Raw genomic sequence first — 1,153,433 nt, forward strand, 5'->3', positions numbered from 1 at the left:
GCCATCAAGATTCTAAGCCACCATTAATGGTCCACACTTTGCATAATTACAATAGGACCTCAGAGTTATATTTCATATTTCTAGCTTCAGATACAAGAATGATACATACATACAAATAGGAGGAATATATTCAGTAGGTTATAACCTTTGTTATCATATCTTACAAGAGACCTTTCGCATAAAGCATATTCCAGTTACATCATATTCACACTCATAAGCGTATTTCATTAAAACATATGGAGTGCAACATCACAGTGGTCAGAGAGGGAAAACTCAGCAACAAAGAGATTGGGGATAGCAGAGCTCTCGGAAGACCAAGTCAAGGTATCAGCTCTTTTAGTGAGTGGGAGAGTTGAACCAGAGCTGTAGGTTGAGTGAAGAGGTTAGGGTGAGGAAACATGAAGCTCTGGAGTCAGACAGGTCATCAACATGGAGGCTGATTCACCAAGGACAAGTGTGGGAGATTGTGAGGAGAGGAAGAGAGCCAGGAGTCAAAATCAGGGAGAAAAGTTCATGAGGTGGAGTTTAAACTTAGTTCTCATCTCATTAGGCACTTCCTGTGCAGTGAGGCCAGAAGACAGGACACTTTATAGGAGAGAATTCCTTATTTTGTGACCTTTAGACAGAGAATACCCAGTGGAATACGCTCCCAACACTCTTCCTCCCCTACTCCTTCAGAAGTCTCTTCATCTTTTCAGAATGGTCTGCATGAAATTCCCAAACAACGTTCTAAAACCATGTGGGTTGCAGTAAAATAAGGTTTATTAAGAGCTAAGAGAGAAAATCAGATTTGAAAAAATAAAAATGGCATGAGTAACATATCTAGTCTTAAACTTTGCAACAATGTTCTAGTTACCATCTAGGAGTAGTTACAGTGCAAAAGCAAAATTCTTACTTCTCCATCCACTCTGTTCAGCTTGTTTCATTCTCCCCAACTCCTTCAGCAGCATCATGTTTGAGACACAGACTCTGAACTCAAGGTGCCTAATTTGAACCCCTTTGAAGTCATCTTGCATCTTTCCACTGACTTCAATGGGTTTTGGATGAAGCCCTATATAGGTGTAATTCCCAACTCGTATAAGGTGTCTCATGTAAACCTCACTCTCTTTTTGTTTCCTTTGAGTCTCTAGGTTACTTTGATCTGTCCACTGTGATCCTCCACCATGAAGGTATTCTCACAAATGTACTCTCAGAGGAGGATATGACAATCTCTCATGAAATGTCCCCTGTATATTTTCCAACCCTTTCAGTGCTATATTTGCTGCTTCAGATAAACAGTTTTGAGTTTTTGTTTTTCCTGTGCCCTTTTACAATTAAAAAAGTTGTTTTGAAGGAGGATCTACACAATAGATCTCCCAGCTCACATTTGCATCATCTTTGTTCCAACCTAACCATAGTGCTTATGGGTGTTAATTTTTATGGCTGGATCTGTCAGTTTGAATCCTAATCTCTGTTTTCCTTTAAAATGAAAGGGCCTTTTTTCTATTCTATATCAAATATGAATTATTGACAAGTTAAAGGTAATTTATTAGAAGGCAATAAATTCCTCTGAACTATTCGTCCTGCCTCTCACTATTTCAATACTGGGATTTTTTAAAACACTAGCTATCACCTAGAGGATCTGTCTAACAATAAACTGTTGATTTTGCTCTATTTCTTTTTAAATAATTTTGATCCTGTCATACAAGAGTAGCCTTGCAATGTTATATTATGTGCTCAGTTAGCTTTGTGCAAGCCAACTTATATTGATTTACTGCATTATTCAGTAATATTTTTTAAAACATGGGGCTGAAGCTGTTTACAGCCTTCTCCTAGAAATGCTGTTATTATCTGACAATCTTTGTCTCAAGATCTTCCCAATAATACAATGTAAACTGAATAGGAAATGTGCACTGTAAAAATGAAGTTCTAACTGTACATATTCAGTGACTCTCTTTCAACCAATTACTTGAAGATGGAAGCCTGATTTAAGATGTTGATATAACAAAAATAATAACTTCATTTCATAATACAGGTAAATCTAGATACTAAAAATTAGGAGGCACAGTATAAAGGGTAATAAAGTTACAATAAAAGTGCGGATGACTAATAATAAGGAAGTCTGAATAAAGCCAGCCTTGAAAAATGTATAGTCATAGTTCCCAAGAAATATAACACAACTAGAATACTAATGAATCAGTTTATAACCAGAAACATTTTATCATCTACCAGCACTCTTTATAGTCAAATTCACCACAAATCCTTCATTAAAAATATTGCAATAATTTTGCTCTATAAAAATACTGTAGCTATTATACTGCAGTTTTGATTCAGCAAAGGGATCCATGCAGATGAACTGCTGCTCATGTGCAGAGTACCATTAACTTCAACAAGGCTCCATGCAGGTACTGGGCCCTGCCTACACGCAGCATATTGTAGACTGTAGAGCTAATTTAATTACATTCTGAGAGTCTGTCTGGTTTCATCCAGTAAATCTGAACTGTAGTTTCCAGTTAGATATGGGTCTTCATTGCACAGTTCAGATCCAGATCCAAACTTGCCCAAAGGTCAGGGGTATCTAGATCTAGGGTTTGGAACTTCAAGCCCACCTCTAGTTTCAGTGAATACAAGTAGGCGCTTAGTTACTTGTACAGTGCTGGTCATTACAGGAGCGGCGCCAGGGTTTTTGGTGCCCTAGGTGGGGGTCCTTCCGCACTCCCGGTCTTCGGGGCCCTTCGGCGGTGGGTCCCGGAGTGAGTGAAGGACCCGCCACAGAATTGCTGCTGAAGACCCGGAGCGCGGAAGGACCCCCTGCCGGCAAAATGCCATCCCCCCAAATCCTGGCACTCTAGGCGACTGCCTAGGTCGCCTAAATGGAAGCGCCAGCCGTGGGTCATTATGCCATCTGGAGACAAATTATAATGCTAAAACATTAAGACATGGATTATGGCTGGATAACCAGCTAAGCCTGTAGTTCTTTAAAAGATAACATAGAAAGGTAGAATTTTTTCTCTTGACACTATTTTTGGGTAGAAAAATGAGTTTCTCACTAAACATTTGTCAGAAAGTATCTGCTTCCCCCTGGATAATGTAGACATTTTGTTGAAAAACTGAAAATCCCCAAACCAATACTTTTTTTGTTTCTGGCCATGAAAACTTTTCATTTTTTATTTCCAAATTTTCATTTTTCATCAAAAATCAAAGTTTTCCATGAGAGAAAAAACATTTTCCCACCAGCTGTAACTAGAGATTAGAGATAGCCTTTAATTACCAACCTGTTTACGTGGATATGATTGTGAGTCAGAGCAACCTCAGACTCCCCTATCATTGCTAGGTATTTTGGCAGACTCTTTGGGGACTTTTCCTGCACAGTAGGAGGAATGGGAAGTAACTTACATGCAAACACTGGAGCTGGAATTACTATAAATTACTTTCAGGCTTCCTTTAGGAAGATGCACTCACAGGAAACTCCCTTTTCAGGCTCACCTATAGTTGGGCATGGCTCCATCTCTGGGAGGCCTATAGCCCAGTCCTGAATTAGAGAGAGAGGATATAAACATCTTTTTATGAGCTCACAGAGAGGCTTTGATTTTGTTGCCATTATGAGTTAGTGCAGTGTTTCTCAAACTAGGGTCGCCACTTGTGTAGGGAAAGCCCATGGCAGGCTGGACCGGTTTGGTTACTTGCCCCGTTCACAGGCCCAGCCGATCATGGCTCCCACTGGCCACGATTTCCCGCGCCAGCCCAATGGGAGCTGCTGGAAGCAGCGCAGGCCAAGGGACTTATGGGCCGCTGCTTCCAGCAGCTCCCATTGGCCTGGCGCGGTGATTGGCCAGACCTGTGGACGGGGCAGATAAACAAATCAGCCGGCCCACCAGGGGCTCTCTCTACACAAGCGGTGACCCCAGTTTGAGAAACACTGAGTTTGTGCAAAGGCTTGTTAATACTGAGCTAGTGAAGTATTTTTGTCCCTTATAGGGGAAAATTGGATGTGGAAAGCATGGGACTTTGTTCCAGTAAGTAACAAGATTTACGTTGCTTCAATAGTGCAATACAACCTACTTAGGACAACTCCTTTAAAGGGACATACTGCACCTACATCTCCCTTCTTACTTTCTGTACTTCTGTCCTTTACGCACATTCAACTGGTTTTATCTATCTCTGACCTACAACTTTTTATACATTCACATAATGTTGGTAATAATTGAGCAAGGTACTTAAAACCTCATGTTCAACTAACCTGTACCTATATGGAACAAACAGCTAATACTGGCAGGCATGATGGAGGACGATAAAGATTCAGCATGTTTGGCTACTGAGCAACCCCTAGTGACTGGCTGCAAATGTTACTGCCATCAGCTTTTTGCCTTCACAGCAGAACAGGAAACAGAAGCCTAGCTTGCTGGAAAGAAGAGAAGGAATGAGGGATTATATAGGTTAAGGACAACCTTCCAGGACACAGCAGCAAATCATCCTAGAATTACAAAGACACCGACAGGCTATATAATGAGTCACTATCTCAGGGGGGTGAGGAAAACCTTCTTACGCACCTTACCTGGCATATTAGACAATGAAGAGTCCTTGTCTGACTATCACCACCAAAACAGAAAATAAGAATGTTTCAACAGAAGGGATTATCTTTTCACTTGAAACCAGATAGTGGCTATACACTATAAAACTAGGAAATGTTTGGTGTTTGTTCCCATTAGTTGTGCTCATTAATAACATTTCACATCTCACTGAGATGGGTTATTTTTGTCATTCATCAGTTCCTCACTGCATTTGAACTATCAGGATAAGTGAATTTAGCATGGAGAAAATACCAAAAGCTGTAACATTTGCTAATAAACAGGAAAAAAATCATTTGCTTTGGCAATATGTTGAGATTCAATCATTATTTTTTTCACTGAAGCAGTAACTTTTTTTAAAATACTTTCACCAGTTTCAGGAAAGGGTGGGTTAGAGTCAGGGGTTTCCTGAGCCTTTTCAGAACATGGTTTTAACATAGCAGTGTGTTTAGAAGAGCCCCTAGAGAGAGTCTTGTTTTGGAACATACTGACGCCTACACATTATCTTTGTTACATTTTGCAGTTTTGTGTGAAATTTATTTTTAATCTTTATCAAAACATGCCCATGTTTATCTTAAATTCAGAAAAGGTTTAATAATTTAAAACAAAATAACTTTTTAAATAATTAAATTTACAATGAATACTGAAACATAAAAGTCTAAAGCAATTTAACAAGAAAGGACTTCTTAAAGATCAAAGAAAAAGTGTTTATTTTACTTGATTAAGAAAAATAAAAAGTACTTTCACTTTAGCAGGTTCTAACTGGCTGTTGACAGAGACTAGTGGAAGAGAGTTTTTTCCCCAACAGAATAAAGGTTTTTCCTTTAGAGGTTCATGTACTCAGAACAGACTGCTCGCTGGCATTACAAAGATATGACATTTTTAAAGAGGGATGTTCATTATCAAAATCAGAGATTGTTGATACAAAAGAAAGTTTTCTTGGCCAGTATTTTTCTGTGTTCCTATTGCTATTATTAAATGGGACCTTTATGATTATTAAAATAGTGTGCCTTACCCTCCCTCCCCTGCCCTATGATGCATAAAAAAGGCCTGAAGAAGGGAGAGGTAAAAATTACAATAGTATAGTGCCATTTAAGTTAATGGAGCTAGTCTGACTTACTGGCCCAAGTTGAGGATTTGGAGCAACGCGTTTTTCTGTTTATTTTTTACATCAGAAATTCAGGTCTTGTCTACCTTAGAAAAGTCTATTGTGACTAGCAACTAATCCATCTCCCAGAAGTCTGCGTACAGACTCCTGTTGACTTCAATGGGAAATGCACAGGCCACTAGAGAAATGATGACATAAGAGCCAAGAGAGTGAAAGCTGCACAATTCAGAATTAATTTTTAGTCGGGCAATTCAAAACTTTTTGTTTATTGGGATTTTATTTTTGTTAACACCTATTTAACCCCAATGCCTAATGGGTATTTGAGACAAAGTACAGTAGGTCTTTCTAAGATTCAACACCCTCACCATTAAAATAAGGTGTGAAAGCTCATGATGTACAGTAGAACCTCAAAGATATGAACACCAGAGTTACAGACTGACTGGTCAACCAGACCCCATGTGAAACCAGAAGTAACCAATCAGGCAGCAGCAGAGACAAAAATAAAATAAAATACTGTGCTTCTATTACATCTTAAATGTAGGCACATCTGGGCTGTCCCCACTCTCAGCCCCACGCATGGGGAAGCCACTTACAGCAAGACACTGGGGTTGCCAGCTCAAGGTAGCTGGAGCTAGCACAGCAGGAGCAGCACTGGGGTTTACGCCATTTGGGGACATGCTATTTTCTCTCTCTGCCGTTCTCTCTTTCACACTCATCACCTCTTCCCCCTCCATTCCCACAGGGAGACAAGCTTGCAAACTCAAGCCAGGCTGAGTAGGTAGCTCAGCTGCTGCTGAAACCTGGCTTGGAGTATCAGCTGCTAGATCTGGAGCCTGAACTGTGCTTTGTTCAGTTACAGACAACCTCCATTCCTGAGGTGTCCATAACTCTAAGGTTCTACTGTACATCTCTGAAATCCCAAAGAAGCTCTTCAGCAAAATCAGGGAGACAAGACTTGGCATTCCTGGCATATCTTTAAAAAAAAATGTTGGGGGGATGGAAACAATGCCATTTGAACAACATTTCAGGCCTTCTTCACATACAAAGAAGGAAAAATGGACAAACTTTTATTCTTAAAAAATTATTTAGACGTCACTTTTAAAAGCAATGTGCCAAATTCAACTCTACTGTAACTTCATTAAAGCTACTGGAGTCACACTAGCTTTGTATTTATCTCACTGTGTCTAAGTAATAGGAGCTTTCACCATCCAACTTGGCTTCTCATGCCTGATCCAGAGCCCTGATCATCCTGTCAGTTGCACATGTACAACTCCCACTGACTTCAAATGGAGCTGCATTTATGCACCTACTGGGATAATCAAACTCTTGCCATAGAACTGGAAGAGATATCAAAATCACATAGCATTATAACTTCTTCTACAGTATCAACTGGGAAGAGAAGATAGGCTGTGAGAAAAGCAATCCTTGTTCAAATTCACACTTGGTAATATGAGAAAAATATCTGTAATTTATGTTTATGTCTGGAAGTTTCTCCCAGTGTGAAAGCCTGTCTTTAAAGGAAAACCAGATCTTTCTTGCAATGTACATTCTTTGGTTATTCAGCCTAAATTAAGCATTGCAATGATGTCAATAATGTACATGGAGTGATTGTATCCTGTCTGTGTCCTGCAAGGATGACTTTGAAAGTTAGGTGTTTCATCTTGACAGTCATATCCTGATCAACAAACTCAAAGAGTCAATAAATAAATACATTCAGTGAAAAAAATGGTCTCTCTGTAAGCTACAGTTAAACAGGAACTTGACTTGGTTTTGCACGTATTCACGTCTAGTCTACGATAATGCCCCAACACCAGGGCATTTGAGCACCACTTAAACTTACAAGGCAGAACTTGCTTTCCATAAAAGAAAATAAAAGATAGTGTCTTCCATTCTCATCCTTTTGAAGCCTGTGATTTAAGTGCAAGTCTTATTGATACAAGTGTAGAAAAGGCCAAAATTTTGATTTGGTAGAACTTTCTGAGTGGTGATCTTCTACTGCTAGAGGAAAACTGAGAAACACAGGAACTGACTTTCCAAAGTGCCAGGGGGGTGCTCAATCCCCAGGTCCTGCTTTCCCGCAAGGCCCCACCCTGCCTCTTCCTGCCCAGTTCCACATCCTGCCCCCCCCCAGCACACTGCATCCTCACTCCTCTCCCCAAGAATGCCACAAAACAGCTGATTGCAGTGGGCAGAAGACATGGGGAGGTGCTGATCTGCAAGGCCCACCAGCAAGTGAGAGGCACTGGGGGAAGCTGACAGTGGGTGCTCAGCACCCACCATTTTTTCCCAGGGATGCTCTAGGCCCAGAGCACCCATGGAATCAGCGCCTATGCCAAGGGACACTGACTGGCATGAGTCTCTCAGTAATTAAGGCTGTAGCAAAGTCTTTATTTTTGTGTACTGTACAACAAGAAAATATAAAAATAATGTTCACAGCATAAAATTGATTTTACACATACACCTGACCTCCTTCAAGCTACACTCCATGCACATTAGATTTCACATATGAAGTCTGTAGCAAAAGAGAAATCTTTGGCAAAACGTGAGGTGAAGTGGACAGATTTCTAAACTTTAGTTCTTAGAAAAAAAATCACTAATATTGGTGTTGGATATTTATGTCTGGAGTGTGGAGGAACAAATGAATGCACACTTCATTAACCTTCCAAAGAGCTGATGGGATTTCAGAAAGTCTTCATAAGTTATTTATGTCTTCTAAAGCAGGTAAAAATCAAACACATTTGACAGAGGTCTCTAAAGAGCACCATAAATTATAAATTGATTATAAATACCAAGGACACCGCTGCCAAGAGCCTCTTGCCTGGCTGGCATTTCTAACAAGTTTCCTCCTCCACTCAAGAACAGAATAATAGAAACATGGAGCTGAAAGGGACCTTGAGAAGTCATCAAATCCAACCCCACTAATATGAGACCACTAAAACACCTGGTTGGGAAAAGTCTAGATTTCTCTAACCTCTTCTCAAAAACATCTAATGATAGGGTTTTTACAACCTCCCTTGGAAGCCTATTCCAGAGCTTAACTACCCTAACAGTTAGAAAACTTTTCCTAACATGCAACACAAACCTCCCTTGCTGCAGATTGAGCCCATTACTTCTTGTCCTATATTCAGTGGACATGGACAACAATTGAGCCCCAAACTCTTCATAACAGCCCTTAACATATTAGAAGACTGTTATCAGGTTCCACCCCCTCCCGTCTTCTTTTCTCACGACTAAACACGCAGAGGTTTTTTTTCCAACAGGTTCACATAGGGCAGGTTTTCTAACCCTTTTATCATTGTTGTTCCTCTCCACTCGACAGCAGTAGCAGAAGGCCCCTTATAGTGTGTGTGGGCGGGAGGGGGCACCAGTACCCAAACCGTGGCCCTGCTCCCCCTTGTTCCCGAGGCCCTGCCCCCTGTCGCTCGCCCGCACAGGAGGTAAAAACAGGGAGGGCCAGGGCCCGTTCCCGCGCCACTGCCTCAGGACTCTCCAATTTGGCCACATCTTTCCTGTCACGCCTGGGTCTCGGCACTGCACGCGGGGCTCCAGCTCCGGGCTCAGCGGCATGAAGGCCAGTTACCTGCCGCGTGACGTCCTGCAGAGCCCCGCCCTGCTAACACACCCCAGCGCCAGGCCGGTGTAACGACGTTTTCTGCAACCGCCTCGCGCCGCCGCTGACTCATCCCCCCTAGAGATCTCCTCTGGCCCACGCGTGGAAACAGGGGCCGGGGCCAACCGTCCCCAGCAGCCTCCACACCCAAAGCTGCGGCTGCGCATGAGTTAGCGGCGTAGCCCTGGGCCCAGGGTCCCCACCCCGTGGACAGCCCCTGGCGCGGCGCGGCGCGGCGCTCCCCGCGGTGGGAAACCCTGCAGGCTCCGCTCCGGCCCCACGCAACCTCCCCGAGCCCGAACACCTGCGGCAGCGACACAACCCGCCCCCTCTCACGGCCTAGCCCCGCCCCCTGCCGCAGGCCGGCCCTGCTCTGTCTCACCGCGTTTCTTGCGTGTGACGTAGTCCGCTGCGCTGGGAGCGGAAGTGAGGTCATCAGCGGAGGCGGAAGCAGTGACGGTTTGGGTGTGAGGGGGACGAGATGGTGAGTTCGGGGTGCAGGGCCCTGGGACGCTTTGGCCACTGCCGCGGGGGGAGGCGGTGTCTGTGTCGCGGGGCCCCGCGCACCGCCAGGACCCTGTCGCCCCAGTGCGGGGCTGGCCGCGAGGGGCGGCGGGGCGGGGCAGTGCTGAGTCATAGGGATGGCCGGGCCCCGCGTTAATAGTGGCGGGGAGGCGGCTCGTGCTCTGCGGCTCTGTGCCTGGGAGCAGCGGCGAGTGAGGGTGAATCGGAAGCGCGAATCGGCCCCGCCAGCAGCAGCTCGTTCCCGCCCGGCAGCCTCCCCGCTACCCCCCGCCCGACCTCTTCCTGCAGTGTCACGGCCGCAATGGCACCAGACCCCCGCCCCTCCCTACACACACACTGTGCGATCAGTATCTCAGGGATGGGAATATCTGTTAGATTATCCCCCTTCCCCCCCGGGATGGTTTCCTACTCCGCATCGCTAACCCTGGCTCCAGAATATGAGAGTTTGATTTAATGTCACTGGGCTGGTGAGGCGGAATTACGTTTTTTAATTTGCCTTCTGGTTTCTGAGCTTTTAGGGCGCATTTGAAGGCGTGTTAAAGCTTGGCTCGGCAGCCATGAGGGCTGAACGATTACTTCCAAGCAATGAAAGCTGAGGTTTTTACAAAATTATTTGCCTCTAGGAGTTGGGGCTTTAAGAAGAACACCAAATATTGCAAGACTTGTGATAGAGTGGCAGGAGTTGGCAATGCCTCCTGCTATTCCTTTCCCATAAGTTTGCAATGATTAATGTTTAGGTATCCAGCCCTGCTTTTGGTACAAGGTCATGCACTTAGGGACTAACAAGAAGAATTTTTACTATAAATTGGGATCATGTCAGTTAGAGGTGACAGAAAAGAAAGATGGTTATATTAATCACAAGATGACTTTGAGCTGCAAACATGATGTGGCTATGAAAAAGGTTTATGCAATTCTAGGATGCATCAGGCAAGATATTTCCAGTAGAGATAGGGGAGTGTTATTACCATTGTGCAAAGCACTGCTGATGCCTCATCTGGAATAGTGTGTGTGATTCTGGTCTCCCATGTTTAAGAAGGAGGAATTCAAACTGGTGCAGAGAACGGCTACTAGGATGATCAGAGGAATGGAGAACCTGCCTTACAAGAGAAGACTTAAGGATCTTGGCTTGTTTAGCCTAACATAATGAAGGATGAGGGGAGACATGATTGCTCTCTATAAATACTTCAGAGGGATAAATACCAGGGAGGGGGAGAGAGAAGTTATATAAGTTAAGGGCCAATGCTGGCAAAAGAACAAATGTATGTAGACTGGTTATCAATACATTTAGGCTTGAAATTAGATAAAGGTTTCCAACCATCTGAGGAGTGAAGTTCTGGAACGGTTTTCCAAGGGAAGTAGGGTGGGCAAATAACCTAACTTGATTTAAGACTCAGAGTGGTAGCCATGTTAGTCTGGATTTGTAAAAGCAGCCAAGAGTCCTGTGGCACCTTATAGACTAACAGACGTATTGGAGCATGAGCTTTCATGGGTGAATACTCACTTCGTCGGATGCATGTAATGGAAATTTCCAGAGGCAGGTTTTTATTTATTTATTATTGCATATTTATACCTGCCTCTGGAAATTTCCGCTACATGCATCCAACGAAGTGGGTATTCACCCACGAAAGCTCATGCTCCAATACGTCTGTTAGTCTATAAGGTGCCACAGGACTCTTTGTTGCTTCTAGTTGATTTAAGACTGTTCACAGAGGGGATGGTATAATGAGATTGCCTACAATGACATAATGGCCTCTCCGCACGGTGGCTGTTACCAAATATTTCCAATGACCCAAGGTGAGCAATAAAGTGGGAGGGCTTTGAGTTACTACAAAGAATTCTTTCACAGGTTTCTGCTGGATTCTATGGAACTTGAATTATTTAAATTAAGATTGGAAGATGTTAGTAACTCAGCCAGAGGTTATGGGCCTACTAGAGAAGTGAGTGGATGAGGTTCTGTGGCCTGCAGTATGTAGGAGGTCAGACTAACTCAGTGTTTCTCAATAATTTTGTGCTGGTGACCACCTTTATATGTTTTTTTAAAAAGCGTGCTCTGTCCCCCCTCTCCTCCCCCGGCATACACACACTTGAAAAAATTGTGACCTCCTACATTAAGCTCATGCTTCGGCCCAGGGCAGCATGGGTGAAGCCAAAGCCTGAGCCCCACCACCTGAGGCTGAAGCATGTAACTTCGCAGGGCCCCTGTAGTTACTCTGCTTGCTATCCCCCTAAACCTGTCCTAGGACCCTCTTGTGAGTCGCGACCCCCAGGTTGAAAAACACTGGACTAGATGGTTAGGATAATCGCTCCTGGCCTTAAAGTGGAAGGCTATGAAGCAATAGCAGTACTTGATGTGTTTCACTCTTGGGAATATTCTGGCTCTTTGGCCCTTATTTACTTTACTTCACTTCATCCTATTGTTTTCTAGTCAGTCTCCTCACCTCAAAAAAGATATTCCAGCACTAGAAAAGGTTCAGAAAAGGGTAACTAAAATGATTAGGGGTTTGGAGAGGGTCCCATATGAGGAAAGATTAAAGAGGCTAGGCCTCTTCAGCTTGGAAAAGAGGAGACCAAGGGGGGATATGATAGAGGTATATAAAATCATGAGTGATGTGGAGAAAGTGGATAAGGAAAAGTTATTTACTTATTCCCATAATATAAGAACTAGGAGTCACCAAATTAAACTAATAGGTAGCAGGTTTAAAACAAATAAAAGGAAGTTCTTCACACACGCACAGTCAACTTGTGGAACTCCTTACCTAAGGAGGTTGTGAAGGCTGGGATTATAATAATGTTTAAAAGGGAACTGGATAAATGCATGGTGGCTAAGTCCATAAATGGCTATTAGCCAGGAAGGGTAAAGAATGGTGTCCCTAGCCTCTGTTCATCAGAGGATGGAGATGGATGGCAGGAGAGAGATCACTTGATCATTGCCTGTTAGCTTCATTCCCTCTGGGGCACCTGGCATTGACCACTGTTGGTAGACAGATACTGGGCTAGATGGACCTTTGGTCTGACCCGGTACGGCCGTTCTTATGTTCTTATTATTCCCTCTTCATACAATAATAATTCCTAATGTATATTCATATTCCAAATGTGTGGTGACAGTGCATGGAGGCTCCATTGTGCTAAACACTGTACGTTCACATAGTAGGAAACAGTCCCTGTCCAAAGAGCTTACTGTTTAAATAGACAAGTCAGGCAGTGTGAGAGGGGAAACTGAGGCACAAATAGGTGAGGTGACTTGTCCAAGGTCTCAGTAGCTGTATGGCAGAGCTGGGAATAGAGCCCAGATCTCCTGAGTACCAGTCCAGTTTTCTAATTGCTAGATGACACTGCATTTATTTAATTGTTTTATATCTCCTTGAAAGTCAATGCCTTCAATCCCTTCCCCCAATAAATACATACGTACATTTTTTTGGTCTTCCCTGAGTTCCCTCTAATTTGTTACTATGTTTCTGGGATAACAAGATGTTTAAACTGAATTGAATACAAAATTCCCCAGACAACTACACCAGTCAAGCCCTATAAAGTCGAACTATCATCTGTCTTCTTTATTACCCTTTGCATAAAGAAAAATAGCAATTGCCATGTCTGATCATTGGTTCAGTATTCTCCACCTGACAGAGGCTAGAAACAGATGCTTCAGAGAAAAGTGCAATTGCAGTGGACAATTATGGAGTAATCTCATAGAAGTTTCTTTCTAAACTCTAGTTGATGGCACAGTCACTTTCATATTTGTGTTATAGTAGTGCCCAGAAGCCCCAATTAGGATTGGGACCCAGTTTAGGTAGGTGCTGTCATACACATAGCCCATTTTTTTGCTATCAGCCTGAAGGTCACGTCGCCAGGTGTTTCTTGGACAGCCTCTTTTCCGCTTGCCTTGGGGGTTCCACCGCAGTGCCTGTCTGGTGATGTTACACATAGTAAAAAAGCGTTAAGTTCTTTTTGTTCTGCCTTAGCAAGTTTTGAGGAGCAAACAGCATGATATTACACTATTTCAAGAGATGTAAGCACTGCTGAATCACTTCAAGGTGTCCTAATTAAATGGCATTAATAGTCTCAGTTAAAAATCAGTCACCCTGAAGACTAAGGTTTGGGCATATGTACTTTTAAAGAGACATCAGACAGCTCAGACGATAACTCTTTTTTGGTATAAGGACCAAAAACGAGTAAAATCTAAATGTTCATTTGCCAGAGTTAACAGAAGTGTTGGATGGGGCCTAATTCTGGAAAAGTAATCCTTGCTTTTTGTTTCAGAACTCCAGAGGAGTTGGATCTCAGCTTAAGGATAGCATCCCAATTGCCGAATTTTCAGCTAGTGGAGCATTTGGAGGTCATGATATTCTACGCAGAGGGTATGCCTTGTCAGCCTGCTAATATACTGTACCATAACCAAATTGAAATTCTAAGTATGTAGGAAGAAAGTTTATATGTATTATGCACCTGTTTTAGAACATTCGCTTCTTGGCCATATACTTTATATCAAAAGATATCTAAAGTCCAGTGGTCCTCAACCTATTTACCATTGTGGGCTGCATATGCAGCTCTCTATGTGTTATGTGGGCCACATCCACACAATATATATACTACCTGTATATCTACATGGGCTGCAGCTGTGTGCTGATTGGGGTGCTGGTTAAGAACCACTGGCGTAGTCACTTTACGTATAATTATAGTAGGAGCATTATGTGTCAAGAGCTTGTTTCCTATGAAACCTTGCTCTTTGAAGCAAATAATAAATACAAACAGCTGTGTAATTAGTGATCTGTATAAGGATGCACCTTTAAACAACTGATAGAAAAAGCTTAATTTCCATCCCTGCTCATATATGAACTGTTTTTGAAGAAAGTAGTTGCATGTGCTCTTTTAATGTTGGCCAAAATGATTGACTTTAGCTACTAATGACACATGAAATAGAATTAACAATGTGGAAAATGGCCTAATATTTTTACACTACATGATACTGTTTCAGAAGATTGGTGGTCAGAACCATATCTGTATACACACATGTATATAAAATATACATCTAGAATAGAAGTATAAATACTTCTGTTGAAATTTAAAATGCTTATCAAACCGATTCAGAAAGAAAATCCAAGGCTTGCATGTACAGTATAGTCAGGGAATTACCATGTTGTGACGTTCAACCTAGACTGGTAAGGGTTGCGTCACCAACTGCTGTACAACTGTGAATGCCTTAAATGCTATATTGCTATGGCCCACTGCCCTGATATCTACAGCCAGCCTTGCAAGCATGCAGGTCACACCCTGGCTTCCACCATCCAGTTACTTTTTTGCAGAGTGACCCCAGTGCCTTCTCAGTCCTGAATTTCCACAGAACCATCTACCGTTACCACAATCTGCTGAGGTTCCCAGAATTGCAAGTTACCCCTTTCAGCCTCAGCAGGACAATGTGTTGCTACTGCTAAGCTGTGTGACAACTCCCTGACACACCAGCTTGTCTGCCTTGCCGTCAGACTCTTTAGTACTCTTATCCAAACCCTGCTTTGCAGGAAACAATCGGTGAACTCCCAAGCTCCCAGAGGCATCGCTGTGCGGTGTCCAGCCCTCCTGAACATTCACAGAGTAGTCGTTTGTTGCTCCTTTAAAAAGACAATTCACTGCAATTCATTAATTTATGGTGGGGAGGCGGGTTACAAATGCTCTTATTTCAATCACAGCACTGAATTGATTTATGGTAAAGGTAAAACAAGGTCATTAAACAAAACGTCATTGGTTTAAGTGATACCAAGTATAAGGAATAAAGATGAAAGGATTACAAGGAAATAAAAGTGAAAACACGCTTCTAAGACTAAAACTTGGTTTAAGTCTCTTGTTCAAAGAAGTGTTTCTCACAAAGGGGATGTTTACACTACAGTGTAAGATCAGGGTTCAAACTCAGGCTCAAACCTAATCCCACCTGTATACACACAAATTGTGCTAACCCAGGGCTCAGACCCTGGGTCCCAAGACCCCACAGGGTGGCGGGTCCAAGCCTCAGTCAAACCATGACCACATGTTCAAGCCCTATTGCTTTGTAGCGTAGACATAGCCCCAGCAGACTTGTGCTCTGGGAGTCTGCCAAAAGTATCCCACAGGCTGACTTTTTTTATACTCTGAACCAGTTGGGTGGACAGTCAAGTTTTCTCATGCTGCACTATGAACAAAGGACTAAAGTGGCCACATTTTGGGAGGGTGCTTGGAAGACTTGGATATAAGTGGTTAAACTTGGGCCTGCATAATGCAGTGTAAACACTGGAACCCCAGGTTAAGACCCAGGGTTCACCAGTTCCTAACCTGTGATTACAAATGAGCGTAGATGCTCAAGCCTTAGGTTAACAAACCCAGGCTCTGCTAACTTGAGCTCTTCTAATTCCGGGTTTACATTGAAAACAGACATCAAGTATGTCTATACTACCAGTATGGCTAACCAGACTTTCTGGTCAGGACTCTTCACAGAGCTTAAGGTGCTTAATTCCTTTGCCGCCTCAGCTGAAGGGTAATTTAGGGTTTCGCTCCCCCTCTATAGTCTGGTAAACTTTTGAAATTTATTCTTCTGAAATGTATTCCTAGATACATTTCCTTTTCCCTACTGCGTGTGAATGCCATGGTGCCTCCTGCAGACTGTATGCTGTCTTCTCCTCCACTGGTGACTTTTACAATGTAAATGATGTCTGCTTGCAGCTTCTCATACAAATGAATAGGCCATTGAATTTGGCCACTCCTGGCCTTTTTCCTTTGTTTGGGGCAGGGCTTTGGAGCAGAGCACAGAGCAGTGGAGCTGTAGGTTTTTGCCTGGAGCTGGAGCAGAGACAGAGCACAGCTCCAAAGCCCTGGTTTGGGGAAAACCTGTTTAAAGCAGGCATGTCAAGGGGTTTGAGACACACCTTTTAGTCATATATTTCCAGGCTGTAAAGTTCTTCAAGGGTTGACTGTACATACAGCACACAAGAATATTAATGATCAGTGAGTTAGTAGTTTTCCAGTGACATATTACATTACAGCTTTTAGCTACAGATTGTAATATTAGTGAGTTGGGGTACACTGAATTGATCAGGGCAGCTGAAATTCATTGCTGGGTACCAGGCAGCCTCTTGTCTTTTGACACAAGGATGCTCTAAGGGTCACACATGTAGATTATCCATAAGTTAACCAATAGTAGCAGGGTATATTCAGGTATTCAAGTTAAATTTGTCTTCTGTTAGTTGGAGCTGGGGGAAGGAAAAACATGACTGCTTTTATGTTAAGCGTGAAGATGAAGCAGAAAAAGACTGAAGTTCTTGTACAGGTTTTTTCCTTGTTCTAAATGAGCACAAATTATAGCAGCTTGATGTTTGTATCTGGAATTAATGTCAGACTGGAAATTGGTGCATTGATTTTTGATTCTTGTGTGACTTTAAAAAAAAAAAAAAACCAACAAACCCTTTTGTTTACATTTCTAGCTTTACAAGTGTAAAAAATGAACTTTTGCCCAGCCATCCTTTGGAACTGTCAGAAAAAAATGTAAGTGCAGTGCTGAATTTGATAACATTTTAATACTTTCCTACGATCAGCTAGTTACAAAGTTTAAGGGCCATTGTTACTGTTAACTTCTTGACAAGTGTAATTTCAGTGCATCTCAGTCAGGAATAAAGTGGCCTAACAGCAGTATTGCTTTAATATAATTTATGTAATTAACATGCCATTTCATTATGAATTTTGACAGGTGGGGGTAATAGCTGAAAGAAGTGCTAGGGTTTATCAGCACAGGAGATTTGATGCAGTAGAACTAAACATTTCAGGAGATGTACTTTTGGGTTCATTTTATTAATATATCAAAATATTACTCCTGTATTATGCTGAAATGGATATGGTTGTTCTTATTGCTGTAGAAGTTTATAAATTATACAAATAGCATTAATAGCAAAGAAACTAAATATCTTTACTTGGTATGTCATAAGCTCCACTTTTAAATAGTAAAAGATATTGGCAGGGGTAATGTAGTAAGCTAAAGAAGTAAAGCTGAGGGAGGTATAGTTAATATTTTTCTTCTGGACTTCTGATGAAAATTACAGAAACCAACTAGATCTTTGATGTTTTGCCTAGAGATGGTATCCTGTCCTGTAACTTTTACTTCTGCTTGTTTGTGCTAAATATCTTCTTTAGGAACATCAGTGGCTCTTACACCAATATATTGTTATCATAAACATTACAAGTATAACTTCTGCATATTAAGAGAATAAAATCAGGAACAGTCACAATCTTCTGTCACTGAATATGCTGCTGCTATCAGTAGCATCAATGCAAAACCTGGAGCCAAAACCCCCACTAAATACTGCAAATACATGCAGAATGATTTTTAGTTTATACTTCAAAAGTTTATTTGGCCAGTCAGAACATCTTTTGTTATCAGAAAACAGTGCCTATTAAGTAGGTATCCATACAATATATTTCTTGTTATTGATAAGTGCCAGAGGACTCAGTAAGGAGTCAAGACTCAACACTTGCTTTCCTAAATGATTTAAAACACTGGGACTCATGTACAAGATATTTAACAAAAATAAATATCTGCTGAGATCTTATGTAAAGTAATTTCATTATACTGGAAATAGGAAAAGTTTGCCAAATATAGGCTTCTTATTTTTTTAAAGATAAAAAAAAAAGTTATTCTTCTTGTCAGTTTATAAGGCCTGCCATGGAATCTTTTAGGCCAAGGCTTTGCTTTCCCCTTTCTGGGCTACTAATATTTTACTAATTTCTTGAAATTGCTTAGTGATACTTCAGAGTAATGCACAACTACTCCACTTGGTGGCGTCCAATGTATTCTGCTTGCCAAAAATAACAAAATACAGCTTTAGCCGGTAGCAAGCAGCATGTAATGCATTATTTTAAAATTACATTTTCTTTCTCAGTTGCTTAAAACAAATGAGTTAATATGTTGGCAGTTTTCTTACATATTGAGGTTTATAAATCTAGCAACCTATTTACTGCTCTTTTATTTTTGCTGACGATGACTTCCATATGCATGTTCATTGAAGTATAATTTTACAAATATATTTTCTGTAGCTATAATTAAATGCAACTTTTAAATAAAAATCTTTTGATAGTTTCAGCTAAACCAAGATAAAATGAACTTATCGACTCTGAGAAATATTCAAGGACTCCATGCCCGCTAAAAACTGCAAATGGAATTCAAAGCCGCAAAGCAGGTAGGCATTTTTAACTATTCTGGTAATATGAATTGCCTTAGTTAAGTTATAGACATATCTGCAAACATGCTTTTTTAAAAGCTTTTGTTTCTTTCAAAATACATTAGATAACAGCTGATTATCTTATATACATTTTTCAAGCAAACTCCAAGCAGAACTGGCTTTATTGCTTATGATAAAACTAACGCTGCTTATTTGAAACATTCAGAGTTCTGTTATCACAGCAAATTCCAGGTGAAGTGAAGCGGAACTTCTTAAGTCTTGTATGAGATTCTCCCATCCTGCAGGCCTTGGGAGGAGGGAGGACTACAGGAATGGAAGTTATATCCCTGATTTCCTTCCCCAAGACCAATGTTGTTTCTGGCAAACCTCCTGACGGTTCACAGGAAGGGAACTCTGCTCCTGCAGACTAAAGGAGTTTGGAGGGCTGGTGCGTACAAGGAGTTGGGGGAGAGATCAGGGCAGTAAAACCCTATGTGCCCCCCACCCACCCCCATCAGCCCTTCTTTGTAAGCTGTGAGAAGTTCATTGGGGGCCAGTGAATGTATTTGAGGTAATTAAAGACTGACAAGCGTGTTTGGGCTTGTTTGCAGCTAAGGCACCTACTACAGATGTGTGTTGAGGTAATAGGGAACTACCCCATCCTAAGAGTTAGGTGTTGGCCCACAACAAGCCTCACAAGACTTACTGTGGGTTTCCTTCCCTGCAGACATCAGAAGACCTACAAGAAATGCTGGAATTTTTCCTGCTCTAACCCAGTCACTCCTCCCTGCATATCTGAGATCTGTTGGAGGAGAGCCTTTCTCCCACAGCTTCTTGCATATCTGGCAGGAGGGGAGAGTGGTGAGAGCAAAGAGACATTTTCCTCCCTACATGTGGATTGCCTTAGTTATGCAGGAGAGAAGAAATTCTTGTGACTTTAGGATACTTGTTGGCCTTTGCTTGTTACCTTTAATGTTCTTAGAAGATAATATGAACTCTTACCACTGATATGTGCCTGTGTGTATGTGATATGTACCTTAACTTTACCTTTTTACAGCATTTGAGTTGGAATAGTATTACTATTGGAACTGATTACAGTGCAGCTGCACTAGCAAATATTATGGATAATTACAAATCCAGTATATCCACAAGCAAGAGACAGCTATGCTTTGTTACATGTAAAAACCAAGTATTCACAATAACTTAACTTAAAGTTTTTCTGTGTCAAAGGCAGTTGTGAATACAAATATGCTGCTGTCTGACATGCATCTTGTGATCTGAGCTTTTTACTTGTCATCTTAGTCAGTTGCCTTACTACATACTCAGTGACATGCACAGAGCCTTCCTTCCTCCACAATGATATGGTGGTCTGATGGTGCATATGACATAAACCTGTCCTTTTGTGAAAAAGCCAATCTCAAGTTTTGTTGTTGTTGATTTGTATTATTGTAGTGCCTAGGAGCCCTAATCATGGACCAAGACCTCATTAAGGTTGCTTCTAGAAGAGATTAGAGAAATGATGTTCATAATCTAAATTTAACCTAAATGACTCTTAGGAAGGGCCATATAAGTTCACTAAAATAATAGTATAGCCTGTTGATGTGCTTTTTACTCTTTTGATATATGGATTGAAAAAATAAAATTGAAAATACATTTCAATAACTTGGTTAGCTAATTATCTTGAACTCTAAAGCTGTCACTCAAGATAAAGATACTTTGTAGTGACCATTCACAGATATTCGGCGCAGAAAACAGGGGATATTTTTCTACGGAAAACTGTTTCTCATGATAGTGCATTCTGATGTTTTGATCCCGTACCTTGACTATAGGATGAGGTGCCAGACAGGTCTTGAGACAAATGTGTGGAGTCTAGAATATCTCTACACTTGAGTCCGTGTTATCATTCTGTCATTTCCCAGAGAACAAATTACTTTGCCTGTCACTTTTAATTACAGTCTGGACTTGGGAAGCCTGAATATGGGGAAACCTGCGTTTCTTTCTGACTCTTGCTGTGTTTTCACAGATCCAACGTCTTCCATTTCTGCATAGCTCAAATATAGCGCTGGATACACTGAGAGGAAATGATGAATGCATTGGTTTTGAGGATATTCTTAATGGTAAATATGTTTTCTTTCAAAGATTTTGTAAACTCTTAAAACTTTCTCAGGACTATCAGAAAGGTGAGATTTGGGAGCTGTCAAGTTTTTTATTAATTTAAATTTAGAGGTTAGAAAAGGGATATATCAGGAAAAAAATAAATATGGTGAAGCTGCTTGTTCTCCTGGGATTATCCTGAAATGTGAAGCAAAATTGTGTCTTGTATTTGGATGTGTAACATATCCCCTAATCCATGTTTTAATAGTAATGAAAGAGAATAAATGCCAAAAAAAATTTATTGGAGAAGTGGATTTTATCATCTGGGGCTAAATTATGGAGCCTCAGTATTCCTGGAGGAGTGCTGAAGGGAATGTGCCTCAGAGGGGCCCAGTTTGTACTGTGCATAAAAGGAGCACTGTCTGCCCTATCCATTAGGGCAGGGGTCGGCAACCTATGGCACGCATGCAAAGACGGCACGCCCCCAGCCCTCTGCCCTGACTCCTGCACCCCCCACACATACCCAGCCCTCCCACACTCCATGCCCTGACTCTTGAACCCCCCACATCCCCACCCCCACCCTGACCACCAAACGGAAGCTCCTGCACCTCCCCCCACATTCCCACCTGCACCCCTCACACCAAATGGGAGCTGCCCAGGAAAGCGCTTCACACCCAAACCTCCTGCCCCAACCCTGAGCCCCCTCCCTCATTCTAGCTCCTGGTCAAACCCTGCACCCCAACCCCCAGCCTGCTCCTTCACCCCCAGCCTTGTGCTCAGTGCACCCCCACCCTCAGCTCAGTGCAGAGAGAGAGGAAGAGAACAGGCTAAAACCAGGGAGAAGGTAGGTACTCACTATATGTGGGCAGGGCCAGGACCCCAACCAGCAGCAGGCTGAGCGGGACCAGCAGCTGGGATCCTGGCTGGCAGGAGCCAGAGGACAGAACCCCAGACCAGCAGCGGGCTGAGCGGGACCAGCAGCCGGGATCCTGGCTGGCAGGAGCCAGAGGACAGAACCCCAGACCAGCAGCGGGCTGAGCGGGACCAGCAGCCGGGATCCTGGCTGGCAGGAGCCAGAGGACAGAACCCCAGACCAGCAGCGGGCTGAGCTGCTCAGCCTGCTGCTGATCTGAGGTTCTGGCTTCCGGCCCCTTGCCAGCCGGGGTCCCGGCCGCAGGCCCCGCTCAGCCCGCTGCTGGCCTAGGTGATGGAACCCCAAGACCGGCAGTGGGCTGGTGGCGTAAGATCAGTATTTTAATTTAATTTTTTTGATGAAGCTTCTTGAACATTTTGAAAACCTTGTTTACTTTACATACAACAATAGTTTAGTTATGTAATATATAGACTTACAGAGAGAGAGAGTTTCTAAAAAACATTAAAATGTATTACTGGCCCTCAAAACCTTAAATTAGAGTGAATAAATGAGGACTTGGCACACCACTTCTGAAAGGTTGCTGACCCCTACATTAGGGCAAGGTATATTGCTCCCCAATGTGCATTGCCTCCACTCCAATGGTTGATACGAAGGGGAGGTCAGTCTGCCCCCCCTTGCATAATCTTGCTCCTTGAAGCTCTGTTGAAATGAAGCACCACATGTAGTGTTTGGGTTGCACTTCAGTATGATTGCTGTTTTTTTAGTGTATTCTATTTGAAGTTCTCATTCTTTTGATAATACTATCTTACCTATTAGACTTGGGCTCTGTCTCTTTCTATACACATGAACCCACTTGAAACTAATATTCACTGTTGCTTTTTAGTGTTGTTTTTTTTTAAACTAAATACTGGGCTTTGATCATCACTTTGTAAAACTTTCTTTTGTCACACATGTTGCTGATATGCCATTTCAACTTAAAACAAAGTTTAAAACTTGTTGTCTTTCTGTCTGTCTGTCTGTACTTAATTTATTGTCCTAGGTCTTCTGTGATGGGTAACTCTCTGGTGCTTGAACATAGCATAGCTTCCCCCTGCCTCTCCTCCTTTTCCCTAGAAAGGAAACCCTTGCCCGGTTTCCTTCCCTCTGGTTGTTGCTTAGAACAGATATTTAACTGCAGAACTTTTCTCAGTAATCAAGATGTGCACATTTGTGTAAACCAGACGTTTTCAAACTTTTTGTACTGGTGACTCCTTTCACACAGCAAGCTTCTGAGCATGATCCCCCTCCTTATAAATTTAAAAATTGGGGGGGGGGGGTAATTTAATGTAATGGGGGCTCAAAGCTGTCAACCCCAGAGCTGACACCTCACGACCAATATGTATCCACTTTGTGACCTCCTGAGGGATTTCAACTCCCAGTTTGAGAATCTCTGCTATAAACAAATACATATAGAGGAAATATAGTCATCTTGTCTTAGGATTGTTTCTGTTTCAAAGTGTTACTAACTTTGTAAATATTTTACCGTCCATTTTCTAGACCCATCGCAGAGTGAAGTTATGGGAGAGCCACACGTGATGGTGGAATACAAGCTTGGTTTATTGTAACACAAATGTAGTCCGAACCTATTGTTCATGAAAACATTTCTTGTATGTGTCTTTATACTATACTACAGGTTCAGTGTACAATATTAATATTACATTGACACAATATTTTTGTTAACTTACCCACAGGAGAGCTCTTGCCTTACTTGCTGAATAGGCACATTAATGTTTAAAGTCTGTATGATTTATTTTCTGCTTATTGTCAATATAAATGTCCTACAACTGGGTATTTTAAAACTGTACAAGAAGACGACTCTTCGTATATTGCTCAGGACAATAGCCGCTTAGATTTTGAAATATTATACATATTCTACAAGAAGTCCAAAAATGCATGTGCATTTTAAAATTGATTACTGTAGGTAAATGCAGGGAATGCGTGTTCTTGCAAAAGAACTTTTTGAATATAAAACAGGCATTTTCCACTGAATGACTTTTTGTTCTTGAAATCTTTTAAACATTGAATAAAAAATTGCTATAAATGCTGTGGTTTCCAAAATATATTTAATAACTCAAGTCTCTGACCTCCAACCCAAGCAATGTTACCCTCATCACTTGCAGCCCCTTTAAGGAACCTCAGTAGCTCACTGGTAGAAAAGAACCCTGCCACACAATTTGTCTATCCCAGCTAAGATGTCAGAGATGCTCATTCACTGGAGCTCAGTTGCCCGTTGGGATAGAATTAGACACTGCTCCCTAGGAAGAGTTGGGAGCTGAATTTGCCTTTACCCAGCTACTTTTGAGGGGGGAACCTCTCCTTTGGATTTCACAATAGTCTCACTGGGCACTATTGCTCTGTGAAATTAGAGCTCCTGTAGCCCTATTTTGGGCTGACTATGTTCCAGCCTACAGGAAACTTAAAATAACCACTTAGCAACATTTAACAATTAAGGGAAAAATACCACTGTGGAGAAAGAAAATGTAAAGTTCAAAATGTTTGTATGAAACAAAGGCACATCTGACAGACTGCATCGCAGAAGTGTTACAGTAAGAACATGAATTTTTATTTTACATAATGGCAGAACATAAAATTAAAACTGAACTGACTTGGTTGTAAGTAAACAATCTTATCTGAGGATAACCAAAGGGAGATTCTAAAATTAAATGCTACACAAATGCGTCTTTTATAAATGAATAGCCAGATAAAAGCTGTTTTCTGTAAGTTTAAAGAGTGTATTTTTATTTAAATTACACAGGCTGTGTTTTAATTAACTTTGAATAGCTTGTATGCATAACGTATTATAAATCCTTGCAAGAAGTTTAGGACATTTCTCCTGTTAATTCTCTTCCCATACAATGGTCAAAGTGTGTAATGTACATTTTGAGAATGTAACCAGCCTAAATGTTACAGATTGCTGCATCTTTTAGAAGCAGGGTCCTATTGCAAGAATTATGCTCCAGTATCTGAACTGTCATCTTAAAAAAACAAAAAAAACATCCATTTCAAGACCCAATAATTGCAAAGAAAACCTTCCAAAAATAAGCTTAATGCAATTAAGTCTCCCCAAGTCTGTAAATGGCCTGACACAGTAATTCTGAGATATGAGAACTGCATCCATTCAGCAGATTTGGATGTTAACTCAAACATAATGTTGAGAACTTAAATGTCAGCTTTGTTCTCTACTCTAGCACTGCTGAATACTTCCGCAGAAACGTGCAGGTACAAGTTTATTTCACAACCCCAAAGTGTCTCCTATGCCTGTCCATGTGCCAAAAGCCCCAACTGTTCCCTACTCCTGTGGGCCAAAACAACCAGCTTTGCTTTCTGCCAGTTCTACAATGCAGTTATGCATTTTTAATAAAAAATCTTGCAGCAAATTGAAGAATGTGGAGGCAGCATGTTACACTCCAGAAGGGATACTTTCCTGACTGCATTGTTTATTTTCATATTTAACTTAGTAAAAAGAAAAAAACCCTCCAATTTCTAAATTACCTAAGGTGGTTGTGGAATTTCCAGTTTGCTTCAATGAAGATCTTCAGAAGTCAGGCAGTCTTGTTATAAAAGCAAATTTACGTCAAGTTTGCTGTAGAGTAGGGCCTTGCATGTACATTAGTTTCACTTAAGTGAGGTTAAATTGGACAAATGAGTGAACAAAAATAGGCCTGTTCATTTTTTTTTCTTGCTCTTTAGGGTGGTTTTCTGGTGTTCACTGTGGGCAGCCGTAATTAGGATAGTTGCAGCAAATATCTGGGCCAGCTATTAAGTGACTAGATTTCATGGTGAGGCCTTGGCATAGAGAGAAGAGTAAAAGAAAATAAATGGAGGAGTGAGGCCAGTGGTGTGGGAGCAGTGAAAGGGTAGAGGGCACAGGTTAAGCATATAGATTCAAGGTATAGGTTGAGGTGGATAGCCTTGAAGGTAAGGACAAAAAGTGTAAACTTGTGACTTTGGGTAAGGGGGAACCAGGGAAGGGTTTTGAAGAGAGGAACATCATAATTTTAGCAGCTGTGTCTTGGACAGGGTAGAGGGAGAGTCAAGTTGGTAAGAGAGGTCAGAGGAAGAGTTTAATGTGGAAGGCGACCAGATAGGGACTAAAGGTTTTGGCCCCGGTGACAGGATTTGATTTTTCAATACAGTCTAGAGAAAGAAGTGACAAAGCTAGGAGAGAGGCATCAAAACTGACACCAGTGTTGTGGGCTAAAGAGCTAGAATGTTTGGCTGGCTCAACTACTTCCCTCTTTATATTTTATCTTACAATCAAATCACATTTGCTAGAGTAAGCTTTCTGCCTGGCAGACAAGCTAAACTAGTTCTGTATCCTCTAAGATTGGCTAGCCTTTCACAGTTCCTTAAATGGACAATAAAAATGTTATTCCAAAATGTTGTTTTGCTTAGATAAGGGTGTTTGCATATGTGATCTCCAGTCATTTAACTTGTGTCGAGTACATACTATTTTGTATCACTAGCTGCAAAAGAATTTAAATGATATGTTGGTGGCCTGAGCTGCTTCTAAATATTACTCCAGCAATTGTATTGCTTCGTGCATGCTTGTGTCAAAAGAACAAGATCCAAACCTTTAGAAGACTAGACAGATATCTGCTTTATTATCTTACAGCAAAAAGGTGCTTGCATTTATACAAAAATATTTCACTTGTCAAATCACTCAATTGCTACAAAATTTAAGGTTTTATTAATGTATAGTACAGTAGTGCCTGGAGGCTTAGCCTGTCTCGTGTCTCATGCTATATACTGAATAAATATATGAGAAATGATTTTACATAAATGTTGGCATAATTTCCTATTTATTTCAATCTCAATGCTATATTCACCAGAAACATTTTGCATCTCCATATAGAGACAAGTCCACAAAACATGGTTATATACATTGTGTGCTGCAAGACTAACATTCTCCCACCCATGTAATATGATCATGTGTGAAAATTCTCATTTGGACCAATGGAATGTCCCATTGCACAACTAGATTTCCCAGATTACCAACAGGGAGTGCCAGGGACAATGACAGAACCTCCATAAAGAATGGGAAATGAATTAAGATAGTGATCCTCTTTTCTGAATCACTACATCTTCCAGGAGTTATTAACTTGGATATGGCTGCTTCACTCTACATAGTTTCTGGCATTAACTATTATATAACCTGTGTGAGCAGAGTAGCCAGATCAGAATTGTGAGTGGTCTAGATGAAGGGCCTAAACAATCTTCACAGCACTCTTATGAAAAAATGTCCTTCCTTTGGTTAAGAGCGTGTACGTCCCGGAAGCAAAAAGTTATTTATCACTCAAGTGCTTTTTTCAAAGTTTGTGTTTAAGAGCCCTTAGACTCGCATTTGAACGTTTGCTTTCTATTTAGTGAGCAGCACCAGTGTACCTGGTGGTGTACAAATGTAAAGGAAGACAAAGTCCTTGTCCTGAAGAGTTTGCAGTCTAGATCATACACATAATATACACCCTTTCATAGCACCAATCTTGATATGGTGCCAATATTTTTGGTGGATTACTTCTGAAAGGCTTTCCTAAAGCTAAGTAGGGTGGTGTTCTTAAAGTGAATTTGAATGAAGAGAGGAAGGTCATTTCAGCTGCATGTATAGATTTGTGGTCTGTCTCTCCTAGATGGTAACAGATTTTTAGCTTACCAGAGTTCTGTCCTTTTCCTGTTTAAAGCGTATGTGCATATACAGTTAGTTCACATTTCACAGTTCATTTCCTAACATAACATCCTTTCGAATAAAGAGGCTAAAGTGAACTCCAACCAATTTACTTTGTTCTAATTACTGCACCAAATCTCTGCTTAATAAATACAGCACTATGGAGCCTCTCTTTGCTTGCTGATGGATTAGGGCAACCTTAGCTGTAAAAATGATTTATGTTTTTTTTTAAAAAACAGGAGGGAAGGGCAGAGTTCTGCATTGTATAATACAATTGCCTGCCTGATGTGTGCATAAAGGTATCATAGTGCAAGACTAAGGAGCCAGGAATTTATTCTGAATTCCAGTTCTAGTGCTAACTTGCTCTGTGACCCTGGATAAGTCACGTAACCTCTCTGTTTCCTCATCTCATAAACAGAGATGATAATATCTACCTCAAAGGGTGAGAATTAATTACTTAAATAATTGTAAAGTGCCTTGAAGATGAAAAGTGCTAAAAGTTCTAATTACAATTAGAGTGCATTCAGTGCAAAACAATTAGATGTGTGGATCATATTTAGTCACTTCATCAAGGTTATTAAAAAAATAAAAAAGATCCACTGAAGAGAAAGATCTTATGACTTAAGAGAAGAGCTCTGATAGAGGCTACAATGATTTAAGTGGCCCAATTATGTAAATGAATGATATATATATCTTGCCCCATGATAGGAGGAAAAAAGGACACAATGAAATTAAAAGGCAGTAGATTTAGAACTGATTTTAAAAAACCTTTTACACAATCTGCCTTATGTACATACTTAAGTTTACATAATGCAAGTAATATCTGAAGTCAGTAAGACTACTCAGTGCATAAAATGCATGTGCTTAAGTCTTTGCAGAATCGGGGCCTCCATAATTAGCCTATAATATTATTGAAACAAATGATTTAGCAGATTATTAAAAAGGCTTAAACATTAGGGCCAGACCTTGGGCCCACTGAAATCAATGGCAAAACTCCCAGTTACTTAAATGGACCAGGAACTGCCTCTTAGAATACATCTGCAGTTAAAATAACTAATAAAAAAAGTCCTTACACTACACAGCATAGACCAGTCACTAGCTAGGAGTTAGGAACAGATATCCCTTCTCACTATGGTCACTGCCACATGCAGGACAGGGAGTGGATAGACTATAAGTCTGTTCTGGCACAAGAGTTTCTATGTAAAATTAATAACTTAAGAGTGAGACTGTGTCCATGTCCGTCAATGACTGTAGGAATACGACTAGAGATTAAGAGTGTAAATTGAAGGCAATCGGCAGAAGTTATCACAATATTGCAGCTGGTTGACGTTGTGTATGAACTGAGTTAGCCTCAACCTAGTTCCAACTGGCCAAATGTCGATATCACAGATCCCACCAATGGAATGAGCACATCTAGCTGCCATGAGAAGGAATGCATTGGAAAGAGTCCATGCTGGCTTCTCATTGCCACAGGTTGTTGTAATGAGATTAGAGGGAAAACTCATCTTGAGAACAAAGTTACAGGTGAGTTCCACACTCGCAAATGTTTCACATATAAATTAAATCTGCAGAAAAATGATTTAATGTATAGTACATGCCAGAATTTTCCTCAGTTTGTTTGCCTTTTGGAAGAGAACACATATAGTTTGCTCATTTTAGACTGCCCTATGGGCCACACAATAACACAAAAGTCCTTTGAGATGCACTCTAGAGGCCAGATCCTGAGCTGGTGCAAACTGGCATAGTTCCATTGGCTTCAAAAGAACTACAGAGATTTATATAAGCTGATGATCAGGCAAACTATCATTGTCACACAAGTTTAGATGACACAGCTGCATCATATGCCTCACTTTAATTTTTTAATCACTTGACAGCCCTAATTTAATCACAATCACGCTGTTAAACAATACAAGAATACCATTTATTTAAATATTTTTGGATATTTTCTACATTTTCAAATATATTGATTTCATTTACAATGCAGAATACAAAGTGTCCAGTGCTCACTTTATATTTATTTTTTATTAAAAATATTTGCACTGTAAAAAAAAGATAGTATTTTACAATTCACCTAAGTACTGTAGTGCAATCTCTTTATCATGAAAGTTGAATTTACAAATGTAGAAATATGTACCAAAAAACCTGCACTCAAAAACAAAACAATGTAAAACTTTAGAGCTTACAACTCCATTCGGTCCTATTTCTTGTTCAGCCAATCGCTCAGACAAACAAGTTTGTTTACATTTGCAGAAGGTAATGCTGCCTGCTTCTTGCTTACAATTTCACCTGACAGTGAGAACAGGCATTTGCATGGCACTGTTGTCACAAAATATTTACATGCCAGATGCGCTAAAGATTCATATGTTCCTTGATACTTCAACCTCCATTCCAGAAGACATGCATCCATGCTGATGATGGGTCCTGCTCAATAATGATCCAAAGCAGTGTGGACTGACGCATGTTCATTTTCATCATCATGAGTCAGATGCCACCAGCAGAAGGTTTGTTTTCCTTTTTTGGTGATTTGGGGTCTGTAGTTTCCGCATCAGAGTGTTGCTCTTTTAAGACTTCTGAAAGCATGCTCCACACCTCGTTCCTCCCAGATTTTGGAAGGCATTTCAGATTCCTAAATCTTGGGTTGAGTGCTGTAGCTATCTTTAGAAACCTCACATTGGTGCTTCTTGGCATTTTGTCACATTTGCAGTGAAAGTGTTCTTAAAACGAACAACATGTGCTGGGTCATCATCCGAGACTGTTATAACATGAAATATATGGCAGAATGCAGGTAAAACAGAGCAGCAGAAACATCCATTTCTCTCCCATGGAGTTCGGTCACAAATTTAATGAATGCATTATTTTTTTTAATGAGAAACATCAGCATGGAAGCATGTCCTCTGGAATGATGGTTGAAGCATGAAGGGACATGAATTTTTAGTGCACATGGCCCATAAATATCTGGCAACGCCAGTTATAACAATGCCATATGAATGCCTGTTCTCACTTTCAGGTGACATTGTAATTAAGAAGTGGGAAGCATTATCTCCTGTAAATGTAAACAAACTTGTTTCTCTTAGCGACTGGCTGAACAACAAGTAGGACTCAGTGGACTTGTAGGCGCTAAAGTTTCATATTGTTTTGTTTTTGAGTGCAATTATGTAACAAAAAACCCAAACCCTACATTTGTAAGTTGCACTACAGTACTTGTATGAGGTGAACTGAAAATACTATTTATCATTTTTACGGTGCAAATATTTGTAATAAACAATATAAAGTTAGCACTGTACACTTCGTATTTTGTGTTGTAATTGATATCCGTATTTTTGAAAATGTAGAAAAACCATCCAAAAATATTTAATACATTTCAATTGGTATTCTATTGTTTAACAGTGTGATTAATTGCAATTAATTTTTTTAATTAATCGCATGAGATAACTGTAACTAATCAACAGCCCTACTTTAAATCATTTTCAGACGTGAGACACAACAAAATATGGCTCTCATGTATTTTCTCTTAATTCTGAAAGAGATATTATTTGTAAATCCAAGAGCACAGGATGAAAAAAAATAAGTAATTCTAAATTCTTATTCATAAATATAAAATATCAATCATTTTTGCTATACTTTAAAAAAACTGATAAAGATCCGCCACTCTCACTGTATTTGCATAGTTAAGTATAAGGATTAAACTCATTCTCGTATAAAATAGGAAGACTGGGAATTCTAGCAGTTTTATGGTAATTGTTGCAGGGCTACTGTCCAGATTTCATCTACAACTGTCACACTCTCTCCCCTATCAGTGTGTATGTAACAGGTGGTGCCAGGTACATCAGACTAGAAAACCAAGGTAGGTAAATTCTTTGTTCAACTGTCAATACTCTCTTCACTGGATACTTCTTCATATGCAGGCGATGCCAAGTCCTCTTCATGCCAATTGGTGCACATAAGCCAGCTGGAAGAGAGAGATAAGACACAGAAACATTTTTAGCAAGATAGTAATGTACAGTCTGCTGAATCAGCACCAACACCACACCCAGTGGCTTTCTGCACAGAAAGGTCCAGGTGGCTTAATAAATAAAGCAATGATAATACTTGCCCTATGTAACATGAGTTAGACAATCTCATTTTGGTTCTCTGTGAAAAGCACTAAGCCACCATGCCTGATTTAGCACAAATTGGAACAAGGTGCAGTTTCTGCTCTGAGATAATACTATTGCATGACACCCTCAGAAAGGATGGTTTCTCAGGGTTAGAGTGAGGCTATTCTAAGGGCAGTATATCACAGATAAGGCATTAATCTGGAGTGGAGAGGGCAGAGAGGACCTTCAGAAATAACTATCATGCTATTTTATAGTCCTGGATCCAAGATGAATTCATTTATTGGTATGTGTCTATAACCCTTTGTACAGAAAACACTGCCTTTTTGAAAGGTGCTTTCCCAGTTATGCCGGAAATTATAGATTAAGTTATATTTCTCTATATCTAAAGTACTCATATGGCCCCCATTAACAGAGTATCTGAGCACCTCAATATCTTTGTTTTCTAAAATACTCTCCACTTCCAGGATGAGATCCTTTATCTTCCAACTCCATTAAACCTATGGGGTCAGAATCACAGTTATATTACTTCAATTTAAAGCCAGGATAATTCAATGGAATTAGAGTGGCCTAAAGCTGGAGTGATGCAGTAGTGAATCAGGTCCAAGGTTTTGAAATGTTGAAAGGCACTCAAGTCTGAAGTGTTCTTCATGTCTCACTACCCTGATCTTAAAACTCAGCTAGTCCAGAACAAAAGGCCGGTGAAGTTTAGGCACAAGGTGAAAAGGTACAAGACTTCAGGAAGGATAACACTATCCCTCTTAGTAAATATTTAACTTTCTATAAATCTAAGAGTATACATGAACTGGGAGAATGGCTTTTTTTTTTTGGTCAATTCCATTCATGTTTCAAAGTCGCAATGCATAGTTTATGTTAGAGAGAATGCAAGTGAATTTAGATAACATGAACACAAGGAAAGGTGTAATTTGTCCTGAATATTACTGAAATACAGTGTGGGTAAATATTACATAAGTTTGTTCTTCCCTGGCTTTTCTGATATGCATGGAGATTTATTCACACAGGGCTTGAGCCCATGCTCAGTAAAGTAAATGTCAATATCAAAGATCCTATTAATTTTAATGCTGCAGGATCAAGATGAAGGGGCCTGGATGGAAACACTCCCATCGACTTCAGTGGGCTTTGGATCAGGCCCATAACTCCCATTGGCAAGAATACACAACAAAACTGAGCTCTCTGCTTTCATACACCTTGATTACCCTCATTTTGTGCTGAATTTTCCCCTCAGAGGCACACACTCAAACAGGGCTCTCACTCACACCAATGGAAGCCAGGGGTAGAATTTAGCCCCACATTAGGAAACTCAAGTTAGACTTAAATATGGAGCCAACAGGTGAAAGGCAACATTTATCCACTAAACCACCCAGCTTCATTTCATACATAAATATATTTCTACTCTAGTAAAAAACCTTTATGATATATACTTACCACATGAAGCCCAGGGGAATAATACAAAGACCAGCTGATAAGAGGAAACTAAAGCCTGGAAACCAAGCTACAGTGGCAGCATAGAGACTATTAAAAACTGCGACTGAAATGGCACTAGTCACAACTTCCAAGCAGGCAATGCAAGCGAACACAGCACCTGTTAAAATAAAAATATCTGGATAACAATACAGTGCTCTGCAAGTATTGAAATGAAAGTCATTCACTTTGGTGAGAGAAGAGGATTAATAAAAATACAAAAGATCCACTACAGTTACAATTCCACATCGTACAATTTCTGAACAGCATCGCTGTTAGAATGCTTCACAGGCAGACCACCTTCACAATTATTATTATTAAGTGACAAGAGTGTGTTGCCAGTGGAGATTATCTTTACAACCACTCTGCCCTTGTATCTCCTTTCTTGAATCTTTTCAGTAACACTCACTGTTCTTCCAAATCAAACGACTCATTCTCACTTGCAAAGTTCTGGGCAATTCCACCTACTATCTCTTCCCTTTTGCTGCTCTTCTGCTTTTTCTCTATGTCCATCTTTTCCACACTTTGTTGTTTCTTTCATGCTACCCTTTATATGCTGAACAGCTTCCAGCTAATGTTCAACAAGGGTCTAATCCAGCAAGACGTCAGTGCCTCTATCCTCTTCCTCCATTTCCAGAAATAAAAAAATTCTACATTACCTCAATCTGCATTTTTTGTATTATACTCCATCCAGATTACCCTTTTAGACTGTATACTCTTTAGGAAATAATGTCTTCTTTTGGCATGCCTGCCCATGGCACAGCATTATATATGCTCATGGTGCTATAGAGATAAAATAACTATAATAATTAAGCATAAAGAGGACACAAATTCACATATTCATAGTTTCCAAGGCCAGAAAGGACCATTGTGATTAACTAGTCTGACCTCCTGTATAACAAAGGCCATAGAACTTCCACAAACAATTCCTAGGGCAGATCTTTTAGAAAAACATCCAATCTTGATTTTAAAATTGCCAATGATGGAGAAGCCACCATGACCCTTGGTAAATTATTCCAATAGTTAATCACAAATAACATTAAAAAATTATGCTTTATTTCTGGTCTGAATTTCTGTAGCTTCAGCTTCCAGCCCCTGGATTCTGTTATACCTTTCTCTGTTAGACTGAAGAGCCCATTATTAAATATTTGTTCCCCATGTAGATCCAAACAGACAGTAATCAAGTCACCTCTTAATCGTCTCTTTGTCAAGCTAAGCAGAATGAGCTCTTTGAGTAAATCACAATAAGGCAAACTGTCTCCTGCATCAAGCCACTCAACTACAGGAAATTCTAAAGAAAGATATTTCCACATTTGTAGTTTCTTGGCAATGTGAATGATTAGAGACCAGTACAGATAAAAACCATCTTTGTTTTGCTAAATATATTATAAATATCAATAGCTCAAGAGAACTCTTTTGCAATAAATGAGCTGGCACTTTCACAAAGTAACAGTTTGGCTACTCAAAATTCTGTGTGAGCATTCGGTGCTAGAGGTGCCAAAATATGGTACATACATATTTCAAACAATAAGCCATTCTTTACCATCTTTAAATTAAACATCAGTGAAAAGACTGCAGAATAACAGGCTTCATTTCTGCACTACACTATACAAAGTGTTTTTAGTTTTAAATATAAACATCCGTGGTTTTATATAAGAAAGAATTAATGTTATGTCCTTTGGGAAATTTACTGTAGCCATGAGGCAGTGGTGCACAACTCAGTATTAGAGTCCTTAATTGTTTTTTTTCACCCTTTCAAGTGTTTCAAGGGTTGACCATTCACCCTTTACCATTCTAAATATAATTTGTAATGGCTACCTAAACATGAGATGTATTTCTTTCTCTGAATGTGAAAACTTGCCGAACGTTAAAAGCACGTGTCAAGTTACAACTGTATAACAGATCTTTACTTTTAACGCCACTTCAAGTTTTCAGGGGAATCACTATTTTTAACCAAATGCCAACCAAATTTTTAGGGTTTTTTCCCCCCAAAGGAGAGATTTTGGCCAGGTGTTAACATCTCATCTTGTTTATATTAACTTGGAAACAAAAGTCACAAGGGTTTTACTGAAATAAAGTAGTGTAATAATAGATATAACCTGAAATTAAAGAAATTACTTTAAAAAGCTAGTTCAAGCAAAAAAATGGAACCTCTTCACACAAGTATGTTCTAAACATTTTATAATTTAAAGCCTATTTATTTTAAGATGCCTGATGACTGTTACTTTAATAAATTTAACTCACCTTGTTCACTAGCCAGAACCACTTTTGACAACATGGACCGTAGGACTGGAATGGGCATAAAACATAGAAGAGAGGGCACTCTCACTGCAAAACAATTTAATTAGTCATGAGTCACTCAAATAACAGTACTTTAGAATTTAAAGGTGAACTGCAATTTTTTTTAAATTACCTAACTGCATTTTATGTACTGAAGGCTCCAAATAGTAAAAGTGATAGAAGATTCAAACTATAACTATTAATGTATTGGGACACAATTATCTTAAATTATCTTTGCACAGAGAAACAGTCATAAACTCAGTGTATATACATGATATTAAAATGAGAAAGCAATAAGGAAGTGCTTTCATTCACTTATCACACTTTTCATTTTTGAATTTACATTTAAACTCCAGTATGAACTTGATTGAACATTACTTTTGTTGTTGCTGTTGTTTTTAACATATCTTTAGGTTTTTTTAAGGGATCAGCTGGCTTAATTATATAGAATATAACAGTTTTCACATATTTCATGAAGCTAAAGGGCCTGCTTTTGAACTCACCTAAAAACATGAGCAGTGTAGTTTTAGCAAAGGCAGCCATGACCATTCCTCCAATGCAAGAAAATATCCCGATGAAGACGATATAGATGTCCCTGAGACAACGTGAAAACACGTATACTCCTAAAAAACTGGTCAGAGAAACAGAAGTGAATGCAGCTGCTCCATATCCTATGTAGAGTTCATTCCAGCAGAGAGGTTCATCCAGTTCATACAACGTAAAAAGAGAACTCCCACCCATCCAGGTAAAAAAATACGTCATGAATGTAAAAAGCAATACAATGATTAAAGTTCGTTTTTTACAAGTAGAAGTTTTAAAAAGTATGTACACTCCAGAAAATGTTTCTTTAAGGCCTTCAGTACAAGATACTGATGCATGCTGCTGGAATTCAGGTACACGTACTGTATCCTCCAGACAAAATGTAATATAGAAAATATTAATAAAGTGAAGCAGAGAAGCAACCACAAATGTCCATGGAAAGCCTAATCCTCTTATGAAGTAGCCGGAAGTCAGCCCTGCTAATCCAGATACAAGTCCAAAAATCATATCAACCAGAGCTATACGTATCGTTTTTTGCTTCTCTTCATTACAGAGGTCAGCTACAAAGGCAAAGGCTCCTCCGAGAAAAGTTGCAAGGCTTCCAAACAGTGAACCAAAAAATGCAACTGCAAATAAAATAGAGAGGGAAAGGGAGAAATACGATAGTGCACTGAGAAAAACATTTGCTATAAAAGCTCCCACTGAAGGCAGAACTAAAGATTTTTTGCGTCCATGACGATCCCCATCAGCTACAAGGACAATGGCAATCAAAATGCTGGGAACTGCACCAGTTAAGTCCAACTGCATGAGAAAAAGAGAGGCCTTTTCTTGGACTTCCTGCAAAGAGGGGAAAAAAAACATGAAGCAGTTACATATCCAAAAAATTCTACTGATGTAACCTTTGTCCTTCCTCTCCCTTCCCTTAATATTGTCACTCTTTCTTGTTGTATTTTAACTCAGGACATGATCCTGAACACACTCATTCAGGCAAGTAGTCCTTACTGGATGAGTAGTCGCAATGGAGTTAACAAGACTACTGTTGTGAACACGTATTTGTAAGTTCAGGCCCCTATGCTGTGAGCCCTTCAGCAAAGGGGCATTGGCCTGCTTCTGCTCTTACTGAAGTCGGTGATAAAACTACTACTACTTTATGGCCAGATGCTGGTTCCCACTTATAGGGAGTAGCACCTTACTCCACACATAATCATATTGAAACATGCAATTTAATGCAGACAAGGGGATCAGAATCTGGTCCTGAATGGGATTGTTATAGAGCCCATGATATTTTACTTATCTGTAAAGTGTCTTGCATATTGATAGCGCTACATCAATAAATAATAATGCACATAAAGGAAATACAGTAGAACCTCAGAGTTACCAACGCCTCAGGAATGGAGGTTGTTCATAACTCTGAAATGTTCATAACTCTGAACAAAACGTTATGGTGGTTCTTTCAAAAGCTGACAACTGAACATTGACTTAATACGGTTTGAAACTTTACTATGCAGAAGAAAAAAATGCAGCTTTTAACCCTTTTACTTTAAATGAAACAAGCACAGAAACAGTTTCCTTACCTTGTCAAATCTTTTATTCAACCTTCCCTTTATTTTTTAGTAGTTTATGTTTAACACATACTGTACTGTATTGTACTGTATTTGCTTCTTTTTTAATTTTATTTTGTTTCTGCTGCTGCCTGATTGCATACTTTCAGTTGCAAATGAGATGTACGGTTGACTGGTCAGTTCATAACTCTGAGGTTCTAGTGTATTGCATAAAAACTAATCATACTGACATATCTATACTTAATATTACCACACAGTATCCCATGACATGAGAAGCAAGACAGAAGAAGTAATTATTCCACTCTACTCCACACTGTTAAGGCCTCAGTTGAAGTATTGTGTCCAGGTCTGGGAACCACATTTCAGAAAAGATGTGGACAAATGGGAGAAACTCCAGAGGAGAGCTTCAAAAATGATTGAAGGTCTAGAAAACATGACTTATGAGGGAAGGCTGAAAAAGCTGGGCTTGTTTAGTTTGGAGAAGAGAAGACTGAGGGGGGACATGATAAGAGTTTTCTGGTACACATAGGTATGGGAACTAGGGGTACCAGGGGTGCTGCAGCACCCTCAACTCATGTCCAGGGCTCTGCTCCTGGCCCCACACAGGGTCCCAGCTGCCGGCCCCGCATTCAGGGACTTTGCCCCAGGCCCCCTTACCCCTATCCGTGTTCCCCCTCCCAGAGCCCCAGCTCTGAGAGGTGTGGGGGGGGCACAGACAGGTATAAGGGGGGCATAAGGTAAAAAGTTTGGGGACCACTGCTTTACAGTTTCCCTAGCTGGCTTCCAGAACCCTACTACAAAAAGTGTTCCAGTGACACTGCCAGTATACAAAAGGCTGTTACAAGGAGGAGGGTGAAAAATTGTTCTCCTTAACCTCTGAGGATAGGACATGAAGCAATGGGCTTAAACTGCAGCAAGGATGGTTACATTTGGCCATTAGGAAAAACTTTCTGTCATGGTGGTTAAGCACTGGAACATATAGCCTAGGGAAGTTGTGGAATCTCTGTCTAACCTGTTCTTAAAAACTTCCAATGACTAACACCAGTCAGGAATGGTCTAGTTATGAGTAGTCTTGCTTTGAGCACAGGGGACTGGACTAGATGACCTACTGAAATCCCTTAGAGTCCTACACTTCTCTGATTCTATGATCGTCAACAGGTCTGTGAAGTCTTCCTGCAGAGCATCAGTGTGAAATACCTGCTTAATTTACCTAACAGGTGCAAATACATTTAAAATCATAGGAAAGGAGTTCTCAGGCTCAGAAAGTCTCAGAATCACTAACCTCTAGTAAGAGAGGTATCAGGCTGTGCGTGTATTCCTGTAAGATACAGTAGCTGCATTATAGCAATAAATAGACCAGGGGTAGGCAACCTATGGCACGAGTGCCGAAGGCGGCATATGCACTGATTTTCAGTGGCACTCACACTGCCCGGGTCCTGGCACCGGTTCGGGGGGCTCTGCATTTTAAATGAAACTTCTTAAACATTTTAAAAACTTTATTTACTTTACATACAACTATAGTTTTGTTATATATTATAGACTTGTAGAAAGAGACCTTCTAAAAATATTAAAATGTATTACTGGCACACGAAACCTTAAATTAGAGTGAATAAATGACGATTTGGCACACCACTTCTGAAAGGTTGCCGACCCCTGAAATAGATGCAAGAATGGAGGAAGAACTTCTGAGTTCTTTTTATTCAATTTAATAAAAAAGTTTAAAAATAAAAACACACTTGATGGACATAAACTAATGGCATGTTTGCGACTAATGGTAGTAAGTGAAAAGAATTAAAGAAAAGTTAAAGAAAAAACAGTAACAATATAAATCAAAGTTGATTATTTTGCATTTGACGCTGGTTGCTAGCAAATTCAGATCTTGGTTTGTGTTTAGTTACACAGGCAATACCAAATGGCAGCCACTCCAGCAGCTGAAAAGGAAGTAACTCGATCAGCCTAGACAGCAGCGGTAGGAAGGAAAGTGGTTCTCTGTGCACAAATCCCCATGTCATGCTATCAAGCAGAATCAAAACTAAGGTAAAAGAACTAAAGTCACTCTGAAAGTTCACTTGGAACTTCTGAGGTATCATGAAGTGGTGGTACTGGACTTTGTTTACTTGCAGGGTGGGCAGGAGGCATAGCCCTCCACGCCCACCCAGGGTGTTCTAAGATCCTGAAGAAAATTGAATAGACCTTGAGGCAACCATGGAAGGCTCAGATGTTCACATGAAGGGCAAGCCCCCTTACACTATTCTCTTGCCTCCCTTATCCCATACCCTTATGGCAGCACAGCTGCCTCAGAAGTCTTATTGTCACGGCCTTCCTGCCTGCACTACAGTCACCCTGGGGATCTGACAGCCTGAAGCTGGAATCAGGTCAAAATGGAGGATGATCCTTTGGTCCCTGACAACTCCCCCTAATAGGTTTTGGACCAGATAAGTGAGCTTTCTTCTGCTTTCATCCAGTTTCTGATTGTGAACAGGGAACAAGATACGGCATAGCAGTGTTTCTCAAATGTGGTCAGTGTGGGCACATGTGGCCACCCAGGGTTTTTCTTGCAGCCACAGCCTCCTGGGCAGTGATTGGCGGGGGTAAGCATTTACCCCTTCCTCGGGACCACCAGTAGGGGTTGGGCCTCGCCCTCCTCTGGAGCCACAAACACCAGAAAAGTAGGCAGCCAGTCTGAGTTCCCCCCTTTCCCAGGGGCAGTGGGGATCAAACTTCCAGCTTCAGTGCTGGGACATTGGGCTGCAGGCTCCAGCCATGGGGCTTCAGGTTCTGGCTGCAGGGCTTTGGGCTTCATCCATCAACCACGGGGCTTCGGCCCCCTGCTCACACTCTCCCTCATCGCCCATGGCCCACACTGCCTCCCCTAGCCCTCCACTGTCCCCAGCCCCCACTACTTCCCTACCCAATTCTCCATTCACATCTTAATTTGACCCCCAGCTTGCCCAGGCTGCATAAGTCTGCTATAAAAAGCGATATTAACAAACCTACAAATATCAGTGTTCACAGGAGCAGACTTACTAGCTACCAAGTCAAAAAAAAAAAAAACAGTAACCAAAAAAACAAAAGAAACAACAACAAAAAAAGACAAAGGACATGCAAAGCACCTTATTTTGTTTGTATTCTGTTTATGTCCAGTAAAGAGCTGTACATGATTTTTATTACTGAGTCTGAAAACCTCCCTACATAAATAAATTACAATGATCTGGACATTGCATTTTTTTTTTCCTAAAGTTAATTAAGTATTTTAGGAAAAACTGTCAGAGTGGCCACCAAAAAATTTCTTGTGAGAACCCCTGGCCTAGACAGTGAGAAAGGAAGCATCCTGATCAACACAAAAAGAGGGAAGGGCCTTGTCTATAGAGTGCAGTGGTGCAAAGGAAAGACAAGCATCATGAAAGGAGAGTAGTGTCAGGAAAGGAAAAGACGGTTACTCACTTTTGTAACTGTTGTTCTTCGAGATGTGTTGCTCATATCCATTCCAGTTATGTGTGTGCGCCACGCGTGCACATTCGTCGGAAAACTTTTACCCTAGCAACTCAGTGGGCCGGCAGGTCGCCCCCTAGAGTGGCGCTGTCATGGTGCTCGATATATACCCCTGCCGGCCCACCCGCTCCTCAGTTCCTTCTTGCCGGCTACTCCGACAGTGGGGAAGGAGGGCGGGTGTGGAATGGATATGAGCAACACATCTCGAAGAACAACAGTTACAAAGGTGAGTAACCGTCTTTTCTTCTTCGAGTGATTGCTCATATCCATTCCAGTTAGGTGAATCCCGAGCCTTACGTAGGCGGTGGGGTCGGAGTGAAATGTGGCAGAATGAAAACTGCTGAGCCAGAGGCTACAGCATCTCTTGACTGTTGAACCAGGGCATACTGCGAAGCAAAGGTATGGACCAAGGACCAATGGGGCTGCGCGACAGATCTCGTGGGTAGTAACACGAGCCAGCAAGGCGGCAGATGAAGCCTGAGCCCTGGTAGAATGCACGGTCATGTGGCTTGGGGAAATATGAGCCAAATCATAACAAGTGCGGATGTACGCCATCACCCAAGATGAGATCCTCTGAGAGGAAAACAAGCAAGCCCTCCCTTTGGTCTGCTACCGTGACAGAGCTGGGGCACCTTACGAAATGGTTCTGTCAGCGCAATATAAATGCGAGCACTCCACAGATGTCCAGGGAGTGCAATGGTTGCGCCCATTGCGTTGAGCTGTGGGTAACATGAAAGGCCGAAACCACCTTAGGGAGGAAAGCCGGGTGCGGTCATAACTGCACCTTGTCTTTGTGAAACCTAGTGTACGGCGGAACCACCGTAAGAGCTCTGAGCTCGGAGACCCGTCTGGCGATGTAACAGCTACGAGGAAAGTTGTCGTCCAAGACAGGTATAGCAGAGGGCCGGTCGCAAACGGCTCGAATAGGGGAGACATAAGTCTGGTTAAAACTAGGTTGAGGTCCCAGGTTGGGGCTGGGCGGCGCACCCGAGGGTGCAAGCGCTCCAAGCCCTTGAGGGACCTCAAACCCATAGAGTGTGAGAACATGGAACGTCCACCTTAGCCTGGCTGGAAGGTAGAGATGGCTGCCGAGTGTACCCTCAGCGATGATACCGCCAGGTTCTGCCGCTGAAGGCCAGAGGCAGGCCAAATAGAGGGGATCGAGACCTCAGTAGGAGCAAGATCGAGCGTATTGCAGCTGTAGAAGAAACGCTTCCACTCGGCCCAGTACTTTGACCAGGTGGAAGGCTTCCTGTCACCCCGGCTCAGTTACGCAGCAGCCACACCGTGAGGCGAAGAGGCTGCAGGTCCGGGTGACGAAGCCTGTCGTTGCCCTGAGTGATGAGGTCTGGGTGGGGTGGCAGGGTAATTGGGTCGGTTATTGACAGGCCGAGAAACGTGGTATATCAGTGCTGCCTGGACCACTCTGGAGTGATCATGATGATGCACGCTCTGCCCCTGCGGAGTTTGAGCAGGACCTAATGAACCAGTGGGAACAGTGGGAAGGCATAAAGGAGTTGGCCTTTCCACGGCATCAGGAATGCGTCCAAGATTGATCCCGAGGAGAGACCTTGGAAGGAGCAGAACATCTGGCATTTTCTGCTCTCGCGGTGCACGAACAGGTCTATGTGAGGAAACATCTCCACTTCTGGAAAGCAGAACGCCTCACATGGGGCAGAGTGATCACTCGTAAGACAGGAAAGACCTGCTGAGTCAAAGCGCCAAGACGTTCCGAACGCCTGGGGAAAGGATGTCACCAGCTCCATCGAGTGGGCCATGCAAAAGTCCTGGAAATGGATGGCCTCCTGACAAAACGGGGGAGGACCATGTCCCTCCCTGGTTATTTATGAAGCACATGGCCGTTGTGTTGGCTGTAAACACCGAGATACCATGGCCTCGCAGCTGCCACTGGAACCCCTGGCACGCCAGGCGGACTACTCTCATTTTTGGGGGGTCTTCAGCTCGGAGGTGACCATGAGCACTCGAGCAGAGAGATGACGCGTCCGTCGTCAGGGGCAGTGAGGGCTGGGGCGGATGGAACCACATCCCTGCCCACACCAGGGAAGGAGTTAGCCACCACTCTAGGGAGCCTAAGGTGCTCAAGGGAACGGTGACTACCATGACCATTGGCTCCCTGTCCGGATGGTACGCCAAGGTGAGCCGGACTTGGAGAGGATGGAGGCGGAGCTTGGCGTGTTTGGTTACAAACTTGCGGGCAGCCATGGACCCAGGAGACTGAGACAAGTACGAGCCGAGGTCGTTGGGAAAGCCTGCAGACCTCGGATGATTGTTGCCATCGCCTAAAACCGCAGTTGTGATAAGCAGGCTCCGGCTAGGTAGGAGACCAGGATAGCCCCTAGGAAGTCCAACCGCTGCGTGGGAACCAGAGTGGATTGCTCTATAGTCATCATCAGGCCTAGACCTGTGAATAAGACCATGACGATGCCCACGTGCTGAGTGGTTTGTGTCTCGGAGTCTCCTCGGATAAGCGAATCGTCCAGATACGGAAAAACACATATCCGACATCAGCGAAGGTAGGCAGCGACTATGGCCGTAAACCAGAAGTACTGACGGTTGGCTAGAAAGCGGAGGTATCTCCTGTGCGGAGGGAAGATGGCGTTGCGAAAGTACGCGTCCTTCTTATCGAGGGCGGCATAGTAGCCCCCAGGAGGCAAGGATGGAATAATGGTTCCCAGGGATACCATACGGAACTTCAACCTTATCCTAAACTGGTTGAGTCCGTGCAGGACTAGGAAGGTCTGAGACCTCCGTTCGAGTGGGGGACTATGGCATAACGGGAGTAAACCCCCTTGCCCCTTTCATCAGTCGGCGTCTGCACCTCTTGTATGAGGAATTGCTCGTGAGAGGGGTCCCTGAAGGGGGACAGGGCTGGAACAAATTAGAGGTGGTACCTATGCTCCACCGTGCGCAGGACCCAGCGATCTGAAATTAACTGGGGCCACGCCAGGAGAAAGCGGGATTGGGATCCCGGCCTGTGACTGGTACACCGCCCTCAGGCGCACCTTGGAAGGTTCGTCTTTGGTCCCAGTGGTAAATGCGAGGGACCTTGACCTTGGCTCTTTAGGGGTCCTGACGTTTGTCTGCGACCACCTTGGCCTCGCCGTTTGCCAAAGTCCTGTCTCTGGCTAGGCACAGAGTATGGCGGCTGGGGACAGAAAGGCCTGCGTTTGGTCGCTGGCATATGCATGCTGAGAGAGCGCATTAGGACCCTATTGTCCATCAGGCTTTGCAGCCTGGGGCTGTCTTTGCCGCGAAGAGGCCTTTACCAACAAAGGGTAAATCCTGAATGGCATACTGCGGCTCCGGACGGAGGTTTGAAACCTGAAGCCATGAGATGCACCTCATGGCGACACCAAAGGCCAGAGTCCTGGCTGCTGAGTCTGCTGTGTCCAACGAGGCCTGGAGGGATGCTCTGGGTACCTTTTTCCCCCGTCCTCCAAGACGGCAGCGAACTCTTGGCGGGAGTTTTGAGGGAGAAACTCCATAAACTAAACTACCTTCACCCAGGTGCTATACTTATAGAAGCTAAGCAAGGCTTGTTGCTTTGCTACCCAGAGCCTCTGCAGAGTACACCTGGCGGCCAAGCAGGTTCATTCGCCAAGCCTCCTTCAGTTTTGGGGCTGGCGCCCACTGGCCATACCAATACCTCTCCTTAACAGACTGAAAGGCTAGTGAGCAGAGAGGAGAGCGGACAGACGAGTAGTCGTACCCCTTAGAGGGCCCCATACCGGGTCCTCTACCTCTGGGACCTCCTCCACCTCAGGTTGTCGGGGGGCGTATCAGAATCGTGGTCCTGAGCATAAGACCTGCGCATGTGGGATCACACGGATACGTGTCCGGATGGCCATGGAGGTACTAAAAGAAGGCACGGGCAGAGTCTCTGACTCTATCGGACCTTGCCCAGCTCAGCACTGGGGACCAGCACCGGGAGGCGTACCGGTACCTGGAATGAGATCCAGACCTGCAACCAGAACGGTGCCGGGAGGTCGACCGAGATCTCGAGGCTCAGGGAGAGGTTACAGGAGTCAAGGTACCTGTCGCAGTGCCGGGAGTCAGAATGGTGCCGATAGCGGGTCGGCAAACGGGATACCGACCGGTGCGGCGAGTGCAACCAGTACCGATGAGGAAAACAGCACCGGGACTGCAAGTGCCGACGGGACCTGGAGTGTCTGCGGGACCGTGATCATGAACGGTGCCGCTCTGCTGTGCTGACAGAGGACGGTCATATGAAGAGACTGTATTACCCGCACCGGCGGTGCCGGGGTCAGGCAGCATCAACTCTGTCATGGCAATTAGATCCCTCGCCGTTGGTAATGTCTCCGGCGTGGAGGGAACAGCAGGCTCAACCACAGTGCATACTGGGGAGCTGTCAGGCACCGGATTCGACGGCCCTCGTGGGACCGGGATCGATGGTACCGAGGTCGTCAGAGCTTCGGTAGGTGTCGGTGCCGGGCGATCTGACTTAGATGAGCTCTCTGGCTGTGGTGCCGTCAGCACGGAAGCAGCAGAAGCAGTAAGCTCAACCACGGCGCGTGCAGGGGAGCCGACAGGCACCGGATTTGAAGGCCCTTGTGGGACTGGAATCGACGGTGCCGACGTCGTCGGTGCCTCAGCAGGATGTCGGTGCCGGGCGATCCGACTTAGACGAGCTCTCTGGCTGCGGTGCAGTTGGCACGGAAGCAGCAGGAGCAGTAAGCTCAACCACGGCGCGTGCCGGGGAGCCATCAGGCACCGGATTCGACGGCCCTTGTGGGGCCAGGATCGACGGTGCCTCAGCAGGTGTCGGTGCCAGGCGATCCGACTTAGACGAGCTCTCTGGCTGCGATGCAGGTGGCACGGAAGCAGCAGGAGCAGGGGGCTCAACCACGGCGCGTGCTGGGGAGCCGTCAGCCTACGATTCCTGCTGGTGCCTTTCTCAACCTCGGAGGAAGGGAGCGGTGCCGAGTCGACTTCAGTGCTGGCGACAGCCGGTGCCGAAAGGCCTTGGCAGTACCGGCGGGGTCCAGTGCCGAGGAGGCGCTTCTGCCAGCCGCTTGATCATCGCTCGGGGCCAAAGGTGGAGGGGTAAGTGAAAGTCCCGCTCCTTTTTGTTCTCGGCTTAAAAGCCTTGCAAATGGGGCACTTAGCTGTCAAGTGTGATTCCCTGAGGCACTTCAAACAGGAGTCGTGTGGATCTCCCTTTGGCATCGGCTTCTGGCAGGCCGAGCCCATTTTAAAACCCGGTGAGCCGTGCATGGGCTCCGGCACCGGGTTCATGGAAGGGGCTACTTCCTGAACCCCGCTAACTATTACTAAACTAACTATGTTAGCAAAGAAAAAATGTATAACTATATAAATATATATATATAAAAGGATTATAACTGCATAACTATATACGAGAACTACGAGTAGCTAGGGAAGTGGAGGTCAGCTAAGCCGCGCTCCACTGTTCCAACGACCGACACGGGCGGTAAGAAGGAACTGAGGAACGGGTGGGCCGGCAGGGGTATATATTGAGCACCATGACGGCGCCACTCTAGGGGGCGACCTGCCGGCCCACTGAGTTGCTAGGGTAAAAGTTTTCTGACGAATGTGCACGCGCGGCGCACACACCTAACTGGAATGGATATGAGCAATCACTCGAAGAAGAAGTAATTTATCCTGAGGGTGGAGCATGAGAAGGGAAACTACTTGCTCTGCAGAGACAGCAGCAATGGGAAGGGAAGCAATAGCCTGCAGACAAATGGGTATAATGAACAAAGCAGAGGCATCTTGTGAGACAAGGATTAATTGCAGTTGTGAAGACAGCAAAAAAATTGATTCATGGGTAGCACTTTTTGTACAGTTAAGAAGCAAACAGAACCGTAGGATGTTCCGTGTTGTATTCAATGTTTCTTTACTAAAGCTGGCACTCCAATACTATAGCTGGCACACCACAGTGATGAGCATCATAGAAATGCCAATACATCAGTAATAAAACTCTACTTTACCATATTGTCCCACCCTATCCCACACAGGAATGCTCAGGGTGCTGAATAACCCATACCATAAAACAGTCTAAAACTCATACAGATATGATAGCTAAAAACCCAACACCCTTCATAACATTAAACAAGAAGAGAAAATGGTATATGTGAGAGAGTTTGGGAGGAGAAAGTCCAACACACGCAAAAAAGGAGGCAAGATGCTCAACTCCTGTAAATCACCCATCTCCATTAATTTCACTGGAATTACCCTGACTTGCACCATCTGATCTAGTTCAAGGGGGTGGCGGGGGACACATGCCCCATTTAGAATGCAGGAACACTATCAATGAACAGTTCAAGCATTTATAAAGTAAATGAAAATGAACATAAAAAACTATGGGCAACTCTTCAGCTCGCTCAAACCAACACAACTCCATTGAAATCAATGGAGCTACACAGATTTAGAGCAGCAGAGAATCTGGTCCTATTTTCTTAATCTGCATCCACAGCACTCTGATTATACAGAACAAAACATCCTAGAATACAGAATTAAATGGATGAAAATGAAGAATCCCTTGATTTAAATAAGGATTAAGTTAAATGAGGAATGTTGTTCCTGAGGCTGAACAATAACCAGGACAGGACAAATTGATAGCGGCTGGTATAATTAAAGAATGTTACTTACTAGCAAAGGACACTGCATGCACTGTATGATAAATAATGTTTCAATATAACTCCTCTGAGCTCAGTTAAAAGAGATTTTCTTCAATCCAGCAATCAGAAAGCACCAGCTTTCAGTCCAGTGAATTCTGAACCTCTTTTTAATTAATTATAAAATGAATACATTTCCCCAAAGCCCATGAGATAATGACTCCAAGTGCCGCAAAGGCCTTATCTATCTTTGACTAAATATTATATAACTTTAGACCCCCAAATGCTCTCCTATTGTCTTAAATTTATTTTCTCATTTTGTCCTGACACTGTTGAAAAGCCCCTCCCAACTCTACAAACATAGGAACTATACAAGATGAACAGAGAGGATAATTTGTCTCTTCCTGAGAGGCTGATAGAAACAGAATTTGAGGAACACCACAGCAAAATGTAGGGCATCTATGTATAAAAGTCATGAGTATCTTGGACTCCCAGGAAAATCCAGAATACTTGGTGCAAATATAATCTCAGCAAAGTGTCTGGAGTTTAAATTTCTCAGCCTAATGTTTTCACCCACTTGCAGATAGAATTCTCTCTCAGTGTGAAATCCTGGCCCCATTGAAGCTAATGGGGATTTTGCCATTTATATGAGCAGGGCAAAAATTCCATGCTCAAATGCTATGATGATATGTGTGGTGTAAAACACAGGCAGACAGACAAATTTGTGAGTATTTCAGCGCTTACAGCTACCTGAGGCCTGTAGTGATGAAATAATGGGAACTGGAAATTGGCAGGGCATGGGCAACAGAAAAGTTCTGCAGGACAAGATCCTGCTTACTGGAGACCCATTGCCCTGAAAGGAGTTATCCAAACACTTTGAATGTAAAACTAGTTATTTATTATGCATCCTTTATGTCAAATAATTACACTGAGCAATTGTGTGAAAAAGTGAATTCACAATGATCTTGTTGCAAGAAGCCATTTGAAATTCAGCTGACTCATGGCTAAGAAGCACTTTTTTCAATGCTTTGCTTGTAGTGGAAAAATTTTATTTTTCTAAGCATGCACTGTCATGTTTTGAAAAAAGCTTGAATTTCAGGGCTTTCCAGCAAATGTCAACTACAAAAAAAAAAATAAACACACTAAGTTTTTATGAAGTTTAACTAAATTTCCAGATCAGAAATCTGCAGCTAGCAGATTTTTCATCATTTATAGGTTTTGTAGTTGCTGTAATGAAAACAACATGGCAGCATATGGCTATGTCTACAATAGTATTTTTGTTGGTAAAACTTTTGTCGTTCAGAGATATGAAAAAAAACTACACCCCATCTGACATAAATTTCACCAACAGAAGCGCCAGCGCAGACAGCACCGTGTCAGCAGGAAATGCTCCCCTGCCAACATAGATACTGCCACTCGTTGGGGTGGTTTAATTATGCCAACGGGAGAGCTCTCTCCCATTGGCATAGAGCTGCTAAACGGAAGATTTTACAGCAGCAGCATACACCTGTGCCACTGTAAGGTCTGTAGTGTAAACATAGCCTACGAATGACACTAAGAACCCCTCAATGCCAACTGGCCAAGGGCTCACTGTTCTGTCAGCAACTCCAATCAGGCCTGACAAACTCACTGCACCTAACACATTGCTGTGACAGTAGTTATCCATAAGAATGTTGTGTCAGGTATGAAATGAATACTAATGACACACTGGCCATTAATATCATTGTGATGTGTATGTATTAATACTATACAATGAACTGTGTATATGTACTGATAATATGCTTTAAAGTCTGTAACCAAACAAAAGGAGAAAGAAGTTTCTTCCAGGAGGACAGATAGTTACCACTGTCATAAAACAATGGAAGCTATATTTGCACGTAAAGTAAACGGGAAAGACAGGTTGACAGGGGGAAGGAGGGATATGTACACAATATGGCACCAGCACAGTGGAGAACAAACAGCAGGAATGCTTTCAAAGGTCTACTGGGCTATAATAGGGATGCAAGAACAACTCCTGTTATCCATTTCACTGAGGAATACTCTTAGTGAGGGGGTGATTTGTGAAGGAATAGTTCCCAGATTGACTGAAAACCAGGAAGCTCTGCAGAAAGACTTCTGAGGATGAGAAACTACTTTAGACAAGGGTTGTAGCCTGTTAAGTTTTTATCTCTGGAAAGTGTATTATAGTTTTGTTTTATTTGTAACCATTTTTGTTTCCCTTAGTCTCTCAATACTCACATGAATCTATGATTCTCTGTTCTTTGTTAATAAACATTTACAGTGCTGTGTTGCTATAAAGGACCTGATCCTGAGTTGTAACCACCCAGCTGTGTGTACACTCTTTAGGGGCAGCTTACCTGGTAATTACTGAGAGCGTCCAGTGACAGTGGCTGGACACTATGGGGGGGTGGGGGGAGGAGGGATGCTTGTGGGAGGTTCGGGGACTGGGATACACCAAGACTTAAACTTGCAGGCAAAGTAAGGGCTGGAAAAGTTATGAGGAGTTTGTTTGGGTGGCTAACTGATCATGAGTGCCCAAGAACTGAAAAACAGCAAATCAGTCTCTTAGGCAGGGGGTAACACGGTGAACTCTGGTTCTGGACACCCTGAGAAAGTATCACAATATGCCAAAATTCATCTGCCTAAAAGACAGGATGCAGTAAGAGCTAATACTGGATGAAAATACCTGTTGTGGGTGATGTACAAAGATTATTAAGAGAAAAAGCCTAGATTCACAATCCCAACTTTTAGATGCCTTGGAAAAATCACTGGAATTCACAAACCTTGAGCTAGGTGTCTAGGTTCCCTATACAATTTATGAGGAGTGGTAGGCACCTGAGAATAGGATCCATAAAAGCCAGCACATTCTCACTCTTTGCCTAGCCCCATTAATATTTAATTGTTTAATACAAAGTGGAATGGCTTCAGCAAGAGAGACCCACCTCAGTATATTCTGTTGCCCAGGGGTTAGAGCTTTCACCAGAGAAGTGAAAAACCCCTATTCAAATCCCTTCTCCTCACAAGGCAGAGGGAGGAACTGAAACAGGGTTTCCTGTATCTGGGGTGAATATCCTAATCACTGAGCTAAAGGTTATAAAGGGAGGTATCCTCCTCTTGGTTATTTTGTGAAGAGTTAGGCATGCTTGCCGAATTGGGCCCAGCAGGCAAGCTAGGCAGGGGAACACCTACTTTCACCTGGTTTGAGGATCACAGTGGGGTTTAGGCATGAGACAGATGTCAGGTCACCTACCTACAGGAGCAATGTACATGCCCAGAGGCACAAACTTTGACAGCTAGGGCACTTTTACAGTGAACATTTAGGTGCTGAGTGAGATTAGGTGCCTATAGTGTTAGGCTGTAGCTGAGGAGGTGAATTGTGGATCACAGTAGGACATAAATCCTTTTTCGATCTGGGGCAAAAAACCTCGATCTAGATAAAAGAATTCACAGGCTTCCACTTCACAAGAACGTCAGGAGGCCATGAGTTCTGTTTCAGGTCAAGCTAATAAAAGGTCAAATTGACTTGCAATGGAAGCTTCTCTTTCCCTCCAAAAAGAACAGTTTTAAAGCACTGAGGAGTGGAGAAATCACGTGGTCTCCTCCTCCTGTGCTCGAAAAGTTATTCCAGTTCAATAGCTAGCTCTGATGCTGTATGATGCTGGAAGAGAGGTGAGTAAGGTCTTGGAAGCCCAGCCTCAGATTTTTTTAGTTTATTTGTGTTCAATTACATGTTGGGGAACTAGTGTGATCAGTGCCTACTAGCATCTCGACATTGATTAACAGACTGCTAAAAGGTGCCTCCTACTCCTAATCACCAGAGAGCTGCTGGAGTCTCTTCCCAATTGCAGCTGTTGATCACGCACAGCTGCTTTCTTGCTATTTAAATAAAACTCTGTAGTTTGGGTCAGCCAGGAAGAGCTGTTTATGCTTCTACTGGACTCTGACTCCCATAGGATAGTATTTGGGAGGTAGAAGCCAAGTAATCAATATTAAAGGGGATTAATGGGAGTCAGAAATGGCCTACCTTGGCTGATCTGTCAGTCCAAACCAAAAAAAAAAAAAATTAACTTTACCTCTTATAAGTTTTTCCTTAGCTGACTAGTCTCCTGACAAATGAGGAAAAACTCATTGTCATGGTAAAAAGTCTGAGCTGTTCCTCTGAGCAAGTTCAATGGAGTCCACATATGGCATTGACAAGCATGCCCTTGTTATATATAGCAAATGGGCTAGGTAGACTGGATGCTCCACTCTTGAGAAAGGGCAGTGCAGAATACTTAATTAGTAATTTTATGGTAGCATCCCAGAGATTCAGATCTAGGTTTGAGCAAAATCGCTCACTTCAAGTGCTACGTAGAGTTTTACAACAATCCCTTTGTCTGGTTTCGGAATGATGTCAGCTGATGGTCTCTTATTAACACATGCCTTTTTTATAACTCACAAATCCATGTCAACTACTACTTTCCGCTAAATGTAAAGGAAGCGGTGGTGTAACAGGGGATTCTAATCAGTATCTAATTAAAAAGAGTAAATAATACAAATAATATTAAAATATGCTTTAAATATTTTTAAAAGGATCATTAACAATCAAATGAAGAGTTACCATCCTTATATTCTGACAATACAAGAAATGAATGTCACCATTGGCATGAATGAGAAATCAGAGATCTTCAAAGTTGTTGAAAGATCAGTTCAGTTAAATACACATTTTAAAATTCTCTTTAGTTTCCTCCTTCTGGTCCCTCATCCCTGTCTGATGTCATCTCTCCCTGTATAATGCTATATTTATCTAACCAAGGCCATGGTCCTGCAAAGACTGACATACATGTTTAACTTGACACATGGAGTAGTCCAGTGAAGTCAAAGGTACTAATCACACTGTGTAAAGTTAAACACATGCATACATCTTTACAGGATCGGGGCCCTAGTTTCTATACTTCTCAGCATAAGGGCAATATCTTCTTTTTGGACCAAACCCTGTAAGGGAGTGGTTCTCAACCTGCAGCCCAATCAGCATACAGCTGTGGCACATCCTCAGGGCCATATAGGTAGTATATATGTTGTGTAGATGCAAACCACATAACACAGAGAGCTGCACATGCACAGGGCCGGTGCAACCATTTAGGCGACCCAGGCAGTCGCCTAGGGCACTGGCATTTGGGGGGCGCCATTTTCTTTGGCAGCAACCGTGGCGGCCAGATCTTTGGCCGCCCTGGTCACCACCGGCATTTAGGCAGAGGGAGCTGGGGCAGGGGAGCACGGAGAGGGCCACCTGCAGCAAGTAAGGGCGGGGGCATGCAGGGGAACTCCCCGCTTCAGACCACCCCTGTCCCGCCTCCTCCCCGAGCACGCCATGGCCACTTCGCAAGCCTGAGAGCAGAAGTGAAGCAGCCACGGTGTGCTCGAGGAGGAGGCGGGGCAGAGGTGAGCTGCTTCACTTCTCCCACCTCCCAGGCTTGCGGAGCCAATCAGCTTAGGCACCGCAAGCCTGGGAGGCGGGAGAAGTGAAGCAGCCACGGTGTACTCGGGGTGCTCATGCACAGAGCAGGGGTGAGCTGGGGGGGGTACCTCAGGGCGGAGAGCTGCCACAAGGGGGGTGCCTCAGGGTGGAGGGAGGGAGCTGCTGCGGGGTGGGGGGACGCCTCAGGGCGGAGGCACGGGGGAGGGCGCAAGGTGGATGTTTTGCCTAGGGCACGAAACATCCTTGCACCGGCCCTGCATATGCAGCCCACGAAGGTAAATAGGTTGAGAACCACTGCTCTAAGATAATGTGCACCCTCAACTCCTAATGACTTCAGAGAGAACTGAATGTCCTCAGCATCTTGCTGAACTGATTCTTTGTAAACACTATACACTCCTATGGTACTATGTAAATATTAATGAAAGCATAATATAAAAAAAAATTAAGCCACTGTTAATTAAATATTTATCTAGTACTCACTGCAAATTTTCCTTTGTAATATGTTTTTATTCCTACTTCCCCCTTTCCCCCTCCTTACCTTCTGTTTGATATAGGCTGGGTTACTTTTGTTTAGTTCACAGTAAGTCGTGTTGTTATTTTCTATTAAACTGGAGTTGCTTCCTTCTTCCCATAGCCGCCGATAAATATACTGCTGAATCAGCGGTACGGTCAAGAAGGCGGCAAAAGTGTAAATGATGATGACAGGTTCCACTAACAAAACCTTCCTCATGTCTGGATTGCCCTTCAGTTCTCTGTTCAGAAAGAAAGAGCATGCATTAGCTGTCCAATACGAAAGGAACACACATACTAGTGTTTCAATATAGTCTAAAATTCAGGTGAGGGGCTTTGCACGCTACAGAGAGAAAGAACGTGTCAGCTGGTAATTCTCTGCCAGTTAGGGAAGAGCTTACACTCTGCTTTAGATTGCTTGGTTTTAGATTGCTATTGTGTAATTTATATTGCTAAAATACTGAGTCACAAATGAGTCGCACATGTAATTCAGTTTCTATTTTAGCCAGTCAACAATGTAAGTAGTTAAAAAGAACTGAATGTTTTAAAGTTGGTGATGTCTTTTTCTCCTCACTGTTGTTCTCCTTGTTTATGGTTTTGCCATGTTCAGTAGTTTCTTAAAAACATGTATTTCAAAATTCTAAAAGTAGTTAATCAGTAAAAGATTTTAAAACTCATGTATTACACCATTTTAGAGAATCCAAAGGCAGACATCTTCCCTCCCCAAATAAAATGTAAGGTCTTGCTACCCTCTTTGGGGGTGTTTATTCAGCTCCTCCAAGATATAGCCCAGTTATTCAAAGTCCAGATGTGCAAAATGACCAAAATTACAGGCAGCAGTAGCGAGATCACTTTCTGTCATGTGACATCACCCCCTTCCCCCACCAAAAACGAAACTATTTTCAATGTTAGCAAAAATTCTTGTTTGTGTGTATCTAAGCGTTCAGGTATCAGAGTACATCTGAATGTCTGTGTAGCACGTCCTGGTCTGATAACGTGTGTGTCGCTATCTCTAGTATGCCTCAGTGGCTGTGCGCTCTGGTCTACACCGCAAAAAAAGTGTGTTCTTACTCCCCTTAGCTAACCAAAGTTAAAATAGCAGTGAAGACAGGGCAGATGGGCTTTTAACAGGGGTGAGCAGATCCAGTTCAATCTTAAGCTCCCCTATAGGCTTTAACCCAGTGTGCCTAAATGGCAGGGTGGGTGTTGTGTGTGCCTCTAGGTGCCTGTTGCAGGGGTGTTCCAGTCCCAGTGTGTCTCCCCCTGCACAGGCTGTGGGGTGCTGTATGCCCAGCGCGCGTCTCCCCCTGCACGGGCTGTGGGGTGCTGCAGGCTCAGTGCGCGTCTCCCCCTGCACAGGCTGTGGGGTGCCGCAGGCTCAGTGCGCGTCTCCCCCTGCACGGGCTGTGGGGTGCTGCAGGCTCAGTGCGCGTCTCCCCCTGCACGGGCTGTGGGGTGCTGCAGGCTCAGTGCGCGTCTCCCCCTGCACGGGCTGTGGGGTGCTGTATGCCCAGCGCGCGTCTCCCCCTGCACGGGCTGTGGGGTGCTGCAAGCTCAGTGCGCGTCTCCCCCTGCACGGGCTGTGGGGTGCTGCATGCCCAGCGCGCGTCTCCCCCTGCACGGGCTGTGGGGTGCTGCATGCCCAGCGCGCGTCTCCCCCTGCACGGGCTGTGGGGTGCTGCATGCCCAGAGCACGTCTCCTCACACGGGGTCTGGGGGGAGGGGGTGCTGCAGGCTCAGTGGGTCTCCCCACGCGGGGGGTCGGGGGGGATTGGTGAAGCTCAGTGGGTCTCCCCACGCGCGGGGATCTCGGGGGGTTCTGCAGCTCAGCGTGTGCTTGCCCGCGCTGTGAGTGTTGAGTGCAGGGTGCTGGCTGGGGGTATTGGAGAGATGCCGTCCCAGCCGCCCCACACCCCGGCAGCGCCCTCACCTCCTCTGCAGTGCCCGCCGCGAATCCCCCGCCGGCTGGCACCCGCACAGCTCCGGCCCAGGCAGCAGCAGGGACTCGCGCGCCCCGGGCAGCTGCTGCGCCAGGCTGCTCCCAAACATTGACACGTCAAACCCGGAACCCGCTGATTGGCTCCCGGCTCAGGGAGCGCGGCGATTGCTCACCCCCAGTGCCACTCTACCTGGCCCTGCCTCCCCTTGGCTCGGTCCCCCGGCGGGCATGAGACAGCAGCTCGGGCTGCCCTGTCCTGCACCTGCCAGCGCCGCAGCGCGCCCCAGCCTACCCGGCACCTGCCCTCCCGCCCCCGCCCCCGCCTGATCCAGCCAGGGCTCGCGGGTCCCCCTTCGCCGGGCCCATCCGCTGCTCCCGAGGGGTGTCCCAGCGGACAAGGGCAGCCCCCGCCTTACGGCTCTGCTGCAGCCACGCTGCTAAGGGAGCTCAGGCTGGAGCCACTCTCCGCTGTGGCGATCAGGCAGGTCCCCTCTGCCATCTCCATCCCATGGGGACGTGGCGTGGAAGGGGCAATCTCGGCGTCAGGCCCTGCTTAACCCCATGAAATCTAGACGCCTGCTCACGGGGTTGGGGTTGGGGTTGGGGTTTGGCAACTTGTCAGTGAAGGAGCTGGGATAGGGGAGTGAAAACAAATCGCTAGAATCGGCCATTTTCTGATTTTATTTTCCCGGTCAATAACAAGGTAATAGAGCTAATAATTAAGCAATCAGTTTGCAAATACCTGGGAGATAATAAGGTGATAAATAACAGCATGGATGTGTCAAGAACAAATTGTGTCAAACCAACCTGATAGCTTTCTTTGACAACCAACCTGATAGCTTTCTATCTATCCTTGTAGATAGAGAAGCAGTAGATGTGGTATATCTTGACTTTAGTAAGGCTTTTGCTACTGTCTCACATAGGGAAATACAATCTAGATAGAGCAACTATAAGGTGGGTGCAAAACTGGTTGGAAACACATTCCCAGAGAGTAGCGATCAGTGGTTCACAGTCATGCTGGAAGGGCATAACAAGGGGGTCCCACAGGGATTGGTTCAGGGTCCAATTCTGTTCAATATCTTCATCAGTGATTTAGATTATGGCACAGAGAGTACACTTATAAAGTTTGTGGACGATACCAAGCTGGGAGGGGTTGCAAGTGCTTTGGAGGATAGGATTAAAATTCAGCATTATTTGGACAAACTGGAGAAATGGTCTGAAGGAAATGGGATGAAATTCAGTACAAATACAAGGACAAATACAAAGTACTCCACTTAGGAAGGAACAATCAGTTGCACACAAACAAAAATGGGAAATGACTGCCTAGGTAGCAGTACTGCAGAAAGGGATCGGGAGCGGCTGATCACAAGCTAAACATGAGTCAACAGTGAAACGCTGTTGCAAAAAGAGGAAACATCATTCTGGGATGTATTTGCAGGAGTATTGTAAACAAGACACTGAGAAGTAATTCTTCAGCTCTACTCTTCGCTGATTAGGCCTCAGCTGGAGTATTGTGTCCAGTTCTGAGCACCACATTTCAGGAAAGATGAGGACAAATTGGAGAAAGTCCAGAGAAGAACAAAAATGATTAAGGGTCTAGAAAACATGACCTATGAGGGAAGATTGAAAAAATTGAGTTTGTTTAGTCTGGAGAAGAGAAGACTGAGAGGGGACATAACAGTTTTCAAGTACCTAAAAGGTTGTTACAAGGAAGAGGGAGAAAAAATGTTCTCCTTAACATCAGAGGATAGGATGAGAAGCAAGAGGCTAAAATTGCAACAAGGGCGGTTTAGGTTGGACATTAGGAAAAACTTCCTAACTGCCAGAGTGATTAAACACTGGAATAAATTGCTTAGGGAGGTTGTGCAATCTCCATCATTGGGGATTTTTACGAGCAGGTTAAACAAACACCTGTCAGGGATGGTCTAGAAGATAATACTTAGTCCTGCCAGAGTGCAGGGGCCTGGACTAGATGACTTCTTGATGTCCCTTCCAATTCTATGATTCTAAGGTAAACCTGCTCTCCAGTTTAGGCTTTGCTGCGTCTGCGCAATGGACTTTGGTTCATCTAAAAATGCAATGAGGATTTTCTTATCTCTGGGTAAACATATGGGATGGGCTAGGTTAACATCAGCTATAAAACCTATTGGTCCAATTCTATCCCCAGAGGTAGAAATCAATTGATTTCAATGGGGCAGGATCAAACCCTAAACTCTTCAGAACAGCAATAATTAGGGACAATAGAAATCGATGCTGATTTTGATGTTTCTACTGGGTCCAACCCATCTCTTAATCTCAGTAATAGGGTTGCGAACTTTCTCATCACACAAAACTGAATATCCTTGCCCTTCCCCTTTCCCAAAGCCCCACCCTTTCTCCCCCCACTTGTTCCATCCCTCCTCACTCACTCTCCCCCTAGGTTTGCCAACTTTCTAATCCAGGGTGGGCAATAATTTTTGCAGGGGGCCCACTCCATGAATTCTAGTAAGTGGTCACGGGTCGCACATTTCTACTATATTAATGAAGGGGGTATGGGTTCTGGGAGGGAGTTTGGTGCAGGAGGGAGCTCCAGGCTGGGGCAGGGGATTGGGGTGCAGGAGGAGGTGCGGGGTCTGGGAGGGAGTTTGAGTGCAGGAGGGAGCTAAGGGCTGGTGCAGAGTGTTGGGATGTGGAAGGGGTGCGAGGTGTAGGCTCTGGACGGGAGACACTTACCACATGTGGCTCTTGGCCAGAGGTGCAGCAGAGACCCAGGCAGGCTGCCTGCATGCCATGGCCCTACACTGCTCCCAAAAGCAGTCAGCTGCTGCTGGCACATCTCTGCGCACCCCTTGTGGGGAGGAGGTGTCATAAACAGATAGCTAAAGGTTAATGTCTCTTTCACCTGAAGCACCTGACCAGAGGACCAATCAGGAAACAGGATTTTTTCAACTCTGGGTGGAGGGTTTTTTGTGTGTGAGTCTTTTGTTCTGGGTCTTCTGCCTGAATCTCTCTCAGCTAGAGAAGGATTTTTCTATTTCCTGCTTTTACCATCAGTCCCACCTCCTTGAGGCAGCCCAGCCCCCTCTTCACCTGGGACACCTGTTCCTCCCAGGTCTGGCTAAAGATGCACATGTTATCAGTGTCTGCCAGGGCCAAGTTCTCCATCACCCTCTGCTTGTCTAGAATCTCCCCAGGCCCAGGCATGGGGTCGGCATCAGACACTGTGATGGCTTTAAGCTTTTGATAGCCCCCATAAAACCAGATCATCCTGTCTCCCTTGGGAATCAGCCCCACGGGTGAGGCCCATGGGCTGTAAAACAGCTGGATCCCACCGCTACCACCATGTCAATAACCTAGTCCCAGATTTGGACCTTAGCGTCCAAAATATGGGGGTTGGCATGAAAACCTCCAAGCTTAGTTACCAGCTTGGACCTGGTACTGCTGCCACCACCCAAAAAATTAGAGTGTTTTGGGGCACTCTGGTCCCCACAAAAACCTTCCCGGGGGACCCCAAGACCCAAATCCCTTGAGTCTCACAACAAAGGGAAATAATCCTTTTTCTCTTCCCCCCTCCAGGTGCTCCTGGAGAGCTAAACAGAAGCAACCTCCGTGAATCTAAGCAGAGGGACTCCACCCTCTCTAATTCCAGTCCTGGAACAAAAAACACTTCTCTCTTCACCCAGAGGGAATGCAAAGTCAGGCTAGTAAATCTAACACACACAGATTTCCCTCTGACTTCTTCCTCCCACCAATTCCCTGGTGAGTACAGACTCAATTTCCCTGAAGTTCCTCACTAAAGAAAAACTCCAACAGGTCTTAAAAGAAAGCTTTATATAAAAAAGAAAGAAAAATACATACAAATGGTCTCTCTGTATTAAGGTGACAAATACAGGGTCAATTGCTTAAAAGAAATATGAATAAACAGCCTTATTAAAAAGAATACAATTCAAAGCATTCCAGCAGCTATAGACATGTAAACACAAAAGAACATAAAAATCCCCTATCTGATCTTTGGTACTTACAACTGGGAAACAGAAGATTAGAAAGCAGGAAATAGAAAAATCCTTCTCTAGCTGAGAGAGATTCAGGCAGAAGACCCAGAACAAAAGACTCACACACAAAAAACCCTCCACCCAGAGTTGAAAAAATCCTGTTTCCTGATTGGTCCTCTGGTCAGGTGCTTCAGGTGAAAGAGACATTAACCCTTAGCTATCTGTTTATGACAGGAGGACAGCAGGTCTCCGTGTGCTGCCCACACCCACAATCATCATCCCCACAGCTCCCATTGGCCAGTTTCTGGCCAATGAGAGCTGTGAGGATGGTGCTGGGGGTGGGGCAGCGCGCAGAGCTGCCTCCCCTCCCCTGCCAGGGGTGTGCACAGATGTGCCAGCAGCAGCTGGCTGCTTCTGGGAGCAGCATGGGGCTACGACAGGCATGCAACCTGCCTGAGTGCCTCGCTGCGCTACAGGACTTTTAGGGGGCTGCACTCAGAGATCGCGAGGGAGCAGATGAGGCCGGACAGAAATGTTAGACAGACTGGATCTGGCCCACAGGCCACATTTTGCCCACCCGTTAATCCCACAAAACCAAACACCCTAGCCCTGCCCCTTCCCTGAGGCCCTGCCCCTTGCTCACTACATTCCCCCTCTCTCAGTGGCTTGTTCTCCCCCACCCTCACTCACTTTCACTGGGCTGGGGAAGGGGGTTGGGATGTGGGAGGGGGTGAGGGCTCTAACTGGGGGTGCAGGCTCCAGGGTGGGGCCAGAAATGAGATTCAGAGTGCAGGAGGGGGTTCCAGGCTGGGACAGGGAGTTGGGGTGTGGGAGGGGGTGAGGGCTCTGTCTGGGTGTGTGGGCCCTGGGATGAGGCAGGCGTGAGGGGTCTGGAGTGCAGGAGGGGGCTCTGTGCTGGGGCATGGGGTTGGGGTGCAGGGGGGGTGAGAACTCTGGCTGGGGGTGCAAGTTCTGGGGTGAGAATGGAGATGAGGGGTTTGGGGTGCAGGAGGGGGCTCTGGGTTTTAGGGGGGGACTAAGGGCTGGGGCAGGGGTTGGGGCTTGGAACTGGGGCGCGGTCTTACCTCCAGCAACTCCTGGTCAGCGGTGCTGCAGGGCTAAGGCAGGCTCCCTGCCTGTTCTGGCACCGCACTGCACCCTGGAAGCAGCCAGCAGGTCCAGCTCCTAGGTGTTGGCGGGGGACAGAAGGCACCGGGTGCTGCTCTCACCCACAGGCACTGTCCCCACAGCTCCCATTGGCCGCAGTTCCCAGTCAATGGGAGTGTGAAGCTGGTGTTCAGGTCAAAAAGACAATCCAGGATCCTAGGCACATCACCAAATGGGGGCATGTATTATGCAGGAAACCCTTCTCCAAAGTGGGATAGGCAGCTGGGGTTTCCCACAGAGCAGCAGGATCTGCTTTGGGGATGGAGTCAAATGACATCCTCCATGGCTCTGCTGGCTGCTGCACCTAGTCTGGGATATGCTGTCTACAAACTCAAGCGAACATCACACCTGGGTGGAGTTTTTCTTTGCATCTATGAGTCCAGAAACATAATAAACCTGAAATTCTGATATAGTCACATGGCTCTGGGAGTTGAGTCCCTAAGCCTATGTCTATGGTGCCTATGCCTTAATCTGATGTTTATGATGTTTACTGTGGTAGTGTCCAGTGGCTCCAGTCAGCAGGACCAGTGCAAGGATGTTTCACGCCCTAGGTGAAACTTCCACCTTTCGCCCTCCCGGTCCCCAAGTCGGCGCCCCTCTGCAGCAGCTCCCCCCCTCCACCCGGAGACACCCCCCCCACCCTTGCTCTCCCCTGCTCCGCCTCCACCCCGAGCACGCCATCGCTGCTTCACTTCTCCAGCTCCCAGGCTTGCGGCACCAATCAGCTTAGGCGCCACAAGCCTGGGAGGCAGGAGAAGTGAAGCAGCCACAGCATGCTCAGGGAGGAGGCGGAGCAGAGGTGAGCTGGGGTGGGGAGTTCCCCTGCGTGCCGCCCCCCATAAACCTCCTTTCAGGTTTATGGCACAGCCTGTTGGGGCCTGATCCAAAGCCCATTGAAAGAAATCAATTGGAATCTTCCAACTGACTTTAAGGGGCTTCAGAACAACTCAGAACAGCTTCTACATACCCTAGACTCCAAGGCTGGGATCTACAAAGGTAGATAGGTGCCTAAATCCCAGATTTAGGTACCTAAGTCTCTGTTTTAGGCTCCACTGTGATCCATAAAACTCAAATTCAATTGGTACCTAAGTTTTCATGCTAAAAGTTCCCGCATCACCTAAGTTTCTGCCTCATGTTCACTGCAGGAGCACAAATAGCTCAGTGTGAGCAGGACTGAGCCCAAGGAGGGCTGCCAAAGACTGGGGGAGCTAAGAAGGAGCTCCTGGATGACTGTGGACACCAAGTAACTGAGCCTAGAACCTAACCAGACCAAGTGAGGGTACCACGATGGGCCCTGTTGGTCTGCTTAGAGTCTGAGCCTGGGGAGGGCTTCCAAAAAGGACACACCAACTGAGGGTACCACAATGGGCCCCGGTTGGACTGTTATAGAAGACAGTGTCTCCGGAAAGGAAGTCTTAGCAGTATGGCCCTATGCCCAGACTGTGAAAAAGATGTTAGAGACTGTATACCCCAGAAGGGAGTTGTTTGTTCCATCTACAGACAGTGTGTGTGACTCAGCTAGAAGGCTGAGTCACTGAAGACCTGCCAAAGAAACAATCAGCCAGAGGGGCTCTCACGAGAGGTGGGTGCCACCCCCGTTCCAAACAGAGAAACAAAAGACTCACACCTGGCCAGAAGGTAGTGCTTGTGAGAGGCAGGTGCCAACCCTGTTACAAGCCCATTATTAAATGTTTGTTCCCCATGTAGGTATTTATAGATGGTAATCAGGTCACCCCCTAATCTTCTCTTTGCTAAGTTAAATAGATTGAGCTCCTTAAGTCTATCACTATACACCATGTTTTCTAATCGTTTAATCATTCTCATGGCTCTTCTCTGAACCCTCTCAAATTTTTCAACATCCTTCTTGAATTGTAAACACCAGAAAAGGACACAGTATTCCATCAGTGATTGTCAATACAGAGGTAAAATAATCTTTCTACTCCTACTGAAGTATTCCTGTGTTTATGCATTTTAGGATTGCATTAACTGTTTTGGCCACAGCATCGCACTGGGGGCTCATGTTCAGCTGATTATCCACCATGACTCCCCAAATCTTCTTCAGGGTCACTGCTTTCTACACTAGAGTGCCCCATCCTGTAAGTATGGCCTATATTCTTTGTTCCTAAATGTATACATATACAGATAGCCATATTAAAACATTTATTGTTTGCTTGTGCCCAGTTTACCAAGTGATCTAGATTGCTCTGTATTAGAATTATAGCATCATAGGACTGAAAGGGACCTCAAGAGGTCATTTAGTCCAGTCCCCTGCACTCATGGCAGGAGTAAGTATTATCTAGACCATCCCTGGCAGGTGTTTGTCTAGCCTGCTATTCAAAATCTCCACTGATGGAGATTCCACAATCTCCCTAGACAATTTATTCCAGTGCTTAATCACCCTGACAGTTAGGAAGTTTTTCCTAATGTCCAACCTAAACCGCCCTTGTTGCATTTTAAGACCATTGCTTCCTGTCCTATCCTCGGAGGTTAAAGAGAACAATTTTTCTCCCTCCTCTTTCTAACAACCTTTTATGTACTTGAAAACTATCCCCTATCCAGAAGGCTTGTTACGCTGTCAAAAAAAGCTGTTAGGTTGGTTTGACATGATTTGTTCTTGACAAATCCATGCTAACTATTATTTATCACCTTATTATCCTCTAGGTGTTTACAACTAGATTGCTTAATTATTTGCTCGATTATTTTTGCAGGTACTGAAGTTAAGCTGACTGGTCTGTAATTCTCCGGGTTGTCCTTATTTCCCTTCTTATAGATAGGCACTATATTTGCACTTTTCCAGTCCTCTGGACTCTCTCCCATCTTCCATGACTTTTTGAAGATAATTGCTAACGGCTCACATGTCTCCTCAGCTCCTTGAGTATTCTAGGATGTATTTCATTAGGCCCTGGTGACTTAAAGAAAACTAATTTGTCTAAGTAATTTTTAACTTGTTCTTTCTCTTTTTTAGCCTCTGATCCTACCTCATTTTCACTGGAGTTCACTATGTTCGACATCCAGTCACTACTAACCTTTTTGGTGAAAATCAAAACAAAAATCATTTAGCCCTTCTTCTGCCATTTCTACATTTTCTGTTATTGTTTTTTTCCCCTTATTGAGTTACAGGCCTACCCTGTCCTTGGTCTTCCTCTTGCTTCTAAGGTATTTGTAGAATGTATTAGTGACTTGTCCTCTTCTTTATTTACCACTCCCCCCAAATTTTGTGTCATTTCTTCTGTCTTGTGTGCAATTCCTCCTTCTGAGTTTCCCCATTTCTACCCACTTGTCCTCCCACAAAGTGTATTGCAGCTAACTATCTGTTCTTAATGATGCATCACAAGTGGGGGAAATTTATGAAGCACAGATAAATGTTTCTCTCTGCTTTTGCTAATTTAATCTAATGTCCTCTGGAGTTTTCCTCTGAAGCTCCCTTTCTTGCTCGACAAGGTTTTCTTTGAACTCTGTTGATCATCATAAAGCTAGTGTTTGTATTCAGCAAATTGTTTCCTCTTCAACCTTTGCTACTGCTTCAGGTGTTTGCGGAAGTCTTTCTGCCTCATTGGGACAACAGTGTAACTCTAGATTAAGCAGTTTTTCTGTATAAACCACTTCTCCCATGCGAAATGAGGAAGTGAAACTAAGCAGCTGCTGTGTGGACTGAGAGAGATAGTGGTCTCAGGCATACTCTTTCCTGTTGTAGGAGGGACCTTGTTAAAACTTGCTCTGCATTTGCTAAAATGTCTCTTGTTGGTTGACCTTGAATCAGTGTCCCTTGTCTCAGTTAAACAGAATCTAATTAAATAATCCATCTCAGAGAAGTTCATCTCCAGTGTACCATTCGTACTTTGTTTGCCAGTGAGAACTGCCTTTTCACTTCTGAGAAGTAATGCTGGCCTATATAATAACTCATTCCCATCCCCATTCTGAAAGCAGAAAGGAGGCAGACTTGACACTTTAATTTTGCTGCATGTATATCAGTTTTTGCACAGCTCTGCTAAAATTCTCCTTTCAGACATTAGTCCAATTGTCTGTCATCAGTATGAAAGAAGGCAATTACAGCTAGCCTCAGTGTACAACTATTGGTGAGCAGAAAGCAACATAACATTTAGGGTGCTACAAGTCAGTGAGATGAAAAGCTAAGGTAAATATCAGGAAAAATTCTTGGTAATGAGATCCAGAGAGTTGTTCTGAAGCCCCTTAAAGTCAATTGGAAGATTCCTATTGATTTCTTTCAATGGGCTTTGGATCAGGCCCCAACAGGCTGTGCCATAAACCTGAAAGGAGGTTTATGAGGGGCGGCACGCAGGGGAACTCCCCACCCCAGCTCACCTCTGCTCCGCCTCCTCCCTGAGCACGCCGTGGCTGCTGCATTTCTCCTGCCTCCCAGGCTTGTGGCATTCTAACCCCAGCAGCCCCGCATTTGCCAAGTTGTGTTTCACCATCACACCTAGAGTAGTAGCCATAGCCGATGCAGGCTCAATTCCTGACTGCCTGGGGCTCTGGCAGCCATAGGCCTAATTTTAAGAATTTTAACAGTGACATTTTTCTAGGAACTTTCAGCAGAAGTAGGTGGGACAACAGTGCCCCTCCTGCAGAAAAAAAGTCTAGGGGAGAGGTGTCAGGGAACTCAGCCCCAGAGCTGGAAGTGCTGCTGTCAACAACACCAACAGCCCTGCCTGCTGAGAGCCACCTCTTGTCTGTAGAGAGGAGAGAAGAGCTCTCCTCAGCAGCCCTATGCTCAGTCACCAGAGGGAGCTGGAGAGGAAGAAGTTTTTTATTTCTTCCTTCTCTAGCCTGATCCATGATGGCAGAGAGAAAGAGGGCACCAGCCATCGACCTGTCCCTTCCAGTGGAGGAAGGAAGAAAGGTACTTCAGAGGAGAGAGAAAATGGAGGCGCACACAGACCCCTTGGCATATGGGGAAGGAAGGCAGGGGAGCACACAGATTCCCTGGCAGGAGGGAGGGGATGGAGTTGCTGGAAGTCCCTGAAATGGAGTAGGATGGTGGTGTTGGGGGGCAGTGGGACACAAGGGAGGGGATGGAGGAAGTACCATGAGTGTGAATGGGGTTGGGGGAACTGGGATGAGATATAGAGCCTATGGTTGGTAGGATATCCTGGGGGACAGAGGTGGAGGTGAACTTTCGAGAAGGTTTCACAAAGGTGTGGCCATGGGGAGGAGGGAATATGATGAAGGCCCTAGGGGAAAAGAGTGGAAGGAAGGAAAACAAGGGAGCCATTGTGATGTTGATTCCCTTCTTATGTAAATGTTCATTGTGTTTTTGTTTATAAAACCCAGTCATTCCACACACAGACTTTTAGTGGGTTGCTCAGGGTAAAGCTGCTATATAAATGCATGGCAGGATGCTGCTGGCAGCCTGCTGGGCATAAAGGGGCTGAGGTTATCTATGAATCAAGCTCTTTTTCTTCCACTACCCTCCACTGCCAACTTTTAGGTCAGAATTACTCCGCTGTTGGCAGCCTTGAGCGTATGTGACACTGGTACACCTGACTGGGGTGGATGGATGAGGTTGGTTAGTTATGGCATGTGGTTGCCAAGTGTGCGGTCTCACAGCAAAACACAGCCCTCCTTTTTCATTCGCCCTGTTCCCACCCTATTCAAGAAAACACCGTTGCTGTTATCTCAACATTTGTTTTATTTCACAGCGTAGTCAGTTTTGGTTTGGCACAGTTATGAGAGTGGTTACATTACCCCTGTTCTTCACAGGACAACAGAAAAATATTTTTTAACTTCATTTCGAGGACCAAATTCTATGAGTTGCTAAATATACTCTGGGAAATGCCAAAAGCCTGTCACTTTTCAGTGACTTAACTGGAAACTGAAGGGGTCAAGCTGTCCTGCAGTGGCTTGAGTGCGAGTACCAACCTCAGGGCAGACTGTTAAGAAGCAGGATCCAAACCCCAACCTGGCTGTGAGTTCTGTACTTAGATTTCACTGACCAATTAACAGGTGTAAACTCCTTAGCCACTATAATAGCCTATCCATGGAGTCAGACACTCCCCTTGGCTGCTTTGATCTATCTTACCACCCAAGCAAGTTGATCCCTTACACCAAAAATCCAGGTTATTCCCAGTCCAAAGGATGAGTCATGTATACCAGGTCAGTTGCAATTAGGTCTCACACAAAAGACCATGCTTGTAGCCAATCCTATAATAAACTAGGAAAAAGAAACGAGAGTTATTTACAAGGTTAAAGCAGGTAAATGTATACACACATGAATAAGTTAGTCTTGCATTTCAAAAGATAATAGAAGCTTCAATAATAAGCAAGCTCTATATGTCCTTGCATGCTAACCCAGGGCAAGCACTGGAGATTTTTTGTTTATGCTTAGTAATCCTTGCCCCTCAGAGTCCAAGCAGCATAAAAGAGTTTTTCCTTGCTAGGGCTTTTTATTCCTTATCCTCTTCTGTTTTGAGTTTCAAATCTAGCTGTTGGGAAGAATTCAGGTGCGTGTCTCCTCTTTCGTTGGGTGGGAGGGAGGGAGCAATCCACAAAGTCTTTTGTCCTCTGATGTTCCCCAATGGTTTATCCAGTGTTGATGGGCCTTTTGCTGGGCAAGGGATAACACCTCCTGTTAGCAATTAGTATTTCACAGTTGTTAATCCTTCTCTCCTATCTGGTGACTTACATTTACAGAGCAACATGAGATACAGATGATATAAGAGATTAATGCATGCAGCAATTTACAAGCATTTCATGAAGTCTACACATGAAACATATTTTAATAGTTATAATATCTATTTTAACAATACTGAGACATAGGCAAGCCAGACTGGTTCCAGCTATGTATTTGTCAGGGCTCAGTTGAGACCTAGGGGCCTTGGCATGAGCTGGCACCTGGTCTGCCAGCATCACAGAGGGTGCTCAGTTCATTCCCATGAACCTCACAATGTCTCATAGGATCTGACTTTTTAAGCAGGGGTGGGAAAGTTTGCCATGTTTGGTAAATCAGGTATATAAAGTCGGCACTGGTAAAATTGTTTCGGTGCTTTGAAAAAAGGATGGAAACCAGCAAGATCTTTAACTGGGGAGAGCTGTACACCAGAGCTGTATTGTTCAGCTGGCAGCTAGGAATTTGAAAGACATCCCAGAAAATATCAATGGGCCTGGATGTGTTGTGGGTCTGGAAGCCATGGGAGTTAAAACATCTTCCATGCAGCTTACCATGTGACTTTGGTCATATGGTAAGAGTACTCCCAGGAACCAAGATGTTGGCCTGGGGGTGATAAGTTAAGCCTACCATCCTTTCCAAAGTGATGCTTGGGAAGGGGACACTGAAACATGATTCTCAAGAATTTTCATAGAATGGATCACATGGTATAGACAGAGGGTCTCATGGATTCTTCCTCTTTTATTGACAACCAAGCAGGCCAGACAAACCCACCACCTATTGTGCAACATCTGTCTCAGCTAAAACTGCTTATGTGGAAGAGTAATACTAGGAAAGTATTGGACTGCAACAAGACTGTGTCTTTCTTGAAAAAGAAAATAAAAGGCCTCACCCTGTTTCCCTGTGTTTTTGATCCATCTCTCTCCCTCCCATCTGTTCTGTTCCTCTCTCTCCTTCTGCTTCCCTCTACCTGCTTTGTTACCATCTGGTGATTTCCTCCTTCCCTTTTGCTCACAATTCTCTGTGACTTGATGCTCTTCTCCCATGCATCAGCTGCCTGGTTCTCTTCTCCTCTGACCATTTCTCTTGCTGAAATCCTGTGATGGTCTCTGATAGCTCCAGTCCCATTGGTGCTTCTAGTCCTGAGGATAGCACCTGTTTTCTCTCCTCTCTACCTGTATAGCACTGGATCCTTGCTGAGGCATCTAGGCCACCTTACTCTAGTTGTTTTCAGCTGCTTGTTCAGGTGCCAGGCAATAAAAAAATCTAGGCACATGTAAAGCAGCTGGAAACAAAACAGATGAGCTGACATCATGAGATCTGACTTCTCTTTCCAAGTCACTCTATGAGAATGGCTATTGTAGTTAATTTCCCTTTTGTTGTTTCTGGTCAGTTTCACTTTCTGTGTTGTCATGTGTCATGACTACAATGCTGCAATGATTGGACTGTAACCACTGAAGGGGAAGTTTAAATCTAATGCAGTGTTTCTCAAACTTCCTTTTCCGTGGACCACATGAAAATTGCTGAGGGTCTTGGCAGGCCACTTAATGATCTTTCCAAATGTTGTTTGTACCATTAGGTAACTTTTATCCAAAGTGCTATATAAAAAACCCATAATAATCATTAACATTTTTTTTGTTCTACAAATAAAAGCGCACAACTCATATCTTATGTTGGGTTCACTTTCAGATGTTTTGTGATTAGAGGAATCCATGTTAGTTTCAAAATGGAGTTATGTCCACATGAGCTATAGATTACTTTTCCCGCTCTTTTATTTCTCCTGGAGTTGTAAACAACTTCCAGTCAGAATGTTTTTCCTCCCCTTTTCCTAAGGAGTTTCCCAGAAGGTGTTTCTCACCTTTTCTAAGGGGTTTCCCAAGCAAGTGTATAAAAGGCTGTCCTGGACAGGGCCTCAGGGCTGTCCATCTGAGTAGCAGCCAGAAACAGTCATGGGTCTTACCTGCAGGCATCTATCCATCCTAGTGATGGAAGGATTAGGGATTTTCCTCCAACAGCTTCCTCACCTGTAAAGAGAGGAGAGAAGGAGGAGAAGAAACATCTCCTGAGTGTACCATCTGTTCTACTTTCCTGTGATCCCGAAGGAACATCAAGGGACTCCTTGGAGCTCCTCTCCAAAGGCTTGCCATTAGCCAGAGAATTAAGGTCCCAAGCACCTGCCGTCACTTTGATCTGTGAAGAAGGTTTTTTTTATATATTTGTTTTATAGGGTTGAGTTTGAGGGGGTAATCACTGTATAGCACCATTTTGCTGTTTATTCCCCTTTTATTTGCCCCACTTTGCTATAAACCCTTCAATGCACTTTATTTGATTTTACCTTTATTTATTGACTCCTCATTATTTAGGGTGGGAGGGGTCTGCTTTGCAGGAGAAGGGATCCTACCAGATGACAGACGCTGGACAGGGAGGCCAAACCTAGGGAGACAGAAAGCATAAGTGTCTCTTGTCTTTACACACATACACTCCTCCTTTTGCCTTTCCATCCTTTTTCCTCCTCCAACACTTAATACCTTTCTAAGGTGATGGATATGCCCTCTCCCCCTTGCTGTGGCAGCCACCATGCTGGGCTAGGAAGGAGGGGGGTCTCTCCCTCTCTTGCCACCACAGCAGCCCCCGAGCTGGGGCTGGGAAGGAGGGCCATCTCTCCCCAGCAGCCTCAGCCCTGGAGCAAGGGAAAGTCGCCTCTTTCTCTGGCCTCTGCAGCCCTGCACATCCCAAATTCCCCCACCCTCTCTTCTAGCCCTACTTCCCCCTCCCACCTACCCCCTATTCCCCACAAGGCCACCACCTCACCTTACATGTATGTCTTCTCGAGGGTCCAGGCACCTAATTAATGGAGCCACCCCTGCGCAGCTCCACTAATTAGGTGGGTGACCCTTCATCAGGGCCGTCCTTAGCCATAGGCAGAATAGGCAGCCGCCTGGGGCACCACTAGGTCTGGGTGCACCGCTCTGCCGGGAGCCTGGACAGATGGGAAGCAATGGAGCATGTAAGAGCAGGGCTGCTGGGTCCTAGAGAGAACCAAATGCAGCACAGTCTGAGGGAGGGGATTGGCTGTTGGGGCCTCTGGGAAGGGGTAGGGGAAGGAACTCACCTGTAGGGTGACCAGTGTCCCGATTTTATAGGGACAGTCCTGATTTTTGGGTCTTTTTCTTATATAGGCTCCTATTGCCCCCTACCCCGTCTCGATTTTTAACATTTGCTGTCTGGTCACCCTAGGTGGGTGTAATTGGTATCTATATAAGACTAAACCCCAAATATCAGGACTGGCCCTATAAAATCAGGACATCTGGATCTGGTCACCCTAGCTGGGGAGCGCATCTCTCCCCCGGCCTGGCAGCGATCCATCTCATCTGGGGGGAGCTGCACAGGGCAGGATGAGCTGCTGTGGCTCCATGGGTGCCCCGTCCCTGAGATCAGATGCTGTGCTAACTTCACCATGGTCCGTTGGGCTGGGAATGGTGCCCATTGGTGTGTGATCAGACCTGAGAGTTTGCTACTTCTGTTGCCACTCTGCATCCCAAGAGGTGGATTTTGGGGTCCTGCAGTTTTCCACCTATCTCCTCCTCTACTGCAGATGTTGGACCAGCAGGTTGGGGGGGAGCCAAGCATGAAAGCAGTGCTGTGTTACCATTTAGATTGTCATTTAACAAATATGTTTGCCAAAAATGCTTGCTAACAATCCTGAATTCAATTTCAATATTTTAAAAAAAAACACCAATATCTTAGCCAAAAACAGAAAATTAAGTTGTTGACAATTATTTGTGACAAGTTTGATATGGGGAAGGGAGTGGGCCAGTTTTAATCAGAGAAACAAAAAATGTTGACTGACTTTCCTATAGCCCTGTTACTGCTAAATAGAGGCTTCCAACAACTGTAATATGCTCATCTCCTTACTAGTGTATAGAGCAGGGGTTGGCAAAGGTAGGCACACGTGCCAAAGGTAGCACGCGAGCTGATTTTGATGGCACGCAATGACGGGCTGAGCTGCTCAGCCCACGCTGCTCTGGGGTTCTGGCTGCTGCCCCATTGCCACCCAGGGTCCCAGCTGCTGGCCCCACTCAGCACCTGCTGCTGGCCTGGGGACCCCCCAAGGAACCCCAGGCTGGCAGTGGGCTGAGCAAGCTGGCAGCTGAGACCCTGGCTGAGCCACTCAACCCCTGTCGGGCTGGGGTTCCATTCACTCAGCTGGTAGGTGGGCTGAGTGAGACTAAATTCAACAAAATAGGAAAACAAGAGCAACTAATGACAGAGTGCAAGAACTTAGAGCAGTGGTCCCCAACCTTTTTCATCTGGCGGGTGCCAGACGAAGGACCATGGCAGTGGACGGGCATCCGCTGAAAATGCCGCCGAAATTTGGCAGCATTTCAGTGGCGATGCCTCTGGATGACGCTGCTTATCGGCAGCAAGCGGTGTCATCCAGAGGTATTGCCACCGAAATGCTGCCTAATTTCGGTGGCATTTCAGTGGATGCTCGTCCACCAGCCAGTACGCAGGTATACTGAGAGGCCCCTGTGGGCACCATGGCACCCCCAGGCACCGCATTGGGGACCCCTGACCTAGAGAGCCTCCTGAAGCACGGTGATCATTTTTTATTTAAATGGACTTGAACTGTATGAAGAATTGAGTATACTGCCATCTGTGTTGCCACATGCAAAAATCAATGTTAGACATTGTACAGTTTACTCATACCAGCAAACTTGTTGACATATATCCTAATGTGATCATTGCCACTCGTATTCTACTGACAATTCCTGTAACAGTACCATCAGGAGAACACAGTTTCTCAAAACTAAAGCTCATTAAAAACTATCTCCGCTCTACAAGGAGTCAGGAACACTTGACTGGTCTTGCTATTCTTGCAATCAAACAAGACATCACTTTGTCTTTGCATACAATGACATTATTACTGATTTTGCAGCCCAAAAAGCCAGAACGATTGCTTTTAATTAAAAACAAATCCTTGTTTCAATACCTCCGCATAGAAATTTCCAATAAAATGTTGACAAATTAAAAAATTATATTGTTTGCATAATTCTGTCAAATCAGAATTTTTTCTACAGTGCTAGTCCATCAGCATTGCAGTGTGCTTAACTACATAAAACTGATTTTAATAACATGCATGTGGCAAGTTTTCCAATAGTGTAAGCTTATGTTTGTGTTGCTAAGAGCAAGACAGGCACAGGGGCACCAGTTTAATAATCCCACCTAGGGCACCATAAATCCTAAGGACACCTGCCCTTCATTCTTCCGTGCACTTTAGAGGGAACTGTCTATAGACCACCTGAATGGAGCTCACAGACCAGGGCAAGAACCTCTGATCTAATGCATTTTCTTTTCAGTTACCTCAGAACAATTCTATTAATATTATGTTTTGTGACAAAGTTTCTCCTCTACCTTGGTGGGTCCTGCACTTATTGGCAGATTTGCTCACCTCAGTGATCTTCCCCTCTGGTGGAACCCACAGTCTGGGTCAACTCCTCCTGTGTCGAATCAGGAGTTGCGAGGTTTGGGGGGAACCCAGGCCCGCCCTCTATTCCAGGTTCCAGCCCAGGGCCCTATGGATTGCAGCTGTCTATAGTGCCTCCTGTAACAGCTGCATGTCAGCTACAACTCCCTGGGCTACTTCCCCATGGCCTCCTCCAAACACCTTCTTTATCCTCACCACAGGACCTTCCTCCTGGTGTCTGATAATGCTTGATTGTCTGATAATTTCCTCAGTTCTCCAGTAGCACACCCTCTCAGTCTCAGCTCCTTGTGCCTCTTATTCCCAGCTCCTCACACACACTCCTTCTCCTCTGGCTCCTCCCTGCCTGACTGTGCTGAGCTCCTTTTTAAACCCAGGTGCCCTGATTAGCCTGCCCTTGATTGGCTGCAGGTGTTCTAATCAAAGTAGCTATCTCCACTGCCTTCTAGAAAGATCTTAATTGGCCCCAGGTGCCTTGATTAACCTGAAGCAACTGCCATTTGGTTACCAAGGTCCTATTGGCATCCAGCGGGGGTGTGCGGGCAAAGCCCGCCCACTTCTAAAGGGCCTCCCCTCAGCCTAAGGGGAGGACCCACAGGTCTGGGACACCAAATTATTACGGGGGACAACTAATGAAAAAAACAGGATCGGGAGTGAGGTCATAGGGCTAAACGAAGGGAACCCGATGGGGACACCGAGCAGAGAACCCCGGACAACGCCCACTGCTCCTCGAAGACGTCAAGGGAGCCAGTGGACGCCGCCCAGAGGAACTCTGCCCGGATGCGTGAGCAGACGGAGGAACGGAAATAGGCCCTACAGTCGCAGGAAATCCCGTCGGCCAACCTCCTCTCCCTGGTGTTGTAGATGGTCAGTTTGGCCAGGGCCAAGAGGAGGTTGAGAAGGAGATCCCGCGACTTCGTGGGGCCACGGATGGGGAGCGTGTAGATAAAAAGGTGAGGGGAAAAGTGCAACCAAAAACGCAGGAAAATATTCAGGAGGAGCCGGAACAGGGGCTGCAACCTGGCACACTCCAAATAAACGTGCGCCAAGGTCTCCTTCTCACCACAGAAAGGGCAGGTGCTAGGGACAGATGTGAACCGCGCCAAGTACATGCCCGTGCTCACGGCTCCGTGAAGGAGCCTCCAACTGATATCCCCGGCGGGCCTCGGGACCAGGGCAGAGTACAAGCTGGCCCACCAGGGCTCCTCACCCTCGAGAGGCGGCAGGAGGTCTCGCCATTTGGTATCGGGGCGGGACCAAGGTCCTAGGGATTTGTTTAGCCTGGGGCTAACATACCTGTTCCTCACTACTTTACTGTAGCCATCTGGCCTTGCCCCATCACAGTTTGTAAAATAGGGTGACCAGATGTCCTCATTTTATAGGTACAGTCCCAATTGTTGGGTCTTTTTCTTATATAGGCTCCTATTACCCTCCACCCCCTGTCCCAATTTTTCACATTTGCTGTCTGGTCATCCTATTTGTAAAATTACTTTACAAAACCTAAATTTTGGGCCCATACTATGACACTTTCTCTGGGACATTCCTGCTCCCATGAACATCAGTGGAAGTGTTGCTGTCTTTGTTATGACCCTTCATTCACATTATTTTAAAATACATTTTTAGCAGCAGTAATATCACTAGTGAAACATGCACTGTTTGTAATCGTATATAGTTGCACTATAAATCACTTATATGTTGTGTAAGTCTAAGCATTTGACATTAAAAACACTTGAAGTATTCTATTTCTCTCAGTTTGGTCAAAGTACTGCAATAGTTTAAGACTTTCCAAGGATTGTAAACTAACATTGCCATAAATTGATTGTAGGTTTAAAAACAGTAAGTGCTTTAAGAGATAACTGGAGACACATTCATTCCCAAGAAGCACAGCTTGATGTTTCGTCTTTTCTATTGTTTATTTCCTGAGTGTGGTTTTTGTTTAGCCTTAAATGATTAGTAACCCTTCAGGAATTATTATACATTCTTGTGCTTGAATCTGATTTTCTTGAGTACCCAGTATTCTTGACTTCAAAGAAAGTTTTCGGTGTGCAGCAATTATAGGTCTGAGCTCCATATATTCAATTGAAGTGTAAAAATTCTTATCTGGGACCTGGATGGTATATCTTCATGTGCTATACTGTTTTCTTTACATGGATGGATCTTCATTGGTATCAGTGGGAGTTCTGCATGTGGAACAAGTGCAAAGTATACAAAAGAGAGATCCACAAAAGAGGAAAGGAAAAAAGTTCGGCCCACAAAAAATATAGTAACGAGAATTGTAACTATTTTTGCAGTTTCCGTTTGATGTGAGAATCAAAGAGTAGAACCCTAAGTGCTTTCATCTTTTTTCTTTCTGGCTTTTCTTACTTATGTCTAATCACCACTAGCAGTCTGAACCTTGCACAGTCCTTGTGCTCAGTTAAAATGAAAGGACTGCAACTTTGCCTGGCTTGTGCAGGCTTCAAGTGGGGATCCAGGTTAGGACCTAGACTCTACAATAATGGGTGCTTTATTCTTCAGGCCATATAGCCCAGTGATTCCCCTAAGGAGTGCCAAGAATTAGCTGTTGGATACGGACAGCCTTCTTAATTATTCTCCAGAATCTCAGTTCTCATTTAAATAAATAATAATTCTATAGCTGTTATAGTTGTGAAGAAGATCTAAAAAATCCAATGCAAGTATGACTGGTGCAGCACTGTCTCCCTGAGTTTTCAGAGAGCCTGAATGGATAGTTTGGAGGTGTGAATTGTCCCATTTATTGCAATGGTTGCTAACTTAGAAGCCAATGCTAACTCTTTAAATACCAAGTGTAGATCTTTCTCTACTCATCAAAGCATGTGAAAAAAGAGAGGCAATATATTATGAAGTTTTGCACAATCCAGTTGGAGTGGCCACACTTTAGACAGATTCTTAACAATGTACAGCAGGCTTGAGCGGGGGCACAGTTGGTATCATTTTGCTGAAGAAGAGCTCAGCTGTCTAAATTTTGGAAAACACTGACGTAGGTAGATATTTGACTGGTGTATTTTATAAATCATTAGATTAACTAGATACAACAGGGCCCAATCAAGCGAGTGAAAATGTTGTCACTCATTTGAACTGTAGCAGAAGCAGGCCCTTCCTAGTCAATAAAATGCTGTATTAGTCTGTATTAACTCTCAGGGCCTGAAATCCATGCACAAGCACACCTGCATTTGAGGGCACAGTAAGTGCAATTGTGTGAACAAAGTGGATATTTCACATGCCGATGGCCCTTTAGACATCTGAAAGATGATGTGTATCTACAAATACTTTATGGACATTCACTGTAACAATAGGAGCAACAGGCTAACAACCACATTCCTCATATTGCACATGCAAATGGACACACACTTTAAAAAAAATTGGTTTAATAGGCCCCAATAAAATTGATCTCACAAACATTTACCTTGACTTCCCTTTCTCCCCAAGGCTGGCCTTAGGGAAAAAGGCACCCTGGGCAAGCTTGCTGCCTGGTCCCCACCGGAAGCCCTGGTAGAGGAAAAGCTCCTCCTCTGGGTAAGGCAGATGGGCAAAGCAAACCCAGATGCCCACACCCTGTCTGGGCTGCCTGAGCAGCAGGCAAACACTCAGCAGGTATCATGCTGCCAGGAGGGTGGAGAGAGGATGTGTGTGAGCACCTGTCTTCTGCTTTGCAGCCCCCTTTATCCCCTCCCATGCCATGCCATGCCCCCAGGTGGGCATGACTATTAATCATTATCAAGGAGTTCAGTGCCCCTCCTCAACCACAGCACCCTAGGCAGTTGCCCACCTGTCAGGCCAGCCCTGTTTCTCTCACTACTACATCTGCCTCTTCCTCCACGCTGCCCCCTCTACTGGAATGCCTTCCCAAACCTGTTTACCAAACAGCTTCTTTCTCCCCATTCAGATCACAGAATATCAGGGTTGGAAGGGACCTCAGGAGGTCATCTAGTCCAACCCCCTGCTCAAAATAGGAACAATCCTCTGACAGATTTTAGCCCCAGATCCCTAAATGGCCCCCTCAAGGATGGAGCTCACAATGCTGGGTTTAGCAGGCTAATGCTCAAACCACTGAGCTATCCCTCCCCCCTAGAAATGTGCTTCTGCATGGTTACCTACAAGAAACGTCAGAATGAAAGAAAGCTAACATAAGAGAACTGCCAAGATAAGTTCTGCAAGGCAGGGACTCTGCTGGCTTTGTATCTGTGGAAATTGCTTTGCACATGGTGGATGGGCGATACTGGAAGCAAATTATAGATAATAAACATGGCAGATTGAGTGGCTTCATAATCTTATAACTGTAACCCTTGTATTTCCTCTCTGTCTTCCCATTGTTTGGGCTTGGTTTATGCTCTGCTGTGTGCCTATGAAGCGGTACAAGAAGGCATAAGGAGAGGAGAGCAGGCTCTACCAGACTGTTGTTCTCTCTCCTGCACGGGGAGTGAGTGGAGTCTTAGTTCTGATTCACATACCTCCAAACAGCAAGCACAGCTGAGCTGACACAGAGGGGAAGTACTCTGCACCAGCAAAAGGTCTGGTGGTGATTACTGGAGGCAAGGACCACATGATAAAATCTTGTTTCTGTCCTGATTTAAAGATGACTCAGCTAGGCATAAACCCTTACTTGACTGGATTCTAAGGTTGAAATCTAGCCTAAATCTGCCCATGGCAATCACAAGTATCATGGCTTAATTTAGACTGTGAGCTCTTTCAAGTCAAGTACATATCTGGGATACCCCAGCAGGTTTTATGATACTCAAAAAATAATACATAATAATGTAAACCCTGATGGCTTTGAAATTGAAATATTTTCATTTATTGTCCAGATTACAGTGTTTTGATCATGGCACAGTGCATTGCGAGGAATGCTGTGCAGGAGTCTCTGTGCGCAAAAGTCAGTTGTGACAGGAGGGCAGGCCAGAACAGACATAGTTTCTCTATTGCAGCCAGGCAAACATGGCATAATGGAACAAGGTTAGGGGGTGAGCCCAGCAGGAATGGAGGCATAATCCACATTTTTGTATGCATGCTTATTAGGCAGAAACTTCATTGCACATCTAATCAGTACATCAGTGTTCTGCATTTTCCTAAGGAAATTTGGTGTTGGTATTTTAAATCATTTTCTTTTAATTTGATTCTTTACTCTTAATGAGCTTAGTACTATTTCTCCATTTTTGAAGGCCTGCTAAAATAATGTATATATGTACATAGCCTCAAACCTGATTTATTAATTTAGGAGCAAAATAGGGTTGCTTTGTACTAAGTTAGTAACTTAAAATTATTGATCAAAGACTCAGTTAATTTTCCATTTTAATGAAATTATGTTGCCCAAGTCTTAAAGCCCATAAAATCTCACAGTTCATTCAGCATAACATATTTGAACTGTTAAGTGAAATGATCACCTCTAACACTCTGACAAACACAATATACTACCTGCACCGCTGATGAGAACAACTAAAGACATGGGATGCATTTAAAGGGCCCACAACATATTCTATGGAAGAGGAAGGAATATTATATTTTTCACCATTACAAGCAGGATTTTGTTTTTATAAGAGCTTGTTTTTAACTTACTAGAAAATGACATAATTTCAAACTGATTTAACAGACAACATGAATCTATTTTATTTCCTTTAAGGAATTTATAGTAACAAGGAGGCTGATTATTTCAAACGGAAGTACAAGACCCCTCACTATCCCTCTAACGAACAATCAGTTACAGAGAATCAAAGCAAATTTTCCAAACTAGTCCAGTTTAGTTCCCCTAGTCTGGCAAGTACATTTGACAATGGTCATGTTACCGGAAAGAAACATAGTTGATAATGGCTTCAATGGACCATTCTTGGGGGCCAGAGCTCTGGGAAAAGCTGAAGAAATGAGAAAGAGGAACTACAGAAATGTAGCTTCCTAGGCAATCATTTCTTTTAAGCTCATAATTTTGTTCAGTTTAATATGGGTCATGCTGGCCATGGAAGGGAGTGGCCAGGGCAGATAGGGTCTTGCTGATTCCGAGCCTCTGTGCAACTGCCTTGGCCAGCAAGGCTCCTACGAGCCCCCCTGGCCATAATTAAAAGCTGCTCTTCCCTGGTGAAAAATGGAGGGAGGACAGCAGCAGTATCACCACCTGCCCTCCACTTCGTGGACTTTCCTTGGGATGCAGAGGGCTAGGTTGGTGGAGAGACATGTAATCACAGAGGGACTGGCCAGCAGAGACAATTCCAGGGACACCCTCCCATGCACACACACACTCCCCTAAAACCTCCTTATTGAGTAGAATGTGATGCAGGGGTCCCATTGATCTGTGGATGTGACTCCTGACTGATAAAGGGCAAACAGAAAGTACATCCACAAGACATTTTTGGAGGGGTGGGGACACACCCACCACTAGAGCAAAAAGTGTCTAAGAAGCGCCGAAGGTTTGGGGGGAGGGTCGGGCTTATCATGCTACTGTATTATGCACGATGAGGCGTGATCTGAGGCATAGCAGAGTAGTATGCTAAATTCAAACTCAGGAAGTAGCAAAAGGCAGGTGGGATGCTCATGTGGCAGGACAAGCACGAGGTTAGCTTGAAGGTGAAGTTTCAGCAGTGGTGCTTTGAACCTCCTTATCTGAAGGAAGACAAGCCCATCCCTATTCCCCTGGCTTCTTAGCAATGGTAGTGGTGAGTAGACACAGCACCGCTGGCTAGATGACCATTAGAGGCCTTTCTTCTCTCCTTTCCCTGGAAGCCCTCACTCCCCAAGTCTGGTACCCAGGGTGATTTCCACTCTGAGCCAGCGTCAGTGGTTCTAGCTCCAAAGTTTTCCACTCTTGGGGTGTCAGTCATACTAACAATCTTCTGTCTTCTTACCACCTAGGGGCCTCAGAATAAAGCCAATCAATATTCAGTTAGTTTCAGCAAACTCCTTTTAAAAACCATCACGCTCCCAGACTGCACAATCAATGTTAATACTATGAACATATAGAATAAGCACGCAGGCTTGTAGGGCAGAAGTAGAAGTCTCTAGTTAATGCACCAATCTCTAGTGCTGTGTGCAGATTTCATAAAGAAACAAGGAACACTTTCAAGTTAAGAGCTAGATTGTACTTGCCGTAAGCTTTATGTGAGGTGCATCACCTGAGGAGCAGCACAGGGGAAGAACTGAGCCTCTGAGAGGCACAATTTCCTCTGGCTTCCCCCTTGTTCTAGGGCAGGGAGTCATAATTTGTTACTAAACAATACCAGTAGCCAATTACAATGCAGCTACTCAGGTGAAGGAATAGCATCCGCACAGCACTCCCTTGCTTCTGTGTGCCTAGACCCAAGGTCCAGAGGCTGTTCAGAAGTTAAAAGGTGGGGGGCTGTTAGGGGCAATCAAATGCTGAGTAATTCTGAACTTGACTGAAAATTAAAAAATTGCCCTACACTTATGGATAAAATCATGATAATTTCAAAGAAAACTGACCTGTTTTTGAGCAGTAAAAGGTGAGATTTTGCAAAAATAGGCTGAGAATTTTCCTCAAAGGTAGATTTGCAATGGAAAAAAAAAAACAAAAAATACTGGGTTTGGGGGGTTTATTGTTTTCCATACAAAAAAACTTGTTATGCAAAATTTCACAAAACACAATCTTACAGTAATACTAGTACTGCATCCCCTCCAGCTGTGTGGAACCCTGGATATGATGGATGTAATGGGACAGAGACAAGTTGGGGGTCACAAATGTGTCTATTATAATAAATTAGTGTACTGCATGGTGATAAAATTAAAGGAAGACAAAAGAGGTGACTTAAAAATAGGTGCCTATGAATTTGCTTACGATCTATTACATATTCCCTTTCAATAGCAGACACTCTGCTCTAACATAAAAAACATCTGGCTCTCAGCAAAGTGACAATGTTGCAGGTGGAGGGTGAAAGCCCTTGTTTCAGCAAGGTGAAAATTAATGGTTGCCTTAAAGTCCCTCTGGTTCACATCAAATGCCAATCAACTGACTAATGTGTATGCAGCTCCAATATTGTTCTAATAATGGTTACTAGTCACTGACTTGTAACAGCTGATGTCTGCTAGAAGTTCCCTCATGTTTTTAAGCAATGGTGAAAAATGAACTGTTGTTCTGTTCTTGTGAGACAGTCAGCATTTTCACTGCAAGCCTGACTCAGCTACTGAGTCCCACCCCTAATAATCACAGGATAAACAACAACTGTAAAACCAAGGTAACAATTAAGAAAAATATAGTTCATTTCGTTCTGTGCATTGGAGATTCACACAACTGGCAAAACTGTCAGAGAACGATGCTTTGTTTTCTAATTACACCTCGAGTTTCTTGTGTTCCAAAAAATGGAAAGATGATTTTTTTTTCCACAGTGAAAATCCCAGGTTATTTATAGGCAGAATGTAATCAATTTTGCTGGAACAATTTATGTAAAAATGATGGAAATGCAAATATTTCAGCCAGGATTAAATCTGTAAATTTCTATGAAATGAACTGTTTCCCCCCACATTTCTAACACCTATCGACTTTCTGGAATACCAGGCCCTATTATATATATGGCATATGAAGTGTGGAAGCATGAGTTATCATTTCAGCCATACCTGATGTGCATTGCTAATGTGGTAGCTGGCAACATTTGATTTTGTGTCTATCATAATGCTCTGTCTTCCCTGTCCCCTTGAGGCTATCATTACTCTCTTGAATGATTTGCAGGCAGCCTGACATCTGAGGGAGCCAGGAATTCTTTGCCTGTTCTTGCTTTGAAGTTTTGCTTGTGATAGCTCTGCTTTCATCCCTCCTCCTTTCTTAGTGCAGCTGCCAGATACCATTTGCACTCCTAGAGACTGATGGCATGATGCAAAGGGCTTCTCCAGCTTTTTTTTCCATTGCTCTGACTAAAGTCCTGGCAGCCTGGAGGCCTGTCCTCTCAGTGATATACTCCCAATAGCATTTCATTCTGTCCACCTGCATATTGCTTTCACAGTGCTTAGCCATGAGAGGGATGATAGCAGACATTGTACAAGCTTTCCTGCACATCTCTACCAATGCATCTGAATCCTGGCCTCCAGCACCTTTGCTGTTTTAAATTCTTGGCCTGCTATGAACAGAAACTACTGATGGTGTCTAGTTATGGGGTAGCCTAGTGATGCGTTCAGACATCTGCTAAAGAAGATGATTGGCTCTGCATGCCTCTGGGTGCAAAAACCTCCATCCACACCAACATACATCCTCAGTGCTCTCATTGTCATGACATGGGCATGACTGCAGCCTCTGCACTCCCAGGCTGCTAGTGTTCCCACTACAAAGGGGATGGGGAGGAGGAGGCAGGGCCATGGCCTCGTTCTCTTCAGCTTCACACCAGCCAGCGGAACTGACCAGGTGCATAGGGGAACATACTCTGTACCCCTTCCAGTGCTTCAGTTGACCCAGCATGCCAACCCCTGCCAATCAATGCCTTCTGGTGCAACAGAGCCCTATACTGAACTCATGAAACTCCTTCCATTGTTGGCTTAAGACAGACTTCCAAGCTGAATAGTGGGGATACAAATCTGAGCTGGAGAGCTGAAGTCCTCAGGACTCCTGAGATCTATTCTCACCTTTGCCTCTGGCTCAGTGTGACCCTGGGCAAATCATTTAGGTCAACATCTTCAAATGTGGGTGCCTAAAGTCAGGTACCTAAAAAACTGGCTTGGTTTTCAAAGGTAACTAGCACCCAAAGCTCTCATTGACTCCAATGGCAGTTGGGGTTCAGCACCTCTGAACATCTGGGTGATTATTTAAGTGTCTAAAGTGGATTTGGGTGACTGACTGATTTGGGTGACCTTAAACACTCCATGTTTCAGTATTTCTCCATCCATAAAATGAGCACCAATAATACTTAGCCTGAGGGGCTATTGTGAGGGTTTAATCAATTAGAGCAAAGTTGTGCTGTGAGATAGATATGCATAAATATCACTGAAGTCAATGGAAAATTATGTAAAAGCAGAATTTTGTCAATGTCTATAAAGTGCTTTCAGATCTTTGAATGTCAGGTAATAAAAGGCTATAAAATATTAGCCACGCTTCCTGGTTAATCGCTGAAAATAGTATCTTTTTGTCTTTTTGCCTCTTTTGCAGTAGCTCACTTAAAAGAAATTGTTTTACACTACCCAGTGCATGGGGTTGCATCCCTGATCATCTTGGCTAATAGCCCTTGATGGACCTGCCCTCCAGGAACTTATCTAATTCTTTTTTAACCCAGTTATACTTTTGGCCTTCACAGCATCCCCTGGCAATGAGTTCCACAGGCTGACTGTGCGTTGAGTGAAGAAGTTTGTTTTAAACCTGCTGCCTATGGATTTCATTGCGTGACCCCTGGTTCCTGTGTTCTGTGAAGGAGTAAATAGCACTTAGCTATTCACTTTCTCCACACCGTTTATGATATTAGAATAGGCGTCTGTCATATCCCCCCTAGTCATCTCTTTCCTAAGCTGAGCAGTCCTAGCCTTTTAAATGTCTCCTCACATGGAAGCTGTTCCATAACTCTAATAATTTTTGGTGCCCATCTCTGTACCTTCTAAATAAAGCAAACCAATCTAAAGCCTCAAATCTGGTACAAGATGATGGACATATTTAAGACACTCCTTAAGGACTTCCATGGCAAGTGATAATGGACGCTGCCCAGAAAGAGACAAAGATGGTGACCTAGAGAACAATTACACAGAAAAATATATAGAGAAAAAACAGATCAATCGACATGACACCCAGAAGCCTGAACACACCAGCATAAGACCAAAATAAATAGCAGAAACTAGTGGATGCTCTAAGCTACTGCATGTGTGGGAGGATTAAAACCATACATTGCAGCCACTGCTTATAAACCACAATGTCCCAATCTGGTTCTCTCATTTTACAGCAGTTTCATATATAATTACCAGGCTCAAACTAGGGCCTGAAGAATCATGACATTTTTAGCTAAGGAAATGTTCTTGATCAAAACCCAGATTTTTAGTAGTGATACTACAGTTAAATAAGCCATTATCAACTTCCTACAGATCTTCTAAGAGCAATTTTCAATCATTATGGAACCCAAATTACGGAAGCAATCTTCATAAGGGCCACTTCCCCAGCTATAACGCCTGCTGTGCTATGATTCATGCCTTTTGTGTTCGGCTTGGAATTGGGGGATGTTTATGAAAGGCTGTTATAAATATTACTTGTAATTCCTCTTTTCACAAGATTCTTTATTCAGGAAAAATGAGAAGTGCAACATGTATGGACGTCATATCATTTCCATTCCCATTGCCATCTGGCACTATTCTCATTACCACCTTCGTGCAAATATTAAAAGGATACGAGACCCGTATCATGCAACATTCTAGAGAATCTGCTTTCCGGTTATGGCTGTTCACATTTGTATGGCACAAGATCAAACTTAGAACTGAATTGATGCAAATATGTGTGTGCAGACCTGCAGCTGAGCAATAAATGTTTGAGGAGGAGGAGAAAGGCATATGAATAATTCACATTCTTCATGCTGCACATTATTAGTGAGCTTACAAAATAACTGCCAGAAACAACATTAGAAGCACCTCGTATGTTATTTTTAGACTTTATTTTCTTCAGGAAATCATTTGTATTTGGAAAGTGGTCTCATATCATTTTTCAAGGCAGCAGGTGGGTATTATTTGCCCAACCTGGTTTAACTTGTTTTTATTTATATACAAAAGTGACTTGCTTAAAGTCTGCTACTTTAACTCTTTTCTACCTTATAAAGGTTCATATTAAAATAAAGTCAGCGTCCATGGTCAACAGGATATGAATAATAAATCTGCAAAGCTGCCTCTTTTCTCATGTAGGAAAGCAGTTAATAGCTGAACATGCAATACTAATACATTCTCCTTTACATTTTGAAATGGAGCACACTGCACAGCTGCTACAGCCCCAGGAAAGGAGAGGAGACACCCACAGCCACGTGAAAGTTCGCATAGGGGAAGAAGAAGACACACAGTTATCCCATGTATGGGCACAAATGAGCTGTCATCCTGGCATTTGATCCTGTAGGGACTGTGTCCCTGAAGGCCCATGATGGCTCTGACCTGCCTTCATCACTCTGCTGGCCACTGTTTTGAGTTCCTATAAGGAACACTGCAAATAAGCATTTCCTGTCTCTATGGCATTGAAACTAATTGGTGTTTCTTAGACTGGCTGTTTTTTCAGAGAGAAGAGTTGTGAAGCTAATGTATTAATATTGGTGCAGTGCTCAGTTTATATGGTGGTGCATGCCATATAAGGACAGATGCACTCTACAAAGGAGCTATTTTGGGTTCACTTGAGGGGAGTGACAATGGCCCATGTGGGGACACACATCTAGGAAAAATGGGGAAGGCAGCGACCAGCGAGAATGGGGGAACTGACAATGGTCCAATGTAGCATTGAAATGAATGAGAGGAAGTGGGAACATTACAAGAGCCTTTGGAGTGAAATATGTGGAGGCACAGGAGTTCCCCTCCAAACACCACTAATGGACTAAACAGAAATAGATGGCAACTAAAAATAGGAAAGATTGGAAAAAAATAAATTGGTATAGCTCATATTTGGGAGGCAGCATTGTGTAGTGGCTAGGGCACTGCACTGCGTGTCAGGGGACCTGGGGCCTAGTTTTGGACTGTCACCAACCTGCTGTGCTTAATGTGAGCCACTCATGTCACCTTCCTATCTCTGTTTCTCCTCTCTCTATTTGCATGTCTTGTACACTGAGACTGTGAGCTTTTGTGGGGCAGGGACTGCCCCAGACTATGTTTGTATAGCACCCACCTAGCAGAAAGAGGCTTTAATTTCTGCTGCAGTCCACAGGCACTACCCTGGTACCACTCATCATAGTCATTTCAAATGTCTCCATCTCCCAGAGGAAATGGTAAATGGCCACTATAGACCTACCCAGCTCAGTGACCCATTTAGCTAATGAGAGAGGATAACAGCTCTCTTTATATTGGATAGGTTGTTTAAAGCAGCCATTTGAACCTTTATTCTAATAAGAGATAGAGTATAAGACGGAAGCAGAGAAAGTCTGGCTGAGGAGCTGAACACACAGATGATCCTGTTACAAAGGGCATATACTTCCAAACAGATTAGTTGAGGATATCCTGGACCTGTCTCAACTCCTTTCTCTACTCATCCTGGAGTCCAAATCTTTCTAACTCCTGGAAGCTGTTGCAGTATTATATTACCATAGACGCTGACTCTGTGGGTGCTTCAGGACTACAGCACCCATGGAAAATAGTGGGTGCTCAGCACCCACCAGCAAGCCCTGCAGATCAGCTTCTCCCCACGATCAGCTATTCAGTGGCATGCAGGAGGTGCTGGAGGGAGGGAAGGGGAATGGGGAGAGGAATGAGAGCCTCTGTGTATTACATATCACTAATAGACCAGAGTCACTGCCTGGATGCTGATTCTTCCAGCAGAACCATGGCTGCATGCCCCTGACAGCAGAAAGTTTGCTTGGAAAGATGGTACAGTGGCAAAAGACAACCCCACTCTGCCAGAGGCCCAGAGCCAATGGGTGTGCCAGGATAGCAGGAGAGAGGGCAGAGTGCATTTTGGAGAAGCATCAGTTCAGCACATCTCCTCGGGAGCCTCAGCTAGTGGAACAATCATAGAGCCCAGGCTGGAGTTTAAAGTCATCTACTTTGGGCAGAGATCTGTAGCTGCATCATCATCTGCCCTTCCATCGGGGTAAATCATGTTTAAACAAAGAGGGTGAAAATTACAACTCCTAAGCCTATAGGGACAAATCAGGCTTAGTAATAGTAATACTTATAGCACTACATTTGTGCTTATTTGGTAAAAAATAGCTGCCACTCAGTAGTGGTGATGATTTTCCAAGTTGCATGAAAAACGAGAGGGAGTTTTGCACACCCTAGTTTTGTGGTCTGACATTAAAAAAAAGCAAAAGATGTTTAAAATGATATAATTTTGTGAAGGGTAATTGTTATCAATTGATTGCAAATTGGCAAAACTTCAAAAAATCAAAGTTTGTTCTATTTGCAGAATGTTAGTGAAAATAAAGTCTGGATTCTCATCTCCGCAGTTTTCATTTCTACAAACTTGGATAAATAGGGTGCTGTGTGTCCAGGCGGGTGTCTATTTCTGTTTGTCGCACTGATGTGTACCAGTCCCGAACTGCAGGAGACACACCAAACCCGGGCAATTTCAAAATAAACAAATGTAGCAAAGTTGTCTTAGGGGCTGTGCATTTCCAGTGTCCTTGCAGCAATATTTCTTTCGATTTTTTTTTTTACTGTAAATGAAAAATTACCAGTGATGGCCAGTTCTCAGCAAGTTCAGTCAGGAGATTCTCCAAAGTTCAGTCTTAACTGCATAATTCAACATTTTGATTGACACATTTTCAAGGAATGTGAGTAGAGTATTGAAGTACAGCATGTGTGGCAGCTGAATAATTGCAGCGAGTGTATTAAAGACAGAGGTCTTGAACTACACACAAGATAAATACCACTATAGATAATTCAACGCAGGGTAAACTGAACATACGGACTTTTGTTATAAAACACTGAGGCCCAAATTGTGCTCTCATTGACACTGATGTGATCTGGAGTAACAATGGTAAAGTCAACATAGTTACTCTGGAATTATACCGGTGCAGTGGACATATTTAGCTCTGACCTTGTACATTAGTGTTAGTTTCACATACACTGGAGCAAACAGAAAATCCGTATACATAACCACAGAGTCTCTCCAACTTCTCTCAGAGTAATGTTGCTTGGCTATTATATAGTCACAATCCTCCTCATTTCCAAAGTGCTTTTGAAACATTAAGGGACACATCTTCCAGCATAGGAACCTGCAAGCTTCACCTTGGGAGTTCCCCATCATCTATCAAATCTGTCTTTAGGCATTCATACTACGCTCATCGCCATGGTGTCTGAGAGCCTCCACTACAGTGAGTGTCAGATTGGCCCTTATGAGGAATGTGTAGCCCCGGAAGCTCACCAGCTTTGATGGATCATGTGTGCTGAGATCCTGTCTCCACACTCCTCCCAGCAGCATACTACTGAGCAGCAGGTGACACGGTCCCTGTGCGCTGCCCCGTTTGTTGCTGCCCTTCAGCCAACCCCTGGGACACAAATCTACGTTAATGCTGACATTGCCAGCAGGGATCACTTACACCTGTAGGCTAGGGGAAGATACCACGGAGAGCAGACACCCAAAACAAAAATATTTTTCTGCCCCAAGAGTTGCAGTGCAGAGGAGGGAGCCTGAAAGTTGTCTCTTGTCTCAGCAGATCTCTTTAACAGCAGCACAATAGCTGCTCACTTTTTCCTAATTTTGCAGTTGCCTGGCCTGTTTACAAGCTGCCTGAGTAGCCCTGCTACTCAAACACCCCCACCCCAGCACAGCCTGTCCTCCCCACAACCCTCCCCACACATGCGACACTGCCGAACAAGCTGCTGACTCCAGTTTTGGCAGATTAACAGGGATTTTGGGGCTTGTGTAGCTGTTCGGTAGACTCTGCTCAGGGACTTCATCACCGCAGTCCTGTCTGAGTATTTTAAATCTCTTTCTGAACAGAAACAGCTGTAATGGGTTAATGTGAAAAGGTCCTGTTAAGTCTGTCAAGGCTGTTATAATTACCCTGTTGGCAGAGGACCCAGTAGACCTTTTTTTAAATAACTGATAAGAAGATTGTTATGTTAAGAAGGCCCTACGTATTCAGTATTGCTGTTCCTAATTGCTTAATACATAAAGTCATCAGTCACTCTGAGTTCATGCGATTAGAGTTATGCAGCATCATGTTTTCAAGCTTCTTCTCCAGCTGCAGAAGCATTTTTGTTGTTCTCTCATATTGGCACTACAGCTCCTAGTAAACTAGTTCTTATGGATTGCTGCAGTAACTAGAGAATTGGTCTCATACCATTTTTCAAGGCAGCAGGTGGGTATTATTTGCCCAACCTGGTTTAACTTGTTTTTATTTATATACAAAAGTGACTTGCTTAAAGTCTGCTACTTTAACTCTTTTCTACCTTATAAAGGTTCATATTAAAATAAAGTCAGTGTCCATGGTCAACAGGATATGAATAATAAATCTGCAAAGCTGCCTCTTTTCTCATGTAGGAAAGCAGTTAATAGCTGAACATGCAATACTAATACATTCTCCTTTACATTTTGGAATGGAGCACATAAGATTTTTTTAAGCTCTAGATCTTGAGAGACTATAAAGTCTGACTGTATCCTAGGAGAGGTCTTCAGTTTTTTTCTGATTTTGTAGGTGTTCTTCCAGTGGTATGCAAGTTTGTATCTCTTGTGTCCAAGCTTCCTGTGATAATGCTATTTCTTTGATCAAGTGGGATGCAGTGTTTTTTCCTGGCAGTCACCAGCATAACGCCCTTGAATTAGTTTTGAAAATGATCCAATATAGTTTCTGAGAAAGTATTCAATAAACAAACTTTTGGACAAAATAAATCGGTGACTTCCATTATTTTTTTAAACCTCTTCATAACCCATCCCTAGAATTCTTGCGTTTTCCTGCACTCCCATACAATGTGCCAGGAACAACTTATCTCTAGTTTACATCTAGTTTACAGAACTTGGAACTGTTTAGATTAAGTCTGAGCATTCTCTTTGGTCTGAGATATATTATGTCCCAGACACTGAAAAGGGTTACCTGGTGTCTTGCACTTACAGGACCAAAACTCATCCTGTGTTGTGTGTGTATGCTGCAGGGAAGAGAACACAGGAAGTCTTTCCTCTGGTCTTGGTCTCATAACACATCTGCCTCAGAGCATGGCTGCATTCCTTTTTAGCATTCAGGAGTGCTAAGGAAGGGCTGGCTATTAGGCTTGCCAGCACATAAAGTAATAGCATTAAAGAGGCGGTTAGGACAGCCGGTTATGCTGTATTCACTGGCATGCAACATGCTCTAGTCAAAGCACATGGCTTATCTAAAATCACAAAACACCACCTGCTCTCAACAAACAAACCCCCAGCAGTGTGCACCCAGCCTATCCTAGCTCAGTCGCACACAGCATGATTTTGCACTAGGCTGCCCTGCCCAGCCAAGGTAGAAAGACTTGTTTTGTATAACCCCAAAGCCACTGTGTGTTATTTCAGTTATAAGGATCAGACTGATAAGAGCCAAACTACCATAATGTATGTGTGTCTTTCCCCCCATTCTTAAAAAATGGGGAAATCAGTTCAGACATCCTCAGTCTACAATCAGTGGTGACTTCATTAAAGACAAGGAAAGCATTTGAGGACTGGCTATTTGGTCAGGACGCGGATGGCAAATCGAAACAGGATGTTAAAGACTTGAACAGGGAACAGTAGCTGTTACTGGTGCACTAGACAATTCCCTGTTCTGTTCATCTGAGCAGCCCACTGCTAATCCAGAAAGCCAATGATCTTCTAGCAACGGAAGCATGGCTGATCTGCTGGAAAGCCAGCATTCCTGGCAAGAAAGTGGAAACTGTCCTCTGCACGTCTATGGCCTGGAAAACAGATTGGGCCTCCTCACCAGGGGTCTGTGTAAAGGAGAACAGATGCCATCATAACAAGAAGTGGGGTGTTGTGTCATACAGTTGGAAATGAGATGTTAACTTTGTCACAAACAGATAGTCAAGGGTTAATGTCTCTTTTAACTGTAAAGGGTTAAGAAGCTCAGTAAACCTGGCTGACACCTGACCAGAGGACCAATAGGGGGACAAGATACTTTCAAATCTTGGTGGAGGGAAGTCTTTGTTTGTGCTTTTTGTTTTGGTTGTTGTTCCCTCTTGGGACTGAGAGGGACGGGACATCAATCCAGGCTCTCCAAATCTTTCTGAATCAGTCTCTCATGTTTCAAACTTGTAAGTAATTTAGCCAAGCAAGGCGTGTTTGTTTTTCCTCAACTTGCAGATGTTTCTTTTTGCTGGAAGGATTTTACCTCTGTTTGCTGTAACTTTGAACCTAAGGCTAGAGGGGGTTTCCTCTGGGCTATATGAATCTGAGTACCCTGTAAAGCATTCTCCATCATGATTTTACAGAGATAATTTTTACCTTTCTTTCTCTAATTAAAAGCTTTCTTTTTAAGAACCTGATTGATTTTTCCTTGTTTTAAGATCCAAGGGGTTTGGATCTGTGTTGCCCAGGGAATTGATGAAGTCCCTCAAGGCAGCCCAGGGAGGGGAAAGTTTTGGGGGGACAGGTAGTGCCCCAGACATTGAAATTTCTGGGTGGTGGCACTGTTACCAGATCTAAGCTAGTAATTAAGCTTTGAAGTGTTCATGCAGGTCCCCACATTTGTACTCTAAAGTTCAAAGTGGGGAAAAAACCTTGACAAACTTGTAATCCTCTTCCTACCTAGGCTAGGGAATCAGAAAGAATTAGAGGGGCTGACACATGTCTCCCCAGGTGTAACTCCACTGATTTACACTGGAGTTTTTCTTTACTTACACTATTTTATGTTAGAGGAAAGTCAGGCCCACTGTTTTATTCTGCTGCAAACTGATATGTGAAATACTTTTGTTCCTGAAAAACCTGCAACATATTCGGTGTCTTATTGGAGTTCACAATCTACCTTTGGAATACAGAAGCTATAGTCCCTCTGCCGCAGTAGAGTTTAGTGAGTGCCTTAAAAATAGAGGGTCAAATAGCTCAGGGTATGTCTACACTACAGGATTATTCTGATTTTACAGAAACCGGTTTTGTAAAACAGATTGTATAAAGTCAAGTGCACGTGGCCACACAAAGCACAATAATTTGGCGGTGTGCATCCATGTACTGAGGCTAGCGTCGATTTCCGGAGCTTTGCACTGTGGGTAGCTATCCCGTAGCTATCCCATAGTTCCCACAGTCTCCCCCGCCCCTTGGAATTCTGAGTTGAGATCCCAGTGTCTGATGGGGCAAAAAACATTGTTGTGGGTGGTTCTGGGTACAGCCTCACCCCTCCCTCCGTGAAAGCAGCAGACAACCATTTCGCGCCTTTTTCCCTGGGTGAACTGTGCAGACGTCATAGCACAGCAAGCATGGACCCTGCTCAGATCAAGACCGCAATCGTGGACATTATAAACACCTCACGCATTCTCATGCACTCTATGCTGAACAAGGACCTGCAAAGCCAGGCGAGGAGGAGGTAGCTACGGCAGCACGGTGACGAGAGTGATGAGGACATGGACACAGAATTCTCTCAAACCGTGGGCCCCAGATCCTGCTGGTAATGGGGCAGGTGGTAGCCATTGAACGCCGATTTGGGGCCTGGGAAACAAGCACAGACTGGTGGGACTGCATAGTTTTGCAGACTTGGGACGATTCGCAGTGGCTGCGAAACTTTCGCATGCGTAAGGGCACTTTCATGGAACTTTGTGACTTGCTTTCTCCTGCTCTGAAACGCCAGAATACCAAGATGAGAGCAGCCCTCACAGTTGAGAAGCGAGTGGCAATAGCCCTCTGGAAGCTTGCAATGCCAGACAGCTACCAGTCAGTCGGGAATCAATTTAGAGTGGGCAAATCTACTGTGGGGGCTGCTGTGATGCAAGTAGCCAAAGCAATCATTAAACTGCTGCTACGAAAGGTTGTGACTCTGGGAAATGTGCAGGTCATAGTGAATGGCTTTGCTGCAATAGGATTCCCTAACTGTGGTGGGGCGATAGATGGAACATGTATCCCTATCTTGGCACTGGAGCACCAGGGCACCCAGTACATAAACCGCAAGGGGTACTTTTCCATGGTGCTGCAAGCACTGGTGGATCACAAGGGATGTTTCACCAACATCCACGTGGGATGGCCGAGAAGGATTCATGATGCTCGCGTCTTCAGGAACACTACTCTGTTTAAATGGCCGCAGCAAGGGAATTACTTCCCAGACCAGAAAATAACAGTTGGGGATGTTGAAATGCCTGTAGTTATTGTGGGAGACCCAGCCTACCCCCTGATGCCATGGCTCATGAAGCCATACACAGACAGCCTGGACAGTAGTCAGGAGCTGTTCAATTACAGGCTAAGCAAGTGCAGAATGGTGGTAGAATGTGCATTTGGCTGTTTAAAGGCGTGCTGGCACACACTACTGACTCGCTCAGACCTCAGCCAAACCAATGTCCCCATTGTTATTGCTGCTTGCTGTGTGCTCCACAATCTCTGTGAGAGTAAGGGGGAGACCTTTATGGTGAGGTGGAAGGCTGAGGCAAATCACCTGGCCGCTGATTATGCACAGCCAGACACCAGGGCGAATAGAAGAGCACACCAGGAAGCAGTGCACATCAGAGAAGCTTTGAAAATGAGTTTCATCACAGGCCAGGGTATGGTGTGACTGCCGTGTTTGTTTCCCCTTGATAAACCCCCCTCTTGATTGACTCATTCTCTGTAAGCAACCCACCCTCCTCCTTTGATTACAGCTTGCTTAAGGAAATAAAATCACTATCATTTAAAAATCATGTATTCTTTATTAAGTCATTATAAAAAGAGGGAGAGAACTGACAAGGTAGCCCGGGTGTGGTTTGGGAGGAGGATAGGAGGGAAGGAAAAGGCCACTAAAAAAATTTCAAAGTAATGACAGCCTTTTGGTTGGGCTGTCCACGGGGGTGGAGTGGGCGGGTGCATGAAGCCTTCCCCCACACGTTCTTACACGCCTGGGTGAGGAGGATGTGGAACATGGTGATGAGTGAGGGTGGTTACACAGGGGCTGCAGCGGCACTCTGTGACCCTGCTGCTGTGCCTGAAGCTCCACCAGACGTCGGAGGATGTCAGTTTGATCACGAAGCAGCCCCAGCATCCTGCCACCGCTGATCTTCCTGCCTACACCTCTGATCTTCCTGCCGCCACCTCTCATCTCGAGCGTCCCTCCTGTCCTCCCGTTCGTCCCTCCTGTCCTCACGTTGGTCCCTCCTGTCCTCACGTTCACTGGCATCTTTCCTGTAATTTGATACCACGTCCTTCCACTCATTCAGATGAACTCTTTCATTGTGGGTCACTTCCATGATTTCCGAGAACATTTCGTCTCGCGTCTTTTTTTTTTCCACCGCCTTATCTGAGATAGCCTTCGGGATGGAGTAGGGAAGCTTGAAAAATTTGCAGCTGCATGAGAGAGGGAAAAAAGGGAGAGAAGTATTTAAAAAGATACATTTTACAGAACAATGCTTATACTCTTTCACGGTGAACAACACTATTCACCTTACATAGCACATGTGATTTCACTACAAGGTCGCATTTTGCATCTAATATTGAGTGCCTGCGGCTCTGGTGTTAGAGATCTCACAGACGCAGGTCCAGGCAGCAGAATTCAGCTTGCATGTGGCCATGGTAAGACATTGTCTTTCGGCTTCTGCAGCCTTCATATACACAATGCCCTCCTTTCCCAAATACCAAGCAAATCCCATTCAGTGCTGCTTCTTTCCTGTTAACATGCAGCAGCAGAAACCACCCCACCATCCAATTCTCTGGGATGATCGCTTTACCCCTCCCCCCATCGCATGGCTGGTAGCAGGGAAGATCCCTCCTAGCCAAATGCGAAAAAGCTCAGTGCCATTCCCTGCCCCTGTCCCTTCCCCTCCCCTCCCCCTGCTTGGCTACCTGCAAGGAAGGATTTCTTTTAAGCAACAGGCAAATAGCCCAGTAGGAATGGCCATCTCTGCCCCGTTAATTAAATTCCTGAATTTCAGACAGGTTACCATGAACGACATCACTCTCCTGAGGATAACACAGCGAGATAAAGAACGGATGTTCCTTGAATGCCAGCAATCACCGGGACCATACGCAGCTAGGCTTTGTCATGAAATGATACCAGATTACTTGCTACATGCATGGCGTGGTCATGTGTACTACCATGGAGGACGGAATAAGGCTGTCCTGCCCAGAAACCTTCTGCAAAGGCTTTTGGAGTACCTCCAAGAGAGCTTCATGGAGATGTCCCTGGAGGATTTCCACTCCAACCCCAGACGTGTTTACAGACTTTTCCAATAACTGTACTGGCCGCGAATGCATCCCAAGTCCTCAGGGCAAATTAATCATTAAAAAACACTTGCTTTTAAACCATGTTTTATATTTACAAAGGTACACTCACCAGAGGTCGCTTCCATGGCTTCATTGTCTGGGCTAGTGGCTTGGGAGGGCTGGGAGGGTAATTCCACCTGGGTGAGAAAAAGCACCTGGCTGTTGAGGAGAATGGAGTGCTGTGTGCTCTCTGCAAGCTCATCCTCCTCTTCCTCTTCCTCATCTTCCCCGTCCCCAGAATCCTCAGGCATGGCTGAGATTACCACCCCCACCTCGGAATCCACGGATAGGGGTGGGGAACTGGTGGCGGACCCCCCTAGAATTGCATGCAGCTCAGCGTAAAAGCTGCATGTTTTTGGCCTTGCCCCGGATCTTCCGTTTGCTTCTTTGGTTTTCTGGTAGGCTTGTCTGAGCTCCTTAACTTTCACACAGCACTGCACTGAGTCCCTGGTGTCCTTTCTCCATCATGGCCTTGGAAATTTTTTCAAATGTTTTTTCATTTCATCTTTTGGAATGGAGTTCTTTTAGCATGGAATCTTCTTCCCATATAGCGATCAGATCGAGTATCTCCTGTGTGCTCCATGCTGGAGCATGTTTCGATTCCCAGGAGACTGCATTGTTACCTGTGCTGATGAGCTCTGCGTGGTCACCTGTGCTGGTGAGCTCTCCACACTGGCCAAACAGGAAATGAAATTCAAAAGTTCGCGGGGCTTTTCCTGTCTACCTGGCCAGTGCATCCGAGTTCAGATTGCTTTCCAGAGCGGTCACAATGGTGCACTGTGGGATACCGCCCGGAGGCCAATACCGTCGATTTGCGGCCACATTAACCCTAATCTGACATGGCAATACCGATTTCAGCGCTACTCGTTCTTCGGGAAGGAGTACAGAAATCGGTTTAAAGAGCTCTTTATATTGATATTAAGGGCCTCGTTGTGTGGACGGGTGCATGGTTAAATCGGTTTAACGCTGCTAAATTCTGTTTAAATGTATAGTGTAGACCAGACCTCGGTGAGAGCTGCAATTACTTATTCCAGCTGAAGATCTATCCCAGAATATGTATTGTAATGGTGCCATCAATGGTAGAAAAATTACCTTTGTTTCAGTCACGTTTTATAAGCAGCACAGAAATTTCCATTTGTGAATGTGTATCCAAGGGTTACAATCAGGTCCATTTTAATTGAAGGATTAAATAGTGTTAATAACAATGCAAGTTATTAAATCTATTTTTGTGATAGCCCAATACACATGCATTAAATCTGTAATACCCTAGTAGGAGCTTGACCATCAGTTTTACCTTACTAACTTTATATGCTTCCATTTGCCAACATTTGTGCATCAGCTATCATTAAAGAAAAGAGACTGTAATTATGTAAAGTTCTTAATTATTTTTGTTGTAAATAGGTTGAAGCCTAATCCTGCTCACATTAGTGTCAGAGGGAGGTTTTGATCATTAAGTACAGTTGGAGCTTTTCAGGCACTTAGGAGCGTTTGCATGTTGCCCTCTGTTGGCAGGCTACAACTTAGAAAGCATGGAAAACTTTCTGTAGTTGATAGTTAACAGTTCCTATTATATAGCTAATTTTGATTCATCCAGTAATTAAAAAAAACTCAGAGAGAAATCCTCTTGCTTTAACATTTTTAAGTTTAATTGACAATTAGAACATTTTGTGAAAATTTTGATAAAAGTGAGTAAGTGCTTTTCAGATTAAAAAAATGTAAAGCAGTGTCTTCGTGGCATTTTTGCCAAGTATTTTCTGTTTCATTGTGTCCTTCAGTCTGCCCAACAAAATCACAGTACACCACAGCATTTGAAACATATGCAAAATTTGACATTAGCTCAGGTAAGAGGTAGTTTCAAGGGCAGGAATAAGAAATTGCCATTATGTGAAAAATAGGCCCAATTCTCCGTCTGTGAAACAAATAGAGAAGAAAGCCTGATGCAAGAGATTACACTGCTCTACAGCCAAAATGCTTCTAAAATAAATGTAGTCCAACTTTACTAATTCTGGGTCACTGAGAATGAAAATGATGCTTAAAATTGTTGACTGGCTCTAGTTTTCAAGATATGCTATTGGGTCAGTATATACGACCCTTGACTTGGGAATGGCGGAGGATAAGTGAGTTATAAAGGGAAGGGATCTCAATTTAAACCAGAAATGACTAAAATACATCTTTGACTGGATCTATGAATAAATCTATGACTGGGTTTGGACAATACTTGCTTTTGAGGCAAAACGATGAATGATGCAATCTGAAGCTGGTATTGCACCATACATGATATGAATTGCATCATGTTATTCCTAGAAGTCATGGATGATGGAATCATAACGAAGCTTACATCACTCTGCTGAACAAATTGCCCTATATCAGCTCTAGAAATCATACAGTGTCGTGCTCTCTTATTTGTCAGTGTTTGATTTTGCAAAGGGACACATTTCTGTTTAGCCAAAGTGAGCAGAGATGCCTCGTACTTGTGTGAACAGTGCAGATAACTTCTGCTATGTTTGTGGTGAAGTGACTTTTGCATCACAAAAGCGCAATATGACTACTATGGTTAAGAAAGCCTATCACCTTTCTTTTGGCTGCAAAATTGGAGATCAGGACAAGAGGTGGGCCCCACAAATGTGCTGCAACACTTGTGCAACAAATCTTGGCCAGTGGTTGAACAGGAAAAGGAAATCTATGCCTTTTGCAGTGCCAATGATTTGGAGAGAGCCAACAGATCATAGCAGCAATTGTTACTTCTGCATGGTGCCTCCAGTTGGGAAAGGTGTGTCAAAGAAGAAAAAGTGGACTGTGCATTATCCAAACATTCCATCAGCTATACGCCCAGTACCCCACGGAGAAGGACTGCCGGTTCCTGATGCACCAGAATCATTCTCACTTGAGTCAGACGAGGAAGAGGAAGAGGATGAAACTTCTGGTCCTGAACCATCAATGTCACAGGACCCACATTTTCTCCCATCCTCCTCCTCTGAACCACACCTCCTAACACAAGGTGAACTGAATGACCTTGTCAGGGATTTGGAACTACCCAAGAGTAAGGCAGAGCTGTTGGGCTCCAGACTACAGCAGTGGAATCTCCTGGCAGGCTATCAGGGCAAATGGAGCCCATCAATGCTTGCAGACTATTGCTGGAGAGTGACAAGAGATGCTCCATTTAATGAATACAAGAGACAAGCCAAGAAGCGCCGAGTAGACACTGAATAGGACTAAACCGTGTACATAATAGTTTTTTGCCTTTTGTTTCCTAATAAATTTTAGTTATATAACCCTTTTGCTGATTTTTAAAATGTTATATAAACAGGACAGGTGAAATATGATCATGTAAAGCAACCATAAACACATGAAAAGCCCTAGGTTTACAATTTATGATTAAAACTCTACTATCTACACAATATACATAGACATAAAATGTAAAAACTTAAATATCTTAGAAACAGTAGCCAATCAGTTGTTTTAATTATCATATTTGAATTCAGCACATCAAAATACATAATAAATATCTCATTTTATCTCTGAAGCAGACGACTTCTCAAAAATTGTAGACCAGTGTTATTATACCATCCACCTATGAGTCACTCTGGGCTCCTTTTCAAAACTGAAAGATATTCCAAGATCTAGTAAGATTATTACTTCTCCTGCACCCTCTCTCCCAGATGTCCCTTTGTCCGGGAAGAATGTGCATGGGATCCATTCTTATGAGACAACTGAGGAACAAAATTTACTCACAAGTACAGAGAGATTTGTGTTTGACATGTAAGCCTGATTTCTGAGTTGGCAGACATATAACTTAGCTGTTAACGTACAGTGCCTCTCAGACAAATTGCCTCAACTCACTGTATTTAGGCCAAGTACAAAATCGAGCTAATGTTTACCCACCTTTGTAATCTGCTTTGAGGTCTAGAGATGAAAAATCTCTGGGCAAGTATGAAGCAATATTATTTGCTATATTTTGACAGATGGGACACCTAAAACAGACACGCTGAGTGACACAGGTGGGCAATGCTATAACCTGTCAGGTTAGGTGCTGCCTGTGGAACCAACAACAGTGAGCTGTCCTCTTGGTTCTGATTTGTCATTTCCTATTAGTTTTTAGCACTTTTTACCAGTATTCACAATGAAGATCAGTAGAGCTGCACACACAACAAACTTAGCTAGAGAGTTAACATTCATATGTAACCCTTCTGCCAAGTGGAGTCAGAGGCAACAAGGGCCAGGTTCAACATCCAGGGGTACATCTTACCAATAAAATACAGAATTGACTCAAAGCCCACCCACTAATCTGGGAAAAGTAACCACCACCCCCTGGGTGCCTCTACAAGGCAATACTTCCCCACTCACAAACACTGAATCTGTCTATAGCAGATAAAACATTTAATACAAAGGGCAGGAACAGGTCATTAATATGGGGAAACACCACAACCATGATTGTAACACATCTGACCATGAGCAAAACTCTCACCACAGAGTACATTGGGCAGTATCCTTTGCCTCCATTTCTCACCTTGTGGTCTGAAAGTCCAACCAATTTCCCTTTAACATGCCTCTCTCCTTTCTCTCTGCCACACTCCACTTACAACTGCTGTCCTTAGTCAGCAAAGACCCAGAGTTCACCTCTACGGTCCACCTGGGGGAAAAGAGGGGAGAACTGTCAAGCAATGCCTTCATTGCTGGTGCGGCTGCAACTGACTCACAGTTGCTGCCATTCATTTGGCATCACTGCCTGCTGCCACCACTGCATCATCATTCACTCCGCCGCTGTCATTCATTGTGCCACCGCGCCAACAACTGCTCCACTGCCGATGGCCCTGCGCTGTCACCTTCTGATGTCACGTGCCTCTCTATTGAGACCTCTGTGAGTTGATCTCTTGAGGTTCCATCCAGCTCTCAGTGATTTCAGCTCACAATGGGGGAACCTCACTTCTAATGCAGGCTAGGCAGTCTTTTGGGAAGAAACACTTCCCCAGAGTAGATTTAAGCAGCATTTGGACCAGATTATTCGTGATTTCAGCTCTACTAGTGATCACTTAAGACAGCAAAAGACTCTCAATGGAGCCCAATTAGCTCTATCTTTAAACAGCAGATAGGGGCAGGTTAAATGGTGCTTAGGAGTATTTGGCAGAGAGCCCACACCACCAGGCAGGAACACCTATCTCCATCCACTCTCACTCACCACTAGGATCTGGCATCTGAACCCCCTGCTTAGGGAGTTCAGTTCAGCTGAGGGTTATGCCCTCAATCAGGACAGGCTAAGCACAGTTCTGCTGCCCTTTACTCATACAATAAAGATAACAAAATTTCATTACCTCTATATTCAGTACTAAAGCGATTTGTAACCTAACATCAGCCAAAATTGATCACTTGGGCAACACTGCTCTATCTGCTGGATTCTTAGGCAGAGTAGGTATGTTCATGTAAATACAGCCTGATCCTGCAGCCTTTCCCCCCTAGATCATCACTAGCTATAGGAGAGAGCTCCTTCAGACCTTGCTTATACATATAATCTCAGATGCACATATAACAGGAGCCCCTGTTAGCTTAGCAGGTGCTACCCCTTTAATTTAAAAATCTGGTGTAAGATGAGTGTCATGGTACAAATCCCCACTCTGAACCTTAGCGTCCAAAAGATGGGGTACCAGCATGAATTCCTCTAAGCTCAGTTACCAGCTTAGAACCTGTAGCACTGCCACCAACCAGGAATTACAGTCCCTGCTACACTCTGGTCCCCTCAAAACCTTGCCCGGGGACCCCGCAAGACCCAGACCCTCTGGATCTTAACACAAGGAAAGTAAACCCTTTCCCTCACCGTTGCCTCTCCCAGGCTTCCCCTCCCTGAGTTACCCTGGAAGATCACTGTGATTCAAACTCCTTGAATCACAAAACAGAGAGGACAATTCACCTTCCCCCCTCCTTCTCTTTCCCCCTCCCAGTCTCTTCCTGAGAGAAAGTAATCCTGGCACAGAGAGAAATCAGCCTCTCTCTCCCTCTTCCCTCCTTTCTCCCCACCAATTCCCTGGTGAATCCAGACCCAGTCCCCTGGGGTCTCACCAGAATAAAAAAACAATCAGGTTCTTAAACAAGAAAAGCTTTTAATTAAAGAAAGAAAAAACAGTAAAAATTATCTTTGTAAATTTAAAATGGAATAGGTACAGGGTCTTTCAGCTGTAGACACTGGGAACACCCTCCCAGCCTAAGTATACAAGTACAAATTAAAATCTTTTCAGCAAAATACCAATTTGAACTCCTTCCAACCAAATACACATTTGCAAAATAAGAAAACAACCATAAGCCTAACTCGCTTTATCTAGCTAGTACTCACTAGCCTGAACTTATAAGAGCCTGTATTGGAGAGATTGGAGAGAAACCTGGTTGCACATCTGATCCCTCTGAGCCCCCAGAGTGAACAACAACCAAAACTAACAGCACAGCACAAAAACTTCCCTCCCTCAAGATTTGAAAGTATCCTGTCCTCTGATTGGTCCTCTGGTCAGGTGACAGCCAGGCTCACTGTTCTTGTTAACTCTTTCCAGGCAAAGAGATATGAAGCACTTCTGTTCTATTAACTTTTCTTACCTGTTTGTGACAATGAGGCTTTACATTCCTATATCCGCCCAACTGTTTCTTTGCACTCGTTTAGTTATACCATAGTTTCTTGTTAATAAATGCCATTTTTTGAAAGCTGGAGGACATACAAGTGCAATTGCACAGGCAATAAAATCACAGCTTAATTTGACCCTACCATATCTGATTTTACCAGAACAAAGAAATACAAGGTTAAAGCTATGCCTCCCTGCTAATGCATCTTGTTTTACCTGTGTATTGTGGCCAGGGCTATGATTTTGACATGAAAGTCCAAGTGGGCACAGAAATCATAAATTTGAATAAAGTCAGTTAAACCAAGTGGCACTGCAACCTGGTACACCTGGTCACAATGCCACCCTGGTTTGGCTCATACAACCCTCTGCCTCCATCTACAAAGGGGCAGATGGGCCAAACCTAAGTGGCATTGTGACCCCATGTGCTCAGTCAGAATGCCAATCAAATTTGGCTCATCTGCCCCTCCGTCTCCATAAGGGCGGCTGGGCCAAATGTGGGTATTGCAGCAGTTGCACGCCCAGAGCATAGGGCCAGCCCTGTGGGACAGGAGTTGAGACTGCAGGGTGCGTGTGGAGTATGCATGCTGATGTAGCAAAAACTGCATTATTTGGGGACTTATCTGTGACTTACTGTTTTTTCCTGCTGTGAAATTTACTAAACATTTCCAAGTCAAAACAGTAGCCTGATTTGTGGCACAGTAGGTGAGATCACACAGTGATCGGAAATATCTGCAATACGTAGTCACAGAGGGGTGAATTAAGGGCAGAGATTTAACCTCGACTTTGCATCCTTTGTTCATGCAGGTTTTTGCGAGGCTAATATAATAAACACACGGTATCATCCAGATATATCCCCATCCTGAGATTTGGCACTATGAGTAGTTCAAATAACAACCAAAGATAAACTTTAACCTAAGCTTTCTGATTAAACCTGTCAAGTATCAGAGGGGTAGCCGTGTTAGTCTGGATCTGTAAAAACTTCAGGACCAGACTTCAAAGAGAAACTGCTGAGCTTCAGTTCATCTGCAAATTTGACACCATCAGCTCAGGATTGAACAAAGACTGTGAATGGCTTGCCAACTACAGGACCAGTTTCTCCTCTCTTGGTTTTCACACCTCAACTGCTAGAACAGGGCCTCATCCTCCCTGATTGAACTGACCTCGTTATCTCTAGCTTGCTTGCTAGCATATATATACCTGCTCCTGGAAATTTCCATTACATGCATCTGAGGAAGTGGGTATTCACCCACGAAAGCTCATGCTCCAAAACGTTTGTTAGTCTATAATGTGCCACAGGATTCTTTGCTGATTAAACCTGGCTGTTCCTAGTAGTTTCCATGCAGAACCTCCCTGGCCAAGGCCTTAGTTCCCAGTGTGCCAACTCCCTTTTATGTCATGAATCTCCCTGGTATCCTGACTCCACAGTAATTCAACTTCACCTGCGTGGTAGTAGGTGGGATTTAGAAAAGTGTTACTTTACCTCCATTAAGGTAAAGCTCCCATTGCCTTCAATGGGAACAGAGTTAGACTGATAGGATATAAAATCCCGCCCCCGGAATTCAAACACCTGGTAAAAGGTTGCCTGAACAGAAGGGTCCTGGATTCCAGTGCATGCTCCTAAAGTGTGCCATCTTGCTACAAAAGGGCTTTAAACATGGGCAGACTGGACCTTTAATTCATGTAACTATTATTTTACCAGGTAAGAAACTGCCCTTTCAACTGAATTCAGAGCTTTGGAGCAAAGGCAGTTAGTTCAAAGTGCAACTATTTGTTAGTTACAGAGGCCCAGTCTGGGTCTGGCTGAAATCTGTTAGGTGCAGGACCTGAGAGGCTGGGGATAAGTGTGGCTGTGCACATTGCTGATCACTAGAGGCTGGTTGAGCTCCTGGTCTAAGTTAGAGTCTCAGGGCTGCTCTAATTTATACTGGCTGGTAAAAGCCCCCAGGGGACTGTTGTGGCATCCAGAGATTGCTAAAGAAATAGCATGTTATGGCAACTCCTTCTACCCCAGCTTTGCCCTCATGGCTGGCTCCAGGCACCAGCCTAGCAAGCAGGTGCCTGGGGCGGCCATTGAAGAGTGGGGCGGCATATCCGGCCATTTGGTGGCAATTCGGTGGCGGGGCTGTCACTCCCTGTCAGAGCGAAGGACTTGCCGCTGATCATGATCGAGGCTTTTTGTGTGTGTGTGTGCGCTTGGGGTGGCAAAAATGCTAGAGCTGGCCCTGCTTGCCCTGACCACCCCCATGTATTGTGCAAGGGGTTGTGCTGCCCTCTTTGCACTTCTTTGGGATTCCCTCACATAGGGATAATCCTCATGTATGTGATTAAGGCAGCTTTATGGCCTCCTTGGCTCAGCCGGGACAGTGCAGAGGGTGCCATTTCCAAGACTGAGGATCTGGTCCTGGATGTGCAAAGGAAATGAATGTGAAAGGGTTGCAAATACATTTGAAATTGAAATTTGCATTTCAGATTTCAGTGGCTGGTAAATTAGTTTTTAGCCCACTATTCATCCATTTCTGAGTTTGACCATGGTTTTATGTAAAAGATAGAAAGTATACAATAATTAAACATAGGGTTCAAAGGCATTAGCTAACTTAATTCCATTTGCTTACAGAAAGTTGTGTTTCTGGCCCTCTTCTGGCTCATATTGATGTTGTATGTAGAGCTGGGTAGGAAATGAATTTCTCATCAAAAAGACATTTTTGATATTTTGAAACATTTTCCTTTCCTGACCCAGGAGGAAAAATCAAACTCTCAAATTTTTTTATGAACCAACAATTATCCAGCTTGGATCGCTTGAAATGTTTCATTGTGATCATTTAAAATGTTTTATTTTGATTTTAGCCTTTCAAAAATTACAGTAAAATTAGCTTAAATTTTGAAACAAAACATCATTTTTGAACTGAGGAATTTTGTTTTAAAATAGCAAAACAAGACATTTCAACAAGTTGGAAACATTTTTCCGTTTAAAAAAAAAAAGAAAGAAACTAATCAAAACTGATCCTTTCCTGTGAACAGTTTTAGCTTCAACTAATTGGCATTTTCTCAACAAGAAAAGTTTCACCAAAAAATTCCCAACCAGTTTTAGTTGTACATCGGGTGCTGACAATTCCACACAGAGATCTGTTATGAACAGCCATTGCGGATCATGAACTGTTTGAACTTATCTGCAGTTGAGAAGGGGGAAAGGATAGAAGGAGGTTTGCTGGAAGAAGTTTTTTGGCATTCCAATAATTCAGTTCAAGCAGAAATATTTACTTGTATCCAGTAATGTTTAGATTATTCTGTAGATAAGACCCAAGGTTTTCAAAGTGATTTGGTTTTGGTGCCTTATTTTGAGGTGGGAGGGCCCCAGAGCCCAGGCTTGAGCCTAGCCCAGAAGTCTATACAGCAATGAAACAGCCCTGCAACCTGAGACCTAGTCTGCTAGCACAGGCCAGTGGCAGGTGTCTAGTTGCTGGGTAGACACACCCTCAGAGGGTGGCTGCTCAGCACTTTCTGAATATCAGTCCCCTTTACAAGGCTCAAAATACCTAAAACATCACTTGACGCTTTTGAAAATCTTGGCCATTTTAGTGTTCCCTTTATGTTGGTAATATGAAACACATTGTAAAACTCATATTTAACGATACTATGAATAGAACAATATATCCACAGCTTATAAAATCAAATTTTGCTCATTTCTGCTAGCATTTAATAAGGAAAGAAGAGCTTGTGAAGAACTATTAGGATCTGCACAAGATGATGAGATATGGAGTCTTGCGTTCAGGAATATGAAGTAATTTCAACTTGCAATTTAATTACAAAAACTCAGTTAAACATAATGCATAGATTTTGCTCTCATGCTGAACATTAATACTCACTGTGGAATTACCCCTTATTTGAAAAGTGGGTATGACTAATTAGCTGTATATATTGGAACAAGGACTCCTGGTTATAGCCATACAATGAAATCCTATGGGAAGAGATATTATCTGTGATCACTCATTGGGTGCACAACAGATGTCACTGTAATTCAGAGCCACGCTTATGGCTGTTTTATTAAGAACATCTAGGACAGCTGTTTTTTACCCTTTTATTCCTAGCTTGGAGACCATTCTTACTGTCTGGATGAGAACTGATATGCCACCAGCATTCCGCTGGTTTAATTTGATTTGTGATGTGTTTGCCTGTAGATAGATACAACGCTTAAGTGAGGATTGAGATGGACTGACTCTTCTAGAATGTGGTCTCTTTTAATCTCATATCTCGTGCACTGAACAGAACAAATCTCTTTTATATTTAGATAAATCTAATTTACAATTTGAATACTTTTCCTGTGGGTGTTATGGTTAATAATACTCTTGCATGTGTGATCACTCTTTTGAGGGAATTTGGGACCAATGTTGTAGACTTTTTACAGTGAACTATATACACTATGGTCTAACTGAATAATGGAAGTATGTTGAAAGTAAATTAACACCCTATAAATACTGAACTACTACTGTACATGCATTTTAATTTTGTCTCATTGTATGGGCACCTCATGGAGCCTGCTTTACACCAGTGACATTATGTTGTGCCACGAAGAGAAGTAAGAACTGGAACGGGACCTAGAACTACGGAGGGCTGCATTAGAAGAAAATGTTCTAGGAATCACCTAACAAAAGATGGAATACATGTGATGCTTCACTGAGAGGCACAAGGATAAGTCAGTAAAACTAGACAGTATAGAGTTAAAGTCTGTGCAACAATTTAAATACTTTGCTTCAGTGATTGAGCCATGATGGGAATGAGGATGCAGATGTTAGGAGCTACATGAAGAATACTTGGTGTAAATGGAGGGAGCTGATAGGAATTCTCTGTGGTAAGAATATGCCAAGTAAACTACAGAGCAAAGGGTACAAGATCACGATTAGGCCAGCCGTGACTTATGGGTTGGAATGCTGGCCAATGAGGAAGAGAAAAGAACATACTGAAAAATAAGAATGCTCAGGTGGATAGCGAGTAAAACAAAAGCTTATAGGCTACACAGTGAAATGGTCCAAGACATGACACAGGTAGCACCCATCATTGAAAAGCTGAGGGAGTATCGGCTGAGATGGATGGGTCCTGTGAGACTACACAATGTGGGATATGGTGGCCAGAGACTACAAAAGCTAGTAGTCATGGGACAAAGACCATGAGGAAGACCTAGAGAAAGGTGGTTTGAGATGTTGAAGGAGAACATGAAGAAGATTGGTATCAGCTTGGAAGATGCACTTGACGAGAATGCTTGGAGACAAAGAACCAAAGCCGACCATGACTGACAGGACAAGGCAAAGGCAAAGAAGAAGTACACACCTCTCTCACTTCCTATGCTCCTCCATGTATTCCTTCTCCCAAACTCCCACTCTTAGCGTTTTTCCAAACCACTTCCTCCTACACTCAGAAAAATCTCCTACTTCCCATATGACAGGAATTCTTCTCCATCACATCCCTCCCTAAAACCTATTCTTTCAGTAAGCAGTCATTGCCAGGCACCCTGTGTAGTTATTATAGTGATGGGCAGCTGTCAAACCTTAGTCCCAGATTTGGACCTTAGCGTCCAAAATATTGGGGTTAGCATGGAAACCTCCAAGCTTAGTTACCAGCTTGGACCTGGTACTTGCTGCCACCACCCAAAAAATTAGAGTGTTTTGGGGCACTCTGGTCCCCCTGAAAAACCTTCCCTGGGGACCCCAAGACCCAAATCCCTTGAGTCTCACAACAAAGGGAAATAATCCTTTTTCCCTTCCCCCCTCCAGGTGCTCCTGGAGAGATACACAGAAGCAACCTCCGTGAATCTAAGCAGAAGGAGTCCACCCTCTGTAATTCCAATCCTGGAAACAAAAGCACTTTCCTCTTCACCCAGAGGGAATGCAAAATCAGACTTCCCCCTGACTTCTTCCTCCCACCAATTCCCTGGTGAGCTGCAGACCCAATTCCCTGAAGTTCCCCACTAACGAAAAACTCCAACAGGTCTTAAAAGAAAGCTTTATATAAAAAGAAAGAAAATACATACAAATGGTCTCTCTGTATTAAGGTGACAAATACAGGGTCAATTGCTTAAAAGAATATTGAATAAACAGCCTTATTCAAAAAGAATACAAATCAAAGCACTCCAGCAACTATAGACATGTAAATACCAAAGAAAAGAAATCATATAACTCACTATTTGATCTCTTTGTCCTTACAACTTGGAAACAGAAGATTAGAAAACAGAAATCACTTCTCAAAGCTGAGAGAAAAGCAGGCAGACAGACAAAGACTCCGACACAAACTTCCCTCCACCCAGAGTTGAAAAAAAATCCTGTTTCCTGATTGGTCCTCTGGTCAGGTGCTTCAGGTGAAAGAGACATTAACCCTTAGCTATCTGTTTATGACAGCAGCAGTAAAAAAATCTTAAAATCGAGAGATTTACACCTGCGTAAAAAAAGTGTAAAACGCTATCAATTCATAATTTTTCACTCGCTTACACCTGTGGAAACACTTCTAGATGCACTTTATATGGGTGGATGTGACTACATCAGATCTAAAGCAGTGGAGTGTCAGGCCCACTACAAGAAGGAGTTAAAAGTTTGTACAGAAACCAAGGCTAAAGTTGAACCTGCCTCGCAACACCTGCCACTAATCATGAAGGAGGGTTTGCCAATAGTATGGAATGAAAAAGGGAGAAACCTGCTTCAGAGCTAGGCTGCAATGACAGAAGGATTTCAGATCTGAGGAGCCCTGATGTAGAACTCCTAGGAGCAGCCAAATCGAGAGAGAAGGCTTAGGCTGCACTTTGTTGTCTTATTATGCATTTTGTTGTTAGTAAAAGTGGACTCCAGGGTGAAGCTGAATTTTGACTGCACACAGCATATGTGGAGTATGGTATTTTCCAACAGTATGAAAGTCACCAGTTCACAGCCTCCATACCTTTCTACCTGTTAGCTATAGGGGCAACTCAACAACAAAAAGTGGAGAACCAAGAAATAAGATTCATTTTAAGAGGGACGTTAACAAGTTAGAGAAAATGAAGGTTGGGGAAGCAGCTTGAAATGTTGCTCTTTGTACTGCAGGTATCTGAGTTAGCTTGCAAGTTCTTTTAGGCAGGGAGCCTGTCTTTCTTATATGTTTTGTAAAGCATAATATATATTTATGTGCTGTATGGGAAGGAAGTGTCAAAATGCTCTGATTCTGTTCCACTACTGGTGGAAGGAAGAAGCTATTTTAAAATCTCCAATATACTCATGCTCATCAAGACCTTACTAAAGCCTTTATAACTATGCAATGCTTAACATCATTGGAATGAAATATGTAGAATAATTTGTTTTATGCTTAATATGCTTGTTTTGTTTTTGGGGGGTAAGGTATGGCTCTTGGACAATTTCCAGAAATTGCAAACGTTGTCAGTTATGGGCTGCCCAATAATAGTGGCCTTGTGTTATTTTCATCAGACAGCAGTGATCCAGTTCTTGGGTTAATAAACTCCCAGCTCTCGCTGGGATAAATTGCATAACCTTGATTATCTCCGCCAGGAAGCAAGACAGTGGTATTATTGTCACTTTCACATTTAACAGATTAGAATTATTTTTTACCCCTTCAAGTCATGACAAATTACCTTTTGGATGTGAGCACCACTGCCCTCTACTGGCTGTCAAAACAGGCTTTTGGATTGATGTGTCAACTCTTTCATGTCTCAACGATCCATTGACAATTGCTAGGCAGTTACTTGGTCAAAACGTTTGCTCTTGCACATTTCAGGAGATTGCTTTGGGCTTTTGTAAAGTTAATTTAAAAAATGCAGCTGACTATGTTTGGAATTTATAAGAGAAGAACTCCAAAACAGATGGGATGTATTACTGTTCTAGAACCGGCTTGTGCTGAGTGGACCTATGACCCTTGAAGAGGAGATATTCTACCTAGTGAAGCTTACATTACACTAAAGGCCAGTTCCAGTTACTGTTAAAGTACATGGAAAGAGTCCCACTGGTGCAAATGGAAGTTGAATCCGGCTCTAAAATGAAAAACACTCCACCCCATATCCCTGCATTTCTCAGATATGGCTACAGTTGCGGTGAGTGGCTGATCATCAGAGTGGAGAGAGGTGACTAGTGAGGTGTCCAAGAGCTGTTTTGGGGATCAGTGCTATTTAATTTAGACTGTAAACTTTTCAGGGTAGGGATAATTTCTTTCTTGTATGTTTGTAAATTACCTAGTGTCCAAACTAATAGTATTCTTATCCCACGTGGATCTCAGATGCAAAATTAGTATCTGAGTCTATATATTGAACACTTGGATCTATTCATAGATTCAAAAGCCTTAAGAGACTATGTGGTTATCTAGCATGACCTCCTGTTTAACACAAGCCACCAGAATTCCCTGGAATTAATACGTGCTTCAAGTCCAATAGCTGTCATTGAGTGTGTGGAACAGTGAGGAGGTGGGTGAGGAAGAGTGAGTTTTCTACGTAGCGGAAATAAGTGAGGTTACATGGAATGGGCAAAACCATGCCTGTCAGTTGCAAAGAGTGAGGACTCAACTAATTAGTAGCACTTGAGTGACCTTAACTGTCTTTTAATTAACCTTTTGGAATTATGAAGTCATCAGCAGAGACTCCAGTCAAATTGTCTAAAAATGATTAGTGATTTTGGGTTTCCACCTTGACATACTGATTTTTACAGAGTGTATAGCTGATCTGACCAAATCCTATATGGAGCTCCGCTGACTTGCCCCATTTGTGGATCTGGTTGGTATACTAAATTTGTCCGTGCTTCTATTAAGGTAAGTAATGTAGAGTCTATTATCAACTGTGCAGTCATTTTCTGCCTAATACATGATACATTTATGTGAAAAGTCTCCTGAGGCCTGTAGTACTTTGCTCCATTTCTGGTTGATAGGCTTGGTGTAAGGGTGGCTGGGTGGTATTAGTGACCTGTGATATACAGGAGGTCAGACTAGATGATTTGATGGTTCCTTCTGACTCTGTGGTAAGGTAACTTTGTGAGATCAAAGTCAAGGCTGTGCAGTGTGATCTTCAGTTCTTCGAGGTGTGCACTAAGGATGAAAGCATTGTCAAACTGAAAGCAAGTGTGTATTAGGGTATTAGTGAGCAGGTATAGTGGAGTGTTAGGATGGTGGGGAGTGGGGGGTTAATGCTTGAATATTGGGCTTGTGTTTGGTGCAGCTGTTGCTTTAACTGATGATTTTCTTGCCTTTTATTTTTTGCATTATGTCAAAATACACTACGGCAAGCTAAACCAATTATTTTGTTTGGGAATACAGACAAAAAGTGGACTATACTGGAATAATTTTTTTATTCTAATGTACAGAACAGAAAACAAAAGCAAATCAAGGCAAAGGGCATGCTTCTATAGAATATTTTTCTTACAGCCCTGAATTACTGGTCAGTTGTTCAAGTGACTCATAACACATCTGAAATTCAAACAGCCTTCACAGATTGCTATCATTTTTACCCTCCTGATGTTTCAATTATGCTAAATATAATGGCCCCAAGCACTTTCACCATTGGTACCTTCAGCTGAATATGCAAGACTAAGGTCAGAATGGGACTGATGTAGTATGCCAGCAACCAAAGGAGAGCATCAGCACTATATGGCCTGGTCTACACTACGCGTTTAAACCGAATTTAGCAGCGTTAAACCAATTTAACCCTGCACTCATCCACACAACGAAGCCCTTTATATCGCTATAAAGGGGTCTTTAAATCGGTTTCTCTACTCCTCTCCGACGAGAGGAGTAGCGCTGAAATCGGTATTGCCATGTGGATTAGGGTTAGTGTGGCTGCAAATCGATGGTATCCCACAGTGCATCATTGTGACTGTTCTGGAAAGCAATCTGAACTCAGATGCACTGTCCAGGTAGACAGGAAAAGCCCCACGAACTTTTGAATTTCATTTCCTGTTTGCCCAGTGGGGAGCTCTGATCAGCACGGGTGGCGATGCAGTCCCAAATCCAAAAAGAGCTCCAGCATGGACCATACAGGAGATACTGGATCTGATCGCTGTATGGGGAGACAAATCTGTTCTATCAGAGCTCCGTTACAGAAGACGAAATGCCAAAATATTTGAAAAAAATCTCCAGGCTATGATACAGAGTCCACAGCACAGTACTGTGTGACAAGTGTAACGGAAAGCCAAAGAATCAAATGGACGCTCATGGAGGGAGGGAGGGGGTACCGAGGACTCCAGATATCCCATAGTCCCCACAGTCTCTGAAAAGCATTTGCATTCTTGGCTGAGCGCCCAATGTCTGTAGGGTCAAACACATTGTCCAGGGTAGTTCAGGGTATATCTCGTCAATTTACCCCCCCTTCCCCGTGAAAGAAAAAGGGAAAAAATCGTTTCTTGACTTTTTTCAATGTCACCATATGTCTACTGCATACTGCTGGTAGATGTGGTGCTGCGGCACTGAACAGCAGCATCCTCTCCCCTCCCTTCCCCGGTGGCAGATGGTACAGTGCAGAAGGACTGGTAGCCGTCCTCATCATCATCTCGTGAGTGCTCCTGGCTGGCCTCAGGTGAGGTCGGCCGGGGGTGCCTGGGTAAAAATAGGAATGACTCCCGGTCATTCCTGGCAGATGGTACAGAACGGCCAGTAACCGTCTTCATCAGAGAAACTGGGGGCTGAGCTCCATCAGCCCTCCCCCTTTCATGTCTAACGAAAAGATTCTGTACTGCCTGGACTGTCATAGCAGCGAGATGCTGGGCTTCTCTCCCCCACACCGTTTAATGTCCTGCCTGGACTATCATAGCAGCTGAGGCTGCCTCCCCCTCATTTTATCTCACTAAAAAGTCAGTATTTCTTATTCCTGCATTCTTTATTACTTCATCACACAAATGGGGGGACACTGCAATGGTAGTCCAGGAGAGTTGGGGGAGAAGGGAATCAACGGGTGGGGTTGTTGCAGGGGCATCCCCTAGAATGGCATTCAGCTCATCATTTCTGCGAAATCTGACATGGAGCGGCTGTGCTCACTGGTACACTGGTTCTCTAGTACACTTGCACCATATTCTAGGCAGGACTGACTCTATTTTTAGATACAACATAAAGGAGGGAATGACCTGGGGAGTGATTCCCATTTTTGTCTTTGCATCCCCGGCCAACCTCAGCGAAGGCCAGCCAGGAGCACCCAGACAGCAGCAGATGGTACAGAATGACTGATAACCATCATCTCATCGCCAATTTACAATGGCATGACAGACAGTACAGAACAACTGATAACCATCTCTGCTGTCTTGCAAAGGCAAATGAATGCTGCTGTGTAGCGCTGCAGTACCGCCTCTGTCAGCGGCATCCAGTACACATACGGTGACAGTGACAAAAGGCAAAATGGGCCCCATGGTTGCCATGCTATGGCGTCTGCCAAGGCAATCCAGGGAAAAAGGGCGCAAAATGATTGTCTGCCGTTGCTTTCAAGGAGGAAGGAATGAGTGACGACATTTACCCAGAATCACCTGCAACACTGTTTTTGCACCATCATGCATTGGGATCTCAACCCAGAATTCCAGTGGTCAGGGGAGACTGCGGGAACTATGGGATAGCTACAGGATAGCTACTCACAGTGCAACACTCCAGAAATTGACGTTAGCCTCAGTACATGGATGCACACCACCGAACTAATGTGCTTAGTGTGGCCGCGTGCACTTGACTTTATACAATCTGTTTTACAAAACCGATTTATGTAAAATCAGAATAATCTCGTAGTGTAGACATACCCTAAGTCTTTAAATGGGGAAGAAAGGACCAGAATGAGAAACACAGGACCAAGCAGTACAGAAAATTCCTTAGGCATAACAAAGGTTTTCTAGAATTTTATGAACAGAGGTCAATGCTGTGTCTGTTATGAAATCACAGACTGAGAAAGTGAGAGAAAATAGGCCAACTATGTGATATTAAGGCAAATGTGAACCAAAATACAAGACAGGGAGGATAGTACAGGAAGTGTTATATAACAGTGGGGATAGTAAAAATACAAAATAAAGGATACTGACTTCTGTGCTATGCTATGTGTTAACATATGAGGAACCTTAAAGAAGAACCCCACATAAAATGTGATAAATTCAGTGAAGATATTTTAGGCTGAACTGGCAACGAAGGACACATTAAAAAAGTTGCTGAAGATAAAATTAGTCCACTCACCTCAGTATTACCAACCCAAGTTACATTAAGCACATAACACCTATGTTAGACATTAAGAACTATACATTAAGAGCTATACATTTCTCTTAGCAAGCCTCTCTTTCACAAACATACACAAACAGGCCCTGTGCTAGCCTCACACAGTTCCTGCTTGGCAAACAGAGAAGGTGGTTACCAATTCTATGGACGGCTTCTTCTCTCCAGGTCTGGTCTCCTCAGCCCTCTGGTCTGTCTCGGATTCCCTTGAGGCAAGGCCTTGGCCGCCTGGAGACCCCTCTGGTTCACAGCCCTACTCGAGCCACGGAGCAGAGTTTTGGCTACTCTGTCTTGCAGCATTGCTTCTTTAAGTATTAATTCAATTACCAAAGATAATTTTAATATCACATCAATCATACCCACAATTTGTGCGCTAACTATTAGATCATGTGTCTCCTTTTCTGGTTTTTATAAAACTTATCTTACGATTTTAGTAGCATAATTCAACAACTTAATTTTATGTTTTTTGAAAAGCTTGGTTTTTTTATATTGCTTACACATTTGATATCCGAAACAGAAACTTACAAGGAATAATGTTGCAGTTTCAGAAATTTAAAATAACATTGCCCATTTAACTCCATTTTATGCTGTTACTTGACATATATCATATCCAGCACACATTAGAGATCTTATTTTTTCTACAGCTTTTTTAACAATTTTATATTTTTGAGCAAGCATAGTTTTACAGATATTATCAGTCTAGCTGACTGTTCTATTTGGTCTAGTGTGCCTTGATTAGTTTGTTTTTTCATATCCCAATCTGTGTCATTTCACTTAATTTTCCTTACATTTGGCGATTTTAATCTAAGGTAAGTCATAAAGGTTTTAGTTATTGGAGGGTGCCATTGATATTGTTCATACTGGAAATGAGTTATATCTCCAAGAGTACATTACATTTCTTGCTCTGTAGGTCAGGTTATTTATTACTACATTACCCTTTTCCTTTTGATACCAACATATGTCTTGGTTTATTTTATATAATTCCCACCAATCCTTTTTTTATTGTAAATTCATGGTGCGGTTACCTCCTTTTTAATCCAAATTTCAATTGTGATCAAGGTGCCTTGTTTTTACTGGGCTCCTATTACTTGTTTCCATTTCACTTTGGGTATTTACCATAATTCATTTCCCTATTGGCACTATTTTATGGTACCCTGTTTTATTTTCCAGGTGCTGGCATATATTACCTGGTACACTTTTTGCTGTAAGTGAGCCTATGCAAGTTTTGACTGTTACTATGTGGTGTCTTAGTTTTCCTGCATGTTGCACCAATGCTTAGGTGGTAGGAACAAGGGCATGTGACTTGCTAATACCTTTGAGGGCAGGTAAGGCTACTCCAGTTGCATGTACGTAAGCTATAGAAGGTGCTCTTTGTAACCTAAAATCTAGGACAGGGGATGCAACCAGGTGCACTTTGGCGGGTAAGTGAGCCAAAGACCAGGAGGAGGGGCAATGGGTTTGTTGGATGTCAGGTTGCTAGAAGCTGGGCAGTCTGTGGTTGGGAGAGAGGTGGGGAGTTCAAGATGGACTTGGCTAAAAGTTAACAATTCCCGTGCCAACAAGCCATTCCACATTGTGTACCTGTTAATTAATAAACCTTCCATTTTACAATGTTGGCTGAGAGATACAGCTGACTATGGAGTTGAAGTGCAGGGCCCTTTGGCTTCCCCAGGAGCCAAGCCCAGGCGGACTCACTGCTGGGGATGCTAAATGCCTTGAGGTCAGACACAGGAAGGCCAAGACCACTTAGGCTTTTTTTGTTCTGGCAACAGTGTGAGGGGAGGCATGCCTCACCAGGGTTTTGACTGGCTTTTTAAAGAGCAGTTTTAGAGCATTAGCCAGGTGACTCTGTGACAGAAGGTTGATTATCTACTCCTTAGGGACTAAGATTACAGAAATCTTAAATTTAGATTCATTGTCTATCTATATACTATGATTTCAATCTGGAATTAACCATTTTATACGTTTAGGAACACTGTGACATTCTTGTGTTGATTTGATTACATTAACCCATGTTTATCCTCCCATATATTACTTATTGTCCCCATATGAGGTATGGCATCTTGAAGCACATTTATATCAGGGTACTTTTGTGTGGACACTTTAAATACAGATTTATTACCATACCCCAGCAAACATGTGTTCTGTGTGCACCAATTACATCTTCATTGACATATTTCCATATTCTCAGTGATGTTACACAATTTTACAGTTGATCCTATATTTATGACTGGAATTTTAGTTTTATTTTAAAACCAAGCTCCTTGAATTATATATTTGTGGGGTGTTTTTTTCAATGGTGTTGGTGTGTCTGAGGGGTTTCTTTATGTGGCATATGTGGGTTCCACAATTCCCCAGTTTTGGTATTAATTGCTTGGAATACGTTGGCCCCCAATGCATATGCACCATTTGTTACTCTTGAGGTCCCTAAACACCTTTTGTTAGTTGGTTATATTCCCTCTTAATGACTAAAGCATGTTTTCCTGAAGGTTCTTAAATAATCTTTATGTTAATATCTTGGATGTTAATCCCTGTACCCATACAAAAATACATGTCTTGTTTGGTACATGAAATGTCCACATTCCCGAAGTGTTTTTAATGGCCTCAATGGGAATGACAGATTCTGTTACCATAGAGAGGCTGATTTCCCCATCCTCCACATTCTTCCTTCTCATCATCCCCTTTACCTTGTTTAGCAGCTGGATATTCCTTTATTGAGTTATGGAGAGTTTTTATACTGGAAAATCAGTTGCCTGGATAGAAATTTTTTTTTATTCCCTTTTCCTTTGCTTTCTTTTAGCCTTTTTTTCTCACTTTGATCCTAGTGAAATAAATGCTGCTAGAGTAAACATTATCAGGGAAACAACGCTAACATGACTTTTGTACTGGACTTTTTGCAGAGGTTGGCTTCAAGTTGTTGCTCACAGTAAGGTTTACTCTGGCTAGGACTTTAATTAAATCTGCACCGTTATCTATCCCAATACTGGAATTTAGACTTTCCAAAAGCTTTTTTTAAAAGCTTTCCCCTCCTCAGAGAATTAAGCCAGGAGGCTGCTTTCAGATTTTGAGATTTTCCTACACTGATGGTATATCAAAAGCAGGAAGCCTGCAACACAATCTGTGAGGCCACTGGGTAATTAAGATCTCCTTAGCACCTCGAAACACCCAAGAAGAATAAAGCCAATATAGAAGAACTAAAGACATTTTCCTTCATCTTTACAGTTTAGAAGTTATAGTAAAAATTAGTTTACTAGAATTCTTTGAGAAGATTAACAAGGATATAGAACCCTTACTAAAGGGCTTTAGGCAAGGTGCTCTGTTATAGGATAGGAGAGAAAGTCCTTTATGGATCAATAACTGGTTAAAAGATAAGAGACAAAAGGCAAGAATAACTGATTAGTTTTTTAGAATGGAGAGAGGTAAACAGTGGCGTTTTCAGGGATCTGTACTGGGAAAAGGCAGTACTGTTAAATGATCTATATATTAAAAAGGCAAACAATGAAGTGGCAAAAATTTGCAGATGATACAAAACTTTAGGGTGATTAAGCAGATGAAATTTAATGCTGACCAATGCAAAGTAATGCATGTTGGAAAAACATAATTCCAAATATACGTATAAAAGAATGGGGTCTAAATTAGCGGCTACCACCCAAAAGAAAAATGGTTCTGGAATCATTGTGTATAGATCCCTAGAAACATTCACTTAGTGTGCCATAGCCATATCTGAAAAAAAAAGCATAGAAAAAAAGCAACAAAAGATCTGGAACAACTTTATATAAGAAAAGATTAACACGACTGGGACTTTCAAAAAAGATAACTAAAGGGGAAATACAATAGAGGTCTATGAAATCCTAACTGTTGTTGAGAAAGTAAATGAGAAAGTATTATTTACTTTTTTTTATAACACAAAAACTAGGGGTTACCAATTAAGATTGCTAAGCAGCAGGTTTAAAATAAACAAAAGGAAATTAAACACAGGAAAATTAACCGGTGGAACTTGTGTTGTAAAGGCCAAGACTATAACAAGGTGGGTTTTTTTTTTGTTTGTTTGTTTGTGTTAAAAGAAAGAGATAAATTCATAAAGGGCTATTAGCCAAGATGGGCAAGGATTGTGTCCCTGGCCTCTGTTTGTCAGAATCTGGGAATGGGCTGCAATGAATACTTGATCACTGCCTGTTTTATTTTCTCTGAAACACCAGGCATTGGTCGTTGCTAAAAGACAGGATGCTGGGCTAGATGGTCCTTTAGTTAGACCCAGCATGTTTTTATGTTTGTGCCCCTAAGAAGGGTGCTAACTGTATTGAAATTTGAGTAATTTAACAATCTTCTGGCTTATTCTTCAGGTGGAATCCTGTAGCACAGACAGGTCTAATAATCACATCTCCACCAAGCCATAGCAAATTTCTCAGCATACTTCTTGCTTCCATAAATTTATAGATTAACCTACAAAAACATAAGCAAACAAAACAAAACATACAAGGCTCTGACTGAACCTTATAGGTTAGTACATACTGTGCATTCATTTCTGAAAATTGTTACATTTTGAACCTTGGCAAGTATAATTGGATTTGATCAGTGTTTTTACACATCTCCATCCGGAGTGGTTACTAAAACTGTCACGGGACTGGCCATATACTTAACTGTTAACTGAAAAGTGTTTCCCTTATATAGGGATTATTTTACCTTTGTTTAACAATTTTAAGCATCATCATGTTTTCTACTTTTCATTGATATTTCAGTTATTCTTTTGGCTCTTCCTTTTGTTTGTGTTGATTTCTCTGTCCAAATGTTTTCCAACGTTTGCATCAAATTTGCTACCCAGATCTTCTGTACCTGCTCAGGCATTTGTTTCTTTGGTGTTAACAGGAACTCAGGAGTTCTTATCATTTAGCCTGTTATTAATTCAAAGAGGTTAATAACATAATAAAGAAACAATTAACAAATAACAAATTCAATGCAGAGAACCAGTTAGCCCCTGGCCACTGCTCTGGCCATTACAGTTGGAAGATTGGCTATAGCAAGGGTAGATTTACAATTATATTTTTATAATATAATCATGGGATGTCATCTGCCATCTGGTTTCTGTACAAGCCAGATTGGGGGTTGCGGGGGCTTTGACACTTTGCTACTACCCCTTGTGCTTTTAGATCCTGCAACAGGGTTTTTTGTTTGTTTGTTTGTTTGTTTGTTTTTAATGTGGGGAACAGCTTCTGCTGAATAGGAATACCGAGGAGCTGGCTTTACACATTTTTTTCACTATCTTTACCACTGCCTTTTCTTTCTAGCCCAAACCATGAGAAATTTCCCTTTTTAAATATCCACTTATTGTCTGGCAGTGCCACAGCTTTACAGGCTCACTTTCTTAATTCTTCTGAAATAATCTGATTATTTACAGTCTCTTTCTTCACAACCAGCCTTTCTGCCAAATTTATCATTCATTTTTCCAGTTGTATCATATCTACTTTTATTATAACTTTCTCAGTTATGCTTTTACAAACCACTGTATTTATTTAAAATTTAGTTTGATCTACTACCCCCGGTGTTTTAATACTTAAAGTTGCCTTTGCTGCTGTATTAATTACTGCCAGCAACCATTATATGTTTCCTTCTGTCTCCTCTTCCATGTAAGATTTACCAATTATTTGGGGCTGTAATTTGGCTACTAGCATTTACCTTTGGGGACAGAGGTTGTTAAGGGCGAGGTATTTTTACTGTAATGTGGAGCCACCCTGACAGGGAGCTGCCAATTTCATCTGAGACAATTCTGGGGATAACAAGCCACAAGAAATCACTGGCAGATCTTCTGTACCTGTTCCCACAGTCTCAACAGCCTTAACTCCTGGTTGCAGCCTTGACTATGATCTAGTTCAGGGGTCTCAAACACGCAGGCCGCGGGGCTATTTCCTGCGGCACACCAAGTGGCCTGCGCCGCCCCCCCGGCCTACTTCCAGGCCAGGGGTGGGCAAACTACAGCCACAGGATTGCCCCTCTCGAGCTCCACGCTGCTCCCTGAAGCAGCTGGCATCATGTCCCTGTGGCCAGCAGGGGGAGAGAAGCAGAGGGCTCTGTCCGTGTGTTGCCCTGGCTTACAGGCACCGCCCCCCCTCCCGCAGCTCCCATTGGCTGGGAATGGGGAACTGCGGCCAGTGGGAGCTTTGGGGGAGGTACCTGGAGGTGCTGCAAGCAGCGCTCGGAGCCCTGCATCCTCCTCCCCCAGGGGCCGCAGGGACATGGTTCCAGCTACTTCCCGGAGAGTAGTGTAGCGGGGCCAGGGCCGGCAGCTTGCCCTGGCCCCAGTGTGCACCACTGCCACTCTGGAGCCTGAAGCCTTCTTGCACCCCACCCCCCAACTCCCTTCCCTGAGCCCCCTGCTGCATCCCACATGCCTTCTGCACCCCAATCCCCTGCCCTGAGCCTCCTGCCTGCACCCCAACCCCCTGCTGCACCCCAACTCTCTGCCCTGAGCCCTCTGCCTGCACCTCAACCACCTTCCCTGGGCCCACTGCTGCATCTTACACCCCTTCTGCACCCCAATCCCCTGCCCTGATCCCCCTGCCTGCACCCCAACTCCCTGCCCTGAGCCCCCTGCTGCACCCCCACACCCAAATCCCCTACTCTGAGACCCCTGCTTCATCCCACACCCCTTCTGCATCCTGAGCCCCCTGCCCGCACCCCAACCTCCTGCTGCACCTCAACTCTCTGCCCTGAGCCTCCACCACACCCCTCATGCACCCTCTGGGGGCAGGGAGGGGGCGGAGCTGCGGTGGGGACTTCAGGGAAGGGGTTGGAATGGGGGCAAGGAAGGGATGAGAAGAGGAGGGTCCTCATGGAAGGGGTGGAGTGGGGGCAGGGCCAGGGGCAGCGAGGGGTATGTGTGTCAGTAATGCGGCCCTCGGGCCAATGAACTAGACCTCATGTGGCCCTCATGGTCACTTGAATTTGAGACCCTGATCTAGTCCTTGCCATCAAATCACTTAAAGCAGCTAGGAAAGTCTTCAGGCTTTATGTGCCCCTCTTTCCTGAAGTTGAGCCCATATCTCTGCTCACAATGATCCTGCACTAAACACTCCACGTCTCCTACCATACCGTCCTTGTCCTTGTCCTATTTCATTGCTACTACCACGTCCCATATCAGTGTGGTTGGAGCCATTATAGTCTGCTTGATTACTGTAGGAAGCCTCACTAATCATTTACCGAGAAGAATTATCTGCTCCACTTAATACCCTTTCTACCTCCCGAGCTGCTTTAATCAATTCAAACTGATCTAAATCCATCCAGGGTTCTATGAACACCTTAATAGGTTTTCTTAAACTGTCATAGATCAGACCTGTCAGTAGTTTCTCCTCGATTTCAGCCAGAGAACATATCAACAACAATCTAGTACAATAAGCCATAACAGATTATTTTTCCTTCTCATGTATTAACAAAGCTGTTCTTTTTAATTCAGAGGGGATCAGAAAGTATTGGGCTACATTCTGGATAACACCATCTCTGTCACCTTTCTTTAACTCTGTCTCAATTTCTGCCAACAAAGCCGTTCCTTCCGTAGGTCCAGCACAAATTGTTATCAGTTCTCTTAAATCTTCATGATCTAAATGTTTTCTAACCATATATTCCAACAGCCAAGACAAACACGTTCTCTCTTAATCAGAGAGTCCATTTGTTTAGCCAGTGCCCGTTTTTTAGTTTCATTCACAGGACGATTTATTTCCTTTTATATTTGCTATGAATGCTGAGGCATTTTTGCTATCTCTTCTGGCTGGGCTGCCAGAAGCCCTGGAAGGGGCTCCTCTTCCTATTCCACCTGTATATTTATTCTTTCCGGACATGTATGGGTTAAAGCTGTTATCTACTAAGCCTTGGTTACATTTTGTGCTAGTGCAGTTTGCAAGTCACGTTTCAGACTTTCATTCTGCAATTTTAGTTTTTCCAATTCTTGTTCCAAACTTTCTTGCACAACATCTCACTCCTTTACAAACTTATCTACAGCACAATACATAGCACAGATGAAATCTGCTGCTGTTTGGGCTTTCTCAGGAGTGTAACTCTTTTGGTATCTCAACAGCAAGTTGTCCAAAACTTTCTCATGCAGTGTGGGGACTGCATCAGCCAGACATGGATCAGAAGCCAAGCTTTTAAACACCTGTCTTAAACACTCATCAACCACACCTGGAGGTTTTGGGGAGTCCCTCTCATCCTCAGGTTCGACGACTCTTCCCTGACTCTGTTTGTGAAACATCATTGACTTTAGGAATGACCAGTACAACCCCACTCACCGGTCTATTTCCCTCTCTGTGTACTGTAACTAAAGCTAAAATTGATATAAGTCAGAACTGATTCAGAGCAATATTTAAATTAGTTAGTTAACACCAGTGATTCAGAATACCTAACTCTTCATAGGCAACCAGTTCAGAAACAGTTTGATTCAGTTTAAAGACCTTTTTTTCTTGGATATGACAGTAAACATCCTCTGCTACCAAATGTTGGCACCAGGGGACTACTACCCCTGAATGGCTCTTTAATGGCTCCCAGTGGAGCAGATTACTGTCATACCAGTGGAAAAAGTCCACAGCAATTATCGTGCATACACTGCAGTTTATTTGAGAAGGAATTACACAAGCAGTAAAAGGATTACATTAAGCACATAACACCTATGTTAGACATTAAGAACTATACATTAAGAGCTATACATTCCTCTTAGCAAGCCTCTCTTACAAAAATATACACAAACAGGCCCTGTGCTAGCCTCACACAGTTCCTGCTTGGCAAACAGAGAAGGTGGTTACCAATTCTACTCTTCTCTTCAGGTTTGGTCTCCTCAGCCCTCTGGTCTGTCTTGGATTCCCTTGAGGCAAGGCCTTGGCTGCCTGGAGACCCCTCTGGTTCACAGTCCTACACGAGCCCATGGAGCAGAGTTTTGGCAGTTTTGTCTAGCAGCGTTGCTTCTTTAAGCATTAATTAAGGAATCCCTCAACAGTAATTTAATTTGCTTGATTTTTATACTTTTTCCTCAAAGGAGTCACATGTCTTAAAAGCATGCCCAGTGGGCATGTGGCTACTAATTTTTACCTAATTACTACTTTAGGAGGAGACTGCAGAGTGATGCCAACTGAAGATTACCCGACATTCACTCCCTTATCAATCATTCACTTCAGCCCCTTGTGTGATGTCCTTCAACAGGGTCGAGATGCCCCAGTCAGCCCATGCACCACTCAGGATGTTCTACATGTGTTGTTTGCTTTCAAGTGGACATATTTGCTGACTCAAAGATCAGTACTGTCATACACACAGCATGGAGCCAGTCAGTTTCACCTCTGGCATCTACCTGATGCTAAGAGAAGGATTCTGCTCCCAGAATCCTCTTTCGCAATTCAGTCATGTCAAGCCATGTTCTCCATTCATTCAGTATGGCCACACCAATTTGGCACTTTCCCAACGCACATGGGTCACATTTTCAAGCTTTCCTCCTCAACGATGAAGATTAGAAACTTACATTTTAATAAATGAAAATGGACATTCCTATGACTCGAGAAGCTGGGGCTTTGAGAATAACACCAAATATCACAAGACTCACAATAAAATCACAGGAGTTAGAAGCACTGTCATTTAATCCTAACAGGATCCGTTCTCAATGCTCCAAGGTCCCTGCCTGTTCTGTGCAATTCAGGTTCTTATACTGTGCCCACCATGGTGGAAAGCGCCAAAAACATTTGTTGTGGTATCCTTGTGCTTGAGACATATTTTCAACCTCAAATTAGTAGCAAGATAATACTTCTAAGGCACAGCCCTGGGTTTGGGACAGTATGGAGCTGCAGTACCTCAGCAGGAGCTCAGGGAGTAACTGCGCTTTGTGGAAACATAAACCATATTGAAGCTCCCTTAGCGCACACACACACACAGAGGGAGCAGTCCCTGTATGTCCTAGGAACATGGGGACTGCAGCTGTAGCCTTATGCAGGCTGTGCATCCCCCTAAAAGACCAGCCACAGTCTGGTCCTTGGGGATGAATTAAACACTGTGCATGTAAACAGGAATTACCACATTAAATAGCTAATCCCATATAAAACCTGCAAAATACCACTGGCTCCCTAGTAATTCCCAGGCACTACCACAGGCTTTTCCACCTTGCACTCCAGTACTATCTATTCTGTCAGTATCTTCTGAAGCAGACAGCTCCTTCCCCCTTGTAGTTTCTATCCAGCATTGTTTGAGTTTTGGCACCATTGGCTCTGTCTGACTAGTGATAACATCAGCACAAGATGCCTGCTGACTGGTAGATGAGCTGCCTGGAGGGCCTAAGGGTGGAAACCAAAATGGCAGCTGGCCAGGAAAAGAATGGCAGCTTATCATATGCATGTGAAACAGCTGGTGATAAGCGTGGGGAATTAGTTATAGAAGTGAAATGAAAATCACTCCCCATTAAGAACTGACACAAACGCATCATTTACTGTCTTAGCAACTAGCTTCATAGCATGGTAGGCTGTGGGTGGCTTACTGGAAAGATGAAAGGTCAAACTTTGCTTGATGCTGCTGAACAAGCACAAAAACAAGCTTGCTGTAATTCAGTATTTTCTACTGGACCAAACAAGTAACAACTGCCTTTCTGAAACTAAAATCCTGGTAATGTTATTATATTATGGGATTTAATTTCCTGACTTCAGAGAGAGCTCTGTGTACTCAGCAAGTCCTAAAATCAGACATTACTAGGTGGTGTATCAATTGTTTGTATGTACTGATTTTTTAAAGCTCTTTCTATGTCCTTCACTGTAGGATATGAATACTTCACAAACATTAAGGAACATAGTCTTACAACGTCCTCATGAGGCAGGAAAGCATTATTCTTAACCCAGCTCTCCTGATTCCCAATTCCAGAACTGCCCGGGGCGGGGGCAGGTGGGGCAATTTGCCCCAGGCCCCACAGGGGTCCCCATGAGAGTTTTTTGGGGTCCCTGGAGCGGGGTCCTTCACTCGCTCCGGGGGCCCTGGAAATCTCTTGCGGGGCCTGGGCCCCCGGAGCTTCTTCCACTCTGGCACTTCGGCAGTGGGTCCTGCTTCAGCAGTAATTCGGCGATGGGAGGCTCCCGCCTCAGGTCTTTGGGGCACTTCGGCGGTGGGTCCCGGAGCGGAAGGACCCCCCCACTGCCAAATTACCACCGAATCGGGGGCCCCCCGCCGCCGAAGACCCCAGACCCCCTGAATCCTCTGGGCAGCCCTGCCCAGTTCTGTTCCTTAACTACCAGACCAACTTCCTTCCTCTCTACAAAGCACTGCTACCTTCTCATTCTAGCTAAAAATACTTTTAAGTTTATGTCTTTGTAATTTTATGGTGACTACATAGGTGGAAGCAAATGATCTTCAGACTGAGGACCGTGAATCCACAATTCTCTTACCACTCCACTTTCATGGTGTTAGGAGCTGGAATTTCTTGGCATGTAATGACAGTCTATTTTACATACACTAATGCTAAATATTGTGAAGTAGACACTTCCTATAGCAAATTTACAGAACTCGTAGGAAGATGACAAGCTCCTAGTTTTGAGGAGCTTAAAGTCTCTCTCTGACAACTAAAATACACAGAACAATAGTTCAAACTCCTGAAGGATCCGAAATGTCCCTGTAAGAAGGCTTCATGAAACAAGTGTGTCCTAAGGAGGGAGGATGCTTGTCACAGCTAGAACAGCAGGCTCTTCACAAGAGGTCAAGAAAGACAGCACAAACAAGGACTGAGGAAAGGAGGTAAAGGGATCGGTCTGGAGAGCATGTGTGGGTGAGCATAATGGATAAGAAAAGGCAGAGGCTGAGATGAGAACATGCTTATCACCGTGGTGTTTGAGCCACAACAGAGAGGGAAATGTATTACTTATAGAACACTGTAAGCATACATGCCTTTACCAATGCATGTCCTTTCTCTCCAGTTTCCTAGGCAGAGATCACTCTGAAGCTCAGACATAGGCCAGAACACTTGACTACAAATCTGTACTCTACAGAAGAGCATTTGCACGATGGATTTTAAAACAGCAATGTTTTAGCTAACTCCAAGTTCACATAGTCTAGTCACAAAGTAAGATCAAACACCCAGAGCAAAATCCTGATGGCCATTGTGACAGCTGTACATGACCCCCTGCTGGAAACCAAGCGGTACTACTACACCCTGCCCCATGAAGGAGCAGTGAAGGTGGGTCCTCCAGGCCTGCCTAGAAAGGCTGTATGGTAGCAGTCAATCAGAGACCAGCCAGGCTTAAATAAAAGGAGCTGCAGGGCCTTAGTATGTCAGTTCCTGGTTGGGACCGGAGGGGTGAGGATGGATTGATTGATCCTGTGTTCTGGCCAGAGCAGCTTGATGGGCTGCCTTTGCTAAATCTGGGTGTGAGAGGATGAGAACACTAACCTTAAGGTAATGGGTGGAGGTAAAGGGACTAGGTGGGAAGAGGCCCTGATAATGCAGCAGCAACAAGAACTAATTAAAGGAAGCAGTATGTGGCTGTTGTTTATAGGGTCCTTGGGTTGGAACTTTGAGTAGTGGGTGGGCCTGATTTCCCCCACCTCCCTGGCTGCTAACAAAGTGGCCTAAGCTCTGATAAGGGGAACAAGGCTCCCTTAGAAATCTGAGTAAAGGCCTGGATTTCAAGGGCTCAAAGATGGGGATGAAGATCTTGGTGAGGGCACATAGTTTGTTGAACCCTTTGCTACGCTGGAAGGAGTCCATTTTGACTGTGTGACTTGGCTAGAGGGCCAAGCCACTGAAGACCTGCCTAGTTAGGTTGGCAACCTTTGGGGGGTGTCAGGAGTGGGGAAAAACTTGCAGCTGCTAGGAGGGACTCAAGAATTGAGTTCTCTTTCTCTCTGCCATTGCAGGTATGTTAGCCCCTTGCTGCTGCATACAGAAGCATCATGCCAGTCTACTTGTTCCTGTGGATGAGGCTAGTGTGGTAGGGGATGTGGTGTGGTACTTCTGCTGTTCTGTTGTCAGGCTCTCTAGAGAACTATAAGAGGCTCCTCATCCCCCTGACTGAATCTGTCTTCCCTGGATAGGCTCCATGGAAGCTACTGAAGCTCTGGGCCTATAGTAACCTTCGTAAAACCATCTGCAGTGAGGAGGCAAAGAGGAGTCTGGGGACTGGGATTCTCTTAGTCCAGGGGTTGGCAACCTTTCAGAAGTGGTGTGCCGAGTCTTCATTTATTCACTCTGATTTAAGGTTTTGCGTGCCAGTAATACATTTGAACATTTTTAGAAGGTCTCTTTCTATAAGTCTATATAATATAGAACTAAACTACTGTTGTATGTAAAGTTGTCATAACATTTTTTCCCAGATCTGAACCTTAGCGTCCAAAATATGGGTGTTAGCATGAAAACCTCCAAGCTTAGTTACCAGCTTGGACCTGATAACGCTGCCACCAGCCAGGGATTTATACAGTGCCTAGCTCACTGTGGTCTCCCCAAACCTTCCCTGGGGGACCCCCAGACTCAGATGCCTTGAGTCTTACAACAAAGGGAAATAACCCCCTCCCCTTATTTCCTTGTTACTTCCTCCCAGGCTCCCCTTCCTGGACGACCCTAGGAGATTCCCTGCTTCCAGTCCTGGAAACACACGTACCGAGAGGTCTAATCTCTCCCCCCCGCCTTCACCCAGAGGGTATGCAAAGTCAGGCTAGTAAATCTAACACAAAGAGATTTCCTCTTCCTTCGTCCCTTAGCCTTAACCAGTGAAAAAACTCAAACAGGTCTTAAAAAGGAAGCTTTATATAAAAAGAAAGAAAAGGACACAAAAATGGTCTCTCTGTATTAAGGTGACAAATACAGGGTCATTTGCTTAAAAGAAAAAAATGAATAAACAGCCTTATCCAAAAAGAATACAATTTAAACGTTCCAGCAACTACACACGTGTAAATACAAAAAAAAAATATAAACCTATTGTCTTACTATCCTGGTACTTACAACTTGGAAACAGAAGATTAGAAAGCTGGAGATAGAGAGAGATCACTCTCAGAGCTGAGAGGGTCACCGAACCAAGACAAAGAACTTACACCTGAACTTACACCCAAACTTCCCTCCACCCAGTTTTGAAAAAATCTTGTTTTCTGATTGGTCCTCTGGTCAGGTGTTTTAGGTCACTGCTTGTTAACCCTTTTTTAGGTGAAAGAGACGTTAACCCTTAGCTATCTGTTTATGACAAAAGTAAATAAAGTTTTTTAAACATTTAAGAAGCTTCATTTAAAATTAAATTAAAACGCAGAGCCCCCCAGACCAATGGCCAGGACTCAGGCAGCGTGAGTACCACTGAAAATCAGCTCATGTGCCACCTTCGGCACGTGTGCCATAGGTTGCCTACCCCTGTGTTAGTCTCTCCTCCCACCCCAAAAAGTTAGCTGCTAGGAGGTTAGAGAGGTCTAGGGGGATGGGCTGTACCCTTCAGGGTCCCTGTTCTGGAGCTGTCTAATATCTACTGGGAGGTCTATTTTGGAAAGGTTCCTTACTTCACATGTCTGCAAGGAGCTCTTGGACCCTTCTTTGCCTCCACAGCTGAACTCCCTGTCACGCTGACCTCTGAGAGAACCTTGCCCCCACAGACAGGGATTTTAGGGCCGTACACCTGGTGCCTGCCACAAATGGTGGTATGAGCAAAGCCTAAATAAACTCTCTGTGGCCATAAGGTTTAGCTGGATTGCAGGTCTCTGGCAATGGTTTCTGTTCACTGGCTTGTTATGAATTTTTAGATATAAATAATATTGCAATGAAATGCTTAGTCAGTTCCATGTACAGTAAAACTTCAAATATCTAAAGACTTTTTGGTGGGTGGCACCCAAAACCTAGGGGAAGCTGAGGGTTTGGGAAGTGAGACGAACGTGAAATACCAGCATGACTAGTAAAGAAGAGCCGGAGATCACAACCAAAAGTAGGCACTGTTGTACGAATCATTGTGTATACTTAATGGTTTTTCTTGTAAGATTTTAGTTACCACTGCTAAGATGTGAAGAAATTTACTACAAATATTTTTCTTTTTACTACTACTCTTTCTCTACTGCTATGTGGCACTATCTCAGTAACAGAAGGTGCACACAATCCTTGTCACTTTTGCTATCTAGCTTGGATAAGCATTTCCCAAAGCATTCTGTTGGCTCAGATCTGTCAGTCATTGTTATAATGTTCTTCTCTTCCACTTCATTTGCGATATGGACTCTGTTCCAGGAGAGAATGTCATTCAGGGCTGTGGATAAGCCAAGTTGTCAGTCATATTTCCACAACTCTCATTATTCTGTATCTATTTCCTTGATTTCAGAGTGTGAATTCCATTGCGGTCCTAGTTGTTCGTTTTTCTTATTTCACAATTGTTACTATGACTTTCCCCACATTTATTATACCTTGCCTACAATAAGCTCTTCCTTAAAATTGCCAACCATTCTACTCCCAGCAGTGGAACTTCACAGCTGGCAGTAATGGTGAAAGCTGTATTGTAAACCAGCTGCTGACACCTTTATTACTGTTCTCTAACCATGCTCCAAGCAAACCTAGATGGCATGGCACAGTAATTAAAAAACAGATGGCTATGACACAACTATTGGTGCCAACTGGCAAAGTGCTCACTGTTCTTTGCAAACAACTCCTGTCTCAGGTGTAGTGAGTTTGTCAGGTCTAATACACAATCATGGTATTTATTTATAAAGGCTAGCAGGTGAGGTGTCTACTGAAACTTATCAATACTTATAATCATTGTGAGATGTGCACAGGTAATTATTAAGGAATAAGGTAACTATGCCTTATGGTCATGGCGTGGAAGTGAGTCATCAGGGAATGGCCCATTCTAGGCCATTATGTAATGTATTGCTCAGTTGTCCACCATTGCAACTACACCTGCAACCCGATATAACACGAATTCAGATATAACGTGGTAAAGCAGTGCTCCAGAGTGGCAGGGGAGGCTGCGCACTCCAGCTGACCAAAGCAAGTTCGATATAATGCAGTTTCATCTATAACGTGGTAAGATATTTTAGCTCCCAAGGACAGTGTTCTATCAAGATAGAGGTGTATCAGAGAAGTCAAAGAAAACCATCAAAGATAAACATTGAAACCACTGGGAAGTGAAAAGGACTGATATGACAATGAAGGGATCTCTTGGTCTGGGAATAAAGACAAACGACTGATTCAGTATATGACAGGGTTTCCAGTCTATTAATAGTGACTTAGCCATAGATCAGTGTGCCAAACCAAAATATATTACAACAATATTTAAAACTAAATAAATCCAAAAAATTAAAATCTAAATACAAACATTAAACTAATTACATTGTGTATAATCACCATGCCACTTGCTTTTGCCTTATTTTAGTGGCTGATGGTACAAACAGGGCCACCATTCAATCAGATATGTTGGTTCCTGATAAATATTCTGTTTTCTGAGAGAACAAGGCATCTGGGACAAAAACACAAAGCCCTTCTGATCAAGTGGCAATACAAATTACAACATAAATAATGGGGTAGGTCTTCCACCTGCTTAGAGCTGTATGGGCAGAGCTGATTATATGTCTCAATACCACTATATAATCCTTTTCAGCAAGTTGACTTCATAGATTGAAAACAGAACTGTAAAGGCCCTCCTTAACTTATTTAGACAGTTTGTCCAACAACAAGCAGCATACCCCTGACCTTTCTAACAAGGATGAACCAGAAGATATATTTGTAATGGCAACAACTGCCATGTTTGGTTGCTTATTAATATCCTCTAATCTCAGTTTGATTAGGGATTTCCCACTTTTAAAATTTTAAATCTAATCATTTCCAATTCTGAGAGGCCTAGAAAATGCAAAGAAGTCTGCATACATTCTGTCACATAAATTTCCTTGGTTAAAGCCTGACTGAGCAATTCCTCTGTGCTTATCTTTGGCAAACTTTATGGATGCAGACTATGAATGTGAAACCAAAAATTGATATTATGGAATTGCACTTTAGCCAAAATAGAATTCATGTCTGCCTTAACTCTAAGGAGAGTGGCTGGGGTATTATTTGGGAGACTCATAATCTTCTGAAGAAACTTGTTTTGGATCACTTCCAATCTCCTAGGACAGAGGCTCTCAAACTTCATTGCACTGTGACCCCCTTCTGACAACAAAAATTACTACATGACTGCAGGAAAGGGGACCAAAATCTGAGCCCATCCAAGTCCCACTGCCTGTGGTGGTGGGGCAGGGGGCAAAGACCTACTGCCCTGGGTGGTGGGGTTCAAGATTTGGCATCAGCCTTGGGCTGTGGGGCTCAGGCTTTGGCCCTGGGTGGTGGGGCTTGGGCTTGGGCTTCAGCCCTGGGCCCCAGCAAGTCAAACACCAGTCCTGACAACTCCATTAAAATGGGTTTGCAACCCACCTTGGGCCCCTGACCCACAGTTTGAGAATCACTGTCCTAGAATCATTCCATCTCATACTTCTGCACCATACAAAATTTGAGCGCATACCTTGGCCTCAAACACTTTAAGGTCTGGAGCAATTAAGTTGTCTCCGAGTCCAGTTGAAACATAACACAGCTTGCACTACATCTGAGAGCGTCTTTTGATATCTGAATATATCACAGGGTAGAGAAAGAACCACTGTAACCAGTCACTGAGGAGGTACCCTAAAAAAAAAATAGGGCCCAGTCTTTCATGGATTTATCTCCTTGAAGCTAGCAAACACTGTGTAAAAGACTGAATTTTGGGTTGAAAATCTAATCCCTTAGGAGAGAACTATTAATGAAGTGTAGGCCCTAGTTCATATGCTTCTGTTTGTTTTGTATTTTAACCATTTGTTTCCATCACTCTCAAAATAATTTTTTGATTTTACTACAATCAAACACAAGTGCTGTATATGATATAGGAGTGGTGGGCTAAGGTTTAAATTGGTGTACACTGCTCCTTTGTGAATGTAGGATCTGGGATTTCTGTGGATAGCCTGTGATCAGGGGCTGGATACTACAGGGGGATACTTTAAAGGGATTCAGGGGCTGGGATGCATCAAGGGCAGAGCTGGTATAGGCCTGAGGAGAGTGCTTGTCGGGCTGGCGGTGTTAGGGTATGTCTGTACTACTCACCGGACTGGTGGGCAGCGATTGATCCAGCAGGGGTTGATTTATTGCATCTAGACTAGATGCAATAAATCAACCCCCAAGCGCTCTCCCATCGACTCCTATACTCCACTGGCGCGAGAAGCACAGGTGGAGTTGACAGGGGAGTGTCAGCAGTCAACTCACTGCAGTAAAGACACCGCGGTGAGTAGATCTAAGTATGTTGACTTCAGCTACATGAATAATGTAGCTGAAGTTGCATAACTTAAATTGTGTCTCCCCTCCCTGCCCCTGGCCCCAGGCCTTGGGGAGCTAACACCCAGCTGGGACAGGAAAGATTGCCACTTGCTGGAAGCAGGTGACAACAAGGTAACTGACAGCCCTGGATGCTCTGAGAAGCATCTGTCACCCTGTTTGCTCTAGAGCCAGGGTTGTCCCTACCTATACGCAAACTATGCAGCTGTGTAGGGCACCAGGAAATTTTGGAGACCAAATTGCCCCAAATTTCCTGGTGCCCTACACAGCTGCATGCTGTATCTGGCTCCAGCAGACAGCCTGATTTCCCCCAGACGGCTGAGCCGGCCCCTCGTGGCCTGCGCACAGCAGGGCCCAGGAAAGCTGCCTCCACCCCTTCCCCTCAGCCTCTGCCCCTGTTCGGCCCCCACCCACCTTTTCCTGCCCCTGCTCTGCCCCTCTTCTTTCCCCCCCCACCCCAAAGTCTTGTCCCCTGAGCAATGCGTCCCAGGGGACTGAAGCAGGGGTCGGGATCTGGCCTGCCCTGCATTCACCGAATGGTGGGAAGTGGAGCAACCCGTCCCCAGCCCACTCTGCCAGCTCCCAGCTGCGCTGCCAGTGGTGCTAGGGGGCGGTTCCCCTGCTTCCCCCAAGCCTGGGAGCCAGGGGAGCAGAGTGGAGCAGGCTGGGGCTGGGTGAGTCCATTTCCCACCACCCAGTGAGTGCAGGGGCAGGCCCAACCCCTGCTGCCTTCTTGTACTGGCTACTCCTGCCGTGCCCCTCTGGCCCCCGCCCTGAGGCCTGGGATGTGCCCCTCCACCCCTGCCCCAAGGCCTGGGGCCAGCCCCTGCGTACAGCACCACAATCTCTAGGGATGGCCCAGTCTAGAACTTCTAGTTCCCACCCACTGGCAGAGTTGCACCTCTGAATTAGTACACTCATGGGAGACTTTTTAAGGAATGTCTTAGTGGTTCCAGCCGTATTTAACAGAGCTAGTATTTGACCATGGTCTCTATTCTCACCTTACAATTAAGGGTGCACTGTAATATTCAGACTTCATAATATCTACTACTTAACTCTCCTCATCTTCCTCTTTGAGACCATGGACTGATTCTCCCCTATGTTTGGACACAGTGCTGGCCATAGGGAGCCAGTTGCAGCTCCTGGATCCTTGGCCACTGAACCCCAATAAAAATTAGAGCAATGGGGGGCCTACTAACCTTCACTACCGACACAAGTGGCGCATCAGGAATAGTGGAGCGCTGCTTCTCCACAAGGCCTCTTTTCTCCCCAGGAATGTCCCAACATCTCTCTCTTTACACTGCCATAGGTGTGCAGGAGGCAGCTTTGCCTGTTGAGACTTCCCTTTCTCCACCTGATCTCTGGCCATTTTAAGGTCACTTTGTGGTACCTAAGTGATGCTGGAGAACCCGAGACTCCCGCTTCATTGTAAGAAGTTGGCGTCTGTAGTACCATCATGTTAAATTGTGATTTTACAATAACTTACCTACAAATAGGGTATTGTTAATAACACTTAATTATTTTATTTGTATTGCAGTAGCACCTAGGAGCTCCAGTCATGGACTAAGGCCCCATTGTAAGAGATGTTGTACAAACACAGAACAAAAGGACAGGTCCTGTCCTAATGAGCTTACAATCTAATAGGGTTCTATGGTGTTGTCATTCAATGAAGTCTATGAAATTCACTCACTTAACAAGTAAAGGAACTGTTGCTGAGGTGTGTGTGTAGGAGGCTTTGTGTCCCCTCCCTGCTACCAGTGGTGTAAACCTAGGACCCGATATTTCTGCCTTTACTCATGAAAGACTATTTGTGGAATAAGGTACAACACAACTTAAGAGCGGCAGAACCTGGTCCTTAATTTTCAGTGTGCAAGTCAGCTTGTGTTCTTCTGCTCACTGATCTTCATCAGGAATAAAGATTCTCCAGGCAGAATGTAGCTAACCATTTTGTTGAGACTTAAGCCAGAATAGAGCCCAGCTCACTCTTCTAGAGCTGCATCAGTTCTTTAGCAGTAACAGAAGTAAAATTAGGAAAAAATGTATCTTCGCTAGCTACAAGCCTAATTCTGCAATGTTTACTCAGGATGATTACAAATTACTCACTTCAGTAGTCCCATTAGTTCAGGCAAAATGTGTTCAGTTATAGTCGTTCAGACAGTAACCATAGCTTTGAGCAAGCTGCCATTTTTATCTGACCATAAGTGCACTTTACTATGGTTTGAAGTCCTTGGTCCCAATAAGATGAATGTCTTCGATGGTATCATTCTGGAGAAAACACAATTTAGCATGAGTATCAGCTGTTTCTAGTGTCATTGCTGTTATCAACATAACCTAAGAATGGCCATACTGGGCCAGACCAAAGGTCTATATAGCCCAGTATCTTGTCTTCCAACTGTGGCCAATGCCAGGAGCCCCAGAGGGAATGAACAGAACAGGTACTCAAGTGATCCATTCCCAGCTTCTAGCAAACAGAGGCTAGGGACACCTATCAAACAGTAATACAACTCTGAGAAGCAACTGTTCTGATCTTAGATGACTGAATTTATGGCTTAAAATAATCAAAGTATTTAAATCATGCACTGGGATGTATTCTGTCAGACATGGAGGTAATCCATGTTACTGTGTTTAAAGCAATATGGTTTAATAGATTTGTCAGTTACCAGTAATTTAAGCATGTGAGACATTCCTTAAACTTGAATCAAGGGGGCATTTGTCTTGATAAATGAAGGCAGTGCTTTTCTGGCAAAAGTATCCAGAAAGGTCCTGTATCATACACGACACACGTTCTGTGGTTACAATATTTTGTTTCATTAAATTAGCCAATCATCTACAAATAAAGGAATCAGCTGATTCATACAGCTGAGCCCCAGGCTAGCTGCTATCTTTAAAGCAGTGGCTTGTTTTGGGGTTGAAGTAGTGCCAGATTCCTGAAGCTCTTGCTGGGGGAGAGACAATATCTCAGTTTCTGATGCTTGTTTAAATGCATACATTGTACCATGTTAATGATACCGGTAGAGCTAAAAACTGCATCCACACAAGGGGATTGTATCTCATCTGTACAAAGATGCTTATATAAATATAGCTATTCTATTTGGGAAGGTGAATAACATGTTAGTCTCTAAGGTGCCACAAGTACTCTTGTTCTTTTTGCATGATTTAATTGGTCTTATGTCAGTTTTTAGTGATGTAGTTGTGTCCACACTACGACTCTTGCCAATATAACTATTTCAGTACCACCACCCCGCCACAAATCTCAGCCCTAACCAAAATAGTTGTACTAGTAAAACTTTTTTAGATGTAGATGAGGCCTGAGTACACAAGGAAAGTGTCCCTTAAGGGGGTGCAGCATATGCTTCCTGCTGTGGCTGACCACTGTGGGGAGAGACTGTATCTGGAGCCAGATTTCCTACCTATTCCTCTTGAGGTGCGTAAAGACTTGTCTACACTTAAAATGCTATAGTGTTTCAGTGAGGGGGGGACAGCTCAGTGGTTTGAGCATTAGCCTGCTAAATCCAGAGTTGTGAGATCAACCCTTGAGGGGGCCACATAGGGATCAGGGGCAAAAATCAGTACTTGGTCCTGCTAGTGAAGGCAGGGGGCTGGACTCAATGACCTTTCAAGGTTCCTTCCAGTTCTAGGAGATAAGTATATATCTCCTGTTATTATTTTATTATATTAGTGAAGCTATTACCTGTGCTGATGGGAGAGGTTCTCCTGTCAATGTAAGTAATTTATCTATTCTGACAGAAGAAGTCTTTCATTGACGTAGTGCTGTCTACACCAGTGGCTAGGTCTGCCATAACTGTCTGTCAGGGGTGTGGACTTTTCTAGCTCTAGTACAACTAGTGTTACAGGTGGAAGCTGTCCTTGAACCTGTGAGCACAAGAACTATACTATGGCCACAAGCTGCAGAGGTGTGCAGAACAGGGAGAGGCTGTGACAGAGTGGGAATTTTTCAGAATATTTTGGATAAATGTGTTCCTCAGTTTCCCCATGAGGGGGAAGGTTGTGTGTTCTTTACAAAGGTCCAGGTGTGACTGATGCTTGTCTATTTAGGTCTGGGGGCCATGCCACTGGAGAGTCCCGAAAGACAATTGGCTCCATTGTTTCAATTAGCTCCTAAGACCTGCTATGTAAAATGAACCAGGTCAGAGGTTATGATCTGTCCATACTGTAACATGTTTGGTACCATTTGGTACAGAGTGTCCATATGGAGCCTGCCTCAATGCCCATTAACTCAGGACTGACTTCAGAGGGCACTGAATCGCGCACACACACACACACACACACACACCCCTGCTCAAGGACCACTATCCAACCCTACCGATTGTATCACTGTATAGTACAGAGGGCTGTAAGTACAGTACTTCTAGCATGACAAGCTAACATACTGTAACAATTCCCTTAGTAAGAAGTGTGCTCTGATTCATTAGTGCACATGAAATTCATCTGTGGTGGCTTTGGTGTTGAGAGCTTTCAAGGACACTGCCCTTTCAGCAAAGCTAGTTTTCACTTCAAAAAAGGCCTTTAAGAATCCCATTCACTCCATGCATCTGATGAAGTGGGTTTTAGCCCATGAAAACTTATGCCCAAATAAATGTGTTAGTCTCCAAGGTGCCACAAGGACTCCTAGTTCTTTTTGCTGATACAGACTAACCCAGCTACCCCTCTGAAACATAAGGATGAGCTTGTACCTGATCAAAACAATCTCACCACTGATGTGTTTCCCCCAGATTTCACAGTGCACTCACTGTCCGAAGGAACAGGCAGGGCCGGCGCTACCATTTAGGAGACCTAGGCAATGGCCTAGGGCTCCATAATTTTTTGGGGGGCGCTATTTTGCCGGGGGGGGGGAGGCACGCGGGTCCGGTGGATCTACCACAGTCATGCCGGCGGACGGTCCGCTGCTGCAAAGGCTCCAGTGGAGCTGCCGCAGTCATTTCGGCGGACCTACCAGCGGCAGCTCCATCAGAGCCTTTCCAGCAGCGGACCGTCCGCTGGCATGACTGACCGGACCCGCGGGGGGCGGCGAAATGGCTGTTCGCCTAGGGCGTCAGAAACCCTGGTGCCGCTCCTGGGAACAGGAACTCCAACCCAGGCCTGAACAGTCTGCAGAGAATGCTACAAAGACATGTTCCATCCAGCTGGGACTGTCCACAGTAACAATACCAAGATTACAAGCATCCATTTAAGACATCTGTCAGTTTAGTAAGAAAAAGCAGCAAAGAATCCTGTGGCACCTGATAGACTAACAGACGTTTTGGAGCATGAGCTTTCGTGGGTGAATACCCACTTCCTCAGATGCATGTAATGGAAATATCCAGGGGCAGGATCAGCCATGGCCAACAAAAAATAGTGCACATGCAAGTTGGTCATTTGTACTCAAAGGCCACTAGCACATGTAACCAGTAACTTCCTAGGAAAAGTAACTGTGATACAAATTGGCATATACTTTAAATGCCATCAGCATACAAATATTTACAAAATTTTTGTTTTCTAAACTAGCTTCATCTTTTGGATATCCCAGGGCCAGTCTGACCCTGAGGGCTTGGCTACACTGGAGAGTTGCAGCGCTGGTGGTGGCTTTACAGCACTGCAACTCACTCACCGTCCACACTTGCAAGGCACAAACAGCGCTGTATCTCCCTGGCTACAGCGCTGGCTGTACTCCACCTCAGCCTGGGGAATAACGACTGTAGTGCTGGTGATGCAGCACTGCTCTGCCAGTGTGGCCACCAAAAGTGCTGTTATTGGCCTCCAGAGGTATTCGGAGGTATCCCAGAATGCCTATTCAGCCACTCTGCTCATCAGTTTGAACTCTGCTGCCCTGGCCTCAGGTGACCCACCCTTTAAATGCCCTGGGAATTTCTCAGCCAGGTATGGAGTGCAATCAGTGAATCTTTCCAGGTCACCATGTCTCCACGCACCAAACGAGCCCCAGCATGGAGCAATGGCGAGTTGCTGGACCTCATCAGTGTTTGGGGGGGAGGAAGCTGTGCCGTCACAGCTGCACTCCAGCCGTAGGAATTACGATATCTTTGGGCAGATCTCAAGGGCCATGCTGGAAAGGGGCTATGACTGGAACGCGCTGCAGTGCTGGGTTAAAGTGAAGGAGCTGCGGAGTGCCTATTGCAAAGCCCGCAAGGGAAACCGCTGCTCCCACGACCTGCTGTTTTTACAAAGAGCTGGACATGATACTTGGGGGTGACCCCACCACCAATCCGAGGGTGACGATGGACACTTCAGGGCAGGGGGGGCAGGAGGAGGAGGGGGGGAGGAGGAGGAAACCGAGAGTGAGGGTACTGGGGTGAAGGGGAGACACCCCGGAGTCCCTGGAGGCATGCAGCCAGGAGCTCTTCTCAAGCCAGGAGGAAGGCAGCCAGTCGCAGCAGCCGGTACTTGGTGAAGGACAAACAGAGGAGCAGTTTCCCGGTAAGCAGCTTTTATTTTCAGGATGGAAATTTTTTGGGAGAGGAGGGAGGGTTCTGCTTGCATGCATGCCTAGATGTGGAATAGCGAGGGGTGGGGAGACCATTGCTGCACACAGGCAAGCTGCATAGGGGCCAGGGCGGAATCTGCATTGCTGTAGAAGACCCTCCTGCTCTTCCCAGGTGACCCGCAGCAGCGAGATATCTTCCAGGATCAACTCCTGTGGAAAATGTTGGGATAGTGTTCAGTGTAGGTGCCCCCTGCAGCTTTTTGCTTTCCCCAATGCACAGAAACCCCGAGGACAGTACAGCCCTGAAGCAATCAGTCCCCCTTACTCACCATTTCGGGGCTCCTGTGGGTTATGTGCGCTTTCTTTGGGATGGGAAAATTATGCTATTGTGAAGAATGTTACTCCTTCACTGTGTGGGAATAACGGTCTGAGATATAAACAATGCTGCCTCTGTTAAGTGTTGCCTTTTTTGCCTTTCCACAAGCAACCTTGAGTTCTCAGCTGCCCGTGTTATCAACAGCTCAAAGACTCCAAAACCTACAGAAGAAGCTGTGAAAAAGCAAAGACCTGCTGCAAGCAGTTATGGAACACTCTGCCACAGAGAATCAAAAAGTGCAGGACTGGCGGGAAAGGGAAAGCAGGATCCGCCAGAAAAACGTAGCGGCCAGGAAGAAAAGCACAAAGCAGCTGATAAGCATCCTGGCGCACCAAGCAGACTCTATCCAGGTGCTCGTAGCCATGCAGGCAGAGCGCTACCATACCACCCTTCCCCCTCCCCATCCCAAAGCTCTTTCCCTTCTCAGCATCCAGGTTCTTACCACCACCAGCTGCCTCCAGCAACTGTACGTTCACCAACCAGCCCTGAGAACTACGACCCTTACCCTCTGCACTCAACCCCCATCACCGTGCAGTATAGGCATCCTGAAGTGCAGCAGTCATTGCACAGCACTCCAGACAGGACACATTCAAACCTGTGACTGTACAGTTCCCCACCTCACCCCCTGCCCTTTTAGGTTCCCAAAATGTTGTGTATCAAAGTAATTTTCTTTTCAATAAATGAATTTTTGGCTTTGAAAACAGTCTTTATTATTGCAGAAAGTCAAAGATACCTTAGCCCAGGAAAGAAACAGGCACTGCAAATCAGATTAGGAAATACAGATTCCTACTAATATTGTAACCACTGCACTTCACTCTCCTGCAAGGCACCAAACATTACTGTTGGTTTTCAGCCTCAGATTCCTCCCTCAAGGCATCCCTAATCCTTGCAGCCCTGTGCTGGGCCTCTCTAGTAGCCCTGCTCTCTGGCTGTGCAAATTCAGCCTCCAGGTGTCAAACCTCAGAGGTCCGTGCCTGACTGAATCTTTCACCCTTCCCTTCATAAATATATTGGAGGGTACAGCACGCGGATATAACCGTGAGGATGCTGCTTTCCTCCAAGTCTGGCTTCCCATACAGAGAACGGCAGCATCCCTTTAAACGGCCGAAAGCGCACTCCACAGTCATTCTGCACCGGCTCAGCCTGTACTTGAACTGATCCTTGCTCCTGTCAAGCTTCCCTGTATACGGTTTCATGAGCCAAGGCATTAACGGGTAAGCAGGGTCTCCAAGGATCACAAGGGACATTTCAATGTCCCCTACTGTGATCTTCCGGTCTGGGAAAAAAGTCCCGGCCTGCAGCTTCCTGAACAGGCCAGTGTTCCGAAAGATGCGTGCGTCATGCACCTTTCCGGGCCAGCCTGTGTTAATGTCAATGAAATGCCCACGGTGATCCACAAGCGCCTGGAGAACCATAGAGAAATACCCCTTCCGATTAATGTACTCAGATGCTAGGTGGGGTGGTGCCAGAATAGGAATATGCGTCCCATCTATCGCCCCTCCACAGTTAGGGAAACCCATTTGTGCAAAGCCATCCACAATGTCCTGCACGTTCCCCAGAGTCACGGTCCTTCTTAGCAGGATGCGATAAATGGCCCTGCAAACTTGCATCAGCACTATTCCAACAGTCGACTTTCCCACTCCAAACTGGTTCCCGACTGATCCGTAGCTGTCTGGAGTTGCCAGCTTCCAGATTGCAATAGCTATCCACCATCAGGACAGCTCTCAATCTCGTGTCCTTGTGCTGTAGGGTGGGGACGAGCTCCTCACACAGTCCCATGAAAGTGGCTTTTCTCATCCGAAAGTTCTGCAACCACTGCTCGTCATCCCAGACTTCCATGACGATGTGATCCCACCACTCAGTACTTGTTTCCCGAGCCCAAAAGTGGCGTTCCATGGTGCTGAGCATTTCCGTGAATGCCAAAAGCAATTTAGTGTTATACGTGTCAGGCGACTCACTATCATCGTCAGACTTCTCATCACTTTGGAGCTGAAGGAATAGCTCAACTGCCAAACGTGATGTGCTGGCGAGACTCGTCAGCATACTCCTCAGCAGTTTGGGCTCCATTTCCCACAGAAATCGTGCTGCACAGAAACCGTTGAGAGAGTCAAGATGGCGCCAAATGTGGACAGAAAAACAGGGACTGCTGGGATGTGAAGCGATGCATCACAGGGCGTTGGGACAGGAAGCAGAATGACCCACACCCTCTGCCCCCTTCCCACAACTCATGGCGCCAAAATGGGACGAGGTGCTCTGTGAGATAGCTGCCCATAATGCACCACTCCCAACACCACTGCAAATGTTGCAAATGTGGCCACTCTGCAGCGCTCGTAGCTGTCAGTGTGGCCACACTCCAGCACTTTCCCTACTCAGCTGTACGAAGACAGCTTTAACTCCCAGCGCTGCACACCTGCAAGTGTAGCCAAACCCTTATATTGCAGGCTCCTATGTCCAGGCACCACTTGTGGTTTGTACAGTAGATTGTACACTATCACTTTAATTTCCTACTTTTTTGTATGACATAGTGTGATACTGGCAGACCAGATGCCAGCTCATGCAAAGGCCCATAGGCCTCAACTGAACACTGACAAATGCATAGCTGAAAACTAGTCTGGCTCACCTGTGTTAGTATTGTTGAGACTTTATGATAAATTTCTAAACTGCTGCATGCATTAATCTCACTTATATCTGTATTCCATGTGATAAGGTAATATTGAAGTGTTTTACGCCGAAATTGTAAATCCACCAGTCAGAAGTATTAATGAGTGTGAAATACTAGTTTACCACAAGGGGTGTTATTTCCTGCCCAGAAAAAGACCCATAGACACCAGACAAAGCACTGTGGAACATCAGAGGACAAAACCTTTTGAGTGCTTTCCCGCCCGCCCTCCCCGTTAGGATGAGTCCCCATGCAGATCTCTTATCAGCTTGAACCCTGGGGGAAGGGAAAAAAATCCTTAACAAGGAAACACTGTATGCTGATTGAACTCTGAGTAAGAATTACTAGGCATAAGCAAAAGATCCCCAGTGCTTGGCCTGAATTAGACTTCAAGGGCATACAGAGCTTGGTTATTACAGAAGATCCTACCACCTTTTGAAACCTAAGACTAACTCATTTGTGTGTGTGTGTTTTGTCTCTTTATCTCATAACTAATTTCTTTTTTTAGTTTTATTATAGGATTGCCTACAAGCATTGTCTTTGTAATATTTAGGTGCCATTGACCTGGGGTAAGTAACTGGTCCTTTGGGACAGGGAGTAACATAAATATTGCTGTGATATTTAGTGTAAGAGACCATTTATCACAAAGGCAGACTTGCCTAGGTGGCAAGATAGAATGGGGTACCCAATGGGACTATTTGTGACTCCATGTTAAAGCTGTTATAGGGCCTGAGGAGTTAACACGTGATACTTGATTAGTGAAATCTAACCCCTGGTCTACACTGGGGCTAGGGAGGGATCAATCTAAGATACGTCGACTTCAGCTACGCTATTCTCATAGCTGAAGTTACATATCTTAGATCGAATTAAAATTACTTACTTTGTGTCCTCACGGCGCTGGATCTATGGCTGTGGCTCCCCCATCGACTTTGCTTCCACTTCTCACACTGCTGGAGTTCAGCAGTCGACGGGAGAGCGATCAGGGATAGATTTATCACATCTACACTACACGCGATAAATCAATTTCCCCCATAAATCAATTGCTACCCACTGGATTGGCAGGTAGTGAAGATGTACTCTCTGTATAGAACCCACAACCAGTTTGTGAATTCTACCCTGCTTCTTGACAGTCTGCCCTGAGGTTGGTACTCATACTTCTGAGCCACTACAGGCAGCTTGACAATTGCCACAACTGCATATGGCATTCAGTCATGTTCATATATGTCTGGACTGTTTTCTCCTGCTTGTATGTACTAACAGCTAATTTGCAAACATTATTGTTGGACTAAAAGTCCCCTTCCTAGTCAGTTGCTCAGCCTGCATTTTTCAGGGGTCCGGTATTGTCACTTCACTTGTTCTCCTGTTATATAGTTTCCTAGATCAGACAGGACCTGAATTTCTTTAAAAAAAAAAAAAAATTGGAGGGGAGGGGGGCTCAGGGCACACATTAGGCTTTCTGTATACATCATAAATAGGTACAATTTGTTTTCATTTTCAGGTTTAAGCGAGAGCATATAAAAAATTATAATCTTGACATTTAGAATAGGAGCTCAGAAATGGAAGGCCTTAAGCATACATTCTGTCCTCAATAAAGAAAGTGCCCTAAAGCTGTGGTGGTTTTTTTCAAGACACTGGATCACCTTGCTCTGGTCAGCACTGCTGACCCGGACATTAAAAGTCCCATTGGCAGTGCTGCTCAGTTAGGGCAGGCTAGTGCCTAACTTTTCTGACAGTGCTCTGCACCCTGGAAGTGACCAGCAGCCAGTCCGGCTTCTAGATAGGAGAACCACGGGGCTCCATGCGCTGCCCCTGCGCTAAGCACCAGCTCCCACCCCAGAACCTGCACCTGCACCCCAGAGCCCTGACCCCCTCCCACACTCCAGCCCTGAACCCCCCAAACCTAGATCCCCTCCTCCATCCCAAATCCCTCATCCCTGGCCCCACACTAGAGCCTGTACCCCCACCCCAGAGCTCTGACTCCTCTCCCACACCCCTGCCTCATCCCAGAGCCCCCTCCCACACTCTGAACCCCTCATTTCCAGCCCCACCCCACAGCCATCACCCCTGCACCCCAGCCCTGAGCCCCCCCTACACCGCAAACCCCTCATCCCCAGCTCCATTTTGTCACAGGCATCAACAATTTTCTTCAACTGGGTTCTCAAGAAAAAAGTTTGAAAATCACTGCCCTAAAGGTTAGCAAACTCAGGCTATTTCAGACCAGGGACTATCCAAATTTCAGACACCAGGATTTAGCACATCATCATCCATCGTGATTGCAGAGTGCTAGCTTCTAGTGGTCCCTGAAACAGTGTTGTCTATTGCAACTGTATCTCAAATCGCACAATACTGGCGTTTTTCTGTCTTTAAATCCCCAGCATCTGGAAACGTGTTGTTGTTGCATGAGACTCGCAGCCTTCATTTTAAAAAAGTTTTTAGCCCTCACACTTGCAGAGAAAAGCTTGAAAATGTGAACCCCAAAGGCTCAAAAAACAGAAGGCAAACGAATGTTTCAATATTTCACGAGTTTTAAGTCAATCTCCTAGTTGTTAGGAAACAGCTGACTCAGCTTTTGGCTGCCTGGGGCTGGCAATGCTTCTGGAAGTGTTTGGGGACCCATGTGAATGCCACAGAGCCGGGCAACAGCCCTATTTTAAAAATAGGACAGTCTTAGTAATAGCTGTTACTTTTTTCAGTGCCGCCTGAAATCCGTTCCTACGGGCTTTAGCGGCAGGGTCGAGCAAGTCTAGAGGAAAACCAGCTTCCAAGGGGCACCGCTGCCGGTGTGCCTGCAGAGGGCGCTGTGGCTCCTGCCGTGGCTGGAGGCTGGGAGCTGGGAGGCAGCCGGCGCTGCTGGAGGAGGCTGCGCGCTGGGGGTATATATAGCTCCTGCCCGTGCCAGCATCTCCCCTTCGCTGTGGCTGGCCGGGTGCGATCTGAGGCTGTAGCAGGAGCCCTCGGCTGGGAGCGGGCGCGCTGCTCCACCCCTCCCGCCCGGCTTCCCTTTGTCCTGGAGGAGAAGGAGGCTGCACCGCGGACCCAGGTAGGGCTCGTCCATCCTTCCCTCCGACACTGCCCCAGGGAGCTGCTCCCCGCGTGGCAGGGGCGGCCGGGGTCTTCTCGGACCCGGCCACGCGGATGCGGGTTTCTGCGTGTGCCCAATATCCTTCCAGCCACGGCTTTGCCTGCGCAAGTTTTTATCCCCTCAGTCAGCGGGGTCTCGTTCTCGGGGATCTGCCACCGGGGAAGGGGGCTTTAGGACTCTACATCCATGGTCCTCTGCAGCACAGGACCTGCCCCCCCCCAGGCTAACAGCGCAAGGCTGAACAGACGCCCCCGCTCCCCAAACAAAACCAACCTCGCCACTGCGTGCTTTTGTGACTAGCGCGATCCGCCCCCGGCCAGCTGCGCAGGTAGCATCTTCTCCAGCCCTGGGAAATATACAGACTCCCACTCCCACCCCCAAAGGCACAAGGTACCTTAGCCCCCCCCCCAGCCCCACACAACTCCTGCTCCCCACCAAGAAAGGGTAACACGTTGCTAATAACTGTCTAGTGTGACCTCATTAGGCATTTCCAGCCTTCTGGGGCTGGGACAGGTACTGCAGCATCTTAGGCAGCTACTAGTCCTCGGAGTGCTGCTCATGTCACTTACAGGGGTTGAAGGGGGAAGCTGGGCTGCATTACGGGCATATGATGAGGCAAAGTTAGCTGGTTAGTGTCCTAGAGGCTCAGAGCGAGGTGAAAGCTGCATCTGAAGAAATTCCAAGTCCAGCCGTTCACTGCCTCCTTCACCTATCTCGCTGTGCTTAGGTGGAGCAAGCACATCTGGGTGTGAGACCTCAATGAGTGACCAGAAGGCTGATGCATCATCCTAAACTTTGAATGTTCTCCTCGCTCCTGTTACCGTAGACATAAGCACATTTTAAAAAAATCTTCAAGATGGCACTTCCCTCTTGGATCTCTGACAGGCATTGCTGTTAAGGGGCTAGATTTTTGTTTTTGGTTTGTGTAGTGTTTTGTTCATTGAGTCCACTGAGCATTTGTTTTCATTTTGCATAGAATTGCTGTAGAGAGATCTTGGCATATGTGCTTGAGCCTTCCCTGGAAGGAGATTATTTATTTTGTTTGTTTTTAATCCTTGGATGTTTGTATAGTAAAAGTTAATGCAGAAGAAAATGCATAGAAAATAACTTTGAATATGCCAAATATTACTACTATATTTTAAATATGAATGTAATTCTCTTTGAAACATATAGAAACAAAAAAAATCTGTAGACTGTCTGAATATTGATAGAGCTATTAAGTTGCTGTTCTGTCCATTAACCCTTTGGTTGCTGTTGTAGTGTTATGTCTATACACCACCCCACATCATGCTGAGAAGCATGAGGGGTAGTCCTTTAGCAGTTCACCCTTCATGTGTGCACCCATGGAATCCAGCCCTAGAGCTGGAGATGTGGCAGCCAAGGCAAAATGAGCTATAATTGACTAGTATCCAATACTGGTTTTGACAACTTTATATTTGTCTTTTTGTTGTTTAAATTTGAGTGACACATTGCACAATGTAAACCCAATATTTAAACAAAACTGTTCCAAATGGTCCAAGAAAAACAAACAGGCAACAAACAAGACGACAAACTAAAATGGACCCTTATTAACAACTACGTGCTCCTTAACGTTCCCTACCAATTCCTGTGTCCTCATTTCTTTGCTGACAGGCCCCTTCCACTGATTCAGTGTCACCAGGATTTATTGTATGTTGAGTGAAGAGTTCTAAGGAATCTAATGAACAAAATAGTTAAGGTGCCATTTACCCCTGTATAACAGCATCTGGATGAAGACCAAAGGTTGCCTGGTTGTGCTCACTTTTAACAACACCACTGCTGGGTGCCAACTGACGAGTGCAGAGCACCCACAGCTCTTGGATTCAGTGGAGCTGACCTAATTTACTTCTGGGTCAGATCATCACCTGTGTGGTGGTCAAACTTCCTTAGCAGCATCTAGTCACTTTCTTTAAGAGTATAAACAATAGTAGCTACTGTGGATTATAAACGGGCATCTATCTTCAGTCATGTGGGAAATAGATGACAAAATCATTAAAGATAGAGGACCTGACTCTGAAATCCCTACTCAGATAAAACGCCAGAATATAGTCGTAGTTAATCATCCCCCTACATTAGTATAACATGGTAGGGACCAGTGTAGGGACCCAATTAACAAATAGGGAGGAACTTGTTGAGAATTTGAAAGTAGAAGGAAGCTTGGGTGAAAGTGATCATGAAATCATAGAATTTGCAATTCTAAGGAAGGGTAGAAGGGAGTACAGCAGAATAGAGACAATGGATTTCAGGAAGGCGGATTTCGGTAAGCTCAGAGAGCTGATAGGTAAGGTCCCATGGGAATTAAGACTGAGGGGAAAAACAACTGAGGAAAGTTGGCAGTTTTTCAAAGGGACACTATTAAGGGCCCAAAAGCAAGTTATTCCAATGGTTAGGAAAGATAGAAAATGTGGCAAAAGACCACCTTGGCTTACCCTTGAGATCTTGCGTGACCTACAAAATAAAAAGGCGTCATATAAAAAATGGAAACTAGGTCAGATCACGAAGGATGAATATAGGCAAATAACACAAGAATGCAGAGGCAAGATTAGAAAAGCAAAGGCACAGAATGAACTCAAACTAGCTATGGGAATAAAGGGAAACAAGAAGACTTTTTATCAATACATTAGAAGCAAGAGGAAGACTAAGGACAGGGTAGGCCCACTGCTCAATGAGGAGGGGGAAACAGTAACGGGAGACTTGGAAATGGCAGAGATGCTTAATGACTTCTTTGTTTCGGTCTTCACTGAGAAGTCTGAAGGAATGTCTAGTATAGTGAATGCTTACGGGAAGAGGGTAGGTTTAGAAGATAAAATAAAAAAAGAGCAAGTAAAAAATCACTTAGAAAAGTTAGATGCCTGCAAGTCACCAGGGCCTGATGAAATGCATCCTAGAATACTCAAGGAGTTAATAGAAGAGGTATCTGATCCTCTAGCTATTATCTTTGGGAAATCATGGGAGACGGGGGAGATTCCAGAAGACTGGAAGGGGGCAAATATAGTGCCCATCTATAAAAAGGGAAATAAAAACAACCCAGGAAACTACAGACTAGTTAGTTTAACTTCTGTGCCAGGGAAGATAATGGAGCAGGTAATCAAAGAAATCATCTGCAAACACTTGGAAGGTGGTAAGGTGATAGGGAATAGCCAGCATGGATTTGTAAAGAACAAATCGTGTCAAACTAATCTGATAGCGTTCTTTGATAGGATAACGAGCCTTGTGGATAAGGGAGAAGTGGTGGATGTGATATACCTAGACTTTAGTAAGGCATTTGATATGGTCTCGCATGATATTCTTATAGATAAACTAGGAAAGTACAATTTAGATGGGGCTACTATAAGGTGGGTGCATAACTGGCTGGATAACCATACTCAGAGAGTAGTTGTTAATGGCTCCCAATCCTGCTGGAAAGGTATAACAAGTGGGGTTCCGCAGGGGTCTGTTTTGGGACCGGTTCTGTTCAATATCTTCATCAACGATTTAGATGTTGGCATAGAAAGTACGCTTATTAAGTTTGCGGACGATACCAAACTGGGAGGGATTGCAACTGCTTTGGAGGACAGGGACAAAATTCAAAATGATCTGGACAAATTGGAGAAATGGTCTGAGGTAAACAGGATGAAGTTCAATAAAGATAAATGCAAAGTGCTCCACCTAGGAAGGAACAATCAGTTTCACACATACAGAATGGGAAGAGACTGTCTAGGAAGGAGTATGGCAGAAAGAGATCTAGGGGTCATAGTGGACCACAAGCTTAATATGAGTCAACAGTGTGATACTGTTGCAAAAAAAGCAAACGTGATTCTGGGATGCATTAACAGGTGTGTTGTAAACAAGACACCAGAAGTCATTCTTCCGCTTTACTCTGCGCTGGTTAGGCCTCAACTGGAGTATTGTGTCCAGTTCTGGACACCGCATTTCAAGAAAGATGTGGAGAAATTGGAGAGGGTCCAGAGAAGAGCAACAAGAATGATGAAAGGTCTTGAGAACATGACCTATGAAGGAAGGCTGAAGGAATTGGGTTTGTTTAGTTTGGAAAAGAGAAGACTGAGAGGGGACATGATAGCAGTTTTCAGGTATCTAAAAGGGTGTCATCAGGAGGAGGGAGAAAACTTATTCACCTTAGCCTCCAATGATAGAACAAGAAGCAATGGGCTTAAACTGCAGCAAGGGAGATTTAGGTTGGACATTAGGAAAAAGTTCCTAACTGTCAGGGTAGTTAAACACTGGAATAGATTGCCTAGGGAAGTTGTGGAATCTCCATCTCTGGAGATATTTAAGAGTAGGTTAGATAAATGTCTATTGGGGGTGGTCTAGACAGTATTTGGTCCTGCCATGAGGGCAGGGGACTGGACTCGATGACCTCTCGAGGTCCCTTCCAGTCCTAGAGTCTATGAGTCTATGAGTGTAATTTCCTAGGGGCAAACCACTGAGGCTTTTGTCACTTATTGTCTCACTTTAAATAATTTAATGTATATCAACAACTTACTTTGAACAATACATTGTTTTTGCTACTGTTAGAACTATTTCCTGCTATTAGTGTAAAATAGTTGTACACACAACAAGTATACTTTGCAACACGTGAGTATAAGATTGTTACAAAGACACCTGGTAGCAACTCCATAATTAAAACTGCATTTTGAAATAGGGCCTAAATTCCTGTTTTTTGTCTAAATGTACGTGGCTACTTGGCATGAGACTTCACACAAAGTTAGGGTTTATGTCCTTCAGGTTTTCTGGTAGACTTTAGTTTGGTTTCTATACATTAACTTTGAATATTTTGCCTTGCATTTGGGCTATCTGAATCTTCCTTGATAGGCTAGCTTTTTTCTTGTTGACCAATGTCTCTAAAGAACCATTGCTTACCAATACAGCACTTAGGAGAAAGATGGGTCCTGACTAGATTTGGTGAAAAAGGGTGGGTTTTATTTTCTAAAAATGTGGGGTTTAGGATCTCTTTAGCTATTATTCACATGTTCACATATAACAACACGTGCATGTGAATCTGATTGATGGGATCTGGGTGTACAGAAACATGATTTGTCATTTTACTTTACAGCAGGCATTCCCCTATGGTAAAGATTCCTAAATGTCTTGTCTTGTATCCATTGTTTTATTAATGGTGGTTGTGGGGACTTTCATAATAAAAGTTCTTCTCTTCTCCCCCCTCCTCCACCCCCGCCCAAGCAAGAGCTACATTTCTGAAGCAATGTAGTATTGCACATAACACCAGAACTATAGGGTAGCATTAATACAATATTGCCAAAAGAGCTAGCCGATATAACTTATTATTGGTGGAAGCAATAGTTTGTTTAGGTTAAATAGCATTTGCCATAACATACTAGAATTAGGAACAGTTCTTGTAGCAGTCACCCTAGTGCACCCCTGTGGTCAGATTGGTGCTACACGTGAGCTCCTGCCTTGTTTGTATCACAGGTGATGGAAAACTAAGTCCAAGAAGTCCTTTCTAATATTAAAAAGCACCCTCATCAGTGGGTATCGTTTTTTAACAGAAAAAGACAACATGAAAACAAAACAAAAGCCTCAGTCAGCTGCTCCACCAGAAACACTGCCTCTGAGTTAATCAGTCTTACGTGTTGTCCCTCGAGCCATGGCACGCACACTCAGGCTAAATTCTCTGCTTGGATCTTAGGCCTTTGCTAAGGGATCAGCCAAATGCCACTCTTCTCCTGACAGTGCTGAGCAACTTCCAAGTAGCTCCCAGGAGGTCGCATGCCCAGTTGCTTCTTCCGGGCTGCTTTGGGCCCTTGCTTGGGAGACTTCTCAAAGCTCTTAAACTCCTGGAAAAACAGAGGCTGCAATACCAAGGTTTGGGTGCATGATCCAGGTGTGGGTATGGGGGAAGAGAAGTGATTTTTTGCCACTTTTTTTGATTCTCGATACTCTGTGCTGCCCTAAGTTATTAGGCCTAGATAGACTGGCCCTTTCAGAGTGGCCTTTGGCAGCCATTGTATCGGGCAAGGGCTGCCTGAGTACAGAGATTCTCTTCCATGGCACACCTTGACATGTCCACTATGCCAAGGGCTGAGTGGGAGCATCTTGTTGGAGCTCTTTCTGCCACCTGAGATTCCTCCAGTCTGGGCAATCCTAATTTTGCTGTTTAAACTGACTTTACAGACCCTTTTTTACTGCCACTGCAGTACAAAGGGGGCTGGAACAGATCTGAGGAGCTTTATATTTTATGATTTAAAAAAACAACCCAGCACAGCAATACTGTAATGGCATTAACAGGTGTTGTTATGCCACAACTAGAGGTGAAAGCTAAAGAGAAAAATGGCAATTCAGGGCATTGTAACAGATCTATACAGGCTTGGCAGGATTTGCTGATGCCAACATTCCAGAATCATTATGATGGGTTGTGCAGAGGGAATGTTTATTGGTATCTTGAGCTTTAGATAAGAACTCTAAAGACCTGCTCACCAGATGATAGTTTCACTCTATACAAGACCTTCAAGTAGTGACCCTATGGGTGCTCACAAGAATGGCCATATTGGGTCAGACCATCTGGCCCACTATCCTGTCTTCCAACAGTGGCCAATGCCAGAGGGAACGAACAGAACAAGTGATCCATCCCCTGTTGCCAACTCCCAGCTTCTGGGACACCAAGCAGAGGCTAGGGACCATCCTTGCCCATCTTGGCTAATAGCTGTTGTTGAACCTATCCTCAATTTCATCTGCATTTTTGTTGCCCAGTCACTCAGTTTAGTGAGATCCCTCTAATTCTTTGCGGTCTGCTTCAGACTTAACTATCTTGAATAGTTTTGTATCATCTGCAGATTTTGCTTCCTCACTGTTTGCCTCTTTTTCCAGATCATTCTTACAGTTAAGAAGTTTTTCCTGAGATTTAATCTAAATATGCTGTTCTGTAGTTTGAACCCATTGCTTCTTGTCCTGCCTTCTGTGGCAAGGGAAGAACTTTTCTCCATCTTTTTTTATGGCAGCCTTTCAAGTATTTAAAAACTATCATCTCTCTTCTCCCTCCCCCCCCCATCTCCTCTTTTCCAAACTCTGCATACTCACTTCCTTCAGCCTTTGCTCATGGGTTGCATTCCATCCCTTTGAACATCTTTGTCACTCACTTGTGGATCCTTTGCAGTTTCTTTACATCTTTCCTATACATTGGACATGGTACTCCAGCCTCAGCTGGAGTAGAGCAGTACTATCACTTCCCATGACTTGCAGGCTATGCCTCTGGTAATGCAACCTAAAATTGCATTTGCATGGCCTTATTATTATTATTTATTTATTATTTATTATTTTATTATTTTTTTTGCAACAGCATCACATTGCTGACTCATGTTGAAATTGTAATCTACCACAACTCCTAGATCCTTTTCAGCAGTGCTGCTGCCAAGCTGGTTATCTCTCATTCTGTATTTGTTTTCTTCCCTAAGTGTAGCACCTTTATATTTGTCTTTGTTGAATTTCATTTTTGTCCATAGCCCAGTTCTCCAATTTATCAAGATCCCTTTGAATTTTAGCTCTATCCTCCAAAATGTTAGCAATTCCACCGCCCCTCGCCCCTTCCTCCCCAGGTTTGTTATCTGCAAATTTGATCAGTCTGCTCTCTATTTCTACATCCAGGCCATTAATCAAAATGTTAAACTCAAGACCAAGAACAGATCCTTGTGGACCCTGCTTGAGACCTCCTTCCAATCTGACATCAGTCCATTAATAGTTACTCTTTGTTTGCAATTGTTTAACCAATTACTTATCCACTTAATCATAGTTCCGCCAAGCCTGCATTTCTCCAGCTTACTTACCAGAATGTCACGTGGGACTGTGTCAAAAGCCTGGTTGAAATCCAGGTATATTATGTCATCACATTTTCCACCAAACCAGTTACCCTGTCAAAGAAGGAAATCAAGCTCATTTGGCATGATTTGGTCTTAGTAGATCCATGCTGGCTGCTAGTGATTAGCCCTTCATCCTCAAGGGATTTGCAAATGGAATGTTCCATACGTTGCTCTAGTAGCTTCCCAGGTACTGAAATTAGACTGACTGGTCTGTAGTTCCCTGGCTCCTTCTCTTTCCCCTTTTTTAAAGATAGGCACTACATTAGCCCTTCTCCACTCTCAGCTGGCAAATATTATTGCCAGTGGCTCCAAGAGTTCTTCAGTTAATTCCTTCAGTACCTCTGAATAGCATCAGGCCTTACTGACTTGAATTCATTCAGATTTGTCGAAGATCTGACGTGGTGTTTACTTATCCTGATCTGCATCCCTACCCATTTATTTTCTATGATAACTTTGCTAGTTCGGTCACGTTGTTGTTTTTTTGTGAGAAGACTGAAGCAAAGTCAGCATTGAGCAACTCTGCTTTCCTAAAATCTTCCATTATCCACTAACCTTCTTCACTGAGCCGTGGACCAACACCATCCCTGATCTTTCTATTTTGTCTGAGATATTTGAAGAACCCCTTCATATTGTCACTAACATTTCTTGCCAGTTGTAACTTATTCTTTGCCTTGGCTTCTTGACTTTTGTTCCTACATGCTCGTGCTGTTCCCATGTTCACTTCCTTAGTGACATGCCACAACTTCCATTACCTGTATGTCTCCCTTTTAGGTAGCTAAAAAGCTCCTTGTGCAGCCACATTGGCTTCCTGTGGCTCTTATCTATCTTCTGTGTGGGAATAGTTTGATGTTGAGCCTCTAGTATTACATCTTTTAGGAACTGCCAGCCCCTTTTGATTCTTCCTAATGGCATGCACCTCATATTGGAGATTTTTAGGTGGCAGTGCCCGTTCAGGTCATATATGCTCCTTTCACATCTTCATGCCCTGTACTGAGGATATATAGAGCCACAGGCACCAGCTTCCTCCAGGCCCTGGGGGTGCTCTCTGCCCCAGGCCCTGCATCTACCCACACTTTCTCCCCACCTTTTTCAAAAAGTGATCCTCCTCCTCCCCCAGTTCCAGTGCCACTGTTGCATCCCAAGGTCATTGCTCATTCTATGAGCACATACTCCATATCGGTGGCCCTGCTAAAGCCCCCGCCAGCAATAGGGGGGTCCTGGGCTGCACGCCACCCCCATCCCAGCACCTGTAGTGCCCTCCTGCCCTACCCCTAAGTTTTAGTCAGGGACATATAGTACAAATTATGGACAGGTCACAGGCTGTGAATTTTTGTTTGTTGCCCGTGACCTGTCCATGACTTCTACTAAATACCACGACTTAAACGTAGCCTTGATCATTGATTTAACATAGTATGTAGATGCTGATCTGTATGTATCCTGGTCCTAAACAACAGTGGCACTTAAGCTTTATTTCCTAGATGAGCTATGTTTGCATGCATGCATGCAAGCATAAGATCCGGTGTACAGTGTAATTGGTTTAGTCTAACTGGAAAAAGAAATGTAACTAAAAATGATGCAGGCTTCATCTGCCAGCTCTCATTGATCAAAGTCCTGTTATATCAAATGAGAACAGTGCAAGCTCACAGGCTATGAGGTGACACAGCAGAGTTTATGGCCCAATTCGGTAGCATTTACTCCTGTAAATTGGCTCTCTTGATTTCAAGAGGCTGTGATACTGATACTGTACTGGAAAAATAGAAGCCTTAAAGCCCAGTTCTTGGGATGCTCAGACCTGCACTCAGAGCAGGACCCAAGTGGGTGCGACGGGGCAAAGGTGGCTCAATCCTACTTCTATGAATCTCCAGTTCTGTTGCTAGCCAGAGACTGGGTCATCTCCAGCATAAGTTAGAGCAGCCTTAAGGTAAAACCTATCAGACTGAAACCATAACTTTAGAGTCTGATGAACCCAGAACAACGATTGTTAAATGCTCAGCTTTTTTAAACATCAACTCACAGAAAATCTGCACTGTTTGTTCCTCTGATACAATAGCAATGACCCTGGAATTTCAGAGAAGCCACAAGCAATATGTCTATTACATAACAAATGGAAGCTACTCTAATCTATGCCTGGCTGCCTATGACCTCAGGCAGTTCTAGCAACTAGGAATAGCGCTAGAGCGAAGAGATGTCATAGCCACACTCCCAATGCTGAGGCTGCAGGGATAAGATGGAGGAGAGTTAAAAATTTGATTAAGATTTTAAAATAAAAAAAAGGTACAGAGTTTAAGCATAGACGTTTCTGGTGATCAGGGACTAATGTACAGATTATCAAGGGTCCGAAGTTCGGTTTAAGATCGGATGGTGTAAGGAATACATAATCTGCAGGGATAGGATGGAGCAGAGTTGCTACACTGCAGGAGAGTCCCTGCCAGACAGGTCTGCTGGATTTATAGTCCCTTTCTGCTGGAAGAGGGGCTGTAGTGGACACTGTACCCTTGGAGTGCTGTTTTGCTGCTCAGGACAGCACATACTTTTGTCGTCTGTCTCTTAAACTCCAGCCTTTACTCACAGAGTCAGACTGAGGCCATGAGAAAATCTTATGACTTTATCCATTTGCTTGTGTGGTAGTTGGAAAATGAACTGGAAGTCAATTAACACACATGAGTAAAGAGACTGGTACCAGTCTGTCTGAGAAGTCAAAGTTGTTGCCATTTTGGGGCCTGATTTCTCCATTGTCTTGCCTTATGTGTAATACTTTGGCACCCACTAAAATAGAGGTAAAATGTTCCCACCTGTGAGAGCAAAGAATTCTACCTTAGTAGCACCTGACAGTGGGGTTCAGGCAATGGAGTTTCAGCCCTCTAAATGTAATGACTGTCATGAGCTCCACATATCTCAGGACATGCAGGGAGGCATAGTCCTCTAGATAGGTGTCACCTCTTCTACCATGGTAACATGGCTATTTGCCATCATGTCATTGGCTGTTTCCCCAGGCACTTGTGCTGTAGCAGCCACAAAGGCCACATGGTAGGCGTTAATACAGCTTGGAGTGTCATTCATTCCTGACTGTGTCTCCATGTTGTATGTAGGGATGTATAATGCAAAGGGTTGCTGCTCCCAAGCTCTAGTGACAAATCTGAGTGTGAGTCTGACTCTGAGCTCAGGTGGAGGGGGATCGTACCATGCAGGTAGTTGTCTTCCTCCTCAGTGGGTTCTGCACAGAGTCCAAAAGAACAGAAAGGAGACAGTGGATGGGGATAATTTGATATTTGGATCTTAGGATGTTTCCCTTAATTAATATAACAGCCATATAATGGCTCAATAATACAGTTTAATAAGCCCTTGTAAAATGAAGCCAAAATGCTAGAAAGGAGACACTGCCAGAGTCTGTATCATGGATGTAAGCATAGGAGCAGTGAGCTCAGACAGGAGGGGGTGGGAAGAAGTGTGTTGACTTTAGTGTCTGGCCTTTTCAGTCTACGTTGTGTTTGGATCTTCTCCTGCATGATAACTAATCTGCCACTACGTGGATTTCTGGACAACCTACTCAGTTTAAACTTTGACTTTGAGTATAAATCTATTAGCTGAAAGGAGTATATCCCTAATTTTGTTTTTAAAACAAAGTCTTTTTGTTTTTGTTTTGTTTTTAAGAACTACTAAAAAAAAATCCCCACTGGGGTGGTTTGAGGGAGGGATGGATGTAACTGTGTATAAAGAGACTCATCTAATTAAATCAGTGTAGAAATGGATAGATTGGTGAATGAGGCAGAAAATACAACTTAATATAGTTGTTTGGGAAAAAAAAATACTTTCCACAGTACCTTGTGTGATGGGGAATGGAAGGTGGAAAATAATAGTCCATATCTGGACTCTTGAGTTAACACACAGAAGGCGAAATCCAGGCCTTACTGAAATGATTGGAAGTTTTGCCCCTAACTTTAGTGGAGACAGGATCAGGGCTGGCTCCAGGCACCAGCGCAGCAAGCAGGTGCTTGGGGCGGCATGTGCGGCAATTCGGGGGTGGGTCCCTCAGTCCCTTTCAGAGGGAAGGACTTGCCATCAAATTGCTGCCAAAGAATGAAGCGGCGGTGATTAGAGCTACTGCTTAAGTGCCGCTAATAGCAGGATGTTTTATTTATTTATTCCCCCCGCCCCCGCTTGGGGTGGCAAAAATGCTGGAGCCAGCCCTGGGCAGGATTTTTATCTATAGTGCTTGGGTGGATTTTACTACAAAAGGTGACTACAGGGGAGAAATGAGTGAATAAGACGTACTAAGACAGTATATACAAAAAAGATAAATGTCATAGTGCTAACATATGTACAGTTAAAATCTCAAATCCTCAGACACTAATCCAAATTGTTTGCTCTCAGAGCCAAAACTATAGCTATGGGGCACTAGCTGTGCCTCGAATGTAACCCTTCCCATTGGAGGGGCTCATTTTTATAAGTGACCTGTCCTCCATTTTTAATTCCTGATTCAAACACTCATCGCAACTCATGTACATGCAGAAATAAATATTTTAATACCACACGAAGGGAAGAGAAATGGTAAATTCTGAGACAGCACCTGCTTTGCTGTCCGGTTGGTGTATTCTGAATTTAGAAAATAAATGGGGGGGGAAAGAGGGGAAAAATAATCTTTCCTTTGAGGCTGCTGGGCCAGGAGCCATTTTAGCTCTCCTTGTCACAATGTTTGTGTGTAACTAAATGCGTAACTTCAATAGGCTAGAAAAATATAACTTCAATCAGTCCTACAACAACAAGGCACATACTGAAATAGGAGGAAAAATACACAACATGGGTTGAAACTACTTATCAGAAGGAGGAGAGAGATAGAGCCACCCATAGGGGCCAACTCCATGGGTGCTATTGGGCTCAAGCAGCCACTGGAAAAAAAATAGGGGGTGCTTAGCGCACACACCAGGCCGAATTAATCTTTTGTGGGCCCCAGTGCCCAGACTAGCCACCTCCCCACCCCCGCTGCACTCTGATGGCCCACTCCCACTTGGCATCTTCCCCCTGAGACTCCACCTATGCACTCTGCCACAAGGCCGCACTGCCTCTCGGCCTCTTCCTCCCAAGGCCTCACCCACTGCGTGCAGGAACACCTACTGGCGAAACCAAAAGTCAGCGCCTGTGCACCCATCAGTCTCAAAGTTGCTGCTTCAAAGGTGCAGCATGTATGTTTTTGCCAAATGTAAAGGGCCAGTCCATTTCCCCCATGAAGGCATGCTAGGAGAAAGTTCCTATAAAATGGCAAGTCAGTAGAGAATGGGTAGTGACTGAGAGTTCGTCTTGGAGGGGACTGCTTCTCTTTATGTCACTACCAGATAACGAGGAGAAAATTTTTTTTGAAAAAGAGGGAAGACAGCAGCTGATGGAGTGATATGAACCCTAATTTATTAGTTTTATGTAATGATCCAGCCAAGGCTACCTGGTGTGCAGTTTTCCAGAACCTTTTACATGGAATGGGTCTCCAGCCCCAAGCAGCCTACTGGAGGGACCTATGAAAGTCCCTCATCCCAGGAATTCCTTCCCCTCTGAATCAGCCCAGTAGCAGGGGTAGGGTGACACCTCCAAGCCTTTGCTGCTGTCCCCCTTCCCTCCCCCACCACCCAAACCCCAAGACACATTGAGATTTTCTTTCACGATTCTCTTCCCCAGTTTCCTGTGTGAAGTTTTGGACCCTGGTCTGTGTAGGCCTCTCCTTTGTCCAGCTCCTACTTTACTTCTTGCTTTTCTTTTCATCTCTGAATATCTCCCTTGCTTCCTTTAAATGTTCTGTTTGGTTTTTGGTACAGTTTTCTTTCTTGCTCTTCCACACTTCACCTGTCTTCTCCCTAAAACCCAGCATTCACTTGAAAGGGCTTTAAAATGTTTTTTCCCCCCACTGTTTTCTGCCCCTTCTCTATCTGCTTTCCCTTCCCAGTTCCTCCTCTTCCTGCCCCAATTATTGTTACCCCATTTCTTTACTGCTCTCTTCTCCTTTCTTCTTGAATTCTTTTCCTTCTGCTCACTTCCCTAGCTGGCCTTGTCTACTCTGCCTTCCCTAATTGCATTTACTCCTCCCTGCCTACGTTCTCCAATTTCTCTGCTGGGGCCTATGGAGTCTCCTCTAGTACAGAGCTCCTGAGTGGTACAGTAGAAAGAGAAAGCCTGAAGCATGTCCTGGTGCAAGCTCTGCAGACACTAAGTCCTGTTCTGTTCCTCTGAAGCACCAACCACTGTCTGAAAACAGGACACTGGACTACATGGACCATTCATCTGACCCACTATGGCCATTCTTGTGCTTTGTATTTAGTCACCAGAGGCCCTTGCCATGGATGAGTGCCCCCCCCAACAAAATGTGACAAAGGGACAAGTGTTAGCCTGACACTTGAAAAATCACCCAAATCCAAACAACTCTGCACCCCTGAAATAAAATATTCCCCAAAGAAACCTGAGAGACCAGGTGAGTGAAGAAATATCCTTTTTTGGACCAACATCTTTGTGAAAGAGACAAGCTTTCAAGCTTGCACAGAGCTCCTCTTCAGAAATCTGTCAACTTTAGTACTAATCTTCCCCTCAGTTCAGTTGATGTACTCCTAAGTGATAGTACCCAAAGACATAGCTAGTTTATTAATTGACTGTGAAGATAGTTGTAAGCAGGGTTGACAGAAGAACAGTGTGAACATTTGGAGTTCTTGGTTCACAAGGGCTGTACCTCTCAGTATATGTGGTGGGGTGTTTTTTGTTTTGTTTTATTTTTTTTAAACACAAACCAATTTGTCTGTGAACTAATTGCAGGAAACTAAGAAATAAGCACAATCAGAAGTAAAGGTTGTTTTGACAGATTTAATCTTAAGCAAGATGTTTACAAAACAAAATAGGATGCAGCATGTGTGTACTCTTGACAACCTATTTGTTTGATTCTAAAGCCCCTTTTCTCCTTTTTAAAAAGGTTTCCAGCGTTGGATTGTCTTCTAGGGCAAATTGTCACCAATGGCAGTAAAACTTGTTTTCCAGCATTCTGGGTGAGTTTTTGTTTTCCGTGTTGATTGATTCTATAATTACATTTGAATCTAAAAACATTTTTTGAACAGTATCTTTCATTTTTGTACCAAATCTGCTATTCATGGTGGGGAAGAATGGGGAACTTTTCAACAATTCTTGTATACAGTACAGTAGTTGAAAGAGGTGACTTGAAAGCATAATTAAAAGTGAGACTTTTATACCAGGGGAAACTGTCAAGCATAAACAGAAATAAACATTCACAATATTTCTTACTGTGTTTGGCAGTTATACTATATTGATAGTGAATACTATATTTATGTCCAAACCAAGCTTTGCTCCTTCACTACATAGTTTCTCTTCTAGTTGGATTCTTGTAACACAGTGCACTCACCTCTCGTGAGTGTTTTCTGCTGGGGATGAGTGAACCGCGGTGTGCGCTCTCTTGGCTCCTGGTGCCCCCTGTTGGCTGTTAACTTGTCAAGTGGGTCTTCAGTGGCTCAGCCCTCTAGCTAGCTCACATACATTCTAAACCTATGAAGGAACTCTTTCCAGGGTAAAAGGTCCAACAGGGCCTGTGCCCTTGGTTATGTCTGCAGCTGACTTTGGGCTCAGTTATCAGCCCTAGCTGGGCTAGCTCTAAGCTCAGTGGTTTGAGGATTGGCCTGCTAAACCCACAGTTGTGAGTTCAGCCCTTGAGGGGGGCATGCAGGGATCTGGGGCAAAAATCTGTCTGGGGATTGGTCCTGCTTTGAGCAGGGGGTTGGACTAGATGACCTCCTGAGGTCCCTTCCAACTCTGATATTCTATACCCCCGCCCAGTTATAGAGCAGTGCCCCCAGGGCTTTCTCCATGGAGATTTTTTTTGTCCTCTACAGTTCTCACTGACTCAGCTCTCCAGCCAGGTCACATCTCACATTCAGGCCCCTTCTGGGGGTAACAGAGTTCAACAAATGGTTGGGCCTCTCTAGGGTCTACAGCCCCATCCCTGAGCCCTTTAAATGCCAGCCTTATGCTCGAGATTCTAAATGAAACTTGTCCCCTTCTTCGGGCTTTGGCCACCCTGTCAGTGGCTGAGGGCAGGGGCCAGGCCCACCCACTACTTTTCCCAACCCAGGGACCCTACAAATAGCAGCCACATGCTGCTTCCTTTAATTCAGTTGCTGCTGCTATTGCCTGGGTCACTTCCCATGTAGCCCCTTCCTCTTCACCCTTACTTCAGGATTGAAGTTCTCTGTCTATTCCCTGACTGAGCAGATTCTTTCCCAGTTTCCTCACCAGGACAGTCTCACAGCCAAAAGAAATCTGAGGTTCAACAAGGACAAATGCAAAGTCCTGCACTTAGTGCACGGGATTCTTCCATCCTGCTACAGACTAGGGACCATGTGACTAGGCAGCAGTTCTGCAAAAAAGGACTTAGGGGTTACAGTGGATGAGAAGCTGGATCTGAGTTGACAGTGTGCCCTTGTTGCCAAGAAGGCTAAAGGCATTTTGGGCTATATAAGTAGGGACATTGGCAGCAGATTGAGGGACGTGATCATTCCCCTCTATTTGACACTGGTGAGGCCTCATCTGGAGTACTGTGTCCAGTTTTGGGCCCCACACTACAAGAAGGATGGGAAAAATTGGAAAGAGTCCAGCAGAGGGCAACAAAAATGATTAGGTGGCTGGAGCACATGACTTATGAGGAGAGGCTGAGGGAACTGGGATTGTTTAGTCTGCAGAAGAGAAGAATGAGGGGGGATTTGACAGCTGCTTTCAACTATGTGAAAGGGGGTTCCAAAGATGATGGATCTAGACTGTTCTCAGTGGTACCAGATGACAGAACATGGAATAATGGTCTCAAGTTGCAGTGGAGAAGGTTTAGGTTGGATATTAGGAAAAACTTTTTCACTAGGAGGGTGGTCAAGCCACTAGACTGGGTTACCTAGGGTGGAGGTGGACTCTCCTCCCTTAGAAGTTTTTAAGGTCATACTTGACAAAGCCCTGGCTGGGATGATTTAGTTGGGGAATGGCCCTGCTTTGAGCAGGGGGTTGGACTAGATGACCTCCTGAGGTCCCTTCCAACCCTGATATTCTATGATTCTAACTTTAGTGTGAAGAGAAGGTCTTCAATTAGACTTGCACGTGTATATCTGAGAAAATGGCCTGATACTGCATGCGAATGGGAGCTTGCCATGGTTTGGACCTGGAATTTGGCCCATGATTATAACTTTGCTACAGAGCCAAAGGGAAGATGCACTTAACTGCATTAGAGAGGGGAAAACAGAAAAAAGTGCAGGTAAAATATACTGCCTTTTGTATAAATATTCTTGTCTTTCCCAGTTTGCTTCAGTAGTCTTCAATGTTTGGCTGAATATGATGAGGTCCATAGCAGTACCACGGGAGATAGAACTGCACAATTAACTTTTTGTTTTAAATTTTTTTATAACCATGCTTAAAGGAGACAAAAAAATATAAACAGCCGAGAGATTAGTTTTTCCAGTTGTCCCCTTCTAAATGCCATAATTAAGATGTTCCCTCTCATTAATAAAGTCCTCTAAGTTTCGTTGTTAACAGGAATCAAATGGTTTCATTAATTTAATGCATTTGGTTCCATTTTTATGAATTAAACTGGTAGTGGTATTTAAAGTATAGCATTTGAAAAGCTGAATCTGAAGTTTGATTCCTCTCAGAATGATTAAACCACAAGGATGATTTTTTGACCGAAGAGTACCAGCTGAAAGTCTGAGAAATCTTTTAAATGGATTTGCTACATGTAATGAGATTTCAGGAATATTCAGCTTGTGAAAACCCTTTGAGTACTTCAGTGATTTTTTTAAGAAGAAAATTTGCAAAATTAATAGAGGGCAAGTAGAGCAACAGATATCAGGGAGTGCCTCAGAACATGAATGCTTTCTCAAAATCTAGAAAAGTGGACATTTCATTTAGGAGACTGAGTTATCGGTCTTCTAAAATGCATTGTTTCAATGGGAGCAGGACCAAAGTGTGTATATGAAGGAATAAAGTAGCACTTATTTTTCTGTGTTGATCTTAAGAGAATTGTGTGGCAGGGTAATGAGTTCCTTTGTATTTCCCAGATCCTGAGAGTGCTATTTGGACAACAGCATAATTCAAGAAGTCTATGTATCAAAACCAGGATTTTTTTTCTTGTCAGTGGTTTAAAGAAATATGATCTTGTTTTAACAATCAAATTTTATTACAATACATGACTGACACAACTGCAAATAATAGGAAGAAACTTGAAATGTCACCAAAGAAATATGATGGGATTAGAACAGTATTTTAATTTTTTTAAGTACACTTCTACCCCTGATATAACGCAACCTGATATAACACGAATCTGGATATGATGCAGTGAAGCAGCATTTGGGAAGTGAGGGAGGGGCGTGGCTGCGCACTCCAGTGGATCAAAGCAAGTTCGATATAACGTGGTTTCACCTATAACACGGTAAGATTTTTTTGTCTCCCGAGGACAGCTTTGTATCGGGGTAGAGGTGTAATAGGTCATCAAGGTGCTTGCATACAAGGATTTGGGTCAAATGTTTAACACTGTTCCTGTATCTTTGTATAATTAGCTGGTAGAATGAGTCAAAGATGAATGGCTTTTTGATACTGTTGCAATTAAAAGCAGATACTCCAGTTAGCAATCTGATAACACTTTACAGAGTCATCCTGTTAATTAATGCTGGATTACAGTGGAAATCCTATTGAAGTATTTACAGCACCATCGTTATGTCAGATGGATTAATCACGATTAAATTTATTGCATTAAATACCGAAGGAATTAATAATATCTGGGTCTTTATATCCTGGATTCATAGGTTTTAAGGCTAAAAGGGAACATTATCATCCAGTCTGACCTCCTGCATAATGCAGGCCAAAGGAACTCACTCAATAATTTCTGCATCAAGCCCATCACTTCTGTTTGAGCCATAGCATATTTTTTTAGAAAGATATCCAATCTTTAAATCAAGACTGCAAATGATGGAGAGTCAACCATGTCCCTAGGTTAGTTGTTCCAGCTGTTTAAAAAAAAAAAAAAAAAGAGAATGAAAATTGCTCCTTATTTCTAGTGTGAAGGTAGGGATTCTCCCATCAGCATAGGTAATCCACTTCACTGAGAGGCCATTGCTAGATTGGAATTCTTCCATCAACTTAGCACTGTCAATACAGGGGTTAGCTTGGCATTGCTACATCTCTGAGATGTGGATTTTTCCTGTGAGACATAGCTATGCTGATAAGTTCCCAGGGTAGACCAGTACTTAGTTAAATGCTTTCCTGAAGTGTAAGTATATTTATATCCATACAGTTACCTTCCTACTTCAAAGTGATACCAGTCATTGTAGTTAACAAACTTCTAATGAAATAGGTTTAGCTTGACCTTTTTAAAAACAAAGAAAGTTATTCAAACAGTCCTGGCCATGTTGGTGAAAATGTCATAGTTAGCTCCATAGTATACAGTTGAATTTTATACTTGTTGACATTGGAATGCTGTTGCTAGCCATTGAGAGCTTGATTCTGCAGACTTCTGAGTCCATATGGCCTTTTGCAAGCCTGAGGTTATTACTGTGCTGCCATATAGCTGTAGTTGAGAACAGACAATGCACATTTAATGAAGTGGAGGTCTCTGTGCGTTGGCTTTGGAAATAACTTTCTATGGCAGCTGGTCCTTGAGACAGAAAGGACAATAGACAGGGTCAAAAGGTGATATCTCTTTCCAGCAATAGGTTATGCAAAAGAGACTTAAAACAATTGGAGAAGATCCTTCTACCAGTAATCCAAATTACTAATAAAAAATACCCAAAGAGCCAAAAGCAGCAGTCACCTAGGCTTAGATCCTCAAAGATATTTAGGTGCATGTTTCCCATTGAAATGAATGAGAGTTAAGCACCTAAATAATTTCTAGGGCCCAGATCATCCAAGGTAACTTCCCACACTCTTTGAAACAAGTTAAGGCATGTCTGAGGTGACTTGTCAATATGCTATGCCCCTTTCTCTCTTTCACCTGAATCTTGACTGCTACTGGTGCGATGTCCCCTGGCGTAGTTTAGTCATGGTAAGTGATTGTAGGGAGCTGTGAATAAAGAAAATGGATTTGGTTTGGGTGGTCACATGTGAATGCCTGAGCCACAATCACACTTCAAGGTTTTTATACCATACTCATCACCATGGTATCTGAGTGCTTCTCATCTCTTTGTGCAGAAGAATTGCAGAGTGGCCTTCTGTGGCAGTTTGGAGGGATCAGGATAGGGATAGCCATCTTCCCTGTTTTACATACACATGGTAAATGATTGTGCTGTTTCTAGGGTATAGCAGAATAGATAGATTTTGGCCTCTACAGAGCGGTAGCAGATTTGTAAACTTTTTGGGTCAAGGACTATCTTTGTTCTGTATTTGTATAGCACCTAGCACAATGCGGTCCTGATTCTTGACTAGAGCTCTATGATGGGGTATACAAACCCCACAGTGGACACCAAAGGATTAAGGAGCTGCTCTGGGCTCAGTCAGCTTTGCCCCATCACACCTGCGAGGCATGCACAGGCTGGAGGAGGAGTTAAAAGTACTCCTGGGGGAATTCTGCTCCACTGTGCACACACAGAATTCATGTTCTCTTTAGATTTTTTTGCTCCACAGAAAATACATTCTGCCAGAGAGGCACTGCAATTATGCCTTTTATGATGCCGGCACAGAGAGCATGACAGCGTGGGGCACATGAAGCTGTTGGCGTGTTCTCACAAATGGGGGTGGGGGAACAGACTGGGGTGGGGATGAATGAGAATGGGGTGCAGAGACACATGAATACAGGGGACATGGGTGGAGCGGGGCTGAGTGATAGTGCAAGGACACATGGGGCTGGAAGAAGGAAGGGTGGCTGAATAGGGTACAGGGACACATGGGGAGGGGATGCTGAGTGGGGGTGCAGGGGCACAGGGGCTGAAGAGCCTGACTGAATGGGAGAGGCTAGGGGTCAGCCAGGGTCTGCATGGGTGTTGCTCCCCAACTTCCTAAGAAACCCTCCTCCCACCGCACCCAAACCCCTGTTCCATACTTCTCCCACCCGCACCCAACAACCCTCTGGGTTCACTCTCAGGTTACTTCCAAGAAATTACTTCCCTCTCCCTCAGCTCCTTGGTTACCCCTGACTCCCCCCAAGCCTTTGCACTGCTTCTGAGGGATGCAGGAAATACGATTCTGTATTGTAGTTTAAACGAATTATTACTCAGTGTTCTGTATTAATATGCCTCGTAAGGAATCTATTTGTCAAAAAAAAACAAAATCCTGAGTTGTCTTTTTGTTATCTGTATTGTTAGACATACTTGCTGACAGATATTTTGAAATAAATTACTAATATAATTGAAACTGGCATGATTATATTGTATGATTTTGACAAATTAAATATTCAGAATTGTGCAGAATTTTAAAATATTGTGCGCAGAATTTTAAAATATTGTGCATAGAATTACCCCAGGAGCAGAAAAGGGAGCAAAACAGCTCACTGGAGGGGAGACCAAGAAAGGGAACTGGTCTCCAACCCTCAGCTCCTAAGGAAAGGGCCAAGGAAAGGCAGGAGCTTTCTTGACAACCACTACCTGAGGGAAGGGAGGGCCTGATCCTGAATCACCCTGGAAGGGAATCATTCCTTGCTGTCTTACTAACTTGGTGTACTGGGTTACCTCCTCTTGCTTTTTGTTTACAAACTACCCCAAAGGGGGAGAGATTTTTAAATGACCTGACCAGTAGCACTGGAACACTTTTTTAAATAGTGGGGGTGCTGAAAGCCAGCCCCCCTTGCCCCTGTCCATGCCCCCCTCCACAGTTGGGGCTGGGAGCAGGGCCATGTCTCCAGGAGAGGGGACCCGGATAAGGGTAAAGGGGCGAGTAGCTGGGGCCAGCAGCTGGGGTCCTGTGCAAAACCTGGGGGTGCTACAACACCCCCCACACCCCTAGTTCCTGCACCTATGGACCTGGCAAGAGGGCCAAGTCACAGGAAGAGGCAGGCCACTGCAGAGGCAGAGCAACCAGTGGTAACAGACCCTAGCAGAGAGAGAGAACTGCCAAGCCACATCCAACCACGAGTTGGTGCTGGCAGTGAGCTGATCCTCTCACAAGCTTTTATACGCTATTGCGATATAAAATGAGAAGTGTAGATTGGATGTGACAAGATACCATAAGCTTGCAATGACATAATAGAAAGCATAGCTTCATAACTCCTAGAAAAGCCCCCCAATTCAAAGTTACTTGCAAAAGATCTTTGGACATGTTAATCTATTGGTAGCATCTTTCTGGATTGCAAAATGAAGTTTGACCTTGGCTGTGAAGTAAAGATGCATAAAAGCATTTTAGGTTTATTTTTCATAATTAATGATGCAAAAGTCAATTTTATGGTAAAATAGACAAATGAGATGTCAGGAAGCATTTGATTGTAGCATGATTTGTGTCTTAGCTAAAACAAAACACACCATTTCTTTTATCTGCATTGTAAAATGAAACCAATACAGGAAAGTAGACTCCAGGTATTATATATTTATATGGTTTGATTATTGAAATCTGTCTAATTTGTAGTGTGTGTGTGTGTCTGTGTGTGTGTGTCTGTGTGTGTATAAATATATATAATATAGGCTAGCAAGGATTAGATTATCAGTAAATGTCAGTAAGCATTGATTTCACTGTACATACACAAACTGAAAAAACATTTCCATTAAAAAAAATAAAAAATTACAGTTAGGCAAAGTAAGAAAAATGCTCCTTGAGTGAGTTTGATTTCAAGATATTTACTTTGTATATTTTGATGTAATGTTGAGAATTTGTTTTAGCTGCTCTAAAGCTTGAACTTTTTGAAATCAATGTCTGTGAATAACCCCCCTCTTGTCCGTAATTTCCTGCACCTGTCAACATTTTAAATTGATAAAAACAAAACGCTTAAAACCCATAATTTTGCTCAACTGTGAAAATGTACTTTAATTAAAAATTGAAAAAATGTTTAAATGAACATTGATATTATCTTCTGAAATTATAAAAATCAAATTCTACTAGGCCTAAATATGTAAAACTTTTCCTTTATTCTGCCCCCACCCCCACCCCTGGCATTTAGGTATAGTCTGTGGCCATGTTTTCAGTCAAGGCAGCCTTTTCCTTCCCTGGAGCTCCTCACACACTTGTCAATTTCTCTCCATCTTCTTCCCTCATTCCTTCTGAAGTAACTGGCTCCAGCCACTGTTGGAAGACAAGATACTGGATACTGGACTGGATGGACGATTGGCCATACTAAATCAGACCATTCTTCTATTCTTCATATTGCTCAGGAAACTAACTTTGTAACTATCAATAGCTTACTGTGCTACAGTGAAGCAAAATCAAAAGGGTAGTTCAAAGGCTGCATCTGCTCATATCAAGAAAAGCTGCAACAACCTTTCCTCTGAATGTCAGAGAAATACTGTTGGCCTCTTCTGTAGCTTCTGACAAAACTATTCTGCAGGTCATCCAGGAGAGTGGCTCTCTTGAAAAGGGGGAGGAGGGTAACTTACACTTCCCTTTGGAGAAGAAGGATGTTGCTGAAATTACATTATTGATAGTCACTATTGACACACTGGATATGTCTTCACAGCAAAGAAAAACCTGCAGCCAGCCTGTGCCAGCTCACTTGGGCCCGTGGGGCTGTTTCATTGCTGTGTAGACTTCTGGACTTAGGCTGGAGCCCAAGCTCTGGGACTCTTCCACCTGGCAGAGTCCTAGAGTCTGGGCTCCATCCCAAGCCTGGAAGCCTACACAGCAATGAAACAGCCTCACAGCCTGAGCCTGAGCCGGCTAGCAGGCCAGCCCAGCCGCAGGTGTCTAGTTGCTAGTAGACGTACACTCAGAGGGTAGCTGCTCAGCACTTGAGGAATTTTGGATCTGGACCTCAACTTCATGGATGGAGCCCATGTTTTAGAGATAGCAAAACCTTCAGTGAATATGATATATACAGATAATTAACTCTTATAATGATGTTAATAGTGGCAGCCACTGAAGCATTTATTATCATAAATGCCTCTCTTAATGGGATTTCCTGACTTCTAGTGTAAATTGTAATTTTATAAAAAAAAAAAAATCTTCTTTAGTGGCTCACTTCTGTTGTCTTATCCTTTCTATTTAGTTTGTCCTGGCCTGTTATATCTCTTACTTATGCTCTGTATTAGTCTTCAAAATAAGCCTGAACTCTGTAATATAAAGCAGTGTGACTGGAGTCTTGTGATATGTGGTGCCTTTCCTTCTGATCTGTACAGTGGCAGGGAATGCAGCTTGGATGAGGAAAAAGTCACTTAGGCTCTCTCAGTGAACTTGTTTGGGGAACAGTGGATTCTTAGCTGTGGGGTATTGCACTGAAGCCATGTGAGTGTCAGATAACATGTGGTTAAAGCCCACCAATTCCTCCCACACACACTGTGGCTGCACCCACAGTTTTGTGTGATTTTGACACACAAAGAAATTAAAACAATTCCGTATCAGATTTGCTTTGAAAATTCGTTTGAATCCAAAACACAAAGTGCAACTCAAGTATATTGTGAAAAAGGTCACCCCATACCTGGCATCAGACCCGGTTTCTGCCTCAGTTTTCCAACTCATGTAAGCCTATGGGCCAGCTCACTGGCCATTGCATCAGTGAAGCTCCCATCATCCTCAATATTTCACTTTCTTTTCCAAGGGATGCATTTATTGCATTATTGTTCTTGATTAAGTGCATTTAATAATTCAAGGAATAAAGTGGGAGTTCTCAATGGGCATATGATGTTTTCAAAAACAAATGTAGGGAACTTCTAGTTTATCTTCCAGTCTTTTGAGTTACAGTAGCATTCCTACTTTACTAGTGGTCTTTCATATTGCTCAGGAATCTGTTCCTGTAAATATCAATCTAAAGTGTATGATAAAAAGCAGAACTCAGATGTGAATTTAAAATGCAGTTTCTGCTTGGAGCAAGAGTGCTTGTTGGCATTAAAAAAAAAAAATCAAGATGTTCCCATTTTGAATGAGATAAGATCAGAGGTAAACTGAGATCCTTTCTTTTTGAGACCTGTGCTCTCATGAGAAACAGCTGGAAGTTGAGGGATATTTTTCATCTATGTTTAAGATTTTATGAACAGGGAAATTTGAATTTAGATGCATAGCTTGCTTTAAGATGTATATTTTTACCATTTTTTACTCACAAGAAGAATACAAATACTTTGTGTTTAGGGACCTAAGCTACTGCCAGACTAGAGTGGAATACATGAATTCGTGAACCTGCTAAGCTTTTAAAAGAAATCTTAATATCGCTATTTTTTTCCCTTTGCATACATGTTCCACTCATACTAAATTTCAAAGTCTACTTTGGTAAAACTTCTTGGGCAATTGGCTTGGCATCTGTTAATTTAATTCTCCTGTACTACTGTAATAGGATATAAATTAGAACTCGGGGGATCACTGATAATGTTCAGTGAATAAGATGAAACTTTGAAGGATATGAAAGGGGTTGCTCTGCTAATACCTCAAGTGGTAACATACAGAGCTAGAGGGACATTTTTCTATACTGTAGTCTTCTGAGGGAGTTGGGGAAGGAGAGTGGGTAGTCCAAATATCCAAACAGAGTTCTTGTTCATAAAGTATTTTTGCTTTATATTTTTATATAGACTCTAGTTCCTCCCTCTCACAATAAAAATATTATCTGGACACTCCCTTCCTAAAACAACCCATTCTCTTAACCCCATATCCTGTCTTCCCTTCATCTCTGTTCTCAACTGTACTGCCTACAACTGCCGTTTCAGGTTCTCCTCCAACTCCATCCTGGATCCCCTCTGGTCTGACTTCTGCCATCTCTACTCCACTGAACTTATTCTCACCAAGATCCCTAATGACCACTTCATGGTGAGATCTCAGGACACCTTCTCATCCTCCTTCACTTTTCTGCCTTTTCTAGAGCTGAGCAAAAATCTGAATTTCCATCCACAGGAAATTCCTATGCTTTACTATTTGTTTTCATACTGAAGTGGTGCAAAAAGTCAAAACTATCAACATGTTTACGGAATGAAAATTTCCAAAAAAAATCCTATTTGGAAATGCCAGAGTTTTGTTTTGACATTTTTGATTGGAACAAATTGACAATCCTGAACTGAAATGTTGTGTTTTGATGTGCTGAATGAAATTGAAATGTCTTGAGAGCATTCAGCTTTCAGTTGCGTCTGCCTATGGGCAAGGTTCCTTGGCTGGACTACATCTTCCATGATGCACCACATTGTTGGGTTAAAGGGGAGGCTGCAGTGCATCATGAAAGATGTAGTCCAGGCCAGAAGCCTACCCCAGAGAAGCAAATGGGGGAATGAAAAACCCAAACTATAGCTCCTATAAACCACTGCAGAAGCATAAGTAGATGCAGTTTAATGTTGACTTGTAACAAAGATTTGCTTCAGTTTAACAAAGAAATATTTTGATCGGGATCAAACTTACTCAGAATGAAATTTTGCTTTGCTTTTCCTAATGGAAAATGAAAAATTTCAGTAAAATCAGAATTTCCCCCCACAAAATTCCATGTAGTAGAAATTGTACTTTCCATCAAAAACATTTAATCAAAAAATTCCCAGCAAGTTCTAAATCGTACCAGCCTTTTTGAAGTCGTAGTCCTTTGGCTTTCATGAATCCATCCTCTCCTAGTTATCCTCCTACCATTCTGATTGATCCTTCAGTGGATGGTGATCCTCCTTCTGTTTCTTACCTCCATGGAGATCTTCCTTGCTCTGCGCTCTCTCTAGATTTAGTTTTTTCATTTCACACAGCTTCAATTACCAGCTTTGTCAGCAATTCACAAATCCGCCTTTCCACTTCTGATCTGACTCCCACCATCCAGGCCTACATCTTGGCCTATCTCTCTGACATCACCTCAAAGTTTTAAATTGATGGTGAAACAAACGTGGCGAACATGGAACTTTCCTTCCCCTCACCTTTCTCTGTCACTGTTGATGGCATCACCATCTTCCCCATCTCCCTCTTCCCTCTCTTGCTCCATGCATCCCAAACTTGCCGTTGCTTCCTCCATAGCATCTCTAAGATCCAGACTGCCTGTCAGCATAGCTAATACTCTGTCAGCTAGGTGCTCATTACCTCCTATTTTGAGTATTTTCTGGACACCACATCACCCGCTTCAGTCCATTTCAAACTCAGCTGGTCTGGTGCTTTCTCCCCGTCACCTTCTTCTTTGAATCCTTCCAGTGGCTTTTCTTTGTGGCCACATCAAGTTCAAGTTATCCTCACTGTTAAGGTTCTGGGCAGCTTTGCCCATCCTTATGTATCTGTCCTTGTACACCACTCAGACACCCTCTGCTCTCAGTGATGTTTGTTACCCCTCCTGTCTGAAACTACACTGTAAGATCTTTGGGACTGGGACTACATCTGCACATATTTGTACATAATGAGCATGAGTCCTGATCCTGACTGGCAATTTGGGACATGATCACAAGGCAAATAATAAATAAGTAAAACAATCCCAATGCAGAGAAGATGCCAGTGAAAAGTAGTCTTGCTGCAATAAATTAGGGGTTTGTGGGTAACAGGCCAATATTAATCTTGATATTTCTATCTGCAGAAAATTGCTAACAACAAAAGATGGAAAAGCTGCTATTTTCTACCTGGAGAACAGTCTTTGAGACTTGAATGGCTGCTGATAGTAGTTATTCTCTTACCGCTTTTCCTGTCTTGTATTTTGTGAACCTATCAGTTTGTAAAAGCTTGCAACCCTGATGTCAATTAAGGACACCACTTCAAAACAGTGGTGAGGAAATACAAAGAAAATTACCGAGGGCCTGATTCTCCTCTCACACACACTTCTTACTCTGGAGCAGCTCCATTGACTTCAGTGGAACTACACCTGAGTTACACAGGAGTCAGCGAGAGGTCCTTTATGGAAGTTCATTGTGTGCTACGATGCCCTTTAAGGTGCGGTGACTAAAGTGGGGATTTAAAGTGAATGATAATAAAGCATAATGTTGCCTTTGTGAAGTGGATTTGTATGGGCACTGATGTTTCCTTCTGATAGTCAGACTTTTAAGGGAAAACTCCACAGGAAATTACAGTGGTGAGGGTAATTCCGCAAATCGTCTTCCCAGAAAGTCAGTTCTCAGCATATTGCTAGGAGACACTGTGCTGCTGGAGGTGTATCTCTAGGTTTTAATAGAAAACAGAAGTCCTGATCACTTGTGCTCATTACACTTCCTATTATAGCTGTTGGAGTGGAGCATGAAACCAGGTGAATCGTCTGTTTTCAGATTGAGTAACTAGCCCAGAATTCAGCCCTGGTTTGCAGAAAGAGTTGTTGAGTTTTACTGATCTTTTGCATGAACCTGGCCATGCTTTTCTGAATCATAATTTCCTTCCAGCAGGCCCTAGTCTCACTGGTTTGCTGGCTCCCCTGTCCCAAGTGTTTTGAGGCTGGCATCCTTCTAAATCCTCTAGAAATGGCTTCAAGGTTGTCAATTCCTTGCCCATCATCAGGACTCGTAAATTCTCTTTTGGTCTCACAGATGCGGCTTTAGAGGCAATTTACTTTTATTCTGGGGCCTGAGGTATCTCCAAAATGCACCTGGTGCTATTTGGGAATTGTTTCTTGGGATGTTTATGACCATACGGGATCTATTTTGAGCACCGAGTGTAGGTTGAAGAACATGGAGTGTCTCTCTCTAAGTAAGTAAAGTCCTCTAAAAAACTGGTCTTTAAATATGAAAATGGGCCAACTGTAAAAATAATGAAAGTTTTTATGGTTTGGGCTTTTTGTAATTATTGTTAAAAGGATTTGCAGACTGGGTGTCAGACAAGCCTGTTACTTGCACCTTTGTAAAAACCTGAACTGCATGCTGCTGCTGCTGCTGTAAAAATGGCTTAAGACTTGGTCTGATTCGCCACTGCTTTGAATCCTGTTCAGTGACCTATGCCTGCACACAGAAGGTGCAGAAGGCTTCTATTCTGGGCTGGTAGTCCTTTGCAGAGCAGCAGATGTCTGCACAAGGTTCAAGGCAGTGGAAAACAAGGCTCCTGATCTTCTTTGTTGTCCTCCTCCTCTCCAGCTCCCAGGCCAGCAGCACCCTAGGAAACAGACAGTGAACATTGCAAAGAACAACTTAAAAAAATTAGCCAGTAATAGCTGCAGAGATACCCAGAGCATCACAACCAGTGAAAGAAGAGCCTATCTTTCATTTGTAAGTGCGCTTAAGCATATGGATTTTGCCATCAGTTAAAATAGGACAGGACAGCTTAGACAACCTAACCTTTTATCTGTAACAGAAAAATATTTCCTTTATGAAAAATCTTTAGGTGTCAGAAGAGACCTATTACTCTGCAGAGAAGTCATCTTCCCACAGGTCTGGCAAAAATCAGACACTTTTATTGCTTATTACCTTGTATCTATTAAAAGAGCTGCTTCAGTGATGGTGCTCCATTCAGAAAGGCCGAAGAACATGCAAAAACCTCCCCAAATACAGAAAATGTCCCTGCTTGCATCTGACACCATATCTGTTATCTTAATAAGAGGATTAGCAAAGACTTCGTTTGTGTGCTTGAGTGTTTTTGTAGTTGTGATATTGTATTAGAAGAGTTCTGGCCCCTCCTTTCTCAGATACAGCATTAATGCTCTTTGCCTGCACCACTTCAGTATTCTACACTATGCTCCTAACTAATTGTTCATCAGACTAACTTCTGGCAGGGCTGGGCTTTGCAGGTTACAGAATAGTGCTCTTAAATGGATGCATCATTACACATGCTCTTGACATCTCTGCAAAACATTGTGTGGCAATAACATTCAAACTATCTGGCTGATAAATATAAAACCAAACAGTTGCATTGGGTAAAAGTTAACTTTCAAGCATGCTTGGATATGATCACATGCCAAGCAGTAGCTATACAGAGTTGTTACTCCATAGCAAGTTTGACATGAATTCTACTGCAGAGTGGAGATTCTGTGGCAGATGCAGATAACATTTTAAAATTGAGGTTTTTACTGAATTAGGTATGAAAATGGTTAATGTAATTACTACACTCTCACCCCTTATTTAATTTGTTACTAAATTCTGTTTGTTTTATGCTGCATCCATATTTTTAATTTTCAAGCTGCTGCAGTATTTTATTTTTTTTATTGAAATGCATAACTGCATAGCTAAAATGCCAGGAGTGGGAATGAAGCTGAAGATTTGGGAAGCTGGAGAGAGGACACTTAGACCTTCTCTTCATTACGAGGAAAGGTATGTTCTTAACTCATGTTAGTTACCAAGATGTAACTTTGAGCTGCTAACTTGAGTGAAAACTACACACTGATTTGTCTTCATCCTGGTTTTACTCCATGTTAGTTACCATGTGTTACTAACCCAAGTTAAGAACACACCTCTTTTCCAAGTAGCAACTCATCCTTAGGACTTCTTTCACCTGGAAAGGCTTGGGAGGCAATTTATGATTGTGGGATATGTACATCAAGCTATTTCCGCTAAAATTATCATCATTTAAAAACTTAACATTGATATGGGCATTTTCATCACTAGATCTCAAAGTTAAAACACTATAGTGACAAATGGAAACAGTCCAGAACTGCTGTTTTGGGTTGTCTGCAGGTATGTCTTCACTGCACAGTTAACTCACGCCACCGACACTTGGGTTAGTTACTTACAGTGCATTAGCCTAGCTCAAATAACAGCAGCACACAGCAAGATAACACTCACGCTGCTGTCTACACTGGCGCTGCACACTTGAGTGTGGCACTGAGATTTCTGGGGACACATCTCATTGTACTTTCCGCTGCAGTAAGCTGAGCTGCTCTATGAATTTTTTTTCTCAGTGAATTATGGGTGAACTCGGCTGTCCTTTCTGGGCCCAGTTTATTGGACTACTAGTGGCACTTGAGCCTGTTGTACTTCCCCACCCCTCAATGAGCCAGCCAAAGAAATGCCACACTTGAGTGAAGAGGGTTTGTGTGTGGATGGGATGCAGGTTAGGAGCAAACACTCGAGAGACAACAGTCGAGTCAAGACAAGGCCTCAGAAAGAGAACATTACATGAGTTTGCACTCAATTTATTTGGAAGGTTTCCTTTGTAACCACAAGGGCTAGAAACTTAAATTTTGTAAATGGAAGCTTAGATTCAGGAAGATTTTGAGCAAATTCTATGGCTGTAGAATTATGGAGCCTTGGCTATTACATTTCATGATAGAATATCCTGTGAAAAAATTAACAAGCACATTGAAGTTAGTTCACATGACCAGAATAGTATTTAAAATAGTCACTTGTACATAAGTCCTATAAGACATCATCCTTACCTCAAAGATCCTACAATTGTCAGCAAAGAAACAGAAGAATAGTTCATGAAGCTGGGAGAAGCGTGCAGAGACACTTATTTGGGAGGAGAAGGCGAGAAGTGTTCTTGAAAGACGTGGATTTGAAAGAGGGGGAGACAGAGTTTGGAGAAGAAGGCTACTGAGTTATGGGGTAACAATGGAAGGCATGAAGCTGAGACTGAGAGAAAGATTAAGGGGCAGTGTAGGTAAGAAGACTGGGAGGAGAATAAAGAGTGAATAGGAGGAAATAAGAGCAGAAATGTAAGATTATGAAGGGGCCTGGAAGGTAAAGATGAGGAGCTAGAAGTTGATGCTATAAGGCACAGGGAGCCTGTGACGGTTTTTGAAAAAGGTGAAATTGTCAGAAGGACAGGAGAGGTAGATTATTTTAGCTGTGGCATTGTGCACAGTCTTCACCATATGCGCAGTTCTAATGTTGCTTACCCATTTCTAGTGTATGTTGTGTGGTTAGTATGTGCTCAGGAGAGAATGCATGGCCATTATTAACTGTGTGAGCACTCAGCTCATACTGACTCTGCTCTGGTATCTGGAAATACCAAACACTGGGCATGCTAGAGGCTTAACATGCGTACTACCATTTTCTTCTATACTACCGTAGTCCCCTGATACCATTCCTTATGTGCCAGCCACTGTGTGAGTTCTGGAAATCAGAGTGGGAGTAGTAGCTATTTAGGACCTAAAAAATTTCATTCGTTTAGTTTCTTTCTTTGTCCCATGGCAGGAAAGCAATCAGTCATGGTCAGATTTTCATTTCTGTTGAATGTCAAAGGCAAGATTAGAGGCAGTATGGTCCAGGGCCACCCAGAGGATTCCAGGGGCCTGGGGTCTTCAGCGGCAGGGGGCCCCTGCTTTGGCGGTAATTTGGAGGCGGGGGGGGTCCTTCCACTCTGGGACCCGCCGCCGAAGTGCCCCGAAGACCGATGGTGGGAGTCCGCTGCTGCTGAATTACCGCCAAAGCGGGACCCGCCGCCGAAATGGAGCTGGGTCTTTGGCGGTAATTCGGCAGCGGGGGGTCCCCGTCGCGGGTCTTCGGGGCACTTCGGCGGCGGGTCCCGGAGCAGAAGGACCCCCCTCTGGTGAAGACCGGGAGCATAAGAAGCTCTGGGGGCCCGGGCCCCGTGAGAGTTTTCCAGCGGCCCTGGAGCGAGTGAAGGACCCTGCTCCAGGGGCCCCAAAAAACTCTTGTGGGGGCCCCTGCGGGGCCCGGGGCCTGGGGCAAATTGCCCCTCCTGTCCACCCCTCTGGGCAGCCCTGGTTTGGTCTACTGAATAGAGCACTGGCCCTGGGAGTTAGGAAACCTGGATTCTATTCCCAGCTCAGCTCCTAATTTGGTGCCTGTCCTCTTGGCAAGTCATTTCACCACTCTGGGCCTCAATTTCCTCTCCTATTCTTTGTCTTGTCTATTAGATTGTAAGCTTTTTGAGGCAGGGACTAGCACAGTGGGGCCCCAGCATTAGTCGGCATTACTGTAATACAAAGAATAAGTTACAATCGAATTAGGAAGAAAGAGAATTTACACTGGAGTCTGAAGCTGTTATGCTGGTATGTGCACAGTTACACAGCATGAAGCAAGAGAGTAAACAAGAAGATTGTTCTAGAGATTTACTGTTTTCCATTGTGTTTGACCATTGAAACCAACCTTCAGATAATGTTTACACACATTAGGAATGTCTCTTCTCCCTGTATTACAACACAAGAACAACAGGGACGTTTGACTAAATTGAAAGGTGGCAAATTCAAAACTGACAAAAGGAAATACTTTTTCAAGTAATGTGTAATTAGCCTGTGGAACTCATTGCCACAAAGTCATTTAGGTGAAGAATTTAATAAATTTCTAAAAGAAAACGGACATTTATATGGCTGTCTAGAATATCCAGAGTTATAATAGTGAATGCTAACAAAATTTTTTGGAAAGGATGTTAAACCTCATACTTCAGGGCTTAAGCAATCTATAATATTTGGAGATCAATGGTGGAGGTGGAGGGAAGCTTATCCCACTTCTGTCTATTGCAGGGTTCCTGTACCTTCCTCTGAACCATTTTGTACTGATCACTGTTGGGGAGAGAATACTGGCCTAGATAGATCTCGGGTCTGATCTAGTATGGTGATTCATATGTTCCTCTCTGAAAATATCCCTGATTTTCTTTATAGGAAACTGCTCAAGGCATAAAATACCCATGGTACCTGTATAAGAATCTGACTAGAATAAATGTCAGACAATTAGCTGACCAGTTGGCAGCCTCAGCAAGGCCAGTGGTTAAATGTGCATAGAACAACCGAACTGTTCTCTCAGACTGAAAGGTGGTCACCCCAGGTCAGATTGAAGCAGCCTGGTAGGAAGATTTCATTTTCACTTGTGCTGTATGTGCCCTGTAGACAAAGAGGACTTTAGTTTCTGGAGCTGTCAATCTGGCACTTCTCACAAGCACTAAATTCACTCAAAAAATTAAACAAGTGCCCTAGAACTGAATGTTAAAAACACATTATAGATAATTGCGCTTTCTTCTCCCCATGATAAGAGCACATAATTCTCATTTGTAATGGAAATTATGTATGCCGATCTCAAGGGAAAATGGATCCTATTGTAGATGTTAGCATTGGAGAGAGAGTTTGTGTATTAATATTCTGATATTTTCACTTTAGACAGAAAACTGATTGAACATGCGGGCTTGTTTAGTTAAAATATATTTTTTCTGAAGAGAACCAATGATGTGTTCACACAAGCTGTAATTAAAACACTTACAATGTAGAATTTGATCTTCGAGCTGTATGAACCCTGGTGACTGACAGGTCTTGCCATGTGATAAAAGCATTTCAGATTTCATTTCTGGCACTGCTGTTCTCAGTGATGCATATTGCTCATGTTGTGTCTGATTTCAGTTCCAGCTGCTTTCCTGTCATATATTCCTTTTGTGGCCTTGGGTAAAACAGGTTTTTGTACATTTCTGCTGTGCTGTTGCTCGCTTGACTTTGAAGGAATGTTGATATTAAGGAGAGTTGCCAGCTCTTTCCCAATAGAAAAACAGATGTCCTCTTTTGCTGACCCAGTATTCTCTTTGCTGATCCTGGAATTCATGATAGGACATTCCTCTGCCTGTCTAACTCTGCATCAAAACTGGGTTGTAAAACCAAACAAGATAAATAACAGTCTAATTTTATTATTTGTCTTGCTATAGTGTTTGGGAGCCCTAGTCATGGATCAGGACCCCAGTCTGCTGGGAGTTGTATAAACACAGAACACCAAAAAAACCAACCAAGCAACCGAATAGTCCCTGCCCCAAGGATCTTACAATCTAAGTATAAGATGAGAGATAACAGATACAGACTGGGGAATACAAGGAAACAATGAAACAGTATTGGCCAGCATGATAGGCAGTGGTCTCAGCACATCAGCAGCTTAACCGTTGTCAAATATTTTTTTGTAGGTGTCATGGAAAAGGGAAGTTTTGAGGCGTGGTTTGAAGGAAGATAATGAGGTAGCATTACTCATATTTACAGGGAGCTTCTCCTAAGCATGAGGGGCCATGTAGGAAAAGCAGAAAGATGCTTGTTTGAAAATGTAACAAGCAGATGATGGAGGCTGGCCAATTGGAGGCAGACCTCAACAGCTCACTGGCAAATGAGAGATAATAGGAAGGGTGAGGATAAACCATAAAGATGTGTCTGTAGCTTGTAGAGATTCCCTACAGGAGTTACCAACAGTGTTATTCACAGTGTGTGCATGCATGCACATAAATATAAGACTTCAGAATAAATAAACCAGAAGTCCTTTCTTGAAAAAATAAAGATCACAGATATTGATGGTAATTTTTTAGCCATTAGGTAGTTAGCATCCAAAGAAGAGAGATGGTCAGACCTTTGTAGAACTTCAAAAAAAATTAAAATGCTCAGACTCAAAGGATTTTGCAAACCACATCCCTAAATTATATTAAACATACCTTTCTACTTATGCAGGCCATAGTCCAGCAGAAGAGAGTGTTTAATTGGAGTGTTGTGGGGAATGACAGACATACTTTGTTTACTATTGGAATATATCATTTTTGTCATCCATTTGTCACTATGTAACTTTTAAATTCATTCAAATGGAACCCAGCTGTTACCACTTCCATTAGGGTAAATGGTAAACCACATGCATCTCAACTTTATTCACCCTTTCAACAAAGAAAATGTGATGTGCAATCACTTTAATTGTCAAAGCCATACGAACATACACAGGGAAACCATAACTATGGTCATGTCCTTTTTTTTTTTTTTAATGCAACCCTGTTCTTTTCAATAAACCTGCAGAACATACCATATAACAGACAATCTGTGCCTGATTCAGATCTCACTTGCACCATTTTTTTTCAACTGTTTCTCCATTGATTTCAGAGTAGGGCTGGCTGGAAAATAAGAATTCTGTTTCATGTACATTTTTGAGTTTGATGCTTGTTTTTGTTCCAGACTGGGACAAAATGGAGACCTTTTTAACTTTTTCAGGGTAGGAAGAGGGTGAGACCATAGAATAGCCAATAACCTGAATTTTCCATCAACTGGGCTCAAGTCCCTACTCCAAATCAGGTAGCTCAGGTACTTGAAACTGAGTCTCTTACTTTCCAGGAAACTAGTCTAACCAGTAGGCTATTCTGGGGTAGATGCCTTGTTTCTTCAACCAGAAACTTCATCTGGGTCCTGAGAAACTTTGGGTTTTGTTGAGAAATTACTGACAACCTATACTTCAAAGGAGACACTTCTCATTTACACCATTGCAACTGAGAGCAGAGTTAGGGCCTAGGGAGTTAGTGGCAGCCAAATAAATCCACGAAATCTCCATGATTTAGATCGTCTAGGCACACTGTATATGTACATTCTATGATTTGTACATTGAAAGCAGTGGAGGGGAAGAGCAAAAATGTGGGTTAGCTTTCATTTAAACTACAATGGGTAGTTTTAGTGCTGTCATGCAAGACTGGCTCTTGTCTACCAAAACTGAATAAATGTCTGGATGAAGAAAAGGCTGCATTTCTCATAAACTGAGCTTAACATGGAAGATGACAAAAAATAGGTCGGTATATTGTTTCTGAGCACAAATTGTGTAAATATAGTGATTGCTATATAGCAACGGTTATTGTCAAGTTTTTGCTCCTCTAACCCTTGTTGTCAGTCACTCAATGTTTTTCATCCTTTTGGGGTGAAGTTTTTAATTTGCTTGGTGTTAGCTCAAGGCTAATTTATTTTAGAAAATTTGAACTAATTTTCTTGCACAGTTTTTGAGTTATCAGACTATGGAAAACATACAATATTGCCTCCTCCTTATAACCAGTTTTCTGCAAGTAACAGGGCCAAATAAGGAAGGACATAAGCATTAGATTTAGGCCATGTAGCCACAGTATTGTAAGCAAACAAGTTAACACATAAAGGCAAACTGAACTAGCGTCAGTGTAAGTTAGGGGGAAGACAACGGCTGTTGAGGTTATTACTGGCCTGCTGTACTCCATTTGATACTCAAATCCTATGCATCCAAACTGTCAGAAGTCTAAGAAACCTACCATACTTAAACCTAAGGCTTCATTGGGTCACTGCATTTCCATGACCTGCAGCCCCATGTAGGCTACTTTTGGGGAAAACAAGCAAGAAGAGCTTGGACATTCCTGAAGGTCCAGCCCCTTTTAACAAAGAAGATTGATGATGATTAATTTGGGGATAAGACATTATCCCTCTCTGTCTCTACAGGCATGGCAACATCTAAGTTTTACTCCTCAGTAACTATAATGCTGCCACAGGAAATATAACTGCTAGTGCCAGGTTAAACTACTACAGATGTCATGTACCTCACCAGCAAACCTTGTAACCAAATCCCAACCTGGGATGATGTCATAAACAGATAATTAAGGGTTAATGCCTCTTTTACCTGTAAAGGGTTAAGAAGCTCAGTAAACCTGGCTGACACCTGACCAGAGGACCAATAAGGGGACAAGATATTTTCAAATCTTGGTGGAGGGAAGTCTTTGTTTGTGCTCTTTGTTTTGGGTATTGTGTGCTCTTGGGACTAAGAGGGACCAGATGTCAGTCCAGGCTCTCCAAATCTTTCTGAATCAGTCTCTCATGTTTCAAAATTGTAAGTAATAGCCAGGCAAGGCGGATTAGTTTTATTTTTGTTTTCTCAACTTGTAAATGTCTCTTTTTTGCTGAGAGGATTTTACCTCTGCTTGCTGTAACTTTGAACCTAAGGCTAGAGGGGGATCCTCTGGGCTATATGAATCTGATTATCCTGTAAAGTATTTTCCATCCTGATTTTACAGAGATGATTTTTTTTACTTTTCTTTCTTTAATTAAAAGCTTTCTTTTTAAGAACCTGATTGATTTTTCCTTGTTTTAAGATCCAAGGGGATTGGATCTGTGTTCACCAGGGAATTGGTGAAGCCTCTCAAGGCTGCCCAGGGAGGGGAAGGTTTTGTAGGGGGGACAAGAAGTGATCCAGACACTGAAATTTCTGGATGGTGGCAGAGTTACCAGATCTAAGCTAATAATTAAGCTTAGAAGTGTCCATGCAGGTCCCCACATTTGTACCCTAAAGTTCAGAGTGGGAGAGGAACCTTGACAGATGGTATATCCAGGTTGGAAATATCAGCTTCTGCACACAAGAGGTGCATGCCACCCAGACAAAGAGTCCAGGGTAATCGTAGGCTTTCATGCTTCAACATCTGGCTCCCAGTGGAATGCACAAAACTTCTCAGTGCCTTCTTCTGCACCTGATCCATTATCACAGGTGTAGAAGTGCCCCTCCAACTCATCACAGTAGTAGCTCAGGCCATACTAATATGGCCTCTTACTTATACTAGTGTAAGACAATAGTAGCTCTATAGGAGTCACTGGTGTAATTAAGGGTGAATCCAGACACGTATCGAAATTTGACACCACGTTTTCACTGAGTGTAAAATGACATCCCATGAGCTCTGCTGTGATTAATTCTCCACAGAATCATAGAATATCAGGGTTGGAAGGAACCTCAGGAGGTCATCTAGTCCAACCCCCTGATCAAAGCAGGACCAATCCCCAACTAAATCATCTCAGCCAGGGCTTTGTCAAGTCTGACCTTAAAAACCTCTAAGGAAAGAGATTCCACAACCTCCCCAGGTAACCTATTCCAGTGCTTCACCACCCTCCTAGTGAAAAAGCTTTTCCTAATATCCAACCTAACTCCCCCCCTCCCCCCCGTAACTTGAGACCATTACTCCTTGTTCTGTCATCTGGTACCACTGAGAACAGTCTAGATCCATCCTCTTTGGAACCCCCTTTCAGATAGTTGAAAGCAGCTATCAAATCTCCACCTCATTCTTCTCTTCTGCAGACTAAACAATCTCAGTTCCCTCAGCCTCTCCTCATAAGTCGTGTGCTCCAGCCCCCTAACCATTTTGTTGTCCTCCACTGGACTTTTTCCAATTTTTCCACATCCTTTTCATAGTGTGGGGCCCAAAACTAGACACAGTACTCCAGATGAGGCCTCACCAATGTCGAATAGAGGGAAATGATCATGTCCCTCAATCTGCTGGCAATGCCCCTACTTATACAGCCCAAATTGCCATTAGCCTTCTTGGCAACAAGGGCGCACTGTTGACTCATATCCAGCTTCTCGTCCACTGTAACCTCTAGGTTCTTTTTTGTAGAACTGCTGCCTAGCCATTCAGTCCCTCATCTGTAGCAGTGCATGGGATTCTTCCATCCTAAGTGCAGGACTCTGCACTTGTCCTTGTTGAACCTCATCAGGTTTCTTTTGGCCTAATCCTCTAATTTGTCTAGGTCCCTCTTTGTCCTATCCCTACACTCCAGTGTATCTACTACTCCTCTCAGTTTAGTGTCATCTGCAAACTTGCCGAGAGTGCAGTCCACGCCATCCTCCAGATCATTAATGAAGATATTGAACAAAACTGGCCCCAGGACCAACCTTTGGGGTGCTCCGCTTGATACCGGCTGCCAACTAGACACAGAACCATTGATCACTACCTGTTGAGCCCAACGATCTAGCTACCTTTCTATCCACCTTATAGTCCATTCATCCAGCCCATACTTCTTTAACTTTCTGGCAAGAATACTGTGGGAAACTGTATCAAAAGCTTTGCTAAAGTCAGGGAATAACACGTCCACTGCTTTCCCTTCATCCACAGACCCAGTTATCTCCTCATAGAAGGTAATTAGGTTAGTCAGGCATGACTTGCCCTTGTTGAATCCATGCTGACTGTTCCTGATCACTTTCTTCTCCTCTAAATGCTTCAGAATTGATTCCTTGAGGACCTGCTCCATGATTTTTCCAGGGACTGAGGTGAGCTGACTGGCCTGTAGTTCCCCGGATCTTTCTCCCTTCCCTTTTTAAAAGATGGGCACTACATTAACCTTTTTCCAGTCATCCGGGACCTCCCCCGATTGCCAAATCTGGACATGATTAACTAGATTAATAAAACAATTTAAAACTAGGATGATTTCTGCTTCTAATTTCTTTATTTGTTTTCAGTATTTTTCTAAAGCTCTGACTTGAAGTGGCAGTTTATTTTTTGACTAACACTACCCTTATCCTTCTCATTATAGATTTTTTTTCCTGAGTCAGTTTCCTCTTTCAGTTCTGTTCCTCTTTCTTCCCTGCTGTTTGTCTATTTTAGTGCTTTTTTCTATTGCTCTGAACTTTACTTACTTACCTCTTTACTCATTTTATCTCTAAGTCCCTCTCCTCTTCCTGTATGCACACTGCCATTCTTGTCCCCTGCAAAAAAAGTACCTCTTCCCCTTCTGCTCTTCTCTCCTAGGCTTTTCCTCCTCCTTGCCCAGCCTGTAGTCCCAAGTTGCTCCTCTCTCCTTCCTGTCCAGATTTGCCCAAATTTCTCTCTTAAAACTGCCTCCCTCCTCAACTTGCCTTGTAGTCTGCTGTAACTTCTCAGGCTCTCTGCAGGGTGCACCTGACATGAGACTTGGGCTGTAGGATTTTTCAGGAATCCCTCCAGACTCTCAGGACTTAGGAAATTGCTACAACACTGCAACAGTCCCAGAATGAAGGAGAAACACGCTAATGGGTCCTGCCCAAGAAGCTGCAAAGAATGTGATTTTTGAGCTCCACTGATAACAAAGTGTACTCAGAATCAGGAGGTGATTATTTTCCCCATTTAAAAACAAAATTAAATTTGATGGCCATTTAAAAGAAATGGACCAGGGAATATGAGGCGGGAAGCAGCCAAGGTGAAAACCTTGGGCTTGTTATTTTCTCAGTCTTGTGGCCTATCTGCCTAAAATAATGGCTGCCAGCGGTGTACTAGTTCCCGTATGGACTGCCAAGAATTTGAGAGAAGCACTGGAAAAGTGGTAAGGAGCAAGGAGAACTAGTCCAAAGAGCTGTGCAGTGCTACCTGTGGCAAGGGTGTGGGGCAGCAGCACAGATATATCTGATTAATGCTGAGGCAGAAATATTTGAGCAGTAATCACTGGATTCCCCTGGCAGACATAGCAGAAGAATCTGTGAGTGGTGGCTTTCATGCAGCTTTCTGGGCATGGCCACCCAGAAGAGGCAGTAAAATCCAGGACACAACACATACAGATTTTGCGCTCTTGAGTAAAAATACGCTCCAGGGACATGTTTGTGGTATGCTAGTGCATCTGCTCCTGCGGGACCCCAGGAGTACAGAGCTGCATGAAAAGGATAAATAAACTTGTGAGGGTGAGTGTGGTAACAGAACGCTTCAACTCAGCAGTCTGATTAGAGCTCTCGCTGAAACCATAGTAGGGGGAGACCATTTGCTCTGCCCCCCCGCCACCCCCGGAGTCAGTTCACTCCTAATTGTTATAGATACTTATCTATGGCAGCATCTGTAAAGCTCCCAATCATTTAAAAATGGAAATTGCTGTAACAATCTCTCTCTCTCTCTCTCTCTGTCTTTCCAGCCTGCAGGATAAATAGCTTGGTTTAGAGAGGTGTTTTTGTTTGTGTGTCAAGAACTTCTTGTAGGAAAGCTAAGCCGAAGGAGCTAGTTTTGCATTTAATTGCAAATGTGGTGAGGTCTGTGGTCATTCTTACCTGTTACAGGAAGGAGTTCTACAGCCTAGGTCCAAGTCTTGTGAGGATTCCATCTCCTGAACTCACCTGCCTCCCCCATGAGATGACTTGTCATTGTTTTGCTGCAGCATAACTCTCATGCGAGGTTATGCTTAGTATGGAGGGGAGGATGATCTCTCAGGTAGCTAGAGCAATGGATCTGAACCTTTTTTCTTCATCTGCAGACCTCAACGTTTTTTAAATGGAGATGCAGACCCTTTTGAAATCTTAGACATAGTCTGCGGACCCTCAAGGTTCTGCAGACCACAGGTTGAGAACCACTGCCATAGAGGTTTGACTATCAGGGCCGAGACCTGGGACTGGACTCTGTATCCAGCACAAAAAGCTCAGCATTTGGGTGATGAGTTCACAGGGACCAATCCCATCTATCTTAGGGTTTTACACTGTTGCCCATCACTGTAGTTTCTTAGCACCTTCCACGTAAAATCACTATCAATAGCAAAGTTTCTAGTGAACTTCATGGAGTCTGTGGTTCTTCCATTGTTGGGGTATGGTGTTTTGTTTGGCTGCTGTATTTTGTAACACAGGTAATCTACTTAGTATCAGTTGGAGCTTTTCTAGAGTTTGTGGCTTCATACTCAGTTAGGAATTGCAATAATAAAATCTGCTGTTCAGTGTTGTAGCTGTGTTGGTTCCAGGATATTAGAAAGACAAGGTGGGTTAGGAAATATCTTTTATTGGACCAGCTTTTGTTGATGAGAGAGACAAGCTTTCAAGCTACACAGAGCTCTTCTTCAGGTCATTAATCAAATCTGGAAGTCATGCTGTCATAAACAGATAGTTAAAGGTTAATGTCTCTTTTACCTGTAAAGGGTTAAGAAGCTCAGTAAACTTGGCTGACACCTGACCAGAGGACCAATAAGGGGACAAGATACTTTCAAATCTTGGTGGAGGAAAGTCTTTGTTTGTGCTTTTTGTTTTGGGGGTTGTTCACTCTTGGGACTAAGAGGGACCAGACATACACCCAGGCTCTCCAAAGCTTTCTGAATCAGTCTTTCATGTTTCAAACTTGTAAGTAATAGCCAGGCAAGGCGGATTAGTCTTATGTTTGTTTTCTCAGCTTGTGAATGTTTCTTCTTGCTGGAAGGGTTTTTACCTCTGTTTGCTGTAACTTTGAATTTAAGGCGGGGGGGGGGGTCCCCTCTGATCTAAATGAATCTGATTACCCTGTAAAGCATTTTCCATCCTGATTTTACAGAGATAATTTTTACCTTTTCTTTCTTTAATTAAAAGCTTTCTTTTTAAGAATCTGATTGATTTTCCTTGTTTTAAGATCCAAGGGGATTGGGTCTGAACTCACCAGGGATTGGTGGGGGGAAAGGAGGGGGGATAGTTAATTCCTCCTTGTTTTAAGATCCAAAGAGCTTAAATCTGTGTTCACCAGGGAATTGGTGAAGCCTCCCAAGGCAAGCCAGGGTGGAGAAAGTCTGGAGTGGGGGGACAGGTAGTGCCCCAGACACTGAAATTTCTGGGTGGTGGCAGTGTTACCAGATCTAAGCTAGTAATTAGGCTTAGAAGTGTTCATGCAGGTCCCCACTTTGAACTTTTTCAAAGTGGGGAAAAAACCTTGACATGGTGAGCAGCGGTCTGGGATTTTTTAGGAACTAAAAGCCAGTAGGATTTTTTTCTCTCTCCTTTCTAGCTGCTTGGAAAGCAGCCTGAGGGCAGAGGTGTTAAGTTTTTTTTAATAAGGGTCTTTGTTAAGAGGAGGCTTCAAGCTGTGAGCAAACAACCAGCAAAAGGCATTTACAAGTTCAATTGTTTTCTTTCTTTCTACCTCTCGGGTATAGCTAGTTAGAAAATCTGTTAACCAAGCAGCCCTGAGCGGAGTGCATCCCAGGTTTCAGTGAGCTGCAGAGAGAGTGTGACCAGCACAAGAAAGCAGAAAAATGAGTACCACTGGAACAACTAACAAACTAGAAATGGCTAGGCTGGAAGCAACAGAGAAAGACAACGGACATAAGAGATGGATGGAACTAATTAATGCAGAAATAGCCAGGGAAGAAGCGGCCCACAAGAGAGCTATAGAGATTAAAGAAAGAGAGAGAGAGAAAGAGAAGAAAAAGCCAAAGAGGCTGACCACCTGAGGGCTTTGGAGCTCCAGAGGGAGGCCCACCAGCAGGGCCTGGAATTAGAAAAGGCTAAGCAGGATGGAACAGCCAACCCTAACAACCCTTCTCCTGGTACTGTTCCCCATCCCAGGAAATTCCTCACCTACAAGGCAGGTGATGATACTGAGGCCTTCTTAAAATTTTTTTAAAGGGCTTGCCATGGGTACAGCATCTCTACAGACCAGTACATGATAGAACTGAGGCCACAGCTCAGTGGACCCTTAGCAGAGGTGGCGGCTGAAATGCCTAAAGAACGCATGAACAATTATGATCTTTTTCAAACCAAGGCCAGAATCAGAATGGGGCTAACACCTGAGCATGCCCGCCGGCGGTTCAGAGCCCTAAGGTGGAAACCAGATGTGTCATTTACCCGACACACCTACCACATTGGAAAGAATTGGAATGCCTGGATATCAGGAGCCAATGTTAACTCTCTGGAAGAGCTGTCCCTCCTAATGCAAATGGAGTAGTTCTTAGAGGGTGTTCCTGAGGAAATAGAAAGGTACATCCTAGATAGGAAACCCAAAACTGTAACCAAGACGGGGGAGATTGGAGCCAGATGGGCGGAAGTGGCAGAAAAGAAAAAAACTACTAGCAAGAGGAGCGAATATCAGAAGGGGCAAACCGAAAATAAACCCTATCACCGAGGGCAACCCAAGACCCCACCTACAACCCAAGGAAAGCCGCAGACACCCTATTGTCCCACCTCACCAGTCTCCAGCAACCCACCTCGACCCAGTGACCAGTCAGCTGGGCGATGTTTGTTTTAAATGTAGTGAACTGGGACATATAAAGGCCAACTGCCCCAAGAACCCCAACCGAGTATAGTTCATTACCCCACCATCACACCAAAGATCCCCAGGCCCAGATGCCTCTCAAATACCCTCGGAGCGAAGGAAAACCTTGAGAGTGGGCAGAAAGAAGGTTATCGCATGGAGAGACACGGGGGCACAAGTGTCAGCTATCCACCAATCCTTAGTGGACCCCAAATTCATCAACCCAGAGGCCCAAGTGACAATTCACCCATTCATGTCAAAATCTGTAAACTTGCCTACAGCTGAACTGCCTGTCCAGTACAAAGGCTGGTCAGGAATGTGGACTTTTGCAGTCTATGACAATTATCCCAACCCCATGCTACTAGGGGAAGATTTGGCCAACCATGTGAAGCTATCCAAGAGGGTGGGAATGGTCACCCGCAGCCAGGCCAAGCAAGCTTCCACACCCATCCCTGTTCCAGAGCCGTCCACTAGGGCCCCATCTGTGTTACCAGAGACCCAGACAGAGGTGGTGGAACCGGATCCCCTGCCAACGACTGCAACAGCTATAGTGCATCCAGTCCCAGAACCGGAACTGGCAATGCAACCAGCACCAGAACCGTTGCCAGCACTGACGCCAGCGCTTGCAAACCCATCTCCAAGCCCAACGCCAGAGGCAGAAACAGAAGACAACCCTACCCAAGAGCCAGAGCCGGAAATATCTCATAGTGCACCAGCGGAAAGCGGTTCACCATCAACAAAATCAACCCCATCACCTACATCGCTTCCAGAGGGACCAAGTCCACAGTCTAAGGAGGAACTGGTGTCTCCAGCCTCAAGGGAACAGTTTCAGGCTGAGCAGGAAGCAGATGACAGCCTTCAGAAAGCTTGGGTGGCGGCACGGAGCACCACACCACCTCTCAGCTCTTTTAACCGATCCCAGTTTGTTGTAGAACAAGGACTTTTATACAAGGAGACTCTTTCTGGTGGACCCCAGGAAGACTGGCATCCTCAAAAACAGTTGGTAGTTCCAACTAAGTGCCGGGTAAAGCTCTTAAGCTTAGCCCATGATCATCCCAGTGGCCATGCTGGGGTGAACAGAGCCAAAGACAGGTTGGGGAAGTCCTTCTACTGGGAAGGAATGGGCAAAGATGTTGCTAATTATGTCCGGTCTTGTGAGGTGTGCCAAAGAGTGGGAAAGCCCCAAGACCAGGTCAAAGCCCCTCTCCAGCCACTCCCCATAATTGAGGTCCCATTTCAGTGAGTAGCTGTGGATATTCTGGGTCCTTTCCCAAAAAAGACCCCCCAGGGGAAAGCAGTACATACTGACGTTCATGGATTTTGCTATCCGATGGCTGGAAGCAGTAGCTCTATGCAACACCAGGGCTAAAACTATGTGCCAGGCCTTAGCAGACATTTTTGCCAGGGTAGGTTGGCCCTCTAACATCCTTACAGATTCAGGAACTAATTTCCTGGCAGGGACCATGAAAAATCTGTGGGAAGCTCATGGGGTGAATCACTTGCTTGCCACCTCTTATCACCATCAAACCAATGGCTTGGTGGAGAGGTTTAATGGAACTTTGGGGGCCATGATACGTAAATTCGTAAATGAACACTCCAATGATTGGGACCTAGTGTTGCAGCAGTTGCCTTTTGCCTACAGGGCTTTACCACATCCCAGTTTAGGGTTTTCACCATTCGAACTTGTGTATGGCTGCGAGGTTAAGGGGCCATTACAGTTGGTGAAGCAGCAATGGGAGGGGCTTATGCCTTCTCCAGGAGCTAACATTCTGGACTTTGTAAGCAGCTTACAAAGAACCCTCCGACACTCTTTAGCCTTTGCTAAAGAAAACTTACAGGATGCTTAGGAAGAGCAAAAGGCCTGGTATGATAAACATACCAGAGAGCGTTCCTTCAAAGTAGGGGACCAGGTTATGGTCTTGAAGGCGCAACAGGCCCATAAAATGGAAGCGTCATGGGAAGGGCCATTCACAGTCCAAGAGCGCCTAGGAGCTGTTAACTATCTCATAGCATTCCCCACCTCAACTCTAAAGCCTAAAGTGTACCATGTTAATTCTCTCAAGCCCTTTTATTCCAGAGACTTAAAGGTTTGTCAGTTTACAGCCCAGGGAGGAGATGACGCTGAGTGGCCTGAAGGTGTCTACTATGAAGGAAAAAGTGATGGTGGCGTGGAAGAGGTGAACCTTTCCACAACCCTGGAATGTCTGCAGCGGCAACAGATCAAGGAGCTGTGCACTAGCTTCGCCCTACTGTTCTCAGCCACCCCAGGACGGACTGAACGGGCATACCACTCCATTGGCACAGGTAATGCTCACCCAATTAGAACCCCACCCTACCGGGTGTCTCCTCATGCCCAAGCTGCTATAGAACCGGAGATCCAAAACATGCTACAGATGGGTATAATCTGCCCCTCTAACAGTGCATGGGCATCTCCAGTGGTTCTAGTTCCCAAACCAGATGGGCAAATAACGCTTTTTCGTGGACTACTGTAAGCTAAATGCTGTAATTCGTCCCGACAACTATCCAATGCCATACACCGATGAGCTATTGGAGAAATTGGGACGTGTCCAGTTCATCTCTACAATAGACTTAACCAGGGGGTACTGGCAAGTACTGCTAGATGAACCTGCCAAAGAGAGGTCAGCCTTCATCATCCATGCAGGGGTGTATGAATTTAATGTGCTTCCTTTCGGGCTGCGAAATGCACCTGCCACCTTCCAAAGACTTGTAGATGGTCTCCTAGCAGGATTGGGAGAATCTGCAGTTGCCTACCTCGATGATGTGGCTGTTTTTTCTGATTCATGGGCAGAACACCTGGAAAAAGTCTTTGAGCGCATCAGGCAGACAGGACTAACTGTTAAGGATAAAAAGTGTCAAACAGGCCAAAACAGAGTGGCTTACCCTGGACACCAGGTGGGTCAAGGAATGATAACTCCCCTACAGGCCAAAGTGGATGCTATCCAAAAGTGGCCTGTCTGAAAGTCAAAGAAACCGGTCCACTCCTTCTTAGGCTTGGCCGGATATTACAGGCAATTTGTATCACATTATAGCCAAATCGCTGCCCCACTAACAAACCTGACCAAAAAGACCCAGCCAAATGCAGTTAAGTGGACTGATGAGTGTCAAAAGGCCTTTACCCAGCTTAAGGCAACACTCATGTCTGACCCTGTGCTAAGGGCCCCAGGCTTTGACAAACCATTTCTAGTAACCACCGATGCATCTGAGCGTGCTGTAGGAGCAGTTTTAATGTAGGAAGGACCGGATCAAAACTTCCATCCTGTCGTGTTTCTCAGCAAGAAACTGTCTGAGAGGGAAAGCCACTGGGCAATCAGTGAAAAAGAATGCTACGCCATTGTGTATGCCCTGGAAAAGCTACGCCCATATGTTTGGGGACGGCCTTTCTAGTTACAAACCGACCATGCTGCACTAAAGTGGCTTCATACTGCCAAGGGAAACAAGAAAAACTTCTTCGATGGAGTTTAGCTCTCCAAGATTTTGATTTTGAAATTCAACACATTTCAGAAGCTTCGAACAAAGTAGCTGATGCACTCTCCCATGAAAGTTTCCCAGAATCAACTGGTTAAAAATTGTCCTTGAAATGTGGAAAATGTTGTAGTTTTACATAATTAGTAGTATATGTAAAGGCGCATGTGTTTTATTACTCTGTTTTATTCTAAAGTTCTAAGAAGAAATCACCGCCAGTGTGGTTCCGCACTGTCTGAGATTTGGGGGGCGTATCATAAACAGAAGGGTTAATGTCTCTTTTACCTGTAAAGAGTTAAGAAGCTCAGTAAACCTGGCTGACAACTGACCAGAGGACTAACAGGGGGACAAGATACTTTCAAATCTTGGTGGAGGGAAGTCTTTGGTTGTGTTTTTTGTTTTGGGGGTTGTTCGCTCTTGGGACTAAGAGGGACCATACATACATCCAGGCTCTCCAAATCTTTCTGAATCACTCTTTCATGTTTCAAAATTGTAAGTAATAGCTAGGCAAGGTGGATTAGTCTTATGTTTGTTTTCTCAGCTTGTGAATGTTTCTTTTTGCTGGAAGGATTTTTACCTCTGTTTGCTGTAACTTTGAATCTAAGGCTGGTTCGAGAGGGGGGGGGGTCCCCTCTGGTCTATATGAATCTGAGTACCCTGTAAAGCATTTTCCATCCTGATTTTACAGAGATAATTTTTACCTTTTCTTTCTTTAATTAAAAGCTTTCTTTTTAAGAATCTGATTTTCCTTGTTTTAAGATCCAAGGGGATTGAGTCTGAACTCACCAGGGATTGGTGGGGGGAGAAGAGGAGGGATGGTTAATTCCTCTTTGTTTTAAGATCCAAGGAGCTTAAATCTGTGTTCACCAGGGAATTGGTGAAGCCTCCCAAGGCAACCTAGGCGGGGAACGTCTGCCAGGGTGAGACAGGTAGTGCCCCAGACACTGAAATTTCTGGGTGGTGGCAGTGTTACCAGATCTAATCTAGTAATTAAGCTTAGAAGTGTTCATGCAGGTCCCCACTTTTGTACTCTAAAGTTCAAAGTGGGGAAAAAACCTTGACACGTGCAAACGCACACAAACCTTATATACTATCGTTTGAGTTTATGCTGTTAAGAGACTGACGTGAATTAGTCAGTTCCATTGAGCTTGGAAAACCAAGAGTTAGGACAATCCACTTCCTCTTTTATGCATGATTTTTGAGGCATTGCTGCACATATTGTACCTATATTAAGAATACACACTGTTCTCCAACCCTCGAAATATAGGACACTGGCGCAATGGGATAAATTTTCAAAGCGGTCAACATGAATGGAGTCCTGCAGTTAGCCTCATGCCACTTTGTTAGAAAGGTCTGTTGAGAGAGCTTAAATAATTAGAATTTCCTTCCTTTAAACATTAAACTTTTAAACGCAATATTTTTTTATTTCTTTTTTGTTTTCAAAAAGCCAGACTTTTGTAATGACTTCAAGATTTCAGTGGAATTATTCTGATCCTTCATTGACTGAAATTACTTCTTTGCAACCAATAAAATAGGATTTGGAAAAGTGAGACATTTTATAATCTGCAGGCCTGTTACAATATTTTGTGTGAAGGTCTATTTATAAAATCTTTAATTTGGATCCTTAAGAAGTACCTGTCTTTTTAAAAATTTCTTTGGGCTGGTCTACACTGGGGGGGGAAATCGATCTAAGATACGCAACTTCAGCTACGTGAATAACGTAGCTGAAGTTGAAGTATCTTAGATCGAGTTATCTACCATCCTCACGGTGTGGGATTGACGTCCGCGGCTCCCCCTGTCGACTCTGCTACCGCCGTTCGCGTTGGTGGAGTTCCGAAGTCAACAGGAGCTCGTTCAGGGACCGATATATTGCGTCTAGATGAGACGCGATATATCGATCCCTGAGAAATTGATTGCTACCCGCCGATACGGCCAGTAGTGAAGACGTACCCTTTGAGAAGCAGTTATTGCATATGTGGAGTAGCTGCATTCCTAGATTAGTATATTGTCTCTTTAAATGTTTGTGAAATATCTGAAGGCTCTAGGTCCGTACTGGACTGCAAGAGTACTTAAAAATAATTGACTTTTACTCCTCCCCCACAACAAACCAATTTTTCTCACAATTGTTAAAAGTTGTACCACTCCCCTTCTTCTCAATTTTTTTAAACCGAAACAATCCAGGCACTTCCAGGATGGGAACTTTGTCAAACTTCTGCTCCTTTTAAAACAAACAAAAAATTCATTTCTGTATCATTAGTCCCATTCCTAGCATTGTGCAGAGTAGATGGTAGGGAAATCTGCATGCAGTGGACTATTGTGAATTTGTTCCAACACCACATACCTTTGGCTGGTTGAAAGTGATTTTGGTAGATAGGAAGTGGTACCCTAAGTTTAGGGTATGGACCATATAGTATGCTCTATTGTTCTTATTTCTAATTAATTAATATTGTAATATCGCTTAGAGGTCCCAGTTAGAAATGAGAGCCTCATTGTGGTAGGTACTGTACAAATAAGTAAAATAAAGATAGTCCCTGCTCCAGAGTTCACAGGTGGGTTAAAAAGGTAACAATAAAGACACACACTATTGTATAATCCATTGGCAGATGTAATGGCAAAAAATAGGATAGAAATAAAATTAAGTGAAGTAGAGTTAATACTTGAACAATATTTGTCTGAACTGTACATGCCAGTACAAAATGTTGTACAAAGATTCAGGATTCACAAGCTGGTGTGTAGTCACACAGGATATTGCTTATTTCAGGCACAGTGCTTTGTGAATCAATAGGCGAAAAGACTGCATGCCTTCAGCCTCTGAGAAATGTGAGCTTCTGACTGAATCCTGCTCCAAATTATTGGGTGAATTCTGCTGTTAGCTATCCAGGTGCAAATCCAATGAGCAATATCCTATGTAACTGCACACCGTGTTACAAGTTCCTGCATATTGGATCCTTTTATGACACTTGGCACTGATATGAATAGTTATGACAAATATTGCTGCAGTGTTAGCAAAACCAGGACCAAAATAAAATAAAGTTATTACTTATGCCAGTGGCCAATATAAGAACTAGTAGGTTAATCTTAAAAGAAGACTGACAGACAAATTCCACAGCTACTATCACAGCCATCAGTAGAGTTGGACTATGCACTAACTGAGCAGACTGACTCAAATCTAGATGCGAGTCCTAGGGAAAAAAGGTATTCTGAAGCTTAGCATTTGCAGCCAACATCTGCCAAGTTGCTATGTTATTTGAAGGAGGACAGTAATTAGCTGTACGCTTGGAGCAAGTATAAAAAGAGGTCAAAATCTTTATAACTGCTCATATGGATTGTAAAGAAAAAATAAGAGTGCTGTACTTATCAACATGGAATGCTGAGGTTTCCAATAGCATGCATCTGTTTCTTTGCTTTGAAACTGTGCCACTGTAGATGTAACCTCAGAAACCTAATTGATGAATTTATGTATGTGTACAGAATATAGGACGTGCATGTATGGTAAGATGGGTGACCAAAACTGATTAGTAGGTCTTTAAAACGTATTTTCTTGGAACCTCTCATATGTGATAGATTTCCTCCCCCCCCACATTTTATGATTAAAAAAAATAGAATTCCAAACAATAATGCACTAATAATATGGCAGTGATAAGTGAAAAATAAAGCCCTTTTACAATAGCTATTCGTAAACAGAAAGTAAGAAAAAATTGGAAATATGCGTATCTTCAATTACAGGTGACATGTATACTTGGATGATAAGGGAATTTACCAAACCCCTGCTAATTAATTTTTGAAGAATCATGGGGAGCTGGAGTACAAGAAGTCTTGAGGCAAGAAATGTTGTAATGATCTTCAAAGAAGGATTAAAAGAGTGCTCCTGACAATTACTATTGGGTAATGCTAAATCCAAATAATCATGCACCTATAAGAGAAATTTGTAAATTATCTTAAACATAATGGACTTGTGAGCAATAAATAACATGGGTTCATAAAGGACAAATTGTAGTATACAAACTTGTTTTCTTGTTTCTGGAAGAATTAAAAAAAAAGTTGACAAATACAGGAATACGGTATTTGCCATTGGTCTTGAGGTTATATTACAACATTTGATAGATTCTCTCAATCTTTACCTAAAAAATTAATTTAAATTGGCATCGGTAGGAGTGCTGTCACACATGCTGAAGACCTTATGAAAGATGCTCAATGAAGAGTACTAAATGATAGACAACCATATATCACATTGAGAGGTAGTGGCCATTGGGGTTCCATAGAAATTTGTACTAAACTTGGCCTTAACTAATTATCTGTAAATATAAAGAGAACGTCAGTTGAATGGGTGAAGATACTAAATTGGAAGTTGCTGTGAATACCAGTGAAGATAGAAACATTTCATAAAAAAGAACTTGGAAATAATAGAAATGCAGACAGTAAATAACAAAATAAGGTTCAAATAGGAAAAACTTAGACTGACACATCAGGGGAAAATGATCTAACCCAGATATCGAATGGGAAGATGATAATTCATAAGTAGTAATGCCAAAGAATTTGGGGTGACAGTGGACAAACATTAGTTTGAGCCTGTAATGCAGTTTACTTTAACCATGGAAAAAAGCAGGGGAGATTTATGGACTGCATGCATGGAGGCAAACAGACCTGGGAGTTGGCCCATCCTACATTATACAGCATTATCAAGTCTAGAGATTTCCAACAAGAGCAACCAAAATCTTGTTTCTCCTGAGGCAGCAATGTCAGGGGGTGTTCTTTCAATGCTGTTATCTTAGTGGAGTGACATTGGGTGTACCCATTACCTTTAAACCTCTGTCCCACATACCCACCCACCTACGTCTCCCATATTTCTGCTCATCCCTATGCTCCATTACTGTTCCTAAGAGGGATGGGCAGTGTCTGAGAAAGTGTTTATATGAGGGTAACATGGATACAACAAAGAGCGCTTATGGGGGAATAGGAAGGAGAGCTGGGATGGGGAAGGCAAGGAGCCACTGGTGACCCAGACTGAAAGGGAGATCTTCACCCTCAGTTGGCTATAGTTCTGAATTGATGAACAGTTTCTGGTCTTGTCCAGCCAGAACTTCCCTTTGGAAGTCCATCAGAGGGAAAATCAGCCTTTGGAGCAAAGAAGCTAACTCTCCTCCCAGAGTGTCTTCAGCTGCAATTCTGATCCTCTCCCTGCCCATATTTATAGGTCCTGGTATAAATCAGAACAAAATTGTAATTGTTTCCTGTTTACAATATTCAAGGACATAATTATTTAGTGGCTCTTTGTGCATTGAAAATCTGGAAAACATAGAACAGCTACACATGCATGTTCACATAAAGGCTGTAGAATGAATTATATTTTGGTGATTGGCAAATAAGTATTAAGTCAACCATTTATCATCTTCAGGGACTTAATACTTATTTGTGTTGATTAGTGCTTAGAGGGCACCATTAAGATTGGGTTTTGCCTTCTAATAGCAGTAGGATCTGAATTCAGTTCCTAGTACCCAGGAATACACCTGGCCAAAACCACCACAGACTTAGCAGAGAGGCTACAGAGACCAAGCATCTGTCTCCAAGTTTGACTGTTCAGGATTGTGATAGGGAAGCTGGCATATCTGCTACATAGGACTTTGGCCACCTTTCACAAGCTTTGAATTCTTAAAATAATGGTAAAGCACATTTTTATGTGTCTTAAGAGTTGGATATTTTGGTTTGATTGTTTAAAATTTTCACTAACATATACATTTTTTGAAGGAAGGGGTGGAAAAAGCCTTTTTGTTTATTGAAGCATGTAAAAACAATCTTTCTTAACAACTCCCCAATAGTACATACTGTTCTACACTGGAGAAAAAGCCTATGCACAGTATAGATGTAAGCCTATGGATGCTGCAAATGACTTTCATTGCAACCCAAAAAAAAAAGTGTGTGTGTGGGGGGGAGTACAAAAGGAAAAGAGAACAGCCTAATGTATAGAGCTGGGATAACTAAAGCCTTTTAGTCAATTGGATATCTTCACTGAAATAAGCTGGGTAAGCATAAACACAAAGGACACCATAGGGTTTGATTTCAAAATTAATCTTGCTGATCAATACACTTCACTGTGACTGTTTCATCCAACATTTTATATGCTTCCAGAGATTAACAGTTATATTTATTCTGTATAGGTTGGATAAACAACTCATAAATTACAATAACATCCCCTGTAAAGTTGATTTTCTCTGCTGTGCTATGTAGTTTCAGACTATGGCTTGCAAAAAGCAGTTATTTGGGTATATGCATTTTGGATTTACATTTCTAGAATATCATTTGTTTTTGAGGTTCCAGGCTTGACCTGAAAGCGAATATACAATATATGATCTCTTCCAGCCACATGTGATACATTTTCGAAAGAGATTAAGAAGGAAGATGATCAATAGGGGAGGTAACATGGTTTAGTAAACAGGGTCCTGGATTGGGAGTAAGGAGACCTGAGTTTTAGTCCCAAACTCTGCTGCTCACTTGCTCTGTGACCTTGGGGAAGTCACTTCACCTTTCTGTTTCCCCACTCCCACCCTTTGTTTGTCTTAATTGTTTGAACTGTAAGATCTTTGGGACAAGGTCTGTCTCTTACTAATGTGTTTGCACAGTACCTCTCTTAATACAAATAATTAAGAAAAATGAAACTTTTCCTATGAGTGAGTAAAAATGTTACAATTTAAACTGCAGATAAAAGGATTAGAACTTTTATGCCCCAAAAGATGAACACAATAGAAAACTGACCTGAGAAGAAAATAATCTGTATTATAAACTCTCTAAAATGCCTGTTAAAGGGCCAATTCCTGTGGTCCGTACCCAGTTTGTACCGAGGCACTGTCGAGTTTATTTAGCAGGAGTAAACTGAGTAAAGACCGCAGGAGTTTAGCCCAAAAGGAATAAAGCTGCTGAAAAAATAATTGTCTGCTGTATCAAGGTTATTCATCTAACTCTAATCTGTAACTTGTGATTTGATCTTTCAGACATTGTGAGGTTTTTAATATTATGCATAGCAATATGTTGCCATATCTCATGGAGCATGTTCAAACTTCAGTAAGAATCTGGGGAGTATCTGGGGAGTATCTCTAGTTTCAGAATGCTACTTGCTGTATGTGATTGTTTCTCCCTCCCCCGCAATCAGCATCTACAGCATATATAAACTAAAACTTTAGGGAAGCTGACAGTATTAAGCATGAAACTTTATTCTTTGCCCCCACAGATCCACTTCCTTTAACAAAATATTTCAGTAATGGGACATATATCAAACAAGTTGGAAACTCCACCCCCTTCTTTTCCATTCCCTCTTCATATTCATTTGCGTTGAAGCTTACGTTGCATCTGACTTAGAAAATTTTGCATTCTTAGTAGATCTTAGGTCTGAATGAAAGGCCACATAGTGGGCTTGATTTTGCAATTGGAAACTCCGTTGACTTCAGGTGGGCATTTTGTTTGAACACTGTAGCACAAACACCTTACTTTTTGCTGTTTCTATGACATTACATTCATGGAGCAATATGAGCTCTTCCTGACAGCTAGTGAACAGCTGCAAACTCCCACATGAAAAGCTATTCCCCAAGAGTCTGTATCTTAATGGATGTAGTCTGTAGCCTCCCATTGTGTTTAGAAAGGGGAGGTCAAATCCTGCATGGTTGTTCTCTTACTAAATTCTGTTTGTCTGGGGGAATCAACAGCTTAGTGGATTTGTAACTGGCAGTAGTTGGAGTTAATATATACTTGACAGCTGGCCCATTTTTTCCCCAGGATTGTCCCAGATTTTACTCTGCTGTTGCCTTCTCAGGTCAAAGACTTAGGTAGCTGGCCGAGTCCTTTAGGTACTGTAAGTGGGGTGGTAGCACCACTTACTATTAAGGTTACCTGAAACTTCACATTCTGAGACCCAGTTTTCAATTGCAGCTCAATTCCCTGAAGACTCTGTTTGCACTGGGCATGCGTCACCCCTCGGACTAAAGAGGCAAAGCCAGACTTTCTCTGCAATTGAAGCTAGGGTGGCCAGCTGGCCAGCTATTAACTGGCCTGGCTGGTTTTTGTATTGCTTTGCTGGTGAAAAGATTTAATGTGCTGGGTTTTCTTACTTGGGACCAATGTTTCCTTTAAGCTGGGTTGCTGTGCAGCAATCTTGTAACTACAGCACGTCACATGGCTGGAAGTGAGGCCCCGCTCAGGTCCTGCTCTGCATACCTGGCCCTCAGCACAGTAGCTCGTCTCAGCACTGGGGACCAGGAAGTGGGACAGACTGGAGACTCACCAGCAGGGTGTGGGAGGCAGGGGATCTTGGGAGGAGATGGTAGGGGGGGACTCCCTCAAGGGCTGAGGTGTTGTGGGGGTGGACCGTGTTCGTGCATGTCAGAGATGGCAGCCCTAACTGAAGTTCTGGGCTTCTGCAGAATGTGCTGGCTCCAGGCACCTGAAATGAAAGCAGGGACCCTGTCTCTACTGTGCTCTCAGTTATGCCCTTCTGGGTCTAGGCAGCGTGGAGGAGGAAACATGGTTCGAATGCACAGGAGACAAGAGCCGGACCTGCAGAAGGGGTAGGATGAGTAGATTGGAACAAAGAGCCTGAGTGGTGGAAACTGGGACTGGAGGCAGTGTGGGGAGGGAAACTGGGACTGTGAGTTTGGAGTTGGTGGTGCTGGGCCTGGCTGGGCAAGGAGACTAGGAGTGGGAGTTGAGGTGGGGATTTGGGAGGAGGGATACTGAGTTTGAGTGTGAAGACTGGGCAGAGAGATTGGGGCTTGGAGCCCGTGGGCACAGGGAATGTGGTGGTGGTGGGATGACTGGAAGTCAGAGCAAGGGAGAGAGACAGATTGGATAAGGAGCTGGGGGAGGACTGGGAGTATGGAGGGGTGGAGAATAGGACTGGTTAAGTGAGGAGAATGGGACTAGGACAAGGACTCGGGTGGAGAAGAGGTAGGACTGGGACAGGGACAGGTTGGAGGGGACAGAGCAGAAGGGATCTAGCTCAGGAGGAACCGATAGGAAACTGGAACACATTCCCCTCCAGATCCTAGAGTAGAGTCCAGTATTCCTGAGTCTCACCATTCCTCTGCTGTCAGCAGATATCTGAAATCTGCTGACATATTGTCCCATCCCCCTCCAGTGCTGACCCACACAGAGGATGACACCCTACTGCTGCTACTAGTTACTCCATTAGCTCGAGTGGCAGAGGGCTGTGTAGAGAATTTAAAAGTTCTAACTCTGCTAATGAAACAGAGACTATCAGGGTTGGAAGGGACCTCAGGAGATCATCTAGTCCAATCCCCTGCTCAAAGCAGGGCCAATACGAACTAAACTAAATGTGTGAGTGTCAGTATGATGCCATATTATGGAACGTCTGTTTTTTCAGTTTGCTTTTTTTTAAAAAAAAAACACAACTAGGAAATTACACACCAAAAATTGTTAAAAGAACATTATTATGCTTGCAAAATCAATCACTCAAAAGTAGGGAAATGCCAGAATTAAGGCAACCTTCGTTCAGCCCCTTTGTGCATATACATTGATACAGTCTTTTATACATGATCATTCTATTTTTTTCCACTTGACCCCTGTCTTATTCTGTGCACAGGATGGGCCTGCTATAGGTATGAATGAGGACTGTGTAGTGAAGGAGACTGTTGTCTCCTGCTTCATTTGTTGCAGAAGTTGGAAGATGTGTACCTGTTGTGGTTTCTGGGAGATGGCGGGCCTGCCCACAGCTAAAGGCCTGCCCTTCACCTGATGAATATGGGGTGCAGTGTCACACTGCTCTTTCTCTATTTTGGCTTGCATTCGTTCCCCATTGTTGTTAATATTAATTGTGTTGAGTATCTGGTCACCATTAACCTTTTTAGTGAAGACTGAAACAAAATAGACGTTAAATACCTCCGTTCCTTTCCCATTAAGTATACTTTCCTTCTTCTTTCTCTTATTCCTAATGTATTATAAGGCAATAAGAAGAGGTTCTTTAATGTCTCTTGCTAGGGGTTACTCATTTTGTGCCTTAGCCTCTCATTTTGTTCCTATGTAAGCGGGGGAATGGTCCCGCTATTGTGGGGAACTTTCCTGGCTTCTGCACTACCCCGATGAAGTGGGCTGGTGAAAGGATCTGAGTCCTCGCTCCCACTTCCTTTACCCAGCGGCCTCCCTGCCCTTGAGGACTCCCTTTCCACTCTCCTGTCTGGCAGAGCCCTCGTAACCCCAACAGGGCTGGGCCCAGGATTCCTGGGGGGATCAACCCCCAACCCTGCTGTGGTCACCCAGGACAGGGGCTAGGGTGTTCCCACTCCGGGGTACTCTCTTTGCACTGCACAACTCCCTGACCCACTGATCACATCATACAATTTAAAGCAAATACAAGTTATTTAATTAATTTATTTTAAAAAAGAATAAGGAAAAATGGGAAAGGTTAAAGGAAAACACATCACCCCGCTCTGTGGATGTCAGGACAGTGTCTCTGGAATGTCAGGGCAGTTCACAGTCTGTTCCTTGTAGGTCCCAGGTCTCCTTCTCAGGCCCTGGCTGTGCTGCAGGGACGCTGTGGGTTGGACACTTGCTCTGGCGGTGGCCACACACTTTCAGGCTCTGGGTTGCAGGACCCTTCTCCCCAGTGTCACCCCTGCTCTGTCAGGGTTATGATCCCCCTCCAAGTCTGGCCTGCAGAGCCTCTTGGATGAGGCGTCTCCCTGTGCTGGGCCCACTGCCCAGGGTCCCCCTCGCTCTCCCCAGCTGCTCACCACACCCAGCTCCGGACTGCTCCAGCCCCAGCTCCACACTGCCTCAGCACGGCTGCTGCTGCTGCTCTGCCTTCAGCTCCCTAGGCTGCTTCTCTTGCCTCCCTGGCTCCAGTTGCTACAGCTCTGCTCCCAGGGCAGGTCTGCTCTGCAGGCTGCTTCTGTGACTCTCTCTCAGCTCTCACCTGCTTCCTGGGCTGCTTGTCTGGCCCCTCTGGCTCTGGTTGCTGCAGCTCCCCTCCCAGGGCAGGTCTGCTCTCTCTGGGCTGTGCTCTGGCTTTTTGGGCTTCAGCTCTGCTCCCAGCAACTTAGCTTGGGCCCCTACTCTCTTCTTAGCTCGGACCCGCTCTGTCTGACCCAGGCAATTTCAGCTCACACAGAGGACGGGACCCACCCTGGCCTTCTGTCTCTTTGATTAGCCTGCCCATCCTGTCAATCAGGCTGATCTGGAGCATTGGCCTCTCGCCATTGTTCCTGGGGACTGTCAGTCTCAGGGTCCTGATTTGCCATCGATCCCTTCCTTTTTAGTGCTGGGAGCTAGCAACCAAAACACCCCCTCTGAATGTTAGTAAGGGGATAACAGTCCCCTTACACCTACATGCTTGTGCTTTTTCTTTTGTACTCCTCCTTAGTAATTTATCCCTGTTTCCACTTTTTGTGGGATTCCTTTTTGATTTTCAGGTCATTTAAGAGCTCCTGATGGAGTCCTATTGGCATCTTACCTTTCCTTTGAATTGGGATAGTTTGCAGTTGTGCCTTTTAATAGTCTCTTCTTGAGAAACCACCTGCTGTCCTGAAATCCTTTTTCCCTTAGATTTTCTTCCCATGGGACCTTACCTAACAATTCTCTGAATTTATGAAATTCTTTTTTTTTTAAAGTCCATTATCCTTATTCTGCTGCTCTCACTCCTTTCTTTTCTTAGAATTAGGAAAGCTATCATTTCACGGTCACTTTCACCCAAATTGCTTTCCACCTTCAGATTCACTTCCAGTCCCTCCCTGTTGGTCAGAATCAAGTGGCTGTCCTCCTGGTGATTTCCTCCACTTTCTGAAACAAAAGATTGTCCCTAATAATACATCCCAAGTACATATTGGAAAGTTTGTGTTTTGCTGCATGTGTTTTCCAACAGATGTCTGGATAGTTAAAGACCCCCACTATTACCAGGTCCTGTGTTTTGGATATTTCTGTTGTTTGTTCTAGAAATGCTTCATCCTCTTCCTCTTCCTCATTTCGTGGCCTATATTAGATCCCTACTATGATGTCAGCCCTATTTTTTTATCCCTTTTATCTTTACCCAGAGAGAATCAGCCGATCTGCCTCCCACTTCCCTCTGGATCTCAGAACAGGTGTATATATTCCTGATTTATAATGCAACACTTGGATGGTCTCATGGTTAAGGCAGTTAGAATCTGGCTCTCCAGGGCTGCATTTATCTCTTCCTTTGTCACAGAGTTCCTGTATGATGCTAGACAAGTCACTTAAACCAAATATTGCACAGGTGATTGCTGATTGTGTGTTCCTCATTTTCTGGGTGCCAAAACCAATAGTGAACAAAATAATAGCAAAGATAAGGTATGGTCTAGCATAAAGCAGAGGTCCTTGGGGAAACAATGGGGAAGATATTAATTGAGAGTATCCTTGGGTTGGCTCCATCTTGGCTGGCAAAGTTGACTCTTCCTAGATTTGAGACTAGAAAGAAAGGAGACTCTAAAACTTAAAGATGCTAGCTTAAGGAAGAAGTGTGTGTGGGGGGTGTTGAGCGGGCTGTCAGCAGCTGCCTAAGAGTGAGATGTTGACAGAGGCACTCTGAGAAAGCGACCAAAACTGCAGCAAGCAGATTGTCTCTCTCAACCGAGATATGGGGGTGACTAGGCTGAAGGGAAACCTTACAAGGAGAGTCTATGCTACAGCCTATGTCGGCATAATTTATTTCATTCTGGGGTGTGAATAAACCACCCGCAAGCGAAATAAGTGACAGTGACGTAAGCACTCGTGTGCACAGCGTTATGCTGGCAGGAGAGCTTCTCCCACCAACATAGATTTTGCCACTCGTAGAGGAGTTTTATGGTGACATGAGAGCTCTTCCGTTTGTTGCAGGCACAGAGGGTGCCCGATGCAAGCAACAGTGGTTCGTGTCCGGAGTGCTTGGCGCCAATGAACACACACCAGGGTGGAGAAACAAAACACAAGTTTATTTGAGATCTCAAAGCGGTGCTGGGAGACTTAGCATGCCTCAGATCCAGCACACCTACACAAGCGGCTTTTCCCTTTTTATAAGTTTTTTTTCTCTTTCTTCTTTCTCCCCCCCTCCTCCTTCCTCCCCCTGTAGCAATTACGTAAGCGCAGGTGCATTAAGTAATCTTGGCCGCGGCAGCTCGTTAGTAAGTTTTCCTTCTGCAAGTTATCTTGTCCTTCTGCTAAAGGTGCACAGGCCTCATTATTTCTGCTTTAGACCAGTTAGAACTGTTGCAACTGATAACGGCTGTTACACCTGGCCTTTTAGGTCAATTAAAGTTCAAACATGGAGGGACTCTTGTCTGCTGAGGCCTAAAACCAGGAAGGCTCCATACCCTTGTGGCCTTCCACCCTCCTAAGTTACTTAGGGTTATGCTTAGTGACCCCAACACGTTGGCATAGAAGCAGCTTCACCAGATGAGCTGCAGTACTGTACATAGAGCCATGGCTTTAGTTTTAGATAAGGGGAAATAGGTGTATAGGATATCTGTTCTATCCCATTGCTCTGTGCACGATGCCCCCTTTGGGTGACTAAATAATGCTTTGGTTTGAAGAAGATGTTCTGGTGTCAATTTAACTAGCTACTGGTCACAGGTCCCAAGAGGAAAAGGGCTTACAGGTGCTAAGCCCAGATGGTCCTGTCAGGTTAATATGGGTGGTAAACAGGGGGGCTGTAGCCCACAGACTCCATCTAAGAAAGATCTGACCATGGATGAAGCTTGTGAAGCCTGTCACCAGATGTGTACATTCAAGAGGGACTCAAAGAGGTCTAAAATGCAGCTCACTCTGTAACTGTGACATCCCTCTTCCTTTTTCTGAGTGTCCTTTCCCCCTCCCTCTGTCTTCTCTTCTCTCCTCTTGGGCTGAAGGCAGTTAGGAAAAAGGAAGAAATGTTCAGACTGCAGACTGAGGTAAGGACACCCTTGCATCCAGGCTGAGGTGACTGAAGGGGGCTTGAGTGGCAGTAATTGACAGGGCCATTTGTCTCTTTCATTCTATGCAGGTGATGTCTTCTGTGAGCGCTACACACATAAAAATAAACATTGTCATTTCCATCTTCCAAATGGAAAAACTGAGGGTATGTCTACACTGCCAGCTCTGTTGCGGTAGCGCTGTAGTGTAGACACCTATTACGACGGAAGGGATTTTTCTGTTGCTGTAGTAAATCCACCCCTTGAGAGACGGTAAGTAGGTTGATGGAAGAACTCTTCCTTTGATCTAGCTGCATCTGCTGTGGGTTAGATCAATCTAACTATATTGCACAAGTCGTTACATTTTTCACAGCCCTGAACAACGTAGTTAAGTTGACCTAAGTTTTAGGTGTATGTAGACCAGGCCTCAGGCAGAGAGAAATTAAGGGCCTTATCTAGCTACCCTGGATTTCGGTGGGAGTTGAATCAGATCCTAAATGTTTTACTCAGAGCCACACAGTAAATCAATAGCAGAGCCAGTTTTAAAACTTGGCAGTTCTCTGCCCTTTCCCTCAAAGTCCTATGTTTTATTCCTCTAGTCACGTTCTCTCTAATGCTCCCCATTCTAGATATTTCCATTATAGGACAGGTGGGAAGGGCAGTAGAAACAGTCAGTTTTTTGTGGTTTTAATCATATGCTAATCAGGGCTCCCCGGAGGGGTGTCAAGTGGGGCAATTTTCTCCAGTTTTCAGTGGGTCTTCGGCGGCAGGTTCTTCAGTGCCTCCGAACGCACCCGGAGTGAGTGAAGGACTCACTGCCAAAGACCCGGAGCTTCTTCCGCTCTGGGTCTTTGGCAGCAGTTTGCCGGTGAGGGCTCCTTCCACTCCGGGTCTTCGGCGGCAATTCAGCGGCGAGGGCTCCTTCCACTCCGGGTCTTCGGCGGCAATTCAGCGGCGAGGGCTCCTTCCGCTCCGGGTCTTCGGCGGCAATTCAGCGGCGAGGGCTCCTTCCGCTCCGGGTCTTCGGCGGCAATTCAGCGGTGAGGGCTCCTTCCGCTCTGGGTCTTAGGCGGCAATTCAGCGGTGAGGGCTCCTTCCGCTCCGGGTCTTCGGCGGCAATTCAGCGGCGAGGGCTCCTTCTGCTCTGGGTCTTCGGCGGCAATTCAGCGGCGAGGGCTCCTTCTGCTCTGGGTCTTCGGCGGCAATTCAGCGGCGAGGGCTCCTTCCGCTCTGGGTCTTAGGCGGCAATTCAGCGGCGAGGGCTCCTTCCGCTCTGGGTCTTAGGCGGCAATTCAGCGGCGAGGGCTCCTTCCGCTCTGGGTCTTAGGCGGCAATTCAGCGGTGAGGGCTCTTTCCGCTCCGGGTCTTCGGCGGCAATTCAGCGGCGAGGGCTCTTTCCGCTCCGGGTCTTCGGCGGCAATTCAGCGGCGAGGGCTCCTTCTGCTCTGGGTCTTCGGTGGCAATTCAGCGGCGAGGGCTCCTTGTGCTCTGGGTCTTCGGTGGCAATTCAGCGGCGAGGGCTCCTTCCGCTCCGGGTCTTTGGCGGCAATTCAGCGGCGAGGGCTCCTTCCGCTCTGGGTCTTAGGCGGCAATTCAGCGGTGAGGGCTCTTTCCGCTCCGGGTCTTCGGCGGCAATTCAGCGGCGAGGGCTCTTTCCGCTCCGGGTCTTCGGCGGCAATTCAGCGGCGAGGGCTCCTTCCGCTCTGGGTCTTAGGCGGCAATTCGGTGGCGAGGGCTCCTTCTGCTCCGGGTCTTCGGCGGCAATTCAGCGGTGGGTCCTTCATTCACTCCAGGACCCGCCACCAAAGTGCCCCCAAGACCCCAGGCCCCCTGAATCCTCTGGGCAGCCCTGATGCTAATTTGAAAAAATCCTGTTTTACAAATATGTTCTGAAATACAGGTTGCTCTTTTTAAACGTGAATCTAAACCCATGAAATGTGCGGAGCACATTGTATAACTTCTACCTTTTAAAAGGCTCCTAATGGTATAAGCTCCAGGTTTTTGCATTATCCAAGAATCACAGGTCTCTTCCATTTGTAAATTCATTAGAACCTTTACGGCCCAATCCTGCTCACACTGACGTCAGTGGGATTTTTTTACTGTTGACTTCAGTTGGTATATGATCAGCTCTCTGTCGCCCTTTGCCAATTTCCTTGTAGGTTGGCTTGTATTTAGGGTGACCAGATGTCCCAATTTTATAGGGACAGTCCTGATTTTTGGGGTCTTTTTCTTATATAGGCTCCTATTACCCCCCATCCCCTGTCCCAATTTTTCACATTTGCTGTCTGGTCACCCTACCTATATTATACAGTATTAATTGACGTATTCTGAACTCAACTATGATCATTTTCTTCTCTAAGCTGATCATTCATTCCAACACTGAATAATTAAAAAAAAAGAAGAAGAAAGAAGCCTGGCACCCCAGAATAGGATGGCAGTACCATATGCAGAATGATATTCAGTCCTTAGTGTGGACCCAAACATAAACAAAGCTATAGCTGTACCATATCCACAGTTATAGCATGTAAGTGTAGCATTTTAAAATGTGTAATATCCACGCTGAGTGTTAGTTTGATATTAAAGAACGGCCATATTGAGTCAGAACAAGGATCCATTTAGCCCAGTATCCTGTCTTCCAGCAGTGGCCAATGCCAGATGCTTCAGAGGGAATGAGCAGAACAGGTAATCCTCAAGTGATCTATCCCCTGTTGCCCATTCCCAGCTTCTGGCAAGCAGACGCTAAGGGCACCATCCCTGCCCTTCCTGGCAAATAGCCATTTAACTACAGTACTTGGTGCTGGAATTGTAGACTAAAATAAAATGAGAATATATAACCCATTTTCTGCTATAAAGTATGATAAATGTGGGACATCATGTTCTCTTACAAAGAATGTTCTCCTTAAAATCTGATCTAAAACCATGAAGCATGCAGTGATTTTCAAACTTATCTCAGCAGTGCAATAAAAAAAATAAAACGAGAAAAGAAAAGAAAAATCAGAACATTTTTTATGGACCTGCAGGAAGCAGACTGAAATCTCTGGGCTAGCTGCCAAGAGCCCTGGATCCTGAATCTTTGAATGATCATTAAGAGTTTTAGTCGATCTAGTTCCTTCGTGTTTCACTTTTTATAACAATATTGTGATGCGTTTGATCTTTTGCCTTATACAGTGGCTTATCTTTTGCTTCTAGATTTCCAGAGAAAACAAGGTTCAGAAACCTTGGTAGACATACAGATCAGACTAATCTGTGCATTTTAAAAATCTGATTCTGATTGAAATGACACTATTCTTAGTGCTGTGGTAGAAACGCTGGGTAGAAATAACACTATGCAACCGTCAGGAAGTATTAAGATTTAATAGCAAGACTGAAACCTGACATACCATTGCAAACCCCTTAGAGCTTTACAGCATGGCATTTTGATTCCATTGTAAGTGTGTTTGAAAATGAGTCTATACTTGATTATGCAAATGATTCTAATATCAAGGAACCACTATGTGCTATAAAATTAAAACTGGCAGAAAAAATAACCACTATGGAATAATATGCAATAAATCTACTGCAGCGGTTGGCTTCTGTAATGTAATGTCTCATCCTTGTAAGAACGAAATATTTCTCAGTCGTATCATTATTGCTCCACGCAGAAATATCCAGTTGATTGAACCACACTGGAAAGAACAGTAATGTGGAGCAAATATCAGGTTTTCCCTATAGGAACATTCTGTTGGGGAAGGGGCATATACTAGAGTGATGGTCTGGAAAGCTCAGCTGTTGCAGTTCTTCTAATTGCTATTCTCGTGTGATTTCTTTGCTGAATGAACTAAAAATGCTTCTCACAAACAGGTCTGAGAACAAAACATTTGACTTCTCACCAGAGCAAAACTCTTAGTAAGCTGTGGTTCGTGAATAACCTTCTTCCATTGTTTCCCAGGTTCACTATATACTGTTGAATCTCTCATCTGATTTTATGGCGCCAGACTTAACATGGAGAGCAAGTGCTTCTGTTTTAGTTGGTGGTGTTTAATTTTTCATGATCGGTGCAGTGCCTCCCCAGGTAGGTGGCTCTGACACTAATTAGCAAGGAGATGTTTTCTGGCTGCATGGGACATTATGTGCATTTGGTTCAATTAAACAAATGGGGGCAGTGAAATTGGTGGTGGTCACTGTTAACTGCACTATCTCTCTTCTTACTACTATTACTATTTGACAGAAGCACTGTTAAATGTAACCCATGCTGGGCCACACTGCTGCAAAATAACATGTTTTTCTGTGTGGGGACTCACTGTTGAAGGAGAACTGTGGTCTTTCTTGGTAGAAGCTGAGGAGCATCAAACCTTATAGAAGTACTCTATGTGCATGGTGTGAACGAAGGGCAGATTGTGTTTCATTCTTGAATGTATCCTTTTATGATTAGGATATTGTTCCTGATGTCATTAATGACATTTTGCTTCGCAGAATTGTAACCAGTACAGATCCATGGCAAATAAATAAATCATCTCAGATTTACCAGTATTGCTTTTAAAATATTTGCTTTTCTTTAGTACACAATAAGAAAGAACTATAATGCCATAAAATCCAGATTATTTTGGATGTTGAATGAAATAAATGTCAAGATTTATCTTACAGACTTGTTCTCGAGAGTGTGTATCAAGGCAATAGATTAGCACAGCAGCTATTGTATTTCATTGAAGAGGTGGCTGTATTAAATAGCATAGGAATTGCTAAAAGGAATTGTTTAAAATGCATAAAATTAATTTTTTGCATAATTTCTTAAGGTGTTTCTATCATTGCCACTTCTTTTTGAACAAGGAGCCTTATAGAGTTCTCTCTCCAAATTTTATGTTGTTTGGCAAAAGGTTTTTCAGTAGCATCTTGTTTTGATGGCTGTCTGAATTTTTAAGGCTGTTTTACCAGGCTATTGCACATAGAGGGTACAGTACTTAAAAAGTTCTTGAATTAGGAAACTGATGCAGCAAATCGTGGTGTGGGTTTTGGTTTTTTTTGTGTGTGTATGCATGTGTACAGTAAAGTGATGCAGGCAAAACCCCCATCCTGCAATGAAATAAAATTAAGGTTTTGCCAGAAGCCCACAAGTCAAAGTTAAGAGTATCCTTTAGGTGAGACTTGCTTTTTAACCTGATCTCTCCAGAAGAATAGCTGAGGTAGGACAAGATGGTGAAATCTGTGGAGTATACTACAAAGCTCAACCGAGTGCTGCATGTGCTACTGCCCTTGTTTTCTGAGGCTCCCATAACCCCTACCCCCAGGAAGGGTCTTGGGAGATGGAAAACCCCACGTGGGACTCCTCACAGAGTTTTCTGTTAGTCATTCAGAGTGTGAGAGTGTGGGGGGAGTGTGCTTCCCCCTTGCAAAACCAGCAGCAGCTTTATCCTCCCAAAACCTAAATATTTGTAAGATATATATGAAGGCCCTGCACCAGTTCAGACTTCTTGGTCCCTACTTTGGCCTCAGGGAATCTTCAGCCACTGGCTGTGCCAGGGATTTGTGCTTGGGTGGAGGGGACTCAGTACTCTGAGGCCATGGGGCTTGGACCCTATGAAGGGCTCTTTTGTGTTCCACAACATGAATAGTGGAGGAGGAGTAGTGCCTCAGAAGTGATTGATTCATCTCCCCCATGCCTATTCCTCAGCACGGGGTGGGGAGGAGGGGAGGAGTGATCGGCAGAGAAGCAGATTCCCCATTCACTGTGTCTGAGATGGGGCAGATCCACACAGGGGTGACCTTGCATGCTCCACTGATGGACCCATAATTAAATGTAGGCTGTCAGCTTGACATCTTTCTTAGCACTAAATTCAATTTAAAAAAAAACACACACACACCTAAAACAACAGAAAATTTAAGGCTGACACTCAGTTCTATAGATCCCAGGTGTTGCAGCATTTATCTACTGCTGCTTATCGGTGCAGAGCTTGCCAAGCCAATCGGTGGCAGCCTCATCAGTGAAGTAGAGAGCTCTCAGACCACCATCAAATCTGGTGAAAGGGTAGTCGTCAGTGATGTGTGACATTGTCCTTTTGGCCACTACTGCATGTGGGATCCTCTTGTTGGCCCCAGCTGTGAAGGGTGGCTGCATTGATGCTGGCCCATTTGAAATCAGTTCAGAAGGCCCATGAGCAGCATGGCAAATCAAAGCCGGGTATATTTATGGTCAGGTCAGTTATAAGAGACTGATTTCTGATGTCAGCTGCAGACCATTCTTCACCACATAGATGTTGCAGAGAAATCTGGACAGGGCAAGTGGGCCCACAAGGCCCTCAATGACCAGTATGCTCTTGATTGAAGAGGTCTGTGTATAGTGTAGGCTTTGGTTTGCCCTGAGCTTCTTAACCATTCTGGCTGTGGCATTGGATGGATTTGTGGAGGAGTGACGTTGCTTAACATGGGGAGCCATGCTATTGGTGTGGGTTGAATCATCCCAGTTATGATGTGTAAGGTGTGGGTAGTTGTGTGGCTACCAACTTGAGATGAGATGAATAGATCCAGACTGGAGCACAGTATTCTGATGCAGAATAACTGAGGGCTAAACTGGATGATTGGAGAGTTTGAATGTTTGCTCTCCGTGAAGTGATGGCCAGTTTGCTTAAATGGTTGTTACTCCTCTCACATATCTTAACCACTTAAAGAAAACCCTGGCTAAGGTGAGGATATCTGTCTAGGGTTTGTCTGAGGTAGACTGGTTGGGAATTGTGTTTCAGGCAGGGTCCATTGAGAAAGATATCCTGTTCTTGGTCTGCTCTGGCCTTGTAAAGATGGAACACACTCAAAACCATCTTGGTTACACTTGATTGTAAATGCCACCGACTACAATATTCTGCCACCTTAGTCAAATAAGTATTTAGAGCATCTTCAAGTTTCATCTAGTTTAATTTACGTATTGAGATCTACTGATGAAAAGTGCTAGATAAGTGCTAGTATACTATTATTACAGAGTGTCAAAGGTTAATGTTTTGAGTTTGCCCTCTGGGGCTGAGAGCAGGCGCCTTGCTTACCGCCTATGTCATTCTCCAGGCAGTTGCAACCCTGTAGTCTGCTTCTAAGGTACAGTGTACAGTCTTCCGGTCATGCCTTTCAATGAGTCTACTCTCTTTTGGAGAAACCAGTCAGTCCAAAGAAAAGGAAAATACAGCCCCAACCCCAGTCCTTGTGCTAGAGAGAGAGAAGCAGTTTCTCAGGCCCTGCAGGCAGTCTCAGTTCCTGCTCCTGAGTATGAGTAAAGGTTGGGCTTAATCACGGGGGGATTTCAACAAGAAAACCAACTTGGCCTGATGTCTTCCTTAGAGGGCTTTGGCAGGTGGCATTTGCAAGTTGGTCAGTTGGGGTGCAGGAGTGGGTTTGAGGTGCAGGAAGATGTATGGGGTGCTGTCTCTGGAAGGGGGATCAGGGCTGGGCGTTGGGTTGCAGGAGGGTTGCGGGCTCCCGCCAGGTGGCAGGCACTTACCTTGGGTGTCTCCCGGTCAGCACAGCAGGACTAAGGTGGGCTTCCTGCCTTGCCCATCCCCATGGCACTCCTGGAAGTGGCCATCATGCCCCGGTGGCCCTTGGGGGCGTGTAGCTCTGTGCACTGTTCCTGCCTGCAAGCACCGCCCCTGCAGCTCCTATTGGCTGCAGTTTCCCATTTCCGGTCAATGGGACCTGAAGGGCAGTACTTGCAGGCAAGGACAGTGCGCAGAGACCCCTGCCCCCACCAGGGGCCGCAAGGGTGTGCTGGCCATTTCCGGGAGTGGCGTGAGGACAAGGCAGGCAGGGAGCCTGCCTTAGCCCCACTGCATCACAGGACTTTTAGCAGCTGGAGATTGCGACCGACTGGCAGAGGCTCCAGGATCAACCAGTCGATCATGATCTACGGTTGGTGACCACTGGCCTAAGTGTTCCAGCAATTCATTTACTTATGGCATAGGATATGCATTGAATTTTTAGATTGCATTCACCTTCTGGAAAGCTCTACAAAAACATGTTGAGCCATCTGGCTTGGGGATAATGACAGAGCAACATCCATCACTCTGAGGCTCTTCAACTATCCCCATCTCTAATATGGCCCTTAACTCCTCCCAGATCATGTGCCACATCTTTGGGGTAGGTGTCAAGATGTCCTTCTAACTCATTGTCCAGGGTAGTTTCAACATGGTGGCAAATCAAGTGTGCTCATTTGGGCAAGGAGGAAAATATAGTTGGGAAAGACCCAACGACCTTGAATGCTGGAGTCCTCTGCTTGCAGTAGAGATCAGTACCCATTTCTACTTGTTCTGGGACATGGGGTATGGGGGCTTGAGGGCCTAGTTTGGGCACAGGCAGGTAATGGGTGATTAACATCCCTTCCCTGGTCTCCCAGGTTTAAGCAGATTTATCTGGTGCAGCTGAGTTTCTTTTCATCTTCCTGGCACATGAACCTGATGGTCCATGGAGCCAACCCGATTTGCCACCTTAAATGGCCCCTGCCATCTGGTTAATTTAGACTCGGTGCAGGGGAGTAATAATAGCACTCTGTTGCCTGGTTCAAAGGTCTGCAGGCTGGCTACTTGGTGGTAGATTTGTGCCTGTGGTTGCTGAACCTTCAACAGGTTTTTCTGAGCAAATGCCTCCTAATTTCTTGAGATGCTCTCGAAGCTGAAGTATGTATTCGACAGAATTGATTGCTTTCAGGCCTTGCTCCTCCCAGCCTTCTAGGAAGAGGTCTAAAATTCCTTGGGATTGTTGTCCATATAGAAGTTCAAAGGGGAGAACCTGGTGAGGCCTGTAGTACTTCCCTTGACAAAAAGTAGGAGAGAAAGGAGTTGACCCCAGTGTTTGAGTTTGGAAGCCATGAACTGCTTCAGCATCTCCTGGATGGTTTCATTGAACCTCTCTACATGGCTGTCCATTTGGGGTACTAAACTGACATCTTTAGGAACTTGGTTTTTAGTCCGGCTCATAATTCTTGCATTAATCAGGACATAAAATTGGTCCCTTGATCCATTAATATTTCCCAAGGTATCCTTACCTGGGAAAAGAGTTTAATGAGTTCTGAGGCAACAGTTGTGGCTCTTTCAGAGTGCAGTGAGATGGCCTCTGGATAGCACATAGTATAAGCTATGATGATAAGGATGTTTTGGAGACCTGCAGCACTCCTTTCCCAGGGTCCCATCAGCTCCATCCCTATCCTGTTGAAAGTGGTTTCTATCAGTGGAAGTGGGATCACGGGTGCATTCAGAATCCCCTTTGGGGCAACCAGATGGCATTGTGGATGTGATGCATAGAAATACCTGACTTCTTGGTGGTCCCCATACCAATAGAAATGGGCTAATACCCAAGTGAAGGTTTTCTCCCAGCCCAGGTGCACAGCACAAGGAGTGTCATGTGCCAGGCACTGTACCAGCCAGAGGTACAAGCGAGGTAACAGTAGTTGGTTTCTCACCTCACCTGTTAGCTTATTTAGTCTGACACAACAGAGGCATTCATCATGGAGCACAACGTCTGGCCACTGCTTGACCCATTTGGGTTCCACTACCTGGCCATTTACAGAGGCTGTTCGCTCATAGGCCCAGCTCAGTGTCTGGCCCCCTTCTGTTCCTGGATAAAACCTGTGTCGTGAGCTAGTGCCTCTCAGTGGGTAGCACAGGCTCTTTAGTCACCTCCTCCCTGTGAGGTGGTGGTAGGTGAAGAGTGACCCTCAAGCCTTCTTCCAAGGGGTGTTTTGATTCTCCTAACTCAACTAGACCTGTTCTGGGACCACCTTCAACAAAAGACCACTGCCATTTGTCCTGGTACTTTGCTTCCCCATTTCCTGTATCATCTCCTGAAAATAGTCCCAATAATAACAGGATAGGCCAAGGTCAGAGACAGTCCCATCAGCAGCACCTCAGCATGTGGTTCCATGGTTAGTTGCAGCCATCTGCTCGGGTGAGCCTTCATATACATGTGGATACATTTGAGGATAATTGTTTCTCTTGGGACTGCCTCTGTCCCCAACTGATGAGTCTGCACCAAAGTCTGGCTGCACCCCAAGTCCAATAGCTCTTGACCTTGTCCTGTTGATCCACATGGGGACTGTTAGGTTGGCAGGCCTTTGTTTACAAACTTGGTTCTCAGCTATCCATACCTGGGCATACCCACACTCCATTAAAGGGCTTTCCTATCAAAGGTGACCTCGTTATCCTGTTGTAGGGATACTGATCACAAAGGCTCAAAGAGTTAAAGGTGTTTATAAACTCTCTCATTGTCCAACATTAAAATGTGACTGAGAGATTTGGGATTATTTTTAAAAGAGCCTTTGGTTTTACTTGGTTACTTCGCAAAGATCCAGAAGCTTTCATACAGATTGAAAGTTTATTGATTAAACACAAGAATGAACAAGAAATTAAAACAGGCACTGTATACTGAAACTGTGGTTGAGTGATTTTGCAAAATGAACATAGTCAAACCTTATTAAAGTCTTTTTCCTTCTGGAGTCAAAGTATGAGAGTCTCTTATTTTCAGAGAAACCTTTATTTGATGAAAAGGAGAAAGTTAATTTTACTCTTAGTCTTGATATGAAAGGCATTCACTCAACCTGTCCTTGACGGACGGGCAGACACAAGGTAGAGGAGAGAGATGATACAACAGATGGGTGAAATGCGGCTTTTGGTAAGTTTAGTTATGATCTGGTCAGGGCCGTCATCTCTTTGGATTGTTTCTCCTTAGACAAGGCAGGTTTGAATGGATGCAATCTGACTTCAGGATTCAATGAGATAGCATAGGAAGGAAAAAAAGAAGAGCAGAAAATAATGCAAGGCAAGGGAATACAACACAGGATCTTACATGCCTTTGCTGTGCTGATAATTAGCTATCCCCTGTGGGAGGCTAAGGACTGGATGTCTTGATAATGTGATGATTCCAGCACTCACAGATGAAAACACAGTTTTTTAAACAAAAGCAAAAGGAAAGTCCTTTAGATGAGTCAAGATGAGTTGCAGTGCTGGCAGCTCAGAGGATGAGCTGTGGAAGATGAGACAAGATGAGTTAGGATGCAAGGTGGGACAGAGGATGAGAGAGGTTTTTTCAAACTCTCTTTTTTTAAGAAACCCAAAAAGGGAAAAGGTAGGTGGCATAGTTCATCCCCCTCATTATTTTGTCCACCAATTAGACCTCAGATCCATCACACCAATTTTGATCTATTTAACTTCTAGTTCCTTCTTGTGTGTTTTTTACCATGCAAAATTTCAACAGTCCTTGGATTATGTCAACATAGCCTTTTTGGTTTAGGCTAATCCATCTTCTTTGCCTGGTTCTCTTGCATTTATTATAACATTCATTGCCATAAACAGCTTGACCTATTCTTTATGGTTATTGTAACATCTTATGAACCTTCAAATACTTTTTACATTTGAGCGCACATTAGGGGTATATTTTGTGAGCCCAATAGTCACAACAGGAAACAAAAGGAAACAGATCAACAGAGCCAGATGTGTACCCAGAAGCCTCCTACTGCACGACAAACCCAAGAAAGAAACCAACAGGACTCCACTGGCCATCACATACAGTCCCCAGCTAAAACCCCTGCAACGCATCATCAGGGATCTACAACCCATCCTGGACAATGATCCCACACTTTCACAGGCCTTGGGTGGCGGGCTAGTCCTCGCCCACAGACAACCTGCCAACCTGAAACATATTCTCACCAGTAACTGCACACCGCACCATAGTAACTCTAGCTCAGGAACCAATCCATGCAACAAACCTCGATGCCAACACTGCCCACATATCTACACCAGCGACACCATCACAGGACCTAACCAGATCAGCCACACCATCACCGGTTCATTCACCTGCACGTCCACCAATGTAATATAAGCCATCATATGCCAGCAGTGCCCCTCTGCTATGTACATCGGCCAAACTGGACAATCTCTACGGAAAAGGATAAATGGACACAAATCAGATATTAGGAATGGCAATATGCAAAAACCTGTAGGAGAACACTTCAACCTCCCTGGCCGCACTATAGCAGACCTTAAGATGGCCATCCTGCAGCAAAAAAACTTCAGGACCAGACTTCAAAGAGAAACTGCTGAGCTTCAGTTCATCTGAAAATTTGACACCATCAACTCAGGATTAAACAAAGACTGTGAATGGCTTGCCAACTACAAAACCAGTTTCTCCTCCCTTGGTTTTCACACCTCAACTGCTAGAACAGAGCCTCATCCTCCCTGATTAAACTAACCTCGTTATCTCTAGCTTGCTTGCATATATATACCTGCCCCTGGAAATTTCCACTACATGCATCTGATGAAGTGGGTATTCACCCACGAAAGCTCATGCTCCAAAACATCTATTAGTCTATAAGGTGTTACAGGATTCTTTGCTGCTTTAACAGACCACATGAGAAGGAGGTCACCAGGTTACAGCCCAAGCTTGTTGCCTCATTCAGTAAGGAGTCTCTCTGATAGAGAAGTCAGACCTCAGGATTGAACAGGACCTACCACGTGAGCGTGCCCTGAGACCATTCAGCGAGTTCTGGTACCTCCCTGAGAATCCTCTGCCTGCTGCTGGGGCCAGATGGAAATTGGAGTAGTCAGCTTGAGTACTGGTGGAGCTGATACCTGTCCCCGACGTGTAGAGGGCAAACCCCCCTGATCAGGCCTTACCTCAGGTCAGGTCAATTTCTTAGTCCTTGTGTACATCCTTCCTCCTATCCCTGTAGGATCTTCAGTGGTCATGAAGTTCTCCATTAATTGTATTGCTTCCAACAATGTCCCTGGCAGTGTCTCAACAACCTGTCTCATCCCCTGGCCAGGAATATTTGTATAAACGGCTCTACCAAGATTAATTCTGCTACTGGGATACCAGTCCACTCTTCAGGCCATTGCCAGCACCTATAGTGTAACTTTTTAAATTAGTAACTTAAAGATAAGGAATAATACTAAACTAAATTTTAAGGTTTGAACTTTTAGGGCTATTACAGGTAATCTAATTTAAGGGAGGACTGTGAATAACAATGAGGGATAAAATTAAAAACTTCATTTAAAATGAAATAGTTAATTAAAAGCAAACAGACATTACAATACAACTATACACTGCATTTATATTGATGTTTTCAAATGAAATGATGCATCTAGAGGTGAATAATCTTATGTAGCCACATAGTCAAGTCCTTGGTAGGTGGCCTGTGCTGGGCAAATCAAATAGGGGAACAGACCAAGGGTTAAATTTTCCTGTGGCCTCTGTGTGGAAGTTGCCACCTGTTCACAGGTGATCAAGAATCCCTTGGTGTCATCGTCTGGTCCATCTTTTGCAAGTTTCACAAGTACTGGTGGATGTGCAAGTCCTGAATCCATGGTTCCTGCTGGTAGGCCTCCTGCTGCCCCAGCAGGCTGTCATCCTGCCATTAGCTGTTCTACTAGTTGCTGTTGTTGATCTTACTGCCGAGTAGCCAGCTTGCATAACAGCTGCGGCTGGTGGGCAATCTGAAGCTGTTGTGTCACCCACTGCTGTAATAGTTGTTGAAACTGTTGTTGGGCTGCCTGCTGTCACAGATTCTCAGCGAACCACTTCGACTACTGTTCTATATCCAGGCTTCATTTGGTCCACGTCTTTTTGTGTCCACAGACCTTCAACCTTGCTTACACCACACCTTATTACAGAGCTGAGACGATAACCTTTGGTGAGTGGTCGAGAATAGAGGCAAACGTCTTGAGCTCACCACTTTGAGGTGGCAGCTGCCACATCGCTTCACTCCTATGTCATTCTATGGGTAGGCTCAACACTGTGGTCTGGGTCTGGCCCTCCAGCTGGGCCTTTCTGAGAGCCCACTCACTTTTGGGGGATATAAAGCAGTCCAACCAAAAGGAAAATACCTCCCTGACCTACTTCTTGTGCTAGGCAGAGGGAAGCAGTCTCAGTTCCGACTCCTGAGTGTGAGAAAAGATCGATGTTTAATCATGGGGGGATTTCAACACAGGAAACCAGCCTGGTCTGTCATCTTCTTCAGAGGACTGGGGCAGGCAGCGTTTGCAAGCTGTAAGTCAGTTAGTGCCATGGAGTCGCAGTCTGGGAACTCTGAGCCCTAGTTCTACTTGCTGTTGTGCGTTGCCCCCACTGCACTGAGTTCCTTCCTTTTAAGGCCCATTTCCAGGCCTGACAAGCCTGACAGGTACAGCCAGTTGGGGCTGACTGAGACCACAGAAGTTCCTTAACCCTGGCCTGGTGGGTGGGTGAGGGGAGTTATGCATTTCAGTCAGAGAGAGGGGCACCTAAACTAGTGAGAGTCCACCAAAATTTAGAACTTCAATTATTGTAACATTGTTTTATGCAGAATAGTTTCCTGGTTTTTTAACAGCAGGTATGAAACAAGTGAATAAAATTACATAAGGTGCCACAGGACTCTTTGCTAAAATTACATAGAATCACAGAAGTGTAGGACTGAAAAGAACCTTGAGAGGTCATCCCATTCAGTCCCTACACTCAAGACAATACTTACTACACCATTCCTGACAGATGTTTGTCTAACCTGTTCTTAAAAATCTCCAAAGACTCAGATTCCACACCTTCCCTATGCAGTTTGTTCCAGTGCTTGACTACCTTGACAGGAAGCTTTTCCTAATGTCTGACCTAAACCTCCCTTTCTGCAATTTTAGCCCATTGCTTTTTGTCCTGTCCTGAGGTTAAGGAGAACAATTTTTCTCTTTCCTCCTTGTAACGGTCTTTTATGTACTTGAAAACTGTTATCATGTCCTCTCTCAGTCTTCTCTTCTCCAGACTAAACAAATCCAGTTTTTTCAGTCTTTTCTGAAATGTTTTGTAGACTTTTAATCATTTTTGTTGCTCTCCTTGGGACTTTCTCCAGTTTCTCCACATCTTTCCTGAAATGTGGCACCCAGAACTGGACACAATACTCCAGTTGAGGCTTTAGTGTGGAGTAGGGCCAATATACAGAGTATTTCTGTCATGGTACAATTCCCCACTCTGAACCTTAGCGTCCAAAAGATGGGGTACCAGCATGAATTCCTCTAAGCTCAATTACCAGCTTAGAACCTGTAGCGCTGCCACCAACCAGGAATTCCAGTGCCTGGTACACTCTGGTCCCCCCAAAACCTTGCCCGGGGACCCCCAAGATCCAGTCCCTCTGGATCTTAACACAAGGAAAGTAAGCCCTTTCCCTCACCGTTGCCTCTCCCAGGCTTCCCCCCTCCCTGGGTTACCCTGGAAGATCACTGTGATTCAAACTCCTTGAATCCTGAAACAGAGAGGAAAATGCACCTTCCCCCCTCCTTCTCTCTTCCCCTCCCAGATTCTCCCTGAGAGAGACAGTAATCCTAACACAGAGAGAATTCAGCCTCTCTCTCCCTCTTCCCTCCTTTCTCCCCACCAATTCCTTGGTGAATCCAGACCCAGTCCCCAGAGGTCTCACCAGAATAAAAAAAACAATCAGGTTCTTAAACAAGAAAAGCTTTTAATTAAAGAGAGAAAAAACAGTGAAAATTATCTTTGTAAATTTAAGATGGAATAGGTACAGGGTCTTTCAGCTATAGACACTGGGAACACCCTCCCAGCCTAAGTATTCAAGTACAAATTAAAATCCTTTCAGCAAAATACAAATTTGAACTCTTTCCAGCCAAATACACAATTAACTCCTTCCAGCCAAATGCACATTTGCAAATAAAGAAAACAAACATAAGCCTAACTCGCTTTATCTATCTAGTACTCACTATTTGGAATCTATAAGAACCTGTATCAAGGAGATTGGAGAGAAATCTGGTTGCATGTCTGGTCTCTCTGAGCCCCTAGAGTGAACAACAACCAAAATCTAACAGCACAGCACAAAAACTTCCCTCCCTCAAGATTTGAAAGTATCCTTTCCTCTGATTGGTCCTCTGGTCAGGTGACAGCCAGGCTCACTGTTCTTGTTAACCCTTTCCAGGCAAAGAGATATGAAGCACTTCTGCTCTATTAACTCTTACTTATCTGTTTATGACAATTTCAGTTAGCAGTTATTAAGAAATCTTTAGGCAGTAAAATGTATATTAATAGGGTTTTGGCCTTCAGGTTCTAGATTAAATAGGTCAGTTTTTCACAGCTGTTAGATCTGCCATAACTATAGTTGAAAGCTTCTTAATTTGTTGCTCACCAAGACTTTAAACTTCGGAATTATTACTATTCCTTTATGTAAGTGACGCTGAAATTCCTGTTGGCAATTTCAATGATATTTGTTTAACAAATGTACTGTGAATATATAGTAGCCATATCTATAAGCAGAATAAGCTGTTTGGTCTAAAAATGTCTCCTTGTCCCACCAAACAAATTGTGAACTAATGTCTTACAACATTTCAGTGTATTTCATGGCGAGGATCAGCATTCACGTCACACTCCTCAGCAGTACCCGGCCTAAGTCAAAGCAGCTAATGATCCAACCAGAGAACCAAACTCAGTGATGAATCCTGGTCACGTGCCACTTGAGGCATGTTGTGCATACGCTAAAATGAGTGTATTTCATTGGAATAGCAAACGTCAGAAACAATTAATGTTTTCTTATATTGATGTAACCTAAAAAAATGGCTCAATTGACTGTTTTTTCCTTCACACTTTAAGAGCCACTACTGAGACTGACTTTCTTTGGTGTTAAATTGATGTCAATGGTTGATTAATCTTTTACTTATGTGTCAATTAAGCATATTCTGTATGATGTGTTCAAAATATTGGGTTTTTTGTAAGTATAAACACATTAATTTCTTGTTGCTTTCAGTATCTATGGAAAAACATAGATGTCCATCTGTCACTGCTGAATTCTGTCAGCTCACATATTAAACATTCTTAGTTTAATATCTAGATTTAATTCCCAAAGGGATTTACAAAATCTACACTGTTGGGGATGAGAAAACACATAAGTAAACACAGATTGAGTCACATAAACTGAGCTCATTGCTTGGTGTCTCAATAGAATACTGATGACCCTTTCAATGATTTGGGTCACTGGAGTGGATATAATTCTACCTTCATAATAGAAAATGTGTTTACATTCACAAATTTTTGGGATTCACCATTAAGATTATTATTTAGAGGAAGACTTAATATAATGTTTATATTTTATTTGTTCATTATTTGCTGTATTTTTCCTGGAGGCCATTTGAATCTTGTTTTCATACACATACACGTAGGAGAAAACATGGGAGGGCAAACAATACAAAACTCTTCTCATGTCTAGTTTAAACCGACAAATGTCAGGAATTCAGAATGAATATTACTACATGGCTAAGGCTGGTTTTCCAGGGATTTCAGTCTTATATAATACATCCTGTGACATCATCTAGCAAGGGATATGAGTTCCAATCTTAATTCCTGAGTTTCCTGAATTGTCCATTTTTGTGTATTTGGTTTCCCACCCACCCACTCCCCTTCCTTTTTTAATTTGAGGGAGGAATGGTCAAAAATGGCTGGTGAAAGGGACAGCTGAGGGAAAAAAATAATTGAAGGGCTCTGTATAGGGTGTCCAGACGTCCCGATTTTATCGGGACTGTCTCGATATTTACTTGTTTGTCCCGCGTCCCGACCGATGTTTGGTCGTGACGTGAATTGTCCCAATATTTTGCCCTCTGGCTCCACCCCGGCCCCGCTCCAACTCTGTCGATCCCTCCTCAAATCTCCACCCCCCAGTCCTGCCCTCTCACTGTCCTATTAGATCCCTCCCCAAATCCCCGTCCTGGCTCTGCCTCTTCCCCAAGCACACCGCATTCCCGCTCCTCCCCCCTCCTTCCCAGGCTTGCGCTAATCAGCTGTATGGTGGTGCAAGCGCTGGAGGGAGAGGGGAGAAGCAGGACACGGCAACCAGCTCAGGGGAGGTGGAGGCAGAGTGAAGGTGAGCTGGTGTGGGGGGGTGGGGCATGGAGCTGCCAGTGGGTGCTCAGCCCCCGCCAATTTTTCCTATGCTCCGACAGCTCTTGGTGGTTTTCCTTTCATTTTTGTTTGTCCTCCGCCGCCGGTTCTTTTGGTTTTTTGTTTTTGTTTTTTGTTGCTCAATCGCCCCTCCCACATCCCAATATTTCACATCTCTCATCTGGTCACCCTAGCTCTGTATAAACTTATAGCTTGTCTCTCAACGATATTATCTCATCTACCTTGTCTCCTGAAGCTACTATAGTCATGTCATGTAAATGCATATTAAGGATTTTTGGCTTTTTTGTTTTTTTTAAAGCACATACTGTTTTACTCCTCTGTGCACACTCCTTCCATGGCCAGTGCAACCTATTAGGTGACCTACGTAGTTGCCTAGGGTGCTAGCATTTGGGGGGGTGACATTTCGGATCCTTTGGTGGTGACTGTGGTGGCTAGATCTTCGGTTGCCCCGGTCATCATCGGCATTTAGGCGGAGGGACCTGGGGCGGGGGGGGGGGAAGGAAGGGACACCTGCAGCAAGTAAGGGGGGGTGTGGCATGTAGGGGAACCGCTCCCCACCCCAGCTCACCTCTGCTCCGCCTCCTCCCCTGAGCACAGTGCCCCGCTCTGCTTCTCTCCCTCCCAGGATTGTGTGCCAAACAGCTGATTGGTGCCACAAGCCTGGGAGGCGGGAGAAGTGGAGCGGCGATGACGTGCTCGGGAAGGAGGCGGAGCAGAGGTGAGCTGGGGCAGGGAGCTGCCGCACAGCTCCTTGGGCCGGGGGGAGCTACCGTGGGGGAGGAGCCTCAGGGTTGGGGGAGTGGAAAGCTGCTACAGGGCTTGGGGTGGGGGTGCCCTGACTCCTTCCCCTGCCTGCAGAGATTACAGGGGCTCTGCTGCTCCTCAGAGCTCAGCCAGGAACTTCTAAATGCACAAATTCTATGCCAAGTGAAGGGTAGATTTTTTTCCCCATAAGTGACACTCACAATTTGAACACCTCTTTTATTTCTAGACAGGGTACTGGGGCTGGCAGGAATAGGAAAGGTTGCCAATAGCCTAGGTACAGAGGCTTAGACAGTTACTGTTCAAAGTGAGCAGTAAAGGTAAATTTTTGGGTCCCTGGGGAAGTCCAGTTGAGAGTAAGAGCTGTGCAGGCCTCTTGCCTGGGTGCCTTCTCCAGTCTTGTCTCTATAAAAGGAAATAGGAGGTTTTGGATTTCCAGGCCAGGCTCAGCTGGGGCCTTCATTTGGGCCCCTCTGTACTTGCCACTGCTGCTCCCCCACACAGACCTGCACCTAGGGTTGCCAACTTTCTAACTGCAGAAAACCAAACCCCCCTACCCCACCCCTTCCCTGAGGCCCTGCCCCCTGCTAACTCCATCCCCTCTCCCTCCCTACCCTTGCTAGGGTTAACAAAGGAACTGTGAAAACACAGGGCAGGGGGTGGGGCGTATTAGGTGCCTATATAAGAAAAAGTCCCCCAAAATTGGGACTGTCCCTTTAAAAACAGGACATCTGGTTGCCCTTCCCTTTGCCCACCCACCCCGCTTCTCAATGGAAAAGCACCAGATTAAAGATGGATTCCAGTTCAGGTGACATGATCACGTCACTGTAAGACTTCATTACCCACTTGCCAGCACACACTTATACAGGAAGACTTACAGGTAAAACAGAGCCATCTGCAGTCAATTGTCCTGGTTAATGGGAGTCATCAAGATTCCAAACCACCATTAATGGCTCACACTTCGCATAATTACAATAGGCCCTCAGAGTTATATTTCATATTTCTAGTTTCAGATACAAGAGTGGTACATTTATACAAAGAGGATGATCACACTCAGTAGATTATAAGCTTTGTAATGATACCTTAAAAAAGGGAAGCACCAGAGAAGGGGGTCGGCTTATAAACGGGTATAGAGAGGAAGAGGTGGGACACAGCCCGTCCCCCCAACAGAGGGAGCAAGGAGAGGCAGCACAGCCAGCAGAGACAGAAGGGAAGAGTCTCTCCGCTTCTGGCCATGCTGCTCTCCCCGCAGCCTCTGAAGCAGCTGCAGCTCCTGGGCTAGCAGGCTGCAGCTGTGCCACTCGGCCCCACCCCCCAGAGCAGGCTGTGGCCGCACCACCCAGCCTGCTGGAGCATACTGCGGCCATGCCGCCTGGCCCAGCCCGCTGGAGCACACTGCGGCTGTGCCACCTAGTCTGGCCCACCAGAGCAGGCTGTGGCTGTGCTGCCCAGCCTGCCAGAGCAGCTCCAGCCAGGCCAGAGACATCCTCCCCTGGTCCTCCCCAGATAAAGTGGGAAGCGATGGGATGTGGAGAGTGTGGGGGTCCCCGGGCTAGGGGTGGGGTCATGTGGGGGCAGGGGTGGCTCCAGGCACCAGCGTACCAAGTGGCCTGCAGAGATGAAACGCTACAGCTTCAACATGGCAAAGAGCTGTGGAATCCGAGCTGAAAAACCTGGGGCACAGCTGGAGAACCATTGAAAGACTTGCTAGAAACAGACAGGAGTGGAGGAGCTTTGTCACTGCCTTAAATGCCAGAGGCATAATAGGAACATGATGATGATGATGATGATGATTAGGGTCAGAGTCTGATACTGTTACTCATGTTGAGTGGCACCTGGCTCCTTGAGTAATCCCATTGATTTCAATAGGATCACTTGCAGAATAAGGTACCATTCAACATGAAAAAGGAGTCAGAATCTCACTCTTTGGGCTTTGGGGTAAAATTTTCAAAAGCACCTAAATCCCATTTTCAAAAGGAACATAAGCACTTTGGAGCCTAAATCTCATTTTGTAAATCAATGGGACATATCTCCCTAAGTGCATATGTTACTTTTGAAAATAGGATATAGGCTCCTAAATCGCATAGATGTTTTTGAAAATTTAACTTTGATCAAGTAAGATTTTAATTAATCAGTCCTTTGTCTGAACACAACACGTATGCTTGTCTGAACTTAAGAAACATTTTAAAATATCCTTTGCTCTAGGTCAAATGTAATACTTACTATGGCTGCTGTTTATCATTTGTGCATGAATCATGACATATTTAGGCTTTGCAGGATTAGATTTTTATCGATAAATGTCAGTAAACCTCAATTTCATCATACACACACAAACTGAAAAAATATTTTTATGAACAATAATTGAAATTTACAGATAAGCAAAGTAAGAAAAATGCTGCTTGAGAACTTCAGAGTCTGATTTAAGGCTGTTTACCTTATGTATTTTGACGTGTGATGTTAACAATTTTGGGTTTTAAGGGTCAAAGCTTTAACTTTTTGAAAATCAATATCTACTGTCATCAAGTAAGTGTCTGACTCCCTGTAATTTCCTGAAACTCTGAAAATTTAAATGGATTAAAATAGAAAAATACTTAAAAATAAACATTGATAGTATCCATCAAAACTATTATAAAAATAAAAAATGAATTCTGCCAAGCTCATCTTCAATGTGCTGCATAGCCATTGATAGCACAGTGTTCCCGTTTGTGCAAATGTAGCAGTGTTGTGAATAGAGTGAAGCAGGTGGTAACGAGAGAATAATGAAATGATGGTTGTCTCAAGAGCAATACAAATTCCTCTAATATGAACCCTTGCAGGCAAATGAGTTTATCAAATCAGAGATAAAATTGGGTATTTTACCCTTGGATTTGGTGAAGTATAAAGCATAGATTATGGTAAAATTAAAATGCATTCACATCAATCATTCAGAAGGTAATTGTCTCCAGTATTATACATTCCATTTAGTACTGCCTTTAGCAAATAAATAAAAGTGGAAAAATTAGCCTGAGGTAATGCCTACACTTTCCTTAGAGAATCAGAGACTTTTTTTTTTAAACCATTCATTATCTCCTAGCCAGTCAGACATCTATTATCCCCTGAAACGGCAGAAGCCAAAATGTTTTGTGGATTTATACATTGCTGGATCTACTTGTCTGAATGACTACTGTCAGAATATTATAAATTCCCATATGTATAAATGTGGGTATTTATTATAAAGGATGCAAGAGTCAACAGCTATAGATAAGATTGCAGAACAGTTTTCATTACAAGCTCTGAGATTTTACTTGCACATAACTTTCTGAAGCCTCTTGGGGTGAAATTTTCCATGGTCCGTGTCAAAAGTTGACAATCTTTTTATGGACGATTGAGCAATATCCTGTCAATATTTTTGAGAGAAGGGAAAGTGAAAAAGTAAATGTTCCCATTTTAAAGAACTTCTGTGGTGTTTCTTCTGGTGGGATTGTGTGCTAATTTAAACTTGAAATTTAGGTCCGGTTTATACAGTTAAGGGTTCGCTATGTTTCAGAAAAATTGTAAAAGAATGGAGTAATGGCTATTTGAAAATCAGTGCAGGTGTGCATGTGGTAGAAAACACTGCTAACTCTTTTAAGTTGTGATGTAAATTCCCATATGAACTGGGTATGCATGCAAAGTAAGTAGGGCCCTTCGTTTTTGGTTTTAATTTTATTTAATTTTTTCTGGGAATTTAATGGTATTTATTACTACAACAACAAAAACAGATGAAAATCAATGGGAAAAGCTATGAATAATTTTGCTGGGTAAGTATCGGGGTTTATTTTGGTGGATGGAAGCAGCAGCGAGAGCCTGTTAGCCCCACTTTGCCTAGGGGAACAAACTCAGGGTAGCTAATTTGAGAGACGTATGTTTACAATGTGGATTTTCCAGACAGGTCTTTGAAAACTGAAGTTCTGTTGTCTGAGTGTGGATGTCAGAATTGGGTAGTGCCCTGGTGTTGCTGAACCGAATGGCTCTCATTCCTGTGTGTGGTGTTTTGGCTTCTACTGTCCTCCCCAGAGCCTAGTAGATTTCCAGGCTGCTGTGCTTATATATTCATATGTAATCCCTGCTACTTGCAAGTCGAGAGCTGAGAATGGGCCTATAAGAATTCCATATTCAAGTTGTATGGTGAAGCACTCAAGACAAAAATACACCAAATTAAGGTTGAATGCCTAGCTTTAAGTCTGACCCTGTACATATTACAATAGTCGTCATTATATTCATTTTTGTATTACACGAGGAATCAGGTCTTGAGTAACCAGCATTTCAGAAACCATCTGAAGAAGTGGGTTTTTTGCCCAGGAAAGCTTATGTCCAAATAAATCTGTTAGTCTTTAAGATGCCACCGGACTCTTGGTGGTTTTTGTGGATACAGACTAACACGGCTACCCCCCGATCCTAAGCTTTACAACGTTTTTTTTGAAGAAAGATTTCGCTCCTTTATATCACATGAATCACACATGCATGTGGGATATTTATTTTCAGTATGCAGCAGAATTTCTCTTCTGCATCAGTACACATTGCACTTCCTCTGTGAAGGTTTAAATAGAATAAGCCGCATTGTTTTTGTTGAGTGAGGCCATCGAGGAGGATTAGATTGAAGTGTTCCATGTGGTAGCATAAACAAACTTTGTGTGATATCTGCATCACTGCATTTTCCAAAATACCTGGTGTAAAGCAAAAATGTCTGAAGTTATGTATATAGTTACACACATTGATTTTTTTTTTAGATTTGAGGTAAAGATTGGCAGAGTGGTAAATTTGAGGACAGGGCAGTCATACAAAACGTGATCTGTATCTCTTGGTAAATGAAGCCCATTCGAATAAACTGCTTCACTACAGCCAAATATTACAGCATGCATCTTGGTTCAAGGAATGCAGGCCAGACCTACAGAATGAGGGACTGTCTTCTGTGAAGAAGTGTCTGTGAAAAGGATTTAGGGGGAGGGATAGCTTGGTGGTTTGAGCATTGGCCTGTTAAACCCAGGGTTGTGAGTTCAATCCTTGAGGGGGCCACTTAGGGATCTGGGGCAAAAATTGGTCCTGCTAGTGAAGGCAGGGGGCTGGACTTGATAACCTTCTAAGGTCCCTTCCAGTTCTAGGAGATTGACATATCTCCAATTATCATTAGGGGTCATAGTGGACAAGCTCCTAGTGCAATGTTGTGGCAAAAAGGACTAATGTGATCCTTGGGTATAAAAACTAGTGAGTAGAAGTAGGGAAATAATTGTACCTCTGTACACAGCATTGGTGAGACTGATACTGGAATATTTTGATGTCCATATTTTAAAAAGGATGTTGAAAAACTGGAGTCAGTCACATTTCACTGGGAAATAAGGAACAGATTTTTAACAGCGAGGGTGACTGACCATTGGCACACTGCAAAGGTGGATATTTGGCTATTAGCTTTTTATTAGAGCTGTTTGAATTATTCATTGTGAATAAATTATTGAATAACACTGCTCTACAGCCAAATTGCTTCTGAAATAAATGTAGTCCAACTTTACTAATTCTGGGTCACTGAGAATGAAAATGATGCTTAAAATTGTTGATTGGCTCTAGTTTTCAAGATATGCTATTGGGTCAGTATATACGACCCTTGACTTGGGAATGGCGGAGGATAAGTGGAAGGGATCTCAATTTAAACCAGAAATGACTAAAATACATCTTTTACTGGATCTATGAATAAATCTATGACTGGGTTTGGACAGTACTTGCTTTTGAGGCAAAACAATGAATGATGCAATCTGAAGCTGGTATTGCATCATACATGATCTGAATTGCATCATGTTCTTCCTAGAAGTCATGGATGATGCAATCATAAGGAAGCTTACATTACTCTGCTGAACAAATTGCCCTATATCAGCTCTAGAAATCATATAGTGTTGTGCTCTCTTATTTGTCAGTGTTTGATTTTGCAAAGGGACATATTTCTGTTTAGCCAAAGTGAGCAGAGATGCCTCGTACTTGTGTGAACAGTGCAGATAACTTCTGCTATGTTTGTGGTGAAGTGACTTTTGCATCACAAAAGCGCAGTCTAACCACTATGGTTAAGAAAGCCTATCACCTTTCTTTTGGCTGCAAAATTGGAGATCAGGACAAGAGGTGGGCACCACACATATGCTGCAACACTTGTGCAACAAATCTTCTCCAGTGGTTGAACAGGAAAAGGAAATTATGCCTTTTGCAGTGCCAATGATTTGGAGAGAGCCAACAGATCGTACCAGCAATTGTTACTTCTGCATGGTGCCTCCAGTTGGGAAAGATGTGTCAAAGAAGAAAAAGTGGACTGTGCATTATCCAAACATTCCATCAGCTATACGCCTAGTACCCCACGGAGAAGGACTGCCAGTTCCTGATGCACCAGAATCATTCTCACTTGAGTCAGACAAGGAAGAGGAAGAGGATGAAACTTCTGGTCCTGAACCATCAATGTAAACCCTGAAAAGGACCCACATTTTCTCCCATCCTTCTCCTCTGAACCACACCTCCTAACACAAGGTGAACTGAATGACCTTGTCAGGGATTTGGAACTACCCAAGAGTAAGGCAGAGCTGTTGGGCTCCAGACTACAGCAGTGGAATCTCCTGGCAGGCTATCAGGGCAAATGGAGCCCATCAATGCTTGCAGACTATTGCTGGACAGTGACAAGAGATGCTCCATTTAATGAATACAAGAGACAAGCCAAGAAGCGCCGAGTAGACACTGAATAGGACTAAACCGTGTACATAATAGTTTTTTGCCTTTTGTTTCTTAATCAATTTTAGTTATATAACCCTTTTGCTGATTTTTAAAGTGTTACATAAACAGGACAGGTGAAATATTATCATGTAAAGCAACCATAAACACATGAAAAGACCTAGGTTTACAATTTATGATTAAAACTCTACTATCTACACAATATACATAGACATAAAATGTAAAAACTTAAATATCTTAGAAACAGTAGCCAATCAGTTGTTTTAATTGTCATATTTGAATTCAGCACATCAAAATACATAATAAATAGCACATTTTATCTCTGAAGCAGACGACTTCTCAAAAATTGTAGACCAGTGTAATTTGCCCCCTTTTCCTGTTAGTGACTAATTTGCAAACCACTTCTGAGCTCTGGGAATACTTTGAATGAGATATTTTCAGCCTTTGGGTGATAGGAAAGTTCACTTTGACTATTCACAGTTTAGTATTCATGGAGTATAATTAGTCACTTTCATCACATGATATTGGTTGTGCTCCTTGACTGGATTCCTGCAACTTTTAAAATAGGATGAATGACAGATAGAATTAATGCCATTTAAATGAATGACAGCGAATAGTGAATACATGTTTTAACTTGTGAATCCCCTTGTTCACATCTAAATTATAGACATATGTTCCAAGAATAGCCATTCACTAAACATTGATGGAGATTTAGCTCCAAGGGCAAGAAGCAGCAGCGCACTCTCTGCGCAGGCATGTGTGGTTTTCTCCACAATTTTTCTACCTTCCACATAGTCTCACAAGGTAACAGCATGGAGTGGGGGAAGAGAAAGAAGCACATACAGATCTAAAAGGTACTGAGTAAATTAGCATTATTGGGATGTTTCATGCATCATATTGATTTAAATTTATTTTTAGGGTTTTGTAATGGTGGCATTGATACCCGGATGTATTCATTGTTCCCTTCCATTAGCGCTGTAAAATAGTTCTTATTCTCAGAATAGTCTACATTGATGTCCCTTTGAAATTACAATTAAAATTAAGAGAGATGTTTCGTCCCATTCAAGGAGTGGGGTGGAGGGGGAGCCTGAAACTTTCAAGAGAGGAGATTGCTTGTAAAGATAGCTGTATTGAGAAGTTTATTGCTTACCCTGCAGTAATTAAGCTTATTTCCATAGCAACATTATCAGTTCTGTACAAGAATTTTAAGATTTTGTACCATACAGTAATTAAACTATCTTTCTAATTTTAGCAAATATCATGCTTGTATTTGGCAAGAGTCTTATACGCACATATGCTTGAGTGGTGAAATAAGACTCCATTTTGTTTGTTTTTTCTTCTTGACTCAGTGTAGGCTGCTTATGTAGCTAATAGCAAAGCCCTGAAGTCTGCTGTCTAGGTACTCTGCATCACTTCTACCTAAGAGATCTGTCCAGCAGACAAGACACATGTATTTATTTATTTATTTATTTAAACTTATAAAAATGCTAACAAGTCTGCCTGCCCATACATGCTAGGTTCCCTTGATCTAACTTTAAGATACAACTGAAATGCATAAATTTAAAATAACTCAGACAATCCTCATCTGAGTTGCTTGACTTTATTAAGGTAGCGAAGGTTTCCTTCCTGGATGAGTAATTCAGTCACGGATCAGCCACCCATCCAGATAAGCTGTGGAGGGGGAATTCCCATTTGCCTGCTTTCTTTTCAGGAGATCACATCTAGGAACTTCAAGAGAGCTAGTTTAGGTTGCAAAGATTCAAAATTATTGTAACCCATCTGTAGCAGAGTGGGTCTCTGCTCCGGCCCGGAAGGGGTTAAAACAGCCCTGGATAAGGGCTGGGGACTGGAGAAAGCAGCCTTTTAGGCTGGGCTGATGGGGGAAGTGGCTGCAGCTGGGGCCACGCCCCAAACTGAGCGACAGGGCCTAATAAGAAGGCCAGGGAAGCCAGGGGCAGACAGTCTTCCTCTGCCTGTAGAGGGAGAAGGGCCTGGCTGCATAGAACTGGCAAGGTACCTAGAGTAAAGCAGGGCTGGGGAAAGGCAGAGGAGCTGGGGAGCTCCTGCCTGGAAAGCCCCAGGCTGTGCCTAGAATTAGGCCAGGAGGTACTGGGGTTGTAGGGTGTAACCTGGGGTAGGCCAAGGCAGCAGGTCCAAACCCCTTTGGTGATGATGAGTGGCTGATACTGCAGTCTGCCCCAGGGCATGGGACTAGACAATGACTGGCAGTAGCCTACACTGAGGCAAAGTGAGGATAGAGGGTGGGGGGTTCCCAGGGAGGGGAAACCCCTAAGGAAAAGGGGTTGCTGCCAGGGGGCAGAACCCTATGTAAAAGGGGCACTGGGGTCCAGGGAGGGACATGGGGCCTGTAGCAGGAATCAGGTGGATCGCTGGCCTGCAGAGGGTGCTCCGAGCTGGAATTTGAGCTAATTCCCAGGACGACCAGTAGGAGGTGCCGCAGGGGTGAGGAGCGACGGGTTACACCATCCTATGGCTCTGGGAATAATGGCTCTCTCTCAGCATTACTATAAGCCTCTGATTACTGTCGTCTCAGAGTGTCTCATGTCCTGTAGTGTAGTTATCCTCCTAACACACCTATGAGGTAAAGAGGTGTATTATTTTCATTTTACAGATGAGTAACTGAGGCACAAAAATTTGACCAAGTCTGCAGCAGAGGACAGACCTGATCCCAAGTTTCCCAAATCCCAGGCTGGTGCCTTAGCCACTGGTTCATAAGAAGCTGTCACTGTCCCTCCACCTTTTACAGGGACAAGGAGGGTTTGCCATAGTCCAGCAAGAGAAGTCGGAAGAAAGTGGGCATTACTGACCTAAAACAGCCTGTGCTGCCCATCACAGGTACCAAATATTCAACCGGAGTCACTGTTCTGAACCTCCCAAGCTGATAAGCAACACAGCAAATATGATTAGAAGGGGAGAGAGATCACAGCAAGGTAAAGGTCGCGATGAGCCCAACAGAACATTGACAAACATTTGGGCCTCCAGGTCAAAGGATGTTAGAGGGTGTGCCCAGTCGCCGTTGAGGACTCTTCACCTTCACATAGATGAGGATTCCATTCTGTTCCTATTCCTTGGCAAGGCGATTCAGATCTATTCAGATCCAACGGTGACTTTTATTCATGGGGTTACTAATGGAGTAAAAGTAGTGAGAGAAAATCCTTGTGCAAGATCCTTAGCTAGTGTAAATGATCATCTCCGTTGACTTCAATGGATCTATACTAGTTTACACCAGCAGAGAATCTGGTCCCTTACATCCTAACTCGTCACTTTTTCTGTAACCAGCCTGGAATTTTACATGTCTTATCATTAGGGTTAGGCTGTGAACATTTACTAGTTGAATTAAAACAACAGTTTTCTACTCACTGAAGCTGTCAGTAATGGTTTAGTGAGAAAAATCCCAAAAAAAGTGTGTGAACTCTTTTAACAGTAAATCACCCTGTCAGGCAGATTTTTCAGAAACCCATTGCATCCTCTTGCTTACTAGGTCAACTTGTTTTTCAAGAAAGTGGGATATTTTATCCATATTGAGGGCGGGGGGGACAAAAAATTCACCTTCTAAAATAAAAGTAAGAAAGGAAATATAACAATCTGGAGTAGCACAGCAGGCTCACCAAATGCAATATCTATAAAATATAAAATAGCATCAGCATAATCATTTCTATTGCTAATGAGCTCTGAAGGTAAGAGAATAGTTAATGTATTCATCTGGGACTTATACTCAGACTTGTAAATATTTTATGATTTTCAGAGAGTGGGAAGCAAACTACCATAAAGCTTGGACCCAGATAGAAAGTAATTTTGTATCTGCCAAGGGCTTTGGGTTTTGCAGATGCAGCAACTTAGCCACGATCCTTCTGGCAGGGGAAAAGAACTGCTTACTAGACTCACTATACAATGTCTGGGGACTTACAACTTAGTCTTTGTGGCCTCTTGGGGTTCTATTGCAATTTGGCATCTCCCTCTATCCAGGGAAAATGAATGTCCAGTAGTATAACCAGTATTTTGTTAACTTGTGTTTATCTGCAGAAATTCTATTATAAATCTAAATTAAGGACAGTTGTGAAGCATATATAGCCCTCTATTGGAGATGGATTTGTGTGTACATTGGCATAGTAACTATTTTTAGGAAATACTAGTGATATGGGCAGACATTCTTTGTATGTGAATCATTGTAATACTTGGAGTCTGGAACGCTGATTTCTTTTGCCATGGAAACTTTGGGCCCTAAAGTATTTAAATAGCAGAAATAATGTTCAAATATGAAAATTCTTTTGTGCATGTGGTGCTTACTCATTGCTCATGACTTACAAAGCACAGCTAATTTTTCCATTATTACCAGGATCAAACAGGACCATTGGGTGGGAGAGAGTTCCAGGTTGGCATTGGTGTCCTCACTGCCACTGCCTGTAAACAGGTGATATTTACTGTTAGTGCATGGACGTACCTCAGATATTGCAGTTGTTTCCTATTCTAAATGTGAGGCAGTGATTACAGTTTCTCCAGTACCACTGGTATGGAATTATTTATGAATATTGACCTTTTAATAGTGACAATTTTATCTCACAAGAAAAGAATCACGCACAAAAAGGAAATTACAATAGACCAGAACAGATTGAGTACTTAGGTCCTAATCCTGCAGAGGGAACCAACCAGCGTTTGCACGTGCAGATCCATTTCACGATTGGAAGTGTAATCATCTCACTAACATTCCACCTAGACCGTTCTCTACAGCAAGCCCAGCTCTGGGAGGTGGAGTGACTGTAGCAAAGTCACCTAGAGCAAGAGAAAGGAAATTGTTTTCTCTTTCTATCTCTAATAGCTTCCTCTTAATTGATCCAGCAGCTCTCTTGCTAATAGGTCACTTCAGTCAATCCATCTGTTCTTCCCCTTTGGGAACTTTCCTCCATATTTGATAACCAAGACAGTACTTTGGAAGAGAGAGAGGATTTTAAGCCCCTTGTCAACAAACATTGTGTGGGCTCTGTGTATTTCATAACCACTGGCTTGTCTTTTTTCTTTCATATTTGCATGATGGTAGAAGATCAGCTTCACACATTACATCTTTCCAATCACTACATATGGTGAATGACCTATTTATCTAATGCCGTGAGAACTGGAGATTCTACATTCTGTTTTCCTCTTAGCTCAAAAGGGCTGGATTTTTGTTTTTTTGCTGTAGTCCATCCTTCCCTCTATGGAAAACTAAAGTACAATTAAGAAAATATCTTGAGCACCAGACCTGTTCAGGATATTGTAAACTATAGTAGAAATAATTTTACTCATCTGAAAATAGGAGTACAAGTTACAATGCCTAAACATTAATTGCTGAGTGTTTCACAAAACTCTGCAAATCAAAGGTATTTATTTTATTGTAAGGTCTCCTCTGTACCACGTTTGGTAGTGATTGTTTAAACAGTCAAGATGCTAAAAGTAAGGATCCATCATCTATCTTGGATTGCACACAAATATCTAGCATAATTAACTTGTACGGCTAGAATAGCTTAACACATGCACCTGACAGCAACTGTCAGTTTGGGGGAGACAGACTGGGGATGAAGAAGATAGTCAAATCAGTCCTGACATAAGCAGGTGCTGATGCATGATTTCCCAGTGGTGTGCCCATTTGCACCACGACAGAATCCTACTTGCCATCCTCAGGTTAAGTTAAGATAGAAATGGAGGAAGAGCTTCACCTGTAAAGCACCTTCACTGAAGCTGCCCATTTGATTCCCTCTGTGTGTGCGCTTAGGGCAGGCCTGCACAACTCGTAAAGCGACGAGGGCCACTTTACTCCAAAGAAAACAGCTGAGGGCCGAAACCCCCCGGCCCTGCGGAAACACCCTCCACTCCCAGTACCTCCTGGCCCAGCGGAAACACCCCGCCCCAGCACCGTCCAGCCCTGCAGAAACAAACCCTCTTTCCCCTGCGCTGCCCCACCAAAACAGCTGTGGGCCAAAAAGGAAGGTTGGGGGTGGGGAGGTGATACTTTATTTTAAATCAATGGGGGCTCCCAGCTGAAGAGGTGGCTGGGAGTCCTCAGGGTCAAATTAAAGGGCCCGGGGCTCCAGCAGCTGGGGGAACCCAGAGCTTTGTGGGCCTGGGGCAGGGATTTAAAGGGCCCAGAACTCCTGCTGCTGAGGGGAGCCCGAGCCCTTTAAATCCGAGCCTCAGCGCATCCGCTGGAGCCGTCGCCGGTATTCAAAGGGCTCTGGCTGCCTGTGGCGGCGGGGAGCCCTGAGCCCTTTAAATCTCAGCCGCGGCCTGGAATCTCTGCGGGCAGCCCAGAGCCCTTTGAATCTCAGCCGCAGCTGGGATTAAAAGGGCTCTGGGCTCCCTGCCGCTGCCGGCAGCCCAGAGCCCTTTGATTCCAGGCTGCGGCTGAGATTTAAAGGGCTCTGGGCTGCCCACGGCTGTGGGCAGCCCAGAGCCTTTGATCCCGTCCGTGGCCGGCAGGGCCAGCTTTAGGAAGTGCGGGGCCCAATTCGAACTTTTTTGGCGGGGCCCCAGCAGGGATAACTGAAAAAAAATATTAAAAAAAAATTCTTTCATTTCTTAGCAACCGGTTTCCTATAAAAAGTTCTGCCACAGTATGTATTTTTTGTATCAGTAGGGTTACCAGACGTCCGTATTTTCCTCCCGGATGGCGATTTAAGAACCAAAAAGCCTGACATGTCCGGGAAAATACAGATGTATGTTAACCCTACCTAAAGTTCTTTTTAAAAAAGATGGATCTGAACTAGAAATAAACTCTGCCATTCCCTGAGGGTGTGCTAGAGTGCACATGTGTGGGTCCCAGCTGCTCCCTGCCCACCTCATTGAAGCAGGTGTGCAGGATTACTTCCCTGGGAACTGCAGGGCACCAGTGGACATGGGGCTGGCTGGAGGTTGGGGCTGGCTTCAGGCTGGGCAAGGGGTGTGGGGCAGGCTGGAGACGGGGTGTGGGGTGGGCTGGCTGGCTTCAGGCAGGGCCACGGGGGGATACGGCATGGGTTGGCAGAGCTGGAGACAAAGGAGTGTGGGACTGGCTGGCTTCAGGCAGCAGTGTGCGGCAAGGGTTGGCTGGAGACAGGGAATGGGGTGCAGGGCTGTGAAGATGGGTTGGTACAGGACTGGAGGCAAGGCAGGGGGTGCGGAGTTGGCTGGAGGTGGGCTGGAGCGGGTGCAGGGCTGGCTGCAGACAGGAACTGGTGCAGGCAGGGCAGGAGGTGTGGGGCTGATGCAGGCAGGGGGTGCAAGCAGGGGTTGATTGTGGCCAGCTGGTGCAGGTACAGGTGGTACAGCCCATCCTGTATGGTGAGTGCCCCCTCCTCCTGCCTCCCCCACCAAGGTAGCAGCCCAGGGCTCAGGGGCTATTTAGAGGGCCTGGGACTTCCCTGCTTCCACTGCCCCAGCCCTGTAAATAGCTGCGGGAGCCCTGGAGAAGTGGTGAGGCTCCGGGGGCTTTTTAAAGGACCAGGGCAGCAGAGGCAGCTGGAGACCCCCCCCACACTACCCTAGGGCTCTGGGGGCTATTTAAAGAGCCCGGGGCTTCCCTGCTTCTACCGACCCAGCCCTGTAAATAGCCGAGGGAGCCCTGGGGAAGTGGTGTATCTTCAGTGGCTATTTAAAGGACCGGGGCAGCAGAGGCAGCTGGAGCCCCAGCCCTTTAAATACCCCCGGAGCCCACCACTACCCCAGGGCTCTGGGGGTATTTAAAGGGCCCGGGGCTCCCCTTCTTCTACTGCCCCAGCCCTTTAAATAGCCACAGAAACCCTGGGGAGGTCATGGGGCTCTGGTGGCTATTTAAAGGGCTGGGATGGCAGAAGCAACAGGAACCCGTGACTTTTTAAATAGCCCCCAGAGCCCCACAACCCTACCCCAGGGCTCCAGCAGTGGTGCTCTGGTGGCAATTTAAAGGGCCTGGGGCTCCAGCCCCTGCTGGGAGCCCCAGGCCTTTTAAACTGCCCCCTGGGGAAGCTGGGCCACCCTGGTACAGCGCACTGGCTTTTGCCGGTACACCGTACTGGGGCTTGGGCATGGGGCCCTCTTAGGGGCGGGCTGATTCAGAGGAATTGGTTGAATTGGCCTAAAGCCGGCCCTGGCGGCTGAGATTTAAAGGGCTTTGGGCTCTCCATGGCTGTGGGCAGCCCAGAGCCTTTTGAATCCTGGCCGCCTCTGGGATTTAAAGGGCTCTGAGCTCTCTGCTGCTGCGGGCAGCCCAGAGGCCTATGAATCCCGGCCACAGCTGAGATTTAAAGAGCTCTGAGCTCCCGGCCGCTGTGAGCAGCTCAGAGCCTTTTGAATCCTGGGCGGCTGAAATTTAAAGAGCTCTGGGCTCCCCGCCCCTGCGGGCAGCTCAGAGCCCTATGAATCCCAGTCGCGGGCCGCACAGTGAGCCTCCGCGGGCCGCTGTATGTTGTGCAGGCCTGGCTTAGGGCTTGATGTAAGTCCTTCCTATTAGGAATCATTTTATTCATGATCCTATGTTGGTGATATACATTTGAGGGGAAACAAATGTATGCTTTCCCCTTTTTTTCTTGATCCTGTTGCTGTATAAGGATTGGGAGAAGGAGAAGAAATACCACCATGCTGGTCTCAGTTTCAGCTGACCATAGAGGATTTTTCTTTTATCTGCTATGTTGTGGATTCTCATTCTGGTTGTGTTGGGCATCATGCTGCAAGTTGTCTGATGGCATCCCTGTAAGTCACTTGTGCCTGATCCAAAACACATTTACGTTTCAATGGGCTTTGGATCCAGCTATTAGTTAAAGAAGATGCTCATATTTCATCCCTAAAATGAAACTTGTGGAAAGCATTAGAGGGTCTGTAGGAGAGTGCAAGATCTATTGCAAAGAGTAAAGAGAGCAGGAAAGCCTAATGAGAACTCTGTTACAAGTTCTTTGACTGTAAAAGCGTATAGCTTTCTACTAGGAAAGATAGGACCCATGGGATGATATTTCTGGCTTTAAAAATTGTAGTATGCAGTGATAAACATAAGAAAGAAAAGACCCCGATGGACACTGTACATTGAGCACTTTAGTGTAAACCTGATTTCATGAGTACAAACTTGAATAAAACCATAACCTATAGCGAACAACCAAAAACCGGCCAAATGAAAAGCACCCAACAACCCCCCCCAATCCTTGCCCTCTCCCACTTTTATTTACTATGTTTCCCATATTGTCTCTGTGAAGACTCACTACTTATAAAAGAGTTTTATGTGTCAAGTCCAATATATAAGGAGTCTCGTTTTAGTCCATCTTCAGTGATTTGTTAGTTTCGCGCAAGGTGAAAAGGAAATAAGTCTCATTTATTTAGTGCTTTTCATCCCAAATGTTCTTAGAGTGTTTTACAAACCATATAAAGGGATTCCGCTGAAATGAGCCACCTGTGGGCTGAACCCCAGAAAATGTATCATAATAGCTTAGCCAGGAAGTGAAGAATACCGTATTGATTTGAAATGGCAGAAGACACTTAGCTGGGCAGTGTGAAAATAGCTACACTGAAGCATACCACCTCATCTCTTGTGGGATCTTTTTTTGACTGGAAGCAGTCAGTACCTCATTCCAGACCTGTTACCTCATGTGCCTACATGCTCTGCTATGGCATTGGTTCAATGCTACTGATTGAGAATGAGGAGAACTGCCTATATAATCACCATAACTGTCTGGTGGCACTCTGGGACCCTGAATATCCATTGGTTGCATGTTAGTCATTTACACTTGAGAAAACAAAATGTAAAGCGCCACCAGATCAGAATGGTGGCATTTTACACCCAGGTGTAAATGGCCACACAAGGTGCAAGGCAGTGGAGAATCAAGTCCAGCTTGTTCCATAGGTTTTGGAATCAAGTACCAAGCTAACTTGACCCTGTTTAGCTTGTAAGAGCTAACTAGATCAGAGCACAAAGTGGTATGCATTCAGACAAGATGATCAACATAATCATTTTTTTAAATATGGGAAACAACTGGAGATGTTACAGGTATAAATCTCTAATCTACTAATAAGGGTTTTCATTTCAAAGCAATTAAATTAACTATAAAAAAAGTCAACTGCGGAGACTTAAAAGAACAAACAACTCATTCTAGTCTATTTTCCAAATAGACTCAAAGCTTGTCAGCATTGCTGTGAGTTAATTTTGTTATACTTTGTTAACTGGAAGCAATGCTTACTAAATGTCAGCTGAAATCATTTAGGGAAATTAAATGATTGCTGACAAGCTAATAATGACTGTTCTGGTTGTTAAATAGGATTGACTTGGATTTAGCATTAGGAGGTAGGTGATAAATTTCTGGATTTGGAGCTGAATAATATTTTATTAGAATGACAGCTTCTGGAATCCGGCTGCATCCAAGCATTCAGATGTGGGCTAATTACAGCCACGTGAAAAAGTAGTAGTAACGAATGAGAGAGACACTTAGTTAGGACAGAAGATAGTTCTTAGGTACATTCTTCTTCATATTTTAGTAATTACAGATTGCCTTTTATCGCTGCTGGCATTCCTGTGATTCCTCAGCAGCCAAAAGTTATCCATTCTGTTATAGTTTATTTGTTCTGTTTAATCCCCTTGATGCAGTGGATTCTGTACAATTATTATTTAAAATTAATATGCAGCCCAGTGAAGAGAAACACGTTTATAGTGGTTTGAAAGAGTTTGCCTGATTAGTCTTGTTAAGCTTTCATCATAAAACCATTTGGATTCTGGCATTCTAGAATTCACATCTGTTCCAACAATAATACATGGAGGCAGCACTGAATATTTAGAAGGATACAAAAATCACAGAAAGCTGTAAACAAAATGTATTCCACATAGAAAATCAAAAAGCTGGTGAATATTCAAGGTTTCTTTTTTGTCCAGTTAATTTCTGCAGCTATGTTCTTCTTTCTGTATTGCCAGCAGATGGATTCTATAGAGGGACTACCCCAATACAAGAATGAATGTGTGCATGGAACCAAAGGAACACTTGGGCTTTGGATGCCAAAGTCTGAAAGTTTCAGATGTCTTGAGACTGAAATCAGCACTGCAAGAGAGAGGGTAAAATGAGGAGATGATATTTATTGGATCTGAAAGTTACAGGATCTGCCATTTTCACAGAATCCATATTGAAGTTGGAGTTTTGTGTGCTGATCAGTTTCAGAATTGGGTAGTTGACTTTGTTAGCAGCAAAAGCTATTGCACAAGTTACTTAACCTTTGAGTGTAATGGGGAGGTTGATCAGAGTCCTAAATGAATGTGGTGGCAGACAGTCGTCTTCCTCACTATCCCTTCTCGGACAGGGAAGGACAAAAGATTGAACACTGTGGGTGAAAGTCTGGTGTCCTCTGAAGGGCGCTATATGGAAGTTCATAGAAAAAAGTGACTAGGTTATAACATGTGTGTTGGACTAATAAGGCACAGAAGGGGGACTTAAGACTGAAATAAGAATCTTAACTCCAGATTTTTATCTTCCTCAGTTTGCAGTGTTAATGGTTTTTTAATGTAGCTGTTTGTATTTAATTATGAAACAGTACAATGTGTCCTGAGAAAACCTATGACAAGTTATATAGTAGCCCTGCTTTATAATGTATCCTTTTCTTGAAGAGACTGTGTATTAGTCTTTTCTCATTTAGGTCTGTACAATTCCACAGTCAAAATTCTGAAACCTCTGACACCTTAGTCACCTGCCTTCCCACATGCATGCTTTGATTATCTAGGAAAGTGGTTTTCAAACTTTTTTTCTGGCGACACAGTTGAAGAAAATTGACGATGCCTGAGACCCAATGGAACTGGGGATGAGAGTTTTGGGGTGTGGGAGGCTCAGGGCTGGGGCAGCAGGTTGGGGTGTGGGGGTGAGGGCTTCAGGGTGGGGCTGGGAATGAGAGGTGTAGGGGGTTAAGGGCTGGGGTAGGTGGTTGGGGTGTGGGAGGGGGTTAGGGCTCTGGGCTGGGGGTGCAGGATCTGGGTGGGGCCAGGGATGAGGGTTTAGGAGTACAGGAAGGGGCTCTGGGTTTGGGGGGCCTCAGGGCAGGGGCAGGGGATTGGAGTGCAGGGTTGGGGCATGGGCTTACCTTGGGTGGCTCCTGGTCAGCGATGCAGTGGGGATGCTAAGGCAGGCTTCCTGCCTGTCTTGGCACCGTAGACCATGCTGCGCCCTGAAAATGGCCAGCAGTAGGTTCAGCTCCTAGGCAGAGGCATGGAAGCAGCTCCGCGCAGCTCTTGCCTACAGGCATTGCCCCCCAGCTCCCATTGGCCAGAAACTGGCCAATGGGAGTGTGGTTCCTGGCCAATGGGTGCTCTGTGTGGGGGCAGCATGTGCACCCCCCCACCCGCCGCCTAGGAGCCGGACCTGCACTTCCCATACATTTGTGGATTATCCTCACTACACCACTGTGAGTTAAGGAATTACTATCCTTTTTATATCCTCTCCACCAAGCGTGCACACATTCTAACCTGGGAATGGGTAGCTAATGTGGGTCAGAATCCTATAGGGATTTGAACCTAAGACCCTGAGCTCCAAAAGCTTTTTTCCTGACTTTTAACCACTAGAGGGCAAATTGCCATAAACAGACCTGCTCCTACATTAAGGAAGTGCTAAGCTTTCAGATCATAAATACTTGGTATCTATCCCATTCCAGCAGGCACAAACTAGGCAGCACCAAGCTTTACACATACCTGCACCCACTTTGTGTGTTAGAGCCCTCTGCTTCTCCTGGGACTTGAAGCAAGGATTGTTGGATTGAACATAGAAACTCAAGCACTAGAGCTAAAGGAAAATCTTCTGCAAGGCAGTTCAGATATGTAGGTTGGTATTTATGTGAAAGTTCTTTGCTCCTATTATCAGATATAGACTGACTGCAGAACTTCTGGGCAAGATACACACCAATGTGTTCATCACATGCTCCTTTAATGCACTGCTAGGTGTGGCTGAGTTTAGCTTAAATAAGGTATGTTACACACAAAGCCCCTGGTGGCTGAACAATATTATACAGTTTAGCATTCCATGACATCTTCCCCTTTAAGTTCTACATTCCTACCGTTAGTTATCTTTGAATTGTACTGGTTCTCTCATTACATGACCCGAATGTGTAACAGTTTGGTCATCTGGCTGTCTGTTAGTTGCAACAACTGGCCATGCTCGGTTTGTAATCTGAGTTGTCATCGTCTTGTTCTGCATCCACCATTTGTAGAGTTTGTTTTGTTTGTTCTTTCTGAGGAACAAACTGTGGATGTCAACAGTTTCTGTTGAACTCTGCACTGTCAATATCAATCACATATGATCAAGGTGCTGAATTCTCTTTAGTTATAACAGCTGGTGGTTGTCCATCCTTTTTCTCCATCCAATTTGACATGGACACAGGCCCAGGTTCTAGACCTGAAAGCTCTGAGTGACATCTGTTGTAAAAGAGTCCATAAGCTCTTTTAGCCTTTTTTATCCTATTGGGCTACCCTCTCCATGTCTGGCTACTTTGGAGATAGATTATTTTCCAGAATGGGATCAGTAGTTCTGAGCTGTCTCCCCATTAGGAGTTGTGCTGGGCTGTATCCAGTAGTTGCTGTCTGTAGCTCAGAAAAGCAAGGAATGAATCTTCTTGTTCTAGGATTTTCATGGATGTCAATTGCAGAGTTTTCAGCCAATGTATGCAGCGCTCTTATAAAACATTCAGCATGTTCTCCTTGTTCTTGAATTAGCTGGTGGAAACATGCTCTTTCTTAAACCACATTTTTCTCAAGTATAAAGTGTGCATCAAACATAGCCAGAACCCTTTCATAATCATCTTTGCTGCTGTCTTCAGTAAAATCAAAGGATTTAAAGATATGCTTTGCTTGCTTCCCCACTGCATGAATTAAAGATAATACCTGCATATCTCCACTTTCTTTATGGAGCTTGTTTGCAATTTGAAATCTTGCAAAATACTGCTTCCAGTCTGTCCATTGTGAAGTTTTGTCATAACGGAAGTTCTCTGGGAAGTGGATGGTGATATTGATGAAACCCTGCAATCGTTGTTGTTTTGTTTCTTCTGTTTCTCTTCTCTGCTGGCACTAGTTTACTTCTGACACTACATCATGCTCCTGTCTATGACTACAGAGCTTACTTCTGAGCAAGATACACACCAGATGTGTTCATCATAAAATCCTTTAATGCATTGACAAGTATGGCTAAGGTTAGCTTAAATAAGGTACAGTAATACCTCGAAAAGCAGCAAAGAATCCTGTGGCACCTTATAGACTAACAGACGTTTTGGAGCATGAGCTTTCGTGGGTGAATACCCACTTCCTCAGATGCATGTAATGGAAATATCCAGGGGCAGGTATATATATGTGTGCTAGCAAGCAAGCTAGAGATAACGAGGTCAGTTCAATCAGGGAGGATGAGGCCCTGTTCTAGCAGTTGAGGTGTGAAAACCAAGAGAGGAGAAACTGGTTCTGTAATTGGCAAGCCAGTCACAGTCTTTGTTCAATCCTGAGCTGATGGTGTCAAATTTGCAGATGAACTGAAGCTCAGCAGTTTCTCTTTGAAGTCTGGTCCTGAAGTTTTTTTGCTGCAGGATGGCCACCTTAAGGTCTGCTATAGTGTGGCCAGGGAGGTTGAAGTGCTCTCCTACAGGTTTTTGTATATTGCCATTCCTAATGTCTGATTTGTGTCCATTTATCCTTTTCCGTAGAGACATTAAGTAATTCCTCGCTTAATGTTGTACTTATGTTCCTGAAAAATGCTACTTTAAACAAAACAATGTTAAGCGAATCCAATTTCCCCATACGAATTAATGTAAATGGGGGGGTTTGGTTCTTGGGAAATTTTTTTCACCAGACAAAAACTATATATTGTATAGATATACACACTGTATATGTTTTAAACAAAATTTAATATTGTATACAGCACTGATGATTGTGAAGCTTGGTTGAGGTGGTGAAGTCAGAGGGAGGGATATTTTCCAGGGAATGCCTTGCTGGTAAATGATGAACTAGCACTTGGCTGAGCCCTCAAGGGTTAACACATTGTTGTTAATGTAGCTTCTCATCAAGGAGGGAGGGGAGACAGCATAGCAGACAGAGACAGACACACCTTGTGTGTGGGATGGAGACAGATGCACGTTGCCCCTTTAAGTAAGCTGACCCACTCTTAAGTGCATTGTCTTTTTAAGTGGGTCAGGAAGTTGAGACAGCAGCTGCTGCCTCAAGCTCTCTCTGTCTCTCTCCATCCATGTCTCCTCCCTGCTCTATATGGAGAAGGAGTAAGTGGGGTGCCAGAGCAGGGGGGAGGGGGACACCCTGACATTAGCCTCCCCTTTCCCCCTGCACAGCAAGCAGGAGTCTCTGGGAGCAACTTCAAGGCAGAGGGCAGGAGCAGCACATGGCAGTGGGTGGAGGGACAGCTGAACTGCCAATTGATAGCCTGCTGGGCGGCTGCAGCACAGGGAATTTAGGGGAGCAAGGAACTGATAGGGGTAGCTGATGGGGGGCTGATGGTCCACCCTGGTTACAAGACCCTGCCAGCTACCTGCAATGGGCTGCTCTTCCTGCAAGCAGTGGACAAAGCAGGCGGCTGCCAAATTACATTAGAAGGAAGCATTGCACAACTTTAAATGAGCATGTTCCCTAATTGATCTGCAACGTAACATCGAAACAACATTAACCAGGACAACTTTAAGTGTGGAGTTACTGTATGGTATATACAGTGCCACCTTCTGGTGGAACAGTATAATACATTTTAGCATTCTTCTACAGCGATTATAGAAGATTCTCTGATACAAAACCAGTAACTCCACATTTGAACTAAGAAAATTTCCAATTCCTGTCATTGATATCTTTTTCCAGGTGTCTAATGACCAGAGAGCTTTGATAAGTTGAATGCATTCTCAAGAATCAGACAGCAAGTAATAAAACAAGCATGTGAGGGAAATGTTCTCGGATATCACAATCTAAAGTCCCTTAGGTATCTCTCAAAGGTAACGCTCATTTGAATATGAAAAGTACAATACCTCATTAAACAGGTAATCAGGTATCTCTTTCTCAGAATTTAAGGAGGGAACACCTATGCATCTTTATCTTTTATCTCATTCACTATTTGTCCGATGTTTGAGTTGAATAGGTGATAGCAAAACCAAAGTGTTGTAAGCATTAACTAAAAATTCCCTCTGTTTTCCATTGCTCAGATTTCTCTCCCTTGGTACTGCTGACTTCTGTATGGAACAGCATGAGCTGCTTTCCAGCTAATGGATAAACCCAGATTTAAATTCCTTCCCATAATTTGCCCCCAAATAAACCAATTTCTCTGAATTTTCACATACTGCATCTTATCCCTGGAACTTCAGGGAAGTTTGGTAAAGGAATTTGGAAGATTAGAGTGTTTGGGAAATTCACTTTTGAAAAACTTTCTAATTCTTTTTGGCTTATATGGTTTACAAAATAACTTGACCTATAAATTCCAAATTTGCTTTGCACTGGTGTTGCTTCAAAGAAATTCCTTTCGGTAGTGGAGATTGTGGGGAAGCTAATGGGTAAATTACAAAGATGTTCTATAGAAACAGCTTGTTATATCCACACTGAGGGAAGGCGGGAAAGGGTTAATTAGAAGCTCATTAAAGCATAGCCACTAAGTTTTGTTCTGCTTCATGTGACATTTTATTTGAATGAAGTCGCATATTAATAAATGGTTTGACCATTACCATAAGCTTATGCTTATGGTTGACACCTGTTGTAAACAGTGGCAGGGGCTGGACGTGAAGCTGCAGAAAACTGGCTGTTCTGGCAGGGACTGATAGTTGGTTGGGTACTAAAGGGTGTTGCTGTGACTAGGGGAGGGGGTAATTTAATGTGTGGGCAATTCAGGCTGTTGCTGGTGGTATAGGAGGAGCTGGGATTGGGGCGATGGATTCTTCCTAAAAGTGGGAGGCCATGAGGTCTTGCCCCTTCCATGGCCCTGCCCCCTGACCAAACCAGAAGCTGGAGCTAGGCCAGGGAGTTCTGGTCCCTCCACCTGCCCAGGGTGGGGGGCCATAGAGCAGCCCCCAGCCCATATCCCCCTGTCTCCTCAGGTCCTTTGCCCAGGGCAGGTGGAGGATCCACGGCTCCCCACAGCTGCCCAGACAGCTCTTACTATGGCCCAGCTGCAGCTTTTTGGCCCCCAGGGTCTCCCTCCCCCCCCCAGGCCAGAAGCTGGAGCTGGGTCAGGGTAAGTGCTGGGCAGGGACATGGTCCGGGGATGTTCTCAGGCCCCCACACCCCAAGCAGGTGGAGGGTCTGTGGCTTTCGCAGCTGCCCAAGCTCGCTGGGCCATTCTTACCTGGGCTGGTCTCCAGCTTCTGCCCTGGGAGGGGGCTCGGGGACAAGGAGGGGCAAGGGATCAGGCCCATGGTGATAAGTGGACAGGCCAGGACCATCCACTTTCAAAAGAGGGAGCGCCATGGCCCTGTGCCCCCTTCTCCCCTGCTGTTCCTGCACCCCTTGCTGGGATTCATGTGAGGCAACAGGATACCAGTGGAAGAGAAGGTGCTGGGACTTTTAGGACTAGGCTGAGACTGGGTTGGTATGGGGCCCTTCACCTGGTGGAGATGGGGGTAGGGATAGGCTATCCTGCTGCACCAGCTTCTCTGCAGGAATTACTTTGGGGAAGTTCTGTGGCCTGTGTTCTGTAGGAGGTCAGGCTAGATGATCATGTCCCTTTTGGCCTTGGAATCTATGAATCACTCCACCCCCTTTTAGTTGCCTGTTCCTGGCCCTGGTCCAACAGGGGCACAGCAACAGAGGTGGTGCCTGACTGCCTGCTCATCAGGTGCCAGAGCAGAAGGCAGAAATTCAGTCAAATGTCTCTAGCCTTGCCACAGCGCAGCTGGCTGTCAATCCATTTGAGATGGAGGGATATGTAACAGAGCTGCCAAACATGCTTGTGTGACACTCGGCAGCCTTATTAAAGCAGAGCTATAAAAAAGAGCCAGTGAAATGCTGAGGAAGGGGTCTCTGAAGGGAAAAGGAAGAGGAGGCACTTGCCTATCTATGCAAGAAAAGAAGGAGGATTTTGTTCATACCATCATTATTGTTTCTAACTGTACCTGCACAACGTGCAATTGCAGATTTTTTTTGCATATCTTGAAGACAGTTCTTAGTTTTGATAATGTTTATAAATCATGCCATGCAATTGTTATGCAGACATTACAGTACACTTTGAATCCAAGATCGGTATTTTTTGTGTTTTGTTAGACCCATCTAGCATCTAGAATCTTGCAATTGTTTGGGCTAATTCACTACTGACAGAAGCATATACATTACTGTACATGCAATATACCATTGCAGTCAGTGGCACTCCACCCAATAGTACGACCAGTGAATTTGGCATATTTTAAAAAATAGAATGTAACAAATAAGTTTCATGACTGTAGATTTATTTAAAGTGCCAGATGAAAAGGTTTCTCCTTTAATTTCCCATTTGGGAATTTAAGAGAGAAACCTTTTCATCAACATCAAAAACGGATGGTATTTGCTGAGAAATCTGAATGATTCTACAGTGCAAGTCTATAACAGATGAACTAATGAGCCCGTCACATTTTCAGTGTAATTGCACCTGTATTGTCCCTCAAACCCCTGTGGGCCCGCAAGGGCATCCACTTAAAGGTTTCTGGCTCCCAGTCATCCCCTTTCTTGGGCAGAGAGCCACATTTCACTCCCTCCTGACTGGGGGTTTTAAAGCTGCACAGCTCCCTGGATGACACTGTGATATCACCAGCAAGCCAGACTGCCTACAAGACCATCTTAGAATCTTAGAAATGTAGGACTGGAAAGGACCTCGATAGGTCATCTAATCCAATCCTCTACAGTGAGGTGGGACTAAGTATCATCCCTGACAAAGTTTCCTTTGCTTTCTGAAGGCTATGACCAGTGTATTGCTCGCAGTTATCAACCACCACACAGCCCTTCTAAGCAAGCACATTTATTCTAAAGATAAAATCATTACAGAGAAAACATTAACAAACAACAAAACAAAGAACCTACATGCATCTTAGAAAGTGTACCAGAGGTCACCCCAATTCCAGCTCGGGGGTCTGGTAGATTTCAGTCTTTCAAAACTCACAATTGTTTTTTTCCCCCTTGGTTACAAGTTCATACATCTTAGAACCAGAACCCCCCTGTAAATGGGTTGGTACTCACCACCTGCGGCACCTCCTGGTGGTCACTTCTGGAATTAGCTCTATTCCAGTGGAGCGCCCCCTCCTGGTGGTGTCCCATCCATTGTTCTGCCCTCTTCTCTCCACTGTTGTCGCTGGACCTGCGTTGCTCCCTGCTCAGCAGCGTCCTCTTCGAGGCCACTGCCCTCCGGCAGTGTCCCTTAGTCCATCTGGACCCCCTTCTGGGGATCAGTGATCAGCAGTCCTCCACTCCAGCCTCCATGTGCAACCACACACCCCAAAGTCTAATCCCTCTTGTCAGGGATCGGGCATAGTCTATAATGGCCGCTCCCTATGGCCAATGGCTGGGTGTACTGCAAGGAGGAAGGTGGGGGGGACCCAGGCCCGCTCTCTACTCTGGGTCCCAGCCCGGGGATCCTCTGGCATCAGCCTCGCTGTCCTCTTTCTTTCCCCTCCTCTGTCTGTTTCCCTGGGCCGCTTCCCCTATGGCCCCTTGCACCCGCTAGGCCCTTCCCTTCAGGGCCTGCAGCCTGGCGGCTATGGGCTAGAGCCTTCTAGCCTCCCTGAGCTTCCCCAGCTCTGCTCTGTCCGCAGTGCTAGTATTCCCCTTGGAGACTGACCTTCCCCTGTCAAAGGCCTGGGACAGGCTGACCACTCCTGCTCTGGGCAGCCTTTATATATGGGTGAGCCTGGCCCTGATTGGTTCCCTCCAATCTGGGCCCTGATTGGCTCCCCATAAGCCCCTTTTCTGATTGGCTCCCGGGCTGCGCAGGCTCCCTGGCCTGCCACAGCCCATCCTCCCAGGGAGTGGGGCAGTCTGCCCCACTACACCCCCAAATGGGCAGATCCAGGATATTTTTGTTCATTTACAGCTTAGACCTTTAATCTTGGCCTTCTGTAACAGGTACTGAGTGTTGGGTGTTTGCATAACCCCAGTTGGGTAACTTGCATCAACTTCTCCCTAGGGATTCTGTAGGAAATCTACTTAACACTTATTGTCTTCAAAGTCCCCACTTGTCTGGCACATTTTCAGAATAGTCTTTTGGACTCCCAGGTCTCACATCTGTAACATCTCCCTCCTAGAAAGGTTATATTCAATCCAGGCCCATGATGATAGATAAACCTAATACAATTAGATCTTTCAAGGATATTACAGGAAATTGCCATATCTGTCACATCTCCTCCCTGAAGAAGTGGGTATAACTAGGTTGCTTGACTGGCATCGGAATTTCTTATTTCAACTATGCATATGGAGCTCTCTCCTGTTCACCGGCCTAGGATGAAGTTGTTCAAGATAGGGGAAGTCTGCCATGTGAGTTTTTGCACAACTTTGGGAAACTGGGCCTGAGGCTCCTCCATGTGCTCTGTGTTGTGTGTCAGTGTGTGTTCACCTCAGACCAGACCCACTCAGACAAACCACCAGGAACAAAGTTTTATTCTGTAAAGAAACGTAGAACAAGATTACAGTCCAGCAACCTCCTCTCTGCTTGCCTGCCTTGTGCTCCCAGCTCAGTCAGCTCTCAGACTTCTTGCTGGGAGGGCAGAAGGTACATCCTGGCAGGAACCAGGAAGTTCTCCCAATGTGCTGCAGTTTGTAGTCCACAATTTACCATTCCCAAGGCTGCTGTTGAAGCACACTGGAGCTTGTGCTACACATATAATAAACATTCTGCTAGCACGCCAGCATACATCCTTCAAACCCCGCTATAGAGCTGTTAAGCAACTACCCTGTATAATTTCTCCTGGTAGAACCAATGGGCTGACCTTTCACATGCCCCCTTGTACTGTTGTTCACCCCAAATCTTTGGCTGTGAACTTGAGACCTGGTTCTTCCACTCCCACCCAGTTCCTAGGGAGTATGTGTGGTGTCCCTTTGTCACTCAAGGGGTCAGCTGCCCCAGCAGTGGTTTGAGGGTCCCCCACCCCATTCAGGGGTATTCTCTTTGGACGAGAAACAAGACAGGGCTGTCTTCTTGTGAAGCAGCTCATGCACTGCTTTTAACATCAGAGGGGGCAAGTCAAGGGAGATTCTTCAAGCTTTCCCCAAGGCCAAATTTTTTTTCTCTTCCCCATCTCCTTAGAGGTTCTTCCTGGCTGTAGTTACCGCCATCGTCTCCTAAGGAGCTGCCATACACCATATTTGGCATTCCTCACCTTATGGAGGGTGTTCTAGATTTGGCAGAGCACTGCATCTGCCTCCTTGTCTCTCTACTTTTGGCTGGAGACACCATGCTCTGCATTGCCTCTGGTTCCCTGCTAAGGGTAGGCAGAGAGTTTATTTCCCTGGCCTGGGCTTCAGGACTCAGAGTATTTCCCTTCAAGGCAGGAGGCCCATCTGTGTGCTACATACTCCACCCAATCTGGTGTAAAGTGCTAATTTTATTCCATCACTATTAAAACAACAGCAAAATCATAAAGTCATTTTAAGTAACTCCACAGACCAGAATAGAAACACTATACATAGTCTCTTCACTATGCTGCTAGTTCTAACACTTTCTTTGGATATTCCTTCACACTCTAATTGCCCAGCTGAAAGAGCTCTCATTATAAATTTGTTTAAAACACTCAAAATGTTTGGATGCTCAGGGTTGAGTATAAAGGGAAGTTAGAGTAGTTTAAAAGCTTGTAATAATATATTCTTTTCCCCCTAAGAGCTGCCCCAGAACTCAGCACACTTCTAGGGCCAGATTTTAACCTCTGATATGATGCACATTGTTTCGTAATGTGAAAAACTTTGTACTGTGCTTTCATGCACAAACACAGTAACAGGTTGTTTCTGGTTTTGCATGCCACACACTGGAGATTAGAATCTGACTCTGATGCTATGGATGATCTTGCAGCCATATCAACTTTCAAGGGCACACTTTGCACATATAATTTTTATTGACATCAATTCAAGTTCTACGTACAAACCAAGTGTAGTACATGCCCTGTAATATGTAAGTTGTATTCAGCTTCTCTGTCTCCAGTTATTCTCAACATAGTATGAACAAACACACTTATTACAGTGTATGCACACATTTCAGTGGAGAATGAGATTGAAAACAGACCATTGTTCTTAATCCCTCAAGTAACCCCACCTATGGATAAGGTAGTGACACTAATTACTGATACAAATAGTAAACAGAGCAGAGCAGCATCAATACAGTAAAGTAAAGCCAATCTATTTTGCTAGTCCAACATCATAGATGAGTTTTAATGTTACATACCATTGGCCACTCTAACAACTGGACAATTAGTAGCCAAAGTGGTGGTTTTGTAAAAAAAATTTCACTCCCTGTCACTGGGTGACTGGCTCCTTTATGGGTCGATGGGGCCAGCCAGCCAGCCACACGTGTGCCATAATTAATTAGTTGCTTTCCAGCCTGAGGTAATAGTTTAATGGACATCTGAACCTCATAAAAGGACTGAGACACCTCAGTCTGAGAAGAACCACAGGGAATAGGCAGGTTTCTGTGAAGTCCCCAAGCTGGGGTCTGCAGGAGGTTAGTTTCTCCAAGGGAACCAGCCTGGCAACCAAGTGCTCTGTCCCAGAGCCAGAAAGACTCTCAAAGGTAGCCCAAAAGGGGGCTAGGAACAGGGCCCAGATATCAAACTGAAGAGAAGCCCTGAAGGGCAGAAGGACTTATTTTCCCTTTTTGCTAACCCAAAAGGTATTAGGTTTGTTTGTGATTTGACCAGAAGGCTAAACCACATCTCCACCACAGACTAATGTGAAAAGCCAAGGAAAAAGCACTGACAGGGAGTGCCAGCAGTGCCATACTCAACCAGCAGGGGATGCTATGAGGCAGCCATACCTGATTACACCCTCTAATAGTCCCTGTGCTTACCTGTGTCATTAAGTTATGAAGTCTGTGGTGGGAAAAGAAACCTCCTTTTAAAATGCAAATTGAATAGTTTATGGTTTCAAATTAAATGCATTCATTCCAGATCCAGTAATAGAGTGACACTTCTGTTGCATGATCAGTGAAATACAGACAATTGTAATAATATCTTGGTCATATTTAATGTCAAAGCTTCCATTCAAAGACAACCAATCCAACTAACCTTATAATGTGATATATACACGGAGCTAAATGTGACTCTGGTGTGACTATCATTTCCATTGTGTGTATTTTGGTCCCTTTCAAATCAGCTATGCTGTTATGTATTAAACTGTTTATGACCCCAGGTTCTGTATTCCGTTGTTTTGGTTTACATTGCACTTCTAAACTGCCATAAGAGTTTTAGTTTTATTCCACAGATTTCACTTAAACAGCAGTTAGTAAAGTTAGACATTTGAAAATCAGCAGGTTCGGATAACTTGCATTCAAGTGTTTTAAAAGTGCTGGCTGTGGAGCTAGCTGGACTCATTGATTTTTCAATAAGTCTTGGAACGCTGGGGAAGTTCCAGAAGACTGGAATAAAGTTGATGTTTGTTCCAATATTTAAAAAAGATAAGTGAGAAGATCTGGGTAATTATAGGCTTGGCAGTCTGACATTGATACCAGACAAGATAGTGGAGCGACTGATAAGGGACTCAATTATTAAAGAATTAAAGGAGGGTAATATAGTTAATGCCAATCAATATAGGTTTATGGAAAATAGATCCTGTCAAACTAATTTGACGTCTTTTTTTGGTGTGGTGATATTACAAGTTTGGTTGATGAAGGTAATAGTGTTGATCTAATATTCTTAGATTGGTGTAAGGCATTTGACTAGGTACCACATGACATTTTGATTTAAATAAAACCTCCTTAACATAGCAAACATTAAGTGGATTAAAAGCTGGCTAACTGATAGGTCTCAGAATGTGATTGTAAACAGGGAATTGTCACTGAACAGGTGGGTGTGTTTTTGGTATGGTGCCACAGGGAATAGTTCATAGCCTTATGCTGTTTAATGTTTTTATTAATGACATGGAAGAAAACATAAAATCATCGCTGATGAAGTTTTCAGATGACCCAAAAATTGGAGGAATGATAAATAATGAAGAGGACAGGTCACAAATACAGAGTGGTCTAGATCGCTTGGTAAGCTGAGTGCAAGCAACCAGTACTCATTTTAATACGTCTAAATGTAAATGTATAAATCTAGGAACAAAGAAAGTAGGCTAGAGGACTGTATCCTGGGAAACTGAGACTCTGAAAAAGATTTGGGGATTGCAGTGGGTAATCAGCTGAACACGAACTCCCAGTGTGATACTGTGACCAAAAGGGTTAATGAGATCCATGGAGGCATAAACCAGGGCATCTTGAGTAGGAATAGAGAGGTTATTTTACCTCTGTATGCACTACTTGAACTGCTGCTGGAATACTGTGCCCTGTTCTGATGTCAACAGTTCAAGAAGGATGTTGATAAATTGGAGAGGGTTCAGAGAAGAGCCGCAAGAATGATTAAAGAATTAGAAAACATGCCTTATTGTGATTGAACTCCTTGAGTTTATCTATTTTGTTTATTAAATAAAAGGTATGTGTGACTTGATTACAGGCTATAAGTACCTACATGAGGAATAAATATTTAATAATGGAGTCCTCAGTCTAGCATGATTCAGTGGCTGAAAGTTGAAGCTAGGCAAATTCAAACTGGAAATAACTTTCCAAAGGTTGTGGTGGATTCTCCATCACTGACCATTTAAAAATGCTAAAAGATCTGCTCCCCACATTATATGGGGAAGTTCTCTGGCATGTATGATACAGGAAATCAGACTAGATGATCAGAATGGTCCCTTCTGGCCTTGGAATCTATGAATGCTTCACTCTTTTTGTATTAATCATTACAGTTGTCACCTGATTTCTCTAACGTTAAATGAAATTCTGTTCTTCTGTACTCATCTGATTTGCTTGTTTCTTCCAGTCTCTTCTGTAGCCATGGTCTCATATTTAAACTTTATCTTAAGCCTGATCTCCAGTAGTAGACTGGCAAATGGGACTAATTCCATGGTGCTACAGCTCCTCTACTCTGTTTACTGAAACATTGATTTTCTTCAAGTATATGTAGTGGGGGGGAAATGTATATCCCTTTACACAGTGCAGAACCAATAATAAAAGGGCACCTTGCCAACCTGCAACAAAGAGCTAGTGCCTAGAGAGGAATATCGTTCAGTGAAACAGAAACAGAAACGTCTTAGTCTAAGGCAAAGGAAAGCTTTGTTCCCTGAACTCTGGCACTAAAACCACCACACGTAGAGCCTAAATACTTTCCAACCAACTTGCAAGCAAAGATTCAAAAGAAATCTTCCTCCTTCAACATGCTATTTAGAAACTAAGGGAATATTATACAACCTACCTGTCATGGCATTTTTCAAATAGCAGTAAACACACAGCATGGTTCTTTTAAAATAAAATGGAAGAGGTGAAATGTAAATCAGTGGGAGTTTTGCCATTGATCTCAGTGGAGCCACATTTTCACCCAGATCTCTCTTTCATGCAGAAAATAGCTAATGTCTAATATTTCATTTTGGTAAATATATTAACCTCAACCTTTAGAAGAAGAAAAGTATGGATGGTATGTGCCATTGTACAAATGTAACTTCATTTTCCATTGTCACACATCTGGGATGTGTTTCTAGCTTCTTTTGCTCCTCATTCTATAAAACTTGAAGGAAACTTACGATGAGTTGCATTTAGATGGAGAGTTGATGAAGAAGTGGGGTGGTGCTTTGGTACTGTAACTGTAAGCTTTCTTCAGCTTTAATACCTAGCTGTGTGTGTTTGTTGGTTTGTTTTGTTTTAAGATTAACAGTTAAAAGCAATATAAAGAAATGCCTTGTTGGGACTGCAGATGCTATTTCATGTATTGCTTCTTGGCCTCTTCCCACTCCTTCCTTGCCCCCATTCCAACCCCTTCCCCAAATCCCCTCCCTGGCCCCACCACTTCTCCACCTCCTTCCCTGAGTGCGCTGTGTCCCCTCTTTTCTCCCTCCCTCCTGGAAAGTCCTAAGCACTGCCAAACAGCTATTTGCCAGTGGGAAGTGCTGGGAGGTAGGTGGAGGAGCAGGGACGCGGTGCACTCGTGGGGGGGGAGGGCGAGGTTTTAGGGGACCTTGGCTACTGGTGGAGTTAGCGCCTATGGCAGGCCGCAGGAAATAACTGTGCAGGCTGCATGCGGCCCGTAGGCCGCATGTTTGAGACCCCTGATCTAGTAAGGGTCACTGAGACCTGATGCAATGTGTCTCGTGAATTGCAATGTCAGTATAGACAGGTACACTCCATACAGGTGAGACAAAATGAGAAAAGGTGATGAGTTGGCACTATGCCATTTATCTACATATCTGCAATGCTGCTAAGGTACAATGAAAAGAAGAGGAGTGTCTGTTATTGATGCTTCAGGGCCAGGATGGAGAAATGAACATGCTTCTCCTGAAATGGTCTGATTTTTCACTTTTTCCATACTCCCCATCACCATCGCACACAGAGGGGCGTGCCCACAAACTGGAAGTGTTGAATAGTTATCCAAAGATGCCTATGATGTTAGACAAATAGCTAGTAAATGCACACTGAGGAACCACACACAGAGGCAAAGAGATGGAGTAGATGATTTCAGTAGGGTCCTTTCCATCTCTGGACTGTAAGATTTAAAGAAAGTAGAGTGAACAATGAAAAGTGATTGCTTGGTTTGGTTCAAAAGTTGATTGCAGTCTGACCAATATATGATGGAAGATTGGATTTTTTATGTCAGCCAGACTCTGTATACCTCCTGATCTTTATGTGCTTACTAATATAATAAAGAGGGCTGAATAACTGAAATTTAAACCTTCTCTAGGGTGCTTAGTGAAAATCAGTTTGAGTATTTACACTCTTAGTACAGTACTCAGAGAGAGGTGAAGTGACTGAGGAGAATGGAGGTGAGACTGCGAAGTTGAAATGATGACTGACAAGTGTTCAGTTATTACAGTGTGGGGCACTGTATAAAGAAGACAAATGCCCATATTTTCCATGATGGGACAAGGCTATTTCCTCTGCATACAATAACAGGCACTCAGTTACCTCCTAGTGAGGCCAAATTTTATTTTCTGAAGTTTGCTGCAAGAGAACATTGAAGTGTAGTGTTTGTGGACTCTCAGCAGACATCAAAGGAATGATGATTATGTTCTGTGCATCCGGTACTTTCCCAGTCAGTGTTTTTGAAGTCTATTTGATAAGCAGTAACTATAAGTAAGTGAATATTTAAGAATACATTTAGTCTAAAATCTAAATAGCATGGTATAGTGCTGTTTTTATATGCTGGGAAAGATTTTTGGGTTTATGTTTCATTTATATAAAACAGTGTTGTGTCATAATGTCACAAAAGTGTCATGTTTAAGACTGCTGAATGGTAGTTATTTGGTCCCATCACCTTAGAAGCTGAGCACCTCACAATATCCTTGTGAGGAAGAGAAGGACTATTTCTCCCATATGACTGGAGTCCTGGGGGGGCACACTGAGATAGCTCTATCAGGGCAAACTGCAAAGAATGGGGCAGACAATCCCCAAAGCTGCTGGATATTCCAATACTTAAATTTACCAAGCCAACACAAAACAGCTTCTACAATACCTTACTGGTTGCATAGAAGCCAAAACACAGTTCCCTTTTAGCAGCTCAGTCTTGGGCTTCCACCCAGACACCCAAGTGAGATATGATAAAGTTCTACCAATCCTGAAGGATCAGACACATTACTTCCCAAGTTAATGAATATTTCAGATTTTACCCAAATATATGCTTACAGCCAATTCTTATTAACTAAACTAAAATTTATTAAAAAGAAAAGGGGTGAATATTTGTTAAAAGATCAGTATACATACAGACATGAGTACAGATCTGAGATCAGTTTCATAGTAGGCAGGGGTGAAAGTAACTTAAAGGACTTGCCGGTACTCCAGACTCCTGCGGAGGGGGAGGGGCCTCAACTGGAAGAGGCATGGCCTCTATCGGAAGAGGTGGGACCTTTAAATCCCAGGGCTTTTAAATCAGAATTTAAAGGGCTTGGGGATTCAGCTGAAGCTAGAGGCTGGGCCCTTTAAATCACCCCTAGAGCTACCAGCTGCAGAGGCAGCTGGAAGCCCTGGGTTTTGGGCAGGGGTGAAAGTAATTTACATTTCTTACCCATATGGTCCAATCACAAGCAACCCACCTCTTCTACGTACTTCATGGATCCCTCCCATTGCATGACATAGAGAAAATAAAGCTACTATTACTACTACCAGTACTATCTGTAATAAAACTTTACTATTGGAATAAGCCTGAAAAAGTGAAAACTCATTGTCACATTTTTCTCCGTGTCTTCCTTCCTTCTCCAGCCAGGCTGCGAACACTAGGCTCTGTGCTTTCTCCCTGCCTGGCACTCAGCAGCAGCTGCAGGGGCTTCCCTCTAGCTTGCAGCAGGGAGACTGGATGAGGGAGGGAGAAGCCTGCCTCCTGCATAAGAACAGTTTAAACTCAGCTGTTCCCTGTGCAGTTCAGTAACATTTCAAAGAGGATCTGCAAGCACTTTGGACATCACAACCATGATCCTCTGCTGGGGAGGGAATGGGATAGGTTTGAACTTGGAAATGGTTCCTAATTTTGATTCTGTTTTTTGTGTATAGGAGATACCCTCATCCCGGGGGCAGAAAAGAACTGCCCGTGCCATGGTCACACACATCCTCCCCTCCCCGCAACAATAACTGGGAGTGAAATTAACAAGGATGCCAGAAACGGCTTCTAACCCTGGGGGCTGAACTGCGCAGGGAACAGCTGAGTTTAAACTGTTCTTATGCAGGCAGCAGCAGCAGGCATCTCAGCCAGTGTCCCTACTGCAAACTAGAGCCTAGAGGAGAACCCCTGCTGGAGGAGGGGAAGGAATGCAGAGCCTTGTCTGCAGCCTGGCTGGAGGAGAGAGAGGGAGGAGATGAGAAACCAATGCAACAGTGAGTTTTCCCCTTCCACCTGCTTTTATTAGCTCTGGATTTAAGCTGTGCAGCCAAATGCTTGTATTTGTTGTGTATATTAGTATTGGAGAGATACCCTCATCCCCGGGGGCAGACAAGGACTGCCCCTGCCATGGTCAAACACACCCTTCCCACTCCCCCCAGCTACTGTGAGTGAAATTTACAAGGATGCTTCTAACCCCGAGGGCTGAACCACTCAGGGAACAGCTGAGTTTAAACTATTCTTATGCAGGGGGCAGGCTTCTCCCCCCCCTCAACCAGTCTCCTTTTCTTACCGGTCCTCCGTACCGGCCTGTACCGGCTTACTTTCACCTCTGATAGTAGAGATGGTGAGCTTTGGAGTTACAAAGAGTTCTTAGAATTAGTCCATAGATTCAGTCCAATGTTCATATCCAGGGTGATCCAGAGGGGACTGGAGAACTCAGTCTTACGACTCAAGCTTCCTCTACATGAAGCATCAAGCAGATCTGAGATTAAAGGATCAGGACCCAAGAGTCTTTTTGTACAGTTTTCTGGTAGGCTATGATAGCCTCTTCACAGCAGGTGTTCCTTGGATGAAGAATAGCAGCTTTAAAGTAGAACTATCTATTCTCTATGCATGCCCAAGTAACTAGTTGCATTCACCAGAATAAGGTAATTATCCACTAAGACGTTTATGGACTGCTTACCACAAACCCTGAAGTGAAATATAGACAATGACATTATCACACCCATGCTTCATCTAAATCAGGGGTCGGCAACCTTTCAGAAGTGCTGTGCCGAGTCTTCATTTATTCACTCTAATTTAAGGTTTCGCGTGCCGGTGATACATGTTAATCTTTTTAGAAGGTCTCCTTCTATAAGTCTATAATATATAGCTAAACTATTGTTGTATGTAAAGTAAATAAGGTTTTTAAAATGTTTAAGAAACTTCATTTAAAATTAAATTAAAATGCAGAGCCCCCCCGAACTGGTGGCCAGGACGCAGGCAATGTGAGTGCCACTGAAAATGAGCTTGCGTGCTGCCTTCGGCACCCATGACATAGGTTACCTACCCCTGATCTAAATGTTAATATTCCCTTTGATCTCTGAATCAATAGCTATAGTAATAGACAGGAACTGTCTGTTTACATGACTAACATCTAACGAGATATAAGTAAACACATACATTTAGTATCACTTCTAATTTTCTAACAATACAGGTTTGCATTTCAAAGTTCTAGCTTATCTAACATGGAATGATCCTAATTACCATTTACATACTTTTCTAACATGTCTCTAAAGGTTGAATCTGGGTCATTTAGCCAGCTAGCTGCCTAACTCTTTCTGGCCAAGTGTCACATCTCATTTACAAATGGGGAGCAGAGGCAATAGGTGACTAACCCAAGGAGGCTGTGCAGACCAGGGAACTGAACCCAGGGCTTCTATCTGCTTGGCCAGTGTCCTGACCATGAGACTGTCCTTTGTCTGTGAGAGGAAGGCTCAGAACGAGCATAATGCACACCCATCCACTCCTGCTAGGTTTCTCAAGCAACTTAGTATTACCTTACGGTTGACTGTGTCAAATGCTGCTGATAGCAGAATGGAGATGAATGTTGGTCCTTTATATGCATTAGAGATGAGATTCTCCACGCAGATGGCCAGCCAAGACACGGTGCTATAGCTTAGATCAGGGGTCAGCAACCTTTCAGAAGCGGTGTGCTGAGTCTTCATTTATGCACACTAATTTAAGGTTTCACGTGCCGGACTACATTTTAATGTGTTTTAGAAGGTCTCTCTCTATAAGTCTATATATTATATAACTAAACTAGTGTTGTATTGTAAAATAAACAAGGTTTTCAAAATGTTTAAGAAGCTTCATTTAAAATGAAATTAAAATGTTGGTCTTATGCTGCTGGCCTGCTCAGCCCGCTGCTGGTCTGGGGTTCTGTTCACCTAGGCCGGCAGCAGGCTGAGCAAGGCCTGCAGCCAGGACCCTGGCTGGCAAGGGTCCGTCAGCCATAATCCCAGACCAGCAGTGGGCTGTGCGGGGCTGGCAGTCAGGACCCAGAGGGCTGGGGGTGGGCTGGAATCAGGGCTGAGGGCTGGAGATGTCAGGGCAGAAAGGGGACTAGGTATGGGTGGGGGTGCCAGAATCAGGGCTACGGCTGTGGGGCGGGGGGATGAAGGAGTCAAGCAGAGGGCTGGGGGTGTATGAGGGAGGTACAGGGCTCAAGGCAGGGGCCTGGTGGGGGTGCGGGGCTCAGAGCAGAAGCCGTGGTGTGTGTGTGGGGAGGGGTCGGGTGTCAGAGCTCAGGGGAGAGGGCTGGGTGACTGCCCCCCTAAGAACTCCCAATCCCTCTGCTCCTTGTCCCCTGACTACCCACTCCTGGAACCCCTGCCCCGAACTGCCCCCCCATTCCCTGTCTAAGCCTCCCTGTTCCTTGTCCCCAGACTGGACCCTACCCCCTACCTGTCCCCTGACTGCCCCGACACTTATCCACACTCCCATCCCCAAACAGACCCCCAGAACTCCTGACCCATCCAACCCCCCCCACACACTCCCTGTCTGCCCCAACCCCCCCTCCGTACCCCTGCCTCCTGATAGGACCCCCAGAACTCCCAACTCATACAACTCCCCAGCTCCTTGTCCCCTGACCACCCCCTCCAGAGACTCCCCGACCCTAACTGCCCACCTGGACCCTCCTTGCTCCCGCTCCCCTGACTGCCCTGACTCCTATCCATCCCCTGCCCCCTCACAAACCCTGGGACTCCCATGCCCCATCCAACCCCTCCTGCTCCCTGACTGCCCCCTCCAGAGACCCCTGCCCCTAGCCCCTGGGATCCCACCCCCCCATCCAACCCACCCTGTCCGCTGACTGCCCCCACCCCTTATCCAACACCCCCAGCCCTGGGCCCTTTAGCTTGAGGCTCTACGCAGAGCCAGACACGCTGCCCCGCGGGAGAGCACAGCCCCGCCAATCAGAGCACTGCGTGCGGTGGCGTCAGGGCTCCGGTTAAGCAGAGAGTGTGTCTGCCTGTCCGCGGAGTCAAACGCTGCCCCGCGGGAGCGCACAGTCCCAACCCACAGAGCGCTGCACGTGACAGCAGGGCTCCAGGGGAGGGGAGCAGGAGGGGGAGCGGCAGCTTGCTGCACTCAGCCCGACGCTCCGGCCTTGGAGCGTGGACCCCGCGGCTTGCCATGCCTGGAGAGTGGGGCCATTTGCCCACCCCATATGTACGGCTATGCTTCTGCTCCCTGCCCCCACGAGGAGGGCAGAGGAGAGCGGGCGAGGCTGGGCAGGATTTTTAATGGTATGCTGGAGTCCCGGCAGGCTCCAGCGTGCCATTAAAAATTGGCTCGCATGCCGTCTTCAGCACGCGGTGCCACAGGTTGCCAACCCCTGGCTTAGATGAAACATGACTATGCTGTCTGAGGCATTAAGAGAGATTAGATGTTGCAAATAGCATCTCCCTTTACTCCAGAATGATAGGTTAGACACCAGAGAGAAGGTGGGTAAGATAATATCTTTTATGGGACCAACCTCTATTGATATGAGAGAGAAGCTTTTGTGCCACACAGAGCTCTTCTTCTTCAGGTCAGCCTAATATCCTGGGGCTGACAAGGCTATAACTACACTGCATGCAGCAGATTAGACACCTGGCTGATGGGTTACATCAAATGACACTTTTTGGAGTGTTAGATGAGATATTCTGGGCTTAAATTGACAAGGATTTTTGGATGGTAACTGAAGGATGCTTAGTACCATGACAAACACATCATTAAAAATCCCTTTAACCTTTTATTAAAGATACAGAAAAGAAGGAAAAACAGTTAAAGCATTTGAAGTGTGATGTATTAAGGCTTTCATTTGAACAGCATCACTTGCCCCCTTGCCCTTTTAGATGGAGTTTTTAGAAGGATACCGCCCTCATCCTTGTTTGACAGTCTCTTAGGTGGTATCAAAGATGGTAAAAGCAGCCCTTTTGGGGGAAAAGAGAAGAAGCTAGTTGAGATGGGTTGGAGCTGCTGTTTTTGTTAAAGTCCAATCAAATTCCTGAAAATAAAACAAACATACACAACAAAGGAGAGAAAAGAATAACAAACATAGATAGTGCAGCTTCTGCCTCTGATCTTCACTTTCAGTTGCAACTTCACTTCAGGAGAAACAGGCCTGGCAAGCTTGTACTAGCATTGGACTGTTTAGGACATTACTTTTAGCTGCCTCTTTCAGGCTTACAGTAGTTATTGCAAAATATAAAATCTTGGCTGGCTAAGCCAGGTTCTTATTAGAAGGAAAAAGAAGAGAGATCAGAAAGAGAAGAAATAAGATAGGGGGGGAAAAGGATACTTCTTGGGGGTGGAATGACAAAGTCTTACTTTCTAGGTGGTGGTCAGGATTCATTCAGAGCTGGTGGAAGTGGCAGTGGCAGCTGGCTCCTCCTTTTTCTGGCCTGGGTTGGTCAGGACATCTCTCAGGAATCACATTATGATAAAGATTGCTCAGGTTCTCACTCTGGATCCCTGGGTCCCAGGAGATGGGTGGGGAAGGAGGAGGTGGCAACCATGATGATTAAGATCACTTCTTTCCCGTTTTTCTGTCAGCCATTGTTGCCAGTAGCAAGCTTTCCCCCTCTGCTTGCGTTGTTATAGGTTATTGTGGCACTTTGTGAACTTTCATCTTCTTTTTACAGTAGAACTCACAAATAGGTACATTTGTAGGCCCAATTATTACAACAGGTCTCTCTCAATCTCACCTCTTGAGGTTATTCCATTTTGCATGAAATACTTAAATATTTGTTGGGCCAGCAAAAGAGTGTGAGAGAGACTGTCTAGCCTGGTGGTTTGGGCACTTTCCTGAAGGGGACAAGGGACACCTGGGTTCCAGTCTGTGCTGTAATGATTATTTAATTGTTTATACAAAATAGAACAGCTTCAGCAGAAGAATTGAGAGACCCCCCACTGCAGAATACCCTACAACTCAGAGATTAGAGCACTCACCTCTAACATTGTTTAAATCCCTGCTCTGCCACATTTGGAGCAGGAACTTGAACTTGGGTCTTCAACATCCCAGTTTAGTGCCTTAACTATGGGAGGGGCATTGTCAGTTCCTTGCCCTGTTCTGTGAAAGCCCCAAATCAAAACATTTTGTTTTGGGATTGAACGAAATGTTTCATTTGACCCAAAACTGTTTTCTTTTGCTGAGAAAGTCAAAACATTTTATTTTCAGGTTGATATGAAGCAAAATCTCTCTGAATTTTTTTTTCCAGTTCATCCAGTGAACTGTTGACCTCTGAGGATAGGACAAGAAGCAATGGGCTTAAACAGCAGCAAGGGCAGTTTAGGTTGGACATTGGAGAAAACTTTTTAACTGTCATGGTGGTTAAGCACTGGAATAAATTGCCTATGGAGGTTGTGGAATCTCCTTCATTGGAGATTTTTAAGAACAGGTTAGACAAACACCTGTCAGGGATGGTCTGGATAATACTTAGTGCTGCCAAGAATGCAGGGGACTGGACTAGAAGACTCTCGAGATCCCTTTCAGTCCTACAATTTTATGAAACAAAAATAATTATTTGCACAGTTCTAGTTAATATCTCCTACTTATTAAGGGTCACTCTTTGTGAAACTGCTCAGGGTCTTTGTTTTAAGTCTCCTCCAAAAGATGACCCACTCTAACAATAACACTCTGGGTTGTTCATCCAGTTCAGGCTCTTAGAAAAGTGCAGCACACAGATACCTCTTCCAGCCAGGGAGACCCAGCTTAGCTAGTGGAAGCTAATGAGATCACAGCCCACAGTGTTATGGCTCCAGTAATGGCTGAATAAATGAATCACTAATAACTCTCCAATGTTATAGCATCAACTTTCTTCATGTAGTAAAAACATTGTCTCTCCCTAAATATGAGATTTTCCAATATCAGTATTAAACTTCCACTATTATTTGGACTACTGTATGCCCCAGTTGCAAAATTAACACCTTGTAATTATCTTGTACATTTTATGTCATTCCCTGCCAGCATTCTGAATATAAAGAACAATGTGCAAACCCAGCAGTATTTTCAAATGACAAAGCCTTTATCAGTGCTAAACTCTGTTATCCGCTAGTAGCCAAATGTTTCAGCAGACGCAACCAAATGCAATTAAACTTTCGAGACCAGAAACGTTTAGCTGCAGAAAGAACTTTTGCATGAACAGTTTTGCCTTAAAACATTACCTCCCAGAGCATGTACCATAATTTTTCCATCTATTTGCTATACAACCGAGGAAAGCAAAAACTAGAACATTGTAAAAGTATAATTATCTAATTCATTTCTTTTTCAGTTACTGGGATTTCTTCTAGGTGGGAGATAGAAATGCACTTTTTATTATGAATGTGGATAATAGTGGGCTCCAGAATATTCCCTGAAATTCAATGGCTGCTTGTTTTTTCCTTTCTCTGATTTGAGATTATATTATATAAACACAAATATCCTAACAATGGATATTCTTTCTATATGGTTAAATATGGCTGGTTTAGCTACATTCTTAAATGTAGCTAAAATGTATAGCTACATTCTTAAAATGGCTGGCTGCATTTCAGTGAGACTATGCATTTGCTTTGGAAGTATCCTGTTGTGCCATTTAATTAACTTGTGTCATGTGAAATATGTGAACTGAGAGATTACTATAAATTCTGAAATCCCAGAGGACATGAATATGGACGTGTTTCTGTCATGCTCCATTCCCACTATTAGCACAAGTGTTTTTGAGACTGTATTGGAGGAACTTCATTAAATGAGAGGAAAATCAGTAGGGAAATACTTAGCAAAGTGTGAGAGAAGCTTTATTATAATACAAGCTAGTACACTGCCACTTATTCTTCAGTGCAGTCCAGTGAACATAACTCAGCTGCTATGATGACAAACCAGGGATAGGAAATGGATGATGTTTAATATATCCGATGGTAGCCTTCTCTTCCCACAAATCTATACCATCGTACAACTCTGGTGCCCTTGGAACTGAAGCAATTTTTTAAAAAATATTCAGAGCATCTTTCTGGAACGTTGGCAAGTAGTTTATTGGGAATTTTTGTTGGTCAATTTTGTTATTTGCTAGGCTAAGCATTAAATTAAAGTGTAGTGTTTTATTAGATACCTAGAGGCCTTTGGGCATGGAAACCTATAATGTAAGCATAATAAATTTCACCCAATTTTTTACCAATGAGCACATTCAGCCTAACTGTGTTCTTAACTCTCACTGTTACTTCAGATCTCAGGGTTAACATCTGAGGGGGTAAATAATACAAATTTGCTTATTTGTCACATGACTTTTGTAGCCAGTTATGAGACAATAGAAAGTGGAGATGGAAGAAACTACAGCTCAACTGTGTTATGTTAAATGATTAAGTGCCTCATGAGTGTATAGAAGGAATGTATGTTAAGTGTGTGCCTCATGGGTGCTTCCTACAGGGATGAGAAGTTCATGTTCTGCCTCTGAAAAACTAAATTATTAACCTCAACTATTCAGTCTCCAGCAATGTACTGAAGGAACCACACTTTAATATTTAGAAAACCAAAGCATGCTACTGGGTATGGAGCTGGAGTTGTAGGACAGATGGTCTTAGACTATTGTTGCATTTATTAATGCAGGTATTGTACCTGCAGAATAAGGACAATTAGAGAATATTCAGTCCAAGTGCCAAGAACTGTGTGTATTGTTCTGTGAGAGGTCCTACCAGTGTTACATGGATAGGAGCTGTCTTTTTTCTGGTCTGTAATCTGATGTCCGTGCATATGCAGCCCAAACTCACATAGGATTTTTGACAACATATTGTATTGTGAGCATATATTTAGTTCATTGTCACTGTGAAGTCTTTAAGCATTGCTCTCCTCTCTCTGAATATTTCTCATGTGTCTTTTTTTTTATTGCCTACAAGGTCTGTATAATGTAGCATTCTCCTATGTCTTTGTTATCACTTCGCCTTGTGGGATACAGGCTCCTTATGCACCAGCTCTTTGTGTGCTGAACCACCATTGCATCATCACCTCCTTTGCTGGCCTCATGCCTTCTACACCCGGGACATCTTCATGTCCTCATTAACCAACATGTGTTCGTTCGTCCTGCAAATTCCATTTTAAAATTCACCTCTTCAGGAGATCCATTCTTCCCTTTTCTTATCATTCAGGTTATGTCTGCGCTTGGAGCAAAGTGTGTGATTCCCAGCTTGCATAGACATACTCACTCTAAAATAGTAGTGTAGTGTAGCCATGGTAGCATGGAGAGCAGCAAGTGGCACTACAGGCTAGCCATGCAGAGTACCAAACCTGAGTGGGTTTGTACTCTGCACACCCCTGGCTCCAAGTGTAGACATAGCCTTAATACCCAGTAGATCTGCGCTAGACTAGCGGCTATATATTTCTTGTCTTGAATTTATGTGTTCTTACTTAGATTATAAGAATTTCAAGTCAGGGAACACGTTTCCTCTGTGTAAGTGCAAAGTAAATTCCCAGATATATGTTTTATTATAATCATAATTTTCCTCCAAAATGTATTTTCTTGTATTTTTCCAAACTGAATTTCATTTTGTTACATGCTGTCCATATGCCCTGCTCTTGGAGAAGGACTCACAAGTCCATTTAGTGAGACTGTTTCCACAAACTTACAGAATGTGTTTGAAGACCTTGCTGGTTTGTTGAAAGGTGTGGCTCAGTAGTTTGCCAGCCTCAGAATGGTAGTGACAATAAAAGGGCTGCTGCTTGTACAAAAAGGCACCATTAGCATGGCATTGGTAATGAAAACCGTCTGTGGAATTTTTGTCTAATGGTAGGAAGCACTCTGCTAATAATGTAGGACAGGGAGAGGCACAGAGTGGATGCTATCACTGAGAGTTGGTGGAATGGAGACTTCTTCTCTTTTCAGATAAAAAGCGGTGTGAGAATTAGGTCACACATGCCTGTTTAGTTGAAGAAAAAATAAATGTGGGACACAGAATGCAATTCTACTCTATGTGTATTAACCTATTGGGCTTGAGATGGGTTAGAGCGAGTTTCCGTGTTTGTACAGAAGAAACGGATTTTCTGCTGAGGGATTTCTTCTTCAGTTATCTTTTGGCCTCAGTCACTGATAGCTCTTGAAAAACAAAAGCTGAACAAGATTTTTGTGTAGCCAATCTTAAATGGTTGTGACCTTAATCACATCTGATATTGTGATTGCTCAGAAATCACATACAATCCATATCTACCAATCAAATCTGAAAGGTAGCTATTCAAAAGGGAATTAACTACATGAATTCATTCATCAGAGGCAGTAAAGTGAGTGGAAATGGCCCCCAGAGAATACCAAGGACATAAAGGATGTGTTCTCCTGAAGCCACAGAGTTTCTGAAATGGTTCCATGCTGCCTACCTTCCTGGTCCCTAGCATAGGGGAGAACTTGTAGTGTGATGTAGGAAAGTAGGATTGTGACAAGAGTGCTGCTGTGCTCTGGCTAGTGTTGGGTGGTGGATGGCCCACTGGGAGCCAATAAGAACATAAATTAGAGCAGCCTGTCAGGAGGTGCTGAGGTACAAACCTGGCGGTACCACCTAGTGGCAATGGTCTGGGCTGTAACACCCAGTGGTGAGAACTTGTAGCTGAGGTTGGGGAATCCAGGCCCTCCCTGTTCCACTGGCTTCCAAACCAGGGCCCTGTGAACAATAGTTCAGATATGTGGCTTAGGGGCAGATGCCCTTATGCCTGTTCCCAGGCCACTTCCTACCCCGTCTTTGGTTCCTCTGTCTGCAAAATTGATCAGTTTCTGGATTCTCCCTGGAGTTCTTTCTGATTGTGCTCCAGCCTGTCTTCCTCTCTCAGCCGCAGCCCATCATTCTGTGCCTCCGTGGAGTGAATGGCCTGTGGTGGGTCAGCAGAGGGGCCTGGTCTTGGAGGCATAGAGCGCCAATGGCTTCTCTGCAGGAGCTTGCAGTGCATGACTTCTCCCCTGCTCTGTCTGCCCAGACTGCATTTAACTGCTCCCTTTTGAGCCCAGCCTCCAGAGGGAGTATGCTCAGTGGGTGTGGCTGGGTAGGGCCTTCTGGGCCCAGAGCTGCTCTTTAATCTCACTTCACCATTGTGGGGCTTGTACACCCCATCACACACCTCTAATTTACAGTCTTGGCTGAGAATCCAGGGCGTTCAAAAGTGGCTTGAAGCCATATTTTTTCCTTCCTTCCCAACCATTCCCATGCTGATTGAAGATTGGAGAATTGAGGGGGAGTGGTTTCAAATTATGCATATACTATCCAATTGGCAGATGAATATATATTATCTAACTGGTAATCATATTACAGAGACAAAGTAGGTCTTTTATTGGACCAACTTCTGTTAGTGAGAGAGTCCCTAAAATCCTAGGACCAGCACGGCTACAACACTGCATACAATCATATTAGGAAGATGAAAATAAAATAGAATAAAAAGAACTAGGAACCTGTAAGAGGTGAAAAGAGAAAGGTGAGTTGGCAGGTGTATTACTGGCAAGGCAGGAAAGAAGAGGAGAGCAGAAATGGAAAACAGGCTGACAAACGAGTACCTGCTGGCTTGCTTGTTTTGGACAATCATTATTCCTGTGGGGCGCATCTGTGTTATGAAACTACCTTGCAGCAGCTCCCAGGATGAGGAGAATAGATCCAGATTGCCTCATATTGAACACATATTGCACAGCCACATTTAATTTGATGTTTGTCTCTTTCAGTTTTCAAATTTAAATACAATTCTAGCGACATAAGGTAAAAATCCTTTATTCTTCCATATGTGTGTGTGTGTGGTGGATGGGTGGAAGGGGGTGGGCTTAAATTGAACAGAGCCTCTGTGATTTCAGTATGCAAGTGTGAAAGTCTGTTTGAGGCACAGTCCATCCCTTGTGGTGGTCATGGAGCAATGGTTTGCCGTGGCTCTCTGCAGCAGCACAAAGGGGATGTTAGGGGCTGAGTTAGGGCAGGACAAGGTAAAGAGAGGATGTGGCTGTATGGACTCAATGGCCAGGGCCACTCAAAGGATTCAGACCCCCTGGGGCCAAGCAATTTCAGGGGCCCCCTCCATAAAAAAAAATTGCAAAATTATAGAATAGTATATTCTCGTGGGGGAAATTGCCCCACTTGCCCCTCCCCCCCGGGCAGCCCTGCCAATGGCTAAATCTCCTACAGAGGGGTCCCTAGGTAATGTTCTTGGAAGGATTCTTTCTTCTCGGTTCTCCATGGAAATACCCAGCACTTATCTATATGTTTGGGCCCTGCTTATGCTGGGGGTCAAGGACTTGGCACATTGATTATGTTAAAGTCTTTCCTGTGGCATGAGGAGTCATATCAGTCGTTGGATTTTTTTTGTTTTTTTGTCCAGTGAATGACATTTATTTTTTATTGAGGAAACCCTTTCAAACTGTATGCTAGCATTGTACTGAGCAGTTTAAAATGCTCTGTGTGGCTCTGTAGTGTCTAATAGATGGTTTAAAAACAATAAATCATGAAATAAACTGTCTTCTATTTTTTAGAAAGTTAATAATTAATATGAATGATACTGAAATTATGCAAGAAAAAAATGAAAGGCAATCTTTTAATGGAAATTATGGGGCTTGATTCTGATCTTCATTACAATAGTGTAAATCTAGAGCCAGTGCTATCAATTAAATTACTCTGGGTTTGCAATGACATAACTGAGATTAGAATCAAATCCTATGGGTTCTAATCCTAGTGAGTCTCTATAATCTCTTTCCTGGCACCATGCTTTAAGGAATCAATTGCATTATCAAAATTGTTCAGCTTTTAGATTGTGCTGATATAGTCCTGTTGAACTGTCACTTCTACCTTCTAGATAAAGAAAATGTTAAAAGTCCTCTATTGTATAACACACAACTCCAGTGGAGAGCCATATTTATAACTTTTAGTGTAAAAAGGAAAGACAAGTATTTTTGTTCCAGAAAAGTAGCTTTGTGAAAGTACAACACCAGAAGAATTAGTCACTAATAAAAAAGGTATTGCCTTTATGATGTACTTTAAGCTACATAAATAGTCTTTGTTTGCACACAGCTGGATAGCTATATATAAAGAAAGAAATAAACATGATACTGTACCAGTGAAATGACTGAGTGAATTAATATACTGTAGTTTATATAAAATTTGTACCTAGTTCTGTTGTGTTCCTCTTCCTCCACTCTTTGTATGTTTTATCATAGAATGGTAAGACTGAAAGGGGCATCAAGAGGTCATGAGTCTAATCCAGTCCCCTGCAATCATGGCAGGACTATATTATCTAGACCATCCCTGACAGGTGTTTGTCTAATCTGCTGTCAAGAATCTCCAATGATGGAGATTCCACAACATCCCTAGGCAATTTATTCCAGTGCTTAACCATCCTGGCAATTAGGAAAAACTTCCTAATATCCAGCCTAAACGGCCCTTTCTGCAATTTAAGCCTATTGCTACTTGTCCTATCCTAAGAGGATAAACTGTTATGTCCCCTCTATTTTCTCTTCTCCAGACTAAACAAACCCAGTTTTTTCAATCCGCCTTTATAGACCATGTTTTTTACACCTTTAATCATTTTTGTTGCTCTTCTCTGGACTCTCCAATTTGTCCACATCTTTCCTGAAATGTGGTGCCCAGAACTAGACACTATATTCCAGTTGAGTGGAAGAACTACTTCTCATGTCTTTCTTACAACACCTCTGACCCAGAGGCAGATTGAGTAAACGGGCTTCTTTATTGCAGTACTTGTTCCCTCAACCCAATTCTCGAGTAAGCACTGAGCTAATCACATCACATTCTTTTATCTAAGTTAATATGTAAATACCTATATTGACTACAACACCTCCAAAACCCTTATTGAGTAATATGAATGCCCATACAATGAATATTAATAGCTATATGCTGAATATAATTATCCCCACCCCTGTTTACCGCATAAAGCATATTCTACAGACATTTTTACCTTGAAGTTACATTTCTGTGCAGTAATTACAGCCACAAATTCCCTTGATCAGCAGTTCACAGGGAAGGGAGGAAGGGTCCATGACCCCGCGCTCGTTTATGTAGCTGGGAAAGGAAGGGAGGGGGAGATAATACTTCTTTACACAAAGGGTATTCTTTAGACACCCACCTTCCTCATGCAGCTGCAATGCTTATCAATCCTTAACAAGCAGAAGGGAAGGGAGAGGGAAAGGGTTGGCACTTTATCTATCAAGCACAGAAACAGTGCCTGCCTGGGCTTCTACTCCCTAATATCATGTCAGGACACCAGCGGTTTCCCAGGTCTTTACTTAACCCTTACATATCCCAACAAGGATGGTGATCAATTGTTCTCCATATCCACTGAGAGAAGACCAAAAAGTCAATCAGCAGCATGAGAGATTACGGTTAGATATTAGAAAAACTTTCTAACTAAAAGGATAGTTAAGTGTGGGAATAGGCTTCCAAGGGAGGTTATGGAATCCCCATCTCTGGGAGGTTTTTAAGAACAGGTAGGAGAAACATTTGTCAAGGATGGTCTAAGGTACACAATCCTGCTTCAGTGTGGAGGAGATGGATAGATGATGCCTTGAAGTCCCTTCCAACCCTGCATTTCTATGATTCTATATTCAATATGCTGATAACTCCAAACTGTGTGTCAGTATGATGACTGACCATGTATCACCTCATCTAGAGTAAAACCCATCTGTATTCCTGGACTTTTGTGGAAAGGTGATTGTTTTTGGACTTTAGTTGTACAAATTCTATTATATTTTGGGTTGATACCATTAGTTTTGATTTAATTATATTTGAATTTATATTGTGCAGCCTTTTATTGTTTTAATATTATTTCAAAGGTATGCAGAGCCATGGATAGCTGCTTTTTTATGGTAGCTTATTCACAATTAAAAAAAAAATTAAAATGGAAAATATTTGGAGATATACCTATCTCATAGAGCTGGAAGGGACCTTGAAAAGTCATTCAGTCCAGTCCTCTGCCTTCACTAGCAGGGCTAAGTACTGTCTCTGACTTTTGTGTGTGTGTGCACGGGCTCCAGATCCCTAAATGGCCCCCTTAAGGACTGAACTCACAACTATGAGTTTAGAAGACCAATGCTCAAACCCATTGAGATATCCTTCCCACCAATGCTCAAATCACTGAGGAATCCCTCTAGCTTCTCCTGTTATCTCATTCCCAATGGTAAGAGAATCAGGCTCATTTGTAATTTGTATTGAACTGTTACACAAAAAACATTTCTCACAAATCTACCACTGTTTAAAAACAGACATTTAAAAAATGAATAACATCAATTCATTGGTTTATGGACTCCAGAATCCTCCAAGGGTGATTGAAAAATCAATATAATATCTTTGAACTGGAAATTTTAAATTGTTATATCAATTATATTAGACCAGTAAAAACCAGCAGGATCTTATTAAAGGGGCAAGGCAAAGATGCCACATTTATTATGATAACAATTTATGACTAATAACTAATATCTTAATTCTTATACACACACATTATACCTAATACCTGTACACACACACACACATTCACATTATACCTGATACACACACACACACACACACACACACACACATTCATCAGGTGTTCTGCAGCTGCTGCATAGTTACCAGTCCTGAAGATACCTTAAGTTCATGGCTTGATTTTGCAGCTTGGGTTCGTAGCTTGTGGCAGCTAACTGGCCAGGAAAGCTGGGCACAAGGCTGAGCTGGATCTCTGTTGGGCAGGCACCGATGTTCTTCCATGTTGGCAGCAGAATGTTACCCAGAGTCTCTCATCTCACCCTTCTTTTTTATAGGCTTTTAGTTTGGATTCAAAGTCTATAGGTCTTGCTGTGTCACGCTGCCTCTGGGTTTAGACTGATCACCCATCAATTGCAGGCGTGACTTTCAGCCTTGGACCTGGCTTTGATCTTCCTTCTGTTGTTCTGTTGTCTTTTCTTTTTAGGGTGGATGCTTCTTACTTTGTTTAGGGCTGTTGTCTAGGTCTTCAGCCTTTGGTATTTGAACTTTATCTCATCAGGACAGGCTGGGGCTGGAGGTTGATTCCATCATTCATACATATCTCATTCACACATCTAAACTAAACTAATAAGATTACAGCAGGGTTTGCAAAAATGAAGGTTGGAGGAAGCTTTTACAAAATGGAGTGAGTGTTTTAAAATGGGGTTTGAATTACAATATGGAACAGAAGTTACAGTATAGGCAAGTGTAGTGAATGGTGAACAGAAGTTACATTAATAAAACAATTTCATTTATCAGTTCTACAAAATTAGGATTTGGATTTTAGTTGAAAGATGCACAACCTCAAACACAGACAGCTCTCCACTGACTAAATGTTTTTCAGCTAATGTGGAAAATATTGCTGTTATGAGTTACATATGTGATACCTTTTATTCTGACACAAGTATGCAAATAGCTTGGGTGTAAGTCCTACATGCCCCCTTCCCTAGATTGTCTAAATAGACATACCTGGGACATTGAAGCTGGATGGGAAACAGCTTTCCTGTCCCATGAAACATTTTGAGATTTATTTACACAAAGTGAAACAGTTCTAACAGGAAAGACAGAGAGATCCACCCCAGAATTCCCAATAGCCTGGTGGTTAGGGCACTCACCTGGAATGTGGGAGACCCAGGTATAAGTTCCTGATCAAACCTTTGGGCTATTGCCTATTCTGGGGTAGTCTTTTGGCCAGAAATTCCATTCTGAACCCAAGAAGCCATTTCTCGACCAAATTTCACTGAAACGGATACGTTCTTGAGAAAAGTTTATGTTTCAATGAGTTGGCATTTGCTGACAAAAACAGTTTCATCAAAAAAATTCCTGACCGACTGTACTGGACATGGGTTATTTCCTGAAACAGCCTATTTTCAGTATAGCTAGCATAGAGACTGTTTCTCACTCATACGTACCCATTGTTCTATTTTCAGATGATATTGATGTACATATGGGATTGAGAATCAGGCCCTTACAGCTTTGATCTAGACTGCAATTCTTTGCATAAACTTATCAGAAACAAGTTCACACTTCATGAGCACTATATATTCTATACTGCAGGGGCTCTCAAACGGGGGGTCAGGACCCCTCAAGGGGTCGCGAGGTCATTACATGGGGGGTTGCGAGCTGTCAGCCTCCACTCGAAACCTTGCTTGCCTCCAGCATTTATAATGGTTTTAAATATATTAAAAAGTGCGTTTAATTTATTAGGGGGGTTGCACTCAGAGGCTTGTGATGTGAAAAGGGTCTCCAGTAAAAAAGTCTGAGACCCACTGCTATAGTGGAAGAAAACAACAAACGTAGCCTCCTCAGATGCATAGTCAATGGGAAGCTATCTGCCTCTGTGTGGTTTTTACACATCTCTCAGGTAAATCAGTTACATTAATGCAAATTCTGTCAGTTGGGGATATTCTGTAGGTTTAGGAGTCTCTGGATCTATATGCAAATGAATGGATTATATTGTCCCAGATATATGGTTGGTAATCTGGTGACCGAAATGATTAGATATTCTTTATTTTTCTAAAGACTACAAGTCAAATTCAGTATGCATTTACTGATACTTGTTTGGAATACTCTGCACTATATTAAAGTGCTTTAGAACACCATATGCGAAATAACACACCTGACTGGAAATTGCTTACACAAGCCATGCAGGGTGACTGCTGCATTTGATGGAGAAGTGAAGTGAAAGGCAAACAATACACTGGTTTTTAGAAGGCACATCACATTCAAGACAACATGCCATGCCTTTCACTTCACTGAGATATGCCACAAAATACTTCACTCCCAAGTCGCAAATTCTGCCATATGTGTTGTTCAGGTAATATTGTGCTATGTATTGTGTAATATATGGTTGCAGTGTGAGTGGAAAAATGATTGCCAAATATTTCCTTGTCATAGATGTGCTGAATATGCTGTTCAGACTCCGTAGTTTGAGGCAAAGATGTTGCTTATTTCTAATATTTTAATTGCTATGTATTATGTTGATCTAACCCATCATGTAAAGAAATAGCTAGGAAGGCCGTTCAGGATTGGACAGTATGTAATAGACCTAAACTTAAGCAGAAATTCTTATTTGGTTTAAAATTTGGTTGAAAATAACTATTTACCCAGACCCAAGGTATGGAATCCCCAAATACAGCCGGATCTGGACACGCACATTTGGCAAAATAATCAGATTAATGTGTTGGCACCAGGAATTGTTTGTCATTCTGGACAAATTCATTCATCGTAAAGCATGTCAAAATGCAGCATGAAAAAATGATGACATTTCATGGAGCTTATATAATATTTGGGACCCTTTAAATCCTCCAAGCCAGAAAACAGAATCTCTTCACTGAAACAGGAAAGAGAGGAAAATATTATGTGTGGCAACTGATAATTTACTTTTCCCACTCACTGCTTTTCACACATTGATCAGGCTTTCATATACTTCTGTTAAAAGGTTTTTTTACTGGTTGCCTTCTCACTCCCCAAGAGGTAGAGAAAGAATAGGGCTGGATAGAAGGGATAAATGGCAGGCAGTATGGAATTTGAGAAATGAGATGTGTTCCGGCAGCACTTTGAGTTCATAAATTTATTTCAAATGTTTTCTCAGAGTAACAATAAAAAAGAAAGAACAACTGAGGATAGGTGTGCTATGTGGACTAAAGGTTGATTTTTCTGTGCTTGCCCTCAAAATATCCCTTTGTCCTAGCCTGCTTTCAATATCAAACTGTATTTCTCAGGGAGAAAATTCCCAGCTTGGGGTATAATACATTAAATATTTGCAAACCACTGATGCCTGGAATGAGTGCTGCTTAATATAATTAATTCCAGTTTTCAAAAAACAAATATTCCTCCCTCCACATCTCCTGTGTTGCTCCACTCACATCTCCATAGCTTAGGAGAAGAGTGTGGGTAAAAGATGGAGCTGCTCTAATGGGGTTCATCTTTCAAAGGTATTACGTATGCCGCAGGGAAGCTTTCACCATTGCAAGCTGCCTCTACCAACTTGTCATTTCTTTTATGGGCACCATCCTGCATACATACTAAGCAGGTCACACCCCTACAGGGGCCCTGTGCATTGGCTGTCACAGGACCCCGCCAGTTCCTTTGCCTTGGTTTTTCTTGAACACTAGAGGGAGATCCTGACGTGCTGCTTGCACATGAAGGAAGAGAAACACGCTGGTATAGCACACAACATGATCTAGCCCTAAATGTAAGGTGTGCATTGTACCTCTCTCCGTTGGTTCAGAGTGAGCCATATTTTAAAATAAGAGTCACTCATTTATTATTTTTCATTTTTATGTTAATATTTAAAATAATGTTTACCCTACCTGAGCTTTCCATGGGGGGAACAAAACAAAATCCTGGTACAACCAAGAACTCAGCATTTTGAAATCACAGGGTAAGCAGTTGTTCCAATGATAAAGAGGATCAGATGGCTGTAGGAGAGGAACAATGCCTCTGATGTGGCAGCAATCATAAAATCGGGTAATGTGGAAGTTAGACCTGGAAAAGATGTACGTTATTGGATAGAGAGCCTATTCCCCTCACATTGTAGGATACTGAGCCTCAGTAAAGGATTTATAAAATAATAACCTGATAATAGATACTTGTTTTGGATACTATGCTTTCATAATCTGGACTTGGAAAATGTCCCAGATGCCTTCTAGCCAAAGAACCACTGCCATTAGCAAAATGTAGACTATTTTTTAAATGATTTTCACACAGCAGAGTAAAAACTGAGAATCCCTTTTATCTTGACTGTGTTTCATGCTTTGTATTAAATAAGCTCATGTATGTGCTGCAGGCAGATGTCAGTTTAGAAACATCTGACTTGTAAGAGCTTACTTTATCTCGCAAACTCAATAAAACAATTAACATCGCCCTATCTTGTGTATAATTCTTGCATTTACCAAGATAGGGAAGACTCTCCTGAATGGACCAAATTATGAAGATTTGGGATGTAAATATGCTCATTAGGTCTAATGCTTCTTCATATGCCTAACACTACATATTCCCTTCTATATCTGTATGACTTTTTGGGCTGAAACGGGTAGCATTTTAGTAATAAAGTGCCAGATTCTTCCACCCTTACATTCAATAGTACCTCACTCTACAAGTATTTCCATTAAAATCAGTGGGACAACTTGCAGGCACTATGCAGTTTGAGTAAGGTTAGTAGAGTCTGACCCTGAAGTAGCTGTACCTCATCATAAGAAGTGAATGAGATGTCTAGTAGAAGACTTGTCTTCTCTAGGACCTTAATAAATGTCTAGCATCTATATTGACTGTGGCAAATATTTTCAAAGGTGCCTAAGGGAGTTAAGCCCCTCTGATAATCCAGCAAAGAATCCTGTGGCACCTTATATCCAAGCCCACATGCCTTTCTATATACCTTAGTACCCAGATTTTCCTTGGAAGGTCGGTAGGTTTGAAAAAGAGAAATCTGGATTCTACAGCTCATCATTTCATATAAGAATTTAATTATTGTAATTTTCTCCTTACAATTTTTCACTCACTACTGTAGAATACTGTAAAGAGAAAAGTAACAAGAAGATACAGTAATGGTAGTAAAGAATGATAATGACATGAGGTGCGAATTAAAATGATCAAGGGTTCTGTGTCAGTGGCACAGAAATAAAAAAAGAAAGGACATTCCCCCAAAAGTCTGTCTGAAGGAGATAAAGAAGTGGTGTTAGAGATGCAATTTTGGGGCTGTTCAAGCTTTCATCTAAAACAACATGTGGAAGAAGGGAAGGTGGCTGGCTGACTTTCTGTTTCTTCACAGATTCTTATAAAGTTTTTACAGGTAACCAAACCAATTCTCACTACCTTCCAGACACTAAGATTGGTTGGTTTGTTGTTTTTTTCTTTGCCTTTGTAAATTTGTAGGAGAGTTTTACAGAAGAGTCTCTTACTGCCCATCTGGAAAGACAGGGGTTGAAGATATGATGGTTCTATTCTATAGGTTCATATTCCACTCATCACCATGGTTTCTGAGCAGCTTCAAGTAGTGCATCAAGTGATGTGACTAACACTGGAGCGGTGCCAGGGTTTCTGGCGCCCTAGGCAGAATTCGGGGGGGCAGCAGTTTGTGCGCTTTCCACAGGGTGCACGGGAGCTTCAGGTTCCGCTCCCATCGCGCTGCTGAAGAAGGACCCTCCGCCCAAATGCCGCAGGCGACAGCGGCAGTCATTGAGCTGCTCAGTTGCCTGCCGCTGTTTTCTGCAGCATGTTGGCAGAAGGTCCTTCTTCGGTGGCGTGATGGGAGTGGATGCCGCCCCCCCGAATCCTGGTGCCCTAGGCGACTGCCTAGGGTCGCCTAATGGAAGTTCCAGCCCTGCACTAACATCTGTCATGTGTGGTTCATTCTCTGTCCTCCACATCTCCTGGTAGATGTACTTTTCCCTGAAATTATGTTTCTGACATTATTCGACTATCTCTACATTTCCTAAATTCAAGGCTATCCTAATTTTATCCCAAGTCTTCTGTGCCTGTCTGGTGGTGATCCTGAATAAGGGTGCTATTGTAGAAGTTGGAACACTGGCAGAGTTTAAAGCTTTGTTTAATCTCCTGTTTCAATTTTTTATTTGAAACAGAGTTGGGTAAATTTAGACTTTATTGTGTCAAGTTTTCAAGCAGCACTCCCCCAGTGATTTCAAGTGGAGAGTTCTACTTAGAAATTGATATTATAATATCACCCTGAATTTGGGATGTTCCATGTTCATATGAAATGACTGAAATAACTAGTAATACTTTATAATGAATTTGTACATAAACTTATCTTACGTTCATTATACATATATTATTAGACTTAAAAGTTCCAAGTAACATTATATATGATGGAAAAACCAAACAGCTGAAAATCAATTTCCCCTTCCCATACCTACCAAGGCCTGATTTGAGAAGTAAATGTTTTATGTCACTAACATCTCCACCCCTTGAACTATGATCTGGTATGTGCCGGGTGCCACCCTTCCTTTATCATGCACCGTCCACTAGATATATAGTGCCCTAATGGCAACCTGTGAGGATTTTGCAGGGAAGTTAATATAAACTGAGGATGTATTTACTTTTCTACAAAATCTCTGCTAGAGTGGGGAACCCTCCCCTAAGGGGAATTCCAGGGACTGCCTGTGATGGAATGCACCCATGTATTCACACTCTACACAGCATTGTAATAATCTTGGTACAAAGTGTGCCTTGTAAGGTATCATCTGAAAACTAATAACTTGCTGGTCAATAATATTATGCTGAAAATGTATGTAGCAACATTTGTAAAGCTAGGAACATAAGCTGAAATCATGACTGAAGCATGTTTACACAAGTCTGGGATATGGGTAAACCTGTTTCTCAAAGACAAAGGACAAGTTGATGCCTCAGGCAGGAATCATCAAAAATGATGGGCCATCACCTATCAAGTAGCCATTCTTTGGCAAGAGAAGGGGGCAAGAACAAACAGATTATGTCTTAGCAAATAACCGCATGAAACCTCCCCCCTCAGGAGACTCCATGCCTCTTCGCTCTCAGCTGGAAAGAACTTTTTCTAGGGGTCACTCTCAGTGAAATGCATTTCAAAGGATGAGTGTACTATAAAAGTGTGGAGCAAAAACAGCCTAAGTTCTCTTTGTCCTCTTTTTTCCACCTAAGAAGACAAAAGAAACAGCCTATGGACTCGGTCAGCTATGATACTGAGAACTTGTGGTAAGAGCTTCACCTTAAACCAAGCCTAGTTTGTTAAGTTTAGAAAGCATTTTATCTTGTAACCATTTCTGACTTTAATGCCTTATTACTTGTACTCTTTGTAGTTAAATACATTTTTGTTTGTTCTTTACTCAAAATTAATCCAATGTTGTGAACTGTATATGGGTAACTCCATTTAAGGGTGGCAAATTTTGGTATATTTTTCCCTTACAGCAACAATGAACCTTTAGCTGAACTGTCCAGGAGAGGGCTGGACAATGCAGCACAGAATAATCTTTTTTTAAGGGAAAAATCCAGGACTTGGAGTGTGTTGGGCTCACCCTGCATGTGGTAACCCAGGCTCGTGGAAGCCAGAGTGTAACTGAACGGTGGCTGGCCTGTTGCAGCTATTCACAGACACTCAGAGTGTGACTTGCATGCTGGTAGGTCGTTTGTCAGTGAATCATCTGAGAGCTACAGCAGCAAGGCATTGTGAAGCTCCAAGGTTTCAGGGCAAGGGTGCCAGCTCCTCATTTGTCTGGATTGCACTCAGAAGTGAGAAGCCCTCCAAAACATCTGCACTGTCTGGATGATGAAGAAGCCACGTTGCTGATGTCCCAAGAGGCCAGACCCCTTTCTTCTGTAGGGAGGCAAATCCCACCTCCAACAGATGAATTTGTAGGAAGTGATGAGGGGACTGTAATGGGGCCGCACTCACTTTCACAAGTGCTTTCTGGCTGAGTGCATGTGCCTGCACACACTCTCTCTGTTTGTGGTGGGTCTTCGGTGACTCAGCCCTCCGGTCAAGTCACACACTATCTCTCTGTGTGATATAAGTAAAGCAAACCCTTTCCAGGGCATAAGTCCAACAGGGGGCCTATGTTAGCACCCACTGTAAGGTTCTTCAATCTGCAGCCCTATCCTGGGGCTCACTCTTCAATCAGTCTAGCAGGGCCTATCACAGTACCCTGGCCTAACTGTCTCTCATCCACTTCTGGGCTTCCATGAATTATCCCTGCTTTTTAAGCAGGCCCAGCCCTGGTGGAGGGCCACATCCCCCAGGGCTCCGTCCCTGGAGATTTTTCATCTCTCTGGGCCTTTCTGGCTCCAGCTCTTCAGCTGGGCCACTAAAAGAGTTCAGTTCCTCTTCTGAGGTACATAAAAGTCCAGGTCACTTTTCCCAGTGGCTGGGGGGTGGGGGGTAGGTACACCACCCTCTACTCCGGATCCCAGCCCAGGGACCCTATAGATAGCAGCCATCCACCATGTCCCTTTAAATACACTGCAATGTTGCTACAATTCCCTGGGCCACTTCCCCATGGCTTCAGCATTTTCTTCATCCTTGCCTCAGGGTCTTGTCCTGGTGGAGTCCTAGCAGCCAGCTCAGAGCACCATCCATTCTCTTTCAGCTGTAGCAGGGAACTGAAGTTGCTCTGGCCCTGCAGCTCTTTTAATATTAGCCTGCTGATTGGCTGCTTCCCACACAGCTGCTCTAGGCCTACTGCCCTTTTTCTGGGAAGGAGTGTGGCAGGGCTGCAAGGCCTCTAGCAGGGGGCCTCAGGGCCTAGTCCACCCCATCACAGGGACCCTCAGAGCTTTTTTCCCCTCCTTCCTGTGGGTTCCCCTGGGAAAGGCCAACACCTTACCCCCAGTTCTGAATGAAGAGTGGCATTTCTGAGCCATCTTCTGCTGATGTATGGCATCCTGAAAATTAGTATAATCGTTGACACCAGCAATAAAGTAGTATGGTTTACGAAAATTGTGAACCAGTTATTCACATCAGAAGATTAACACAAACTAGATATATGCACATTACAGTTAAACACTAATGATTTGCATTAATGTGGAAACAGCTTGTGACAGAATTTGATTTGTAATTTTTTCTTAGGATTCCCATACTTCTGGTATGAGAAATGCCGTCATTTTTCACCAAAATATATATCCTCAGAAAATATGCCCAGCATTTAGCAAAGTGCAACATATTAAAATATTGGAAGGAGGACAAGTCTGGTCCAGGAAGGCATCTTCAAACCCTATAGCCTTCCCCTCCACTTCCTCAACTGACACTGTCCCACATACAGGCCTGGATTCTTTTCCTTGCTGTATTTTTCTTCTTGGGAGCAAGGAAGAGACTGTCAGCCTATTATCCCACTGGGGTGGATGTTCTTACTCTCTGAGGGAGGGCCAGGAACCTGCTGCTAGCCCCACCCTTTGTAATGCATCATTTCTCTTTGTGGGGCAGGATGCTGGCCCACTCATGTTTTCTGTGGATGTCCTAAAAAAGTAGCATGGTCCAGTCCCTCTGCTATGTTCCATTCATTTGTCGTTTTAAAATTTTAAAAGGCATTTTGTAAGCTATATCCCAGAGCTCACCCCCAGTACTGTGAAATCCCCTTGCACAAGGATAGCAGATCCAGCGTTGGGATCTCAAATCCTCTCCCGCGTTCAGTATTAACAATGGAGTCCCTTGGATGGAAGTATGAGCTCCAGCATGATGGATTTAAATCAGTGGACAGCTTGGCAACTCCTGAAAAAGGACATCCTGAAGCCAGAAAGGATAGCAGGGTCTTCTGAAGAGTGGAAGATTCATCAAAAGGGAATTTCTGGTTTCTCCTTATGCAAGAAGACAACATAGCAGATAATATATGAGGACTGCAAGGGTCACTTTTGGATAATCTATCTCTAGTCAGGAGAGGACTTGGAATCTGAATGAACCTCAAAAAATGGTTTAAGTTTGGTTTAAGATGTTTCTCCTACTGATTTCATTAATTTCCTCATCCCTCTCAGAAATGCCAGTGTTATTGTTTAAAAACTTTGAGGTATAATCTCTTCTTCGAATGCCTTAGTGGACTTTCTTGGTGCGCTGTGGATGTGAATTTACAGCAGAATATTTTTTCACAATATATGTAACAAATAAAAATGGCTTGTTTTTGTTTAAAAGTTTGATCAGTGAAAAAAGAATAAATTAGGTCTTGCAGCAGAGACAGATGTTGGAGGGAGACCAGAATTCAAAGTGCAAGCCTTTTTAATGTGCTGTTTCTGAAGTGCCTCCCAAAGTTGCAAATTCATAAAGTTTGAGAATAATCCTGATTTATGATTACAGAATGTGCTGTGAGGCTGGAAGATCAATAGCACTTTACTACTTACTAAAGAAGCTGATAATTTAAATTATTACTTATGGCGTATACCAGTAGATAAACAGTGTGTAACTTAGTACCTTTTGTGTGACTGAATACTTTGTGACTCGTCCCTTCAGTTCATTTTTATGCCATTCATTTCTGAATTTATTTCACAGTAAACACAGATACTGCCATTCCATAATTTAAAAAAGAATTATGTCCCTTCAGCTGAGAGAATCAGTATGTGTTACATGAATTGCCTATCAAATTGTCATTGTTTTAGTCAATTGAAATTGAAAGTGATAAGCACTTGTTTTCAGTTGGGAAAGCATTGTTAAATTACATAGTAATTCTTCCATCTAGAAACCCTACTGTCTGTTTTACAAAGGATCATAAGGAAACTTATGTCTGTGCTCCAAATTTTACCACTTTCAGAAGTGTTTATGCTCATGATAAAAAAAAATCACAATTTTTCAAATGGCAAAAACTATTTATTGTACTTGATCTTGTTTCTGTTCCTGTATTGATGGCTACAGCCCAGCGTAGGTTTGCCTCTACAACTGCTTGCTGTGAAAACTGCCCTCTCTTTTCTGAGGGAGGATAGCATTTTCTCCTTGGAAAGTGGGTACACAATTGTAAGCAGAGTCTGGCTGTGCTCTCCCCTGATATCTAGTGGTGAGCTATGGAAAAAGACTTCAGAAGCTGATCTCGTTTGCATGGACACACTCACCCTGCCTAGGTGCTCAGCATGATGGGATTTCTTGCCCAAATGATCACTTGTGGCTGGTGCTGGATCTCCAGTCTCCTTGTTATTGGGGCAGGAGTAATAAAGGGTTGCTATCCTTGTTGTGTGAACTGAGGCAGCAGAACAGTACCTGGCATACTTCAATGGAGGGACTCACCCTCAGCGGAACAGCACTCACCAGGCAGCGAACATGGGTTCCAAAGCGAGGGTGGGGACTAGGGTGACCAGACTACAAATGTGAAAAATTGAGACAGGGCTTTGGGGGTAATATGAGCCTATATAAGAAAAAGACCCCAAAATCAGAACTGTCCCTGTAAAATCGGGACATCTGGTCACCCTAGTGGGGCCAGGTACTTGTACCTGGTGGTGTGGGCCCTGTTTAAGGGTCCTAGACAGCATTTGACCCTTCCTCTGTCTATGGTATAATAAGAGCTAATTTAGACTCAATTGAGGGTCTTGTTACATATTGCAGAGCTGAATTCACTGATATCTAGGTTTAAGTATTTGACCTACTTTGGGACAGTGTCTCTATTGCAAGAGACTGCACAGTGTGCACCAGCAGTGAGACTTCCCCACTAACAGTGGAAATCACTGAGAGCTGTGTTAAGTGTGTGGGAGGGAGCCTGAAGACATGTTGGTGAGTGGGCAGCTGGCGGAGAGGTGTGGCAAGTGGCTAGCAGGCGCAACCAGCAAGGTGGTTGGTGAGGAGGTGCGGCAAGTGGCCAGCAGAGAATCTGGGGGAGAGGGCCAGAGCAGTGTAGTGTGTAAGGTGCCTCCTTATCCCCTCCCTCCCCACAGACATCCACACGGGGCGGGAGGTGAACTCTGCTGATGAACCTCTGAATTCTGGGGCTGCATTGGCCAAGGACAGCAACTGAGAGTGGGGTACAGAGAAGGGACAGGCACATTAAAGTGACTTTTGGGTTGCTGGACTTAAGACCCTAAGGGAAAAAGGACACAGCCCAACTTACTTGGAGGTGGGTCTTTTGCTCATGGTTTGTGTTTATGAACCCTAGTTGCGTTTTTTTCCCAAATTAATGCTGAGTTACTTCCCTTCTTTTATTAAAAGATTTTTCTACACTCAGACTCTGTGCTTGTGAGAGGGGAAGTATTGCCTCTGCCAACTGGTAGTGTGTAATTGTCCCAAGTCACTAGGTGGGGGCTTGAGCTGGTTTTGTGTTGTATTGTTGAAAAGGAACCCCTTGATACTGAACCTGGCCCTTGTTACTGCTAGCTTCACCTGGAAGAAGAGTTACACAATGCTGGTCTCAGTCCAGTCCTCTGCCTAGATGTGGAATGTGGCATAGGAGAGACATTCGGAGTGCTTCTGGACTCGGGGGTGGATGTCTCCTAAGCTGATTGATGTCATGGAAGACATCACATTTTTAAAGAGTCCATGTAGCCCAAAAGTAATGTTTTTTTTGCTGATAGCTCTGAAAGAGAAATCTATGAGGTGGAGAGTCTTGGTCCACTGAGCTAACGATTCCCACCACCACCAATTTTAAAGACAATTGTGGCTTATAGGGAGGAAAAAAGGCACAGTATTTTTCTCATTTTCTAATTAGCTCTGCTGTCTGCTTTGTTCTCCATATATTTTGTTTCTTTCAGTGACTAATCATAATCATTGCGACACTCTGCCCACAGGGATTCTCAAACTTTTCTGTTATGACACCATTTTAATGCATTATTTCCTCCTGGCACCTCAGACAGCATGGAGGACACATTTCTGTAGAGTAACATGGTGTCCTCCGCATGGTGTGACATTGCAAGCATATATGTGTGGCATCATCTGCAAAACGTGACCTCATACATATAGGGCATGCAAGGTCATGCTGTGTGGAGGATGTCATATTGTAGAGCAAAATGGTGTCTTCCCTGCATTGTGTCCTCGCATGTATCATACATGCGTGGTTATGCTGTGTGGAGCAAAACAATGTCTTCGACACACTAGTCATCACTGTGACCCCATTTGGGGTCAGGACCCACAGTTGGGGAACTGCTGTTTTACCATAATATCTCCTTCTGGGTTCCAACTGCTGGATCCAATGGCCTCAAATTTGTTGTTAGTGAGATCAGTTTCTAATGGCCATCTCAGCTAGGCTGAATAACTGGCTACTCTGATTAACTTAATCTGATTGCGATGGGTTGGACCCGCTTCCGGGATGTCACCTGATGTGCTGGGGTCCCACTGAGCCCACCTGTTCTACCAGCCTGAGATCCCTCACCCTGTTCCACTGTGCCAGGCCCTCTGCAGCACACACACAGATAGTGATACACCCAGCGGCAAATGGTCACACAGACACTGTGTGGGAAGAATCAGCTCAAGGATTGCACACTTCCTTTGGGATGCAAACCCAAAATTATATTGTCTTGTGCTATGTAGAGCTCTATACAGTGTAAGCTCATGAAAATCACCCCCTCCCTCAATGTGAAGGAAGATATGCACAGCTTTTTGGCACCCCCCACCCTCCAGTTATGAGTTGCATAAACTATTTTGGAATAAACAAGAAACAAGTTTATTAACTACAAAAAGTAAATTTTAAGTGACTATAAGAGAGCAGACAGAACAAAGCAGATTCCTGAGCAAATAAAACAAAACATGCAAATTGGGCTGGATATACTAAAGAAATTGGCTACAAATAGTAATTTCTCACCTTAAATGTTGTTTCAAGCAGGTTGCAGAGTTTCTTCCAAGATAAACTGCACTACTTGCAGTTTAAATCTCCAGGAATTCCTTTTACAGGCTGATCTGTTTTGCCTGGACTCAGCCCCTTGCCCGCGCCAGTTTAGTTCATTTGTTTCATCAGGTGTTTACAGAGCAATTTTCCTTCTTGGGTGGGAAGGCAGTGGAGAAGAGCCTTGATTAATTCACTCCCCACCCTTAAATAGAATTTACGTATGGCCAAAACCTTTTGTTTTCCCAGTCTGGCCCCCACCCCGTCTTTTAATGGAAAAACACCAGAAGCCCAAGACGAGGATCTAGTACCAGGTGACACAATCACATGATCCTGCAGTGTCAAAGCAGCAACCCAGGGAGCTTCTCAGGAAGGCAGGAGATTAGTATCTTCAAAGTCTTATTGTTCTTCCTAATGGCCCATTCAGGCTGATTGCCCACTGTCTGGTGGGTGTTTCCCAAATGCAATCACTTTTGCAACTAATACAGAGCTTATATTCCTAACTTCAGATACAGCAAAGATACATACATACAATAGGATAATCATATTCAGTAAATCATAGGCTTTCCAGTGATACCTCACATGATCCCTCTTTCATAAAATAAATTTCTGTTATGCCATATTCATATCATAAGCATATTTCTATGAAGAACATGGGGCGTAATATGACACTGATGGCTTTTGAAAATTGCCCTCTGTAGAGAATCTTGGAAAGAGCTGAATCCTGCAGCAATCACTGTGTCTAGTACTGAAACCGAACATGGAGAAGAGAAACACTTTCCCGCAAATTAGTGTGCGCTTTTCAACACCGTTGGGCTATTAGACATGACCATGGAGAGAAGCACATCTCCTTTGAGGCCTGAGATTGACTGTGAACATATCTGAGGACAAAATTTGGCCCAGAGGGACAGATTCTTTTCTTAGTTACATCTGTGTATGTGAAGTAAGTGGAATTATTCAGGATTTATACTGGTTTAACTGATCGAGAAAATCTCCTGAAAGACACAGGAATGTCACTCATAATGTTAACCTGCCTTTCTTCTTCTGCTTACTATGGGATCTCCCACTTCAACTTGTATTTTCACAATGTGGCAATCGCCCAAAGAGTCTATGGTAATCATAACCCGATCTTCCAGGTCAACACAGAGAATTAATTGCTTAGCGCTTCTCACTTCAATGCCTATTTCTGATGTGCAAAAGCTTTATAGTGATAATGACAAATAACTCCAGTGTGCTATCCCTGCCTCACAGAACTGTCTAATCAGTTTTAGCATTTTGATATCATTAATACACTCTACCCGTTGTCAAATATAGTGCAAATGATTGCTGTGGGTAATAGAGGATTTGGCAGGAGAAAAATAATGGAGGAAATATAACTTTTTCTGCATATCAGAGAAATCAATTTTGATTTTGCAACTGGAGTATTAATGTATCTGTCTGTTGTAGAGTATAGTGCAAGTCAGTCTTATGCAGTAATAAGCAGTTCTGTCTTGAACAGAAGGTGAGATTTTTGTTGTATCCAAAAACACTTCAGTACAAAACATGAAGAGCTTTTTTTTTTCTATTTTTCTTCTCTAGAAAGTCTCTACTTGTGCTTATCTCAATTTTTCCACTGCATGGCTTGACTGTGAATATTTTGCACATTTCCATGTTTTCTTACTTTTGGGCTAACCAAAAAAGTTAGATTAAAAAAAAGATTATGCTGTCAACCCTCGTGTGCACAGGGGGTTATTTCTTCTAAAATTTAAAACATCTTGAACTTCAGGTTCACAAAATAAATGAGGAAAGGAGCAGTTTTTAATTATCAACTCACTGATTGTTTCACTGCTTGAATTGCTTGCTGCTCTCACAAAGAAAACAAACCACACAAAAATAAGGCTAATGGTGATAGGATATGATATGTTAACTATAACGTGCATATCGTTCAAAGAGGAGTTCCAGTGATCAAATACTAATGCTCCTCAATATTTTCTTGCAATTAGTATATTATTAGAACTAGTGAATGTTTGGTGTGGCGAATCATGGCTCACTTTTGGGGCTTCTCAGTCCAGGGATCTCCACCCCCTTCTTCGGGGAACCTTTCCTTTTCCCTCCAGTGAGAGGGCCCCAGTCCATACCCAACCCAATGGGATATTGTAACCCCTCTACTACCCCAATCTGCTTCCATTTAAATCTGCTCCAGACTTCTAGGGGCACCTGGGCCACTGGGCAATATCTCCTGTCCCTGTGGATACACTCCAGGGCCATCCATACATCTGGAATTATCCAGTGCGGTTTTACCAGCCTCCTCTGGATGAGCAAGCAGGCTGAAGCCATATCCACCAGGTCCCCCACACTATAAAGCTTCCATTCCACTCTCACTGGGATGGTGGACAGCCTCTGCTCCTTTTCCCGCTCTCCAGTATTAGTCCAGCTGCAAAATTCGGCCTACTCACATTCCATGTCTGGGCAGTCTCCCTTTTTATGTCCTGGCCAACCGCCTGCCAGCAAACGATTCCGGTGGCTCAGCTAGGAGCTCCTTGGGGTTCCTCCTTCTTCCTCTCCGGGCCTTTCCCAGGGAGGGGTTCCGTCGGTTTCTTCTCCCACTCTGTCCTTACAGGGTTGGACCTCCCTTCAGATGACATCTGCCTTCGTGTATTCCTTGGTCAGCTTGACCGCTGCATCGACTGTACTTGGCTGATGTTGCCTAACTCAGACTCAGATGTTCTTGGGGATGCCCTGTAGCAGGGCGTCCACCATTTCTCCCACTGTATGCATCTCGGGCCTCAGCTAGCAGGTGGCCCAGTCCATCACACTCTGTGCGAATGCCTGGGGCTGCACAGTCCCCGTCCACCTGGCCTACTGGAACTTTTGGTGGTATTTCTCCACCAACAGGCCCATCCGATCTAGGATGGCTGCCCTCACTGCCTCATAGTTCCGGGCCTGTTCATCACTCAACGCCATATAGGCTGCTTGAGCTTCACCTGCTAAGTAGGGCCCCAGACGTAGGGCCCAGGTTGCTTGATCCCAACTGGTGCTCATGGCTACCCACTCAAACCTGCCGAGGAATGCATCCAGGTCATCTGCTGGGCCCATTTTACAGAGTCCCAAGCCCGGTGGCCGAGTGCCATCCCCTACGGCAGGACTCACCATTCGTTGCAGCAGTTGCTGCTGCGTGGTGGCCTGCTGTCTTATAAAGTCCTGCAGGCTTTTTTGCTGTTCTGTCTGCCAGGTTAGCAAGGCCTGTCTCCTGGCCTGGTGGGACTGCTGGAAGCATTGCAGGGCCTTTTGCTTCGGCAGCTTTGTGAGCCATTGCAGGGTCTCCACCATCTCCAGGTTGCCAACCGCATCCATTGGCTTGGGATCCCAGACAAGCCCCCACATGTAACAGGGTGCAGCTGGGCCTCTATTTGCTTCTGCCTCTGCTGCGCTTACAAACCATCCAGAGACCTCTGTGTTGGTGTAATCACCCATGCTCTTTATTTACAGTTTCCCACCACCTTATAGCTACCAACAGCTTCAGTCTTGCAGTCCCAGGGATTGCTAGCTCCTACAGCCACAAGGAAAGAGCTTCTTAGCCAGCACCCTGTCACGGGGGCACTGAAAATGTTCCTTGCCTGTGGCACCATTTGGTCTAAGGCCGGCCCTGTATACACCTCAGTAAGTAATCATCCCATATACCATACAGTTTATTGACACACTAAGCTTTTCTCTAGTATCACTAGACCAGGAGTTCTCAGGGGGTTGCAAGTTTATTACATGGGGGGTGGCGAGCTGTCAGCCTCCACCCCAAATCCTGCATCACCTCCATCATTTATAACAGTGTTAAATATTTTTAATTTATAAGGGGAATTGCACTCTGAGGCGTGCTTTGTGAAAGGGGTCACCAGTACAAAAGTTTGAGAACCATTGCACTAGACAATCATGGCGTGCCTGGTGTATAGTAAAATTTCATACTTGTGAGAACGTTAATTACTATGCTAGAAATTTTTTTAAACCTTAGCATCTTAATAAATTGAATGTGATAAAACAAACAGAACAGTAACCAGAAGATAAGCTTTTAGGGTTAGAAAGACTATGCACAATTATATTTGTGAGATATCTTTAGCCTGCTGTTTTTTGAAAACAAATATTTGAGTTATGTTTGAAAGCTAATTGCTTCTTTGGATTTTTGAAACATATTGTAAGAGTTTTGGATACCTGTGAGAATTAAATCACATTTAAAACTTTCAGTACCCAAATCTTGCATTTAATAGTATAAAGTATAATGAACTGTTTGACATTTCCTCCAGTGCTGAACCAGCATGATTTTAGCTGACTATCTTCCCTGGCCATCTGGTAAAATAGTGTGAAGGAACTTTACAGGGACTAATTATTTTCTAGATTAATATTGCTGACAAGCACTCCATGGTATAGTATGAGTGTTTGTGGGGTTTTGTGCTATTAGAAATGTCATTAATTATTATGCCTATGATTGCTGTGATTCTGTATATTGGCATTCCACCCCAACATCACCATCTGTGTACAACGTTCCTATATTGCAGGATATGCTATGTCATTTACTTCAGTTTTCTGTGGAGGTTGTTACATTTACAGATCTAAGAAGCTAGATTCTTTCCAAATTCTGTTTGATTGTGGATTTTTTTTCTTTTGAGTATAATGACTGGACAAAAAAACCTTTGCTTTTTTTTTTTTTAACTTTCCTCTCATAAATTGTGAAAGTCTAATAGTTACTGTTAACATAATATGGTAAAGTACTTTTTCTTGTATTGGCTGCTTTCAAATGTAGCAATAGAAATTGAGTGTAATAAAATCTCAGGCATCAGATGATTTCTCCATTTGTGTATAACACGTACTGTAACTAACATGGTTTTTATTTGTACAGAAATTAAAATGCTATACTTTATATGCTATACTGTAATGTAAATAAATGTGCTATTTGCTGTTTCAGTATTTATGGTACAAATAGAGAAGTAGCAGTAATTTGACAAAACACGACAAAATTAATTAACACTGTCAGGGCTTTCATTAAAATGAGGATGGAAATTATGCTAAATCAAAATACAAAAGAATATTTTAAAGTTGTAAACTGATTTTTCGTTCATTAGTTTTGCATACTGCACATTTCTAATTATTTTCTTTTCAAAACATAAGCATGGTATAATTCCAGACTTAGTCAAAGACTCAAGTAATCATTGTTCTTTTATATGTAAATTTGTGAAGCCCTCATTAAGTATAATTTCAGTAGTAACATGCCAATAGATTTTCTTTGACCTTCTCTATTGTTTACTATAGCTTCAAGGTGTAGAAAAACAGTCTGATGTAGCAAACTCCTGCAGGTCCTTCTGTTGTTAAAACAGATGCCTTGCCTTATGTACCGTACAATGGGACATTGACCCAGTGGAGCAACACACAAATTCAAAAGACCGATATTCACTTGGCAAAAGAAAATATCAAGTGATGATGTAGGGAGGGAAGGGAAGTCATGTGGTACTTCAGCAGAGAAAAGACATACATTGATGAGTTCATACAGCACCAGGGATTTTAAATCAAGAAACCAATTTAAAGATGGTGAATTGGGGATGGGTGAATTAAAGGTGTTTAAGAATGTGTACATATGATGACAAATGGGAGAATGACTTGGGTTTGGGAGGGGTAAGGCAAAAATGTTAAAAGCTTGGCAGGAAAAATGATAAAAGTTGCCAGAGAACGCCCAGCAATATTTTGTAAAATGTACAAAATAAAAGGTATATGAAAAGGACATTCTCTTGGCCATGGCAATCCCTAACCCATTTTGCCCACTAAGAAGTTTCTCCACTAATCTAGGCAGCAGCATGGGACAGGTTCAAGCCACGAAAGATGGACTTGAGAACAAATTACTCCGCCCAGGGAAATGATGAGATAAATGTATTACGTTTCCAAATTTCAGATCCTGGTTATGTCTTTTGCATCTCGGTTGGAGCTGCTGAAGATGATGTAGGCAGGAGGTTCTCCTTCAGCTTTTGGGCAGCTAAGAGGAAACAGCTATATTACTTGCTGAATCTGCATTAATCATGCAGTATCCTATTCTGACATTCATAAAAAGGTCTCATTTTCTCTCAGTGAGAGATACAGTAAAGCCACTGCAGTTGTTTATTGTTTGTATTACAGTAGCACCTAGAGATCAGGGCCACATTATGCAGGGTGCTATACAGAGACATAGCAAGAGACAGCCCTTGACCTCAAGAGGATAAATCTAAACTGACACAATAGACAAAGGGTAAGAGAAAGTAGGGCGGTGGGGAACTCTCCATAACTGAAAAAAGGGGCTTAGTATGTACCCACGGCATTCATCTGGATTTGATCTTATTTTTGGATCAGATGTTTACTGGAGGACATCCAAAGGCCAAGGCTGATCAAATGAATTCAGGATACCACTTGACTTGAAGCACACCTTTGAGTACAGGGAGGTTATGCAGATATATACTAGCTGAGGATCTGGCCCAAAACTTTATTTAACACACTCACAGATTTGTTTTTCTTCCCTTTAACAAAAGACTCCTGTGTTCCTTGTGGAGAAGTTTCCCGGGCAGGCTCTGGTCTCTCAGAAAGAGGCTTAGCTAATTCCCTTTTTCTACAAGCACTCTAGAAATACTTTCTCACTGTAACAGCAGGGGCTACATGAAGAGAAATCTATAAAACTTCTCAGGATGTTCTTCCATTTCCCAAATAGCTCCTGTCACACCTGACCCTAAAGTCCCTAGAGAGTAACTGGATTAGATTGACTTCTAATGCTGAATATTTCCAAGTGAGTCATATGGTTGCCTTATGTAATTAAAATACACTGTTGGCAATATATAGCTCATTTAATAAAATGTGTATGAACAAGATTCTGAAACATTACTCATGGCGAGTAGTACCTTACTCCTTGAATCCTCCCATTGAAACCAGTGGGGCTACTTGTGGTATAAAGTGCTGTTCATTGCGAGTAAGGATGTTGCAGTTTAGCTCAATATTAATACATTTCTCTATTGGGTGTGTTTTCTTCTCCAGTTTTCTCTCTTTAAATCAGTTGCTTTGTCTTGGGTGTGGTTTCTGTACCAATTTTAAAGGGGATAGAAGAGAGGAAAATGTTCTATTTTTGCAGGAAAGAGAGTATGATATTTTTGGAGTATATGAACATGTTTGCTTAAATACAGACTCACTTTGTTGGGGGAAAGAGGCAAAAGATCTTCCTTGTTTAAAAACATAAATCAGCATATAAAGGAGCTACATATAAACTGTACAAGAACTAGGTTCTGTAATTGGATGGTGGAAGTAATTTTGGCCCTGATCCTGTATCAGGAGCTGCTAGTGTAGGGTCTAAATGAGACTGTATAGAGGGAACAAGTCTGCACTAGGTGGAGCTGAATGCTGAGTTAGGGCCTTAAGAACCAGGTAATGTGGAAAATTATAGAATTTCCCTTCACAGATCTTGACAAGCGCTATCTAATACAATGCTCCTCTTTTGGATCCTTTTGTAAATGAGGCAGAAATGTTGTGACCTCCTGAATGCCACAGAGAATCAATCAGGATTAGAACTCAGAATTCCTGGCTCCCAGTCATGTGTTTAGATGCCAGGTCATGCCTTGCTTTCAATATTCTGCCAAAAGAAAAAAACAACAACAAAAGTTAGAACCATGAAAGTAATGGAAATAAATTCTTTCATATTTCCCTTTGTCCTTCTACATAAGAACATCCTAGATTTGCATTATAACTGGGAGGAATTTTCAAAACAGCTACACTCCTTATCAGGAGGAATCTATATCATTTCTGTAAGGCACAGCCATTGCTGTTCAACTTATTTGCATTTGTGGGTCTCAAAATTATCATATTGTAATTAAGTTTATAGAAAAGGAAGAATGGTTTTTGATTTTATGCAGAGTTTTCTGACCCAGAGAGGCTACTTGTTCTGAGAGATGAAACTGGCAAATGAGAAACATTTTTTTTTAACCCTTCTGATGAATAAATGCCTGTAAAAAAGATGTACTCACTACTCCTGGCAAAAATGAGATGATGATCAGGTAGTTTGTTTAGCCTGGATTCTGCCATGGTATTCTATCACACACTTAATTTAGATGTTAAAGAGCTTAGTACAACCCATCTGTGATCAAACATTTCCTTGGACAAGCCAGACTTTGGCACCCCATAACTGATGCCAGCCAGCAGGGTCAGGTCCAAGAAAGGCTGCTTCTGAGTCAGTGGCACATGCAGGAGGAAATGTGTTTTGCCGGGGAGGCAGAGGCAGCATGGCATAACAAAGGTAGCCTTATTTAGTTGAGGGGTTACTCTGCTTGTGCCCCTAGTTGGGTCGATCGGCAAAGCCCCAGCAGGCAGCAATAGGTTGTCACTGATTCTGAGTGAGACAAATAAAGGGAGGAGAGGACTAAGAGATGGCACTAAAAGGAGAAGAATTTGCTGTAGGTTTAGATTCTCAGATGTAGGTGGGAGGTGGTAGCACATGGACAGGGGCAGCTCCAGGCCCCAGCACGCCAAGTGCATGCTTGGGGTGGCAAGCCGCGGGGGGCGCTCAGCTAGTCGCTGCGAGGGCGGCAGGCAGACTGCCTTCGGCGGCTTGCCTGCAGAGGGTCCGCTGGTCCCGCGGCTTCGGCGGACCTCCTGCAGGACCCTCCGCAGGCAAGCCGCTGAAGGCAGCCTGCCTGCTGTGCTTGGGGCGGCAAAATGCCTAGAGCCGCCCCTGCACATGGACATCCTGTCTTGGAAGAACTTTGAAAAACAGATGCAACTTGGAACCATTTAGTTGCCAAAGGAAACATGAAGTGACTCCTTGTCCTTTCTTTCTCTCTCCTCTCCACATCCCCAGTTTTCCTACTGCCTGTCACAAAAATTGTGCTTCTTTCTCATTCCTTCTGTTTCCCAAACCTGAATTGGGTTTTTTGGAAGCAAAGTTTTGTCTGAGATATACAAGAGACACTTCCCCACCCCCATCCCCGAGTGTATTTGCTGTTACTCTTTCTCTTCTTTGTCTATACTTTTGTCTTCCTGTTTCTTTTCTCCTAACCTAATTGTATTTTTCCATTGCTAATCACCTCATTTCCTCCCTGCCTTTTTGCCTTTTAATTTTTTATCTCTTACAATCTATTAACTCTTCTCCTCCTTCCTTATGTATTGGCGTTTCCCCATCTTTCTTCCCCTTCTTGTATCTGCAAAATTCTTCAGCTCTCTGGTATGTCGTCATGTCATAGACACTATGCTACCTGCAAGCTGAGGTTATTTAATGGAGTGTTCCTCATTCTCTGTAGACAAATCCCTTCAATGCAATGTGAGACATATCAGAAGAGCATAGCCAAGAATGGCACCAACCATATTGTTTACCTGGTCCTGAAGCTCAACATAAAAACTAGAATTGGTCAAATAAATAGTATATTATGTGAACATTTTCAAAAGAAACAACATTTTTGTTCCTTAGAAATTTCAGTGAAATTCTTTTTTGTGATAAAGTTTTTTAAATGTACATGCTTTTTTAAAAATGTACATGCTTTTTTAAAAATATCACTTAGATTTGGTAGAAAAAAATACCTCTCACTTTTTTACTTCCCTCTATTCTCTCCTTTTTCAGGGGGGAGGATAAAAAGAGGAACTGTTTTTCAGTGAAGATGTTTTGAAAGATTTTGTTTTAGAGAGTAAAAAAAACCAACAACCCTAGACAACCACAAAAAAGTTTTGACAGAACATTTTTGACTAGCTGTAATAAACATTAATTCCTGATCCCATTGAAGTCCATGGGAATCTTGCCATTATCTTCAGTGAGGCTAGGATTTTACCCAGAGGGTGAAAATCTGCAGTATTTTATACTTCATGCAGTTCCATTGAAATAAATGCTATTGATTCAAAGCCAGGTGTTGCACAGGTATTGTATTACCCTGGTTCTGGCCTTAGGTCTCAACCTTATGCAAGACATAGGACAATAGAGACATCCCTGTTCTCTGAGGAATTCCACTGATAATATTTATTTCTTTATGAACAGCAAGTATAATACAAATGTATTTTCTGTAGCATTTTTTTCTATAAGCTATATTCAAAAATGTTTGATGGAGTTAAATCAGAGAGTTATAAACGTAAATATTAAACAATAGAGAGAGTGAAGAGACTGAAAGAGTGTTCCAGGTGTTAGGAGTGGTAGAGACCAGGTTGTGGCACCTGCAAAAGCCAATATTGTTTGAGCTTTAGTAGTTTATTTTCCCTCTCGCTAATTGGTGTGAATGGGCAGCTTCTTTACTTGATAGTCTGAACTCCAGAATAAATTAGATCTTCCACAGGACTCTGAATATTTAAGTGTTCTCAATGCACAGGGTTCACACCAGACTTATTTAAGTCTCAGTTAAATCGTAACTTGATCAGGCCCTCTGCACAGAAGTGATTTTTACCATATTTGGTTTTTCTGGTGTGTCACTGGTCACATGGTGGTGGTTTTGCTTCTTAATTGGATGACTGGAACTCTTAAAACGAGGAGGTGGGAAATCCAAGATTTCAATGTGATCTCTGTGTCAAGATGTCTCATAGTTCCATAAGTGGCTGCATGCAGGTGTTTGAATATAATGGATTAGAAATGAACATGAATTGACTAGATCTAGGCTAAACACACCTGAGGACAAAGACTCATTCCAATGTATTTTATACTGGTGGGAGTGCAAAATGTCTGAAGAGAAATTTAGTTATAATTCCATCAGAAATGAGGAGGAGTCGTTTCTTTGAGCTCCATCTTTGTCCTGCAATTTCAATGCATATAAATTCAGGTGTCTATTTCACTGTGTGATCTTTGTTCTGTTTTTTAAAATTTTAACATCAAATGATGGGTGGCTAGCCAATCTGTCTTTGGAGGTTTTCTATTACAGCAGTGTTTGAGATAGGGCCCTTTTATGCTAGGCACTCTACAGATGTATAGTACAATTTGGTCCTTGCTGCACAGCATTTACAGTCTCAATAATCAAGACAGACCAAACAGTGATAGGGGAAACAGAGAAATGAAGTGTCTTGACCAAGGTTACACAGCAGACCAGTGACAGAACTGGGAATGGAAATCTGGTTTCCTGACTCCTAGTCTAGAGCCCTAATCATGCTCCTTGTTATAAAATACATTCTTTATAGGGCTGAGCAATAATTATTTTCCATGCTCAGCAAGCAATTTTGAACTGAGCCTTGTGCTTTAACAGAGAATATTCTTGCTAAATCCTGGGGCCAGAGAGAGAATATCCAAGGAATGTAGCTAAAAACCATGAAGAACACAGTGCGCAAAACTTTGGTCTTTGACACATATGCTGCAGAAGCAATGGTGCAGTAAATTTGCGTTCACTTGCATGTTAAGGGTGTGGATTTAATTTTCAGACAGTGCAGAATAGGTCAGATAAGAGCTTCTATGTCACAATCCACCTAATTCCTTATGCACTCGGAAGCAGAAGAATTTTTGCTCACTGCTGCAAAATATAAAACTGCCTAGTAGTTTTCAATTAATAAAGAGGATACATGCTGGAGGGACTCTGTTACCTCTAGTTGATGCTTTGCACATTCCCTAGGGGTAAGATAAAAGAATTTTGCTTGACTTGTCCTCTGAATAGAACATTAGAAAGCAAGAATGTAAGATAGGAAAGAGAGAAGATGAAAGCTGAGACGTTATTAGGTATACATGTATTACAGAGGAAGCAATTAAAACCCTAGATAGATTTTTACAAGGATTCAGGACCTGCAGAAATATCCCCCGCTACTTGTAAAATCCTGATTATGCATTTTATCATATTATGACTATGCCCTCTAGCATTATTATAGTGAAGGGTCCATCACTGTCTCCCTTTTAAAACCCTGTTATCAGTGGTTTAAAACTAATTCATAAAAGATTAGCTCTGGGCTGAAATTTATGATGTAGTCTCTGAGCCCTGAACATTTTATTTTATGTTAAAAAATTGTTTGGCATATACAAACATGCAAACAAAAGAAAAGAGCCTTTTTGAATGGCTACTTGCCACATTTTAGGTTAGTACGTATATAGCACTTTACATGTTTAAACTGCTACACAAGCAAGATCTGTTTTAAAAAGCTGTCCATAATTCAGTGTGGTGAAAGAAAAGTGAAAAGACAAAGGTATTTTGAAAAGAAGCATGGCTACCGATCATATGCAGTGACTTCTGTTATCAAGCATTTCAAGTAGGGTTACCAACTTTCTAATCGCACAATACCGAACATCCTTGCCCTGCCCCTTCCTAGAGGCCTCTACCTGCTCACTCTATCCTCCGTCCCTCTGTCACTCGCTCTCCCCACCCTCACTTACTTGCTCATTTTACCAGACTGGCTCAGGAGGCTGGGGTGCAGAAGTGGGGGAGGGCTCTGGCTGGGTGTGCAGGCTCCCAGGTGAACATAAGAACATGAGAGCGGCCACACTGGGTCAAACCAAAGGTCCTTCTAGCCCAGTATCCTGTGTTCTGACAGTGGCCAATGGCCAAGTGCCCCAGAGGGAAAGAACAGAACAGCTAATCATCAAGTGATCCATCCCCTGTTGCCCATTCCCAGTTTCTGGAGTGGGACCAGAAATGAGAAGTTCAGAGTGTGGGAGGGGACACCAGGCTGAGGCATTGGGCTGGGATGTGAGAGGGTGTGAGGGCAAGGGTGCAGGATCTGGGGTGGGGCTAGGGATGAGGGGTTTGGGATGTAGGAGGGTGCTCTGGGTAAGGACCGAGGGGCTCAAAGGACAGGAGGGGGCTCCAGACTTGGGCAGGGGGTTGGGGTGCTGGGAGGTATGAGAGCTCTGGCTGGGGATGCAGAGTCTGGTGTGGGGCTGAGGATGAGGAGTTTGGGGTATAGGAGGGTACTCTGAGCTGGGACTGAGGGGTTCAGAGTGCGGGCAGGGGATCAGGGCTGGAGCAGAGGCACGTGGGGGTTGAGGGCTCTGGCTAGGGGTGTGTGCTGGGGATGAGGGGTTTGGGGTGCAAGAGGGTGCTCCAGGCTGGGATCGCTAGGTTCGGAGGGTGGGAGGGAGATTAGGGTTGGGGCAGAGGGTTAGGGTCCAGGAGGGGATCAGGGGTGTAGGATATCAGCAGGATTTACCTCAAGCAGCTCCTGGAAGCAGTGGCATGTTTCCTCTCCGGCTCCTACATGGAGGCACAGCCAAGCGGCTCTGCACGCTGCCCCGTCCACAGGTGTTGCTCCACAGCTCCCATTGGCCACAATTCCTGGCCAGTGGGCACTGTGGGGGCAGCACTGGGGCAGAGGGCAGTGTGAGGATCCCCTTGGCTGCCCTTACGCATAGGAGCCAGAGGGGGGACATGCCACTGCTTCCTGGGAGCAGCACAGCACGAAGGCTAGCAGGGAATCTGCCTTAGACCCACTGCGCAATGCCACCAACTGGACACTCAGTGGCCTGGTCAGCAGTGCTGACCGGAGCCGCCAGTATCCCTTTTCTACTAGGTGCTCCATTCAAAAACTGGACACTTGGTCACCCTAATTTCAAGGTGGACTTTTACTATGTAGATTTCAAGTGTGTATATCTTAATTGCACTGAGTTCATTTACTAGAAATAACTCTGGCGCAGCTGTTCTGACATGTTTTATCCACAGTATGCATATTTGTGCAACAGAGAATAGATTCCTCATTTTAACAAGTTCCTAAATACATATTTACAATATAGACTTTGGCATCTCCTCAAATCAGATATGGCTACAACACCGTTACCAAGTGGTTTTGGCATTTATTACTTGACAACAGTTTTCATTGGAAGAAAAATAATTAATGTACAAAGCACAGAGAAGCGATCTATAAAATGTCCACTCAGTGTTTGTTCCAAACCCAGCATTAACACATTAGCTGATTGAGTCCTTGTGAGGTGGTCTAATATGATGGTATAACTGCATTTATATACTTTGCCAGAAAAGATTGAAATAGCTGAGTAAAAAATACATTCTCTGTCATTTTAAATTGTATTTACTTCCTTCATCATTATTGGTTAACTAATGAAGGCTTTCTAAAGGCGAACTCACTTGCTTTTGTACAGAACATCCAATAAACATGTTGCTATCTTAATTTATTCTTTGACATTTCTATTGGGTATTTTCTTCCCTTCTCTTGTGCTTTTGGGTTTTTATTTCTCTTTTTGTAATATATCCCATCTGTGCTATTGCTTCAAGTGAGCCACTGTAAGACATTTATAGAAATTAGTTTTGGAAAGGACCTGTTGATTCATCCAGTCTATTCCCTGGGGCCAGGGTGGGATGGTTGCCTACAGTACAGTTTCCAGTACTTTCTCTTAACCAGTTTTGAATGTTTCCAGCAGTAGATTTGAACTTGCTCCTATTCAAGGCAATGAAAAACTCCTATTGACTTCAGTGGGCCAAGACAGAACCCTAACAGAGAAAAAAACGTTTCCTGATATTAATTTAGACTAAGTCTTCCTCTGCTCATTTCTATCCCATTCCTACTATGAACACCCTCTTGGAAAACTCTGAACAGATATGCTCCCTCCACGCTGTATAGGGGGTGGGTATTAAGGTCCTGATCCTGTTGATACTTAGGCATGTGCTTAACTTTACTGCTTATATCCCCTTGTAGTTATAATTTAGCCAAGTTATACATATTTAGTTCTTTTTCTGTTTCTTCACAACGTATGTTAACACCCCCAGCCTTTTAATAATTTCTGTTGCTCTTCTCTTTATGTCCTCTAAATTGTTGCCAAGTTTCTGGTATATGAAGTGTTCAGAACTGCACACCTTATTCTAGGCAAAAGTCTTATCTGTATCAAGCTAAGAGACTTTTACCTTCCCGGTCAGTGATGTGACACTTCTATGTCTGAAGCTTGAAATATTGAAGGGTAGGAATAAATACTCAGGTTTCAGAATGGTGACGTAAGTAGCGGTGTCTGGGGTCTGTACTGGAACCAGTGCTGTTCAACATATCCATAAATGATCTGAGAAAAGGGGTACACAGTGAGGTGGCCACATTTGCAGATGATACAAAACTATTCAATATATTTAAGTCCCAGGCAGACAGCAAAGAGCTGCAAAAGGATCTCACAATACTGGGTGACTGCGCAACAAAATGGCAGATGAAATTCAGTGTTGATAAACATAAAGTAATGCACATTGGAAAACATAATCCCAATTAAACATATAAATGATGGGCTCTGAATTAGCTATTAACAATCAAGAAAGAGAGCTTGGAATCATTGTGGAGAGTTCTCTGAAAACATCCACTCAATGTGCAGTGGCAGTCAAAAAAGCGAACAGAATGTTGGGAATCATTAAGAAAGGGCTAAATAATAAGATAGAAAATATCATATTGCCTATATATAAATCCATGGTATGCCCGCATCTTGAATACTATGTGCAGCTGTGGTCACTTCGTCTCAAAAAAGATATATTGGAATTGGAAAAGGTACAGAAAAGGTCAACAAAAATTATTAGGGGTCTGAAACAGCTTCCATATGAGGAGAGATTAATAAAACTGAGATTTTTAAGCTTGGAAAAGAGATGTTTAAAGGGGGCTACGATAGAGGTCTATAAAATAATGACTGGTGTGGAGAATGTAAATAAGGAAGTGTTATTTACTCTTTCTCCTAACACAAGAACTAGGGGTCACCAAATGAAATGAATAGGCAGCAGGTTTAAAACAAACAAAAGGAAGTTTTTCTTCAGACAACGCACAGTCAGCTTGGAGAACTCTTTGCTAGAGGATGTTGTGAAGGCCAAGACTATACCAGGGTTCAAAAAAGAACTAGATAAGTTCATGGAGGATAGGTCCATCAATGGCTATTAGCCAGAATAGGCAGGGATGCAAAATCATGATCTAAGTGTCCCTAGCCTCTGTTTTCCAGAAGCTGGGAATGGGCAACAGGGGATGGGTCACTTGATGATTACCTGTTCTGTTTACTCCCTCTGAGGCACTTGGCACTGGCCACTGTTGGAAGACAGGATACTGGGCTAGTTGGACCATTGGTCAGACCCAGTATGACCATTCTTATGTTCTTATTAATACATTATAATGCCAGAAGGGACCACTGCGATCATCTAGTCTGACATCCGGCATAACACAGGCCAAACGACTTGTGTGATAATCTTTATTTATTTTGATTGACACACCTTTAAGAAGTGCCTCTCCGATCGCTTTTGATAACTATTAAAAATACTAATTTAAAATAATTTAAAACAATATAGTAGATAAAAATATCAGTGTACAGCCTATTTTCACAATTTTTTATTGGCAACTCATAGCTTATTTGAAGTTCATTATGATCCCGAAGTCTTTTTTCACACCACTTTCTTCCAGAAATCTACAATGTCTTTCCAATTAAGTGCAAAATAAGGTACACGTGGATCATTATTTGATTGTGGTGCATGCATTGGGTGCATTGTGGGACATGAGGCTGAAGGCTAAGTTGCTTCAACCAGCTGAGAAGGCACGAATAACCAAGTAAATGCTGACCCTGATGTAGCTTCATTGTTACTAGAGTAATTCAAAAACATGAAAGGTTTGTTTGAGGGTTAACAATACATTATTTTTGGAAAAATAAATGAAGGAATCCCACAAAATTTCCATAAGCCAAATCTTGCACTGACATCAGTGGGAATTTTGTCTGCCAAGGGCTTTTTGACTATTGCCGTGTTGGAAAATAGTTCAGAGCGAAAAAAAATGAACAAATTAAAACTGTTAAGAAGGATGGTTAGGGCCCTTCTGCAATGAAACAGATGCAAAAAATGGGGAAGTTATGGAAGGAATTGCATAGATAACAGACTTTTGAAGTAACACAATGATGAATCAGGCCCAATAGTTTTATGCTGATATTGCTATTAAGTGTTCTCTTGTACACTGTATTGTCAAAATCATTCATTCACCTAATTTCTCTTCTTGTTTAAGAGTCATTTTAAAAAACATCAGAGAATTGATTTGGAATCCGAGTTGTTTTTGTCTCTCTCCTCATTTCAGAATCATAGCTCAATTTTAATGGCTTGCTTTCTCTCTAGTGTTTCATCTACTCCTGATGTGTTCATAAAGCTCTTCCTATACCTCTGAAGGCCTTGAGCTACTTATTAACATATACTGCTTTTCTGCTGCTCTTATCTTTTCTCTGCAATACTTACCTGACTTGGGATGTTCTTCCTTGATTCCCTCTGCACTTGTCCTGCTGTTTTCTTTTGTATTTTTTAACCCGCAAGCCTTGGAGCAGGGCCTCCTGGAGTCACAGTGGCCATTTCTTGTTCCTTATGCTTCTCTACTGTAAGGTTGTGTAGAATGACTTTATGTTTTCAGGATGCTTGAAATCGTACTTTCAAACTTTACATTGAAGTAGATATGAATACAGTCACTTGTAATGAAAGCTGTCCGAAGGACCCCAGATAAAGGAATGGCAAATGGTGATTATTGTGTTGTGGAGAGAGAGATAATAGGGTGGCCAGGGACAGATAGGACCACTTTTATGTAACAACTTCACTATAAGGGGATTAACAGCAAATTAATTAATTAAAAATGGGATGCCTTTTGAATGAAATAGGGCAGCAAATTTGGCAAGTATGTTACTGTCTGAATTTAAAAGAGATATGAGTGTATGAGTGTATTATTTTGGAGTTCTAAACAGACCTGTGCAAACATATTGAAGCCATTGGACGGCACATATTTTCCTCAGGATGTAATTTTCTGACAAAGCCATGGCACAGATGTAACTGAGGGAATAATTTGGCCTGCAGAAGTATTGTTATTGTTGGTGGTGATGTATGAGAAGTAGAGCCAGTCAGAAAAATTCCAATTAGTTGAAACTGAAATATTTAGCACACAAGGTTTGATTTTGACAAACTTCCAACCCTATCCAGGAGATTTTGATGAGTCTTGAAGCTGGTCTTTCAAGCTACCAGCTCCCTATCGCTTCTCTAGGTGGACTACCAAGGAGCCAAGTTTTCTTGGACTTCCAGGCTCCCTGGGTCCCTGCCAGGTAGGCTGACCAGACAGCAAGTGTGAAAAATCGGGACGGGGTGGGGGTAATAAGAGCCTATATATAAAAAAAGCTCCAAATATCAGGACTGTCTCTATAAAATCAGGAGATCTGGTCACCCTACTGCCAGGTGGGCTGCCATGGAGATGGGGACCCTGAATGGCAGTGGTGAAACTGACCAGCCTAGTCATACTGCTCTGGCTGCTTCACCTTCTATTCCTTGTGGGCAGCAGTGAAACTGACAACTATGTCAATTTCAGTCAGCAGCTGCCAAGGCTTTCATGGTTTTTGGCTCCCTGTAACATGCCAGATGGACAGCTAGGGATCCCAGAGAGCATATTTCATTTTGGAAACACTATATTTTGCAGGATTTTAGTTCAGCAAAAAATTGAGCGTTTTTTTTCATAATTTGGGATGAAAAATATATTTCTGAAAATTAAAAAAATTCCATAGAACTAAAATTCAGTTTCCCACTGAGCCCTAATGAGCGGAAAGGAACTTAGTGTAATGTTCAAATTCCAGGTTCAGTATACAATTTCGGTATTTAGAGCTCAGTTCAGATTAAACAGAAGAGATGTTAGTACTATGAAGGAAGCAATCAGAAACTATAGTGAGGATTCTCTCTCCCTCTTTTATCAGAGGTGCATACCTGCTGGTTTTATATGAGCTAGTGTAACCTGCAGGTCAGTGTGCATTACATGTCCCACTCTGTACGTAAGCCACAGAGGCATTCACGCTGAAGCTCCTCATTTTAACAGAGGGGGGCTGCTGGCAGGCTGTTTTTCGTGCAGGGCTGAGTCTTTGGAATTCACTTCCCCACTTTGCCTGAAATAGCCAGAATCTGTTGAGCTTAAGGGCATGCCGCAAAACTCATATCTTTCCCCAACTTTTGAGAGAGAAGATAAGAATCTCATTCCAGAAGAAGAGGATTGTTGGAATATTTTGGGCTGGGGCCAGTGACTTGAATGCTGTGTCATTTTCTCCTCTTTGGGAAGGGACTTGACAAGACTGCTGGTTTGCATTTGTGTTTAAGTTGTTTTTTATCTCTAATGTCACAGATATCGTGAGCTTTTTACAGGTGATTTTTAGGTGAAATTTAAATAATCAAATAAATAAAATATGAGTGTAAATGTATTTAATCTTCCCATTAGAATCCATGTAGTCTTCTTGTTGTAAAGTTTGCATGGAAGAAAAAACTGAAATGAGAATGTTTTTTATTTTGTCTATAAGAATTAGAAATGGTAGGAGGTTAGAAAATATTAAAGGCACAAAGAATATCTGCTTGTTTCCCTGTTTTGTGAAAAGGAAAATGCAATTATGTGACAGACAAATTACAGAAAATGGCTCTAAGATATACATTTTTCTAAGCAGAACAAACATAATTGCTTATAGAGCAGTGATCATTGTGATCTATTTTCCTTGTAGTATTTTCAAGATTAGTAACAACAGACTTGAGATGCATTATCCGTGCTTGATATTTCTGAATGACAAGGTTTGGGTTCTGTCCTCTGTGATCCTTAACGAGAATTTTCTTTCTCCTTCATCTTTGATAGGCGCCAAATCACCAAAACCTGCTTGGGCAAGTGTCACGGGGTCACTCCCACACTGGCACCTCCTGCTGGGCATTTTGGGAATTAGCACAGTCCTAGCAGGTGCTCCCTCAGGCGGTGGTGGCTCTCCCATCTTTGCCTCCACCTGTAGACCTGTTGTGGCTCCTTTCTTTCGGCATCTGCTTCGTGGCACAGCCCTCCAGCCATGTCACCGTCTGATTTCCCCCCTCTTTCAGAGGACTCCTCCAGCAAGAGTCCAGCCACTCCTTGCAGGGGCTTGGCAGTCCACAGCTGGGCTACTTCTTCGGCGGCTAATGGGCGGGGGCTCCAGGCCCACCTACTACTCCAGGCTCTGGCCCAGGGGCCCTGCAAACAGCAGCTTCCCGTTGCCTCTTCCTTCCAGCTCACTGTCTCTATTCCCTGGGCCACTGCCCTGCAGCCTCAGTTCTTTCTGCCTCTGGCTCCAGCTCCTTTGCGCTCCTCTGAGGGCCTTGAGCCTGTAAGTCCTGTCAACCCATCAGGATCTCTCCCAAGCTCCCCGGGTCCCGGCTAGCACCTGCCCTTCCCTGCAGCAGACTACTCATTCTGGTCTGCAGCTTCATTTTATATGGGGCCAGATGAGCCCTGATTGGCTGGTCCAACCACTGTCCTAATTGTCTGCAGCCGCTGTCCTACTTGGCTGTTTCCTCTGCAGCCACCCCTTTGACTGCCGGCCCCTCAGCCTCCCTAGGCTGGTTTGAACCCTCTCAGGGTCAGTACCGGGCAGGCGCCCCATCACATCAAGAAAGAGGGGAAGGGACTGGGAGAGACTGGATGTTACTTGTTCTGACACACATCAGTTCAGCTGCTTGTTCAGTCACAGGGATTCCAATGGAACAACACGAATACTTCCTTGTTCCCTAATAGCTGAAATTGCTGCTGGTTCTTACTGGGCCTGGGAAGCTAACCCATATCCCTTGTAAGACATGGTGATGGAACATTAACTAAAGAATCAACAAACTGACCTCACTACGCCAGTCAAAGTGGGTTGTTTTAATTTATGGAATCAGGGTCCCATAATTAAGATTGTAATATGGATTTAACCACTATTTTCATGTCACCCCTTCCCCTCCAATTTGTTAAATAAAACTCCTTTTGACTATTGAGTCTCAGGTCAAAGATAAACAGTTTTTGGAAGTTTAGAGCAAATTAACTCTGCTAATTCTGAATTACAAGTTAATGGAAATGTACAATATTTTTGACCGTGTGTGTGTCGTGGTTGTTATATTTTTTGTTACTACTTATTAGCTGGTTCAACATGTCTGCAGTGATATTTTTTGATGATTTGACAGTTAACCTGAATTAGCATAGATTCTAGAGTGTTAACATTTTCAAACCTGGATACCTAAAATTAGGCTTCTAAATCCACACTTAGGCACCTATATAAGAGGGCACATATTTTCAAAAGTGCTGGGTACATTTACCTGCCATTGACTTCAGCAGGATTCAGAAACTGGTGTTGAAGATAGTCTACCCTTGGCTGCACTTGCAGTTAAACTGAATTCAGCATTAGTTGTAACTGCATTATCAGCAATGGGTAAACTTGCTAAAATGGACAAGGTTTCTGAGCGTCTCTTTTTTGCTCCTTAGAAGGCAAAATTCCAAACTTATACATGCTTAACTTTTGCAACTATATACATTTCCCCCCTTTCTCAGCTGTTTTGCAAGAGGGGAATAATTTAGCAATCTTAACAGAATGCTTCACTTTCTAAATGTTACACACTTCACAGGTTATGTACAGGTTTGGTACTGTACAACAATAGATTGGGTAGAAAAGTGCTTTGGGGCCCAAAATATCTGATCTTCAGGTGTTAGTAGAGTTTATGATAATCTGCAGTTTGTGTTTTGTGAGGTGTGTTATATTGATCTGTTCCTCTTGCTTTTTATAGAATAGAATGAAGTTGAGAAAGCTGCAGAAAAAGCCCAGTAATCAACTTCTAGTGTTTACCTTTTCTCAAAAATCCCTCCCTCAACCATTGATGCATCCATTGATCTATTTTAGGATTTTATATTTCTACTTTCTGGAGTGTCTGATCAACCTCTATGTAAAATCAATAGCAACAGTGAAGTCTCTTGTGGAGTGTCTGGCTCAACTCCCTTTTCAGGGTAAACATTCTGCTTTGGGTATTTTTTACTGTTTGAAGGGTTTGACTTTTTTTTTTTTTGCATTTGGTTGGTTGATTGGTTACAGTTTAAAATATTTGGGTACAGGTATGGGTAGATAGGGACTCAAAGTTGAGAGTATCCTTCTTGCTGTGGTAAAAGGGCTCTAATGAGGAGAGATTTTCAGCATTTCCTAAAGACTCTGGATGAGTGTAATCTCTGGAAGTTTGTTTCATAGCCAGATGCCCTTGACAGAGATGCTTTGTCCCCTGTTCTCCTGGGCATTATCCTGCGCTTTGTGACCAAGACCTTAAACTGGTATTTGAAATTGACTGTGGGTCAGTGGAGAGACTTGAGCATGGTCCTTATATGCTTCTGGGAGCCAAGACTATGAAGGAAACAGGTGGCTGCATTCTGTACCAGCTGGAGACTGTGCATTGTCTTTACATTCAGTATCAGATACAGTGAGTCACAGCAAACAAGCCTGGAGCTGACAAATGCATGGATCACTGTGGCAAGGTCCTTGTCCAGGAGGAATCGGCAAAGTGTCCTGGAGAGCTGGAGATGAAAGAAGGCATTTTTAGACATTGGATGATCACACAGCATCAATCTTAATGAGGCGTCACACCAGACTGAAGGCCTCACACTGCTTTGACTAATGGGGCTGTACATCTTCAGTGGAAGGTGTAGACAGTATCTCAGCTGGTTTTTCAAAGTGTTTCGCCCTTGCAACTCTAACCCACACACCTTTTGGGTGTGGTGCTCTGTCCTATCTAGTGGCACCGAGACCACTTAGAGAGATAAAATTACTCTGCTCTGCAGCCTTAGCTAACAGCCAGTTGACTTTTGGCTCATGCGGTAGAGGCTCAGGCACTAAGCTCCAGAAGCCCGAAGTTTGATCTTGCCTGCTGATGACCAGGGTCTGTCGGTGTTACAAGTGGGGACTTGTCTGGGATTTCAACTGGGAAGACTCGGAAGCTCGGGACGTGCTTCCTTAGCTAGGGGAAGTATGTAACCCACACACCTACTGGGTGTGGTGTTCAGTCCCATCTAATAGCACCGAGACCACTTAAAGAGAGAGATAAAACGAGTCTGCTCTACAGCCTTAGCTAACAGCCAGTTGGCTTTTGGTTCATGTGCTAAGCTCCAGAGGTCCCCGGTTCGATTCTGCCTGCCAATGACTGGGTTCTGTCGGCATTACACAACCAGCATTAGTTCAATCTTGGCTGGGTTCAGTTTATCCAAGGAGATAGTCATAAATTCATGACCTCGAGAGGTCATCGAGTCCAGTCCCCTGCCCTCATGGCAGGATCAAATACTGTCTAGACCATCCCTGACAGACATTTCTCTAACCTACTCTTAAATATCTCCAGAGATGGAGATTCCACAGCCTCCTTAGGCAATTTATTCCAGTGATTAACCACCCTGACAGTTAGGAACTTTTTCCTAATGTCCAACCTAAATCTCCCTTGCTGCAGTTTAAGCCCATTGCTTCTTGGTCTATCATTGGAGGCTAAGATGAACAAGTTTTCTCCCACCTCCTTATGACACCTTTTTAGATACCTGAAAACTGCTATCATGTCCCCTCTCAGTCTTCTCTTTTCCAAACTAAATAAACCCAATTCTTTCAGCCTTCCTTCATAGGTCATGTTCTCAAGACATTTAATCATTCTTGTTGCTCCTCTTTGGACCCTCTCCAATTTCTCCTCCTCTTTCTTGAAATGCTGTGCCCAGAACTTGACACAATACCCCAGCTGAGGCCTGACCACGGCAGAGTAGAGCGGAAGAATGACTTCCCGTGTCTTGCTCACAACACACCTGTTAATGCATCCCAGAATCACATTTGCTTTTTTTGCAGCAGCATCACACTGTTGACTCCTATTTAGTTTGTGGTCCACTATGACCCCTAGATCTCTTTCTGCCATACTCCTTCCTAGACAGTCTCTTCCCATTCTGTATGTGTGAAACTGATTGTTCCTTCCTAAGTGGAGCACTTTGCATTTGTCTTTATTAAACTTCATCCGGTTTAACTTCATCCAGTTTACCTCAGGCCATTTCTCCAATTTGTCCAGATCATTTTGAATTTTGACCCTGTCCTCCAAAGCAGTTGCAATCCCCCCCAGTTTGGTATCATCTGCAAACTTAATAAGTGTACTTTCTTTGCCAGTATCTAAGTCGTTGATGAAGATATTGAACAGAGCCAGTCCCAAAACAGACCCCTGTGGAACCCCACTTGTTATACCTTTCCAGCAGGATTGGGAGCCATTAATAACTACTCTCTGAGTACGGTTATCCAGCCAGTTATGCACCCACCTTATAATAGCTCCATCTAAGTTGTATTTGCCTAGTTTATCGATAAGAATATCATGCAAGACCGTATCAAATGCCTTACAAAAGTCTAGGTATACCACATCCACCGCTTCTCCCTTATCCAGAAGGCTCGTTATCCTATCAAAGAAAGCTGTCAGATTAGTTTGACATGATTTGTTCTTTACAAATCCATGCTGGCTATTCCCTATCACCTTACCACCTTCCAAGTGTTTGCAGATGATTTCCTTAATTACTTGCTCCATTATCTTCCCTGGCACGGAAGTCAAACTAACTGGTATGTAGTTTCCTGGGTTGCTTCTATTTCCCTTTTTGTAGATGGGGTGCTATTTTTGCTCTTTTCCAGTCTTCTGGAATCTCTCCTGTCTCCCATGATTTTCCGAAGATAATAGCTAGAGGCTCAGATACTTCCTCTGTTAGCTCCTTGAGTATTCTAGGATGCATTTCATCAGGCCCTGGTGACTTGCAGGCATCTAACTTTTCTAAGTGATTTTTAACTTGTTCTTTTTTTATTTTCTCTTCTAAACCTACCCCCTTCCATTAGCATTCACTATGTTAGGCATTCCTTCAGACTTCTCGGTGAAGACCGAAACAAAGAAGTCATCAAGCATCTCTGACATTTCCAAGTTTCCTGTTTCCTGTATTCTGACATCTCAGTTGTGATGGCGCTTGCATCAGCTGAGAATGGGCTAGATAGTTGAGTGTTGTCTGCATATTGTTGGCAGCTGTACCCATGCCATTTCACTCTCTCTCTCAGTGGTCTTATGAGATCAGTGAAGAGAAGCCATTATAAAATCAATCCATGTATGATGTTACAGGTGAGGAACTTAATAGAGGAGCAGTTACCCATCACCACTGTGAGTTCTGCTGGAGAGGAACCATTGAAGCCACTGTAGTGCTTGTCCCATCTACTCCTGCTATGTCATCCAGGCAGGTTAGCAATACCTTGTGATTTATTGCGTCAAGAGCTGCAGTGAGACCAGCAATATGAGTATGGAGACCATGCCTGTGTCTATGACCATAATGGATTCCTCTTTTAGTGCCTGTAGTTCTGACCTCTGATTGTAATGCAGCCAAGATGTTGGCTGATGTCACATTTGTTGGAGCTTGGAAGCTACTAGTACACCTCACTATTCTTATTTCCTCTACTTCCTACTATCCTATAAAGTTCCCGTTCTATTCTCTTTTAAAAAGTGTGTGTAGGGCAGAGAATCATTCTACATATATTTAGCATCTTCCTGTAAAAGAAATTCCTTGTCGACTCTTGCTTTTACCATTTTCATATTACTAATTTGGTCTATGTAAATGTGATCAATGTTATTTCCTTTATCTGGCTCAAGCTCCTGACCTCTTTTTACACTTTCTGTACTCCTCTGGCTGCTTGTGGCTATGTGCTATTGGCCTCACTGGTCAGGAACAGTTTGCTGGAATCTCGCTTTGCTGACTTGGCTTCACTTCTACCGATCCACTTGCTCTTTTTACCCCTTGGACTGACAATATGCACTCATCTAGCTCTGTATCTCTCCACAGAGGTATATCCCTGGGTAAATTGTACTGTACTAAATAGAAAGCATCAGTTTTCTGTATAGTATGCACAAATTCCTATATGTTTAAACAAGCAAACTAATCTGAAACTAAAATAAAAATGAAACTTGTTCAAGAGTAGTTGAAATGATCCTCTAATTAGCTGTGTGGTTGACTTTATTCAGAAGATCAGAGACGTAGGGCTTTTTGGAACCTTATTATTAGGATTGCTTCTACTGCACTATGTGAAGTTCTCCAACTGTGAATTTTTATAAAATTAGGGTTGGAAATATACAATTATTGCGACTTATGTCTTATGGAAACTTGTTTGATGCTAATTATTACAATAATTTGTCAGTTTTGATAATTAGGATCTTTAATCCAAAAGCCTACAGTCTTTTGATATAACAGTAAGCAGGATTCTTTCCACATAGTATCCTTGGGGATTAGAGACTGACAGGTAATAAATTATTAGGTTAGCTCTTCAAATTTTTGTTTAAAATATACTGGTTTTAAAAAGCATTCATAAGTTACCTTATGAAAAAAATATTTGATATATTTTCTCAGAAGTTTTTTGATCTGAGATCTGTTCTCATTTAAAATGCACCGAACCCCAAAGTGTAACTGGCGAAATGTTATTTGAGATACAGAGGGCTTGTTGCCCCCTGCACTGCTGCTGCCACTTCTGTGGTGTGGTAAGTTGTAGGCCTGTTCTTTAGAAAGCTGGACACCCACAACTCCTATGAGTCAGCTGGACTTGCATGTGGCAGTGGCCATTTCCTCTCGGGAACAGACCTGTGAAATCAATTACCCCCTTATTGAAAAGGGGTCTCTGGCTGTCAAACAGGCACAGTATTGCCAACCCCAAAAGTTCAAAAATCCTGAGTCAGACCCCCAAAACCATGAGGTTTTAAAAAGATACTTTTGTATTTGAACCCCCTTCTGCACATCCCCAGTGTGTGACCGTTAACATTGCCCACACTCCCATATTTACTGAGTAAGTTGATTTTGGCGCTCACTACACGAGCTGTCACTTCTCCGTCTGCCTGTCTCCTGCCCAGTGATTAACTTTGCTCCCCAAACCTCCAAATCAATCCTGTCCTCCCCTACCTCTGTTCTGTTGGTCCCAGTCCAGGTTTTCCAATGACTGTCCTTTTTATTTTTTTTAAGGTAGCTGTCCCAGGACATTAAAAGTGAATTAACTCCTTTTGCTATCCCTCCTGTGCTGGGGCCCCTTTTCATTCTGCCACCGCATGCCATGCACAAGGAAGTTAAACTGTATAAAAATGCTTCTAGTGGGGCACGTGCTGTTGGTTTGGCTTCTTACTCAGAAAAGAAAGTGAATTGTAAACTGATGGTGCACCTCTTAAATGGACAGAAGCAATGAGAGATCCCAGTGCTGTTATCCAGGGTTTCTGAACCCAAAGCTCTTGGTAACTTTTACTCTTGATAAAGCGGTGGCAGGAAATAAATAACTGGAGACACAGCTGTTCAACTGATAGCTGGCTGGCACAAACAGCACAATACAAGAGTGCTTTCCCTTAAAGCTATACTTTTAGTCCCAAGCACTTGTACACCTCCACATAGGGTTGCCAGCTCTGACTGAAGCTATTCTGGGAGATTCTCCCCCCCCCCCACATGACATGATGTCATTTTCTTAAAATATCCTATTAAAATCTCCCAGATTCCTTTCAATAGTCACAGGGAAATCAATGCCGATCCCGGAAGACTCCAGGTCAATCCTGGAGGGATGGCAACCCTGTCTCCACAACAAGTTAGTAAAACACCCCCCAAAATCCCAGATTCATATTTACCCACAATATTGAAGAGGTCTTGAGTGGATAACTACAAATGTCCAGTGGTCGGTCTAATGTCTTCAAGGGAATTTGAGGTGTTCAAGTGCCCATAGAGAGCAGATTTCTCCCTCTTTTTATAGCCAATTTGTTAGTATTACATAGCTTGTTCATCACAAAAACAAAACAAAAAATCCCAAACTGCTGAGCTGAAACTAAGTGAAGTGTGGAGATTTCCAGCCTATCAGGCAGAGACTATTCCATCATTAACCAGCTGTAGAGCAATAGTTAACTGTTGCCAGACTTTCAATCTTGCAAAACTGCATGGTTGGGAAAAACAACTCAAGTCAGGAGGGCATAGGGTCATGCTTACTCCTTGAGGTCACTCACTTCCTTCTCCCCTCCTGGTCTGTTAGTTGTGCTAAGGTTTCAGAAAGGCCTTCTTTTAGCTGCTTTCAGCAATAAGCATAACAACTAGTATTCCAGCAACTGGCAGTGCTTTAAACATGTTGCTGGGCTCTGAGCTATCAAAAATCTGCTCTTACAGTGCCTGCTGGCACATGATTCTTCAGTTCTGTTCTTTCATGGTGTGCCACAGGTCGTGTAAGGTGCACCGAGATGCTGAGCTCTCCTCCCCCGCCATTGTGGGGTGGGAAGAGTGTGGCTCTGCTGCATTTACTTTTGGCTGTTCTTCCAGGAATGATGTGTGTGACAAATTGAAGCAATTCCCATTGATTTCAGCAAAAAGGGAATTAATTCACTTCCTGGATATTTCCTTGAGGCTTAAGGTAGAGAAATAAAATGGAAGGAGGCAAAGGCTTTTTGGATTTTTCTGTTTGGGTTCTTTTATTGTACAGTAACTCCTCACTTAAAGTCGCCCCGGTTAACACTGTTTCGTTATGAAATTGCGGATCTATTAGAGAACATACTTGTTTAAGTTGCGCAACATTCAGGGTCGGAGTGTGGGGGGGCTTGCCCTGCTTTGCCCGCCCAGCGTTCCAGCCAGGGAAGGGGTCGGGGAGTGAGAGCTTGCCCCGTTCCGCACATGGCATTCCAGCTGGGGAGCAGAGTTGGGACACGGGGGCTTATCCCACTCCACCTGCCCGGCATTCCCAGCCTGGGAGCGGGCAAGCCCCTGACCCCACTCCCCAGCAAGAGTGCCAGACAGGCAGAATGGGGCAAGCCCCCGCGCCCCAATCCCACTATGCCTCACCTCAACCAACCTTCACAATCATCATTGGTGAGTACAGTATTAAATAGTTTGTTTAAAATTATTGAAAATTTATACTGTATATGTATATAATGTCTTTTGTTTGGCTAAAAAAATTTCCCTGGAACCTAAATCCCCCCATTTACATTAATTCTTATGGGGAAATTGGATTCACTTAACATCGTTTTGCTTAAAGTAGCATTTTTTCAGGAACATAACTACAACATTAAGTGAGGAGATACTGTATAGGAATTGAGTAGAATCCCTTTAAATAGTTAGTGAACCCTCTAGTGGTGCTCTTTGTGTTCTGAGAAACATGCCAAAGCAGTGGTGGGCGTATGGAGCTCAGCCTTGCATGTTGCATGTAGTTAGCAAACATGGTTATTTCGCCTCCACTGTGCCATGTGTTTGCTTCATGATACATTTGTTGTGTAAAGAGCGAAAGACACAGCAGCATGGGATACTGATCCAGGAATACAGTGGAACAGAGTGTGCCTGCAGAGGCCTGGTACAACTGAAAAGCCCTCCAGCCACTAGGACTGTGAGAACACTGCTGATTTAGGGTGAGTGAAACAGATAGGGGTACCAATTTTCTAGTCACATAAAACTGCACACCCTAGTCTCGCCCCTTCCCCAAGGCCCTGCCCGCACCCCAGGGCCCTGCCCCTGCTCACTACATTTCCTCTCCCTCAGTGGCTCGCTCTCCCCCACCCTCACTTACTTTCAGTGGGCTGGGGCAGGGGGTTCGAGTGTGGGAGGGGGTGAGGACTCTGGCTGTGGATGATGGATTTGGGATGCAGGAGGGGGCTCGAGGCTGGGGGGTGGGGCCAAGGAATTTTGGAGTGCAGGAGGGGGCTATGGGTTGAGGCAGGGGTGGGACTGGGGATGAGGGGTTCAGGGTGTGCGAGAGGGTTCTGGGCTGGGGCAGAGGGTTGAGGTGCAGTGGGGGTGATGACTCTGGACTGGGAGTGCAGGCTCTGGGTTGGGGCCGGGGATGAGTGACTTGGGGTACAGGAGGGGGCTCAGGGCTGTGGCAGAGGATTGGGGCTTTGGGTTGGAGTGTGGGCTTACCTTGGGTGGCTCTCAGTCAGCAGCGCAGTGTGGGGGCTAAGGCAGGCTTCCTGCCTGTCCTGGCACCATGCTGCATGTGCCCCGGAAGCAGCCAGCAGGTCCAGGGCCTAGAAGGGGGGGGCAGGAGGCTCCATGCACCACTCTTGCCCACAGGCACCGCCCCCCCTCAGCTCCCATTGGCCAGGAATTGGCCAATGGGAGTGCAGATCCGGTGCTCAGGACGGGGACAGTGCACAGAACCTTGTGGCGCCCCTGCCTAAGAGCTGGATCTGCTGGCTGTTTCCAGGGTGCAGTGCAGTGCCAGCCAGGACAGGTATGGAGTAGCCTGCCTTAGTGCCGCAGCACCACCGACTGGACTTTTAACAGTGCTGACCTGAGCTGCTAGGGTCCCTTTTTGACTGGGTGTTCTGGTCGAAAACCGGACACCTGGTCACCCTAGAGACACACCAGCCAGGCATCTCAGAGACATGATTCTTTGTACCACCTCAGAGCCCTAGCCCACCCCATTTGGTGTCCTGTCTCCAGCCATGGCCAATCTCATACTTTGGAGAAAGGTGAGAAAAAAACTCCAGAATACATCTGGCCAATTGTCATGATAGAATGATATAAATAAATATATCACTGTCATAAACAGATAGCTAAGGGTTAATGTCTCTTTCACCTGAAGCACCTGACCAGAGGACCAATCAGGAAACAGGATTTTTTTTTCAACTCTGGGTGGAGGGAAGTTTGTGTCTGAGTCTTTGTCTGCCTGCTTTTCTCTCAGCTTTGAGAAGTGATTTCTGTTTTCTAATCTTCTGTTTCCAAGTTGTAAGGACAAAGAGATCAAATAGTGAGTTATATGATTTCTTTTCTTTGGTATTTACATGTCTATAGTTGCTGGAGTGCTGTGAATTGTATTCTTTTTGAATAAGGCTGTTTATTCATATTTCTTTTAAGCAATTGACCCTGTATTTGTCACCTTAATACAGAGAGACCATTTGTATGTATTTTCTTTCTTTTTATATAAAGCTTTCTTTTAAGACCTGTTGGAGTTTTTCTTTAGTGGAGAACTTCAGGGAATTGGGTCTGCAGCTCACCAGGGAATTGGTGGGAGGAAGAAGTCAGGGGGAAGTCTGATTTTGCATTCCCTCTGGGTGAAGAGGAAAGTGCTTTTGTTTCCAGGATTGGACTTACAGAGGGTGGACTCCTTCTGCTTAGATTCACGGAGGTTGCTTCTGTGTATCTCTCCAGGAGCACCTGGAGGGGGGAAGGGAAAAAGGATTATTTCCCTTTGTTGTGAGACTCAAGGGATTTGGGTCTTGGGGTCCCCAGGGAAGGTTTTTCAGGGGGACCAGAGTGCCCCAAAACACTCTAATTTTTTGGGTGGTGGCAGCAAGTACCAGGTCCAAGCTGGTAACTAAGCTTGGAGGTTTTCATGCTAACTCCCATATTTTGGACGCTAAGGTCCAAATCTGGGACTAAGGTTTGACAATCACAATGAGAGAAAAGTGACAGTTTTGCTAAGTGTAACCTGCTGCATGGCCTGACAGCTCCTATTAACCAGCAGACAAAGCATTTGCTGAGACTGTGGAAATGCTACAAAAATCACCTACCCCTAGAGCCACTGGTGCTTGCAGAATGTTTATGCTTTTATAAACAGAATCCAAAAGAAAATTCTACATTTCTGAAAATGGCTGAATTAAGGAAATTAACAGTCATTGCCAATTTGATGCATTGAGAGATCTATTGATATGTGGTATGTGAAACAATCCCAAACCAGCTACTGATAAAATTAATTTGACCCTACAATATGCATTAAAATTTGCTGTATCAAGGAAGACAACTACTAAAGATGTCAGGGAGCAGCATCACTATGTAATCTGTGCAACAAATACATAAGTCATCATGCAGAAAGCACGACATGGGCAACACTCCAACGCTGCATGCTTTCATTGTGGGAAACCAGCTCACAGTGCAAATAGAGGGCAAATCTTGTAAAAACGGCAACAAACAGGTACACATGGAAAATGTGCAGAGCAGTGCAGCAAGTACAACCGCCGCCTCGTAAGGCCAGTTCCAGAGGATTTCAGATTCAGCAGCTTGCAGATAAATGACAACAGGAAGTCGATCTGTGCACCGGCGTCATAAACAGATAGCTAAGGGTTAATGTCTCTTTCACCTGAAGCACCTGACCAGAGGACCAATCAGGAAACCGGATTTTTTTTCAACTCTGGGTGGAGGGAAGTTTGTGGCTGAGTCTTTGTTTTCTGTCTGCCTGCTTTCTCTGAGTTTTGGAGAAGTAGTTTCTGCTTTCTAATCTTCTGTTTTTAAGTGTAAGGACAAAGAGATCAGATAGTAAGTTATATGGTTTCTTTTCTTTGGTATTTGCATGAATATAAGTGCTGGAGTGCTTTGATTTGTATTCTTTTTGAATAAGGCTGTTTATTCAATATTCTTTTAAGCAATTGACCCTGTATTTTGTCACCTTAATACAGAGAGACCATTTGTATGTATTTTTTCTTTCTTTCTTATATAAAACTTTCTTTTTGAAACCTCACCGGTTTAAATTAAAGACAATGAACAAAGGCCAGGACTACATTACAAAGTTTTGTCAGCAAAGCTATATCTGATGGGGTGTGAAAAAAAAACACCCCCTAGGCCAACATAGCTATGCAAAACCCCCACTGTGGATGGAATTATGCTCACAGAAGACTCTTTCTGTCAGCAAAGCTAATGTTGTTCAGGGAGGTAGGTTACTGGGTCTGCAGAAAAACACCTTCTATTAACATATACTGTGTTTACGCTTGAGGGCTCTGCCAGTATAGCTACACCTGTCCAGCTGCATCAGCAAAGCTTGTGTAGTGTAGACTAGCCCAAAATATTATTTAGACTTTTTCACAAGTGGCAGCAAGTATATTCATTATTCATACCTGTAAGGGTTTATTTAAGTATAACAGGAGAGTGTTTGGCAGAGCATCAGTACCTACTGTTTGGCAGTGAGCCATTGTCAAGTATGTTCCTGGCACTTGTTGTAACTTGGACAATACACTGCCCATGGGAGCTAGTGATAAACAGCACCTTGGGAGCCTCCAGAAGGTCCGCGGGAGGCTATCTGAGCACGGTCATAGAGCAAACAAGGCATTTGAACTGCAAAATGTGTCACAATTACATACCTTTCTGGAAATGGTCAGTTATTACCATAGGGTCTTATCTAATATAGTGACAGTGTTATATTCTCTGAGTGAACTGTTAGAGAAATGGCGTTGGTCCACGCAGTGTACCCAGGCTTTGGATGACCCCAAGAAGATTATAGCGTCTGAAAGAGTATTTACACACTACAGTGCAACTTTGCCTATAAAGATATGGAGTAGGAGCAACCATTTCACATGTATTGAAGATCATGCTGAAAGGCCTATTGCGTTAGCTTCCAGATCTTTTTGCCCAGCAGAACATAACTATGCTCAAATTGACAGAGCAGCTACTATATGCTGCAGTTCTGTGTTCACATAAATAGCTTTTGGTTCTTTTGTTAAAACCTGAGGGTACTAACGACCTGACCCAAAGCCCAGTGAAATCAATAGAATGTTAGCACTGATTTCCAGTGGGCTTTGTTTCAGTCCCAAAGGTTCAAGAATAAAGGTGTGGATGAAGAAAAACACTTTTTGTTGTTGTTAAACCCATAGGCATATCTTATCAATTGGCAATTCTTTTGCTTTCTATTCAGAATAATACCTAGAAATAACAAGGAAGTATTATAGAGGCAATAGGATATATGTTTACTTATGCGGGGCATATGGAGGCATTGGATGTTCAGATCCCACTTTTTGTTTCTAGTCCTGTAGATCAGACACCAGAAAGAGCTGTCAGCATAAGCTGTAGGAACTATACAGTACCAGCCAACACGTTTTTAGCATCAATTTAACATCATAAATATTTAGTTGATAGGATTGCAGTGCTGGCGATGAGGGAATATTTTTGAAATTTATGCTCAGGAAATAGTTTTTATTAGAGCTGGTCAAAAATTGCAACCAGCTTCTGGTTTTATTTCTTTGTTTCTAGCTTTTATTTCTTGTAATGTTTTTTGAGAATTCCTCTGTGAACCTTAAGATTATTGATGCTCTATTTTTTGTCTCTTATTAAAAACAAAAAAACCCCCAATAATATGTTTTTTTTTCTTTTATATCGTGCCGCCTGAGAATACAAACAGCACATGCCTCCAGTGTTATTCCTAATGCGCCTGTTTTACAATAACAAAGAAAAAAGTTGCTGCTGTTGTTTAAAATGGAATGTTACCTTCCTGGTCTATCTGCTCCTATTCTGTTAAAAAGGTCCATATGGTCCCACAGTGTGTGGTGGGACATAAATCATCCAGTTCTGCCTTCACTCTCTTCCTAGTGTTGCAGGTGTTAGGTTGGGATCAGCTGGTAAGAATGAAGTTTAGGAGAGGCCAGGGCATATGAGATTAGGGACCTTGTTACAGGTTGAAATAAATCCTTAGTTAGCTTGAGGACCACCTATTGGATTATGGTGGCCACATGAGATTTTATAAAAGCAGCAAAGAATCCTGTGGCACCTTATAAACTAACAGACATTTTGGAGCATGAGCTTTCGTGGGTGAATACCCACTTCCTCAGATGTATTTCGTATTCACCCACGAAAGCTCATGCTCCAAAACGTCTGTTAGTCTATAAAGTGCCACAGGATTCTTTGCTGCTTTTACAGATCCAGACTAACACGGCTACCCCTCTGATACATGAGATTTTATAGTGACCAGATTTTATATTTTATTTATTTAAAGTATGTTTTTACTCAGTTATTTTGCCTTGTTTTTAGTTGATCGTTATTTTCTGCTGCTTTTCACTTGGGGTTATGATTTCAAATCTCACTCTTCCATTTTTTAAATGTTCTAAAGCAGGGATCGGCAGCCTTTGGCATGCAGCCCGTCAGAGAAATCCGCTGGTGGGCCAGGGCGGTTTATTTACCTGTAGTGTCCGCAGGTTCGACCAGTTGTAGCTCCCACTGGCCATGGTTCGCTGTTCCAGGCCAATGGGGGCTGCGGGAAGTGGCGGCCAGCACATCCCTGGGCCCGTGCAACTTCCTGCAGCCCTCATTGCCCTGGAATGGTGAACTGCAGCCAGTGGGAGCTGCGATCGGCTGAACCTGCAGACACTGCAGGTAAACAAACCATCCTGGCCTGCCAGCGGATTTCCCTGATGGGCCATGTGCCAAAGGTTGCTGATCCCTGTTCTAAAGTAAACTGTTTATCTCCCCACCCCCAGTATTTTTCTTTTTCTCAAATCTTTTCCCCCACCCCTTTTGTTTAATTGTGGTTATATCCTCTGTGTTCAATCTTTAAAATAATTCCATTCATAGAACCTCCCCTTCAGGTCAGTGGGAATTAGGAATTTGGATTTGTAATAGCTATGTGTTCACAAGCAATCATCGTTGTCCTGTGGTTATACCCAGAGGTAGACTTTCTTGAAGACAGACATTTGTGAGGGAAATCCAGGTTGCTGAAACTAACAAAACCACTTAGCAGTGTCTCAGGCTTTTCAGAACTTTTCTCTTCCCTGTAGGAACCGCAAGTAATCATAGATGGATGGCTTGTCTTATTCTGCCCACCAGCATGTCTATTTTGCTTTGTACTCTTTGTTCACAGCATATTGAAATTGTATCCTGCCATGATTTCAAGAGCTGTAACATATTGTGAGTTTCCATGCCCACAAATTCAGAAGAAACATTTTGTACTTTGCTTCATATTGTAATATGAGACTTTTACTCACATCGAGACTTTTGTATATTAAGTCCAATCTTTAAATCTTTCAGTCCTACTCCTTATTCAGGATCTGTACGGCACTGCTTCTAGGGGATGTGATGCCACTGTCTTTGATTTGTGACATCAGTGGTTTAGGGTTAAAAGGTTTCCTTCCAGAGCTGCAAGAAGTGATGTAAGCTATGTGTGTGTGACCAGTTGCTAACAAGTTGATTTAGTAAAAACTCAGACATATTTATCTCCTTCCTCATTTCCCTCTTGATATTTGTTTCATCCTAATGACTCCCAAGCAGCCTATTGAAGCCAGGATTACACATGCCTCTTAGGGAAAGCTATGCAGTTCAATCCCCAGTGGCATAATTTATTCACATAGAAGTTATCTATATTAGAATGATCAGATGCAGTAGGTGCCTACATTTAATACAAAACTATAAATCATACACTCAAATATATCTGTCATAGTCATCTAAAATATTTATTGTGCTGACTCAAACAAAAAAAGGTTTGGATTCCTTATCACAGAAGCCTGAATAAACAGTATATTTATTAATCAACTTATGGATTCTTATCTCTATTTTATGCATTGATTCTGCAGAAAAAATATTCTCAAGGCTGTAGGTTAAGTCAGAATGGAGCCTTGAGATTTATTCCAGCACCACTGCCACATTCCTCTGAGTTGATAATCCTGACAGCTATATTTACATTGCATAACTTTAGATTTTTGAAACAGGGATCATATGGCATACATTTGCCAACATCAATCCAACTATTGGTCTATCTAATCAAAGAATGTATGTCATGCTTACAAGATTGGGGATTGTATCTAGGGTCATGGTGGACAACCATCTGAACAGGAGTTGATGGTGCAATACTATGGCTAAGAGGGCTGACACATACCTTGGATGTATAAATAGGAGAATATTGAGTAGCAGTAAGGAAGTGGCATTAGTTCTGTATATGGTGTCAGTGAGACCTGGAGATTACTGGAGTACTGGGTGAAATCCTTGTCCCGCCGAAGTCAAATGGGAGTCCTGCCATTGATTTCAATGGAGCCAGGATTTCACTCACTTTGTCTAAATCTGGTGTCCACACATTGAAAAGGATGTTGAAAAACTGGGAAGAATTCAGAAAAGAGCCACGAGAATGAGTCAGGATCTGTAAAACATGCTTTATAGTGAAAGACTAATGAAGCTCAAGCTATGTAGTTTATTAAAGAGAAGGTTAAGAGGTAACTTGATCACAATCTATAGGTTCTCTGTGGAGAGAAGATTCTGATACTAAAAGTTTCTTCAACTTAGCAGATGAATGCATAACAAGATCCACTGTCTGGATGTTAAAACTAGACAAATTCAAACTAGGAATAAGGTACACATTGTTAACAGTGAGGGTTATTAACCACTGAAGCAATTTACCAAGAGGATATAGTGGATCTCCAAAACTTGGAAGTCTTTAAATTAAGAATGGATGCCTTTCTAAAAGAGATGTTCCAAGTGAGACACAAATGATGGACTTGGAATCACTGGCTGAGATTCTCTGACCTATGTTATGCATGAGGTCAGACTAGATTATCACAATGGTCTCTCTTGATCATAGAATCTATAAGTAGATTGGGTTCATCCCTTGGGAAGTGTCCAACACCTGATGCTGTAAATTAATCAGTGATCAGTTTATGTCCCGAAACATGATGTTTGACTACTTCATTTTAGCTCTGTAATGTTCCACTGTGGTGAATGCTGCAGGCAGGGGTGGCTCTAGGTATTTTGCTGCCCCAAGCACAGCAGGCAGGCTGACTTCAGCGGCTTGTCTGCAGGAGGTCCCCGGTCCCGTGGATTCGGCAGCATGCCTGTGGGAGGTCCGCCGAAGCCGCGGGACCAGCGGACCCTCCACAGGCATGCCGCCAAAGGCAACCTGCCTGCCACCCTCGCGGCGACTGGCAGAGTGCCCCCCGTGGCTTTCCGCCCCAGGCACACGCTTGGCGTGCTGGTGCCTGGAGCCGCCCCTGGCTCCAGGATGGACACATGTTCTGTGAAGTGTTTCTAATTTTTTTTTTCAAATTTACCTCCCATCAGTTTCATTGAGTGCCTGCTTGTATTCATATCATGGGGAAGGGTAAAGAGGGGGTACTAACTAGAGTTTACCTTATCCACCACAATCTTAAATGCCTCTGTTAACTCCCTTCTAACATTTTGTAAAACATTTATTTAAAAACTACCAACAAGCAACAGTGCTAATTGAATTGTGCAGTTAAAAATGTGTAAGATCTAATTGTGCACCTGAGAGCCGCATTATCTATTTATTTATTTATTGGTGTTGCTGTAGTACCTAGATTGTTCTCTCTGGGTTCAAGAATCGGTAAGTGGGGAAGGGACAAGGAGTTAGTGGGCCAAGACCAGAGGGGTCCATCAGCCTTGTGCTATTGAGAAAGAGTATGTAATGCAACTTTGGGAACTATTGAATCTAAGCCTTTACTTTCCCAGTGGATATTCTTTTTAAGGGGTCTCCTGACAGCTGCTGCTAGCTTCAGAAGTACTGTCAGTGTAGCTCCATTGGAGTTCTGCTGCAGGTTGTGTGTATGAGACCTCTCTGTGAATATGCTTAATCTTCTTTTGGTTCGGAGATTAATCAGATCCTGGGAGTTTCACGGAATTCAGTGGTGGACCTTGCTGCTTGTTGTCTAGGGCGAGCTGACAGAATAACTGGGGGGAATATCAGAGATTTCCTCCTATTAGTTTTCCTGAAGGAGTTCATGGGGGAAAGTAACATTCGCTAGTGGTGTCATCCCTACTAATCTGCAGAGCACATGATAAAGTTTTTTTTTAAACTAACTTAAATTATTGCAAAATAAATGACACCAAAATCACTCACTACTAAATAAAATAATAACATTTTATTGTCCTTGTCAGTTTCGCTTTCCATTTGAGGGAAATACAGTTCTATCAAAAGAACAAAGCCTCAGCACATCTGTTCAGTTTAGTCAAATTGGTCAACTTTCCTCTATAGGGAAACTATATTCCCAATAAAATTAATCATGTACATTCCACATGCTAAGCAAATACAAGTTTACTTCATTGACTAAGAGGTGAATATATATGGCTCTTGGTTTTTCTTTGGTTGAAAAATTGTATTTGGCAAGCACAGTACAAATTTGTGAATATTTCCTTACTTGTACTTCGAAAGTGATCTGCATAACTGGTGAGAGGAAAGTGACAAAGAGAAGGTTGGGGTTTTAGTATTATTTGTTTTTTTTCTTGTTAAAAATACTATTTTGTTCATACATTCTATACCAAAGTAATGGAACAGAATGCAAATCAGCCTCTGACAATAGCATTGCTCCCCTCCCTCCGCCCCCTGCTTCCCCCCACCCCCCAAAGGCATGGAACACTGACAACTGAGCACCTGTTCTGAATAAGCATAGTTCATATCTTTGATTCTGACCATATACATAAATAAGTCAAATAGTGACTCATAGCATTATCTTGGGTTACATACCTGAGAGCCATAATTTTATGATAATCTTCTCTTATATTCTCCCTAACCCCTAGGAGGAGTGGTGAGGAAAGGAAACCCATTGTTTCATATCAGCTCTGGTTTTTATTCCTTCTCAGCAAATTACACAATGAAAACAAGTTTCTGCTAGATATCCTCTCTATTAATGTCTTTATTAGTACAACTGTAGGATGTATAGTGTTTGAGGTTTTTTGGAGGGGGGAGGATGGAATTAGGAAGAGGGAAGGGATGGTGGGCAGAGGCTGAATTTGAGTTTTCCCATCCTTTTCTGAGCCCTGAAACTCTCCTCGCTGTTCTTTTTGTTTTAAAATCTCTTTCCTTTGATGCTATGCACCCTAACCATTGACTGTCTACCAGAGAACCTGAGAGTCACCATTTAGCAACGTGAGTCATTCGCTGTAGGTTGAGGGTTTAGCCTTCACAATTAATGTGTAAATTCTGGTACTGTAATTCTGCAAAAGATTTTAATTGGAGAAAGTCCAAATTTTAAATGAAGCCTTTAAATATCTACAATCAGTTCAATAATTTAATCTCTGGGAGTAAGGGCAGAACATAGCATTAATTTAAAATTCATATCCTAAAGTGCTCCAAGGATAAGATGCATAATAATACGGTTCTGTGATATTGAAATGGAGCTCTGATATAATGTCCTGTTTCATGAATTAATGTCATCAGTTAATGTTTGTTCTAGAGAGGAAACTGAGCCAGAAACTGGAATTCAAACCTAACTCTGTGTGTGTGTGCGCGCGTACATGCACAAATCTGGACTTGAACTCTGATCTGAAAGTTAGGATCAGGGCCTTTTTGTAGAATGGGCTGAACTGGAACCTCTGAGCATAGAGGGATTTTGAAATACGAACCTAAACTTGCATCCAGATATTATAGATAGAGCCTCTCTCTAAAATGGGCTGATCCAGTATCTTCTAACTGGAATCTCAGTATCTTAAGGTATTGGTGGTGGTTTCAAATCTGGGTCTCAGTTTTGCAACTTTGACTCATTTCTAGTTTTCCAAATGTACGTATTCCTACATGTGAAATATTATTCATTATGAATCATTACTTGTGAACGACTTGAGATGAAAATGTGAGGAGACGAGTGTAGAAAGCTGTCTTCTAGTCATTGCAGTTGACAGAGGATGCCTGCTCCTTTTTAGCGCCCTATAAAAAAAATCAGGGAGGGTCTGCTTTGATGGCTGTAACATAGCTTAGCATCTATACTACGAACTAAGGGTGTGTTTTCCAGCCGATGTAGAATACTTGTACTAGCTCAGATCTGAGCTAATATACCCAACATAGTAGTGCAGCTGCACTGGCAGCGGTAACGGAGGCACGGCTTAGCCATGCCAACTACAAACCTGCCTGAAACTGGTGGGGCGAACATGGCTAAGCCACGCCTCCACTGCAGCTACCTATGCTACTGTGGCTGCTACTTATGCTCACGCTAGCTCTTGTTGAGCTGGCGTGGGTATGTGTCTGCAAGCATGGAAGCCCATCCCTAACTCCTAGAGTAGATATAGCCTTAGTGTGTGTATCACTGCTATCTGGGGGAGGGAGGGAAGTCAAGTATACTTTCCCTGAAGTCGCCAGAATTTTGTTCCTCAGGACTTGTCTATGCTAGATAGTGTTGTCATTTTAACTATACTGGTATAGTTAAGTGCCATAATTCTCTCAGTTATATCAGTATACAAGTGCTTATACCAGCATAGCTTTTTCCTGTATGGGAAGTGAAAAAAGCTATGATATAATTACATCCACACTAGTGCTTATGTGGGTTTAACACACACAAATCACACCCCTTTCCAACACAGTTATTATGATACAACTTTTCTGGTGTAGACCAGGCCATGGCCTACAAATATTTGTTCTTAGCAATAATTGAACATGTACATAAAGTGTTATGAAACATTAATCTGTGGATGCAACAGTGAGTATTGCTAGTGACATCATCTGAGTTAACATGTGTGATTTTTTTTTCTTCCCTCGTAGGTTAAATGGACTAATTGGCTCTCATTCTGAGGGAACCTAATGGATATCTCTTGCTTTAATTAAATCTCTACTGTATGTCAAAAAGATTTCCCAAGTCTGGAAGCTGCTCTGAAAGTGATTGAAACAGCATAAAAATGTGAATCTAACAAGACTCCAAACAACTTGAGAAAGAATTTTCTACTGATCAGTTTGTAATTTAAATCTTTAACTGAAGCATGCAAACTAGTTAAACTGGTTGAAGAGAAGCTTACTCCTTAAATAGGACTGTCAAAAAAGCAGTCACCTGAAATTTCAAAATGAGTGCATCACTGGTACCAAGTGAGACACGTTATACCCAGCTGCAGGACAACAGAAATGAAATAAAAAATAACAATGAAAGCGTAATAAGTATTGGAGATACAAATGCCAACCAAATTATGACAAAGGTCAGAAGCACTGAAGGGGAAGTCAAGAGATGTGATTTGACAGCTAATCCTGGAAGTGTGCATACTGGTGGGTCAGAGAACATTACGCAGTTAGATACAGAGCAGAATAAACTTCTGGTCTTTAAGGAATCTCAGAGTTGTGACATCAGTATACAAGAATTTAGGTTGCCTTCTACCATAAACAGGGAATTGGATAAAGATTACAGGACTGATGAAGTTAAGGATACTTCAGAGAATATTCGTATTAGCCGAGGAAAAAGTCTGTCTAATTTGAAGAGCCGTGCAAATGATACCAGTTCATGGGTTCTTTCAAAAGATGATGTTGAATTTACCCGGCATATTTCTAAGCATAAAATGATCAGGACCATGGAGGCTGAAGGAATAAAAAGGCTTTCTTTGGGAAGATCATGTAAATTTTCTACTAAAACAGAAGCATTTTCAAAAGAACGTGTGTCGTGTAAACGTTCACTTTCTGCATCACTAGATTCCATTGCTACATCACATCATTTGATTGGTGATACTGAGAAATCACAGAAAACACCAGCAGATCATTTTCTAGATATGGTTCTTCATCCACTTGACAATACCTCAGAGGAAAATATGGTGTTTTATTCAAAACCATCTACCTCAGAGAACAAGAAAGTAAATATCCCAGAGAGCCAAATGGATGTGGAAGATGTACCAACTGTTAACAGCAAAAGCACACTGCATCCTACTGATGTAGATCTAAATTTAAGTGGTAAGCCCAGTGAAGTCTCTAGTAAGTCAGAAGCACAACTAGGTCAGGGTGATATGAGTAAAAAACTGGAGCTAAAACATCCACCACTTGTACCATCTAAGAACATTTGTCAACAAAAAATCGAGAGAATTATGTTGGTAGAATTTCTAGGATGTCAAAAAGAAGAAGATACGTTAATACAAGAGAAGAAAGGTTATGGAGCTGAAGTGTCCAAAATGCAAGCTCCCCAGTTTCAAGACTTTTGTAGTAAAGTAGGGGATCCGCTCTTAAACCAAGTGGTAGCCTACGCTGAGGACAGACTACCAAGTGGTAATAGTACCTGCCCTGGGTTTGGAAGAGGAAGTAATGATGATGAAAGCAGGGCAGCTAATCAAGGTCATCAGGAATACATAACAGACAAAGAAATTGGATCTGTATTTCCTCTTACTGATGATAGCAAATCCAGTGGCAAACTGACACCTACAAGAAATAGAAACTTACTTGAAGCTGGTACAAGTTGCATTCAAACTGTTGGTGGGCATATATCTTTTCTACACAATGTTAGTCTCCCTTACAGCAAAACTATGAAAGTTAATGAGAATAAACTGATGCTAGTCAGAGGGAACACTGAAAACACCACAGTGTCTGCCTCTGATCTCTCAGATCAACACAGAGTGCTTAGTACAGAAACAATGTCAAACAAACAGCCAAACAACCAGGATAGTGATGTGGAAACCACAAGCTTTTCAGTTCAGAATAAAAAGACAGCTATTGCAAAGAAATATCTTTCAGATGACGCATCACAGAGTTATAAAATTTCAGCAAGGGCTGATGCCTTTTTCTGTGTTCCAACTGCCTTGCGCCCAGTGGCAACTGTAAATGTTAATAATCAGCCCACAATTTCAAACGGCAGTTTAAAGGATCTTTATGCACTTCATGTTGACAAGCTGTCACCCTCCTCAGTCCTACCTCCCATTGACAGTACCCAGTTGTTAAACATATCCCCTAAAGTGCCTATCAAGACTGCTGCGAACAGTGGAATCCCCAAACCAATCCTTGTGCATTCCAAGGGCTCCCTTACAGCCCAGGGTGATGCAGAAAGTGACTGCAGTGAAAAGCCTGAAGAAAACATTGAGATAAAACCTGTCATACCCAAACCCAAACATGTGAGACCTAAGATCATCACTTACATTAGAAGAAATCCTCAGTCTATAGACCATCTTGACCCTTCCTTTGCCTCAACTGAGCTGCCATATGGTCCACCTGTGTGTGGTATGCCCATGGCAAAAGAACAGCAGATATTGAGTGGTGGGGATATTAAACCATCTAACATTCTATATGACAAATTTAAACCCGACTTGCAGAAGCCAAGAATCTATGGTTCAGGACTTGTAGTATCTGGCATTAAACCCCCGGGGCATCATTTTGGTCAAATGAGTGAAAAGTTTTTACAGGAGGTAAGGAGATAACCACCTCTGTTGTACACCCATTGACGTTTGTTTACTTGTTTCTTTGAGGAAAATAGCAGAGATTCGCTGTAAAACCTGAAAATTGTAAATCAATACTGGGATATATGTGGGTATTGTAAACAAACTTTCTTAACTGTTTCTGACACTGACGTGGTCATGGCGAATGGTCTGTTGCTGGACGCTGCCAAACTGTCACAGTACTTCCCAGAAGCACACAATCAGCCCCTAATATTCGAAAGCTATAAATGAGAACATTGGGGAGAAAGAGAAAGGCATGTCTCTTAACTCCAGTGACATACGTGGGCCTGGGCGAGCCTTTTAAAGAGACAGCTGTAGAAAATGGTCACTATTTGCTGGTAAACAGGGGCTTTTCCTCCTCCAGAGGGAGGTTGGCAGGTATGTCCAGCAAGAGCTCTGGACTGGTGACATGCAGTAGGACCAGAAGAGTTTGCCTCTCATTTGAACGAACAGAAAAACAGGGACTTTCAAAGCTGCTGTAAGACAATTTATAATGTTTGTTTGTCTTGTTTCATTTGAAGTGGGTGGGTATATTAACCATTCTCTCAAAATAACAGACTTTTCCTTTTCCCAGCTTTGGAAGTCCCTGTTTTGCCATGCAGTCAAAGAATAACTGAATTCCCTATGGCCCATTCAGTACCACCTTGCCAAGATGTCTGTTTCCAGTTTGATCACTCTGGGCGAGATCATGGTTCACCTTCCTGACCCGTACTGGGGAGTGTGGGAGTGCCAAGAAACCTTATGCTCTGTACAGGCTAGCCGCATTGTCAGTTACAGAGCAGCTGCTTCTGTGCCACTACACCCTCTCCAGAGCAGATGGGCAGGGGAGCGGGCAAGCAGGGGTTACAGTTGGGTCCCTGGTTAGTTTGTGGGCCAGCTACTTATTACCCTTTGCTTGGAACTTGTGATACATTATGATACAGTCTTTACATGGTCACATACTATTTTTTCCACATTCCCCCGCTCACCACACACACACACTCCTAGTGCACCGGATGGAAGGTGCTCGCTGTATAAGCAGCTATTCAATATCTTGTTTTATCCTCATTGTTCATTGTGTGGCCCTGGCCTTATTAACTACATACAATTCAAATCCCTCTTTGAAGGTGGAATTATTAATTTCTAATGAGTTTGTTGGTGGCGCTCATCACCATGGTATCTGAGTGCTTCACAAATATTAATTTATTTTTGTAATACCCTCTGTCAAGTAAGGTGGTATTTTTATTCCCATTTTACAGATGGGGAACTGAGGCACAGAAATTAAGGCCTAAGTATCCACTAGTTTCAGGTGCTGTAACAGGGTGATCTGTCCTGTTAAGGGCAGTGGGCCTTGGGGCTAGCCAGCCCTGTTCTAAAGCATGGCACCTTTAATTCAGGTTTCAGAGTAGCAGCTGTGTTAGTCTATATCCGCAAAAAGAACAGGAGTACTTGTGGCACTTTGTTAGTCTCTAAGGTGCCACAAGTACTCCTGTTCTTTTTACCTTTAATTCAGTTATTCAGGAAGAATCAGCAGACCAAGCTAGGAAAGGGGACCAAATGCCAGAATAAGGTGACCACCTCCTGAGCATTGTGAAGGACCACTCTTAGCTCAGTGGAGGGTAAAGCCAGGAGTCAGGAGAGATTACCATGAGGGGGTAGAATCAGAATCTTGATGGGCCAGGGAGGCCTGCCAGGATTAAAGTACAGCCCCAGGAAAGAACGGTTGTAGATACACTGTTCACAGGGGGAAGGAATTTTAGCTGAGGACTAGGGCTAAAAAGACTTGAGGGAAAAGACTTTTCAACGACCAGGACAGTACATAGGAAGAAGCTCTAGGAAGAAAAGGTAGAATGAGCTTGAGTTTCATGACATATAGCCCAGTAGTTTAGGGTTCCCAGGGTCAAGAACCCACAGTAAAGGTTAGGTGTGTGTTCTCCCAGTGCTGGCACCCTAGAGGGATGCAGCAACCTTTGCTACTAAGGGGAGAGAAAAGGGACTGACCAGAGCCCAGGCTGGAAGTTGAGCCCAAGAGAAGGGCCAAAGACTGTTGTATGGAACAGTCAGACCCTGTGGAGAAGGGCTGTGCCTGGGTCCAGGGTGGAAAACCGATGTTGGTGTTTTACTTTGGACTGTGGTTACCCTGGAAGGGGTGGTATTATGTACCCTAGCCAGAAGGCTAAGTCACCTCTATAACTGAACCTTGCTGAAGATGTAGAGAACTACTGGAGACAAGGAAAATTGAGGCAGGGTGACTGCAGTGCCACACCATGAGGGGATGTGTTCTGGTACTGCTGCCTGTCATATTTCAAGTCCTTGCTTCAAAGCATGGAGGCCAGTAAAACCTTTCAATGAAAGGGCTATAAGAATCTGATTTTACATGGGCCATATAACATAATTTTCCCTTGTATGCAGTGTAGTTGTAACCATGTCAGCCCACCTTTTATTGTCTCTTACCAACAGAAGCAGGTCCAATAAAATATATTACCTCACCCACCTTGTCTCCATCATTTCCCCTTATCTCATTCTCAGAGAGGGTTGAACCAAAAGAATGAATAAATGAATAAATAAATAAATCATCAGAGCACAGACACCCAACAAGGAAAAGCTTGTCCTGAACGTAAAGTTTATTAATTGCAAAGATTGTAAAATCTTATAATGGAAAATGCTGGGAAACCTTAACTATATGCAGCGCTACCATTTCTGTTTAGAATTAGCCATATTGTGGAAGTTTCAGTTGCGAATCTGCACTTATTGCTGACTTTTCAAGTGATTGAAGCTTTCTTCAGCTCATCGGTTTATACATAGAGTGAGTAGGAGATATTTATTGCATACCATGGCATATGAAATCCAAAGCCCAAAATTACAGGAGTCGGGAGCTTTAACAGGATATGTCAGTTCATTCTTTAAAAGCCCCAAACAGCTAATGCAGAATACCATGGGTCGAAACCAGCCTTGTAATCAGGTACAACTCCACTGAAGACAATCAAATTACACCATATCTACATTTGTCCCAAAGTACAAACTGTAAAAACGGACTCAATCGACAAACAGCAATTTTGTCTCACTAGACTAGAGCGATTGTGTGTGGATTTTTTTTTTAAACAAACATATTTACTGTATTTGCTGAGAAATTATCAGGCAAGTCCTCCTGGATTCTATCAGAGGATTCATTTTAAATCTGTGATCATCTTTTCATGTCTGCAGCCCTGCTGTCTTACAGATAGATCACTGTCAATAAAGATTAACACAAGTAGTTTGAAGCCTTGGCAAAACTAACCCAGCATATGAAAAATGCCTGGTCTCTATATTCAAAGAATTTCTCTGTTCTTTCTGTTTAGGAATTTGTTGTTGGTTATTCACTGCCAGTTATAAACAAAATGATAGGAAGTGTATAATGAAATCTGGCTGAAATATGCTCATATGAGGAGAAAAGGTAACCAAATCTTAACCAGGAAAACAATCTCATACCTAAAAACTTCAGTAAAGCTACTGCATTGATTAATTTTGAAAAATTAAGATAATTTACTTTTATAAGTTCATACAAGTAAGGCATCAAGAATCAGACATAAGTAATAAAAACCTGAATTCTAAAATAGAGAAGTAGGTCATATAAGTATAATACAAAGAAAGAAGAATGTCATTGAAGATTTAGTGGTGGAAAATGAGGCTACATTTATGGTGAGAAATGTAGAGCAAAGATAAAATGCTCAGGCCTGGTGTACACTAGGAAATTAGATAGGTATAACTGCGTTGCTCAGGGATGTGAAAAATCCACACCCCATGAGTGACAGTTAAACTGACCTAACCCCTGATGTAGACAGCGCTAGGTTGACAGGAAAATTCTCCCCTCAGAGAGGTGAATTACGCTGACAGAAGAATCCCTCCTCTCGGCATAGATTGTGTTTTTGCAGAAGTGCTATAGCAATGCAGCTACAGTGTTTTAAGTGTGGACAAACCCTAAATATCTACAATATCTGTCTTATCAGAATTTCAGTATAAAATATGCAAAAGCCTAAAAGATTCTAAACTGATTTCTGTAATAGTTTAAGGCCAATCTTATGTATTTTAGAATATTGAAGACGGGGTGGCTCTAGGCATTTTGCTGCCTCAAGCACGGCAGGCAGGCTGCCTTCAGCAAACCCTCTGCAGGAGGTCCACTGAAGCCGTGGGACCAGAGGACCCTCTGCAGGCAAGCCACTGAAGGCAGCCTGCCTGCTGCCCTTGTGGCGCTGGCAGAGCACCCCCTGCGGCTTGCCACCCCAAGCATGAGCTTGGCGTGCTGGGACCTGGACCCACCCCTGATTGAAGATCATAGATTATTAGGGTTGGAAGGGACCTCAGGAGATCATCTAGTCCAACCCCCTGCTCAAAGCAAGACCAGTCCCCAAATGGCCCCTTCAAAGACTGAGCTCACAACCCTGGGTTTGGCCGGCCAATGCTCAAACCACTGAGTTATCCCTCCCCCCTAAAATGATACGATAAGATGTGCTTATGAACCTGCTAGGATCAAAGCTCCTATAGCCACTATTAAAGTGCATCCTCTAAATGCTTATAATTGCTGAAAAGATGTGGGCTTTCCATATTAAATACATTGTAATTTACAGTAGAATTAATCAGTAGATATACATCTGCATATGTAATTTTTGATTAATTTTTAAAATAAATTTAGCCCTGATTTCCAAGCCATTCACCCCCCCTCACACACACACACAAATCCCTAACTGGTTCACACTGTAAAATAAAAAAGGGTCCTTAACAGAGAATTATGATTTATATTTTAAAAGGAAAGTCTACAGAAGTTGGACTCCAACCCAGTGTGCTATTTGGGGGCAATAGTGTAAATGTGTCTTAGCAAATTGCAGAGAAGTGAACACCCATAAGTATGTGACATTGCTGTGTTCTTTTATCCCAGGTCATGGAAAGCAGCCCACAGCCTGAAGAGGTGGACTCAGGGCAGGTCTACACTTAACTTGCTGCAGCAGTGCAGCTGTATTGCTTAGTGAAGACACTACCTAAGCTGACGGGAGAGCTTCTCCCATCAGCATAGGTACTCCACTTCCCTGAGAGTTTGTAGCTATGCCAACAGGAGAAGTCCTCCCATTCACATTGTGCCCTCGGGGGGGGGGGTGGATTTCAGTTAAACTGACATAAGTTTGTAGTGTAGACTGAGCCTCAGTGGGACTACTCATGTGCATGTAGCTAAGCACATGAATAGGTCTTTGCAGGTTTGTGGCCTTTATGTGGAGAATTTGCTCTGCTGTTGTTTTTGGTGCTGTGCCTTTCATCAGCATTCAGACAACAGCCCGTTTGTTTGGGACATGAATCCTGAAAGTTTCATGAATTGGACCACACATTTGTCAAAAATGTTTCCCTCTCTTTTAAGAAGCTTCAATTTCAGGGAGCAGAAACAGCACCATGTGATTTAGGTTACCTACTACATATATATACATACATACAGACGTCGATAATGAATAACAAAAGCCAAAGTGAACAGTTTGTGATTAGCCCGTATGGTGATCTTTTCATACCAAACTATCTGGCAAATGCTTATGAATAGCAAATAAATTCATGGGACTCAGGGTCATTTTGTGAACAAATAAGGCCAAGTTTCTTTGTATTTATTCATCACAATGAACGTGAACATATTAATCTCAAACGAGATTATTTTTCGTTATGAAATTAGGTAAAAGTAATTTTAACCTTGTTTATAATTGTTTCATTCATTATGGTGTAAAAATTAAATTCTCCTAGTCTTGTAATAAAAGACAACTTGCTCATTCAAGAAACTTTGCTAGAGATGAATGTCTTTGTTTAAAAAAAATTGAGCTCTAGTTTATCTTCAAATAAGGAATATTTTAAATAACAGCGAATAAAAATTCCCTTTTCTCATTTCCTTAGCACATCATTCTCCATGGTCAAGGAGATTTACCTTTCAGGTGTTAATAGTGTCACTTCATTTTCAGTACTTGAAGCTTTTTCTGAGAGCAAGGGTCAGTGGTATGTTGCACTTGGCTGGGTTGTGAATGAAATTTTTTTTCCATGGATAGTGATCAATGGGATCAAACCATCACATTTTGAATCTCCCATGCTGATCTCAAACCAGCAACCACAAAGAGGAGAAATTAGTCATAGTCTTTGCAAGCAACTGTGAGCTCCTTGTTTCCTGAATATGTGAATACACTGCAGTGATACCTGTTTAATTTATTTCTCTATAGGTTGGGAAAAGGCCTATGAAAGAAGAATTCTGTTCTCCGCCATATACCCACTATGAGGTATCTCCAAGTTTTTATCGATCTGCCATGATACTTAAACCACAGTTAGGACTGGGAGCGGTTTCCAGGTTGCCCTCTGCAAAAAGTAGGATTTTGATTGCAAGTCAAAGGTCCTCAGATAGCTGCCTCCATCAACCAGGACAAATAACAAATGCTTCCAGCCTTTATCATCCTGAGGCTTCAGGTAAACTACAAACACTTCCTTTCTTTTAACTATAATCAGTAATTATTTTTTCAGACAGGCATATGACAAAATGAGCAATACCTTGTCCTGATACCAGAAAGCTCTAATATCACTCTACAAGATGCCTTTATCCAGTCTGAGGTAAGGCTCTACTGACTAAGGAGCCTGGGGCTTGTAGGAAGGTTCCTGGGTCTCTTGCCAAGGAGAAAGGATCAATTTCAGTACCAGTCATTACAGTGCTTGTGTACCTGATATTCCTCCTCCCTGTAGGTGTCTGAAATGTCTTATCTGCAGTAGTCGGAGGCTAGTTACCTTTGCTGTTGTACCAGGGAGGTTAATTGAACACACAAAAGTCTCTTTTTTATAATTTGTCTCATTCTGTCCCCCCGCCGCGCCTAACAGTGTTAAAATATGCTGGCAGAGAAGTAACATTTACTACAGACCTGACCTTCTGAAGGCCTGGCACAGACCTCTTCTGTGCCAGCACATTGAACACAGCACAAAATCAAGCAGATTAACCATAGCTTCCTTCTTGAAGAATTTCATTATGTTTGCATCTCTCCAGCCCATTGTTCTCTCACCGCTTTCAAAGATACTATTAAAATAACTCTTGTTGGACTGCTAATGATCTGTTGTGCCATCTCCCTCTGTGTCTTGATGTGTAACCCATTTGACCTTGACATTCCATCTGTTTTTACTGATTTTTAAATGACACAGAACTTGTTCTGGAGTGATTGCCTAATGCTTTTACTTTTTCATTGTGTTGCTCCAGACACATTATTTTCATTTCTGTCATCTCACCTCCAATTTCCCTTATGAGCAGTGAGATAAAGAACTCGTGGAATTTTTCTGCCGGATCTTGTTCCTGTGTTGTTAAGTTCTTTCCACTGTTCTCTAGTGGTTCACTGGCTTTCCTTATTGATCTATTCTTTTTATTTAGTAAAAGTATCTTCTATTGTTTTCCTTTACCTCCTGGGCAATCACTCATTTATTTGCTGTATTTTCTTTCCTTAATACCCATTCAGTATTGGTTAGTATTTTTCTTTGTCATCTTTATAGTTTGGATCCTTAAGTCTTATACAACCCATTTTTCCCCTTGACAGCTTTTTGACTTCTTAAGCCACCTTTATCCGTCTTTGTTTTTTTAAACCATGTCTCTGAAAAGGAATATATTGCTTATGAAATATGCCAGAGTGACAGCATTGGAAAATGATGTCCTTTAACCATGGAACAGACGTAATATAAGCAGTGGCAATGTAAGCTTCTGCACAGCTTTCTAGCAATATGTTTCACTCTCTAGAGCAAACTGAGGTTCAGCCTACCATTCGTGTCTATTCTATTCTTTGCTTCAATGATTAGACTGCCAGTGAAAATATCAATTAGCAATAATTGTGAGAACAATTCTTGTATTGTGGAAACCTGTCTATTAGAACCCGATCTGAAACAAATATCTTCTTTCATCTAAACCACAAACCATCATATAGTAAAAATTGTTTCAGTTCACTGGATGGCACATATGATGTGGTAATTTGATACAGAGCTTTTACCTCTCCGTCATCTCTTCAGATCCAGCTCAGGTGAACAGTTGCTGAACTCCATTATTTTCTGATAGCCACTGAACAGCTCATGTGAAATGAGCATTTGGAATCAGTACAGTTCTCACAACTGCCAGCTTGGCTGGCTGGCTTAGTTGTGTCTGTGCCTCAGTGGATCACAGCTGAGGGCTTGTCTGCATTACCGGCTGGATTGATGGGCAGTGTCTAGCCTAGATGCAATAAGTCGACTGCCGAGCGCTCTCCCAGCAACTGCGGTACTCCACCAGGGTGAGAGGCACAGGCGGAGTCGACAGGGGAGTGTCAGCCATCGACTTACCACAGTGAAGACACCACAGTAAGTAGCTCTAAGTACATCGACGTCAGCTACGTTATTCACATAGCGGAAGTGGCGTAACTTAGATCGACCCCCCCCCCCAGTGTAGACCAGGCCTGAGAATACCAATTTCAGGACACAGAGCTGAGAAATAGGGCACCCCAAACCGGTGGTCATTCTATCATTAGATTATACCAAGCCAGTAACAAAAGTGAACTTCTGTGTCACCACACTGGTTAACAAGAAGTCAAAACCACAGTCTCTTTAGAGATTCCAGCCCTTGGCTCACTACCCAGACATTGGACTTTATGATGAGTGGTTACTGAAAACCAGTTTCATCAGAATTAGGGTCTCTAGCGAAGCTTGACACATCAGTGTGTCGCCTTCTGCTGGTTGTCCTGGGAATTAGCTCTTCACCAGCTTCAGAGCATCCCTATTGGCCAGTGTCTCACCTGCCGCTGGCCCTGTGATCCTTCTGGACTCTGGTGCCATTTACCCTGGGGTTCTGGCTCAGCAGTAACCCACCATCTGAGTCTCCCCTCCCTGGGGAACCCGCAACCCTCTATCCCCACCTTGCCTCAGTGGCTACTGCCAGTCATCCTCTAGCCGCCGCTCACTGGGGCAAACTCCAGTCTATAAACCACTCATCTCTGGCAAGGAGGGTTGAACCTGCTGCCTTTGCCTAACCTCAGGCTACACCTCTGTAGCCTCAGTACCTCTGTAGGCCTTGCACAAGGCCTGCAGCCTGGGGAGTTGCCAGGCTGGAGCTGTCCAGCTCCTCTTGCCTTTCCCCAGCACTACTCTACTCAGGTCCCCTTCTCTCCCAGGCAGCCAGGTCCTCCTCTCTCTACAGCTAAAAAAAGACTGGCTCAGCCCCTGGCTCACAGCCCTTTTATAGGCCTGATTGAGGCGTGGCCCCAGCTGTGGCTGCTTCCCCAGTCAGCCTAGCCTTTTCTCTCAGGAGTGAGTTAAATATCCCTGTCATTTTCCCAGATCTGGACCTTAGCGTCCAAAATATGGGTGTTAGCACGAAAACCTCCAAGCTTAGTTACCAGCTTGGACCTGGTAAAGCTGCCGCCAGCCAGGGATTATACAGTGTCTAGCTCACTGTGGTCTCCCCAAAACCTTCCCTGGGGGACCCCAAAACTCAGATTCCTTGAGTCTCACAACAAAGGGGAATAAACCATTCCCTTCCCCCCTCCGGGTGTTCCCTCCCTGGGTTCCTGGAGAGATATATAGAAGCAAGCTCCGTGAATCTAAACAGAGGGACTCCACCCTCCCTGTTTCCAGTCCTGGAAACACAAGTACTTCCCCCCTCACCCAGAGGGTATGCAAAGTCAGGCTTAGTAAATCTAACACAAAGAGATTTTCCCTCTGACTTCTTCCTCCCACCAATTCCCTGGTGAGCTGCAGACTCAATTCCCTGGAGTCCCCACTAAAGAAAAACTCCAACAGGTCTTAAAAAGAAAGCTTTATATAAAAAGAAAGAAAAAATACATAATAATGGTCTCTCTGTATTAAGGTGACAAATACAGGGTCAATTGCTTAAAAGAAAAATGAATAAACAGCCTTATTCAAAAAGAATACAATTCAAAACATTCCAGCAACTACACACATGTAAATACAAAAAAAAAAAACAATGTAAACCTTATTGTCTTACTATCTTGTACTTACAACTTGGAAACAGAAGATTAGAAAGCCAGGAGATAGAAAAATCACTCTCATAGCCGAGAGGGTCAGACACAAGACAAAGAACAAAGAACTCACACCCAAAACTTCCCTCCACCCAGAGTTTCAGGTTACTCCTTTCCAGGTTAAAGAGACATTAACCCTTAGCTATCTGTTTATGACAGTCCCGCTACAGGTCCTTCTAATCCAAGGGATCAGCCACTTAGCCAGGTCAATATATAACTCAGATCTTACCCAATAATCATGCTGATGCCATTTGTTTAGTAACTAAAAACTAAAAAAGGTTTAATAATAAAAGAAAAGCAGAAGAGCGTTATAAGAGGTTAATAGCTCATATACATACAAGTGATTGCAAAGTCCTTATATCAGGTTTGAAACAGTTATGGAATAAACTGCGAGCTTGCAAAAGTCTCTCTGGAAATTACCTAAACAGATTTCAGTCCTTATTTAGAGTTTCCTTGTTAGAAAACCAGTCCAGGGAAATGAAGCAGGAAATGAAGTCAAAAAGACACCTGAAACATCTCCATTTTATATCCTCTGCCATGTGCATGGAATTTTAATGTCCCAAACAAAGCCAACAGACCAGATACATGGAAAATTAGTAGCCCAGGATGGATTCCAGGGTCACATGAGCATATCACATGCCCTTTAGGGTGACCAGGTGTCTGTTTTTTTACCAGAACGCCCGGTTGAAAAGCGACTCTGGAGGCTCCCATCAGCATCGCCTGTTAAAAGTTCAGTCGGCGGTGTTGCGGAGCTAAGGCAGACTAGTCCCTACCTGTCCTGGCTCCGTGCTGTGTCCCACAAGAGGCCAGCAGGTCCAGCTCATAGGCAGAGGGGCATGGGCTCCATACACTGCCTCCGCCCCGGGCACTCACTCCGAACGCCCATTGTCTGGGAACCACGGCCAATGGGAGCTGCGGGGGTGGTGAATGCGGGGGAGAACAGCATGCAGAGCCACCTGAAACCTCTCCACCTAGGAGCTGGACCTGCTGTCTGCTTCAGGGGCGCAGCGTGGTCTACTGTGCCAGGACAGGCAGGAAGCCTGCCTTAGCCCCCTCACTATGCCAATGACTGGGTGCTGCCAGAGGTAAGCCCGTGCCCTAACCCCCTGCCCGAACCCTGGGGCCCCCAGAAAGACAGAGCCCCCTTCTGTACCCCAAACCCCTCATCCCTGGCCCCACCTCAGAGCCTGCACCGCCAGATGGAGCCCTCGCACCCTCCTGCACCCCAACCCCCTGCCTCAATCCGCAGCCCCCTCCCACACCCTGAACCTCTCATCCCCAGCCCCCCTCCCCGGAGGCTGCACCCCCAGCTAGAGCCCTCCCCCTCTCCCACACCCTAACTCCCTGTCCCGGCCCGGAGCCCCCTCCTACACCCTGAACCCCTCATTTCTGGCCCCACCCCAGAGTCCACACCCCCAGCTAGAGCCCTCACCCTCACCTGCACTCCAACTCCCTTCCCCAGCCCAGTGAAAGTGAGGGTGGGGGAGAGCAAGCCACCGAAGGAGGGAGAATGTAGTGAGCTGGGGGCAGGGCTCAGGGAAAGGTGGGGCAAGGGGCATGGCCTTGGGGAAGGGGCATGGCTAGGGTGTTCGTTTTGGGGGATTGGAAAGTTGGCAGCCCTAATGCCTTTACATGCTTTGATGACTCACAGAGGCAGCCATCCCATGTTCTTCCTGAGATGTCCACAGGAAAGGTTTACTGGGTGGGATAAATTTCTTAAAAGGCCCATTGTGGGCTGACTGTTCTTAAAGGGCTATCAACACATAGTTCTCTGGCCCTAATATAAATTCTCCCTGGGAGGTGTTATCCAGAAATAAAACACATATGTAAGATACCAATCCATAGCCAATATTCATAACTTCAGATACAAAGATGATACATGCATATAAACAGGATAACCATACTTAGCAAATCATAACTTACCCATTCACACCTTACATGACTTCCTTTGTACAAGATTTGTTGCAACTGTAGAACAGTGGTAGCAATAATGATACAAATGGTCATATTCAATCATACAGCATCACTTTAGTAGAGAAGACAAGGAAGGAATGGGTCTGGAACTACTGTCTCAGATCCAGAAGGATTAAGGCACATTGGTGAAGCAAGATTGGGAAACTTGCACTGTTGCTGTATGTATAATGTTTAAAAATAGAGAACTTAATTGTCTAAGCCTGTCAACTTGGCACTTTTGCATATGCTAAATCTACTAAAAATTTGCTGTACCGAGTCTATGCAAATGGTTGTGTTTAGCTCTCACTTTTGCACTGGAAGTGAGGAGTAGAATTCCATTTTGTTTATAGTTTTTCAAGCATCAGTTTATAATTTGAAATGAAAAGAGCAATTTAGAGAATCTATCCCATCCAGAGAACTGAGTCTGACATACAGATCTGATAAATTAATATCAGTATTTGCTTTGTTTGAATCTAAATTTTTTATGGGTCAGAACAAACGTGTTATGTTTCTGGGAATTTGACACCTTTTATCTCTTTCTGTCAACTTATTTCCCTTAATTTGACAGCTGTTGTGGTGTTATGTTAAACTATTTCCTTTTATCTGCCTTATTGTTTTTTATGTGGTATTAGAGCAACAGGATGAAATGTAGCTTAGATAAACTTAATATAATCAAATGAAGCATACACACATAAAACAAAGCACTTTCTCTGATATAACTGAAGGCAATGTTTTGTTCTTAAAAGTGAACATTTATTGGTTTGCTTGATTAAAGCATAATCAACTGTGGTATAATAAATGTTTCCCCTTGCTAGGCTACCATTACTACAAGCAAGAAACTCTAGTGAGCACCTACTTGAGGGCTGATCTTGAGCCCTTAATATGACAAACCTTTCGCTGATTTCAGTCTTGCAGGATTAGGTTTTTGAGTGGTGGAAATGGAAGGAACTAGCCAGTCCCACAGTGTGATGTATATATTACTACATGAATCTGCCTTGCCACAGTACAGTAGCCAGGGCAGAACCAGTGCCTTGTAATGGAGATTTTATTCCTTTCCGCTCTGCCTTCCCTAGTACAGCAACTCTTTTAACCAGCCTCGGTGGTGCTGCACGGCACTGAGTATTTTGGTTCTCAGACAATAACAGTAATGAAGACAGTACTGTCTCTAAAGCAGTTGAGCATTAAATCCCTGAACTCCTGCTATCAGACAAGCCACAGAGCAATGCATTAATGGTCTTGTTAGTTTCAAGCAGTTATAGTCTTCATTGAATTACTGCATTCCAGTAAGGCAGTGTTGTGGAAGGGAAATCTAATAATGAATGATATTGTGTATAATGCTGGTAAACATCACACAAGGAGGCTTAAAATGTGATTGAGTTGATTACAATTCTGTAAGTGTAATGTATTCAATCCATGGCGCACCTCTGCATGTGTTATACTGTCATTTTCATATTTAGTGGTACCACTCTTTAGAAATGCTTAAATGGATGACTAACTTTAAGAAGAGGATATAAAGTAGGTAGGCAAGGAGTAAGAAAGTGTTATTGTTATGGGGGGAAAGTGCTCAACGCTATAGGAGGTATAGTAAGTCAATGAATTGTGATATATTCAAAGGGAGTTGGGTGTCATTCTCTCTCTGAGAGCTTAACACTCATTTATTCTGCATAAATTTTCCTTACCTCTTCTACAAGAGCCATCAAGTGTTGAACAAGTATTTAATGACACTTTACACTATGTCTGTAATGTATAAATTGTTAATATACTTTCCTCTGTTATGAAGACTTTTGGGAGCAAATATGGTAATATTTGTGTGAATTGGCTGATTTTGATTGGCAGACTATCTGACTTTGAAAAGTAAAATAGTGATCCCTTGGCCATCTTTTAAATTAAATTAAATGCCTATTATTTTTTCCTGATGTTTATGAATATTTTTTCCTTGTGCAGTGTGAGTTAATTAAATTTTCCCTTCCTTAGTTTATGATATTTACCATTTTAATGGCTTATAGGATTTTGTGGGAATCTTAAACCAACTCCACACAATTGAAATTGGATCAAAGCAAAATCTGTTATTAATAAAAGGGCAGTCAAAGCGCTTATACTTTTCTCTCTGTTAATGAGTTGAGGACCGATCCTGACAGGTGCTCAGCACCCCCGTCTAGGTGCTAAGAGTTTCCAAGTCCTACTGGAGATGCATTTTTTTCCCCAAAAGATAGAAACAGGACTGTATTTTTCTCTCTCTCTCTCTCTCTCTCTCACACACACACACACACACACACACACACACACGTAAAGTACATCACTAGTGCCACTCTGTCTCTGCAGCTGTCTCCTTCTGTGTCTTCTTTATTTTTTATGTTGTGACTCAGGGCTACTGACTATCACATGAGATTTGAAGATAAGAATTACACTTTGAAGTTGCTTCCTGTAATTTTGTATTTATGCTATTCAGGCTTCAATTTTATTCACTTGTTCTGTAATCTGATAAACCTGGGTCTTGGGGCAGATCTGAGCTGTTGAGCATCTTAGTTTTTTGAAGAGAGAGATTACACACTCAGAATTCAAGAGTTACAGTGCTATGTTCTGTATCTCCTAGTTACTCAGTGTAATGATTCTGAACGGCATTGCCTACTTTTTCAGCTGGCAGAATGGTGATTTGTATGCTTTTGTGGAGATTTAGAAGTGTCTCAGTATGACACATCTCTTCAGAAGAATTATATGAAGGACAATTATTGCCACCTTAGAAACCTAGCTCTACTCTCCCTCCCTTCTCTTGGCTAATACTGCTTGTTTAAAGTAAACAACCTGCAGTAACATGCCATGTTCTCTGGCTGTCTCCATTGTTCTATGTCACATTGTAATTCTACACCTGGTGCCACAGACATTGTCAGTCACAGTATTGAAATCCATTGCATCAATCTGTATTTTTGTACAGTGCAAGGAAAATGCTAAAGTGATTATTAAATACTAAGTGTTTATGTTCTGCTTCGATATCACCCTAGCGTAGAAAATCCAACAGGATGCATTTCCATGGGAAGTTAGGAAACAGAAAGAGAGGACTTAACATAATTCCATAATCAGTGTGTAAATGAAATGAAAAGGTGTGAAGGTGAAAGTGGATAATGAAAAAGGTCATGTTTTCTAGACTTTTAATCATGTTTGTTTCTCTTCTCTGGACTTTCTTCAGTTTGTTCACATCTTTCCCCAAATGTGACGCCCAGAACTGGACACAATACTCCAGTTAATGCCTAATCAGTGCAGGAAAGAGTAGAAGAATTTCTTCTTATTTATTTCTTACAACATTCTTCCTAATACATCCAAGAATGATGTTCACTTTTTTTAGGGCTGTTGATTAATCACAGCTAATTCATGCAATTAACTAAAAAAAAAGTAATCGCAATTTTAAAAAATGGTGATTAATTGCACTGTTAAACAATAAAATACTAATAGAAATTTATTAAATACTTTTGGATGTTTTTCTACATTTTCAAATATATTGATTTTAATTACAACACAGAATACAAAGTGTACAGTGCTCACTTTATATATTTTTTATTACAAATATTTGCACTGTAAAAATGATAAAAGAAGTAGTATTTTTCAGTTCACCTCATACAAGTACTGTAGTGCAATCTCTGTTGTGAAATTTACAAATATAGATTTTTTTTAATATAACTACACTCGAAAACAAAACAATGTAAAACTTTAGTGCCTATGTTCCATTCAGTCTTGTTTCTTATTCAGCCAATTCCTAAGACAAAAAAGTTTGTTTACATTTACAGGAGATAATGCTGCCTGCTTCTGATTTACAATGTCACCTGAAAGTGAGAACAGGCATTCGCATGGCAGTTTTGTAGCTGGCATTGCAAGGTATTTATGTGCCAGATATGCTGAACATTTGTATGCCCCTTCATGCTTTGGCCACCATTCCAGAGGACATGCTTCCATGCTGATGATGCTTGTTAAAAAATAATGTGTTAATTAAATTTGTGACTGAACTGCTTTGGATTGTTACTGAGCAAAATCCATCATCAGCATGGGCACATGTCTTCTGGAATGGTAGTTGAAGCATGAAGGGACATATGAATCTTTAGCACATCTGGCACATAAATATCTTGTGACGCCAGCTACAACAGTGCCATGTGAACACCTGTTCTCACTTTCAGGTGACACTAAACAAGAAGCAGGCAGCATTATCTCCTGCAAAAGTAAACAAACTTGTTTGTCTGAGCAATTGGCTGAACAAGAAGTAGGACTGAGTGGACAAGTAGGCTCTAAAGTTTTCCATTGTTTTATTTTTGAATGCAGTGATTTTTTGTACATAATTCTACATTTTTAAGTTCAACTTTCATGATGAAGAGAATGCATTACAGTACTTGTATTAAGTGAATTGAAAAATACTATTTCTTTTGTTTATTACAGTGCAAATATTTGTAATAAAAATAAATTTAAAGTGAGCACTGTACACTCTGTATTCTTTATTGTAATTAAAATCAATAAATTTGAAAATATAGAAAAGATCCAAAAATATTTAACTAAATCATATTCTATTGTTTAACATTGTGATTAATCGCACAATTAATTACAATTATTTTTTTTAGTCGTGCGATTAATCGTGATTCATTTTTTTAATTGCTTGACAGCCCTACATTTTTTGCAACAGTGTTACACTGCTGACTCATATTTAGCTTGTGCTCTACTATGACCCAAGATCCCTTTCTGCAGTATTCCTTCCTGGGCAGTCATTTCCCATTTTGTATGTATGCAACTGATTGGTCCTTCCTAAGTGCAATACTTTGCATTTGGCCTTACTGAATTTCAGGGTATTTACTTCAGACCATTTCTCCAGTTTGTCCAGATCATTTTGAATTTTAATCCTATCCTCCAAAGCACTTGCAACCTGTCCCAGCATGGTATCATCCGCAAGCTTTATAAGTATACTCCCTATGCTATTATCTAAATAATTGATGAAGATATTGAACAGAACCAGATCCAGAACTGATCCCTGTGGGATCCCACTCTTTATGCCCTTCCAGCATGACTGTGAACCATGCATAACTACTCTCTGGGTAATGGTTTTCCAACCAGTTATGCACCCACCTTATAATGCTCCAGCTCGGTTGTATTTATGAGAAGGTGATGCGAGACAATATCAAAAGCCTTACTAAAATCTAGAAATACCACATCTACCACTTCCCCCACATCCACAAGGCTTGTTACCCTGTCAAAGACAGCTATTAGGTTGGGTTACCATGATTTGTTCTTGACAAATCCATGCTGACTGTTACTTAACACCTTATTAACTTCTAGGTGTCTGCAAATTGATTGCTCAATTATTTGCTCCATTATCTTTCCGGGTACTGAAGTTAAGCTGACTGGTCTGTAATTCCCTGGGTTGTCCTTATTTCCCTCTTTATAGATTGGCACTATATTTACTCTTTTTCAGTCCTCTGGAATCTCTCCCACCTTCTATGACTTTTCAAAGATAATCACTATTGGCTCAGAATCTCCTCAGTCAGCTCCTTGAATATTCTACGATGTATTTTATCAGGCCCTGGTGACTTGAAGACATCTAACTTGTCTAAGTAATCTTTAACTTGTTCTTTTGCGATTTTAGCCTCTGATCCTGCCTCATTTTCACTGGCATTCAATAAATTAGATGTCCAATTGCTACTGAACTTTCTGGTGAAAACTGAAACAAAAAAGTTCTTCATCACTATGATGGGTAGTTTGGGAGTAGTGGTGGAGCACTGCCTGCTGCCAAAAGTAACCGGCAGCCATTGTCCTCCCTGTGACAGAGTCATATCCCCCTTCCACAGAGGCATGACAGCAGTCCTCTCTAGATCTCTATCCTGTAGCTTTCCCGCCTGCTTCCTGAGAGATTCCACCAGCAGACATCTTTCACACTGGATGGTCCCCCCCGCCTGGCTTTCTGAAAGTGGGAAATGCAGGCCATAGTCTCTGAAAATCCACACCAGGATCTGGATAGAGACATCCAGGGTTATCTTCTCTGTCTGGATTCAGGTGCAGGTGGAGGAAACAGGAGCAGCATTGGCACTGGCGATGTGGCCCTTCCTAACCATAGCAATTATATCTTAGTTAACAGCTGACCTTCCTTCCAAAGTAATTCTTTTCTCTTAACATGTTAATTCCTGATATTTTTGAGAGAGAGAAGGATCTTAGTGCTAGCTGGAGGGTGAAATGGTGAGGAAGAGCAAGAAGTGTGGGAGGGCGGGGGAGCTGAGTGCTTAGAGGCTTGGGAACGGCGACTGGTTGACCGACCACCTGTCTCTCAGTATCGTTCTGCTCATCCGTCAGTTATCTTATTGAAAGGACAAAGGCAAAGTTGAGGACCAGTCATCCCCTTCACCACAGGACTGCAGTGGCAGCCATTCTTACTTTCACTTGCTTGTTAGAGCTGAGCACAGTGCCCCGGGGGAGCACACAACCAGAGGTGGCTGGTCTCTCTTGCTGAATATGATGAAATGCTAAGCAGAGTTCCCGCTACATGGAGTCCACCTTGCAGCAGAGCAGTAGCAGCTGGAGGAAGGAAAAGCAGTGTCAGCAGACCAACCAAATGGCCTTACCTTTTTCAGGGCGGTATTGCATTCCCAATCTGAGGCCAGGGAGTCTCATGGGAGTGTTATATTATCTGCACTGGCAGCTCCAACAGAACCTTCCTGATCTGTACTTCAGTAAATTGCAAACATGGAAATCCAGTGTGGATTTGTAGTCTGTCTAAGTGTAAATTAACAAGGTTCTTCTGTGCAGTGAAAATTTCCTAAAGGAGGCCAATGAGGTTTTGTATACTGGATTGTTCCTGAGCATTAGCGTAGTTGAGGGCAAATGCAGGTAAATAGAGTTTACCCCTTTCTCATTTGGGGAACATGGTGTTTGCCACTGCCCAGCCTGGAACGGGAGAGAAGTCAGTTTATCCATTTCTTTTTTTTACCATTACACCACTGCTCAGCAGACTGTGAGACACATAGCTTTTAACTCTGGGTCACTGATTCAAATTTGACCCAGGTTTATTTGAAAACTTGTTACCGTTGGCTGTTTGGTGACCTCTTTGCCATTAATTGGTGGTCAGTCCAGCGACTATTTTTTTTATTTTAGAAGCCAAACAGTCCTGGGCCTAGCTTGAACTTGGCTGGGAGAATACCTGGGAATCCAAGATACTGCTGGCAGTCCATTGACTCTTGTTCATGTACAAGTAGCAAAACATCTTAAGGTCCATTTTAAGGTTTTTATTCGGATAAAAACTCCTGATGACCATAGCTGGAAAAAAACAATCCTTGACTGGAACAATTGTTAGCAGTTCCAGAAGAGATTGAAGATTGAATTACCTTCTGTTTTCATGCTAAGTATGCATGCAGCACCATTGAGTGCTGTGTAACCTGGGACAGCTCACTTCACTCCTGCCTCAGTTTCTCCATATTTAACATGGGGATAACCATTAGAGCTAGCTGGAGAACATCAGTTCCATTTTATAAAAACTTTCAAGTTTTTGATGTTTTTTCCCTTTATTTTAATGAAAAGAAAACCATGAATATTTAAGTGTTGAGCTGTCCATTTTTCAAATACAAAACCTGAGGCTTTCATTTCAGTGGAAAGTGTTGAAAAGAGAGTAAGAATATTTCTGACCTACAGACACTCAGCTGCAGCACTGAAGCTACTCAACTCTAGCATAGACACTTACTATGATGACGGAATAGGGTTTTCCATCACTGTAGTAAATCCATCCCCTCAAGCCTACGTTGACGGAAGAACATTTTTGTCGACAGACCATTGTCTGTTCCAGAGCTTAGGTCACCTTAACTATGTCTTTCAAGGGTGTACATTTTTCATACCCCTGAGTGACATAGCTAGGTTGACCTAAGTGTTTGGTGCAGACCTGTTGCCTGTGTGTGTTGGTTGAGGAGGTTAGGCTACTGGCATGGGATGTAGAAAATCCAGTTTCAAGTCCCTGTTGTGGGAAAATGTGTCACCAAAAACTTGAAGGGTCCTGAACTTCAAGGAGAGTTTAAGTTGAGATACAGTTCCCTTTTATGCTTACTGAAATGTACACAGCCATTTTCTTTAACTTATTTTTTTGTTTTAGCTGAAACAATTTCAGATTTCACAGAGAGCTCACTTGAAAGCTATTGTTTAGTTATTTGCATGTCTGGAGATGGAGTTTACATGCTGCATGAATGCTTACAAAATGATTGCGTGGTAGTTTCCTTGAGGCTTCTAAGGCATGTCTGGCTTGTGTTACCAATGACCACCTGCAAATGCTTCCTTGTTCCCAGATAGAAACAGCTGAAGTATCTCAGACTGATTCACATAACATACAGGCAACAATTCTTAATTCTATAATTAGCTTCAGGCAGGCAGACAGCTGGAAAGATTTTTGCCAGTTTTTGTTAGCTTATTTTGGCAGATTTTTATTAAAATGAAAGCTTCTCATTAAAATAACTTAATTCTTCTTGGAGTGCTTGCTTGTGTCTGTTCCACTTCAGGTGTCTGTGCACCAGTGCATTGAAGCCAGAGGACTTTTTCCCATAGAGGTTCCCATCAGGGCATCATCCTTGTGCTGCCAGCTGAGAATAAAAAGAGTCCAGGGCTTCTGATCCATGGCATTGTGTTACAAGATCTCCATCCAGGCACTGTTCTCTACCCACTACCATCTTTGGTACCAATACTGGTACCTAACAAAGTGTGGATGCTATCCCTTCCAGTTTCTGACCCTCCTGCTCTAAATGCTGGGTTTCAGAGTCATTCTCACTCTTTATTGGACCAACTAATGTTTAATTAAAGCCCTCGTCCAGACTAACCCGCGGCATCGGCGGGTTAAAATCGATTGCTCGGGGATCGATATATCGCGTCTAGTCTGGACGCGATGTATCGATCCCCGAGCGCGCTTACATCGATTCCGGAACTCCATCAACCCGAACGGAGTTCCAGAATCGACACGGAGACCCGCGGACATCGATGCAGCGCCGTCCAGACGGGTGAGTACCTCGATTTTAGAAATTCGACTTCAGCTACGTTATTCCCGTAGCTGAAGTTGCGTATCTAAAATCGATTTTAATATCTAGTCTGGACGTGGCCAAAGTGAAAAAACTTCAGTAGCAGAGACTGAGGAAGATCTGCCTCTAATAGTCCAGTGATTAAGGTACTCAACCAAGAGGTGGTTCAACTCTCTTCTCTCCATTAGGCAGAGAGGGGATTTGAACTAGGTGTCTACCAGGTCCCACACAACTACCCTAACCACTGGGCTAAAGGGATGCTCTCTACTAGCTGTTTTGCAGCCTCTGAGCTAGGCAGCCTCTGAGCACACTACTGGATTGGGCCCTGCATGTGACTAAGGGGGAGGAACATCTATCTTCTCCTGTTTGTGAATCACTGGCAGAGATAAGCAAACCCTTGCAATCCAAATTTAAGCACCTGTCTCTGAGAGATGGGGCTTAGCACACACCCTTCTTATTGGCATCTTCCACTGGCTAACTTAGATGGCTTCCTTTGTAGAGCACGGTCTAAGGGATGTGTCTCTCCTCTATATTTGTTACTGGTACAACTGCTGCTGGAATCCTGTGTCTAGTTCTGGTCTCTACAGTTACAGAAGGATGTTGATAAATTGGAGATGGTTCAGAGAAGAGCCATGATAATGATTATAGGATTAGAACACTTGCCTTATAGTTATAGACTGAGGGCATGGCTACACTTGCAGATATAGAGTGCTGGGAGTTAAACCAGCCTTCGGAGACCGCAGCAGGGAAGATGCTGCCGTGTGTTTACATTGTCAGCTGGAAGCACACTGGTGTGGCCACATTGGCAGCTCTAGCAACACCACAAAGAACAGTGCATTGTGGTAGCTATCCCAGCATGCAAGTGGCTGCAATGTGCTTTTCAAACGGGGTGGGGGGTGGAGTGTGACAGGGATTGTGTTGTGTGTATGTGGGGGTAGAGACAGTGTGTTTTGGGGTACAGAGAGTGTATCAGCATGCTGTCTTGTAAGTTCAGACATCAGCAGACCCCCCCTGTCCCCCCTCCCGCCTCTCTCTCTCACACACAACATTCCACAGTAATGGTTTGCTTTGTCCTGGAGCAGATAAGCATGCCAGCTGTCAGAAACAGAGCTTTGAAAGGGATATCTGCATTCCTGCAGATTTCAAAACAATGACAAGAGTGGCCACTTGACTTCAGGGGATTATGGGAGGTTTCTGGAGGCCAATCACAGCACAGTAATGCCACACCTCATTCACACTGACACCCAGGCATTTCAGCCAGGGCGCAGCAAGCTTTATGCTTCTCATGGAGGTGGAGTACCAGGAGCACTCCAGCTGTAGAGTCCAGGCACTCTACATGCCTTGCCAGCGTGGATGTGTCAGGAGTTAGGGCACCCAGGGCTGCTTTAATGCGCTCTAACTTCCAAGTGTAGCCAAGCCCTGAGAGAGCTCAATCTAGTTAGCTTGACAAAGAAAAGGTTAAGGGGTGAATTGATTAGTCTATAAGTACCTACATGGGAATAAATACTTAATAAGAGGCCCTTCAATCTTGGCAAGAAAGATGTAACATCCAATGGCTGAAAGTTGAACCTAGACAAATTCCGACTTTTTACCGCTAATGTATTAACCATTGGAACAACTTCCTAAAGGTTGTGGTGGATTCTCCATCACTGGCAATTTTTAATTCAAGATTTGATGTTTTTCTGAAAGATAATTATTTTGGAACGGTCTCTGGCCTGTGTTATAGGAGGTCAAAATAAATGATCACAATAATCCTTTCTGGTTTTGGAATCTGATGTGGACATTTCCTTTCTTTTAAGAGTTTGGGGGGTGGGTGATTTCATTTAGCAACTTTATCTGGCTTTTAACGAATCCTTTTCTTTGTGAGAGTACAGCTTTATGCTGCCATTTTTTAAACAATTGTTCTACCGTGTAGCTTCCAAAATCATTCATATATATATCTTTTAGCTTGCAGAACTAAAATAGGATTTAACAGTGGAAAGTTATCATAACCTTAATCCCAGATTTGGACCTTAGCGTCCAAAATATGGGGGTTAGCATGAAAGCCTCCAAGCTTAGTTACCAGCTTGGACCTGGTACTTGCTGCCACCACCCAAAAAATTAGAGTGTTTTGGGGCACTCTGGTCCCCCTGAAAAACCTTCCCTGGGGACCCCAAGACCCAAATCCCTTGAGTCTCACAACAAAGGGAAATAATCCTTTTTCCCTTCCCCCCTCCAGGTGCTCCTGGAGAGATACACAGACACAAGCTCTGTGAAACTACACAGAGTGACTCCCCCTCTCCGTTTCCAGTCCTGGAAACAAAAAGGACTTTCCTATTCCCCCAGAGGGAATGCAAAATCAGGCTAGCCAATTCAACACACACCGATCTCCCCTGATTTCTTCCTCCCACCAATTCCCTGGTGAGTACAGACTCAATTTCCCTGAAGTAAAGAAAAACTCCAACAGGTCTTAAAAGAAAGCTTTATATAAAAAAAAGAAAGAAAAATACATACAAATAGTCTCTCTGTATTAAGATGACACAATACAGGGCAATTTTTTAAAAGAATATTGAATAAACAGCCTTATTCAAAAAGAATACAAATCAAAGCACTCCAGCACTTATATTCATGCAAATACCAAAGAAAAGAAACCATATAACTTACTATCTGATCTCTTTGTCCTTACACTTAGAAACAAAAGATTAGAAAACAGAACAACTTCTCCAAAGCTCAGAGAAAGCAGGCAGCCAGAAAACAAAGACCCCAGACACACAATTCCCTCCACCCAAAGTTGAAAAAATCCGGTTTCCTGATTGGTCCTCTGGTCAGGTGCTCCAGGTGAAAGAGATATTAACCCTTAGCTATCTGTTTATGACACGCCCCCCAAATTGCAGACAGTGGGGAAGCTCACTGGCGGCGATTTCCTTCTAGAACTTGAAAATAAACAGATTAATACAACACATGCACCTTTACATATACCCCTAAGTATATAACTAACAGACTTCTACATTTTAAGAACACTTTTTAACTACTGAATTCTGGGAAACTCTCACGGGAGAGTGCATCAGCAACTTTGTTAGAAGCTCCTGTGATGTGTTGAATTTCAAAATCAAAATCTTGGAGAGCTAAACTCCAACGAAGAAGTTTCTTGTTGTTCCCCTTGGCAGTATGAAGCCACTTTAGTGCAGCAGGGTCAGTTTGTAGTTTGAACCGCCGTCCCCAAACATATGGGTGTAGCTTTTCCAGGGCGTACACAATGGCATAGCATTCCTTTTCACTGACTGACCAGTGACTTTCCCTCTCAGACAGTTTCTTGCTGAGAAACACGACAGGATGGAAGTTGTGATCTGTTGCTTCCTGCATGAGCACTGCTCCTATACCACGCTCAGATGCATCTGTGGTTACTAGGAATGGCTTGTCAAAGTCCGGGGCCCTGAGCACAGGGTCAGACATGAGCATCGCCTTAAGCTGGGTAAAGGCCTTTTGACACTCATCAGTCCACTTAACGGCATTTGGCTGGGTCTTTTTGGTCAGGTCGGTCAATGGGGCAGCGATTTGGCTGTAGTGTGGTACAAATCGCCGGTAGTATCCGGCCAAGCCTAAGAAGGATTGGACCTGTTTCTTTGACCTTGTGGATAGCATCCACTTTGGCCTGTAGGGGGTTTATGGTTCCTTGACCCACCTGGTGCCCCAGGTAAGTCACTCTGTTTTGGCCTATTTGACACTTTTTGACCTTAACACTTAGTCCTGCCTGCCTGATGCGCTCAAAGACTTTTTCCAGGTGGAGTAGGTGTTCGGGCCAGGAGTCTGAAAAAATGGCCACATCATCGAGGTAGGCAACTGCAAATTCTCCCAGTCCAGCTAGTAGACCATCTACCAGCCTCTGGAAGGTGGCGGGTGCATTTCGAAGGCCGAAAGGAAGGACATTGAATTCATACACCCCCGCATGGGTGACGAATGCTGACCTCTCCTTGGCAGGTTCATCTAGCGGTACTTGCCAGTACCCCTTGGTTAAGTCTATTGTAGAGATGAACTGGGCACGTCCCAACTTTTCCAATAGCTCATCGGTGTGTGGCATTGGATAGGTGTCCGGACGAGTTACAGCATTTAGCTTACGGTAGTCCACGCAAAAGCGTATTTCCCCATCTGGTTTGGGTACCAGAACCACTGGAGATGCCCATGCACTGGTAGATGAGCGGATTATACCCATCTGTAGCATGTTCTGGATCTCCCGTTCTATAGCAGCTTGGGCATGAGGAGACACCCGGTAGGGTGGGGTTCTGATTGGGTGAGCATTACCTATATCAATGGAGTGGTATGCCCGTTCAGTCCGTCCTGGGGTGGCTGAGAACAATGGGGCGAAGCTAGTGCACAGCTGCTTGATTTGTTGCCGCTGCAGACGTTCCAGGGTGGTTGAGAGGTTCACCTCTTCCACGCCACCATCTTTTTTTCCGTCGTAGTAGACACCGTCAGGCCACTCAGCCTCATCTCCCTGGACTGTAAACTGACAAACCTGTAAGTCTCTGGAATAGAAAGGCTTGAGAGAATTAACATGGTACACTTTAGGCTTTAGTGAGGAATTGGGAAATGCTATGAGGTAGTTTACATTTCCCAGGCGCTCTTGGACCGTGAATGGCCCTTCCCATGATGCTTCCATCTTATGGGCCTGTTGCGCCTTCAAGACCATAACCTGGTCTCCTACCCTGAAAGAACGTTCTCTGGCATGTCTGTCATACCAGACCTTTTGCTCTTTCTGAGCATCCTTTAGGTTCTCTCTAGCAAGGGCTAAAGAGTGTTGGAGGGTGCTTTGTAGGTTGCTTACAAAGTCCAGAATGTTAGTTCCTGGAGAAGGCGTAAACTCCTCCCATTGCTGCTTCACCAACTGTAATGGCCCCTTAACCTCGTGACCATACACAAGTTCAAATGGTGAAAACCCTAAACTGGGATGTGGTACAGCCCTGTAGGCAAACAGCAACTGCTGCAACACTAGGTCCCAATTATTGGAGAATTCGTTGATGAATTTTCGTATCATGGCCCCCAAAGTTCCATTGAACCTTACCACCAGGCCATTGGTTTGATGGTGGTACGGGGTGGCAACCAAGTGATTCACCCCATGAGTTTCCCACAGTTTTTCCATGGTTCCTGCCAGGAAATTAGACCCTGAATCTGTAAGGATGTCGGAGGGCCAACCTACCCTGGCAAAGATGTCTGTTAGGGCCAGGCACACAGTGTTAGCCCTGGTGTTGCCTAGAGCCACTGCTTCTGGCCATCGGGTAGCAAAGTCCACTAAAGTCAGTACGTACTGCTTTCCTCTGGGCGTCTTTTTTGGGAAAGGGCCCAGAATATCCACAGCTACTCGCTGAAATGGGACCTCAATTATGGGGAGTGGCTGGAGAGGGGCCTTGACCTGGTCTTGAGGCTTACCCACTCTTTGGCATACCTCACAAGACCGGACATACTTGGCAACATCCTTGCCCATCCCCTCCCAGGGGAAGGACTTCCCCAACCGGTCCTTGGTTCTGTTCACCCCAGCATGGCCACTGGGATGATCATGGGCTAAGCTTAAGAGCTTCCCCCGGTACTTAGTTGGAACCACCAACTGTTTTTGCGGCTGCCATTCTTCCCGGTGTCCACCAGAAAGAATTTCCTTGTATAAAAGTCCTTGGTCTATAACAAACCGGGATCGATTAGAAGAGCTGAGAGGCGGTGGGGTGCTCCGTGCCGCCGCCCACGCTTTCTGAAGGCTGTCATCTGCTTCCTGCTCAGCCTGGAACTGTTCCCTTGAGGCTGGGGTCACCAGTTCTTCCTCAGACTGTGGACTTGGGCTTGGTCCCTCTGGAAGCGATGTAAGTGATGGGGTTGTTTCCGTTGCTGGTGAACTGCTCTCCGCTGGTGCACCTGAGGGTATTTCAGGCTCTGGCGGAGCCTTTTGGGTATGGCTGTCTGTTGCTTCTGCCAGTTTTGGCTCGCTGGCGCCCTCTGGCGTTGAGTTTGAAGATGTGGTTGCACTTGCTGGTGCTGGTTGCTGTTCCAGTTCCGGGCCTGGGACTGGAGATGCTGTGGCTGTTTCAGTGGTAGGCATGGAATCCGGGTCCACTACCTCTGTCTGGGTCTCAGGTAACACAGACGGGGCCTCTGTGGACGGCTCAGGAACAGGAATGGGTCTGGAAGCTTGCCTGGTTTGGCTACGTGTAACCATTCCCACTCTCTTGGCCCGCCTCACCTGGTTGGCCAAGTCTTCCCCCAGTAGCATGGGGATAGGATAATTGTCATAGACTGCAAAAGTCCACATTCCGGACCAGCCTTTGTACTGGACAGGCAGTTGAGCTGTAGGCAAGTCTACAGCTTGTGACAGGAAGGGGTAAATTGTAACTTTGGCCTTTGGGTTGATGAATTTGGGGTCAACGAAGGATTGGTGGATAGCTGACACTTGTGCCCCCGTGTCTCTCCATGCAGTAACCTTCTTTCCGCCCACTCTCAAAGTTTCCCTTCGCTCCAAGGGTATTTGAGAGGCATCCGGGCCTGGGGATCTTTGGTGTGATGGTGGTGTAATGAATTGCACTCGCATGGTGTTCTTGGGACAGTTGGCCTTGATATGTCCCGGTTCATTACACTTAAAGCATCTTCCATCTGATGGGTCACTGGGCCGAGGTGAGTTACTGGAGACTGGTGAGGTTGAAGGGTAGGGTATCTGTGGCTTTACTTGGGTGGTATGTGGGGTCTTTGGCTGTCCTCGGTTGTAGGGTTTATGGTCTGTGTGCCCCCTGGGGTAATCGTTCCCCTTGACAGTAGCTTTCTTGCTTTCTGCCAGTTCCATCCATTTGGCTCCAATCTCCCCCGCCTCAGCGATATCTTTGGGATTTCCATCTTGTATGTACCATGTGATGTCTTCAGGAACACCATCCAAGAACTGCTCCATTTGTATGAGGAGGTTCAGTTCTTCCAAGGTTTGAATGTTGTTTCCTGTTATCCAGGCCTCATAGTTTTTGCAATGTAGTAGGCGTGTTTGGGAAATGACACCTCTGGTTTCCACTTTTGGGTTCTAAAGCACCGACGGGCATGATCTGGGGTTATCCCCATCCTGTATCTGGCCTTGGTTTGAAAAAGTTTATAGTCATTCATTTGCTGCTTAGGCATTTCAGCTGCCACCTCTGCTAAAGGTCCACTGAGTTGTGGCCTTAATTCTACCATGTACTGGTCTTCGGGGATGCTGTACCCAAGACAGGCTCTTTCAAAATTTTCCAAGAAGGCCTCGGTGTCATCATCTGCCTTGTAGGTGGGAAATTTCCTGTGCTGTGGAGCAATAATCGGCGCCGGGTTGTTAGGGTTGGCTGGCACATGCAGCCCAGCTTTTGCCAACTCCAGTTCATGTTTTCTCTGTTTTCCCTCTCTTCATACTCTTTTTGTTGTTTTTCCATTTCTTTTTGTTGTTTTTCCATTTCTTTTTGTTGTTTTTCCATGTCTCGGCGGTGGGCCAACTCTTCTTCTGCTTGTTTCCTTCGGTAGGCCACCTCTTCTTCTTCTTCTAGTTTTCTTTTGTGTGCTGCCTCTTTGATTTGTTCTTCTCTTTCTTTCATCTCCATTTGTCGCCTGTGTTCAGCTTCTTTGAATTGCTCTTCGGCCTTAATTTTTGCCTTGGTAGACATGGTTCCTGTTTTCTTGTGTTGGGGTGCCCTCCGGTGTTTATCCTCTGAACTGCAGGTTCTCTGTTGCCTCCTGAAGTCTGCCTAGCAACAGTGCCTTTAGCTAATCTTCAATGTTAAGTAAACCTGAAAAACCACTTTATTTGCATTTATATAGTGCTGGTATGACTCTCAATGGGAGTGCTATTGTGTGACAAAAGACTCGTGATAGCCCTTAACGACTTCTTGCTTAACATGCAAGCCACAAACTGCCAGAGAGAGCAGAGAAAAAAAAATTCTCTCTGGTTCCCTTTTAAAACCAAACTGTTCCTCTCTGCTAAAAAGCCCTTAGCAGAGAAAAGAAAAATATAATATTCCTACTGGCTTCTGGATTCTGTCTATATCCCACCACTGCTACACCATATCATAACCTTAATCCCAGATTTGGACCTTAGCGTCCAAAATATGGGGGTTAGCATGAAAGCCTCCAAGCTTAGTTACCAGCGTGGACCTGGTACTTGCTGCCACCACCCAAAAAATTAGAGTGTTTTGGGGCACTCTGGTCCCCCTGAAAAACCTTCCCTGGGGACCCCAAGACCCAAATCCCTTGAGTCTCACAACAAAGGGAAATAATCCTTTTTCCCTTCCCCCCTCCAGGTGCTCCTGGAGAGATACACAGACACAAGCTCTGTGAAACTACACAGAGTGACTCCCCCTCTCCGTTTCCAGTCCTGGAAACAAAAAGGACTTTCCTATTCCCCCAGAGGAAATGCAAAATCAGGCTAGCCAATTCAACACACACCGATCTCCCCTGATTTCTTCCTCCCACCAATTCCCTGGTGAGTACAGACTCAATTTCCCTGAAGTAAAGAAAAACTCCAACAGGTCTTAAAAGAAAGCTTTATATAAAAAAAGAAAGAAAAATACATACAAATAGTCTCTCTGTATTAAGATGACACAATACAGGGCAATTTTTTAAAAGAATATTGAATAAACAGCCTTATTCAAAAAGAATACAAATCAAAGCACTCCAGCACTTATATTCATGCAAATACCAAAGAAAAGAAACCATATAACTTACTATCTGATCTCTTTGTCCTTACACTTAGAAACAAAAGATTAGAAAACAGAACTACTTCTCCAAAGCTCAGAGAAAGCAGGCAGCCAGAAAACAAAGACCCCAGACACACAATTCCCTCCACCCAAAGTTGAAAAAATCCGGTTTCCTGATTGGTCCTCTGGTCAGGTGCTCCAGGTGAAAGAGACGTTAACCCTTAGCTATCTGTTTATGACAAAAGTGATACAATAACTCACTTATAAAAGATTTTATTTGCTTGTTAGTCCATTAATTGGATGGATTTTTTACTTCATATGTTCTTATTCTCAGTGTATTTCACCTTTTTGTAATCCATTGTGAACTGAATTAGTTTTAAATGTGTATTTGGCTGAGGAAAGGCCAAGATACCCGTGCAGTTTAGGCAGCTTTTAATACTAATGTTCATTTTCATATTACGTTAATTTATTGATTTATTTTAAGTACTCTGCGATGTCTCCTGGTTTCCTAGTTTTAATACCAAATTGTTTCTTCTTTCAGTTGATCTAAAAAAAGGCCCATGCTCAAATGCTGCAAAATCCAATCTCCCCAAGCCATGTCAATCTGGACTTCGTCCTCCTGGCTATTCACGCTTGCCAGCAGCTAAACTGGCAGCATTTGGTTTTGTCAGGAGCTCGAGTGTATCCTCTGTCTCAAGCAACCAGTCAAATGACAGCGTTCAGAGTGATCAAAGCAGAACAACCAACCGTAAGTCAGAAAAAAAAGTTCTGTTTTTTAATATTAAAAAGATGTATCCCAAACAGGGCCGGCTCCAGGCACCAGCCAAGCAAGCTTGTGCTTGGGGCGGCAGATTCTAAGGTGTGGCATTCTGTCCAATCCTAGGGCGGCACAGCCGCCCTTTTTTTTCCTTTTTTTTTTTTGTTCGCCTCTCTGGCCACCCTGTAGGAGGCAGTGGCGCAGAGGAGGAGGGGAGCGCCCTGCTGGGAGCCGGCTGTGCCCTCCGTCTGCCCCAGCCGGTGCCAGGTTTGCAGCAAGCCCGGCAGCCCGCATCCTTCCCTCCCCGCCGACCAGAGCTGCGCAGAGCACTCCTGGCAGCTGGTGCGGTGGGAGGGGCCAAGTGGTGAGCGCCCTGGCTGAAGGAAGCCCAGGCCTCCCCCTTCTCTTTCTCCCCCCTGCTCCCTCCCCAACCCCCCTGCTAGCCGGGGCGCGCACCCCACTGCCTGGGGCATGTCTGCAGCGCAGAGAGTCCTGCTAGCCGAAAGTTTTCATCCTGGCTCCGGCCGCCCTGCAGATTTTGTTTGGGCTTTTTTGCTTCGCCGCTCCAGCCACCTCAGCTGCCCCACAGGTTTTGGGTTTTTTTGTTTTGTTTTTTTGCTTCACCGCTCCAGCTACACCGCAGGTTGTTTTGTTTTGTTTTATTTTTGCTTAGGGTGGCAAAAATGCCAGAGCCAGCCCTGATCCCAAATATGCTCAAAAGGGAGCCTGGATGGAAGGGTTAGTTTAATCCTTGTGACACCTTAACAGTCTCTTCTGTTCCATAAGGTTGGGGATTTAGAATTCTGATTTTTCCTATTTGAAAATGTTTAATAAATAATGGTCGATGAATAATTACTAGAGATAAATTGCATAGAGGGAATTGCTCTCCCTATTGCAGAGGAAATTGCTTTAAAGGATGCGCTTAATTCATTTTTGTTCTCTGTTTTTACTTATTTGGAGAATTTTCCTTCTTAAGTAAATAAATATAGATGTATTTGGTCAGCACACTGCAATCATGGACAGTAGGCATTTTAGGGTGAAAACTATATGAACTGAATAGTGTATTCTTTCTCATTTATTATTTTTTTGCACGTCTCAATGTGTTGTGTGCTAAGCTAGGTTTAGAAAGTTAATCAAATAATGTGAGGGGTACAAAATAGGATCAGAATTGGTTTCTTAGCCATGGTCTCTTCTCCAGTCTTGGAAAGATCCGTTGGCTGAAATGTCATCTCAAATCCTATTTTCTGTAGCTAATGTTAATTTTATTAAGTACTAAATAATGCTGACTGTCGTGTGCACTCCTTGTGAAATACACACATGCCATGGGCTCAGAACATAAACAGAGATTGAGGATTTTTAATGCCAGTTTTTCTTTGACGATTGGTTTCAGCTGGAACCATGTCAATTTCAAAGCAACTGTTATCAGTCTTGAAGTGGTTCGAATTGAATGTGCCAGATTGCATAAAATTCCAGAGGCTTTAGGATGCTGTTGGGTCCTAAATCTTTTAGATTTTATATTAATTTTTAAATAAACTACAGTAAATAAAAACAAAAATACAGAAAAAATCCTCAGGATTTCTTCTTCTTTGCACTTTTTTATATGGGGTCATTGAAATGCAGGAGATTAATGCATCTAATGAGTTCTGGACGCACACAATGCTTTTGAAAGCTAAATGTATGTTAGAATCCTTATTACACTGTTGGACTCTTCTTCATTCATTATGAGACAGGTAAGAATATTCTTTTGTTCTGAAGTTTTTTGCCCTAATTTTGTGTGTTCATAAAATTTGTCTTTTATCAGGTACTATGGCCTATATACGGTGGCAAAAAACTTCATGTCACCACTGATTTAATCCAAGCTACCACATTTCAGCTAGAAACTGTGTGTGTACAGATGTAATGCAACCTTAGTAGATATTGTTGATACCTATATTTCCAACCTTTTATATTAGAATATTTTCATTTTGGTAAATTCTTTGAGTAAGATTCTCAGTTCCAAAATATGGAGTCCATTGATTTCAGTGCAGTTACTCTGGATTTAAGCTGATGAAAATGTGATCAGAATTTAGCTTTGTGTGTATCCCAAGGAGTACAAAACCCCATAAACTTTGGAAGAAGTATATAGTCATATGAAATCTAGGCAGCTGAGTCCAAGTTTTGGTGAGTTTGAAATACAGAGGTAGTTTAGTTTGTGTGTAGTGATGGACTTAGTCCACAACATCTGGATTCAAGTTTCCAAGAGCACAGTTTTTGTGGAGATGTTTGGATCAGAGATTTTGATTCGGATCATTTGATTAAAGATTGTAACCATTTGTACAAGTCAAACTTAGATTCCTGTTAGGCTTTCTGAACAACTCCAAAGTTTGTGTGTTTGGAATTGGGGTTTTGGCTGGACCCATCTGTAGCTGTTGGTGGTTACTTGTCATATACTGAGGTTGTGACTCATGAGCAGGGCCAAAAATAGAACCTTATCAGCTCCTGTGTCTGCCGGGGCCATGCTCTTGCCCACAATCAGACCACTAGCTCACTTTTTGCATTTGAGAAGTGTGAAGAACAGTCTTCCCCTCATCTGAATGCGTGGAAAAATCCTTTTCTTGAAGGATAGAGAGGTGACTTTTGTATTGCCGTATACATCTTCCAAGCACTGTGTCTGTACATGAGATGTATAGTAACCAGGAGATTTCTGGACTAGAAGCAAAACCTACTTTTATTTTGCCTTCAACCCAATATGGATAATAGGTAACACCCTTCTTTCCCTATTCCTTAAACTTGGTCAGATGGATTTCTTTCTAAGTAAATAACTAAATAACTAATAGGAGATATTGCATTTTATTTTCTTACAGTTGAATAATTAACTGTAATAGAAATATCAAACTGCAACTCCCAACTCCTCCTGAATACGCTCTATAGATCAAACAAAGTTGAACCGGTGGATCACACCTAGTGGCTTGAATTAGACTAACGTTTATTCTGTTCCAGTGAGGTTTGTATTCCACCAAGGTCACCAAGGTACCTGAGTATCTATAGCATAGAACAAAATAGAAGTGGTGGGGAGGAAACTATCTAACAAATCTTAACAGGACAAATGATTTATTTTCCCTTGCTGTTCATGAAGAGTGGTTTTATTTAATATAAATAGTTGATCCTATAACTACTAAATTGGATCATAAGATGTAACTAAATCAGATTCATTTGCTGAGCAGGGGGCAGGGTAAACTTTGAATATTTATATCCTGCCTCAGTGGGGTGCAGAGTGCTAAATAATGAATCTTTATAAATCTTTAAAAATAACATGATGTCCTATTTAAGCAGCACCACTGTCTATCAGGAAGACAGAATATTATTGAAAACACCTTAGCAGTCCAAATATACAGTAAACTGAGGGGCATATAGTTGTGGATCTGATATCTGTCATAGTGAAACAAACATATTCTTGTAAGCAAATAGTAAAGTATTGTTTCTGCAAGCAGATATCTATAATTGCAGAGTAGGGGGACATATAGTAAAGGATGATGTTAGATCCAGATGACCTTTTCCTCAAGTGTTCCTGTCTCTTTTTTTCTCTCTCCTTGGATGTTTCAAGGTGCTAGTTCTTGCAGTGATACGTAATGGTCATATTACTTTCCAAAGCAATTATTCTACTGTTTAGTTTCTGCAAATTAATATGGATTCATTAAATACCCTCTACACACAGAAATCGCTTTGAATTATGGTTGTCTAAGGAGATATGTAACATTCCTTATTTGGAGAAATTTATTAATGAGGTTGTGGCAGGGGTGCCCAGAGGATTCAGGGGGCCTGGAGTCTTTGGCGGCGGGTCCCGGAGTGGAAGGACCTCCAGCTGCTGAATTGCTGCTGAAGACCCAGCACTTCAGTGGTGGGTCCCGAGGCAGAAGGACCCACCTCCGCGGGTCTTCGTGGCACTTCGGCGGCGGGTCCCAGAGCGGAAGGATCCCCGCCACCAAATTGCCACTGAAGACCCGGAGCGGAAGAAGCTCCCGGGGCCTGGGCCCTGTGAGAGTTTCCGGGGCCGTCGGAGTGAGTGAAGGACCCAGCTCCAGGGGCCCCGAAAAATTCTCATGGGGGCCCCTGCGGGGCATGGGGCCTGGGGCAAATTGCCCCACTTGCCCCCCTGCCCCTGGGTGGCCCTGGGTTGTGGTGAGGCAGCTCTGGCATTACCCAAAATTCTCAACTTTTCTTGACCTTCCTGAAGGATTTAAGCCTGAGTATGGCACAGATCCTGTTCTGGTTTCCTTGGTCTACAATCTCATTATGGCAATGGATAAAGATTGCTTGCTTGCTGATTCTCGTAAAGAGAATTACATTTGAATTGCTCTGTTTTTCACTTAAAGATGACCCAGTGAGGTGATTTCTTGTTTCCTGTGAGTAGAGTCAATATTTTTTGTTTGTTTGTTTTGTTTTTTAAGTACTGCCAGGAAACCAAAAAGATTAGGGAAAATGTTTGGTTTGATTCAGAAAATGTTTGTGATTTGTCAGCAAATTGGAAAAATCCACATCGTCTTTCTGCCTGGTTCAAAGGAGGGATTTGAATCCACAACTCCCAGATGAGTGCCTTAGTCCCCAGGCTGTAGAGTCATTCTCATTGCTGTTGCTCATTGGCACAATGAATATTTAAATATTTATAAAACATGCAACAGTTTCAATAGGAGAAATTGAGAGCGACCACTTCGGAATAGCCGATAGTCTTGTGGTTAGAGCCCTAGCAGTGGGGAGATCAGAATTTAAGGACCTGCTCCAGAGTGAGGAATCAAACCTTGGTCTCCCCCCAGGCCCAGCAAGTGTCTCATACCCTGTGGTATGTAGGTTATAAAAGAATGCACACTCACATAGTTTGCTGGTCCTGAAAAACTTTTCCTTGGGCACAACTGTCAGGTCAAATTCACAAATAGTTTTGGGTCAGCCGATATTTGCACTTTTTGGTAAATAAACTGTTTGGCCAAAAAAATCACCCAGCTTTAACTTCAGTTACGAGGTCTTTCCTGTGTGAGGTACCACAGAGTTCTGTTCTCTCACTCCTCTGGTGCATCATGTAAGTTAGGCTGCTATAGGAGATCGTATGAGAGCTTAGGCTGCATTACCTTGAGTTGCTGGTGACACTGCTCCAGGGGGTAGATCAAGTTGTAGGGGAGCAGCTTCAGTGTATGCCAGGGGAAGAGCAGGCACAGGGGAGTTGTGCTTCCCCATGATCCTGCCGGCTTCTCTGCTGGGGACAGAGAAGTGACTGGCATCAGATGGGGTAGTGGGTGTTGACTATAAGAGGCTTGGGGAGGCTAAGCCTCCCCAAAAAAGGCTGGCCATGCAGGAGGGCAAATGCCACAGATGCGGCATGGGTCACCTCCCTTTGGAGATGCTCTGGCCCGCCACCTTTGGAGCACCGGAAGCAAAGCTCCCTAGAAGTGTAGGGAGGCACTAGCCCCCAGACAGTGGCTCCACCACCACTCGGCCTCATCCCCATGGCCCTGCCCCACCTTTTCCCCTGTGGCCCCACCCCACCAGCTGCTTGCTCCTCTCTGTGGAGAGGAGTGAGTGGCAGGAGGGGGGGATCCTTGTGGGAAGAGGCAGAGAGGGGCAGGCAAACTGGGATTGGAGGTGTCTTGGGGGAGAGAGCAGATGTGGGAGGGGCTTGCGTGTAAGTCTCCCCAAATGGGAGACCCACATGCTGCCTATGGAGGGGGTAGAGTCTCTCCACCAGCTTTCTATTGGCAGGAAGTTTCCGTGAACAGGGGAATTCTGCACTGGCCATCTGTGGCCATTTTAAATCCACTTTGTGCTGCTTACAGGCAAAGTGGATCAAGCACACTGGTGAATCTGGCCCCATTTCTCCATTAAATCAAACTTGGATGGTGCGATCACACAGCTTTCCCCATGGCTGGCTGAGACTGGAACTTGGGTGGGAGCTAGCAGCTATCTGAAACTCATTCTGGGCAAGACTGAGTTGTTGCTGATGTTGGCATAACTTCTTTCCAGGTTGACTGGGGAAGCTCAGGACCTCAGACAGATCAGGGAGCCACATTACTGCAGACACTAGGCTCTGGTTAGAATGTTCTGCCACGCTCAAATAAAGTTAGTTTTATTGTTAAAGATGAACTCTCTCTGCCTTACTGAGCACAACCCAGCTGATGGGTTGGGAAAAACAACCAGAAGAATGTAGAAAGTGGTATCTGTCTATTTGATTTTACTGGTATGGCCATCTTCTGTACCTCAGATTTGCTATCTGTGCCCTATTGACAGCTCATCTATACTTGACAAGGAGGTTGCAACCTTCCTTGTTAGATACAGAGTTACCACACCAGGTTTACCCAAGTGTCCGTCACCTCCAGGTTGGATTACCACAATGCACTCATCACAGAAGACCAGTTGGAATCTTCTGCTGGGATAGAATGTGGTTGTCCAGTTAAGTCCCAATGCTGTACTGACATGCTCACAGGCAGACTCCTGTGGACGTACAGAGTCCCTTTGAAATGAGTGGGTCTCTGTGGAGGGGTGAGGTCTGTCTTTGAGCACACTTGCAAGATCAGAATCCATATTAGTGTTTCATGCAGGGAACATGTTATCTCTGAGCTATCTAGTCTGCAAGGGTTTCAGATTAGTTTCTGGATGCAGTTAAGATGTTAGTCTTATACTCTGAGGCTTGGGTATTTTAGGCTAGACTTATAGTCTGAGCGTGTGATTCCCCTGCTTGTGTGCACATACTTACACTAGGTCTCCCAGCGCTAGTGAGTATAAATAGCAGTGTAGTTACAATAGCGTGGGTAGTGCCTTGGCTGAGCTTGAAACCAAAGGGTATGTACTTGGGAAGCTTTTGCTGCTACTCGTGCTACTTTGACTACACTGCTATTTGTACTCACACTAGCTCGATGAGCGGTAGCACAAGTATTTGTAACGAGCTGGAGAATCACACCCTAGCTCATAGGGTAGACATAGCCTTAGAGACCACCTCTTTTCTCACATTCATCTGTGCATGAATGAATAAATAAATACAGAGATCAGCATACTCAGATACTCAATCTGACAAGCCCTATGTTGTTATTTCTAAGATCTGGGGAAGATGTTGGGTGCAATCAGTCTCTCACTACCCCCCTGGACCTGAATGTGTTCACCTTTGAGGTGTGTTGCAAGATCAGCTTATGTGCTCACCCTTTTCCTCAGAGGTCGTCGGATTGAGTAGGGAGGGTCCCAGTTGGGTTGAGCCACTCTTTCAGAGCTGATTTTGATCATTATGTCCATCTGGATTATTATCGTTGTACTGTAGACGGGATGGCTCCTCAATTTTTTTCCCACTTTATAAGAGCTGAGGGCCAGGAATAATGGGTAGGCTGAGGTAAGAACAATGTTTTTCCTTATGAAAACCAAAACTGGCATTTTTATATTTATTTTGGTGCTTGACACACGTTTTTGACTCAGTGTCTGGGACTTTGGATAGGATTTAGTTCCATATTTTGTTTGTGAAACAACAGTGAGTCAATACATAAAATTCCTGCACCAAAATATTAGTGTTCACTCAAATGCAGTGGACACTATATCCAATAATGCTGTCCTTTAGTTGTCAGTAAAAAATGTGTTTTGTTATAGTGGAACAAGCTGTTAATAATTTTGCTTTCTCGCAAGCATGCTTTTAATAATTGGGACAACGTAAAACAATTGCAGCATTCAATGTGGGCAATTTGTTGCGGTTTAAGTGTACTTAATTGTGCGATTAATATTGCAAAGCCTGACCTTTAATATTTTTACAATAGATACCTGGCTGCAAAAATTTAAAAGGCCACATCTTTGTGGGTGGAGCAGAAGGTTGACCTCCATTAACAGAAGTATTTATTTCTATAAACAACATAATGCACTAATACATTAGAACCTCATAAATTTACACATGCTAGGAAACACAAATTTATTTCCAAATTCTGCCTAGTAGTGACTAAGTAGACAACTTCAGAGAAATTCCATACTCAGGAGAAGGTGGAAACATTTCTCTGGCAGATTGATTTTTAAAAAAGTGTTTGGTTGCTCTGGTGTTTTGAACTGTTAAGAGTAAGTCATAAGGAGATGGCTTAGCAAGCGAGATGGTCAAAGGTACACCATAGATTAATTAATCACATATTTCTGCAGTTTACCACAGAGTTCTACAACTTATCACATGGATATTCTGAGTGCATGTGCCCCCCTCCCCTCTGAGGGGTGTGTGTGTACATGTGTGTGAATAAAACAAGGTATAAAGAAATGTGTTAGGCAACAATATGTTGGCTTCAGTGTGGTTACTCATAAGTCACATGAGTGTCATAGGGGTATCCGGTTCATAAACACACTATGGAAGCACTAGCTGTGACTCTTTAGTAAGGATTGATTTGTGTTTTGTCTGAGCATCTTTGTTCTATATATAAAGAAGACAGTGCATCATCCCCAAGCTTACAATGTTTAATCTGAGTACAGAATGAATTGTCTGTGAAGTTTCAAGTACATATGTTCATCAGTTTCAGTTAAAATTAGGTAAAACTGGATCCTGTAAGAGATGTAGCAGTTGTTAGACATTTCTCGAGAATGATCTCTTATGTGTTTAGATTTATTTTAAGTTTAAACTTATCTCTGTATTTCCTGGGTTTTTAATGCTTGTTTTGGGTTTAACTGCAACAATCTCATGATTATTTTTGTGTTTTGTTTTCTACCCTTAAGTTACAGATTTGTATTCTCAACATTCATTCCAGTTTAACCTAGTGGGTTTTTTTTTTCGGTCTGGGAAGATAGGTAAGACTTAACAATGATTTTGAAGTTCAGCACTTAATTGCCATTGTACCTTTGAAGGAAGATGTTTAGGATGGAATGGGCATATCAGCAATAGTAGCAGAGTTAGCTTTACATTATAGGGGGAGATTTTCAAGCATCACTTTTTGCTCAAAATTAACCATGAGCTACAAATTTATGCTTGCTTTCAGCCCACTGCTTAATAGTGCTAGGGTTTGAATAAATGTGATGAGCCGTATTCCTTTAATTGAGCATGGGTTTTGAAAGGATTTTTTTCACATTGTAGGAAAATTATTAAAATGTTGTATATACCCAGAATTGGTTAGAATACAGAAGTTCAAATGTGCCATGTATTTAATTTTCATACTGGGACATTGAGAATTTTGCCAAGAGGAAGAGTTGGTTGAGAAATAAAGAAGTAATAAGGTAATGGCTGAAGTCAGCGAGAGTTGGATCTGAGTAGGACTAATTCCTACAACAGTTGTGAAATGACTGTTTCTTTCAGAATTTAAGATTTTCAGTTCTTTAGCTCTTCCCATATCTACCTCTCACACAATTTGTTTTAAAGTTTTGATGCTGAATTCCATACAGTATGCTAAAGTTTTCTGTTTGTCATGTGTAATTTCTAATATAGACACTTCTATATTTTATTATATAGCAGTATTACAATGTCTGTGATTTTGTTTCAGTTGTATGTGTTATAAGCAGACAGTTCTCATAATTCTTGGCTTTAATATTATCTGTGTTGCTTGTATTGGTATTTCTACTGGCTCATTTAATATAACCTTTATAATTTATTTTATATATTTCATCTAAAGGGATTGCAAAGTGCTGTAAGTAGTATACAGAAAACACTTCACCAAAGAGTGTAATACAGGCTTACTTGGGGAGAAATGCAAAAAAGGAAACATTGTTTAGGATGGTATCAATGAGATAACTGGGATGAATTCATGACATGGAAAATGTAGGTTTTAAATCAGGAAATATTTCTTAGTCATAAAATCTATTAGTAAAAATAATCTTCCAAGTCAAGTGATGAAAGCCTTATTGCTTAAGATTCCTAAAATAGAATAACAGCGTAGTGTAAGAAACAGTTCTCCCTTGGCAAGGGAATGGACTAGAAAAGATAACACTATTCAGTCTCTACCCATGATTCTAGGAACTAATGAATTCCTTTAATGTGGGGCAGAGAGAGGATAGGGTGATGGGTGTTTCTATAAGCTTCACTAATAATATATCAGGTCAGCAAATGTTTGATGGTTAAAATTGTAGAAATGCTTCAGTCTAATTTTATTTTGGTTTTTAGCGTGTTCACACACTAATCTCTTTTACAGCCTACACATTTCACCACACAGCTTCACACTTTTTTTGGCATTTCTTTGCTTGCTTTATGAATATTGGATATCCATAATATTAAGCAAAGGTATCAGAGTAATCAAACAGATGCAGGTGGGTGGAGAGAAGGAGAAATTAAAGTGGAGACAGAAATCTTGAATCAACTGCTGATTGCTTCCAGAGAGGTAGAAACATCAGAAGTGTAACTTGGTGCCATGAAATACTCATTCATCTAAAATATGTAATTATGTAAATCCAGCATGTTTTTCCTCTAAGAAAAGAATATCTTTGTATATTTTTGTATATATGTCTTCCTGTTGATTTTTCCAGCCCCCAAGTCCAGCTATTTTCCCTTTTACACTTGTCTTTTTCCCCCTGACTTGAATACTGTGATGTATTCTCTAGTAGGAAGTACATTTTCAACTGCATTAGACAGAAATTGTATTAGGTCAGTGTTTCCCAAATTGTGGGTCACATCCGTTAAGGAGGCAAACAAAACTAACCAGGGGAAAACAGGGTCCAGAAAGGCCTCGCAGCGATTCTCCAGAGTCTCAGTTTTCATTAAAAACAGAAAAGTCTAGTGTGACCGGTGTGAAGAAAACCTTCAAAGCATGAAATAACTGATGCAGCATTGTCTGCCTGAGTGTGCAGAGAAGCTGAAACAGTAGCTCTGAGGTGTGAGCTGTCCCATTCCTTTCAATTAGCACTGCTAACTCAGGTGCCAGTGATAATATCTTAAAACAAAAGGATTTTTCTGGGCTTTTTTTGTTGTTATTGTTGGCTGGTTTTGTTTTTCTTTGGGAGTTACAAAGCTAAATCAGCCTTATAATGGAACCATGGTTTCAATCTTTGCAATCTCCTCTTAGTAAACCACGCACCCTGGCAGGGCTGGGCCAAGGAGCCTGGTCCTATAGCTTCACAAACATTCCTCCTGCACCCCTCTCTGTCTCGCTCACAGCCACATATAAGTCAACAGAAAGTGTTCACCAATTCTGGGTGCCTCAGTTTTGGAGTGTCTCAGTAGAGACACCTACTGATTTTTAGAGATGCCAAGTACTGGAACTTTCATTAACTTCAGCTAGAGCTCTGGTGCGGTGTCTGAAATTCAGACCTGTAGGTGTCCGAAATTAGGCACACACAAATGGAATTATCCTGAAATGAAAGCCACTGTTGAAAATGTAGGCAGTAATGTCCTAGCCTGTACCCACTGAAGTCAATAACTAAAAAATTTGGTAAAATGTTATGGCCTATGTTGAGTAGGAGGTCAGACTAGATGGTCAGAATGGTGCCTTATGGTTTTAAAATATATGCCTCTCTGAGTGCAAAATTAAACCAAACACTGTCAGTAACAAAAATCATTATAAACTGCTGTATTCCTATATATTTTCTTCAAATATAGCTGATGAATGAACATCCAAGGGGATTTAACAATATGGAACATTTTCCATAGTTGTCACAAAACATTTTTTGAGTTAGAGGGAGGCAAAGAAATGCCAGACAAGTCAAAAATTCAAATCAGGCTAATTTTAAAAATGACATTTTACTGAAAATGACTTTGATCCAATTTCTTTCAGCTTTGTAGAAACGTTCTCCTTTGCCTTCCCAGTAACTCTCGCAATTTTCAGACTAACTGAATTTTCCAAGTTAAAGTTGCAGCTAAAATAGGGCTCTGTAATGGGAGCTGGTTGCAACCCTAACAGGCTGCTACCTCTCTATAATGTTCCATGTTGATGAAACACATGTTTATAATATGTAGCTTCCCTGTAACGTCAACAAACTATTGTTTTAAATTACCCAGCACATTTTCCTCAAAAAACCAGGAAACTAAGGCAAGGTAAAAGCTTTCTCTGCTCTATATTGGCCAGGGCATCCAAACCTTTCAAGTTTGTCACATGCAGAAATAAAGTAATGTTCCTTACTAGTAATAACTACATTAAAAAGCCCAAATTATATTGCTCTATGTTATTGATAGACCTCTTTTAGCCTACAGTTACCTGAAAACAGCACTGCTCTTCCTGTACTACGTGGTTCACAACTGGTTAAATTAAATCTTATGCCTTTGCAAAATGAATATGGATGATGAGCACAAACAAACGGGGATTTGAAAAATGTGTGTACAATGTCTCTTCTTTTTAGGGAAGGGAGGAGACTGATTAGTATAGGAAAACCTTGCTGAATTAGTGCAGGTATGGATTTATAATAGAGCAAAGCAAGGCAAACTTCAAAGCAATTCCAGGCTTTGATCCCATTCTGACTGCCTGTAGCGGAGTTTTGAATTCTGATTTGGTAACACCAATAGTGAGTATAGCCAGAAGAACAAAAACTCTATATCTAGAACAAGCTTTCCCCACGTTATAGGGTGGGTTGGACTCTCACTTATGATGATTTTCAATCATGTTTAACAAGTTCAAAGAGTATAAAATTAAGGTCAGTAGCTTTTCCGTTTGTTCTTGAAGGTCTCTGCAGAAATCGCATCATTTGGTAGTGCCAAAAGTCTGTTAGTTGTGATTTGAGAACTGAGATTGCAGCTATAACAGCTGCTCTTTTGAGCTTGCTGTTTTGATGTTCTCTAGAGTCTCATCTAAGACTTCACAACGCTGTGAAGAGTTAACAATTTGGTCAATTTCTGCAGTGCATTAGGTGCAAGACTACAAGCCATCAATTTTTGCCAGAAATTCTGGTGTCTCAAGTTAATTTAGGTGTTAATCAGAAGCTGGCTGAGGTCTAAAATAAATCAAAACAGCAGTGGCAGAAAAAATGACAAATGGAGACCTGCTGACAAAAAACCATAAACCTGAATAAAATGGAAACAATTGCACATTATTTTCCTTCTGGGTAGCAGTTATAGGAAATGTAGGTAATTGACACACTAGACATCTACAGCACAGCCATCAGCTGCTAACAACCACTTACTCTGCTCCCTTGGATGTGAGGCTGAAAAATGGTAACATGCCTCCCATGTCGTTAGCCTTAAGGTGTACCTGTGGTGTCAATATTATTACAGGAAAAGTTTACTGCTGTTAGACTTGTTTGCAAATTACAATCAACACTAGACTCTGTCTCTCATAGCAACAATCAGTAAATTAACCTGGATTATATGGAGTGAATAGGAGTTTGAGTTCTTAATTTACACAGAATAACATCTCATAGGCTGCTGATGTGCTTTCATATACTTTTATCTCAAGTTATTATCATTCTTTGTAAAAAAGGGTACATTTTCAGAAGTTTGCAAAAAATTGAAGAGCCAATGTAGGTGAATAAATACCTCAAAACATAGGTGCACATTGGGGTTTACATGAGCACATTGCAGTATGTATGCATAAACTTCAATTTAAAGTGTGCATCGGGGAATTCGTTCACTTACCCAGGGTGCTTGCATATTTGTAATTACGTTTCAGAGTGGCCCTTAATAGTCTCATCTTCAAAAGCAGCTTCTAATTTTGGAAGCCCAGCTTGAGACCTCTAGGGTCTGATTTTCAGAGATGCTGAGCATCCAAAGTTCCCTCTGACTGCAGCTAGAATAGTGGGTGCTCAGCAATAGTCATTGGACTGAATTAAACTCCACAGAGCAGCTCTGCAGCTGCTCACTGGACTTGGTCTGGGGGGAAGATCCAGGCTCCAGTCTGGCTGCTGGTGTTTTGGGTACCTGGCTAAAGGATTTACTCCAAAAACAGCTGCAATTGAGTATTAGAAAAAAAAAAAGGCAGGCAAATAGACTCCTAATAACACTAATGCAGCACATCAGTGCTCCTCCATACCCCGTGAAAGAGGGTTTAGGGTACTTGGGTCAGGGCCGATGCAGGGAAGTTTTATGCCCTAGGCGAAACTTCCACCATGGGCCCCCCCCCGCAGCCCTGCAGCAGCTCCATGCCCCCACCTCCGCCCTGAGGCCCCCCCCTTCCCGCAGCAACTTCCCCTCCCTCGGGAGCCAGGCAGCACCTCCCCATCCCAGCTCACCTCTGCTCCACGTCCTCCCTGAGCACACCACCCCCGCTCTAATTCTTCTCCCAGGCTTGTGGCGCCAAACAGCTATTTGGCACTGCAAGCCTGGGAGGCAGGAGAATTAGAGCAGGGGCGGCGTGCTCGGGGAGAATGCAGAGAAGAGGTGAGCTGGGGTGGGTAGCCCTGTGGCAGCTCCCCCACCCTGCCCTGAGGCGCCCCCCCGCGGCAGCTCCCCACCCCCCAGGCCCAGGGAACCGTGCGGCACCTCCCCACCCCAGCACACCTCTGCTCCGCGTCCTCTCTGAGCACGCTGTCCTGCTCTAATTCTCCTCCCAGGCTTGCGGCGCCAAACAGCTGATTGGCGCTGCAAGCCTGGGAGGTGGGAGAAGTGGAGCAGCGACTGCGCACTCGGGGAGGAACTACTGTAAAAAAAAATTGGGGGCACTGCTTTTTGGCGCCCCCAAATCTTGTCGCCCTAGGCAACTGCCTAGTTCGCTTTAATGGTACCACCGGCCCTGACTTGGGTGCATATACAAAGTACACAGTTTACCTCCCTCCTAATCCTGAGAGAGAAATCTGGCATTGGCTGATGGATTCTGTTCTGCTTTAGTACTTTATTACTAGCAAACACAATAACATTAATTCTCCATGCTGCTCCCTACTGAAACAAAACAGAAACAGAGTAGCTTGCTCCAGTGCTTCTGCTCTCCTTCATAGCAACACCAATACATTTCTCCCTTGGCAAATGGAGTTGTTTCTCCTTTTTTTGTTGCTTTTTAAAGCACACAAATTCCAATACACAGACCTATATTTTTTTTAAACTATCGAAAAAGAAAGAAGAAAATAGGATATTAATTGACAAGTATGAATTGGAAGTTGGTTTTTTTTCAGTGTAACTGTCATACTGCAGAGTGTTTCCTTAAGGTGCTTAGCCTGTCAGAAGTAGTGTGTGTGTGCGTCCCAGAGTTGCCATGGTAATTTATTTTACTCAATGGTTAAAAAAAGAAAAAATACTTGAATCAAAATCCAACACGTTTTCTGAGTACGCGTTAACGCTACAGCACCTTCCACCTATTCATTTCGGTAAAGGTGGGTAAAGCAAAACTGAATGAGAGTGGGTCTTGAATAGAGCATGTGTTGATTGCAACATCACATGATGGACCAGCAAAGAGAAACCCTTAGCTGAAAATTGAACAAAGTCTATTTTAAGTGTTTTGGTAGGATTTCTTGTGCTAAAGGGATGAAAGAATTAATTAAGAACAACTAGGGTTGCTAACTTTCCCGCTGCAGAAAACCAAACACTCTTGCCCCGCCCCTTCTCTGAGCCCCCACCCCCAGCTCACTCTATTCCCCGTCTCTCAGTTGCTCACTGTCCCCCACCCTCGCTCACTCACTCATTGTCACTGGGCTGAGCAGGAGGTTGGGATGCGGGAGGGGATATAGGCTCTGGGCTGGGGGTGTGGACTCTGGGGTGGGACCAGAAATGAGGGATTTGGAGTGTGGGAGGGGGCTTTGGGCTGGGGCAGGGGACAGGATGTGGGAGGGAGGGAGTAGTCTCTGGGCTTGGGAGTGCAGGCTCTGGGCTGGGGCCAGAAATGAGGGGTTCAGGGTATGGAGAGGCTGGGGTGCAGGGGGGTAAGGTCTCTGGCTGAGGTTGCAGACTCTGGTCTGGGGCTGGGGATGAGGGCTTTGGGGTGCAGAAGGGAGCTCCAGGCTGAGGCTGAGGGGTTCAGAGTGTGGGAGGGGGTGCGAGCTCTGGAAGAGTGTTTGGGTTCGGAAGGAAGCTTAGGGCTGGGGCAGGGGGTTGGGGCGTAGGAGGGGGTGTGAGGTGCAGGCTTTGCGCAGTGTGCACTGCCCCATTCACAGGCACTGCCCCTACAGCTCTCATTGGCTGCGGTTCCCAGCCAATGGGAGCTGCAGAGCTGGTGCTCGGGGCATGGGCAGCGCATGGCACTCCCATGGCCAAGCCTCTACTCAGAATCCAAAGGGAAACACCAGCAGCTTCCAGTCAAAATCTGGATGCCTGGCAACCCTAAGAACAACGAAAATATTTTATATTATGTATTCATCATTTATTGTAAAACCTCATGATGTATCTCCAGCATATACCCAATAATGATATGGAACGGTGTGAAAATGAATAATTTGTAATCTGAAAAAAGGGGCCTTCCCATTAAACAATATTGCAAAACTGTTCTTTAATAAGAAATTTTATTTTGAAATGCTTGAAGTGTCTTGGGATAACACAATCTTGCTCTGACATGTTTACTAAATACTTATGTAGTATGAACAGCTGTCCAAGGAATGTTAATTATCTCCTAGGTACACAATAGCTGTTTAGAATTAGGGTATTTATCACTTGTTATCACAGCTTGCAAATATAGATCCAAAACAGACTTGCACACTGTCCAGTGTATGTGAAAGTAAAAACAAGAGGGCGCTCTCTGTAGACCTTCCAAACAAATCAATAACTAATGCACTTTTAAAATGTTTAGTGCACAACTAAAAGTAAATTCAAACCTACAAGTAAGATGCATGAAAATAAAAATAGTGCATATAACACCGCCTCCCCCACTTTCCCCCACACCAGATATACTTGTCATATGTTTTCTAGTCATACCAATATCCTGATCCAGGAGCAGCCGAGTAGCTAGCCCATTAAATTATACCTGTATTAGTAATAAATCCACTGCCAGAACTCTAGAAGTACATTGGAGCTTGGATCCTTGTGCCAAAAGAAACACCTATGGAAAAGGTAGGCATTATTTAGTGTAGAACTGTTGTCTATATGTTGACTGAACCAGTGTCCACCATATAATAAAGGGCCAAATTAAAACACAAAACTCCCACTGTATACAAATGGATAATAGAGCTATAGGAAAAGTAACAGCAGAAAAGAGCTAGCTATTGAATCAGTCAAACTAGACACAATATAATTAGGACTAATTTGGTCTTTCTTCCGCAGTTCAGAGCTCACTAGCTAAATATATTAATTTTCCTAGACGTCTTCTAAAACAATAATTGATGTAAATTTAACTTATTTTTAAAACAGAATGATTCTTGTGTAACCATGTCTTGTTTAACTTGATGATTTAAATGGTTAAGCTTTTCCTAACATGGATGCTTTTCCAGATGTCACAGGGCAATTTCTGCCTTCAGTTACTGTATGCTGGGGTAAATGCTCTCCCCAGCTGAGCTTGGAGACAAGTGGAGTACTACCAGATGGCCCCACTCCTGGCCTTTGATGCAGACTGGAATGTGTTTGGAGGAGGGGGAGGTGTTTCTCTACCTCCTATTGGCTGGCATGGAGGGGACTAATGGAGGTGATTGGCTCCAGTGAGAGCAGAATTTGGTTTTACATCTTTCCATGACTGAACTGTTCTTTTTCTAACTGATTTTTTGTTTGTTTTTGGTTTGGCATGTGAAATATCAAGGACTAGAATTTCTTTTAGGAAAGTCAGAAAAATGAATTTTGATACCACTTTGAAGGGCTACATTAACCTCTATTGTCCTAACGTTCAAAGAGCTCTATGACCCGGAGCTTGCCTATGGTACATCTCTGCTCTCCTCAGACCTCCTTCATCCTCTCATCCCTATTCACCGCCCCAGATTTCCTGATCTCTGCCTTAGTCCATTTCACCCACTCCTGACTTCTTGCCTTCTTTAATACCTACATGCCTGGAAGAACCTGCCAATGATAATATGCCAAGCTTCTTCTCTCACACGTTTGAAAATGCAGCTGTTCCTTGAAGATTTCCTGTCATAATGACCATACACTATTCCAGTGGTCCCCAAACTTTTTCTGTTGTGCCCCCCCCACTTACCCATAATGGAACCTGTCCACACCTGCAGTTGGGAGCCAGGGGCTGAGCTGAGATTGGGAGAAGGGCTGAAGCGAAGTTGGGGGCAGAGCAGGGCTGGGTGGGGTTTCCTCCCCACCCCCTGTGGGGGCTGGCCTGGACCCCACCCCACACCCCCAAATGTTCCATCAAGCCTCCCTAGCAGGTGTGCCCCACAGTTTGGGGGCCACTGTACTATTCTGTGTTGTACTGTTTTGTCTCATGTCCTTCAGAGCTCTTCAGATCAGTGATTTGTTATCTGTCTGGTGCTGTTCACACTTCTGGTGACATAATCTATCAGATTCTAGGAAAAGTCAATGTAAGAGCAACTGTAACTATCTTTGATAAAAGGCACTGTCTCTACTAATTTGCACAGACTTTACTTAACAGTGGAAATTTACAGGTATTAGATTAGCTCTGATAATGCTTCCCGAATATTACCGAATGATTGGGTGCAGGGCTGCCCAGAGAATTCAGGGGGCCTGGGGCAAAGCAATTTCGGAGGCCCTTTCCATAAAAAAAAGTTGCAATAGTATAGAATACTATATTCTTGTGCACCCCCCTGCGGGGCCCGGGCCAAATTGCCCCACTTGCCTCCCCCTCCCCCAGGCGGCCCTCATTGTGTGAACCTGTACCTGCCTGCAAAACTACTAAGGAAGTAGGTTTGGGGGTTAGGAGATTTTTCAAGGTTTAGGCTCCAAGAATTTCCAAAATATTCTCCCATGAGATGAGTAGGTCTAAGGGGGCCTCCAGAGATCACAGAGAATGAAGCCCCTGTTCCCCCAGGCTCCTGCAGGAACCATATTGCAGGCTACCTATGTCTGCACAAATGTCCCTCAGAAGAGGCTTTTCAGGAAAAACAGCTTAAGGAGGGGAGAATGCTATACCAGTGGTGTGCAGACTGGAAGGTGCACCCCTTCAGAAAGAGGGCATAAGAGGTTCTCTGGGGTGGCGTGAAGAAACTGGGATTGGGCAGGACCCGCCATCATAACAGAAGGAGCGGGATGAAAATAGAGTGGGTATTGCGAGGTGGTATTAAAAACATAGTCCTCCCATGCTACAAACAACATGAATGCCCTGGCCAGCAGCTTCTGCTTTTCGGTTGCCCTGCTCTGACGGCAGCGCCACCACCACCAGCAGCAGTGCAGAAGTAAGGGTGGCAATGCCCCGGCCAGCAGCTGCCTCTCTCCAGTCACCGAGCTCTGAAATCAGTGCCACTGCCAGCAGCAGCACCAAGAGAAGGGATTATAAGTAAAAGTGGGTTAAGTGACCAATTCCATGAATGGTAAAGGGGGCGCTACTGGAAAAGTTTGTACACCACTGCCATAGACAGTGGTTCCTACCCAGGCTCACCAACTTTCTTTGCCTCACACTCTTCATGTTTATGGAGCTACAATCCCATAACCATCAATGTCCTTTATGCAAAGCATCTCTGTAACTTAAATTACTTGCGTGAATCATCTGCAAGGAGGGGATCTGGAATAAATGCTGCCCTCAGTTACATGTGAGAATATTCCATGGACTTCACTGAAGGTTGTGCTTGTAAATCGAGGACAACATTCAGCCTTTGATATGTTTGAAACTGTAATCTGCATGACAGACATCACCCATTACTTTAGCTTGTTACATACTTCACCTTTGAGTTAAAAGAAAATCCATCATCTGTGAACTATTTGTAATGAACAATTTGTTGAATTAAATTAGCCCCTTAGGCCCTTATCCTGCAAACATTTATGCACATGCTTAAGTTTAAATATTTGTAACCCCCATTGACTCCAGTGAGACAACTCCCGTTTAAGTTTTTTCCAAGCTGAGGACTTTTGTTTGTATGTTAATGCCCTCTGACTGCTACAGTGACCCCTTTAGTTTATGTAACAGTAGCACTTGGAAGCCCGTACTTAGGTTGGGACTCCAATGTCCAGCCGTGCTGGAAGAAAGACAAAAGACAATGGATGTGGTTTAATTAGGCCGCAACTTTATTCGCTTAAAATATCTGGAAGTACCTCATCATCGTCACTTCCTTAATTTCCACTTGTTTGGGGGGCTGCTATCAGCACCTCCCCCGTCCAGCCTCGTTCCATCCATTTGGTTGCTGGCACCCCTTTGTTTTAAGATTAAGGGTGGTAGAAAAGGAAGGGAGTTGGCTCCTCACTGTACCAAAAGTAGGATTCCCAAACTCCTCTTCCTCATCTCCCTTAAGGGATGCTTTCCTTTAAATCCTTTTCCAATCTATTTTATCCGACGACTGTATCCCTTTCATAATGAGTAGCTGCACTGGACATCTGCCACAGGTTTTACATACTAAATTGCAACAACCTACCCCATCTTGGCCAGTCTGGCAGTGAAGGAAAAATTCCTTCCCAGCCCCCAAGGAAAAGGGTGACGAGCTGCTAGCGTACTCCCCACAGCAGATGATGAAAAACATAGTTGGCATGACTCTGTGGATGCTCCGGGGCTGGAGCATCCATGGAAAAAATTAGTGGGTGCTTAGCAGCCACCAGCATCCAGCTTCCCCTCTTCCCCGCCCCAAGTGCCTCCTGCCCACCACTATCAGCTATTCCACAGCATGCAGGAGGTGGGGGAGGAGGAGCAGGGATGAGGCATGTTTGGGGGAGGGGGTGTATGGGACTGGGTGGGATGAGGCTGAGCGGGGGTGGAGTGGGGGCGGGAAGAGGTAGAGTGGGGTAGGGGCTTGGGAAAAGGGATGGGGGCGGGGCCTGGGATGGAGAGGGGGTGGGAAGAAGCAGGGTGGGGTGGAGGCTCGGGGAAAGGGGGCAGGTAGGGACTGGCCTGGGGCAGAGTGTAGGCGGGTTGAGCACTCCCGGGGTCGAGCACCCCTGGGGTCCAGGGAAGCCGGTGCCTGTGATGAAGAAGCCTGGTCCTTTTACAGATTCAGTGGGTGGAGGCTGCCGTTCTGATGCGTGTGAAAGACGGCTCATCTGGGACTGAACCGGGTATAAATACTCCTTCCTTTTTATCTGGTCAGATGTGAGAGCAGTGCGCTTCTTCCCGACCAGATCCAGTCACTTTACGCTCCTTCCTGCTCTGTCCTGGTAAATTTTCTGCTTCCTCCCCTCCTGCTATTGGCAACAACACCTTTTCTTCCAGCCAGCTGGACAAGGATCCACCACATAAAGTTGCAGTGATTACAATGTAATAGGCACTGTACAAACACATAGGGAGAGACAGTCCCTGGCCCAGATGGAGTAGGGACCCATTACTTGAATTTTACCCATGGCTCAAGAATAAGCAAACAAAAATTAAACAAAAATGGACATTGACAATAAAATCTAAAATGCAGGAAGATGGTGCTTTGCCAAGCAATTTAAAAAAGAAATTAAAAACGGGGCTACTACGGTATGTAGTACATTTTATCATGTTGTAATATGAAGTAATACATTCCTGCCTAACAAGTGGTTTTGTGTTTACACCACACAGTTACAGTGGGTAGAAATTATATTTAAATTCAACATCTCTTTAACATTAGCCTGAAGACTTGAGGGGAAAATAAAAATTAACAATAGATTTGCTACAGTTGACAGCAGACTTCTGTTGCTCAGCAATCTTAAATGCTGCTTAGTGGATTTTCAAACTAACTCTTCAAGCACAGATGCATTTTAACAAGGATAGCATAAGAAACTACATTATATAGTGCACATTCAGCTGATAGATGTTTTCTCTTCTGTTCTTACAGATTTGTGCCTGCAGTTAAATAATTGTTTATAGTTAATCAAAGAGAATGGATCAAAGAGAATAGAAAAGTTCCTGACCAGTGTTAGATTCTTTTCATATGTATTAAATGGTAAAAATGCAGAAAGCAATTAAGGGACCAAATCTGAAAACACTTACAGTACCAGGTGTACTGCTTACTATCTCAAATAGTTTCATTAACTGACTTCAGTGGGACTTTTCAGTGTAGTGCACATTAGCAAGGTTGGGCCCTAACATAACACTCTTGCACCAGCTTGGCAATCCATATCATGTAGTGTGCTTAAAGAGCAATATGTTCCCACTATATTTACATATGGGAAACCCAGTAATAATAGATAATACTTCTCTAGCAGTTGTCATTTAAGTGCATATGGCAAACATTACTTTTGTTTCACAGTACCCCTGTGTGGCAGGTAAATCTTATCCCTGTTTTGCAGAAGAGAAAACTGAGGTACAAAGAGACTAATGCCATATTTTTCAAAAGCTTGCATGGAAGCAAGTAACTGTTTAGGACCCATTTTCAGGCACAAATTAGGATTGGGTATACACAAAATTTTTTTAAAATTGCTCTTGTTTGGGGTAGAGTGCCCTGACCACTCTGGGTCTCTGGGTTCCATAGAGGCAGGTTTAAGATGTAGTAGTAGAGGTGAGAGCTCTAAGAACAGCAACAGAATCTGATCAGGGATTGCAGAGATTGACTTGTAAGTAAAGCTTAAAGAGCTGGCTTGGCTAAGTGACGACTGAGGCTAGTGCTACATTTAGCTATCTACCAACACTGAGAGTGGTGTGAAGCTGCACCATTCACTTGCCTAGGGCAAGCTCTGCTTGGGATTCTGCCTTAGATTACAGATCTGCTTTCCCAGGTCCCTCCTGAATACAAGGAAAATGTGCATGGGAAGCGCTCCAAGCGAAAGTACACAACAGTCCTGGCCTTCCATATAGATGGATATTGAGTTTACAGTATCAACATACTAAAAATTATAAGAGAGACGAGGTGGGTGAGGTAATATCTTTTATGGGACCAACTTCTGTTGGTGAGAGAGACAAGCTTTTGACCTTAAACAGAGCTGTTCTTCAAGTCCTGGGACCAACTTGACTACAACAACACTGCATGCTAAAAATTATAAAGCAATTTGTAGGTATTCATTTATTCAAATGGGTGAATTGTTAACAAAATGGGAGAAACAGGACAGCTTTCATATTGACAGTAAAATAGAGAATTAAGGAACAGCTAGTAACTTTTCTCAATCAGAACTGATAATGAATAATAGCAGTCTATGAAGCATTTTTGTGGATAACCTAAAAATTAGCTAGGACTATCAGTAGTGGTAATAACTAACTCTAAAATAGAACTTTTATCCATAGATCTAAAAGTGCTTTACAAAGGAAGTGAGTATCATTGTCGCATTTTACAGCTGGAAGAACTGATGCACAAAGAGGTGAAGTGACCTGCTAAAAGTCAGCCAGCAGGCTAGTGGCAGAGGCAGGAATAGAACCGATATCTTCTGAGTCCCAGTCCAATGCTCTCTATTCACTAGGCAACACTACCTCCCATCACAAAATGATAATTTATAAGTCTCTCATTAGTGAACTGTAGAATGTACCATTTCTAGAATACTTCCCCCTACAAATACATATGCAGTTTGCCTGTTACTTATTCTCTGTGTAAAGCAATTCTACCTACATTTCTTTAGTTCTCAGCTCTTTCTCAGTTTAAGTGTATGCCCCTTCTTCCTGTGTTGACACTATTGCAAATCTGCCTTCACTATTTCCCTGTTTGCTTCAGAACAATATATAAATCAGAGTGATCCCCTCTTAATCTTTCCCATGATAGCACTGGTAAGCCTTCTGTTCAAACATGGATATCTTTTATACAATGTCCAAATACAAGCTTCTGAACATTTAAACACTTGTATCAGTAATAGAGGCCAGATGTGGAGCATCTTCTGAATCTATAAGAGCTGAGAACACTAAATATCAGAGCAGAATGAGAAACAGTTTTCCCAACCCAGAAAATTTGAGATTTCAAAAATGTTTCCATTTGGGTGAAAAAGTCATAATCACAAACTTTCACGGCTGAAAATCCACAGCAGAAATTAGCTAGTGTCATTCAAAACATTTTGTTTTCATAATCTGGATTTCAATCCTTGTGTTTTTTTAAAAATGCTATAAATTAAATTTCAAAACAAAAAGTTGTTTCAATCTGGAAAATGTAACTTTTCAGTACAACAGGATTTTTTATTTAATTTTTTTTCTAATTGATCTCCTTTCCCATGAAAATATTCAGTTGTCTCAAGTTAGCAGTTTTCAATGGAAACAATATTTGATTGAAAAATTCCCAGCCAGCACTATTAAACACTGCTCAGGATCAAGATCTTAGTCACATATGTTTGGGCATGGCGGTTTCAGCTACAAACTGACCATGCTACGCTAAAGTGGCTTCATACTGCCAAGGGGAACAACAAGAAACTTCTTCATTGGAGTTTAGCTCTCCAAGATTTTGATTTTCAAATTCAGCACATCTCAGGAGCTTCTAACAAAGTAGCTGATGCACTCTCCCGTGAAAATTTCCCATAATCCAGTAGTTAAAAAGTGTTCTTTAAATGTAAAAGTCTGTTAGTTATATACTTAGTAGTATATGTAAAAAGGTGCATGTGTTGTATTAATCTGTTTATTTTTAAAGTTCTAGGAGAAAATCGCCACCGGTGAGCTTCCCCACTGTCTGCAATTTGGGGGGCGTGTCATAAACAGATAGCTAAGGGTTAATGTTCTTTTACCTGGAAAGGAGTAACCTGAAACACCTGACCAGAGGACCAATCAGGAAACAAGACTTTTTCAAATCTGGGTGGAGGGAAGTTTGTGTGTGAGTCCTTTGTTCTTGGTCTTCTGCCTGTACTCTCTCGGCTATGACAGGATTTTTCTGCCTCCTGCTTTTCTAATCTTCTGTTTCCAAGTTGTAAGTACAAAAGTTAAAATAGTGATTTATATGTTTTTTTATTTTGTATTTACATGGTGTAGTTGCTGGAGTGTTTTGAATTGTGTTCTTTTGAATAAGGCTGTTTATTCATATTTCTTTTAAGCAATTGATGCTGTATTTGTCACCTTAATACAGAGAGACCATTTTTATGTAGTTTTCCTTCTTTTTACATAAAGCTTTCTTTTTAAGACCTGTTGGAGTTTTTCTTTAGTAGGGAACTCCAGGGAATTGAGTCTGTGCTCACCAGGGAATTGGTGGGTGGAAGAGGTCAGAGGGAAATCTGAGTGTGTTAGATTTACTAGCCTGACTTTGCATTCCCTCTGGGTGAGGGGGGAAGAGAGATTGGCTCTCGGTGCTTCTGTTTTCCAGGACTGGAGGCGGGGAGGGTGGAGTCCCTCTGTTTAGATTCACGGAGCTTGCTTCTGTGTATCTCTCCAGGAACCCAGGGAGGGAACACCTGGAAGGGAGAAGGGGGGGGAAATGGTTTATTCCCCTTTGTTATAAGACTCAAGGAATGTGGGTCTTGGGGTCCCCAGGGAAGGTTGTTGGGGGGATCAGAGTGCCCCAAACACTCTAATTTTTTGGGTGGTGGCAGCTTTACCAGGTCCAAGCTGGTAACTAAGCTTGGAGGTTTTCATGCTAACACCCATATTTTGGACGCTAAGGTCCAAATCTGGGAATATGTTATGACAGCAGTTTTCAATGGAAACAATATTTGATTGAAAAATTCCCAGCCAGCACTATTAAACACGGCTCAGGATCAAGATCTTAGTCACATTTGGATGTTGAAATGCCTGTTTCAACTCCCAAGTGTTGGAAATAGACACTTAATTTGAGCATCATGTTTGATAATGTGATCCACAGATTTTGGAGGTTTGGTATTGCAGCTTTTTAACACATCAGTCTTTAACATTGGAAATCTGGGATCTAAGGTTTCCTTAAACTATTAATCACAACAAGTTTACTTGTCTCATTCAGAGATGCATTAGTAAAGACAATCCAAGCAACTGAAAGAAACCTGCACATAACCTACATGTCCTGTTATATCTGGCTCTACAGAACTAGAAGACCCTTAGTTTCATAATCTATGCAAGTAAAAATACTAGGAAGTTAAAAGTAAGGCGGAAGAGAAGCTTCTCAACATGAGCGGCACAAGTGGCAAAAATGTTTCTCTTAGTAGTGAGAATATTGGGCCATTCAGATTTCTCCCCTTAGTTGTGGGCTGTTTGCAGAGACGCAGTCAGCTTCTGTTGCATGGGGTAAACATACCCTATTCTATCTGATGAAAAAAATTCTAATTGGTATTCAGATAATTTATACATCAGTGAAATGGCATATTCTTTTTGGCTAAGCTGTATCTGTTTTTCTCAATTAGCCTGGCGTAGTTTAGCTGTGATTTTTAAAAAGCAAGAACCAGGCCAATTTTAACACAGTGGAATCCAGTGTGCTCATTTAATCGTGGGCAGTTGTTTAACCTATTGAGTGCCAGAGGGATTCCAGTGCAAGACAGGGACAATAATTACAGCTTTATGAATGTGCACTGGTCCTGCTGGTGCTCTGCTGATAAAAATAGGTCTACTGGGCATGCAGGAGGCACATCTTCAAAGGGTTATTAGTATAAGCTCTTGGTGCCATTTCACATACAGTTAAGGGTGTTTATTGTCCTGAATACATTTGCTAGACTCATTTAAATTCAAGAGTAATTTAAGCTACACAAGGAATTGATTTTCAGGTGGTTTGTCTTTCACTTAGAACAATTGTGGATAAATATATCCACATTTAAAATCCTTCAGGATCTGTACAGTCTGCTGCTGAATCTTTTAAACGTGCATTTATGATTATTTAGAGCAGAGGTTCTCGAACTGGTGGTCAGGACCCCTCAGAGGGTCGTGAGGTTATTATGTGGGGGGTCATGAGCTGTCAACCTCCACCCCAAACCCTGCTTTGCCTCCAGCATTTATAATGGTGTTAAATATATAAAAAAGTGTTTTTAATTTGTAAGGGGGGGTCGCACTCAGAGGCTTGCTATGTGAAGGGGGTCACCAGTACAAAAGTTTGAGAATCATTGATTTAGAGAGCCAGGCTCAGAATGGTTTAGTGGCCTAGTGGTGCTTTGTGCTGCCATGTGTGAGACTTAATTTTGATTAATTACTATTTATTATGTTGACAGCTTCAGATGTGTGCTTGGTGTTTTGCACCTACAAGGCCACAATCTCCCTGCCCTGAACAATTTACAGTCTAAGCCTCCAGTCCTGCAAAGGCACACACACAAGCTTAGCTTTATGCACTTTGAGTAGTGGGACTACTCATTGCATAAAAAGCACACGTGCAAGTCTGTGCAGGATCGGGGTCTAAGGCCTCTGCTCTGTTCTCCACATGCAGGCTCTTATCTCTTCACAGAGTCCCAGTGACTTCAGTGGGGCTCTGCACAGTCATTGAGGGCAGCCTTACAGAGACGCTTGAAGGGCAGGCATCCAAGTTATAGCATATCTCCTGTTCTGACTGTGCGTTAGACAGGGGCCCTGAATTCAGAAGCATTGTGGAGTTGGCAGAATAAGGCCAACATTTCAAAAGTGACTACTGATTTCAGGTGCTTCTGTTCCTGGGTGTCCAACCTGAGACAACTTTGTTTTCTTTTAATTTACATTGGTGTGATATGAATAATAGTCTTCATGTAATAAAGTAATTTAATTCAATAGACTTAAATACCTTTACATTCTTTATAACATCATGTGTGAGACAAGATAAGTAGGAAGGGGGCTTATTCCACTAGCCTGTGCTCTTGTAGACTCAGAATTAGACAGGACAGAGGGGACCATCACCACCCATGACCCCCAAAGCAAGAAAAACTGGTGCTATGCAATAGAAATGACCATATCCTCCATCCTTGAAACCTACTGATATAATCAAAGAATGGGCATCGGAAAGCCCACTCCCCGCCCCAAACAATGTCAAAATAGGAGACATTTGTTAAGAACCCCAGTATAAGAGCATGAAACAAGTGGGGCAGTAGTGCTGGTAAAGTCATGCAGAGCAGGATAGCCACTGGTACCTATGACATGACAAACCCATGTTGGAGAGGGGCATGATATTTGTGTCATAGCACATGAAAAGGGCAGCAGACCTGCAGGTCTCCCCTCTTTAAAAAACAGGAAACCAGCCAGGCCCATGGAACTAAAAATTCAAAGCACACAGAACTGTGGATAATCAGGAAAAATCATGCCAATTAAAGCCCTAATCTTTCCTTTCCTCCCCCTCACTCCCCCACACACCCATATTGTGGAGAGAACCAAATCCATCCCATGCATTAATATCCTCTCCCTGTTTTTTGCTGTCAGTGAGGGAGGAGGAGTGGAAGGTGGGGAACTTGCTTCTCAGGAAAAGCATCCAGAAACAAGATATTCATAATAGAATTCCCCATCCTGAGAGAATTTCATGAATAGAAATGTTTGCATTAGTACCAGTCTGGCGAACTGGTCAACATAGGCCATTACAACCCTGTATAAAATGAACTGGCTAGGAAGCCTGGTCTGGATTATTCAGACAGAAGAAGGCATGTACTGAACTAAAAACATGCTACTAAAGATCATAGAGGTGGTAATACTGCAGGCATAAGGGTTTTAAACATGTGTCAGAAGTCCGGAAGTGTACAGCCGGATCCTTATATAGGTCGGCCAAAGCAACCAGAGCATAAAGAGTATAAGCTTTGCTGCTGTAGATATACCTACACTTTCTTGTTTGCTTTTTTGAACAAAGCAAAGCATTATACCCTCAAAGTTAGTTAACTGACCTAGGGTGCCACAAATTGTATGACAATAAAAGATCCTTTTCAAGCGTTTTAGTTTTGGTGAGAGACTTAAGTGCTGGAAGCTGCAGTGATATTACAAATATTGTGACAAAGAAACATATTGTATATTTCCTGAAAGATCTGAATCCAAATAAATGTTGTGTTTTAAACCCAAATCTTCCCTGTAATACAAAATGAAACAAATACAATATTTTATGTAGAGTGATGATTCTAATCTTAAACTAAATTACATCCTATCTCCCAGTAGCCATAATCTGTCTATGATTTATCTTATGAGGCTAGCTAGTAAAGGAAGACTCAGTTTTATGGCTGAATATTACTGTTACCACTGGTTATTTGCTGTTCCAGAGAGAGAGAGGTGAGGGCTAGGGGTTTATACAGTGAAAGGCTGTGAAGTGATATAATGCTTATTGCTTCAAGAGACAGCAGTTGCTATACTTGTCTTCACAGTATGAATGCATATGTATTTTGTCTTTAAACATACTATAGTAAACTATTAATAGTTCCGTTACTGGAAAATAAAATGTCTTTATCAATAGATGTCAACTTTGCTAAACTGTCAAGATTTTCATTGCATTCACTGGTAACTGCTTATGACAGAATAGCAGTGTGTAGAGGGAAACTTCCATGTTAAAACTGGTATTTTAAAACAATCCTTCTTTGTTACAAACACCACCTGAGGTTGTTAAAACTGAAAGTACTCAAAAATAGCCAGTTTACTTTTATATTGTCTGCTATCTTGGACATTTCACCAACTTGTACAATGAAATTAGATTAGTCAATTTTCCTTTTTCCTAACCTGTTCAAGCCTCTCCTGCAGCAGCAACATGTGGAGTGTTTTTGTTTTTAACAAGCAATCCATCGGGACTTTTTTTTTAATAAAAATGAGTCACGTGTGACCTGGGAGTGTCTCTTTAAACAAAGACTTTCTCTTCACCCTTCCTGTTCTCCTACTGTACCTACTGTGCAATGCAATCATAGGACCCAACTCTTACGCCACAAGTAAATTTCTCTAACACAGGATCAGAGTTTGGCCCTTCCAATAATGATGGGTGGGAGGAGGAGGGCACAAGGAGGTTCCTCCTCCTTAGCGCAACCTGAAAGGGGGCAGGACTGAGGCAGTGTCATTGCTTGGCACCTCCATACATGCTGGCAAGTAAGCTGCACCTCTCAGTGGCGCATAACATTGACCACTCCAACTGTCTTTGCTCAAGCGTTTCAGGAGGCTTATTGTCCCACAGGATCAGGTGGTGTGGGTTCACGCTGTCCCTTACTGAGGGCTATGTCTAAATGGCGTCATCTAGCTCAAAATTTTTCCCATAACTTCAGTGAGACTGTTCTAAGGATCAGACCATTCATTCTTTATTTCTGGCATAATAAACTCTTGTCCCTTGAGCTCAGTTTCTGGAATATCATAAATTCTTCTTTGAGTGATGGTCCCTCTTGTATTCTGCTGAGTGTTACGCATGCACACTGTGTGCCCGGAGTCAGAGAATTTGACAGTAGTGTCCATTGGTCTGCACATACACCCTGGCTCACCTTGTGCTTCCATCTGAGGTGTTAAAGGGCAGGGCAGACCAACTGCACTTGCAGTTCCTTCTCACCACCGCATGCTCTGGGTCGGAACTTGCAGTGACCTCATCTGACGCACCTTTAAATGCATAGTTGTAAATAGTTCTGAGTTTATTCCTGCCAGTTTTATTGTCGTTTTTAGTGCTTAGTTTAGATAGATTGGGCGTTCATTTCTCTTCAATCCTCCCTCTCCCCATACCCACCTGCGGGTTGAGGACTATGCCCAGGAAGCTCACATCATGTCTAGATGCAGTATCTGCCAGTCCTTCCCCAGCCATACCTGAGAAGGCCAGGCTGTCTGCCTCCAGAGGCACCTCATGGAACTCACCATGAGGCTTCATTTGGACTCAAGCAAGGGGACACACATCAGCATCTACTGCTACTGAGTCCAAATCCGATACTGGTGGAACCACCCCTATGAACCCTGTGCTGGGGCTAGTCGGGAGGTAAGGAAGCATTCCCATAAGCACGGGACTAAGTCTTCCTCAAAGGCAAAGAAAGTGGATGCTCCTTCCATGAGTTAGAGGCATGGAGATGGAGCTCATGCCAAATCCCATAGACATGAAGTCCTACAAACATAGGGATCTGGCAGTTCCAAGCAGTGGTCCACTGGTACCGTCCATACCAGTGCCCCACAAGACATGGGATTCACCAGCTCCAGGGAAGTCCATGGCACCAACATCGATGTAAAGAGAGGGATACCTCTGACACCGGGGAGATCAGGAACTGTGTTTGTGCCCCAGAATGTATTCATCTTAACAGAACCAGGGTCACCCTGTCTGTTGGGCCCTTTTACCTCTAGGGAGATTATTTCTCCCCCTCATGATATGCCCCCACTGTGGGACTCCCTCACTTCTACTTCGATGGTCTACACCCTTCCACCAGCTCTGACAGTATTGCCAATGAAACTTCTCATCCTCCGAAAAATCTGAAGTTGGAGAGGGACTATTGATGTCTTACCATCCATATGTGCATTTGTAGAGGCTAGCCTGGTCTTGACAACACCTACCACTTCAACCACCATGGAGTCACTGGTACCCCATGCTGTGGGGACTGCCTCAACATCCCCCAGATCCAGCCTATTGCTCATACTGGGAACCCTGGTCCCAACATCCTCCCCAGAACCAGCCTGAATCATGAGGGAACCTTCACCTGCTTCTCGCACCAAGGAAACAACAGAAAACCCAGAGATCCTACCTCCCAAGACCCACTTCATAGGCTTTCACCTCACAGCTACAACCTTCTACCAAAAGATATTTCTGAGACAACCTTGAAAGCTGCTAACCACTTTGCCTACCACCTCACAACCTCCTTATCCCTTTGGGGGTTGTTTATCACTCTTTCCCCCACTTTGGAGTGCAATAACAATGGACAAATGGGTTCTGAATGTCATCCAACATGACTATCTGATTGAATTCATCATGCTACCGCCTCCAAAACTATCCCTCCTCAGGGACCACTCCCATGACATTAGTCTCACCCAAGAGGTGAATTCTTCACTACAATGGGGAGCATAGAACGTGTTCTCTCAGAATATCAGGAACGGAGTTCTATTCAACTTACTTCCTGATACCTAAGAAGAAAGGTGGTGGAGACTAATCCTCAATCTTAGCCATCTCAGTTGCTTCATCCACAGATTCAAGTTTTGTATGGTCATGTTGGCAGTGATTATTACATCCCTAGTGAAGGCAGGTGGTTTATTGCTCTCGTTATGCAGGATGCTTCTTTTCACTTCAATATCTATCCACCCTACAGACGTTTCCTGAGATTCACATTGTGCACCCATCATTTCCAGTACAGGGTGCTTCCTTTCAGAATAGCCCTGGCTCCCAGAGTATTCACAAAGTTTTCTCTGTTGTAGTGGCCCATATCAAACATGAAATGAAAAGCACTTTCACAATGTTAAGTACTTAGCACTCCAGCTGAGTTGCGCACACAGTCTGTATGTGAAACAAAACAGACCCCTTCTGGGGTATACAGTCCAACAGTAGCCTATCCCCGTGCCCCTCTGTGGGTGTCTCTGTAGCCCTCCCTGTAATTGCTAGAGAGTGATTGTCAGTCATGTGTTCCACACCCAAGGACACTTCCTTGCCATTGGGTCACTGTGCTATGTGCTACCAGTATTTCCAAGCCTCTGTTCAAAGACCACATGGCAGAACCCCCAAAATTATGAGACTCTCTTAAAATATCATTAGACTTAAAAAAAAGTTAGTCTCATGTTTTTGGTCTGAAATACTTCTGTTTATTTAACTATGAGAGTAAGCTCCCCCTCTCCTGATCTGTGTGAGATCAGTTTAATTTGAAAATTCAACCTGAAACACATTGCACAGAAGAGGGACCTCCTCACTGCCAGTGTCAATGCATGGCTTCAGGGCAGCCCTGCAAGTGGCCCCTCAGTTTCCTTCTTGATTCCTCAAACTCAGGACAGCCTTTGGCATATATATGTAGCCCTTTTTGCAGCATTAATTTATTACCAAAAGTCCCCTTACCATAAATCAGAATCGCTCCAGCACAATCCAAACAGGATTTTGGTCCCCATCAACTCCAGGTATGGCTCCAGTTTCTCTCACCATGCTTCACCCCCGCCACTCTAGCTCGGGTCATAGCGTCTAGAGTATGAGATCAGAAGGACTACCAGATTATCTAGTATTACTTCTTGTATATCACAGGCCACCAACACCATCCAGCAGCTACACACTAATGCCGATAACCAAAAGAGACCAGAGTATTACAGCCCACTGGAGACCAGACTATCATGTCCCATGGCTGAGAACTGGAGGGCCTGAGGTGCACCAGTGCTTAAGGAACCCACAAAGGCAGGGAAAAATACCCAGATAATCCTGCCAAGTGACCTACCCCAACACTGTGCAGAGGAAAGAAAAAATCCCCTGAGGTCACTACCAATCTGACCTGAGGGAAAATTCCTTTCCAACCCCACATATGGCAAGCAGTTACACATGAGCATATGAGCAAGAGCCAGCCAGCCAAGCACTTGAAAGAGAGAGAATGGTCCATGTCTCCTCAGAGCCCTGACCCCCCCTGTTTCTCCACACCTGGTGTTTCTCCATTAGGGTGACCAGATGTCCCATTTTTGGGGACTTTTTTTTATATAAGTGCCTAATACCCCCCACTCCCATCCCGTTTTTTCACAGTTGCTATCTGGTAACCCTATTCTCCACCCCGTTTTTCTTATCGGGTAGAGTTCCAACTCTTGTGTGGAAACATTTTTGACTCACCCTATCATCATTCCCCAGCTTTCAGCCTCCTCTGGTGTCATCTCTCTGGCTCAGAGATCCAGCAGACATCTTCCTCTCCCTCTGCTGCTCTGTCTTCAGTTCTTTCCAGCTGTTCTGGCTGCAGCTGTCTGGCCTGGGAAAGTTTGTAAGCGAGCTCCTGACTGCCTTTCTGCCTTCTACTTTCACAAGCCTAATCTGACTCCACTGCTCAGCCAGAGAACGCTGAACACTCCCTCCTTCAGGAGGATCCCCTCCCTGAAGCACTCAGCTCAGCGCTGGTCTTCCTCTGAGCTCTCTGGACTCTGTCTCTTTCTAAACACTGGGTTGTAAACTCTCCCTCCAAGTTCTGGACTCTCATGTATAACTCCTAGGGGCAGCTGAACCCTTTTCATTACACCAAACTAGAGCACATTTGAACTGGAACAAGAGAGCTGAGCCCAATTTTAGTTAAGGGGCCAATTACCCTGTTATAGGCAAGTAGGAGGGAGATTCTCCTTGGGTAGGGGTAGAGGTGTTGTCATCCCTTCCCTCCTTTGTTCTCTATCTCCTGGTCACCTTCCCCCACCCCCTCCTGCCTCTTGTCTTGCCTTTTTCTTATCTCATGTCACCCTTGTGTACCTGCTGCCTCCACTCCCCCTCTGCCAGTCCTGCACCAGTATTAACTTCAGAATTCCCACTTTAAAGCACTTAAGACTTGCTTCAATTTATATTGTCCTCATGACGAATTTCTGTGCATGGCCAAGAGCTCATGCAAATTTGTATGGTTAGACCCATCTTTGCTGGTGTACATCAGCACTTGGTGCATTGTGTGCACATTGGAGAGCTCAACCTGGCACTCCTGTGGGGAGAACTGATGCACTTATATACTCATTTGTTCCCTCTTGTGTATTGCACACTTGAAGGGAAGCTAGGAGCTTAAGTATTGAGAGGATAGTCACAACACATAACAGCTTTCAGGGCAATAATGCCTCTTTAAACCTGAAGAAGAGCTCTGTGAAACTCCAATATTTGTCCCTTTCACAACAGAGTTTGGTCGTTTAAAAGGTATCACTTAACCTACCTTGTCTCTCTCAGATGCTGAGACCAACATGGCTACAACAGCTTTGCAAACAACCTTTATATCGAAAGCAGTTAATCTAATTGATTATAGGTCAGCGAAGATATATAATTAAAATAAAGTTATGAGTAGTTTAATCCCTTTCTAAACTGTAATTTAGGGTTGAAAGTCTGATGGCAATGAGTTGCTATGAGGCACAGTTATTTGTTGGCTGGTAATTTAATGGTAATAACATAGTACAAGCCTCCTCCTTAATCACCAAGCAACTAGTTTTATATTTGGATTGTGGCATAGATTATATTACTTTGTAACCACAGAATCCTCCTAACGGCACACAAAAGCACTGCATTCTGAGGCTGCCCACACCCAATGGATTTGTTCTTTTAAAGACTGCCTCAGAGAAGGATACCTTTCGAATGCTGTGCTGGAAAGTTACAAAGGCACTACTACACTAATCTAAGATTTTGAACCAAAATCAGATGATATGGGATTTGGTTTGCTGGTATGCTTTACAGTCCTGCTAAATAATTTTTGGAAATGTGAGCTATTTGTTGCAGCTATGAGGTTTACATTATCTGGAATTTTTGCAAGAGAAACCAACTGTATCTAATCTATGATTCTATCTGCTCAAACAGCCACCATCGCTACAATTGAGTGCCTAAACAGGCTCTCCTCTCTCTCATTATCCCAAGAAATGACTGTTGACCTATTTTATCCCCGCTATTTCCCTTCTGAATTTATAGGTTATACATTTTACCAAGATGTTTTTAGGTCTCTCGCTGGCCCCTAGCCAAGTTTACTTCTCTAGTAACCTTTCTTTTCTTCTTGTGCAATATGTTTATATTGGTTGCTAAGCAGATTACTTCCTAGTTGCATGTTTAACAAGGATGAAAATGCTAATAAAGAGTTAGGAGGTGCCAGATAGCAGCATGGAATTTTTTAGTTAAGAAACTGTAAATAAGAGACTAAAATAATGATAGCTACCACTGCCTGGGATGGAATTTTTATGCATGAAATACTTGAGATTCTGATATATACTGTGTTTTATGTTGTGTCTTTATTTCCATTAATGTCTGAAAATGTCTGCACAGACAGCAAGAAATTTCAGCTGAGGAAATGTAAGTGGTGTGTATATATTATTATTATTTATTATTATTATGAAGTAGATGGTTCTGAAAGCTTTAATCTTTTCTTACAGTCTGTTCTCTTTCAAATCCTGTCTGCAATTATGCAAAGTCAAATTTAACAACATCATATTAACCTTTCTTTTCATTATAAGTAAGGTTGTTGATTAATCACAGTTAACTCACACAATTAACTCACAACTAATTGCACTTGTAAACAATAGAATACCAATTGAAATCTGTTAAATATTTTTGGATGTTTTTCTGCATTGTCAAATTGATTTTTGAAATTTTGAAATTTGATTTTCAATTACAGCACAAAATACAAAGTGTACTGTGCTCACCATATTATTTTTATTACAAATACTTGCACTGTAAAAATGATAAAAGAAATAGTATTTTCAATTCACCTCATATAAGTACTTTATCATCTTTATCAGGAAAGTGCAACTTATAAATGTAGGGTTTTTTGTGACATAATTGCACTCAAAAACAAAACAATGTAAAACTTTAGAGCCTGCAAGTCCACTCAGTCCAAGTTCTTGTTCAGCCAATCGCTAAGAGAAATAATTTGTTTATATTTATGAGAGTTAATGCGGCCCACTTCTTATTTACAATGTCATCTGAAAGTGAGAATGGGCGTTCACATAACTTCGCTGTAGCTGGCATCGCAAGATATTTATGTGCCAGATGCGCTAAAGATTCATATGTTCTTTCATGCTTCAATCACCGTTCCAGAGGACATGTGTCCATGTTGATGATGCTCGTTAAAAAAAAAAAAGAATTAATTAAATTTGTTACTGAACTCCTCGTGGGAGAATTGTAAGTCCCCTGCTCTGTTTTACCCACATTCTGACATATATTTAATGTGATAGCTGTCTTGGATGATGACCCAGTACGTGTTGTTCGTTTTAAGAACACCTTTGCTGCAGATTTGACAAAATGCAAAGAAAGTATCAGTGTGAGATTTCTAAAGATAGCTATAACACTCGGCCCAGGATTTAAGAATCTGAAGTGCCTTCTAAAATCTGAGAGGAACGAGGTGTGGAGCATGCTTTCAGAAGTCTTAAAAGAGCAACACTATGATGCGGAAACTAGAGAACACAAACCACCAAAAGAGAAAACCAACCTTCTGCTGGTGGCATCTGACACATGTGATGAAAATGAACATACATCGGTCCACATTGCTGTGGATCATTATCGAGCAGAACCCATCATCAGCATGGACACCTGTTCTCACTTTCAGGTGACATTGTAAATGAGAAGCAGGCAACAATATCTTCTGCAAATGTAAACAAACTTATTTGAGTGATTGGCTGAACAAGATGCAGGACTGATTTGACTTGTAGGCTCTAAAGCAGGGGTAGGCAACCTATGGCACGTGTGCCGAAGGCGGCACACAAGCTGATTTTCAGTGGCACTTGCACTGCCCGGGTCCTGGCCACCGGTCCGGGGGGCTCTGCATTTTAATTTAATTTTAAATGAAGCTTCTTAAACATTTTAAAAAACTTATTTTCTTTACATACAACAATAGTTTAGTTATGTATTATAGAGTTGTAGAAAGAGACCTTCTAAAAATGTTTAAATGTATTACTGGCACGTGAAACCTTAAATTAGAGTGAATAAATGAAGACTCGGCACAGCACTTCTGAAAGGTTGCCGACCCCTGCTCTAAAGTTTTACATTGTTTTGTTCTTGATTAATTTTTTTAATTGTGCAATTAATTGTGATTACTTTTTTTAATTGCTTGACAGCCCTAATTATAAAACTGTTTTTTCCCTGTAAAGGGTAAATAATGTTTTACTGACAAGCTGTGTTATGTTTCAAGCCTACCAAATCTGAATCAGTATGAAAATATATAAAGAGGAATTCAGTTTGATTAAACTGATTTTGTTTTCATTTTAGATTATAAAATTGATACAGGATGTATATCCTCGTATCAAGAGGAAAATTATTGCTTGATCCGTCAGTCCTTACTCAGATTAATCTCCCTATTGAAGTCTATCTAGAGTTCTGCCTAAGAACTACTGGAGTGTGCCCTAAAACAGGAAAATATGGAGTGAGTATTGTGGGTGGAGGTGGGGGAGAAACTGTGACTCTGAAAGGTAGTTGGATAAAAGATGAAAATATGCTATAGAGAAAAACCTGCACTGTTGGGAAGCTGGGCTAGATGACACAATACCTCTTACCAGATCTCACTGTAATTACTATAGGGGTCAGTGATCTCACAATTTAATCTGTTTTTTTCTTTTTCAGTGCTCCAGATTTCAGAATTGTCCATACAATTAGTTTATGCTAAAATATCCTCCTCTTGTTACCCAATCCTCCCACTTGCTTGCTTCTTTCATTAGTCTATTACGCAAAGGTGAAAGTAAGCTGGTACGCCCCGGTATGGTGTACTCGCAAGAGCTGGTGCGCCACACTGGGGCAGCCTGATTTCCCCAGGTGGCAATTTAAAGGGCCTGGGGCTCCCAGCAGCAGCTGGAGCCCCAAGCCCTTTAAATTGCCACCCAGAGCCCCACTTCCGGAGCCCTGGAGTAGCAGCGGCGGGGCTCCAGGGGTTATTTAAAGGGCCCAGGGCTCCCCTGCCTCTACCGCCCTGGACCCTTTAAATAGCTGCTGGAACCCTGCCGCCACTACCCCAGGGCTCCAGGGGCTATTTAAAGGGCTGGGACAGTAGAGGCAGGGGAGCCCCAGGCCCTTTAAATAGCACCCGGAGTCCTGGGGTAGCAGCGGCAGCCAGGGGCTCTGGCAGCGGCTTAAAGGGCCCCGGACAGTAGCGGCAGCTGACCCTTGGGCCCTTTAAACTGCTGCCAGAGCCCCCAGCTGCCACTGCTACCCTGGCATGAGAGGAGAGGGCACTTACTGGTACAGGGTGGGCCAGGGCTCGCTCTGATCCCCCATCTCCGTCCCTTCTGCCCGAGGTCCCACCCCTTCCAGGGGCCAGAGCTGGCTCGAACCCAGCCCCGTATCGGTAAGTCCCTATTTCTACTTTAATCGCTGCTATTATGTCTTGTCTTTTGAGTCAGGTCTACCCTACCAAGTTTTGTCAGCATACTTATGTCCGTCAGAGGTATGAAAAGAACCACATCCAAGAGCTGACATAGCTGTGCTTGCAAAAAATCCATGCCATGCCAACCTAAGATTCCTTCTGCTGGCATCGCTAGTTGTTGTTTGGAGAGATGGTGTTCGTGTGTGGGCAAAAAAACCTCCTCCTGTTGTCGTACACTGTGGGTATGTCTACACTGCAACTAAAAGACCACAGTTGGCCTGGGTCAGCTAGCTTGGGTCATGGGGCTTGGGTTAGGAGCTTTTTAACTGTGTAGACATTCAGGGTTGAGCTGGAGTCCAAGCTGTAAGACCCTGCAAGATAGTGAGGGTCCCAGAGCTCGGGCTGCAGCCTGAATCCAAACATCTAAACTGCAGTTAAACAGCCCTCAGCCGGAGACAGCTGGCATGGGCCAGTGTCCAACTGTAGATATACCCTGTATTTACACCAGGGGGGTCTGCCTGAATAGCTATACCAGCATAGCTTATCAGCAGAGGTCGGTGTATTGTATACTGGCCTTTAGATCGCAAGGTCTTTGAGCCAAGAACAGTTATTCTCCCAGTAGGGCCCGAAGCTGGTTGAGGAGTTTGAGAGCTACCACATTGTAAATGCTAAACAACAAGTTAAAATAATCTTTTTTAAAAAGAAGCACAGCTTCCTATGAAGCTACCTTCTGCCAGTTAGACACAGCACTGCTTTTTGGGGATGATGTGTGCCCTAGAGGGAGCTCCCACAAATGAATGGGGGAGGGTGTGTGTGTACATGTAATAAACATCTCCTGGGTGTGATGTTCTGTCCCATCTAATGGCACCAAGACCACTTAGGATGGTTAGCTTTTAGTTCATTCTGTAGAGCAGGGATTGGCAACCTTTGGCATGCAGCCCATCAGGGAAAGCTAATAGCAAGCCAGGATGGTTTGTTTACCTGCAGCCTCCACAGGTTCATCTGATCGCAGCTCCCACTGGCTGCGGTTCGCTGCTCTAGGCCAATGGGGGCTGCGGGAAGCGTGGCCAGCACATCCCTCGGCCTGCGCCGCTTTCTGAGGCCCCATTGCCCTGGAACGGCAAGTGGGAGCTGCGATCGGCCAAACCTGCAGACGCTGCAGGTAAACAAACCATCCCATCCTTCCAGCTGATTTCTCTGATGGCCACATGCCAAAGGTTGCCAGTCCCTGCTATGGAGGCTCATGCACTAAGCTCCAGAGGTCTGTCTGCGTTACATATGCACGGGCTTCCCCCTATTTTAGTCTAGTCTACTCTGTAAGGCACTGTGCATCTAGTCTACTCTTTGAGGCACTGTGCATCTAGTCTACTCTGTAAGGCACTGTGCATCTAGTCTACTCTTTGAGGCACTCTGGGGAGGTGTGGGACTGTGGCTTTGTCTCCTTCCTGTCCCTTTTGAGGCGATACAAACTTCAGGGGATAGATAGACAAAGCAGTCCCTGCTGTGCACTCTTGCCACCAGCACACTTCCACTTCCTCAGTGCTCTCCACTTCTTTTCCTGTCCCGATTTCCCACACAAACACCAGTCATGATTTGGCCCACATCATTCCCTAGTTCTGCACACACAGCTGGCCATGGATGGTTACATGATTTTGTCTGTTGAGCCATTAATAATACACATCTAAACATTGGTACCTAATACTCTGAAAGAGGCATTCTCACTGCTAGTTAAACTGTAGTTTTGTCAAGATTAGATAGCAATGTGCTTGCGACTGGCTGAAATAAGGAAACCAGTTAAATGACACCAAATTATTGTGTTTGAAAGTGAAATTGGGGCAAGACATAAAGTGGCCAATCACAGTGTCTGCCTCAAAACTCAAATTATACTGCACTGCATACAAGCAGGTGGCAATGTGGTGATTTTTATTTTGCAGCAACAGTGAGTAGATCAAAAAGAGGTTCACTTCACCTGTTGTTGTTTCTTTATGGGCAGGTTAGCCAATCCCAATGCTTGAAAGAAGTGTAGGGAATATACTGTGGCAGCCTCCCTCACAGAGGAGGGCCACAATTGATTAACAGCCACCATGCCCTGCCCAAAGCTGTGACTGCACATTTTGGCCCCCAACCTGCTTTTTGAGATAGCCATAAAGTGCCAGCCCTTGTTTGACATGAGTTTGGAATAACCTCATTGCCATCAAGTAATACTTCATTTGTCACAACTTTACAGATCTTCTTTGTCCCACACATTTTAGGGAAAAAGCTATTTTATAAACATTTTACACTTTGTGTGAGTTTACTGTTGATGTGAGTCATAGACACTAAAGCAGTCCAACTACAGAATTTAGAATGAAAGAAACATAAATGTCAATATTTTTCTTCAATGATTTTCCTCTATCATAACATGGAGCAATGTAAACACTGTTGCAGTCATATCTAGCTCTTTTCCCTGAAATATGCTGGCTAATCAGTATTGTTTCTCTTAGTAAGCACTGCCCCACACTTACCTTCATTAAAATACATCTGCCATTGTGTTGCCCAGTCACCCGCTTTGATTAGATCCTTCTGGAATTCCTCACAATCCTCAGTAGTTTCTGTAGCCTAAATAATTTTGTTTCCTCAGCAAATTTCAATATCTTGCTGTCTACCTCATCCTCAAGATTATTACTAAATTAGTTGAATAGCACTGTTATTAAGGGCACCCAAATATTCACCCTGACAGAAGACCCTTTAGTTTCTTTCAATGTTTTTTTCTCTACTTTTAATCCACAGAAGATTCTGCATTTCCCTGGATATTTACAAAGTATCATTTGTATTTTGTTGTGTGCAGTCTCCTCAACAGCTTTGTGTAATTTCAAATAAACTGTATGCTTTAGTATCACTTTCTCCATATAAAGAGTTCTACCAGCTTTGCTAGGGACAATTTAGTCTGAGAGAAATTTTGCTGGTTTCTTGCTATTCACTTATATTTAGCCAATTGGTTTATTAATCTGTCTTTAATGAGCCTATTGAAGTATAGATGATCACATCTATTTTATAGTACTAAGCAGCAGGGCTGGCTCTACTGTTTTTTCCACCCCAAGCAGCGTGCTGAATTGCTGCCGTGGACGGCGGGGGCTGTCCGTGTGCCGTTAGAGTGGCGTGCGCGTTTCTGCTGCGACGGCAATTCGAACGCAGCTTCTGTCTTCAGACGGAAGACAGAAGCTGCGCTGCCATGGACAGCTGAACATAGTAGCTGCTGCCAAATTGCCACTGCCGCGGAAACGCGTGTGCCGCCCTAAGGGCATATGGACTGCCACCGCTGTCCGCGGCGGCAATTCAGCACGCTGCTTGTGGGCAAAAACACACAGACTGCTGCCCCTTGTAGATTGCCACCCCAAGCACCTGCTTGGAATGCTGGTGCCTGGAGCTGGCCCTGCTAAGCAATAGTAAAAAGAATATTCCGAGATAGAGAGCATATTTATAAGTGCACCTTGGAATGTATGTATCAGAAATACAAAAACACAACGACAATCTTTCCCATCAGGGCCGGCTCCAGGCACCAGCATTCCAAGCAGGTGCTTGGGGCGGCATTCTGCAAGGGGCGGCAGTCTGTGTGTTTTTGCCCCCAAGCAGTGCACCGAATTGCCACAGTGGACGGCAGAGGCAGTCCATGTGCCATTAGGGCGGTATGCGCGTTTCCGCGGGGCAACAATTTGGCGGCAGCTTCTAAGTTCAGCTGTCTGTGGCGATGCAGCTTCTGTCTTCTGGCTGAAGACAGAAGCTGCCTCTGAATTGCCGCCACTGTGGAAATGCCTGTGCCACCCTAACCACATGGACTGCCTATGGTGTCCACAGCAGCAATTTGGTGCGCTGCTTGGGGTGGCAAAAACAGTAGAGCTGACTCTGTTTCCCATTACTGCATGTATGAGGTATATCTGTGGATTGTTTGCAGTTAAATAAGTTGAAGTGTAAAAGATTCTTCGTTGCAAAGCTACCTTGATACCTTTGTTCCTTTCTCGGGGTATTTTCAGTTTGTCTTCCAATAATTATATGGTCTTTGGCACCTTAAAAACTAACAGATTTATATGGGTATAGTCTTTAAGGTACCACCGGACTCCTTGTTGTTTTTATGGATACAGACTAACATGGCTACCCCTTGATATGTGGTGTTTGTTTTCGTGTGTTCTGATAAATATATATTGATAGGAAAAACAGTACAGATTTATCTTACAGGCTATAAAAGAAAAAGGTCTGTAAGATTGCATAGCAATAGATGGATATTATGTTCTCCTTATAGCTTTTCTGCATTTAGACTGAGGATATTTGCATCTGCAAAAGAAAAGATTGAAAGTGACCTGCAAATATATTTGTGATAGTCTATCAAGTACAAAAAGACAAAGTAAATATCATGGACGCACCAACTCTCACTGGAGTTTATATTTGCTGATCACTGCTTTGTAGTATCATTGAATGTGGGGGATTTAAAATCCTATTTTCCACACAGAAAAACAAAAATAAAAAAAACCTTTTCCAGGGTTGCTGATGCCTTTTGCTTATGCTGATCAGAGGGGCATATTATAATGGATTTCTGTCTTTTTCTTTGATATCTTCAAAGATAGGAAGGAAAGAATTTCACTGATATGAGTGCTACTGTGCTGCAGATGAAGTGTTACCACTTATTGGATTGACAGGTAGACCCAGTACTAACTTGCCGAAACAGCAGTGTCCAGTTACAGATATCTGGAGAGATTTGGAGAGGTTGTTGGTGCAATTGGGATTTTGTTCAAATTGTTTTAACCTGTAATATTAGTGCATGTGCCCGAAGCATAGAAATGGTGTGTTTTTACAGATTGCAATAAATAGATTAAAATGCTTAGCAGGACACCTTTTGTTGTGATAAAAAGAGGATTTTGCTTCTTTGTGCATATCTAATTTGTGACACTCATGCTAAAAAAGGGGTGGCAGCATTAAATTGATCTTTATAACAGGATTCCCCTATATTTGAGAAGGTTGTATTATGTAAGCATTATTTTATGTGAGCATTTCTGATTTTGACATTGCAGCTAGCATTGTGTTGTGTGGTTATTTTTCTAAGAGAAACTCTAGCATTGCTTTCCACTAAGAACAGCTAACTGTTTCCTAGCTGATACAGTATGACAAGCAAGTTTCTCAATCTCTTTTCAAGTGTGCTTCCCAGTAGAAATGATGGAAATGTTACCTCTTCTGAATTTGTTGTGTAACGTATGCCTTCAACAACAGTGTCAGGCTCAACTCATGTATTAGGATCTGAAGAGCTGACTTATTGATTAACTTTCCTTGGCTCCCATGCTTGTGACTCCTTTCAGAGATCATCTTTGGATGTCAGCAGGCTCACATAATATCCTTAACAGTATGACAGGGAGAACCCAGCTGAATGCAGCTATGTTTGTTCTTTGCTTTTCATCCCTTATTATTAAAATTAAGCAAATACTGCATGATATTTTCCACTAATTTTCCTTCAACTTCAACAAATTACCTTTTGACTGTGCATGCACCCTTTGTGGGTTCACTTCTGTATATATTCTAATGCAAGGTTTTGAGTTATTGTTAATTTTATAGGATTATATCCACTGTATGATATGTTCAGTCATTTGTCAACCTCCTAGGTATGTCAAGGTTATTATTTAAATTGCCTAACATTGGGTATTACTGCTTGGAAGTGGAAAGTTGCATTATAAAATCCGATATGAAAGTAAAATCTAACCCTCTGCCAAAATGAATGGCAATAACTTTTCAGTAAAAGCAACAACTAACAAAAAGTAACCTTTTCTTCCTAGTGTCTATTGTTGAAAGGAAATGAGAACACAAACGATGGCAATTCTAACGGGCTTCTCCCACAAAGAGGGGATGGTGTGTCTAAAGAGGACCATTCCCCCACCTAAAACTATTTGGTGACATAGACTGTGCAGTGGGAATAAGGAGTGTTACTTTATTGTCTTTCAGTTGTCACAAGGTTAAACATAACTCAATGAAATAATCCCCATTCTCCACTTAAAGGATTATGTTGCCTTGTTAGGCCTTTATGTGATCAAGTCTAGTACAGTTTAATATTCCAGTCAACCAGGGCTGACTGTGAGAACAAATTCAGTCGTCCTCTTCTCAGTCCAGGGGAAGAGTGCTTTCTCTCTCACACACATAGTTGTAGAAGGTGTTATTTTTGTATTACTGCCTTGAAATGGCACTCAGAGGCCCCAATCAGAATGGGGCCCCACTGTGCGAGGCATTCTACAGTCTCATAAGTAGATTCAGACCTTTTCCCAAAGACGGTAAATTGTTAATATGCTTATGTAATAGAGTTCTCAGAGGGGCAGGTTACCTAGTGGTTAGGCCTCCCAGCAGGAAGGCCCTTCAGTCCAGTTACTAATCCTTGTATGTGGCTTAGCTTCATCTCAGGGGTTTCAACATCTTTACCCACCCCTTCCTGAGGGGCTCTGGGGAGAAATGAGGTTTATGCCCCTCCAGTAACAAGGGCAGTTGGTAGGGGAGCCCAGGCCCTCCCACTCCACTGAGCTCTGACTCACCTCAATGTTTTCAACATCCTTACCTCTTCTAACTAGAAGAGGGGGGTGGAAATGCCTAGCCTGCGGCTGGGGTAGTAGGTAGGGGAGCTCAGGCCCTTCCACTCCAGGATCCCATGAGAGACAATGGAGTGCCCCAGAGATACCACCCTGGATCAGTTCCTACCATCTGTCTATCCCCATGGCGCCAAGTCCAGTATAAGATAGCAAAAGAAAAGACAAATAAACCTTCAGCCCCAGCTAGACTCAGCAGATAGCCTTTCTTCCTCACAGGGAGGCTTCTTTGGGACCCTTGTTCAGGAGCCCTCAGAGTAGGTCTGTCTTCCTCCTCTGTCTGAGCTGAGTTGCTCCCTTTTAAGCTTTCTTTCCAGTTGGATCATGCCCTGCAGGTCTGGAGGGATGGGAGTGTTCCCCTGGGCCACGTCTCCTGGCTCCCTAGGCACCTTTGAGGAGCAGTGAGCACTGTCCAGTATCCTTCTGGATGCTTTGTTTTGAACCTGTGACCCTCACTCTTGATCTTGTTTGCCATTACTTGTCCCCTGACCTTGCTTGAGCCCTGGTTTGGTAGATCCTCCGCTTAGTCTGCAGGAGGGGGTCTTCAGATGTGGGTGGGCTTGTGCCTGATCACCTACCAGAACTCAATAGGCCTGCAGCGGCGGGGCTACCTGAGTCCAATATTGGCCTGTAACCTCTTCGTGCCCTGTGTGGGATCTGTACTGTCCATCACAGTTTACAATTCTGAACACAAATTCAGCAGCTAATCTGGAAAAAGCCTGGCTTATCTGCTTCTAATATATCAGCACAGAAATTCTGTTTGGGCCATATTGATGATACACATAGTTCAGAAATAAGTTTAGTGTATAGACAACACCTTTGCTTACAGTTAGTGGCTAATCCATTGATGCTAATATGTCTGTCACTTATGATTATAGATATTGTTGTGTTGGTCAAAGTATATTTGACGTTTGCTTGTTTTGCAAGTTGTTGATGATAGAGTAGTAAATGCAAGTGTCTGATTTCGTAGATAAATTTTAAAGTAATTATCTACACAGTGTGATGGGGCAAGGCCAGATGACTATAGTAAAGTAATGAGGAACAGGTATGTTAGCCCCAGGCTAAACAAATCCCTGGTACTATGGTAACCAAATGGCAGTTGCTCCAGGTTAATCAAGACACCTGGGGCCAATTAAGATCCTTATAGAAAGCAGTGGAGATAGCTAGATTGATTGGGATACCTGAAGCCAATCAAGGGCTGGCTGGAGCTAGTTAAAAGCCTCCCAGTTAGTCAGTGAAGTGTGAGCATCAGGAGCTGTGAAAGGAAGCTGTGCTGGTGGAGGAACTAAGCAGCACAAATCCATATCAGGCACAAGGAAGGCTACCCTGAGGTAATGGTGAAGGAGATATTCAGTGGGTACTGCTGTGGGGAATTGGCCCAAGGAATTGTACATGTCTTATTTCCAAAAAGTCAGCTACCATAGCTGCTACTATTAGGGTCCCTGGGCTGAAGCCTGGAGTAGAGGGTGGGCCTGGGCTCCCCCTGATTAATCACTGAGACTGGGACACAACAGAGACTGTGAGGGAGGGTTACTTTGCCTCACCTCCACTGCTGGCTTATGATGAAAATGGCTCAGTAAGCTGAGACCCTTGCCTCTAGAGAGAGCGAAGGGCCATGTGGAGGGTCACAGTGAGCCTCTGAGGATAGTGAAATCCACCAGGAAATGTGAGACCCATGGATACAAGGACAGAGCTTTGTCACAACATATATCAACTCTGTATCTTGATTCTGAGCTTCCATATCATGCATTTTATTCCTGGGTCTCCCCTAAAATTGCTTGTTTTCTTTTGTTGGCTAGGAAATGCTCAGTAGGACCCAATCTGTGACAACCAAACTTCTTTCTACATACAGATGATATAGATGCAGATAATTGGGATTTTATAGTGAAGTTTCATAATAGTGTCATTTGTATGCCACAGAGCAATGGGTCATACAGAAGGAACAAATGAAATTATAATCGGGGAGGTTCTAAACTATGCTGGGGAGTAGGGCCATGCTGTGAAACATGGATATACAGTATGGCAAGTCAAAAGAAATTGCCTTGAATATGAACAAACAGTACCTGAACTAAACACAGATTGCTTTGGCACAGCATAAACAGGACCCAATAAGTGGGGTTGTGGGGAGGAGATTTTAAACCACTCATGTAGTATGGGTTGTCTCTATGGAAGCCTGCTAAACAACCAGTGGGGCCCCTTGATGATCGAAATACAAAATGAGTGCTTAAAGACGATAAAGTCATTGCAGAGAAACTAAATGGATTCTTTGCTTCAGTCTTCATGGCTGAGGATGTTAGGGATATTCCCAACCCTGAGCCGGCTTTTGTAGGTGACAAATCTGAGGAACTGTCACAGATTGAAGTGTCACTAGAGGAGGTTTTGGAATTAATTGATAAACTCAACATTAACAAGTCACCGGGACCAGATGGCATTCACCCAAGAGTTCTGAAAGAACCCAAATATGAAGTTGCGGAACTATTAACTAAGGTTTGTAACCTGTCCTTTAAATCGGCTTCGGTACCCAATGACTGGAAATTAGCTAATGTAACGCCAATATTTAAAAAGGGCTCTAGAGGTGATCCCAGCAATTACAGACCGGTAAGTCTAACGTCGGTACCGGGCAAATTAGTCAAAACAATAATTAAGAATAAAATTGTCAGACACATAGAAAAACATAAAACTGTTGAGCAATAGTCAACATGGTTTCTGTAAAGGGAAATCATGTCTTACTAATCTATTAGAGTTCTTTGAAGGGGTCAACAAACATGTGGACAAGGGGGATCCAGTGGACATAGTGTACTTAGATTTCCAGAAAGCCTTTGACAAGGTCCCTCACCAAAGGCTCTTATGTAAATTAAGCTGTCATGGGATAAAAGGGAAGGTCCTTTCATGGACTGAGAACTGGTTAAAAGACAGGGAACAAAGGGTAGGAATTAATGGTAAATTCTCAGAATGGAGAGGGGTAACTAGTGGTGTTCCCCAAGGGTCAGTCCTAGGACCAATCCTATTCAATTTATTCATAAATGATCTGGAGAAAGGGGTAAACAGTGAGGTGGCAAAGTTTGCAGATGATACTAAACTGCTAAAGATAGTTAAGACCAAAGCAGATTGTGAAGAACTTCAAAAAGATCTCACAAAACTAAGTGATTGGGCAACAAAATGGCAAATGAAATTTAATGTGGATAAATGTAAAGTAATGCACACTGGAAAAAATAAGCGCAACTATACATACAATATGATGGGGGCTAATTTAGCTACAACGAGTCAGGAAAAAGATCTTGGCGTCATCATGGATAGTTCTCTGAAGATGTCCACACAGTGCACAGAGGCGGTCAAAAACGCAAACAGGATGTTAGGACTCATTAAAAAGGGGATAGAGAATAAGACAGAGAATATCTTATTGCCCTTATATAAATCCATGGTATGCCCACATCTCGAATACTGTGTACATATGTGGTCTCCTCACCTCATAAAAGATATTCTAGCACTAAAAAGGTTCAGAAAAGGGCAACTAAAATGATTAGGGATTTGGAGAGGGTCCCATACGAGGAAAGATTAAAGAGGCTAGGCCTCTTCAGCTTGGAAAAGAAGAGACTAAGGGGGGATATGATAGAGGTATATAAAATCATGAGTGATGTAGAGAAAGTAGATAAGGAAAAGTTATTTACTTATTCCCATAATACAAGAACTAGGGGTCACCAAATGAAATTAATAGGTAGCAGTTTTAAAACAAATAAAAGGAAGTAGTTCTTCACACAGCGCACAGTCAACTTGTGGAACTCCTTACCTGAGGAGGTTATGAAGGCTGAGACTATAACAATGTTTAAAAGGGAACTGGATAAATTCATGGTGGCTAAGTCCATAAATGGCTATTAGCCAGGAAGGGTAAAGAATGGTGTCCCTAGCCTCTGTTCATCAGAGGATGGAGATGGATGGCAGGAGAGAGATCACTTGATCATTGCCTGTTAGGTTCACTCTCTCTGGGGCACCTGGCATTGGCCACTGTTGGCAGACAGATACTGGGCTAGATGGACCTTTGGTCTGACCCGGTACGGCCGTTCTTATGTTCTTATTATGTTCTTTAATCAGTGTCTAGTTTCATTTTATATGAGAGCTTAATTCTAATCCAATGCCCTGTCTACCAGTTGCAAAAGGCCAGGGCCGCCTGAGGGGGGAGCAATTTGCCCCAGGCCCTGAGCCCTGCAAGGCCCCCCAAGAGAATGCTCCAGCCCTGGCCCCACCTCTGCCTTCCCCCATCTCCTGGCGCCTCAGCACGCCATGTATAGGAGCAGCCCTGCACAGAGCTAAAGCAGCGTGGCTCCAGTGAGGCCTGAGCTTCACCCCACTCGGAGCTGTGTGGTAAGGGGATGGGGCTGTGATCTCCAGGGCCCCGCTGGAATCATGCCGCTGCAGCATTGTCCAGGGGCCGCTACTGGATGCGGTGCACTGAGGCCCTGGGAGATGGGGGGGTAAACAGCATTGCAGGGGCCTGGGGTGGGTTGGATAAGGGGCAAGGAGTCCTGGGGACTGTCAGGATACAAGGAGGGGCAGAGGTTCTGCGGGGACAGTCAGGGGATGGGGAACAGTGGTTGGATCGTGGGCATTCCAGGGGTCTCTCAGGACTCAGTGGTGGGACAGGGAATGGGGGGTTGGTGGAGGGGTGGGGTCCTGGTATGGTTGGTGGGGAGGGGATTTCAGGGTGGCCGTGAGGGGACAAGGAGCAGGATAGGTCAGGGATTCTGAAGGGGGCAGTAGAAGGGCAGGAAGTGGATGGGGGTTGGATAGGGGGCAGGGGCAGGCTGTTTGGGGCAGCACAACCTTCCATACTCTAGAGCTCATTCAGCAGTTTGAGACTTGCAGATAGCTATTTAACACGAAGAGCCAAGCTGTTATCTTTTCCATGGGGGAGGGATCACATGAGAAGAGCAATATCCTACACCACCTACCTCCTTCCCAACCCTACCAAGGGAGAACCCCCATCCCCTGCATTTCCCGAGGCTCCAGAGTGGTTAATTCAGTGGTTCTCAAACTTTTGTACTGGTGACCCCTTTCACATAGCAAATATGAGTGTAATCCCCCCCTTATAAATTAAAAACACTTTTTTATATATGTTTAACACTATTATAAATGCTGGAGGCAAAGCGGGATTTGAGGTGGAGGCTGGCAGCTCGCAACCCCCAGTAGTAACCTCGTGACTCCCTGAGGGGTCCCGACCCCCAGTTTGAGACCCCCTGAGTTAATTAAATTTTAGCACCCTGTGTCCATTCACATGCATGTGCTATTTTGAGCATTTCAGTTTTCACAACATAGGCTCATTCCAGATTCTGGAACAAGCTCAAAATGCTCAGTTAGTGGACTATGTACATAGTCTACACTAAAGACAAACCCACAGTAACCATCTCCAGTTTGTGAGGGACCCTGTGGAGCCAGTCTCTAGGAAACAGATACATTCATGGAGGTTAAGTCCATTAGTGGCTCTTAGCCAGGATGGGCAAGGAATGGTGTCCCTAGCCTGTTTGTCAGAAGGTGCAGATGGATGGCAGGAGAGAGATCACTTGATCATTACCTGTTAGTTTCACTCCCTCTGGGGCACCTGGCATTGGCCACTGTCAGTAGACAGGATACTGGGCTGGATGAATCTTTGGTCTGACCCAGTATGGCCATTCTTATGTTCTAAGCTAAATGAACCCAAAGTTATGGAGACAGATATGAGTCAAAGAAGCCAGCAGAGTATCAGAAACCTTGAAAAATCTCTGACTGGATGGGCTCAGGCATTTCACCACAAGCTGAGGTGGTTCAAAAGTTTTGGATTTTTTTAAGCAGACTTTTTTATTGTTTCTTTAAACAAACACAGCAAGTAGCAAATATTTGGCCACACACTTCTGAAACCCCAAACCATGTTCAGGTTTTGGCAGACTAATTTCAGCTTTTCAAAATTAAAAAAACCACAACAAATTTTGAAGAAAAGCAGACATTGTCTGTGATTTTTTTTTCTGCTTTTTAAAAACCCCTAGTTTTCAATCCAAAAAAAGTTTTGACGGAAAATATTTGTCCAACCCTTTTAATGAGCGTTAGTGCCTTTTAGCACTAGCTGATGCTGAGAACCAATGATACCTTGTAAAGGTGACTTGAAAAGACATTTTCTCAAAACTGGGTTTGTGCTGAGATGCAGAAGGTTTTTAAATGTTTATTTTTCTGAGGGCTTCCCTGGGGATGGGGTGGGGGGGCAAGTGGGGCAATTTGCCTCAGGCCCTGCAGGGGCCCCCATGAGAATATAATATTCTATAGTATTGCAACTTTTTTTTATGGAAGGGGCCCCTGAAACTGCTTTGCCCCAGGCCCCCTGAATCCTCTGGGCAGCCCTGCAAAAGGCTAAAGAGACTGCATGCCATGTCAGAAGGCCTGAAAACCAGACTAAAATCAAAGAATGTAACTGTATTTGGGCAATAAAACCGGACAAGCACTTCCTCTGAACAGAGGACTTCTGACTTCATCGCTGCTGACATGGTGCCTTTTGCCATTATGGCATTGTACAAAGTATTGATTTTGTTTTTGTTGAACAAGGCTAACACTCAGAATAATACATCAGCCTTCATTTCTGTTTCATCCTTTATGATACCATCCCACCTACTCCTATTGGGTACTTGCTTACCGCTGTCAGTGGTTCACAATATTAAATTTATATTTCTCTGCGTAGATCCTGAAGCCCGACCACCTCCTCCTCTTTCCTCTCTTAAGGACTTGGTTGATTTCCTCTGGGTTTCACTCAATCCACTTACACAGACACGATTCTTTCCTTGTTGCTTTGAGAGGCATTGTTCTGAGTAGTAGGGAAAACTCCAAATTTGTGACTCTGCTGCCTTCATGGCCCAACAGACACAGGACAGGAAAAAAGAACAAAAATATTGCTAGGACATAGGTTGCATGGAAATACAAACATTCAACGTTGTTTGACTCAGTGAGAGAATAACAATTTATAGAAGGACCTTTTAGGACTAATACAAAATGTAATTCATTAGTGGAGCTGTGTGAAAGTGGGATTTTCCACTCCGTAACAAATTTCCACATTAAAAAAAAAATCTGAATTGAAACAAAATTAAAATCTCATTTTCTTGCCGGGAGGAATGGTAAAAGAAGTCTGGAGATGTTTTCAATGTGCCAACTGCCTGGTGAGTGAGCACTTGGGCTGGGTAGCTTCCTGAGCTGCGTGCCAGGTGAAGAGCAAGGCAGCCCAGGGAACATGGGAGCCCCATCTCTCCACCAGGCAGGCAGCCAGGGATCTCACCAGCTATTCAACTCCTCAGGTAGCCTGGAGGAGATTCGGCCAGCTCAAAGAACCGGTCACCTGCACAGCCTGAGAGCCGATTACCCAGAGAGCCGGCACGTGAGCAACTGGTTCTCTTTGAACCCACCAGACAGGATGCTGAGGAGCCAGGAAGCTTGGGAGGCTGGTAGGCAGGTGGATGAGCTGGCAGAAAACCAGGCAAGAAAGCTGATTGGCTGCCTGCCTGGTCCAGTCAAAAATTTTGACAGAAATTGTGTTTCTACTATAAGAATGGTCATACAGGGTCAGACCAATGGTCCATCTAGCCCATTATCCTGTCTTCCGATGGTGGCTGGAGCCAGATGATTCAGTAGGAATGAACAGAACGGGGCAATGATCGAGTGATACATCCCCTGTGGTCTGGTCACAACTTCTGACGGTCAGAGGCTTAGGGACACTCAGAGCATAGGATGCTTTCCTGACCATCTTAATAGCCACTGATAGACTTATCCTCCATGAACCAACCTAATTCTTTTAGCTACACTTTTGGCCTTTACAGCATCTCCTGGCAATGAGTTCCACAGTTTGACTGTGCATTTGTGTGAAGAAGTACTTCCTTTTGTTTGTTTTACACCGGTTACCTATTAATTCAAGGTGTGCCTGTACCATGGATTTATATAGTGGGATTATGATGTTTTCTGTCTTGCTATCTACTCCTTTCCTAATGGTTTCTAACATTGTTAGCTTTTTTTGACTGCTGCTGCACATTGAACAGATGTCTTCAGAGAACTATCTACAATGATTCCAAGACCTCATGTTTGTCTGTTTTTTTTGGAGTGGTAACAGCTAATTTATACCCCATAATTTTGTATGTATAGTTGGGATTATGTGTTCCAGTGTGCATTACTTTGCACTTATCAACACTGAATTTCATCTGCCATTTTGTTGCCCAGTAGCCCAATTTTGAGCGATTCCTCTGTAACTCTTCGCAATCAGCTTTGGATTTAACTTTTCTGAGTAATTTTGTTTCTTCTGCAAACTTTCCCATCTCACTATTTACCCCTTTTTCCTGATCATTTATGAATATGTTCAACAGCACAAGTCCCAGTACAGATTTTTGGGAGACCCTGCTATTTACCTCTCTCCATTGTGAAAACTGACCATTAATTCCTACTCTGTTTTCTATGGTTTATAACCAGTTACTGAACCATGAGACAACTATCCCTCTTATCCTATGATTGTGTATTTTGCTAAAGAGTGTTTGGTGAGGGACCTTGTCGAAGGCTTTCTGAAAGTCCAAGTACACTATGTCCAGTGGCTTACCCTTGTCCACGTGCTTGTTGACCCATTCAAGGAAGTGTAGTGGATTGGTGAGACATGCTTTCACTTTACAAGAGCTGTGACTCTTTCCCCAACATACCATGTTCATCTATGTATCTGATAAATTATAATTCTGTTCTTTACTGTGGTTTTAACCAATTTGCCTGGTACTGAAGTTAGCCTTATTGACCTGTAATTGCTGGGATTGCCTCTGGGGCCTTCTAAAAAACTTGACGTTACATTAGCTATCCTTGAGTCATCCGCTACAGAGGATGATTTAAACAGTAGGCTACATACCACAGTTGTTAGTTCTGCAATTTCATGCTTGAGTTCCTTCAGAACTCTTGTGTGAATACCATCTGGTCCTGTTGACTTATTGTTCAATATATCAATTTGTTCCAACACCTCCTCTACTGACTCCTCAATCCGGGAAAGTTCCTCAGATTTGTCACCTAAAAAGAATGACTCAGATGTGGAAATCTAGTTAAATCTGTCTTATGGCATGCCTCATATCTCATGGAAGCCTTGGTGAATGGTCTTTTTCACTGGATATCCTGGGGACTGTTGCACTGATCCCTTACCTAACGTTTTATCGACTTGCACCACTCATACATAATTGTCATCTACTTGCTAGCTGGGACTGGACAGTTGCATCCCCAAAAAGCACAGTGAATTTGTAAGTTTAGTTTTTAACACTGGCGCATTAAATATTTACTCAACCCTAAGATCATTTTCAATGGTTACTTTAGAAGATTTAAACTAGGAATATAGGGATACTGCAGCTATATTTGTAAGAAAGGTGAGTGGCTGAGAGTATATCATGGTATGCATAATACATTCCCTCCCCTTTCTGAGGAGGATTTACAATTCAGAGTGATGCTGAGTGCTTTATCAGTGAAGAATGTATTGATTGCATACTACAATGAATTAAGGGATAGTGCATCGTTTGAACACTTCTAAGTAAACTGATACTTTGCCTTGTTATAATGCAGCAGTTGCAACGCTTGTGTTGTGAGACTCAATGGCACCATTTAGAATGAGCCCTGTGTCCTGGCAGTGTGAAGTTGCATCTCCACTGGGGGAGCTCACCCCTAAGAGCCTGGTGCAAAAGAGGAACATGCCCACTGCTACATCCCTTCAAAGGTGCAGCTTATTTACCCCTCCTATGCCAGTCCTGCTCCTTTTAGGCTGCTCTGCAGACGGGACTGGTGAGGAGCGGCCAACACCATGGCCCTCTCCTTTTATGCATCATGCATTTCTGGGGAGGAGTAGAAAGGCTTTACCTTGGACAGCTTGCACTGGGGGCTGTAGTTATGCCTGATCTTTAGGTAGGCTGTATGAAGGGGGTTCTATACATGCTCTCTGCCATTGCTAGATTTGGGTGAAATTTTTCACAATGAAACCTTTCCTCCCAAAAAATACAGATTTAAGTCAATTGAAATAGTTTGTGAATTTGGACCAATTTTGACAAATTGTTTCACTTGCAAACATAAGAAGAAAATCTCAGCAATATCAAAATGATTTGTTTTGGGCATTTCTAAAACCGAACACTTTGACTTTTTGTTTTGGAGGGATGTTTCAGAATGTCCCTAAATATTGTTGAAAAAAGCATTTTAAAATGTTTTTGTTTCAAATTTGAGGTTTTAAAAACATTTTTTTGTTCAGAGTTGACCAAAGCATTTTGGTTGACATTAAGTGAAACCTTTTGACATTGTTTGATGGAAAACTTGGAAACATTTTCATTTCAGGTTGATCCAAAATGATTTTTTTTATTTTTAATTTTCATTTACACCTGCATCTGCACCAAATATTCAGTTGTTTAAAGAGCCCTAGCCATTGCACACCTCTGTAAGGAGCCAGGCAGAATCTGGCTCTAGGCAACAATTCCTCTTCTGTGTCCAGAGTAAAAGCATCTGACCATATGTAGACATCTTCATTGCTTTATGTTCGGTTTCTGTTTAACAGCCAAAGTCCCTATGGATTTGGAATTCTTTTTATATTGGCCTCTAAGAAGCTTGAAACTGGTAAAGCAGCAGCAGTTTAAAGTATTATTGAAGTGCTTTCTCCTCCCTCGTGTATGTTTTCATATTTAGCATTACGCTATGGTGTGCTTAATTGTTGGATTGCTGGCCTGGACTTCCTTTTGGGGGGTTGATGCACTCTAACCTTGACAAATACTTATTAAATGCATTGAAATTTGTACTTACGTTTATTTTGAGGGAAAACTACTTTTCACGAAAATCATTGCTTTCCTCCTCTCCTCCCTTTAAATCAGTTTATTCTTTACATAGTTGGAAAACGTGCTTCACTGACTTCAGTTGTTTTTTTTTTTTTCCTGCAGCCTGGAAGTCGTATAGTGACAGGCATGTACTATTTAGTTTGCATAACATGGCACCTTTTCATAGCATATGTTTGGATGCACGCTTCTAATGCATTCTCTTTACTTTTGAAATTATCGGAAACCAATTTCCTGACAACAAAGGAGGGACCCATGGTAGTTTGCACATTTCTATTTACTGTGTTACCCTTGAGAAATCCTTCACACGCTTTAAGCAGCAGTGTTAAAAATAAAATCAGTGAGCTATCAAAAATAGAGCAGCAACTTGTGCACTCTGTTCATTAGTGTGTTTCATGGCTCTCCATGTTGGATTATGGAACATTAAATATTTTAAACTATAGAAGGAAAATCTTGGCTTTCATGTTAATCCTGATGCCATGAGTGATGATTTAAATTATGTAGTATTTTGTGATGCATACATGCTCAGAGTTTGATTAAAAATGCATTATTTCACATTGTTTCAAACTCACTTCTAATTAAACTAACTCATCCTTGATAAAACAATCTAATAGGTTTTTCAAGTAGTAAATCTAAAATGCTGTTTTTTGAACGTTTATAGTATCTAGTCCAATTCAGCTACAAACCTGCTTTCTCTTTCCTTATATCATTAATGTAGAGAAATTCGTAAATGAATTTGAAGAGCTTTTTCTATTTGCCTGAAATAAATGAATTGTGGTACTATCTACTGAATGTTTGATAGCACTAAGTTCCTACTTTTTTAAGGCTATAACTTTAAAAGCAAAATGTGTCAGGTACTATAGAATACCTCCTTGTGACTCTCTCCAAATATCTCAGTATTGATTCTGGCTTATACTTATGACTTTCTGCACTTACAGACTTGCATTTGTCTCCATACATAATAATGACTATAATATAGTATTTCAAAACTAACATTACATTCTTACTGTAAACACAGACACACAACACAGTCCTTGTATAGCATAACTAGTGTATTGGATTACACATCTGTCTTCCAAACTAGAGAATCAGAATTGAAATATCTACTCTTTATAAGCAGTCCTACAAAAAAGAGGGTTTAATTTATTTTATTGCTTGTTTGGATTAGCTGCAGTTATTCTTCCTCATTGCTTAATTACCAACATTTCTTTTCTAATTAGGAACATTTTTATTACTGCTTTAAAAATGTTGTAGGCACTGACACAGCAAAAACTGACAATAACAATAACCATGGCAATAACTTTTAGACAATATGTAATCTGTGCTTGATGGGTGTTTGTATTTGATTAAAAACTGCTTTCAGCTGGTAACAATAAAAGGCTACACCATGCTCCATCTATCTGTCACTACAGCTTTCTATTGACTTTTTTGATAATCTGAGGGAGCATTGCAATAACACTGAATGCCAATGGATCCTTTTAAATGAGTATCCCTATACGGTTGTGTAATATGAAAGTTGTCGTCACTGCAAGCTTCTTTATCAAGTCTCCACTTTTGTGATAAATTAATGCAGGCATAACATTTAAGTGGCAGTATTGCTTGTTAAATGGAAGATATTTAAACAAATCAGAAAATGGTATGTGTGGAGCTTCCGTGATTCTGTATTAATCAGCAAGGACACATCTGTAATAGTTTTGTGACAATATAACCTTTAGTCCTAATTGAAAGCAATCTGCACTTTCCATATATATGCAATTGATTATTTACTAATTAAGGAGGCCTATACAAAATACTGTTCAGTGCCTTTTCTTGTAGCTAGACCTTATGAACATTCTCAATATCATTTCCTTTCTGTGTGAACCAGAGGTACCCAACAACTGATCCTTATGCATAAATAAGATTGGAATGAGGGCAAACTCAGTTTCCTACTCTCCCTAAAGGACATATCTCTCTCTTTACTGGTTCAGTTCCTAATCCAAAGCCAATGAAATCAGTAGGTGTCTTTTCAATGACTTCACTAGGCTTTGGATCAGGCCCCTCATGACCTATTCAACCAATTAAAAAGGTCTAATTGAATAACATTAACCATGGTAAAATTTGAATTTTACAGCCAATAAGCAAATGAAGAGTTTCCCTCTCCTAGAATTAGAGTATAAAAGGAGAGAGAGAGCTATTTCTTAGCTTACTAACATTATTTTGTCACTGTCATTTAGCTAGGAACCACTATATTATCAACTACGCAGCAATATTCTTATAATTTACCTGGGGAATGTACCCTAGGAAGCAACATTATATACAGAATAGTCTATTTAGACAATATTTCTTCATATATAGACATTAATCAAAATGCAGCCTGCCACCTCATCTCTTTTGCATTCTTAGAAAAATGGAATATTAAAGACGTTAATGTAAAATATATAGTGCTCTAATTCTGATAATATAGCTACAGTAAATGCCTCTGAATAATGGCCAAAGAAAAAAGATTGGATGGAACAAGTATATGCAGCTTCGTACTCTACTTGTCAAAGCAGAATAGTTAAATTAATACGTTAGTCATTGCAGATGAAATAGAATCTCTTGAATTCTTCCATTGCAGTAGCATATCCCGCTAAGAAATGGCTTTGCTGAAGTATCTCTGTGCTTGTTGACAAGGTCCCCCACAACAGGCTACTAAATAACTAGTAGTCATGGGATGAGAGACAAAGTATTGTCATGTATCAAAAACAGGCAAAGAGACAGGAAACAGTGTCAGGAACTTACAGCCAACCAAGGCGAACTCATTGCCCTCAGCTGATAGTTAATGAACCTCAGTTAATGAAGCTAGCCTCCTGACACTTCCAATCATCTTTCCTCAGCCACCACCACTAGTGGGAATGCCCTGTGTTTTCTGCATATCAGATGTGCAAAAACTTTAGATTACATTTTCACTTCTGCTTGTTTTTGCATAGAATATGGTGATTCTACTAGGAATAGCATTTATTTGTTTGAAATATGATAAGTTTATGGCTGAATTGTAATCCACTCTCTCAATGTTTTCCTGATTCTCATCACATTTGGCGTGAGTTCGTTTTTGTTTTAAAGTTCCATCTCCTGGAGGCAACCAATTACATGAGACTCTGAGCTTCCGTTTAAACAGAAAACAAGTAAATTTTTTTATCCTCATGGTTGCAAAAAAAAAAAAAGAAAAAGTTCAGTTTCAGGCTTTTCTAACTGCATCATAAAATCTCAAACTGGATGGCAAAGAAAAAGAAAACACAACTTTTATAGTAAAAGGAAAAAAAAATCTCCCCCCTCCTCCCCAAAAAACCAACAACATTGTGACAGATTTCTGTTCCCAATCTGCCTGAGATGTGAGGTGGTCAGGCTGAGGCCACAGGATCTTTCATGGAGGAGATGACGAAACATGCCAAGGGTCTAAGTTTTAAAGCTTTATTAATAAAATAACAGCGGAGAGTGATGGATGCTCCCCACGTCATGCAGAGGAAGGAAGAAAGCATTAGTGCCCAAACCCTAACCCACTTTCATACTCGCACACCTTCTACCCAAGGCTGGCCAAGCCTGGGTGTAATGTAAGAAGAAGGAAAAGGTGGACTGGAGTTCTGTCCTGGGCGCAAGTCGTCCGAGGTCTGCTTGAATCTCTGAATTGCTCCAGCCCTCAGGAGGGTTTTTTTAAGTCCAGGGTTCCCTTTGGAGGTGTTTCGTTCCGCAACCTCTGTTCCTGCTGGTCTTTGTACCAGTCAGAACCAGCTCTCTGTGGTCTCCTCAACTTCCCCAAAACACACCAGCTAGACTTTGTTGTCCTCTCTGTTTCCCTTCATGCTGGCCTTCACTTGTCTTGCTCATTATGGACTGCATCTGCAGGTTTGTTCAGCTGCTTCTTCCTTTCTCACAGCTGGTTGAATTCCGGCCCCCCCTCTTTCTTGGTAGGCAGCTGAGAATCAGATGTGTGGTGTGGCCTTGAGCAGGCTGGAATCAGCGTCTTATCTTTGGGAATAGCAGGAGCGTGGAGTTAACCCATTCTCTGCTCTCTTCCTTCTTCCCCCGGTGGCCTCTCGTGGCCTGCAAAGGAATCTTCCATTCCACACTCACTCACACCTTTAACCCTTCCCAAAATGCCCTGTGATGCTTGCAACAGTGTTAGAAATATACAGTACTGTTCTGCCTTCTCCTTGAGGAAGGAGGCCATTGGGGTGTGACAACACTTCATCTTTAAACTAATCTCATGATTTCCTGGCAAATGCATTTGTATCTCAGAAAAAGTACTGTAGTATTACTAAGAATCAGTTTCTCCTTTCTTACAGTATTTTGCCTTTGGAGTGCCCAATTGTGCATCCTTACATATGTTAGTGAACAATTATGTATGTTAGTAGACCATTGAAATTATTGAACAATTACTCACATGAGTAAGTACTCATCAATGTAAGAATTACAGACTCAGACCTGAATACTTCTAAGTGTTCTAGAAGCATCTCAGCAGCTTGCCTGCTTTGAGTTATACACACGCATAATAGCAAAGATTATTTTGTCAATATTTTCATTCATCTCTGCTTCCTCAGGCGTAATGGAAGTTGCCTGCACCAACACAATTTTCTTTTCAAAATTACAAATGTCATTATAATTGTAGCTCCATCCCCTTCATTATTTGTGTATGGAGTGGAAGTAGTCACACATTTGTTACAGTTTTTTTTTTTAAATGATGCTTCATATCTGTTTAACACGTGACTTGAGCTGTAGAAAACAGCTGCTAACTTTTTTGGCCAAGATTTCAAAATAATTGTTCTGCAGGTTTCGACAAGGACTAATTTTTCATGAGAATTTTGCCATAAATTTTCAGGGTTTTTTCAACTTACCATTTCCTCTTCTTTGCTACTGAAAGAGTGGAAGAAAGAGGAAACAAAACAAAATATTGAAAATGAAAATGACAGCATTATTTTATTGTAAAAAAAGTGGAGAAATATTTTGGGTTTTTTTTTGTTTAAGAGGCCATTTTTCATTTAAAAAAATTTTTTTCAAACAAATGTTGGCCAGTTCTACTTGAGAGGATGAAAGACTATATGTATTGACTTTTACTCTCTTTTCCAATTTATTCTTGTGATAGCTAACTGCAAGATGCCATTAAGGGAGTTAGACACTAATTCTGCAAATACTAACCCACATGCTTACTTTTCCTACTAGAGTAGCCTAATCAATGGAGTAACTCATGGTAGTAAAGTTAAGCATGTGCTAAGTTTTGGCATGATTGGGAGCTTTGAATGATATATTCATGTTGCATGCAAAGTTTTGGAAATCTGTCTGTCTGTCCAGAGTTTTTCACTATTGCTCATCACCAGAGTAGCTGAGTGCTTAATGTAAGTTCTGAGTTTCAAATTTTCCATTATTAGGTGTTTTCTACAGAGATCTTAGATGAAAAAGGATATAAAAGTTATCATATTTCAGTTGTCGGTGAAGACACTTTTTATGTTTCAGGCACATTAATATCAAAGGGGTATATTCTCACCTCTCTGATAGTAATGTTATTATGCAAATAAATCTCTAATAACTTAAATGTATGTAGCTTTATCACCCTGAAGCATCCCCAAGTGTTTTATCAGACTGTTGCATACACAATAGAAGAATCACTTAATCTGTCACTGAAATGCAGCCACCTTGGTTGTTAAAAGCAGTTAACCATGTACATCCTTTCAGAGCAAGAAAAGACTAAAGCTAGAATTGTTCAATCTTCAGGGAGTGATTCTGTTTGGTAAATGATTTATTAATAAATCAAGAGGGAGAGAGAGATTCTGGGAGAAATTCTGCTTGAGCAAAGGATCAGCACAAGGCCTTTGAAGCACTTAAGTGGGATTTCAGTAACGTATAGGTCAGGGGTAGGCAACCTATGGCACATGTGCCAAAGGCGGCACGTGAGCTGATTTTCAGTGACACTCACTGTCTGGGTCCTGACCACCGGTCCCAAGGACTCTGCTGCTGGCCTAGGATCCTAGCCACTGGCCCGGGGCTCTGCAGCCGCCCCCAGCTGTGGCCCACTGGTCCCAGCATGGGGCAGTGAGGGGTGCAGACAAGGGCAAGAGAGGGTGCAGCTCAGCACCTCCACCTTAAAAATTGTTCCAGTGTCACTATATTGGGATATTTTAAAGTCTTGATTTGCTGCTTTCCTCACTACCACACCACATGGAACAGCGCACTGCTCTTGACGTTGTGTGTGCCGTCTGTGATTTTTTTTCCACTGTAAGTTGAGGGGTACATTTGACAAAATGTCATTTCCTAAGAAAGCAAAGTTAGATGTCCATTCATTTCAGCCTTTTTGGACAGACACATTTGGATTTATTCAAAAGAAGGACCATGCTGTCTGTGCTTTCTGTTGTGAAAGTGTTTGTCGCATATCAAGTGTTCGACAACATTTTCAAACAAAACACAAGAACATCTCTTAATGAAGAGACAAGACTGAATTGCTCAAAAAGGCAGTAGCAGGATATGAGAAGCAAAGCAGTGTTTTTAAATGCTTAAGTGTAAGTAAAAAAAACAAGCCACAGAAGGAAATTATAAGATTGCACAGTGCACTGCAAAAAATGGAAAGCCATTTACAGATGAGGAATATATAAGGGTTGTTTTTTTTCAGAAGTTTGGAGGTTTTGTTCAATGATTTGCCAAATAGGATCCTATCTTTATCTAAAATAAAAGAACTGCCTGTCTCTGCCAGAACAGTTGAGAGATTCATAAGCGAAATGGCAGAGAATACTAATGAAAAGCAGACTACTACATTAAAAGACACAGCAGTCTTTAGTTTGCAGTTGATGAGAGAGTGGATATAAACGACTTTCCACATTTGGCAGTTGTTGCAAGATATTGTGCTTCCAATGAAATCCAAGAGGAACTTTGTTGCCTAAAACTCCTAGATGGTACAACAAAGGGGGAAGATATAGTGGAAAGTTTTGTAAACCATTTTGAAAAATGAAGAGTTGACATCAGAAAAATATTTTGTGTGACAACAGATGATGCTCCTTGCATGGTCAGAAAACGGAAGGGATTTGTAAAGTTACTTGAAGATCAGATTGGCTGCCTGACAGTGAAATTTCACTGTATCAACCATCAAGAAAACCTATGTGCTAAAATTTCTGATTCAGAGCTTAATAATATGAATACAGCGGTGTGAATTATGAATTTCCTTGTTGCTCTATCTGCTTTGACTCAGACAGTTTCAAGCACTGCAAGAAGAGATGGACAGTGCTTATAACGACATTATTTCACAGCAACATTTGGTGGCTAAGTCATGGCAAGGTTTTGGTGTGCTTTGTAAACTGTTTTGATGCAATCAAGGTCTTTTTGTTGGAAAAAGGACAAAACTACTCTGAACTGGATGATGACAAATGTCTGTGTAAGCTCATGTTTCTGACTGACATCACTGTTCACCTAAACAAACTCGACCTCTGTCTCCAGGGTGCAGGGCAAATGGTTCTGGATCTTTATGAAGCCTGGAAGGCATTTATTGTAAAGTAGCAGTCTTTTTTTGGGATATTTGAAATTGGACTTTCTGCTACTTCCAACAAATAAAAGAGCTATCAACACATTGCATCATCAGTGTCAATGAGATTAGAATGTACATGCAAGAACTGGAATCAGAGTTTTCTGACAGATTTCAAGATTTCCACTGATTTGACCCAATGCTTTCTTTTGTAATTAAACCTGAAAAGTTCAAAGAAAGCGACTTGAAGTGTTGAAGATTTCGAAATGCAGCTCATACAGTTAAAAAGCTCAAAATTGTGGGCATCAGAGTTTGGAGATCTGCGGAGCACACTTTAAGCTACTAAGAGAGCTCGTGGGGCCTCTGTTCTGACCTGCTGGACGTCTCTGCTAGTGAAATTTAACTGTTTGAAGAAAATTGCATTTGCCATGGTTTCAGCATTTGGATCCACATACCTGTGTGAAATTATCTGTTCACACATGAAATCTGTCCTCTGTCCCTCTTGGAGTCAACAACCAATCACTCAGAAGCCTGTGTGCAGCTTAAAGTATCCAAATACAAGCCAGATGTTGGAAAATTCAGCAAGGAAAAGCAAGGGCAGGATCACACTAAACTAATAACATCTGCCTTTTAATTTAATTTTAAATAAAGCTTCTGAAACATTTTTAAAACCTTATTTACTTTACATACAACAGTAGTTTAGTTATATATTATAGACTTTTAGAAGAAGACCTTAAAATGTATTACTGGCACATGAAACCTTAAATCAGAGTGAATAAATGAAGATTTGGCACGTCGCTTCTATACCAGGGATCGGCAACCTTTCAGATTATGTACTGGTCCTATGCCCCGGGGTTGGCTTCCCATTATTTCATTTATCTTGGTTTCCCAAACACTGAGGACTAAATTCTGCCATCATTACTCCCACTAAGTAGTACTGTACTTGTTTACTAGTCTCTTTGAAAATAATGGGCAAAGTGTTTCTCAGCATGAGTGACAAGGTGCAGGATTTGTTCTAGGAAAACAAAGAAACCTCTGTCCGTTGCAGTTGATAACATGGTGTCTTTCTTGCCTTGCTCATGCCTAATACAATATGTATTTCAGTAGATGAGTTATTCCTGTGTAATTTTTTTGGAATACCTTGGGCTTGTTTTTCTAATAACATTTTCTCAATAAAAGAGACTGCATTTTGTGGAGAGAGAACATTTCAGAGATAGCTACGGCATACACTCATTTTCAGTATTGGGGTGGAAAATAACCATTTAAGAGTTAATCTCCAGTACAGTACTGATGACTCCTACAAATGCACTATGTTGTTTTGCACTGTTGAATTATTGTCAGGTCAAACATTACTCTGGTTGAATTGCAAAGGTCATCTCGAGGGCTCTTGATCTTTTTTTGTTCTCTATAACATTGTCAGTAGCAGACCCTAGTTTGGGAATCAACTCAGAATTTTTTTTGCCCTAGGCAAATAGAAACTGAATGCATCATGGAAGTTATTTGTTTGTTTCAGCTTTTTTTCTGTTCAGTGTTATCTGCATCACATAGGAAACATAGGTCACATTTGAGAGTCACTACATTAAAGATGCCTGTAGACAACTAAGACTGAGACTTGTGATTTAACTAATACATTCTTTTTGTTTAGTTGAAACCACCTTTTCTCCCCCCCTCAACCATTGCCCTTAAAATCCCAGTGTGTGTAGGTATAAACAATATATTTTACTAATTTATTCTTAAATAATGAATTAGGCCATAAAATGAGTTCTAAATATAGGGGGCCCTATAAGGAAGAAGATGCAAAGACTATAGCACTAAACCTCCAGCTAACAAGGACCTCGAGTTCTCTAATATCCAGATGTTTGTTCAGAAGTATGATTCTAACATTAAGAGCTTCTTTGCAAGTCATAACCGATTTCAAAGAATTGCCTCACGGGCCAATGTCTCACTGACAAAGTACTGTGGAGAAAGTCCGGAGTGTGCCTGTCACCAGTGCAGCTATTAGAGACCTCTTATCTAAAATAAAATCCAGGAACTCTGAGATGCAAACCACCTCCAGGGAATTCATAAAAGAATCAGAAGAACTTGCTGATAATGACTGATGTCAAGCAGGGTTAAGTGAACTTTCCCATCTACTGACTGAATGCTGCTAAGAATTGTCATGTGGCTGAAAGCAAAGAGATTGACTTGGAGCTTACAATGGCTGATTGGGAGTCCTCAGCGCCTGGCACCTCAGTGTCCTACAGTTCTTGCTTTGTCCTTAAGCTTTCTGCTAGTTTCCTCAGACTTTTAAAGTCTGCCCTCTGAAAAACTTTGGCCGCACTGTGTTGCCTTTAGAGGACTCAACATGATATGGAACTTAATGGTACTGTGGAGACTTCTACCATACATCAGAGTGCCTCCATTTTCCTTTTGTAGAACCACCTCTGAAAAAGCTGTTGACTTGTTTTGTGCCAAGGCAAGTGATCTGGGAAGCAATGTGTGCCACCAATAAGTTACTACTATAAACTGCGCCCAATGTGCCATTCAACCAGTGTAAGTACGTAGATGGGTACTTAAAATTACCCATAATAATAACATAAAGGCACACCATAACATTAAAAATCCTATTTAGCAATACTTCGGGTATAACTAACACTGCAGAGGATGAGGTAGATGAACTAGTTCAGGTAAACCGTTCACTTTAAGGCCCAGATTCTGAGCTGTGGCTGACTAATCCTGCAGGTATCTGGCTGCCAGGCTGACCCCTGGGATAAAGTTGTCTCCCCTCAAATCCATAAAGAACACTGCTGTTCTCTTTATAGCCTTTTAGCCCAAACCTGAGGAAAAGTCCTTTTACATGTTCAAAAGCTGGTCTCTCTCACTAACCAAAATTTGTCCAAAAAGCGATTACCTGACCTACCTTATCTTTCTGCCCTGCCAGTCTTACCATGCCATCCTTTTCTTTGAATCTGTCCACTGAATTTGCCTTCTCAGCCACGTCAAACAGGCCTTTTGTCCTTACCTTAAAAGACCTTCATACTTCAGCCATGCCTTACCTTATATATTACAGTGTTGTTGACTGCTGCCTTTAATCCACCAATGAAGTGAGATTTTATCACCCATTATTCTACTTCTGCTATAAGCATTGTTGTGTTTTCTTCTATTCTAACACGTATGCTTGGAATAAAGTTCCTGAAAAGAACCCATAAAATCACTACCTCAAAGTCTCCTCTCCCAACCCCAATATGCCTCTTCTGTGACTCTAGTCCCACACTCAAGCAAGTGTTAGAAAATATCAATATTTTTAAAATTCAAAAAAACTGAGATCAACAAGACATAAGCTCAACAGCACAGTTCTCTCCCTTGCCTTTATTTACATTTAACCCCTCATCTATACTTAGATTGTAAATTGTAAAAGGCAAGAATATTTTAGGCTTATTGTTTCTTTGCTTTATGATGACCACAAGTGTGAAACATGATTCACATGAAGCATTCAGAAGACAGGTCCCTGCAAAGTTTCCCAATCCCAAGTGATAGATTTGCTGGTCATGTGAAAAGAATACACTTTGCACCAAAACTTGAGGGGTGCAGTGTTTAATTCCTTACCTTGCACATGTGTACACTTACAGTGCCTACCACAGCTGGGCCCTTGACCTGAATGGGGCCTCTTGGTGCTAGTGCACTGCTATGGGAATTTCCTGCAATATCTTTATCAGATCATACTGTAATAAGTTTTGTGTATCATTATGGGCCAGGACTGTATGTAAATCCATGGTGGAGGGTGGCCACAGCCCTTCAGGAATTAAGAACAGTCAGGGGGTGATAACACATCCAGAGAAGTACCGCCACCTGGAGAAGCTCTCATATATTGGTTCAAGCTAGATTCTCCAGACCAACAGACAAAGAAAGGACTTTTGGATAAATGGCCTGAGTTTACACTGACTCAGGGCCTTCTTTCTGATCCAGCAAATGGACAGGACTGTCTGTCCAAGGAGCGATGTTCAATTCCTCCTGGAAAGAGTTGGAAGGACTTTGACCTACTGACACCCCATAGGACTGATGTGTTGATCTCTGGTGAACTTTTAGAATTTGTGTAGGACTTCTATTGTTTTGATACATTTTCTCTGTAAAGCTTTCACCTGAAGAGTAAATGTGCTTGCTTATAAAGAGCTGTGTGTCTGCTCATAACTGCTGGCAATTACGTTATTCACAGTCTTTGAGGAGAAAGCAGAGCACAGATGCTGGCCTGTTTAGGCAGTTTGACCCACTGTGAGTATCACCGTGTATGCAGGGAGCTGTGCTGCCTGGCAAAACCCTTTTTAGGAAGGAAAGAGACACACAGATCTCTACCCTAGAGTGGTGATGACTGAGAAGCCAGGAGCCTAGAATGGGTGTTCTTGGTGGAACATGGAGGACGATTACAGGTGCAGTTGCCTGAACTGTGACAAATGCTATTAAATAACAGGCAATTTAATAATTTTTGAAAATGTAAAGTATGGACATAATTTTTCCTGTAGGCACTGCTCTAGAAGATAGCTTTTAGGAATATATATTAAAATATGTGTTGATCTGTCCTCATACTTGCCTTTTAAAACACCTAGCACCAATGCTGTGTAAATAATAAACAACAGTAGTGCAAATTAGACATAAACTCTCAGTGGTGTGTTCTCTGCAAAATGAATGAATGATACCTCCTCCTCTTATATCTATACATATAGACTCTCAGTGTATCAGATATACAACTAAGTAAATTTCCTTTAGTACAGCTTTGGTTAAGCAATGTATGAAACAGTGGCTATTGCTGGGTTGTTGTTTTTTTTTTTAAAGATAAGCTTGATAGAAGCCAAAGTAGATACAAATACAAACATTCTAAAGACTAGAGGGAATGATTTAAGGAGGCAGATTAAGGGAATTTAAAACATCCACATCTTCTGAAAAGAAGAAACAAGGCAAGATAATAGCAATCTAACAATACTTAAGTGGTAAGAACATAAGAAGGTAAGGGTTTATTTAAAATGGGCAAAGTTGTTAGAATAAAGTCTAATGGCCTGAAACTAAAAGGAGTTAGATATTAAGAAAGCATTATTAACAGTGAAGTTATTTAGACAGTGAAACGATTTGGCAAAGGAGGTTGTTAAGCTGTGTCAACAGTAGCTTCTCTAAAACACTGCAAAAATGCTGTGCAGACTGGTGCTGCATTCTGTAGAGAGCGAGACTACATGATGCCGGACATGCTTTTCAGCTCTGTCATTTTTGGGGCTCACACACAGCACCTACAAGGAGTCACAGGGTTTGCAGTACTAAATAATGATTTCTAGGGTATGCAGTTGCATATAGCCACATGTTTATAGTAGCCACAAGGTGCATAGTATTTTTAGATGTGCTCCCAAACAAAAATGCAAAGTTGGTCCCTGTCCTCGGTCACACAGCTGTTTTCCAACCTTCCTCATATTCCACATCTTCTGTCCACCCCCAGTTTCTACCCCTTCTCCCCTCCCATGTGCGTCCTTCAGTGCATGCAGATGCCATTCGTCTCCATTCCCAGGACCAGCATCACCAGGAGGCAGGCAGGCTGACAGCAGTGTGTTTCTTGGTGTCCATGAAGAACAGGAGAGCTGCAGCTTTAAAATGTGAATGGAGGGGCTAGGGCCTCTCTCTCTTATCCAGAGGGTAATCGGGGGAATGTCTTCCAAGGGGAGCTAATGGATCATCATCCTCTCCCCACCTCACAGTGAAATAGGGTGCATCAGGCTATGTCTTTCCCTCTCCTCTTTCTCGGGGAGGAGGCTAGGGCAGGGCCCTTCCTCTACCTTTCTCCCCCTGCAAAGGAAACTTTGATTTTGGCAGGGTGAGGGAGTTGTGGTCTGTGCTCCACTGCTGCTCTCAGTGCTGCTACTTGCATCTATCACAACACTGTATTGAGCACTCCAGCCAGAAGCCATGGACTGCCGCTCAAAGTTCACTCTCGGAGCCTAGCCTTGCTGCTCTCACAGCCAAGCAATAGTGCCTCAGGAGTGCAGGTTATACTAAGCAGGTAGCCACCTATTAAGGTTCTTAATTTCCACTGTATAAGTCTACCTGTTAATTAGTAAATACCTAAACTGATCAATCCACCTCATAAAACAATCCCCCCTGTAAAACATTATTGTATGTGGTGGTGGTGGTGTTTTTGTGATAATTATCACAAGGAGCTCCCTAGAAAGATTCTCTTCTGCTTTTGTTTTCTTGTGGCACAAAATGAGTGTAAGAAAACTGAACTCTCTCAAAATAATGCTCTCTATCTTAGGGTTCTGCCTGCGGAGAATTGTTAGGGCTGAGTTTTATAAATAAACATGAACTTTATTATGGAAAGGCTTGCAGTCCCATAATGATGGTGATGTTAGCAGGCACCAGTACAGTATCTTCACAAGGGGGATGCAATGAATTTGCTTCTCTCCTTCAAACATGAGGAGCTGGTAAAATGTTTGAAGAAAAATCTATTTCTAGCTTAATGCTTGTGTACCTTAATAGATTTTTCTCCTGAGTTTGTTACCTCTAGTCAAAGTACTTAACAGTGACTATATTTTGTAGTGGGGTTTTTTTTTCATATACAGAGCTTGGTTTGGTTCCTCTCTAGCTGAAGAGAAACTGTGCAATAGGTAGGATAAATAATTTATACATCTTTAATACTGGAGTGCTAAGTTATTCCTTAAAGGCCAGCATTTCATAACTTCTTTTTTATGCCTGAACTGACTTCTCTTCACGAACTGAGAAGCTTTCATGAAGCACGCAACCCACTATCTCATTTAAGCCTGGTACCACTTAAGACAACACAGGTGAGTGTCCTCTTTGCCTTTTCTCTCTCTCACACACACACAAACACACACACACACACACACACACACACACACCAACCACTCGGTCACAGAATTCATATTCAATAATATTTTACTAGCACTGGCATATATCAGGATGCAGTGTGATCTATATTAAGGTTTCCCATTCTGAAGGATCAGTTTTAATTTCTCATAGCTTTCTTGAAGTTATACTTTTTGGTTGAAATTTAGTATGCTTGCTTTCAGTTTTATCAAAAGCATACCAAATAGAGCTATTTTCAAGCATGGAGAGAGTGGGCTTTTGCACTAACAAATAGTATTTGTTTATAGAGTTGTTGTAGCTATGCTGGTCCCAGGACATTAGAGACAAGATGGGTGAGGTGATATATTTTATAGAACCAACTTCTACGAGCTTTTGAGCTACACTCAGCTCTTCTTCAGAACAGTATTTGTGGCTTTTTTTTTTTAAGTCATACCTCTCATCTGAGATATTAGAACCGAAACCATGAAAATGCCTAGATCAGGGGTTGGCAACCTTTCAGAAGTGATGTGCTGAGTCTTCATTTATTCACTCTAATTTAAGGTTTCACGTGCCAGTAATACATTTTAACATTTTTAGAAGGTCTATTTCTGTAAGTCTATAATATATAACTAAACTATTGTTATATGTAAAGTAAATAAGGTTTTAAAATGCAGAGCCCCCCGGACCGGTGGCCAGGACCCGGGCAGTATGAGTGCCACTGAAAATCAGCTTCACCAGTGCCATAGGTTGCCTACCTCTGGCCTAGATTGTAAATGTGCAGTTTGATGAAAATAGCTTTTGATTTTGGTCAAGTGACAAGGATTTAAAAAAACATCCTTCACATGTGCATGATGATTTTTTAAATAATACAAAACCATCTGCCAATGTTCTCTTGGCATGGCTTGTATGCCTGTATGGATAGAGTGGGTAGCTACACTGGATACAAGCTTGTTCATTATTCCATTGGATTCACGCAAGTGTGCATAAGAAAACTGAGTGCAATTTCAGTTTTAAAGTGTAAACATTGGTTGAATATGGTCACACAGATTCGTACAGTGTGGAGAAAACTGTATCTAGAGGTCTGAAGGTACCCTGCCTCCTTCCATTTGGTAAGTGAGGTTGTGAATGAAAGGTTTTTTTTTTCCATACATTGTGTAGAGAAGATGGGTATAGACAAGCCTTTCCATCTGCTTTCCCTAGAACTCCTACCCCTAATGCAGGGCAGAATACCCTCTGAAAGTCCTCTAAATAACATGAGCCCCATGGTGTGCTGGCTTGCAGGAGATGTGCCCAAAGCAGCACCCTTGCTTGTATGATGTAATTGGCAACAGATGCTAGAAGAGAGGAGTTTTCTGTTCCTTTCTGTAACATCAGTACGCTTTTACTACAAAGGGCATCTCATCCAGCCCTTTGGACATCCTAAATTGTGCCCACCACAACAGTGTAGGGCAAGATTTGTCAGAGTTTAGTACAAGAGGTAGTGTAAGATTATGTTGATTTTTAAATAGTGAGATTAAGAGTTTAAGTGACTTGTTAAATTTCCTTGCTTATTAGTAGACAGGAAGCAAGGGGATTAGTACTGTATGACAAGTAATTATTCCTAAGAATACTTAGGAAGTTTCCATCCCTTGATGTTCCACATTAGAGTAGGCTACAGCTAGCAAAATATTTCAGCTGAATATTAAATTTGCTGCAAATTTCAGTTTCAGGGCAACCGAAACTATTTGCAAATCATTTTGGCCAAATAAAAAGAGTGGTTTGTTGTGTGTTTTTTTTTTTTTTTAAAGTTGAATGGTTTTGAAACAATCCGTTTTGCTATCTTGTTTCTAATTTTGATACGTCTCTCTGAAATCTCGTTTGGAAGATAACCATTTCATTTTGAAATTCAAAACAACCTTGAAAGTGTTTTGGTTTATTCAAACAATGTTTTTGGTTTTCTATTTTGGTGAGGGGGCAAAAAAAAGCCTAAAAACTTCAGTTTCAGCTAAAACAAACCAGAAGATCAGTTATATGCTCACTTGCAGCGTAACCAAAGTTCTGACCTCCAAGCCTCTTTGTTCAGGACCTTCTTAATGTAATAATGTTGGGTCTGTTCTCCCCTGGATACAATTTAATTGGCATTAATGGCAGGGCCGGCTCTACAGTTTTCACTGCTCCAAGCAGTGTGCCAAATTGCCGTGGCGGGGGCAGTCCGTGTGCCCTTAGGGCGGCAGGCACGTTTCCAAGGTGGCAGCAATTCGGCGGCAGCTCCTATGTTTAGCTGAAGCCGCCGCGGACAGCTAAACATAGAAGCTGCCACTGAATTGCCGCCACCGCAGAAACGCACCTGCCGCCCTTAGGGCACACGGACTGCCCGCGGCAGCAATTCGATGCGCTGCTTAGGGGCAAAACAACAAGGACTGCCGCCCCTTGTAGATTGCCGCCTCAAGCACCAGCTTGGAATGCTGGTGCCTGGAGCCGGCCCTGATTAATGGGAGAAGTGCAGACGCATCATGGGGTGAATAAGTCCATCTGATATCAGTGAAACCATACTTAATATTTCCCATTCGCTTGTTTAATTAAGTTATTTTATTACTTCAATTCCCACCATTCCACTTCTTTTCACTAGTGATTCTTCACATACTTCAAGATTTATCTCTGTTCTGCATTTATATTATTTCTCTTTTTCTCAATGTAGATATCCCTATAGTTGTTAATTCTTTGTATTCTAGTAGCACTCAAAATGTGCTACACTACATGCACACAAGAAACTGTCCTTGCCCCTGAAAGGTTTCAGTCTAAGAAGACAAGCATGGAGCGTGGTGGTGAAGGATATTGTCAAAATAAGCATATTTTCTGTCTATATTATGTATATTGGCTGTTTTTTTACTAAGTTACATATCAAATATACCCAGTGGCCCCCTCAATCTCTCAATCATTAATTGTCTATTTTGTTTTGGGTGTCACAAAATGTTAGCGCTCTCATTACATATTAGACATAAACTCACTGGAGTAGCATTAGTTGTATCACTCTGTTCAGAACTGGAACACCGACTCCCGTCCGTGCAGGGTATCTTGTTGCCTATGCTTCCCATTCATCTTTGTAATTTAATTATTTCTAGTGAATTCACCTTTAGCTCCTTCTCAAACAGATCATTTGAATATTAAATTCTTCCCTTTTAGCTATTTCCCTTTCTTTTCTGTACTGTCTCCTGTTCCTAAATTCAACATCACCATCTGCTCCCTTAATCTCTCATTTACATCTTACTCCTTGGTCATGTTCAGAGCCTTTATTATCTATATGTATATTTCCTTAACTTCGTGTAGATTGCTGAATGAAAGGCTTCCAACTCTAGTCACTTGTGTAGCTGTGTTTCATGACAGTTCCCTATTAATCTTTGACTAACCTATCCAAAAAAAAACCATGCACAGCAAATTTCTGAGTTTTCTTCTTCAAGTTTTGGAGGCTATAGAGTGTCCTTCAGGCCTGACTTTTAGGCTAGAGAACAGAATAGTAAACTAATCAGATTCAATCTCTCAGTATGATTTAGTAGGCTTACTAGTGTGAAAATCTTTGTAACCTTCTCAGTTCTTCTAGTTATTTCTTATAGAGTTTTGTGAGCTGGATTACCCTAGATTGGGGTAGTGAATAGGCAATAGATTGAGGGCCAAATCTGGACTGCCAGATGCTTTTGAATGGACTGTGAAATCTTTTTATTTATTTATTATCATCATTGTTGTTTTTGTATTTTCTCCAGAGTCTAGACCTGGACTATACCTTGACCAATAAATTTGGACCTTGACAAAAATAATTGATTTCCTCTGTCCTATTAACAAGGCACACAGTTTTATATGTGCAGATACAAAGAAAACTTTTAAGTTTATTATATTTTTTATTAAAAGTACAATATGCTTTGTTCCACAGGACCTCTTTATCACTCAGCATGGAGGCTACACCTTGAATGAGCCAGCTGTTCAATCTCTGTTTTCATCCTAACTGTTTAATGAGAAGCTCTTCCCTCACTGTCTCATTCTTTGCACACCATCTAAGATGTGCACTGAATGAGGCTGCAGAAAAAACAGTATGTGATCACGTAATTAAAGACTGTATCATAATGCAGATGCACAAAGGGGTAGTTAATATTTCATGGGCAATCTTAACTCTGGCATTCTTCACTTTGTAACTTTAAAAGTCATTTAACAACAACAATAGCCTAAGTTATTAGCTGGATAAACTTTTCTTTCTAAAACCCTATTTTCACAATCAAAAGTGTTTATAAATGTTCATTTAGGGCTGACATTTTTCATCCTTTATCTCAGCCTAAAGGTGAATTTCCAGGGAAAGGTTCTCCTTGGAGGGAGGGATAGCTCAGTGGTTTGAGCATTAACCAGCTTAACCCCCAGCTGTGAGTTCAATCCTTGAAGGGGCCATTTAGGGATCTGGGCAAAAATCAGTAGTTGGTCCTGCTAGTGAAGGCAAGGGGCTGGACTCAGTGACCTTTCAGGGTCCCTTCCAGCTCTATGAGATATAGGCATACAACCAAAAAAAAAAATTTCTGCCTTTTTTTTTTTTTTTTTCAAGCTATCTGAGCATGGGGAAAAAGCACATGCCCTAAACAAAATGCTTATTGCGCAACCCCTACCCCTAAAGTCATGCTTTTTGCACTGAGATCATTGAAAGTGGGTTAATTTTCAGACATCTTAGACATAGCCATCAATAAGAGGTGTCTTTGTAAAGTCTGAAGAAAATTCAGTTCACATATAAAAGTCCTAAGTGATCTGAAAATAACACTGACCATAGCTACTCCTTAACTATCATGGGGGTGTGCCAATGAGGACAAACACCTGTTATTGTTTGAAAAATGGCTGTCAAAGCAGCAAGTTTATTAAATCAAAATACATTAAAAATGGTAGCCCAGAAGGCAGATGGGTTTTGGCAGATGTTGAAAGGATAGATGTGACAGTAAATCCCTTTACTGTTGCAAGCTTCCTTTTCCGTACTCGTAAAATAATGAGCAATGGTACTAATACTATTGATTTGAATTGTAGTGCCTAGGAATCCCATGCTAGACACTGTATGAACACTGAACAAAGGCAATCCCTGCCACAAAGAGCTTACCGTTTACTTATAAGACAAGACAACAGATGGATACAGCTGGATGGGGTAGTACAAGGAAACAATGAAACAATATTGATCCACATGAGCGGTTGTGGTCTCAGCATACCAGTGGCCTAAAAGTTGTCATGTTTTTTGTAGGCCTCATGGAAAGGAGAGTTTTGAGGAGTGATCTGAAGGAGGACAACATGTTAGTTTTGCAGATATCTACAAGGAGCTCCTGCCAAGTGTGAGGAGCAGCATTGGAGAAAGCACGAAGGTGCTTGTTTGGACATATAGCAAGAGGGTGGTAGTGGCTGGTATCATGGGCTGATCAGAGTTGACTTTTTGATACTGAATGAGAGATAGAAGATAGGAATGGGGATAGTCCATGAAGGGTCTTGAAAGTGAAGACAAGTAAGCTTATGTTTGATATGATAGGGAAGAGGGAACCAGTGAAAGGATGCAAAGAAAGCTTTGTCAGGAATGACATATCTAGGTCCACAACTTATCTCCTGTTTCTGGCACATGCTTTTTAAGTGCATAGACATAGAACTTCTTACCTTGTCAGCATACCATTGATGGACTAATGAACAGATGGAATGGGTAAATCAGATCCTCCATTGCTTCCTAATTATTGTCAGGATTACTGGGTCTCCATGCTGCCCTTCGCAGAATTGGCCTATACTTATTCAGTCTGTGTCTACCCAACAGAGCCATTCTCTGTCTGCTACGGTACCACACTTCCAGCCAGCATTACACACAGTTTCCCTGGTCCCTGCAGCAGTGGATCTTGTCACCCATCTGTGCCACATACCATGGGAGTGCACGGAACATCTGGAAGCTGCCAAAGAGAAGAACATCTGAAAGCTGCTATAGCTACAAGCGCTACACCAATCAAGGCCGCCAGGCTGTACCTAACCTTACCATAGGGGACAGGGTCTGGTTGTCAATGAGAAGCCTCAGATCAACCCAACCATCAGCCCAGTTAGACCATCAGTACATAGGTTGGATCAAGATCATGGAGCAAATCAATCCAGTGACATTCAAATTGCAGCTACTAGAGTCAATGAAAACCCAACTAGTATTCCATGTCTCCTTCTTAAAAACTCTATATAAAAAACCCATTCTGTGGTCAGTCCAGCCCACCAGCACAACCCATAACAGACCAAGGACAAGAGGAATACTTAGTCCAACAGATTCTGGGCTCCAAGCAAGTGTGGGGTAAGCTTCATTGGATTGGGAAGACAGTGGTCCTGATAGCCAGTCCTGGGATCCAGTGGAAAATGTTCATGCACCAGATCTACTGTAGGACTTCCACCGAGCTCATCCTAAAACACCTGGGTTGAGGGCCCCTAGAAGTCGCCTCAGATGCGAGTGTGGGCAGTGCCATCAGGATGAGTTCCTTCAACTGATCCTGAGGACTAGCCAGCCCAGCCTGCAGGCAGCTTAATGAGCTCAGCCAGGTTGTGGTAAGACTAGCTGATTGTCTGGCCCACCTGATTGGCTGACAGGATCCAGCAGGCCTGTTTTGAAGCTCAGCTGCAGTTGCTCCTGTGCCTGCATTGTTCTCAGCTTTGTTCCTGTCCTGCTCCATCCCTGCTTCCCTGCTGCAGCTCTGACCTTTGGCTCAACTCCTAGTTTCTGTCTCCAGCTCTGGCTCTTGGCTCCAGTACCTGACTCCTGCTCCAACCACTAGGCTCAATTGCCCATGCCCCAGTTGTGACAGGCTTGATATGGTCAAAGTGACAGGCTGAGAAAATTATCTTTTGCAGTAGCATTCTGAATGGATATGAACAGGGTAAGACTGCATTTGTCCCGGCCAGAAAAGATGTTGCCATAGTGGAGGCATAGGATGATGAGAACCTGGATGAGAGTTTTAGCTGTGATAGAACCTTCTACTAACCCACTAATCTAGTATTGCTGCCAGTGCCAAAGTCTAAACAAGCTACTCTGTCATGAAAGTTACTATTCCATGCACTCACCTTCTTTGGCGAATGGAAAATTACACACTGGCTATTATCGTTCATTCATATCACAGTCGTATCCAGGAAATTCAGTTCACAAATTGAAAAGACATACGTGACTGAGGATAATCAAAACGAAGTAATACTATGCATGGACAGCACAGCATTTTCCAGTCACCCGTTTTCTTTATTTGGGAAGAACATTTCTGCAGGCATGCCAAAGGAAGCTTTTGAGTGATTGTGTCTTTTCTTTGCACAACTCTTTCTCTAGCAAGGACTATTTTCGACAGCAATCTATCATATTCAAGTGCTACTCCTGAGTGGCACAACAGCATGGATAACTATGGCAGCAGAGAACCCCTCTGGAATTGTCGAAATACTACCCTCTACTGGACTACATAAAATCATCAGAAAGGGGGTCTGAAATGGTGTGCCTTTCTGCTGCCACACTAAAAGTAGTAGAAACATCAAACACATTTTGTAACTCTCGTCCTGAACTCTGCAATTCCTTCTAAATCTCACATTTTAAGCTTTCGATTTCAGCCAGTATTTTAGCCAACATGCTTTAGATCAAGTGCTTTGTTTACTCCTTTGAAATTGTTCATGTTCTCAACTAAGAAAAATAAGGAAAGGTGAAAGATTTCCCTGTACTGCCCTCTTACAGAAAGTATATAAAAGACTTACATATATTAGACAAGTTATTGTTTTTATTTCTGTAAGGAAGAAAAGAGCAATTTACTGAGGGGAAACAAACAATATGGTTTTTTATGAAGTGGAGCTGATAATGAGCATTTCAAGACTCCAGTTTCACTCCCTCAACTGATATTAAGCAGCGAGTAACTTCCTTTAACTCTGACTGGTACAGTAAATTAATATAGCCCAAAGGCATTATTAATAAAATATTGATAGTTGTGGAATATTCTCATTGAATATGCTTCGCATTGTACTCTAAAAGAAAAATTGAAAATACAATATTCCAATCACATTATGCTAATGAGAACTCTTGCTCCAAGACATGAATCTACTTTGGGGAAGGAGCAATTTACATTATCTTTTTGTTAAAAGTTGGAGCTTTATTTCTTCCTTTTTTATTCAGTTTATAATTAAGTGCATGTGTGTACACATGAGTGTGTGCTCTCTCTTAATATGCACACATGCATGTGCAGACGGTGACAAAAATTATGTTAAAAGAACATTAAGGCTGCAGAATCATGCGTTTGAACTGTGTCTCCAGGTCTTATTTACTGCACACTATTCAACCCGGCTCTGCATACGGAGATATTAACTCTAGTGCTTCACAAACACTATTGAATTTTTCACAACACCCCTGTTGTTTGTCCAATGCAAAGCTCACATTGACTTCACTTGTGAATAAAGTCATAGAATTTAAGACCAGAAGAGACACTAAACCATCTAGTCTGACCTCCAGTATATCACAGGCTGCTAACACCACCCAGCACCCACACACTAAACCAATCCACTGAAATGAGACCAAAGTATTACAGCCTACAATGAGGATAGACTATTATGTGCCACTGGCAGAGGATAGGAGCGACAGAAGTGCACCAGTGCCCGAGGCCGCCACAGTGTCTGGGAAAGGATTAAGTGATTAGCAGTTCTGCAAATAAGACCTGAGAGTTTCAAGCAGAACTGGGTGAATAATTGATTTTTTTTTTTCAGGTTGAGCAGACACCCGGCATGTAAAGTTTCATCCCAAATGGTTAAAGTTTGGTAAGTTATAAGCATAGGATCTTCTAATGCAAAGTGTTTGGCAACTTTCGGTGCACTGCCTATAATACACACACGTATATAGTTGGGTGGTGTGTCCCCATATACATATACACATATGTGAATAAGGCTGGACATATGCTAGATTGCATTTAGCACGCTCCTTTGATAGTCACCGGCACTCTGCCCATTAATTCAGCTCATGTGGGAACTATTCTAATGCTGAAATCCTCTGAGCAGCTTCAAGTAACTACAATTAAAGAAACTGCCACAAATATGTTTTCCTTCCTAAAGTATTCTGGTCTAAGTTGCAAGCTTGGCAATAATCAGTCCCGCACCAGAGACAGAGTTAACCTCCATATCTTGTGACCCTGAGCATCTCTGAGCTTGAAAATCAGGCCTTGTGTGACTAAAGTTGCATCTGCAGTGTTCTGTGGCTGAATGGAGATTGGTTTCTATTTCTCATTTTCTGTTCAAATGCAATAGTACTGGTTGGGTTTCAAATGTTTGGAACTTTCAAGTATGTATATTGTACATGTACAGTGTGCTAGATGCAGAATGGGGAGTGACACCACTCCAAATGCAAGAAGCAGTGATATTTTCTCCCTAGGGCTATTGAAAAAGGTTTTAGAGCATCACAATACAAATGCAAAAATATAGTTGCTATTCCTTACTTCCTCTGTAGCAGTCTCACTGACTGTGAACACTGTAAAATTAAAAAAAAGTTAGGGGAAAGAAATAGAGTAGGTGTTTTTTCTTTCTTGTCAGATATTTTCTTATCTGTACCAAAACAAACACAAACTACTTTATTTTGTAATACACATCATTTTACTGCAGTAAATTTTTAAGAGGACTATTCAAGATCACATAATAAATAATGATTTTGTCCCTGATATTGTATTCTCTGTGTATCTGTGTTTGAATCATGCAAAATAAAGATTGAAAAAAAACCAATCCCCTATAACAAATGCTAAATGCTGGGATGACATTGGCCTTTTTATGTGCATGAGCTGCCACTATTTTTGCAATGTAGTGGTACCTTGGCCCAACTTCTGGTCTCCTGTGCAAAACTGGAATAAAAGGGGGAACTGGGTTTTTCAATAGGGGATTTTGTTTCTCTTGAATTTCTCTGTCCTTTCTCTGTACCCTGGCCATTGAGCACAAGAGTAGTCACTTCTACTGCGCATGGGATATTTACTCTACATAGTTGCTCTGCTTTTTAGCTTTTGTCCATTCCCATGAGAGGGCCTAGATTTTCCCCATTATGTGGTTTAGGACATGTCATTGAATATTCTAAACTCTGACTTTTCTTGGGTTTTTCACTGAACTCTCTACATTTTCTGTGTTTTCCAAGAGCTGAGGAAATGTAATGTTACAGCCTTTTTGAGGACTTTGTAAGCAGAAAGACAAAAGTCAGTTTGTGTTTGACTTTGCATATTTATTTTTTGCATTAAGACAGAAATTGTTGAAAATACTTATTTTTTTATTGGATATTGAAAGCAAAATGGCCCAGTAGTGCAATATTAGAAGGCTTTAGCTAACACTCTTCATAGTATTCGAACTATAAAACTGTCCTTGCTTTAGCAGTTTTATTGGTTTAGCTAATCTTCTTCTATCAGAAAAATAAATGTTCTGTGGCTAAAGAAAGGGAATAGCCAAGAACCATGATAAATTAAATCTCTAATTTTAAATTATTTAGTCTGACAAGGTATTTACACGAGGCCTTTAATCATTATACAATTCCATACCATAGGTTTCAAGTTAGCGGTAATCTTTTATTATATGGGGAAGGTGAAACAAAGCAGAGACATTTTATATAATAGATTGTTGTGCAAATTGGCATTAGTCACTCACAATTCATCTCCTCCAAGATATCCACTAAGTGGGGTATTTTGCTTTTACTATAAAATAGTGTCTTATTGAAGTGAAATGCTACAAATGTCTGCAATCAAACATAATGAATGTGAGTGACTATAGCGGAAGCTATGTTGCATCTTTCTGTATTCATACGGAAATGTGCATGTTAGTTGATGACCTCCTCCTGGTGATGGGCAAAGATCCAGTGTCTGTGCTGATTCTTTTGTGTGTCTCAGATGCCTGCAATACTGTTGACTGCAAAGGGCTGTTGACATATTTATGGACTGAGGGAAGTGCAGAAAGAGTTGCTCTTGAGTAGTCCTATTTGATTTTCTCTGAAAGAAATCAGAGGGTGGGGTTGACCAATAGTCTTTCCCCTTGTGGTCCTTCCCTGGTGCAGACCCCAGGATTCTATTTTGTTGTCCACCTGGGTCAGCTTATATATGAGGGAGCTAGTGAGGTAGAATGGGCTGCAATGTCTTCCATACATGGCTGTCGCTCAGCTGTCTGCCACCATTTCATCAGACCAGATGGTACAGTTAACCAGCTCTCCCAGAGCATCCCAGGAGAGGGGCTTGTAAGAGCTGACAGAGGCTCATCCTAACTAGATGATGGTAATGTTGGTAGATTGGGGAAAACAACCAGAGGAAGCAGCAGGGGCTATGTCTGTCTGCTTTAGGATGAGAGGATGTGGCAGTTTGTGAAAGTGCTGCCCGTGGGAGCCAGCTGAGGTCACTCAATCAGGGTGAACTGCAAACAAAACGGGGCAGACAAACCCCCAACGCTGGTGGATATTCCAATACTTGGATTTACCAAGCCAGCACAAAACAGCTTGTATAAGTACCTCACTGGTTACTTGGAAGTCCAAACCATGCAGTTCCCTTAAAGTACCCAGCCTTAGGCCTCCGTCTAGACACACACGATGATGATTCCTGAAAATCTTATCGTATAAAAGAAAAGGTTCTTCTAATCCCAAAGGATCAGCCACCTACCCAGGTCCAATTATAACTTAGATCTTACCCAAAATACACACTATTAGCCAATTTTTATTAACTAAGCTAAAATTTATTAAAAAAGAAAAGAGTTGGTTAAAAGATTAACATTCATACAGACTTGAATTAAATTCTTGAGGTTTAGATACATAGTAGAGGTGAGCTTATAGTTGCCAAAAGTCTTTTTAGAAATAGTCCATAGGTTATAGTCCAATATCCCTATTCATGGTAGCTCTAGTCAATGACTGGGGATCTCAATCTTCGTGGCTTAAGGTTTCCCCCTCTTGAAACCCAAGCAGATCTGAGATGAAGTAGGATCTTGTCCCAGGGTTCTTATACATTTCCAGCAGCCTTTTGGCCTGAGAAAACAATAGGCTTAACTCCTTCTCCCAAACATCCTGGCAATTAACACAGGGTAATTTATCCATTAAACAGTTCAGATACAGGTTACCATGGCCTTCAAAGAGACACATAGACAATAATACTATTTCACTCAAGTATTTTCCTAAATGTTTAATATTCCTTTTTTGATCTCTGAATTAAAGCCATTGCAATAGGCAAGGCTTGTTTGCTTACATCACAAGACCTGAGCAAACACCTACCCTTCTACCTCTAACAATGCAGACTTGTATTTCAAAGCTCTATTCATTTATCTTCCTTACCAGTTTCTAAAGTTCACCCATGTGTCAGGTCAGTCTATGAGTTAAATAACTCTTTCTGGCCCTGTTGCCTTCCAATGAAATATTATATTACATCATAACGTCACCCAGTCTTTCATTAATCAAGTTCTCAGCCTAAGGGGCTTGGCTTTAAATCTCCTTCTCATTGAAAAGAGCCAACTTCTAAAGTGTCCTTTTTTCACCAGCTAGCTATAGGGCTGTTGCTGTTGGACAGGAGAAAACATTTTGAGGAACTGAAGGAAATTATGGCTGCTCTCATGATAAAAGGGGGATATTTCCACTTTCTAAGTAGCTTGCAATCTCTGGCTCCTACAGGACCCATTGCTGCTTCTGTCAGGGGCGGCTCTAGGCACCAGAAAAGCAAGCACGTGCTTGGGGCGGCCCATTTGCAGGGGCGGCAGGGATCCAGCATGTGAGATGAGAGCCAACAGGGGGCCCTGGGAGCTGTAGTTCCTTGGTTAGCTCCCTGCCTATAGAGCCAGCCCTGGAGCAGGGAAGGAACTACATTTCCCAGCATTCCCTTGGCCACTACCAACTGGAAAGGAAGGGGAGGGACCTCATGCTGCAGCATGCAGTGAGTGGAGAGTTGCACTGTAAAGGGTAGGGATACCATATTTTAACATTAAAAAAACAGGACACTTTCCATGGGGAAGGAGGGTAGCCCCAGCCTGCCACTATCCACTCCCTCTGACTGCCCCCCACAGAAACCCCAACCCATCCAACCCCCTCTGCGCCTTGTCCCCTGATCACCCCTTCCCAGGATCCCTGCCCCTACCTGCTCCCCAGGACTTCACCTCCTAGCTAGGGGCCACTGGTCCTTGTCCCCTGATTGCCTCCTCCTGGGGCCCCTGCCCCTAACTGCCCCTTGAGACCCCCTCCAACTTCCCCCCTAGGACCCCACCCCCTACCTGTCCCCTGACAAACCCTTGGGACTCCCATGCCTATCCAACCGCTGCCTGTCCCCCACAAACCCCATTCCAGTCTAACCCCCCCTTCTCCCTGCACCTGACTGCCCCCCGGAACCTCCATGCCATCCAACCCCCAGCTCCCTGTCCCTTAACTGCCCCCCTGAACCCTCTACCCCTTCTCCATGCCACTCAGACCAGAGTGTCTGGCTCCGTGCAGCTCCAGAAACGCTGCTGCATACATGCTGCTGTGCTCCCCTGCGGAGCCACAGCCCCCACCAGCACCTGCCTTCCAGATTTGAACACCTCAAAATTCAGGAGTGCTCAAACTCAGTTTGGGCAGTTGTTACTTCATTTCTCCCAAATCAAATATACTGATCCACTGTAACTTGCTGTAGAAAAAGTAGGATAAAATTGAGCAAGAAATGCTTCCCAGTGGTTATTAGGACTGGAATTGTTATTTTCAACAGCCATTGCCTTTTTTTTGTTTGTTTGTTTAAAAGGAAGACAGTGATATTGCATTGGCAAATTCCCCATAGAAAGAAAGAGTAGAACAAAAGAATAATAAAGGCACCTCAACTTTTCCTCATTTATGTAGGACAGTTTTATAATATGCATCCAGATATCCTCCAATCACATAAGCTGAAAATTGTTCCACTTTACTGCAGTTCTGTAACCATATGGGAACCAATCCTATCTGTGTTCTGTACACATCCAAAATTCCTGCTGAATGACCTGCCCTGGGAGCGAGTTACTAGTGACCCAGGGCTGCAGCGGAAGTAGGGTGCGGGGGGGGGAGCCCAGGCCTGGGGTACGAGGGGGTTGCAGCGAGGAGCCCAGGGCTGGGATGTGGGGCAGCCAAAAAAATTTTTTCTTGGGGCGGCAAAAAACCTAAAGCCAGCCTTGCTTCTGGTTTCCCACCTCAGTTTAGCTTGAAGTTCCTTTTATCGTCTTTGACCTTGCCAGAATGTGCAAACATTCCTTCGTGATGCAGATCTCACCACAGTTATCCATGGGTTTGTTTCCTCTGGGCTGGATAATTGCAAGATTCTCTAGTTAAATCTGTGCTTCAGGGCCTCTGAGAAGCCTTGACTGGTGCAGAATATGTCTCTCCACCTGTTAAGTACAGCCAAGCGCTCTGCACTGGCTCACAATCCACTTCTGGCTCCTGGGCACAATTTGATGTATTAGTTATCACCCAGGAAGCTCTGAATGACCTGGGACCTGCCTGTCTTCAGGATCAGGATTTGCCCAATGCCTTGCTCCAGACATTGCATTGACCTGGAAAGCTCTTGCTGTCTTTCCATAGAACAGAACTGAAGAACATAAAGGGTCCTGAGCAATAAAATTCACTCTCCTTTATGAGCCACTAAAGTCTTGTGATTTTTAGCAAGGAATGCAAAATATGTTTAATATGGGTGAGTTCAGTGGGACTAGAATTTCACCCTCTGTATTTTTCATAGTTTAGACTTGTAGCCTTGACGGTATTTTTCATTCAGTGGCAGTAGAATTAGGAATTCAGTCACTTGTCTGTTTTGTGACAATTATTGACAGCACTTTTCTAAAGTGCACCAACATACCACAGTGGTTGGTGCAATATACATAATAATTCAGATAATGTGTTGCTGAGTGTTATGGCATCAAAGGGTAGAGTTAAGGTTGCCATGGGAACTTTAATTCTGGCTTTTTTGGATTAAAGATTCAATCTTTAACATTATGGTTATAGACTCATAGACTCTAGGACTGGAAGGGACCTCGAGAGGTCATCGAGTCCAGTCCCCTGCCCTCATGGCAGGACCAAATACTGTCTAGACCATCCCTGATAGACATTTATCTAACCTACTCTTAAATATCTCCAGCGATGGAGATTCCACAACTTCCCTAGGCAATCTATTCCAGTGTTTAACTACCCTGACAGTTAGGAACTTTTTCCTAATGTCCAACCTAAATCTCCCTTGCTGCAGTTTAAGCCCATTGCTTCTTGTTCTATCATTGGAGGCTAAGGTGAACAAGTTTTCTCCCTCCTCCTGATGACACCCTTTTAGATACCTGAAAACTGCTATCATGTCCCCTCTGTCTTCTCTTTTCCAAACTAAACAAACCCAATTCCTTCAGCCTTCCTTCATAGGTCATGTTCTCAAGACCTTTAATGATTCTTGTTGCTCTTCTCTGGACCCTCTCCAATTTCTCCACATCTTTCTTGAAATGCGGTGCCCAGAACTGGACACAATACTCCAGTTGAGGCCTAACCAGCGCAGAGTAAAGCGGAAGAATGACTTCTCGTGTCTTGTTTACAACACACCTGTTAATGCATCCGAGAATCATGTTTGCTTTTTTTGCAACAGTATCACACTGTTCACTCATATTAAGCTTGTGGTCCACTATGACTCCCTAGATCTCTTTCTGCCATACTCCTTCCTAGACAGTCTCTTCCCATTCTGTATGTGTGAAACTGATTGTTCCTTCCTAGGTGGAGCACTTTGCATTTATCTTTATTGAACTTCATCCTGTTTACCTCAGACCATTTCTCCAATTTGTCCAGATCATTTTGAATTTTGACCCTGTCCTCCAGAGCAGTTGCAATCCCTCCCAGTTTGGTATCGTCCGCGAACTTAATAAGCGTACTTTCTATGCCAACATCTAAATCGTTGATGAAGATATTGAACAGAACCAGTCCCAAAACAGACCCCTGCGGAACCCCACTTGTTATACCTTTCCAGCAGGATTGGGAGCCATTAACAACTACTCTCTGAGTACGGTTATCCAGCCAGTTATGCCCCCACCTTACAGTAGCCCCATCTAAATTGTACTTTCCTAGCTTATCTATAAGAATATCATGCGAAACTGTATCAAATGCCTTACTAAAGTCTAGGTATATCACATCCACCGCTTCTCCCTTATCCACAAGGCTCGTTATCCTATCAAAGAACACTATCAGATTAGTTTGACATGATTTGTTCTTTACAAATCCATGCTGGCTATTCCCTATCACCTTACCACCTTCCAAGTGTTTGCAGATGATTTCTTTGATTACCTGCTCCATTATCTTCCCTGGCACAGAAGTTAAACTAACTGGTCTGTAGTTTCCTGGGTTATTTTTATTTCTCTTTTTATAGATGGGCACTATATTTGCCCCCTTCCAGTCTTCTGGAATCTCCCCCGTCTCCCATGATTTCACAAAGATAATAGCTAGAGGCTCAGATACCTCCTCTATTAACTCCTTGAGTATTCTAGGATGCATTTCATCAGGCCCTGGTGACTTGCAGGCATCTAACTTTTCTAAGTGATTTTTTACTTGCTCTTTCCTTATTTTCTCTTCTAAACCTACCCTCTTCCCGTAAGCATTCACTATACTAGACATTCCTTCAGACTTCTCAGTGAAGACCGAAACAAAGAAGTCATTAAGCATCTCTGCCATTTCCAAGTCTCCCGTTACTGTTACCCCCTCCTCATTGAGCAGTGGGCCTACCCTGTCCTTAGTCTTCCTCTTGCTTCTAATGTATTGATAAAAAGTCTTCTTGTTTCCCTTTATTCCCATAGCTAGTTTGAGTTCATTTTGTGCCTTTGCTTTTCTAATCTTGCCTCTGCATTCCTGTGTTATTTGCCTATATTCATCCTTCGTGATCTGACCTAGTTTCCATTTTCTATATGACGCCTTTTTATTTTGTAGGTCACGCAAGATCTCAAGGGTAAGCCAAGGTGGTCTTTTGCCACATTTTCTATCTTTCCTAACCATCGGAATAACTTGCTTTTGGGCCCTTAATAGCGTCCCTTTGAAAAACTGCCAACTTTCCTCAGTTGTTTTTCCCCTCAGTCTTAATTCCCATGGGACCTTACCTATCAGCTCTCTGAGCTTACCAAAATCCGCCTTCCTGAAATCCATTGTCTCTATTCTGCTGTACTCCTTTCTACCCTTCCTTAGAATTGCAAATTCTATGATTTCATGATCACTTTCACCCAAGCTTCCTTCTACTTTCAAATTCTCAACAAGTTCCTCCCTATTGGTTAAAATCAAGTCTAGAACAGCTTCCCCCCTAGTAGCTTTTTCAACTTTCTGAAATAAAAAGTTGTCTGCAATGCAGTCCAGGAACTTATTGGATAGTCTGTGCCCCACGGTGTTATTTTCCCAACATATATCTGGATAGTTGAAGTCCCCCATCACCACCAAATCTTGGGCTTTGGATGATTTTGTTAGTTGTTTGAAAAAAGCCTCATCCACCTCTTCCGCCTGATTAGGTGGCCTGTAGTAGACTCCCAGCACGACATCACCTGTGTTTTTTACCCCTTTTAGCCTAACCCAGAGACTCTCCACCCTTCCGTCTCCTATGTCCATCTCCACCTCAGTCCAAGTGTGTACATTTTTAATATATAAGGCAACACCTCCTCCCTTTTTCCCCATCTATCCTTCCTGAGCAAACTATACCCATCCACACCAACATTCCAGTCGTGTGTATTATCCCACCAAGTTTCAGTAATGCCAATAATGTCATAGTTGTATTTATTTATTAGCACTTCCAGTTCTTCCTGCTTATTACCCATACTTCTTGCATTTGTATAAAGGCATCTAAGATACTGGTTTGATCTTGCCTCCCAGCTTTGCCCTGACCCTCCTTCCTCTCTGCTATTATAGCCCGTGCTCCCTCCTGTTTCCAACCCATCTCCCAGGTCTTGTTCCCCACTTACCTGTGGGCTTTGCTCACCTGTCCCCGTCGAACCTAGTTTAAAGCCCTCCTTACTAGGTTAGCCAGTCTGTGCGCAAATAAGGCCTTTCCCCACTTCGAAAGGTGAACGCCATCTGTTCCTAGCAGTCCTTCCTCAAATAGCATCCCGTGGTCGAGGAAGCCAAAGCCCTCCTGGCGACACCATCTTCGCAGCCAGACATTCACCTCCACGATGCATCTGTTTCTGCCCGGACCCCTACCTTCAACAGGAAGAATCGAAGAGAATACCACCTGCGGTATCTAGGGATTTATTTCTATAAACACATTTATTTTGCAGTATGTGGAAGGTTCTATGATTGACTTGGAGGAAATCTAATTCAGAACGAGGATTTCCTGTGATTGGAAGTGACTATCAGAGGGGAACTGCGGAAACTACTGCAGTACATATTTACCCTTTGATAATTTGTAGGGCTACATCTTGGCTGTTCAGTGAATTTTCATTCCAAATAATTCAGTAGATTTCTTTCACCTTCTGTAAGTGTGACTGGTGTTATGCCTGAGGGGTGTATACTTGTTTTTAGAAACTATGACTCATGGCTTGAGGGGGTGAAGAATACAAACTAGGAATTTTCCCTGTGATCTTTATTGAAGGGTCTACTGGATAATTCAAGAAATGAAGACTCCTGGGTTCCTCACAGAGAACAAAGAATCTGTGACAGTTCTGAGCAACTATTGAAAAGCAAACAGTTCCAACTGATCAGTTTCTCAGCCATAAACCCAAGACTGAAACTCTTTCATATCCCCAGACAAGTTACAATGTGACTTGCACACCACATTGAAAATGTATTTGTTTTCACCTGTTAGGTACCCAATCCTTATTCAAGTGCCTGCGAGTCTTACAGCTAACATACCACATCTTTGAATATCTTCATCTTTAACCCCTACATTTTCAAAGTTCTTTTAAGGTTCAAAGCAGGAATATTGAAAAGTGCAAGTATTTTCACTTCCATGGCTTTTTATGAAAAGGAAGATTTATCTCTTCAATTTCAAGTGAAAGAGACAAAACTAAGATGACCTAGAAAATGGAATCAACTCCTGAAATGGTCATTGTGATGGGTTCCCCGCAGGGTGCCACCTGGAACTGAGGTACCACTGAGTCCTCTGACCCACTAGCCTGGACTCCCTTTCACACTGTACTACTGTGCAGACACACTCCCGGTCTAACACCTCCACCAGCATTCACACAGGTAGTGAGACACCCAGGTGCAGTAAGATGCAGGCTCTCTAACTAGTCACTGCACTAACCAACAATAGAAAGTTTAAAGCCAAGTAACTCTCAGCTCCTCAGGCACATCCCCTCTCTGGAGCACAAATCCAAAATTATACCCTCTTGCACTGCACAGGGAACTGTACAGTGTAAGTGCATAGAGTTACCCCCTCTCCCCCTAATGTGGAGAGGAATATACAACAGCCTTTGCCCCTTGAACTACAATTTCCCATGCACTTCACTCCAACTCACTGGTTTAGATAAAGCAGAAACAAGTTTATTCACTACAAAAGATAGATTTTAAGAGATTATAAGTGATGGCAACCAGATCAAATCAGATTACCTAATAAATAAACAAAAACGCAAACTAAATCTAAGATACTAGAAAGATTGGATATGAATTAGCAAATTCTCACCCTGGCTGATGATACAGATTCTTAAGGGAAAAGCTCCACTTGCATTACAGCTTGGGATCTCCAGGTCTTTCATACACAGAAGTCCCTTTAGCCTGAGTCCAGCAGTTCCCCCAGTTCAGTCTTTGTTCCTCAGGTATTCAGAAGTCGTCTTGTGTGGGGAGTGAAGAACATCAGATGATATCACTCCCTGCCTTATATAGCTTTAGCATATAGCAGGAACCCTTTGTTTCAAAACTTGGTTCCCAGACCGGTTTGTGGAAAAATACTGACATCCCAAGATGGAGTCCTGAGACATGTCGTCTGGTCAGTGTTATAGCAGCCATTGCTTACTGGCTGGCTGGCTAAATCACCTACAGGAAGGTGAAGCTATTCCATAATCCATTATCTTTGCTAATGGGCCATCAGCCCCATCTGGCTTCTTCTTTGTTGTACCTGAAAGGCTGACTGTGGGTGTTTTCCAGAGTAAGCCCATTTTAAATACAGATCCCTAGTCAATAATCATAACTTCAGATACAAAAATGATACATGCACACAAATAAGATAATCATATTCAGCAAATCATGACTTTTCCAATGACAACTCACATGATGCAGCTTCTACAAAATGCGTCATAATTATGCCATAATCATATCATAATAATAAACTATGAAAAATATGGGGTGCAGTGTCACAGTAATAGTAATACAATTTACATAACTGTTCAGCCATCTATCCCATATCACTTTTCAAAGGACAGTAAATATCACTATCCACATTTTACAGACAGAAAAACTAAGCTGGAGGAAAATATCACAGTAAATCAGTGGCAGATTAGGAAATAGCGACAAGCTCTCCTCACGTGTCATGAAACTAAGATGGGGAAAACAAAAGAACTAGAAAATCTTCCGGTCAGCCTGAGACACATGGAAATGTTCCTCTGACTCTGCAAAACAGCAGTGGGTTGGACTTGATGACCTGTTATGTGCCCTTTCTATCCCTACAATTCTTTGAAAAGAAAATCCCAGGTAGTAAACTCTGGAATTCTATCCTATGATGAGATCAAGAGTTGTTGCATTTCAGGAAAAGACCTAGTTAGACTATCAGCCTTCCAAATGATACAGTGCTACAATAAATGTCTTTGATCAGTCCAGAAGAACTGCTCAGCAGAGTTAAGTGCCTTAGTAATGTACAAACTGTTTCTTATTGGTCTGATAAGGCTGTCCCGAGCTCTCCTTATCACTATTATAAATGTGTTCATTACTCAAATCTGTGTAGCAAACAAATGTATAATATCAATAGGCCAATAAGTGGAGGACAAGAGCTTTCAGCCAATCAGAACTATTATTCTAGATGCCATTCTAATAAATTTACAGTAGATTGATTTATTCCATGTTTTTTCTTGATTATCCTCTCTTATTTGGCTTTTAGGAAAGCCTCTTCAAATTACTAAAATGGGAATACGTGGTTACGTTCTCAGCCAGTCTGTTTACATACAGTTTAGCAGAGTTCTGAGATGAAGATGCTTATGTCTTTTTTTCATTTGTGGCCAATTCAAATGCATCCATTTGTTCTACCACTATTTATCAGAGTCAATGGAAGGAATAGTTGCTATTCCTTCTGCAGCCTTTTCTGTATTAACGAAATCATGTGATATTTAGTAATTCCATTAAATTACTGTAGAAATTGCAGCTTGTCTTGCCATTTGCCTTCATCTTTGTTGGTTGTATTCACATAGATCATGTCTCTGTGGAAGCTTTAGTGAATGTATAAGTGTTTGATCTGTGTTTGCAATGCTTGTTATATTCCTGATTGGTTCCCAGGTTAATCTAATTTATAGCAAGTATTAGATGTTAATAAAACCCCAATGATTTCTAGTTCAAAGGCCCACAAGGACACCATATAGACTCTGGAGTCTGGCCTGAAAGATTACTCTGTGAGAATTGTAATATTTATGTGAAATTTATTCAGCCACAAATGGTTCAAAATCTCCAATAATATTCGCAGAGTGTTGTTAATTTTAAGAGTGGCAGCATATGCACTTTCCCCCCTTCAGTATAACAAAAATGCTTTGTGACAATGTAATCTTTCAGTCTTACCTTCTGGTCTGTCATCACATGTTTGCAGAATTGCCACTGACATTCAACTGATGAATCATATCATGAGCCACCAGCCGAAAGATTATTTCAGGAAGGATGATTGTGAAAGAAGGAGCTGAATAATTTATCTGAACTTAAAGCCATGGGTATCAGTGATAGGACTTTTCATGGCTGAAATCAATTGTCTTTATTAGTCTGGAAATCTTAGTAAATTGGGGTTCAAGTTTATTGTGGATTTTGGTTTAGGTAAGCAGGTAACTTTTTTAGAAAGAGAATATAATGTATAATGGCTCATAAATGGTGTTTCATTTTAAAATTCAAGTGAAATTGAATCAAATATGGTTTTCTTATAGACTGAGATGGGTTTAAGGTTCAAAGGATTTCTTTCAAAATGTATAAAATACATTCACTACATTATGCACAGAAATGTAATCATTGGGTCAGATTTTTTAAAATAATTCAAAATGACAATCTAAGGAGTTAAGCAATTGCTTCCTCTCTTCATTGCTTTGGATTCATTAGTCCATTGCAGGAAGCAATTAATTTGGAATTGATATTTAATTAGATGCTGTTAAAATATGAGAGTAGATCTGTCCAATAGGAGATATTCTATAATACTTAGTATTTCACATCTGTGAGATCTGCAGAATCGGACTTCATCCAACAGACTGCTTAAATTAGCCTTGTTTTGCTTCAAAGGATTGAAATCTCCCATACTATACATTGGATGTAGTGCTCGTACTGCATTTTGAGTTTTATCTATTTAAACCACTTCAGTGGTAAGTGTGTGTCTATATGTCATCACTGGTTTGTTAACTCAGCTGTAGAAAATGCAGTGGTGTTTTGAAAAGAAACAAGAATATGGGTAGTCTAAGAAGCAGTTCAAGTACATAAAAATATCTAAAAGTGATCATTCTGAAAGATCTTGTGGCTTGCCAGATTTATGCTAATGTAACATTGCTAAAACTGAATGTTGGGTTTGTAAGTGGTTTTCAGTGCCCTTGTCTGTTCCTTGTAGAGATTGGAAGGACTGAATTTGCTCTTTAAATATTAAAGGGCCAGAGCCACAAATCTGCTGTGGTTGAATTATAACATTCTCTGTACAGTTTGCTTAAGTATCAGGCACTTAATTTTTCAAAGCAAGTCTGGATTTCTCAATACTGTACCAACATCTGAATTCATTACATATTTCTTGTTAATTGTGTTTCTTATATGAGAAGAATGTTTAATTTTAAAAATACATTTTTGAGAGATTCCCAAGAGAGAGCCATCAACAGGGACCTCCATTATGCATATTTTAAATAATGTGAAAGCACACAAATTGCTTGAATCACTTATTATTTATTAATGCATATATAATAAAACTTCGCAAAATAACTAACGTCCTTCTTACAGATATCAAAAGAGCATAGATAAATCTCCCGCTCCTACAGAAATGTGCAAAGGTAGTAAACAGAAAAGACTGCATTGGGATAGAGAGAAATAATTTTCAAAGCTATGACAAAAAGTAAAGACACAGTCTTGGAGTAAGTAAGCAGTGTTTAATTATTTGGCCTTCAGGCTAGGAATTATATGGAAAAAGTTATTGACAGCAACATTTTGAGTAAGCAGTTTTTGTTTTAATCTGTACCCTTTCACCTGTTTTGAAAGAATGCGGTAATATGAAGAACAAAGAATCAAGAATTTATCTGATACAGATGAGAAAAAAAAGGCACCTTATTTTTAATTATTTATTTATTTTCGGTTCTGGGTACATTATAAGTTTTAAAACGAGCTTTTATTACAGGGTATCAACAACTAAATAATGGGAAGAAGTGAGGTTTTAAAAATTCTCTCTACCTCAGCCACCACTTATTCCTTCACCTTCTCACTTCCCTGGTCCTTCTCACATGAACAGAGAGCAACAATACTCAAAGTCTGAAGGTGCAAACAATTCAATGTTTATTGGGATGCACTTCCAACAAGCGTAAATCCAAGTTCCTTTTTCCATATTTTTGAATCCCAACTTACTTCCTGTTTGCCCCTAATTTATATAGTAATATTCTCAGCTATACCTTAACCAATCATTTTACTAAAATTTACCTAAGCAATCCTAACATATTGTAACATGATTAGCTAACCAATTATATCCCACCACCTTAATTATTTTACACCCAGCAAAATAAATTGTATAGCAGACAGAAACAATCACAGAACCAGACAGAGACCATGCAAATAAACAATAGCAAAGTGAGAACTATAATAACAAAACAATACAGAAGTGAGGATTTCACAACTACACCTCTAAAGACACAAGGGTTTCCCAACTATGTCTACAACTACCTCTGTCTTTCACCCACAGCTTATTTTTCTCTTCCACTCCTCACTCAGTAAAAGCTCAGAAAACACTGGGTTCTGGGATTGTGCCTTGAAAGCTATTGGGTAGGGCTTTGGCACAGCCCGTAAGGGAACGCCTCACAAACATGTTGCTGCCATCCCCTGTCCCATTCATACCAAGATAGAGCAGAATGGACTAGGACTTCTGCATTGTTCAGGGATCATTTGTGTGGTTCCTGCTTTAGTCCTGTGTGTACATGGCTAATGCCCAAAAAACTGGCAGTGATGGCAATGGTATAAGAACCTAGAGAGATGCAGGTGAGACATAATGAAGAACGTACTACTTTCCGGGTCAAGGGGGAAGGGTCTTGGAAGCCAGATCCACTGCCCTTAGATCTATTACTACTGTTTTATAGGACTCAAAAGTGCATGAGGCTTTTCACAGAAAGCAAAGCAGGGCACAGTTCCTTTCCCAAAGAACTTACAATCTACATTTTACATGGGGCACAGTGAATGGCAGTGACAAACAGTAGGATGGGCATGGGCCAAGAAAGGACTGGGTTTCCAGCAATACAATTACGTTGCTACTCAGTTTAGGCTAGTTCACATCCCACTGGTTGATTTTTTTTTTAATGAATATTGTAACATTTAAAGAAATTAAAAATCTGTGATGGTGGAGAGCTGTGAAACACACTGTAGTCTCTAGGACGTTTTAGTGCAGTCTTTCCATAGTCCTGAGTGCAGGTTTCCAAAGTCTTTGCATAGTCGGATGAATCAGGTAGGCACCTCAAACTGTCCCTAAGGCATTTGTCACAGTCACCATCAGAAAGGCAGAAGACTGAACCATTCTGCTCTGTGCATTTTCTGGCAGCATCCATCACGTGAGTGAATCTCAGACTTCCCAGTGGATAGATGCTGGATGATGACTAATGGAAGGAGCAAAGCTATCCTTAGCCAGCACTGTGAGGGCCTTCTCCTGAATCTGGCAAATGGAGTCGCTATGTTTGAGAGGCCATCAACTATAATGCTCTCAGGAAGAAGTGAAGTGTGCTCTGGGTGTGAGATATTGTTGAGCTGACTGTATGCACTGTCTCCAGAACCAGGTCTGCTTTAGAGGCATAAATCCCTTCCTGTTGAGAGGAAAGGGAGTGAGACAAGGCAGGTCTAAGCTCAGACTAAGGAGGGAGTTAAAGACCATGACAATCTGTCGTAATGCTTGCAGGCACCCTTAAAAAGGGACTGTGCTGAAATAAAATGTTTTTATTAGTTATCTTTCACTTTACCCTGAAATTGCATCCTTTGTCTCAGTTAAGTAGAATCAGCAAAACTGAAATCCAGCTTGTAGGAGTTTATCACTGACTATCAGCATGACGTTCTATGTTAGTTTTATAGCCTCTTGACTGCAAACTGTCTTCGGATGTGTTCCTGCGGCTTTCCTAAAAGGTCATAGACCTAAAATCATTCTCATTTGCATTTTACCCTATGCTAAAAATGCTGTTTCAAAAAGGTACCAATAGTTTTAAAAATCCAGACAAAGGTTGTCCCAGCGAAATGTACCTTAGTGCTTTTTATGGCTAAAATATTTGACATTAAAATAAAATGATGCAAATATAAAATCAAGTATCCAGCCAGGTTAGAAAGTATTTGAAAGTGAATTTTGAGCAGCTATAATCCCTACACTATTTCTAAAAGAAAAATGTAAGTGGTATTGAGAATCAGTTTGAAAAAGAAATTAAACTAATCAGACATATGGCTATAATAGTGGAATAGAAAGAAAGAAGTTATGATGAGATTATCTAGTGCAGTGGTCAAATCCCACTTGAAGTTCTTGTTCAGTTATGTGCTTCTGTGCCTTCTTTATTTAAAGGATAAGTTTGATTTTTAGCCTGTCCTTACAGTTCATTCTCTGAAATCATGGAAATAGCATTATTCTTCTTGAGTGCTGCTTTTGTGTATGGGTTTGTGATGTGAAAACCAGAAGTGAAGTGGATAAAATCATAAACAATGTAGTTGTCACTTTAGATTATTTCTTCCATCTCAGCCGGTTAGGTTGTACAAAGATGTACAAATGAAAGTTAAAAAAAAGTTTGGAACTGGACTTGCTGGAATGTTTTTGACAGGGTCACATCTAGGAAGCCACAATGGTGAAAGAACATGTCCTATATGTCACCAGCCTTTTCCCCATCTACAGTGATCTCGAGCCAACTGGTATAACCTGGCATAGCTCCATCAGTGACTTCAATGGAGCTATGATGGTTTACAGCAGCAGAAGATCTTGACCCTGGTATCATCTGCCAACAGAGGCACAGTCTTTATTGTTTTAGAGATCAGAATTTCTATTGCATTTATCTGAAATAAATGTGCTTCTTCTCTTGCCCAACTAGCCACCTTCCATTGAATGGCTCTGGGATAAGAATGAGAAGACTCACTGTGTGGTTCCCATTTCTGGATCAGATTAGCTTGTGGGCCAGTCAAGGTTCCTTCCTTGCTATCATTGACATTGGCTTCTTTCCTCCTAAAAGGGGACACACTCAGAAGAAACATAAAAAGATCATTTTTGCCAAATAGCTTAAATAAATACATGGATTGAACCCACCTAGGTCTGAGGCAGAGCATTTGGGGGCCTCTTCAAAAAACAGCTAGCTACCAGTATCCTGGGAAGGATTTATGATTAGCATGAATAAGCTCTGATTGGGCTGAACAGACTTTTCCCTATATAGTATGTTCTCAAATCTAAATGCATGTCAGGAATGATACTAAATATATTCACCATCCTTATTATTAGCATACACAGTGTTAGTATTTATAAAACCAAGTATCCTCTCTGCTACAAAACACTGGCAACTTTTGCCTAATTAATACTTTTTTCCATGGAGGGGATTCTGATGTGATGAACTGTGCGGTTCATGACAAGACACTTTAGGAAACGTGCACGTGAATTGCTGTTGTAAATTAGCAATGACTTTTCAACAAATAGGTTTGACTGTCTCTATAAAAGTCCATATGCTGTCATGTGGGGCAGAGTGAATGTCTTATGAATTCTTGTCTTGAGCACCTTCTTTCTAGCTGTACTAATGTTTTTGCATGGTATGTATTAAGTTACATTAAATTCTGGACTCTTTCACAGTCACATCACTGAATTCAAACCAGGTCAGTTTAAATCATGGCTTTACTCTAGAAAGTGACTGCAAAAATGGTGTAGCATGATTATATCTTTGTTAGGGTGACCAGATGTCCTGATTTTATAGGGACAGTCCCAATATTTGGGACTAATCTTTGTGTTGTCTCAGGGGCAGCTGCTGTTTGGCCCTTCTGCAGGGGTGCAGTGGAAGGTGGTAAGGTTAGCCATTTGCATGACAGGAATGCAGGAGCCACTTCTTGCCTCATTACCCCAGGGACACGCTGTGCCCCAAAATGGAAGGTCATGCCTCTACCCTTTATGCCCTGACACACATTGCTGGCTGGCTGGACAGGGAATAATCGGCTGCCCCTTATAAAAAGATGTAATGCTGGATACAAGTCTTCAATGATTTCCATATTAACAACACTTAGTTTCCAGGTAAAAGGATGTTTGTTTTTAACTGCTAGCCAGCTGTCATAAACAGATAGCTAAGGGTTAATGTTCTTTTACCTGTAAACAAAGGGAACCAAACACCTGACCAGAGGACCAATCAGGAAACAAGACTTTTTCAAATCTGGGTGGAGGGAAGTTTGGGTGTGAGTTCTTTGTTCTTTGTCTTGGTTCGGTGACCCTCTCAGCTCTGAGAGTGATCTCTCTATCTCCAGGCTTTCTAATCTGTTTCCAAGTTGTAAGTACAAGGATAGTAAGACAATAGGTTTATACTGGGTTTTTTTGTATTTACATGTGTGTAGTTGCTGGAATGTGTTAAATTGTATTCTTTTTGGATAAGGCTGTTTATTCATTTTTTCTTTTAAGCAATTGACCTTGTATATTGTCACCTTGATACAGAGACCATTTTATGTCTTTGTCTTTCTTTTTATATAAAGCTTTCTTTTTAAGACCTGTGGATTTTTTTTTAGTGGGGGCTCAAGGGGATTGAGTCTGCAGCTCACCAGGGAATTGGTGGGAGGAAGAAGACAGGGGGAAAGGGAAAATCTCTTTGTGTTAGATTTACTAAGCCTGACTTTGCATACCCTCTGGGTGAGGGGAGAGAGAGATTTGATCTCTCGGTACTTGTGTTTCAAGGACTTGAAGCAGGGAGTATCCTAGGGTCCCCAGGGTGGGGAAATCTGGGAGGAGGTAAAGAGGGGGAAGGGAAGTGGGTTATTTCCCTTTGTGGTGAGACTCAGGGCATCTGAGTCTTGGGGTTCCCCAGGGAAGGTTTTGGGGAGACCAGAGTGAGCCAGACACTGGAATTTTTCTGGCTGGTGGCAGCGATATCAGATCCAAGCTGGTATTAAGTTTGGAGGTTTCATGCTAGCTTCTCATGTTCTGAACTCTAAGGTTCAGATCTGAGTAGGAGAGTTATGACACCAGCAAGGTCAGGCTGGGATATGGGAGTCAAAATGGGTCCCTGCCCTCCTGCACAGCACCAGTACTAACCATTCTGTAGGTTCCGCCTGTGTGACTCCATTGGCCTAGATGGGTTTGTATAGGGGTAGCTAAACAAATTTGTAAATAATTCTGTTGATCATGCACAAAAAGAAGAAAATCATCTCACTGTCTATTAGTTGTGTTGGCTCTGAGAAAGTAGAAAGCAATTAAATCTTTACTTTTGTCACTAGGATACACAGGCTCTGTGCTCAAACTCTTAGTATACAGAGAAAATGGATTTGCTTAGAAAGGATGTAAAAAATGGCACCTTATCAAAACTACTGAGATTTACAGTGTTTCCTTATGGTCCATTGTCATATACTTTCCTTGATCTAGGTACTAAACTCCAGTCAACATCAGTGGTTTCATTTTAAATGGCTTTGCTCTTCTATGAAATGTGTTTAGATGTGAGAGATTTATTCTTTTAAGGGGTCAATTTTTATTGCATTTTTTATTGAAGTGGAAGTTCATTCCTTTTAAAAAGTGTATAGATAAGCACTATAATCATTTTAAAAGCTCTTGCTATTTAAGTGGGTTCCAATGAATTATGTGGGTAGTCATCCACCTTTTGCCATGCTGCTAGAATGTCAAGCTTGCTTTTTCTGAACAGCCCTAAGACCTGTAAGGCAACTTACAATGCACAGGCAAAGTAGCCGTTGAAGTCAACTTTGCACAGGCTCAGCAGTCTGTCCATCTGTTGTAAATTTCAAGATTAGGGCCTATATGTGATTTTTAAACATAGATTTGGTCTCAACTGTACAGTAGTCAAAGTTGCCCTTTACACTTAGCATTTTATCTTGATACAAGACTGGTTTTCCAACTCAGGGTTAATCATTGCCATCCATTTCTAGGAATAGATTGAATTAAACTTTATATTAGGTCATCTGACCACTTTATGTCCAAGTTAGGCCAGAAAGGATAAACATTATTTCATCTCTAAGAGGAATATACATCACTTTAAATTCCCACACATTAGTCAAGTATGTTCTGTTGGTATCCTGCCTTCGTGATAATTATGACTTGAGGCTAAATTAATGCTTTAATTATTAAAATGAATGCATACAATGAGCGCAACTGCAGAACACAATGCTGTTGTGATTAAAATGCAAACTACAACTATGTACATGAAGATGTTATCACTTTCTTGACATGTATTACTGCACTTCGAAGGTTGATGAAACCTATTAGCATACCATGCAGGTCATAGGCCTGACTGAGACAGAGCCTCCTGGTTAATTGAGGGTCAGAACCTGATATTCTTCCTCATACTGAATCATACTTACTCTACAAGTAGTCCCATTGTCTTCAATGGTATTATTCAGTGAGATGAAGAGTATCACAATCTGTCCTTGGAATGTGGCTAGATGAGGATTCGTTTTATTTCTCAGTCTGTTGAAATAGCTCCCTGTTGTGTACCACTAGGCAAGTGCATGCACCACTGCACTCAAAGAGTGTCATTGAACAGATCAAGCTAGCAGCAGGTGGAAGACCTTGAAAGCAAAAAAGAAAAATTCCCACTGTGGCTGCAGGCGTGGTACCAGTGGTTCTGGTGTCACATGCAGGAGAAATTTCCCATCACGATCTTCAATAATGGCAACAATTTGTGGAGTCACGGGGCTGCCCTGGACATGTCCATTTGGTATCAAGGCACAGGGGAGGCCAGCCAGAACAGCCTGCAGCATGTTAAAGGAGGGGTAGCTATGGCCCCATCCACCCTACCCATCCCTGCGAACAGCTGACAAATGTGGAACAAGTCTACAGGAAGCATAGGCTTGCACCTGTAAAACAGGAGGAGCAAGTATCAAAAGCAAGGCCCCTTGGGGCCATTATGCCTGTGCCAGCACTGCACAGGCATAATGCCCAAGAGGAGCTCAGCTCAGCTCAGCTGCTTGTTTAGTTTCATATGATCATTATGGTAGTGCTTAAGGATCAGCCCAGAATGGGGCCCTATTGTGCTAGGTGCTGTACAAATACAGAATAGCAGGCAGTCCCTGTCACAAGAGCTTACAATCTAAATAGACCAGACAGACACAGGGTGGGGGAAGGGCTATAAACACATCAACAGAGAGAACAATGTGATGGCAGCAAATGTCAGGCTAGTTCCATGCTTTGGGTTGGGGGTTAGTTAGGAGGGGATCAGCTAAATGGAAAGAAAAGTGAAGGACATGGAATGAAGACGACAGGGAAGGGAGAAGAGGGTCAGAGAGGCAGGTGTAGAGTGCAACTGAGGTGAAGAGACTGTGGGAGGGTCAGGGGGCGAGTTGGAGCAAACAGCCACTTAGCACAGGGCAGAAAAAGTCCAGTTAAAACTGTGGAAAGATCTCTGAATGTTCAGCAGTCCAAAGATCCCTGCTTTGGCTGCTTCTGCCCCTACTGGCTAGAGGCTCTGGCTGGCTCCTCCATGCAGCACATGGCGGGGATGGGAAGGGACTACCTGGGTTCTAGTGCCCCTCCCCAGCAAAGTTCTGGATCCAGGGGGTTTACCGGAGGCCCTGTTTTTTATGTTCTTATCCCCAGTGCAGCAGTCCCTGATGTGACTACTTCTGCCTTTGCTGACTGGAGTCTCCAGCTGGCTCCTGTCTGACTAGTGCCTGGCTTAGGTTTGTAGCGCTTTCCTACAGCTAATAGGGGAATGTAAGTATATTTAAATCTGCCATCTTCCAATTCAGCTAGAACCCAACAATCAAGAAGCATAACTTGACTTTTGCATCTTGCATCTTGTGAGTACCTGGAACATCTTTTCCATACAAATGTACTCCATGAGCCTGTTTGCCCACAGTTACAGCTTGGTTGTATGAGGCAAGAGGAAGGTCAAGTGATATGCCCAGTTCGAGGTCACACTGTCAGACAGGAACACAGATTGAATTAAATCCCAGGACCCTTCAGGCTCCTTGTGCCTGGACTCTTGCACCACAGGGCAGCCTTAAAAATAAAAGCATATCACCTTGGCTTCCCATCTACTTCCCATCTACTTCTGCCAGTGGAGCAGTGCTGGCTTTGGAAATGCTATGATACAAAATGCTTTGCCTTCTTTGTTTTCATGTTGTAGGGACATTAGCTTTGTTCCAAAATATTCTGAGGTTTTAGTTTGCTAAATATTGATGATTTCTATGTAGGATATTTACACGATTTCAAATTCTCTAAGCCCCTGACTTTCTGCTCCTGACAGAACATCACTGCTTTGCATCTTACAGACAATTTAAGAAATCAAACAAGATTGAAGAGATCTCACTAATGAGTCACTAGACACAAAGGTGGTTAACATCAAAAGAGACTGTCTCATCTTTCCTGGCTTCAATCTTATATAAATGCCTCACACTTAGATCTTGGATGTGTGGCTATTTAAATTATTCAGGCCAACAAACAAATTATCTCTAGTGTACATGCTATGAGTAGAAAATAAGTAGACATGAAGCCTGAGTTGTGAGAGCTGCTATAGGCAATGAGGGCAAAAAAGAAAGGGAATATTGTGTATAGCAATGGTAAAATTATGGCCGTGCATGATAGGAGTTATCATTTGTATTGCTTTTGAATCTTTGGAAGGCTAACTTTCAGTTCTGAATAACAATAAATGTAAATACTGCCTGTAAAATCTTAAGAATGGAGTGTTCTTTTGAAAGGACATTGTTTTGTGGGTTTTTTTTTAAAGGTAAGCGGTGAAGTGGTCTGCTCTAAGGGATATCACTCTAAGCCATCATATGAATTGTATGTGCAAAGTGAGACACTAGGGATGAAAACCTGGCACCACTGAAAAAACTTTCATTTGATTCAAAGGGGCCAGAATTTCATTCCAGAGGTTTTGGTTTTTTAATGGATGCAATGTGTCAATTGGGAGTGGCATTTGAGAAGTAGTTGTGGGTAACACAAAGGGCATAGGGGTGGAGGAGAGGGAACTGTTCTGTTAACAGTGGCTGGAGATGACTTTTATGAAGTATAATAAAAAATGTGGTGCCCTGATCTCATGTCTGTATGTCAAAGAAACATTAGTAAGGGCACTGATGTGTAAGCACAGAGCAGTTGGCAATGACAAATTATGGGGAAAAAGAGACAGAGTAACGGAGGAAGAATGTGGCAGTAACATGACAATGGCTTTTTATAATAAGAGATACCATAAGACTTTCTTTCCTATCCTTTATTACCTAGTAGATCAGAATTAAATATGTAGGGCTCTTTGCAATATGTTGACTGTACCATGAAGAATAGAATCTCCTTTCATCAAAGCACAGGTGCATACAACAGCATCCAAAACAAGAAGGACAAGTGCCTATTAGGCAATCGTGGTATGATGCCACTGCAGCTGGGATGCTTCCCTTAATGGATCTGTTTTCAGTAACATTTGGAAAGGAGACTGAGCTGGATGCTTGTGAATCTGGAGATTGTCCCAGGCATAGAGGGAGGCATGAAACAGAGCACATAGACATGTGGAGGCAGAAGAGGAGACACAGGGAACCATGAAGACTGTAACACTTGGTAGACCAAAGAGCAGAAGATGAAGGCACAGGTGTAAATGGATACAGAATTATGGGAGCTCTGGAAATAAAGCAAAGTTTGAATTTTACATGGAGGAGGAGAGGATGCCAAGTCAGGAGTTCAAGAAGGTGGAAAGCTGGTGGCTCAGCACAAGAATTCTCACTTATCACATGAGCCCTGGCAGCCAATACAGCAGTGTTTTCTAAATCAAATACCACAACTGTGGTGATGGTATAAGAACCTAAACAAAGCAGAATGGAATAGATGGTAAGAGCAGACAAGAAAGACCTTGGTGGCAGGGTGGAGAAAGAGAGCTGAGAGAAAAGTAGGAGCTTGTAGTAATTAAGTAAGGACGTAACTAAAGTGTGGAATAACATCTAGACAACAACAAAGTGCTTTGGAGAACTTGTGCCTGATAACACTTCCTCTGACAATCTACCTGTGTAGAAAAAGAAACAACAGGAAACAGTCTAGGAAAGCTGCATGAACAGCAGCCATTAACATTGTCAATGATCTGCATTCATAATCAACTCACATTCATTTGAAAATGAGTCTGGATCAGCCCTGATATTTAGTCATCAACATTTTTCACAGAAAATACATTTTGAGTAGATTTTTATTTGGGACCAAATACAAAACACAGCTCTTGGTGAAAGGAGATTATTGTACATTTTTTTAGGTCTGCATTAAATGATATTAAAACTTTTAGGAATGGTTCCATCATCTGGGAACAATTCCTATTCTGCCCTACTGACAACTGTTGTGAGGCTGCTAACAAGGAAGACATCCTGCACAGAAATCACAGGTGACTAATTCAGAGCACCATTTGCACAGCAGTTGAGAGCCAGGAGGAATAGCATCGCAGATATATTGTATAGACTGAATGGTAAAGCAGCAGTCCCACTTCATTTTTCTTCATTCTGTGCTTTCTGTTATCTCATTCTGGTTTTTGGGCTGGATAGGAAATAGTCTTTCGTTATTTGCCTATTGGACTTCTTGACCTTTGGGTCAAAATGTCTGTCTGGCCCTTAACCAGAGAAATTTCTAAATATCTTATTAAGTTACATCTTTACCAAGGTCTGTGTTTTTCCTCTGCTCAATTCTCGTTTGCTATGAATGCACTTGATGGCAGATTTCAGCACAATGCATTTCTGATTGCATGAAAAGTGAAAGGCAACCGTTTGCCTTGACTGACCTTTGAAGTCATCTCAATTGTTCCTGATTTTTTTGGGGGGCTGTCTAACTTTTCACCCAAAATAGTTTTCATGTTGTCTTACTCAGATAGTGCTTCTCAATGAGATGTGAAATTTGCTGAGTAGAAAATAGCTGATTTTAAAATAATTCACACAATATTTAATTATAGCTTTGTAAATTTTCTCTCTTTTCAGCAAGTGTCCCTGATTGATCTTTTGCTGTTCATATTTTTTTTAATTGAATATGTAATTGATCATTTCTCTGCCATAGTGGAACATCATCAGAAATGTATCAAATTACCACTTTCCAAAGAGAGATTCCTTTTTGGAAGTCATTCAATAGACACCTTGCTTCTGTCCTCATTCTGATATATATATATATATATAATATATATATATATTAGTATAAAAAGCCTTTCACAGTTGTTTCATGTGAATTTCTTGCACAATGGAAGATGTTTGACAACTTTATAACCCTCACCAGTTCAATGTACGTTGAACTTGAACGTTGCTCTCTTTATTTCTTAATTGTATATGTTAACTTTACCTGCCTTTGCAGTAAGTTTTGTGCCATGCAGTATAAAAATAATAATCATGTGAACTCAAAAGGTAATACCAGGGCTCCAGGGCCTTCCAGTAATTTACAAATTAGATAGCATCCTCTGAACGAGTGCCTAATAATGAACAAATACCACAGGACATTGTCATCTTAAAAAACATACTTCTCCCTGATTTTTTTTTAAATCTACTAGTATTACAATAGATCAGTCTAAAAGAAATATTGCAGGAAAATATTTTCTCAGTTTTACACATTATTTTCTTTATACAGCTAACACCATCTTGCACATAGTCAGTTTCACACTGTTTCACCTGTATGGTCAATTAAGCAGTTTCCTCTGTTTGTGTGGGATTTTCACAAAGCATGAGGGGAGAGAGAAAATGTTTGCAAAAACAGGAAAATAGGAAGACCACAAAGGCTAGCAGGGGTACTCCAGAACAGGATTAGTACTTTTGATTCATTTTCTTTTTAGACTGACTAGTCTTCAAGTTGTTGTGTCCACTTTTTCCACCCTTAAATGATAGAATCTCAGTTCAGATGTGGTAGGGGCATGCTTTCCCCTTCAGTTTGGGCACAGAAAATCTAGGTTCATTTCAATGCAATTGTGACGAGGAAAGAATGTGCTCCTTTAATGTTGAATTCTCAATTATTGCATGTAAATGCTTTTTTGCAATCCTATAACCTCCCATTCATTTTATTTAATCTCATACACCTAATCATGCAATGTGTTTTTTTTTCATGATTGGGAAATAAAACAGTGCTTTTCCGAAATGTAGAAACACTGACAATCCAAATAAGCATCAACCCATTTCATTCTTTCCCATCTTTTCTCAAATTCTTGGGTTGTTGATCAACAAACATGTACCTGCCAGCTAAGATACCAGTCAAACTATTCAATCACAACTGGCCCACTCTTCACACCCTGCACTGTGCCTGTTTTCATTGATTTTAATTATGTGACCTTTTGAGCATCACTTTCACTCTTTTATTATAGTTCCTGAAATCGTTTTGCTGAAGAAAAACTGTACTCTGTGATTTTGGCCAAAAGGCTTCACGCTTTAAAAGAATTAGTCTATGAAATATCCTCGATTTTTAGGATAAGATTGTCTCTTCAGGGTGAATCTCATCTCTTGAAAATTACAATGGAAAAAGTATGTGACTTAGATGGCTTGCTAAATCTTCTGATTTAGAAAGCTATCTTATACTGAGAAAGCTGGCATTATTTGGTCCCAGACAAAGAATAATGGATGAAAGATTTCTTTCTTTACAGGCATGAGTTCCTATAAGTTACTGACATCAAGGCAGTGCACTAATGCAATGAACATTTTCTCTGACTATACAGTAGAAATGCATGAATAAAAATTAACTAATCCACAGTGCTGCTAGTATTAAGTAATCCTTTCAAAATAAATGTTTTGCTTATGTTGTGCCATTTCACAATTGGCCTTATTCGTTATAGAGGTTTTTCTCCTTTCTCTGAAATTGTTCATTTTTAGAATCAGGTACCATACTATATAGACCACTGATCTGATCCAGTCTGACAAATCCTCTATTCCCATGTAACTCTAATAATCTGAATGCAAATGGTTTGGGCTGTGATCCAACAAAGCACTTAAAGAGGTAATTCTAAGCACCCGAGTAGTCCCATTAACTTCCCTGGGATTCCTCACACATGTAAAATTAAGAATGTGCTTAACTGCTCTGCTGGTTTGGGGCCTCAAAAGTAAATAATACTTATTTCCAAACCAAGCCCACAGACTAACTATTGAACACTTAGGTGCGCTTGTACCCTTCTTCTATTGTTTCAGTGTCTTTGCTGCTTATCAAAACAGTGAAATCAAATAATATATTGGAGAGGTAGCCATGTTAGTCTGTATCCAGAAAAACAATGGCGTCTGCTGGCACCTTAAAGGTTAACTTGAAGAAGTGGGAGTTTTACCCATGAAAGCTTATGTCCAAATAAATCTGTTAGTTTTTAAGGTGCCACTAGACTATTCATTATCAAATAATATAGTACTTCCATTTTAGGATCTCAAAGTATTTTATAAATAGTAATTAAGCCTTACAACACTTCCACCTTACAATATATAGCTAAGTATTGTGATCTTTGTATTATCTACATCATTATCACTGTTGTTATTTTACTGCCCGTAGTGCTGTTTTGCAGATGGAGAAAATAAGGCTCAAGGAATTTGTGGCTTGCCCATAGTCACAAAATAAGTCAGTTGCCAAGTTGACATTATAGAACAGTTGGGTTTTTTCACTGGTAGTCCTGTTGTTTAGCTGCTAGACTGGGGTAGCCTCTCTACATTATGTAGCATGGGGAGTTGAGGGAGTTCAGAAAGTTAAGTGGAAGTTGGAGAGAAATGAATGTTTTGTATATAATAGAAGACAGTCCTGATTTTAGTGGGGAAATACTTCAACCTTGAGAGGCACTCAAGTTTAAAACATTCTTTAAGCTACCACCAATACCAATACTATTAGAAGGTCCAAAATTGTTGCTGATAGATGTTAGGATGATCATAATAGCAAAATTGTAGACTGACCTGTGAAGGATGTGGAAGATGCCTGTGATTATGAATATTCTATGCTCTATTTGTTTGATTACTGTTGTATTGTTTTTTATATGATTACCAAGTACAGTTTCAACAAGCACTGATGGGTACGTAGGCAGGAAAGTAGACAAACTCTTCTGATAGTCACACATTTACCAGTAATGGAAGGATAATGCAGAAAAACAGCCACTTGAACTCCTATCCCTGACCCCTTCGTGAGCTGCATATACCAGTTTGACCAGGTTCAAGAGTCACAGGGGAGACAAAGAACTGAGGGTGGATATTAAGGGAAACCCTTGAAGAACAGGCAGAGAGCAAGACAGGGACTGTTAGGGTGCAGAGTGCTGTCCTTTTGTTATTCTTTGTTCCTGCTGTTAAGATCAAATCACACTTTCTTTTGAAGAAGCTGTTTTGGGTCACTGTGTAACCGCTGGTCACAGCTCACAAAGACTTGCTCAGTTTGAATCTAACAGAGCCTGCTGCAGAATCACTGTCTAGCGTTGGTCCTGGCCTGAGAGTGGAAGAATCCCAGGATTCCACCTGGAGAGGTGAAGGCTCAGGGCATGTCACCTGAGTGGGTGCACTTAGACTAGAGCATGGTCAAAGGCGCAGCTAGCTTGGACCCAGCCCCTAGAATTCTCCTGAGACATTTTAAACTTACTGGGACAATTTGTGCCCTCCACACCCTTCCCCCCCACTGATGAAACTGTTGTCTTGGCAGTCCGTCAGTACTAGTATGGAACTTTCTAGCTTTATTCGTATTTGCTGGCCTCTTTTTTGTGTTTCATCTTAGTTAACTCATACACTTTTAATATCTAGAGCTGGAAAACAACCAGCAGTTGTTCACTTGTGAGCACTGTGAGTTGTTTGCCCTGTTGCTTGTGAATTACACAGATCTGGTACTGCCCAAAAGAGAAGTCTCGAGTTAGTTGCCTCAATGGGTCTTCCAACATGGCAACAGGATAATGAACCAGTGAAGCTCAGTGTTCTCAATTTATCATATTGAGCGGTAAGACTCAAACTTTGGCAGATGGAGAACCATTTCATCATTACATGGGATTGCAGAGAGCCCCAAACAATTACACCCAACTCTGTGACATATTTGAAACATGACATTTCATAAAAATGGGACGATACATTAATGTGAAAACACTGTCACGCAACATCATCACATATGGAGACAACACCCTCCTCCTCCCTCTCCTATCTCCTAACATCCAGGAGGGTAGGGCAGGGCAGGGCATTTCTATCATCACTTCTTCCACTAGTGACTGAAAAGGAGAATTGATGGATGTTATTTTTTCTCTCTCTTTCTTCCCCTCATTCCTTCTGGGAGGGAAGCAACACTCTCTCACATGTCATGTGATTTGATTAGCTCTTTATCTTTCCCTCCATGAGCAACAGCAACCTCTGTTCCATCCGCACTCCTGACAAGCTGCAAGTAGGACAACGGAGAGCCATGTGTAGCTCTAGAGACGTGGGATGAGAAGAGGATCTGAAGTTCTCCTGAAAATGGCACTCCTGGCTTTACACCATTTGTACTATCCCAAACCAACCACCTTGTTTTTCACATCTGTATTTTATAGTGTGAGAATGCATAGTCCAGGGTTATAATGATCCTACAGAGCTGATGTAAACTGCATCGTTTGTTGATGGTGTTTGTTTCCAAAAAGCCAGTGACTGATCCCTTGTGACTTAATGTGTCATTCCCTGTGTTGTAACAGGTTGGGGTGTGATCTTAGCATTTCTCACAAGGAACATTTTACGTCTTTTAAAATAACAAAAAGTATCTTTACAAATAAGCTAAGCAGATTAATAATTTTCTGGGCCAATGGATCAGAGAGGCTGAACAGATGAATGTGAATTTTCAGTCAGATGTCTCAGACGGGATTTTTCCCTTCTGTTCTATTGTTCTCATTATGAAAATTATGTGGATTAATAATATTGCCTGTATTAGCGACCCGTCATTTCTTTGCAAAATTCCAAAGTTACACTGAAACTTACACTAGGAACCACTTTCAACAGACAAGTCTGTCTTAAGTGACAACTAAAATATCCCCCAATGTGTCCAGTGCAACGTAGTTTAGTAGAGGCCAGTGTTTGCTGGTCCATTTAGGTAGTGGCTTTAGGCAGACTTCACTGTATTTCATTTCAGTCTTATTTTAGCTAAAACATTTTAATGTCTCACTGTACTTGGGAACTGAACCCTGCAACCTCATCAAAAGCTGGATTCAAGTCCACTGAAGACAACGGGAATGGGATTCTGGCTGAGGTGTTTTAGCAATGTTTACTTTTGCTACATCCAGTTAAGTAAGCAGAGTCCATTTAGGATGATCTGAAGATGTAATCTTGTCAGAGAATCTAACAAAGAATTTTTATCCTGTCTTTACTTGTATGTCAGAGAGACAAGGTGGGTGAAGTAATATCTTTTTATTGGACCTACTTCTATTGGTGAGGGAGACAAGCTGTTATAACAAGTAGGATAATGATTGACCTCTAGTGGCAGTAGAGGTGAATTACTAATTGATCCACTCGAGGTCTCTGGGTAAACAGTAGTTTGATTTGCAAACATCTTGGCAATTGTGTAATATATATTATGGTTGGGAAATGAAAATCAGTAAACTTAATAGACCATATATTTAATAATAATATCCGGTAGCCTGAAATTGATTACATTTGCCACTAAACGTCTCAGCGAAGAATGCTTACAATAAAAGCTACTGAGTCAATTATTGATAAACACTGATGTTGCAGTAAGTCAATAAAGGAGCTGAGGTCCTGAACAGAAAGAAATTTCTCAGAAAATTTGTCTATGCCCCCAGGAGGATTTGTACATCTTTATTCAGTCTTGCAGGTTCTCGTGCAATTTCAATACAAAAGTCTGTTTGTCTTCTATGTCCTTGAAATCTTTAAATAGTGCACTGTTTTAAATATAATATAATGTATCTCTACATACACCACTTATATACAGGACCACTCCATAGCATATATGGGCATTCAGACCAAGAGAGATAAAGAAAGGAAAAAGAAAGTCAAGATTAGCTCACCTACTCCACTCCTACCTACCAAAAGAACTCCAACCCTCTAGTCACTGTGGCTATGTCTGCACTTATGGTGGTATGTAGAATACATAAACTGGATGCCCCTCTACTAAAGGTATAAATAGTAGTGTAGATGATGAAACACTGTTTAGATGAACAGAGTAAAGACATACCAGATGAAGTTCTGTGGCCTGCAATGTGCAGGAGGTCAGACTAGATGATTGTTATGGAAGTATGAGCAAGCAACAATGTTACAAGACCTATCATCATGCTGGAGTGGGACTGGACAATGAAGGGTGGTGAAGTTCTGTGGCCTGCAATGTGCAGGAGGTCAGACTAGATGATATTGTCCCTTCTGGCATTAAAGTCTATGAGTCTACACTGCCATGAGGGAATTACTACATTCTCGCACATCTCCTTTACATGTGAATATAGGAACCAATGTGTTTTTCCTCCATTTGTCAGGCTATTTCCAAGATGGTGATAATGACAAACCTTCCAAGATGGAGAATTAAGCTGAAAAAGTTTGTCACTGCCTCAGCCCTACTCCATTACAGGGAAAGGCTCCAGCAGCGAGGAGAGGCTCTGGCAGGAGGAGGTAGGTAGCAGGGAAAGGCTTCAGCATCTCCCTGCTGCCGGAGCCTTTCTCCCCTGCCTCCCCTGCCTGAGACTTTCACTGCCATGTGTAGCTGCACACTGCAGTGTGGACGCAGCCTGCTTTTCACTGCAGCATGTAGCTGCACATACCATGCATGCCACCACAAATGTAGACAGGGCTTAAGACTCTATATTGATCTCACTCCAGCTAACCACAAGCCAATCATCTCTTCTAAGAGAAAGGAAAAGAACCAGTGCATATGAATCCAAAGCTAAGCAGCTAGTTATTTTATATATAAAATATTCATACAATGTTACCTCAGTCATATATACCCTGATAGAGGTACACTAAGGCCAAGATTTTAAAAAATGTCTACTAGTGCCCAATTTAAGATCATTTGAAGGGACTTGATTTTCAGGGGGTGGGTGCTGAGCACTTTCTGAAAATCAGACCTCTGAAGGTGCGTCACATTGGAGCACTCAAAAACACTTCTGAAAATCTTAGCCTAAATCTTCAATGTGGAAAAACCCAATCAAATATTGATGGTAACATTTGCTTTATCACCTTTGTCTGTCCATGTATTGTTACTAGGAAGCAGAGCAGGGTAGCAAATCTGCCCCACTGTATTAATGTGTAAGTATGCTTAATTTGTTTAGCTGTTCACTTGGTTTTTAATATATTTTTTAACACTAAGTCATAGAATATCAGGGTTGGAAGGGATCTCAGGAGGTCATCTAGTCCAATCCCCTGCTCAAAGCAGGACCAATCCCCAGACGGATTTTTACCCCACTTCCCTAAATGGCCCCCTTAAGGATTGAATTCACAACCCTGGATTTAGCAGGCCAATGTGCAAACCACTGAGCTATCCCTCCCCCATAGAAATAATACATATTAATCTAATTTAGTTGCAAAATATCATAAATGTACTTAATTTGGCATAATCTTTTTTTCCTGGAAAACTAAAACACATGGTGGAAGAAAATAAAAATAAATAAAGGAATAAAGCATATGTGTACATAGTTTACACTGCTGTTTGGTAATCATTTCAGTTTACAATCTACAAAAGGCTGCTAGAGTGGCTGCTTAGAAGAGAGATAAGAGAGTGAGTTTGGGGAGATCAACTTTCCCACCCAGAATATTTCAGATTCAGAAAGGAAGTAGTTAATTCAGTTAATATAAGATTCCATTTTATACGTTCACATCTGGAGCAGTATTGTACATAGTGATGGGATATGAAGTGCTTGTCCAAATTTGTTTGTTATCACACTCACACACACACACACACACAAACACAGAGTTGGATTTTGGATAGTCCTGATTCTAAGAAATGAGCATCAACACAGTCTAGTCCTCAAGGTTGAGGTAGTCTGACTAAGCGACCCACATATTTACATTGTGACAGAGGTATGTTTTTAAAAGTAATCATTTCTTTCCAAAGTGATTGTTTCAAAGCATAAAGAGTTTAATAACAATTCTGAGAAACCCAAATGGCAAGTTGAGGTTGATTTCAGGTCATAATCAAATTGAACACAGTCAGAAGTGCTTTTACTTAATAAGACATCTATTAAACATTGGCTGAAAGAAATCTAATTCTAATTAATCTAATGTGAAATCTAGCTAATTCACTTGTCAATGGCTGGCCTCATCTGTTGAATGTCGCCATCCGCTCTGAGTTTCCCATTATATTTTTGGTTTCAATGAAAAACAAAAGTTAGAGTGAAACCCAGGGGAGTATAATGCAGCTGTGCCAAGTAAATCTAGAAGAAAGCTTTGCCAACACTCATGCAATCTGAAGCTGATTGGCTTTACCCAGCTATCAGCAAGCTACTGAATATTTTAAAGCTTGGGATCCTGATAGACTGGAACTCTGTTAACATCCTTCTAACAATAGACATAGTTTGCATAGGAGACATGGTTTACATTACAGAATGTTACCCCCAGCTGTGTCTTACATGGCCAGCACTGTTTCTTCTTTTCAGGCAAAAGACAACAGTGCCCAGGCAAATTTTCTTAAGAGTTTCCACTCATGGAAGACCATCTGAGAGCTTGTTGCTGACCTCTCTGTATTACACCTCTTCAGATACTACTCCATGGCTTTGGGTTAAGTGCATAACATGTTTTCGACTCAACTAGATGCATTTCAGTGATGCTTAGTTCATCCTTTAGTACCTTTGTTTGCTACGAGATTGCGCATACAAACTGCCTGTGGTCATTTCCATGCTTCCAACCCAAATAGTGATCCTAGGTTTTCCAGGTGTCCAGTGCAATACATTCTGACTGAGGATCATCAGAATTGCCCTTGAAGTCTATATCTTCTTTATTTCCCTGATCAAACATTTTAATATTGACACAATCGTGTCAAAAGAAAGGATCATGTATATGGAGACTTTTGGAATGATGCAATTTCTGTAATGCCATGGCAAAAAGTTGGGGTATGACACTTTTGTCCTTGTGTAATCTATTGAGAAACCTCATTGCCTGGAACATATAACCAATGGCAAGAGTTTGACCAACTGATAGCAAATAATCACTAGGGTAGCCTGACAATCATACATAGGACCTTACACTGAAAGACCAATTGTGCTGATGATCACTTTAAAGAACAACATTCTGAGTGGCTGTCTTAAGCTTCTAGGGATATTCTGAAGAGATATGTTATCACTAATCCAGCTTGTATTTGAATTAATAACTTCGACTCCCTATGGAAATTACTAGCAAAGTAGTAAATATGAGCTTTCCCAGCCCCCACAAATCGAGATCTGAATTCCGCCACCCTTTCATTGAACAGCATGTTGTTCTCCAAGTAATTCCATTGAGTTTTCTGTGAGAAAAGTAGTATGGATAGATTGGCCTGGTGTGGAAATCTGATGCCTGAGCGGTTGTAAAATGTTTACCAAAAATAGAGCACTAAGAAAAAAGGGTATGAAACAAAACAATTTTAACCATTTAGTGCCTACGTAGAGCAATATGCACTAGAGGAGTGTGATTTTCTAAAGTGCACCAATATGTTGTGCACTTACTGGCCCTTGAAGACCCTGATGGCATGAACTAAAAGTTCCCTCATGCATTAATGTAGAACTGAAATGGCACTTTATTAATGTGCACTAGAGAACGTTTAGTTCACACCAGCATGGGCCAGTTAGTGCACAACACATTGGTGCATGTTAGAAATCACACTTCTCTAGTGTGCATTGCTGCTCGGAGTACACAAATCATACGGGCTAGATTCTGCCTGTCCTTATGTGGGGGGACATGGTGTTGAGGAAGGGCACAGAAAGTAAATTCAGCAAATTTAGTACAGGGAAGTTAAAGTGCACCTGCATGCCAGTAAAAAAATAATACTTGTGGGTTTTTTCCTTTTCCTCCTCCAAAAGGTTCTTTATAAATATTTGCAGGGCAGTCTTATAACAACATGGTTGCTTTCTGCTACTAACCATATATTCATAGCTGTAGCAAGTGTGGTTGGTGGAAGGAAGTCATAGATTGTGTGTTACATTTACTAATCTAGCTTATTTTACGGTTGACAAAGACTAAAGTGCTGTAGCTTGTGTTTATGCCCTTGCTGTTTCTGGTTCCATTTGACTTAGCCTGATGCAAAGATTTCTCTCTCACATACCCAGTGTATAAAATCCATGTGGTGAAACCACAAACACAGTTAATACATCATGAATACACACACACACATATCTGACCCTAGCCTCTGTTTGCCAGAAGTTGAGAATGGGCAACGGGAGATGGATCACTTGATGATTACCTGTTCTGTTCATTCCCTTTGAAGCACCTGGCACTGGCCACTGTTGGAAGACAGGATACTGGGCTAGATGGAACTTTGGTCTGACTCAGTATGGCTGTTCTTATGTTGTTGTTATTTCTCTGGGGATGTGAGACTGGAATCCTGGTCCTTCAAATAAAAATCCCACTGGCTTCTACCATTTGAACAAAAGGAAAACTTTCGCAACAGTAGTAATAGGTCCTTTATCCTATCCTCAGCCTCTAGAGAGTAACATCATTCACTGTAACTTTCACACAACAAAGCCATTTCACTACACTACTATGAAGCTATAACACATGGTTGTTTCTTGAACTCAAAAGATATTGGTGTTTATTTAGATATCAGGTTTCCAGGGCAGGCTCTAGGCACCAGCGCTCCAAGCATGTGCTTGGGGTGGCACTTTCCAAGGGGCAGCACTCTGGCTCCTTTTTTTTTTCTTTTTGCTCGGGGCTCAAAAAACTGGGAGCCGGCCCTGAGCGGAGATGAGCTGCATCAGTGGTGGGTGTGGGGAAGGCCGCAGGAAGTAACCCTGGGGGGGAGAGGAACCGCTCCCCCCCCAGCTCATCTCCACCTCCTCCCCTGAGTGCACCGCCACTCTGCTTCTCCCCCTTCCCTCCCAGGGAGGGGTAGGAGGGGAAATGTGGCACACTTGGGGGAGGAGGCAGGGCCGGGGATTTGGAGAAGGGCTTGGAATGGGGCAGGGAAAGGGTGGAGCTGGGGTGTGGACAGGGAGGGACAGGAAATTTTTTTTGCTTGGGGTGGCAAAAAACTTGGAGCCAGCCCTGCAGATTTCTGCTTACTGCAAAGTAAAATATGCCCCATGTTTATATAATGTAAATGCCATACGCTCACTGGAGACCCACCACCAACACTCCTAGGGAACCAAGACATACTTTGGGCAATACCAGTCTGAAAGAGGTTGGCTTCTAGTATGGATCCTAGTCCTCTAAATTGATTATTCTGCAAGCAAAATAGTTTGCCATAGCTCATCTTGTTGTTCCAGAAAATGACTTTGCTAGGAGAATTTTTCATATTCTGCAAGATACATCATCCCAGCAACCCCCACAAGCTGTTCTCTATGTTTTTCATAGATAGGGGTGATAAGATGGTAGGACGATAGCGTCAATCAAGTTGTAGGAATAAGTGCAGGGAGTGCCACTTCTCCCTGATACAGCAGTCCAGTTCTACATCATATCTTGTGAAGATCCCTCCAGTCAATTTATTTTTCAGAATTTTCTTTCATTTTAAAGCAATATTATTTGCATATTAGAATATTGTTGATACAATGGTGGGGGTTAGTCTTCATCCAGTTTATGCAGGAAGATGACTTTGAAGTCATTTTACTCTGAAAAGTCCTTGGCAGATAGAAACCTAGTAGCATTTTATAAATATTTTAAGAAACAATTTATTCCTTTCCTATTAAACCCATGAATTACTCATTGTATAGCATGTCTTCCCCTCTCTAGGCAAACAGCAGTACTTGCCATGCTGTTTAAAAATGAAAGCTGTTCAAGATAAAGGTGGATATCATTAATTAATTACCATTGCAATATTACACCTAAGGCTGAAGCAGCTTGGCTGGGGGTAATTAGACACACATTTACAAGAATTCGAATGGCACAACTGCAAAACGTCCTTTTATCTGTATCACCTCTTATTTTTCTTAAATGCTGCTTAATAATAGTACTTTACATTTACATAGCACCTTTCATCCAGGGACAATAAAGCAGTTTACATTAATTAATCCTCTGAGTGCTCCTGGGAGAGTGGAGGGCATTATCATCGCCATTTGACACAGGAACAAATTGAGAAGCACAGAAGTGAGGCTGACTTGCCCAGGTCACATAGGGTCTGATTCTGCCACCATTTCTTACGCTGAGTAGCCCATTGCTAAGCCCCTATTGATTTTGGTGGAATTGTCACATATGAAGACAAATTGCTCTTGGCCACTAAACAGTGAACGTTGTCAACATACCTTCACTTGAAAAGTGTGACCACACTATGGTAGCCAGGTCCCTAAACTCTTCCTTTAAGGAGAAGATGGCATCAGGCCAAATCCAATAGCATCTTTGTTTACTTCATTTTCTTGGTGTCCCTATCATTCAGCTTTCAAGCCTCAGTATGTTGTAGAGGCAGCATAGATCTTGCTAGTGTCAGAATGTTTTGTCCAATGGATTTCCTTTCCTCTCAGATGTGGACTTCGCTACAAACGTGTATCCCTCCATCACTTCCAGCCTAGGAAAAATCCAACTAGTGCAGAATATGGATCCCCATCTTTAAAACAGGTCAAACTGACAAAAGCATACTGCACTTGTGATTCAGACTCCATACTGGGTTGATAATTAATTATGAAGCCCTAAGTGCTCTAAGACCCAGTAGCCTCTGAAGTCAGTAGTCCCTCTGCACAAAAAGTTCCTTGCTCTGGAAGGGGAAGTCAGTTATCTCTGCTTTTCCTACTCCCCATGGATGCCCACTATTGCTTCAAGGATCTTTGGGGGTTGGGAAAGGACTTGAAAGGGTGGATGAATAGATAGCTAGGACTGGTGCATATTATCCTCCTTGTGGTCCCATGGAGTTTATATGGAAAGGAATACAGCCTGAACTTGTTTTAGCTTTTCTGGAGTAGAAAACTACTTCCTCCCCCACCTAAGATGCTCCTTGGGGCATTGGTCTCCCGAGGCAGCCCCTCATAGCATGGTTCCAGTGGAGCCATGCCAGTAGCACCAATCCTAAGCATTTAAATGTCAATAGTCAAGACCCAAAAAGTCATGAGATTAACTTAAAAATCATGATTTTTTTAAAAGTATCTCTCAGAGTAAAATGCCTTTAAAGTCATATTCCTCCCACTATTGTATAAACCATTTTTTATTAAAAAAAATCCTCTTCTCCTTTGCCTCCACCTTGTCCTGTCAGTTGGGGTTGGTGGCTCTTATAGTTAATCTCCAAGCATCCTTGTCAAATGTGTCTTCCAATCTTCTTCATGTCTTCCTTCAGCATGTCAAACCTTTTTCTAGGTGTTCCTCGTGGTCTTTGTCTATAACTACTAGCTCTTGAACTCTCTGGCCAACATATCCCACATCTTATCATTTCACGTGACCCAGCCATCTCAATCGATATTCCTTTGGGCATTCTGTGATGGGGGCTACCTGCATCATGGCTGCATCACACTGTTTCATTGTATAGTCTGTCAGCTCTCATCTAACCCACCATCTACCTGAGCCTTCTCATTTTAGCTGTGTGAAGTAGTTCTTCTCTCTTCCTCACTGATTGTATACACTTTGCTCTTCAGTTTACTTGGCATAATCTTATTGCAGAGAATTCCCATCAACTACCTCAGTTTACCCCAAGCACTCTTCATGCAGCTTCTAACATCCAGATCCACATTTTCATTGTGGCTCAACTCTAAACCAAGGTATTTACATAACTCTGTACCATCTAATTGTACTGGGTTCTGGTTGTCCCTCTCAGTGAAGTATCGCATGTGTTCTGACTTTTGTCAACTGATTCCTAAGTCATTTTCTTCTAATGCAGCCCTCCGTAGTCATAGGTCCCTTTCAAGTTCGTATTTCTCTTCATGGTACAATATAATGTCACTGATTAAAAGCATACTCCATGGAGTCCCCTTCTAATCTCCTGAGTCAAGGTGTCCTTACAAATAGGAATGGGTTTAAGGTTGATCCTTGATATAGGCCTACTTTCATAGTGAATGACCAACTGTAGCCGTAGTTGCTTCTCACTGTTGTTGTGCTATTCTCCTACATGTCTGTGATGGTCTGAACGTATGTCTCCAGCAGATTGTGCGACTGAAGGCACGACCGCAACAATTCTCTGGGAACTCTGTCATAAGTCTTCTGTAAATGCACAAACACTTACGTATAGTTCCTTATGTTTCTGCTTGTACTTCTCCTGCAATATTCAGACTGCAAACACTACATCCATTGTTGACCTTTCGGGCGTAAACCTGAATTGGTTGTCACTTACTTGATACTCTAGGTCCTCCCAAAGTCTTTTCTCAATAATTGTTCCAGCCATTTCATCATATGACTGACTAACTTGATGAGTCAGCAATTACTACATTCTTGCACATCTCCTTTACATGTGAATATAGGAACCAATGTGTTTTTCCTCCATTTGTCAGGCTATTTCCAAGATGGAGAATTAAACTGAAAAGGTTTGTCATTATCACCACTCCCTCATGGCATAATGCCTTAAATGCCTCAATTGGTACATTGTCCAGTCCCACTGCCTTCCCCCATTTCATCATCTTTAGCATGTCTGATTCTCCAGTGTGGTGATAGGTCTTGTAACATTGTTGTTTGCTCATATTTCCCTCAATGGTTTTTTCACATTGTTTTCATTGAGCAATTTCTCATAAAATCATTGCCATCTCCTAATGATTTCACCGTTTGCCATCAATACTCCTACCTTTTCATCTTTGACACATTTCACAGACCCGAAGTCCTCTATGCTTCTTGGCCTAATCTTGGCTGAGCTGTATGTTTCTTTTCCCCCACCTCTGTTAGTAGTTCTGAGTATAAGGCTTTAAATGCCTGACCGTTAGCTTCTGCAACTGCTCTTTTCATGGTTTTCATTACCAGCTTGTATTTCCTCATAACTTTCTGCCATTTTTACTTTCTGCCATTGCTTAAAACTTTTCTCCTCCTTTACTGCCTCCTGCACGTCACTGGACTACTGTCGTGTCTCCTTGCCATGACATTTCCTTCCTTTCTTTTGGCCACAGACAGCTTTTGCTCTTGTATAATATGTCTGGATATTTTCCCCCAAACTTTGCTGGCGTCGTTTTGGTTGGTTTGGTCATTGTCCAACCACCGTAGAATGTCATCCTTAAATCTCAGGCTAACTTCCCCATCATCGGGCCTCTACCACTTTAGTCTGTTTTCCATACCTCATCTTTTGTCTCCCACCAGCCTTTTCACACAGAAGTCCATTACAAACCATCTATGTTGCTCTGTAATCTGCTCTCCTGGTATCACTTTACAGTCTCTCATGTTTTTTACATCTCTTCCCTTGTCAGGAAGTAATCTTGGAATCTGAGACCTGTTGGCACCACTGTTGTATGTAATTAAATGCTTTTCACTCCTTACAAAGTATGTATTGGCAACAATCAGACCATCGGCTTTGGCTAACTAATATTTCTTTATTTCTGGTTCCAAAGCCTCATCCTCCATGACAGTCGTCATTGTGTTCTCCCAGATCTGCTCTGATAATCAAGTACTCCACTTGTCATACCTCACCTATCACTTGGTCCAGCGCTATCTGGAATTCCTCCTCCTCAATCATACAACCAAGCTGTGGTGTGTCTCCACATATAACATTAAATATTTGTTCTCTGCTCAGTTCTCAAACTTGCATCAGCTGGTCACTCTTCCTTTGGATGTGTACTACTTTATCCTGTAATATTTCTGCTATGAATATTCCTACTCGACTGAGACATGATAACCTTGGTAACTCTCCCAATGTTCGTGGATTTTGATCCCTTCCATTTTGTTTCTTGTATACAGGCAAAGTGCACATTCCTTCTTTTAAATATCTCAGTTGCTTCACTTGATTTCCCAGTCATTCAGAGAAGCCAAATGTAGTTCTCAGGCTCATTTCTTTAGCCGCATGCACCCAGAATGCAGTAGGCTTTCCCCATTTTCCAGTTTTCCACGGAGGGGGTCATGCATTGCTTCCAGGGGACAGCCCGATCATTGTACTGATGTATTCTCTGAAGACAAAGACCTATAAAGCATGTGTGAAAGGTACAACTTTTACAAACTGGATGACATTCTTAGTTTGAAATCTGAGTCCCTTCTCCTAGGTAGCCTGTCTGCCATGGCTATTGAGCCCCATCTGTCCAGAATAGTTCTTTAAAATGAAGAACCTTAAGGATGCACTCAAGTCACATTTTTAAGCTTTAGGCCACAACCATGAGGGCTAAACCCCTTACTTTTTTTTTTAATGAAAGCTGAGATTGTCACAAATCTCTGGATCCTAGAGGCATGTGTTTAAGAAAAACACCAAATATCATGACACTCATGATAAAATTGCAAGAGTTATCAACACTGCATGTTGATAATGGTTAGACGGCTGCTGCTGCAGAGACTCTGGCCTCCTGCTGATCCTCCAGGATCCATAGGTTTTGGGGTAGGCCTTCAGGCCTATTCCATGACACGGAAGAGGCAATAAAACCTATCATGCTGACAGAGCAACATAAGGTGTCATGCTGTCTGAAGGGGCTCACAAGTGTGAGTACCAGCCTCAGAGCAGACAGTTAAACAGGGCACAAACCCCAAACTGCTTGTGAGTTCAGTACTTAAATTTCACCAACCGAGGATCACGTGTGAACTCCTCAGACACTACAACGGCCTAAACATGGAGTCACAGACAGTCCCCTTGATTGCTGTGGTCTGTCTTGCCAGCGAGGCAAGTTTGTCTCATACCAAAAATCACAGCAATATTCAGGTTACTCCCAGTCCCAAAGAATCAGTCACTTACCCCAGATCAGGTCTACCTTAACTCTAATCCCAAAGTCAATGCTTGTAGCCAATCCTATAATAAACTAAATAAATATTTATTAACTAAGAAAAGAAATGAGAGTTGTTTACAAGGCTAGAGCAGGTAAACATACACACACAAATGAGTTACAGTCTTTGATTCCAAAAGTGTAATAGAGTCTGCTGTAATATGCACGCTCTCTATGCTCTTTAGGGATAATCCAGGCAAAGCACTGGGGAACTCTTGCTTTTGTTTAGAAATCTTCACCCCTCATAGTTCAAGCTGCATAGAAATAACAATTTCTTCTTAACAAGTATTTTTACTCCATTTCCCCAGAGTTCAAGCTTATGGGACAAGTGCTTGTGCATGTGTCCTCTTGATGGGCATGGGGGAACAATCAACAAAGTCTTTTGTCCACTGATGTTCCACAATGGCTTGTCTGAGGTCTATGGGCCTTTCTTTTGTTGGAGAGGAGATGACATCTCTTGTGGTACACTAGGATTTTTCACTTGATAATGCTTCTTTCCTGATTGGTTTACAGTTTCAGAGCAGCAAAGAGTCCTGTGGCACCTTATAGACTAACAGAAGTTTTGGAGCATGAGCTTTTGTGGGTGAATACTCACTTCGTCAGATGCATGTAGTGGAAATTTCCAGGGGCAGATATATATGCAGGCATGCTAGAGATAATGAGGTAGTTCAACCAGGGAGGATGAGGCCCTGTTCTAGCAGTTGAGGTGTGAAAACCAGGGGAGGAGAAACTGGTTCTGTAATTGGCAAGCCATTCACAGTCTTTGTTTAATCCTGAGCTGATGGTGTCAAATTTGCAGATGAACTGAAGCTCAGCAGTTTCTCTTTGAAGTCTGGTCCTGAAGTTTTTTTGCTGCAGGATGGCCACCTTAAGGTCTGCTATAGTGTGGCCAGGGAGGTTGAAGTGTTCTCCTACAGGTTTTTGTGTATTGCCATTCCTAATATCTGATTTGTGTCCGTTTATCTTTTTCCGTAGCGACTGTCCAGTTTGGCCGATGTACATAACAGAGGGGCATTGCTGGCATATGATGGCATATATTACATTACTGGACATGCAAGTGAAGGAACCGGTGATGGTGTGGCTGATCTGGTTAGGTCCTGTGATGGTGTCTCTGGTGTAGATATGTGGGCAGAGTTGGCATCGAGGTTTGTTCCATGGATTGGTTCCTGAGCTAGAGTTACTATGGTGCGGTGTGCAGTTACTGGTGAGAATATGTTTCAGGTTGGCAGGTTGCCTGTGAGCGAGGACCGGCCTGCCACCCAAGGCCTGTGAAAGTGTGGGATCATTGTCCAGGATGGGTTGTAGGTCCCTGATGATGCGTTGGAGAGGTTTTAGCTGGGGACTGTATGTGATGGCCAGTGGAGTCCTGTTGGTTTCTTTCTTGGGTTTGTCTTGCAGTAGGAGGCTTCTGGGTACACGTCTGGCTCTGTTGATCTGTTTCCTTATTTCCTCGTGCGGGTATTGTAGTTTTGAGAATGCTTGGTGGAGATTTTGTAGATGTTGGTCTCTGTCTGAGGGGTTAGAGCAGATGCGGTTGTACCTCAGTGCTTGGCTGTAGACAACGGATTGTGTGGTGTGCCCAGGATGGAAGCTGGAGGCATGAAGGTAGGCATAGCGGCCAGTAGGTTTTCAGTATATGGTGGTGTTAATGTGACCATCACTTATTTGCACCGTGGTGTCTAGGAAGTAGACCTCCCGTGTAGATTGGTCCAGGCTGAGGTTGATGGTGGGGTGGAAGCTGTTGAAATCGTGGTGGAATTTTTCCAGAGACTCCTTCCCATGGGTCCAGATGATGAAGATGTCATCAATGTAGCGTAGGTAGAGAAGGGGCATGAGTGGACGAGAGCTGAGGAAGCGTTGTTCCAGGTCGACCATAAAAATATTGGCATATTGTGGGGCCATGTGGGTGCCCATAGCTGTGCCACTGATCTGGAGATATATATTGTCATTAAATTTGAAATAGTTGTGTGTGAGGATAAAGGCACAGAGCTCAGCAGCCAGTTGTGCTGTAGCATCATCAGGGATACTGTTCCTGACAGCTTGTATTCCATCTGTGTGTGGGATGTTCGTGTAGAGAGCCTCTACATTCATGGTGGCTAGGATGGTGTTTTCTGGAAGGTCACCAATGCATTGTAGTTTCCTCAGGAAATCAGTGGTGTCACAGAGATAGCTAGTAGTGCTGGTGGCATAGGGTCTGAATAGAGAGTCCACATATCCAGACAGTCCTTCAGTGAGAGTGCCAATGCCCGAGATGATGGGGCGTTCAGGATTTCCGGGTTTGTGGATCTTGGGTAGTGGATAGAATAACTCTGGTCGGGGCTCTAAAGGTATGTTGATTTGTTCCAGTGTTAGTGTAGGGAGTGTCCTGAGTAGATGTTGCAGTTTCTTAGTGCATTCCTCAGTTGGATCTGAGGGAAGTGGCCTGTAGAATTTGGTGTTGGAGAGTTGTCTGGTAGCCTCCTTTTGGTAGTCAGACCTGTTCATGATGACAACAGCACCTCCTTTATCAGCCTCTTTGATGATAATGTCTGGGTGGTTTCTGAGGCTGTGGATGGCATTGCGTTCTGCACAACTTAGGTTATGAGGCAAGCGATGTTGTTTTTCCACAATTTCTGCCTGTGCACGTCGGCAGAAACATTCAATGTAGAGGTCCAGACTGTCATTTCGACCCTCAGGAGGAGTCCATGTGGAGTTCTTCTTCTTGTGCTGTTGGTGGGAGGGTACCTGGGTATCAGTGCGCTGTTCAGTGTTGTCCTGAAAGTATTCTTTGAGTCGGAGATGGCGGAAGTAGGCTTCCAGATCGCCACAGAACTGTATCATGTTGGTGGGGGTGGCAGGGCAGAAAGAGAGTCCTTGAGATAGGACAGACTTTTCTTCTGGGCTGAGTGTGTAGTTGGATAGATTGACGATATTGCTGGGTGGGTTGGGGGTACCACGGTTGTGGCCCCAGGAGGCAAGTAGGAGTTTAGACAGCTTACAGTCCTTTTTCCTTTGTAGAGAGGTGAAGTAAGTAATGTAGATCTCCTGTCTTATTTTAGTGAAGTCCGTTTGTATGGAAGTTTGGTTATTAATGAGAGTCTCCAGGTTGGAGAGCTCTTTTTTGATGTTTTCCTGTTTGCTGTATAGGATGCTGATCAGGTGGTTCCTCAGTTTTTTTGATAGAGTATGGCATAATCTCTCACTGTGGTCTGTGTAGTATGTAGATAGCAGTGGATTTTTTACCTTTAGTCCATTTGGTATGATGTCCATCCATTTGCCTTTGGAAAGGAAGATGATATCTGTCTGTATTTGTGCAAGTTTCTTCATGAGGTTGATGGATTTCCACTCCAGTTTCAGAGCAAATACTTTAATACTATGATGGGGCAAGTCCAGATGGCTACAGTAAAGTACTGAGTAACAGGTATGTTAGCCCCAGGCTAAACAAATCCCTGATACCATGGTAACCAAATGGCAGTTGCTGCAGGTTAATCAAGACACCTGGGGCTAATTAAGATCCTTCTAGAAGGCAGTGGAGATAGCTAGATTGATTGGGACACCTGAAGCCAATCAAGGGCTGGCTGGAACTAGTTAAAAGCCTCCAAGTTAGTCAGTGAGGCGCACGTGTGAGGATCTAGGAGTGAGAGGGTAAGCTGCTGGAGGACTGAGGAGTACAAGCATTATCAGACACCAGGAGGAAGGTCCTGTGGTGAGGATAAAGAAGGTGTTTGGAGGAGGTCATGGGGAAGTAGCCCAGGGAGTTGTAGCTGTCATGCAGCTGTTACAGGAGGCACTCTAGACAGCTGCAATCCACAGGGCCCTGGGCTGGAACCTGGAGTAGAGGGCGGGTCCAGGTTCCCCCCAGACCTCTCAACTCCTGATCAGACACAGGAGGAGTGACCCAGATTGTGGGTTCTACCAGAGGGGAAGATCACTGAGGTGAGCAAATCCACCAATAAGCTCAGGACCCACCAAGGTAGAGGAGAAACTTTGTCACAGTGCTTACCAAGCAAGCATATAAATATTACCTTATAATGTAGGGTGTAGCTGTTATAAGTAAGGTTAATGGATGCAGCATCCTACAAGCATTTCATAAAGTCTAAACACATTTTTTATAAATCTAATACTTGTTTTAACAATACTAACACACAGGTGAGCCAAACTGATTCCAGCTTATGCATTTGTCAGTGTTCGGGGAAGCCCAGGGCCTTGGCATGAGCTGGCACCTGGTCTGCCAGCACCATAAAGGCGAATCTCTTCAAGGGGATCCTGGTAGAGTCATACTGCCCCAAGACCCCTGTAATGCATTTACTGTGGATATGTCTACACTATGGGATTATTCCGATTTTACAGAAACCGGTTTTTTAAAACAGATTTTATAAAGTCGAGTGCACGCGGCCACACTAAGCACATTAATTCGGCGGTGTGCATCCAGGTACCGAGGCTACTGTTGATTTCCGGAGCATTGCACTGTGGGTAGCTATCCCATAGCTATCCCAGCAGTCTCCCCCGCCCCTTGGGATTCTGGATTGAGATCCCAGTGCCTGATGGGGCAAAAAACATTGTCACAGGTGGTTCTGGGTACAGCCTCACCCCTCCCTCCGTGAAAGCAGCAGACAACTGTTTTGCGCCTTTTTTTCTTGGGTGAACTGTGCAAACACCATAGCACAGCAAGCATGGACCCTGCTCAGATCAAGACAGCAATCATGGATGTTGTAAACACCTTGCGCGTTATCATGCTGTCTATGCTGAACCATTACCTGCAAAACCGGAGGAGGAGGAGGAGGCAGCTACGGCAGCACGGCGACAAGAGTGATGAGGGCATGGACACAGAATTCTCTCAAACCGCGGGCCCCTGCGCTTTGGAGGTCCTGATGGTAATGGGCCAGATTGTAGCCATTGAACGCCGATTTTGGGCCCGGGAAACAAGCACAGACTGGTGGGACCGCATAGTTTTGCAGGTTTGGGATGATTCCCAGTGGCTTTGAAACTTTCACATGCATAAGGGCATTTTCATGGAACTTTGTGACTTGCTTTCCCCTGCCCTGAAATGCCAGAATACCAAGATGAGAGCAGCCCTCACAGTTGAGAAGCGAGTGGTAATAGCCCTCTGGAAGCTTGCAATGCCAGACAGCTACCTGTCAGTCAGGAATCAATTTGGAGTGGGCAAATCTACTGTGGGGGCTGCTGTGATGCAAGTAGCCAAAGCAATCATTAAGATGCTGCTACAAAAGGTAGTGAGTCTGGGAAATGTGCTGGTTATAGTGGATGGCTTTGCTGCAACAGGATTCCCTAACTGTGGTGGGGCGATAGATGGAACCCATATCCCTATCTTGGCACCGGAGCACCAGGGCACCCAGTACATAAACCGGAAGGGTTACTTTTCAATGGTGCTGCAAGCACTGGTGGATCACAAGGGATGTTTTGCCAACATCCACATGGGATGGCCGGGAAGGGTTCATGATGCTAGTATCTTCAGGAACACTACTCTGTTTAAATGGCTCCAGCAAGGGAATTACTTCCTAGACCAGAAGATAACAGTTGGGGATGTTGAAATGCCTGTAGTTATCCTGGGGGACCCAGCCTATCCCTTGATGCCATGGCTCATGAAGCCATACACAGGCAGCCTGGACAGTGGTCAGGAGCTGTTCAACTACAGGCTGAGCAAGTGCAGAATGGTGGTAGAATGTGCATTTGGCTGTTTAAAGGCACGCTGGCATACATTACTGACTCGTTCAGACCTCAGCCAAACCAATATCCCCTTTGTTATTGCTGCTTGCTGTGTGCTCCACAATCTCTGTGAAAGTAAGGGGGAGACCTTTATGGCAGGATGGGAGGTTGAGGCAAATCACCAGGCCGCTGATTATGCGCAGCCAGACACCAGGGCGATTAGAAGAGCACACCAGGAAGCGGTGCGCATCAGACAAGCTTTGAAAGAAGTTTCATCACGGGCCAAGGTACGATCTGACTGCTGTGTTTGTTTCCCCTTGATGAGCCCCACCACCCCCGATTGACTCATTCCATGTAAGCAACCCACCCTCCCGCTTCGAGTACAGCTTCTTAAGGAAATAAAGTCACTATCATTTAAAAATCATGTATTCTTTATTAACTAATTATAAAAAGAGGGAGAGAACTGAGAAGGTAGCCCAGGTGTGGTTTGGGAGGAGGATAGGAGAAAAGGAAAAGGCCACTAAAAAAATTTCAAAGTAATGACAGCCTTTTGGTTGGGCTGTCCATGGGGGTGGAGTGGGCAGGTGCACGGAGCCTCCCGCCACGCATTCTTACACATCTGGGTGAGGAGGATATGGAACATGGTAAGAGGTGAGGGTGGTTACACAGGGGCTGCAGCGGCACTCTGTGATCCTCCTGCCGTTCCTGAAGCTCCTCCAGACACCGGAGCATGTCAGTTTGATCACGCAGCAGCCCCAGCCTTGCGTCATGTCTCCTCTGATCTTCCTGCCACCACCTCTCATCTCAAGCATCCCTCCTGTCCTCACGTTCACTGGCATCTTTCCTGTAATTTGGTACCACATCCTTCCACTGATTCAGATGAGCTCTTTCATTGAGGGTCACTTCCATGATTTCCGAGAACGTTTCCTCCCGCGTCTTTTTTTTCCGCTGCCTTATCTGAAATAGCCTTCGGGATGGAGTAGGGAGGCTTGAAAAATTTGCAGCTGCATGAGGGAGGGAAAAAAGGGAGAGAAGTATTTAAAAAGATACATTTTACAGAACAATGCTTATACTCTTTCATGGTGAACAACACTATTCACCTTACATAGCACATGTGATTTGAGTACAAGGTCTCATTTTGCATGTTAATATTGAGTGCCTGCAGCTCTCGTGTTAGATCTCACAGATGCAGGTCCAGGCAGCAGAATTCAGCTTGCGTGCGTCCATGGTAAGCCATTGTCTTTCGGCTTCTGCATCCTTCATATACACAGTGCCCTCCTTTTCCAAATACCAAGCAAAGCCCGTTCAGTGCTGCTTCTTTCCTGTTAACATGCAGCAGCAGAAACCACCCCCTGTATCCAATTCTCCGGGATGATCGCTTTACCCCTCCTCCCACCGCATGGCTGGTATCATGGAAGATCACTGCTAGCCAAACGCAAAAAAGCTCAGTGCCTCTCCCCCCACCCCTTGGCTACCTGCAAGGAAGGATTTCTTTTAAGCAACAGGCAAACAGCCCAATAGGAATGGCCATCTCTGTCCCCTTAATTAAATTTCTGAATTCCAGCTAGGTTACCATGAACGATATCACTCTCCTGAGGATAACACAGCAAGATAAAGAACGGATGTTGCTTGAATGCCAGCAAACACCGGGACCATACGCAGCTAGGCTTTGTCATGCAATGATACCAGATTACTTGCTACATGCATGGCATGGTCAAGTGTCCTACCATGGAGGACGGAATAAGGCTGCCCTGCCCAGAAACCTTCTGCAAAGGCTTTTGGAGTACCTCCAGGAGAGCTTCATGGAGATGTCCCTGGAGGATTTCCACTCCATCCCCAGACATGTTAACAGACTTTTCCAATAACTGTACTTTCTGCGAATGCATCCCAAGTCCTCGGGGCAAATTAATCATTAAAAAATGCTTGCTTTTAAACCATATTTTATATTTACAAAGGTACACTGACCAGAGGTCCCTTCCATGGCTTCATTGTGTGGGATGGTGGCTTGGGAGGGCTGGGAGGGTAATTCCGTCAGGGTAAGAAAAAGCTCCTGACTGTTGGGGAGAACGGAGTGCTGTGTGCTCTCTGCAAGCTCGTCCTCCTCTTCCTCCTCCTAATCTTCCCCATCCGCAGACTCCTCAGCCATGGCTGAGATTACCACCCCCACCTTGGAATCCAAGGACAGGGGTGGGGAACTGGTGGCGGACCCCCCTAGAATTGCATGCAGCTCAGCGTAGAAGCGGCATATTTTCGGCCCTGCCCCGGACCTTCCGTTTGCTTCTTTGGTTTTCTGGTAGGCTTGTCTGAGCTCCTTAACTTTCACACGGCACTGTACTGAGTCCCTGGTGTGGCCTTGTCATAAACAGATAGCTAATGGTTAACGTCTCTTTCACCTGGAAAGAAGTAATCTGAACCACCTGATCAGAGGACCAATCAGGAAACAAGACTTTTTCAAATCTGGGTGGAGGGAACTTTGTGTGTGAGTCTTTTGTTCTTGTTTCTTCTGCCTGTATCCTCTCTCAGCTATGAGAAGGATTTTTTCTATTTCCTGCTTTCTAATCTTCTGTTTCCCAGTTGTAAGTACCAAAGATCAGATAGGAATTTATATGTTCTTTTGTATTTACATGAATATAGTTGCTGGAGGGCTTTGAATTGTATTCTTTTTGAATAAGGCTGTTTATTCATATTTCTTTTAAGCAATTGACCCTGTATTTGTCACCTTAATACAGAGAGACCATTTTTATGTATTTTTCTTTCTTTTTATATAAAGCTTTCTTTTAAGACCTGTTGGAGTTTTCTTTAGTGGGGAACTCCAGGGAATTGAGTCTGTACTCACCAGGGAATTGGTGGGAGGAAGAAGTCAGGGGGAAATCTGTGTGTGTTAGATTTACTAGCCTGACTTTGCATTCCCTCTGGGTGAGGGGGGAAGAGAGATTAGCTCTCGGTACTTCTGTTTTCCAAGGCTGGAAACGGGGAGGGTGGAATCCCTCTGTTTAGATTCACGGAGTTTGCTTCTGTTTATCTCTCCAGAAACACCTGGAGGGGGGAAGGGAAAAGGTTTATTTCCCTTTGTTGTGAGACTCAAGGGATTTGGGTCTTGGGGTCCCCAGGGAAGGTTTTTGGGGGGACCAGAGTGCCCCAAAACACTCTAATTTTTTGGGTGGTGGCAGCTTTACCAGGTCCAAGCTGGTAACTAAGCTTGGAGGTTTTCATGCTAACCCCCATATTTTGGACGCAAGGGTCCAAATCTGGGACTAGGTTATTGACAGGCCTCTCTGCATCATGGCCTTGGAAATGTTTTCAAATGTTTTTTCATTTCGTCTTTTGGAATGGAGTTCTGTTAGCACAGAATCCTCTCCCCATGTAGCAATCAGATCCCGTGCCTCCTGTGCGGTCCATGCTGGAGCTCTTTCTCGATTCTCAGGAGACTGCATTGTTACCTGTGCTGATGAGCTCTGCGTGGTCACCTGTGCTGGTGAGCTCTCCATGCTGGCCAAACAGGAAATGAAATTCAAAAGTTCTCGGGGCTTTTCCTGTCTACCTGGCCAGTGCATCCGAGTTCAGATGGCTTTCCAGAGCGGTCACAATGGTGCACTGTGGGATACTGCTCGGAGGCCAATACCGTCGATTTGTGGCCACACTAACCCTAATCCGACATGGCTATACCGATTTCAGCGCTATTCCTCTCGTCGAGGAGGAATACAGAAACCGGTTTAAAGAGCCCTTTATATCGATATAAAGGGCCTCGTTGTGTGGATGGGTGCAGGGTTAAATCGGTTTAACGCTGCTAAATTCGGTTTAAACGCTTAGTGTAGACCAGGCCTGTGGTAAGAGCCCTTTGTTAATAGCGTCCCCATATAGTTTGAAGACTTTTCCTGGAGCTAGAATACTTGAATTACAAATATGTCCTGAGTGAAGTTTGGTTTTATCATCTCACAATTTCTATTCCTTTGCTGTCGTTGACATAGCTAAACGAATCTACAATACCAATTTTTTTTTATTGGTACAAACCAGTCAAAATTATACTTCTGACTGTTAATTGTGCTTCCTTAACATAATTTGATCCCCAGTTTTTAATGCTGTTAATAATTGTACATATCCTAATGAAAAGTTTAGCAGGATTTAAACTGAGCAAAATCAGAAGCTCTTCCATTTTAATAACCCATGTATTAAACATATGATTAAAAATCTTCCATTAAATAGACTCCTCAAAGTCTTAACTATTGAAGGATTCATACAGAGGTGAAATTAATCTGATATTCCTGGTTAATACCATAGTTCAGTTTTTATGTTCTGGAGATGGGCAAGTGGATTTATCAGCAAATATCCTAATTAAGAAAAAACAGCTGTGGTAAGAATGATTGTAATTACATAGATGCCTCCTTGGAGTATCAGAACTTTGTTTTTCAAAGGCAATGGACTTAGAAACTACATAATTGAAATGGGGAAATGAAATACTTTTAAAATTATAAATGCAGAAATACTTGATAAGAAACTAAATCCTTGGAGGTCCCATTTCACTCCTGATGGACTGGATTGGAATAGAACAAGTGGGTAATCTTGAATTTACAAATAAATTATCAAAACAAATTTATTATTTGAAAATCCTTTCCTAATTTTGCAAACACTGAATCCTTCACCAAGCATTGTGTTAGCAGAGAACCTCTGCTTTTGGTAGGAAGAAACCAAAAAATCCTTCCTGCTTGTTTTTTAAAATGTATTTATCAGTTATTTTAAGGCTAACTAAATATTTAATGTTAAATCTTAAATGCTTTTTGAGTTTAGATTTTCAGAAAAGCCTTTCAGTTCACGTCTGTTTATATGATCATAGCGGGGTATTCATCCCCTTTGGATGGGCCATAGTCTACAGTGACCCTAAGGGAATGTGAAGCTGGCTTAACTGGACAGCTAAGATTTCCTGGCTATCTTATAGCCAGGTTAGCAAGGTCTACACCACCTCTTCGTGACTCCCTCTTCTGCCAGAAGATATGCCCCAGAGAAGGGGACACTCTGTGCTGTCTTGCTGGTGTAAGCGACACTTGGGTTGTTACCCAGCTAGCATAAGATAGAGCAACCCTGAGGCAATTTGAATTCATATGGAAGGCTGATTTGGTCTCCAGTCCTCCCCAGGATCAAATACATGTAAAGGCGACATGCAATCACTTTTGCCTTCTCCTTCTTGGATGATGCATTAAATGCTGCTTGCCCAAGCAATGTGCACATAAACAACAGAAGAATATATCTTTTGAACAAGAAAAGAAACCATCCCTGCACCTAAAATGGGCAGTAATTGGGCAAAGGGAGTATTTACTACAGGCCATATTCTGCCTTCAATCTACACTGTGCCTTGTACATTTTTGGTTAATATCACAATGTAAACAATAAATAATGAGATGTAACTCACATGGACTTTGGGTCCTGGCTTGAGAGCAGCTTGAGGCCCCTTAATGTTTGTCATTTTATCCTGTTGCATGGTGGGTTTTATTAGATGCTGTTTAAGAAAGTGCATTATTTCCAGCTAGACACCATGATTGTATGTGCGTTAGGCATACTTTCGTATTCAATCTTAGCTTTTAGAGAAATGAGAAGGTGTTCTTCTCAAGATAAAATTGTATGCTATTTCACCCTACTATTTGATGTTCCATTTACATTGTCCCTAAATGGCAAAAATTCCTAACATGTAAATTCAGAGTGACAATACCACCTGAGTTATTAGCAGAATCAGCACCAATCTTCAAGTTTTCTTCTGGCACCATGTAATAAGGATGTGACACACAGGAATGACGGAGAGAGTTTGTTCAATTTCAAACCAAATAATGTAAAAACACTGTGACCAAATGCTTGTTGGAATACACTGGAGGTTTCCTTACGAACAATAATTATTTTTAGAGCACAGCATCATTCTTTTATCAGGTCTGAGAGATTTTATGACATTGTAAAGTTCATAAAACTCTGGAGCTATCTGATTGGCTGTCAGTGATGTTATACCATATCAAAAGTCCCTAGTGAATAAAGGGATTACTCACTGAACCCTGGCCACAAACTGCTCCATTCAGCAGGATAAGATTAATGGCTGTTTTGTAGATGTTCCATCTGGTCACTAGCTGCAGCAGCAAATGACGATCTTTGGAATTGTGCTCTCCTCTTGTACCCAAATGTCTTAGTTTTAGGCAGATAATCCATCAGAGAGGTCGGGGGGAGAATCTGTGAGCGGACTAAAATTTTCTTCATTTTTGACATCCTTTTATTTAACAATAAATGCACGGTTCCTGTAAAAGTAGCCCAAGATACAATGATGTATTACATAGGTCCTTCAGGAAAGAAATGCACTCTTACAAAAACCTCACTGAAACTAGTGCACGTGACGAGTCTGTGCCAAACAAAGAGAAACAATAAAGCTAACAAAATGTTAGGAACCATTAGGAAAGAGAGAGATAATAAGACAGAAAATATCATAATGCCGCTATAAAAATCCATGGTGTGCCCATACCTTGAATACTGTATGCAGTTCTGGTTGCCTCATCTCAAAAAAAGATATCTGAGAATTGGAAAAAGTACAGAGAATGGCAAAAAATGACTAGGGGTGTGCAACAGTTTTCATATCAGAAGAGATTACAGAGACTGGGACTGGTCATCTTAAAAAAGAGATAACAAAGGGGTGATATAATAGAGGTCTATAAAATTGTGAATGGTGTAGAGAAAGCAAATATGGAAGTGTTATTTCTGCTTCACATAACTCAAGAATGAGGGTTTCACCCAATGAAATGAATAGGCAGCAGGTTTAAAACAAACAAAAGGAAGTACTTCTTCACACAACGCATAGTCATTCGCAAGGGATGTTATGAAGGCCAAAAGTATAACTGCGTTCAAAAAAAGAATTGGATAAGTTCATGGAGGACAGGTCCATCAGTGGCTATTAGCCAAGATGCAGCCCCGTGCTCTGGGTGTCCGTAAATCTCTGACTACCAGAAGCTGGGACAGGATGACAAGATGAATCACTCAATACATTACCCTGTTTTGTTCATTCCTTCTGAAGCATCCAGCACCAGTCAGTCAGAAGACAGGATACTGGGCAGATGATCATCGGTCTGACCCAGTCTGGCCATTCTTATTTTTCCTTTGATAGACAGGATTCCTCAGGGTACTTGTCATGAGACACCAAGCCCTTTCAGATAATGGTAATCTGTTCAAATCCTACCAGTTACTGACAGTCGCTGAAAATCGTTACTTTCTGACAGTGCTTCAGTGGCCTGAGTGAACTGAGTTGGTGGCCTCAGTCCATTTTCTTATGGACAGTTGTTGCTATAACAAAAGCCACTACCTGTCTTTGTGCTAATTGGCATCCTTGTCTCAGTCTAGGGATGAGGACTGAATGAAAATGAAATAGGTCTCATCCTCTTGGGATGGTCCTTCTAGCTCAGAGTTAAGGCACACTGGGCAGATAGCGTAAGGAACCTTGCGCTTGGATGTCATGCTGTACTTGATCGCTGAATAGAGGATTTTAATCTTCTGGGAAGTCATGCTGGTACCTTTCATATTTAACAAACCAAACAGGAGAACAATACATCCTTCCTATATGAACTGAACTTTGATATGTTATGCAGTACTCCTTTCCATACATGACTGGCAAATATCAGTCCCTTATCATCTACTGTAGGTTTGGTATTGTGTTCGTCCATAGAATAGACACTAAAACAGTTTTCATCATGTGCTGTGTAAGGGTCTAAAGCTGCCAATGCCATACATTGACCGTGAGTTAACTTTTAATTTAAAGATATATGTAAGTGAGCAAAGTGTAGAGATGTGGAATTACTGTACCAATTTGCTCAAAGATCAGGAAAATGATTTTGTTCATAGAATATCAGAGTTGGAAGGGACCTCAGGAGGTCATCTAGTCCAACCCCTATGCTCTAAGCAGGACCAATCCCCAGACAGATTTTTACCCCAGTTCCCTAAATGGCCCCCTCAAGAATTGAACTCACAATCCTGGGCTTAGCAGGCCAATGCTCAAACCACTGAGCTATCCCTGCCTCTTGATTCAAGTCTTCACTGTTTGCTGTTATGCCTATAATGCATGAAGCACATAGATGTTAAATAACAATTCCCTGAGAAACACTACAATCAGGGGTGGTTCCAGGCTCTAGCACACCAAGCGCATGCCTGGGGCGGCAAGTTGCAGGGGGCGGCCTGCCAGTTGCGGTGAGGGCAGCAGTCAGGCTGCCTTTGGTGGCATGCCTGCAGGAGGTCTGCTGGTAACGCAGATTTGACAGCATGCCTGAGGGAGGTCTGCCAGTCCCGCAGTTTCAGCGGCAATTCGGCGAGGTATGCCGAAGGCATGGGACCGGTGGACTTCCTGCAGGCATGCTGCCAAATCTGCATTACCAGCAGACCTTCTGCACGCGCACCACCGAAAGCCGCCTGACTGCTGTGCTTGAGGTGGCAAAATACATAGAGCCGCCCCTGCCTACAATACATGCTTTAAATTGTCATTTGTCTATCTGAGGATCAGAGGAGGGTATGTAAAGACAAAGCACTGAAGATTTTCTACCAGTTAGATGAAACCTTGTCCCTCTTCTTCAAGGGTATGGATAGACCTGAAGACAGTGGAATATTAGTGGTTTCACTTTTCAGGGAACAAATGCTGAGGAACTACTTCATGTCCCCAGTGCACTGTAGAGTACTTCTACCAATGTGTGACTGATCTCTCACGAGTAATGCAGAAAGCAGAAGAAAGGGACTGTCCAGTGAGTCCACAACTACAAAGATGATGACCCACTCTTCAGCTCCCTCATTCCCACCTTGCAGAGGAGGGGAGCATCATTCATGGATTCTACACATTCAGTACCCACACCGAATGCTTGTGTGAGGTATGACATGATTCGGTGACAGAAATTACCAGTTACCTGAGAGAGGTGGAGCACCAACCATGATTCTTTATTGCTGCAGCTGCGGGACAGTTCTATAATGTGATTTATTATTACGAGCCTTAGTTGGTTTGTATCTGGAATAGAAGGATTCCATTCTCAGCATATACAGAGGACCTTTGCAAAAGCTCAGATATTCTGACTTTGCACAGGGGATGAAGATTATATGTAATATAATATTAGTGTTTATGGTACATGGGCAGAGATTTGTGGCAATTACCTACAGCACAGGACTAGAAATCAAGGTTCTTGTATCCTCTTCCTGTTCCTATGTCCTGTTTCTGGTTCTCCCACTGATTTTGTGAGACCTTGTGTAAGTCATTTACACCCAGTTCCTCAAAGGTATGTATACGCCTTTCCCACTGAAATTTTTAATGGCCCAATCTTACTCTTCCTATCCAAATGATGCAGGCTGGATTATAATCAGTAGGAGTTAGGCACTGTGACAGACCCAGGCCAGTGGGGTGCAGGAGTCTGGTAGAGGGCAAATATACTGGTCCTATTGGCATCCAGCGGGGGTGGGCGGGCAAAGCCCGCCCACTTCTAAAGGGCCTCCCCCCAGCCTAAGGGGAGGACCCACAGGTCTGGGACACCAAATAATTATGGGGGGCAAATATACTGGTCCTATTGGCATCCAGCGGGGGTGGGCGGGCGAAGCCCGCCCACTTCTAAAGGGCCTCCCCCAGCCTAAGGGGAGGACCCACAGGTCTGGGACACCAAATAATTATGGGGGGCAAATATACTGGTCACTGGGTGAATAGTTTTCTGTTCCCTGAGTGACCAGAGCAGGGGCTGCACTAGAGTAGTCAGGAACTTACTAGAACCAATTAAGGCAGACAGGCTGATGAGAACACCTGCAGCCAATCAAGGCAGGCTAATCAGGGCACCTGGGTTTTAAAAGGAGCTCTCTCCAGTCAGATAGGGAGGAGCCAGAGAAGAGGAAGTGTGTGTGAGGAGCTGAGACTGAGAGGGTGTGCTGCTGGAGCACTAAGGAGTACAAGCATTATCAGACGCCAGGAGGAAGGTCCTGTGGTGAGGATAAAGAAGGTGTTTGGAGGAGGCCTTGGGGAAGTAGCCCAGGGAGGTGTAGCTGTCACACAGCTGTTCCAAGAGGCACTATAGACAGCTGCAAATCCACAGGGCTCTGGGCTGGAACCTGGAGTAGAGGGTGGGCCTGGGTTCCCCTCCCAACTCCTGATCAGACACAGGAGGCGTTGATCCAGACTGTGGGGGAGATCACTGAGGTGAGCAAATCTGCCAATAAGTGCAGGACCCACCAAAGTAGAGCAGGAACTTTGTCACAGCACCTAAATACCTTTGAGCATCTGTGTCCTAATCTCTCTGTGCCTCATTTAGGTGACCCTGCATATTATTATTTATTATTAAAATTTTATTTATTAGTGTTTCTTATAATTAACGAAGGCTACTCATTTCAAGACAGTAACCCAGCTGACATCTTCTGAGTAGGAAGAACAAGACCAGGGCAGAAAGGAACAAGTAAACATTGTCTGATCTTTCTTTTAAGAAGGAGAAAATTTTAAGTAATTTTGCTTATAAAAGTGTTAAAAATTAAACAATAAATTTTTAAAAAATGAATTTAACTTCTGTTGTTTAAATGCAAGTTTTATTTCATGTACTTTTAAGAATTGTTTGCAAAGTATCTGCAATTTAATGTCTTTTTACTCACTGCAAAATATTATGCATCAAATGTTTTAGATTATTCTAGTTCATAGAAGCATAATTATATCTGCAACAACCTTTGAAAAACATATTAAACTTCATCACAGTGTTTAGCATTGCTGGTTTGCAAAGTAACCAGATCATATTCAAAGGAATCTAATTAAAGCAATTGTTTTCTGCAAACATTTGATGGTGCAGATTTTCAACAGGTCCCATGGGAAAGTATATGGTTTCTACCTATAAGTAATAACCATCTAAAGCAGCAGTTTGGCTTTTGTTTTTTATTTTGCAGAGATTTTCAAATTGCAGTTTTCTTCCATACACCTCCAAAATGAAAGAACTTATTAAAAGAAAAAATCAGTTTGATTAAGGAAATTGAAATTTTTTTTGCAGTAGGATGAGGGGGGGAAATGTTGTTTAAACTGTAAAACTCTGTAAGCTTAATGTAGTCAGTTACTCTGCTTTTAGTTCTGCAACAGTGAATCTACCATATAGGAAAACACAACCTCCCACAGCTAAATAAACTGTCTGACAATTTGAGCCCTGGTGCATGACAAGATTTTTATCTACTTTTTCTTTTAGTATTGTTGCCTCTATGGACTTTCTCTTACATGAAATTTGATTCTGTAAGTTTGCTAGAGATGGATAGCTATTACAGATGGGCCTTAATTGTTAAATACAGATTCAGGTTGGGGTTTGGGGCAAGATTCACAAAGGTATTTAGACACCTAAAGATGCAGATAGGTGCTTTTGCAAATCCCACTAGGTGCCTAAGTGAGTTAGGTACCTTCCTCACATTGACTTTCAGTGGGAGTTAGGCACCTAACTCACTTGGGCACGGCAGTAAATCTCACTGAGTGCCCATCTTTATCTTTGTGAATCTGGCCCTAGGACTCTACATGCAAAAGTTGTGGGTCTTTGGATTTGGTTCAGGCTCATCCCTGCCATTTACAAGTTATGGAGGAAAACAGTGTTCTCTGGTGTTTTCAGACATTTCTGCCACTAATGTAACTTGCAGTATAACAGTTAAACAGGCCAGTCTCTTTCTTTTCTCTATCCTATTTTTTTCCAATGGGGGGGTTAAATACATTTTTCCCTAGTGGAGGGGAGCATGTGCACATTGTGTAAACTCTGCCACTAAGGGTATGTCTACAGTGCAATTAAAAACCCGTGGCTGTCTTATGCCAGCTGACTCGGGCAAAGAGGCCATATACTTGCAGTGTAGACATTGGGGCTCTGGCTGGAACCCAAACTGTTGGACCCTGCATAGTGAGAGGGTCCCAGAGCTCAGGCTCCAGCCCGAGCCTTAACATCTGCACCACTATTAAACAGCCCTGTGAGCCCAAGTCAGCTGGCATGGGCCAATCATGAGTGTCTAATTTCAGTATAGATGTACCCTTAGTGTTCTGGACATGGGTACATGCTAGTGTTATGTCTTACATACACCGGACAATGGTGATCTCAAGTCTAACTCTTTATAATACCAGAAAACAACTGCACACTCCCATTCCATCGGCACTCATGCTGCTCTAGTGCTTCCTTAGTGCTATCGCTCATGAATATCTTCTGCTTCAGTCCATGGTTTTCAAGAGCAGGGGATACTTGGAATTCTGGATCTGACCTAGGTGTCCCTTGATCTTTCCTCTTCCTGTCTCTCTCTCTTTTACCCAGCAACCGAGGAACAAACAATAGGTTAGGGGATGGCAGCAGCAACCCAAGAAGAGCCGGATGGCTGGCCTCTTGTCTCCTCTTTAGGTGAGGATCTTGTATGTTCTGTTTGATGTAGGTGCACTCAGTACTGACTCTGCCCATTATCAGCTTCTGGTTCAGAAGCCTCACTGCGCACCCAGAGTTAATGACACAAATGGCAAAATCTGAGGAGGGCTTACAAAGAGCTTGTGCCATTAAAGCTGCCATTTCTGTAGTGCATGGAATACCACTCAACTGCAGCAGCCTGTCTGCCATATGTGGTCATACACTGCAATACAGATGAGGAGAAAGAAAGCATGATTGCCACTTTCAGAAAGTAATGAGGTCATGGATTTTTCTTGGTGCTTTGGTCCGGACAGTGTCTGAAGACTCATTATTTTTCCTCTGAGATCATCCAAATTAATATAGGGGAAGGAGGAAGATAACTATAGTACTTTGCGCATATTGTAACACAGGGAGTCAGTGGCACAGCCAGGATTAGAATACAGGTCTCCTGATCCCACTCTGAAGTCAGTGCACTATAGCAACATTTTCCTATCTGTGATCTAGCAGCGTATCTCTTGTGTTCCTTCCTAAAAAAGAAACGTCATGGTGATGGTGAGGTGCCTGACAAAAAGTACAGTTTATGGAAGCTTCATTATGAGTAGCTGTCTCAAAAGATGGAATTAATAAAACACAGTTAATTATCTGAAATGCATTTGTGTGCTCTCCACCCCACCACCCTTTATGTCCCAGGACATCCAGTCTGCCAGCTCCCTTCCCCATAACAATGTAACATCCCAGCATGCACGATTCTGCCTCACCGTGCCAAAGAGTGAAAAGAGACATGTGTGTGTTTGCTGCGTGATCCAGCAGGGTTCCATGTTTGCTGACATCATCAGCATCATTCTGGGAGCTGGCAGGCAGGAACAGGACTGGATATTACTGACCTAAAATGCTGACAGTTGTTAAGGTGCTGCTTGGCCCGTGTTAGTGCGGTGAGATGGGGCCGCCAGCACACATTGCTAAAACTGATGGAATTTAATTATCTCCATTGGCAAGTCACCTTTACCAATGTCAGATCCTTTTAGCAGTACCCTTTTCCCACGTCTTAAAATAAGGGATAGAAAACTCTTTGCCAGTTCTCCTGCTTATCCCAATTTTTGATTATCCGATCTGGCCCTTGTCCCCATTAGATAGGGTAAATGGGGTTCCAGTGCAAATTTAAAGCACATTCAAAAATCCACCACAACAGGGGGAGGTTGCACACTTTGAATAAGTGACGCTGGTACTCTCCGTAAAATATAGTTAATTGTTAATAAATGTTTTTATTTTCCAACTATGATAGTAGTTAAGCTCTGGAATAGGCTTCCAAGGGTGGTTGTGGAATCCCTGTCACTGGGGGCGGGTTTATGAAAGGTTAGACAAAATCTATTAGGGTAGGGTTAGGTTTATTTTATTCTGCCTCATTGCAGGAGACTGGACTTGATGACCTCTCAAAGTCCTTTCCAGCCCTGCATTTCTATGATTCTGCACTTTTATGATCTGTCTGGTATGGACTACAGCACAACCAGTGTCATCTGAACGTCACTCACAACATCCCAAGTAGAACAGCAGTGGGAATAGTTTCTAAAAAGCAGGCCCCTTTACAAAATGCATACATTCCGTTAAATGTGCCACTTGAGATTTAAAGCTCTTCTGTAAAGTATTGTGACTTTTATTACATGCCATTGTTTTGCCAGTTATGTAAATGAGCCCAAATTAAATGTGTTATATAACTCTGCTTTACAATCAGCAAGTTGTATGCATCTCTGCCACCAAAGTACATAGAAATTTTACCAAGTAATGAAATACTAACCTTGGCCAGCAATGTTTGTAACAAATACGTAAGAAGGACATTGGAGATGGCCCAAGCCACAAAATTTGGATCTAGATTTCAAAAGCTCAGTGCCCCAAAAGCCTGCAGCATGGTTAGGTTGAGGTTTGGTTTTAGACCCATCTGCCATGGGGTATAGACCCCATTGTACCATAGCCACTAAGAGGTTAACAAGTAGGCTAACTGTTTCCTTAGCTGCTGGTAATTGCTGGGTCAGCAACTGCTGGGCGATTAGAAGGCTGCAGATTTGGATTGCTTGGTAAAATAGACTCCAGCAAACAATGTGATTTAAAATGGCTCAGTGTAAACGTATACATCTAGGAGCAAAGAATGTAGGCCATACTTACACAACAGTAAGTTGAGTGGGTGGGTAATGAGCTGAACATGAGCTCCTGGTGTGATGTTGTGGTCAAAGGGGCTAATGCGAGCCTTGGATGCATAAACGGGGGCCTCTTGAGTAGGAGTAGAAAGGTTGTTTTACCTCCGTATTTGGCACTGGTGCAACCACTGCTGAAATACTGTGTCCAGTTCTGGTATCCACAATTCAAGGACATTGATAAATTGGAGAGGGTTCAGAGAAGAGCCACAAGAATGATTAAAGGGTTAGAAAACAGGCCGTATACTGATAGACTCAAGATTGAAGGGGTGACTTGATACTGTCTGTTAGTAATTACATGGAGAAGAAATAATTAATAATGAGCTCTTCAATCTAGCAGAGAAAGATGTAACAGGATCCAATGGCAGGAAGTTGAAGCTAAATAAATTCAGACTAGAAATAAAATATACATTTTTAGCTGTGAGAGCAGGGCTGGCTCTAGCCATTTCGCCGCCCCAAGCACGGCGGCACGCCGTGGGGGGTGCTCTGCCGCTTGCCGGTCCTGCAGCTCCGGTGGATCTCCCGCAGACTTGGCTGCGGAGGATCCGCTGGTCCCATGGCTCCGGTGAACCTCCCGCAGGCGTGCCTGTGGATGCTCCACCGGAGCAGTGGGACCAGCGGACCCTCCACAGGCACGCCTGCAGGAGGTCCACCAGAGCCACCTGCTGCCCTCCCGGCAACTGGCAGAGCGCCCCCTGCGGCCTGCCGCCCCAAGCACGCGCTTGGCATGCTGGGGCCTGGAGCCGGCCCTATGTGAGAGTAGTTGACCACTGGAACAATTTACCAAGGGTAGTGGTGGATTCTCCATCACTGGCAATTTTAAAATCAAGACTGGATGCTTTTCTAAAAAATCTGCCCTAGGAATTATTTTGGGGAAGTTCTGTGTAGGATGACCAGATATCCCAATTTTAGAGGGACAGTCCCAGTATTTGGGGCTTTGTCTTATATAGACGCCTGTTACCCCCACCCCGTCACAATTTTTCACACTTGCTATCTGGTCACCCTTGTTCTGTGGCCTGTGCCATGCAGAAGGTGAGACTAGATGATCACAGTGGTCCCTTCTGGCCTTGGAATCTATGGATCTGTGATCAAAGGAGAGGAGTGGCTGAACGAGTGACCGAGAGCCTACTCAGATGAGAGTCTTTCACTAGTAGACTGTCAGGAAGCAGCTAGGAAGTCAGAGAGGGAGAATCGGAGAATATGAGCCTGGAAACGACTCCAGAGAAGCACAGTAGGAAGCAGCCCTAGGAGGTAGCAATGGAATGTAACAAACTGGTCCCAGCTGCTGAACACAGATTGCCTGGCTGGACCCCAGAGGAGTGGACAGGCCTTGTTTCCATATGATCCCTAGCCAAGGGGATAGGTACCCCCCATTGGAGCGAAAGGGGTCTGGATGCTGCAGGGGCCTGATATTATCAACTCTTCATTAGGGTCATTGGGCTCCTTTTCTTTCTGACTCTATTGCCCTGGGAAAAAACAGAGTGTAAATGACCCAGGTAGATAGAGGGAAGCTACCCAGCATAGGGCCAAATGACTTGTTGCTGGAGTGGGGAAACTGAGGCCAAGTTGCCTTTGTACTACCCACAACCATGAGGGAGGTGCTGGCTGGCAAAGGCCCTGTTGACCTGAATTTATGGGCTTGTTTACTATGGCTTGCCACTAATCTGATAAGAAATTTTAGGTTCTTGTCCCAATTCAGGCTACAGGGTTAGAGAACACAGAGTTCAATGTCGTGAGAGGACTCTCAGGTTGTGTGGCAAGGATACTTGCACTCAGGGGTGGCTCCAGGCATCAGCACGCCAAGCACGTGCCTGGGGCGGCAAGCCGCGGGGGGCGCTCTGCTGGTTGCCGCGAGGGCGGCAGGCAGGTTGCCTTCGGTGGCTTGCCTGCGGAGGGTCCGCTGGTCCTGCAGCTTCGGTGGACCTCCCACAGGCATGCCTGTGGAGGGTCCGCGGAACCGGTGGACCTCCCACAAGCAAACCGCCGAAGGCAGCCTGCCTGCCGTGCTTGGGGCAGCAAAATGCTTAGAGCCGCCCCTGCTTACACTGAGGATAATACTAAATTGATAAGATCTTTAGTAACATGAATGAAAGAACAATAAATGCTATTGAACACAGAGTCACAAAGAAGTAATACAATTCTATGACCCCTGGCGGTAACATCTCTATTCTAAAAGACTACTTAAGCTAGCATGCGCACACCCTTCTCTGAGGACCAGCTCAGAGGACCAAGCTTCATATCTGGCATGCCCAAACCTTGAGTGTTGAGTAGCTAGGCTGTATTGAAATAGCTGATAGCTTGATAGAAGATAGGAAAAAAGTGACCACCTTGCCCTTTTATATGGTCCTACACTGTGTTAATCCTGGCCCAACCTACCATGCCCAAATCTTATTTCCTCACCCAAATAAATCTTTGGGTACACTTACTCTAGGTTAACATGTTCTGACATATATTCTTATGCATTAATATCGATTATCTCATTTCCAAAACCATTACCCTTGGCCTTACTTCTGACTTCCACGTTCTGCGGTGTGCCCTGCGGATATCAGTCTGCTCCAGACCTAAGGTAAACAGATTCAGTTCTTTGTTCGGTTCCCCATGCATTTCCCCAAAGTAAGGGGGGGCGACTGGTAAGCCATTTATCTATGCCAAAGGTTGCAAACACTCATACTGACTTGCTCTAGCTAATCATACAGGATATAGGCCTGTAGGTTGCTTGTGTTACAGCCATGAATAACCATGAATAACTATTATAAATAGTATATACTAGAATTCAACATAAACAACTCTAGAAAATAAGATCGCTCAGTAATACTAGGATATGATAACAAAATAATCAAACCAATAAAGAAAACATATTATGCAATATAGCAAGCTAGCAAACTGGCTTTATGGGCTACAGCACCCCTAGGCACCATCTATATCAGTGGTTCTCAAACTTTTGTACTGGTGACCCCTTTCACATAGCAAGCCTCTGAGTGTGATCCCCCCTTACCAATTAAAAATACTTTAACGCCGTTATAAATGCTGGAGGCAAAGTGGGGTTTGGAGTGAAGTCTGACAGCTCGCAACACCCCAAGTAAAAACCTGGTGACCCCCTGAGGGATCTCGACCCCCAGTTTGAGAACCCCTGATCTATATGGAGCTAACATAATCATTATGTCTGCTTATACCACTCTCATTACTGAAGTATTTGAGAGCTTTACAATTTCCATCAATGAAAAACCTCAATCCTGCAAGATGGTCTGCGCAGGTGCAGAGGTCCACCTGCACAAACCAAGTTGAAGGATCAGCAACTGTACAGTTGAGGTTTTTCCTTCTTTATTTGTTGGGAAAGCCAAATAAATTATATAAACATACACTTCTAAAATAGAAATAGAGTAACTGAAAGTGTTTCTCTTCTTGTATTTATTGCATTTCAATGGTTTAGAAACACACCAGACTTTTCAGATTAAACTATGATATGTTTTTATTAATGTGAGGACAAGGTCAGATTTCTAGTTGTTCAGGAGCCCCAACTGGGCCTAAATTTTCAAAAAACTCCACTCCAATTTAGGAACCAAAATTAGCACTAGATTTTCAACAGCATTCAGCACCCTGTTGTGAAACCATGTGCTGACTGAGAGCTTTTGAAAATTTGGTTACTTATTTGGTGCCTAAATAGGTTGAGCTCTTTTGAAAATCAGATTCCAATTTTCAGTGTTGTGCTCTTTTAAAATTCTGACGTGTGTGTGTGTGTGTGTGTGTGTGTGTGTGTGTGTGTGTGTGTGTGTAAACAAACAATACACTACAGCCATCATATTGTACAGTTCATTGGTAAAATATGTTAGTTCAGTTTAATATGGAACAAACATACACTTCAAAGTCAGTAAAATAAAGTGCAATAATAAAAACATTTTCAATTAGGTTAAAAAAATACTGTGAATATCAGTCTTCATGCCTCTTGCTTTGAACTGATCATTGCTAAGATTGGAAATCTGTCACCTCATCCCTACTGTCAATGATCCATTACACAGTTGGCCTGATGCATTGTGGGATTTACGCCTTTTTCTGAAATCTCAGATGTTGGCTGCCAGCAAAGGCAAATTAGCTGGACTAATAATCTGTTCTATAATCATAATCTTGTTCCAGCATAGTAACCCTTATGGACTAGTATGCATTCATATTATGTTTCTTGATCAATTATATAGCTTCAGATCAAATGGAAAAGTATGAAAGTGGATATGTAAAAGCAATTGTATGCATCAATAATTAAACAACTGAACTGAAAAGAAGACTGCTAAATTAATGCAATATGAAAGTGAACTGACACATTATGCAGCTTATCATTAAAGTATACAAATTGATTGCCAAGGTATATGGAAGAAATCACAAGTAAAGAAGGCAGTTTAATAATTAAAGTATGGGAAAATGAGCTAAGCTAGTGAAATATGTTGCTTGTGTTTTTGTTTTAAATGTCACTGGCTTATTCACAATGGTTTAGGGATTTTCCCGCTCAGACTATTACTCAGAGCACCAGACATTGACTCTAAGTTATCATAACATCTTTTCTGTAATCTTTGAAACCTTATTATGTTGTTCCTAGTGACCATCGTTACTGGATAAGAAGTATTTTTCCTTCCCATTGAGTTATGCAGTATATCGCAGTACAACCATTTGTTGTTCTCTGATGTGATCTCAATGGTTTGTCTTGCTTTTTGCATTTTCATATCTGCATGGTTTGACACTGTTATTTACTTGTGAAGAAGTCTCAAAGGACATCATGGTTCTGGTCCAGTAACACTGCAGACATACCTTTCATTGGTAGGAGAAGGCTAGATTTTCCAAAGCTAACCACTATTATTCTCCTTGTAATTATTTGCAGGTACAATTTAGGTCAGTGAAGCATCTTAACCCCTGGTCTACACTGGGGGGAGCGGAGGGGGGATCGATCTAAGTTACGCAACTTCAGCTACATGAATAATGTAGCTGAATTCGATGTACATAGACCTATGCACCACAGTGTCTTCACTGCAGTGAGTCGACGGCTGCTGCTCCCCCATCGACTCTGCCTGTGCCTCTCGCTTAGGTGGAGTACAGAAGTCGACGGGAGAGCGCTTGGGTTCGATTTATTACGTCTTGACAAGACATGATAAATTGACCGCCACTGAATCGATCACTGACTGCCGATCCAGCGGGTAGTATAGACATACCCTAAGCACCAGACTGGGTCTGTAAATTAAGTGCTTAAATGACCTGAGCTACACCCAAAAATAATCATAGATGCAAAACTGCACTTACAAATATTTATTTGTAGCAAAACTGTGGGCACCAAAGAGTAACCTGGTAAAGCCCAGATCGAAAATCAAGCCAAAATGTTGCAGGTGAATGTTCATCTTTAAATCATTCTGATGATCATGATTTTTCTCTGCTTTCTATAACCATCTCTGCCCCTGACCGGCTGTGTGTATTTGAGCAAGTCACTTGACCCCTTTGTGCCTAATTTTCCCTATTTGTAAAGTACTTTGAGATATATGGATGACAAGTGCTATATAAGTGCTAAGTAGTGTTACTATTTATTATGTAGTATCCTGCCTATAGACATACTTTTTATTGTTTTTAAACTTACATCAAGGAGTGTCTGAAATGTTAATACAGAAAGGTCTCGGCTACTGCTCTGGATGAATGGGAGAGCATCACTGAACATGCATATATGCAGACGCGTTCTCTGTGTTTCCCTCTTGTGTGTGAGTATAGCTGCAGCAGGTAACTAACATTTCCCAGCTCATTGCCAAAACAGTTTGATGCTTGACCTACTGTGAAGATCCGGAAACGTACGCCTTTTAAGAGTCTTCACGTTGCAGCTCATGAGACACTGAGCCATAGAAGAGGACTGGCTCCAAATGCTCTTGTACCTTCTCATGTTTTATTTATCAATGAAACACAAAAGTTCAAAATATTGCCAGAAACAGGCCTCTTTTTGACAGCACCTGCCCTTCTTCTCTGACAGAAAGAGACTGTAGGACACTAACAAATATAGATAAAGAAGGCTGTAATTATGCTAGCCCACTTGCCATTGGCCAGTCTTGCATGCTAAAGCTTCTGTGTCAATCTTCTGCACTGTTTACCATTCAAGAATGGAACTCTGCTCAGACTTAGGTGTGCACAAAGCGACATGTTCCTTTGGCAAAATGATTGAATTTCTTTCAAGTTAAGCAAAGGATTTTTAAAAAATCCCAGTGACTATTTTGCCTAAAAAATGTATGTAACTATTGGTGCTTTTTAATTTTTTTCATTTGGTATTTGGTAACTTAAAAAAATAAAGGAACTACTGATATGTGCAAAAAAACCCTGCCACTTCTAAAGACTAATAGAAATCTAATCAATCTGCTAACTGTGCTGCCAGAATGAGGGCAGGGAGCTGTGAGAATGAGGCACACAGCCTGTTATCTGTGTATCAGGCTGGGAACCTGTTTTTGATTCACCATTTCATTTAAATCCCTAGCCTACACTATTTGGCCTACCTCTGGCCTTTTCATATAGCCACATGCCCTGCACTGTAGAAGGATGGATGGGGTGCAGCCATGACTCCCCAGATGGCTCATAAATCTGTTCATCTTGCACATGTTTTTCCACAGAAAGGGAAGAAGGAATCCTTAGAAATCAATGACTTGCAGTAAGGAGTCAATAACCAGGAGTGTAGCAAAAGGCCCTTAGCCACTCAGCAGGTTGTTAATGCTCAGAAAGTGTTCTCCCGCAAGATCATCATGCTGGTCTATAATTAAGAACAATATATGTGTATTATAGCACCCACGAGATGTACCAGGTGCTTCATAGAAGAGCTTAGAATCTAAGGCCATGTCTACACTAGCACTTATGTCAGCAAAACTTTTGTTGCTCAGGGTTGTGAAAAAATCACCCTCCTGAGTGACATAAATTTTGCCGGCATAATCTGCACAGTGCTATGTCGGCAGGAGAGCATCTCCCGCCAACATAGCTACTGCCACTCACTGAGCTGTTTTTATTATGTCGATGGGAGAGCTCAGCTGTATCGGTACAGCGGTTCCACTGTAAGCTTGTAAGTGTAGACATGGCTTAAGTTTTACACATGACACAACAATTGAGGGCAAAGTATAAGGAGGAGTGGGCAAGGAAGGAGGGAGCTTACAGTAATGTGATCCCATGGAACACCTTTAATGCGTCTGCACATCTTGCTGTTTCTGTATATTCTTTTTAGTAAAAAAAAAAAATAAGGAATAGGAAGATTTTAAGAGAGCAAATAATATTGAGCCACTCGTGGGCCATAGATGGAAATGTGCTGTCATGACTGACTAAAAGTTGTTAGGTGAGGAGTCATCACATTATCTAATTTGCTTCTGCGAGGTAAGTGGCTGCACTGAGTTAAATGAAACTATTATTCTCCTCTCACGAGGTGAGGAGTAGTGGGGTTTAATTTACTCTCTGCTTAGAATGTTAGCTTAAAAGAAAAGAAACATTCCGGAAAAATATGTAGCAAACTGGAATTCCAGCCCTGCTGCTTGAATAATTCAATGAGGGCCCAATCCTGTTCCCAGAGGCATCAGTGGGAACTGCCTTGAGATTATGTAAACATACATGTGTCTGTGTGCACACATGTATTCCCACACGCATTCACATGTGTATAGACTTCATATTTGGGTGAACAGCAAGATGAGATGTATTGTTCCTTAAGTAAAACAATGGCCTCAGCATGGTACATTGGATCTATAAATCTTGCCATTCAACTTGACATCCTCAAGAATTCAATATCTCCTTATTAAAAGATGAATAACGGAACAAATAATTAAAAAAATTCTGAGTATTTGTTCCTCTTCTGTTCTGCTAATCTGCACAACCATTTATGTGACAGGAAATGTCCATAGGCATTAACACCACTCTCCAAGTACTGGGCATTTCTGGATACCTGGTATATGATCACATCATATTTCAGGTGGCTTTCGATTCAGCCTGTAATTATCCTTTAGTTATTGGCCCTGCACTCTTGTGTTTCAAAGGAAAAGGCTTTTTGTTGCCAGCTGCACTTCATACTAAAAAACCTGAATATATATAAATAAATAAATTGTCATGCAAGATCCCGCTCAGAATAGATTATATCGCTTCCCCTGGCACCTCATGCTTCAGACAGAAGAATTGCTTCTGTGCTGGAAGCTAGCCAGATTTCTAAATTGAAATATTCTCTGTATAATTTCACATAAGAGAATAACAGGCATATGAGGCTTCAGTAAAAGGACATTTCACTGTATATCTCTGCAAATAATAAATATTTCCTCTTGAGGTAATTCCTATACTTAAAAGAAATCATCCCAAATCAGCTAGGTGAGCACATTTCAAAGAACAGCTAATAATTTTAGCAGAATGTGGTTAAATGATTAAATGAGAGCATGCCCAATAAAATATCACTAACGTCCAGGACAGCCTTCGGCATGCACACATTGTGTGCAGTGGACATTATACAGGTTGGGCCAAATTTCCCAGTGGTGTAACTTCATTGAAGTGAGTGGAGTTCTGCCAGCAGAGAATTAGCTCCATAATCTTTAACATTTGTTAAACTGGTAAAAAATTCCTGTAATTCTGAAGCAACATAACTGGGTAATGTATTAGGGATATTATGTGCACGGATGATACATGCTTGTGTTTTTTCTGCTCCCATTCAGATACATTAGATGGTTTAATATGAATTTGTAATGTAGCTTGTTATTTTAGTAAAGGTCAAATGTGTTTGTAGTATGCAGTGTAGTTTAAGAATGTTAAAGAGAAAGGTGGGTGAGGTAATATCTTTTATTGGTGAGAGAGACCAGCTTTCAAGCCACACAGACTCCTTCTGCCTTTCCCAGACCTGAAGAAGAGCTCGGTGTGGATCGAAAGCTTGTCTCTCTCACCAACAGAAGTTGGTCCAATAAAAGAGATTACTTCACCCACCTTGTCTTTTAAATGTGTTTGTAGCAATTCATGTAGACTTTAGGCACACGCCTTTAACTTAAGACGTGCATGCAAGCCACCCTAAAGGGACAGCAAACCTTAAGGTATTTTTTCAAAGCTGGGTGATACAGGTTTTCCTTTTATCAGAAAAGTGCTTTTCTTTTTGAAACATGCACCTTTTGTATAACAGATTCTAAGATGTTCAGAAAGAAAATGAAGAGTCTCTTTATGCATGAATAAGAAGCCTACATCTTAAAAAGACTGAAGACTTTGGCATGCTAGCTATTTTAATAATGTTATCATTTCCCTACAGGCCATACCTAAATAGCATTTGATTCCTCTCTGTTTAAAATAATGAAAATAAAAATTATAGCCTTTCTGTGAAATTCTGTGTCTTTTTTGCCAGTGTCTATGCTCAGTTTTCAAGCAAATGCTTCATATTCCTGCAGATGTTCAAGTCCAAACATGTGGTAATCTCTCACTCCACTTTAGCTTTCTACTTAATAGATAAGAAGACACTCCACTGTTACTTTTTTTAAATGTAGGGAAAAAAAACTGATTTCCTTATATCTGCAAGGAGTCTAGGATGTGATTATTTCTTAGGTGGCAAATACAGGAAAGCCAAATGAACACACATAGGGGTTTTGAAAGCTCTGTATCAAATGGAAACCTTGGCAACCTTAGATTAAATATGAGAATGTGATTGATTGAAAAGGATGTGCTGATTAAAGCAGATTTTTCTTTTCATGTTATCATTCAAATTTCTGGATAAGATCAGAAGAATTGATTGTAACAAACCCTTGCTGATTAAGGACTCGATTTTGCAAGGTTCTAAGCCTTCTGGCTCTGATCTTACATACCAGAGGCACTACTTACTAACATTGGTGGCTCCATGCCCAGCAGTCAAGCAAAAATGCTTACAGTAGTAAGCATTAAGGAGGCCAGTAGTTAGTGCTATCAGAATAGGCCTTAAAAGCAGCCTAGACTTAACATAATAAAAATTCAGTATTGGGAATCCTTTACCTGTGAATAACTGGTTGCACTGGGAGAAATATATATGTAACAGAGCCATTACTCCTCTGAGTAATGAGGAGAATATGCCTTTATAGATTATGACTGAACTCATATTTACAGTTTATGCTCCAGAACTTACATACATTTTTTATGAAGTTATAATTAGTGCAATTTTGGCCTCCTGCAGGTTCAAACTTTGGCAGTGAAGAGCAAACCCCTCCTAAGGCATCTGTGCTTTCTAAAGATTTACCCAAGGGGACCAGTAGGACTGCACTGCAGGTATCAACCAGCACAGCAACTCCCCGCAGGAGTTTACTTCCAGCACCGAAAACTACCGTAACACCTGCTGGTAAGTTTTTCAGGCTTGTGTATTCAAGTCGCCATCTGTATTATCCAAGTTATGTTTAAATAATATTACTAATATACTTTATTTTTTATGTGGTTACCTTTCACATGGCTCTGAGACATGTCACCAAAACTGATCTGATTTTGATTCCATTTGCCACTAAGGTTCCATGGTCTATTTGAACCATAGTCAGTTAGGGGCGGCTCTAGGTATTTTGCTGCCCCAAGCATGGCAGGCAGGTTGTCTTTGGCGGCTTGCCTGCGGGAGGTCCCTGGTCCCGCAGATTGGCGGCATGCCTGCAGGAGGTCCACCGAAGCCGCGGGACCAGCGGACCCTACACAGGCATGCCACCGAAGGCAACCTGCCTGTCACCCTTGTGGCAACCAGCAGAGCGCCCCCCCATGGCTTGCTGCCCCAGGGACACGCTTGGCATGCTCGTGCCTGGAGCTGCCCCTGCAGTCAGTGACACATGGGTAGTCTCGTTTTGCAAACTTAAGAATGTCTGGAGTTGAAGGCGTTCAGTGCTGCTGGCTGCACATGCACAGATTCGCTGTGTACAGTATTCATGTTCATTAAAATACTCACAAAATGGCCTTTTGAAAACATGAAATCTCTCCAGAGACTGAATGCTTCCTTTGAGAAGAGAATTCATTGTGAAGTATATTTCCAAGGACAAGAACATGGCATTCCAGAACCAAGGAACTCATGATATTTTCACTTGAGGGCGGGAAAGAAAAGAAGAAAGCAACCAGGGTAAAAAGTCCTGGGAATTCTGGTTCCAAATCCTCCCAGTAACTAAACCCTCCTTCAAATCCATCAAGACTGATTTCTTCAGATAGGCCTACAACAATTCCCGAACATTACTGGCCTTAACCTAGAAGAATTTAATGAGTGAAGAGGGAATGAGCAGAAGTGCGTGTTCTTAAAATATAATTTCTTTAAATGTAAATGTGAATTAAATGTTTGATCTGGTATCAAAACACTCAAAGCAGGAATTAGCCATTTTTTTTTTAGAAATAAAAAAGAAAAGGCACAATCTTCATCGAAGTGTTTGTTCTACCATATGCTGTCAGCTTTCCAATGAAATAATCCATGTATTACTGTAATACTGAGGGCTTGTCTTTTTTTAACTCAAAAGCATCAATATTTTTGCATAATAAAACGGGGAAAAAAAATTTGCCACGGTTCATACAATGACTTCACTGGGACTCCTTGCATAGAAAGGAGCTGCTCAGTGGGTGTATGAGTGAAAGAATCCGACCCTACGTGATTAACTTTTAAGATTATGATGTGCTTACTCATGCTGAATAGTACCTTACTTCATGAGTAACCCCCTAAAGTCAGTGGGATTATAAACAGAGTAAATGTATCAGAATCTGGCCTTAAATGATTCACATTTCTAGGCAAATAAACTGAGGAGGCGGGTAAGTATATACTCACTAACATTTTCTTGTTGTTTAACTAATTCACAGGCAGATTTTTCTTTTTCTTTAGTCTTTGTTCATCTAAGTGTTTCACATTAAGTTGCAGCTAGTACAGAGATCTTCTTGAGATGAACCTATTTCTCATCTTTCTGAAAGTACCTCCGCAGAGAGACTAGCCCTGAAATACCTTACTCACAGGAGTAATCTTTGCTTCTGGGACAATAATACCAATGAAGCAGCATGTCAGAATGAGAATTTGCAGGCTCTGGGTCATATTTTGTAATTTTGAGGATGTATTTGATTCAAACCATTACGAAGGTGTAGCTGAGTCAAAATAACCCCAAATTTATGGCAATGAACAAACATATATGGACAGACCAGGCCTGGAGTTTTCAGCATCTTTATAGCAAAAGGTTCCTTAGGGGTGAAAGCAAACTTAATGTTCCAGCCAGTTAAATGTTCTTAGGGTGGTGTATTTTGATGGTGTAATGCAGCTAATGTGAGCTAACTCCACTCGAAGTGTACTTGATTTATCCTACAGTCAACTGGACAAAAAAAGCCTTTCTCCAAAGCCAAGCAGTTTTTCAGAGCAGCTTGCAATTGCTCACACCAAATTGGAAACTGGAGGTGGGAGATTCTCTAATGGGTCCCATGCCCTCTCTCTCTCCTGCCTCTGCGTCTGGACAGATCATACTTCTCATTGGCCAATGCACTCTTGTCCCTTGAACTTACTGGTTTCCCTGTTGTCTCCCAAGGAGAAGATGCCTCACTGACTTCCCACTGTTGGGCTCCCCCCTCTGCAAAGACTCTCCATTGACCTTCTGATGCCTCTGCTTCTTCCTTCTCTAAACATTGCCTGCTGCTATATTACAGGATCCCTTAAGCCTACCCACGTCACAACCTCTTCATCCTCTCAGGTGTTGCTCCTCTTGATACGTGCTGGGTAGTTGCTTGTAGAGTCAAATGCACAAGGCAATGCACAGATCCAAGACATCCACTCGGCTACATAACACTGATGCTGAGTTGACTGAAGTCACAACAAAGTTTTCTTGCCACCATTAAGCCCAAAACATTGTCACCCAAACAGACAAGGGTTCAGTTATGGCAAACAAGAGTAGAGAATGACCCTCTAGCGCTAGCCTGTGTGCTCTGGCACTCACCAGTCAAGCACCTACCACCCAGTGCAGATCAACCCTGGACTTCCCTTAATCAATAGCCCACTGGAGTTGGCCCAGTCTAGAGAAGTGATGATTCTTGTGGCTGCGGCAGAGAGCCTCAGAATACGAAGCATCTCCTGTGATGCCAGCTGCTTGAATGTGAATGCTCTTCCAGTGACCTGGCGGAGTGCAATGATTAGGCAGTGGCATGCGCATGGATGTGTCAGAAAGCAGTATGAAGACATGACAAGACGAATCCCTAAACCTGACTCCCTGTTGTCTGTCTGCTTGGAATGAACATTGGCTCAGAAGGACAAAATGAGCATTGCCCATTTGGTATTTTCCTTCAGGACATATGGCTTGGTTGGGCCATCTCTTTAATGACACGATCTTATATAAGAGATGAATATTATAATCCATCATGGCTAAAATAGGAAATATTCTGTATGCATGTGAGAATGTCCATTTCGCCTTGATTAGTGATAACGGTTTAGGCCCAATAGCAGAGAATGTTACCTATATTAGAATCCCTGTCCTACAGAGCTTGGCCCTGATTCAGCAAAGCACTTAAACATCTACTTATGTCCAACTGGAATCAATATTACTTAAGCACATGCTTAAAGTTAAGCAGGTCGTTAAGTACTTTGACTGTTCAAGGCATTTGAGATTATATGTGAAAAATGCAGTGGAGCACCAGTTCACCAAAAATCTTGTGTTTCCGTCAGAGACACAAATTGGGTGAAGTTGTATCTTTTATCGGAGAAATCTTCTGTTCATGAGAGAGAGAGAAGCTTTCCAGATTACACCGAGCTCTGGGAGAGGTACTCAGGGTGTCACAGCTAAATACAAGGTGGAACAGGTTGTTTAGCGTAAGTAGTTAATAGATATTTCAAGAGACCATTCACGGGGAAGTGGCTTGTTAACAGTCATAAGGGGGTGGTGAAGAAGAAAAAACATGAGAGGGGGATTAGTGGGTTATAATTTGTTGTAATAAGCTTGAAATCCAGTGTCTGTATTCAGTCCAGTAGCGCAGTTGTGAATTTAAACTCCCAGGTTTGTCTTTGGAAAGTGTTGTGCAGGTTTCCTTTGAGGATGGGGCCTGAGAGATCAGATATGGCATGATTGCTTTGTGAAAAGTGTTCCCACACAGGTGATACTGTGTTGTTGGCTTTTATCATTTTCAAGAGCATAGTGATTGTCTGGTTTCACCCACATAGTTGTTGTTGGGGCATTTAGTGCACTGGATGAGGTATACTGCATATTGTGATAGGCATGTTGCAGGACCTGTGGATCTTGAAAGGTGTATTGTGGTGGTGCTGATCATCATAGCAATGGAGATATGTTTACAAATTTTGCATCTATTGTTTGGACAGGGTCTGGTGCTGCTTTGAACTGGTATATCCTGGTCTCTGGGGAGCTTGCTTCTGATGATGAGATGATGAACTGGGAGAGTTGTTTGAAGGCCAGAAAAGGGGGTTCAGAAAACAATTCTTTCAGGATGTGGTCCCCATCGAATATGAGTGTTTACTGTTTGATAATACCCCGTATGGGTTCCAGTGTGGGTTGGTAGGTGACAGCTAAGGGTGTGTGGTCGGGGCGATTAATTCTGTACCAAAGCAGGTTCTCTTGGGATATTTGAGTGGCCTGTTCCATGATGCAGTCTACTTGTCTGGTGGCATGTCCTGCTCTGGTGAAGGCGGTTTTAAGTGTGTTAAGGTGTATATCCCAGACTTTCTCCTTGGAGCATATTCTGTGGTATCTGAATGCCTGGCTGCAGATAACAGATTTCTTCGTGTGTTTACTAGATTTGTGAAGTTAGGCCAATTGCCCTCATGAATAGTACATGCCCAAATCAGTTGCCACCATTACCCAGCTCAAAATCAATCCATTATCCATCTCCCTCACTGCTTTCTCTCCCTGAAGGACAGACTTACTGTTGTTAATGTTGAGCAGCACGTCCATAGTGCAGTCACTTACACTGCGCCACGCACACAAGGTCTTAGACACAGATAACTGTGCCACTGAGTGAGTCTGTGGCAGATAGGATGATACCCTGTGTGGCCTGAAATATAGGAGATTAGTAAAGAGCTACTGTTCATGTGCAGGGAACGTGTGGCCTTGGAAAGCCCTTACACAGCAAGGCCTGTCATAGTCAGACTTGCCTGGTGGGCAGAGGAAGGACTGAGATAAGCAACTACACCTCTGCTGGCATATTTTAATGTATGGAAATGTGAATGATCCTCATGTGGATCTCTTTGGCACCATTTCAGGGGCAAAAGATGGACATGTCTGCTGCCCCTATGGAAATATTCAAGTGTAAGAACATCTGGAGATTTATCTTCTAGAAACTCCAGTGCCCCTCTCCCCACGAGGGTGATTTGTTGTTCTCTCTGGTATTTAATAGTCTATTATAGAAGAAAAATAACTCCCTTGGATCTTTGATTTGATTTTACTGTGTGTATTACTGCTTTTCATACATGAAGGACTAAAACTTCTGTTGAATCTCACTATATCTGAAGAAGCAGCTGAAAAATATCAGGCCGTTATAAAACTGCCTCCCCATTTTCCCCACCAAAGAACCATTGTTTGACTAATTGCTTTATCTCATCTCTCTATTTTATTACAAGACTGGATGTGTCATTTTTAAATCTTAGTGTGTCTGATTCAAAGGGCTTGTCTTTGTGCTACCCAATGGTACCGGTTGGGGTTTTGGTTGTCTGTGTAGCATATCACATTATTTGGGTTGTTGTACAGCAATCTGATACTCTCTGACTGATGCTTCTTGCTCACATTTTGTTTCCTACTGTGTGACTATTAAAATCACTTTATTGACTGAGCACTGTCAGTGTACCGCACATACAGAGAGGAAGACACAAGGCTCAATGCTGAGTCCTACTGTGGCCCTTTTTAATGCTGCTCTGGGGGCACAAAGATGCCGTGACCAGGCAACTGGGGATTTCCCCTACATAAGAGGAATGTGTGGCAGTCTGGCAGTCCACGTCTGTCAGATGGTCCATTAGAGGCTGGTGCAGCCTGGGTTTAGCTTAGAGCAGCCCTGATTCTGCTCTAACTACTTGGGGGTCCACAGTGGCTTCCCTGACCCCGGCCCGGCCCCCTTCCCCCCCAAACCAGGGAGCCACAACCAGTTCCCCCAGTTCTGGTTGCATCCAGCAGAGACTGGATACAATGGGTTGAACCCACTATCTCTCCCTAAAGATCTTATAGTCTAAATTAGGCCAGGCAGTACAGTTCAAACAATTAACTCTTTCCCATGTTTTATTTCTGAAGCAAAATAAATGTGCAAAGTTGGAAAAAAAGCTACATTTTGCAAAAAGATATAACAGACACTGCTAAATCGGTGCAGTTGGCAGGTGCTGTATGTTACTGTTATAATGCATAACATGGGCAGGAACAAAAACAAGTATGTGCAGTTCAGTTGTCTTATTTTATTTTTGTAAGAGCCAAAGTACCAGCAGGTGCATCTATGTACTGGTCATAAATTTCTTTTTATGAGAACAGTGTTCCAGTTCCCCACAATGCTAAATATTTTATGGAGATAAAAGACAAAATAAACAAAGGAATGAGAAATAGAAGTATATTAGTACAAGTCTGATTCTAGCTACCATACCAGAATCTATGTCTGCTGTCTATAGATCCTTATGCAATATGGAGCCACCTACAAGATAATCTCCTCTTTTTATGTTCTTAGATATTGGCACTTCTCTTCGTTCAGTCCACTTAAGCATCTTCTTGTCAGTTCTTCCCATCTCCTAAATGATAAAGCACTAAAAGATCTTGATGAAATTAAATTCTTTATTAAATTGGGAGGAAAATGCTAAAGACGACCTAGAAGGGAAAAAGAGGACAGAGAAGGGTTCACATTACTTTGGGGTTTTCTGGTCCCAGACAAACAAAACTTTATTACAAATGGTCTCTGCTGTTGTGTCAGGTTTGATATTTTAAACTCGACAGAGGAAAGTGTCTGAGTGTCTAAATGCAGACTGAAAAAGGCTGTCCTTCTAAAGGACACCCTATACTCCAGAGACAGTCTGGAGTTTCAGAGTGTTTCTACCACATTGAGGCATTGCAAAACGCAAAGAATAATGGCTAGCACTGGTTCAAATTCTGCTCTGGGCAAATCTGTATTGGCACTGTAGCTTCACCTCATTTATCAATGGACATCAAAGAATGGCAGACTAAAAAGGATAGGGGAATGTGGAGGTAAAATCAGTGTTTGAAGAAGTCATTAAAGAATAATCTAGCCCACCCTCTCACTTCTGGTCACTGACATGTCATAAAGATAAGAAAAGTAATTTCTAGGAGAAATGGTAAGGGAGAATGCCAGCCTCATCACTAAAAGAACCCTTAGCGATGTTCCAAGCCAGAGATAAAGTGACATCCAGCTGCCAGCAATGAGCAGGAAAGGAAGGGATGGTTGAGAGCCAGAAGGCTAAAGTGAGAGCCCTTGGTAGACCATAGAGACAGAATATAGATGCAGTTGCACTGACACTGACCCCCTCTAGGCTTAAAGGGCAGCAGACCCTGTTACATGTCACAAAGACCCTGTTCCAGGAACACTGGAACAAACAAAGGCTCATGAAATGTCCAAAGCTGAAAGAGAGGAAACGGTTCCAGGGAATTAGTAGTTGAATGAGAAAAACCCAGAACACTGTTCCTTTAAGGGCCTGGGACCAGGAGCCCTGTACTTTAGGGTGCAGCAGAGGTCCCCTCTCTCCCAGACACCTAGGAGCAGCTCTCCATAGAAGGGCAATACATCTTCTGCCTCAGAACAGGGAGAGTCTGGCAGGAGAAGCAAGCCAGAGCCAGGAGCTGAGAAAGGGCTGGCAATAGCAGCTTCGAGAGGAGCAGACGGGGACAGAAGGATGGCGCTGTGTATGGTATCAGAGCCAGAGATGAACATGAACTTTTGTGTAGTGGCGATAGACCTTATTTTGGGAGCCTGCGGATTGTTTTCAGCTCCCTCTGTTGTTAAACCAGCCCTGAGTGCAGGGGCAGTTTGCCACGAGAAAGACTGAAGAGAGAAAACAGAGGCAGGGTGCTGCACACCCACCTCTGGCCACAAAGGGCACGTCTAAACAAACCCCATAGCAGTGAGTTTCAGAGCCTGGGTCAACTGAGTCAGGCATGCAGGGCTGGCAGTACAGGGCTAAAAATAGCAGTGTAGACATTCCTGTTTGGCCTGGAGCGAGCCCAATTCCAGCCCCAGTGGGGGCAGCTACACTGCTATTTTTAAGCCTGAGTCGGTTGGCCTGGATTCTGAGACTTGCTGATGCAGGCCTTTTTTTGCAGGGCAGACATACCCAAAGGGGGTGATCAGGAGGTAGCTTCCCTTATACAGAGTATTTAAGGTTAGAGTCAGAGCACCTACAATAAATCCCAGAAGCTTTAGACTTCAGCATACATGTCCTTCATTTACTGAAGTCTGTCCATCCCTCTCCTCCCTAAAAGACACCTAACAAAGGTACAGTGGTCAAGATATGCAGTCTTTGGCCTGGTCTACATTACACAGTTAAGTCCAACGTAAGCTGCCATGTGTCGAGCTCGCTGTGCAAGTGTCTTCACTTAAATTTGGCTCCTGCTGATTTAAGTACCCCTTACGTTAACTTAATAACAGCCCCTCCTCGAGCGGCATGGAGTCATGGTCAATGTAATTACGCTGACGCAGTGTCAGTGTAAACACTGCATTGGTTACGTTTGTTGTTGCTGGCTTTTAGGAGCCGTCCCCTAATGCTGCACACTGAAAATACAATTGATACAAATGCTCCTGGTGAGGACGTGCACCACTGCCATGAGGAGCCAAGTGTACACACACACAAGCAATTAAATAACTGCGGTGGCTGTATGCTGGCGTAAGTTAAATTGACATAATTTTGTAGTGTAGACATGGCTTCAGGAACCTGTGAGGGCTTTGGAAGGTGAAAGGGGAAGTGACTCACAGTCAAGTAAAACTAACCTCTTATCAGATTAGGATATCATTCCAAGAAGGAAGAGGGCTGTCCAAGGAGTCAGTGGATATGTGACCCTGACCCTGTCTGGTATTGGTCTCCTAATATGGTCTGGAACTGGAGGAAAATACAAATTACAAACTCAGTTCATAGCTCACCTGAGCAGTGCCACTAAAGTCAAAGGGTGCAGCAAAACCCCTAAAATAGTGAAGAAAACTCCACACAAATTCCTTTCTGGCTGTTTCCCCATCATTCCATCGGAAGGTTCCCCCTTCACAGAACAGGTTGCAGGACCCCTATGTAGAATGCTCCTGGGGAGCCTATTAACCATGCCTCACCTGGCCACAACTGCCCCCAGGACTCTACTTAAAGGAGGATGCTCATTGTGCAGGTTCCATGGGGATGGTAAGACAGTTCCATCAAGCTGGCTGTATAGCCTTTCACAGGTAATGTCTCCTTGGCCTGTGTGGGGATTATGTGTGTTCTATGCAGTGCTTGCTCCCATTCCATTTGTGGATCCTTGAAGCAGTGGAAAAGCCTCCCAGAGTCCGGCAGAGGGGTAGTGGTAGTGTGGTGGCAGCTGACCAGCTCTTTTGGGGCAGAGAGGGCCAAAGGGCATCAGATCTACATATAGGGGTCCTCTCCACATGGTGATTTAAAATGGGGGTGCAAAATCCCTCCTCCCCATTGGGCCTGTTCACATAAGTAAAGTTACTCACTAAGTGTTTGTAGGACCAAGCCCTGTAGCAGTCTTTATAAATATATTTATTTCTTAAGCCTCCTGTGCAACCCACCTCCATTACTAAAGCCAAGTAAAGCTCAGAACACTGCACAGGCAGAGTTAAAATACAGCAACACACAAATGTTATATCAATTATATACTGCAACATCACTTTAAATAATGTAGGGGGAGGGAAAGAGTCTTGCACAAAGGTTGGCATTAATTTTAATGCAAAACATTTCTGAGGGAGATGGTTACTAGGTGAGATTTGAAATGTATGGATATTTTGAAAGAGTACATCATTATAAGTAGATCTAAGTAGGATATTTATTTGTGAAAGCATACATCCAAATGTATTAATGAGAAGAAAATAAGCAGCAAGCATTATGTGAAACCTTTTATGTGTTAGATTCTACCTGAAAAAGGACCACCTGAACAGTAAATTCTCATTAAAAATAGTAAGTTCAAGAGAGATTATATTACTGGTATTTCACTAAATCTGCTTGTCAACTAAATTGGACTACAGGGTATAGATCTCCTTTAATTAATGCAAATAGACTCCTATACCTGCTTCTCCACAGTGATTCAGGCAGTTAAAAAAAGCGGGGATGGGGGGGCCTAGCATGGGACAATAACAATAGAAGAACATTGTCATGCAAATTGTTTTGATGACATGGACTGATTGCTTTTCTATCGGTCTGTGAAAGCAATACATTTAATTAGGTTTAATTAATCTTTTTGTACATTGCTTTTTGTGCATTGCATTACTAGACCTCTTTCATTTTTGCATATGTGGCAATGTATGAAAGATTTAAAAAGAATTCATTTGAGTAGGAAAACTGGGACACATTCTTTAAATCCACTGAAATACATTAACCTAGGAGAGTTGCCTTGAGGAATGCAGGGGAAAAATTATTAACATTTCATTTCTATTTTGTCTTAAACCCTAGAGCCATGCCCCTTTGAGCCTTGAAGTTCTGATCTGGAAGCTAACTTTGTAGTTCTGAGCCATCCCTTAATTTTTTTTAAATGGATTGTCTTTTTCAAGAGGGGTGATTGTCATGTATGATCTATGAGCCACATAAATACTGAATTTTCTACCTTACATCTCTCAATATGCAGGGACACCTGCAAGAGGAAGTATTCTAAGAATGTGTGCAAGCACTTTTTCACCCATTTGTGATCTCATTCTTGCAAGTGCTTTGGGCTTGTCTTCAATGCAAGTTCAAGTTACAGCTCAAGTGTAGCCTCTAACTCGAGTCCCATCCACACACTGAAACCCTTAAGCATGGTGGTGCTGTTAACTCAAGTTGGCTGACCCACTGTGGTATAGTTCCAGTTCAACTTAGAGCAAATCATCAGCTGCTAACATGACCACTGTGTATTATAGGCATAGACTAGTGCCACTCGAGTGCTGCTAGACTGCCAATGCTTTCCCACAATTCCCTTTGTGCCCAGAAAGGACAGACAAGTTCTGTCATGATTCACTGGGAAATAATTCATAAATGACTCAGCTTAGTGCAGCACTAAGAACAATGAGATGTCCCTTCAGATGTGTTAGTGCCACACATGAGTGAGTACAGCACCAGTGCAAACATATAGATGCAGCAACTCCAGGGTTATTTCACAGTGTGGCCACTCTCACTTCAAGTAGGCTAAATGGAGAGGAGTAATTCAGTTAACTCTGCAACAAAGACATAGGGCAGGTCTACACTTAGAGTGCTACCTTGATGCAGTTGTACCACTGTAGTGCTTTAATGAAAGTGCTCTTCCTTTAGGCATTGTTAATCCACCTCCCTGAGAGGTGGTAAGTATGTTGATGGGAGAAGCTCTCCTACCATCTAGTGCTGTCTGATACTAGGGGTTAGGTTGGTTTAGAATATCAGGGTTGGATCCAGATCCTTAAATGGCCTCCTCAAGGATTGAACTCATAACCCTGGGTTTAACAGGCCAGAGCTCAAACCACTGAACTATCCCTCCCCCACTTCGCTTCACACCCCTGAACAACATAGTTATACCAATGTAAGTCGGTAGTGTAGACAGACCATAGCCTTTGACTGTGAGACTCCCACAGCAGCCAGCTGGAATTACGCATGTGAGGAGGTGAAGGATTGTTATACATTTGAATATAAAAAGAAAAAATACATTTAAAATCTTTAGAAAGTGGAAGGATTTTCTGTTCTATGCACATACTTTTTGATAGAATAACTATTTCTGCCTGATTATTTTTTGTACATTGTATTCACCTCATGGACAAATTACTGCTGTCCCTCTCTAAGACTGTGCATAGTTTGAGTGTAAATGACAGCATCAATGAGAAATTCTCAAGTAGTTGGGTTTTCTCTGCTTGTCTTAGTGAAGTAATGCCAACAAGCATTGCTCAGAAAACTGAATTAACCAAAGAAAGATGTTTCTGTTGCAAATACAATGTAAACAGCATCTCCATGCTTCCACAGCTACTGGTAGATCGGGAATAAGCAGTGTAGAATCTAAAGCGTAATATGTGTGATAGATAGGAGCCCAATATGCTCACAGATCTCACCACATCACAGTAAAGTGCTAGTTGCACTTCTTTGAATTAGCTTCTTCACAACCAGAATAAAGCCAGCAACAAAGAAGAGGATGGGGAGGGCAGTGGGGGAAAAGAAATAAAAACTTCTGTAAAAAGAACAGGAGTACTTGTGGCACCTTAGAGACTAACAAATTTATTTCAGCATGAGCTTTCGTGAGGTACAGCTCACTTCTTTGGATGCATAGAATGGAACACACAGACAGGAGATATTTATACATACAGAGAACACGAAAAGGTGGAAGTATGCATACCAACAGGGAGAGTCTAATCAATTGAGATGAGCTATTATCAGCAGGAGAAAAAAAAACTTTTGAAGTGATAATTAAGATGACCCATAGAAGTTGTGAGGAGAACTTAACATAGGGAAATAGATTCAATTAGTAGATACAATTAACTCAGGCCTAAACAGAGACTGGGAATGGCTGGGTCATTACACTAATTGAATCTATTTCCCTATGTTAAGTTCTCCTCACAACTTCTATGGGTCATCTTAATTATCACTTCAAAAGTTTTTTTTTCTCCTGCTGATGATAGCTCATCTCAATTGATTAGACTCTCCCTGTTGGTATGCATACTTCCACCTTTTCGTGTTCTCTGTATGTATAAATATCTCCTGTCTGTGTGTTCCATTCTATGCATCCGAAGAAGTGAGCTGTAGCTCATGAAAGCTCATGCTGAAATAAATTTGTTAGTCTCTAAGGTGCCACAAGTACTCCTGTTCTTTTTGCGGATACAGACTAACACGGCTGCTACTCCAAAAACTTCTGTGTGTCTGGAGATGTAGGGTGGAAACTAGTCCACTGGTTAATTGTGACAATGTTCTCTTTACATCATGCACAGATACTTTGACATAAAATTGTAGATAGATGAATAGTAAGAAAGTAGCAGGTAAAATCTGAAGTCAGTTCAAAACTTTCAATACTCATAAGAATGGCCATACTGGGTCAGACCAACGGTCTATCTAGCCCAGTAGCCTGTCTTCTGACAGTGGACAATGCCAGGCACTTCAGAGAGAATGAACAGAACAGGCAGTCACTGAGTGATCCATCCCGTCACCCATTCCCAGCTTCTGGCTAACAGAGACTAGGGACACTGAGAGCATGGGGTTGCATCCCTGACCATTCTGGCTAATAGCCATTGATGGACCTATCCTCCATGAACTTACCTAGTTCTTTTTTTAACCCTATTATAGTTTTGGCCATCAAAACATCCCCTAGCAACAGTTTCCACAGGTTGACTGTTGTTGTGTGAAGAAATACTTTCTTTTGTTTGTTTTTAAACCTGCTGCCTATTAATTTCATTGGGTGACTCCTGGTTCTTTTGTTACATGAAGGAGTAAATAACACTTCCTTATTCACTTTCTTGACACTAGTCAACATTTTATAGATCTATATCACACCCCTTCTTAGTTGTCGCTTTTCTAAACTGAAAAGTCTCAGTCTTCTTAACCTCTGCTCATGCAGAAGCTGTTCCATACCCCTAATCATTTTGTTGCTCCTTTCTGTACCTTTTTCAATTCTAATATATCTTTTTTGAGATGAGGCAACCACATCTGCATGCAGTATTCAAGGTGTGGGTGTACCATGGATTTATATAGCGGCATTATGATATTTTCTGCCTTATTATCTATCCCTTTCCTAATGCTTCCTAACATTCTGTTTGCTTTTTTGACTGCCACTGCACATTGAGCTGATGTTTTCAGAGAACTATCCACAATGACTGCAAGATCTTTCTTCACTGGTAACCGCTAATTTAGACCCCATCATTTTATATGTGTAGTTGGGATTATGTTTTCCAGTGTTCGTTACTTTGCATTTATCAACATTGAATTTCAGTTGCTATTTTGTTGCCCAGTTACCCAATTTAGTGAGATCCCTTTGTAACTCTTCGCAGTCTGCTTTGGACTTAACTTCTTAAGTAGTTTTTTATCATCTGCAAATTTTGCCACCTCACTGTTTTGCCATCCCCTTTTTCCAAATCATTTATAAATATGTTGAACAGCTGGTCCCAGTACAGATCCCTGCAGGACACAACTATTACTCTCCATTCTGAAAAGTGACCATTTATTCCTACCCTTTGTTTCCTATCTTTTAACCAGTTACTGATCCATGCAGGACCTTCCTTTTTATCCCATGACTGCTTACTTTGCTTAAGAGCCTTTTGTGAGGGTCCTTGTTAAAGGCTTTTTGAAAGTCTACATACAGTATGTCTAGTGGATCACTCTTGTCCACGTTTGTTGACCTCCTAAAAGACTTCTAATAGATTGATGAGGTATGTTTTCCCTTTACAAAAGCCATGTTGACTCTTCCCCAACAAATCGTGTTCATCTATGTGTCTGTTAATTCTGTTCTATACTGTTCTGGTACAGAAGTTAGGCTTCCTGGCCTCGAATTTCCAAGGTCACCCCTGGAGCCTTTTTAAAAAATTGGCATCACATTAGCTATCCTCCAGTCATCTGGTACAGAAGCTGTTTAAATTATAGGTTACATACCACCATTAGTAGTTCTGCAATTTCATATTTGAGTTCCTTCAGAAATCTTGAGTGAATAACTTCTGGTCCTGGTAACTTATGACTGTTTAATGTATCAATTTGTCCGAAAACCTCTTCTATTGACACCTCAGTCTGGGAGGTGGAAACTCATATATGACACACTATGGAGAGTTTATGGTAAGACACTGAGCCTCAACCTTCCCCCAAGAATTTGGCCCAGACGCTCACCCCTCAAAATGGGGAGAATTGTGTATAAGAGGGTTACATGAGTCCATGAAATCCACAATATAAGGAAGAGATCGAGTTTTTATATTATCTCTGCAATTGAACTCTGATGTGTTAATAAAGTTATCCTGAAATGCTGCACTTATTTCAAGGAATTTTAATAAATTTTCCTGTATGCCCGACTTTGATTTTTGGAGTGATTGTTTAGTATATTTTTGTCTTTTTATTTTTGTTTTATACCAGCTAACTTATGAAAAACTGTCTCCATTTGTCAGAAAATAATCGCCTTCATCTGTGCCAAGGAACTAGTCTTTGTCCTCTTATCTCTTACCAGGTGACTTCAAACTTGAAAAAAACACAAAGGGAAAAACTACAAGCATTAGCTGTTTCTCGTTCAACAAATGTAGTCTTTCTTCTACATCTACTTATTTATTCACATCCTTTCAGTATCTCCTAGATCACAGGATGTATGGAGTCTCTAGAGAGAATTGGATTGTTATTATTCCACAGAATCCATCGTACTTCTAACTTTGTTAATTTTGTCTCAAACAATGTGCACACAGAAGTCTCATTACTCACCATGGACATGACTAGTCATGATTATCACGGAGGGAGAGGAGTAGAAGAAGCTTGGTGTGGTTGTCTGTCTCTCAGTTTATGACTGGAAAACATTTCCTTGGCTTTTATATTTTCTAACCTCGCAACATCCATTATTAATGTATATAATATGCCTGAGAACAACTGCAGTCCAAACTCACAGCAAGTAGTTACATTGCATTGTTAATGATATTTAGTGTCAGGGTTTGTTTAGGAATGAACATTCAGTACTAATTCACCAATATGTTTTCAATCTGAAGGGTAAATGCAAATTGAACCAATGTTAAAGGCTTTTAAAGACTAGATTGGCAAATACACAGTAGGGATCAATGCTGCACTGGCCTCAGGAAAATGGCCTAAATAATATAATAGATGTTTTTTATTTCTAATTTCTATTATCAGATTCCATACAGTTTGGGAAAAGACAAACACATTTTGGGGGTTTGCCCATAGCCAAATTCCTGATGAATGACTCAGCACCTCTGTAGTGTTTTGATAACATAAAAGCTCCCATTTTTAATTGCTACATTTGATTTTTATACCTTTATCTTTGGATCTCGTGTACAATTTGAAGCAAATGACATAGTTCTGATTTGGAAATTTAAATATTTTTAAATACACGCAAACACATGTTCAAAAGTTAGCAGCTAAATTGCACAAACCGAACCCATCTTTGTACCCACTGACAGGGGCTTATGCATGCAGTTACCCATATTGCAAACAGAAATGCCCATTTCCACATGCAAATACAGGCTTTAAAAGAGCTACAGTACTTAAGCTGAAGCTTTTGGAAAGGTGATACAGAGATACAACAATAAATAGCACACGGCTTGGTTCCTGGCTGACTCAGAGACCACCTGTCTCCACAAGATCTGTCAGTTAATGTCAGCTGCCACACAGAATCCAACACACCCTAATGGCTGGGGGCTAATCATGAGACGTTCTCATTGAAAAGTTCCTTGATTCATAAATCTGATCCCCCAGCTGCTCAGAGAGAAGCTACATTTTTGAGTTTTAGGATACAGTGCCAGGGACAACTCTTTTCTCAAGAATTTGCCTGCGGATGATGGACTTGGTGAGAAGGCCAGTGTTTGCTTTTGGGGAATATGCTACTTTCTTTTGCCTTTCATGGTCTTCCTCAATCCCTTCCCTCTAAACATCAGGAGGTCCACAGTGCTACAGCTAGACTACTCTCCCTCCAGAAAGCAAGACCACAGTCATCAACCCCTACGTCATCATCAGCTCCTTAGCTAACCTCAAATGTAATTAGAAATTGCCCTCCTGGCTTTTAAAATTCTCCAAGGACTTGCTCCATTCTACTCCTCTGACCTTGTATCCACCTGCTCCTCACCCACTCACTCTGCACCACCAATCTCTGTCCCCTCTTTCCTCATCTTCCCAGTTGGGAGTCATTCTGCCGCTGTGCTGGTCCATCTGCTTAGAATTTCCTCTTCATCTTTCCTCGAGTCACTGAGTTGCTTTTCAAATGTAACGTTACAAACCTTCCCATTCATATAAGCTGAAGGATGTTGTCAAGGTTTTTTCCCCACTTTGAACTTTAGAGTACAAGAAGTGGGGACCTGCATGAACACTTCTAAGCTTAATTACTAACTTAGGTCTGGTACACTGCCACCAGCCAGAATTTAGTGTCTGACACACTTTTTGTTCCCCCAAAACCTTCCCTGGGGAACCCAGACCCAAACCCTTGGGTCTTAAAACAAGGAGAAATTAACCATTCCCCTCCTTTTCCCCCCAGACTTTCCCCTCCCTGAGTTGCCTTGAGAGGCTTCACACAGATCCAAACTCCTTGGATCTTAACACAAAGAGGATTTAACCATCCCCCTCCTTTTCCCCCCACCAATCCCTGGTGAGTTCAGACCCAATCCCTTGGATCTTAAAAAAAGGAAAACTCAATCAGGTTCTTAAAAAGAAAGCTTTTAATTAAAGAAAGAAAAGGTAAAAATTATCTCTGTAAAATCAGGATGGAAAATGCTTTACAGGGTACTCAGATTCATATAGACCAGAGGGACCTCCCCCGCCCCAGCCTTAGATTCAAAGTTACAGCAAACAGAGGTAAAAATCCTTCCAGCAAAAGAACCATTTACAAGTTGAGAAAACAAACATAAGACTAATCCACCTTGCCTGACTATTACTTACAATTTTGAAACATGAAAGACTGATTCAGAAAGATTGGGAGAGCCTGGAATGATGTCCCATCCCTCTCAGTCCCGAGAGCGAACAAAGAACAAAACAAAGCACAAACAAAGACTTCCCTCCACCAAGATTTGAAAGTATCTTGTCCCCCTGTTGGTCCTCTGGTCAGGTGTCAACCAGGTTTACTGAGCTTCTTAACTCTTTACAGGTAAAAGAGACATTAACCCTTAACCATCTGTTTATGACAGATGTCAACTCACTCCTATTTCCCTGCTTTGTTATTCATTGTTCTGTTCTCTCACTGCAATATAAAATAAATTACTAAACAGCAATCTGTAGCTTTACTAGTTGTAGATTTCAGCCTTCGTTGCTCTTGCTCTGCTCCAGCTTTGCACAGTACAGTATGTCGTTTTTCTCTTGCAGCCTGCTTCAGAGCTGCTTTCCAACCCTCCATAAAAAGAATCATCTCTCTACTATGCTGTCCTGTGCTGCAAAATGTTCTTTGATCTTTTGTGACCTGTATTGCCATTGGTTCCGGGGTATAACTCTCATTGCTTTCAGGAGAAGTAATATATGCCCTTACCATAAAGAATACTACATGAAAAAATTGTGTTGTACTAGTGAAGAGTTGTGTTGGTGTTTGATACCTTTCTTTCCTTGTTGCTTCTTTTATTTAAACTGAGATTTAATGTTTTGGATTTTTGCTGCCTGCCCCATGTTTGGGGGTCAGAGCCTGTACTAATTCCCCATGAGCTCCTTGTTCAAGTCTTCTTGAAAAACAAACTAGTTTTGTATGTCCCTTGTCTCCAGTGAAAGCATTTCCTTTTATCAGCATTTCCCTGAGACTCGTTTTCTGAGTGTCCTGGCAGATGGCCCACTTGTGTATCCCATTTTTATTGGTAAACCACAGAAAACCCAAGGTCTCACTGTCATGAAAAAAATAATTTTGAATCTGTAACTACATAAATTATAGCTTGTAAAATGAGCTTTCTGTTTCGTCTCACAGCTCCCATCACAGGTAGCTTTCACTCAGTCATTGGTAATGAAATGGCAATATAAACCTGTTTTTATGTCCTGCTCTGTTGTGAAGTACTGTATAGCAGATGCCATATCCAGAAAATTTATTTCCTCAGGCATTTCATTGTGAAATGTTTTAATCACAAATGTGACTCTTGGCCTCAATATTTCCAGTTTACAAATGTCCCAGAATATATTAGCAATGTTCTGAAGTCGTAGTGTGAGGGGGACTGTCCTCGTTCCCAGGACTGGGGTCACATGGAGATTCACTGATAGGCCTTTACCTTCCAGTGCTGAATGTTGAGGTGATTAGAGCTTATCTGAACTTCTCAGAATGGTGCGACTCTCAGAGGATATTAGTTCTTCTCTTTATGTGCCATCCTACTAGCTGTTTCGGTTTATGTTAGGCTATGTCTTCACTAGAAAGGCTGCAGTTACATTGCTGTAGTGCTTCAGTGTAGATACTCACAGCATCAATAGGAGGGGTTCTCCTGTTGCTGTAGTTAATTCATCTCCACGAGAGGCAGTAGCTAGGTTGACAGAAGAACTCTTCCATCGACCTAGTGTTGTCTATATCAAGGGTTAGATCGACATAACTATGTCTCTCCAGGGCGTGGATTTTTCACAACTTTGAGCGATGTGAAGACAAGCCCTTTGACTGAGAGTCGCATCCATGGGTATCAGGTAAAAACAAAAAATCTATTAACATGTGAGGCGTTTACTTACCTATAACTCTAAAAGAGATTCACCATGTCCTTCAAACTCTGCGAAAAAAACTCTAACAAGAACCTAGTCTAAAAGTATTCTTCCCACTGCCTCCGTCTGGAAACAAACAAAAGAATATATTATCCTAGGTGTCCTGGTTTGGGGCTAATTGTGCCTCATCTTTTTTCTGGTCTCTCTACGGGCACCCCCATGCAGCAACCCTCATGCCTTTTCCTGACCTGAGGTGGAATTTTGCAGTTCTCCCACTCTTAGTTTGGGCCCTGGACTCCAGTATCATGTGTGTCAACCTTTCTTACCCAGCAAATTTGACTGAGTTTGGTCACCTGCAGTTCTTCCTTTTGGGAATGTGTGAGCAGCAGTATGCAGAGATGAGACAGCTTTATTATATCAAAGGTATTGCTTGTTTTAACAAGAGGAACAAGCCATTAGAGAGAAAAAGGATTTTAAGACAATAAACTGTGTACACACGTCCATCTTACTTAAAGGTTTGCCAACCCTGATGGTAACCTAGGCAGGCCTAACTTCTTCAAACACATCTAGGGGGTCCCATGTTTCAGTCCAGTTCCCCCAAACAACCTCCCACTTCCCTCTTAAAAGGGTCCCTTTTAACATTGCCAGAGTGGTGGTGTTTTGTGGACCTTTTCTTGTTCTGATCAAAATCAGTTTTGCAGGGTTGCTGAAGGTGGAGGCAAAAAAGTCTTGACAAAAAACGAAACATTCTGACATTGTCCCTTAACAAAGCTTAAGTGTTTGCTAAGGAGTAGTTATCCTGAGATATTTTTTCCTTCCTATTTTTCCAGACAGACTCTTGTTGTATTAAACCAATATAGTCATACAGAAAACAATCCAATAACAAGTCCAACATACAATATTCATAAATTATTACAGAGCAGCTGCAATTGTGTCACATAAGGCAACTGTTCTATTCTGAGTTATCATACTGTTAATCTGGAATAATTTCACTGTTTTAACTTCAAAATTACACTGAAATAACTAAGAGGAGAATGTAGCTCAGTCTCTGTGTTTGCTGTGACAGGAGTGCTCTATAAAGAGAGATGTCTGTCTGTACGTAAATGGTTAATTTACAAAGTGCCAGAATGTGGCACTAAAGAATATGCAGCATAGTTCCTGATATTGTAAGACTAATAAACTGCCTGTGCACTGCAAATGTCCTCTTGTGTGTAGTTCACTTCATGCAGCTCTTAAAATGTGGAGAAGGGCAGGTGGTGTGTCAAAAAACAGGGCATGTCGTGGGACCCAACTTGTAACTCTAACTACAGCTTTGAATATTATGAAAACTATGTTAAGACGACAAGAATTTACCTGCAGGATTTTAATCCTAATATAAGATTACCAAACTCTACTGTCCTCTCCCCATGTGCAGCACACAGACTTGCATGAAGCAAAATGGAATAGGGTCTCAGATGTGGGACTAGTCACTGAAACTGATAATTACAAAATGTTTTTAAATTGTACCAACAGTGGCTTTGTTTTTCTGCTTCAGATATCCTGCAGGGTACACAGCACAATATAATTGTTCTATTTGTCATTTCTCTAACAGACATATGAATGTACACATGAAAAAATGTGGAAGTTTATAATGTGAACATCATTTATCCTCTATCAGAAATCATTTTTGTGTTCCCTTTGTTTGCATTGTATTTCCAATAGCTGTTATACAGTCTGAGAACTACAATTTTAAAAAATTGCAAGTACTAAGAATAAAAAAGGCAAATGAATGGGAAATGTATTTGAATGGTTGGCTTTTAGCTTTTGTTTCCTCATTCTTCATAACTTATGCACATAAAGAGCTTTCTATCATTGAGTACAATATTTTGTGTCTGTGAGTGTCACATGGCAGGGAAAGCGGGAGAGCAATGTCTGCACATGACTGTGCTCAGGGTGATTTTTCACTGTACTGTATAGGGATTGGTGGAACTGGAGATGGACGGCCCATCTTCCCTGGAGGGACTATTATTGAGGGGACACCAGCAGAACAGGAAACACAGGGCATTAGGCTGGAAGCAACTCAGCCATATGGACAAGGCAGCACACAGTGGTCAATAACATTTTACTGATTCAACTTAAAATGCATTCGGCTTTATGCTTTGTGAATGAAATAATCACGGTGAGCAAAGGCGATAACTCTAGGCTTCGGTGATCACATAAGCTTCCAAGAGGGAAAGCAGTTCCTGGATACAAGATCTACCCCAGGGATAGGCAACCTATGGCACAGGTGCTGAAGGCGGCATGCGAGCTGATTTTCAGTGGCACTCACACTGCCCGGATCCTAGCCACCGGTCTGGGGCCCTCTGCATTTTAATTTAATTTTAAATGAAGCTTTGTAAACATTTTTAAAACCTCATTTATTTTACATAGAACAATAGTTTAGTTATATATTATAGACTTATAGAAAGAGACCTTCTGAAAACGTTACAATGTATTACTGGCACGCGAAACCTTAAATTAGAGTGAATAAATGAAGACTCGGCCCCCACTTCTGAAAGGTTTCCGACCTCTGATCTGCCCTTTCTGACTGGCAAGCCTAGAAGACTGAAGAGCTTTTAACAACCAGCTGTTGAAAAACTGCAAGTTGTAGGAGGAAATAATAAAGGTCACGTTACTTCCTCCTCATAAATTGATGGAAGGGGGGAAGCTAATACAGAGTTCCCATGGCTTCACAACCAATGAAATTCCCAATGCATCACTGTCAGTGGAGGGGCAGGGTGAGTGGCTGCACGGGGAGGGGTATGTTTTAGATGAGTGGCATGGAACCTGCAGAGCCAGTGTTGGGTTGGTGAGTGGGCACATGCTGGGCTGCCAGTGCACTAGAACCATATGCTGGTTCAGCCTCGTGGGCAGCAAAGATAATGGCATGGATCCCTTTGGCACCTGGAGCTGCCGGATCACATCTTGCACTGATTTGGTTGGCATTAATTTACACTTGCTATCATGGCATCAGCTATTCTGAGGGAAGCCTTTTCCTCCTTCCACCACCCTTCCCATTCCCTGGCAGACATGGAGATCTTCAAATTTGCTGAGGAACTATGCTGGGCACAGAGGAGTCTGCCTAATAGGTTCAGCTCTGTTTCATCACAAAGTGTGAATCTGAATGTAGTTTAAATCAAACACATAAAACGGTATTAGATCCCATGCACTGCTCTGTCCATGTGGCTGAGTTACTTCCAGCCTAACTCCCTGCCTTCCTTCTTCCACTGGTGTTACCTCAGTAACAGTCCCTCCAGGGAACATTGGCCTTCCAGCTCCACTGATCAGGATACATCTTCCCTATTTTACAAAAATTTTAATATAAACATAAAAACAAAATACACACCCAGACTCCTGCCCCTGTGTATCTTCAGCCAGAGGTTGCAGGCAGGTAGTCATGTTGGAGTCTCATCTTTACCACAGACTCAGCTGATTACAGTCTTTGAGATAGTTTAGTCTCCTCAACAGGCAACCACACTGGGATCGACCTATCCCTATCTCCCTGTCACCTGTCTCCGAGTCTACCAAACTCTCTCTGGCATCTCCTCCCTCCATGTGGGGCTGGCCACTTGCTGGGTCTCTGTGTGTCTATTCTGTGACAATCTTAGTATCTCCACAGGCACTCTCTGGGTGTTGTGTCTGCAGACTCACAAGTGCCTCCTTTTCCTTTGGATCACTTGTCCCCCTTGCATAGTCAACTTGTATGATCTGGGTGTCACTGTGCCCCTCACAACTCCTTTAGTTCACTCCTTCTGGTGTCTCACTAATTGCTGGATCCTCACAGGAGTGCCTGGCTCAAGGGCCAGTATGTCCTTGGCTGACCCTTGTACTCTAGTGCCTGCTTTCTCTGATTGTTGGCCATCTCCTCTTAGCAGTATCACCATCCTTCTGGCTGCAACACGTGTCCCTTCATTGGTTAGCAGGGTTTTTTGATCCTCTGTCGCTTTGTCCCATCTGTGCCTGTGCTGGACTGGTTTGGCACCCCTGGAATGGGATATTCCTGTGGTCCAAGAATGCTAACAAGGGGTCAGAACCAGAAGAAACAGCTTTGAGTAACCTTCTCTTAGCTGTTTTCACAGCTGATTCCACTTTATCAATACTTTTGGAGTATGCTGTGGAGGAGGCATGGTGGACAAACTTGCATTTGCATGCAAAATCCATGAATTCTTCTGAGGCAAACTGGGCTCCATTTTTGGTGAGTACAGTGTCTGGAATGCCATATCTCACAAATTGGGCCTTCAGTTTGCCAGTCACTGACTTGCTTCTTGTATCAGGCAGGACATGGACCTCCAAAACCTTTTAATAGTAGCCCACGATCATTAAGTACAGCTTTTTCATGATTTTTCATGTTCCCATCTTTTCCCATGTTTGAGTGGGCAGTTCATGTGGTAAGAGTCTCTTTCTGCTGGTGCCTATGACACGGCTGGCAGATGTCATACTCTTCTGTCAAGGAGTGGAATTGTGTATTCATTCCAGGCCAGCAAACACTACCTTGAGCCCATCTAAGAACCTGTCAATGCCCAGCTGTGAGGCAGGTTTTTTTTTTGCATGACATGCTTATGTAATGAGTCAGGAACAACAGCTCTCTGTCCTCTAAATATGATTCCATCCTGCGCACTCTCCTCCTTTTGCCTTCTGGTTTCTCTGCTGGTATCACTGTCTTGATTGACTTAGTCGGATGGCCGTAGCCTCTTTGATTTCCATCAGCTTTGTTGCTGAAACTAGGAGATTGAATCCATTAATATGCTGGACTGTATCCTTATCCCTTTCCCCCATCTAGCTGATGCTGGGTATATATGTCCTGCTAAGGGTGTCAGCTAACACCAGTAATCATCCTGGATAATATCTATTCTCTAACTGGTAGCGCTGGGATGCATCAACATGTGAGTCATAAGAAGAGGCTTTGCCATAACTGAGTCTAGGGGGTTGTGGTCTTATTGCAGCACTGTTATTGAGTGGCCATAGGTGTATTGATAGAATCACTCCACTCCAAACACAACACCCAGAAGCTCTTTTTCCATTTAGGTGTACCCCTGTTCAGTTTCTGACAAGGCTCTATTGGCATATGAGACCGGCTTGTGATGAATTAAACAAACCCTGCATCAGCATGGGAAGGAAACAAACCATGAACCAGCATGGGAAGGGAACAGGCAGTTGAGCTCCCCAGCTCCCAAGGAGATGGCTGACAGCCAACAGAGCCTCTGCTTGTGCCGAAAGGAGAACACAGATCCCCTGGGCTAAGACAGGGAAAGAGATTGAGATTTGTACTAGAGACCCAGAGGACTCTAGGATGGGCTGGGATACTGCCAGCACTGTCTGAAGTAAGAGAGGCCAATATCCTCATAGACTGGCTGTGGGGACCTGTCCAGTCCTATTCAACATCCTGCCTTGTGAGCTGACGTATGGGTTCTGTTGCTGCAGCCAGTTGTGGACAGAACTTGGACATAAAATGTATCATTCTTATGAAGCACTGTATCTCTTTCACATCTGCTGGAGTTGGCATGTCTCCGACTGCCTTGATCTTATTGGGATCTGCTTTCAGTCCCTCTGCAGTGAGCAGATGTCCAGTGTGTGTCACTGGATACTGTTTCAGTTGTGTTTTTTTTCCTAGGTTGAGTTACATGTTCTTGTCCCTACATCACTGTAGAAAAGCTTGTAGTTTTCTGTCATGGTCTCGTTCAGCTTCTGTATCATTGCTCCCTTCACCTATAATGAGAATATCATCTGCAATTACTTTCACCTCAGCCAATCCTTGGGCGAGTCTTCTCTGGTGTACCTCTGGTGTTGGGCATATGCCCAGCAGCATTTGCAGCCATCTGTAGCAACCAAATGGTGTTGCAAAGGCTGTAAGCATGGTGGACTGTTAATCCAGGCTGACGTACTGAAACCCATTCCCTCACATCACAGATCATAAAAACTCTGGCTCTGGAAAGTTCTGGTAAGATGTCATCAGTTGTGGGCTGTGGATAGTGGCATCTTTTCAATGCTTAGTTCAGAGGGTTCGGGTCTATGCAGATGCATAATTTTCTTGATGGCTCCTTTACCACCACCATGCTGCTTACCCAGGCCCTACTGGCCTCTACAGGTGCTACGATACCCCTGCCCTGCAGACTTTCAAACTTCTTGTGTATTGGATTATGTAGTGTCACTGGAATTTTCCATGGTGGTAAGCAGAGGTTCCTCTATGAAGTCTACTTCCAGTCACAGCTTTCCTTCAAGGTGTTGCTGGCACAGGGTGCCCGAGGCAAGCAACAGTGGGGTCCGTTGCCCAGAGAGCATAGCGCCAATGAACACACCAGGGAGGAGAAGCAAAACACAAGTTTATTTGAGCTCAAATAAGGTGTAAGGGAGAAATAACAATCTCAAATCCTGCACACCAAACCAAGCAGTTTCTTCCTTTTATATCCCAGTTGCTTTCTGAGAACTTTTTCTTGCTGACTAGCTGATCTCTCACTCCCCCCTCCTTTCCCATCCAGCTACAGTATCTTTTCTCACTCAATCTTTTGTCTTCCCCCTTCCTCCCCCCCTCCGCTGCTGAGACATGTATACAGTATCTTAAAACGGCCTTGAGCGTGCTTTAGCCTAGCTTCAATGTATTACAGCAGAGAACTGGCTGTTACAACCGAAAACTAACTGCTAACACTACATTTTTGCAGCTATTAGTACATTAGGTTACACTAGGTTACACAAAGTGTTTAACATGGAGGAACAATGGTTCATTGAGGCCTGAGCAGGAGGGCTTCATCGGCACTCGTGATCGTCCACCCTCCCGAGCTACCTAGATGTATGCCTAATGACACCAACAAAGGCACATGTTGCCTTTGAAAACATCCCCTGTGCTTTTAAAGGGGTCTTCATTATCCATGGACTCCCCCTTTTTCTTCTTGCACTGCAGCTATACAATTCTGATGCTGCGCCCATATCAGATCCATGTCTTGTATGGCTGTATTCTCCAAGGGGGGTCAGTAGTGCTTACCATCCACCACCACAAATTGCAGTTGGTGTGGTCTGTATTTTTTGGGAGTAGTTACTAGGCAATCACAATTTCCTGTGGGCTGCATTATGCTCTCATTGTACATTATTTGAGTGCACCTGCTCATGATATAGGAGTGTTTGAGCCCAATTCATCCTGAGGAATCACATTGCAGGAGGCCCTACTGTCCAGCTGAAATTGCATGGGACGTTTCCCTGTTAACATTGTTGCACGCACGGAGGTTGGTATTGTCTCCTGTTGCTTTCCTGTCATGACAGCCTGAATCTGGTATGCTCTTGGACTCAAGGAGAATGAAGCTGACATCTGACATGCCATCCCCCTCGTGTACAGATCTGACTGAATCCTTCTGGGACTTTCCTCTGTTCTTGCACAAACTATTAAAGTGGTTCAACTTGCCATGTCCCTTCCAATGCTGTCCTAGTGCAGGGCACCTCTCCTTTACCTGCTCATGTCATCTCCCACAGTACATGCAGATCACTATAGGTATGGAGCCCTGGCCACCTGCTCTCCCTTCTTGTTGTTGTCTCACTGCCTGTATTTCTGGGGATGTTGTGCCTCCTCAGGCTTTCATCCTTTCTCTTAGGGCATCCGCTGCACACCCCATGGCTAAGCACCTAATGTGAGGTCGCCTTCCTGGAGCAGCTACTCCTGCACATGGTGATCCCAAGCACCACAAACTGTCCTGTCCCAAATCAGGGAGTCCCAAATCAAGGAGTCTGTCAAGTCCCAAAACTGCATGTAGCAGCTAGTGTGTGTAAGGCTGCAGCATGGGGGGGGGGGATTATCCCCTCCATTTTGTATTGGTCGCCAGTGAAAAACCTGTGCCACTCCATGGTTTTGTTCTGCTTTGGGAAGTACTCATTCCCCAGGGCTCCAAGGAGTTCAGTGATGCTTGAGGCAGTGGCAAGCTGCAGATCTTTCTCCCTTGGTACCCAGTAAGGTAAGGTAACAGTTTTACTTTTGTGCTGGTGTCCTCATGCATTGCCAAATTCATGTACCACTTAAACTCCTCCATCGACTGGGTCCATCCCTGGGCTAGGTTTGTGTCTGCAAAATCCAGGGCTCCAGGAGCCTTCAGACACAGTTCCCTGGCTCATGCTGCCAGCTGCTGCACTGCAGAGAACTCTCAGCTCAGATGCTGCCGCCATGTTTCACTCACAAAGCGTGATGCTGAATGCAGTTTAAACTGAACAAATGAAACTTTATTAAACCCTGGGGACTCTGTGTACCTATGGATGAGTTGCTTCCACCCTAACTGCCCCGTGTTCCCAGTTCCACTGGTGCCCCTCAATAACAATCCCTCCAGGCAACATGAGCTCTCTGATTCCAGTTCCACTGATCATGATACTGGCTTTGCTCTTAGCTCCACTTTGGAGCTCATTTTGTGCAGTTCACATGGCATAACAGTGCATTCCATAGCAGGGCCCAACTCATACTTTGATCAGAGGCTCTTTATTGCAAACCTGTGTTTGTATTTGGAATTTTTTCCGGGTAGTCTGATCAATAACAAGGGAAACTTTAGTTTAGAGATGGCCTTGAGCTTTCAGGAGAGAGCTCCACTGTGCACCAAGGCGCCCAGCTAGATGAGTGAGACAACAGTGTATTCACCCTGTCAGGACTCAGAAAGTAAATGCCTGTTGGAAAGAACAGGTAAAGCATCTTACAAAGAACATGGTGCTGTAAACGAGAATAGACATCAGATGCCAGATTTTTTAAGGATGTATGTGTGCATGAGTGATGAACACCGCTTGCAGAAGGCCAGAGGATTTGCATAGTGTGTATGGCATTGTGCTGGCCCTCATTAGTGTGTTGAATTTCAGCCCTATTTGCATGTGCAGAGTTCCATATTTGCAGAAGCGCACGGTCAGTTAAGTGTCTAACTGGCCATGTGCTCACTGAAATACCCAGTTGGCACACAGCATCATGATATCTTCATTTATGCAATAGGCATATGTGATTGTCCACATGCAAAGGCATATGCAAAGCTTTCAATAACTGGCCCAAAAGTAATATTGAAAAAATATTTGTGTTTTGCCATGCTGTTACACTTTTTCGAGGCATGCTTCTGTGTGACGGCAAATCAAGTAATGATTGGGTTTCTTTTTTAAAGCAGGTTTGAAGAAAGAAGTACAAAAAGATCAAGATGCAAATAAATCCACTGTGTCATCCCCTAAGAGATTAGCAGTATCAGCCACCAAGCTCCATTCACCAGGTATTTATAAACCGCAAGAGCACTCTTTTGAGGGAAGATTTAAACTTGTAGAATTTGCAGCTCTTGTTAATAGACAAACATCTGAGACCCACTATTGTTAAAAGACGATCGATTGTGTCCAAGTCTCATTAATCAGGCAACGAGTTGTCGTGGAAAATGACCACCACTGTGTTGAGTTGATCAGACAGCCTGAGGCTCCTTTATTGATTAATCAGAGAATACATGCGTACGCACGGAGAGACGACAAGTCCCCTAACAAGGGGTAAGTCGCTCTGCCTTACAGCAGTGATACCTGTGCTTTTAAAGTTTAAAACCGCAAATTATCATATGAGCTTATACATCCGTCATTACCTTATTTGGCTAATACATGACATCTTCTAAACATCTGCTAAAAACAATTGCTATTAATATTTCTATATATCATAAGAAAGCTAAATTGCAAGCCTGTTCTTTTTACTTCCTCATAGAAAGTTTTGTAAGTGTTAGGTCATTGACACCTGGTGTTTTTCTCCTACTTGCGGTTAAGCTATTACGCGTTACTTAAGCCTTTTGAGGAACTTGTACCCCAAAATACCTATTGGTGTACCTTTGGTCAAATGATCAGGAGTTATACTTTATGCATAAGCAACTTAATGAACTATAATAATGAACTATAATAAACTAGAAGCTGTAAGTACATTCTGGAAGTGTTGGGCTGGTTACTTCCTCTTTTTAGCAGCATTATTCATAGTTTGTATATAATAAAATCAGAGAGTTAGCCTCAGGCGTGTTAGTAATGATTATTTTCTTATTTTCTATATGTTAGTATACTATATGTTAGTATGATTGAGGCCTATGGTCTTGATGTAATTATTAGCTTAATCAAGGCCTGGCTCCAGGGCTTGGGGTTCATTTTCTTTATCAGAGTGCAGGAGGTTTCATCATAGCAACGCATGAAGTGAACAGTCTTATGTTCTCCCTGGTAGTAAAGTAAAACCATCTGTCTTCCAAAACAGAGTCATTGCTGTTCAGTGTTTAAGGGTACAAGGAACATTTTAAAAAATCTTTGTTTTTACATTTAAAAAAAAAGAAAACAAATATAGTATCAAAACCCCCATGTAATACAATCACCAACAGTAACAGTACCACTTGATATCTAAGGTCACTGATGTACAGAAGTGTCACATTTCCTAGGTTATTTCTCTAGATAACTGGGAAAGATGATGATGTTTAGAAATAACCTTCAGAGAGCTATAGCAACACTGTCAACTTAAAAATTAATGTTGTAAACAAATACATTTCTATACTAGTGTTACCAAGAAATTCTTAGATTCTTTACAGCTAAAATCTTTTTTAAAAATCCTGAGTACTTCTTACTAACTATGCTCTTTGGGCCAGATTTATACATGTATTTGGGCACTAAAGAGGCAGATAGGTGCCGTAAACCTGTCCCTTTGGGCCTGAGAGAAACCCTATTGAAATCATGAGCCCATTGACTTCAGTGGGCTTTAGATCAGGCCCTTTGACTTTTCAGACCTTTAAAATCACTGAAGTTAGTTTCACTTTCAGCTTCTCCGTGCTACCGTATTTGGGTTAAGAAGAGTTCAAGGAGAACATTATGTTTTATAACTTTAAATTAATAAACAAAAGAGCATCTGTCCATTCACTTTAGTCACCGCTGACATCACTTAAAACACACACATCAAGATTCCCATCATTGTAAATAAACTGCAGCAGTTCCATCTCATGTGATCCCCCAGCCAACAAAACCGAGCAAGTAAAAGGTTAAAACCAATCTTCCCTTCCCAGCCACTAGCCTCGGAACTCCTTCCCTTCTTCAGATGCCAGGGTTAAAAGATAAGCATTCAAGCTGTTTTGGATCATGTGGAGTCAAGGAGTGAGTTCTAAAGGGAGAGGCATCTTCATGAAGAAAGCCAGGCTAGCAGGGGCGGCTCTAGGAATTTTGCCGCCTCAAGCCGGCAGGCAGGCTGCCTTCGGCGGCTTGCCTGTGGGAGGTCTTCTGAAGTCGCGGGACCAGCAGACCCTCCGCAGGCAAGCCGGCGAAGGCAGCCTGCAGGCCAGCAGCCCCCTCTTATTTATACCAAGGGGGCTCCAGTTTAAGCACCTCGCTGATTGCAGCTGTGGCACCATGGCAGAGAGAGAGCTGGTTAAAAACAATTGTTTCCGTTAGAATTGTAAAAGAAATCACAGAAACATTTCTATTGGTTTTGAAAGGTGATGGGTTTTACAGAGGCTTACGTTTCCAAAAATGACTAATCATTTTCAATGCCTTAATTTTTGGGTACCCAGTTTGAGACAGCTTAAAGAGCCCTGATTTGCATAAAGGGCTGAGCACTGCCCCTCAGATGATTTGGTCCTTTTAGGGTGTCTCAGGTGGGGCGCCTCAAAATGATGGCACCTTAAAATCATCAGTCACTTTTGAAAATTTGGGCCTAAATCAAAATCTAAGTGAAGTCTAAGTTTTTTCAGTGGCCCTTTGCTTTCTTTAAACAAAAATAATAAAATAAAATAAATAATGAGAAAGGAAAATTGTACTGCAAATAGAGTCATTTTCTACAACAGCATTCTGAAAATTTACCAAACTATTGAAATTAGTTAGACAATGTGCTGTGGCAAATTGCTATTCATAGTATAAAAAGGTTATTTTTCTTCTATTGTACTATTCAGATACACCTCCCTCAACCCCCACTATTGTTTTTTGGCTGCCACATAAACCCCAGTTGCTGCCACAGAAGGAGGGATTATCTGGTTTGTTTTAGCAATGGATCTGAGCTTCAGAGTTTGGATCAATATCTGGATCTGGATTTCTCCAAAGCTATTCTGCGAGTGTTTTTTAAGAGTTCAACATTTCTGGACCTCCATCTGATCTATCACTATAAATCTGATCCTGCAATTTGATCTGTGGAGGACTTTGCACAGACACAGGAGTCTACCCACATGAATGTGACTGAAGAATTAGAGCCCTTGTCTCTATTTTAGTTATTTCTAACATGCCTATCACTGTGGTAGCTAACATTGTCCAATTTGTTTATGTAACCCTTCTACCTCTCTGAGCTAGCAGCAACAAGGGCCGGGTTTAGTATCCAGGGGTTCTGTTTCAATAACACAGTGCAAAACCGGCTCGAGCCCCCACCCAGTGACCTGGGACAATTACATACCACCCCCCCGGCGCCTCTAGGAGGCAATACTTCCCCACTCACAAGCATGGAGTCTGAGTGTAGCAAAATTCTTTTAATAAAGGAGGGAAACAATGCAGCATCACGTTGGAGAAACACCACAAACAGGATTATAACACAAACCATAAGCAAAAACCCACCTCCAAGTACGTTTGGCAATGTCCTTTCCTCCTTAGGGTCTTAAGTCCAATCACCCCAAAGTCCAACAACCCAAAAGTCTCTGGTCAGTGCCACCTCAGAGTTAAAAAGTTTATGCAGAGTTTTACCCCCCCAGCCTGGGTGGAAATGGGGTAGGCACACACAGGGTGTTAAGGGGCACCTTACATGGGCCAGGGCCAACTGCTCTGCCTCTCCGTGGAGTTCTGCTGCAGCCTTCACCACGACCAGCTCCACCACACCAGCTGTGCCGCTCCTCCAGCCGACCCGTGAGCCACTCCGCTCACTGTTCCATGGGCTTCTCCAACATGCTGCAAACTGCTCTGCTCTGCCAGCCACTTAGCGATAGATCTTCAGGCTCCCCCACTAGTTAACACAGCACTCAGTGATCTCAGCTCAGTAAGCTTAGCTCTTTTAGTGATTTCAGCTTGTAGTAGGGGAGCCCCGGTGCTGGTGTACCATTGGCCCAACGTGAATTCAGCTCAGCGGCCTCTAGATAGACTCCTAATGGAATCAAAATTAGCTCTACTCTTTAACAGTGGAGAGAGGAGGATGTGCAGTTGGTGTTCTAGGCCCTCAAAAGGGGCCCATACCATCAGGTACACACACTAGTCCCCAATCTCTCTCATTTCAATGGGTTTTGGCACCCATGTCCCTTGTCTAGCAAGTGCTGCTTAATTGATATTGAGACATCTCTGTCATAAAGCAGTCTCATAGTTCCTCATTCACATAATCAGGGTGACAACACTTTATTCCTCCTGCCCCAGTAACAAAGAAATTGGGGATCTCAGAGCTATCAAAATAACCATCCCAGGCTGCCATGGGCTATGCTAGGTAAGGTGGGTGTGCCAATGCAAATACCTAAAATTCCTTTCCACGCTCCCCATAATTCACCACCAGATGTCAGGGTAGAGCTCATCCTGACTCTGCTGACACTTATTATCAGCCTCCTCAAAATTACTTGTTCACTTTCTTTATCTAAATACTGGAAACTGGAGACAAAAATGTATTAGCTCATGTACCATATCTAAATCTTCATGGATTGTATTAAATATCACTAGGTATTTGTTACAATATTTTATTTCAAACAGATAATTAGAAAAAAATGCTAAGAATTTTGAAGCTATCAATGATTCCAAATGATTTCTGAGTACAGTGGGTGTGGTCCTGCTTTTCCACAGCACCCCATATTCTAATTGACAAGAGGAAGCAGGATCAGAGCCAGCATCGTCAGTGTATTTCCCATCCTGTGCAGAGCAACAGAACAGCAACATCAGTGGGCAGAAAAAGTTTAGTGAGCTGCTTTTCAAGCCCAGAGGAACTGAGAAGTTCAGATGTATCCCTGAGGAAAATATCACAGTTTAATTTACAAGGACAACTTATGCCATTGACAAGGACAACTTAGAGATGTACACTTCAATTGTTAGAAGGCAGGGGAAATCTAGAAGGGAATTAAACAATTTGATAGTTTGTGTTAATTTAATCTTGACTGATTTCAAGGTGATTGTTCTCTTATCTTTGTGTTTATGACTTTTGTTGCATCACCATCACCATGGTGTCTAAGCAGTGAAAGACTTTTGTATCAAAAAGACAGACAAACACTTATGGTTATTATTAAATATTTTGTATTGTCGTAGCACCTACAAGGCCAGTCAGGAAGGAGCTCCATTATGTTAGGTGCTGTACAATCATACAGGAAGACGCTTTCCTTTACTGAAGTCAGTCTAAATAGAGAAGACAAACAGTAGTGAGGGAAATGGGTACAAAGTGATGAGTGTCATAGTTGAGCCTGACTGAGAAGTGATCATCTATTTAACCGTTAGAGAGTTTTCTGCAGCACCCATCTCTATAGTATTTAAGTGCTGCGTCATAATTAGGACCCTACCAAATTCATGGTCATGAAAAAAGCCTCATGGGCCATGAAATCCGATCTCCCCCATGAAATCTGGCTATTGTAGGGGAGGGATCCTACAGTGCACTGAGCAGCTGCTAGTTCCGGACAGGCTGAGGAGGGACGGGATTTCCATTTCCCCTGCCAGGGTTGCTCCCATGGGGATCAGATCACCTCCAGGAACTTTCCTGGCTGCAGGAAGCTCCACGGCTGCTGACTGGGAGCCCAGCTTTGAAGGCAGTGCAGCCACAGAGCTTCCTGCAGCCGGGAGGAGGTTCCCAGAGGTGGGTCTGACTGGCCCCGGGAGCAGCCCCTGCAGAGGAAGAGGATGTTCCATCCCTCCCCACAGAATCATAGACCAGGGGTTGGCAACCTTTCAGAAGTGCTGTGCCAAGTCGTCACTTATTCACTTTAAGTTTGCATACCAGTAATACATGTTAACGTTTTTTAGAGGGTCTCTCTCTATGTCTATATTATATAACTAAACTATTGTTGTATGTAAAGTAAACAAGGTTTTCAAAATGTTTAAGAAGCTTCATTTAAAATAAAAAAAATGCTGATCTTACACCACTGGCCCACTCAGCCTGCTGCCGGCCTGGGGTTCCGTTCACCTAGTTGGGACCAGCAGCCGGGGCCCCAGACCGGCAGTGGGCTAAGCGGGGCCAACGGCCGGGACCCCAGACCAGCAGTGGGTTAAGCGGGGCCAGTGGCCGGGACCCCAGATTGGCAGTGGGCTGAGCGGCTCAGCCTGCTTCTGGTCTGGGGTTCTGTCCGCTGGCTCCTGCCAGCCAGGATCCCAACTGCCAGCCCCGCTCAGCCTGCTGCTGGTCTGGGGTCCTGGCCCTGCCCACATGCAGTGAGTACCTACCTTCTCCCTGGTTTTAGCCTGTTCTCTTCCTCTCTCTCTGCACTGAGCTGAGGGTGGGAGTGCACTGAGCACAGGGCTGGAGGTGAAGGAGCAGGCTGGGGGTTGGGGTGCAGGGTTTGACCAGGAGCTAGAATGAGGAAGGAGGCTCAGGGCTGGGGCAGGAGGTTTGGGTGTGAAGCGCTTACCTGGGACAGCTCCCATCTGGTGCGAGCAGTGCAGGTGGGAATGTGGGGGGAGGGGTGCAGGAGCTCCCATTTGGTGCTCAGGGTGGGGGTGGGGATGTGTGGGGGTGCAAGAGTCAGGGCATGGGGTGTGAAATGGCTGGGTATGTGTGGGGGGTGCAGAAGTTAGGGCTGGGGTTGTGGGCGGTGCAGGGGTCAGGGCAGAGGGCTGGGTGTATGTGAGGGGGTGCAGGGGTCAGGGCAGAGGGCTGGGTATGTGGGGGCGGTGCAGGGGTCAGGGCAGAGGGCTGGGTGTTTGGGGAGGGGTTCAGGGATCAGGGCAGAGGGCTGGGGTGCTCGGCTCATGGGGGTGGTCCCACTCCCAGCCCCTGCTATGAGCAGTTCACAGCAGAGGCCTGGAAGGGATATGCCTCAGTTCTCCCCCTTTCCCCAAGGCCCTGTCCCTGCCTCTTCTCTGCCTCCTTCCCGGAGCAGCGAGCATGCTGCAGCTCCGCTTCTCCCCCTCCCCCCTCGCAAGGGCAATCAGCTGATTGACACAGGGAAGGAGAGGAGGAGGGGCAGGAAAGCACCACGCTGGGGGAAGAAGCAGGTGAGGGGGAGCTTGGCTGCCGGCAGGACCAAGCTTCTGCCTCCTGCCCCGGCAGGAGAGAGCGATGGGCAGGGGGGCTGAGTGGGGCCGGGACCCTGGCAGGCGGTAGGCAGCAGCGTGCCATTAAAAATCGGCTCGCGTGCCATCTTTGGCACGCGTGCCGCAGGTTGCCAACCCGTCATAGACTACCAGGGTTGGAAGGGACCTCAGGAGGTCATCTAGTCCAACCCCCTGATCAAAGCAGGACCAATCCCCAACTAAATCATCCCAGTCAGGGCTTTGTCAAGCCTGACCTTAAAAACTCCTAAGGAAGGAGACTCCACTACCTCCCTAGGTAACCCATTCCAGTGCTTCACCATCCTCCTAGTGAAAAAGCTTTTCCTAATATCCAAACTAAACCTCCCCCACTGCAACTTGGGACCATTACTCCTTGTTCTGTCATCTGCTACCACTGAGAACCATCTAGATCCATCCTCTTTGGAACCCTCTTTCAGGTAGTTGAAAGCAGCTATCAAATCCCCCCTCATTCTTCTCTTCTGCAGACTAAATAATCCCAGTTCCCTCAGCCTCTCCTCATACATCATGTGCTCCAGCCTCCTAATCGTTTTTGTTGCCCTCCACTGGACTCTTTTTCCAATTTTTCCACATCCTTCTTGTAGCGTGGGGCCCAAAACTGGACACAGTACTCCAGATGAGGCCTCACCAATGTCGAACAGATGGGAATGATCACATCCCTCAATCTGCTGGCAATGCCCCTACTTATACAGCCCAAAATGCCATTAGCCTTCTTGGCAACAAGGGCACATTGTTGACTCATATCTGGCTTCTCGTCCACTGTAACCCCTAGATCCTTTTCTGCATAACTGCTGCCTAGCCATTCGGTCCCTAGTCTGTAGCAATGCATGGGATTCTTCCATCCTAAGTGCAGGACTCTGCACTTGTCCTTGCTGAACCTCATCAGATTTCTTTTGGCCCAATCCACTAATTTGTCTAGGTCCCTCTCTATCCAGGGGTGGTCCAGGCACCAGCGCAGCAAGCACATGCCTGGGGCGGCAAGCTGCAGGGTGCGGCCTGCCGGTTGCTGTGATGGGGGCAGTCAGGCAGCCTTAAGCAGCATGCTTGCAGGAGGTCCGCCGGTGTCGTGGCTTCGGCAGTAATTTGGCGGTGGGTATCTGAAGGTGCGGAACCTGCAAATCACCTGCAGAAATGCCACCGAATCCACGTGACCAGCGAAACTCCCGCAGATGTGCCGCCGAAGGCTGCCTAACTGCTGTGTTTGGGGCAGCAAAAAATATAAAACAAAAAACATGTCTGTATCCTATCCCTACCCTCCAGCATATCTACTCCTCTTCCCAGTATAGTGTCACCTGCAAACTTGCTGAGAGTGCAGTCCATGCCATCCTCCAGATCATTAATGAAGATATTGAACAAAATTGCCCCCAGGACTGACCTTTGGAGCACTCCGCTTGAAACCGGCTGCCAGCTAGACATGGAGCCGTTCATCACTACCTGCTGAGCCCAACGATCTAGCCAGCTTTCTATCCACCCTATAATCTATTCATCCAGCCCATACTTCTTTAACTTTCTGGCAAGAATACTGTGGGAGACTATATCAAAAGCTTTGCTAAAGTTAAGGAATAACATGCCCACTGCTTTCCCCTCATCCGCAGAGCCAGTTATCTCAACATAGAAGGCAATTAGGTTAGTCAGGCATGACTTGCCCTTGGTGAATCCATGCTGACTGTTCCTGATCACTTTCCTCTCTTCTAAGTGCTTCAGAATTGATGCCTTGAGGACCTGCTTCATGATTTTTCAGGGACTAAAGTGAGGCTGACTGGCCTGTAGTTCCCCGGATTCTCCTCCTTCCCTTTTTTAAAGATGGGCACAACATTAGCTTTTTTCCTGTCATCCGGGACCTCCCCTGGTCACCATGAGTTTTCAAAGATAATGTCTCTGCAATCACATCCGCCAACTCCTTTAGCACCCTCGGATGCAGTGCATCTGGCCCCATGGACTTGTGCTCGTCTAGCTTTTCTAAATAGTCCTGAACCACTTCTTTCTCCACAGAGGGCTAGTCACCTCCTCCCCATGCTGTGCTGCCCAGTGCAGTAGTCTGGGAGCTGACCATGTTCGTAAAGACAGAGGCAAAACAAGCATTGAGTACATCAGCTTTTTCCACATCCTCTGTCACTAGGTTACCTCCCTCATTCAGTAAGGGGCCCACACTTTCCTTGGCTTTCTTTTTGTTGCTAACATACCTGAAGAAACCCTTCTTGTTAGTCTTAACATCTCTTCCTAGCTGCAACTCCAAGTGTGATTTGGCCTTCCTGATTTCACTCCCGCATGCCTGAGCAATATTTTTATACTCTTCCCTGGTCATTTGTCCAATCTTCCATTTCTTGTAAGCTTCTTTTTTGTGTTTAAGATCAGCAAGGATTTCACTGTTAAGCCAAGCTGGTTGCCTGCCATATTTACTATTCTTTCTAAACATTAGGATGGTTTGTTCCTGCAACCTCAATAAGGATTTTTTAAAATACAGCCAGCTCTCCTGGACTCCTTTCCCTATCATGCTATTCTCCCAGGGGATCCTGCCCATCAGTTCCCTGAGGGAGTCAAAGTCTGCTTTTCTGAAGTCCAGGGTCCGTATTCTGCTGCTCTCCTTTCTTCCTTGTGTCAGGATCCTGAATTTGACCATCTCATGGTCACTGCCTCCCAGGTTCCTATCCACTTTTGCTTCCCCTAATAATTCTTCCCGGTTTGTGAGCAGCAGGCCAAGAAGAGCTCTGCCCCTAGTTGGTTCCTCCAGCACTTGGACCAGGAAATTGTCTCCTACGCTTCCTGGATTGTCTGTACACCGCTGTATTGCTCTCCCAGCAGGTATGAGTGATTGACATCTCTCATGAGAACCAGGCCTGCGATCTAGTAACTTTTGTTAGTTGCCGGAAGAAAGCCTCGTCCACCTCATTCCCCTGGTCTGGTGGTCTATAGCAGACTCCCACCACAACATTGCCCTTATTGCTCACACTTCTAAACTTAATCCAGAGACTCTCAGGTTTTTCTGCAGTTTCATACCGGAGCTCTGAGCAGTCATACTGCTCTCTTACATACAATGCAGCTCCCTTACCTTTTCTGCCCTGCCTCTCCTTCCTGAACAGTTTATATCCATCCATGACAGTGCTCCAGTCATGTGAGTTATCCCACCAAGTCTCTGTTATTCCAATCACATCACTCCTCAACCCCACCGGACCAGCAGCCGGTGCACTAGTGCACAATAGGACGCCCTGCTGGGGTGTCCCAGCACTGCCCTGGCTCCGGGCCCAGTGCTTGGGAGTTAAAGGAGCCTTGGGCTGGCTGTGGGTTGGACCATGGTGCCCCCCTGGACCATGGAGCCCCTGGGCAGTTGCCCACCTGTAAGGACAACCTTGTCCCCCTCCCAAAGTGAGGACCTCCCCATACCCTGAGACCCTCACTTCTGCACTGCTGCTGGCAGTGGCACTGGCTTTAGAGCTGGGTGCCCGGCCAGTAGCCACTGTACTCCAGCTGCTCAGCTCTGAAGGCAGCACCCCTGCCAGCAACAGTGCAGAAGTAAGGGTGGCAATCCTGCGACCCCCCTCCCACACACACAATCCCATTTTGGGTTCGGACCCCCCCCAGTTACAACACCCTGAAATTTCAGATGTAAACATCTGAAGCTGTGAAATTGACTATTTTAAAAATCCTATGACCATGAAATTGACCAGAATAGACTGTGAATTTCATAGGGCCCTAGTCATAATGTACTCAATTATGAAAAGTTGCAAAATCTGGCCTCCTTTGCAGCCACATGTTGTGGACACAATTAATCATGAATGCTGGGTTTTGGGGTTTTTTTGTTTGTTTTTGTAGCTGTCATTTAAGTCATTTGCAATTCTAACAACCTGACTGCACTCAGATAGGGTACTTAAGTGTCTACAATATCTGACTCATACCTGCAAATACTTGTGGGTCCCAAAATGTCACTGCTGCCCATTAAGCTGTGTAATGTCACTGGTCTGTAGACTGGCTGTCCTACAAAATTTACAGGTATTTTCTGTTGCCATATTGCCAGAAATGAGATCAGTGAATTCTCTGAGAATTGAAGTTCATGCAGCTTTTGTGTTAAAATTCTGTTTGTTCTTCTTGGCAGTTGTGTGAAATGTAAGCTCACTCATTTGTAACATCAGTTCAGAGTTCTGCATTGCTGTATGAGAGAGCTATTACTCCTTTGTGATTGAGTTAGATTTGTCTTTTCAATGTAATATCTACAGAAATAAGGATTCTTTTCTGTCACGCTTAGTGGTGAAGGATAGTTGGAGATCAATGTCCCGTTTTTATTTTTGCATTTGGCAGGGCCATGTAACCTCTTTCCCTTTTCAGCCTTCCCTCACAAATGGATATTCTCATTTTAGCTCTCCCTTTCACAAATACACACACCCTTCTTCACCTTTCCCTTCCATCCACACTCACGGCGTGCACATGCACGCGCACACAGAAGCAGGGGCAGCTCCAGGCACCAGCACGCCAAGTGCGTGCCTGGGGCGGCAAGCCACGGGAGGCGCTCTGCTGGTTGCCGCAAGGGCGGCAAGCAGGTTGCCTTCGGCGGCATGCCTGCTGAGGGTCCGCTAGTCCTGCGGCTTTGGCATACCTCTCGCAGGCTTGCCGCCGAATCCGCAGGACCGGGGACCTCCAGCAGGCAAGCCGTAGAAGGCAGCCTGCCTGCTGTGCTTGGGGCAGCAAAATACCTAGAGCTGCCCCTGCACAAAAGTCTCTTTCTTCACCTCTGCCTTCCTCTTAACACCCACACACACAGTCATTTTGGGTATGGTACATAGGCCAAGTCTATCCATTACTACTGGATCACCTATTAACAAGGCATCTGACACTTTTCTTCTCTCCCTGTTGCTGAATATAGCCTCTGGAACTAAGGTTCTGGGACCAGTGAGGAAAGCTCTACCAATGAGACCCAAGGAGCGTTTTAAAGTAGATGAGCCTGTAGGAGCTAAAATGTTCCAGCACAATGCGCAGGAGGGAGCTAAAAAATATAAAGAGATCAGAGATGAAGATGGAAGACAGTGTCAAAATCCATTTAAGGTTTTGCCCAGTAGAACACAAAGCATTTGGTGAGGAAGCTTCTTAATAAAAATATAAAGCCAGTGCAAATTTCCAAAGTGATGAAGCCAACACCTCAGGAACATCACCTTTCCTTGTTTCTTCAGAATGACTGAGTAATAACACCTACGGAAAGATATATGCTAGTCAAGTATCAGAGCAGGATTTGGAACATGACCATATCTTATGGAGGGAACATATAAAGTGGCTCCATTATGACTGACAGTTCAGACAGAGGCGGAGGCTAGGTACTATCAGGTCAACATACACACAATCATGCCTATCTGCTCTATAGCTATTAACAAGTCTCACAACCCATTTACAACCCAATAAAAAGATGTAGTGTAGACAGGACTTACTTTTGTCCGTGGAATTTCACTAAATCCACGGACTATCTAGGGTTTTAACATGTTTATTGAGACATAGAGAAGTCCCATCCATTGTACATTGCAAATTGTAACTGTTTTGTAACTGGGTTCCTGCCTGGACTCTGTTATAGCTGTAGACAGGGTTTAAAAATGGTGTATGTATATTAGAAACCAGTGAACTCTAGAGGGGTTTTGTTTTCAGGGAGAGAGAACTCAAACCTACAGCAGTCCGATCTGTGGAATGGTGGTAGAAACTTTCTCCAGTGTCAAGTCTCCGGAGGGCAGACTATATTCGTTGCTCAGAAAAATGCAGCAATGTTTTCAAAAGGCTCAAAGCAGACCTGAACCCATGACGAGCCAGTGGTGCGCTAACCCCCACTTGCAGCTTGCTGGTTATGAGTTTTGCCCACAGTTGCTCTCACTGTGGCTGACTCCCTTAGCACTTCCCATAGTGACAGCATCAGGAAGGCTGCTAATGCTGCACAGGGACAATAGAAACTTCCAAAAACAAAAGGGGGGGGAAGTGATGGTGAAATTTAAGCACTGTATTTCCAAGTTCATGTTTTTTATATAGACCTGAAAAGTAATTCCTGTGGGTTCTGGTGAGTCAGTCAGTCAATGGAGAGTTAATTATAACTTCAGGAGGTGGAAGTTCTAAGTTCTGCTCTAAAAAGTAACTGTAAAAATAGCATATTGGGTGTTCTGTATGGCTTGTATCTCGTGACTCCAGAGCAGCTTTTCAAACTGCCAACCCTGCAAACTCATCCTCATCACTGCTAGTCAGATTGGTTTATTTCTTCCTCACACATCATCACCAGGTGTAAAAGTTCTACAGCTGAACAGGCTATCAGTGATGGCCATGCAATCGTATTTTCTTTATACTGCTTCCTTGGTGACACGTGCAACTCCGTTGTCCTCAGTTGGGTTGCATAACTGTAAGTGATTGGTCCTGTAACTGGAATTTGTTCACATATCTGTTGATGAGGCACAAAAATGAATAGAATCCAGCTTGCTGTCAATGGGCTGCTCTGGCATCGCAGGATTAACAGGAGCACAACTCTCTGGCAAAATACAATCAGTGTTGCAGCCCTTGGGGGTTGTGGGTGTCACTAAATGCTCGTTCAATTTAGAGCAGCCCCAAAGCTCCTCTAAATTGCACCAAAGGATGAATTGGCCATCACTCTGTTCAGAGGAGGGGCAGAAAGGTGAAGTAAAGCTACCTTTAGTGCTCTCCCAGGTGCACCAATCAATTATCTAGCACACCTGAGGTTTGGGTCCTCTGTCTCCATTCCTGTGCTTAGTCTACTGGATCCCTGTTTCCATGAATTCATTCTTTTAAAGGCAGAATCTCTTCCTATTCCTCCTCCCCCTTTTCCAATCTCTAGCTACATGGATTCTGAATCAGAATTCAGAAAACCACTCACCTGTGCGTTTGATTACCTGTGTGCCAGATAGCATAGAAAGTATAGTATTCAGAGCAGAAGACTACCTTAAATCCATACTCACAAAACAGTTTCACAAGTGAGCAAACATACATGACAGTCACCCTAATTCTTGTTTAGCTTTTCTAGAAGGATATGACGTGTCTGACAGAACATGCCTTTTCTGTTGATTCTGTGCCCATCTTAGCTTGTATGTAACTGGAGAAGGTACAGAATACTAACAAGGGGCACAGGTTTGTTAATGAGAGGAGGACCATTGAGCCCAGTCCTGCAGTGACATTGACATCTCCTGTGAGGTGCTGAATGTCCTGAATTATCATTGCATCAGCGGGAACTCAAGGTGCTCACCACCACGCAGGACACACTTAGGGTATGTACACTGCCAGCTGACTTGGGCTTGCAGGGCTCGGGCTAAGGGGCTGTTTAACTGCTGTGTAGACGTTCAGGCCTGGACTGGAAGCTGGGCTCTAGGATCCTGCAAGGGGGAGGGTCCAGTGCTTGGACTCCAGCCTGAGCATCTACACTGCTGTTAAACAGCCCCTTAGCCTGAGCCCCACAAGCCCATGTCAGCTGGCATGGGCCAGCTGTGGGTGTCTAATTGCAGTGTAGATGCACCCTTAACTCCTTGAAGGATCAATCTCAAAGGAGTAATTTGTGCTTTGATGTGCCAGCACTTTTTACAAGTAAATTCACTGGAAAGCTTGTGTGAATGCAGCAGGCTATTTTTTTAGTAGAGTTCCAGAAGCCTTCGAAGCATGAGAGGTTGTGTCCATGCATATAGAGTAACTGATTATGGTCTTGTTTTTTTATTTCATCTTGTAGGACACCCTAAACAAAGGGTAGCTGTTCCAAGAAATGGATTTTCCACCAAGGCAGATCTGCAGACTCAAGAGACTGAACGGCAGTTCATCCAGCAGCTGAAGGAAAAGTGTGACAAGCAGTCCAGGCAATTCAGCTGTATTCAAGAGGAACTTAAAAGAGCCAGTCGTGGCTTCGAGGTCTTCGCTATAACAACACAGTATTTCTTCTGGAAGGTAAGTGCACCCCATTAGAAAGCATTCGCTAGTCATCTACGCGAGCTACTCATTACTCCAGCCCCATTTTACTCTGCTGTTAAGAGCCAAGTGTATAATTTCATTGTAATGGTTGCTATGAGAAGGGTATTATAATTAGATACCATGTAGCTGGGAATGGAAGATCAGTGCATTGAGATAGAGAAGCGTGCTGTAACTGATGCCTTTTAATGGAGGTGGAGGAGATTTAGAATGGATTTAAGGATATAAGACTGCAGAAATAAAAAGGTGTCAGCCATCTGTACATTGTGCTGGAATGGACAACTTCACTAAAATTGTGACAGCTGCAACATAGGTGCAAACTGGTCATAGACTTAATCTTTCAAAGTGTGGCAGAGGGAGGAAAAGAGACTTTCCTACTATACCTGTGCACTTCCCATTCACTACAGGCTGGGTGACACTGACTTGTCATCCAAATTACAATGATCGCTCTTATAAATCTGTCAGTTCCCTTAGGCCTGGTCTACACTACGCGTTTAAACCAATTTTAGCAGCGTTAAACCGATTTAACGCCGCACCCGTCCACACTATGAGGCACTTTATATCGATATAAAGGGCTCTTTAAATCGGTTTCTGTACTCCTCCCCAACGAGAGGAGTAGCGCTAAAAAATCAGTATTACCATATCGGATTAGGCTTAGTGTGGCCGCAAATCAACGTTATTGGCCTCTGGGCGGTATCCCACAGTGCACCACTGTGACCGCTCTGGACAGCAATCTGAACTCGAATGCAGTGGCCAGGTAAACAGGAAAAGCCCCGCGAACTTTTGAATTACATTTCCTGTTTGCCCAGCATGGAGCTCTGATCAGAACGGGTGGTGATGCAGTCCCAAATCCAAAAAGAGCTCCAGCATGGACCGTACGGGAGATACTGGATCTGATCGGTGTATGGGGAGACAAATCTGTTCTATCAGAGCTCCGTTACAGAAGACGAAATGCCAAAGCGTTTGAAAAAAATCTCCAGGCTACACAGTGCTGCGTGACAAGCATAACGGAAAGCCAAAGAATCAAATGGACACTCATGGAGGGAGGGAGGGGGTACTGAGGACTCCAGCTATCCCACAGTCCACAGCAGTCTCCGAAAACTATTTGCATTCTTGGCTGAGCTCCCAGTGCCTGTAGGTTCAAACACATTGTCCAGCGTGGTTCAGGGAATAGCTCGTCAATTTACTTCCTCCCCCCACCACGTGAAAGAAAAGGGAAAGAAATTGTTTCTTGACTTTTTTCAGTGTCACCCTATGTCTACTGAATGCTGGTGGTAGACGCGATGCTGCAGCAGTGAAGAGCAGTATCTGCTCCTCTCCCCTCCCCGCTGGCAGATGGTATAATATGACTGCTATCTGTCATCACCATCAGCCTGTGAGTGCTCCTGGCTGGCCTCAGGTGAGGCTGGCCGGGGGCGCCTGGGTAAAAATAGGAATGATTCCTGGTCATTTCCACTAGATGGTACAGAATGGCTGGTAACAGTCCTCATCATAGCAACTGAGGGCTGAGCTCCATCAGCCCCCTCCCTTTCTGGTGTAAAGAAAAGATTATGTACTGCCTGGACTGTCATAGCAGCGGCATGCTGGGCTCCTCTCCCCCACACTGCTTAATGTCCTGCCTGGACTGTCATAGCACCGGGAGGCTGCCTCCCCCTCATTTTATCTCACTAACAAGTCACTGTTTCTTATTCCTGCATTCTTTATAACTTCATGACACAAATGAGGGGGGACACCGCCACGGTAGCCCAGGAAGGTTGGGGGAGGAGGGAAGCAACGGGTGGGGTTGTTGCAGGGGCACCCCCTGTGAATGGCATGTAGCTCATCATTTCTGCAGGATCTGACATGGAGCAGCTATGCTCTCTAATACACTGGTTCTCTAGTACACTTGCCCCATATTCTAGGCAAGACTGACTCTATTTTTAGAAACCATAAAGGCGGAATTGACTCAGGGAGTCATTCCCAGTTTTGCCTTTGTGCCCCCGGCCAACCTCAGCCAGGGGCACCCATGATAGCAGCAGACAGTACAGAATGACAGATAACCGTCATCTTATTGCCAATTTACAATAGCAGCAGACAGTGCAGAATGGCTGATAACCATCTCTGCTATCATGCAAAAGCAAACAAATGCTGCTGTGTAGCACTGCAGTAACGCCTCTGTTAGCGGCATCCAGTACACATACGGTGACAGTAAAAAAAAAAAAAAAAAAGCTCAACGGGCTCCATGGTTGCCATGCTATGGCGTCTGCCAGGGCAATCCAGGGAAAAAGGGCACGAAATGATTGTCTGCCGTTGTTTTCCCGGAGGAAGGAATGACTGACGACATTTACCCAGAACCACCCGCGACAATGATTTTTGCCCCATCAGGCACTGGGCTCTCAACCCAGAATTCCAAGGGGCGGGGGAGACTGTGGGAACTATGGGATAGCTACAGAATAGCTCCCCACAGTGCAACGCTCCGGAAATCGACGCTAGCCTCGGACCATGGACGCACACCGCCGAATTAATGTGCTTAGTGTGGCTGCGTGCACTCGACTTTATACAATCTGTTTTACAAAACAGGTTTATGTAAAATTGGAATAATCCTGTAGTGTAGACGTACCCTTAGATACATGAAATAATGATACCTCAGTATTTGCAGTATCCCTTATAGCAGGAACAGACTAATTACAAAATCATATCTGTTTACCAAATGCAGGACAACATTGGGAAGGCTTAAAGAGAAACCACAGTATTCTTGAAGGATTTTAATTATCACTTGCCTCAAAAGCTGCTAGCTTTACGATATGAGGCCAGATTCACCAGTCTGTTGTGTTTGCTTTGTACCCTCCAGGTGAAGCCAGGCTTGTGACTGCTTTGCATTGCTGGAGCAGTAAAACAGACAGTGGTCTCAGTGGATCTGGCCTGGGATTTCTGTAACATCCCAGAACTGTCAGCAGGATCGGCTCTAGGCACCAGCATTCCAAGCATGTATTTGGGGCAGCACTTCTCAAAGGGCAGCATTCCAGGGTTTTTTTTGTTTGGTGGTTGTTGTTTTTTGCTTCGGCGGTGGCACTCTGGCTTTTTTGTTTGTTTGTTTTGTTTTGCTTGGGGCAGCAAAAAAGCTGGAGCCAGCCCTGACTGTCAGTTTGTCTCTAAGTTTGGAACAGCCAATACAATACTTTTTGCAATGAGTGGGGGTGGGGAAGAGCCCAGCTTTAAACCTTCCAAAACAATTCTGAAACGCTTTACATGCTTTTTTATGTTTGGTTTGTGGTTTTGATGGGGCAGGAGAGCAGGGCTGCCAGAGGATTCAGGAGGCCTGGGGTCTTCAGCAGCGGGAGGCCCCTGTTTTGGCAGTACTTCGGCAGTGGGGGGTCCTTCCGCTCCGGGACCCGCCGCCGAAGTGCCCTGAAGACCCTTGACGGGGGTCCCCCCACCGCCTAAGACCCAGCGTAGAAGAAGCTCCAGGGGCCCGGGCCCCACAAGAATTTTCCAGGGCCCCCTGAGCGAGTGAAGGACCCCGCTCCAGGGGCCCTGAAAAACTCTCGTGGGGGCCGGGGCAAATTGCCCCACTTGTCCCCCCTCTGGGCAGCGCTGCAGGAGAAAGCTACCTTTGAGGGGGCACCAGAAGCTCTGCCTTGTTCCCAAGTAGGAGATGATGTAGCTGGCTTGCTGGGGAGTCTGAATGAGGGGGAAAGACAGGAGGATTTTATGAAACACTAAATATTTAAAATATTTTTCTGAGGGTTTCTTTTTCCTTTATTTTTTTTCCAGTGTTGAGACTTCAGGGTATTTCTGAAGCTCTTTTCTGAGCTGACTGTGGAGTGACCTTGATTAAAAGCAGAGGGAAATACAAAAGAACGCAGCAGTGCCTGCATAGCTCTGTCTATGTTCCATCTACTGGAGAGGGATTTGTCTTCTTGTGCATCATTCACAACTTGCTACAGGGATTCTACAAAATATGGATGCATGTATAGTAGCAGACAAAGCGAGAGAATATATATTTATGCTGTTGCTTTTGTTAGAAATCAGGTAGATGGGCAACAGATCTAATTTTCTGTGCATGGCAACTTCATGAACAGCATTAGTAACAGAGCTACAAAGCCACCTGGACACAACTATTAATTTGTTCTATTATGGAAGTGTGGTATTGGAAAGGAGCTGTAGCATGGTTAAAACTTGTTTAGGTCCTATCCACAGTGCTAGGTAGAACAGTTTTGAAATTGTTTTCCCATTAAAATAATTTAGGGTAACATTTTTAAAGCAACTAAGTGACTTTGGCACCAGGGCTGGCTCTAAGTTTTTTGCCACCCCAAGCAAAAAAAATTTTGGCTGCCCCCCGTCCCAGCCCTGAGCTTCTTGCCGCACCTCCCTGCTGCTCCAGCCCTGGGCTCTCCCTGCCACACACACTCCCTGCCGCCCCAGCTCTGGGCTCCCCCATTCTGCCCCCGTTGCCCCCCCACACACACCTTCTGCCTCTCCCAGCCCTGAACTCTCCCCTGCTCCCCCACCTGCACCCTCCTACCGCCACAGCCCTGGGTCACTGGTAACTCGCTCCCAGGGCAGGTCATTCAGCAGGAATTTTGGATGTGCACAGAACACAGACAGGATTGGTTCCCATATGGTTACAGAACTGCAGTAAATGGAACAATTTTCAGCTTGTATGATTGGAGGATATCTGGATGCACATTATAAGACTGTCCTACATAAGTGAGGAAAAGTTCAGGCGCCTTTGTTATTCTTTTGTTCCACTCTTTCTTTCTATGGGGAATTTGCCAATGCAATATCACTGTCTTCCTTTTAAATAAACAAACAAAAAAAGGCAATGGCTGTTGAAAATAGCAATTCCAGTCCTAATAACCACTGGGAAGCATTTCTTGCTCAATTTTATCCTACTTTTTCTACAGCAAGTTACAGTGGATCAGTATATTTGATTTGGGAGAAATGAAGTAACAGTTGCCCAAACTGAGCTTGAGCACTCCTGAATTTTGAAGTATTCAAATCTGGAAGGCAGGTGCTGGTGGAGGCTGTGGTTCCACGGGGAAGCACGGCAGCATGTATGCAGCAGCATGTCTGGCGCTGCACGGAGCCAGACATTCTGATCTGAGCGGCATGATAAGGGGGTTGAGGGGTTGGAGCTTCCAGGGGGCAGTCAAGGGACAGGGAGCAGGGTGAGTTGGATGGGGTGGAGGTTCGGGGGGGCGGTCAGGGGCAGGGAGAAGGGGGGTTAGATGGGTCAGGGGTTCGGGGGGGCAGTTAGGGGACAGACAGTGGTTGGAAAGGCATGGGAGTCCCAGGGGTTTGTCAGGAGAGAGGTAGGTGGTCCTAGGTCCTAGGGGAGAAGTTGGGAGGTGGTATCAGGAGGGGGTAGTTGGGGGATAAGGAGAAGGGAGGCTTAGATGGGGGTGGGCTCCCGGGGGGCCGTTGGGGCAGGGGTCCCGGGAGGGGGTGATCAGGGAGCAGGGGGGGTGGATGGGTTGGGGCTTCTGTGGGGGGCAGTCAGAGGCAGTGGATGGTGGCAGGGCGGGGCTACCCTCCCTCCCCATGGAGTGTCCTATTTTTTGAATGTTAAAATATAGTATCCCTACCCTTCACAGTGCAGCTCTCCATTCACAGCAAGCTACAGCATGAGGTCTCGGCTACCTCTCTTCCTCCGCCTTCCTTTCCTCTTGGTAGTGGCCAAGGGAATGCTGGGAAATATAGTTCTTTCCCTGCTCCAAGGCTGGCTCTGTAGGCAGGGAGCTAACCAAGGAACTACAGCTCCCAGAGCCCCCTGTTGGTTCTCAGCTCCCATGCTGGATCCCTGCTGCCCCTGCAAATAGGCTGCCCCAAGCACGTGCTTGCTTTGCTGGTGCTTAGAGCTGTCCCTGTTTGGCACCATAGACACCCATGACTCATTGAATTTCAATGGGACTTAAACTTTTAAGTCAGTTAGAATCTTTTGAAAATGTGACCCTTGGGTTTTTTTCTGTGCTTGGTCTCTATCCCAAGATGATTTTTTGTTGTTGAAAGTTTGAGCAAAATAAGTCCTGTGCTGTTGAGTAAGGGAAGTATGAAAACAAAACAAAACCCTTTTCACGTTAAAAGCAAAGTATATTGTAACTGGTTTTGTTGGTTTAAAAGATGTCTACAGGCAAAATGGTTGAGGGTTGAGTTAAATTTCAATTCGGCAGGGGAATAGTCCTCATTAAGGAAAGAGACATGGCTTTGTTCCTGAAGAATTTAGTTTTAATTTGTACAAGTCATGAGTGCTTGAAAATTCCATGCTCTGCATGCACAGTGATGTCCTGCTAAGCTCGCAGAGAGCCTGATCCATCACCCATTGAAATTAATGGGAATCTAAATGTGCATGTAAGGAACAATGTGCTGTGTACAAGTGAAATGCTAACTTTTCTGCTGTGCCTCAGAGTTGCTCCCACCTGGTTCAGATAAATGTCCAGATTTTGGGGGAAAGCCAGGATCTTATAAACGATTCTCTACTCTCTCCCTCCTATTGCTCTATTCCCAGACAAAATGCTCCCTTGGGTTGAGGAATATACACAGGCCTGGGAGCCAGTTCCTGAGTTCCAGTCTCACCTCTTTCACGAACAAACCTTCTATAGGGCTTGACTGTGCACCTGGTACCCAAGTTGAGGAGTAGTCACCATTGGGAGTAATCCCATTAAGTTCAATGGCATTAACTGCACAGTTGCTGCTGTTAAGGCTAGATGCTGCTATTTGCCCACAGCCCTGTATTGGGGATGGTATTGAACTGCCTCACAGGTGGGAAGCACCAGAATGGATCATGTGTGAGAAGGCATCCTACAAGTTCCCCAATGCGCTAGTCCTATCCTACAGGACAGTAGAGAGGACAGGGCTATGGTCACTTCCTCCTTATGTTTCGGTAATTTGCTCTCTGAAGGAATGAGCAGTCCCTGCTAATGATGATGGCTATTGTGATTAAGCATTTGTGCAACCATGAAAAGCAAGAGGCAAGGTTTCTTGCATGCTTTCACACTAACGTTTGTGCAGATCTGGCCCTTACCAAGGTAAAGATCTCCCTCAGACAAAAAACATAGAGTTAATTTAGTTACATGGCAGTATTCTATTTCTCCTTTAGATAAACACTGTATTGCAGTGTGTACACTCACAGGGACAGAGTTAAGGTTACATGTGCAACCTTAACTTTGGTATGTCCTAGCTTTTAAGTGTCTAAGCTTGCAAACTTAAAGTTGCATGAGCTTTTTTCATTTAATTTATACTAATATGTCTTGACAGCCATTCTGAGAGAAATGTGACTGTTCAATGATATCTCTGAACTAATGTTCCTTTCTCCTCCTCCACTGAAAAAAAATCTTAAAAAAAAAAATTAAGAACTGATGTAAAACTAATAAGTACCAAGGAATTTGAAGCACATAGTAATGCTTACTATACACCCATCAAATTGCAACTAAAACAGTTGGAAGGAGAGATAATCTAGATAATCTAGAAGGAGATAATCTAGAAGGAGAGAGAATCAAATGTGGTGTTGACTCAGAGTCAGAAAGCAAAAGAAAATGAAAGCAGTGGTTCTTACACAGGCCATTAGCCAGTTATGAAGGGTAATGATTGCTATGCCTGTGGACAGCTGTATTTTAATTAATTATTAATTAGCAGATTAATTAGCTATGGTCAAATTTTGCCCTCAGATATATATGCATAACTCCTATTGACTTCAGTGAGAATTTTAAACTTATCTGAAACAGGATAGTTCTTGCTCAATGTTTCATATTCATAATGCTTAATTCTATCCTCAGCTTATGTGCTGAGGATGCCAGTTGTGATGGTGTATTATGTGCAGTGAAGAAACTGTCCACGGGGAACTGAACTAAGATCATCAAGTCATTTCACACAATACAGTATAAACAGCATTGTGTGACTTTGGTCACTACTGACCTCCACCAGCTAGATTAGTCTGGTAATCAATGAAATTTCTGGCCCAGTTTCAAGCCCTGTGTTAAATAAAGCCAAAGGATTTTCTTGTGTTGCCATTTGCCTGTTAGAAGTGGCAATAGTGCCATCTACAGGAGCGTAGCTCCAAGTGACATGTTTTGAAAAGGAATCCCTTATTTAAATAAAGAGTAGACGAATTATATCTAAATATTTCTATCATATTTATAGATAGAGCTTTTTCTGCTGAACACTAGCATGGCCACACTATCCCAGTGCATTGGGCTACTCTGTGATAATGGCATCACTTCCTCTTCTGCCAGTTCCAGCTTAGATGTAAGTTTGAAAAACAATGGAGATACCTTGTTAACAAGCTCCTGGTTCTTTGGGTAAATGAGGAACTTATGTAAGTAGGTACAGAGCTTGCCAACCTTTCTCAAAGAAAATTGTTGCAAGAAATTGCTCTTTATATAATGTGTAGGGATTGTTATTGGAACGTCCATTTCACTGAGGATCTGACATTTCTTTTTATTGCAATTAGGAACAAAACAAATTTGAAATTGACGAAAGAAAGTTCCAAAAAAAGTTTCATTTCATTTCAATTATGACTTTTAAAAATTGAACATTCTATCATAACATATACTATAATACAAAATAAAACCTTGCTAAACAAAGAGTCATTTTGAAAAGAAAAATCTAAGTGTTTGGAACTCCTCCACACACACACACAAAAATTCAGCAAAATCAATATGATTTCATGAAGCATTTCCATTTAAGCAGAACTGCATTCTCTGATGGAAAATGGGTCCATCAAAGATTTTCCAGCCAGCTCTAATTATTATTATTTATTTATACATTGTTATAAATATTAATGGAGCTTTACAGAGAAAGCTTTATACCGAAGGAGGGATATGTGTGCATTTGCATTTGCAGTCCCTTGTAGCCCTGACAGGGAAATACAGGGATACTGCAAATACTAAGGCAACCAGATCAAAGGCAAAATTGGTATATTAATAAGGGTGGCCATTGTGTAAGTGTATATATAAAATACTTCATTTATAGATCTTTGAATCAGATAAGTATCATAGACAGGAAACCTTTGATGCATCCAGAGAAATATATCAAAGCCAAGGAAAGTGGCCCAAGTTGCCTAATGGATAAGGCATTGGCCTCCTAAGCTAGAGATTGTGGGCGCAAGTCCCATATGGGGTGGACAGCTACTTTCTTTGTGGGGGAGGGATAGCTCAGTGGTTTGAATATTGGCCTGTTAAGGGAGGGTTATGAGCTCCATCCTTGAGGTGGCCATTTAGAGGTCTGGGACAAAAATCTGTCAGGGGATTAGTCCTGCTCTAAGCAGCAGGTTGGACTCCATGACCTCCTGAGATCCCTTCCAACCCTGATATTCTGTGAAAGTGCCCCTATCCTCTCTGTATATGTCTGAAGAGTGGCATTTTTGTCCTTTGAATGAACCCTATTGCACCAATGTAATGTGTTTTCTCAGGGGGAGCATGCAATCTTTAGAACACTACATTCCCCAGCAAACAATGTAGAGAAAAGCCATGGGAGGGGGCTAAAAGGGAACAAGTCCCAGGGAGGTTGTTCTGCCTGAGATTTCTTCCTTATTGTTCTGATGGAGTTTGCTGTCGTGCAGAACAGGCCATAGGGCCAGACTCCATGGATTCCCCAGGAGCTGCACAGATCTCAGGGGCTTCAGCAGGACACCAGGGCTTTCTGCAGAGGCTCCATGCCACAGCAGTAGTCATGGCCACCCTCCTTGGCAGCATGGCTCCAGCAGCATCCCATTGCCAGGGACTCCCCTGGCTGCAGTTGCCTCCAGGACCCTCTCTTATTCATTAGCAAATGCTGGCAGCCAAACAGAACCAGGAGACTAGCATTTTGCAACGTAGCTGCACTGATTCTGTTGGGTATGAGACTCCAGAAGGTGTCACGGATCATGAGATGGCATCACGAGATGTACTGCGAAACAAAACGTTACCGAAGTTGAAGTGAGGCCATAGGTGATGCGTGGGGAGGGGGAGGCATGCAGGATCAAGTGATCCCTCCCCGCCCCTCCGATATCTGCTTGGCCTTCAGGGTGGTGAGGGAGAGGGGCGCTGTCATCCTCCTGCTGCGCCCTCCCCCCCAGCATGCTTGACCTCTGTCCCTGGCAGCCAGGCCTGGGTGCGAAGTGGCAGGGGCAGGACAGATACTTCTCACGCCGGCCACTCCAGGTTGCTGCTCTTTGCAGCGTGGTGGCTGTTTGAGAGAGTCTGTCTGGGGAAGCGGTGGCGAGTCACCCTTCACCCCAGCCCAGCTGCCAGGAACAGGGGCTGAGCAAGCCAGAGTCCCCTCTCCCATCCCTGGCACATTTCTAGATCGTTCTGCCCCTGTCCCAGCAGCCAGGCCTGGGTAGGGGGCAGCCCCCATCTCCTCCCCAGCCAGGCTCTCTGAGACAGCCTGTGCTGACCCGAAGTGACAAGCTTCAGCCGTGTGAGAAGCAGCTCCGTCCGCTCCCTGCTCGGGCCTGGCTGCCAGGTAGAGTAACTGAACATGCCAGAGGTGCAGTGGGGGAAGGACAGAGCCCTTCCCCCCTGCAGGTAAAGTGGGGCGGGAGAGCAGGCAGCCCCAAGCTAGGTGCAGGATGTGGGGGAGGTTGCTGGGCAGAGGAGATGTGGGGCAGTCACATGTCCTCCCCTTTAGATTGTGCTGCCACCCCAACCCCTCTCCCCCACCCCAGAATGGGGAGGCTCAAGACATCTGTGGGTCAGGCATAGAAATCTAAACACAGCATGTCCATCACTTTTACTGCAGTAAAGTCTCCAGAGCTTCCCAGGGTTAGTACTCCAAAAGAAGAGAGATTTCTTGTGGATCAAATGTGAAAAATGCTTCTTTCCATCCCGCCCTTTATATCAGCCTCCTGGTTTTGATTCACAACTATTCTGCATCTCCATATTGAGTCTCTTCTTCACGTCCTCTTCCTTTCCATCCCTGCTGATCTCTCATCCATTGCTGTGTGTATTATTTCCATCCAATTTAGACGTTAGTGCCGTGGGCCATATCTAACCTATGCATTTTGTAAAGCGCTGCACTCGTTGGTTGCGCTGTGTAAGAAACAAATGGTGAGTATTGTACATCGTTAGGTAAATGCTGTGACAAATAGGAACTCTGGGGTTAGGGAAAGGGGGGGGAGGCTTGGGAGAAACACACATATTTCCTACTTTCTGCGCCAGATTTGTAAAGATGGCTGTCCAAGCTCAGTGTGCACAAATGTGGGCAGCGTAGAGCTTGTGCTCTTACTGATTCAGAAGGAAAAACAAGTCAGAGAGAGAATGAAATTCCTAACCCAATTCTCACACACCTGTATTCCCTGGTTCTCCTCTCTTTTCCCTCTCCCAAGCCCCGAACATCTGGCCGCCCATTGCTTGATGAAGATAATTAGCTTTCAGTTAACACCAGATACATTTTTTTACCTGTTCCACTTGCAAATCCCTAGGCCTCCAAACTTGTCTAATTAGCATGTTCAGAGACATTGCCTTCTGGCACAGAGCAAGAAAGCAGCCTTTTTATTAAGCAATTAACTCTTCATCTACCACTTTTCTAGGTATGTCTCAGTCTGAATGAGACCAAACAGACCCTAGTACTTGTCATTAAGTGTAGTTCTGTTCAGGACCTGGGCATACTTGGCATTTGAGATATGGAAATCAGCTTGATGCTGCCTACTTCATGCTCTTTAAATGCCGTTGCTGGTGGGCCCTCCTCACACCTGTAGCTAGTGATAAGTCCTTTCTTCTTCCTATTTCCTCCTGGTGGGCAACTCTGGTGAGAGAGGGGCTTTTCTACCTCTGCTGCCACAGAGGACAGTGTAGGTCTTGCTGGAATAGTTTTTCTGTGGAAACTGGGAGGGCAGAACAGAGGAATAGTTTTCCACCTCCATTTCGTTGAGTGGCTGGTACATGTTTTTCTTTCCCCTGCCCTGCTGCTCAGCATAGCAGGACCTCCCTTGCTGACAGCCATATTTCAGAGCTAAACTAGGGAGAAGGAGCAGGGCCCATTGGGCTGATGATGACTCCCATTATCTGCTATTGGAAGGCAGAAAACACCATTTAGTTCTCTTGGCAATTAAGGGGCGTTCTCTGTACTGTAGCAGTGAGATTCCCCAGCATCATAACTGCACTGAGGGGGAAGAAGACATGCTCCTCACATTCTTGGATGACAGTGGACAGGAATCACCACTCCATTTCCAGTTCCATGCCCCCTCTAACAGATTCCATGGGCTACATGTCCCCAGTGAGGAGATATAGCCCAAGTCCAGACTAACCCGCTGTATCGGCTGGTTAAAATCGATTGCTCGGGGATCGATATATCGTGTCTAGTCTAGACGCGATATATCGATCCCCGAGCGCGCTCACATCGATTCCGGAACTCCATCAACCCGAACGGAGTTCCGGAATCGACACGGAGAGCCACGGACATTGATCCCGCGCCGTCTGGATGGGTGAGTAATTCGATCTTAGATATTCGACTTCAGCTACGTTATTCACGTAGCTGAAGTTGCGTATCTAAGATCGATTTTCCTCCCCTAGTCTGGACGAGGCCATAGATAGACCCAGGACTGGCAGTTGTGCAACTCACAGGGCGAGACTATGTACCTGTGTTCACCTCTCCGTGAGCCCCTTTCACCAGAGTTTGTCAGATTTGGTTTATGAGGGATGCACCTTTTTCAGGTCAGCTGATCTCCTGAAGAAAACCACATGCCATAAAGGCAGCATCCAGGGCCACAGCCAAAATTTACAGGGCCTGATGAGGTCACCCTGCCCCTCCAGTGAATGCATTGTCATCATCTTCTGCAACCTGCTAGCCTCCCACCAGAGGTCTCACCTCCATCTCCTCTCTATCTCGCCCCAGTGTTTTTATATCCCTGCCTTACCCACCCAGCAACCCCCACTATGGTCCAGCCAGCCCACCCACATGTAGACTTACTTTTCTTTCTTCATATATGTTGGTAATTAAATTAAAAAAACTATATTCAAGGAATGCTACAATTGCATTTCCTAACTTATGAGTGCTTGACTTTGCAAGAATAGTTCAGCCACCTGTGTGTATGCATTATGATATAACCTTTAATTACATGTTAACATGCCATTTTTGCACAGCGCTCTTGCTTTATTCAGTGAATGGCAGTGGTCCAGTCCTTCCCATCTATGATAACAAAATTACAACTAAAAATCCAAAAACATCCCAACTAAAAAGATCTTTCTACCCTGTCTTGGGCTGTTCCTTTACCTCTCCTTTAGGCTCAGTCTTCAGTCCCACCCTGAGCTCAATAGTACTTAGATGGGGTTTCTGTACTCCTGCCTTGGGGCTGTTAGGGGAACCCACTTTGCATCTGGTGCTCTGGGGTCGGGCCCAAGGATGATATATTAAGCAGGTGGGTCTGCTCCTTTAAGCTGTGCTGCTGTTTCCCTGGGCCACTTGCTACCTCTGAGCTATGTGTTGCTTCCTTGTAGCAGGTGCTTAATACAGTCTCTCCTCTGATTCTGAGTCCTGTGGCTTCTCCCTGGGTCCTCACAGCTCCTTTCTGTGGTGGAACACTGACCCTCAGGACTACTTCTCCATGCCTTGTCCCCTTTCCAGGGCCCACCGCAGGATTAATTCTGTCCTTGTGGTCTTCTTCAGTCTGCCTCACCCAGGTCCTTCCCAAAGAGATGGAACTCCCTGCCTCTCTCTCCTGCGATTTTCTATTCTCTCTTTTTCAATAGCTCTTGGAGCACTGAGGAAGACAAGAAGAAAGCCAATGTTGTGCCAATGTTTTCAAAACATAGAAGGGTTGAACTGGGTAATTATGGGCCTGTCAGCCTGACATGAATCCCGGGCAAGATAATGGAGCAGCTGATATGAGACTTGATTAATAAAAAATTAAAGGAGGATAATATAATTAATGCCAATCAACATGAGTTTATGGAAAATAGATCCTGGCAAACTAACTTGATATCTTTTTTTGATGAGATTACAAGTTTGGTTGCTAAAGGTAAGAGTGTTGATGTAATATACTTACACTTCTGTAAGATGTTTGACTTGGTACCACATGGCATTCTGATCAAAAAACTAAAACAATATAAAATTAACACAGCACATATTAAATGAATTAAAAACTGGCTGACTGATAGGTCTCAAAACATAACTAAATGAGAATCGTCATCAAGTGGCTAGGTTTCCAGTAGCATCTGACGGGGTTTGGTTCTTGGCCCTATGCAGTTTAACATTTATTTCAGGTCACTGATAGAAAACTGAAAATCACTATGGATAAAGTTTGCAGAGGACACAAAAATTGAGGTAGTGGTAAATAAGCAAAAAGGAGAGGTCACCTCATACAGAGTGATCTGGATTGCCTGGTAAACTGGGCTCAAGCACACAGTATGCATTTTAATGTGCCTAAATGTAAATGTATACATCTAGGAACAAAGAATATAGGCCATACTTATAGAATGGGGACTTTATCCTGGGAAAGCAGTTAATCTGAAAAAGATTTGGGGGTTGTGGTGGATAATCAGCTGAACATGAACTCCCAGCATGATATTGTGGCCAAAAGAGCTAATGTGATCCTCGGATACATAAACCGGAATCTCAAGTAGAAGTAGAGAGGTTATTTTATCTCCGTTTTTGGCACTGGAGCAACTGCTTCTGGAATACTGTATCCAGTTTTGGTGCACACAATTCAAGAAGGATGTTGATAAATTGGAAACGGTTCAGAGGCAAGCCACAAGAATGATTAAAGGGGTGTAAAACCTGCCTTTAGTGATGGAAACAAAGCGTAACTATTAATGGAGAGATGTCGGATTGGAGGGAGGTCTCAAGTGGGGTTTCACAGGAATCTGTTCAGGATCTGGTGTTGTTTAACATCTTTATTAATGACCTGGATGTAGGTATAGAGAGCATACTGATCAAGTTTACAGATGACACAAAGGTGTGTGTGTGGCGGGGTTACCAATGCTTTTGAAGACAGCTAAAATTCAGAGGGATCTTGAAAAATTGGAGAACAATAGACAACAAAATAAAATTCAACAAAGACAAGTGTCAGGTGCTACAGTGAGGGAAGAAAGCACTACTAAGAAGGATCTTGGAGTTGTGGTGGATCGTAGCATCAACATAAGTCATTGATGCAGTGCTGTTGCAAAAAAAGCAAATGTAATTTTGGGTTGCATTAACAGAGGGATAGCATGCAAGTCACGGGAGCTGATAGTACCACTCTACTCGGTGCTGGTTAGGCCTCAGCTGGAATACTGTGTCCAATTTTGGTCACCAATGTATAGAAAAGATGTAGAGAAAGTGGAAAGTATTCAGAGGCAAGTGATGAAGATGATCAAAGGGATGGAATGCAAGTCATATGAGCAAAGGCTGAAGGAACAGGTGTGTTTAGTTTGGAAAAGAGGAGATTAAGGGAAGGCTGCTGCAAAAAAATGATGGAGAAAAGTTGTTCTCTTTTGTCCGAGAGGGCAGGACAAGAGGCAGTGGTTCAAACTACAGCACAGCAGATTTAGATTACGTCTCAAGAAAACTTCCTAAGAAGAAAGAACAGCAGGGCAAAGGAACAGATTGTCTCAAGAGGTTGTGAAAGGTCCTTTACTATATGTTTTCCACACAAAAAAAAGGCTGAAAGTTGTCTGTCTGGGATGGTTTAGATACAACAAATACTGCATCTTGGTAGGGGGTTAGACTAGAATGATGCCCCTTGTAGTCCCTTCTAACCCTACATTTCTGTAAACACACAGAGTTCGATATATTTAGATTAACAAAGAGAAGGTTAAGGGGTACTTGATTAGTCTTTAAATATCTACATGAGGAGCAAATATTTATTAATGAGCTCTTCAATCTAGCAGAGAATGGTGTAATGTAATCCAACAGCTGGAAGCTGAAGCTAGACACATTCAGGAAGCTAGATAAATTCAGACTGGAAATAAGGCATAGTTTTTTGATAGTGAAGGTAATTAACCACTGGAACAATTTACCAAGGGTCATTGTGGATTCTCCATCACCGACATTTTTAAATCAAGATTAGATATGCTCTAGGGGTTATTTTGGGAAAGTTCCATGGCACATGTTATGCAGGAGGTCAGACTAGATGATAACAATGGTCCCTTCTGGGGTCTGGAATCTGACTCTAGTCTTAGGGCTGGTCCACACTACGGGGAGGAAATCGATCTTAGATACACAACTTCAGCTACGTGAATAACGTAGCTGAAGTTGAATATCTAAGATCGGATTACTCACCCATCCTCACCGCGCGGGATCGATGTTGGCGGCTCTCCCTGTAGATTCTGGAACTCCGTTGGGGTTGATGGAGTTCCGGAATCGATATAAGCGCGCTCAGGGATCGATATATCGCGTCTAGATTAGACGCGATATATCGATCCCCGAGCAATCGATTTTAACCCGCCGATACGGTGGGTAGTCTGGACATGGCCTTAGAAAGTGACTGCAGACTCCCTCCCTACATCCCTCTTCTGCTCTAACTCCTTCTGCTTATAGTCCTTTCCCAGCCTCTTCCCAGGTGGGCTTCATCCTCAACTGAACATGGCTCTCCCTCCAGGTGCAGCCTGGTATGTTAATTGACCTCTCAGGCCCTTATTAACCCTTTTAGATCCTATGCGGGGGACACATCCCATGACAGGGTCCACAGGCAACAGCCTTCTTCATGGCACAACTCTGATTCAACCTGTGCACTGAGTGAAGCAGGAGTCTCATGGGAAAAAATGTAGCTGATCACATAATTAAAGACCATCATAATGCATAAACACAAGGGCGACAAATTAAGATTTGCACAGGCAACTTTAATTCTGGCATTTCATAACCTTTGAGTCCTTGATCTTCCAACTTTACATTCTGTTAATGTAGTTTTTGTATCTACTTTCCTACGTTTATTTTAAAAGATAATTTAAAAACAGCAAATCAGTCATTTGGAACCATACTGACCTTCAGCTTGGATCATCAGCAGGGCTCAGCCCTTTAGATCCAAAGCACAGAGCTCTACCACTTGAACTAACAGTAACAGGTAGCCAGTAGTAGGCTGTTATCCTCTATGTGGACCAGTCACTAGATGGAGGATGAGATGCACCTTGCATATGGGTTTCACATCTATTTACTGACAGCACAGAAATGAAAACTCCTGGGTTCAATTTCAAGGTCTTTAGGGAAGTGTGTACTTGTGGTATAGACCTTTCTGGCCCTAGTCTGTGTCTGTCTCACTGCTGTTCCAATCCAACCCACCCCCTCTGGCTACTCTTTCTTCCCCTCCCCCACTCCATTTCTCACTCCTTTGCATTCAGGTGTAACATCTGCCTCCTCCCCCATCCTGTCTGGCACGAGAAGTAGGAGCACAGAGAGCACAAGGGAAACAGTATCTCTGCGGTCAGTTCCAGTGCCAGGATCACAGCAGCCCCTGGCAACTGGGTGAGCAATTGCAGAAAAAGTTCAGATCAGCCCCTGCAGCCCAGGATGGGGCATGCTCTGTCAATATGGTGGCTGCCTGGGTGCAGTTAGTGGTTGTGAGGGGCTGGAGTATGCTCAGTGCCAATGGAATCTTCAGCGAATTTAGCTGCCAAACGCCAACGTCTCTACTGATTGTGCGCAAACTGTCATTTTTCTGAGGCTTGTAGCCTGAACAAATCTGAATGAATTTTCATGACAGTGACAAAAGGCACATCCTTAACGCAATTTCTGCAAAATCATTTAGAGCTTGCTACAGCTCCCATTGATAGCCAGCCAATGGAAAGACTCCCATTGGCTTCAGAGAGCTTTGGGTCAGTCTTTAGTGCCACGTCTTTTATGTCAGAAATATCACAGTAACTTCTATTATGCATATAAACACATGGCATGTTACAGTCCCTAATTGAAATGAGTCTTTCAAAAGTCCTTTACAGAGAATGTGCACATCCAGCCTTGAGACCTGTGGTACAGCAATTGTGTAAATATGATGTGTTTTAAATAGATATATAACATCAGTCTCTATTCACCAGATAAATGACAGTGATTATGCAATAGTTGTTCTCGTCTATTGAATTAATAATCTATGGTTTGTAAATTGCCTTCATGCCACCTTTACCACAAAGTGCTCCATTCCAGACTGTGCAAAGATCAGCATTTTACTAACAGCATTGACCTAGTACCCATCTCCCACACTTAGCAGTAAAATTCATTAACTGGAGCTGGGCAAAGACTGCAAAAACACTTTCTACCCATGTTCATTCAGATCTTAAAAGAACTGGCTCTGACTGGGTCTGCCCTGCTGTTGTGTTTGTTTTCCACACCTATTGTAGCAAACAAGTTTTCAGGCAGGAATATTTGGGGAAATGAAATAATTTTATATTAACCCATTATTCACACCAGAAACCTAAGTCTAAGAATTATACTCACCCAGTCAGGGAACACAAATATGCCATATGACCTGCGTGTCCAGTAAAAAGAGATTGAATTTCTGATACTGAATATTCACAGTGGGACTGCACACTTGCATTTTTGGCTAAATGAACTGTTGTTGAAATCTTTTGAGGAGACACCTGTTTGGATGACGTTTTTATTGGGGGTGTTGGGAAGGGAAGACAAGCTTTTTAGTATTGCTGGGTGGGTAGGGCGCTGCTCAGAGAAGTAGGAACCTCAGGTTCAAGTTCCTGATTCAGAGTTTTCTGGGATGAAAAACTCTGCCTTGAGTAAGGCAGAGCAGGGTCTTGAATCTGGGTCTCTCATATCCCAGGCTAGGGCCCTGAGCACCCAGACACACACACACACACCTGAATCAAAAAGTTCAGATTTTAATCTGAAAATGGGCATTTCTGCACAATTGCATTTTCCTGAAAACATTCAATAGGTTTTGATTTGGTTCCAGAGCAGAACAAGACCAAATTTTGAAACCTTGACAGTTGCCATAAAACAGAATTGTCATCCACCAGTTGGCTCTGTGGCTCACATATAAATTACCAAAAATTATTTCATGAAAAATTCTGAACAACAAATGATATCAAGAAAATCATGGTCAGCCCAGTGAAAGGGGCAAATAATTTATTTATTATGTATTCTCCACCAGCAACAACCATCAAGTTACTTGACAACTACTTATTGTTATCCACTAGGTATTATCTCCAGGGGATAGTTATGATAACATTGTCCTGGTAGAACTCGGCACAAGAATAACAGAACTATCACACTCCTGTGAATTCAGCCATGAAACCAAAGCCTAGCATGTTGCTATGGGAATTTCTCCATGGTCTGGCCTGCCATCACATATACACTTATCCTTTCCACATGCTACTAAGGGAAACTGCCTGAAGAGTCATACATGTACACACACATGTATCTCCTGGCTCCACCTGCCCATGTACTGCTTTAATGGACTTTTTTTTTAATTATGCTTTTGCACAAGTGAGGATTGATGTATCCACCTGCCAACAAATGTACCTGTAGCATTTAGCGTCCTCTCCTCTCACAGTAATGCAGGCTGCCTGTCCCACCAATGCCACGGAGGGTGAGCAGGTAAAGGCTGTGATTTTAGCAGCAGCGCTTTACAGATAGGGTGCACTGCAGAGGCTCCTGTGGACAAGTAGAGCCAGGTTGCCTCACTGCCATACCCACCCTCTGCTGGTATCATATCACAACTGACTTCTCAAGTGCATGCACAGTGACGCTATGATTGTGGCATTCAGTGCTAATGCCGTGGTGCTACCATACTTATAGTGACTTCTAATTAGGAGTTAGGGGCAGGGAATTCTTTAGTTCCAATTTTTCACCATATTCATTTGTTTGTATGTTGTATCCCCATCCCTTATGTTTTATCTGGACATTCTGACTGTAGGTCCCTCTTAGGCAGGGATTGTCTCTCTTTCTGCGTTTATACATCACCCAGTGCAATGGGGCCCTGATCCCCATAATATAAATATTTAATAATAATGAAAGTTGGGCTTTTTATTGTTACTATTGTAACGTAGAAAGATGAACAACTTATTACCGATAACAAAGGGTAACGAGACTGCAATATTAAGTGGCCATCAAGCCTTTTACACTTTTCATCTGCAGAAACAACAGGCTCAGCACACAATTGCCTTGATTTGTTTCTAACCATCACAAACCAGGAAGCTTAGCGTTACTTAAAACATCCATTGTTACCCATGTGTTTCCCAGCACAATAACATCACTTTAAATAACATTAATATGTTTTGTTTAATTTAATTATGTGGAGAAAGAAGTAAACAGATGCATTCTGGACTGGAATTAGATGAGTTAAAAGAAAAGGAAAAATGTGGCTAACTGAGGGCTTGTCTATATTACAAGTTATGTCGGCATAATTTATGTCACTCACACCGGTATGGACAGCACTATGTCAGCAGGAGAGCTTCTGACTATGTCAGTGCTAGGTCAGCGCTAGGTCAGTGGGAGGACCTGAAGGCCAGGGTTATTTGTGTGGCTTGATTGAAATAAAGGCAACAAAGGTGGGTGTGCGCACGCGCATATGAAATATGGTAGTGGCTACATTAAGTGTTGTTTTCCTTTTCTGTCGATAAGGATGTTGTTGGTGTTTGTATTCATTTACACTGAATGAATATGATTAATATTTGAAGTCCCACAACATGTTCCTTCTGTAGTGCTGCGGGCCAGCCCCCAGCAACAATTCCTACTGGCATTCCTTTGGAATCACTCAGGTTATAAGATGCCACGGCTGTGCACCTCTTTCCCTTTGTTGTGTTTTAAGCACAAAATATGTGACCAGAGCTTTACAGAAATGAGCATTGTAATGTTACATAGGCAGTATTCCACAGTGATGGCATCATTGGAGATATGGTGAGTTTCTGGGGCATTCTCGTTGCCTCACTCTGGTTTCACTGGTGGGGAAGTGAAATATTTTCAGTGGGATCCTTGGATGGATTGCCTAAGAAATTGAAAAGGGGGAGCAGCTGTGAACTATGTAATATGAAACATGATAACTGAAGGGAAATAAAACAGAAGAAGGAAAAACTGCAAATACCGGATGCTGATATAACAAATTGTGACTGGCTAGTGTTGATAGAGGGTATGTTTGCCATAGATACAAAGATCCGTATGTGACGAGTTGGATCACAGAAACCCCCTTGGAGCTGCCAACTGATGTGCTAAGATTACTACTGCTCCCGCTTTCCTGCCCTGGCAGCGTGAGACTTCACTGCCCTGCCTGGTTAGAGCCAGACCTGCCAGCCTGCTGCAAACCCAGACCCAGGTCTGAACCATGTCCCCTAACAGCTGTAGGCTTAACTGAAAGCCGCTTAAGAAGTGTTCCTGTCTTTAACACTCAGATGCCCAACTCCCAATGGGGTCCAAACCCCAAACAAATCCATTTTACCCTGTGTAAAGCTTATGCAGGGTAAGCTCATAAATTGTTCTCCCTCTGTAACACTGATAGAGACATATGCAGAGCTGTTTACCCCCCTGGTATTAATACATACTCTGGGTTAATTAGTAAGTAAAAAATGATTTTATTAAATACAGAAAGTAGGATTTGAGTGGTTCCAAGTAGTAACAGACAGAACAAAGTGAATTAATAATCAAAATAAAATAAAACACACAAGCCTATGCCTAATACAGTAAGAAAACTGAATGCAGATAAAACCTCACCTACTCCGTGGTATCTGAGCACTTTCTGTCTCCAATAAACCAGGTTTTCATCTACTTTTAGCCTGTAAAATGCTGGAAAATAACTGTTTCTTCAGATCCAGGGGCAGGGGCAGAAGCTTTTTCCCCAAACAATTTTAATCATCAGTTGCATAGTGAAAGAGTTTGGGGGATCATTTACCATCTTCTCCTTGCAATTTCATATAGTTAAATTAAAAGGCCCTGCTGGTGTAACTCACTGTCTCTCCTAAATTACCATTGCAGTCCCAGAGGACAGGAATGTTAATGGCATAACTCTTCTCGTGAGAATCCATCAATCCATGAATGGAGGCATTGTATATTAGGGTCTTTTGCAGCACTGTAATTGCACAGATGTAGCTACACTGCTGCAAATTCTCAGTGTAGATGAGTTGCTCCAGTGTCAACCAGGGCTTGAAACTGGGGTAAGTTACGCCAATCCAAGCCATGCTTTAAGCAACATTCAAAGGTTTGCATTGGTTTGGCTACACTGGTGTAAACATCCCTAATATAGACAAGCTCTTGAAAAACGCTATTCGCTTTTTTCAGGCAAGCAAGCCTAGTCAAGAGTAATTAACCATTGGAACAATTTACCAAGGGATGTAGTCAATTCTCCATCACTGACAATTTTTAAATCAAGGTTGAGTGCTTTTCTAAAAGATCTGCTCTAGGAATTGTTTTAGGTAAATTCTATGGTCTTTGTTCTATAGGTCAGACTAGATGATCACAATGGTCCCTTCTGGCTTTGGAATCGATGAATCTGGGAAAGCTTCAATTTAACCTCAGATTTCCTGGATGCAATTTTGTATCTACATTCAGAATGGATTCTATTTGCAAATTTTAGACGTTAGATGTCCAAATGCTGGATTTGGACACATAGATCCAAGTGGTTGGGTCATCCAAGTACTATTATTTGTGCCCTCAATTATTGTAGGTGCAAACCTGAAGGGGAATTGTCTTGCATGAGCAAAAGTGTTGTTACATTGAAGAAAATCGCATTCTTTTTTTTAGTCAAATGTTTAGTCATACACTTTCAGAAAGCAAGAGCAAATTAATAAAATGTCGAGGAGTCCAGTGGCTCCTTAAAGACTAACAAATTTATTTGGGGATAAGCTTTCATTGGTAAAAAGCCCACTTCAGATGCACGAAAGCTTATGCCAAAAACTCTGAAGAGATTTTTGGATTGAGTAAGATCATGTTTCAGACCTGTGCTCTCAACACGAAACAGACCACGGCTGAAAATACCATTAAGAGTTGGTTACAGTCCCCAGGCTCATGCCTGGTTTTTACAATCAAAATCCCACAGGACAACAATTTGAACATCAGCCTTAATTCTGCTGTTGTCCGATAAATTGCTCTTGCCTAATAGGTTGCATAAACACAAATAATCTGACAAAGACCACCTGCATATCCGCAAGCCTCACATCACACATAACTGGAGTTGCTATGAAAAGCTGGCTGGAAAGACATTAGGGTGAAGAGAAATAAGAATTCCATACAATCACTTTTCCATGATCACAGGAAGTAGGCATTGCTGGATCTCAGTCTTCCCTGTCATGTTTATTATCCTTATCAGTAATTACAACCTTCTGCTCACAAGAAACCTTCCAAATAAACTCCAAAATCTCCCACTCTTAATATATGGCTTGAATAACAGCTTCATTCTACCCAGACTGCAGCTGCCTTAGGCCTGGTCCACACTACAGTGTTAAATCGATTTAAACAGCGTTAAATCGATTTAACGCTGTACCCGTCCACACTACAAGGCACTTAAAATCGATTTTAAGGGGTCTTAAAATCAATTTCTGTACTCCTGCTCAACGAGAGGCGTAACCCTAAAATTGATATTACTATATCGAATTAGGGTTAGTGTGGATGGAAATCGAAGTTATTGGTCCTATTCTTTTACTGAGCTACCCAGAGTGCACCGCTCCGGAAATCGATGGTAGCCTGGGACCATGGACGCACACCACCGAAGTAATGTGCCCTAGTGTGGACGTGTAAAATCGATTTTATAAAACCTGTTTTATAAAATCGATTTTATTAATTTTGATTTTACTCTGAAGTGTGGATGTGGCCTTAGACAACAACAAGCTTCCACCCCCTGCTAAAGGTGGTGCTGGTGGGCCATCATGGAATACTAGTGCCACAATCTTCAAATGTGGATCCCTCAGGTTAGGCATTAAATAAGTGATCTGATTTTAACAAGAGCATGAGCACTCACAATTTTCCCTAAAGTTAATGAGAGCTGGGGATTATAAATACACATGAAAATCAGCACCACCCCCACCCCCAACTCTAGGTGCCTACATGTGGATTAAGATGCTTAACATTAAGCACCCAGCTTTGGCCTATATTTTATTTATTCAATGCACCCACAGTGTGCCAGGATGCATTGACACAGTCCCTGCCCAGAAGAGGTCTAGCCTAATAGCAGATACAATGCAACAAGTGGGAGTGATCAACAACAAGCGAGGAAATGAGAGGATGGGCAGATGAGAGATACAGCAATAAGGTCACATGATTATTTAGTGGCCATGTATATGTCCCATTCAAACAGTGGTCCACTCCCTTAATTCTGTGTTGCCTTAACTACTGCAGCCCCCTGTTCTCTGACCTCCCTCTCTGCCATCTTACTCAATGCCCTCCAAAAGAGTGCCTCCAAAATCCTTTTCCTTTCCTGCCATGTGTCATCCCCCTCCTTGAATGTGTGTGCTGGTTTTCCCTCTTCTAAACTGCAAGGTCAAGCTCCTCCTCTTCATCTTCAAGATGCTCTACAGTTTGGCCCCAACTTCACATCTCTGCCTTTATCCTCTGATATTCTTCCTGCCTTCTTCAGTCTTCTTGAGCATCATTGCTAACCTCTCCCTTTGTCTCCTTCCCAGTTTTATTTGTTCATCAACATGACCCCTAAACGTGGAATAGCTTCCTAATTAACGTATCCCAGGACTATACGCTCTCCTTCCAAACAACTCCTTATAACCCAGGTGTTCCCTGAGGCATTCCACCTTTGTGCTTCATTTTATTGTTCTTTACTGCGCTTGAAACAGCTTGTGTCCTTGGACTATTATCCATTCAGCACAGTTTTTGTATTTATTTGATATACTTCTTCTGTGCAACTCAGTGTACACCTACACTCAGGGGTGAAAGTGAGCCGGTACGGGCTGGTACTCTGTACTGGTAAGAACCACACCGGCCCACACCCAGCCCACATGAAAGTGCTGCTGCAGCAGTGCTTTAATGTCCCTGCCCCTTTTGCCATCCCTGTCGTCAGCCCTGCTGGTATGGTCTGCAGCGTTTTAATGTCCCTGTCCCATTTCCCCCCTCCGCCCCCCCCCCAGCAGCCTCTGGCAGGCGAGGGTGGGGGCAAAGGGAGCAGCTGCCCTGGGGCCGGTGATTTAAAAGGGCCTGGGGCTCCGGATACTGCTGCTGCAACCCCAGGCCCTTTAAATCAACACGGGAGCCCCAGGTGGCGCGGGCCAGGAGGCCTGAAAGGGCTGGTTGGGGGATGCTGACCTCCAGCCCTGACCCTTCCACCTGAGTCCCCGCCCTTTCCGGGAGTTGGAACCCCCACCCCCGGCCCATACCGGTAAGTGGCCTAACTTACTTTCACCCCTGCTTACAGTGCATAATAAAAGTTTAATAATAATACACAGTTCACATAAGGAAATCCCTGCTCAGTGACATAGATATTGCACCAGGATACTACCTTTATTTCCTTTCAGATGGGGTGTGTTTAGTAAATCTGTTCCCAGAAGTATCATCTCTGTGGTGAGCTGTCTCTTGTCTTCCATTCAGGCTATTTGCTGTCCCTCCCAGCAGCAGCACGTTTACTAAAACTCACTTGAGCTCAAACTGGCACGTTGAAGAAATTCATGAAAGGCACAGTCTGTCTCCTGTGGATATTAGCCAACATCAACGAGGTGGAGTAGACATTGTGTACCAGCTTATGATTAGCAGCCTAAAGGTTATTATGTATATTTCTCTTGTTAGAAAAAGGATTGGCCACAGCTCTGCCAGCACAGAAAAGAGAAATTATCATACATAGCAACATAGTCTGATTTTCCTCTCGCACTAGTGTAAATCAAGAGTCACCCCACTGAAGTCAATGGAGTTGCACCATTGTAAATCTAATGTAAGTTAAATGAGAGTCAGGCCTCCAGGATATTGCATTTTAGGGGCCATTACATAAATAGACCAACTATGCACACACTCTGTATGTAACAGAAGCACAAAACAATAATGAGTGATAGACCGCACACGTTATCCCTCATCTGTCTACACATCTCAGCTTCTGCCTACAATTATGCAATGATTTCTTCCTACTCCTTTCTCACTATCTGTGCCCCTCTATTCTGTCTCTCAGCTACTCCCATAGCATTAGATCCCAATAGCCTTACTCATGTTAAGTGGTATCCTACTTCTCCAATCAGAGGTGCTGGAACAATTTGTATAGTGTGGGTGCTGAGAGCCATTGAACCAAACTGCAAACCCTCTATGTGATAGCACCCCTAGTTCCAGCACATATGCCTCTAATAGTCCCCTTGATGTAATGGGGCCCACTAGAGGAGTAAGGCACTACTCAGATTGTGTAAGGATATCATAATTTAGTCCTTAATCATCTTCTTCCACTCCCTGCTTCATACTTTCACCTCCCTCAGTGTTTGCAACCGCACCTCCCTCAATGCTTGGAACAGCCTCCTATTCATTGCTCATCAGATGTCTTCCCTTTCCTTGTTCAGAGCCTTCCCTAAGGCATGTGGTTCTACTCTAACAAGAGATTATTTTAAGAATAGATCAGACAAACACCTGTCAGGATAGTTATTACATAGTGCACGGGACTGGACCAGATGACTTCTCAAAGTCCCTTCCAGTCCTACACTTCTGTGATTCTATAAGGATGCTCACACACCCAGTCCTGTGCCCTGAGAACCGAACCACACAGTTTTATTTTCAAACGAATTAAAAGGGAGCATTACTCTGACTAGTAGGACAGGATTATCTCTGACTTTGTCCAGAGCTGTGGTGTGGGGACTTCTGGAGAGAGAGAGACTGCTTCCTTCTTCTGGTTCATAGTGGAAGAGGACTAAAAGACTGTAACCTGAACAATGCCTGTGTTTTATCAGTGGGCCAGAACCATGGTCCTGAGCCTCCCTCTCTACTCCTGAACTTTGTGAAAACTTGGAGTTATGTGAATCTCAGCTTGACAGATTGCTTTTGTTTTTGTCTTTCTGTTTGTCTTTTCTTTTATGTTTGTAGAGCACCGTAAGGCTTCTGTGCTAGCCTCCAGGCACGACTGTATTACAACTAGTGCAGGTTAATAACGCTGAGATGCAAACAGTTTGGCTCATTTTACTAACACGCTGGGAGGGCCCCACTTTTTCCTTATAGCTGTTATTGCAGCAGTCATTTTATCGCACATTTGTAAAGTTTTGTTTCCAATTAAGATTTTCACTGGCAGTGTCAGATGTCTGCACCAGTTTTCCTATTATGTTGCTTACAGACCTTTACATGTTTATTCAATGCTCCATCTTCATGTGAAGAATTATAATAAAGAACAGTCCCCATCAAACCTCAGCTCCATCTCCAATATGTCAAGCTGTTTACTTAGGAGTACCGTGAATGGGGGATAGAGCCTTCTGCTCTAGAAGAGAGGAAGGATGGTTTGGTGGAGAAGGCACTGGATTGGGACTCTAGGCCACTGGCTTCTATTCCTGTCTTTGATGCAGATTTTCATAGATTCCTGGACTCCAAGGCTAGAAGGGACCACTGTGATCATCTCATAGACTCATAGACTCTAGGACTGGAAGGGACCTCAAGAGGTCATCGAGTCCAGTCCCCTGCTCTCATGGCAGGACCAAATACTGTCTAGACCATCCCTAATAGACATTTATCTAACCTACTCTTAAATATCTCCAGAGATGGAGATTCCACAACTTCCCTAGGCAATCTATTCCAGTGTTTAACTACCCTGACAGTTAGGAACTTTTTCCTAATGTCCAACCTAAATCTCCCTTGCTGCAGTTTAAGCCCATTGCTTCTTGTTCTATCATTGGAGGCTAAGGTGAACAAGTTTTCCCCCTCCTCCTGATGACACCCTTTTAGATACCTGAAAACTGCTATCATGTCCCCTCTCAGTCTTCTCTTTTCCAAACTAAACAAACCCAATTCCTTCAGCCTTCCTTCATAGGTCATGTTCTCAAGACCTTTCATCATTCCTGTTGCTCTTCTCTGGACCCTCTCCAATTTCTCCACATCTTTCTTGAAATGCGGTGCCCAGAACTGGACACAATACTCCAGTTGAGGCCTAACCAGTGCAGAGTAAAGCAGAAGAATGACTTCTCGTGTCTTGTTTACAACACACCTGTTAATGCATCCCAGAATCATGTTTGCTTTTTTTGCAACAGTATCACACTGTTGACTCATGTTAAGCTTGTGGTCTACTATGACCCCTAGATCTCTTTCTGCCATACTCCTTCCTAGACAGTCTCTTCCCATTCTGTATGTGTGAAACTGATTGCTCCTTCCTAGGTGGAGCACTTTGCATTTATCTTTATTGAACTTCATCCTGTTTACCTCAGACCATTTCTCCAATTTGTCCAGATCATTTTGAATTTTGACCCTGTCCTCCAAAGCAGTTGCAATCCCTCCTAGTTTGGTATCGTCCGCAAACTTAATAAGCGTACTTTCTATGCCAACATCTAAATCGTTGATGAAGATATTGAACAGAACCGGTCCCAAAACAGACCCCTGCGGAACCCCACTTGTTATACCTTTCCAGCAGGATTGGGAGCCATTAACAACTACTCTCTGAGTACGGTTATCTAGCCAGTTAGGCACCCACCTTATAGTAGCCCCATCTAAATTGTACTTTCCTAGTTTATCTATAAGAATATCATGCGAGACCGTATCAAATGCCTTACTAAAGTCTAGGTATATCACATCCACCGCTTCTCCCTTATCCACAAGGCTTGTTATCCTATCAAAGAATGCTATCAGATTAGTTTGACACGATTTGTTCTTTACAAATCCATGCTGGCTATTCCCTATCACCTTACCACCTTCCAAGTGTTTGCAGATGATTTCTTTGATTACCTGCTCCATTATCTTCCCTGGCACAGAAGTTAAACTAACTGGTCTGTAGTTTCCTGGGTTGTTTTTATTTCCCTTTTTATAGATGGGCACTATATTTGCCCCCTTCCAGTCTTCTGGAATCTCCCCCGTCTCCCATGATTTCCCAAAGATAATAGCTAGAGGCTCAGATACCTCTTCTATTAACTCCTTGAATATTCTAGGATGCATTTCATCAGGCCCTGGTGACTTGCAGGCATCTAACTTTTCTAAGTGATTTTTTACTTGCTCTTTTTTTATTTTATCTTCTAAACCTATCCTCTTCCCGTAAGCATTCACTATACTAGACATTCCTTCAGACTTCTCAGTGAAGACCGAAACAAAGAAGTCATTAAGCATCTCTGCCATTTCCAAGTCCCCCGTTACTGTTTCCCCCTCCTCATTGAGCAGTGAGCCTACCCTGTCCTTAGTCTTCCTCTTGCTTCTAATGTATTGATAAAAAGTCTTCTTGTTTCCCTTTATTCCCATAGCTAGTTTGAGTTCATTTTGTGCCTTTGCTTTTCTAATCTTGCCTCTGCATTCCTGTGTTATTTGCCTATATTCATCCTTCGTGATCTGACCTAGTTTCCATTTTTTATATGACGCCTTTTTATTTTGTAGGTCACGCAAGATCTCAAGGGTAAGCCAAGGTGGTCTTTTGCCACATTTTCTATCTTTCCTAACCATCGGAATAACTTGCTTTTGGGCCCTTAATAGTGTCCCTTTGAAAAACTGCCAACTTTCCTCAGTTGTTTTTCCCCTCAGTCTTAATTCCCATGGGACCTTACCTATCAGCTCTCTGAGCTTACCAAAATCCGCCTTCCTGAAATCCATTGTCTCTATTCTGCTGTACTCCCTTCTACCCTTCCTTAGAATTGCAAATTCTATGATTTCATGATCACTTTCACCCAAGCTTCCTTCTACTTTCAAATTCTCAACAAGTTCCTCCCTATTTGTTAAAATCAAGTCTAGAACAGCTTCCCCCCTAGTAGCTTTTTCAACTTTCTGAAATAAAAAGTTGTCTGCAATGCAGTCCAGGAACTTATTAGATAGTCTGTGCCCCGCGGTGTTATTTTCTCAACATATATCTGGATAGTTGAAGTCCCCCATCACCACCAAATCTTGGGCTTTGGATGATTTTGTTAGTTGTTTGAAAAAAGCCTCATCCACTTCTTCCACCTGATTAGGTGGCCTGTAGTAGACTCCCAGCACGACATCACTCGTGTTTACCCCTTTTAGCCTAACCCAGAGACTCTCCACACTTCCGTCTCCTATGTCCATCTCCACCTCAGTCCAAGTGTGTACATTTTTAATAAATAAGGCAACACCTCCTCCCTTTTTCCCCATTCTAGTCTGACCTCCAGCATAGTTCAGGCCATAGGACTTCCCCAAAATAATTCCTTGAGCAGATCTGTTATAAAAACATCCCAGCTTGATTTAAAATTTGTTGGTGATGGACTTTCTTGTGTGCCACTGGACAAGGCACCTCATCTCTCTGTGCCTCCATTCCCCATCTGTGAAATGGGGATAAGGGTATGTCTACACAGAAAAGAAAAACCCTCAGTCAGCTGACAAGGGATCGTGGTGCTTCGGCTGCAGGACTGTTTCATTGCTGTGTAGACTTCTGGGCTCAGGCTAGAGCCCAAGCTCTGGGGCCCTCCCACCTCACCAAATCTTAGAGCCCAGGCTGCAACGCAAACCCCAAAGTTTACACGGCAAAGAAACAGCCCTGCAGCCCGAGCCCTGTAAGCCCGAGTCAGCTGGCACGGGGCAGCCATAGGTTTCCAGCTGCTGTATAGACATACCTTTACTGTGCGTTGTACAGGCATTATAAAGATACATTCATTCATGTTTGTTAGGCACCTCAGTGTTATGGTGATGAATGCCATAGGAAAGCATTCAGGAGCATAAATAATAAAACATGTTTTTATATAGGAAATGGCACCATCTGATGCAGACGTAAGAGAAGAGAGACATACCATAGTTCTTGCACTTTTTGTGTTGTTACTAAAAGAATAAAGCTCGAGCATAAGAATATTTTAAGTAGGAGACTTAAGTGTTTCTTGCATGGAAATCCTGTAAATAAAATAGCCTCACAGTTACAGGACTTTTATGTAAAGATCCTCTGCAAATATATGGTATGTTCTGTACTATTTTTAATCTTCTGAATCTCTGCTGCAGCATTTTTAAATCCAGTAAACATGTTTGCAGAGCACCCATTATCTCTGTGGAGAGCACATTAGCTTTTGAACTTGCTCAGACTATAAATCATTCTGTTTGAAGGGGACCATGGGCCAGATCATCAGCTGGGGTAAATTGGCCTAGCTCCAGTCTAGCCTGTGTGTTTCACGCATTGCTTTCACAGTACCCCGGTACCTAGTTAAAATGTTTGGGGGACAAATCCTGCCGTCCTTACTTATCCCAAACTCCCACTGATTTCATCCTAGAGAGATTATTGTGGTCTGATCTTGCATCATTGAAGTCCAAGAGAATTTTGCCATTGACTTCAATGGGAGAAGAGTAGATTCATAAGTTTATTTCGTAACTGACAATGAGGTGTGCTTTGAATTTACGTGTATGTAACCCTTCTGCCCCTCTGAATTGGCAGCAACAAGGGCCGGGTTCAGTATCCAGGGGTTCCGTTTCAATAACACCATGCATAACCGGCTCGAGCCCCCACCTGGTGACCTGGGACACTTACATACCACACCCCCCTGGGCACCTCTAGTAGGCAATACTTCCCCTCTGGCAAGCACGGAGTCTGAGTGTAGCAAAATCTTGTTAATAAAGGAAGGAAACAATGCGGCATCTCACTGGAGAAACACCACAAACAGGATTATAATACAAACCATAAACAAACAAACAAAAAACCCCACCCCCAGGTACGTTTGGCAATGTCCTTTTCCCCTTAGAGTCTTAAGTCCAATCACCCAAAAGTCTCTGGTCAGTGCCACCCCAGAATTTGAGAGTTTATCTAAAGAGTTTTACCACCCCCCAGCCTGGGTGGAAAGGGGGGGAGGGAAGTCCACACAGGGTGTTAAGGGGCACCTTACATGGGCTAGGACCAACTGCTCCGCCTCTCCATGGAGTTCTGCTGCAGCCTTCGTCACGACCAGCTCCACCACACCAGCTGTGCTGCTCCTCCAGCTGTCCCTGCAAACCGCTTCACTCCGCTCACTGTTCCATGGGCTGCTCCAACATGCTGCAAACTGCTCTGCTCTGCCAGATGCTTAACAATAGGTCTTCAGGCTCCCCCACTAGTTAGCACAGCACTGCGTGATCTCAATTCAGCTCTTTCATTGATTTCAGCGCTTAGTAGGGGAGCCCTGGTGCTGGTGCACCACTGGCCCAACATGAATTCAGCTCAGCAGTCTCTAGATAGACTCCTACTAGAATTAAAAATTAGCTCTACTCTTTAACATTGGAGAAAGGAGGATGTGCAATTGGTGTTCCAGGCCCTCAAAAGGGGCCCATCCCATCAGGTACACACACCAGTCCCCAAACTCTCTCCATTCATGGGGTTTTGGAACCCATGTCCCATGTTTAGCAAGTACCACCCAACTGAGGTTGAGTCATTTCTGTCACAAAGCAGTCCCATCCCAAGCTACTGTGGGTTTATGCTAAGTGTGGGGGGGCGGGGTGCATGCCAATGCAAATTCTTAAAATTCTTTCCACACTCTCTACAATTCACCACCAGATGTCAGGGTAGCGCTCATCCTGACTCTGCTTACATGTATATAAACCTAGAAGCAGAAGCATGTAAAAAGAAATGGAAAAAGCTGTCTTGTGTGTATGGATAAAATTTACAAACTATCGTTAAAAACAGCAATATACAACACTGGCCTAAAATTAAGAGATAATGGACTTTATGTTTATAATGAAATACTGCGATAATGTTGTCCGTAGAAGGTGTTTTAGGGAATGTTTTACAAATAAAGCAAGGAGATGTTGGTTTAAGGCCTGATCTTGCAAGGTGCAGAGCTCCACTTCTGAATGGACTGGAAATTCATAATAACAGGCTTCTCACGGTATTTCCACCACAGCCTATATTCTGTTGGACTGAAAAGATCATGAGAATAGGTTTTTTTAGGGTATTTTAGAAGGATGGACGAATAACCTGATCTCTGGATGATATTCACATTCAGAGGTTTAATTGGTTGGATACTCTAGGGTGTTTGAAACCAGAAATGTTTAGAATAATTATGGAATAATTTAGAATATATTAGTAGAATATATAGAATAATATAGAACAATAACATCCTCCACTGGAGGATCTCAAAGCATTTTACAGATGATTAAACCTTACTAATAATCTCTCTCAGTTTAGCTTAGACCGAGATCAAATGAAATGTATTGGAACTGACCCTTAAGTAAGAACCGTACTGGGCCTGAGTGGAGGAAAGAATTGATTCTGTCAATGCAGGAATGAATTAATGGCCATAATGCCTCTTTACCATTAGAAAACGTTGTTTATAGAGTAAGCTCCTCTGGGCCATTTGAGAAAATATAGAAGTCCTTCTTGGGGCTTTAATTACCCTGAGGCTTCAACTTGAAAGAGGCTGAGCAGATTCAGCTTCCACTGAAGTCAGTAGGTTTCAGAGCACTCCGTGCCATGCAGAACTGTACCATTAGTTTGCATGGTAAGTGACAATATTTTGGTGATTTTTCATTATTTTTAATATATAATGTTTTTGTGATGTTCCAGCTTATCTTTGTTGCTGTTCTATAAATAATAGCATCCCACACTTTTGTGAGAAGAGTTTTATTATCATTATATTACCAATAGGGAAACTGAGGCACAGAGCCTGTAAGTGACTTGTTCAAGCTCACACAGGGAGTTTGGGGCAGAGGACCCAGATTCTCCTGATTCTTATTCCTCTGGGCCTTTTTTCTGCAAGACTCTCCTTACTCTCAGTCTTGTATTGGATCTGTCAGCATGGACCCCTATCTGTGGCAGTCTTGGCAGAGAGACACATGCAGTTTGAATGCATACAAGCAGCAAGTGGTAACGGAATGCGCAGCAAGTATTGGTGGTGGGGAGGACACAGGCAGGTGGAGTTCAGCAGATAGGGTGGAATTCACCCCGGGAGAGAGGAGCAACCCAAGGCCTTTGCCCAAATTAAGTCCTAACTCTCAATTATCATCAGGGGTTTAAGTAGTGCATAGGCCTTCACTAATTTTCTGCACTTAGGTGAACATCATAAGTAGAGAAAATAAATCACTAAATCAGAGTGACTAAAAAATGGTAGGTACTTCACTTCCACATCAAGGGAGGTTTAGGTGAGATATTAGAAGAAACTTTCTCTCTATCAGAATACTTAAACTCTGGAATAAGCTTTTAAGGGAGGCTGTGGAATCCCCATCATTGTAGGTTTGTAAGAACAGGTTAGACAAACACCTGTCAGGGATGGTCTAGGATTACTTGTTCCTGCCTCAGCACAGGAGACTGGACTAGATGACCTGTCAAGGTCCCATCCAGCCCTAGATTTCCATGACTTTATGAAAAGCAGACAAAGAGGAGAACTGAGGGTTTGGGGTATTTTTATTCTGAATGTCAGACAGGGTGATCTAAACATTATAATCTTAATGGCCAAGTCTCTCACACAATTTTTGTGGAAATTTGACCTCAGCAGGACTTTTTTCTTCTCCAGCACTGAGAGCAGCAATCTGGCTCCAGTCCCCAAATTGAGTGAACAATGACTGCAAAATCCCCAACTGCCTAGATAGGACACTAGATGGGGAGGGCTCTGAGTTACTAGAGGGAATTCTTTCTTTTGGCTGATGGGTCTCTTGCCCACATGCTCAGGGTCTAACTGATCACCATATTTGGGGTTGGAAAGGAATTTCCCCCAAGGTCAGATTGGCAGAGACCTGGGGTGTTTTTCACCTTCCTCTGCAGCCTGAGGCACAGGTCAGTTGCAGGTTTAAACTAGTGTAAATGGTGGATTATCTGTAACTTGAAGTGTTTAAATCAAGAGTTGAGGATTTCAATCACTCAGCCAGAGGTTAGGGGTCTATTTTGGGAGTGGGCAAGGTTCTGTGGCCTGTAATGTGCAGGAGGTCAGACTAGATGATGATGGTGCCTTCTGATCTTAAAGTCTATGAGTCAAATCACAGATTTGGGGGGCTGGGGCTGTGTCTACACTATGAGCTAGGGATATGATTCCCCTGCTGGTGTGCACTTACTTGACCAGCTGTGCTGAGTATGAACCCTGCTGAAACCGGTGGATATGTGCTCAGCATGGTTCAATCGTGCCTCCAATGTGTCTATCCCTGTTACCATGCCTACACTGCTATTTATATTTGCACCAGCTCAATGAGAGCTAGCCTGAGTATGGTACCCAAGCAGGGGAATCACACCCCTAGCTTGTAGTGTAGACACCCATAGCCTGAGTCATGTGGCAAAGTCTAAATCCTCCCACTGAGGATGAAATGCTTTCACAAGATTAAGGCATTGCCCCTCTAACCTTACCCTGTTGCTCCTAAATATCCAGCAGCTAAATAATTTCCAGGTGCTATGTGGACACCTTTGATTTTCTGAACAGGGTTGTTAAAACTCAGGGCCACAGAGTGGGATTATTCCTTTATTTTTCAAATTCACCATCCCTGATAGTCCGACACTTTGCTCCAGCCCTCACTGGACCCAGGAAGAACAGAAGTTCACAGAAATGAAAGCTAATGTGGACCAGGGAGTTATCTGAACCTTTAGATTTGGTTTGGTTCAGATTTTGACCAAAGGTTCTTTGTTGGTTCCTCTTTTATCCAAGACACTTCATACATCCCTGACCAGACTAAAAACAAAAAACTGTGCCTACTTGGGGACACCCAAAACTGAGCTATGCTCAGGCCCACCGATGGTAGGGGGGAAGGGGGTAAAGGGGGCAATTGCCCAGGGGCCTGGGCAATTTAAAAGGGCCCAGGGGTGAGGGGGGGCAGCTGGGAGTCCTGGGCCCTTTTAAATCGCCCAGGTGGGTGCCTAGGCACAAAGGACCACTCTGGGCTCCGTGCTTTGGTGGGCCCCGCAGGCCATCATGGGCAGTCTCAGAAGTGATATATTTGTCACTTCTGCCCCGGGCTTTGCCCCCCTAGGGATGGCCCTGGCCCTGGGGCCTGGAATTTCTGCGATAGGGCCTGACTATGCTAGCATGACACTTGAGTAGCTCCCCCACAGTGAAAGTTGTTCTGGGTTAATTGAAGGGCAATATAAATGTTTTGTAGGTTTGATTGGTTTGAGATTAGGCTTGTGGAAAAATAATGCACCTAACTTTTCTGTTTCTACTTCTTCTTCTTCGAGCGCTTGCTCATATCCATTCCAATTAGATGTGCGCGCGCCGCGTGCACATTCGTCGGAGACTTTTTACCCTAGCAACACTCGGTGGGCCAGCAGGTCGCCCCCTGGAGTGGTGCCGGTATGGCGCTTGATATATACCCCTGCTGGCCCGCCCGCTCCTCAGTTCCTTCTTACCGCCCGTGTCGGTTGTTGGAACTGTGGAGCACGGCTAGCTGTTCTCCACCTCCCTAGCGTTTCACTCTTGTGTAGTATCGTGTATATAGTTCTTTCATCGTAGTTATAGTTATAGTGTTAAATTTAGTAAATTGTAGTTCTGTATATAGTTAGAGAGGATCGGGGGTTAGCCCCTTTTTTCCTCCCCACGGTACTGGGGCCCATGCCTGGTTCACCGGGCTTCAAGCCTTGTGCAGCCTGTCATCGGCCGATGCCCACAGGAGATCCGCACGACTCCTGTCTGAGGTGCCTAGGCGAGTCCCACCTTGCGGACAAGTGCCGGATCTGCAAGGCGTTTAAGCCCCGGACAAAGAAAGAGTGGGACAGTCGCTTAAAGCAGCTTTTGATGGAGGAAACGCTGACTCCCCCATCTTCAGCACCGACTCCGGCACCAGGACCAAGCGTCTGCTCCGCTCCGGACCACCCGGCACCGACAAAGGCTTCGCTTTCCCGCTCGGCACCGGCCCGGCACCCCAGCCGGCACCGCTCCCTCTCCCCAAGGAGCAAGAAGCATAGGACTCCTGCGGCACCTACAACTGCACCGCAGTCGGAGCGTGCTTCCAAATCGGACCACCCGGCACCGTCATCTGCCGTGGCACCGAGCGTCGTCGCACCGTCGACTCCAGCTTTGCAGGAGCTGTTGAGTCCGGTGCCTCTTAGCACCCCAGCATGACCTGTGGTTGAGCTCGTCGCACCTTCCACACCAGAGACCTTCTCCATGGCACGCGACCTCATTGCCCTGACAGAGCCCGAGCCACCCCAACCCCCGGCACCGCTGGTGCGGATTATCCAGTCGATGGGCAAGCCCACCATGGTGCGCCCACATTCGCTGGGTGCTACCTAGCATCGGTCCCGATCCAGATCGAGGGACTACTCTCAGCGGCGCCGATCAAGATCCAGACACCGCTCGCAGTCCCGGGGCCGCTCTCTGCGGCACCGGTCATACTCGCGGCACCGATCAAGATCCCGGTCGCCGTCGTACTACTCCTGACACCGGTCCAGATTGCAGCACCGACGTTCCTACCGCAGCCGTTCCCGGCACAGCAGCACATGGCACCAGTCGACCTCCTGGCACCAAGCTGGTAGCAGGTCCCGGTCCAGATCGAGGTACCGCCATGACTCCCGGTACCGCTCGCCGGCACCGTGCAGAGACGAAATCTCTATGCGCAGGGGCCTGGCACAGTCATAGACAGCTCCTCCGTGGCCTTCACGTCACTCATCCGCCTCTTCAGATGTGGACAGCGCCTCCTACGGGGGTTCCGATGTGCAAACCCACCCGGACCATGGACTACCGCAATGGTCCTTTTGGACGCCCTGGGCATACCACCAAGCCCAGGGTGAACCACTGGGCCCAGCACGCTCCAGCCACTCGGAGCACCGTGCACCAGAGACCACAGTCAGCCGGCCTCCCCCCTCGGGTATGGAGGAAGACCCTGCGCATCCACTTGCACAGCAGGATGCCCCAGAGACGGAGGTCCCTCAGGATGAGGCTTCCGTACAGGAAACACTCCTCCCTGGGTTATCTTCTTCCTCGTCTCCAGATGAGGCGGTAATTGGCACATCTTCATCAGGGCCCCCGCCGATTGATCTCCGCGCACATCAGGACCTTCTGCGGCGCGTTGCCCAAAATATAAACCTTCCTGTAGAGGAAGCCCCTGAAGTGGAGGACCCGGTGGTCAGTATACTCTCCGCAGAAACACCGAACAGGGTGACCCTCCCCTTCATCAAATCCATCGAGGCAAAGGCGGACACCATATGGCAGTCTCCGGCCTCCATTCCACCCACAGCCCGCGGAGTGGAAAGAAAATATATGGTGCCATCCAAAGGGTATGAGTACCTCTACATACACTCTGCCCCCTGCTCGTTGGTGGTACAATCAGTCAACGAGCGGGAGCGCCACGGCCAGCAAGCTCCTGCACCAAAATCCAGAGAAGCCAGGCGCATGGACTTGCTGGGCCGCAAGATTTACTCCGCGGGAGGCCTTCAGCTCCGTGTGGCGAATCAGCAGGCCCTCCTGAGCCGATACAGCCACAACACCTGGGAGGCTGTCGGCAAGTTTACAGAGCTAATTCCCCAGGACTCACACCAGGAATTTTCAGTTCTCCTGGAAGAGGGAAGAGGGTTGCCAGGACCACTCTGCAAGCGTCCTTAGATGCCATAGATTCGGCAGCGAGATTCCATGCGTTGGATATCGTGGCTGCAGGCTTCTGGACTACCGCCGGAGTTGCAGTACACGATCCAAGACCTGCCATTCGATGGGCAAGGTCTTTTCTCGGAGAAAACAGATCCCAGGCTACAGAGCCTGAAGGATAACCGGGTTATCATGCGTTCGCTGGGAATGCACACACCCCAGACTCAGAGAAGACCATTCCGCCCACACCCTCAGCGCCCTTACCCCCCGCCACGCCCCAGACAGGACTTTACCCGGAGGCGAGGCCGGCCGAACCGCAGACAACAGTCGGGTCCTCAAAGGCGTAACAATTCTGGGTCTGACAAACCACCGCAGGGACCCAAGGCAAACTTTTGAGGGTGCGCCCGAGAGCAGCTTACCAATCCCTTCCCTGGATCCTCTTCATTTTTTCAACCGCCTCTGCCCCTTCCTGCCGGCATGGTCCCAACTGACCTTGGATCGTTGGGTCCTGCGCACGGTGGAGTTTGGATACCGTCTTCAGTTTATTTCTCCTCCCCCCTCCCATCCTCCCTCCTCGTCCCTCTTCAGGGACCCCTCTCACGAGCAACTTATCATCCAGGAGGTTCGCAAGCTCCTGCTCATTGGAGCTATAGAGGAGGTGCCGAAGGAGTTAAGGGGCAAGGGGTTTTATTCCCGGTATTTCTTAATCTCCAAGTCAAAAGGGGGCCTTCGGCCCATCCTGGACCTGCGAGGACTGAACAAATTCATCAAAAAGTTCAAGTTCCGCATGGTATCCTTAGGAACCATCATTCCTTCCCTGGATCCTGGAGATTGGTACGCTGCTCTCGACATGAAGGACGCATACTTCCACATTGCGATTTTTCCTCCGCACAGGCGGTATCTACGCTTTGTGGTAAATCAGGATCACTACCAATTCACTGTCCTCCCCTTTGATCTCTCCTCGGCCCCTCGGGTATTCACCAAATGTATGGCGGTCGTCGCTGCTTCCCTGCGCCGTCATCGTATCCACGTCTTCCCTTACCTCGACAACTGGCTTATCCGAGGCACTTCAGAGGCGCAGGTGTTCGGCCACGTCGCCATCATCAGGGAGCTGTTTGCAAGGTCTAGGCTTGACCATCAACCCAGACAAGTCCACTCTTGTGCCTACGCAGAGGATAGAGTTCATCGGGGCATTGCTGGACTCCAACCTTGCGAAAGCCAGTCTTCCCCTGCACCGGTTCCAAGCCATAGTTTCCCTGGTCAAAAGGTCTGCAAGCCTTTCCAACCACATCTGCTCGAACTTGCTTCGCTCTCCTGGGGCACATGGCAGCATGCACCTTCGTCACGAAGCATGCAAGACTCCGCATGTGCCCGCTGCAGACCTGGCTCGCATCGGTCTATCGACCAGGCAGGGACGCCATAGACACAATCATAACGATTCCATCGACCATTATAGGCTCCCTCAGCTGGTGGTCGACGTCCTCCCAAGTGTGTGCGGGCCTACCGTTTCACGCCCCCCAGCCCTCAGTGTCCTTGACAACGGACGCGTCATTGCTAGGCTGGGGTGCACAATTGGGGACCCTGCGCACACAGGGTCTCTGGTTGCCAAGAGAGCTGACTCTCCACATCAATGTGTGCGAGCTGCGGGCAGTACAACTGGCATGCCAGACGTTTCAACGCCATTTACACGGCCGTTGTGTTGCGGTGTTCACGGACAACACAATGGCCATGTATTACATAAACAAGCAGGGCGGGACTCGGTCCTCCCCGCTGTGTCAGGAAGCAATACGCCTGCGGGACTTTTGTATAGCCCACTCTATTCACCTAGTGGCCTCCTTTCTCCCAGGAGTGCTGAACACCCTCACAGATCACCTGAGCAGGTCCTTTCTATCCCACGAATGGTCCATCCATCCGGACGTCCTTTACTCGGTTTTCCGGAGGTGGGGGTTTCCCTGAATAGACCTGTTTGCCTCCAGATCGAACAGGAAATGCCAGGTGTTCTGCTCCCTTCAGGGTCACTCCCCGGGCTCCCTGGCGGACGCGTTCCTCATTCCGTGGAAGGGACATCTTTGTTATGTTTTTCCACCCTTCCCTCTCATCCACCGAGTCCTGATCAAAATCCGCAGAGACAGAGCCCGCCTCATCCTGATCGCTCCGGCTTGGCCGCAGCAGCCCTGGTACACCATGCTGCTCGACCTGTCCCTGGCGGACCCAATTACCCTACCTCCTTGGCCGGATCTGATCACGCAGGATTTCAGCAGGATGCACCATCCAGATCTACATTCCCTCCATCTGACTGCATGGCTCCTGGCTGGTTAAGCGAGTCCGAGTTGCGCTGTTCTGCAGCAGTACAAAAAGTGTTGCTGGGCGGCAGGAAGCCTTCCACGCGTTCAACCTACCTCGCAAAATGGAAGCGCTTCTGCTGCTGGTGCAACCAGCACGGCCACGCCCCACACTCCGCACTAGTCTCCACTATCCTGGACTATGTGTGGTCTCTCAAGCAGCAGGGATTGGCGATCTCCTCTCTACGCATTCACCTCGCGTCTATATCCACCTTCTGTCCAGGCGAGGCTGGCAAGTCCGTTTTTTCCCACCCCGTGGTGTCAAGATTCCTCAAGGGCTTGGAGCGACTGTATCCTCACGTCAAACGGCCTACCCCTACTTGGGACCTGAACCTTGTCTTGACCAGGCTCATGGCGCCCCCCTTCGAACCTTTAGCCACATGCTCACTGCTGTATCTGTCCTGGAAAGTGGCCTTCCTCGTCGCTATCACTTCGGCTAGATGAGTCTCAGAGCTTCGGGCTCTGACCGTGGACCCTCCGTATACGGTATTCCATAAGGACAAGGTACAGCTGCGACCGCACCCGGCGTTCCTCCCTAAGGTCGTCTCCGCCTTTCATGTTAACCAGGACGTCTTCCTGCCAGTCTTTTACCCAAAGCCGCATTCATCCCGACGAGAGCAACAGCTCCATTCCTAAGATGTCCGAAGGGCTCTCGCTTTCTACATTGACAGGACCAAACCCTTCCGCCGTTCACTGCAATTGTTTGTGGCAATGGCGGAGCGCATGAGGGGCATGGCAATCTCCTCCCAGCGTATCGCATCCTGGGTGACATCCTGCATCCGGACATGTTACGACTTGGCCCACGTTCCCACGGGACCTCTTACCGCCCATTCTACCACGGCTCAAGCTTCATCTGCTGCGTTTTTGGCCCATGTCCCCATACAGGAAATCTGCCGCACGGCCACCTGGTCTTCTGTACACACCTTTGCATCACACTATGCACTGGTCCAGCAGGCTAGAGATGACGACGCTTTCGGCGCAGCGGTTTTACAGTCCGCAACGTCTTGCTCCGACCCCACCACCTAGGTAAGGCTTGGGAATCACCTAATTGGAATGGATATGAGCAAGCACTCGAAGAAGAAAAGACGGTTACTCACCTTTGTAACTGTTGTTCTTCGAGATGTGTTGCTCATATCCATTCCACACCCGCCCTCCTTCCCCACTGTCGGAGTAGCCGGCAAGAAGGAACTGAGGAGCGGGCAGGCCAGCAGGGGTATATATCAGGCGCCATACCGGCTCCACTCCAGGGGGCGACCTGCTGGCCCACCGAGTGTTGCTAGGATAAAAAGTCTCCGACGAACGTGCATGCGGCGCGCGCACACCTAATTGGAATGGATATGAGCAACACATCTCGAAGAACAACAGTTACAAAGGTGAGTAACCATCTTTTTAACTTTCACAGTACAAATGTACAGGCTCTCTTGTCTATTTTCAGCATTATAAAAAAATCAAAGGTCTATTCTATATAGAATATAGAATAAAGGAAGAGAGCTCCCCTACTATGGGTCTTTTTACCCTACGAAAAGTGCTAAATCAGTAATAAATAGCTGCCCATTTAAGATATTTCAGTAGAAGGATGCCTGGAAGCTACAAAGTCTTTTATAAACACAGGGTTAATTATACAAGCACTCTAATGGATTGCACTACCCAGCCACAAGCAGTCTCAGATTCAATTATATATTTAGCATAAAAATCTCATCTAACACCAGTAATTAACTAAATAAAATTCACAAGCAGTCACAGACTCAATTATGTATTTAGTGTAAAAATCTCATCTAACACCAGTAACTAACTTACTAAGTAAATAAATGAAAATTCACAGTCTACAAATCTAAAAAGCAGCAATTAGAGTTTCAGGTTTGGACTAGGAATTCTGAAAGGCAGAAAAAGGCAAACCAAATATTCATACCATAATTATAATACACTGCTACCTCGATATAACGCCACCCGATATAACACGAATTCGGATATAACGCGGTAAAGCAGTACTCTGGGAGGCGGGGCTGCGCACTCTGGTGGATCAAAGCAAGTTCAATATAACACGGTTTCACCTATAACGCGGTAAGATTTTTTGGCTCCCAAGGACAGCATTATATGGAGGTAGAGGTGTACTTAGTGCTTATATATCATATTTCATCCCTCAATCTCTTAAATGCTTCACAAAGGAGAGGAGGTAATATTATTATTCCCATTCTATAGATGCAGAGAGTGAGGCACACAGAGGTGAAGTCACTTACTCAAGGTCACCAGGGCTAGATTTACACTTTGGAGCCCTCCCTCCTCACTGCCTGTGTCTCAGAGCTCCGGGGGCCTCCGCCATTTGGAAGCAACTGGGAGCTGCAGGGTACCCCCACCATCTACAGCAGCTCAGATTTCGTAACCACCACGAGCATCGGAGGTACCCTGCCACTTTTAAATTTAGGCACCCCTCCACCCAGCACCCCTCCACCCACAGACGCCCCCACTGCCCAGTGCCCCCTTGCAGCCCCACCATAACTTCCCAGTGCCCCACACAGACCCCCCACTGTCCGTAGTCCCCCCCACAACTCTCCTTCCAGAGACCCACTTTTCCAAGCCCTGCCTCCTGGCAGGTGGTGCTATCCACCAGGCTGAGCAAGGAGTGCTCCAGCAGGACTGCATGGGACTGTCTCCCCCTCAGCTGGCCCCGCCCCCTGCTGGGACCTGGGAGCAGCAACATTCGAATTTTTAGGTGCCCCTAGAATGCCTGCTGTGCCTAATGGGAAATCTGGCCCTGAAGATCACACAGCAAGTCACTCTCAGAGACAGGAACAGAACCCAGGTCTCCCAATCTCAAGCCAAGGTCCTATACACTGCATCATGCTACCTCCACAGAGGGCTTAGTGATTAAAGCAATTGATTGGAAGTCGAAAAGTCTTTTGTTCCTGTTGCTGCCGTTGACTTGCTGTCAGTGTGTCACTGAGCGTAGCACAACAGTGTGCCTCAGTTTACCCATCCATAAAACAAGGCAAATAGTTTGGGTGGCCAAGTTTCTAATCGCACAAAACCAAACACCACTGTCCCGCCCCTTCCCTGAGGCCCCACCCCTGCCCCCCTTCTCCGAGGCCCTACCCTGCTCACTCCACCCCCCTCTCTCCATTGCTCGCTCTCCCCCACCCTCACTCACTTTCACCAGGCTGGGGCAGAGGGTGGGGGTGAGGACTCCAGCTGGGGGCTCAGGCTCTGGGGTGCGGCCGAGGATGAGGGGTTTGGGGTCCAGGAGGGGGCTCTGAACTGGGGCAGGGAGTTGGCGTGCAAGGGGGTGAGAGCTCTGACTGGGGTTGTGGGCTCTGGTGTTTGGCTGGGGATGAGGGGCAGGGGTTTGGGGTGTTGGGGAGGTGCAGGGTGCAGGTTCCAGAAGAGAGTTTGGGTGCAGGAAGGGACTTTGAGCTGAGGCAGGGGGTTGGGGTGTGGGAGAGGGTTTGGGCTACAGGGTCCCGTGAGTGCTTACCATGGCTCCTGGGAAGCAGCTGCCAGGTCCCTGCAGCCCCTAGACTCATGGGTGTCCAGGGAGACTCTACACGCTGCCCTCATACCCGCAGGCACTGCCCCCACAGCTCCCATTGGTCACAGAGCTGGCCCTCAAGACAAGGGTATCGCACGGAGCCTCTCTGGCCACCCATTCATCTAGGGACTGCAGGGGCCTGGCGGCCGTTTCTGGGAGCCACACAGAGCTAGGACAGGCAGGGAGCCTGCCTTAGCCCCAGGCCCCCGCTGCACCGCCGACCGGACTTTTAATGGCCCGATTGGTGAGCTGCCAGGGTCCCTTTTTGACCGGGCATTCTGGTCTGAAAATGGATGCCTGACAACCCTACAGATAGTGCTTCCCTCTGGCACAGGAATGTTGTAAGAAATAAGAAACGTTTATAAAGCATTTGGAGATGTTTGGATTAAAGGCAGTATATAATTGCACAGTATTATTATTTTCATTGTAAATAACTCAATGTAACTTTGAGGACCTGGACACTAAAGACCCACCTTTTATGGGAACACGGATCCTCAGCTAGATTCCACTGTATTTTGTGCTTACTCTGTTAAGTTTCAAAATTGTTTTCCTTTTTTGCTTTGCTTGTATACATTCATGTTATCGTGTTCTTCGTTATGGTCTTTTATGGACAAACATGTCAGATAAATCAGAACATAATGCTGACGAGGCTTGAGTAGGGCAAGCTGATGGCCATTGGTTTGCAGGGAAGAGAGTCTGGCTGTCCTCGGAGGGTGATGAAACTCGTAAATGCTCTGTTATTGCATCTCTATTGATCTGCCTCACTCTGAACCTTCTAGTGGCAAAGTGACTCTCCCTTCTTACATCAGGATGCTGACACGCTGCTCAGCCTCTGCTTGCTCCGCCTCCTCTTCCTGCACCACCTTCTTCTGGATTCCTGAAGTTATTAAGAGAAATAAGGTAGCTGAGGGGACCACATGCAAGTTGTGGCAGCCTGCAGCAGTGCGCATCTGCCTTTTGTGACATTACTGCTGCCTGGGAATTTCACTCTGAATGAAGCCGGTTTCCTTTTCAGCAAGCCTGCCAGGATGGGCCAGTGCTGCTGCAAGCTTTATTACTGCCGTCCGTGCCTGGACAAGACGGTACTTTGCATCTTTCTTTTTATGCTTCATTGAAAGGGCAGAGAGCTAGCTGTTAACGCTGATTAAATCTGTGCTCCTTCCTCTAGCTAATGTAGGTAATGTGCCTGGGGTGACTAAGAGGGGTGTAATGCTCATCTTATTTAGAATGTGCTGACTTCTCATTCACTAGTATCAAATCAAACCATTGGTTTCACATACACTGCAGTGCCTTACATAATTTTATCCTGCAGTCTCAAAGTGACAATTGCATTTTCATAAAACAATAAGATACCAGGAACATGAGCTCTACTTACAATTGATTTTCACACATTTTTCATAGACTCGTGGAGCTCGAGTTATGCAGGATCCCTGCATGGAGTTTTAAAGTTAGCTTTTCACTTGCAGAGATGATTCATTCTCATGCTGTCCTAAGATTTTACCTCTCTATTGTTCCTCCTTTTCTGACATTATATAATCCATTAGAAAAGAAGCAAGGCAAACTATACATTTTCCTTTGTGAGGGTGAATCTGTACACAAGCAAAACCTTGAACACTGAATGAACTGTGTTACATGTGTCAATACCAAGAGCAATATCATAGCCACAGGTAGTTAGAGGATAGCATGTGGGAGAGAATTTTTATGCCAATTCTAACACATAGCTCATCATGCTTTTCTTTTGGACAATTGCCTAGATTTTTGAGCATATACAGAACAGGAAGAGAATGTACATATGATTTTAATTTGCTTAATAGAAAAGATCTTGGCAGGAACACTTGCAGGTGCAGTACATTTCATAAAAGGCTGGATTTTTGCAAGATCCGTATAATAGGTCTAATGAAAAAGTCTCCCTGCCTCCCATTATACGTTCAAATATAGCTTGAGGTATGTTGCCAGCCAGGTTAAGGAAAATATATGGTTTAATATAAAACTCATTAAAATATAGTCACTGGGGAACATCCTGGTGATCAGTTCTGCTTGGAAACTTTAACCTAAGGGGAATTGTGAGGGGAAGTTGCCTGCTATCTAGTATGATTGAAATGGCACTTTTAAAGTCACCCCTTTTTGGAAAGAAAGATAGTCGATCATTATGAACATCGGTTGCAATGGGATTTCGTTATTGCACCTGCAAGAACCAGCTGAAATATTTATTGCTGTAAGAGTATTATAAATGTGTATGCTTGCCCTTCCAGTGATAATATAAGGCCTTGCTCCAAGTGACTGTGAACAAAGCACAGCTGTGACTAAGCACCATTTCCACACCAAAACATTCTGAAATATTTTCAAAGGTGCAGAGAGGTATTGTGGAACAGTGGCTATAATAGCAAATGCTATAGAGCATCTGTGTGCAGTGCATGTTTGTACTATTTATAGTTCGAATGGAAGAAATGCTCAGGGCGATACTACATGTATAGTTATAACTTGGAATATAACACACCAAAAGCATCCTTATTGAAGACCTTGTGGCAGAAGGGAGTATGATCTGAGGAAAGAGCACAGACAGGGTGTCAGGACTCCTGTATTCTGTTCCCAGCTGCTGCTGACGTCCCAAGTAGCACCTGGCAATTCTCTACACCTCTCTCTGGCTCATTTTACCCATCCGTGAAGTGGGAATAATAATATTTACCTCCCTGACAAGGTACTGTGCGGTTTAATAATTAGTATTTCTCTGAGCTCCTCAGAGAAGAGGCACTCCGAAGCAAATCCCTTTGGAAGTCAACGCTTCTGCCTGAATAAGGTTCACAGGATACAGCCCAATATTGGTGAATATATGTCACTTAACCACAGATGATGGCACAACCTATCACTGTGATTAGCTGCTGTTATTTATTTGGATTAATTGCTTTTTCGTTTTTGTGACTTTGTTGGAGTTATATTGGTGTAAATCCAGAGTAAGTGAGGTCAGAATCTGTGCAAAGAAAGTTTTGATTGAGTGAGGCATGTACAATCAAGCTCAGTTTTATTCCTTTCTCATCTTGTAGAAATGGAAACACTGTAAGATGTGGCACTGGCTTCACTAGGAGTTGAGCCTTTTTACAATGGAGCTGAATTTGGCCCTCAGCCACTATCCCCTAGAGCTGGATTCAAACTGGTGACCTGGAGAAGAAAAGGCTTTAGATCCCTTTAATCCCTTGAGCCCCCTAGTCATGAAGCTTGATTATTAAGGCTCAGGGCTAGGGAGCATGATTGTTCCTTTGTCTACTGTTACATATTCTTTGTTGCTATAAATATTAATGGAGTGGATTAATTCAGTGGTCTGTCATGTTCATTTGGATTCTTACACATTTATTTTGGCAGATGTTAGCTTTTGTTTTGGGGAGTTATGTAAAAACAGTGATGTTTTTGACACTAGACCCAATGAACCTCAGCACAGGATTTGATGATGCTGTGTTTTCTCATCGGATTCAGTTTGACTTTGCAGTCATGTTTTGTTTAACTGGTGCTAGAATCCCTGATTTGCTGGTTTTATTTACCAGGATTGAAGTAGTGGCCCTGAGTAGAGTTGTGTTGATGAAGATGAAGAGAGGTTTTTTTCATTTCATATTAATATAGTATTTACAATGGTCTCACAAATATCTACAGTCCAACCACATAATATACCACTGACAAAGCAAATTAAGATAATAGAACATGTCAGGGATTTGTGAGTTCACTGCACATCCAGGATATTCTTAGTCATTATGAAGATTAGCTAATGTCATACCTATCTCCTCTGTCAGAGAGAGAAACCAAAGGCGAATCTCTAAACCATCAGTTAAAGACTCTGAAATTATTTCTCAAGGATGTTTATAAAGAATTGGAAAATTGAATGTATGTGGCATTGTTCTAATAAAGAGAAAAAAACTTTTTCAATGAGGGATTGTTTTAAAATATTTGGCACTGAATTTAATCTATACCTTTCACATCCAGCAAACAGCAAGACGAGATCCAGGAAGGCAGTCGGAAACCTCTGGCCAATAAATAAACTGGACTATTACTGACAGCTCAGGGTCCAGGGGATGCTAAGTGTGGTAATACTGTGGTCTTCATATGGGTGAACCCAGTGTCCAGTTACTGCCCGTCCTCTGTACTCAGAGAGCATAGCACATTCAGAGAAAACATTCTGTTATTCTGGAGAGAGTAATCAATATATCAGTCATCTCCAAGACTAGAATAAGTCTTTCAATAGGAATAGTGGGGGCAAAGAACACAACTAGTTTTAAGATGGAATTTGATAAATCCAAGAACAGGATTATATGACGGCGTTGTCTGTAATAGCAGGGATCTGGACTCGATGACTGAAGAGGTCTCTTCGAGTCCCATGTCCTCTGTTCCTAGCACTCTAGTAGCAGTAGGCATCCTTCAATCTCAAAAGTTTATGGGTATGTGCCCCTGAGAGGTAAAGAATTTACTCAGTTGGTGTTATGGCAGCCGTGACTGAAGGGACCCACTCCACAGAGACAATCTCTGCTGTATCTGTGATGTTTAAAGGTGATGTTTTGACCCTTTAGGCTCTGCCTTCTCCGAGCTCTTTTCCCCCTTGCTAACCTGGACGGCTTCCTCTCATAACTCCAGAGACCTTTGTTAAGCTCTTGTTGAGGTCTTAAGTGTGATCTTCCCAGTTGTCCACATCCATGTCCATTTCTTTGAAGTATCGCTTGCACACAACCTTGAAACGCAATTCTGGGTGTCCTTTGGGTCTTTTTCCAGATGCCAGTTGGCTGTAGAGGATGTCCTTTGGGATGTGCCCATCATTCATTTGGCACACATGCCCAAGCCAGCGGAGGCGTCTCTGTTTGAGAAGTGTTTGCATGCTGGGTGTGCTGGCCTGCTTGAGCACTTCAGCGTTGGTGACTCTGTCCCTCCAGGAGATTCCAAAGATTCGATGAAGGCAACGCATATGAAAGCTGTTGAGACTCTTTTCCTGATGAGAATATAAAGGCCATCTCTCACTCCCATACAAAAGTGTGCCAATGACACATGCACAATACACACAGATCTTTGTGTGTTCTGTCAGTTTGTTATTTTGCTAGATCCTCTTGCTCAGTCTAGACCAGTGGTTCTCAAACTAGGGCCGACGCTTGTTCAGGGAAAGCCCCTGGCAGGCCGGGCCGGTTTGTTTACCTGCTGTGTCCGCAGGTTCGGCCGATCACTGGATGGGAACTTCGGAAAGTGGCAGCCATTGCTTCACCACCCTCCTAGTGAAAAAGTTTTTCCTAATATCCAATGCATCCCTCGACCTGCACCGTTTCGTGCAGCTCCCATTGGCCTAGAGTGGCAAACCATGGCCACTGGGAGCTGCGATCGGCTGAACCTGCTGACGCAGCAGGTAAACAAACCGGCTCAGCCTGCCAGGGGCTTTCCCTGAACAAGCGGCGGCCCTAGTTTGAGAACCACTGGTGTAGACATTGTTGTGGCGACTTTTCCATTGCGAACGTTGAGTTCTGTTTCAAGTGAAAAGTTGACTGCGATAGGGGATCCCAGGTATGTGAACTCATTCACCACTTCAAGTTACAAGTTAACATAAAATGATCCTATGAAGAGAGCTTATACATTCATTCATACTGGGTTTCATCATGGGATTTTTTAATTTTTTTTTTTTACTCTAACTATGAGATAAATAACTTGGCAGAAATTTACTGAGGTTCCATTTTTAACGGTCTCTCTTTTTTTGCAAAGATGTGATAATTATTTCCTAGTTTTTCAGTGTCGTCATTTAAGTAGAATAATAACAAGTGTCTGTCTGACTTCAATATATATGTATGTGTATGACATTGGTTTATGTAGTGCTTCCTTGTATTAAATAGATTTTGTTTGAAAAGGTCGGAGCTGGTGAGACGAGCTGCCCAGCTGCAGGAACGTACCTGGCAATAAAATATCCAATGTACTCCCTTGCACTCTGCCTGCAGCCCCTTCCTTCCCGCCAATTCTTTTACATCTCTATTGACTGTATCACCTCTAAAATGCTTCTTAAAATGACTCCACTGTGTTAGTCAACTAGTATTGGCTAATGCTGTGATGTTCTCAGGGGCGGCTCCAGGCACCAGCGCAGCAAGCGCATGCCTGGGGCGGCAAGCCATGGGGGTCAGCATGCTGGTCGCCGTGAAGGTGACAGCAGCCTTCAGTGGCATGCCTGTCCTGCGGCTTTGGTGGTAATTCAGCGGCAGGTAGCCGAAGGTGCAGGACCATCAGATCACCCGCAGAAACACCGCCGAATCCGCGTACCCGGCGGACTGAAGCCACTGAAGGCCTCCTGATTGCTGTGCTTGGGACGGCAAAAAACATAGAGCAGCCCCTGGATGTTCTGCATAAAGGGAATCCTGTTCAGGGCTGCTGCTTTGGGAAACAGCTCTCATGATTGCCATATACAGTCACCAACAGAGAGCGCTTGGCGGAAGCAGAGGAGCGTTGAACATACCCATACATTTCTCAGCCAGTTCAGTTCACCTCTTTGCATGTTTTATTCAACTAAATTTTGCACGCTGCCTAGTGTAGTGGGGTCTCCAGTCCTGACTGAGGCCTTTAGGCATTACTGCAAAACAAATATTATGTAATAATGCTGATGGGTTTACTATTTACTGTAGTAAACAACAGTGGTATAGTGGTAAATAAAACTATCCCCTCCCTGCCTAGGGGCTGCAGGGGCGTGCAGGCTGCTTCCAGGAGCATCGTGGAGCCAGGGCATGTAGGAACCTTGTTCCCGAGAATGCTGGGAGGCAGGAGGGAGGAGTTGAGGGAGGGGGAGGAGTTTGTCAGCTGGGCATGCGGACGCCCTGGAGTAGCCTTGGGGACCCCCCTGGGTCCATGGACCCCAGTTTGAAAACACTGCCCTATGGCGGAAACTGACCTTAACAGCTGTAGAAGCTTAGCCAGTAAATATTGTCATTTCATTCACATAGTGTTTAGAACATTATTTTTTGTAAAGTACCACACAGTCTAAGTCTGGTGCAGGACATAGGCAGAGCAGGTCACAAATCTCAACTCGCTTGGTCTTCCTGCTGCCAGAAATCCCCAGCGTAGCACGCCCAGTGCCACCTGCTTACCTGCTGCTGGTTCGCAACCCAAAAACTGAGGAACTAACTAGAAGAGGAGGAGGAAGGTTGGCTTGGACCATCCACCAGTTGGTGTGTGAAAGCACTGGTTGGAAGCCAAAGTGGGTGGTAACAGACAGCCTGGCAGCGGTGGATAGACAGGTGGGTGTGGTGACGGTATCACACTCACCAGCTAATGGTTGGAACATATTTGACAACAGATATATAATATATTCTGATAAAATGGAACTTCTAATTCTTGTTGATTGTTTGTGTTGGATATTTTGTGACATCGCCTTCACATTTACTAAGAGTTTAAATCAGCTGATTTATTTAAATTAAGGCCATTTTACACTGCTGCAGTCAAGTAAAAAGGACCTTTAAGTGGGTGTAAATATAAATCACTCCCACTTTGAGGCCCCTCCACACTGCCAGAGTGGCAAAAAGTGACCTAAGTGTAAATGGGAATCAGGCCCAGAGACCGTGGTGCTCTGCAGTTCTGTGGTAGTGAAAGGGGGCTGCAGAATCACCCCGACTACAGTCTGCTGTCAGCCATAAAATAGTTCATTTAAAATTATTTCTAGCTTTTTTCTAAGACTATAAATGATCTGTGTGTGTACATTTAGTTTCTACTCTAAAATATGGCCTAGATTTTAGAACAATATATATTTTCTTTTTTTTTCTTTCAAAATGCTTGATACAGTTCATCCAAGATGGCCTAAAACCAGTCAAATGGTGTTGTGTCATAGAGACAAGCACCGGGTGGGAGCGGCTTTGCTGAGACATGTCCATTACAGAGGCAGTGTGAAAGTAGAACACAGGAGCGCAGAAAGGTTGCAGAGAGGGATGCACTCACTTCTGGCTAAAGAAGAAACAACAGGGGCAGGAGGGGGAGTCTATTAATCTTTTTTTTTTTTTTACTGTATTTCTGCCCTTTTTATAAAAATGTTCTTCTTTAGTTCTTAATTTTATCATTTTTATCATTTATTTCTGTTCATAGTTTTGTTAAATTAACTGTTGGACTGCAGGGAAATAAAAATAGGTTGCAGAATCACCAGTTTTCTGCCATATGTTTCATAATGCCTGCTGCTGAACAGGTCCTTAAAGTGCCAGGATTCCCTTCATTCCTGCATACTGTTGACCAGTTTACTTGCTGGGATTGCTTTCCACTGAATTTACTGCTGCCTTGCATGTTGCCTTGAATATGATTTTTTTCTGTAGTGCCTTTTAAAGACTCTGGTTCTTTCCTTACTGGGAGCATATTTATAGTAGCTTGATTTAGTTTTCCTAGTTATTGGTGACATTCCCAGTAAGATATGTTCCTTTGTTTCATCCCTAATGTATCACAGGATACATTCCAATTTAAAAGTGGCTTTACGTGCATGCTGTTACTCTGGGATCACTTGTACTAAATTACTCTCCTGTGCTACCAAAATCCTTACTCTTTAGTAGAGACATCTTAGTATTACCAGTATAAATATGTTTTATATTCTTCTGGCTAAATGTCTGTCTGAATTCTTTATTATATGTTAAAATAATTCAAGGGTTCCTTTTTTGAGGCGGTCTTTTTTCTTCTACTCTAATTAAAATGTACCATGTCCATACATAAAGCTGGAAATATAGAATTGAAAGTCAGGTTATTACTGGTATTTGCAAGTGTATTGTATGCATACTATGTACAGAATGCTATATATTAATATACACAATCAGATTTTTGTGCATGTGTATATTGCTCTATCTAGCTCTAGCTGTATTGCTATATTCAGGGACACAAACATGTTTGTGTATGTTAATATCATTAATACCATTTTATATGTGCTGTCCACACAAACTGGAACCCAGACATGCACCAACACTGACTTGCAAATACAGAGGTGCGTGTAAATATAATATTGTATTCCTTAGTCTCCTGTGAAACATGATTGTGTCAATACTGGCATCCACAGTTGGTTTTAAAAGAGAATTAGTTCATAATAATTACAAAACTAGATCTGAAGAATTTACCTAATCTGGCTTAGTAAATAAACATGTGAGAGTGCTTAGCTGGGATAAATCGAGGGACTATACATATGCTTTTATTTATTTATTTTAACAGAATGAACGTGCCCTTGTGAAAGAAAAGGAGCTGTCAGTCGAGCTTGCAAACATCAGGGATGAAGTTGGTAAGTAGGGCTTCAGATACTAACAATGTGAAAAATGTCCGTTCTCACTTATAACAAAAGCAGTTATTCCTTGTCGAGTGGTACAAGGAAACCTGCAGAGTTGTAATAAAGCATCTTACTAAGCCCAGTGGTGAATTTTTGTGGCCTTGCAGGGAACAATAATTTGACCTGATTGTTGTGGTGAAGACAGGTTCATAACCATACACAGTGGAGCTAATCATGCATTATCTTTACTATTCGCAGACGGTGATCTATAAATCTGTATCCTCTGTTCTAACAGCATCTGAACATGCCACCCGACTCAGAAAGCCTTCAGATGTGGCAGTGCACGTTTAGCTAGGAATTCATTACTTTGGTTGTGTGAGTTTACACGTACTGCACTCTGGTTACAAACAGAAGAGCATCAAGATCAAAACCCAAAATCAGTGTTCTACAAAAACTAACCCTTAGTAAATTGGTTATAATCTCTCCATGCCTGGAAAGGCAGGGACTAACTCAACTGGTGCTATTCATCCTATTTACTCTATCTGTGTGAGCACATTTCCCCTTTTTGTTCTGTTCTGAAAACTGATCAGAAAGGCAGTGACTGTTAGACCATTGATTGCATCTCTAGGGAGAGGAAAACGGGCCCTACTCAGGGCCCAGACATCAGTCTGAATTCTTTGTACCTGAATCTTCCCAGCATAGATGGGGCGTGTTATGCTTGCCATAGAGCAAAAAGCAATTAACGGGGTGGGGTGGGAGGGCAGGGAGTGCTGAACATGTGTCAGTGAAAACATGGCTGTACAGCTTCCACACTACTCCTGCCTAATGGCAAGACTAAGGCCAAAGAGGGGAGCAGGGAGCTAAGAGCCTCATTATCTTGGTTGCATTTGATATGAAGGTTCCATTTTTAAATGGTTCATAAAGGGTTAATAAATGACCAATAGGTGTTTTATATAAATTGTTATTGAGTCCGATAGGGTAACTGATTCCTTATAACAATGGCTTATCATCATCGATAACCCATACTCCAACATGCTTATAACATATAGTGACCATTTAGTACCCCTATATAAACGGAGCCTTAATATGAAGTGTGATTATTAGCTTGATAGGCTTGCGACTAAGCCATGTCTCTCCAGACCCTGCCATTCTGTGTCCCCCCACACCCGATTCCTTTTTAACCCACACTCTGGAGTGTCAGAGCAGGTGTGAGACACCCACTCAGTGCCGAGACCTTACTTCGGGCTTAACTTTATTTGTCTTCTTCCATTTTTAAAACCCTTACACTACCTGTCCCTGACACTGGTGCTAGAGCTCAATAACTTGGGCTCCCTGCTGTGCCCCTCAAAGGGATTTGCATTACCCAGGCCCGCTGTCGATGTAGGAATTTTCAGATTGTGATAGTGCTTCGCTGCTCCATCCCCACAGAATGGTCCAGCGGGGCCGAGATCACATTTGCAATATCACTTTTATCTTTGTTTTCATCTCTGCTGTGTTCTCCCCTACCCCTCCCAAAGGAATTGCCACAGTGCTTTTGCTTTTGAGGCAGGGAGGGAACATTTGAAGGGCTCTGCTCTGACTCAAAGACCTATTCCCTGTTTTCAAATTCTGTGCATCACTACCAGTCTGGCTTTGATCCTGCCTGTCTCTGAGTCTGAAGAGCGCACTGTAGGGAACACAAGGTTGTTGCACTCCAGTGCATTTGTGAGTGGAGGCTATGTGTAGACACAAAGAAGGGGCCAGATTCTACTCCCAGTTACTCCAGCTTTATGCCAGTGTAAATCCACTGACGTCAATAGAGATCCTTCCAGATTTACACCAGTCTTACTGGGAGCCAAAGGTGTAAACCACTATACACAGTTTAGAGGTCACACTGCAGCACTCTCAATAATGCAGAATCACGTTCCTCTTTGCTTCCTGCCCTACTCATCACTATTTACCTGATATTTATATACACAACAATAGACATCTTCGCTGTGCAGGATCCAGTCCCATCCGAAGAATAAGGGCAGCTCTTTTAGGTGCTTGTCTAAGGAAATAAAATGCACCTGAAATGGTCTCTGCTCCTAGGCTCAGCAATAGCTGGGTGCAGGGATTTCCCTAGACCCTACATCCCCCCTGAATTTCCCCAACACCCTGCCTCTCCCTCCCCCAGTTTCATGCAGTGTTGCCAATTTAGTTGTTGGTTGGAAATTTGAATTGAAATTCAAACATTAAAAGCATAGACAGTATATGAGAAAACACTTGTGCCTGAGAAAGAAGAATGGGTTTGAAAAGTATGAACAAAGACTAGCTTCCTCAGACAGCTATTATTTATGACAGTGTCAGCACTTTTGTTTCGACAATGTTGGCCTACTTTATCATTTAAAATTATGATTTGTAAGCCAGGTCTGAATGAGCTCTGCCCTGACAGCTAGTGAGGAGCCAGGGGATGGGGGAAAGGCTTCAGGACCAGACTGTATTTACATGAATACACGGACTCTGCCTAGGTATCCAGCAGGCAGAGCTTTGCCGCCCAACTGATCAATTTTGACTGGTGTTGGGTTACAAGTCACTGAAGTAATAAATTTTGGGGGTCATGAAATGTTGTTATCCTTATTGTATGAGTAAAGGGCAGCAGAAGTGTACTTAGCCTGACTGAACGAGAGGAGTTTCCCTCAGTGCTTGATTTGTGCCAGGGCTGAGCTCCAGCACCTCTAGGCTTGGCAGTTCATAGCCCTGGGACCTCTGGGCTTACCGCATCAGTCATGAAAGTAACAAACTTTCTTGAGCCTCAGCACCTCTCTCATTACAAATTAAGCACTGCTCACCCTCAACTGAATTGCACTCCCTAAGCAGGAGGTTTGGATGTCATATCCTAGTGAAGAAGGAGAGTGGGGAGGGATAGCTCAGTGGTTTGAGCATTGGCTTGTTAAACCCAGAGTTGTGAGTTCAGTCCTTGAGGGGGCCACTTAGGGATCTGTGGCAAGATCAGTACTTGGTCCTGCTAGTGAAGGCAGGGGGCTGGACTTGATGACCTTTCAAGGTCCCTTTCCAGTTCTAGGAGATGGGTATATCTCTATTAAAAAAGAAAGAGGATGCAGCACAGGTGTTTTGCTTGGTGGAGTGGGCTCTGCCTAAGAGTCAGAGGCACTATTTGACCTGTCTCTCTCTCCTGTTTGGAGACAGAGCTGATTATGCTTCATAGAAAGTCTTTTGGTTTCTTAAGTGACTGCAAGAGCTGAAATCCCTGATAATGTGATCTAAGTGCTTAGACCTGCTGCAGGACAGCATTTTCTGTGGAAGAGATAGCTCAGCCTGCACTATCAGCGAGGTTCCCCCACTGAGAGCTGAAATCACTGAGAGCTGGGTGGAACCTCAAGAGACTGACTCGCAGAGATCACAGTGGCAGGTGACATGACAAACAACAGCAGCCAAGCATTGGACTATGTTTTAGTGACCTTGCTCCAGAATGCTAGATTTGTGACAGGGAAATCATATAAATATATATTTCCTAGTAGGCCAAGACTTTTAAAATGCATTATTTGCCAAGGTCATTATCTCACATAGTCACTATCTCAAGAGGTCATTATCTTGGGGAGTTTCTGTACTAAACTTTTTGATTATTATAATTATTTTTTATGTAAGAATGGTATATTGGGTCAGACCAATGGTCCATCTATCCCAGTATCCAGTCTTCTGACAGTGACTATTCCAGGTGCTTCAGAGGGAATGAATAGAACAGGAAATCACCAAGTGATCCATCCCCTGTCATCCACTCACAGCTTCTAGCGAACAGAGGCTAGGAACACTCAGAGCATGGTGTTGCATTCCTGCCCATCCTGGCTAATAGCCATTGATGGACCTGTCCTCCATGAACTTATCTAGTTCTTTTTTGAACCCTCTTATAATTTAGGCCTTCACAACATCCCTGGCAAAAAGTTCAATGGGTAACTGTGCATTGTATGAAGAAATACTTCCTTTTGTTTGTTTTAAACTTGCTGCCCATTAATTTCATTGGGTGACTCTTGGTTCTTGTGTTAAGTGAAGGGGTAAATAACACTTCCTTATTCATTTTCTTCACACTAGTCAAGATTTTATAAGCCTCTATCATATCCCCTCTTAGTCATCTCTTTTCAAAGCTGAAAAGTCCCAGTCTTTTTAATCTTTCCTCATATGGAATCTGTTCCGTGCCCCTAATCATTTTTGTTGCCCTTCTCTGAACCTTTTCCAATATATCTTTTTTGAAATGGGGTGACCAGAACTGCATGCAGTATTCAAGATGTGGGCATATCATGGATTTATACAGTAAAAGTGGAGGAGCTTGGTTTGCCATACTGATCAGCTAAGCCAATACTGGCAAGCTATATGAAAAGGCTGCAAAACACCATGCCTCTGAACTGCATCATCATGCAGAAAACCTTATAAGCCAGTTACTGTCAAAGCCAATTTTAGAAGAACTTAATGAGGCTGTTAAGAATGCTGGAGACACGACTCAGTTTATGTGAACCAACATGACTGTTGCATCAGACTTTTTATTTAAGCAAGAGACACCACACACTACAAACTGAATGCCAATGTTCAGTGCATTGTCACTTGTTAATCCTGAAGTTGGACACTGGTTTCGAACAAGACTGGAAAACGCTCGCTATCTTTCTGAAAAAACTCAGCTGACTCTCTAGAAGCATGTGGTGTAACAGTGAAAGACTCAGCAGTTGAAAAAGTGAACAACTCTCTCACCATATTCAAAATATGTGCATACGTGGCTGATGAATGCACCAAAGCAAATAGGCATCGAGTATTAAGTCATTGTGTATGTTCTCTTGATGTCCGTGGTAGGCCAGTAGATGCAGTTTAGATGTTCAGGTTATAGAAGACACATCAGCTGCATCTGTGACATCTTAGAAGAGTTAAATGCTTGTAAATTGAACCCCAAACAAAAGGCTGCTTGTGCATTTGATGGATCTACAAACTTCTCTGGAAGACATAGTGGAGTACAAGCTTTGCTCAGAGAAAAGTGTAACCCTAATCTCTCCTATACACATTGCAGAGGCCATGTACTCCAGCTAGCACTACTACAAGCTGCAGAATCTTCAAAAGACATTAAAACATCATACATTTAATGGCTTTTTTATACTCTTTTTTTCAGCAAGAATCCAAAAGGACTGAACATCTTGGAAACAAATAGAAGATACACTGGGATTGAAGTTCAAATTAGTCCAACCTGGGAAAACCTGCTGGCTTTCTCATGAGCAATTCTTGGCTATTGTCTTAAAATTACTGCAGCCATTATTACTTGCTTTGGAAAGTATCCACCAAGATAGGACAGATCTAAGTAGTGATGCAGGTAGACTACCTTTGTGACTAAGTTCAGAGAAGACTATTGCCATTCTCTCTCTTGTAAGCAGGGCCGTCTCCAAGTGCTTGGGGCGGCCAAGGGGAAGGGGCAGCATGTCGGGCTCTTCGGTTGCAATTCAGAGGCAGGTCCCTCAGTCCCTCTTGGAGGGAAGGTCCGGGCTCCAAATTGCCGCTGAAGAAGATTATGATTGCGGCTTTTTATTATTTTTTTCCCCCACCGCTTGGGGCAGCAAAAAACCTGGAGCAGGCCCTGCTTGTAAGTCTACTTTTGAAACCACTTGGGTCATTAAACAATGTCATCCAGGCATCTGCTACAACAGTAGTAGATCTTTGTCCAGCAATAGAAGCTACCCTTGGATCTATCAGAGATATCTATTGAAAATGTACTGGAAGAAGCAAAGACTTCAGTCCAGAAGTTGACTAATGAAGGCATTTATATTGACTCCTTAACTGACGAGGACAAGAAGTATTTGTTAAGCCAGCTGAAAAAGTATACAGATTTGATTCTTACAAATCTACAATAGTGCTTTCTGGATTCTACTCAACTTCCACGTAGCTTTTACAGATTCCTGTCTTATAAAACACCTGCAGTTGAGTGGAGTGAGGCACGACCAGCAATAGGGCTGCTATGTGATCAGAACAAAATAGAGAATTTTGAACACAGAGTGGAATAGCATATGATGAACGAATAAAGATTTAACTTCAACTTCTTTATCATCACTAGTGGTTCGACTCAATCTTTGTGCTATGTTTCTTGGGATGAAAGAAGTAGGAATTCATCTCTTGCTACTCCCAGTCACAACAGCTACAGTTGAGCGTTCTTTTTCCTCATTGAATAGAGGACATCACAAAGGTGGCTTTAGGACAGAGCACTGATCTTGTCCCCTGTGTGAGATAGAGTAGTGTGAAGAGTGAGCTAACTAGCACTGGCTGCCAAAGGTCAAAAGGGGTCAACATAGAAGCCAAGAATCAATAGGGCACAGGAGTACCCTGGCCTGACCCCCTTAACCCAGACCAGACCAGACCTCTTACTATAACAATGGCTCCATGCCACTGGAAGGTTCCCCTTACACTGGGGTAATCCTCCCATGGTCAGCTAGAAGTCTACAGGGTCCCTTTGTGCCAGTAGGTCAACACAAAATGGCTGCAGTACAGCTAATGATCTGGGCCAGAGGTCGGCAACCTTTCAGCAATGGTGTGCCGAGTCTTCCTGTATACACTCTAATTTAAGACTTTGTGTGCTGGTAATACATTTTAACATTTTTTAGAAGGTCTCACTATAAGTCTATAACATATAGCCAAACTACTGCTATATGTAAACAAGGTTTTCAAAATGTTTCAGAAGCTTTATTTAAAATTAAATTAAAATGCAGATCTTATTAGTTTAGTGTGATCCTTGCCCTTGCTTTTCCTTGCTGAGTTTTCCAATGTCTGGCATGTATTTGGATACTTTAAGCTGCACACAGGCTCCTGAGTGATCAGTTGTTAACCAGCTGGCAGGAGATCAGCAGCTGGAACCCCAGATTGGCAGCTGAGGTGAGTGGAGCTGGCAGCTGGTAGAACTGAGCAGGGCTGGAGGCCTGGACCCTCTCTGGCAGATGACCTGTGCTGGAACTCCAACTGGAAGCAAGGTGAGTGGGGCTGCGGTGGGGACCCCAGCTGGCAAGGGGCCAGCAGCCAGAACCCCAGAGCAACAGCAGGCTGAGCAGGTCAATCTGCCCAGCTCTAGGGTTTCGGCTGTGGGCTGAGTGTCTCCATCCACCCCCGCTCTGGAGTTTCAGCCGCCGGCTCCTGCCAGCTTGGGTCTCAGCCCACTGTCAGCCTGGGGTTCCTTCACCCAGGCCAGGAGCAGGCACTGAGTGGGACCAGCGGTGGGACCATGGCTGGCAAGGGGCCAGCAGCGGGCAGGGCCGGTGCAAGCATATTTTGTGCCCTAGGCGAAACTTCCATCTTGCGCGCCCCCCCAAAAAAAATCACATACATTATAGACAATACACAGTCACAGAGTAACATGCTATAATTTAGAATGTATGTTTCTGCGCTTTAAGTTTAGCAAATTTAGAAGCAAGTTCCTCCAAGTCAATGCTGTGAGCAATGTCATGTTCTAGTGACAAGGTAGATAGCCCAACAAGTCTTTGTTGCAACATTGATGTTCGCATGTATGTTTTTATCAATTTGAGCTTCAAGAAGCTTCGCTCACCACTGGCCACATAAACTGGGAGAGTCAAGAGGATGCGAAGAGCAATAACTGTGTTAGGGACACTATCTGTCAGCTGGGGGTCAGGGCTGTGGGGAGGATGGGATCAGGGGGTTTCCAACTCAGAGAGACTGGGCTTGGAGCTGGGGGTCAGGGTGTGGGTGGGATAGGGTGAGGGGGTTTCCAGCTCAGAAGGACTAGGCTCGGAGCTGGGGGTCAAGGCTGTGGGGAGGGTGGGGTCAGGGGGTTTCCAGCTCAGAGGGACTGGGCTCGGAGCTGGGTGTCAGGGCTGTGGGGGGGATGCGGTCAGGGGGGTGCCTGGGGGCACTGGGCAGCTCAGCTCTGCAGGCTGTTGTTCTCTCCAGGCACAAGGAGAGCAGCATCAGGGACCAGCTAAGGACCAAGGGGGCAGGAGCACAGGCACCTGAGGCCAAGCTGTGGGGCAGCACTTGCTTACCTTGCCCAACGAGCATCAGGGTCCGCTTTCTTCCTCTGCTCCACCAGACCACCACTGAGGCTCTTTTCTTCTCCATGCCCCTCGCTGGAGCTGATGTGGAGGCTGAGCCAGGGGACAGCCCCTGCTTTCCTCAAGAAGCCCTGGTGTCGCACTGCCCTTGCAGGGCTCCTGCCACATGCCCTAAGTAGAGCTGCGCAGCTCTACCCAGCCGCCGGCGCTCCCGCCGGCAACAAGAAAAATGGCACAGGCTGGAGCCCCTGCTCTGGGAGGGAGAGGGATTCTGAGCCTCTGCCTGCAGCCCAGGGGTTCCCCTGGGTCAGCGCGCCGCGGGCAGCCCGAACCTCTGGGCTGCCTCGGCGGCGCCTTGATCCAAGGGGGGCCCTGGGCTGCCTGCTGCTGCTGCAGCGCGCTGACCCAGGGGACCCCCTGGGCTGCTGGCTGCCGCGGTGGTGCCCTGACCCAGGGGACACTCTGGGCTGCCGGCTGCCACGGCAGCGCCCTGACCCGGGGGGGCCCTGGACTGCCGGCTGCCGCTGCGGCACACTGACCCAGGGGACACCCTGGGCTGCCGGCTGCCGTGGCGGCGCCCTGACCCAGGGGAATCCCTGGGCTGCCGGCTGCCCTGGCAGTGCCCTGACCCGGGGGGCTCTGGGCTGCCCACTGCCACTGCGGCGCGCTGACCCAGGGGATTACCTGGGCTGCCGGCTGCCGCCGTGGCGCCCTGACCCAGGGAACCCCTGGGCTGCCGGCTGCCCCGGCGGTGCCCTGACCCAGGTGGGCCCTGGGCTGCCGGCTGCCGTGATGGCGCGCTGACCCACGGGAACCCCTGGGCTGCCGGCTGCCGCAGCGGTGCCCTGACCCAGGGGACACCCTGGGCTGCTGGCGGCTGCTGCCGCTGGCAGCTCAGACTCCCTCTCTGTCCCAGCAGCAGCGGCTGCTCAACCATTTAAAAAAATATTTGGGGGCGCCGCTTTTTGGCACCCCCAAATCTTGGCGCCCTAGGCAACCGCCTAGTCCACCTGAATGGTTGCACCGGCCCTGACCCAGTCCCTTGTCTTCTGGACATATGCAGTGTGACCATTCCACTGCCTCTGTGGAAGGAGGGCAATCCAATTTACTGGCTTCACCACTGTTCAGGGCATCTTTATATTACATATGGGCTTAGCACCAAGCACTTAGAAGCGTCTATAGTAAAACCAAATTGAAGTGTATTTAACACAGCTTGAGTAAAGATTCAAACGAAAGCAGATACAAGGATTTTGAAACAATAAGGTTACAGGTAAAAGAAAAACATCCAATTCAATCTGTAACCTATACTTATTAACTAGTTACTTTCTTGACCCAATGGTCAGTCCCTGTAGTGCTTGCCCAGTCCAGAAAGCTGGGATCCACCTTTCATGAGACGCCCCCGCTGGCAGTGTCTTCCCCGTAATGGATAACACCTTGTGCCCTTTCTCATGCTCTTATAACAGTTACAGACTATTGTCTTTTAGCCCAAAGGGGTCCCCTATTCAAAGACTTGTCTCTGGGTTCTTTTGTCTTTGTAAACACTGATGTCTGCATCTTGCCCAGACTATGAACACAGGGCTGGGCTGAATCGAGGATGCTGATTGTTCTCAGTGTTGATTGAGTCAGTTCAGAGACCTGCTTTACCTCCGGTGACAAGTTTCACTTCAACAGTTTTGAAACCTACTATCCTACATTTTTCTTCTCAAGGCCATGTCTACATCTAAAATTTTGCAGCGCTGGTTGTTACAGCTGTATTAGTACAGCTGTATAGGGCCAGCGCTGCAGAGTGGCCACACTTACAGCAACCAGCGCTGCAAGTGGTGTTAGATGTGGCCACACTGCAGCGCTGTTGGGCGGCTTCAAGGGGGGTTCCGGGAACGAGAGAGCAAACCGGGAAAGGAGACCAGCTTGATTACCAGAGGCTTCCTCCTTCCACGGAGGTCAAGAAAAGCGCTGGTAAGTGTCTACATTGGATTACCAGCGCTGGATCACCAGCGCTGGATCCTCTACACCCGAGACAAAACGGGAGTACGGCCAGCGCTGCAAACAGGGAGTTGCAGCGCTGGTGATGCCCTGCAGATGTGTACACCTTCAAAGTTGCAGCGCTGTAACTCCCTCACCAGCGCTGCAACTTTCTGATGTAGACAAGCCCTTAAACTCTTTCCCATACAAACATTGTGCAATAACCATGACAATTAGCGAGTTCTTAGCTTTCAGCAGAGACTGCACACAACTCTCTTCAGTGAAATATTGAGAAGAGAAGCTAGTCAGACACAGGTGTAATATGCCCACCTGGGCAGGCCTGGGCATTTCTGTGTCACAGAAGGTTATTTTGTTCTCATATTTGTCTGGTTTTTTTATTGCCAACATTTAAGCAAACAAAAGAATGAATCATCATAGGCTATAGCCCATCATAGGCTAGAATGGTAGGTAAAAGCTCCATGGCAGGGATTTGGGGAAAACATACAATGCATACCTAACTCTTGGATATTCTGAATACAAAGCTTTCTGTCTGAATAAAAAGGAATATCTCCCAGTCACTTAAAATAATGAAGTACAGGCTGGTTAATCAGTTTGTACATTTGTCAGCAGTTCATGATTTCCCATAATAATAATAATAATAATAATAATAATAATAATAATAATAATTTAAGGCTTTCAGACATATAAACATCTGAATAAACCAACGTACCAAGCCCAGACTAGACAGGTTTGATTGGGATCATTTTGTGGAGTAAAAACATTTTATGTCTCATGTTATAGCTTATGTTATAGCTCAAGATTACTGCTATAGGGCTCGATCATGTGAGGGTCTGAGTGACACAGCTGCCATTTTCTTCAGTGGGAGTTGGTGATAGGCCTTGTATAATCAATGGAGTAAAATAACAAAACTTAATCCTAATTTCAGAGCACTTAACATCTTGGTTTCAAAGAAACCTTACTTGGCAAATGTAACCCTTACTGCTAAAGTATCAGCAGTTATAAGACTCTTAAATCTGCCATTAGAGTGAAACAGGAAAGTACATTTTCAGTCCTGGTACTCATGGGGGATGCGTGGATATCCAGTGCTATAAATACTGAGGAATTTGTGTTACCTTATAAAAGCAAGATCTGCCCACACATTATGCCAGAAATGCGAGTGCTCTTAACACATTACACACGGTCGGTGCCAGCACTAGAAACTGATTCTCATAAGTGTTAAACATATGCACTTTTCAGTCATTCCTGGGAAGCCATTGAAGCTGAAAAAGGCCTTATCCTGGAAGATGTTAAATACCCTCAATTCCCCTTCAGATCAATGGGAGATGAGGCCATTCCAAACCGTGTTAGATCTGGTTTAAAAATTATCAAAATAATCCATTAGTTTGCAACAAATAAAGTATTATATAGAGAGGAACATGTAAATAGCTAGATATTTAGTTAAACAGGAAATACATCCTGAAGTAGATGTATCCAGATCATCCAAATTTACAGGTGTTTAAAAACACTTGTGCATAATACTGCTACAGATGTCTATGGGACAAATCGTGCAATCCTTTTTCACAAAAATCCCATCAAAGTCTGAGAAATAAGGCCTGCAGGATTTTTCTGTTTATCTACAACACTAAGTCAGAAATAAGGTTAAGGAAAAGAGAGCCCATATGTAATATAAAGATATATGGATCATAATCTCTAAACAATGACTGTAGAGATAGTCCTCTGATCAGAAACAGACAAACTGTGAGGGAGACAAGGTGGGTGAGATCATAATATATCTTTTATTGGACCAACTTCTGTTGGTGAGAGACACAAGCTTTTGAGCAGCTACCCAGAGCTCTTCTTCAGGTCTGGGAAAGGTACTCAGAACTCACAGCTAAACACAAGGTGAAACAGATTGTTTAGCATAAATAGTTAACAGATATTGTAAGAGACCATTGAAGGTGAAATGGCCAGTTAGCATCATTGGAATCATATGACAAAAAATTGTGGGGGGTTAGTGGGTTGCAGATTGTTGTAATAAGCCATAAATCCAGGGTCTTTTTTAAAAACAGGATTTTTAGTGTCTAGCAAAGTTATGAATTTAAGCTCCCAGGCTCCTCTTTTGAAGTGTTGCACACATTTTCTTTGAGGGTGGGGACTGAGAGGTCAGATATAGAGTGATAGTTTTGTGATAACTGTTTGCCCTTGGATAATAGGGTGTTTTTGTCTTTTATCATTTTCCTGTGTGAATTCACGTGAGAACATAGTGATTGTCTGGTTTCACCCACATAGTTTTTATTTATTTAATTCACTGGATAAGATATACCGCATGTTGTGATAGACATCTGCAGAATCCATGGATAGGGTTGCCAATTTTGGTTGCACATATTCATGGAGTTTCATCACATGATATAATCTTTAATGAAAGATTAATCTTTAATTTCTGGAGCCTCCAGGACAATCCTGGAGGTCTGGCAACCCGACCAATGGATTTGGAAAGTGTTGGGTAGGGGGTGGGGGTTGATCATCATAACAGTGGGGATGTGACTGCAGGTTTTGCATCTGTTGTTCTGTCAGGGGCTGGTGCTGCTTTGAGTTGGCCTATGAGGAGCTTGCTTCTGATGATGTGCTTGGAGAGGTTGAGGACATTGTTTAAAGGCCAAAAGAGGGGGGTTAGGAAAGACTTCTTTCAGGACGGGGTCCCCATCGAGTATGGATTGTAATTGTTTAATGATACCCTATATAGGTTCCAGTGTGATATTGTAGGTGATAACTAGGGGTGTACGATCGGAGATTTTTGGTTTTGGGGTTTTTTTTATTCATATTGAAGCAGATTCTCTCAGAGTATTTGGGTGATAAAAACACCATATCTCCCAACCAACCCAGCTACAACAGCACTGCAAACAGGTCAGCTATATGGGTGGTTACACTGGCATCAGCCCTCGGTTTCACAGTCCCCTTGAACAGAAAGGCTAAATATAAAAATACATTACTCAGTTAAGTTTTATGCGAGAGACGCAGGAGTGACATTCCATTGGTGACATTTAGCTTTTCCTTGCATTGTGAACTGGGCCTGAGATACATTTTGATTGTCTGTTGCACACAATAGTCTATAGGTCATTCACCAAGGGAAATAACATCAGCTTGGTGCTAGGAAAGCTGTGGAGCAATGATGTCAACTCTGTGATTTAACCTGGAGCAAGTTGTCATCCTAGTAAATGTCATTTCATATCAAAGTCCCTTCCAGCCTGGAAAGTACAAGTGAAATATCCACAGGGGAAAAATCCAACCTGAAATCCTTTTGATGAAATGTAGATGTTGTTTTGTTACCATGTTAGTGACTGTTGCAATTTCCAGGAGCTGCTAAGTTTCTGAATTTTTGCATTAGTTTGGGCACATATGGATTGGCTGTTTGTTACCAATGAACACAGCCTTCATCCTGACATTGGCCTTGTACCGTTGCACCATATGCATTGTGCTTTGTACTCTCTTCTGAAGCTTTGTATTATAAAATAAAGCCCATGTCTGGTTCCAAAAGTGGGGGCTAGGGCATTCATTTTCATAGTGAAGAACTGACTGTTAAATATGGCTTAACAGACCAACCCATGAGCAAGGTCATTCTGGCCGTAAATCACTGGTTATTATCTTCTTTTCATTAAATATATGTAAGGCCCCATTGTGAGTTTCATGCCAGGACCCAGGCTGCACCAGGAGCCCCCGGGAATAATTCTCAGACAGAATTCTTCCTGGAGACTCCCAGAGAGCACATGATACAGTAGCAGCTCTGCCACCCCTTCAGTGGGTGCCACGTGGATGCTCCTTTCCATGCCCAGAAAGCTCTGGTAACCAGTGGGAACGAAATAAGAGAGATGGTCCCACCCTACCCTCTGAGCTACCCAGGGCTGTCAAGAGTGGGTTCGGGCCCCGGTGAAAAAATTTTTTCGGGCCCCCTAGCAAGGGTGGACTGGCTAAACAGGGCCGATGAAGCCAGGCCTCAGGCCCCCTTCCAGACCTCCGGGGGCCCTGATAATTTGTATTGGCTTCCTCCCCTTCTCGTCGGCCCTGGAGCTACCTCTCTAGGTTAGTTAGCACCTGCAGGAGTAGTAACGGAGAGAAATGCCTGTATTCCACAGTAGTTTTGTATCTGAACAGCAGGATTGTGTCTGGAGCCTACAGAAAGGTACAAGAGAATGAAGAGGAGGACTGCTTGTGTCCTCTGCACTTTCTTCTTCATAATATGCCCCAAGCTCAAATCACAGATGGTTCTTTTAAAATACATCTCTACCCCAATATAACACTGTCCCTCAGGAGCCAAAAAAAAATCTTACCGCGTTATAGGTGAAACCACATTATGTTGAACTTGCTTTGGTCTGCCAGAGCGTGCAGTCCCACCTGCCCGGAGTGTTGCTTTACTGGATTATATCTGAATTCGTGTTATTTCGGGTCACGTTATATTGGGGTAGAGGTGTAATAAGTGTGAGATCAGTCCCTGGTGAACTTCAAATAATGCTGGTCCAAATTATTTCCACTTAATGTTAACTAGGAATCCTTTTTCATTGCCTGAAAAGCCAAGATGTGACAACAAGGAAAATGCAGAAATGTGCTGCCGTATGTAGGGTTACACATATTCAATAAGGACCTTATTTAAAAGGGGTTTTGATCTGATAATGCTATATGCCCAAGAAAAGATCTAGAAAAATCAAAGAGCATAATTTTGATCTCAGTTCTATTGCTCCTACTTCACACAAAGATCCAACAATATTTTGAAGTTATGGGTGTGGATCTTTTAAAGGGCAGAATAGAGCTCATAAATTAAAATTCTCATGTTATCTGTTGTATTTAATCTGTCTGCCTATCTCACCTAATCTATATCTGTAGGTATCTAATCTAAAAGGTCACATTCTCAGCTTGTGTAAATCACTGTAGCACCACTGACTTGCTCCATCTGAGGAACATTATATTTTTTAATTTGCCATCTCTCACCGTGACACTGAAGCTCTGGGGTTTCAGGCATTTATTTCACATTGCTACTGCATTTGTGTTGCAATTTCTTTATGTTAAGAAAAGCAAAAGCTCAGTGTCACAATACCAGTGACTCACTAGCTGATAGCAAGATCCATTATCATAAGAACGGCCATACTAGGTCAGACCAAAGGTCCATATAGCCCAGTACCCTGACTTCCGACAGTGGCCAATGCCAGGTGCCCCAGAGGGAATGAACAGAACAGGTAATCATCAAGTGATCCATAGAATCATAGAATATCAGGGTTGGAAGGGACCTCAGGATGTCATCTATTCCAAACCCCTGCTCAAAGCAGGACCAATCCCCAACTAAATCATCCCAGACAGGGCTTTGTCAAGCCTAACTTAAAAACCTCCAAGAAAAGAGATTCCACCACCTCCCTAGGTAACCCATTCCAGTGTTTCACCACCCTCCTGGTGAAAACGTTTTTCCTAATATCCAACCTAAACCTCCCCCACTGCAACTTGAGACCATTACTCCTTGTTCTGTCATCTGCTACCACTGAGAACAGTCTAGATCCATCCTCTTTGGAACCCCCTTTCAGGTAGTTGAAAGCAGCTATCAAATCCCCCCTCATTCTTCTCTTCTGCAGACTAAACAATCCCAGTTCCCTCAGCTTCTCCTCATAAGTCATGTGCTCCAGCCCCCTAATCATTTTTGTTGCCCTCTGCTGGACTCTTTCCAATTTTTCCACATTATTCTTGTAGTGTGGGGCCCAAAACTGGACACAGTACTCAGATGAGGTCTCACCAACGTCAAATGGAGGGGAATGATCACGTCCCTTGATCTGCTGGCAATGCCCCTACTTATACAGCCCAAAATGCCGTTAGCCTTCTTGGCAACAAGGGCACACTGTTGACTCATATCCAGCTTCTTGTCCACTGTAATCCCTAGGTCCTTTTCTGCAGAACTGCTGCCTAGCCGTTTGGTCCCTAGTCTGTAGCAGTGCATGGGATTCTTCCATCCCAAGTGCAGGACTCTGCACTTGTCCTTGTTGAACCTCATCAGATTTCTTTTGGCCCAATCCTCTAATTTGTCTAGGTCCCTCTGTATCCTATCCTTACCCTCCAGTGTATCTACCACTCCTCCCAGTTTAGTGTCATCTGCAAACTTACTGACAATGCAGCCCACGCCATCTTCCAGATCATTAATGAAGGTATTGAACAAAACCAGCCCCAGGCTGACCCTTGGGGCACTCTGCTTGATACCAGCTGCCAACTAGACATGTAGCCATTGATCACTACCCGTTGAGCCTGACAATCTAGCCAGTTTTCTACCCACCTTATAGTCTATTCATCCAGCCCATACTTCTTTAACTTGCCAGCAAGAATACTGTGGAAGACCGTATCAAAAGCTTTGCTAAAGTCAAGGAATAACACGCCCACTGCTTTCCCCTCATCCACAGGGCCAGTTGTCTCCTCATAGAAGGCAATTAGGTTAGTCAGGCATGACTTGCCCTTGGTGAATCAATGCTGACTGTTCCTGATCACTTTCCTCTCGTCTAAGTGCTTCAGAATTGATTCCTTGAGGACCTGCTTCATGATTTTTTCCAGGGACTGAGGTGAAGCTGACTGGTCTGTAGTTCCCTGGATCCTCCTTCTTTCCTTTTTTAAAGATGGGCACTACATTAGCCTTTTCCCAGTCAACCAGGACCTCCCCCAATCGCCATGAGTCTTCAAAGATAACGGCCAATGGCTCTGCAATCATATCCGCCAACTCCTTTAGCACTCTTGGATGCAGCGCATCCGGCCCCATGGACTTGTGCTCATCCAGCTTTTCTAAATAGTCCTGAACCACTTCTTTCCCCACAGAGGACTAGTCACCTCCTCCCCATGCTCTGCTGCCTAGTGCAGTAGTCTGGGAGCTGACCTTGTTCATGAAGGCAGAGGCAAAACAAGCACTGAGTCCATTAGGTTTTTTCACATCCTCTGTCTCTAGGTTGCCTCCCTCATTCAGTAAGGGGCCCACACTTTCCTTGACTTTCTTCTTGTTGTTAACATACCTGAAGAAACCCTTCTTGTTACTCTTAACATCTCTTGCTAGCTGCAACTCCAAGTTTGATTTGGCCTTCCTGATTTCACTCCCGCATGCCTGAGCAATATTTTTATACTCCTCCCTGGTCATTTGTCCAGTCTTCCATTTCTTGTAAGCTTCTTTTTTGTGTTTAAGATCAGCATGGCATACATCACCCATTAACAAAATTAGTAGGTTTTCTATTCAGACCTCTGCAATTGCTTTGTATTTGAGGGATTTTGTTACCTTTTTTATCATGTTGGTTTATGGTTTGTGTTTGAGAGTTCCTTTCTTCTAGTTCAAAAAGTGTCATTTAGTTGCCTAGGCTTATGTGTTGTGCAATTTCATTAAAGAGATTGCTGAAGGACAGGTTTCATTATAATTCCAATATAAAGCTTTTGTGTAGGTTTCAATTATAATGAATACAGACTTGGAAGCTTGATCTCCTTGTACTTTGGCTCAATGATAGTTTCACACAGCAATGGAAGTTAATACAAAATGTAGCTCTGTATAGTCGCGCAACAAAATAATAAAAGAGTGTTTAAAATTAAAACACAAAACCACAAGAGAAAAGAAACTTCCTCTAATGGCCATATAAACTGCTGATCTTCTGCTTCACATACAAGGCATGTAATAGCACTTCATACATTGTGTATATTGATCTTGCAGAATTATTGGTTTTCCCCTCCCCCTGTAGGGTGCAGAAGAAATGGGAAGGCCAGAAACTCCATTTCAGTGCTCTCAAAACTATCAGATGGAGGGAAACACACTCAGAGAAGCAGCATCCACCTGCTCCCTCCAGTCCTGTGAAACCTCATCTGTGCAAAAACTCATGGCCGGGGTCCTGGATTTTGACAGGGGCATGACTGAGTGAAGGTAGTGGCACTGGGGGATCAGCGGCTGTGCATGGCACCATTCCTCCAAGAAACCTGCTGGCAAATTCTTATGGAAGTTAATAGCAACCCTGAAATCATTAACTTCCACAAGTTCCGTTCCATGCTGTCAGCCCCCTCCAAAGGGGTCCCAGGGCTCAGAGGTAGGTGGTAAGCATGGCAGCCTGGCTCCTGATCAGCCATGGTGCTGTGGTAGAGGAGAGTCCAAAGAGTAGCGCAGAGGGGCAGATCACCTGTGTAGCTGCTTCAAGATCCATGAATCTTAGAACATCAATGTCTTTGGGCCCTACTAAAGTCAGTAGAAAGATTCCCAGGGACTTCACTGGGAGCTGACTTATACCTGGTAGGGCCATGCCTCCAGGCCTCTCTGCAATTGCCATCCCACCAGCAAGGCTAGGCCTCAGGAATTCAGGAAGTACAAACGCACATATTTCCCTGGATCACTTTCCCCTTCCCATGGTTCTTCTGCAGGTAGGAATGAGGGGAGGTTGTGGAATCCTCATCATTGCAGGATTTTAAGAGCATGTTAGACACAAACTTGTCAGGGATGGTCTAGGTTTACTTGGTTGTGCCTCATTGCAAGGGGCTGGACTGATGACTTCTCAAGGTCCTGTCCAGCCCCCCTACATTTCTATGACTCTATGAATGATGAGGGGATTTCTAGAATACATAAACTAAGCACATGCCTCTTGGTGGGGTCTTCAGTATTGGGCTGAATACATTGGAAATAGGCTGTCTATTGAGCTTATCCGTACTTTCTGCTTCCAGATGGACTGGAAACCCCACCTTAAAAGCCCTTTATCCTGATGTTTCAGTACTTATGCTTACGGTCCCAGCCAGACCAAGAGCTGCAAAGGTTCATGGAAAAGAGTGTGTGTAGGGGGAGATTCAAAACAGGTTAATTGAAATTTTTCATACCTCAAACACGGTTTGGTTGGGGAGTTTGGCAAAGATCCTGATTAGGTCTTACTTTATCCAAAACCCAAATGAGACTGTGTTTATTGTTTATTAATCTTTGCTGTAATCCATGTTAAAGTGTCTCTTTAAAAATAAAAAATATCCGACACCATTGCTGTAACTAAGGCTACGTCTGTACTGAACATCACATGTGGTGTCTTGTAGGATACGGGTAGCTACGCGCCTCAGTGAAAAGAAGGCTGTGTCCACACTGAAAGTGAAAGTCTGTGGCAGGGGGAGGCAGCAGGGAAAGGCTCTGACATCTCCCTGCAGTAGGGAAAGGCTACAGCAATGATGGGGAGGCACAGCTTGGGCGAGTAGAGAGCCATGTAGGATATGTACCCGGGTACACACCCACAGGGTTCAGGCACGTCTTTATTCTACTCACCTATGCCGTGCCTCACAATCTACAGTGCTGTTTACAGATGTGTTTGTACTGTATGTACTCTACAGGCCGCTGAAAGTAGTGCACAGTGTAGATGTACCTTATTTAACAAACTAGTGCTACCATGGCAGCTTCTGCATGAAGAATGAGCTCAGACTGATGACATAGCAAAAAGGAAAAAAGAGCATAAACAGTGATAAAAGTAGTAACCACTGGTTTTGGCAAGTAAGCTGAGTGAATGTGACCTGGAAATTATAGAGCAAGTGTGTTTATGAAACAATATGAGCCTTGTTCACAGAGAATTGCAACAGCATCCACCGTTCTAATTTATGCCATTATTTCGGTCAGCAATCTCGAGATTTGAAATGGCAAGGCAGGATGGGTAACTAAATTGGTGCAGCCAGTCTCATCAGAAGCTGCTGCTTCTTCCAAACAAACTGTGCCTATGAGTGGAGGATCTCAAACAGAGGAATGCCATAATACAGTTCATCTCTTTCCTTGCTTCACTAATTTTTTTCTAACTTTAAATTTCCTATTGATTTCAATCTTCCCCTACTTGAGAGATTTCAAAAAAGTTAGCAAGCTTGCTCTCTCCATGGTTCTATCCAGCTTCACTCAGCTTGAACCCAGACATGGATTTTGAAACTCTCCAGTGGTGCAGATGGATGAAGAAAACAAAGAACCATCCACACTACTGACATCCTGAGAGCACCTACGTGTTTGCTCCTACAGCCAAATTCAGGCCTAGTGGAAGCAGGTTAAACTTCACTGACTTCACCGGCACGTCTGTTGGAGTTGCACCCGGTTACACCGGTATATAGCCACTAACTCAGAGGAATAAGAATAATGATGGATCATGAGAGTGTAAATTCCACCATCACTTGTTGCCTTAAATGTTGCTCTTACATTTATATTCTCTAAGTCCATGAAACACACAAACCACTTAATACAAACACAACTTTAAAAAATGGGCATTTGTTTCTTCAAGTTCTTCTTTTTATATGTGATTTGTTGCTGAACCAGGTCTGTGCTGTTTAGTTTCTTTCCAGACTCCAATTTTTTCATGTAAATAGAATGATTTTTAACTGTGTTTCAACAGAGAGCAGTGGAAATCCACTTCTTTCCTATTAATTATTGTTAGATAAAGTGTAAAATCAGAAAACAGAAATACAAATTATGTCATCAGAAAGCTAGACTCATATTCTAGATCCAGAGTAACACCTATGACAGCAATAGAATTGCCTTCCCTAAGGCAACGCATAATGCCTTGTTAAGTCTGTATTGTGAATTGAAGTGTCTGTGTGTGTGTGTCTGTGGTAATAATTTCTGTATCTTTGTTATTATTTGTTTAATACAAGTAGTACTGTGGTGGTGCCCAGGAGCTCCAGTCATTGACTAGGACTCAAATGTGCTGGGACCAGTACAAATACAAACCAAAAAGATGGTCCCTGCCTATCATAACCTAGTCCCAGATTTGGACCTTAGCGTCCAAAATATGGGGGTTAGCATGAAAACCTCCAAGCTTAGTTACCAGCTTGGACCTGGTAAAGCTACCACCACCCAAAAAATTAGAGTGTTTTGGGCCACTCTGGTCCCCCCAAACCTTCCCTGGGGACCCCAAGACCCAAATCCCTTGAGTCTCACAACAAAGGGAAATAAACCTTTTCCCTTCCCCCCTCCAGGTGTTCCTGGAGAGATACACAGAAACAAGCTCCGTGAATCTAAACAGAGGGATTCCACCCTCCCCGTTTCCAGCCTTGGAAAACAGAAGTACCGAGAGCTAATCTCTCTTCCCCCATCACCCAGAGGGAATGCAAAGTCAGGCTAGTAAATCTAACACACACAGATTTCCCCCTGACTTCTTCCTCCCACCAATTCCCTGGTGAGCACAGACTCAATTCCCTGGAGTTCCCCACTAAAGAAAAACTCCAACAGGTCTTAAAAAGAAAGCTTTATGTAAAAAGAAAGAAAAATACATAAAAATGGTCTCTGTATCAAGGTGACAAATACAGGGTCAATTGCTTAAAAGAAATATGAATAAACAGCCTTATTCAAAAAGAATACAATTCAAAACACTCCAGCAACTACACCCATGTAAATACAAAAGAAAACAATAGAAACCTTACTGCCTTACTATATTGGTACATACAACTTGGAAACAGAAGATTAGAAAGCAGGAAACAGAAATCCTCTCATAGCCGAGAGAGAGAGACAGACCGAAGACCCGAGAACAAAGGACTCACACACAAACTTCCCTCCACCCAGATCTGAAAAAGTCTGGTTTCCTGATTGGTCCTCTGGTCAGGTGTTTCAGGTACTTCTTTCCAGGTGTAAGAGACATTAACCCTTAGCTATTTGTTTATGACACTGCCCCATAAAGATTATGATCTCAGACTTTACCGATTGTGCTTTCTTCTCTCTACAGGCCTCAACACAGCAAGATGTGAGAAATTACAAAAAGAGAAGGAGGAACTGGAGAGAAGGTTTGAGGAGGAGGTGAGGAAGCTGCATTGGCAACAGCAAGAAGAGCTGCGTGCCCTTGAGGAGAGGTTGCAGTTACAGTACAGGGGCAAAATGGACCTCTTGCAAGAGGAACACAGTCTTCAACTTGTGAGGATCAAGTGTCAGCACCAGGAACAGGTCAGCCATAAGTTATTCATGTTAAGGGGATAGAGCAATGCAATTACAGTTCGGTTACTGTCCATCTGAATGTTGTGACCTTCACCAGTATGAAGACATTGTAACAAGCTGATAACTAGTAGAAGATCCAATTTTCTTACCCTTCCTAGTCTAAAGAAAAGCACATACTTCTGACTGTACAGTGCCTTTCATTCACACATCCTAAAGTGCTTTACAAATAACTCACTTGTGCGGTACCAAATATAAATATTGGGCCCTGTCCACCACCCTTAGTCACAATGAGCAGTACCGTATCCCACTGATTTGAATTAATCTACATGTTAAGTAAGATACTTCTCAATGCAAGTAAGGGCAGCAGAAGCCTACCCAGTTACATTTCAAATTACAGATAAAGTGGGCAGAGCAGTGAAGTGACTTACCCAACCGCACATGTTTTGTCAACGACACAGGATAAAATCCATGTTTCCGGACTTCTGTAGTTCAATCATTAGACCAGGGGTCAGCAACCTTTCAGAAGTGGTGTGCCGAGTCTTCATTTATTCACTCTAATTAAAGGTTTCGTGTGCCAGTTATACATATTAACGTTTTTAGAAGGTCTCTTTCTATGTCTATAATATCTAACTAAACTATTGTTGTATGTAAAGTAAATAAGTTTTTTTAAATGTTTAAGAAGCTTCATTAAAAATTAAAATAAAATGCAGAGCCCCCTGGACTGGTGGCCAGGACCGGGCAGTGTGAGTGCCACTGAAAATCAGCTCGTGTGCCGCCTTCGGCCCCCGTGTCATAGGTTGCCTACCCCTGCATTAGACATTATTGCCTCTAACTGAGCACATAACTTGGACTATGAGCCTCAGGTATTTCTCCTGCTTTTCTTTCCTAAATAAATGGGATTACATAGCATATAGTGTTTTTAGCCTTATTTTTTAATACGTTAACTGCGTGGCCATTTTAACTCACAGATGGGCCTGCTACTGCACTCGTGTGAGACCGTGGTAGAATTGGATGTGCTAGCAGGATGCTCTGCTGTGGTTTATGGAAATGACTCCTTCCATTGACTTTGATTTAATTATTCATATTGCACACAATTAACAATTGACGTGGTTAAAAAGATTTCAGTCCTGGCAGACTTTACCCAAAGACTAAAGGCAAATCGACACTACAGTGCTACATCAGCACAGTTGCACCACTGTAGCACATGCGGTGAAAACATGCTATGCCGACAGGAGAGCGCTTGCTGTTGGCATAATTACTCCATCTCAGCAGAAACAGAAGCTATGTTCACAGGACAGTGTCTCCAACTGACACAGCGCTGGCATCGATGGTGCAAAACTTGCGTCTCTTGAGGGGAAGCTTTTTCGCACCCCTACACAACATATGTTAAATCCACTTAAGCACTAATGTAGATCTGCCCTAACAAACGCTATTCATGGAAAGCTCTTCTCATTTTAATTTCCATTCTTCATCATGTCTGGGTGGAATCTAACCCTGAAACCTAAGAAACAGAGTAGTCCTGTTGCCTGCAGGGTCTCATGGCTGAAATTTCACATAGGGATGCATGTACAGTACTTTGATTCTTTAATATGTATCTCATAGTTTAGAGTTTGGAGTGAAAGCCTGGGACTCAGAATTCCAGGGTTCTATTCTTGGCTTTGCTTCTGAAACACTGAGCGATCTTGGGAAAGTCATCTAACTTTTCTGGCCGTGATCCTTGTACCTTCTGTAATCGTTTGCAATTGTGTGAGTTGGATTTAAAGCACTAATCAATCAGAATGACCCTGACTATGCACAACAGTAAATGACTGCATAGTGGTGCAAGGCATGAGAATGAGTTCCAATGTCTCTGAGTTCATCATGGGTGACGCAAAATCCTGCTCTGAATCCCAGCTAGCTCTAGCCAGGATAACTGCATAGCCGCAAGCTCTCCAGTGTAGCTTAACGCTGAAAAGGAAGCTTTTTGTCTGAGAATGTACATAGAAAATATCCGTCTTCCTCCATTTCTAGCCTGAAGGTGTCTGTTCACATATTGTTTATTTTTTTTCCCTCACAGTCAGTGAACCAATAATCTCTTACGGCAGATTCTACTTAATGTCTTTATTAAGGATGTTTTCCTTCAGTCTCCTATGTATGTTTGATTCCTTTGTGGCAGGGATGGGAGTGCTCTCGCTGGGGTTTGACCATTCTGAAGTGCTAAATCCTTTTATAGTTATTGATCTTAAATCCTTCCCAAGTGTGCTGTTTTACCCAGTGCTTTTGTCTGAGTATTGATTTCCTAGTATGTGGTGGGAAGAGTTGTGAAAGTTTGAGTCAAAGGGTCTTTGTGTTTTAAGCTAGAGAGTTTCCTTATCTTCGCTCTTAATCTTTTACCATCTATATTAAACCATACTTCTTGTTGTTTTTATTCCTTTTATGTTGAGTCATTTTTGTTTGTTAAAGATGTCTTGTTGTGAAGTCTGTGTACTATTGGACATTACTGATTGTTTGGAAACTGACAGGTGAGGTTTTCAATTGCTGAGGATTTAAGCTTTGGGTTTTTTTGTTCTTTGTTTTCTTTGCAGTGCTGTGTTTCTATTTATTTCTTGGGCAGCTCTTAGAGATATTAGACAGGATGGTGCTTTGCTCTTACTCAGGTTATAAAATAAGTTGACTCAGGTCACACAGGTTGTGCTGGGATTGGATTCTTAGCATATTTGTCTTGCTCGTTTCCCAGTCTGTTATGGTTTAATCCGCCACATTATTGCCAGCTGAAGCAATGGAAGTAAGTCTATCTCATTCAAGGGTTGCAGTGTCCCATACAAAAATATGAATTAGTCTTCAGGGCTGTCAGTCCAACACTAAGTTAAATCAAGATTTTTTTAAAATCCAAAGTAAAGTTGTGTTTCAGGTTTTCAAACATTTTCCTAATGATCTTACCCATGTTCAGCGCTCTCCAGCTCGTTACACTTCTCTAGTTTGGGCCTCCTCTCAATATTTATTCATTAGTAAATGAATTAATTAATTTCATGGTCCATCAATGGCTGTTAGTCAAGATGATCAAGGTTAGGGTGACCAGATGTCCTGTTTTTAAGGTGACAGTCCTATATTTAAGCCCTCCTGCAGTTGTCCCAATTTTTTCTTTAAAAATGGGCAAATTGTCCCATATTTTCTGTCTCTCCCCTGCCTGCTCCCTCCGTCAGTACTGGCAAGTCCTGCTGCTGGCCAGATCCCTGATCGCCAGCCTCTTGCCCACCAGCGGTAAGGGGGGTATCCAGTGGCTGACGATTGGAGTGGGTAGTGCAAGGCTGGTGGTGGGGCAAAGCTGAAGAGCACAGGGCCAGCTTCTCCCTCTGCTGGTCCTTCGGTGCAGCCCCTGCTGGGTGCTGGCTCTTGACTAGCAGGGCCCCACCCTCTATCCCATTTCCAAACAGCACTGGCTGCACGCTGCGGTGGCTGGTGAGTGTGGGCAGGCACCAGGCAGCATCCGGTTATGTGTTACCTCTGCTGCCCACCCATCGGTCCTTTAGGTCCTCTCCCTCTCGCTCTCCTCTCCCTACTTTGCCCTTTTACCCACCAGCCCAGCTGCTCCTCCATATCCTCCCTGGCGGGATATATCCCACTCCCAGTGCTGCACGGGGAACCAGCCTCTGGTCAGAGCACTCAGCTCACCAACAGCCTGGTTGGCAGGCTCTTTCCTTCCCCCACTGCCTCGGCTGGGCCAGCGCCCTAGGAAAGCCCAAGACCCTCCGACCTGGGGCACTAGCAAGGAGGAGCCGAGCCCTGCGTGTGCCAAAGCCCCTCACAGTGCTGGCACGGGGAAGCCTCTCCACTGCTCAGCGAAGCTCTGGAGTGGTGGGGGTGGGGGCAGAAGCAATTTCCAGCATGTTCGCGCCCCAACCCTGCAGGCTCCACAGCAGCACCCCAGGCAGAGGCTTAGCACCCTCTTCACCTGCGCCACCTCCCCAGCCAGGAGCAGGGCTGCTCCGTCCCCTAGGCACCCTCCTCTGCTGAGTCACCTTTCTGGCCGGGTTCACTGAAGCTCCTGCAGTCTGATTCCCTGGGCCCTGGTGCACAGTGTATCCTTAGGGTTTAACCCCTTCCTGCCCGTGCTATAGTGAAGGGACAGGAGGCAGCTGGGTTATGTCGATGGCCAGCAGCAGCCTGGAGGTGTTATCTTCCTTTGACACTGTGCAAGCAGGAAGGGACAAGCTGCTTCCAGTCACAGGGGAGCTAGAGGGAGGAGGGGGAGATGAGTTCTGCAAAGAGATGGGTCAGGTCATCCCTCCTCTCCCCCCGCCTGCCCGCATCTGGAAGCAGCTCCCATCCCTTCCCTCCCACACAGTGCCGAAAGGCTGCTGCTGGCCACATTCTGGTTTGAACCCTGGCTGAAATCTGGGGAGGGGAGCATGTGACCCAGCATGCCCCCCTACATGTTGCCTCAGGAAGATGCGGCACCAGGTACCAGGAGAGGTGAGTCCATCCCAGAGGCCCAGCCAGGCATGGAGGGCGGAGAGCAGGGAGGGTCAGGAGGGCAGGGAGGGTCAGGTTGGTCGGTCACCCGCCCCCACTCATGTGAGAGAGGTGTATGAGACTGAGGTGTGTGTCATCTCTCGCCATGTCAACTCTAAAGTCTTAAAGATAAGAAGGTAAATAAAAAGAATCCAAGTATGCAGTATTTCTTTTAACAGGGGCTCAGTCCAACTTGATGTTGATTTGAATGTTTGTACTGCCTAGTTCAGATTGATTGCCATTGAACTCGCCTGAATATGAGTAATTTTACCAGGTGTCCCATATTCAGCATAGGAAATATGGTAACCCTAGTCAAGGTTGCAACCCCATGGGCTGGGTGTCCCTAAGCCTCTGACCACTAGAAGCTGGGACTGTATGACAGGGGATGTATCACTCAACAGTTGCCCTCTTCTGTTCACTACCTCTGAAGCATCTGGCATTGGCCACTGTCAGAAGACAGATCTTCTGAACCACTGGTCTGGCCCCACTTGGCCATTCTTATGTTCTTATGCCTTATAACTCCTTTGGGAGGTAGTTGTTACAGACAGAAAAACAAGGTTAGGTGACTTTGTCAGTGAGTCAGTGGTAGAGCTGATTCCATGTGCGAAAGAATCTACCTACTATGAAAAGTGGCAGAGGAGGCTACACTGGAAGAACAAAGGGAGCCAGAAGGAAAACGGGTATGGAGTCAGAAAGTTAGGCTGGGCAAAATCCATGGAGAAATTTTTGAAAACTAGCTTTTTGGCTTTATTGAGAGGGAACATGCCAGTGAAGCTGGTGGAGAAATGAACTCTGCCTCCTGTTTCCTAGATCTCAGAAGATTAGGAATTTAGCATAGTCATTCCAATGGAGTGTTCATACAGAAAGCAAATAAGGCATGAATTAAGATTTAAGCAAGTACAGGGTAAAGAATTCTGGCAGTCCTTCAGAGATGGTGATAGGCTGACATACAAACAGTAGAATATACATACCAGGGGAAGGGGTTGATGGTATTCATACATCAGTACCATCTCACTAAGCCACCCTCTACTCACTCACTCTTTAGATCTCATCTCAGCAACTAAATCCCACTTTGTTTTATGAATAATTCTTAACCATAGCACTATCTCTTCTCATGTTATCATCAAGACAAGTTTGTATAATTTCAAATTCCAAGCAAAATGTATATTTTTCATTCTAAATGTAAATCTTATTTCATTTAATTAGAAATTTGGCAGCTGATGTCTGAGCTAACTTAGCTATTTTGAATGATTATATGTAGTAAAACATTTTTTCTTATCCACACTAGCTCTGTGGCTCTGTCTTTGTTCTCTAATCTAACATTAAGTGTAAATAAAACAGCTGTGTGCATGAAGCAACTTCACAGTGAACAGCTGTTTCACTATAAAAATACAATTGTTTGATACACCACATTACAAAATGATGCAAGAGGATATGTTTGATTAGGGAATGTGATCATTATACCTCACAAAGCCCAGAAGAACAAGTTGACTTATATAGTCCTTCATCTGTGGCAATCAGAAGATTACTCTGATGGAGGCTGGAGAGCCCAGGAAATTGGAAATGGGATACAGGTCTTTTCAGCATTAGGTCATTGGGTCAATAGTGGCAAGGACTCATTGCCATCTGATGGTTTTTCATTAGCCTGTTATGATGTGAGTTGATGGTCCTAGTCCATTTCCGTTAGGACAGTTGTCCAAATCAACAGAAACCACCATCGCAACTGATACTACATGGCACCATGGTAGACTAAGATTTGAACAAACAAAGAAGCAGTGCCTCCTGCTCCAGGTTAGAACAATTTGGAGACGCTCATCTTGTCACGGATGGTGATATGTCTGTTCCATAGAGATGCCACGTGCATCAGTCTCCAGGGGTGCCAACCTGGCACCTTTCAAGAACACTAACTGCACTCAAAATGTAAAGTGTTGGGGGAAACCACCGGTAAAAGAGATTGAAATGATTCTAGAGTCTTATGTGATAGGTTAATTGTATGATCAGCGCTGTCACAAGAAACAACGTAGTCATAGAATTCTTGCAATAGTTAATCAGAATGAGATGGTGATTATTTGTCACCGGACATGTATGTATGAATATTCAAAAGGCTGAGGCTGTTTTACTTGAATTTTTTATGAGCACTGTGTTTCGCTGACAGATACATTACACAATCCCATCATATTTGAATTGATGCACATCTCTGGTGCTAAGAATGAATCTCAGCTAAATTAGGAGGTCTTGATCCTATGTGATTTATTGAGACAAAACTCCCATTGATCTTATTTATATATATTTATTCGTTATTGTCTTTATCATATCAAAAATAAACCAGTGAGTGATCCACCAATGGGAACTGAAGAATAAAGTGCACTTTGTTGAATCACTTCTTAAATATATTCACCTCCTTGCTTATTCAGCCACTGGATTGCCCTAATATCGCAATCAAGTAATTCTATAGTAATATTGCAGTCAAGTAATTCTCACTCCTGGGTCTCATGGCCCTAACAAGAAAAATTTGGAATCTGGCTATATCTTATCCATATGCATTATAATAAAAGATGTGAAGAAAGGATCCATTGATGCTCCTTACGCAAAACCAACGGGTGTGTTAGCTGCATGTAGGCAGTGGAAAGGTTTCCTGTTCCATATATTGTCATGTAGCTTTTGTCATTTTTGTTTGCATCAGTAAGTTACTGCGCTCACTGAAACAACAGGAAAGCTCTCAGTGATCAGTAAGAGAAGATGAAGGGAAACTTGCTGATTTCAGTGGCATCTCAGTGATTTATTTCTGCACTAACTTGAAAATAAGTGTGCGTATATTAACAAAAGGTATCACTGACTTACTGGGATTGGATTAATAAGCATATGAGCATTTTAGCTGGGAATAGGAGTTTGTAATGATGATTCTCTAAATAATTATTGTTCAATTAACAAATTATATTTGCCGATAGCTATGATTTTCACTGTTTTTCTATAAATAAATGCTAAATCTTTTTGGCATCTTCCATTGAGGTTAATTCAAGGTCTTAAAATAAAAATAGTTGTAGTAGAATACTATGAAGGGCAATAAACCAGGATATATTGGATTTGAGTCCATTTATCAGATCATATGGGAGAGTCTGGTTTGTTAATAACATTTCAGTTTGTGGGCTGCTGAAGTTTCTGAACAGATAAATGGCCTTGACAAATTAAAGGTTTTCAGCCTGTGGGGTTTTTTTTTAATATCACCGTTGTTACCATTAAGTTGCAAGAGCAGCAAAGCAGGCTGCAGTGCCCACATCCCTCACTCGGGGAGTCATAACACACTTTCTGCAATTAATCATTACACTTGATAACATAAGAACTGTTGCACTCAATCTGCATCATCTGTAATTTTCCAAGTCCCTGGTGTTTTTGGGTAGTTCCTCCTGTTGGTGCTCCATAGCACTAATATTTTTCTGTCCATAATTTTATTTTGTTGTCTTTTGAACAGGCGGAATATATTTCAGCCACTCACGAAGCTGCAATGTTAGAGATGGAAAATAATCATGCAGTTGCCATTGCAGTACTCCAGGATGAGCATGACAACAAAGTTCAAGGTAATCCTGGGACACTTATACATATGGAGCCATCTTAGTCCTAAAGTTGGGAGTGCTGTGAGATAGGCTTGAAGCTCCTTAATCCCGATCAGATGATGAAATCGCAGTTGGCTGATAACCCTGGCCCTCTAACTTTGGACTGAATTCTCACTATGTAGTTGCACTGTAGAGAGGTGATAAAGGGAGAAAACAATATTCCACAATGAAACCCTATAAACCTGTCTTGACTAACAAGGATGAAAACAGAAAAGCACCTCAGTACGTGCATAATGCTTAAGATAGGGGTTGACTAGAAAAGCTGGAACCTATGCCTTTCGATTGCTCAGTATACCCCAACATCCCTGCCAGAACACAAGAGGACTCCAGTCGCTCTTGATTAGGGTGACCAGACAGCAAATGTGAAAAATCGGGACAGGGGGTGGGGGCTAATAGGAGCCTATATAAGAAAAAGATGCAATAAAATCAGGACATCTGGTCACCCTACTCTTGATGGAAGCATCATTGTTGTAGACATTTAAAATTAGACTGAACCCACTAGTAAATATAGGGCAGGGAATAACTCTGCACTTCAGAGTTAGTGCTGCAATGGGCAGAGGTTTGATTTTGCCAGGTATGAGTTAAGGGCTATTGCTAAGGGCACCAGCATTGTAGAATGGCTGCTCCCCAACACCTCCTCCTTCCTGAGCAGACAGTATCAAAACGCAAGACATTATGCGCACATTGTCACTGCAGAGGGGCTCCCAACAGGCACATAGCATCCAGCCTAGTTTAGTCACTGATTCCTCTCCTTCGTTTTGTAAAGCTGCATGCCAGCTTTTCTATTACACCAGGGGCTTCGATGAGAATAATGTCATAAGCCTAAACGTTACTGGCCAGTTGCAGGGATTTTATACTGATTGATGTGGTATATAATAGATACCTACCATGTTTGCAAATAATTTTGACCTCCGAATAATGAAAGGACAGTTGTTTTTATGGAAGCATGGTTACAGCCTTAAACTAGACATGTTGGTGCGAATGTCGAGCTGGACCCTGCAAGATGACACCTGCTCTCCACTCTCTGGGGGTTAGTGAGAATTGAGAGGTACTCGAGACCATGCTTGGTCAGGCCCTTCATGAAATGAAATGTTAGTTTTAGCTAATCATCTTAGGCTGTGAAGGATGGTGAGCATTAACTGTGGAGACAAAAGGAAGGAAACGGCTGCTTTGGAGAATGCAGCTGTGACATGATTTAAAATGAAGACCCTGATGCTAATGGTGTTCTATATAAGCCCACCAGTGAAAAGCGTTAACACCTATAAAGGGAGCTAAAAAAGGAAGAGGTTAGTGCTACAGTGCATTTCAGACAGAAATACTGCATGGGAGGAATCCTTCGCTTAGATTGGAAGGATCTGTCATGCTGTGATCAAGCACTGGAATGGGTTACCTAGTGAGGTGGTGGAATCACTTCCTTAGAGGTTTTTAAATCGGGCTTGATAAAGCCCTGGCTGGAATGATTTAGTTGGAGATTGGTCCTGCTTTGAGCAGGGAGTTGGACTAGATGACCTCCTGAGGTCCCTTCCAACCCTGATATTCTATGATTCTATGAAACTGAGAACAACTTCAGGCCTGATCCCAGGTGCTGGGCACTCAGCTTCCCACAGCTTCACTTGACAGCTCTCTGCACCACTCAGGATTGCACAGTATAAGAAGTCTGCTTTATGCCAAATGAGATTCAAATACATGACTCCCTTTGAAGTCACAGAGAGCTGCATAGGTGCAACTGAGAGCTGAATTCTGTCTGTACTGGTGATATTCCCAGGTAATGGAGAACCAGAACTTAGGGTAACATTTTCAAAAATGTCATTGTCTTAGAAGCCTACGTCCCATTGTCAAGAGAGATATAGACACTTAGAAGCCTAAACTTCATTGAAAGTCAATAGGAATTAGGTTTCTGAGACCTGCATTTTAAAGATATGTCGATGTTGCTCTACTCAGCACTGTAAAACCTCAAGACTCATTTTCAGAAGTGACTGAGGCATTTAGGAACTTAAGTCCCCTTGACTTTCACTTTTGACAATGAGATTTAAGCTCCAAAATCACTTAGGCCTTGCAGTGCTGAGCCGAACAACACCTGAATACCTTTTAAAATCTAGGCCTAAATCTCTTTGGAAAAATAGATATATGCTTCTTAGTCACTTAGACACTTACGAAAATCTTACCCTCAATTTTTTGCCTTATTATTGTGTGTCCATGTGATCTGATCAGACAAACAGAACACAGGCACTTCAGAATAAAACACAAAACACTTACATTTACTTGTGTGGATTGATATTCAGTGAGTACCGCTCTTTCTTACACACACACACACACACACACACACACACACACACACACACACACACACACACACACACACACACACACACACACACACACATATACACCAGATGCCTAATATTTAAATAACTATGTAATAGCATGGCACCCCACCTCTCCCAAGCACTCCTTCTGATTGGGTGTGTCTGCTTTCCTTAAATAGTCCCAGCCCTGGTATCAGACCATACCCTCAGGGCTTCCTGCCTGGAGGCAATGGTTTTGCCCTCTTAGTCTATTCTAGTTCCCAGCTCCCCAGCTGAGCCACTAAGTAGTTCCATTCCTTTTCTGGGGGTTTATTGCTGTCTGATTGTAGCCCAGTTCCCCAGTGACTATGGGGGGGGACCTCTGGTGCACCCACTACTCCGGGTCCCAGCCCAGGGACCATAAGAATAGCAGCCATGTGCCATCATGTCTCTTTATTTACACTGCTTTCAGTTCCCTGAGCCACTTCCCCAAGGCTCCAGTCTCCAACAAAGCTTCACCCTTACATCTGGGCTCATCTAATTTCAGGCCCAGCAGCCAGGCAGGAGCTTTTCCTCACTCCCCTGGTCCCTGCCAGCACTGAGCTGTCCATGGTGCTGCACTTCCCTCTGGTCAGCCAGGAACACCATGTGCACTCCTCTAGCTCCTTGGTTCTCAATCAGAGGTACACAGGGGTCTTCCAGAGGGTACCTCAACTTGTCTAGATATTTGCCTATTTTACACCAGGCTACATAAAAAGCACTCGCGAAGTCAGTACAAACTAAAATTTCATAGAGACAATGACTTGTTTATACTGTTCTATATACTATACACTGAGATGTACATGCAATATTTATATTTCAATTGCTGTAGTTTATAATTCTATGTAACACTATGATTTAGTCACGGGTATTTTTAGTAAAAGTCATGGACAGATCATGGGCAATAAACAAAAATTCATGGCCTGTGACCTGTCCATAACTTATACTAAAAATACCTGTGATTAAATCTTGGGGGGGAGTGCTGAGAGGGTGTGGAGGCACTGCTGGGGGGCATCCATGGGGGTCACTCCTGGGGGGGTGGGAGGGATGCTTCAGGGGGGGCTCCCAGGACCAATAACACCAGCTGTCTGAGACTGTGGACCACTGCTGGCAGCCGCAGACCATGGCTGCTCTGTCCAACTGCCCGGGGACCACTGCTGGGGCCAGTGGATGACAGTTGCTCTAGCCTCTCTAGGACTGCTGCTGGGGGCTGCAGTAGCAGCAACTGGTGTGGCTTTCCGGGGGGCCACCTGAGCAGCTGGCCCTGGGGCCACACTGGCCCCTGCAGAAGTCACAGAGATCGTGGAAAGTCATGGAATCCGTGACTTCTGTGACCTCTGTGACAGACACAGAGCCCTAATTATATGGTAAAAAGGAGAAAGTAAGCAATTTTTCAGCAATTTCACAGTGTGCTGTGACACCTTTGTATTTTATGTCTGATTTTGTAAGCAAGTTTTTAAGTGAGGTGAAACCTGGGGGTATGCAAGACAAATCAGACTCTTGAAAAGGGTACACTAGTCTGGAAAGGTTGAGAGCCACTGCTCTAGCTCCAGCATGTAACTGGCTCTGGAACTTCTTTTATATGGCCCTCCTGCAGCCCTTCTGATTGGCTTCTTCCCCTGCAGACAGTCCAGCTGCTTGGAGGAGTCCTCTACTGCTCCTTTCCTAGGATGGGTGTGGCAGGGCACTGAAGCCTCTAGCAAGGGTTCTCTTGGCCTAGTCCACCCTGTAACACCGTACTAGATTTTCTGTTACCTTCCTGAATTAGGTAATATTGCTTAGGTTTGTGCTCAGCCTTTTAGAAACATAGTTCAGAACCATCTAGTTTATGTTAGTTGACCTCTGCAGCCTGTTTCTTCATCCTATAGACAGAAGATAGTTTGGTATCTTTTAAAATTATTATTCCTTTTGAAAACAAAACTGTTCCCTAATTGAAGATGTTTTTAACTATTCAGCTACTTTATTTTTCAAGGATGGAACTCCAGTGTTACTATTGAGGCATATGCTGTCAGAATCTTTGTGCATTCTTCTCCTAGCACAGGTTTCAAGTACCCTCCTGTGGATGAAAATGGCATTGCACCAGTTAAATTATAATGTACTCCAAGCTTTAGTGAACAAGAATGATTGGAGAGAGATGATTTTATTTATTCAATCACAGTTTGCTACAATTGTTTTAGTTATTAAAATTTAATCTACTTCTGATTATTAAATCATATTCGGTGATTTATTCCAATAATTATACAAATAATCATATAATACGTATATAGTACTTTATGATCTTCAGAGTACAACATACTCATTAATTAATTAACCCTCCCAGTATTTCTGTGAAGAATCCTAGGTAAGTGTTACACACATTTTTGCAGATGGGGACCTGGAGACATACAAGCGATTTAAGGCCCAAACTTAATATTGCCCATTCATTTGAGGTACCTCAATTTTTGATGCATGCCTGGAAATATTAAGAGCCTAGTTTTCAGAGGTATGAGCACCCATCATTCCAGTCAGATTCAGCAAGAGCCGTGGGTTCTCAGTACCTCTGATTACAAGTCCCTCAGAAATGGAGGCACACAAAATCAGTGGATGCTTTTGAAAATTTAGGCTTTTGTGATTTGCCCAAGGCCATGCAGTGAGTTATTGCCTGGCTCCTAGGCCCTGCTCAGTCCATTAGAGCTGCCTTCTTAATAAAGTTTAGTTCATGTTAGGGAAGATAAATATACTCGCTGTCCATGATTTATACTGTTTGTTAGACCCATTTAGCAATGTAATTTTTATGGATTTTCTCTAGAACTGATGTCTGTCCACGAACTGGAAAAGAAAGAATTGGAAGAGAGTTTTGAAAAACTGCGGCTGTCACTCCAGGTTAATACTTTTGTTATGTCCAAACCCCAATTATGTCGCAAAACTGTTCGTTATGATAGCACTTTGGTGAAATGCAATTCTCTCTGCCAGTCTGAGGGCATGGGTGCTGTATAGTTACTGACCCTTAACTCCACAGCGTTTTCTCATAAGGCAGTTCTCTGCACACCCATTGATTCTGGATGTCCGATTTGCAAAATTACCATGCCGATAGTTCTCAATAACTATAGTATGTGAATCCCTGCACTCTGATTGACTAATTGCCATTATTAGTCAATCAGAGTTTAGGGATTTGCATAGTTACTGTATGATGATTTTTAAATAACTGTCCAGCAATTATGCACATTTTATCTGTGCCGATTTGCTAACCCCTCTGCTCTGCTTGGTTCTTGTGCTCATTCTTTTCAAGCTGTATGTTAGCTACAAAGATGCCTCCTCAGCTTCTCTCCCTCCAGCGGAAGCAGCAAAACGCTAAATGTGCTTGAAGAAGAAGAGGGAAGACATCAAAAGCAAAGAAATTGCAGATGGGGAAATGGATTTTAAGAAGTTTTTTTAAAACTGTTTTGATTCATTTGCCTTCTTCAGACCCATCTTGCTCCCAGCAAAGTGAATGGAAGCAGAATCTAGGTTTTCCTATCCATCCCAGCAGGACTGTTGTGCTCACAATAGTTTTATATACCAATTTGTAAAATAGTTTTCTGAAGCAAATCTCCCCTTTTGGTTCTGCAGCTCTAATCTGTCACTTGCACTGTCCTGTCTCTGTTTGCCTGGCACAATTTCTCCCCACAATGACCAGCTGAAAATCAGATCAACTTAAAATGATTATAGTGAAATTCAGCTGTTCTGGTTCTCTAAACTGAGATAGAAATCCACCGAGGAAAGAGTGTCCCTGTGATTTAACATTTAAAATCCTTTCTTCCATAAAGTAATTAAAGAGACTAGCTACAGTAGTAGGATCAATAGCACCTACATGTTTCAGTCTGAAGCCTTCACCAGGGTCAAAAGTACATTGATTATCTCATGAATCCCATCACTGATTTAGGTGAGTTGTTTTATAACCTGTAGTATTGTTTTAGTGCTGCAGAGCTAATGCCGTGAAGAAAGAGTAAGCCAGTTTCTATTCTGTCTCATACATCATCATCAAAAGAGTTACCTACATTCTGACTGCAGAATCTGTCACTGATAATGATGCAAGAGGCAAAAAGAACACAGCATAGTTTTCAGATTTCAAGTTAAATTTTCTAGCAAGGCAAAGGAAGAAGAGTTGCAAGCAGATCCTCTGTTACTTGGCTTCACAGTCATTAATTCCCCACCCCATCCTTTTCCTTGTGTAGATGGCAGAGATCCCAGATGCTGTTAAAGCTGATGGATAGTGACTATGCAACTATTCTGAACCAAGCTGCTGGACTGAGAGGGAATTATTTTCCCCTAACCCATCTGAGGCCTCCTAGCAAAGCCCATTTATTCGGGCTTTAGCATTTGGTCCTTAGAGTGGTGTGAACCACCCTCTTTCCTCTTAGTGGAATGTTAACTCTGAAACATAATGATGACAGTCCAAAGTCAATAATGTAAACTCTTTCCAGAGGTGATGCTGTGAGGAGGGGCTTGCAAGGGCTATAGCCACCCCAAAATTTGCCTTAGCCTCCCATAGCCACCCCTCCCAATGCAAAGTTCAAATATTAAGCAGATACTTCTCAGCTGCTGCTGGCAGCAGTGCTGCCTTCAGAACTGGGGTGCCCAGCCAGCAGCCACCACTGTCTGGCCACCCAGCTCTGAAGGCAGTGCCATCTCCAGCAGCAGTGCAGAAATAAGCCCAGACAGGTGGCCAGGAGGCCCATGAGCAACCCCTGGCCTGTGTTCCCTCCTGTGTTCACACCACTCAGGGCAGGTGGAGGGTCCACGGTTCCCCACAGCAGCCTGGACTGACCCCCTCCAGCCCATGCTCCTGGGCCCTGCCACCATGGTTGTTGCTCTCTGAAGCTCTGCCAGCCCTGGAGTCACGTCCCGTGCCTGGGAAGCTCTTACAGGCGCAGCCCTCCCAATTTTCTGCCTAGCCCACCTCAGTCTCCACACTGGGAAAAAACTGGCACCACCTCTGACTCTTTCACTGCTTATCATTTTAGCAGAGACATCTAGCTGCTCTGAAGCTTGGGATTGTGGGCAGCATTTGAGCACCTCCCCATGCTGATCCCTGAGGAGCAGTAACCTTCTAGAGTTTATCTGCTTCATGAGTATGACACAAACATGCCTGTCCTTCAAAGCAAGGAGACTGGGTCTCACACAGCCTAAAGAGCTGGAATGTCTTAGCTTGATGCAGGTTTAGAAGCTGCAGTTAGTGGCCAATTTAAGCTAACCACATGATTAATCTCGGTTTCGCCACATGAAATCCTGATTCTGTTACTTACCAAGTTATCAAAATCTGCACTGCGAGTTTGAGTGATTTCATGTAAAAACGTCCTCTCACGGTAGCTTCTAAGTCCTTCTACTCAGTGCTCTCACGTACTCTAACAGTGTGGAAAATGATTTCTATGAAAGTATCGTTAGAGCCTAACAGTTTTTTACTTGTCATTAATTGCAGGACCAAGTAGATACCCTCACCTTCCAGAGCCATTCTCTAAGGGACAAGGCAAAGCGATTTGAAGAGGCTTTAAAGAAAAACACTGAAGAGCAACTAGAGGTAGCTGACAACCTTAATATACATTTTAAAAACAGCAGGACATGCTTGTAAATATGCCCACTTTTGCACTGGTAGGTTATTAGCAAAGGAAATCTCAACTCAAATGGGCCCAAACCAAAGCTCTGGATCACTTTGTAGTGGGGGTTGGAATCTAAGCGTGGCTCTGGATACAAAGATCTCTCACTCTTTCTAATTGTTGGGTCATTATCCATCCATTTCTGGTTTTGCTTCATTTTGTCTATTTCTCACTTGCATCCTGCCTCTACAGTTCTGTTTCTTGGGATTTTTCTCTGGCTCCCTCTGTTACTTTTTAGTACCCTCTAATCCTCTCTCTCTTCTCCCCTCCGTGGGGTTTCTTCCTCTTCACATTTTTTCCTATGAATGTGCCTCTCCTCCTCCCCCTGCTGGGATTCTTTGCTGTCCATCCTCATTTTTCCTGTAATGGACTGTCTAGCCCTGGGGATATCATAGGAGAAGTTTATTCCATCAATATCCTGTTCAAAATACAACAAAGCAATAAAATCCCTAAAGCTGGTGGTCGAAATGAAGCCCATTATTAGCAGACACTATGGGAAATTGGACCCAATGAAGACCATTTTCTAACCTTGTGCCTCACATACCTTTTGAGAATTCAGAACTCCCCCCTTTCTACTGCATTGGAACTTTCCTTGGGCTAGACTGAGGTCAGGGCCTGCTTCTTTCCAACAGAGCAGCACAAAACAACTGGGGTATACTGGTGAACTTGCCTTCCTAGAGCAAAATGTGTGTAAAGGGCCAGATTCTGTTCTAAGTTACACTGCTGCAAATCCGGAGTAGTGACACCAGCGACAGTGGAGTGAGTTGTACCATCGTAAAGCCAAAGTAACTGAAGTCGTTGGTGTTACTCTGGATTCTATTCAGTGTAATTGAGAGAAAAATGTGGGCCAATACTGCTTTGGTAAATGGAACCTTAGCCCCCTAACTTCAGCAGTACTAAGATAGAATGAGGAGTATCTTTGTGTCCTGATTCACTGTCTTTCTCCCCTCTGGGAGTTTAATCTTTATAGCTAGTTTACCTGTTTTGCCACACACATCACAGACAGAGTGATCCGCTATTGTTCTAACCTGCAAACACCCAGCCCCGGTCTCCAAACTTTGTTGCTATTTCACACTTGTGCTCTTCTCCAGAAAGAGTAAAGCGCCCCACAGACAGAAACAATTCTATATATTAGGAGACTTAGCAGTGGGTCGGGTTGTGGGTGCTGAGCAACATTCGGACCTCTTTCACCTACTGCAAGTACCTCCCCCACCTTGTCTCTCTTATGAAATTAGGTATATAGCTATAATGATTGAACGGTGATAGTGGGTGACATTTTCAAAACAACCCCAGTGATTTTGGAGTCTGCATCCCCTTGACTTTCATGGGAGCTAGGCTCTAAATCAGTTGGGTGCTTGGGAACATTTTACCAAGTGGCTGAATACGTGATTACGGTTGGAAGACTTAGATTTCACTGTCATCCTTCTTTTCCTAGGTTGCACTAGCTCCATATCAGCACTTAGAAGAAGATATGTATAGCCTGAAGCAGGTTTTGGAAATGAAGAATCAGCTAATTCATCAACAGGAAAAGAGGATCATGGAACTGGAAAAGCTGGTCAGTTATCATTTTCCCCTCACAGAACAGGGAGATAGGAAGCTAGGAGCTAAATTGGAATGGAGGAGCCGGGACTGGAAAAACACAATGAAGGGATCACAGAGGGCTAAATACTGTTTTCTGCACCCTGTCCTCTCCTGTGAAGTGTCCCAGTTTTTCATTCGAAAATGGAGAGTGGGAAGGGAGTGCTTCTTTTTATCTACTTCCCCACCAGCCTTCTTCCTCCCCCATGACATCCCACAAAACCTCTCCATGACTCCCCGTTTTGGTCTTTCTGGTTTTCACTTTGAAATCTGCTCTGCCTGTAGGGGAGCTTAGGTAAGGGAGGAGACAGTGGAGGAGGGGGGCCACTGTGATACTTGCATCCCTATAACTAAGTATGGGGCACCAGCTGTCCCCTGCCTCCAGAGTCAGGAGTAGGGGCAGCCAACAAGGCGGGAGCAATATGACTGGAAGAATGAGACACTTATGCCTTGTGGCTCCTTAATTCAGTAATCGGTGTGAACTCTTGCCTCAGTAGTGTAAATTAGCAAGGGGCAACCAGAAACCCCAGGTTAGGGTCACCTGCGAGCTCCCCACCATACAGATAACAGTGCCTCCTAGCCACTCCATTCTCTCTCTCTTTGTGTTTTGGTCTTCCCAGGTATGAACTTTTCAGTTAACCAGGAGTTACGTTTTCATTGTAAAGTGGAGCCATTTTGTGAGACTTGACCTGTGTGAACTACAGTAGGCTTCTACCGCAGTGACAGGATGAGCCACAGTGGGGCAGCCGGGCTGGCTGCTTTAGCACAGCACTTAGCAAGCTTTGTTTCTATTTATGGGGAAGTTTGGGAACCCAGCTGATTACTTTGTTGAACTGACCAACTGCTGGTGTGAGCAGATATAGAGTGAAATAGCTCTTCGCAGCTGAGACTTCTTAACAGCACTGTGTAACATGCTGCTTCCTTTAGCTAGAGCAGAATGGGGAAACAGCTGATACAGTTACATTCACTGGCCTAGATCGTCTCCAGTCATTCTGTTTGTGCTATTTCTCAACCATGCCAGGCAGTAGGATTCTACTTCCACTATGGATATGATTTATATAACTCTGTTACAGGAGGTCTCAATGTGGGGGGGTGGCCGCAGCAGATGTCAGGGGATCATGACTCCCTGGCCTTTGGGAGGGGGAACTCAGGCATATGTTAGGAAGGTTCTGTGGGGGGAGCAGAGGGGTCCAATATGAATAAAAGGGGTACTACTGTGGGAAAGATTGAGAATCACCACCCTATGACTCAGAACATTGTACCTAACTCACCACTGGCTCACTTCAGTGCCATACCAGTGTGACATGCTGGTAAGGCTTTTACAACCTAAAATCACATCTGCAGCCAGAATAATCTACCTTCCTTTGACAATGATTATTAGCTGTTACTGTAAGGAAAATAGAGCTTCTTCCTAGAGATTAAAATCCAAATTTCCCTGCATCAAGTGCTGCTATTGCTGCAAACTCAACGAGCCCTCTCTTGTTGCAGGCTGAAAAAAATACAATATTGGAAGAAAAAATTCAGGTGCTGCAACAGCAGAATGAAGACATGAGAGTCAGGATTGATCAAAATACCGTTGTGACAAGGTTTGTACAGATCCTTGTAAACCATCTGAGTTTTACAGGAAACAGTAAAATTACAACTATCCATGGCTAACAGCCACTTCAGAAACAGTAAAACTAAGCATATTTCCCCCCCTTGAAACTTATTTTAATTCCCATCTGCTTATTTTAGCATAAAGGAGGTTGGCTACATCTCATGTTACATTAAGCTCCCAGCCTCATCACTGAGAACAAAAGTCCCAATTGCCTCTGAGTCCTGAGTCAACACCACACTATTAGTCAGCAGCTAGTGGGTGTGGGAGAGCTATTAGTTTGAACAGTAATATACCAACTTTGCTGGTGGTCTCACTGTACCTAAGGCTGCTTTAGCATTTTTATTATATTATATTATATTATATTATATTATATTATATTATATTATATTATATTATATTATATTATATTATATTATATTATATTATATTATATTGCACTAGAACCTCTTGTGCTAGGCACCGTATAAACAGAAAACCAAAAGGCAATCTCTGCCCCAAAGAGCTTACAATCTAAGTGTAAGACACCAGACAACAGATGGCTACAGAGAGACGGGGGAGTACAAGGAAACAATGAGACAATACTGATAGGCTGTGGGCTGAACACACCAACAACCTAACCACTGTCAAGTTTTTTGTAGGCATTATGGCAAAATAAATGGTATCACATCTCGACCATTTCCAGTCTCACCAGGTTAACACTCAATGTCAATTAGATACAATTATTTTCTACAAATATTTGCAGAAAGGACGCTGCTACATTTAAAGAGTGTTTCTCCTTAGTGGCTGGGTTTCCTTATGGATCTTAACTTCAGGAGTCCCCTAATACGAACCAAAGCTTCCTGAACTTAGACATTTAAAAGCAAATATGCCCCATCAACATTCATCTAGGACTGTGGTTTTCAACCTGTGGTCGCAGACTCCTGCAGGTCTGCAGACTGTCTAAGATTTCCAAAGGAGTCCACATCTCCAATTGAAAATTTGTAGGGGTCCACAAACGAAAAAAGGTTGAAAACCACGGCTATAGGAGGTAGGTTCCTACAGTCACTAATAGGTGTTGTGTTTTGTTTCTTTTATATACATTTCTCTGTGGGGAATGTTGAGGATCCTGAACTTAGATCTACCTGGAAAGTCAACTTTAAAGCAAATCATTTTTCAGCCTTGTTACACGGGTATAGAGAGGGGTTAATATCAGAATTTTTATACAGAGGCAATGAATGACATCCAGTAATTTGTCTCCAACAGTGGTTAATGCCTGATGGTTCAGAGGAAGACATAAAACTCCCACAATTCATCCCGTTATGTGTGGGGTGAAATGTCTTCTTGCCCTCAGTTGGTGGTCGGGTTGAACAACAGACGGGAGTATAGCCCATATCATTTTATCTCAGCTAGTGTAACAGCAGGGACTGTTCTCATTCACAGAAATGTGTAATCAGTTAAAATAATCTATGACGCTGCTTACCTCCTTCAACAAAGGCTCTGTCCAGTCCACAGCGTAAACCTCTAAAAGGCACATAGCTTAACCCTGCACTAGGCCAGCTCCAGAAAGCCATCTGCCACTCAAGGGGGTAACACAAACCAAACCCTCAGTTCTGCAGTGTACAGGAGTGGAGCAGCTAAGGCAGGTTGATGGGATCATGTACTGAGCGATCTAAGGTCATGTAGTGAGCAGTACCCAAGCTCCCTGTTCCTCTGCCGCCTTCTGGGCAGATGCAGGGAATATAAGTGACCCCTGCTGCTTGACCTCATTAGGAAGGAGAGAGGCAGCCCCACTCTGAGATGGGAACATGAACAGAACTGTATATGGGGGTATTTGCATAACTGCAGGGGTGGGGGTTCCTGATGCCCAATCAGATGGCGTGGTGTGGGGCTCCCACAGTGGAAGGCGGGAATCAGCGTATCATAGAATCAAAAAATATCAGGGTTGGAAGGGACCTCAGGAGGTCATCTAGTCCAACCCCCTGCTCAAAGCAGGACCAATCCTCAACTAAATCATCCCAGCCAGGGCTTTGTCAAGCCTGACCTTAAAACACTTCTAAGGAAGAAGATTCCACCACCTCCCTAGGTAACCCATTCCAGTGCTTCACCACCCTCCTAGTAGAAACGTTTTTCCTAATATCCAACAGAAACCTCCTCCACTGCAACTTGAGACCATTACTCCTTGTTCTGTCATCTGCTACCACTGAGAACAGTCTAGATCAACCCTCTTTGGAACCCCCTTTCAGGTAGTTGAAAGCAGCTATCAAATCCCCCCTCATTTTTCTCTTCTGCAGACTAAACAATCCCAGTTCCCTCAGCCTCTCTTCATAAGTCATGTGCTCCAGACCCCTAATCATTTTTGTTGCCCTCCACTGGACGCTTTCCAGTTTTTCCACATCTTTCTTGTAGTGTGGGGCCCAAAACTGAACACAGTACTCCAGATGATGCCTCACCAATGCCAAATAGAAAGGAATGATCATGTCCTTCAATCTGCTGGCAATGCCCCTACTTATACAGCCCAAAATGCCATTAGCCTTCTTGGCAACAAGGGCACACTGTTGACTCATATCCAGCTTCTCGTCCACTGTAACCCCTATGTCCTTATCTTCAGCGTACAGTAGATAGTGTTAAAATAGGTGGAGACAGTGAGGAGATAATATTTGATTCTAACCCTTTCTACATCCTCCTCCTCCTTCTCGAGAACGCCATGGGATTCAGCAATCAGAGGGGAAGGCTGGGCTCCCAAGGAGGAAGAATGGCTTTGTGGTTAAATTGCTGGTGATCCACGTTCAGTTCCCAGCTCTGCCATAGACTCCTGTGTGGTGTTGGGTAAATCACTTAACCTATCTATGCCTCTGATTCCCATCTATAAAATGGGAATAGTAATCCTTCCTTCCCCCACTCTGTGTCTGTCCTGGCTTTGTAGACTGTGAATGTATCTTACCTCTGCTGATACAGTGACTAGTACGATGGAGCCCCGATCTTGGTTGGGGTCTCTAGATGCTACAAGAATAACAACAGGTCTCTTTTCCATAGCATCCATGACAAATCCTACCTGAAAGATGGAAAAGAGTTGGTTGGGGCATGTGTCTTCATAGGCAGCGTGTGTATCATTAATGTGCAATCACTTTGCATCTGCTCATACGCCATCAACCTCAAATCAGCACTAATGAAGTTTGCAGATGACACAAAAATTGGGGAAGTGGTAAATAATGAAGAAGACAGCTCACCGATTCAGTAGTCTGGATCACTCAGTAAGCTGGGTGCAAGGACACAATATGCATTTTAATACGGCTAACTCCAAATGTATACAATTAGGAACAAAGAATATAGGTCATACTTACACAATGGGGGCCGTTGTCCTCGAAAGCAGTGACTCTGGAAAGGACTTCTGGGTTGTGGTGGATAATAAGCTGAACATGAGCTCCCAGTGTGATACTGTGGCCAAAAGAGCTAAGGCAATCCTGGGATGCATAAACAGGGGAATCATGACTAGGACTGGAGAGGTTATTTTACCTCTGGATTTGGCACTGGTGCAACTGCCGCTGGAATTCTGCATCCAGTTCTGGTGCACACAGGTCAAGAAGGAAGGTGATAAATTGGAGAAGGTTCAGAGAAGATCCATGAGAATGAGTGAAGGATTAGAAACCATTCCTTATAGTGATAGACTCAAGGAGCTCATCGATCTAGTTAGCCTAACAAAGGGAAGGACTTGATTACAGTCTATAAATACCTACATGGAGAACAAATATTTAATAATGAGCTCTTCAGACTGGAAATGAGGTGTAAATGTTAACAGTGAGAATAATTAACCACTGGAACAATTTACCACGGTCCTGGTGGAGTCTTCATCATTGGCAATTTTTAAATCAAGACTGATTATTTTTCTAAAAGATCTGCTCTGGAAATTATTTTGGGGAGGTTCTATGGCCTGTGCCATGCAGGAGGTCAGACTTGATGGTCACAGTGGACCCTTCTGGCCTTGGAATCTATGATTCTGTGAATAAAATTACACAGGCAAGGCTGGCATAATGTGTCCACACACATGGCAGGGTTGCTGGCATGTTTGCCAGCACACAGGCAGCAGGAGCACTGTATTCTACCTAGGAGGGAAAAGCCACCTCAATCTTCAGTGCAATGTGAAGCTTGTTTCTCCTTGGGTCTGGTTACATACATGACATCAGATGACACAGCATAAATTGTGGTATCCTGACACAGCATATGGGAGATTAGAACAAGCAGTGTAACAAGCTGGGGCTCTTTTCCCTAGCTGCACGCTAAAACAGGTTGTCTTCTGAGAACATGTCTGTATTACTCAGCCTATTCACGGGTGCTTGACTGTGAAGGCACTTTCCTACCCCAATGTCTCTCTAAATTACCTGTAGGTTGTGCATATAACTCATAGCTCTCCTCCGCGCCGCCAGCTGCAGTGTTTATTAGTGTCACAGAAGAGAGTATGTTGGCTGACAGATTACCAAGTTCACTGGATATCACCCTGTATAGCTGGCAAGCAGTATTACATGTAAAAGAGGCTAATATGTTCTGAGGGCCTGATTCTCCAGCTGCTGCGTGCATATTTCTGCTTATGAGGGCAATCCTATTACCTTCATTGGCTTTGAGAATCATTCATGGGAGTAAGAGCTGTAGGGTTGCTCCCTAAATGTGCTCAGTGAGCATCCTGCTAAACTGTTCTCAGAAAACAGGCAGGCACATACTGGTTGGTTGATGGCCTATCTGGGATTGCACAAAAGCTTTGTGGCCCACATTGCTGTGTGGGGAGGGAAAGAGGAAAGTAAGACAGTCTTTTAAGACAAATCAAACCTCCTCCCACAAGCAGGGTGCTGACCCTGAAAAAGGAGACGTGTCATAGACTCCATGAAGTCCCCTAAGAACTTGGCTATTGCTATGGATTTTACATGGCAGGTCTCAAATACTACAGTGATGGGCATTAGTATTAAACCAATTCATAGGTAGTTCAATATGTCTCCTTAGAAACACCCTCCTCTCACAGCTCAGAGCTTACATGGAAGAGTTAAAAGAGAGTTGGGTAGAAATCTCTCCAAAAACATTCAGTTTTATATTTAATACATTTTGTAAACATGAAGCCAAATTCATTCCTGGTGTAACTGAACAGAGCATGGGCAGCGCGTGAACCACCTGTTCGGGGAGGCTAGCCCCTGGTCCTGTCCCGTCCCTGCCAGAGCCTCGAGATCCCACCGCGGCCCTGGCTGCCCTCCCCCAGCTTTCGATCGCCCAAGCAACCCTAGCCCCAGAGTGCCAGTCAGCGCAGCCTCAGTGCCCCCAGTGCCAGGCAGTGAGGCCCCAGCATCCCCATTGCCAGGTGGTGTGGCCACAGTACCCTGAGCACCTGGCGGGCAGCCCCAGTGCCCTGAGCCCCAGAGTGCCTGGCGGGTGGCCCAAGCACCCCAAGCCCTGGAATGCCAGGTGGTCATCCCCCAGGTGGTCATCCCCAGGCAGCCCAAGCACCCCAAGCTCCCTCTGTGGCCATGATTGGGGCTGGGGAGGGCCAGCCTGCAGTCCCCAGCCGCAGGCTGGCCCTCCCAGCCCCAATCATGGCCATGGAGGGAGAGCGGGAAGCAGGAGGAGTCTTGGGGCAGATCATGGGCAGGGCCATGCCTGGCTGTTTGGGGAGGCTCAGCCTCCCCTGGCCTGTGACATCCATGACATTGAGCTAAGTGGCCCATTGTGCTCATGTTCAGTGTTAGCTTGGCCACTCTAGAGATTGAAAATGTCCTATTTATCCACAGAAGAGGTGGCATGTTACATCCCAGTACCCAGTGCCCCACCAACATGGTTTAAGCCTGGCCTGAAGGGAGCATCAGTTTAGTCTTCATGACCTTTTCCTTCTGGCTGCATATGCTGCAATTGCCATCAAGGAGACCAAGAAGAGCCAATAGTAATTAGGGGGAGTGTTTTGTTTTGCAGTATGGACACCTGTCCACTAGGAATCAGACTAATCTTACCCATTGTTTCATGTGGTTCTCCAGACACCCATCGGATGGCAACAACTTTGAGTCACTCCCAACCTGGACCTAATTCAGACCCCAGGGACAAAGCCTTGAAAGGCTCCATGTCCCATGATGAACCCCTGAGCCATCCAGTCCTGTCCCTGTTTCTGTGATTGCTTTAAAATGTATTAGTTTTTGTGTTATGTGGGGGAAAGTACACACTTCTAAAGTATTCAGAATAACTGATTTTCTTCATAACAAACTCAAGAGTGTTTGCCCTCACGCTCACATGCAGTACACATGGTGTGTAACTGACAGTAACTAGAAGACAGTGCCAGGAATTTTCTTTCAAGTTGTCAGGTTGCGTTAGGTCACTGTGCTCTGACTCAGCATCATGTGATGGAAACACTGTGCTGGTGTATTACCTGAAATACTCTGCTCGGCTTCATCGGGAGCAAACCACTGCTATGCCAGCCTGGCTCTGGTGTGAACCTGTCACAGAGGGTGACTTTAACAGCTCTGTGGGGTAGTGGCCTCAGCAGCTGTCATATTTGCTTTAATGACAATCCAGCACTGTTTAGCCGTGTGAAATGTTAACTGGTGCATTATTTCCCTCTGCAGGCAGTTATCTGAGGAAAATGCTAATCTTCAAGAATATGTGGAGAAAGAAACCAAGGAAAAGAAGAGGTTAAGCAGGACTAATGAAGAGCTGCTTTGGAAGCTCCAGACAGCGGAGCCCATGAGCCCCGTTAAACTGTCTCCTACGCCTATTTATCGCTGTTCATCGGGGCCTCCTACTCCCGCAAAAGTCAGCACGGTGCCCAGATGACCGCTGCAGGCGGCTGCAGATGTTAACTGGGCTTTTACACATTTTTCCAATCCGCTGAATGTGATCATCCAAGAAAGTGTTAACAACCATAGACACCCAGAGTTGGGTACTGCAAGCATGCTCTGTAGCTGCATACGTGTAAGCTAGGCAGTGTACTATTAGCATTCCAGTATAGAAGCTCCCGGTACTGGCACACTGATGTCTTAGAGTAGTATAACCAGTGTAGTCTAATGTGTAAACATTTTGCCATGGTTAGAGATGAAGGAAAGAAAATACTACTACTAATGGTTCATCAAAGTGAACCTTTGCTGCAGTGGTTCAGGTTAGTTACAAACAGTTCACGTTTTGAATATCTATATATGTATGTGTGTTTTTATATATATATATATATATATATATATATATATATATATATATATATATATATATATATATATATATAGTACCTATATTGGTGTATATATTGACACACACAACATATATGGAGTTGAAGATGTTCTGAATTGCATTTTTTTATATTATTAGATACACAACTAAGTGCTGATATATTTTCATGATGGTCAGCAGTTTTGTAACTTGTGCCTAAGACTTATAGCTAAATGAAATGCATTTCTGTCAAGCCTCCCAGGAATATTTCTACCCAAAATAGAAGAAAGTTACTTAGAAATAGAAGCGCCTTCCAAACTATCACCAAGTGGTACCACTGTATTATGTGAACACCAGCGACATTGAGATTCTGCCTTCAAAATAATCACCTTCATACTCAATGCCAGATAAGGTCACTCATTCCAGTCTCCAAATTTCAATTATTATGAGCATCAATGTTATGAGTGGATGTAGGATAGAGACCAAAACCCGGAGGCTGTTAGCATGTTCCATACAGTTTATTTGATAGAGTGACTCCATTTTACGCTCTCAAATTCTAATTAGCCTTTTTTTTTTAACTGAACACTTTTGGAAGCACTCAGAATCGATAACAAATCCACTCCCACATTATTTTATTGCAAGCCCTAGAAAGAATTAAAAACAATATTTGCTGTGACCTTGACATTTGGCCAAAAGGGTTAACCCCCTAGTGGAATTTAGATCCAGTTTGCCTCAGGGTACAGGGAATCCTGCACATACTAGGCTACCGTTCGCCTTTGTTAATGGCCGGGAGAACCCCAGGGAAGATCTGTGGGGGCCGCATGGCTCCAACTGAGGCCAGAATTTTGTCCCTCACCATATATACCCATATATTTTGAGGCCAAACTACCTTAAACCTCTGCCTTTCAGGCAAAATGCAAATAATCTTACGTTTCCCTATTATATTAACCCCCTTTGCTGCACCTGTTAACCATGCAGGTGTTGCAGCAGCAACTTTCCGTGCCGTGCCTATCTAGACCAGCTGGAATGTCACACCATACCGAGTGAGCATGCTGGTTTCCCAGGGGCACAGCACCTCCACCAGCGGTTAGACTGAGAAGGAGTTAACAGTATTTGATCTGGATCCTGGGTCCAGGTAAGGAACTGCACAAAGCCAGGCGAGGTCCTGTTGTCTTCGATGTTCTCTAAATGGGGGGTTCCAGCATTTGCATCAGATTTGTTTGGATTAGACTGTGCAAGCATTTGATGTAGCGCAGCGGCAGGTTAGGCATGTGAGTCACCCACACAAAAGCAAAATTTTTTTTTAAATGATGTGATGCTTCTGTTTTCAATTTGTGGCAAAGACCCAGCACATTTTCCTGCCTATTCACAGAGCACACTGTGTGCTCCAGGACCTGACCAAGTTACGGCTAGGATGTAAGTACAGGCAGAAAATATTCCAGGGTCATGAAGCAATTAGAAAGAGTTGTTGTCACAAGGCGTGTATACAGATGACTAGCATGGAAGTAGGCAGGAAGGCATTTACTCCAGCAAACATGCGCGTTGTTTGCTCTTGAAATATGCTTCAGCTTTCCTGTGATGTATTCAGAATGCTCAGGCTGCAGCTTAGGTACAGCCAGCTTCAATCTAAGTGGCTTTAGCCCATCCCAAGATGTAAAAATTAGGTTAATTTTTTTTTTTTAGAGAAATTTATTTTTGTAGCAGTTTTGCATGATATTATGCTACTGAGTACATTGAACATCTTATTAGACTAGACCAGGCCATATTTGACTACCACTGTTGAAATACATTACTAGATTGTATGTGTTCAGCAAGTACACCCTGAAAGTAGGAGAGTTGTTACAGAATAAAAACCACGATCACTGTCATTTTAGTCACTTTCATACTGCACTTGCTAAATGCACAGGTACTCTGCAATACCGACATCATTGTTATGTTCCAGTCTAGGGCAATGTGTTCTATTACAGTACGAGTTGTTACCATGATGTTAATCTAAATTATCCCATGTGCGACTCACTAAAACGTTATACTGTCCTGCTCTGAGCTGGCTGAGCCAATCTGTTTTCCTTCATCAATTCTCTGTTTACGGTGCTTTACTCATCTTTTTGTCAGCTAAGCGCACATGCAATGGATGCTCCTAGCAATGAATTGGGAGTTGGGACTTTAGTGGTGGGTAGACTGGGCTGCCGGCGACCCCAACATCAACAACATGGTGTCATTTCCATTCTCTCTGTCTTATAATAGTCACTTCCTGGTGTTTGATACTGGATGCTGATGCTTCCATCCATGTGACTACAGTTGGCTGTCCAGGGCTTCTCTTCCCCATTCCCTGTAGGGGGAAGCCACCCGGGGCTTCTCTTCTCAGTTCCCTGCGGGAGCGGGAGGAGCTGCCTGGGGCTTCCCCTCTCCCCGCCTGCTCCCTGCCAGAGCTGGACATCCTTGTCAGTTTCACAGCTCAGACATGAAACTGACTAGGCTGCCTAACTCCTGGCAGGGAGTGGTCAGGGAGGGGGGCCCCTTGGGGCTTCTCACCCTGGCTGTGAGCAGGGTCTGAAGCCTCCCACCCCAGCATCTGGCCCCGGCTCTCAGTCAGGAGTGGTGTCCAACCACCCAGCCAAGCAGGGAGAACTTGGCTCTAGCTGCTTAGCTTTCTTGTCAATTTCAAGGCTCCTGCAGTGAAATTGACAAGAGAGCCCACAGTAGCAGGGATGCAGTGTCTGTCACCCTAATTACACCAACATGAACCTTACAGCTGTCATGGGGGTGAAGTTATTATGTCGGTGTAATACAGCACTTACATCCGTGGGAGGAAGGCTGTAGTGTAGACACTGACATTATTAGGTTGACATAAGCTGCCTTATGTTGACTTAACTGTGTAGTGTAGACCAGCCCTCAGCAGCAGTGTACCACCAGTGAGCCGTTCCCTGATCAGTAGTAAGCATATCTCTTGCCAATATTATCCATAAACCAAGCTTTCTTAAATGGCAGTGGAGAACACTGCTACTCTGTCATATAATCTTGTTTCCTGACCTAGCACCCTCCCCTTTCCCTGCCCACACTTCCACTTACAAACGCTAACATCTGCTGGCATGAAGGGTTGGTAAGGGAGATGTAACTGTCTGGTGCAAGAATGGCATTGAAGTGAATGCAGTAAGAGCCAAACCTATTTTCCTTGTGCACCAGATTTCCCACTAAAATTTCAGTGAGAATCGTAGGAGCACTAGGAAGCTAGTACCCAGGTCTGTAGGTTGAGGAAAAGATTTTGTTTTTGGGACCTGGGTTTGTTTACTGGCTGAACTTCAGGCACCAGCACATTTGCGGTTTACTTGGCTGATCTTTCATCTACCATCATTAGGGTATTGGTTGAAATGACAGGAAATGTACTGGCATCTGGATAGGATTTAAAAAGCAGAAGCAACAGGATTTTGATAACTCATCACTATCTATTCAAACGAGAAGTCAGTGGGTGCCTATCCTCTACACCAAGCCACAAGAAAAGAGCAAATACGTTAGGGAGGAAATTTACACCAGTGCAAAGAAGAACCAGCTCAGAGCCCTGTAAACTCATGTAAGACCATGGAGGAGCTATTGGGTGAAGAAGGAACAAGGACATTCCTGCTGTATAGGAGGTCTTTATGCACATGAAAATAGGGATGCCCAGAGATCTGTGCCTACATCGATTCAGTGACCCCTAACAACCTTATTTTAGTCCTTGGGTTTAAATAGCAGCCACAATGGGGCACTGCTACAGATCCACAGATTGCCTGTGGGCTGGGTTGGTAAAATGCATCGCCTCTAACTCCACAACACAGGCTTTTTTCAGGAGAGATGAATTTCACACTGTTACAGCAGCATTTCCTGATGCTGTGAGTGCAGGTCTACAAAAGACACTTGGGGAGGATTACAGATTATTGGGTGAATTTATCTAGATTTTGCAGCCAATGTAAACATCAGGATTTTCAAGCACATAACTATGGTGCATAATGTGGCCTAGACAGTAACAACGTGGGAATTCACTTTCAAAACAAATGTCATTAAATTATACCAAAACAGCAGCAGGCTAGCAAAGCATTGTGATTGTAGCTGAAGTTCTCACCCTGTCAGTGCATGCTCTTAACGTTGGTTAGTATGGGGCTGTTCATGCATTGTGCCTCAGCACCTGAACAGTAAATGTTCCACTTACAAATAAACCCTACTGGCTAGTGAGGGCTGAATAAAGATTGTGAGGAGAGGGATTATCTTTTACAAGGCAAGTGCTCCTGAGACTTAATTATGGAGGAACCCTATTGATTCCTCCGCTTGCTCTTCTCATTAACCCACACTGTGAGACTACAAAGTAAAAGCTGCCAAACCATTCTTTGATTTCTCCAGCCCTGTACCCAGTAATCATTAGTTTCTGCATCTCTCAAAGGGCTACAGAGTGTATACTTTTCCTCTACAGCAACTATCCATAAAGACAGCTATTTAGCTACTAAAAGTGATTTCATTTTTATGTTGGAAGCTGTCCAATAGAAAATGAAATAATTTTACAATAAAGGAACCAAAATACACACCTGAACTTCAGTGGGCTTTGTGGATGCTCAGCAGTTCTGCTAATCAGTTTAACTTAGATGCTTAAATGTGGGTTTTACTAACTTTAGGCATCCAGGGTTGAACATTTTGGCCCAAGTTTTTAATTCAATGCATGTAATTATGGCTGTACTATAAACCTCTGTAAAGCCACATTTTATAATGGAAAAGCCTTTAACTATGGAAGGATACAATAAATCCTGCTTTTCCTCCACCTCCACTGCAAACTCAAACAGTCCAGTAGCTAAACCAGAATTACCTTCACTTCTATAGTTCTCTAGGTCCCACTTTCATTAAAGTGACTAAGCCACAGGGCTAGCATCTGAAATTAGGCTCTGTCCACATGGTGGTGGTGGGTTCAGAAGCCTGGTTTTGGTTCAGTCTGATTCTAGGACATAGCAAGGGGAAATTGGCAAGAGTAGTCGGATTGCTTCCAGTCATGGCACATCTCTTTAGCACCAGATTCGTGACTGGTTTATGACTAGCATTCAACTTTAGTTTTCATTTAGTTTGTAAGTACTGAGCAGGTGAAATGATCAGAGTTGGGCTCAGCGATGGGTGGGTGGGGGCGGGGGTGTGTGTGCAAAGTTGGTGGCACAGGGCCTGTAAGTATCACACTTTATGTGATTATTCTTCCACTCCCTTTTCCTTACAGAGATGACTCAGGCAGGCAGGTCAATGATACTTGATTATTGCTATTACCTTTTAGATAGCAAAAGGCTGTAGGTGACATATCCATAGGGAGTAATTGCTCCTGGGGACCATTGCTCTATAAGAATAATTTAAAAAAAACATTGTCACATTGCTCTATAAAAATACAACTGCAAGCTTATTTGGAGACATGGGCTTAAGCGTATTTATTATTTCTACTGCAACAGCACCCAAAGGACCCTATCAGATTGACGGCTCCATTGTAGTTGCTGTACAAACACAAATTAAGCCATGGCCTCTGCCCCAAGGATGGTCCCTGGAAAGAGTTTTTAAACAGCCCATCCACCCCAACCACCTTCAAATTCCTCCCACCCAACAAGTGTCTTCCTCAGCAAGAATGACAATGTGAAGCAGGGCCTCCTTGAGCCCACAGCCAGCTGGTGGGCAGCCTCACTTACGGCTTGTCTATACTTCTGACTAAATCAGCATGGCTCCGAGCGAGGCAGTGGTGTTGATTTAGTGGGTCTGGTGAAGACAAGCTAAGTCGGTGGCAGAACACTCTCAGAACGCTCTCTCATTGATGTCTGTACTCCATCTCCGAGTGGGAGAGCATCTCCCGTTGACACAGTGTGGTGTAGACAATGCTGTCAGTTGACCTAAGTCCCGTCAACTTCAGTCGCATAACTTAGGTCGACTGACAGCTTTAGTGTAAACCAGCCCTTAGAGGCAAGTGATGAAAAAGAGAGAGCAACAAATTCTTCTTTGTGTCTTTTTTCTTCACATCTGTCTGTGGGACATGAGCAGTGTTTGAATTCTTGCAACTAAGAAATCTGCATAAATCAAATCAGTAGATAAGTTCCTGCATTTCACTGAAATAATTTGCTTACAATAAATCAGCAGGTACCTAATGGTTAAGTTCATTTTTTGGTGAGAAAACAAACAAACAAACAAAATCAGGTATTTTATGTCTCTGCACTGATTGCATTTGTGTCCCATGGACACACTGGGGATCCTTCTGTAAAGTTTTTCCCACGCAGTAGGAGTTCTGTAGTCTGATTTAATATGTGGTTAATGAATTACAGGAAAAGTTTGTATTATTTCTGTTATGATGTATAGATGAGTGTAATATATTCCTGATAATAAATTCATGCTCCAGCATAAATATGGATGGAAGCATGCAAACTGGTGTGTTGGTGTGTTTTCTTTATGGCTGTGTATGTGTGGCTGTGGCTGGGGGTGGGGAAATAGGTCTGGTTGATTAGGTTACATGACTGCATTTCCCATGCTATAAATTAAATTCAAATCTTAACATAAGAACATAAGAATGGCCGTACCAGGTCAGACCAAAGGTCCATCTAGCCCAATATCTGTCTACCAACAGTGGCCAATGCCAGGTGCCCCAGAGGGAGTGAACCTAACAGGCAATGATCAAGTGATCTCTCTCCTGCCATCCATCTCCATCCTCTGACGAACAGAGGCTAGGGACACCATTCTTTACCCATCCTCGCTAATAGCCATTTATGGACTTACCCACCATGAATTTATCTTAATGCTAAATTTTGCCGAAGTCTAAATTCAGTAAATATATTTTCTTATTCTTGATCCTCTCCTGAAATTAGGAACTGTACAAGTGAAAGAAATGGGTGGCACTCACTCAAGAGACATGGATCCTGGGCATGATAATGGAGCAGCTGATATGGGGCTCGACTGATAAAGAATTAAAGGAGGGTAATGTAATTAATGCCAATCAGCATGAGTTTATGGAAAATAGAGCCTGTAAAAGTAACTTGATATCTGTTTTGATGAGATTACTAGTTTGGTAGATAAAGGTAAGCATGTTGATGGAATATACTTAGATTTCTGTAAGACATTTAACACATGATATTTTAATTAAAAAACTAGAAAGATATACGATTAAGATGGCATGCATTAAGTGGATTACAAGAGGTCTAACTGATAGATCTCACAATGTAATTGAAAATGGAATCATCATGGAACAGATGTGTTTCTAGCTGGATCCTGCAGGGGTCGATTCTTGGCCCTAGGTTAGTTAACATTTTTTATAAATGACCTGGAAGGAAACAGTCATCACTGATAACATTTGCCGGTGACACAAACATTGGCAGCATGGTAAATTATGAAGAGGATATGTCACTGATACCACAATCTGGATCACTTGGGTGCAAGGAAACAATATGCATTTTAATATGGCTAAATATAAATGTATACCTCTAGGAACGAAGAATGTAGGCCATACCTCCATGATGAGAGATTCTCCTGGGAAGCAGTGACTCTGAAAAAGATTGATGGATAACCAGCTGAACATGAGCTGCCAGTGCCAGGCTGTGGCCAAAAGTGCTAATGCAATCCTGGGATGCATAAACAGGGGAATCTTGAGAAGTAGAGAGGTTATTTTACCTCTGGATTTGGCACTAGTGTGACCACTGCTGGAATACTGTCCCCAGTTCTGGTGCCCATACTTCAGGAAGGATGCTGGTAAATTAGAGAGTGTTCAGAGACGAGCCAGGAGAATGATGAAAAAATTAGAAACCATTCCTTGTAGTGATAGACTCAAGGAGCTCAACCTATTTAGCTTAATAGAATAGTTACGGAATGACTTGATCACAATCTGTATCTACCTATATGGGGAACAACTACTTTTCAGTCTCACAGAGAATGATCCAGTGGCTGGAAGGTGAAGTTAGGCTGGAAATGTTGTATATTTTTAGCAGTGAGAGTAATTAACCATTGGAAGAACTTACACCACGTCCTGGTGGATTCTCCATCTGTTGCGTACCTGGATGCTCTGCAAGGACGAGGCCCACACACAAGGTGAATTAATTGGCTTTAATGAAGGTTAAGTGACACACCCGCAATGGGGACTCCAAGCGTTGCTGTCACGGGGATGGGAAACTCAGCGCACAAAAAAGCTCGGCCTGGTGCGAAGTCCAACTGCGCAACCAATGGCCCCCAGCAATTATAGCATCATGCTAATCCCATGCAAAGCAGCACATACATATGCAATTTGGGGCTTTCCATCAGCAATGGCCGCCCCCCCCCTTGGCCTATGGCCAGGGGCTTTCTGCAGTTCCTCATAAACACTGGGGCTTCCCACACAGGGCAGTTCTAACCGGTTAAAAGCAGCATATACTAGCATACTGTGTCCGCAAATAACCTATCCTTGAGAAAGTGCAAAGCCCTGACTAGGCCGTGACAAAGTCTTCCGGGGTCCCCTACACCATCACTGCCAATTTTTAAATCAAGCTGGGATGTTTTTCTAAAAGTTCTGCTCTAGGAATTGTTGTGGGGGTAGTTCTATGACCTCAGGTATGCAAGAGGGCAAACTAGATGATCAGAGTTGTTCTATGCTGGCTTTGGTCTGTGACCCTATGAATTAGTCAGAGCCTTACAATGACTTCTACAGGAGTTTAGACTTCCTGGACATGTCCATTATCTACCAGGATCAAGCTTTTAGACAATATGACATATTCCCAATGCTAATTCTCCTGTAGTTTGCTAGTGCAAAGAAACACCAGGAGCCTGCACCAATTGCACTCAGTCACCTCTAGTTAGGATTGCTTGACACTTATCATCATAAGAAAGACCGTTTTCGCTTATAACTTTGCTGAACAACCATTTCAGGTTGTAATTTTCCATGCCCGATTGGCTGCCTCCGGATGAAATTCTTTGAAAATGTCAGCAAAACTGCTCAGCCATTTCACAGACTGAGATTGGGGGAAAATATGTTGCTTGCAAATGTTTAAAAAAATTCGTACAATCTTTTCATTGAGATGCTCTAGCATGTCTGTGCACTGAAATTTGGCAGTGGTGCTGGGGATGTGCCTTTTGCATTCCCTGCGAAAATCTGCCAGCATGTAATCAATTTATAAGTCTCTGAAAGTCTGTTTTCACAAATTCGGTAGCGACTTGTTAGCAAGGAGGAAGGCCTAGTGAGGAAGGGAGATTGGGATGACGAGGTGGGGGGGGCAGGGATGTGGGATTGAGAGGGATGGGATAGAAGAGGGCAGGGAGAGACTGGGACAAGCACAGACAGGCTGGAGGACTAGCAGCAGAAGGGTCTATAACCACTACAGTACAATCCCATAGCTTGGAACAGAACCCAGTAGTCCTGCACCCCTCTCCTCCTGTTAGCAAATACTTATGACAGTCACTGGCAAAGTGCATGTCTCATCCTGCCTCTAAGGCAGCATTTCTCAACTGAGGCCACCGTGGCCACATGCGGCCACCAGGGACTGTTCTTGCAGCCATAGCCTCATGGGCTCTAATTTGGGGGTGGGGAAAAGCAAAGTAGTGGCCCCGCCCCCTCCCTGGTGCTCCTGGATGCACCGCCTTGGTTTTTGTTGCTGAGGCCGCCAGTGGGATTTGGGTCTTGCCCCTGCCCCCTCTGGAGATACCTGGGCACAACGCTGGTGGAGCAGGCAGCAGGTAAATTTCCCACCTTCCCAGGGGCATTGGGGCTCAGACTTCGGGCTTCAGCCCCAGGCTCTGGTTGCACAGCTTCGGGCTCTGTCCCTGGGCCCCATCCTCCAGCCTCAGGGCTGTGGACTCTGGCCACAGGGCTTCCTGCTGCCTCCATCCAGGGCTTAATTTATCCCCAAACTTGCCAGAGCTGTGTAAGTCTGCTGCGAAAAGTGATACGTGTACGTTTGTTAATATCACTTTTCACAACAGACTTGCTAGCTACTCATAAATAAATTACAATGATTTGGATCTGTCTATGTGCATATTTATGGTTTTCTGAAAGCTAAGTATTTTAGGGATAAATGTGAGAGTGACCACCAGCAAGAGCGGGTCTGAGGCCACCAAATAATTTGTCCTGAGTCCCTCTTCTCTAAAGGATGACAAGCAGGGCTCTCAATTAATCAGAGTTAACGCAAGCGATTAAACAAAACAAATAAACTAGATTTTTAAAAAGTCATGATTGAGCACAGTTTTGACCACACTGTTAATACTAGCATACCAATTTAAATTTATTATAAATATTTTGGATGTTTTTCTACATTTTTCAAATGTATTGATTTCAATTGAAAAATATAATATAAAGTGAGCACTGTACACTTTGTATTGTTTCTTACAAATATTTGCACTATAAAGATATAAAAGAAATAGTATTTTTCAACTCACCTCATACACGTACTGTAGTGCAATGTCTTTATTGTGAAAGTGTAATTTACAAATGTAGATTTTTTTTTTTTTTTTACATACCTGCACTCAAATGTAAAACTTTAGAGCTTAGAAGTCCACTCTTGTTCAGCCAATTGCTAAGATAAACCAGTTTGTTTACATTTACGGGTGATAATGCTGCCTGTTTCTTATTTACAATGTCACATGAAAGTGATAACAGTCATTCTCGTAGCACTGTTGTAGCAGGCATTGCAAGGTATTTACATGCCAGATATGCTAAACATTTGTATGCCCCTTGATGCTTTGAATTGTAGATTACAAATATTTGCACTGTAAAAAAAGTGCAATCAGAAATAATATAAAGTGAGCAGTGTACTCTTTGTATTCTGTTGTAACTGAAATCAATAAATTTGAAAATGTAGAAAAACATCGAAAAATATTTATTATATATTTAAATTGGTATTCCTTTACTGTTTAACAATGCGCTTAAAACTGCAATTAATCACAACTATTTTTTAATCTCATGATTAATTGCAATTATTTGTTTTAATCATTTGACAGCCTTAATGACAAGCTACTACTGCTATCTGTTACTGACGTGGCAGGCCTGCGCTGTGGAGCAAAGGTTCTGACCCTACTGCTGAACCACGGGTGTCAATATGGTTCCATATCATGGAATTTCGAGTTTTGTGGTTCGTGTTTGTTTTCAGTTTACTTTTATAAAATTTAGAAAATTACATTTACAAAAGTTATATAAAAAGACACACACCCATGCCTGAGGCAGTGCACTTGACGGACTATACTCAGGGAACTGATCAGGTTTGTGCCATAAAGGAAGTTGTTGTCTGCAGGACCCCCTGCTTCTTTTGTTGCAGAAGTTAGGGCTATAGTGAATGAGGCAGGAAACTGCAAGAGAAGGGATGGTCTCACGGTTAAGGCAATTGAATGGTGGCCTGGCGAACTGGATTCTATCCCTGTCTCCGCAAGTGAGCTCCTTACACCAAGCTTAAGGAAGTGCAGCGTAGTGACTAGTGCATTGGACTAGGAAGCAGAAAACCTGGGTTCAATGCATAGCTTTAGCACTGATTTGTTGGGTGACCTCAGGCAAGTCATTTCACCTTCCTATGCCTCAGTTTTCCCATCTGTAAAATGGGAATAATAGTACTGCCCTTCTTTATAAAGCACTTTGAGATTTATGGGTGAAAAGTGCTGTATAAGAGCTAGGAATTATTATTGTTAGTTACCCAGGAAATAAGGAACAAACTTTTGAGCCACCTGGCCCCCGAGCCTCAAAAGTATATAGCAGTCTAAGTCCACCCTGATGTGCCACTGACATTTTCATAGCTGTCACCTAGGCCAGTCCCCTTAGGGGAACAGACGTTGCCACCAGTCAGCATTTGCAAAATTGCCTGAATCCTAATTACATATATCCCACAGCTCCTGGGTAGCTGAGTCCAGCTGAAACCCCAGAGCCCCAAACTGGGATTATCAAGCCAAGTGGGGGTACAGTAATATCTTTCTCACCAGTGTGGTGCAGCCCTAAGTGTTCCTAACACCTGCCACCTGTCAGACCCCATAGCAGGCAGATGCAGGCAGGCCACCCATAGGTTGAAGGGCCGCATGGCAGCCACATGAAAATGGAGGCACAGGGATATACATGTAGGGCAAGCCAGAGTGGAGTACTGAGCACGAGCAGGAGACAGAAGGTATGTCTTCACGAGCCGGATCGGGATGAACTAAGGTTCTATGGGCAGCCTTCATTCTAGCATTTCTTAACTTTTGAGTTCTTGACTTTGCAGCCTTAGCATTCTTTTAATAGAGTTATGTAATATATAGGTGAGATCAAAAAGAGGTGGTTTCTGGGGGGAACTTGAATGGTTCATGATATGACTGAAAAATGCAAAAACTGAAAGGAAATAGTAGGAAAGGAAAAAAGTGCTTATTACTGCAGTGTTGGGGGTTATATAAGCATTTAGAAAAATAATACCAAGGAAAGTGCGGTACATAATTCTTGTCAAAGCAGCAAAGAGTCCTGTGGCACCTTATAGACTAACAGATGTATTGGAGCATAAGCTTTCGTAGGTGAATACCCACTTCATCAGACGCATGTTATGGGTATTCACCCCAAAAGCTTATGCTCCAATACGTCTGTTGGTCTATAAGGTGCCACAGGACTCTTTGTTGCTTTTTACATAATTCTTGGCACATTATATAGAACTTGTCAGCCAAAGTACTCTGCAAAGGTGGGTGAGCATCAGTGGATTAGTAAACACAGCACCAGTCTTTAGGATGGAGGCGTGTCTCACTAGAAGTACGGGGCCCTAAGCAACTCACAAGAGCAGGGCCTTAGCACTGATAAAAATGGACCCACCCTAGGACAACTGTACCCCAGAAATTTTTATTAGAAATAATAAGAGAAATAGGAAAGTCTTTGTCAGTCACAATTAACTGAAGATGCAGCTTCTGGATTGTTGCCAGGGCAGTTAAGAAAGGAGACTTATTGAAGTACACACCTGTCAGCAGCTGAGGAGAAAGATCCCAGGAGTGGGGGTAAAGGACAGAATTATACTGGGAATCAGATTAACAACAGGCTTCTAAAGGATGTATTTATACACATAAGACCATGTCTGACAGACCCGGTGAAACAAGTGGGAATATACAAATCAGACTGGAAAATAAGGATGAATCAGTAGACCTAATTTATCTGAATTCCATGAAAACATTTTAATACTGTGCCATTTAATTACAAGTTGATTTCCAAAGTCAAAAAGCACAGTCCAGGGGAGATTTATTTACAGTGTTGTCTGTTGAAAAGAGTCCATCTGCCTATGCTGTGCTCTGGGTGAAAGTTTCACATTTTTAAAACATAATTCTATGGTCTAAAAAGTACATAGTTTAAAAAAGAATTCATAACGAAACAAACAAAATAAACACCACACAGAGATAAAAACTAGATTTGCAGAGCTAGGACTAGGAGTCTAACCATTTATCACAACTCTAAGACATTCTGAAAAATCATTAGAAAAAAATTGAACAAACCAAACAACAGAAATGCATGTACATTTTGATCAATAAAAAAAAAAATAATAGGTAGACCCTTCCACGGCTTCTCAGTCAGTAAAAGAAACTTCACTGAAGAAACCCCACCTGTTTACGGTAGGTTTGTAATACATAAACCGATCCAAAGTTGTCATCAGTCTTTGTGCTCCTACAATCAATTGAAGCTGAAAGGCACAATGTAAACACGTGTCTCAGCCATCCCATCATCTGGAAACACCGATGTTACTACGCCAAAGACTTGCTGTAAGTTATCAGTGGAGAAAAGATGCCATATTGATTAGAAGTTTGCGTATCTTGGACTAACCTCACTTCTTGGAGCAGGAGCCAAGAGCAAATACCCTGAGGAAATCATGGCTTGGAGTTTCATAACAAGCACGTTCTTACACCATTTGGTTTATAGTTTGGTTATCAGACATGTCTCATATGATAAAAATCAACTGTTAACTGACTAAACAGGAAGGGTTCAGAAAACCTAGAGGCCTTTTCATGTCCCTTTTCTCCACGTCAAATGCCTAGAGATTTTTGTATGATACATTTGCGTCTGTAACATGCTCTGAACCCCATTCATCATTAACAGCAGTGAATTATGTACCCCTCCTGCTGCTGAAAGAGGAGTAGTGTGAATAGGGGCGAAACTATAAAATTGCGTCAGGCATCATGGTTACAGTGATGAAATGATGTACAGAACATGGCTTCTCATACCAGCATGTCAATAAACATTTCACTAGAAATTCCAACGATCCTGGTAAAATAGAGGCCCCTCCTTTATGCCTATGAAGTGCCTACCCCCCCCATCTCCCCCAACTATGCCATCCTACCATAATCAAATGCACACAAAACTAGACATTATTTGTATAGTTCAGTAAGACTTGGGTAACACAATTAAAACACTAGAATGTGCTTTGGCTCTTCTGACAGTCCAAGTCTGATAACGCATCACCCAGCTACCCTGTCAATAGCGCGCGTGGAAGCAAAGAAAAATGATAGTGAACAGAAGGCAGTATTAAAATAAATTCTACAGCAAGGGTGAACTGCAACCCTGCACAATGGCCTATACACCGCTTAAAAAAACTTAACACAAGGGTTGCCAGGTCTCTAGGGGCCTCTATTTGAGTGGGGGGTTGGGGAGGAGGGGTTGAATTTCATCCAAGTGAATGATGTACCAAATCTGCAGCAGTCTCCAGGCCAGTGAAGTATGTCCTGATGTGGATTTGGAAGTTGGGAGGCTGGGGAGCGGGAAATACTATGGCACTTACATGACACCCCTACTCCAGTAGCCTCAAACACAGCAGAGATTTGGCTCAATTAAGAAATGGCCACCCACTGGCATCCAATGAGTAGGAGCATGCAGTGAGTTGTAAAGAGGAAGTCATGGGGCCCCTAACGCAGGTGTGGTCAGTATACCCACATGTACAATGGAGAACAAAAGGGATTTAAAAAAAAAACACACTTAACACTAAGTACATTTTTGGCTAAAAAGGATTTAGAAGTTTAACTGAAACTTCCCAGTAAACGTATGTCCAATAATCAAGGTCATAACGCTGAAAGTGCATCCACCTCAAGGCCTAAGAAATGCATCTGCTCTTGTGCTAAAGGGGAGAGCAGCCACTCTCTTAAAATAGAAGCCTGGCTCAATATTCATTCTGAAGTGAAGGCAAGAGAGACACCAGACCTCTCTGCTAGTAAGCAGATTGGTTTGCTTGGAACATACTCCCCTGCATAGGCTTGGAAGGATCAGGTTTTGATTGTCTATTACTTTTGACAGGTGATACTGATGAGCATTTCTAACCAGCTTTTTCAGTGTTCATGAGTGGACATTTTTGAACTAACAGGAATTAAAAAATTTTGAATTGAGGCAATATTTGTATAAACTGTAGTGACCGACTGTCCAAAATAGAAGCAGAATAGTTCACGTTGCTGTCTGTTAACTGAACTGACAGCAACAGAGGAGGAAGCTAGATATCTACAAGAGCAACATATCATATGATATGTTCTTAACTTTCCTTCTTTGTACATTTTTTATGGTTAGTGATGGAATTTCTTTTCACTCATTTCAGCTGAAGGGCAAATATGACAGTTGCAAATATTTGCTAATTAAAACCTAACCTTTCCAACATTAACTCTAAACAGATGGTCACTAAAACCAGAAAAACAGAGCACTGAAGCCATTTAGGACTTCAGTCTGCTAACCATCTGCAGAGTTTTAATTATGGACCCATCCCTGCTTGCACTGAAGTCAATGTGTCACATTCATCCCTGGTAGAACTTCATCCATCTAAGTCACCAGGGATGTATTTAGCCAAATAAGTTAACGGACATTTTGCCACTGACTTCAACAGAAGCAATCAGGTAGTATATCTGCCTTTCCTTCAAAAGCTGATTGAAAACCCAACCAGGAAATTATCCGAAAATTTACTTGCGGTAGTTTTTGAAGGAAGCTGATGTTTTATTTTTCAAAATTTTTCCATTGAATTTTTTTTAATCAGTAGTTTTCAAAAGTGATTTATTTTTTAATTTGAAAAAAAAAATCCCACTAAGCGACTAAGATGATCAAACAATAGTGGCAAGTAAGAAATAAAAAACAACAACTCAGGATGACAAAGACTGAAAAGAATAGCAAGAAGAAATCACTACCTCAACACATACATGGGGAACTCAACAGTAATGGAAAACAAAGAGGAAAAATGAAGACAAAAACCAACAGGTTACATTTTTCATTTACCATTTTCAAAGAAAAAATATTTTTAAAAAATCTAATCCATTTCACACATGAAAATACCTCTTTTTGAAACAGACTATTTTTTGACCTAAGTTTTCATTTGAAAAATGTTAACAGGATCTAGTCCCTTAAAAAAAAAAGAGATGCTAGATTGATAAAACTGTCTCGATGTGGGGGAGCTGACACAGCCATTTTAATCCAGCAGGGACTGGCATACAAGTATTAGATAACTAAAAATACACATCTACAGATCTCCTCTAGAAGGCACCTTCCCTCAGATATGTATGAGCAAATAAGAAATGAGCAAACAGAGTTCAAATGAGATCAAATTCCTGAGGGAAGAGGCTGCCTTGAAAATTCTGACAGGCCACATTTGCTACTGCCTCTCCTCTGAAAAAAAGTGGCCAATTCTTCTTGCTTTCGTTATCCCAAAGAAGACATTTCTATACCCAACTTTATATACACAGAAATGCTCTGGCAGCTATACAAAATACTCTTATAAACATAGAATAATTACTGAACTATTTACAAAAAGAAGCTCAGCTAAATGCAGGCATGTTCTTCACAACAGCAAGATTACAGCAGTATTTGCATGTCTTCCCTGATACTCAGCTTGGTCTATGGTACATTTGGATATCAGAGGGGGAACAAGGGTTTCATATATTTAGCACAATCAGTGTCACTATCCTAAAAAGTTTTTGGTGGAACTTTGCCTTTCAACTTGTGAAAGAAAACTCTGGAGATGTGTGTGTAAGAGATAATTTAACTACCAGCTATAATTAAACAGGATTTTTTTCCTCGAACTTTCTCACAGAAAAGGAAATGAAAGAAAAAAGATCTCCTGCAAAAAATTTCCCTTTTCTAAGTAATGCTATTTTCTGCACTTTATATGTAATTAGCTGAGCTAAAGTAGTGAAACATGAATACCAAGCAGGTCCCAAAGAAGACAATGCAAGGCAAAAAAAATAAGTTAACATTTATCAAAACATTTTTACAGCAAGCAATCTGCCTACATTTAAATAGTTTTCCTTTCAAAACCCACCTTTCAGCCAGCACTCACCCCCTTCGAATATTCATGCAGTGCTAAAATTAACAACTGCTTAAAAGCTGTTGCCCAAGCTGGAGAAAAACACTCAGCTGTTTTTGGTACCACAGGAAACACTGTTCTCTTCTGTTGGTTTTCTCTAACATCAGTACTTTTTATGAGCATGTGAAGTATACTAGGAGTGCCTCTATTTAGGATAAAAGGATGAGAACTCCATCGTGGTTCTTGACTCTGACATTCTTCCTTCCCCGCTTGCGTGGAACTCTTGGAATTTCACATGTCTGAGGAGAGAAGAGACTTGACTGACAGTCAAGATCCACTGTATAGCGCCAAGAGCAGGACTTGGCCCTTATTTTGTACTATATGCAGCACATAGAACAGTGTTAAAATGAACCATGTGTTACTGAAGTCCCACCAACTGTTATCACTGAAATGCACTAGACAAATTCTGAACCTGTGGCAGATCAGCAGTGGCCTACAAAAAGGGGCTATGGGTTAAATTCACTTGTGCAGAAAGCCAGGACAATGTCTCTACACCATTTAAGCCCTACTTAGTGTAACAGGTGGAAGGATGGTCCAGTTGTTAGGTCACTAGCCTGGGATGTGCGAGACCTGACTTCTATTCCCATGCTGCACCTCAAACTGTCTGAATGATCTTCGGCAAGTAATTTAGGGGCCAGCTACACTATGAGCTGAGGGTTTGCTTCCCAGCCTGAGAAGCCATACCTGTGGCTAGCTCTCAGTATAGCTGAAGTGGCAGGAGGTGCTAGCCGCCTGAATACAATCCCATGCAAAACCCTAGACACGTCCTTTGGCTGGCTAACCCTTCACAGCGCTGTAGCTACATTCAGGCTAGCACAGGTGTCTTCTGGAGCTGCTGGGAATCACAGCCCCAACTTGGGCATAGGTTTAGTATCTGCTTTGTGCCTCTGGGGATAAGATAGGGGCATTATAAGGACCAACACATTAAAGTTTGAGAAGTGCTCAGATATTTTGGTAAGGGCCTTACCTAAGATACCTAGACAGAGCTCTGCTCAGGGCGGGAGAGAAGACTTTCGCCATAAGGAATTGTCTGCTCTGGAAATTGTTTTCAGCATAAGTGAAGGAGTGAAGGAACCCGATACCATTACACTAGTATAACTCCTGTGGGGACACACTGACTCTGGCATAGGAGTCCCTTTTTTCATTTTAGCTTACGTTGCCTGGGAAGGGGTGTAAGTACAACCAAAAAGAGTCACTTGTATACCAGAATAAGCGTGTCCCCACAGCAGGCTTAACTGCTTACACATATCAGTGTCACCAGGCCTTTCAGCTTACCTCAGCCTTGCTTGGCAGGAGGCGGCATGCTCCATTGTGTAGAGCTGACAGGAGCCATGAAAGTCTCAGATTTTGAGTACTGTGAGAACCTTTTGTGCGTCATTTTCTACGGGCTTCAACCTGTTGTGTCCATTGAAGTCAAAAACAAACTCTCAGGGTCAGCTTCTCTTCTAACTTTGACTGGCATAAATCAGGACTATCTCCATTGACTTTGACAGAGGGCTCTTTGGAGACACCCATGCTTAGTGCCACTGAACTTCTTACACCAAAAGCAACAAAGAGTCCTGTGGCACCTTAAAGACTAATAATTAGTCCTGAAGGTGCCATAGGACTTTTTGTTGCTTTTTACAGATCTAGACTAACACGGCTACCCCTCTGATACTTACACCAAGCAGATTTACAGCTACAGCTGGAGGCCCCTCTAGTGAGTGGTGGGGGTCTGTTATTCACCGAGGCATTTGTCTGTACTAGCTGCATGAAGGAAACGGGAATTCAGCCTAAGAGCAGCTCCCCTAAACATCACGGCAAAGCTGCATTTTAAAGTATACAAGTATCTATTCAGAAGTTAAATACAATTAAAATAATGCCACTGGATGTTTTTCTTTACAATGTAACTCATTGCAGGCACTTTTTAACCAGACGGGAGATTATTTTTGGTGAGAAACTTTTTTTGTGATACAGCCCACATCACTTGATCCAAGGATCTGATCTAGGAATGACATTAGCGTTGCAGAGTCTGTTCCATTTAAAAACAAGTACCTGGGGAGTTAATTCACAGGACTGCTGAAAGAAGGACTTTCAGGAGGCCTAGTCTCATAGCAGCATCGAAGGTTAACTGAGGAGCGGTTTTCTTTCTATACATTAAAAAAAAAAAAGAGAGAGCGAGCGCCTGCAGTCTAGGGAACAGCATTGTTGGGAGTATGCCAGAGGCGCGGCGTTTTCCTTGTGATCCCTTTTTATAGCATCACCAAGGCATATCGAGCTTCAAGTTGCAGCAAGCAAGGCTGGGAATCCCACCCTCTGCTGCACGGGTTAACAGAGGAAGTAGTTCAGGGTCCCCGAGATGAAGCTTCCTCGTTTGACGCGACGGCTGGGCTGCTCTTCAGCCAAACACGCTCTCATTTACAGCTGTCCGAGGTGAGGTCTATGTTTCTTTCTGAATCTGGCGGTGCTGAATCTGTAGCTTCCATGCTGTGCCCCATTCCATATGCAAAGTAAATGATAAAACCTGTAGGAGCAGAGGAGGGGCAACGTCAGCACTACAACCAACCGGAAGCTACTTTTCACACTCAGGGGCCGCTTAGTCTCAATAAAATGTATTGGCAGCTACTACTAATCTTGCTAACGCTTGATAGTGTAGCAATATCCAGCGTTGCAGCTAAAGTCAATGAGGCTAACTAAGGACACAGAGAGGGCAGAATTTGGCCGTATACATTTAAAATAAGTTTGGGTTCTCAACCTCAAATGGCTAAAAAGACACATTTTTAAACTCACCCAAGAACATCCAGACAGCAAACCGTATCCAGGTCCCTTTATCCAGCTGCATCATGAGATAAACATTCACAAAAATACTCAGAATAGGAAGTAAAGGCAAAAGAGGTACCTGAAAAGAAAGAGACCAGTGACGTTTGCAGATTATGATAATACACAGACACGAATGTCCCTTGTAAGCAGGAAGCTGCCAAGCCTCATCTGCCAGAGGCTCCTGGAGAAGTGATGAGTCTGTCAAAACGTAGCTCTCCATTCTCCCAAGGTGAGCACCAGCCCCGTGTACACAGAAAGCCCTTTGGCTTGGATTTTCCCTCCAGCTGCCGCCACAAACTAATCATCTTCCTTCCAAAGCCCTTTCCACTATCCCGCTCTGATACTGTCAGCAGCAGCATCGTCATCCTTCCCTACCTGGGAGTCAGCTTTGAATCCTTGCTTTCTTTTGCCCCTCATATCCAGGACTCCACCTAATCCTGCTCCTGCTTCCCCTACAATTCATCCCTCTCCTCTGTGGCCTCCCTCTCTACCCGCTCTCCTTGTCCCAGTCCATCCAAAAAGCTGCTGCCAAAATCATCTCCCTTCACTGCTGCTCTGGCCACATCAACCTATTTCTTGACTCTCTGCAAAAGATTCCTCTATTCCAGCCTCTCCTCTTCACCTCCTGGGCTCTGCACTCCCACTTACATTGCAGCCCTCCTCTCTTCCACTTGCCCCTCCTGCTTCCTCCATTCTGCCCCAAGTGTCACTCGTCTCACACTCTCCTAACTTCGTGCCTCCCAGTCCACAGGACAGCCATACAGTTAAAATATGCAAAGCTCCTTCATTATCTACACCAAAAACCTGTCCATTCCATGGCACATTCCAGCTTCAGTGACCACCTGCTGCTTCCTTTCTGTACTGCACAGATTATTTGTTTTGTACTGAACCAGTTTGTGCCCACAGAACATGAGCCCTTCAGGGTTTTGATCTGCGATTTGCTTGGCTCAGCATACAACAGAATGAAGTCTGTCTCCAGGGGCTTGGCAGAGGTGCAGTGAGTTGTTAACATACTAATCTTTCGCTTTTGGGAGTCTGGGTTTAATTTTGGATCACAAGAGGAAAGTGAGTTTGGCGATCTCTGCCTAGCTCCCAGAGGACGTCTCTCTACATATTCCAGGGCTAGCGCTGTAACAACAGGAGTGCTCACAGTCAGGTTGGAGGTGCACTGGCAGAGTGGTGTGGGATGGCTTGGCCAGTGTCCCACCCAGCCTCAACTGGACCAACTTCTAGCCAAGATCATCAGCCCCTCTCTTTAATATGCACCAAGATTCTCTCTCTCTTTTTCCTCTCACACATGCACAGCCAGCTCCCAAATAGCTCTTTGCCATTCCTTCCTCCCAGGCCGCTTACCTTAAACGAGAGCTTGGTTTTGCTTTCAGGTTGTCTCCAAATAATTAAACCAACAACGAGGCACAAGAGAACAAGCACAGCAATCATGACGATAGCCCACGCAGTCCCTTTTATCAGCAGGTCTTTGCCAAGGACAGTAAAGCTACAGCAGCTGATGATAAGTAAACCTGAGAACAAGACAGGCCAATGTTTATTGAATTGTGACTGAGAAAAAAATTTGTAATTTCTGAGCCAGCCTCTGCGTGTTCAGCTTCATTGTTTGAGGATTTATTTTTAAACCAGTCATTTAATCCATGGTCTTCTATCTCTGTTTTGTTGCCTCAGGAAAGAGCTTGGGCTCTAGAACAGTTAGTCAAACATATACGTTATCGATTAAGATGCCAAGAAGAGTTGGAAGGAGCTTCCCTAGACTGGCAGCTGGCTCACTGCAAGAGAGATGCCAGCTTATGGCACTCACCTATGATACAAGATGAGATGTTAACCACCAAACCAGAGAGTCTGGAGGGATCTGAGTTTTGGGGAAACAGAATGGATTTTTGGGAATCTTTCTCCTCCTCTTCAAGCAGAAATGGAGCCTGAGATTCACTAGTGCTCACAGACTCGTTGGTGTCCGCGTCTTCCGTTGTACTAGCCATCTGGTAGGCCAGGTTAGGCTGCTCTGGCTGGTACCTTGGAGAAGGAAAACAAAACCAAAAGGGAACTGCCTTGGTAGAGGGTACAATAAACGGTCACCCAAAATTAGAAGAAAGCTTGGTCGGAGCTCTCCATGTGGTTATGGACACCTGCAAGGCTTCAGAAGACATGCTGTGGCCAAAATTTACTGAAATGGGAGCCACGTTGGCTCCTTGTCTGGAGCCGAAGGGAGCCATCTGCTATGCACAGATGGAGGACACTGCATAGGGATTAGGCAACTGGAGGCTGGAGCATGGAAAACATACTGTAGGCAGCAACCCTGGATTTGGGAGGAGCATGGACTCGATGTCCTAATAGGTCCTTTCCCACACTCTTGTGTTACAGTCCCAGAATGCAATGCTCCATCCTTGAGCTGCGCAGAGGCAGCTCAGATCTAGACGAGGGCCTGCACATTGGGTCATATAGGCCCCGATCCTTGGGTGTGGCTGAGCCATGCTCAGCAGAGTAACCAGGGACAGGAGATAAAGGTGGCTTTTATGTCACCTTTGAACGCCCCCAAATCCCTTGGGCAGCTGGAGACTGGTTCACCCCCTGGAGCAATTTAGAACAGCCTCAGGGCAGCTTTGTCACACAAGCTTCTAACAGACTTCCCCGCAGGGTCATCATCCCAGTGGAGTAGCACCAAAACACAGCACCTAAGCAGTGGGTTGTGACAGTGAGTAATGGATATGGCAGTAGGGAACTGGCTGGATCTTTTAATCATTCATTTCCAGACTTTCTAATGCTTGATAGTTAATTCTGAAGGAACAGCTATTTAGGCTGGAGGTGGAATAGCTGGACTAATAGCTAGGCAGCTGGCATGCTGTAGTTGCTATTTACAATACAAAACTTGATCATCTCACTGTTGCCTTGTCACCCCATCTATTTGCTGTATCTGCCTATTGTCTCATGTCATGTGCTAAGATTGTAAGATCGTTGCAGCAGGGGCTGTTTTTTATTGCATGTGGCCAGTATCTAGTACAATGGGGCCTTGATACCTGATCAGGTGCTACCACAACAGAAAGAAAAACTCCTCTAACGCACGCTTTCACCCGTAGCTCTCTTTTAACGAAAAGCCTTACTGGTGAATCTCTGCAGGTTTATACCAGAAGCTTCAAGTAAAGGAACATGCCATTTCAAAGGACGCCTTTTAAATCTCTTTTGGCAGATGTATTTTAAATGACGATGCATGTGGAATTTTGCAGATGTGCAAGCTCAGCAAAATTGCACCAGTCATGAGAACCTCTCATAACTTATGCAGCAACTCAAATGCTGCAACATCAGGCAGCAAAGTGGGAAACTAAAGCTCTGCTGAACTCAGGCTTCCATTCTTCAGGCCTGTAAGCGGCTGTGGCTCACAACAATAGCTCTACCGGGATAAGGCTGAGGCCTTGTGAGTGCAGGGCTGCATGCCAGATGAAATGCACAGCAGCTTGTAGCAGCAGACAAGGGAGTCACATGCCCATCCGAAGGACTGGAAGGGAGCTGCTATTTGCAGTTGCTACACAGGGGAGGAGATTAGGAAATAAAATGAAAACACAGGGGTGCTTGGACAGGGGAAATCCAGCGAGAAGGCACAGGCAAAGAAAACACAGGGAGAGCCCAGGATTTGTAACTGTGCCTCAACTCTTGATGAGTGTCTATCTTTCGACTGTTGTGACTACTGGGAGCATCATAATGGCCTCAACTAGGCTTTGAATAAATGATAAATACTTTACAGTCACCTGGCACCTTTCAACTCCGAGCTTGTTACAAACGTGAGGGGCGTGGAATTTCTAATTGCTCTGTGGAGCAGGAAAATGTAATCCCCCTGGTGAGCTGAGTAAACTGAGGCACAAAGCAGCTAGAGACTCAGATTTCAGACATGCTGACCATGAGCTTCGGGCAATGGGAGGTGTGGGTGTTCAGCACTTAAAAAAAAAAAAAAAGGCACTAAGGCCCTGATCCTGCAAAAACTTATTCACATATTTAACTTTATCACTATTACTGTACTTAGCTTTACTATTTACTTACAGTAGTAAAGTTCAGCACAGCATAAGTGTTTGCAGGATCAGGGCCTTATTCACTTACCCAAGGTCACTCAGCCAACCTGTGGCAGAGTCAGAAACAGAACCCAGGAGCTCTATGATCAGTTCTTGCTCTAATCATTGGACCACACAGCCCCTCTCCTCTCTTAGTAAAACTCCACCACTGACAGGCATCCCCGCACTGGCTTTTCCCCCTAGATCCCCACCTAACCAACAGCAGGGCTCCTGGGCATGCAGTGAGTCCTTCCACAAGGCAATGTGGCTTGAGACTGCTTCACCACTGGAGCTGATTCCTTGGTGGTTCATGTGGGGGGAGCTGTGACAGCAGAGCCTGGGTGCAGCAGACATTGACAATGACTTGAAGTCTGGAATAGGTGTTCAGTGACCCCTTTCACTCACGCAGGAAAATTGGTTTTCTGGGTTTAAAATATTTATTTAAACTGAGACCAAAAGAAAAAATCTCCATAAAAAAAAAGCCTTATGATGAAATGACAGCCCTCGTCCTGCAGCATCCTCATCTTACCTCCTTGGTGACAGTGGTGGGTGTTGAAAAAGTATGTGGGTGGGTGGCTGGAGATGGAAAAAAAGAAGCATATAATCTTGTACATCGTACTTTACTGAGTGCCTGCCTGCCTGCTTGTCCCCCAAGGCTGGCTTAAGCTTTCACAGTCACCCTGTGCTTGCAGGCAGCTGAATGCCACTGCCTGCCTTGGGATCTCTTGGATATTATTAACTAACAAAACCAAAGCAAAGCAAACCAAACCAACGTGCCACACCTGGGGAGGAGAAAAAGCGAGGAGAGCGGCTTAAGGCATTGGACATGAAAAGCCCCTTTGCTCTTTATTCTTTGCAAGGAGAATTTGGTCCAATTCCCTTTGCAAAGAAATAATAATAATAAAAAAGAGAGAATGCAAAATCCGAGCCGTGCGCCTGGACACCCAGAGCAGTTGGGGAGGGGAGGCACTTTGCAAAGGGGGTGGAAGGGATTTGGGTTGTAATTGCACCAATGACGTGCCTATTCAGTGCTTTGCAGGGAGAGCAAAGGAGGAGCACGGGTGCCTTTAGGACTTTGTATCGCACCCCTTTTGAAGACAGTTGTATCAATTCAGGATTGCCAGAGCATTTTATTTTGAAGTGGATGCTAATAAGAAAGAAAGATCTAGACAGTGAGTTTTGCAAGCCCACCCTGGACAAAAAAGAAAGTAATTATGGAAGGTCCAGTGCAAGGTGTCGGACTGATTCTGTGTTATGCAAATAATAACTGCCCGGTGGGGATAGAGGTGTGAGACCCTGATCGGTGCTGCCAAGAGGTGGCAGATTGCAAAGTAAATAAATACAGGGGCTCTCCCACAGAACTACACTCCTGCTCAGGTTTGGGTGGGGCTGGATGCTAAGTGAGTGGGCTGCAGCCCACCCAGGCCATGACCCTGTCATATATTGGCATGTGTGCTACATTTGAGGACATTTTATGTTCCCAAGAGATGATTCTTTGTGCACGGTTCCAGGATATCATAAGAACATAAGAATGGCCACAAAAGGTCCATCTTGCCCAGTATCCTGTCTTCTGACAGTGGCCAAAGCCAGGTGCCCCAGAGGGAATGAACAGAACTGATAATAATCAAGTGATCCACCCCCTGTCGCTCATTCCCAGGCTCTGGCAAAGAGTTTATCATATTAATCCATACCTCAGTACCAATACGCAGGCTGCCACCAAGGAATAAGCCAGCAGGGTCCCAATGGACATAAGATCCACAAGATCTTTCAGGTCGAAAAGAAAGGCCATGGCAGCTGGGGAATGTGGAAAACAGAAATTGATAAGCTTGCAGAAGAGTCATGTTATGGGAGTGTCAAATTCAATACAGTTGAAGCAAGACCATTGCTCTGTCTTCAATTCTGCTCTGAGAGAAACCCTAAGGAAACATTGGGCTTTGCAGCATCTCTTGTGAGAGGAGGCATGTGACTGAGGTGTAATGAATACATACCAAACTTTTTATTGCTGCTGATGGATACAGACAGACCCTGTACTCCTCTCTGGTGTCCACTAACTCAGCCTAAAATGACTTTAAGAACTTGTTTGGTCTCTACAGCACTTCCCTCCCACCTTTCACTCGGGCAACAAGAACCAGATCGTGGCAGGTGGGCCTTCTTCTAATCAGGCGGGGAACAGAATAGACCCAAAGGACATTCCAGGAGGAATTAGTCAAAGCTCAGGAACTTGTTAACAAATGCCTAAGGCCACAGGGCAGATTCCTGACACAGTTACCTACCGGTATCTGCCCATCTCAGGCTGCTAGGTAAAGGCTGTATACAGCTCAAGAGGAGGTGGGGTGCGTAGCACAGGAAAGAAGCATTCCAGTCTCTTTCTGTCTGTGACCCTTCTCTGCCTGTAATGTTTGCTCAAGTTTACAAACCCCACTGAGGTTTTAAAGTCATGCTGGTAAAAAAGTGTAGCAAAGACATGACTGGAGTCACTGGGACTAATTGCATCAGGAAGGTGAGCAGGCCCTGGCCATGCGTTGCAAACACATTTTGAGAGGTGTCACAGGGTGAGTTGGGCCTTAAAGAAGAGCTCGTGCCCCAGCTCCTGCTTGTGCTGCTTTTCCTCCCAGATCAGGTGACTTCAGGCTACAGCAAGGCCTGATGAGAAAGATGGCGGGACAATATAAGGCTCCTTTCTGGTCCAGGAGTGAGCAAGCCGGGGAAGTATTACTGATTTTGTGTGGCGAAGGTTGATTGGTGGAGACCCATTGAGGAGAGATACTCTGGTCCCGGGGGGCGGGGGATGCGGGACAGGGGGAGAGGACTGTTAAACTCTGCACGAGGGCAGGATTAAGACATAGACACAACAGGCCTGTGCCTAAGGCCCAAGTTCCTAGGGTCATGTGATCATGTTAGAGCAAAGCATCATGCCACCCATCCAGCTGGAGGAAGGCTATTTCTACTGGCCATGCACCTTGATCAGAAAATTAAACCAATGCCCCCATAGGAGGCTTTAAAAAGAGCCATATGGAGCTTTAGGAAGGAGACCACCTAAACACATGAAAGACACTAAATACAAATATTTTAAAATAACCTTAAAGTCGTGACACATGCTCAGCACCCATAACTAAGGCCAGAGTTTCACAAGAGCTGAAATGTCCACAGCATCCACACGCAGTGCATCTAGCACCAATTGCCAGTCCCAGCTCTGGGATTGTGAGTAAAGAGGAGACACATGCACAGAGCTAGTTGTTATCTATTTAGGGAGTTGTTGCTTTTCTGTGATAGCCAGGAGGCTAAACTTCCCGGATTTGTGAGGGCTGGGGGCCAATCTCACCAGCTGTACGTAACTTGTTAACAAATACCTAGGCCACAGGGCAGATACCTCACACAGTTACCTACTGGTATTTGCCAGGCTCCAGCTGCAGTGTAAAGGCTTTACACAGTGTCTGTCACCATGGTACATAGGCACAGGCAAGTCCACAGCCACAGGGACCCTGGGTTGGGCTTGCCCACCTTCTGCACCAATCTTTTTTTTTTTTAAACCATAGCAGCGCTCTGGGACAGGAACAGTTGAGTGGAGTACGGTGCTGCTTGGCATGAGAAAAGGCAGTAGTGGGTTCTGAGAGAGACCCCGTGAGAAAGATCTATATCCACATACAAAGATATTTTGTGTTTCCTTAGTTCTGCGCTATTCAGACTTTGGGAATTCAGAACTAAGCCCAGGAAGCCAGGCTGTGGAACTAGAGAACACAATATAGAGGATTAGAGCTGAGTTGCTGTATTTCCCCCACAGTGGAGCATATTTTTGCTTTCTGTGCATTCATGCAATTCTTAGCACTTACCTGCCACAGCCCCCGAAGTTACCGTAGCTATTGCTGGGGTTTTGGTTCGCTTGCTGACCGTAGCCAAACATTTAAACAGCAGCCCGTCTTCTGCCATAGCATAAATCACTCTAGGCATCGGAAACATGGAGCCAAGAAGGCTAAGGAGAGAAAAAGGCATTATCTACTAGTACAGTTCTCACACCACACACGGACCCAAGGCAGAAAAATGGAAGTGTGGGAATCGAAGCTCAGTAGCGAAATGGCTTTAGTTAACAAAGCTTCAATTCCAAGGTCTTCCCCAAGCTCTGCCCCCAATACACTACTCACTGCTGGGAACGAGGCTCCACATTTGGATACCTAAAGCTAGGCACTTAGGCCCAAATCCTTAAAAGGTCCTTAGGCACTTAACTCTCATTGATTTCAATGGGCATTAGTTGCTCAGGACCTTGGAGGATCTGTGCCCTACACCCAGATTTTGGCTCCTGCATGGAACTGGACTGATTTTCAGAGGTGCAGAACACCCAAAAACTGCACTGGTTCCATGGAGCTGTTCCCGCTTACATCTGGTCTGTCTGACTCAGTCGTGTCTTATTTTCCCAGGGCTACTGGTAAAAGAACATTTCTTTTTAATGTATTCAAGAGATACACAATTTCAGACGGTCCTTAAGATGGAGGTTTCCTGCCTCACAAATGGGACCTTTCAGCTCTGAAACCTAATTCTAAGAATTTGTTTGAACCTTTTGACACAGGGTGAAATCCTGGCCCTATTGAAGTCAGTGGGTCCCGGATTTGACCCAGAGGGCCTGAATCCTCTGGCACTTTCCCCAGCACATATCCAGAGTAACATCACTGGAGTGGGGTTACACCAGTGTAAGGGACATAGGACTAAGGTCCTTAGCTCATGCATCCGACGAAGTGGGTATTCACCCACGAAAGCTCATGCTCCAATACATCTGTCAGTCTATAAGGTGCCACAGGACTCTCTGCTGCTTTTACAGATCCAGACTAACACAGCTACCCCTCTGGTCCTTAGCTTGTAACACACAGAAAGAGGTGGCGATGGAAATACAAATCTGCACTGAGAAGGGTACAAGAGAAAAGCATCTCACCTAGTAGAAAGGGCACAAAGTGAACCAACGGCCACTGCGTAGTTGGCACCCTCCCAGCCCACGTATTGAAATGCATTGGGTAAAGGACTGTTTGAATCAAGCATGTAGTAGGGCATCATGAGCGTGAGGGCAGCTGACACGCCAAAGTAAGCGACAAAGCAGATCAGGAGCGAGGCGACGATGCCAATGGGAATCGCTTTCTGAGGGTTTTTCACTTCTTCACCTAGAACAAAGACAGTTAAGTTACAGCCACAGACAACAAAAAGACTAATTCAACGAGACTCCCAGATGACGTGTGGCTTTCAAAGGAGCCTGGGAGAGTAAGGTGGCCAGCTCCTAGTGACAGTCAAGAGGAGCTAGGCCTGCCATTTATGTCCCTGGAGATCTCCCTCATAATCACGTCCTTAAAGGGGAATGCCACCACTTTGTGTGACAAGTTTGAGTTGAATGTTTGAGAAGAATCATTATCACTACAATTCAGAGAGCCAGCATTCGTTCCAAAATCGGGTCGGGTGCTTCACCCTGATACAGTTGCTCTCATCTTTAATTCACAGGAGCATCGGGCATTCTGAATCAGGTTCTTCTCTGGTGTAAGTTTCATGAATTCAGAGAAGACTTTGGCCCTAGGTGCCCCAACAGGTCAAAGGGAATGGAAGGTGCTCTGCTCCTGTCGGGAAGCACTTGAGCTAATTGGAAAAATGGACCCAAAAATATCTCTGTGGAAACTATCAGTCACTTTCCTTTCACAGGATTCCAAAGAGTGGGGCTGGATTTTCATGTATTCAAAATTTTCTGGGAAAATTGTATCCATTTTGGTTTTGAGACTTCATAGATTCATAAAGTCCAAGGCCAGAGGGGCCCACTGTGATCTAGTCTGCCCTCCTGTATAGCACAGGCCATAGAACTTCCCCAAAATAATTCCCAGAGCAGATGCTAGGAAGATATCCCAGCTTGATTTTAAAAAATCGCCAGTGATGGAGAATCCACCATGATCCTTGGTACGTTGTTCCATGATGAATTACCCTTACTGTTAAAAATGTAGGCTTATTTCTAGTCTGAATTTGTCTAGCTTCAACTTCCAGCCATTGGATCCATTTATACCTTTCTCTTCTAGATTGAAGAGACCATTATTAAACATTTGTTCCCCAGGTAGGTACCTACAGACTGTGATAAAATCACTCCTTAACCTTCCCTTTGTTAAGCTAAATAGACTAAGCTCCTGGAGTCTAATAATATCAGGCAGGTTTTCTACTCCTTTAATCATTCTCATGGCTCTTCTCTGAACCCCCTCTAATTTATCACCATCCTTCTTTTGTCCATTCTTTCTCCTCCCTCACCCCCGACTCAGTTTCTTTTATTCATTTTACTCCGGGGGAAATAAAGAGGAGAAAACTCCCCAAAACTATGTTTCCATATTATGAAATCGAAAATTTTGAAAACAAATGTTTTGCCAAAATTTCTAATTTTGAAAAAAGCCCCCCCTCAAAAAACAAACAAAAAACCCATTAAAACCTGTGACTAGCTAGTTCTCTTGAGCATCTTGAAGATCAGGACCCATGAGGCCAAGAGACTGTCTCAAGATCATACAAGACGACCATATTGGAGCTGGGGATAGAGCCCTGTCTCCTGACTCCCAATCCTGTACTTAGCCCAAGATCATTTGTCCCCACTGCCCCACACTTCAGCATAGTGCACCGCTGCATTTCCTGGTTCCAGCTAGGACTCAGTGCAGTGGAAGCCTATTCTTGAAGTTTTCCAACATAAAATGAGAAGTCCTGTAATCTCACAAGAATAAAAAATGGATGGGCACCATCTGAGTGTGCTGTTCAGTGAATGAAATCAGAAATATTATTTATTTGCATTATAGTAGCAACTACAGCAACTGTACAAATCTAGAATAAAAGATGTTTCCTGTCTCAGAGTGTACAACGCAAGTCTTAAATTTAGAAACAATAGGTGGGAGAAGAAGGATGGATGGGTGACCCTAAAACTGAAAAAATGAAGTGATTCCATAGGACAGCTAGTGCACAGCATGATTTCCTGATTCAATTGAAAAGAGGTTTGAGATATTTGTAAAGTGTGTCATGTGAAGTTACTGAGGGCAGCCAAGCTCATAATGGGAAAAGTGTTCTCTCACAATGAAAGATTTCTGCTTACCTGTGGTGGCAATACAGTCAAATCCTACGAAGGCGTAAAAGCATGTGGCTGCCCCTGAGAGGACTCCACTGAATCCAAAAGGCATAAACCCCCCAACACCATGCTTCAGATCTCCCACCTGTGTTTGACTGAAAAGAACAAGAGATCAGAAGAGATTCTCGGTACAGACACCTATCTGCAGCCTGTAACAAAATCCACCATAACTGGAGTTGGAGGGAGAGTGCTTTCAGGTACACAAGGTCAACAGACTTATAGAGGAGACGATGGCATGTGCTACAGCTTACACTACATAGAGATTTGAGTCAGCCTGTGACCGGCTAGGGAACACTTTGAACACTCCGCGTTTAAGGCTTGTTCAGAGCGTCCATTGTTTTCTAGGGTTTATTAACATGGCTGAGGTGGGAGGAGGATGGGGGAGGAAAGACTGAACTTGGTCTCCTAACATCTGAACCTGGCAAAAAAGTTTAAACTTACTTAATTCTGAAAATGATGACTGGATACAAATGCTCACAGGAAGTTTACCCACTTTCAGGTCCTCGGTTGATTTTAAACAGAAGTTTATTATAAATAACTCTGGCCAAAATATGGCCTCATCAGATTTTAATTTTCAAATATTACATCTCCTGCTTACTATTGTAAGGATTTTTAGGTAGGCCCTAAATCCTGAAAAGACTTAAACCTGTGCTGCTCTCTGAGCAGTCTCACTGTAGTAAACAGGGCTACTCTCAGCATGCGAGTTAAGCACGTGCATAGATTACAGGTGATCAGAGCTCAAAGAAGGTGGCCTACAAAGCAATTGTGGAATTGGTCAAGAGGAAACCTTTCATTTTATCAGGTAATTTCGGGTATGTCTACACTGAAGCAAGGAGAGAGCCTCCCTGATTAGGAAAACCAGCTTGTGTTAGCAGGGCTCATCCTAGTGTGCTAAAAATAGCGGCATGGACATTGTGGCACCAGTGGAGGCCTGAGCTCCGACCCATCCTGAAATCCGGAGGCTAGCTCAAGCTTCTCCTGTGCCATAACGTCCACACAGCTACTTTCAGTGTGACAGGTCAAGCCCCACCAGCACTCAGGAGAAAAGGGGAAATCTTAGATCTCTGTGGAAAAAATCCCGCCTGCCCCAGTTGAATTTTTAAAAATAATTTTACCAATTTTCAAAATGTGGCTAAAATACATTCAATTTCTGTGGGCAGGGAGAATTACAAAATACCATGAACCTCGGTTAACACTAGCCACTAATAAGGCAGCTAAATGAAATTCCACTCACAGTCTGTTCCTCTAAGGTGCACGCCTGCGCGGCCGCACACAAGGCCATCAAAGGCCGCGCAGCAGCTGCACGTGTGCGCACATACGTGAGTGAGGAGAATGTGGAGGGTTGGGGCAGTGGGGTGCGGTTATGGGAGCTAGGGGTGTGCAGGGCTTGGGAGGAGGGAGAAGACGCCTCAATCTCATGGCCCTAGCTCCTGTCAGGGCTGCAGTGGGGATGGGAGAGGCATGCCTCTCCTGGCCAGGGCTGCGGGGATGAGAGTATGGCTACACATACAGTTGTACAGCGCTGGGAGTTACAGCTGTCTTCGTACAGCTGGGTAGGGAAAGCACTGCAGTGTGGCCACACTGACAGCTACCAGCGCTGCATTGTGGCCACATTTGCAGCATTTGCAGTGCTGTTGGGAGTGGTGCATTGTGGGCAGCTATCCCAGCATTCAAGTGGCTGCAACGTGCTTTTCAAAACAGGGGGGTGGGGTGGAGTGTGACAGGGAGCGTGGGGGAGACAGACAGAATGGATTTTTGGAGCTGACACTGTTGTCAGCTCCCTGCCTTGCAAGTTCTAAGGACTGGAAGATACACAGCACCTACCTTCAATCATTTTAAAAGTTTTGACCCCCTTCCCCCACCCCTCTCTTATTCACTACATGCAAATTATGCACTCCTAAATAGCCTTCAGACCACATAAGCAGCTGCTCAACACGGACTCCCCTCTCTCCTCAAGCAAACAGCTGTGAACATTCCAAAGCAATTCCCCTGCCTCTGCTCGTCGCTCACTGGAGCAAAATGCAGCTGTGTTTGTTTTTTAGATAAGTAGCTCCGGGGAGCTCGGAGTTGCCATTCTTCCAGTTTGTTGTGGACAGGAATTCTGGGATACCTCCTAATACCCTGGAGGCCAATAACAGCGCTTTTGGTGGCCACCTTGATGAGCAGCGCTGCATCATCAGCGCTGCAATCGTTACACCCCAAGCAGACCAGGTGTACAGCCAGCGCTGTAGCCAGTGAGTGGCAGCGTTGGATGTGCCTTGCAGGTGTGGACAGTTACTAAGTTGCAGTGCATCTCTCCCCTGGCCATGGCCCCAGGGCTACAGCAGCCAAAGAGAGATACCTCTCCCAAGGCTGCGGAAGGGAGAGACGTGTGTGTCTCTCTCTCACAAACACACACACACAGAGTGTGTCTCTCTCTCACACACACACACTGTGTCACACACATACGCACACACTTGCTCTAACACACACACACACACACACACACACACACTCTTTCACACTCACCTCCCAACATATTTGTGGTGGTGGTGTTACTTTTTGATATTTCCTGCAATGCACATATATTCTCTGTAATTTCTTTCAAAGTGCTACTTTATTTTTTTGACTGGCCTATGCATTTCGTAATTTTTATTTCTCTCTTACGCTTCAATTTAATTCTTTGAGTAGTGAGTTCTAAAATTCCTAAGCTGTTCTGGCTGGTCCCTACGGTAACTTTTTTTAAAAAAAATCTATATAAGTTTTTTGTTTCTACTGGTGGCGCACATCCACACATTACTTTGATATTGGTGCACATAACAAAATTCATTCTGCACATGGGTGAAAAAAATTAGAGGGAACATTGCTCACAGTAGCTTTACACCTGTTCATGAGTGTTCTCACACTGGCCTCTAGTTTTGCTTGTGTAAATAACTGAGGGCACAACTTTGTGCCTATAATTAAGGCATTAATAAACATTAAATTAGGGCCATTAAATAATCTAAGCCCTGGATTTGTCAATTCAGTCAGCTATATAGACAGTTAAGTCCCTTAAGCTTTGGAAACTGCATTACATATGAAAATCATTTAGACAGTTAAATGCTGATGTTTCTGGAGATGCAGCTAAACTATGCACAAACCCCAGCTCCCCTGGCACATGTCATCAAAATGCAATTCTAATGGGTGAAAAAGCTGTAACTAAAGTGAATAATTATCACGACATGCAGGGCAATGCTGGTTCTGAGTCATGTTGTGTCCTCTTCTACAGAGGGAATTATTTACCAGAGAATAAGTCCACTATGGGCTGAATCCTGGAAACTGAATGAGGCCCATAAAAGGCCCTACATGCATCTGAATCAAATGGTTGCAGTGCAGAGGGGTGGACAGGATGTGGGGAGCCCAGGCCAGGGGCCTGCACCACTCCGGCTTGCTGCAGAACTATGCTTTTGGGATTTCCCTGCACCAAGGCACAAGGGGCTTAGGTAGCAAGCCAGGACTGATAGAGCCATTAGATCCACCAGCCAAATGAGCCCACGGAGGACATGCAGTAGCAGCCTCAGAGCAGCTCTGCTGCATTCCACAGCCTGAGGGAAGAATTCCTGCCTCCACAATCCCTGCCAACCTCTTCACTGCTAAGCTGCTTGACTCAGGCCTGGGCCAGGGAAAAAGATTTGCAGCATCATGATAACTGGATTTCTGATTTGCACATGGCAATGCACTCAAATAATCTGGGATTTACATTTTAACTGAGGTGCTTAGGGCAGATTTCAAAGGTATTTATGTATTTAAGATTCAGACAGGTACCTACTGGGATGCAACAGCATCCAAGCAGGTTAGGTGCTTAACTGCATTGAAATTAATGGAAGGTAGGTGCCAAATCTGCTTGGGCACTTTTGACAATTTCACTGGGTGTCTACTAGCATCTCTATGCACCCAAACATCTTTGAAAATTTGGCCCTTAGGCTTTACTTGGGCCATTGACTTCAATAGATTTGCCTTAGTACGAATGGACCTCATGACTTGGCCCACTCCCAGAAGTTTCTCTACATCCAACGTTACTATAAGCAGGTGTCTGGGTATTCACTTCTAAATGGGTCCATTATGACTACTACTTTCATTGTGTTAATTCATATTGCTGATAAACTGACTTGTCTCCACCCTGAATTAACAAGTAATGTAATGACAGCTGACACTTCTGTGCAGCACTGCTACCTGGGACTCTCTCTCCAGATGCTAATCTGCTTTTTTTCCCCAGTGTTAACAGCTGTTCTGAGTAGAGCTGCTTGCACTTTGTTGTTAAACAGTATAATACATAAATTTTTGCAGCAGCTAATTGCATTTGCTGTGTATCCCTTTTTTATTAGTCAGATGTTTTTCTTTTTGCACAGCAAGGGCCGGATCCTGAACCTATATAACTAAGCAAAGGCCCATTAACTCCCATATGGAAATAAACCATGTGAGGATTTGGCCCAAAATTGTTTCTTTTTTTTCCCTGTCCTTCACCTAAATGCAGATTCATAAAATGGAAGCTTTTAACAGCAGCAGAGCCCTGGCTGGAAATAACTGTGCAAATTCCAGAAGAGGCAAGAACCAAGTGGATGATCAGTCCCAGGTTTAGGAGAAGAGAGGGATAACTTGATAGCGCTGAAATGTGCACAGCGATGACAGTGTTACTAGAAGTGGAATGAGCCATTAGCTTCACAGAAAATCTCCTGTACATTTACTGGTTTAAATGGCTCAAGCTGGACAACGACCATTTAAATGCCTTCCAGCACTGTATATATGCCCAAACTATGGTGGAAAAGAACTATAAAACATTTTACTGCTCAAATGATTTCAGAAACCGTAGGATTCATCCAATTTAAGCACTTAGGAAATGATGTTAAGGAAATAGAGCCCAACCTTAAATCCCTTATTCAGAGCCAGACTGTGTCCATGTCCCTCTCACCCTCTTAACAATGAGATCCTCACAGGGGTTTTCTCCCACATGGCCTCCCAGCTGTGGTTTTTAATCACAGGTGATCTAGTCCCAAGTGTCTAGTCAACCCTCTCTCATGCAGAGCTCCCCCTGACATTCATTGGATTTCTGCCTGAGTGCAGACTGAGTGACCACTTGGCAAAGCCTTGGAATTTGGCCCATAATGACGATGCATGAATCTCCGAGTGGTCCCTGAAAACAGATCGACTTGAATAAGCAAACATGATAGGAGAAGAAATGCTGTGACGTACTTGTCTCTACATGAATCATTGGTCGTGTTATAGATGTCATCGATGGTGAGATGCCAGTTTTTGACTGACCCCTTCACAAAGCCTGACACCATAACGAAGCCGAGGACGAGAACGTTGATGCAGGTGAATATTTTGTTTACCATTGCGGATTCTTTCACTCCACAAGTTAAAAGTCCTGGAAAAATGACAAGGAACAATCAGATATTCCCTCAACAACAGCACATGGCCCAGCCACAGCAGAGCAAAGGGAAGCCCTGACTTTTTGTGCACATCTCTCTCACTGCATTATTGTGCTAATAAAATCCCATTTAAGTGGTCTCTCTACACTGGAAAGCTGCTAGGTTGAGTAAAAGTCTAATACAAAAAGACAGGGTCCAACCATACAAAACATTTTTTTCCATGAAAACAGTCTTATTAAAGTCAATAGGACTGAGCCCTTGGTAAATACAAACTCCATCCAGAGACTACAGATCAGATTAGCTCCAGGCCTTGGAGAAAGCATCGTTGGTGGTTTCTGTGAAGTACCTCATGCAGGCCTTGGCTAAAGTGCAGAAGTCGCCAGTACCAGCCATCTTCAACAGTTCCTTGGGAAGATGGGCAGGTATCATGCCAGTGCAGGGATCAGACACAGCAGGTCAGTTACCTGACACTTAAATTGAATGAATCAGAAGAACATAAGAATGGCCTTACTGGGTTAGATCAAAGGTCCATCTAGCCCAGTATCCTGACTTCCGATAGTGGCCAGTGCCTGGTGCCCCAGAGGGAATGAACAAAACAGGTAATCATCAAGTGATCCTTCCCCTCTCTCTCATTCTCAGCTTCTGGCAAACAGAGGTTAGGGACACCATCGCTGCCCATCCTGGCTAATAACCATTGACGGAACTATCCTCCATGAATGTATCTAGTTCTTTTTTTAACCCTGTTATCGTTTCGGCCTTCACAACATCCTCTGGCAAGGAGTTCCAAAGGTTGACTGTGTACTGTGTGAAGAAATACTTCCTTTTATTTGTTTTAAACCTGCTGCCTATTAATTTCATTTGGTGACCCTTAGTTCTTGTGTTATAAATCACAGAGGAAAAAGTTATGGGGAAAATCCTGACCTCACTGTAGCCCAGGTGAGTACTGGCATTGACTTTGCTGTGAGCAAGATTTCAGCCCATTTCTTTAAAAACTTTCATCTTAATGAATAGCATATTTTTAAAAGTGCCAGCAATAACAACGAGTCAGTGCTCTGCATTCAGAATAACAGATTTTGTTTCTCTTTTTCGATCTTTAGCTAATAACTAGCATTCCTATTCCCTTGCTTGCTGTTTAAGAAAGAGGTTTGTGTAACCAAAATCTAACATGTAGTCTTAGTGATAAACATCAACGCTGAGGCTCAAGCAATTAGATGCCAGAGCTCAAGCAATTTTTTTACATTCATCACTGACGCAGCAAACCGAGAGGTGCTGGGGCTCTGAACTGCCAAGCCTAGAGGTGTCAGGGCTCAGCCCTGGCACAAATTAAGTACTGGGTGGGTGGGTGGAAACACTGCGATGGGACCAGGATTTGGCCAACAGAGAGTTTATTTCACTCAAAGATGTGGATTCATAGATTATATAGTGAGAAGGGACTGTTCTGATTGTCTAGTCTGACCTCCTATACAACAAAGGCCCAAGTTTGTACTTTTGAAACAAGGAAACAAGCCATGAAATAGGCGGTGGACATAGCAGAAGATCTAGACAAAGCAGGGTGGGCAACCAGAAAGTAAGAAATCAGGTACCAAAAAGTAGATGATTCTCAAGAGCTGAGACAGGCATAAACTACAGGGCATATGTACAGTGACAGAACTAACAGAAGGGGAGACGGGGAAACCACAGGCTTTAGGTGCATGTGTGGCACCTTTCTCCCAGGGCTGGAGTGACAGTCTGCTGTGCACTCACCTGGCGGCAGCAGGAGGGCCCAGCTCCCTGCTCCAGGCACTGTGACACAAAGCACAGGGTTGCAGTGCCACGTGACCTTGTGTGCCATGTCACAACACCATTCACTCAAATTCGACCCCACTGCCTCTCTGTCGTGCTGGGCCAAACCTGAATGTTGCTGTAAGCTCATGCGCCAAGTTGCAACGTCAGGAGTGAGGAGCCAGTCCCAGCCCGGGAGCCACCACTGCTGCGTGGTGTGGAGTGGGCTTGCTCTCCAGCCTGCCACCAATGACCCAGTTGCAAAACCTAGCTCTGCCACTGATTATATGTGGAAATAAAGCTGCTTATTCAGAAGCTTTCAACAGCTGCAAAGATTTAGCCTTTTTGCAAAATTTTCAAAATCTGAAGAGGTTTCCCATGCAGTAGAAAAAAGCTGCTGATACAGTTTTACTCTCAAATAGCAGTGGGTGAAATCTACAGATAAAGAAATTTAAATAAGGACATACATTAGAACACTGATACAAATCAAACCCAAATGGAACCTCCGGGGCCAAATTCTGATCAGTCACACCACTTCACATCTGGAGCCACTCCATTACATCTAGATTAACTGAGTACAGAATCTACCCTCACATTTTCTAACTCAGAGCTCAACACTTCAAGCCCTGTACATGAGGGGTTCCGATGGACTTCAACAGGAGCTCTACCCTCATCAAAGGACTTGCAAGTTCAGGGCCTCTGGCTGAGAACCTCTAAGAACACGGTTCCTTGTGAGAGTTCTGACACTTCCTGCTTCTGACCAGGCCTAAAGTATTGCAAGAAGAGCCTCTGTTGTGGTATCATGGTATCTCCTACCTGCTAGGAAGCATACAGGTGCAGGAAAATGATTTTCTTTCAATTAATATGAATTTTGACCAAGTTTTGAAAGGTTCAGTCTTTTGAGTGAAAGTTCAGCTGGGTTTTCATTTTAATTACTGCTCTTGTACAAAATACTCCCTGCATTCCAATCGAAAACTGAAGACATGTTTTGCATGTTATGGAAAGAGAGAAATCAGTTTATTTTTCATGCAGAATTATTTCTCTTGAGTCCTGCAATCATTGCTGCAAATTGAAGTCCACATATTTTAAAATAAACAGTCACGCACCAGGGTGTTACTTAGTTCCGTCCTTTCCCCCCACATTTTCCTGGCCAGTGTGCTATATAAACTGGCAGATCATCAGAGCAAGAGTTGTAGCAATAGAACAGAGTCCCTGTGCAATAGTTTTTTTAAAAAGCCCTCCATACCTGTCTCAGGGTAACAAATCTCCCTGTCTTACTCTACATGGTATAAAGATTGATTGTTTCACCAGTGTTCCTGTAAATCACCTTGAATGCTCCCCTAATGAAAGAGCTTACAAACAAGATGTGCAGAGTTTGAACTCCAGAGCTGCTGAACAGGTCAATCCGACACTTTGGGCAAACAAAGGAGCCTTTATTAAATTGTCCAAAATAAGTGAGGGTGTTTGCTCGTCCACCAAAAGCAAACAATGAAATTACAGAAAAGTAAGTATCATCCCAGCAACCTTCCCAAAGGTTTTACCTGTTAAGATGAAGATGATGAGAACAGAGAAGATATCTGGATATTCTGCTAGTACCCCTGGAGCGTTCATGGTCATGTGCTCTTGGCAGAAGCGCTCGATGTGCTTGCCTGTAAGTTCATCAAATGTCGCGCTCCATGCTCTGGCCACGCTTGATGTTCCTACCAGAAAACAGGAAGGAAGCACAGCACTTTTCATGACTAGAAAATATTTCTAAATGAGCAGCACTACTTACTGCTGCACGACAGCAGCAGGGATCAGCCCAAGAAGGGTGCAGCTGACCCCTGCTATTCAGTTAGCAGGGGCGAATAGTGAACCCTCGCTCACAGGCCCACTTGGAAGTTCAGCTTCTCTACAAACCCAGATCTCAGGAGACAACCCCTCCTGCAGAAGACCTAGCCTAGCAATTGCTTGCCCTCCCCGCAGCAACCTTCATGCCCCCAAGATCCCTTTGCGAAGAAACCGCTTCCCACACTGGAGTAAACCACTTACTTCAAAGGTGTTCCATTAGTGTAAACGCTGGTGTGAGAGGAGAAAGAAGCCCTAAGACGGGAAAAGGGGGATGAGCAGGTTAGCAGGAAAAGCAAATCACAGGAGGGTATAAGATATACCAGGCCTCCTCCGTTTAAGTCACAGTGTTATCACCAATGCTGTACATCCCTCCCGCAAGCAGGAACAGCTCCCGCTGACTGAATGGGAGTTGAAGGAAAATGCAAACTGGTCCCTGCTTTGCATTTCAAGCCTGGGGTTACAGGTAGTCAGGGAGATAAACTCTGTTCAGCCACACTGCTGAAAATCCAGAGTGACTCTACTGATTCCAGCTGACTCACTGGGAGAGTGGGAGCCAGGTCCGTCCTTAACAGAGAGCAAAGCAGGACCCATGTATTTAAACCCAATTCTTGAGCAACTCAACCACCCCACAGCTTGAAGTATTGCCTAGGAAATAGAAGCTATCATATGAAAATAAGAGAAATCCTGGAGTGCGGGGTAAATCCATGTTCAAGTTCTACAGCAGGGACAGAAAAATACCACACTGCAAGATAAATGCTGAAATACAGCTCGCAAATTCGGACAAGATGTAAATAACTTTGGAGCTTTTGAAGATTAAAAATCCCTCAACACTCTTCCAGCATTGACACTTCCTTTCCTTCTCCTGACTGTCTAACCTCTTTAAATGCATGCATGTAATGCACATCCAAGGTGCTACAGAAGAGACCAGCATTCAAATTGGTTTTATTGAGGGTTTGGTTTTTTTTTAAATATATATCCTCAAAACGGTGGTTTAGGCTACAGAAGTTCCCCATTGCTGACAACAGGTGCAGCTGATCCAGTGCTGACCACCCTTGAGCTGCAAGTGTAGGAGACAGGGACCAACATCGTTCAGCGCCATTCCAGTAGCTGTAGCCAAAACCTGCTGAGATACAATGTAGTCCCAGTGACTTCAAGAGGATGAAGTGTAGCAGTAGGTACTACTCCAAGGAATGAGAATTGGCAGGGTTAGGCCCCACTTATGATTATATAGCACCATTTTTTATAAAACTTTTCACCCTAACAACTGTAATTTTAATACTGATGTGAAATCGCTCTTACAACTGAAACTGAAATTAATACCAAGAACGAGAATTCTAACTGAAAAACGGGCTGACAAACTAATTCTCACAGATCCACTGTTTAGCCAAAAAGACCTGAGTGAAGGTCCTGTGATCATTGTAAACTAATAATGACAATCTAGCCTGGAACTAGCCCCATGCAGCTGTGCAGGGGAAGAAAGGGCATAACTGAGTCCTGCGGGGCTTGCCCATATCTCAAGCCCAAGCACAAGGGGCTAGGGGGAAGCAAGCTCCATGTTACTCAGACCCATTTAGCAGGGCATCACCCCCCTCCAACAGATGTTGATGAGCCTGCTACAGCCTTGGCCTAGGCCGACATAGGTAGGTCTTTTCGCTCAGGCAGTAAAGGCTCAAGCCACAGAGCCCAGGTTCAATCCACGTGAAGGAGTGGTGTTACAAGTCACTACTCCCACTTGTCAGCAAGCTGGCAAAGAGGAAAATGGAGTAGGATGACCACCCATCCCGAATGGGGTAGACAGTGCCGAAATGCAGAGTTCAAGCCCCAGTCCTGGGCTGCATGACTCTGGGATAGTGTTGCCAATTTTGGCTGGATGTATCCCTGGAGATTTCATCACATGACATAATTAATCAAAGATTAATCATTAAATTCCTGGAGACTCCCAGCCAATTCTGGAGGGTTGGCAACCCTACTCTGGGATAGCAATTGTCCCAGATTCCCTCCAGTGCTGTTCTGTGCCCAAAGTTCAGGGGTGGTGCCAGCCTTTTCCCGGGGGGTGGGCTGAGTTGGGCCCCTTCTTGCCATGAGGCTCTGCCCTCTGCTCCACTCACCCCAGGCCCTGCCCCTCCCCAAGCCAGAAGCTAGAGCTGGGCAGCATAAGAGCTGCCCAGGGAGTTCAGGCCACTGTGGGAAGCCCTGGAACTTCCACATGCCCTCGGCAGTGCGCCTTGGCAGGCAGGGACAGGGACCGGGAGCTGCTCTCAGGCACCCCGTCCCGGGCAGGTAAAGGGCCCAGGCTCCCTGGGCAGCTCTTATCACAGCCCGGCTCCAGCTTCCAGGGCCTCGGGGGAAGAGGAGGAGCAGGGGTTTGAGCCAGGGTGTCCCACTTTTTACTTTTGAAAAGGTGGTCACCCTAGAAGGCAGAGTCTTTGCTCTATCCCCAAACAGATCAACCAGCAGGACAAACCTGGCATGAGGAGGAAAGTAAGAAGAGGCTATGCCCTGTAATGCACTGTAGTAAGTTACTTCTTCTCCCAGAGCAAGGAGGAAGGAAGGAAGGAAGGAGTCACAATTGTCCAGGACTCCTCCTGGGATGCGCCTGCTATGTACACACATGCACATTTAGGATTTAGAACTCTGGTTCAAACAAGTTTGTAGGTAATATTTGAGCAAGACATTTTTCCCTCAACAGTTTTATTGGGGAAATAGTTGAGCTGTCTATATTTAAGGATATTCTACCTGAATGTTATTTTAACACAGTCCTATGGTAATAGTTTAGTTTTAATTTTAAGACTATCTACAGATGATACAAATATTATTGTTTTTATTATGCCACTTTAAAATAAATCATACCAAATAGCTATTTATAAAAAGGTTAAGGTGTAGTATGAAAGCCATAAGGAGAAGAACAAAGGTCTCAGAAATTCCAATCTAAGCCCAGATCCTATGATTAACTTTGCTCAAGTGAATGTGTTTGCGGGGTCAGGATCATGCGACCCTATCTAGCCCGAAATCCCCCAGACAGCTTCTGCTTTATTGGTTCTCTCATATCCTGGTGATAAAGGCCATATAAGTACAGTGTCTAGATAAACGAGAACTGCTGGACTATAGAAGCTTCTATTTATTGCTACAATTAAACCCTGGAGGATGCATCTCTAAGAAGTAATTATCATTTTTCTATAGAACAAAACACCTTGTGACGAACCTATTTTGGAAATCTGGGTGTGTCCGTGGGGTGGAGGGGGGATCAGTTTGTTTGGAGTTTTTTTAAACTACATGTTAGCCCCTTCCTGACATCAATCCAATTCATAAAAGAATATCAGAACACTGGGCATCTTACCTGGCACTCTCTCATTTCATATACAAAATCTAGAACGTAAAGAGGTTTCCTGTAACATACAGAATGGAATCAATACTAGCCAAGACAAGCGGTACATATGTCACCAAGCAAGTCTTTACCTGATCTCTGCCAGGCACCCTGGGAATCAATCTCAGTTTTAATGGTAATATTTCCCATAAAGTGTAATTTAACCCCCCCCCTTTAATAATTTAATAGAAAATTGTTTGTCATTGTAGCTAGTGGAGTTCTTCCCTTAATTAGTATGGTGGTTTCAGCCTGAGCTCTGGCGCCATGACAAGTGGCACCATAATACACTTGAAATGTTTGATGACTTGATTAAATGGACAAAACTTTAATTAACCATAACAGTTTCTTTTGACACCTCAGAAGTGTGAACTGAGTTGTCCACTTATTCAGGGCCTGAGCCAAAGCCCATTGTAGTCAACTGGAGATTTTCCATTGAATTTAAGAGGCTTTGGATTGGGCACTGGACTGAAATCAGCGGAAATTAGGTACCTAAATATCTGTGAAGATCTGAGCCTGAGTGCTGCAACCCACACTAGGCACAATCCTGCACCCATTGAAGTCAATGCAAAATACCTACTGATTTCAATGGGTCCTTAATCAGCAAATGCTATAGATGCTGATGCAGTGAGAAGCTGACCCGCCCACCCTCTGCCAGCTGAACATTAGATTTTTCTTCCATAGCAGAAAGAAAAATCCTGATTCCTGGTAGATAGCTAGCAGGACCTCAAGCCAATATTGCATGAACCTGTTTAAACTAAAGGAAGCAGAAGTGGCAACCTGGAACTGATCCAAACTGTTAACCTATAATACTTACCTAGTTCATAGGATGACTGAATTTCTGGAAAGAGCTCTGAAATGCTCAGCTCTGGAGGCTGCTGTAGGTGCAAGGTATTCTGTAGTTTCTATTTTTATAACAATCTGACTGTGCAAGTGAAAGTAAGTGTACAAATCAGACAGGCATTCTGGATGAATGCTACAGTATTTCTGCATGCTCCTCAGTACTTACCAATGACATAAGAAAGAATTAAATTCCATCCAGTGATGAATGCCAACAGCTCACCCACGGTCACATAGCTATAGAGATAAGCAGACCCAGTCTTTGGAACTCTAGCACCAAATTCTCCATAACAAAGTCCAGCCAACACAGAAGCCAATGCAGCAATCAAGAAAGAGATAACAATCGCAGGTCCCGCGTTTTCTCGTGCCACTGCGCCAGCCAGTACATAGACACCCGCACCAAGTGTGCTACCTACACCAAGAGCTACCAAGTCAAAAGTGTTGAGGCATCGTGACAGCTTGCTCTCTTCTCTGGTCCAGTTCACAACTTTCTGGCGAAGCAGCTTCTTTCCAAAATTAAGAAGTCCTTGGCAACCCATCCTTTTGTGGAGACCTGTAAGAAAGATGCTGAATAATTAGTTAAACCAGCAGTAACGCAGGAAACATCATCTCTCCATAGTAATACCACACTGCTCTTGTATTTAGAGAATAAAACCTTTCCACTTTACACCTTCTGACTCTTCAAACTGGCTGCCTGGGTCTTCAGAGTTTTATCTGCTTCCTGCACAATCAAATCACTCCTGCTCATAGAACAACATATACATATAAAATACTAAATAAAATGTACAATAAGGCCATGTGAAATTTACACTTCAGATGTTAGGTAATACACAGTGATATAACACTTACTGAAAAATGCATATTATGAAACTGAACTCATTGTACCAGCTATGAAATCTATAATATCGACCCATGTAACAGAGACATTAACTGAAGTAACAAACAAATTCATTTTCAGAAGACACTAACCGTATACCTTGGCTTAACCCCGTGACATAAATCAATGGCTCTTACTCAGTACAAATCATTACTATAACTGCAGGAAAAAAAGTTTAGGATTTCAGACATCCCACAGTTAAGGAAAATATCTAAGTCAATGCTAACAAGAAAGCCTTTCATGAGCTACATGAATTCAAACAAGCAGCAAGGCAAATCTCAGAAAAATCTCATTTGCTGAACTGTCAGAGTTCCAAAGAACACACAGTGAGGAAAGTATTTTTTTCCTTCATATAGAAGGTAGAACTCTTTATGTAATGAGATTAGCATGTCAACCACCACTGACAATTCTTTGAGTTAGGACCACATGCAAGCATACATCTGTTAGATTTGTCTTCAGACAGATGGTCGTTCACTCTCAAAAGGCAAAAGTACCATAGAACTAAACACTTCAAATTGGTACAGTAACTCCTCACTTAACGTTGTAGTTATGTTCCTGAAAAATGTGACTTTAAGCGAAACCATGTTAAGTGAATCCAATTTCCCCATAAGAATTAATGTAAATAGGGAGGATAGGTTCCAAGGAAATTTTTCACTTGGCTGAGCCCTCAAGGGTTAACTCGTTAATGTAGCCTCAGGTTCTACAAGGCAGCATGAATGGAGGGAAGAGAAACAGCAGATGCATGGCAGTGGCTGCAAACATTCCCTGCCGAAACTGTGGAAACTGAACATGATGAACATGATGAACCCATGCTATCTCATTGTAGCGCACCACTCCCTCCACTTTCCAAAGTGCATGTGTGCGTGAGACAGACACACACACACACACACACACTTCCCCTTTAAGTACGCTGATCCTTACTCTAAGTACATTGCCCTTTTAAGTAGATCAGCAAGTTGAGACAGCAGCTGCTGCCAGCAAGCTTCCTCTGTCCTGAGCCCTGTCATGTCCCCCCAATCTCTACTCTGTGGAGATGGGGTACAGGACTGGGGGGGGCAGGAGCAGGGTGAAGGGGGCTCCCTGACATCAGCACCCCTCTTCCCACAGTAATCAGGAGGCTCCTGAGAGCAGCACACGGCAGTGGGAGGAGGGACACCTGAACTGCCCAGCAATTGATACCCTGCTGGGCAACTGCCACACAGGGAACTTAGGGGAGCTGATAGCAGGGCTGCTGGTCCACCCTGGTTCCAAGCCCCCACCAGCTAGTCCAATGGGCTGCTCTTCCTGCAAGCAGTGGACAAAGGAGGCGGTTGCCTAACCATGTTATAAGGGAGCATTGCGCAACTTTAAGCTAGCACATTCTCTAATAGATCAGCGATGTAACAACAAAACAACATTAACCGGACAACGTTAAGTGAGGAGTTACTGTATAAGATAGCAGCAGCCCGAGAAAGAAACTCAGCCCTGTGCAGAAGGTTAGCACACTCATAGACTTTTAAGGTCAGAATCTAGTCTGACCTCCTGCACACTGCAGGCCACAGAACCGCACCCACCCACTCCTGTGACATTCCCAGGCCAGTTCTTCAACTGAAACTCACTAGAGCTCCAGTGTATCCAACAGAGCAACGTGGATTAACACCATACAAAGATCAGCCCCAGAATTCCTTTTAGACTGTGCAATAGCATCTTGGTGAAGTGGTGGAAACCCCTTGCTTGGGATTTTTACATTTGACATCACTTCAGTCCCACCCAAGTCCTAAGGGGCCTTAAGTTGCGTAGGCCTTGTGCTGCCCTGCATTCACAATGAATAGTGATGGGCTGATCCTGTAGGCTAGACCAGGGATCAGCAACCTTTCAGAAGTGGTGTGCTGAGTCTTCATTTATTCACTCTGATTTAAGGTTTCGTGTACCAATCATACATTTTAATGTTTTTAGAAGGTCTCTTTCTATAAGTCTATAATATATAACTAAACTATTGTTATATGTAAAGTAAATAAGGCTTTTAAAATGTTTAAGAAACTTCATTTAAACTTAAATTAAAATGCAGAGCCCCCCGGACCGGTGGCCAGGACCCGGGCAGTATGAGTGCCACTGAAAATCAGCTCGCATGCCGCCTTTGGCACCCGTGCCATAGGTTGCCTACCCCTCATTTAGTGCCCTCCTTGCCCTTGCTTTTCCTTGCTGAGTTTTCCAATGTCTGGCATGTATCTGGATACTTTAAGCTGCACACAGGTTTTTGAGTGATCAGTTGTTAACCGGCTCCGAGAGGGACAGTGGACAGATTTCATGTGTGAAAATCTCTTTGCACAGGTATGTGGATCCAAATGCTGAAAGCATTGCAAATGCAATTTCCTTCAAACAGTTAAATTTCACTGGCAGGGACGTCCAACAGCTCAGAATAGAGGCCCTGTGATCTCTCTCAGTAGCTTCAAGTGCACTCCGCAGATCCACAAACTTTGATACCCACAATTCTGAGCTTTTTAACTGAACGAGCTGCATTTTGAAATCTTCAACACCCATCTACTGAAATACAGACAAATCCAAGTCACTTTTGTTGAACTTCTCAGGTTTAATTAGAAAAGAAAGCATTGGGCCAAATCGCTGGAAATCTTGAAATCTGTCAGAAAACTCTGATTCCAGTTTTTGCATGTACATTCTAATCTCAATGTCAAACACAGTGCACTATTCCATGCAGTGTGATAGTGATGTAGGCAGCAAGTCAGGAGTTAAAAATATCCCAGTACAGTGGCGCTGGAACAATTTTTAAGGTGGGGGTGCAGAGCTGCGCCCCCTCTTGCCCCTGTCTGCATCCCTCACTGCTCCAGGCTGGGGCCAGTGGGCCACAGCAGGGGGCGGCTGCAGAGCCCTGGGCTGGCGGCCGGTACCCCAGGCCGACAGCAGAGCCACCGGGACCGGCGGCCAGGACCCAGGGCCAGCAGTGGACTGAGCGGGGCCAGTGGACAGAACCCCAGCTGGCAAGGGGCCGGCACGCCAGGCCAGCAGCGGAGCCCCCGGTACCGGTGGCCAGAACCTGGGCAGTGTGAGTGCCACTGAAAATCAGCTCGCGTGCCACCTTTTGCACACATGCCATAGGTTGCCTACCCCTGGCCTAGAGGCACAGCTATCCACTCCCAAAGAAGGATCCAGGATGGAGCTGAGTTAGCACTGCACTCCCTGTATTCGCAACACTTGCTTAGCACTCCCCATTGTCACATCCTAGTGACTTCACCAATCAATTACAGAGGTGACAGTGTCTGCCTACGGGAAGGCTGCCAGAGAGCAGGGCCTTTGAGGGGAACAGGAAGGAAATGGGAAAGATGGAGTGCCACCTTTGAGGAAAGATGTATGTTGACTTTGCCACTCTCCCCGCTACTATTGTCCATCTCCTTATCTGGATGCTCCCTTATGCTTTATTCTCACTCTGTCCTGAGACAGCAACCACCAGGCCTGGGAGGATTCAATTTTTATCAGTAAATGTCACCGTGCACACACGAAACAATGAAAAAATATTTCCACCAATAATAAACAAACTTTACAGAAAGGAAAAGTAAGAAAAACGCTGCTTGAGAACTTAACAGTTTGATTTAAGGATATTTGTTTATTTTGATATGATGTTCACATTTTGTTTTAATGGTTATAAAACGTCAACTTTTTGAATCTCAGCATCTATCATTAAATAATTATTGTCTTACCCTCTTGTTGTCTGACAATTATGCCTCCATAATTTCCTGCAAATGTGAACATTTAAAATAGATAAAAATCTAAAAATATGCCTCAAACCATAATTTTGTGCAACTGTGAACATTTAAATGGATAAAAAATCCTTAAAAATAAACTATTATCCATCAAAATTTTAAAAAGTGAAAATAAAATTCTGCCAGGCCTAACAATCACTCATTTACCAATCAGGTCAGTCCTTTGTTTATATATTCCCTAAAACAATGCCTTACCTGCCACAGGTGACAGCAGGAGTGGTGCCAGGGTTTTTGGTGCCTAGGCGCAGGGGCCAGCTCGCCGGTCCCGCGGCTCCGGTGAACCTCCCGCAGGCATCCCTGCGGATGGTCCATTGCTCCCGCGGCTCCGGTGGACCTGCCGCAGGCGTGCCTGCAGATGCTCCACCGGAGCCGCGGGACCAGCGGACCCTCCGCAGACACGCCTGCGGGAGGTCCACCAGAGCAGTCTGCCACCCTTCCAAATCCTGGGACCCTAGGTGACCGCCTAGGTCGCCTAAATGGAAGGGCCGGCCCTGGGTGATACGTAGGTATGTGATCCATTTTGTCCAGTGTGTGATTCATGTCCTCTCTGAATGATTCATCCACTTTGGTACTAGCTATCAAATTCACCCACAGGGGGCTGTACTGCCTTGGCTCTGGGCTGAGGGAATGGGGACTTTACCTCCCACACCCCCTGACCACAGCCCAACATCTGTGTATTGTTTTGTATTACTCTAGCTTTGTGCAGATAAAATAAATTTCACTCTTGTTGAACATACAGTGCTCAGTTGGAAGTAAGTGAACTGAAGACACACAGCACCTTGCAGGATTGAGCCCTCTAACTGGTAAGGAAAATGACATTCCGTGCATGTGAAGTACACTCACTCATTGCTGATGATAATAATGATTTGTAAGTGCACACAGTTCTTTATAATGGTTAAGATGCCAAACAAAGGGACTAATCCTGAGGGATGTTGAGCACTGTAATTATATTTACTTTTAGTACATTATTCAGCCATAACTGCCCCTATATGCTACACCAGGGGTTCTCAAACTGGAGGTCGGGACCCCTCAGGGGGTCGCAAGGTTATTATATGGGGGGGTCATGAGCTGTCAGCCTGCATCCTAAATCCCACTTTGCAGCCAGCATTTATAATGGTGTTAAATATATTAAAAAGTGTTTTTAATTTATATGGGGGGGTCACACTCAGAGGCTTGCTATGTGAAAGGGGTCACCAGTACAAAATTTGAGAACCACTGTGCTACACAGAGTTCCAGACTGGATGTGGTCACTGGTAAACAACAGAAAAAAAGTTGAAACTCAAGCTGTGTGGAAGATTATTTGTCTGTCGGTATAGTCTGTAGTTGTTTTTTTTTATTAAAAGCTGCTGTTCTTTAATAAATGCTGTTTAAGATGGATTGTGATTCCATATATCTGACAGGCATGCCCCAATTATCATTGAATTGTGGGTGCAAAATATCTTTCAGGATTTGGCCTAAAGTTTCTGCCTTGAAGAATTTACAATCTGAAGACACCAGCAGGTTCTTTATACCTCAGCCATTTTGTTCAGACTCTGCAAAGCTTACATATCTTACTAAGAACTACATACAAGTAATGGATCCAATCTTGCACCAAGCCAGTAGAAGTTTTGTCACTAACTTCAGTGGGAGAAGGAGCATAGAAAAGACGGTTACTCACCTTTGTAACTGTTGTTCTTCGAGATGTGTTGCTCATATCCATTCCAATTAGGTGTGCACGCGCCGCGTGCATGTTCATCGGAAGATTTTTACCCTAGCAACACTCGGTGGGTCGGCTGGGTCACCCCCTGGAGTGGCGCTGTTATGGCACCGGATATATACTCCTGCCGACCCAACGGCTCTTCAGTTCCTTCTTGCCGGCTACTTCAACAGAGAAAAAGCAGGGCGGGTTTGGAATGGATATGAGCAACACATCTCGAAGAACAATAGTTACAAAGGTGAGTAACCGTCTTTTCTTCTTCGAGTGCTTGCTCATATCGATTCCAATTAGGAGATTCCCAAGCCTTACCTAGGCGGTGGGGTCGGAGTGAGATGCAGAATGCAAAACTGCTGAGCCAAAGGCTGCATCATCTCTTGACTGTTGAACCAGAGCATAATGTGAAGCAAAGGTGTGGACTGAGGACCAGGTAGCTGTGCGACATATTTCCTGGATTGGTACATGAACCAGGAAGGCAGCAGATGAAGCCTGAGCCCTGGTAGAATGTGCGGTGAGATGGCTCGAGGGAACATGAGCCAAGTCATAACAAGTGTGGATGCACGCCGTCACCCAAGAGGATATCCTCTGAGAGGAGACAGGTAGGCCCTTCATTCGGTCTGCCACTGCGACGAAGAGTCGGGGCAATTTACAAAAGGGCTTCGTCCGTTCGATATAAAATGCAAGCGCCCTACGGACATCTAGGGAGTGCAATTGTTGCTCCCGTCGTGATGAATGTGGCTTCGGGAAGAAGACCGGAAGGAAGATGTTCTGATTGATATGGAAGGCGGATATCACTTTAGGGAGGAACGCTGGGTGTGGTTGCAACTGCACCTTGTCCTTGTGAGACACATTATACGGTGGGTACACCGTGAGCGCCCGAAGCTCGGAGACTCGTCTGGCCGATGTAATGGCTATGAGGAAAACTGTCTTCCAGGACAGGTATAGCAGCGAGCAAGTTGCTAACAGCTCGAATGGGGGAGACATAAGTCTGGTTAAGACCAGGTTGAGGTCCCAGGTAGGGGCAGGGCAGCGTACTTAGGGGTATAGGCACTCCAAGCCCTTGTGGAACCTGGAAACCACAGGGTGTGAAAACATGGAGCGGCCACTCTCCTCTGGGTGGAAGGTAGAAATGGACGCCAAGCACACCCTCAGTGATGATACTGCTAGGCCCTGCTGTTTGAGAGACCAAAGGTAGTCCAGGATGGTGGGGATCGAGACCTTGGTGGGAGAAACATTTTGCGTTTCGCACCAGCAGGAGAAACGCTTCCACTTGGCCAGATACGTAGACCGAGTGGAAGGTTTCCTGCTATCCAGGAGTATTTGTTGTACTGAGGCAGAGCAGCGTAACTCTGACTGGCTCAACCACGCAGCAGCCATGCCGTGAGGTCAAGGGACTGCAGGTCTGGGTGATGAAGTCTGCCGTGGTCCTGAGTTATGAGGTCTGGGTGAAGAGGCAGGGTAATTGGGCTGGCTATCGACAGGTCGAGCAACATGGTGTACCAGTGCTGCCTGGGCCACGCTGGGGCAATCATGATTAAGTGAGCTCCGTCCCTGTGGAGCTTTAGCAAGAGCCTATGAACCAGCGGGAACAGTGGAAAGGCGTAAAGCAGTTGGCTCGTCCACGGTATCAGAAAAGCGTCCAAGATCGAGCCCGAGGAGAGACCTTGGAAGGAGCAGAACATCTGGCATTTCCTGTTCTCGCGGGAAACGAAGAGGTCTATGCAGGGAAATCCCCACTTCCGGAAAACAGAATGAATAATGTCCAGGCGGATGGACCACTCGTGAGACAGGAAGGATCTGCTGAGTCGATCCACCAAAGTGTTCCGAACCCCTGGGAGAAAAGACGCTACCAGGTCTATCGAGTGGGCTATACAAAAGTCCCAGAGTTCAATGGCTTCCTGACAAAGGGGAGAGGACCATGCCCCTCCCTGTTTGTTTATGTAATACAGGGCCGTTGTGTTGTCTGTGAACACTGAGACACAACGGCCTTGCAGATGCTGTTGAAACAACTGGCACGCAAGGCGGACTGCTCTCAACTCTCGGACATTGATGTGCAAGGCCAGCTCCTGAGATGACCAAAGGCCTTGAGTGCAAAGATGTCCGAGGTGAACACCCCAACCGAGAGATGACGCATCCGTCGTCACGGCATAGAAGGCTGGGGCGGATGGAATGCTATCCCTGCACACACCAGGGAGGGCGTCAACCACCAGTCGAGGGAGCCTAGGAGTCTCGGGGGAAACCGTGAGGATCCTGTCTATATTGTGTCTCCCTGGGTGGTATACTGAAGATAGCCAAGTTTGAAGGGGACGTACGTGTAGCCTGGCGTGCTTGGTGCAGGCAGCCATGTGACCCAGGAGGCCAAGACAAGTTCGAGCCGAAGTGGTTGGGAAATTTTGTAGGCCTTGTATAATAGATATCATTGCGTGAAACCGCGGCTGTGGTAAGCAGGCCCTGGCGAGATTGGAGTCCAGAATGGCCCCAATGAACTCTATTCTTTGTGTGGGAACCAGCGTAGATTTCTCTAGGTTGATCATCAGGCCTAGTTGGATGAATAGGTCCTTGACGATGCCCACGCGTCGCGTTACTTGGGTCTCGGAGGCCCCGCGAATGAGCCAATCGTCGAGATACGGGAAGACGTGTATACGTCGACGACGGAGGGAGGCGACGACTACGGCCATACACTTTGTGAATACTCTTGGGGCTGTGGAGAGGCCAAATGGAAGGACCGTAAACTGGAAATGTTGACGGCTGACCACAAACCTGAGGTACCATCTGTGCGGAGGATAAATGGCAATATGAAAATATGCGTCCTTCATACTGAGGATGGCATACCAGTCTCCAGGATCCAAGGATGGGATGATGGTCCTCAGGGATACCATGCGGAACTTCAACTTTATCAAGAACTTGTTGAGTCCCCGCAGGTCTAGAATTGGTCTGAGACCTCCCTTTGCCTTGGAGATTAGAAAATAGCGGGAGTAGAACCCCTTGCCCCTCAAGTCCTCCGGTACCTCCTCTATAGCTCCCATGGCAAGGAGGGACCGTACCTCCTGCAAGAGGATTTGCTTGTGAGAGGGGTCCCTGAAGAGGGATGAGGATGGGGAGTGGGCGGGGGGGGGGCGAAATAAACTAAAGGTGGTATCCAAATTCTATTGTGCGTAAGACCCAACGATCTGAAGTTAGTTGGGTCTACGCAGGGAGGAAAGAGGAGAGGCAGTTGCAAAAAGGAGGGAAAGGATCCTGTTGAACAACTGGTACGTCGCCCTCGGGCGCGCCTTCAAAAGTTTGGTTTAGGTGCCGCAGGTGGTTTGGCAGGGCCGTGATTCTGACCCCCTTGGGGTCCGGACTGCCGTCTACGATTGCTTTGGCCACGCCTCCTGCCGAAGTCCTGCCGCTGTCTAGGCAGGGGGTAAGGGCACTGAGGCTAGGGCCGGAAGGGTCTGTGCTGAGTGCGGTGTGTGCATCCCGAGCGAGCGCATGATCACCCTACTGGCCTTCAGACTCTGCAGCCTAGGGTCAGTCTTTTCTGAAAATCGGCCCTGACCTTCGAAGGGCAAGTCCTGTATCGTATGGTGCAATTCAGGTGGAAGGCCTGACACCTGAAGCCATGATATTCGCCTCATGGCAATTCCTGAAGCCAGAGTTCTGGCTGAGGAGTCGGCTGCGTCTAATGAGGCCTGGAGAGAAGTTCTCGCCACCTTCTTTCCTTCCTCCAAAAAGGCAGCAAACTCTTGAAGCTAGTCTTGGGGGACTAGCTCTGTGAATTTCTCAACCGCCCCCCAGGTGTTATAGTTATAGCGGCTAAGCAGGGCTTGTTGGTTTGCCACCCTGAGTTGGAGGCCCCCCACAGAGTAGATTTTACATCCCAATAAATCCATGCGCCTAGCCTCCTTTGCATTTGGGGCAGGGGCTTGCTGGCCATGGCACTCCCTTTCATTAACCAATTGGACAACGAGGGAGCAGGGAGGAGGATGTACGTACAGGTACTCGTACCCCTTAGAGGGCACAATGTACTTCCTCTCAACTCCCCTAGCTGTGGGCGGAATAGATGCTGGAGACTGCCAGACGGTATCAGCCTTTGCTTGGATCGTCCGAATAAACGGTAAGGCCACCCTTGTGGAAGAGTCAGCCGACAAAATATCTACCACCGGGTCCTCTATCTCTGGAACCTCCTCCACCTGGAGGTTCATATTCAGGGCCACTCATCTCAGGAGGTCTTGATGTGACCTTAGGTCAATTAGAGGAGGGCCCGAGGAGGATGTCCCCGCCACCGCTTCATCTGGAGAAGAGGAAGAGGAAAGGCCAGGGACAATCGGGTCCTCCGTTGTCTCATGGACTTGGGCAATGTCCGACTCCAGTGGGACCTGTGGGTCTGGTGCCCGAATGGGAGCGTCCTCTGTACCCGCAGGAGGGGGCAGCTAACAGTAGCCTCTGGCACCCGGTGCTCCAATGGTACGGAGCGTGATGGCACTGGAGGTCCACCTTGAGCTTGGTGATATGCCCAAGGCGTCCAGAAGGACCACTGATGAGGTCCTTGGTCTTGACCCTGGGTTTCTTGGAAGACACAGCTGGGTACATCTAAGTCACGGTCCTGTGCATAGGAAGCACTGTCTGCATGGGATGACACAGATGCATGGCGAGATGGCCAAGGAGGAGCGGAAAACCCCTGAGAATGGTCTCCATCCCTGGGTAGTTGGTCTGTATGCTGCACCAGAGAGCGGTACCGGGCGCCATACCGGTACCGGGAACATGACCAGGACCTGCAACCGGACCGGTGCCAGGAGGTTGACTGGGACCTCGAAGCTCGACGCCGAGAGTGGCTGCGAGAGGTGCGATGCCGTGAGCGGTGCCAGGAGCTTGATCGGTACTGAGAGTACCGGGCCGGCGAACGGGGTCCTGAACGGTGCCGCAAGTGCGACCGGTACCGAGATGGAGAACGGTACCGGGACTGCGAGCAGCGTCGGGACCAGGATCGGCGATGGGACCGAGAACGCCGGCGGGACCGCGATAATGATCGGTGCCTCTCAGCGGTGCCGATGGAGGAGGGTCTCAGTAGGGCAGGCTTGCCTATGGACTGTATAACCCACACTGGCGGTGCCAGGGGTTGAGGCAGCGCAGACTCCATCAGTGCAATCAGTTCCCTTGCCGTAGAGAATGTCTCCGGCGTGGAGGGAATAGTAAGCTCAACCACAGCGCATGCTGGGGAGCTGTCAGGCACCGGACTCGACGGTTCTTGCGGGACCGGAATCGACAGTGCTGAAGTTGTCGATGCCATGGCAGTTGTCGGTGCCGGGCGGTCCGACTTAGGCAGGTGATCCGACTGCGGCGTGGACCCGGAAGCCACAGGAGTCTTATGTTTTTTGACCCACGAGGAGAGGGAGCGGTGCGGAACAGACATCTGGGCCGGTGACAGTTGGTGCCAAGGGGCCTTGGCGGTACCTGTGCGCTCCGGTGCCAAAGATGCGCTTCTCCCCAGTGCGGACTGTCTGGTGCTCGGTGCCGAGGGTGGAGGAGTAAGAGCTGCCTCCATCAGGAGCTGTTTGAGACGAAAGTCCTGCTCCTTTTTGGTCCGCAGCTTGAAGGCCTTGCAAATGCAGCACTTATCTGCGAGGTGGGATTCCCCGAGGCACTTAAGGCCAGAGTCGTGAGGATCTCCTGTAGGCATCGGCTTGTGACAGGCTGAGCACGGTCTGAAACCTGGTGAACTGGGCATGGGTCTCGGCACCGGGTTGAGGGGAAGGGGCTAATCCCCGAACCCCTCTTAACTATATACGTTAACTATGTTAAAGAAAATAATAAACTCACTGCAAGTATAGAAATTTGAACTATATACACAATAACAATGAGAAAACTACGAGTAGCTAGGGAGGTGGAGATCAGCTAAGCCACACTCCACTGTTCCAACGACCGACACAGGCGGTAAGAAGGAACTGAAGGGCCGTTGGGTCGGCAGCGGTATATATCCGACGCCATAACGGCACCACTCCAGGGGGCGACCTAGCCGACTCACCGAGTGTTGCGAGGGTAAAAATCTTCTGACGAACGTGTAAGCAGCGCACGCACACCTAATTGGAATCGACATGAGCAAGCACTTGAAGAAGAATCATAGAATATCAGGGTTGGAAGGACCCTCAGGAGGTCATCTAGTCCAACCTCCTGCTCAAAGCAGGACCAACCCTCAACTAAATCGTCCCAGCTAGGCCTTTGTCAAGCCTGACCTTAAAAACCTCTATGGAAGGAGATTCCACCACCTCCCTAGGTAACCCATTCCAGAGCTTCACCACCCTCCTAGTGAACATGTTTTTCCTAATATCCAACCTAAACCTCCCCCACTGCAACTTGAGACCATTACTCCTTGTTCTGTCATCTGCTACCACTAAGAACAGTCTAGATCCATCCTTTTTGGAACCCCCTTTCAGGTAGTTGAAAGCAGCTATCAAATCCCCCTCCATTCTTTTCTTCTGCAGACTAAACAATCCCAGTTCCTTCAGCCTCTCCTCATGAGTCATGTGCTCCAGCCCCCTAATCATTTTTGTTGCACTCTGTGGAAAAATTGGAAAGATTTCCAGCATCCTTCTTGTAGTGTGGGGCCCAAAACTGGACACAGTACTCCAGATGAGGCCTCACCAATGTCGAATAGAGTGGAATGATCACCTCCCTCGATCTCTGGAAATGCCCCTTCCTATACAGCCCAAAATGCCATTAGCCTTCTTGGCAACAAGAGCACACTGCTGACTCATATCCAGCTTCTTGTCCACTGTAACTCCTAGGACCTTCTCCGCAGAACTGCTGCCTAGCCACTTGGTCCCTAGTCATAGGACTGAAGAATTCCCTGCACTGCTAAGTGCAGGACTCTGCACTTGTCCTTGTTGAACTCATCAGGTTTCTTTTAGCCCAATCCTCTAATTTGTGTAGGTCCCTCTGTATCCTAGCCCTACCCTCCAGCGTATCTACCACTCCTCCCAGTTTAGTGTCATATGCAAATTTGCTGAGAGTGCAGTCCACGCCATCCTCCAGATCACTAATGAAGATATTGAACAAAACCGGCCCCACGATCAACCCTTGGGGCACTCTGCTTGAAACTGGCTGCCAACTAGACATGGAGCCATTGATCACTACTCATTGAGCCAGACGATCTAGCCAGCTTTCTATCCACCTTATAGTCCATTCATCCACCCCATACTTTTTTAACTTGCCGGCAAGAATACTGTGGGAGACCGTATCAAAAGCTTTGCGAAAATCAAGGAATAACACATCCACTGCTTTCCTCTCATCCGCAGAGCCAGTTATCTCCTCATAGAAGGCAATTAGGTTAGTCAGGTATGACTTGCTCTTGTTGAATCCATGCTGACTGTTCCTGATCACTTTCCTCTCATCTAAATGCTTCAGAATTGATTCCTTGAGGATCTGTTCCATGATTTTTCCAGGGACTGAGGTGAGACTGACTGGCCAGTATTCCTCGGATCCTCCTCCTTCCCTTTTTTAAAAGATGGGTACTACATTAGCCGTTTTCCAGTCATCCGGGACCTTCCCCAATCACCATGAGTTTTCAAAGATAATGGCCAATGGCTCTGCAATCACATCAGGCTAATACAGCTCAAAACCACTCAAACAGAATCATATTTTCAAAACAATTTCAGTTTGGGGGTCTCTCTACCATAACTGCATCAATTTATTGTCATTCTAAGGTTATCAAGAATAAAGCAGAATCTTTTTTTAAATGAATATTTGCTTAGTGGAGACACCATTTAATTATGCATGGCTTACAAATTAAGGCCTTGATCCTGAAACTGGATGCACACAAGCAGACAGTTGCTCCTCCTGCAGGTCTCCAGGATTGGGTCTTATGTATCCAGAAAGTCCAACGTACTAAAACATTTTAAAGTTTCTCTTACTCAGAACCTTTCAGGAATCTTTGCAGTTGTAAGCAGAACACTGAGTCCCTAAGCTCTAGTCATTTTCTTCGTCTCCTTGCACTCTTCTGTTATCTTTCAACTTCTGCTGATTACAATCGAAAGCATTTATTATACATTTTTGTTGCCTTTGAAACAATGAGCACCAAATCAACTTTTTGGCTCCAATTATAGTCACAATAGATTAGAGCAGATGTGACCTTCAGCAAGGCCGAATGTTTTCTTTTCATGGACAATCCTCAGGTAGCTGAGTACAGAAGAGAGGCCACTACCCTTTCCCTGCCAAAATCTCTTCCTTTATACCAGCCAATTCCTATCTGCACAATGGCATGGGGGTGAGGTCAGAAGAGAAGATAATGTTTTTTCCCCCTCCAAAGTTGGATCTGCTTCTGAACTCATTCTCTTCAGAAACTGCTCTGGTGTCTGATGTCAGGAAATGTGCTCTGGGTCACTTTTCCCTCACGGTTTTTTTAAAACTACAAACCATTTTTCCTTGTGGTCAGTAGTGTTGTGTAGCTGTGGCTCTGTTGGTGTAAAAATTACTCCTGGAATGGATGAACCTGCATATAATTAAAAGATTCATTCCTATGTATAGCTGCAGATCAAGATCATCTTTTCAAATGGGCCAAATTAGCATTATTCTCAAACATACACAAATGTCTCTGCCCCCTGCTCCAGCGGCTTTGTCCTGCTTGAGTGGCATAAAGTAACAACAGAATTAGTGCATCTGTCTCCTGGGGGATTTCCAATGGATGGAGGAGGGGCTGTTGGGTGGCACAGAACCACCATAATGGCTCTAAAGCCAGCCTCGTCCTGGTCCTCAGTACTGGGAGCATGGCTGGGGCCTACCCAAATCCCAGTGATCCCTGGCTGCCGGACAGTGTTGTCATAACTATGGATACAAAAGGCTTAAGCATGAGTGTCAAGTACACCATTACAGGAGTACTTATAAATGTCAGCATAGGTGTGCTGTGGAAATAGCGCTTATGTAGTTAGAAGTCCAACTACAAGTATAAGTGGAAGTACTTTCAACTGCCATGTTCCTTGCAATTGGTTGGTCAATATATGGACAACTACCTAAATAATATAAGCACACAGTGGAAGAGAAAGAAAAAGAGCAACAACAAAAGATAGAAGCAGACGAAACAATTATTTAGACCCCGATTTCCCAACAGCCGCGTCGGCACTGGAGCATGCCCAGAGCTGGTAGGTGTCTCCTACCCCTCTTTGCACAGCATGCAGCTACTGGGCTTGTTCCCTTAATGTAGGACACTGAGAGGTATGCGTACCCTGCAAATAAATACCCGTGGCTCGCCCATGCCAGCTGACTGGGGCTCTTAGGGCTCTGGCTGCGGGGCTGTTTCATGGCAGTAGACTTCTGGGATGGGGTTGCAGCCCAAGGTCTGGGATGCTCGCACGGTCCTAAAACCTGGGCTCCAGCGCAAATGTGGAAGTCTACATTGCAATGAAACAGACCCTTAGCCCAAGCCCTGCAAGCCTGAGTCAGCTGGCATGGGCCAGCCACAGGTGTCTAACTGAAGTGTGTCTGCCTGCTCTGGCTCTCCACTGACTCACGCCTCTTTTGGGTTGGGCAGCGAGTCTCCTCGCTGCCAGTTGCAGCGACCAATCAGAAGCCAAAGAGGTGGGACCACCACCCTCCCTGACTAGTACAACAGCAGTGTCAACAAAAAAAAAGCCCTGGCAGTCAGAAGGCAGGGCCAGAAGCTTCCCAGCCAGGCTCGTGGGTTCTGAGGGCCAGTCAGCACCCAGGACAGTTGGATTCAAAACATTATTTTGAAAAACTACTTGCAGATAAAAAGTTACACATGCTACCTACAAAATGTACGTAGATACAAGTGCTCAGTAAAGAATATTTAAAGTACTTAAGTACAAATGTACATGGGAACACCGCTGCCAGAAGAGCCTCTTACGCAGCCTGTGTAATATTGTATAGAGTAGTCTTCACTCTGCTTTACATTTCAGCAGGGGGATAGGCTAAAGCCTGCTGGCCCCAGGATCAGAAAGAACACAAAGGGATTTAAATCAATCTTCACCCCCATTTCCCTCCCCCCAAAAGCTGTGTTATACCTATGGAGGTGGCCATCAGTCTTCCAAGACATGATTTTTACAAGAGATATTAGCTTAGGCCCTTAGTTTGTACTCCAGTTACTCAGCTATTTTCTGCAAAGTGCAGATCCTCAGCTCCTGCTGCCCCCACATTTGAAATGCCTGATCTACAAGAGGGGCTGATCCCTAAGCCTCTGGCGTACAGAAGTCTGACAACTTCTTTCACAGACTTCACTGGAATCAGAATTCCATCTATTCTTATTGGTTTATATCTTTGCTTTATTATGAGAACAACTTTTTAATGCATTTTGCCTTTGTTTCCTTGTGTTCAAAATCAAGTGCATGATTATATTTATGATAAAACAAAGCATTTGCATTCTTCCTCCTGTTACATTGTGGTTAACGTACCTACTATATCAGGTTTCCCCATTAATGACATTTAAGAAAGGAACTTCTTTCAGAACAATGCAGTAAGAAGGTGAGCAAATTCACATCTGATTAATAGACTCTAGGACTGGAAGGGACCTCGAGAGGTCATCGAGTCCAGTCCCCTGCCCTCATCACAGGACCAAATACTGTCTAGACCATCCCTAATAGACATTTATCTAACCTACTCTTAAATATCTCCAGAGATGGGAGATTCCACAACTTCCCTAGGCAATCTATTCCAGTGTTTAACTACCCTGACAGTTAGGAACTTTTTCCTAATGTCCAACCTAAATCTCCCTTGCTGCAGTTTAAGCCCATTGCTTCTTGTTCTATCACTGGAGACTACGGTGAACAAGTTTTCTCCCTCCTCCTGATGACACCCTTTTAGATACCTGAAAACTGCTATCATGTCCCCTCTCAGTCTTCTCTTATCCAAACTAAACAAACCCAATTCCTTCAGCCTTCCTTCATAGGTAGGAAAAATAGGAAAAAGGAAAATGTAACAAGCATCTGTCCTGTTAAATATAAAACTCCACCTGTAAAATAAGTTGATAACATACAAACTTACATAAACAGTGCTATCTCTTCCTGAGCAATTACATTTTGTTTCACTTCTAGGAATAATTTCTTATCTACGGAGCCTTGAAACAGTTATTGAGAATTTGCTCTTGGAAGTAAACTTCAATGTGTGTATGAGCCTAATTAAAGTGGATTATGGAGAAAGTGGAATGATCTACAGAGAAAGAGAAAAACTGCATTTATGCATAATAAAGTCACCAAGCACACATTAGTTAAATCTTCAGGCAACTCTTTTAAGGAAAGAGACACTGAGGCCTGGTCTACACTACGTGTTTAAACCGAATTTAGCAGTGTTAAACCGATTTAACCCTACACCCGTCCACACAACGAGGCCATTTATATCGATATAAAGGACTCTTTAAACTGGTTTCTGTACTCCTCCCCGACAAGAGGAATAGCGCTGAAATTGGTATTGCCATGTCGGATTAGGGTTAGTGTGGCTGCAAATCAACGGTATTGGCCTCCGGGCGGTATCCCACAGTTCACCATTGTGACCGCTCTGGAAAGTGATCTGAACTCGGATGCACCGGCCAGGTAGACAGGAAAAGCCCCGCGAACTTTTGAATTTCATTTCCTGTTTGCCCAGCGTGGAGCTCTGATCAGCACGGGTGGCGATGCAATCACAAATCCAAAAAGAGCTCCAGCATGGACCGTACAGGAGATACTGGATCTGATCGCTGTATGGGGAAACAAATCTGTTCTATCAGAGTTCCGTTCCAGAAGACGAAATGACAAAGCATTTGAAAAAATCTCCAGGCTATGATAGACAGAGGCCACAGCACAGTGCTGTGTGACAAGCGTAATGGAAAGCCAAAGAATCAAATGGACGCTCATGGAGGGAGGGAGAGGGTACTGAGGACTCCAGCTATCCCACAGTCCCCGCAGTCTCCGAAAAGCATTTCCATTCTTGGCTGAGCTCCCAGTGCCTGAAGGGTCAAAAACATTGTCCCAGGTGGTTCAGGGTATATGTCGTCAATTTATACCCTTCCCCCCAACCCCACCCCGAAAGAAAAGGGGAAAAAAATGTTTTTCGCTTTTTTTCCAATATCACCCTATGTCTACTGCATGCTGCTGGTAGACGGGGTGCTGCACCACTGAACACCAGCATCCCCTTCCTGGTGGATAGCAGTCATATTGTACCATCTGCCATTGTAATCATCAGCCTGTGAGGGCTCCTGGCTGGCCTTGGTGAGGTCGGCCGGGGGCGCCTGGGTAAAAATAGGAATGACTCCCGGTCATTCCCAGCAGATGGTACAGAACGGCTGGTAACCGTCTTCATCATAGCAACTGGGGGCTGAGCTTCCTCAGCCCCCGCTCTTCAGGACTAAAGAAAAGATTCTGTACTGCCTGGACTATCATAGCAGTGGGAGGCTGGGCTCCTCTCCCCGGCCACTGTTTAATGTCCTGCCTGGACTATCATAGCAGCTAGAGGCTGCCTCCCCCTCATTTTATCTCACTAAAAAGTCAGTGTTTCTTATTCCTGCATTCTTTATTACTTCATCACACAAATGGGGAGACATTGCAACGGTAGCCCAGGAGGGATGGGGGAAGAGGGAAGCAACGGGCGGGGTTGTTGCAGGGGCATCCCCTAGAATGGCACGCAGCTCATCATTTCTGTGGGATCTGACATGGAGCAGCTGTGCTCTCTGGTACACTGGTTCTCTAGTACACTTGCCCCATATTCTAGGCAGGACTGACTCTATTTTTAGATAAAACATAAAGGAGAGAATGACCTGGGGAGTCATTCCCATTTTTGTCTTTGCGCCCCCGGCCGACCTCAGCGAAGGCCAGCCAGGAGCACCCATGACAGCAGCAGACGGTACAGAACGACTGATAACTGTCATCTCATCGCCAATTTACAATGGCATGGCAAACGGTACAATATGGATGGACAGGCTCTGCTACCTTGCAAAGGCAAATGAATGCTGCTGTGTAGCACTGCAGTACCGCCTCTGTCAGCGGCATCCAGCACACATACAGTGACAGTGACAAAAGGCAAAACGGACTCCATGGTTGCCATGCTATGGCGTCTGCCAGGGCAATCCAGGGAAAAAGGGCGCAATATGATTGTCTGCCGTTGCTTTCATGGAGGAAGGAATGAGTGATGACATTTACCCAGAATCACCTGCGACACTGTTTTTGCACCATCATGCATTGGGATCTCAAGTCAGAATTCCAATGGGCAGGGGACACTGCTGGAACTATGGGATAGCTACAGGATAGCTACCCACAATGCAACGCTCCTGAAATCGACGCTAGCCTCAGTACATGGAAACACACCGCCGAATTATTGTGTTTTGTGTGGCCACGTGCACTCGACTTTATACAATCTGTTTTACAAAACCAGTTTATGTAAAATCGGAATAATCCTGTAGTGTAGACGTACCCTTAGCAACAGAAGATCCCATGGATCAGTCTACATTTTCTGCTGAAGAAGAGTAGCAGGAGCAGAAGGTTTTAGGCTTGAATTTATTTTACTATAATAAGTTATATAAAAGAAGAGTTTGAGAGTTATCTGCACTCAATGCCATCTCTCATCTCTGCAATCCAATGAGCAGTTTCAGTTCTTCCTCAATGCCCTTTTACCTTCATCAAATGACTCCTCCAACATAGCTATGAACATGAAGAGATATCACTGGGATTCACTACTAATATACAAGTAGAACAATCAGCTTTACTTGTGCAAAACAATTGTTTTTGACAAACAGTGGCACTACACCTAGGATTAGTTTGGCCCTTAGTCTTTTAAAAATAGGCCTGCTTCTTGAACAAGCACTTATTAAAAAAGCATATTTTGTTGTGGCACACAAATAATTACTCCTGGTGGAATCCTGCATCAAAAAATTAAAAATTCTGCGCACAATATTTTAAAATTCTGCATGCAGACCTTGGCTGACCCCTAGCCTCTCCCATTCAGTCAAGTACATCTGCCCCTGTCCCCATGTCTCTGTGCCCTCACCCAGCCTCTCCTGTCCCTAAGTCTCCCTGTACCCCTTTCCCCATCCTGATGTTTCTGTGCCCCCACTCATCCACTCCCATCCCTATGTAGCTCTGCACCCCTTTCCCCATCACCATGTGTCCCTGTGCCCCCACCCAGCCACTCCTGTGTCCTGCACCCCCATCCCCATGTGTCTCTGTGCTATGACCCAGCTATCCCGTCTCTATGTAGCTCTGCCCCGCCCCTACGTCTCTGCACCTCACATCCCTTTGTGGCCCTGTGCCTCCACTATCAGTCAGCCCCTGCCCCAGTCTGTCCACCCTCAATAGCCCCTGTCTGACACCTCGCAGCACCCCACACTATCTGTCTCCTGACCTGGCCACAGGCGCTGTGAAGAAGGCTCTGCAGGCTCTCTCTCTTCCTTAACTGGCTGTGAGCTGCAGCTTTATTCTATCACCACAGCATCCTCTGGTGGGAAAAAGGGAGAACTGCAGTAACATTTTTTCAGAAGATTTTTTTCTATGCAAAAAATTAGAAATCTGCGGGGCTTATTAATTATGCATGTGAGGAGTAGTGCAGAATTCACCCAGGAGTAAAATAATGTATTTATTTGACAGAACTGTTCTTAAAAGGCCAATTCTACCATCTTTACTTGTGTTCAGTAGCACCTGTTGAGGGCCTATTCACAAGAAAGAAAGGTGTTATTCAAAAGGAGTATGGGTGGCAGACTCAAGCCCTCAGCATTTCCATTAGTCCCACAGATGTACACTAGGTACTGTACAAAAAACAGGTGTGCCAGATAAATAGTAGGATACATGCCTCAGACAGCTTAAAGTCTAAAGACCACAAGCTGGAGCCACACAAGGCCTAGAGGACTATACCACTCAGAAATAGAGTGACTAGGGGTCATTGACATTGGAACAGGTCAGTAACATTTGGAATTTAAGATGTCTGGTCTCCCAGGTGTCCTGGGTGAAGTATGTCTGCTTGGTTCAAAGAATATGTATCCCTTGAAGAATTCTAGCTTTTGAAAGTCTTAAGGGGACCAATGTCGTAAGTACACAGAGCAACAAATCACACAGGTGTGGAGAGAGATGATGGGAGAGAATTTCTACCATGTCAATCTACTGCAATTGAAAGTATTTCCCTGGATCTTTCAGTAGAAAAACAAACAATGAGGTCCCACAGAATTTAAGTTTTGCACTGTGTCCCCAAAGTGTCCTTTGAACCTCCCCTACATGACAGGCATCATTGGCAAATCATCCAGTTTTAGTAGGTGATCCCCCCAGTGTTAAGAGTTGGCTAAATCAAAATTATGGTAACAGCACACAGGCGCATGCCAATGGAGAAAAAGTTTTATATCCCGATAAAAATATAGTCATCACCATTTCCTAAAGAGGCGGCAGCTGTCACGACGCAGGGCCTGACACAACTCCCCCTGAAGTGACTGAGAGTCTTTCCATTGACTTTAGAGGGAGGACAGAGTGTCAGTATACTTGTTAAAATCTTTAACCTCCTGGTTCACACACACAACCACTATATTATTTGAGGGAAAAAAAAATCTAAAATGTCTTATTAGACACCTCAGCAAGAGATCAGTGCACATGTGTGTCTGGTGCAGTGACATGCTTCCCTCCTCTTTGTCTCTCTGTAGTCCTTTCAAGCTACTTTGATCTGCTTCCTGTGTTCTCATCTACAAAGGTATTTACCCAGTTGTACCACCCTTCAAGGAGCAGAAGGCAGCCCCTTACAATACTGTCCATTCTATGTAGCCCAATCTATCTGAGATGGCATTTATTGCTTTGGATGCATGTCCCGAGGCTCCTGATTTTTTTCCCCCGGTATAAGTTTTAATAACACACAAAGTAATTCTGATAGTTGTCCCTCCGCCCAGCTTGGAATCTTATTTCCCTAATAAGCACTCCTTACTCCAAAGACTATCTGTTCTTTATTTTAGCCTAATGATCATGATTTTTGTATGTTAGTTACAAGACTGGAGGTTCTCACCTGAAACTAAGTAAATCCTTGGCGGCTTTTTATCTGAGCTTTAAGCTACAGAAAAAGCACACATGCTTAATGTCATTTCACAGAACATAAAATTAATCTACTCCATATCAAATCTAAAGGTAATCTGTCACTCGGGGCAGATTACAGGCAATCTGTCACAGGTTCTCATTTGTCCAGCGTAATTACCAGAATTCCCCTCAGATTTTAGGACAGACTGTGTGAGCTAAACTATGAAATAGTCTTGCAGTGTGTTTTGTCAAAATGGAAGAAGTAATTTTAAAAGATGTTCAGAACAGCAGCAGAGGGGGCGATTCAGTAAAGAGCAGTCAGGTGAGGTCCATCGTCCCATAGAGCTGTCTGGGACTCTGCAAGCAGCACCAGAGTCTTGGGCCATGTCTACACTGCAGACTTCTGCCAGCACAGCTGTCAGTCAGGGGTACGAAAAGGAATGATCCCTGACGAACATAGCTGTGCCAACATCCAGCGTAGATGAAGTTATACCAACAAAAGTGCAGCTGTGCCACTATAAACTGTATCCACAGAGGGAGTGCTTTGCCAGTGTAGTACATTGGTATAGCTATACCAGCATGGTGCTCTTAGTGCATGCCTGGCCATAGTAAATTGTTCATTTTGATCTGTTCTGCCTAATTCAAGTTTCCTCTTTCACTATGCAGCTGCTTGCAATGGGAATGCAATTTGGAAGCAAGGGCAGGGCACTGGGCTTCTTTCCAAACTAAAAGAATTCCCCATTCAATTCTTGAGCTGTAGGGTAAACGGAGAATAGCATAACTGACAGAAAACTGCATAGTTCCCAAAAGCGTGTGGCAGATCTATGTGCTGGTTTCCAAGCAATGCATTTCTCATCCAATTAAAAAAACAATTGTGATAAAAATATAACATTGTTGACAGTTTCTATTGCTCAGCAGTATCTCTTTAATCATGAATAACATAATATGTTTAAAGGCACACACTCTCCCTCAGTGCAATAAGAAACGAGTCATTCTCACAAGAACATAAGAACAGCCATACTGGGTCAGACCAAAGATCCGTCTAGCCCAGCATCCTGTCTTCGACAGTGGCCAATGCCAGATGTGAACAGAGGGAATGAACAGAACAGGTAATCATCAAGTGATCATCCCCTGTTGCCCATTCCCAGCTTCTGGCAAGCAGGGACTAAGGACACCATCCCTGCCCATCCTGGTTAATAATCATTGATGAACCTATCCAACGTGAATTTATCTAGTTCTTTTTTGAACCCTGTTAGCATCTTGGCCGTCACAACATCCTCTGGCAAAGAATTCCACAAGTTCACTGTGCATTGTGTGAAGAAATACTTCCTCTTATTTGTTTTAAACCTGTTGCCTATTAATTTCATTTGGTGACCCCTAGTTCTTGCGTTACAAGAAGGAATAAATAACACTTCCCAATTTACTTTCTCCACACCAGTCATGATCATAGAATCACAGAATATCAGGGTTGGAAGGGACCTCAGGAGGTCATCTAGTCCATTTTATAGACCTCTATCATATCCCCCCTTAGTTGTCTCTTTTCCAAACTGAAAAGTCCCAATCTTATTAATCTCTCCTCATACGGAAGCTGTTCCATACGCCTAATAATTTTGTTGCCCTTTTCTGTACCAGAATACGAAACATTCTGTAAGCTTTAAATTCTTAAAATATGCTTGTACTTTGTAATCCCAACATTTTCTGAGGGGCACAAAACACTTTCATATATAGGTCCAACATCAGTAGTCTCTCCACTTATAAGGTTGCTACATTATTAACCATGTAGATTATTTTAGTTTTCTCACAGAAATTTTCTGAGGCTTCACTCAGGTTGCTTTGCTCAGGTGTTGGTCCTGCTTTGAGCAGGGGATCGGACTAGATAACCTCCTGAAGTTTCTTCCAACCCTAATATTTTATGAATTTTTTATTAAAGATTCACATCCATCTTACTCATCTGTACAGAGTAAATGTTTTTTATTCTCTTTTTGCTTTTCTAAATCCAGACATTGAATATCCACACGCACCCTCCAGCATACTGTAGATTATTGGTAAATATTTTTATTTAAGGCAGTTCTGCAATACAACAAGTTGTTTTTTTTCCTTCAAAAGCCAAACCCCTCAGCCAGGCTGGCATTATAGCTCTGTTCCAGAGGAAAGCATTCTAAGGTACTTCAGACAGCACATTCAGAGTTTACTGAATGGGGCAGTGAGACCAAGAGACATAATGTTCTCAGACAGACTTGAGACCTTTTACTGAACAAATAAGAGGAGGAAAAGACAGGATGTAGTTATGACTTTACATTTTCTGACAATGTATTTCGCCTCCCTCTTCCAAAGCACCGTGGGCTAGTGGGTACTTTATAAAAAGATTAGCCATTTAAACATATCCTAGGGGAATGGTGCATCTGATTGTTTTGGACATCTGTAGCTGGTATTTTTAATGTTAAAGCATCTTCAATTCGCTTTTACCCCAGTGACCAAGGGAAACCTCAGAGCTCTTCTGATCCTGTCTGTTCCTCCCCCCACCCGGCAGAGGAAGACATGCTTTCTCCATGGGACATCAGCAATTTTCCTTGAGTTAGAGAGATGAGGCCTAGAAAATGCATCATGTGGTGTTTCCAACCCATCGGGGGAAAGTGTAAGCTTTGTTATCTCTGCAGTCTGCTTTAGAATGTATATACCAGAAGGCAAAGAACTCAGAATTCTCCAAATCTACTTTCTCTACATGCAGGGGGGAAAACTAGGCATAACCTTGCAGGTTTACCTGTATGCACCTGGCATGTTAATCCAGGGGTGAAAATACCCATAACTGAATTACTTCCAAATAATTGTGCTGCTGGATGAAATCCACCTCCCTGTCCCAGGGGCATCCAGTAAGGCCACAGTACAGCATTTGTGCGGGCAATATACCAATAGACTGGAATAGCATCCGCAGCTCCTCCACACTCTTTACATGAGGATTCGTGAATCCACATAACCCAGGACCCAGCAGCATACACTCTTCTGCTCAAACATCACCCCATCACAATTACAATTATTCAGAATCCGCCTGGAGCTCACTCTGCAGTACACAGGTGATATGGATCTCCTCTATGGGGCCACAACTCCCCCCTGCACATCTCTATTAGGGGTCGGAGGGTCTGGAGCCAGCTGTCCTCAGCTCAGTTCATTCACCCATATGGAACTCTTACACTCTGCAAATTGGTGTGTATACCTGCAATGTAATGGGTGGTCTCATGGTTAATTGTTTACCGTGAGCAGGGCCGGCTTCAGGTTTTCTGCCACCCCAAGTGGTTAAATAAATAAATAAACAAACAAAAAGCCGCAGCAGCGCAATCACACCACTCCACTCTTCGGCGGCAATTCGGTAGCAGGTCCTTCGTTCTGACAAGGACTGAGGGACCTGCCGCCGAAGACCTGGACATGCTGACCCTTGGTATTGGCCGCTCCAAGCACCTACTTCCTCAGCTGGTGCCTGGAGCCAGCCCTGATCATGAGTAGTGTGGGGGGTGGTTATGGGTATGAGAAAACACAAATACTATGCATCAGGGCTGCGCACAGATGCTAAAACATGGGTGGCATAAATGTTAGCACAACAGTTAGGGTTCAGTTGTTAAACTTTCAAAAGGGCAGGAAAGTTTTATCCACAGCAAATGTAAGCGAGCCCCTTGAAAATATGTTCTGTATGTGCAGTGTTACCTTCTGTGCTCTGCTATACAGTATGTGCAATCTGACCAAAAGCTATTGCTCACCAGAGATAGTAGCAGTGGCTCCATTGATGCTCTGTGGCATTTTGGGGGGGGAAATTTCTCCCCCTTCAGGCCTCACACAAATGCCTTACCCTAAGCCAGCTACTCAGGATTGGCACCAGGGGGAGGATTTAGACCTTAGTGAAAAAATAATGCAATTGGCAGGGAAAAAAGATATTACTGCAGCTCCAAGGGGCTGAGTCCATCAGAGTGTCAGAACATGATGACTATACATTTTCAAGATAGATTTTACCATCCTCCTAGTATAACTGCATCTTCTGATTCTAAATTACACTAGAAGGGCTAAATAATTCATTGGGATAAATGGGATTACAATGCATTCCAAATCAATTAATTATAAATGGCTTTCCTTAATCCAGGAATGTTTCCACTGATCTTGAGGCCATTCCTCCAAGCCGTACACGCATGGAGCTCTGAATCAGGTCAGGCTGAGTCCTAGACCTGGATTCAGTTCCATTAGATTTGCAAATGATTTGACACAATGAAAGTATTTTTTTTAAACTGCTACCTTTCCATACTGAGTGAGGTTAATGTCTCCTATAAGCAACTAAGCTGCATTCCAAATTATATTACTAACTTCCAAGGGCATTATCATGCCTATGAATCTAATATGGTGACATTTCTGTGCTTTTAATTTATGCAGCATATAAAAGAAACCTACAGTGAAATTAACTAAAAAGGTTGGCTTTGGTCCTAGCATTCCTACAGGTGATCTATAATTTGAGTAAAAAAAGTGCTAGTTTTTTCAAAGCATCTTCCAAAGTTTGACATGCAATTGTTGCACACACATATGAGGCTTTGTATGTGTAAATCAAGTAATTAAGTGCATAGTTACTGATCTGGACTCTCATACTCCCTTGTACACACATAGATATGCATTCATATTGTGTGTGTGCAGTCGCAGAGGTTGTTCTTGCACAAGTCATCCCACGTAGCTAAATAATCTCCACTGAAGTACTATTCAATAAGACACTTTTTTGCTTGCTTGACCATACATAAGCATGCATCAAACATCTTCAGGCTATAACTAAATGAAGAGATGCCATAAATTGAATGAATTGTTGGTTTTTTATTGAATGCTGCCATTGTGCACAGCAATGTATGAAATACTGAAGAAAACACAGTCCCTCCGTTAGAGCATAAAGGCCTAAGTTCTGGGCTAACTGTTGACACCACAAGGAATTTAGGGTGTTTAGCATCTCACAGGATCAGGCCCTAAATCGAGAGGCAATGTAGTTCAGATACAACAATGGCTTCTAGGAGAATATAAATAATAATTAATAAATTGGATAATCATGAGAATCTAGAGGTGGTGCCTTTTTTAAAGTATGCCTGTAGGCTAAACATATATGTGGCTTATTGTTAACAGACTTCTGTACAGATGTGTCTTCTAAGGCAGGATTTGAAAGAGGAGATGGTGATCATTAGGCACATGTGGAACAGGAGGGAGTTCCTAGCATAAGTATGAAGCAGTATGGAAGAAGGCACTAAGACTGGGAGTGGGAGGCAGATACAAAAGGAGCATTAAGTAGAGTAGAGCACCAGCAATGTTAGAGAAGCAGAAAGAAAGGAGAGTGGAGACGTAGGCAGAGGCAAATAATGTGACACTCATTCTGTTCTGAATCACTTTGGGGGGTGGAGGGGACGTAGTGGGACTGAAGCGACTCTCCTAATCCCTCTGATTGTGTATAGCAGAGATGGCAATCTTTTTGCATGTGGCCCGCCAGGTTCACCGTTCCAGGCCAATGGGGGCTGCAGGAAGTAGCGTGGGCTGAGAGACGTACCGGCCGCCGCTTCTCACAGGCCCCATTGGCCTGGAGCGGCAAACGGCAGCCAGTGGGAGCCACAATCAGTCAAACCTGCAGACGCAGCAGGTAAACAAACCAGCCCGGCCCACTAGGGGGCTTACCTGGCAGACCGCATGCCAAAGGTTGCAGATCCCTAGTCTGTAGAGAAGAACTGCAACGCCACCTGACTTGCTGATCATTATTCACCTCCTCATTCATCATTCAGCTCCCACATGAGGCAGTGGGTGGGAGCAGACAGCTAACCAGAGTAGACTACATTGCAGCTGCAGAAGCAGGAGTGCCCCCCAAACCACAAGCAGGAAGTGAGAAGTATCAAGATCAACGAAGTGACCATACACTTCAAGTGCCTTGAAGCAGGCACTATGTACTGAGCATCCTACTGATGATCAATATTAAATTATGATTATTATTATTATTATTAACAACTATGGTATATCTCCCTTGACAGTAGATTATACTAATAGTTTTTATTCGGAGTGTGACTGTGTTGGGAGGAGCAACCAAGGAGAAATAGATGGAAAGAAGGCCCTAGCAGACCAGATCTTCAGTTGGGGAAAATACGGTGATGCTGACTTTATTAGCAAAGGTGGTATAACTAATGATCTACAGCAGAATAAAAGGAGAAAAGAAGAAATGAGAAAGTAGGAAAAAAGCGTGGGGAAGAGGAAATAAAGAATGGGGCTGTGTATAGGGCATAGATGATGGGATGGAAGTGGGGGCCCTTTCCACTAAGCTGTTTGCATAACAACCCTAACTAAATGCACCTACGTTCCCCTGCTGCAAAGACCGCACCCCCAGTGGTTAATTTGTGCTGGGGCTTGCCAGGGCTGAGGCCCAGCTCCTCCAGGCTTGCCACATCAAATATGTAAGTAAAATAATTGCTTGAGCCCTAGCACCTAATTGCTGGAGCCCCAGCACCTCTTTCATTACAAATTAAGCACTGGCCACCCCCACCCCACACATAAACTGAGCACAGCACAGCTATAGACTTTCCCCATTTTTTCTCAACTCTCCTGAAACACTTTGTAAGAGATACAGAGAATGGACAATGGATACTATTGTTTTGTTTCTGACTGAGTATTATCCCTTTGACCTCCACCTTGCTATGGCAGGGACATGGAGCATTCATTTCTAATTTGGGATTTAAAAGGTCAGGTTTCAACCATTCTGACCATATTTTTCTTCACAAACCCCCACCCTCGCTGTCATTTCTCAGTAATGCTGCTACCCGGTACTGACTGACAAACTTGCAATGAACTACTTGAATTGCATCATCCCCTCTACCTCACTCCTCCCCCACCAGGCAACAGCCTCTCCTGTGCTCCCAGCTACCATGAGTAAAAAGCACCTTCCATTTTAACAGCATCCTAGTAATCAGTAATATCAACACTGAACAGCTTGGCAGTTCCCAGGCATGTTAAAAGCCATTGCCATGGCAGCCTCGCCCACAGACTGAGCCGCTTGCAGTTAAAATTTTACATTATACAAAAGTCACTCCTGTTTGTTTCTGGGCAGGATCCCGTGAGGCATGCTGCTCCTTCTACTCCCATTCACTTCAGTGGCAAAAGCTCAGCGCTCTGTGGGAGGACAGTCCTGGCTAATATAACAAGTGACCCTCTGAAATAGGGTCAAGGGTTTGCTGATCAAAAAATGTCAATACAAAATAGTCTAACACACAAGAAAACCACAATATACAACATGGCAAGCTGTCACTGTCAAATTTAGCACTTAGTAACACTTCAGCTCTTCAAAGTGCACCTTTTATATGCATCAGCAAATTCATCTGCACAGCCCCCATGAAAATTAGGGCCACCATTTTCAAACCTAAAGTTAGACTCCTAAATCCACAGCTCAGCACCTATAGAAGAATGTCCTGCTTTTTCAAATGCCCTCAATCCCAATGTGATTTGTAGCTGCTCAAGTATCCTGAACTCAGGCAACTTAGATTTAGGTGCCTAAATATAGATTTAGGAGCCTAACTGAAAATGTTGGCCAATCAATAACATTATCCTTCCCATTTTACAGACAGGAAAATAGAGTTAAAAGTCACAGAAGAGTGGATGTAAAATCAGTTCTCATGTAATGAATGCTGTATTTGTAGTTACTGAATTATTTGTAGCAACAGCTGTAGCATTTACTCATCTTTCTGTGCTGTGTTTATTGTGCACGAAGCAGAACAAGAGCAAATGCGTGTTTTTAACTTTACTCTCTGTATGCTGCATCTCAAAGCCCCGCCCTGATGTGGAACAGAATAGTTTGGATCAGAATGACTGAGGCTTCTCTGATCAATATATCTGCTATTACATACAGAATAAAATAGTTTTTAAAATGATATTAAGGTTGCAAAGTCAGGAGCTGAAAAGTTATAAAAGGTCAAAATTAAGATTGCCCATTGCAACTTTAATTCAGCCCCCATGTGTGTATTATGCATTATGATACAGTCTTTAATTACATGAGCACACCCTATTTTTTCACAAGACCCTCTGCTTCATTCAGTGCACAGGATGGCCTATGCTCAGTGAATCAATTCAGACTTTGTAGCAAATGAGGCTACAGTCTGGGAGAAAGAAGAGGATCAGTTTTATCTGTGTCCTACCCCAAAGTTTTAGTCTGTGTGGTTGCTTCAGAAGGCTCAGTGGGGCTGGGGAATACATTCAGTAAACATATTCAGAGATTTTAGAAGCAAGCCTCTAGCACAGGGCTTGGCAACCTTTCAGAAGTGGTGTGCCGAGTCTTTATTTATTCACTCTGATTTAAGGTTTTATATGCCAGTAATACATTTTAACATTTTTAGAAGGTCTCTTTCTATGTCTATAATATATAACTAAACTATTGTTGTATGTAAAGTATATAAGGGTTTTTAAATGTTTAAGAAGCTTCATTTTAAAATTAAATTAAAATGCAGAGCCCCCCGGACTGGTGGCCAGGACCTGGGCAGTGTGAGTACCACTAAAAATCAGCTAGCGTGCACCTTTGGCACACATGCCATAGGTTGCCTACGCCTGCTCTAGCATATTCTATTGCACATGTGAAAATGGTGATTTCCTGTGGTCTATAACTTGGCCATATCTAGAAAGATTTTCACAGGGGCAGCACAAGGTAATACTCTGATCCCAGGACTGCATCCCTGCCAGATTTCAAGTTCTTGCTCCAACCTCTGGAGGTGCACGAGCTCTTTTAAAAAATGGACACCAAACTTAGTCAACATATATTTTAAACCAACCTGCTCCATGAAAAAAAAAAAACAAAAAAACAAAAAAAAAAACCCTCTTTCTGCTGAAACTCCCCAAAAATTCAACCTAAGGCAGAGACCAAGCATAGAAAATGTCAGCCTCAGTGGCTGAAGCTTGGCAAAATGATAATCAGTTGAAATCAGGTGATTATAATGGAGAGGAAGAGGCAACCTTAATAATAGGGTCACAACTAGCATCCTCTGTAACAAGAAGATTCCTGGGAGATGGTGATTAAACCTGGAATTTTAGCGAAATGTGAGGGAGAAGTGTGAGCTGCTATTGCAGTATTGTCATGGAAACCAGGCATGCAAGCTCCAAAGCCATCTGCTACTACAAGCTTACCTGACAGTTTTGTTGGAGCTGTAGAAGAGAGGGTGCGTGCTCCAACTCAGGGTATGGCTACACTTGAAACTTCAAAGCGCTGAGATGCGCGAGTGTGCACGTACTCCACATCCTGATGGGGTTTAGCTTGCAGCGCTGGGAGCCGTGCTCCCAGCGCTGCGGCACTGTTTACACTGGCGCTTTACAGCTCTGTATCTTGCAGCGCTCAGGGGTGTGGTTTTTTCACACCCCTGAGTGAGAAAGTTGCAGCGCTGTAAAGCACCAATGTAGCCAAGGCCTCAGTAAGAAATTTGTGTGGGAAGAATTTAGACTGGCTAATAAGTCTCTAGGAAAGGAGGGTATAATACCAGCAGGCAAAAAACCCCAGAGGATACTATATAAGGAGCTTATAAAAGCCTCATGAAAGGAGGCAGAATACAAATACTCCTGTTATGCCATCCTAAGGGGCAGGCCAGACAGGGTAACCTCCCTGAAGAGTGATCAATAGTTGTCTTAGCTATTTCTAAAATGCACTTATTATGTGGTATATAAGGAGGAGCACTACAGGGTGGGTTGAGAGACTGTCGTGCTATTTTAGTTTTACATAAAGATCAGTAGGAGTTTATTTAGGACTTATATTTCAGAGACGTTTTTGTATACTAAGTGCTTGCTTCTGTGATAAGTGCACACTGCATTCACTTTCACACAGAATGAAATTCATAAGGACATTTAAGTCCTACATAAACCACGACCCAGCTAGTCACCTAACTACACGTTTCAGGCCCATTGACATGGTAAGCCATAGTGACCTTAGAGAAATGGAGGAAGCAATCATCATTCTGCAGATCCCGTTGCCTGAAAACTCCTGCCATGATGCCGGAGTGTAATAGGGTGGCCTTGCCAGGGACCATTCAAGATCAAAGTCCATTCTGCATGGCTACATCTTAACCACATGAACCTTCTGCTGCTGTGAAGTTTACCCAGCAACACAGGGACGGTGGACAGCGCAGCTGAACTGCTGCTGTTCCACCCAACAGAAGAACAGGTGATGGCAAAGAATGAGTGCAGCGGGACCCAGCACACCCTATGGAAGTGGAGCTGGACTCCATGCTGACCAGCATAGAAGGGGATTAAAGAATGGCAGGGTCATGGTTAGTGTGTCTGAAATTATGCAGATCCAGGCCCACAAATCACCACAAGCGGCTCTTCAGAAGTTAATATGCAGCTCCTTGCACAGGCACCAACTCCGGGGCTGGAGCTACAGGCACCAACTTTCCAATGTGCTCACGGGGGTCTGCTCACTGCTCAGCCCCTGACTCTGCCACAGACCCTGTCCCTACTTCAGCCCTTCCCTTAAAGCCCCCACTCCTTCCTGCCCCCTTCCCTGAGCCTGCCATGCCCTCGCTCCCTCCCTTCCCCCAGAGCCTTCTGCATGCCACAGGAGGCATGGGAAAGAAAGAGGAGGCGCTGATCAGCAGGGGGAGGGAGCTAATGGGGGACTGCTGATGTATTATTATAGCTCTTTGGCAATGTACATAGGTAAATTCTGGCTCCTTCAGGCACAGGTTGGCCACCCTTTGTCTAACTGATAACCATATTTGGCGTTGGAAAGGAATTTTCCCCCGGGGTCAGGTTTGCAGAAACCCTGGGGAGCGGGGGTTGCATTCCTCTGCAGCATGGGGCATGGGTCACCTGCAGATTTAAACCAGTGTAAAGTTGGATTCTCTGTAACTTGAAGTCTTTAAATCATGATTTGAAGATTTCAGTAACTCAGCCAGAGGTTATGGGTCTATTACAGCCGTGGGTGGGTGAGGTTCTATGGCCTGCAATGTGCAGGAGATCAGACTAGATGATCATGATGGTCTCTTCTGGCCTTAAAGTCTTTGAGTCTAAAAAATAATCACAATGCACCACTGATGTGAGTTCTCGTTAGGTTTAACATAATGTTACTGATACTTGAAAAAACAAAGTGCTTTAGATTTTCCTGTGTCACTGAGTTTTAGATTAAGGCTTCACATCTTTCCCCGTGTCTGCATGCCAAGGGCCAGATTTATCAGAGGCCAACACTGCCTGTAAGTGCCTCTTATAGAATTCTTCTCACATGAGGACCATCCATAACAGATGAAGAGTCAATGTAGCTGCCTCTAGGTGGTGACTCAAAACCCCAGGGTGCAGAAGCATGCCAAAGATGTTCCTAGCATGGCCAGAACCTTCCTACACCCCAGCTATTCCCAATTTCTATAACCTGAGACTCTTCTATCCTGCATCAAGTGCTGAACCAGCCCCCAGCACCACCAGCACAGAGTGCAGTGCAAAACCATCTTTGTCCCTGTCATAAACAGATAGCTAAGGGTTAACATCTCTTTCACCTGAAGCACCTGACCAGAGGACCAATCAGGAAACCGGATTTTTTCAACTTTGGGTGGAGGGAATTTCGTGTCTGAGTCTTTTTCTGTCTGCCTGCTTTCTCTGAGCTTTGGAGAAGTAGTTTCTGCTTTCTAATCTTCTGTTTCTAAGTGTAAGGACAAAGAGATCAGATAGTAAGTTATATGGTTTCTTTTCTTTGGTATTTGCATGAATATAAGTGCTGGAGTGCTTTGATTTGTATTCTTTTTGAATAAGGCTGTTTATTCATATTTCTTCTAAGCAATCAACCCTGTATTTTGTCACCTTAATACAGAGAGACCATTTGTATGCATTTTTCTTTCTTTTTTATATAAAGCTTTCTTTTTAAAACCTGTTAAAGTTTTCTTTACTGGGAAATTTCAGGGAAATTGAGTCTGTACTCACCAGGGAATTGGTGGGAGGAAGAAATCAGGGGGAGATCTGTGTGTGTTGGATTTGCTAGCCTGATTTTGCATTCCCTCTGGGTGAAGAGGAAAGTGCTTTTGTTTCCAGAACTGGGAACGGAGAGGGGGAGTCACTCTGTTTGGATTCACAGAGCTTGTGTCTGTGTATCTCTCCAGGAGCACCTGGAGGGGGGAAGGGAAAAAGGATTATTTCCCTTTGTTGTGAGACTCAAGGGATTTGGGTCTTGGGGTCCCCAGGGAAGGTTTTCCAGGGGGACCAGAGTGCTCCAAAACACTCTAATTTTTTGGGTGGTGGCAGCAAGTACCAGGTCCAAGCTGGTAACTAAGCTTGGAGGTTTTCATGCTAACTCCCATATTTTGGACGCTAAGGTCCAAATCTGGGACTAAAGTTATAACAGTCCCCCACAGCATTCAGTAGCATTTTGCTCCCACTTGGCGCAAATGTAATTGACTACACAAAGCAAATTGTGTCTCAGGCCCTTCCCCTTTGGGTGACAGGACATTTGATTTTTATGCACTGCTCTGTTACCTCCACTGGCATTCAGGCAGCTGAATCACTGTGTTTTTAAACCAAGCACAGATATTATTTATTTGTTATGTTCTGCTCTGATTTAATAGGCGTTAATATACTATTTTATTTAGAAAGCTCATTAAAGTCCCTCTGTGAGAAATTTTCTACATAAAACCTCTATTTGTATAGTAATCAGGAAACTCTGAGGGGGTAAGGAGACAATGAGATAATTGGTCCACTGAGTTTTCCTTTCCTCTGCAGTTCTTTATTATTAAATAGTGTGTGACCAGTAAGCAAAGCCCAAATGAAAGCCACACTGTGGAGCAATTAAATGATTTTATCTCTGGTGTGATGTATGCTCAATCTATAGACGTTTGGGGAAAATTCCAGAGAGTTACAGATTTCCAGAAGCAGAGGGGATGACTCAGTAGGCTAAGCATGTGTGTGACATAAGTAGGCCCTGTGTGATGCAGATTCAAATCTCACCAGGATGAGCTCCGTCCCTCATTTTTAGGCTGTTAGATTAATTTGATGCAGTTTGTGAAAGGGTTGTGTGCGAGGCAGTTTCTTCTATGAACCCTAAATACTGAGATCCTGGCTGCTCTGGATACTCACTGAACATCCCATGACACACTCTCTTCCAATAAGGCTTTATTCCAGTGTCATTGGCTAAAAATCCTCCCTCCCCTTCCCTGCTTTACAGCTTCAGACTTCCACCGGAAGGCTGGCTGTATTTCAGTGATGCTGTATGTGTGTATCTGCCCAAAAACTTCACTAATCCAGAGCGGAGGTTGCCCATCGCTGCCTCGTACCCTTCCTGCTCATCAATTGCACCGACATTAGAACCTCTGAAAACCACGGCATACAGAGTTACATTGGTTCTGAGTGTGAGCACGTGACAAAGAGAGAAAACCACCGAATAGTCAAACTCCCAGGCTTGGAGGAAACTGGTCAATAATCACTCCCTCCCCTCCTTCCCCCTCCCCTCCGACCAGTTTAACAAGAGACAGAAATGGAGAAGGGCTGTTCACTGTTTTCTACCTCTATTGCATATTTAGCACTCCCTCTGTCTCATTCTTTAATCTGTATTAGTACATCTGATATTCTCCTGTTTTCATAAACTTTGAATAGCTTTTTATATATCACTTGCTGAAAGGGGCAGTGGATGTCAGACATTAGCCAAGATAATTACCAGGAGGGTGGTATCAGCTTGGGGAGGCTTAAAGCCACAGTTTGAGCTTCAGGTGTATGCAAAAAAAAAGGTACAAGAACTATAAAATTTTGATACAACATGATTTGTTATGGGGGGCTGTATATCAGGAAGCCCTCAGTGGAACAACCTCAAATTTGGACCACTTGTCCTATCCCAGCTTTCCATCTGTCACAATAATTTTCAAGTCAATCCAAGTAAGCATGTGGATTTTAGAGCACTTAAAAAAAATCAGTTGTTCAATAGTAAGGCAGACTCAGTCTTAACTACAGTGGTGCTACCATTCCACTCTAATAAAGCCGAACTATGGTTGCTCTAATGTAAGTGTGTTGGAGTGGACCAAAAGGGTGCACAGAATTCCTTCCTCTCTCACTGCTCCAGTGTAGAAGGCAGCCATAATTTGGTTGCTTGCATGCTCACGTGGAGAGTGCAGGGAGCTAGCATTATTGGCAGGGCAGAATGGCCTGGAAGGGGCATGTCTGGCCAGAGCGGGCCCCTAGCCATGCTATGCACCGTAGAGAAGCAAGCAGAGAGCCCACTGAGTTGGAGCCCTTCCAAACGGGATAACAGGTGCCTTAAATAGCATGCTTAATAATGCAGGTGTACTACCTCTAAACACTGATTCTTTTGAGGTGACTTTTTCCGGTACCAGAGCCTTAACTTGGACCACAGTTTGTAAAGTGCCCTAGGATACTTCCTCAGTGTTGAAGGATGGGTTAGATGACCTCCTGGGGTCCCTTCTTGCCCTACATTTCTGTTATAAGAGTCATTATACAACACCATAAAACTTTATTCTATTTACATCTACACTAGATGCTTTTGGTGGCACAGTTGTTTTGGTCAGGGATTATACCTCGTCATACCACTGATCGACAGACCCATGCAAGCAAAAGTTTACAGTGTATGCCTGGCCCTCGTATATATGTGACACAAAGATAACAATGGAGGCATGTTCATAGCCAATAGCCAAAAAAATAACAGAATCGTTAAAAAAAGGGGGGGGCAATAAACTAATATAATGGCCTCCTTGGAGATGCTCATTGATTTAGTAGATACAGGGAGAAATTGTGAAATTAAAACATTGCCCTTGATAGGTGTGGAAATGCTGCACTTCGAGCAGAATACAGGCACAATACCTACTTGAGTGCAGGGTGCTGCTGGTATCTCCTTTAAGAGGCTGCAGCATGAATGCCCAATATATGGAGCCAGCTCTTCTGCCAATGAGGAGGAAGAGGATGGGGCCACTGCCTCATCCTCAGCTTGCCACTCCCTTCCCTATTGTGAAGACTAACTTTGCACAGCCCTTGCACTGCCAAAGGCATGGTCAGCATAATGTCTGCTAACTCACTGCTTCACAACCATATTAAAACATTTTGTAACATATTGCGACAAGTCTTTACAGGGCTGGGCACAACCTGGCCCACAGCATACAGTGTATGCCTGTTTGTTTGGGGGACATCAAAATCATATGGATGAAAAGCCTTCAAGGAATGAATAAGTGATCTATGCTGGGGACTATAACCACAATTTGGATAACATGGAATTTTGGTTAATTAGTAGTTGTATAAACAGGGCTGTGCTCTATTTTTATGGTGTTTGTACCTTGCTAGACTACCACATAGTAAACTTGTTTAAATAATTGGATAAATATCAACTAGGTAAAAATGAATATCAACTGATTGATGAATAGAAGGCAATAATTAATTGTAAGCCCTGAAAGTGGCTAACAACAAGAGGGATTCAAATGAAAGTCTAGTCCCTACAGTTTAGAAAGTATATGGACAACTAAGAGCAAAATAAATCACAAGGACTGGAGAATGACATTAGGCAAGAGTGAAATTCTAAATCTCTATAGCCTCTTCTCTTTTTTCTAGGCTCTAGGCCCTAGACCAGGGGTAGGCAACTTATGGCATCAGTGCCAAAGGTGGCACGCAAGCTGATTTTCAGTGGCACTCACACAGCCTGGATCCTGGCCACCGCTTCGGGGGGCTCTGCATTTTAATTTAATTTTAAATGAAGCTTCTTAAACATTTTAAAAACTTTATTTACTTCATATAAAACAATAGTTTAGTTATATATTATAGACTTATAGAAAGAGACCTTCTAAAAACATTAAAATGTATTACTGGCACGCAAAACTTTAAATTAGAGTGAATAAATGAAGACTCGGCACATCACTTCTGAAAGGTTGCTGACCCCTGCCCTAGATCCTAGAAAAAGGAAAAGAAGAACACAGTTTGCAATCATGAGAACAGGAGAAATGATGAAAGACTTATTTCCCAACTACAAAAAAGGCAAGCACAAGCGGCCAAGGCACAAAAAAAAAAAGGGGGGGGGGTAGATACAGTTGGGGTTTTTTTAAGTTTTTAACAGTAAGAGCAGTAGAATCAGAATGGGTTACCATGAAGCAGTCGAGGCACCAGCAGGGCAGCTATTCAAGAACATGTTAAATAAGTGGTAATAATTCACCGAGTAATCCTTCACAATGCAGAAGTCAATGAAAAATTTTAATCTGGATCAATAGTCCATGACCAATTCCTGAAGACACTAGTGTTAATCAGAGCTGGTCAGCAAACCAAATTTTAGTTCCATGAAAATTTTCAAGTTTCCAGAAACATTTTGCATCCTGACTCAGGATGAAAAACAAAAACTGGAATTTTTTCTCAGAACTGAAAATTCTGTAATATTTCATTTCAAAAACACTGAAACACAGTCATTCCAAAACTAAATTTGCTCCTGGGGATCCCTGATCGCTTACCGGGCTAACTGCAGACAGTTGCAATACTGGAAGACAGGGCTGTTGCTGACTGAAACTATGAATCTTGTCTGTTTCATAGCTGCCCACCAGGGAACAGTAGCCATGAAACTGAAAAGAATCATGTTGATGTCGATTTGAGGTGGACATGGCTTCCTTAGCTCCAGTGCAGCCAGCCTGCTAGGCTACCAGAGACCCAAGAAAGCTCTGGGTACAAGGTAGTACAAAAGATGGGCTGAAGGAGCTAGGAGCAGGAAGTCCTGGCTCCCAAGTTCCAAGGCTCTTAGCTCAATGGGCTGCTGAGGAGCTTTGTGGATAAGATGACTAGAAATTGGTCAGGTTTTTGATTGAAACCTGTCTGGGAGGCAGGGTTCTGATTCACTGAAATCAAACCATTCCACAAAACGTTTAAATTTCATTGAATTAGCAAATTCACTGGAATTTTTCCAACCAGCTCTAGAATTAATCTCACTGAACACTTACTGCTAGATGCAATACTGACAACTAAGTGTAGTGAATGGAACTATTCACAGTGGTAGCAATATGCATGATAGACCCGAGCATTCTACCAACAGCTTCAGCTATGACTGAATTTCATACTCATCTGGTAGGTTTAAGGCTTAACATTACAGTAGTGTCATTCATTATGTTAGGTTTGTTCTAGATAGAACAGATCAAATTCATCTCTGGGGTAAACAGGCACAACTCTCAAAATCCAAGAACCTTAGAACTGAATTTGTAAAGATTAACATCAAATTTCATTAGAAGTCTGATTTGCTCTGTAGGTTTAATCACATATATTTTAAAAATAAATATATTTAAGTGAAAAACTCAACTCATCCTTAATATTGAACCTATCTGGTTGCTGAGGGAGGAATGTAGTAGATCTTGTCTGCCCAAAGCTGGCATTAAAGAGGAAATCACAGGTGCAAAATTCATTGTCAGGTCTCGGAAAGCTGTGAATAGGACAAGAAGTGACATTTCTGAAACTCTGGGGACGTCTCACTGTACTAGAGTGGAGGCAAGGAAACTAAGGAATCCTAGGTAAGAATTAGGGGTGTGAATTAATCTCAATTAACTCACTCAATAAAACTCAAAAAAACTAACTGTGATTAAAAAAATTAATCATGATTAATCGCACTGTTAAACAACAGAATATGAACTGAAATTTATTAAATATTTTGGATGTTTTTCTACATTTTCAAATATATTAATTTCTATTAAAACACAGAATACAAAGTGTACAGTGCTCACTTTACATTATTATTTTATTACAAATATTTGCACTGTAAAAATTATGAACAAAAGAAATAGTATTTTTCAATTCACCTCATACAAGTACGGTAGTGCAATCTCTTTATTGTGAAAGTGTAACTTACAAATGTAGATTTTTTGTTACAAAACTGCACTCAAAAACAAAACAATGTAAAACTTTAGAGCAAGGGTCAGCAACCTTTCAGAAGTGGTGTGCCGAATCTTCATTTATTTACTCTAATTTAAGGTTTCACATGCTAACAATACATTTTAACATTTTTAGAAGGTCTCTTTCTATAAGTCTATAATATATAACTAAACTATTGTTGTGTGTAAAGTAAATAAGGCTTTTAAAATGTTTAAGAAGCTTCATTTAAAAATAAATTAAAATGCAGAGCCCCCCGGACTGGTGGCCAGGACCCGGGCAGTGTGAGTGCCACTGAAAATCAGCTTGCGTGCCGCCTTCGGCACCCATGCCATAGGTTGCCTACCCCTGCTTTAGAGCCTGTAAGTCCACTCAGTCCTACTTTTTGTTCTGACAATTGTTAAGATAAACAAGTTTGTTTACATTTATGGGAGATACTGCTGACTGCTTCATATTTATAATATCAACTGAAAGTGAGAACAGGCATTCACATGGCACTTTTGTAGTGAGCATTGCAAGATATTTACGTGCCAGATATGCTAAACATTCATATGCCCCTTCATGTTTCGGCCACCGTTGCAGAGGACATGCTTCCATGCTAATAATGCTCCTTACAAAAATAATGCATTTAATTAGATTTGTGACTGAACTCCATGGGAGAATTGTATGTCTCCTGTTCTGTTTTACCTGCATTCTGCCATATATTTCATGTTATAGTAGTCTCAAACGATGACCCAGCACATGCTCGTTTTAAGAACATTTTCACAGCAGATTTGACAGAACGCAAAGAAGGTACCAGTGTGAGATTTCTACAGTGTGACAAAGTAGGGTTTTATTCATCTTGTTATGTTGCATGCGAGTCTTACTGTCCTATATTAATACTGTGTGTACCTTAGTTTCCCAGTGTACTGCACCAATACTTCAGTGGTGGGAACTGGGTGTGTGATTTTTGCTGAGGCCCTCAGGCCAGGTGAGGCTGCCCAACTGTTTGCACCTATGTAATCTGAGACCCAGGAGGGGGATGCGACCAGGTGACACCTTTTGCCCAGGAAGCAAGACAAAGAGGAGGAGGAGGAGCAACAGGGGGCGGGCGGTCTGTGGGGGGGACTGGAAGAGGAGGAGTCCAGGGCATCGGGCCCAGGACTCCCAAGATGGACTTGGCTGAAAGTCACTGATTTCTGTACTAACAAGCTCTGTTCTAAACTGTGTTCCTGCTGACTAATAAACCTTCCATTTTACGCTGGTTGAGAGTCACGTCTGACTGCAGAGTTGGGGTGTAGGACCCCTCTGGCTTCCCCAGGAACCCAGCCCGAGTGGACTTGCTGCAGAACGCACATGGTGTGGAAGGGGATGCTGAATGCTCCAAGGTCAGACCCAAGAAGGTCGAAGCTGTGTAAGTTTCTTGCACTGGAGACAGTACGCTCGGAGAGAGGAGGCATGCTCCCCCAGAGTCCTGACTGGCTTCATACAGAGTAGTTCCAGAGCATTGACCCGGTTACTCCATGACAGATAAATACAGCCCTTGACCTAAGGTTTAAGAATCTGAAGTGACTTCCAAAATCTGAGAGGGACGAGGGGTAGAGAATGCTTTTAGATGTCTTAAAAGAGCAACACTCCGATGTGGAAACTACAAAACCTGAACCACCAAAAAGGAAAATCAACCTTCTGCAGGTGGCATCTGACTCAGATGATGAAAATGAGCACACATCAGTCTGCTCTGCTTTGGATCATTATTGAGCAGAACCCATCATCAGCACTGGACGTATGTCTTCTGGAATGGTGGTTGATGCATGAAGGGACATACAAATCTTTAGCGCATCTGGCACGTAAATATCTTGTGATGCCGGCTATAACAGTGCCATGTGAACACCTGTTCTCACTTTCCAGTGACATTGTAAACAAGTCCTGGGCAGCATTATCTCCTGCAAATTGTAACCAAACTTGTTTGTCTGAGCGATTGGCTGAAGTACAACTTGTAGGTTCTAAAATTTTTCATTGTTTTATTTTTGAATGTAGTTATTTTTTGTACATAATTCTACATTTGTAAGTTCAACTTTCATTATGAAGAGATTGCACTAAAGCACTTATATTAGGTGAATTGAAATATACTATTTCTTTTGTTTTTTTACAGAGCAAATATTTATATTCTGTACACTTTGTATTCTGTGTGAGATTTCTATATATCAATATCAAATCAATATATTTGAAAACGTAGAAAATATCCAACGCTATTTAAATAAATGTTATTCTATTATTGTTTAACAGTGTGATTATTTTTTAATTGCTTGGCAGCCGTAGTAAGAATGTTAATGTTACATTGTGGAGGTGCCATTTGGAATAAAACTTCCCCAGACTCAAAAATGTCACTTCCTGTCCTATACCCCATATTTACGAGATTTGAAAATGAGCATTATACCTGCATTTCCCCATTTACCCCAGCTCTTGGGCCACAATCTACTATGTTAAACATTAACAAGATAGGGGCAATATTACTCATAATGTCTCATGTTATATAACAAAGAGTGAAATAAATGGAAGTTATATACAATACTACACATAGGTCTATTTTATAGACATAGGTCTCTTTGAAGGAATTTCTATTTAATTGCCAAACACACTTCATTTTATTAACATCAAGTTCTATTCATAGCTATCTGTGTATTTGTCCTGCACTCACTACTCTGATATCTGAGTCCCTATTTGTCATATATTTCAGATAGATGATGAATACGCCTAGGTTTTCAATTGATCTTTTGATATCTTTTTCTTGGGACACGGAGGACCAGAAGCTATAATCCATCCAAGCTGTACTCAGAGCAAAAGAAAGGGGGGAAGAGGAACCAGGACAGGAATCAAAGATGGCTAGCTCCCAGATCCTCCTACAGGACCACTCTGGTATGTGGGAATCATCAGGGTGTAGATATACTCCACGGCCTGGTCTACACTTGGGGCGGGGGGGGGGAAATCGATCTAAGTTACACAACTTCAACTATGTCAATAACATAGCTGAAGTCAACATACTTAGATTTACTCACCGCGGTGTCTTCACTGAGGTGAGTTGACTGGACGCTTCCCCATCGACTCTGCCAGAACCTCTCGCGCCAGTGGAGTATAAGAGTCAACAGGAGAGTGCTCGGGGGTCGATTTATCGTGTCTAGACCAGATGCAATAAATTGACCCCCACTGGATTGATCGCTGCCCTCAGATCCGGCAGGTAGTACAGACATACCCCATGACTTTATCCCAGTCATGTCCCCTATGCTGGAGAAGGAAGGTACAGACTTAGGCTTTGTCTACACTACACACCTTTTAGTGACACAGCTGTGCCACTACAGCCACGCCACTACAGCCATGCACTGTAGCTGCTGTTTGTCAGCAGGAAAGAGCTCTCCTGCAGACAAAAATCTTCTACCCCCAATCAGCAGCAGTAGCTTTGTTGCAAAGCGTTGTTCACACCAGTGCTTTTTGTCGGCAAAACTTTTGCTGTTCAGGGGAGTGTGGGTTTTTTTCACACCCCGAACGACAAATGTGTTGTCATTAATTTTTCAGTCTAGACAAAGCCTTAGGTGCCACTACCATGGCTATATGCCACCTGATGATTCCCCAAAGCAAGGAAATCCTCAAGAGACTAGAAAAGTCAGATTTAGGTCTGTTTTATCCCACTGAAGCAGCACAAAGCAGCAGGAACAAGATTAAGATTCCAGAGTTGCCAAAACAATGTTTTTCTCAAATTACTGATCAACTACACAGCTGACTAGAATATGTATGCAAAATAGTTACCCAGGTCTCAAACCAACAAACAAAAGGTTATCCACTTCTTTTTGTATGTGAATGGTGTCAGCATCTGGCTAAGTACACTAAAAGATTGTTTTCACTAATCTTTGTTCAGTTATAGTAATCTCAGGTGCTACTTGTGACAACAGCAGATAAAAAATGTCAGACAGTGTGATTTTTAAGTTGATGGTGTTCCTTTAAATATTAACAAATAGCTTAATTCCAAACTTTCCTTGCAATCGATAGAGAGAGAAAAGAAACATGGCATTGCAATCATGCTTGAATGATGTTAGGCAACTAAAGAGAACTAGCTATCCAAAGAAAAAGCAGCAAAAGGTTCTCCATGCATTCAACTAGAAAGTACTCACAGGCCCTCCTTTCCAGTAACTCACTTACTCTACTACTCAGATAGCACGGGGGCGGGGGGGGGGCTAAAAATGACAAAATGTGACTGATTGAAAAAAGTCACATGGGAACCTGATCAAATTCACAACTCCAGCTTCCCCTCACCTCTTACCCAAAAAGGAAAAAAAAGCATCGGCCACAGCTGTCACTATAGTCATTATTAGACTTCGCACGTGGGTTTGAGGGATTCATTGGACTTTTTTCTCTATTCTAATCAAGAGATTAGTTGCCTATAAATGTGGGATCGCCATTACCTCTGCTAAAGACAAGCCGGGCAGGGCTGTCTCCCTCCCGTAAGCAGCTAGCTCGCCAGATCTAGAATACTTTCATTCAGACCCCCGCGCAAGCCAGGACAGCCAGTTACAAGCATCGCTGCGAGGTGGGAGAGGTTAGCAGCGTGGCACTAGCTCGGCAAGAATGAGGAGAGGGCGATAAATGGTGACTCATTACAACCAGAAGCACCATGTAAGGCAAGGTTCCCAGGGAGGGACGCAGCCGTTTAGGGTAGATCTGCCCGGCTGTCTCTGGATGTGGGGGGGTGAGCAGGGATCTTGCTCCCCAGAAGCTCGTTGTAAGAGTGTTTTGGGGAGAAGGGAGGTGTTAAGTCCGTCTACAAGCAGGGGCACCCCCCCACCCCAGCGCGCACTGACCGAGTCAATGAAGCTGGCGCTACTTCCTCTCGCCATAGTATAAATATTGCATCATGCGCCACGCTGCCGTGTAAAACGGATCCCCAGCCCTGTGAGAGGGAATTAAAGCAGCCCCCGCAGCAGGAGGGCACCACACGCCTGCTGCACTGCGGGCAAGCCGGCAACTCCGCACACGCGGGCACAGCAGCTGGGAGAGAGCCGCGTGGAGCCGGCGCAGCCATTGCTGCTCCGCATTAGCACTGGCCGCGGGGCGCGCGGCGAGGTGAGTAGCAGCCCGCCCGCCGTCCTGCCGCGGGGCAGAGCCAGGGCAGCGCATCACACTCACCCTGCCCGTGCCCGGCTGGAAGGGCGGCTGCAGCAGCAGATGGGCCAGGCTTGGGCCAAGGGCGCCGAGACCGGTGCGGGGGCCCGAGGGAGAGAGGCGCCGTCCCCAGCCGGCGACGACCGGAGGACGCGCTGCAGGTGCGGCTGCGGGAGGGGAGTTGGTATGTGCAGGGCAAGCGGGCGTAGTTTCCGGCTCTCTGCGCACTTCGTCTCCTGTCCTGTCAGCGGCAGCCCCGCCGGGTGGTAGGCTCGGCGGCTCCTCCTCCCTCCCTGAATGAGGGGCGGGCTTGCAAGGAGCCGACGGGGGAGCCCCCTTCCTCCTCCCTTTTCGCAGACAGCATTGTGGGAGCTCAGCTCACCTCCCGCGAGCGCCTCCGCGCCTCGCAGCTGGGGAACAGACTGAGCGCAAAGTAGCCGGAGGCTGTGATGGGGGCGCGCCTCGGAGTGGGGCTAACTAAGGCCAGGGTCTCTGGCAGCGCTGGGAACAAAGCCTGGATCGGGCTGCTTAGCGCTGGGGCTAGGTAGGGGCAGGGCGAGGACAGCGCTGTCTGTAGCAGGCTCAGCCCACGCACACAAAGGGATCCGGCCCGCCCCCCGCCTGCCCGTGCGCGCATCGCCCGGCTGGGTGGGCTATCAGCGCTGCCCACACGTGTAGGGAGGGCGGCAGGGCGGGCTGCCAGCCGGGGGAGGGGGGACAGGACAGGCTAGGACAGGTAACTGCAAAACTTCTCCGTCTGCTGCTGCTTAATGGAGCCCCCGAGAGGCTTCTTCGGAATGGCGAGGGGGAGAACTGGAGAAACATGTAGAGCGTGGCTGCCCGTTTAGAAGGGCCGCTGCCTGCATTTTAAAGGTAAAAATGTAAAAAAACCCTTTCCATGGTGCCTCCCCAAGAAAACTCATCTGCCCCCAAAGCTCTCTACCACCAAACCTCCCTGCAGCTGTTAGCACCTGCTGAACTGAGGACACGCACACAAGCCTCCAAAGCCTGTCTGTCTCTCACCATATCTTCCCTCACCCACCTTATCTCTCTCTCTCACACACATGCATTTTCTCCCACTCATGCCTTCCCTTCTGCATGCTGCCAGCTTCTGTTCTCAACTCAGCTTCTGTTCTCACTGGGCCACATTCTGCTCTCAGTTGTGTGTCTGCAATCCTATTAACTGCAGTGAGATGGTACATGGATGGGCAAGTGGGAACAACTGACTGGACACAGTGCAGTGTTGTGGCATAAGGGGCTAATGCAATCCTTGGCTGTATAAACGGGAGTAGAGAGTAGGAGTTGAGGTGATTTTGTCTTTGAAGGGCATTGGTGAGATGGATACTGGAATACTTTGTTCCGTTCTGGGGTCCATAGGTTTAAATGGATGTTGTAAAGTTGGAGAAGGTGCAGGAAAATGTCACAGAAATGATTTGAGGGCTAGAAAATGTGCCTTACAGTGAGAGACTTAAAGAGCTCAAGCTGGTTAGTTTACCGAAAAGAAGACTGACAGTTGACTTGATTAGTGTGTAACTACCTTCACAGGGAGAAAATACCAGATATTAATGGCTCTTCAGTCTAGCAAAGGCATAACAAGAACCAATGGCTGGAAGCTGGATATTCAAATTAGAAATTAGGTACAATACTTTGAACCTTTGGGACCAACTACCAAGGGAAGTGATTGATTCTCCATCTCTTGACGCTTTCCGATCAAGACTGAAGCCTTTCTGGAAGTTATGCTTTAGTGAACACACAAGTTATTGGACTCAGTACAGGACTAACTGGTGAAATGTAATGGCCTATGAAATATGGGAGGTCTGACTAGATGATCTAATGGTCCCTTCTGGCCTTAAACTCTTTGAATCTATGAATTTGACCCTGTCTTTTTTATGATAATTGATTACAGATTGGGCTGCGCTGATGTGTGGTTGAATAAGCCTTTACTCAGTGGTATGTCTTACTCTGGTGCTCTAATTTGTTTCTGTGGAAGGCTTTAATAACTTCTCTGTGCTTTGGGTTGCTGGTGCTGATGTAATCTGGAATGCCCCATTAAATGCATATAGAATAAATACCAGGAAAAACTAATAATTCCATAAGAGTTCTGCTCTGTAAAACAAGATAACAGAGCTTCTGATGGGATTCTGGCACCATATTGCAAAATGTTCCTTTCTGATATCATACAAATTTAAAGCAATCCTTCCTCTCAAAATCCTTAACCTTCTCATGTCTGTTTATCTTGGGTGGAGTAGCTCCCTAGGGAGCACTACCCAAAAGCCCCGCTTGAAGAAGTACTCAAGTGACCCTCTGTTAAGTGCTGTGTTCTGAAATCTACTTGCACCTCCCCTTTTAAAGTGCTTCCTAAATTGTAGTCCCACAATGTTAAGATGTTTACCTTGGGTGAGCAAAGTACACTGTAGATTTATTGTCATTTACATTAGGCTACTTTTATGAAGCAGTTTCAATGTTTGTAAAGCTATAGTCCATTTTGCTCCATATAGATCATTGTTACAGAGGACAAATTCACTTTCCTCATGCACTACTCAGTGGGACTGGTCACATCAGTAAAGTAGGCAATGGCTTGAGAAAATAGCCCTTAATATGGACTTTCTAAGAAATGGTCTGAGAAATTCTCTTTTGTTGCAGAAACTTCAGTAATAGTGACCTTCTCATTTCTTTAGATATCCAGGAACTCCAAATACAAAGAAGGACAACGAAACATGATTCAGGATTTTCCCTTCGCACTGCATTATGAAGAAACTCTTTCCTTCTTGAAGTCATTCATTGCATGACACTTTTTTCAGAAGTTGGTGAATTGCTGCTCTGGAAAGGAGCAATATTGGGTTCTAGTCATTTTAATGCATGAGCACAGTGGAGAACAAAGAAAGATGTTTTCTCTTTTTTTATTTTCATTTTCTTTAACCTTAAAGGCCCAGATTCTGCCACCCTGATTCAGGTTGAGTGATATCTAACTATACAAAGCAGACCTGTTGAAAGTAACAGGACTATGTGCAAAGTAAGGTGCAACTCACCATGATTAAAGATGGCCGAATTGAGCCCAAAGAAAATTGGTAATGCTGCTGTGAAACTTTTATCCTTAAAATAATAGAGATTATTCACTGTACTGTGATTGGAAAGATCTCCTCCCTTTTCTCCCTATTTTTCTTTTCCAGTCTCCATTATTGCTAACTCTGATATGTAAACTTCAGCCAGAGGACAGGATGGTGACTTGCAGATGTGGTTAACAGTGACTGTTCTTGTCCTGCAGCCATGCTGCGTGTAGTACCCTTACAGACTATAGGGAGAATTCCATTTGTTGAAGGGTTCCCAGGTTGACATTTAAAATAAACAGCAAAGGACTGAAGATTGTGAGTTCTAATGTGCATTATTATTGTTCTGGTAGGAGTCACCAGATGGCAATGATACACATAGTTTTACAGGTTCTTTTCTGAACAGGTTAGCACTGTTCAGTCTTTGAAAAAATGCTGTAGTGTTAGTTTTTGCATGGAAGGCTCTTGGGCAAGCTGTGGCAAACACCAGGAGAATATGATCTGAGCCTTAATCTCTCTCACTAAAGAGAGCAATTTTTGGTACACAGTTGCTTTCTGATAACCAGTCATTGCTGCTGGAGCTGAGATTTCTGAAAGAGGGTTTGCCTGCATGCCGCTTGTGATGACCTTTGATCTAGGACTGCTGTAAGTGTGCAAATAAAACAAAATGCACCAAGAATATACCCAGACTCCATAACAATGATTTCTGTTCCACTGGGAGACTGAAGGCCCTGAAATCTGCTAACACTCAAATGAGGAGCAATATTATAAAGCGGCTTTGGAATTTTTATTAAATATGTACATTAGTCATTTTCTGCAGAGATTAGATTGAGCTGAGCCCTGTGCATAAGTACTAGAGAGAATAGATGGCACAAGTGTTGGGATGTGAAAAAGCACTCAAACTGCACAGAGCCCAGGCCCCACCTTAGTCCTTGCACTCCCGGCATACTAAATTTGGGAGAGTCTAGTAGCAACAGCAGCTATAGTACCCTAGCCTCTGTGAACAACACACACAAACATGCACACAAGCCAACAGATCTTGGCTAGAGCAAGGAACTATACATTGCATGCCCATTAAAGGCTATGTCAACATCCACTGCTGTATGTACTTATCAGATCCATTGGTAAGGAACCACGACCTGAAAAGAGACCAGAGGCTGCACCCCTCTTCCAACTCATTGGCTGGAGTTGTAGCTGTGGCGAGGCTACATTGCATCCCCACAGGCTGTCCATGAGTTGAAGGTCTGAATTCCATTCCCTTCACCCCACTCTTCATCCCTTTACTCAGGCTTTGTGAGAAAGGTGAATTGCACCCTAGCAGCACTTTAATTCATCTCTACCTTTTTAATTAAAAGCAGAATCACTGATTTGTTTTAGTTACAGGTAAGATAAGTCCATCTATCTAAGCCTGTATACCACCCTAATATTTGAGTGTTTGTACCCAGTACATCAAATAAGTCTTGGATTTCATTTGTCTTTCTCCTTGTTTCTTGGAAATAGAATCCTAGAAATGTAGGGCTGAGAAGGATCTCGAGAGGTCATCAAGTCCAATACCCTGTGCTGAAGCAGGACCCAGTAAACCTAACCCATCCCTACATGTGTTTGTCTAACCAGTTCTCAAAAACTTCTCATAATGGGGATTCCAGAACCTTCCATGGAAGAGTATTCCAGAGCTTAATTACCCTTATAGTTATAAAGTTTTTTTTAATATCTAACATAAATCTCCTTCACTTGTCCTTCTGTTAGTGAACGTGTAGAACAACAGAACACCCATCCTCTTTATAACTGCCCTTAATATATTTGAAGACTTAACAGGTCCCCCCCGTTAGCCTTCTTTTCTCAAGACTAAACATGCCCAGTTTTTTTAACCTTTCCTCAGGGGTCAGGTTTTCTAAACCTTTTATCATTTTTGTTGTTCTCCTCTGGACTCTTTCCAATTTGTCTACATCTTTTCTAAAGTATGGCACCCAAACCACGTGAGGGTGCACCAGTGCCAAGAAGGGAGGGACAGTTACCTCCCATGTCTTGCATATAACACTCCCTGTCAATACAAACTGCTGTTAGCCGTTTTCATAACTACAAGCCTATGTTAACCAAACTGAGATTTTTCTCCAGGCATTTCACGAAAAGGCACACTGGTTTAGATAAAGCAAAAAACAAGTTTAATAACTACAGAAAGATAGATTTTAAGTGATTGTAAGTGATAGCAAACAGATCAAAGCATATTACCTAGGAAATAAACAAAACTGCAAACAGCCTAAGATACTAGATAGATTGGATATGAATTAACAATTTCTCACCCTGGCTGATGATACAAGCAATCCACCAGGCTTCCATACACAGACTAGAAATCCTTTTAGCCTGAGACCAGCACTTCCCCCAGTTCAGTCTTTGTTCCTTAGGTGTTTCCAGGAGTGTCCCAGTGTAGGGAGTGAGGCCCCTAGATGATTTCACACACCACCTTATATAGCTTTAACATATGGCGGGAACCTTTGGTCCAAAAACAGTTCCCAGCTCAGTTTGTGGAAAAATACAAGTACCCAAAAGGGAGTTCAGTATCATGCAGTCTGATCTCATGCCCTTGCTGAGTCATAGCAGCCATTACTTACAGGCCTGCTGAAATGTTTATAGGAAGGCTAAGCTTTTCCATAGCCCATTTTCTTTGCTGATGGGTCATTAGCACTGTCTAGCTTCACCATTGTTGTACCTGAAAGGCTGGCTGTGGGTGTTTTCCAGAGTAAACCCATTTGAAATACAGATCCAGAGTCAATATTCATAAATTCAGATCCAAAAATGATACATGCATGCAAATAGGATAATCATATTCAGCAAATCATAACTTTTCCAATGACACCTTACATGACTCATCTTGTACAAACTGCATCATAATTATATCATACAACTATGAAGAATATGGGGTACAGTGTCACAATGGGTTGTCTGTCTATTGAATCAGCTAACATATTTATATATCCCCCATCATCATGGTATCTGAGCACCTCAAATCTTCAGTATATTTTTCCCCACAACACCCCTGAGAGGTAGGGAAAGACACAGAGGGTTAGATCCACAAACAGACCTAACTCCTAGATGCCCTGCTGCCTACTGGAAATCATAGCCTGGAGCGAGGTGCCTAGGTTCTCCATGTGCTGTACTGGGAGAGTTAGGCGTCTAAGTAAGGGATTCTCCGAAGCCAGCACGCTGAGTTGGGAGTTGCCTAAGCTAATCAGGAGTGAAATGTAGAGAAAAGGATTTAGGGCCCAGATCCTCAAAGGTACTTAGACACCTAACTCCCATTGAAATAAGTGGAAGTTAGGAGCCAAAATACCTTTGAGTATCTGTGCCTAAATGACATGCCCAAAGTCATACAGAAAGTATCTCTATGTCAATACCTAGATAGATAGATCTTATTTACTAATAAAACACAAAGCAGGAATAATTCCATTGAAGTCAATGGAGTTACACAGCAGTGAAGTAGAAGTGAGAGAAAATTGGCCCTAGAGTCTCTATTATTCACTAATTAGAGGGGCATAAAGTATATTCTGTGAATAAAATGGGAGCAATCATCTTAAGTCACAAGGATATCAAATGAACCTTTCTCGAATGCCAGATTTAGCTCACATTTCCTTTCATCACAAAAGGGATAATTACTCTGCCCTTCAGGTTCCTCCTTCAAACCAGTTGCATTTTTACAGTATTTTAACAAGCAAGTTACACTGGGAAGGTAAAAGGACATGCAAATGTATTGCTGAACTTGGCCTGCCACTGAGTCCTATTCGCTAAGTGTAATGTCAGTTTCAACAACATTTTCTCAGTCAAGATATTTTTGATTCATTCATTTGTCACTGAAGACACTGCTCAGAGGATTCCCCCTAGCATCAGACAGGTGGGAACTATCCAAGCTCTCTGGGTTTTCAGCTCACAGAGGTACTGGCATTTTGACCTAACCCCTCGCATCCTCATCACCCTCAGCATGTTCCCTGCTCAGCTCCCTCCCAGTGCTTAGCAGCTTCTCAGTCAGTCCCTCTTCAGCCAGTCTGTGGTCAGCTCCCCACAGGAGCTATGCACCAGGGTTATTGCAGGTCTGTGCTGCAATCAGGAGGTGTGATTGCAGCAGGTATAAACATATGTGAGCTAGCTTTGGTGCAGCTACCATTAGTCAACTTGGGATGCTCTCTTTACTTCAGGCAGATTTGCAGTATCCCTTTGTTGGTATCTCCCTGCTCAGTTATTCCAGTGCAATTACACCGCTACCTTGATATAATGCTATCTGATATAACATGAATTTGGATATAACGCAGTAGAGCAGCGCTCCGGGGGGATGAGGCTGCACACTCCGGTGGATCAAAACAAATTCAATATAACACGGTTTCACCTATAACGTGGTAAGATTTTTTGGCTCCCAAGGACAGCGTTATATTGAGGTAGAGGTGTATGTATCAATTGATGTTGAGCTTCTGCTCTAAGAAGTGGCTTCCCTTCAAAGCAGTAGTTGTTTTCCTCTGAGGTGTGATGGGTCTGGGGGGTTGTGGCAGCTATGTGCTAACCTTGGAGATATTGGAGGAAGCTTGGAGATATTGCTTCTTCTAGGGAGATTTTTCTTGACTGTGATACCTTAAGGGTGGTTGCTCTATCCTCAAGACTTTTACCTGCCTGGCCAGCCTGTGACGACTGTTGCCTGGCTGGGTTTGGAGAGCTTACCTCTAACATTCTTCCTGGTTTCTGACAGGATCCAGCTGATGTGGAGATCTCTCCCATCTGTGCCTCACTGAAGAGCCCTTGGGATGTTCCCAATGGTGTATCTGGAGATGATACCCCTGGTGCAGACTTTTGGAAATTACAGTTCTCAGCCTACCCTGCCCCTGGCACAAGTTGAGCAGCCTTGAGGCTGTTACTAACTTGCACCAGCTGGCAGTTTCCCAAAGGACGAAGTGACCACATGTCCTGTTTCTACCAGAACAGTCTCTGTTTTTTCATATGGTGTCTTGGTGGCCCAGGAACTTCTTTTGGGACACCTGAAATGTCTTTTTTTTTCCCCTCATCAATCAAAATATTGGCCGATGCACAACTATAAATGCTTGTTCAAGTTGTATTGCTGTGCCAGGTAAAAAATGTTCTGTGTTTACCAGGAACAGAGTCTAGCGCTGCTGCAAATGTAGACATACGTTTAGAGTACAGACACTGCGGGCTCAGCTACATGGGTATAAATAGCAGTGTAGATGGCAAACAGAGTACAGTTCCCTACGTGCCTGAACTCTAGAGCATATACCCTACCCATCTCTCTACACACCCAACCAGTGCCTCCCAAGGCTACACTGCTATTTTTAGAAGCACAGTGTCCTGCTGTTGATGGAGTTTCCCCTGTTGCCTCCCCACTGCATGAGCCTTTCACTGCTGTGTATGTGGACACAGCCTGCCTTTTGCTGTGGCATGTAACTACAGATTCCCTACACACTGCCGCAAGTGTAGACACGCTGTAAGAGGACGAATGGACAGGATTTGGGGTAAAGAGAAAAGTTGAGTGTAGACACCATCAGAGCTGTTCTTTTGCTCCAAAATGAATGCTAATGACATTTGTTCAGTGTTACATGACAAATTAGTTCAGAACACTCTGTTACTGGAAGAATCCTCCACTTTGAAAACTATGTTTGAGCGGCTGTGGAGTCTGAAGTTGGCAATAGCGACACCAGCATGTATTTTTTAAAAGTGCACTTATGTCTTTTGTCTGACTGCTAAGAAATGTCAGCACAGACATGGCTGGTTTTTCATTTAAAAATATTGTCACCTCACCAAGGGGTAATAGGTGAGCTGGGGACAGCTGGAACAAAACCCATTGCTACCAGGGGCTGTAGGGAGAGAGGCATAGGAGCCAGCTCTGCCAGCTGTATGCCTGCTCCCCCAAATCAAAGGGCTTATGATGGTTTCTGCTCTTTTTCCACAGCTTGAGGGTGCAAATGAAGTAGAATAGGGCAAAGAAACTTCCCCAAAATATTGGTTGTGGCTTCATGACCTTTTAGAAATAAATAGGTTTGGTCCTCAGGTTGAAATAAATTGGACGGTTACTGCAATGGAGATTAGAGGGCTCATTTATCTGACCTCAGGGCAGGGAGTTAATGTCAAAGTGTGCAAAAGTATGTGACCCAAGGAACATGGAGGGCTGGGGATCTAGCAAGGAGATGACACTGTGGCCTTAAGAGATGGTTCACCAGTGCCTTAGTCATGGCACACTAGCAGCTGGCAGGAGAAGCTTTACACCATGGAATCTCTAATTTGGAGCATCAGCATCTGGGAGGAGAAATGATTCTTGCCTGCTTCGACCTCTGTTTTCCTCCAGTGAAATGGTGCTTGGCGAAGAGATGCAGTCTAGTGGATGGATACCTCCACCTCCTTGCATCACTACTAGGCAAGGGGCTTATTGTCCAGTTTGTGTTATCTGGTTGGTGAAGCATAAAGCCAGGCAACTCAGTGCCCACAGGAGATTATGGGTATATCTACACTGCAGCTAGGAGTGTGCCTCCCATCCCAGGTAGACAGACATGTACTAACTCTGCTCGAGCTAGTATACTAAAAATAGCAGTGTGGACAATGTGGCCTGGGAAATCCACAAGCTAGCCACTCCAGCATAGACCCAAGGGGTCAGTGGCAGATTTAGAGTTAGTGGGGCCCTGTGCTCAGCTTCATTTTGGGGGCCCATCCTTGGGGCTGTGGAAGCAGGAAAAGAAAGAGAGGGTTTAAGTGCAGCCATTTAAGTGTCAGAGACAGAGCAACTGTTCTGTAAAGTCTTAGCTATTATATTGCAAGACCTGTAGAAGCAGGGCTCACATCAGAAGCCAGTGGAAAACAGCAGAATAGTCAGTGTGACCTAGCCTTGAGATAACAATGTTTGAGAAGAGAAAGTGAGAAAATACTGGGATAGCAAATAGCCTAAATAAAATGCAGATGTTTTTAATTAATGCACGTCACAAAGAGGTATAAATGCTTGTGAAATTTTGCTTGTACTTTGGAGAAACTGAGGCAGAGATGCTCTGTCAGCTGTGTTCTTCCCTTGCAATTGCATGTCTGAATAAAGCTGTCTCAGATTTTGTTGCTTCTAACCTGAGAGCGAAGTTCGTTTCTTCCACAGAACCCAGCCAAGAAAAAGAACATTCTCTCTTATCTCCCCCCACTGCCCGTTTTTCATTCATCTTCCTCATATAAATAATAGGAAGTAAATGAAAATAAAATGAAGTACCTTGGTTGTTTTTGTAGTCTAATCTATTTTTCCACAGACCACATGAAAGTCACTGAGGGTCTCGGCGGACCACTTAACGATCTTTCCAAATATTGTTTGTGCCATTAGCTAACTATCGTAAAGCACTTTGGATAAGAGTGCTTTATTTAAAAAATGTAAAAAAAAATGTTGGGGTGTGGGGTCTTGCCAGGACTTAGGGTACAGGATGGAACTTAGGGCTAGGGATGCAGGGTCTGAGAGGAAGTTAGGGTGCAGGAGCAGGCTGGGAATTGGGGTGTAGGGTCTAAAAATAAAGTGTAGCCACTAACATCTTGTCTTTTTCCTAAGGGGAAGAAGGCATCAAGGATCCAAGTGGGAGTAGTCAGTCTTAGCCATGGTAAATCCTGTTACTTCAACAACGGGCTTGGAAGGGTTAAGCCCTAGACAGAGGTGCAGAAGGGGGCCAATTTCATAAAAATGGCCAAGGATCAGTTATGCATGGAAGAATTGAGGGTGAGCAGTGGTAGCAGTTTTTCCCTCCTTCACCCAAATTCCCTGTGGGTTGCACTGAGGCTTATTCTTTGTCCAAGCTAATCAGTGGTGGATCATTTTTCCAATCCCTACTGGGGAGCACTGGGATGTTCCCAAGCTGCGTAGCTAGGCAGACAACCCTGGTGCTGGATGCAGCCTGAAGAATCATTTAGTCAGTATAGTCAATATGCTTCCATACAAGTCAAAAATATAGACAAGATCAAGAACTTTGGGAAAAGAAGAGCTGTGTCTCAAAAATGGCATGGGCTATGAAAGTCCTGAGAAAAGTCTTGGAAAAGATAGAGCTTTGGAGACTTTGCAGAGGGGTGTGTGATCTCTGGTGAGTAGGAGGAGAGTTATACTACAAGGCCTGGAGATGAGTGGGGAGCACCAATTAATTTCTCCCATCCTTAAGCAGCTGTTTTATTTTTCCTCCATGGCTTGTAGGTTTTTACTAGGAGAGAGAGTTTCCGCTATGTAGATAACACTAATGGGGTATGGGGGGGGTGCAGTTCCCAGGGTGAGCTAACAGAAATGCTTATCCTTTCTTTATAAGGCAAACACTTTGTACCTATGTGAATTAGTTTGATGAAAAAACATCTCTCAGATGTGGCAAGTTGTTGGGGACTGTTTCCTGTGTTGGGCTTGGAAAGGACAGAGCTCTCTAAGGGTATGTCTACACTATGGGATTATTCCGATTTTACATAAACCGGTTTTGTAAAACAGATTGTAGAAAGTCAAGTGCACGCAGCCACACTAAGCACATTAATTCGGCGGTGTGCGTCCATGTACCGAGACTAGCGTCGATTTCCGGAGCGTTGCACTGTGGGTAGCTATCCCGTAGCTATCCCATAGTTCCCGCAGTCTCCCCCGCACATTGGAATTCTGGGTTGAGATCCCAGTGCATGATGGTGCAAAAACAGTGTCGCGGGTGTTCCTGGGTAAATGTCGTCACTCATTCGTTCCTCCGTGAAAGCAACGGCAGACAATCATTTTGCACCCTTTTTCCCTGGATTGTCCTGGCAGATGCCATAGCATGGCAACCATGGAGCCCATTTTGCCTTTTGTCACTGTCACCTATGTGTACTGGATGCCGCTGACAGAGGCAGTACTGCAGTGCTACACAGCAGCATTCATTTCCCATTGCAAGGTAACAAAGATGGTTACCAGTCGTTCTGTACCCTCTGCTGCGCCATTGTAAACTGGGGATGAGATGATGGTTATCAGTCATTCTGTACCATCTGCTGCTGTCATGGGCGCTCCTGGCTGGCCTTAGCTGAGGTCGGCCGGGGACGCAAAGACAAAAATGGGAATGACTCCCCGAATCAATCCCTCCTTTATGGTTTATCTAAAAATAGAGTCAGTCCTGCCTAGAATACGGGGCAAGGGTACTAGAGAACCAGTGTATCAGAGAACCAGAGAGCACAGCCACTCCAGGTCAGATCCCGCAGAAATGTTGAGCTGAGTGTGATTCATAGGGGGTGCCCCTGCAACAACCCCACCCATTGATTCCCTTCTCCCCCAACCTTTCTGGGCTACTGTGGCAGTGTCTCCCATTTGTGTGATGAAGTAATAAAGAATGCAGGAATAAGAAACACTGACTTTTTAGTGAGATAAAATGAGGGGGAGGCAGCCTCCAGCTGCTATGATAGTTCAGGCAGGACATTAAATGGTGAGGGGGAGAGGAGCCCAGCATCCCACTGCTATGATAGTCCAGGCAGTACAGAATCTTTTCTTTAGACATGAAGGGGGGTGGGCTGATGGAACTCAGCCCCCAGTTGCTATGATGAGGACGGTTACCAGCCATTCTGTACCATCTACCCAGAATGACCAGGAGTGATTCCTATTTTTACCCAGGCGCCTCTGGCTGACCTCACCTGAGGCCAGCCAGGAGCACTCACGGGCTGATAATGACGATGGATAGCAGTCATATTGTACCATCTGACACCGGGTAGGGGAGAGGAGAGGATGCTGCTATTAATTGCCGCAGCACCACGTCTACCAGCAGCATGCAGTAGTGTCATAAACAGATAGCTAAGGGTTAATGTCTCTTTCACCTAAAGCACCTGACCAGAGGACCAATCAGGAAACCGGATTTTTCAACTTTGGGTGGAGGGAATTGTGTGTCTGAGGTCTTTGTTTTCTGGCTGCCTGCTTTCTCTGAGCTTTGGAGAAGTAGTTCTGTTTTCTAATCTTCTGTTTCTAAGTGTAAGGACAAAGAGATCAGATAGTAAGTTATATGGTTTCTTTGAATTGGTCTTCGGCCTCAATTTTTGCCTTGGTAGACATGGTTCCTGTTTTCTTGTGTTGGGGTGCCCTCCGGTGTTTATCTTCCGAACTGCAGGTTCTCTGTTGCCTCCTGAAGTCTGCCTAGCAACAGTGCCTTTAGCTAATCTTCAATGTTAAGTAAACCTGAAAAACCACTTTATTTGCATTTATATAGTGCTGGTATGACTCTCAATGGGAGTGCTATTGTGTGACAAAAGACTGTTAATAGTCTGGTAATGGCTTCTTGCTTAACATGCAAGCCACAAACTGCCAGAGAGAGCAGAAAAAAAAAATTCTCTCTGGTTCCCTTTTAAAACCAACTGTTTCTCTCTGCTAAAAAGCCCTTAGCAGAGAAAAGAAAAATATAATAATCCTACTGGCTTCTGGATTCTGTCTATATCCCACCGCTAACACCATGTTATAACCTTAGTCCCAGATTTGGACCTTAGCGTCCAAAATATGGGGGTTAGCATGAAAACCTCCAAGCTTAGTCACCAGCTTGGACCTGGTACCTGCTGCCACCACCCAAAAAATTAGAGTGTTTTGGGGCACTCTGGTCCCACTGAAATACCTTCCCTGGGGACCCCAAGACCCAAATCCCTTGAGTCTCACAACAAAGGGAAATAATCCTTTTTCCCTCCCCCCCTCCAGGTGCTCCTGGAGAGATACACAGACACAAGCTCTGTGAATCCAAACAGAGTGACGACTCCTCTCCGTTCCCGGTCCTGGAACAAAAGGGACTTTCCTATTCCCCCAGAGGGAATGCAAAATCAGGCTAGCCAATTCAACACACACCGATCTCCCCTGATTTCTTCCTCCCACCAATTCCCTGGTGAGTATAGACTCAATTTCCCTGAAGTAAAGAAAAACTCCAACAGGTCTTAAAAGAAAGCTTTATAAAAAAAGAAAGAAAAAAATACAAATGGTCTCTCTGTATTAAGATGACACAACACAGGGTCGATTGCTTAAAAGAATGTTGAATAAACAGCCTTATTCAAAAAGAATACAAATCAAAGCACTCCAGCACTTATATTCATGCAACTACCAAAGAAAAGAAACCATATAACTTACTATCTGATCTCTTTGTCCTTACACTTAGAAACAGAAGATTAGAAAACAGAACTACTTCTCCAAAGCTCAGAGAAAGCAGGCAGCCAGAAAACAAAGACCTCAGACACACAATTCCCTCCACCCAAAGTTGAAAAATCCGGTTTCCTGATTGGTCCTCTGGTCAGGTGCTTTAGGTGAAAGAGACATTAACCCTTAGCTATCTGTTTATGACAAGTAGACATAGGGTGACATATAAAAAAGTCAAAAAATGATTTTTTTCCCTTTTCTTTCATGGGAGGGAAGGGGGGTAAATTGACGACATATACCCTGAAACACCCCGGACAGTCTGTTTGATCCTACAGGCATTGGGAGCTCAGCCAAGAATGCAAATACTTTTCGGAGACTTGCAGGGACTGTGAGATAGCTGGAGTCCTCAGTACCCCCTCCCTCCTTCCATGAGCGTCCATTTGATTCTTTGGCTTTCCGTTATGCTTGTCACACAGCACTGTGCTGTGACCTCTGTCTATCATAACCTGGAGATTTTTTTCAAATGCTTTCTCATTTCATCTTCTGTAACGGAGCTGTGATAGAACATATTTGTCTCCCGATACAGCGATCAGATCCAGTATCTCCCGTACGGCCCATGCTAGAGCTCTTTTTGGATTTGGGACTGCATCGCCACCCGTGCTGATCAGAGCTCCACGCTGGGCAAACAGGAAATGAAATTCAAAAGTTCGCGGGGCTTTTCCTGTTTTCCTGGCCAGTGCATCCGAGTTCGGATTGCTGTCCAGAGCGGTCACAATGGTGCACTGTGGGATACCACCCGGCGGCCAATAACATCGATTTGTGGCCACACTAACCCTAATCCAATATGGTAATACATATTTCAGCGCTACTCCTCTTGTCGGGGAGGAGTACAGAAACCGGTTTAAAAAGCCCTTTATATCGATAAATCAGTTTAACGCTGCTAAAATCGGTTTAAATGCGTAGTGTAGACCAGGTCAAAGAACTACTGGGGATTGAGCATAGGAAGGTTGGGAGAGGAGTGGCTATAGGATATGCAGAAGAGCGATGCAAATGGGTGCAAAAGGCGTTTCTGGAGTGTTTCTGACTGTCCTACCCACTGGAAAGCTACACAGGCTACTTACCATTCTGTCTGCAGGAATCAATGACGCGGATTCACCCTTTTTGACCCCATGAGTCAGTGTTAATGTGTTCCCTGGTCAGTTTCAATGGCTCTGCACCAAGACACCCTATGCCTGCATTCCAGTGCTTCACCATTTCTGCACCATCCTTCTGTGTTCAGCTGGGGACATTTCCACCTAGGGGGCCATTCCAAGACTGCTCCTTTACTGCTGTGCAAGTACTCAGTAGCTAGGAGTCAGTGGGACCTGCTGAATAAGGCACAGGATGGGAAATCAGGAGATGTGAGAACTCTCCCAGCCTCTGCTAGTCACCTGCTGTGAGAGCCATGACAAGCTAGCTGCTTGACCTCTCTGTAAAATGGAAAATATGATGCTGGCTTTCCCTTGTAATGATCTTTGAGATCTGTGGGCAAAAAGTGCTCTGGACAGTAAGAGTTCGGTATGATTTTTGTTTCTGTGGCCTGCCCACTCCCTTGTTGTGAGACAGTGTTACAAGGGGATCTTTCCCTGCTGGGTAGCTAGGGAGGTTGCAACTTGGGGAGGAGTCCCCATGCTGAACTATCCTGGGACTTCTTCAGTTTCCTACAGGTGGAAAATATACCACAAAATACAACATGACCTTCCCCCTGTCTTTAGCTACCCTTCCCTCTCCTCTCCTGTTCCCTAGAACTTTCCCCTACTTCTCCCTGGTCACAGATACCCATCTTTAGTTTTGCCCATTTTAAAAAAAACCACTCTTGACCCTCTCCAATTACCACCCCATCTCCCTTTTATCTCTGAGCTCATTAAACACACAGTTTACAATGACTGTCTGGAGTTCCTCTCCTCCATTGCTGCACTAGATCCTCTCCAATCCAGCTTCTGCCCCTTGTACTCCACTGAAACTGCTCTCACTGAAGTCTCTAATGACCTCTTAGCCAAATCTCAGAACATTACTTCATCCTCATCCTCCTTGACCTGTCCGTCTCCTTTGACATGGTCAACCATGCGTTTCTTCTTGAAATCTTGTCCTTCCTAGGCTTCTGTGAGTCTGTCCTCACTTGGTTCTCCTCCTACCTCTCTAATCACACTTTCAGCATATCCTTTGAAGGATCCTGCTCATCTGCCCTGCAGTTTTCTGCATGGCTTCCACAGGGCTCTGTCCTTGGTCCCCTTCTCTTCTCCCTCTACTCCTTATCTCTGAGTAATCTCACCTGTGGACACAAATTCAACAACCATCTCTATGCTGACAAATCATGAGATCTCCCTCTCTAGTCCAAATCTGTCTCCTGTCCAAACTAAAATCTTGGCCTGTCTCTCTTGTGGCTGTCAGGCCATCAGCTCAAGCACAAATTGACTAAAACAGAGCATCTAATCTTCCCCTCAAGCCCTCCCCACTATCTCCTTTCTCAAACACTCTGGACAACACCACCATCCTGCCTTTCACTCAGGCCTGCAACTGGGCCTCATCTTCAACTCGGATCTCTCTGTAGGTCCTTATAGCTATGCTATACCTAAATCTTGCCAATTCTTTCTGCATAACATCTCTAAAATTGTCATGTATAGCTGACAAAAGTGAGAGAGAATCAGGCCTGACATGTTTCTTCTTCACTTGGCTGTTGCCTTGCTTGAGCCAGCCTCTCAGGACTCACAATTAATAATTTAAACTTAATCCAAGATTTTTAAGCCCACAGAAGGAACCAATTTCCTCAGTCAATTCCAGGGTTCTCCAAATGGACCACAGGAGGTTCAGGAAATAGAGTAATATGTTTTCTACCCTATTTATAATGAAATTATATCCACCACATTTCCTGCTGGGGTACCTTGAACTCCAGGGTTATTTCTTATCTAGACAGCCACACACTGTATTGCTAGAATAAATAATAAAAGCAAGCATGGACAACCTTGTCTAATGGATCTAAATCATTCAAAGAGGTTGACATGATAGATTTTAACCCTGATTGTTTACTGGGAACTCAATCTCACAGAGACAGTAACTGATCAATTATGTGGCAAAGATTTTTAAAAGTTACACCTAGACTACCAGATAAAAAGTCTTTGCACTATTCAAAAATAGAATTCTCTCTCCATTACAATAATTATCTTGTAGAAATGCAGCATTGAAGAAAGATAGACTGAGCTGTCAGCCTGTGGGTTATATATTTGATTGATTACAGTGGATCCATTTTCCAATTACAGCAAAACCTGTATGGAAACTACCCTTACTTGCCACCTGTCTTAAAAAACCTCTAAATATAGTTGTAAAATTCTCCTTCACAGGAGAAAACTCTTTTTTAGAAAACTCTGCTCAGCAACCAGTTTTGTTGACTTGTTGCTTTAGACAGGTTTCACTCTACTTGTTCTTTATGCATAGCAAGCACTGCACAGTGTTTCTGGTAACAGCATCACAATCAGAATTGTGAACCATCTTTCAAACAACACTCCCAATATGTGGAGCAAACTAAACACAGGCAAGAGGGTGGAATGACTCAGTGTTAAAAACAAACACAGCTGCAGTTGCCCTTAAAGAATCATGCTCATAACAAGAAATCAAAATAAATCAACATAAGCAAATATAGAGAGAACAGAATATTCCCCAATTTGCAGGTCATCACAGTCCTGTGAACCCTCGGTGTGCAGTTGCAATGTCATTTTCCTGTCTCTGTCTCCCCACTATCCACCCACACAACTCTCCTGAGCGCCTGTGGAAGAGGAAGGGGAAGCTGTTCACCAGGAACTGGGAAGAGGCCTATACCCCATCACCAGGTGGTGCTACTTTCAGGGGCAAGGTTGTTCACCTTCTGCAATTAACTCTCACTGAAATCAAGCTTCTTTTCATTAGGCACCTCTGTTTCTGTATCTCTCTCATGATGGGTTGGGTCATAGAAACCCCCTTGGGGGCTGCCAACTGACATGTCAAGACTAGATCACAGAATATTAGGGTTGGAAAGGACCTCAGGAGATCATCTAGTCCAACCCTGTGCTCAAAGCAGGACCAATCCCCAACTAAATCCCCAAATGGCCCCCTCAAGGATTGAACTCACAACCCTAGGCTTAGCAGGCCAATGCTCAAACCACTGAGCTATCCCTCCCCTGACTGTTTCTGCTCCTGTTTTCCCTGTCAACGCAGGACCCCAGCACCCTGTCTTGCTGAGCCAGACACAACTGTCTGCTTCAGCACCAGACCCAGGATCTGAATTACTTGCCCCAAAGCTGCAAGTTTGACTGAAAGCAGCTTACAGATGTGTTCCTGTCTTTAATACTCAGATGCCCAACTTCCAATGGGGGCTAAACCCAAATAAATCTGTTTTTTTACCCTGTATAAGCTTTATACAGGGTAAACTCAAATTGTTCGCCTTCTATAACACTGATAGAGATATGCACAGCTGTTTGCCTCCGCCAGGTATTAATACATACTCTGGGTTAATTAATAAGTAAAAAGTGATTTTATTAAATACAGAAAGTAGGATTTAAAGTGGTTCCAAGTAGTAACAGACAGAACAAATAAGTCACCACACAAAATAAAATACACAAATCTATGTCTAATCAAACTGAATACTGTGACAAAGTTCCTCCTCTACCTTGGTGGGTCATGCACTTATTGGCGGATTTGCTCCCCGCAGAGATCTTCCTCTCTGGTGGAATCCACAGTCCAGGTCAGCTCCACCTGTGTCTGATCAGGAGTTGGGAGGTTTGGGGGGAACCCAGGCCCTCCCTCTACTCCAGGTTCCAGCCCAGGACCCTGTGTATTGCAGCTGTTTATAGTGCCTCCTGTAAGAGCTGCATGACAGCTACAACTCCCTGGGCTACTTCCCCATGGCCTCCTCCAAACACCTTCTTTATCCTCACCACAAGACCTTCCTCCTGGTGCCTGATAACACTTGTATTTCTCAGTCCTCCAGCAGCACACCCTCTCACTCTCAGCTCCTTGAGCCTCTTGCTCCCAGCTCTTCATACACACACAACAAACTGAAGTGAGCTCCCTTTTAAACCCAGGTGCCCTGATTAGTCTGCCTTAATTGGTTCTAGCAGGTTCCTGATTACTCTAGTGCAGCCCCTGCTCTGGTCACTCAGGGAACAGAAAACTACTCATCCAGTGACCAGTATATTTGCCCTCTACCAGACTCCTGTACCCCACTGGTCTGGGTCTGTCACAATACAGATAAGATCCTCACCAGTTCCAGAATGTTCCTTTTACAGACTAATCTCCTTTGCGCGTGGTCCAGCAATCACTCACACCCCTTGCAGTCACTGTCCTTTGTTCCAGTTTCTTTCAGGTATCCTGGGGGGTAGAGAGGCTCTCTCTTTAGCCAGCTGAAGACAAAATGAAGGGGTCTCCCATGGGCTTAAATAGACCTGTCTTGTGGGTGGAGACCCCTCTTCTCTCCTATGCAAAGTCCATCTCCAAAATGGAGTTTTGGAGTCACCTGGGCAAGTCACATGTCCATGCATGACTCACAGTTTTTACAGGTAGCAGCCATTGTTTTCATGCTACCTTGAACATCCTCAAGTAGACTTCTTATCTGGATTGGAGCATTCCAAGATCCATTGTCCTCGAAGTGTTTCTTGATTAGGTACTTAATTTCAACATTCCTTTCTCCAGGAACTGACCAAATGCTCTCCTAAGGTTATTTAGAAATCAAGCCAGTACATAGCCAACATTCATAACTTCAAATACAAAAATGATACGTGCATACAAATAGGATTAATATATTCAGGAGATCATAACCTTTACAGAGATGTTACATGGCATATGTAGCATAAAACACATTCTAGTTATGTTATATATATACATTTAGAAATATATTTCCATAAAGCCTGATAGGAGGTACTGTCACAACCCTTTCCATTGCATTAGCTGCACATGGTTAATAAAGCCTTTCATCATTTGATAGGTAAACAATCGGGGCCTGGCATTTCGCCTCCTGTCCTGCCGACAGTTGAAATGGTGGCTGGTCATTAGGAACTGGAGAGGCTATGCCCCGGCAGGCAGCCCCACTAGAAATACTGATGAGTAACTGTTGTGCTTCAGAGCACACCACCACCACCACAGTAAATAACATGTTCCTTTTTGTCAACAATTCTCTGTGGACCCACACCATTCCCATTCCTACACTCCAGCACAACTATCACACCACACACAAAAAATAACTTACCTTTTGGCTCTCACACCTTCTTTCACATCACACTACCACCCCCACATTATCCCTGGGCTTCCCATACCTGTAATAAAGATCAAACAATATCTCTTACAGGCCCTGAATTTTTCTCCTCCCCCACAGCCATATCGTCCCCATCAGTAGGGGACATGTAGCTCTGCATTATGTGATTCAGGTTGGGGGTCAGTCTGGCAGTGAGACTCGGGCCCAGATCTTCATCAAAGGGATATGACTCTCAATATGAGCCAGGATTTGATTCTGGTCTTTCACCCAGTAATACTGTACCCACAGTGTCTCGATTTTTCATTGGCTCTCTAGTCAACTTGACATGTGATGAGATGCACTCACTGTTTTTTAGCCAGCTCAGGATCTGCCTAGATGTTCTCCTCACACCAGACCATGATCAGGGTTCTGACCTCCCTCAGCATCAGACCACATGCTCAGCCATGGCTTCTCCCTTTCAGCACAGTCACTGTGGGCAGTGGCTAGCATGAGAGAATTCAGCTAACCAACAGACTTCAATACCTTTCTCCCAATCCTTGCTTTTCATCTCCATTCTATCACAGCAAAAGTGGCCAAAAATATTAATTACGTTTTTCACAGCGGTCCAGAGAATTTAGATGTACATCTTCCTTTAATTTTAATGGAAACTGTGTCTAAATCCCCTACTCAGCCTTCATTTCATAGATTTGATCTCAGTCAGAGTCAAGGGCCTGATCTCACAAACTGTCTGAATGCAGAATTGACACTGGAGTAAAAAAAAGGTACTAAAGGATTGCAGGAGTAAACCCTTAAATAAATAAATTCTGCACAAAAATGGGAATGAATTGCCAAGAAAGAGAAAACCTGTCGCAGACAATTCCAGCAGAAACATTCCAGGATCTTGGCTCAGCTGGAAAGTAATTAAGATATTTTGGAAATCAGATTCAAGGCCTCACATACAAGAATAGATCCCACTGCTAACAGCAACAGCCTTGTAGTGTAAAGTAATGCATATCATCCATTACAAGGTAACAAAGAACAATTTGATTGTAACTGGAGACCATTCCTCTCTTGTCTGTATTATCACCCACACCTCTTATACAGCTTTTCTTTTCTTCTTGCTCATCTTTCTTTTCCCTTCATACACTTTGCAGACAATTTTGCTGTGTTAATAATAGTAGTAAAGGTTAAATACCTTCCACTGGTTCATCATTATATTTACCAGCACTTCAAGCACATTTCTGTCAAAACTTTCAATGATAATGACAAGAACAATACCCAGCAAGTCATTGTCTTCTAGAAAGATAGGGTCACTGATTGGCAACACGTGACTTCATTTAAGTTCCCCAGCGTCCTCTCCCCTTGGTTTCAGGGCCCAAGGAACAGGATCCGAAAGCAAGAGTCTAGGGACCACTTTCAATGGCCATGTCTATACCAGGTGTGCTATACCGATATAGGAATACTAGTGTACTGTACCAGCAAAGCACTTCTAGTGTGGACGCAGCTTATACCAGCAAAGCTGCACTTTTACCAGTAAAGTAAAGCCACTTATCGATGAACACAAGAACCTAGACCAGTAAAAGTGCATCTTAGTCAGTACAGTTGCATCAATGCTCAGGATTTCTGCCGGCACAGCTACATCAGTCAGGAAACATACTCTTCATATTCTTGACTAACATAGCTGTGCTGGCAGAAGTCTGTAGTGTAGACTGCAGCTGCTAACACTGACTCCCTCAGACCACCACCACCTTCATCTGGTGCCTTCACAACTTCATCAGCCCAGAGACATCCTCACTGTCCTAATTCTGGTTTTCACCTGTGACATCACCTCATTACCATATTTCACCTACAACTGGGCACTTTCACTTTGCCAAATTCACCTGGACTCACTTGCTGCTTGCACCCTCACCTCTGCCCCATCACATCATATGTCATTTACCCTTTTCCTCTCCCATCTCATCCCTTCACCTTCTGCCCACCCCCAATTTCTCCTCCTTTGCTCCTTGCTCCACCTACTCACTGATGATGTTCTGTCTAAATGTTATTTGTGTCTGAATGTTATGGCAGATTCTCAGCTGGTGTAAATTAGAGTAGCTCTTTGAAGTCAATAGAGCTATGCTCATTTTCACCAGTTGACAATCTGGCCCTATGTCTAAACTTACAGTGTAGGTGCTTTGAGACAGGGACCTTGGCTTTTCTATGTTCTGTAAAGTTCCCAGCTCCCTTTAGGTGGTATAGAAATAAAGTACAACACAGCCAAGTGGTTTTCCTGATGTATTAAAAACATCTATTCACAAAGAGGGAGGGCACCAGGCAACCATAGGGAAATTCCCTTCTAGTGTGACAAAGTACATGACAGGATAACAGGCAGAGAATAATTACATGTGGCCAGATGATGCTGGTTTGACAGAGCGCAATTTTCTGGAGTATCCAGGGTAAACCTTATTGAAATGTTCAACACCTTTGAGGTCCATTGTATTAAAAATGCAATTGTTTGTGTGTGATTGTATGTAACTTTTCTTAGGAACACATGATTAATACAATCTCTGAGAAGTATTATGAACATCAAAGAACTGTTTGGGAACAACACATGTAAAGTGGGTTTCCGAGTAAGTACTTGGGAGGAGGGACATTCAAATTCTCCCCTCTGAAGCCAGCCTTTTGAAGTTACATCCTGAGGCGAGAGACCCATTGTCTACTGGTTTCATGCTCCTGGAAACTCCAGAGCAAAGACTCCCAACTATATAAAGGACAAACTAAACTTCTATGAGGGTGCTAGTACTGAGCTGAGATTGTAACGAATCTGTGATCATAAAAAGAGCCTCCTGTGTGGGGTGTTGAAGGACTGCTTACCTGACAGCCCATGCTGGAGTGGGATGATCTCTGGTAAGTTTACTAGCATGGGAGTAGGTTCTTTTATTGTTTTTAATGTTTTCTCTATAATGCTTTTACCTTAAGAATAAAATGTGCTTACTTAGAAAGAGCTGAGTGATAACTTATACCTGTGGCAATTACACTGTCTTTGAAGAGAAAGCAAGCAGGTCTGCTTAGATAATCTGACTTTGCTGGGGAAAATCACACTACAGTCAGGGAACTATGCAACCTGGAAATACCCTGCTCAGAAGGGAGAGAGTTGCATGTCTCCATCCAGGAAAGGCAACAGCAAGGCAGCTGGAAGTCAAGAGTAGGTGCCAAACTCAGAGCTTTTGCAACTAGGAAAGAGGATGGAAAGCAAGAGCTGAACAGGGATGATCAGAGGCTGTGTCTATGCTGACTGGTAAACAGAGAAGGACAAATTCAGCCCTTTTGTACTAAACTGAAACTAGTAGAGCTGCACCAGAACATAAGAACATAAAAACAACCATATTGGTCAGACCAGTTCAGTGTACCCCAACTCACTGATGTCATAACCCATATCTAAGAAGTGTCATGGAATATAAGAACGGTTACACTGGGTCAGACCAAAGGTCCATCTAGCCCAGTATCCTGTCTTCCGACAATCGCCAGTGCCAGGTGCCCCAGAGGGAATGAAGAGAACAGGTTATCATCAAGTGATCCATCCTCTGTTGCCCATTCCCAGCTTCTGGCAAACAGAGGCTAGGAACACCATCTCTGCGCATCCTGACTAATAGCCATTGATAGACCTATCCTCCATGAATTTATGTAGTTCTTTTTTGAACCCTGTTATAGTCTTGGCCTTCACACTATCCTCTGGAAAAGCCCTCCACAGACTGACTATGCGTTGTATGAAAAAATACTTCCTTTTGTTTGTTTTAAACTTGCTGCCTATTAATGTCATTTGGTAACCCCCAGTTCTTCACCAGGGATGAACATATTCTTGTGATTTGAGTCCTTTGCTGCAAGTTTTGCCATTGACTTTCGTAGGACCAGGATATCACCCAGAGTGAGCAAACTGGCTTTCCATGTGCTGCTTCTGCTGTTTAATACATTTCTTTGTGGAAAATAATGCTCTGCAGGAACATATAAGGCCAAGTCCTGAAGTTCTGACTCAGCCAAAACTTCAGGGTTTTGCCAGCTGCAAATAAAAGCAGATTAAGAATCTGTAGCAGACTAAAATGGATACTTTAGTGTCTCCTTTTTTCCATAAAAAGAAAATAAACTAAATGAGGGATTCAAAGTTTCTTGATCAACTCAGGAGTCATGTCACTATTTTCATTTTGATGCTGAGCTTCACTTTTCCATCTTACTCCTCTTCCATGTTGTCTCTCTTCTCCTCATTATGGACCTGGTCCAACTCCTATTGCTTTCAGTGAGAGTTCAATCAAACTCTCTCACTGTTGCCCTGTTCTCAATCACCTTTATGTCTCTCCTTGCCGTGCTTATGCGCTTCTTGTTTTACTTAGAGAAAAGAAAAAAAATTGGTCTTATGTCAATTTCAGTGTAAGGATCGTTTATCCCTTACCCCCTGGAATCACAATGAAATTGTGAAATCACAATCTCCGATGATATTTGATTGAGGCATTTGAAGGTGAGACAAAAAAGTCAATAAAGTCTAATTCGTACAGAATCTACTTGGTGCTCTTTTTTCATATTTGCCCTGTGGGATATTTGGCAACTTTGCCCACAGCAGCCATAACAATGTTGACTTATTACATACGGTACTTTACAATAACACAAAAGGAATTCAAATGTTCTGCTTAACAAAATATCACAAAGAAATCAATCAAGTTTCTATTTGCATTTGCTACAATTTCATAATTCCCCAGATATGCAGCCAAACCATAAGTAAGGATTAAATTATAAAAAAATAAGAAAATAATATGATGTTTTTGTGATAAAATCTGATGTTCTCTATTTGAGGTTGCTAGGTGTTTTTTAAGAACCCTTTTCAGCATAGGTGCTTTTTGGAGTTAGACAAATGCATCTAGGAAAGCCTAGACCCTCATTTACACTAAGATTCCTTTACATGGCTTTAGCCATATAAAGGGGCCTTAAAATGGGTGCACATGAAGGCCTTTTTACACTGTCAGAGCAAGGCCTTTACATAAATGATGATCAAGCCCTTTGGGGAGATAGCGCACTTGAAAGTTATTTCTTGTCAGTGCAAGCAGGCACATGTTCTTCATCATTGTGGTTGGTGGCATACATAGCCCACAGAACTGTTTCAATGTAGGTTGATTCTCTTTGTTCTACAGGACAATTATATGAGACTAAGAGCTCAGTCCTACAACCCTGCCATATAGCAAACTACCACTGGCCAGTTTCATTAAGCGTAAGTTCAATGGGACTTCAAAGGAAGCTTTGTGTGCAATAGGATTGCAGGGTCAGGGCCTCTTACCCAGTTCATTCCAGACTAGTCACACCTCCCTTTTATGGTCCTGCCCTGATGTATTGTTCCCAGAGCCAATGCATCAATACTTCATTTCCCCCATGAACCCTGTAGGACATGCTGCATGTTTTCCCAGATTGGAGGGTGGCGGGAAGCAGGTTGTTTGGGGAGGGGATTATTTGATTGCATTGGTTATCATTACTGTATTTTGGTTGTCATAGTGATTTTACTAGGCCAAATCCTGAGGTCTTTACTCTGTTTCTACTCAGTCCTTAGTTAGGTAAAGGTCTGATGTGAATCTGTGTAAAGAATTAATCTGTGTAAGTACAAGGCTCAGGATTTGGCCCATTGTTTATATTGTAAATGCACCTAGTTATTGACAATAGGTGGATCTTATAAATGGAAACATAAACTAAACTAAATAAATAAATAGGAAAGTTCTTAACTAACCTTGAACTCCAAACACCGAACTGGAACATCTCTTTTGCTATAACATTCTGCAGAGAGAAAGGTGCAGCGTTGGAGGAATATGGGCAGCAACAGTACAGTTCTGCCACTACACGTTTTATCAGTACAGGTGCTGCTGTTGTAATATGCCTTGACTCTGTTTGAGAAGGCCCATGTCCAAGAATGAGGGTATTTCAGGTTCCATGCTCATCCAAGCCTGTTCCTCTCTGCTGAGACCATCTGCGGTTATGATATAATGTAAACAGTTGTCCATAAGGAACTGGATTGAGACCACCAAATCCTGTCATATAAGGTTCTGAAGAGCTGTCAGAAAATAACGCTCCTTTTGGTCATACCACCTATGCTAGATTCAGTTGGTAACCTAGACGTCAAAGGCTCTCTATTCAATTGGCCCATGTCTTGACCCTAAACAATTCTGAGAACTGCAATAGCCATACACTATTTAGAGAAGGTACATTTCTAAAATTCACTTCTAACTAGGAAGCAAAAAATATGGGTCACTAAATCCCGCTCTTATTTATACCTGTCTGAACCCAGAATAACTCCACTGACTTCAAGGGTTAACAGAGGTGTAGCGAGCGCCCTCCGTACCCTCCGACCAGAGGGAGCCCCGCAAGGAAGGGGGCCCCTAAAAGTGGCAAAAAAAATGTAAGGTATAACTAGGTAAGTGACATTTATTGACGCTATTGCACAATCCATGTCGGTTTTACTGACAAAACCGTGAAGTCATTATGATACATCATAATGCTATTGGCTTCATCAGTTGTCTGTCGGTCAGTTTCGAATTTTAGTTGGACCCATTCAAAGAATGTGTATGTGCATTCATAATGGCGGTCGGCGGATAAATGTTATTAATTTAGTTGTTTAGTTTTTTATCTTTTCCAATGCAGAAGCATGCTTTGTGATGTCTAAGAGAATGTATAAGAGCAGAGCTAGTAAACGAAAGGCAGCAAAAGATGCCGAGAAGGAACTTGAGAAAATTCTAAAGTTGTCAACGTATTTTGCGCTGCAATCCAACGTACAGGTACCGGCACATGAAACGGACAGCGCTAGCAGCAACGAATCATATCCAGAAGTATCCAGAAGTGCTTCAAGTGAGGTCGAAGGTGAAGCCAGTTGTTCTACCAAACAAACTGTGACAGATATTCCAGCTGCTGCCGGGAAAGAAGTATCTGAATCTGAACCACTGACTGATGATCCAGGAGATTGGCCGTCTATAATATTGGACAGGCAAGTGTGTGACATTGTTGCACGTGGCCCACCGCAGCAGAATGAAAGTTACGAATTTCCATTTAACAAGGAAAGACGGAGGTTCACAAGTACTCATTTCTATCGAACCATGGCAAATGGCGAGAAAATAAGACGTTCATGGTTAATATACTCAGTTCAGAAATATGCCATTTTTTGTTTTTGTTGTAAATTATTTGGCACTGGCAACATACCGCTATGTCGTGGAAAGCACTGTCAAAAAGACTTCAGCAGCATGAAACAGGCAAAGGTCATCAAGACTGTATGGTGAAATGGTTTGACCTTCAGTCAGGCATAGTAAACCATATCTATTGACCAACTCGAATTGCAGGCTTTTCTGAAAGAAAGAGATTTCTGGAGAAATGTTGTCAAACGCATGGTTGATGTCGTTATTTTCTTGTCCAAAAGAAACTTGGCATTTCGAAGAAGTAATGAAAAGCTCGGCGATCCTTCGAATGGCAACTTTTTGGGACTGTTTGAATTGCTTGCAAAGTATGAAACTGTCCTCAGCGAACTTTTACAGAGGATTAAGAAGGCAAAGACACATGTTCAGTACCTCAGTCCACAGATCCAAAACGAGCTGATTCAACTTGTTGCCAGTAACATTCAAGAGGCCAACATAGCGCAGCTTAAAAAAGCAAAATATTATTCAGTTATTTTGGACTGTACTCCCGACGTGTCACATGAAGAACAGATGTCTGTGGTGTTGCGCTTTGTTGAATGCAACGATGAAAATGGTGTCAATATTCATGAAGTGTTTGCTGGTTTTCTTAATGTTCATGATACAACTGGCGAGGCCTTATTGGAAGCGTTTCTTGAAAAGGCAAACAACTTAGGAATAGACATTGCTGACATGAGAGGCCAAGCTTACGATAACAGCGCAAATATGAGAGGGAAGAATAAAGGAGTTCAAGCCCGCATGCTAGAAATAAATGACCGTGCCTTGTATGTACCATGTGGAACTCACACTTGGAATCTTGTGATCTCAGACGCAGCAAAGTCATTGAAATATGCCGTTGACTTTTTCGGTCTGATTAACAGAATATACGTTATCTTTTCTTCTTCATCTTCACGTTGGGATATACTTCAAGAACATATGCCAATATCTGTTAAAGGGTTATCGGACACTCGTTGGGAGTCAAGAATTGATGCTGTGAAGCCATTGCATTATCACCTTGGAGAATTGTGCAATGCTTTGTCATCTTTGCGAGAATATGCGCTCGAAAAGAAAGATGGCAATACAACAACAGAAGCCGATGCGCTTTTAGACCATGTTACTACGTGGCCTTTTGTTCTGACTGTGTACATGTGGTACGATATACTATTTCACGTCAATAAAACCAGCAGATTAATTCAGTCACCAGATGTGTCAATTGACGTACTGCAGGCAGAAGTCGGTGCTACAATGAAGTTTTTGGAAGACTATCGAAATACAGGATATAACTCTGTGGTCACAAATGCACGTGAAATAGCAGAGCATATGGGTATTGAGCAGGTGTTTCCAGAAACCAGAGTACGACGTAAGAAGAGAATGTTTGATTACGAATGTGCTGATGATTCGAGTCGTCTTTCTGCCGAAGAAAAATTCAAATCGCAGTTCTTTCTTGTTCTCACTGATCAGGCCATATCTTCTGTTTCGTCGTGATTTGACCAACTTGTGGAGTGGTATAAGTTGTTTGGATTTCTGTACAACGCTAACAGCCTGAAGCAGTGTCACAGAGAAAATAAACTGGAGAATCACAGCAAAAATTTTGAAAGAAAAATGGGAGACATTGATGCCAATGAACTCATAATGGAATTGAATCGTTTTATTTATGTCATCGAGAAAGAGAGAGGACTTGTCACGACAAACAATTTTTTAACATGCATATACAAGAACAGCCTTCAGGAAATATATCCGAATCTTTGCATTTGCATCAGAATTCTTCTGACCACACCAGTTACTGTCGCTGGTGCTGAAAGGAGCTTCAGCAGAATGAAACTGATCAAGAATATCCTGCACTCAAGCGTGACAGATGACAGGCTTTCTGCGCTTGCAGTTATCTCAATCGAAAACAAGATTGCCAGATCTCTGGACTATGACCCATTGATTAACCAATTTGCAGAGAATAAGACTCGAAAGAAGCGCTTTGCGTAAATACGGAATACAAGTACACTGTAGGCCTATGTATACATAATATGAACCCTGTATATTGTATAAAATAAATACCGCATTCCAGTTTCTGCATTGTAAGGGGCCCCGTACTTATGTTCGGAGGGGGCCACGTTCTTTGTTGCTACGGCCCTGAGGGTTAAGCACTAGCAGGTTGTTTCTCCAGAAAGCTATTACCTAGTGCGTATTCTAAATATTCCAGCTTTTAAGCTTCAGACTTGTCTGACTTCTTCCTAACCATACCTTTTTACAGCCTGTTTACTTCTTTCAAGAATGTGTCATTGCTGATGCAATCCAGTAATATAATAATAGAGTCCTTAATATGAATTTTATTCATTATGAAAACTTTAGAACACTGCATCTCTTCAAGAATATATCAGTTATATAACTGACAATGTTCTGAAATGAGTCAGTCTATGAATCATGGAAGATAAAACTAGAGACCAAGCCACATTATGCTCTGTTCTTTAATAATACAGAATTAATTTTTCTGTCACATCAAATGAATTTATGCCTTTATTCCACTGTTAAGATTTTTAACCATATTTTTTCACTGAACAGAGCAATGTCTGATATGAATGTGTTCCTAGTCAATTTGTACTGTAACTTGATGTTGAAAATTATACAGAAAATTGAACAGATTGCATACAGACTCTAACATAGAGTTTATGTATATATATTAAGAAGATCAGTTTTATTTTATTTATTTTTATTTACCATTTAGAGGCCTTGATCAGATTAGGGTCCCTTTGTAGCAGGTACTGTGCAAACATTTAGTAAATAACAGTTCTTGCGTCAATGAGCTGCAGTCTGAAAGATTTGGTAGTGGCTTTCACCTTGTTTTCAGGGCTGGCTCCAGGCCCCAGCACGCCTGCGGGAGGTCCACCGGAGCCGTGGGACCAGCGGATCCTCTGCAGCCATGTCTGCTGGAGGTCCACCGGAGCCGCGGGACCGGCGAGTGGCAGAGCGCCCCCCACTGCGTGCCGCCGTGCTTGGGGCGGCAAAATGGCTAGAGCCAGCCATTACAATAGGCTTCCATCCAGCAGTATCACAAATGATAGCTCTTTCCACCAAAACCGTCAACAACAGAAGTTCCAAAATGCTTTCTGCTGTTACGAGGTCTAGGACAAGTTATCAGAGTTAGGCATTTATAATTACAAGCATACATTTGTGTGAACTTCACTGATGCATGTGAATACTTGAAGTGAGCATCCACAAATATTTAATCTTAGATTGGTGTGTGCAATTGCTCTTTGAGACCCAGGCTTTTTATTTTCCAAAGCATTTCAGTTTCCTCATAGTGAGACTTGAGCTGGATTGCCATTTCCCATAAATGAGAAAACAGATGAAAACAAGCAGGGCCGGCTCTAGCCATTTCTAGACATGGCTACGGAGGGTCCGCTGGTCCCGCTGCTCCCTCCCAGCAACCAGCAGAGCGCCCTCCGCGGCATGCGACCCCAAGCACGCGCTTGGCATGCTGGGGCCTGGAGCCGGCCCTGCCTATTGTAAAATAAAGGCGTGAATAAATGTTATGAAAAATTTTCCATGACTATTTCCTCAAATTCTAAATCATTTTTCAGTTCATCCCTTTTTGTTCCGGTTTCACACAAACCTGTTTTTCATTTTCATAAATGTTTGGAGAGGAGCTTTTCCTTTGGTGTTGAAGTGTCATGTATGAATGTGAGTGTACTCATGTTGGAAATGCTGACCCAGCCTACTTATGTATATCAAATCTCTGCCCCACTGGCACAGACAACAAGAGACAAAATCTGGGTTTGTTTTCCCTTCTGGAAATTCTTCTGATTTCAATTTTTTGTTTTGTTTCAAGTTTGACTTAAAAAAATTGTAATATAAAATGAATTTCAAAACAAAAAACAATCAAAATGTTCTTAAAATGTTGAAATGTAACATTACAACCTCACCAAAAGTCTTCTTTTCTATTTTCTTTTTTAAGTGAAATTTAATCAAAATCGACACATTTCTGCAGAACATTTCAGTTTCGACAAAATGGCATTTTCCGAAGGAAAATTTCCAATGTGCTATAATAATAATAGTAATAACACTGAGCAGCACCAGCCTTCCCACCCCCATGATGTCAGCCTGTGGTGTATATTGGGTGCGGCCCTCTGTGCTGCTATTGGTTGCCTGTGGAAATCATCAGCACCTCTACCACGCCCTCCCACTTCTCTTATTCCTCTGGCTTCCTCTTGCCTCCCCGAAGGTTCTCCAGTAAGACATGTGACATAGGTGACCAATCCTGCCATGTGACATAGGTGACCAATACTTCATCACAGTTAGTACATTGCAAATATCAAGCCTTTACTGTGAATGGTTTCTGAGCAATTCATACACTGAAAAATGAATGTAAAAACTGTGCATTGAACAGTTTTAAATAATAAATCAGGATGGAAATTTCACATACAGAAAAAAAGTCTAAAAATCTATAAATAAAGTGGTTTCAACAAGTCAGGTGAAGAAATAATATTACAGGAGTTCTCTAGAGGCTCCAGTCAAGGATCAGGGCTGCATTGTGCTAGGCACTGTACAAAGAAGTAATAAGAACAAAGATCCTGCTCAAGATTGCTCCCAGGCCAGCTTTGTGACAAGACATGACAGGCGAATGAAACTGACAAATCAGCTGGGGTGTGACATCAAGACAAAAGTGAAAAAGCACATTTGGCATAGTCTCAATAGTCTCAGCTCACCACCTGCCTACAGTCAGGAAATCCTGCATTCAGACAGCAGGACTGGGGATGACACAGCAACAGCCTTTCCTTAGGGTGAAGGCACCAGAGTGATTGAGATGTTGAATAAGAACATAACATAAGAGCAGCCATACTGGGTCAGACCAAAGGTCCATCTAACTCAGTGTCCTGTCTTCCGACAGTGGACAGAGGGAATGAACAGAACAGGTTATCATCAAGTGATCCATCCCCTGTCACCCATTCCCAGCTTCTGGGAAACAGAATGAAGGCTGGGTGTATGTAAAATGCACATCTTATACTTTGAGGGTCACTTGTCCTAATCCTCCAGAGCTGATTGCTTCATGTCTCTGGAAAGTGTTGGAGTCCTGCCTGGGAATAAGCCACTGGATGCCACTGCTACACCAACACTATTCTGGTTCAATACACCTTTGAGGTAATTTAGAATAATAGACAGAGAGAGGGGGGAGAGGCAGTGATGCTGTGCTCCAGATGGAGAGCATGAGGCTTTTCTTATTCCTCTCACACAAGTGATACAGGGTCTCTAGCAACACTAGTCAAAAAAACATCATATGCAGGTACTCTCACAAAGGGAGGGAATGGAGCTGGCTGCAGCCAGGGTTGCTAATCGATCACATCAGCCATTTGGCTGGGATTCACAGAGCAGTGATTAACACAAGGGAGAGCAGATAGAATCAGCATGTGACTGTCTGAGTTTAACTAACTGACAGTTAGATCCTGGGAAAAAGACTGACGATGCAGCTACTGATCAAACCTGCGACAGTCACTTCATATTTATCATAAGCTACAATCTTTCCTAAGGAAAAAAAAACCTTTAATCTGTGCCTGTAATTTTCCATAAATCATTTTTCATATCCTAATAAACCTCATTCTCTTAGGAGACACCGGAAACTCAGAGTGCCACTGTGATCTTGTCTACAAAGTGCCATGTCTACATCTAAAATTTTGCAGCGCTGGTTGTTACAGCTGTATTAGTACAGCTGTATAGGGCCAGCGCTGCAGAGTGGCCACACTTACAGCAACCAGCGCTGCAAGTGGTGTTAGATGTGGCCACACTGCAGCGCTGTTGGGCGGCTTCAAGGGGGGTTCCGGGAACGCGAGAGCAAACCGGGGAAGGAGACCAGCTTCGCAGCAGTTTGCTCTCGCGTTCCCGGAGCCACCCTGCAAACCGCAGGGAAGGAGACCTGCTTGCTCGGGGTTCCGGGAACGAGAGAGCAAACCGGGGAAGGAGACCAGCTTCGCCGCGGTTTGCTCTCGCGTTCCCGGAGCCACCCTGCAAACCGCAGGGAAGGAGACCTGCTTGCTCGGGGTTCCGGGAACGAGAGAGCAAACCGCGGCGAAGCTGGTCTCCTTTCCCGGTTTGCTCTCTCGTTCCCGAACCGCCGAGCAAGCGGTTCTCCTTACCTGCTTGCTCAGGGTTCCGGGAACGAGAGAGCAAACCGGGAAAGGAGATCAGCTTGATTACCAGAGGCTTCCTCCTTCCACGGAGGTCAAGAAAAGCGCTGGTAAGTGTTTACATTGGATTACCAGCGCTGGATCACCAGCGCTGGATCCTCTACACCCGAGACAAAACGGGAGTACGGCCAGCGCTGCAAACAGGGAGTTGCAGCGCTGGTGATGCCCTGCAGATGTGTACACCTTCAAAGTTGCAGCGCTGTAACTCCCTCACCAACGCTGCAACTTTCTGATGTAGACAAGCCCTTTATAAGGTTGCTTGGGCATTGGGGAGGTGGTAGGCTAGGCTGACGGCTGGAGCGGGTTTTCATTTCCATGATGTCTGTTGGAGGGTGCTTATTAGAGTGGGATACAGAATCTATTATATGGATTTTTGAATGCAGTTTGATATTGTGAATTTTAAACAGTGATGTTCCAACTAGAAAAGTTGATTCCCTCCTCCATGTTTATTTATTTATTTATTGGTAGCTACAGTACCTTCTACTGCAGCCCAAAGGTGCAATACCCATGCTGCTTCTATGAGCATCTGAGACAATACAAATTGGGACATCCTTACAATGGAGGATAAATTTTTTAAAAACAGCTTCATCAATAAATTCATATTATTTTGCTGCTTGGGCTTCATTTATTAATTTACTTTATCTAATATACATGCCTAAAAAGCCAGAAAGTCTATTGTTCTTTGAGCGATACAGAAAATGGGTAATGTTTTGTCCAGAGCTGTGCAGAGAACAGACATTCTGTTTCTCAGAGGATTCTGAAATTTGGTTTCATTCCAATTTGGAATTAAACCTGAACATTTCAAAATTCTCCATGAAAGAAAATTCTGAAAAAAAATTCATTTTGAATAAAAATGTTTTATTTCAATTTTGACTTTTTTAAATGTTATGATATAAAATATAATAAATAATTGAAAATGAAAAGTGATTTTGAAAGGAAAAATCAAACTGTTTCATTCAAAAATGTAGAAATATGGCATTAACATTGTTGAAACTCCCCCCCCCTTTTTTCTCTCAATGAAATTTGAGCAAAATCATGTTTATTTCAAAGCATTTGGATTTTGACAAAACTCCATTTTCCAATGGAAAATTGTTCCAGCTGAGGTTTTTCCAACAAGATCTAGTTTTGACTTTATGTGAATAGCTGTTGTACACCGTTGTATGTCATATTTACTGTTGTAGGATTATTCATTTCAATACTTGCTTCTGTTTGCTACCATCCAAAAATACATTTTAAAACACCAGCACATGAGAGAGATGCAAACAGATTTTCTTACACATCAAGATAAATAGGAAACCCGAAAAGCTACTGAAGTTTCAGTGCATCGCTTCCTGCCATGACCTTTCTCTCAGAAGGCTGCAGCTGCAATCTACTACTCTGCTTCACCCCGATACTCAGAATATGCAATAGCTTTCTGCCATGTTTAGGACCAAACTTTGCACCTTTCTTGGCAGTTTTTGTCTCACGGCTTCCAGAGCTACCCTTTTGCCCTCCATGGCTTCATGACCAGAAGGCTGCTTGATCCTTTGGACACCATCATCTGGTGTCTCCTGGTCCAGTACCATGCTCCATTGATGTAGTGATAGAGGGAGAAAAATTTGGTTTAGGAATTCTCTTGGAATAACTTTCTGAGCTCTTAGTGAAAAAGCTGTGGGCTTTTGGTTCACAGAACTGTATAAAGTCCCAGCTCCAACAACAGGGGTATATATTTGATTGGAGATGGTGACCAGCTGGACACATTAGGTTAGACTGTCAGGACTTAGGCAGTCAGATTACATTTTATTATTTTCAGTTCCAGCCCCTACCATTAGATTTCCGTTGCCAGTCTTCATACCAGACATTCTGGGTGTCATGCTAAGGCCTTTGGTAAACTGTAAATTAGATTCTATTTGAGCAAACAGCTAAAGGATTACAAAACAAAGAAGTCATACAGAGCCAAACTACTGTTGCAGGGGAATAGTGTGGAGCACGATATTTTCAATATACTCTTTGAACCAACAGGAAACTTAGGAAGTCAAATTGCACTCTATTCAAACTGCATCATAAAAGGGAAGGAGAAGGTACTTGTACAGTAAACTGGGTTCTTCAAGATATTTTGTCCTGATGGGTGCTCCAAATGAGGATGCATTCTCAATGGGAGATTTTTCTGCTAGTTGTGCTCACAGATTTGTGCCTGAGCTGTATGCCTCCTCATGCTCCAGTACATTTAGGGAGGAGCAATCCACAGCACTCAGTTCCTTCTCAGACTCATTACATGGTAAAACTCCAAATCAGAAGGGAAAGGAGATCAGGTAATGGAGCACCCAATAGGGACCAAACATCTTGAAGAACTCCAGTAACTGCACAAGCTAAGTAACCTGTCCTTCTTCTCTGACTTACTGTACCTGTGGGTGCTCCATGTGAGGATACTCCCAAGCAATACCTCATTGTGGAGGAAGGTGCTGAGGAGATGGATCCAGTACAAGGCCCTCAGAGTTACATTTCATATTTTTAATTTCAGATACAAGAGTGGTACATTTATACAAATAGGATGACCACACTCAGTAAATTATAAGCTTTGTAATGATACCTTACAAGAGAACTTTTGCATGAAGCATATTTCAGTTATATTATATTCATTCATTAGCATATATTTATAAAATCATATAGAGTGCAACCTCACACCCCTGATACTTTGTTCTGTCTGTTATGACTTGGAATGACTTAAATCCTACTTTTTATACTTAATAAAATCACTTTTGCTTATTAATTAACCCAGAGTAAGTAATTAATACCTGGGGGAGCAAACAGCTGTGCATCTCTCTATCAGTGTTGTAGAAGACAGACAATTTATGAGTTTACCCTCTATAAGCTTTATACAGAATAAAATGGATTCATTTGGGGTTTGAATCCCATTGGGAGCTGGGTGTTTCGGTGCTGGAGACAGGAGCACTTCTTAAGATGCTTTCAGTTAAGACTGCAGCTTTGGGGTGTGTGGTTCAGACCCTGGGTATGTGTTGGAGCAGACTGGTGTGTCTAGTTCAACAAGACAGGGTTCTGGAGGCCCAAACTGGCAGAAAAAATGGGCTCAGAGGTAGTCTCAGCACATCAGGTGACAGTTCCAAGGCAGTTTCTGTGATCAAACCCATCACAACTGGTATCTGCTAATGAGTTTCAATTGGTTTGACCAGTTCAGTGTACCCCAATTCACTAATGTCATAACCTGCATCTAAAAAGTGTCATGGAACATAAGAACAGCCATACTGGGTCAGACCAAAGGTCTATCCAGGCCATTATCTTGTCTTCTGACAGTGGCCAATGCTAAGTGCCCCAGAGGAAATGAACAGAACAGGTAATCATCAAGTGATCCATCCCCTGTTGCCCATTCCCAGCTTCTGGCAAATAGAGGCTAGGGACACCATCCCTGCCCATCCTGGCTAATGGCCATTGATAGACCTATTCTCATTAAGTTATCTACTTCTTTTTTTAACCCTGTTATAGTCTTGGCCTTCACAACATCCTCTGGCAAGGAGTTCCACAGGTTGACTGTGCATTGTGCAAAAAAAACTTCCTTTTGTTTGTTTTTAACCTGCTGCCTATTAATTTCATTTGGTGACCCCTAGTTGTGTTATGAGAAGGAGTAAATAACTCTTCCTTATTTACTTTTTCCACACCAGTCATGATTTTATAGACCTCTATCATATTCCCTCTTAGTCATCTTTTTTCCAAGCTGAAAAGTCCCAGTCTTATTAATCTCTCCTCATATGGCAGACACGCCATACCTCTAGTAATTTTTGTTGCCCTTTTCTGAACCTTTTCTTTTTTTCTTTTTTGTGATGGGGCAACCACATCTGCATGCAGTATTAAAGATGTGGGGGTACCATGGATTTATATAGAGGCAATATGATATTTTCTGTCTTATCGATCCCTTCCTTAATGATTCCCAACATTGTTTGCTTTTTCAACTGCCGCTGCACACTGAGTGGATGTTTTCAGAGAATTCTCCACAATGACCCCAAAATCTCTTTCTTGAGTGGTAACAGCTAATTTAGACCCCATCATTTTATATGTAAAGTTGGGATTATGTTTTTCAATGTGCATTACTTTGCATTTATCAACACTGAGTTTCATCTGTCATTTTGTTACCCAGTCACCCAGTTTTGAGAGATCCTTTTGTAGCTCTTTGCAGTCTGCCTGGGACTTAACTATCTTGAGATATCAATAGAAAGCAATCTTGAAGATATCAATAGAAAGCTAATAATATACTGATCACTAATAATATTAAATGATGTATGTACAGAGGACAAATTCAAAATTACAAACATTGGGAACTGTGTTTTTAAAGTGTGTCTGCCAGGCAAGTCTAAAGTTGTCGCATCCTAGACAAAGGAATGTGGTTCTGCCACCTTGAAGGTATTTCCAAGGTTCTTAAGAGACAAAGGGAATGCAGTTTACATAGAGGGAAAACAGGACTGTGGAAATAGAGCAAGAACTGACAGAGATTTGAAGGGGATTTCAATGCAAACAATCTCCTCTGTGAGCAAGAGTCAGGCCAGCTGTTACACTAATAATGCGAGATTTGTAGAAGTGAGGATTGTGTGAGGAGAACTGTGTGAGAAGTTGTTGTGACCTTGTGTAGATAAATATGGAATGTAGACTAGAGTCTAAATAGAGGTGAGAAAAATAAGATATCAAGATGACCTATGTATAAACAAAATGCAGCTGTTGCTCATTACTGTACGTAACAAAAGGTATAAATGCTTGCTGTAATTGTTTACCTGTAGAGAGACCTGCCTAGGAGGGGGAAACCCTGTGTCCTAGTGCACTTTCTCCCTCTATGCAACTGCTTGAGATAATAAAGTATCTGACTTTGCTGCACCCAACCAGAGAGTGAGAACGGTGTTTTTCTCTGACAGGACCATCAAGGCAATGAGGGGAGGAGATAATCACTTAGCATCCTGGCAGGTGGAGGAGATCGCTAAAATGAAAAATTGATCTGTTTTCTGCAAACGCCAGCGGAAGAAGAAACTAGCATGAAACTTCCTTCACCAGGAGATCCTGTGTCACTTTCCTTACATCTTGTATGAGCTTTACTTTGCGGGGGGGGGGGGGGGGAACCTTCAGAAGAATCCATTTAAGAGATTCACTCAACTATGAAGATGGGGAAAAGGACCCCAATATAGCTTTCCCCTAAGAAGACAAAGGAACCAAACACTTTGGACTTTGTGGGAGATCCTGACCAGAGGAATGGTCAGCCAGTTTGCTGGAAGATTGGTAAGGAAACTACTTCAACAAAGGCTGTAGCTTGTGTTAAGTCTGAGCCACTAGAAAGTATTTTCACTTTTATTTGCTTGGGACAGTTTCTAACTCTATCCTTTATACTTCAGCTCCTTTAAAGTCCTATCTTCTTTTGTTAATAAGCTTGATTTACTTTTAATCTGAATCTACTCTGTGCTGTGTTTGAATTGAAGTGATAGCTAACTCCAGTTAAAGTGATAAACTGTGAATTTTGTCTCTTTAGAGGAAAAAATAAACAAACTAACTAACTTTAGTTTTCCTCTGAATGGCCCAGAAAAGGGCTGGACATTGCAGAGCTCAGAGTTTTGGGAAAATTCAGGACAGGGGAGTGTTGGGGTCATTTTACCAGGTGTAACCAGAGTGTGGATGTGGCTGTAACAAACAGGCTGCTGGAATCAGAGTTGCTGAGACAGATTGCTTAGCACACAAACACCCAGTGCATGTTTGTCTGCTGGCTATCAGTGTCCAGGCTGTGAGCCACAGGAGCAGAGCATTTAAGGCACTTAGAGTTACATGGCAAGCAGTGACACAGCCCTTCACTGGTCAGGAGTGCACCACATGACAGAGTCATGGTACCCAGCACATGACAGAGTCAGGTACCTTCTGAGGGACTGACAACTCCCTGGACAGCTTGTGATTGTTGAGACTGTAGGCCATCTTGAGTCAGGCTAGAAGACACCAGGAGTGAAGTCTTGCATGGGGGGTTGTGAAAGTACAGGCTACCACATGTCCCTGCAGATGAAGATAAGCCCTCATCCTGGTTTATGGCCTCTTCTGTAATGTGGAGATCAGGATGGATATTGTGGCAAACCTGTCCACAGGTAGGTACTCTTTGCCTGTCACAGAGTCTAAGATGGCCCTGATAAAGCCTATGCACTGCAGAGGTGTCAGGGTCCATTTCTGTATGCTGAGGCAAAGGCCTACAGAGTGAAATAGCGCTCAGGCTTTCTTTATAGTGGACTTGACTTTGAGGAAAAGCAGCATCTGAGTAGCCAGTCACCATACAGGAAAAAACCACTATTCTAAGCCAAAAAAGGTGGACTGCAACAAAGGAGAGGACCTTTATAAAGACCCTTGGGGCAACTGATAGGCTGAAAAGTAAGACATAGTACAGGCAATGATTGGTGCCAATTATGAACCTAGAGGAAGTGCCAGTGCATTGGGTGTACGGCTACATGAAAGCAGGTCTCCTGGAGGTCAAGGGTGGCAAACCAGTCAGTGGGACCTGAAGATGGTGGTATTGTTTTTAGGTGATCACCCTGAACTTTTGCATATGAATACAAGTATTTAGAGATTGAAGGCCTGGAATCAGTCTCCATCCTTCTTTTTTCTGTGGAACCAGGAAGCACTTGCAACAGAAGCTCCTTTTGATAAAGTCTGGAGGAACAGCTTCGAACACCCCATTTGCAGGATGAATTGTGTCTCCTGCTTCAGGACACCCTTGTGAGAAGGGTCCTTGAACTGGAAGGGGAAGGGATTGAGGAATGGAGTTGAATAGGATGGAGTAACCCATCAAGATTACTTCCAGTACCCATTTGTCTGATACACTCCCCAAAAGGGAGCAAATGCACAAGACATTCTCCAACGGGTGTTTGAAAGGGTGGATGTTGCAGCTGAAGATCCAGTGAGGAGGGTTCATGAGCCTCAATCAAGGTGTCAAAATGGTTTTTGGGGTGGGATAACTGTCTGGGAGGTGGCTGTGGAGGATGGGCCTGTCTTGTGTAGCCTAAATCTGTTTCTGGGTGGTTCAAAAGTTCTTTGAGGTGCTCGATAGTACATTGGCTGGGAGCATTGCACTGTCTGAGTCCTTCTGTATTTCCTCTGTAGATGGAGGGAAGATAACAAGAGAGTGCAACGTTTCCCTGGAGTCCTTGAGCAAGGAACAGTGCTGTCTGTGATGTCACAAAAGTGTTTAAGCCCTTCACCGGGGAAGTCCTCCACAGTATTTTACATGCTCCTGGACATGCCAGAGGACTGTAGCCGGAGGCCAAGTGTATGAGTATGACCGTGGCCATAGAACAAGAGGCTGTATCTTCTACATCAAGGGAGGCTGCAGGGAGGTTTTGACTGACCCTCCATAATAAGAGCTAGATGCTGCTGTCTTTTGTCCTGATCCAATAACTCAATAAAGTGAGAAAATTACTATAGTTGGCAAAATTCATAATTCACCATCAGGGCTTTTAGTTGATGACTCAGAATTCAAGAAAGGCTGATGGGTATCTCCTGTGCTTTAGAGGGTCCAAAGACTTAAGCTTCTTGTCAGGTGGTGCTGACCTGAAAGCGATGTTGCCTACTCCTTCCATTGGTGGCTCTAGGAGTGGGATGAGGAAGCAAGTACTCCTAGACCTAGACCAGGACATAGCACTTTTTATTGGATCTCTTGCAGGTCCATGGTATGGTGGCCATAACCTGCTACACTGTGTGGGCTGTCAAGAAAAGGGTCTTATTAATAGGTAAATTACCTACATTGCTGCGGGTGGAGATGTGCAAGGTTTCCTCCAAGTTGTGCTATTGTTCCTGGATTTCCTCCACAGGAATCTGTAAAGCCTTCACTATGAGTTTCATCACTCATCCAGGTAGGATGGCAGAGGGGGGCACAGTTGCCTCAATTGGGGAGAAAGAGGATGGTGTTGTTTCCTCCTCAACTCTTACCTCTTGCTCCTCTGATGGCTCCTCTTGAGTGGGGTGAGGAGGTTCTTGAGGTATGGGTGGATGAGACTCCTGTTGGGGCTTCTTGCTCAAGGGTGTCTTCCAGACTTTGTCCCCATAAGGAGCCCAAGGGTTCTAGAAAACCAGCTAAAGAAGGACATAAGGGAAAGGCTCTGGACATGAGTGACCTTGTCAGGGATGTTGAGTCAAGCAGTCTGCTGGCTAATGGGGTCTCTTCCTCAGAAAAGACCCCAAAGGGAGGAGGGTGGTGAGAGGTAGAGCCCTGAATAGAGAACTCTGAATCAGAGGAGGTGTCCTCTTCTGTCTGTACTAGCAGAGTTGAAGGAGTACTGGAGCTCACATCGGTAGCAGAAGTCGGGGTGGATCCAGCCATTGTGACAGTACCAATGGGCAGATCTTTACTTAAAGCTTCAGCAGTACTGTGGAATATGCAAGGTCGGGTTGGAGACTGGTGCTGGTGGGAAAGTCCTCCTGGTATACCTTGGCAGGATGGATTCAGGTTCTTCCAACATGAAAGTTATCATGAGTGAGGAACGTGGAAGGTACCAGTGAGCCCAGGGTGAGTTCCTCTGGATTAAGTATGTCTAGCGGTACCGAGGTGACACCGGGATTGTTCTGGGGTGATTTGAGTGCTGGTGGACAGTACCAGGTAAGATAACTTCTTCAAAAACTCCTTAATTTTTGGGGTCCTTCTTTCTGGAAAAGTCCGATCTCAGTACCGATCACTCCCATAACTCAGGGCTTCTTCACAGTGGGCTTCTTGGTACACAGCTTGTCAGTACATGGCTTGTCAGCACACAGCTTCATTTAAGTCTTTTTTGGCAGTGCCAGCACCTCTGTACCATGTCCAGTGGGAGCCTCTGCAGTACCCACAGTGGGACACAAGGTCTCTCTGCTCCTCGATCAAAGTGGAGATTTCTCTCTCCTTTTAGACAGTCTGTCAGGGGAGTGGGGTTTCTTACATGGTTGCCTTTTGCGAGACCAAAGTTGTCCCTTGGTTTCTGGAGGTCGGAGCCAATGAAATCTCTGGATAATTCTGTATGGCTGAGCCCAGGGTAGAGGCTGGGGACTCTGACCACATAGGTCTAAGGAAGCAGTTTCCGGCAGTTTTCCAAGATCTCTCTCAAGGTTTTCAAGATCTTCCCTTGAAGCCAGAGCAGATCTTACACTTGGACGAGGCTTGAACCTCTCCAAGGCAGTTGAGGCAGCTGGAGTGCCTGTCACTGAGTGGAAAAGACTTGTGGCAGGTCTGATGCTTGAGTTCTTGGGTCTTGAGCATTCCCTCCCAGAATGTCACCAGTCAAGGCGGCTTGAGAGAAAAGGGGGACCTCAAAGAAAGAGGTAGAAAAAGGTTGGGGAGAGTGACAGGTTGCCCCCCTTTAAGGTGCCACCTGATGTACTGGGATACCAGTGAGCCCTCCTGTTCTGCCAGCTTGGGACCCCTTTGCTTTGTCTTGCTGAGCCAGGCTCTTAAGCTTCCTCTAGCACACACACAGGCAGGGCCACACCCAGCTGCAGAAAGACACAGACACTAAGATCAGCTTTGGGAAGACTCAGCTTAAGGGACTTGCCCCAGCACTCAGGTGCCCACCTCCCTTGGAGTGCAGACCCCAAAGTATATTGTCTTGCACTGTATAGAAAAATCTGCACAGTGGGAGCTCATAAAAATTCACCCTCTCCCTCAATGTGGAGAGAGATATATACAGCTTCTTGCCCCCCACCCAGATATGGATTGCACAATCTGGGTTATGTTATAAACAAGAAATAAGTTTATTAACTACAAAAGACTGATTTTAAGTGATTATAAGGGACAGCAAACAGAGCAAAGCAGATTACTAAGCAAATAAAACAAAACACGCAAACTGAGCTTGATTCACTAAAGAAACAGGTTATAAAATGTAATTTCTCACCCTCAGTGTTGAGTTAGGCAGGATGCCAGAGTTTCCATAGCTTAAAGTTCCAGTTACTTTTTCTTACAGACTGGACCCCTGTCTCAATCTGGACTCACCCCGCCTTTCCCCTCTGTTACTTTCAGCAATCTTTTTTCTTGGGTAGGCAATGCACGAGAGACAAGACCAACCCCCTCCCCAGCCTTAAAAAGGATCCACCTAAGGTGGGAAACTTTTGTTAGATTCCCATCCCTCTACAGAGGAAAAGTACCAGGAGTGTCCAAGGTGGTATTTTGCATAAGGTGACATGATCATCTGACCTTGTAGTGTCAATGTAGCATCCCAGAAAACTCCTCAAGAACATGGGAGATTAGTATATTTGATTTTTATTGTCCTTTTTAAATGGCTCATTCAGGATGATTGCTTATTATCTGGTGGGGGTTTTCCCAAGTACACACGCAATTGTAATTATTACATAGTCAATATTCCTAACTTCAGATACATGCATACAAACTGGATAATCACATTCAGTAAATCAGAACCTTTCCAATGATATCTTACGTGAGCTCTCTTGCATAAAGTATATCTTAGTTATGCCATATTCATATCATAACCATATTTCTATGAAGAATATGGGGTGTAACATCACAGGGAGAACCCCCTTCAAGGCACAAACTGTGCTGGAAAGGTAAATTAACAAAATAGCTAAAGAACTAATTATAAAACAAAAATTAAGAGTAAAAGGGGCAGAAGAATAATTGCTTCAGCTACATGGTGGGTGCCACACAACTCCATCGCGAGCCACAGGTCGTTGAGAAAGAACTGGAGTGGCATGGGTCCACGTCTCTCTGTATGCCTGCGTACAGGAGCATAAGAAGCTGTACAGCATAGCTGCAGGACCACTACTAGCAGAAAAATCAGACAGAGTGCACAGATGTGCTCCCATCCTTACATGGAGCACCCAGGGGGACAACAATTTGAAGAAGAATCTCAATATTTATTAGTTAAAAAAAAATTAGGTAAGACAAAATGCTCCTAAGGCACTTCTACCAGGGGACATTATTTTATATGGTTTTATAGAGGTTATAAACAGCCTGTAAAACAGCTGGCTCCATTCATGGTTTGTGTTGACCTAGTATATGTAAGGACCACTGTTCCTAACCATGTCTCAAGGCTGCATGGGGATAGGGCTAAACAAAAACTAGTGGGATGTATTTGTGCTCTAACATGGCCCCAGTGCTGTGAAGGTCCTTTCTAGCTATGTCTATCTCAGCGGTTCTCAACCAGGGGCCAGGGCCTGCTGGAGGGCCACAAGTAGGTTTTAGGGCAGCCACCAAGCAGGGCTAGCGTTAGTCTTGCTGGGGCCCAGGGCAGAAAGCCGAAGCCCCACTGCCTGGGTCTGAAGCCCGGGACTTCAAACTCTTCCACCTGGGGCTGAAGCTAAAGCCTGAGCAACTTATTTTCATGGTGCCCCCGGAGTGTGGGGCCCCGAGCAACTGCCCTGCTTGCTACCCCCGAACGCCAGCCCTGGCTTTTATATGCAGAAAAACAATTGTTATGGTACGGGTGGGCCATAGAGCTTTGATAGCATGTTGGGGGAGGTGTGGTGGGGGGGGCGGCGGGGGGCTCAAAAAGAAAGAGGTTGAGAACCTGTGCTCTATCTTACCTGCGTAGCATCCTACTTCCCTGGTCTCATTGTAGGAAGCCATCCCAAAGTGCATTGGCCCATGTGTTTCAAGGAGTGCTTTCCAACCAAGTCCTCTCAACACTCTAATCGCCCCTTCATACTTTGTGGAAAATTGCTGACGTGTCTGTTTCTCACCCTCACCCCCAGCTTCTCCTCAGTGCTAATGTAACGTTTTAACCTTTGTACAAAGTATGGGTAATGCTCAGCTCTGAACCAAAAAAATCTGCAGTGAAGAATTTAGCTAACAAATTAGCCTCTTTTTGTGTCCATGGAATATCCATGAACAGCTTGTGTTTTCCTGGAATACATTCAAGAATCAGTCACATTTTTAAAAACTCTGTTAACTGCAGCCTGTTCAGTATTTGCCCAATTCTAGCAGAGCACTAACTCTGCTATAGTTAAGGTTAAGACCAAATTTTTGTTTAAAGCTTGACTGTTCAAAGTGTTCTAAACGCCACACAGTTACTCAGGTTGCCTGGAAAGTGGGTGTGCCTCATAGGGTACACAGTTAGATCAGTGATTTAAATGTGGAGGTCTTTTAAACAAGGGGTTCCCGAGATACAGCCCCCCCCCCGACTAAAACAGCTTTTCTTACAATTCACATGTGCTAGCAACACATTTCTGCACACAGATAGAGATCAAACCAAGGCTGCCTGAGACCATACACCAGTGTTTCAAACGCTTGAGAGTTACCCCAGCAGAGTGCATGCCACTAATCAGGCCTTTGGGGGAAACCAAATTACAATCTCATTAGCCAAAGACTTGAGTTCTTCAGTCGGGACCAGCAGCCTTTGAAGCACTTAGTGTCACTCACTGAGCCTGCTATACTGCTGATGGATATGTACGACCCCTCCCTCCACTATTCCTCTGATTTCCATACAATATTATCGAGGATCTGCACCACAGCAAAGTCCTTGTGAGTGGATTTTCATGGAAACTGTTTTGCCATGTTCATTGATTTCTAGTTACAACTCAGACATATTCCTTATGTAAATACCCAGTGAGCAGCAACCTGAACTGGAAGGTAATTTTTAAATTTAAATTCAGTGTGGATTCAGCAATAAAGAAAGGCTGAAGGAGACCGAAGCAGCAGGGTAAGATCTCTAGCTCTCCAGAATGTCTAGGATTAGTTGGTGAAACTTGTGCGAGGGATGTTTGCTCTCAAGTAATCGCTTTAGATTATGTAACCATTTTTTATTAAATACAGCCCTTCCCCGACCCTTTAACTTGAGAGAGACACCTCTGTGCTTCTATAGTGGATTGTTTGAGTTTTTGCTTGGCCGGGACCAGATTATTTCCCATTATAAGCTTCTCACACTCTGTTTGCATAGCGGGCTGCCATTATGATTAATAGGAGAAAGGAGCGTAAGGACCTAATCCAAAGCCCATTCTCACTTACTTTAATCTTCCCCTTCACTTCAGATGGCATTGGATCAGGTCCTAAGTCTCCAGAGTGATGAGAACTGACAGCTTTGTAGTTGGCTTGCAGAGCTGTCACTTGGAAAGCTGGGTTGGAAAGGAGGCAAGTGTCCTGGGGGCTAACAGAACCTCTCCCTCTTAGGAAAATCAGGGCTGGTGGCCTGGCAGAGCTCCCAACAACCCCTCAAACCTCCCACCAACTAATTTTTCTGGGAGCTGCCACTGAGCACCCTAACCCCCAGACCCCTGTCTTTCCCCACTGGCTGCTCCACATGGGGCAACTGAGAGCCTCAGGACCTGCACAAAGGAGTCAGGGTGTCAGAATCTGCAGCTAAATGTCAGACAGTGGGGAGTTCACTTGCAGGAGCTCCCGTTAACCCATTTCAGCGTCCCACTATTGCACAGTCTGGCCATCCCCAGGGTTGCTTAGGCTGGCACAAAGGAACTCCCACAGGCTTCAGCCCCAGTGTAGTGTGCTCTTGTGGTTAAGGCTCCAGACAGGAATTTAAGACAGCTGGGTTCAGCTCCTGGCTCTTCCGCAGTCGGATTGTGTGATCTTGGGCCAGCCACTCACTCGGTGCATGTTTCAGCTCTGCATCTGCAAAGTGGGGATAATCATACTTCTGTGCACTCTCAAAAGCCATTGGGAGGCTGTATTCATTAATGACTGCGGGGGGGGGGGAGGGGCTTAGATGTGACTGGGAACACAGAAATACCTAGATAGTAAATATAAGGGTCTCAGTGCACTCAGTCAGGCACATGCCTCCTGGAATCTAATATACAGTTACTCCTCAATAAAGATCTTGGGAAATAATCAGATTGTATTTAAAGTGCAATAGCTGGAGTTGTCTTTGGGAATCTAAATTAAACCCACTTCATAATTCTTTGAAATAGTAAAGTGACTACGTCAGAGGGTATCTTTCTTACTTTACCTACAACTAACATCATTACACTCCCAATCAGTTTAAAACTGTGCACTTTAAAAGGAGAGATTTTCAAAGGCACAAATGGGAATTAGGCACCTAACTGCCATTGACTTTCAAGGGGAGTTTGGCCCTTAACTGTCCTTTATCCTTTGAAAAATCCATCTCTAATGGATGGACAGCACTACTCTGCTGGAAATTCGGAGAAACTGCATTGAAACTAGAAGGGCATGACAGCTCTCTGTCATTCAGCATAAATGTAAGAAGCAATTAAGTTCCTGTATGGAGTAGAGAACTGAAACAATAGGAGCCACCACTCAAAATATGGGCCAAATGCCAGGCTGGTGAGGAGCTGAGCTATGTGGGCAAAGGGGTTTTACTGGGTATTGTTTGATGGAAGTAGGTGTGCGTCAGGGAGCAGAAACACACAGCAGCGGCCAGAGAACTGGCAGGAGTAGCAACCAAAAAAGCCAAGCAAGAGAAGCACTGGAAACATGGTGTGACAGATATAGCAATATCCTGGCCTAACCTGACAGAAGTAAGATAAACATTATTGAATGAAGTGTAATAGCTTTGGGGTCCATTATGTTAAAAATGCAAGTGTGCATGTGCTATTATGGGATTCTATGCAACTTCTCTAGAAGACTGACTAATGCAATCTCTGGGTACGAGCCTGAGTCAGCTGATCTGGGCCAGTTGCGGCTGTGCAGCAGGTCTTTTATGGCAGTCTAAATGTGCATTGAGTCTATCCTTTTGCAGCTGTGCCTCGTGACAAACCCATAGTCTACTGCAGGGGTCCCCAACTCAGTGCCCGTGGGCACCATGGCGTACTGGCCGGCGGATAAGCATCCGCCGAAATGCCACTGAAATTCAGCAGCATTTCAGCAGCAACGCCTCTGGATGATGATGCTTGTCGGTGGCATTTCGGGGGATGCTTGTCCGCCACCACGGTCCTCTGTGGCTCGTCGTCTGGTGCCCAGCAGACGAAAAAGGTTGGGGACCACTGGTCTACTGACTACCTGCTCCCGGAAACTCCAGATCAAAGACCCCTAAACTGCATAAAGGATGGACTAAGCTGTTCCTGAGAGTGCTAGTTCTGAGCTGAGATGTTACAAACTAGTGACTACAAAACAGATTCCTTTGAGGGGATTGGAGGACTCACCCACCAGAGCTCATTTTGCAGACAGTTGGGGAGGATCTCTGGTGAGCTTATTAGCATGCACGTAGGTTCATTTATTGTTTTCTCTGCAATGCTTCTACCCTAAGAATAACTATGCTTGTCTAGAAAGTGCTGAGTGGTAATTTATAACTGTTGGCAATTACTTTGTTATGAACCTCTGAAGAGAAAAAACCAGGCCTGCTTAGTCAGACTGTCTTTTGCTGGGAATAACACAGTGAAGGCAGGGAATAGTTCAGCCCAGAAATGCTCGTCATAAGGGAGAGAGATGTGGGTCTCCACTCAAAAGAAGCAATGGGTAGGGAGCTGGAAGCTTAGAGTGCGTGCCTTTGCTGGACCACAGAGGGGGAATACGGGTGCAGATGTCTTGAACTGTGACACATGAGCCTGAGAGAAAGCCAAGAGAGGAAATTTTGGGGGCAGAGTTCAGGATGCAAAGAGGTTTAGATCTATAAGCAAAGAAACTGCTTCTTGTTGGATTCCAACTGTGTTCAGGGGAACCAGAACTTTGGGTTGGGTCTGTGTAAATACACTGAATTGCATGAAAGAAACACCTGACTCTATTATTAATTTCTCTTCCTGACGGAAACAACCCGTAAGACCTCAAATATTGGCTAACTGCTCAGGTCAAAAGGGGTAACATCATCAATGAGAGAAGAGTGTCCTACATTACACATGAGATTTGCTAAAGTGCTTTAACAGTCAAAGGAAAGTTACAAGTATTACATCACTATCTACTGATTTCAGTGCAATATGCTTGCAAAGCAAGTCTTCATGAACAAGGGAGCATGTTAGAGCTAATCACTGATGAATGGTATTATCCTCCTGGGAGTTTTAAATGGTCACACTGTTCACGTTCAGACTCTATTTCACTGTGCTGGAACTGTGTTCGCAGACAATGGCAATAGTATCAGGTATAAATCTGTGTAGTATTCAGCTGAAGACTTTGCAGAATACAGACAGATTTAGTCAGTCTGCAGAAGTTGCAAACGTAATTGTTATATAGCTGTAAATGACTTCAAGTTATCAAGTGTGTTTTATCTGCATAAAAAAGAGACAACTTAGCTTATCAGGTAAATGGTAAGGTATATATTGCCTCCCCCCTGAAGCTTGACCAAGGTACTCACAGTGCTGAAGAAGTTGCCAAGCTCTTTTTAAATCAATTTTTACTTAAGAAATCAAATTCGGAGCTGATTCAGAGCACCTAGTGCAGTCTTTTAAAGAAACTGTAAATGTTTAAAAGAGAATGAGGGCTGACAGGGGAGGGAGGAAGGCAAGGGAAAAGATGATGCTTAATGGATCTAAATGGTAATTCTACAATGGTGCCACTCCCTTCATCCCATTAGCCAGCTGCCCGTCCAATAGTAGCCTTTGTGGGCCAATAGCCACTTTGAATTCACTTTATTATAAAACGGAATTGAGAGCATTTCTTCAATAGCTCCTGGTTGAGTCTGGATAATAGGAAGTGAATTAAAGTGACAATTAGGCTACACATTGCTACTAAAAGGCAGGCACACTGCTGGGAGTTATGGAGATGGGTGGAGGGATCTGACACGTCCATGGAACCTCACAGTAAGATTGAAAACATGAACCAATTGTGTCAGTGTGACAAACATGAACTGATTATGCCGACTGTGTCAAGGATCTGGCCCAACAGAACCTTTGCTCTGTTTATTTTCTCTTTTCCTTCTAACATAAAGTCTTTTTTTGAACTGCTATTTTGCTTTAAAAGGTCTGTACTCTAATAGCAAAAATCCATATCAGGCTGTGCCTTGGTGTAGCTATTGGTCATCCACACTTACTGGGTGACTGTGGGCAAGAGGCCAAAGGACACACCGAGCAGACAATAAAAACTGCCTGCTAATGCACACTCTCTTGTGGCTTATTGCTATATATATTAGGTGAAATCCATTCCTGTGCAGAGGGCCAGAACAAGGTCTATGCGCCACTTAAGTGAGGTCTAAGTGGCATATAGATTTTGCACTGGCTCTCTGCACGGGAGTGACTTCCATCTACTCAGAATTTACAGCCTTATTGTCCTTTCAAAGGAATGGAATATTGAGAATGACAGGTACATCCCGTCTCGCAGGATGAAAGCATTAGGTTGATGTTTCTGATAAGACATGGAGCATGAAATAGTTAACATTCCATTGACATTGGCAGAAGGGATAAGTGCACCATTCTCTTGGTGCTATCATTTCTGGCTTGTCTGGCAGCAGCTGCAACAAAACAGGGGAAAAGCATAGATTTCAGAGAGCACATTGAAATCTGCAGGTGGCCCCCGAGTTCTCAGAAGTGTTGGATTTTCTGCAGCTGTAGATTTCTATTACTCCAGTTCGTACTCCGTGTACCAGATCCTACATAACAATTATGAAAGAAAGCCAGCCTCTCTACTGTCATACCTGAAACCTTATGTCACAAGCTGAGAGCAAGGGCTCACATATAGACACAGGTCTGCTGAGGGATCCCAGCTGTATGAATTATCTCCATTCGATAATCATTAGACCGCAGCATTAAGGAGCTGGAAAAAACCAAATAAAATAGTCAAATGGAACTTACAGATGGCCAGGATAGCATTGTGCATGTCAGTATCTTCTGTGTTGAACTGTGTATACTGATAGGTCTGGTGAGATACTGGTATGCTGTAGTAGTAGGCAGACACTCCCACACTCTTATCCATGCTACTAGGAATGCTAAAGAAGAAAGGAAGATCAGAGGAGAAGTCATTAGACTTAGTTCTGCCACCTGATATAATTGCAAAACTCCCTTTGATTTCAGTGGGATTGGTGCAGACACCCAACCCAGGGCATGCAACTGGTCAGTTAAACCTTGGTGCTCAGATACCATGATGCTATGCATAGCACATATGCCACTGACAGATTGTATGCAGTAGTGTTGTAGCTGTGCTGGTCCCAGAATATTAGAGGACAAGGTTGGTGAGGTAATATCTTTTATTGGACCAACTTAGGTTGGTGAGAGAGAGACAAGCTATCGAGCCACACAGAGCTCTTCTTCAGGTCTAGGAAACATTCTCAGGGCTTGTCCACACTTAAAACACTGCAGAGGTGCTGCTGTAGCACTTCAGGGACCCCTGTAAATATAGGAACTCTAGTTCCCTGAGACATGGTAGCTAGGATGACAGGAGACGTCTCCTGTTGATTTAGCGCTGTCTACATTGGGGGTTGGGTTTAACTGTGTCACTCAGGAGATTGCATTTTTCATACCCAAGTGACATAATTATACCAACCTAATTTCCTAGTGTAGACCAGGCCTCAGAATGCCACAGCTAAATACAAGGTGGAACTGATTGTTTAGCACAGGGGTAGGCAACCTATGGCACGAGTGCCGAAGGCGGCATGCAAGCTGATTTTCAGTGGCACTCACACTGCCCAGGTCCTGGCCACCGGTCCAGGAGGCTCTGCATTTTAATTTAATTTTAAATGAAGCTTCTTAAACATTTTAAAAATTTTATTTACTTCATGTAAAACAATAGTTTAATTATATATTATAGACTTATAGAAAGAGACCTTCTAAAAACATTAAAATGTATTACTGGCATGCAAAACCTTAAATTAGAGTGAATAAATGAAGACACGGCACACCACTTCTGAATGTTGCCGACCCCTGGTTTAGCATAAATAGTTAAGTATTTCAAGGGGCCATTTCAAGATACAGTGGTCCATTAACACCCCTCCATTCATGGGGGGTGGGAGGCAGGGAGAGAGAATAATGCAGATGGAGAGAGTTATTCATGGGTTATAGATTGTTGTAATAAGCCATAAATCCAGTGTCTCTAGTCAGTCCATGATTTTTCTTGTATAGCAAAGCTATGAATTTAAGCTCCCAAACTCACCTTGTGTAGGTTTTGTGCAGATGTCCTTTGAGAATAAGGAGTGGGAGGTCAGATAGAGAGTGGTCATCTTGTGAAGTGATAGGGCAGGTGATAGGACATTTTTGTCTTGTTATTTTCCTGTGTGAGTTCATCTCAGAGTGTAGTGATAGTCTGGTTTCACCCACATAGTTGTTATTGGGACAGAATGAGGAAGAATTTTTGGACAAATGCACCACAAAACCAATACTATACTTCAGATACATCAATGATATTTTCATCCTCTGGACAGATGACCTAAGCTCCCTCATAGATTTCTACAACTTCAACAACCATCACCCATCCATTAACTCTCTCAAACACTCCCACACTTGCACCAATTTCCTGGATACAATGGGCTTCAACAATGGGACCCTACAGACAACTGTACTGTATACAAGAAACCCACAGATCACCACACTTATCTTCAACGACACAGTACACCAAGCAATTTGTTCTATACAGCCAAGCACTCAGATACCCCTGAATGACCTGATGAGAAAGTCTGGGATATACACCTTAACACACTCAAAACCATAGTCACCAAACAAGGACACTCCAGCAGAGAAGTAGATTGCATCATGGAATGGGCCACCCAAATACCCTAAGAGACTCTGCTTCAATATGGAAATAAACCCCCTTCCAACTGCACCTAGTTGTCACCTACCACCCCACACTGGAACCTATACAGGCTATAATTAAACAATTACAACCCATACTCCAAGGGGACCCCATCCTAAAAAAAATATTTCCTGAATCCCCTTTTTTGGCCTTCAAACCACCCCCAGCCTCTCCAAGCTCACCATCAGACGCAAGCTCCCCACAGACCAGGATATAACAACTCAAAGTGGCACCAGAGCCTGCCAGAACAGACGTAATCTGTAGACATATCTCCATTGTTACGATGATCAACGGCACCCACCAAACACACCTTTTGAGATCCATGGGACCTACATGTGCCTATCCTGTGTGTTGTACCTCATCCAGTGCACTAAATGCCCCAATAACAACTATGTGGGTGAAACAAGACAATCACTACGCACTTGCATGGATGTACACAGTAAAATAATAAAAGACAAAAACACCCTATCACCTGTGGGTGAACACTTTTTACAAAACTGTCACTCTCTATCTGACCTCTGTCCTCATTCTCAAAGGAAACCTGCACAACACCTTCCAAAGACGAGCCTGGGAGCTTAAATTCATAACTTTGCTGGACACTAAAAATCATGGCCTTAATAAAGACACTGGGTTTATGGTTTATTACAACAATCTATAACCCACTACCATCCCTCTCCAGCAACCCTTTTCCTCACTCTCTTCTTTTCCCCCCTGTAATGGGAGGGGTGTTAACAGGCCACTGAATTTTGAATGGTCCCTTGAAATATGTGTTACTTTTGCTAAACAATCATTCTGCCTTTTATTTAGCTGTGATACTCTGAGCACCTTTCCCAGACCTGAAAAAGGAGAGCTCTGTGTAAGCTAGAAAGCTGGTCTTTCTCACCAACAGACGCTGGTTCAATAAAAGGTGTTACCTCACCCACCATGTCTTGCTAATAGACAAATTGGGCAGATAGGAGTAGATAAAGCCAATAATACCTAGATTTCTATGGCAAACTCTATGAATAGAAGGCAGAGAGGTTTTTCACTGGTTGATAATTCTTCACTGTGTTGCCCCACTGGGATATTTTAAAGTTAGATAAGAGATCAAGTAGACTAAATGCTCCTTAATTGTGGAAGGGTACTACACCCAAGTGAATGGCTGCTGGGTGGTTATTGCAAGTGTAATTACAGTCAATGCACCCAGAGGGCACTCTCTTTTTATGTTAAATCTAAAGAAATAACAGCCTCAGGCTGGGCTTTTTAACAATGTATTGGATAGCTGTACCCCACCTCCAGGGCTGGCCTTATCATGAGAAGAGCTGAGGCTGCCGCCTTAGGTGCCAGACTTAGGGGGTAGCAGGACACTAGAGTGTAGAAAATTGTGTCTACTGTGGGTGCATATGTATTCTCTCTGCTCTAGATGCACAGAGATGGTGCTGGAGGAAGAAGGGCACAAGAGGCATAACAGGCAGGCAGGAGAAAAGGTGAGAGGGAATAACAGAAAGCAGCAGGAGCTGCAGGGAGAGAGGAGGAGGAGGAGGAGCCTCTTATGTACCTCTCTAGCACCCCCAGGAGCCTGGACTGATTAACACCAGCTGCCGAGGGACCTTCCTGTTTCCTGCTGCTTCGCTGAATCCATTTGAGGAGAACAGGCAGTCAGCTGAAGTAGTAGGAGCCAGATAAGCCCTTAAGACACTGATATCTTCCCTCACTCAGGCCCTGCTACCAGCCTGAGTATTTGTCCCCTTCAACTGAGTGTTGAGAGCCACTATAGCTGGCACAGAACAGCAGTCATGAGTGAAAGAAGAAAACGCCCCTCTGGGGCAACATTCAGAAAAAGAAAGAAAGCAAAGGAAGCTTTTCTATCTAAGCAGGAATCAGCTCTCCTGAGATACATGGACAAATGTTCACGGTGAGCCTTCCGGCCCCAGTGAGGATGTGAGTGATGAGGAGATGCCTGATCTTCCAGTTAGTCAGAGTGCAGGTGACTTGGCAGCTACTGCAGCATCCATATCTCCATCTCAAATGGATGTAACCATGCACATTCCTGAAGAAAAGTGTAGATCAGAGAAGAGTGTGGTGGAGGCGCAAGGAACAGCTGCTGCTGAGTTTAGTTCCTTAAGTCTAGATGATTCAGGACTGTGGACCCACTTGAGCAGTAGCCTGAGGGATTTCCTTGTACTGCATGGGCCACAGCAAGTGAAAAACTTCATTTTCCCCAAAGACAATGAAAAGAGAAGTTTCCATCCAACACGTTACTGGCATCAAATCCCCAATGGTGACAAAGTAGAGGCCACGGCTTATGTACTCAAAAACCCAGAATGCTGCATATCGTTTTCATTGCAAACTCTTCCAGTCTAATGTTCCAGCAACATTGGGTTCTTCAGGAAAGAAGGACTGAAAAAATCTGGCTAGAAATATGGCATACCATGAGAAGGCAGCAAATCACCAGAGAGCATTCCATAGGTGGAAAGAGTTTGAGATGAAACTAAGGCTAAAGGCCATCATAGATGGTCAGTATCAAGAGAAGATTGCATCAGAGTCTCTTTACTGGCAAAATGTTCTAAAACGGCTCATTGCCACTGTGAGAATGCTTGCTACCCAAAACCTAGCACTGCGTGGCACTTCAAATCAGCTGTTTGTACCAGACAGTGGAAACTTCCTTAAAATTGTGGAGCTGATGACTGAGTTTGATGCTGTACTCCAGGAGCATCTAAGAAGAGTCACCACCCAAGAAATGCACAAGCACCACTACCTTGGAAAAAACAATTCAAAATGAGATCATACAGTTAGTGGCAACAAAAGTCAAACAGAAGATTGTGGTAGATCTAAAGTCAGCAAGATATTACTCTGTTATTCTGGACTGCACACCCGACAGCAGCCATATGGAACAAATAACTTTAATGGTGCATTTTGTAACAACAACAGAACCTAGTGAAAATATCCCTGCAATGGTGACTGTCAGAGAGCATTTTCCAGAATGTATTGACATTGATGATACTACAGGAGCTGATATGACAAATGTGCTTCCTAAAAAGTTGGAAGATACAGTAATTATGATAGCTGACATGAGAGGTCAGGGCTACGATAATGGTGCCAACATGAAAGGAAAGAATAGAGGAGTGCAAACACGGATCGGAGAGTTAAAGCCTTGAGCTTTATTGTTCGTGCAGTTCTCATTCATTGAACTTGGTGGTCAGTGATGCAGCCTCAGCTTCTAGTGAGGCTGCTGAACTTTTTAATGTAATTCAAAGCATCTATGTATTTTTCTCTGCATCAACTCATCGATGACAAATTCTGAAGCAACATCTGGGAACATCCTCTCTGACACTGAAACCACTGAGTGCCACACGATGGGAAAGTCGAGTAGAGGTGATAAAGCCTATTAAACACCAAATTGGGAAGATAGATGATGCCATAGTTGCCATTATGGAGGATAATGCTATGACAGGAACCGTTTGTGGGAGAACAGTGGCAGAGGGAAATGGAATCACCAGAAACATACATCACTTCAAATTTCTGTGTGGCTTAGTGTTGTGGCATGACATACTGTTTGAAATAAATGTTGTACACAAGAGACTCCAAGGTGTTGACCTTGCTATATCTGGAGCAATGGAACAACTGGACAAAGCAAAGTCATACCTACAGTCTTACCGTTCAGATGAGGGATTTCAATATGTTCTGAAGAGTGCACAGAAGTTGGCAGAGGAACTTCACACTGAAGCTATTTTCCCACCCATTCAAGAATACAAGAGTCACCGAAGAAGACGACATTTTGATTACGAGGCACGGGATAATCCCATAAGAAACCCCAAACAACAATTCAAACTTGAATTCTTTAACCAGGTGCTAGATTGTGCAATACAGTCAGTTGAAGAACGTTTCATGAAGCTCAGGGAACACAGCAGTATATTTGGGATGCTGTATGATATTCCAAAACTCCTCACTATACCTGAAGAAGACCTACACCAGCAATGCAGGGCTCTAAAGACAGTGTTGACACATTATAACATGCATGATATTGATGCGAATGATTTAGGTGACAAACTGAAAGCCCTTTCAAGATACATTTCAGCAGGATCAACTCCAAAGGCTGTTCTGGAATATATGTGCACAAATAAGATGACCACCCTCCTTCCAAATGCTTTTGTTACTCTGTGCATACTTCTAACACTTCCTGTAACAGTTGCTGGTGGAGAACGCAGCTTCTTCAAGCTGAAGTTAATAAAAAACACTTCTATGCTCCACAATGACACAGGAGAGGTTGGTCGGCCTTGCAACCATCTCAATAGAGCATGATCTGGCCCAGACTGTGGACCTTCAGGAAGCAGTTCAAATCTTTGCAACCAAGAAGGCACGGAAAGGACCACTTTGATTATTCAAACAGATAATGCCAGTGTTTACTATGCAGACAAGAAAAGTTACATTTGTTGTTCAGGCGTTTGAAAGTTAAGTGTTACTTAAAATTTTTGAACAAGGCATTTTAAGCTGTTAGTTCTCCATTATTGGGGTAGGTAGCAGAGCAGTACCATGACAGGAGTAGAACAGGAAGAAGGCAGAATTGAAACCCTTCAAAGTTTTGGCCCAACCTTTCCCAGGTTTTCAAATACAGGTTAAAGATCTTAGCGTGGGACCATCACTTCTCCAGTTCAGTCTTTGTTCCTCAGGTGATTTCAGGTGTGATGTTGTAGGGAGAGTGAGGACCCTCATGTTGTCATTGTCCCTCCATTATATCTTCCCCCCAGTTGCTGGAAAGCTTTTTTGCTGTGACCTGGGTCAAACAGTTCCCATTCTGTAGTGCTATCTCTAAGAGGTTTCTATAGCACACAGTTCCTGAGGTAATCCCTATGCTTCTGTGCAGTTCTTCATTAAGCCACTAACATTGTTTGGCCTCATCCAAGGTAGGACATTCGAAATACAGAGACATGGTCAAAGTACATCTCAGTTATGTCATATCCATATCATAAGCATATTTCCATAAGGAATATGGAGAGTAATGTCACAACCTGTTTGAAGTATTGAACGATAGCAGGTCTGATAGTAGCAGATTTCCAGGATGTGTTCATCTCCTATTAGAGAGGAGTCTGAAATAGAATAGTAGGCCAAAGTTCTCCTGACCTTTACCCAGCCATCAACACTTGAGGAATGTGTTTTCTGACCTCTTCAACCCTTTGGGTTTTCCAAGCCAATATGTTCTTTAGCCTGTCAACAGTGCAAATGCAGCCATGTGCGGGGACTCAGAACATGCTTATCCACACAACACGTTCCATTTTGCAGTGCTGGCGAGACCTAAACGTGTTTAAAAACCTCATGCTGAAGCCTTGTCACATCCAATATCTTAGGTAGTGAGCTTAGCTGTGAGAAAGTGCTATCATTTTGGCCTGTTCAGTCTTAATCCTGAGAGCAACAACCCAGTTATCACATCTATCCATAATTACTGAGATTCAAGGTAAAGTTCAGCCAGGGATTGAGGTGGCCTATAGGTCCACCATAGGAAATAATTTCTTTCGTTAGGCTTTTTTGGGGCCCCACTCGTTCAAGTCTTTATACTTCCCTCCTTCTAGCCCAGTTTCTATAGCTAACTAACATATAGGTCCTACTATCTGTAAACTTCATTATAATTTCCATTGAGAAATATCCCTTTCAGTAAAAGAACATCTCAAAATGGCCATATCATCTCATTATTCTTTTCTTCGGGTAGAAGGTTCGCAAGGCTGGTGGCTACTTTCACATTTTGTCAGCAGACCTATTTGAGGATAACAGTGCTAGTATAACCCACTGATTGGGGGGGGGGGTGACTGACACCCCCCCCCACCGCACACACATCCCACTCTGTGATGCTCCACAGAGGAGAACAATTATTACAGGCCCCACCTACTGAGCCATGCCTCTTTAAGTCAGTGCAGCTCATGCTTTTAGCTTTAGTGGTCCCCGGTTCAATCCCTAGCATGTCAGATAAGATGGCAGCCATCACACTGGTATCCCCCTCAAAATACTGTAACATTGGAGGTAGTTAATAGATAGTAGATGTGATCATTCAATGTTACATGTTGTGGGGACCATCAAAAGAGTTACAGAATACAGAACAATGCTCCCGTTTATGGTCACTGACACCATTTCTGAATTCTTTCCTGGGATAGATAATAGGGTCCTAATTTGGTACATTTCATTAGATTACTCCAGCACAGGTATCTTCAGGTAAGTCTGATATCAAAACTTGGAGGCTACTATCTCTGGAATCCTCTCGTTCTTCAAACAGAAAGAAAGAACAAGTAAGGACACAGGCAACTTGAGATAATTTTTTTCATGTTTCTGACAAGAAACTATCGCTAAGGAATTCTTAATAGCTACTGTAATGTACCGAACAGTCAAGTCAAAGACTACTTACGAATAAGCAATTTTGTACATATAATTCATAATTCTCCTGGAAAATCTATAACATGTACTGCATAGCACTGAAAGAGACTTCTCTCTCCTGAAAACTTTCCACACCACTGTATCCACAAAGGCAGCACACTAAAATGGGAGAAGAATCTGCAAAATGCTCTCTGGGATTGTGGTGATTTTAGTATAGCAAGGAGTAAAGGCATATGTGTATCAGCACCTTTGCATGCTAGTTTAATTGAGCAAAAATGTGATCCATATTGTGATACATGTGCAAAAGGCAAGGCTGAAAAAGGATAGTTTATTTTCTTCATTGGTTTGGCAGTGCCCTCAATTCGTTTTGTTCCACCAAAAAACACACAGAATAAGTATGAAGGAGTCCATTTCCTGTGCAGCCCATCCTTTTCTGTTGGCAGATCTCTCACTGCTTGGAAGAATTCTACAGCGTCAGCTAAAACAATCTGACTTTCCTTTGCATTTAGTGCACCAACATGATTTTGAACCCATTAAACCAATATAACCCCCTTCATTACTTCGGTTCCTTATCTTCAGGAATGGTCCAATCCTGGATTCGCCTTTGATTTGTGCATGAATTTGTTCATATTAAGTGTTTTCAGATTAGTTGAATCTCAGTCTAAAATCAACAGGCTAGATCTTTCAATCTAGCCAAGCTGCACAATGCACAAAACCAGAGTAGGAAGCAGAGGTAGCTTTAAAACGCCAAAAAGATGGACAATAGGGATTAGGGGACAAGAAGTGGGAGAGCTAGGAGAGAGGTGTTGGCAGGAGTCACTGCTGGGTTGAAGAACCTCACAGGGCTTCCAACTGAGCCAGTTCACTGGTTTGACCTGGCTGCTCTCGGCACCTCTGATCAATCTATTGTAGATTCTCAGTTTAGGTTCCCATACAGCCGGCATTGCTGCAGTATCTGTGTTGGAATGGGGAGACCTAAAGGCTGCTCCTGTCCTCACCATAGAGCTATACATGAGGGCACTGCCATCAAGAGGATGTTCTTCACCTTCCTACCCATTTTCCCTATTATTCTTTTGACACATGATATTGACAATTTGTGTTTTAATGGTTATAAAGCTTTGACTTTTGAATCTCAACAACTCCTGCCATTAAGAGATTGTTGTCTGACCCTGCCTCCATAGTTTCCCACAACTGTGAAAATTTAAGGAGATACAAAAGAAAAAACTGCTTTAAAACCCACCATTTTGCTCCACGATGAGCATTTTAATCTATAAAAAATTTAAACACTGATCAAAAATAAACATCCATACTAGCCATCAATATTACAGGGAAAAAAACATTGAATTCTGCCAAGCCTGCTAATAACTAGTAACTCAGTTAAGACCTCCAGTAAGATTCCCCACTCTCCCTTCTGGCCTCTCTATATGCTACACTTGGCCAAAGGGCTGGAACAGGGCTAAGCGGGCCCTAGAAACCCCACAACTGGCATGGGGAGCATTTCCCTGACAAATGCACTGCAGATGCCTGCCTCTTGAGGACTCCTTTGCAAACCCTGGAGTCAGTGATGTGCCAGAGATGAGGCTAAGGGCAGCAGGGGCATTTTGCGGGTGGGGCCACCGCACTATGGAGATTCCAGACAGTGCTACTGCCCATAGGCCAGCACAGGGAGGCTGTTGTAGCTTAGACAGCCCTACGCAGGGCTATCTACTTTACACAGTGGATGTCATCCCCTGGAGCAGCCCAGGACTGGGAAGGTGCTCAAAGGTAGGTTAAAGCCATGTCAGCCCCGACCTCTCCTGGGGCTGCATGCAACGTGCTAGGCGGACAAGGCCATGCTGGCCCTGTGCCCTGGAATGAATTGCACTCGTAGCAAGAAAAAGCTTACAATACCAGGAACATTAACGCCTGGAGAGCTGCTAGCCTGTCAAAGGCCTCGTCTACATCCAGAAATTGTAACAAAATCACCCCCAGCTGACATTGTTACCCCAGTACAAAAACTGTGTCTAGACCAGGCCCTGGCTGAAGAGAAGCCGGGGAGGTTTACCTCCTTTGGTGGAATTTTGGCTAAAAATCAGTGCAGCTTCTCCTAGCCAAGGGTGAGGAGGAAACTTCCCTGGTCTCTGCAGTTCAGTTAATCTATTTCCCATTCACTGGCATCTGTATTTGTCGACAGACATACCTGGGGGTCTGCATGAGGTGCCCCACTATTTAGCTACATTTCAATGTATGAACATAAAACCTTAGCAGAAGATAATGCAAAATGTGACATTACTAGCTGTCCAGATGGAGCCTGCTAGCCAGCAAGATGGCAGCTGATATTTGGTATTCAGAGCATTAGGAAGAAGACGGTGGTGATGGTATGTGAGTGTACAGGTGGTAGTATTCATTTAACTCTCATTAGCATTAACACAAAGAGAAATTCAGGTTTGGGAAGTTTTAGACAATGAGAAGTGCTGTTGTTCATTATTGGCAATCATCCAGCTGTGAAACTTGCTATTCAAAGACTTAGGCGCTTAGGACGGTTGGCTAGCTGCTAATGCTGATTCAGAATCATCCATCCTCCAAAGTGTTTTAACTGCATTATTAACTGTACCAGAAGGAGAATATATACTTGTGGACTGGCCTTTCCTTCCTCTCCCCACCCCCGCCCCCATTCTGCTTCCTGTGATAAACTATGATGGGAAACCCATCATGGCAATAGATCTTATTCATGTGCAGCACTTGTCTCTCTTTTGGTCTTGGTAATACTGACTAGGATGGCACCCAATTAGAATCTGTGCTGTATGTTGTTGTTTCTTCTTTTGAACTCTACAGAAATCAGGAGCAATACCTTCAAACACTCACCAAAACAAAAGCAGTCTGCAGACTTAATTACAGGTTTCAGAGTAGCAGCCGTGTTAGTCTGTATCCACAAAAAGAACAGGAGTACTTGTGACACCTTAGAGACTAATAAATTTATTTCAGCATAAGCATCTGAAGAAATGAGCTGTAGCCCACGAAAGCTTATGCTGAAATAAATTTGTTAGTCTCTAAGGTGTCACAAGCAGGGCCGGCGCTTGCATTTAGGCGGCTTAGGCAATCGCCTAGGGAGCCAGCATTATTAGGGGGCGGCATTTTGCCGGAGGGGGTGGCAGGCGGCTCCGGTGGAGCTGCCGCAGTGGTGCCTGCGGAGGGTCTGCTGGTCCGCGGCTCCGATGGAGCTGCCGCAGTCGTGCCTGTGGACGGTTGGCTGCTCACGTGGCTGCGGTGGACCTCCCGCAGGCACGACTGTGGCAGCTCCACCAGAGCCGCGGGAGCAGCCGACCGTCTGCAGGCAGGACTGCAGAGCCGGGGGACCAGCACGCGGGGCGGCGAAATGGCCGTGCGCCTAGGGCGCTCAAACCCTGGCCACAAGTATTCCAGTTCTTTTTGCAGACATAATGTTTCTTCTATACCTTGGAAATTGCAATAAAACAAAACCAGACAGTTGTGGAAGCATGCGAGATCAATGCACAAGATCCTCAGCTGGTGTAAATTGACTTAGCTCTATTCCAGTCTATGCCTATTTATACCAGCTGAAGATCTGGCCCAAGGTTTTTATTACTACATTAAAGCACAAATTACCAGGCTTTAAATGTACATAGTAGTGCTAAGCTGCAGCTGATTCTTTAATGTGTTCCTTGTTCCCAGGTGAGTAAAACAACAGAGTTCCCAAGGCTGACAGGTTCTGTTTGGTTGGCCCCATTACAAAAATAAACGCACCTTAGGAAGGTATTGTATCTACCACAATAGTTCCCCTGGCTGGGGGATGAGATTTGGAAAAGTACTCAGTGTTGGATAAATTCTGCTCCTATTTACGTAAGTTAATGGCAAAATTCCCATTGCCCTCAATGGGAGCAGCATTAGACCAATACAGAGCACTTATGCAAGTCCCCTTCAGAGCATGTGCTGCAGCAAGGTGTGGATCCTGCAGGACAGCTTACAGTGTGACTTTAGGTCACAGCCTGCACTGGGGAGAGGGCTGTGTAGTAACAGGCGGGTTCAGAAACATTCTAGCCGACTCAGCGATCATAACAACAAGGATCACATTCCACATGCACACAGCCCTCAACCCCCAAATATAATTTCTGCCTGTTGCATTGAAAACCAGAGAAACACCAAAGTGAATTAAGATAAACTGAATTAAGGCCACTTTAATTTTGAATGAAAGTGTCCACGCAGAGGTATAATGCAGTTTAACTAATCCACTTTTAATTCAACCTTAAATTAATTTGGATTAACTTTCCCATGTGCCCCTTTGTAAACAAGCCCCAGGTTTCAGGACAATCTTTTTGAGCTATATGTTGCTCTCCCCTCCCACTTTAGCTTGACCCAGCAGGACAGATATCTGGAGACATGGGCATTAAAAAGCTTCTTTCAGTTCTATAAAGTGTATTTTCAGTCATTTCTGTAGCTCTCAGGCAACAAGATTTTCCATGAGAATATTGGGAAGTGCACAAGAGCTGGAGCGCAGCTGGCCTTTTACAGAATGCAGCATCTAATCCAACCAAAGTGATACAGGAGATGGGACCCTGACCCATTCAACCCCCTTTGAGATGGTGGCACTAGATTCATGGACTCAAAGTAGGGGTGTGCAAGTAGAGAGATTGGCTGGCCCCCACATAGGATGCATAGAATCATAGAAGATTAGGCTTAGAAGAGACCTCAGGAAGTCATCTAGTCCAACCCTCTGCTCAAAGCAGGACCAATCCCAACTAAATCATCCCAGCCACGGCTTTGACAAGCCAGGCCTTAAAAACCTCTAAGGATGGAGATTCCACCACCTCCCTAGGTAACCCATTCCAGTGCTTCACCACCCTCCTAGTGAAATAGCTTTCCTAATATCCAACCTAGACCTTCCCCACTACAAGTTGAGACCATTGCTCCTTGTTCTGTCATCTGCCACCACTGAGAACAGCCGAGCTCCATCCTCTTTGGAACCCCCCTTCAGGTAGTTGAAAGCAGCTATCAAATCCCCCCTCACTCTTCTCTTCTACAGACTAAGTAAGCCCAGTTCCCTCAGCCTCTCCTCATAAATCATGTTCCCCTGCCCCCTAATCATTTTCATTGCCGTCTGCTGGACTGTCTCCAGTTTGTCCACATCCTTTCTGTAGTGGGGGGCCCAAAACTAGATGTTGCCAGGGTTTAGGGTGGGAAAGCTTCTTGACATCCTCTTCCCCCTCCCTCCTCCATTCCCCCCTTCTGTGAACCTATGCACCACCAGCCACAATCTGGCCTGTTTACTTTTTAACGATGCTCATGATGGGCCATATCCAAAGCCTATGAAGCCAGTAGGAGACTTTCCATTGGCTATCAATCGGATCAGGCCTACAAGTGCTTTTATTAGTACCTTTTCCTTTGTATTCTTCTTTCTAGGCAATCCTAGAGATGGTTACAAAGCAAAATATCAGTCCCCTTACCTTGCTCCTAATTTATTAGTGTACTCAGAAAATCAAGATCCTTGCACTGGCTATTTGTGCTAGCACATTGTTGGAGTTCCCCTGAGACCTCTTCCACTCACTTCCCCAAGAACTCAGCCTGACTCCAGCCTCGTCACTCAGGTTCCTCTGTTTGGCATACAGCCAAGCTACATTGAGTTGCTCAGACTCAAGTGCAGGGGGCGGGTATATGATATACCACACATCCAAAGTTACACAGCGAAACTCTTCCTTTGATTAATTGCAGTTAACTCACACGATTAACTCAAAAAATATTAATCACGATTAATCGCAGGTTTAATCGCACTGTTAAACAATGAAATATTGTTTAAAATAAAAAATTGAAATTTATAAAATATTTTGGATATTTTTCTACATTTTCATACATGTTATATTCCATGTTGTAACTGAAATTAAAGTGTATATTTTTTATTATAAATATTTGCACTGTAAAAATGCTAAACACAATAAATAGTATTTTTCAATTCATCTCATAAAAGTACTGTGGTGCAATCTCTGTCATGAAAATGCAACTTACAAATGTAAATTTTGTTTGTTACATAACTGCAGTCAAAAACAAAACCATGTAAAACTTCAGAGCCTACAAAAGTCCACTCAGTCCCACTTCTTTTCCAGCCATTCACTAAGAGACAAACAAGTTTGTTTACATTTGCAGGAGATAATGCTGCCCTCTTCTTATTTAGAATGTCACCAGAAAGTGAGAACAGGCATTTGCTTGGCACTTTTGTAGCTGGCATCACAAAGATTTACGTGCCATATATGCTAAACAGAAGTCTTAAAACAGCAACGTTCTGATGCGGAAACTACAGAACCCAAACCACCTAAAGAAAATCAGCCTTCTGCTGGTGGCATGACTCAGAGAATGAAAATGAACATGCGTCGGTCCATACTGCTTTGGATTGTTTTCAAGCAGAACCCGTCATAAGCATGGACCAATGTCCCCTGAAATGGTGGTTGAAGCACGAAGGGATATATGAATTTTAGTGCATCTGTCACGTAAATATCTTTTGATGCCAGCTATAACAGTGCCATGCAAACGCCTGTTCTCACTTTCAGGTGACATGTACGCAAGAAGCAGGCAGCATTATCTCCTGCAAATGTAAACAAATTTGTTCCTCTGAGTGATTGATTGGACAAGAAGTAGGACTGAGTGGATTTGAAACATCTAAAATGTTAAATTGTTTCATTTTTGAATGCAGGTTTTTTGTATATCATTCTACATTTGTAAGTTCAACTTTCATGAAAAAGCGATTGCATTACAGTACTTGTATTAGTTGAATTGAAAAATACTTTTCTTTTTTTTTTACAGTGCAAATACTTGTAATCAAAAATAAATATAAAATGAGCACTATACACAGTATTCTGTGCTGTAATTGAAATCAATACATTCGAAAATGTAGAAAACATCCAAAAATATTTAAATAAATGGTATTCTATTAATGTTTAACAGTGCAATTAATCACGATTAATTTTTTTAATCACTATTAATATTTTAATTGATTGACAGCACTACTTTATATACATTTACACATTACATTGAATTTACTGTATATTGCATCAACACATTTTAGGATTGGTTTGGTCACTTGGTAGGAACCAATCCCTGTACTGCATGCACTGAACATGCACGACTTACCTCATTTTACCTCATTTTACGTTCCAGGCTTATCTAATCCATTTTTATCTTGTTCTTTGTAAATGGTTCCCTAGGTGTTTTCCCTTATCTTAGCTAGCACAGACATTCTGTGTCCAGCCCGCTGAGCCATTTTCCTCCCTAATCCTGTCCCCCAGGAAATGAGGCCTCAACTGTGTCCAGTTACTCATGTCAAGTCAGGCCTACACACACCACCATTTCCCATAACAAGAATCATTTGACAAAATAAAGTTTAATTTAATTAAAGTTTGCAGAGTAATTCTGTTGATATTAGTTCTCTCATGGTCGGGATTCTGTTTCATACAGTTTCTTCTTGAGAAGACCATAAAGGTCTTTATTAGTTCTTTTCAAGAAGTTACCCTCTCTACTTTCAGAATACATGCTAGGTTCACAGAGTCCAGTCCACAAATCCAGGATAACACTTCATTTAGAATATAGAAGGAGAACTCTAGATTTTATGGGCTTGATTCTTAGGCCTCTTTATATCACTTTGTCAGCATAATGGGGCCTTAAAGTGGGTGAAACTGACAAATACTTCCACTTAAAAACCCCTTTATGCTATCACAGAGGTGTAAAGGGGCTTTGATAATCAAGGTCTTTCTGTGTGATGATACGAAGAAGCTCAAAGAACAGAAATTTTAGTCAAATCAGATTCTGATCTATTGTTACTGTTTATCATCTGAATTTTTATTTTAAGTTCATTATCTGCCCCTTAACAAATTGTGCATTGTCTTTTCAGTCTTTCAAAAGATATTCCAGCTTTCATGTCCCAATTATGAATTTTAAGGTACACATGACTCGCCACCACAGGCTGATTTATAATTTACCCCATCCATGTTTATTATTTGACAGCAATACTGTCTGTCATATTTAAGCCCTTACTTTAATATTCTAATAATTGTCTTAGTACCCAAAAGCAGACGCACTCGATCTGCAGCTGGATCCAGGGGTTGGAGCTATGCCAAATTACACCAGCTACATGGATCCACTGGATTGAGCTAGGTAGATTTACAGCAGATGAGGTTCTGGTTCATAATTCGCATTTCTAAGCAATGCAGCAGAATCTGGATAGTGCATATCACAAAGTTACAGCCATTACCTCTGCTACATGCTTCTTTACGCTGGTCACGTTTGCATTTTTCAGTGTAGTCAAATCAGCTCGCTAGTACCAGTTCTTATTGCAAAGGTGTAATTTCGAGGACAAAGTACAACGGCACTCATGGCATTTCCCATTTTATAGAAGTAGTAAAAATTTATCAGAATAAATTTCAGGGACTAGACATCACAGTGAGTGCATCTGATAAATGCCAGAGTTTGAATTATTTATAAAAATGCTTCTATGATAAATGATAAACAGCCTTTAGTTATGATTTTGGTGCCCAGAAATTGTGATACACCTGCTTCATCCAAAGTGGATGAAATGGTGTTGTGTGTGCAACGCTTTTTCAATAGGATGCTCTATATGGTATGTTCTGCATAGCTAAGTTGATTAACTCTCGGTATTGGATTTTATTACTAACATCCTGCTTCAGCAAATGGATAAATACAATACATGTGACTCTATGAATATTTGGCTTCTAATTCAGCTTTGGCCGAATACCACTTTGAGGTATTTGGCCAAACACTACAATAGGAGATTCCATACACCACAAATTTAAAGCTCATCAGATGTTTTAGAAAATCCAAAGATAGCTGCACCTTGCGACATTATCGGAGAGAATGCTGTGCCCATCCTCCCCCACCCTTCCCTGGTTCCAACATGTCTGGGAAGGAAGGAACAGTCTTTGGTCTACTGGGGTTGTGAGGCACTTAAGGGCTATCAAGTTTCAGTGGCTTCTCACTCAGCAGATAATAGGTTTCAGCCTGTATTTTTATAACTCCCAGTCTCCCAGCACCTTTCCAGAGGGAGGGGGAGAGAGGAATGTTTTGAGCCTTTAGAATCTAGAGTAAATATTGGGGCTGCTCAGTGCTGGAGTACACCAAATCCCTAGGGTGCCAGTGGCATGCCCGGTGTACTTGGATTTGGAGGCAAGCACTGCAGGTGCTTCAGCAGCAAGGCTTTGCAGGCACCAGCCCTGGTGGGTCCCTAATACCCCTCAGACCCATGGCTGAGTTAAAGGGTAATTTTCTGGGGCTGGCAGGAAAGGGAAAGGTTGCAGATACCCTAAGTACAGAGATTTAAACCAGTACAGAATAAAGTGAGCATGACAGTGATTCCTGTTTGGGTCCCTGCGACTGTCCAATCATCAGGCCTAGTGCCTGGGGTGTCATCTTCAGTGCAGTTGCTATTCAAGTAAATAGGACCTTGCAGATTTCCAGGCCAGGCTCAGTTAGTCTCTCATTGGAGCACCTTTGCACTGGCTCCCTGACCAGCTGCTGCTGCGCCCCATAAGTCCCACACAGACCTGCATACAGCTGTGATGTTCAGCCATCTCAGCGTATTCCACACATGGCTCTGCATGCAGCTCTTGAGGGTTGCGCTCTGCACCTGCCTTCTCTGCAGCTCCTGGTTTGCCACGTGGCTGTTGCTTCTCAACAGAGCCCAGCCACTTCCGGATTCAGGACCTTCTTCTTCCCGTCCCCTGGCCAGGGGAAAGGGAAGTTCTGGGGAGAAGGAGCTGGTGGGAGTTGTAATCCTCTGTTTAGCTGATCAGCTCTTGTGTCCTGTTGGTTGTATATGAGAGTTCTCCAATCTATACCAGATATAACAACATGTCCAGTATTCCAGAGAAATGCAATCTGAACCTGCAGCTAGTTAAAAAAAGATCCTTAACAGGCCATCAGTTGGAAAGAGGAGTTACATATAAGGTCTCAGTTATATTTTAATAATAGTGGCTTCATTTGGCTCCAGTCCCTCATGGTTTCTGTGACTCACAGAGGCAGGAATGATTTCCATCTCCTTTCTTTTTCACCATGAAATAGAGGATGGTTCACTAAATGCTGAAACGAGCATGTAGTATCAGGAGGGTGTGACATTCTATGCCTTGGGGGAGCATACTGTAACCCCCATATTCCTCATTTTCATATAATCATGATCTTACATATAAAGCAGGCCTTGTAAGGTATCGGGGAAAGGTTATGATCTGCTGGAAGTCATTTCTTTCCATATAGGTATATCATTAATGCATATGAAGTTATGAGAATTGCGTTGTATGGTGGTCACTAAAACATGCTGTAAGTTGGGTAATCAGCCAGATATTAGCTCCCCAGAGGCAACAGGAAGGAAAGTAACCAACACCTGGGTGGAGTGTCAAACAACCCATCAACAGCCATTGTCCAGCAAGGGAGCTACAATTCAATGACTCACCTGTATGAGGCCACACCAGGGGAATTGCTTAACCATGCCTGGGGACTCAGTAATGCCCCCCAGACATGCTTGGACTTGTGCTCCTCAAGCACATGGACTGAGGATATAAAACAGAGTGGACACATACTGGGCCTTTCTCCTGCCCCTACCTTTGCTGCAAGCAACTAAGACTCTGAGAAGAAGACAACAGAAGAGATTGGCCCAAGTTTAATGAACTAACCAGTATATTAAGGACTGTAATATCCAGTGGGGTGAGAAAAACTGCTTAATCTAGATGTTGCCCAGTCTAATAGGGTTGAGAGTTTAGACTGTGTGCTTATATTTTGTTTTCTTTTGGTAACTGCTCTGACTTTTTGCCTATCACTTAATATCACTTAAAATCTATTAGATTAGATCTCTCGGTACTTGTGTTTCCAAGACTGGAAACAGGGAATCTCCTAGGGTTGTCCAGGGAGGGGGAGCCTGGGAGGAAGTAACAAGGAAACAAGGGGAGGAGGTTATTTCCCTTTGTTGTAAGACTCAAGGCATCTGAGTCTTGGGGTCCCCCAGGGAAGGTTTTGGAGAGACCACCGTAAGCTAGGCACTGTATAATTCCTAGCTGGTGGCAGCCGTACCAGGTCCAAGCAGGTAACTAAGCTTGGAGGTTTTCATGCTAACACCCATATTTTGGATGCTAAGATCCAGATCTGAGAAAAAAATGTTATGACAAGGGGTTATAGTGGACCACAAGCTAAATATGAGTCAAGAGTGTGATGCAGTTGCAAAAAAAGCAAACATGATTCTGGGATGCATTAACAGGTGTGTTGTGAGCAAGACACGAGAAGTCATTCTTCTACTCTACTCTGCACTGGTTAAGCCTCAACTGGAATATTGTATCCAGTTCTGAGCACCGCATTTCAAGAAAGATGTGGAGAAATTGGAGAGGGTCCAGAGAAGAGCAACAAGAATGATTAAAGGTCTTGAGAACATGACCTATGAAGGAAGGCTGAAAGAATTGGGTTTGTTTAGTTTGGAAAAGAGAAGACTGAGAGGGGACATGATAGCGGTTTTCAGGTATCTAAAAGGCTGTCATAAGGAGGTGGGAGAAAACTTGTTCATCTTAGCCTCTAAGGACAGAACAAGAAGCAATGGGCTTAAACTGCAGCAAGGGAGGTTTAAGTTAGGAACTTTTTCCTAATGTCCAACTGTCAGGGTGGTTAAACATTGGAATAAACTGCCTAGGGAGGTTGTGGAATCTCCATCTCTGGAGATATTTAATAGTAGGTTAGAGAAATGTCTGTCAGGGATGGTCTAGACCAGTGGTCCCCAACGTGGTGCCCATGGGTACCATGGCACCCGCCAGGGCATTTAGGTGCCCCCACCTAGTGCCCAGCAGGGGAGAGAAGCCTCTAGTGTGGAGGGGAGCTGCAGCTCTTTGCCATGGTGGGCCAGTGAATGGTGGGGGTCTGGACTCAACTGAGCCCCCGTGAGGACAGGAATCAACACGACCTTTAGTAACTGTATCGAGGTGGCATGGCCGACGGGGGCTTCCCAATCGACTGGTCCTTGGACTTGCTGGGGAACGACTCCTCTCTGGTCTCTTCCTCTTCTGGGGCACTGGGGATTGAAATTGGTGTCTTACAGAGCTGTGTGTCAGGGCTCGGTGGGCGGAGCCATGGTGGTGCTGAGGGTCTGAGGATGAATCCTTCCTTGGTGCCGGTGCACTGCACACTGAGGAGGAGGTGCTTGGGGCTGGCTCCACCGAGCCAGGGTCTGACTGAGGATGGAACATGGCCTCCATCAGGAGGATACAAAGACGCTGGTCCCAGTCCTTTAGGGTCCTGGGGCAGAAACCTCTACAAATCTTGCAGTGCTTCTTGAGATGACTCTCTTCCAGACACTTCGAAAACAAAGTGTGTGGGTTGCTCTTTGGCATAGACTTGCCACAGTCCTCACAGGCTTTTAAACCCAGGGACCAAGGCATGGCCCGGTGCCAGGAGAGAACAGGGGCAGGGAGGAAACCTCAATGGGGGCCCCAATCACCAACGGGGGCTGGGGGGGGGGGAACCTATAGACAACTAGGTAATACTAACTGCTAACTATATACAGAAAGAGGAAGAAGTTCACTGCTAAAAGTGGGGAACATTGCCAAAGCAAGACAACGAATGTTCCAGTTAACCGACGCTGGCGGCAAGAAGGAACTGAGGAGATGGCAGGTCCGCAGGGCCCTATATTGAGCACCATGAAAGCATGACCCCAGGGGGCACCCAGGCCGACCTGACAGACACTGCTAGGGAAAAAATCTTCCAGCTGCCATGCACGCAGCGCACACACATCTGATTGGAACTGACAGGAGCAATCACTCAAAGAAGAACAATCAAATTTTCATTACTTTTAACCAGCAATCAAAAAGAAACTAGCCAGGGTCACCCCTAAACTCTCCCCGCAGATATACACTTGAGTAAAGGGTCGAATCTTGCACTGGGCTTGCAATAGACTCTTGCTCTGTTGGATCTGTGAGGAAAGCGAAGCTAATATAGAGTCAAGGGCCCTCTTCTGGGAGTTTTCTCTGACAACACAAGGCATTTTAGATGGTATCCTGGCACCCTCTGACGCCGATAGCAAAACTTCCATTTACTTCAGTATGGTCAGGATTTCCCTTTTAAATCTACCACTCAAGAATCTCAGCTGATCTCAGGGGTCATAAGAGTATGTAGGGAGAGAGACCATTGTTCAGGAAGCCAGGACCAAAGTCATATAGAACAATATAAGTCAAGGTCAACAGCTTCCACTGCAGCCAGAATCAAACAAGCCAGAGTGTTATAATGTCTAACAACACATGCGCTGTGGCTAAAATCACCAAGCAGGTAGGCAGCTGCTTTCTGCACCAGTGGTAGTTTCCAGGTGGTCTCCCAGAGTAGACTGCATTGCAACGATCCAATGCAAAAGTCCTGAAGATATGGATTACTGTAGCAAGGGCCAGATCCAAAAGAAATGGTGGCAATCACATTCTTTGAGTCAAATAAAGGCACTTTCCACTGATGCCAACTGGGATTTCCTGGCCTGCAGGAGATTGTAAAGCATCCCCACACCGTGGAAACTGTGGATAAAAAATAAGCACACTCTGTCAGTAATAGTGGCAGGACCCAATTATGTCACTCACTCCAGAGCCTTGTATCAACCCAATTAGCATTACCTCTGTGTCTTGTCCAGTTTGATCTTCAGCAAGTTTGTTCTTTTATTTGCAGCCAATCCCTGAAAAAGCAGACACACCAGACAATTGGGGTCAGACAAAAATGACGCACATTGTAGAGGTACTGATGGCATTGCAGCCCAAATCATTGTGCTCTGTCCCTCAGCAGCTGTGCCTGCCCATCAGACAGGAGCCTTGCAGAACCCCTCACAAGTGATTCCTTAAGGCAGGATGAGCCTTTGCCCCAAACTCTTGGGGAATGTCTCAACTAGAAAAGAACGGAAGAACTCAGGGATGATACTAGTAATACCAGTTATGGTCAATCCAGTCTGCAGTCTAGCAGTGCCCTTGGGTTCCTTGCTGCCAGTAAGCTCTCACGTCCATCTGTCAGCAACTTTTTGTACCGTCTCTGGTTGGCTAGGAGACTCCATCCCACCCAGGTGGACTATAGCCTGGTGTGATGGTCCTTGCTCAAGGGTTGGTTGCAGGGTAGTGTTGCTTAGCGGGCAAGGCTTAGGCCTGTGACTCGCAAGGGGGTTGTTAGTAGGAGAGCCTGGGGCTTCCTGCTCCAGTGGGCTCCCACCCAGAATCCTTTGAGAGTTATCAATGATCTGACAACCAGGGGCTGCTTCAGGCTGCTCTCCCTGGGCCACTTCCTATTACCCCCCACCCCCCGCCCCGCCAATTGCCCAAAGTCACCACCTGGGTCCAGGCGGCATGAAGGGTGTCAGTTCACCACCCAGCACCTTCTGGTGGCTGCATGTAGCAAGATAGCTCTCTTCCTTTCTAGGATAGCAACTGCCTCCTTTTGTGGTATGGCCCACCCTCTTAGGCCAGATCGGTCCCAGGGCTTTCCCTGACTGGGGAATTAACAGAACTAGGAGTCCATATGAGAGAAAGAGTGGAATGCTTCCTTCTCAGGCTGTCTCTGGAGCAGGTCCTCACTTCCCTCAGGGAGGGACCTTTGGGCAGTTGTCATGGGGAGAGATTCTGCCTCTCTCTCAGCTCACCTCTGCTGGAGCTGCAGGTTGCAGGTCTGCTCTCTTCCCTGGTCTGCCACCCAATGAGCTGCTCCCCTGCCTTTTAACTCCTCCTCCAGGTGAGGGAGAAGCGGGGCTGACTGAGGCTAGAGCAGCTCTTTAACCCCTGGTTGCCCAGTGTGGGGTTTGTACACCCCATCACACCTGGCCTGTTATTCACCCCTCCATTATCTCTCAGCTGGAACACAGCAGTGTGATGTACCTGGCCATGAAGCCCTCAGCTATTAGGAAAGGCCAACTAGTACTGAACTTTGCAGTGTCCCCCTGCAACAACACTGGCTGCTGCAAGCACCTCATAGCTTGAATAGCTCCACTAGGTGAGAATCCCAATGGTGGAGAATTGCAATGGTGGAGAAAACGCCTCCTTTACAAGAAACTGTCACAAGCGATCACATTGGTGAGCAATTTCTGCCACTGGTAGCTGACGATTACCTCATGTTTCAGCTACTTGTAATATCCTATTATTACCCAGCCTCCAACTGAGCAGAACACGAACAGAGTATTCTCTGTTATAAAGGTCTAAAATCACTAGTTTCCATGGGCAGCTGAATTAAACATGCTCTGATTAAGTAGCAGATGTGTTTTCACCTCAAATGATAGCCAGTGGTTGTCAGACGATGACAAAGGTATAATTGACAAATGACAATTGTATAAATGGCAATGCCAAGATACCCAGCTCCCTCAAAGTCAGCTCCAAAAGAAGCACTCAGACCCTGAACAGCGGCAATACATATGTCTTAATCCCTAAATTATTATGGAACTAACATAACATTTGTTGCCATCGTGCTGTTCGTTCTGCTGGTGTGTTGTGCCCTTTCTCCCACCTGCTGGCTGTTTTGTAAGCTCTCTGGGAGAAGGCCTATCTACTACTCTGTTTGTACAGGTGCCTAGGACGATGGAGCCCCACTCTTGGTTGGTCTTTAGGCACTACTGTAATAAACCTGATTAATTATATAATGGCATCAACTTGTTATCCTATTTCTCCACAACTGTCTGTTGCTACTACCTGTTATATCACACCTACTTTTAGGTTGGAAGCTCTTTGGGACAAGGGCTATGCTTTATGTTCAGTGGGACAGGTAGCACATTTTCAGGGAGTGGATAAATAAAATACAATGAAGAGGAGAAAACCTGGGAGTTGCAGAGTGGAACAGGAGTTACTATATTAGATTAATCCCTGGTCCATCCAGTCCAGTATCCTGACTCCAACAGTGACCAATACCAGATGTTTCACAGGAAGGTCCAAAAAAATCACAGTATGCAGATGTGGAATAATCTGGCCTCACATCAGGGCTCCTCTTAATCCCTAATAATTACAGATTGGTTTAACCCCTGAAGCATAAGGTTTAATATATCTTCCAAAATGTTTGTTATTAATTATAATTCTGAATATTCTTGTTATCCACATAAATGTCCAATCCCTTTTTGAAACTTGGTAAATTTTTGGCCTCGATGACTTCATGTGGTAATGAGTTCCACAGTCTAATTACACATTGCAGCAGAAGTATTTAATCAGTTTTGCTTTTGCAACCTTTTAATTTCATTGAACAGCCTCTTCTTGTCGTGCTTTGAGATAGGGAGAACCAGAAACTCTTGACCTACTTTCTCGATAGCACACAATACAGGGCGGCTCATCAGCCCAGGCAAGTGAGGATAACCAAGAATTCCCAAAAGCTACAAAATATTTTGCATAGTCTTCTTTACTTACTTGAGAAATCTATACAGATTTAAGGACAAATTGTGATTTGATTCAAATGCTACAGCTCCCTCCAACAGCAAAACATAACACCAGAAAGTTTGAAGAATGTAATCTGCATGAGGCTCAAATCTTGGTATAACTAATAATGCCTAAAGAAACTGCTCTGTTAGCATGGTAATTTACCCCACCCAGCAGTCACTTTCTAAGAGCGTTGGTGTGGTAACCATTGCTTGGTGAGGCCAAGGCAGGATTATAGTAATTAAATCTGGGCTGTAGAGGGCTTGTAGGGGGCAGGGATGGGGCCCCCTGTGACTCCCCAGCTCCCTCCCCCACTGTGCATGTGCACCAGGCACATACACCCCAGACCTGCCTTGTGCCCAGTCCCGACTCCACTGGCCCAGGTAGCAGCAGTGGCAGCTCCAGCTCCTGGGTCTGCCTGCTGCTTCTTAGCTATTAAAAGCTTACTTTATTTATAGTGATTAAATTATACACTGTGCGGGGGAGGAAATAACTATTTTGTGATTTATGCCTCACCTGTCAAAAACGTCACGAGCCACCACTAATCCATTCTTGTATCTACTGTTATCACATCTGCTCTCATATGCAGCTTTTCTAAGGTAAACGATCCCAATCGTTTAACTATGTCATCATATGAGAGATTTTCCACGTCCCCAATCCCTATTGCTCTTCTCTGGACCTTTTCCAGTTCTGCAATATTCTTTTTGAGATGGGGTGACCAGTTCTGCACACGTTGTTCCAGGTGAGGTTGCACCACTGACTTATAAGTTTTATATTTGTATACATTTTACATATATAGTACATTATATATATGTATTACATTTTCCATATTATTCTCCATACTATTTATTCTCTATGCATCTTCTCTTTTTGGGTGAAGCTTCACATTGAGCTGAATTCTTCTCTGACTGAGCCATCCACACTGATGCTCAACTTCCATTCCTGAGTTGATCGTTACTGTAGAACCCCAAAATTTGTGTGAATAGTTTAAATGTTTCCCTCCAATGTGCATTACTTTGCATTTATCAACACTGAACGTCCTTTGCCATTGTGCTGCCCACTCTGCTAGCTTGGTTATGTCCCACTAATGTTCCTCCTTTTCTTCTCTGGACTTGACCAACCTAAATAATTTTTTGTCATCTGACCATTTTGCATTTCACTGCTCACTTCCAGTTCCAGATCATTAACAAACGTATTAATCAAACTGGCAGCTTGTTCAAAAGCACTGAGAAATCTTAGAACAGAATAAACATTATTTTTGTTAATTGTATTTCTCATTATATATTATGTGGCATAATTAGCTCTTCAAGCCAGGGACTGTATTTTAGTGCAACCCCCAGGACAAAAAGACCCTGATCCCAATTGGCATCTGTGGGTGCTGCTACAATATAAATAGTACTAACATATTATTATGTAGTTGATAGGATGATGAGAGACCTAACACATTGTTAACAGGAAAAAAACCTCTTTTTCAACTTGCACTCTGAAGTTAGAATTTGGCACTCAAGTTCACAGAAAGATGATACAAGTCTAAGAAACTCAGTGGAAAGAAAGAGGCAGTGGAAAGAAAGAGGCAGAAATTTCAGTGGAAAGAAAGAGGCAGAATCATTTCTTTGACAGTCATGGAATGCTTCTATATTCCCTTTGATCAGCATACAGAATTTCCATTGATTTCAGTGGTGCAACTGGTATCTCTGGGAGCTCCCCATACCAATCTAAGGCAGTGCTTGACCCAAACTCTGCACTAATCAGATGGGTAAGCTCAGGCAGAGCTAGCAGGAGAATTTTAGATCAAATGGCATATTCGTGAGTTGGCCTCTTGAACAAAGATTGCAAAGGTGCATTCAATCAGGGTACAGAGCCACAGACTGCATGATTTCCCTTATAGACTCAGACTCCAGGACTGGAAGGGACCTCGAGAGGTCATCGAGTCCAGTCCCCTGCCCTCATGGCAGGACCAAATATTGTCTAGACCATCCCTAATAGACATTTATCTAACCTACTCTTAAATATCTCCAGAGATGGAGATTCCACAACTTCCCTAGGCAATCTATTCCAGTGTTTAACTACCCTGACAGTTAGGAACTTTTTCCTAATGTCCAACCTAAATCTCCCTTGCTGCAGTTTAAGCCCATTGCTTCTTGTTCTATCATTGGAAGCTAAGGTGAATAAGTTTTCTCCCTCCTCCTGATGACACCCTTTTAGATATCTGAAAACTGCTATCATGTCCCCCCCCAGTCTTCTCTTTTCCAAACTAAACAAACCCAATTCCTTCAGCCTTCCTTCATAGGTCATGTTCTCAAGACCTTTAATCATTCTTGTTACTCTTCTCTGGACCCTCTCCAATTTCTCCACATCTTTCTTGAAATGAGGCCTTCTTGAACTATGCTCTGGAACATACCAACACAACTTAAAATTGCAGGAGCATGACAGAGAATCAGCTCTCAGATATGCTGAGAAGTCTGCATGCTGACAATGTAAACAGCTGACTGTGACTGCACTGCACACTAACTGAAGAAGAGATCAAACACTGTTTGGCTGCATGCCCTTTCAGCATATTTACAAAACTCAAGAGAACAGTATCGGTGGAGCAGGTACTGAAGAGACATACTGGAATGAAACAGCATCTTTTCACATACAGTGATAAGGAAGATAATGAAAAATTCCTACTTGTTGACCTTTTTCTAAGTATCATCTTTCCCTCTTCTAAAATAAAGGTCATGGTGTCAGTGCTTGTAGATGCTACCTACTCGAACTTGAATTTGAGAGACAAACAATTAGTACTCAGGGCTGGCGTTACCAAGAGGCAAACTGAGGCCGCTGCCTCAGGTGCCAGACTGGGGGTGGGGGTGCCACTAGGACCCAGAGTGTAGAAAATTGTGCCTGCTGCCAGTGCATATGTATTCTCTCTACTCTAGATGCACAGAGATGGTGGAGTGCTGTGCTGGCGGAAGGAGGGCACAAGAGACATAACAGGCAGGCAGGAGAAAAGGTGAGAGGGAATAAAAGAAAGCAGCAGGAGCTGCAGGGGAAGAGAGGAGGAGGAGGAGATTCTTAAGTACTTCTCTAGCACCCCAGGAGCCTGGACTGATTAACACCAGCTTCTCAGGGACCTTCCTGTTTCCTGCTACTTCCCTGAACCCATTTGAGGAGAACAGGCAGTCAGCTGAAGTAGTAGGAGCCAGTTAGACCCTTAAGATGCTGACAGCTTCCCTCACTCAGGCCCTGCTACCAGTCTGCTTATTTGTCCCCTTCAATTGAGTGTTGAGAGCCACTTTAGCTGGCACAGAACAGCAGTCATGAGAGAAAGAAGAAAACGCCCCTCTGGGGCAGCACTCAGAAAAAGAAAGCAAAGGAAGCTTTTCTATCTAAGCAGGAAGCAGCTCTCCTACGATACATAGACACAAATGTTTACTGTGAGCCTTCCGGCCCGAGTGAGGATGTGAGTGGTGAGGAGATGCCTGATCTTCCAGTTAGTCAGAGTGCAGGTGACCTGGCAGCTACTGCGGCATCCATAACTCCATCTCAAATGAATGTAACCATGCACATTCCTGAAGAAAAGTGTAGATCACAGAAGAGTGGGGTGGAGGCACAAGAAACAGCTACTGCTGAGTTCAGTCTAGATAATCCAGGATTGTGGACCCACTTGAGCAGTAGCCTGAGGGATTTCCTTGTACTGCGTGGGCCACAACAAGTGAAAAACTTCATGTTCCCCAAAGACAATGAAAATGGAAGTTTCCATTCAACACATTACTGGTGTGAAATCCACAATGGTGACAAAGTGGAGAGGCCATGGCTTATGTACTCAAAATCCCAGAATGCTGCATACTGTTTTTGTTGCAAACTCTTCCAGTTGAATGTTCCAGCCACATTGGGTTCTATAGGAACAAAGGACTGGAAAAATCTGGCTAGAAATCTGGCATGCCACGAGAAGGCAGCAAATCACCAGAGAGCATTCCATAGATGGAAAGAGCTTGAGATGAGACACAGGTTAAAGGCCAATATAGATGATCAGCATGAAGAGAAGATTGCATTAGAATCTCTTTACTGGCAAAATGTACTGAAAGGCTCGTTGCCATTGTGAAGATGCTTGCTACCCAAAACCTAGCACTGTGTGGCACGTCAGATCAGCTGTACGTGCCAGACAATGGAAACGTCCTTAAAATTGTGCTGTGCTGATGGCTGAGTTTGATGCTGTACTCCAGGAGCATCTAAGAAGAGTCACCACCCAAGAAATACACACATACCACTACCTTGGAAAAAACCATTCAAAATGAGATCATACAGTTAGTGGCAACAAAAGTCAAACAGAAGATTGTGGCAGATCTGAAGTCAGCAAGATATTACTCTGTTATTCTGGACTGCACACCCACCAGCCATATGGAACAAGACTTTAATGGTGCATTTTGTAACAACAACAGAACCTAGTGAAAATGTCCCTGCAATGGTGACTATCAGAGAAAATTTTCTAGAATTTATTGACGATATTACAAGAGCTGATATGACAAATGTGCTTCTTAAAAAGCTGGAAGATACAGTAATTGTGATAGCTGACAGAGGTCAGGGCTACGATAATAGTGGCAATATGAGAGGAAAGAACAGCGGAATGCAGACATGGATCTAAGAATTAAACCCTTGAGCTTTTTTTGTCCCATGCAGTTCTCATTCATTGAACTTGGTGGTCAGTGATGCAGCCTCAGCTTCTAGTGAGGCTGCTGAACTTTTTAATGTAATTCAAAGCATCTGTGTATTTTTCTCTGCATCAACTCATCGATGGCAAATTTTGAAGCAATATCTGGGAACATCCTCTCTGACACTGAAACCACGGAGTGCCACACGATGGGAAAGTCGAGTGGCAGCGATAACACCTATCAAACACCAAATTGGGAAGATAGATGATGCCATAGTTGCCATTATGGAGGATAATGCTATGACAGGAACTGTTTGTGGGAAAACAGTGGCAGAGGGAAATGGAATCACCAGAAACATACATCACTTCAAATTTCTGTGTGGCTTAGTGTTGTGGCATGACATACTGTTTGAAATAAATGGTGTAAGCAAGAGACTCCAAAGTGTTGACGTTGCTATATCTGGAACAATAGAACAACTGGACAAAGCAAAGTCATACCTATGGTCTTACCGTTCAGATGAGGGATTTCAAAACATTCTGAAGTGTGCACAGAAGTTGGCAGAGGAACTTCACACTGAAGCTATTTTCCCACCCATTCAAGAATACAAGAGTCACCGAAGACGATGACATTTTGATTACGAGGCACGGGATAATCCCATAAGAGACCCCAAACAACAATTCAAACTTGAATTCTTTAACCAGGTGCTAGATTGTGCAATACAGTCAGTTTAACATTCCATGCAGCTCAAGGAACACAGCAGTATATTTGGAATGTTGTATGATATTAGAAAACTCCTCACTATACCTGAAGAAGACCTACACTAGCAATGCAGGGCACTAGAGACAGAGTTGACACAGATGACGTGCTATATTGATGCAAGTGATTTAGGTGATGAACTTAAAGCGCCTTCAAGATACATTTCAGCAGGATCAACTCCAAAGACTGTTCTGGAATATATGTGCACAAATAAGATGACCACCCTCTTTCCAAATGCTTTTGTTGCTCTGTGCATACTTCTAACACTTCCTGTAACAGTTGCCAGTGGAGAACACAGCTTGTCCAAGCTGAAGTTAATAAAAACACATCTCCGATCCACAATGACTGCTCAGGAAGCAGTTCAAATCTTTGCAACCAAGGAGGCACGGAAACGACCACTTTGATTATTCAAATAGATAAAAATGCCACTGTTTACTATGCAGACAAGAAAAGTTACATTTTTCTGTTCAGGCGTTTGAAAGTTAAGCGTTACTTAAAATTTTTGAACAAGGCATTTTAAGTTGTTAGTTCTCCTTTACTGGAGTAGGTAGCAGAGCAGTACCATAAGAGGAGAAGAACAGGAAGAAGGCAGAATTGAGACCTTTCAAAGTTTTGGCCCAAGCGAGGGGCATGGGGCATCATTTGAGCTCCCCACCTCAGGTGCCAAAATATTGTGGGCCGGCTCTATTAGTACGGGATGTACATCAATGCAGCACATTAAAAATTATTCTATAGGCATTAGCAAAAGCATTTACCATGCTTTCTTCCTCCAGTCGGTAGCTTAAGGAAGCCCTGAGGTTGTTGCAACAGACTTACTCAAGCTGTCATTTATGAACACTAGAATCTGTACAGCACCTTAGTACTACTGGGTTATAATCCCCCAAATTTATCTCTTGTATCTGATATGGCCAATTTACAATATGGAGTGAGAGAGAAACTGCTCCTTCTCATGCTTCAATGTCTAAGTATTTTAGAATATAACATGTCTCGAACAAATCTTACCCTTAACTACCCTTGTATGTTTGTTCCCAGAGACCACACAACAGCAATGTGATGGAATAGATGGAACAACGTTCTGGGTGCTGGCAGGCAAACAAGCATAAAAGTATTCTACTTTGCTTCTAGAGAACCTGCATAGTCACAAGTACTGACTTTTAAAGCTGAGCAGAGTTTAAAGGATTTATTTGAACATTCTTATGTGTGTACTCTGTTCTCCTCAAGAGCAGGCAAAAGCATGCTGATATTTCTATTAACCCCTTTGCAAAATAGCAAATATCCAGCCATCTTATTTAAATAGATCAAAGAAGGGTCACACATTTTCTAACAAGTATATAATGTAGCATTAGTATTAATATCTTAGATGACTACAAATTATTTTACTATACCCAAAGCTTGTTGTCTACTTCAGTATCCAAACTTACTGAATAATGTACGAAGAAGTTACTTAATTTTAGACTACCACCACAAGGTCTTTCTCTTTAATATTAAATATTGAATTTTCAAGCTATCACCAACACACTAGATAATCATTTTTCAAATACCATCAGTTCACATCACTGTGAAAACAAATATAAACCAATTACAGATCCAGTCATTAATTTTAGATCACTACCAAAATGCACTACAATATTCTTTTATTTAGTTTACAGTAGAATCTATCAGTACAGGTTGCAGAAAGAAAATGTTTAGTGCTATTTACAATTTGTTTTAAAACTCTGCTCTATACAAATTTAATTCTGATCAGTATGAACAATATTTTTGTAGGCCTATGGCATATAAAGCATTTCATCAAAGCAGTAACAATGGGTAAAATAACCTGATTACATTTGAATGATGCTGACCATTTGAAAAAACAATTACACAGAACATCTGTAAGGGCTGTGAACACTTAATAAGAACAGAACACAACGTCAACCTGTGACTTTTTTTTTTAGGCTAATGCTATTTATATGGAATATTGTTCTATTATGCTACACGCCAATCTATATTTAAGTTCTATAGTTATGCATTTTATAAGATTTTTATTAAATATATTCTACACTTATTTGTAATTTCATCCAGGAAGAATTCTTCCTGAGTGAAAAAATATAAAATCTTTTATATTTTTACAAGTTTAGATGAAACTAGCTCATGCTTTAGTGCTGTGCAAATTTCTTTAGCATATCAACCTTTAAATTATTGATATGAAATAAAATGGCATCCTTTTTAATTATGTATGCCTTTAAAAATCAGCTTCTGATTTGAATACAATTGCAAGCACGAATACCAAATGCAGATTACATAAAGAAACAAAACTAGTACTATGGCAGAGGTTTTTCTCTTTTTTTAACTTTAATAATTCTTTTGAGGTCTCTTATGAGTAAGCATGACTCTGGACACCGAGATACAGAGGAGTAAGAATTACTGAAAAACATCAATTGCTGATATTCAAATACATAAAATTGATTAGTAAATGAAGTCTAATATTTATGCACAATAATAAAAGCCTATGAACTACAGGAAATTACCCCTCCCATATTAAGGCTAGGAAATGCACTCTCTGCACTTGTTTGTGCTGCATGAACAAGCACTCAACTAACATAGGAGAAAAGAGTGCACATAATAATGAAAAAAAATTAGTTTCAACAGCCCTCTACAGAGTGCTTTTAAATTACAGGCACATCGTTTTTTTTGTTTGTTGCAGTGAAAATATATATAAGCCAGGCTCGATTTAGTTAGTATTCTGTGCCAGTTCGGCCACCAAGGTTGACTTGGTAGAATTGACTTCAGTTTTTCCTTTGAGTTGGCCATTGGTGACCTTTTTTAAATTATGGATTCTATTTTCCAGTGTTGTATTACATATTGGAGATTATTTCTAGGTGTCTCAAATATCATTAGAGATTGCTGATGAGAAACATATTGTCAGCTGTTTTTAGTGCAAATTGCATCTAGAAAGCTTGATTGATTAGTTCCGGTTAATGAAGATTTTTGTGGCAGCAAAATGATTTCTGCTGTGGAAGAGAACACTTAACTTTTTCTAGAGAGTGAATGCATTCAAGAACCGATGGTTTATAAGATTATTCAGCAAGAAAAAATAGAAATAAAAACATAATGCAATTGTTCATAGATCTCTTCTTTAAAAAAGCGAATAACGTGACAATGTTTATGTAATATTTCAGTTCCATGGATTTACAGACAGGCTCGTCCTAAAGGTGTCTGAAGCAAGGTTGAGCCTCTTCTATTCCAGCAGCATGAAAGACAAAGACTATATTACATCACACTTAGCAGGTAAAGCAGACAGAGTTTACAGGATCACACAGCAATTGCTCTCTCCAGTTTTTTCACGGTTCCTCTGACCTGTGGAACAACGAGAAGAAAATTTGCTTGCAAGTCATTTATAAAACAATCAGTTGGGGCGAGCCAGGAGGATAATTGTTACTGACACAAGAACTATGCAAAAATTTTATCTTGTGCAACTTTATAAGCTCTGGAGAATATAAAAAATGTTACTCAGATACATAACTAAGAAATATGCTTAATAGTTTAGTGTATCCAAAATTATTTGGTTACTTGCTTTACAAGAACTATTAATAAACCATGAAGATTTTTCTCCTTTCAAGACATCCAATGAAAATGATGACATTTTTGAATACGTGCCTATGCAGCTGAAGTTGGAAGCTCATCTACTGTATAGCCTACCTTGAGAGTTTGGCTCTGGCAATGTCTCTCTAGCCACCAAATGCATCACTGTTGTCTTGCCAAAAGGAAGTTTTAATGCTGTGTGAAAAATAGAGGATGATTTAACAACACACAAACTCTTTTCATCATTACAGAACAAACACATAACATAACATAAAACCATAACTTTAACTGGATTAGCTTTTTTCACAGCTTCCTACTTCTTACTTCAAAATTCATACTGCTTATTTACCAATCCTAGAAAGAAGTTTTGTATAAATGTTACACAGATCAGGGTCTTATAGAATGATCAAATGAAATACTGTGTTTTTAATGTTTGCCACTGTGAGGATGATAAAGTTATGTGGCTGACCCTGCTCTCTTTGAAGTCAGTGGTACAATTCACTTTAATGGTAGCAGGAATGGTCACTTATGCCTTAATTCAGCGAAGTGCTTAATTTTAAGCATGTGATTAGGCCTATGTGACCAACTTAAGCCACAAAATAAACATTTACTCTCATGGAAGTGAACAGCACACTGAAGTGTGCATTACCAGAAGCCTAACATTTTTCCAATTCTCTTAAAAGGTAAATAATCCAAATCTCTGATGATATGATGCGATATTTTACAAATAATTTAATGGAATACAGCCTCTCATTGCAATGCCTCATGATTTTACACGGAACACCCATCACACATCAGTAGTATGTGAGAACAATGCATCTCCAGACACTTTAAAATGTTGTTTAAAATCAGTTGTTTAAAGACAAAGTGTTTTCCTCAGCACTGTTACTACCATGTATTACTGAAATTGAAAGAATTTTAAAAATCTGATTCTTTTCACAATGCATTTCACTATGCAATGAAACTAGACTGGTCAGCTTCATATTCCGGTTTTCATAATATCGTGTTTATGTTTTCAACACGCTGGAGTTTTGATAAATATTCCACTGCAATCTCACTGACTGAAAAAAACAAAACAAAGACCCCCAAAAAGCATAAAAGCATTTATATTCTATCCATGTTAGGTTTGGCACACCCTTTTAAAAGGCTCCCCTCAAGGCTTCTATGTTCTGGACTGCAACTTTGTGACAGCATTTGTTCAGTATGGTTATTTGTAAAAGTTTCACATAGTACTAGAGCTTCATTTTCTTCTGAGGTTTTAAATTTTTCACTATAAATTAGGAGAAAAATATCTTCCACCACATGCTCCATTCAAAAAAAATCAATCAGGGAATATCATCACCAAAAGATAAACCAACTGAGTTTCTCTTTAGGAATTCAAGGTACTTCTTTCCCACCCCCTTAGTATTTGTGCCCAAATATATAAACACTGTGACTGAAAGCAGAACCTTAACCTCTAATGAGCAGGTCACAGCTTCCATTTTCACCTCACAGTCTGCCAGCTGCATTTAGAAACAAGCCAGCCACAGTAACTGAGGAGGGAGGATGGAGAGGGAGTATCCCAACAGTCTCTCTTTTCCATTTCAATCCATTTATTGCAGATCCAAGAATCAGATATAAAACTAAACCTGGTACTTGCTGGCCAGAAGCACTAAATCCCTAGTTTAGATGCACTAATGTAATTAATTTAGTTTTAAGCAGCCAAACATTTTCTTTGTAAACAATTTCATTGTAAAACAGGCAATTATCTTATCAGGAGAAAGAGAGACATTGAAATCCCTTTGAAATATAATTGACATTTGTACTTCCCAGAGAACAAGTTATGTGGTAAATTAAGGCTACGTCTGCATTACACAGCTTTCAGTGACATGGCTATGTCATACAGCCGTATTGCTAAAAGTTGTGCAGGAGAGCCAATGAACTTCCACCTCCAACAAGCGGTGTTTGCATTGTCGGCAGGTGACAACGCGCTGTTCATACTGGCACTTGTCATGGCAAAACTTTTGTCTTTCAGCAGAAGGGGGGCTAACACCTCCGAAAGACAAACGTTTTGTCATTCAATTGCCAGTGTCGACACTGCCTAAATCTGAAGGGTGTTTTTACCCTATGGGAAGCAGCCTGTGCCTACGCATAGAGGCTGTCGATAGTTCTAAGTCTAAGATAGTTCTAAATAACTCCACAAAGGCTATATTAACAAGTCAGTTCAAGAAGAAAATCCCTTTATATCTAGTTTATGTGAACTCTCTAAGAAGCCATTAGAGAAAGACCAAAATGTTACAAACTAATCACATTAGGGAAACGTCACCTAAACTCAAAAGGACACTAGAGGAGACTATGCTCTGATTAGTGAGCTGTGGAGCTTGATTATTCACAGTAATCAAGCAAAAGTGTGCTAATATTTCAATTAATGCAGAGGTGGGCAAACTACAGCCCACGGATCATCTTGCCCAGCCTCCGAGCTCCTGGCCCAGGAGGCTAGCCCCGGCCCCTCCCCAACAGCTCAGCTCGCTCACTCCGCCACCGGGACAATGCTCTGGGCAGTAGGGCCATGAGCTCCTGGAGCAGCGCAGCTGCAGAGCCCGGCCAGACCCAGTCTCTGTGGTGCGTGCTGGTGGCGGCGTGGCTCGGCTCCAATCAGGTGGCATGGCTGTAGCTCCGCCAGCCACCGGTGCTCGAGGCAGAGCAGTAAGCGGGCATGGATCAGGGGGGATTGGACAGAGGGCAGGGGAGTTCGGGGTAGTGGTCAGGGGGCAGGAGTGTGGATAGGGGTCGGGGGGAACAGGAGGCTGAATGGGGGCAGGGGTCCCGGGAGGGTGTCAGTCAGGAAGGATGTGGGGGGTTGGATGGGGCAGGGGTCCTGGGGGCAATCAGGAATGAGAGGAGGGGTTAGATGGGGTAGCGGGGGTTCAGGTGCGGTCAGCGGACAAGGAGCGGGTGTGTGTGGATGGGGCAGGAGTCCCCGGGGGGGGGGGGAACAGATAGGAGGTGGGGGACAGGCCACAACCCCCCTCCCCTAACCGGCCCTCCATACAATTTACAAAATCCAACGCAGCCCTCAGGCCGAAAAGTTTGCTCACCTCTGAATTAATAGCTTGCATAATTTTTACACAAGTCCTTGTCAGTGGTTTCTAATATTTCCCTAGATTAGGGTACAGGAAGGGAGACAGAAGCATCTTTGGTCTATGCCCAATTCTCCTTTCCTGTTGACTTTTTTTGGTTCTTTTTTTCTTTTCCTCAATCTTTATTCTATTCTATTCATTTAGTTCTACTGTCCTGTCTCTGTTATATCCTTTCTTCTGCCTTCTCTCTCCAGTATCCTTTCTCTTGTCTTTTTTTTAAATAAAAAGAAGAAATACTAGAGTAATTCTCTACTGCTTCCTCCCAGTATCTGATTGGAGAAGGAGAACTTTCGAAATTTAGTACCTCATGACTATTTGTAAAATTAGTTCAATCACAAGCAACTAGTCTAATAATCAACTATCAGATGAAATTTGCTGGTGGCATCTGGAAAACATGCTCTCTTCACCTATCTTTTCACACACTGACTACTACTAGCAAGAGAAAATGATGGATCTGGCACTTCTTGCAACAATGACACTGCAGAGTTTAGAGACAATTTTTTTTCTATTACCATTCCCACTGACACTTTTGCTGTTTCCTCAGTCATTCTCGTATCAGCAGATACTTCAAAAGATGGGTTAACAAAGGCTGGCAGACAAGCTTAAGACTTTATTTAATTTATTTAATTTATTTATTTAGTTATTAGTTTTACGCTTCAACTTCAGTCAGTTTTTACAAGATGAAGTTTGAGTTTAGAAGTAGAAAACTGCCACACTTTGACAGAAAGAACCAACGATGATATTTAGTGTCCAAACACACAATCTGAGGGTACTGTTGCCTCTCCAATTGACAAAATGACTTTCAGTGGTGAGCAAGCCCAAACTCTAGTCAATATTCACTAACCACTTGAGACAAATGAAATGCTCTTTATAAATGTTATAATTCAGCACCCCTAAAATCCTTGGATGAAAAGCACTACAGAAATGCAAAGTATTATAACATCATGAGAAACTGCATACTGGACTAAACATTAAAGTTACTATTTTCTTTTGTTATGGAATGTATCCATGTTGCTTTAGTACAGGTTGCATCAATATTTCTTTTCAGAAATTTATAACTCAGCTGTATAATCTTACACCAGGTTGAAATTTATTACATTATTTCATTAGTGTTGAAATAAATGTTTTAAAACAAACCTCTAAAATATAACAGAAATAAATCTTTGTAATACATGAAATATCCCTGGTGTAAAGCTGTGATGATTAAATTGCAATACATCAGTGAGCAGCAATCTGAACTAAAATTCCCTGATCCCAAGTATGCATTTAAAATCCATGAAACAGTCTTAATGTAGTAACCAAAAGTATGCTAGCTATTCTTTTTCAGCGGAACTGACTCCTGTTAGTACTGTGAAGTCCAGTCTGATCTCAGTGAAGAAAGTGAGTAACAGTGGTGCAGAGAAACACCTACAGATGAATACCAAAGAACATCTTGTATAGCCATCTTTGGCTGGAGAATGCTCATCTGAGTCTAGGCATCATGGGAGGAGAACTTGATGATGATCCAAGATTGGACTGGAGGAATGAGGCAAAGGGTGGAGAAAAAAGGCAATATCTTCACTAACACTAATAATACACTACTTCTCACACCTTCAAGAGTGGGCCACAAAATTGCACAATAGGTATTATGTATATTAACTAATTGAAGCCTAAATAAAAATTTCACAGGTAAGTGACAGTTACTGCTAAGCAGTACACAGTGAAGTTTACCATTATCTAGCCAGTATATAAAGTAGCATGGGAAAAACTGAACTATATGGAGGATAAATGGTCCAAAAGGAGATCAGCAGCCCAGGTTGTTAATGGATAAAAGAGGTTATCTGATAGCAGTATAGTAATCTATTTAGAATGAATTGGTGGCCCCAGTCCAGTTCTTAATGGAGAAGCATCCATTTCACAACTAGCACAAAATAACAACCTGGTTACCATCATCAGCAAATAGGGCAACAATTAAAGGAGAAAAATAGAATGAACTGCCCTGTCATTAGAGCTAGTCTCTCCAAGTTGGTGTTGAAGCACATTGGCAAGGCACATATGAAACTTTCCCCCGTAATATATTGCATTTGTTTTCCAGAGTCTTTATACTGTGGGATGCCAAAGACCCTAGTTTCTAACTCGTGCCACCAGAGTGAAAGAAAACACACAAAAATGATAAATACAAAGGAATAAAATCATTCCAAGTTTACCTTTAACTTCAAGACAGCTACCCCAGGGATGACTTTATATTACATTCTCCTCTCCCTATGCATTCATAATTACCAACAGCATTAACAGAAGCAATTTATTGACAGAGAGAATAGCTCACTTGTCAGATTTGGTAAGAGCAAACAGAAAAGAGATATTTTGTTTAGACATTTATTTTACTTAAAATTCATATGGTCGCCACCACCTCAAAGAAAATATTGTTAAGTACAATACATTGTACTACGTCTCTGATAAATAAAAAATAAATCTACAAAATATAACAAACCCTACAAAATATAACTAGAAAACATGACACAAGGGGGCACACTTGAGCTGTATTTCCTCACCATACAAAGTGAAGCCATTTACTTTTGTTCTCACATAACTATACAATTGTATCCTTGGGACAAAGCTAGATAGCAAAAATATTTTCCCTCATTCTAATTCACAGGATGTCTTTCTTCATTACACTAAGTTCTCTAGTATTGTTTAACCAATTATCATAATCTTTAACCATCATTTTTAATATACTTAGAGATTTCTGAAATGGTTTACAATATAAATGCAGTATACGAGAAGTGAAATAAAATCATCCTTCTTTCATCAAAAGACAATAAAGATAGCATAACTATTCCTTACACAAGAAAAGCAATTTAATTTACACAGTGATATACAACATAGTCTAACACCTGATTCTAGCAATATGGAAAAATATAAAGGTAACACAGAGTTACCATGTTATGCTGCAGCAAAACTGTGCAGAAAACCATGTTGTGACCTTGAAGTCTAGAGAGGGTTTTAGTTATGAGAATTTACTGCATTTTAAATAAATATTCACTTTGCCTGGGGAGAAAGTTGCTAAATTATACTGCCCAAGTTATTTCATTACCTCCTAGTGTCACATTGCCATGAAGAAACCGTCCTTGATAAATAAGCCGCAGAATATTTGGACTGCTGACCTGCTCTTCTTCCCAATCTGAAAAAGAAGAAAGAGGACTTTGTCAGAAACAGCCCAGCATATGCATCTTTTGTTTATTTCCCACCCATCCAAGGCAGAAAAGAAAAAACAGAACTCTTCCAGTTCAGTACTAACAAGACAGTGCGGCCTGCTGCTTAGTGGAGAGGATCTGAAGTTAAGACTCCTAAATTCTGTTCCTTATTTGCCAATTCAAACTTGGGCAATAACTATTCTTTGCCTCACTTTACTTCTGCTTGATTAATGGTTATAAGTGATATATATGGTTATAAGTTTCTATGAAAAATATTTTTAAATGGATGATAAGGAAGACACTTCCTGTCCCCATTCAGATTCAATATCCATCTGGATAATTTAGTTCCATTTTTCTTCAATTGCAGGAGATTCTCAATCTCTCTGCCCTCCAACATTCAACTGGCTTAGTTCAGCCTCAGTCCAGCACTGATAAGCAGCCACATATATAGTAGGAACACATCTGTTCTCTGATTTGAAAATCATTTAAAATCAGTAAGCAGAAGGGCTCTTCTCTGTGGCTACTGGGCAGTGTTGAATGAGGATTAGACCTAGGCAGCTGAATTTCCAGAGGGCATAATGAACTGAACATATCCTGAAATTCCTGGAGAAGCTGAATGGTAAGCATCTGACCCTCGCAGAAGAGAGACATATTGATATATTTCAGGAAATTGCTCATTGCACAGTCTGTACAGACTTATGTACCATAAATTAGCTGTAAGAATCATGTATAAGTAATGTATAAGATTAGCAAAGAGTCCTGTGGCAGCTTATAGACTAACAGACGTTTTGGAGCATGAGCTTTCGTGGGTGAATACCCACTTCATTAGATGCATGTAGTGGAAATGTCCAGAGGCAGGTGTATATATATATGCAGGCAAGCTAGAGATAATGAGATAGTTCAATCAGGGAGGATGAGGCCCTGTTCTAGCAGTTGAGGTGTGAAAACCAAGGGAGGAGAAACTGGTTCTGTAATTGGCAAGCCATTCACAGTCTTTGTTTAATCCTGAGCTGATGGTGTCAAATTTGCAGACGAACTGAAGCTCAGCAGTTTCTCTTTTGAAGTCTGGTCCTGAAGTTTTTTTGCTGCAGGATGGCCACCTTAAGGTCTGCTATAGTGTGGCCAGGGAGGTTGAAGTGTTCCCCTACAGGTTTGTGTATATTGCCATTCCTAATATCTGATTTGTGTCCGTTTATCCTTTTCCGTAGCGACTGTCCAGTTTGGCCGACGTACATAGCAGAGTGGCATTGCTGGCATATGATGGCATATATTACATTGGTGGATGAGCAGGTGAATGAACCGGTGATGGTGTGGCTGATCTGGTTAGCTCCTGTGATGGTGTCGCTGGTGTAGATATGTGGGCAGAGCAGGCATCGAGGTTTGTTGCATGGATTGGTTCCTGAGCTAGAGTTACTAATCAGATATTAGGAATGGCAATATACACAAACCTGTAGGAGAACACTTCAACCTCCCTGGCCACACTATGGCAGACCTTAAGGTGGCCATCCTGCAGCAAAAAAACTTCAGGACCAGACTTCAAAAGAGAAACTGCTGAGCTTCAGTTCGTCTGCAAATTTGACACCATCAGCTCAGGATTAAACAAAGACTGTGAATGGCTTGCCAATTACACAACCAGTTTCTCCTCCCTTGGTTTTCACATCTCAACTGCTAGAACAGGGCCTCATCCTCCCTGATTGAACTATCTCTAGCGTGCCTGCATATACACACACTTGCCCCTGGAAATTTCCACTACATGCATCTGACGAAGTGGGTATTCACCCACAAAAGCTCATGCTCCAAAACGTCTGTTAGTCTATAAGGTGCCACAGGACTCTTTGCTGCTTTTACAGATCCAGACTAACATGGCTACCCCTCTGATACTTGTATAAGATTAGATCACTTATTATTCCTGTTTAAAATTTCTGTCAATTTTCAAAACAAGTAAGCGAATCTATATTACGTTTTACGGGTAAATACTGCAAAACATTAACAAAATTATTTAATTTAAATCTGCTCTTTCAGAATGTCTTCCATTTATTTGCTGACCAGATATCTGATACCAACTGTTCACAAATCTGCTTCTGCTCTGCTCCATCTATTGCCACCTTTATATAGCAAATATGAAGAAGGGACAGGAGAAGCCAACCTGTATGTCCAGAATACACAATGGATAGCATGGGCAGAGAGGAAGAGAAAATGAAACAGGGGTGTTGGGAAAGGTATTTAAAACATTGTGGAAAGAATGTGACCAGCATCTGGTAGGAAAAGATGCAGGAAGAGAAGAGTGAAAAATGAGCTATTACAATTGATGCCTGTTCACTTTTAAAGACATCAAGCACAAGGACATATGATTAGAGGTGTACAGAGCACTACAAAGTCAGGCTGACATCAGAAACAAGTATGAGCAGAAAGCGTGCAGAAGTGGCAATATTGACTAGATGCCTTAGAGTGTTTAATTTACAAGATGTGATAAAACTAGACAACTGAAATCATCTGAAATTCATGTTTTCATTTACTACCTGTTTTAATTGTAATGCAATTCAATGAAGGGACATTGATATGCTGTCAATAGAGTAGCAAAAATGAAGTGTTACAATTATCCCGCTTGATGCAACTTTATCTATAATTTTCTGCTTAAAGATTTCACTTCTCTGACTTCCATCTGGACTGCAGTAGTAAAGTTTAGCCAATTTGTAGTACTAGAAAGATGCAATAATACAAGAGGCCAGAAGATGAAAAGTGGCAGTTTGGTATAATCATTCCTAACAACTGATCCACCATTTTATGTTTTTAATCTTTGCTCTTTGGCAGAGTCTCGAGAATTCTTCCTCTTAAACAGTCACTTGGGATACTGAATTTTCATAATGAAAACACTTCTCCCCTAGCTAAACCAATGAAAAAAAGTTCAACTGAAAAGTGTCGTAACACTTATCGGATGATCATCATAAGAGAAAATTTAATTATTCCAACAACTATACTCAGAGGATAAAGTATTTTAGAAAAGAGGGAATAAAGAGAAACTTTTCTAGGTAGGATGTCAACAATCTGTATAAGCAAATGAATCAAACTGGACATTCTCATTGGGAGTGAGGAAGTTTTTAAATCAAGAGTATTTCAACATATGCATTGGGGGAAGGGAAAAGAAGAGCTGGCTTAAGTGTACTTGCTTATAACCCTTTTAGATAATTAAATGTAGCCAGGACACTGCTTATAACCCTTTTAGATAATTAAATGTAGCCAGGACACTGTGCAACTTTCAGATATATGGCAAAATTCTGCCCTCAGCTGCAGTGATGTAAACCTAGACTATCTCCACCAAACTCCACCAAACTCAGTGAAGTTAATTTGGATCTTTATTATTGTACCTAAGAGTACAATTTTGCCGATAACTCTGAAAGACCCCAAGGCAGATTCATCTCTGCACATCTTATGGACAAATCAAATAACAAATAAAAACTTGGGGGAACAGATTCAACTTAGTCACCTCTTTAAATAATTTTAATGCATCATTCTAAGTCAGTTATAATCAAATCTTGTAAAGAACAAGAGATTATTCACATATGCTCTCTGCTTGGGAAGGCTTAAACAAGTCAATAATAAATTTCAGAGCTGCCTCCATTTTAAATAATTTCAGTTTCTGCCTCTCAAAACTAACCTAACACATGAAACGTAATTTAAAGAGATGGGGAAGAGAGATCACAATTTCAGTGACAAATCTAGGCATTGTACTTTCTCTTACAATATAAATAAGGCCATTAGCAGCTTTTTGTTCTCAAGATTTACATACACATAACAACTTGATCTGTAATCATATTCAACCTGTGAGCCATTTCTCTGGTACATGTTGCATACTATGATCACACATTAACTTTAGCAGTCGTTACTTAGGTAATATAGAATGGCTTTTTTCCTATTAAAATACGCACTTTTCTTCATTCTTTGTTATGTGTACAAGGTACAAATCTCAGTTTTAATTGCTGCTGCACAAATCTGAAGTAGTCAATTTTTGATGAAATGCTAATTAGATGCACTGACACAATAAATAAGAGTCACAAAATATAAATCCCTGATCCTGTGTTACACAGTGCCTGTTATGTGCCTTAATAACTAGGCAAAGTGCTGACTTGAAACTGCAATGTAATATACTCACAAGTAGATTTAAGGAGACAAAACAGTTGGTTCGGCCAGTACTAATTCACACAAGCACACACAAGATAAATTTTATTTTGTCTGTTGTAGTGTGCTTCTAGAACACAACTATGTACAATAGACACTGAGTTGCCATACCAAAGAGAACCATTGGTCCAGCTAGTTTGGCATAAAAAGTCTCCAACAGCTGTGTGTCTGTATCTAATACTTTAGAGGACCACAACCCTTGCATTTTGTCAACTGTGTAAAACTGCATGAGGGCAAGAAAAATTCCTTCCTAACCTTCAAAGGAGACCAGTTTAGGACCTAAGCATGCATAATTGATACTCCTATTGACATAGATAGCATGGATGCACATTATTCCTGTTCATGTGCAGTAATTTTCTAGTCCTCTTGAAACACTAAGTTAATGGCTCCCAATGACTTCCAGTACCAGAGAATGTCTAAGTATTTTCTTTCATCAAATTTAACATCATTTCTCAGTTTTGGCTAGTGTTTTGGATTGTGGGACAGGGAGACAGATTGCCTGATCAGTTTTTGTTGAACTATTCATTATTTTACTTATACACACGCACGCCCCATCTCAGATTGCACTTCCATTTTCCAAAATAAATACTCCCAAAATAATTTAAAAAATATCTTCATATTTAAATATGTTCCCCACTTCCCTCATCTTTCAAAGTCTTTTACAATTGCCTTTTATCATCTTTTTTCTGGACATTACTGTACTTTTGTAGGTTGTTTCTGAGGCAAAGCAATCAAAAATACAAAATATTTGAGGTTCAGTTTTGCTATTTCATTCACATAAAATGGCATATTTTCCTTACTCATCCTTCGACAAAGGGTATAATATCTAACACCCGCCAGGATCACTCTGCAGTTATTAGATTTGTACCAAGTCTGTCTAGAAAAAAAAATCAAAATGAGGAAAAAGCAGTACGTAGGGCACAATGAATATGAGAAGTAGCCTCAGAAGTAAGCCGGATAATGGACTATACTTCAACATCTCAAATTTTGTACCACTTAAAACAGAAGAGAAAATATATCTATATAAACTTCCATTTGAATATGAGGAACAATGATAAAATTATTAACATTTCAGTCTTAAGTACAGAAGAGTAAACAGTTTTAACTGGACAGTTAGCAGCTAAAGGACACACAAAAACGACTCACCCATAGGCCAGTTGTCATACACATGTTTTGCAATATCTGCAGCAGAATCATTTGGTGAAAATAAGAACTCTTTCGTTTTCCCACTTACCAAGATGAGGCGCAAATTTATCTGTAAAGAAAATGGAACATTAGGAAGATTTGCTAAAATACAAATACACTATTTAATCAAAAGGTTATTTAAATTGCTACAGTTATTCACTGGTTTTAGCAACTAATCAGTCCAAATTAGTCTGGAAAAAAAATCACAACAGATTAAACAGAAAATACTAAATACAGACAACCATATTTCAAGTACCTTTGCATCAACCAAAAAAGGTGGACAGAAGGGAATTTTCCCATAGATGGGCCAAAAAGATGACAATTATACTATTAAAATGTGTCATGTCTATTAAGGCTCTTTAATTTGATTACAATATATGCAAATGCTTTTTATTAGTTAACAGTACCATCAAGCAGTTTTTCAAGGAACAAACAAGTTCAGTAAAAAACATTGCTAAATGCTAAGAATTCATCTTCTTTTGACCTTATACTTAACAGAAGGAGGGAAAATAAAAATAATGTCTACTTCCTTAACATATGCAAATTTAAAAATATGAAATTCGGCTTCTAAAAATTAAACCCTAGACTAACTCCAAACCTGTCGTCTGTATATTTGCTACCTTGACTGTCAGACCTGACTTTACCATATGGCGAGGGTGACTAGATGTCCCATTTTAAAAAGGGACAGTCCCATTTTGGGGGACTTTGTCTTATACAGGCGTCTGTTACTCCCCACCCCCATCCCGTTTTTTTCACAGTTGCTATTTGGTAACCCTACGCATTGACCCACTACAGAATATTAGAAAGTCAAACAGCCTCCGGCCAGTGCCCTGTACATTTTAGGACATGGCATCTTCTGTTGATCTCTCTAACTTGCAACTTTACTTTTGTCCCATGGAGAATAAGATCCTGACTCCATGAAGCGTTAAAGACACCATAATTTTTCTCTTAGATGTCTCAAACAGTAACTCCAGATATTGGCATCTTCAGTTATTATTTCCTCCCTTTCTGTTTGAGAGTTACTAACGGACTGAATCAAGACATTCCATCCCTACAGGACCCAGCCCACAGACCAAAAAATGACAGAAAGACACCCTAATGGGTCTCAAAATGGTCCTGCTTACAGCAATATTAGTAGTAGCTAAATGACTGTCAAAGCCTAAATTTCCATCCTCACTCCCTCACCATCTACCATTCTGTCCCAAGTAATAGAACATAGTGATAACCACAGGGCTAACCTCTGCAGCACACTTGGGTGCTGCTAGAAAAACTGCCTTCAGATATATGATTCCCCTTGCCACTTCTCATCCCTTGCTATATAAGACAATGAGTATTTAGTATAACAATAAAAAGTGAGGCTTTACTGGATTTTGACCTGTATTCAACAGGTTTTTTTTCCCATTTGCTATATTACTCACAAATAGGAGCTTGAACAGAGATTCAGCTTGAAAGTTCTACAGGACATGATATTTCTATCTGTTTTTTCTTTGTCTGAAATTCACTTAGGAATCCAGTAAGGGGGGAAATAGGCTACTGTACAAATGAAGTGGTTATTCTCTTTCTTAAACTCCTGACTGTCATAATGGCAGAGATCTTGTTTTTTGACTGCAGTCCAAATGTCAACTTTTTTTTTTTTGGTGCATAAAGCCCCTAAATAATGTTATGGTATACCAGAACATGTATTATTGCTTGCATTGTTCTGTACAGCACAGATAAAGTCAAAGAAGATGCAAGGCAGGAAGGGGCAGGAGTTTTAGAAAAGTTACTTAAACAGGGAAGATTCTTCAAATGCTCAGACCAACTCCAAACAAAAAAAAATAAGAACAATCATAATGAGAAAATAAAAGAAGATTTCCACATAGGCTGTTGACAGACACATATTACAGCATATGCAAGAATTGTTTGAATAGTATGTGTTTGGAGATATTCAGTGCCAAAGAAAAACTTCTAAACCTACAGTGCTAGATGGATCTAACTGTTTCAATAAATAGTCTGTGCTATATTTTAATAACTACTGTCTCTACTGTCACTGAATTGCCAAACAATCCAGAAGGTTGAGAAAGGATCACATAATCTAGAATAGTTACATGACTACTTTTTTAGGTGCTGAATAGTCTTGTCACCAAACACTGACGTCTAGCACTCCCAAAGACCGATGAGCTAAAACAGACAGAGCAATGTCTAAGGCAATAGTCCTTGTATTAATCAGAGAACTTATTCCCCACTCAGTACACGGGGATGGCATATTTCCTTGTTTTCTGTTTCTTAGGCTTGTCAGGCTCACTACAGTAAACAAAAATTACATAAAAATAGTGTGAAAATGTAAGTAAAATTAAAGTAACTGTAACATTTCTGTAAGGACCTAATGCTGTCCCTAACCAGCCCTCTGAGTAAATATACAATTTAAAATGAAGAGGAGCAACAGAAATAAAAAATGGAGTAAAAATGTTCATTGACATTTATCCTATGTGGCTGACTCCATTACTGCTGAAGTTCTGCTATTGTCTCAAAGGTTCACATGATCCTGTGATCCAACATCAAGATGCTTCAGGAAAAGCTAACACATTTTTGAAGAGTATACTGTAACTATATGTAAACTAGGGTTTTTTATTTTTGTTTCAAAATGTGACCATTACTGAATATTAGCAAAAGCCTGAAGCAAATCTCTAAAATACTTAATCAGATGTTATGTCAAGTTATGCAGGAAACAAATGCTCTAATAAATGGTTAAATATTTTCTTATTTATAGCACTGTAGACTATAGTCATATTTAGTGTGTGTGCTTGTCTAAATTTTAAATCTTCTCTTGAAGGAATCTTACTGTTCATGGTGGTGTGACAGTCCCATGAGGTCTGAATCTGAAAGTTTAGTCTTTAAAATCTCCTTGAGGCACCATGAACTGTTAAAGGCATTCAATTGCTACGCTACTTACCCTGCAAAACTCTCCGACTAAGAAGATCTTTTTAAACATACTATTGCAAATTTGTGAGTGTGAATGCATGTAGTAGGGGAGAGCCTGGGTAATGGAAGAGTTATCTAATATACAAGTAGCTAATTTTAAACTCCTAAGGTTATACAATGATTCAGATGCCAGTTGTAGAATACATCATATCTCATCATTTGAAATGCTGCAATGGAATTAAAATGTGTCCCAGATGATTACCAAAAAGAGTTTATTTTTCTTCCTTCTTCCTAAGGAGGTCCTATACTTGTTATGCCTTCTGTGCTTTTCATGATCGTGGCTGGTTTTTTCCTCCATAGGGGATAAGATACAATGAGTCTTATGATCCTTTTTATGAAGGATACAGAAGATAGGTTCTACCCTCTTGCTGTGGGCAAGACAACCCAGAGTCTTTGCTGTGAATTTTAAAATTCAAGTTTCTGTGTTGTAGTAATAACTGAAATGTTATTGATGAAAGGTGAAAAGAGCCAGCGATGCTAGAAGTAATATTTAGTGGCAATTCCAGACTATGTCCACTCTGGCTGATTCTTGCAGAATCAAATTATGAACATTACGGTTGAGAATTTTAAGCATATAAAGAGTTATCTTTCATATCCCTCATTTCTTGGAGGTTTAAAATGTTTTTAGGAACATTTTAAATGTGGGGAAGGAAGTGGCTTGATGAACAAATTTCTTCACTGTAAGCATGTTTACTGGGTGAAAATGTCAGCCATTTTTGAAAAACAGGCTATACAACTGTTTGAATACTACAGATTCCCTAGAGTTTTATTTTCTGGCCCAAGATAGGATTCTGCAACACAAGAATACTGTAAACCGTTGTAAATAGCAAGAAGTGAGCAACGTAAATTACAGTAATTCCATCCTATTCTATTAATTTAGATATTGATATTATCCATTTTTATATTACAGTGATGACTGGAGGCTTCCAATCAGGAAAAACAGACCTTCATAAAGCTATATGCTATACAAACAGTGTCAGTACCTGTCCTTAAGAATAGAGTCTATGATATATCAGAGGGGTAGTTGTGTTAATCTGCATCCACAAAAACAACAAGGAGTCTAGTAACACCTTAAAGACTAACGGATATATTTGGGCATAAGCTTTCATGGCTAAAAAACCCACTTCTTCAGATGCATGGAGTGGGTTTTTTACCCACGAAAGCTTATGCCCAAATAAATGTTAGTCTTTAAGGTGCCACCAGACTCCTCACTGTCTTTGAGTCTATGCTGAGGTCTCTGAGATAACTTGGGTTGGGGGCTTTATTTTTCCACAAAGTATGCAAAATTTACAAAATTGTGAGAAGAACACTTCTTCTCTGTCATGCACAGGAACTATGTTTAAATGAAAAACTTATTGGGCCAAAGGAGTAAAGAGGGTGGCAAACGGCATATAAAAACACACAGATTTAAGTTTCCCTTTTTGCAGTCTGATATATTTAGTTCCTGATTCATTTTCATAATTAATGTTTTAAAAGAGAGAGATGAACTCCAAACCTCAAAGTGAAATCTGGGGCTGCTAAAGATTCAGTATATCACCAGCCAAGAAAAAAGCCTCTCTGTCTCTAGGTCCACATCACCATGCAATCAAACTTTACTTATCAGTGTCAGATTTGCTTAACCGAGATTTAAAGGAGCTGAAAAATCAAACTGGTGGCTTGAAGAGAAAGCTTGGATCAATGCTAAGGTTCTTGGAACACAGGCTAAAAAATGAGGTCCCCTTCCTCCACCAAAAATTATGAAGATTGCATTGTTTTTCTGAGTATGCCATGGCTCTTTTTTGTTTGTTTTTTAAGGGTTGGAAGGGACCTTAGGAGGTCATCTAGTCCAACCCCCTGCTCAAAGTAGGACCAATCCCCAGAAAGATTTTTGCCCCACATCCCTAAATAGCCCCCTCAAAGATTGAACTCACAACCCTGGGTTTAGCAGGATAATGCTCAAACCACTCAGCTATCCCTCCTTGCCCCTTTTGTATCTCTGGGACGTCCTAGCAGGCAACACAAACACATACCTCTCAAATATTTTTTAAAGCGACACACAATCATTCTAGTTTTTCAGGATCAGGAATACTATTTTACAGTATTCTGCTGTTCAGAGATCTCAAACTAATTATGACTGTATGTTTAAAACAAACCATTTTATCTTTATAATGTTTCATTATTCAGAAGCATGCTCTTCTTTATACTGCTATGAATAAAATAAGAACTAAACCAGAATGTAATTTTACACAGGATCATTTCATCCCAAAGGAACCCAGAGCACTTTACAAACTTTATATACTACTTAATAAAATAGATAAAACCCCTAATTAAAAAGATCTACCACATAAAATACATCCACATGACATTATAAAATTTATTTTAATAACCTTTCCAATATTGGTTGCTCTATTTATTGCAAAATAACTGAGTGCAAGAAATGGCTTTGGAGAACTTTCACTTTTAAGTAAACTTTGAATAACTATTTTACATTTCCTAAAAGGAACTACCACTGTGATATTTTTTACCTAAGACTTCTATAGCCAAGAGATTAGAGGAAGAAAAGTTAGTCCCTGTGTACTCAGTTTGTTTACTCTGGTGCAGATAGCTTGACTGTTTCTACAATGTAGTTAGGCTCGGCAGAATTCAATTTTTATTTTTTTATAATTTTGACTGATATCAACGTGCATTTTAAGCAATTTTTATTTTTATTTATTTAAATGTTCACAGTTGTGGGAAATTATGGGGGGTGTGTGTCAAACTATATAGTTATTTAATGGCTGTCAAGGAGATTCAAAAAGTTAAAGTTTATAGCCATTAAAACACGAACTGTCAATATCACATGTGAAAATATAAAAGTAAATATCATTAAAATCAAACAAAATTTTTCAAGCAGCATTTTTCTTACTTTTCTTATCTGTAAATTTATAATATTATTGATGGAAACATTTTTGTTTGTATATGTATAGTGAAATCAACATTTACCAACATTTAATGATAAAAATCTAATCCTTCCAACTTTAAATATAGTCAGTTTCCCTAAGTATCTACAGGTCTTTCCCACAACACAAAAGAAACTCAGTTTTTTAAAAAAATAGGAAAACATGGTCCTAAACCTGTCCTGAGAACCATGCAGTCATACACATGTCCACACAGAGCCCCTACTGAAGTTAAAGAGGGTCCACCTGCTTGCTTCTCAGTGCAGGATTGGGGCCTATGAGCTGTGACTGAGCTGGTTCTCTCAGGGACAAGCATAGTCCCTGAAATAACAGGGGGGTGGAGGGAGATGACTCTCTTTCAAGCTGACTGCCATTTTAATAGTTACCATATCACATGTGTTACAAATGCTACTCCATTAACGCTATGTTTTGAAGATGTATATTATAAGTTGACTTTACATAGCACTTTTGGAAATCACTAAGCTCTGCCCATAAAATGGCACTGTTTCTACAGCAAATTCGTTATTTTGAAGAAAAGGAAGATGAACAACGGACAAAGATCAAAGAAAGTGTGACAAACAAATTAATGTGATAATATGGAACACTATAAAGTTTTATTGCCACTCATTTGATAGCCCTGCATAACTCACCTGTAACTACACCACTTTTTAAAAAGTTGGTCATCCCAAGCATGAGGCCATAAAAACTTTATAGTATGCAACGCATCACACCCTAGATTTATATGAACTTTGTGACTATTTTTATAACAGGAGCACTGATCACTTAATAGGGAAACAAATAGTTTTAAAGAAAAACAGACTTGTTTTGTATGTATTATTGGCCCCTTGAAGTGAGGAATTATAGGAAGTCTTTGTACAGGTAAGGCAGTCTCAATATACATTAGCAAAGTTTGGAGAAGCAAGTGAGGGGACAGAGATAAAATCCAAATAAAGGGATACGATTTTCTTTGCTGGGGGGAAGTCCACCCTTGCTGGTAAAATATAAACACTGAACTCAAAGTATAGCTATAGTATCAATGGCTGTTTCTATGACACCCATCCATTCTCTCACTCCTGCTCAAACACCATAAAAGCAAAGGCAGTATTTTACTACATAACTCTGGAGCTTATAAGAGGATAACATTATTTTCTGAGTGGGAAGAGCTGGGAAACACTAAGCTTCAATCAAACTCATGGGAATATTGTTGTAGATAATGAGCCAATAGTAAAGCACAATGGGTCCAATCACAGTTGACAAGAAAAGCCTTGCTCAACCTAGACAATTACTGGTGCACAAGAGAGAGCATATAGAAAGGTCCTCATGTGCACTAGGAAAAGGTGGGAGTGAAATGTCAAAGTCTGGGCTTCCTGCTGAGAGATGGAAGGAAATGAAGCAGAGAACACTGAAGACGGGGGAAGTGTGTGTGTAAGGGAGCTGGACTTGGAGACATCAGGAACTCTAAAGCCTGAATCAAGAAGTCAGTGCGATCATGGGCAAAGATGAATACAAGCTTCCTGATGTAAATCCTGACACAGTTGAAATTAAGGGCAAAATTCTATCAACTTCAATGGGACCAGAATTTGGCTCTTCAACTGAAAATCAAAACACAAGGGTGTCACTAAAACACACAATATGAAACTGAACATTTCATATCTGTGTTATTAACTGGCAATGAAGTCAGCATATTTAGGACTGTAAATGACATATGGTCATGTGATCTCATTTGATCCAATACACTAATTTTTCAGCATATTAAGACAGACAATGCTCATTCAGCAATACTGCATTTACTGTGAATACTAATTTCTCTGAACCAATTTAAGAATGTCAGTTGTGCATTGCCTAGGGAGTAAGTTAATATATTTAAATTTATTTAAAATGGATTAAAATGAATAAAAATGGTTTTAAAAATAAACAATATACACAGGAGCTCTCAGTTTTCCAAAATTTACTTTGGCCACAGAAAACCAATTGCTCACCCCAGGATTCTCCCATGAGCCTAGGTTACATTAGGAACAGAGCAGGAACAGAGGAGCATTTCCAGGTTAAAGTATTTTTTTTTTCAAATTATGAATGACATGTTTTACTACCAAAAGAGAAACAAAGATAGTGCAAGTATTTTAGAAGCTTCCTTGAAAGGTCTTAAGATATGGGGAGGGTGGAAGAGAGTTTCTTCATTCTGACCAATTTGTTTTTTAAAATATATAATTATTTTGTTTGTTTTTTCATGGAGATGGAGTCCCACATATTAATGCATATGGACTAATGTCATGGTTACTCTCTCATCAGCTCTCCTTCTGAAAGCTATTAAAACTGTTCCCTGTTTGTGCCCAAAGAAGTGGATGGTCACAAGAGAATGCCAACATGCTCCCATCTAGGGTGGCAAGGGAAGGAGGGACAAGCCTATGGCCAAAATACTGAACCTATATATGGTAATGCAGCCATTAATCCAGCTCAAATTTCTGTTCTATTCATACTCTATTGTGAAGCATGTTGCATTTGTTATATTTTAATGCTGTATTCCAAAGTGTTTTAAATAGAAATCTTTGAACAAGTGCAATAATTTTACATAGCTGAAATGAACAATACCTGCCACTGAATTTAGACACAGCTAGAAAAATTCTAGAAAAAAATGGCCATGCTGCAGTGTAGAGAGAGGTGAAGAGTTATTGGCCATTCATGTATGAGGTCACTGGTTATTCTTTTAACATACTGCACATACGTTACTAGCCAGAAAATCATGTGAAAAATAGCGGTCCCATGGTCAGCATACCTACAGAAATCTCAGCACTCTCTCCCAACCCAGCAGTTGGACATGGTAGAATTTGGGCTTCTCACCAATGTGTTGTCCTAGAGTCCTGGTGGTGGGACCCACAGTACTCTTTTGTTTCTATGGCTTGGCTACTATGCATCTGGTAAGTTTTTTTAGCCTCAACTGCAAGTATCAAGAAAGAAATCAAAAAAATTCTATACTTATAAGTTTGTTGTTTGTTTTTTTTAAGTGAGCAAAGCAGAGAATTACACCTTGAAGCAGAGACAGATTTCAGTTCACTTGAGCGGAAATACCATGAAATTAAATTTTTATCATCAGCAACTGATTCCAAGTTTCATTGGGCCTACTGTGTACCATGGCAGTTAGCCAGAATCTTGCCATTTCAAAGCACTATCTAAACCACTGAGCTGTGATAATTAAAGGTAAAATACAGGATATAAGATATTTTTATCTTTGATGCAAAAGACAGTAGTAAAGTTTAATTGAAATAGCTGTTTAAGTAACTATATAGATCTGGTTTACTCAAGTGAAAGTAAGCAACTCAGACATGAATGAAAGCAAAATCCCTTCTTCCTAATTGGGTTCTTCCTAATATAGCCTATAGCAAACATTTAATCACATGATAAGAGGATTGAGGATTGTGAGGTTACTTGCTAGTTCCCCTAGAACAAAACTCCTTACAAGCCAACAACATGATCTAGGGCCTAGGCCACTGAATGTGCTTCTCAGAGCAGGCTAATGGTCAAATCCTTACCTTCAGAGATTTTCAACCTTAATGAGTAACCCTTTAAGCACAATAAAACATAAAACTTGCTTTTAAAGAAATCTACATATTTCTTTTGTTCAAACAACATGGGATAAATTCACTGCTGATGTAGCCCCACTGAAGTCAACTGACTGACATCAATGGTGTTACATCACAGATGAAGTTTGACCCAGGTACTATTCTGTTCATTATATGCAGTTTTATATTTAAAAGGATATGTGTAGCTTTTCTGGATTTTTGCTGTATATGTCAGTCCAGTGCATGTCTCCTACCAATCAGTAGGTAGACAAAAATTATGATTATACCACTTCCCTTACAAAGGGAGCTTGAGTAGCATGAACTAACTACTTGTTACTAATGGGAAGAGATCATCTCTCAATTTTCCACCTCGAATGTTTCTTCTACATCTACTGTAGATTTCTATAAAGTAACCTGTACTTTACCAATTGCTATCTGATCATTTGATCCCTTTTGCAGCCCTGAGTTCCCAATCCAATATTTCATAACAACTCTGGATGCCTATCTTAGGGTTTTATACAGCAGTCAGTGCCATGGTAGCGAAGCACTCCAGCTGAACTGGATCTGCACCAAGATGTCTAGTGGATTTTGTGGAATCTAGTGCTTTTCTCCCTTCCCTGATATAGGAGGCTCTGCCTGGGGAACATTAATATCCCTCACAGTGATTACAAAATAAGAAGACTTAATATTAGCAAGTTTTTTCCCCCATCCAACAACAATTCTTTTCTAATAAGCCACCTGATCTGCTTCACCAAAGAAGTGAGCAAGGTTATGGTCTATAAATTTGGCCAACTTGTGCAGCTCCCTCCATCTTAATAATTGTTTGTAAAGCACTCTGAAGTATTCTCTTTAGATGATTCAACAGTAAACAAAAATAATTTTCATAAGCTTCTTATCATTTAAGAATAAGTCTACAGCACAACTGATTCAAACATGTATGCAGCACAATGTATGATGATCCAAATTTAATAGGATTCCCACCTCCCCCATCTAAAAGCATTTTTCCATCACACCTGGCATAGGATAATTTTAGATCTGGGACATTTGGATGCTGAAGAGCAGCAGATTGACCATTTTCAGTCTCATCATCTTTGTCAGCTGCTCCAAATTAAGTGGCAGGACAAGATCAACAATGAACATACTTGTAGCCAAACCCAGCAACCGCCTCCATCAGCACTGGTTCGGTTTTGAAAGCTTTCCTGGTGCAGACATATTAGGATGGAAGACCAATGAATTATGAAGTTCCTTTACCAAGCAATGCAGCTACAAATGGTCAACAATCACACAACTGCCAAAGCGTCAATGCCACCATAAGATTGTGAGTGATGGACAGACTGAAATCCAACCAGATCATTGTAAGGACCTAGCTAGAAATCAATCTCGGTGGCACTTGATCTGCAAGGAGGCTACATTCATTTTGGATTTGCCTTGAATGACGAATGAATGAGTGATTAGGCTCAATCATATTCAACATCCTCAAGAACATGTTTTCACCATGTATATTTAGTATATTTGGTACAAACACAGTTAACACCATGATAGAACTAAAGCTTGAAAGGAAGGACGCTTTTGCAGATAAAGCATTGGAATCGGACTCAGGAGACCTCTTTATTCAATTCCTGTCTTTGCCACAGACTTCGCAAATCACTTCATCTCCATCCCAGTTCTCATCTGAAAAATGGGGGTAATAATCCTTCCCTCTTCCTACATTCTGTTCCTTCTGTCTATTTAGACAGTAAACTTCCAGGGGTCTGCTCTCGTAAAGTCACCACTAAAATGGGGTCCTGATCTCTAAAACCAGATGTTTTAAAATTGAGTATGTCTGTGATATTTTAATGGATCTCATAATGCTTTTCACAGACTATGCACATCATTTTAAAATAAAGGCATTTACCTGAACATTAGTTTTAAAAGATTATTGACTAAGGGGTTAATCAACACAAGTGATGAAGAAGAACTATTCCTCAGAAAATAAGAATAACTAAACCTAGTTCAGGGGTTGGCAACCTTTCAGAAGTGATGTGCTGAGTCTTCATTTATTCACTCTAATTTAAGATTTCGGGTGCCAGTAATACATTTTAACGTTTTTAGAAGGTCTCTTTCTCTAAGTCTATAATATATAACTAAACTATTGATGTAAAGTAAATAAGTAAAGTAAATAAAAATGTTTAAGAAGCTTCATTTAAAATTAAATTAAAATGCAGAGCTCCCTGGACCAGCGGCCAGGACCCAGGCAGTGTGAGTGCCACTGAAAATCAGCTCGCGTGCCATGCCATAGGTTGCCAACCCCTGCCCTAGATAATGTTTGATGAGCTCTGTTACAGTCATGGCATAGTTACATTTACAATTCCACAACTGTCTTCCAAAAACTAAAGTGTACCATCACAAGACACTACAATGAATACAAGAAACAGCTGTTCAATATGAAGAGAGAAAAAATCCACAGTTAAAGCTATTCCATTCTTTCCAATATGTTTGTCAGACAAATCATTGTACATAGCTGAAAGGAGGAACTGGCGTTTAAAAAGAAGACTGCATTTGTTTTACAAACTAGCTATCAAGAAAACTATTGTCTCAAGCTGTCCATGCTAACCACAGACAATTTGCATCAACCTGCGACTAGTGATACTGTCACTTAGTGGTGCCACAGACAGCTATGGCATCATCTGCTTTACTATTACCACTCTCATTTATAAATTAGTGTTCTTAGAACATTTATGAATTCTCATGTGAATACAATTGTAATTCATTGATTTCTTCAACAGACAAGAGTCTTCAGCTGAAATAAATAGACTATCAAGTTATACAGGAGGACTGTTACAAACACTGAACAGCTGCGTAGTATCACAAACCAAGGAGATGAGTAGGTGGATAAATGCATGCAATGTCAGACGTTGTCCAGCATTTTTCCTCCCCGCTATCCCTGAACACACAATGATATAAAAAAGTTGCACCTCTTGCTGTCTTTGGAACAATTGGGTAGAAAGGACAAAATACAGCTGCATATATAATTTTATTTCCATGAACTTGCCCAAGTGTCCGATCTTCTACATAGAGAAGCACCATTTGGGTCAGTTAGTTCTGATTTGCCCCCAAAGAACTTTGGCCAGCATTTAAAACTTAAATTGAATTTCTAGAGATGGGTGCAGCCCAGAGAACAAAGATGAAAGAAACTAGCAAAAGTAGCACACAAGAGAAAACAAAGATGACAGGCAGAAGGAATAACTAAAAATTAAACTTATGGAGAGGGAACACCAGTTTGGCCCCGTGAAGAACAAAGGATTCCAGAAATAATGACGGCAAGGGGAAGAACAGTAGCTAAAGGAAGGTGCTCAAATACCATGGTGATGAATGTATTATAAAGTGAGACAGATATAGTCATCCATGGGAACACTGAACAAGGATGGTGAAGAGAGAGTTCCCAAATTTGAACATGAGCCAAATTCTGCTCTCAGTTTCACTTGGACGACAGCACTACATGGATGCCACAGTTCTGAATTTGATTTGTTATGCCTAAATTATAAGGCAATAAAGAAAAAGAATGGGAAGGAAAAAACACAAAATATTTCACCTAGTGGAGGGGAAGGAGGAAGCAGAGAAATAAGGATTTTTATGGAAAAGAGAAGCTACATTTAATGGACTTTTCTTTGTTAATTTAACCTAAAAAATAAATATTTCCTGGACCACAAGAGGAGTTTTCATATACCTGACATGTTTATAACCCTTCTAGTCCCCTCCTTTGCCAAGAAACAATTTTCTGCAATATCTGTCCCAATCTACTCTCTAGCCAGTGGTACCTGAAGCAGCAAGATTTTCATTGACCCCACAAAATTTGTGGGTAATTTAATGCTGAATTCATCAACATTAATTTAATCCACTTCCCTTCTTCACTCTTTGGCTCAATCTCCCTTTGAAAGGAGCACTAGGGTCAGCATCCAGAGCGAGCAGATGGCGGTTAAGAACACTGGAGAAGCACAGGGCTCCCAGCTGGGCAGTTGGGGCAAGGAAGATGTCTCCTGCTCATCATCAAGCAAACAGAAGAATATGCAGAAACTTTGAATAGTTTCTTGACTAATTCAACAGTAGCCCAGAATAATGATGTACATTGTCTGAAGCATAAAACCAAAACCGTACAAACAGAGAGACACCATCATGACAATCTGATGATGCAAAGTAGGGGCTTTGGGAACTGGTGCAACTCAGTACCTCTTATTCTTTGCCTGTGGCACATAATAATCTAGTCTCCTATAGGCTGTAATAACGATCTGATTTTAGTTGTGTTTAGTGTGTAGGTGCTGGGTGGTTTTGGGGGACTGCGATATATAGGAGGTCAGACTCCTCTTAAATTCTATGCAAAGGTTGTTTTATTTTAAAGTTACGTTTCTACCTTACCAGAATATACTATTAGTTCTTAAAACTATAAAGTAAGATTATATATATACACACACACACGTCTCAGCCTCAACATAACTAACATATCTAGCTAAGAACTCATTTATTAAAACTCAAATGAACGAAATCAAAGGGTCATTTCATTACTGCATAGCGGAATTACTCAAAATCAGCCACAATAAACATCTACTTGCATGCAGCTGTTATGTAGGAGTTATTTAAAGGCAGGTAAGCTGACAACACATATTCACACACAATAAACTTACCCAACTTCTTTAATCAATATACAGTTATGAAAAAGTTAAATTATATAAACTATATAAGAAGTGGAGTACATCAGTCTATGCTCACACAAGGTAAAATACTTTGGCAACAAAGATTAGAGAGGCGTTAACGTTGGCTTCCTTATTCAATCAGCAGGTGAGCGGATGCCCCATTGCAACTGTCCATATATAGGTCACTGAGGATTCCTTGAAAAAGCAGAAGCACAATAAATGTCTTGTTGCTAATATAACTGGTTTTGTATGTTTAAGTTTTCATGAGCACATACATTGTGACATGACATTTTTACAGGAAGAGGAACTGGGGGACTCAGATTTACCAAAGATTTTTTAACTTTCCCTTGTTTATCCATATCTTACTAAATTTCCTATTTCTCAAAAGGTACTGATGACAAGGACTTGCTTTTCTTCTCAATCCCCTCTCGTACTACTTGATCCTGCAGGAATGCCTTAATGTTGACCTTGGACTCAACATAACTTCCACAGCAACAGATCCATCTGAATGATACAGAATTAAGTACTTCCCCATAGTATCAAGAAGGAGAAGTTGTGCTGAGGGAGAACATGTATCCAAATACATACTTCCAGCACAGCAAAGGGAAGTACTAGTAAACTGCTTTTGGTGCAAGCTGTCTCTTTACAAGTTTAGCATCAGTGCTAAAATCTGTCTTTGAGGTCAAGAAGGATGGTCCAGTGGCTAGCACTAGCCTGGAACCTGGTAGACTTGGATTCAGTTCCTGGCTCTGCTACAGATTGTGTGACCTTGAGCAAGCCAGGGTCTTTGTACTACAGTTCACCTATATGTAAAATGTGAATAATGGTACTTCCCTGTGTCACAGCTGTGTTGTGAGACATTCAGATACTACTGAAAGGGCACACAGACTGGATAAAAACGGGTTTATTTTATTCAAATTTTTAAAAATTAAATTTTTAAATGTTTTTTATTTAAATGAGATTTTTTAAAATTTAAGTTTAATAAAAATTTAAAATAAACCTTATTAAATTTTAAATTTAAATTATGACAGCTTACATTAAGGCCTAAACTTACTGTAATTTATTAAAATAATTTAAATTAGATAAAAATAATAATATTAAGCAGCATAGGTTTGCTGCCACCTTTTAAAGAAAATCATACCACTGAACTGATGGAAATCACTGGCTAAGCACCAGGAACCAGAGTTTGCTAAAGGGCTAATGCAGCTTGTGAATAGCTGTTGCCTTTTCTACAGATGCAGGGAGAATATTTTCTTCATTTGTTTATTCAACTAGGTCAGTTCAATGAGGCACTTACTGAAAGTTAATAAACTAATGTGAGTTGAAAAAGCAGAAAAGCTTCCAAACTATTAATAAAAATCAAATGTGAGAGAATAAAATCTACTAGTTCTAAAAATCTCAAAGGACGCAATGACCAAAACCAATCAGTTCCATTCACTAACTATAGATATGATTTATTAAAGAAAATAAATATTTTCAGTTTTGAATGCAAAACAATTTCATATAAACTTTGACAAACTTTTTTTATGTATTCAGCATATGTAAGAGCTTTATTTAACTAATAAAAACATTTTAAAATTATAGTTTTATGCATTTTAATTTAATTTTAATGTCCATCCAAACAGAGTGTGGCAAAAATCACAACTGAAAATTAGCAAAGAATCCTGTGGCACCTTACAGACTAACAGACGTTTTGGAGCATGAGCTTTCGTGGGTGAATACCCACTTCCTCAGATGCATCTGAGGAAGTGGGTATTCACCCACGAAAGCTCATGCTCCAAAACGTCTGTTAGTCTGTAAGGTGCCACAGGATTCTTTGCTGCTTTTACAGATCCAGACTAACACGGCTACCCTCTGATAACTGAAAATTAGTCATTCTCTAGTAAAGAAATATATCATTCACCATTTTTAACTACCAGTACTTAAATAAATGTGGCTAGATATAGTGTATCCGCCTGGTTAGCAAAAAAGGTTATATTTCATTGAAAAAAAAATCAATGTTGTAATCATTACTAGCCAATAAGAATAAAAATGTATTTAGGAAAATAGTTAATCCAAATACTAAACAAGATTAAAATTATTTACCGGTAAATTGTTTTGATTTACATCAATCCACTGAGGAAAGAGGGGGGATATAAGTACCTACGATTTTTTTTGAATAATCAGTGTGCTAATCCATGTTCTTTCTCCAAATTCTGAGTCTCTTGAGGACTTTCATAGAAGCTTCAATTAAGAACACTTCTACCTCAATACAATGCGACCCGATATAACACAAATTCGGCTATAATGCGGTAAAGCAACGCTCTGGGGGGGCAGGGCTGTGTGCTCCAGCGGATCGAAGCAAGTTCAATATAACGTGGTTTCACCTATAACATGGTAAGATTTTTTGGCGTCCAAGGACAGCACTATATCGGGGCAGAGGTGTAACAAATTGTGCATTACAGCCAAGAATAAAAGCTTGTCCAAATAATTCTAGTTGACTAAAACTGTACTAGGAAACTGCTTTTGATAGAGAGTCTTTCATCAGACAAACACGATAAATACTCTACTTCTATTACGCCATCACTAAAATTCAATTTCAAATTTTAAAAGCTGACAACTCAGTACTATAAAACTGCAGTACTGACAACAAACAAATTTCTCCCAGATCCAAACCCATGGTATTTTGGACCTTTCCAATATCTGCCTCAAAGGTAGCATTAAAAAGTTTAATTAGCTCTTGATGCAAGTACTGAACCAGCTGATCATCTTCACCTTCCTCCCTAAATGCGTCACTAAAATCATCAGGGGGCTATCTGTGCTGTGAAGGAAGAGACTATTATTGTGATTACCTGCTGCAATCTCTCTCACAAACTACAGCAGCTACAGTGCAGTTCTTTAGAATGAATATAGCTCTGCACTTGACAGGACAGTACTCCCAGTGTTTGCAGTCATTCCAAGGTTTCTTAGAGCAGAGAACACACCAATATATTTACAATTAGCCCATTATTTAGTTGTCAGGAGAATGAGTTGACCTATACCAGATGTTCTCAAACTATGGTGCACACCCCCCCCGGGGGGCGCTGCAGAATGTTCGGGCAAGCCCAGTGTGGCAGAAACGTTCGGGGGTGGAAAGCCACCGCCACCCTGATTCACCTTAGTGAATAAACCCACAGACTGGGTGGCTTAGTTGGGGGGGGAGGGGTCCAAAATAAAAAATTGTAACTTAAAGGGAATTTCAGCTCAAAAAAAGTTTAAAAACTACTGACCTATACTACATTAAAAAATCCCTGTATAGTAGGTAAAAGAACTAAACTTGCAGAAGTCATTTGTCTGATATGTATCCCAATATAATATAATGGACCAGATTCCAACCCATTAAAACACAAAATAAGAATCTCTGGGGATAGAATGTCTGATAACTTTGGTATTAATAAAGGACAAAATAAATTATTTGAAAGTTCAAAATATAAATCAGACATACTATTGCATCTCAGGAGAGAGACAAGGTTGTTAGCAAGCATACAAACGAATACAAATGGTGAGAACATTTTCACTGACATCTAGAATACTAATGCAGGGACAAGTAAATTATACCAGATTGGAAGATAAAACTCTATACAAAAATGTTCCTGGGAAAAATAATTCAAGAGGTATTACACACCCATTAAATATTAATACTAACATTTTATGTAGAATTCTGAGAAAAATTTGTTTGCCATTGCATAAAGACAAAAGAAAACTGAGACAGTAATAACTGCCAGCATACAGATTTGTGCTTTTTTTTAAAAGACACTCTTCAAGAAGCTTTCATTTGTAGTTAGCAATTATTGTCATTTATCATATAATACATGCTAAGATTCATAATTTACTCTTAATAAATAACTCTGCTAAATCAAGCAAAATGTTTTAGTTCAGCGGTTCCAAAACTTTCTATTAAGGTGGCTTACCAACTGCATTTTGACTTTCTGGGGAACCCACCATTACCCCTGCTATCCCTCCCCTCCCTCTCAGCCCTCCAGTCCCCCCCCTTCTTAGGCCAAGCCCCCTATTTGGTTCACCCAAGAACCCCTTGCTCTCACTCTCCCAGCCTTGCCGCCTCCAGTAGCCCCAGCCACCTCTTCTGTCCTCACAGCAAGGCCAAGATCACTACACTAAGCTATTGACTGTCTGCTCACTGGCTCTGGGCACTTTCTCAGCACTGCTGCTGCCTGGATCCTCCACACTGCTGCTTGCTGCCCAGAGGAAGTGAGCTCAGAATCCACTGACCAGAGGCAGCATGGAGGAAGCAGCCCACGCCTTCCCTGCCCATGCCCCAGAAATGTTTCCTAAGTGCTGCTCCTTGGATCCTGCTCCCCAAAATGCTGCTGCCTGCTGACTATAGGAAGTGAGAGCATGAAGTAGGGGAATGCCTCTAGGGCACACACAAGGCAGGTATCGGCTGCTGACTGTCAGCTCACTCGCTGGCTTGGGCCACTTCCTTTGCGCTACTGCTGAGGCCTGCTGGAAGCGAGGAAGGAAGCTCTTCCAGGGCATGCACAGCCTACCTACACCCTTCCCAAGACCCACTGGTGCACTGGAACGCACCATGTGGGAAACACTGTTTTAGTTCATTTAGAAGAAATATTTTGAATGAATTCCTGAAATACTTGGTACTGCATTATAGTTTGCTGTTTTAACTCAAAAGCAATAAATAAATAAGGACCTTATCAGGAGACTGATAGCCTATGCACTGGATTCTGCATTGCACAGAGTCCCACTGGAGTCAATGGGGCTCAGCATATGCTTAGACTACTGTGTCTGTGCAATCAGTCACAGGATCATGGTTTAACTGATTAATATTAAACCACACTCAGTCCCAAAAAGTTATTGTCTGAGGGCCTGATCCAATCCCCACAGAACTCAATGAGAAAAATTCTCATTGACTTCCATTGTGCAGGATCTGTGCCTTAGTCCACAATTTTAAAGCAGTATAATAAAAATATGAAATTAGAAAAGGCAAAATGTCATTTTGCATTATTTCCATGAAGTTACATACAGCAGCAAAATTATACATAATGCAAAATAGGAAGAAGTGGGGGAAATGGTAAAACACCTACTCAGAAATTTATTTGCGTCTCTGGGTTTCAGAAACTGAGTTTAGGAACATAAATACCATCAAAGAGTAAACAAATGGTCTAACCCATCTGGATCCTGTCCCCGATATAGTCCAATGCTGGATACTTCAGAGGAAGTAGTAAAATCCTACAATGAGCCGAAATTGTGCAATGCTATATCATTGGGAAAAAAAATTTTTTTGGCTCATGATCATCTTCTGCCTTTAAGCATGAAAATTAACAGCTCTCACAGATTTTTATCTTCATGTAATGTACATACTCTTATTCAAAAAGTAATTTTAAAACATTTTTTAAAACACTTTTACTCAACTATCCTATTTGCCTCAACACCACCATACAGCAGAAAATTCCAGAGATTACTTATATACCTTTAAAAAAAGCTTCCCTTCATCCTTTTATGAATTTGCCACCTTTAAATTCCATAACTATCCCATGTCCTTGTATAATGGGAAAAGTAATATAGGTGTATATATGAACAGCCTTACTTAAGACATTCTGTCACCTTACCTTTCTTATCTGCACATCTCTTTTCTTATCTCAACTACTGAAATTAATATTTCTCTATATATTACTCCTGCATTTGTTCGACTCATAAAAAAACTACAACATACAATACTCAATTGTATTTTGAAAGACTATTTATCTTAAGGATGTCAAAGAAAAATAGTGTAATCTTACCCAAGAACGGTATACTTGCCCTTTCACGTAATGTGTGCATTCCATATTTCTCCTTGAGTTTTACTGTCCTTAATTTATAGCTACTCAGAATACACTATTTCCTAACTTAAAGTTAACGTTAATGTAATTCATGTGGAGGCATTTCAATTTATTCATTTGGTTGGAATCAAATACGATTTTATCAGGTATAAATTGAAGTAGTTTGAAGATCATAACTCGCTCTTTAGTATCACAGAAACAAACAAGTTATAGTAAGTTTATTATGACAACTTAAATGTATATGTAAAAGCAAAAAATCCTGTGGCACCTTATAGACTAACAGACGTTTTGGAGCATGAGCTTTCGTGGGTGAATACCCACTGTTATCAGATGCATGTAGTGGAAATTTCCAGGGGCAGGTATATATATGCAAACAAGCTAGAGATAACGAGGTTAGTTCAATCAGGGAGAATAAGGCCCTGTTCCAGCAGTTGAGGTGTGAAAACCAAGGGAGGAGAAACTGATTTTGTAGTTGGAAAGCCACATCAACCTCATGAAGAAACTTGCACAAACACAGACAGATATCATCTTCCTTTCCAAATGCAAACGGATGGACATCATACCAAATGGACTAAAGGTAAAAAATCCACTGCTATCTACATACTACACAGACCACAGTGAGATTATGCCATACTCTATCAAAGAAACTGAGGAACCACCTGATTAGCATCCTATACAGCAAACAGGAAAACATCAAAAAAGAGCTCTCCAACCTGGGGACTCTCATAAATAACCAAACTTCCATACAAACGAACTTCACTAAAATAAGACAGGAGATCTACATTACTCACTTCATCTCTCTACAAAGGAAAAAGGACTGTAAGCTGTCTAAACTCCTACCTGCCACATGGGGCCACAACCATGGTACCACTAACCCACCCAGCAATATGGTCAAACTACACACTCAGTCCAGAAGAAAAGTCTGTCCTATCTTGGGGACTCTCTTTCTGCCCTGCCACCCCTACCAACATGATACAGTTCTGCGGCGATCTGGAAGCCTACTTTCGCCATCTCCGACTCAAAGAATACTTTCAGGACAACACTGAACCGCGCACTGAGACACAGGTACCCTCCCACCAACAGCACAAGAAGAACAACTCCACATGGACTCCTCTTGAGGGTCGAAATGACAGTCTGGACCTAAACATTGAATGCTTCCGCCGACGTGCACAGGCAGAAATTGTGGAAAAACAACATCGCCTGCCTCATAACCTAAGTTGTGCAGAACGCAATGCTATTCACAGCCTCAGAAACCACCCCAACGTTATCATCAAAGAGGCTGATAAAGGAGGTACTGTTGTCATCATGAACAGGTCTGACTATCAAAAGGAGGCCACCAGACAAATCTCCAATACCAAATTCTACAGGCCACTTCCCTCAGATCCCACTGAGGAATACACTAAGAAACTGCACCATCTACTCAGGACACTCCCTACACTAACACTGGAACAAATCAACATACCCTTAGAATAACCTTGTTCGGAGCTCTATCTACTACCCAAGATCCACAAAACCCGGAAATCCTGGATGCCCCATCATCTCGGGCATTTGCACTCTCACTGAAGGACTGTCTGGATATGTGGACTCTCTACTCAGACCCTATGCCACCAGCACTCCCAGCTACCTCCGTGATACCTCTGATTTCCTGAGAAAACTACAATGCATTGGTGATCTTCCAGAAAATACCATCCTAGCCACCATGGATGTAGAGGCTCTCTACACAAACATCCCACACACAGATAGAATACAAGCTGTCAGGAACAGTATCCCTGATGATGCCACAGCACAACTGGCTGCTGAGCTCTGTGCCTTTATACTTACACACAACTATTTCAAATCTGATGGCAATATATATCTCCAGATCAGTGGCACCGCTATGGGCACCCGCATGGCCCCATAATATGCCAATATTTTTATGCCCGACCTGGAACAACGCTTCCTCAGCTCTCGTCCACTCATGCCCCTTCTCTACCTAAGCTACATTGATGACATCTTCATCATCTGGACCCAGAGGAAGGAGACTGGAAAAATTCCACCACGATTTCAACAGCTTCCACCCCACCATCAACCTCAGCCTGGACCAATCTACACGGCAGGTCCACTTCCTAGACACCACGGTGCAAATAAGTGATGGTCACATTAACACCACCCTATACGGAAAACCTAGCAACCGCTATGCCTACCTTCATGCCTCCAGCTTCTATCCCGGGCACATCACACGATCCATTGTCTACAGCCAAGCACTGAGGTACAACTGCATCTGCTCTAACCCCTCAGACAGAGACCAACACCTACAAAATCTCCACCAAGCATTCTCAAAACTACAATATCCGCACGAGGAAATAAGGAAACAGATCAACAGAGCCAGACGTGTACCCAGAAGCCTCCTACTGCAAGACAAACCCAAGAAAGAAACCAACAGGACTCCACTGGCCATCACATACAGTCCCCAGCTAAAACCCCTCCAACGCATCATCAGGGATCTACAACCCATCCTGGACAATGATCCCACACTTTCACAGGCCTTGGGTGGCAGGCCAGTCCTCGCCCACAACCTGCCAACCTGAAACATATCTCACCAGTAACTGCACACCGCACCATAGTAACTCTAGCTCAGGAACCAATCCATGCAACAAATCTCGATGCCAACTCTGTCCACATATCTACACCAGCGACACCATCACAGGACCTAACCCACATCAGCCACACCATCACCGGTTCCTTCACCTGCACGTCCACCAATGTAATATACGCCATTATATGCCAGCAATGCCCCTCTGCTATGTACATCGGCCAAACTGGACATCTCTATGGAAAAGGATAAATGGACACAAATCAGATATTAGGAATGGCAATATACAAAAACCTATAGGAGAACACTTCAACCTCCCTGGCCACACTATAGCAGACCTTAAGGTGGCCATCCTGCAGCAAAAATACTTCAGGATCAGACTTTCAAAGACAAACTGCTGAGTTTCAGTTCATCTGCAAATTTGACACTATCAGCTCAGGATTAAACAAAGACTGAATGGCTTGCCAACTACAAAACCAGTTTCTCTTCCCTTGGTTTTCACACGTCAACTGCTAGAACAGGGCCTCATCCTCCCTGATTGAACTAGCCTCGTTATCTCTAGCTTGTTTGCATATATATACCTGCCCCTGGAAATTTCCACTACATGCATCTGATAACAGTGGGTATTCACTCACGAAAGCTCATGCTCCAAAAACGTCTGTTAGTCTATAAGGTGCCACAGGATTCTTTGCTGCTTTTACAGATCCAGACTAACACGGCTACCCCTCTGATAAATGTATATGGTGACTTTTATCCAGAATGTTGCAAAGAGCTATACAAAATCAAATACTTCTTCTCAGCTAATTGTTTTTTTTTGTGGCTTGGTGATACAGGGGGTGGGCGTGGGGGGTGGAGGAGGACTGTGACTACATACAAACTTTAAAGGGGGACTGGAACATCTGGTATGTTAATCAAACTGAGGGAGATCATTTAGGAGAAGGATGCTTTGCACTCAAACTCCTCCTCCTCTTAGGCTTTATCTGTAGGTGTTCCTCAGCTTATGAATATCCAGTCTTAAGGACCTAGACAGAAACTGATCTAGGTAACATTTGATCTACACTCTACAAGGAGGCTACATCCCTTTTGGATTTGCCTTGAGAATGATGATGCTGATGATGAAAGTTTTCATATGAAAGTACAGTGGAGACTAATCTTATCTAGTATTGTACTGGCTGCTTTGCCAGAGAGGGGCTGCTGGGGAGCGAGTCCAACTGATGTTGCCAACCATAGAAAATTAACAGAAGGTAGGAATATTTTGTTCTTCTGCCAGCTGCTTTCATGGTGGACAGTGAGCTCCCAACTGGAGCATATTACAGATGAACTGGAAAGAGCCTCATCTCCACTCCTCCTGAGAAGTCTTTGAGACCCTCTGATTTGTAGCCCGCCTAGCTGCTGATACTGCTGTCTGAGAGATGACTTAAAACAAAAGAAACAAGAAAAGACTGGGGAAAACCTGCAAAAAGAGCATAGTGAGAAAGAGGACTTGATGCAAAAATCCCTTCTCACTGGCCACCATCTACTTAAATGACATACAGTGAAGAATATAACTGATTATCCACACTGGTGGCATTCAGGCTACAGAAACAGACACACTGGCAATCATTTCTCCAACAAAGTGCTGTCACTTATGTAGGTTGAACTCTGAGCAACTGATTATTAAGTATTTAACTAATGCCATAAATGTACTTGAGTTCTACAGAAACAAGACACAGCTCCTGTCCCAAAAGAAGAACTTCAGCTCAATCCAATTTAATCTGTAATGATTATTTAGGCAGGCAGAATGCAATTTCCAGAATTGGAACTTGTTCAGGATGCAAACTCACCATCCTTGCAAAAGTATGAGCCTGTGGTTTAAGTTTCAAAGACCATCCCTCCAGCAATGAAGCACTGACTTGGAGCATTGGTTTAACACAGACTCAGAGGCCAGAAAAACATCAACCGAATCACCAGCACCCATGGTGTCTGTGGTCAACATAACTAGGAGATCTCAGAGAAAATCTAAGTACTGACCAAAGTAGGGCTTGATTAGCTTATGAGATCTAGTGAGATTACAGACCGAAATGTTATGGGTTCAGGCGAAAAGTATGTCTTTATTGGGACTGAATTTAAATTATTCTAAAGATTTCAATCTTATCTATATTATTTAATTAATGTGTGCCTTGGCATTGAAATTAGAGCCAGTAATCAAACATTTTATTTCCCTTTACACACACAAGCCTGAACAGTACAAAATGTAGAACAAATATTTGATTTCATGAAGTAACACTAATTACTTACTTCTCATTTGGTTAAAGCAAACAAACATTTAAGTGTACACAGACTGCTAATAATGAATTCCTTAATTCACATTAGATCTTTATTGCACAACACAGAGCTATTCTGGGCAGAATATTTACTATTTTTAGAATTTGTCACAACTATATTAATGGCTCTTGAAAACCATGAAATTCCGCTGCAGATTATAAATGTAACCCAATTATGTTAAGAACAGGAGGTTATACACATATGGTTAGAATGGAAGCTACAATTAAGGTTGCCAAAACATTTCCATTTTAACCTTCGGTTATCAGTCATGCTTAACTTTCTGAACCTTGTACCATTTCAGGTTGAAATTTCCCAAACCTGGCCATTGCTCAAGAGTGATTTTGTTTAAAGTATGAATAAGAACAATTCACCCATTTTTTAAAATAGTAGAAAGAGGGGAAACTACTTTCTCACATTAAAAAAAAGAGCAATCTTTTTTTGAACAGCTCTAACCAAGATGACAAAGTGGAAAGTAGAAAATAGGAAGGGAAGATACGCATTTGTAAATTTAAAATGAACTACATACCATAGAAACTTTCTAATAAGCATTTCAGCAATTAAATAAAACTGTTTACTTAAACAAGACACAACTATGCCCATCTGGAAACAGCTTTGCCTTATTTAAGAGCAGGTGTCCCCAGATGTCTATTTGGCAACTAATGCATGAAAAAGTATTTAACCTTCTCTAAGCAAACATTCTTTAACGGAAGTTCTATTTTGGTTTCCTACTTAGGATTCACAACAAACCAAATGTGATCACAGACTAAGCTCTGCCAGAGACAGTATCTGCTTCAAGACTCTATTTCTGTGAAAGCAGATGAACAGTTCATTTAAAAAAAAATATTTAAGCATATTCCGTAATATGAACTCTAGAGTGTCAATGCTCAACTTCCCTACTGAAACACTGGCATAATAGCAAATTTTCCCAATACCTTCTGAGAAGTCACTTCCTGCTTTAGCTCTGCTATGGCTTTGTACCACATAGCAAAAAGGAGCCACCAATCTTTGATCAAGCTCATGAAATACTGTATTGGCTGACAGAAAAAAAAAATCTTTGTGAACATGCAAATAGCTGTACCATGGTATTTAGTGAAATATCAATGTGACAAGCAAAAACTGAAAAGAAAAAGTTCCTCCCCTCCACCGCTCACCCCAATCAAGTAAATAAGAACATAAAAATGCGCACACTGGGTCAGATCAATGATCCACCTAGCCCAGCATCCTGTCGTCCTGGAAGTATGCAATCAGGCAGCAGCGAAGGGGGGAATATACAGTACAGTACTGGGTTAAACGTAAACAAATAAAGGGAAAGCAGCATTTTTCTTCTGCATAGTAAAGTTTCAAGGCTGTATTAAGTTAATGTTCAGTTGTAAACATTTGAAAGAAAAACAAGGTTTTATTCAGAGTTACAAACAACCTCCATTCCCAAGGTAATCGTAACTCTGAGGTTCTACTGTATCTGATTCTTTTTTTAATCTAGTTATACTTTTGGTCTTCACAACAACCCTGGCAACGAGTTCAACAGGTTGACTGTGCATTGTGAGAAGAAGTACTTCCTTTTGTTTGTTTTAAACCTTCTGCCTATTAATTTCATTGTGTGACTCCTAGACCTTGTGTTCTGTGAAAGTAAATAACACTTCCTTATTCACTTTCTCCACACCAGTCATGATTTTATAGATCTCTATCATATCACCTGTTAGTCGTCCCTTTTCCAAGCTGAGAAGTCCCAGGCATTTTAATCTCTCCTCATAAGAAAGCTATTCCATACCCCTAATCATTTTTTTGCTTTTCTATACCTTTTCCAATTCTAATATATCTTTTTTCAGATAGGGCAACCAGAACTACACACATTATTCAAGGTTTGGGTGTACCATGGATTTATATAGTGGCATTATGATATTTTCTGTCTTACTATGTATCCCTTTCCTAATGGTTCCTGATATTCTGTTAACTTTTTTTGACTGCCGCTGCACATTGAGATGTTTTTACATAATTATCCACAATGACTCTCACATCACTTTTCTGAGTGTTAACTGCTAATTTAGACCCCATCATTTTGTATGCATAGTTGGGATTATGTTTTCCAATGTGCATTACTTTACATTTATCAGCACTGAATTTCATCTGCCATTTTGTTGTCCAGTCACCCAGTTTTGAGAGACCCCTTTGTAATTCCTCACAGTCTGCTTTGGATTTAACTGTCTTGAATAATTTTGTATTCTCTGCAAATTTTGCCACATCGCTGTTTTGCCACTGTTTTTTCCAGATCATTTATGAATATGTTGAACAGAAGTTGTCACAGTACAGACTTCTGAGGGACCACTATTTACCTCTCTCCATTCTGAAAACCCACCATTTCTTTCCACCTTTTGTGTCCTATCTTTTAACCAGTTACTTATCCCATGACTGCGTACTTTGCTTACGAGTCTTTGGTGAGGGACCTTGTCCAAGGCTTTCTGAAAGTCCAAGTACACTAAATCCACTGGATCACCCTTGTCCACATGTTTGTTGACCCACTCCTTTCAAAAAATTCTAATAGATTGGTGGGGCATGGTTTCCCTTTACAAAAACCATGTTGACTCTTCCCCAATAAATCATTTTCATTTTTGAGTCTGGTAATTCTGTTCTTTACTATACCTTCCACCAATCTGCCTGGTACTGAAGATAGGCTTACTTTTGAAACCTTTTTTAAAATTGGCTTCACATTAGCTATCCTCCAGTCATGCGGTACAGAAGCTGGTTTAAGTGACAGGTTACATACCACAGTTAGTAGCTCTGCAATTTCATTTTGAGTTCCTTTAGAATGCCTGGATGAATATCGTCTGGTCCTGGTGACTTATTACTATAAATTTATCAATTTATTCCAAAACCTCCTTTACTGACACATCAATCTGGGACAGTTCCTCAGATATGTCACCTAAAATGAATAGCTCAGGTGTGGAAATCTTCCTTGTGCTAAATGAATCAGTGAACACTGATGCAAAGAGTTCATTTAGCTTCTCCGCAATGGTCTTATCTTTCTTGAATGCACTTTTAACACTTCGATCATCCAGTGATCCCACTGATTATCTGGCAAATTTCCTACTTCTGATGTACTGAAAAATGGTTTGCTGTTAGTTTGTGCGTCTTTGGCTGGTTGCAAGGTTTTTTTCCTGACCTGCCTAATTATACTTTTACACTTGACTTGGCAGAGTTTATGTTTCTTTCTATTTTCCTCAGCAGGATTTGACTTCCAATTTTGGAAAGGATGCCTTTTTGCCTTTAACTGCTTCTTTTACTTGTTTAGTCATACTGGCACTTTTTTGATCCTCTTACTGTTTTTTAATTTAGGATACACATTTAATTTGAGCCTCTATTATTGCGTTTTCTATGCAGTCTGCAGGCATTTCACTTGTGACTGTTCCTTTTAATTTCAACTTAATTAGCATCCTCCTTTTTGTGTAGTTCCCCTGAAGTGAAATGCTATTGTGGTTGGCTTCTTTGGTATCTCTCCCCCCGGCCTCCAAGGATGTTAGCTTTAATTACATTACGGTTGAGTGGTTCAGCTATATTCACCTCTTGGACCAGATCCTGTGCTCCACTTAAGACTAAATCAAGAATTCTCCCCCCCCCTTGTGGGTTCTAGGACTAGCTGCTCCAAGAAGCAGTCATTAATGGTGTCCAGAAACCTTAATTCTGCATCCTGTCTTTCTGAGGTTACATGTATCCAGTCAATATGGGGATCACTGAAATCCCCCATTATTACTGAGCTTTCTATTTTTATAGCCTAATCTTCCTGAACATTTCACACAACCACCATCACCACAGGCCTGGTCTGATGGTCGGTAACATATTCCTATTGCTATACTCTTATTATTCAAGCATGGAATTTCTATCCATAGAGATTCTATGGTACAGCTTGATTCATTTTAAGATTTTTACTACATTAGACTCTAGGCTTTCTTTCACATATAGTGCCTCTCCCCACCAGCATGACCTATTCTGTCATTCCTGTATATTTTGTACCCTAGTATTACTATGTCCCATTGATTATATTCATTCCACCAAGTTTCTATAATGCCTGTTATATCAATACCTTCATTTAATACCAGGCACTCAAGTTCACTCATCTTAGTATTTTGACTTTTAGCATTCATATACAAGCACTTATAAAATTTGTCACTTTTTAGTTGTCTGCCACTATGTTATGTAATTAAATGGGACACTTTCATTTGACCAATATCAGGGGGCAGCTGTGTTAGTCTGTATCCACAAAAACAACAAGGAGTCTAGTGGCACCTTAAAGACTAACAGATTTATTTGGGCATAAGCTTTCGTGGGTAAAAAACCCACCTCTTCAGATGCATGGGGTCTTCATCAATTTCTATCCTCTCCTCTTTACTAGAATTTAAAGAATACCCATTAATAGACCCTACCCTACAGGATGTCTTTGATCCAACTATGTGCTTCTCCACACCTGTCAGCTTTTCTCCATACCTTCAGCCCTTAATTTAAAAGTTCCTCTACGGTCTTTTTAATTTTACATGCCTGCAATCTGGTTCCCTTCTGGTTTAAGTGGAGCCATCCTCCTATATAGGCTCCTCCTTTCCCAAAAGGTTTCCCATTTCCTAAAAAACCCAAATCCTCCTTCCTACTCTATCGTCTCCTCGATGTATTGAGACCCTGAAGTTCTGACTAACTGGCCTTGCACATAGAACTGGAAGCATTTCAGAGGATGCTACGACAGAGGTCCTGGACTTTTATCTCTTACCTAGCAGCCTAAATGTGGCCTCCAGGACCTCTCCCCTACCCCTATGTCATTTGTACCTACATGAACCACAACATGTACCAGCTCCTCCCAGCACTGCATATAAGCCTATCTAGATGTCTCAAGAGATTCACAGTCTTTTCACCCAGTAGGCAATTCACCATACCACTGGCTTCAGGAACTACAGCTAAGAATGCATGCACTCAAATAACCCCCCTGCAGAATATGCCCTTCCATACCATCATCTTGCTACCGTTACTAGGTGACAAAAGTTTTCACTGCCATGTGGTAGAAATGGCAGAAATCACAAGCAGCAGCAGCAGCACACTGCTTCATTTTCTCAGTTTGATTAACTGACTATCAGCAAGGCAATGGAGAGAGAGAGCGGCCTGGCCATGCCTCCGTGTAGGAGCCAGCGAGGGAACATGCCACTGCTTCCAAGAGCCACTTGAGGTAAGTGCTGCCCAGAGCCTGCACCTCCTCCCTCGCCCCAACCTCCTGCCTCACCTGATTCCCCGTCCACCCTCAGAACTCCTCAGTCCCAGTCCGGAGCACCCCCTGCACCCAAAACCTCTCATCTGCAGCCCCATCCCAGAGCCCATACCCCCAGCTGGAGCCTTCACCCCCTCCCACGCCCCAACCCCCAATTTCATGAGCATTCATGGCCCACTATACAATTTCCATACCCCAATGTGGCCTGCTCTCGAGAATCCTGTCTTTTGCTGACTCATCCATATGCACACATTCATCTACCATTTTCCATGCTGATGACTCAAGTCTACCTTTGCATACCTTACACCTCTGCCCCCTTCCTCCAGTCCCACAGATCTCTTTCTCTGGCTGTGCTGAAATTGCAGCTGGTAGTACGCCTTCCAGTCTGGATAGGCTGACACATTCCAGCTCCATTTGAGCCAGCTAAAATTAGCAATATGGATTCTGCAGCACAGGCTAGCCGCCTGAGTGCAAGCCCACTCAATCTCTGGGTCCAAGCTCAGGCATCATCATCGAATCTGCTATTATTAGCACTCTAGCTCGAGCAGAACTAGTATAGACCTGTCTACCCAGCCTGAGAGGCATACTACCAGCTGCAGTGTAGACACATCCTCTGGTATTTCCTCTCGACTGATCTGCTGCTAACCCAATTTGAATGTGGCCAAAAATAAGCTAATTTTTTATTCCCAAACCCTGACCCCTTCACCTTTCCTCACTGCTCAGGATCACACTCACCAACATTCTCATAACTTCGAGGTTCTCTGACCCTTCCCCCTCCTGCATATATATATAAAGACAATGTCTATCTCATCACTTTCCCCTTATTATTATTATATTTGTACAATTGAGGGGGCCAGGTATCCTATTTTTAAAGGGACAGTCTTGGTTTTGGGGACTTTTTCTTGTATAGGTGCCTATTACCCCCTACCGTCTGTCCCTTTTTTTCCCACAGTTGCTATCTGGTAACCCTATGTACAATCATAACACATAGTAGCTCGAGTTATGGACCAGAAACCTAGAGTGCTAGACTCTGTACGAACACAGAACAAAAAATGTTCTCTAAGAGTGGCAGAACTGCAATCACTTCAGAACCCAAGCAAAATGGGAATTGAAGACCCTCTGACTTAACTTTTTGTACTGTCACCCATTACCACAGTGTTTGAGCACCAGCTGATGGCCCTTGGCTGTTGCCAGTATTAAAGAGAACACTCAGGTTAGAATGTGAATACCAGTCTCTTAGGACAACTGATACATTTCTGAAATGAATAGGTACAACAACTGCAGATTCACAAGTTGCACTGATTAAAAGTTTGGCCTAGTATTATTACTAATAAAAATTCACATTCCCATCTAATTAAATGTTCCTGGACTGTAGTTCAGTAGAGTTTATGTAGTGTTCTTCACACAGGACATCACTAAAAACTTCAGAGTGAGATGGTCACACTGTAGCCTAAGGAGAAAAGGAAGGTTTTTAATGTGAGATTTAAAAAGAAGAAGAGACTGAGTCAGAAAGGGGAGAGGGGTTTTGGTTGAACAGAAGAATATATGGCAGGGATCGGCAACCTTTGGCATGCGGCCTGCCAGGGTAAGCACCCTGGCGGGCTGGGCCGGTTTGTTTACCTGCCGTGTCCACGTTTGGCCGATCGTGGCTCCCACTGACTGTGGTTCACCACTCCAGGCCCATGGAGGTGGCAGGAAGCGGCACGGGCTGAGGGATGTGCTGGCCGCCGCTTCCCGCAGCCCCCATTGACCTGAAGCGGTGAACCACAGCCAGTGGGAGCCGCAATCGGCCGAACCTGCGGACGCAGCAGGTACACAAACCGGCCTGGCCCACCAGGGTGCTTACCCTGGCAAACTGTGTGCCAAAGGTTGCCGATCCCTGATATATGGTAATCAAACCAAACAATATTGCCACCCCATGAATCGGAGGGTGGATCAAAAACAGTCTCTTTTATAAAAATAGATGTACTCATTCAAAAAACAAAAGAAAAAGAAAAAAAAACACACATTGCCTTATCCTGAACTCCTTATTGGTGTTGTTACTGTCATCTCCTGTCAGGAGCTGGTATTCCTATTGCAAGGGATGACTCAAGGGCAGCAACGAGCTTTTTGCCTCATTCGATTTTTCTCTCCAGAGAGCAGTACCAGCAGAAAGAAGAATATCTGGTAAACATTGTCAGGACATAAGAAGTAATAATAATAAAAAAGCAACTAAATACATAAGTCTACTTTTCTCTAGTAAATATTGTGTTGAAAAAGTATTACATGCAAGACAGTTATATTTACCTAAATCCCTTACCAGTTCTCTCTGAAATTTACTAAAACAACTACAATATTCAAATAAGTGTAAAACATCTGGAGATTTCCTGGCAGTCTTTTATTATTTGATTTTTTTTAAATAGTTCTTTTATTTTGCTTCTTCTGCCCAATCAACCAGGCAGCTAGTGCTATTTTTTTTTTTTTTAAATTAAAGCCATCTGGCCTGATTTTGGCATTCTGAGCAAATTCCAAACTTGTGTTCTCGTAGGTCCGAATCTGTGTTCTCAATAGGTCACTGACTATTACTTGGCTGCTCACAAATGTAGATTTGGCTTTATCTTTGACGGCCTACCTAGCCTAAGTGGCTTCCATTTGATCAACTCATCTAGCTCTTACAAATCGAGTTTCCAGATAGCTTTGTTTCTGAATTGAAATTTTAATTTTATTTTATATTAGTATTGTTTCATGTTTGTCAGTAACTAATGCTAAGTCATCGTCCCAGTGAAGGAGAAGACATGACAAAAAGACGTTTTACCTCTGTATCAATTTTTGTAGTCATTCCTCTGAAGACTAGATGGGAAAAGAAATGGAACTTTTTCCCTTAATTTAGACTATGGTTTTATCCAATCGTTCATCAAGATATATACCCTCAGTTATTTGAACAGGACCATTAAGTGCCTGGCTTGCCTCTTCATTTGTTAGGACCTCAGAGATGCTGTCTTGCATCAGTGTTAATTAGTATAGCTGTGGCTGCAAGCATTCAGTGAGGCATCAGAGAGTCCAAGACTGTGGCAAAGGAGAATTTTTTAAAGGGTAAATTTGAGGTCTTTGATCTTCCTAGAATGATCCTCTGACATTGAGACAGTGCCACATGAAGGGGGCCCATGCAAAACATGTACCAGTGGCAAAGGCTGCAGAAAATGCTTAATTTATTTTCAGGGCAGTTTCCCAACCATGCAGGAGACTAGAAGAGCAAAGCATTTCAGGCACTTATCAGTACATAGTAGGGTAATGAATACTATAGGAGACCATAAGACATCAATAAAACAGCCCTACTTTTTTGCTTCTTTCTGGTGGGTTTATCTACCACATTGAATGGACCAGAATGAGTGCCCTGTCAAAATAAAATGTTATTCTCCTGGGGAGCCCAGAAAATAAAGCTTGGCAGAACTAAGAAAGATCCCTGAACTCTCTAAACTCTGTAAATTAACAATTTTTCGGTGCTCTATGAATCTGCAGACTCACCTGATAACTCTGCTAGGAGTCAGAAAGAAGTGAGGATTTTCCATAGGGTGGAATTTAGTCCTTCAATTGACAATACTGTTCCTGCCTGAAGGAGCGGGGAAAGCCCACTAGAATGGTAAAATTGCCAGTGGTGAAGAACTCACAATTCTGTACAATATACTGCAACATCCACCGAATATTCCAGAGAAAACTAGCTGAATAAATATACAATACATTATCTCTTCCAGTTCCTTAAAAATCTTTCTGCTAGATTTCACTGAAGTCTTACAGTCTGATTCAACAGAGCATAGTTCCTGTAGAAGATGGCAGAATGATTTACCAACATTTACTTTTAAGATCACATTAAACACATTTCAGGTAATGCTCAGCCGCAAGGAGAGCTGTAAGCTTGAACTGCTTTCAGTAATTTTATAGAAAAATACTGATATCAAATTTAAAAATAAAAGTCTACTTTTACTGCACAACAAATAGCAGAATAATGCAATTATATTATATAACTGACCTACAACAACAATGTACTGTCTGTCTTTTTGCAGAATTAATATCAAATGTTCTCTTCATCTCAACACCCCAGTATGTTGCTTATCAATTGCAATAGCTACAATACTTAAATATATCTGCCAGTTTCAGTTTGTCAATGCCAGAGAGTTTATAACCCTGTAATTAAACAAAGTAAAAACATTCAATAAGTATATTTTCAATAAACAGCACTAGTCTGTATTATAACCAAAGTTGGTCAAAAAATTTTGCCTGAAACTTTTGGGAGGGGCAGAAAACACAGATTTGGGTTAACTGAAAAAATTCACAAATTCATGTTGTTTTTGGCAAATTGTTTCAGTCAAAAAAAGAAGAGAAAAAGATTCAGAAACAACTAAACGTTCATTTCAGTATTATCTAAACTATGGATTTGGAGCAATCAGATTTCTGAATTGCTCCGCTCCAGCTCTGGGCAAAAACCTACTGGTCCGTGCTCCAGCTCCAGGCTCCACTCCAAAGCTCTGATCTAAACTAAATGTTTCGATTTGGGGGGTTAGATTCACAAAGGGATGTTTGTCCCATTCACAAAATCATAGGGCTGGAAGGGACCTCGAGTCCAGCCACCTGTACAGAGCCAGGAACACGTAAATGAAGGAAAACCTAAACTGGAGGAAGAGGAGTTGGCAGTCAGGGCACTCACCTGGGATGTGGGAGACTCAGGTTTGATTCCCTTTTCTAGGGTGGAAACTTGCCCTAACCACTAACCTATAGGGTAGTCTGGGTGTCTCTCTCTCAAGATCTCCTTTTGAAACCTGCTGCACTTCGCATAAAATACCTGAATATTCATTGGAGAAGCGACTCTCATATTCCCTCTCTCAGGTGACTGTCCAAACCACCTAACTACAAAGTCATTCTCTCTCTCTCTCTGGCCCAATGAACGTTTTTTATACAGAGTGAATTCAATTGCCAAGAAGTCTGAAAAATGTTGGTTGGGATTGATCCAAAATGATTTTTTTTAAAAAAAAGCTGGAACACCAAAAAAAAAATCAGTATTTGTACAGCTCTAATTAAAACAATGACACAGCTATCTCCTAGCTAAAAGTTACAAAAAGCTGCATCATCTCAATGGATCAGAAAGAAAGGAGAATGTCAGACAGATTACCTAAATCAGTGGTTTTCAGTATGGGGTACCCAAGCTCTCATCAGGGGACACAAGAGACAACACATTTTATTTAGTAAGACTTGGCAATCTAACCATAGATATATTATGACCCTATCTCATATGGGGGTATGTGGTAGACTACATTATTTGGAAAGGGGTACACAGCCTAAAAAGTTTGAAAACCATTGACCTAAATGTTACTTGGGTTACATGTCAATAGAATTCGAATGCACTGTGAGGGCTGGTCCACACTACGGGGGGGAAATCGATCTTAGATACGCAACTTCAGCTACGTGAATAACGTAGCTGAAGTCGACTATCTAAGATCGGATTACTCACCTGTCCACACCGCGCGGGATCGATGTTCGCGGCTCTCCCTGTCGATTCCGGAACTCCGTTGGGGTTGATGGAGTTCCGGAATCAATATAAGCGCGCTCGGGGATCGATATATCGCGTCTAGATTAGACGCGATATATCGATCCCCGAGCAATCGATTTTAACCCGCCGATACGGCGGGTAGTCTGGACGTGGCCTGAGTTACAGCTACAAAACACATCAACATTCCTCACAAAGAATTCAGGAGGAATGTACATCTCTAAGCATTAGTCGTCCCTCTGTGGAGCAGTTCCAAATCTAAGTGGGAGAAGATGAAAGCATAGACCAAAGGAAGGGAGCGCAGCAGAGGAAAATTTTCAAATACATTCCTCTTATTTGCGCAAAGACTGAATATAAAAAAGCGTAGACAAATTAAAGGAATTTCAGATCAAAACAGAAAAAAAACTTTTTGTCAACTCACAGAAAGCCTCCTGTGAGTCCTGTGTTGCTCTTAAATGCATACCCTCTTCCAGTCAGCAGTCCAAAATTAACAGCTGGCTAAAACCCTTCCAAAAGGAAACATAAGCTTGTAGTGTAGTTAACAGATGGCGGCACAGGTTATGAAAATAGGCTTCTCTTCTGCCTCTTAACAGAATCTTTAAAAATGTTCAGCTGAACTGTATATTTAAATAGTCCTTCTTACTACAGTTTAGAATTCTACTGATGAAACAAAGCTGAACATCTGTATATTCTAAACATAAGAATGTGTGATAAGTACATTTGTAGAGAGTATCTCCTACCTTGAGCGTTACTACCTATCAGTTTCCAGCAACAGAAAGAATTTTCAAATTAAAAAAATAAAACTTCAGGGTTATTTTCTTATGCCTCAAGTAAAAAGGGCAAAGGGGCATGTCAGGACACTGTACTGCTTATTCAGATCTGACAGGCTGACTTTCCATATTCACTCCATCCATGGATCCCATTGTCTAGCTTCATGATATCCTAGCATTCATTCCGCTAGTGATGCCACACCTATCAAGCCATATATCAGGGACTGAAACCTGATTATTATGAAGATAAGACAAGTGCCACCATCTCCATTCAATGTTGCATGGTGTTTTTAAGTCTTCAATATTCATCTCAAATGCTACAGTATAACATAATAATTCCTAACTTTTAAAATACTGTATACAATACTGTGGAAAGTTAATGTATTTGCCCCCTTGACAAGCACCAGTCTTCAGCACTGTTCAACAGCCCTTAGGACATCACCAGAGTAGCGCAAACCGGGTCATCTATCTTAAGCCTAAACCAGCCTTTGCATCTGGGTGGCAGAATCTTTGTTATGTTGACGTCAAAAAGAGGTCAGTGGAAGTAATTATAAGTGTGCTGATATATTTGTTGTCCTCTTTATTTGGGGCAATCATAAGCTACTATCATCCAAACATTCACCTTCATCCAAAAACAGAAAAACCCCAACACCACCAGATAGCCATTCTGTTCCAACAACACAGTCATATTCCACCCTGACAGGGGCTGCCTTTTAAGTGATGGGACAGCGAATTGTCTTATACATATTATATATTACCTTGTTGTCCATTATATTTTCTTTAGTAGGATAGAAATAAAAGTATCATCTCTTTTACGTAATGTAGTCAAGGGCTTGAAAATCTACTAGCTGTAGTAGTGAACTTCAATTTACAATTCAATTTACATAAATTTCAGGTGCCATAAAGCCCTTTACAATACTGGTTGCATTTCTAGAAAATAGTACTGTATTTTATTATAAAATAGTACTGTATTTTATTATAAAATATCTACTCAGTGCAAAAAACACAAAAAAACAGTAACATGTAAACAATATCTGTAATATTTTATTTTCAGTCTTTCATAGAATCATAGAAATGTAGAGCTGGAAGGGACCTTGAGAGGTCATTAAATCCATCCTCCGCATGCTGAGGCAAGAGCCAAGTATACCCATTCAATAACATAGGAAAGTGGTTCTCAACCGGGGGTACGTGTACCCCTGGGGGTATGCAGATGTCTTCCAGAGGATACATCAACTCGTTTAGATATTTAACAACAGGCTACATAAAAAGCACTAGCGATGTCAGTAGAAACTAAAATTTCATACAATGACTTGTTTATACTGCTCTATATACTATACACTGACACGTAAGTATAATATTTATATTCTAATTGATTTTATAATTTTATGGTAAAAATCAAGAAAGTAAGCAAATTTTCAGTAATAGTGTGCTCTGACACTTGTCTGATTTTATAAGCAAGTAGTTTTTAAGTGAGGTAAAACTTGGGGGTACAAAATACAAATCTAACTCCTGAAAGGGGTACAGTAGTCTGCTGCTCAGACATGACAAGGTATTTGAAAGTATCTTCAGTAATGCGGAGGATAAAAAGGGCCAAAAATATATACAAACAGTCCACCATACACAGCCATCCAGAAATTACTCTCTATAGTTTACTGCTCTTCCTTTCCTCTCTCATGTCTATGGATTTTAGCATTTTCCTTTCAGTTGTTTTCATACACTGAAAAATAAGACATTTTTATGATCATAAACTAATTATTTAGGATATAGGAGCTAAGGGGAAAATGAACATCTCCTAATGGCAGGTTTATCATCAATAAAGACCCAATTTTTTTATGATTTTATAGCCTTTTAATATTAAAAAATATACGTCATGGCGGTGAAGGGTGGTTGGTTAATGCCTATACATCTTCAGAGATGAAAGGTCAAAGTATAGATCTCATTCAGGTCAGAAATTAAACAAATTAGTTGATTTCAACCTAATCCCAAATGGTTGGTTATTACAATCATAAAGCTACTACACAGAGTAATTGGTCACAATTGTCCGTCTCTGCTCAGAAGATGCCCAAGACTAGCAAAAGTGTTGAAGGTTGGACTGATGTGAAGTGGCAGAACCAACAGAGAAAGTCTGTAAGTACCTAACTTGCCTATGCCTGGCTCAGCTCTACCCAGAATTCTTAGTCCCGCACTTTTACAACTTCAAACAATTTTTACAATCAAGCACACACAAAATAACATATGCAGATAGAAGGACTGATCAGTGATCAGCCTATAATCCATGTATAGGGCAGGTTGTCTTTCCAAAGTAAAGAGATAGCAAAGATATAGTACCTGAACTAAGAAGATTCTGGGTTGCTGCAAACCTGGACTACAGCATGCTTGGTATGGATGGAATCTTTGAATTTAGCTGCAAAGCTCTATTAAATCTGCACTGAGCATGCACAAAGTGCAACTTGGCCAAATTTGGGTGGATTTTTACAGGGATGGCAAAGACACATCACTGACACAAAGGTCAACTCCCTGCCAAAATTTCAGTCCCTGCTCCAAAGCATGGGGGCACTAGTGGTTTTCAAAAAAAGATTACTTAAATTTTTAACATGGTGAAAACAATTTTTCTTTAACCTAGTTCTCTGAAATGGCTTAAATTTTAGAAGGTACATACTATACATTTTTAAGCGATTTATTCTGAAAACTTTTCAGATTAATTTTACAGCTATATCAGAAAATGAATGATCGTTTATTTCATTTACCAAAGGTAATTGAAGCAGATATTTATGATGTCACTGGGAGGTGAACTATCTCCAATTCAACAGGTTAATCATTAATATCTGGAGGATTTTTTGCCATCCTGTATTAGGAAAACATCACCAGACAGACATTTAAATGGTTTTATTTAACTAAACAACGTTATGTATTCTGGATTTTTTTCCTTCAAACAGCAAACAATCTTTTAACAAAATAAGCATATGAATTTTTGAATTCAGTTAAACATTCAAGTTTTTTAAAATCTGGTTTGTTTTTTGTTAAAATTCTTGTTAACAAAAATAGTTAAATATTTATTTTTAAAAAACAAAAATTAAATTGACTATATAAGCCAGGTCAACATGAGAAACGTAAAATATTAGCTTCTGCAGCAAACACAGTCGTATTCACCTTCAGTTCCCTGCTTACTCATAATCTGGAAGAGAAAAACAAGCTTTCCTGCATTTTCAGGTCCCAAACCATTTCTCAATTGGAATGAATTAGTCCAAAGGAAGAAAATATTCTTTCTGCACCGACAGAAGAAGCTACTGCTGTTAAAAGTGAGATTATCACTTTAACAGTCTCTGAATCCAAGTGTTTAAGTGACTTCCACCAGTTCACTGTTATGGCTTTCTTTAAAGCATCATCAGAAAACATATATATTTCTTGAATGGTTCATCCTTACCTCTGAAGTTTATTATAGTTGGCATTATGGAGGGACGATTGCTGGAGGCATTTTATCAAAAATATCAAAAAAAATCCGATTTAAATTAAATCAGTTTTTTTTTAAATCATTGATTTTTATCCACCCTGGTTTCACAACAGCTATTAATTATTCTGCATAATTCTTCTTTGTAAAGACTAAAATTAAAAATGCATAGTGCCAAGATGACATACAAACTTCAACCCTTATTAGTACACTGTACGTCAACTAAAGTCACTGAACATTATTCCAAACACAGTCACATTCATGCTACCGGCCCATCCAAGCACCAATGTGCAATAAAACTTATTACATTCAGTATTTGAAACCTTTTTGATACTGTATAGCTCATTATTAGCCACTCAGTCACTCATGATACAATACATAATTCTATGAAAAGAATATCTGAGCCAATGTAACCTGGTACTTAAGCTCCATTGGAAACTATAAACTTTTTTTTTCTTTTTGTAAAGGCCACAGTTCTAAAATAACCGAAGTGCTCTGCTGATGGCTCATTAGGGTAACAAGGAAATAGGTATTGTTGGATGACTAATCAAGGTCAACACACCAGCAGCATCTTAAAGTTATACCACAGCTCTGAAAGGCATAATTCATTAAACATTGATCTCCACTATTTATTTTTATTATAAACAATAATGGAATCTTGATATTAAATATATACGTTAGTATTCTAAGGGACTATAAGTAGTATCATTTGAAATGTTTGTTACAGAGTTCAGAAACATTAGTGTGGCACAGATGACTGTTAGACCACAATACACTGGGACAGCATGCTAACCGCACAGAGGAGATATTAACATTGCAGTATCCAACTCTGAAGTGAGATTACTTTTGAGATAAAACATTCTCTTCTCACTGTTTAATCTCAAAAAAAGAAAAAAACCCACCGTTATATTTATTTTAAAAAAGGTACCACGTTTACATCTAAGTATTTCAGAGAATTTCTTATCTTATATAACTTAATATGATGTAACAAAGATCATAGGAAAGCTTCCAAAAGAGCAAAGACCCAAGTTTTTCAGTGTGGAAGCATTCATTCACACCTGAAATACTGGCATTACAAATTGAAGTCCAGATCTGCAGCAGAATAACACTAAAACAACAGAGCCACCATTGTTTCCTCACAAATCTATGGCTGTCCCAGCACAAGTCCAGGTCTTTGGTGTAAATCAGATGAGCCCGAACAGTACTTGAATCGATTACAGCTACCAGGAGCAATCAGGGTCCATTCCAACAGATAGACATACAGTGCAGAAGTGCAATGGACACTCTTCTTAGTTGGTGGCTATGAGATACTATTATCCAGGAGCTGGACCCACTGAAGACTAACACAAAGCTGGCACAGTGCTGAACAGGACCTAGTCCTATTTATATCTGTTTTTATTACTTAGCTAATGAAAATGGGATACATCAAACTCTGTCAATTTATATATATTTCTATCTCCATAATAACTGTATTGTGGAACAAAATAATCTCAACTGGAAAGATAATTAATTGTATGGGATTCTACCACTAGCTTTCCATAAAGTTTTGAAATCCATCTCTGAAAGAATTTTAAGAAAGAGAGCTATGTGGACCCAACAATGACAAATTATTTTTAAGCCACTTAGCCACTGCCAGAAACTATAGAAAAAAATTACTTGAAAAGAGTCCAATCCCGCATCAGTGGTGTCATCATTTTGCAATGTGTCAAGTTCCCTCCTCTTTCAGATGCTTTTATAAGCTCAGTGGCTCTCTGTGGAGACTCTTTTTGGAGAAAATTTATAGTATGTTTTGATCAACACCCTCATCCTTTTTAGTGCAAATTTCAAACACATCTATGATGATTACTAGATACAAGTTTAGAGAGAACCTGCCAATGGATTCCACTGACTGCAAATGTCAAACTAGAGCATATCAATCTTCCTCTGTCTGTCAATCAACCAACCACCCAACCAATCATGAAACTGACAGTATCTGTCAAAGAATATTTGAATTTTCACTGCATGCTTTAGGGTGGCTCAATGTTACTTCTTTAACAAGGTCTAAAAATTTCTGAAGACTCACACATCAGAAGTTTAGAATTACTACAACTGAGAAGATCTCATCTTTTTTCCATTGGCATAACAAATAAAGATATCCTTGGCACAATTTTACCAACATTCTTGGAAGTCCTCTTCAGCAATATTATTCTCTAAATTTTCTTTTCTGATGTAGAATCAATAGCATTAACTAGGAATGCTTTTGGCTGCTTAGAGACAATTTCAAGAATTTTCTCATATTTGACCAACAATCTTTACAATTTTAAGTGCTCGTTCTTTAATTTTTTCCTTCACTATTTCTTCATTTTCATCACAAGCAGAATCCAGTGGTGGACCTGTCATTTTAAATTCATTTGGGGAAGTATATCCAGGCCAAAATGCTTCAGCCATTTCTTTAAATTGCTCATTTTGTGCTACCCTGGAGGTGATTAGCATACTAAGAGATTGCAACTCCTATCAAATGCAAGTTGTTATTATAGCATAGTCATAGGTTGATCTTTACCTATTTTTGGATGCCAAAACCAGAGACTACTCCAAAACTAAGCTGAAGACATGCTAAAAGGTCTGAAATTTAGATTTAAGTCAGCATCATGGCTAGGATTAGATGACAATGATGGAATCAAAAGTTTTCACTGTTACAAAATTTAGAATAAATAGCCAATATCTAGTGAATGTAATAGTGCAGATAGAAGACTGAAAAATAAGATGAGCCAGCCAGCTATATACCATCAAGATTACCCAGAACTTTCCAGAAGTGTCTAGAATCTTGCAAGACCACCCTCCCAAGAGTAATGTAAATTCTTCAGAGTGAGAAAGAAGGTCAGAAGTTTAAAAAAAAAATAGAAAAAATTCTCTAAGACTCCGGGGCTGGGTTTCTCTGTGGGGAAAAACAGGTTTTATTTTTGGGTTTGGGGGGTTTTGTTGTTGTTGTTGCAGATTATTTACTTTGTGTATTTGACAGCACTTTGCATATGGTCAGTTCCACTGTTTCTCCAAATTATTTCTAGCATTTATCTTACAGTAGCGCTCAATGGGTGCAGACGGAACTAGAACACTATTGTGCTGTGCACTGTACAAGCATATATGAAAAAATAGTTCCAGCCCTCAAACCTGACACTCTAAAACTTATTCAAACATAGAAACAGACAAGATCTGGATATAAGTATAGATGCAAGTAGGCCCTATGTATTCCATGTTCCATAGCCTCAGATTTCACCCCTTTCACAGAGCTATTCTCCAGAATCTAAGCTTTTATATATATTGAGAGAGAGAGAGTCATAGCGATCATGGAAAAAACTTTGAAAGCATCAACACTGTTACCTGCCTGAGTTTGCACAGAGACTAAAACAATAGCTCTGAGAACGGTGAATTGTCCCATTAATCTCAAGCAGAGCCCTGTGGACTCCAGAGCTGCAGAATTTGGCTATTTTTAAGATACAAAATTCAACATTTGTTGCTGTAGAATTCATCATTTTGCTACAGCCAGGTGCCCAGCTTTTGTTTTCCGTCTCTCAGTCTTTCTAGGACCTACCAGCAGTTGCCGCTGGCTCCCCAGCATCCCCAAAATGGGAAATTAATTGGATTATAGTGTGTGCTCCCTGCGCTGTTTTATGGAACTAGACAACAGGGAGCTGGAGAGCAAGAACTGGAGTCCAGCTTGCAGCCAGGAAATGGGGAACCAGAAAATAGGCTGATGACTTAACTTGCCTGGAAAACAGTGCAGCAGCCATGCCAGGAGGAAATGTCCCAGTGAAGCAGACTATAAGACCTGTCAGTTCCTTGCACAATGGTGGAAGCAATTTCTGTGCCAAACAACTTGAACAACAACACAGGAGCCAAGGCCCAGGGAGAGGAGCTGGGCCACCTGGAGAGAATGGCAAAAAACCCTCATCTTCAAAAATAACCATTGACAAATTTTCCATCTCAGTACTTTCAACTATTTTCACAGAGACAGATCTGTGTTTGTGCAGGGGAATAAGATATGTGGCATTTTATTGTGAAAGAGTAAATTAACACTGCCTAAAAGTTATGGATGGGTACTGCGGAATTTGATCCTATTCTGCCAAGGAGTACACAATGCCCTGCATACTAACGAATGATCATAACGATGACTGGTACACCTGGTTAGATACATGGGTTGTTCTGTTTTGCTTGTTGGGCGGGGGGAATGTATGAATATTTTCAAATAATTTTAGAGATTGCCTAGTATATATGCGACATCAGCTTTGAGCATGTATGGTCCTGATCACAGCTGCAGGTAACAGGAGAGTGTTGGAAGACAAGCAGGGAGCAATGTCTTGTCCCCATAAACGCAACACTGCAATATGTTACATACCCTGGTTCAACATACAGGGAGTCAGAAAAGGAGCTTTCTTCATCCTGATCCCCTACCACATCCTCCCCCCCCTCCCACACACACACACACAAAGTGGGGGGGAGCAGTAAAAAAAGGAAGACAACAACACAGGAAATGGTACACTACGATCTGTTTCACTCTCTTCTGCATCAGGAAAGAAAGAATACCCAAATGCTTCCTGGCTGCAAACTGGATAACACAGATAATGTTTTCACTCTTCTTAGCCATAATTGCAGATCACAATATAGCATGAATAAATATTTAAACTCTTCAGACTGGAGAAGGGGATGTAAAATGCACAGAAATAACATTTAGCATTTATTAGTCATTCCCTCAAACTCTTCTTGATAAAGTTAAACACAGTCAACTTTATATCTAATCAGTTTAAAAAATAAGAAAAGTTATTTCAGATTCTGTCACAAAGCCTACAAAAAGTAAAAGGAGGAAGGATAACTAAAATAAATAAAGTAAGAAGACAAAGATGCACCACTTTTTGAATTTTGTCCCCATAAATGAAATGCTGTGAATGAAATCAAATATGTTTAGCTACTTTATTTCCAACATATTATTTTGATATTCTCCTTGACTATTCTTATATTTAGAATTTTTTTAAACTGGTTGATGGATACTGAAATTTAACTGCAACACAACTACTTCTTCAGGTTGTTCTTCCACTCTCCTACTGCACCATCTTTCAGGCTGTCCCATCTGCCTGAGGCCATATCCCTGTCTGGTTTTCTCCATCAAGTCTCATGAAATCACACTTCACAGGTGCCACACACCAGCTCCCTACTTTTAACTTCCTGAAATAGCTTGTACAAGCACACACATAAACCCCTTCAAAAACCGTGGAATAAGTTCAGAACCAGGTTTTGTCCACTGTCCTCATTAGCCCTTTAGATTATAGGGTTTCTGCCCGAAAAGCACCTGTCTTGTGTCTGTTAAGTGCCTAGCAGGGAAGATATTAATTACGTTCTACTAAAAATAGGCATTCCACACATCATATCTTTTGCTTAAGTCTTAGTATATGGACTCAAAAAGACAGTATAAAACAATTTAATATAGTCTATAAATTCCTAATTTTAAAATGTTTTGTTGTTTACATGCAAAAGGGGTCAACAAAAAGAATATTTCCCTCAAACATTACCCAGAGGGAGAAACGTATGGGACTTAACATAGTAGACATGCAAAGCGTGGCCGGGGATATGCAGGGGTGACAGAGTCTTGTTCATGTCCTTAGTAATGTCTGAAGGTGCATGAAGGTCTCAGTTTGACACTAAGCCATAAAAGGTGCTTTTCAAAGATGGAAGTCCTCAAAAAGAAATTACATTTGTAAGGAAGAGTGTTGTAACAGTACAAGATACATGGACACAGCCCTGCAAGGTTCATGTGGCAGTCCCACTGAAATCCCTGGAATTACTCATTTAAATAATAGCTTCTGTATTGAGCCCATTTTTTTAGTAGCTTGTGCTGAACCAATCAACTATGCTTATATCAAAACAGAAAACTATTAAATATTTTCATTAAGTCAAAAGAGTAGAGTCAAATTAACTACATGAAGCCACAAGCCACTCAGTGCCTTTTTATCTTTACCGAAGAAATAGGACTTGCAAACAGATCACCTGTTATCTACAATCTATTTCCAAACATTACTACATGGCAAAACTGGCCACTTTTCTGGTGAAAATGTTTGAAATACACAGAGATTATCCCTATGGTCACTGCCAGCCCCAATATTCTTTTACTACAACAGGGAACTATAAGAAAAAAAACAAACAAAATTAGGCTCTAGTCCTGCAATACAATCTTCTACCACTGACCCTGACACATGTCTAGTGTCCTAATTAAGTTGATGAAACACCACACAGGCACACAGGTCAACACTAATAGGTTTCATTGAAGAATTGGAGCCATAACCTTTAAGTAGCATGTATTGCTACAATAGTAGCGAAACACATACTTATAAAATAATGTTTGGAATGTGGTGTGTCAATCTACTTTGTTAATGGAATGCAAATGATAAAGAATTAGCATGTTAATCACTTAGGACTGATGTGTTGAAATGTTTAGCCCCATAAAAAGAGGCTAATTCTAGAGGAAGTCAATCAAACATGTGACTGAAGAGAAAGAGGTCAAAGCTTTGCACATATTCAAATACTGTACTAGATAAAAAAAATCTGTAGAGTTTTCAAAGATTTATATAAATTCAGACTATATACACACACAGAACAGTGCTAATTTCCACTGATAGGAAGAGCTATTGCAAATTACTACATTTTGCAAAGCAGCAATTAAAATAATAAAAAGCAGATACTAAATCGTTTATCTGACAAATACAGTTTAGCTTTAATTATTTATTATAAACACTTCAGTGTTTTGTAACAGGTTTTGTAAATGTGATGAATTTTAGTAATATGACATCCCTCCACACTCCTATTAAATCCTTGAGAACTGGGAAAAGACCACTGCTTGTGCATACAAATTATGGAGTGGGTGGATTAGGGAAATGCAAATTACCAGACTCAACAGTAAACACAAACATAAACAAGGTGACAGCCTGATAAATGTTTCTCTTTTAGGAACAATCAGTTTAAATAGCAATTACTAGAAAATGTGAGCTTTTGGGGTGAGGAGGCTGTTGATAATAGGAGACTAAGGGCTAGTCTACACTGGCAATGTTAAAGCACTGTTGCAGCAGCGCTTTAACGTGGCTTGTGTAGTCGCGGCAGAGCACTGGGAGAGAGCTCTCCTGGCACTCTAAAAAATCCCACCTCCACGAGGGGCATGGCTACCAGCGCTGTTGCACTGTCTATACTGGCGCTTTACAACGCTGAAACTTGCTGCGCTCAGCGCGCTGTTTTTTCACACCCGAGAGAGAAAGTCTCAGCGCTGTAAAGTTCCAGTGTAGGCAAGCCCTAAGAATGAATATTCCCATGTTCTTTCTAACAATTTATCTATTCTTAATACCCCAAGTTTCCACAGTGTATATGCCACAAGCCTTCTAAGACAAGACAACTGCAGCTAAAAAAAAATGCAGAAATCTATCGAAATAGTCCTAAAAAAGCCTGCATGAATTTATACCCTCAGTTAAAATAAACGGATACTGATGTTATCATTTGATATTTCATCGCTATATATCCAAAAAATTACTACAACTAACAATCTTCTTGATTATGAACAAATGGTATATCTTTAGGCCTAGACTTTACTACTAGCAATGTGCCAATATGGCATCAGAATAATTACTACTTTTAAAAGATGTAACAGATTTTATAGCTAAAATATTTTTATTTCTATCATTTAAATGTGTACATTGATATAAAATCAAGTTTCAGCACAAGAAGTCTAGTGCCAGCACAATGATTACCAAGTAGGTAGGGTCCAGGAGTACTGTGGAGGGGCAATTTGCTCAGCTCATGGAAAGGGGAGAGAAGAGTGCTTCCTGCTGCTGTCTAGAGGCCCCTCCAGCCAATTTCAAAAACAATGCTAAGGGATCTGTATCCAGCCCTCCACAGCTAGAGTAAGATTTGCTGTGATATGACGCATTAGTCAGGGAGGGGAAGAGGAAAGACTATTCAGCGTATCCTCAGGGCTAAGGAGACCCTGGAAGGAAACATACACTAAATAATATTATGACTGAAAATTATAGTGGAAAGGATTTAGACTGAGACACAACAGTCCTCCCACCCTCCAAGTCATAATATACAGAATATATTTGAGAGAGAGAAAAAAACCTCATAAATGATTTTAAAACATTTCAATGGCTATTTTATTACTTTCCTTTTTTTGGCAAAATGTAGTTTTTCTACAGCAGCCAAAATGACTCTCTGTAAGAAACAATGAAAGTAAGCTCCCAAATGGTACTATTCCAACAGCCTGATTAGCATGAATATGCATCATTAACTGCATATCTACTATGCCTGAAATAAGGGCTATTCATCTTTACAGTCTTTCTACAGTGCTAGGTTATGAAGGCAAAATGTTAATTTCACACCAAATGACAGAAGCATAGACATGTCTTCTGCTGTAAGACAAAGTCACCACCAATCACCTTGAAATATGAAGAATGAAGTGATATATGGAAAAGATTTGCTGCAAGAATAAAGAGGTAACATATGAAAATATATTAACTGCTTCTTTCAAAAAGCTTTTTTCAATATATAACATCAGAAAATTCATGCGGCAAATAGATTAATTAGCAGACCTGAAAGACTAGTGCAAGAACTCCCTCCTCCTCTCCCCCCAAAGCACCAGAATATGCTCATCTATACACCTTTCTGGTTTTAAATGTATTGATCTTGCAGGTCCAAAAAGGTGTCAACAGAGAACTATACTGGTTGAAGTACAGTTCACTAAAAGAAATATAACTGCCCTTGAAAAATGTCAATATTGCAGCTAGTGCACAAGAGATCCTATTGTGTAAATAAATGCGTGAGTTTTTGCCTGTTGACCTGTATCAAGTGAACAGATTACCTTCCTATCAATGCTAGATGCCAAAGTGTTGGTGGGCAGGGGGGCAGAGAGACAGGATGGGGCCGAATTTCAGCTGGTTCTGGAGGATAAACGCTTTCCAGTATGCTATGGTTTGGACACAAATGGTTTCCGGTAGAGTTTTATTTTGCATAGCATCTCCCTCACACATTATAATCAAAAATGCCTCACAGAGTTAAACAATACAGCTACACAAAATGAACAGACGCAGATAGCTACTCACTGGTGCAGGTAAGGACGATTACCTCTCCAAGTTGCCTTACTACATACAAGACGACTCTGCAGCTCCGATTCCCTTACGAAAAATCAAAGCAGTATCTGGACACTGGGGGGGCGGGGGGGGAAAGGCCTAGAAGGTGGAACTTTTTGTCCTCTACATCGTTAAGTGACAAGAGTGTCATTTTCTGCTAACCCTCTTTGCTGAACCCCCCCACCCTCTTTTTCCGTCTTCATCTCCCAAATACACGCCCAACAGACAGTCAAGCAATGTCCGTAGTAACGACAACAAATAAGGTGCATGGTACTTACCATGTCAGCTGGGACACTGCTGGACATCTTGCTGCTATACTCTGGTGGTTTAAAACAACTTTTGAATAAAAAATAATAATACCAAGCTCGCCCAGCAAGGGATCCGCGCGCGGTTCGGCGGCAGTAAGTTCAGTGTTACTATGAGTGTCTGATATGCAGCAAGGAGGCTGTTTGTTGAGGGGCAAATATCCAAGAGGAGCCGGTCTCCAGCGGACACAGCAGCAGCCCGGAGATGGCAGCAGATCCTTGCCAGCAGCAGCGGTGCCAGGTGGACCAGGCAGGGCTCTACAGTGACATGAATTGCGTGAGCGGGTTTTTCTTCCTTTTCCAGCCCAGACCGATAATGACGGGATGATTCACGGGATAGCTCTGTGCCCAAGTCACCTCCTCATTAAAGCGGGCGACCCAGACAGGGTGGGCGACCTTCCGGTGGCCGGAGCCAGCGGCTGAAGTTTGTGTCCTCCCAGGAGGCAGGGAAGGTGCCGGGGGCGGAGGCTGACCACCCTGTGCGGTGTCTGCGGGCGAGGGAGAAGAGCAGCGTCTCTCCCCTGCCCGGGGTGCCCTCCCCCACGCCGCTCCGGGAGCGGCAGCGCCTCAAGGGGGATTTAAACGGCAGCCGCCTCCAGCCCGCAGCAGCCTCAGGTCTCTGCTCTCATCGCCGCCGCCCCAGGCCCCCCTCCAACGGCTCCCTCAGCGGCCCGGCGGGGACCCCAGTGCCGGGCTGGCTGCCCTGTCTCGTCTCGCTGTGGGCCGGGGCCGTCTCAGCGCGATCCGCTCTCTGCCCCGCGCCCGCAGCCGCCGCCTGTCATCTTCCTCTCAAGCCAACATGGCGCCCGCCGAGCCGAAGGAAGGGGACACGGCAGGGGAGAGACGAGCCCCGCCCCCCGTACGTCACGTACGGCAGCCCCCGCGGGGCATCATGGGGATTGTAGGCTGCGAAGGGAGGGAAGCCTCGGGATAGCCGAGCACCGCTCTCCCTCAGCAACGGTTGCTAGGGCTGGCAACGGGCCGCTGGCGGGGCTGGGCCTGGGGAGCGGCGGCCTGCTGGGCTGGCCTGGTTGTCCCGGGGGCGCACACAGGGGCCCAGCAGGGACTGGCGCCTCCCCCGCATTTTGCCAGGGGGCCGCAGGCTCAGGGGGGCCCCACACTTCCCAAGGGGTTGCTGGCTTAGGAGCCTCCACACGTCCCAAGGGCCTCTCCCTGCCAGCAGCAGGGGCAGCAGTCCCAAAGGTCCCCCTGCTCTCCAGAGCCTCTGGCTGGAAGCTGGGCCACTTGCAGGGCTTGGCACCACCAGGGCACCCAATTCCCTGAACTCCTTACAGACCTAGCTGGGCTGCAAGCAGATGGCGTTTTCCAAAGTCCTCAGCCTGGATTTCGTTCAGTGTTCGTAGTGCAACTTCTGTGAGTTTGGCCCAGGCCTGGGGGGCAGGCACCAACCTAAGATACAACCACGGAAAGTGAAGACGTGTTACAATGCAGGATAAGAATAAGACATGAAAAAAGGCAGGATATAAAGGGTGCCTGAGAAGCCTTGGTGACACAGAAACAATGCACCCATTTTCTTTATATATTATATACCTCCAAGTAAATATTAAATAAATTGCACTGTTTTCATGAGGTGGGCTGTAATGTAATTTACAGCTACTTGGAGTACCATTGGGAGCCCTTTTGGGTGGTATTATTTACAAAAATATGGTTGTGTGTTTTGTTCCTGTACCTCTTCCAGCTGAGTAAAAGAGAATTATTTCTTTATCCCACAGGTTCACATGTCTCAGGTGTCACAGCACTTCTTTGAACTTCTCAATTCTCAGATTCTTTTAGTCTGAAATATCAGTCATTTCTAGTCTGGACCATTCTTTCTAAGCTGTGTAGTTCTTCCAGTGAAAAGCTCCGATGGGACCCACAGCAGAAATGATGACTTATTGTAGTTTCAAAAGGAAAATAGTACCTCACCAAATGCTTCCTTACTTCAAGGCCAGATTTTCTTAAAAGAAGGTTGTAGAGCAATTTGTGCCTTACCACTGTCTGATTTGGAATCCCAGCCCTGGCTAAGTAAAGGTAATGTCAGGTGGAAGAGATATTCCACCTCTAAAAAGGAAAAACTGATGTCCAACTGTCTAACCAAGACGCAGATGTATAGACACACATATCTGCTCATGTAAAAGTGTCAAAGAAAATATTAAGAAAATCAAGCAGATGATTCCTTAAGGATGGTTCACTATCCTCTATAGACACCAGACTGAATTTGTAGGTCATAGGTCTCCTGTAAACCCATATCAAAATATGGCTAAGTTCAATACTTCAGAAAGTTAGAGACTGCCTCTCTGCCCATGCTATACTACAGCATTGGTGTTCAGAGGAGGCATTTGAGCAGGAGCCCTCTCAGTATAATACAGAGGGAACTTGCAGCAGGATGATGGGTCCTCCTTCATGATGGGTCCTCCGGTTTGGAATACATTTCTCCACTTGGCCCAAAGTAGCACAAATCTGTTGGCCTCCATGGCTTGCAGCAGGGTCCATCTCATTACTAGAGTTTTGGGAGAAGTGAGGAGTGTTACAAGAAAGAGCTAGTGGAGAGGCCATGTGAATAGGAGATTGGGGTTCTATTCCCATCTTCCCCTGCTGTCACGTTGTGTGATCTTGAACACATCGCTTCACTTTTCTGTGCCTGTTTCCCCTGCTATCCTTGGTCATTCTTGCTTGTTTAGTCTGTGAGCTCACTGAATGACTCTCTCTCTGTTTATGGTACCTTACATAATGGGGCCCTGCTCTCAGCTAGGGCTTCTAGGGCCAGCACTGCATGACCACAAATAATAATAAAAGGACTGATATTTGTGGGAGCAGCAGGATAATGTTGGAGCATTGATTTTATTGATCTCTCTGGTAATTCTCAAGTTTTGGAGAAGCTGATGGGTTTTTACGTGAAAGAGCTCTCTTATTCTTTTTGTTATACTTCAAAATACAAAAATAATGGTCATTGCAGAACACCAGCCATAAGGAAGTCTATAGGTATGTTTACACTACGAAATTAGGTCAAATTTATAGAAGTCGGTTTTTTAGAAATCAATTTTATACAGTCCACTGTGTGTGTCCCCACTTAAGACTATTAAGACCATTAACTCAGCAGAGTGCGTCCACAGTACTGAGGCTAGCATCAACTTCTGGAGCACTGCACTGTGGGTAGCTATCCCACAGTTCCCATAGTCTCCGCCACCCATTGGAATTCTGGGTTGAGCTCCCAATGCCTGATGGGGAAAAGACATTGTTGCTGGTGGTTCTGGGTAAATGTCATCAACCCCACCACCCCCTGTGAAAACAACGGCAATAAATCGTTTCTTGCCTTTTTTCCTGGGTTACCCGTGCAGATGACATACCATGACAAGCATGGAGCCCACTCAGCTCACCGTCACCATATGTCTCCTAGGTGCTGCCAGACATTGTACTGCATTGCTACACAGAAGTAGCTCATTGCCTTTTGGCAGCAGACAGTGCATTACGATTGGTAGCCATCATCATTGTCTCCTGGGTGCTCTTTTAGCTGACCTCGGTGAGGTTGGTCGGGGCGCCTGGGCAGATATGTGTGCTCCTTTCTGGCTTCGGTGAGGTGGCTGGGGGCGCCTGGGACATAAATGGGAGATGACGATGGCCAGCAGTCATACTGCACCATCTTCTGGCGAGCAACCAGGAGACGACAACAATGGCTAGCAGTTGTACTGCACCGTCTGCTGCCAGCCTAAGATGTATTAGAGCAGCCTATGTAAGATGTATTAAGCAACTTATGGCACGCGTGCTGAAGGCGGCACGCGAGCTGATTTTCAGTGGCACTCACACTGCCCAGGTCCTGGCCACCGGTCCAGGGGGCTCTGCATTTTAATTTAATTTTAAATGAAGCTTCTTAAACATTTTTAAAACCTTATTTATTTTATATAGAACAATAGTTTAATTATATATTATAGGCTTATAGAATTACCAGCAAAACCTTAAATTAGAGTGAATAAATGAAGACTCGGCACACCACGTCTGAAAGATTGCCGACCCCTGTATTAGAGAGATGGAGTGGATCAAAACAGTAAAGAGACCAGATTTGTTTTGTATTCATTTGCTCCTTCAACCCTCCCTCCCTCTGTCCCTCCCTCCGTGAATAGTGGGGGAAAAGATAGCTCAGTGGTTTGAGCATAGGCCTACTAAACCCAGGATTTTGAGTTCAGTCTTTGAGAGGGCCATTCTATGAGCCAGCCCTATAAGCCATGTCATCAGTCACCCCTCCCTCCATCAGAACAACAGCAGACAATCATTTTGTGCCTTTTTTCAGCACAGACACCATAATACTGGGATAATGGAGCTCACTCAGATCACTGCAGCAATTATGAGCACTGTAAACACCACACGCATTATCCTGCAGTATATGCAGAACCAGAATCTGCAAAAGCAAAAGCAGGCGAATAGGCGACGGTAGCGCGGTGATGAGAGTGATGAGGACATGGACACAGACTTCTCTCAAAGTACGGACCTCGGCAACGTGGACATCATGGTGTTAATGGGGCAGGTTCATGCCATGGAATGCCGATTCTGGGCCCGGGAAACAAGCATAGAGTGGTGGGACCGCATAGTGCTGCATGTCTGGGATGATTCCCAGTGGCTGCGAGACTTTCGCATGCATAAGGGTACTTTCATGGAACTTTGTTGCTTGCTTTCCTCTGCCCTGAAGCGCAAGAATACCAAGATGAGAGCAGCCCTCACAGTTCACAAGCGAGTGGTGATAGCCCTGTGGAAGCTTGCAATGCCAGATAGCTACCGGTCAGTTGGGTATCAATTTGGAGTGGGCAAATCTACTATGGGGGCTGCTGTGATCCAAGTAGCCAATGCAATCAAAGAGCTGCTGCTATCAAGAGTAGTGAGTCTGGGAAATGTGCAGGTCATAGTGGATGGCTTTGCTGCAATGGGATTCACTAACTGTGGTGGGGCGATAGATGGAACCCATATCCCTATCTTGGCACCGGAGCATCAAGCCAGCAAGTACATAAACTGGAGGTACTTTTCAACAGTGCTGCAAACACTAGAGGATCACAAGGTTTCACCAACTTCAATGTGGGATGGTCTGGAAAGTTACATGACGCTCACATCTTCAGGAACTCTGCTCTGTTTGAAAAGCTGCAGCAAGGGACTTTCTTCCCAGACCAGAAAATAACCACCGGAGATGTTGAAATGCCTATAGTTATCCTTGGGGACCCAGCCTACCCCTTAATGCTATGGCTCATGAAGCTATAAACAGGCAGCCTGGAGCTGTTCAGCTATAGGCTGAGCAAGTGCAGAATGGTGGAAGAATGTGCATTTGGATGTTTAAAAGCACTCTGGCGCAGTTTACTGACTCAGATAGACCTCAGCGAAGCCAATATTCCCATTGTTATTACTGCTTCCTGTGAACTCCATAATATCTGTGAGAGTAAGGGGGAGATGTTTATGGCGGGGTGGGAGGTTAAGGCAAATCACCTGGCCGCTAATTACACTCAGCCAGACACCAGGGCAGTTAGCAGACTGCATCAGGGTGCGGTGCGCATCAGAGAAGCTTTGAAAACCAGTTTCATGAGTGGCCAGGCTATGGTGTGATTCAGTTCAAACTAGATGGAAGGATAAACGAATGTAGATCTGAGATTAGGGTTTTCGACTTCTCGAGGGCTAATTTTAAAGAGTTAAGGAAATTAGTTAGGGAAGTGGATTGGACGGAGGAACTTGTGGATTTAAATGCGGAGGAGGCCTGGAATTACTTTAAATCGCAGCTGCGGAAATTGTTGGAAGCCTGCATCCCAAGAAAGGGGAAAAAAAACATGGGCAGGAGTTGTAGGCCAAGCTGGATGAGCAAGCAACTCAGAGAGGGGATTAGGAAAAAGCAGAAAGCTTACAGGGAGTGGAAGAAAGGCGGGATTAGCAAGGGAAGCTACCTTGGTGAGGTCAGAACATGTAGGGATAAAGTGAGGAAGGCTAAAAGCCGCATTGAACTGGACCTTGCAAAGGGAATCAAAACCAATAGTAAAAGGTTCTACAGCCACATAAATAAGAAGAAAACAAAGAAAGAAGAAGTGGGGCCGCTATACACTGAAAATGGAATGGAGGTTAAGGATAACCTAGGCATGGCCCAATATCTAAATAAGTACTTTGCCTCAGTTTTTAATAAGACTAGTGAGGAGTTTAGCGATGTTGGAGGGATGATAAACGGGAATGTGGATATGGAGGTGGATATTACCGCAACTGAGGTAGAGGCCAAACTTGAACAGCTTAATGGGACAAAATTGGAGGGCCCGGACAATCTCCATCCGAGGATATTAAAGGAACTGGCACGTGAAATTGCGAGCCTGTTAGCGAGAATTTTTAAGCAATCGATAAACTCGGGGGTTGTGCTGTACGACTGGAGAATTGCTAACGTAGATCCTATTTTTAAGAAAGAGAATAAAAGTGATCCGGGTAATTATAGGCCTGTTAGCTTGATGTCTGTAGTATGTAAGGTCTTGGAAAAAAATTTAAGGGAGAAAGTAGTTAAGGACATAGAGGTCAATGGTAATTGGGACGAATTGCAACATGGATTTACTAAAGGTAGATCGTGCCAAACCAATCTGATCTCCTTCTTTGAGAAGGTGACGGACTACTTAGATAAAGGAAATGCGGTAGATCTAATTTACCTCTATTTCAGTAAGGCGTTTGACACGGTTCCACATGGGGAACTGTTAGTTAAATTGGAAAAGATGGGGATGAATATGAAAGTTGTAAGGTGGATAAGGAACTGGTTAAAGGGGAGACTCCAGCGGGTTGTATTGAAGGGTGAACTGTCAGGCTGGAAGGAGGTTACTAGTGGAGTCCCTCAAGGATCGGTTTTGGGACCAATCTTATTTAACCTTTTTATTACTGACCTTGGCACAAAGAGCGGGAATGTGCTAATAAAGTTTGCAGATGACACAAAGCTGGGGGGTATTGCTAACACGGAGAAGGACAGGGATACTATTCAGGAAGATCTGGACCACCTTGTAAACTGGAGTAATAGTAATAGGATGAAATACAATAGTGAAAAGTGCAAGGTCATGCACTTAGGGATTAATAATAAGAATTTTAGATATACGTTGGGGACGCATCAGTTGGAAGCGACAGAGGAGGAGAAGGACCTTGGGGTATTGGTTGATAGCAGGATGACTATGAGCCGCCAATGTGATACGGCTGTTAAAAAAGCAAATGCGATTTTAGGATGCATCAGGCGAGGTATTTCCAGCAAGGATAAGGAGGTGTTAGTACCGTTATATAAGGCGCTGGTGAGACCCCATCTGTAATATTGTGTGCAGTTCTGGTGTCCCATGTTCAAGAAGGATGAATTCAAACTGGAACAGGTCCAGAGACGGGCTACTAGGATGATCCGAGGAATGGAAAACCTGCCTTATGAAAGGAGACTCAAAGAGCTTGGCTTGTTTAGCCTGGCCAAAAGAAGGCTGCGGGGGGATATGCTTGCTCTATATAAATATATCAGGGGGGTTAACGTTAGGGAGGGAGAGGAATTATTTAAGTTTAGTAATAATGTGGGCACGAGGACGAATGGATACAAACTGGATATTAGGAAGTTTAGACTTGAAATTAGACAAAGGTTTCTAACCATTAGGGGAGTGAAGTTCTGGAACAGCCTTCCGAGGGAAGTAGTGGGGGCAAAAGACTTGTCTGGCTTTAAGACTAAGCTTGATAAGTATATGGAGGGGATGTTATGATAGGATAGTTTAATTTGGGCAATTGATCTTGGATTATCACCAGATAAGTCTGCTCAATGGTCTGCGGGGAGATGTTGGATGGGATGGGAACTGAGTTACTGCAGAGAATTCCTTCTTGGGTGCTGGCTGGTGAGTCTTGCCCACATGCTCAGGGTTTAGCTGATCGCCATATTTGGGGTCGGGAAGGAATTTTCCTCCAGGGCGGATTGGCAGGGGCCCTGGAGGTTTCTCGCCTTCCCCTGCAGCGTGGGGCATGGGTCGCTTGCTGGTGGATTCTCTGCAGCTTGAGGTCTTCAAACCAATTTTGAGGATTTCAATAACTCGGTCCTGGGTTAGGGGTTGTTATAAAAGTGGACGGGTAGGGTTCTGTGGCCTGCCTTGTGCAGGAGGTCAGACTAGATGATCATATTGGTCCCTTCTGACCTATGAGTCTATGAGTCTATGAGTCTAAGTTCTGTTTATTTCTGCTTGATGAAACCCCCCCTCCTTGGTTCACTCTACTTCCCTGTAAGCTAACCACCCTCCTCTCCCCCCTTCGATCACCAGTTGCAGAGGCAATAAAGTCATTGTTGCGTCACATTCATGCATTCTTTATTAATTCATCATACAAATAGGAGGATAACTGCCAAGGTAGCCCGAGAGGAGTCGGGGAGGAGGAAAGCACCGGGTGGAGTAGGGGGAGGAGGGAAGGACAAGGCCATACTGCACTTTAAAACTCATTGAATGCCAGCTTTCTGTTGCTTGGGCAGTCCTCTGGGGTGGAGTGGTTGGGTGTCCGGAGGTCCCACCACCACGTTCTTGGGCATCTGGGTAAGGAGGCTATGGAATTTGGGAAGGAGGATGGTTGGTTACACAGGGTCTGTAGCGGCAGTCTGTGCTCAAGCTGCCTTTCCTGAACCTCAGCCATACGCTGGAGCATATCAGTTTGTTCCTCCAGTAGCCTCAGCATTGCCTCTTGCCGTCTGTCACCAAGCTGATGCCACCTATCATCTTCACCCCACCATTTATTGTCTTCAGCCTGCCACCTGTTCTCGCGTTCATATTGTGCTTTCCTGGACTCTGACATTGTCTGCCTCCATGCATTCTGCTGGGTTTTTTCAGTGTGGGAGGACTGCATGAGCTCAGAGAACATTTCATCACAAGTGCGTTTTTTTTGCCTTCTAATCTTCGCTAGCCTCTGGGAAGGAGAAGATTGTGTGAGTGTTGAAACATTTGCAGCTGGTGGAGGAAAGAAAAGGGAGAGTGGTAGTTAAAAAGACACATTTTAGAGAACAATGGGTAGACTCTTTCATGGTAAACCTTGCTGTTAACATTACATAGCACATGTGCTTTTGGTACAAGGTCGTATTTTGCCTCTTATTGAGGGTATGCTGGTTTGGTGTGAGAGATCTTTCACGCAGGGCCGCGCAACAGAATTTGCTTGCAGGCAGCCATGGTAAGACACAGTCTTTTGGCTTCTTTAACCTTCGTAACATGTGAGAATGGTTTCAAACAGCAGCACCCTCATTTCCCATACAAAGCAGCCGTTGGATTGGCCATTGAAAATGGGTTGGCCATTTAAAAGGAGGAAGGGCTGTGGTTTTCAGGTTAATGTGCAGTACAAACCCAGCTAACCCCCCCTCCACACACACACATACAATTCTCTGGGATGATCGCTTCATCCCTCCCCCAACTGTGTGGCTAACGGGGGAACATTTCTGTTCAGCCACAGGTAAACAGACCAGCAGGAATGGGTACCTCTGAATGTTCCCTTAATAAAATCACCCTATTTCAACCAGGTGAGCAGGAATGATATAACTTTCCTGAGGATAACATAGAGAGATAAAGAACTGATGCTGTTTGAATGCCAGCAAACACCGGCACCATAAGCTGCCATGCTTTCTTATGCAATGACTCCCAACTATGTGCTACTGGCCTGGCATGGTAAAGTATCCTACCATGGAGGACGGAATAAGGCTACCCTCCCCAGAAACCTTTTGCAAAGGTTTTGGGAGTACATCCAGGAGAGCTTTATGGAGATGTCCCTGGAGGATTTCCGCTCCATCCCCAGTCATGTTAACAGACTTCTCCAGTATAGCTGTACTGGCCGCGAATGCCAGGGCAAATTAATAATTAAACATGCTTGCTTTTAAACCATGTATAATATTTACAAAGGTACACTCACCAGAGGTCCCTTCTCCTCCTGGCAGGTCCAGGAGGCAGCCTTAGGTGGGTTCGGGGGGTACTGACTCCAGGTCCAGGGTGAGAAACAGTTCCTGGCAGTCGGGGAAAATGGTTTCTCTGCTTCCTTGCTGTGAGCTGTCTTAAACCTCCTCATCATCATCTTCCTTGTCCCCAAAATCCACATCCCTGTTACATGCTATTCCACTGATGGAATCAAAGCACGGGGGTGGGGTAGTTGTAGGGGCATCCCCTAGAATGGCATGCAGTTTGTCATAGAAGCGGCATGTCTGGGGCTCTGACCTGGAGTGGCCGTCTGCCTCTCTGGCTTTTTAATAGGCTTGCCTGAGCTCCTTAAGTTTCACGTGACACTGCTGCAGGTCCCTGTTATGGTCTCTGTCCTTCATGCCCTTTGAGATTTTTTCAAATTTTTGGGCATTTTGTCTTTTGGAATGGAGTTCTGATAGCATGGATTCGTCTCCCCATACAGTGATCAGATCCCATATCTCCCATTCAGTCCATGCTGGAGCTCTTTTGCCATTCTGGGACTCCATCATGGTCACCTCTGCTGATGAGATCTGCACTCACCTGCAGATCTCCACGATGGCCAACAGGAAATGAGATTCAAAAGTTCGCAGGCCTTTTCCTGTCTACCTGGCCAGTGCATCGGAGTTGAGAGCACTGTCCAGAGCAGTCACAATGGAGCACTCTGGGATAGCTCCCGGAGGCATATACCGTCAAATTGTTACCACATTACCCCAAATTTGACCCAGCAAGGTCAATTTCAGTGCCAATCCACTCATTAGGGGAGGAGTACCAAAATCAATTTTAACAGCCCTTTAAATCGAAAATAATGGTTTTGTCGTGTGGACGGGTGCAGAGTTAAATCGATCTAATGCTGCTAAATTCGACCAAACTCGTAGTGTAGACCAAGGTTCAGTCAGTAAATACTTCTCCATTACACATAAGACACATTCTTCCTGTGAATGCATAGTTAAATCTGTGACAGATTGAGAACCTGTGAAGAGTTCAAACTGATTATAGTCTTGTCCCCAAACTATAGTTAGGCCCAGGTCCTGCAAAGACTTACACATGTGCTTAACTTTATGTGCTGCAAGTAGTCCCATTTCTTGATACTGCAAGAAATTGCTATATCTGTCATATGGAGCTCATCCTGATATATCCTGAGCATTGTCAATTTCCATTGTCCACACTATGTGCTAAGGGTATTCAGCAGCTCCCAGGACTTGATAGGGACCTCAGGATTTGACCCCAAGTTTGGAAATATTTTTCTCTACTACACTGATTCCTTTTCATTTTGCAAAATATTAATTTTCCCTCATTTATTTCACAAGTTCTGCATATGTCAAGCCAACACAGCATGTGTACCCGCCACATCAATTGATGTCAGCATCATTCTGGGAATAGCGTTTATTAGTTAACTTCTGCTTCAGAGCCAGTAAGGAAATGAAAACAGAACTTTTGAGTTTTTGCAGTGTTTACGTTACACACTAGTGATTACATTTTTTAATTTTAGGTGTCAGATTGATATAATTAAAAATATTTTAACAACTTAGATTGTGGGTCTAAAACATTAACAGAATCCCTTTATGTCTCAAGGGTTTACGTTTTCCATTCATGTGGCTATATCGTAGTGTCTATATACAAATGTAAGGAATATAAAGAACAAACAAGAAAAATGAGAAGTGCTACAAAGTGATGATAATTATGACCTAATTGGCATAAATTAAACCTAGAGGGAATAGTACAATGCCAGTATTAATGGACACAAGTGGTAGAAAAGGCAAAATGGAATATTGGTATTATGTATCAAACATTTTAATGCCCATGAGCTGCAATTCAACAATGAAGAATGTATGGAGTAAAATTCGATGGTGTGGGATCTAAGGAATGAAAAAACAAAGGGGTGGAGGTGCAATACAGTAGGTATGAAGAGAACAAAACCAAAACATTCCTAGACCTACTTTTGAAAGTATGTGAATCCCCAGGATACTATACTCAGGGATTTTAACTATCCAGAAATCTGTGAGGTAACAAACACAGCCAAAAAAGCAAATGAAAACTCCTGAGTTACATATGTAAGACGAGCCAGAAAATAAAAAAATCCAAGCAGACGACAGTCCATCTTGGGGTCTGTTTCCTACCAACAAGGTGGAACTGAAGGAAACTTTGGAAATAATAGGGAAGATCTGAGCCAGGAGCTTGAATTTAGCATTGTAAGGAATGGGTTTCAGACCACAGTAGTAAAAGGATATTAAACATCATGAAATCAAATCTAGGGAAATTTAAAAAAATTGTGAATAAAGATGTGGTAGCAAAGACGTACTAAAACTGTCAGCATTGGAGAAGGCTGGAAAATCCCAAGGGTGCCATAATAAAAGTCCAACGGACTGCAATTCTTCAGAAAAAGGAACAAGCAGCAGCAGCTCCATGAATGACAACTACAACAAGGTTATAAAATCAACTGCACAGGAAAGAGAAATGGGGGAAAAGCTAGGTGGAAAATAGAAGAGCACTAGAAAACACAGTTGCTTACTTCTAACAAAAAATCCAAGGAGAATAAGAAGGGCTTTAACAAACCTTAAGGAAGAAGAGTGATGCTCAAGGTGGTTGTTAGTGTTACCAAATTCCCAGCCTTCACTTATGTTTTGTAGAAGCCAATGTAGCTCAGGACTGAATCCTGAATGTAACCCATTGTCTTCAGAGAATCAAATTTCATGGGGAATCTGGAGTATGGTTACAGTTTGTCATTTCTATTTTTTGCTGACTAACACAGAGTATTCTTTGGACTTGCAGCACATAGAAGCAATGCTATATTAATTTTGCATTATTATTATTAGGGTTTCCAGTTTTAGGCTAAATCTCAGTAATCAAAGCACATATTTAAGCTTTATAGAATGCATATCAAAATGCCAGGAATTTTAAATGTTTTGCACAGTGAAAAGTTTTTGCAGAGCAGAATCTGGTCCTAAATTAGAATGAACAATCATTCCTGATCTCTCAATGTTTATGTTTGCATTATATAAACTCCACTAGGATTCCTAGTACTCAGACAAGTTTTCATTTATAGAGCCCTGCAAATCTGTGGATATCGCAGATGGATGCAGATCCAAATTTTATATTTAGAGCCCTGCAAATCTGCAGATATAATTTTGTATCCACACAGGGCTCTATTCATTTCCCTAAGGATCTCAACTATACTTTTTTCATTCTCTGAAACACTTCCTCTCATTTCAGCTACATGAGCCAGTGGAATTATTCTGAATGTATATGCTTTAACCAAGATCAGAATCTGTCCTTGTGTTTTTAATGATGTCATAATTTGCAACAGTAGACATTTTTATACCAAGCATGTATTTATTGGTTGCATACATTATTACATCAGTGTAAAATAACCATCAGTGTGACTTATATTCTAACATTCACCAGTCCTAAAATCTGAATAAAAGAGCATTTAGAAATTCTGTTGTTTTTTTTTATTGACTAAAGAGACCACTTGTCCTTTGGTTACCACTTGCTGTTTGCTCAGGAAACTCTTTACAGCCACTGTTACATTCTTTAAACATAATAGGACAATGGTATAGTGTCGTCTATGGGGCAAGAGGACACCACTGTTTTGTATTTCTTTAAATTTATTACTATAGCTACTAGGAAAAATCAACAAAGACTTCCTGAGGATGAATGTTGTCAGTATATGAAACATTGAATAATCCCTTTTTTTGTTTTGCTGAATGCTCTGCTTTCATTTATATGTAAAGGGGGGGAAATGATGGTACTGGGGAATGGAGCTGTACATATATGATATTTTTTAATTTAAAAAAAGTGGAGACTTTGGGCTGGATTGTGATCTCAAACTAATTCCATACCACCACTGTAACACCATTGACTTCACCTGAGTTATTCACGATTTATACTGATGGGAAAGCAGCAGCAGGCCCTTTAACTGGCATTTCCATTATATTTCAATCTGAATTTTATTCTGTTTATATTGCCAGACCTAGATAATCTAGAATGCTGCAGCTGTTGTGGCAGATTGTTTTCTTTAGGATTCAGTCATGGCATTGGCATAGACTCATAGACTCTCAGGTCAGAAAGCACTATCACACGGGTTCTCAAACTGGGGGTTGGGACCCCTCAGGGGGTCATGAGGTTATTACATGGGGGGTCGCGAGCTGTCAGTCTCCACCCCAAATCCCACTTTGGCCTCCAGCATTTATAATGGTGTTAAATATATAAAAACATGTTTTTAATGTATAAGAGGGGGTCGCACTCAGAGGCTTGCTATGTGAAAGGGATCACCAGTACAAAAGTTTGAGACCCACTGCACTATCATGATCGTCATTGGCAGATTAACGGGCCCATACCCAAAGGCCCCCAGCCAATTTGATGGCCCCTGCAGGAGTATGGGAACCTGTTTTGAGGAGGGGGGGGCACTGGTGCCAAAACTCTGGCCCTGCCCCTGCTCCTCCTCTTCCCTCTGAGCTCCTGTCCCCTGGCCAAGCCAAAGCTGGAGCCGGGCTGTGGTAAGAGCCACCTAGGGAACTCGGGCCACTGTGGGGAACCCCAGAGACTCCACCTGCACTGGGCAGGGAAACCGAGGAGCCCAAGACCAGTCTCCGGCCCATGTCCAAACTACCCAGGGCAGGCAGAGGGTTCAGGATAGGGTTGCCAGGTGTCTGGTTTTCGACTGGACCACCCAGTCAAAAAGGGACCCTGGCAGCTCCAGTCAGCACCGCTGATCAGGCCATTAAAAGTAGGGTTGTGGCACAGAGGGGCTGGCAGGCTCCCTGCCTGGCTCCATGCAGCTCCCAGAAGCAGCGACATGTCTGACTCTTAGGCAGACAGGGAGGCTCTGTGACCTGTCCCTGAGTGCTGACTCCGCAGGTCCCATTGGCCAGGAACCACCATCAATGGGATCTATGGGGGCAATGCCTACAGGCAGGGTGAGCGTGTGGAATCTCCCTGGCTGCCCCTGTGCCTAGGAGCCAGAGGGACATGTTGCCACTTCTGGGAGCTGCCTGAGGTAAGTGCTGCCCGGAGCCCGCTTCCCTCATTCTCTTCTGCAACCAAACTTCCTCCTGGAGCCCGCACCCTGGATCCCCTCCCACACCGCAACCCCCTCCCCAAGTCTAGAGCCCTCTCCTGCACCCCGAACCCCTAATTTCTGGCCCCACCCTTGAGCCTGCACCCCCAGCCCAGAGCCATCACCCTCTCCCGTACCCCAACCCTTAGCCCCAGCCTGGAGCCTCCTCCCACACTCCTAACCCCTCGACTCCAGCCTGGAGCCCTCTCCTGCTCTCCAAACCCCACATCTCCATCCCCACTCCAGAGCCTACACCCCTAGACAGAGCTCTCATCCTCTCCTGCACCCCAAACCCCTGCGTCAGCCTGAAGCCTCCTCCTGCATCCCAACCCCCCCCCAGCCCCACCCCAGAGCCCGCACCCCCAGTTGGATCCTTCACCCCCTCCTGCACCCCAATCCCCTGCCCCAGCCCGAAGCCTGCTTCTGCCTCCTGAACCCCTCATTTATGGCCCCACCCCAGTGCCTTCATCCCCAGCCAGAGCCCTCACTCCCTCCGACATCCCAACCACCTGTCTCAGCCCCCTCCCACATTCTGAATCTCTCAGCCCCAGCCCAGATCCCCCTCCTACACCTCAAACTCCTCATCCCCAGCCCCACCCCAGAGCCCACACCCTCTGTCAGAGCCCTCAGCCCCTCCTACACCCCAACCACCTGCTCCAGCCTGAAGCCCCTCCCACACTCCAAACCCCTCAGCTCCACACACACCCCCAGCTTGGAGCCCCTCCTGCACCTGAAATCCTTCATCCCTGGCCACTGAACCTCACCTACCCGTAACCTCTGGCTGAATTACTGATGAAGGGTAGCAGAATTCCAGAGTGCCTCAATTAAATCTACCCTCTGTGCATAGATGTTCAGTAGCAGTATTTATATAGTATAGACCTATACCCCTAAACCAGCTAACTAGCATAAAAAAATCATATAATTGATGTAGTGTCAACAAAAGGTTGAAACAGGACTTTGAGACACCCACACAGCAGTTTTTAACAACAGCATTTGAGCTGATTATGATTTCTAATAGTGCTAAGCAGGTACTGCCTGCTTCTATCATTCATTTAAAAGCTCAATTATAAGCTATATTAACTCAAAGTTAAATAAAAGGAGAATTCAGTGCACATTTATCTCATCATTCAGTGCTAAAGCATCCATCACTATTAATATTGTATCTGGGTGCATGGAGGCTACACCCACATACATCTATAATGGCATAAATATTTGTCTATACACAAAACCTGTGATAAAATTTCAATTCTTTTTATTAGAGTGTAAATGATTTCTTAAAAGATACTATGCATCCAATGTTTGCAAGGTCACACATTCATTCCTCTCTTTAAAAGTGTGTTATTTATTAATAAATTGCTAACAATGTTCCTGGTGCAGTATGACATGCAAAATGAGAAATGATCCCTGCTCCAAAAAGCCTATGATCCAAAGTGCAGGATCCTGTGAACACTTATGCTTGTGCTCAGCTGAAAGCATGGGAGTAGTCTTACTGAAGTCAGAATTAACTTGTGCACACAGGACTACTGATGTGCTTAAGAGTTAAACCTGTGCGTAAGCTTTTGCAGGATCGAGGCTTTAGATCAGTGGGTCTCAAACTTTTTTACTGGTGACCCCTTCCACATAGCAAGCCTCTGAGTGTGACCCCCCCAATGAATTAAACACACTTTTTAATATATTTAACACCATTATAAATGCTGAAGGCAAGTGGGGTTTGGGGTGGAGGTTGACAGCTCATGACTCCTCACGTAATGACCTCATGATGCCCTGCGGGGTCCCGACCCCCAGTTTGAGAACCCCTACTTTAGACTGTAAGTTCCCTAGGACAAGAATCTTGTCTCATTTTGTCTCTTTTACAACGCTGAGTATGGTGCTGGCACTTAATTAATAATACATCTTCAAACAGATGTATGAGCATGTGACTTCACAAACATTGCAGTCATAGTATCTTAAGAAAACATTTAAACCTCATAAGAAATAGAGGAAAACTCATCACTGGCTTTGCTATGGACATTTCTAATGTGGCTACAGGAGCTTGCAGTTAAGTATGCAAGATGGGGGCCTCAGGGCTCAGTCCAGCTGCCATCAAAACAAATAGGAAGACTCCCACTGCCTACCATGAGAGTTGTGTGAGATCCTAAATCCATTCACTTTCCAGAAAGCATCCCTTTCTGAAGCTCTGAGGACACACTGAGAGACTTCATAAAAACTTGTACAAAATAAATTGAAGAAAAATTGAAAGGGCGAAAATATATCTAGCTCTCTTCCCTGCAGTTTTATTGCATGATTAAATACTTATATACTTTCTATTTTACTGGAACAAATTTCTTTGCAGATCCAGCGAAATGTATGTTTTAACACAGAATATTAATGCAGAACAATACAGTGTATTTTGCAAAGAAATGCCACCAAAGATACTATTCACTTTTCTCAGCCATTTTATAACAAATGACTGCCGTAAAAGCTAAGTCTGTGTTTCCTTATTGATGAAACACCTCTTCAACTTTGTACAAAAACCTAACTCTCCCATGACCTAAGAAGAGCATGAATGGTACTTTAAAAAGTAGGAGATGGCTTGAGCATTAGTCTAAAGGAGCAAAGCATGCACCTTAAAACAAAAAAGCTATTCAATATTTTCCATAAAAGAAATGGAGTGAAAGCTGTCATCAGATTTAACTTGCACTATTCCTGACTCATGAACTACATAATGAAATGAAAAATACATTTTGTCATAACCTCCACATGCATATACACCCTCAAAATCTGTTTGATACAGAGCTCATTTGTAAAAACACTTCTGTGCTTAAGTGTTGATCCTACACAACTCGCCATGCTGACCAAGCTTCTTTCATCCCGAAAGAAGATTCAGACTCCCAATTCCTTTTGGAAAGCTGGACTCCAGCATATTCTGTAAAGCAGGTCATTTTATTTCATAAATTGGTTCTGCACTTACAGGGCTCCGGCCCCCATGTAATGTTTTGGTCTTGTGACAGATATAGCAACCTCATGCAGTATCTTTGGGGACTACTGCATTAAATTTATGAATGGTTTATGTATGATTGTGTTCTCCGTTGGGGAGAGTTACCACAGCCTCTCCAGAAATTAAACACAGTGTGTGTGTTGGGGGAGAGGAAAAGAGAGAACTACCCCAGTGATTATAAAGAACTCCAGAGAAGTTCCACTCTCCCCCACCCCCGGGATGTTTTGCATATACTGGTTCAAACTGGGTTTTGCAGAGATCAAGAGACAAAGAACGGGCTTTGGTATAAAAGGCTGAGTTTAAACTGATATAGATCTTCCTTTTGACTCAACAAACTGACAAGACCTTGGGTCCTACAGAGACCCCCCTTTGTGGAAGGGTTGGGAAGACTGACACCTACCAGAGCCCTATGTTGGACCTGGGAGTTACTTTGGGCAAGATTTTAGTAAGCATGTAGGAACTTTTCTTGTATTTTATATCTTTTCTCTGTAATACTTTTAGCTTAAGAATAAATGTACTCCAGAGAGAGCTGTGTGGTCATATGTAACTACTGGTAATAACCCGCAGAGAGTAAGCAACACAGGGACTGGCTGTTAGGAAGGCTGTCTTACTGGGCACATCACAGTGTAAGGCAGGGAACTGTGCAGCCTTAAAATCCTTTAGTCAGAATGGAGTGGGACACGGGTCTCTGCCCAGCGACAGGTGAAAGCTGGAGATGTGAGACCTCACTGGGCACTTCGGGAGCGGGCCATGGAGCCGGGAATTCAGGAGCAGTTACCCTGAAACTGGGACAGGCATCACATAATGTACTTGCAATAGTAGGCAAGTTCCACCTAAAAATAGATTCAGTCAGAAACAGACTCAGGGAGAACAGATTTGACTGGTGATATTTGCAGCATCAAAAGAGAAGTGCAGCACAGCTGACAGTAAACTTATACAATCAGTTAATCTAGACTAACAATCATTTGTAATAGCACCTTCTAGTGACTCTCAATAATGTTAAAGTGTGGAGTGCTGCAAATATGGCCTATTTTGGGATGCAATCCAGACCAGTCAGGGGTTATGTCATCACCTGCCCTGCAACCTTGGATGCCTCAAAATGCTTTGCTGCTGTAGCTCCCTCCCTGAGTCCCTCTCAAACAGCATGCTGGTCACCCCCTGAGTGTCTGTGTATAGCTGCAGCTGCCAGCAACACTTCAGTCACTCTCTCAGTTACTACTTGCAAGGTGACCCCAACACATTCCTCGTGCCAGATTTCCCCCCAAAATGTGTGTTCTGCACTTACTAGCCTTCTCCTGGACAGTTCAGACATTAGAGGTCCATTGCCCCTGTATGGGGAGTTATCAAACAGTTCAGTTTAAACATGACACTGGATTAGTTTTGATTAAAAAAAAAATAAAACAAGTCTATTTAACTATAAAGAGATAGATTTTAAGTGAGTACAAGTATAAGGTATTAAAGTCAGAAATGGTTACAAGAGCAAAAGATAAAATCCTTTCTAATAATTAAAATTTAGCTAGACTTGGTTCAAGATAAAATCCTTGCCACATGTTCCTGGCAACACTGCTAACCAAAATTTTAGGTCAGAACCCCTTCCAAAGTCCTTAGGCTGGTTCCTATGTCTTCTTAGGTGAGAGAAAAAGAAAGAATTCCTGAGGTGTTTTGCCCCTCACTCTTTATAGTCCTGTCCCCCTTTGAAATGCACTTTCCTGAGGTTATCCCTAGAGACAGCAGCAAAGAATCCTGTGGCACCTTATAGACTAACAGACGTTTTGGAGCATGAGCTTTCGTGGGTGAATACCCACTTCCTCAGATGCATGCACCTGAGGAAGTGGGTATTCACCCACGAAAGCTCATGCTCCAAAACGTCTGTTAGTCTATAAGGTGCCACAGGATTCTTTGCTGCTTTTACAGATCCAGACTAACACAGCTACCCTCTGATACTTGACTCCCTAGAGACAGTTCCTTCCTGCTGTCAAGACAGACATGGAGTCTCATGGTAATAGAAGTTCCATGTTGTTGTTTGTTAAAATACAGACTGATCTGTCCCTGTCCCCTCCATTGCCAAAGAATGGCCTCTTGACTGGTAATTGCCAATCAACTTTGATGACACCTGGCTAGAGGTGTCAGTTTGTCCTTTGTCTTTGAGCAACAGGTTACCCCCTCCTCAGACTTGTCTGGTAAACACATTTCAGTCATAATTTCAGCTTATGTTGCTACACACATTTCTCCATAGTATTGATCACCAAGTTATTAGCTTTCAAATGCTACCTCACAAGGCATAGTTTGTACCATGATTATTACAATAGTGTGTAGGGAGTGAATACAGGGGGTGCATTCAGTCACAAAGGTTAAAAACTAATGAGCAGGACATGCAGATCATGGGAGCCCAATTCTGTATTAATAAGAGCACTAGCCTGGAATAGCTTTGCAGCAGTAGCAGGAATCAGACCTATGAGGGGAACATATAGCTAAGCATTACTTAAACATTGCGCCATTACCCATGCTTCCCGACACACCCCTTCCCTAATGCTGTCCTGCCCTACCTTGCCACCCCCCACCTTTTTTTTTACCCTGATCACATGGTAAGTGAGTGAGCATCAAGAGGTTCAGAATTACTATCATTTCATGCAGAGGACACAACACCTTGCACTTAACATTACTTCATCTGTGTACAGCCTTCACCCTACATTTCTAGTGGAGCACAACAACCTTGTGTGCACTGTTGCACACCATGCAAAAAGTTGTGAAATCAAAACCACTGATTTTTTTAAAAAAAATGTTTGCCATTGTTTTCAAGAATCCAACTTTTACAAAAATTTCAAACTGTGTAGTTTTTTTATAGTCTATGTTTCTTTTTCCTTTGCTCCAGCAGTAGAAATACATAAAGTAGATAATGTTGAGAGTTAAGAAGGAAAAGGATTTGAACAGCTTTATGGGTTCTCTAGCATACTATCTTTATTGTGGCTGGAATGCAGCAAAATTATACTTGCTTTTATTCCACTGACTGAAATGCCAGGCTAGCCCACTAATGAATGGAGGATCACTATGTCATATGATTATTACTTCTATGGATAAAAGGGAGCGTTTACCAGTAAATGTGAATGGGCTGATTTCTTCTGGCTGGAAATTGTCAAATAGGGTTCTAGCAGCTCACTCTTCTAAAGATAGGGGTTTTATTTGAGTGGATCTGGACATGCTGGTGAATGTAAAGAAATGCCCTCAGATGCTGATAATGAGATGAAGTTGAAAGGCTCAAAACACACTAGAAAAATGAAAAAGAGAGATTTTAAGATCAGACTGGTTGTTTTGGTATTAATGATCTTGCCAACTTGAAAAATATTTTTCCAGGGAATGAGATATTAGAGAATAGTTAATAACATTAGGTCTGATTTCTTGTAAGTGTATGAATAAATAACAGCATACTTAGTGTAGTGTATATTGATTCTTATATTGAACCAGTTCCTTGAGTTAAGCTGTTAGAATTGTGTGAATGTGTCTCTGTTACCAATATCCGTCCTCATACTCCCTCTTCCTTTCTATTTAAATTTGTTTTCAGTTAAAGAAAATAGCAACAAACTGTTCTGCTCTGTTATACCCATGGAAATCCAGAGTAAATCGAGCTAGCTAGGTCAGAATCTAGACCAAAGCCACTAGACAATAATTGCTCTCAATGCCCTAATCCCCGATAGCACAATCTCCTCCAATCTCAATATATTGAACTGTTAACACCCATCACTCAGTTTATAAGAGGCCCAGGATACTGAATCAGTTAGGATGATAACTAAATTGGAAGAAGTTTTAGGGTTCAATTCAGGAAGGTGCCAAACACTCTGTTCCTAGGCAAGCACAGCACTTTGGCATGTGCTTATCTTTAAGCATTTGAGTAGTCCCAGACTTGCAGGATCAAACCTTTACCCAGTAAGTGCTATATTGTGTGTGTTAGGCACCACTCACAGTAGAAGGTAGTGCAGACTTGCACTGTCCAAAGGAGCACCGAGAATGTCAAAGCCAGGTCATGGGCAGCCAGACCTAGGGGTCAGAAGCAAAGCCCACAGTCAGAAGGGGAGAGTCATTTGGGTCAGGATACCAGGAGAAGCAGGAGACAAACTGTGAAGCAGAACTACAAATCAGTAACCAGAGTCAGGCCAAGTCAGGATACTGGTGGGTCAAAGGCAGGAGAGAAACTGGAGATCAGAACCACAAATCAGAGATCAGGCACCAAACCCGGGGAGCTGGAGCCACAAGGTACACTGTCCCAAGCAGGGTAGATCCCAGTTGTTCATACAGCTTCCTGTTCCTGTTGCTGCATTAAGTAGGGCCAGCGAGCCAATCCTGCTGTGGGACTCCACCAATGGGACTTCAGGAGTGAAGCGTCAAACTGGGGCTGGACTTTATGGGTCCTGGGTCAGCAGTTGTCAACAGGCTGCCAAGGGGAGGGTTGAAGTGTGGCTGTTCCTGTGGACTGGGATTTGAGGCTCGGAGGTCATGACAAAGAAGCATTTTCCTCTCCATGGGCAGAATGACTCCTTGTCACACAGGAGGAAAGCATCGTGCAGCTTTCTCCCTTCTGAACGTGGGGACTGTAATTCTGCCTGGCCCTTATGTAGGTTTTGCAGATTGGGGTAGGCCCTTTGCACCCACCCCCTTTGCCTTGCCCCTTGCGTACTCGCATAAGGACTGGGATTGATTTTTTTCTGAGATGTCCCACTGGAAATTCCTATTAGCGTCCATTCTGAATACTCGGCATTTTTTTTGATTTTTGACAGAAGTAATTGGCATTTGTTAAAGAGTGTTATGTGTAGGGCACTTTGGGTGTTTTTGTCGGTGCCCAAAACACTCCAGGCAGGTTTTATAACTGCCCTTACTCGTTGTACCAAAGTGCATATGTAATGTGCAGAATAGTGAAGAGAGGTATACAGTTCCTTTTACGACTAGTTTAGCTTGACAAAGTATGTTAATGTTTCTTTGTCGTTGCTCTCTAGTTTGTTCCTTATACACTTCTGTGAGCAAATGAATGTGTTAAATTAGGTCCTGTAGAGGCCTGTTGGCAATTTTAAAGACATGGCATAATGAAGCCTGTTTCAAACTCTGCAGGAATATATTCCTTTGAAAACCTTGCAAATTAAACATTGGGTAGGCTTGATTCATTTGATTAATTAACAAATAGGGAGAGGACATATAGAGCCGTATCCTTTTCCACTTCCAGCTCCACCTCTATTGCCCCTGCAGAGGGGGCAGCCAGAATCCTTGTTTTCAGAGGACAGGTGCTCAGACCCCTTTTAGGTGTCTCTGGTTGGGCACCCAAAGTCACTAGTTGCTTTTGAAGATATTGACCATAATCTGTAACAGCCAATCAACAGATCTGGCATTTGTTAAAAGTGCCCTGGTCTGTAGCACAGTCCTATCCACAAAGAAAACAAAACACATCCCCCAACGCAAAGTTACGTACAGCAGCACCAGACACTTTGGCCTTGTCTACACTACACAGTTTGGTCGACACAAGTCAGCTTTCATCAACCAAACAGTGGAGGTGGGAGTTGTACACACTGAAATGTTCCTCCTGTCGATGTAACTAGTCTGCTATGCCGACATAATAAAACCACCTTGATGAGTGGCATAGAGCTTTTTGTGATGTAGTTAAAAAGTCAGTGTAGACACCTCACTGGGTTGTAGCCCTAACTGGCCTCCAGGAGGTGTCCCACAATGCCCATTATGACCATTCTGGTAAGCAGTTTTAACTCTGCTGCCCTGAAGGTATACAGGTATGGGCCCCTCCCCCATTAAAGGCCCAGGAATTTTTGAAATTTCTCTTCCTGTTTGCTGGATGTGCCCAGTTCAGAAGGAAAGGGAGGCCAACCATCGCTCTGGTGCAGCACTGAAGACATGACACTTCTATAAGGACCCACACACCATCCTCAGTGGTGACCCTACCTTCACTGCCAAAAGCCCCGTAGATACTTGGGGGGACTGGAGACAGCAGCCAGCAGACTCAGCCCTGATAAGGAAATGGAGGACGAGGAGATGGAGATGGAGGATGATGTGGGGTACACACAGGGTTATCTAGTGCCGCGGTGAGTCAGGCCTCTTTTTCACTCCAGGGGTCTAGCCAGTCCCAGCACTCCAGCTCTGGTAAGCAGGATGCAGGAAAGGGGAGCTCCGGTAAGTGTTCAGTTTGCTTTCATAATGCAGAGTGAGAGGAGATTGAGCTTTCATGTACTTTATTATGTGGTAGAGGAGGGATAAGGGGCAGAAATTAACAACACAGCCTGTCCATCTATGCAGTAGAGCCATGGCAGAAAAGTTTGTTAACCTATACAGGGATGTCTTTTCAATCCTCCATAGAGATCTCTAGGAAACTCTTCTGTAGGTATTCTGCAGTCTTCCACCAAAGGTTCCTTGGGAGACCTGCCTTGTTTCTCCCCCTGCTGTAGGAAACTTTGCCGCACCATCTGGCAATTATTTCTGCAGGGACCAGCGCAGCACACAGGCGATGTGGAAATAGATTCACTGCCCCCTTATAGTAACCCCCTTTGCAAACCTCCCTTTCTCCCTTCCTGCCATTGTCCCCATGTCCAACCCCCATTCCCTGCTAACTCACCACAATTATGACTCATGGAGACCTGTGCGCTAGCCAAGGGGCAGTAAGAAAGAGGTGTGTGTAACTATTGTGATTCATGACTGTGAGTGCACTCACAATTCTGTCTCTGTTCATTGTTTCTTTGCCTTCTCCAGCTGTGCCCTTGAGAACACACTCCTCTATACCTGCAGAGCCTTATCCATCAGATAAGGCGACAACCCAGGAGGAGTAAAGAGGATCTATTTTGCGAGGTGCTGCAGTCTACAGATGCAGCTCAGAGCAAAAGAAGAGCGTGGAGGGAGACAAAAAATGAAAGACTGCAGTTGGATAGCCAGGAAAGGACACAGGGGCAGGAGCAGATGATAAATCTCCTTGAGGACCAGACAGAGTTGTTGAAGTCCCTCATTATCCTGAAATTGCAGCAAATCTGTGCCCAACTCCCCCTCCAGCCACTATATAACACCAGTCCATGCCCTCCCCAAACTCCCCCCACCCCTGCGTTCATCACGTATTACTGGTCCTCACACAATTCCGTGCACTCCATGCCTGGGGACTGGTTTCCCAATGAAAGCTGGAGTTACACCCAGGTGTGAGAGAATCCTAACTGTGAGACTGTTCCTCACTTTCATGTCCCCTGTTTGACCAAAAGTTTGCATTTGATCCTGTTATTAAACTTGAGTCTTTAAATAAGTCTTTATTTGTGAAATACAGACATACATCGCTCAGTGCTAACATTGAAACACATTGGCTATAGGTAGGACTATCTGTTCCTTGCATTTAACGCTCAAGAAACAAGCACAGCAGGGGCAATTTGTGGTGGTAAGTAAACATTGCCTAGCCCAGTGGTTCCCAAACTTGTTCCGCCACTTGTGTAGGGAAAGACCCTGGCAGGCTGGGCCAGTTTGTTTACCTGCCGCGTCCGCAGGTTTGGCCAGTCGCAGCTCCCAGTGGCCGCAGTTCGCTGCTCCAGGCCAATAGGAGCTGCTGGAAATGGTGCGGGCCGAGGGACGTACTGGCTACCGCTTCTAGCAGCTCCCATTGGTCAGAAGCAGCAAGCCACGTCACTGGGACCCGCAATCAGCCAAACCTGTGGATGCGGCAGGTTATCAAACTGGCCCGGTCCACCCGGGACTTTCCCTGCACAAGCGGTGGAACAAGTTTGGGAACCACTGGGCTAGCCAAATGAGTCAAATAAAAACACATTACTGGGAATCATTGTCAAAATGCTCCTTCAAAGGCTCCCTTATTCAAATAGCCTCCCACTGCACCCCACTAATTGTCTTTGTACCTGGCTGCTGAAAATCGTCAGCCAGCCGATCAGCCTCAGTGGTCCATCCCTAGGGAAACATTTCTCCCTTTGATTTGCAAATATTGAGTCTAGCAGGCCACAATGACCATCGGAGTATTTTCCTCATTGAGGTCTAACTGGCCAAAAAGACAGCACCTACGTCCTTTTAATTGGCCAAAGTCACATGCAATGGTCATTCAGCATCTGCTGAGCCTGTTGTAAAAGCGTTCCTTGCTGCTATTTAGGCTCCCGGTGTAAGGCTTCATGAGCCAGGGGAGCAAGATATGCAGGGTCACCCAGGATCACTATGGGCATTTGCACATTCCCCATTAGAATCTTCTGGTCTGGAAAGAAAGTCCCAGTGTGCAGCTTTCTATACAGTCCAGTCAGTGTTCCGAAAGGTGCATCATGCACCTTCCCTGACTATCTTGCATTGATGTCAATTAAACATCCCTGGTGATCCACCAGTGCCTGCAAGACCATGGAGAAGTAGCCCTTTTGGTTGATGTACCCTGTTGCAAGATGATCGAGGGCCAAAATGGAGATATGCATTCCCTCTATTACCCTGCCACAGTTAGGGGATCCCATTGCCTCAAAACTATCAATTATTTTGTAGCAGGAGGCAATTAATGGCCCTGCACACTTGCATTACCACAACGCCCACGATGGACTTTCTAACTCCAGACTCATTCACAATTGACCAGTAGCAGTCTAGAGTTGTCAGCTTCTATAATCGATCACCACTAGCTTTTCCACAGTGAGAGCAGCTCTCATTTGGGTTTTCATTGTGCCATGCCACAGTGCTGGGGTGAGCTCCGCACGCAGTTCCAGGAAGTTGGCTTTACACATCCAAAAGTTCTGCAGCCACTGCTCATCATACCAGACCTGCATCACAATGCGATCCCACCACTCAGTGCTTGTTTCCCAAGCCCAGTACTGACGGTCCACTGTGGCAAGCTGGTCTGTGAATGTGAGCAGCAATCTTGAATTATTTGTTTCCATGGCAGACAACAGAATAAGCATCACTGAGTCACTCTCTCATTTGCAGCTCATGAAATACTGCAGGACTAGTTGAGTCGTGTTCATAATGTTCATCACCACAATGGTCAGCAGCTCAGGATCCACACTGTTAGGCAGAGACAGCAGTTCTCTGTTCAACAAGAGCTGTTGAAAAATGGCATGAAACCAAGCAGGAAGTATGAAACCCATGAAATTATGGCATGGAAAGAACTGCATCACAGGATTGAAAGTACATCCCCATGATGTGCTGTGATCTGTTCCCAGAGCTCCAGTGGCAAGAGTGACAGAGGGTGGCAAGTTACACAGTGGGATAGCTACCCACGATGCAAAGCTCTCTCTTGTTGATGCAAGAGCAATGACTGTAGACCGTGCTCAGGCGATAAAAGGAGTGTTGTGTGGACATATTCCACTGATGTTATTAAAGCAACCTATGATCATTAACAAAACTTAGGTCGGCTTAACTCTGTAGTGTAGACATGGCCTAACTTTTCTCATTTTAGTTACCCTCTGACCCCATTAGAACTCATTGACCCATTTCCAAAATCCTTCTTCCTTCTAACCATCCTAATGATGAGAGCAGAGGCCTTGTCCTAGGTAGTGATGAAGGTCACAACATTCAGTATAACAAAGTCTTCGGCAATTTTATGGCTACAGATGTTGAACAGAACACCTCCATGTTATTGCTCCCAGAACATAAAAACACTAGTACACAAAGCTGCATAATGAAACCTGAATAGTATATTCATGCCTAACACCATCATACAGTGCAGCTTTTAGGGAACTTACTATTAGAAACATAATATACTGATTTCATATTGCATATGCTATAGAAACAAGAACGGCCATGCTGGATCAGACCAAAGATCCATCTAGCCCGTAGAAATCAGGGGCTTGGTTCAATTCTCATTGAAGTCAGTAGAAAGTCAGAGCCCAGATAGGTCACACTTATATTATATCCAAAGCCATAGAATCTGCTTATAGGTGAGCAAAGATGCTTTTGTACACAAATAAAGTAAGCCGGTTAAAAATGCTAAAGATCCAAATTTGGTATCAGATTATTTACGCGTCTCACATCGAAACTGTAAAGTCCTTATTTAAGTGCTGCATATTTTAAACTTTAGTCAAACAAAACAGTTGAAAAATCATTGATAATTTAAATTACTTACTGACTGCAGGGTTAGGGGTTTTCTAGCCTATAATTGGCAAATTCAACACTGCAGAAAACATCTGGAGAAGCTGCATGCCCCACACAGCTTTAGATGTTAGTGATGTTATCAACTGTACTCAGGTTTTGACAGGAGAAAACCTCCGTTTATTTTCTTTATCTTGTCCTTTGGGTATAGGGCAAGAAGAAAGAGGAAGAATTCATATCAGCTTAACAAGGAAGTCCAATGCTTGAGCCCTTTCTTGTAAATTGACTATGCAGCTGTGAATTTAACATTGAGGTTTCAATTTGCCAAAATGTCAGTAGCTATATAAACATTCATAGTTATCAAGACAGTAGCAAAATGTCCATAATTATTTCCACTGTCACATTTGGAACTGTTAAATAAACAGAGTAAAGAACAGTTACAGTAAATACTATTTACTTGTACATATGCCATTATACTCCAGCTTCTAAAGCCCAATGAAATTGTCTGAGTCAAGCACCATGGACTTAATACAAGTCACATATTTGATAGAAAGTAAGGAAAAAACCAGTAACCACTAGATATAGATATGTGCAGGCACAACATTCACAATACCGGGGAAATTGATCACCAATCAATAGTTAGTTTCCCTCATTATTTCCAGAGCACATACAATTCTCTAGTGTGAAAATGCCATAGGTTCACCCTGTTTACAGAGCGTTAGCTGGAAGTCCTATTATCTGTATCCAGATGGACACCCTGGTGTGCCAGACTTTGCATCTGCAGTCGCTGCTCCAAACAGTCACATAATTCATTCAAATAAGTCAACAATGCTTAGATTGGTGGTGGGGGAGATGCTACCTCCAGAATAAAAAGAACTGCGCTGAACCCAAACATGCAATGTTGCTTTGAGCTTGTGGTACTTCAGACTGACTCAGAAAGAAAATCATCTGAAAGTTTTGCATAAATTCAGGTGCCCTAATCTCATGTGGCAGAACATAAATGGATTTGAGAATCTCTGTTAACTCTCATTTTGGTCTTCATAGACATCCCAAGTAGGGCAAACTTTAATATTTACACTTCTAGAATCTCCTGCCCCAGTGCAAACATTTTTACAGAGAAATACCACTCACTGAGGGGGTCTTTTTTTCTTTGAAAAAATAAACCTGCTAAAGATAAAGGCCATGATCTTTGGGTGCTCAGGGATAGATGCAAAGTGGCTTTCTGATCCTGGGGCTGGCTGGAGACTGGTGTGGTCCCTTATATAGGAGTCTGCTCTAACTTATGCACACCTGCCTACAGAAGAGACCATTTCTTCCTAGGCACTATCATTGTGCTGAGTAAGGAATGGCGGAAGAACCATTACAGCAGCTTCCTTAGATTGTAAACTCCATGAGGTAGGGGGCATCTTTTTGTTTTGGGCAGCACCTACCACAGGGCTCTGGTCTATGATTGGAGTCTGTAGATATTACTGTAATACAAATAATAATAAAATCATTCAATCAATAATATACCACTTGGGGATTCCCCACTCTAGAGGAATCTTCCGCCAGTTGGTTAAACTAGAATCATGGCCAGGTGCATCACAAGGTAGCCATAACCAGGGCCAGGATAAGGTAAATTAAGAACTACATTAAAAATAACTACATTAAAAATAACAAGGAGTCCAGTGGCACCTTAAGGACTAACAGATTTATTTGGGCATAAGCTTTCGTGGGTAAGTGAGGTTTTTTACGCACGAAAGCTTATGCCCAAATAAATCTGTTAGTCTTTAAGGTGCCACCGGATTCCTCGTTGTTTTTGTGTATACTGACTAACACGGCTACCCACGATACGTTAAAAATGAGACTTGTATTAGTTTAGTGAGAGCTTTAGTAATTTGAATACATACAGCCCACTCATTGCTCCATTATTCAAAGTCTCTCCCTGCCTCCCCAACAGTGACTTGACAGCTCCTGCCATGTTGCCATATGGTTCATTTCTAATGTGGGTGAGGAGATGCTTGTGAAGGTGATTTCCTAGCACTTACGGAATCCTCCTAGTGAAAGCAAAAGACTGATAATTTCTGCAGTTGGATTCTGGTGCCTGATGAATCCCTGTCTTGGCTGTCTTTCATCTATAGTTTTATTCACAAGAATCTTGTTTTGCAGTGAATCATGTAGAACTTTTGTCATCACAACATCATTTCACACAGGATTTAAAAATGTAACAACTGTCCAAGAAAAAGTGAAATTCATAACACACTAAAATTATCTCCCTCAAATGGTAAGAAGGAGAAAGTCATGATTGCAGAGGAACTATTGCAATGCATGTATGAAAAGGATTCATGCTATCATTTCCGTTTTACAGTATTTGCGACTTCATTGCAACAGGTCACAAGCTTATCGGAAGCCTCTTTGTCCATCAGAATTGGGCCTATTTGGTACTGGTGAGGCCTCATCTGTAGTATCATGTCCAGTTTTGGGCCCCATACTACAAGAAGGATGTGGAAAAATTGGAAAGAGCCCAGCTGAGGGCAACAAAAATGATTAGGGGGACAGAGCACATGACTTATGAGGAGGCTGTGGGAACTGGGATTATTTAGTCTGCAGAAGAGAAGAATGAGGGGGGATTTAATAGCTGCTTGCTTTCAACTACCTGAAAGGGGGATCCAAAGAGGATGGATCTAGACTGTTCTCAGTGGTAGCAGATGACAGAACATGGAGTAATGGTCTCAAGTTGCAGTGGGAGAAGTTTAAGTTGAATATTAGGAAAACTTCTTCACTAGGCGCATGGTGAAGCACTGGAATGGGTTACCTAGGGAGGTGGTGGAATCTCCCTCCTTAGAGGTTTTTAAGGTCAGGCTTGACAAAGCCCTGGCTGGGATGATTTAGTTGGGAATTGGTCCTGCTTTGAGCAGGGGGTTGGACTAGATGATCTCCTGAGGTCCCTTCCAACCCCGATATTCTTTGATTCTCTTTAGGAACAAACAGTTCACAGTAACCCAGGTAACTTCTGATTAGTTAAAACAATTCAAATAACAGAAAGTGTGCTTATTATTTTAAAAACTGAAATAATAACAACAACAAAACCTTACAGATAGTATCTTGCAAGTATTTGTACATTTTCTTGACTACATTGAACTCCTAATCCAATAGCTATTAAAGGAGATGTTACACATAGCTATGTGAAAATGTGATTGCACTTTTTCCCTGCTAAGATTGCAGACCAAGTAAATGCAACTGTGTTAATGAACTGAATCTTTTCTTTTCAGTACTACCCCTTTACAACAGTGTTCAGTGAATGCTATCAAGGTACCACACCCACTAGGCACTTAGATACTCCTATGCCAGGCATATGATGGATAACTAGATATTGGCTGGAGCAGTGTGAAGTGGCAGCTGAAGAAGAGTGCTAGCTGAAAAGAAATTGAGATCAATGAACCCAGTGACAATCAGGTTTAGTGTTCTGCACACCTTTCCCAATTTTCATTCTCTGGAGTGGATCCTCCTACTCGGCTACTATATAGTCCATATCTGGAGAGTCCGGGAGCTGAGCCAATTTAAGACACTACCCATGTAGCCTCCCAGGGTGGGGCTACTAGGCCATGCTGGTCACAATTTAATGCTGCCCTCCCTTGGGGTGAATTCCCCCTTTGGTGCAGTGGTCCCTGCTGATGCAAGGGGGTGCAAGTTGCAGATATATTCTCCTGCACCGGTGGGGGTGAACTGAGCCCCAGGAGTGTACCGCACCTTTCAAAATTCTGTTATTCAAAACTCACTGTCTATGTTGAAAAGAAGGAATTTGTGCCCCTGGACTGATGCCTGAGAAAAACTGCAAGAGTTGAAACCAACTGAATGCTTTTCATGCATATTCCATACATAAAAAAATAGTTGGGAAAGAAGAGGAGATTAAAGGAGAAGCTGGTGGAGTGAAGGAGGGGAGCCTAAGATTCTTCGTTAGCTCTGTGCAGCACAAAATCCTCACCTGATCCTGCTCATGTTACAATCTCTGGCTAAACTGGAGTGGGATCTGGCCAAATAAAACTGCCCTGTGCAGCCATTTCATTATGGTTACTGGACAGGGTTGAAGCATGAGAATGGCTTCACCTACCACCCTGCTGGGGATTGGAAATGATAACTGTTATGCTTCTAGACTGGTCCATTGCCAGGGTGGGGCGAAGGGGGCAGCTGCCCATGCCGCAAAGCCACGGGGACGAAAAAATGATTAAAAAAACCAATAGGGGGCACAAATAAGCTTGTTCGTCCCATGCCTTGTTACAGCTCTGCTTCCAGACACTGTTGATGCATGGAAATAGGAGATCTCATGAGGTTTTATTCTACCATCTCCTGCACCGAGCAGTTCCCAGTGGGCTAGCCCAGATTTACTGTCGTTTTGTTTTCCCTTCAAGTTAGAATACACTAGGGGATGTCCTGTGATTGCCTGCACTACACCCAATCTGACAATTATTTAGATACACTTTGCTCTCAACCTTTACATCAGCCTTCGCACAAGCAGGCAGGCACTAATACAGCTCCAAACAGAACAAACATCATGTAAAAATAAAGCAAAGAAGTGGCCTACAAGCGTGGAGGAAGCAAAAATAAGATGCATGATTTGAAGTTAATTAGCCCTCGAGCTGTTGGGCCCAATTACTTCCAGTGGGCTCTGACATTTCTAAGATTAATTAGAGCGTTCACTGTCACATTTCACAAAGGGGCCACCATTATATGAGAGAGAGCTACCAGCTTTCGGCGCACCCTGTCTTGAAATTTTGCAGTGTGAAATTATAGCCGAGTGTTAATTGTGGAGCCTCTGGTAGAAGGCTCCTAATTTTTAGATGTCTAGTGAGGAATGCATTGTGCCCATACACTGAAATACAATCATGTCGTTTTGAAGGAAAGGTCTAAATGAATGGCTGATGGATTTTAAGCATGTGAAACAGCTGGGTCTGAGTCCCTGATCTTGCTCTAACCATAGGTGCTGACTGGACCACCCACAGAAAAAAATAATGGGTGCTCAGCACACACTGGCAGCTATGTAGATCAGCCCCTCCCCCTCCCTCCTAGTACCTCCCACCCACCAGTGATCAGCTCTTCAGTGGCATGCAGGAGGGGCTGCGGGGGGAGGGAGCGGAGCAGGGGCAGGAAGAGGTAGGGTGGGGATGAGAAGAGATGGAGAGGGTGGGGGTTTGGGGAAAGGTGTGGAGTGGGGGCGGGGCCTGAGGTGGAGCAGAGGTTGAGCAGCCCCTGGGAACTTAGAAAGTCAGTTCCTGTGGCTCTAACTATTGGAATATTAGTAGTACATGCATACTGGTACCACACACACAGTACAGACATATTATATAGCTTATATTCACCACAGGACAGTCCCAGTCCTATTACTTTATATCTGTGTCTGAAACTAGTTTTCCAAAATGTTTAGGAGCCATAGTGGATGCAGTGGACGGTTCCAAAAATCCACATTAGTGATTATTTCACCATTGTTTCGACATTATTGAACCACACTCTAGAAAAGATAACAAGCAATGGCAAATTTCACAACAGGTGTGTGATCATCCCTCAGTTTCCAGGAGTGGGTGCTCCACAGAGCAGGAGGGCCACAGGTTGGCAGGGAACAGGGCTAGAGTGGTGGCTATAGCATGCAGCCTCCTTCCCCCTCATTCATTAAGTAAGCTAATGGTAACATTGTCAGCAGTACTGTATGCAATGTCTGCCTCGGCTTCAAGGACAGAAGCAGCTGTGTGTTTTCAAAGAAGCTGCGGGGGTTGCTGGAATGCAGAGTGGAAGCATGGGCCTCCATGCCTACAGCTTTGCCCTCTGCCGGTCTCCCTCATATCCACAGATCTGCCAGGTTACAAGGGTTTAGGGCTAACTCCTCTTCTCATTCCACAGAGACAAGCCAAGCCAAGGAATGGGAGGAAGTTCTGACCTGCTCAGTTTCCTGCCCCTTTAAAGAGGGTTTGTGGGAGAGAATTAAACCCTTTACACAGACGTGTGCACAAATAATTTCTTTAGAACCCATATCTGTGAGCCCTTTACAGATGGGTAAATCTTTGCTTAGATCATCTACAATCTAAATCTTTGGTGTTTTTATTTTCATCTGCCAGCTAAGCGTAAAGAAGTGGAGTGTAAATTTTGCTCTGGAGATGGTGACATCTGTGGTCATTCTGATGTCTGGGGGAAGGAAGTTCCATAGCTGCACAGATTGTCCAGACTCCTGTGACTTTCAACCCAGGCACAGCTAACTCTAGTGTTTCTGATGATTGCAGTTGTCATGGTAGACCACTGCTATGCGGAGACAGAGGTGATCGATAAGTTACTTGGTCCCAGCCTTTTAAGGGACTTGAAGATAAGCACAGCATACACCGAGGAGTGAGTCAGTGCAGACTCTGTCCTGTTGCTAATATCCTTAGTTTTTACTTGTAGTAGAATAGCACGTAGAGATCCCAACCAAGATTAGGGCCCCATTGTGCTAGTCACTGCACAAACATAAAGTAAGAGATAATCCCTGCCCTGACGAGCTTTGTCTAAAGAGATCAAATGGTCAAAAGGTGGGAGAAGGAAGTATTATCCCCATTTAATAGGTAGAGAACTGAAGCACAAGGACATTAAGTGACTTGCCCAAGATCATGCATAGACAGTCTGTGGCGAAGCCAGGAAATGAATGCAGATCTTCTGAGTCTCAGGCCAATCCAGTACCTTAACCCCAAGCCCATCCTTTCTCTCATGCACATCTATCCATACACATCTTGAAACCTAATAGCAAACAGACCAGCTAAAAGCTGTGGCACAGATTCCAAATGCTTTGTCATCCTCTGTACCATCAATGCAGTATTTACAAGTCCCTAATGAATCCAGTAAAATGCTGTTCTTCTCTCTCCTCTTAAAGATGGTTATCGACTTTAAAAACGAAGGGGAAAACCAGTTACTCTAGCGGACAGCTGTTAATCATTAACAGCATGTGCAAACCAGAATATATTTAACCTTTGATATACTGTAAGAAATATAGATGTGTATGATGACAGATAACAAGATATACTGGTTTGTGTCTCTCTCAGAAAGTATGGAATAGCTCAGTAGTGGGCAACCTGCAGCCCATCAGGGTAATCCACTGGCGGGCCATAAGACAGTTTGTTTACATTGCCATCCGCAGGCACGGCTGCCTGCAGCTCTCAGTGTCCCCGGTAAGCCGTTCCCAACCAATGGCAGCTGAGGGAAGCAGCGGCCAGCAAGTCCCTGAGACCCACGCCACTTCCCGCAGCTCCCATTGTCCGGGAACGGCGAACTGCAGCCACTGGGAGCGGTGGGAGGCCATGCCTGAGGACGGTCAATGTAAACAAACTGTCTCACGGTCCACCAGTGGATTACCCTGACAGTCTGTGTGCGGCCCAGGGGTCGCAGGTTGTCTACCACTGGCATAGCTACTAGGAGGAGGGAAATTAAATCTCATACCAGTTGAATTTGGTAAGGTAGCTGCTTTTTCAAATAGAGGAAATAGATACTTTAAAGCTGGTAAACTATCAGTGCATAAGTAATGGCTGCTAAAAAACTGCAAAGTCTTTTATGTTGTGCTCCTGATTAAGCAGAGAATTCAGTATGTAAATGCTTAGTCAGTCCGATTTTGCCAACTCAAATAGCTTTGCTCAGAGTATTGGAGAAAGGGCTGCTTCTGCACAGAATAAGAAAAGATGAACTGATACAGGGATCAGAACCCATTGTGTATTTATCTATGTCACAGGTGAATAATACCAGCTAATAAGGCCTGTGTTGTCATCAGACAGAGATTCTCTTGGGGCTCAGTCTGAATATCCCTTGTAAGGTACTGAACAACTTTTGACTCCCCCTGAAGTCAAGGGGATTTAAGGGTGCTCAGTACCTCAAAGATTCAGACCCTTGCTTTCAACAAAGAAATAGTATAATTGTTCCTAAGCATTGCTTGGGTTCTCATGCATCAGGTGCTTCAGCCTTTTGTAGCACCTTGTGCTCGATTAATTTACCAGTGAGACATTTTTCTGCTCACTGTCCTTCAGGTTCAAAACAAATGTGATGATTGTTTCATTTCCTAAAATGGCTTGGCCACTGGAAGAGACAGCAGTGGTGGGACACAGGTTTTCATATCCTCATATGCATCAGTACTTTCCTTACCAGAATCTTTCCACCTTTCAGAAACTCAAAGCAACAGTAATAACTTTGCGTGGGGAAAGGCAGCTGGCTTGAAATCCTCCCTGTGCTTCCCAAGGCCTGGAACTTCACCCTCCTATTGTAGCTCTGCATGCCAGCCTGCCTGTCTTTCAAGACATGAATGTGCTGATGCCACCTGCTGGTGAGAACTAGAGAGGGACACAGAAGATCCATTTTCAAATTGCTTTTATAATGAGACATTAAGGTTTGTTTTAGGAAAAATGTTTATTGTTACTGAAAACATCCTGTATGCTAATTTTGGAAGCAATACACGTGCTGCTATTTTTCATCACTGAAATCAATTTATTAATACATTATTTTGAATTCATGGGGAGGTTTCTATATATATTATATATTACACCTGTACCCCGATATAATGCAGTCCTCTGGAGCCAAAAAATCTTACCGCATTATAGGTTAAACCACATTATATCGAACTTGCTTTGATCCGCCGGAGCGTGCAGCGCACCCCTCCCCCCAGAGTGCTGCTTTACAGTGTTATATCCAAATTCGTGTTATATCGGGTCGCGTTATATCGAGGTAAAGGTGTATATGCATCACAGTTCAAGCTGCACATATGTGGAAACACCTATGCTTCATCACTGGTTAACTGTTATGATATGAGGCTGAGCACTACGCATGATGTGGCTGTACCAACTTATCTTAAGTATATTCAATCATGTCATGTGTCATCTCATACTTAGCTCAACAGAAATCAACATAGTTTCAGAACCAGAATTTCTTTCCACATATTAGTACATTGCTGGGGAACTCAAGTAAAGATTTGCCAGTGTGTTTCAGAAGCTGCAGTATTTTATGTGGCTACCTTCATGACAGAGAGAGGTTCATGTCACAGCATTTACAGTATTATGGCAGAAGGAGGCATAGCCATTAACACATTGGACTGGGACACTGGAGGCCTGTGTTCAGGTCCCAGGTCTCCCAGAGACTTTCTGGGAATGTCTACACAGCCTGAGGCAGCGAGTCTCCCAGCCCAGGGTGACAGACTCAGTGGGGGCTCGTGCTAGTACTAGTGCTTTGACATTGTGGCTCAGGCTTCAAAGCTCACCCCCTGCTCGTTAATGACCATGAGGTGCTCATACAGTACTGTGATAAGGGCTATATAAGTGCCAGGTTAGTGTTATAAGAATGACTTTAAGAAAACCATAAAATTAACATGAAAAACGTTTGACACGAAATAAATGTCACAGCCCTGTCTGACAACCACCAAACTGAGTTAATTGGGCCCAACCTCTGGATCCCACATGCTGCTAAGCTGCACAGATCTGGGCAGGGCCCAGCCTGTTTGAAGAGCTGGGCCTCGAGGTCACACTCGCTGGTACAGACTCCCGGTCTGTAACCTGTCCTTGAGACATGGGACTCCACGGTCCAGCTGCCCTAGGCCCCAAGATCTCCTGAGCCTTACCCACCCTTTGTGCACACTACGCTGAGTTCTCTGTTCTGTGGGTTCTCTGGTTTCTAGTTAACTCTTCAAGGACACATGGCAGGTAAAGCAAGAAACACAGGCTTTGCACAGGAACGTCTTACACTCTCTCTGTCCTTTTAGAAAGCAAGAAGAGTTACAGATCTAGGCAAAACAATAAACACCTGAACGTGCTCTCCCCACCCCACCCCTCCTGAGGGTCCTTGGGTTGGTCAGTGTCCTGGGGGGACAGCTAGGATTGCCAATTCTCCCGAATTGGCCTGGAGTCTCCTGGAATCAGGCTCAATCTCCCGGAGGCTACTGTAGCCAATCTAGGAGATTTTAGGCTGCTAAAAGTCTGACGGCGCAGCAGGATTAATGCAGGCTTCCTACCTGCCCTGGCTCTGCACTGCTCCCAGAAGGGGCGAAATGTCTGGCAGTGGCTCCCAGGAGAAGGCGCGGCCAGGGGTTCTCTGTGCACTGCCCGGGCCCCAAGCACTGACTCTGCAGCTCCCATTGGCTGGGAACGGGGAACCATGGCTAATTTGAGCTCTGAGGACAATGCCTGCAGACAGGGGCAGTGCGCAGAGCCGCCTGGCCGCCGGAGAGCCTAGGAGCCACTGCCAGACATGCCGCCACTTCTGGGAGCCACCCAAGGTAAGTGCCACCCAGCCAGAGCCTGCAGCCTAAACTCCATCCCACACTCCAACTCTGTGCCCCAACCCCCTCCCACAACCAAACTCCGTCCCAGAGCCCACACCCCAAATCCCCTCCTGCACCCCAACCCCCTGCCCCAGGCTCAGCTTGGAACCCCCTCCCACACTCCAAACCCCTCAACCCCACCCACCAGCCCTGATCCTGTACCCTATCTTCCACCCCAATCCCCTGCCCCAGCTTGGTGAAAGCAAGCGAGGGTGGGGGAGAGCAAGCGACAGAGGGAGGGGGGCTGCAGTGAGTGGAGGGGTGCCTCGAAGAAGGGGTGGAGCAGTAGTGGGGCCTTGAGGAAGGGGCAGAGCAAGGGTATTTAGGTTTGTGCGATTAAACAGTTGGCAACTCTAGGGACAGCAAAGCCCCGCTTGCCACCAGTCCTCCAGTGGTGTCTTCTGTTTCTGGTGAGGGACTGCCTCCCTTGCCTAGAGAGTATGTTGTGTTTCAAAGCTGCCTGAGACGCATTTTTTCTTTCTCTTCTTCCTCTGTGGATGTTCCATGCTCCACTCTTGGCTGTTGGGCAGAGGGTCATTCAAAGTCAATGGCTCTGCCGGTAGCAACCCATTGTCCCACCAAGGTAGCACTATTCAATTGTTGGTAGCCCTACAAAGACCTGGCTGTTTTAGCTTCTCAGACACAGGCCAGGTCTACACTCTTAGCTTTTGCTGGCATAGCTCCATCAGTCCGTGGTGGGAAGAAGAGTGATCCCTGACCAATACTGCTGTGCTGGCACAAGCCCTGAGTGTAGATACAGTTATACAGGCAAAACTGTGCTTTTACTGGTACAGCTTGTTTCACTCAAGAGGGCTGGAATAAGATACACTGGCAAAAGTGCAGTTGTGTCTCAGCTGTGTCCATACTAGGAGTGCTTTGCCGATGTTGTGTACAAATATAGCTATCCCGACAAAAAGTACAGATCTGGCCTTAGTCTGCTTCTGCTACAAAATGGAGGTTCTAATCCACACTGAAGGTTACAGTCATCAGTATTATTTCACAAACCAAAAGGAATTCGGACACTGACTCAGACATTTCCCCAAAACTGTCCCAATAGATTTAAGTGGAAAGGGACAAATGTCGGTAAAATGATTATGGTGACACGTATGCTATTAAACATTTGTAGGAAGTATTAGCTGTGTGACTCCCACTAAGCCAATGTAACTTTCAGGACTTACCTCCAAATCTGAGAATCATTTTCTATTTCCACATAGAGTGATTTGTAGAGTTACAAAGTGGAAGCTGCAGTCTGCTGCGTTGGTGTAGCTTCGATCCTGATGTGTTTACTTTAAAGGGACAGTGTCAAGGCATCTCCTTTTCACCCACCAGACTTTAATCTAATAGCTTTTTTTCTGGTTCACTACAGCATCTACATGCACACAGCACCTATGAGTGTAATCACATCCCCTCATCCTTCTATCTGTTGACTTCATTCTTGTGAGTAGGCAGGAGTTTGAAATACATAATCACTTCAGAGAGCAGGATTCTTGTACATTTCAAACTCTGCCAGTGGTTGTTATAAAAAAAGTCAACATTTACCAGCGATACCTAGCTCTTTTCAACAGTAGACCTCAAAGCATTTTACAAAGGAGATAAGTATTGTTATCCCCATTTCACAGATCAGGAAATTGAGGCATGGAGAGGTGAAGCAATTTGCTCAAGGCCACACAGCAGGCTAGGGAGAGAGCTGGGAATATAGCCCAGCTCCCCTGAGTCCCAGTCCAGTGCTCAACCCATGAGATAGTGCAAAACACAACAGCGGCATCTCAGCTTTCACCACAACTTGGTAACTTGCTGTATGTTGCATTTATGCTTTCTAGGCTAAATTTGCCACAGGCACAAGTAGTTGCTGCTCCACTGAAGTCCTTTTACATTGGGGAAAACTGAGAGAAAGTCAAACTGTAACTCCCACATTACTAGAGAGCCCTGTGCACCAGGAAGAGGTGCCCAGATGAGCATGGGGCGTAAGCAAATAAGGTCAGTTGTGCACCTGGCTTCATCTTTGAAAAAGTCGTGCCATGAGCAGCTCGTGAACCACCTGTTCAGGGAGGCTAGCCCGTGGCCCTGCCTCTTCTGCCCGAGCCCCCCACTGAAGCTGGAGGAGCTCTACCTCAGCTGCCCAATCCAGGCCCACCATCTGGGCCTGGATGTCAGCCCATGCATCCCAGCCTCGGCAGGCCTACCTGAGCACCCCCAGCCCCGAAGTGCCAGGTGGGTGACCCCAGCTCCAGAGCGCAGGGTGAACTGAGCGCTGGCCCCAGCCACGCTGAGACTTGGGCCACAGGCTGGCCTGCCTTAGCCCCAGCCCCACCTGCTTCTGGGAAGAGGAGCTTCCTGGGCTGGGGCCATGGGGGAAGAGCAGGAAGCAGGAGGGGGCCTCAGGGCGGAGCACGGGTGGGGCCATGCATGGCTGTTTGGGAAGGCTCAGCCTCCCCTGGCCTGCAATACCCGCTGCCCATGGGTGGTGCAAATAATCTTCAGTCAACCCAACACTTGGACTCTGCCGAATTCATGTGCTTTAGTGCACAACACCAAATATATAAAATCGCTTCCAAAGATTTGAATAAAATATGTTCGAATTAATTTCGTACTGTAGACATACCCTTAGAGCCTAGACACATTAGACAGGCCATGATTCTGCTCACATCCCACAAAGAAATGCCTTGGGATGGGGCCAATCAGCACTGCAGGCAAAAGGAGCCAGCCCCAATGCTTGGTCTCTGGAGCACTGCAAATCAGATGTCTGTCAGTGCCCTGCAGAAACACAGTAAAGAAAGGAGGGAGATTCCTGTGCCTCCTGTCCAGTCTAGCACACTTGCACACAGGTCCAGTTTAGCCATAACTGACTTGTCTAAAAGCACAGAGAGAGCCAGTGTCAGAGCCTAGGATTAGAATTTATGACTTCCTGATTCCTAGCCTTGCACTTTAAGAACTAGATTGAAAGACTCTTGAAAGACTGGTCAGGATCAGGATGAGAATGAGGATGCCAGAGAAAGAAAAAAAAATGCAGTTTTAATGTAGGAGAAAGTTTGGCCTGATTAACCCTGAGAGCGCCCCTTCAAATGTGTTGTTTGGTGTATGTATCCCTGCCTCCATTCTGAGATCTGAAATGAATACTCTGTAACTGTTGTGGGAGGCACGCCCTAGGATCAGAACAAATGTTGCAATTTCTCATTTAGAGTCAACAGTTCTGAAAATGTCATAAGTGACAAGGTGTGTAGAGTATATTCCTCAACTGGGAGCCACTGTTAAGATTATGCTGTGAATGTGTCGGGGAAGTCAGATCAGAAAAATAAACTATGCTGAGCATATATACAGTACTGTGCTTTTCCTAACTAAAGGCTGGCTTGTACTTCCCTTTGAAAGGCTCCTATGAAAGCTGACTGGCTGTGATTGGTAGGTTAGCAGTGGGTGGGTTATTTAACAGGAAAGCTTCAAAATCTCAGAGTAAGGAAGATTACTCTAAGTATTTGTTTTGGATCTTCATGAAACTATAATCCAGCATCTTTATATTGTTTGCAAGAATTTGCTTGGTTAAAGACTTGATTTGATTAGCTGAATTAGGTGCTATGAATCCAGTGCCCAGCTGGAGAATACACTGAGTTATAGGTGAAGAATGATGTGACAGATTCCCAAAAGATGAGCTACATTAAGTTCCACTGTAATAAATTACAGCATTTTGTGTATTTATCTCTCCTAATAATACAAAACTCTACCGCAATAAAGTGTATATAAAAATCTCCCACGTTTCCCAGTTCAGCCCTTGCCCAGAATTAGCTGTGTAAAATATAAAGACCCAGGTTTTGGGACTGCAGAGGGGCTGCAGAGGCCCAGTGTGTAAGCTGGCCCCAGGAGGAACTGTGTCTGATTCATCCACAACTCCTTCTAGTGAGCCCTTAGGATGTGCATGCTGGACCTGGTCCAAAGTCCAGTTAACTTAGTGGAAAAACTCCCACCGAGTTTAATGGGCTTGGGATCAGGCCCACTGAGCTGTAGCTCCACCAGCCTTTGGAGAGAATGTAACACTCTAGCCTGGTCCTCCGACTGCCTAAACTTCTGACTGCCAGAAGCTGGGACTGGACGACAGGGGATGGATCACTCAATAAATTTCGCTGTTCTGTTCACTCTGAGGCATCTGGCATTGGCTGCTGTCAGAAGACAGGATCCTGAGCTAGATGGACCATTGGTCTGTCCCAGTATGGCTGTTCTTATGGTCTGATTCACGAGCCAGTGCTGGGAGGGGTAAAGGTCTCTGACTCGCGGCTCCCTTATGGCAAATTAGCACTCATGGGGCTGCTAGGAGGGAGCGGGCAGGGTCTGTGCTCCCCAATGGGATTCTGAGCAGCATCTATTTAGGGGTGCCATGGTGGGAGGAGAGGGGAAGAGGATGTATTCTCCCTGTTTTTATGCACTGGTGCTGAGGCTGGCCACAGTATTAACATTCAAGAAACCAGTTTTTAACTCAAAACTGCAGCAAACTGTTTCCACCCCTACAATCCCGGCCCCATTTAATTGTGTCTTCGGTTAAAGCCAAACCTAGCGGAAATGTTAGCGCAGCTGGATCACCGCTTAAAATGGCCACAAAAAAAAAGTAATGTAAAGATGAGACAATTTTCACTGCCACAAACCGCCCATGTCTTCGGCGCTCCATGAAAGTCCCCAGTTCTGCTTCCTCTGCAATGCCAACATCGTGACCCAGATGCAAGAGTCCATGACAGCCAGCGAACTTCTGCAAAGTGCAACATAAAGAACAGCTGCAATGGAGGCCTGGCACCTGGCAGATAGACATGACCCAAGCGTTCTCTAGCATATTAGACATAACACAGCATCCTGGCTAAGAACAGAAGCAACCCTCAATATGCAGACTATTGTCCACCCAGCTGGCCCGATTCACTGCTACGGTAACTCCACCTATTCCAGGCAAAGCTGGAATAACAAAAAGGTGAATCAAGTTCATTGTGTGCGTAAGGAGCAGCTCAGAAGAGGAAGCTGCAAAGAAGAACTCAGGCTTAGTGGCTGCATACCCAGGGACTATGTGCAGCAGGGAAAAAAAGAAGTGAAAGGAAAAGCCTCTTACTTGGGCCAAAGGAAACCAACCACTACAAGAAGCATGACTAGCTGCAGTGGCAAAGGCCGCTGGCAGATAACAGTAACCAAACACGAAATGATTTACAACGGAAAAGTTATGTTTGGCCGATAGCAATCAACTCTAATGCAACACCATCTAACTGTAAATATCCCAGCAATGCCGACCCTTGAGGAGGTAGTGTGTCCAGTGGGTAGGAAGCTAGCCTGAAAGTCAGGAGATCTAGCTTCTACTCCCAGCTCTGTCTTTGCCCAGTTGTGTGACCTTGGCAAATCTTTTCACCTTTCTGTGCCTCTGTTTACCCCTCCTTCTTTGCCTGTTTAGATGATATCTCTCACTATGCATTTGTACAGCACCGTGCACAGCAGGCACTGCTGCAATATAAACAATCATAAACTGGTGGCTAGGTCTTTTGCGGTGTGTCAGTCAGTCCTCACCAGGCTGGGTTGGAGCTTTATAGAATCACACTTCTTCAAGCATCCTGTTGTTTTATGAAGCTGTTTTTGCAAAACTATTGATTAGCATTAGTCCATTTTGCTCATTGCTGCCCTCATCATTTTGTCTTTCTTAACAGATGCTGAAGGCCACGTTTTGAATAAACAGCCTGTACATTTGCACCTATAGTTAGTTATGCCAGTACAGCCATTGTGTGTGCAAATAATGACTTCCAGACCCCTCCTGGGGGTATTTCTTAAAACATCTAGTCAACAGCCATGTGGGGCCATTACAAGGGATCCAGACTGCACTGCTGACCTGCCATCCAGGCCTTCACACCTTCAGGATGTGTTATCATGGGTTTGCTTTACTTGGGTCTAGCCAAAAAGGAGCTTTAGGTGATACACTGCACCAAGCTGTTGTGTGAGCGGGGGGAAGATTACAACAGCATATTGCCCCATTGTTCCCTGTTAAATCCTGTATCCCTCTTCATTACTAGGCCCAATTCAAGATTCTGGTACTGATCTACAAAGCCTTTAATGGGATAGGCCCAGAGTACCTTATGGACTGATGACTAATGAAGCCCAGGTAAAGAATCAATGGATATAGAGCAGGGGCCTTTTAATAGCAGGCTCAGTGACTGGGAACAGCCTTCCCCAACAGAGAGCAGAAAGAGTCTGAGCCTCACCATCTTCTGGTCATATTGCAGAGCCCACCCCTTCAGCAAAACATCCCCCTCAAGGGGACAGAGCAGACAGTTGCCTGGCTACGAACAAAGAGAGGGATGGGGAATAGTCTGTCTCTTCTGGACAGATATCACTGGGCCTGATTCTCCTCTCACAAACTCTGGTATAAATCAGCAAAGGTTGCATTAAAGTCAATGGAATTACATCAGTGTAAAGCCAGCACAAGAGGAGAATCTGGACCACCTCTTTCTAAGCCCTATGTCCAATTCCTAGATCTTGCCGCTCTAGAAAGCTGCTAGATTTGATAGATTTGCTTGAACAAGCCTGTCAGTATTGTCCCTCCTACTGCTAAAAGGAACTCATCGGGCAAGATTCTCTGCCCAGGTGAGCAAGGAGAGGGGAAAAACACAGGCAGCTCTTCCCACCCTGGCGCACCTGCAGGAAAAGTTTTAGAGCAACTTATTCTTGAGCATTATGTGGGGTGGCGTCATTGTGCTGGCTATGGTAATCATAGCATGCCTCCCAAAGGGAGTGTGGCTATAGGCCCATCCTGCTCCACCATTGTGTACAGCTGCTGGTCCAAGGTGATTTCTGGGGAGAGTGCTTACTGCAGCTTCAAAAAAAGAGATGCAGAAACCAGTGTCTTTTAAGTGTCCTAAGACACAGTGTTCATTTCTGTCTCCAATAAAGCCCCTTATTTTGGGTTGTAATTTCTGAGCCTAATACGGCTGGTTTTGCTTCATGATAAGGTGATACATTGATTTTACCAGTTGATGGATGTAGCAGGCACCATCAGTGTCGAAGGTTCTATTTCAATCAGTAAGTTATCTAAGCAATCTGTGCTGCCAAATGCTAGACAATACCACATTGTTCAGCCACTTAGGCAGACATTTCTAATGTAACACTGCGATAATATGCCAGCCTCTCTATGTCAAATTCCTAAACCCTTGAACACCTAATGCAAAACAGAATTTGAAATACTGTGTGGTACTTTACTACCAGTATTAGCACCAGTATTTATATAACCCAGGGGCCTCAGGCCCCCGTTTTGACCAGATCAGGGTTTGGGGCAGAGGCTGTGATCGATTACCTAATCCTGCCTGAATCTGTCCAGGCTCAACCCCCTCAAGCCAGACCCTGCAGGGGACTGCAGAAAAACAGACATTTCTAGCAGCCACCAGCTGGGTGGCTCTGTGACACAGGCATTGTATGTGGAATCATGTGCTCAGGGCCCTGCCTGCAGCTGCACTGGTCCAGCCAACACTGAGTAAGGCCAGGCTGCAACCTGATCAGCTTCCTCCACAGCTGAAAAGGCATCTGCATCTACAACTCAGAGCTGCTGGAACAACACAGGCCTCTGATCCATTATGGGGACCCCCAGCTCCCAAGTGGGGACCCCATGCTGGGAAAGATGGGAGGAGCCCAGGGCTAATGGGGCTCCAGGAGATGGTGATTCCTAGCAGGGGAAACCCCACACACCTCTGTGGGGAGCTTCCATCTGTGCCCTGAGGGTAGGGGTTCCCTCTCTGTGCCATTAAGCCTAAATTAGCTCTGGCCTCCTCCCACCAGACACTGGGCACAAAATCCATCTCTGAATGACAACTACAGATCTGACAATCCCAAGATCTTGGGAGACTCACACTTCCCCCAAAACATGCTGGGCCCCAGGGAGATCAGCACACTCTCCTTAAATCCAACAATCCTATCTTAATGCAGCCCAAGTCCTCATACAGCAGGTGTCTGTCCCCAGGTAGCACCAAACTCAAGAACACTTCTCACTTTCCATTTCTGCAGCCTCTCTCAAACCATATGCACTTGCAACCCAGAAAGTGGAAGAGAGGAACCCCATTACGATGTCATGTGGGTTCAGTATTACAGAAAGAAATTCATAGTGCAGAAGGCCCAAACAAGGCCCTGTACATTACATCAGCTCTTACAGTGTAGCCTGGTAGACAGGATACCAGGGTGACAGTCAAGAGACCAGAGTGCTATTCCCAATTCTGCAACCAAGTAGCTATGTGACCTTGGGCAAGTCAGTTAGCCCCTCTGTGCCTAATTTTCCCCATCTCTCTAAAAGGAATAAAGATACTTAATCTCCTTTGCTATCCAGTATTGCCAACCACAAGAATTCAAACATTAGGAGTCAGGCCCCCCAAAAATCATATGATTTGCTTAAAAATCATTACACTGTATATAAAGGAAGGTGACCATCTACACTAATATTGTCACCAGTGTTGCACAATTGCGATAAATCTTCTATAAAATATGCCTTGTAAGGTATCACTGGAAAAGTTGTAATCTGTGGAACAGTTCTAACTTGATGAAATGCATATATCATCATTGGGTATGAAGTTATGAACTTTTGCTTGTCACTAAACATGTTATGTTCCTGGGTAACACCCACAAGACAGATTTACATTAAGACTAGACAGCCATGCTTGGTGGGCCAATCAAGAGAGTCATTTCTTCCAGTGGGCCCTTCTCAAGGACACCTTAGAGCAGTGGTCACCAACGCGGTGCCCGTGGGCGACATGGCACCCGCTGGGGAATTTATGTGCACCCGCCTAGTGCCCAGCAGGGGAGAGAAGCCGTCGCCCAGCACCTGCCGGGGACAGAGAACTCAAGGGCTGCAGGCTGCGGGCCCGGTGTTCTCTGTCCCTGGCAGGTGCGGGGCTTCGGCTTCTCTCCGGCTTCTTTGGGGCTGCAGGCTGCGGGCGCCGGTGTTCTCGGTCTCCAGCAGGCGCAGGGCCACGGCTTAAGCCGGAGAGAAACCGCGGCCCCATGCCAGCCTGGGATAGAGAACTCCGGGGCTGCAGGTGCCAGTGTTCTCTGTCGCCAGCAGGCGCGGGGCCCGTCTAGTGCCCAGCATGGGAGAGAAGCCAGGGACCCGCGCCTGCCGGGGACAGAGAACTCCAGCGCTGCAGGCAGTCATTCTCTGTCCCTGGCAGGCGCAGGGCCACGGCTTCTCTCCGGCTTCTCTGGGGCTGCAGGTGCCGGTGTTCTTGGTCCCCAGGAGGTGAGGTGCCAAGGCTTCTCTCCCCTGCTGGGCACTAGGCGGGTCCCGTGCCTGCCAGGGACAGAGAACACCAGCGCCTGCAGCCTGAAGCCCCGGAGTTCTCTGTCAATGGCAGGCGCGGGGCCGTGGCTTCTCTCCAGGACTGCAGGCGCTGGTGTTCTCTGTCCTCAGCAGGCACCGGGCTATGGCTTCGAAGCCGCTGCCCCACCCCTGCCGAGGACAGAGAACTCCGGGGCTGTAGGCTTCATTCTATGTTAAAGTAAGAATAATAAACGTTGATCTGCTGGTCCAAATATATTTTACTTCTTTAAAATAAATAAGATGAAAACTGTTTATGATATTTATTTTGTAAAAACTCCTTAATTTTTCTTACAGATAGATAAAAAAGAGGAAATTCACATGGTAAGATGAAAGAGTAATTGCTGAATAATTTAATTAATACCTTTTATATATAAAATTACCCATTTTAGCTTATGAATTCATATATTATGTAATATTAAATATGATGTTTTTCATATTATTTAATGTACAAATACAAAATAAGTCTTGAAAAATTGTTGGCACCCACCATACTCTTTTGAAAACATAAATGTGCTACTAGCCACAAAAAGGTTGGGGACCACTGCCTTAGAGAGCATATGAACAATGGAGACCCCATGCTCAGACTGGAACATAGAATATCTGATGCATAATTCCATGTTTGAGCCAGTACTTTCCATGCACATGGATTGGAGATATAAATTGGAGATGGAGACATCACCTCCTGGTCTCATTCCTCCCCTCTCATCTCTGAACTGTGATTTCTAACAAAGGGAGCTTTGAATGATGGACTGAGGACACCCATCGTTTGCAAGCTAGCACATTTAACATCCCTGCTATTATCCTGATGTACAATCTGAAATCAACTGTAAAGTATATAATTCATTTTAACCTTTTCATAACTCTCTTCTTTATTATTAATAAACCTTTAGCTTTAATTTACTAGAGGACTGGCATCAACGTGGTTTTTTGGTGAGATCCTGAAGAACATATTGACCTGGGGTGAGTGGCTGGCTCTCTGGAGTTGGAAGAACCTAATGTGATATGACTTTGGGGTTTAATAGCCTTTCATCATAAAGTCTGGTTTGTCTGGGTGGTGCACGAGGAGCTAGAGGGCCTGAAGGTCTTTGGCTTCATAATAACTAGTATAGTATTTTGGAAGCACACATATGTTACTGGCTTGCTAAATCTTATGAGAGAGTACACCACCCATCTGGGGTGAATGCCCTGTATTCTGGCAGTCTGACCTGAGACTGGCACTCTTAGCTGTGTCCCAACATCTGAAGTAAGGTTTCCCCTCAAATCATGGGATTTGCTTAAAAATCATGAGATGTATAAAATAATACAGTTGGATTCTTTTCACTTTCCTTTTGAACCTTTGGGGCTTCTGCTTTCAAGTTTTCTTCCACAACCATGAGGCCTACAGACTTACATTAAAAAAATCGAATACCTGTAATTCTAGTATAGTCACATGACTCCAGGGGCTCGTGCTTAAAGACGAATGCCAAATATTGCAACTTGAGTTGGGGTCACAAAAGTTGGCAACACTGGATCATATCTACAGATAAAAAGTGCTAGAATAGTGATAATCAGCTACTTTAGTTTATTATCCTTGCATGGGACCATAGCAGTGAACACAAGACCTGTTTATCTTGATAGGGAAGATGACTCTGGGGCCAGGGCCTGAATGGCAATTTTTTTTTTTAAGTTTTTTTTAAACTTGTGATCTCTCATCAGCTCTCTCTCAGTTCCAGTCCATTCTGGAGCCAATAATGGTTCAGTGTCTCTTCCCTGTTGTCTCAAACGTCACCCTCACTTCAAAGTACAGAAAAAATAGAAAATCCATTATATATAAAAATAAAATGTGCTTTGTATGCCAAATGTCAGACTGAGAGGATGCCTACCCCGCAGGCTCATATGAGTTTGCTAAGCTAACTGAAAACTCATTTCCTGTTTATTACATTGATTTCATCTGCCAGCTAACTTGTGAGTTTTCCTGCTCTTAAAATGTTTCCTCTTTTCTATTTATACAGAGAATATTCCCTTTATGTCTCTCAAGGAAAAGTAATATCCTTACTGAAAGATAAGGCAATGCTCCTTCCAGCACTCACAAAGGCACTAAGTATATATCCATGGAGATTCTGCAAAATTGGTTTTAGGCACATGTGGGTTGCAAATTATCTCTGGCCAGTTTTAACCAAAGTGAGGTTCACATTAGCACACCCAGAGCCCGACCCAACAATTACCTCTCTTTCCTTGCTGTTTTGCAAATGAAGTCACTGTTTAGCCATAACAGCCAAAGCACAATAAAAATACGAGAAATTTACCCAAACATCCAAATTCATCAAGGCTCACCAAGGGTGGGATGTTGCCAGGTGCAATCTGCAATTGTTCTTGCTGTTTTCTCTGACCTGAAAACATTTTTCATATTAGACATTTGCAGACAAAGGAATGAAAAACAGGTCTTTTTTCTTCTTCTCCTTTATTTTTGAACATGGAGCCAATGTTTCCTGATTCAGATAACCCATACATGCCCTGAACGATTTTACTGGATGAGAGCAGGACACATGCTTTCAAGAAATGGCCCCTTCTGTACTGCTTATCAGCTGTTAGCACCGCAGGCATCACTGCATCCATGCCAAGGTGCTTCTCTTCCCATGTGGCATTCATAGCAGCATATTGGGAACAGACAGCTGGGGAGCAAAGCCCCCTCCTCTTAGTGTGCATCTTCAACAGCCAAAATACGCCACAGTCCTGCTTGCCCAACTTTTCCTCAAAAAGAAAGAAAAGGGTTAATTTGCAATGGAAAGTTTTCTTCACCGTAACACCTTTCCAACTTCCAGCTAATACCAGCTGATACCAGGTGATTAAGGTCTCTATGGTGGCTTTGTAGGCACAGCCACAGTAAAAAGAATGAGCTGGGTCCCCTCTCGCTGATACCATTGACCTCAGCTGAGTTAATCCTGATTAACACTGGGGTAAAAAGCAATAAAAGCTGCGTCTGACAAAGTGGGTATTCACCCACCAAAGCTCATTCTCCAATACGTCTGCTAGTCTATAAGGTGCTACAGGACTTTGTCACTTTTTATAGATCCAGACTAACATGGCTACCCCTCTGATACTGGGGAAAAAGGTGAACCTGGACCAGCATACAGCGTGCACCAGTGGCAGGAGGTTATCTGTGTGTGGAGTACATTGAGGGGAACTGGGGTCGAGCATATGCACAGGGAAATCTTCCTTCTCCTTTTGGGGGTTGAACCTATATCCTGCCCACATCTACCTCCAGGCTGCTAACAGGTATGGAAAGAGGTGGGGTCACTACCACTCTTCTGGCATGCCAGATCCTTATCCCAATGTCACAGGTGGAAATCCAGAGTAAAGCTACTGATTTCACTGTTGTAACCCCAGAATTTACACCAGAATCACTGAGGGTGCACAGGCATGTGAAATGTGGCTCACCCTGTGCTGGTGCACAAGGACAGGGTAAGCCTTCGAGTTCCCTCAGCCCCAGACAGAGACAGCCAGAATCAGGCTTCTCACAAGGGAAATCAAAAGGTGGGGATGGCAGCTGACAGTGCAGGCCCCATGCTGCTCTGAAGGGAGGCACCAATATACTCTCTCTCTATCTCTCTCTCTCTCTCTCTGGGACTCCACAGTCTAGATTCAACATGAGAAACTCTCTGCTATTCTGAAACACATCATTTTTGCTACACCCGATTAAAAGTCTGAATGGTTTATATATATATGGACACATTTTCAAAAGCAGCCTCCTTTTGGGGTACGGCAAATATAATTCAGTGTCAATTAGTGGGTCTAATTCCCTTCAGGTCCTTTGAAAAGTACAGCCTGTATGTTTTGCCTCAAACATTAAGCATTTTAGATAAAGCTCAGCAAGCTTATTCCATGTTGTTCCGAATTAACGTGCCTCGGAGCAGGGCCTCTGCCACCCCAGGGGAGGCTTGTTTTAAAAAAACTGTTTCTCTCCCAATCTCTCTCTCCCTCTCTCTCTCTCTCTCTCTCTATATATATATATTCAGCCCCCTCAAATGCACCTTTTATCAGGTCTAGCTAAAAATGATGAGCCTTAGAACAGCAAAGAATTGAATCTAGACAGGAAAGGTATCAGTGGGAGGTGGGTGCTAACATCCACTGACTACTTTGAAAATACCAAAAAGTAAAGTGAGGCTTGGTGTGGGACCATTCCTGGCAGTGCTTAATTTGTAATGAAAGAGGTGCTGGGGCTCAAGCAATTTTTTTTACATTCATAACTGACACGTAAGCTCAGAGGTGCTCGAGCTCAGTCCCAGCACAAATTAAGCAATGACCCCTCACATGGACCAACTCACGAGAGCGGCCTGGGGGCTACCAGTTGTTCTATCAGAGGAGGGAATAGGGCATTCTCCCCTGGCCTCAGTGTCCTGTCAAGGGGGTTAGCCTCAAGAGCCTGGAGATCTCTGGGGATCTTCTGGAGGCACAGGGCCATCTGTGTGCAGATCCTGAGCTCTTCACAGCTCTGAGCCCATCTCGTCTCTACTGACACCCAGGCAGCAAGTTTCTCTGAGATGCACTGCTGAGGTGTACCTAACCAGTAGCTCCCCCCTGGAGATTTTTTCCAATGCAGAGAGAGCTTCACAAAAAAATTAGGACCGGCTTCACCTGCCTGTTGGCCCTACCTCATCTCTGTCTTCTCCTCCTCTCTTTCCATGCACGGATCCCAGGACTTTCAGAGGCAGATCTGCAGATTCTGCGATGGTGGGAGGGTGGTCTGGAAGTTGCTAATCAACCCTCACCTTTCTATTCAGCAGAAGGAAATCACAGTGCAGAGAATTCACTCTGTTGATGTGTCCTGGAGGAAATAATCCTCAAAGCTAATAGCAGAAATCAATAACAGCAGAAAAATGAGTAACAAACATTGAATCTATGATACATGTAACTAAGAGGCATTACTTAGAAAAAATTAACAGAACTGATAGAGCATTGGGATGGCAGTAAACTAGATACTCCTCTGCATGTTTCTCTCTCTGTGGAGAGAAGGAGAAAACAAACAACAATATGATAAATGTGTGATTACATTGCTTAACACACTACTGGAAGGTGCTCAGATACTATGTTGATGAAAATGGTACAAGAACCTATACAGAATAGGTTAGAATAGAAACAATCACTCATATTAAACATTCCTGGCCCAAGAATAGCCAAGGAAGAATTTGTACATTTCTATCAGCATCTGTTCCATCAACCATCAATGCTCAACAGGTGGATATTAAGGATAAACATAGACATGGCTAAATTACACTAGCTGATATGGCTGCAGTAGAGGCAAGGAGAACAGAAGAAGGAAATGACCCACATTAGAACCTGCCAGTGAACAAAGTAATCAAACTGGATAATTTTCTGGCTGACTTTTTAAGTCATTGCATAGGAAGGAGGTGATGGTATAATTCTGACAAAAGTATGTATGAGGTTTCATTGCAGGTGTTTTCCCCCCCTGAAAATAAGTTAATATAAAATGTTGGAGATAGGCTAGGATCAACTTCTGGATCCAAATGCTCCTACATTTTGGCAGTTTGTCTCTGGATTTGGACTCTGATCCAAAATCCCAGATGATCCTAGAATGAGCCAAACCTTACTCTTTAATCCAAATACCAATAATAGGTACTGAAGGATAAAGGTGAGAAGGGAGGAGTTTAAATACCTTCATTCATTCTTCACCTTTGAGCTGACAACACACAGACATCAATATAGAAAATGTCATCCCTCCCCCTCAAAAATTACAGAAGTTTTTGAGGAAAGGTCCATCTCACTGGCTAGCTGAATGCAGGGCCGCCCGGGGAGTGGATAGGGGGCAAGTGGGGCAATTTTCCCCAGGCCCCGCAGGGGCCCCCATGAGAGTTTTTTGGGGTCCCTGGAGCAGGGTCCTTCACTCGCTCCAGGGGCCCTGGAAAACTCCAGGGCCCCTGGAGCTTCTTCCACTCTGGGTCTTCGGTGGCAATTCGGTGGCGGGGGGTCCCAGAACCCCTGAATCCTCTGGGAGGCCCTGGCTGAATGGATAGAATAAATGCAGAAGGAATGATTGAGGAATGCTGAGGTTCTTGGTTTGGCTCTTTTCTCTTAGGTCAACAGGTTTTTCAACAGTTTAAATACAAATTTGAAAAAGGATATGGGGCAAAAAGTGAGATGGGAAACTAGGTGAGAGCTGCCATTCGAGGGTATGTTTTGTTGGAAGTCTATTGCACAGCATTGCTGAGAGTATTCCCATACTGATATACACTACCAAAGGATATCCATTGGGTGGGTTACACAAGCATGTATAATAGAGGTGTTAAACTGGCCAGATGTTGATGTACTTCCCTACAGCCGGCTGTCCAGAGCTAAGGAAATATCCCTTTGCTGGCATGGAAGAGTAAATCTGGAATATGAGATTCAAGAATGCTTCTTGAAAGAGTAACAGCTAGCAAAAGACATAAAAAGAAATAAGAAGTTCTTTAAATACATTAGGAGCAAAAGCAGGGGTGGCTCTAGCTTTTTTGCTGCCCCAACCTTGGCAGTCAGGCAGCCTTCAGCGGCTTGCCTGTGGGAGGTCCCTGGTCCCGCGGATTCCGAGTACCCGCCACCAAAGTGCTACCGAATTCGTGGGACCAGCGGACCTCCCACAGGTGTGCCACTGAAGGCTGCCTGACTGCCGCCCTCGCAGTGACCAGCAGGGCACCCTCAACGGCTTGCCGCCCCAGACACGCGCTGGTGCCTGGAGCTGCCCCTGAGCAAAAGAAAGACAAAGAAAAGTGTAGATCCTGTACTTTCAGGAGAAAGGAGAGCTAACGGCATCAAGATGGCTGAGGTGTTTAATGCCTATTTTGCTTCAACCTTCACTTAAATGGTTAATGGTGACCAGATACTCAACACAATATTAACAAGAAGGAAGGAACAAAAGCTAAAATAGAGAAAGAGCACGTTAAAGACTATTTAGCTAAGTTAGATGCATTCAAGTTGGCAGTGCTTGATGAAATTCATCCTAGGTTACTTAAGGAACTAGCTGAAGCAATCTTGGAACTATTAGCATTATCTTTGAGAACTCATGGAGGATGGGTAAGGTCCCAGAGGAACGGAGATGGGCAAAAGGACACAGAGAATTATAGATCAAGGAGACTAATTTTTAACCTGGACAGACACTGGAACAAATAATTAAACTATCAATTTGTATTCATTTAGAGGATTAAAGTGTTATAAAGAATAGCTAGAATGGATTTGTCAAAGACAAATAATACCAAACTAACCTAATTTATTTCTTTGACAGGGTTACTGGCCTTAGTAGATAGGGGAGAAGCAGTAGACATGATATATCTTGATTTTAGTAAGGTTTTTGTCACCGTTCCACATGACATTCTCAAAGGAAACTAGGGAACTGTTGTCTAGCTGAAATTACTGTCATGTGGGTACACAACTGATTGAAAGACCATACACAAAGAGTAGTTATCAAAGATTTCCTGTCAAAATGGGTGGGACATATCAAGGGCAGAGGGTCCCTCAGGGGTCAGTCCTGGGTTCAGGACTAGTCAATATTTTCATTAATAGCTTGGACAATGGAGTGGAGAGTATGTTTATAAAATTTGCAGATACCAAGCTGGGAAGTATTGCAAACACTTTGAAGGACAGGATTAGAATTCAAAATGACCTTGTTAAATTGGAGAATTGATCTGAAATCAATAAATGAAATTCAGTAAAGATAAGCGGAGAGTTCTACACTTCTGAAGGAAAAATCAAATACACAAAAACAAAATGGGGAATAACTGGCTGAGTGGTAGCACTGCTGCAACGGATCACAAGTTGAATATGTCAACAATCTGATGCAGTTGCAAAAAGGGCTAATATCTTTCTGGGGTGTATTAGCAGAAGTGTTGAATGTACAATACAGGGGGTAATTGTCCTGCTCTACTTGCCACTTAGCTGGACTACAGTGTTCATTTCTGAGTTCCACTTTTTAGAAAATATGTGGATAAATTGGAGTTAGTCCAGAGGAGAGCAACAAAAATGATAAAAGATTTAGAAAAGCTGACCTATGAGGAAAGGTTAAAAAAACTGAGCATGACAACAGAAGACTGAGCGGGTACCTGACAAGCACCTTCAAACATGCTAAGGGCTGTTATAAAAAGGACTGTGATCAATTGTTCTCCATGCCCGCTGAAGGTAGGACAAGAAGTAATGGGCTGAATCTGCAGGAAGGGAGATGTAGTTCCGATATTAGGAAAACCTTTCTAATTATAATGGTAGTTAAGTTCTGGAATATGCTTCCAGGGAAGTTGTGGAATCCCCACCATTGGAGCTTTTTACAAACAGGTTGGACAAACACCTTTCAGGGATGGTCTAGATTTACTTGACATGTCTAAAACAAAATGTAGATTCAAAACAATGTTCAAAAATTTTAATTCGACCCAAATGAAATGTTTTTCATGTTGTCATCCATTCAGTTTGAAACTAAGCAATTTCCCCCCCAGATTTTTTGGTTCAGCTAATTAATCAAAAACATCATTTATTTACTCAGCTGTAATATTTTTGATGGATTAGCTAACATTTTCATTAAAACACAAGTGCCAGAATTATGTTACACTTAGATTCTGTGTCATATCTCATTACAGAAACTGTGCATCATTACATCTAACCTCAATTCTAAGGGACATCAAACGCTGAAGTGACTTAGAATAAAGACTGATGGGATTTTTACAATGTGGTCCATACAATGGCTTTGTATATGTTATGAGTGTTACTGTTGATTATAAAATTATAGTAATATTTGGACACCATGCATGGCAGAGACACAGACATTATTTGGAATGGTAAGAATAGATATGCCAATATAGATACAATTCAGATTGTATTTGCTGCTGGCAATGACAATTCCTACCTCCTAGAAAGGTTTGAGTGAAAGAAGATTTTTTTTTTTTTTAAATAGCAAAAATGTGTTACCGTGGTGTTATGGCAGAGTTAGTATATGTCATAGGTCATAGGAAGAATTAGATAGAAAAGGAGACTCTCTGGCTGATAATTTTCAAGAACAGGCACCTGAGTTGTTCATACAGTTGCAGAGCTAATTCTTATTCTTGCCAGTTCCCTGTTCATGGACAGCAACTTTTATAGCCTTCTTCCAAAACTCATGACCGTATGTCTGGCTGTCATGCAAACCTTTCTGAGTCTAAGGTCTGCAGATATCTAGTACAAATACCGTCTCTTTGGCTTCCCCTTGGTTGTCTTTCTCCGCAATCTCTAGGAAAAGGGAAACTCCAATTTCAAACCAAAGGCATCAGGCTTGGACATCCGACCTTCAAAGCTCATGCAATAGACACACTCACTTGAGCTGATATCCATGTCAAGTGTAACTCACAGGGCTAAAATGTTCCCGAGACACAACCTACCACAGCTTTGCAGGACTCTTGAAACTGGGCATGGGCTACTAAAGTTAATTGTTAGCTGAAAATATGCAATTTCCAGTAGTTTGCGTGTGCACCATAGGTACTATTTTGAAAAATTAGCTCTATATTATGGGTCACCTAATCACATTGGTGAGCAATTACTAATCATGTCAACAGTCCCACTAGCCTGAATGAATCCATTCTTCTTCCATGCTTTGGCCCCAAATCATTACATGTGCAAATAAATCAAAAGAAAACTTTCAAGCAGAAGACCATGCAAGAACAAGAGTCACTTCACTGTCCCAGTGTGAACTATGTGAATGATATATACCTTTTTATGAAGGGTGATGAACTAAAGCACCATCTGGCTAGTTTCTCAGACAGTACTGAGCAAAACATTCTGAAATCACGGGTGACTTGTGTGTTGTGGTCCTGGTTACTCTTAAATCAGGGCATTTATTATTTTGACTTTACAGTAGATCCAAAGGCCCCACTCATCACTGGCCCCCATTGCGCTGTGCAAATATGTTTTGCACTGAACATCAGTAATCAGATACATGACTTTACTTTATTAATCATACCTACACTGCATGAACATTCACACAGCAATGACTGAGGCACCAGCGTGGTGCATATGCAATGTGCTTAACTTTTAACACGTAGTCCACTGACTTCAGGTTAGACATGTGCTTAAGTACCTTGCTAAATCAAGCCTAAATTCCAAAAATCTCGTTCCAGGCTTAGTGTGGAAAGGATTCCCTGGGAATTTTCTCTTCTATGCTTGTTACAAACTCCTAGGCCATGTCTATACCACAGCTTATGTTGGCATAACTTATGTTGCTTAGGGTGTGAATAAATCACATACAGACCCCGAGTGACATAAGTTACACCTGAAGTGCTGGCATGGACAGCGTTATGTCAGGTTCTCCCACCAGCATAGCTACTGTCCCTCGCAGAGGCTGGACTAGTTGGCTTAGGCCATGGTTACACTGGAGAGTTGCAGTGCTGGTGGTGGGTTTACAGCGCTGCAACTTAGTAACTGTCCACACCTGCAAGGCACATCCAGTGCTGCAACTCCCTGGCTGCAGCACTGGCTGTACTCCTGCTCTGCCTGGGCTATAACGATTGCAGCGCTGGTGATGCAGCGCTGCTCCGCAGGTGTGGCCACCAAAAGCTCTGTAATTGGCCTCCAGGATATTAGGAAGTATCCCAGAATGCCTGTTCACAACAAACAGAAGAGTGGCTGAACTCCGGGCTCCCCGGAGCTGCTTATCTAAAAAACAAACACAGCTCCTGTTTGCTCGAGCCAGCAAGCGGAGGCAGGGGAATTGCTTTGAAATGTTCACAGCTGTTTGCTTAAGGAGAGAAGCCACATGGTGGAGGGGGAGGGGGGGAGTCCATGTTGAGCAGCTGCTTATGTGGTCTGAAGGCTACTTAGGAGTGCATAATTTGCATTTAGTGAATCAGAGAGGGGTGGGGGAAGGGGGTCAAAACTTTTAAAATGATTGAAGGTAGGTGCTGTGTATCTTCCAGTCCTTAGAACTTGCAAGGCAGGGAGCTGACAACAGTGTCAGCTCCAAAAATCCACTCACTCTGTCTCCCCCACGCTCCTTGTCACACTCCACCCCACCCCCCTGTTTTGAAAAGCATGTTGCAGCCACTTGAATGCTGGGATAGCTGCCCACAATGCACCACTCCCAACACTGCTGCAAATACTGCAAATGTGACCACACTGCCGCGCTGGTAGCTGTCAGTGTGGCCACACTGCAGCGCTGTCCCTACACAGCTGTACGAAGACAGCTGTAACTCCCAGCGCTGTACAGCTGTAAGTGTAGCCATACCCTTAGAGTGGCTACAATAAAGAACTTAGGCTACGTCTACACTACAGCATAAAATCGAAATTACTAAAACCGGTTTTATAAAACCGATATTATAAAATCGATTTTATGTGTCCACACTAGGGTACATTAATTCGGTGCTGTGCGTCCATGGTCCTAGGCTACCATCGATTTCCGGAGCGGTGCACTCTGGGTAGCTACATTAAAGGAATGAGACCAATAACTTCGATTTCCATCCACACTAACCCTAAATCGATATAGTAATATCGATTTTAGGGTTACTCCTCTCGTTGGGGAGGAGTACAGAAATCGATTTTAAGAGCCCTTAAATTTGATTTAAAGTGCCTTGTAGTGTGGATGGGTACAGAGTTAAATCGATTTAACACTGTTTAAATCAATTTAACTGTGTAGTGTGGACCAGGCCTTACAGTAATGCAGCCGCACTGGTGCAGCTGCACAGGTATAAGCTCTGTAATGCAGCAGTGCCCTTAGACAGGAATAGGGGCAGAATATTGCAGCTTGGATAACAAAGAGGAACTATCTGATACCTTGTAATAGGAGCAGATCTAAACAAGCTAACCATTTTTGTAGTGCACATCCTCACATATACTCAGGCACCTCTGCTTAGAATAATCAAGGCATAAGGACATACAAGATACGTTTATGCAGATAAAAACAAGATGAGGCTACAAGAGACACTGAAAATGTTTAGTATTTGAAGCACAGAAATCAAGTGAGGCGCTAATAAAAAGTAAACTTTAGTTTCACCTGGTTAAAAGGCCTCCAGGAGGATGGCAGAGATGAACTGCCAAAGAGAAACACATTGGGAAGTACAATGAAAGCCAGAAAAAATTATTGAGATAGGGTCAACAGCTAAAGGGAAAGGTGCTAACAACTTTTAAATGTCACAGCCACATAAATCTCAACGTGCAGGTCAATAAAAAAGACAAAGAGAAAAGAAAAACAGGGAAGAAAAAGCTGTTCTCCAATAGAATATTTCCTGAAGCCCCACTCAGTATCTTTGATCTTATCTTTGACTAATTGCATTGTTATTATATCTTATTTATATTACAGTAGTGCCTGGAGGCCTCTGCTGAGATTGTAGCCATGCTATGCTAAGTGCCGTACAAAGTCCCTGCCCAAAAATCTTACAACCTAAATAAATGAGGCACACAAAAGGATTATTCTTCCCATTTTATGGATAGGAAATGTGGCCCAAGTCACACAGAAAGTCTGTAATAGCACCAGGAACCAACCTATATCTCCTGAGCTCTAGTCTAATGCCCTAATCATAAGACTATTCTTGTGCATCTTCTGTTTCACTACTGATATGAGCTTTGATGCTCTCTCTGTACTCTTCTCTTCTCTCACCTCAGTATCTGTATCTTCTCCTATTCAGCCTCATATACAGAAAGCTCTTTTTTTAAAGCTATTTTCAAGCATCCACTTTCGCCACGTTCAAATCCTCCTTAAACCTGTGCTTCCTTGTTTGCGAGGAGGGAGGGGGAGGAAAGGTAAAGATAAAAATATATTTTTAGAGCTCCCCCTAAGTTAAAAGTCCCACCAAGATGTGTGCACATCTTCCTGGGTAACTGCATCAAATCACTACTGACACTCTTGTCTTATCTCTTCCCTTCTTCCTTGTCCATTTGTGACCCTCACCTAGGACCTGATCCCAAACCAAATGTAGCTAACTGAAAGTCTCTATGAAGGCCTCCATGAGCTTTGGATCTGGCCCCTGTTTTATGTCCCATTTGGACTGTGCACTCATTAGAGCAGAGACTGCATCTCTGCTCCATTTTCTGAGGCACTTGCACATTGTTGGGTGTTTGAAAAAAATACTAATAATGGTATCATAAAACTGGATGGTCAAAGCAACCGAAATGATGGCCCAGGGCAACGGAGATTATTGAGTGACCTCTGTACTTCCAGCATTAACCAGATAAAGCAGAAAAGGAGAGGCTGGCTGGTTATCAGCAGTGCAAAGGAGCTTAGTCACGTCAATAATTTCACTAGCCCTAGGACCTCTCTCCTGTTACATTGACCATCCATTTTTCTGACACCAGAAATGCAAGGGGATGGAATGGTCATCAATAATGAGTTGAAAGAAAATAAAGGCAGTGTAATCACTCAGTAGTGCAAAGAAACAGACAAGCATCCGATTAAAAAAAAGCAAAGAGCCGGACAATTAATCAGAGTAACTGCAGTTGCAAATAGTTTGTCAGCTGGAATTCAATAAATAGTCAAGAGAAGCACTGCAGCCTTTAAATGTAGTTACCATCAGAAAAGTGACCTTCGTATTTGACGCTTCTGCTCCCTGTGGCTTTGCTTCATCTCTGCTGCCCCAGTGCACGGTAGTAGGGGAAAGCCTCATGTATCACCAACAAAATTATCAGCTAAATTCTAGTAGCACAATCATTATCAACAGTAATGATACGAGAGAGAAAGAAAACTACTTGATGTGGATACCTCATTTTGAGTTTACAATTATGGCCATTAGAAAAAAAATCCATCGTTCGTTTTGAAACATGGACACTAAGCACATTTCATATATCGTATTATTATTTGTTGTGTTATCTTAGCACCTAGTTGTCACAACCAAATTCATGGCCCTGATTTTCCTAATCAGAGACAGACCCTGCCCAAACAGCTTACAGTCTAAATGTATAAACAGTAAATAGAAAAGAATGAATATGGGACTTTATTAATTATTATTATCTACTTGTATTCTGGTAGTGTTGGAAATCCTGCAGTGTCATTTCTAAAGTACCATAAACCTTTCTGATTATAATCGTATTTCAATCAATGAGAAGCATTTTGTTTTGAAACCATTTTATACAACATTCACATGTAACATAGCACCCTTAGCACAGCAATGGCCTGGTTTCCAGAAATGCTGAGCACCTGCAGGTCACATTGACTTTCACTGGAGTTGTGGGTGCTCAGTGCCCCTGAAAGTCAGGTCATAAAGGCTCATGGTCAGTATAATTCAGATGTTTTACATCCGGCTACATAACATTTTAAAAGCAAGCATAGCACTGAGGTAGCGCCAAAGCACAACTGAACGATCAGAATGATCTGAGTATTACATCCAGAGCACTTTTGATACATACGGATCCTGACATTTTGACTCCTGCCTTTATCTTTCCCCAGTTGAGATTATACTAATTCCTGGTTTGTCAAGGGTGACCTTTCTTTGTCTGAACCTTTATAAAACACGCCACAACAAAAATCTTACCTTGAAAAAATCATCTGACCACTTGAACTGAGTCTCAAAGTCTTTACATGAGATGCCTCTAGGGTTTCAGATGTATATTTCAAAGCTGTGACATTGTCTTAGACAGTAAATCCACTCAGGTATACGCCATAATTCCTGAACCCCTTCAGTGCTGATTGGCTGTTTACTCTGACTTTCTCCTACCCGTCTCCAGCTGTCGCAGAGGGTGACTTTGAACATCACCAAAGTGACTTAGGAACATAAGTCCCAGTGGAAATCATCATTTTAGCTTTAAAAAAAGAAAAGAAGATGAGTCCAGACGTACCATATTTAAGTCTGAGGAAGGATATCCTTTATTTTACAATAAACATCTATTCAAACCATTTCATAATACTTAACTAATAGTTTTAAGCAATTGAAAGCCACATACTTCATTGCACTGGCTGTATACAGAACCAAATTTGTAATACATAGTGGAGCTGAACAGGATAAAAATGATGACTCTGTTGCAAACCCCCCATCCTACTCCACAAAAATCATGGGTTTTGTTGCTGAAGATATGGTCTTAATGGTTAGGGGGCCAAATATGTTTACATAACTTTTGTTTCTAGGTCTTCCAGATATGGAAGGAATATATATCTTGACATGCCAGTCATTCGACTGGATGTTCCTTGGAAAACTTGCGGGAACAAAAGCATTCTCTGGAAACAGTGAGGGAATTAACAATCAGTTAACACTGCATTGGCCAGCTCACTTTCCCTTCAGTTCTTGTCTCTTAGAAGTTTGTACAATTTTTTCAGTGATTGCATTTGGCTAGTCCTGCATAACAGTAAATTATTAATGTGCATCTCACCCAGTGCTATGGTTTAGTATGAAGCCTTTTCCTTTTTTCTTCATTACCTTTGAAACTTGACCACAGTTTATATGAAAGACACGTTCTTTCTACTTTATAACATCACTTTGGGGCTGATCCTGCACCCACTGAACTCACTGGCCAAAGTCTCATTCTCTTAAACATGAGCAAGATAAGGCCCTCAAAGACGAAGGCAAAGATATTCCAAAATGGGTGTCTAACATTAGTTAGATTCCTAAATAATTTGCCTAATTTTGGGAGGTGCTGAGAACCTGTAATTCGCAGTCACCATGCAGTGACTTCCGAGGGAAGTGCACGTGCTAAGCAACTCTGAAAATCAGGCCAAATTCTTAGGCACCTAAGTTTTTAAGTGACTAGCTATAGGTACCCAACTTTTAAAAGTTCGGCCTAATGGTTCAATCTCACCAGGTGCTGGGCAGCAGAGAGCACTCACCCCTTGCCCGGAGGCAGGCAGCACCTCACAGGATTAGGTCCTGTTTCACGAGTTTAACATTCTGTTTTTACAACATCGTGAAAGGTGGTTCAGGACCCATAATTGCAGATATATAAGAATAGATCCTGTGGTGATGATGGCTTTTAAACTCAGACTGACATTTGGCAGGATGTTTTTTATCTGAGTAACCTTCAAAATCTGTGACGTACACAAACTAGCTGATGTCAAGGAACAAAACATGGGAACAGTAAAGCATCAGCATTGTCACTTCGACAAACAAAATGTATTGGGTGACTACCTTCCTATGAGCAATGTAATTTAGGAGCAATTAAAATATTCTGGGTTAGTCTTGCTGGAGTTACATACCGACGTGCATTTTGGGAGTCACTCACATCACACCCACAGCATGCATGGCATATATGATGCTATAATTGCACACTCTGTTGCATATCACTGCTTGCATACATTATCCATCTTACAGAAATGAATGTGACACAAAACACAGGTGCAATGATGCGTCTGAATGTTATTAAAGAGGGAACACAAGTCTGGCCATACAATTTGTTAGAAAAAGGGCATTCATTCCTTGCAGTCCAAGCTCATTTCCCACACTGTTTCTCAGAATCTGCAAAACAAAAATGAATCACAAATACCTTGTGTCACCTTTTATGTTTAGAAAATTTAATTTTAGTTGTAAAGAACTATCAGGTAATGCAGTACTTGATTTGGACAGAATCCAAGATATTATACTTGCTATGAATATATGTTAGGGTTGGGGAGGGATAGCCCAGTGCTTTGGCCTGCATTGGCCTGCTAAACTCAGGGCTGTGAGTTCAATCCTTCAGGGGGCTACTTAGGGATCTGGGGCAAAATCAGTACTTGGCCCTGCTAGTGGAGGCTGGACTCAATGACCTTCTGGGGTCCCTTCCAGTTCTATGAGATAGGTATATCTCCATATATTATATTATGCTACTGGACTTGAGTTTGTACCGGCTGCCATTGTAGTCAAATGAGAGTTTTCGCATTGGATTGGGCCCTGAAGCTACAGCAATTATACTTGCCCTGGGCTTTATCTACAGTATCTTGACTATATTTAGGCCCCTGTTGTGCAACCCATTCTCGTGATGCTGAGCACATACTCACACTTCAAGGCTGACGTGGGTATTCACAAGAGTAACTACTCATCAGGGTGGGCAGGGGGTGCTTTTCCTTTTGATATGTCAGTTCATTGAGACAAAGAACAGTCTCCTTAAGAAGATCTGGGGAAGGTGGAAAGGTTCCCACCTTGGACATGTATATTGATTCTTAATTACCTTGTATTGCAGGGGTAGCCACAGATCAGCCAGAGAAGGCCCCGTTGTGATGGGATTACCGGAAGAGTAGGTTCCTTTTTCTGGTCCACTGAACTACTATTTCCAGCTCATTTTATTCATGCCCTGATCACTTTGAAGAAGTAAGGAATGGGCATGTTATAAACACCATTACTTGCACTTTTATAATCTATTCAACAATAGCAGCAGATCAGAATATCTTTGTGACACTCCCCAGGGTTGTGATCACTTCACTCCAACCTGCCCTTAGCATGCTGAAGCCTTGTCTGTGCCTGCCAAGGTCAGCTCCCCAATACTCCCCCCCCCAGTCAGCACAAACACTCCCCTCCCAGCCCAGTGAGCTCTGCTGTCCCTTGGGTAGGCTAGTGGTAGGCACACTTCAGCCCCTGAGTTTGGTAGACCACGGCTTCCTGGTTACATCTTAGAGGATGTCTACACAGCAAAGAAAAACCTGTGGCTGGCCGTGCCAGCTGACTTGGGCTTGCAGGGCTCAGGCTGAGGGACTGTTTCACTGCCGTGCAGACTTCTGGGCTTCAGCTGGAGCTGGGCTCCAGGACCCTGTACGGTGGGAGGATCCCAGAACAGCTCCGCAGCCTGAGCCCCACGAGCCCAACTTGGCTGGGCATGGGCCAGCTGCAGGTGTCTAGTTGCTGTGTAGACATACCCTTAGACCCCAGCTTTGCTTGACACACAGCACTTAATGTGATGCTGGCAGACCAGTTGCCAACTCAAGCCAAGATCCCCTTGTCTCCAATGAACACTGACAGATACGTGGCTGGAACCAGTCTGTGTGTCAATATTGTTAAAATAGGTATTAGAGATAGAAAATGTGCTTAGTGTTTAGACTTTATGAAATGCTTGTGAGGTGCTGCATGGGTTAAACTCACTCATAACATCTGTATCCCACATCCTAAGGTAATATTTGTCAATTTGCATTGTAAGCCTCTGTGACTGTGTAAATCACACAGTATGTAACTCCTGTGAAATGCTGGTCTCCCACAGAAGGTGTTACGGCTAACAAGGAAGGCCTATCAAGGACTGATGGACTAGACTGGAACATGAGACCAAAGACTTTGGTGTTTACTCTTCCACCCAGGAAGATGAGACTTGCAAGTGAAGACTTTGTTGTTTACTAGAGTGAAACATTAAAAGGGACAAAAGACTTTGTCGTTTACTCTCCTGAATTCATCCTATCAGCTGAGTTTGCAACTCCAAGCAGAAGGAAGGAAACAAATAAAAACCTCTAACAAGGAGGAACTGAATCTTTATGCTGCTTGGATTCTGCAGAGCAAGGATTACTAGGCATAAAATCCCCAGTGCTTAGTCTGGGTAAGCCCTAAATGCCAATATAGAGTTTGCTTATTATTGACACTTCTACTGTTTTTTGAAATTTAAGATTAGAACTCATTTGTGCATATATGTATATGTTTTCCTGCTTTAACCTTGTAAACAACTCTCATTTTATTTTCCTATATAATAAATCTTTAGATAGTTTACTGTAGGATTGGCTACAAGCATTGTCTTTGGTGTGAGATCTAAAGTGAAATTGACCTATGGTAAGTGACTGGACCTTCAGGACTGGGAGCAACTGGAATAGTGCTGTGATCTTTGGTGTAAGGGACCATCTATCACAAAGATAGGCTTACCTGGGTCACAAGACAGATCAGAGCAGTGGTGAGCTCCAGCCGGTTCGCATCGGTTCGAAGGAACCAGTTGTTAAATTTAGAAGCCTTTTTAGAACCGGTTGCTCCAGGACAACCAGTTCGAAAGAAGCTTTTAAATTTAACAAAGGTCCACCCGGCTCCCGGCCCCAGCTCACCTCCCCCTCTCCCCTGAATGCTCCGACCTCCTTCTCCTCCCACTTCCCCGCTTCCCGCAAATCAAATGTTCACGGGAAGCCTGAAACAAGCAGCAGGCAGGCAGGTAAGCCAGGCGGGGGGCTCCAGGGAGGCACAGTGCGCGCGGCCCAGTCCAGCTCCCCCTGGCCCCAGCTGAGTGTCCCCAGTTCGGGCTGGTCCCGGCTGAGCGGCGCCGGCCCGGCCCGGCTCGGGGAGTCGAGCCCCGCGGTGCCAGTAGCCACGGCGCCGGCTGAACAGCTCCGGCCTGCCCCAGCTCGGGGAGTTGGGCCCAGCGGCGCCGGTCCCTGTGGCGCTGGCCTGGCCCTGCTCGGGCAGTTGGGCCCCACGGCACTGGTCCCGGTGCCAGTCGAGTGGCTCTAGCCCAGCCCGGCTAGAGAAGTCGGGCCCTGGGGTGCCAGTCACGGTCCCGGCCAAGCGGACCCGGTCTGGGCCCCAGGCAGTGTGGTAAGGGGGCAGGGAGCAGGGAAGGGGTGTTCAGTGGGTTGTAGGGGGGTGGATAGGGGTCAGGGAGGTCAGAGGGCAGGGAACAGGGGGATTGAATGGGGGCAAGGGTCCCAGAGGCAGTCAGGAAGGAGCAGGGGTTGGATGAGGTGGTGGGAGGCAGTCAGGGACAGAGAGAAGGGGGGTTGGATGGGGGCAAGTGTCCCGGGGGACCATCAAGAATGAGAGGAGGGGTTGTATGGGGCAGCAGGGGGCAGTCAGGGGACAGGGAAGGGGGGGGATGGGTCAGGGGTCCTCGAGGGGGGTGTCAAGGAACATGGGGGGTTGGATGGGGCACGACCCCCGGGGGAGCACGACCCCATCGTGAGGTGAAGAGGAGGGAACCTGTTGTTAATATTTTGGCAGCTCATCACTGGATCAGAGTAGCCAAGGGGACTGCCTGTGACTCCATGTTAAGGTTGTTACAGTGCCTGAGGAGTTCACACATGATACTGCTGGTGAACTCTAAGTATAGAACTGACAACCAGTTTGGTATTTGGGCCCTGCTTCTTCACAGTCTGCCCTGAGGTTGATACTCACGCTCTTGAGTCACTAAAAAGCAGCTTGACACTTAGATTTGTTTACAGAGAAAGCAAATATAAGTGTATCTAATAAAGAACAGAGATTTAAATAACAGCAAGCAGCAACATTGGAAACAAAGGCTTCCATATAAAATAAAACACTAATGCACATTCTAGGGCAGGGGTCTCAAACACGCGGCCACGAGGTTATTTTCTGCAGCCCACGAGCTCCTCGCAGCCCCTCCCCCCCGCCTTCCTCCAGCATTTACCTAGAGCGGCTCCGGCCCAACGCACACCGGGGGCAGGGCAGGCTCCCTGCCTGCATGGAAGAGGTGGGGTTGGGCGGGGCTTCATGGAAGGGGTGGAGTGGGAGTAAGGCCGAGGGCGGCGGGGGGGAGGTGTCAGTAATGTGGCTCTTGGGCCAATGTACTAGTCCTCATGTGACCCTCGTGGTCATTTAAGTTTGAGACCCCTGTTCTAGGGCCTAACAAGATGTTCTCTTATCTAATCAGATATTCCTTACTCCTTACCCCAAAGTCCTGCTCACGGTGTTTTTCAACCAGGATGGCTGAAACTCTCTTTCATGAGACCAAACCCACTGGCAACTTCTCTCATGAGATGGAGGATGCCCAGGCATCTTTCTGCACGCCCAGATATATCAGACCAGTTCTTTGCTCTTCACCTGTAAAACAAGGTTCGTTTCCTTCTCCCCTTCGCATCCCCCCACCCTCTGTTTATCTCTTCTTCTTAATTTTTCCTTCTGAAGTCCCTGCAATTGCTTCACTAGCATTTTACTCAGCATGCTAATAGACTTCTATGGTAAGACACACAATACACAATGGTCAGCTAAGCAGATAAGCGGCTGGTGGAGTCTGTCTCAAGGCATGCTACCTCTGGGGGACCTGCCTTTAACTACAAGGCCTTAAGAACATAATTTCCAACATATATACCAATCTCCTTATGTATTATCCACAGATACATTTCACAATGGCTATGCTGACCTGTGTGGCTCAGGCTTTCAACAGAAACCTTATGTGATATTCTGTGGTGAACTAGTATATAAATACCTGACCCAGGGGATCCCTGTAACCCTTATGCAGACTTGTGCCCTCTGCCAGCTGCTATCCAGTGGTCCTTGGGTCACAATCTTGTCAGCCAAGCTGTTCTGATTGGCATAGGCAGGCAGTGACTAAGGCCCTATGGTCTGTTGGGTCGGAAACTGGAGAATGGACAAAGTTTATGTTCTTGGGGATGAAATCAGAGTCAGCTATAACACATGAGCAGCATTACTTAATGCTTGCCTTTTGAAGGCAGACATATTAGAATGCTCTCGGGATGTAGAAAACTGATCGGTGATCAGAGACGTCTTGCGTTACAAGATCATATATTTTAAAACAGGAAGGATGATGTCTAGTTCCTGACTAACTAAGGATATGCTTCTACTGCAATCACAGGGTGTGATGTCTGCAACTCATGTACAAACAGCCGAGCTTTGCTCAGGTTCCAGAGCAGTGAAACCGCAGCAGTGCACAGTTCAGCGTGGGGTGTACAAGGTAATTATTCATGGGGTTAGCCTGCGCTGAAGCCCACGCTCCCACAGCTCCACTGTGCCGGGACCCAAGTAGCTAGATGAAAGCTAGCTCAGGTGTGTCAGCTTGAGCTGTAACCACACTTAGTGACTGCAGTGCAGACCTATTTGAAGATCTAATCCTGCTCCCATTGAACCCAGTAGAGGCCAGATCAGGCCTCATTGGGCAAAACCCTCATACAGACCTGATTTTCTGCCACTCTTACTCACTTTGAGTAGTTCTTTATTCCGTGAGTAATCCCAATGAAATCAGCGTATCTAGTTGTGGTTTAAGGCACTAATCGATATGTCAGAATCAGGCCCTCTGAGGGCCAAGAATTTTAGTGCAGAATCAACAAAAGCAGCTTGGACCCAGCAATCTGCCTTGCTTGATGGAAAAGATGACTGACAGTTACCAAAGTCGGATTTATGTGCCACAGATTTCCATGGCAACTTGACACAGTAAAATAAGGACTTTTGTAAATATGCATCCCACAAGCCCTCACATCAGCTCTGAGATCAAACTAACAACCTACAAGAAGGATTCCCATTGCAAACATTGCTCTGCAGCTAACAGATATTCAAACATACAGAGAACAAGGAGCCTGAATTTACCTTTCTTCCTTTTGTTGCAGGCTCATTAGGAGGCCAGGGCACAAAACTTGCATGTTATGTTATTTTACTCCAGGCCAATCAAGCGTGAGTCATAATATGGATTGCACACCGCCCTGCAGTAAGATAGTCATATCCACCAATTAAATAAATTAGAATACATTGTCAAAAGGCTTTAAAGGTGATTAGCAAATAGCGCCGAGAAATCTGCACCAGCTTCAGAATTCTGTGCTGAATCCCCTGAGCAGTCAGGATGAGAAGTGGATTGCAAGAGTCTGCAAAGTCTGAAATAATAATGTTTTCAAAGTTAACTTTGCAAAACCAAACAGTCGCTAAAACATGACATTTACCTAACCTTCCCTGCTCCCTTGTCAACCTGCTTTCCTGTCTCCTGGATAACCACCAGCGGCTTGTCCTCTGGACTGTCATATGGAGTGGGCCTATATCATCTGCAACTTCAGAGAATCTGAGAGACAAAAGAAGCATGTTCGCTAACTCTGAAATGTCTAGTTACCTTTTTAGCCATAGTATTTGGCACATCCACCAAATAAATCTAAAGACCAGGGGCCCGATTGCCTCTTATTTATGCAAGCATAAATCTGGCACAATACCAAGCACACTCAGTGGATTTACATCTCTAATGCAATGATGTAATTTAGAGGAGAATCAGGCCTTTTTCTGAGCTGATCACAGGACCACCTTGAACTCTACAGGTAGTGTTGCCAGGTGACTCATTTTCGATTGGGCAAAGGGACCCTAATGGGTCTGGTCAGCACTGCTGACCGGGCTGTTAAAAGTCCGGTTGGTGGTGCCTCGGGGCTAAGGCAGGTTCCCCGCCTGCCCTGGCTCCACATTGTCCTGGAAGTGGCCAGCACCTCTGGCCCCTAGGTGCAGGGGTGATCAGGGAAGATCCACATGCTGCCCCCAGCCCCAGCGCTGGCTCCGCAGCTCCCATTGGCCAGGAACTGGGGCCAATGGAAGCTATGGGGGTGGCACCTGCAGATGTAGGCAGTGTGCACCATGCAGAGCCACCTGGCTGCCCCTGCGCCTATGGGCTGGACATGCTGTCTGCTTCTGGGAGCAGCAAGGAGCCAGGGCGGGCAGGGAGCCTGCCTTAGCCCTACACCACTGACCAGGAGCTGCCTCAGGTAAGTGCCACCCAGCCAGAGCCCATACCCCAAATCCCCTGTCCCAGGTCAGAACCCCCTCCAGCATCATAACCCCTCCCAGAGCCTGCACCCCGTACACCCTCCTGCACCCCCACCCCCTACCCCAGCCCTGAGCCCCCTTTCAGAACCTACACCCCACACCCCCTCCCACACCCAAACTCCTTTCTGGAGCACATACCTCCTCTCATATGCCAACCCCCTACCCCAGCCCTGAGCCCCCTTTTGCACCCCAAACCTCTCATCCCGGCCTCACCCCAGAGCCCAAACCCCCAGCTAGACGTGCACCTTCTCCTGCACCCCAACCCCTGGCCCCAGCCCAGTGAAAGTGAGTGGGGATGGGGGAGAGCAAGTGACCGAGGGGGGAGGCTGGAGTGAGTGGGGGGCAGGGTCTCAGAGAGGGGGCAGGGCAGGGTAGGGGCTGGGCAAGGGTGTTCGGTTTTGTGCAATTAGAAAGTTGGCCACTCTACTTACAGGCTGTACATAGAACTGAAGCATATTTTGTAAGCCAGGTTTAATTTTCTTGCTGAGAGTGAATAAATAAAAAGCAAAATGAAAATGCAATAGAGGGCAATTTCCTTCAGTGTATTAACTCAGGAAGCCTGATTCTGGCCAAGACATTCTAACACAGGTGTCTGTCTGTCCTATGCAAGCACTAACTGGAACTAAAGGCAAATGCGGCTAGTGAAGCTGGAGATTTCATGAACATCTGGTATTATTTTGTGGGTTTGAAGTGCTGCAAAAATAGGAGCTGTTCCTGCCTCCTATAGGTACCGCTGTGCCTCAAATGGGAAAGGCACTATGCGCATTCAAACTGTAGTCTAGAAATAAGGGTATGTTTTGCAAAATGTATATTCCAGACTCCTGGCGTTCTCTAGTATTTGAGACCAATTATCATAAGAACGCTAAGAGAGTTCAAGACAATATTTCAGTGGCAATAACCAAACAACCCTGTCTCTAAAAACAGCACAGAAGCCTGGATAAAGCAATGCACTTCAGCCAATGTCTTCAACGAGCATATTCATATGCTTAAAGTTAAGCATGTGCTTAAGTGCAATCCTGAGTCCCTCTCCCCACTGCAGAGAACACTGGCTGTTCATTTGTTGGCCAGGAATCACTTGCTGAAAGAGTTCTGTTAGGGTCCAAGCTTAGGAGGGACTGCTGGAGACCTTCCACTGCCGGCTGAATTCCCTGGGAACAAGGGGCTCTCCTGGCTCGCCATCTCATTGATGGAGCCATTAGCTCTGCTGGAGGTAAAGTATCCTGGATGTGTGGGCAAAATTATATTCAACAAACACTACCCAAGGTAGAAAAAAGTAAGTGTCTGAGCACTTGATGTTGGTGTGTGCTTTTCCCCACTTCAGTACTCATGGCCTTTGACTTCAATGGGAGTTAAGGATGCTCAACGCTTTACAGGACATGCTCAGCCACTCATAGCATTGGGTCTGTAAGGATTTAGATAATTATGGAGGTACTGGTCATAGCTCCATGGTTAAGGTATGGACAGTATTTGCTCATATTTTGCAGAACATGCTTTGTCCAATGAGTTTCACTCATGGTATTTTCCACTGCTTATTGACTTCTTGATTAATCCTTTTAGATTTCTACCTTGCAACTCCACCATTTTAGGGGCATCCGAGGTTTGCTAGGAGAAAAGTCAAATATTTCAAGCAGTCAGGATATTATTTTCCCCCTCTTATGGTTGCTTAGAACCTCTGTTATTAGTCACACAACAGTGTTTTAAAAGAAAAGTCAAATAAAGAGTAAGCATGATGGTTCTGAAATAATTCTGATGGCAGTTTTAAAAAGAGAGTAGCAGTTCTGAGAGCACTGCTGAAATGAGTCACAGCTGGCCAAATGCTGTAGTCCACTGGGAGTTTTGCTTGGGAATGATACAAAAAAGAGCTGCAAAATTTGTCTGAATACTGTCTATCGTACACACAACCCTTGTTTTTCCCTTTATGAATTTTTGAGCTTCACTCCCTATAACTGAAATTAATGTTTCTAGTTTAATTCTTGTCCTACATGACATCTCCAGTATTAGTGTACAAGAGATGAAAGGCATGTTTAATTGATTTAGGATGATAATTCCTGTTTCATTATGACAGGAAGGCCATTTTATTGTTATTGCCATAGGATTTGAAATAACTGCTTTGGCTTTACTTTCAAGCTCTAACTTTTGACATCCCCCTGCCACCCATCCACACACACACACAATTTTTTCCCCATGCTACTTTTGCAATCCAGGCTAAGGCACTTTCACAAAAAACTGTTATTTTCTTAATGCCTATTTTGAAACCTTACCCATTGCCAGTAGTCACATATAGTCGCACACTTGTTTCCATGCCAGTGAAACATTTTAAAGAATGTGTTCCATCTTGCAAAGCAATGGGGAATAGCGAGTGTGATAGAACAATACACAACCATCATGATATAACAACTAGGGTGATTCACGCTCAACTACGTCCCTTTCTCTGTTTTCAGAGCTTTTTTAAAGGTAAGACTCTCTGGCTCTGTTAATACCTATCTTGATCATTCTCCCTTTAGGAATCAATTTGCACTACAGGCTCAGTAATTCTCACCAAAAAGAGGCAGGTCTCTGACAGGAAATACATCACTACACAGTGGTATGCTATAGTGAGGTCTCATGTTAGTAAGACTGCATGACTCTTGCAATGTATAATACTATACATTGCCAACTGCAATGGAGTAACCTTATTCTACAAATAGTCCCAATGAAGGCAACTCATGATTTAAAGCAGTGCTCTGTGCGAGGAAAGGAGAGTGGGTGTGGACTCCGGCCCTAAAGGAATAAAATCCTTGTTGTGTGAAAGCATTTCTAATTTTTGTGCTTGTTCACTTATTCTAACTCAAGTATCTAACTGTTTTACCTGAACTGAGGATTTTCATTTGTATTCACTATAACAATTATCGTCACATATTCTGCTGACTCTTGAACCACTGATCTCACTTGTGTGGGTTATCTTAAACCAAAGACCTTGTTACACCTGACATAATAGGCTTCCTGAATCTTGAGCAATAACAAAGTCAACAGGAAGACTGGAAGTTTATTAAGAATAATGACACCTGAGAGTCCACAGGATGTGAAACAGCTGGTCCAAAGACAAGGGTGTTAACTTGGTCAGGAAGTTGACTACCTTGTTGTTGAACAAACCAATATACTAGCTCAGGATGTAGAAGGTGGATAACCTAGAATTGAAACAATGAATCTTCCACAGATATTTTGAAACTAATCTTCTAGGAATTGAATATTTGCAATATAGGCAAAGGTTCATTCTCTAGGGAGTGATCTTCAAGGAGGATAAGTGGTTGAAAACAAAGGAAGAGAACCATCATTTTGACAAGACAGAGACTAGCTGTGTTTACGATGCATAACTACCCAGTCCTGATGGTGGCTACAGCCTCTCAGTGCTATTGTAATTCAAATAAAACATGAACAACTAGAAGCTTGTTTGGACTGGTCAGACTATGAATTCTAAGGGGTAATTTCTAGATATAGGCTAACATTTTCAAAAGAGCCTAAGTCCCACTGACATTTCCAGATACATACTCATGACTCCCTACTCTAGTACTCTCATGGGCTGGCCATAAAAATGCCCCCTCCCACTCCTGTTCACAAAGTGGTCAGATAATAGGCGATGATAGACTTTAAGAAAGGGAACCTACAGAACACTGCAATTGCCAAGAGAAAGACCTCCGTGGTGTCACCCGTGGACACTCGTGAGCTCCTTAAAAAGAATATCCCAAAAATGGAGGAAAGGAAACCACAGATACGGCTGGTTGCCAGAAAAACACATGCCTGGAAAAACAAGTAAGACAACTTAGATTGCTGAAATATTTATAACAGGAAGGTGCTGCTCGGAGGCTTTCTATGCTTAGGTAGGGCCGTGCCATTCAACAGCATGAGGGCACAGAATGAATCACAGCATAACCTGGCAGGCTTTAAAATAAAGTGCCCAATTCCCATTTACATCCAATTGTCACCGCTCAGCCAGTGGGTGTAAGTTGTATTAGAAGTAGAGCTGGTCAACAATTCTTAAACAAAAAACTCATCAAAAGAAGGCTTTTTTCAAAAATGAAAAATATTGCAAAAGGCTGTTGCCGTTTAAAAATTATGTGACATCTTTCACAATTCTCAGTAGAAATGTAATCAAAACTTGACTCAAATTGGGGGAAAAAGAAACAAGGTGTGTTCTCGCTGCCTGGATTAAACACAGCAGTTCCCTCGGTACAGCTGAATTGATGCTGATTGTAAATGCCAGGGGGCATTTAGAATCCTGTCTTTTATGCTTCCCAGCCTCTCTAAATCCAAGGAAATGTTGGTGAATTATTTCCCCCATCACCGCCACCTAAAAAAAATTTTCTTCTCTTACACTGAAAGGACGGCTCTCTCTCCACAGACTGTCTCTCCTAGTGAAGATGAAGCAGAGCAGGTGAATAAAATAGCTGCAGTGCTATTGTAAAAAGTGTCATGGGCCGCATTCTCAGCTGGGGTAAACTGATATTACTACACTGACTTCCCACTCAGCTCAGAAAAATAGCCTCTCAGATACCAACTTCAATGAAGCTGCTTAATTTGCACCAGCTGAGGAATTTGGCCTATTATCTTTAAAAATGTTGTTCCCCAAGAGGTTTATTTTTTTCTGAATTGAGCAGGAAGATGAGGATCTTCCCAGGAATATGGGGAGAAATGAAGTTTTGGGGGAAACTGCTGGTGGAGTTTTAAGGAGGTTCTTCTCCAGCCTTTGGTGTTCTTCATCATTGCTCAGGGATACCCGGGCCCTTTCCAGCACTTCAAAATTTGCTAGAAGCAATAAGAGGAAAAACATCTCTGTGTAAGTCCCAGCTGCGTCTCATTACAAGGTTCAATATTTAATGCATGTAGGCCGTGTGCCGCCATCCCACAAAAACCTGTTGTGATCTCACTGTTTAATTTCCATACCTTAATGTGAAATCATGAGATTATTGAAAACTTCCTGGGTCGGATCCTCAGCTGGTCCACATCAGCATAGCTCCGCAATGGCACTGTCCCAGTGAACACTGGCTAAGGATCTGACCTATGTATTGTAAATAAAAAACCCCACGTCATGGAAGCCGTCGTGGACTGATTCTGCTCCTATGGTGGTTTCTGGGAGCGAGATTTAGGCCCACAGTAGTTTTATTGTGCATGGATCTAATTCTTTATCATTGGTTAAAAGGCTGGGGCTGCAACACAGTTTTGTGGGGTTGACAGTTCTGCCTGTTCATGCCTGGGGCCCACTCTGCTCCCTTTCAGTCACGAGCACGGTGTCAGGGGAGCAAAAACTCCTGTAACTCTCCAACGGAGGACACCCCAGCACTGGGGAGTCCCAAGCAGGTGGAGAGCTGGCAGAGCTCTCTCCCAGTGCAGGGGATGTGACAGGGCAGAGGAAGAACAGGCAGGAGGAGCAGTTGCAGGGTGAAGCCGGAAATCCCCACGTTGCCTGTGGTCACTAGGTGACCATAACCAGCCTGTCCAGTCACGGCAGGCCAGAAGTCAATAAACAGTGCAGGACTGCAGCAAAGAATCAGGAAACAAAAACTTTACAGCCCTGCTTTCTGATGTGCCCAGCCTAAGCCAGACTCAGCAAAGAGCCTGGAACCCTTTCTTTAATAATCTCTCCACAGAGGGAGGGAGGGGTAGAGGTTTTCTTAATCTTTAAAATGAGGCGGAGGGAAGCCCATGTCTGTTTCACTTTTTGTAGGGAACAGCTGCCAGAGCCCCAGGGAGCTGCCTCAGAGGAGCCATGCGTACAAGAGTGAATTGTGATTACAGGAAAATTCTCCACATTTCGAAAGAAAAAAAAAAAACAAGCCCAGTACCCCTTGTTCTTAGGGGAAGATGTGTTTAAAAAAAAAAAAAAAGACAGTCCCACTCACACTCTTTTTACTATTTTTATCTCTGTCAAATTAAGAAAAAAATAAATCCTGAACAAAAGGAACACAACCCACAGCCATCTGAAGTGATCTGCCAGGGAAAAGGAGGTGTACAGGTCTATAGACAATACAGAGTATATATATAACCCAGGGGATTTGCAATATTGAAACTGCCTCAAAAAACCGCAAGAACATTCCAGAAGCACCGGGGCGTAGGGCTGCAGAGCTGTCACTTAAGGGCAAAGGGACAGCCATGGGGAGTTTTGCTCCACAAGGGGAATGATACTAGGATGCCAGAACCCATGTAAGGGATAAGCAGCTCTTGGGCTGAACATCTCAGCTCCTTGAGGATCCTCTCACGCTAATGGGAGAATGTGCAGACACAGTGTTTCTCTCACTAAGCTGTCCTATTGGAGTTTTCTCTTGTGGATGGCTGTTGCAACACTGAAAGCAGAGGAATAGTTATATAGCTGCTTTGCTGCTGCTCCCCAGTCTGGAGGAATGTTCTTTCCCTTCAACTTCTGTGGAGTTGTCCCTGCCACACCCCTGTACCTGAATTTGGCACAGGGGACAGGATTTGCCCTTAAGAGCAGAATTTGGTTCCTAGTAGTTGAGTCCTAGTATCAACAGCCTGGGGTTTGTTCCATGATTAAATCTAGCTCTATAAGGGCCTGATCCAAAGCCTACTGAAGTCAGTGGAAAGACCTCAGTAGGCTTGGATCAGGCTGTAAGTGCATACCAAGGTCACCATGGAAGGGGCAATTTTCTTTCCTTCCACGGAGTAGGTGTTGACAGCCAAGCATTGGAGGTGTGGCCTTTCAGATCCTTATCTTCTCCTGGCAGTTTTCTGGAGAGAGTGATAGGCTCCTGGGCAAGACACCTGCACACCTGGTCATATGGCAAATGATACTAAATTACAGAGCAGAGCTGGACTGCTATCACCCCATGTGCTGGCATCTGTCCTGGGCCAGCTTGCAGCATGGTCACAGCATGAAATCTTCTTAGACATGCTCCAAGAGTGGCTTGGGAATAGAGAGAGCACAATGAAGTGGATGATGGAAAGAAAGTGTTTGCAATGAGGTCTAAGATTGTGCAGTCCAATTGTGCAGGTGTGCGGCTTCCCGGAAACTGAGCCCTGGTAGAGTAGAGTACAGAAACCTGCCTACAGAGACTACCTAACAAATGACCCTTGTACTCTGGGATGATGATGGGAGACTAATTTCCTCATTGCAACTGCGACATCAGGCGTGCCCAGTGGAGACTGGCACAGTGGGTTATCCTTGTGCAGAGCAGGTACAATGCCTACAGTGGGGTGAATGTCCCTACACACTGTTGGTACCAATTTAGTAGAAACCAAGAGTGAGATTCTGGGCTGGGACTCAATGTCTATATGTACACTCGAGCTGGAGGGGTGATTTTGAGCTGAAGGAGACACACCTGTGCTAGCTCTGACTGAGCCAGCACTCTAAAGATAAAAGTGTAAACAAACAGTAACCTGAAACACCTGACCAGAGGACCAATCAGGAAACAAGACTTTTTCAAATCTGGGTGGAGGGAAGTTTTGGGTGTGAGTTCTTTGTTCTTTTGTCTTGGGTCTGACCCTCTCGGCTCTGAGAGTGATTTTTCCATCTCCTGGCTTTCTAATCTTCTGTTTCCAAGTTGTAAGTACAAGGATAGTAAGACAATAGGTTTATATTGTTGGTTTTTTTTGTATTTACATGTGTGTAGTTGCTAGAATGTTTTAAATTGTATTCTTTTGGAATAAGGCTGTTTATTCACTTTTTTTCTTAAGCAATTGACCCTGTATATTGTCACCTTATTACAGAGACTATTTTTAATATCCTTTTTCTTTCTTTTTATATTAAGCTTTCTTTTTAAGACCTGTTGGAGTTTTTCTTTAGTGGGGACTCCAGGGAATTGAGTCTGCAGCTCACCAGGGAATTGGTGGGAGGAAGAAGTCAGGGGGAAAATCTCTTCGTGTTAGATTTACTAAGCCTGACTTTGCATACCCTCTGGGTGAGGGGGAAGAGAGATTAGATCTCTCGGTACTTGTGTTTCCAGGACTGGAAACAGGGAATGTCCTAGGGTCGTCCAGGGAGGGGAGCCTGGGAGGAAGTAACAAGGAAACAAGGGGAGGAGGTTATTTCCCTTTGTTGTAGACTCAAGGCATCTGAGTCTGGGGGTCCCCCAGGGAAGGTTTTGGGGAGACCACAGTGAGCTAGGCGCTGTATAATTCCTAGCTGGTGGCAGCAATACCAGGTCCAAGCTGGTAACTAAGCTTGGAGGTTTTCATGCTAACACCCATATTTCGGATGCTGAGGTCCAGATCTGGGAAAAAATGTTATGACAGTAGCCACCGCAGTGCAAGCGCCTGGACAGGATCGCCACCCTGTCCAATGCCCTAGCTCTGTTCTTGGGCAGCTAGACCCTCCCTCTGCTTGCACAGCCACAGCTACACTTCTGTTTTCCCCATGCTGACTCAATCAGAGCTAGCACAGGGAGGTCTCCGCAAGCTGGAAATTATAGCTCCAGTGTAGACATACTGTAAGAGTGCAGCACACAACTCATAGCCCAGAGGGAGAGATGAGTCACAGAGGCTGCAAGTCACTTTTGCACCGTCCTGAGTGTGGGCTGCTCCAGGGACCAGTGAGGTTCCCAGTGTAACTTACAGAGCTCTGGGAGCCTAATTCACAGCAGCCTAATTTGCCCTATGGGCAGAAGGGCTGCCTGGAGTCCCCCCAGTGCTGCGTGCTGTGGCTCTGCCCCCAATATGACTCTCCTACCTCCATTCTCATCCTGGGCATGCCCCCTCTGCCAAAGCTGGCAAGGGGGTCCTTGGATGTCAGCCTTATGATTGTCTTCCTTGCTGCTTTGCCAGGGAAACCTTGCCTTCAGAAAGAGTAGAGACCCTTTGCCAGTGTGAACAGGCCAGCACATTGGGGCAATCATAGGAGCACTAGAGAGTCCACAAAGTGACTAGCTTACCAACATTCTCTGGTATAGAAAAGTCCCTTCAACCATATGTTTGGTAAATACATTTTAACATTTCCTAGGCATAGTTGGTCATTAGGCAGTTTAATGAGGAGTGACACCAGGGGTTAAAGTAACTTAAAGGACTTGCCAGTCCTCCAGAGTCCTGTGGAGGGGAAGGGGCCTCAACCAGAAGAGGTGTGGCCTCTATTGGAAGAGGTGGGGCTTTTAAATCAGGATTTAAAGGGCTCAGGGATTCAGCTGAAGCTAGGGGCTGGGCCCTTTAAATCACCCCCAGAGCTACCAACTGCAAAGGAGGCTGGGAGCCCTGGGGTTTGGGCAAGGGTGAAAGTAATTTACATTTCTTACCCATATGGTCCAATCACAAGCAACCCACCTCTCCTACGTACTTCATGGATCCCTCCCGTTGCATGACATAAATAGAGAAAATAAAGCTACTATTACTACTACCAGTACTATCTGTAATAAAACTTTACTATTGGAATAAGCCTGAAAAAGTGAAAACTCATTGTCACATTTTTCTCTGTGTCTTCCCTCCTCCTCCAGCCAGGCTGCGGACACTAGGCTCCATGCTTTCTCCCTGCCTGGCACTGAGCAGCAGCTGCAGGGGCTTCCCTCTAGCTTGCAGCAGGGAACAGGGAGACTAGATGAGGGAGGGAGAAGCCTGCCTCCTGCATAAGAACAGTTTAAACTCAGCTGTTCCTTGCGCGGTTCAGTAACATTTCAAAGAGGGTCTGCAAGCAGTTTGGACATCACAACCATGATCCTCTGCTGGGGAGGGAATGGGATAGATTTTAACTTGGAAATGGTTCCTGATTTTGATTGTAATTGTATTTTTTGTGTATAGGAGATCCTCTCATCCTGGGGGCAGAAAAGAACTGCCCCTGCCATGGTCACACACACCCTCCCCCTTCCATCAACAACTGGGAGTGAAATTAACAAGGATGCCAGAAACGGTTTCTAACCCTGGGGGCTGAACTGTGCAGGGAACAGCTGAGTTTAAACTGTTCTTATGCAGGCAGCAGCAGCAGGCATCTCAGCCAGTGTCCCTACTGCAAACTAGAGCCTACAGGAGAACCCCTGCTGCAAGGGGCGTGGAGGTAGGGAGGAATGCAAAGCCTTGTCTGCAGCCTGGCTGGAGGAGGGGGAGGGAGAAGATGAGAAACCAATGTAACAGTGAGTTTTCCGCTTCCACTTGCTTTTATAAGCTCTGGATTTAAGCTGTGCAGCCAAATGCTTGTATTTGTTGTGTATATTAGCATTGGAGACAAAATCCCCTCATCCCAGATGCAGACAAGGACTGCTTCTGCCATGGTCAAACACACCCTCCCCACTCCCCCCAGCTACTGTGAGTGAAATTAACAAGGATGTCAGAAACCACTCCGAACCCCGAGGGCTGAACCACTCAGGGAACAGCTGAGTTTAAACTGTTCTTATGCAGGGGGCAGGCTTCTCCCTCCCTCAGCCAACCTCCTTTTCTTACCAGTCCTCCGTACTGGCCCGTACCAGCTTACTTTCACCTCTGAGTGAAACTATGAACATTATCTCCTGTCCCGTCTCCCTCGGCCTTTTACACAACATGCTCTTATTGTACTATGCTCAGAGATGCCAACGTATTTCCATTGTCTAGCTCAGGGGTAGGCAACCTATGGCACGAGTGCTGAAGGTGGCACGTGAGCTGATTTTCAGTGGCACTCACACTGCCCGGGTCCTGGCCACTGGTCCGGGGGGCTCTGGATTTTAATTTAATTTTAAATAAAGCTTCCTAAACATTTAAAAAACCTTATTTACTTTACATACAATAACATTTTAGTTATATATTATAGACTTACAGAAAGAGACCTTCTAAAAACATTAAAATGTATTACTGGCACGCGAAACCTTAAATCAGAGTGAATAAATGAAGACTCGGCACACCACTTCTGAACGGTTGCTGACCCCTGGTCTAGCCACATACTAGGCTAGGGCGTAGTACTGGAGTAATTACAGGTCTGTTGCAACTTATGCGCATTTAACATGCCCGATTTCAGCTTTACGGTCGCCAAAAACAAAAACAAAACAAAACAAAAAAGAGAAAAATAATAATTTTAATACTATACCTGTAGTGCAGGCAATTCTGCCCCCCATTACACTCAACATAATTTTGACTATACGCGATTTTTGCTTTATGCGCTGACTGTAGAACATAACCCCAGAGTAAGTTATGACAGACCTGTATTTCATGTAAGAGAACAGCAGGAATAACACTACCTGGCATCTCTCTGTAGCAAACAGTGCAAAGGAAGCTTGCAATCTGTTTTTATGTTCAAAGTTTCTTTAAAGCTGGGATATTAAAAGGCTTATTCAGACATTTATTTTAAAATGTAAAGAAAATGGACTAACTGGAATGATTCATCTCTCAGATCAATGGAAAATGGAAGCATTTCAGTCTGCTAGACCAGGGGTTCCCAGACTTTTTTCTCTGATACCCACCTGTGCAGCTGGAATAGGCACTATTAACATGCATCTGTCAAGGAGAGGGGCCCCATGGAGCGTATATGGGAGCAGGGCCAGTGAGAAGAAGAAGGGACCAGGCAAGTGCCACAGCCAGCCCCCTGCCGACACCCTCTACCTCAGAAGCCCGCTGAGTGCCTTAAGCAGATCACCTGGCAGTTCTGCCCCAATCACCCACCCAGCACCCTGGCATGCCTCACAGGCACTTCCTGCCTGGGAACAAGGGAAAGGTTTGGGGACTGCCAGTGCCGGGCAGAGGCAAATGCTTAGGCTAGGCCAGGGATCATGATGGTCCCGATTACCCACCACCAAGCCCCAATCCCTGGGGACCGGTACAAAGAGGTTAAGCAACTTGCCCAAGATCACACAGGAAGTCTGTGGCAGAGCAAGGAATTTAATCCAAATTTCACAGGCCCAATTTCAGAGCCTTACCTACGAGACCATGATTCCTCCACCAGCATTTCCCACAGAGATCAATGGGCAATCCACTAAATATGCTTTATTAGACCAATGCTTCTTCAAAGGGGACCTTTAATCCCAAACCTTTCATGTCATTGATACCATGCCAGCAGCTAGCAGGAACAAGAAGGCAGTTCTCTCTCTAAGGTAGTTTTTACAACACAACATTCCTCTTGGTCACAGAGCTAAGGGAAATACAAGGAACAAATGATAACATCAACTGAGATAAGAGGAAAGAGAAAAACTTTATCTGGAACAGCCTTCAAGTGAAGCATGTATATGACCTGCCAAAGTCCACATTCAAATGCCCAGAGGGCTTCGATCAAACTATATTTTGGTTTTTGGATGCAAATAAAACCTGAGTACCTTTAAATATCCTTTTGCCACCAGATGACAAGCATTCAAGAATGACCTGACTGTTTACATTTGCGTCCTTTTAATTCTACATGAGTGATTTAAATTTCCTATCTCTAGTGCAGCTACAGTGGACGGGACCCCGCTTATCACCACTTGGCTTTTATGGCATGTTTCTTCAAGGTACATTGTGGTGCTGGGTGCTGGAGCAATGTTCTAATAGCTTGGCATTCTGCAGTTGCCCATAGCAACTAAGCTGTACTGGAGAGTTGTGTTTTGTAAATATGCATGGGTCTGAAATTATTACTATTTCCGCTGAGAAGAGCACAATCTGATTTGTACAAAGCCCTGACCAGGTTCCCTGTAAACCTCCACAGCCATCTAGAGCAATAGTCATTTTATCCTCAGCCCTCCCCAAGACCAAAAGGAGTAAATATTGCTCAAAACAACTGGAGTTTAAGAGACTGAGGGCATGTCTACATGTCAGCCACTGCAGCAGCACAGTTATGGCGCTGCAGCAGTGCCCGGCATAGTGCCGTGGTGTAGACACATCTTACATTGATGGAAGGGATTTTTTCCAGCAATGTAGTTAATCTACCTCTCCGAGAAGTGGCAGGTAGCTAGGTTTCCACAATTCTTTCATCGGCCTAGCTGCATTTACACCAGGGGTTAGGTCGACCTAGCCACAGCACTCAGAGTATGAAGTTTTTCACAGCGTAGACTAGGCCCAAAAAGACTCTGGCACCCTGATAACGAGGCCAGGAGCCAGGGAGTTACTGAATAGCTGAGATGATAGAGAAAGGGAGTTAAATGTAGTTAGTTAGTTAGTTAGTTAGTTAGTTAGTTAGGTGAACCTACTACTTTTCTCCTAAAGGTTTATAACCGCGCCTGGTAGCAGTGCCCACAAGATGTCAGAGAGAAATGATATGCTATCACCAGAAAGATGACTGTCAACATTAAAAATAATGTGGCCACTTCAACCTTTCTGGCCATTCAGGCTTTGCCTGAGGAATCATTCAGAGAGAATCTAGGCTGCTGTCAGATCCATTGGCCGAGTTCATTTTTAATCACCTTAGTCAATTGTACATGCACAGTCCTAGTTGCAAAGTGTATGATCAAATCCTTGCCTGGTTTATTTAATGTCCATTGTGGCAGGGTTTCTGCTAACCTTGTGCTCCTGCCATCAGGAATGGGCAACAGAGGATGGATCACTTGATGATTACCTGTTCTCTTCATTCCCTCTGGGACACCTGGCATTGGCCACTTTCGGAAGACAGGATATTGGGCTAGATGAACCTTTGGTATGACCCAGTATGGCCGTTCTTATGTTTTTATGCTGAGCCAAGCAGTGTCACATCTGTATAAAATATACTCAGGGTATTTCACTTACTGGGCTGTATTTTCCCCTCATTGCCTAGCCATAGACACAAATCCTGATATGTATTCATCAACAGCCTGGTAGGGAAAGGTGGGACCACATTTTAGTCTGGTCATTTACTGCTCTGTTTAAAGTTAGCCTCCCATGACTCCACGCTGCTGCAGAAGGCCAATGCAAGTCACATGCAACAGTTAAATCCCTCTTAAGCCAGACTTAAGAGGTATGTGGCCCTCAAGCTCTGGCTCTCTGTAAACTGAACAGAGCTGAATTGCTTGCATGTCCAAGGGAGAGTAAACACCAAAGGGGTGTGAAGACGAATGAGGCATGAGGCTGTTTATTTTTAAATCCAGCCATATATATTTGCAAGAATTGCCCTCTTTTATTTCTATACCTTTGGGGTTTAATCTCGTCTTTTATTGCATTTGTTCTCACAGGCCTGTGGGGGACTCTCCAAGCAGCAGATTTTTCATTATATTGCTCAAGATATGAGGGGACACAGGACTTCTGGGTTTTGCTAAGGCTTAAGGAAGCAATGCAAAATTGGCTTCCAATTAGAGATGGGTGGAATTTTTTGGCTGAAGCTTTTTTGGTAATAAAGGCAGATTTGGTAACACTGAAATGTTTCACTAATTTGTATCAGTTCCACTGAATTGTTTGTCAAAAAAAAAAAAAAAAGACGGGAGGTGGAAGGAAAGAGTCTGAAAAAGTCAAACATCTTCACAAAACCAAAATAAAACATTTCATTTGGCCCCAAACCATTACCCCCCAGAAACGCCAGCAATGTGACCAATCAGTAATTCACACCTCTTGCATACCAAACTGAGTTCTAGCCCTCCCAGACAGAATTCAGACATTTGGGGGTTTCCTTCCTAGGGCTTACAGGGTAGATCTGCCTCATTCTCAGGGTATGCCTGCACTGGAGATGAAGGTGTCATTTCCAGTTTGAGTAGACATACCTATGCTAGCTCCGATCGAGCTAGCATGCTAAAGATAGAAGTGTAGCCATGGTGGCATGAGCAGAGGGACGGGCTAGCTGCCCAGTACAATCGGGTCCAAGACCCTAAGTACATACTTGGGTGGCAAGTCCCTTCCCCTGCTCCATCTACAGTAGCTACATTTCTATTTTTAGTGCACGTCCAGCTCCAGTGTAGATGAACCCTCAGTCCTTTGCACTGCCCAGGAAGCACAAAGGGAGTAGAGACTAGTTGCAAGTCTCCTGCTAAAGATTCTCCTAGTGGCTCTAGCAGGTGAAACATGGAGGATAGCTTTTTTGCACACCTATACCACCTTGAACCTGCATAAGCGGCAATCAGAACTGGGATCTATTTGCGATGCACCATTCATCATTGCCCTCTTTAAAAAGTCGTAGGCATCCAATCAGGGAGCAGAAAAAAATACCCTGACATGACTGACCACTCACCTGTCACAAATATGGAGTTTGCAAACAACCCGTGGGTTGAAATATGCTCATGCAAACTATTCAGTGAATGACGAAATACACTGATGGGGGAAAAGGGCTACATTCTTCTGATCATCTATTCATAATTAATCTCTCCACTCACTGTCCTCACAGCCCATTTTAGGGCCAAGAATCAGTCAGTTTGCAGCCAAATCCATGCTGCTGCAAGGGAAGCTGTCAACTGAGTAAATGATTTAACAAAACAATAACACCCCAAAGGATGTCAGATTTGGGCTTTACTGGTTTGGCTGCTCTCACTAGCATGCCAGACTCCCTAGTTTTAGTTAACTCAGGACAAATGGAAGCCAGTGCAGAGCCATATGTCTTAATAGTGGCAGCAGATTCACCATCTGCCACCTTGCTGTACAAGTTGTCAGGGATTTGGAGGCTTAACTCTAGAAAATGAATTTTTATTTCCCAGCTTCGGGGTTCCTGGGGAGATTAGCCCTCCATTTTGGTGTGGTCAGTCCTTACCTGACATCACTGTAAAGAACAGACGATAACCCCTATCTTTCCATTTTACCTATTGATAAGGCTTTGGCCAACTAGATATAATCCGACAGCGCCACCCAGAGGATTCAGGGGGTCTGGGGCAGAGCGGGGGAGCTGCGGCGCTTGTACTCACCCGGCCGTCCAGGTCTTCGGCGGCATTTCGGCGGCAGGGGGCCCTTCAGTCGCTCCATGTCTTCGGCAGCACCAAAGAGCCCCCTGCCGCCAAAGACCCAGACCACCTCTGGGCCAGGGCTCACGGGGCCCCTGTGTAGCCCTGGGCCTGGGGCAAGTTTTGCCTCCCTCCCCCCGGGGCAGCCCTGCAATCCGAATACTGACAAAATAATGGGTTGTGTAGCGCTGAGCCCTGACTGAGTTAGCATGGTCTGCTTAATTAGCTCTTTAAAAGGGGGGCTTTTTTCTCTCTTACCCCTCCCTTTTTATTCTGCAATAGTTCCATTTATAGTAGATATGACTCAGGTGAACAAGCAATACACTACAATGCCTTTCATATACCAGCCACCTTGGCAAGTCAACCTTTCATCTTTGAATTTTCCAGAAATCCATCTAGCACTAGAAGTTGCTTATAAAAAGTTACTGATGCTGAGCACGGAATGACGCGATAGCTCTATTGAAAAACCTAAGCCTCCGTGCAAGGACCTCAATGAAACAGAAAGGACTATCCTTTATCTTCCACAGCTCTGAGACTGCAGTTGGATGGAGAGGCAGCCTTGGTAATGCTCGCTGATGAGAGAAAGGATTGCAACTGAACTCAACCAAATTAAAGATTGTAATTTCCTTTCCAATCAATCTGGGGAGGAGGCAATGATAGATAGCCCTATGAAATACTGACTAAGTACTGTACGGTGTCTCAGGAAATTATTCCTTGTCTAGGGATTGCAGCATGAATCATTATTAATACAACATCCTGTACAAATGTATGGGGACTGCATCTCTTATAAAGAGAGGAATACTAGAATGGGGAGTTCTTATATTAAACATATAACTAAGACATTATGGTAAAATATTACGTAAGGTGCAAAGGGAATACAAACATGGCTACATGTTTCATGCACGATTAGCTGTGAGGCAATGGGAAACGGAGTGAGGGGTTCAAAGTCATTGACATATGGGACTTTGTCCACACCCTACCTGTACATTCAAGAAATACACATACTTTATGCTGGATAGGTGGTAGTTGGTAACAGGTTGTTAAATAAATATAATATTGGCACCAGTTGTATATTATTATTTACAGTAACATAGTCCCTGGGAAACTACTCCTGGGCCAGGCACTGCACAAACCCAGAACAAAGCTAGATTGCACTTGTCAAGGCCAGAGAGAAGTATGTTGTGGTAACTGAAATGTGAGATGAAGACAGCCAGGATGAGAGTTTTAGCTGAGCAGATAGATAAGAAAGGCCGTATCTTAGAGATGTTCTGCAGAAACGACTGACATTTAGGGCTTGTCTTTGCATACAGTGCTACAGCAGTTCAGCTGCACGAGTGCTGCCATGATGCTGTAGAACTTTAGTGAAGAGCATCTCCTGTTGGCATAGTTAATCCAGCTCCCTGAGAGGTGATAGCTATGTTGACAGGATAGCTTCTCTTGTCGACATAGCATGGTCTACACAGGGGGTTAAGTCGGTATAATTACATTGCTCGGGGATATGGATTTTTTACATCCCAAGCAACATAAGTTATAGCAATATAGGTCTGTAGTGTAAACCTGGCCTTAGATACAGCAAGGACCTAGAGGGAGGTCCTAGTTGAAGATGATGCCCAGGTTATGGGCCTGAGTGAAAAGCAGGATGATGGTGCTGTCCTTATTGATCGAGAAAGGAGGTAGTGAAGAGGATTATTTGGGAAGCAGAAAGATTAGGAGCTCTGTTTTAGCCATGATGAGCTTGAGCTGATGGCCAGACATCCACGAGGAGATGTCCAAAAGACAGGCTGAGATTTTAGTTTGGAATGAAGAAGACAGGTCTGAAGTAGAGAGGTAAATCTGTGAGTGGTCAGCATAGAGATGGTAGTTGAAGTTGTGTCTGTAGATGAGATTACCTAGTGATAAGCTATAGAGAGAGAAGAGAAGGGCATCAAAAACAGAGCCCTGTGGAACCCCCACAGAAAGTTGGAGGGTGGATGAGGAGGATCCCTCAAAGGACACAGTGAAGGACTGCATAAAGAGGTAGGAGGAGAACCAGGAGAGGACAAAGTCACAAAAGCCAAGAGAGGACAAGTAGATAAAGAAGGTGCCATGGTCTGAAATACCTTTTTATGTAAAACTTACAACATATTTCTCTTGCTTTGTGTATCTAGAAATATAATGCATCAGATAATCTACTTTTTCATTGTCCTGCTGTCTTCATGCAGATGGTATGTTGTCTGACCTCTAGTGGCAGCAGAAATGAATTTTATTGCTATTTCTAATGTATTAAACATGCTTATAAAGCAGTGGTCACCAACCGGTCAATTGCGATCTCCGGCAGCACAGAAGGGCTGCCACTAAGACAGGCTTCCTGCTTGCCTGGAAGCTTCCGGAAAAGGCCAATGTGGCCCCTGGGCCTGGGGCCAGGGTAGGCAGGGAGCCTGTTTTAGCGGAAGTCACGCTACACTACCAACCTGGAACTGCCAGAGATAAGTGCTGTCCAGTGGGAGGTGCACCCCAAGCCCCAGCCTTGAGCCCCCTCCTGGAGCCAGCACTCCAAACTCCCTCCTGCACCCCAAGCCCCAGCCCTGTTCCCCCCCGAGCCAGCACCCCTACCCTCTCCTGCACCCCAACACTCTGACCTCCTTCCCAGAGCCAGCCTCCCATACCTCCTCCTGCACCCCAACCTCCTGCCCAAGCCTGACCCCCTTCCCAGAGCCAGCACCCTGCACCCCCTCCTGCACCCCAACACTCTGCCACAGCCCAGAGCCCCCTCCTGCACCCAAACTCCCTTCCAGAGCTTGCACCCTTCACCTCCTCCTGTACTCCAACCCCCTGCCCCAGGCTTAGCCCAGAGCCCCCTCCCACACTGCGAACCCCTAGGCCCCAGCCCAGAGACTGCATCCCCTCCCAAACACCAAACCCTACTCCAGCCTGGCAAAATTGAGTGAGGGTGGGGGACAGCGAGTGACAGAGAGATAAGGGGATGGAGTAAGTGGGGAGCAGCTTTGCAGAAGGGGCAGGATAGATCCTGGATTTTCCTTAAATTCAAAAAGTGATCCTGGGCGTACAAAGGTTGGATACCACTGTTCTAGAGGGTAAGGTCACCATGTCACACACTGCCAGTTCACTCAGCAGCAGAGTAAAGGGGTGTAAATAAATAGTGTAAGTGAGAATCAGGCCCCTGATATTTAAAGAATGCAGAATGTAGCTTTACATTTGACTATAGTTGTAAGAAAAACAGAGCTCCACTCCCAGAATGACATTAACCGTGGCAGGAAAGTTTTGTATGAACAGCATTTCTACACCGGAATATTACAAATCAGTTTCTGGAATATCTGGCCTTTGATATTCTCTAGGACTTGTTGGAACAAAGTATCACTCCAGAGCCAAGCAGGCAGACCACCGCACACAGATGGTGTCCCAGTGACACCAGCTTAGCCTCTGTTTGTTGGTTTCCAGGTCTAGACTGAAGTGCTGATTTTGACCTATGAATGCTGTGGGATCTGCCAACCCAGAGACTGCCTTCCCCTCCCTCTATCCCTATGCCAAACTGCCACCCTTGTGATCAGCAAAAGCACTCAATCTGGAGCTCTCTTTCAAAGAGAAGGGGCTGCTGTCAGAATGTCCTTGGTGAAGGACCCTTGACTCTCGGATACAAAATCTACTTTGATCTTCTAGGACCTGCCACTATGAACCTTTGGGACACCCTACAAAGCACTTCCTTCCTCTTGGGTATGTCTACGCAGCAATCAGAAGCGTAGTTGCAGCATGTGTGGAGCTAGCTTTAAACTAGCCAACGCGGGTACCAATGGCAATGAAACTGCAGCCTCACAGGTTTCAGTGTAAGCTGTACAAGTTCATCTGGGACCTTGGCTACTTCCTTGTATGGCGAGCCCATGGTTAAGTCACTGCTATTTGTACCCACACTAGCTAGATTAAAGCTAGCTCAGGTATGTCTACGCAAGCTGCAATCACACCTCCGACTGCACCGTAGACATACCCATAGACCTATCCTTAGAGTGGGAGGCAGATTGGAGGGGTTGCTAGGAGATATTATTAGATGCCTTTTGCTGGAAGAAGGGGAGATTTTTCAGATGCTGTCTGTAGGTGGTATTAACCATTGCACATATGCTAACTGTAGCATTCACCACGTTAGTAGGCATTATGTCCATGGTATAAGTGAACATTATGTATATATGGTGTTGGAAAGTAATGTTAACTAAATATATTATGCTCTTCCCACAATTCTGTCCACCCATGTCAAGCCTCCCACAGCACTTTGCAAAGCTGAAACCAGCTTTGGCATAAAAAAATAGACACTTGTCAAAGCAAAGCTGCATGAATACTTTGTACCAAGCACAGCGAGGGAATCACTATCATGGCTCATCAACCCTTGAAAGTAGGGTCCGAGCGAGATATAGGAAAGTTTAGGGAAGTACCAAGGACAAAGTTGGCACAAACTAGTGTGTTAAACTTAAACTTTGGGTGGCATATAGGGGCTTTGCCCTTGCAAACTAAAATATAAATAAAAGAGGGTTTGAGGGCATATCTTTGTAGCACATCTTCTGTGTAAGGAGAGCATAGAATCATAGCATTATAGAAATGTAGGGCTGGCAGGGACTTCCAGAAATCGTAGAGTCCAGGCCCCTGTGCTGAAGCAGGACCCAGTCAACCTAGACTATCTCTGAGAAGGTGGTTTTCTAATCAGTTCTGATGGGGATTCCACAACCTCCCTTGGAAGCCTATTGCAGAGCTTAACTACCCTTATAGTTAGAAAGATTTCCCTAATATCTTACCTAACTCTCCCTTCCTGCAGATTAAGCCAATTATTTCTTGCACTACTTTCAGTGGACATGGAAAACAATTGATCACCATCCTCTTTATAACAGCACTGAACATATTTGAAGACTCTCATCAGGTTCTCTTCCCCTATCTTCTTTTCTCAAGACTAAACATGCCAGGTTTTTTTAACCTTCCCTCGTAGATCAGGTTTTCTAACCCTTTTATCGTTTTGGTTGCTCTCCTCTGGACACTCTCCAATTTGTTCACCTCTTTCCTATAGTAGGGTGCCCAGCATTGGACACAATACTCCAGCTGAGACCTCACCAGTGTCAAGAGGAGCAGAACAATTACTTCCCATGTCTTACATCTGACACTCCTGTTAACACACCCCAGAATGATATTAGCCCTTTTCGCAGCTGTATCACAGTGTTGACTCATATTCAGTTTCTGATCCAGTGTAACCGTCCGATCCTTTTCACCGGTGCTACCATCTAAGCAGTTATTCCCCACTTTGTAATTGTACATTTGATTGTTCCTTCCTAAGTGTAGTACTTTGCACTTGTCTTTATTGAATTTCATCTGCATGATAAGATTTCCCTCCGGGAAGGAGGGTATGTATATCTCCTTTTCATATGGTACTGTTTTTTCTTTGAGCAATAAATTTGGTTAAGCATAATTAGTTCTAAATAACAAACCGGCTGTGTAGTCAACAATTGGCTGCACCTTTTAAAGAATGGTGTATATTTATATTTACAGGCAAAGAGCAGTCTCTTATGTGGATTGGTTAATTGTTAAGTAGGTCATGAGAGGAGCAAGGCCAGGAAACAGCCACCTTTTATTCTGTTAGGAATCACTTGCCATCTAAATATGCTTATTTAAATTACATTTATACAGCGAGCTGAGTTCAAAGGAGTGTTGTTCTGTAAAAAAGTTGCTCATATTTATCATCTGTTAGGGAGGCGGTGGCACTCTGGGTGAGACTGACGTGGCTGCGGGCCACTGGGATTCTTGGGGTTTGTTTTCCAGCTCTGCTACTGCCTCCCTGTGTGTTCTTAGGTAAGTCACATAACTTCCATCTATACACTTAAGACACAGGGGACGAAGTGACTCACCGGTGCACGAACTAGGAGAGTCCCCCTGGCCTGCACAGGAAGGAATTCAAACACAGCCTCCAACAGCAGCAATAACCGCATGCTGGCTCTCAGAACAACTTGGTGAACCACAGTCTGATCTCACGCCCTGTGAGTAAATCCAGAGTAACTCCACTGAGTTCCGCTGAGGAACTGTGGATTTACACCAGTATCTGACAACAGAATCCAAGGCAGAGACTCGAGGGTCTTGCTTCGAGTACGGAATTTCATCTTGTTTCCATTCTGCATCCTGCTGCAGAGAGTTGTCTACAATTTTTAAAACAGAGAACCCATAGGTCTCTCGGGACCTAAGCTAGGCTATGTTTAATAATAGTCCTTGCTGACCCAGAGTCAGGGCCGGCTCCAGCGTTTTTGCCGCCCCAAGCGGTGAAAAAAAAAAAAAAAGCTGCGATTCGCGGCACTTCAGCAGCAGCTCTACCGCCGCTGCTTCATTCTATAGCAGCAATTCGGTGGCGGGTCCTAAGGGACCCGCCACCAAAGTGCCAAGAGCAGGATGTGCCGCCCCTTTCCGTTGGCTGCCCCAAGCACCTGTTTGCTGCGCTGGTGCCTGGAGCCGGCCCTGCCCAGACTGTACCATTCTGTAGCCCCAGGCAAGCAGAAGCAGTAACAGCTGTAGCTTCCATCACTACATTAGCGACAAGCCACAGAGACTGGAGGGGTCCTGAGCCTAGTTTAAGTGGACCTATGTTCTCTGTCACTGGGCTTGCTGCTGCGCTGAGATGCCTGAAGTCTGTAGGAAATACATATATTTCTCTGACCCTAAACGACGGTATGATAATAAACTGTCCCACTAGCCCCATGTATCACTACAAAAGCAAACTGCAGCCCAGGCTGGCAGCAGGGAGCTGAACTCTGTCTGTCAGCAAGCTCTGGGTGATGCAGGAACCTTGCTGCTGTTTGCCAGCTGTCCCTGTCAGCCCCAGGCTGCTGAGTAACTGCAGGAAGGGTTATTTTTAAACTATGAATGTTTAAAAAAGAAGACGACGAGGACAGATTTGGTCTCTCTCAGACCCTAAACTATCATCATCGCAGTCCCGCTCTGACTGGAGAGTCCATCCGATGTCAGGACCTGGAGTGTTAATTCAAAATTAAGTCACCCCAGCTGCAAACATTGTGCAGCAGCAAGCAACTTTGTATGGAGCTCGAGCTGCCAGCAATCACCACCACACGGACTGCAGTGCAGAGTACACCGGAGAATAGAGCCCTACTGGGTCCTGCTGTTTGCAGCTTGTGTTCCTTCCTAAACCCTGCTAATATTACATTCATGCCATAACACCAGCGCTGCAGGCAGCTGCAGAGTCAGGGAACTGCTGGCTCCCCACTCCTGACGCTCTTCTCCCCTCCCTTCCCCTTCCTCGCATAGACAGGATTGCAAAACCAGGGAGTATCAGGTTGTTATTAAATTTAAAAGGGGGGGGTTAGAAGCATTTGACCGTGGTGAGCTATCACAGCTGCTTCTAAGGGACATAAGGGCAGCAGCAAACTGCTTCCACTCTCAACCAGTACTCAGACTGCAGGAAGGGAATCCCCCCATATCCCCCCCCTTTTTTTTTGTTCGTCAAAATTTTGTTTGCATCGAAATTTTGAGCCTGCTCTGCTCAGAATAGAATAAGCAGAAGTGACAATGGAGTGATTGATTCCCATAGGTCACATGACTGGGAGTCTACATCCAGTCCCTGATTGGCTCAAATGCTCTCATGGGACCTCCCACTTATGCATGTGCAGGCTCCCAAATGAGACCCAATTTTTTCCATTTGACATTCATGTTTCTGAGTAAGGGCTGCTAGTCAGCCCAGATAGCACTCCGCAATGGGTCTCCCTTCCATCCACCACACTCATGCAGACCTTAGAGAGCTTTGCTTACACACAACCTAATTTGACTAGTCAAAACAAAGTTTTAAGGAGGCAAAAGTATGAACCACTTTATCATGAGAGCACTGGACAGTACATTTAGGACATGTTGTTACACCTCAGTCTTATGAACATTTAGGGCTGATTCCTGAATCCTTCCTCACTTCTAGATTTACAGTGGGCGTTTTGCCTGAATAAGGAGGTCAGTACTTGGCCCTTACAAAAAAACCAGATGTCCTACCTCCTGCTTCTTGCAGCTGTGATATCGCCATGACTAAGTTGTTGTGCATGGGGACTCCTGCCACTAAAGTGGAAGGTATAATTATGCAGTATGTAATTCTCTTATTAAATTGTTTAATTACTAACATATGTCATGAAATCACAGCTCTGGTAGAGATGAAGACACGAGCCGGTCTGGGATGAAGGCAGCTGTTCACTGCATCAGTTTATTCACCCCTACTTTGGACTGTCTGTTGACACTCAGCTTCCCAAGGTGCTGATTCATCTGGATTCTATTTTTCATATTAGCAAAGTTTTGATAATACATCCTACCTCAAAGATTTCATCTAAGTGTTGGGTTCCCACATAAAAGGGCCCAGCCATGATATACAATTTGATGTTAAACTGGATTTAGATGATGCTATATAAACAAGAACGAAAAATAGCCACCGAACTAAACGAAGTTGCTGTTCAGCACTGTAAACTGCTAACATCATCTTTCAGAATGTATTCTCTCTCCATATGTAATCAAAACATCTAGCCTACATATATGCACACAGTCTTAATTCAGACCCCTTGTGCATATGCATTATGATACAGTCTTTAATTACATGACCACACATTAGTTTGAGACAGGACTCATGCCTCATTCATTGCACAGAATGAACCATGCTCGGGGGATGAATTAGGGTTGTGTAGTGAAGGAGGCTGTTGTCTGTAAGATGCCTGCAGAATTTGGAAATGTGTTCAGTGAATGAGGCAGGGGATTGATAGTGAGAGGAGAAAGGATCCTCTCATGGCTAAGGCAGTTGAATGCTGTCCTAAAGAACTGCCAGCAATGACAGGGTCCCTACGTAATGCTGGGCAAGTCACAACTCAAAATGTTCACGCTAATTATGTGTACCTCATTTTCTGGGAGCCCAGCACTCGCAACTGAACTGAAGTCAATGTGAGCTGGGCTTTGAACAGATAAAGAGCTATGTGATACCAAAGTACTCTGAAAAATCAGGCCTCATGTGTCTCAAATTAGGCACCCCAAATTAATGGTCACTGTGCCTCAATTCCCCATCCATAAAAGGGGGATAATAATATCACCTATCCTTAGAGGAAGTTTGTGAAGACAAATTCATCAGCATTTGTGAAGCACTCAGTTATTATGGGGAAAACACCACAGAAATGGCCCATAAGCAAATTAATAATTATGTACTCAGCTCAGGGGCTGGCTGCTATGCATTCAGTAAGGCCTGGAGGCAACACACTGAAGGTGGAGAATAAAAGGAAATATTGAATAACTACTCATTCACTGACTAAGGCAGGGGTCCTGTGGAAGTGATATGATCACACAATTAAAAACTGTATCATACATAATGCATTGAGGCAAGTGGACTGAACAGGCAACCTTAATTCTGGTGTTTCCTAATTTTGGACAGTTTGACTTTGCCACTTTAATGATATCTTGGTTCAGGGTTTTGTGGGGTTGTTGGTAGGTTTTTGTTTTTTTTGTGTCTTTTTTATATTTGTTGGAATACCAAATAGTCACTATCCACATTCAATGAACAAAAAATAATGAAAAATATAGATTTTCTGTGGTACTTCCCCCAGACCAGACCACGGGGAACAGGATTCTGAGACCTTCCCTGTACAGTAGTTGATGAAACCTGGAAACAGATAGTTCTATGGTTTTGAGCCCAGCATTGCTAAAATTGCATCTCTCCGTGGTTACTTAGCTCACTGGGGTATAGAGGTATGTCTTGGCTCTTATCTTGTCCTCCTACTCCTCTTCCCCTCACTTGTCTCTTTATTCATGCGCTGCATATTGCCTAATTCAGTGGCTCTGAGCTCTGGCGTCGGGGTGGCTGGCCCACCCCATATGCTGGAGTTTGGGGTTGCCAGACAGTCTCATGAGCTCTGGGGTCCGGGGCAGCCACACAGTGGGGGTCTGGAGTCAGGGCAGCCACATGGTCAGAGCCTGGGGTCAGGGCAGTCACATGGCGGGGTCCAGGGCTCCCGGCCGGCCCCCGCAGGGTCTGGGGTCCGGGGCAGCTGCCCAGCCCCACAAGCTCTGGTGTCGGGGCAACTGGCCCACCCCGTGTGGTGGGGTCTGGGGTTGCCAACCAGCCTTGCGAGCTCTAGGGGATGGAGCAGCCTCCCAGCCTTGTGGCAGCCATGTGGTGGGGTTCCAGGGCAGGCAGTCAGCCAGCCCCGCAGAGCAGAGGTCTGGGGTTGGGGGTCCGGGCTGTCGCTGCCCTGCCACCCAGCCCCTGTGGCCCAGGTAACACATTGTAGGCCACACTGTATAATAAGTTGAGAACCACTGGCCTAATTCATAGACTGCAGGCTATCTGGGAAAGAAGGACTCTGTGCCCACTATTTGTATTACTCCAAGTTTAACAAGGTCTCAATCCTTCTCTCAGATCCTTAGGTACAAAAATAATAACTGAGAACAGAGACCTGCAACAATCCTCCCTGCTTTCAAAACATCAGTTTTCTAGATTTTTCTTTCTGGTCACTGAAAATGCCCTGTCATGGAACTGGATCCAGTGTAAAAAATGGTTGAAGCATGGAAGTGGGAGGAAGACATAAGGGAAGTTAGAAAGACTCATTCTCCAGCATATGAACCATTGGCGGCGTAGCTGAGCTGAAGGCTACATGACCAGCTGAATGAAGGCCCAGTGCTAGGCTACAGAAAGTTAGCGAGGCCATGTGCGATCACTGAAGACCAACAGGAATCACAGAGCAGGAAACAGACTGTGAAAGCTAGAGACATTGAGAGCTGACTTCATTGACCATTATTAGTTAATACTATGGTTCAACGTGTATTTAGACTCTTCTGTTTGCATAGTGCTTTACATTGCCAGTGGAGATAGTCACTGCCCTAAGAATCTCATAATCTAGGTTAAATATATCTATGATATGGTGCAGGGACTGATAACAAGGGGGGAGAGAGGAGGAAGGGAGCAATTAAGAACAACAACAAAGGATGAGGTGGCTTGTTTTGAATAGTGCACAGGATGAGTCAGTCCTGTGAAGCCATACACAGAAGAATAATTTTACTGCCATGAGTCATATCTTGATGTCATGCATATGTTTACCTTTGCAGGATCAGGCTCTATGTTAACACCTTTGTTTGTTTGTTGGGCTTTTGTCTTTTTCAGTTGTGAGGTTGGCATAATGGAAGGGGGTCATTGTCAGAGAGAGATTGAAAAAAGAGGTGAGTTTTGAGGAGGGATTGGCTGGGGAGAGGGAGCTAAGGAAAGGCATGAGGACATCCCAGTGCGAAATCATCAGCCAAAGAATCTCTTGAGCTATTTCATTTAGAACCTGTTGTGTCTGTTTTGTCTTACAGAGCTATTGAGCATTCCCTGAGGGCCTGATCCAGCAAAGGTAAACATATGCATGACATCAAGCATGTGAGTAGTCCCATTGAGGTCAATGGGACAACTCATTTGCTGATGTACTTGGCTGGCTTGGGGCCTGTTTGAATACGGTAAGAAAGACATAGTCTGATGACTGTAGCAACAAGTGCATCATTTTGCATCAGTACTAATTGTGGTGTTAATTTGCTGTATACTTAGAATGGAACTTCTCCTTTCAGCCAAAAGTATCTTGTAACTCACAGTTTCATCCCACGGCAAAGGTAGAGGAACCTGTTCCAAAAACTGCAGCATTGGACTGGGAATGCTATTTAACCATGCTAATGGGGAACATTAGTTAAAACTGAGAGAAATGTCTAAGGTGGCAAAATATAAGAAAAGGTGCATATAAGAAAGTTAAACCCATGGTATTTAGTCACCCTGGCCAGACCAGTTACTGTCCAAATAACCAGAGGTGGAACCTATATTTATTGTGCTCTGTACAAGTCAGAGAGATACCACAAAGGGAACCAATCTACCCCAACTGCCCCTGGGAGAAATTCTTTTTTATCAAGCACATCAGATAATGTCTATTGTGGAGCTAGTAAACTGAGTTGTTAAACTGTGTGTGTGGAAGGGGGGGTAGTGGTGTAGATAAATCTCTGCATTAAGCATCTTCACATAACTTTCATATGACTTTATATTATGCCTCTACTTTCATACAACTTTGTATCAAATCCTTATACAGAAAACTTTGTATTAACCCTTGGTATACTCTTAAAAATGTCTTTTTGCTAGGAGTAGAATAAGATTTCCGTCCCCTACCTTTTAATCAATTGCCCTGTTGAATGAACGAGGTGTGAATGAGTAAAGGTGTGGAAGGCAGGCACCTCCAGACAACTGCAACAGTTGGAGCAGGGGTGGAAGCCAGACCCAAGGACAATAAAACTTGTCAAGTGGGCTCACTAAAGAAGAGCAGACATATTGACAGCTTTGGGGGTTAGAAACAAGCACCTTCTTTTGAAAATAGCCTCTTTGAATAGCATTGGGACAACACTCAGAAAGAAGCAGCACAAAGGACCAACAGACACAGGTACAGATTCTGAATCTGTTATAGATTTGCATGAGAGGAAAGCTGCTATAAATGTGACGTGTCTTGCAGAGGACCCTGGGTTTCGTCTTGTCAACATGGGAGCATCAGATTGGCAGAAGCCCAGCTCCACCCTTCCCCCATCTAACTCACCTGGCCAGTGAAGTTAAGGGGAGTGTTAGGTAATAAAGCAAGTCCTCACTCACCTCTCCAGCACCCGAGTTCGTGCGGAGTTGGTATGGGGCACACAATTCTGTCAGAGACCAGACACCAATGCGTTGATCAACGGGCTCACACTATCCTTAGCTCTCAAAGCTTTAGATTAAGTGTGGCCCCTTTATTAGGGGTGAGCATCAATATTTATACACAGAAGTAAACAAAGTGATTAACAAAAGATAATGGTCATGCATAATCAATCAAGATTTTACAGGAAAAGCAAGTTTAACAAGTAAATGCATAGAGATAAAGGCTAATGGCTACTTGAGAAAGGGGGTGTCATGAGTAGTTTGCAGGTCAGTGCTTTGTTCGATAAAGGGTTCAGAAAGGATTATGCAGAGACGGCCAGTCTGGGTGTGTTTTGGCTCCCCAAAGTTCACCAAAAGTTTAGACCCAACAGGAGCAACTAACTGGTAACAACAAGACAAAGTATGCTTGTGTGTCTGTGAATGCATGAGTGTAATATATATCATATGCATATGATACAGTGTTGATTGATACATGTATTACCAATAAATGTGGCACTTTGCCTTATTCCTCCTGAAAAGATCCTGTGCAGTACTTTAAGTACAACGAGGGCATGGTGAGGGGGAGCCAAGACAAACCTCCCAAAAGTCCCAAGTTTCACATGACTTTGATCCCCCAACCCCACTGTCCTGGTTGAAGTGAACATTTCCCACATTCAGGGCTGCTCTCGGGGATGGCCGTGAGGGAGAGGGGTGACAAAAGGGGCAGTTTGTTCCAGGCTTCTTGAGGGTCCCTAAACGGAGTGTTGTTGTGACCTGGCACATGGGCTCGCAGTACCACTCAGATCTGGCCTGACTGACCCTCTGTCTCTGACTATGGAGAGGCTGACCCTCCATCTACAGAAGAGCAACCAGGCCAAACCTGAATGGTGATGCATCCATCCCACAAGCATTTTAGCCACTTGAAATGCTGGGAGATATGCAGAAGTGATAAACATTATGGAAAGAGGCTAATATTTAGGAAGAAAACATACAGGTAAAAGCAAATCTGAATATGTACAGGACACTCTCCTCTAGAGTACACATTTCACTTCAAAGAAATGTGCTCTGTAGTTTGTCTGTGGGCCTGAAGTTCAAGTTGAGGCAGACTCCATTTTGAGCAGACTGGGGAGAGGGGGAGAGAGAGTCAGAGGAGGAGAATGATTTCTCTTGCATAGTGATACCATGCTAATTATTATTTCTTTTCTCTTATGGAACAAGTACAGCTGCTAGTACACCACTGCTCCATTGTGGGGGGAAGCTCTGAGCCTCTGCCCCCTCTGCAGGTGAGTGGCCCACGATTGATTTTTTCTGTGGGCCAATGGCCCATGACAGAAAATAGATTCCCCACCCCAGTAGCAGATTCTAGGAGATGACAAAACAGAAAATAAACCAACCTCATCTACTCTAGCCCCTGGATTATCTTACAGATACCTACTAGCTGATTGCAAACATCTTAAATAACCAAAGAAAGGGCTTTATAGAAAATGGAAGGGACAGACAGGATTTGTTCCAGCACAGGCCATTATCAGAGCAGCAAAATATTTGGAATGAGAATATGTTTAGTGTCAAGGCAGCTAGGATCCAGATCCTATAATTAAAGAGTCTATTCTGCTACTGCCATGCCATCTATCTCTCTGGTAACCATCTCTCATCCACAGCTGTCTTTTGTAAGATTTTACTAAGTGTGATCCTACTGTTATTTTATGAATCTTACCAAGCTGAGGTCACTGTGGACTTTTCCATATGCCATCCCACTACTCTGAGGCCCTTATTAGCAACACACAGAGAGAATAAAAGTATGGAAATGGATATAGAACCAGGAAAAGAAAGACAAATACTGAATAAGAAAATTAAGTAGGGAGCAGGAAGGGAGGGGAAATGAAAAGAAAGCAGAGTAACAGGGAAAATTAGCTCAAAGGATCTAAACCAAAGTAATAAAATAAGTCCCAGAAGAAAGAGAGCAGAATCTGAGTGAAAATAAGAGCAAGAACAAAGACACAAATGTTGCAAAAAGTGAGACAATTGTGAGAGAACCAGTGATGGAGGGATGGAGAAATTGTGAGCTGGGAAAGGCCTGCCTGTAATTTTCAGTTTTCCTAGGACACAAAAAGCCCTCAAGCCAGCCCCAGGTAAAACAGCCAGATGCATATGGAGCTAATTGCTCCTGATTCAACAAAACTAAAAATAAAACCCCGGGAAAGACCTCAGCGAGTGATATGTCTCCGAAGGATGCTGACTCGGCCAGAAGTGGCACAAGACAGACAAATGAGAAGGCAAAACCATGCAGAGCGGAAATCTTATTACAGCCACTTAGCTATTCCTACCAACCTGGCTTCTGTTTATTGCCCTGTGGGCTTTGGTGAAGAACATTAAGAATGAAATTAAGAAAATAAAAATTTAGGCTGAATGTCAGCTAAAGCTTCCTGTCACAGAGAGATGTTGCCTCCCGAAAGCCATGGAAGAACTGTTGGTTGGCTGGGATATTTAGCACTTGACCAAACAAAACACTGGAGGGAACAATCTTACATCACCACCTGGAGGATGGCAAAAGAATTTCTGACTCTAATTTCTATGGACCGTGTCCGGCACTGGTAAGTGCTACCAGGGAGAACAAAAATGGTGCTTGCCACATCCTCTGTTATAGGATCCCTACTAGCCATGATAGGACCAGGTGAGGTCTCCATGCAGGGGATATGCTGCTTTTGCTCAGAGGATATGTGAAAAGTGTGTCTAGCTGCGACTTGCTGCTAAGTGGCGGAGACATCTGTGCAGGCAGGCAGGGTGCGCAGATCATCCTGTTGGACACATGGGTCACAGGCTGGCACATCATTAGGCTTGGTCTTCGCTGCCAAAAAGGGACGCTTTACAGCCGTTAGCAAGTGTACATTAGTTATCCCTTGCTAAACACATACCTATTTTGGCAATGAAGACAAAGCCTTAGGCTCTCCCTCCTTCCCAGGGCTCCCGAGTGACATGACGAAGGTCGTCTGCCTTGCTGGTTGTATGGGCGAGGGAGTCCCCCTATTCCCTCTCTCTCCCCTCACACCCATGCAGTAGTGGGCAGGATTTAGCCCCGGGAGCCTATAGGACACATGATACAGTTTGATGTGCCTATAAATAGTTGAACAAACTCATTTAATTACCACTTTGAACTGGCCAAATCCTGGTCCCACAGCCCTGAAAACCAGGCTGTGGCATTGGGGATCTGCACAGGGGCCAGGGCACGGGGGAGGGAGAATCTGAACTCCAGAATGCAGAGTGACACCGGAGTGCTTCCCTACTGCAGCCTCAAGGCCCTGTACCCAGACCTGCCTACTGCAGTAGCCCCTTCCTCCTCCGCCACCTGTCTGGATAAAGAGTCATGGATCTACATAGTCACAGATCCACTGGCTCTCCTCTATCAAGCCCCTACACACTTGGGCACAGAGAGTCCCCACAAAGCATGACTCTGCATTGTGCATCAGGCATGGGGTCCCCTGCATCCTGTCTCCAGCATTACAGAACTGCACCAGGGTCAAGGACTTGAGGCTCAGAGGCCTGGAGAACAGACAGCAGTTGCCATACTGTGGCTGTGTAGAGTTACCACACTAACATGCATTTCCCAACAGGCAGTTTATCGTGTTGGCTCTGAATCCTCCACTAGCTCTTGCAGTAAAAAAAAATAATGTCCAGGACCGAGGCTTGAAGGGGCAACTACAAACCTACATACATAGCTCTCTCTTCCCCAGGAGAAGTGCACAGACTAGCAGCGCAATTAGATGCTCTCCTGCACTATCCATCCTATAATTTATGACATTGGCATAGACACCTGTGCTGGTAATTATGCACCCAGTGGGCTCTGCAGTATTACACATAGCGTCTAGTATGCCGAAGGAGCAGTGAGGGCTCAGACTTCGCATAGCACAGCTGGGTGAAACATTAGGCATGGTCAGAGAGTTTGACAAGGCACGCTCGGGCTTCCCAGAGGAGGCTGCAATTACTGAAAATATCAAACTGTATACATGATAACAATCAGCTAGAAAATCTCTCAATAGTACCTCCTAGACTTTGCAACACCCGGAGTGATGACCAGGCAGAAATAGTGTGTGAGGCACCGGATTATAAAACAAATATATTTTTGATGGGGGTAGAGAGAGAGGTAGGATGGGAAGGTCTCCTCTCTCAGGTCTCCTCTCTTTTCTGAAATCCACTTCAGCAGATTGAGCAGTGACAGCTAGGACAGCTGCAGTTTCAGAGTCCTCCACAGCTCAGAGGAAGAGCAATATATTCTGAGGCACCTCTGCGGCTCTGCCCTCAGGAAGGCTTTGAGCATTGTGATTCAGAGAGAGAAACCAGAGGGAATCCTGCAGAGCATAACTGACCTTAGACATCCTCCCTCCTCCCTCAACTCTCACTCAGCAAAGCACTCAAACACGTGTTTAATTTTAAGCACTTGATTAAGGCCCAGCTTCAAATGGGACGGAACATAGAGGAAAAGGAATTGCCACATTGGGTCAAAGCCAGGGTCCATCTAGTCCTTCAACAGTGGCCAGCATCAGATGCTTCAGAGGAACGTGTAAGAAACCCCACAAGAGGCAGATGAGGGTAAATCTGTCCCCCATGAAGGTCTCATTGGAATCACTAATGGTTAGAGACTGGGTTATACCCTAAAGCATGAAGTTTAATATCCCTTAGCATTAGCATTAACTGTTATAACTCTAGCTATTCTTGTTATCTATATAAATGTCTGATCCATGTTTGAATCATGCTAAGTTCTCAGCCTTGCTGTCATCCTGTGGCAATGAGTTCCACAGTTTAATTATGCATTGCATGAAAAAGTATTTCCTCTTACCAATTTTGAATTTGCCACCTTTTCGTTTCATTGACTATCCCCTTGTCCTTGTGTTAGATCAGGAGCTTCTGTTCTCCCTGTCTTCTATCTGCTCTATGCCATTCATTGTAGAAAAGCTAGAATGCACGTGTGTAAGTACTTTGCTGAATTGGGGCCTTTGAAGTCTCCTGGAAGATCCCAGTTGACTTCAATGGGCTTTGTACCAAGCCCCTGTGGAATAGCACTCACAGCAGGGTGTATGAAGACAAGAAATGGGGGAAAGGGGTGCGCAGCATTCAAGAAGCAAAGAAGAAACTGAATTGGCCAAGAGGAATAAAGGAAGAAGCTGGGAAACAAAGGGAAGAAACTGAGACTCCAGACTTCAAAGAGTTTGCATAAACTGGGATAATCTTCAACCGTAGTAATGAGCTGACTGTTAGCACCTGAAGACACCTGCCAATCAGTCTGTGCTTCTCTCCTTGTTATTCCATACCCTGATTCACACATAAGGAGGTAGGGGGCTGATTCTCCACTGCCTGGTATCTCACATAGTCGTTTACTCCCACGCAAAGCAACAGCAAAATGGAGGTAAAGCATTGACACTGGTGTGTGAGTGAATGGAAAATTTTGATTTTGTACCTTCTTTTTTTAAACACCTACTCTTCACAGGAATAGATTGTCACGGAGTGTGGGGGAGTTAGGGCCCTGCACCTCCCTCTTCCTGCTATTTGCCGTGACTCTCAGCAGCCAGTAAAATGGAAGGTTTATTAGACGACAGGAGCGCAGTTCAAAACAGAGCCTGTAGGTACAAAAAGGAGACCTCACTCAGGTCCCTGTGGGGGACGGGGAGCTTAGACCCCAGCCTTGGAGTTCCCGCCACTTCCCCAGACCGCTCCAAACTGAAACCCCCTCCAGCAGTCTCACCCAGCCTTTCCCCGGCTCCTTCTCCAGCCTTTGTCTAGTTTCCCAGGCAAAGGTGTCACCTGGCCCCAGCCCTCCTCCTGGCTCAGGTTACAGGCTCAGGTATCATCCCTCAGGTAAAGTCACCCCCTGCTATCCCATACCCAATGCAGACAGTCCCAGTAAAACTAGCCTACGTTCCCAGGTCAATCCGCCCTGCTTCCTACTGCATCACATAGATGACTCTACAAAGTTCAAGGCAGTGGAGAATTGGACCTAGCAGTCTAGTGTTTAGAACAGGAACGGAGTTCTGCGGGCAGCGCTGACCTTAGTATCTGGACTTGGACAAGTCATTTAGCTTACTTGTGCCCTAGTTTTGTCACTGTCAAACCTGGATCATACTACCCACTTCTGCTCTGTAGAGACCTGTGAGATCCTCACATGAAGAGTATTATGCATGCCCAAAATATTACGGTCAATCGGTGTTTTTGTCTTGTTTGAATGGACTAAAACGAGCAACTTACTGTGAGCATTTTTAAACAAACACTCATAAGTTACTAGTTATGTGTAAAATATTTCACGTTAAAATTACTTCAGCTTCCACTTTCCCAAAAAACAACTGTTATTGCTGTCTCTGCTATTACGATTATGAATCATCCTAGACGGGTTTTCTCGTTTGTTTATGTATTTCAGTGTCCACTAGTAATTCAGCAGATGTAGTCAATATAAAATTCCTACAGCTCCTAGCAATTACGCCAAGCTATTTGCATCAATTGCAGTTGGCCAGCACATTTATCATCAATCACATTGAAATTTAAAAAACAAAACGGAACCAAACCCCCGATGGTTACATTTCTGTTTGAAATGATTGCCTTTTGTTTCAAGCTGAGCAAGTGAAAGAAGAAGTTTTATCTTTCCACTTCATCTTGCACAGATTGTGTCCAGAGCTTTTCCAACTATGTTTTTGCTGTTTTGCTAATGGCCCCAAAGCGCTGGGACTTCCCTTGCCAATGATAATAAATAGTGTCTTTCGTCAGGGGAAGCCCAATGCATTTTGCAGACTATGGCCTCAGCCCTGCAATTGGATCTGTGCAGTTAGACCAGAGGCGGGCAAATTTCTTGGCCTGAGGGCCACATCAGGTTTCATAAATTGTATGGAGGGCTGGTTAGGGGAGGGGGTTGTGGCCCGGCCCCCACCTCCTATCTGTCCCATCCACTCCTGTCCCACCCAAACCCCCCTGTTCCCTGATGGCCCCTCTGGGACCCCTGCCCTATCCACACACCCCTGCTCCCTGTCACCTGACTGCCTCCAGACCCCCGCTGCCCCATCCAACCCCTCCTCTCTTTTCTGATGCCCCCCCCGGGACCCCTGCGTCATCCAACCACCCCTTCTCCCTGTCCCATGACTGCCTCTGGAACTCTTGTCGCTCCATCCAACCCCTCTCCTTTCTGACTGCCTCCCCAGAACCCCTGCCGCCATTCAACCCCCTGCTACCTCCCCAACCACCATCCACACTCCTGACCACCACCCCTGTCATAAAAAGATAGTTAAGGGTTAAGGTCTCTTTTACCTGTAAAGGGTTAACAAGCTCAGTGAACCTGGCTGACACCTGACCAAAGGACCAATCGGGGGACAAGATACTTTCAAACCTTGGTGGAGGGAAGTCTTTGTTTGTGCTTTTTGTTTTGTTCTTTGTTCGCTCTTGGAGCTAAGAGGGACTGGACGTGCAACCAGATCTGTCTCCATTCTTTCTAACAGTCTCTCATGTTCAGAATAATAAGTACTGGCTAGAAAAGGCGAATTAGTTTTATGTTTGTTTTCTTAATTTGCAAATGTGTATTTTACTGGAAGGATATTTTACCTCTGTTTGCTGTAACTTGTATCTTAGGCTAGGGGGGAGGGAATCCCTCTAGTCTATATATACTGAAGACCCTGTAAACATTTTCCATCTTGATTTTACAAAGATAATTTTTATTTTTTCTTTCTTTAATTAAAAGCTTTCTTTTTTAAGAACCTGATTGAATTTTTTTCTTGTGTAAGACCCAAGGGGATTGGGTCTGAACTCACCAGGGAGTGGTGGGGGGAAAGAAGAGGAGGGGGAAAGGTTAATTCCTCTCTGTTTTAGGATCCAAGGAGTTTGGATCAGTGTATCTCTCAGGGTAACCCAGGGAGGGGAAGTCTGGGAGGGGGAATGGTTTATTTCCCTTTGTTTTAAGACCCAAAGGGTTTGGGTCTTGGGTCTCCCAGGGAAGATTTTGGGGAGACAGGGAGTGTACCAGACACTGGAATTTCTGGTTGGTGGCAGCGCTATCAGATCTAAGCTAGGAATTAAGCTTAGATGGGTACATGCAGGTCCCCACTTTCTGGACACTAAAGTTCAAAGTGGGAATAATACCTTGATAACCCCGAACTCCCCTGCCCTTTATCCATCCCATCCCCCTCCCTGCCCTCTTACCATGCTGCCTGGAGCACCTGTGGCTGGTGGCGCTACATGGAGCCGGGCCATGCTGCTGCCACCACCACTGCCACCACGCAGCACAGAGCACCAGGTCAGGCCGGGCTCTGCAGCTGCACTGCCCCAGGAGCTCACAGCCTCGCCACCCAGAGCTTTGCACTGGTGGCGGAGAGAGCGAGCTGAGGCTGCAGGTGAGGGGGAACAGCAGGGGAAGGGCCGGGGGCTAGCCTCCTGTGCCAGGAGCTTGGGGGCTGGGCAGGACGGTCCCATGAGCCAGATGTGCCCCACGGGCCATAGTTTGCCCACCCCTAGTTAGACCCTTGTGTCCCCACAGAGCTCAACTGGCACCAAAACAGAAGGAGAAAGGATCTCCTGACATGTGGGCATCTGCCTCCATAGATCTAATTGCAGAACTGGGAACTATGTCACAGAGCAACATTTTGTCCACCACTGAAGTGCTCCAATTTTAGGGATGAACTAGGGCAACTGTCAATAGGCATAGCAAGAATATGTAGTAGTGGTGGATTCAGTCTGGACTGAGGCCAGGACATGAAACTGAAACTGCTTTGGTGGTGTTGAGGGACAAACTCCCACTGTCAATGGATAAGAGACAGACATTCATTCTCATCCGCCCGCCTGGACTTCTGTTACAGATCCACAGGTCTGGTGCTCACGACCAGCTCTGGGACAGTCCCTGGGAGGATCCCCCTTCAGTGTGTTAACCCCCTTAGGGTCACAATCTTTCACTGGGGTAAGCCCCTTGTCTTCACTGCCTCCTGAGACTGAACCTCAGAGCCTTCAGCACCCCTGCTTCATGCCATGAGCTCCCTGCAGTAAGTCCACCTGCATTGGACACCTGGGGAAGACTTGCGCACCCAATGGGAGCAATGCATCCCTGACTTCCTGACTCTGGAGTGACTTTCAGCCTGCGTTACAAAAACAGATGGGTTTATTAGATCTCTGGCACACAGCGTAGAGAGTCCTTGGTTAACACGGAGATTAGAAAGTTACAGCAATGTCCACCTGGGTCAGTAAAGAGCTCTCTCTGACCCCTCTGTAGTTTCAACCCAGAAATGTCTCCTGCTTCCAGCAGCCCACACTTAACAACCCCAAAGGGCCCCTCTTTAGTCCTTTTTCTTGTTCCTGGGAAGCATGGTCACCTGGCCTTGCCCTTAGCCCTTTGTTCTCCAGGTGGTCCCAGCCAGCTGGCTCCCTAGTCTTTAGTTGCTAGGTACCAGATGTCCAGGCAATTGGAGTAGCCATTGTCTTCTTAGGCCCTCCATGGACATTGGGCCCAGGCCTCAGATAACTAGCACCAGTCACACCTGGATCTCTGCAAAACAACATTTTCCCCCCACCTACTTAACCATGCAGTACACAGGGGAAACCGAGGCACACACAATAGTCATCCAAATTATTATAAAAAATTCCCACTGTCACAACTTCTCTGCAGCATTTGACACCATTCATCATGAAATACCGCGGTCTCAGCAGAGGGGGATAGCAGGGGTCCAAGGTAATGTGCTAAAATGGTTTGAGTCCTTCCTGGAGAGATGCACCCAATGAGTAGTGATGGGAAACTGGACCTCCACCACTAGCCCCTTCATCTGTGTCTCTGGTTCTTTTCAGCATCGACGCCGCCACCAGGGATATGTCTACACTGCAGCTGGGAGTGAGCCTCCCAGAGTAGGTAAACAGAATTGGGCTACCAGGACTCGCACTAACACACTAAAAATAGCAGTGTGGCCACTGTGGCATGCACAGCAGCCGATCCCCTGGGTCTGAGCTCAGGTGACTAGCCCCAGTCACTACCAGAGCCTAACACTCACACTGTTATTTTCAGTGCACTAGCTTCCAGCTGCAATGTAAACATAACCCAGGTGAACTGATCAGTGCCAGAAATACACAGACAACACACAGCTCTTCCTCTCTTTCAGCCGATACAACCGCCCCACTGCCATCAAGATGGCCTAGCTGCTTGGATGAGATCAGCTCATGAATGAACAGCTGGCTGAAGCTGAATTCAAGCAAGACAGAGCTGATGCTGGTGGTGTGAGGAAAGCATTTTGAAGAGCACGCAGACACAGTGCAGTCCCGTTAGGTCGAAGGTTCACACTCACAATTGTTCAGTTCAGTCCAAGGTTAGGACTTCCTCACTCACAATAAGCTCTCACACAGCAGCATCCATGAATAACACTTTCTATCTTTGCCAGCTGGCTAGGAGATGTGAAAGTAGAATGAATTATATTGTGAAAATAGAAAGGATTAAAGAAATGCTGTCTGTACCTTTAAGCAAAATTGTTGGAATGCTGCAATCCAGGTGTCAGGAATACAGACATTAACATAGAACAATTGCACTGTTTAAGGGCAATTGGTGAAGTATTAGCTTTAGATCGATAAGAGTTAGTAAGGAAGTAGGATATGCATGCTGTGCCCCAGGTGAATTTTACTGTTTTGCTTTCTTTGTCCCTTTGTCTAATTCCCGCTCTTCTATCTGTATAAATAAGATAGTTTGTGTCTTGCATGGTGCTCACATTATCTGGATGTTATTAGCAGAGTGCTGTGCTAATAAAACAGAGTGGTCTGACAAACTGTGAGTCCTGAGTCTAACTTTGACAGAGACCTTCCCATCCCGGTGGATGAAGGTCTAGCCTCAGTTATTCATGCCTTCGTCACCCCTCACCTGGACTACATCAATGTAATATACCTGGGCATGAAAGCTTCAGCCCGTAGGAAACTCCATCTAGCACAGAATGCTTCAGTGCATCTCCTCAACAACACTGCTTAATGTGAGCACATCACACCTGCCCTCTGCTCTCTGCACTGGCTTACCAAGGAATTCCAAATCAAGTTCCAAGTCTGGGTCCTTATCTTCAAGGCACTCATTGGCCTGGGCCCAGGATATCAAAAAGATCACCTAAGGCTCTGGGACAAAGACCAATGTCAATAACTTCACTCCTCTGGCACAACAGAACTCTTAACAAGAATGGTAAAACTTGCTTGTGCAGGACACAGAACTTTCTTGGGGCCAGTCCAAGACTGTGGAGTGAACTCCCACAGGACTAAGGACCATGACAAACTTCACCACCTTCCGCTCTAAGTGCAAGGTGTATTTCTTTTACCTTGCCGTTTCTAGCAAATACATAGCAACAGGTATATTACACGCGCGCGCGCGCACACACACACACACACACAGTCTCAAAAATAAAACTAAAATACAAGAGACACCGTACAAAAACAAGTCACCCCATTGCACAGACCTCTTCCCAGGGGAGACAATGAGAGAACAAACATGTGACAGATGTTAATCATGTTACTTAGTGCAGTACCGGAATGCGTTTAGATGCTGTGGTGATGGACAAGGTATAAGAACCTTAACAGAAAAATTAAGGGGACCAGTCCAATGAACTGCTCAACACCTTTACTTACAAGGGAGTTGAGTGTGCTCAGCACCTCAGAGGACTACCCTCAGTGGAAGTGGAGGGAGAATTTTAAGGTAGGTGGAATGTAGGGTGACCAGACAGCAAGTGTGAAAAATTGGGACTGTCCCTATAAAATCAAGACATCTGGTCACCCTAGTGGAATGTAATTCCCCAAATTAGAATTTGTCCAATACATCGAGGTTAACATACAAACTCATGTAAAAAGTGCCATTACAGACCATACGTCTTGCTTTGGACAGGATCGTGGTTTTACATTTTATCCAAATACCTCTCCTTCCTGGAGCCCAACATCTCTTAATAGTATCCTGGGACATTGGTTCAGCATTAATTCAGAGAGAAGAGCACCACCCACTGAAGCACCAGCACCACTTCCTGTAACAAACTAGGCTTTTTCTCCCTAGCAAATCCTCAACTCAAGTACTGATTAGACACACCCTGCTTAGCTAAGGAGATCTGACAGGATCACACTGGGAGGAAATACGGCTGCAGGCTCCCCTAGAGAATTAGCACACTCAATAGTGCTTTCTGCTACTCTCATCCCTCCATCGTCCCTTCTTTCTATTTCCAGAGTCCTGGGCTGGTCTGAACAGCTATAATAGGGAGTACAAAGGGCCACTTTAATTAGGGTGACCGGATGTCCCGATTTTATAGGGACAGTCCTGATATTCAGGGCTTTTTCTTATATAGGGATCTATTACCCCCCACCCCCAGCCCGATTTTTCACACTTGCTGTCTGGTCACCCTAAATGTAATGCTAATAGAATGGCTGGCCTGGAAGCTAACCCAATTCACATTCCAACAAGGGCCCACTAAAACAATCAAATTTGGCATTATTCCAGTGTTCTGGATCAGCAGTGTTCCTGTGACTCAGTCAATTTTACATCATTTTCCTAGGCCTGGGGAATTCCTCCACACAGCGGGTCCTGCCACCATCAATATCATCTGGCTTGTCCACACACTTTGGTGTTCTTGTTTGACTCACCATTTTATTGTACACTTAAAAAACACCCATATATAGAGATCTCCCCACACAGTCATAGGCCCAGGAACACACTAGCTAGTGTGGGATTTAGAAAGCCTGAGATTTTTGTTCTCGACTGACATAACCATCCCACCCACCCCCAAGCCAATTTCCCTCCAATGCAGGGGGGCAGGGGGAAGGCTTTAAAAACATCCAGACAGCAATAAACCTCTATGGTAGATGAATCCAAATATTATCTGCTTTAACAGCTAGAATGGACCTGTCTGTATTCTCTCTGTATTCTATTGAAGATTGCTTTTATGACTGCAATATCTACAATGGCTGTGGCTGAGACAGGTGGGGACAATGCTGAGGATCAGAGAAATCCCCTGAAGGGTCTCAGGCCAAAAGCCCAAATTGGGGCATTGCCTGTGAGATATTTGTTCTCACGCTGCTCAGTTATAAGGTATAATTGTGGTTTTCTGCAGAGCTGTTCAAGAATATGTCAAACATTATTTCACCACTGAAGAAGCGACAAGTAATACTTATGACTCACAGGACCCTTCACTTTCTGCACTCAGTCTGTTGGTTTGAAATGAGAACAATGACAGCTAGTAGCAAGACACAAGGGCCCTGATTCTCAGCTGGTATGAACTGACGCAGCTCTGGTGACTACAGTGCTGTCATGCTGATTCACAGCAGCTGAGAATCTGGTTCTAGAAATAAAGTTAAGTCTAGGGGAACTGGCATGACAATAGGTATCTGTGACACATTTTGCTTTTGTTCATCTGAGATGCAGTCACAGAATGGGAAAGTGAACTGGGACAATACCAGGAATATTTTGTGACAGGATGGTTGAGAATTCTTTTTAAATCCATTAGTATTTCAATGTCTTCCCTTCCTTTCACTCCTTTCTCTGGAAATCAAATTTAGATCCTCCTAATCTTAACAGAGCTCAAAGCTTCTCTAAGCGCAGCAGAGATGATTGAGAAACCAGGTATAAACATCAGGATATCCCAACTCATAAATAGCACCCAGGGGCATTAAAGCTCTTCAAAATCAGAACAGCGAATCTCCACTTGCCCCCTTTTTCAGATGCAATGCAAATTCCACAATACCTCTTTTTGGACAATCTCAGATGTCACTTCATCACTCGTCATAGAGTGTGTGATGGACTCTGGAGAAGTTGCCAGACAGTAGAAAGAAATACAAGTTGTCAGCACTTCCAGGAATATATTTTCAGTTTTACTACACACTGCTTCATTTCAAAGGGGAGGGGCTTTTTAAAAAACAAACAAACCAGAAGACTATATCAATACAGGTCCTTTATTTTCTAAATAAACAAGTGGACAGTCGTACATAATTGAAACAGTAGAGGGCAGCTCCACCCTGCTTACCACAGAAAATATTGTTCAAGAGTAGCAGCTGTTTACATGTTACATAGTTCTGCTAAGGTAAACCAGATATTTTGCCTGCTGGGATCATGAAACATACCACTCAGTAGGTACCATTTTCTGATTTAGCTCCATATCTTCAACCTCCCTGTGCAGGCTGTCATCTGCATAGGGCCCTTATGCCCATTCTTTAAGAGCTCACACAAGGCGGGTAACAGAAATGGCTGTACTAGCCAAATTATTCAATAATTGTAGACTCCCGGGCTGCAAATTATTCCAAACAGTATCTTTTGGATATAGGCCCAAATCCCCAGTGGCTGTCAATCTTTTACATAGTGTTTCAATTACATTGGCTTAAGTTCATTTTACATGTGGATGCTGAGGCAGTTCAGAAGATGGTAGCATTATCATTTATCTGGTGCTCTGAAATGTTCTAGGCGCCTCAGAGGACAGTTTCTGTCCCAAAAAGATTACAACCTAAAAGAGCAGCAGCAACAAACAATGGGGTGCAAAGATGTGGACAGCAAGTTGAGAGTTGCAAAACTGAGATTAGGCAGCTATATGAGGTTATATAATACATCTCCATGAACATAAACACATACATACTGGGTATATGTACATGTACATATAAATAAATGCAGGTGTGATTTTTGGTGGAATGAGTATAGAACAAAGGTGGTAGAGTTAGGTAGGAGAGTATGTGAGGGTAGAAGAAATCTGAGGAGTTAAGACATAAAGATACGGGAAAGAGCAGAAGCCAGAGAGGGGTCAGCATGAAGAGGAGGAGGCAGGGGGAAAGGGTGGGCATAGAGGTAAGGAAGATCAGAGTGGTATGTAAAGCAGAGCCAGGCAAGGGAAGATAACTGATGTCATAAAACAAGCACATGAAGTGCAAATCAGTAGAAAATCAGCTGTGATTTGGTGTTCAAAGTTCACAAAACCAAAGTTTCTTGTCGTTTATGCAGTACATTGGCTCCTAAGGCCTCCATGTCAGCCTTTGGTGAAGAAAGAAAATGACCTTGATATAAGGACATTTGTTTTTTTAATTTTCACATATTTAACTATAATGTCTGATGGACATACTGGAAAAAGGATTTTTTTTTTTAAGATTATTCACCTTAATGTGGGAGAGCTCACAATATACATCTCTGAAACCACCATGGAAGCTTGCAGCAGAAAGAAGGAAAGCCTAAATCAATGTTCCTGATATTTCTAAGGCAAAATACAAGTGGAAAAGAAAACATATGACTTTTTATAAAAAAAGAACATGATTTCCATATGCATCTTAAAGCAGCAAGAAAGGGCACCACCCCAATTTTAAAAAAAGGTATCTGCAAATCATTTTTAAATAAATAACTAAAAGTCCTACCTAGTGTAGTAGAATGAATGCTGTTATTTTGCATCATAACTCACAGCCTAGGAATTATTTTCTCTCTGATCAATACCTGGCACTTGGACTACTGGCAGCTGGATGTGGAGAATAAACTCTAAACTCCAGTTACTCCTGCAGAAGTCAGTGTTAACCTGCACTTACCAGAATGCACAGATGTGCCCATGCTGCAAGAGTCAGTTTTCTGACCACATGTGTTTTCTCTTATCGCTAATCCAAACTAGAGATCCAAATGTAAAACCTGGCACTCAGAAACATTATGTGGATTTGTGATACTCCCTTGAAGACTTTGGATCCAGAAGAAAAGGAATGGCTAGCATGGAGCACTGTATTTTCAGTTGTGACATATAATCCAACTCCTGTATTGCACCTGAAAACTAAAGGAAACTGTACCAATTTTCTACTCACCAGCACTCTGCATGTCAGAGCCCTCCAAGCATGAATAAATGAAGAAAAAGAATTGTGACTGCAACAATTAAACTGGCACCATCTTCTAGGCTTTCAGACAGCTGGGCTAGAAAAATGACTGCAGTTCTCTTGTTATTGTTTTACACCAGTGTCTGTGAGGAGACACGGTGATATGGAAATTGCCAGTGCCAAAAGTGAAAGGGGATCATGGTATTTCATGGCAGATACAGGGCATGTTGAAATAAGAGAAGTGACATAAATGCTTAAATTTTTGGCTGCGGCATGAAAGGCCATAAGCAAGTAGTTTGGCAGCTAAGCCTAGGTGACTCACCATCATGCCAAAATGTGTTTGAGACACGACTCTTGCTACATGGAAATGCATGACACATATTGCCACTACTCCTCCTACATAATGCTGTGGTGCTTGACACTCAGGCATGTTGTATTTCTGCACTGGAAATAGCTCAGTGTTTGGAAGCCACTGAGTTTTATAGACTCATAGACTCATAGACTCTAGGACTGGAAGGGACCTCGAGAGGTCATCGAGTCCAGTCCCCTGCCCTCATGGCAGGACCAAATACTGTCTAGACCATCCCTGATAGACATTTATCTAACCTACTCTTAAATATCTCCAGAGATGGAGATTCCACAACTTCCCTAGGCAATCTATTCCAGTGTTTAACTATCCTGACAGTTAGGAACTTTTTCCTAATGTCCAACCTAAATCTCCCTTGCTGCAGTTTAAGCCCATTGCTTCTTGTTCTATCACTGGAGGCTAAGGTGAACAAGTTTTCTCCCTCCTCCTGATGACACCCTTTTAGATACCTGAAAACTGCTATCATGTCCCCTCTCAGTCTTCTCTTTTCCAAACTAAACAAACCCAATTCTTTCAGCCTTCCTTCATAGGTCATGTTCTCAAGACCTTTAATCATTCTTGTTGCTCTTCTCTGGACCCTCTCCAGTTTCTCCACATCTTTCTTGAAATGCGGTGCCCAGAACTGGACACAATACTCCAGTTGAGGCCTAACCAGCGCAGAGTAAAGCGGAAGAATGACTTCTCGTGTCTTGTTTACAACACACCTGTTAATGCATCCCAGAATCATGTTTGCTTTTTTTGCAAGAGTATCACACTGTTGACTCATATTAAGCTTGTGGTCCACTATGACCCCTAGATCTCTTTCTGCCATACTCCTTCCTAGACAGTCTCTTCCCATTCTGTATGTGTGAAACTGATTGTTCCTTCCTAAGTGGAGCACTTTGCATTTATCTTTATTGAACTTCATCCTGTTTACCTCAGACCATTTCTCCAACTTGTCCAGATCATTTTGAATTTTGACCCTGTCCTCCAAAGCAGTTGCAATCCCTCCCAGTTTGGTATCGTCCGCAAACTTAATAAGCGTACTTTCTATGCCAACATCTAAATCGTTGATGAAGATATTGAACAGAACCGGTCCTAAAACAGACCGCTGCGGAACCCCACTTGTTATACCTTTCCAGCAGGATTGGGAGCCATTAACAACTACTCTCCGAGTATGGTTATCCAGCCAGTTATGCACCCACCTTATAGTAGCCTCATCTAAATTGTACTTTCCTAGCTTATCTATAAGAATATCATGCGAGACTGTATCTAATGCCTTACTAAAGTCTAGGTATATCACATCCACCGCTTCTCCCTTATCCACAAGGCTCATTATCCTATCAAAGAACGCTATCAGATTAGTTTGACACGATTTGTTCTTTACAAATCCATGCTGGCTATTCCCTATCACCTTACCACCTTCCAAGTGTTTGCAGATGATTTCTTTGATTACCTGCTCCATTATCTTCCCTGGCACAGAAGTTAAACTAACTGGTCTGTAGTTTCCTGGGCTGTTTTTATTTCCCTTTTTATAGATGGGCACTATATTTGCCCCCTTCCAGGCTTCTGGAATCTCCCTCGTCTCCCATGATTTCCCAAAGATAATAGCTAGAGGCTCAGATACCTCTTCCATTAACTCCTTGAGTATTCGAGGATGCATTTCATCAGGCCCTGGTGACTTGCAGGCATCTAACTTTTCTAAGTGATTTTTTACTTGCTCTTTCCTTATTTTCTCTTCTAAACCTACCCTCTTCCCGTAAGCATTCACTATACTAGATATTCCTTCAGACTCCTTCTCAGTGAAGACTGAAACAAAGAAGTCATTAAGCATCTCTGCCATTTCCAAGTCTCCCGTTACTGTTACCCCCTCCTCATTGAGCAGTGGGCCTACCCTGTCCTTAGTCTTCCTCTTGCTTCTAATGTATTGATAAAAAGTCTTCTTGTTTCCCTTTATTCCCATAGCTAGTTTGAGTTCATTTTGTGCCTTTGCTTTTCTAATCTTGCCTCTGCATTCCTGTGTTATTTGCCTATATTCATCCTTCGTGATCTGACCTAGTTTCCATTTTTTATATGCCGCCTTTTTATTTTGTAGGTCACGCAAGATCTCAAGGGTAAGCCAAGGTGGTCTTTTGCCACATTTTCTATCTTTCCTAACCATCGGAATAACTTGCTTTTGGGCCCTTAATAGCGTCCCTTTGAAAAACTGCCAACTTTCCTCAGTTGTTTTTCCCCTCAGTCTTAATTCCCATGGGACCTTGCCTATCAGCTCTCTGAGCTTACCAAAATCCGCCTTCCTGAAATCCATTGTCTCTATTCTGCTGTACTCCCTTCTACCCCTCCTTAGAATTGCAAATTCTATGATTTCATGATCACTTTCACCCAAGCTTCCTTCTACTTTCAAATTCTCAACAAGTTCCTCCCTATTGGTTAAAATCAAGTCTAGAACAGCTTCCCCCCTAGTAGCTTTTTCAACTTTCTGAAATAAAAAGTTGTCTGCAATGCAGTCCAGGAACTTATTGGATAGTCTGTGCCCCGCAGTGTTATTTTCCCAACATATATCTGGATAGTTGAAGTCCCCCATCACCACCAAATCTTGGGCTTTGGATGATTTTGTTAGTTGTTTGAAAAAAGCCTCATCCACCTCTTCCGCCTGATTAGGTGGCCTGTAGTAGACTCCCAGCACGACATTACCTGTGTTTTTTACCCCTTTTAGCCTAACCCAGAGACTCTCCACCCTTCCGTCTCCTATGTCCATCTCCACCTCAGTCCAAGAGTGTACATTTTTAATATATAAGGCAACATCTCCTCCCTTTTTCCCCTGTCTATCCTTCCTGAGCAAACTATACCCATCCACACCAACATTCCAGTCGTGTGTATTATCCCACCAAGTTTCAGTAATGCCAATAATGTCATAGTTGTATTTATTTATTAGCACTTCCAGTTCTTCCTGCTTATTACCCATACTTCTTGCATTTGCATAAAGGCATCTAAGATACTGGTTTGATCTTGCCTCCCAGCTTTGCCCTGACCCTCCTTCCTCTCTGCCATTATAGCCCGTGCTCCCTCCTGTTTCCAACCCATCTCCCAGGTCTTGTTCCCCACTTACCTGTGGGCTTTGCTCACCTGTCCCCGTCGAACCTAGTTTAAAGCCCTCCTTACTAGGTTAGCCAGTCTGTGCGCAAATAAGGCCTTTCCCCGCTTCAAAAGGTGAACGCCATCTGTTCCTAGCAGTCCTTCCTCAAATAGCATCCCGTGGTCGAGGAAGCCAAAGCCCTCCTGGCGACACCATCTTCGCAGCCAGGCATTCACCTCCACGATGCATCTGTTTCTGCCCGGACCCCTACCTTCAACAGGAAGAATCGAAGAGAATACCACCTGCGCTCCAAACTCCTTAACCCGTACTCCCAGAGCCCTGTAGTCACTCTTGATCTGCTCAGCGTCACACCTCGCAGTATCATTTGTGCCCACATGGATGAGTAGCATGGGATAGTGGTCAGAAGGCCGGATAATCCTCGACAAAGCCTCTGTAACATCTCGGATACGGGCCCCTGGCAGGCAGCATACCTCCCGGGATGAACGGTCAGGGTGACAGATGGGTGTCTCCATCCCCCTCAGCAGAGAGTCTCCAACCACCACTACCCTACGTTTCTTATCAGTGATGGCAGCAGACCTCCCAGCCTTAGGGGTACGAGGCTTCACCTCCTTAACTGTTGGGGGTGATTCCTTCTCTCCTGTATAAAGAAGAGCATAATGGTTATCTTTTACCACAGCAGGAGGGTTCGCAGCAGCGGTGGAGCACTGCCTGCTGCTAGAAGTAACCAGCTGGCTGTGTCCACCCTGAGCCTCCTCCTCCACTGGTGTGTCAGATACACCCTGAGGCATCTCCTCCTCCACTGGAGTGTCAGTAGTCCTGTCAACTGGGACAGCACCATCAGCTGTCTCCACATGGATACTGTCCAGGAATTGCTCATGGACATAGATGTTCCTCAGCCTGGCCACCTCCTCCTGTAGCTCTCCCACCTGCTGCCTGAGAGATTCCACCAGTAGGCACCTTTCACATTGGATGCCACCCCCAGCCTGGATATCAGTAAGTGGAAATTGCAAATTACAGTCTTTGCAAGCCCACACCAGAATCTGGGTAAAAGCATCCATGCTTTGGTGCTCTGTCTGGCTACAGGCGCAAGTGGAGGAGACAGAAGCAGTGCTGGCACAGGTGTTGCGGGACCTCCTCACCATTGTAAGCCTCCCTCTGTCAAACTCTCTCAAATTCCCGTTTACAGTTCCCTGTCCGCTCCTCTCTGCTGTAAACAGAAAGGTTTTCGATGTGGTTCAGGTTATGGGTTCAGGGGACCAATGGGTCACAGATGAGACCGACAAGTGATCCCCCCTCCCTTCCTACTCCCCTTCCAAACTCCCTTGCAAAACTCCCTGTTAGCAGCTCCTGTTCGCTAATGTTTCTGATGTTGAAAACAGGAGGGCTGTATATCACTGTAATGGCAAGATCTGTCCCACTGCTGATATACAATGTCTGTGTAAGCTTCTTACATTTGATGTTGCTAATATGTTTTCATTAGTTGCCTTCCCATTGATCCCTATTTGTGATTTATGCCATTTTTCTAAATATAGTTAGAGAGAGCCCATGATGGAGCAGTCTTTCCAGTAGCTACTGGACACAGTCAGGTGTACTCCGGGTAATGCTATTCCTTGTTAGGCAGATAACAAAAGCCAAATTTCCAAAGCCCCTTTGAAAAGTATCCATTATTTTTGTGAATGTAACAATTTCCATGTGCCAAAGAGCACTTCTGCATACAATCACGCATTCTGTGCCTGCCATGGTAATGTTTGTCCCATGCACAAATAGGTGTAAGTACTGATATTGTAGGCTCTTGGAATATTTCTGACATGGTTCCAAGCTGATTGCACCCCTGACACTTTTCTGCTGTCTAGGTGCCCCCCTTCAGCTGCCCAGACACATGCTCTCACTTCTTTTGGGGTGGAATCTCATGATTCTCCCACTCTTAGGCTGGGTTTACACCTCAAACTTAGGTCGACCTAGATACATCACTTGGGAACATGAAAAATTTACACCCATCAGAGATGCAGTTAAGCTGACCTAAGCCCCAGCGTAGATACCGCTAGGGCGACAGAGGAATTCTTCCATCGACTAGCTACTGCCTCTTGAGTGGGTGGATTTACTACAGTGATGGAAAAACCCCTTCTGTCACTGTAACAAGTTGTCAGGCTGCCTGTAGTGACTCAAGAGCATGAGTACTAATCTCAGGACACACTGTTGAGAGACAGGTCACAAACTCCAAATTGGTTGTGAATGCTATACCTAGATTTCACCAACCAATTATCAAGTGTAAACTCCTTAAGTTAAAAGCGACAGAGTCCTGTGGCACCTTATAGACCAACAGACATTTTGGAGCATAAGCTTTCATGGGTAAATACCCACTTCGTCAGATATGTGCATCTGACGAAGTGGGTATTCACCCACCAAAGCTCATGCTCCAAAACATCTGTTAATCTATAAGTTGCCACAGGACTCTGTCTCTTTTTACAGATCCAGACTAACACAGCTACCCCTCTGGTATTTGACTCCTATAGTTAAGCACTGTAACAGCCTAAACATGGAGTCACAGACAGTCTTGGCTTCTCCAATCTGTCTTGCTACACAGGTGAGCATACCTTAGTGACATATGGTCCCTTATACCAATAATCACAGCAATATTCAGGTTACTCCCAATCCCAAAGGACCAGTCACTTACCCCAGGTCAATTGCACCTTAGAGCTTACACTAAAGACAATGCTTCTAGCCAATCCTATAATACACTATATAAAGATTTACTAAGTAAGAAAAAAAACAAGTTATATACAAGGTTAAAGCAGGTAAACATACATATACAAATGAGTTACAATCTTAAGTTTAAAAAAGTAATGGAAGCTTCTTGTGACACTGAGCCAGAAAGGGTTAAGCAATTAGCTGGCTAAATGACTCAAATTCAACCTTTAAAGACATATTAGAAAGGTATATAAACAGTAATTAGGGCCATTCCTTATAAATAGCTAACAGAGCCATGTTAGATAGACTAGAGCTCTGAAATGTAGACTCGTATTGTTAGAGAATTAGAAGAAGATAGTGATTGTGTTGGTCTGTGTTTACCTATCTCTTGTTAGAGGTTAACTATGTAACCAGACGGTTCCTGTCTGTTACTATATTCTATTGATTCAGAGAGCAAAAGGGAATATTAACATTTAGATGAAACTTGGGTATAATAATATCAGCCTATATTTCTCTTTGAAGTTTGTAGTAACCTATCTATGAAGTGCTTACTGGATAATGACCTTATACTGATGAACGCAACCAGTTACCTGTATATACATAGTGTACCAGACCCAGACCAGTAGGGTACAGGAGTCTGGTAGAAGGCAAATATACTGGCCATTGGATGAATAGTTTTCTGTTCCCTGAGTGACCAGAGAAGGGGCTGCCCTAGAGCAATCAGGAATCTGCTAGAACCAATTAAGACAGGCAAGCTAATTAAGACCCCTGGAGCCAATTAAGAATTTACTAGAATACATCTAGGCAGGCCAATCAGGACACCTGGTTTAAAAAGGACCTCCCATCGTTTAGCAGGGGTGTGTGCAAGGAGCAGGGAGTGAGAAGATGTGTTGCTGGAGGAGTGAAGAGTAAAAGTGTGATCAGGCTTCAGGAGGAAGATCCTGCAGTGAGGATAAAGAAGGTGTTTGGAAGAGGCCATGGGGAAATAGCCCAGGGAGTTGTAGCTGTCATGCAACTGATACAGGGGACATTGTAGACAGCTGCTATCCCCAGGGCCTTGGGCTGGAACCCGGTGTAGAGGGTGGGCCTCGGTTCCCCCCATTCCCCTCGCAACTCCTGATCGGACACAGGAGGAGTTGACCTGCTCTATGAGACACACCAGATGGGAAGGTCTAATTTGGAAAGGGATCTGGCCTGTCCCTGACCCACTAGGTGGGACACAGAGACTGTAGGAATTGTTCTCCATTTCCCACATGCTGGCCAGTGATGAGGTTAGCTGAGTGAATGGCAGATTTGAGCCACTAGCAAAAGTGGCCAAACTGAGGGCTGCTGTGAACTTCTGAGGCGAGCAAATCCACCAGAAAGCTCAGGACCCACCAAAGCAGAGGAGGAACTTTGTCACAATAGGCAGGGCCAGCTTCAGGCAACAGCGCGGCAAGCACATGCTTGGGGCGGCATGCCGCAGGGGGCGCTCTGCCGGTTGCTGGGAGGGCAGCAGGCGGCTCTGGTAGAGCTGCCGCAGGCGTGGATGCGGACAGTCCGCTGGTCCCGTGACTCCGGTGGACCTCCCGCAGACACGCCTGCGGCAGCTCCACCGGAGCCGTGGGATCATCGGACCCTCCGCAGACATGCCTGCGGCAGCTCCACTGGAGCCACGGGACCAGCTGACCATCCGCAGACACGTCTGCGGCAGCTCCACCGGAGCCGAGGGACCAGCTGACCATCAGCAGAAATGCCTGCTGGAGGTCCACTGGAGCCACGGGACCGGCGATCGGCAGAGCGCCCCCCACAGTGTGCTGCCGTGCTTGGGGCAGCGAAATTGCTAGAGCCAGCCCTGACAATAGGAAATAAGAGGTTTTATTTCAAAGCCACAATGCTTCACCCAAGGAATACCTGCTGTCAAGAGGCTATTGATAATCTGCCAGAGATCTATAACAGAACTCTAGGGCCCTGATGCTGTTATCTCAGATCTGCTTAAGCTTGGTCAGGGGGAAACTTGAGTCACAAGACCGAGGTCTCCAGCTCCAGTATGGATTACCCTGCTAACTCTCATGGAATAATTTGAACAAACTCTATCTATGGACTGCCTGTTCGGACTGTGACTGGATGAACTGATTCTGGAAATGACTTGCTGCAACTCAGCAGCTCACCATCTCTACTATGAAATGGACCTAAGAACTTTGTTCATATCTGTCTGTATAATGAGCTTTTAATCACAATATTCGCTCTCTTTTCTTTTTTGATAAATCCTAGTTTAGTTCATAAAAATTGGCTGTAAGAGTGTATTTGGGTAAGACCTGAAATATTTATTGACCTGGTGGGTAATGTGTCCGATCCCTTGGGACTAGTAGAACTTTATATATGATGAACAAGATTTTCAGTAATCCTCACCATATTTGACTTGACTATCTGGGTGGGAGCCCAAGGCTGGGTTGATTTAAGAGAAATGTATTTCTAGCTTCTGGGTAACCAGTAAAGTGTTGTGGAAGCTGTTTTGCTGCTGGCTTGGTGAATCTAATTATTAGAATAACCACCAGCTTGGGGGATTGTTTGCCCCATTCTTTGCAGTTTGCCCTGACACAGCTATCTCAGTGTGGCCCCTCCAAGCAACAACGGTCACACTTCTATAATAAGCAAATTCTATATGTCCTTGAAGGACAACCCAGGCTAATCACTAGGGATCTCTCATGTATGCCTAGTAAACCTTGCCCTCCAGAGCCCAAGTAGTCTAAAGGTCCAGTTCCTTCTTGTTAGGGCTTTTTATCCCCCTCCCCACTTGTGCTCTGAGCTGTGAACTCAGCTGACTTGAAGAATCCACTTGCGTGACCTGTCTTGATGGGGATGAGGGCAGAATAGCCAATGGCCTTTGTCCTTTTTATCATCCCACAATAGTTCATCTGGTGTTAATGGACCTTTTCAGTTGGGCTGGATGTAACATCTGTTGAAGACCAGCATTGCACACTAGTTAATGTCTCTCTCCTGACTGGAGATTTACACAGTCACACAGGCTTACAACACAACACAACTGGTTAAATATTATCTTGCAAAATGGGATACAGATGCTATAAGTGAGATTAGTGCATGCAGCAGCTCACAAGCATGCAATAAACTCTTAACATCAAACACGTTCTTATAATTCTAATGCCCATTTTAATAATACTAACAAACAAATGGGCCAGACTGATTCCAGCAACGTATTTGTCAGTGTTCAGTAGCGACATAGGGACATTGGCATGAGCTGGCACCTGGTCTGCCAGTGTAACACACAAGTGTCTGCACTACAAGTGCTACAGTGATGTAATTGAAACTGTACCACTGTCATGTAGACATAGCTTTGGATTGGAATCTGGGTACAACACCCCATCTCTGCCAATCACTTGTTAGCACACAAGTGCAACCAATGGAGTAGCCCTGAATGAGTAGTGCACTACCAGAACGCCCCTGCTGGCATGACCTTGCACACATGTGGTCACACTGTGCAGAGGATGCTGTAGTGAATGTTGTTCTGGCTCCCCTGTACCTGTGAGTCTCATTGGACACCTGCATGTCTTCCCTTCAGGAGCCTATGATCAGTGGAACAGATAGGAAACAGCCTTCTTAAAACAAGTATGTTCATTGGAAAGCAGAACTAAGCACTAGAGATGATGATTTCAGAAAGCCTAAACACAGTCTCACAGAATCTAACACTTCACTGCAAGCTAAATCAGATGGGTTTCCCTCTTGAATTACAGGAAAAGAGCAGAACCACCTTGAATTCCTTTAGGAAGCCAATGAGCTCTTGGGACCATTTTTCCTTCCAGAAAGTGTCTTCACAGAATTGCTTCCCATGTTTCTTCTCTCTGGAAAAACTGCCTTCTCTCAAAGCCCCACATGCCCCAGCTCACCCAAGAGACACAGCGCTCAGTTTCACTGGACTTGTCTTTGTTTCCAGGATGCAAACACATGTTGTTCATCCTAGGAGTTAGTCATATTTGTAGACTGCAACAAATGTGTGGAGTGTCCAAGCTGGCCTTTACATGAGTGTAAAATACTTGGAATGAACTGGCAATCCAGTAACTCCAGATATGCTGCCCAATGGTCTTTGTTACAGGGCATAAGTTTGCAGTCTTCCTTTTACCTCAGGCTAGCCAGCCTGGCCATCTAAGAGTGCCCCGTAACGGGTTGCTTCATTGTTTAGCCAGGTTTCTGACATGAAGAGCTCTGAGTGGCTTGAAAGCGTGTCTCTCACCAACAGATGTTGGTCCAATAAAAAATATTACTTCACCCTCCTTGTCTCTTTCCTATGCTGGGACCGACATGGCTGCTACCACCGTGCTCCATTGTTTGCGTCTGTAAGCCATTCAGGTGCAATGGCTTGCAATCTGATGTCTTGTGACTGGGAGAATGCACTGAAACTGTCTTCTCCCCATGACATTCCAAGCCTCCCCCTCAGGAGTCCTATCCATAGACACGGTTTGAGGTACAGACCAATATTCACCACTGAGCACTCCTATGTTTGTCATAATCTATCCTTCCATGTAACTCAAGTAAAGAAAAAAAAATTACTGAGACATTGGTTCTGTTTGGGGTTGGAACAAGGCATCTTGGAGAAAACTATCTTCTTATTACAAGCAGTACTTAGATCTAGCCCCAGATATGGGATTAGAGTTAAGTGCTGTTCATGTGGATTGGGAAGGGGCAGGATTCTTCACATCTCTACACTAGCCAGATCTACAGAGTGAGATCCATGTTTATGAAAGGGAAGGAAGGATCTGGTAGAATCTGTGCAATACCAGATACAAAAGTCCCATGCGAAAACCCATTCTCACTTTACGGTGACATTGTAAATAAGAAGTGGGCAACATTAACCATAAATGTAAACACATTTGTTTGTCTTAGAGATTGGTTGAACAAGAAGTAGGCTCTAAAGTTTTATAATGTTTTATTTTGAGTGCAGTTATGTAACAAAAAAAATCTACATTTGTAAGTTACACTTTCATGATAGAGACTGCACTACAGTACTTGTATGAGGTGAACTGAAAAATACTATTTCTTATTTTTACAGTGCAAATATTTGTAATAAAAATAATATAAAGTGAGCACTGTACGCTTTGTAATCGGTGTTGTAATTGAAACCAATATATTAGAAAATGTAGAAAACATCCAAAAATATTTCATAAATTTCAGTTGGTATTCTATTGTTTAACAGTGAGGTTAAAACAGTGCGATTAATTTCAATACCTTTATTTCATCGCGATTAATTGTTTTGAGTTAAGAGATAGGTGAATGCCTTATTAGTCACCAGATAGTTTACTGCAAGTTCTTTCCCCAATGTTTTTAATCAGTTTGAGTGAGACTTCTTCTCGTAAAATCAAGCTAGCTTTTTGTCCTCGCAGATTAAAGACCTTGCATGACATTTTTTGATTAACTACAATGTGAATATCAGACCCAGAGGGATTCCTGTGACCCATATGCACTCAGTGTCCCCTCTGCCAGTTGGCATCAAGAGGTTAGTCATATGCACATGCAGACGCGCATACACACAAAACCCTAGACTATTATATACACATGAATAATATAATAGCTTGTTTCAACTCTAACATACTGATTGAATTTGACACAAACATTCCTTCTAACGTTTTATTTAAGCAATTATCCTTGAGGTTCAGTTCACACTGTTTCTGTAAAGTCCCAAATCAGAGACCTTTAAGTTTTCATAGGGGCCTTATTCATAAAGCATTGGGCTGTTTCCGTGTGAACGTCATGTTCTGTACATGAAAAGCAGCGTTCAGCCCACTGTCTGAGCAAAGAATGAATTTCCATGAGTCATTAAACTCCTCTTCCCTAGAGAGAGGGCTAACTCTCAGTTACATGCCTGAGGGGTGTGCAACTCCCACAAAAGGTAGAGAAGGGAAGTTCTTAGCTTTTAAGTGTCAAATGAATATTCAATAATTTTTTTTCCAGGTAAAGGAATGCCGTGCTCTTGCACCCTGCTGCTATTTCCTCGACTATCAAAATAGTGGTGTATTTTGCACAGCAGCTCCTGACCTTTGCTGCACACACAGTATATTGGTCTGACCACCTCTGTTTATTTTTAAAAAATAAACACATGACATTGAGGCAGCGCAGGCTGGCTTCGTTTCAGGCATGCCCACAATAGCCATCTAGCTTTCACTTTTGACTGATCTTCTGAGGTGAACAAGGCTAGATAACAAAGTTGTTACAAGTGAATTAAAGCACCCAAAGCTGGAGTTCTCCTGGGAGACACTGCAGTCCACTCCTCAAAAGCCACCACCTTTAATTCACAACTGTCACACAGGAAGCATAGTCTGGAGCATGGCAGCTAGCAGCAACCCAACACAGCATGTGAAGGTCTGTGTTTTAAACACAATTAAGTGCATCAGATTAAGGCCCCAGTCCAGCAAAACACTGAAGTACATGCATAACTTTAAGTATGAGGATCCCATTGAAGATATTCTACCCAGTTTGATCCTGCACTCACTGAAGTCAATAGCAAAGCTCCCATTATCCTTAATGGTGCAGGGTTCTGGTTTTCTTTCCCGTGTCTCTGTGCTGCTTTTCCTTGCCCTCTGGGAAGGTCTTGTCTCCTTCAGTCCAGGCAACTACAACTCTCTCTTCACCTCTTCCTCATTGCCCACATGTAAGCATCATTCATCCTTTTCCAACTTTATGTTCATATTGAACAAAACCAAATAAAACCTGTGATGTCTGTAATGTATAAAAATTGGGGCATATCCCTTTAAATAGCCGGTGAGCTCTTTAGTGGCTCTCCCCATGTTCTGTGTTTTAGAAGACACCAGAAACCACCAGCAGGAGGGTGCCTATGTAGCTAGGCAGTGCTTGTTGTTATTGTACATATACAACAAACATGGGCACAGTGGGGTCCCAGTAACCATGTGGTTCCTCCTATGTGTTTGTTGTGTAAAGAGCAAAGGACAACAATGGGACTGGACGACAAGGGATGGATCACTTGATAAATTACCCTGTTCTGTTCACTTCTTTGGAGGCACCTGGCATTGGCCACTGTCAGGAGACAGGATACTGGGCTAGATGGACCATTGGTCTGAGCCAGTATGGCTGTTCTCATGTTCTGAACAATGTCACTGTTGGGTGTAAACATTCTTCACTGTGATGTTATTCCTGCCCTTGCAAATGTAGTTTGCATCTCTGTCTGTCATTCTATGGGTTCAGGACTGTCTTTTAAACAGAGATAGGCTTGGGAAGTCAGACTCTGAATTCAGCTGGTGGCGATGGACTCCCATACGGGGTGGGGGCACGGTCAGGGTGATTACCCTGTATGCCAGTTTCTGGGGGTACCAAATCAGGTATGTTTGGGGTTTTTTGCTCAGCGGGGTTTTTGTTTGTTTGTTTTCCGGGGGGCTAGGGGCTGCCAAAAATGTTTTCTGCCCCGGGACAGCAAAATCCCTAAGCCAACTCTGCTTCACAGCATTCATTCCAGAGATCAGCTTTCCCTCACCCCAGCTGGTAAGAGGTGACGGCCCAGAGCTCTTCTGTAGCTCCTGCACTAAACACACTAACCAGTGGTTAATGACTGACAACTGTGCAGCCAATTGCACTGCCCAGGTGAGGGCTGCTGTGTCACATGTAGGCCTGGGAGAAGGATCCCCCTCCAAATACATGTCAGAACAGGGGTTTGTTAAGTATGCAATGAAAGCGTATGCTGGGTTAAAGTCAAAACAGAAACTGAAATCTATTCATAGCACCGTGCTAAATTACAGACCCTACATAATAACAGCACTTAGCTAGGGAATTGTAGCCAGGGATTTGAAAGTGCTTTCATGAGGGGGTGAGCGGAATTATAAAATGAAGCACAACGTGGGGATGCAATTCGCCCACGGTCACACAGTGAGTCACTGGCAGAGCTGGGAACCATAAGCACTAACTTTATTTTTCCCATAGGTGCTCCACCCTCTTTCCGCCCCAAGGCCCTGCCTCCACTCCACCCCTTCCACCCTTGCCCCGCCTCTTCCTGCCCCTGCTCTGCCCCCCTTCAGGTCCCAGCCTCACTCTGCCTCTCGCTGCCCCTGCTCCAATCCCTCCCTAAAGATCCCCGCCACTCACTGCTCTTCGCCTTCCCCCAACCGCCCAATAGCTGATTTGCGGCGCCCCCAGGCCGGTGTCCTGTCCACTAGACCGTCTGCTTCCGTATAAGGAGGGCTAATCAAATACATATATGCAAATACATACTGAGTACTTACAGTTGTGGCTATTAATCTATCCTCTCTCTCCTGCTCGCCACTGCCATTGTGTATGCCCTGGAAAAGCTACGCCCATACGTTTGGGGACGGCGCTTCCAGCTACAAACCGACCATGCTGCGCTAAAGTGGCTCAAACTGCCAAGGGAAACAACAAAAAACTGCTTCGATGGAGTTTAGCTCTCCAAGATTTTGATTTCGAAATTCAACACATTTCAGGAGCTTCCAACAAAGTAGCTGATGCACTCTCCCGTGAAAGTTTCCCAAAATCAACTGGTTAAAAATTGTCCTTGAAATGTGAAAAATCTTGTAGTTTTACATAATTAGTAGTATATGTAAAGGTGCATGTGTTTTATTAATGTGTTTATTCTAAAGTTCTAGGAAGAAATCACCGCCAGTGTGGTTCCACACTGTCTGAGATTTGGGCGGCGTGTCATAAACAGATAGTTAAGGGTTAATGTCTATTTTACCTGTAAAGGGTTAAGAAGCTCAGTAAACCTGGCTGACACCTGACCAGAGGACCAATAGGGGGACAAAATACTTTCAAATCATGGTGAAGGGAAGTCTTTGTTTGTGCTTTTTGTGTTGTTGTTGTTCGCTCTCGGGACTGAGAGGGACGGGACATCAATCCAGGCTCTCCAAATCTTTCTGAATCAGTCTCTCATGTTTCAAACTTGTAAGTAATTAGCCAGGCAAGGCGTGTTAGTCTTATGTTTGTTTTCTCAACTTGTAAATGTTTCTTTTTGCTGGAAGGATTTTACCTTTGTTTGCTGTAACTTTGAACCTAAGGCTGGGAGGGGGACCCTCTGGTCTATAGGAATCTGATTACCCTGTAAAGCATTTTCCATTCTGATTTTACAGAGATAATTCTTACCTTTTCTTTTTTTTTTTTAATTAAAAGCTTTCTTTTTTAAGAACCTGATTGATTTTTCCTTGTGTTAAGATCCAAGGGGATTGGATCTGGACTCACCAGGGATTGGTGGGGGAAAGAAGGGGGGATGGTTAAATTCTCCTTGTTTTAAGATCCAGGGGGTTTGGATCTGTGTTCACCAGGGAATTGGTGAAGTCCCTCAAGGCAAGCCAGGGAGGGGAAAGTTTTGGGGGGACACAAAGTGCCCTAGACACTGCAATTCTGGGTGGTGGCAGTGTTACCAGATCTAAGCTAGTAATTAAGCTTAGAAGCGTTCATGTAGGTCCCCACATTTGTACTCTAAAGTTCAAAGTGGGGGGAAAAACCTTGACAGGCTGGAACCCCAGGCCCTTTAAATTGCCACCAGAGCCCCACTGCTGGAGCTCTGGGGTACCGCTGTGGGGCTCTGGGGGCTATTTAAAAAGTCCAGGGCTCGCGCTGCTTCTACCAGCCCTTTAAATAGTCGCCAGAGCCCAGCTACTACTCCAGGACTCTGGGGGCTATTTAAAGGACTGGGGCGGTAGAAGCAGGGGAGCTGTGGGCCCTTTAAATAGCCCCCAGAGCCCTGGGATAGCAGGGGGCTCCAGGGGCTATTTAAAGGGCCGGGGTGGTAGAAGCAGGGGAGCCCCGGCCCTTTAAATAGCCCCCAGAGCTCAGTGATGAGCTCCCAAAATCCTAAGAACTGGTTCCCTACTGGGTCCTCGGCAGCACTTTGGTGGCGGGGCAACAGGGCCGAAAACTTGGAGCGAGTGAAGGCCCCTCCCAACCCCTCTCCACCGCCGCCGAAGTGCCACCGAGGATCCGGTAGGGAACCAGTTCTTAGGATTTCGGGAGCTCATCACTGATCCCGCCACTCACTCAGCAGGGTGTAACTTCTTTTTTTTCCCATATGAATTTATTTGGCAGTGTGTCCACCCACCTTGCTTCTTCCTGGCAGGGTCACCAGGGCAGCTTGGGAGAGAAATTCTAATCACAGGGTAACCCCCACTTACTAACCAGATAGTTGGAGACTTCCAAGAAATTACACAAGCACATAAAATATATTGTAACACAGTAATCAGATTAGTCACAGGTGCCCGTGCTGATAATACCTATGAATTTCTCCAGTCATGTGACCTGATATAGCAAAGTAAAATTAGTGTCCCATTGATATACATACTTTGATGACACATACCTTGATGACCTCCGACTACAGTGTCTTCTGTGCAGCAGTTAGCGATGTGGCTGACTGGGCTCACTACAACCCAAAAGACACACAAGTAGGATAAGGTGGTAAGTCCCTCTGCAGATTTAATAGGGAAGCGGTTAATAAAATCCCCAAACCCATACTCTCTGGCTTGAGAACACAGTTCAGGTCATAGCGGGAGGGAGGTCTCCCAAACAATCTCCCTGACTAGCTAACTAAGGTGGCGACTCACAACTCCACGACAGATCCTCTGGTTCAGAAATGGCTCTGGATTCCTCGGTCACTGCAGAGCGGCTGATGATCACTTCTGGCTAGGATCCTCTTCATGCAGGAATCAGGCTGCTTCTGGTTCCGAGGGGTGCGGGGCTCAAGATGTGGATTCCAAAACTGAAATCCAAACTTTTGTCTCCTACTCCAGTGCTCAGACACACTCACGGCGGTGGCAGCAGCCCTGAACTAGCCGCCAGAACAGAGCTGGCCATGTGGTGACTGATCTGACGTAGGGAGCTGGAGGGCTAACTCAGCTTGCTGGGGGTTGATTTCCCAACAAAGTTCTACCAACTGGAAGTCACCTTGGAGAGGGAAAGGCTCACATTGAGGGATCTTGCTTTCAGGTCTACAGAGGCCAGTTCTCAGGGGAAACCCTGCATGCAGGCCTGGGACTCATCTACTCCCCACTAGGGTTACCAACTTTCTAATTGCACAAAACTGAATACCTTTGCCCTGCTCCCTGCCCCACCCCTTCCCTGAACTCCCAGGGAAGGGCATCTCACTCTCTATTGGTTGGGGAGCAGACTCTGAGTCTGCCCTTGGCTCCCCTTCCTACCAGGGGCAGTGTCTGTCTCCCTGAGGTACCAGCATACAGAGTCCCAGGAATCTAGGTAACCTCCTTTGGGGGTTACATATTTTGCCCATGGAAAAACTAGCAATTTGAGCACAAACAGCATTTGCTTTGCATTTCCCAATCGTGTATCTGGGCACCAAATGCAAACAAGTGTTGTCACGAATGAACAGAGCACTCCTGAAAACGTGGTCTCCATGTCACAGAAACCAAACACAAAGATCCATTCTGCCACGTAATTAAACAAACACACACATTGAAAACCCTGTTAAAACAACTAGATCCTCAGCACTTTTCAAAGAGTTTGGTACCTAGCCCATTTAACATTACTAAATCAGGAACTTATGGTATGTCTGCTTCCATACCATAGAAATGTCACCTGAACTATATAAAGCGCTAGACCTCACTACCGTCTGTAACATCTTCTCAGTACCCTAAAGCACCCAGTACTTGTAAGTGTACAGCACCACAGAACTCAGAGTTCAGCAAAATCCGAGGCACGTGTGCACATGTACAGCAAGCACCACATCGTTCACAGGTACAGAAAAACACACAGTGTAATATTTATAGGTTTACAGCAAGCATTACACAATTCCCAACAGCACTCAAACCTTCCTGGGCAGAGAACAGTCCAGCTTAGCGTATTAATGTGGCTGGTCATTAAAGTGCTCTTACGAAGTCTCTCTCAACCAACTAGCTCCAAACTGAGCTCTTGTAATGACCCTTGAGTTTGGCCTTTGTGTCAAACTCAGCAGATAGCCACTCCACTTCTGCCTTCCCCGCCACTGCCTCACAGATATTATGTAGGACAGAACATTCAGCCATCATCACTGGGATATTTTTCTCACTGAGATCCAATCTTTTAAGTAAACAACATCAGAGTCCCTTCAATCTCCTCAAATCATTCAATTGTCATTCGTCACCTGTTGAGTTTGTAGTTGAATCTTTCCTTGATGTGATTAAGGTGATCAGTGTACAGCTTCATGAGCCAGGGAATGATAGAATCATAGGGCTGGAAGGGACCTTGAGAGGCAGCGCATGGAGCCCCATAGCACCCCCACCTAGGAGCCAGACCTGCTGCTGGCCACTTCCGGGGCACAGTGTGGTGTCAGAACAAGTAGGGACTACCTTAGTCAGGCAGTACTACCAAGGGACTACCTTAGTCAGGCAGCACCGTTGATGGGACTTTTAACGTCCCAGTCGGCAGTGCTGATCAGAGCCGCCGCGACCCAGTCCCTTCCATTCTGTGACCCAACTTTGGGTCGCGATATGCAGTTTGAAAACCACTGATCTAGACCATTCCTCACAGGTGTTTGTCTAAACTGCTCTTAAAAATCTACAGTGATGGAGATTCCACACCTGACTAGTTTTTCCTAATGTCCAACATAAACCTCCCTTGCTGCAAGAAGCCCATTGCTTCTTGTCCTATCCTCAGAGGTTAAGAAAAACAATTTTTTCCCCTCCTCCTTGTAACCACCTTTTACGTACTTGAAAACAGTTATGTCCCCGTCCCCCGTCTCCCAGTCTTCTCTTTTCCAGACTAGACAAATCCAGTTTTTTCAGTCTTCCCTCATTGGTCATGTTTTCTAGACCTTTAATCATTTTTGTTGCTCTTCTCTGGACTCTCTCCAATTTGTCGACATCCTTCCTGAAATGTAGTGCCCAGAACTGAATGCAATACTCCAGCTGAGGCCTAATCAGCATGGAGTAGAGCAGAAGAATTACTTCTCGTGTCTTGCTTACAACGCTCCTGCTAATACATCCTAGAATGATGTTCACTTTTTTTGCAATGGCATTACACTGTTGACTCCTATTTAATTTGTGGTCTATTATGACCCCCAGATCCCTTTCCGCAGTACTCCTGTATGCGTATTTTGTATGTGTACAACTGATTGTTCCTTCCTAAATGGAGTACTTTGCATTTGTCCTTATTGAATTTCATCCAATTTACAAGCAAGGGGTAGGCTGCTCCTCCTGAACCCCCCCACCCACCAAATCACTATTGGCATTTCAGTGTCACCAATGGTAATCCACTAGTCAGGAAAGAACATGCCTGCTTCCAGCTTTCTGACCAGCCCACACTGATGTTAGTGAAGTGCCCCCGGTGATCCACCAACACTTGTGTAACCATAGAAAAGTAGCCCTTTCAGTTGATGTACTCTGTGGCAAGGTGGGCTGATACCAAAATAGGGGCGTGTGTGATGTCTATCACCTCACTGCAGTTCAGGAACCCCATTGCTACAAATCTATCTATGATGTCTGGCACGTTACCGAGAGTCACAGTCATGGGTGGAGCAAGACTCCTCCATTTGGGGAGGCTGCTCAGGCCCAGACTGTGGCCCTGCCCCAAGGCACACACCACCTAGCTTCCTGCCCCCAAAGCTCTGCCCACATGCCACCACTGGCCCCCCTCGGCCCTCTCCCCTGGCTCCCACTGCCCATCCATGTGCCCACCAACCAGCCAGTCGGTCAGCCACTCACATGTGCTTCTTCACTCGCTCCTGTGAGGCTCCCATGTGAGCAGAGTGGGGACAGAAGAGGCAGAGCCTTGGAGAAAGAGGATGAGTGGAAGCAGGGCCTTGGGGCAGAGTGCAGGTGGGGCAGTGACCAGGACATGCTCCAAAGGCCCTGGGCTGGCTGTTTGGGAAGTCTTAGTCTCCCATGGACTCTTATACCTGCAGCCTGTGGTCATGCTCCTATGCAGCAGGAGACAATTAATGGCCCTACCCACTTGTATGACAATACCCCCCACTACGAATTTTCCAACTCCAAAATGGCTTCCCACTGACCAGTAGCAATCCAGCACAGCAAGGTTCCACAATGTGATCGCCACTCGCTTCTCCACAGTCAGTGCAGCTCTCATTCAGGTGTCCCTGCGCTGGAGCGAGCTGAGCACACAGATCCAGGAGTGTGGCCTTCTGCATCCAAAAGTTCTGCAGCCATTACTCCTCAACCCAAATCTGTAATGTGAGCCAATCCAACCCATCCGTGCTCATTTCTCAGCTAAAGAAGCAACATCTGCAGTTGCTCTGAGAACAGACCCTTGAATTGTTTTTTGCTATGTCCCTCAGCAAACCGTCCTAGAAGAAATCATCCTGTACCCCATTGTTACAAATACTTCCGGCGGGTCTGCAAATACTGGAGAATCGTGTGTCCTGTATTAGCAGTATTCAAGAGGATTGTGCAGAGCTGCATGGGCTCCATGCTTCTGTCAGAGATGGTGAAAAATGAGAAGTGCTGAATGGTTTTGTGGATAAAAAAAAAGGCACAAAAATTATGGGATATGGGTGGCATTATGGGAGGAGAAAATTGCATCCTAGGAGCACAACCTCTAGGTCCCAGAGATCCAAGCATGACCCGTTTTTAATCCAAAATACATTGTAAAAATTTCCCAAAAGGCATTGCGCTGGCTGGTGGTTTTTGCCACCCCTAGCAACAAGGGGAGGGGGGGAAGCCACGATCACAATCAGCAGCAGCTCCACCGCACCGCTTTCTTCTTCAGCATCAATTCAGCGGCAGGTCCTTCCCTCCAAGAGGGACTGAGGGACCTGCTGCCGAATTGACGCCAAAGATCCCGACGTGCCGTCCCTTCCTCTTGGCTGCCCCATGCACCTGCTTGCTCAGCTGGTGCCTGGAACTGGCCCTGGCACTGCCCACCTTATAACAATTAGCCCAATGGTTAGAGCACTCCCAGGCTCAATTCCTCTCCTATGCCTGATGAGGAGCAGGGATTTGAACAGTGGTCTCCCACCTCTCAGGAGACTGCTCCAAGCACGAAGCTAGGGGTTATTCTGGTATGGGACTCCTTCGGTCTCTCCTCTTGAAGCTGTTCCACCAGGGCCAGCACTTCCATTTAGGAGACCTAAGCGGTCGCCTAGGGTGCCAGGATTTGGGACGGCAGCAGACTGCTCCGGTGGACCTCCTGCAGGCGTGCATGAGGAGGGTCCGCTGGTCCCGCGGCTCCGTTGGAGCATCCGCAGGCACGCCTGCGGCAGGTCCACTGGAGCTGCGGGACCAGCGGACAATCCGCAGGAAGGCCTGCGGGAGGTCCACTGGAGCCGCAGGACTGGCGAGCCGGCCCTGAGTCTAGGGCACCAAAAACCCTGGTGCCTCTCCTGTGTTCCACTGTTGATAAATACATGTATAGTCCTTGGGAAAGAAAAAGAGAATGACTTTATAGCCCAATGGTTCTCAGCCACGGGTACGCGTATCCCTGGGGACACGCCGAGGTCTTCCAGGGGGTACATCAACGCATCTAGATATATGCCCAGTTTTACACCTAGTTTTACACCAGTGTTAGTTTGTACTGACCAGCAAAGTCAGTACAAACTAACACTTCATACAGCCCAGATTTAGGAACTTAAGGAGCAGGGTTTAGCACACTTCCTTCTTGTTGGCATTTCCCACTGGCTAACTTAAACAGCTCCTTATCTAACATTCAGACTTTTCTGGATTGCAATCTAAGGCACCTATCTCACCTCATTCATTGTACAGGGAGCCCACCTGTCTTTGCAGATAGAAAATCATGGGAACAGTATTGCTAAGTGCTACAATGTGTACAATCATACAGGAAGCCAGTGATGGAGCAGGGCCTGGAACCCAGTGTTCCCTCATCCTAGGGGACTGCCCAAACCACTGGACCATCCTTGTTCTCATTTTACCACCAAGACATGGCCTCCTACTGACTTTCATGGGATAAGGCCCAAATTTCCTGTTAACTATGACGCAGGAAGGGGAGAGCATTGGCTGGCAACCAGCATATCGCAAGTACATTTGGGATTGTTTGGGATGCTGGAAATTTTCACAGGTTGTTCCTGAAAACTATACCAAGCACAGGCCAGCACCATGTTCAGTATGTGCTATTTGAAGCAGAAGGTGAGTGGGTGAAGACCTTTAGGAAAACACCTGCTGCATGGTGAACTATCTGCATGCCCTGCAACAGAAAAGTGCTCTTCGCTGGCATTTGTGTGAGCCCTGAAGATAAGGCACATTTGACAGGACTAAATGGCAGCATCCAGCGGAGGGGTGATCCCAGGGAAGGGAGGGAAGTCATCCAAAACCACTCTCCGGCTTGAGGACAGAATTTTAACAGGAGCTGTGTATGCCCTGCAGTACAGCAGTAACCAATCCTCTTCGTATTGCTCACCTCTGTCGGCTTCTTCACATCAGGGCACAGCTGCTCACTCGTGTCTCTTTCTCATGGTTTGCCCTCCAAGGTGTTATCACAGCTGAAAGGAAAGAGAAATAGCCGCAACAGGGCTGTAACCATCTCCAAAGGAGAAGAAACTGTTTTACTTGGCATTTTATATTGACCAATTTGTTCAGGCTAGCGTCACACTGGGCTCTTAATGCTGCTTTGGTGTCTTATACTGCTTTCTTCTTGGCTCCATTTTTCTCTTTTTAATATCACTATCTAGTTTTGCAGTTCTTAAATGTGGGATTTATTTTGCCCTCTGCTGTGGCAAAGAGAGCTAATCAGGGGTGGCTCTAGACATTTTGCTGCCCCAAGCACGGAGGGTCCGCTGGTCCCGCGGCTTTGGCGGACCTCCCGCAGGCGTGCCTGCGGAAGGTCCGCCGAAGCCGCGGGACCAGTGGACTCTCCTCAGGCAAGCCACCAAAGGCACCCTGTCTGCCGCCCTAGCAAGAGCAAATGGGACAAATGCCCACTTTTGTCAAAAAAGTGAGGTATAGAGGAACCTGGGGGGTGGGCAAGCAGCAATGCCAGCCCTATGCAGGGGGGAGGCAGGGCTTGGGTGGGGGACAGGCAGGGCTCCAGTGAGCAGCAACACCAGACACCAGCCCTGAACGCAGGGGGAGGTGCGAGGGAGAAGCCTCAGGTGAGGGGCTTGGGCCAGCCCTGCACAGGGGCCACTAAAAAGCCAATGCCACTTTGTCACTGGTGATCGGTATCTAGGGCCTTGATCCTATTGACACTCAGGCATGAGTAGTCCCATTAACTTCAGTAGGACCACTCATGTGTAGAGCCTCAGGATGAGAGTACAAGATACCTCTACCTAGATTTATACCTTTCCTGTCACACTGGTATCATAACTATTTCCCATTCTAAGTACAGAGGGGAAAGGGTGGTGATGACAGCAGGTTCAGTATTTACCATCAACATTTTACTGGAAAATGTTTCATCACCCACAGTTTGAAAACACAAACATTTCCACCAGCTTCTGTGGGAGTAAATGCTGACTTTTTAAATGGTTACCGCTTTATGAGAGCATGGAAAATCCTTCCTTCCATGTTCTTACTTGAAAAATGATGATGGGCTTTGGAACGTTAAGATATAAGCTTCAAATTTAGCTTGCTTTGAAAGTTGTTTGTGGCTTGTAAACAAGCCAGATTCTTAGGAGCTCAGCTCAATACTGGTTTTTAAGGTTGTGGGTGTTTAAAGCCAGGATTTTGTGCCTACGAGTGCATTTGACTTTTGCTTGTTTCAAAGCAGTTTCAAGTGAAGGGCAGATACTAAACCACTTCAGCCTTGAGTTGAGAAACTTAATTGTTTACAGCCTTCAGAATGGCTTAGCAGCTGCTTTCACAGACTGTAAGGTTCCTGAACACTTAAGGTCACTGTTAAACTAACTTAAGTTCTTAAAACTTCCTGAAGTGCTTAAGGGGCCTGAAATGAGTTAAAGCAGTTTGTCTCAACTCCTTAAGGACCTAGTTTTACAGATGGCTGAGTTCATGATGTATCTGTTTGCTCCAAAAGCCAAATCGTAGGGCTTTCAGAGCTCTGTGAGATTTCAGTCCTGTTCCTGTTCTGCTTTTAAGCTATGCAGTGCTGCAGCCTCAGGTATGTCCGCATCACAAGCACTACAATGGCACAGCTGCATCTACTCTGCTGGAGCGTAGCTGCCTACAGAAGGGGTTTTCCATTGCTGCCATACATCAACCCCCTTGAGAGGCTGTAGCTAGCCCCATGGAAGACTTCTTCTATCAACCTAGTGGTGTCTACACTGGGGCTTAGGTTAGCTTAACGATGTCTCTCAGAGGTGTGACTTTTTCACACCTCAAGTGAGATAGCTAGGTCAACCCTAAGTTTTAGATGTAGGCCAGGCCTGTGGTTTAAGGCACTGGTTTTAAAACTTTTTTTTCTGGCAACCTAGTTGAAGAAAATTGCAGGAAGGAGCTCTGGGTTGGGGGGGTGAGGCTCTGGGCTGGGGTGTGGGTGGCTGTGAGGTGTGGCTGGGGATGAGGGGTTTCGGGTGCAAGAAGGGGCTCTGGGTTTGGGAGGGCTAAGAGCTGGGGTAGGGAATTGAGGCGTGGGGTTGGGGCAGGGGCTTACTTCTGTCGGCTCCCAATCAGCAGTGCAGCCAGTGTGCAGAGGCTGGCTTCCTGCCTTTTCCTAGCACCGTGGACCACACAGAGCCCAGGAAGCAGCCACCAGCAGGTCTGGCTCCTAGGCGGAGGTGCGCAAGCAGCTCCACGCAGCTCTCGCCCACGGGCACTGCTCCCCACCCTGCCCCCCCCAGCTCCCATTGGCTGGGAACCAGCCAGTGGGAGTGCAGAGCCAGTGCTAGGGGCAGAGGCAGCACACAGAGCTCCATGGCCCCCCTGCCTAGGAACGGGACCTGTTGCTGGCTGCTTCCAGGGCGCAGCGCAGTGTCAAAACAGATAGGGACTAGCCTGCCTTAGCTAGGCAGCACCACCGATGGGACTTTTAACAGCCTGGTCAGCAGTGCTGACCAGAGCTGCCACGACCCAGTCCCTTCCATTCCATGACCCAATTCTGGGTCGTGACCCAGGGCTTGAAAACCACAGTTTTAAGGAATAGGCACTTAAAGCTGATGTAAACTTTGCAAACAGAGTAACTTCAGGTCAGCTCAGTTTGTGAGCTCAAGGAAATTCCACTGACTGAACTTATAAGCTGAATCTCCCTATATTTTGTTCTTCTTCATTGAAAAATTAAATAAAAAAGTGAATGCAAAGTTAAGACTGAGAGACTAATCCCTGCTGTTAGTTTTCCAGGAAGAAAGAGAAGAATACAAAAATGTATGTTTCATAATATGGGCTATTGCTACTCAAGGCAAAACCAAATCCCTCTTATGGGGCATTGCACCCACAATACATGTGTTTTAGTTCTTCAGTGAACAACAATGGCAGTGAGAGAATGATGCTGGGAGCAGAAAGGGCTTCAGATAATGCCTCAGATAGGAGCTGCGGAATGTACTGCTGCTTCGCTTTGAGAGAAAATAAAATTTGCCAAATGCCATAGGAATCAATGATGTGAGAGAGAAACCCACTCTTCAGAAAGTCTCTGCATAACACTTCTCAAGCTAACTGGGCTACCCAAAGAATTAGGCTATATGAAGGAGTTGTCTGGCTGTCAGATGAGCTTTCATGACATCAGTAGGCTGGGTAACTGCATTTAGCCAATGTCATATTTGATGGAAATGGTCTAGGCTTCTGTCAGAGGGTGTCACAGTTCAGGGGTGCAAATTAGACCAATGTGGGGTGTTACCACTTGCCCTGGAACACTGGATGCCTTACAGTACTTTGCTGTTGTACCTGTAGCTCCAACCTGGGCCACTCACAACCAGCCTACAGGGCACACCCTGAGCATCTATGTGCTAGATGGCCCTGGTTCAGCAGCTCTGACTCCAGCAGCTTGCCTCAAGCCCCCAGTCCTTACTCTGGCTTCCACCAACCTTGGTACTGTGTATATACACACCTGCTTACTGTTTTTTTCCACTCCATGCATCTGATGAAGTGGATTTTAGCCCGCGAAAGCTTATGCCCAAATAAATTCGTTAGTCTCTAAGGTGCCACAAGTACTCCTCGTTGTTTTTGCTGATACAGACTAACACAGCTACCACACTGAAACCTACTACTACTTGGTTACATTTGCCCAGTCCCAGATTTTCCCAGAACCACGTGCTCTGCAATGTCCAGCCCTCTCCTGGACAATTCAGAGAAATAATATGGTTCATTGGTACCTTTAAGACACATCATAGCTTATTAACTTAACACAGTAAATACACCCTTCCCTTTAAACACTGCACTGGGTTGGTTTATGGTAAAAATAAAATAAATATTAACCGAATATACACAGGCTATAGTGAATTCAAGTATAAGGAATGAAGATAGAAGGAGTTAAAAGTAAAACAAAACAAAACACACTTCTAAACGTCTAACACACTCTAGCAAGATACAGGCTTTGTTCCAGATGGTTTCTCTCACTAACCATTCTTCCTTCCAGCAGTGGCTGACTTGTGGAAGATCTTGACTAAGGGGAAGAATACAAGGTGCTGTCTTCCCTTGGCTTCTTAGCTGAAAGATTTTTATCTAAGCAAATTTCTCACATATATTCAGTTTCACAGACTCCATCCCCTCATTGGTGGAAGGACTCATCTTTCTTAGCTTACAAGAGCTCTAGTCTCTTGAATCTGTCTAGTGATGGATGCCAAAGATGGCTTCTGTCCTTGTTTATATCTTCCAAAGTTCAATGACCACAGGATGGCCTCATGCTATTCTTCCCTTCCTGTGGGCTTCCCACCCCCTGTATGTAAGTAGAGCTTCCATTGTTTCTGATTCCATCATGCTTAATTTACATAGGAGATAGGTGAATCACCAGTCTGTCATTAGCTTTTAGAAAATACCTCACTCTATACTGTAGACAATTAGTTGATTCAGTTGCTTGTTGCTTGAGGTTCAGCACCCCACTCACCCCCATTAGTAAACCTTCGCAATTTATTATTTGAACATTAAAACCCAGACCAAGCTTTTCTCCCCTGCAGGGGTGTAGACACCAGGCTATCTCCTCCCTCCTTTCCTAATGTGAGGTTTGCCCCCTTCCCTTGTTAGTTTGATGGGTCTGTTTACTGTGTATATGTAAATTGAGGAGAACATACATTCTTTATGTTTAGGATAAACATGTTTAACAACTCCCGCTGACACACCTGGTCTACACACCCTTCTGTTAGAATTCCAGCATAAACTCAGACTCTCAATACACATCTCAGACATACATCACTCCAGAATATTAATGATCAGTGAATTGGTAGTTTTCAAATGATATCTCACATGGCATATTTTGTACAAAGATTATTACAATACTGCATAGGGGGTGAACATGGGGTGCTTCATGTCACAGCTTCTTACACCAAGTTAGGTACATCTATGTATATTCAATAATATCTGAAATAGGTTTGGCCAGGATGTGGTTGCAGTTATTTTGTTTCCAGTTATTGTTCATGTTGCTATTATAGTCATTACTGCTGGTGACAGGCTAAAATTGGGGCAAAAAAGCAAATCTGTGCTAGAACATGCTACTATTTTTATTACCCCTTCCTCTCTTCCACACACAACCCCTCTCCCTGCCAAACACACACCCTACATTGGCTTGTCTACATTGGCTTGTCTTGGGATTATCATTTCCTCTGTGCTTGTACAGCACCTAGCACAATGGGGCAACAACCTAGAAAAGGTCTCTAGGTGCTACTGCAACAGACGTGATCAGTAATAAATCATAATACTAGCAGTACATCTGAATCGAAATGATCCCCTTTCCCTGAAAAACGAGAACGGAATGTTTGTCTTGACTTCTCTGGCCATATCACAATGGCGCTCTTTCAAAGAATATAGCTTGAGTATTTCTTGCACCCCATCACATGAAGTTTCCTCCATCTGCCTTATTTAATGCCTCAGACAATCTGGCTACTTGCAAAGGTAGCATTTCATAGCCAGAAGGGACTAGTGATCATCTAATCTTACCTTCTGCATAACACAGGCCATTGCATTTCACCCAGTTCCCCCCTCCCCCTCCCGCCCCCATTTTGAGCCCAAAGACTTTAGTGAGACTAAAACATTTCAGTTCTCTGAAGACTAAACTGTTGCGTGCCACAGGCAGAGAACAGAGAAGAATGAGGTGCCAGCAATATCTGAGGCCCCTACAATGGAATTTCTGGTGTCCTGTCTCCTGCTGTGGCCAATCTCCAGGTGCTTCAGATGTTTGGGGGTAGGGAGGAGGAAGGCCCAGAATACATCTGGCTAGTTGTGTATTGGGGGCAATTCACAAATTATGTAACACTTTATGGGGTGGGTAATCCTTAATTGTGCGTGTTGCTATCAGTGTTACAAGGGATGGGTAAAACAAAGTGTTACATCATTTAAGGACACACCTTTGGGGTTAATAATCACACAACAAAAAAACACCTTCCTGACCCCTGCAGGCAACCATCTGAAGCCCTGAAGCATGATATTTGATTATAATCATTGTCTTAATACACAGCAGCGAGTGTTACAAGCATGTTGAACCAATGCAATTCTCCCCCATGGTCTATGAAGAAGGAACACACAGGGGGAATTAGTAGATTTCAATGCCAGAAGGGACTATCATGACCAACAGCCCAATCTGGTTTTGTTGAAATTGAATTTGATAGTAGGGTTAGATCTCTGTTGGCTGCAGAGAGATGCTGAGATTGTTTGTCATATTCAGCAGATTGTTTTCTCTTTTATACTATATTTTTTTTGTTATATGTGAGGTTTAGGGATTGGCTTTATATATAATGACTCTGACATTTTGGGTTTCTTGGTGAACTTGTAGAGAGGGATTAGAAAAGTCAAGCCTGTGAAAAGAATTTGTTATTTCATAAACCATGTGTAGTTATTCCTATAGACACACTGCCCTGCCCCACCGTGCTCTCTGTAGCTATGCTGTCATGGCCTCCTGCTGGTAGTTGTCTTTAACTCCCACCAGGCTTTGTGTGGGTGGGTTCACTGTACAGGAGAGAGAGAGCGAGAGAGAGACAGAGAGCAGGGCTGTGGGGAGGGGGAAACCATCATCTCCCAAGGGGAAATCCCCATGGATTTGCTGCAGGGTGATACTCCAGAGAGTGGCCATCTGCCAGCTTTGCCCCACCAGGCTCCTGGTGCAATCACTTCAGAGGCTCTGCTCTAGCAAAGTATTAAGTATTCTTAACTAGATTAGTCCCATTGACTTTAATGGGGACTGTGCACAAGCTTACATGCCTTGCTGAGCTGGAGCCACAACAAGAGCAGAGGAGCTTCCACAGATACAGAGGTGGAGAGGAAGAACCATACGAGGGAGCTACCGAGTCTCCCCCCACTCCCCCACAACATGTGCATGTACATATGCATGCTCCCTCTCTCCTCCCGCACCTCTCTGTGACCCTGGTGCATTTCCACTGGATTTGGATTGCATTCACTCACATTAGGCCATATGCTCCCTCCCATCTGCTAACTATATTCTGCATGAGAGAATGAGAAAAATGTGCGTCTTTAATGCACAGCAGGTAAATGATGGATTCCGCCTCTGATAAATCAAGTTTACTTTGCGGTTAAGTGCAAGCAGTCCCAGACTCTAGCCAGCCTCAGCGTGGCCTTGCATACTGTCTGGGAGCTGTGAGAAACGTGCAGAGATTCTTTCCGAGACAGAAGAAAGTGGAAGAGGACAAAGCCTGTAACATCCAAGGAGAAAGTGGGCACAGTGTAGCACAGGGCAAGCTGGCCAATAATTACTGACAATGAGAAAGGGACAGAGGAAAGAATCATGAAACTGTCAGCACAATGTATGGCTGCTGTCAAAGTAACAAACCAAGCACTTGGATATACAATCAGGAGGAGCACCAGAGATGGCAGAAAATACTATTCTTGCATAGTTTGTAGGACTCAGACAACTGAGTCCAATCATGGACACCAGAATATAAAGTAGCAAGGGCACGGAGGATATATAAACAGACCAGGGATGGCGAGAAGGGGTGATGAAGGATTTGGTGATGCTGCTCACTGGGGAAAGAGCTAAATGTACAGGAACATGTTTTGAACCGGTGTCATTCATCAGAATTTTTGGATGCTCCCCTCTGCTCCTAAAAAAGAAATGACATGAAGAGAGAATTCAGAGCAAACATTTTCAAGAACTGGTTAACAAACTACCTGAGCAGCCTATGTACAAAAATCTGTAGGTAGGACCCAAATAGCCCTCAGCACTTCTGGTATAATATATTGAGAATCCAAATTATTTGAGTCCATCTTTCTCCCGACCAGCCTCCACCTCCCCCTGGCTCTGGCTCATGGAGCCCAGAAGGTCTTCATCTCTTTTATGAGACCTGGTTATCTTACAAATTGAGCTCACTTCTGAATTTCCTCCTCAGGCCGGGACTAAACTGTGATTAGCAGAACATTGGCTTTGTACCATTCTCTGTGCCACACCTACCTCCCCTGGACCCACACGGGGCAGAGAACTGAATCTCAGCGTCTCGCAGGAAAGAATGGTTGAGTATTTGGCATAACGCATGGCACCTTCACCCACTCTCTGCCGACTGCAAGGCCCTGAATAGCTATTACTGGTCCCTGCAAGACATCCTTTGAAATCCTGCCAAGTGTTGAGAATGCTGTGCTCCCCAGCATGTCTATATCTCATGTGTTTTGGCATGGAGATAAAACCTTTTTTTTTTTTTTTAGGCTGGAAAAACATAAAACAACATCTGTGTACCTGACTGGATTGTTCCCTTTCACTGCTAGCTGAACCATGCCCGCACAGATGAGGGTGTGCCTGGCTCATTTCCAGATTCTCCCAAAACAACCAGCACTCTAGCAATTCTCTCTCTCTTTGAAAGAATCCTCCTTTGACACTGGACAGAGCCTAACACCCTATTCTCCAGCAACGTTAGGCCTATCGGCACGGTATTTGCAGGGGAGATCACGGTGAAGCTGTGGAAGCACATGCAATTGCAAGAGTTCGTCTGGACAGGAGTTAGCAAGGGGATCCCAATGGAAAGTTTTATTGATGAGTAGAGGAGCCTGATTGGTTAGGGAAGGCTGCAGAGTTACACAGCCCTGTTGTGTCATTTCTCTCTCACTGGGTGACCGGCAAAAGGAAAAACATGAACGGGCTCAGGCCCTTCTTTATCCTGTATAATGTAAGTTTGAAATGAGTGTTTCTGTATTTTGTTTTTATTTAAACAGTAGAACTGAGGTTCTCTTTCTACTCTGGTTTTCTTCTGAAGTCTGTGCAGACAACTGGGAAAAAAGTAGCATTATGACATCACAGAGATCAAGCAACTGAAAGCTGAGTGACTGAGATCTCTTCTTCCCTACAGAATTACCACACTTTATTGGCAGGAGAGTCCCCCAATCAATAGTACAATGACCTTGCACTAGGTCTTGGCCCTCAACTCTGGGCCCAGTGGTCCTTACACACTTTTTCCCAGGGCTCTCAAGAGTCTTTACCCCTCAGCAGCTGGTAGGGGAACCTAAGCCTTCCCACTGCTCTGGGTGTCCAAGGACCCTCTAGTGAGCAGTTGAGATCTGCTTCCTCAGACTCCTTCCTACCTTTACCTGTCTCCTGGCCCCATCCGCTACATCCTCTCCAGGCTTTGCAGAGTTCTGTCTGGCTCTGGTAGTAAGCAACACGTCTCAGGGTGGGCTCCCTGGCAGCCTGGTTCCTGCCTTTTTATCCAGGCTCACCACAGGCATTTGCTCCACCCTGATAGCATCTCAGTGCCTCTCCTGGTCTTTTCCCATAGTTCCCATCTCAGAAGAGGATTCCTACACTCATGCTCCCAAAGTCCTTTCATTAGCCATCCCCCAACCCTCACAGCCGGGTCTTGTCTTTAATTGGACCTGCTCTGCCCTCCAGGTACAACCACATACCTGGCTACAGCGAACTCTTCCCACGCCAGCGTAGAGTATATTCCCCATCACTAGCGGATGCAAACTTTTCCTACAAGTTATTCCTCCCTCATTTTGTTTTGAAATGAAGAACCTCTTCCTGGAAGGGTGTGGGACTCAAAGGCCATCATCCCCAAGATGTCAGCTTGTAGAACTGATAAATGAAATTGTTTTTAATTGTTCACTTTATTAATGTAACTTCTGTTCATCATTCACTACACTTGCCTACACTGTAACTTCTGTTCCATATTGTAATTCAAACCCCATTTTAAAACACTCACTCCATTTTGTAAAAGCTTCCTCCAACCTTCATTTTTGCAAACCCTGCTGTAATCTTATTAGTTTAATTTAGATGTGTGAATGAGGTATGTATGAATGACAGAATCAACTTCCAGCCCCAGCCTGTCCTGATGAGATAAAGTTCTAATACCAACGGCTGAAGACCTAGACAACAGCCCTAAACAAAGTAAGAAGCATCCACCCTAAAAAGAAAAGGACAACAGAACAACAGAAGGAAGATCAAAGCCAGGTTCAAGGCTGAAAGTCACACCTGCAATTGATGGGTGCTCAATCTAAACCCAGAGGCAGCGTGACACAGCAAGACCTATAGACTTTGAATCCAAACTAAAAGCCTATAAAAAAGAAGGGTGAGATGAGAGACTCTGGGTAACATTCTGCTGCCAACATGGAAGAACATCGGTGCCTGTCCAACAGAGATCCAGCTCGGCCTTGTGCCCGTCTTTCCTGGCCAGTTAGCTGCCATAAGCTGTGAACCCAAGCTGCAAAATCAAGCCATGAACTTAAGCTATCTTCAGGACTGGTAACTATGCAGCAGCTGCAGAACACCTGATGAATGTGGGTGTGTGTGTGAATGTGGGTGTGTGTGTGTGTATAGGTATTATGTGTGTGTGTGTATATATATATATAAGAATTAAGATATTAGTTATTAGTCATAAATCAAATTATCATCATAATAAATGTGGCATCTTTGTCTTGTCCCCTTTAATAAGATCCTGCTGGTTTTTACTGGTCTAATATAATTGGTATAACAAGCTTGTGCCTGTGGTAGAGGCCAGGAGGTGAACTGGGATAGATGCTCTGGCCTCTGTCTCTGAGTAGCGAATGTGACTGAGTGGGCACCAGGGCACAACCTAGGTTTTGCTGTCCCTTCAGTTAAAGGTGCCTCTTTTAGCAGCACAGCCTAGTATCTGTCTATCCCCCATAGCTGCACAATGTTGTGTTTTACAAGTGAGATGTAAAGAAACAAGAGCCAAATTCCTAGGAGTCTACAGTCTCAAGGCCAAGTGGGGGCTGCCTCATGCACTAGAGGGGAAAGAGGGTTCAGAGAGCTGTTTTCATCTTGCTCCCCCAAGTCATGGAGATAGAAGCTACAATATCACAGCCACAATGACCTGAGCACAAAGGGAGGGGCTGCTGGCAGTGAAAGGGGACACAGTCATGGGCATGGTCTGCGCTAGTCATTCACCTACCGCAAGAGACAACTTGACAATAGACTTCCAGCCCGAAGTTGCCTTAAAAATCAGAGTTCAGGCTGATGCTCAATTTCTCTCCCTCCTGCATGGAGCAGAAAGAAAAAAAAAACAAAAAAACAAAAAAAAAAAGCAAAACAGCACAAAACAAACCCCAGCCAGGGTCTGGAAGGACCTGGAGAGAGATTTCTTAAGGTGTCTGCTTTTAGAGTTTTCAAGGCACCCAGATGCTCCTGTGACAGATCTAGCATAGGCTTTTCTTTAGGGCCCATCATCACCATGGCAGCTAAGCACTTCCCAGATATATTAGATCTGCATGGCAAGGTCCCTAGTGAACGTCATGGAGTTTCCTGTTCTTCTCCCTTCATTGGCAGAGGGAGCTATGCTTGGTATCTCTCCAGTGGTCACAGGATGTTGTTCTTTTCTGCCCCTCATCCTCCATTAATTTGAATATGGTGGAAGCGTGTTACCAGAGATGAGGGTCAGCATGCCCTGACAACAAGTAGACTAAATTAGCCTGATCTCCTCTTGAAGCTTGTTCTCTGAGTTGACCCAGAACAATTTGTCTTGCTCTCACATGCTTCATTCTGGATTTTCCAAGCATTAGTGTCCTAGCAGAGCACAGCTGCCTCCGTGGCTGTGGACGGAGATACAGTCACTGATTGAGCTGAGTTGAGAGCTGGCTCATTTGATGGCTTTTAGGATCAGGAACAGGACATTGAACTGGCAATGGAAGCAGACTGGAATGGAGAACAAAGGGGCCATGTGCTCCTGGCAGCCTTGGCCAGTGAAGCCTTGGCTGCCATATTTTCTATGAGCTGGGACCTCTGCATTGTTGTCACCTTCTCACCTACATATAGTGAGACACAGGAATGCAGTCTGGAGAGGAGAAATGCAGGAATCACTGCTCAGATCCCCACCCAGGAGTGGGGGCAGAGTTTTAAAAGGTTTTATAGAGGTTTTATAGAATATCAAGGTTAGAAGGGACCTCAGGAGGTCATCTAGTCCAACCCCCTGCTCAAAGCAGGACCAACCCCCAGTTTTAAATCCCTAGTTTACTAGCAATGTGGTATAAATGCCTAGATAGCTATTTAGATATGATCAAAAAGGGATCTGAATGTTCAGGGACCTTAGTGCACAAGCATAAATTAAGTACAATCAATTATTTATTTTAGACAATTGTGCCATATGCTGACAATATGCTAATCTTCACTGTATGAACACTGTAAATGAATTCCCCTACAGCACCTCACATCCAATAGGTCACAGGTGTTTAATCAAACTAGCAGAAAGAATGTTTATAATCAACAGTGTCATCACACGGCATCTTCTTTAACAAGTACTGTCAAGACTGGTATGTATCGTGGTCCAGCAGCCTGGGAGTTAGGAGACTTGGGTTGTGTTCCTGGCTCTGACCTGCTGTATGACCTTGAGCAAGTCACTTCACCTGTTTCCCCGCCCATCTTTTGTCTGTCTTATCTATATAGCTTGTAAGCCCTTCCAGGACGAGACCATCACTTACTATATATTCATACAGTACTCAGCACCAGGCAGCCCCTATCTCAGTTGGGGCTATTAGGTGCTACAATAATACATCACTGTATTATTATTATTTATTCATCATCCTTATCATATCAACAAACACCAATGGGCCATTTAAAGAAAATCCGAGCTGGAAATCAAATACGCCAATGTGACAAACTGGGAATGTTCTTTGTGTCTTCTCTGAATAGTGTGTGTGCGCCCCTCAGTTTCCCCTATGTGTTACTCAAGTATTTAGGTGGTGGGTAAGTGTGTGATTATTGCAGTGATCCCTAGAGGATAGGTATGACTGCAGCCTGGTTCCCCGGGACAAAGAACCACCAACACTCTGTAGTCTGGCAACTGATGACCAAGCCCTCTCCTCTGCAAGAATCAGCCAGAGGTGTTGAAGCAGACCAGGTGACCTGCTGGCCAGGGAAAGTGACAAAGGAATGAGAAGGGGCAACAGATGTGTCTGGGGCCGGGCAACTGGAACTGTTTCAATCACTTGTTTGGGAGTCAAGGGAGAGGGACAGGACCCCAAGACTTAGGTTTCCCTTTCCTCAAGATGGACTTTACTGAATTGTCCTGCTTTCTGTGCTAGCAAGCTCTGCTCAGTGCTGTGTTCCTGCCAACTAATAAACCCTTCTGAGAGCCACTCCTGACTGTGAAGTTGGGGTGCATGGCTCCTGTGGCTTCCCCAAGGGTCCTGTCCAGGTGGACTCACTGCGGGAAGTGAATGGTGAGAACAGGGACTGGACCCAGGAAGGCCATAGCCGAAAAGGCTTCATGCCCTGGCAACAATGGCTGAGGCATGTTACGCCAGAGTACTGTCTGGCTTCATGCAGAGCAGTTCCAGAGCACTGAGCCTGTGATTCTGTGACAGCCTAAATAGAAGAGAGAGCCCTTTTGGAATCTTTAGCAATCCTATATGGAGACCGGCAAAGCACTGAGAACCCAGGCAGGATAAGAAGCTAAGGGCGGTCCTTCCTTCAGTCTCCGAAGCAGACACATTTTGTTACAGTACATCGTCCTGACTGGCACAGCATTATTCTGATCAACATGCATATTGCAGCGTGTTGTCAGCACAGCAGTTCCTTCAGGCTATTCGCTTTTCTTTTGTTATATTTATAAACCCTTTACAGAGTTGCTATGGTTTCTGTTACTTTCCACCCAATTGCTATGCCACACGTTTCCTCTCACCTTCACCAGCCCAATGACCTTTATTTCTCTTTATCTCATACAATCAACCTGCTCAATTATAAATGGCACAACAGTCTATACAAGAACATGCATTGCTAAGCAAGATAAGTGCCTGTTGAACCAATCCGTGTGTGAAAGACATCTGTGAAGAGACATGAAAACATCTACACACATTTCAAGGTATACTGGGATCATAAAACACAGCACAACCGCACAGCAGCTGTGTAAGTGAGAGGTGGAAAAGCCGGGACATTTTCACTGCCCCTGTGGAAAAGCACGATTTAGGGACTTTCGGGTTTCTTTAGGCAAACATGTTGTCATAACTTTCCTACTCAGATCTGAACCTTAGAGTTCAGAACATGAGAAGCTAGCATGAAACCTCCAAACTTAATTACCAGCTTGGATCTGATATCGCTGCCACCAGCCAGAAAATTCCAGTGTCTGGCTCACTGTGGTCTCCCCAAAACCTTCCCTGGGGGACCCCAAGACTCAGATTCCTTGAGTCTCACAACAAAGGGGAATAAACCATTTCCCTTCCCCCTCCTCCCCTCCAGGTGTTCCCTCCCTGGGTTCCTGGAGAGATATACAGATTCAAGCTCCGTGAATCTAAACAAAGGGATTCCACCCTTCCCTCCCCCCTTCTCTATTCCTGTTAAGTACAGACTCAATTCCCTCGAGCCTCAACAAGGGGGAAAAAAACCAAACAGGTCTTCAAAAGCAAAACTTTATATAAAAAGAAAGAAAAAAGACATAAAAATGGTCTCTGTATTAAGGTGACAATATACAGGGTCAATTGCTTAAAGGAAAAAATGAATAAACAGCCTTATCCCAAAAAGAATACAATTTAAAACATTCCAGCAACTACACACATGTAAATACAAAAAAACAATATAAACCTATTGTCTTATTATCCTTGTACTTACAACTTGGAAACAGAAGATTAGAAAGCCTGGAGATAGAGAGATCACTCTCAGAGCCGAGAGGACCACCGAACCAAGACAAAGAACTTACACCCAAATTTCCCTCCACCCAGTTTTGAAAGTATTTTGTCTCCTGATTGGTCCTCTGGTCAGGTGTTTCAGGTTACTGTTTGTTAACCCTTTTATAGGTGAAAGAGACATTATCCCCTAGCCATCTGTTCATGACACATGTTCTACCCCTTTTGCTTTCCAAAGGCCAGTTGGTGAAAGCCTGCCTCCCATCCTTGGTTACTCTCACGCCAATGGAACTACTCATGTGAGTAACTGCTCGCTAACAGCAAGGGGCTGAGATCTGTCTCAGAGTGTCTATGTCTTTGTTAAGCTAAGAAGATATATTTTGGGAGACTTTGCACAAAGCTACACTGCTGTGCCCAAGGACAGCGCTCCTGAGAGAACACAGCAGTGTTTTTCGCTGCACATCAGAAGTAGTCTTCCATGACAAAACCCTTCACTGAGATGGAGCGTTAACGCTGCTGGCACACAACTGCTCCCTAGGTCCTGCTGGGTCCAGGGGACTCCAAAACCCCAAACTCAAATAGTCAAAAAATCAAGAAATACTCAGTGAAGTCTTGCCACCTAATCCTGAGAAGAGTGTTGGTGTTACAGGAAAGAACAAGAAGCCACATGGTTACAGAAACCAGGTGATGCAGTTAGCACACAGCACAACCACACCCCCTTAACTCTATAGGGACAGCCATGAGAACTGGGAACACCACAGTACCTTGCCCCTCTTCTCCCAATTCTCTATTGAGCTGCTATGGGATTGCTGCCCGGAGTTTCCCAGAATGCACTGATGCTGACACAGTTAGGTAGCTGATGGGGGGAAAAAACCATACTTCTTTTGTGCAAAAAGCTGCTCCTGTGGCCACAGCTCAACCGAGTTTGTTGTAACTGGGTCAGAGGAACAGGTCATGAACTGGTTACAGAAACAGGGTTATGCCTGTAAGGTAGAGAAGGCCTAAAACATGTGCTGCTCAATTCACTGGCTGTGCAAGGGTCATGCAATGATTCAAAAGTCACCTCCAGTCTGCAAGACAGAAGTGTGATTTAGATTCATAGTCATTAGGGTCAGAAGGGACCATCATGCTCATCTCTGACCTCCTACACATTACAGGCTACAGAACCTTGTCCACTCCTGAAATAGACCCCTAACCTCTGGCTGAGTGATTGAAATCCTCAACTCTTGATTTAAAGACTTCGAGTTAAGAGAATCCACCATTTACATGAGTTTACACCTGCAGGTGACCCGTGCCCCATGCTGCAGAGGAAGGCGAAAAACACCTCATGGTCTCAGCCAATCTGACCTGGGGGAAAATTCCTTCCCGCCCCCAAATATGGTGATCAGTTAGATCCTAAGCACATGGGCAAGACCCGGCAGCCAGACCAGGGCCACCCAGAGGATTCAGGGGGCCTGGGGCAAAGCAATTTTGGGGGCCCCTTCCATAAAAAAAAAGGTGCAATATTCTAGTAACATGTATTTGGAAATGTAAAAACTAACCAGTCAAATACAATCAAAAATTAAATTTTAATAATTTGAAAACATACAAAATACATTATTTGAAAACATTAAATGCTTTAATGCTATGTATACATTTGCAATTACATAATGCTTCTTATGAAATCGTTTTCTTACAAATTGTTCAGAACATTACACAGTTGTGCAGAGATATAGGAAGAAGGGGACACACATCAGGGCCCAAATGGGGCTCTGAGTGATCACTACTTCCCACCACCCAACACAGATGTAATAAGGTTAAGTGGTGTCTGTATAAAGAAATTAAAACTACTGATTATTCCTCAAGACAGGCTTTTAATGACTTATGGCTATAAATGCATTACAGACAGAATAAGAAAAGAAAAATTAAAGACCAGCATTGAATAAGGATTAATATAAATGACAAATTATATTGCAAACAAGCACAAGTACCGGTAATGTTATGTATTAGCTACTTATTATTATAAAAGCATGTCCTTAACATTGGCAGTTTTTACTGATGACAGGCATGAGTACATGCAAAGCTATTATTGCTTATTAACTATTAACCTTACAAGTTCTATTCCTGCCCTTAATAACCTTAAGTATAAACAAAGATGGTATAAATTGCCAATTTTCTACTACTTCTAAACAACACTAGTATTAAACTTTTACTACTATTTTTAATACTGCAGCATTAATATAATCAGAGATCAAATTATCCTGACACTACCATTCCTAATACTATAGTGTCAGCACCACTTGAGCAGCTCGAGCAACCCAGACTTAACTACAAGTTTCAAAGGTGGGCTTAATAAGCTGTACCCATGGGCATGACCTATTTTACTACATGGGAGTCAGCATAAAATGTTGCTTGGTTGCAGGTGTCTTTTGACCACAGGTTGTAACTTAATTTTGCAAAGCTTGCTTTTTAAAGATAATTTTACAAAACTCACTCTATAAAGCTTCAGGAAGTTTTAGGCCTAACACTGGTTCATCTTAAGCTTCCCAACACTCTTGCTCAAAGTAATCACAAGTTGCAATTTTTTTCCTTGCTTTCATTTTGGCAAACTCATTAATAATGTCATCAAAACTCATGTCGCTGGCCATTTCATATTCTATGCTCAAAGTGAGCAAATGGTTGAGCCATTCCTGCCCAGTGGCTGAATGCAAATGATTTTTAATCAACGTTAGCTTACTAAATGCACGCTCTCCTGATGCTACTGACACTGGAAACACTATTAGTAGGCGTAAACAAATACAAATCTGTGGAAACACATTTTCCAACCCTTTTTTGAAGAAAGCATTAAGAAGTATAAGTGCAGAGGTTATATGTCCATCAACTCTTAAGTTGGAATCGTCTTTTATTTTGTAAAAGATTCTAAGTTCCTCTTTAAGATCTTCTCTCTGGAGGTTTTTTGGATATGCTGTGGCCAAAGTGTCAACAAAATTTTCTATAGAAGATTCATCCACTGTATCTGGCGGAAACAAAATAGGTGAAAATAAATTTGAGACTTCAGCCATTCTTTCGCCAAGACCTCCTAGCTCTGATAGAAGCAAATCCATTGACAGGAAGAACACTTGTACTTTGAACTGAATATGGCGAGAGTCAAATGTATAGTCTGCATCCCCTGTGTCATCAAAGAATTGCTTTTTCTTCGGAATCCTTGAGTCACTTTTCATTTTTGGGTCAATGCCAAGGCTTGAAGCGACTTGTTTAGCTTCTTCAAAAAAAATTAGCCAAGAATCTTTCAATGTTTGAATTTCCTTGACTAAGTTGCTCACGTGTTTAGCTCCCTCTTCCATTGTTAATTTGGAGCTTTGTAGGACCTTGTTCTTATCATCAATACACTGAAGCACTTTAAACCATATTGTAGTAAGAAGTACAAATTCAAATGACTTAAGCCACTTAATCAAACAGTCAACATCTGCCTGGATTTCAGGAGGTAAATGAAGCTCTTCTTCAATTTTAATTAAACTTTCCAGCACGCCTGTGTGGTTTTTGATTAGGGGATGAACAGCATCAACTCTTGCGCTCCACCTACTTTTAGATACAGAGTGAAGAGATATATTCGCAGTGGTCTGCAAAATTTTCCATCTCGCAGGGCTAAGAGCAAATACATTATAGAGTTTATGAACATTTCCAAAATATGTTTTTACCTCTACACTGGTTTCCATAGCGTGAGTGCCACAGAGGTTCAGCATGTGAGCACAGCATAGAGAGAAATAGGCTTGGGCATTTTCTTCCAAAATTCTTGTCTTTACTCCCTGAAATCTGCCCTCTGCACCAAGATAGTTCTAAGTCACATTCTTTTAAAAACCTCTTTATCTGTTCTGCGATATCTGCCCCAGTCTTCTTTTCAAAATCTACTAGTTTAACAAATCTTTCATGCACATCCCAATTTCGGTCTTTTTGCATCACATATCTGAGAATAAAAACTAACTGCTCTGTGTGTGAAGCATCAGGTGTACCATCAACAACAATGCTGAAATATCGGGCTTTTCTTACCTCTTCAAGAATAGAGTTTAAAACTTTCTCCCCACACAGTTTCAAGAACTCATTCTGACTACGCCATGACAGGTAGTGAGCCTGCATTCTTCGACCAGACTCTCTGCATTGAGCTACCATCTCTAGATGTTGTTTCACCTCAGGATTGTACCTGCCCACAAGCTTCAGTGTTGACAAGAAAAGCCCACAGTCATCATAATCAATGGTAGAATGGCTACCACGAAATGGCAGATTATTCTTTGCTAGGAAAAGAATTACGTCAACAATGGCAGTTAATATTTTACGCCATTTTTCCTCCTCCTGTTTAATACTATGTTGTACTGCTGCATCAATGCCTCTTTTATCACTGAGTGTCTGAAATAATTCCTTCCACTTAATGTAATTGCTCAAATGTGAAGCGTTTTCTTCCTGATTTTTGATTTTCTCGTAAATCTTTTTCCAATTATCTGCAATTCCACCTTTGACAAATTTTGAGTGCTGTAATTGCTTAGTTTGAGTTTCATTTCTGTAGGGACTGCAGGGAAAACAAAATATTGCTGCAGCACCTTTACTGCACACCATCCAGTCTCTTTCAATAGATTCGCCATTACTCAGATGTTTAGAAAAAACGGTTATTGGCAATTTCCTGCCAAAAGAATCACGAGGAAAGGTTTTGGGCTTCTGTGGTGGACCCTTCAATACAATAAGATCTCTTTTCTTTATATCTAGGTACTTCCAAGAGGCTGGGTCATTATTGCACAACTCTTCTTTGTCTTTCCCACCTATAGCAACAGGACTAGTTGACTGTACCGGTTTCTCAGTTGTAGCAGTGTTACTGCTGTGTTCTCCATTGTCTATCCAAAGAGGCTGGATTTCCTTCTCTTCCTCCACAACAACCATAAAACTGTTTTCTGAATGTGTTAATATTTCAGATTCCTCACACACTTCCTTTTCTTTTTCTCTTACAACACCACTTTCACTTCCCACCTCTGAAGAGCCTTGAATGTGAGCATCGCTCAACTCAGTCAACTGACTTGACTTGGATTGTGCCTGAAGAAATTTGTGAAGAGTTATTTTTCCCTTTTCTTCTTGCGTCTGTCTAGCTATCTTCTGCTTTCTCTTCTTAAATCCTGAAAGATATATATGTTTCATTTTTCTAACCCCACGATCGTTGACTATGTGATGATACCTGCAAACAAATTAATTCCCTTGGTATCTTTCATTTTGTTAGTGTGACACTGTACCGCATAATGCTTTATGGGAATATGACGTAACTAGAATACGATATACTGAATCTATGCTACATATGCTATGTAACATATCTATATAAAGGCTATGATCCACTGAATCTATTCATCTATTAATCCTATCTGCACGCATGTATCATTTTTTAATTCAAAATATTGGCTGTGTACTGGCTTGATTTCTAAATAACCTTAGTAGAGCATTTGGTCAGTTCCTGGAGAAAGGAATGTTGAAGTTAAGTACCTAATCAAGAGACAAAAAAAAAGGACAATGGATCTTGGAATGCTCCAATCCGGATAAGAAATCTACTTGAGGATCCACGGCTGCTACCTAGTAAGAAACTGTGAGTCATGCATGAACATGTCACTTACCCAGGTAACTCCTAAATTCCATCTTGGAGCTGGACTGTGAATGCATACAAGTGAGAGGTCTCCAGTCCATCAACAAGAAAATGTCTATTTAAACCCCTGGGAGACCCCTCCATGGTGGTCTTCAGCTGACTAAAGAGAGAGCCTCCCTACCCCCAAAGATACTTGAAAGAAACTGGAGCAAAGGACAGTAACTACAGGGGGTGTGAGTGATTACTGGACCCAGGCTAAAAGGAGATTAGTCTGTAAAAGGGAGCATTCTGGAACTGGTGAGGATCTTATCTTTATTTACTTTGATTAGACATAGGCCATGGCTACACTGGCGCTTTACAGCGCTGCAACTTTCGCGCTCAGGGGTGTGAAAAAAACACCCCCCTGAGCGCTGCAAGATACAGCACTGTAAAGCCTCAGTGTAAACAGTGCCGCAGTGCTGGGAGTGCCGCTCCCAGCGCTGCAAGCTACACCCGTAGAGGATGTGGAGTATGCGCAGCGCCGGGAGAGCTCTCTCCCAGCACTGGTGCTGCGACTACACTTGCACTTCAGCGCTTTGAAGTTTCAAGTGTAGCCATAGCCATAGATTTGCACATTTTATTCGGCTTGGTGACTTACTTTGTTCTGGCTGTTAGTACTTGGAACAACTTAAATCCTATTTTCTGTATTTAATAAAATCACTTTTTACTTAATTAACTCAAAGTATGTATTAATACTTGGGGGAGCAAACAACTGTGCAGCTCTCTCTATCAGTGTTATAGAGGGCAAACAATTTATGAGTTTACTTTGCATGAGCTTTATACAGGATATTTGGGTTTAGACCCCACTGGGAGTTGGTCATCTGAGAGTTAAAAACAGGAACACACTTGTTAGCAGCTTTCAGGTAAATCTGCAGCTTTGGGGCAAGTAATTCAGACCCTGGGTCTTTGTTGGAGCAGACAGATAGGTCTGTCTCAGCAAGACAGGGTGCTGGGGTCCTGACCGGGCAGGGAAAGCAGGGATAAAATAAGTAGTCTCTGAGCATATCAGGTGAGGTGGTGGCAGCTCCCAGGGGGTTTCTGTGAGCCAAACCATCTCAGGGTAGTTAATTTAAAAGTGCCTTATGTACACCATGTGTTCCCCCCACCCCTCCCCATGTGGCTTACCCCCGCCTCTCCTGGTCTCCCTTCTCTAACATACCCCATGTGTTGCCCCCACCATGTGGCTTACCCCTGCCTCTCCTGGTCTCCCCACTCTCAGAGCCTCAGCCACTTTGGCGCCCAGCTGCTGCCCTCGACAACGCTGCAGCAGCGTGGCTACGGCATGACTGGAGATCACAGCCCTGCCCCCTTATCGAGCCGCTGCGGCTCTGACTCAGCGGAAGGAGGCGGAGCTCTGGCCCCTCGGGAGCCACGCCGCTGCAGCGCTATCCAGGGATGTTCCTGGCTGGGTTACCGCCGCGCTTATCCCCTCTTTTGGAGCCTCAGCGCTTGGCCCCTGGACAGTGCTGCAGCGTGGCTCCGGTGGGAGCGGAGGTCTCAGCCCCACCCACTTAGCTCGGGGCTGTGTCTCAGCGGGAGGAGGCAATGCTCAGGCTGCTGCTGTATTGTCTGGGGCTGCTCCTCCTGACAGTGCGCTGAGGCGCTGGGGCTGGGGGAGTGTCAGACAGTCTCATGCGGCCGGGGGCCCCTGCGGGGCCTGGGGCAAATTGCCCCACTTGCCCCCCCGCTGGGCGGCCCTGAGCCAGACACCTGGGAAAGAATTCGCTGTAGTAACTCAGAGCCCTCCCCTTTTAGTGTTGTGGATTTTTGCTACTGGCTCATGCAGTTCAGTTACCTGTGCTCCCAGTTAGGGTGACCAGACAGCAAGTGTGAAAAATCGGGACACAGGGTGGGGGGTAATAGGCGCCTATATAAGACAATACCCTAAATATCAGGACTGTCCCTATAAAATCGGGACATCTGGTCATCCTAGTCCCAGTTCCCTTAGTTAGGGTGAAATCCAGGCTATGAAGTGTGCGGTTTATGCAGATACAGTGAGGACCACTCCTTCTAAAGGGACATTGATGATGTGGGGGGAGGACACTTACCTCATTATCTGAATTGAAGTAACTCCCCCTCCAGCTTAACAATGGCATACAGCATGACCTATCTACAGCAGCTCAGCCTTCGGGGTTTGCACTGGATGATATAGGAACACTGGGTCTCTTGGCCATGACAGAAGTAGACTGTAGCATAAAAGAAAACTTCTGAAGCCAGTTCACTGCTCAGCTGACCACCCCATGGCTACAATTCCTCCACAGTGTCAGTTGTTTACTGCAGCAACCCTCACCCCCACCACTGGTGGCTTTATACAAGTTTTATTCCCTCATGGGCACATTGAGAGACTGCCTGGCTGCATACCTGCCACTGGCTGACGAATGGTCCCTTTGTGCCTTTGCTATGTGGACACTTTCCTGAGTCAAATCAGGCCACATCCATTACGCCCACTCACTTTACACTGGTGATTGAGTACCACTCACACTTTGCACTTTCCCAGGTTTTCACTTATGCACAAATGGACAATAATATAATTTGCATTATAGTCGTGCTCAAAATGTGCCAAGCACTGTAATTGCAGATAGGAACAACTATCTCTAATTGCAGTTTACATTCCTGGACCTGATTCAGGACAATTTAGTCCAAAATTGATGGAAGATTTTTTCACATTTCCTCCTCGGTTGGTTTCATATGATCTCACTGTTTCTCTGACTATATCAGATAGTTTGGTGCACTCTCTCCCTTTACAAGGTGTGCGCACATTCTTTCACCTTCACAGTGACCAGAGCAGTATGGTGCAGCTTTGTATTCTCTTTTTTTAAATGGGCGAACTACAGGTTCTATGCGAAATTACCTTCCTTTCAGCTGGTGAAATGGATCAACAGGTTCAGCAATGAAAAGAACAGTCCTCTGGTCAGCAAGCTTCATTCTTGAAGTGTTGGAGACTATTGTGACCACAAAACACCTTTTAAAAAGTTAACATAATTAGAAAACAAACACTCTGCCATGTGCCCTCTCCTCTGACAGTTACTGTAGCTTACCCTTCTGAAAGGCCTGGTTAGCAAGCTGTTAACCATATAGCTTCTTGAGTACCTGATCACACTTTCAGGCCCCAGGAGTAGGTAATAAAGTAGAGCTGAACAGCTGTGTGAGGTCTGAACAGGGCATTAACTCTCTGCTGAAAATCAGAGAGAGCCTTTCCCATTTCCTTCATCAGGATGAGCCATGCAGCACACACTGTTTTATAGCTTGTGGCCACAAAAGGCCAGTTGAGAATGGAAAGCATGACTGATGGCTTGATCCAAAACACAGATTCTGTGAACATCAATCCCTGGCTGACAAGGGTTTTAGTGACTCAAATATCAACACCATATGCTGAAAAATCTCAATCTAGGGTGGGAGACTCCTAGATCAAACATCGGGAAAACATTTTCAAGAGCAAACAGAGAAAGACACTCCATGTTTATCAATACAACCAATTTATTAAAGTTATAAAGTTAATGGTGCCAGCAGGAGAGATGTTCACAGATATTTGGAAAGAGATACCTTAATACTGTTTTAAAACAAGTTCTCTTGTCATTTAGGTACAAAATACTGAGAGGCCACACATTGAACAAAAATATATATACACAAAGTGATCCAATTGTTGTCCTATATTGTTCTTTTGGATTTTGTGCCCATGGTAGTTCAGGCATCACCAAATGAAAGCTATGACTTACGGTGTCACAATTACAGAGATTTTTTTTTTAAGTCAACTGATTCCTGCTAATTGTGCCCACAGCTAATCTATGTAACCGTGAACTCTTGTCACTGTTAGCCTTGCCCTCCCTCCCCATTCACTCTTACGTCCGGCAAGCTGATAGGTGAGGTAGACTCCTGCAGAGCCCCCATTGGCCTCAGTGGGGCTTTGTGCCAGTTCAAGGGTCCAACTGCAGGGAGCTGCAATGCAGGATTAGGGCCTTATCTTGCAAAGTCTTTGGGGCAGAGACTCTTACAATGTGGTTTACAACGGGGCCCTGATCCTGGCTGGGCTGAGCACTACCATGATACAGATAAAGAATAAAATCTGATTTGGGGGCATTTTCACAAGTCCGTGCTGCAGCTGTCAAATACATTTCTATAAGGGCACCATCAACGCAAGAAAACTGATTGAGGTGGGGGAGAGAAGGCTCATTATGGGGGCTCAGTGATATAACATTTTGGTCTTGCATGTGTGGATGGGTTCAAAAGGTGTTTGAATATTTAAATTCCCACCACACTGAATTTTGTTTCACAGATGGCTCCAATGATGCGATGTGGTGGCTTACCACTTTACAGTGGCAGTTTGAGTGAGGAACTAAGGGTAATGAAACTTCTCCTAAGATCACCCCATCCTCCCAGCGTGCTCATTGGCAGATGGGTCACTGCCTCACATGATGCAAAAGAACATGTGGACGTTTAAGACTTTCTGAATCACGGTGGCTGAATGCACTTGCAGGGGCCACTCACATTGTGCAGCAGCCCAGAGAGCAATGTTAGAGTCTTGCGGTCACTTGTAGCAGGTACAACCCCTTTGATTTCACTGGAGTTACAGCTGCACCCACAAGATCAGAAGCTGAAGTGTAACGTTCAAAGTCCAAAACACGGATCAGAATTTGAAGGCGTAGGAGGAAAAAGTCCATGACGATGATTCCCCAAGCATGACCCGTTTACTGAGGCAACCAACCCTAGCAAATCACGGTAGCAAAGGAGACTTTTGTTATAAGAACAGGGGTGCCCAGAGGATTCAGGGGACCTGGGGCAAAGCAATTTTGGGTGCTCCTTCCATAAAAAAAGTTGTAATACTATAGAATACTATATTCTCGTGGGGCCCCTGTGGGGCCCGGGGAAAAGTGCCCCACTTGCCCCCCCATCCCCCCTCCGGGCAGCCCTGTACAAGATGGACCTACAGAGGAGGGCAGCATGATCTGGTGGGAAGGGCACCTGACTGCGTATCAGGAGAAGCGCTTCTGTTTCCAGCTCTGTCCCAGAACTGCTGCATTGCCTTGGGCAAGTCACTTCCTGCCTCCAGCTCCCCTCTAGTCTTCTGTTGGCCTAGGTTGTAAGCTCTTCAGGCAGGGACTCTCTCTCTCTCTGTTTGTACAGTGCCTAGCACAATGGGGGACCAAGGCACTACTCCAGTAGTACTAATTAGAGAATCTCATTGGGTCCTTTAATTTCTGCAGTGTCCATGTAGTAGCCACATGAAAGAATAACATTAAAAACAAATGAACAACAGTAATTATAGGAAAGTGCAATGCCTGACAGCTTCACCACCCACGAAGGAGCAAGGAGTAATTACGGAAGCTTACAATTTTTAAAAAGCTTTTCTCCCCCCGCAGGAAAGGCTCAGCTATTCACTAGGGGTGACATTCATTCTTGTGCAAAGGGCAATGAACCAATTAAATCCCATTTATGCCCACAGGGCTTGTGCTGACCATCTGAGTGGGGATGAATTCTATTCTAGAACAATACAGATTACACTTGGTTTCCACTTGCCCCTCTTGCAACTTCCAAAACTGCCTCTATGTGGTCTGATGGTCACACGCATCATTGGTGATATGTGAAAACGCAAGGAGTCCAAATGTGCCCAGCCCTGCACAAGTGCAGCAAACTGGTCAGGGGAAAGAGGGCAAATGGAGCCTTATCTCTACATCCTGCAAGGGATGACAATGAGAGTCCATGTGTTCCCTGAGCCTTGTAGCCTGCCCCCACAAGGGTACAGCACAGCAAGGCCCAATTCCCTTTCCTCAGCTCTGGCCAGTGGAGCAAATGCTGCACCCTTTGGAAGGTCTCTGTGCTCTCCTTGCACTGCCAGAGCTCAGGCATTGTGCCCAAGTCAGCCACAGGGGCCTGGGCCAGAAGAACCACAGTTGAGTCCAAAGTCTGCATCCAAACAAAAGTACAACGCAACATGAATGAGAGTCATCAGGACATTTATTAGGATTTTTTCCATTCAAGTTAGAGCAGCCCCTTTGTTTGAAAAGAGCAAACCGTACCATTCACAGGCTCAGCTCAAGGTGCTGTCTACATACAAGGTATCAACAGATAATGAATCTATGGCAAAACTATTGCAAATGTAGCCCACGTAACCAGTTATATGCTGTAGAACTGTTTAGAATAAATCCCAGGCGTCTCTCTCCCCTAACAAGTGAATGGGTGAGGCGCCAGAATTGTGTTTGCACTAGCAATTCATCTAAACAATTCTGGCCATGTCCCACAGGTACTATGAAGGACTAGCTCAGTGGAGTAATAATGGTGGATGGAAACTTTTTAGGTCTGGTCAAAGTCAGCTGTAGCAACAAGTTGCTTCCATGCCATAGCAGTTTGGTGATTATATGAAAAGTGGATTTGGTTTAATTCCTAAAGAACAGGTCAATGTTACAATCCCCAACATCACAACTGGTGGCCTTATTGACAGCTTCAGCAGAGAGGCCAAGGACAGGATGGCCAATGAAACTGAACTCTGTTCCGAGCAGAGGAAGCCCCGGTTCGTCAGATATGAGAAACACAGACAAACTCGTGTGGAGAGGGGCCAGCACAGCCACTTCCAGTGTGACAGCCACACTCTGGGATGGAGGCCTTCATTCTCCAAAGCTGCCAATCCAGCATTTTTCAGCACTACATTAGCACAGGGGGAGGGAGGGCAGAAGAGACAATCTACTGAAATTAATCATTTTCCCAGTCGAAGCATTTTTACACATTTAAGAAAACAGCATAAAATAGTTTTAACTGCAAAAACAGTTCCACAGCATAAACAAATGTTGTGCTGTACCAACTCTAGGAAAGAGTGTGTTCATGACTGATAGAAAAATGAGAGCCCCATGTCCTGTGTCTGTCTTCTGGGAGCAGGAATGGGCTTGGTATTAGTCTTGAATTGAGTCAAGCACACTATTGGTGTTTAATAAATAAGAATAAAAAATATCTAGAAAACACAAACAAAATATAGGGGATGAGTAATAGTGCAAGAGTAGAGAGTCAACTAAAATCTGTTTAAAAATCACAGCTTTGGTTAAACTGGTGCAAATGTGGCCCAAGATTGACCAAAAGAAATCAAGTGCCCCAATTTTCCTTTCACTTCCACTAGTGTAAAGTCAGGAGTAACACTACAGAAGTCTGTGAAGTTACACCAGTGTCAAATTGGTGAGAGTGAGAGGAAAATCAGGCTGAAAATTTCCAATAAAATCTTTAACAATTTGAGTCTTGATGCAAACTGCTCTCTGCTTACTGTAAACAAGGCCAATTTTACCCATGTACTTTGCTCAGAATAACCTAGTGAAAGGAGAAGCAGCAGCCAAACAGTAACTTCAGTGCCACTTACAAGGGCAAGGAACCTGATCCTTATTAGAAACACAGTGATTCCTACAAATAAGGTGTGCAGCAAGTCTCTGCTAGCTTCTCTTATCACTCTCCCATGTCCGATTTACAGATTTGGGCCATGAACGACTAATGTGTGTGAAAATAAAGAACGCTGACATTAACTGGAAAAGTGCAGCTTATCTTCAAAAGTGTATTTTTCCCTTGCTATTTATGCATTTTACTATTCAGTCAGAAAGCATCTTTACGTCTCATGTGGGTTACCACTTTTGTTCCTTTCAAGCATAACAAAATTTAAAAGGGGGAGGTGGGAGGAGAGATTCTTGTCACCAGAAGAAAAAAAATATATATCAAACCTTTTATTAAACCTTTTAAAACATTTCTAACCCATTTTACAGTTTACAACGGGAAAAGATAAAAAAACTATAGCACAGAAGAGATGTCACTGAGGTTAAGCAGATCCAAACTCTGCCATCCATTTTTCATACTTCTCCAGGTCTGCAGCTGAAACAGACTTGGAGATTTTCTTCAGAGCCAGCTCAAAGTCCCCCTTGGTAACAGGCATCTGAAGTTCCTCTTTAGAAAGTGCACGGATCTCTTCTGGAGTTAAGCCGTTAATGCGCCGTCTCATTGCCATCAAAGAGGCATCCCTGGAAACAAAGGAAAATCCATGGGAACTAAGTGTCAGTAGTGTGTGCTGTAAGCCATATGAATTTTGATTATATTCTCAGGCTTCACTGGAAGGAACACAAAGTATTAACTTCTAAGATGTAGAACACATCTTTCTTCGCTTCTATGTTCCAGGATCACTACATTCATTTGATGTAAAGAATGCATTGGTACCCCAATCCATTTAAGCATATAGTAAATGTGCAGAGATAATTAAAACTATAAAACTGAAACCTTTTACAATGATTCATGGAGATGAATCTTGTGACTTCAATGCCGTCACTAAACTCATGAAAAAAATTGTGCTCAACTGCTCCCTCCTTTTTGAAACACTCAGGAGCTTCTGTTCCCCTCTGTTGCAGCCTAACTCCAACCCCATGGCTTCAACCTCCTTAGCAGTGTGCAGTCCCGGGGCGGGCGCAATGGCAGCTTGACATGTAATTCAGCCCTGCTGCCAGTTTTGGCAGGGTGACTTGATCCGGAAAGTGCGGAGTGGCAGCCACAAAGCATATGACATATTAATCCACAGGGCTGAGGACAGCGATGCCTGCAGATCTTTATGCTCTATTCGTCTGGTAGACTCTTTCCCTGGCCCTTTCTAACCTCTGCTCACCAGAAAAGAGAATGTCACTCATGTCTCACAGCATGGTCCATGGGGAATTTTCAGTTATGGATTCTCTTTTTGCAGTTTTCCCAGCAAGGGCAAATACAGGCCCGAGGGATAACATTTAACCTAACTATTGCATAGTTCAACACAATGATTTCAACACACTTGAGCCATTTCAATACAGGTTAATGGCCACTTAATCAGTAGAAATATGGGTCAGCAAATTATTGAGACAGGTTCATAGAGTGCAAGTTCCTCTGGGCAGGGACCAGGTGTTTGTACTTGATGTTCAGCCCCTAGCTCTAGCACGGGTTGGACGTTTTCCAGCAGAATGATTTTCTATTAGAAAATACAAATTCTTCTAAACTGAAATGTTTTGCAGCAACAACAATTTTGAAGAAATTCTGTCGGAAACCAGGGAGTCTGCTGGAAAGCCTGGGGGACCCTGGAGGCCCTGGAAGCCTTAGATCCCAAGCTCCCAGGCTTGTGGCTCCTTGGCAGCCAAGCTCTCAGGGTCTCCAAGTTGCCCATCTCCCTGCCTGGCAGGTTGACAGTGTTCCAGTGAGTGCAAGAAGCCACTGAAATATTTGAAAAAGATCATAACAAGGGGTCATTTTGACTTTTTCAAAAGAAAATTTTGCAATTCCCATTCTGAAGAAAATGTCATTGATTTTTTTCGTTCAAAGCAATATATTTTTTAAATTTTGGAATATCCTTCAGAATAGAGATTCCAGTTTCCAACCAGCTCTATCTAGCACAGAGAGTATCGGTGTCTTCACTGGGTCTCTGGACATGACTGCAATAGAAAATATTATATAGGAATAAGTAAAATATCTTATTTCTCTCTGCAGCAGGAAATTCCAGCTCCTAAACCCACAGGGTTAAAAATCCCAAACAACCCTGCTTTATATTAGATTAAAAGGTTAAAATGTGAGCTGGTGAAGGAAGACAATGGGGGTAAAACATTTGCTCAGGCTGTCTGTTCTCCCACGACCATAGCAGACACCATCACATCTTGTACATAGACTCCATGCTTTCTAAGAACCATACTACTGTACTGAATAGAGCTAGCAAATGTATTCAAGCCTTAAACATGGTTGCTGCTAGCATGCTTTCAACTATTGTGGGTAGGGCCTGGTGCTGCGCTCTTTTACTGAGCAACATAACTATTGATTTTATATTTGTTTGCAAATAAGCGAACAAAATACCTGCAAACATTAGTTATATCAGCACCAGAGTAGCCTTCAATCTTCTCAGCAATTTCTTCAAGGTGTATATCAGGATCCATCTCTACTTCCCGAAGATTAATCTTAAGCAGCTCTGCTCTGCCTTTTGCTATGATATAAGAGTCACTTGTTTAAAGTTTAACAATACTTTTGTTCAAGTCACTATGACACACAAATACTCAAAAAGACAAACACAATCTAGGCTTTAAATGGAAACTACAGATTAAAAGCCTCATTATGATGGGTTATACAAACCTCGCCTCAGTAAGGAAGGGGATAAGCAGCTGCTCCAGACCCAGGTAGCCTCACCATGCCATACCTGCAACGCATGCATGGCTTGGAGGAGGAGAACAAAAGGAACGCATCAGCTCAGTAAGGCAGCATACAGTGGTGAGGTGAACTGACATACATTCTGAGTTCCTGGAAAGGAGCACTGCAGGAGCCCTTGCTGCCCGCTTTTGGCAAAGTTACCACACCAGAAGGGAAGAGCCTAGAGATTCTCCGAAGGTTTGAGACTTTATCTTTGATTCCAGTTATTAAAAGTCTAAATTTATAGTAGAACCTCAGAGTTATGAGCACCTCGGGAATGGGGGTTGTTTGTAACTTGGAAACGTTTGTAACTGAGGTTCTACTGTACTTCATCAGTTGTGAAAAGAGGGTTCAGGCAGCAAGTGGCCCAGAGAAGCAGCAGTGTAGCACTCTGGGGTGCAGGATGTAGCTGCCTCTTACTGAGCTCTGGATCGGGAGCTGGTGGAGAGCTTGCTCTACCACCCCTTTTAGGCTAGGGGTATCAAAGCCAGAGGTCGAACCATGATGGGCAATGTAGATGAGAGAAGGCATTAAAGACAGAAGAGTAAAGACCCTGACTCAGGAGCCCTTTGCTTTACCTAGAGAGCTACCCCATTGCTGGACTCTTCTTATACTCCAGAAGGGGTGGACATCAGCGTGGCACCCAGCAGGAGGGCTGTGTCACAGAAGGAGCACACCACCACAGGACTAGAGCAGCTCTCAACAGGGGGTGCCAGGAAAGAAAAGAACCTGGCCTGCCCTGCCTGAACACTGGGCAGCACCTACGGTGAGTGATCTCCTTTGTACTCACATATTAGAAAAACAAAAAACTGATCACATTTTTGGCAGAGTATGTAGTTAAAAAATATCCTGTACAGATACTTCATAAAACCCCCAAACAGCTCAAAGTGCAATCATACCAAATGCTTACACTTCTCAGGTGACTGAAAGCACTTAGCCGTTTGCCTCATTCTGCACAATGTGCCTGAGACAAACAGATACTGTCTCTGGGATAATCACATAGCTGACCAGCAGGGAATATTATTCTTACAAGACACAGAGACGTGATCCTACAAACCTCTGATGCTTCTCCTGACCCCGGGATACACCCTTCTGTTCAGAAGTTGAACTGCACATTATTTACATGGTTTTATTAGAAACACCATGACTTGATGACACAAATATTTCCATTTACAAAGTGGCAGAGAGCATTTACCAAAGCACTTATGCATATGCTAAACTTTAAGCACATGCGTAAGTGCTTTGCTGAACTGGTGCCCAACAGAGTTGCTGAAACCTCACGGAAAACAGAGAAATTATATTTAGAAACAATTGCATTGGCCAATTTTCAAACACAGATGCTGTGTGCACAGCATGGTAACTGACTAAATAAGTACCCATTTACACAGTCAACGTAACCTTTCTGCACACATAGCATGTGCGTATGCAAGTCCTACGCTTGTGATTTGGGAACCCACATTTGAAAGTTTGTCCCTTTGTGTTATTTTGAGGGGCGGGGGTGAAGAGAAAGAGGATTTCTTTTCAGTTTTATATTGCAAAGGAAAATGTACATTACATCAGCATCTTCATTTCTACAGCAACCAGCTTTGATGTCTTAAAAATAGAGGATGACCACTTTGAGGGGGAAGCAGCAAGATGAGCAGACAAAATCTTAAGAACACAACTCTTGTTTTATAAGTGTCCCTGGTGACTAATGAAGAACAGTGAAAAAGAAAATATAGAAAGGATTTATACTACTGTGGTACCTTACACAGTTACCTATAATCCAGAGAAGGAATCTGTACAGAGAGATGGCATTTTCTTTAGAAGGGTTATTTATTATTTACAGAACACCATAGATGCACATATGGCACACATGAAGAATTGTTTCTCTAAAAGAGAATATTTTCCTAAGTTTTCCCAGGGCCTTATGTCATATCATATTATAAAATTCACACTAAACCAGATCCCACAATTTATTTATTTTGTTTAAAACTTTTTCCAACTGAAATCCTGGTGATCTCAAATTATAAAGCATGAATGTAAATCATCATCTGGAGATTCACAGAACAATTTAACTTCCTCACATGCGGAATAAGGTGACAGAATGTAAATTCACAACTACAGTGGCAAATCCACCTCATGTAAGAAGTGCAGGGTGTATTACACTACGTCAAAAGCAAGTCTTGTTCAATTAGAAACAAGAACAAACTGCTAGAATTGTAGACTAATTGGTCATAAAGCCAGTCATCCTGTTATGAGCTAGTACTGTCTTGTGAGCTGCAAAAAACAAGCTGTATACCTATTAAAGTGTCCTTATACTTGTTAAACTCAATTACAGCTGCTGTCACCATGAACACGCATCTTATCTTGTGTGCTCATGCAGTGACACAAGACATTCACTGTCCCAAGGAGAAACAAAGCTATATAACCTTCAAGGGATACGACTCTTGAAATTAATAGGGTATACGAGTGACAGCCAGGAATGAATGACAATACAAGCCAAGGCAGCTTGGGCAGGAAAGCAATCAGTCTGCTACATTTTGAGTGACTTGAAGTCTAGTCATAAAGGCCGGCAAGCAGTGATTTACAATGTGCTAAGCCTGGAAGTGATAATTCATGGATCCACTTCTCTGCATTCATCTGCAACCGCATGGAAATGCATTTGCAATATTTTTTAAAAAGTCCAAAGGCTTCCTTTGATAATCACTCAAGGATTGACTGCAACATTTACGATAATTCCAGGCTCATTAAAACTAACTTGGTTTCAAAACATAAGAACCCATCAATGGTTCTGCAATGAAATACCATAGCTCATTGTTTCTGAGCTCCAAGCAATTTTTTTAAGAAAACAGCCAGCCAAGTTATTAACCCCACAAATGCAGTGTTCAGAACAGCAATATCAATGATCTGAACAATCCTAAGAGATACATTGAAGAACAGTTCGTAGAAAAAACATTTAAAGGAAAATGCTTGTAGCAATCATACCTGTTGGCAAAGGTATATAAATCCGTTTCTCTAATCTTCTTCGCAATGCTTCATCAATGTCCCAGGGAAAGTTTGTAGCAGCCAGCACCATCACCATTTTGGAAGGGTCATCGTTTTCTAGTGCACCACCTACTCCTGCAAGTCCAACAGTGTAGGAAAGAATTATTTTAATGATCACAGCAAATATCATGCTTGCTAAAGGTGCTGGACTGACAAACCTTGGAGAAGGAGGCACTGCATTTATCAGGACATGGGCAGAGCATGGGTGCAAGCCTCTCTACACGACTCTCCCAACATATCGCAGCTCTGCTTTGGAGGCAGCACCTACTTCTAGGGAGGAGAGAACAGTTTATTCTGCCTGACAGTTCAGTTCTTGGCCGCTGCCAGACTGCCAACAATGTAGCTTTGTGATGCATGGACACTTGCCCATTGTGAACTGAACTGAAACTACCAACTTATTCTGTATTGGCCACTAAAAGGATGGTTAAAAATTCTCCATCACCCCCCAACCCAAGCAGTTAGATTAAAAAAGAAACTGATTCCCTCTGGGCAAAAATGCTGTTGTCCCTTCATTTTCTGTGGTATGCCCAGTGGTGGACAGCACTGCCGGGTGAGTGTGACAGGGAAAGCCTCCACACTCCAATCTGGCTCCCTGGCAGAAGCTGGGGGGGGGGGAAGCCCTTGGGCCCCAAACCCGCTCTCTGGCAGAAGCAGGGGGCATCAGGGGATGCCCCTGCGCCCCCTGACCCTGCTTCCTGACAAAAGCTGGAGGGCAGAGGGGAAGGCCCCAGCACCCTCCAACCCAGTCACAGGCAGAAGCTGAGGGTGGCAGCAGGGGAAACCTCCCACGCTCTCCAGCAGAAGTGCCAAGCAGGCAGGAGAAGCCACAGCGCTCTTACCCCGGGCCCCCGCAGAAGCCGTGGGGTGGCAGGGGAAGCCCCAGCACTGGGACCCCTGCTGCGGCCCTGGGACTGAAGGATAACTCTCTACCTGCCACGGCCTCGGGGCTGGGGGAGCTCTCATTCCCCGCTGTAGTTTGGGGCTGTGTCGGATGGGGAAGGGGATAGAGCTTCTCCGGTCTTAGGGCCACAGTGGGATGTTGGGGGGGGGTAGAAAGTAGCAAATGGGTTGTGGGACTGCAGTGGGGGTGCAGAATGGGGGAGACAAAGATAAGGCCTGGGAAAAGGGGCACAAAGAGATGGGACCATGAGTGGGGTCACAGGCAGAGGGGGTGGGCACCAGGAAGGTCCAAGGCCCCAGGAAACCGTAATCTGCCTCTGAATGTGCCTACACACTTGGGGGTGCCACTCTACAATGACTAACAGCCACAACAGAGTGGGGGGTAGTCAAAACCCTGTACCTTAAATATTCCTTTGATGCTGGTGTTAAATCGTCCATATACAGAGAATAGTGATCCAATGGTAAATCTTATTAATAAAAGGACACTAGTTGTCAATGCAAGGTCTGATCTAGTCAAATCAAACAAAGAGGTCCCCAGTGGGAGAGTCAAGGAAGGCGTATGTTCACAACTTTGTATTCCAGAAACCCCCTGTGCACTGCACCATACACAAATGTCTGTGTTAAACTGCATGAATGTTCAAAATATGTTTCTCCTAGAGCAGGGTAAATTTTTCAAATGAAAGTTTACTGAATATGGCTTTATATAAAACAAAGCTTTTGCAGCAATTTCATGCTTATAAAAAAACATACTTTAAAGAAATTAAATATTCTGGACTCTTATTCACCAAAAGATGGGCCCATTTTGAACACTTCAGAATTAGAGAGATCTCTTCCCCTCCCCATCCCACATAAAAAGAGGTGGTTGTTTTCTGCCAGCTCCACTCATTTCTGAACAATGAAGTGTCTACAAAGCATGTCACATAACCAGAAGAGAAACAGCAGCTCAACTGGGAGGTATCTAAACACCAATTACCGTCCATCTGAACGAGCAGCTCCGACTTGACCCTGCGACTTGCTTCATGTTCGTCGGAAGTGCCTCTGCGGCTGCAGATGGAATCTATTTCATCAATGAAGACTGTTGTTGGCGCATAAAACCTGGCCTTTATTGAAGTGAAAATACAATGACTTAGATTGCAGTCGCCAACACCAGCCCCAGTCAGGCTTCAGGCCCTATTGTGCTCGGTGCTGAACAAATAGATGAAATTTTCTGTGGCTGGGACATGTCTTCCAAGATCCTGACCCTGCAAAGACTTCCCCATGTGCCTAACTTTACACACACACACACACACACACACACACACACACACACACACACACACACACACACACACACACACACACACACCCCTACCACTGAGGTCAATGGTGACTTCCACAGTGCAGAAAGTTAAGCATGTGCAGCTGTTACTTGTTTTCTTGTATGCAGTGTAGTTGCAGCTGTGTCAGTCCAAAGACATTAGAGAGACAAGGTGGGTGAGGGATTATCTTTTACTGGACCAACTTCTGTTGGTGAGAGAGACCAGCTTTTGAGCACACAGAGCTTTTTGAGTCTGGGAAAGGTACTCCAAATGGCACAGCTAAATACAAGATGGAACAGATTCTTTAGCATGTATTCTAAGGGACCATTCATGGTAGAGTGGCCCATTAATACCTCTGCAGTCACAGGACAAAAAGGGGGAGGGGTTAGTTGGTTACGGATTGTTGTAATAACCCATAAATCCAGTGTCTCTGTTCAGTCCATGATTTTTATTGTCTAGCAGAGTAATGAATTTAAGCTCTGTGACAGAATGTACCTGTGTCCACACCCTACACACTGTTTTAACAATCTTTATACAAAGTATGCCTTGTAAGGTGACATTTGAAGACTCAATTCGCTCATCAATATTGTCTTGATAAAATGTGTAGCAATACTGTATGTGCAGTTACAAGATTTCGATGGGTGGTGCGTGAACTGCCAGCTGGGGGAGGCTAACCCCCAGCCCCGCCCCTTGTGTCTGAGGCCACACCCCTTCCGTCCCCCACTGGAGCCAAGCCCTCCCTTTCCCCATCCCCTGCGGCTAGCCCCCTAGTCCCAAAAGAGTGCTGGGAGGGCGGGCGGCCCCAGCGCCAGCTGCAGCCTCCTCAGTTCAGGAGCCCGGAAGGCAGGCAGTGCATGGCCCCAGTCCCACCAGCAGTGCACTGCAGGGAGCTGGACAGGGAGAACTGGAGCCACACGCAGGGAGTGGTCACGGCAGGAGGCGAGATCATGCCTGAATGTTTGGGGAGGCTGAGCCACCCCCAGTCTATGTGACCCGCCGCCCATGACAATTTCCCTATATGATGTTATTAACACATGTTCCAACTGTGGTGGCAAACACATCTGTCTCAAACAAAAGAATGTGCTCTGCTTAATCTGCATTTAAGTAGTAAACAAAGTCACCAAGCAGGAAGGAAAACAAAAGAGGCTCCAACAGGTAAGGAAGAGCAGCAGGGAAGATCCCTTTCTGTAGACTCTCTGTCTCCCAAATCTCAGCTGGAAATGTTTTCCAAGGAGGGGGGGCTGACACTATAGAAAAGGGGGACAAACACCCCAAGGCACCCCCTCTCCTTCCTCTCTTTCTGTCCATCAATTCACTGCATGAGAAGAGACAAAGGAAGCAGCCATTAAACAGAAGAAGGGGTCCTGGCCTAAGAAGTTTGGCCAATAAGCCTATTGAGAGCATGTGGTGAGAAAAACTTCGCTTTGCGTTTAACACAGTTAAGGCGCTAATTGTGTTTTATCTTTATTTTTCGTGTAACCTTTTCTGACTTTTATGCCTCATTACTTGTATTCACTTAAAATCTCTTTGTAGTTAATAAACTTGTTTTACTGTTTTATCTAATCCAGTATGTTTCAATTGAGGTGTCTGAAGAACTATTTGAAATACTAAGCTGGTATATTATTATCTTAAATAAAAAAAGGAGACTTAACATACTTGTATTGTCCAGGAGAGGGCTGGGCAGTACAGGACACATCTCTGGTGGAGGGGAATCTAAGACAGGGAGTGAGCTGAGATCACCCTGCAGCACACACACAGACATAGCTGGCAGTGACTTGCATGCTGGAGGCTGTTTGTGAACAGTCCAGACTAGAGGCTACAGCAACAAATCAGTATAAAGTTTATAGGGCGAGTTTGACACAGATACTCATTAGTCTAAATTGTACCCTGGGTATGTCACAAGCTCCCAGGCTCATTTTTGAAAGTGTTGTGCAGGTTTCCTTTGTGGATAAGGACTGATAGCGATTATTCTATATCTGACCTTTGTTTTCTTAGGTCTTGATCCTGCAAAGGAGGTGGGTGAACAATCAAAATATACTATATGTAATATACATATTGTGCTTCTTGTGAAGTCAAAGGTTGGGAGGGGAGTTTCCAGCCTACATAAAAATTGCAAGGTGTTTTAATGGGCAACATCTTGGAAGTGCAGAAGCAAATAAGGATGAGGAGAGGGTAAATGGCGTATCTGCACACACACATAGTACAGTTCCTGGGGTGAGATTGTGTGTAAGTATTTCTCAGCTGCAGTTCAGGATCTGGCCCTTGATTTTCACAAACCAATCTTCAGCTTGGAACAGAGAAAATAGATGAAACACATTTTGCTTCTAGAGACAAGGGTAATTTACTCCCCAATCCTCAAATAGCCATCAAGAAGGGTCTGCTATATAAGCGTGCACACCCATCCACTGGATTGGTTTTAGGGATAATGAATTCAATCCTGCAACAATGTGCTGGGAGCGGCTGGATAAACCAACAAAGGTCCCTAGCATCGAGGACTTACCATTTCAAACAACAGGCGGACTAGCTTCTCAGACTCGCCCCTGTATTTGGACGTCAGAGTGGAGGAGGAAACATTGAAGAATGTTGTCCCACATTCCGTAGCAACGGCTTTTGCTAGCATGGTTTTGCCAGTCCCAGGGGGGCCAACCATCAGAACACCCTAAAATTCCATACAGAGTAATAAATAAATGACAAGAAGAGACATCCAAATTCAGCCCTGATGTAAGCAAAATGCTAATCCACGGCAATCAGCTGAGATGCACTAGGTCTAAATGTGACCCAAGGTCTGCATTTTAATTGCCTAAAAACATATCCCTGGGCCTGCTTTTTGTTTCCAAGCACTTGTTTCACTAAAACCATTAATTGTATAGGTGGATTTCTCATGTTATTTATTCTTACTAAGATACTTACATGCCCCCCCATTACCACAGTATCTGAGTGTCCCAAAATCTACTGTATTTATGCTCATAGCACCCCCTATCAGGTAGGGAAGGACTATTATCCCCGCTATATAGAGAGGAAACTGAAATACAGACAGGCTAAGTGACTTGTCCAAGGTCACACAGGAAGTCCATGGCACAGCAGGGAAATGAACCCAGTTCTCCCAAGTACCAGGCAAGAGGCCTGACCATCCTTCCATCTCCCATTCAGGTAAAAGAGAGGGCAAAGTGGGAGAGAACTAGTCTCCTCTACATCAGTGCCTGTTTGGTTCACCAAAGTGTAAAAGACATTACGGCTGGAAAGACAAAGTTCTCAGGGGCCAAACTAGGTATCCATGCTGGGGCTTGCTAATTGTCTTGACTGTGAAAAAAGGCATTAGTTTTTAAATGGCCTCTCATGGCAAGAGTTCCTGAAAATGAGTGGTGGCAATGACCATTTCCCCTTCTGTAGTAAAGTTAGTACTGCCCCAAGATAGGGAGTAATACTTGATAATTAATTAATTACTTTAAATAAATTTATCAAGACACTTTGAAAATCTGCTTTCCAAACTGTGGGCCTCCCTCAGCCATCGTGGTAATGAACGACACAATGTTTTCCCCATCCAGCAAGGGACAAGACGAAATATGGAAACGCCAAATGCTTTGCTGTCGCGAATATGGTAGCTTTCTGGGCAGCTTTCTTTTACAAACGCAAGATATGATTTCATACTAAACAAGAGCGTACTAAGGTAAAGTCAGACTGTGTTTCAAGGGTAATCAAATTAGCTGGAATTAGATTTGCACATCATGATGTGCTTTGCAATTAATATCTTACATAAAATACCACAACAATAAAATATCTGTTAAATGCAACCCATGCTGCAAATTACATTTTGTCTGTTCTACACAAAATTTAATGCAAGGAGCACAAAGAATGACATGGAAGAGATCTATAAAAACAAATCAACCGGGAATACAATTATTCAAAAATGTTTTCCCCGTTTTCATCAAGAGCAATAGCCTCTCTGTGCCTACATTTTCTATTAACCATTAATACCTTTATTGTCATTTAACACTTAGGTATTGCAAGCTCCCACAGACATTCATCGGTAAATTAAATTACAAATAATCACATTCCTTCCAGAGAGCTGACAATCCTTTATAAGGATGCCCAAGTTATCCTAAACTCCAAGGCAGCAACTATAAGAGATAAATGGACTCCTGTTACACAAGTTCATCCAATCATTGTCTACACTGGAATGTTAGTCCCTGCTAGAATTGCACCCTTAGGGTACACCTACACTACCTGCTGGATTAGCGGGTAGCGATCGATCTATCAGGGATCGATTTATCGTGTGTAGTGCAGACGTGATAAATCAAACCCTGATTGCTCTCCCGTCAACTACTGAACTCCAGCTCGGCAAGAGGTGGAAGCAAAGTTGACGGGGGAGCAGCGGCCGTTGCTCCCGCACCTTGAGGATGCAAAGTAAGCGATTCTAAGTCGATCTAAGATATGTCAACTTCGCTACGCTATTCTCGAAGCTGAAGTTGCATATCTTAGACTGATTCCCCCCCAGTGTAGACCAGGCTTTGCACCAATCCTAGTGTTTCCCAATAAGAAGCTAATATGCACTGCAGGGAGTAAGTGGTTTGATGAAATCACTGCAGGGTTATTTCCTGTAGTTATAACTACCACTAGTGGAGCAGTGGGATGCCCAACTAAAGACAGGACCCTCTTGGCACAAACACAGGTCTGAGAAAGGCAACATCTGCTCTTGGATGTTCAGAAAGTGATGGCTGCAAATGCACGACACCTATATTTAGTCAGGAAGAGTGCTGGCCTACGAGCACCAATGGGTTTAGGAGGGAAGAGGGACCGCGCACTCCTCACACAGGTCTCTAGTATGTGGAGGAGCTCAGGCACATTAGCCTGCTTAGAGAGGGTTAACAGCCACATACTGTCTGCTTCTCTCACAGGGCAATGTGAAGAAGAAAAGCTCCAGTCATGAAAGGGAAGCCACAATCCCACTCTAACTACTAACTGGTTAGGTATTTAGAACAAGTACGTGCTTAAGTTCCTGGTGCCCTGTGCAGCTGCGTGCTGGCTCCAGCCCCTGCTCCAGCTCTTCCCCAGGCCTCTGCCCCTGCTCCACCCCAGCCCTACCTTTTCCCACCCCAGCCCCACCCCGAATCCCCTGAAGATTGCAGCCAGCCCCAACCCTGCACTCACTGCATGGTAAGTGGAGCAACCCGGCCCCAGTCTGCTCCGCTCCCCTGGCTCACAGCTGTGGGTCAGCTCCCCTTCTCCCCCACTCCTCCCTCGTGAAGGCCTGGGGCGCCACACTCCTCCCTGCCCCCTGTGGGGGGGTGGCTGCGCAGGGCACCGAAATAGCTAGGGACAGCCCTGCAACTTGGCATGCATGAATGTGCTGTGACCAGTCCCCAGAACATGGTCGTACATTCTCACCTTCCACGGCCTTCTAATCCCTTTGAAAAAATCAGGCATCCACATCGGCAGAACAACTGCTTCCCTTAATAATTTCTTGGCTTCTTCCAAATCCGCTATGTCATCCCTGCAAAAGACCAGCTCAAATTTACAAAGCATATCATTTCACTTTGTTTTTAAGCCATGAAAAACAAAAAAAAGTATTGTATTTACCACTATCCTTTTTATTATGCCAGTATGTTCCTTTTGAGAACATTGCTATCAATCTGTGGCCTTACATTGACCTCTCCTATAAAAGGCAGCAAAAAATTACTTTCAGCTAAGGTTACTATGGTACTCAATTAAAAATGGTTTGGGCTCACGTGATCATCAGGGGTCCTATTTTTCCATGTTAAAATAATTCCAAACTCTCTAATAAAGAATCAAATATCCGTGTTTTTCCATGATTAAAATGAAACACTGAACTAGCCTCAGTACATATAGGTATCAGTTGAACACAATGTTTTACTGATATACAGTAGAATCCCATTTAGCCAAGCCTCCATTATCTGGCTCTTCATATTAACCGAACCACCAGCAGCCTGGGATCGAAATAAGGGTAGAAAGCTCTTGCCAATTCTCTTGATTATCTGATCTGGCCCCGTGGTCCCAATTAGATCAGAAACAGTGTTCCACTGTAAATTTAAAGTGCATCCAAAAATCAATCACAAGAGGGGGAGGTTGCACACATTGAGAAAGTGACACTGATACTTTCAGTAAAATTTAGTTAATAGTTAATATATATTTTTATTTTTTCACAAAATGTAAAAACTAAAGATTCTCTGTAAAAATGCAAAATCCATGTTTTTCCTCATTTTTCCCCGTTGCAAATGGATTTCTAGGATCCCTGGTGATCATTGAAACAATACTTTTAATGTTCTCTGGGGTGCAGTTAGGCTTTGGAGTAGGTACTCGTAATGGACATTTTGCATATCACACTAGTTAAGAACAGAGGTGAAAGTAAGCTGGTACGGACCGGTAAGAAAAGGAGACAGACTGAGGGAAGAAGAGAGAAGCCTGCTCCCTGCATAAGAATAGTTTAAACTCAGCTGTTCCCTGATGGTTCAGCCCCCAGGGCTAGGTTTCTGGCATCCTTGTTAATTTCACTCACAGTAGCTGGGGGGAGGGGGTCGAGGGGAGGGTGTGCTTGACCATGGCAGGGGCAGTGCTTTTCTGCCCCTGGGATGAGGGGATCTCTCCAATACTAATATACACAACAAATACAAGCATTTGATTGCACAGCTTAAATCCAGAGCTAATAAAAGCAGGTGGAAGGGGAAAACCTCACTGTCACATTGGTTTCTCGTCTCCTCCCTCCCCCTCCTCCAGCCAGGCTGCAGACAAGGATCTGCATTCCTCCCCCACCCCAGCAGGGGTTCTCCTCTAGGCCCTAGCTTGCAGTAGGGAGACTGGCTGAGATGCCTGCTGCTGCTGCTGCCTGCAAAGAACAGTTTAAACTCAGCTATTCCCTGTGCAGTTCAGTGCCCAGAGTTAGGAGCCGTGTCTGGCATCCTTGTTAATTTCACTTCCAGTTGTTTTTGGGTGTGTGTGACCATGGCAGAGGCAGTTCTTTTCTGCCCCTGGGATAAGGGGATCTCCTAAACACAAACAAAATCAGGAACCATTCCCAAGTTCAAATCTATCCCATTCCCTCCCCAGCAGAGGATCATGGTTGTGATGTCCAAACTGCTTGCAGATCCTCTTTGAAATGTTACTGTTTAAAAAAAACAAACAAACACAAAAAACATGAAGAATATGGCGGAAAGATGTGTCACGATGATTAGGGTTTATTTTGGGCAAAGCAATTTTGCTAAAGCAACTAAAGATTCACAGGGAAAGCAAATAGCCCCCATCGACAAAACCACAAAGGGATTGGAGGGGAAAACTGAATATTCGGGGAAATTATTATGCCTCCTTTGAAAGAAATGGTAGTTTTCATTCCAATCCACCCTCTTTATATATTGATTTAAATACCTGAAATGTCCTTAGGAAATCGGGTGCAATCTCAGATCTCTTTTTGTTTTGTCCTGCCTGTAGAGTGCAGAGGCGGAAATGGACAAAACTTTCTCTAAATCTCTTGTATATTTCATGAAGGCTATTCCAGTTGTCCTTCATTCACCCCTGACTCTCCCCCCTCGCCCGCCCGCTCCCTCCCTGGCTGGCTGGCTGTGGTTTTTGCCTTGGTTACTTACTCCTTGGCAGACCCAGCCCAGCGGCACCTGCTGGCTCTCTGCAGGTAGCAGCCCACAGGGGCCGGTTGCTGGGGTCACCGCTGGTCGGTGGCAGGCTGCAGCTGCATTGTTTGTGACACATTGATACACATACATATTGTATGTATTACTATCCCGTGGGGAGGGTGCCGGTGCCCTTTTGAGGGGTGGGGGAACAGGGGAGACAATATTTCTGCTGCTCCAGAAGTGAAAGTAAGCCGGTCTGGGCCAGTAAGCCGTGTTGGAACGCATCGACTTCTGCAGTGGGGATTGAAAGGGCTCTGGACTGCCTGCAGCTGTGGGCAGCCCAAAGCCCTAAATCCCGGCCGTGGCTCCACCAGCCAGGCTGGGGCCGGGATTTAAAGGGCTCAGAGCTCCCCACAGCTGCGGGCAGCCCAGAGCCCTTTGAATCCCGGCCGCAGCTGAGATATAAATGGCTCAGAGCTCCCCACCGCTGCAGGCAGTCCAGAGCCCTTTGAATCCCAACCACGGCTCTGGCAGCCGGGCTGGGGCCAGGATTTAAAGGGCTCCGGGCTTCCCTCAGTGGCAGGAGCTCTGGGCCCTTTAAATCCCTGCCCCAGCCCCGCAAAGCTTGGGATTCCCCCTGGCGGCCGGAGCACCGGGCCCTTTAATTTGCCCTTGAGCCCCGGGGGGCTCCTAGTCACCTCTGCAGCTGGGAATCCCTGGTTGATTTAAAGGCTCCAGGTCTCCCAGCCACAGCTGATTCCCCAGGGCCTTTAAATCTTGAAAGGCCACGCCCCCCTCAGGACTCCAGCAGTACTGATAAGTCCTGTAAATTACTTTCACCCCTGGTTAAGAATGAAAGTCTTACTCAGCAATCAAATTAGTATGCGATTAGAATCAGAAGCCCTTGTTTGCCCTATTTGGAAAGTCATGGTTGTTTGCCATTTTAAAAGAGTTAAGATCCCATCCCAATTTAATGAGAGGACATGCTCTTTCCCCTCCAATCTGGTTAAAGAATTTAACTGAGAAAATCCTCATACCAATGAATGCTTGGATTTCTTGATACAATGTCCCTTTCCAGTGCTTCAACCAGGTCTTTATCATATCCTGCTCCATCAAATTTCTGAATTTCCCCATCACCAGCACCTTCCTGTGGAATTTTCTTTCCCTAGGAACAATAAGAAATCACAGGAGTCTATAATGAAATTTTTACTTTCAACAGCTCCAAGATTTGAATCAGAGTAAAACTGTTCAGTTGCTACTATGTTTAAGCCAAGAGAAATTTCAGATTTTTACACAGAACTGTGGGCTGTCTCATTCCTCCGACAGCTAAGGAAGCACATTTTATCTCCACAGCCTCCAGATACTTGTCACTATCGCCAGTCCAACAGAAAGTGCTACAGAGTCACACGTCTTTCTAAAGGAGTGTTACCTTGATCCCCAAATCCAAAAATTAGTTTAAAATGTTGGGTTTTTTAATTTACAAACTAGACTCTAGTAGCAATAAGTCACTCTTTAGATTACCAGCACACTTCTTGTAATGTTCAACACACGAGGCAGATGCAGCACGCGCCTATCTGTGCATACTCTGTCGTGACGTAATGCTATATTAGATCCTGGCTTAGGACAAGTTTGTCCAAAGGTGCATTTTGATTGGCTAGCTGGGCCAGGTGATACTACATCTGCCAGGCCAGCTGGTACTAATATACATCCAGACCCTACCACCACCACCACCACCAAAAAATATATTTTTAAATCCCTATACCTGTTCTCTTTCATGGGAGAAATAAGATTTTTTTCTGCCTGGTTTTTAATGGATATATATTTTATTTATTTATTTCAATATAGTCAGGACATAAAGAAAAGGTCTTCCCTGCTTGGCTGTGTCTCTTCCCCCAACTCCAACAATTGTCTATTTCCTATTCCCTTTCTCTGTCTCACAAGCCAAGCCCACACACTGTCGGGACACTTTAAAGTTCATTTAAAGGACTGCATTAGGAGCCCTAAAGTAGGGTTGTCAAGTGTCTAGGGTTGCCAGTCCTCCAGGATTGGCCTGGAGTCTCCCAAAATTGGCACAGATCTCCCAGTGACTATTGAAAGCAATCTGGGAAATTTTAATAGGATATTTTAAGAAAATGACATTACATCATACTGGGAAAAAGCCTTCTGGGACAACTTCGGTCAGAGTTGGCAACCCTTTTTGACTGGAAAATCCAGTTACTGTGGGTGGGGGTGCGGGGAGGAGTGGCAGCCTATCGCCCCTTTGAGGAGCATGGTTTGCAGGGCTGCGGCGGCAGACAGAGTGTGGGGGCCCATAGCAAATGGCGTAAGGGGTCCCAGTGGACACAGAATGCTCCACATGAGAGAAGGAATGTAAGCTGCCCCACCAGCCAGCTCTTCCCCTGGCCACGCTAAGGCTCAAGTGAGCGGAGAAGGGGGCTGCTAGGCGAGCCGTGCAGAAGGAGGCGGTGGAGGCGGGAGGCTGCCTTGCAGGACTGCTGCGTCCTAGCTCGCCAGCAAGGCTGCCTGGCTGTTCCCACACAGCCGCAGTGTTCTGCTACCTGAATTCCCAGGTGGTCTGTTGGAGCTGGGGTTTGCAAGTCTCTTGGGCAACTCACTCTGGGGCGGAGGGGGAAAGCAACAAGCAACGGGGGTAGAAGAGCCTGGGAGAAGAAGTGGAACGGGGCATCCAGTTTTCAGAAACTAGAAAGTTGGCAATGCTACATTTCAGCCTCATTATTGTTTTTATTAAAGGAGCATCCGGTGTGTTCAGAACTGTTCCAAAATTGGAAAAAACAACCTCAGCCCCAAACTGATCATAAACTCCAAAGTTAGTAATTTCACAGCTCTGTTGATCTTATGGGTGAAGCAACATCTTCTGTTTGAAGCAACACTTCCAGTTCTCTTCCTCTGACACTTCAGCAGGAAACTACTTCCCCTCCCAGCCCCACAGCAGGATTAAGTGGAGCCTGAGGAGCAAGCAGCTGCATTGCTTTTAACTGAACTAAGCTAAATTGGTAGCTGGTTTAGAGCTCCTAACACAGCCTCTGCATATCCCAACTGCCTCAGAAAAGCAGCCTATGGGAAAATGGTCAGAGGCAGCATAGGAAGAGGGAGCCAGAGAGACAAACGAGCTAGCAGAGGAGAAAGGGGCAGTTAATAATGGCCCTTCCCTTTGCCCATTAACCCACATGCTCTTCAGGGAACAGTCTGTGCTCTTCTAGCTTCTTTCAACTCTCACTTTTATTACAAAGCTGAATCCATAATAGCAAGCAAGTTGAAAGCTGCACTGGGACCAGAAACTTCTGTCAAAATGACACAGTCATGAAGAAAAGGAACAATGCGAAGGGACCCATAGGATTGAAAAGATTTTAAAAGACAGAGTTATCTACCTATCTATAAAGGCAACAATAAGAACGGAATTCACAGTAACAAAAAGGTGTTTGCAGACTCTCTCTGATATTGAATTCTCTCTTATCCCCCTATAATGAGCTAGGGTTTTTTGTTTTATTTTTACAGTGGAAGGATTTGCTGATTTTAACAGGATTTTTAAATTGAAACAAAATTAAGCCAAGCTTTAATAGCAATAAGCCAGGGAATGTTTCAATAGGCTATTAGTGCACTGCAAGGTGACAGAAAGCAGCAGGGCTGAACAATATAGCTGACGTGTGCTCCAACATTTGGGCAAACCAGAGTGTAGGTTATTGCTATGCAAACAGATGGTACACAAATAAACAAAATACTGCAGAAGATAATGTGAGATGTACGTAGTGAAAACAAAAAATGGACAACGCCAGAGAACCATCCACCTAGCTGCTGCGTGCTGGGAGCATGCCAACAACTGGATTTATCCACTTGCACTAAGACCATTACATAACCATGTAATTACTACAAACAACCAGAGGGTGGCAGCATAAAAGGAAAAGCCTGAACAAAAGGATTTGTACGGATACTACAAGTACTGTCTGAAAATAACTGCATAAGTAAATCAATCTTATGCTAAATAAAAATAAAATATAAGAATGCTACAAAAGCAGCAAAGAATCCTGTGGCACCTTATAGACTAACAGACGTTTTGGAACATGAGCATCTGAAGAAGTGGGTATTCACCCACGAAAGCTCATGCTCCAAAACGTCTGTTAGTCTATAAGGTACCACAGGATTCTTTGCTGCTTTTACAGATCCAGACTAACACGGCTACCCCTCTGATACAAGAATACTACAGGCTCTTATTGCCACTTCATGGTACTCTCACACACAGCTTTCACAAGTTAGCTTGTTATGCTCAAAGAGTGCCTTCTCAATTGTATTCATTCATTTATATGATAAATCATTTTTATATACTCAACAATCACATCTGACAATTTGCCTCCACAGCAGAGAGTATTTTTTAAACAGTGTCATGTTATAAACACTCTGTTCTGACATAACTTATTTGAATTTCCTGCAGCCATTGAGTTAGTTTCGAACTAAATGCCATTTTGCAGACATTTTGACAATCTTAGTCCTGGTGAAAAAAAGAGGTTACTTCCTGTAACTGGAGGTTCTTCGAGACTGTGGTCCCTATTTATATTCCATATATTTCATTGGTGTGCATGTGCGCCGTGAACCTGAGACTGAAAGTGTTTCTTAGCAGTGTCTGTTGACTTGCACAAGTGTAGTGCATCCCCTCATGCTCGCAGCCAAGGATATAAAAGGTTGGGTGGGTCGATGCCTCACCAGGGTCCCTCTTACTGTTGTGCAGTCTCGTCTGCAGCAGAGGATTTGAGGGTGAGTATTGGAATATAAATAGGGACCACATATTTCAAAGAACCTCCAGTTACAGGTAAGTAACTTTCTCTTCTTCTGCAAGTGAAAGTCCCTATACGTATGCCACATGTGATTAGTGAGCAGCGAGGAAGTGCAGTCTGCAGTACTGCTTGGCCTACAGCAGCCTCCGTACCTGTCGTGTGTGCGATGGCTTAGTGGGCCGTGAACATGTGGATGGAGTGCCAGGTAGCTGCACTACAGATCTCATGCCATGAGATGTCCACGAGGCAAGCCAATGTGGATGCTTATGCTTGTGTAGAGTGCGCTGTAACTCCATCAGGTGAGGGAATGTTGGATTGTGTGTAGCATTCGCAGATGCACCCAGAGACCGAATTGGAGATTCATTAGGAGAAGAGGGTTTGGCCCTTGGATCAGTGAGCAATGGCCACAAATAGTTTTGGTGATGTGCAAAAGGAGCAAGTCCTGTGGAGGTAAAATGTCAATGCCCAGTAGACATCAAGGGAGTGCAAGACCCTGTCCGCATGGGAGGCATCTGGTTTGGGGCAGAAAACAGGTAGGTAGATGCACTAATTTAGGTGGAACCTCGATGCTACTTTTGGGAGGAATTTAGGGTGTAGCCGTAAGGGCACTTTGTCCTTGTGGAATACAGTGTAAGGGAGGTCTGTGATCATGCCGCCAGTTCACTGACATGTCAAACTGAGGTAATAGCTACCAAGAATATCACCTTCATGGAAAGGTGGGAGAGGGAACACATTGCCAGCGGCTCTGTGGGAGCAGAGATAATGAGATTAAGGTTCCTCAGGGATTTGGGCTTGAATACTGGCGGGAAGGTATCGAGTAAACCAGGGGTAGGCAACCTATGGCACGGGTGCCGAAGGTGGCATGCGAGCTGATTTTCAGTGGCATTCACACTGCCCAGGTCCTGGCCACCAGTCCGGGGGGCTCTGCATTTTAATTTAATTTTAAATGAAGCTTCTTAAACATTCTGAAACCTTATTTACTTTACATACAACAATAGTTTAGTTATATATTATAGACTTATAGAAAAAGACCTTCTAAAAAGGTTTACAATGTATTATTGGCACATGAAACCTTAAATTAAAGTGAATAAATGAAGACTCGGCACGCTGCTTCTGAAAGATTGCTGACCCCTGGAGTAAACCCTTCATGAAACGGACAGTGGTAGAGGGTGTAACAAAATAAAAATGAAATCAGTGTTTATCCAATAAACAATGGAAAGACACTGGAAATGGTTACTTAAGGGCTCGTCTACATGGAGCAATGATGAGGACAACAGGGGTGTAATTTCTAAAGCACACGAATGTGTTGCACATTAATTGGTCTGTTTAAACCTGCTGGTGCACACTAAAAGTTCCCTTATGCACTTAACCATAGTGCTGTTTGAAACAGTACTACATTAAAGTTCACTAGGGAACATTACAGAGAGATTATGCATTATATAACGTATTGTGATGCTTAATGTACATTACATACATTACTCATTACAGAATATATAAAGAGAGCCCTGAAAAATCCTGATTCTTTGGACACTACATAAAACTCAGAAATTGCTAAAAAAGAAACTCCAAAAAATGAAATGAATAAACCCTCAAAAATAGAAGCTCTGCCAAATTGACTCTCAAGCTGTAGAACAGGACATTTTATTACTTATCTACACCTGAAATAAAAGAAGATTTAAAATATTTACAGTTTTCACATGCAACAAAATGATCAATAATAGTTACAAATAAGCCCAATTCTGAAGCCCTTACTTGGGTGATTAATCACTAGTCTTGCAAGTAGCTCCATTATTAATGTAAATGGAATTACTCATAGATTTAAGGATTAGTTGCCCAAATAAGGGTTGAGTTACACATTCGTGAGTGGTTCTGAATACTTTTCCAGGCATAACAGCATCTCCTTTTGTAGCATTAGGTTGGTAGAACCACTCTGCATAACTCTGGTGGCTTCCCTATTAGAAGACACTAATCTAATTTTCAGAGTACTCCCAAACATCCTCCTAGAGCATACATGGGGCATTGCACAACCTTAGGGTATGGCTACACTTACAGCCGTACAGCGCTGCCGCAGTAGCACTCCCATGGCAGTGCTTTGAAGTGCGAGTGTGGTCGCAGCGGCAGCACTGGGAGAGAGCTATCCCAGCGCTGCAGGTACTCCACCTCCCGTGGGGATTAGCTCCCAGCGCTGCGGCAACGTTTACACTGGCGCTTTGCAGCACTGTAACTCGCTGCGCTCAGGGGTGTGTTTTTTCACACCCCTGAGCGAGAAAGTTGCAGCGCTGTAAAGGGCCAGTGTAGCCAAGGCATTAGTAACATACACACATTGCCTATTTAAAATAAGCCTCTGGGTTGAAAGGCTGAAATTCCTGACAATTATTCCAGCCGAGGGGTAGGGGGGGAAGGGGAGCCCCATGACAATCAGCCTGGAGGCTTTCTGGGCAGTAGAGAAAGAAAGACAAAAACCACTTGGGAAACAGCATTTTAAAGGGGTGCTAGTGCATAAGCACCACCGGAGTGGGATCTCAGGGTAGAATTATTAATTATGTAGCACCATTGACATGCATATTACTATACAGGCAAATAAAGGACAAAGTCCATGACCCTGCTTACAATCAGATTGAAGAGGCTGTTACAAGACTTGGGAAGGGCATGGTTACAAACCCGTAAGATGAGATGGTTGTTTTAGCTACAAATCCAGAAAAAGAAGCCTTTATATATAGATAACAGTATTAGCATACCCATCGCAAGCTACAACCAGTCACATTGCAACTAGTATCTTACTGGATGAGAATCTTATCTTTACAATTTCTAACAAGACCTGGCCAGGCAACCAAACAAACTCCCTCTAAAATACAACATTCCGTCATTTTAGAAATCTCCCTGCATGCTGTAGAGCAGCATGATTTATAGCAACAAGTGTCTATTCAACAGCCAACAGAATTTTAATCACATGCCCTACTCTTGTACATTTAAAAATAAATGGAACACAAGGAGCACCTGATCTCATGTCAACTGATGTGCTGACAAAAAGAAGTATGCTAATTTCAGCTCCATTCCAAACACTGCATGACATCAATGCTTGTTAGCGGATAAGGATAAAACTGGTAGGAGAAATCTAAGTTCTTGCTTATATTAGGTATTAATGTAAACTATGAGAAGTTTTTTTTTAAATATTCAGATAAAATCAATTGCTAAAAGTTAAGTACTATATGAAATATATTTCTATTTATGAAACGTCTCCATCTGGTTTCCCTGTTGTAGATTATTAGTAGTATTCCGCCCAGAGATAACTTCTATCCTAGAAGCAGTACCAGCACAGCCTCATCCATAATAAAGCCTTATAATGCTCCTTACAGGAAACTTCAGAGTGCATCAAAGAGTCCTGTGGCACCTTAAAGACCAACAGATGTATTAGAGCATAAACCTTCGTGGGTGAATACTCACTTCATCAGATCCAGATTAACACGGCTACCCCTCTGATACTTCAGAGTGCATGGTTTTGCCCCCCTAAGCCCTCGTCTAGACTAATCCGCGGCATCGGCGGGTTAAAATCGATTGCTCGGGGATCGATATATCGCGTCTAGTCTGGACGCGTTGTATCGATCCCCGAGCGCGCTTACATCGATTCCGGAACTCCATCAATCCGAACGGAGTTCCGGAATCGACATGGAGAGCCGCGGACATCGATGCAGCGCCGTCCAGACTGGTGAGTACCTCGATTTTAGAAATTCGACTTCAGCTACGTTATTCTCGTAGCTGAAGTTGCGTATCTAAAATCGATTTTAATTCCTAGTCTGGACGTGGCCTTAGAGGCAAAACGTGAATGCACACATGCCTAGTGTATTAAACTGGTCACATAACATGATTTCAGTTCCTCATTTAACCAAAAGAACTGTAAACAATTTTCACAGTTCTTGAAAAGCTTTTTTATTGTAAATCTTGCTGTTCTAAGTATGTAGTGAGAAATTTCTAAAATGATTCAACTTTACATTTCTAAGTTTATTTAAAGTTTATTCACTGGCACTGCTAGAAGACTATGTCCGAACAGCCAGTGGCAAGGAGGACTAGTGTTGCTTAATACTAGTGTTGCTTCTCTTCTGTAGAATCAAAAATGACTGATACAAAGGTCACTTTTGTCTATCCCTTGACAGTGCTGGATTCTTTCCTTTAAGTCCTTTCTCATTCTTGAGTATTTAGTGTAGCTGTGAAAACTTACCAAAATATTTTCTAACTCACCAATCACAACTTGTATCATAAATACCATGAGCTCCAAATAGGTAAGATTCCCTATCTCACAAAAGTAAATGAATCTCATTATGCTCCAGTCTTGTACTGTTTATACCAGTGATACTCAGACTGCAACACATGAGCCGTAAGAGGCTCTTTAACGTGTCTCCTGCAGCTCTTTCCAGCACATAATATTAAAACACTGTGTGATTTAATTATTAATCCCCGTAAGTTATTAACCAATCAGGATGCTTTTACTATGTTAGCCAATTAAGTTATTCACTTATTTGCTCTGAGAATAATATATATGTATATAAAAACTAAGTATTTCCACTGTCATACTGCTTAAATGTGAATAGTAGTAAATAAAACAGTGTTTTCACACTACTGTGGCTCTTTGGGTTAATTTGACTCCTGAACCACTGAGGTCTGCATATCACTGATTTATACAATGGCTTCTATGGATTCCTGATAGTGACTCCACAGTTAAGGTTGTAAGGCAGTTTCAGTTATAAACACCCATTTTTCACACATGCATCTTACTTTCTCAAAAAGAATTCCTTTTGAAACGTCTTCTACAGTTACATGTTGGTAAACCAGTTCCTACTCTTCTCTCTCACTTTAGTATTGTTTTTCTTTTTACAACAAACGTCAATTCCCAGCCCATTTTAATTCAGAACACCATGTCGTCCGCCCAATGCTTTTCAATGAAACATTTTCCTTTAAATGTCTTGTTATTTATAATAATAATCTCCTAATGATAAGATTCTTAAAAAAGCGTGGTTGTCTTTTTAATCTGTATGCTTTCGGTACATCTCCATCTGCTAGTTAAAAACATACTTAAAAATACTTTTGTAAATACTTGTATACCACTGCAGAATACACAGAACAATCTCAATTGTTTTACCCATCTTAATTTAAATCCTGCCGAATCGTAATAAAATTGCATAGTATCTAAAGACGCTCACTGATCTCACTTCTATATTCTTTACTTGGAAAACTTTATAATAGGGCCAAATTCTGATCTCTTACACTGAATAGAATTCACTCCTGATTTACACTATTATACAAGAAATTAGAATCAGGTCCATAACCTTGCTGAAACATGCAGAAAAACAAAGCTCCAGTAAACTATGCTGTTATAAAAAAACCTTCCTGATTAAAAACAGTGCTGAGAGTTTAAAGCAGTACCCAGCTTGGTGACAATACAACTGACTCACTCTGTAATACGTGCTTTGTCCACAATCTGATGTGGACCCTCCATATTGCCCTTGCACAGGAAAACTTAAGTTTTTGCTTATCTATGTAAAAAAATGCTTCCTCCCTGCACACACAACCCTCCAACTCCTCCCTCCCACCGGCCGCCCCCAGTTTTTACCTTTTCCTCTCTCCCTTTAGCTCTAGATTCCCTCTCTCGGCTACTGGCAGGCTTTTCACTTTTTGATATTGGGTGTGCTCTGCCCACAGGCCCTCGCGGCTGCAATCCTGGTGATTCTTTCCTCAACGGTTTAACTTCTCGGTTAGGACGTTTAATATGAGGTGGAGCCCTGGCAACAACAAAAATATATCAATCACAGTTTAAATTAAAAAAAAAAAAAAAAAGGATCAATACCAACAGCTCAGCACTCGTGACCAACCCTACAATAACCAACCAAAATACATGTGTAAAAAACAAATTATATTTCAGTTTCCGGCTCTGAATTTCAGTTTCCCGTAGCTATAAATCATGGCACTAAATTACACTATATTCAAAAGCACAGATCCTACAAGAACAGTCATAGAAGAAATTCTGGGAAATAGGCCAGCTAAGAACTTTGACAGGCTCAATATCTAAGAGAGCAAGACAATGAGGAAAAAATGACCCATTCTCAATCTTAATTCCCCCATGCGAAAGTGTCAACACTTACAAATTGTTCAGAAAATTAGGACTAGATAGAACCAAACTGCATACTTGTACAGCTTTGTATATCTCCCACTGACCTAAATGGAAGCTGAGCAGTAGTATGAGGGGTCAGAATTTGGTTTTAAGATTAAACTGAGAGGTCATATTCATTTTGCTTGAGAGGTCAGTTTAGACTTGAAATATAGAACAAACTAAATGGCCAAGATGTAATCAATTTAAACTAATGTTACCTCTAATAAATCCCTTTATTCATGGTTGCTGCCATTGTTTCAAAACTTGCAACTACTTTCCTGAAAGATTAGTTTTTAAAAGTCTCACACACACATTTTCACAACCTGGATGTACTTATTAAGTATTTACTTCAAATAATTTTTTATTATGCGTAAAGAAACAGAAGAATTGCTGCTACTGTTACCGTTTAAAACAATTTTCTTTACTCATCTGCAGCCACATGAGACCTTAATTTATTTTACAAGGGTATTGACCTGCTGGGATGAGTCACCTCTCCCATCTATGATATTACACTCAAGCCAAGAAACAGTTTAATCTATAAACAACAAATAAATAAATCCACTTTGCACTTTAAACTGCTCTTCATCCAAAATCGCCTGAAAACTTTAAAGCTCACTGTGACACTGGCCGACCAGATGCCAGCTCGTACTAAGGTCCACATGTCTCAACTGAACATTGACAGATATATAGCTAGAGCCAGTCTAGCTGTTAATATTGTTAAAATAGATATTAGAATTATAAGGATGTGTTTAGATTTTACTGAATGCTTGTGAGCTGCTGCATGCATTAACCTCATTTATAACATCTGTATCCCATATTGTAAGGTAATATTTGAGAAGTTGTATTGTAAGCCTCTGTAAATCACCAGACAGGAGAGAGAGACATCAGCTAGTGTGAAATGCTGGTCTCCCACAGAAGATGTTACATCCTGTCCAACACAGAAGATCCATTGATACCAAACGGACTATTGTGGGACATTAAAGAGGACAAAATAAATTTGTTTGTTTTTCTTCCCCACATGAAGATGGGTCATGCAAGTGGATTCCTCCCATCAGCTGAGTTTGCAGCTCAGAGAACAAGAGATGAGGGAGATAAAAACTCATAGTAAGAAGGAACTGGAGATCTATGCTGCTTCGACTCTAGAGGGCCAGGTTTCCTAGGCATAAGTAGGAGGTCCCCACAGCTGCTTAGCCTGGATTAGTCCTATAAAACATATAGAGCTTGTTTATTATAGAAGCTTCTATTACTTTTTGAAATTTAAGATTGTAACTCATCTGTGTGTATCTGTTTACTTGCTTTAACCTTGTATGTAACTCTTATTTCCTTTCATATTTTAATAAATCTGTATATAATTTAGTATAGGATTGGTTACAAGCATTGTCTCTGGCATGAGATCTAAGGTGCAACTGACCTTGGGTAAGTGACTGGTCCTTTGGGACTGGGAGTAACCTGAACATTGTTGTGATTCTTGGTGTAAGGGACCATCTATCACAAAGGTATGTTCACCTGGGGACCAGATAGAATGGAGTACCCAAGGGGATTGTCTGTGACTCCTTGTTTGGCTGTTATAGTGCCTGAGGAGTTTACACTTGATAACTGGTTGGTGAAATCTAAGTATAAATTCATAGTGCCCTGGTTCTTAATAGTCTGTCCTGAGGTTGGTACTCATGCTCTGGAGTCATTGAGTAGCTTGACACTCACAACAGTGTAATGGGGTAGAGATGGGGAAACTGAAGCAGCAAGCTATGGTAATGTTTTACACCAACTTTGAACAGGGGGTAAATGACTACACATGGTGCAAAGCCATGAAGAATTAGGCCCCTGTCCACTAGGCAATGCACTAAGAAAACCAAATACATTTAATATAGGCTACAAAATAGCTTTTGGTTAGTAACTGCTTCTAATTACTACCAAATTCCCAATTTTGCTAACTCAGCTCTACATCATTCAGTAATATCTTGCAAGATAATAAAAATTCCAAGAACAGGCCACCCTCTTCCACCTCCCACAGATTGCTGTCGTCCGTCCCACAGGTGCCTGTATTCCAGTTCTGCTGAGCAGGATCCTCCAGATGAAAGGTATTTTAGAAATCTAAAACTAATATAGATGCTTTACTGTTTTCTACTGTATCCTTCAATTCCAACTGGCAAAAAAAAAAAAGCTTCCTATGACCTCATAAGAAAGTCTTTAGGACTTCATGAAAATAGTTAAAAAAAAAAAAAAAATCAGACAACTGACCACTCTTTCAAACAACAAAATGGGCAACTCAACTATTTTCAGAGAATCCCTTAATTACAACGTGTAACATGTTTATACAGTAAAAAGTTAGACTAGAGACCTACATTAGGGGCCTGTTACAAAGTCCACTGAATTCAATGGAGGTATTTCCATGGACTACAGTGGGCTTTGAATCTGGCCCTAACTCTGTAAAGCATCACCTTGTCTGTAGATTTCCTTCAGTACTAAAGCAATTGGCTTCAGGCAATATATTATGTACCTTAGGCCATACCTGAACCACTACTGACCTCAAAAACAGTCACTGTTCACAAATAATCCATCCTACATGATCAGCTGATTTAATAGGTCTTTTCTATCTGTAATTTTTTATTATTCCAAGGCATTTATAATAAACAAAGAATTTTGTTAGAGTTAAAGTTGTTCAAGTGAATTTTTTAGCAAGACAATCATCAAAAGTCAAGAAAATCAGTTATGGAAACATTAATATCCTGCCCAAACTCCATCTATAGGCCTTACCACACCATAATACCCAAACACACGTCCTCTTCCACTGTACAAAAACATCCAATTCCTCAAAAATCACCCCCACATTTGAACTGCGGAATTCTTTTTAGGTAGCAACAGACTCTTGAAAAATCAATTTGGCCACTGGTAAGAGAGATTAATGTTCAAGGGTGGAGTTAAAGTTTGAACTATTTCCAGTTACCTGTGCTCAGCGGGAACTGGAGGTGGCCAAACAGCAGGATCCCTAAACGGCTCATCTTGATAGGATACAGGAATATCTGGAGGTTTGTCTATTTTAAAACTCTCTAAAGTGTTGACAATACTCTTTACTTGATCATATTCCTCCAGTAATTCTTGCCGGACCTTCAAAATAAACAAGTGATTTCAGAAAAAAAGTGTTTTATATATACAATCTCAATTTACAACAGAATAAAATGTTTAGAAAATGTTTACTACAATAGAATAAATTAAAATTTACAAAGAACTAACGGCCCAATCCATCAGCTCTCAGACATGTGACTACTCCTATTATATTCAATGGAACCTTGAGAGCACGGGCTGCAAGATCCATGCCCTGATATTGTTCAAAACTTGACAGAGATGTTCACTAGTACAGGTGAATGGTCACAATCCATTCAAAGCATCAGGAATTGTTTTCAGTAACACAGACATGAGAGAGGGAAATAAAGGTAGCCTAGGTTAAGTCGACAACTAAAGCAACAGAAGAAACTGGGAACATGACTTACTGTTATAATTTGTTTTCAGGGTTATTGTAGCCATGTTGGCCCCAGGACATGAGAGAATCAAGGCGAGTGAGGCAATAACTTTTATTGGACCAACTTCTGTTGGTGAAACAGACAAGTTGACATGGAGAGCAACCCTGTGGGGGGTCAAAAGCTTGCCTCTTTCACCATAGGCACCCAGTTTCTAATCTGCTGGAAGGTGCTTCCCCCGGCTCTGCTCTTACTCTACCCCTTCTCCCAATGCCCCACCCCCACCCTGCTTGTTCCCACCCTGCCTCTTCTCACCCCTTCCCCACCCAGTTCCACCCTCTCCCCCAAGCACACTGCGCCTTTGCTCCTCCCCTCACTGCCAGCGCCTCCTGATGCCGCAAAACAGCTGATGCACAGCAGGCGGTAGGCACTGGGAGGGAGGAGGAGGCGCTGATTGGTGGTATCCACCGGCAGGAAGAAGGCACTGGGGGGAGGGAGAGCCATTGATAGCGAGGCTGCCAGTGGATACTAAGCACCCACCTTTTTTTTTTTCCTGTGGGTGCTCCAGCCCCAGAGCACCAATGGAGTCAGCACCTATGTCTTTCACCAACAGAAGCTGGTCCAATAAAAGGTATTACATCACCCACGTTTTCTTACTTTTATAACGGAAGTCTGACTGTTAATTAATACACTTGCATTGTATGTTTGAAACTTTCATTTTCTACTGGTCAGAGAATATAGTAGACAACTAGCACCATTCAAATAGATAATTCCTTAAAATGTATCTCATACTTGTTAATCTATTATCTGTTGTCTCATGGCCTGATCCAGCTCTCACTGAAATCAAGGAGATCCTTTTCTTTAATGCACTAAATTAATTTTTCAATGAAATCCAAGTATTAGAAATGTCAAGTTAATGTGGCAGTTTGACAAACCTTACTAAGTGCCAAGACCTTTCATAGCCCCAATGTAAAGATCTATGAATAGTATGATATTTAATATACATACAATATGATGGGGGCTAATTTAGCTACAATTAATCAGGAAAGAGATCTTGGAATCATCATGGACAGTTCTTTGAAGACGCCCACGCAGTGTGCAGCAGCAGTCAAAAAAGCGAACAGGATGTTAGGAATCATTCAAAAAGGGACAGAGTAAGACGGAGAATATCTTATTGCCCTTATATAAATCCATAGTACGCCCACATCTTGAATACTGCGTACAGATGTGTTCTCCTCATCTCAAAAAAGATATACTGGTATTAAAAAATGTTCAGAGAAGGGCAACTAAAATGATTAGAGGTTTGAAACGGGTCCCATATGAGGAGAAATTAAACAGGCTAGGACTTTTCAGCTTGGAAAAGAGGAGACTAAGGGGGGATATGATAGAGGTATATAAAATCATGAGTGGTGTGGAGAAAGTGAATAAGGAGAAATTATTTACTTGTTCCCATAATATAAGAACTAGGGGCCACCAAATAAAATCAATGGGCAGCAGGTTTAAAACAAATTAAAGGAAGTTCTTCTTCATACAGTGCACAGTCAACCTGTGGAACTCCTTGCCTGAGGAGGTTGTGAAGGATAGGACTGTAACAGGGTTTAAAAGAGAACTAGATAAATTCATGGAGGTTAAGTCCATTAATGGCTATTAGCCAGGATGGGTAAGGAATGGTGTCCCTAGCCTCTGTTTGTCAGAAGGTGGAGATGGATGGCAGGAGAGAGATCACTTGATCATTACCTGTTAGGTTCACTCCCTCTGGGGCACCTGGCATTGGTCACTGTTGGTAGACAGGATACTGGTCTGGATGGACCTTTGGTCTGACCCAGTATGGCCATTCTTATGAGTACTGTTGAAGTCAGTGGGAGTAATCCTGGGCTGAAAGTTAAGCACTTACATAAGCACTTGAGCTTTAATGACTTATTCTGGCCACATTAAAGTCAATGGTAAAATTCCTATTTATTTCAGTGATGGAAGGATTGGCTCTTTTAGATCATTTTGAAAATTGATCAGCTTGTCTTCAGCCTTCGTCCTGGATTCCCTCCATTATACAAAAAGTGTTTTCTAACATCAACAAATTAATCTTTGGAGAATATGTGTACAAAGTGTATACTATGAATACACGTCGTATATGTATCTTATACAAATTCTTATTGTATAAAACTTAATTTGAATGGGATGCAATATGTCTTGTGCAAGTTTTTTTTAATTTAATTAAGAAGATCATCTCAGGTAATTATTTTAAATTTTTGCCTGTCTATAGTAGTATCACGTACAAACATAAACCTGTATTGTCCCTCTACTTTGTCCATTTTGCCTTGATAAACAGTTTTTTTTGTATGTGCGTTCTGAATGGAGTTGAAGTTAACATAGAACATTTTGTCTACAACAACTTTAATTTATATAGTGCCTTATTTTGCCAAAATGTGTTTGACATCAGTATTAAACTAATTATATGTGTCTGTTTAAAATCTGCACAGCACAAAACACTGGACTAAGCTCTATCCTTGGTTGCCTGCAGGGGGCTCCTACTAAAGTCACGATACCACCATGCCCAGATCCAAGGACAGAATTTGTCCCATTGATTTTGCTACATTCCACAAAAAGAGGCAGTTTTTCTGACAACCCCTCCCCACCGCTGCACGTAACCTGTTTTTTTTTCAAAGTGATATTTGGAATCCAAGAGATTTATGCTGTAAGAATTTATCGAAACCCAGACTGACATATGTGAGCTCATGCGAGTTAACGGACTCCAGGACCCAACGCTAATATTGATACAATATTGAACTAACTCAAATGTTTTGGTCTAAAAACTGTGACATTATCCCTCAAAGATTTCACATCTGTTGTTAATATTGTGTTTAAGTATTGAATCAATGATTTATGCCTTTCGGCCCTTTTGTATGTTTTCCTTGCTGTTGGATCTATCTGCCTTGGGATCTCAGATGACACCTGCTTATAGCATTAAGTCATGCAGCACACTGTCTGCTGCTTATCTATTTCTATTGCTATGTCAGTCTGCTTCCTCCACCTCTGCACTATCACAGATCAGTAGCTTGGGAGCAATTTACTTCCCATTAACACTACAGATTCATTCTCACTCTTTCCATCGCTCCTAGAAATAGACCCACAAATACTCCTCATGCAAATACAGTTGAGCACGTGCCCAAATGATTGTGAGATCAGGGCCTAAGAGTACTATCTAAATCTGCAGATAACATTTTAGATAATTGCAACTATATTGATCTTTTTAATGATGCAAGCTTAATACTGCTTATTAGTTGGATGAAAGATGAGAGAGCAAAAGGAAATTATAGTATTAGTAGAAAACATAATAGTATTTCCAAAACAGGCAGTCACACACAATTAGTCCATTGATTAGCAAGACACACTATGTGAAGACAAGAAAATTGATTCAATTAGAACTAAAGAACCCCTTCTAACTATGTTACAAGAAATATTGCCACATAAGTATCATGAACTTCAATTTAGACAATATATACTTAGGCTACATTTTAAAAAGCTTTGTGCAATGCTGTATTTCTTTCCAAATCTACCATACGCAGTGCAATATCACTTCATCATACCTGTTGCCATTTGCCCTTAACTGCTGGGTCTCTGACTGATTGACAGTGTCTCTGAATCTGCTGGATGACACCTTGGTAATATACCATAGAGGAGTCGTAGTTCCCAAGAAGCGCATATTCTCTCCCTTTTTTGGCATTATCACAAATCTCTGCCAAATTCATCGTCTCTCACAAACCTAAAACATAATATTTAATCATAAGACGAAAACTTGTATAGGCTATATAATGATTTAGAAAATCATTAGGTAGTTTTTGTTTTGCTATTCCTTGTATGGCTGCTTTACATCCATTTTCCCATTTAGATGTACAGATTATTATAGTACCTCCTTATTATGCTGATTATTGACAATAAACCACAATGACTGGTAATGCTTATGTATTTCTCCTCTACCCTAAGCCTGTTAAATCATTACAAGAACAGGAGTACTTGTGGTACCTTAGAGACTAACAAATTTATTTGAGCATAAGCTTTCATGGGCTACAGCCCACTGCATTGGATGCATAGAATGGAACATATAGTGAGGAGATATATATACATATAGGCCATGGCTACACTTACAGTTCTGCAGCGCTGGTAGTTACAGCTGTGTTCGTACAGCTGTGTAGGGCCAGCGCTGCAGTGTGGCCACATTTGCAGCACTTGCAGCGCTGTTGGGAGTGGTGCATTGTGGGCAGCTATCCCACAGAGCACCTCGTCCCATTTTGGCACTGTGGCTTGTGGGAAGGGGAAGAAAGTGTGCGGGTCTTTCTGCTTCCTGTGCCAATGCCCCATGGTGCTTTGCTACACATTCCGAGCAGTTTGGTGGCATTGTGAGTCTGCAGCGCGATTTCTGAGATTTCTGATACAAATGGAGCCTGAGCTGCTGAGGACCTTGCTGATGAATGTTGCCAGCACATCACGCATGACAGTGGAGCTATTCCTTCAGCTGCAAAGTGACAGTGAGGAGTCAGACAATGATATTGAAATGCCTGACGCTCAAGACACTCAATTGCTTGTGGCAGTAACAGACGTGCTCAGCACTGTGGAACGGCGCCTTTAGGCTCGGGAAACCAGCACTGAGTGGTGGGATCACATCGTCCTGCAAGCCTGGGATGACGAGCAGTGGCTGCAGAACTTTCGGATGAGAAAAGCCACTTTCATGGGACTGTGTGTTGAGCTCGCCCCTACCCTGCGGCGCAGGGACACGAGATTGAGAGCTGCCCTGCCAGTGGAGAAGCGGGTGGCTATTGCAATCTGGAAGCTGGCAACTCCAGACAGCTACCGATCGGTGGCGAACCAGTTTGGAGTGGGAAAGTCCACCATTGGAATGGTGCTGATGTAAGTTTGCACAGCCATTAATCGCACCCTGCTAAGAAGAACTGTGACTCTGGGGAACGTGCAGGACATTGTGGATGGCTTTGCACAAATGGGTTTCCCTAACTGTGGAGGGGCAATAGATAGGACGCATATTCCTATTCTGTCACCACCCCACCTGGCATCAGAGTACGTTAATCGCAAGGGGTATTTCTCCGTGGTTCTGCAAGTGCTTGTGGATCACCGTGGGCGTTTCACTGACATTTACTCAGGATGGCCTGGAAAGGTGCATGATGCACGCATCTTTCGGAACAGTGCCCTGTTCAGGAAGCTGAGGGCCGGGACTTTTTTCCCAGACCGCAAGATCACAGTAGGGGACGTCGAAATGCCCACTGTGATCCTTGGAGACCCTGCTTACCCCTTAATGCCTTGGCTCATGAAACCGTATATAGGGAAGCTTGACAGGAGCAAGGAACGGTTCAACTACAGGCTGAGCCGGTGCAGAATGACTGTGGAGTGTGCTTTTGGCCGTTTGAAAGCCCGCTGGAGGTGTCTTTATGGGAAGCTAGATTTGGGGGAAAGCAGCATCTCCGCTGTTATATCCGCGTGCTGTACCCTCCATAAATATTTGTGAAGGGAAGGGTGAAAGATTCAGTGAGGAATGGACCTCCGAGGTTCGACGCCTAGAGGCTGAATTTGCACAGCCAGAGAGCAGGGCTACTAGAGAGGCTCAGGAAAGGGCTTCAAGGATTAGGGATGCCTTAAGGGAGCAATTTGATGCTGAGAGCCAACAGTAATATTTGGTGCCTTTGCTGTGCTCCTTTCTACCTTGGGATACAGTATTTACCACTTTCTGCAATAATAAAAACAATTGTAAAAGTCATAAAATCCTTTATTCAAAGTACAGTACATAAAAGGCCAGGGGGGTTAGGGTGGTGGACTGTACATTCAGAGGTTTGAATATGTCCTGTTTGGATTGCTGTTCAATGTCTGCTCCACTTCAGGATTACTATGCTGCAGGGTAATGGGGGTGGAGTGCACAGGGTAAGGATTGTAGTTATCAGGGCTGGTAGGTGAGCGTACAGGTGTTGGGGGCAGCTGGGGGTAATAAGAAACTGGCTGCTGGAGAAAGGTGTTTTGTGCAAATACTGGGGAACAAGACAGCTTTGGGAGACTTGTGGGTTACCACGGTACAGATCTGCCTGCATGGCTACGAGAGACTCGAGTCAGTTTGGCGAGCCAGGAGGCTTATCATGTGCTTTGAGGTTTTTTTGGTAGCCAATTCCTTTCTCCTGCTTTCTGTTTGCCTCCACTCATACATTTTCTCTCTCCATTCCTGCGTCTTCCTACTTTCTCTGTTGTAGTGATTCATAACTGCTTTGATCAATTCCTCTTTTGATTTTCATGGATTTTTTCTCAAGTTCTGCAAGCGACGTGAGGCATTGATCCGGCTGCATTAGTCAAGGTCACTAAAAAAAAACATAGAAACATGTAATACACAGAGGCTACATTGTTTATCATCACACAGTGAAGGAGTTTGTAGACTTTTTGTAGCATCATTCTCACATACCTAACATAACACAGAGAGGCCAGGGAAGCGAAGGCATGGCGAGCAATGGGGTGAGTGTTTCTGCCCCGACTTCACCTGGGAGGGGGAACTGTCTGATGGCTCACTGGGGTTTATCTGCACTGGGTAGAGGAGGTAGCTGGTGGCCTGCACAGGGGACAGTAGGGAACATGAAGCTGGCGAGCTGCTGGCAGGGGGGGCGGTCCGTGGAACTGCCGGCCTGCGGGGGGGTGGGGGGGTGACCAGAACGCACCACGGGGCTGGCTACCTGCTGGGGGTGGGGAGACCGGAACGCACCACGGGGCTGGCTACCTGCTGGAAGGGGGGGGGGGACCGGAACGCACCGCGGGGCTGGCAACCAGCTGGAGGGCGGGGGGGAGAGACCGGAACGCACCGCGGGGCTGGCAACCAGCTGGAAGGGGGGGGGGAGAGACCGGAACGCACCGCGCGGCTGGCTACCTGCTGGAAGGTGGGGGGGTGAGACCGGAACGCACCGCCGGGCTGGCTACCTGCTGGAAGGGGGGTGGGAGACTGGAACGCACCGTGGGGCTGGCTACCTGCTGGAAGGGGGGGTGGGAGACCGCGAACCTGGCGCCCTGCACTGAAGTATCCCTAAATTCTCAACAGGGTTTCCTACTGCCAGATATATCACTGCTGCGTGTTACCTGGGAAGAGAGGGAGGGTCTTCTACAGCAATGTGGATTCCGCCCTGGCCCCTATGCAGCTTGCCTGTGTGCAGCCATGGTACCCCCACCCCTCGCTGCACAGTGGATCAGACGAGTTAGCCTGACCAGGACAAGGACCATGGTGGCTCTCCCTATAAACTTGCGAAAGCACATTGCCCATGCTCTGGCTGCAACTTTTCAAGAGATTACCGAGGCAGATTACAGAGACGTGATAGAGCAAATCAATGGGCTATTCCACGTTTAGGCATGCAGGCAGGCAGCCATAACCCAAACCGTCCTCTCCCAAAACATAAAATCTGCTTACCCCGAGCACGCTCCTCTGCTTCTTCTTCACCAGCAACTTCCCGCTGCTGCGACTGGCTAACCTCCTCCTGGCTTGAGAAGAGCTCCTGGCTGCATGATTCCTGGGACTCCGGGGTGTCTCCCTCCACCCCAGTAGCCTGACTCTCGGCTTCCTCTACACCCTCCCCCACTTCTCCCTGCTCTGAACTCTCCATCTTGCTCCTAGGATTGGCAGTGGGGTCACACCCAAGTATGGCATCCAGCTCCTTGTAAAAACGGCAGGTCGTGGGGGCAGCTCCTGAGCGGCAATTTCCCTCACGGGCTTTGCAGTAAGCACTGCGCAGCTCCTTAATTTTTACCCTGCACTGCAACGCATCCCGTTCATGGCCCCTTATCAGCAAGGACTGCGATATCTGCCCATAGGTATCATAATTTCTCCGGCTGGAGCGCAGCTGTGCTTGCACAGCTTCCTCACCCCAAACACTGATGAGGTCCTGCAGCTCGGAACTGTTCCATGCTGGGGCTCGTCTGGGGCGTGGAGGCATGGTCGCTGATTGATTGATTGATTGATTGCACTCCACACCTGGCTGAGCAAACAGGAAGGGGATTTTTAAAATTCCCGGGACATTTAAAGGTGGGGTCAGCTGAGCCCAGGGCAGTGGAGTGTGCAGGATTACCAGAGAGGCTTAAAAGGTATGTTGGGATACCTCCTTATACCCCGGAGGTCAATAAAAGCACTGGTGCGGGTCCACACTTGCTGACCAGCGCTGGATCACCAGCGCTGGAATCGCTACACTCGAGGCTCGACCGGGTGTACAGCCAGCGCTGCAACCAGGGAGTTGCAGCGCTGGCCATGCTTTGCAAGTGCGGCCACATCCTAAGTTGCAGCGCTGTAACCCCCTCACCAGAGCTGCAACTCTCTAGTGTAGCCATGGCCATAGAGAACGTGAAAAGGTGGGAGTTGCCCAACCAACTCTAAAAGGCTAATTAATTAAGATAAGCTGTTATCAGCAGGAGAAAAAAATCTTTTGTAATGATAATCAAGATAGCCCATTTCAGACAGTTTGACAAGAAGCTGTGAGGATACTTAACACGAGGAAACAGATTCAGTGTGTGTAATGGGTCAGCCATTCCCAATCTCTATTTAAGCCTAAATTGATTATATCTAGTTTGCATATCAATTCAAGTTCAGCAGTTTCTCATTGGAGTCTGTTTTTGAAGCTTTTCCGTTGCAAAATTGCCACCTTTAAATCTGTTACTGAATGGCCAGAGAGGCTGAAGTGTTCTCCTACTGGTTTTTGAACATTATGATTCCTGATGTCAGATTTTTGTCCATTCTTTTGCACAGAGACTGTACATTGGCCAAACCAGACATGGCAGAGGGGCATTGCTGGCACATGATGATATATATCACATTGGTAGATGTGCAGGTGAATGAGCCCCTGATGGTGTGGATGATGTGATTAGGTCCTATGATGGTGTAACTTGAACAGAGATGTGGACAGAGTTGGCATCGGGCTTTGTTGCAAGAATAGGTTCCTGCGTTAGTGTTTTTGTTCTGTATCTTTTATGCTAAAATAAATTTGTTAGTCTCTAAGGTGCCACAACTACTCCTGTTCTTTTTGCGGATACAGACTAACCTGGCTGCTACTCTGAAACCTGTCATTAAATCATTACATGCAAGTGGACTGCAACACCCACACCGAGCCCTCTTGTTGTCAATTTTCAGTTTACATAGATTCATAGCTTCTATGGTCAGAAGGGACCAATGTGATCACCTAGTCCAACTCCCTGCACAAAGCAGGCCACAGAACTCAACCCATCCACTTCTATAACAAACCCTTAACCTATGCCTGAGTTATTGAAGTCTTCAAATTGTGGTTTGAAGACCTCAAGCTGCAGAGAATCCACCAGCAAGTGACCCATGCCCCACGCTGCAGGGGAAGGTGAAAAACCTCCAGGGCCTCTGCCAATCTGCCCTGAATTCCTTCCCAACCCCAAATATGGTGATCAGCTAAACCCTGAGCATGTGGGCAAGACTCACCAGCCAGCACTCAGAAAAGAATTCTCTGCAGTAACTCAGATCCCATCCCATCCAACATCCCATCACCAACCACTGGGCATACTTATCTGGCGATAATCAAAGATCAGTTGCCAAAATTAGACTCTCCCATCATACCACCCCTTCCATAAACTTATCAAGCTTAATCTTAAAGCCAGAAATATCTTTTGCCCCCACTACTCCCCTTGGAAGGCTGTTCCAGAACTTCACTCCTCTAATGGTGAGAAACCTTCGTCTAATTTCAAGTCTAAACTTCCTAGTGTCCAGTTTATACCCATTCGTTCTTGTATCTACATTGGTACTAAGCTTAAATAATTCTTCTCCCTCCCTAATATTAATCCCTCTGATATATTTATAAAAGAGCAAGCATATCCCCCCTCAGCCTTCTTTTGGCTAGACTAAACAAGCCAAGCTCTTTGAGTCTCCTTTCATATGACAGGTTTTCCATTCCTCGGATCATCCTAGTAGCCCGTCTCTGAACCTGTTCCAGTTTGAATTCATCCTTCTTAAACATGGGAGACCAGAACTGCACATAGTATTCCAGGTGGGGTCTCACCAGCACCTTATATAATGGTACTAACACCTCCTTATCTTTGCTGGAAATACCTCGCCTGATGCATCCTAAAACCGCATTAGCTTTTTTAACAGCCATATCACATTGGCGGCTCATAGTCATCCTGTGATCTACCAATACCCCAAGGTCCTTCTCCTGCTCTGTTGCTTCCAACTGATGGAATCCAGTTATTAATCCCTAAGTGCATGACCTTGCACTTTTCACTATTAAATTTCATCCTATTACTCCAGTTTACAAGGTCATCCAGATCTTCCTGTATGATATCCCGGTCCTTCTCTGTGTTAGCAATACCCCCCAGCTTCGTGTCATCCGCGAACTTTATTAGCACATTCCCGCTTTTTGTGCCAAGGTCAGTAATAAAAAGGTTAAAGGTTACAGCAGAGGTCTCAAACTCAAATCACCAGGAGGGCCACATGAGGACTAGTACATTGACCCAAGGGCAGCATCACTGACACCTTTTCATATAAAGATACAAAAGCGCCCCCCTCCACTGCCCTCAGCCCTGCCCCCACTCCACCCCTTCCATGAGGCCCTGCCCCTACCCCACCTCTTCCCTGCCCCCATTCCAACCCCTTCTCCAATGTCCCCGCCCGAACTCTGCCCCCTCCCTGTCCCTATTCCAACCCTTCCCCCAAATCCCCACCCCTGCCCTACCTCTTCTCCACCTCCTCCCCTGAGTGCGTGGCTCTCTGCTCCTCCCCCTCCCTCCTGGAAAGTGCTAAGCGCCGCCAAACAGTTGTTCTGCAGTAGGCAGCGCCTGGAGGTAGGCAGAGGAGCGGGGACACAGCGCGCTGGGTGGGGGGAGTGGGGACAGAGGGGGAGGGGAGCTTGGCAGCCACAAGAAATAACTCTGGGGCACGTGTTTGTGACCCCTGGTTTACAGCAAGCTAAGGTATAAACAGAGTGCATGGCAGGCTAGGGCAGGGTAAATGCCTGTGTGGACCATGCTGCCTTACACTAACAGTTCACTGGTGTGCTTTAATCTATTCCAGTTTCAAAGTGAGTCAAAGCGCACCAGGGAAATTTTAATGCACGGCGGCAGGGTCCACATCATAGATGCTTGGTTCATAGCAGGTGTCATGAATATAAAGGGAAGGGTAACAACCTTTATGTATGCAGCAACATAAAATCCCTCCTGGCCAGAGGTACACTTTACCTGTAAGGGGTTAAGAAGCTCAAATAACCTGGTTGGTACCTGACCAAAAGGACCAATAAGGAAAGAAGATACTTTCAAGTCGGAGGGGGGGCCGGGGGGGAAAAGGAGAGGTTTTGTTTGTGCTCTCTTTGTTTGTTCTCTCTCTGTCCAGAGAGAGAACAGAGACCAAGCAGGTAAACTATCTCCTGAAAAGATACCTGAAATGATACATTTAAAATTACAGAAACGGTAAGTAAAGGCAAGGAAATGAATTAGATTATCTTTTGTTTTAGCTTGTGAATTTTCCCTATGCTAAGAGATAATTTCAGTCCTGTTTTGTAACTGGAAAGCAGAGTTGGAATCTGTGCTTTAAATCGTTTTATTTACTTTGTAAAGTTACCTTCCATCCTGATTTTGCAGGTGTGATTCTTTTACTACTTTTTTTTTTTTAATAAAATTCTTCTTTTAAGAACTTGATTGATTTTCAGTGTCCTAAAAACCCAGGGGTTTGTCTGTGCTCACCTTGTAACCAATTGGTTAGTACACCTCTACCCCGATATAACATGAATTCGGCTTTACCGTGGTAAAGCAGCACTCCGGGGGGGGGAGGGGCTACGCACTCCAGTGGATCAAAGCAAGTTTGATACAACACGGTTTCATCTATAAAGCGGTACGATTTTTTGGCTACTGAGGACAGCGTTATATTGGGGTGGAGGTGTATATTATTCTCGAGCCTCCCCAGGAAAGGGAGTGAAGGGGTTTGGGGGAATATTTTGGGGAAACAGGGACTCCAAGTGGCCCCTTTTCCTAGTTTTGGTCTAAACCACTTAGTGGGGGCAGCAATACCATCCAAGAACAAGAAAAGGATTTGTACTTTGGGGAAGTTTTAACCTAAGCTGGTAGAAATAAGCGTAGAGAGTCTTTCATGTAGGTCCCCACATCTGTACCCCAGAGTTCAGAGTGGGGAGGGAACGCGGACAGCAGACTAGTGCAGGATACATTTACACACCATCTCACTGCAAACTAAGTGTTCGTGTACAGAATTAGGCTTTAATTTATATACCACCACAACATATATTAGCAACCAGCCACTCATGAATCACATCACATGAGGCTTTACAAGTATTATATTATTTGTATTACCTGAGTGATTAGGAGATCCAATCAACATTAAGAGCCCACTGGGTTAGGAACTTTTGAAAGACCTCATCTTAACCAGGTTACATTTGAAATATAGACGACAGGAAAAGGACAGGAGAAAGGGAAAGGCCAAGTAAGCAGAAGTTTGGGAACAGAGACAGAATCAAGAATTGACCTCCGCTCTCAACTCCGATTTGAGAGCGCCTTAACCACAAGACTATCCTCTCTCTCTTTTAAAAATATTCTCTCCTTCGTAGCAGTTGCCATGAAGATATCTCGAACCCAGTAGTTCCCAGCTACACTATGTCTAAAGAGCTCAGTTACACTCAATGCACTATAAAGACAAATGTACTTCTGTATACTATCCAATTTCTTTTAATTTGTGTAATGCACGTAACAAGGGCTGATGAGGAAAATGTTTGTCGGCTTTTGGGGATTTTCACAAATATAAATTTCAATGCTCATGAAATATGCCAAATTGACAGCAATAGAAACACAAGCCTTCTCTGAAATCATAGGACGTGACATGGACAGTGATGTTGAAAGCTTGGACACACTTTGTTCCAGAAATGCTGCTTTTACTTGAATGATAAAACAAGGTTACTTCCCTGCTGCTGGATGTCTTCAAAAAGATTGTCAAAACAGAGCTACATCACTGGGGTGGACCCAAAGATTGGAGCCCTCTGAAAAGTTTCTGAGAACTTGGTGTGATGGATGCTGGTGCCATCCAGAAATTTTTGGTAGAATCCATGAGGCCATTATTAATACAATCCCTCTGTCTGACTGACTCATTTCCAGAATATCCAACAATTTGTGAGACTTTTATTGAACAGTAGATGGCTCAAAGACCAATGCATCCATGCTCCTGATGAGCAGGTCTTGGAAGATTTTACATCTTCCATAATACTTTTGATATCTATCATAACATCCTCTGGAGAAACATGAGTTGTATGGAGTATGGTCTACACTCTCTTCCTCAGCTGTGGAATCTGAATCATATCTCAGTGAAGGAGGTAGTACAGGGGTTTGGCAGGTTGGTATACCAAGAGGGAAATTAAAAAGTGACTGCCATTGCTATCCTCCAAGACTGTGATGTCCAGGAAGGCCATTTGGCTCATGGCAGATAAACGTGCAAAATGGCCCTTGTGCAGAAGGTGGGGTTCGAAACCTCAACTGAGAGGGATGTACTGAAGTACTCTGTGTCGACGGTGAAACCAAGAAAGGTCTAGTTTGAGGCAAAAGGAACTAAATGACCCACGAATGAACCTCTCATTCTATTCCATTGGCACCAAAGTAACAATAAGGAAACTTCAGCTCCAAATCCTCAGTTCCAAGGGAATCCTTAACATCACCCTAGCAAGTGGAGCACTGTGGGATTTCTGCTCAGCAGAACAGATAATGGTGCCTGAAATTAAAACTGTAGCCTCTCCGGGACTGAAACTGGGGAGAAAAGACAATCTTTCCATCAGGACTAGATAAGATGGACCTAATCCTTAGAACCAAGGAGATGGGCTTCTGATAACAAGAACCTCCTACCTTAGAACCAGATAATTCCACCTTAATCTTCAGTGCCAACCACTTGCCTGATCCTCAGGAACATGACCTCATGGAGCAATGGTGCCATGTATTCCTCTTTTCTCCATCTCTCAACACCAAGGAAAGTGGATTTGGCGTGGCGTTCAAAGCTACCTTTGGGTTTCTCAGATCCTCTCTTGGAACCGGAACTGGATATGCCTGAAGACTGGAACTGCTAAGGGCTGAAGACAGTTCTGACTCCAATTCTGCACTGGAAGCTCTAAGAAGTCAACTCCCTACCCAATTTCAAGTCTCTGCTGCAAAGTTTGGGGGTACTAGAACTATTCAAAGAAAAAGTCATCAGAATTTTTTAACATGGGTAAAATATATTTTCCCCTTACCTTGTTCTCTGATATGGCTGAATTGTTTTGGCTGAAATTAAAGAACAGTCTGAGCTGAACAGAAAATAAAACTAAGCAAAATGTATAAAATAAATAAGTGGTCCTCACAATTATGGAAAAAGCAAAATAAACTAAAATCAACTAAATTGGATCACAGAGAAATAACAAAGAAAACAATTCAGGAAAAAAATCCACCTTCTTCTGAAAAATAAAAGGGAAAAATAAAAACTATAAATCTCTATAAACATGAGCTATAGTAAGACTAATGCAGTATAGCCAGGGTCTTTAAAAAATAAGGCAAAAATTAAGAGGCCTGGGCTATGTCTACGTTAGCACTTTTGTCAGTAAAACTTGTTTGTCAGGAGTGTGAAAAAACCACACCCTTGACCAACGTAAATTACAGCAACAGATGCGCTGGTGTGAACAGCACTAGGCTCTTCTGCCGACATAGCTACAGCTGCTCGGTGGGGTGATTTAATTATGCCTATGGTAGAGCTCTCTCCCATCAGCAGAGTGGCTACATGGGAGTCCTTACAACTGCGGCGCTTTCAGTCAGTGATCTCCCTGCTGAGTCACACAGCATAAGGAGACTGCTGCCGGACTAGAACGCAGAGGGGACTAAATCCAGAACAAGGGGCAGGAAAAGGACAAAGTGTTCCTGGGAGTTGGGGGGCAACAAATGGCTGGGCAAGGAGACTGGGAGCTGCAGGAGAAGAGAAGGAGAGGCTGGAATCTGGAACAAGAAAGGGGGATAGACTGAGATTGGATAAGAAACCAAGAGAGGGCAGCTAGAACTGAGAACAAGTGAAAAAGCAGGAAGGCAGATCAGACCTAGGGCGACCAGATGTCCTGATTTTATAGGAACAGTCCTTACTTTTGGGCCTTTTTCTTATATAGGCTTCTATTACCCCCACCCCCTACCCACGTCCCAATTTTTCACACTTGCTGTCTGATCTTCCTAATCAGACCTGGAGCAGCAAACTAGGAGTGGCTGGGCAAGGAGATTGGGACTGGGGAGAAACCTGCGGACTAGAGACTGAAACAGGGTAGGCAAGAAGAAAAGGACTGGGAGAAGGCACCAGGGTGGGGAAGAGACAGGACTAGGACAGATTGGAGGGGATGGAGCAGAAGGGATCAAGTCTGAGGGGAGTAGGGATAGAATGGGCAGAAGTCTGTGCCCAACAGAGAACATTCCCCTCCACAGCCTGGGAAAAAAACCATTAATTCCTGAGTCTCACCATTCCTCTGCTGACAGCAAACACCTGTGAAATCCACTAGCAAAATGTGTCTCACCCCCTCTTGTGGTACATACAAACGATGACAACCTACTACTGCTATCAGTTACTTCACTAGTGGCAGAGAACTGTGCAGTGGCGCTAAAGATTCCAATTCTGCTGATGAACCATGGGGGTGTCAATATGATGCCACATGATGAATTATCTGTTTTTCAGTTTGCTTTTTTAAAAAACTAGGAAATTACACATAAAAGTCCTAAGATAAAATAATAGTAAGGTTGTAAAGTCAAGCATTCAAATGTTAGGAAATGCCAGCTCCTTTGTGCACATGCATGATACAGTCTTTAATTACATTATCACATCCTATTTTATCCACAAGATACCTATCTCATTCAGTGCACAGAAACAGGGATATGTAGGAAAGGAAGCTGTTATTTGTAAGACTTGTTGCAGAAGCTGGAAGGGATGTAATGAATGAGGCAGGCTTTTGCAGAAACAGAAAAGATGGTTCTATAGTTAAGACAGCTGAATAACTGGATTCTATCCCTGCCTCTGCCACAGGCACAAAACTTAAACCAAAATGTTCAAACTAACTGTGTTCCTCATTTTCTGGGTGGCCATCTTAATACCTTGGTGTCTGATTTGCAGAAGTGCTGAGCACTTGCAACTGAAGTCAACTAGAGCTGCGCTTTGAACATATAAAAGTGCTATACAGTAGAACCTCAGAGTTACGAATACCTCAGGAATGGAGGTTGTTTGTAACTGAAATGTTCCTAACTGAACAAAACATTATGGTGGTTCTTTCAAATGTTTACAACTGGACATTGACTTAACACAGCTTTGAAACTTTACTATGCAAAATAAAAATTTTGCTTTTAACCATCTTAATTTAAATGAAACAAGCACAGAAACCATTTCCTTACCTTTCAAATCTTTTTTTAAAAAACTGTCCCTTCATTTTTTTTAGTAGTTTATGTTTAACACAGAACTGTACTGTATTTGCTTTTGTTGTGTGTGTGTCTCTGCTGCTGCCTGATTGTGTGCTTCCAGTTCCAAATGAGGTGTGTGGTTGACTGGTCAGTTTGTAACTCTGGTGTATGTAACTCTGAGGTTCTACTGTATAATGTTACGTTTTCTGAAAAAAATCAGGTTTTATGCATCTCAAATTAGGAACCCAAAAATTGGTGGAAACTTTTAACCTTAATCTCTCTGTGCCTCAGTTCCCTATACGTAAACTTGTGGAACCTCTTGCCTGAAGGCTAGGACTATAACAGCGTTTAAAAGAGAACTGGATAAATTCCTGGAGGTTAAGTCCATTAATGGCTATTAGCCAGGATGGGTAAGGAATGGTGTCCCTAGACTTCTTTTGTTTGTCAGAGGATGGGGATGGATGGCAGGAGAGAGATCATTTGATCATTACCTGTTAGGTTCACTCCCTCGGGTGCACCTGGCATTGGCCACTGTCGGTAGACAGGATACTGGGCTAGATGGACCTTTGGTCTGACCCAGTATGGCCGTTCTTATGTAAACCGAGGGTAATATCTGCCCCTTACCTAACAGGGGTATTGTGAAGCACTCAGACAGGGTTTTGAATAGCGTGCAGTAAATAAGGCATGGGGTCACACAGTGAGCAATGAGGAAAACACAAAATACTGAATAGCTGCTCATTAAGTGAGCCCCATCCATCCTCTGCACTGAATGAGGCAGGAGTTCTGTGGAAAAAATAGTACGTGACAATCTAATTAAAGTCTGTATCATAATACATATGGACAAGGGAACAAATGATGGCTGCACAGGCAACCTTCATTCTGCCATTTCCTAGCTTTTTTATGCTTGACTTTGTAACATTAATAATGTTATTATGACATTGTACGTAAAAGAGAGAGAAAGCCAGCGGTCTACTCAACAATTCCTATGTTCCTAAAGGAACTACTAACTTTGAAATTGTTATCCAGGCACATCACCTCCATGTTAGCGCACACAACAAAATTCATGTGACAGGGTGGGGTCGAGGGGTTTGGAGTGTAGGAGGGGGCTCAGGGGTGGGGTAGAGAGTTGGGATGCAGGGGATGAGGGCTCTGAGGTGAGGCTGGGGATCTGGGGTGCAAGCTGCCCAGGGCTTCAACGAGGAGAGAGAACTCCCTACAGCTCTTTCTCTCCATAGCAGCAGCTGGGCTGAGGGGTGGCGTCTCTCCTCACCACGGCAGCTCCAGGGCTGGGGCCGCGGGTACAGGCACTGACTCCACAGATGCTCCGGAGCTGGAGCACCCATGGCCTCTCCACCCCCCGCCCCTCCTCACCTTCACCTCCTCCATGAGCGCACCATGTCTCCGCTTTTCTGCCTACCTCCCAGCACTTGCTGATGCAAAACAGTTGTTTTGTGGTGTAACAAGCTCCGAGAGGGAGCGGGGAGCAGCAGGAACTCAGCGCGCTCAGGGGAGGAGGCGGGGAAGAGGCGAGGCTGAGGTGGGGATTTGAGGAAGGGACTGGAATAGGGGCAGGGAGGGGGCAGATTTAGCACAGGGACTTTTGAGAAGGTGGTGGAAGGTGGGCAGGAGGGGGCGGGGCCGGGATGGAATCGGGCGGGGCCAGAGGGGAGTCAAGCACCCACCTGCACCAGCAGAAGTCAGTGCTTATGGCCCCAGGATAGGCGCCTCTCCCACAGCTGGGGCAAGTCCGGGGCTGGGGGAGAGTCGTGTCTCCCCTGGCTGCAGCAGGTCCAGGCCAGGCTGGATTGGGGCCGCGGGAGGGACCCTTCTCCCCTGGCCGTGGCAGGGTCGTGGCTGGGCTGGGTCGAATCCCCGGCTGGGAGAGAGAAATCCCCGGCTACATAGCTTAGAGGGAACTTGGAAGAATTTTTATTGACATAGCTATCACCCATCGACCTAGTACTATCTACACCAGGAGTTAGGTTGACTTAACTATGCATCTCAGGGGTGTGGATTTTTCACACTCCTGAGCAACACAGCTTGGTCAATTTAACTTTTTAGTGTAGACCAGGTCTCAGTCCATTGACCTGGACTGGGAGGCTCGCTACCATGAACTGTGTTGACATACCCTTTATATCTAAGCACAGGCTATTTCTCCAAGTCTGTTTTCTAATCTCTGCATTTTTCCATTAATCGTGCCTCAGCAATTGCTCTTGGCTGCTGTTTCATTGTTAAAATGCTCATATCATTTGGAAGGTTTTCCTTACAACTAATCTAAACTTGCCCTTCTTGAAATTAAGGCCACCAATTTAGTTATATATCTCTGATCAACTTGGAATATGTCTCTCCCTTCCTTTATCTATTATTTCAAGGCTTTCTATATAACCATCTTCTCTCTCACTTTCCTTTCAAAGTTGTAAACTCTTTAAAATATAAACATAATAGATATGTTAACAGAACCTGAATGAGTAGCATGAATTGTAATGGTAATTAAAATATCAGAGAAAAGCAACCAATCCAGTTTCATTTTCAGCCAGTCCGAGACCTGTTACAAGTCTGCAGGACTGTTCATATTGCATAGCCTTTTAATTTCATATTATATTTCTTCACAATACCAATAGCACAGGGTTTTTTTAAACACTGAAATCTTTCAGAACTGGTTATTCATCCAATATTTAATTATTTAATTATTCATAACATTTTCAATTAATCTTATCTGTGTGTAACAAATAGATTTCTTTCATTTCAGGTTCTACATCCTAGCACAATTGGCATTGATGTCTGTAATGAACATTGTCGCCTGCTCAGGAACTATGACTTACATCAGAGGCCATGTGTGTTATTGTAGATGCTATGGCCTAGTCTACACCTAAAATTTTAGATTCTCTCTACCCTAGAAACTCTTCGGCACTGCAGCAGCACTACTGTAGTGCTCTAGCTTAGGCTACGTCTACGCTGCGCACTTACAACAGTGTGGCTGTGATGTTGCAGCTGCGCCGTTGTAAGGTGCGCTGTGTGGCTGCTTTTTATTGCCAGTAGAGAGCTCTTCCAGTGACAAAATAAAACTACCTGCAACGAGGGGCAGTAACTTCATCGCTGAAAATGCAGCTCCCCGCAATGAAACGCTGTCCACACCAGTGCTTTTTGTGTTTTTTCACATCCCTAAGTGACAAAAGTTTTAGCGACAAAGTGTCAGTGTAGACAAAGCCTTAGACAGAAAGGGTTTTTCCATTACTGTAGTAAACACACCTCTCCAAGAGGTGGTAGCTAGGTTAACATAAAATTCTTCTGTTGACCTAGCGGTGTCTACACCAGGGCTTAAGTCAGATTAATCACAATTGCACTGGGAGTGACATTTTTCACAACAATGTAGTTAAGCTGACCTAACTTTGTAATGTAGACCAGCTCTAAGGTCGATGCAGCTACGTCATTCAGGGGTCTGAAAAATTCATATCTCTGAGAGACATAGTTAAGCCAACCTGAGCCCAGGTGTAGACACCACTAAGTCGACCGAAGAATTCTTCCATCAACCTAACTACCACCTCTCGATGTGGTAGATTTATTATAGACAGAAAAATCCTTTCCATCATTGTAGGAAATGTCTACACTATAGCACGGTAGGTGCAATTGTGCTGCCCTGAGATCTGGTCTACACCTAAAAATTAGGTCATCCCGGCTGCACAGCTCACACCCTGTGTGACAGCGTCAGGTTGACCGAACCCACACCGTAGACCCAGTTAGGTTGACAGAAGAATTCTTCCATCAACCTAGCTACCACCTCTCAAAGAGGTGGATTAATTACATCAGTAGAAAAACCCCTTCAGTCAACACTGGAAGTACCTACACTAATGTGCTAGTTGTGCCGTTATAATTTAGACATACTCTTAGTCTTAACTAAAGCCCATCAGATAAACTGAAGGATGGATGCAAAGAGCATTGGTCAGTCTCAGTAGGGAAAAACAAAAATACACACACACACAAACCCCACTTTCCTCCATTAGCTTTGTTTTCACTAAGTTCCCAAACTTCCATGCAAGTCTTTCTATAGACTTCCATGGGAGTTGACGATGCTTATCACCTTGCAGACTCCCATGACCCTACTTCAAGAGGGCACTTAAACACAGGCTTAATTTTAAGCATGTGGTTACATTTCAATTGACTTCAGGATCTGACCATGTACTCAATTGTGATCCTCAACAGGGATGCCTTCCTCACTCCAGGCCTAAAAGTATACAAGAGAAGTGCAAAAAATTAGGCAACAAGTTGTTTTTTCCCTGCATTTCAGTCTTCAGACTGTACTGAAGTGAAATTTTGAAATGTTACAAGTATATTTGGAGAGGGGACACCAGATACTAGGCCTGTAGCATTGACATTTGCCTCTCAAAAGAGATTTGTTTCAATTCTTTTGAGGACAAATTTGAATTGCCTGACTTGCAAACAAAAACAGAATCTTAAAAAAATTTCAGAAGTTAATGGTAGTCAAAACTAAAGAAGGCGGCACTAAGCAGTTGATCAATGTTATAATTAGAGAGTGTGCTATTTCTGAATAGAAAAAATAAAATTCTTAAGAATTAACTTAACACATTAATGCCGGTTGTACTAGGGTTTTCTGAAGTACCTGACAAGGAGGAATTACAGATTGCTATGTTATTTCTTGATGGGACGGCCAGTTTTAGTCCCTCCTTCAAATCTCCAAGTTGTTTCCAGTACAACCTTCAATAAAGGATTTTCACTGACTATAAGCTAAATCAAGCAGACGCTTAAGCCCATTAGTAACTTAAGGCACGAGTGGTTCCCCCTAAGTTAATGTTAAGTTACTCACATATTGTTCGTAAAGCAGGGCCACAAAGATCGGAATATACACTACTACTTTAATTTAGGCCTCAGAACTTTTCCCCATTTAAACTATACTTCTCTAAGAATCAAACTAATTGTCTTATGATTATAAACAAGCTAAAGATATTTATCTACTCAGATAACAATGGTTTAGACCAGCGGTTCTCAGACTGTGGGTCAGGACCCCAAAGTGGGTCACAATCCCGTTTAAATGGAGTTGCCAGGATTGGCTTAGACTTGCTGGGCCCCAGGCCAAAGTCCAAGGGCTTCAGCCCTGGACAGCAGGGCTCAGGTTGGAGGCCCCTTCCCTCAGGCTGAAGCCCTTGGGCTTTGGCTTTAGCCTCCACTCCCATCCAAGGTTGGTGGGGCTGGGGCTTGGGCCCCCCACCTGGGGCGGCAGGACTAGGGCAGGCTCAGGCTTCGATCCCCCTCATCACCCAGGGTCATGTAATAATTGTTGTTGTTAGAAGGGGGTCACACTGTGTTAGGATATAGATATTCAGGCCTGTCTGCAAAGGCCTATACTTTAAGAATTTAGGTGTATTCTTATCACTTAGCTAGTTATAGAGGTATAAAAGAAAGAATCAAAATCACTATCTGTGTAATGGCCTCTTACTGTGACAGGCTAAGGCCCTCAGCTAAGATGTAGTTAGGCAGCCATAAGCTAGGAAGTGTATGGTCACATCCTCACATTCCAAACTAGTCACATTGAAATTAAGGTGCTATTGGGCTATTAGGAACACAATCCTGTCCTGATATTCCTATCACCTCCAGAGAAAGAGCCTAGAAGATGTAAAAGGAAACATAGTTTGATCGCATCCTGTCTAGCAAGAACTCACTTATCAATAGACACAGCTGGAGAACCCTTATGTCTATATAGATGTAGTTGTGAAATCCTCACTTCTGTATTGTTTTGTATGTTTATTTGCATGGTCTCTGTCTGGTTCTGTAATTGTTTCTGTCTACTGCATAATTAATTTTGTTGCGTGCAAACCAATTAAGGTAGTGTGGTATAATTGGTTAAATAACCATGTTACAATATGATAGGATTGGTTAGTTAAATTTCAGTAAAATGATTGGTTAAGGAATAGCTAAGCAAAACTCAGGTTTTACTATATAGTCTGAAGTCAATCAGGAATTGGGGGGGGAGAATGGGAACAGGGACTGCAGATGGGGGAAATGGGATCATGTTTTGCTAAAGAGTGGACAGGGACAGACGCAAGGCTCTGTGGTGTCAGAGCTGGGAAGGGGGACACTAAGGAAGGAAACTGGAATCATACTTGCTGGAAGTTCACCCCAATGAACATCGAATTGTTTGCACCTTTGAACTTCGGGTATTGTTGCTCTCTGTTCATGCAAGAAGGACCAGGGAAGTGAGAGGGTGAAGGAATAAGCCCCCTAACACACTGCAATTAAGTTTGAGAATTCTTGGTTTAGACAAGTAGACACCAGAGACAAGTTCTCTGTTATTGGTGGGGCAAGCTTCAAGTCTTAGGATATTTCCATTTTTTAAAAGGTGATTCTTTTGAGGGACAATTAGTTATGTTGAAGACGACCTCATATTTGTATAATCAAATTGACCTGCGTATACAAGACCTATTATTGATCCACCTTGCCCTAACTTCTGTCCACTTGTCTTCCCAGCCTTAGATTGTGCATTCCTTGGAGTACCTGACATTCCTTCTTGAATGTTTGGAAAAGGCATGTATTGTTTGCACTACTATAAACAAATATTACTTTAAATAATAAGAAGCAATGCAACATCATTGATTGAAAATATAAATTTATGGGGATGAGAAAAGATTAAACAGATACACTGGGATTCAAATTTAAGAAATATTCTAAGTAATTTCAGTCTATCTCAGAAACTTCAGTAAATGTGTATCTTATTTTTATCTTCTGAATAAATTCTGTTTCTTATTACAAGATGTATATTTTTGAAATGATAAACAATTGTTAATAATGGATGGATCTAAATTGAAATGTTTATCCCACAGCATGAAAAGTAAAATAAGTTAGTGCTCAGAGATTAAAATGTAAATTGTACATCCAGGGTCAAAGTCTTTTTTGCCATACTCATTTAAGTATTTCAATTGACTTCAATGGGACTATGGGTATGAGTAAAGGAAGCTGCATTTGGTTCCCAGTCTTAGAAAGCCTGACTTGAATATGCCTAGCATACATATTTTCTAGCAGCTGATTATAAATATGTAGCTTTACTGATGATAAATGTTCCAGGTAGAATGAGTCTGTGCTGTGACTGTATATAAACATCAAGTAGCATGAATCCTAACACTTCATTTGCTTTCAGTGGAACATTGATTACCAAGAGCAGTATAGCTGAGAAGATATATAGGCAAAAGATACCAGCCTTTACCCCCTTTTCATTTACTTTTCTGCCTTTATTCATGCTGTCCATTACACTGTTCTGGTCTACCAAGGCACTACCCTCGCCTTATTTAAGTTGTGCTTAAAAAAATCTCACTTTTCTTGCAATGACTACAATAAATGAGTCAGTTACTTTCACTGGTTTTAATGTGACCTGTTTTATTTTCCCATTAAAAAAAGAAAAACATGAAGATGTGTACATCTTATAGCAAATAGCTACATTATGCTATTGCTCTAACCCCGTCCCTACTGCTGTAATCCTTACTGATAGTGTTACGTCTAAGGCTATGTCTACACCATAGACAGTGGGTATAAGAGGCCTTCCCTGGCACAACTGCAGCCGAAGGAGCTGTTTGCCGGTTTTTACTTATGTGCCATGTAGGTTCCGGGGTAACTGAGGAGGCAGTATCTGCTATTCAGCTTCCTGGGTTCTTCAGTAATTTCCCTGGACTCCAGAGAGATTACTGATGAACCCACGAAGCTGAGTAGCATATACCAACTCCTCAGCCGCCCTGGAACCTGCATGGCGTATATAAGAAGTTCCCCATTCTTCCACTAGGTGACACTACCTATACCGATGGGAGGGGTTCTCCCCAACATAGGTAATCCACCTCCCCAAGAAGCAATAGCTAGGTCAACAGAAGAATTCTTCTGTCAACCTAGTCCTGTCTACACAGGACTTAACTACATTGCTCTGGGGTGTGACAACATAAGCAACATAACTGGGTCAATCTAAGTTTCCAGTGTAGACCAGTGCCAACTCTTCTGGGTAGGGACAGCATTTTTCCTCTTCTCTGAAGGATGTATCACACATTTGAGTACTATAAAATAAGTTGAAAATATATAACATTTCCCAGCTGAGCAGCATACTAAATGTATTCACTGTATTTACAGCAAGAGAACAATTTTTCAAACGTAATTAAATTATAAATGTTTACAATTTGTAAATATCTTAGGAATGGTTGGGAAAGAAATCCCTAGAGTCCTAAATCACCAACCAATCCTTCCTCTTGGACACATTAGAAACCACTTGCAGGTGTTCAAGTAACATCTCAATGCATCTGCTACAACTGGAATAAAATGCACAACATAGGGTGCGTCTAGGATTGGAAATGTTTTTTCCTTCCCCCTAGAAACAAATGTCCATCACTTTAAAATAGAGGACACAAGCCAGTGAAAAATATACTGTAAGGAAAAATCCTGCACTAGTCCCTACAGGACAAAGCACGACCTAACATTTTGTTTCATCTCCAGTTACTATATTGAACATAGACTTTTATATGTTAAATTTCTTTGGAGCAGGAACTTTGTTTTCTGCTTTTTCTAAAGGAATAAGCTGCAGAACACACTAAATCTGCAACCTTGGGAGAGCAGTCTGTACAATCAGGATGGAAGAGCTGAGCATTACAAAGACAAAAGGAACTATGAAAAAGTAAAACTGGCTGCGTCCATGTGTAGAGCAGCTAATGCAACAGGGTCAGGATTTGAGAGGTGCATTAGAAATGCACAACAGACAATAAATCATTTTTTCAGAGTAGCAGCCATGTTAGTCTGTATCTGCAAAAGGAACAGGAGTACTTGTGGCACCTTAGAGACTAACAAACTTATTTGAGCATAAGCTTTCACCAGCTACAGCGCACTTCACCTAATGCATAAACTGGAACATACAGCAAGAAGATATTTATACATACAGTGAACATGAAAAGGTGGAGGTAGCCATGCCAACTGAGATGAGCTATCATCAGCAGGAGAAAAAAATCTTTTGACGTGATAATCGAGATGACCCATAGAAGGTGTGAGGATACTTAACATGGAGAAATATAATCTATCTCCCCACCCCCTTACACACCCACTTCTCCATCCTCCTTATACACCATTACCCCCCCCAGCTGCTCCCCCGCGCACAACTCCCCCCTCCCCTCAGCCACAGGGAGGGGAGCGGCTGCCCAGCCCCCTGCCCGGCTCTGGGCGCTGCTTTGTCCGCTCGCAGAGCCTCGCCCCAGATGCTGCGGCCCCACAATCCCCGGACGGACGGTGAGGTGGGGGAGCAGCATCGGCACCGTTACACGGGCCCAGTCTGCTGCAGCGGCCCCAAGCTGGGGCCCAGCCTGCGCTGCCCGAGGCCCCGGTGCCGCACCCACCTCCGGGCCACAAATCACCCCCAGCCCCCCAAAGGCTCAGATGTCGGGGCAAAGCCAAGCTGTGCCCCCACCCGGCTACACGCAGCGCGCTGGGATTTGTAGTCCGGTCCCGCCCGCGCCTCTGCTGCCCATCACAGAACGCGTGAACCTCAGAACTACATCGCCCATCCTGCTTCGCGGCAGAGGCTTCCCCACCCCGCGGCCGGCAGGATAGAGGAACGTTCAGTCGCCAACGCTGCTCGCGCCACGGACCCGGTTGGGGTTTGTTTTGCGTCCCCTCCCCAGCAGCCGCGATGGGCGCCACCTAGTCAGCCCCTGCCCTTACCTGATGGAGTCACCTCCGCCGCTGACGCTGGGTGCGTGCCCGCGGGCGGGGGGCGCAGCCCGCAGACTCCGCTAGCCCGTGGCGTGCGCGCTGCGGCGGCGACGGCGGCTCGTTGCCATGGCGCTGAAGGGCGACGCCCGGCCATAGTGCCTAGGTATCCCGCTGCTCCGCCCCGCCCCCGCCCAGAGAGAGGCTGGGGGCGGGCTGGTCTCCCGTGAGGGGTGTGTGGAACCCAGACCCCTTCCCCTTCCTCACCACACCTGGAGAGAGGCCCTCAGGACCCCCCCCCCCTCGGCCTGCCACAGCCGGGGGGCAGCGTTATCCGCCCCCACAGACCGAACCCCTACTTCCGCCTGCCACACCTGGGGGGGCAGCGTTATCTGCCCCCACATATCCACCCACCTCGGCCTGCCACAGCCGGGGGGCAGCGTTATCCACCCTTACAGATCCCCCCTACTTCCGCCTGCCACAGCCGGGGGGCAGCATTATACGCCCCCACAGACCGAACCCCTACTGATCCCCCCTACTTCCGCCTGCCACAGCCGGGGGGGCAGCGTTATCTGCCCCCACAGACCCCCCCCCACCTCGGCCTGCCACAGCTGGGGGGCAATGTTATCCACCCCTACAGATCCCCCCTACTTCCACCTGCCACACCTGGGGGGCAGCGTTATCCGCCCCTACAGATCCCCCCTACTTCCGCCTGCCACAGCCGGAGGGCAGCGTTATCTGCCCCCACAGACCCCCCCCACCTCAGCCTGCCACACCAGGGGGGCAATGTTATCTGCCCCCACAGATCCCCCCTACTTCCACCTGCAACAGCCGGGGAGCAGCGTATCTGCCCCCGGAGACCCCCCCCACCTACCCCTGCCTGCCACACCTGGGGGGCAGCGTTATCCACTCCCACAGACCCCCCCCCACTTACCTCCGCCCACCACACCTGGGGGGCAGCGTTATGCGTATTATCTGCCCCCACAGACCTCCCCCACAGTCCTTCCACATACCCACACACTGCCTGTCCCAAACATCCACACACTGCCTGCCCCCTCACAGCCTGCATGTGCCTGTCCTCCCCAACACTCACACTCTGCCTGACCTCTGTCCTCCCATGTACCCACAGGCTGCCTGTCCAGTCCATCCCCCCACAGCCCGCTTGTCCCCTGTCCTCCCACATACCCACGTGGTGCCTGTCCTCCCACAGCCCACTTGTCCCCCATCCTCCCATATACCCACATGGTGTCTGCCCCTGCATATTGCACTTGTCCTCCCACATACCCATATGCTGTTTGTGAGTCTGTGAGGTAGAAGCTGGCACTCACCCACCAAACTTCCAACAGATGGGAATGATTTTTAATCTTGCCGAGCTGGGCTGAAATCAAATTGATGATGCACAGGGGAAAGGCTCTATGGCAGTGGATCTCAAACTTTTTTACTGGAGACCCCTTTCACATCGCAAACCTCTGAGTGCAACCCCATAATAAGTTAAACACACTGTTTAATATATTTAACACCATTATAAATGCTGGAGGCAAGCTAGGTTTGGGGTGGAGGTTGACAGCTTGCGACCCCCCATGTAATGACCTCGCGACCCTCTGAGGGGTCCTGACCCCCAGTTTGAGAGCCCCAGCTCTGGCTCGTTGGCAATGCCTTCACACATCCAGTCTCCAATAAGTAAGGCTAAGATTATGTGACTTCTGTGACCTCTGTGACATCTGATGCTTCAGCCATAGGCTGTGCATATCATAGGTTGCGGGAGGCTAAGGCTAAGTCTACACTACAGCATAAAATCAAAATAACTAAAACCGGTTTTATTAAACCGATATTATAAAATCGATTTTATGCGTCCACACTAGGGCACATTATTTCGGTGGTGTGCATCCATGGTCCGAGGCTAGCGTCGATTTCTGGAGCGGTGCACTGTGGGTAGCTACTGTAAAATGATGAGGCCAATATCTTCGATTTCTGTCCACACTAACCCTAAATCGATATAGTAATATCGATTTTAGCGTTACTTCTCTCGTTGGGGAGGAGTACAGAAATCGATTTTAAGAGCCCTTAAAATCGATTTAAAGTGTGTTGTAGTGTGGATGGGTACAGCGTTAAATCGATTTAACGCTGTTTAAATCGATTTAATGCTGTTTAAATCGATTTAACTGCATAGTGTGGACCAGGCCTAAGTGTCCCCAAACAGCCCCATGTGGCCCAGCTTACGCTCCACCTGAGGCCTCTTCCTGCTTGCCACTTCCCCCTCGGCCCCAGCCCAGGCAGGCTGCTCCTCTTCTGGGCAGCTGGCTTGCGCCTGGGACTTGGGCAGCTGGAGCCACCCAGCCCTGGGGGACCCCGGGCGTGCCACTTGGTGCTCCAGGGCTGGGGGCAGCTGGAGGCACTGGGGCTGCTCACCCTATGCTGTGGAGGATGAGAGGTGGGACTGTGGCACCCGGGCTGGGGAGTGAAGCCTGCCTAGGAAACTAGGGCTGCAGGAGGAAGAGAGCTCCAATTGGATTTGCAAAAAGCTATCCTCCATGGCCATTTGCAGAAATAAAGCCTATATGCCTACCGAGCGATTGCTGTTCATAGTAAAGCTCCATACTGGTGCTTATGCCACCCAACAGTGGGGCCATGGTGCCTGGTGCTCTGGGGCTGGGGCCACGGCACCACCTACCTACACAGTGCTCTGGGGCTGGAGGTGCTTTGGCATCCTCAGGTGGAGGGGCTTTGGGCAGAAGGGGTGGGCTGCGCTTATCATAACCTTAGTCCCAGATTTGGACCTTAGCGTCCAAAATATGGGGGTTAGCATGAAAACCTCCAAGCTTAGTTACCAGCTTGGACCTGGTACTTGCTGCCACCACCCAAAAATTAGAGTGTTTTGGGGCACTCTGGTCCCCCTGAAAACCCTTCCCTGGGGACCCCAAGACCCAAATCCCTTGAGTCTCACAACAAAGGGAAATAATCCTTTTTCCCTTCCCCCTTCCAGGTGCTCCTGGAGAGATACACAGACACAAGCTCTGTGAAACTACACAGAGTGACTCCCCCTCTCTGTTCCCAATCCTGGAAACAAAAAGAACTTTCCTATTCCCCCAGAGGGAATGCAAAATCAGGCTAGCAAATCCAACACACACCCAGATCTCCCCGATCTCTTCCTCCCACCAATTCCCTGGTGAGTACAGATTCAATTTCCCTGAAGTAAAGAAAAACTCCAACAGGTCTTAAAAGAAGCTTATATAAAAAAAAAAGAAAGAAAAAATACATACAAATGTTCTCTCTGTATTAAGGTGACACAATACAGGGCAATTGCTTAAAAGAATATTGAATAAACAGCCTTATTCAAAAAGAATACAAATCAAAGCACTCCAGCACTTATATTCATGCAAATACCAAAGAAAAGAAACCATATAACTTACTATCTGATCTCTTTGTCCTTACACTTAGAAACAGAAAATTAGAAAGTAGAAACTACTCCTCCAAAGCTCAGAGAAAACCGGCAGCCAGAAAACAAAGACCTCGGACACAAAATTCCCTCCACCCAAAGTTGAAAAAATCCGGTTTCCTGATTGGTCCTCTGGTCAGGTGCTTCAGGTGAAAGAGACATTAACCCTTAGCTATCTGTTTATGACAGCGCTAGCCTCCCCAAGCCCACGGTTCACCCACCGCCCATGTCTACAGCTCCAGGATGGTGGGGTGGGAGCTGTCAGCCATCGTGGGTCAGAGAGCTGTGAACTGCAATGGGTGGCAGGGGCCCCAGCAGCTCAGAGCTCCCAGCTGATCTGAACGGTGAGGAGACCTGCAGCTCTGAACCACCCCGGAGCCATGGGCAGCAGATATCATAGGCAGGGGTAGGCTGTGCCTCCCCAAACAGCCTGGCGTGGCCCCACACATGCTCCACCCCCATGCCCTCTTCTGCAGTTCCCAGTGCTCTGACATGCTCTGCAAAGCTGGCTGGGACTGGAGCCAAAGACCCACAGCACCAAGCCGCTACAGACAGCTGAAGAACCCCGGAGCTCCCAGCTACTGCTGACACCAGGGAGACCCCAGAGCTCCAAGTGGCAGTGGGTGCTGGATCCTCCTCCCTCTTCCTTCCTGCAGCAGAGCTGGGGCTCAGGGCCGGCTTTAGGCCAAGGCCACCAATTCCCCCGAATCGGGCCCCGCGCCCAGTGGCAGGGCCACCGGGGGGGCAAGTGGCCGAGAATCCCATCCCTGGCTAGAGGCTCCTTTTTCATTTTTACTCACCCGGCGGCGCTCTGGGTCTTCGGCAGCAGATCAGTGGCGGGTCCTTAACTCGCTCAGGTCTTTGGCAGTACTTCAGCGGCTGGTCCTTCAGTGCCATGGAAGATACAGAACTAGTGAAGGACCCGCCTCCAAAGACTAGGAGCGCCGCCTGGTCAGTACAAACCCCATGTGGTTTTTTATGTCTTTGTGTTTTTTTCAGTCATCCCTACTGGGGGCTTGTTGAAACTGTTCGAATCGGGCCCAGCACTTCCTAAGCCGGCCCTGGTTAAGGGTTCCTATGGGTAGGACACTTGGAGCGAGGGTTAGGATTCCTATGGGTAGGGCACTTGGAGATAGGGTTAGGGTTCCTATAGGTAGGGATTCCCACCCTAGAGTTAGGTTTCCTAAGGGTAGGGCACTTAGAGCAAGGGTTTGGGTTCCTATGGGTAGGGCACTTGGAGCTAGGGTTAGGGTTCCTATGGGCAGGGCTTCCTGCCCTAGGGTTAGGGTTCCTAAGGGCAGGTCACTTGGATCTAGGGTTAGGGTTCCTATGGGTGGGGTGCCTCACCCTCGGGTTAGGGTTCCTATGGGTAGGGCACTAGGAGCTAGGATTAGGGTTCATATAGATAGAGCTTCCCGCCCTAGGGTTAGGTTTCCTAAGGGTAGAGCACTTGGAGCTAGGGTTAGGATTCCGATGGGTAGGGTGCCCCATCCTAGGATTAGGGTTCTTATGGGTAGGGCACCCCACCCTAGGGTTAGGGTTCCTAAGGGTAGGGCACATAGAGCTAGCGTCAGGGTTCCTATGGGTACGGCACTGGGAGCTAGGGTTAGGGTTCCTATGGGTAGGACTTCCCACCCTAGGGTTAGGGTACCTTGGTTAGGGCACTTGGAGCTAGGGTTAAGGTCCTATGGGTAGGGCACTTGGAGCTAGGGTTAGTGTTCCTAAGGGTAGGGCTACCTAGTTCCGGTAGGGCACTTGGAGCTAGGGTTAGGGTTCCTATGGCGCACCCGCCCGGTTAGGGTTCCAAGGGTAGGCATTGGAGTTAGGGTTATTCCTATGGCGCCCCGCCCTAGGTTAGTGTTCCTATGGGTAGGGCATTGGAGAGTTAGGGTTAGAATTCCAATGGGTAGGGCCGCCCCACCCTAAGGTTAGTGTTCCTATGGTAGGGCACTTGGAGCTAGGGTTAGGGTTTCCTATGGGTAGGACTTCCCACCCTAGGGTTAGGGTACCTATGGTTAGGGCACTTGGAGCTAGGGTTAAGGTTCCTATGGGTAGGGCACTTGGAGCTAGGGTTAGTGTTCCTAGGGGTAGGGCTACCTGCCCTAGGGTTCGGGTTCCCAAGGGTAGGGCACTTGGAGCTAGGGTTAGGGTTCCTAAGGGTAGAGCACTTGGAGCTAGGTTAGGGTTCATATGGGTAGGGCTTCCTGCCCTAGGTTAGAGTTATTAAGGATAGGGCACTTGGAGGTTAGGGTTAGGGTTCTTATGGCAGGGGCATTCCGCCCTAGGGTTAGGGTTCCTAAAGGCAGGGCACTTTGGAGCTAGGTTTAGGGTTCATATGGGTAGGGCTTCCTGCCCTAGGGTTAGAGTTATTAAGGATAGGGCACTTGGAGCTAGGTGAGGGTTCCTATATATAGAGCGTCATGCCCTAGGGTTAGGGTTCCTAAGGGTTAGAGCAATTGGAGCTAGGGTTAGGGTTCCTTGTGTGCCTGCCCTAGGGTTAGGGTTCCTAAGGGTAGGGCACTTGGAGCTAGGGTTAGAATTCCAATGGGTAGGGCACCCCGCCCTAGGGTTAGTGTTCCTATGGGTAGACTCCCACCCTAGGCTAGGGTTCCTAAGGGTAGAGCATTGGAGCTAGGGTTAGGGTTCCTATGGTGCCCCGCCCTAGGGTTAGGGTTCCTAAGGCTAGTGGCACTTGGAGCTAAGGTTAGAGTTTCTATGGGTAGGCGCCCCACCCTAAGTTAGGGTTCCTAAGGGTAGGGCACTGGATATAGGGTTAGGGTTCCTGTGAGTGCGGTTGCCTCACCCTAGGGTTAGGGTCCTATGGATAGGGCACTTGGAGCTAGGGTTAGGTTCCTATGGGCAGGGGTTCCCGCACTACGGTAGGGTTCCAAGGGTAGGGCACTGGAGCTAGGGTTAGGGTTTCTGTGGGCAGGGCTTCCTGCACTAGGGTTAGGGTTCCTATGGGTAGGGCACTTGGCTCTAGGGTTATTGTTCCTATGAGTAGGACTTCCCTCCCTAAGATTAGGGTTCCTATGGGTAGAGCATTTGGAGCTAAGGTTAGGGTTCCTATGGGTAGGGAACTTGGAGTTAGGGTTAGGGATACTTTGGGTAGCCACCCCGCCCTAGGGATAGAGTTGCTATGGATAGGGCAGTTGGAGCTAGGGTTAGGGTTCCTATGTGTAGGGCTTCCCGCCCTATGGTTAGGATACCTAAGGTTAGGGCACATGGAGCTAGGTTAGGGTTCCTAAGGATAGGGCACTTGGCTCTAGTGTTAGAGTTCCTATGGGTAGGGATTCCAGCACTAGGGTTAGGGTTCCTAAGGGTAGGGCACCTGAAGGTAAGGTTAGGGTTCCTATGGGTAGGGCGCTCCACCCTAGGGTTAGGGTTCCAAAGGGTAGGGCACGTGGACATAGGGTTAGGGTTACTATGGGTAGGACTTCCACCCTAGGGTCAGAGTTCCTAAGAGTAGGGCACTTGAAGCTAGCCTTAGGGTTCCTATGGGTAGGGTGCTCCACCCTAGGGTTAGGGTTCCCCTCGGTAGGGCACTTGGAGCTAGGGTTAGGGTTCCTATGCATAAGGCACTTTGAGCTAGGGTTTGGGTTTTCTCTGGGTAAGTCTTCGCGCCCTAGGTTTAGAGATCCAAGGGTAGGGGCACTTCGAGCTAAGGTTAGCGTTCCTATGGGTAGGGCGCCCCACCCTAGGGAAAGGGTTCCTATGGATAGTGCACTTGGAGCTAGGGTTAGTGTTCCTATAGGTAGGGCTTTCCCCCTAGGGTTAGGGTTCCTAAGGGTAGGGCACTTGGAGCTAGAGTTAGGATTCCTATCGGTAGGGCTTCCAGTCCTAGGGTTAGGGTTCCTAAGGGTAGGGCACTTGGAGTTAGGGTTAGGGTACCTATGGGTAGAGCACTTGGAACTAGGGTTAGGGTTCCTATGGGTAGGACATCCTGCCCTAGAGTTAGGGTTCCAAAGGTTAGGGAACTTGGAGCTAGGGTTAGGGTTCCTACGGGTAGGGCACTTTGAGCTAAGGTTAAGGTTCCTATAGGTAGGGCACTTGGAGATAGGGTTTGGGTTAGGGTTCCTATGGGTAGGGCTACCCCTCTAGGGTTAGAGTTCCTAAGAGTAGGGCACTTGGAGCTAGGGTTAGAGTTCCTATGGGAAGGGCACTCCACCTTAGGGTTCATGTTCCTAAGACTAGGGCACTTGGCTCTAGAGTTAGGGTTCATATGGGTAGGTCTTCCCGCCCTAATGTGAGGGTTCCTAAGGATAGGATACTTTGAGGTAGCTGTATGTTTCGTATGGGTAGGGCACCCCGCCCTAAATTTAGAATACCTATCGGTAGAGCATTTGGAGCTAGGGTTAGGGTTCCTCTGGGTAGGGCACTTGAAGCTAGGGCTAGGGTTCCTATGGGTACGGTGTCCCGCCCTAGGGATAGAGTTGCTATGGGTAGGGTAGTTGGAGCTAGGGTTAAGGTTCCTATGTGTAGGGCTTCCTGCCCTAGGGTTAGGGTTTCTAGGATAGGCACTTGGAGCTAGGGTTAGGTTTCCTAAGGGTAGGGCACTTGGCTCTAGTGTTATAGGTCCTAGGGGAAGGGATTCCAGCCCTAGAGTTAGGGTTTCTAAGCGTAAGGCACTTGAAGCTAAGGTTAGGGTTCCTATGGGTAGTGTGCTCTGCCCTGGGATTAGGGTTACTATGGGTATGGCACTTGGAGCTGGGTTTAGAATTCCTATGGGTAGGGCTTCCAGCTCTAGGGTTAGGGTTCCTAAGGGTAGGGTACTTGAAGCTAGGGTTAAGGTTCCTATGGGTAGGGCTCCCCGCCCTAGGGATAGGGTTGCTATGGGTAGGGCACTTGGAGCTAAGGTTAGGGTTCGTATGGGTAGGGCTTCCCACCATAGTGTTAGGGTTCCAAAGGGTAGGGCACTTGGAGCTAGGATGGTTCCTATGGATAGGGCGCTCAGGCCTAGGATTTAGTGTTCCTAAGGGTAGGGCACTTGGTGGTAGGGTTAGGTTTCCTATGGGTACAGCACTTGGAGCTAGGGTTAAGGTTCCTATGGGTATGACTACCCCGCCCTTGGGTTAGGTTTGCTAAGGGTAAGAGCACTTGGCGCTAGGGTTAGGGTTCCTATGGCGCCCCGCCCTAGGGTTCGTGTTCCTAGGATAGGGCACTTGAAGTTAGGGTTCCTATGGTTAGGGCGCTCCACCCTAGGGTTAGAGTTCCTACAGGTAGGGTACTTGGAGGTAGGGTTAGGGTTCCTATGGGTGAGATGTCCCACCCTAGAGTTAAGGTTCCAAAGGGTAGGGCACTTGGAGCTAGGGTTAGGGTTCCTATGGGTAGGGCTTCATGCCCTAGAGTTAGGGTTCCTAAGGTTAGGGCACTTGGAGCTAGTATTAGGGTTCCTATGGGGAGGGCGCCCCACCTAGGGTTAGCATTCCTAAGGGTAGGGCACTTGGAAGAATGATTAGGTTCCTATGGGTAGGGCGTCCCGCCCTAGGGTTTGAGTTTCTACGGGTAGGGCACTTGGAGGTAGGGTTAGCGTTAGTATGATGCCCCGCCCTAGGGTTTGGGTTCCTTGGGTAGGGCACTGGGAGCTACGGTTAGAGTTCCTATTGGTAGGGCGGCCGGCCATACGGTTGGGTTTCCTAAGGTAGGGCACTTGGAAGAATGGTTAGGTTCCTATGGGTAGGGCTACCCGCCTAGGGTTAGAGTTCCTAAGAGTAGGGCATTTGTAGCTAGAGTTAGTTTCCTATGGATAGGGGCACTTGGAATTAGGGTTAGGGTTCCTATGGGTAGGGCACTTGGAACTAGGGTTAGGGTTTCTATGGGTAGGGCACCTGGAGCTAGTGTTAGCGTTCCTATGGGTAGGGCTTCCTGCCCTAGGATTAGAGTGCCTAAGGGTATGGCTCTTGGAGCTACAGGTAGCGTTCCTAAGGGTAGGACGCCCCGACCTAGGGATAGGGTTGCTATGGGTAGGGCACTGGGAGCTGGGTTTAGGGTCCTATGGGTTAGCCGCCCCACCCTAGGGTTAGAGTTCCTACTGGGTAGGGCACTTGGAGGTAGGGTTAGGGTTCCTATGTTTCCCTGCCCTAGGATTAGGGTTCCTTTGTATAGGCACTAGAATCTAGGTTAGAGATCCTATTTGTAGGGCGCCCTGCCCTACGTTAGGGTTCCTAAGTGTAGGGCACTTGACTCTAGGGTTAGGGTTTATGTGGGTACTGCTTACCACCCTAGGGCTAGGGTTCCTAAGGATAGGGTACTCAGGGGAGGATTAGGGTTCCTGTGGGTAGGGCGCCCCTCTCTAGGGTTAGGGTTCCTATGGGTACGGCACTTGGAGCTAGGTTTAGGGCTTCTATGGGTAGGGCACTTGGAGCTAGGGCTGTGGTTCCTATGGATACGACTTCTCGCCCTAGGTTTAGAGTTCCTAAGAGTAGGGCACTTGTAGCTATGGTTAGAGTTCCTATGGGTAGCGTGCCCCGCCCTAAGTTTAGGGTTCCTATGGGTAAGGCACTTGGAGCTAGGGTTAGGGTTCCTATAGGTAGGGCTTCCCACCCTAGGGTTAGGGTTCCTAGGGTAGGGCGCTTGGAGCTAGGGTTAGGGTTCCTATGAGTAGCACATTTGGAGTTAGGGTTAGAGTTTCTATGAGTAGGGCACTTGGAGCTAGGGTTAGGGTTCCTATGATCAGGGCTTCCTGCCCTAGGGTTAGGATTCCTAAGAGTAGGGCACTTGGAGCTAGAGTTAGGGTTCCTATGGTGCCTCGCCTAGGGTTAGTGTTCCAATGCGTAGGAACTATGGATTAGAGTTCCTATTGGTAGGGCGCCCCGCTTTAGGGATAGGGTTCCTAAGGGTAGGGCACTTGGTTCTAGGGTTAGGGTTCGTATAGTTAGGGCTTCCCACCCTAGGGTTAGGGTTCCTAAGGATAGGGCACTTGGAGCTAGGGTTAGGGTTCCTGTGGGGAGGGCACTTGGAGCTAGGGTTAGGGATCTTATAGCTAGGGCTTCCCCTCTAGGGTTAGGGTTCCTAAGGGTAAGGCTCTTGGAGCTAGGGTTGGGGGTTCCTATGGGTAGAGCGTCCGCCTAGTGTTAGGGTTCCAAAGTGTAGGGCACTTGGAGCTAGGGTTAGAGTTCCTATGAGTACGACTTCTATCCTAGAGTTAGAGTTCCTATGGTTAGGGCACTTGGAGCTAGGGTTAAGGTTCCTATAGGTTGGGCACTTGGAGCTAGGGTTAGTGTTCCTATGGATAGGGTACTTGGAACTGGGGTTAGGGTTCCTATGGGTAGGGCACTTGGAACTAGGGTTATTGTTCCTATGGGTAGAGCTTCCTGCCCTTGGGTTAGAGTGCCTAAGCGTAGGGCACTTGGAGCTAGGGTTAGCATTCCTATGGGTAGGCCGTCCCGCCCTAGGGCTGGGTTCCTAAGGGTAGGACACTTGGAGCTAGGATTAGGGTTCCTAAGGGTAGGGCACTTGGAGCTAGGGTTAAGGTTCGTATAGTGCCCCACCTAGGGTTAGTGTTCCTACGGGTAGGGCACTTCTAGGTAGGATTAGGGTTCCTATGGTGCCCGGCCCTTGGGTTAGGGTTTGTTTGGGCAGGGCATTTGGAACTATGGTAGAGTTCCTATTGGTAGGGTGCCCTGCTCTAGGGTTTAGGATTCCTAAGGATAGGGTATTTGGCTCTAGGGTTAGGGTTCCTGTGGGTAGGGCACCCCACCCTAGGGTTAGGATTCCTATGGGTAGGGCACCCTGCCCTAGGGTTAGGGTTCCTATGGGTAGAGCACTTGGAGCTAGGGTTAGGGTTCCTATGGGTAGGGCACTTGGAGCTAGGGTTAAGGTTCCTATGGGTAGGGCTTCTCGCCCTAGGTTTAGAGTTCCTAAGGGTAGGGCACTTGGAGCTAGGGTTAGCGTTCCTATGGGTAGGGCGTCCCGCCCTAGGTTTAGGGTTCCTAAGGGTAGGGCACTTGGAGCTAGGATTAGGGTTCCTATCAGTAGGACTTACTGTCCTAAGATTAAGGTTCCTAAGGTTAGGGTTCTTGGAGCTAGGGTTGCGGTTCCTATGAGTCGGGCATCCCGCCCTAGGGTTAGGGTTCCTATGGTTAGGGCACTTGGAGCTAGGGTTAGGGTTCCTATGGTGCCCCGCCTAGAGTTAGGGTTCCTATGGGTAGGGCACTTGGAGATAGGGTTAGAGTTCCTACTGGTATGGCTCCCCGCCATAGGATTAGGGTTCCTAAGGGTATGGCACTTGGCTCTAGAGTTAGGATTCATACAAGTAGGGCTTCCCACCCTAGGGTTATGATTCCTAAGGGTAGGGCACTTGGAGCTAGGATTAGGATTCCGGTGGGTAGGGTGCCTCATCCTAGGGTTAGGATTCCTATGGGTAGGGGGCCCCACCCTAGGGTTAGGGTTCCTAAGGGTAGGACACATAGAGCTAGGGTCAGAGTTCCTATGGGTACGGCACTTGGAGCTAGGGTTAGAGGTCATATGGTGCCCAACTCTAGGGTAAGGGTTCCTAAAGATAGGGCACTTGGAGCTAGGGTAAGGGTTCCTATGGATAGGGCACTCTGCCCTCACGTTAGGGTTCCTAAGGGTAGGGCACTAGGTTTAGGGTTCCTATTGGTAGAGCTTCCTGCCCTAGGGTTAGTGTTCCTAAGGGTAGGGCACTTGGAACTAGGGTTAGGGGTCCTATGGGTAGGGCGCCCCGCCTAAGGTTAGGATTCCTATGGTATGACACTTGTGTCAAGGTTTCTTTCCCCACTCTGAACTTTAGGTACAGATGTGGGGACCTGCATAGACACTTTTAAGCCTAATTTCTAGCTTGGATCTGATATACACTGCCACCACCCAGAATTTCAGTGTCTGGGGCACTTTCCCCCCTCCCCAGGTTGCCTTGAGGGACTTCACCAATTTTCTGGTGTACAGAGATCCAAACCCCTTGGATTAAAAGAAGGAGAAATTAACCATCCCGCTCCTTTCCCCCCACCAGTCCCTGGTGAGTCCAGATCCAATCCCCTTGAATCTTAAAACAAGAGGAAATTAACCATCCCTCTCCTTTCCCCCTCCACCAATCCCTGGTGAATCCAGATCCAATCTCCTTGGATCTTAAAACATGGGGAAATTAACTATCCTGCCTCCTTTCCCCCCACGAATCCCTGGTGAGTCCAGATCCATCCCCTTGGATCTTAAAACAAGGAAAAATCAATCGGGTTCTTAAAAAGAAAGCGTTTAATTAAAGAAAGAAAAGGTAAAAAGTATCTCTGTAAAATCAGGATGGAAATGCTTTACAGGGTAATCAGATTCCTTTAGACCAGGGGACCCCCGCTAGCCTTAGGTTCAAAGTTACAGCAACAGAGGTAAATCCTTCCAGCAAAAGAACATTTACAAGTTGAGAAAGCAAACATAAGACTAACACACTTGCCTGGCTAATTACTTACAAGTTTGAAACATGAGAGACTGATTCAGAAGATTTGAGAGCCTGGATTGATGTCCCATCCCTCTCGTCCCAAGAGCGAACAACAACAACACAAAAGCACAACAAAGACTTCCCTTCACCAAGTTGAAAGATCTTGTCCCCCTATGGTCCTCTGGTCAGGTGTCGCCAGGTTTATGAGCTTCTAACCCTTTACAGGTAAAAGAGACATTAACTAGCTATGGGAATAAAGGGAAACAAGAAGACTTTTTATCAATACATTAGAAGCAAGAGGAAGACCAAGGACAGGGTAGGCCCACTGCTCAGTGAGGAAGGGGAAACAGTAACGGGAGACTTGGAAATGGCAGAGATGCTTAATGACTTCTTCGTTTCGGTCTTCACTGAGAAGTCTGAAGGAATGTCTAATATAGTGAATGCTTACGGGAAGAGGGTACGTTTAGAAGATAAAATAAAAAAGAGCAAGTAAAAAATCACTTAGAAAAGTTAGATCCCGGCAAGTCACCAGGGCCTGATGAAATGCATCCTAGAATACTCAAGGAGTTAATAGAGGAGGTATCTGAGCCTCTAGCTATTATCTTTGGGAAATCATGGGAGACAGGGAGATTCCAGAAGACTGGAAGGGGGCAAATATAGTGCCCATCTATAAAAAGGGAAATAAAAACAACCCAGGAAACTACAGACCAGTTAGTTTAACTTCTGTGCCAGGGAAGATAATGGAGCAGATAATTAAAGAAATCATCTGCAAACACTTGGAAGGTGGTAAGGTGATAGAGAATAGCCAGCATGGATTTGTAAAGAACAAATCGTGTCAAACTAATCTAATAGCATTCTTTGATAGGATAGAGCCTTGTGGATAAGGGAGAAGCGGTGGATGTGATATACCTAGACTTTAGTAAGGCATTTGATACGGTCTCGCATGATATTCTTATAGACAAACTAGGAAAGTACAAATTAGATGGGGCTACTATAAGGTAGGTGCGTAACTGGCCGGATAACTGTACTCAAAGTAGTTATTAATGGCTCCCAATCCTGCTGGAAAGGTATAACAAGTGGGGTTCCGCAGGGGTCTGTTTTGGGACTGGTTCTGTTCAATATCTTCATCAACGATTTAGATGTTGGCATAGAAAGTACGCTTATTAAGTTTGCGGACGATACCAACTGGGAGGGATTGCAACTGCTTTGGAGGACAGGGTCAAAATTCAAAACGATCTGGACAAATTGGAGAAATGGTCTGAGGTAAACAGGATGAAGTTCAATAAGATAAATGCAAAGTGCTCCACCTAGGAAGGAACAATCAGTTTCACACATACAGAATGGGAGGAGACTGTCTAGGAAGGAGTATGGCAGAAAGAGATCTAGGGTCATAGTGGACCGCAAGCTTAATATGAGTCAACAGTGTGATACTGTTGCGAAAAAAGCAAATGTGATTCTGGGACGCATTAACAGGTGTGTTGTAAACAAGACACGAGAAGTCATTCTTCCGCTTTACTCTGCGCTGGTTAGGCCTCAACTGGAGTATTGTGTCCAGTTCTGGGCACCGCATTTCAAGAAAGATGTGGAGAAACTGGAAAGGGTCCAGAGAAGAGCAACGAGAATGATTAAAGGTCTTGAGAACATGACCTATGAAGGAAGACTGAAGGAATTGGGTTTTTTAGTTTGGAAAAGAGACGACTGAGAGGGGACATGATAGCTTTTCAGGTATCTAAAAGGGTGTCATCAGAGGAGGGAGAAAACTTGTTCACCTTACCGCCAATGATAGAACACGAAGCAATGGGCTTAAACTGCAGCAAGGGAGATTTAGGTTGGACATTAGGAAAAAGTTCCTAACTGTCAGGGTAGTTAAACACTGGAATAGATTGCCTAGGGAAGCTGTGGAATCGCCATCTCTGGAGATATTTAAGAGTAGGTTAGATAAATGTCTATTAGGGATGGTCTAGACAGTATTTGGTCCTGCCATGAGGGCAAGGGACTGGACTCGATGACCTCTCGAGGTCCCTTCCAGTCCTAGAGTCTATGAGTCTATGAGTCTATAACCCTTAACTATCTGTTTATGACAACTTGGAAGTAGGGTTAGGGTTCCTATGGGTAGTGCGCCCCGCCCTAGGTTAGAGTTCCTACAGATAGGGCACTTGGAGGTAGGGTTAGGGTTCCTATGGTGCCCTGCCCTAGGGTTAAGGTTCCTTTGGGTAGGGCACTTGGAGCTAGGGTTAGAGTTCCTATTGGTAGGGCGCCCCACCTTAGTGTTAGGGTTCCTAAGGGTAGGGCACTTGGCTCTAGGGTGGGGTTCATATGGGTAGGGCTTCCCACCCTAGGGTTAAGGTTCCTAAGGATAGGGTTCTTGGAGCTAGAATTAGGGTTCCTGTGGGTAGGGCGCCCCACCCTAGGGTTGGGTTCTTGTGGGTAGGGCACTTGGAGGCTAGGTTAGGGATTCCTATGGGTAGGGCACTTGGAGCTAAGGTTGGGGTTCCTATCTGTAGGACTTCCAGTCCTAGGTTAGGTTCCTAAGGGTAAGGTTATCGGAGCTAGGGTTACGGTTCCTATGTGTAGGGCGTCCCGCCCTAGGGTTAGGGTTCCAAGGTAGGGCACTTGGAGCTAGGGGTTAGGGTTCCTATGGTAGGTCTTCCACCCTAGGTTAGAGTTCCTATGGTTAGGGCACGTGGAGCTATGTTAAGGTTCCTATAGGTAGGGCCTTGGAGCTAGGGTTAGAGTTCTATTGGGAAAAGGCACTCCTCCTTAGGGGTTAAGGTTCCTAAGGGTAGTGCTCTTGGCTCTAGGGTGAGGGTTCGTATGGGTAGGGCTTCCCGCCCTAAGGTTAGGGTTCCTAAGGATAGGATACTTGAGCTAGCTTAGTGTTCCTATGGGTAGGGTGCCCCGCCCTAGGATTAGGATTCCTGTGGGTAAGGCATTTGGAGCTAGGTTAGGGTTCCTGTTGGTAGGGCTTCCCGCCTACGGTTAGGGCTTCTAAGGTAGGTGACTTGGATCTAGGGTGAGGGTTCCTATCACCTTTTGTTGGTAGCAGGGCTGGGCCTTAGGCCAATGCCACCAATTTCCCCGAATCAGGCCCCTGCGCCTAAGAGGGCCCCACGCCCAGTGACAGGGCCACTACGGGGGCAAGTGGCCAAAAATTCCTGCCCTGGCTGAGGATCCTTTTTCATTTTTACTCACCTGGCGGCGCTCTGGGTCTTTTGGCAGCACTTCTAGCGTCGGGTCCTTAACCTCGCTCCAGGTTTTCGGTAACACTTCAAGCAGCAGGTCCTTCAGTGCCGTGGAAGACCCGGAGCTAGTGAAGGACCCGCCTCCGAAGACTAGGAGCACCATCTGGTGACTAGAAGTGCCATGTGTTTTTTTATGTGTTTGTGTTTTTTTCAGTCATCCCTGCTGGAGCCCCTTGAAATTGTTTGAATCGGGCCCCACACTTCCTAAGCCGGCCCTGCTGGGCTCATCCCCATTTTGTCAGTTATTTTTAGTAAAAGTCAGAGACAGGTCATGGTCTTCTGTGAATTTTTGTTTATTGCCTGTGACCTGGTCTGTGACTTTTATTAAAAATAACTGAGACAAAATCTTAACCTCACCAATAAGAGCTAATTTTACATCTTGGTGACTGAGGTTTGCTTTCTGAAGATAAATTTATTATATCAAGTTCTGATCTTTTTAGAGTTTATAGAGGTAAGATTTTCCACTCTGGGCATGCAACCAAAATAAAAAATTGTTCTGTCTTAAGCCTATTTTGAAGACAAAAAAGGTGTGTTTTTCACTCATTAGCTCAAATTGAGTTAGATTAACCCATCTAAAAAGCCCTCTTAACTCAACCTAACATGTTTGAAGTATTTTAACTGCCTCTGTTGTAGCCTAGGATTTTCAACTGCAATGTGTTAACCTTCATTTTAGCACTCCCTAAAAAGACTTGTCAATTGTGTTATGTTAACTTGATTGAACTAATTCGATAGAAAATCATATATTTTGCCCATCAAGATGTAGTGAAACACACTACTGTAAACCAGTAGCTCTCAACTTTTCCAGAATCTGATTTGTTTTGTACCCCCAAATTCCACCTCACTTAAAAACAACTTGCTTACACAATCAGACATAAATACAAAAATGTCACAGCACAGTATTCCTGAAAAAATGCTTACTTTCTCATTTACCATATATAAAAAATAAATCAGCTGGAATATAAATATTGTACTCACATTTCAGTGTATAGCATGTAGAGCAGTACAAACAAGTTATTGTCTGTATGAAATATTAATTTGTACTGACTTCACTAGTGCTTTTTATGTAACTTGAAGCTCCCAACTGCCATCCCTGAAGCTCTGAGCAAAAAAAAAAACAACTAGGAAAATATCTAGAGGAGTTGATGTACCCCCAGAAGACCTCTGCATATCCCCTTAGGCAGTATGATAGCTATGTCAATGGAAGAAATCTTCCACCAGCTAGTACTGTTTACACAGGACTTAGGTCAGCTTTACAATGTCTCTCAGGGAGGTGATTTTTCACACCTCAAGCAGTAGCTGGGTCGATCTAATTTTCTAGTGTAGACCAGCCCATGGATACTGAGAGATTCACAAATGAGATGGCTGGAATCAAAGAAGAGGATATGGTTTATTATTTTCTGTTTATTTTGGGTTAGGGAAATAGAACAGACAGTAGCACCCAGTGACTAAGCAAGAATCGTATACCAAACTAAAGAGCAGTAGTTGTTGGCGCAGCAGTGACAACTCAGGAAATAAATTAACTCAGGAAGGAATTGAGATTTTGCACTCAAGGAACAAGATAAGTTATGTGCAAGCACAGCTTTCAGTGAAACAGCCATGAAGTTGGAGTTCACCATGTTGGAGATGGCAAAAGTGGAGAGGGATGAGAATTAATAAGAACGGCCACGCTGGATCAGACCAAAGGTCCATCTAGCCAGTGGTGAGCTGGAGCTGGTTCCCACCGTTCGCAGGAACCGGCTGTTAAATTTAGAAACCCTTTTCGAACCGGTTGTCCTGCGAGGGACAACCGGTTAAAAAGGGCTTTTAAATTTAACAAAAGCTCCAGCAGCTCCCTGCCCTTCCCCCGGCCCCAGCTCACCTCACCCCGCCTTTGCCTCCTCCCCATAATGCTCCTCCTCCTTCTACTGTTCACGTGGGAAGCCTGGAGGGCTGAGAAGGAAGCAGCGGCTTCCTGCAGGTGGCCTGGGGCAGGCGGGCGGGGGCCTGAGGAGGCTCCAAGCGCCACACAGCTCCGGCCTGGCCCTCGACCTCGTCCCCGGGTGGCGCGGCTCTGGTCCGGGCCTGACCCTGACCCGCCGGCACGTGTCCGGCCCAGTCCGCCCCCATCCCGACCTCAGCCGGGCGGTTGTGGCTCTGGCCCGGCCCCGTGGGCCCGGCCCTGACAGCAGCCAGCCATATGGCGCAGCTCCATCTGGCCCGATCTCAGCCAGCCGGCGGCGTGGCTCCAGCCCCAGACCGGCACAGCTGCCAGCCGCGGCTCCAGCCAGCTGGTGCGCCCCGGCTCCGGCTTGAGCGGCTCCAGCCTGCTTCCCCAGCCCGCTCCCACCTCCAGGCAGTGCAGTAAGGGGGCAGGGAGCAGGGAGGTGGTGGTTGATAGGGAGAAGGGGAGCTGGGAAGGTGGATTAATGTCCGGGCGGTCAGAGGCAGGGAGACAGGGGAATTGAATGGGGGCCAGGGTCCTGGGGGTCATTCAGGAAGGAGCAGTGGTTGGATGAGCCGGTGGGGGCAGTCGGGTAGGGATTTCAGGGGCATTCAGGGGACAGAGAGAACGGGTGGTTGGATGGGGCAGAGTCCCGGGGGGGGGCATCAGGAATGAGAGGAGGGTTTGGATGGGGGCAGGGGACAGGGAAGGGGGATGGATGGGGCAGGAGTCCTGAAGTGGGCTGTCAAGGAACGTGGGGGGTTGGATGTGGCAGGAAACCTGGGGTGGTCATGACCCCTCGTGGGGTGAGGAGGAGGAACTAGTTGTTAATATTTTGGCAGCTCATCACTGCATCTAGCCCAGTATCCTATCTTCTGACAGTAGCCAGTGCCAGGTGCTTCAGAGGGAATGAACATAACGTGAGCCAACCCCTGTCGCCCATTCCAAGCTTCTGGCAAATTTCCAGATATGGGCAGCAAAGAGAAATGGACAGTGCAAGAAGAAACCCACCAGAGAGCACTGGAGTTGAAGGGGAAAATGGGAAGAAGAGAAAGCAGCAGCTCAGAGAAGAGAGCTGGAAGGCAGTTCACGATTAAAAGGCTGAAATTAGAAAGTCAGGTCCCTCAGACCATAGGTATCCTCACCAGGGGCACACAGCTGAGACAAAGTGTGTCAAACAGTTACAGGGGATTAATTACATTGAGACTATTCAACCACCTTTGAAAGGATAGGCACAGTAACACAGAGCCCCTGAAGAATGATTGGTAAAGCTTTGCAAGAATTCAATGGTATGGATGTAAGTGATGCTATGAAATATGTCCTGTATAAGAAGTCTGTGTTCAGAGGTTCAAATGACCCAGAGGTAATATTGCCTCAATTTAGAAACCTCAAAAAAACCTGACAAAATGAGTCATAGGGAATATGTTCATAAAGTGGGGGATTATTTGAGAAAAGGAATCAAAAGTAAGGGCAGACAATTATGACAGAGACATGAGAATGGTGGGCACAGTCTCCACTTCTGTTGTGGTGGCAGCTGAGGCAGTAGACCGGACTCATACCTGCCAGCAAGACCCTTCTTGGAACTCAAGTCCCAAAGGGAAGGGCAAAAACCTGACTAATAGGGGCTTCTTGATTTGTCCCCAGGCAAAGGGAAGGAAGGGAGGGGACTAAACCCATGTCATGCCAATTCCCATTGCCTTGGTGAGTCTGTTACATTTGGGGTGGCTATCCCAAGTATTAACATCCTCAAGCCGGTTCTCTCAGGTGTGCTGTGATCAGAGCATATGGAAGATGGTCACATTTGGAGGGATGAATGAAAAACTGTTTTGAAGGTCTACTCAAAATGGCAAGTGTCTGCAGGTAGGTATGGCAGCAGGTAGGTAACTGGAGAAAGCAACACAGCTGTATCAGGAGAGCAACAGATTGTCTCTCCCATCATCCTTAAATAATTACTTAAACCCATTCTTTGAATGTGTGGAAAGTTTTTGACCTAAGGGGAACAGAAATAAATAACTGGAAATATTTGAGTGAAAGTTTAGCCAAAGTTCCTAGTGGAAGGTTTAAGGAAAATGATAAGTCAAATAAAAAATGGCCTGGAGTCACTTTGAACTTCCAAACTATCAATGTATAAGGTATTCGCAAATCTGGAAAAAGTGATATAGCAGAACTATGGACATCAGCCACTTGTCAGGGACATGTGCCTGACTTATAGAATACCCTAATGAAGCCAAAAAGTCTATAAAAAGTATCTAGTATAAAGTTTCTATTTCCAAGCTGAATATTTAGGTGAATATAATTGCCGATGAGAAAGGATTAATGTTTATTACTGTTTGTAAGTAGGCTGAATTTTTAAAATTATTTAATTGTACATTGATATTTTATTTGGAAGTCTGATAACATGTTTAAACTGTGGCGCATATGCATGTGGTTTCCATGTGAATAAGTCAATCTGGTTCTTATTATTAGAAGTATAAAACTGGGAATCTTTATTTTTCACATTAAGAGTTGTATTGTATTTGGAAGACGGTGCATTATTAATTTTGTATATTTATCTAATAATGAGAATACATAGTTGTATCATCAACACAGGATTAGTGACACAGAAAACAAAGCACCTAATTGCAGGAATGAACAAGAGAAAACTATTTGGCTAAAACTTATTTTAAATGGATGGATCATTTGATGAAATTAACATTAGCCTCTTTCCCCCCCCCCCCCCCCACTGCCCCTCTGAGTCTGATTCTGGTTCTGGTTTCACTTACATTAGTTTTACACCGTATTATTCTGCAGACATCTGTGAGCTACTCATGATTAAGGCTACGATTAATCGGGTATTTTAGCAAAAGTCATGGACAGATCACGGGCAAGAAACAAAAAATCACGGCTGTGACCTATCCATGACTTACACCATAATACCCCTGATTGAATCTTGGGGATAAGCCCCACCAGCTGCGGGGAGGGGGGGAAGCCCCTGGGAAGAGCCAGCCACTGCTCCAGCTGACCATGACGGCTGCCAGGAACCACCAAGCTGCGGCTGCTCCAGTCGCCCCAGGGACCACTGCTCAAGCAGGTCTCTGGGTCCAACTGCATCAGCCACTGCTCTGTTCCTTGATCTGTATGCCAAGCTCAACTCAGCTTCTGGTGCAGGAACACACCAAAATGAGAGCTGCATTGTCAGTTAGGAAGCAAGATTGAGCTCCTGTCCAGGCTGGGATGGGTGGGAGGAGGGAAGATTGAGCTTCTCCCGTGACTGTGCGGGGAGGGGATGCAGCAAGCTCCTCCTGGGGCAGGGGAGGGGAGGGAAGAGGGAGTAACAAGCTCCTCCTTGGGCTGGGGAAGGGTGGGAAGGGGAGGCAGCGAGCTCCTCCCAGGGCCGGGGAAGGGGGGCAGTGAGCTCCTTTTGGGGCAAGGGGAGAGAAGGAGATGGAAGTGGGGGCAGCAAGTCCTTCCTAGTGGTGGGGAAGAGAAGCAGCAAGCTTCTGTGCCTCCCCACCAAGGGGTCAAATTTAAATTCCTCTGCATACCCCTGGTGGCATGGGAAAGTCTCCTATTGTAGTGGAAGACACAAGGCTGCCATCCCTAAAAATCTTTGGGAGAGGATTGGAGAGCATCTCCATGGAAGTTTCATCAAGATCTTTCAAGAGCAGGGGTCTCAACATGCGGCCCACGGGACAAAAGCTATTTTCTGCGGCACGCGAGCTCCTCACGGCCACCCCGCCCTCCCTCAGTGTTTACCTAGAGTGGCTCTGGCCCAACGCGCATTGGAGGCAGGGCAGGCTCCCTGCCTGCCTGCCTGCCCTGCCCCCACGCCACTCTGGGAAGCGATGGAACCTGCGGGAGGAGAGGCACAGGGGGTGTGTGTTGCTGTTGCTTTAGACACCACTTCCAGCAGTTCTCATTGGCCGCGGTTCCTCGTTCCTGGTGTGTGTCAGCCCAGAGCCCGCCCCCTGAACCCCTCCTGCAGTTGAACCACCTGCCCTGAGCCCCTTGCCACACCCCGACACCCTGCCGTACTCTGCACCCAGACCCCTGCCCTGAGCCCCCTGCTGCACCCCGCACCCCTCCTGCACCCCAGTTCCCTTCCCTGAGCCACCTGCCACACCCTGCACCCGACCCCCTGCCCTGAACCCCCTGCCGCACCCCTCCTGCACCCCAATCCCCCCCTGCCACATTCCTCATCCCTCCTGCACCCCACACCTCATTCCCTGCCCTGAGCCCCTGCCACACCCCACACCTATCCTGCACCCCCTGGGGGCAGGGAGGGGCGGAGTTGGTGTGGGGATCTCAGGGAAGGGATGGGAAGAGGCGGGGCAGGAGCGGGGCTTCATCGAAGGGGTGAAGTGGGGGCGGGGGGGATTTGTCAGTAATGCGGCCCTCAGGCCAATGTATTAGTCCTCATGTGGCCCTCAAGGTCATTTGAGTTTGAGACCCCTGCTCAAGAGGATAAAAGAGACATCTCTATTCAGATCAACAACCTACTCCGCATGCCTCCCACCCCCATCTACACCAACAAACCAAGGAAATGAAAAGCCGATGCTGACTCTAACTCTGTGTTTGTTCTCCTCCCCTTGAGCACAGGACACTGCTCTGGTGTGGACTGTGTAATCAAATTGCCATACTACTCTTCATGTATTTAGCCCTAGCATTTTAGTTTTCAATATTACACCAGTAAATCGATCAAAACTAAATACCTTTGTACTCTTTAAACCTGTGGCTGAGATGGGCGCCATTGTTAAATGAGGAAGAAGAGCGGGGGCTAGAGAAGGAGTGACAGGATGGCGACAGGAGATTTCAGGAAACAAAAAGGCAAAAAAGATAAGGAATAATGCATGTACACACTTACCCAAGCTCCCTTGCCCTTCAACATCATGCTCATCTGCGCTTGCCTGTCAGGACTGGCTTGACTCAGGCAGAGTTTCAAACACTTCCTGGCTCATGGCATGGTTTGAGTCCCTCACTGCTTCTCTTTCCCCTCTTCCCTGTTTGTGGCAGCTCAAGTGCCTCTGAAGTGTCCACGGTTGTCATCAGCATGCTACTAGGGTCACTGCCAAAGTATTGCATGCAGTTGTTCTAAAAGAAAAAGGTCTGCGGGGACAACATTAGATTCTTGCTGCCCTCCCATACCTTGTGATATTATGCCTGACACAGAATCATAGAATCATAGAATATCAGGGTTGGAAGGGTCTTCAGGAGGTCATCTAGTCCAACCCCCTGCTCAAAGCAGGACCAATTCCCAACTAAATCATCCCAGCCAGGGCTTTGTCAAGCCTGACCTTAAAAACCTCTAAGGAAGGAGATTCCACCACCTCCCTAAGTAAACCATTCCAGTGCTTCACCACTCTCTGAGTAAAAAAGTTTTTCCTAATATCCAACCTAAACCTCCCCCACTGCTACTTGAGACCACTACTCCTTGTTCTGTCATCTGCTATCTGTTCTGTCATCTGAGAACAGTCTAGATCCATCCTCTTTGGAACCCCCTTTCAGGTAGTTGAAAGCAGCTATCAAATCCCCCCTCATTCTTCTCTTCTGCAGACTAAACAATCCCAGTTCCCTCAGCCTTTCTTCATTAGTCATGTGCTCCAGCCCCCTAATCATTTTTGTTGCCCTCTGCTGGACTCTTTCCAATTTTTCCACATCCTTCTTGTAGTGTGGGGCCCAAAACTGGGCACAGTACTCCAGATGAGGCCTTACCAATGTCAAATAGAGGGGAATGATCACATCCCTCTATCTGCTTGCAATGCCCCTACTTATACAGCCCAAAATGCCGTGAGCCTTCTTGGCAACTAGAGCACACTGTTGACTCATATCCAGCTTCTCGTCCACTGTAACCCCTAGGTCCTTTTCTGCAGAACTGCTGCCTAGCCACTTGGTCCCTAGTCAGTAGCAGTGAATGGGATTCTTTGGTCCTAAGTGCAGGACTCTGCACTTGTCCTTGTTGAACCTCATCAGATTTCTTTTGGCCCAATCCTCTAATTTGTCTAGGTCCCTCTGTATCCTATCCCTGCCCTCCAGCGTATCTACCACTCCTCCCAGTTTAGTGTCATCTGCAAACTTGCTGAGAGTGCAGTTCACGCCATGCTCCAGATCATTAATGAAGATATTGAACAAAACTGGCCCCAGGACCAACCCTTGGGGCACTCCATTTGAAACCGGCTGCCAACTAGACATGGAGCCATTGATCACTACCCACTGAGCCTGACAATCTAGCCAGCTTTCTATCCACCTTATAGTCCAATCATCCAGCCCATACTTCTTTAACTTGCTGGCAAGAATACTGTGGGAGACCGTATCTAAAGCTTTGCTAAAGTCAAAGAATAACATATCCACTGCTTTTCCCTCATCCACAGACCCAGTTATCTCCTCATAGAAGGCAATTAGGTTAGTCAGGCATGACTTGCCCTTGGTGAATCCATGCTGACTGTTCCTGATCACTTTCCTCTCCTCTAAGTGCTTCAGAATTGATTCCTTGAGGACCTGCTCCATGATTTTTCCAGGGACTGAGGTGAGACTGACTGGCCTGTAGTTCCCCGGATCCTTCTTCTTCTCTTTTTTAAAGATGGCACTACGGTAGCCTTTTTCCAGTCATCCGGGACCTCCCTCATTCTCCATGAGTTTTCAAAGATAATGGCCAATGGCTCTGCAATCACATCTGCCAACTCCTTTTGCACCCTCAGATGCAGCGCATCTGGCCCCATGGACTTGTGCTCGTCCAGTTTTTCTAAATAGTCCCGAACCACTTCTTTCTCCACAGAGGACTGGTCACCTTCTCCCCATACTGTGCTGCCCAGTGCAGCAGACTGGGAGCTGACCTTGTTTGTGAAGACAGAGGCAAAAAAATCACTGAGTACATTAGCCTTGCCACATCCTCTGTCACTAGGTTGCCTCCCTCATTCAGTAAGGGGCCCACACTTTCCTTAAAAGCAGCAAGAATCCTGTGGCACCTTATAGACTAACAGACTGTCTGTTAGTCTATCAGGTGCCACAGGATTCTTTGCTGCTTTTACAGATCCAGACTAACACGGCTACCCCTCTGATACTTGACACACTTTCCTTGACTTTCTTCTTGTTGCTAACATACTTGAAGAAACCCTTATTGTTACTCTTAACATCTCTTGCTAGCTGCAACTCTAAGTGTGATTTGGCCTTCCTGATGTCACTCCTGCATGCCTGAGCAATATTTTTATACTCCTTCCTGGTCATTTGTCCAGTCTTCTGCTTCTTTTTTGCATTTAAGATCAGCAAGGATTTCACTGTTAAGCCAAGCTGGTCGCCTGCCATATTTACTATTCTTCCTACACATCGGGATGGTGTATTCCTGCAGCCTCAATAAGGATTCTTTAAAATACAGCCAGCTCTCCTGGACTCCTTTCCCCCTCATGTTATTTTCCCAGGGATCCTGCCCATCAGCTCCCTGAGGGAGTCAAAGTCTGCTTTTCTGAAGTCCAGGGTCCATATTCTGCTGCTCTCCTTTTTTCCCTGTGTCAGGATCCTGAACTCGACCATCTCATGGTCACTGCCTCTGAGGTTCCCATCCACTTTTGCATCCCCTACTAACTCTTCTCTATTTGTGAGCAGCAGGTCAAGAAGAGCTGTGCTCCTAGTTGGTTCCTCCAGCACTTGGACCAGGAAATTGTCCCCTACACTTTCCAAAAACTTCCTGGATTGTCTGTGCACCGCTGTATTGCTCTCCCAGCAGATATCAGAGTGATTAAAGTCTCCCATGAGAACCAGGGCCTGTAATCTAGTAACTTCTGCTAGTTGCCTGAAGAAAGCCTCGTCCACCTCATCCCCTTAGTCTGGTGGTCTATAGCAGGCTCCCACCACGACATCATCCTTGTTGCTCACACTTCTAAACTTAATCCAGAGACTCTCAGTTTTTTCTGCAGTTTCATACCGGAGCTCTGTACAGTCATACTGCTCTCTTCCGTATAATGCAACTCCCCCACCTTTTCTGCCCTGCCTGTCCTTCCTGAACAGTTTATATCCGTCCATGACAGTACTCCAGTCATGTGAGTTATCCCACCAAGTCTCTGTTATTTCAATCACATCATAGTTCCTGGACTGTGTCAGGACTTCCAGTTCTCCCTGCTTGTTTCCCATGCTTCTTGCATTTGTGTATAGGCATTTAAGATAACTCGCTGATTGTCCCACTTTCTCAGTCTAAGGCCACGTCCAGACTAGGAATTAAAATCGATTTTAGATACGCAACTTCAGCTACGAGAATAACGTAGCTGAAGTCGAATTTCTAAAATCGAGGTACTTACCAGTCTGGACGGCGCCGCATCGATGTCCGCGGTTCTCCGTGTCGATTCCGGAACTCCGTTCGGATTGATGGAGTTCCGGAATCGATGTAAGCGCGCTCGGGGATCGATACACCGCGTCCAGACTAGACGCGATATATCGATCCCCGAGCAATCGATTTTAACCCGCCGATGCCGCGGGTTAGTCTGGACGAGGGCTAAGACAGGAGTCCTCCCCTCTTGCACTCACCTGCTCGTGCTTCCTCCGGTATCCCATTTCCCCACTTACCTCAGGGCTTTGGTATCCTTCCCCCGGTGAACCTAGTTTAAAGCCCTTCTCACTAGGTTAGCAAGCCTGCTTGCAAAGATGCTCTTCCCTCTCTTCATTAGGTGGAGCCTATCTCTGTCTAGCACTCCTCTTTCTTGGAACACCATCCCATGGTCGAAGAATCCAAAGCCTTCTCTCCGACACCACCTGCATAGCCATTCTTTGACTTCCACAATTCGACGATCCCTACCCAGGCCTTTTCCCTGCATGGGGAGGATGGACGAGAACACCACTTGCGCCTCAAACTCCTTTATTCTTCTTCCCATAGCCACGTAGTCTGCAGTGATCCACTCAAGGTTATTCTTGGCAGTATCATTAGTGCCCACGTGGAGAAGCAGGAAGGGGTAGCAATCCGAGGGCTTGATGAGTCTCGGCAGTCTCTCCATCACATCGTGAATCCTAGCTCCTGGCAAGCAGCAGACCTCTCGGTTTTCTCGGTCAGGGCAGCAGATAGATGACTCAGTCCCCCTGACTAGGGAGTCCCCAACCACCACCACCCTTCTCCTCCTCTTGGGAGTGGTGGTTGTGGAACCCCCATCCCTAGGACAGAGCATCTCACGCCTTCCAATCGGTGGAGTCTCCTTCTGCTGCCTTCTCTCAGATGTATCATCTAGTCCACTCTCCATATTAGTACCTGTGGAAAGAACATGAAAACGGTTGCTCACCTGTATCTCCATTGCTGGTACATGGACACTTCTCTTTCTTCTTCTGGAGGTCATATGCTGCCAAATTTCTTCACCATCCCTCTCTCCTCTCTGTACAGCCTGCTCCGATTCTTCAGGATGTTGTGCCTGTAGTAGCATATCCTGAGTCTTCATTTTCTCTTTTGCAACGCAGGGTCGATACTTGTTGCTCCAGACCTCGAACCTTCTCTTCCAATATGGAGACCAGCTTGTACTTTATACACACAAAGTCACTTCTGTCCTGTGGAAGAAAGACAAACGTGGCACAATCTGTGCAAGTTACAACAGCTGAATGCTCACCTTTCATAATTTCTTCCTTCTAGGAGCTTCCTCAGCTGTTGAAGCAACTCACAGAAGCCTGAGAGATGAAAGCCTTAGTAGGCTCTCCCCAGGCGAACTCTCAGGAAAACTCCCTCTGTTAGCCTCTGCTATTCGCCGCTCAGCTGGTTCACTGCTGACTGCCTTTTTATAGCAGTCAGGCCCCCTCAAGGCCCACCTGGAACAAAGCACTCCCAATTCACACTGTTCAAACAAACAATCAGACAATCAAGCACACAGTCCAACTGACAAACTGTCCCCTGCAACAGACACTCAGATACTCACCAACACAGCTCCCCTAATGCAGCACTTAGCGTACCTCCTCATGGACAGATACCAGGAAAACTCCCTCTGTTAGCCTCTGCTGTTCGCCGCTTCTTGACTTTCATGTTCCTATTCCCATTGCAGCATTCCTTGTGCATTCCGCGCATAGATGTCAATATTTCTGCAGCTTTCCATAGCTGTTCTTGCACACTCTCTTCTCCCCACAAGCCAAGGAGATCCAAGACTTTGGGCCTGCTCCAGCCAGGAGCACATCCAGTAGTCTATGCGCATGGAACCGGCTTGGTCAGATGCACACAACAAAGGAGAACTGATAGGTGTACTGACCAAAGTGGGCAATCAGGAAAAGGCATTTCAAAAACATGCCGGAATTTTTAAAAGAGGGGGGGAAGGTAGGCTTCTGGTCTCTGTGACCCCTGGCAGTGAAGTTCAAAATTGTGACCACTGTGCAGGTGTCAGGGACATTGTCGGACAACTGCTGGAGGGTCAATACAACCAATGCAGTATCGACTGCATCACTGTAATGGGCTGCTTACATTGGCAGGAGACAAATTGTAGCGTAGACGCATGCACCACTAGGTTGACACAAGTCCACTTATGTTGACCTAACTTTGTAGCGTAGAATAGCCTAAGTCTCTGTTAAGGCTTGCTAGAAGCCACTCAAATTCAGCAGTATTTGTTCCAATAATGGCCACTATTAGGAGAGCTTGGCCAATATCTAGCAGTAATGTGTCTCATCATATAACATAGTATCATACAGACATCATGTAATTAATCTGCCTTTGTGTATTAGCACAAATTACCATGGGTGACCACAAACCAAGAATACAATCAATTTTTAATAGTTACGAGTTATGTTTTTGGAGAAATTAGTGGGGTGCGATTCTGGACTGTGCCACTGTATTATTTTTATACAAGTCTTTGAAAACAAATGCAGCTAATACCACTAGTCATGAGCACAAGGTATTTCACATATTAGCTGTAATAAAGCACCCCACACAGGCCCTTCATATTGTAGTCAGTTGCTGTATCAGCAATTCTACACTCCTGCTAAATTAGAGGACTAAATCTAAAATCCATCCCACGGAGACATCCTAAAGTCCAGTGACACTCTGTTGAGGTGATGAGCATATAAAAAGTGAAATGGATTATACTCGTCGTGTGTAGCTTTGTCAGCCATGACATATGCAATATTGATTATATTCTTCATCACGTAAGTCATCCAAGTATAATTCAATGTAAATTACTAATATAGGACATTACATAACAGAGTTTAGCAATTTATCCCATGGATGTCACCTGCACATATGAGGCATGTGTAATTATAGATAGAGTGTGTAGTGGAGCTTGTAGTCTTGTATTCAGGAACAACCCTCAGGGGACAATTTGTCCCTAAGTGTTTCTAAGAAAAAGGAATGTACAGACTACATGTACGTACAGTGTGACGTAGAGCTGTAATATAAACTGGTTTTCTAATTATCCCCAGGAGTACCTTTTTAAACACAGTCATTGGCTAATATTTGTGGTGGAAAGTGTCTTTCCTTTCTGAAAGTTTCATTGAGATTCTAAACATACTCATTTTGTGGAAGCGATGCTTGAATAAATCAGCTAATATTGTTCTCCAAGCAGTAAATATAAAAATCCAGCCATATTGCTTATACATTCTGCATTATGCTATAGGACTATGTAAAACAACCTTATAAACATATCCACCCAAACAAAGACAATCATTACAGGATTGTGCTTAAAATATTAACATAAAACATTTTTCCATAGATAGATCTCAGATAAAGAGTAAGTATATATAGCAGTATATCTCATAGATAGATAAAATACAAATAATTTTGCATAGTATCCTTCATCTGAAATATCACAAATTGATTTACAGAGAAAGGGAGTGTCACTGGCGCCAGATGTGCTCCTTTGGAGGGTCACTGCTGCCCTCATCGGGACCCCCTTAGTTTGCCTCGGCTCAGCATGCTTCTTTGATTCAGAATTTTGACTGAGTCCAGAAGTGATCCTCAGACTCTTGGCTGCAACCAGCAGGGGTCTTACCTCATTTCTCTGTCAGACCTTTTTGCCTCCCTTCCTTGTTTGCACTCTCTCCTTTATAGCAGGCTTTGTGTCCCCTAGTGGGCACACCTGGGAGTGTCTGCCTCCCTGATTGGCAGCTCTGGCCATTGCATGTGGGTGTGTAAAGCTGCTTGCCTGCAGACAGGAGACACTCCCTTCCCACTTCTGCCTAAGCTCAGTATGGGGTTTGTAGACCCTATTACAGGGAGAATGTAGTATAATGATCCTCTGCATGACTGTAGAACCTTGGTAGCACCTTTCATCAGAGCATCTAAAAGCAATTTGCAAACATTCATCTGCTAAGCCTCACTCCCCTCTCGGATTATTATACCAGTTTTACAGATGGATGGAGGAGGCACCTAGAGCCAGTGTGGCTATACTATGAAAACTTATTCTAAAAATGGCACCATGGGATTCAATACATATTGTGACTTCCAAAATAAATGTTCTCCGACTGCAGATAAAAATATCAAGTGAAATCTTGGTCCCCATTTAAGTCAACGGCAAAGCTCCCATTGACTTCAGTGGGGCAAGGAGTTATTCCATGGGTTTTGTAACTGCGACCTCCCCCCCACAGCAAATGCAACTTGAGACCTGCACGTCAAACTGTGTCCTTTCTGGCTTGGTTATCAGCATTAGTACTGAAGGTTTTGCAGTAAAATTATGCCCTTGGTTATGGAATCAAAGAGGTGGCAGGATTGTTCTAGATGGGGTGGAAGACAAGGCTCTGACACAAGCAGTGGGGAAAGCCAGTGCTAAATGGATAAAGAGGGTGGGGAGGGAAATAGACAGAGACAGAATGAAACAGCCTGAAGTAAGATGATAGAGAGTTTTAGAAACAAGAGGAGCGATGTTGAACTGGACGCTGAAATGAACGTGAAGCCTGTGGAGTTGTCTGAGGCCAAGAGTAACATGCTGGTGCTTCCTTGTGCAAAACAGCCCGGTCAGCACTGTTCTGGGGACAGTGCATTCTGTTGAGTAGCTGGAGGCAAGGAGAGGGATTTCAGCAAAGACAGAGTTCAGGCAGTGGCATACATGAGCAGCCTCCCAGAAGCAGTGAACATACAACGATCATTACTTTACATTTATACTTTGGATTTCATTCCAAAGGTTGTTACAAGCACCAAGTAATTAATTCTCACAGGACTCTGGGAAGTAGTATATCACATTTACAGATAGTTAAACTGGGACAGCAAAATGTGAAGTGATACTTTGGGTGATGCCAAGGATAGGAAAAAGAGGGGCAAATGAGTGATCTCAGGTGAGAAGAGAGATAGAGGGGATGGAAAGATGTTAGAAAGTATGTCTACACTGAGGGCTTGTCTACACTTAAAATGCTATAGTGGCACAGCTGCACTGCTGTAGCACTTCAGGCCTTGGCTACACTTGCAGCTGTACAGCGCTGGGAGTTACAGCTGTCTTCATACAGCTGTGTAGGGAAAGCACTGCAGTGTGGCCACACTGACAGCTACCAGCGCTGCAGTGTGGCCACATTTGCAGCATTTGCAGTGGTGTTGGGAGTGGTGCATTATGGGCAGCTATCCCACAGAGCACCTCTTCCCATTTTGGCGCCGTGGGTTGTGGGAAGGGGGCGAATGGTGCGGGTCATTCTGCTTCCTGTCCCAACGCCCCGTGATGCATCGCTTCACATCCCAGCAGTCACTGTTTTTCCATCCACGTTTGGCGCCATCTTGACTCTCTCAACGGTTTCTGTGCAGCGCAATTTCTGTGGGAAATGGAGCCCGAACTGCTGAGGAGTATGTTGATGAGTCTCGCCAGCACATCACGTTTGGCAGTTGAGCTATTCCTTAAGATATAAAGTGATGAGGAGTTCGACAATGATTGCGAGTCGCCTGTCACGTAGGACACTAAATTGCTTCTGGCATTCACGGAAATGCTCAGCACCGTGGAACGCCGCTTTTGGGCTTGGGAAACAAGCACCGAATGGTGGGATCAGATCATCATGGAAGTCTGGGATGATGAGCAGTGGCTGCAGAACTTTCGGATGAAAAAAGCCACTTTCATGGGACTGTGTGCTGAGCTCGCCCCCACCCTGCAGCGCAAGGACACGAGATTGAGAGCTGCCCTGCCAGTGGAGAAGCGGGTGGCTATTGCAATCTGAAAGCTGGCAACTCCAGACAGCTACTGATCGGTCGGGAACCAGTTTGGAGTGGGAAAGTCGACCATTGGAATTGTGTTGATGCAAGTTTGCAGGGCCATTAATCGCATCCTGCTAAGAAGAACCGTGACTCTGGGGAACGTGCAGGACATTGTGGATGGCTTTGCACAAATGGGTTTCCCTAACTGTGGAGGGGTGATAGATGGGACGCATATTCCTATTCTGACACCACGCCACCTAGCATTCGAGTACGTTAATCAGAAGGGGTATTTCTTTATGGTTCTAAAGGTGCTTTTGGATCACCGTGGGCATTTCATTGACATTAACACAGGCTGGCCTGGAAGGGTGCATGATGCACGCATCTTTCGGAACATTGGCCTGTTCAGGAAGCTGCAGGCAGAGACTTTTTTCCCAGATCGGAAGATCGCAGTAGGGGACATTGAAATGCCCATTGTGATCCTTGGAGACCCTGCTTACCTATTAATGCCTTGGCTCATGAAACCATATACAGGGAAGCTTGACAGGAGCAAGGAACGGTTCAACTACAGGCTGAGCCAGTGCCGAATGACTGTGGAGTGTGCTTTTGGCCATTTAAAGGGGCTCTGGAGATCTCTGTATGGGAAGCTAGACTTGGGGGAAAGCAGCATCCCTGCGGTTATATTTGCGTGCTGTACCCTCCATAATATTTGTGAAGGGAAGGGTGAAACATTCAGTCAGGCCTGGACCTCTGAGGTTCAACACCTGGAGGCTGAATTTGCACAGCCAGAGAGCAGGGCTACTAGAAAGGCCCAGCACAGGGCTTCAAGGATTAGGGATGCTTTGAGGGAGGAATTTGAGGCTGAAAACCAACAGTAATGTTTGGTGCCTTGCACGGGAGTGAAGTGCAGTCGTTACAATGTTAGTAGGAATCTGTTTTTCCTAAGCTGATTTGCAGTGCCTGTTTCTTTCCTGGACTAAGGTATCTTTTTACTTTCTGCAATAATAAAGACTGTTTTCAAAGCCAAGAATTCATTTATTGAAAAGAAAATTACTTTCTTGACAGACACACAACATTTTGGGAACCTAAAAGGGCAGTGGGATGCGGTGGAGAACTGTACAGTCACAGGTTTGAATATGTCGTGTCTGGAGTGCTGTGCAATGACTGCTGCACTTCAGGATGCCTATACTGCATAGTGGTGGGGGTTGAGTGCAGAGGGTAAGGGTCGTAGTCCTCAGGGCTGGTTGGTGAACGTACAGGTGTTGGAGGCAGCTGGTGGTGGTAAGAACCTGGATGCTGGGGAAGGGGGTTTTGAGCTGACATTGGGGCACAAAGAAAAGAGCTTTGGGATGGGGGGAGGCCAGCATGGTAGTGCTCTGCCTGCATGGCTACGAGCGCCTGGATAGAGTCCGCTTGGCGCGCCAGGATGCTTATCAGCTGCTTTGTGCTTTTCTTCCTGGCCGCTGTGTTTCTCTGGCGGACCCTGCTTTCCTTTTCCCTCCAATGCTTCAGTTTTTGATTCTTCTGGCAGAGTGATCCATAACTGATTGCAGCAAGTCATCTTTGCTTTTTCGTGGCTTCTTCCGGAGGTTTTGAAGTCTTTCAGCTGTTGACAATACGGGCATCCGAGAAGTCAAGGTTGCTTTTAGAAAGGCAAAACAGGCAACAGTTAACAGAGGCAGCATTGTTTATATCTCATTCAGTTACTCCCACACAGTGAAGGAGTTTACAGTCTTCACAATAGCATAATTTTCCCATGCCAAAAAGAGCGCACATAACCCACAGGAGCCCCGAAATGGCGAGTGGCCCCGAAATGGACTGATTGCTTCTGGGCTGTACTGGGGTTTCTGTGCATTGGGGAAAGCAAACAGCTGTAGGGGGCACCTACACTGAACAGTCTCCCAACATTTTCCACAGGAGTTGATCCTGCAAGATATATCGCTGCTGCAGGTCACCTGGGAAGAGCGGGAGGGTCTTCTACAGCAATGTGGATTCTGCCCTGGCCCCTATGCAGCTTGCCTGTGTGCAGCAATGGTCCTTCCACCCCTCACGGCACAGTGGCGTGGATGCGTTAGCCTGACTGGGACAAGGACCACAGTGGTTCTCCCAATAAACTTGCGCAAGCGCATTGCCCATGCTCTGGTTGAAACTTTTGAAGAGATTACCGAGGCCGATTACCGCAACATGATAGACCACATCAATGGGCTATTCCACATCTAGGCATGCATGCATGCAGCCCTAACCCTCCCTCCTCTCCTGAAACATTTCCATCCTGAAAATACAAGCCGCTCCTCTGCTTGTCCTTCACCAAGTACCGGCTGTTGCGACTGGCTGCCTTCCTCCTGGCTTGAGAAGATCTCCTGGCTGCATGCTTCCTGGGACTCCGGGGTGTCTCCCCCTATTCCAGTACCCTCACTCTCGGTTTCCTCCTCCTCCCCCTCCTCCTCCTCTGCCTCCCGCCCCCCTCCACTCTGAAGTGTCCATCATAGTCAGGGCCGGTGCAAGGATATTTTGCGCCCTAGGCAAAACTTCCACCTTGCGCCCTCTGCCCCCACCCCTCCCCCCAAAGCATTGCTTATTATAAACTTTCAAAAATGAATACTGCATAATGTGGCATTGTTCATTAGAATTAATACATATTCGGCTTGAAAATTTATTAATTTCATTATTTAGCCTACATATTTAATGAAAATAATTGAATAACCTGACAGGGTGTGGGGCTGGCTGGCTCTGGGCAGGGCAGGGGATGCGAAGCTGATTGGAGATGGGGTGTGGGGTTGGCTGGAGACAGGGGGTGCGGGACTGGCTTCATGCAGGGCAGGGGGTGTGGGGCTGGCTGCAGGCAGGGCAGGGGCTGGATGGAGACAGGTGGTGTGGGGCTGGCTATGGACAGGGCAAGGAGTGCAGCAGGGGCTGGCTGCATGCAGGGCAGGGAGTGAGGGGCTGGCTGTGGGCAGGGCAGGGAGTGAGGGGTGGCTGGAGACAGGAGGTGTGGGGCTGGCTGTGGGCAGGGCAGGGGCTGCAGCAGGGGCTCGATGGAGATAGGTGGTGTGGGGCTGGCTATGGACAGGGCAAGGAGTGCAGCAGGGGCTGGCTGCATGCAGGGCAGGGAGTGAGGGGCTGGCAGTGGGAAGGGCAGGGAGTGAGGGGTGGCTGGAGACAGGAGGTGTGGGGCTGGCTGTGGGCAGGGCAGGAGGTGTGGGGCTGGCTGCAGGCAGGGCAAGGGGTGCAGCAGGGGCTGGCTGCGGGCAGAGCAGGGGATGCGGGGCTGGTTGAGGCAGGGAAGGGGGTGCGGGGCTGGCTGCGGGCAGGGGGTGAGGGGCTGGCTGGATACAGGGGTGTGGGGCTGGCTAGAGACAGGGCAGGGGGTGCAGCAGGGGTGGCTGTGGGCAGGGCAAGGGGTGTGGGGCTGACTGGAGGCAGGGCAGGGGATGAGGGGTTGGCTGCAGTCAGGACAGGGGGTTCAGCTGCCATGGATGGAGCTGGAGCACAAAGAGCAGCTGCAGAAGGAAGAGCTGTTGGACAGAAGCTTCTGTGAGGACCTGGCTCTGTCCCATGGAGAGGTACCGCTGCGGAATCTGCATTTTAAATAGCAGTGGGGACGCCCCTGCAGCCCCTTGCCCTCTCAGCCTCCTGGGCACTGGCTCTCTGCGGCTCACTCCCTCGGGGCTCAGCCCTGCTCCTCTTGCTCCCAGTCCTTCATTTGGCCTGGGTGCATGGAAAGCATGCAGCATATCTTTTTACTGTGTTATTGACTCCTGAACTGGTGGGGGCTATGCCTAATTGCTGCCACTATCTCTTTCTTTACTGGGAAATTAGATGACAATTAACTTGGAATAGCCCAGAGGGGTCAGAGTAGAGAAGGAGGGAGGAGAGACCTTTAGGTTTCAGTTCTGTGCAAAGCCAGTTAACTTTTCTTTTCAGCTGCCTATAAACAAACCTACTAGAGAAAAGAGTTTCTTACCCATATCCACTCCCCCAAAAAAATCAGTTATGATTTTAATGGATCCAGAAGCAAAATAATTCTGTAATCAAAAAGACAAGTTTCCTGCTTTCCCTTCCACAAAGATCTATTTCCAACCCAGGTAACTTATTATTTATTATCTGTAGTAACTATGTTCTCACGTTTGAATGATACATTGTAGTGGTGTCGGAGTTCTTTGGAAATCCCTCAGCTCTTTTGCGGTGTTGTGAGTGAATGCTAGACCCTCGGTTAATTACTTTTACCTTACTTCACGTGCCTATCTTTTGGTCATTAATTTTTGAAGTTAAATTAGATTTTCAAAACCCAGCTTTAAAATGATGTTCATGCCAACAATTGCAATTTAATTGTCTAAACGGGGAAATCGATGCCTTGAAATTATGGGATCTAATTTTAAAATTGTATTAAAAATGTGGCATTATAAAGGGGAAATATTTTAAAAGGTTTATCCAGCATCCCCATTACTGTTACCCAGGATTCTGCTTCAAGCAGTAACACAGGAGGGAGGGGGCAATGGACAGATTAGTGTTCAGTGGTACTTCAAACAAAAAGACATTTACTCTTAAATTATCGCATTGATGCCTAATTGACGATCTAATAGCATGCATCAAGTACATCAAAACTTCGCTGAATAAGCTTGTTAGCATTTCTAAGGGGGACACTGAACATTCCAAACAGTGATAAGTGGTGCCTGCGGGCGGTCGTGCAGGCATGACTGCGGCAGCTCAGACTCCCTCTCTGTCCCAGCAGCAACGGCTGCTCAACCATTTAAAAAAAAAATTTGAGGGCGCTTTTTGGCACCCTCAAATCTCGGCGCCCTAGGCAACTGCCTAGTCTGCCTAAATGATTGCACCGGCCCTGATCGTAGTCCTCGGATTGGCGGTGGGGTCAGCCCTAAGTATCGCGTCCAGCTCTTTGTAAAAATGGCAGGTCTTGGGGGCAGCACCAGAGTGGCGGTCTCCCTCATGGGCTTTGCAATAGGCACTCCGCAGCTCCTTCACTTTAACCTTGCACTGCAGCGCATCCCGGTCATGGCCCATTTCCAGCATGGCCCTTAATATCTGCCCATAGGTATCATAATTCCTACGGCTGGAGCGCAGTTGGGACTGCACAGCTTCCTCCCCCCAAACACTGATGAAGTCCAGCAACTCGCCATTGCTCCATGCTGGGGCTCGTTTGGCGCGTGGAGGCATGGTCATCTGAAAAGATTCACTGATTGCACTCCACACCTGGCTGAGCAAACAGGAAGGAGATTTTTAAAATTCCCGGGGCATTTAAAGGGGGGGGTCACCTGAGGCCAGAGCAGTAGAGTTCGAACTGATGAGCAGAGTGGCTGAACAGGCATTCTGGGATACTTCCGAATACCACTGGAGGCCAATAACAGCGCTTTTCGTGGCCACACTGGCGGAGCAGCGCTGCATCACCAGCGCTGCAGTCATTATTCCCCAGGCAGAGGTAGACTACAGCCAGCACTGTATCCAGGGAGATACAGCGCTGTATGTGCCTTGCAAGTGTGGACGGTGTGTGAGCTGCAGCACTGTAAAGCCACTACCAGCGCTGCAACTCTCCAGTGTAGCCAAGCCCTCAGTGTAGACACTACCTGGGCCAACAGGAGGGGTTCTCCCATCGACATAGGTAATCCACCTCCCCATGAGGCGGTAGCTAGGTTGACAGAAGAATTCTTCCTTCAGCTTAGCAGTGTCTACACCAGGGGTTAGATAGGCATAGCTACATCTTTCTGGGAATGGATTTTCACACCCCGGAGAGAAGTAGCTATGCTGATGTAAGTTCCCATGTAGACCAGCCCTGAATCTTTCTTGCTTCTTAGGTCTGATCTACTCTGGGAATCAGCACAGCTTCATCTGTCCCAGTGTGTATTTATGATCTTACAGATTGCTTTTCTATTCTGTAAGTATAGCAGATTGAAGGGTCAGCTAGGAAAAGAGCAACTGCTCCTCCAACCAACTTGAAAGGAGCAAGAGGACATAACAAGGATGACCAGGGGTTTGTTGAGGTCTGGCAGTAGCTCCTAGTTCCACAGAAACATTTGTGTTTCCTTTCAACTGATTTAAAATTCAGCATTTCTATTACATTTTGTACATTATATACATTCAGCCATTTGAAAATCTTTATGTCTGATCGTTCTTGCATGGTGCTGGAAAACAAGGTGTGGGTGTTATTTTTCATACAAGATCCTTATGGATTTCTTGCTAGTAAACTAATTTTACATGACTCAGATTTAAATAATAAGGCTTAACTCCAGCCTGAGAAGAGTTTATTGTCCACAACGATAGCCTCGAGACAAACACTTACACCTTTGGGACTCCACAAAGGCAGCAATTAGGCAGCATTTTATTGTGATGCATTGAGTGCGCAAGAAGATGAAGTTACACTACTCTCAAGAGCCTAGAAACCAAATTGGCTTCCTGGAGAGAGAACATAAGAAATCTGGCAACCTAAAAATATTTAAAGAGTTTATGACTCCCAGGGGAGAATTTCGGGCTATTGAAGTGGAAAAGACTG

The 1,153,433-nt window shown here is 43.8% G+C and overlaps 6 protein-coding genes and 2 long non-coding RNA genes across 16 annotated transcripts; 4 read left to right on the forward strand and 4 right to left on the reverse strand.

Annotated features, from left to right (window-relative positions):
- Positions 1–9,642: 9,642 nt before the first annotated feature.
- On the forward strand, positions 9,643–26,740 carry POMP (proteasome maturation protein). The gene is given in 6 exon segments (XM_030562746.1): positions 9,643–9,749; positions 14,048–14,145; positions 17,233–17,293; positions 18,877–18,978; positions 20,984–21,077; positions 23,465–26,740. Coding segments are annotated over 6 exon segments (426 nt in total). The 5' UTR covers positions 9,643–9,746; the 3' UTR covers positions 23,533–26,740.
- A 4,505-nt stretch (positions 26,741–31,245) lies between these two features.
- On the reverse strand, positions 31,246–55,728 carry SLC46A3 (solute carrier family 46 member 3). The gene is made up of 6 exons (XM_030562759.1): positions 55,595–55,728; positions 53,693–53,906; positions 35,989–36,862; positions 35,450–35,533; positions 33,170–33,326; positions 31,246–31,578 (listed from the first exon to the last, which is right to left on the reverse strand). The coding sequence occupies exons 1-6, from the start codon at positions 55,711–55,713 to the stop codon at positions 31,491–31,493; spliced, it is 1,536 nt and encodes a 511-aa protein (XP_030418619.1). The 5' UTR covers positions 55,714–55,728; the 3' UTR covers positions 31,246–31,490.
- Positions 55,729–144,233: 88,505 nt separating this feature from the next.
- On the forward strand, positions 144,234–658,558 carry MTUS2 (microtubule associated scaffold protein 2). Of its 4 annotated transcripts, none has more exons than XM_030562772.1 (16): positions 144,234–144,355; positions 159,167–159,239; positions 329,136–331,735; positions 337,960–338,200; positions 361,920–362,126; positions 513,704–513,865; positions 542,005–542,106; positions 556,728–556,939; positions 610,270–610,336; positions 631,977–632,191; positions 640,143–640,248; positions 645,397–645,470; positions 648,046–648,144; positions 649,656–649,775; positions 651,287–651,384; positions 657,962–658,558. In XM_030562772.1, exons 3-16 carry the CDS (start codon positions 329,432–329,434, stop codon positions 658,167–658,169), a joined length of 4,215 nt encoding a protein of 1,404 aa, XP_030418632.1. In that variant the 5' UTR covers positions 144,234–144,355; positions 159,167–159,239; positions 329,136–329,431; the 3' UTR covers positions 658,170–658,558. The 4 variants fall into 4 exon arrangements, with proteins under 4 accessions (XP_030418632.1, XP_030418640.1, XP_030418649.1 ...); XM_030562780.1 differs by having other exon boundaries at positions 542,008–542,106; XM_030562789.1 differs by lacking the exons at positions 144,234–144,355; positions 159,167–159,239; positions 329,136–331,735; positions 337,960–338,200; positions 361,920–362,126 and adding an exon at positions 397,331–397,484.
- A 13,025-nt stretch (positions 658,559–671,583) lies between these two features.
- Positions 671,584–748,268, reverse strand: SLC7A1 (solute carrier family 7 member 1). Of its 6 annotated transcripts, XM_030562825.1 has the most exons (13): positions 748,133–748,268; positions 746,014–746,239; positions 703,071–703,454; positions 698,412–698,570; positions 694,931–695,105; positions 689,690–689,817; positions 687,533–687,755; positions 686,442–686,581; positions 684,303–684,405; positions 680,376–680,587; positions 679,919–680,085; positions 678,536–678,644; positions 671,584–678,269 (listed from the first exon to the last, which is right to left on the reverse strand). In XM_030562825.1, the coding sequence occupies exons 3-13, from the start codon at positions 703,438–703,440 to the stop codon at positions 678,160–678,162; spliced, it is 1,896 nt and encodes a 631-aa protein (XP_030418685.1). In that variant the 5' UTR covers positions 703,441–703,454; positions 746,014–746,239; positions 748,133–748,268; the 3' UTR covers positions 671,584–678,159. The 6 variants fall into 6 exon arrangements, 2 of the variants coding, with proteins under 2 accessions (XP_030418685.1, XP_030418693.1); XR_004000408.1 differs by lacking the exons at positions 746,014–746,239; positions 748,133–748,268 and having other exon boundaries at positions 671,584–677,161; positions 677,801–678,269; XR_004000410.1 differs by lacking the exons at positions 746,014–746,239; positions 748,133–748,268 and having other exon boundaries at positions 671,584–676,005; positions 677,428–678,269.
- Positions 748,269–748,275: 7 nt separating this feature from the next.
- Positions 748,276–751,469, forward strand: LOC115651697. The gene is made up of 2 exons (XR_004000413.1): positions 748,276–748,981; positions 750,787–751,469. It is a non-coding gene; the product is annotated as an uncharacterized LOC115651697 (long non-coding RNA).
- Positions 751,470–830,883: 79,414 nt separating this feature from the next.
- Positions 830,884–894,675, reverse strand: UBL3 (ubiquitin like 3). The gene is made up of 5 exons (XM_030562858.1): positions 893,830–894,675; positions 844,615–844,723; positions 839,193–839,279; positions 833,118–833,195; positions 830,884–832,775 (listed from the first exon to the last, which is right to left on the reverse strand). Exons 1-5 carry the CDS (start codon positions 893,854–893,856, stop codon positions 832,723–832,725), a joined length of 354 nt encoding a protein of 117 aa, XP_030418718.1. The 5' UTR covers positions 893,857–894,675; the 3' UTR covers positions 830,884–832,722.
- Positions 872,296–875,288, forward strand: LOC115651703. Its single transcript, XR_004000414.1, has 3 exons — positions 872,296–872,394; positions 873,010–873,014; positions 875,275–875,288. It is a non-coding gene; the product is annotated as an uncharacterized LOC115651703 (long non-coding RNA).
- A 162,769-nt stretch (positions 894,676–1,057,444) lies between the features above and the next one.
- Positions 1,057,445–1,115,013, reverse strand: KATNAL1 (katanin catalytic subunit A1 like 1). Its single transcript, XM_030562880.1, has 11 exons — positions 1,114,937–1,115,013; positions 1,092,427–1,092,602; positions 1,088,332–1,088,492; positions 1,084,851–1,085,019; positions 1,075,496–1,075,623; positions 1,072,264–1,072,369; positions 1,069,379–1,069,537; positions 1,066,554–1,066,680; positions 1,064,621–1,064,755; positions 1,061,327–1,061,453; positions 1,057,445–1,059,492 (listed from the first exon to the last, which is right to left on the reverse strand). Exons 2-11 carry the CDS (start codon positions 1,092,586–1,092,588, stop codon positions 1,059,294–1,059,296), a joined length of 1,473 nt encoding a protein of 490 aa, XP_030418740.1. The 5' UTR covers positions 1,092,589–1,092,602; positions 1,114,937–1,115,013; the 3' UTR covers positions 1,057,445–1,059,293.
- Positions 1,115,014–1,153,433: the final 38,420 nt, after the last annotated feature.

Source organism: Gopherus evgoodei, chromosome 1 (assembly GCF_007399415.2).
Source record: "Gopherus evgoodei ecotype Sinaloan lineage chromosome 1, rGopEvg1_v1.p, whole genome shotgun sequence".
In the NCBI taxonomy this organism is placed as follows: Eukaryota; Metazoa; Chordata; order Testudines; family Testudinidae; genus Gopherus; species Gopherus evgoodei.

Bases quoted from the DNA above. Each gene is read 5' to 3' on its own strand.
- SLC46A3 (XM_030562759.1), bottom strand. From the start codon at position 55,713: ATGTTTGGGAGCAGCCTGGCGCAGCAGCTGCCCGGGGCGCGCGAGTCC. The intron at 35,534-35,988 runs GTGAGTTCAAAA...ATTGTTTTGCAG, and splicing joins TACACTGCTCATGTTTTTAG to TGAGAGTGCCCTCTCTTCTA. The intron at 31,579-33,169 runs GTAAGTATATAT...TCTCTCTTCCAG, and splicing joins ATTCCCCTGGGCTTCATGTG to CTGGCTTATGTGCACCAATT.
- SLC7A1 (XM_030562833.1), bottom strand. From the start codon at position 703,440: ATGGGTTGCCAAGGACTTCTTAATTTTGGAAAGAAGCTGCTTCGCCAG. The intron at 695,106-698,411 runs GTAAAACCTTTG...TCATTTTTCCAG, and splicing joins CATCATCTTCATCTTAACAG to GACTTTTAACTTGTGGAGTG. The intron at 689,818-694,930 runs GTACGTCACAGC...TGTTCTTTTCAG, and splicing joins AATGATTCATGTAGAGACAA to TCAAACACAGGTGGGAGATC.
- UBL3 (XM_030562858.1), bottom strand. From the start codon at position 893,856: ATGTCCAGCAGTGTCCCAGCTGACATG. The intron at 844,724-893,829 runs GTAAGTACCATG...TTTTCTTTACAG, and splicing joins GCAGTGTCCCAGCTGACATG to ATAAATTTGCGCCTCATCTT. The intron at 839,280-844,614 runs GTGAGTCGTTTT...CTTCTTTTTCAG, and splicing joins GTATGACAACTGGCCTATGG to ATTGGGAAGAAGAGCAGGTC.
- KATNAL1 (XM_030562880.1), bottom strand. From the start codon at position 1,092,588: ATGAATTTGGCAGAGATTTGTGATAATGCCAAAAAAGGGAGAGAATAT. The intron at 1,072,370-1,075,495 runs GTATGAGGATTT...GGTCTTTTGCAG, and splicing joins AGAAATCCAAGCATTCATTG to GGATGACATAGCGGATTTGG. The intron at 1,061,454-1,064,620 runs GTATGATTGCTA...CTTATATCATAG, and splicing joins TTATATACCTTTGCCAACAG to CAAAAGGCAGAGCAGAGCTG.
- MTUS2 (XM_030562772.1), top strand. From the start codon at position 329,432: ATGAGTGCATCACTGGTACCAAGTGAGACACGTTATACCCAGCTGCAG. The intron at 632,192-640,142 runs GTCAGCCATAAG...TCTTTTGAACAG, and splicing joins AGTGTCAGCACCAGGAACAG to GCGGAATATATTTCAGCCAC. The intron at 648,145-649,655 runs GTAGCTGACAAC...TTCTTTTCCTAG, and splicing joins ACACTGAAGAGCAACTAGAG to GTTGCACTAGCTCCATATCA.